Genomic DNA, 1036962 nt, shown 5'->3' with positions numbered 1-1036962 from the left:
GACAGGATGAACCTAAAATGAGTTCTAAAGGCACTTGTAAGAACATGATGAGCAGCATGAAGTGGTGTTGGCCCCGTGGAGTGGTCTACAAAGAAGCACTTGCAAGTGAGGGTAAAAGGAGAAATGGCATGTTTGTGAGAGCCAACTACTGCCTTGCTGTTCTAGAGTCCCTGCCCAAGAAGCAGGGTAGGAACTCATCCTGGGGACCAGACAGGACAGGACAGAGCAGAAGATGCTCTCTTCTTGGGATGTGGCCATGAAGGGCCTGGTTATCTCTCTCCAGGCCTCAGTGCTAAGAGGTTATTGTAGAAGAAATCCTAATTAAAACAATGGACTCAGTCTTGCTATGGTTGAACTGTGTCCCCCCCAAATTCACGTGATGGAGTCCTCACCCCCCAGTACCATATAATGGGACTGTATGTGGAGATAATTGTAGATGTAATTAGTTCAGTTAAAATTGAGTTATCCTGGAGTATAGTGGGCCCCTAATCCAATACAACAGGTGTCTTAATGGAAGAATGCCTTGTGAAAGGACAGATACACAGGAAGGACACCATGGGAACACTGGAGTCATGGAGCCACAAGCCAATGAACTACCAGAAGCTAGGAGAAAAACCTGACACAGATCCTTCCCTAGAGCTTCAGAAGGAGTGTGGCCCCGCTCACACCTTGATGTCAGACTTCCAGCCTCCAGAACAACAAGCCTCCCTATAACAACAAGACAAAGTAAACTAGAGTTAGTTTATTCATAGAAAGCTGAGGTCTCGTGGCAAATAAGTGGCAGAGTTTGGCCTAAATACCAATTTTTCTAGCCCTCCACATGCCTGCCAATGGTGTTCTCCCACCCTGTCTTGACAGGGCAGGACAGAAGATGCTCTAATCACTAGTCAAGAGCATAGATTTTTCCATGTCTTCTCTTTCTCATTCCTCTCCCACATACTATTTCTTCCTACTCCAAAGTGTTCTCTTTCATCTCCTACTCCATGCATTTTTAAAAGATGGGAATGAATTGGGAGAGGAACAACTTAAAAGCTAGGAGGCAGGACTCACTTGGGCATTTTCCTTCCTCTATTTTGTCTCTACATCTTTGTCATCTGCCTAAGGAGACTAGAGCTCAGGGGGCTCACCCTCTAGTGCAGAGAACCCCCAGCATCTGGGGGAGATAAGCTGCCATCTTCTTATTTGAATTGCTTGGCATCTCTGTGGGCTGACTGATGAAATTCTCTTGGCTTGTCTTCTCTCTCGACTGGGGCTCTCCCAGGACTCAAGATGTGTGAACTCAGAACCCTAAGGGAGTTTGCTCTTTACAGACTTGCTCTGCTTCTACCCATCATCTTCATAGATGGACACCTCCATTCTTCCCCAAGTCTCCACCAATAGCTCCAAAATCAGCTTTAATTTTTTGAGACTGGGGTGATGAAGAGGAGGGCAAGTAGAAGCATGCACAGGAACTTCCTTCTCAAAAACATCATGGTAAATGAAATGAGCAAGACACAGAAGGACAAATATTGCATGAACCCACTTATAGGTGGTACCTAGACTAGGCAAATTCATGGAGAGAAAGTAGTGTGGAGGTCCAAGGGTTGGGGGAGGGAGGAATGCAGAATTACTGTTTAATGGGTACAGAATTTAAGATGATGAAAAGTTCTGGAAATGGAGAGTGATGATAGTTGTACAACATTGTAAATATGCTTAAAGCCACTGAATTGTACACTTAAAAAATGGTTAAAATGGTAAGCTTTATGTTATGTGTATTTTCATGCAATGGGGAAAAAAATGACCAGAGGTAAAATCAGCATTTTTTAGTACAGATGCTACATAATTACAATTTTTTTTTCTGAACTAGTGCCTTTGAGCAATTATGTTAGATGATTTGATATTTTTGTTTGTTTTAAAATAAATTCCCTGTTTTCTCCTAAAAAAAAAAAAAAAAGGAGAATTCTATTCTCAAACTCATCTTCCTCCAACAGTGGCAATAATACCCAAAAGATTTTACTCTGTTGGGTTCCAGAGCCTGTCTTTTCCACTCCATCCCTGGAGGCAGAAAGACGCATGATGCAGGAGTGGGTTTGGGAGGATGTGGGGTTGAAAAGGGACCTGGCGCCTCAAAGCACTCCCAGCTGCCACGTCTTACCCAAGTCTGCCTCTCCTTTGCCCCTTCTGACCTGGTGCTGACTCCCCTGCCAGTCACACCGCTCAGGCTTTCAGGGGAGTTGTGAGGAGGGAAGCCTGGGTCACTGAAGGTTACTGTCATGCTGTGTCCCCACCAAGTGCAGGGCACTGGGCAGGCTGCAGGGGGAGCCCGCCTGCAGACCCAGCACACGGCCTGGATTTGCCAGGCTCCCCAGTGACTGATCTCCGGTGGGGTCAAGCAGTGAGAGCCAGCTTTCTCTCCAATCACTGCTTGGTTGGAACAATAATTATTATACATCAAATTAAAATATAAAGAAAACTAAGAGAAAGAACTCAAGGTACCAGGAGACTGAAGAGAAACCAGCATAGTGGGTGGAGTAAGTCAGGGCTGCAGTCAGCCGTCTAAATGCTGGAGAGTGGGAGAAGGAAAGAGAGTTAGAGAGTCAACAGAGGCTTCCCCTGAACATTAGTGTTGCGTGTCTTCCAGGGGAAAAAAAAACGGGAAATGTGGAGTAGTGCAGGGAAGGCTAAAATCATTGATTCCAGGTAGTGGAGACTTGAGAGTAAGAGCAGTTTGATGTGGAACCAAGAGTGGACCTGAGGCCAGTAAGGAGGAATCAGGCGAGCTGAAGATGGTGGTGAAGGGGAGGCCAGCTGGGACCATGGATGAAACCCAGGACCATGGACCATTCAGAGTCTGGTTATTGAGTTGGATAGTGCCAAGCCAGAGACAGTAATGAGACTGTCTTTATACCTACCTATCTTTACATAGCTTGATCTCTGGGTAGGGTAGTGACTTCTGTTGGGCTGAGCAGGTATTGCTTTGGAGGTCTTTGGAGGCACAGTAAAAGTTAAGAGCTCTGGATTTCTGAGACAGAGGTAAGACCCTTATCCTTAAGGAGGGAGTTTTCTTCCCCATTGCCTTTGGGTCTTGCTAAGCAGTGGAAAGTTACCCATAATTGGCACACTGAGCTTTCTTATGTAGGACCTGTTACAGATCTAGTTTCAGTCATGGCTAGCTTAAATTAACACAGTCCCCTCTCACTCTGTCCTAGGCCTGGCCAAGGCCCCACAACCTTCAGAAAACATATAGGCAAAGACCTTGGATCATTGATGACTTTTGTTCCTCATCTCACTCTTCCAAAAATGAAAAACTTTTACTATATTTCAAAAGCAGCAGAAAGATAGCCACCCAACTATCTCCCAGGTAAGGTAACCCTAGGTCAGAGAAGGAATATCATATAATAGGCTTAATGAACCCAGAGATCAGGAGGGTCAGCTGAAGAAGCATAGAGGCAGAAATGACAGGATTGCTGAGTACGGACAGCAAGGGTAGGGCTAGAAATCTAGACTGTAACTACTGAACTCGGTCAATAGATAATGGGATTATCCATTGGCACGTAACAGGAGTAGTAAGAGCAGTAATAACAATAATAATATAATAGTTGTATAGAATGTTCTTTATGTGTATTAACTTATGTAATACAACAGTCCTATGACTACTGCTATAGTTCCATTTTATAGATGTGGAAAACTGAAGCATAGAAAGTTTTAAGATGTGGGACGCCTGGGTGGCTCAGTTGGTTAAGTGTCTGCCTAAAACCCATTACCTATTTCACCCAACCCTTCTCCCCCCATAACCATCAGTTTGTTCTCTGTAGTTAGGAGTCTGTTTCTTGACTTCTCTCTCTCTCTCTCTCTCATTTACTTTTTTCCCCTTCTTCATTTGTTGTGTTTCTTAAATTCCACATAGAGTGAAATCATATGGTATTGGTCTTTCTCTGCCTATTCACTGCTGCTATCCCAGGGCCTGGCATACAGTAGGTGTTCAGTAATAATTTGTTAAATTAATAGTTAACTGGCCCACGATCATGTAGATAGCATGGCAGAGACGGGATAGGAATTTAGGTTTGGTGGTTTTAAAGGTCCTGCTGTTAAATACTGAGTCATACCATCCTGGATGCTGTTACAGGAGATGAGCTTTGTGTGTCTCTCAGCCTGAGTTCCACCTGCTTGAAGAACCTTGCCCTCACTCTCAAAGCTGGTTATCTGAGGGAACCCTTCCTAACCCATTGTATGAGACCAACATTAATTACCCTAAGGCATTAGGGTAGATAGCAGATAAAGGAGATAAAGAAGGAGATAAAGGAGATAAAGGAGATAAAGAAATTATGAGAAAGGAAAACCAAAGACCAATATGTCTCATTAACACAGATGAAAAAAATCCTCAACAAAATATCAGCAAATTGAATCCAACAATGTATAAAAAGAATTATAGGGGCGCCTGGGTGGCCCAGTTGGTTGAGCATCTGCCTTCAGATGGAGGGGGTCCTGGGATCAGCCTGTATCAGGCTCCCTGCTCCGTGGGGAGTCTGATAAAGGACTATTATCCAAAATAAACAAAGAACTCTTAAAAATCAACAATAAGAAAACAAACAATCTGGGGCGCCTGGGTGGCTCAGTTTGTTGGGCGACTACCTTCGGCTCGGGTCATGGTCCCGGAGTCCTAGGATCAAGTCCCACATCGGACTCCCAGCTCAGCCGGGAGCCTGCTTCTCCCTCTGACCTTTTAAAAAAAGGGGGGGGGCGGCTGGGTGGCTCAATCGTTAAGCGTCTGCCTTCGGCTCAGGTCATGATCCCAGGGTCCTGGGATCGAGCCCCGCATCGGGCTCCCTGCTCAGCGGGAAGCCTGCTTCTCCCTCCCCCACTCCCCCTGCTTGTGTTCCCTCTCTCCCTGTGTCTCTCTCTGTCAAAATAAATAAATAAAATCTTAAAAAAAGAAAACAAACAATCTGATTAAAGAACGGGCCAAAGACCTCAACAGACATGTCACCAAGAAAGGATACACAGATGGCAAATAAGCACATGACAAGATAACCTACATCATATGTCATCAGGGAAATGCAAATTGAAACAACAAGGAGATAACCGCTAAACAGAATTGCCAAAATCTGGAACACTGACACCACCAACCGCTAGCAAGGATGCGGAGCAACAAATACCTCATACACTGTTGTGGGAACGCGAAAGGGTACGGCCGCTTTGGAAGACAGTTTGGCAGTTTCTTACAAAACTATCCTTACTATATGATCCAGCAATTGTGCTCCTTGTTATTTACCCAAAGGAGCTGAATCCTTATGTCCACACAAAAACTTACACATGGATGTTTGTAGCAGCTTCATAGTTGCCAAAACTTGGAAGCAACCAAGCTGTGAGCAGATAAAGAAAGTGTGGTACATCCAGACAATGGAATACTATTCAGCACTAAAAAGAAAGAAGCTCTCAAGTGGTAAAAAGACAGAGGAGACTTAAATGCATATTAGTAATTGAAAGAAGCCAGTCTGAAAAGGCTACCTAGTGCAGGGCTCCATTATGTGGCATTCTAGAAAAGGCAAAACTGTAGTGATAGTAAAAAGATCAGTGGTTGTCAGGGGTTTGGGGGCAGGGAGGAAGGTTGAATAGGGAAGCACTGGGGATTTCTTAGGGTGGTGAAACCATTCTGTATAATAACTGTACTTGTGGATATATAACAGTATGCATTTATCAAATGCTATAGGACTTCATAGCACAAAAAGTGAACCTTAGTGTATGAAAATTTTAAACAACTGATGCAGAGGTCAGGGGCTTCTAAGATGAAAGGCAGGATATGACAAAATAACCTAACTGTATTACAAACATATGCAACAGCTTCAGTGAAGGGAGTCAGGGGAAAGGGTGCTGATTTAAGTAACTTTGGAAATGAGTGGAATCTGTGAGACTAACAAAATAAATTGTACATAAATATTATACAGAGTTCACAGAAACTAGGAGGGGACGATTTGTGTAATAATGGATTAGAGTTGGAGACATCATGTTTAGTTTAATATAGATTCAAATGGTTACATATAGAACCGTTCATAGATAAGTCTGTAGACACAGGTTAGTCCACACACATCTATTTCTCTGCTCTGTCAGCTGAGAGAACCTGCACACACTGGTACCCCTAGTAGCACCCAGACCCTCATTTCTCATACCATCCTCCAACAAAAGGTACCAGGCTCCTTGGAGAAATGCTGATTCTAGGACCGGGGCAGGAAATATACAAGATAAGCCCTTTTTGCAGGGCCAAAAAATAAGGAGACACACACACACACACACACACACAGGATAAAAACCAAACTCCACAATAATAGGGCTATGCCAAAGGGACACGGGAGTCAAACTTGAAAGAGCTCCCAATGGCCAAAGTTAGAACAATTTGAGCGTAAAGTAGTATATTGGATTATAATTCAAAGAATAAAATAATTATTCGCAAATCCATATTGATATAAAGAAATCATTGAATAAATGAATGAGAGAGAAGAGAGAAATCTGGGCAGAAGAAATCCAAATGATTTATGTAGGTAGTCCACCCTCAAGCCGAAAGCACGAGTCCCCACTCCTTAAGCGTGAGCTGTGCATAAGGACTTCCTTCAGAAAAGCGCTGCATGGGAAGGAGGCGCAGGAATAACTTCAGTGGAGACACCTGACAGACACTACCTCAGCCAGGTGATCAAGGTCAACATCAACAGAACTAAGTCATTTGACAGCAGGTACCCTTAACACGATGTGATGGGAATGGCACTTACCTTTTTTGGTCTTCTCCCTCAAAACTCCTAACCCCAGTCGAATCATGAGAAAAATCTCAGACGAATCCTAACTGAAGGATGCTCTCCGAAATACCTGACTCCTAAACATTTTCAAAATTATCAAAAACAAGAGAGTCTGAGAAACTGTCCCAGCCAAGACGAGCCTAAGGAGACGTGGTGACCAAACGTAAAGTGGTGTCCCGGATGGGGTCCTGGAACAGAAAGGACATTAGGGAAAACCTGTGGAAATCTGAATAAAGAATGGATTTTAGCTAATAATAATGTATCAATACTGGTTTATTAATTACAACAAATATACAATACTGATGTAAGATGTTAATAATAAGGGAAACTGGATGTAGGGTGCATGAGAACTCTGTATTATCTTTGAAAGTTCTCTGTAACTCCAAGACTGTCCTAAAAAATAAAGTTTATTCAAGTGTATTTAAAAAATGGACTGCTATCTGCCTTCCCAGATCCTCTACCGCAAGCACGGTGGGGGAGGGGAGGGAGAGGGAAGCGTTGGGGAGCACAGAGCTGGCAGTCTCCAGGGAACAGATTGAATTTCAGGTTACTGGGTGGGAGTGAAAACCCCAGCCAGGACGCAGCAACTTCCCCACACTGGCAGGGCTGGTGCGCATGCGGACCCAAGGACACACTCTCCACAGGTGGTGCGCCAAGCGTCATCTGACCGCCTGATCGGCTATAGTCTGAGGCGCACAGTGCTGGTCCTAGCAGCTCTGGGCTGGGCTCTTCCTAGCCTGCCCTTCATATCCCCATGGGTTTCCTTGCCTGGCCTTCCTGGGTGCTGGGCTTTAATCCCTGAACTCCCCAGCTCTCTCTAGGGAAGTGCACACTCACCACCCTACCCCGCAAAGCCCAGTCCTGAGAGAAACACGGGGAAGGGTTGAGCTCAGAGGCTAGGGGCTCTTGGTAAAAAAAGAGAGGAAAAGGAGGCATTTTCTATGCCCCAGTTCAAAGCCACAGTAGGGAGGACGTGCTCTTCACTGCCTCCCTGACATTCAGAGGGAGGGAGCTGGATAGCCAGCATTCTAGAAACTGAGCCAGAAGTGCAGGGATTTGCAGATGTTAGAGCTGGGTCTGGGTGGGGAGAGCAGGATGACTACATAAAGCTTGGGGGTCGGGAGGGGTTGCAACTTCAACGTCCAGTTTAGGAATATCCAGGGAACTTGAAGATTTCCCATGCTTCTGTAGCAAGGAAACTACTATGACTTTCAACAGGGAGGCACGCGCTGCCAGAGAGTGGTTTTGGAGAGGTGGCGCATGGCCGTGCGCTCTGGAGAGCTGACGGCTGGCCTGAGATGGTGCTTGCTGGAGAGAGGGAAGGTGGGAGACAGAATCCCACAGCCTACTAACAGATGCCAAAGGGAGGGGTGGAAACAGCTTAGAACTGGTGTCACCTCCCCCAGTGAGCACCAGAAACCCCAGGTGAGGTGTCAGACCAAAGCTCCCGCCGCCGCAGCCGCTGCCGCCGCCCGCCGGGTCCCTGCACTGGCTGCGCCCTGCCCTCTCCAGCTTTACGCACACGCCTGTCTTGTCTTCTGGCCCCTTGAGGAGGGCAGGGGAATTCCAGCCACCTCTCCTGAGGACAGATCTTTTCCCACAGCCACCCGACTTTATACTAGGAGTTCCTGAGGGCAGAAGAAGCCAGTGGTCAGGGCTCTGCATCAGGGTGAGGGAGAGACTGGAATGGCCATGGGCAGCCTGGAGAGGGGCGCGCAGCCTGGCTGGCGGGTGGCAAGACCTCTGAGTTAATGTATAATTTCGAGCAGATGGCGGGGGCTGGTGGCAGCCTGGGCCCAGCTAATGAGGGACAATTAGCCCCAAACCTGGTGGGGGAGGTTGAGAGAGTCAGACAGTGAGGGCAGATATTTGCTCCTCAAACAGTCTGGTGCGCTGGGCAGAGGGCTGAGTGGCTGAGCCTTTGGGCTGGCCAGGCCCCCCTGCCAGGGCCCTTCCTCTCTTTTCCCTCCCCCCATCAACTCTAGGTCGAAAGCCTCTGTTTGTTCAGACCCAAGAGCGCGTTGTAAAGGCGGGGGGAGAGGGTAGTTTATGGGGGAAATCGCTGCCACCACCATCTGCCAGGGCTTGTCCCTTCTCCCCCTGACACCCCTCTCTCCACCCCTCATGCAGCTGTCTATGGGAATAACAGGTCAGGACATGGAGCCTTGCGCCCCCAGATGCAGGGGCAGATGTGGGGGGGAGGGACGAGGCAGGAAAGGAGGACTAAGAGCAGGGCTACCACAGGACTTCCATGGGACCCTCTGTCACCCAGGCATGGCCGAGTAGAACGAACAGCAGTCCCACATGCCCAGGGATTGAATGGGCTCTGTAGGTACTAGTGGATGTGCTGTCCTCCCCATGGTGCTGAAGCCAGCGCTACGGTCTCCCCTCATGGCCCGGGGCTCTAGCCCAGCCTGAGGAAGCTGGAGGAGGCTAGAATAGGAGGGGAGTATATGTGGGGGTAAGATAGAACACCCATTTCTGTGATACATTTGGCCCTGCTTTGAGAACAGGAGTTCTCAACCCTAGGATCAAGCTGAATGTACAACACACACCCCCAATGCCCCCCAAACCAAAGCATTTACCAGTGAAATCCATTCTTTCACCCTCCGGGTCTAGTCTTATTGCCCTACACCCTGCTTACTTTCAGCCTGACTTCTGAGAGCGTTTCACAGAATCCAAGGTATGAAATGGGCCCAAAGGACTTTGATGTTGGATTCTTCATGAAGGATCTGCCCAAGACCATGGTGGTAACAAAGCTTCCATCGCTAGGGCTATGTTTCACTTTCCGCACCCCATTCCACAAGAACCACCTAGCCAGCTCCTGGTTTCCCCACCCCAACAATGATCCAGATAACCTGCGGTGCCCTTTGTGGGCACAGGAGCGTCATTCATAACATAGAGTTCAAAAGCCCCAAATCCCTAGTGCAATGGAACCTGATAACATTGGAGATGGAAGAACGACAACCAATCTGCACACCTCCTCATAAACACCCCACTGGCATCCTCACTACCCTTAGAGGCTCATTACCACCACCACTGTTGCCGCAGTGCACCTATTTCTAGGCAAAAATTCATCCTTGGTGTCACCTCAGTCAAGGAGCCACTTGGAGAATTGGTGAAGACGCTCTGTGGAGAGAGCTGGAGGTGTGACATGTGCTTTTCTACATGGACCATCATCCTCTCAGAGATTTAGGAACCAACTTGGCCAGTATTAGGTATGAGTCTATATACCCATTTATCTTTTATTGTAATACACACAAGACCCAGGAGTTGACCCCAAAACCCTGGCATGTGCACTGGCTGGGGGCAGCTGTCTGAGGTCCTGCCCCTGAGTGGGTGCGCTTGGGGTCCAGGGGGCCTGCATGAGAGATGGCTCTATACCTGCCTTAGGGTGGCAGGTGGACACCAGGTAGGCTCTGAGGACTGCCCATGGAAGGGCAGAATGGGTCACTGGCTGTGGCTTGCTCTGCCTCAGGGCCAGTGTCAGTCAGCCCCGTGCACACCTCCCTCCTCCTCTCTCCTCTGCTCATGGCCTGTGACATCACTGCCTGCTCCCAGAAGGCTGCCCTCTTCTCCTGAGCACGGGCTCTCTGTAGCTCTGGACCCCCTGGCAGGACTGAAGCAGGAGCAGAGTGGAGGCTGTTACTAGGACCAGACCAGCATCAGCCCTGGAGCCTGCAGGGGTCTCAGGAGCCCAGCCTAGGAGACTGAGACCCTCCCACTGAAGCTCCCACTTCATTGCCTCCACACAGGTAGCTCACCTGCAGGCTCATTGTCTGCTCTGCCTCCCAAGCCGTCTCCATGTCTTTGTGTGGCCAAGCCAACTTCCCTCCTCCTCTGTCTTTGCAGCCTAGCGCCCTCCTTCCCCTCCAACTCCCTACCCTGCTTTCCTGTCTTGGGAGCACCAGCTCTTTTATCAGACAAGTTATTATGAATGTTGGGAAGGAGTGGGGTGGCTGTTGGGAATGGGGTTTCTGTTGGTGAATTTTACATTTGGAGATGATTTGGGTTTGGATGTTGAACCCGAGTCCCCACTGCTCCTCTGAGTTCTGGTCACTTAGAGGGCACACTCAGTCATAGCAAAGGTTTGGCTGATACCCTGAGCCCCCATCCCCCTGCCCTGGCAGAGCCCTTTCTGTTCCCAGCTTGGCTCTTCTCTCCCCATTGTTTTGGTGGCAATTACACAAACATGAAGCAGGGGTGGGGGCAGAGAAAGAGCCCCAGGATTAGGAGCTGGAAATTTTGGCTTCTGGTGAGGGACTGGCTTCTAACCCTCCCTGAGTTTTACTCCCTGGGTGGCCCCTGATTTGTGGGAACCCCAATCTGTGCCTCAACTTTCTTTTTGGAAAGATCTCTGCCTTCTTTCCTGGCTCTCTGGAAAGATGAGAGCTTGAAGGGGAATGTGTCTCTACCTCCCTGGACAGGAGTGAGTATAAGCCAATTCAGCCACTGAGTTAAAAGCAGCTCTGGATTCCATACTCTGGGAGTTCCTTGTTTCTCCAGTGCTCGTCTCCTCTTCCCAGCTGTGCTATAATCTCTTGGGAGGGCAAACACCTTATTCTTTTTATTTTCACTCACTTCATCCTGAACAACCAGCAATGTGCTGATGATTAATACTTTATTCAGCAAATAATTGCGGATTAATGAGCTGAGCCAGGATGGCATAGTTACTGCAGGAACGTTCTGTGCATGAGCTGTTTTCTGGGGTGACCTCCAGCCCTGCCAGAGTTCCAGGCAAGAAACGAGGTGATTTCTACTCCTGTTATTTGTTGATGAAAGCAGGAAAGGCACAGTGGCCCAGGATCTGCATCCTTTGCTGCTCAGAGACTCTCTTGTGCTCACAAGGTATTCTGTATCAGTCAGCACACAGCTCTCTTCTTGGAGCCCGATGTGGGGCTCGATCCCAGGACCCTGATGTGGGGCTCGATCCCAGGACCCTGGGATCATGACCTGAGCCGAAGGCAGACGCTTAAACAACTGATCCACCCAGGTGCTCCGCAGCTCTCTTCTGCTCCTCACTCTCTTTTTTCAACATGCCTTTCGTAAGTGTTAGTTCAATGAGCGAGTGTCTGGTCCCAGGCAGTTGGTCTCTGAGAACGAAGCTGCTTCACTGCAAAATCTAGAACTCTCCAGAGTTAATAGGAACCAACAACCCCAGCAGGTTAGAAGATACCAAGAGATGTATCTTCTAAGAGAAGCCTAGACTTGATGCTTGTTCATGCTTAACTTCCAGTGGGTGGGACCAGAGCCTCAATGCCCAAGACTGGAGCTGAGCCCCCATGTTTCCCCAGAGCTTCCTGGACAGTATAAAAAAAAAAAAAAATCAGGAGCAAGACCCTCCCTGAAGTGCTCTGAGGGAAGTTTTCTAGTTGGTGGTCTGGAGAAACTAAGCTTAGGAGCTGCCTGGTAGTGAAGGCAGTCTTGAACCTGGTCTCTAGCCTCAGACCAGGGCAAATGGGATCTTTGGTCACCGATGCCCTCTTCTGGCTGGGCAGAATATTCTAAGTTTTGGGTTTTGACCCTATTGAATCTGAACTTAGGAAGCCCAAGCACATCACCCAGGGCTGAGAAGGCTCTGAGGGGTCAGAGATAACAGTGGTCCATTTGCAAAAGGGAAAGCCTGAGCATTTGGATGCATAATCCTTTTCTACTTCCCTGACCTCTTACAATGAAAAGTGTGAGAAATGAGAGCCTACCCACCCACCAAGCCCTTATCAGGACATCCAGGAAGACCCAGTCCTCCACTGGCCCTGTGATATGTTAGTTCATCACTGAAGGGTATAAGTAGAGAGAATTTGAATTTTCTCACCCAACCTGCTGGCAAATTTTAGAAACCTGACCCTCTATCACAAAACATTACAACCCAAAACCATTCTGAGCAAGAGGCTTCACCCAAATAACCTTGGTCGTTGCAGATCCAGCCCCAAGACCAAAGAAGGAGCTCCTAGGAGGAATCCCTCTCCCCAGTCTTCCCAGTTCCTGCCCTTCTGTGAAGAGCATTGGCCTAGAACATGCCACAGGATGGTAAGACGCCTGGGAGAAGTGGGAAGAACAGGCTGGTGTAAGCGGGGAGGGAATATCTCAGGTCCCTGCCTCCCTCCAGGGGAGGAAACTCCACCAGTTTCCATGCCCTTGGCTGGTGTTCTGGGGGAGCTTCATCCAGGCACTTCCTCCCTCCCTGCTCCACCTGCTTCCCTTAGATCACGGGGGTCAGCGCCAATGGCCTCAAAGCAAAGACTCCCCGTGAACCACCTCCCAAAGACAGTGGGAGCTGGGGGGCCCTGGGGGTGAGGACTTTCTCTGTGGTGGGAAGCCAGACCGGAGCAGCCTGAGGAATCCTCCCCAAGAGGGTCCTCCGTGCCGCAGGTGGGCTGGGGAGAGGGGAGATGTGTGGATGCCTCCTTCTCATGCCCAGGGATCAGCAGTGTGAATCAGCTGGGGGGGCTTTTTGTGAATGGCCGGCCCCTGCCCCTGGACACCCGGCAGCAGATTGTGCGGCTGGCAGTCAGCGGGATGCGGCCCTGCGACATCTCCCGGAGCCTGAAGGTAGTACGGTTTACCCAGGGATGGGGACAAGAAGCAGGGACACGGCACCCTCTTTAAGGCAAGTCTGAGGCTGTTGCAGACTCTGAGTGCTTTGGGGGCTTGCGCTACTTCATGGGAGATCCTCTTGGGGTCCGGGGTGGGGATCTTCAGGCTCCCAAGGGTGAGGCTGAATGCTCAACTCTGCAGCCTGGGCCAGTAAGTCTCACTTTGCCTCGTAGCCTCCTTCTGCCCTAGGGACACTCACCCTCTGGCAATCATGCCATCATCTGTCCCTGCTTCTCACCTGACCCAGGTATCTAATGGCTGTGTGAGCAAGATCCTAGCACGTTACTACCGCACAGGTGTCTTGGAGCCCAAGGGGATTGGGGGAAGCAAGCCGCGTCTGGCCACACCCCCTGTGGTGGCTCGAATTGCCCAGCTGAAGGGTGAGTGCCCGGCCCTCTTTGCCTGGGAGATCCAACACCAGCTCTGTGCCGAAGGGCTCTGCACGCAGGACAAGACTCCCAGTGTAAGTGCTCTCCCCTCCCTGCAGGGCTGGCAAACCGGCCATCTGGGGAGAAGACCCCCTCTTACGTGGCAGTGGGGCCATCCCAGGCTGGGGAGGCTGGGCCGAGGGGCTCTCTTCTGAAAAGTGGGGTCGTGGGACAAGAGAGAAGAAAGCTTGGGAAGAGAGGAGCCTGCCCTAGGAATAATGTGGGGGCCCAGAGAGAGGAGAGAAAGGATATTGGGGTAAGGATTCAGGATGCGACCCTGGGTCTGCACACCCTCTCCCCACTCAACACCCCGACTCCCCCAGGTCTCCTCCATCAACCGCATCCTGCGGGCGCTCCAGGAGGACCAGACACTGCCCTGGGCACAGCTCAGGTCTCCAGGTGGGTCTTGGAGCTGCCCCCAGGGACGCTCGGAGCAAACATCAGCATTTTACAGTTTGCAAAGCCCCTTCTTGTTCTTTCCTGGATCACCGTCACAGAAAGACAATAAGGAGGGCCTGGCAGGGAGTATTCTCTCCTGGTAGAAGAAAATTGAAGCTCAGAGAAGGGAAGTGACTTACCCAAGGTTGCCAGCTAGTTGTTGGCAGGTCCTGGAATGGCACTCGGGTCCCTTGGCCCTCAGGTTCACAGGATCTGCCACGGAGGAGGAAGGACTGGACCTTCTACACCCTCCCTCTTCCTCGTGCACAGCTTCTCAGAACACCCTTCATGTTCTGTGGGATCGTGCAAACCCGGACCAACCTTGCGGCTGTTTCCCCAAACACTAAGCATGCACCCGACCATGGCACTGGCTGTGCCTCTCGCTCAGTGTCCCTGAAGTAACCTCCAAGGAGCTGTGAATGTCCTACGAGCACAGCTCTGCTCTTGTACCCATGCCATCCCCTGTCCATAGCCCCGGGGCCTTGGGAACCCCATCTGAGGAGAAGAATCACTATCACAAACCACCACAAGCATTTGTCCCCCTTTACAGCTGTTTTGGCTCCAGTCCCTCACCCTCCCCATAGTGGCTCTGAGGCTCCCCGGGGTCCCCACCCAGGGACTGGCCACCGGAATCGGACTATCTTCTCCCCGGGCCAAGCCGAGGCGCTGGAGAAAGGTGCCAGGGCTGGGGCAGACAGTGGGCTCGAGGGTGCTTGGTGTGACACAGGGAGGCAATGCCGCAGTTGACAGGTGGCGGCTGTGGGTGGCCCTGCCTTGGGGAGGAGGGTAGTTTAGGGTTGGAGCAGGTGGAAGTGGAGCCTGAGGGGGAGACCCAGGCCTTGCTTCTCTCCCTGCTATGCCCTCACTATGCGAGCCTCGATCTCGGCAGAGTTCCAGCGTGGGCAGTATCCTGATTCAGCGGCCCGGGGAAAGCTGGCTGCCGCCACCTCTCTGCCGGAGGACACAGTGAGGGTGAGTGAGCTCTGCGCCACAGCGTGCACAGACTACAGGAAGAAAGAGTCTGTGCTGAGAAGGCCTTGGGTTCTGGTGAGGTGGGGAAGGGGGCGAGAAGGTGGAAACAGATTTGTTTGTAGCAGAGATCAGACACAAGACCCTCCTTGTTCTCCTGCTGATTGCTCTCCTCTCTTCCCCACCCCAAACCTTTGAGGTGGGGAAGGGGACAGAGAACAAAGGCCAAAGCAGGGAGGGAGGCCATCAGGTCTGAGGAAGTCTGGGTCCAGACCAGGAACATGTGGTGAGAGCAGTAGGTGCCGGGGAGTGGAGAGCACAGCCAGCTGTGCTGTTTCTGCCCTCCCTCAGGTCTGGTTTTCCAACCGAAGAGCCAAATGGCGCCGACAAGAGAAGCTCAAGTGGGAAATGCAGATTCCAGGTGATTTCTCTGCACATCCATGCTTCCATCCATCCACTCACCTACCCACCCATCCTTCCATGCATCCATGCATGCATTGCATTCATCCATCCATCCATCCATCCACTCACCTATCCATCTATCCACCCATCCACCCATCCATCCATCCATCCATCCATCCATCCACTACACATTTACTCGGCATCTTCCGTGTGCCGGGCCCTGTGTTAGATACTCGGCATTCAGAGTCTCTGTTCTTCAGGTCTGCACGGTCCCCAGTTTACCATCCTTGAGATTTAATCCTTCTTCCCCAGTCTCCCAAGGCTCTGCCTTGGGGAGGAGGCTGTTTAGGGTGGTAGCATCCATCTCTTCCCATCCCTGCCAGAAGTTGCTACCTTTCCTAGAACCTCCCCACTACTCCCCACTCCTCCTCACTCCCTAGACGCATTCCTCCTGAGTGGATCTGCTCTCACCTTGTAGGTGCTTCCCAGGATCTGACGCTACCGAGTGCTTCCCCAGGGACCACTTCTGCACAGGTATCCAGGAAGAGAGGGGAGTTTCTGAACTGGGAAGACAAGAGCTCACTGCTTCTCCCATTCCCAGTGAGGCCTGAGCTAGAATTCCTGACTGCTCCAGGTTCCTACACTGCACACTTCAGAAAGCACCATCCTCATAGTCTACCGTGTGAATGGTGCCCTCTGGACTTGTACAGGATACAGCGGGAGGCAGGGGGCAGCCTTAGAGCCCCAGGTCTGCTGAACAGGAGCCATCTCTGACAGCAAGGGGCGGGGGGTGTCCTCTTGCTTTTTCTAGCAGTCACCTTGCTGTGTGCCCACAGCAGTCCTGCCCGCCCTCGAATCCTTGGGTCCCTCCTGCTATCAGCTGTGCTGGGGGACAGCACCAGACAGGAGTCTCAGTGACACCCCACCCCAAGCGTCTCTCAGGCCCTGCTGGGGTAAGAATCCACAGGCCCGGCCTCACTCCTGCACGGTGTGGGGAGGGCTTACTCCTTGACCCCCAAGAGGGTGCAGATCTTCAGTCGGGGTCATCAAGGAATCTTGACACATCTTTCTAGACTAGCACCCCCGGAGTCTATAGTACCACTGACAGCCTTAGCAGGAAAAGGGGATGGGATTGGGATTTGAGTATATATATCCATCATATATATATGATGTCTGTCCCTCTTCCCACCAGTGACTTTGAGGGGTGGGATCACAGCAACAAACCCAAACTCACCCTCTCTTTGTCCCCACAGGCTACCTGCCTCCTGCAGCTGAGCTCCCTGGATTCAGTCCTGCTCTGCCACCCTTGCCCTTCCTTCCATTGCCTCCATTGCCAGTCTTGGTACCCCTGAGGCCTTGCTCTGGCCCTGCTCCTCACCCCTGCAAGGCCTGGAATGAGGGAGGAGGGCCAGAGTGGAAAGGGGATGGGGTGGGGAGGACTTAATATCATCCTGCCCAAGCACATTACTGCTGCCCCCTCCCTCCTGGGATTCTTCCTCACCCGTGGACCTGGCCTGGCCCTGCCCTGCTGCACCTCTGATGTGCACCTCTTTGGAGGGGCTGGAGAAGCCGTGGCCACCCACTACTCACACTGGCCTTAAATGGCTTCTAGTTGGCAGGAATAAAAACATTTTTTAAATTAGCAGTAGTTCCTGTTAGTGTTTTTCCCATAAACATTCATACCCCCACCCCTATATTTAACAACGATAAAGTTTGTTCTATCTCTATCTATATGTCTATCTATCTACCTATCATCTTTATCTTCCTATCTCCCTATTTTCCAATCCATCTAATCTATGTATTTATCTATATGATCTATTTATATGTGTAACTGTGTATGTATGTATGTATCGAGCTCTCATCTATTTAGTGTATCTATAGGTCTATGTAACTATCTAATCTGTCTAATCTATATGTTTATCTATCTGTGTATATATCTACACACATATGCCCGTATATATGTATCTATATTAATGTTTGGGTGCTCATACACCCGTAGGTGCACCCAGCCACACACCCACACACTGATGATACATCATGGCATGTTGCCCCTTATTTTGGGGATCCAAAATAAGGAACTTTTCTTACATAGCTACAACATCTAAGAAAATTTACAATAATTCCTTAATCTAAGAAAATACACATTACTTCCTTAATTGCATATTTTTTTTGGCAAAGCAGAAGAGTGGAAAGGCCATTATTCATACTCTGCTTGTCCCTTTATACATGATCCAGGGGCAGGTTTGCTTGCTTCTTCTTGGCAGTAAGTTCCAAATCTTCTCAATTTTGTTTCCCTAAGGAGAAATCTCTAGGTTCCTCCTGGGAAGCCTTAGTATGTAGGGAAAGAGAGGAATATGGGGAAAGGGGGGGTGAAGAAAGGGATATTTTGAATGAGGGATGGGCTCGTCCCTCCCACTTTTTTCCCTTTTGAAGAGCTGGGGATGGAATGATGATGGTGTGAAGCAGGATAAAAGGAGTGGGGGCAAGTCTGTTTTCTCCCATCTGGGAGGGGTACTCATCCAGAAGTTATCTCATCATCAAATACTCTAGTGCTGTGCTCTTCAGCAACTAGCCACCAATCACATGTAGCTATATAAATGTAACTAAAATTAAGTAAAATGAGCAATTCAGCTCCTCATTCACGCTAGTCACATATCAAATGCCCAATAGTCACAGGTGTCCCCTGGCTCTGTATCAGACAGTAAACATTATAGAATATTTCCATCAGCACAGAAAGTTCTATGGACCAGCACAGCTCTCGAATGAAATTCCAAGGGTCAGGGAGCACACTCTGCCCCTGTCCCTGCTGACAGACTGCCCAGGGAAAGGGTGAGGTTTTGGGGGATGACAGTCTGCACGGTACAGTCTGAGAACAAGCCATTCACTCAGCAGTAGGACTGAGGTCAGCAATGGAGGGAGCTGCCAGCTGAGGTCCCATGGCCAAGCACATTCAAGTGGAGGATGGATGGCCACTTGTGGGGAATATGGGTAACAGACTATGTGGTGTGTGCGTGCGTGTGTGTGTGTGTGTGTGTGTGTGTGTGTGTGTGTGTGTATCTCCGTGCACATGCATGATTGTGCATCTAAGTTTGTATATGCATTTATGGGAGGCTGAAGAAGAGATTCTGCATTAAATGACCCCCAAGGTCCTATCTCTCTGAAGAGTGTAGTGTATTCCACTCCATATCTTTGGCCTATTCTTAATGTTCTCTCGGAAAGAGATGCCCTGCTCTCTAGTGTTCTCAAGCTTTCCTTACTAGATTAAAATTTTTACAGAATTCTTTTCTATCTCTTGAGGAGAAACATACTTACAAAAGCCTGAGGTCATTTTCCTCTATACAAATGGAATCTCTCTCATGTTGTGGTTTTAGTTTCTTTTCTTAACAGATTAAAAACCAGGCACTCATTATAGTATGGTGCAATTTCCCCAAATTGGGGGTCAGGCATCACTGTTGGTATTTGAGAATATTTTAGGAGGGATGTAGACACTGCTTTAAATAATATTTAGTCAGAAATGAGAAAATTATTCCCCTTTTGACTCCCTTTCATTGTCCTTACATTGAAGAGAAAGCTTTCATTTTGGTCCTAGTGTTTAGTGCTTCTGTAACAGTTGTTAACCTTTTTTTGTAACAGAGGGAGAGGGAACCTCAGGTTCTGAGCCTTGGGCAGGGGAGGGAACTCTAACTAGGATTTGATAACCTCACTTTGTTTTCATTGTATTTATTTTTAAGGCCACTTTCTATTTATGGCAAGGGATTCTCATCTTCCATTTTATGATAGTGATTAAAATATTCCTTTCTTTATTTTAAAAGATATTATTGATTTATTTGACAGAGAGAGAGAGAGAGCCCAAGCAGGGAGAGCACCAGAGGGAGAGGGAGAAGCAGGCTCCCTGCTGAGCCGAGAACCCGATGTGGGACTCGATCCCAGCACCCTGGGATCATGACCTGAGCCAAAGGCAGACGCTTAACTGACTGAGCCACCCAGGCACCTTTAAACTACTCCTTTCTAAATAAATGTACTTAAGAGTCTATATCAGTAAAGACACTGATAGAGCAAATAGTAATTAGATGAAGACCAAAGTTATAAAGACAGTACAAGAATGATGGTCATTGTGGAAGCTCTGTTTTGATGGAAAGAGTAGTGGACATTACAGTGCATTCTAACTGAAGAATTGAGTCAGAGCTCGCAGTCATGGGACCGTCACTTCAGCTCCCTGTAAAAGGTGGGCAGTGATGGGGAAAGTACCTGTCTTGCCCAACTGACAAGATCAAAGGTGAGATGGTTGGTAAATTTCAGGCTATCCAGGTATAAGGTGTGTCATTACCATTACCCTGTGCCCATAGGACTCATAATCCTTCATTCTTTCCAAACCAAAAGACATCTGATCATTTCTGGATTCTGAATCCTTCAGGGCAAAACTGGCTCCTCATAGGATTACTGGAAGAATTCTAGTAGTCCTGGAGGGGATGGGGGAAGATCAGTGCAAGAATTGGTTACCATTTGGTCTTGCCTCTTCTGCATAGAACTTGGAGTGGCCTGGGGCCTTGGTCTCCACCCATATCCAGACCCCTATTCTGTACTGAGTCAGATGCACACAGGGATCTTGGGGGTGGCCTTTTGTGTATTGTTGCTCGAAACAGGTGTTTTGCTAAACTGGGTAGGGAAAGTTGTGTAACAGATATTCTCATGGATCTTGACTCTGGGGTTCCTGTTGTGTTTAGTGCAGTAGTTTCTCCTGGAGGATTTGGATTTCCGTAGGTGGCATCCCATTGACCTGGGAAGGGAAGAGGAAATAGAAATCTTTGGTCAATCGTTCGCTGATCTTGGGCTTTTAGGAAAAATCTGGTAAGATCATCTGGGAAAAGACAGAATAAAGTGATTTGTTCCATTCTTTTTTTTTCTTTCCTGTTTTTAAAGTGGGCTCCATGCCCAGCATGGAGCCCAACACAGGGCTCAAACTCACAACCCTAAGATCAAGCAAGACCTGAGCTGAGATCAAGAGTCAGAGGCTTAGCCGACTGAGCCACCCAGGCACCCTGTTTTGTTCCATGTTTGATGATGGATTACACAGATGTATGTGAAGTTAATTTATAGGAAAAGGTTGTAAAATTATTTTTTTAATCAACTTAATGGTCTAAAAAATAGCATCAGAGTTCAAAGGGATATTGTAGTCAACAGATAAGATTTACTAAGAATTCAACTGGATTGGGGAAGGCTTCTGAGAGAGTACAGTGCGCTAGCTGCCAGGCTGTTTACTACACATTTTATAATCATTATCTCGCATAACACAACAAAATCCTAAAAGATAGATACTATATTCCCATTTCATTGGCAAGGAACCTTTGAGAGGTTCATTTTTCCAGGGTCAAACAACAAGTTTAACTGATAAAAATCTAATTAGAACCCAGTTCAATGTCCAAGAATGAGCTCTTAACCACTATGATACATTGACTACTGGAATGTCAGGCCTGGAAGGAGCCTGAGAAATTTAGTTCAGTCGAAACCCTTCATGGAACAGATAAGAAAACAAGCTTGGTGGAATTTCATTTGATTTTTTTTCTTCCAGTTTGGCCATAGCAAAGGGTTTGTATAGAAAACCAGTAGAAAATGCAAGAAAGGAGTGAACATATATAGTGGGGAGATTCATATGGCTACTTAACCTTCATACCACCCAATGAAGTAGATATTATTCCCATTTTACAGATAAGGAAACCAAGGCCTAGAAATGTTAAAGCAATTTCCCGGAGGTTCCAGGTCTATATGATATCAAAACCAAAGCTCTTCTTCCTACAACATCCTCATGACCTTCCAAGCCAGGAAAGCGAGGCCAACTGTGAAGAAACAGGGCTAAGAACAGTGAGGTGTCCTGAAGAGTTGTGAACAGGGAATGATAGATTAGAGACAGCACTTTAAGAAAGCAAACTTGGTGTGGAGAAGAGCTTGGATGGGACGGATCTGGAGGCAGGGAGTGCTGCTGGGGAGCTCCTACTGCAGTGCAGGCTTTGGGTGAAATGCCTGGATCCACAGGTAGCAAAGGTAGTTAAGAAGGAGCAAGTACCCAAGAGGCATTGTTAAGGAAGTACCCAAGGATTTTCAGAGTTTGGTAAAGGGAATGAAAGGGAGGAAGGAGAGACGGTGCTGAGGTCTTGATCCAGAGCATTTGGGAGGACAGCAATACCCTAGATGGCCATGGGGGAGGGCCGGAAGAGTCATCTGTGGGAGGGAGTGTGAGGAGGCTGATTTTGAGGGGATGGCAAGGTCAAATCAGTCGTCAATCAGGAAGTTGGAAAGAGAGGAGGTTATTGTTCAGGAGAAGGGTGAGAGCTGCAGATGAATATTTGGGAGCCATCAGCACTCCAGGGATCCAGGGATGTAGGAATAGAAAGTGCATAGGCTAGAAAGCATACCCCAAAGTTACCTATCTTCCCTAAAAATGGGGCAAAGCTCTGCATCTTAATGAAGAGAAATAAACACACGAGTACACCTGATTCTGTCCCCTGCAAGCTTGCTTGCACGCATGTGTCAGTGTGGCATAATCGTCAGAAACGCTGATTTCCCCTCCTTTCTCCAGCAAGTCTGGGTTTAGAAGCCCTGAGAGGAAAGGCACGGATTTGGAATAAAAGTCTGGAGTTGATCAGGCTGTGGGACAGAAGTTAGTCCATGGCTGTGCTTTGGTCTCACTCTCACCCACTTCCCTTCTTTTCTTGCCCCTCCATGCCTGCTCCCCCACCTCCCGGTCCTGACCCACTTGATCTTACCTAAAACTCCCAAATACAGTCTTTGGTAATCTCTTCGCTGTCTGCCAACAGGGTGCCGCTTCGGTCGGATCGCATGTAGAAGCCATTGGGCGCCAGCACCGTGAGCAAATTGCTCCCGTGAAGCTCTATACAGAAGTTGAGAGCAAATTTTCCCCAAGGGCGAAAGGTGCCGAAGGATGTTATTGACCAGAAGGCTCCACCCTGTGCTGGGGAGGGAAGGGTGAAAGATGAAGTCTTCCAGCGGTACCACCTGCCGAGGCTCCCGGGAAGCAGCCCCCCGGCCCTGCCTGTGTCGGCAGGTCCCTCTGTGGAAACGCAGGAGGGCTGGGGTTTGCTCTGCCAACCCATTCTGGGGGCCTTGAAGTGTGAAAGAAAAGTGGAGTTTCTCTTTGGAGTTTGCCTAAGAGAAAACTCTTCTGGGGTGCCTGGGTGGCTCAGTTGGTTAAGCGACTGCCTTCGGCTCAGGTCATGATCCTGGAGTCCCGGGATCGAGTCCCGCATCGGGCTCCCTGCTCAGCAGGGAGTCTGCTTCTCCCTCTGACCCTCCTCCCTCTCATGCTCTCTGTCTCTCATTCTCTCTCAAATAAATAAATAAAAAAATCTTTAAAAAAAAAAAAAACTCTTCTGGAGTTTTCTCTTAGGCAAATACATAGGGGTAGAAATACTGGGTCACATGATAAATGTGTGTTTATATATATTTTTTAAGTTTTTGTTTATTTATTTAAGAGAGAACAAAGAGAAACTCCATTTTTCCTCTTCAGATGAGTAGGCTCTGAGCCGCAGGCCATGAAGTCTGAGTTGGGGCTAAGGCAGGAAAAGACTGTGAACCCAGGGCCAGAGAAGAGGAGCTCCTCACCCTGGAAGTGGTAGATGCCTTGGCGGCAGGGCAGCAGGTGAATGCAGTCAGGCTGATCCATATTGCACTTCATGAGGTCGTGCTCTGAGGAGGTGCCCACGTACCCGTAACGACCTCGCAATACAAGGAAGGGCCGGTTAGCTAATCGAATCCCAAATTCCTCACTGGGGCCTGAAAGAAATAGAAAGGAGTTATTTGGATGAGCTGCTTCTAGATGCTTTCCCAGATAGAAGCAGGAAGAGGGACGCTAATTGCAGAAGGTTTTCAACTTTTTAACAATTACTGAACACCTACTATGTGTCGGATCTTAGGCGAGGTGCTTATAAAATGTTTGTGAAAGCACTTAGTACAGTGTGGATCCCAGGAGGTTTCAATATTCTTCCTTCCTTTGAGATGTGTGAATCTATTTAAACTTCACGAGAATCCTATGAGGCAGGCAGGTTGGATATCACCTCCATTGGTAATGGAGCCACGGAAACTGAGGCTCAAAGAAGTGTTTGCCCAAGTGATGACAAAAACTCAGTGATTCAGCAAATACACAGACCCAAATCTTCTGACCAGAACTCCAGTGCTCTTTCTATTATATCCCAGCTCCCTCTGAAAACATCTTGACTTGGAATAACCTGGCAGGAGGGCCACTCTCCTCACCTGGAATGGTGGCATTGGCCATCAGCAGGCCATTGTCTATGATGCCCAAGAAGCGTCCACTGGGAGACTGCAGGATGATCCTCCCACAATTCCAGTGCACACGGAAGAAGGTGTCAGCCTCCATTGGATGCCCATTAGCCACCACTGTCCTGTGGTGTCTCTGGAGAGATTACAGGGAGCAGAGAAGAGAAATAAGAACAAAATCTCAGCTTTCTTCCCATCATTTTTATTCCTAGACCCTTTCCCACATCCCACCCACTGGCTTTCTTCATTCTCCCAGGGCATGATTTATGCTTTCACATCCTTTTTTTTTTTTTTTTTAAAGACTTTACTTACTTATTTGACAGAGAGAGAGAGCACACAAACAGGGGGAGTGGTAGAGGAAGAAGCAGGCCTCCTGCTGAGCAGGGCAAAAGATTTGAACAGACACCTCACAGAGAAGATATACAAATGGCCAATAAGCACATGAAAAGATACTCAACATTATTAATTATAAGGGAGATGCAAATTAAAACCAAAATAAGATGTCACTGCACATCCATTAGAGTAGCTAAAATTAAAAAGACAGACAATAACAAGTGTTGATGAGGATGTGGAGCAATTAGAACTCCCATACATTACTGGCAAGAACGTAAAGTAGTATATCACTTTAGAAAACTATTTAACATTTTCTTAAAAATGTAAACATGGGGCACCTGGGTGGCTCAGTCGGTTAAGTGTCTGCCTTCGGCTCAGGTCATGATCCCAGGGTCCTGGAATCGAGCCCGACATCGGGCTCCCTGCTCAGTGGGGAGTCTGCTTCTCCCTCTCCTTCTGCCCTTCCCCCCTGCTTGTGCTCTCTCTCTCTCTCTAGCTTGTTCTCTCTCAAATAAATAAACAAAAACTTAAAAAATATATATAAACACACATTTATCATGTGACCCAGTATTTCTACCCCTATGTATTTGCCTAAGATAACTGAAAATATGGGCCCACAAAAAATTTGTACACAAATGTTGCTAGCAGCTTTATTTTTTTAAGATTTTATTTATTTATTTGAGAGAGAGAGATCGAGAGGTCACAAGCAGGGGGTAGAGAGAGAATCAGGGAGCCTGACATGGGGCTCGATCCCAGTATCCTGGGATCATGAACTGAGCCGAAGGCAGATGCTTAACCGGCTGAGCCACCCAGGTGCTCTGCAACTCTATTCACAATAGCCCAAACCAGAAACAACTCAAGTGTTCATCAACAAACAAGTGGATAAACAATTTATGTTTGTGTTGATGAGTAGTAGTATGGAACACTGCTCAGCAATGAAAGGGGACAAACTACTGATACACGGATCATGAATGAATCTCAGAAACGTTATGCTGATGAAAGGAAGAATACATACTGTAATATGGTGTGATTCCATTTATATGAAATTCTAGAGTAAGCAACTCTAATCTATAGTGACAGAAGAGTAACAGTGGTGGAGGGGAGGGCAAGGGGAAAGGGGAACTGACCACAAAGGGGCAAGAGGGAATTTCTGTGGTGATGGAAATATTCTTTAACTTGTGATTAGGTGTATACATTTGTGTATACATGCAGAGGTGTATTCATTTGTCAAAACTTATTGACTTGCACATTTAAATGAGTGCACTTTATTGTATAAAATTGTGCCTCAATAAAGTTACTTTTTCTTTTTTTTTAAAGAGGCCCCATTGGATGAAATCGGGCCCATTGGTTGAAAATTTACAAGGGCCTCCACAGTTCACCTCAGCATCTGGTCACCTGCCTTGAAGAAGAAGAAAGTATGTCTAGAATGGGAGAGCTCAGAGATTAAGGGCTCTCTCGCTCAGGAGGCCCGTGTCTCACCTGGGCCAGGTAACAGCCATTGGCTGCACGAAGCTGTAAGGTAGGGCTCTCATCATCACATTCAAACTGGAACAAGGACATCGGGGTTATGTGCTCAGAGGCGGCACATACCTCAACATCTGCAGAGAAAAACATGTCAGAAGGAGTCACCCTCAGTCTCAGCCCCTCCTCCACACTTTATGTCTGGGTTTCCTCTGTTTTCCCTCCTCAGCCTTTACCACCTTCTGCAGATCATAGGTGCCTGGAGAAGACCCAAGCTACTTCCCCTAATAGCCCATGCCTCTGCCTTATCACCCTGCTCCATGACCTAAGAAATCCTGTTGGGACCCCAGGATCTTATTTATCAGCAGGTTCAAAAATCTTTGCTGATCTCCAAGACATTTTTCTCTTTTCAGCAGTCAGCTCTCTCCCTCCCTCCATAGCTGTCTTGGACCCAGCACTTGCCATAGATGATGGAGAGGAACTTCCGAGTCTTTGACCTGAGGCTGACCCAGGTGGGACAGCGCTGTAGGACGAACCACTCCTCACCCCTGTGGGGATTGGAGCCCAGGCCCAGGAGCAGACGTGCGCCCTGTGGGTACAACATGCCTCCTTCTCCATCGCTCAGTGCCACGAGCCCTCCCGGCCGCACCTGCATGTGAAAAGCTGTCTGTGTTGAGGGTTGGGGGACCAGCCGGTCTAAGTGGGACAAGAAGAAGTGTGCTGAGGTCTCCAGGTGGTAGCATCCGTCTTGGAAATGCAACAGGAAGCCACATTCCTCCAGGCAGGGAACTGGTGCGTCCACCCAGACGCGGCCCATGGTGGGGTCAGCCCGGGCATAGCAGTGGTTGACAGGGCTGTAGAGGATCACGTGGACATGCAGGGCTGGCCGGGGGGTCCACATGTGGTAAGCCGAGAGGACTCTGGAGTTGCAGAACACATCCTCACCATCAGACTCCAGATAACGGCCGCTAATTATGCACTGGAGGGTCCACTTGCCATTGCGGTGGAAACGCAGGAGGAAGCAGCCATGGTGGCTGGTCCTTGGCCGGCCATAGCACAGACTGCCGTCTGCCTCGCACAGGAGGTAGAGGCCCTGCAAGCCCCTTAGTCGTACCACGGCCTGGGCGTCGTGCTCATTGCTCACCAAGATCTCCCAGGTCTGGAGGCGTTGGGAGGTAGAGGAAGGAGATCAGTACTGCCAGATGATGAGGCCAGGGAGTCCTACCACCATCCCCCCCAGCATCACCCTACAACCTTCATGGGACCAACCACCTTCCCCTCCACATTGGCCTCCATGGTGACTGTCAGCTCTCCCATCCTCTCATCCAACAGTAATCGAAAGATTGCAGGAGACCCTTACTACTAAAATCTGAGCACTTTTCAAGATCCCAAGAGAAGTTCTAAACTCCTACCTTTTCCCGCTAACAGAATATAAACGCCCTTCTCTCTTACTTCGTGGTTTCCTTCAATGACTACTTTTCTAAGAAGTGCTCTGGTTTAGGTTTTACTTTTCTCTTCCTCACTGTTGCCCCTGGATAGCATGCTAGCTAACACGCCCCGTCCCCAAAGCCCACCTCCCCAGCATGGTGGGAGAAGATCAAGACCTCTTACAAGCAGGCCCACGCTCCAGGGATAAGAATGGGAACACACACGGTTGAGATGCAATCGTCTGGTTCAAGCCTGGATCAACCCTGTTCTAAACGAGGGCCTGGCTACGCCACACTCTGGGGTAGCACTGCAGGATTGCCAGCATCCATCTCTAAAACGAAGATGCACTCTCCCAGAGGGCTTGTAGAGTTCCCCATTCCCAAACCACAATCCGAACAGAATCATGGGCCCTGCAGTCCCTCCCCCAGATGCCCACAATCCTGCCTTCCAGCCTCGGCTCTTCATCTCTCCTCTTCATGATGACACAACCACCCGGTGTTGGTGGAGGGAAGAAAGCAGCCAGAGGAGGCAAGGCTGCAAGGGTTGAGGCTTTGCCTCTCGGAACAGGTTTAGAGAGGGGGAGAGGGAGCGATAGAGACCTGTGAGCGAAAGCCTGGGGGAAGAGGGTCTCGGTCTGGCAGTGATCGAGAGTGTACCCCAGCCAACACACACACACACACACACACACACACACACACACACACGGGAGCTTGGCCACTGGGAAAGATGACTCCAGCACAGGTTTGCTTGGTTACCTGTCTCCGGCCCAAACCCTTTGCAGTAGCAGTGACCGTGTTCTTATATGCCTCAAAAGTGAGGTAGGATCCTGCCCAGCTGATGAGCCCAACCCTTAGCTCCTCAGGCTTGGGTCTTCGCGTCCACTCCACCTCCTCCATGGGGCCGGCACCGCAGGTGATGACTCTGTCCGGCCCAGCCTTCCCCCCACTGGTGCGGTTCCACAGGCCATAGGGCCTGGAATCAGGCCTGTAGTGCCCACCAGAAGATGTTCCCAGAGGGCATTTCTCAGGCAGAGCCTGGCCTAGGGCCCAGCACCTCTGTGACCCGGGAGCATTGTGACTGTGAGGGCTGCCTCCTATCGGTGGTGGGGAAAGGGCACTGGCCTGGCCATGTCCATCCACAGCCCAGAGGAAGTGGGTCTAGGGCCTTTGGCGTTGACCTCCCCGAGCGACTCCAGGCGCGGAGGTCACTGAGCTGAGACTGGGATTGGAACTTCGGCCTGCGGCAGTGATCACCTCAGACTACAGGCAAGTGTCTTCCCTTCTTCGCTTCTGTTTCTCATTGTAATCACAGGATAAAAATCAACCTCTTTCCTCCCCACGAAGTGAGGGCTGTCTGGCTCCCTAGGGACACAAGTGTTCAAGTTCAAGGTATCCAGGAAAAATATATTAACTTTTACAGCCCTTGGGAGAATAAGACCAAAATGTCTCAGAAGGTGCTTTTCAGGAAGGGTGAGGAAACCCTAGATAGATAACCAGCAAGGACCACATGACTCATACTCATCAGGAAGGGCTGGCTCAGAGCAGGGGAGGGAAAATGTCCTGGGTGGGGGGAGCATGGGGCATCTTCCTCATAATCCCCAGCTGCACTGCTGCTAAGGATCCCAGCCCCTCCCCTCAAAGGGTCCCTGTCGGCCAACACCCTCTGGGACTCATTTCCTACAAAGCTCCTGGAGAAGATCAGTCCAGAATCTGGAGAACTTGACAACGTGAAAGGAGAAAGACAAGAAGAAATAATGGCGGTGGGGTAGGTTTTAAGCTTTGCTGGGATTTGAAGAATGCGCAAAGTAACCCACACTTGGGGAAACAGCCCACACTCCTGGTTCCATACACACACTTTCCTATTCCCTGTGGTGGGGGTGGGGTAGGTCTCCCCAGGTAGAAAGAGTTCCAGTGCACGGGGAGGAACTTTAATCCCCAAGGATTAAAAGGGACCTACCGATGTTTTATAGAATAAGGCCAATAGCCTACTAGTGACAGAATCACTTGGGTAATTTCTAAGATGCATATTCTTGAGCTTCAGACCACTCCTAATGAATCATATTTTCTGAAGTGCACCTCAGGACCCTATTTTTAAAAAATATCCCCTCCTCCCCAATTTTAATGTTCACAGTACTCATTAAGAACCACTGCTAGGAGATGGAGAGGCACAGTATGTATGGGATTTACAGAATCATGAAGGTAGACCCCGTTTCCCTCAGCAAAGGTCCCCTGGAATTGGGGAGGAAATGTTATTTCCTCCCCTGGGACCCCTGAAGTACTTATGGCCTCAAGAATAAGGTGGGAGAAGCTGAGCTAGATGAAGGCAGCAGGGTGTGTGCGCATGCTGGGGGGAGGGGCTTGGCTCCGCAGCCTTGAGCCTCCCCCATATCGCATTGTCTCTTTGTACCCAACAATCCAGCCCCCCCACTTCTAGGCTACAGACAACAGCGTGTACAAACCACAGCAAATTTATTACTCAATGTCCAGTGCCACATCATAGCACCACCCGGAGCCCTCACCTTCCCTCCCCACCTGGCCCCAGGGGGACACCCGAAATGGAAAAAACAAAAGTAAACCCAGATCCCTGCTCCTGCTCTGGAAGAAGGGGCCTTAGCCCTGGAAGTCCCTTCCACAGGTCCCAGCAGGCAGGAGAGCGGACCCCTCCGTGCCCAGAGAGCGAGGCTCCAGGCTCCAACGACAGAGAGAACATGCAGGCAGGAGCAGAGGCCTGTGTCTGTGGGAGAGGAGTGGGAGGGAAGGGCACTGCCTGAGGAGTCCGGGAAGCTGGCCATCCCGGGATGCACGCGGGAGCTTCCGGGCAGCAGGGGCCGGCCCCTGGTTGGTTAGCGCTTCGACAGCTCATGGGACAGCCAGTCGAGCCCATCATACAGGCCTGTGCCTTGGGTGGCACAGGTGGCCTGGACGTACCACTGTGGGGAGAAGGAAGGAAAGATCAGTAGCAGGGAAGGAAGGGGGGATGCCTTTACTTCCCACCCCCTACCCGCGGCTCCCTTGGGAGGGGCAGGAGCCTCACCGTGCGGCTGCGCAAATGCTGCAGCCCCAGCTTGTCGGTCAGCTCGCTCACGGGCATGGCGTTGGGCATGTCCTGCTTGTTGGCAAACACCAGCAGCACCGCATCCCGCAGCTCGTCCTCCTGCAGCTGACAGAGGTGAAGGGGATGGAGTCTGGAGTCCTGGCCGAGTCTCCAGGCCTCCCCTTCCCTGCTGTGGAGGGGAACCCCCCTTTCTACCTTCTAGCATATTCGTGGGAAACATGTAACATTGTGTAGACTACTGCTGAACACAAGATAGAGAGTCCTAAGTCAGCGTGAAGCCATCTGGCTTTAAATCCGGAAAGAGTCTTTTTCTAACGCCTTGCCCTAGTCAAAATGACAAAATTTCCAAATGGAAAAACAAGAATGTAAGATGATGTTTCTCTCCACCACATATAATTCCCCTTTCCCCACCAACTCCTTGGATGTGAAGACATGAGCATTCAAGGAAAAAGTCAGTCCTATGCTTTTTTACCTGACTCAAATTCAAAATACAGTAAGATACGCCTTGTGACTGTGTCCACAAAAAGAAATACATTCAAGGCCTGTGAGATGTTCCTGACTTTCACCCTAGCACAGAGATCTCAGAGATCTGTCTCCAAATGAGGGCTCAGTTCCTGGGGCTCTGGGTGCTCACCATCTTCTGGAGTTCATCAGCGGATTCCTGGACCCGCTCTCGGTCATTACTGTCCACTACGAAGATGAGACCCTGGGTGGCAAGGAAGAAAGGACAAGCAATCACTCCTACCTGGGACATACCCTAGTCTGGCTCTTTCTCTCTTTTTCCCATCTTTGTGTCTAAACCTTCTCATCTTGTAAATTTTCACTAAGGCTCTGCACACATGCTGGCACCAACTGGAGACAGCCTGCAAAGGATACAGCTTCTGCCGTTAGGCGAGCAGTGTTGTTAGAGGAAGTGCAAGGGAACAGGGAAAGACCGGACGAGAGCTAAATGAGGCAGCATGAGTGCACCTGGCTGGCTCAGAGCATGCAACTCTCGATCTTGGGAGTTGTGAGTTCAAGCCCCACGTTGGGAGAAAAAGCTTACTTTAAAAAGAAATAAATAGATAGATAGATAGATAGATAATGCAGCCTGGCCCCAGAGCCCTGCTTCTCAGGAGAAGCTAAGGTGGCTAAGTCTCAGAAGACTAAGGCCATTCCTGAAGAATGAGTAGAGGTAAGCCTACAAACGGGGATAGATAGGAGGTAAAGGTCTTTTCCTGGCTTGCGGGCCTAGTGTAGGCCAACATCTCGGTCTCTGTAGCCCTAACACTTTTTCTCCTGGGGTTGGGGAGCCCCACCCCACCTGAGTGTTCTGGAAGTAGTGCCGCCACAGAGGCCGAATCTTGTCCTGGCCTCCCACGTCCCAGACTGTGAAACAAATGTTCTTGTATTCCACTGTTTCCACATTGAAGCCTGGCGATAATTGGAAAAAAAAAAAAACAAAAAACATGAGAACAAAGTCCTGAAAGAAAGGAACTCTCTAAATCTAGGTGGATTCATCCCGGGACATAAAACCAGAAGGCAATGATCAAGTCCCATGGGAACAGAACCCCAGAGGACAGGCAGTCCACAGACCAGGCGGGGCTGGGTCACATTCACCCCGCCTCGGCACCATCCAGCAACTAAAGGTAACTGTGACCCACTTCTCAGGTAGCAGTGTCTGGTGTCAGGGTCAGCTCCCTGCAGAGGTAAGGGCCTCAGGCTGAATGGGTAGCAGACCCTGGGAAGGCCTGCCGCCAGCCTCCCGCTCCTCCCGGCCTCGCCTCAGAACTCACCTATGGTGGGGATGGTGGTGACAATCTCCCCCAACTTCAGTTTGTACAGGATTGTGGTCTTGCCAGCTGCATCCAAGCCAACTGCAAGGAGAGGGGCATAGGGTTGGAGACGGGAGCGAGGGAGCCCTCTAGAGACCAGGGAAGGGGAGAGGCCAGGACAGCTGATGGAGACGGGGGCGGAGAGCCCAAGCAGGTGCGCGCTGTTCTCTACCTTCGAGGCCTTAAGAGCAGTCTGGGTGGTGAGCACCAACCCGTGCCCCCGAAGCGGGCGAGAGGTGGGAGAGGGCTAGGGGGTAAGGGGCATGGGAGGAGGGCCGCGCTCCTTTTAAAAGTCGTCTCCAAGGGCGGAATCCTCCCTTCTTACCGGCCGGGCCGGGGCGGAGGGAGCTTCACCCCACCCAGGCCCGCAGCTCCCGGGCTCAGGCCCCGGGGTCGGCGCCGCAGACCGCGACCCACCCGAGAGCAGTGGCCCCAGGGGGTTAGGAGGTGGGCGACTCAGGGTCAGAGACCCGGCTGAGCCGGGCTCGGAGGGACGCGGGGGTGGGAGGGCTGCGCGGGGGCCGAAGCTCCGGCCCGGGCCGCGCGCTTGATCTGCCTCACCCATGAGGATCCGCATCTGCTTCTTTCCGAAGATCCGCGAAAAGAGCGCGGACACGGTGAGGCCCATGGCGGGGCCCGGGGGAGGGGGTGCGGGCACGGACGCGGGGTGCGGACTGGAACCGGCCGGCCGCTGGGGGATGGGGCGCAGCAGCAGAAGGAGGAGGCTCCGCCGCCGCCTCCGCGCGTCCCGGCCCGCCCTACGTCATCGCGGGCCCGCCCCCGGCCGGGCCCCTTCCCCGCCCCGCCCCTTCCCCGCCCCCAGGCTCCGGCTCAGGCAGAAACTGGAGCTTAGCGACTCTCCCCAGCCTCGCTGCGTCCCGCGCCGGCTTTAAAGAGGGAAAGAGTCTGGGTCTCTCTCCGTTTCTAAAGCGCTGGCAGGTCTGGGGCTGCTTCAGCGGCAGCCCGAGCGGGGCCGAGGAAAGTCTACAATGCTCCACGACGGCCCTCGACCCCCAGCTTTAAGTGGCCGGCCCCTGGGCTTTGGTTTGTCGCGTCCAGCCCACCCTGCGCTCCGGTTTAGCTCTTGCGAACTGGCATCATCCACCGCATGCACGACTCTCCTAGGCGAGCGGAAGCTCTGTGCTCGCGTCTTAGTCCTCTCTTTGGCCCCCTCAGCGCCCAGAGAGGGAGGGGCCTTGAGCGTTGCAGGCGGTTCAAGTGACCTTAGAATCTCGAGAGGAGTACGCTGGAGGTGGAAAAAGAAGGTGCCCAAGCTCTCGCTGGCCTTCTTGGTTTCGCAATCAGCAGAACCTACTCCTGCATGCAGGAGAACAACGCCTTTGCCTCGATGGCCCCAGACACAAAGTCCTTCAGCTGACCCAGGCAGCTTTTTTGAAGCTTCTTTACTTTGCCACAGACCTGGAAACCCGGATTTTTACTGCCCACCTGTCCAGGAATTTATGAAACTTTTGTGGCCCTAGACTCAAAGTGCTTCACAAGTAATTTCCCCACTCAGCAAAGGGGGGAAATAACAAGACAGGAATTAATTTAAATTTCTTCTGCGATGGAGACTGGGTCAGTGCCAGGCACCTAATAAATGCTTAACAAATATAGTACTTGGTTTGGATGAACTAATAGGCTACTCAGTGGAGTAAGGGCAAGCAATTTGAAACCGGAGTGCCAGTAGGCTTACGGACTGGACGTGGTGAGGTGAGCTGAGAATCAGAGAACCTTCATTCATTCACTCATTCAACAAATATTGAATGCCCACTATGTACCATTGTTCCAGGTCTCAGTTCAAATCTCAGTTCTGCCTCCCCCCCCTTTTTTTGAGGGCTTAGCTTCAACGATTCTCACAACCTGTTATTTTCTACAAAAGGAGACTAATACCTGCCCTATCTCATGAGGTTATGGTGAAGATTAAAATGATGAAACAATATATCTGAATGTTTTGTATAGTACAGCTGGATTTTGTCTGGGCCACTAAGAAATTGACTAGGTCTGAACAGACCTCCAGGGTCTGCCCCATCCTGACCTGAAAAGTCTGTAAAGAGAACAGGCTTTGGGCACCAGGTATGAGTGGGTCCATGACTTTCCTTTACTCTTCAGCCACAGACTTGCATTCTTAAGAAGGCTTTTTACAAGGTTGAAGAGTGCATTTAAGAGTCTCAATATAATAACAGAGCTCGTGGTGACGAGGTCAGTGCCACATCTTTAGCTCTTTTAATTAGCCTCTTCCTTTCCATCCCTGTTGTCCTTGCCCTATTTCACTACCATCTCTTCCTCAGGACAGAAATAGCCTCCTTACCAATCTCCTGCCCCTTGGTATCTTCAACCTGTCATACAAGTCCGGATGATGCCACTCAAGATTAAAATCTTTTAGTGTCTTCTTAGCCCCCGAGATAAGGTCTAAATGCCTTAATTTGTGTCTCCACCTATTGTGCCTGCCCCGTCTGTTGCCCACCTCCTTCACATACCCTAAGCTACTGCCACGAAGTGATTCTCAGTGCTTCCCCGCGTGAGCCGGGCTCTCTGATGCCCTAGGAGTCCTAGCAATCTTGTCCCTCTGCCTGGAATGCTTGTTTCCCTCATCACTAGTTAGATGGGACAATCGCTACTCATGCTTCAGATCCCCAAGTATTTTCCCTGAGAACCTTCTCTGCCTCCCCTAGACAGGCCTCCCTCCTAACTTCCATATCACTTTGAATATACCCATACATACTGGTATGAGAGCAGGACTTGTGTTTGTACCTCTGCTCTCTCACTAGAAAGGAGCTCCTTGAGGTCAGGACCTTGTCTCTTCATGGTGGTCACCTGGAGCAGCACTTGGTATGTTGAGTGTTGGACAGATATAGATAGGATTCCTAGCTGTGTGACCTTGGGCATGTTATTTAACCTTTCTATGTCTCATGTTTCTACCCACTGAGCAGAATAACTGCAAGGGCCAAATATCAAAACTCTTGTTAAGGTCCTGGAATACACATGGCACATAGGATGGAGGTCATAGCCATAGGGTGCCCTCTACATACATTTGTTGAATCAACTCAGCGGAACTCAGCAAGGGTGCTAATAATTATTATACTATATACTTAATAGGTGCCGAAACTGTCCTATCAAGAGTTGCAGTTTTCATGGTCTCAATGGGAGTCTTACTTGTTGATCTTTAGGGTCAGAGATACTGAGCCCCAAATGTGAGGAAGAGTCGCTCATCCGGGTGTTTGAGAAGGACCCAGTGCGACGTTGCCCACTGTCTCTCGCTCATCGTAGACCGAGGGTAAGCTCAGGCGCCGCCACCAACACATTATCACTCCGGAGTCCTCGACATTGCTTGCCCCGCGTTCGTAGCCCTGCTTGGTTCGGAACAGGCCGCCTCCCATCCACCGGCCGAAGTAGCTCCGCCCACCTCCCGCCCCTGGGGGAGGAGCCTGTTGCGTCGCGCTGTCGTCACTTCCAGTGGACCCGGAAGCGCCGTCCTCTGGTTGCTGTAGTTAGGAAGTCGTGATGGGGTTACGCTCGGTTTAAACCCTTGGCCCGCGGTGGGCTGACGGCCGTGGGCTGGGGGTCTAGTGACTGCTGTGGCCCGGGCGAGCGCGGAGCAGCTTCTGGGACAGTACAGGCGAACCCTGGCCGTGTGCTTCTCCTGTGCCGGCGTCGCTCCGCCTCTAAGATAGGACCCGCCCCCGCCCTCGGTGCCTGGGACCCGGCGGGCGCTTCTGCCAGGCTGCCCCGCGTCCGGCATCCGGTTTCGGACAGCTGGGAGGAGCGACTTCGGGGACAGTTCTCTCCCTGTCGTTTACTGCCCCCGCCAAGGTCTTCGCGACCCTCTTCTGGCTGACGTCGAGCAACCCGTTCTGAACATGGAGAAGTTTGGTATGAATTTCGGGGGCGGACCGAGCAAGAAGGACCTGCTAGAGACCATTGAGATGCAGAAGAAGCAGCTCCTCCAGTACCAGGCACGTCTTAAGGATGTGGTCCGCGCTTATAAAAGCCTCCTGAAAGAGAAGGAGGCTCTAGAGGCCAGCATTAAGGTGCTGTCGGTGTCCCACGAGGCGGATGTGGGCCTCACAGGTGTCCAGCCTCCAGGCCTCTCTTTTCCTGACTCTGTGGATGACCGATGCTCCACTCACAGCGAGGATAGCACTGGGACCGCCACCAGCTTGGATACTGCGGCCAGTCTCACCAGCACCAAGGGTGAGTTTGGGGTAGAGGATGACAGGCTGGCTCGTGGACCACCACCTCCAAAGTCCGAAGAAGCCAGCGGGTCGGAGAGTGGCGTTAGCAGTAGCAGTGGGGATGGACCCTCTGGGGGTGGGGAAGTGGACAAACGACTGCACCAGCTGAAGACTCAGTTGGCTACTTTGACCAGCTCTTTGGCTACAGTCACCCAGGAGAAGTCTCGCATGGAAGCTTCTTACCTGGCTGACAAGAAGAAGATGAAACAGGACTTAGAGGATACCAGTAAAAAGGCAGAGGAGGAGAGGGGCCGTCTGGAGGGAGAATTGAAGGGGCTGCAGGAGCAGATAGCAGAAACCAAAGCCCGACTTATCACCCAGCAGCATGATCGGGCCCAAGAGCAGACTGACCATGCCTTGATGCTTCGTGAGCTCCAGAAACTGCTGCAGGAGGAGAGGACCCAGCGCCAGGACTTGGAACTTCGGCTGGAAGAGACCCGAGAAGCCCTGGCAGGACGGGCATATGCAGCTGGTCAGATGGAAGGGTTTGAGCTGCAGACCAAGCAGCTAACCCGTGAGGTGGAGGACTTGAAAGGTGAGCTGCAGGCTCTTCGGGATGAGAAGAATCGGCCCGACCCTCGGCTGCAGGAGCTTCAGGAAGAGGCTGCCTGCCTGAAGAGCCATTTCCAGGCTCAGTTGCAGCAGGAAATGAGGAAGGTAACTATTGTCATCTCCTTCAAATGGTAGTCATTTAGCCTGCAGTAGGAAATATTAGGGTTTGGGCTCCTTTGGTAGTTAGAACTAAGTGGCTGCGCTGGCAATTTTTGATGCTATTCAGAAGGTTGCCCCGTGAGTCCTGGGAAATCGGTGTGGTGTGGTGTTGACAGTGTCCACAGAATGTGCTTCCAACAGGATATGGGCTTCCGCGGCGCAGGCTGGTTTGGAACCAGACACCTGGGAACTCTGGGCCGTGGCATCTCACCAGCTGCGCTCTGTGAAGCGGTATAGCTAGTGGCCGCTGCCCAGTGAGAGGAGCGTGTCTGCCTCGGGGCATGTGCGTTACACAGGGGGCGGATACGCCTATAGGTAGGGGGGCTGGGGCGGGGTGGTGTAAAAGGAATCTTCTCACAAGTAACCTCTCACGATTGCTTCGAGTCAATTTGCCTGTTCCGGAAAGGTGTGCTATTTTACAGTGCTCCTTTCAGTGTGGAGAGAGATCCAACTGAGTTTTGAACTTCCAGGAATATTGGGAGAGGAAAAGAATGTCCTATGATTTCTTAGTAGGATTTGGGGAAACAGATGATAAACAAAGGTAACACGCTTCCCATGTGAGCCTTGTGTATGACAGGAGAAAAGTGGGGGCACTGAAGCAGAACAACAGCAGATACACAGAGGTTCTTGATACGGTTTGGTGTGCTGTATCTCTGGGAGCAGAACCCAGCCAGGTTACAGGAACTTTCGTTAGTTTCCGAAGCAACGTACAAAGCCCCAGTTCCCCTTCTCACCAGGCCATCCCAGTCCTGTGACCCCTTGGCCCCCCTCTCTTGCGCTCTCAGTTTGCGGTGGGCCTTTGCGGCTTTTCTGGACGCATTGCCATCCGTTCCCTTGTTTTACAGACAGCCCTGGCAGAAGATCAGCTACGCCAGCAGTCTCAGGTGGAAGAGCAGAGGGTGGCGGCCCTGGAGAATCAAATATCTCAGGTGTCCGAACTGCTGGGCACTTATGAGAAAGCCAAGCAGAAGGACCAGCTGGCCATCCAGAAGCTGAAGGAGCGCATCGTGCAGCTGGACCTGGAGAACAAGACGCTGGCGCTGGCCACCTCCAGCCGCTCCCCGCTAGACAGCCATGGCGAGGAGTCCAGTCTGGATGTCAATGTCCTGAAGGATAAGATGGAGAAGCTGAAGAGGCTGCTGCAGGTGGCAGCCAGGAAAAGCCAGGTGAGCCTGGATGTGGAGAGGCTCTGTGACCTGGAGCTGCTGGCCGGCTCGGAGGCTGCCGACGGGGAGAAGGCTTCTGCGCTCTACTACCAGCAGGAGCTGAAACAGCTGAAGGAGGAGTTTGAGAGGTACAAGATGAGGGCCCAGGTGGTCCTCAAGAGCAAGAACACCAAGGACGGTAATCTGGCCAAGGAGCTGGAGGAGGCCCAGGAGCAGCTCACGGAACTGAAGGAGAAGTACATCTCCCTGCGGCTGTGCTGCGAGGAGCTCGAGCGCCGGCACCAGCAGGAGGCCGAGGGCTGGAAGCAGGAGCTGGCCCGGCTGCAGCACGCGCACCGGCAGGAGCTGGAGAGGAGCCAGCTGGACTCCAGGGACCGCACGCTGAGACTGGAAGAGGAGCTGCACAAGCAGCGGGACCGGGCCCTGGCCGTGCTGGCCGAGAAGGACTTGGAGCTGGAGCAGCTGCGTTCCGTGGCCTTGTCGTCCGGCCTGCCGGGGCGCAGGAGCCCCGTGGGCGGCGGGGGGCCCGGGGACCCGGCCGACTCGTGCGCCCCAGACAGCCTGACCCAAGCGCTGCAGCTGGCTGCGTCCAGCGAGCCCACTTTCTTCCTGTACGCCGAGCAGCTGGCCCGCAAGGAGGTGGAGATCACATCGCTGCGGAAGCAGAGACACACGCTGGAGGTGGAGGTGCATCAGCTGCAGGACCGGCTGCTGGAGGAGGGCGAGCGGCACCGCGAGCAGGTTGGAGCCCTGCAGAGCCACATTGAGAAGAACATCAGGGACCAGAGTAGGGAGGGAGCCAACCTGGAGTACCTCAAAAACATCATCTACCGCTTCCTGACCTTGCCTGACACCCTGGGCCGCCAGCAGACGCTCACGGCCATCCTGACCATCTTGCATTTTAGTCCCGAGGAGAAACAAGTGATCATGCGGCTCCCGGCCAGCGGTAGCTGGTGGCCTTCTGGCAAGAGATGATGCCCTTGTCAGTGACTGCCGAAATCTCTGTGCCTCTGTGTGGGAAGGACAGACTAGTTTCTGCTGCCCTTCTCTTACATTATCATTTTTTTTCTTCACTGTGTTGAACTGGGAGAGTCTTTAATGTGGGATGGGGTTTTCTGCCAAAGGCCATTAATGTCACCTTGTCTTGGGCCCTAGAGATCCTGGAGATGCCCCAACAGTATGTTCGGGTGGTGTGCTTGTGAGGGGAAGAGCGGGGAGAGATGAAGACTGGAAGGTGCCAAAGTTGGGGGAGTGGTGAGAATCTTTCAAAATAAGACTTTCTGTTTTAGTATTATGCTCCTAGCACAGAACCAGGAGTAAATGTGACTCCAAAGGGAGTTCAGTTATTTCTAAACACTCACAAGGACCGGCTCTTTACTCCCTATCTCATCACAGTCCGAGTCTGGTCCACCGCTGCCCCAATTTTCTGGGGACATAAATCTGGGTTGGAGAGGGACCAAGAAGTTTGAAATAGTGACAGATTGTCCCCTATTGTCCACAGATTCTTCCGTCCCGGAACTGGGAAGCTTGGTCTAGTTGGGGCTAGGTACGGCCCTGTCAGGCTGGACAAAACACACCCATAACTATGACCATCCTGTAGAGGGCCCCGAGCACACGTCAGTCCTAGACATTTCCTGAGTAACCTGCTTTTGGCCTGAATAGGGTTATCTCGGGCTTCTTGCACTTGACCCTGCCTTAACCTGTCTGCCTCAGGTTGGCCTGAGATTGCGACTGAATGATTTTGCTAGCTTTTCCTCAATGTTGAACTTCCATTAAGAGAAAAACCTGGCTCCTTACAGAGAAGGGTCCAATTGGGAAACTCTGATCCTGTCTAGATACAAAGAATTAGCTCAGAGATTTACAACCTCCTCCCCTCCCCCACAGCTGTTTCTGCCTTTGTAGGGACCGAGAAGAGGAGGAAGATTTGCTGATTCCAGAAGATTCTGTGACTCTCACAGGAAAGTGGTGGAATTTTGGCGGAGGGGCTGGAGTGCCAGCTGACCCTTGGATAGCATTCTGGCTAAATCTCCACCTCCCTGCAAGCCAGGGTGTACTTGGGTTACTGTCACCAGGGTATCTTGCCCACTTCTTTAGAGGGTCATAGAGTTTCAGTACACAATCCTCGTCTTCCCCACATACGTTACTATAATTTTTCCTCCTTCCTGGGTTTTTTATATTTGGTCTTGCGCAAGTAGATTTAATCTGCATGTAAGGAAAGGGGCCTTCAGGCTATCTGGAAAGGAGGGACTCAGAAAAGTTGGGTTGAGAGAGACCATATCAGTTCCCCTATTCAATCCTTTCCCCAATCTGCTCTTGCTGGCTATAGAGATCTTTGGACCCTAAAGACCAGTGCTTTGTCACTGACTGAACTAATATATATCTTCCTGTTATTTCATCATAGAGAGCTGTTGTGAGGGTTTGGGGTGCAGAAGACTTTGATTAAATGTTCTAATTGGGAGGCTGGGTGCCCTGGAGTATCTACAAACAGCAGACTCAATGAAACAGATGTGATGTGTTCAAATGACAACGTAGACTGTGGAGTCATTAAATCTGAACAACCTGACCTGTGTGCTTTCCTAACAGTATGCACGTATATACATATACACATACACAGAGTGTGAGTGTAAATGGTGAATAAAAAGGATAGAGATAATATATTAATCCATGAGTTTGAGGGGCGCCTGGGTGGCTCAGTCTGTTAAGCATCCGCCTTGGGCTTAGGTCATAATCTCAGGGTCCTGGGATTGAGCCCTTCATCAGGCTCTGCACTCAGCAGGGAGTCTCCTTGTCCCTCTGCCCCTCGCCCTCCCCATGCTCGCTCTCTCTCTCTCTCTCTCAAATAAATAAAATCTTAAAAAAAAAAAAATCCGTGAGCTTGAATCTAGAGAGGAACATCTCAATGCTCTAACTACCTCAATTACAAACAAAATTTTCAGCCTGGAATTATGTGTGTGTGTAAGCAGCTACACTAGAAAAAGCTTTCTCCTGGGTTTGGTGGGCCGGCTTGAAACTTTAGAAGTAATCCGTTTTTTGAATGCTTTATTATGCTTCAAATCAGGGTTCACAGTATCCTGGAAAAATTTCTTAGGATTTCAAACTAAACTAAAATCATCTCTTAATTGTGTTACCCGATCCCCTTAAATGTAGCATATATATATATATATATATATATATATATATATATTTTAAGATTTTATTTATTTATTTGACAGAGAGAGACACAGTGAGAGAGGGAACACAAGCAGGGGGAGTGGGAGAGGGAGAGAAGCAGGCTTCCCACGGAGCAGGGAGCCCAATGTGGGGCTCGATTCCAGGACCCGGGGAGCCCCTGCAGCATATATTTTGATTGTTATTTCTAGGTGGTTTTGGACAGCATAGAAAGATCCATGTCACAGCTGCTTTCCTAGGACCAATACCTATGCTTTTGACTTTTGAGAAGATACCACATAGGCAAAGAAGCAAGTCAAGTTCTGATTAATAATTTTTAAAGTATTGATGTTTATAAGCCTATGAATGCTCCCTACTGAAATGGAAAAGGCTTGGTCCCTTCCCACCCTTAAGAACACAAGTTCTTTATCTCCCTACATTTTCCTCCCAAGTATGTTTCCAGTTACTTGACTGGTTTTCCAGTGCTGGATACTCTTCTAAGAAAGGAAAGGGGGAGAGAGAGAAAAAGAATTGAGATCAAATACAGTCAGAGAAAAATGTTTTCCCTCGGCCTTGGTTCCAGAATATCAGACAGTGCATGAGGTGGTGTCAATAAAGTACTGAGACAACCTTATTTGTTTATTACCACAGAACTTGGGAGGATTGCTGAGAACAGATGCAGGGAGAAGGGGGCGGGAAGGCAAGCTGATCATTCTAAGGGCTTTCTGCTTTCCTCCCTCCATCCCCCATCTCTTGTTGGGTATCTCCTCTCTGGGGAATAAATAGCCATATAATCAGGCCCTAGATATAAGTCCCCATCTGCTACCCAGAACTCTAGGGCTCTTGGCCTTGTCTTGAGAAGCTGCCACTGCAGGGTTGTTCGGGAACTCTTGCCAACCGTGCCAACACCGTGTCGAGCCATTCACACCCATTGTATCATTTACTCCACACACGTGTTGTTATCCTCCCTTTTTACAGATGAGGAGAGAGTGGTTGAGATGTTAAATTTGCCCAAGGTCATGTAACTGCTAGATGTCCAAACCAGGTCTGATTACCCAACGCCAGCTCAATCTGGGTATGCTCCTGTCCAAGTCTCAGGACTTGGGACGGTCAGCGCCTGTCTCCACAGATGACTGCTAGGGGTGGAGAGACTGATGTCTAAGTTGAACTGGGTTGGTTCAAATGGAGAGAGTCTCCAGCTATAAAATTGCAGTCAAGCGAAGTTGCTACGCTATAGAGTGAAACAGGCAGCATTGGTTCTTTATAAAGAGTCCTAAAGCTGCCCTGTCCCCCAGGGCTCATTTTTAGGACTCGGATCACTAACAGAGCGGAAGGAGGGCTGGGTACCAGCTCTTGCTGTAGTGGGTTCCAACTATAACCTCTAGTAAAGCTGGGGAAACAGCTTGGGGAATTAAAAACAGAACCCTAATGAATGGGTCCCTTTACCGATCGTCGATCCCCTTTACTTCCTCCCCTCCTCTGTCTTCCCGTGCCACACTAGGCAGCCTGCTTACCTCAGCTGGATGGTTGTGGGGCGAGGAACTAGGCTTACACATTCTGGGTTGAAATCTCAATTGGATGTCCTGTCAGTTCTGTGACCTTATAAATTAATCTTACCGAACTTAATTTTCTTAAAATGGGGATAATAACACCTATTTCAGGGTTCTATCCTCATTTTATTTTATTTTATTTATTTATTTTTTTTAAAGATTTTATTTATTTATTTGACAGAGAGAGAGAGAGCAAGAGCAGGAACACAAGCAGGGGGAGTGGGAGAGGGAGAAGCAGGCTTCCCGCCGAGCAGGGAGCCCGATGTGGGACTCGATCCCAGGACTCTGGGATCATGACCTGAGCCGAAGGCAGACGCTTAACGACTGAGCCACCCAGGCGCCCTCTATCCTCATTTTAAAGAATTAAGTACATAAAGAACCAGCCCAGTACCTGAAACAAAGTAGCTGCTAAACCACATTAGATGCTTTTTTTCCAGGAGTGTGTAGGTGGCAGAATGGAAGTTAGCTTAGCTCTCCGGATTTAAGTCCAGTGTTTCTTAGCCTCAGATGTTGCTGTAAGCAAAAGTAGAAATAACAATGGCCTTTTGTGGAGTGCCTGCTGTGAAGCAGACTGCTAGCATTTTCCCTACATTATTTTACTTAATCACACCAATCTTGTGAAACGTATCTATTTTGCAAATGAGGACATGGAGGCTTGGCAAAATGAGATGAATTGCCCAAGGCTTAGGGCTGGTAATAGCGTAATCAGGATGCAAACACGTGTATCTGAGGCCATGCCGTCCACCGTCAAAATATTTTGGAGGTTAGTAGTTAGAGTAGGGTCCGTTGTCTTTCTCTTAGTTCAACCGCTATCAGGCCTCTGAAAATGCAGCTTCAGTCTAGGGAATATCAGGCCCTTCCCGGGGGAAGTCCTGTCCTGGCAGCCGTATACTCCACTGGCCTATCTGCCCAGCGTGGAGCTTTGGTCAGCTGAGCTGAGATTGGAAGGAGTCTGGAGGCCAAGCTTGTTATGCTGGTTTGTAGGCCTACGCAGAGTCACCTGGTCAGCTTCCATTTTCTAAAACTGGGATCCTTGCCACTGTTCCTTCTAACTTCACAGTCCTCCCCCAGCCACATCCCAACCCCGGCAGTATGCTCCTACCGCTTCACACTCAGCTGGAATGTCACTTCCTCCATGTCGATTTTTTTGATACTTAACCATGTGCAGGTGCTTCCTTCTCTGAGGTCCTTTGGCACTTTTTTCATACTGACCTTGGGCGCAGTGATTTCCTGTACCTTTTTTTTTTTTAAGATTTTATTTATTTATTTGAGAGAGAGACAGAGCACAAGCAGAGAGAGCTGCAGGCAGAGGGAGAAGCAGGCTCCCCACTGAGCAGGGAGCCCGATGCGGGACTCGATCCCAGGACCCTGGGATGACGACCTGAGCCGAAGGCAGATGCTTAACCGTCCCATCCCGTACCTTTTTTTTTTTCTGAGAGGGAGACATGGTGGGGTGGGGCAGAGGAAGAGGGAGGAGCAGACTCCCGGCTGAGCAGACTCAATGGATCCCAGGACCCTGGGATCGTGACCAGAGCTGAAGGCAGACGCTTAACTGACTGAGCCACCCAGATGCCCAACCCAATAATATTCTTTATAGGATTTGTCTTCCTCTTGTAAATGATCCTGTCAAGGATCACATATTGCATTTAGTTGTCATATCTCTTTAGTCTCCTTTAATCTGGAATAGTTCCTCACCTTTTCACAATCTTTTATGACAGTGGCATTTTTAGATAACACATGTGAAGCAGACTGCTAGCATTTTCCCTACATTATTTTACTTAATGTAAAAGCCCCCTCCCACTTCAACAGAAGTTTCTTCATTTTGAGTTTGATCTTTCTTCATGTTCCCTGCCAGAATATTATACAAGTGATATGATCTCAGAATATTACATCTAGAGGCAAATGCTATCCATGTACCCCTCACTGGTGATATTAATTGTGGCACCCAGACAGATGTCTGATTTCTTCACTGTATGGTTAGTATTTTCTGCCTTGCTACTAATAAGCAATCTATGGGGAGATGCTTTAAGTCCCCGCAGATACCTGCTTCTCATCAAAGTTTTCCCTCCTAAATTTAGCATCAACCCATGATAATCCAATCATTACTCTCTTGACCGTGATGGTTGCAAAAATGATTTTCAACTCCAGCATTTATCTTTTGGTCCTTGATATTTTCTAAGCAAGAGCCCTGCCTTCTCCATCGCTTATTTAATAGTTTATCTATTTATTATTAGTATGAACTAATGGATTCCTATTTTTCCACAGTTTATAATTCACTATTTTCCTTAATTATCTTGGCTCAAATTTCCTCAGATTTGGTAAAAGTCCCTTCAAACTCCTGTGTTCTGGTGACATTCCCCCATCATTTCTGGCATAAAAATGTGTGTCTGGCTCATGTTATGGGTTCTATACCCCAGTCCTGGAATCAGCGATTTCTCTGGGGATCCCTGGTTCCTTTCAGTGGAGACTGGAATCAGAAACCAATATCTGGGAGTGATGTAAGCTCATTGTTACTGGGGTGTCTGCTTTTAGGTCCGCACAGCAGGCAGGAAGTGTAGGCAGACAGGAAATGTATGCATATAATGTATATACATACACACACGTACACATGTGGCTATACCCTTTACAGATCCTGAGTTCACACCCATACCTCCAATTCCAGTCCATTTCCACACAGTGTTTCTGTATTTGTGTTTCCTTTCTTCTACAGCAAGAACTCTAGGATGGAGTCCTTTAATGCTTCATTAATATTAAATGTTTCATTAACATTTAAAAAGTAGGCAGAGGGAAAAGAGCACAGGGAGACAGATAAGGAACAACCAGAAAAGGTGGAGAAAGCCAGTGGAGGGGATGAAAAAGAATTCAAGGGAGAGTGAGTTTCATCATGGAGAGAGTGCTCAGCCCTGTCAAATTAAAAAAAAAAAATTATTTAATTAAAAAAAATTTATTTATTTGAGAGAGACAGAGAGAGGGTGAGCGCAAGCGCAGGGGGAAAGGGAGAGAGAGTCTCAGGCAGACTCTGCACTGAGCATGGAGCCTGATGCAGGGCTCGATCCGACAACCCTGAGATCATGACCCGAGCCGAAAGCATGAGTCAGATGCTCAGCTGGGTGCACCACCCAGGTGCCCTCAGCCCTGTCAAATTTTAAACCACATGCCAACGGGATTTGAAATGGCTTTTTAACATTCACACACATTCCTGCTGTGGAACTCAGCAACTGTTTTCATTTTGATGCTCCCTTCCAGTATCTGCCCACAGGGGTCCTTGCCTTTATGCTGCACGATTGGGACAGGCTGCGAGATAATTTGGTGTTTTTTTTAACTTGAGATTATGTTATAACACGTGTTCATTTTCCAAGTGTCCCCTCCCCTGTTTTAATGGCTGTAGTGATTCAGGAGGGAAGAGGCTTCCTTTGTTTCAGTTTCTGGGGCTTCCCTGGCCACTCACGCCTTTGCCCCTTCATCTGCTCTCTGCCCCCCCCTCACAGAGCTGCTGGCATTGAATCCAGAGCGACAGCAGTTTCGTATGGTCGCAGTCTACCGGGCCGGGTACTACGTCTACATGTAAGAAAGACCGACTGAAGAGCTTCTCTCTGCTATGAATTTAATTATTCATTATTTATTCACCAAAACAACCTCATGAAGCATTATTATCATCATCCACCTTACATCTGAGGAAACCGAGACAAAGGAAATTAAATAACTTGCCCAAGATCACATAGCTAGCAAGCAGGAGGTGCAGGATTTGGGCCCAGAAAGTCTGGCTTTGGGTCCCGGGTTCTTAATCACTACCCTACAATGCCCCTCTAGAACAGTATTGCTAAGCTTAAAAGGACCAAATCTAAAGTTGTTGAAGGGCCCGGAACCAGTTTTCCTGCTAAGTGAGTGTGAGTGCCCAGTGTTTCCCCCTTTTAGAATTTATTATTTAATGTATGTGGGCATTGCTCAGTAGATGTCAGAACCGGGAGGCTAGGGAGTGGGCCTGCTCTTCATCCCCTCATCCCTAGTGCCTTGTGCAGTGCACAGAGGAGACATGCCCTCGACATTTGCTGAAGGAGAAAGGAAGGAAGGAAGGGAGGGTAGTAAGTGGAAGGTAGGCCTTGGGTTGGAGACTGGGAGGGCAGGCGGGATAAACTGTAGCAGGCATCAGTTTGACTTGTGTGGGGAGTTGGGCTGGGAGGGGCCACCAGGCTGGGGTTTTGTACTTCTGGCATCCAGAGTAGGACGGCCCAGAGGGATGAGTGCAAGCCAGAGATGCTTAGTGTCAGTCAAATGGTGAACCCCCGACCCAAAGAGCTGCTGCCAGGGCTCAGAAGAGGGTGGAGGCCAGGGGGGAGGGGAGAGGCAGGGAGGAATAAACCCCTGAAGGAGGGAGGCTGTAGCATCTTTGAGTTCCCTTGCCCTGGGAACCATGCACGCTACTGTGGTAGGTCTGAAAAACCTAGACCGCCTGCCTACCTGACTTCAGGTCACGGCCTAGAAAACCAACGTGGAAAGGCTCAATTAACTTAGTGTCTTTGAACTCTTTCCAGAAGTGCTAGATGTGGTGGCAGAATGCCTGCAACCATACAAATGTTCTTAGGAAAGCGGGCTTTTGATTTCTAGCACCTGGGACTCAAGTTCTTTGAAAGAGTAAGAGACAAGGCTGAGGACCACTCCTGAAAGAGATAAAAACAAGATACCAATTTTGTCATCACCTGTCTCTGGGAACTTTGTGACTCATTGTTTTGTTTTTGTTTTTAAAGATTTATTTATTTGAGAGAGAGAGAGAGCACGTGCATGTGCGGTGTGGGGTGGGGAGGGGCAGAGGGAGAGGGAGAGAGAGAATCTCAGGCAGACTCCCTGCTGAGCACGGAGCCCAATGTGGGGCTTGATCCCAGGACCCTGAGATCACAACTCAGGCTGAGACCAAGAGTTGGACACCCAACCAACTGAGCTACCTAGGTACCCCTGTGACTCATTGTTTTTAATCTGTCAAAAGGGGAAGCAGTGCATTTACATAGTTTCTCAAAGTTATTGTGATGATCAAATCAAGCAGCGTATTAAAAGTTTTTAGAAAAGTGTAAAGTAGGGCGCCTGGGTGGCTCAGTTGGTTAAGCGACTGCCTTCGGCTCAGGTCATGATCCTGGAGTCCCGGGATCGAGTCCCGCATCGGGCTCCCTGCTCGGCAGGGGGTCTGCTTCTCCCTCTGCCCCTCCCCCCTCTCATGTGCTCTCTCTCTCTCATTCTCTCTGTCTCAAATAAATAAATAAAATCTTTAAAAAAAAAAAAAAAAAAAAAAGAAAAGTGTAAAGTATTGGGCTGCCTGGGTGGCTCAGTCGGTTAAGTGTCTGTCTTCGGCTCAGGTCACGATCCCAGGGTCTCAGGATCAAGCCCCGCATCGGGCTCCTTGCTCAGTGGGGAGCCTGCTTCTCCCTCTCCCTCTGCCCCTCCCCGAGCTTGTGCTCTCTCTCTCTAATAAATAAATAAATAAAATCTTAAAAAAAGTCTAAAGTTCTTTAAAATGTAATTATTAATGTCTGACATTTTATACACTAGATAACGTAATACAATGGCAAATTAACTACATGCTGTTGAAGTGTCACTTAACCCCCAGCCTGCCTCCCCCATTCCACTGTCTTCCTAAGGAGTAGATTCATAGTCTCAAAAGGATGAAGTGGGGGGAAATATTAATAGAAGTATTGATTTGTTCCTGATGCCATAACAAATTACCACAAACTTGGTGAGTTTAAAATAACACAAATTATTATCTAACAGTTCTGGAAGTTGGAAGTCTGAGAGAGGTCTCCCTGGACTAAAATCAAAGCTCTGTTCCATCTGGAGGCTTGAGGGAGAAGCTGTTTCCTTGCCTCTTCCAGCTTCTAGAGGCTGCCTGCGTTCCTTTTCCCATGGTCCCCTTCCTCCATTTTCAAAGCCAGCGATGTGACATTTCTCTGCGCCTTTCTCCCAGAGTCACATCTTCCTCTATCTCTCTTCTGCCTCCGCCTTCTACTCTTATGGACCCTGTGATTACATTAGGCCCGTTGGGATAATCCAGAATCATCTCCCTATTTCAATTCCCCTTTGTCATGTAACCTGATTCTGGAAATTAGGACATGAACATCTGTGGGGGGACATTAGTCTGCCTACCACAGTATATATTTGGAAAATAATTTACCTGGAAAGAATTTTAGCAAAAACAAAAATGTAAAATGAAAATTCTAACTTCTTGGTAATAAAGGCTCCCAGTACTACTGGATGATTCTTAGCGATACGCTTTTTCATGGGAAACCAGCAACACCTAGTGTCTCTCCAAATAAATTTCAACAGAAAACACAAAGTGTCCTCTAATTAAAATGGTAGAATAGAAGGTGCAGCTCAGTGCCTGATGGCGGAGAAAGGAAATTCTCACCACTCAGAGAGGGAGAAGGCTGACGATTCTCTCTTCTATCTGTTCTTTTTTTTTTAGTATGATGTTTTCAAGGTTCATCCATAGCTCTTCTATCCATTCTTTAGACCTAGTTGTGAACCCCCACATCCATTCGTATAACCAGAAGTATTTAAATTAATTCTGTTTTGGGCATGGCACAATACTGGGCTCTGTGATAGAAGAAGAAAGATAAAAGCATGATCCCCATCCTCAAATTTCTTCCAGTCTTATGGGGCAGACAAGACACACCCTGGCAATTAAAGCATATATATATATATATATATATATATATATACACCCATTTACAAAACACTAGAGACTTAATGGCAAGGGTACCAGTTATAATGAGGCTTAGTGGTACATATATCAAAACCCGAAAGAACACTGGCTTCCATAGCAGAGAAGTGTATTTCTTGTTCTTGTGAAAGAATTTGTGTAGTCATTGGAAGCCCCTCAAAAAGTTCAATGTAGAGTTACCATAGGACCCAGCAGTTCCACTCCAAAGTATATACCCAAGAGAATTGGAAATACACTTCCATACAAAAACTTGTACACTAATGGTTATTAATACATATAATAGCCACAAAGTGGAAACAACCCAAATGCCCTCCATCTGCTGAATGGATACTAAATGTGGTATAATCCACACAATGGAATATTACTCAACCATAAAAAGGAACAGAGTACTGATAACGCCACAACGCGGAGGAACCTGGAAAACATTGTGCTAAGTGAAAGAAGCCAGACACAAAGGCCGCCTAGTGTATGATTCCATTTATATGAGATGTCCAGAACAGGTAAATCCATAGAGACAGAAAGCAGATTAGTCGTTGCTAGGGGCGGCAGAGCAGGGAGGGAAGAATGGAAGTGACTGCTAATGAGCATAGGGTTTCTTTTGGGGGTGATGTTCTGGAATTAGTGGTGATGGTTGGACGGCTTTGTGCATATGCTAAAAACCCTAACAGCCATTGAATTGTACACTTTAAGTGGGTGAACTGTTTTATATGTGAAATATATCTCAATAAAATTACTAAAAACATGCTAGGAGGGTCAAGGAGGCAAAAAATGGGTGATGAATAATCAGAGGACACGGACAAGAGATTGGAAAAATACCTCCCAGTGTTTGTTTGCTCCCCTCTCCCGTCCCTTCTTCAGGTCTCAGAGTGGTTGCCCCTGTCTTTCCCATGTATTATGTCTCCTTCCTTTCCTCCTCCCCTACTACAAATAGCAGAATGTTCACTACGTGAGGCTGACCTGGCCCCAGCCAGGGAGAGAGATGGCACTTCTGGTCCCTATGGCAATAAGGTAGAGAATGTGCTGATGGACACAGAATGGAATCGGGTTCACGCCCCCGATCCTGATGGTGTCCCCACATGGGAGGCACTTCTGGTTCAGGGGAATAAATGTCCTTGAGAGTCCTTGGCCCTAATGGCACAGGGGAGGAGCTGTGTGAGCCTGATACATCCCTGTGGCCCACGATGCAGTTTACCCGTCTCTTTGGAGGATGATGAATCTTAGGGCTGCCTGTGTCCCTAATCTCCACGGGGCATGTGAACTAGCAGTGCCTGTCCCCACGGCCCTGGCTGGCCCTGCTTTGGACCCTCAGGCTATTCATCTTCCCTCCAGTCCCCAGTGATGGAGCAGTTCCTCGTTAACACACATTCTGGGATCTCTTTCACAGCCATGTGGCTTTATTCTTGATCTCTCTCCTGTTCCTCTTCTTGTGCTGTACAAACCAAGTACTCCCCTTCCTTCCTCCTTCCCTCCCCCCTCCCTCCCTTCTTCCCTCCTCCCCTCCCTCCCTCCCTCCGTCCTTCCTTCCTTCCTTCCTTCTGTTCTTCCTTCCTCTCTCTCTATCTCTCTTTCTTTTTCTTTTTTGGAGTTGTCACACAAAAAACCCTTTATTTGTAGCAAATAAAGAGGTCACAGGGGATTCCAAAGCCATGACTCCTCAAGTACTGTTTCTGACATCACTGCAAGAGTTCTTTCACTTGTTCTAATAGGCCTTTGTCAACAGTGCAGATTGGATTAGGCTTCAGGCATTACCTTAAGTGACTCATGTCTGCCCCTATGACCTTTCTCTCCATATTCATGGATCCCAGGAATCTAGGTAGGGTGGAGATGCATGGAGATTGAGTCTGAGATGGAGGAACCATGGTAAAAGATGGAGTCCCAGCTCTCACAGCAGGAAGTGCAAGGAGACATGATGAATAAATGTAACATGGTATCTAGGATGGAATCCTAGGAAAAATGATGTTAGGTAAAAACTAAGAAAATATGAATAAAGTATGGACTTTGGTTAATAACAATGTATTGATATTGCTTTATTAATTGAGATGAATGTGCCATACAAATGTAAGATATTCATCATAGGGAAAACTGAGTTTGAGGTATGTGGGAACTCTCTATATAATCTTTGAAAATTTTCTGTAAATCTAAAATTATTCTAAAATTAAAACTTCATTAAATCACTCCCAAATATAGTGTCCCCATTCCCATCAGAACATTTAGCTCTGGATTGGCCAGGCCATTTTAAAGGAAGAGTGTCATCCCATATGCCTTCTTTATTTTTTCTTTATTTTTAAAAAGATTTTTAAGTCATCTCTACACCCAATGTGGGGCTCAAACTCATAACCCCGAGATCAAGAGTCACACACTCCACTGACTGAGCTGGCCAGGTGCCCCCCATGCGCCTTCTTTAAAGGGTAGTTATTGATACCACCTGAATCATTACTGTGGCCTGAAAAAGATCAATTTACCCATGTATCAAAGACAGGGTGTTAAAGTCCTGGGTAAACGGGTAGGAAGATGAGCACACTTATGCCAAAGTGCACATTCTGGTCCCAGGGTGGATGAGGTCTTGAAGGACATTGCATGACTGTGGGAACTCTGGGCCATGTCTGAATGGCTCTTAGGAAAGGACTGACCCATGAGGACACATCTCAGGGAGTTCAGGTAAGTTTTGCATCCCTGGCAGAGCCAAAGGTCAGGAGCTGAAAGTGTAGCCAGGCTTCATGCCAAACTCGTGAGTTTAGTCTGAGATTGAGCAAAGGTTGCAGGCGTGTAAACCGTGTAACTGGGTCATTCCCAAGTGGGTTCAGGGGCTCCAGGTTCCAAGGTCTCTGATTGGGTGCACAATGGGGCAGCATATTTCTCATGACAAACTGTTAAAGGTAGACAGCCTGGCCAGCAAGATGCCTCTGTCCACCCCTCTGGGGAACACTGCTGAGGAAAAAGAGGGACTGAAGAGGTGGAGGGAGAGGAGAGAAATGACTTGGCAGCCTGTCCTACTCTTCAAGTGGTGACTGGTTTTCCTAGGGAGGGTGCTTACATATTTAGTAATGCGCTGAATAGTATCCCTCAAATTCACATCTATCTGGAACCTCAGTATGTGACCTTCATTGGAAATAGGGTCTTTGCAGATATAATTATTTAAGATGAGGTCATACTGGATTCAAGTGGGCCCTAATCCAATGACTTTGTCCTTATAAGAAGAGGAGACACACACGGAAGAAGGCCACATGAAGTTGGAAGCCAGGGAACACCAAGGACTGCCAGGAGCCACCAGAAGGCAGGAAGAGGGACTATGATGCTGCTGACACCTTAATTCGGGATTTGTAGCCTCCAGAATTGAAAGAGAATACATTTCAGTTGTTTCAGGTGACCTAGCTTGTGGTTCTCTGTTACGGTGGCCAGAGGAAATCAATATATCTGCTGGGGCTGCTGCTGGGAGGGTGTACAGTGCCAGCCACCCTTGGAGGGCCCGCAGGTCTGGTGCTTCCTGGTCCCTGGCAGATCGGAAGCCTAGAGCTGGAGCCTCATAATGGTGAGCCCCAACATGGTCCAAAAATGAACAAGTAATTAGCATAGATGTTAACATGGGTTATCCCTGCCTTCTACTCCCCACAGTGAAGGCTTGCCCATGTGGGATTCCCTTGTGAAATCTTTGTCGCATTATCTGAAGGAACCTAAAGATGTAAATTCCTCCTGCAAAGTTTGCCCAGTGGTTCCACGGGATGTGCCCACATTTTCTTCTCTAGGGGTTACCTGTCCTGCACCTTCAAGCAGAAATGCCTCTCTTTTCAGATCCTTGATCTGCTTGCTCACTGTGGCCTCCGATAACACGATGGCCATAGTGTGGCCATAGTCTCTGATGCTATGAACCATCCCTTCCCAAAACTTCTCTCCTAGGAAGCAACACCTCTTTCTTCTTTCTCCTCTGACTTCCTCTCTTCTTACCTCTTTGACTTAATTGCCTCCCCCACTTGCTAGAAAATGTTGCTGTTCACTTGAGTTTTGTATTTGATCTTCTGCCACCACTCTACAACTCTCTTGGGGAACCGTCCAGTTTCCTAGCTCTGATTGCCACCACCACATGACCCCTAGAGCTGTGTTCCAGTTCAGGACCCTTCCTTGAGCTCCAGCTTCATATGGCCCATGCAGGGTTTCCCCCCGGGCCTACCAGCCACTTGTGACTCAGGGCGTTCAAAGCATTGGATTGATGTGTCTCTCTTCCCTCTGCTAGAACCACAGACCTGCCCCCTTGTGAAATGAAGCATTCATAGAGTCTCCAGCGAAGATTTTTTTTTTTTTAAGATTTTGTTTATTTACTTGATAGAGAGATAGCGAGAGCAGGAACACAAGCAGGGGGAGTGGGAGAGGGAGAAGCAGGCTTCCCGCTGAGCAGGGAGCCCGATGCGGGGCTTGATCCCAGGACCCTGGGATCATGACCTGAGCCAAAGGCAGCCGCCTAACCGACTGAGCCACCCATGCGCCCCTCCAATGAAGATTTAAAAGATAGATATTAAACGGTTTTGAAGGAAGTAAAACACACACACACACAAAGAGTCACAGTTGGTGCGAGTGTAGGAATTACCCAATCAATGGACTGTCAAAGCTTGTCTATACTAACTTTTATTATGATACAGGGGACTTTAGGGCACAAAATATACTTTTAAGGAAATCATAGGAGCACCTGGGTGGCTCAGTCGTTAAGCGTCTGCCTTCGGCTCAGGTCATGATTCCAGGGTCCTGGGATCGAGCCCCCCATCGGGCTCCCTGCTCCGCAGGAAGCCTGCTTCTCCCTCTCCCTCTCCCCCTGCTTGTGTTCCCTCTCTCGCTGTCTCGCTCTCTGTCAAATAAATAAATAAAATCTTAAAAAAAAAAAAAAAAGGGAAATCATAGGCTAAGGTATAATGCGTTCAATAGCTCCTTAAGCCACCTTAGTGGCTTTCCAGATCTTAGCCCTGACTTAGAGACTAGCTACTCTTCTTGGTCACCTTGTGTTGCTCTCAGGCCAGGCTGAGCCCTTTGAAGTACCTTAAATGGATGGAAAAGTACTTTTTCCCTCTCTTCATCCTCCTCTGTGTAGGTAAGTTCTGCCTTTCTTCTCTGTAACGATGTCTTTCTGGCCTTGCTCTTGGTACACCCCAGCAGGCTGATGAGTTTAGAACCTCCTGTGTGCATCATGGTCCTGAGCTTTGAGACCATCACACTTCTGTCTGTACTCCCTTGCTGCTCACATTAGCTGCCTTAGGTCAGCGTCCAGGCCAGCAAACACCTCCATGAAATCATAGGCAAGATCAAAAGTCTGCAATGCTCCAATGGCCATTAAAAAAAACAAAACTTAAAGTGTCTGGGGATCCAGAGTGGGCTGGGGAGTTGAGAGATGGGATGAGAACCCACATAATAAAGTTTGTTTCCAAATGTGGTGTAAAGTTATCCAATTCCATTGCTAATGATGTTAACATCCTGACTCTAGAGGCCTGGGGATGTGCGGGTAAAGATGCTTGGGTGGATAACACTGGCCTTTCCCTTGTGTATTCATGCACAGTTTGTTTTTGAGACATCCAGTAATGATTAGAAGTGTGCCCCTAAGCAGCTTTGGGCTCAGCTCTGGCACTCACGTCTTAATTAGGTGGATTTTGACTCATCATTATTTAGTTGCCCATTTTTCCTTAACACAGTGCTTTCTTTGTTTTATGCAATTAGAAGGAGGAAGCTCACAAAAGTCATCACATTACAGAAGAGATATGACAGAAAAGATCATTAATTCTATCTTACTGTACAAATCCCAGCAGTAATTAGGGACTTACGTAAACAGCCCCGCTTAAATTATTTAGTTGACAATCGCTAACAACAGCTCCGGCTGTGTGTGATGCTCTTTATTCTTCATAAAAGCAAAAGTGATTAGTTTTCTATATAATCTAATCCTCAGAAAAATGTAATTCCCACAGCAACATCTGTTACTATTGCCTTGTAAAAGGGCAGGCAGAATATTGACACATCAAATTGCACTGCAGCCTGAAAAGCAAAGTAAGTGCTTCCTCCACTAGAGGGCTAGGGTCCATGCTGTCTTGGGGAGTTCTCCCCCGGGCAGCAGGCAGTGTGGACAGAGTGGGGCAGAACCCAATTCTCAGCAATTTCTGACTTTTTCATTACCTGGGTGAATTTTGGAAGAAATGTTACAGAAGTTAAATCTTGGGGGAGAAGAGTGGTTCCAGAAAGATGGTGGAAGTTCACATGAGGTTTGGGGGGTGGGATTTCTGCTCCATTCTGCTGCCTGGGATGCACATGCAGTGGCTGAAGCTCTAGTAGCCCTCTTAGACCATGAGGAGGAGGGCCCCACATGAGGGATGGTGGAGAGTGAGCTGGAACGCACCTTGGGTCCTTGGTCACTTAGCGGAGTGCTGGATAAGTAATGGATTGTCTACTTCTAGATTTCTTCTAGATGAGGGACACCTGGGTGGCTCAGTTGGTTAAGCGTCTGCCTTCGGCTCAGGTCATGATCCCAGGGTCCTGGGATCGAGCCCCGCATCGGACTCCCTGCTCGGCGGGAAGCCTGCTTCTCCCTCTCCCACTCCCCCTGCTCGTGTTCACTCTCTCGCTGTCTCTCTCTGTCTGTGTCAAATAAATAAATAAATAAATAAATAAATAAATAAATAAATAAAATCTTAAAAAAAAAGATTTCTTCTAGATGAAAGAAAAATAAATTTCTAATTTGCTTAAGCCACTGTTTAACGAATATATTCATTCATTTTTAAATTATGGTAAAAAAGTAAAATAAATTTCCCATCTTAACCATTTTTAAGTATACATTTCAGTAGTGTTAACTATATTCACACAAACTACTGTTTTGGTTTTTTTTTTGCTTTTGTTTCTATGAAGCCAAACCTAATCCTAACTAAAAGATAGTAGAAGCTCTTTTAACTGACCACAACTTAACGACCTTGTGAAATTAAGGGTCCTGTCCATTTCCTCAGTGACGTGTGCTAGTTGTTATAGCTCATTACATAAATGTTCCTGCCACTAAACTATATACTCTAGGACAGTGGTTCTCAAACTTGCCTGTGCTCAGAATCACCTGGAAGACTTAAGATAGTGATTACTAAACTCTGCTCCCAGAGTTTCTGATTCAGTTGGTCTGGGGTGGGGCCTAGGAAGTTTGCATTTCTAACCGGTTCCCAGGAGACACTGATGCTGGGGTCTGGGGACATGCTTTGAGGCTGATCTAAGGACAGCACAGTCTTCTGTCCTTGTAGGCAGAGCTGAATGTTACCAGGAATCAATTATGTACGTTCTGAAACCTGTGTATATATATTTACAAATTTACACTGTTACAGTTGTAAATCTTTACAATTGTAAATCGTAAAAAAAATCTAATTTGTAAATCTTTACAACTGTAACAGTGTAAATTTGTTTATACCTAATGTACTTGTGGTTGTAATTTAATTAAATATCACATCAACCTATGGAAAGGTAGTTGAAAAAAGGATTGTTACTATGAAACTAAGCTGAAGGTTTTTGCAAGACTTAATATAGGTGCTCACTAAAATAGTATATGCGCTGTCAAAACAAGCCCAGCCCCTCACTAAAATAATGTTTGCTTTCATGGCGTGATAGTTAAAGACTAGAAAAAAAAAAAATCTATAAAAATTTAGAGGAATTATGCATTCAAGTTGCTTTAACAGAGTCTTTAAATTATTGTTTTACTTTAAATAAATCAAGGCTGCAAGTTGGAAATGATGTGCTTTGGTTGTGATTTAGTCAATAAAGATAAAATAGAACTTCAATCTGTGGATCCCGTCTTGAAAAAACCCCAAAAACCTTTGGCGAAGTGGCAAACAAATGCACGCTTAAACATTTTAAATCAAGATAACATTTTAAATTAAAACTAAATGTTTAAATTAAAATATTTAAAGTTTATGTTCCCTGCGTCCTTGCTTTTTCAGTTAACTGCTTGTCTCAGCCTGGGTTACCCAGAATGCAGAGCGGGTGGAAGTGGCTTCTGGGCCATTGCTTTAATCAGGAATGCAACCCAGGCAGGATGAAGAAAAGGGGAGTGAGGCAAGGAAGGAGGGAGCACCAGTGTGAAAACGCCAAACTGAGCTGGCCTGCACTTGCAATCAAGTGTGACCAATTTCTTGATCTTATGGGGCTATTTTCTTTCTTTCTTTCTTCTTTCCTTTCTTTCTTTCTTTCTTTCTTTCTTTTTTTAAGATTTTATATATTTGACAGAGAGAGGCACAGCAAGAGAGGGAACACAAGCAGGGGAGTGTGAGAGGGAGAAGCAGGCTCCCTGCCAAGACTCGATCCCAGGACCCTGAGATCATGACCTGAGCCAAAGGCAGACACCCAACGACTGAGCCATCCAGGGACTATTTTCTGAGAGGCTATATAAATGGCTGCTTTTCAGCACAGTATGTCTAGAGTAAAGAGGGAGAAGAATTTACTTGCAGCCTCCCCTCTCTCATTGGCTAAAATTTGTTCCATGGAGTGTTGATTTTCTTACACCCCCATTGAGGCACGCATGGGCACCAGGGCTGGCTTCCTGGGCAGGTGACCAATGCAGTCATACAGGGCCCCAAGCTCAGGAGGGGGCTGACTCCTGGTGTTTAATGTTCTGTAGTTGCTGTCTTGAAATTCTTAATAATTTTATCTCTGAATGTGTGTTCTGTAAGGGAAGCCTGAGGGATAATGAAGCGCGTGCCTGGGGGCTTGGAATTTCTGCTCGCGTGTCCCGCCTCTCCTCTTTTCCCTGATAATCTGGGTTGGGTTCTCAGCAGTCTGCTTCCTACCCCTACCGCTGCCCTTCCCCCCCCCCCCCATGCCATTACACTGTCTATTAGCCTGAATGTTTCAGGGTGATGAGGCATATGGTGAGACAGTGGAGTCCATGGTCATGTGTCCCTTGTTACATTTTCTCTTCTATCAGGTGGGTCCCTTGGACCAAGGCAATGTTCTATGTGATATAATGTCAGTAGAATAGGCATTTGTAAACCCTGGCCGGTGGTGCTGTTGGAGGCATTGTGGAGATGAAAGGCAAACCTTAACTTAAGCAGATGTCACATCTGGAAAGAACAACTACTGCTCTTCATCTAGGATAGAAGGTTATATAAGTATAATTCCTTGAGGAATAGTGCTATGCTATTAAATATTTCAGTGTCAGTCTCTGCTCTTGGCAGGTTGGGCATTCAGCAGTGGTACTAGCTTCGTCCATTTTGATGAGGAGTAATTCATGCTATGTAGCGACTCCTACCATGGTGGCTTGGATGAGGCTATGGATATAGCATGGGTCTATTGTACAAGCACTATGGTGGCCAAGAAAGAAAGGTTGGCTCATGTCTGTAAGACAAGTCACCCTGTCCATCTGGTTGGTGAGAGCCTTACCTGGGAGGGTCGGACATTAACATGAGACACAAATATATAAACACTTAGTATCTACTTCCATCGGTCATTCACATGCCTCTTCCCCCAGACCTCCTTATTCCCGATAGTCCAATCTTGTTCCTTTCAGGACTTGACCAAACAGGCCGTTCTTCGCCACTGCCCAGGAATCTCTGCGTATCTTTACTTCAGGCCATTCCACATTGGAGTGGGCAGCCAAGTATACTGCTCAGAGGTCTACCTACAGGGAGAATTTCCCTTCATCACTGTCCTTTAGGTCTGTTCCTCAGTAATGCAGCTGCAGTCTTTTATTTATTTTTTTTTTGCTTTATTTTATTTTATTCTGGTTTTGTAGCAGTATATTGTTATGGACCCATCTATGAACCAGGCTTGAGGTCTTTCTCCCTCTGTTAACTGGTATCAAGGTATCCTCTGTGAGGCTACCGGAATGAGTTGAGGAAGAGGTATTGGTGCCATCGAGACAAGTGAATGGGAGTCTGGACGACCTGTGCATGTAATTTACTTAGACCTCATTTTCCATCATTTAGTGGATTGCTGTCCTTGCCTGACCTCATGATTCAGTGAGGTCATGTTCATATCAGGCTGGATGGGCAAATCTCAAACTCACTTCATAGTCAGTTGGTATCCCAAGTTCAATCAATCTCTACGAGGACTCAGTGGCACACCAAGAGCTGTTTTTTTTTTTTAAGTTTTATTTATTTATTTGACAGAGAGAGAGAAAGAGAGACAGAGCACAAGCAGGGGGAGCAGCTGAGGGAAAGGGAGAAGCAGGTTCCCTGCTGAGCGGGAAGCCCAATGTGGGGCTCGATCCCAGGACTCTGGGATCATGACTTGAGCTGAAGGCAGACGCTTCACCGACTGAGCCACTCAGGTGCCCCAAGAGCTGTTTTTCAAATGGAAATTAGTTCTTAGTCGTAGATGATGTGGCCTTGCTCTATAACCCTAGTATTTTGCGATAATTCTCCCACTGAGGCTTTCCGAGACTCCACACAGTATTCTTATCCACCACAGATGCTTCCAGCACCACCAGATCCGCTGAGTGATAAGGTGGCAGAGCAGCTTGCACCTCCGCTTGGACTCCTGATTCTGAATGCAATCCCAGGAGAAAAGTGAGGGAAAAGGGGTAGGGAAGCAAGAGAGGAGAGTGAGTAAATATGAGCATGCATTAGTCAACTGGCCACCACTTGGATCTGAGAGCAACTGATTTCTCAGGGCGCCTGGCTGGCTCAGTCAGTGGAGCTTGAGACTCTTGATCTCGGGGTTGTGAGTTCGAGCCCCACATTGGGTGTAGAGATTACTTAAAAATAATATCTTTTTTTAAAAGATTTTATTTATTTGAGAAAGAGAGAGAGTGAGAGAGAGATAGCATGAGCATGGGGAGGAGCAGAGGGAGAAGGAGAAGCAGACTTCCCCAATGAGCAGGGAGCCTGACACGGGTCTCGAGGTGATGCAGGGCTCCATCCCAGGACCCCGGGATCATGACCTGAGCTGAAGGCAGGTGCTCAACCAACTGAGCCACCCAGGTGCCCCTAAAAATAAAATCTTAAAAAAAAAATGACTTATTTCGCAATCTCATGAGATAATTTTCTGACAGGCTTTGCTGTGTTTTGTTTTCGGGTCAGTTCACGTAGAGTCCAGTGGAAGGAAGACTCTATCTGTCAGCTGCCATTTTGCCTCCGTCAAAGATCTATCATCTATCCCATGAGACATTAATTTCCTCACACTTCCCAATTGCACGTATGTGGGCAATATATATATATATATATGTGGTCAAGTCTGCCTCAATAGGGAGATCCTCTGGAAAAACCTGGAGGTCAATGTGAGAGATGTAGAGTGTGGGCACAAAGGTAGAAACTGTTGGATTGTGGCAGCTGGTCCGGAACAAGTGACCAAAATCTTTGGATTCAGTTGAGACCAAGAGTGCCGCACCAGCACCAAAGAAGTGTTTGCTTTATTTATTTTTTAAAAAAGATTTTATTGATTTATTTGTCAGAGAGAGAGAGAGCACACAAGCAGGGGGAGAGGCAGAGGGAGAAGCAGACTCCCCGCTGAGCAAGAAGCCCAATGCGGGGCTTGATCCCAGGACCCTGGGATCATGACCGGAGCCAAAGGCAGACACCTAACTGACTGAGCCACCCAGGCGTCCTGAAGATTTCGATTTATTAACCAACTACACATCCCAGGTGAACTGGGTTGGAGGGCCTCTGTTCCATTTATCTGAATTATTGACCATGATTGTCATTGACCCTATCCCAGCGACCTTTCCCTGCAGTTCCTAACTCATGTGTCCAACTGCCCATCCTGCCGCATAAATTTAATCGGGCATTTCAAACTTCATGTTGCCATACCAGAGCTCTTAATTCCTCTCACCCCACCAGACTTGCTTCTCCCTTAGTGAGTTGCTCAATTCTCACATCTGAAAGTTACACTTCTCTCTTTTCCTCGGTGTCCTCTCCCTTGACTCCTCCCCATTTGCTCCAGTAACAAGTCTCCCAAGACACGTCTTGAATACACTCACTTCACCATGACTTCCAGTAGAAGCCACTCTTACCGTTCCTTGTATTATTGAAATAACCTCTCTTCTATACTTGCTCCACCTAGAATCCGCTCTTCCCAGAGCAGGAGTACTTTCTAAAAAGGGAATGTAGATCATGTCGCTAGCCTGTTTAAAACTCTCTGATATACGCCCTCCTATAATTAGCATAAAATCAAATCATGTAAGTGGTCTGGCTTGAACCTATCTCTCTGACTTTATCTCACACCACTCACTTCCTCCACCATTGCATTCTAGCCACACTGGCTTTCTTTCTGTCCCTAGCTCTTCCCTCTGCCCAGAGTGTGCTCCTCCCTGAGCTATGCATGGCTAGTTTTTCTCAAGAGATCACCGATGAGGTGTAGCCCACCCCCTTCCTGTCCCACCACCCTACACTTATTTTTGTTTACTGTCTCTTCCTGGCCCCTCTCATTAGAGTGTAAGCTCCATGAGAGCAGAGAACTTATTCTTTTTCACTCTTAGATTTATTGAACCTAGAATAGTGCTTGGTGCAATGTGGGTGCTCAATAAATATTTCTTGAATGAATGCATGGATACTGATTACTGTAATAGAATTATTTATGACTAAACCAAGAGTTCCCTTTTATAAATATAAAATGTTTCAGACATATATTTGTCAAATAAATTTCTTTTTAATGGTATCCTGTTCTTCATTTGTCTGAAGAGGACATAGAAACTGTTTCTAGAAGACTAACAGCTTGGGTTCCATGGCCTGATAGGTCAAGTAGGCTTCCCTGTGGAGGATTCAGACTGGGGATCAGTTGTTGCAGCCAACCGCCAGAACTTTTGTGGCTAATTTCAAATGGACCTGGTTGAAGTTAATTCTTACGCATAGCCTAGGGAGGACCAGAGCCTCTAGCAGGCTAGGAGGAAACCTTTCAAGCCCAACCTATGCCAATGAAGCTATTCTGTTACCTAGAAAGCACATAACATGAGAAACTCATTTTAGACCCATTGTATTACTGTTGTCTGCGTTCTCTAGAGGAAAGCTCTCATCGTTCTTTGATGTTATTTTTTGGGGTGGCCCTTGGAAATCATCTGGTTTAGCCTTATTTTATGGATGAGGAAAGTTAAGATCTGGAGAGGGAAGGCGACTAAGCCAAGGTCATTCTGTTGATCAGAGGCAGAGCCAGGACCAGAATTCAGATCTCCTAACAGAGCCTCGAGGCTTTTACAGTATATCACAGCACCTGTTCCTTTCTTCTCCTGTTCTCCTAAAAAAAAAAAAAAAAAAAAAAGCCTCAAGAGATTTGCCTTAAATAATGTCCTTGTGAGTCCTGATGGGACCACCTTGCGTGTCTGAATGCTGGCACTGATCTTCCTTTCTTACTTTGCTTGGAATATTCTGGACTCATGATCAAACACATATTTCCCATCAAGGGAAGTACTTGTGTTTTCAGTTTGGGCTTCAGTGAGACCTATGTAAAGTCACAGGAAACATTCCCATTCCAACTAGTTACGTCTGCCGAAATTCACTAGAAAGAAATTACTGTGGGTGTGTTTTCTCACAGGGATTCAACTTGTCTCCTAGCGAATCAACAGTTGTCTTTCCTCTCTAGGTTTAGGTTTGCAGAATTTCAGAAAGTTTATGCGGGTCTCAAAAAACCAGAACCGTTTTTCTTTGTATTGTGTTGCTGTGATTAAACTTAGGAGCATCAGGGAAAGAGTCTGCATAATTTGTTTCGGAGATTTTTGGGGGAAGATGGAATGTTTTCCTTCACTGAAAACAACTCGATTCTATATTCTCTTTCCTGTATATGTATTCACCGTTTACTTCTTTCTCCGTTTTCCTGACTTCAGGGATGGGAGGCGGAGGAGCATCGAGTTTGCGGTTTTCTATCCATATTCGTTTCCTCTAGACAATTCTCAGGACGATGAGGATTCGGTGGTTGGGGGTGGTGAACACCTAGGAGCCAACTGAGTAACTCACCAGCCCGGTGCATTTCTAGCATGCGGCCAAGAAGTTCAGGACCGGTGTTGGCTGGCTGGAGCGTCTTGGTAAGCGTGCCCCTTTCTAAACATTCTCTGAGATGTGATGACAGCAGTACGATGTCCTTTTGTTTCCAGGGTGGGTCTGGGGGGACAGCAGACCACTCAGGACTTCGAGTGCGTCCGTCCCGGAGCCAAAGCTTGAGCTCAAACAGCCGGCTGAGATCCTCCCGGGGTTCCTCCCTCCTGCAACTGACTTTGGTATTTACTGCAGCTGCCCGTGTTTTCGGCACTCTCCTGGCTCCGCTCGGTCCCTGAAGAGGCAGCGGCGCATCTAGCAAGACCCGTCCCGTAGCCCTACCTTCGTGCCGCCCTCCCCTCCCCAGTAAAATGTTCTCGGCGCACAAAAGCGGCCGCTGAAGGGGCGCAGCTTGGGGCGGAGAGGGAGGGAGCCCGCCGGCCGCGCGCCGCCGCACCAGCTCCAGCGGACGCCGCTCGCCCCGCCTAGGACACTCATGGAGCGTCCCTAAGAGACCCCAACTCCAGCCTGGCTCGCCCCAGCTCTCTCCCCCACCTCCAGACCCCCAGGTGAGACTAAAACAAAGCGACAGCCCCCGCGGCCGACCGACAGCCCCGCCTGCCTGCCTGTAGAAGCGGGGCTCGCAAGCAGGCTCCTAAGCCCGGAATTCGGCCCGAATCTTGGGCATGTTTTGTTTTGTGGAAAGAAATGTTGTCATCACCGTTTTCCTTTGTTTTCCAGCCGTTTCTTTTCTTGCGGTAACTTAAAAACATTTCCTCCGGGGATGGGGCGAGGAGAGTCGGATATAAATGTTTCCAAGTGCCAAGCCCTCCGGCTGACTGGGGTGCTTGCGACTTCAGAAATGCCCACCCCTCACCAGGTTGCCCAGGCGAGGCTTCCAAGGGCCTCCTAAGAATGGTGGCTGAGAGCCAAGGGTACACACGGGATGCTGCGATTTGTGGGGGTCTGTTTCAGCATTTATATTTAAATATCTTGCCCTCTAAGAATTTTTAGTTGGAGATTTTCGCCTTGAGGTGCTCCAATAAATCAGAGAAGGAGCCAAACCTAGTTATTTCGCTTCGTAACCAAGCTTTATTTCAGGGCTTTCTTTCCCCTGCGGTTCTTGCCCCGAAGCGATCTGTAAAGCGAACCCACTCTGATACAGTTTGAAAAGTGCATTTTGTACTTGGCTCTTTCTTTGATCGAATTAATCTGGGCTTTTTTGTAGTTCTAAATGAGGCCTATGGGCTGACAATGTAGCTGTTTAAAGGGGATTTTAGGGGATAATGGCCAATGCAAATAGCGCCATGAGAATGGCAACTTGCTTTTGCACTTTCAATCACATAATAACAGCAAAGAAAGCTTTTAAAATGAATTGAAATTTTGTGGCATGCCATCTGGGATTATTTGGGGAAACAGTTCTGAATACTGCAGTTGGGCAAAAGAATGGTGGTATGGTCTGCTCTTAAGCTGACATGTCTCAGATGGCAACCTTATGCTAACTGGTGCAAAGTTGGCTAGCATTTTTTTTTTAATTTTATTATTTTCTTTCTTTCGGATTATCTGCAAAAATTCTCTTTGATTGCTGGTATTTGGGTCTGAAAAACTTTTCTATTGTTGAAGAATTCAATTCAACCCCTTGCAGCTGCTGATCCCCTCATTGTTCCACTCCTTATGTGTACGCGTCTCAGATGAATGTAGCCAAGCCTTTTAGTGCCTTAATAGGTGTCTACATAAAGGTCATTTATTCTGCCGTACTTGTTTTAACAAAAGTTTATACACAAACAACAACCACAGCTAAAACATTCACGTTAATCAATTTCCTCCTGATGCAGAATGCAAAAACTGCCTCAGGCCACGGCCCGGGCATGAAAAATGTTTTCTGTGTATGATGCTGCAAAGCAGAAAGTAGTTTAAGTAATTTCGTTGAGGGCAAAGCATAATTATTTCACCACAGTTTCTAGCTGAGAGCGCCCATTCTGTGCTTCTCTGTGTGTGGAGCTATGGTCAGGTTACATGGAGGGCAGAGAGGTGCTTTGGATGCAGGGAGTTGAGGCATTAGCTTTTCCCTTGATGTTCACCCTGGTTTGGGGGCTGTTCTCCGTGAACTTCTGCTATTGTCTCTGCAGGGAAGGATGGGAAGGTGATACTAGAATCTGGAGAAAATTGCATAAAGGTATCTAGAATTTGCGGAAAAAAAAAATGATTTCCTCGCAGGTGTAAGTCCCCCTGCTGTACAAAAGACGACCACAGCCACTTGTTCCCATCTGCAAACCCCACAGGGGCTGCTTTTAGGATGAAGTCAATGATGACAAGAACAGCTTCCCACCGCAAGCGGCCGGTGAGGAATGCCTGTAGGCTAACTAACATCTGGGGGGGGGGGGGGGCGTGGAGAGTTACAAGCGAGGGTTCCTAAGGGATCTTGGTGCTTGTGGGGGGATTGCTGAGCACAGTGGACGTCATGTGGGAATTACAGAACTCTGGCCACGTGGGGGAGGGAGCAAGGAGGCCCACCCACCCGGCCTCCCTGAGCAAACCCCAAAGAGCTTGCCTCTGCCGGTGATTCAGAGATGGGGCCACATTCTTTGATCCATCTCAGGATGATACTTAGTAACTGATGACGGCTCTAAATTCACCCATATTCTTTAGGAGGTAAATATAAACACTCTTCGGCATCTACAGGTTGTTCTTGCAGGCCCTGTCAGTTTACCTGCTCAAGGTTTAGACTTGGTGAGTTAAGGATTCAAGTCCTTAGATGCTTTGGGGGTTTTGTGAAGGTCAAAAAAGCTCTGAGATTTGGCCTCAGGGTGTGGCCACCTCTTCCCCCAACCTCCTCTGGGGGTCTCTTCCTTTTGTGGACTCTCCCAGGGGCCCAGCGTAGTCAGCTGATTCTTCCCCACAGGGACTTCTCAGCCTTCTGGGTTAGACAGTGCTTCTTAAACTTTAAGGAGCTGCAAAGGACCTGGGGTCTTTTAAAATGCACATTGTGATTCTGTTGCTCTGGGATGGGGCCTGAAAATCTGTATTTCTAAGGAGCTCCTTGGTGATTGCTGATGCTGCCGGGGGTCTGGATTTTAACTCACAAAGAGATGAGATACAGCTCTCACTGTCCCACAGCCAAATTATCCATCTGTAAAATGATGGGGATAAAAATGCGCATTGAGGCCATCAGGGATTTCTTGGCTTTTCAACTCCAGTAACTTTTCGGGTGATTGGGAAAGGCTTGGGGACAGTCTGGTTTTAGGGAGCTTATTCTACAGTTTTTCTTGCACCTCATTTGATCCTTCGGTTCCAAGCAGGAGAGACAAAGTAAATGATATTTGGTCCCAATCTTTTATCATTTCTATATTATTCGTTCATTTAAAAAATGCATTAAATGTATACTGGATGCCTACTGCATGCAGGCACTGTGCGAGGTGCTGTGGGCACAGTGGTGGCAAATAGCTCTCATCCCTGCCCACAAGCAGTTTGCACTCCTGGGGCCTGCAGCAGAGAGGGTCTCACCCTGGCTGCACTTTGGAATCACTTCGGGAGTTTGGGGGACTAATAGATGCCTGAGCCCCGCTCCCACTTGGAGAGAGGCACTGGTCTGGGATGGGGCTCAGTCAACAGCAGTTTTGAAGTGCTTTTCGGGGGAATCTAGTGCACCCAGGACTGAGCATCCTTGGCCCAAAGCCTTCCTGCCTGCCCGCCTTTCCAGAACATCACGCTCATTGTTGTGAGAGAGGAAGTGACAAAGCTACTATGTGTACCCTTCAGAACTTCGTGGCGTCACAGCTACTCGTGTGTCCGTGACATCAGATCCTGAGTCTAAGTCCTAGGATGTAGTGTCTCTCTGGCATTAGCCCCTCCACTGCTCAGCTGAGGCTGCTTTGGTGCAAAAGAGGGGCAGGACTTCACTGGTTCTAGTGTGTGTGAGCAACTGTCCCGGTTTGTCCGAGACTGAGGGGTTCCCCAGGATGTGGGACTTCCGGTGCTAAAGCCAGGGAAGTCCCATCCCGGACAAACCTGGGTGAGTTGGTAGGCACCTTAATCCTAATGTAATGACTCCTGCTGTGGGGTTCTCAAGCTTGACACAAAAAGCATGATTCATAGTAGGAAAATGGATAAATTGGACCTCACTAAATGAAAAGCTTTTGCTTTGTGAAAGACTACGTAAAGAAGATGAAGAGATTAGCTACAGACTGGGAGAAAATATTTGCTGACCACATGTTCTATAAAAGGCGAGCATCTAGAATATATAAAGAGGGGGCCTGGGTGGCTCAGATGGTTAAGCGTCTGCCTTCGGCTCAGGTCATGATCTCAGGGTCCTGGGATCGAGTCCCGCATCGGGCTCCCTGCTCCTTGGGAGCCTGCTTCTCCCTCTGCCTCTCTCTCTCTCTCTCTCTGTCTCTCATGAATAAATAAATAAAATCTTTAAAAAAAAAATAGAATATATAAAGAATTTTGAAGACTCAATGGGAAAAACCAAACAGCGCAATTAGAAAACGGGCAAAAGACATGGACAGACATTTCACCGAAGAGGATATACAGATGGCAAATAAGCACATGAAAAGATGTTTGACATCACTAGTCATTAGAGATATGCAAATTTAACTGCAATGAGCTATTACTATATGCCTATCAGAATGGCTATAATGAAAAATAATGACACCACTGAATGCTGGTGAGGATGTGGATAAAATGGATCACTCTTAGGTCATGTGTGGGAATGTAAAATGATACAGCCACCCCAGAAGACAGTTTGGAAGTTTCTTATAGAATGAAACATGCAACTACCATATACCCAAGCAACTGCACTCTTGAATATTTATCCCAGAGAAATGAAAACTTGTGTTCACACAAAAAGTTGTACCCAAATGTTCATAAAAGCTTTGTTTGTAATTGCTAAAAATTGGAAACCACTTAGATGTCCTTCAACAAGCAAATGGAGAGTCAGTGATTGAATTTCAGTATATAAAATCTTTTATTATTTTATTTTTTTAAAGATTTTTAAAAATGTATTTGTTTGATAGAGAGAGAGCGAGAGAGGGAACACAAGCAGGGGGAGTGGGAGAGGGAGAAGCAGGCTCCCTGCCGAGCAGGGAGTCCGATGTGGGACTCGATCCCAGGACCCTGGGATCAGAATCTGAGCAGAAGGCAGATGCTTAACTGAGCCACTCAGGTGCCCCGATAAAATCTTTTAAAACATTGTTTGTGGGGAAAGAAAATAAAAGGAGGTGAGGATATTGGAATTACTATTCCAGTGCTTACTAGGGCTGGATATTTGATTTCGGGGCTCTACATTCAGAGGGTAGTCAGCCTGTGTGGTGAGCTGGGAAAAACCCTCTGAGGGGCTGGGTGAAAAACACAGCAAAAGAGAATTCAATGAAGTGGAAAATTAAAAAACCCGAAAACAACAACGATGACAACAACAACAACAAAAACCCCCAAAGCCAAGTTGTAAGTAAGAATACTCACATCAAGGATATTTAATGTAGAAGGGGGACTATTTCTAGGATATAGTTGATGTAAGTGCAGCTCGATATCCTTCTATGTCTGCACGTCTGTAGTACAGGGATAACAAGTGCTCATAATAATGATCGGATCAGGAAGTGCTTTCTGACTTGTCAGAACTGCTGTATAGATGTTATTATGGGTAGACTGTATCACAGTTTTCTGCAACGTGGTAATGCATGGATGGTCTTGTTATGGCATCTCTTAATTAATGTTTGCTGATCCAGACCATGCTCTTTCCCATCCCTTGGATGTTCAGGAGTTGAAGGTACCTGGGCCAAACAGAACTCATGAATGCCTCCTTCCATTGCTAATAGAAGGGTTTATCTGTTGGTTCAGATCATCATTCAGGTTGGATTTGGGGCCCAAGCATCCAGAAGTGCCAAGCCAAGGGGCTCACTTGTGTTTTTCTTGCTAAAACAGTACCCTACTGGAGCGCGCCCCCCCCACCTCTAGTACCGTAGATATAATGACAGCTGACTCCTGTGTGGTACTTCCATGCACCAGACACCGTTCGAAGTATTTTACTCATGTTAACTCATTTAATCCGCCTTTCAAGCCTATAAGATAAGTACAATTTCTATTCCCATTTTGCTGATAAAATGGGCTCCTTGCTCAGCAAGGAGCCTGCTTCTCTCTGCCTGCTGCTCCCCCTGCTCATGCTCACTCTCTCTCCGACAAATAAATAAATAAAATCTTAAAAAAAAAAAAATGAACCAAAGTTCAAACCCAGTTCATCTGGCTCTGGAGTTCATTCCCTTCCAAAAAAAGTATGCAAATGCATAGACTTTGTAATAGGTCATCTATTTGAATGCCAAATATTTTTATTTTAATATGCCTCAAATTTTCCAGAATTTGTTTTCATTCCCTTTTCTGAATCAATTTCTCTATTAAGTGTCTATATCACTTACATGCAATATTCCAGTTTGCCAAAATGGTAACCCATGGTAGGTTGCATTAACTGTGGAGTCTCACAAATGGCAAGACTAGATTAAGATGGAATAATGTTAATGTAAATGTCATTGGGCATGTCAGCTGTTTTGATGAGGCCTGCATAATTGAACAGTTACTGGTGCTATGGAATGATTTGTTGGATAGCATCATTTTCATTTATTTAAAATTAAGATTCAGGATAATGTGTCATTTGTTTGTGTTCATGGATTGCCATTTTCCCCATGGGCACCTTTGAAGATGAAGGACAAGCTTGCTGTAGCAACCCTAATAAGTTTTAGAGGGATTATGTGAAGTGCGTGTCTGCTCTCCCCTTCTCCCACGTTGGCAAATCTACTGCAGATGGGCTGACCTGCGAACATCAGTATGTTTTTTATTCTATGATATGTTCACAGGCTTGGAGGGATTTGAATGGCTCTAGATTTAATCACAGTCTACTGTTTCTTAGTGGAGCACGTATTCCTTTAAAAATGAAATGAGACCATGTTATCTTGCAGCAGTCTAAGGGATTTTTCTTGCAGGAGTTTGTTGTTGTTGGTACCAAGACTCTCTTTTAGTATTGCTTCTGTTTCTCTATTTTTCAAGAAAAATCAGAGGGTAACTTACGTGATTCCCTCCCCACCTCCTTTCCTCACTCTCAGCTCAGACTCCTGGACTAGCTCAGTAGGAGAGCTAATGGTTGGTAATTAACTTTTAGATAAATTACTGCTAGAGGAAAAGGGAAGGTACCTTGAGAGCTGGAAGTCAGTCCATCAAAGCAGTCAAGGGAGACATCCCTGTAATTTTGTCATTTGGCAAATGATGACAGTTATGCTTGCTTGACGATCTAAGAAATAGCATCTCAAGCATGCGGACATACAAATGAGGAGGGAAAAAACCCTACGCCATCATCAAAGTGTCTTCTCTCCGACTCAGACCATAAGGGGCAGAGAGAACAGTGTCACCACGGCTAAACACAGACTTACACTTACCCACCCAGCAGTCCTGTGAGCTGCCAGATCAATCTTCAGTAGAAGAAAGTCATGGCCCAGAATCTAGCCAGATGATAGAAACGACTTTCTCTGAGCAATCAGGCAATTGGCAGAAGATGGAAAAAAGCCTCGAGTCCACCCCGTTGTGATGGCCGTGCTTATACAGAATGACAAGAGGACTTCAGCTTTTTCTTACTATTTGAAGCTCTATGTCATGCTGACTTAAGTCCTAATTCTATGTTCGTTACTATTTCCCCTCTTATTTGGTTTTCCTTTGACTTGTTCCTTAGAATGACAGTTTATAATGACGCAGGATAAAAATGACACGTTTTTGTGTTCTTTTTTTTTTTTTTAATTTTTTTGACACGTTTTTATATTCTATTGACTGGCTAAACAACTCTTGCTATATATTCCATCTTTTTTGGCTCATACTTCACTGAATTATGACAACCTTCTCAACTGTTGGAAGTGGCGTTACTATTTTTATTACATATACTATGGAAGCTGGAATTCCATTGGATATCCTGGAGACTTGGAGAACAGGAAGGGGCCTTTGAGCCAATAATAGCTGCATTTGCAGAGTGCTTAGTCCCTGTCAAGGATCCCAATAAATGTTAGTGTTTCATTCTCTGCAATCTGTGGGGTGAGTGTAAATTATCCCCATTTTATAGTGAGGATGAATGAGGCCTGGCCAGATGAACTAACACGAGCAAAGTCTCCCATCTGGTAGAGCTGGGAGTAAAATAGCAGCTGCCCTGACTCCGGTGTGTGCTAGGAAGGTCCAGGTGCTGACTCCCTGGGGTGAATACCTTAGAAAAGAAAACTGAGGTCAGGAAAAGTTAATTTACCTAAAATGACATCAACACATGGCTGATTTTTTTAATTAACTAAGAAAGCAAAAAAAGGGGGAAGGCCAGGTGAAGAGCCTGGTGTCCTGGAATGGAATTCTATCCCTTCTAGGCCTTAGACACTTCCCCACCCCCATCTCTGGAAACTCCTTCACTGATGAGAGCCCAAAGCACATTCTAGCAATAAGCACTTAGAAATAACAGTTTGTTGAGATATAATTTACATATCATAATATTCACCCTTTTAAAATATATCATTCAGTGGTTTTTAGTATATTCACAGAGTTGTTGGAACCATCACCAACCCCTGGCAACCACTGATCTGCTTTCTGTCTCTATGGATTTGCCTATTCTGCACATAAATAAATGGAATAATTCAATGTGTGGCCTTTTGTGTCTGGCTTCTTTCACTTAGCATAATATTTTCAAGGTTCATCCATGTTGTAGTATGAATCAGTTGCCTTTTTTTTTTAATAAAGATTTATTTGTTTGACAGAGAGAGACACAGCGAGAGAGGGAACACAAGCAGGGGGAGTGGGAGAGGGAGAAGCAGGCTTCCCACTGAGCAGGGAGCCCGACGTGGGCTCGATCCCAGGACCCTGGGATCATGACCTGAGCAGAGGGCAGATGCTTACCGCTTAACTGACTGAGCCACCCAGGCGCCCAAATCAGTTGCCTTTTAACAGATGAAAAATATTCCATTGTGTAAATATACTACATTTTGTTTATTCATTTATCAATCCGTGGACATTTGGGTCCTTCCACTTTTTGGTTATTGTGAATAATGCTGCTATGAACATTCATGTGTAAGTTTTTGTGTGGATGTATTTTTTTTTAAGATTTTATATATTTATTTATTTGGGGTGGGGAGGGGCAGACGGAATCTCACGCAGACTCTGCTGTGAGCACAGAGCCCCATGCGGGGCTCGATCCCATGACCCTGAGATCGTGACCTGAGCTGACCCTGAGATCATGACCTGAGCTGAAATCAAGATTCAGATGCTCAACTGACTGAGCCACCCAGGCACCCTGTTGAATGTATGTTTTCATATTTGGGGGGCATATACCTAGGAGTGGAATTGCTGGGTCATATGGTAACTCTGTGTTTAGATTTTTGAGGACCTGCCAGACTGTTTTCCGGAGTGGCTGCACTATTTTATATCCCTACCAACATGGTCTGAGAGTTCCGGTTTTTCTACATATTGCCCACACTTGTTATTGTCTTTTTGATTATAGCCAACCTAGTGGGTGTGAAGTGGTATCTCATAATGGTTTTGGTTTGTATTTCCTTAATGACTAATAATGTTGAACATCTTTTTATGTGCTTATTGACCATTGTATATCATCTTGGGAGAAATAGCTGTTCATATCCTTTGCCCATTTTTAGTTGGGTTGAGTGTTAAGAGTTCTTTATATTCTGGATAGTAGACCCTTATCAGATACGTAATTTGCAAATATTTCTCCCATTCTGTGGGTTGTCTTTTTGCTTTCTTGATGGTGTTCTCCAAAGCACAAAGTTTTTAATGTTGATGAAGTCCAATTTATCTGTTTCTTAGGTCACTTGTACTTTTTTTGTCATATTAAGAAAACATTTCCTAATCCAAGGTCACAAAGATTTACTCCTATTATTTCCTTCTAAGTGAAATATGTAGTTTTAGTTCTTATTAATTATAGTAAGAACTAAAATCTTAGGTTTATAATCTATTTTGATTTTTTATACATAGTATGTGATAAAAAGCATTTTTCATGCAAGTTTATGGGAGTTCATCAGGTTGGCAGATATCACTTTGATTATTAAATTGATGTATATTAGAACAATATAGTCCATTACTTGAAATTATGTTAGTCTATTAATATGACTGTGAAGGAAATATTAGAATTTTGGCTTCACATTTAAAATTGATGCTAGCCCTGTCTTTTCTAACTTTAATTTTCTTAAAACTAATAATAGTAAAATGTTCTATGATTCTTTGATTCATATCTATTAAGCCACTATACTGGGGATGGGAAATCATTTTCTATTAAGGGACTTCTGCTAACAGAAATAAAAAAGCAATTCATGAGCCACAGGAGTAAAGCATAACTTTAATTATTATTATAAAGGAAGTAATAAGATTGAAAAAAGAGTCTACGAATCTGGTTCTTGCATTAGGAACAGGCAACTGAAAGTACTATGTAAGCGCTTAAGAATTAAGTGTTTAAGCATGCCATAGTTCCATATGTTGGCCAACTGCTGAGGAAGAGAAAAAAGATGGACGGGATTGGGAAGGAAGGATCAGGGAAAATGAATTCAGGAGAGAGACTAGTCAGGAAAGCCACCCCCAGATGGCTAGTGTGGCCTGGCAGTTCATGGGGCAGGGGGGACTGTGGCAGAGTGGAGAAGACCCACCCAGATGAATGGCACTCAATGAAACATGTAAAATTTGTGCTATTAAAAATAGAAAGGCAAACAGAATAGAAGAGGAAAGAAAGACTGCAATAGGGCATCTGGGTGGCTCAGTTGGTTAAGGGTCTGCCTTCGGCTCAGGTCATGACCCCAGGGTCCTGGGATCAAGTCCTGCATCAGCCTCCCTGCTCAACGGAGAGTCTGCTTCCCCCTCTGCCTGCAGCTCCCCTTGCTTGTGCTCTCTATCTCTCTCTCTCCCCATCTCTCTCCCTCTCCCTCACACTCTCTTTTTGACAAATAAATAAATAAAATCTTAAAAAAAAAAAAAAAAGAAAGAGACTGCAGGACACAGAAATTTATCACAGCGCTGAAAAGAAAAACAGGTTTCAGGAAGTCATGAGCATTTTGGGAGACTGGGATTAAGTCATTTAAAGGGGGGAGGGTTCTCCTTATTCAATCAAAAGCATAATGACAGATCTCCTATCTTGGTACTCTCACCCTGGTGGGATGACATTCAGTTAGGAGCCCATCCAGATGCTTCACAACCATGTCTCTTATCTTGGCAGAGTCCCTCCTGTATCACACCTAGACCTAGTGCAGAAGATGGAATTTCTTCTAGTGAGTTCATGGAAGTCCTTGTTGGATATTATTCTGTTTCTTTAATATATTTCATGCAGCCTTAGCACACCAGGCACTTATTAGGATCATATATAAATGCCTTTTTTTTTGCTTTCAAGGAGCTCATAGCTATAATGCAGGTCAGTAGGCAAAAGATTCTAGGTCTCCGAGACAACATTAAACATGTAATATTATTATTGCAAACTTTAATTCAGATTGTGAGCAACTAGAAATCAGTTGTACAGAATTGACATGAGCGCCAGGCTCTGTGCCTTGATAAAAAGGTTTGAAGTGATTAAAAGAAAATGTTGATAAATAGCCAACAATGTGAGACTCCAGCAGTGTGTGGCAAGTTTTTAATTTAAGAACATTACATGCTTTTGTATCAAGTTTTTCAATAATATTAATTTTCAAGAACATTAAATTCTGTCTAGTGTACCGAAGCTGGTAATTATAATGCATAAAAATAGCTGAATAACCGGGGCCGTGCCAATTCCTCTGTCACTCGTAAGTAATCAGTTATTTTTGTGCAGCATAATATATATGATGGCTGCACACAAAGTGATAATGTACAGCTCGTAAATGAAAAATCATTTTTCAAATGCATGGTAAGGCACATCTGAGGGCTTTAACAGATTTACTTGAGAGCTAGGTTATGTCTCTTTGAGGGGTGCTACGTTGAATGGTTTGAAGGGATTTTGGTTCTGGGCTGGCCTGTGTGTCAGCATCCTAGGAATGCTGGGAGCACAGCTCCCATGTGCTTAAGATGACGCATGTCATTTGACTGACCACACGGCAGACACTGATGTACGGACTGTGTGATGAGTGGAGCATATGACATGGGTGGATTACAGTGGTGATAATGGTGTCTGTCTGGGGACTAGGTGTTGCATCTCCAGGATTTCCCCCTACCTTCCCAGCAGCCACCCTGTGAAGATGGGAGAACCTTCTCTGAGGCTGACGGCCCCTGGCTCTTCTTCATGAGCTATGTTCTGGCATGCTCACTAGACCCCTTATCTTTCGGAAGGCCTCAGCAGTGAGCCTTTCAGGTGTCTCAAGGAGCGCTCCCTTCCTCAGTTCTGGACTCTTTTGAGAAAGGAAGCTCGGGGAGAGGTTGATAAAATTCAGAAACAGCAAGAAAACTGCTTTATAGGTTGTTAGAACTAAATGAGATGTTTGGCAGAGCATTTACTGTGTGAGCCAGGCACTGGTTTAATAGACACGAAACTATAATTTTTACTATTAATTGTTATTAATGATAACTATACATTGGAACTAATTGTCCATTTCATACTCTAACAATCTAGTTCCCCTTTGGAAAACTCCACAGTCACAAAGGAGGTAATGGAGAGATGCTTTTCCTTGTAAAGGCTGTGTTTCATTTTAGATTTATGTATAATTTATTAAAATCCCTCTAATTCAAATATATGAAAAAAAAAATTTGGACCCAGAGGCATCTGGAAGATGGTAGGTAGAGTATTATTTAAAGTAAATTATTGGCTTCAGTGGGTGGCATTTATTGAACATTTGCTGCGAAGCTCTGTGAAGAGTGAACCTCAGTTCTTCCCTCAGGAGTGTGTAATGAGGGCTCAAGTGGACCCTTCGTGAGAGAGAGAGAGCGCGAGCGAGACTGTGTGCGTGCGCATGTGGTTAGGATAAGAGGAAGAGGGGCACGAGGTAATAGAAACCAAGAGAGGAGAGTATGAGCTAGGGAGAAATTGGGAGGAAAGGATCCTAGTCATTTTTACTGCATACCAGGTGCTGGGCTACCCGATGGGTGCCTCCAAGGAGCTTACATGCCACAGGGGAGGGGCGCACACACAGGGCTAAAGGCACAGAATCAGCTGAGAGTCACCTGCAGGAGCCTGGGGGAGCAGTGATGGTGCCCTGACCTAGGGAGGGTCAGAGAGCGCTTCAGTGCTATAACGGACAAGCCCAGAACTGTCCATGCCTCAGCACAACAAAAGTTGGTTCCATGCTGTGTCACAGCCCAATACGGGGATTCCAGACAGACAGCGTTCTGAGTCTCCTTCGGAGACCTAGGCTCCCTCTATCACATGGTCCCATCATCCTCTAACACCCCAGAGTCCGCTCCGTTCTGCTGATGGACGAGGAAAGAGCCTTGGGGATGTACGTCTGCTTTGCAAATGCTAAGTAGTACAAGTCACATCAGCTTATATTCCATGGGCAACAGCTAATCATATGCTCTCTTCCCCACGCCAGCTACCAGGGGCTTAGAAAATAGAGTTTCTGTCTGGACAGCTGTTTCCCTGTGCCAATTCCATGCTACGGAAGAGGAGTCCAAATCTTAGGTGGTAGACCGTGGTCTCTGCTACAGTTGGGTTGGTGAGACGTGAATGTAATAAAGCGTAACCCAGCCGCTGGAATCAACAGGTGAATTAATTAAGCTTCTGTGATTGATGGACATGATATCTGAGGGACAGATAAAGTTGTGGATGACTCCCAGTTTTTGGCTTGGACGGCAAAGCTAATAATCTCTCTATTTACAGAGATAAGGAACAGAGGAAAGGGAAGCAGTTTGTGGGGGAGGGAGGAAAGAATAGGAGTTTGATTTTAGGTATGTGGAGTTTCAGGTACTCCAGGGAGATAGCCACGTGAAGATGGGCAGTTGTGGATTATGTGGGTCTGGAGTTTAGGGGAGAGGTCTAGGCTGGAGAAGGGGCTGTAGGAGTCCTCAGTACATAGATAGTAGTTGTGTCATGGAAGAGGAAGAGCGTTCTGTTGTCTCTGTCTGGGTGAGAGGCAGTGGGATGGGGGTCAGGCCTCCTGCTGGGAGGAGGGATCAGGAATGTTGTGGGAGAGAAGAGAAGGGAGCCAGCCACGACTCGGACACCGACACTGCGTCCAGCTGCATTTAAAGGCCTGGGAGGATGGTGCTGCAGCTGGTAGAAATGGGGGAGTTGGAATGGGGTGTTGATTCAGAAGAGGACAATAAATAGTTCAGTGTTTATGATAAAGTTATCGATATTGATACAGATGTTTATTAATATTGACAAAACACAGCATTAAATAAGGGGCTTTGGAGGTAATCCCTCTTATTCTATGTCTTTGAAAACTTAGGGGATAAAGGAGAGGAAAGGTCAGGGTGTTCTTTATTCTGTGGGATATTAAACCATGTGCTTAGATACAGTTCCATAGACACTGTGCGTTAAAAGGCCTCTGGAGGCCTGGAGAGGGCGTCTTTGTGGGTCCTTGTAGTTAGGCAGAGGAAGAAAAGGGGAGTGTAGGCTCCTGGAGAAGAGAAGAACACAGAGGAGGATGGGGTCAAGAAAGGAGGAGAGACTAGTTAGCAGGCTGAACAGCAGGAAGCATTTGTATGGGGGACGGGCTGATGCGTCAATAAGCGTGTTTTGTGTCATCTTCCTCATGATGTACATTTCAAAATTGTATCAGTAAAATGACAGTTCTCATTTATGCAGCTCGTGTTTGGATGGATGCGGATGTCGCATACACGAATGTTTGATTTGTTTTAGAAAAGAATTAAAATGGCATAAAGTCTTGTTTCGTGAGAGAGTTGAAGGCTAACATGAGAAACTCTGAACACAAGTTTGCAATCTATTAGGAGTGAAGGACATCGCATACCTTAAATGGCCCAGGGCCGTTAAGAGATTTAGTTTCGGAGGAGCGGTCCTGCAGCTGCAGAGGATCCAGTGCGCTTGCAGCCAACAGATGTCAGTGTTGTGATGCGAGCTGAGCCAGAGTTCTGGCGTCTCCTCTCCTGCTGTACTCAAGGCTCTGACTTAGTGTGTGAATACCGTCAGCTTCCTCTCCCCCTTAAAAAAATGCCAGCAAAAGTACACTATAATGAAAGCTTTCTATATACAGGAGAACGGCTTTTACACCCATTTATCTGATCGTGAGAATGGACGAGAGCTGATGTCATTTCAGTGTAACTCTGCAACAGACTGTGAAATGATAGCATTGGGGTGAAGCTCTCTGATAATGAGTGTCTTAGAATGGACGGGGAAAATAGTCAGTTGTGAGGAATATATTGACTAAATGTTAGTGCATATCTTTTTTTGGACACAATCACTGGCTCTAAAAAGGGCCATATTAATTCTTTCACCAGGCTCCATTGTAGCCTCTGAAAAATTATGTTCATTTAAAAGATGCAGCAGCCCTATAGTACGCTCAGTCCTTCTCTTTGCATGTCCAGGTGTCGTGGAGGCTGGGGCCCAGTTGTTTTGTGGGATGTCAGCAACCCCGAGAGGACTGAGTGGGGTCAGCAGTGGATTCCTTCTTTTTCTTTGGAGAGCCTGTTACTGTGACCAAAAGCACTTGCTGTTCGAGGCCGAACAGAGCTACATGTCTCACCAGGCTGCTGGTTTTTAGACCATTGCCCAAAGCGGGGGCTTGGCTATCAGACTTTTAGATTGAATGGGGATGAGCTTGCAGACTAAATTCTTTGGGGCCTAGTCTAACTTTTTTTTTCTCTGTGGTTGGGGCTGACAATGTAAGTAAGCACCTGTCTGGTGAAAACACAGGTAAGACGGAATGACACAGGGGTCAAGGTCAAGGGGGGAGAAGTGTACTCCCAACACCTGCAGCTGGCTCACCATCCTGTATTCTCAGGTCTATTCAGGGATTTGGCCTTCCTTGTTGCCTACCTTCCCAGATACGACCAACTGCTCTTTTGAGCAACACTGTATCAGAAAGGAAGGAAACTTTGACTCTGACTTTTGGTACTGGAGAAAATAATCTTGATTTCCAGGATTCAGTTTATCTAGTTACAAGGTAGAGATAATACTGAATTCTCAGCAGTTGGAAGATGTGACACTGTGGTTTATAATAATAAATATAGTTTATTTGGTCTTGGTCCTGTTTTGGCACAGAGCTCCTAGAACCCTCAGAATTTCCTAGGTGCTGAGGGCAATAAAGGTGTCTTTTGTTATGCAAATGAGGCGACTTTTAGAAAGCTTCTAAGGATGGGGCTGCCAGGGCAGCTAACTCTGTGATCAGAGGGTTGGAACTTCCTGTCCCTCCTGACCTCCGGGGAAGGGAGAGTGGCTGGAGATTGAGTTCCGTCAATCAGACTATAGAATGAAGCCTCCATAAAAACCCAGAGGGACAGAGTTCAGAGAGCTTCCAGATGGAGAAACTTGGGGAGATTGAGGAGAGTGACATGCCTGGGAGAGGGCATGGAAACTCTGCGCCTTTCCCCCACACCTTGCACTCTTCCATCTGGCTGTTCCTGAGTGTTATCCTTTTATAGTAAATTGGTGATCTAGTGAGAAAACACGTTTCCTGAGTTCTGTGAGCTGCTCTAGAAAATTAATCAAACTTAAGGAAGGGTCTCAGGAACCTCAGATTTATAGCCAGTTGGTCGGAAGTACAGTAACAACCTGGATTTGTGACTTGAGTCTGAAATACAAGGAGGGGGTTGTGGGAACCTGCAATCTGTAGCGGGTTGGTCGGAAACCAGGTAACCACCTGGGCTTGCTACTGGTGTGTGAAGTTGGGGGAGGGGCATCTTGTGGGACTGTGCCCCCAACCTGTAGAATCTGGTGCTATCTAGGGGTAGGTAGTGTCAGAATTGAGTTGAATTCATGGACACCCAGTTGGTGTCCCAAGAATTGCTTGTGGTGTGGAGGACCTCGCCCCCACCTGGCCTCTGCCACATTGCCATTGGGTCCTGGAAATCTAAAAGAGAAAGATTTGTACACGGTAGTGATCTAACCATGATGACTATAAAACTGCTTCACATAGTAGGAGGATTCAAACCTAGAGTGTAAGGAAGCAAATTCCATCAGCGCACAAGGTGGATGCTAATGACATCATAGTACATGCTGAGATATTTGGATGTGGCACATTTACACTGTGTCATCCTCACTGTTCGTGGCTGAAGCTACGTTAGACACCAGAAATATGGCAGCTGGATGCTGAGGATAGATCTTTAACTTACAAGTGCACTTATTTCACACCAGGAGTGGTGATAATACTAGAGATAATACTAGAAAGTCTAGCGACTTGCCAGAAGTTGTGGAAGAAGTGCCCAAATTCTGATCATGACTCAGAAAGCTGAAACCAGGAGACACAAAGTCAAGAGAGTTCCAATTGGACCCCAAGGGTCAAAGGCCAGCTGGGAGTGGCAAAGTTATCAATATTGCCCTATTCCCTTTGAGCACTAGCCAGCAACTTGGATGGGGTTGTTCTGTGAGGCAGATGTGGAAGAATCAAGGTCTGCATATTATGAAAATAGGAGGTGGATTGGGAAAAGAACCAATAACCTTTTTGCTCTTGTATGTTTGAGTGTCATGGGCAGGGTTGGGTCACGGTTGTTGGTTGCCATGGCTGCCTGAGCACCACAGTCCATGAGTTCAACCCATCAACTTTTTGTTGATCTAAACAATGGATCATTGTTTGGGTGAAAAATGGTGGTGGTGGTGGTGGGGGGGGTATGTGTGGCAGAGGTGGCCAGGAATTCCAGTCCCAGGGAATAGCATGAGTAAAGGGGGGCTTTTGAAGGTGATCTGTGTGGGAGAAGGCAGAGGACAGGTTGTCTAGCCTGGCAAGGGACATGAAAGGACATAATAGAAGACAAAACTCACAAGGTACTTTGGATTCAGATGTCAGAGAGCCTTAAAATTTATGCTAGGGAATCTAGGCTTGGCCACAGGTGGTGGGAAGCCATTTCCAGCTGGGGAACAATGATATGTCTTAGAGAAAAGTAATCTGGGCAGCAGAAGCCTGATTCTAAGGAGAGGCAAGGGCTCCAGTTTAAAAGGAGCAGGTCAGGGCGCCTGGGTGGCTCAGTTGGTTAAGCAACTGCCTTCAGCTCGGGTCATGATCCTGGAGTCCCGGGATCGAGTCCCACATCAGGCTCCCTGCTCAGCAGGGAGTCTGCTTCTCCCTCTGACCCTCCTCCCTCTCGTGCTCTCTGTCTCTCATTCTCTCTCTCGCAAATAAATAAAATCTTAAAAAATAAAAATAAAAAAAAAATAAAAGGAGCAGGTCATATAAGCTATAACGCAGGGCCAGAACCTGAGCAGTGGCAGTTGGATAGGAAAGAACAGTGAGACATGACTTTAGGGTAAAATTAGGTTGGATTAAGAAATGTAAAGACCCTAAGCACTGACAAGCTGATGGCATCCTCCCTAGCCCTCATATGTTGTTTAAAATAAAAACAGCACTGAATTGTAAAATAAACATAACAAAATCCAATAAACTTCTGATTTTGCCTGTAACAATACTTTGATATTTTTATAGAAACATCAAATATCCACTTCTTTCAAAATTTTTTTTAAAAAGATTTTATTTATTTATTAGAAAGGGAGAGAGTGTGTGCGCACATACACGAATGGGCGGGAGCGGGGGGAAGGGCAGAGGGAGAGGGAGAAGCAGACTCCCTGCTGAGCATGGAGCTGATGGGGTGTGGGACTCCATCTCAGGACCCTGAGATCATGACGTGAGCTGAAGGCAGATGCTTAACCGACTGAGCCACCCAGGTGCCCTCAAATTTTGTTTTCATGCTATTGGAGACGACTTTGCTTCATTCTCGTCCTAAGAAGGTACTAAATATTCCTATAGGGTTATCTAGTCATGGCTGAAATGGGTAGTATTTGGAAACCCATTGGAAATAGGAGATAAGGAATAGAGTGGAGTTTCTGGCTTTGTCCATAGGGAGGAGAGAGAAGCCATTGACAAAGAACATAAGGTGGGTCCTGGGTATAAAGCACTGATAAGGTTCTAGAGGGAGAAACAAAGAAAGCATTAAGACCCTGCCCCAAACCTTGCTGAATGTAAGAGCCATTCAAGCTGCTGACATAGTCAATTATAATATTTATTGACTCACAATATTGCATTCTTTTAATATCCAGAATATTAAACAACAAAAAATAACCCAATTAAAAAATAGGCAAAGTACTTGAATAGACATTTCTCCAAAGATGACATATAGATGGCCAACAAGCATGAAAAGATGCTGTACCTCACTAATCATAAGAGAAATACAAATACCACAATGAGATATAACCTCATACCCATTATTATGGCTACTCTTGAAAAACCAGAAAATAGTAAGTGTTGGCAACCATGTGCACTGTTGGTGGGATTATAAAATGGTGCAACCACTATGGAAAACCAGTGTAACAGTTCATCAAAAAATTTAATATAGAACTACCACATGATCCAGCAATCTCACTTTTGGGTATATATCCAAAAGAATTTAAAGCAGAAAAAAAAAAAAGAATTTAAGGCAGGATCTCAAAGAGATATGTGTTTGCATGCCCATGTTCATAGCAGCATTGTGCATAATAGCCAAGAGTAGAAGCAATCTAAATGTTCATCAGTGGATGAATGGATAAAGAAACTTCAGTATATAAATAAATAAATAAATAAATAAATAAATAAATAAATAAATAAAATGGAATATTATTCTGCCTTAAAAAGGAAGGAACCACATGGATAAAGCTTGAGGACATTATGCTAAGTGAAATAAACCAGTCGCAAAAAGACAAATACTTTGTGATTTCACTTATGATGTGTCTAAGGTAGTCAAACTCATAGAAACAGAAAGTAGAATAGTGGTTGCCAGGGCCTGGGGCGAGGGGAACAGGGAGTTATTCTTTTAATGGGCATAGAGTTTTAGTTTTGCAAGATGAAAAGTTCTGGATATCTGTTGCATAAAAGTGTGAATATGGTTAACACTACTTACCTGTACACCTAAAGATGATTAAAATGGTAAATTTTATGTCACATATTTTTTTACCACAGTTTTTTTAAGTTACAACTTTTTACCTTTTCCATTATTACAAACCTAAACCATCTCTTCTAAGTTCCAAAAATTCAAGCTACAAAGAAAACGTGGAAACACAATCTGTTACTGTTCAGAGGTATCCTGAATTCAATTTAATCTAAGAGATTAGTTTGTGTCACATGACTGTGGGAGCATGGCATCAAAAGAGAAAGGGAGAGAGCAAAGTGGCTTTTTAGTATAGAGCATAACGAGATTTCCAGGAATAAGTCATTTAGCTGGCAGCAAGGGGTTCCACTCATGTCATCACAAGGATGGATGCTCTCTTGTCTCGGCATGGCCTTCACTCTACAGTTTCTTCCCTTAGGTTTGTGGATCCCATCTGTGTGCAGTCATAGTATATACCTACATATATATATATATAATATGCCTACCTACCTATATACCCCTATACCCTGATAGTGATAAAATAGCAGGAATAATGATACATACCAGAATAATAAGTAATACTTACTGAGTGTTTTCTCTGTATAAGATTCTGTGTCCAGTCTTTATATGCACATATGGACTCATTTAATTGTCACGATGACCCTTTTAGGTAGCTATTAGTTTTCACTCCATTTCTCAGTGGAGGAACCTAAGTCATGGAGAACTTAAGCACACATAAATCATAAATAGTGAAACTTGGGTTTGACCCTGATAATCGTATTTTAGAGCTGAGGCCTTAACCACCATTCTACTTGTGGTAGTCGATATGAAGGGTTTAGTAGAGTAGGGCATTGCAGAAATGTATATATGGCAAAAATAAAAAGCAGAGAGAGTATTGAATCATATCTGACTTAAGGGTAGTTTTCCTCTATGACTAAAAAATTTATATACCAATATGTAACTATCTGTAATAGTTACAAGAGTAGTTCTACTAAAATGCTAATAGTATTTATTTATATGAGGGACATAAAATGACTGTTAAAGAGGAAGACATTATTTTAGTATGCTGATAGTAATACATGCCTTTTTAATTGAAAATTTATTGAGGGACGCCTGGGTAGCTCAGTCGGTTAAGCATCTGCCTTCGGTTCAAGTCATGATCCCGGGGTCCTGGGATTGAGCCCCGCATAAGGCTCCTTGCTCATCGGGGAGCCTGCTTCTCCCTCTGCCTGCCACTCCCCCTGCTTGTGCTCTTTCTCTCTCTGACAAATAAATAAAACCTTAAAAAAAAAGAAAATTTATTGAGATAATGGTAGGTTCACATGCAGTTGCAAGAAATAATGCAGAGAGGTGCCCCTGGGTGGCTCAGTTGATTGGGCATCTGCCTTGGGCTCAGGTCATGATCCCAGGGTCTGGGGATGGAGCCTGCGTTGGGCTTCCTGCTCAGCAGAGAGTCTGCTTCTCCCTCTGCATCCCTCCCCACCCCCCCACAATGGGCACATGCTCTCCCTCTTTCAAATAAATAAATAAATAATATATTTTTTTTAAAAGAAAGAATGCAGAGAAATCCCATTACCATTTACTCACTTTCCCCCAATGGTAGCATCTTGCAAAACTATAGTACAATATCACAACCTAGATATTGGCATTGGTAATAATCCGCCTTTCTTATTCACATCGTCCCCATTTTTTTGTACTCACCTGTGTGTGTGTGTGTGTGTGTGTGTGTGTTTGGTTCTATACAGTTTTATCACATGTGTAGGTTTGTGTATCTACCACTACAATCAAGACCCTGAACACTTCCATCACGAGGATCCCCGTGTTTCCCTTTTACAAGCACATCTTTCTCCCTCCCTCCTGCCACACCTTCTGTCCCTAATCTGTTTCCCATTTCCATAATTTCGTCATTTCAAGAATGACAAATGGACTCACACAGTCTGTAGCCTTCTGCGTTTGGATTTTTCACCCAGTACAATTCTCTTGAGATGCCTCCAAATCGTTTCATGTATCAGTGGTTCATCCCTTTGTACTGCTGAGTCGTGCACTGTACTATGAATGTACTACCGCGTTGAACCCACCTGTCGAAGGACATCTGGGCTGCCTTGGTTAGTGACTATTAAAATTGGGCTGCTACGACTCTTTCCCTACAGGCTTTGGTGTGACTATAAGTTTCCCATTTCTTTGGCATAAACACCCAAGAGACAATTATGATGGCATATGATAGTGGTATGTTTAATTTTATAAGAAACGGCCTGTATTAATTTTCTGTTGCCGCAAAATTAGTGGCCTAAAACAACACACATTTATTCAGAAGTCTGAAATGAGTCTTACACAATCAGCAGGGTGGATTCCTCCTGGATTTTCCAGAGGAGAATCTATTTCTCGCCTCCACCATCTCCTCCATGTTTAAAGCCAGGTTTGGAGCATCATCTCTTCTCTTCGGCACTTGTCTTCATCTTCCAAGAACCCTTGTGATGTTATTACACCCACTAGATAATCCAGGATAATCTCATCTCAAGATTTTGGTCTAATCACATCTGAAAATCTCTTTTGTCATATAAGGTAATGTTTTCAAAGGTTCTGAGGATTCGGCCATGAACACCTTCTGGGGGCCATCAGTTAGCCCACCACGCTGCTGAAATATCTTCCACGGGGACTGCTGTTTTGCCTTCTCACCAGTAATGTAGGAGCAATTCATTTTTTCTGCATCCGCATCAGCATGTGATGTTGCCGTTGTTTTTCGTTTTAGCCATTCCAGTAGTGCGTGGTGATATCTCATTGTGGTTGGTTTTCATTTGTCTTTCCCTGATGGCTAATGCTGTTGAACACCTATTCGTGTGCTCATTTGCCACCTGTCCAGCCTTTTCATTCAAATATCTGTTCATATCTTTTGCCCATTTTCTAATGGATTGTTAGCTTTTTTTAACTTTTGAATTTGGAATATTCTTTATAGTGTTTAGATCTTAGTCTTTTGTTGGGCATGTGGTTTGCAAGTACTTTTTCCCATTTATAGCTTGCCTTTCATCCTCTTCACATGGTCTTTTATAAGACAAAAGTCCTCAATCTGATGAGGTCCAATTTATTGAGTTTTCCTTTTATGGATTATGCTTTTTGTGTCAAGTCTAAGAACTTTTTGCCTATCCTGAGACCTGGAGTTTTTCTCTTATTTTTTGGTTTCTAAAAGCTTTATAGTTTTATGCTTTACATTTAAATCCATGATCCCTTGTGACTTAATTTGTTTAGAAGGAGTCAGTGCTTTTAATAGAAAAAAATTGGGTGATATGAGTCGATCTTAGAGTCTTTTGGCTCCTGAAGATTATATTCATGGTGTCATTTGTTTAGTAAGAATTGATGCCAAAAATAGACATCTTCTTTGCAGATAAACTCTGTGGGTTTCAATAGCAAAGCAAACGTAAAATGTTTCTGATTCCCCTGGCATAGTCCTGGACTTTTTTCATGTGAATATTCAAAAAAAAAAAGAAAGAAAGAAAGAAACTCCTTACTTAAATTAAAAAAAAAAAAAGGAATACCTGACTTTGTTGTTCTTTTCTGAAGAAAAATAATGAAAAAAGATTCTATGACATCTTTCTTGCTCAATTTATTTGTTGTGGGCTTGAGTAATTTTAACTGATGCCTTATTAGAAAAGAGCTCTGTGAACTGGTTTAATGTTCTCAGTACTGGTTGTTTCATTACCTATTCTTCTAGTTTCAGAAGCACGAGGGGCCTTTTTCAGTGTTAAGCATCTAATTAAGTTCTATATTATATTGTTGGACTATGGCTGGAGGGTACAGCTGAGGCAAGTCATAGAGGAATTTTGGAAAGGAATTAGGGAGAGATTTGTAAAAGGTAAAACCCAGCATTTTGAAGGATGGGACAGAACCATAAGGATTATCAGTATTATTGCTGAATGTTAATAAGAGACCCACAGAGGGTCTTTCCCTCAACCCTAGGTTATATCCTAAAGAAGTAAACGTAAACTTGTATCTCCCTCTGAAATATTCAGAAGTGTTCACTCTCATCAGTTCAGATACATTCTTGTTCTGGTAATTTTATCTTGCAAATTTCATGATGGATTTCATACTCTGGAACAAATTCAATAGAATGTAATGTATGTGCTTTTGAATTTCCAAAAGTCGGTATGGAAGGTGAAGTGGCTTTTGTAATAAATATAGCAACTGGATTGGTAGAGATAATTATGGAGTAATTCTATCCCTGCCCCTTGAAGATTGATTCCACTGAAATCGATGAAATTACATGCATGCATCAAAGATAGGATGTTGATTAATTTTCACATGTCAAGTTAAATCAGCTCACGAACTAGTTGCTACATGTGCTAGAAGAGCAATGTTAAAATATATAATCAGATCTTTATGTGCTTTTGCAAAAATTATTAGTCTTAAAGACTATATCTTATACATGTTATTTTGTTGTCAAAAATACGATAAAATTAATATGAATGTTATTGCTGCACACGTATCTTGGAAATGATGAGTGCATAATTTCAAGGACCCTTTGGTGATGTATCTGGTCTCCACAATTGTAGCTTGATTGTAGATCATCAAATGAAGGGAATAAGCCTCCAAAAATAAAGATGGCACTATTATAATTAGTCTTTCTTCTTTCAAAGCAAAGATGGAAGTGCATATTCTTTTTTTGGTGGGGGGGGCTTCAGAGAGAAAGGGAGAGAGAGAATCTTTAAGCAGGCTCCACGCTCAGCACTGAGCCCGACTCAGAGCTCCATTTCACGACCCTGAGATCATGACCTGAGCTGAAATCAAAAGTCGGATGCCCAACCGATTGAGTCACCCAGGCGCCCCTAGAAGTGAATATTCTAATGGAAGGTGGAAAACTCTGGTCTTCTTGAGCTAACAGCATAGCCTTCCCCACCCACTTGGGCTCAACCTGTGTGCTCATCCTTTCTTAGCATCTGAACAGCTGTGGACATGTCACATGACATGCATGCTCCTCCCTCACGTGACAGCTCCCTAACGCTGTGTGACCAGATCACAGCTTCTAAAACATCCTATTTCAGTCTTGGATCCAGAATTAAAGAGGCCCAATGTAAAAATATCACGTGTCAGGCTAATTACTCAACCAGAATCCCTGCTTTTTGTCTTCTTGGATCACCTGATCATTTTTTTTCTGACCTTGCCCCATTCTCTTTGGTTTGTGGACAATTCTCTGATAGGTATACCCTTATTTAATTTTTGTATAGCTTATGCAAACATAGGTATGAGTGAAGTGGGACTCCATTCCTCTCCAGTGATTGAGTGTCACAAATGCTCACTTTAGCCTGAAAGGGCCCCTCTTGCAGCCCATACTCTTTCATGGCTTTATTTGGCCATACGGTTGAGGGCTGAGCTTGCCTTCCCCAGCCCCTCCATGCAGAAGTAATAGCTCCCTTCTGTGAATTTCCTCAGCACTCCGTCTGATTCTATCTTAGAGAATCTCTAACTCTTTACTTGATATAATACTTACCTATGCACCAGTCGTATCTCTCGGTAGACTGGGAGCCTCCGGAGGGCTCAGGCTGTGTCAAACATGCTTTTGCTTTTGTGGTTTCACATGGCATCTGGTTGGGGCCCGGAGCAGACTGGGCACAGCATAACAGTGGACAGGTTGTGTCCAGGTTTTCCACGTATTCTGAAGTCTGAGTGAGGCATATCATGATATTTAGTGGAGCTATTTATGTTGTAACATTTAATGACAAGGCTTTTGTTGGTCTGAATTATACCTTTCAGATCAGTGGGTCTGGTGTCCTTATGACCAACTTTTCTGCATTTATATCTTCAAAAGGAGAAAGTGGCTCTCTCCTCTCTTTTTGTTCCCTGTTTTTATCTCCTAGGACATGAAGCATGCTTATGCATGCACTTCTTGCTAATCACTACATTGTGACTAATCATCAGGGACCTTAAATTTAGAAGAAAATATGTAAAATTCATGACCTGAATTTGTTTTTAGGGAGCTACTGAAGTATTTTCCTGAAAAAAAAAAAAGAAAGAAAATTACAGTCCTAATCCTTTTATTATTAATATTAGATTATCCTTAGAATCAACATGTTATATAGTGATCATGAAGAAACAACATGATATTTCTATAGAGGCATTATTGTACATAAAAAAATGTCTCTGGTTTTCATGCAGAAGTACTGTATACTTCCAAAGTACAATTATTATTATTTTTTGTTTTTAATTATTATTAAAAGTGGGTCTATAAAGCCAGGAAGATATATGTTTTCCAAGAAAACAGGAAACAAATTTGGTTTTACTAGTCATACCCAGTGGAAAGTCATTAATTTTCTTCTGAGAATAAAAAAGAATTGCAAGTGGGTGTTTAAAAAATGCATTAAAATGGCAATGTGCACATAATTTAAATGAGCCAAGAGCTGCTAATTATTCTGGCATGTGTTCAGTTACTTTTGTACTATTTCTCCTCTAATGTAAACAAGAGAAATCCTCTTAATTGTCAAAAATAGCTTTTTAGTAAAGGTTGTTTTTTTCTGTCTTTTTTCTGTTCTTTTTGTACAGTTCGCATATTTAAGAACTGGTCACAAAGTGTGATGATTTAGAATATTTTTTTAAAAAAAGAATGTACTATTATATTTTTCAGCTCTTAAAATCAAATTAAAGAGCTAATTAAGCTATTCATTTACTAGAGCGGAAAATAATTATGCAATGTGTATCTGGAGGAATAAACGGCCTCATGTGCATCCAAATGAGGTAAAAGTGGGTTGAGACATAGTCATGTAACTGGGTACATGGAGCACATTTCATAATGAAGAAGGCAGGTCCTTTACTGTAGTATACTTGATCATTATTTTCCAGAAATGACATTGATTTGTGGACGTGTCTACACTATTTTTCATGGCTCAGGACCTTCAGTGTATGACTAAATATTGCAGTCTTATTTTTAAGGTATTTTATCATACATTTACAAAATCTAAATGAGTTAATTAAGTTTATTAGAACATGCTTCTGCTTCCTCCAGTTTGGTGAACTAAATACTCAGCTAGTTCCTGGACAAAACATACTTACCGATGAGTAACAGAATGTTGGACCAAAATTCTTCCCCCTGAGTTTTTTTTTCTTCAAGATTTATTTATTTGAGAGAGAGAGAGCATGCATGTGAGCGGGGGCGGGAGGGTAGGGGGAGGGGGGGAGGGACAGAGGGCCAGGGAGAGAAGCAGACTCCACACTGGGCATGGACCCTGAGGTGGGGCTGGATACCACAACCCTGAGATCATGACCTGAGCCGAAACCAGGAGTGGGTCCCTCAAGTGGCTAAGCCACCCAGGTGCAAGATTTGTTTATTTATTTTATTTTATTTTATTTATTTATTTTTTAAAGATTTTATTTATTTGACAGAGAGAGCACAAGCAGAGGGAGAGAGAGAGAGAGAGAAGCAGGCTCCCTGCTGAGCAAGGAGCCTGATGTGGGACTTGATCCCAGGACCCTGGGATCATGACCCGGGCCGAAGGCAGCCGCTTAACCGACTGAGCCACCCAGGTGTCCCTGTTTATTTATTTTAGAGAGAGAGAGAGAGAGAGAGAGAGTCCCTGAGTTTTGATTGAAGCACCAATATGATAGATACCGAAGAGAGAGAACATTGTGAGAACCACGTCGATGAGGTAGTAGATCAAGGACATGAAAAGGGTCATTGCATGGGAGAAGAAAGGGTTAGTGAGGAGGATATCTTTGGAGAAAACCATGTGATAAATCCCACAGTTTCCCCCCACACAGAGGGAGATCCTTCTTCATCTCAGGTCCAGTGAGAACTTCCATGACACCATCTAGAAAGCTTTGTTATGTGTGGGCTAGAGTCCGAGTCTGGTGTCAGAAATCTAGAGGGCAAGAGAAGGGCTGACCAACCACCCTGTGGCAGACATTAGGAGGTTTTTTGTTTGTTTGTTTTTTGTTTGAGGTTTTTTTTTTTTTTTTTTTTTGTGGGTTTTTTTTTTTTGGCAAAACCTGTCTCATTGTTTCAGAGACTAGACGTGGGCACTTGGGTGAAAAAGCCAGTGTGGTTTCTGTTAGAGCCTGCCATGTGTGTTGGATGAGAAGATATCGGGAGATAGAGGCTGGTTATATACCACTGGTGTACAAAGACTAAGGGGGAATTGTGAATGACCACTCAGGTTATAAAAGCACCCCTTTGGGGCTAGACATTATGAGAGAAAGATATCCACTGATAGTAAGCTCTGCAGAGCTCATTAACCCTCAGCTCATGAGGATATCAGTTCAAGTATGAACGTTTGTCCCATGTCTCTTTGTCATCCTCCTACTTTGACCCTGATGACATCAAAACATCAGCTTGGGAGAGGGAAGAGGAAGAAAGAGAAGAGAAGCACAAAGCAGTGAATTAGGGAAGAAGCCAATCAGCCTCTCTCATTGTAGGCTTTCAGCTTGAAGCAGAAGCGAGCTGGGAGAGGAGGAGATTTACTGCTAAATCAAGCCCAGAGTTATAATTATTATACAGAATTGGACATCCTAGTTTCTGAATCAAGACTGTTTTTCTTTCAAGCATAGGGAAACATTATCCCTGCTAAATAAAGCCTAATGGAACAGTGGGAGGCAAAAATAAAGTTGTGTTTTGATTACATTATGATATACATGTGCTTGAGTAACATCGTGATTTCAAATGCAGTGCTGTTTGTAGGAAATGAGGGAAATATCTAACAGTGTAAAAAAAAAAAAGGAGTAGTTTGTTGAAATTTGAGTAGCAGATGCAGTGAGCAGTAAGCAAATGCAATCAGGAGACTGAGCTTTGTGCCCAATGGAAGGTGACTGAATAGAACATGAGACTTGTATTTTAGGTTCAGACCCTGGAAGGGAGATAAGGAAGCTCCAGGTCTAGTGCTCCCTGGCCCCCAACAGAAGAAAGGGAAAACCCGCTCTGGAGGAAGGCAACCTCCATTGGCCCTCAGGATTCCTATAGATTAATATCTACCAAAGATAAACTCACAAAGATCACCAAAATGACAGAAGAAAAAGCCTCTGTCTCATCATGAGAAGAGTCAGCAGAAACAATAAGCAAAGGATTTAGAGCCCTAATAAATTCAGGTTTCAGAATTATCAGAATGTAAAATATCAAATGATTATATATGAAATGTTTAAAGAAATAACCTGGTATCTCATAGAAATGAGAAAGCAGTAAGGAACTATCCAAAAAGGAAGATTTGAAAAGAGACCAATACAAATTTCAAAATGGGAAAATATAATTGTTCAGTTAATATTGAAAAATTAATGAGTTGGTTAAACGGCAAATTAAATAATTGAAGAGAGAATCATTGATAGATGGATTGAAAGAAGTTACCTAGAATGCAGTGTAGAAAGACAAAGAGATGGAAAATATGAGAGTTTATCACCAACAGGCCCTAATAAATGAACTCCTTAAGCAAACATTTTGGCCTCAAAATTCCTTTGCATTCTTAAAAATTACTGAGGACCCCAAAGGGCTTTTGTATATGTGGGTTGTATCTATTAGTATTTACCGTATTAGAAGTTAAACCTGAAGTTTAAAATTTTTTAATTTATTAAAAAAACAAACCCATTTGGGGTAACTAGGTAACTCTGTCAGTTAAAGATCTGACTCTTGATTTTGTCCCAGATCATGTTCTCAGGGTTGTGAGATGGAGCCCCATGTTGAGCTCCCTGCTGGGCGTGGATGCTTAAGATTCTCTCCCTCTCCCTCTGCCCCTCCCCACTCCCTCTCTAAAAAAAAAAAAAAAAAATTTGATGTTAGCATAAATGATGTATTTTAAGAAAAAATAACTTATTTTCACACACAAAACATTACTGAGAAATTGTTTTACATTTCTGACAATCTATTGCCTGGGTAAATAGAAGACCGCTAGATCCTCATACCTGCTTCTGCATTCATTCTGTTGCTGTATGTTGTTTTGGTTGAAATGTATGGAGAAAATCTGTCCTCATGCAGATGTGTAGTCGGAAAAGGGAGAAGTATTTAATAGCCTTTGCAGATAACAGTGGATATTATTCTTGGTACTGTAGCAAAACTCAACAAACAGTAGTTTCCTAATGGTTAGTTGCAATGTGGAATTTGAAAGCAATATCAGTAAACATTTTTTACCTTTTGTTACATTAAAGTTTATTTACATATCTTAAACTTTAAATGGATCTTTTACCTATGTATGATCTTGTAACATCAAAAACTGGTGATTTGGAAAACATTGGTAATATAGGTCTTCTTAACACTGATACAAAAGTCACATTCATTAACATCATCATTGATCTTGTAATAAAAGTCCATGTACTGAAAAGCTGTGAAGCCCATGGTGCGAAATACAAGTTTTCTAAAATTCTAATTTTCCTTGAAAACTTGAATTTTGTCATTGGCAACAAATTCTGTCAGTTGTTTTCCTTGAAATAACAGGCTTACTTCATTCAATTTTAAGAAAATGTCTGCCAATTATCCAAGTCTGAATAGCCATAGTTCATCCTGTCAGTCATTCTTTTAAGTAAAGATGGTGTTCCATGAAAAAACTGGTTACGTCAGCTTGCAACTCAATCACACAAGTGTTTTCCTTGAGACAACCATCATACTTCGGTATTCAGAAGTGTTTTTTGTACTTCCCATTTGGTTATAGAGAATATTAAAAAGACATTGTGTAAACAGGGCCAAGATTTAATAAAATTAATATGTTCTTTTCTGCTTCACCAAGCATACTGTTAAGTGAACTAACATTTCAGAAAATTTGCTAAGAGTGGGTGACAGAGAAGAACAATTGATTCTTAGCTTAGTTTGGTCCACTGCCTTGATTTGTGTTAAGGTACCAGCATTTTTCCCACCATTGCTTTTGCACCATTAAGGTATGTGTCAATGCAGTGAATAAGACAAATAACACCTTAGTATTATTATGAAAGTAGTTTGACCTTCTAGACTCCTCCTAAGAGGGTCTTGGAACCCTTGTCAGTCCATAAAGCACACTGTGAGACTGCTGTTCTAAAGGAATGAGAACAATGTCTCCAGGAAGTAAGGTCTGAAATAGAAGAAGGTCCAGTGAACAAAGAAACTAGTAATCTAACGAATCTTATGTGTATAAAATAAGAACATCTTATTTGTGGGGATTAAAACACTAGAGTTAAATTATATGGGACAGTGGCATGTAAATTGGGAAGGGTGTTCAGGAGTGAGGGCTATGGAATTGAATAACTTTAGAATTTAACTTAAATATGAAGGAGATGTTTTAAGAAGGAGAATGTCCGATTAAACATTATAAATTGAATGCTTGCATTTATTTTCACTCCCTTCCCTATTTAGGGACGCCTGGGTGGCTGTCAGTTAAGATTAAGATTAAGCGTCTGACTCTTGATTTTGGCTCAGGTCATGTTTTCAGTGTCTTGAGATCGAGCCCTTTGTCAGGCTCCACGTGGAGCCCGCCTAAGATTCTCTCTCTCCTTCTCCCTCTGCTGCCCCCCACCCCCAAAGACAGAAGCCTATAGGAACAAGTGAGGAGACAATAGCAGCCAAATTTAGGAAGCTCATTTAGGAAAGCAGGTGATCATCATCTCAGAGGGCCTGGGAAAGCTGACTTCCAAGCTTCATGAGGAGTCAGCAGAAACAATGAAAAATGATTTAGATTCTTAAGAACTTCAGATTTAGAATAACCAGATGCAGAATATAAATTATGTACAAAATTGCTTAAAGAAAATAACATATGTCCTCACATAAAAAGGAAAGCAACAAGACACTCTCAGAAATGCCATGCGTACCTGGGAGAAATAAATGCCATTATATGCATCCAGATGGAGAAAGCTGAGGAGCAACTGGTTGAGGAATCCTCTGATAGTTCAGATGTCATTAGGCATCTCCCGGAAGAGGAGGGAAGGTGAGGCCACAAAAGGAGGAGTGGCTGAAAGGTTTTCTAGGAAGTGGCTAGCCCCCCAGCTTTTCTACCCTGAAGATCTCCAATGGATAGGATGATTCATGCCTTCTGGGCTAGCGAGGGACCAGCACAATTGGGGGTGCAGTATAGTTAAAGCTTAAATACTGGAGGGTGGGCACTGAATGTGTGTGCAAAGCAGCAGCGTCTATCTAAAATTCAAATAACTATGTTGTGCGGATTGAAGGATGATGTTTGTGCGTATGTGGTAGGGTATAAGAGGATGGGGGTATGTGTGAAAGTATGTTAAGTCTTTATTTTCCTGAGTGAGAAGGTAATAGATAATGCCTGAAACAGAAAAATCAAGAAGTAATAATATGAGCATGTTATGTAGAGATATGGACACAAATAGCCTAAGATATGGACACAGCCCAAGAATCAGCTAAAAAACTGGAAGTACTTACCTCTGGGGATCAGGATATGAAGCTGCATTTGATTCAAAAACTATTTGATTCTGGGGTGCCTGGGTGGCTCAGTCGGTTAAGTGTCTGCCTTTGGCTCAGGTCATGATCCCAGGGTCCTGGGATCAAGCCCCACATCAGGCTCCCTGCTCAGTGGGGACTCTGCTTCTCCCTCTCCCTCTGCCCCTCCCCTGCTCATGTGCAGGCGTGCACGCAGGCGCTCTCTCTTTCTCTCTTCTCAAAGAAATGGATAAAATCTTTAAAAACAAAAACAGAAAAAACACCTATTTGACTTTAAGCTATGTCCACATGTATCTTTGATTAAAATAAGAATGAAATTTTAAAATTATAAAGGTAACTACTGAAAGAGTAGAAATAGGTTCTATAATTTCAAACTCATCAGAGAAGGAAAAAAACAGAAAAAGTAATCTAAATAAGTAGTTAAAATCTTCCCACAAAAAATACTAGGCCCAGATATTTTTACCAAACTTTAAGGAATAAATTATTTCAGTCTTATACTAATGTTTCTAGAATATAGCAAAAGAGAGAATACTTCCCTACTCATTCTGTGAACCTTGTATAAACCTAATACCCAAATTTGGCAAGAACAGTACAAAAAGGTAAATTACTGGCCAGTCTCATTCCTGAACATTGGTGCAAAAATTCTAGATTAAATATTAACAAGCCAAAATCCAGCAGTATATAAAAAAGATAATGCGTTGTGAAGATATTGGGCTTCCTCTAGGAATACAGGGTAGTTTAACGTTCAGATATTTGTAAATGTCATTTGTTATTTCAAGAGATTAAGTGAGAAAAAAATCAATCCAATAGATGCAGAAATTATTTTGACAAATTCAAGATCTATTTATGATTTTTAAAAAATTTCATGAAGCCAAATGTTGGAGGATATTCCCTTAACGAGATAAAGGGTATTAAACAAACACTACCCTACAGTGAACATTATTCTTAATGATGAAATCTTGGAAGCTGTGAACATTATTCTTAATGATAAAATCTTGGAAGCATTCTTTTTAAGATCCAGAAAAGGCAAGGGCACCAACTGTTGTCAGTTTTCATTAACATTTTATTGGATTTCTAGTAAGGCAAGAAATAATTAAGAAGCAAATAGGTCATTATTTACGGATAGTATGATTCTCTATCTACAAAGTTAAAAGAATCTATAGGCTTCTTAAAGAATTAAGAAGGTGGTTGGATATAATGTTATTATATAAACTATTTGCCATCAACAAATAGAAAATGTAATAGGAGAAAGAATATCCCCTTTATAACAGCAACAAAAAATGGTACTTATGAATAAATCTACCAAAAGATGCACATAATCTTTATGAAATAAATTATAAAACTTTATAGAAAGAAATTAAAGAAGACCCAAATAAATGGAGAGATATCCTATGTTGATATAGTAGAAGATTCTATATCTTGGACCATTGATTCTTTCCAAATTAATTTATAAATTCAATGCAATTCCCATCAAAATCTCAATAGGGATTTTTTCTTTTTTGGTGGGACTTGGAAAAACTGATTGTAAATTTTATAGGGAAGAGTCATAAGCCAAAAATAGCCACAATAACAGAATACAGTGGGTATGATGCTTCATTGTATTTGAGATTCCTACACTTGGGAAGCAGTTGCCTGGTGAGTTATGGCTGGATTCAGGCTGAGATAATGTTTGACTCAGAACCTGGGATAGCTTTCAATGATAATTGAATTTCTTAGAGTTAAAGGGAGAAACACAAACCATATGGAAATAAGTGGAAAAATTTAATGGGAAGAGCTATAAACATGCAAATATATCTTTCGGAGTCATTGAAGTATTTTATAATTTCTTCTTATATTCCTTGTGAAGTCCTACCGTGCCCCTTCAACCTCTTTCCCACATCACTAATTTACAAGCTCCCCCAAGTACATGATTGCAGTCACATGAAGTCCTGTTGGTTTGCCACCACCTTTGCTATCTTGAGAAACTCATCCGCTCATTGATTTATATACCAGCTTATATGGATAAGTTGCATTTCTACACCTCTCGCCCTAATACCTTATTATCTCTGCTGACCAAGGATTCTGAATCTCTAAAGTACATTTCTGTGTGTGTAACATTCTGTTAAGTAAAATAAACAGATTGCATTGCCTTTTTCCCCCATCGAAGTAGATGATATCAACAGATTCTCAGTGCTTTGGAATCATCCCATTGTGGTACTTTTAACTGACTGTATGTCTTCCTGATAGTTCTTCATCTAGAACGGTATTGCCTTCTACTGTAGCCACTAGGTAAATGTGGCTATTTGAATTTGTATGAATTAAAATGAATAGAATTAAAATTTCAGTTTGGCAGTGAGACTAGCCACATTTCCAGTGTTCAGGAGCTCCATGTGGCTAGTGCCTACCGAACTGGATAGGGCAGATATCAAACATTTCTGTCCCTTGGACAGTGCTGATCCAAGACATTTCTTCTATTTGTCTTGAGCTTTTGATGTTCTCTACCAGCTAATCTAGGCGACACCCCCCCAGTATGCCTAGATGTCTACAACCAAAACTTTATGGTCTTGTCTCCCCAGTTTCTCAATCCTTGCAGTGCACTTCCATGAATCATCCTGAATCTGAGGGTCACACTGGGGCCTTGTCATCACCCAGAATCCCTGCTTTCGACACTTAAATCTAAGAACTAAGAACTGGTTCTGAGTTACTTTGCCCTCTGATGTCACTGCACCGGCTCTTTAGTTACCCTGGGACCTCCAGGTCCTAGACCCAGCTGTTTGTTCTCATTTGACTCCTTGGTCTTATCCATCCCAGTGTCCATCTCTACATGCTCCTCTTGCCATTATCCTAGACTCTACCAATTCTTATCCTTCTAATACATCCTCCTCAACTTCTCTGCCCCCTTACCATGTAAGTGGAGCAGGAAGACTGACAAAATTAGGTGCAACTGAAATTGGTTAGGGGTACTCAACCGTGAGTTGTTGTGTTTTTCAAACTGTGAGTCACAACCCATTGATGAGCTCAATCTAGTGGTTTTTTTTGGTTTGTTTTTTAGGTTAAATAGGATAGAGTAGAAAGCATTCATCTCAGAAGGGAAGTGTAAGTTTTGTTTCATGAATCTTTTGTGTTAGTTATATGTGTGTGTGTATTGGGCCATAATATAAAATGTATTTCTTTTCTTTTCTTTTCTTTTTTCTTTCCTTTCTTTTTTCCTTTCCTTTCCTTTCTTTTTTCCTTTCCTTTCCTTTCCTTTCTTTCTTTCTTTCTTTCTTTCTTTCTTTCTTTCTTTCTTTCTTTCTTTCTTTCTTTTTCTTTCTTTTTTTGGGAGAGAGAGAGAGAGTGGGGCGGGGAGGTGCAAAGGGAGAGAGAGAATCTTTTTTTTTAAAAAGATTCTATTTATTTATTTGAGAGGGAGGAGAGAGTGTAAGCTGGGGGAGGGCAGGCAGAGGGAAAGAGACAAGCTGACTCCCCACTGAGCAGGCAGCCCGATGCAGGCAGCTCAATCCCAGGACCCGGGGAACATGACCTGAGCCAAAGTCAGACGCTTAACAGACTGAGCTTATCCAGGTGCCCCTAAAATGTATTTCTTAATGTAGAATAAAAATGTTTGACAGCTTCAGCTCTATGTTGTCTAGCGGCTTTCAGTGTGTCTGATGTCCTCAGAAGCTATTTTAAAATTTCCCTTCAGGGGCGCCTGGGTGGTCCAGTCAGTTGAAAGACTGACTGTTGACTTCAGCTGAGGTCATGATCTCAGGGTCATGAGATGGGGCCCCATGTCAGGCTCCATGCTCAGTGGGAGTCTGCTTGAGGATTCTCTCCTTCTGCCCCTCCCCCCACTGGCTTGCGCTCTCTCTAAAGTAAATAAATAAATCTTAAAAAAAATAAAATTTCCCTTCAGTCCTTAACCCAGTCCTCACTTTTCAGAGAGGCTGTCAGGCCAAACACCTTGAACGTCCTCCTCTACCAAGAAAGACACATCAATCTGCCCCTGTTCTTTTTCCTGCTCTTCTGCCTTAATAGCAGAGTTGGTAACCTGTTGTTGATTAGGAGCTCAGCTCTTTCTGTCCTTGGTGGCCCTGCTTCATTGTGTCTCTCTGCTCTCTTGGGTCTTCACTCTTTCTCTTCCACAGTCTGTGTTAAGTATTCAGTTTCCTACCTTTTAAGAAACATCTTCCTCCATCCTGGATCATGTGTCTTACATCTACTTCTTGTCATAGTCATTTAAAGTTTTCATTTTAAAACATATTGTCCTTTAAAATATTATCTTTGTTTCCCTTGCTCATTATAACAGTAACACATGTTCTCTGTAGAACGTTAGGAAATGAGAAAGTTGCCATGCTTCTTATAAAAGAAGTTTCCATCTGCTGTGGCCCTTCTTCACAGCCTGTGCCCCTCAGAAGCCTCTGTGACCTGGCATCCATTTCTCCCTTTCGGTGAAGCTGAGCTTGTCCCTCACCAGTGACCCCCTCAAGTTCTGGCTCTTGATTTTCCTTCTGGTGATAGAAAGCCCTGTTGACCATTTCTCCCTTCTCCAAATTCTGTCCTCACTTAACTTCTATGTCACCCCGTTTCCTTGGCTTACCTCCCACCTCTGTGGTCATTCCTTCTCAGTCTTCTTCCTGGTTCCCTCTTCCTCTGGTCACCCCTTCACGGTCAGTGTTTTCTCGGTCTTTCTGCTTGTGTTGCTGCTTTTCCCAGCTGTATGCTGTGGTATATGCAGGTCTCCTCTAGCCTGCAGTTGCAGGCACCACGTGAGCCCTGATCACTTGTGTCTATATCTCCAGCCTAGTGTCTGGAGATGTCTAGGGGCATCTCCACTTGAGTGCTCCAGAGCACCCCCAAATATACCTAAACTGCACTCATTAGATTTTCTCCAAACCTGTTCCTCTTCCCAGGTTCTCTACCTCAGTAAATGACACCCTCCCTCTACTAAGTTGCCCCATAAACTTGCATAACTTTTAATATTCCTCCCTGTTCCTGCCCACGCCTGTGCAATCAGTGATTGCACTGTCTTGACTCTATGTCCTCTTCATCCCAAGGATGGCTGCCCACCCTGGGCCAATCCCTTCTTGCTTGCTTGTTGATGGTGTCCTCCTCACTGGTCTTGTTCTCTCTAATCTTGCTCCTTATTAATCTTTCCTCCACTCTGCCACCACTATGATTTTTCAGTTTTTGAAAATTGTAATAAGATTGTACAAGTAGGCACTTGCACAATTTTGTTATAAACATCTTTTTTTTAAAGATTTTATTTATTTGAGAGAGAGAGAGAGAGAGCGCCCACGTGAGTGGGTGAAGGGGCAGAGGAAGAGGAGAATATCCAAGTAGACTCCTCCTGAGCGGAGAGCCCCACTTCGGGCTTGAGCTCATGACCCATGAGATCAGGACCTGAGCCCAAACTAAGAGTCGGGTGCTTAAGTGACTGAGCCTCCCAGGTGCCCCTTTGTTATAAACATCTTAAGCAGAAAGGTTGAGTAAGAAATGAGTCTCATTTCCCCACTCCCACTCTCTTCCCCAGAGATAATCACCATGGACAATGTGCTGTGTGTCTTTTGGCCCTTGTCCTATGCATTTACGTGTACATATAGGTTCATAAACTGTGGGATTTGATTTTTACATCAATGGGACCATACTGTTCACTCAAGTTGAGTTCTTTTCTTAATGTCTTAGCACACTTTGTATTTCAGTATATACACATCCACATAATTCTTTAAATTGCTCCATTACTTTACATAGTAGAGGCTTAATTTCCCTTTCTTCTACTAATGGGCATTTAGATTGTCTTCAGTTTGGCCATTACAGATAATATTGCTTTTTTTTTTTTTTTAAGATTTTATTTATTTATTTGACAGAGAGACACAGCGAGAGAGGGTACACAAGCAGGGGGAGTGGGAGAGGGAGAAGCAGGCTTCCCGTGGAGCAGGGAGCCAGACGTGGGGCTCGATCCCAGAACCCTGGGATCATGACCCGAGCCCAAGGCAGACGCTCAATGACTGAGCCACCCAGGCACCCCCAGATAATACTGCTTTAAAAAGCTTTCTACATACATTGTGTCATAACTGAGAGCATATTTCTGTTGGACAGATACTTAAAAGTGGAATTCCTGGTCAAAGAGTACGTGCATCTAAAATTTCAACAGATACTGCCAAATTGTCTTCCAAAGAGCTGTGGCCAATTTATATTTTCATAAAGACCGTTTCCTAGCACTCTTACAGTAATACTGAATATTTAACATTTGCAAATCTGATTGTAAAATGTACCCAATTGTTGCTTTTATTTGCATTCTTTGGATCAATAGTAATCCTAGTCATTTTTTCACAAGTTTAGTGTGAAACCTTTTGGTGAAATACTTGTTTTATCCTTGCCTATTTTTAAATTGTGTTGTCTTTTTCTTACTGATTTGTAGGAGCTCTTACAAATATTTTCTCCTGCTCTATGGCTTTTTCTTATTTTTTGAAAGTACCTTGTATAATTTAAAAATTTAAAATTTTGGGTGCCTGGGTGGCTCAGTTGGTTAAGTGACTGCCTTCAGCTTGGGTCATGATCCCAGGGTCCTGGGATCGAGTCTCACATCGGGCTCCTGGCTCAGCGGGGAGCCTGCTTCTCCTTCTGACCCTCTCCCCTCTCATGCTGTCTCTCTCTCTCTCTCTTAAATAAATAAATAAATAAATAAATAAATAAATAAATAAAATCTTTAAAAAAAATAAAAGTTAAAATTTTTTATATAATGAAATGGTCAATATATGGCCTTTGGGTCTGGTAAAAACTTTTTACTCCAAGATTATATTAAAATGATCTTGTATTTTCTTAGGATGCTTTTATAGTTTTATTTTTACACTTAGCTCTTTAGTCCATGTGGAATTTATTTTTGTGCAACACAGGAAGTAGGGATCTAATTTTGTTTCCAAATGGTTAGCTATTTGCGCCAATGCCATTTTATGTAAAATGCTGCCGTTATGATAACAGAAAGTGGCTGCTTCTAGATTCCCTCTTGTCCTCTGTTGACTATACCACATATTTTAATCATTAAAGCTTTGTTTTGAAACCTGGTATGGTAAATGCTCCCTTGTTGTTCTTTTTCAAATATACTCATACATTTTTCTCTTCCAGGTGAACTTTATAACAAGCTTATAAATCCCATAAAGAACCATGCTTGGATCTTTTTTTTTTTCCTCCATGCTTAGATCTTGATTGAGATTATATTGAATTTTTGGATTAATTGGGGAGTTTTACAATTTTGAATTTTTTCAATCTGAAATATAGCATATTTCATTTACTCAGGTCTTCTTCAGGATATATTTCAGATAAATTGTGTATTTTTATTTACATGAGTTTTATGCATTTCTCATTAGGGATGTTCCTGGATATTTCAGCTTTTGTTATTTCTGTGAGTGGATATTTTTATTTTTATTTTTTAACTTGTTATTTCTTATTTTTATTTTATTATTTTTTTGTGAATGGTATTTTTTCATTACATTTTCTAACTGGTTATTGTTGGAATGCAGGCAATTTACTGATTTTTTTTGTGTGTGTGTGTTGATTTTGTGCTTAGCCCCCTTAGTGAACTTCTGTTTTTTTCTTTAAAGATTTTATTTATTTATTTTAGTGGGGGGAGGGGCGGAAGGAGAGGGAGAGAGAGAGAATCTCAAACAGACTCCCCGCTGATCATGGAGCCCCATGCGGAGCTTGATCTCACGGCCCTGAAATCATGACCTGAGCCAAATCAAGAGTCAGACATTTAACTGACTTAGCCACCCAGGCGCCCCTGAACATCTATTATTTATATAATATATTAATATTTTTTTCAGCAAGTTCTAATGAACTTTCTAGCTTGACAGTGACATCATCTCCAAATAATGAGTGTTTAATTTCTTTCTTTGAGATTTTTCCACTTATTTCCATTTTCTCAAAAACTTTTTTTGTCTTTATTACACTGGCTAGGATGTTGTGGTAACATTTTTGTTTGTTGTCCAGCATCCCTTTCTCCTAACCACATCTTGATTAATTGATGAATTATTTGTATATTTGTGGGCAGTCATGGAAGAATGGTAAATCCTGGGACCCTGTTTTCCCATTACGGAAGTAGAAGGGGCCCTTGGATATTTTTTTCATTAGGTCTTTCCCATCAGTGCCCCTGCATCCTCAACGGGCAGGTCCATGGCCCAAGTTTAGCCAATTAGACTTACCATCCTAGGACTTGGGCTCTTGAAGAAAGTGAACCATATGAAAGTGAGCAAGAAAAACAGCAATTCATTGATTCCAGAGACCAAACAATTCTTGTCTGTTTCTGAGCTAGGTTCTCCAGCCTTCTGGTTGATGCTGTGAACTTTCTACAAGCTTTCCAATAAATCCTTGCTCCCTTTAGATTAAATTAGTCAGAATTGATTTCCATTGCTTGCATCCCAGACACTTTTATCTGATACATTTTCTTTCTTTTTTTTAAAGTATATTTATTTATTTATTTATTTATTTATTTATTTATTTATTTTTGTGAGAGAGAGAGAGAGAGAGAGAGAGGGAGAGGGAGAGAGAGAATGAATGAGCATGAGCAGGGGGGAGAAGCAGAAGGAGGGGGAGAAGCAGAAGGAAAGGGAGAAGCAGGCTCCCTGCTAAGCAGGGAGCCTGATGCGGGACTCGATCCCAGGACCCTGGGATCATGACCCAAGCTGAAGGCAGACACTCAACCTACTGAGCCACCCAGACGCCCTATCTGATACATTTTCTTGGTCTTGTCTTTAATTACAGTGCCTTTAATAGTTCACCATCAAAAATAATTTGCATGTTCTGATGGTTAACTTCTGTCTAGAAAAAGGAAGTTTCTTTCTGTTCCTACCTCTTAAAGGTTTTCTGAAATCTAAAATAGGATTTTTACTTCAAAAAGACTACTGTCTTCTATCAAATGCATTTTTGTGTCTATCAAAATGGAGAAAATCCCATTTTCTCCTTTGTCAGTGGGATCTCCTAACATTGACTCATCCTTGCATTGCTACAACAAGCCTTATTTGGTCAATTTATATATATATTACATATAGTATTAATATACTGCTATATTTGATTTACTAATATTTGGTTTAGGATTTTTGCACCCATATTTTTGAATAATATTGTCAATAACTGTCTTATTTAACATGAAATTTAGTTCTGCAAAGTTATGTTTCGTTTGAAAAGTAAAGTGGGAAAACTTTTTACCTTTCCTATGATCAATCTGGAATTGTTTGTCTAAATTAGAAATCATTTTTTCCCTTAATTTTTTCTAGAACTCACTTGTAAAACCATCTAGATCTTCTTGATGCCTTCTCAGGGATAGATTTTTAAAATTACATTTCGATTTTCTCCAGTGGTTGTTGGTCTCCTTGTGTTTTCTATCTTCTCTTGACTCAATTATTTTATATATTTAAAAAAATCCACTTACTCTAGGTTTTCAAATTTGTTGATAATAACCTATATGTAATATTATTTTAAAAATAAGAACTTTCTATAGTTATGCCTCTTTTTTTTTTTTTAAAGATTTTATTTATTTATTTGACAGAGAGAGAGAGATAGCAAGAGCAGGAACACAAGCAGGGGGAGTGGGAGAGGGAGAAGCAGGCTTCCCACCGAGCAGGGAGCCCGATGCGGGGCTCGATCCCAGGACCCTGGGACCATGACCTGAGCCGAAGGCAGACGCTTAACAACTGAGCCACCCAGGCGCCCCATGCCTCTTTTTTTGTTTTTAAACCCTAAAACATGTTTCTCGCTTTCCTTAATCAGACATGGTAAGTTTGTCTACCCTCATTGGTCTTTTAAAAAATTAAGTCTATCTTATCTTTCTTTTCCATTTTGTCAATATTTGTATTTGTCTTCATTAGTTGCTTTTTTTTCTACTTTCTTTGGGCTTGTTTTGTTTTTGAGTTGATAACTTTTACGGGAGACAAAGCCCGCCTTCTCTCTAAGAGCAGAAAATGTTGGTCTTTCCTGTAGCTTGAACATAGGCACACGATCGCGGCTCCAAACACGGGGATGCGACCCTGTTGTTTGAACGGACAGCGATGCACAGAAGTCAGAGCATTGGCAGCTGCAGCAAGACCAAGTTCTTGGGACAGCAGTGACAAGACCGCCAGGGGCCGTCCCTGTGTCCAGGGCTGGCAGCGGCAGCGGCGCCAGATGCGGTTGCTGGCACCTGGCGTGGCAGGAGTATTGCCCTGTGCAAACTAGTTTGGTGGCACGCTTGTGGCCATTGTCTTCACTGTGCAGCTCTCAGCTTAGTTCTACTGCTAAGCCAGTGCTTCTGTGAGCTAACCGGTGTCCTTTAATAAAGTCATTTTCTGCCTAAGTCAGCCAGAGTTGGTTTCTCTTGCTTCCAAATAAGAATCTTGACTGGAGGGGCGCCTGGGTGGCTCAGTTGGTTAAGCATCTGCCTTTGGCTCAAGTCATGATCCCAGAGTCCCAGGATCGAGTCCCAGGATCGAGTCCCAGGATCGAGTCCCACATCGGGCTCCCTGCTCTGCGGGGAGCCTGCTTCTCCCTCTGCCACTCCCCCTGCTTGTGCTCTCTCTCTGACAAATTAATAAATAACGTCTTAAAAAAAAAAGAATCTTGACTGGATACATGCTTTCATTGTTGCTACTTTCTACATAGTGTTTCTAAATAAAGAGTGTTTCTAAATAACATTTTGATTTCCTCTTTATCACAGGAATTATTTAGAAGGATATTTACAATATTTCCCAGTTGATAAATATTTTGTTATTTTGTTGTTGTTGTTAAGTTCTCTTTTTGTTGTGATAAGGTCAGCTTATGTGGCTTGTAAGATTTTTTATTTTTGAAATTTATTGAAATTTTACCCGTGATCTGATATATGTCACATTTCCTTACTGTCCAATAGTATATTTTCCATTTGTGAGTAGAAAGTTTCCTTTCTGAACGTAGCCATGTGAAGATTTGTCAATTTTACCTTTTATTTCTAAGAGTTCGTCTTCATAATCGATTATATCTTTTTTAGTATAAAAGATTCTTTTTTGTTTCATTTACTATTTTTGTTTTTTAATCTTGAATCCCATTTTATTTAGTATTAATATTGCTACATTTGCTATTTTTGTTACCAAAAAAGAAGTATTTTCCATACTTCTATTTTAAAATTTTCTTCATAATTCCTTTCTTTCCTTCCCTCCTTCCTTCTTTCCTTCCTGCCCTCCTTCCTCCCTCTCTCCCTCCCTTCCTTTCCTTCCTTCCTTCTTCCCTTCCTTTCTTCCTCCTTCCTTTACCCGATGTGCAAATCTCTGTCTTTTAAAGGGGGAACTTAACATATTTGTGCTTATTATGATTATAGATATGGTTAATTATAGTCCTACTAGTTTATCTTATATTTGTCTTTATTTCTAGATTTTTTTTCCTTTTAGGTTTTTGCTGGGTTTATTACCTTTTCTTTATTTAGTTTTTGTTTCTCTTTTCCTAATCATTTTCCTTTAAGTTTTTATCCCATATATTTAAACTTAAAATTTGCCTTCAAATTTTAGAGCAGCGTTACCTAATAGAAATTAATGTGGTGATGGAAATGCTCGATATTCTGCAGGTAAGACTGCTTCCTGTATTACTGCAGAGTAAGCACCAGCTGCATGTGGCTGTTGAGTCCTTGAAGTGTGGCTCGTGCAATTGAGGAACTGAAGTTTTAATTTTAATTTTAATTTTAATTGATGTAATTAATTAATTTTAGTTAATGCAAATCCATACAAATTTCCACAACCACGTGTAGCCAGTGAGTACCATTGTATTAGTTTGCTACAACTGCCCTAACAAAATACCACAGACTGGGTGTCTTAAACAAGAGCAACTTAATTTCTCCTAGTTCTGGAGGCTGGAAATCCAAGATTAAGGTGCTGGCCAGCTTGGTTTCCCCTGAGGCCTCTCTCCTTGGCTTGCTGATGGCCTCACTTGGTCTTTCCTCTGTGTACACGCATCCCTGGCCACTCTCTGTGCATCCACATCAGATTGGATGAGGGCCCGCCCTACCAGTCTCATTTTAACTTAATCACCTCCTTAAAGGCCCTATCTCCAAATATAATCACATTCTGAAATACTGAGGGTTAGGGCTTCAACATATGAATTTTGCAGGGACACAGTTCAGCCTATAACAACCATACTTGGAGGGTGCAGGCCCAGAGTTAATCTGTATTTATTTTTTCCTCTACACAGCTATTCACCTTAGGATGCTTTCATTTTTCTCCTCCCCATCCTATACCAACATCTGCCATATGGTAATCATCTGGAATTCTACTTCCAATTTTTTCTTGCTTTCTGCATTAGCAATGATTAGAATTAACTAGAAATTTTACATATTTGTTTATCATTTTTTCATGTATACCATGCATTTCTCTTTTTCTTTCTTTCTTTCTTTCTTTCTTTCTTTCTTTCTTTCTTTCTTTCTTTCTTTTTCTTTCTTTCTTTCTTTCTTTCTTTCTTTCTTTCTTTCTTTCTTTCTTTTTCTTTCTTTCTTTTTTTTAAAGATTTTATTTTATTTATTTGACAGAGAGAGAGATAGTGAGAGCAGGAACACAAGCAGGGGGAGTGGGAAAGGGAGAAGCAGGCTTTCCACGAGCAGGGAGCCTGATGAGGGCTCGATCCTAGGACCCTGGGAACATGACTCAAGCCGAAGGCAGATGCTTTAACGCTTTAACAACTGAGCCACCCAGGCGCCCCCTTCTTGAGCTCCTTTAGCTTGTTGCCACAATATTGTTCTCAAGCAATTCTTTCAGAGTACTTTGAGGGCCAGGTATAGGGTTCTAAATTCAAAATTCATTTCTCTTAATTTGAAGACATTGTTTACACTGCTGGTGTCCCACTCAGACCCCCTGTAGCAGGCTAGAGACCCCATCCCTCAACTGCGGTGAGCATTGGCTACTAACAGTTCACTCCTGCCCACTTGTGTGGAGAATTGCCCTTTACTCCATGACCCCTAACTCCTTTGGTAAATTACTCACCACTACCCCTCAGGGAGCCTCCAGGCAATTGCTGCCTGATAGGGGAGTATAAGGCTTTTACCATTGTCTCAAGATGGAACAATTCTGGGGGCTTTCCAAGGGATCTAGCTGAAGCCAGACTCCTGCTGACATATCTTAGTTTTAGTTCCTCCCCCAGCTCTATTCTCTTTCTTTTATTCTCTCTCTACTTAGAGCACTCCCTTCATACATCATGTGCACCCAAATCCCGGTCTCAGGCTCTGCTTCTAGGGAACCTGATCCAAGATACATTGTCTCAGTATTTTTATTTACCCCTGCCCTCATGCTTAGTCCAGGACCCAATGTCAATTAGACCTTCAGAAAATGTTCACTGAATGAATAAATGAAATCATCTTCCTTGGGCAGCATGTCAATCACATTACACTTTCTTTCTAAACATAACTTCTAATCATGAAATTAAAATTCCTGATTTGGGCTTTAAAGCCTTATTCCAATGGCTCATCCATACCAAGCCCATCTGCCTTTATTTATTAGTCTACTCTAATTTTTTGTTTTTACTGATTTTATGATCCCAAACTTTTTATTTTTTACACATCTGAATTATATGCAGTACCACATTGCTTGTACAGTGTGTTACTGTCTTATTTCCTTGGCTGGAACACAATTTTATGGGTTTTATGTTTCTCTGAATTTCTTAGGACCCAGCACCTTGCTAGATATATAGGGCTCAATTAATAATTGTGTAATGTTTTTGTAACAGCTTAAAGGGATTGTATTTGAACACAATTTTTCTCTTAGAAAGTACTTCTTTTTTCTTTATTACTCTTGGATCACTTAATCCTTGTTTGAAAACTCTATTTCCATAGCAACAGATTATCATAAAAGAGAGAGGATAGTGTGGTCTTTACTTTGAACGGCCAGAGAGAGAAGGATTATGGGAAGAAAACTTATAATTGCAAAATTATAAATAAAATGAATGAATCAAGCAGAAGGAAATAGTACAAAGAAGGATAAATCATTTCTAACACTGTTAATGGTATTATTGTACTTCAAGATGATTAAGCTAGCCAGCAGAATCCAGAAGCTCAAACATTAGTAATGTGATAAACTTTAGAAGCTGAAGGCAAAAAGCATTAGGCCAGTCCCAGGGGTCCTTGCTGGCTTCAAAGCAGTGCCCTCTATTTGATCAGTGAGGGCAGTGGTACAGAACCTAAGCTCTGTAATGATTTACAGTATCATCAAGTTTCCAATAAGTCTGTATCTGAGAGTTGCCTAAGGTGACTTTCTCTTTAATTTGCAGAAAGTGTTCAATATCCAAGTAGTGAGAAATTGAATCTAGCCCACAAAAAGGGGAGAAAAATAATGTGACACAAAACAAGCTTCTTTTTGGAGAACCTAAAGAGCATTCAGGACAACCCTCAGTGACTGGAATTTGGTGGGTATTTCTTTGGCTTCATGTGGTAAGATATTTTAAAATATACTAAGTAGATATTGCTATGAACCAGACTCTCTTGCCACTGAGCCTGCTCGCCTCTTTTTGAAGTAAAGACTTTTTTGTTGGAAAAAGGGACTGCCAGAGAAGTGTCAAATGTTCAGGGGCTCCTGGCTGGCTCAGTAGGTAGGGCTTGGGACTCTTGATCTCGGGGTTGTCAGTTCGAGCCGCACGTTGGGTGTAGAGATTACTTAAAAATAAAATCTTAAAAAAAAAAAAAGTTCAGAAATAGCCAAGGTAAAACCAATGGATCACTGAAGTAGAGATTAGTAAAAGTTTATTGTGCACACGCCACTAAGACAGTTTGCAAACCGAGAACACCCAAATGAAAACATGGAACAAGGCTCAGGAGTATATTGTTAGAAAGCAGCTTATGTAGTGAGAAAGCACTGACTGTTTATTCTTCACAATGATTGGTTTTAATATAAGAATTCTCTTAAATGATAGGGAACTGGTCAGTGGTACCTAATATCAACCTTGGGAAACAATTTAAGTCTTGCTTCTGATTTTCAGAGGCATAAGCAAGAAATGACCCAGCTCAAATTAGTCTCGCAAAAAAAGCTGAATTAAACTTTGTATGACTAAAACTGCTTTTGTCTGCCCGGGGAATTTTCAAGGTTGCTCTCTGTTTATTATTTTAACAGATGAGATCATACCTAAAGTTCAAAATTGACCCAGTCTTGGGAGTGCAGAGATTCAGATAAATCTCTAAGCATGGATTCTTTTTTTTTTTTTTTTTTTTTTTTGATTATCAAGTTTGGGATTCATTAGGTTTCTTCAGCTTGGGGAGAGATATCCCATCATTTGTGAAAAATTCTTAATCATCAATCCAAATATTCTTTTTTCCTATTCTTTTTCTTTCTTGTCCCTCTAGAGCTCTGGTTTGACATATCTTTTGGTTTCTTTTTTGTAATTTCTGTCGTGATCTCGCTATGTTGCCTTCTGGATGATTGTTTCTATCTTCCTGTTTCACACTTCAATGTTGTTAGTCTATTAAGTTAAAAAAATTGTTTTTTTTTTTAGTTTTAGAATTTGTATTTTAGTATATATGCTGCCAAACTGAGCACGATGCATATATTTTTTATTTAAATATCTGTTTCATCATTTCTATGGTGTCTTTCTTTTTCTTCCTATTTTAAGCCATTAAGCCATTCTTAAATTTATTTAGATATAGGGCCTTTTAGACTTTTTTTCCAGTCTGTTCTGTTGGCTTTTGCTCATGGTACTCTTTTTTCCTATGTGTTATGTGTATTTTGAGGGAGGGGGTTTTTTGTTGTTTTACGCCGTGACCTCATATTTCTGGGAACTTATTTGCATGAATTCTTTGAAACTGTGATAAATCTAATTCTCCAGAGAGGATTTTGAATTTGTTCCTGCCAGGAACCTGGAGGAGCTAACAGCCCAGGACAACTCTAAACTGACTTTTTTAGCTTGTGATTTATTGGACATCCCAGGTAGTGTGAATTTGACCTTTAAAACTACATGAAGACTGACTGTGGTTAAGAAATTTTAGGGAAGAGTCCCACCCTCTCTGAGACTACATTTCTGGATAGGTAATTTTGTTTTCAGTTCTGTGAGTGCCAGAATTATTTTCCAGTTCACTCTTACACTGGAGCTAAGTTTTATGAAAGGGGATCTCCTATTAAACCCCTCACATTAGGCTCAGACCTTTGGAGACCACTCTCCTCTGAGCCTGCTGGTGTTAAATAAACCTCCTATCCTCCAAGAAAATAAATAAATAAATAAATAAATAAATAAATAAATAAATAAACAAACAAACCCCTCACATTGGGTGACTCCTGGGCTTTGTGGCCTTTATTCTGTGGCTTTATGGGGCTGGAAAAAACAAGGAGCATGTTCATTCAGTTTGGCAAATGCCACCAAGCCAAAAGTGGCTTCTCATTTTCTCTGATTACCTCTCTGGGTTCCTAGTTACACTGAGTTCCCCTTACTCAATATACAGATAATTGGTGTATTAAAAATATTTTTATTGTATCTTGATTTCTTTTTTATTTATTTATTTTTTAAAGATTTTATTTATTTATTTGACAGAGAGAGAGCACAAGCAGGGGGAGCTGCAGGCAGAGGGAGAGGGAGAAGCAGGCTCCCTGCCAAGCAGAGAGCCCAACACAGGACTCAATCCCGGGACCCTGGGATTATGACCTGAGCTGAAGGCAGACGTTTAATGACTGAGCCACCCGGGTGCCCCTTGTATTTTGATTTCTGCAGGAAGGTCAAGAGGGTACTTTGTTAACCATACTGCTGGAAATAAAGCCCAGATATCAATTTGATATTATATTGGGGGAAACTTTCCTAATACTGAATAAATGGATAACATTTAATGACCACAAAATAAAACATGACAATGCTTTTTTTATAGAAAGCTAATTACAAGTATAGCCAGCAATAATATTATAAATACATACATAAAATAGTAAAGCAGTATTTGATCAGGATTTTAATGCAAACACAGACATTTGATATCATTTTATCCATTATTTGTGTTAATGATTATGTAATAGAAAGAGCTAGGGTTTTATGGCAGTGAAATATTGTATTTTCCTGCCTTCCTCTCTTCAAAGACCCTCTCATATCTTGAATGCTGGCTTGGCAATTAAAGCTCTTCAGAATAAGAAGAGCTCATTTGCTTCATCTTTCCACTCCTCCCTTTGTAGAGACTGGTGCCCTCATCTACCAGATTTCACCACCAGTAGACCCTGACTGTGCTCTTTCCTTTGCGACCTCAAAGCCTGCATTTGTCCTTCCTCTTCTTCCCACCCATGCTTTGATTATTTTTGCAAATAACATGGTTTTTGGCCAATAAGGCATCTTTTCTTTTCTATCTCTATTTCTGCTTTGAGGGTTATTTAGAAAGCATCCTTCTGAAACCTCATCCTGACAAGACAAGATGTGATCTCTTTCTTTACCACCGAGAGCCTTTTAAACCTCTCTAAAGCTCTTCTATTCTGGCTTGTATTATTGTTTTGATTTTTTCTTACCCTCTCTCTTAGAGTACTCTTCTTGGATGCGGGGACTTATTCCTAAGTGTTTTCCCCTCTAAATAAACAGTGTCAAATACATGTGGTGTAGGTACAAGAAAAGCACCAGATGTAGTATAATAAAAAATGTCTATTTAATGGAATGGACTGGCTTGAACACAGAGCACTCTTCTTTCAGTGTTAGTGCATGTGAAATTATGAATGGAGATAAGGTGGTACAGGAAAAATGTGTGGTTTGTATGCAAACAGGATTTGGAACCCTTGTACCATGTGGAAGAAAGGGAATCATTATTCAGAAAGTAGGTGGAAAGAAAGAAATGATTGATTTATTATCATTGACCTTGTGCGTAAGTCTTTGTAAGTGGATCCAAGTTAAATTTTGCAGGATTATTGTCATGAATGAGAATTAGAGGAATTCTTCTAGGATATAATTAAGTGTGTGCTAAATGCAAATTTCATAGCTTGGAGTCACCCAAGGGTAGCTTAAATTTAACATGACAATTTTTCAAAATATTATTTTCTTATGTGAGGATCCCGAATAAGCGCGATCATTTTTTTTTTTTTTTGCAAGCAGCGTATCTTTATTTCTGCTCCCTGTTAGGTCTTTTGTGTTTTCAGATGCCTCTGCTTTCACGTGAGGCATCACCAGCAGCCTCGTGGCTGGCTGGTGGGATCGCTGCCTTTTTATACTCTTCACCAGATATAAAGCCCTTTGTATCCACACGGCGCTTTGAACTTTTTCAAAGCATGTTTACACTTTTTATGCTTGCAACTCTGTGAAGTAGGAAGCATGCGTTTTACTACCCACCTTTTACAGAACAATGAGCCACCGAGAGGTTAAATGGTGGGTTAAAGGCAGTGGTGCTTCCTCACTAGCCCACTCTGCTTTCCTTCTTTGAGTGAAATGATGTGGGCACATGAGCTCTCCTGGAACAAACACAAGCCAGGCTACTTGACACACCTGTGCAATTGCTTGCTCTGTTGTGTGGACAGAGGGCTGCAGGAAAATGAACTCGTCCTCAGAAAGCTTGTTTATGAGCTCACATGTTTTATCCACACTGTCTTTTGAACCCTGTGGGCGAGCCAGTTTTCATAATGACCTCACATCCTCACACTAAGAGTTATTCTTCAGATGATTTGGATATTGGTTCACTTAATTTATGCCAGATGCTTTCTTACTGTTCTATCACTATGGGCAAAATGACATTCAGATATGAAAATTTTCACTTTAAAATTAAGTTTTGGGCTCCCAAGCCAAAAACTCAGAAGACTGGTTTACTTGTCTATTGATAATAGCAAAGTAAGCACATCTCTAGCCAAGAAGCAGGGACTTCTTTCAAAAAATTTGCTTCACCTGGGACTAAATCCATGAATTAGCCTTAGGGGCATGATGAAGTTATTTAAGAATTTTCAGAATAAATGAATACCCCTATTTACATCTCCTTATTCTTTTGGTAATTCCTGTACAAACTTCTCAAACGGTGAGTTTTTTCTTCATAATACATTTGTCGTGGGGCACCTCGGTGGCTCAGTCTGTTAAATGTCTGCCTTTGGCTCAGGCCATGATCCCAGGGTCCTGGGATCGAGCCCCTCATCGGGCTCGCTGCTCAGTGGAGAGCCTGCTTCTCCCCCTCCCTCTGCTGCTCCCCCTCCTTGTGCTCTCTCTCTCTCTCTAATAAATAAATAAAATCTTAAATAAATAGATAGATAGATAAATAAATAAATAAAATCTTAAAAAATACATTTGGCATGGCCTTACTTACTCTAAGATTTCCGTTTAAAATTTTTATTCAGTTTTGTGGCACATTTTCACGATTTGGCATTTAAATCCATTTCATTCTTCAGTTTTGCATTAAAGAATTAATATAACTATAGTGTTCTCTATGAATAAGAAGTTTGATTCCAAAATCTGTTTTTCACTAATGAATTTCTTATAATCCTTAAATAATTCTTATAGCTTTCCTCCAGACCAGATAAGTTTGTTTCTCTTTTTCTCCATTATGATTACCTATATCAGGACTGTAGACCAGAATATTCATTTTGCATATAAGGTAGATCTCACCTTTTAAGGCTTCCATTAGCTGTATTCAAGCAGTTCCCTTAAAATAATTCCTGGCCTAAGTTTTTGCAGAATGAAAGTAACAAGGGGAAGTCACCAGCAGGCCAAGAGGGAGCCAAAGGACACTTATCCTCAATAAAGGGATGCTGGCAGTTGGTGAGTAGGTCAGCAAATGGGGTCTGGGGAGGACTGGGGTCGTTGAGGACCCCTTACTAGTTGAGTGGTGGTTGTATAGATGCAGCCTAGCGTTGTGGAGAGGTGCTGAACTTGGGGAGAGACTAAAGTTCTAGATCCTCTTCTGCTGCTTTCTAGCTCTAAGATCTTGGATAAATTATCTAATCTCTCTGAACTTCACATTCCTAATTCATAAAATAGCAATGATGGTAATATCTCCTAGGGTCTTTCTGTGTATCAGTTATCTGTTGCTATGTAACTATCTCAAAACTTGATGCCTTTAAACATGATCATTTATTTGCTCACAGTTTGGTCTGGGTTCACTTTATACCTGGCTGTTCTTCTGTTGGTTTTCTGGGGTTGCTCATGCGTGTACAGTGATCTGGGGGTTTGACTGGAGCTGGATGAGCCAACATAGCCTCACCCTCACCTGGAGGTCAGCCAGGACCATCAGCAGAGTGCCTCAGTTCTCTGTCTGGCTGCTTCAGCAGCAGAGACTCGTCTCCTATGTGCCAATGGCAGTAATTCCAAGAAGGCATATCTCCGTGTGCAAGTGCTTACCAAGTCTCTGCCCCTGTTGTATTTGCTAAATGTCTTTCTGGTCAAAGCAAGTCACATGACCAAGCCCAAGGTCAATGAGAGAGGGACCTATCCCACAGCTATGTGGGATGATTTATGTAACAGTCTACACATTCTGTCAGTCAAATGTGGCAATCCATAGGAGATGATTTTTTTTTAACTGATATATCAGTGTACATTCTGTGTGGTGTGTATGTGTGTATATGAGTGGTGGTGACGGTGGGGATAAGATATGAAAATTTTAGTAGACATTGAATTCATAGTCCTGAAAATATTTAGTTTTATCTCTGACTTCCATTATTAAATTAAAAATATTTAATTAAGGTGGGCTCAGAAGTGTAGCATGCTGGAATCTGGGTAATGTGATCAATATGTGAGGCTTGGAGAAATGGATTTAGCTACAGAGAATTAGCAGTGTTTCAAAAATATATCACACTTATGGGTGAATTGGTCATTCATCAGAACCTAGAGGTCCATTCTAAGTGAGTTTAACTTGAAAGTCAGAAGGGTAGTAGTCAATGTCCCACTAGAGCTCTCCACACATCCTGACTGTGGATGGAGATTGTGGAGATGAGGATTCACCTGAGACAGGCTGGTGGGAACCAGGAAGGCACCATCCCTACAAGTAGAAGGAATTAGGGAAAGGACAGGGGACTAAAGGAGGCAGAAACCAAGGCAAATGCCTCTTTCTCTGGACTAGAAAAAAATACATGAGTAGGGAGGGCAAACAGCGTATGAATTTGGGAGTATTGTGACTTAGGGCAGGGTTAGACAGGAGCTTAGAGTTTCTATGTCATGAGTGCCCTTAATACTGACCCTTAATGAATCTTGGGATGAAGAGGGAGGATGTGGAAACTCAACAACCATCCTGAGCCACTGGGTCCCAGGTATAAAGGCAGGGCTGAGAGTGAGGTTGAGGCTTTTAAATTTTCTAAGTCAGGACAAGCTCAAGAACTGAAGTGAAAGTGGCAGGCAATAGTGGGCTTAGGGGGAAAGTTTCAGAAGGCTGACCCTGTAAGATAGTGGGTCTTGAATGTCAGTGAGCACAGGAATTTCATGGTTAAAAGTGCACATCCTTGGATTCATCCCAGAGATCGTGACCCTGTACATTTGATGTGGTGCCCCAAAATTTGCATTTTCAGGAAACTGCTTAGTGCTGATGACCTAATCTGTGCTGTCCAATATGGTACACATGTGACTATTTCAATTTAAACTAGTTAAAATTGAATGAAATAAAAAATTGATTACTCACCATGTTTCAAGTGCCCAATGGCCACATGTAGTTAATGGCTACTACATTGAACAATGCAGAATTAGAACATTATCGCCATTATGGAAAATTCTATTGAATTGTGCTGGTTAAGCCATCTATTTCCTGTATCCTTTCCTTTAGACCATATCTAGTTCTGTCAGACCTTCCTGGGTTTGTGCCCTGTGCCACATCCATAACCACATCTCCTCTTCCCACAGGAACAACCTGTAGTTCAGGACCATGGACAACGGCACACATGTCCTTCCCTCCCCTCAAATAGGTTTTGTCACTCTGTACTTCAGTCTAAACAGGTGAGAAGCTAAGAGTGGGAGGCTAAAGTAAGGAATCCAAGGCAGCAAGCCATGTTGACACAAGAAACTTTGACTCAAACTGAAAATGTCAGTCCATAATCCCATAGATCACTGGTAGTAATTTTGGCTTCTGGCCACATCAGCTTTTCTCAAGGAGAAATAAGGAGAAGGAGCCCTGAGCTGCTATTTAGAATGAATCACTAACAAGCACCATACATATTGATATAGGGCAGTGAAGTAAGAGATGAGCATAGAAGATTCAAGCAGGATTAAATTCTGGGCTGTCACTTACTTGTGGTGCAACCATGGGAATGTTACTTAACCTCTCCAAGCCTCAGTTTTTCAATCTGTAAAATGGCTATAATAATATTAATGTTATTAAATGATAAAATGCATTTAAGATACCTAGTGTAAGTCCTAGCTGCATAGTAGGTATTCAATAAATATTAGTTTTATTTCCCCTCTTGGTAAATTGAACTTTATACTCCCTAATGTGGCAAGTTCCAACTTCTGGTACAGAGTCTCTACTCTCTGGTAGTGGTGTCAAAATTGAGGGACAGAGATGACTTGATAGGCCATCTTTTTAAAATCTGCACCCAAGTAGGATCTAGTACAACTATGTAATACATAATTCAAGTACCCAGAAGAGCTCAGAGGGCTGCAAGTATCTGTGAATAGAATTTCAAATAATAATCTGGAGTTAGAATATCAAGCAGCTTCTCCTCTTCCTCTCCATTCCTTTTCCTCTTCTTCCATCACTTCTTTTCCCTTTCTTCATTTCTTCCTTGTCTTTGTTTTCCTTCTCCTTCCTCTTATTTTTTCTCCTCTTCTCCTTCCTTCCTTCTCTTTTTCTCTTTTTCTTCCTCCTTTTTCCTCCTTTTCTTTCTTCTGCTGCTATGAGAACTGCTGTATGGACAAAATCACAATCTTGTTATTTATTGGAGCTAGTGAGTTTTGTTAATGCAGTGTTTTTCAAAATGTCAAACTGTTAGTGTGTTCATCTATTTGAGAACATAAATGGTCGTGTTTTTTCCCAAAGATATCTCCCTTACATAAGGATCTGCTGATTTAAACTCATCAAGTAGAGATCAGTTTGAAATTATGCTTTGATTCTTTATTTTTAGCTTTATTGAGGTATAATTGACACAATTGTAAGATATTTGAACTGTACAATATGATGATTTGATATACGTATACATCTAGTTAATTAACACCTAGTTAGTTAACACATCCATCCATTAATGAACACATCCATCCATCTCACATATTTATACCTCCCTTTTTGGGTGAGAACATTTAAGTTCTCTCTTAGCAAATATCAATTTTACAATACAGTGTTATCAACTATAGTCACCATGTTATACATTAGATCCTCTTATGGATCTTACTTATCTTGTAACTGAAAGCTTGTATCCTTTTACCAACTTCTCCCTATTTTCCCCACCCCCCAGCCCCTGGCAACCACTTTTCTACTTCTCATTTCTATGAGTTCAACTTCTTTTTTTCTCTTCAGATTTCACATATAAGTGATGCCACGCAACATTTGTCTTTCTGACTTATTTCATCAGCATAATGCCTTTCAGGTTCATCCATATTGTCACAAATGACAAGATTTCCTACTTTTTTAAGGCTGAATAATATTCCTGTGTGTGTGTGTGTACTAGGTTTTCTCCATCCATCATTCATTGATGGACACTTAGGTTGTTTCCAAACCTTGGCTATTGTGCATAATGTTGCAGTAAACATGAGAGGACAGATATCTCTTTCAGAAAATGGTTTCATTTCATTTGACTATATACCCAGAGGTGAAATTGCTGGATCATAGGGTAGTTCTATTTTTAATTTCTTGAGGAACCTCCATGCTATTTTCCACAGTGGTAGTACCAGTTTACATTCCTGCCAACAGTGCAGGAGGGCTCCCTTTTCTCCACATTCCCTCTGGCATTTCTTATATCTTTTTTTGCTAAGAGCCATCCTAACAAGTGTGAGGTGATATCTCATTGTGGTCTTGATTTACATTTCCCTGATGATGAGTGATGTTGAGTACCTTTTCGGGTACCTGTTGGTCATTTGCATGTCTTCTTTGGAGAAATGTCTGTTGAGTTTCTTTGTCCATTTTAAATTAAAAATGGTTACTTGTTTTGCTTCCCTTTTTGCTCTTGAGCTGTACAAGTTCCTTATGTATTTTTGGATATTAACCTCATTGAATATGTAGTTTGCAAATGTTTTCTCCCATTTCATAGGTTGCCTTTTCATTTTGTTGATGTTTTCCTTTGTTGAGCAGAACTTTTTAGTTTGATGTACTCCCACTTGTTTGTTTTTGCTTTTAGTGTGAAGTTCAAAAAATCATTGCCGAGACCAATGTCAAGGAGCATACTCTACATGTTTTCTTTGAGGAGTTTTACAGCTTCAGATCTTATGTTCAAGTCTTTAATCCATTTTGACTTTGATTTTTTTCATGTGGCATAAGATAGAGGTCTGGTTTTATTCATTTGCATGTGACTATCCAGTTTTTCCCCACACCATTTATTAAAGAGATTATCCTTTCACCATTGTATATTTTTGGCTCCCCTGTCATAAATTGATTGACCATATATGCATGGGTTTATTTCTGTGCTCTTTATTCTGTTCCATTGATCTGCATTTCTGTTTTTAATGCCAATATCATACTTTTTTGATGACTCTAGCTTTGAAATGTAGTTTGAAATCAGGAAGTGTACTGTTTCGGCTTTGTTCTTCTTTTTCAGGATTGCTTTGGCTTGAAATCATGCTTTGATTCCTAGTGGATACAATAAGATCTTTATTGAATATTTCTTTTCCAGTTAGTTGTAAACAATAATATCTCGGAGTGCCTGCTAGTCCAGGACATGTATCTTTATCAACCTTTGGATTATGTGACGGTTTAGTATCTATATCATTCAGAATGAATCTGTGTTCTAGTTGAGTTTCAAATAACAGAAAAACACCTTTTCAGTAGAACCTTTTTAAAAATTATGGTGTTTTGGGGACATGACAAATTATGCATTCCATAGCAGGCATTGCTGTGTTAAAGTTACTGTATTTCAAAGGCATATTTTGACTGACAGTATAAATATGCATATAACATGGAAGCAGTGAGACACCTAGATTCCAATCCCCATCTGGCCATTTACCAGCAATGCAGTGCTCAACAACTTGCTCGCCTTCGCCAAGCCTCACTGTCCTCCTGTTTGAAATGGAGCTAATAACGACCTGCACGGATGTTGTGAGGATTAGAGATAATATACAATGTTCAGCACAAACATGGTAAAGTTGATTTTATACTACATTATTACTTTTATTTACTCTTGTCCAGGAAAGATTTAGGGAATATAGTATTATATTAATAATGATCATGAGTGTTACTAGGGAATCTTATTAATATTACTAAAAGCAAACATGAACCCTCATTATATAATGTTGATTTTATTCTTTGCCTTGAAGATAGTTATTTTAAATACATGTAATAGTAGATCACCTGATTCTGGAATGTATTACTTATAAAATTAAAAAGAAATGGAATATGTCAAACTACCAATTTTTAAAAAACATATTGTTATAAAGTTTCACAACTGGAGAAAAATACTTCCCTCTCAAATTCCCCTGAAATCATGGTTTTTCCTACCAAATGCATAACTTACTCTCTCATTTTAATCTGGTAAAAAATGTGCCCTCCAGAGAATGATTTTTAATTTACATTTTTTGACTTAATATGTTACCTGTTAAAATAGCTAGGAGTAAACCTTGGCTTTGACATGAGGGGAGAAAAGATTATAATTTGCAGTTCTTTTTCTTCAGTTATTTGGACATTAATGTACTGTTAAAGGAAAGAAAAAACCCTAAGAAGTCTTTTTGCCCTGCATTTATGCAGAGTAAAAATAAAATATATTTCACTTGGATTTTTCTAATTATTGTATTTATTTCCTTTGTGAAAGTGGAAAAATTTGATAATTTAAGACATTTTAACTCTCTCTTGCCCTAGCATAACTATATTGCAAAATAGAATGCATTATTTAAAAGCACTGTTTTCTTCCTTAATGATGTCATCTTTCCATGCTGAAACAGTAAAAATTTTCTCTTTCATTACATCTGTCTTCAATATAAAGCTACAAACACAGTTTTACTGTCCTTTGTGCATGACAAATTTTGCCACATTTGCTCATAATAGAAACTATGGTTACCCTCTCTACACCGATGTGATGAGTCTTTTGTTTCTAAGGAAATATTTCATAGTGGCATGTGGTGGTGATTTTCTAAAAACCACTTCATTGAGATGATGGACATACAAAAAGCTGTACATATTTAATGTACATAACTGATGAATTCAGAGATACATATACGCCTGGGCAACCATCACCAGAATCTATGCCTTAAACATATCTATCACCTCCAAAAATTTCCTCCTACCCTCTTCATTTATTATTACTTGTTGTTGTAAGAACGCTGAACATAGGCCTACTCTTTTAGCAAATTTTTAATTATACGATACAGTATTGTTAATTATAGTGCTGTATTGTTGATCTGTGTGGTCATTCAAAAAAATGAAATGCAAAGGGAAACTGGAGAATCATGTATTTTCACCTTAATAAGTTAGAAGCAACAATGTTATTTCCCAGAGATTCCTTAGAAGAGCAATAACCTATCTTTCCTATAACAGATTTTCAAACACTTATTAGAGCCAATTGTCTAGGTGAACGATGGACTTTAGAGTTATCTGGTCAGTGTGGGGCAGGGACATCAATCAGCTTAGTTACCCCTGCCTGGTGAGGCTGGAGTGGATGATGGGAAAGCAATCAATGGGAAACTGCGGTGTGGCAAACCAGCTGCAGGTGTCGAAACGTGCTAGGGAGGACAACGGATATGGTTGGCTGTATAAAGGATGCATTTTTAGTTAAAAGAAAAAGAACACGATGAACTGTCATCCGGGCCAAGAGATGGAAGTTGGCCATATTCCAAATGCCCCCTCTGTGTTCCCGTCAGATCATATTCCTCTTCCTCCTGGCTGAATTTTTGTGCAATATTGTCTTATTTGATTACAGTTTTATCCCACATATTCATTTTAATGAGCACATTGTTCAGTGTTTTCTGCTTTCTAGAAATGGAATTATACTTAGGTATTCATTTGTAACTTGCTCCTTTGCCTCAGTTTTGGATTTTTGAGATTTATCCTTGTTGATACATGTTATTCCAGGTCATTCATTTTCACTGGGGAGCGTTTCTTCAATAAATGAACATGCCACCACTTCACTCTCTGTTCTACTGTTGATTGACATTTGTGTTGTTCCTTGTTTCTGTGTTATGACTAACAAAGGCTATAAATATGCTTGTATATGTCTCCTCATACATGTGCATGAGTTTCTCTAGGGAATTTAACTAGTAGTAGGAATATTAGGTCACACAATATATGCTTTCAAATAAGTAGTTTCCAGATTGTAACAACGCACTGTAACAGTGAACAATCCCACCAGCTGTGTGTGAGTTTATGTTGCTTTACCTCTTGGTCAATACTTGTTATTACTCTGCCACATTTGTAATGTGACTATAGGCTTTTGAGCTAGAGTGAACCTGGGTTCAAATCCAGATTATAGCATGTGATCTGAGGCTAACAGTATCACTTGCAGAATTCTTGTAATGATTAAATGATGCAATGTATGAAAAGATGCCTATGCATCTTTATACTGGCAATCATTATTATTGCTGATATTGTATATTCCTTGTGATAAGCTTTAAGACTCTCTAAGAAAATTAAATTGAAAAGACTCATTCTCTATCATATGTTATTTAGAACAATCCCAACTTCCTTTTTAATAAAGTCACTTGATAAATGCATATACGATATAATGCATACATATTTTATATCACTCACCCACATATAGGCAAACTGAGAAAAAAAACACTTCCATATGTGACTGAAAATATTCTGTCGGTCTGGCTAAAAACAGGAATACTGAGATACGTGGAACTATTCATCTTTCTTATTGAATAAACATTTAGTCCAGGAAAAATTCCTTTCAGTCCTTCCTTAAAGGCAGACAGGGATATTTTTTTGTTCCTGATGGTTTTCTTTTTTTTTTTTTTTTAATTTTATTTATTTGAGAGAGGGAGAAGAGAGTGAGAGAGAGAGCAAGGGCAGGAGCAGGGGGGAAGAAGGGCAGAGGGCGAGGGAGAAGCAGATTCCCTGCTGAGCAGGGAGCCTGATGCAGGGCTTGATCCCAAGACCCCAGGATCATGACCTGAACTGAAGGCAGGTGCTTAACAGACTGAGCCACTCAGGTGCCCTGTTCCTGATGCTTTTCTGAGGACATCTGTGATAGATTAAAAATTGTCTAAATTCTTTGACATTCCTTCCATTGAGAGGTCCATTTCTCTCCACTTGAATCAAGGCTGGCCTGGATTCCTTGGATCAATAGAGCACAACAGAAGTTTCACAATGCCAGTTCTGGGCCGAGACTTTAAGAGGTCTGACAGCTTTCTCCATTGTCTTTTGGAGCCCTGATCATAAATCAGCCAACAGATAAGAAGTCTAGCTACCCTGTTAGAGAAAACACGTGGAGAGGTGCTGAGATTATATAGTGAGGGAGAAGAACTCAACCGAACTCTGCCATCAGCAACACTGCCAAGACATTGGACTTGTGAGAGAAGTCATCTGGGACCTTCCAGCCTAGCCACGGAGTAGCATGAGTGACTGCAGTGATGCCACATGGAACAGAAGAATCACCTGGCCAGGTTTCTTCCAAATTTCTGACCCACCAAATCATAAAATATAGTAAAATGGATGCTGCTTTAAGCTCCTGAGTTTTGAGGTAGTTTGTCACACAGCAGTAAATAACTGGAAGAGAAGGTTTTCAAGGATGGGATGGTGGAATGCTGCATTATTCTGCTTCTAGCTCAAGTGTTTCCATGTCTGGCTGTAGAAATGAAGGGTCCTTCTATTTGTCAAGGACCAAGAGCCATTGTGACAGTGACTCATGAGTTTTAATAAAATCTTAAAAAACTAAGAACTGTAGTTTAGGCAACACGGATGATTTGGCCAACTCTGTCTGTGAAGTAATACCAATGGATAGATTGTAAAAGTTTAGATGACTTTCATGGTGCCTCAAATGGTTAGTCTAAAAATGTTTAGGATTTGTCTCTCAGATATTTGACTTTACTTTAATTATATTTTATTATTTGCTAGTTAAACCCTGCATAAGCTTCTTCGTGTTCTTGGCTAAAACATTCGTGTAAAGTATATTTCCTTTTATTTGAACTTAATCTATATCTTTTAAACTTTAAGTGGCATCCTCTGGTTCTAATGTGCTAGGATTGAGTGAAAGGTCCCGATTACACTATTTCCACCTCTATGAATTTACAACCTTCAAGTCTCCAATGCTATCTTTAGGTCTCTGGTTTTCATAGATTTTCCTTGAGTTTCTAATAAAATAATTAATTACCCTTCTCTAGATTTTTTTGAATTTCCAATAGCATTTATTTGGCAATTAATATATAGGGTGGAATAATTTTGTCTTCTGTCCTCTGATCCTAGCATTCTGTTGGCTTTGTAATTCAACTGCTTGTTGGGATGATGTGGTGAAACTCTGCCTTTCTACTGATTATAGCTATTCCCCAAATGACTTCTCATTGGTAGAAATCTTGGAAGTTCACCTAGCCTTTTCCTTTTGCTCTTCCTAGGGGATTGAACACTGTATCTTAAACCCTCAGTTCCTAAATGCACCACCCAATCAGATCAAATCTTCTTGAGAGGCTCTTGGCATGGAATAGATGAGCACCCTTGGTGATTCTGTCATATGTCCTTGCCTCGACTTGAAAATAATACTTAAAGAATGTATTTTCAACTTCTAATGGATGCCCTTATGGACCATGAGGCATGGTCCAGGATGACTCCAGACCGAGTTCACCTATGTTAAGATAGACTTTTTACTTAGGAAACTTAAAAACCCGACCTCTTTATTATGGAAATGTTCAAATATACACAAAATAAAAAGAATAGAAAAGTAAATCCTTTGTAGTCATCACTCAGCTTTAACAGTTATTAATACATGTCCAATCTTGTTCCCGCTATATTCCTAACCACTCTCACTTCTTAACTTTTCCCCACCCTACTGGATTATTTTAAAGCAAATCCCAGATATCATATCACTTCATTGTAAGTACTTTAGTACTTACTTCTAAAAGATAAAGAATTCTTTTTTTTTAACCGTAATACCATTATCATGTAGATATCAAGATTTCAGGAAACAAAGTATCCCAGGAAATAACTTGAACCCATATAATATTATTAATGTAGGTTTGAATTGCTTTTCTTAAAATGCATTATCTATCCTATTTACACAGGATGAAATCATCCAGCAATTCATCTTCATTCACTTAGCATGCACTATTGAAAGAAATTTAAGGGTCATCTATAAACTTTGCTTCCTATGCAATCACCAATTTGAGTACTAATCTCTGGGAGAAGAAGCCCTATTTGTTGACACATCTCCATCCAGAGAAAGGTGTATTCAAAATTCACCCCTTTTTACCAACTTTATGAGACCAGTATCCCATCCACATAAAAATATTACTTTCATCCCAACTTTTATTTATTTATTTATTTATTTATTTATTATTATTTTTTAAGATTTTATTTATTTGTGAGAGAGAGACAGTGAGCACAAACAGGGGGAGCGGCAGGCAGAGGGAGAAGCAGGTTCCCCGCTGAGCCAGAACCTGATGCAGGACTCGATCCCAGGACCCTGGGATCATGACCTGAGCCGAAGGCAGACGCTTAACTGACTGAGCCACCCAGGTGTCCCTCATCCCAACTTTTAAAAATGAAAACAAACTATTATTAAATAGTATATTATTAAAAGGGCTTTTAATCATTTTTATTGAAGTATAATTCACATACAATAAAACTCACTTATTTGAAGTGGATAATTCAGTGAGTTTTGAAAAATGTATGCAATCCTGTAACAGACAGAATGATCAAGACATAGAACAATTACATCATCCCCAAAAGTCCCCATATGTCTCCACCAATACTCTACCATTTGGCCCATGACAATGACCAACCTACTTTCTATCACTACAGTTTTCTCTTTTTTTAAGAATTCCTATAAATGGAATCTTTTGTATCTGGCTTCTTTCACTTAGAATAATGCTTTGGCAATTCATTGCCTGTATTAGTACTTTGTTCTTGTTGTTATTGTACATTATTCCATCATACAAAATACCCAAATGTGTTTATCCATTCACCACTTGGTGGATATTTGGATTGTTTCCAGCTTTGGCTGTTTGTGTAGATCTATGCTTTCATTTCTCTTTAGTAAATATGTGAGAGTGGAAGTGCTGGGTCATGTGGTAAGTGCATGTTGAACTTTATAAAAAAAACTACCAAACTGTTTTCCACAGTGGCTGAACCAATTTGCATTTCCACTAGAAAAGTATGAAAGTTCCAGTTCCTCTACCTCCTCTATAACTATCATTATTTAGTTGTAGTCATTGTAGGAATTGTGTTGTAATATCTTGTGATTTCCCTGATGACTGATGACATTGAACATCTTTCTACATACCTATTTGCTATTCATGTGTCTTCTTTTATGGACTTTCTGTTTGGTTCTTTTGCTCATTGTTAAAATTGGTTATTCATCTCATTGATCACAAGAGTTCTTTATATTCTGGACACAAGTCTCTTATCAGGTATAAATAGCAATATTTTCTCCAGGCCTGTGGCTTACCTTTTCATTTTCCTAAAACGGATTTCTGAAGCGTGAAAGTTTTACATTTTGATGAAGTCAAATTTGTCACTTTTTTTTCTTTTAGAATTCATGTTTTTATATCCTATAAAAAATTATTTGCCTAACCCAAGGTCATGAAGACTTTCTTTATATTTTCTTCTAGAAGTCTTACAGTTTTAGCTTTTACATTTAGGTCTGTGACCCACTGTGAGTTAATTTTTATGCATGGTGTGAGGTAAAGATTAAGGTTCATTTTTATTTTTGCATATGGATATCTGATTTTTATAGCACTCTTTTTGAAAAGGTTATCATTTCCTTATTTAATTGTCTTGGTACCCTTGGTGAAAACTGATTCATCATATATGTGTGAGCCTATTTCTGGACTTTTGTGTTTCATTGTCAATCATTATATTTATCTGTATTGTCTATTTTGCCATTCTGTATGTCTCTCTTTAGTCCATATCACACTATTATGTTTACTACAGCTTTACAGTAAAATGTATGAATGTACAGTAAAATGTATGAATATCTACAAAAAAATCTTGCTGGGATTTTTATTGGAATTGCATTGAATCTGTTAATCGATTTGGGAGCAATGAGACCAGACTGGAGCAACCATAGTGAGGGCTGTCATCGCCAACTTGCTGCGGCAATTCTACTATCTCTTTTAAAACACAAGACAGAATGACTAGGTAAGTCTGTCCAAATTTCATATTTGTACTTGGTATGTCTTGACCAAGTGCTGATGAACCTCCAGGCTTCCCCCCCTTTTTTTAAATATTATTTATTTATTTGAGAGAGAGAGCATGAGTTGGGGGAGGGAGAGGGAAGGGGAGAAGCAGACACCCCACTGAGCAGGGAGCCCCAACATGGCCTGATCCCAGGACCCCGGGATCATGACCTGAGCAGAAAGTAGATGCTTAACTGACGGAGCCACCCAGGCACTCCCCCTCCAGGCTTCCTTCATAAGACAGGGTGGGATGTCTTCTTAGAAGTTTATAAGGACAATTGCCAAAATTTGGATGTATGCAAAAATTATTCAATCATTCATTCTACAAATATTTATTAAGGGCATATGATGTGTCAGGGACTGTCCTAGGGGCTGGGCTTACAACATTTAACAAAACAAATATCACTGCCCTACAAGAGCCTATGATTTAGCCTTGTAGACAACCACCAGTATATAGGATTGATTAAAAGTAGAACTTTAAAAATTATTCTACCTCTTGATCTAGTACTATTTCTTCCAAGAATTTATCTGAAAAAAGTAATTAGAGATGTCAAAAATGATATAAAAATGTGTATTGCAGCATTTATGGTAGTAAACTGGAAAAAACCCTACATATTTAGTGATAGGGAGTGATTAAATAACTGGTGATATATACATTTGGTGAAATATTGGATAGTCATTAAAAACATAAATTTTAGAGACTATAAGACAAGATAGATAATTTAAAATGCTAAATCACTTTCTAATAAGATTGAACCAAGTTATATCTACCAGCCATATTTGAGGGCATCCATTTAACTTTATCTTTGCTGCAGTGAGTACTTTGAAAAAACAGAATGTGGTATAATCCTAAACACGTGTGTGTAATATGTAATTATACAATAAAGCCAGTTTGGATAGTAAAAGTGGCATGTCATTTTAATTTACAATTCTTTGATTGCTAGTGACACTGAACATTTGTTCATCTGTTTAGGCTATTTGTGTATTCCTTTTGTGAACTGTTTTTCTCTTTGAAGGGAATTTGGGGTAAATTCTATCAGTTTGATTTGTTGAGAAGGCACCTGGTTAGTGAGGCTTTATTCTTTTATTGAGAGATATATTTATTGTGCTGCAATGTGATTTATGAAGGATACTTTAAAAATGTAAAGTATTCTTTAAGTTTACTGGGAAAAAAAGCTCACACAAAACTAATTTGAACAGTAAGTATTCATCATTCTTTCCCCCTATTTCTTTGCTGTTAAAAAAGCTTACTATTGGGGTGCCTGGGTGACTCAGTCGGTTGGACGTCTGCCTTTGGCTCAGGTCATGATCTCAGGGTTCTGGGATCCAGCCCCGCAGCAGGCTCCCTGTTCAGCTCAGCTGGGAGTCTGCTTCTCCTCCTCCCTCTGCCTTTCCCCTCTGCTCATGCTCATGCATGTGCATGTGCATTCTTGCTCTCTCAAAAATAAATAAATAAAATCTTAAAAAAAATAAAATAAAAGCTTATTATTAGGTAGGCATAACTTGTTATATTGTTAATTTTGCTTGTTGTTTTAGATATTTTAAAATATGTATTTTTTTTGCATAAGTAACTGCTCTGCTCTTCCTGTGTTTGGAAGAATCTGCTTCTATAACTTTTGATATTAAAGTTTTGATTTGAGAAATAAAAATACAACTAATAAGCTAGGGCCAAAAGAAAATTGTTAAGTATACAGCTAAGAAATAATAAAGATTTTATTTATTTATTTAACTGACAGAGAGAGAGAGATGCTAGAGAAAGAACACAAGCAGGGGGAGTGGGAGAAGGAGAAGCAGGCTTCCGACCAAGCAGGAAGCCCGATGTGGGGCTTGATCCCAGGACTCTGGGATCATGACCTGAGCTGAAGGCAGCTGCTTACCAACTGAGCCACCCAGGTGCCCCTACAGCTAAGAAATAGAAAGCATTTACCATCTGTTACTACATTGCTTTTCTAAAATATCATGGCAAGATGTAGAAACATACGAAATCGTGTTCAAGCAAGTGCAAAGAGTTAGTATGGGAGTCAGTATGACACTTTTGGAAGACAGGAGAGGTGGCTCACAGGTATTGAAGAAAGGTGGGGGAAAAGCTGGGGGGACAACGTGGGACCAAATAATAGGAACCCTAGATACCATGCCAAAGAGTTGGAAGTTCTTTCTGTAGATAATTGGGAGCAATAAAGTATACAAGTTTAGAAAAGCAACATAATGAAAATAATATAAAAAATATTTTGTCTAATGTATAACATGACAACTATAGTTGGTAACTGTACACTTAACACCGTATTGTATTGTATAGTTGAAATTTGCTAGAATAATAGAACTTAAGTGTTCACACTGAAAAAGAAAGGTAAATATATCAGGTAATGGATGTGTAATTAACTCAGTGGGGGAAATCCTTTCATGATGTATAGGTATATTAAATCATCACATTGTATACTTTAAATACCTTATAGTTTTATTTGTAAATTGTACCTCAATAAAAAGAAGAAAGAAAAAAAAATTGAATGGTAGTCTTGAATCTATTCATAGCCAAACTGTGAAGGGTCCTTCCCTTAGGATTTGAGATGCTCTTTTTCCCTTGAGACCACTTATATTTGCTCCAATGAGTTTGACCAAAGTAAACAGAATTATTCCAATCAGCACTCATTTAAGCGAAAGGAGACTTAATGCTTTTAATAAGAAGGGTGTCTGTTACAGCCAAAAATATTACAGAGGGCAGCAAAGATGGCTTCTTGTTTGTGGTGGCTTCAGTGGACTTTCAGTGTCTGGGCCTTCCTCACTCCATGCTTACCTCAGCTGCAGGACCCTTGATGGACTGTCATCTGTTCTCAGGGCTCATCCAAAGAAGACCTGAAAGTGTCCTTCTGATGGTGTGGTGAATGAGGGCCCTCTAGACCTTTACCCTGTTACTCTGAGTTTCTTTGGATCGTTAAAAATTAGCTTCTATAGAACTAGATGACTCTCACTTAAAATAATAAAAGAATTCAACCGTGTGCATAATTATCCCTTGGTGGACAAGCAAGGAAGGACCACTGAAGTCCATTCTTGGTTGTAGTTCAGGCAGCAGGGAAAGGTCTAGGGTGGCTATTGCATTGTGACACTGATTGGCAACAACTCCTCTGGGAACAGGAGGGAGTTAGTCAAGATTAAAGACTAGAAGGGATGTAGGCGATCCTGCTGTTTGTCCTTAGCCGAGCCATCCCCTAATATTTCACTGGGCTGCGAGCCAGGGTCATTTCCGTGGTTTCAAAAGGCCATACTTAACCAAGATGGGATGTACTTGCAGGAAGATTAAAATTTGAGTGTATATGAATGTTGTTCAATCATTCATTCAACAAATATTTATTAAGGGTATCCTATGGACCAGGTACCGTGTTAGGTGTTGGGTTGTAGCATTCAACATAACAGATGAAAATCATTGCTTTATTAAAAGCCTATATTCCAGCCTTGTGTAGAACCACCAGTATATAGGATTGGTTAAAAGGAGAAAGAGAGAGAGAAAAAAGAAACAGTGGGTAAAAACTTTTGTGCTTTTAATGAACACCATCAAGAAATGAAAAAATAACCTACAGAATGGGAGAAAATATTTGCAAATCATATGTCTGATATCATATATCTAGAGTAAAGAATATATAAGAAACTCAATAATAATAAGACAGATACCCCAATTTTTAAATGGGCAAAGGATTTATTTTTTTATTTTTTTTCTTAAAATTTTTTTCTTTTCCCCCTCCCTTCCTTCCTTCCTTCTTTTTTTCTTTCTTTCTTTCTTTCTCTTTTCTTTCTTTCTCCCTTTCTCCCTTCCTTCCTCTCTCTGTTTTCTTTTTCTTTCTTTCCTTCCTTCCTTCCTTCCTCCCTCGCTCCTCCTTCCCTCCCTCCCTCTTTCCTTCCTTTTCTTTTTTCTTTCTTTCTTTCTTTCTTTCTTTCTTTCTTTCTTTCTTTCTTTCTTTCTTTCCTTCCTCCCTTCCTCCCTTCCTCCCTCCTCCTTCCCTCCCTCCCTCCTTCCTTCCTTTTCTTTCTTTTCTTTCCTTCCTTCCTTCTCTCTCTCTTCCTTCCTTCTTTTTCTTTCTTTCTTTCTTTCCTTCCTTCCTTTCTCTTCTCTTCTCTTCTCTTCTCTTCTCTTCTCTTCTCTCTCTTCTCTTCTCTTCTCTCTCTTCTCTTCTCTTCTCCTCTTCTCTTCTCTTTTCTCAAACCCTTGTGTCCAGGGCTGACTTTCAATAGATCCCAGGAGGGAGTTGCTCTACAACCTAGGAAACCCCAATCAGAAGCAGGTTGTCTAGGAATGGTTTAGCATCAGGTTCCCCACACACCCCCATTGCATGGTGGACAAGGGGGCAGCCCCCTTTCCAGCCCTGCCAGGTTTCCAGGGAAGAGGGGCTCTCCACACCTGACCCATCCCCATGTATGGCGGAGAACGCCATGTGGGGTGCCGGGCGGGTCAGCGGGGCACCAGCTGTCCAAGTGGGCAAAGGATTTAAATAAACATTTTCTCAAAGAAGATACACAAATGGCCAACTAGCACTTGAAAAGATGCTCAATGTCACTAGCCAATGGGGAAATGGAAATCAAAAGTAGATAACTACACTCATTCGGATGACTATAATCCAAGAGAGGTAATAACAAGTATTGATGAGGATGCAGAGAAACTGGAACCCTCATATATTGCTGGTGAGAATGTAAAATGGTACAGCTGCTATGGGAAAGAGTCTGGCAGTTTCTCAACAGAATAAACACAGAGTTACATATGACCCAGCAATTCCACTCCTAGGTATATCCCCAAGAGAAATGAAAATATACGCCCATACAGAAACTTGTACACATATGTTTATAGCGGCATTAATCCTAATACCCACAAGTAGAAATAATCCAATCAGCCTATCAACTGATGAATGAAATGTGATAAATCCATATAATGGAATTTTTTCAGCAATAAAAAAGAATGAAGCGCTGATACATAGATGAACCTTGAAACCGTTACGCTAAGTGAAAGAAGTTGACACAAAAGGCCACATACAGTATGATTTTATTTATGTGAAATTTCTAGAATAGGCAAATCGTAGAGACAAAAAGTGTATTAGTGGTTGCCTGGGGCAGGGGGGAGGGGGCCTGCCGTGGGGGAGAAATGGGAAATGACTGCTAATGGGTGCAGGGTTTCTTTCTGGGTGATGTAAATGTCTGAAAATTGTGATGGTTGCACAACCCCCGTGAATATACTAAAAACTATTGAACCGTACAGTTTACGTGACTAAATTGTGTCGTATGTGGATTATATGTCAGTAAAGAGGAGGTTTAGAAAGGGTAGAGGGTGAGTGTGTCAGTCTCAGCCCTGGGTTACTGGCAGCTACAAAAACAAAACAGCTCTGGAAAAGGACGTTCCCATCCTGTTTGACTAGTGGACAGGGCAGCTCCGCAGCCGACCTGCTGCAGTTACCAGCAGCCCGAAGACCTGAGGTCTGTCCTCCGCTTCCTAAGATAGCTCTGGCTTGGTAGTGGGGACGTGGCCATTTGCGGGAAACACTGATCTTACTTCTACCCCAAATTAGATGGCTAAGTTCTCCCCTGTGGGCCAGGGTAAAGAGGGGTTAGGGACAGGCTGGTGGGCTATGGATGGGAGCAGACAAGAGTGCATCTGGTTTTCTTTTGACGGAGGACACTATTTGAGAGAGAGGAGATAATCTTGGGCCTCGTGTACCGAGTGTATAAGCAAAATTATAAGTTTCTTTTCAAAAGCCAAACTCAATATATTGTATGCTTTTCAAGTGAAGTAAATGATACTGCTTTTCAAGTCACTTCCAAATTCATATACTTAAATCACTTTATATCTTTTGTGAAAATTGTCGCGATACAAGAGACTCCCCAAATTGTTATGTGGGGAATATTAATAGACACTATCGGAAGACCAAAACAGTAATGGAAACAATTCTGTTTGATATTCTGAAATAAAACCAACATGGATTAGGGATGAAAAATGTTAATGCACTTGGCTTCAAATGGCAGCAGAGTATATGCACTCTCAAGCGTTATCCATAAAAAGGCTGAAAAAAGGCACTGAGTAGATCTTTGGTGAGTACAGGGTCAGTCCTTATGCCATTCCACCAAAGTTCCTTACCAGCCGCACCTGTGGTACAATTCACCAGCTTCTGTTCATGGTCGTGACTTGCTCAGTGCTGCACTTTTCTGCCCATAGCCGTTTTTGCCTCTTCCTATGTAGAACTCACATGATTTTCCTGGCCTGCTAGCTCTCGTGGGGTAGGTTTTTCTTAAAATATTTTAATCAGCATGAATTCTGTAATTGATGCAGCTCCCCGAATTTGCCTCCCCCTACTAGGCCAGTAGTGCCCAAACTTTGCAGCACACTGAATTCTCTTGGCAATCTTTAATAAGCTGATGCATGGCTCCCACTCCCAGATATTTTGGTTTAATAGGTATGGGATGCCACCTGATGACTGGGATTTCAAAAATTCCCCAGATGGTCCTCATGTGCAGCAAAATCTGGGCACCACTGCACTATACTATTATGTAAAGCCTCAGTGTAAACCTCTACCAGACTAAAAGGGAAAAGCATTAACCCCAGCCAGTCACTGTACGCGGAAAATAAGACTATTAAATTATGCAATAGCATGTAAAGTCAAGTAGTAAGAGATGTTCCAGTGACATCATTTAAATACTACTTACTACGATTTTTTTCCTTAATTTTATTTAATGCCATTATTCTTAGCTCCAGGCTAAATGCTTCCTCTTGCTTCTTGGCATTAATATATTTTACATATTTTTCTGTAACCTTATCTCTTCACTCTGTCATCTTATGGCAGGTTCTGCATATTTAATCTTGTGGTCTTCTTGATGAATGGATCCCTGAAGGCTCCTGTTTGTATGCTTTGCTGGCCCTGCTGTTCACAGGTTTCTCGTGTGCCCAACTTGAACATGACGTGAGACTAGATGGTCTCGGCGAGCGGTGAGGAGAGGCAGTCTTCTGCCTGGATACCCAGTCCTAATCAGCACTGACGTGGTTTTCACGGACGTCATTGGAAACTAAAGCTCTAATTCATTTTCCGTTATCATTCCAAGAGCTCTCCCCATTTCTCCTCTGCTGTTCCTTCTTGTCATTTGGGTTGCTTTCCAGGCTTCTCTATTATTGAATAACTATGCAGAAAAGAATTTCCCCGGAGGTATTAGATTGAATTTTTTCTCAAGATGAAAAAAAAATGTCCTGTTTATTAATGAACTGTGTGGGCAGTTTGTGTCTGGGTTGGCCTGTTTTTACAGTCCTCCCTCTTGCTTTGCCAAGATACTATTTGAAATATGACTTAATATGCCTCAAACTTCCTTTTGGAAACTATTAATATATTAAATAACATCAGAACCAAAGCAACAATAGCCCAACATCACTGTTGCCTTAAATGGAGAGGCTTAAGGCTTTTTATTTTTTCGCATACAATTCTACCTGATGTCTGCATTTCTTTTACTCACTTTTTCTGATGGTAAAAATAGTATGTAGTCATTAAGAAAAAAATTGAAATTACAAAATAATAATTTTAAATTGAGAGGGAAATCGCCTATAGTTTTTTTTTTTTTAAGATTTTATTTATTTATTAAAGAGAGCACAAGTGGGGGGAGGGGCAGGGGAGAAGACACCAAGCAGGGAGCCAGACAGGGGGCTCGATCCCGGGACTTCATGACCTGAGCTGAATGCAGATGCTTAACCGACTGAGCCACCTAGGCACCCCAGAAATTGCCTATAGTTATATTGACATAATTACTGCCAATATTTTGGTATATTCCTTCTTAGTCTTTTTCCTATATATATTTTTTCAAATTTTTATAATAAAAAATTTAAATATATAAAAAAATGGAAAAACCAACACAAGGACTATATATATATGTATATATATATATGTATATATACATACACATACATACTACCTAGATTTGACAGTTCTTAGGATTTTGTAATAAATGATTCGCATCCCTCCATTTTTTCCCGTGTGATTGGCAGGTAATTATGGCATGAAATTTTGGCTCTTTTGAGTCTAATCTTTTCATCTAATGGTTTGGGGATCCGCTGAGATTCTTGCCTGAATAAATTATCTTGTTGGGGATTGCAAAATGGTGATTTTCTAATTCTGCTTTTTCTACATTCATTAGCTGGAATTATTTTGTAAAGAAGAGCTTTCTTTCACAAACTTTGGTCCCTTCTAAAAAGGCAGGGCAAATGCTTAATTTCCCTTTATTTACTAACCTTCAGAGTAAAAAATTAGTGTAATTCATAGTTTTTTTAAAAGACACAGAGTTGAGATCCTAATGCATCTATGGTTTCTATCCTTTTCGGGTAGTATGCTAGTTTTATTGCAGTTAGCATTTTCCCATACTTACCATGATTTGTCAATATCTCCTTTAATGGCTACATATAATTTTTCTGTATAATTGTATCAAAGTTCTTTCCTATTAAATATTTAGATTGTTTCCAGTTATTCATGGTGGCCAATAATGTTTTAGAACATTGTGTGCCTAGATTTTTGCTTAAATTTTGGATTATTATTTCCTTAGGATAGAGCCTGTTTTCATAAAACCAAATTAAGCATGTAACTATGAAGAGCGTGTTGGTCAGCGACTGGCTCACAGATGTGTGGCAACCCTTTGTTAAATGCTGGCTCCCCCCTTCTCAGATCTAATGCTCATCTAGCGCTCTCCTTTCCCTCATGCTGCCTTGTATTGTGCTTCATTTGTAATGTTTATGTTCTCTTTCTCAATGATTTATAAGCCCTCTGAGGTAAGGTATTGTGTTTTATTTCTCTGTGTATCCCTAGCATCACGCATTATGTTTTACTCACCATAGACACCAAAGAAATGTTCGTTAATGATGGTGATTTTTGATTTTTTTTTTTTTTTTGCCATATCATGGCAAATTTAGTAGCCTTAAAGTGACTAGAGTTGTCTGTGATTTTGGAGGCTTCTGTCTAATGTCACTTAGGTCTGTTCCTCCTATTGAAAGGCTCCATCGTTTTGTGTGTGGAGTAGAAGATTGGCAAAGGTGACACTACTGTGTTTCGTAAATTTCTCCTGTGTCCTGGATAATATAGTGTAACCTTGGTGCTGACGATTGTTTATTTTAACACACAATCTACTGCATCTGCTATGGTATGCTGCTGAGAGGTCATAGGTGTGGACCAATTAGTGAGTAATGTGGTTGGATGTCCCTCTCTGTGATGGTATCTTCTCCTGGGAAGACTGCATTGACAGATGAGTCTGCATAAAAGGGGTGAGCAATTATCTTTGGACAGCCATGTTAAAGGAGATAAAACCTTTATTACCTACCTCGTTATTATTTATTTGGTATTGCTAGAAATCAACGATGCCCCCAACTACTTCTTAATGACTGATGTGTATGAAATGACAGCTTATCGGTGGCAAAACTCGCTCTTTCAGAATTCTTTGGTTTTAGTTCAATTGAAGTTGATATTTAGTTCAACATTATTCCTTATAACCCATTAAAGAATCTTTTTTGGTTGTACCTCACATATATTCTCTTTTTAAAAAATTCACAGTTAAATTTTTTTTTTTTTAGTTTGAAACATTTTATGTTTAGGAATGTTTAGACCCGGAAGTATGATATGTTTTTTAAAGTAACATTGGCAGATGGGTGGAATTATTCTTCTCTATGAGCAAACTATCTCTCTGTTGCATAGACTACAAAGTTTTGAAATGCATGATTGCATTTTCCTTTTTCATTGTTTTGAAATGAGAGAGAATTTCTTAAATAGACTTTATAGTGAGGACAACAATGATGTCTTATTAATAAAATGGAATCTCCAGGAACCAATATAGTGCATAGTAGATGCTCAATAAATTTTGAGTCAAAGAATGAATTTGTCTCTGTTGCTGTAAGTAGGACGTAATCAACAAATAAAGTAGCTCTTCCAGTCTCTGAACAACCTAAAATCCTCTGTGGTTCTTAGACGAGATGATGGGTGATGGGTGATGGGGCTGAGGAGTGCACTTGTAATGAGTACTGGGTATTGCATGTAGGTGTTGAGGCACTGAATTATACATCTGAAACCAATATGGGCACTGTATGTTAACTAACTGGAATTTAAATAAAAGCTAAAAAAAATAAAGTTATACGTAGATGCGTTAAAAAAAATAGACTAGATGGTAATAATGCTTTCTTTTAACTTAAAATGAAGAAGAACTTTAATCTCTGTCTTTTGGGCCAACAAAGTAGATATTGCCATTTTTCTTTTTAAGGTGTTTTTTCACAGCACATACAAACATCATGGAAAAATACATAAAAGTTAATTAAACTGTGGTATTTTCAATGCTTTATAAACAGTCCCATTCATTATCATAATATCCTTGTCAAATAAATATTACTATCTTCTGCAAATAGGTGGGTAAATTGAAGGACCGTGTCTGCAGTGAATATATTGAGTCATTTAGTGTCGTAAGAGTTTTCCTGGTTTTCTATTAGGTGTACAGAATCCATCCATAGTTTTGATGAAATGCTATTTTTCATTATTATAAATTATGGCTAGTACGAACAATTTTTTTAATTCTGGGAACTATCAGGTGTTTAAAAAAAGGAGAATAGAAGGTAATTGAGGTATCCTCCACTGGACAAAGATTATAATGAGCAGAGCAAACAATGCAGTGAAATAAGAGAGATTAACCACTAAACTGCAATCCCCAGTGTATTTGTACTTACCACCAACCACCTTGTTAGTGTCACATTTCAAATCTTAGTGACTTAGAACTATGACTTCCATTCCCCTTCTCTAGTTACTCTAAGACTCAACTCTCCCTACACACGTGTTCCTGTTTGACTTGTCAGACTCCCAGAGGTGGCTCTGGAACTTTGCCTTTCGTCCATGTCACAAAGCCCATCTTCCTTCCCTTCCCTTCCAATACTCCGTTTATCCCCATGAAACTAAGTGGCCCTATGCATACCGAAATGCACACCTGCATAGCTATCCAGCTGTTTTTATCCCTCTTTCAGGTCCCTATCTGTCCACACACTGGCCCAAGGGAAGAATGTACCAGTGATTTCTGGAGAGAAACTATATAGGTTGAACAGATGGCTGAAGGGCTAGATTAGATTTTGTTTCCTTCTAGGATTTTTTTTTTTTTTTTTTAACCACCAGCCTCCAACCTCACCCTAGAAACTCTTTCAGTATAGAAATGCCTCCTAGGCTTGGTTAAAAACTTCCCCAACCATCTGGACAAGATAGTGAGCTGAAAAAAGACAAGGACGATGCAGGGGAAGGGTGTGTACGTGGCAGAGCGAATGTGACAGGGACAAGTTCTAGGCTCAATTCTGAAGACAAACTTTATTTGAATTGCACTTTTCCCATTCCCTTCTTTAGTTACTTCATGCTACCTGGGGCACTCGCATCAGGAGAGAAAACAATAAAAGTAATGACTCTAAAATGTTACGGTCTCACTATGATATTATTTCTTTTTATACAACATTATTTCTTTTTTTATAACCGCTGTGATGTAGTTAATATTACTTCCATTTTATAGCTGAAAAAAGTGGAGTTCAAAGAAGGTAAGTGATTCATAGAATCAGTAAATGGCAGAAATTGGACTGAATCCAGGGCTTTTGACGGTAACTAAACTACAGTGTGAAGACAATAAATAGCACAGTATATGGGAAATGACAAAAATGAACATAAGAAAAGAAGCCATAGTTAAGATTTCAAAAAGTTAGTCTCACAACATTACAGAGTCATTATTTGGGTAGGAAATTATAGAGAAATAAAATGCCAAACTTTCGTCTAGCTCACTAGATTGGTACAAGTCAACCTTGTGAAAGGCTGTGCTTCATTGATTTCAGAAATGACAACTACAGCAATAATACGAATGGAGGCCCATAAAATTCACAGGAAGTATCTAAAGGAAATCTAAATGAAAAACATTTAAAAATGGAAATAATAGATCTATGTTAAGGAAAGCACATCTTGAAGAATCAAAGTGAGGAAAATAAAAAACTTCAATCTCAGTGGCTGCAATAAAGAGTAAGCAGTTAAAATATGAATCCCTTCTTGTTACAGTGTAACTGCCAATCAACCAAACTGCCACCAATGGCCCATGGAACTGAAGACTGTTAAGCATGACAAGGGGTTACGTACAATGCCTCTATGTATTATAAAAAGAATTTCTCTGTATATTCCAAAGCAAATTGTTTATTTAGTGTAGAAAACATGTTGCCATTTTAAAAAACTCTGTTACAATTAAAATAAATCTATTTGGACTTCTTCCCTAGAATATTTCCTGCCTAATTCTTATGTAGTATGGTCAGTCCATCTGTGACATGTTAGTAGGAAAAGAAGAAAAACAATGGGGAAAAAAGGTCTCTGTTCAATCTTGTTCATTGAAAAATGCTTTCTATGTCAAATTATATATATATATATATAAAATCTTTCCTGGGGCTCCTGGGTGGCTCAGTCAGTTGAGCGTCTGACTCTTGATTTCAGCTCAGGTTCAGCTCATGGGTTGAGAGATGGAGCCCCGCCTTGGGCTCGTGTGCTGGGCATGGAGCCTCCTTGAGATTCTCTCCTCCTGTTCCTCTGCCCACTCCCTCCCCCCAAAAATCTTTTAGGGTGCCTGGGTGGCTTAGTTGGTTAAGCATCTGACTTCTGCTTGGGTCATGATCTCAGGGTCCTGGGACTGAGCCCCGTTGTCAGGCACCCCACTGAGCAGGGAGTCTGCTTGTCTCTCTCCCTCTCCCTCTGCCCCCCTTATGTGCTCATGCTCTCTCTCTCTCAAATAAATTAATAAATCAAATCTTAAAAAAAAAATCTTTACCTATGAATAGTGGATCTGGCTATAGTCATTATGAATGATGAATTTCACTTGGTTTAATGGAACCTCATATGCTTACCTAATTTTACCTTAATATTTTAAAGAAAAAATATTAATATAAAGACAAGGATAAAATACATCTGTAGTTTTTCTGTCCAGAACTAACTACTGTTAACCTTTTGGTATATTCCTTATTTTGATTTCAAAATGCTAAATGGAATAGGTTATGCTTCAAAATAATTTCATAGAAATGGCACTTTTTTTTAACAGAATGGAAAATTGAAACTTTGAAAAAAATTAAAGTGCTAATTATTTAGAATTATCCAATTGCTTAATTAGGCTCCTTGGATTCTCTCAAGGCTCACAGACTCTTGTTATTGAAAGGTACCCAGAAGACCAAAATACAGGAATCACTGTGATAGGTGGTGTTGAATCTTTGACCGAAGATGATTCAATAATTGGCTTGGGTAATTCTGATAACTTTCCCCTTTAAATCATTTTACTTATTAAAGATTTTGGATTCAGTATTTAAAGACTTCCAAAATTTAAAAAATATTTGTTACAGAGCAGAAGTGCTAAAACATAGGTATGTATCAGAATCACCCGGAGGGCTTACTAAAACACAGATTGCAGTTTCTCATTCAGTATGTCTGGGTGGGGCTGGAGATGTTGCATTTCTAGCAAGTCCCCATCCCTGGGGATCCTAGTGCTGCTGGCCTGGGGACCACAGTTTGAGAACCCCTGATATAGGACATGCTTACATAAATGCAGCTTAGAAGAGGCAACTTCCCTTACCACTGCAAAAAATAGTGTCATGCTTACAATTAACATCTTCCATTTCACACCACAGGGATGAGCTGTAAGTTTTATTTCGGAGTTTTAAAATGAAATTTTTAGTCTGGTTTTAATGAGGATGTCAGGAACACACTCAAGTATCAAGTAAAAGAGTTCAATTTAAGACTGGATAGGTATGAGAGAAGACAAGCAGTTCCTTCAAAAGAAAAACCTCCCGAATCCCAGAATTTCCTACTTATGTGTAGATTGTCTATAAAAGCATGTAGGGTGTGTCCCAGCTTATGAATCTGTATGTAGGGTGAAAACTTCTGTTTCTCATGTCCTCAACCCCTGCTCTTTGACTTTTCCTCTTCAAACCTAAACCTGATCAGCGTGAACTCTTTCCCTTCCCTTCCCCTCCCTGACATTAGTATCGGGCCACTCTCACGGATGCCCCGGGTCCAGAAGACTCATACATTTCCCATACAAAGCCCAAATCCTCTCATGCTTTATAAAATCTCTGCAGAGCCCAAGACAGGAATGAGTTCCAGGGGGTCTCAGGCCTTTGCCAGACAACCAAGCTCTAGAAAACTTTGCATTTCAAGCTGTCTTTAGAGTCGTTGAGGCAGGACACTGGTTTGGGGGTGAAGTAGCCTCCATTCCAGCTCTAATCCTGCCATGACTCGGTTGTTAACTGTACTTAGGCAAATTGCTTAACTCCTTTGGTAGAGTGTTCAGGCCTTTGGTGCCAAGAAGACCTGGGTTTGAGTACAAGTTTCTGGTACGGACTGGCTCTGGGAATCTGTAAAAATGGGGATAATAATAAATAAATACAAAGAGCAGGGTGGATGTACATTAGAATATATATACCCCTCACAGTGCCTGCCACACAGTAGGCCCTGAAGACCACACAGTAGGCCCTGAAGACCACTAATAATAATTACCATACATGGCATGACAGGCTTGGATTGGATAATTGATGCGGGGCACGTTTCAGCTCTACAATGCTATGATTTTAAACGAAATATGTAGTTGAAATACAGTGACGGCTGTATTTGTCTTGCTATGGCTGCCATAATGAAGTACCGGACTGGGTGGCTTCAACACCAGAAATTTAGTCTCTTATGGTTGTGAAAGCTGCAAGTCCAAGACCAAGGTGTTGGTTTCTTCTGAGATCTCTCTCAGGGTTGGTTTCTTCTGAGATCTCTCTCTTTGGCATGTAGAGGACCACCTCCTTCCTGAGAAGGTCATCGTGTGTTTTTTTTCTCTCTGTGTGTATTTGTGTCCAGATTTCCTCTTCTTATATGGAAACCAGTCATGTTGAATTAGGGGCCACCCTTATTACCTCAGTTTTACTTAATTACCTCTTTGAAGACCCTGTGTCCAAATACACTCGCATTCTGGGTTATGGGGGTGAGGGCTTGAGCATATGCATTTTAAGGGGACGCAATTCAGCCCATAACAATGACTGAGGATGCGGTGTGGGTCTTTGTTTTTTTGTTTTATTTTGTTTTGTTTTTACTGGGCTTAATGAAGAGTTATGAGTTTTCTGCTTTTGCTGTGGGGCTCGATCCTTGGACTCCAGGATCATGACCTGAGCCGAGGTCAGATGCTTAACGAACTGAGGCACCCAGGTGCCCCTGTTTAGGTCTAATTTAATGTATAGTGAAATTCTCCCTTTTCAGGTGCACAGTTCAGATAGTTTTAATGAACATATATGGTTGCATAGCCATCATCACGTCTGAGATCTGGAACATTGCTATCCCTCCAAAAACTACCCTGTGCCCCTTTGTAGTCAATCTCCTTTCCTCCCTCACTGATTTCTGCTCCTATAAATTTGCCTTTTCCAGAAAGACATGTAGCAAATAAGAATCCCATAGCAAATAGGCTTTTGTGTCCAGATTTTTTCTCCTTGGCATAATCCTACCAGGGGTCTTAAGCTTTTTGTGTCATGGGCCACTTCAGCAGTCTGGTTGAGCCTCTAAACTTCCTTTTTGGAATAATGTTTACAAATGCATAAAATAAAATATTTACAATTACATCATGAAAATTATGTTGAAATATAGTCATTGAAGCTTTGAAAGAGCTGATTTGTGATATAGTATTATATGTACTTTTTATTAATGCATTAAATAATAAGATCTAGCCATGGGTCTAGGAACTACCATAATATCAAAGTAGTGATGAGCATACATTGTATTTTGAGATGTCTGCAACAATTGTAATGAAATATGACCATATTGGTGGTTTTCATTGGTGAAAGGGTTAGATGCTGCTCCTAGTGCTGGGCTTTGTTGCCTACATTAATAATGAGAGGAAACACAACACTGTAAATAGAGGTGAGTGAAAATAAAGATTTCATGGTTTTTCTCACTTATAGCACAGATTCTCTGAAGTCTATCCATGGATCCTTTGGGGCTCCATGTACCCCAGGTTAAGAATTCCTGTTTTGGGGGCCTCCTCAGCACTTACAACCAGCCTACAGAACAGGAAAGGAATAGAGAAGCATTGTGGGAGATGTTTCTGGGCCTGGCCCAGCAGTGGGATGTGTCACATCTGCTCGCATTTTGCTGTAGAGAACTTAGTCATATGGCCCCACCTATCTGTAAGAAAGACAAGGGAACACAGTCTAGCTGTGTACCCAGAGATGAAGCGGATGGATTTTGGTGGCTAGCTTGTAGTCTCTGTCATGCTAACCTTATTTAAATATTTTATTTATTTATTTGTCAGAGAGAGAGAGAGCACAAGCAGGGGAGAGTGGGAGAGGGAGAAGCAGGTTCCCTGCTGAGCAGGGAGCCGGATGCAGGACTCGATCCCAGGACCCTGAGATCATGACCTGAGCCGAAGGCAGACACTTAACCGACTAAGCCACCCAAGTATCCCTCTAACCTTATTTAATTTAACCCTTATAGATACCACCTTACATGATAACATCATAAATGATAAAGAGTGGTTTTGAGAAGTTTAATGATAACCTAATTTAGTTAGTAAATTAGAAACTCAGGACACAAATCTGGGTTTTCTCGTTCCGAATCCTTAACTGTTTGTACTATGTCTTGGTGGACTTATGATGCCATGGGATTGAAGGACCACTCCAAAGATCTACATGCATGAAAATATTGCCCCATTTTCTATGATGCCACTGTGCTTGGGGCTTAATGCTCTGTGGCTAGTGTCTTGGAGCTCAATAATTTTATCTTTGAGTTTGTGTTTTGTTGGGGCACCTGGGTGGCTCAGTTGGAGCCTCGGCTCACATGCAGTGCCACCTGCCACCCCCTCCCCTAGGTCCTTGGCTGCCTGCTCTCTGCCCCCTGGTATCTTGGGCCCCCCTTGCCTCCTCCTCCCCACTCTTGCCCCAAGACCACTGTTACCCTTTCTGTGACCCAGCAACCAGGTCTTCTCAGCAGAGGTGGGGCAACGTGCATTCTCTTGTCCCATCCTGTCCCTGGGGTTGGCCTTGGTGCAGGTGGAAGTGGGGCAGAGTCAGCTCCATGCCCTATGGTGTCTCGAGTGGCAGCACCCTAGCACCTTTGGCAGGTGACTCAGAGGGACCCTCTTGAACATTCTCAGTCCAGGTACTGGGTGTGTACTGGCGTGGAAGTTACAGTCTTTTGGGGGTTGCCTGTCCTCTTTGGTTTGGGACACTGGTTCCAGGCCCTTTCATTTTCATTTTGCACTGGACCCTGCAAATTATGTAGCTATCCCTGTGTAAGGATCCCAGTGAAAGCCGCCATGCTGAATTATACAAGAGAGGCATCCGCCATTGTTTCAGAAGTTTTTTGTTTTGTTTTGTTTTGTGTTTTCCAACACAGATTTACCTAGAAGGGATGGAGGGATCCTTTATCAGTCTCCCACTCCCACATTATCATGGATCAAGCTCATTAGTTTTGCAAATTATGACCAAAGATCGCATCTTTCCTGAGGAAATCCAGGCCTGGCAGATTTCTGCAGGTAGATTCCATAATAATAAACCTGGAGAGGTAGTGGCAGGATGGGCCAAACAGCAAGGTTGGCAGGCCCAGGCAGAATATCCACAGGACCCCAGAGGATGCGGGCCAGGAAAGGCAAACAAGACGTGGGGAAGTGTGCAAGATGTGGGGAAGTGTGCGAGGCTGGCTGTGCAAGGGGAGGAAGCAAGGGAAGGAAGAGAAAGGGAGAGCCAAAAGGCAATTCTCCTTCACTTCATAATTTTGCTTGGTCTGGGGTTTGCTTTGAAGACTTAGTCTTGAGGAAAATGGCAGCAGGAAGCTGAGGTGTATGTCAGCAGTGTTTATATGCTCAAATCTAAAAGTAGCAATTTCTTGACACTTTGAAGTTTGGCTGGTAATTTTGCACATTCTTCTAAGATGAGTGGTTGTATCTCTGTTGCTATTATATTATATCTCATGAAAAACACTCAGGATGACTTAGGACACTTACAAGTGTCCAAGACTTCTGTTATTTTTCTTCTTCAATATCAAGAAGAAAAATAAGCAGGAGGACTAGAAATTGAAACTAGAAGTCGTGGTTGCCATACCACTCTTCAAAACCACTATTTTACTTCCTTTCCCACAACCATAATTTCACAGACAAAGCATTATTGCTTTAAGCAAAACAGTAAAAGTTATGGGTTGAATTGTATCCCCCCACCTCCAAATTTATGTGTTATAGTCTTAACCCCTAGTGCCTCAGAATGTGGCCTTATTTGGAAATAGGGTTGTTGCAGAGTTGATTGGTTAAGATGAAGTCATGCTGGAGTAGGGTGGATCCCTACTCCAGTATAACTGGTGTCCTTAGAAAAAGGGGGATATTTGGACACAGAGACACAACACACACACAGGGAGAGCATCATGTGAAGATTGTCACACTTCACAAGACAAAGAACTACCAGACATTAGGAGCGAGGCCTGGAACAGATCCTTTCTTCATGCCTTCAGAGGGAGCGAGTTTTTGCCCACACCTTGATCTTGTATGTGTAGCCTCCAGAACAATGAGACAATAAATTTCCGTGGTTTATGCCACGCTGTTAATGGTCCTTTGTATGGCAGCCTTAGAAAACTAATATGGTAAGCAAAAGGCTTGCTGAAATCTGTATGATAAGAAGTCTTATCTCATAAAGATTCTCCATTTTATTAAGAAATTACTGGTGAAACAAGGAGAAAGAAATAGAAAGCATGTACACAGAGTAAGGTACACAGAGTAAACTAGCAATTTCAACCAAGTAGTCTGCCAGCAAATGACCCAAAAAACCTTAAATTTTTATTTTAATCTTAGTTATAATCCTTAAGGAATCACAGAATCCTCTGTCTGAAAGAGACAAAGAAATCCATCCTCAGTTCTTCTCTTTGTTTATTACCAATAGGAATAGATGTATTTTTTTCTTATTGAATATTTCTCATGAAAAGGTTCTGTGATCCTTCTCAGGAATCTCTTTCTTGGCCATCTTGATTTAGGTATTCCATCCAAGCAGTTTATACCTACCTCCTCCCCAAAATAATGTAAGGCAGTTGATGATTCTTTCCTCTTCTCTGGTCTGGAATGTCATAAGCATATTGGTGGCTGGATCAATAATACAATGTTCATTAAACAATTCGCATGGACCAATGCGAGTCGTGTTGCTGTAATACCATAATTATAGATGATGTCTTGATATTGGATCTAATTCAACTTCATTAAATCATGTATTAAAACTAAATTAAAGTGGAATGATGCAGATTGAGAAAGCATGAATGCATAAAGCCTCCATATTTTCCAGCTCACAAAGCAGCAACTGGACTCCGCTTCTAAGATCTGTCTTTATTAGTTACAAACTGTAGAGACCCAGTCCACAGCTGAGCAACTCTGCTGTTTGGAGATGGTCAATACATAAAATTAGAATATAAAGGAACTAGATTCTTAAGGTCATTGAGCCACTGCCCAATTGTGCGTCTCTTGTCTTTGTAAATTATACTATTATACTGTTAATCCCTTAAGGTCCCAGATGACTCTTAGTGACAAAGTGTGACTATAATGATACCTTGTACCCTGGAGGAGCATGGGGGGAACACTGGCCATGTTTTCACTAGATTTCAGAGAAAACCAGAAAGGCTGTTATGTTTTTCTTGAGTCAATAGATGAGCCTCTCACAGTCCATTATCTGCATATAGCAGCTGGAGTTGATAGAACCCAAACATGATTATGTTACCTTCTGCCCTGCTTAAAACATTTATAGTTAGCCATCATTAAAATACCACATTTTAATTTGGCCTTTAAATCATGAGTTTATCATCTACCACATTTGAAGCTGAGCCTTGAGGCTTACTGCCCTGGGGATGAGAAGAAAGTTACCTGACTTCTTTAATCTTGAAACCAGGCTTGTGCTAGAGATGATTATCTAAATTTCTGTAGCATATAAAGAACCAAGCCCACTAATTTGAGATCACAGTGTAGAGAAGATACCCTATCCTCCTGTGATATGATAGCCAGGCCATGAAGCTTGCTGTCATCCTGTGGTGGATGAGGATATGGTGTAGAGAAGTGGTTCTCAACCCTCTCAGATCCAGTGTGCCCTTTTCATAACTTATGTTTTATAATGCTTCCTTTATTACCCTGAAATGAAAGTCATAGATAATATAAATTATCTCCACATAGAATTCCAAAGAAATCAGTATAATAACCTAAGCCTAATATAAAGGAGAAATAAAGGGAAAGTAATTTATGATAAAATAATAAGCCTTTCTAGCCTAGACATGTCTAGACTAGAAGACATAATGAGGGGGTCAGGTGCTTGAGTCTTGTTATAATGAGAAAGTTTGAATTTAAGAGAAGTAAAAAAAAAAACAAAACTCTTCTGTATAAGAAATACAAGGAAATGAAAGGGCAGAAGTACAAGTGGAAATGGAAATAAAAACCAGAATTAGGATATGTAATATCAGATGAGACTTATTTGTATATAAAAGAAAGAGGGAAATAACCACAATTGAAGTGTGGATAACAGCCAAGACAAATTACAGATAGCTGAAATGGAGAAATACGGTATTTGTACAAATGAGTTTGGTTTTATTTGTTATACAATGTAAAATAATTCCCTTTATTGTGATATCGGATAGGCAGTGATGAAGTATCACACACACAAACAAAACATGTCTCCTGTCTTAAAATCCCACTGTATCTAATCTTTGGTGTATAAAAAGACCTTGGATACTGTATACTTAGGCAGAGGAAGAAGGCAGACTGGAAAACAATACCATATCAAAAGAAGGTTGTTTGACAGGCTTCTGGGAACAGAATCAGAGTAAGGTTAAAAAACAATAGACTGTTAAGTTATGTAATTTGAACACGTAATTTTCACAGCATAGATAACAGTGTGTTCTACAACATTAAAAACTTGAGAAATGATGTAAAATATTTTTTTAAAAAACTCTTATCATTAACATTCAGTGAGAACACTGTATTTCTAAGTCTGTTAAAAAGAGTCTCCAACTCCCTTGGATACATATTTGCAGGTCCCAGCAACAAATGGAGACTGATCTCGAAAAGCATGTTGTACCAGCAGTTCAAACACCGTGAGGGCACTGGCCCTGGGGATGTGTTCTGAAATCATGAACAAATCTTGCTAAACTTCCAAACAAAACAAGGTATAAGCAACACTCAATTTCCATGGTAGGTGCATTTCTTGAATTTGCTGTATATTAAAATCATGCAAACATACTTCGTGGGTTTGAACTGTGTAGGTCCACTTATATGCAGATTCTTTTTTATAAATACGGTACAGTACTGTCAATATATTTTCTCAATAATATTTCTTGTTCTCAAGCCTACTTTATTGTAATATTGTAATTATTGTAATAGAATACATAGAACATACAAAATATGTGTTAATGGACTGTTTTATGTTATATGAAAAGTTAAATGTGGATTTTCAACTGTGCCAAGTGTTGGCGCCTAACCCCAACCCTTGTGTAGTTCAAGGGTCAACTGTATATGTAAGCTAGAATTAGATTCTAGGCTCAGATAATTATGAGCATTTTTTTCACCTTTAGGAAAGCCTAGTGGGGTATTAAAACATCAGGTATAGTTCTCCAGAGAAGATACACAAATAGCCAATAAACACATGAAAAGATGTCCAGCATCATTAGCTATTTGGGAAATGTAAATGAAAACAGTAATGAGATAGCACTTGATATTAACTAGAATCATTATAATTAAAAAGACAGATAATAGCAAGTATTAGCAAGGATACGGAGAAATGGGAACCTTCACCCACTGCTGGCAAGAATGTGAAATGGTGCAGCTGCCGTGACAAATAGTCTGCATTTCTGCAAAAACTTAAACATCGAGTTACCGTATGACCCAGCAATTACACTCGTAGGTATATACCCAAGAGAAATGAAAAACCTGCCTACACAAAAGCTTGTACATGAATGTTCTAGCAGCACTATTTTTTTAAAGATTTTATTTATTAGAGAGAGAGAGACAAAGTGCACAAGAAAGGGGAGCGGCAGGCAGAGGGAGAAGCAGGCTCCCCGCTGAACAAGAAGCCTGCTGTGGGACTTGATCCCAGGATCCTGGGATCATGACCAGAGGTGAAGGCAGATGCTTAACCTACTGAGCCATCCAGGCATCCCTAGCAGCACTATTTATAATAGTCAAAAGTGGAAACAACCTAAATGTTCATCGACTGATGAATGGATAAATAAAATGTGGTATATTCCTACAAGGAATATATTTGGCAATCAAAATATTGAAGTACTGATACATGCTACAACATGGATGAACCTTAAAACCATCACACTAAGTGAAAGAAGTCAGACACAAAGGATCAAATATTATATACAACCAGCTACACAAAATATTCAGAATAGCAAATCCATACAGACAGAAAGGAGATTTATGGTTGCCTTGGGATAAGGGGTTGAGGTGAAATGGGGAGTCATTGTTAATGGGTTCAGGATTTCTTTGGGGGATAATGAAATGTTCTAAGATTGATTGTGGTGATAGTTGCACAACTCTGTATATATACTAAAAAAATGAGTAATACTTTAGTAGGTGAATTTCCTAGTATGTGAGTTTTATCTCAATGAAGGTGTTATTAAAAAAATGTCAGGCAAGGGGCGCCTGGGTGGCTCAGATGGTTAAGCATCTGCCTTCGGCTCAGGTCATGGTCTCAGGGTCCTGGGATCGAGCCCCGCATCAGGCTCCTGGCTTAGCAGGGAGCCTGCTTCTCCCTCTCCCTCTGCCTCTCCCCGTGCTCATGCTCTCTCTCTCTCTCTCTGTATCTCTGTGTCTCAAATGAATAAATAAAATCTTAAAAAAAAAAAAAAAAGTCAGGCAAAATGTTGCCCAGGGCGGTCCTAAGCACTGTGAGACATCTGGTATCTGCCGTCCTGTTCAACGATAGTCGCAGCTGCCAATCATCGTGATGACCAATAATACCTCTGGAGAGTTCCAAACATCCCCTAGAGAGAATCACTGAACTGAAGAAGAAGTAAAAATAAAGTCTACCCATGTTGGTGAAGCAGAAACAAGGGTCTGAAGATGTTTGGACAAATTCTCATCTCTTTATTCTGAGTTCCTGAAACTCTGGAGAGGAGATGAGACATGCTGGCCTTCCCCTGGCCTCACTCATTTGGGGCAAGTATGCTTGATAAGCTGGGAGGAACAACAGGAGTGGATAGATTATTCCTCCCCACATTGTTTGGGATTCTGGGAGGAAACTGCTGTGCAGGGCAGTCCTGTACCCACGTCGGGGAATGCCTACCATAGTTAAAACGGTGCTGCGGTGTGTTCAGTCAGAGAGGTTTTGTTTGCATTCCTGATTCTCCCTCAGTCCCATGTGGCCTGGATGCTGAGTTTAGAGCTGGCGGGCCTGTTATGGACAGTCTGCCAGGAGCTGGATGACACATGTGGCAAACATACAGCCTGATCCCAGGAGAGGCTGGGCAGGGGCCGAGGGACACTCCTGGGCTCCGGCGAGGCAGAGGGAAGAACACGTCAGACGTTCATCTACCACAGATGTTAACAGGATATCCATATGACCCAGCAATTCCACTCCATGGTATATACCCAAGAGATAGGAAAATAATACGCCCACACAAGAACTTGCACACAAATGTTCATGGCAACATTAATCATGATAGCCAAAAATGGAAACAACCCAAATGTCCATCTACTGATGAATAGATAAATAAAATGTGGCATATCCATACAATAGATTATTATTTAGCAACCAAAAGAAATGAAGTGCTGATACATACTACATGAATAAAGCTTGAAAACATTTTGCCAGGTGAAAGAAGTCAGGTATAAAGGCCACATATTCTATGATTCCATTTATACGAATGCCCAGAATGGGCATATCCATAGAGACAGAAAGTAGATTAGTGGTTGTCCTAGGCGGTGGGGCGAGGGAATTACAGAGTTACTAATGGGTACAGGATTTCTTTTTGGGCAGTGAAATGTTCTGAAATTAGGTAGTGGTGATGCTTGCACATCTCTACAAGTATATTGAAAGCCACTGGCTTGTTCATTTTAAAAGGTTGAGTTTTATTATATCAACTATAGAACGTCAATGATATCTCAATTTCAAAATATATGTGTATATGTACATGTACATACACCACAACATAATGACACCACGTTTTATGTGCATGTTTGAGTGTAATGATTAGTCCTCTAACCTTGCTACACACGCTGATGCTTTTGCTTTGCTCTTAAGATAAAGGACCTCTACATATGGCTTGCGAACGTCTTTCCAACCTCATCTCATACCATGTCCCCTGTGCAAAATCACACTAGCCATCATTTTTCCATAAGAACTTTATACTTGTCAGACCGTCTTTCTCCTTACTTCATCCGGATAATTCTTTGTCAATTCCTTTGGCAAGCCTTCCCTGACCTCCCTGACAAGGTCAAATCTCACTATTATATCTCTCATGGCACTGTATGTCTTATTATACACTTATACTGTGCACATTATATTTACATCATAATGAGTGCTTTTTGGGTTAATATCTCTCTTTTCAATCAGACTGTAAACTCCTTGAGGGCTAGTAAATCATGTCTGGTTTTGCTTCCCTCCCCGTATACCCTGGAACAGTATCTGACACACAGTGCCTGATCTATAGAGATCGAAAAATATTTACCGAATGAGTTAATAACTCCCTTTCTCTCTAGTCCCTTTTATGCCACTTCTGAGTTTACTTCCTCTTCTGCTCATGTGTTCATTCAGTCAAAAATGCCCATCAAGTGCGTACTATGTGCCAGACTGTATATGGTTGCCTGTGACTAATGAAATCATGACTGGCTTAATCAACTACGATTATAAAGGTAGGAGTCCATTTACTACAAAAGATCCTGAGTAGGCCTCAAAGATACAGGGATTTATCTTCTCATAACATGGCTGTGTATATGGTACCAATGGAAGGCTTCATAGAATTTTCTTTCAGGGTTCTCAAAATATTATTCTTGGTAATGTCAGTCACCCAAATCACATAACTAAGTCTTGAATGTTTTTTGTTTTCCTCTTTAAGATTGTATTCATTTGAGAGAGAGAGAATGAGTTAGAGAGAGAGCATGAGCAGGGTGAGGGGCAGAGAGAGGAGCAGGCCCATGGGGCCTGATGCCAGGCCCGATGCGGGGCTGATGCCTGGACCCCAGGACCCCAGGATCATGACCTGAGCCAAAGGCAGAGGCTTAACTGACTGAGCCACCCAGGCGCCCCTTGAATGTTTTTTTCTTGCTCTTAACCTAATCCTACTACCAACATCGAGCTCATCTGCAAATTTAATTCTGTAGCAAATCAAACTATTGGAGTATGTAAGAACTAGGCCTGCTATCCACAAAGATTTCTGTCCTATCTGAAAACTGCAAAAAGTCAGCTAATTGATTTTCATAAATGACTTTTGATTATTCAAGTAATTGTATTCTCTTAATGAATCATATCTTATGCAAATTAATTTGTCTATATAAATAAATCATAGCAAAAGACATTCTTATGTATATTTGTACTAACTCCATAAGTATAAGCAGTAGTGTATTTTTGGCAGAGGTATGGTTTCTCAAATTATGTAAATTGAGTGTTTCTGTTGATAATCATGATTTTTCTGCTGAATGTTTAATAGAAGGAAAGCTTTTTCTTTTTAAAGTTGTTTTGGCATTTTTAATCAGAAAGTAAATTAATGAAAGCATGTGCATGAAAACAATAGATTTCATATAACCTGTGGGGGGACAGCAATCAGACAGCTGTAAATTCCATGAAGGTGCAGATCATGGGTTTGGTTTTTGTTTTTGCTCATCATTACATCTCCCAATCCTTGGTACAGTTACTGGAATAACGCAGGTGCTCACTAAATACCTGTTACATGAATGAATCAAAATACACTAATTTGATAATTGATATTTTTAGAGGATAAACTAATGAAATTTCGCCTACTCAGCAAAGACTTCAAATACATATGGAGGTGTTGGATGGAAGAGGAATTATATGGAATTACATATGTTCTATATACTCATACTTGCTGGGTGTGAGAAGCTCAGGAAAGCCAATTTCAACACAATAGAATAAAGTGGAATGGATTATCTTAGGAGGTGGTAAATTCCCTAATACTTAGAAATGTTCAAACTTTAGCTCGGCCCTTGGCAGGAATATTGTAAAGGAGATGCAAGCTTTAGATGGAAGGTTGGAGTTAAAAGATGACTTTGAAGTTTTTTCCAACCCTGACATTGTGCAAAAATGATTGGTAATTGAGCCAAATCTTCATGCCTTTAAACTCATGTAGTTCAAAATATGGTAAATTTGAACACACTTTTCTCATGTGAATCATGCAGCAAGAAATCAAGAGTTATATTTTCTTGCCCCTCCTAATTCAAAGTTAGAATATGTATTTTACTCACTGGTTTCTTTCATAAATAGACACAAACCAACAGTTGACCTATTAATGCCAATTACCCTTTCCTTTCTCCTCACCACCTCTTTATATTTTTTCTTGGAATTCTTTCCCCTCTTTTTAATACAAGGATGATGTAAGGATGAACAAGTAGACTACAAAATATCTTCTGTAGACTCTTTTTTGATTCCCAGAAAACATGAGGTCTTTGTTATCTTTAAGTGAAATTCCAAGGGACAGTTAGATGAGATACAAATATCTCAAATGTTTTCCAAATAAAATGCAGCACTTAAGTTGAACAGTCTTTGGACATTCATTTTATTAATCTAGTTGACGTGTGCATTATTTTGCATCTTCATTCATCTGGCTGGGTTCCATGTTTAAAATGACCTTCTCATGACCAGAAAGACCACAATTTAGAAAAGGAGGGATTGCAATGAGATCTTTGCTCACCTTACTGTATAACTGTTCTCAGTTTCACAAGTGATTAAGAAAAGAGAACTAACATTAATGGGGGAATTTTTGAATATTCTATAGCAATTGTTCCTTTTTAAAATAAAATTTCTGAGAAATGTAAAGCAAGTTTATTCCCATAAATGAAACTGTCATTCCTCACTGAGTTGGCATACTGTCTCTTCTAGCAATAAGATGTTTAGAAAGACACTGAACGGACTCACTTTTTTTTTCAAAAGCATTTATATGAGAAAAGAGTGACAGATTTAGATATTCCCCCAAAAAGTTCCAAGAAGAAAGTGTCATTCTATGGTATTGAAAACAGTGATTAACTCCAGCACGTAGGTGACATTGGATGATTTAGGACTGCCTAGCAACACAGGTCTTACCAAGAATCTTGACACTCTGGATCCTATGGTGCTTTTATCCTAAATAAAAGCTACTCTGCCTGAATGGAGGGAGTAACTTCCTGATGCTCTTTTTCAAAATTCTTACCAATCTAACTTTTTCTTACTCTCTATATGACAATGACAACACTGAAATTGCTTTATAAACAGTCTGTTGTCGCTCTCTGATGACTCGAGAGTAGAAGAAACCCCCAGCAAGCTTCCTGACTATATAAAATACCATCTCCTTCCATATGCTGTAAATTTAGAGATCTCTTATATTCACGATAGACAACTCTCATTTGAAAAAAATTAAGAAAGTTTGAATGGGAAAATAAATGTTGATTTAAGATAAAAAGTGATCATTTTGTAGAAATTATTTTAGAAATTATTTAAAATCTTGGACAAATATAAGTTCAGAAACCAGTCACTTACTTTAAATGTTTCATTAAAATAATATTTTGTTGTAGGTTATGGTTTGATACATAGCAGTCTATATGTTCAGTTGGAATTAAGACCTGAGGCATATGTATGGATTTTTAGCTTTTGACTCAGTTTCCATAAGCCAAAAATGTACGTTTTTTTCTGATACTTTATCATTAGAGAAGATTTTGGATTTGGTAGTTCAGATCAATACGCTAAGGAAGTTAGAGTTACATAAACGAGTTAACTTCATTCTGTTCCACAGCCTTATTAAATCAGTCTTGAAAATAAACTCCTTTGGCCATAAGGAGGAGCAGTTGAGAGAATGAAAAATTCAGAATGCATTTTATTTTATTTTGTTTATTATTTTAGAGAGAGAGAGAGAAAGAGAGAGAGTGAGCAGGGAGGGGGAGAGGGAGAAGGAGAGAGAGAATCTTACGCAGGCTCCAAGCGCAGCGCTGAGCCCGATGCCGGGCTCAATCTCAGACCCTGAGATCATGATCAAGAGTCGGACTCTTAACTGACTGAGCCACCCAGGCACCCCTAGAATGCTTTTTTAATGATATAATACCAAATACAAAACTCTTCAATGACTACCTGTCTAAATAGAATCACAAAACATTTACAATTTAGAATTTAGAATGCATTACCCTGTTAATACATAACAATAGATAATCTATTAGCCAGCTATCCTTAAGGAATAGGTCTTGGAAACATTATAATATTTACTTGGAAAAAACCAACACCTTATTTATTCATCCTCTATAATGTTCTCTTCTCTAATTCAAGTGAGTTGAAAAACGCTTTGCAGCAAATGCTCCCTTTCCCTGTCCCCCTGCTGCTGTTGTGTATAGGACCTTATAATTCCATGGTTTCACTCATCTCTACTGTGCCTGTCTTATGTGATTATTATGAAATAATATACTTTCTTTTTTTACATGTCATCATTATTAGATTGGGAACACCTCAATAATTAGACTAGAAACTCCAAGAGGATAAGAACTTCCTAAATTATTCATGGATGTCTTCCTAGGACCTGGTATATAAGGCAGTAAGTAAATTTTTGTTGACTAAAGGGAAGAAAACTTCTCTTACTGTATGTTCTCAGTTTGGCAGGATGTTTGGAATATAATAGGTACTTAGTATGTTGGTTGAATGGATTTTCCAATAATTATAAAATTTTTTTCAACTTCATATCATGTAAGACTAAACCAGAGAACAGTTTCCAGTTACATAATTGATCATTAGTTTCTAATGATCAGATTAGAAATAAAGATGCAGTTCAATTAACTTTTATGCTTTTACTTTTGCTTTGATAATTTCTAAAACCTAAACAGAATTATCAAGATCACTAGTTAAAAGGAGTCTCTATAATAAAATCATTGTTATCTCCTTACAAATTACCTATTCATAGCAAAAATAGAACTGCACAGTGGAGAAACTGAACAGCCACTTAAGCCAGTGAGGAAGATTAATATCAAACAGACATCACATGCCTCTGGTTTTGATACTCTGAGAAAGACACCACATTCCTTATGCTGTATTCCATTCAGAAAAATCTAAGACCTCAATCTAATCATGAAGAAACATCAGACAAACCCCAGTTGACTCTTTCTATAAAAAACTGGCCTGTATTTGTCAAAACATCATTGTCATAAAGGACAAAGAAAGACTGAAGAACTGTCCCAGGTTGAAGGGAAGTAAAGGGTTATAACTAAATGCAATGTGTGGTTCTGGATTGGGTTTTATATTGGAGCAAATAAAACACATCCATACAGGGCACTATCAGGATAACTGACACAGTTATAATTAATATAATATGTATATTATATATAGTAATAATAATAATAGAAGAAATAAAAGTACAGTTGGCCCTTGAGCAATGCAGGAGTTAGGGGTGCTGATGCCACCTCTACCCCACAGTTAAAAATCCAAATACAACTTTTGACTCCCCAAAAACTTTACTAATAGTTGACCAGAAGCCTTGCCAATAACATAAACTGTTAATTAACACACATTTTGTATGTCATATGTATCATATACTGTATTTTTACAATAAAGTAAGCTAGAGAAAAGAACTGTGAAGAAAGGGACAGGAGAATATATTTACAGCACTATATTGTATTTATTGAAAAAATTCATGTGTAAGTGGACCTGTGTAGTTTAAACCTGTGTTGTTTTGAGGGTCAACTGTATTGTATCAAATCATGTTTTTTTGTTGTTGTTTGCTTGTTTTGTTTTTTAAGTAGGCTCTATGCCCGAAGTAGGGCTCTAACTCAGGACCCCAGGATCAAGAGTTGCACGCTGTACCTACTGGGCCAGCCAGGCGCCCCAAATCATGTTTAATCAAATCAAATCAAATTTATCATGTCAAATTTCCTAAATTTGATAACTGTACTGTGGTTATGTAAGATAATATCCTTGCATCTAGAAAATACACACTGAAGTAATAAGGGATGAAGGGCCATGATGTATGCAACCTATTCTAAAGTGGTTCAAAAATCAAATGGAGAGAGAGAAAACAAATATGACAAAACATTAAAAATTGGTGAATCTGGGTCAAGGGGGTATGGGAATTACTTGCAATTTGGGTTTAAATTTGAGATTATTTCAAAATTAAAAGTAAAAAAAAATTCAAACCAAAAAACCACCCCTCAAAAAAACAAAAACAAAGTCATAAATGGTTTTATCTGATGGATGGTTAGTAGTTTCAAGTATCTAGCTGTGGTATATATTCTATAGCATTGCTGACTCTATATGCTAGTGGTTCCTTTAATTGTCCTTGTATGATTTGTCTCTACATTAGAAATGAGTGTCCCATTAGGCCAGGAGCCTAAGTAAACCAAACTCGTAAAAGTGATTTTCCCCACTAAATTTTTCTTATTATGTTTACTGCTAATTCAGGCCCTCGTGCCCACCCAGTAACTTTTAATGGTTGCCCTGTTATATGACAGTAGTGTGCTAGATGATGGCAAAACACAGAGGAATAAGTTAGGGTCTTTGTTCTTGATGAATTCTGATTGATGGGAGAGTCAGACATTTGATCAGAATGGTGCACTACAGGAGAAAGAAGTTGGAGCAATTATTTGTCCGTAGGAACTGATGTCATAGAAGGACTGACATCTGAAGTGGGTCTTGAAGGGTGAATATGAGTTTTCTAGATGAAGGGGAAAGGTATTTCCAGGCATGAGGAGTAGCATGTGCAAAGGCATAAAGCCTTGAAAAGTTCAATAATCATTTCTAATTTCTGTTTCTAAGATGTAGTTCAGAGGCATTAAAACCTAGGTCAGCTACTTTAAAAAACATTTTTATTGTGAAATTTTATACACATTCATAAAAGTGCATAAAACATATCTATCAGTTTACTGAATTATTATAAAGCAAATACACATGTAATGATCACTGAGGTCAAAATCTATAAAATGGCCAGTAATTCCCAAATTGGTACTGCTTCATTCAGTTCCACTTGCCAACCTTCTCCTTCCTGGAAAGGTGACCACTATTCTATTTTAATAGTTGCTTTAACAAAGGGATACACCCTCATAACTGACACCTCTATCATCTCTCTCTAAAATTCCCTTGTGTCCCACACTCCTTCCCCACTCAGTTGTGACCTTTTGCTTTGTTAATTTCTGAAAAGGGTGAGAAATCCTTAGAGCATAAAGTTGTGAAGTTGTGGGTGGGCCAGATGTAATGAGTATTTATTATTATATATCTGTACTGTGTTCCGGATCCTGCTGGGTACTTTATTCATTAACCGATTTCTCACTATGCTGGAAATAGCATAAAGCCGAGAAAACTGAGGCTCAGAAGAGGTTCTTACTTGCCCAGAGACACAAAACCCATGATTGATGGAGATAGGACTAACATCCAGATTTTTCTGACCTCAAAATGTACACTGATTATATGGTTCTTGTTAAGATTTTATTTCTTCATGTAAAAAATTGGCAGTCAACAGAGATTTTCAGTTGGAGAGTAATATTGGATTGGTTTGGACTATCATTCTGTTGATAGTGTGGAGTAATTGAGGGAGGGAGAGATGGGTGGTAGGGAGACCATGGAGGTGGTTATGGCAATGGTTCAGAGATAGGGTTTTAGACTAGAAGATTGATGGTGCATATGGAGAGAGGAAACTATTTTCTCGAGCTTTCTGAGGTATAACAAATTGTTTATGTGGTAGGTTAGATGTTGGGGATAAGTGAGATGAGAAACCTGTATACAGGTAACCTCCGTTACTTTGCTTCTGTGCCAATGCTCTTCCTTTGACTCCAAGGCTTCTGTCTTGAGAGCCTAAATGGATAGGAACACTGTTGGTTAAAATTTGAAAGAGAAAGAACATTTTGGTAAGAAGTTCAGTTTTGGTCCTGCGAACTTTGAGATGCCTGGGGAAATTCAGATGGTCTGTCTCATGGGTAGTTAAGAGTTTAGAGGCTCCAGGGACAGGTCTGACCTGGAGATAAAATTTTAGTAATCATTAGAATATATGTAACTTGAGGCATAGGACCTGGACTCAGACCTATATTTAAATCTTGGCTCAGACACTAATTATCTGTTTCTCTTTACATAAAATGGGATAATATCTAACCCAGGATCTTTGTAAGGTTTCAGTGAAAAACTAGAAAGCACTTAGCACATTGAGTTCAGAAGTGACAAAATTATCATTAGGTATTATTAGATTATAATACAGACTTATGAACAAACTCCTTTATAACCAAAAAACATTTTTAAGAAATGAAATTCACTTAAATGCTATCTGAAATGCATTTGAATGGAAGACTTGTCAAGGATGGTTTGGTGCCCATATGACAGCATGGTGCATGCATTGTGTCACCTGGCCAGCAAGACCTAAGTGTGCCTTAGCACCAGGAATGAAAGATACAAGTTCATTGTCAGGGTTTCCTGGTAGGCAACTTATCTCCAGGGTAGCAACACAGGTACAACCTACTCCTTACTCTCCTTAAAATAAACACCTTAGGGAAAGCATTATCTTCTTTTTTCATATTATGTTGCTTGTAATTCTATATAGTTGATAAAAGAGCAAGTTTAATATTTGTGCCTGTAAATCAATTTTTCCATGACTCTTTCTAAACTCTCAGCCTATTTTGGCCCATAATTTGATTTGTACCTAATTATGAATTTAATTATTTGTGTTATAAAATGCCACCTCATTATCAAAGCTAGCAAAATCTGGACCAGAGTAAAGGTTCTATAGAAACCACAATTACTTCTATTTGGTGTTAGGTTTTTATGCTGTGTTTTAGTGGGATGTGTTTAAAAACAGATGGGAAAACCTTTCAAAAAGCAACAAAATGATGAGAAAAAGAAGTCTACTTGGAAAAGTTAAGTAATCATCAGTTTATCTACACAAGGCCACCAAATTGGCCCAATTATTTAGTTTAAAGAATAGGTTTGATTAGTAGCTTCTTGTTTTGCTGTTCTTAAAGGAATCATACAGCATTAAAAAAATTCAACAGCTTTAATTAGCTAGTACCATTCTTGAAATAATTATCTATTGTGAAAGAGTATATGCAAAGACCATCACAATAATCCTTCCCATTCCTATTATGCATGTCCCTTTGAAATGGGACTTTGCTGTTCTTCCCATCCATAAGGGGAATCTGTTTTCCCAATTCCTGAATCTATGCTGGCCTTTTGACCTACTTTGACTAACAGAATGTGATAGAAGTGATGTCGTGTAACTTCTGCTTCAAGAGGTCTTACAGCTTCCTGTTTCTACCTGCCTGGCATGCTGCCTACATATGAAGCCCAGGAAGAAAGGCTAGGAGATAGGTCCAGCCAATAGTCAACACCAACAACCAGTCATGAGTGTGCTCAGTTAAGATGCCAAATGATTACCTGCATGATCCCAGACAAGGCCAGTCTGAATCACTGATGTATAGAATTGAGAGTATGTAAAATGGTTTTAAAGCACTATTTCTAGGGTGGTTTCTTATGCAGCAATAATAAATGTGTATGTGTGTGTAGAATTTTCCTGCCTTGCAGATGAGAGAATAATTTTAAACCATAAAATGGTCTTAGGTTAATCATAAGGACGTATTTCCAGACTTTAAGGATCAAAAAGTTCCTTAAAGCCGTAATAATGTGTCACCTAGGTTGCTGCAGTGAACAATGAAGACATAATTTTTCTGGGATGATTTGTGCAGTGTTTTTAGAGGTAGGACGATAATTCTAGATGATGTCCAAAGTCTAAGCTCTAGAGCCCTATGAAATTTCAATTAAATTCTTGTGATTTAGCAACTCCATAAACTTGGACATAGCATTTTAATACCTTTCACAAATGACAGGATCTACTGGCTCATCTTTCACATACAGTGTGATCCAAAATGGTTATGGTATAGTGTAGGCGACATGGTATAGGCAATATAGCATAATGGCTAAGGTCATGAGTCTCAGAGCCATACTGCTTGGGTTCAAATGCTGGCTCAGTTGCCTATCAGCTGTATGTATCAGGTAACCTTGAGGAGTTATCTAACCTATTTCTGCCTCAGTTTCCCTACCTGTAGAATGGATTGAATTGTTGATGATAGGATTAAATGAGTTATTTAAAAAAATTTTTTAAAAAAGATTTTATTTGAGAGACAGAGAGAGTGAAGGTGAGAGAGAGAGAGAACACAAGCGGGGTGAAGAGCAGAGGGAGAAGCAGACTCCCTGCTGAGCAGGGAGCCCAATGTGGGGCTCGATCCCAGGGCCCTGGGATCATGACCTGAGCCGAAGGCAGATGATTAACCGACTGAGCCACCCAGGTGCCCCTAAATGAGTTATTCTTGAGCTTAAAACATATTACTCAATACATGTCAGATACTAGTATTGTTATAGAAGGGATAGATCTAGGTATTAGACCCAGTTCTGTTACTTTGTGACCTTTAGCCAGTCAGTTAACCTCTCTGGATTTCAGTTTTCTCATTTATAAAGTAAGGTTTACTAGATAATTTCCATGGTTTCTTTTCATCTTTAAAATTCTGATTCAGTATTCCAATATCTGTTTTACCCACACAGACGTTCCAATCTTATCTATACTTATAGTTTCTCAAAAACTGTTTAAAATCCATTCTATTAGCAAGCAATTTTGGGGACCTTCTAGCACCAACCACTCTAAAGTATAAAGAGTGCTGCATTTACTCCGGAAGCTAACCATTTTTTACTCATATGTGGCAAGCAAACATTTATAACTCACATATTTGAAACAATGCCTTTCCAGGTTTATGGAAACTTAAAATTGTATATTCATTTTTTAACCTGTGCTAAATAAATGTGCTTATAAAAGTAGGAAAAGCTCCTCTGGAAATGAAGAAAATATTTCACCTCAAATTTTACCAAAGAGCTCCAATGTTAAATAAAAATTACCTGTAACTCCACTGTTAAGGGGTCACATTAAATTTTTTTCGATATGCTTAAGCATACTGCACACAATGTTACACAAAATGATTTTTATTGGCTGCCTAACAAACACCATCATGTGGACATATCATAATTTCTTTTACCTTACATGTAGGTTGTGGCATTACATTTTAGTTTGATGTTGTATGACGCCTCTTGAAAATGGGACAGAAAAAAATGATCAAACATACTACGTATATGTGACTGGCGTGTAGAATGTACAGTAGCTGGAATTCCCTTAAAAAAGTGGATCACTTGGACCACTCTTCTTCCTTTTCCCGTCACCCCTATAATCAAGCTGCTACAATCCCCCAAGACCTATGCAAATGCTCCGTTCAGTATTTTCACAATAACGAGTTTATCAATTAATTACTGGACCTACCACAAATTTTCCTATTAATTTTTAAAACAGATTTCAGTCACTCGTTTGCTCTTCCAAAATACACACAGAACCTACCGACTATTAAACCGCTCTTTCAGGACCCCGCAAACGGACAATTCAAGCTACACAACTGCGGAGATTTTCAGTGGATCTTTCGGCTCGAGAAGATAAAACAAAGCTTTTTCTCCCTTAATATTTCCTGACCGACAGTGGACACGTATTTGCTTGTAGAACAAGAACTCCGTTCTGGGAGTTGAGGAGGCGGCTCTCCTGCCCCAAGAGGCGACCACACGGGTTTTCGGAATTTGACAGACGACCGCGATCTTCGGGGATTTTCCAAGCCGGACGCGGGCACCGAAGAGGAGGGAAAGCGCGTCCTGCGCACGTGACCCACCTTCTTCGCCTTCAGGCTCCAGAAGAGGAGCGCCGCGGCAATCAATCCCGATCGTCCACCACTAGATAGTTTCCTCCCAAGGACCTGATGAAAACCCCAAAGTGCTGAGAGGCACACTTCGAAAATTCTTAGGTTAAAAAAAAAAGAAAGTAAAGACTTCTACCATTAGTGTGCTGACAACCTTTTCGGAATCACCACTACTTACGGCTCACCCATTTGTCGAGCCGCCTCCTACAGTTCATTCCCGTGCTTTTCCAACCCTCCCCGTTTCGGTTCCAATGGAAGGAGAAAAGCAACAGTTTGCTTGCCCATCAGCCCGCCTCTCGGGCACAAACAGCCCAGGGCTCCGGCTGTCCGTCCGCCCGCGAGAGCACGCGCGGACGAGTAGCCGGCCCGAGACCCCCGGTCGCGGACCCAGCGCCACCGGCCCAGGGTCCCTCCCTTTGCCCGGCCGTAGCGCGTCGCCTCGCCACAGGCCCGGGCGCCCGGTCGGGCGCATGCGCGCGGCGCTCCCGGGCGTGCCGGCCACACTCCCCCCACCCACTCCGAGAGCTTGTCACTTCCTGCCCTCGCCCCATCTCCGTCCGGGGTCAGTCAGTCGCTCCCTGTCGCTGCGGGAGAGTCTCTGCTTCCCCCTTCCTACCCGCTCCGCGGCGGTAGCTCAGGCTCTTCGGGGAGGGGGAGACAGAGAAAGAGAGAGACTGACTTAATAAAGTTTCCTGAAACAACAACTACTACCAAAAAAGGCCCAAGGTGGGGGGGAACCCCCATTCTTCCCCGCCCCTCTCCAAAAGCCTGAGGGACCGTTGCAGGTGGAGCGGCGCTTGGGGGGGAGCCGGGCTCCGGCGGCAGCCGTTGCCCCGGCGAGGGGCGCCCAGGTCCTGCCCGCTCCGGTTCCGGCTCCTTCGGTGGCGGCGGCGGCTTCTGCGGGGCGGTTCCTCCTGTCAACTGCCTGCGCCCGCGCGCCGCCCGCCCGCCCAGCTCCACAGCGCGGAGGGACGCCGTGAGCCGCCGCCGCCGTCGCCGTCGCCTCGGGCCGCGGAGGGACGTGGTGAGCTGTGGCGCTTCCGCGTCAGCGGCGGCGGGGACTCTTTGGGAGCGCGTCGGGCCCGAACCCCGGTTCCCTTCGCGTGGTGTGCCGAGGCTGCGCCAGGTGGGGCCCGAAGCCGCCTCCCACGCCAGGCTGTCCCTGCGGCTGCCCGGCCTGCCTGCCTTCCTTCCGCCTGCCCGCCCTAGGAGTTAAGTAAGTTGGGCGCACTTGGTTATGGGGACGGGGCTCCGCCGCGGAGACCCCAACGCACGTGCGTGGCGGGAGGGCGCGGCGTGGGCCGGCCGCCGGCGGGAGCCGCACCTCGACCGCCCCTGTTGCCGCGCCCGTCGCCCCGCGGGCCCCGGCGCCGGCCGTGCCCGCCGCGCTCCGCGCCTCCGTCTCCGCGCGCGCCCGCCCGGGCCGGCGAGGCCGCTGCCGCCCGCGCAGCCGGCCAGGCCCTCGCCTTGCGCTGCGCGCCCCAGGCTGCGTTTCCGGGTAGGGCGATGAACCTGTGCGGGAGTTTGGGCTGCAGAAGCCTTCGTGCGTTTTTCTTTTTTAGGTTCTAGAGGAAGGTACGGGTCCGTGGAGGGAAAACGGAGGGCGGGTGGAGGGAACGTATCTGGAAAATATAGCCAGAGCCCCCCCAGGAAGTTCAGGGTGAGTGACGGATTTGTGCTTCTTTCAACAGCCAAGCCGCAATGAAGAGCTTCTTACAGTGAAAGGAAAGTCGGTCTCGCCCACTGAAAATGCCTTTAAGGGACAAATACTGTCAGACTGACCACCATCATCACGGATGCTGTGAACCAGGTATACTCCTTTCTCCTCCAGTTACTTTGCCCTCCGTCAGAGCCACTCTGCCTTGTGTTTTCCTTCCAGTTTTCTTTTCCTCCTGCCCAAGAAGTCATTTCTAAGTAAGCAGCCTATAATTTTCCCCAGCATAAAACTAGTTATGAAGCTAAAAGCTTGTACAAACAAGAGGTCTCCCCTGCTTGATCCCTTAAAAAAAGTACTGCAAGTGTCACCTTCCGTCTTTTCCACAAGATCAATCACTCAGTCCCTTTTCCTTCTTTCGAGGCAGCCTGCAGTTAGTAGTATACCCCCGTGTCCTTTGAATGTTTAAAACTGAAGACAGGGGAGAAAATAGGTAGCTGAATGCTAGTATGTCTTCGTGAAAGTGGATTCATTTAAACTTTTAAAAATTAAGTTTCTTACGCATATTTATTAGGGAATAGTGGTTAAAGCCTAAAAATGAGTTTAGTTGGGCTAAAAAAGTTTGTTAAACGCAGCTTGTTGGAAGAATCAGGTTTTGCTGACTGCAACCTTTAAAAATTTTCTTGCACAGAATATATTGTATTGCAAAATAAAAAATCTGGTTATTTAGGTAGAATACATAAGTATTTTTAGGATAGTTTATTCAGTAGAACTGTTTTTAGTTGGATTTATGGAATGAAAAAGTTCCTTTTTTGAGTCTCTTGAAGAATATTAGAAAACTTTAATCCGATAAATGTGGTATATAAACTTGAGTTTTTCTAGTTATCAGAAGCTTGATGAGTTTTGTCACAAACATTTAGAGGTACAACTTGGAAACATTGAATACATATGTCACTAAACCAAACAAAGGCTATTCTATTCTAGTTTAAAGGCAGGTGTTTATCATTATTTTTGACCTACAAGTTATTAGGACTCTTTATGTTTTTGCTTGTTTTTTTTTTTTTTTGGGAGTATGTTAACTGCTCTAATGTACTTGGTTCTGTCACAGTGGAGTTCAAGTAGAGGACTTTTTAGACTAATGGGAAAAAATGGCAGTGGTAAAGAAGAACTCCCATTTTCAGAAAACTTTGATACACATGAGAAAAAATTTGTACTATGGCCCTATCTCCCCACTGGTTTACTAGAAATCAGTCATAACTTACCTCTGCTAATTATATAGTCCCAGGATGGGATCCAGTTTCTGTTCAACTGCCCATGACCTATTTTCAGCACCCCTGCATACTGCATATTTTGTGTATTTTGTGTGTCATTTATATTTTATCAAATACTGAATGGAGTTAGTTTTGAAGTAGAAGGCTGTGAATGCCTTTTATACTTGTGTTCCACTGACCTTTTATTCTAGTTTTTTATTTGAGAACATTTCAAGTCATTTAAATTGAATTAGTTAATGAAATCATTTTAAATAAAACTACTTACTTAGGAAGAAGTTAATGTGTTCATTTATTTCTTTATTTCTTTGGCAAATTATTATTGAGCACCTATTAGGTGCTAGGCACTGTCCAAGGCAATGGGCATGTAAGTTGTGAACAAAACTGATAAGGTCATTCCCTCATAAAACTTTTGAGTGGGAAGAAATAGACAAGTAAATAAATAATTTGTGACCATACCTTAGTGTATTCTGATAATTAAAGTTTTCTAGAGACTTTAATGTCTTTTTAAGGATGTTTTTCAGAGTTGAACTTTTTAATATGTATTGGAACTTTTTTGCTTTTTTCCTCCCTCATTAATAAGAAATAAGTTGCATTAATTTTAAAAATTAAACTTTCTTTTACCAGAAACTTTTCCAGTACAGTTTATTTTTCAGACTACCAGGTCATAAGTAGTTTGTGTTTCTTTGCTTCTTAGCTAGAATTAAACACTTTCTGAAGATTAGTTTGGTGGAAAGCTAGAAGTTTGTTAACGTATAGAATAGTTAATTGTCATTATTTCAGAGGAAGGTTAGTCCTGTGTGGGAGGATATTTTCAGTACTGCGAGGAATATGTTAGGTTAGTTTTTAAAAGAGGATGTCTTTAGATGGAGGGAAGAAGATGGCATGCTGTTTGAGAAATTCTTTTAATGGGCAATCATCAGAGGTCTAGCCTCTTTTGAATCATGAATAGTGGGGCTGGTCCCTGAGCAGTGTGTTCCTGAGGAGGCCTTGATAGGATGGGTCAATTTATAGTGAAGGGTGGTGATAGAAGCCTGTCGGTGTATGTAAAGTACTTTTCTTAGTTATGTTTTAAGACTGTTTCTTACAGAACTTTTCAAACATTCAAAAGTAGAGAGAATGGTGTAAGGAACCTGTTGTAAGCATCACACAACTCAACACGTCAATACATGGACAATCTCTTTTCGTCTCTATTCTCCCTTCTGCACAGTTCTGTTCTCCACCCTCCTACTACTTCCCTACCCTCTATTATTTGTAAGTAAATCCCAGACATCATAAGCAGAAATTTATTTTAAGGGGCTTTTTTTAAGGTAGGAGAGACTATTAACAAAAGTAGGTATTTGATTCTGGGACGTGTGTTCTTGGAAGGATGTAAAGACAGATGTTAACTTCTGAGGGTTTGGGTGTTTTGATTGGAGGACGATGATGGCTTTTTTCCTAATGGTCGTGTAAACTGATCTTGGGAGGGATGATAGGGTATATGAGAGGACACTTTTATAAAATACTAATATATAAAGTTTTTTAGGGTTGAGAGTATGTTTTCAAATGAAGAATCATTTTTTTTTTTTTTTACAGTGGTAACTACACAGATCTCTATGCTAAGTGGATGTGTCCATGGATAACTAAGCTAACTCTGGGGTTATTTTGAATGGTGTCTCAGGCTGTTGATGTGTCTAGTGGTAGCAGTGTTCTGAAGGTGATTAGGTAACAAAATTTTGCTGTAGCTTTGAAATCAGATGTTCTCATGTGGAAATGGAAGCTGGCGTATTAAGGAAAGTTTTCTGGAGCATTTTTAAATGAGGAAAGGGGACTCTAAGGACAAGTTTCCATTTTTTCTCCATATCCCTCCCTTAGTCATTACTGTTTGTTTGTTTTTTTTAATTTTCCCTTTCTAGAATTCTTGCTACTTATAGAGCCAAACCTTGTTGCTTTTAGTTCTTTACAATTGTACATTTTCTACCCTCTCTTTTGTAGTTATTTTTTTTTATAAACAATCGTCAGTTGTTTTGTACAAATAGTGAAAAGAGATCCATCTAATCCAAATAAATGGTATCATCAGTCTATTTACAAACTTCTGCTATTGCATCTTTAAAGGATTGAATTCTACTTCTCTTTGATTTTGGAAACGGTTTTTCAGTTTTTGGTGTCAGAAAGCAATTGATTTGTACATGATGGTGGTGGTGGTGGTGGTGGTGGTGGTGGTGATAGAACATTTATTGAACATATATCCCAGGCTCTGTTTTAATCAGTTTACCTGCATTAGCTCATTTAATCCTCATACAACCCTATGATTTAGATACTTTTATTATCCCCATTTTAGAGATGAGAAAGAGATCAGAGAGTTTAATTTGCCTTAGTTGTATCTAGTAAATGTCAGAAAAAAAATTCAGTGTAATAAGTCCAGGTCTGGAGTCTTTATATTTTTAATCACTGCAGGTAGTGCCAATGTCAGATGTTCTCAAAATGAGTTGTGGGTGTGTGCATGTTCTTAATTCATTTAAAATTCTCCTAACGTATGTCTTAAAATTGGGAACGTTGTACTTAATAAGATGAGTTGGTCCTGAGACAGTTCCTCCCACTTGTGTACACTGAGCACAAGACTTGAAGCCTTAACAAGAGAATCTAAGGCTGTGTCTATACACATAGGAGAGCAGGCTTTAGCCTCCTTATCAGAAAGCTAAATGCTGCCCAAGACCAGGTCCTGAAGCAGTAGCAGCACACATTTATTGATGTAATCCTCCTTATTTTCCCACAGAGTGGATGATCCTGGGTTAAGATGGTAATAGTTGAGTAGAACATTATAACATATTGAAAAAAGTGAATTAAAGTGACTGGTTTTTCTCTACCAAAAACCATTTCTTTATTTGGTATCTGATGGAAAAACTTCTCCTTTTCAGTTACCTTGTTTCATATCATCATAATCTAATTTATTATATAATTATACCGTGAATCTGAGAATTTTTTTTTTTTAATTTTTATTTATTTGACAGAGAGAGACAGCGAGAGAGGGAGCACAAACAGGGGGAGTGGGAGAGGGAGAAGCAGGCTTCCCGTGGAGCAGGGAGCCCGATGTGGGGCTCGATCCCAGGACCCTGGGATCATGACCTGAGCCGAAGGCAGATGCTTAACGACTGAGCCACCCAGGCGCCCCGAATCTGAGAATTTTGGAAAGCAGACCTCTCTATATGAAAATGAAAATTTTTATTTTTAAAGTGGAAATATTATTTTTACTTATTATAAAAGTGTGTGTGTGTGTGTATTTTAATATGCACACTTCTAAAAGCCCAGGCTCTGAAGCACTAGCGAAGTATGAGGCTGAAAATTAAAATCACCCTGTAAAGTCCACCCTGACAGAACCCTTGTTTTGTTGGTATCTCACCAGACTTTTGTGTTTATATTAGTGTCTGTACATACACACACATAAACCTTAAATTTCTTTCTTTTTGTATCTATTGAAGTATATATTAATATAAGCGAGATCATATTCTTTAACCTGTTTTTGTTGCTCAACAATCTATTATTGACATCCTTTGTTGTTGGTACATGTAGATCTAGATCATGTAGATTTAGCTCATGCTTTCTAACAGCCGTAAAGGATTCTGTTGTAGGGATATTTCATAGTTTATTTAGTCTGGTTCCTATTGAGAGATTTTTAAGTTGTTTGAAATTTTTTCTTTCTTATTTACAGTGCTGCAGAGTGCTGCAGTGAACATTCTTGAACATCTGTCATTCTGCACTTCACTAGTTCTTTCCTTAGGCAGTGAGTGGTTTTTGAGTTTTGCTCTCATAATTGCCCAGAGAGCTGTACTAGATTGTCCAGAGGGTTCTGGAATGGTTTATGAGATGTGGCTAGGACATCATTGCCCTAGAATTTTGATTAAATATAGAGGGTCCTCTTCAAGGGGAATAAAAAGGCAAACATGACGAATATGTAGTAAATAATACCAAAATAGTAAATTTTTGCATTTGAAGCCTTAAGTAGCTTTAATTTAGCCTTGAATTGAGAATAATTTTAGTTATTTTTTTCCCATTATTTCATTTTGCCTTACAAAGATGATGGTGAAGTATATACAAACAAGTGTGATTATCATTAACATGATTGTAGCAAACCATTGTTTTACTTCAATAGTAAATGATTTAAATAACCCTTTTTTTGTGGGGATTGGGGTGGGTGTTTGTCTTCCATGTAGTTTATATCCTGGAACCTGGAGATGCTCCTTTGTTACAGCAACCACTACAGACATCCAAATCTGGTATTCAACAAATAATTGAGTGCTTTCGATCAGGTATGAATGTTTTAGGATGTATTTTTCAATCTTCACATAATAGTTAAAAACTACCTAGAAATCCTTAGAATTAATTGTTAAAAAATATTAAAATGTATACATTGGTTTTATAGAATACTTTTAATTGTCATATTTTTAAAAAGTGATGAATAAATATTGACTTGATCTAGATTCTTTGTCAGTACTATATATTATATATTAATATAGAAATAAAATTATTTAGTATGATTTAAAGAAATATATGTGGTATCTTTATTAGTAATGTGCCTCTTCTTAACAATTTATTGTTATTTTTTGGCATATCTTTGTAAACCCTCAATGGGCACTAGTATCTTATACTGGGTCTTTATAAGCATTGGCAGAGTAGATTATTTATTCAGAATGTCTGAGATGTCACTTGTTCTAGATTAATTACTTTATCGTCTCTGTTTATGTGACTCACCTTCTCCTGTCTAATCCTGGAGTTTCAACATCTTTGATAGAGCACAAGACAGGAAAAATACTTATTCCAGTCCCTGGTCTCTTTGGATACATTTGTTTAGCTTTACTTTCTATTAGATTATTATAACAATTGCATGTATAATAATGTGCAGTTGCAGTCCAATGCTTTAAAATAGGTGTTGCTTACTACATATATATGACTGAGGACTGTTGGAACTCCTTTCTCAGTGAGATCTTAGGTTGCTGTGATTTTTATGATCCACTTATCCACCTTTTGTAGATTTGTCTTCTCTGACATTGCAGACTGTTGAGTCAGATATAAATAAGCAAACACACATGCTTGATGGGACACCTAACTGATGGAAACTTAAAGGATTAGAATATCTTTTGTTATTATTCTAAGGCTTACTATTTTAATGAAAAATTTCTGAGATTAAAAGGAAAAGGTATTTATATGTAACCACTTGTTTTGTATTGATAAATGCTTTGAGGTGCTTGTTTTTAAGTCATTGTAAAGAGAAGTAGCATATATGTGCTTTATTTTAGGATCTAAGAAATAGATTGCTCCTTAATCTAAAATAAAAATTGTTTTTATTTCTGACTTTTTGAGATCTATTTCTTGGATTTTTAATCTATAGTTCTCATGGCATTGCTTTTATGTATATTTAATTCAGTAAGTATTGAGTGTATACCCATGCCTTGCTCATGTTGAATGGTGGTATAACCTATTCTAGGGTGTTTTTTGTTGTTTTTATTTTTGATACTTGCCCTTCATTAACAGAAGTAACTGATAGGTCAGGTTTTCCTATGATAAATACAATTAAAATTTTACTTACTAGGGGCAGTATTTATAATATATTTCTGGCATAACGGAAGAATGGTTAGTTTCTGGTCATAGTAAGAGTTTTTTTAGCTACTTTTAGTAGATAATTCTTTTTGTTCTTTCTCATGGAAATGAAGGTAGTAGCTTTTCACATTTAGTTATGTTCTTTGCTTTAGTTATTCTTTTTCTTTTTTTTTTTTTTTTTAAGAGAGGGAGAGAGAGGGGCGGGAGGGGGAGAGAATCTTAAGCAGGCTTCACACCCAGTGTGGAGGCGGATGCGGGGCTCAACCTCACGACCCTGAGATCATGACGTGAGCTGAAATCAAGAGTCAAAGCTTAACTGCCCAGGCACCCCTATAGGTTTCTTTTTTAAAATCCAAAATTTGGAATGAATAAGATTATTTTATACTACTTCACTTTATTATAGTGTTATTTGATTAAGAAGTTAGAATTGGTTCATCATAAATGCTGTGTCTTGTAAAATATACTTTTTCAAGAAGATCCTGTTCTCAAAATCCGTGTTTAACTTTGGAAGATGAATATTTAGAAATGAAATTAATTGTTTTCCTTTTGCACTGTGCTCATGTCTGTTTTCTGTATTTCCTATTTCTTTACAATCTAAAGAAAAGGGTCTGTGAAATGGGTAAAATGTTCTTTTTTAAATGCCCCCTTCTGACCTTTCAAATTCAAATTTGCCTTCTGAGTTATGTTTTATTTAGGTAAATTCTGAAAATACTATAAATTTAACTCTGAGTACCCAATAATTTAAATTAGAAGTGATTTAGAAATATGCTTAGCAGGACAAAGAACTTACTTTGGATTTAAGAAAAGGAATTCTTTTACTTTGTTAATGTGTCTCAGAACTAAGCAATTTTAATTTCCTCAAGATTGTAATCTCTTATATATCCGTGTAATCTAAAGTTTGCTAAGGTAGTTCTTTAGCACTGAAGTATCCAAGGCCTGGCTGACTGAAACTTTGGGAGGATAGAATGGAAGTTTGGGCCACATGACTTAGGGACGAAGATCCATTCTTACCCCTAAGTTCTTCCTGGTCCCATTCTACTCCCAACCACACCTTCAATGACTCATTCCTTTCTAGACTCTTTCCATTATAGTTGGGTCACACACATTGCATTTAAAGAACTATCCGAAGTCTATGCTTTTGCTCTTGTTAACCTATAGAGGCCAAGTCAGGTGGGACATGAGTAATGTGTTAGGATATCTAGCTTAATCTTTAAGCTCAGATAGTTGTCTTCAGTTACTGTATCATTTCTAAGTGACTCACCTCCTGTCTACACTGGGCTGTCTATGACGTGGTATTAATTCCTACCCAAGCTGGAAGTTCCTGAAAGGCTGAGGAAGGAGTTAACTCATTTTTTTAGGTCTACCAGCCCCACATGTGCTGTACTAACTGCTTGATCAGTTTTGACTTGTTCTCTTTGCTTCACATTTCAGTTTTTGCTTTGGACTGTTTTTCTGTTTTTAAATGATAAATCTTTCTTGACCTCTGATAATCTTTTTATTTCTGGCTGCTTCATTTGTAAATTAATTTGAATAGATTTTTCTTTTTGGAATTAAGTAATATTCCTATATTGGAATAAGTAATATTATTGGATTAAGTCATAAGTGCCTGTGGTTTAAAAATAAAAAGGAAGTATAAAAGGATATATAAAAATACAAAAATAAGTCTCTTTGCTCAGGCAACCACTGCTACATGATTTGTGTGTCTTCTTCCAGAGACCCTGTATACATATACAAGCATATATCCCTCACTTTTTTCCCCAGTGTGAATGGTAGCTGAATCTGCACACTGTTATGTATTTTTGCTTTATTAACAGTACATTTCACTGTTGTTTGACATTTGTCCATAGATAAATACCTCATTTTTTTTTTAGAAGACTGCCTATTTTGCTCCATCCTACAGATTTTGTACTCTGACATCCCTGATGGTTGGATGACTTTGAGACATGCTGTTTGCTCTGTATCCCTGGCTTCTGGTACTATCTTGACTGGGCCCTGCCTTTTGCTAGAGCGCTGCCTTAGCTCTGTTGATCCTTCTAGGATCACATCTGTGACTTGGTGTCTTCAAATTTCTCTCCTTTTTATTGACACTTTTATTTTAGCTTCCTTTCTTCCTGACTTCTCTCCCTGAACTGAAACAGAGTTGTAAGTAACAACAACAAAAAAGTGTACTTCCACGAGACATTTATTAAAATCGATTTAATTGAGCTTAATATTCTTTCTCAGTCTCTTAATCTTCTGGTGGAGGCAAAGGAGCTATTGAATGCCCTACGATTAGAAACAGAAAAATGGGGAGAAAAGAGAAGGATAATTATTTAGTCTGGTATTCAAAACTGGTCTTTCATGTGAAGTTGACATCGTTTTTTTGAAACCTTGAAATATATTGTAAAAAGATAATATGTAATTATCTGTCTATAAAATACTGCTATGTGCAAGGAAGGGCATCTTTTCTGACTCTTAGGGAGGAGTAAATGGTAGTGAAAAATGAGAATTAGCTTTGTGTTGTATTTGCTCTTGTCATTATCATCTTGGGTTTGGTCATTTAACATCTTAGAAGAGTTGTTTGTTTCGTTTTGGTTTTGTACTGTTTAAAACAACATTACCTGCATTTAGTGTAAGCTGTTCCTGGATGGCGATGCCTCAGTCCTGACTCGGCAGACAAAAACTTAGGATGGAAATGTGATTTATCAGGGATACATAAGAGAGTGCTGTATGATATGGGTTTTGTTTTTGGTTATTACACAATAGTAGGAAATTTAAAATCAGACTAGATATTTTTTGGATGAATAAGACAGATGTAGATTTGTTTGATTTGTTGTTCTTACATTCTTCAAAGAATGTCATCTGAGGCTATATTCCTAGAAGAGCAGACATTTATATTAGTCTGGGAACTTCTTAAGGGCACAGATCAGATCCTTCACTCCCATGTTTCCAGTGAATAGCATTGCAACCTCATATTTAATAGGTGTTCAATAAATGTTTGTGAGACTAAACTTAAAGATTCACCAAGTAGGCACTAGAATAATTTTATTCTGCTTCTAAATTTATTGTAGTATGTGGCAGTGTTCCATAATTAACCTAGTAATTTTTTTAAAGGATTTTATTTATTCATTTGAGAGAGAGAGAGAGAGAGCGCACAAGCAGGGGGAGAGGCAGAGGGAGAGGGAGAAGCAGACTCCCGCCGAGCAGGGAGCCCGATGCAGGACTCAATCCCAGGACCCTGAGATCATGACCTGAGCCGAAGGCAGACACTTAACCATCTGAGCCACCCAGGTGCCCCTAACTTAGTAATTTTTTTAACCAACTCTTGCAGGTGGTTTTAAGAAAGCAATTTAAATTTTCTTAAGTTTTCCCTATTTTTTAACCTTTAAGAACTTTTGTTAAGGGATGATCAGTTAGAAATTTCCTTCATATACTGGCCTTGGAAATCAGTTTTGACAGGAATTACAGATTTGCTTGCAGTGTTGAGATGTTACTGTGTTTAAACACTCATGCTAAAAATGATTGAGCTCATGTGTGAATCATCATAAAGCAAGCAGTATACCATTTAAAAATCATTATTGCTACAACTTAAAATGGTCATTGACCAACATATCCATATATTAAGAAAAAAATGAAAGCTTATCTTTGGCACAGAAGAGTTAGAATTAATATCACATCATGTAAAGTGATTGCCATCCATCCTAATGTAAAACTGAATACTGATTCCTTTTGAAAAAAATCTTGTAAACATTTTTCTCAGTACATACAATGTATTTGATATTAAGGAATAGCACATGACTAAACCCTTGATGAGGTTTAGGTAATTTTTACTGAGCACCTATTATGAGAATCTGAAATATTCACTAATTAGTTAATTTCTAGGCATCAAAAGCCTTACCCTTAGTGGGCTGTGTTTTTTTTTTTTTGAAAGATACTGATTAATGATCTATGTGATCAGTAAACAGTGACTTCTAAGATAGTTTTAAAACCCAGTGCAAGAAAAAGTTACTAATATAGGAAAAGGAATAATTAGTAGTAAGATTGCATGGGTCTCTTTCAGGATCCAGGGCAGTGGAAGAACTCAATGTTGCTGTCTAGATGACCATGTCTGTTGTCTCAGGTGATGAAAGTTTTAGCTGTTGACAGAGGCACAGTTGATTGGCTGTGTCTAATTGTTAGTAAGCAAAGCAGTCACAAAATGGTAGCTGATGAGACCATTATGACCAAAGCCATTATGACCACATGGGAAAAACAACAAAACCTTAAATGGTAACTAAAACTAACTTAGGGAAAAACTTCTATTGTCCGTATTTATGGAATGGGCAACATCTTATTTTTCTCATTTGTAAATTGTATAAGTTGAATTAGAAAATCTTTGAGGTCTCTTTTTTGACTTACCAGGCAACTTTATATAGACGAAAAAAAAATCTAATTTATAGAGACCGTTTCCTTAAACATAAAGCTGTCTAGTATGTCATTTAGCAAACCTCAATCAGGCATAGTCCTGAGGGCTGGGAATATAGTGGATGAGCATTAAAGGTATCTTCTCTGTCCTTTTAGAGCTTCCAGTTTAATGGGATTACAGAAAAATAATTAATTACAAGATAGTGGGATAATATAGTATGGATGTATAGGGTGCTGTGGGAGTAGGGGTGAAGAATTTGTAACAAAAAACAGGAATCAGAAGGCTTCCTGGGGGATGCGACTTCTAACCTGGAGTTGTTTTTTTTTTTAAGATTTTATTTATTTGAGAGAGAGAGAGTGAGAAAGAGAGCACGGGGGCAGGGGGAGGGGGGAGTCAGAGGGAGAAGCGGACTTCTCACTGAGCAGGGAGCCAGACGTAGGACTCGATCCTGGGACTCACCATCCTGGGACTTGATCCTGGGACTCCGGGATCGTGACCTGAGCCAAAGGCAGTCGCTTAACCAACTGAGCCACCCAGGTGCTCCGGAGTTTGAAGGATTACTAGAAGTGAGCCAGACCAGGGAAGTGGGAGATTGTTATAGGCAGAGAGAAAAAAAAAACATAGGTGAAGGCCTGAAAAGTGAGAGAGAGAGAGAAACAATTTGGTGAACCCATGGCTATGAAAGAAATTTGATGTACCTGCATCAGCACAACTGTGCTTGTATGTGTGTATGTGTATGTGTAGGTGGGGTGCGGTGGGGGAAGCATTTGTGAATGATAAGATTGATGAGTTAAGGTTAGAGCCAGAGATTTTTTTAGGGGGATGCTATTGGAAACGGATATACACTGTGCTGAATATAACTAGTTCTATAACTAGGACTAAAGAGTATCTCTCTGTATAGATTTTTAAATTTTTAATTAATTAATTTTTATGGTTGAGAGAACCTGGTGGACAAAGTGAGATCTCTGATTTAGGGATGCAGTCTTATATTTTTAGCAGTAACTGTTTTTTATGTATAACCTCATACTTTCTATTTAAATCTTCAATTGAGGGCGCCTGGGTGGCTCAGTTGGTTAAGCGACTGCCTTCAGCTCAGGTCATGATCCTGGAGTCCCGGGATCGAGTTCCGCATCGGGCTCCCTGCTCGGCAGGGAGTCTGCTTCTCCCTCTGACCCTCCTCCCTCTCATGCTCTCTGTCTCTCATTCTCTCTCTCTCAAATAAATAAATAAAATCTTTAAAAAAAAAAAAATGTTCAATTGAGTTCTTAAGTTAAATCTAGTTCAGCTTGTTTTTGCATTCCTCTTCAATCTTTTTTGACTATCTTTAAAGGCAGAATTGAATCTTTAGTATGGGTCTAGCAGGTATTTCAATTTAGAATTAAAGTGTGCAAAATTTTCTATGTTTTCTTCTTACTGGTGCTACACTTACCTATACTTGAGAATTATATGTAGATATGTTAGAGAGGTTATCTAAAATATTTCACATTTAAGCATTTTTTTTCTATCTTAAAATTGATTTTCCCTATATACTCACTTTATGGATCAAAACCTTATCAGAATCTATTCCCTTTCACATTGGTTATAAAAGTTGGAGGTTATGGCAAGTAAAGTAATACTGAATTTTTCTAAAGCTGTCTTTGACGTTGAATAAAGATTTTTATTTATTTTAAAAAAATAAAATATTTTTGTCATCAGTCTACCTCTCATAGTTTGTCAGTCACTTAGGAGATGAACTATGAACTAAACATGTTAGCAGTCTGTTGCCAGTATATTTTGTTATGTGAAGTGGACTAAGAAAGTGCGTGTGTGCGTGTGTGTGTGTTTGTGTGTATGAATTTACTTTTATATAAAGAATAATACTCAGGCTGTCCTCTGAATCTTTTTAAATTTATGTTTTCTGATTTTTGGTAATATGGTTTAGTGCAGTAAACCATTGATTTGGATTTGAGAAATGGTGGAGATGATTTCATTATATTTATTTTTTCCCAGTAGAAGCCCAGATGTGTAATTTAATTTTTCTGGGATTTAGGTTCATATTTTCTTTCATGATTCTCTAAGATAGGTTTGGTTTGGTTTGTTCATTTTACAAGATGGATAGTATAGTGTGTTTACTCTTTAGTAGTCCCAGAGCTTAACAGAGTGTCAAGTACTTGTGGCATGATGGAAGAACACTTTGTACCTAGATAGTTTTAAAGTTTTTTTTCAGGACACATTTGTTTTTTCCTCTTGAAGTCAATATTATTAGCATCTTTTTTATTTGAGGAAATTAAAGGCTAATTAATTAGTAAAGCATGGCAGATCAATTTTGTCAATTTACCTGTGGCAAAAACCTGTAGGAAATAATGATAAAAGATCTTCTATTTGTGTTTTATTCCTGGTGGATGTTTTTATTTTAAAGATTGGATGCTCAATGCCATTTATTTTTTTTCCTGCCTTTTGATCTTCTGTCATAATGCTTAGATTCCCTATATCAGTGGCATTTCTTCAACTAATCTTTATTGAGCATTGCTAGAGCTGAATACTTCGTAGTTGTAAATAAGACAGGTTTGGTCTTGGCTGCTTTGGAGTTTATAATCTAGTGGGGAAGACAGGCTTTAAATTAGTTTAAACTGTAAACTATCAATATTTAATTAATTGCACTTGGAGTGAGTTTTTGAGGGAGAAAGGCTTTGAATAAATTTATAGTGGTATCAAGAGGCCTAAGCAAAATTCAAATTATGGATAAGGATTCTGTACTCTGACACTCAATGACCATAATTCCATGTTGGCCCAGAACCTGAAGTAATTTGAGCTGAGTTTAAAGAAAAGTCACAGGCAATCTTGTGACACAGTTTTGACTTTTTTTAAGGAATCAGGGGAAAACATATTACAGAACTCCATGTTCACGTCTTAATGCAGAAGGGAGCTATAGGAACCAGCCAGAAACTTTGGCAAGGAGTAAGGGGTTGGGGGGGAGGGGCATGTTTAATTCTTCTTTCCCCTTCCAGATCTATTGAATCAGAATCTCTAGAGGTGGGTCATGTACATCTTTATTCCCAGTTTATTGTGATGATCAGCCAGGTGTTGGAACCACTGTTGGGATATTCTAAGAATTGATTGGCTGCTGAATTAGAAAAAGAATATCAATTTTAGCTGTCATAATATCCAGGTGATGATAGAATTTTACTTAGAATTTAGTTTATAACTTAGTTCTGAATACAAATGGTGGAAATTGGCAATGCCTGTATTTTGTTTGCGAAGCGTAATTGCACTTTGGATTGTCAACAGTGGTTGCCCAGTTTAAAAATGTATGTTAAAGTTACCTTTTGTGTTAAGTTTTATTTTCTTTTTTCCTTTAGGAACTAAACAACTTAAGCACATTTTATTAAAAGACGTGGACACTATTTTTGAATGTAAATTATGCCGCAGTCTCTTCAGAGGATTACCAAATTTAATTACCCATAAAAAATTCTACTGCCCACCAAGTCTCCAGATGGATGACAGTAAGTTTTATTCATATATTCAGTTATACATTTTACAGTTAAGTATTCTTATACTGCAGCTGTACGTTTGTGTTAAAAGGGTATCAATAATTTACTGATGGGGAATAAAATTAAATATTAGACTTAATGTTCATTTTCTTAGGTACTTCCATATTTTTTACTTGGGTTTTTCTAAAGATATATGAGGTTAGCTTTATGAGTATATTTATTTATATTAAGATACTGGATATTGTTTTTGAATGTTTATATGGACCATATAGTTTATATTCAGGATTTTTCTAAGTTAAAATATGAGTGCTTTAAAGGGGGTATTGGTATTTTTCATTTTTACTTCTTTTAACAACTTGTTACCTATGACTGATAATTTACTAAGATTATCCTTAAGTAAGTGAGAAGGTTAGAGCAAAGAATGAGTAAATGAGTTGATTTCTTGGGGATGGTGAAGAGCATTAAAAAATATTAACCTTTCTATTTTTTTCTGGGTCTTGATTTGAAGATCAGTTTTGTTCTCAGTGAAATTTATTTATAACTCAATCATTTTATCAGAAATGAGACTGTTATAGGCCGGCTTGAGATCTGAAGTAGCTTTATGTGATGAAGGCAGGTTGTAGGCTAATAAAGTCTTTGTGGAACCGAATGTTGGATTAAGTGTATTGCCTCTGTATGATTAAGTTAGCAGTATATGTAATGGTATTACTTTCTTGCTTTAAAGAACTGATATAAATTCCTTAAAATATTTTAATAAGAAATAGGTTACTTTCATTATTTCTTGTTCAGGGGTTTAACTCTTTGTGGACTTACAAATTACAGAACTTATTTTGTCAGTTTGATACTATAGTTGCATTGTGGAGTTTGTGCACTTTTCAACTTAACTTTTTTGGGATGGGAATGAAATGAAAACTCCAAATATCAAAAGTACTACTTAATAACTAGCATGAAGCTGATTTAAAGTATACTATAGGACATAATTGAAATAAAAATTTCGTTTTTGGAAATCTTTCCTAGTACTGTTAGATCTTATTATACTTGTTTTTATCATTGAGATATAAATGAAAAGGCAGTCTGTAGGGATTAGTTTCAAATCTTATCTTTTAATAAAGTACTAGTAGAAAATTAGTTATATTTCTGGTAGTTATTCTTGTTTTTAGTGTAGAGTTGACTTTTAGAAATATAAATAAATGGATTTGTTGGATTATTGTATACTTTTCTTGGCAATACTCATTCTAGAAATACTTCTGTGAAAGTGTTATCCTTATAGACACTACTTTATCCCTTTTAAATGGGAAGATTACTAGAAGAGCAATAATGAATCATTAATCTTGTTTTCTAAATATCAGATTTGATGCTGTGTTTGTAGCTAGATTTTAGAATTGTATGTGGAAACATAACCAGTGTTAGGTAAATCTGGTATAGTAGGAATATTTGGTTGCCTATAGGGGATGAATTATTGCACAAGTAAATAAAACTAGCTCTGTTTTTGGAATAAATCTATAGTTTTTAATCACTTGTTTGAATGGGATGGTATCATGTTGAGAAGCCCTGTAATAGCAAACACTTGTCTACATGTCATTCAAATATATTCATATTTATATCCTACAAATCTTTCTTTTCCATTTCCATAAGATCTTTAAGTGTCCCTCTCTACAAGTAGATTAGGTTATTATGGATTAAGTTAATACGAATGCTGTTATGTTTTCTAAAAAAAATCATTTTTATATATAATAGTACGTTCTTCATGATGTTTTATCCATCTTCGGTTATGAGAACTTTGATATGCCATTGCTAGGCTGAAAATTTTAGACTAAAAATTTGAAATATTGTTTTAATTGTTTAGGACACTCATGTGCTTATATATTTGGTATTAAGGGCACTTAGGAGTGGAAGTAGCTCTTCAGATTGCATTTATTCCTTAACATTTGTGTACATTGATGAGATTTTAAATTAATTTTAGTTTAATTAATTCTAGTTTTAAAATACGGAAAAGTAGATAATGCTCTTCTAAAAATAAATATAAACCAGTAATAAATTTTAAAGTAGAGGTTCATAATACATTTTTAAATTTTAGAGAGCTAGAGCAGGCACATTATTTCAGATTAAAATGTTGTTTTTTCCTTAACAGACCTTCCTGATGTAAATGATAAACAAAGCCAAGCCATAAACGATCTCCTAGAAGCCATATATCCAAGTGTGGACAAGCGAGAATATATTATTAAGCTAGAACCCATAGAAACTAATCAAAATGCAGTGTTTCAGTATATTTCAAGGACTGATAATCCTACTGAAGTCACAGAGTCAAGCAGTACTCCTGAACAGGCCGAAGTTCAAATACAGGAAACCAGCACTGAACAGTCTAAAACAGTACCAGTTACAGATACAGAGGTGGAAACTGTAGAGCCCCCTCCTGTTGAGATTGTTGCAGATGAAGTTGCACCTACATCTGATGAGCAACCTCAGGAATCACAGCCTGACTTGGAAACTTCTGACAATTCTGATTTTGGTCACCAGTTGATATGTTGTCTTTGTAGAAAAGAATTCAATTCCAGACGAGGTGTTCGTCGTCACATTCGAAAAGTACACAAGAAAAAGATGGAAGAACTAAAAAAGTACATTGAAACGCGAAAGAATCCAAACCAGTCCTCTAAAGGACGCAGTAAGAATGTTCTAGTTCCAATAAGTAGGAGTTGTCCAGTATGTTGTAAATCATTTGCTACAAAAGCGAATGTAAGGAGGCATTTTGATGAAGTTCATAGAGGACTAAGGAGGGATTCAATTACTCCTGATATAGCAACAAAGCCTGGGCAACCTTTGTTCCTGGATTCTGTTTCTCCTAAAAAATCTTTTAAGACTCGAAAACAAAAGTCGTCTTCAAAGGCTGAATACAATTTAACTGCATGCAAATGCCTTCTTTGCAAGAGGAAATATAGTTCACAAATAATGCTTAAAAGACATATGCAAATTGTCCACAAGATAACTCTTTCTGGAACAAACTCTAAAAGAGAGAAAGGCCCTAATAATACTGCCAGCAGTTCAGAAATAAAAGTTAAAGTTGAACCAGCAGATTCTGTAGAATCTTCACCCCCTTCCATTACCCATTCTCCACAGAATGAATTAAAGGGAACAAATCATTCAAATGAAAAAAAGAACACACCGGCAGCACAGAAAAATAAAGTTAAACAAGACTCTGAAAGCCCTAAATCAACTAGTCCGTCTGCTGCAGGTGGCCAGCAAAAAACCAGGAAACCAAAACTTTCAGCTGGCTTTGACTTTAAGCAACTTTACTGTAAACTTTGTAAACGTCAGTTTACTTCCAAACAGAACTTGACTAAACACATTGAGTTGCACACAGATGGGAATAACATTTATGTTAAATTCTACAAGTGTCCTCTTTGCACTTATGAAACTCGTCGGAAGCGTGATGTGATACGACATATAACTGTGGTTCATAAAAAGTCATCCCGCTATCTTGGGAAAATAACAGCCAGTTTAGAGATCAGAGCTATAAAGAAGCCCATTGATTTTGTTCTAAATAAAGTGGCAAAAAGAGGCCCTTCGAGGGATGAGGCAAAACATAGTGATTCAAAACATGATGGCACTTCTAACTCTCCTAGTAAAAAGTATGAAGTAGCTGACGTTGGTATTGAAGTAAAAGTCACAAAAAACTTTTCTCTTCACAGATGCAATAAATGTGGAAAGGCATTTGCCAAAAAGACTTATCTTGAACATCATAAGAAAACTCATAAGGCAAATGCTTCCAATTCACCTGAAGGAAACAAAACCAAAGGCCGAAGTACAAGATCTAAGGCTCTTGTCTGGTGAGGAACAGTTACAGAGTTTTGCTTTTTTCCCCCCATCGAACTAAAAAAATCATTTGACCATAATTTATAGCTGGTTCCATTTTTAACACGTTTGCTTCCATATATCTTATGGCAATGGGAACTGCAAGAGTAATGTGCATATTGCATTTACCTCTTCAGTGACCTTTATTCCAGTGGCTTGGGAACAAAAGTTAACTTCAGAACTTATCTTTCACAGGACAATGCAATATAGTTGTAGGTAGATGGCACAGGGTCAGTGCTTTCCTCCCAGTGTTGTAAAATATATACATTTATATTGGCTTATGTTTACAGTAGAAGTCTTCTGTTTAACTAACTTTGCACAGGTTTAATTCGGTTTAGTGACCTAGTCTACTAATTAATACATTGTAGAAAAAGTGAAATATATTAGAATGAATTTGTGAAGGCTATAATTAGAGGAAAAAAGTCTTTTGAGGCACTGTAATTATTGTAAAAATTAATCTGTGATGGCTAAATAAAGTGCTGCACTCAGAAAAAAAAAAAATCCCCAAATTGAATTTAGAACAATTAGCATTTATTATTTACATTTAACATAGTGCTTCCAGTCAAAGGGGAAACTTTATAGACAAAAGTTTGGATTTTTTTTTTTTTTCCCTTCTCCTTGGGAGTATGCGTTAGTTACTGTTTTTAGTTTTGATCTGTGGAAAAAGTGAATATATAGGTTTCAAATCTTACTTTTCCATTTTGTTTTAAATAGACTTTTTGTGATCATTTCAACATAGTTAATATTATTAAGTAGGGCTTTTTTTTGTTTGTTTTTGTTTTGTTTTGGTTTTTTGTGGTTGTGCGTTGTAAGAAAAGGAAAATCCCTATTGGGAAGAAAGAAAAAAATTTTACTTTTTTAGAAGGTTTTGGAATAAATGTAGATTTTTAAAATGCAATATAAAATAAGGAGTAGACTCCCTATACTTGTTTTTGCAAGTCTCTCTATATTTTTAAAAGTTTACCTTCAGTACCTGTTTCCCTGTATTAAGGCATTTAATATATTTAATTAGTATTAAATTAGTTTTGGATTCAGGTTTTAAAGCAGTATACTTAGTTTGAGTGCTGAGTAGGTTAAATGTTGTGGTTTGAGTATCCCACATTTTTTATTTGTGTGGAAACTTGAGATGAAACCATCCTTTAGAAGTCATTTACTATTGTGTAATTTTAAAAACAAGGTTTTATTGGTAAACTCAAAAGTGTTCATTTATTCCCATTTCTCCTCAGATAACTTCAAGTGATGTACGAAAAGGTTTGGAGTTCATTTTTGTGGAAAGACTTTAAATTGGTGTTAGAACCACTAAACGTCTTCAAATGGTACTATGAGAAAAAAAAGGAAAAACAATTTCATAAATATTCGACTGTAACTGCTGTTTTCTGACTAAAATAATAACCATCTAACCACTTGTTTCTAAGGCACTGCCTCTCCCAGCACTTTCAAGTAGCTGTGACATTACCTATTGTCATCACAGTCCATCAGCTAACCACCCTTGACCTTGTGCATTTGGTCTACAGTTTCTACAAAAACGTTGCAAAGTTTGTTTTCCAAACAATTTGTTGATTAAAGCGATCAACAACCTGAAGAATATATATCACCACTGGTGATTTTTAATTGACAAAAAGACTATATATTAGTGATTTTAGTTTTGTTTCACTTTATTTGGCAAAATTTTCATCTGGATTGTACAGATATATTTCCTAGTGAGTGTATGTTAGGACCAAAAGAGAAATTAGTATCAACATATTATAAATATTTAGCCTACTAAATATTTGTAATTATTCTTACATTCATTTATTTCTAACTTGTTCTCCAGCACTTAAATGTTTGAAAGTTTCATTCTAAAATATATACTGCAGGAAAGTTCCAGTTCATTTTCATCCATGGATCATTACCCTTTTTATTTGTAAACATCTGAGGTTTTTATGAAAATTAAACATTCCCCTTTTTTTCTTTAAATTTTATACAAAGCACTTTAATAATAGATGCAACTTAATTTTTCAGTTTCTTTTTTTTTTTAAGACTACACATTTACTAATGTTAATATGAAGGTAGTAAATAGCTTACTGATATTTTATGGATGCAGACAATCCATGCACAACGACTTATGATATTAGTTTGTTTCTTTAAATATTGCTAAAAAAGGAAGATGGGAGTGAAACCCTGAATTTTGTCTCCCAAGTAAAATCTTAAATGACTACTTTAGATGATATTTGATTCCTACTGTAAAATTTGGAAAATAATGAATTCTTGTCCATTTTTGTAATCAAGATTTTAGGAAAAACAGAAGTACATCTATCTTTATGAAATATTGGGCAGGTTTTTGTGTATCAATATTTTGTACTTTTTAGGGAATATTTTATTTTTTAGTAATTTTTTCAAATTATAATTTTAAAAGGTACAGCAGAGAATATACCATGTTTTTATATAGGTTCACACCTGTACTTAGGAGGGACCCTGTCCATCTATATACTTTTTGTATAAAATTTTAAAATGTTGAAGATCCACAAGGTCATAATAAAATGCTTCTATAGCTAGAAAAACATTTACCCTTCCCAGTGCTTTGCACTAAAATATACTGTGAAAGGAAAGTAGAAAGACTGTAACTGTTGCTGGAAATGTTCTATATTGAATGTACATGCTCTTGTTGGAAAAATGTACTATATGTGATGGAAATAAACCAGACTCAAAGTTATTTCAGCTAAATGTGCTTCAACAAAGGTGCATTGGTTGAAACTTAAATGTTTTATCAAATTTAAGTTTATTCAGTGACTATGAGCAGCTACACTTGAATTTTACCCTGATAGTTTTATTTTTAAGAATTAGAGTGATAATTTCTCTTTAATTTAAAAACAGATTTACTTTTCCACATATGGAAAACTTGTACTTATAGATCTAACTTTAATGATTAATAGCATAATATATTTAGGGAACTAAATGTGTAGGTGGTATTTCATTTATAAACCATCTTCATTAGTTGCACATTATTAAATCTGTATGTTTGACTTTTGCAAGGTGTTATCTTTTATGCATTCTTACACACAAGACATATTCCAAAGATATTTTCCAGACTTAAGTGCCTACAACCAGTGAAAAGATACGAGTATTCCTAAAAAGCTGGGGGTGGCTCTTTGCTGTAGCCTCTCATCTGCATGTCAGCCTCTTGCTCTCTACTTTACTTTTTAAATACTGTAGGGAAAAAAAGAAAAATAGCCTGATGTGGGTGGAGGGGAGCCCAATTGCTAGAGTTCCTTTACTGCAGCTCACGTATTTCCACAGTACCATTCACAGTTTGTCTCCTCTGTCATAACTCTAGGGCCACAGAGTGGGAATTTAGAAGGCAGTATTGAGGATCCCAAGGACTGTCAAAAGGTTTCATCTGGGTCATAGAGGAAAAAATAGCACTATGTCAGGATGTGTCTGTCTAATTTAGAATTGCCTGGAGAGAGTAGGAATATTTTATCATAGTAGACAAATTAATGGATTATGGCAGACAAGAGTTAGAGGCTAAACCAGGACAAGTTTAGAAAGGTAGGATGAACAAGTAAGAAGTTACTAGAAATTCTATTTCTAGAAATTCCTATTTCTTTCTGGTCTTCATCCTTACTTTTTGGTTTTATTTTGACTCATGAGCTCTGTCTTCTCAGAGGGCTTAGGCCTGAGGCTCTTAAGGTTTTATATTAAAACCTATTTCGAGCTACAAATTATATCTACCTTTGTTATTTGATCAATTAAGTTTTCCTATAGAATTCAACTCATCTTGTTTCCTGAGATACCTTCCACACCTAAGTGCAGTGGAAGAGGAGAAACAATAAAAAGTATGGCTTGCATTTCAACTTCATAAGTTTGGATAGTGCAAGGGAGAGCTGCATGGCTGACACTGGGCAAGTGTTCAGTAGAACTTAGAGATATACCTTGAATGCATAATAACCTTTTTTGTTGTTGTTTTGTTCATGTCTCTCTTTTTTCCCCTCTTTCCTCCCTACTTCAGGAAGAAAAGTTTCTTCTTGAAGAATATATATATTCTTGCAGAATATATAAATTACCCATCCTTAATTTTTGGCCTACTTTTGTAGATAGCTAAGTTTTTGGTCGACACAGATTGCTGGTATTATTGAAAAGTCCCCCCCCCCCCTTTTTTTTTTAGGAATATGTAATACTGCTTTATGATCTATAGGCTCTTCTACTCAGTTTGCTTTAAAGAGCCTATGGATGCAGTAGCAGGGAATTTTGTGGTTTTGCTATGGTTTTAGACTGTGGGTATGGACAGAGGAGTTTCTCAATAGGTGTTATGGCAAGAAGGTATGGAGGTAGAGAGAGGCATGAGTGGGTATCATTTCCTGTTGTGAAGTTGCGAAAGATCTTTTCAAATAACATGACCACTGAAAAATGCTTCTTAAACTTTAGAAATTAGATTTCCAGGTTTCCTGGAAATATTCTACATCCGTACTTAGGAGTTTTAGAAGCTACCTTTTTAATGGAATCTGAAGATTACCAGGATTATGATTTAGCTGTGGCTCTCATAGTCAATCAGAAGCTGAGCTCCAAGATATGGGCAGTATGATGTTGGCTCTTCTGTTGGACAAAATCCTTCTGTACCCTGTGCTATTTTTTCCTTCTTCTCTGACTTTAAAAAGCTAACAGAAACCTCAGGATTGGAAAGGAGTAAGGATCAGCAATCTTAAGAATGGCTATTACTTGTTTGGTTTCTAAGACATTAGGCGCATGATAGAATGCTACTCACCTGCAGTTATTTTGGCTTTTCTAACTTTGAACTTCATTCCTCCTCTCTCTTAGAATTTGTTTCTGTACCATTTTACCCTGAGTTGTCTTTTGAATTTCTGGCTCTTTCCTTTTTTCTCTTCTGGTTAATTAACAGATCATTAGTACCAAGATAGCCAAAATGTTTTGAGAAGGTAAGAGGGTAGAAAGTCAGCTCATTTCTTCCTGAATCTTTATCACTCTAAATTCTATTTGTGGGGTTTATTATTTATTTTTGAACTGCTTCTTCTGCATGTATTCACTACTACCACACCACAAGCAGAGGGGAACTTAATGACGACCATAGTTGTGTCTGGTTGGGAAAATGCCCAAAGTTGGAGGTTTTGCTGTTTGTGTCCACTCAGCAGAGTTAATTTGCTTGATTGTATTTGAAGTCAGGGACTGTGTCTTGATAATTTTGTTTAGTGCCTAGCACATTTTCATGTATACCCAGGCACTTCAAATAAAAACTTGATAATGATATTAAAGTAAATGATAGCCTTTTCCATCTTAAAATTGTGCTGTCGTATACTTTGAGACTTTGGGTCTTAATTTCATAAACTTTTATTACCTCCATGTTGATTTTACTTACTTTAGAAAATGCAATCAGTACTAAAATGAGAGTTTGTCATAATAAACAGAACTCTTAGTATTAGATAGTAATAATGAACATTCATGGAGTGCTTACTGTATGCCAAGCTCTCTGCTAATCCTTTCCATGCATAATGCCCCTCGTCTACCGAGAAGATCCACCAGTAAAATCCGCCAATAAGAACTGTTACTTCATTATCTCTGTTTTATAGAATAGGAAGTTGAAGCTTAGAGAAGTTCAGTGATTTACTTAAGATCACTTAGCTAGTAAATTACAGAATTGAGACTTGACACTAGATCTGACTACAAAGCATGTGCTCTTAATCAGTGGACGTTACTTTTTTTTTTTTGCACATTTTACCATTTGCAAAGCACATTCGCTATATTACCTTATTGGCAGCTTGGTGTAATGATCTGGAGCTAGTTGGTGAAATTTTTGACCCACACATTATTTCCTGTGTGACTGTACAAGTTACTTAAACATTCTGTGCCCTAGTTACCTCACCTATGAAAGGGGATAATATTTACCTCATAGGGTTCTGAGGATAAAATGAAAAGTACATGTAAAATATTTAGAATAGTGTTTGGCATGTTACAATAAATGTTAGATATGGTTACTGTAAGTGATTTTCATGGCATTTTAAAATGTGTAATTTTTTTTATTACCACTTAAAGTTTAATTGAAAGGGGTGCATTAGAAGAGAGAACTTTATTGTTACACATCAGATTTTAACTGCTGCTGTGTATTTAATTGGGGCAATGAAGACACCTGTTTTATTATTTGCTGTCAATTTTCTTCTGATCAGGTATTACTAGTTTACCATTCTTACTCACATTTTTCATTTATCTTGAAAAAGGTATTAGGTAGTTGTAAGCACATTCATTTTGAGTTAGGCTTTATTTTTATGGTTACTTCCCAGAACAACCCCTCTGTCTTAAAATTCTCATTAGTATCTTCCCTATCACACGAATATTTTATTTTTGGTCATGTGCAGAATATTGACATGGAACAAATATAAACTGAGTAACATAGCTGAAATGTTTCTATAAAACAAAAGTGTATGTGCAGTACTATTTGAAAGAAAGCTTCAGTTATGGAACTAGTGGATTCTTAGGGAAAGCATGATTTGGGCCAGGTCAGGAATTTCGTTGGTAAATGTGTCATGAAGAGATAAGAAATGGTACTTTTTCAAGAGTCTTGCCACTGGTAGTCATTAGTGGCAGTATTCCAGATTTCAGCTGAGGCCCAAGTACTGTTAGCTTATCTGCTGAGAGGTTTTACCCACACACCTGACTGTTCTTGATTTTGCTTTTTTAACAATAAGATAATAAAAATTTTAGTATTGGGACGCCTGGGTGGCTCAGTCAGTTAAGCGGCTGCCTTCAGCTCAGGTCATGATCCCAGTGCTCTGGGATCGAGTCCCTCATCGGGCTCCTTGCTCAGCAGGGAGCCTGCTTCTCCCTCTGCCTGCAGCTACCCCTGCTTGTACTCTCGCTCACTCTCTCTCGCCCACACTCTCTCTCTCTAACAAATAAATAAATAAAATCTTTAAAAAACAAACAAAATTTTAGTATTTAAGGACTTGTATAATTTGCAACATCAGAGAGCCTTTGTCCCTAGGTTTGGATGAACCTTCATATTCTGAACTTCAGATCAAGTGCTGGGCTTCCAACACCTGTGTTGTGTGGCTTTTTAGTGATTTTGATACTCAAATACTTGTGCCAGGTATCTGGAGCATATTCCTGTCGCACGAAACACTATAATGTTTAAGGAATAGAATGATGTGCTTGAAAAAACAGCCCAACCAAAATAAACCAAAAAAACCCTCACCCTGAATGCTTGAGCAATAATAACTTGCAACCTATCTGGGTGTCCCTGCTTTATATAATCTATCTGGGTGTCCCTGCTTTATATAATCTCATAACATTTTCAATACAAGAGTGTGTAATGATGTTATGTCCAAAGGAAAAGTTATTACACCAAAATGAACCCCAAGTGCATGGAACTGTTTTTACAACTCAGGTTTTGAATATTGGTTTTTAATCTCTTCTATCTGTGGGATTATCCTGAAAATAAATTAGCTCTGAGAAATGGAACTGTGGCTTTTAGTCAGACTTTCTTTCTAAGCTGTGCAAAAGTATTTTTTAAAGTAGCTGAGACTCTTGCATAGATTGGTGCTTTGGTAGACCTGAACCCCAAAATACCTGTTAGTTGTGACTGGTAGCACTTATTTTGAATAGAAAGGAAAAGTCAGGAATACTTTTCTTCTAAGAAAAAAATAGTGAAGACTAGGAAAATACTGTGTGCACAAGTGATTGGATTATATGAAAAAAATTATACTTTTAGGGAAATGATTTTTATGTAGTTTTCTTGAATTTTTGACATATAAGTTAGGGGCGTTTTGTATAAGTTTCTCTAGGGGAGTGGCTTTGTCACTTTCAAGCCTTTTGATCATTAGATATTTTTAGAATTCCTTGGAATTAAATGTGTTGGGCATTTGTAGATGGTTGAGACTTTCTGAGCTTCATTCTCCTTTCCTTTGAGTGAACAGGCTTCGAGGTGATAAGATACGCTAATGGGATTATCATAAAGATAGGCAAGAACACACTTAGTGAAATTTATGAGTAATTTTCAGTATATCCTCAAGTTAAACTTTTTTCAAAACATTCTCATGTTTTTCCAATTTGTCCTTTCTTTGCTTGGCCATCTTGACTAGCCAACTGTTGTTTCTTGTGATATGAGAGAACAAAATCACTTATTTGCCATAAAATTCGGACACAAACAGAACATTGCACATACAAGAGGAGGAGATGGTTTTGTTTCCTGTAACTTCCCTGGATCGCTTCTTAATCTCTTAAGTGCACAATTGTAATGATAGGAATTGTTAAATTTTAGGGTTGAAGATGTTTCTTTGAAGGCCCTTTTTTTCTAAAACAGTTAACTAGAGCTAAGTAACCGTGTCTTCAAATCACAGATGCTACAAGATGGAAATAAGACCCACAATGCTTGAATTACTACCCACCACCCAGTTTGCCTTGTCATCTAACTGCAGGTGTGTGAGTGCATGTGCACTCATATGTAAAAATATTGTACAACACTTTTTTTTTTTTTTTTTTTGGTTGCAGGCAAGACAGAGTTTTACTTGGTCTGTAGCTAGTAATGAGAAGTTTATTAGATAGCTTTATGTGGGGAAATAAGGGAGATTGAAGTGGCCAGACCTTATGTACAAACTGGCTTCACCATACAGATTTCAACTAGGTCTTAATAGAAACTGGAAAAAAATGAATGCAATTCTAGTGACTGGGTGTGGCCCTCTTAGCAGCAGAAGTATTACTTCCGTGCTGCTATTGGCCCTTTGCAGATTCTGCTTTTACTTTTTATTTTTAAAATAATCACCTCATTCTGTATCTTCTCTGTATGGCTATAACTGCCTCATTACTTCTGCTGCCTGCCTTCTCTGTTTTTCAGCTGACTTTCCCTCTGTGTAGCCTGAGTTCAGACTCCTGTAAGAGAAAATCTGATTGGTTGAGTTAGATACATTTCTTCTTGGGCAGATCTCCCATGCCAGGCCCCTATAGGTTGTTGGCCATAAGTTGCTCTTCATAGATTGGCTGCTCTTGGGATATGTGCTGTCCCTTACTCCTGTCATTGGTGATCTTGGTGGAAGTCAGTGACATAAAACATGTCCGTGGACCCAATAAAAGGCATCTTGGTGGGAATCTTTTAGAAGAGGGATCTGGATAGTCCTAGGGTGCCTGGGTGGCTCAGTTGGTTAAGCAACTGCCTTCGGCTCAGGTCATGATCCTGGAGTCCCGGGATCGAGTCCTGTATCCGGCTCCCTGCTCAGCAGGGAGTCTGCTTCTCCCTCTGACCCTCCCCCCTCTCATGCTCTATCTCATTCTCTCTCTCAAATAAATAAATAAATAAAATCTTTTAAAAAAAAAAAAAAAAGAGAGGGATCTGGATAGTCCTAGAATGTAATCATATTTCTAGTACACATGATTTTCTTCCATTTTAATGGTGATATAATTAGATAAAGGGGATTAAGAGTACACTTACTGTGATGAGTGCTGCATAATATATAGAATTGAGTCATATTGTACACCTGAAACTACATAGAACACTGTATGTTAATTATACTACAATTAAGAAAAAAAAGAGTTGGTAGGTACCAGATTCATGGTGTGAATCTATTTTGCTCTGGAAAAAAAAAAAACAAACCCACCCAAAACCCCAAAAAGGTGATAGAATTAAAGGTAACCTGGGGGTTTAACTTGTATGTCATACAGCACCAGTCCTTTCCATACTGGGAAAATGTGGGAAAGAGTTTTCTGATCAGCGTCTGCAGTTCCTTTTCTGAACTGACTGGTGGTGTTTCCATCTTTGGCTTTGCAGATTGATATAGCCTGAAGTTTTCACTCAGAAAGAACCATTACATCTCCTGTAACAGCACTTTAGGCCATTCTGTCAGTTGCGGCCGCTTTCCAGACACCTCCACCTCCAGTTATGCTGCACAGTTTGAGTTGGTGATTTAGTGAATCCTTAATGTATTGCTTCTGCTTTTCCACTTGTATTTTCCATATTTGGGTTCACTTTGCAATAGCTGTTTTATATCCTTTCGTTCATTCCTTCAATGACACGTACTACTGAGTGTCCATCATGTGCCTGGCACTATTCCATTCTTTGGGGAATCAGAATCATACAGTGATTAAGGCATGGATTTTTAAGAATCATGCAAATCTGAGTTCAAGTCTGGCTCCTTAATTCCCTAGTTACTTAATCTTTCTAAACTTCAGTTTTCTTGTCTGTAAAATGATAATATTAGAGACTACCTTATAGGTAGTTTTTTTTGTGGGAAGTTATACAAATTTAGTGATATATTGTATATAATATAGTTAGCACAATGCCTCGCTCAAGTAAGAGCTCAATAAATATGCATTATTACTGTTGTAGGAATCACTAAAATTGTTATCAATTTGCTGCTGAAATACTTTCTAGCACTTAGTTTCTGGTTATCTTGCTTTGTCATTTGCAGTTCGTTGCCTTTTTGTTGGCATTAATCCAACCGTTTAATGAAAAGTCAGATGTAACATCGTGATAAAGCCAAGATACACAGCAGTTTATTAAGTTAGAACATATTATTTTATGGGTCTTTAATCTGCCATTTCTGATAGCACCTTTTGCTGATTGTTGAAGAATTTGTTGAACTTTTCATATAATTTTGCTTTGTGGTTAATGTCTTATAGAAGCATGTATAGTTTGAGTAGCAAAACTCAAAGCAGCTTTCGGTTTTATTCTTTTGTTGTAAACATTGGCTGTGGGTACATGAACATACTCTTGAGTTTATAAGCAAGAATCGTATCTTCTCTTTGTGCCTCACAGTGTACCTGGCATAAAGCAGGTGCTAAGAGAATGTTGAGGGAAGGAAAAGGGGGAGGCAGGAACATTACATCAGTTATCTTCAGGCTTATCATTAGTCCACACTATATCTCAGCTTTTAAATTTTTCTTAACCATTACCTCATCTTCTGATCTATATAATTTCTCTACCTGTGAGTTCTTCTTTGTTTCTGTTGGCTTCTGTTGTCGGCCTTCTGTGTGTGAGCCTCTTAGCTTCTGTCATTGCTGCTCAGGAATGGTGACAGATTCAAACTCATGGGAGTGCTGTATTGGCTGTATAAGCTGTAAGTAATCTATAATCAATTGCACACTGTATGGGTGTACGTTTATTGATTTTTTTGGATAATTCCTTTAAAGGTTTACTTTAGTTTAATTCATACCTATCGAATTCTTTGAAGTGCAGCTCACATTTCACTTGCTGTTCCAACTCCCAGATCTAAACAAAAAGCCAGCAACTAATCGTTGATTGCTTCTTCTGTCATTTGTGTAATCGTAGGAATTGGAATTGATTAATTAGTTCATTTGTTTAATTCTCACATTGCCTACTTCAGAACTTTTGCACCATCCTTAAAACCCCCAACTGTGTTTTTGGTTCCTTAATAAGCGCCGTAGCCTGTATCATGGCAAAAGGTAGAGGACATTTCTTTATGTTCCCCTTCTGCATCACAATTATTTTTTGTCTTCTCTTCCTGCTTTGGTTCTTTACAGAAAGAACTGTTCTTCTTTTCCAAGTCCAACACTTACACCCTCACCGATCTTTTTCCCCAAGACCTTCCTCCAACAACCCTCCTCTGTTTCCCCCTCCCCATCTTCTTCCTTTCCACAAGCTTCTCCCCCTCAGCTCACAAACATGCTCAAATTCCTTTCAGCCAGAAAGTAAATTTTGCCTCCGTACTATCTTCTATCTAGTTACTGCCATCTGTTCCTCCTTCCTTTCACTGTCAAGCTTCCATGTGCTTTCTTACTGCTCTGTTTTAGCACTAATTTCACTGTAACTGTCTATTTCCTTGTCTTCTTTCTCCTTTAGACTGTAAAGCTCTTAGATCTGTGTCTTGATCACCATTGATTGCTCAGGGCCTAGGATGTTTCCTGCTACACAGTAGGCATTCAATAAACACTTGTTGAATGAACGAACAATTTGGTGTCATTCCTATAACCCTTCACTTGTGAACCATTGGCAATTTTTTTCTACCCCTACATTTCTATTAAAAGTTTACTTGAAGGGCATCAGTGGCCACATAAATGCTAAGTCTTGTGGCTTCTTGACCTCTTCATGGCCAATAGTGCTTACAAATTTACTTTTCCCAGACTTTTATGGTCACTTATAACTGGGTCACCTTGGGCTAGTCTCAGCATGGTATTGCATCCAAAAAAAATTGGGCCCAAGATTCTTTGGAAAATAATGCATGTATTTTCTATTTTACAGAAATTTTCAAAGGAGATTAAAGGGTACAATTACATAAAGTTTAGTAAACTTCATACAAGTTACTTTACCCATCTCTCTTCCCACATCCTCATATAACCTGGCAGCTTCTTCTAGTCTCTTCTGTAACATTTCCCCCAAAACCTTTTGTAAAGTTTTTACCAAAAATCCCTTGTTCACTTTCCCATCTTACTTTCTTCTAAGAATAACATTTTCCAGTTTAAATCACTTTAGCCTCTCAGCTTCTTCCAGTCCTTTTCTATATCCATTATCTTGCTTAGCATTCCAAAAGTCTAGAACGTTCTCTTGATTTCATCGGTTTGCCCTTACCAACTTTCTTTGCATGATTTTACCAAATCTTGAAGCTTTAGATCAGACACTATGTCCTTCAGTGAGTATTTCCTGACTTCCTAGGTTTGGCTAGGTTTCCCCCTTGTATGTTTCTATAGTGCCCCATCAATAACTATATTGAAATGATCTATTTGTGCCTCTTCCTTCGGCTATAAGCATCTTCAGGGTAGGGCTTCTATCTTTTCTTTATGCCCCCAGCATCTATCATAGCACCTGGAACATGGTGGATGTTGATAAATATTTACTGAACGGATGCTCCTGTGAACTCTGATTCTTTCTCTCTTGCCACTGTTACTAGGCCTTTAGATATGGATTGAAGTTTCCTTAGTCTTTTTTTCTTTTTTTTTATACTGTCTCAGTGATCCTTCACTTCCAAAGTATCAGTTATCACTTCAGTGAAGATGACCTCAGACCTATTTTCTAGCCTGGCTATTCTCCTGATTATAAGATCATTTGTTTTCAAAGTTGCATGTCATACATCTCTGGATGGATGTTTCTCTAGGATCTTAAATGCAACAAAAACTCAGTAAACTAAACATATTATCTTCACTTTAAACTTGTTCCTTCTTTATGTGTTCCCTGTCTCAGTTATTCATACTCCTGCCCTCCCAGTTGCCTAGACTAATTAGAATCATAGGAAATACCTTGACTTCTTTTTTTCTCTCTTATACTCTTCGTCTAATCAGTGATCAATGCCTGTCCATCCTGCCTTTGAATGTTTTTTACATTTGGCTCTTGCCATCTCCATGTTTAGTAGTTTAATTTGGACTCTTATCTTGTACCTACACTATTGCATTAGTCTTGTAACTGACCTCCTCTCTAATCTGCCTTCCATGCTGCTGTCAGAACTATCTTCCTAAAACACAGATCTGCTGTTACTGTCTGTTCATCACTTGACTGACTTATTCTCATGTCTTGGCTTAATTGTCACTTCTGAATAAAGACAACCTAGGGTCACCTGAGTGGCTCAGTCGGTTAAGCATCTGCCTTCAGCTCAGGTCATGATCCCAGGACATGGTCCCAGGTTCCTGGGATCGAGTCCTGCGTCAGGCTCCCTGCTCAGTGGGGAGCCTGCTTCTCCCTCTCCCTCTCTTTCTTGGCTCTCACTCTCTATCTCAAATAAATAAATAAAATCTTAAAAAAAAAAAAAGACAACCTAAAGTATGTCTTCCTTGTAGTTCTGTTTCATATTCCTTTCCTTCTTGTCATCTAATACAATTTGTAATTATGCTTATATTTGTCCACTGATTTGTTTAATGCCTGTCTTCCCACTGGAGAGATTTATGTAAGAGACGAGGAGAGTTATGTAGGCCCTGTGCCTAGCACAGTGCTTGGGACATAGTTATGCTTTGAAAATAGATGTTGAATGAGTGGATGGATGGTAGCTTATCAGTATAGGCAGACAGGAGATAGCAAAGGCAGAGAAGTTACAGGGTCCTAGACTCTTCCTACATTCTCAGAGACCTTGGTCTGTAGTTCTGGCTCTTCTATAATAGTAATGGGCTTCTCCCTTCTGTCTTTTGCATTTATTTCCACAAGGATGGGAGTCAACAGTTACATTACCCCACACTCACACTGATGCTGATGTGACTGCAGTTGATTTGGGGGCCATTGGGTGGTGGCAGCTAGATTTGTTTACCTATTATTGATAGGTGGTGCCCTAGACATGCAGGCAAACAGGTATTTGCTAGGTCAAGTTAACCCAGATTCCTTTTTAGCTTCTTGAGTGATGCAAGCCTTTATACCACATGTTAATTAAAGTGTTTATTACCTGTAGGACTAGTTGTATTTGAAATGAGCTATTTATTTGCCTTTTAAAGATTGAAGATTTCAATTTAACAAACTTTTATTGAATAGAAGCTGAAATAAATGGTTTAAAAATATTATGTAGGGATAGATCAGTGATAATAAGCAAATTAAACTTTGTTTGCCCCTGTGAAGCCTGCTCTGGTATCAAAAGTCAAAGAACTTGATGCGTTTTGTAGGTTGACTGGTTTCATCCATTCAGTAGGCATATTGAGCTCCTGCCTTGTGTGAGGCACTGAGTTAGGTGCTAGGGTTACAGAGATAAGAAACAGTTCCTTTTCTCAAGTATCGTAGAAGAAGAACATATTATAAGGATACACAGAAGTGGAATATTAAAGCACACTGAGGGGTTGGGGAAGGCTTTTCATAATTCTTAAATTTGTTCTTGAATTCAGTTTTGAAAGAGTTAGGTTAGAAAAACTTCCAAGTGGGTACAGAAACATGAGACCACGTGTAGACCAAGGGAAGGAATATGAGACAAAGTGATGGCCAAATCAAGAAAGAAAGATCTTTTGTACCAACTAAGTAGTTTGAATCAAATTTTGAAGATTAGGGGTAGCTGTTGAAGGATTTGAAGCAGGGGTATATGATAGCATTGAGGAGACTGAATTGGGGTGGAGAGTAAGATTTGTGGTGGGGAAATCAAATAGAAGCCAGTTTCAGAAATCTAAGTAGGAAGTGATAAGGGCCTACATTTAGGTAAGGCAATGAAACTGTGGAGACAGGTATGGATATTATAATTATTTTGGAAGTGGAATTTTCCAGGCAGTGGAGATGAATAAGGAATTGAATATGATTGCCAGGTTTGAAAATTTTGGTTGGGCAGGTGGGTTACACCATTCTTCAAGGTAGAAACACAGGAGGAGGAACACTTTTCTGGGGGGAAATGTTGAATTAAAGTTTAGATGTGTTGAATTTGAGGTGCTGATGGAACATCTCATTGGAGATGCTTAGTAGGACCAGTAGATACAGACTAGAGGGCAAGAGAGAGATTGTCCAGAGGCCTGAGATTTATGAGTCATTAGTGTATGTGTATTTTAAGCCCTAGGTTTTGAAGAGGTTACAAAGAAGAATAAATAGAGTCAGCATATCATACTACTCACATTCTTCTGGTTTATTGTGTAATTTAGGTCAGTGCCTTTCTATTTCAGTTTTGCATTTGGGAAATGATGTTTGGCTAGCACTGATTCTCCGGCTGCCCCACCCACTGCTACTTTCTGCTGCCATGTGAACAGTCTATAATGTAACATATATTTGATAATACTCTAAGAAGTGCTGGATAATTAAATTGTAATACTGTGAGGCAATGTGAACTAACCTGTGTTTTGTTTAGAGAGCTTTACAGAAATCTGTAAGACCTATTTTGAAAGATTAACTTTAGAAAGGAAATACCTTATTTTTAAAAATAAAACTACTAGTGTTACTAGAACAAGATCTGCTTGTTGAGTCCTATACCTTGGATATGTCCAGGATTTGTTTGTGATTTAGTTCCTTTTTCTTTCTTTCTTTCTTTCTTTCTTTCTTTCTTTCTTTCTTTCTTTCTTTCTTTCTTTCTTTCTTTCTTTCTTTCTTTCTCTTCCTTCCTTCCTTCCTTCCTTCCTTCCTTCCTTCCTTCCTTCCTTCCTTCCTTCCTTCCTTCCTTCCTTTCGAGAAGGGGAGAGAGAAAAGGGGCTCGGGGAGGGGCAGAAGGAGAGAGAGAGAAAGAATCTTAAGCAGGTTCCATGTCCAGTGCAAAGCCCAATGCGGGGCTCGATCTCACAACCCTGATATCATGACCTGAGCCAAAATCAAGAGTTGGACGCTTTACTGACTGCCACCCAGGTGTCCCTAGTCCCTATGCTTCTGATCAAGGCAGAAACTATTTCTGAAAACTAGGAGGAAGCCATCTCACTAAACTAATAGGATCTGACATAATCCATAGGATAAACTTAACTTAGTATCCACAGCCAGAATCTAAGGGGGAAAATATGCTATTAAACCTTGAACAGATGATTGAAGTATATTAATTTTACTTTTCCAAGCTGCACTTTTTGGATAGGTGAATATTTAAGGTAACAGTTAAAAATTAGGTCCTGCATTGTCATATATGTTCCTGTGGCCCTCACTGGTTTCTCCCAATTTCTTTTCCTTCCTTTCTGAATGAAGGTTTAGACCTTGCCATCTAGATAGCCACTAGAGCTCTCCACAGGTGGTTTTTGTGCCCTCAAAACTGACACGAAGCAGCCTGTTTACCCTGCCCAGGCCAATGGATACTGAGGAGGGTATGCAGAATGAGTTTTAAGAAGTCAGCCCTGCTTGGGATTGAAGTGAGTGACTTAATACTGAAAGCACAGGTCTGTATACCATTTGAGCTATCCAGCTGTTGATTAACTTTTCAAATCTGCCTTTAAAGGGAAGAATTCCTGGGAGACGATCTGTATCAAGTTTTAATAGAGTGAATTTTATGGATGAGTTATGACCCTTAAAAACTGAATTCAGTAATAGAAATGCTGACAGACTTGAACTAGAAGAGGACAGCTATATTATAGTCTTATAATCTGTAGTTAAATGAGAAAAGAAACCTTCAAAGTTTTCTGTTCTAGTGCTTTGAAAACAATTTCTTTTTCTTGTTATTTGAACTTTAAATTAATAATAGGCATTAGCATAAACCTAATATCCATGTCAAAATAACACAAGGCACATTGCTGTAGCACAGAATTATTTTAAATCATAAACTTGTTTCAAATCTTCTTTTCTAAATAAATTTGTTTTTAAACATATTTTCTTTCCTGGCAAGCCTCTATATACCCATTCTCACCTCAGTAAATCACTAAGACATTATTGAATAAAGGTAATTTATGTATTTAGGCACTTGGAGGATTGTAACAAAAATGAAGAGTGGAATAGAATTTTAGAATATATATTTTCTGCATTGAGGACTTCATTTGTTTAATAACCTTCTTTATATTTGTTGATATTCTTTCTTGCCCCATGCCAACATTTTAGAAATTTTGTTTAGGAATTTCTTACAAAATTTATCATGTTACAATAACACCCACAGATTTTTTATCCATAAGATAATGAATACCTTGAATTTATATTCTGTATTATGCCAAAATTTATTAAGTGGTTTAATATGCTTTTAGCTTTACTAGATCACTGAGAGATAGAGGGTGGCTTTTTGTTTTGACATTCTTTCTCATTTAGTAAAATCCACAGCACTCTATTACATCAACTAGACCCAGTTCACAGCCTTAATCAATAGAAAAGTAAAACTGGCACCTCTTGATTTCCTGGTTTTGTGTATCTTGGGTGGAGCTGACTCCTGAGTATGAAGGTTGTGATAGGAAATGATGCTAGGTACTTGCAAGAAAATACTGGAAGAGGCTTGCCAAACATCCTGTATGATTTGCTCATACCTCAGAGCCCTGCCCTATTAAAAGTTACATCTAGATGAATATTGATCTTGTATTTGAGCCTGTTCAGTCACTTTTGACATCATACGAGCCTGGCATCACTCCTCTGTAGTAGTCTGCGGAGGGAGTTTGGCAACCCAGTATTTGAAATTAATTTCCAACAGGTTTTGCAAAGTTACTATTTAAAATCAGACTGTGACTAAAACTAAATCCATCATTCTACTCCCAGCACTGACTTCCCTTGCTTACTTTATTCTGCCCATGCTACCACCACCATTTTGCTTCTCACGCAGATTTCAAAATCCTGTTTCTTTTATGAATCTGTTCTTGATAGCTCCAACCCCTGGTGATCTCTTCCTCGGATGAACTCACGACATTTACCTTACCACTTACTTTGCACTCTCATCCTTTGTGTTATTACTGCATTATTATTTAACTAGAATGTCCCCAAGATTAGACTCTAAGCCCGTTGAGGCCCAACAGTCTTTCTCTGCAGCATCATGAATAAATGGATCGCCAGGCCTCTTCCTCTTCTCCGTTCTCCAGATGTCAGTTTGGGTTTCTTTCTTTTCAGGGTCCTCTTCATGTTTTACTTTGGCCTAAACTTTCTATTTTTCTCCACTTGGCTACTCTGGTTCTCTTAGTATCTTGTGTTAGTGAAGATTATGAATGATTTTAGGAGATTCTTAGGCTAATTTTATGTGAATAGGGGGTGATTTTTCAGCCTTTTTTCCTATCTCAGGATCCATTTTTTAAACTCTGCTACAAAAATTCTACCCTTTTACAATTATTTTTAGTATTTATTCATTTATCAAAATATATTCTGGAAGTCTGTATTTTGGAAGCAATAGTTTAGATATATAAAAAAGGAGGATTAACCAGAAACAAAGAAGAGAAACACTGTTGAGTTGCCAAACATGAATTTTATTCCCAGACTCACTTTCTTGCTATGGTGCTTTTTTTTCCCTTATAGCCTCATGGGAACAGAGCAGGCAGAAATGCAAATAATTATAATATCGTGTTATATAAGTCACTGCAAAGTAAGGTCTTACAATTATTTTTTTTTTAGCCATTGGCATTTTGTATGTGCCATCTTTTGAGGCATAATTCTATTGAATTGCAGATGGGGACTCTAGAGATTTAGTAGAACCTCATTTTAAAGTGGAGAAAGTTGAGGTAAGTGATTGCACCAGGTCACACATGTAGTTAATAAAGAAGTCGGGAATAGAGGCCAGCTATCTCTTAAAGATTATCTTAGTAGGTAATAACCCATACATGTAAAAAAAATAAAACAGTACGATGAGGTGTTCTGTGAAAGGTAAGTTTTTTTCCTATCCCATCTCTCTATTCCCTCATTCTCTACCCCAGAGTCAAATTACCAGTTTCTGGGGCTTTCAAGAGCTGTTCTATGTATATATAAACATATAAATATATACATTCCCCTTGATGAAACTGGTAGCATGTTTGTATACACTCTTCTGTACCTTTTTTTTTTTTACTTTTTTTTTTTCCCTCACATAGCATATGTCTGAATTCTGTAGAACCCAGATATTTGTATTCTTTGGTCCATGAACTTTCATTTTACTATACTGTCTGTCATTTAAACAACCAGTTTTTGTTCATGTGAATGGACAAGTCTTAAATTATTCTTTGTTTCTAGTATATATTGAATTCCTCATGTGACCATAATGTAGTATTTCACATTACTTTCAGAAAGGAATCATGGTCATTGATTTATTTCATGATAAATGTTGAAGTTAAAAAAAATAAGTGAAATATATATAATAATTATTATTGCTAGTAACTTAAAATAGCTGATTAGGATATTTGCTTTTCCATTTGAGAAAGAAATGACAGGCAAAGTTTTCAGGAAAATGATTTACCTTTAGACTTGTGTAAAAATCTGTTTGGTATGTACAAAACAGTTTCTCAGTGCCAGTGAAAAGCAAAAGCAATGATGTTATAAATATCAAATCACAAATGTTTATTTTATAAATTCTTTTTTTTTAACATTTATTTATTTGACAGAGAGAGACACAGCAAGAGAGGGAACACAAGCAGGGGGAGGGGGGAGAGGGAGAAGCAGGCCTCCCGCCCAGCAGGGAGCCCGATGCGGGGCTCGATCCCAGGACCCTGGGATCATGACCTGAGCTGAAGGCAGACACTTAACGACTGAGCCACCCAGGCGCCCCTATTTTATAACTTTTTAATACCTTTTTTTAAAGATTTTATTTTTAAGTAATCTCTACACACAACATGGGGCTTGAACTCACAACTCCGAGATCAAGAGTCACATGCTCTACTGACTGAGCCAGTTAGGCTCCCCTATTTTCTAAATTTTTAAATCTCCAACCTCATATGCAAATAACATAATTTTTCATTTGTTTCTCAAAACAGATTGTAACTATGTGTTTTAATCTTCTTGATTAAAGGGAGCATGACTCATGATCATCTGTATAAAAATGTGTCCTTAATTTTGATCATTCTGGGTTTATTTTGGCTAACATATATGTATCATTGCAATTATGGCTTTATTTTTCAGAGATTAATGGGGCCTAAAGAACTGCACGATTTTATATCTTTTGGACCAAACTATATCACAAAAGGCAAATCCATTAAAAAAATATGTCCCATGCCAAATGTCCATGATAGGATTTATAGAGGTTAAGTATTTATATTTGAATTTTACTTTAGATGGACAGTAATCCTGTGTTCTCCCTAAGACAGCAGTATTTACTGAGTAATTCTGTTTGAAAATAGTATTAATTATCACTCCATTACTGATTGGAAAAAAGTTAATCATACTAAAAGTATATTTTCATAATACTTTCACAATAGTTAAAATTCAGTAGTAGAACAAATAAGATCGTATCTTTGAGGCTTATAGCTTTAGTGCAGCTTTTATGTATGTTATCCTCAACCTTGGACACAGGGTTCTACTGGTTCTTATTGCATTCTGACTCTGGGATTCTTGGTTTAAGACTTGAGAACTAGTCTTGTCAAAAACTGTGATAAGTCATGTTAGAACCTTGCTATATTTATAGGTCTCTCTCCTATGGAGATGTTATCAGAGAACAAAAACTGACAAAGCACCCCAAACAAAAACAAAACCCTTAAGTAACCATGTATTATGTGAAACACAGGAAATGTTTTGATATCTATTCTTTGGTGTAAGTTTGTATGTCCCAATTCTACTTATACTTGAATTTTTTTTTTTTGGTGTAGGTGACTAATTTAACAAGTGAAACAAATGCTTATTGGTGCCATTTAAAAAAAAAACAACCCAATCTTGAGCCTTCTCTGCTGTAAAAACTAAGCTCTAAATTCACAAGGTGGTGCCCTGGAGCCTGGAGAAACACTGTATTTTCTTCCTCCTTTTTCCATCATTTTCATTCCTAGTTGGTTCTTGTGTGTGTGTGTGTGTGTGTGTGTGCTGCATGCATGTGCACGTGTATGTGTTTATGTGTATTTGAAATCACATGGCATTGTAATTTGAAGATGGTGAACAAGACAGGGAGGGCAGGCTAGCCTCCCTGCCAGGCCTCACAGGTAACTGACATGGCCATTACTTTCCTTTTTTTTTTTTTTTTTTTTTTTTTAATTATTTTTATTTATTCATGAGAGACAGAGAGAGAGAGAGGCAGAGGGAGAAGCAGGCTCCCAAGGAGCAGGGAGCCCGATGCGGGACTCAATCCCAGGACCCTGGGATCATGACCTGAGCCGAAGGCAGACGCTTAACCATCTGAGCCACCCAGGCGCCCTGGCCATTACTTTCTAAGGCTGGCCTTGATTACTGGTTGATCTAGCAAGGTGACTGGGTGCTAGAGAACTGGGTCACTAACCAACCTCCTAGATACTGGTGTGTAAATTCCACAATGCTAGTTTTAAAATTTGCAATGAGAGGTATCAGGCATACTGGTTTCTCATTTTTATGGCTCAGTGTATTTTCTCCAAATAGGCAAGTCTACAATTTACTAAATTATAGTCAGAAGGTTGCTTGATGAGCATTGAATCAGCTCTCAGTGACCAAAATCAGCAAGTTCTGGTAGTATAATGCATTCATCTTTCCCAAGGAATATATTTGCCACTCAGACCAGATGTTCTCAATTCTCAGAGTATCCTTTTTACTAGACTAGGCTGCAGACAGATGGCCAGCTTTTGATTTCTTGATTTTTTTCTTACATAGTTACTATAGATGATCTCCTTTAGCACATTTTTTTCCATTAGAGTTTAATAAAATGGCATTCATATCTGTAAAATAGCCCAGTGCCTGGCATACAATAATTAAATAACTAATATTGATAAGTATAAGTGGTGTTGAGTTCAGGTCACCTTGATACCTGTAACGTCAAAGACAGTATTTTGGGCCATTTCTTTAGATAACTGATCTATTCCATCTTTTACATTTTGAGTTATTTTCATTCCTTATTCTTCAGTTCTTTTAACTCTTTAATTTCATTTATCCTTAATGTTGAATCCATGAGCTAATTAGGACAGTCCTTTTTGGCTCTGAATGATTTTGTTACCATTTTGTTTTTGAGACTGATTCTTTTCAAATTTCAGGTTTTTTGCTCCAAAATACCGCATTCCCCACAGTTTCCCATCTGCAATGTGAATCTATTGAAAGAGATCATCTTCAAGTTACTGTTCAGCTCTAGAATATATATATATAGGTTTATATCTTATTTGAACAGATGATGTCAGTTACAGCCCTTTCCATCTAATCATGCTTACCTTCATTTCAAGCTCTGCTTAAAACCTTTCTCATAGAATGTAAAGTTATTTTGAAAATGGTAGCAGCATCTGGATTCTTAGAATAGCAGGATGGCCATGGAATGGGGAGGCAATGATTGAAAACCCCAGAGGTTATAGGTATGATGATGGTGAATTCAACAGTCAACAATGATATTGCAGCTATGACAAATACACATTTGGCAAATCAAAACTTTTTGTATGAAAATGAGTACAGAAAGGAAAAATTGAGATGAGTCAGTTGGTCACTCCAGCAACAATGAGCATTGTCAGCCTTTCCCTTTTCATCCATCCAGGGATCAGTTATTCTTTTAAGAGTGGCAAAACAGATTTAGGAAAACAGTGGAGACATCGCCACAGCTCTTTCTGGTATTTGTAAAAATACAGATCATGGTGCATTTTTGAAGCTGGTGGTCTCAGAACAACACTTACTGTTGTGGGAGTTCAGAAAGTGGAGAGATCATTTCAGACTGAGATATTCAGGGAAAGCTTGTTAGGAGTGGCTTTGGTCTGGGTCTTGAGGGATGGGCAGTGTTTGAATAGATGAGGGAGAAAACATTTTTTGATGGGTGAAATGCTAAGAATAAAAGCATAGAGGTGAGAAATAATAGTGTATGTTAGGGGAGTGGAGAGTCAAGTAGTTTGGTGCAAAGTTTCTTAAACCATGGTTCATGAAAGAATTGAGGCAGTGTTTCTGTCAAATATCACTTACTTCAGAATTAGAAAAACTTGGTTGTTCAGCATGCAACTGGATGAGATTACTGATGCCTCTCAGTGCATCAAGCTTCACGTTTTCATGTGCTCCCTGATGTCATCAAAGAAGAATTCCATTTTAGGACACTTTTTGGAAATTGGAAAGGCTGTCAACATTTTCAGAACAATTCTCTAATATTCAAATGGAAGAAAAAAATGATAGCCCCCTGAGGGCAGATGTGTGCTCGTCATGTCAGGTACACATCATGGCTTTCCTGCTTTGATGAGGGAAGGAGAGCCACACGTCACTGTGTCTCATTACCGTCTATATCAGCTGCTGTCACCACCTTTCCAAGAGGTATTACCAAGAAAGAGGAACAGAATAGGATGTTTTTCTCTACTAGACAGAAGTCTGCTGCCTTTCAAGAGGTCTTAATTGAATGTGAAAGCAGAGGAAATAATGTTACTTGACTCTAGCTTGAAGGTCTTGGAGGAATTTAGTGTCCCAGTACTGAGGCTGCCTCAACCTGACAAAGCATTCTGTGGAATTCTGCTTTGGTTCTGTGTACCTTTGTGAGTCAAAGATTTCAGTACTTGTTACCATGGAGAAAAAAGTTGCAATTGATTATCGAAGAAGATGTATGTGTTGCTATGTCAAAGACCGTATCGTAATTTCATCTCAATAAGCCAAATCTTGTTGAGATTTACTACTGAGCAGTTAGAAGTTTTTAAATTAAGTTTCTTCAGGAAGCCATCATTTTTCTTTTATGAAAAATAACAATGTGGGGGAGGCATAATCCTTTATAAATAGTTTTTTTAATATATTGCTTATGTTCGGGAAATCAGTTTCCAGTGCAGTGAAATAAAGATGTGTTGTATGCATTTGTGTGCATGTTTCTGGAGGAGAAGTCTGTATCTTGAATCAGAATCTCAGACTGGTCTTTGACTCCCCCGAAAGGTTAAGAACTAATAATTTAGCTAGTGTGGAGACAATGGGATGCTATGTATGAAACTGAGCAAAGGGATGACAGGAAACTAGAAAGCTCATGTAAAGAATGTGAGAAGGAAAGCTTTGGCAGGACTGAGGGGTGATGCAGGGATTCAGATTAGCTCCAGGGTCTGAGTTATTCTCTGAAGGTAATTTTCTAGATAGAGCTTCTCAAATGTAGCAGCCCCCTGTTATCTTCTTTGGTCTTAGTGTCTAAGCACAGTGTCTGAGACAATAGATACTCAAAACTGTCAAATTAAATTGAATCACTGTGGATAATGAAAGTTGGACTACAGCACCCAAAATAAATGCTCTTCTGTTTTATCTGTATTTAATCCTGTTTATGTTAGAACTCATTTGGTGGCAAATAAGGTTTTTGGAGAGAGAATGATTTATAAAAAGCTCAGACAGCCTTCTTTCTGTTCAGGAGCAGTTAATTAACACAGATAGTGACAGACAGTGACAGAGATAGCGAGAGAGCACACAAGCAGGGAGGAGAGGGAGAAGCAGGTTCCTGCTGAGCAGGGAGCCCAACGTGGGGCTCGATCCCAGGACTCTGGGATCATGACCTGAGCCAAAGGCAGATGCTTAAAGGACTGAGCCACCCAGGCGCCCCAGGGATAAACTACTTTGTAATACTCTGATTTACTCAGAACCTTTCTGAAAGGTAAAGTATTTCTGGGGACCATCCATTCATTCTTAAAATCTGATGTCCACCAGTTTACTAAACAATATTATTTTCATAAATTTGAATTGGGATAAAGTTAGAATGGGTACGGAAGAATGGAGTAAATTTTTAAGTTAACTTGTGTTTTTTATTATAAAAATAAAATGTGCTTATTGTATACAATTTGGGAAATATCTCAAGATTACCTGCGGCCTCATCACCTGGAGATGACCCTGTAACATTTTGGGGTGTTTCTCTCCATTATTTTACACATCTGTGGCGTGTTGTGTGTGTATGTACGCACATAAGTATACACCCCTCCACACACACTACAAATGGGGATGAAAACTGATTTTTAATAGCAGGCTAATATCCACTATAAGAAAAAGACCGTAATCGAACCGACATCTTACTATTTCCAGTTTTTCTTTATTTCTTTTTAAATTTTCTTTGCCTTTTGTTTTTGTTGTTTTTTTCTGTTATAGATACTACACTGAACACCCTTTATGGAAATTTTGTATGTATTCATAATTATTCCTTAGGGGAAAATTCTAAAACTAGAATTGCTAGGTCAAAGTATGAAAAAACCTTAAGGGTTTTGATACGTTTCCTTACGTTGCTAACCCCTGGATGAGACTTCAGCTGGATGCTGGTTTCCTCTGACCGACACAGGTTTCTCTCCGGTGTCTGGGACAACCTGTTGGGCGGAAAAGGCGTCGCGCTAAGTTTGGGTTCGCGGCTCCCGGATTAGCTGGGAGGAGCCGGCGCGTGGGTCCCGTTTCTAACCGGCGTGTCTTTGTCTTTCTCCATGGGGACCGCTGCCGCCCGTGCGGGCCGAAGCCTCGGGAAGCCGTCGCCCCGCAGCGCCGCCGCCCTGCGCCCGGCCGCCCCGGGGAGCCGCTGCCCGCCCGCGGGCGCCGTCACCACGCGCCAGGCCGCCGCCAGCTGCCGCGCCAAGCTCCGCGGCGGCGCCGCCCGGGAGCGCCAGCACGCCGCCCGCGGCCTCGGGAAGCCCGCGCCGCCGTGAGCGCCGCCGCCCGGCCACCGGCGGGACTACGCCAGCGCTCCGCACAGCCCGAGTACCTCAGGCGCCCCGCCGCGGCCCGCCTTCTTCCCCGCCCGCCCTCCAGCCCCTCCCGGGCTCTGGGAAGTCCACTCCGACCGCAGCGAACTCCCCGGGCGCTCGGCTGTTCGCACACCTCCCTTTCCCCCTCGCTGTCCTCGAACCTCGTGCACCCCAGAATTCTTGCCCACGCAGCCCCTCGGGAGGACCGTGTGCCTTAGGGCCGGCGGGGCGGGAGGACGGCCTCCTTGCTAGTCGTTGCTGCTCTCGGAGCATTCCTTCCTCATCTTGCCTGCCCAAACCCCGGCTTTTTTGAGAATCTTGTCACTGGACAGTAGCATCCTCTTACCCTCTTGGTAATTTATCAACTTCCTAGGCAGTTTCTTTCATCAGTTCTTCGAAGACTAGCTACCGCTTTAGTCTTCTTCACCGCAAATCCTTATCATCAGCAAGCTAGTTACCCACTCCACCCCCCCATCTGCCAGAAGATTGTTTTAGTGTACAAATCCCCAGTGACTACGGGGTCATCAACACAATCTGGAGTGTGTAATGCATAACTGCGGTTGAACTTGAACTCCAACATCCAGTGTCCTCTTTGTAACTTCATCTCCAATGACCATTTCTTCCCTTCGGAATCAGTCCTTGCCCCCATGGTTCTAGATTGCCATCCCAGGGGATCCGCTCCATTTTGCACTGAAGCCATGCTTCTCCTGGGCCACTCCCAGCCCCTAACTGAGCACAGTGTGGGTATTAGTGATGGCCCGTTCACGTGACAGGCCGGACTCCTCTAAGGAGCGACTTTGTCGTGGGGACTCCTCAGCAGCCTGGCTGAAACTTTCTTAGAACTGTGCTGCATGCAGTCTAAGGCTCTTCTTGCTTAACCCCCCTGTCCTTTTGTAGTGTCAGACTTGCATTATGGTGTGAAGGCCTCCCCCTCCCTGCTTCTGTTCCCTTACCTTTTTCCTTAACAGATGTTCCCTCAATAAAACTCTTGCTAGTTGAACTCTGCCTTGGTGTCTGCTTCTAGAAGGACCAGAGATAACACCTTATCAGACATTCCACTCCAATCACCATCTTCCTATCCTTCTGGATCCCTCATTTACTGACAGCTAATTCATTAACCTCATTTTCCCCACTATCAGCCCCTGTTTTAGATTCACTTCCTTCCTTGTCTAGCCTAGATGCCACGGTCCATCATTGTAATCATCCTCCTTGAAATACAGTGCTCTCAGCAGTCTTGAACCTCAATTTCTTCCAATTTACTTGCCTGCTAAAATCCCAACTCTGGATCAACTTTACTATCTGCCTTCCATGGGCTTGATTGGGACAACTGAACATTTTCCTCAAGAAAATCACACAGTGCAGTCAATTAGTTTCACTTCTAACTTGTTATTTCCAACCTCAAATTGGTGCTATTGTTCCTAGGGAGCCTCAGATTCCCACTAAAACTGATAAACCTTTTCATCTCTCCTCATATTTTTCTGATCCCCTCCTGCCTATTTACATTAAATTTCCCTTGGAAAATAGAAGATATTACATAAAAACTTCTTCATCTTCCCACCATCAGACACACACACCCCCTCCGTCCTCTCACCCCCAACCCAGCTACCTTGGTAACCATCTCCTTCATTTTGGTGACTATGGAGGAAGTTTCAAAGGCCAGCCCCTCTTGTGCTCTGGATCCCATTTCCTGTCGCCTTTCTGGGGACATTTTTCTCCTTAGATTTTCCCCTTTCTCTTGTCTGCATCATCAATCTCTGTCTTGAATGGATCATTCTCATCAGCCTGCGGACATGTTCCAGTATCCCCCCATCTAAACCACATCTTTCCCATCTGTTAGCCATTTCTCAGCTCTCCTTCATAACTAAACTTTTCTTTGGAGTTATATATTGTCTTAATTTTCTAATCTTCCAATTACTTTTCAGTCCACAATGTGACTCCCCCGCCACCACCAGCATTGCAAGTGTCCTTGTTAAGGTCACCAGTCACTTTCATATTACCCTATCCAAGAGGATACTTTTCTGTCCTCACCTTGACCACTCTCTGCTTCTTTAAATGTTCTCCCTTCATATCCAAGACACTGTTCTGTCCTGGTCTTCCTCCTCCTCCACTGATCAGTGTTAGACTCCTTCTGCCTATCTTTGAGAAGTTGAGATTTCTCACCTCTACTCAGGTCCCCCCCTTTTTTTTCCAGGTACTTCTTATCAGTTTCCATGGATTTAAGTACCATCTTTATGCTGAAGGGTTTCAAATTTGTTTCCTTCCTTGACCTTTAAGTTCTAGACCCACATATCTAATTGCTTGCTTAATATCCTCGTTTGGATGAGTCAGATCTTTCAAACTTAACATGTCCCAAATCTAATTCCTCATTCTTATCCCAAAGCTGTTTCCCCCCTTCTCTATTACAGTAAATAGCACCACCATCCTACCAGTTGTTCAAGCTAGAAACCTAAGAGTCATCCTTGATTCTTTTGATGACCTCTTTTTTTTACATCAAATAGACCAGCATAATCTATTAGTTTTATCTCCAAAATATACCTTTAATCTGTCTGCTTCTTTCCATTTCCAATGCTATCACTTAATCCTGATGAGTATTTTTTCTCACTTGATTACTGTGACAGCCAGTCCTACCTATTCTCTCTGCTTCTACTCTTGACCCATGACCCACTTCTGTACATTCCTGATACAGTGGCAACAACGACTGTAAATGGAAATGAGTAACTTGTTGCTCATAGGATAAAATCTAACACCCCCACATGGCTTACACAGTCCTGTACAAACTGATGCTTCTTGTTCTCTCCATCCCCATCCAAGTTCACCTCTTTATTGCTCACTGTGATGCAGCCACACTGGTTCCTCCAACATGCCGAGATCTTTTCTGTACCTCAGGGGCTTAGTAAATGTTATCTCTGCTTAATCTGCTCTCCTTGGCTATCCTTTATATAAGGCTTAAATACATCTTGAGAAAGGCCTGCCCAGAGCATTGATTGAAAGTAGTCCTCACCACTCTTTTCCCATTTGCTATCTCGGTTCTTTGTTTTCTTCATTACTCAATCCTTTATCTCAATTTGTAACTTTATTTATTTGTTTATTTACTTTTTATATGTATGTCTGTTTCTCATACTGGAATGAATGAGGGAAGAGACTGTGTCTGGATGTCTAGATTCTTTAACATTGTATTTCTAGCCCCTAGCACAATACTTGGCACATATTAGATGCACAATAAATACCTGTTGAAGGAATGAATAAACACATTTGCTAATTTTCTGTTGGGAGTTCACTTTTTATTGATTTATAAGAGCTCTTTATATATTAAACCCATCAACCATTTGTTCTATATGCTGCAGACATTTTGCCCCTTGTCATATATGTACAAATTTAATTCATGATGTCTTTGATATATAGAAATATTACATTTTACATTTAGATAAATCTCTTCCATGATTTCTGCTTTTGGTAATATGTTTAGAAAAGTCTTCTCCATCTCAATGTTATATAAATATTTGTTTGTGTTTTCTTTTCTTTTAATTTTTTAAGATTTAAATCTTTACTCCAAATGGAATTTATTTTTGATATAGATGTGATTAAGGCTCTAAATATTTATTTAGTTGTTGCATCATCATTTATTGAAAACTCCCTCTTCCACTGTTTTAAACCACATTACCAAATATTAAATTTTTACATATACTTGGAGTGCTTTCTGGATTTATTGTCTGTTGGTTGGTTGGTATCCTTCTCTATTCCTGAACCATGCTGTTTTAATTACTGTCATTTTATAATTTGCCTTATTATGTGGTTAACTTTTTAATGGGGCAAACGTTACTCTGGGGCAAACATTATTCTTCTTTTTCAAAATATTTTCAGCTGTATTTGCGTTTATTCTTTCAGATAAACTTTAGTTATATTTCAGTCAAACTCCAAAAGAAATTCTATTGGCATTTTGTTTAGAATTGCTTCAATGTTATAAGTTAATTGGAGGAGAGTTGCCATCTTTGTAATATTAATTTTCCCATTCAAGAACTTGTCACATGTCAAGGTTGTTGAAGGCTTCCTGTATATTCCTCAGTAAATTTGTGGGTCCTGCATATTTCTTGTTAATTATATTATTAGATATTGCCATATCTTTGTTGGGATCATTTTCTCATTATGTTTTATAACTAGTTGCTCCTTGTAGGCTCAAGCTATTGATTTTTGGTAACTTTTCTGAACTCCTCCATTAATCCTCCTAGTTGATTCTCTTCTTCTAAGTAGACAATCATTTGAAGTGTAATTAATGATAATTTTCTCTTTTCCTTTACAATATTTATACCTCATATATTAAATAAGTGATGGTATTAATTTTGCTCTTATTCCTGACTTTTGGGGAATGTCATTAATATTTCATCAGCTTTTAATGTTAGCTGTTGGACCGAAATAGAGGTCTCTATCTGGTTAAGGAAGTGGTTTCCTGGTTCACATATATTAAGCATTTTACTGGAAGTTGTTGAAGTATATTAAACATATCTGGGAAACTAGAGATGATTTTATGGTTTTACTTCCTTGACCTATTATTACAACAGATCATATTAATAGATTTCTCAATGTTAGATTATTTCTGCATGAGATACATCCTATTTCATTATGGTGGGTCTCTTCCTCTTTCAGTATAATATAATAATGTTGAATTCAGCTCCTTACATTTTATGTAGGATAATTGCATTTATATTCATGAATAAGATTGGATGGTAGTTTTACATTTTTTAATTCTATTTTTATCATCTTCAAAAAATCATGTTCTATGTTCTAGATTAGTATAGAGTATAGGAATAGCTTTTTTGAGGATTTGGAGGAACTCACTCATAGCACTGTTTAGGCTCCAAGCTTTTTTTCAGGGTAGGTGAGTGGGGGATTAATTTCTGAAAACATTAAAGTTTTCTTCCATGACTTTGGCCTAGACAGGTTAACTACTGTTTCTTGGGTATCAATTTAAAAGATAATATTTTAAAAGAAAATCATGCATTTTCATAGAATTTAAAAATGTATTAGCAGACTTTTACATATAATCATCTTATAATTAAAAATATTTTTCTCTATATTTATAGTTATAGCTCCTTTCTCATTTCTAATTTTTTGGTTGCATTTTTCTTTCTTTTATTAGACTTGCCAGTCTTTTAAAAGAACAACACTTAGCTATTTCATAAATTCTATTTTGTCTATTTTTTACATCACTAATGTAACTTTTACTCTTTATTCCTTCTTTACTCTTTTCTTAAGTTTATTTTGTTTTCTGAATGTTTCTTTGTAATTGATGACTTAGTTCATTTATTTTTATTTCTTTCTTATTTAATAATAGGACACATAAGGCTATAAATTTACCTGTGAGAACAGCTTTGACTGCATCTCAAAAGTTTTGGTATGTAGTCTCTTAATTGTTGCTATTTTAAAATAATGGATTACAGTTGCTGTTTTTATTTCATTTTTGACTGGTGTTATTTAGGATAGTGTTGTGAGGTTTTGTTTTTGTGAATCCTGATTTCCTTTTAATAAAGAATAAATTTATTAATATTTATGTTGCTATTTTAATAAAGAGCTAACTTTGTTTGGAAAAAGTGAAGGTATCTGTGAAGTGGTCTTATCTGAAGTTATATGCAAGCATTACCTAGAGTTTCTTCTTACAAGATCCCCCCAGAAACATCAACCAGTGGTGTCCATACTAATTACTGACAACAGGGATTTTACACACTAATACCAATAATTTACTGAAATTGTGATTTCTATATAATGTCCTAGATGCTCATGTAAAAGGCAAGAAAGAGCTTTAAAAATGTTTATTGCATCCGAAATCCTCAGATAATATGGAACTTAAATGATCATCTAATAATTAGAAAAACTCATTATCAACATTTATGAACTCAGGAAGGATTTGAAAACTGTGAACATGAACTTTGTCAAAAAATTTTGGCATTAAAAACAATTTTTCTTTAGACTTGGAAAAAGTAATTTTAAAAAATTTATTTTTATAATTACGAATGTGATTTATGTACATAAATAAAATAAAAATTATCTGTAACTCTATCACTCAGAAAAAACAGTTAACATTTTGTTATATTTTCTTCTAGGACTGTTTCTGTACATTGCTCTTTCTTTCTTTTTGATAGAATTAGGATCATATTCTTTTGATCTTGGTTTTGTGTCCTCACTTATTATTTGTGAGAATTTCCCTATGAAATAGGAACTGAAGATGATTGGGGATTAATTTATTTCACTGTTAGCAGTAAGGATTGGCGTCTTCCTGTGGTGGTTTCTACTGCTTAGACTGCTTGCTTTTCCAGCATGGTCCGTGAAGACTCTCCTGGTAATCTTCCATGTAATTTCTTTGTTTCTTGAACTAGAATGAGTAGTTTCTGTCACTTGCACTCAAGAACTCTGACTGATACAGGGTTTTGTTTTATTTGATTGATAGCATTTTCAGAATTCTTGTGTTAAAAGAAATATGCGGGGCGCCTGGGTGGCTCAGTTGGTTAAGCGACTGCCTTCGGCTCAGGTCATGATCCTGGAGTCCCTGGATCAAGTCCCGCATCGGGCTCCCTGCTCGGCAGGGAGTCTGCTTCTCCCTCTGACCCTCCCCCTCTCATGTGCTCTCTCTCATTCTCTCTCTCTCAAATAAATAAATAAAATCTTTAAAAAAGAAAAAAAAAAGAAATACGCATGTGTGTGCAGGCATGTGCGCATGCACACACACACAAACACACACACTCACACCCATGCACATTTGGGGAATATTGTCTATTTTATTGGCCTGTCTGGAGGCTCCCAGACCAAATTCTCATACTGAAGGTTCTGAGAAGTTCTACATTAAAGAAAAAGGTTTGCTTTAAAAATATTTCAAACACTTCATTATGGAATACATTTTTTTCATAGAACTGTTAATATTTTTTATAAAACCTTAGGAAATACTGATTTTATTTATTAGCTTAGCAATGTTTTGATGGCCCTTTCTCTTGGCTTCCACACAGCAGTTATATTTAATTAGTATGTGTAGTATAACTCTCAATTGAGTTAGCATAAAAAACAAGTTTATTATTGTGTACTAAGGCAGTAGTCTGAGCAGGGTCTGAGGATCTTATCTCAAGATTGCCCTCAGACCCAGGTAAGAGAGGCCTCTGCTTTGGGCCCCATGCTTTACAGGACCCTGCTCTGTCACTTGTTCAGTTACTCTTAACTTTGCCAGGACAAAGAGTCTGGGGGAGCTAAGGGTATATGCCCACCTGGACCCTGAGTCCTCTTCTGCAGGCTACATTCTGGGTGCCTATAACCCAAAAGTCTCAGTCCACACAGCCTTGCTGTCTGGAGCCTCTTCAGGTCCATCCTTTTGTGCCATCAGTTAAACACCTGTAGGCCCAAAAAGCAGCCAAAGGGTGGTATTTGCAAGGGTGTGGACACAGCTTGGTTCTGCAGGCTGGAGAGTCCACACAGGTGCATGTGAGGCCCCTCACGGTGTGCGATACACCTCGGGGTGTGAGACAGGGACCAGTTATGACTAGGCCACCATGCTCCAGCATGGGACTCTGAGGAATCCAGGAATTCTTAACTTAAATGTAACCTTCTAGGAAATTATGAAGATATATGTCTTAGCATAGAACAATAGGACTCATTTAATAGTTTGTTGGTTTGTTTTGTAACTTTGGAAATATTTGGATGTCTGAGACATAAGTCTCCATTTTACTCTTGCCTGGCCCCTGCAAATATTGGGGTCAGATTGGTGCTCGGAGGGCTAGAAGCAAAAGTTGTAATCCTGGGGGCAGTGGCACATTGGGGAAGTCTTGGCACCTCAGAGGAAAGTGGCCACGGAGTGCCACTAGGGTGACGGAACCCTGGGTGCCATGACTTTCAGCCTGATGCAGCCCTAAAGCTTGGCATGAAGCACTGGAGCCTCTGTCTTTGAATGAACCACAAGCTGGACAGTGAGTATCTCAGTAGTGAGCGTAGGCAAGTGTGTCGAAGGATGGAATTTCAGGTGCTTTGGATCTTGGTAGAAAGGTAATTATTGGATAGGGGAGGGAAAAAATCTTATTGCTTCCCTTACATCAGTGGCTCTCAGCTGGGGCACTTTTGCCCACCCAGCAGACATTTGGCAGTATCTGGAGACATTTTTGGTTGTCACAACTGGGGGTGGGAGTGCTGGGGTTAAAGGTGAGGGATGCCGCTAAAAATCCCATAATGCACAGGACATCCCTCCCGCCTCCCAACAAAAAATTTATCCAGCTCAATAGGCAATATTGCTGAGGTTGAGAAACCCTGCCTTAAATCATTACAATGGTGGCTCTGTATTAAGACTTGTCCTATAGCTAAGAATTACATAATTATTAGGTTGAACAATTATGACTCAAGGGACAAAACCATAAAGTGACTTCTATTATTGTCAGCTTTCCCTTTACAATGGTTCTGTGGGGCTTGTTCTTGTTCTGGCCTTGGATAAGAACTTGGACAGTCATCATGAATTTTCCGTTCACTTTTATACAACGAAAATAGTCCTATATTCATTTTAAACCACAAAGTACATTCTCAATTCAGTAATTAAAGTGTCTAGCCCCTTGTAATAATCAGTAATCCAAGCTTGATTTCAAGTTGAGCCCTCCCCTAACACCTTCCCTAAAGGCTGTGGTGGAGCAAGAGGGTATGGCAGGCTTCTTCCCCTTTTCCAGGCTTGGTGCTTTCTCCTAGCTAGCCCAACCTCTGGGGTTGGTGCATGGGGAGTGAAGAGGGGGAGGGGGCCAGGAAAGTTCATAATGAGTTGAGAGTGTCATGAGTTGGTGTGGAATTTCCTGGGCCTGGCATGTGTTTAGTTGATTCTAGCTCCTTGGATATTTCTAGGGGCCTCTCACCTAGAATTCCCTTCTGTGAGTCATGCACTCTCCCCTCGCACAGGGCTTCTTGAAAAGCTATCCGTGGTGAAGAACCAGGATTTGGGGGTGTGGGAAAGGAAGGGAAAGGGAACAATAGTTTCCAATTATTTCCAATCTGCTGAGGATGGAGGGTTTTGAAAATATACAATAAAAATGAATTGCTAGTAAAATAAAATGTAAGAAAAAAGACATACAAAATGAAAGAAAGACATAGAAAATACAAACACATGTTTTAAATGACCACATTCTACAGACATTAAGTTACTCTGTCAAACTGCTATACAATTTTCTAAAAGCTTACTTTCAATTTCTGTACTTTTACAACATTGTAGACCAGTAGCAAGCAGTCTGTGGATCAGCCCCACTTCTCAGACTGCTGAGCACCGATCTAGCTCATTGCTTGCTTTTTCCCTAGTTGCCTGAGAGATGGCTTCATTTGGTTTCCCTCCTCTGAGGCATGGCTGCTCCTCACACTGCCTGAATATCCTTCCTCTCTCATTCACATTGCCCATATCATTTGGTCAATGGAAAACATTAAGGCATCCCTTGCTCCGACATGGTCCCGGAGCGCAGATTACCCAGTGGGGCTGCCCCTTCCGGTTCACCCTCCCAGCTGCTAGCCAGCAGGTACTCTCCAGGTGTGGTCAGCAGAATAATGACACCCCTCCCCCCCGCCAAGACCTCCATGCCTAGTCCCCAGAATTCATGAATGTGACGTTACATGGCAAAAAGTGTTGGGCAAAGGGATGTGATTAAGTTAAGGATTTTATTTTTTAAAAAGATTTATTTATTTATTTGAGAGAGAGAGAGAGAGCGTACGCACAAGTGTTGGGGGTGGGGGAGAGGTAGAGGGAGAGGGAAGAGAATCTCAAGCAGACTCGGTGCTCAGCATGGAGCCTGTTGTGGGGCTAGATCTCAGGATCCTGAGATCACCACCTGAGCCGAAACCCAGAGTCAGATGCCTAACTGACTGTGCCACCCAGGCACCCCTAAATTACTGATTTTGAAATGGAGAGATTATCTTGGATTCTCCAGGTGGGCCCAGTGTAATCATAGGGATCGTTATAAGTGAAAGAGGGGGCAGGAGAGCAAGATGTGATGGCAGAAGCAGAGGTTGGAGTAATGCACCCACATATGTGGGCAACCTCTGGCAGGTGGAAGAAGAAGGAAATGGATTCTCCTCTACAGCCTCCAGAAGGAACGCAGCCCCACCAACACCTTGATTTTAGGCTGAGACTTCTTACCTCCAGAAAGGTAAGGTAATAAATTTGTGTCATTTTAATCCACGAAATTTGTGATAATTTGTTACAGTAGTCGTGGAAACTAAGCAAGAGTGAGACCCCAGCTCACTGTAGCCCCAAACTTGGGTGCTCTGTTCAAGTACCTCCCTTTTGATTTGCTTTGAGTCAGATTTCAGTTTCATTTTTTTTTTTAAGATTTTATTTATTTATTTGACAGAGAGAGGCACAGCGAGAGAGGGAAAACAAGCAGGGGCAGTGGGAGAGGGAGAAGCAGGCTTCCCGCCCAGCAGGGAGCCCGATGTGGGGCTCCATCCCAGGACCCTGGGATCCTGCATGACCTGAGCCGAAGGCAGACATTTAATGACTGAGCCACCCAGGCACCCCTCAGTTTCATTTTTAAGCAGCACAGTGCTTGGCTGCTTGGTGGAACTGCCCTTTAAGCAGTTTCATTGCTTGTTTGTGAAAGAAACCAAAAAACCAAAAAACCAAAAAAAAAAATTAAAGTCTCAACTTTGATGGCAGGGCTTAATGACCCGTTTATCCCTTTTGAGCTGAATGAAAAATATTCCCCAAATTATAAACCTTAAATTTGCAATTTTACTTCTATTCCACTCTTTAACAGCATTCATTGTTTCTAACTAAGAGGGATATGAAATTAGCAATTTAATTTATTTGATCGCTTTGATGATTTTCTTTTATACTTTCCTTTCATTCAAATACTGTAAAGTGCCTTGTAGAAATCAGACTTCATGCAAATAATTAATTCTCCTTTGTAGGCTTTTGCTTGTAGTGTTAGCAGAAACCTGAAAATGATATATGCAAACCCAAAATTCTTAGGATAAAACAACACTTAAAAGCCCTTGCTATTGTTTTACTCGCTCAACTTTTTGCTATTCTATGATATATGATTATTCATCACTGTGCAGAATAAATCAAACACAATGGCCCTAATGCTGATCTTCTGAAGGCACTTTGGCTATTACGTGGTTCCATTTTTTAATTGGAAGTTCTGTATTTAATAAAGTTGGACTGAGTTTCAGAAAGAACAGTGAGGCTAAGACTTCAAGTTCACAGCCCTCAGAAAAGTTCCTATTCATACTTCATAATTTAGATATTTGCTGACTATTTAGAATGTAAGACAGTGCATTAAATTCAATAGAACGTCAGAAATTATTTCTCTTGATTAATTGCCCAGGAAATATCTTTAGGTAATTGGGTGATTATCCTCTTGAATATCACTATTTCCAGGAGCTGCCCGTGTCAGCACCATAGCATATGTATAAAATCAAGAAACCAAAGGAAGAAGTAGATATGTAACTTGAGAAAATCCATTATGAAAGAACTGATCTTCCGGCTGATGTGAATGCTTTCGAATAATCAAACTGTTAAAACATGTTATGCTTTCTTTAAAATTTTTTCTTCAAGTGCTCTAGGTTCTTGTGTAATTTGAAAGCGATAAAGGAACTAAAAGAGGAGAAATGGTTTGCTTTTGGACTGTCACTGTTCTGGGGCCCCCATCAAAGAAACACAGTTCGTTTTGATTGAACAAGTTAATAGAAATGAATGAAGAGAATTTAATTGGAAATGGAAAGAGTGTGGTTAGGATAAGGAAAAGATTGGGACATGGATCTGACATCTAATACTTTTGGCCACAGACACTAATTTTATCTTTTGATGCTGACTTCTTGGTTATGAATAAAATGGAATCCATGGGACTCATTTAACTCTGTGTTCTTGGAAAACGTAAGTTAATAAAAGCAAAATGCTTACAGTATAATTGGGCATTGAAAGTCCAGCTACATTACATATTATGGTTAAAGATAGAAAGAAGGCTAATGTTGACGGTTGGAAAAGACAAACTGAAACCTTGAATTCATCAGTTAGGGTACTATGTGTACTTCTCTTTTCAAGACTAATCTTTTACTTGTTTTAGGTAAGAGTTTTTCCTTTAATTATTAGAAACGTGGAGTAATTGATAATGCATTTAAATATCTACTTATAGATTAGAACTTTGCATCCTTTTATTGCAGAAATGCAAGTCATCAATACTTCTCTAGGCTGAGACCAGAAACCACATTCTAAGTCATCCCTTAAATTAAAAAAAAAAAATTCTCTTTCTCATTAGATGAATAAGTGTAACTCTAATTGAGGCCCACTGTTAATTGTCAGCAACATACATTGGTATTACCCTTTAAGTTTCCGCCAAATTAACTTTGTCCCCATTTTGGCTGTATTACAAAAGGGAGAATTTTATTTATTTATGTATTTTTTAAAGGTTACATTTATTTATTTGAGAGAGAGAAAGAGAGAAAATAAGCAGCGGGGAGGAGAAGAGGGAGTGGGAGAGGGAGAAGCAGGCTCCCCGCTGAGCAAGGAGCCCGATGCGGGGCTCCATCCCAGGACCCTGGGATCGTGACCTGAGCTGAAGGCAGATGCTTAACCGACTGAGCCACCCGGGCGCCCACAAAAGAGAGAATTTTAAAGATAATTGTCCCTTGTGTGTGAAAGTGATCCCTGAAATGACAGCTGAATCCACTGTCTCCAGAGAGTGCGTAGGCTCTGAGGAGATAAGCCCTGGTACTTTCTGGAGGCGGCTTGCTCCTCAGCATAGTCCATCCATTTCTAGATGAGTGTTTGTTTTGCACTTGACCCGCGGACTCTGGGGGCGGGGGTGAGATGTAGCGTCACCGGCCTTCCGCGCCATCACTGTGTTTTATCCAGTCCTCTCATCCATCAAGGGACGTACGTTGTTGATGCTACATGTTGAGTTTAATTTAAACAAAAGACATTTAAAACTGTCTCCAGAAACCTTCTCTTTTGCCGTACTGCAAAGCCCGCGGGTCTGTCTCAAGCCACGGATATGCGAGGACAGGCTTCGTTACAGTTGTCAAGAGACACGAGGTGACAGAAGAAGGAGGAGGGGGACGTGTGATGGTCGGGCCGGGAGCACTCGGCCATCCAGGCTGAGAGCCAGTGCGCCTCAGGCAAGGGCGGGCGACAGTTTGCGGACCCACCGGAGGCTTACTCTGCCAGATCGCCTGTGCCTGAGTAAGAGGATGCGGGCGTCTGTGCGGCTCCGCTCACGAACTTGTCGGGTCTTGTGGAGGTCGGCTTCCAGGCCATGCTGCGGCACGATGCGCGCCGTGGACAAGTTCTGTGAAGGCCCAGCGAGGTGCACGTGACTGGGGAGGACAGGCCTGTGGGAAGCGCTGATGGGCAGCCTGCTGCCTTCACGGGCTGGGCAGATGTGCACCTGGCCAGGCTCCTTTGGGAACAGTTTTTGGGACTGTGAGGGGGCCGAGGATGTGGGGTTTTTCTATCCCTCCTAGGCAGCCAAAGTTCCCTGGTTGACAATCCAGAAGGCAGTAAATCCCACATGGTCAATGTGTTATGGGTTGGATGCTTTTTCAGAAATAATTATTTCAATACTTAAAGAAAAATGTAAGCCCAGGCTTGATGGAAGAGCTATCTGAGAAAGTTCATGCTGTTATGTGAAAGAATTCAGGCTATAATAAGAAACTTAAGAGAGTTTAAAAGAAAAGATAGAATTGTCTTAAAATATGCCTTGTCTGGAAGAAAGATCAGGTTGCTCTGAAGGTGGCCAGCTTCCTCAGGGCTCAGGAATAGGCCTAAAACTGACCAGTACAATCTCAATTCTTCATGAGATTTTTTTTGGTTAAGACAATAAATTTACTGGTCAAGAAAAAAAAAATTCCTCAAAAACATTACTCCATGATTCAGCATTGAAAAGTTACATACAAAGAAAGGAACAGAGCAATTGGACATACACTTGATATCAGGGAATTGGGTATTTATTGTTAGAGGGATAACTGCAATTCTATACTTTCATACAAAGTAAAACCAAATGCTCTCAGGTACCTAAGAAACATACTTAAGAAAGCAAGTAGACAAAGCTATGGTATGTTTCTTCTTTTGATATGAGCAAAAGGACTACCCATTGTAAGCATGCAAAACCCCTGAAGGCAGAAGAATTTGTCACATCCCCTGGACTAGGTGATGGAATTTTAAGGTGATGGGAGAAGCTGCTGGGATCAGTCAGGCCCGGTGCAGGTCTGTTGTTAAGTCATCAAACATGAATTTATCAGAAACTTTCTGCTACCTATGAGTAGAAATTCCTTAAGTTCCAGCCATTTGTGATTTTATTGAGGGAGAAAATTAAAGTATGAGTTAAGTCAAAGTGGTTAGTAAGTGCTAATAAAACCCTGGTGTTCCTTGACCTGTCTCAAAATTATTCTGTTATTGCAAAGGTGCTAGAAAAGATCAAGATCAGGTGAGCACAGGTTTCTGGACACCTGTCTCTAAGGATAAAAATAATTCTTTCAATAAGTATAAAATATAAATTCCAAATGGTAAGAGAGCAGTGTTATTTATTTTTTAGGAGTACATAAAAGAGTGGCATTTTAGGTTCCATGAAACACATTAGTTCTTCTGGAATCCTGAGTCTAGCACAGCACCGGGCACCCTGGGGGTGCCCAGTAGGAGGTACCTGGCTGACTGGAAGGATGAATGGCAGTGGGCCCTGGCACTGGTCATATTTCTCATGGGCACTCAGATGGGTTAGCCGTGGCTCTGTGGACTCCCATTAAGTTTAGAATTTGCTCCAGTTATTCCACATACTAACCAAAGAGGGCTCATGTGCTTCGTGGGAGGAGACTTGGTTATGCAGAAGAAGGGAGAGACAATAGCTCTGAATGTGAAATCTTCTTCTGTTCTAGCACTAGCCTTGGGATGCGGTAGAGCGGAGCACGTTACAACCGTGGGCTTTACAGTCAGGAGGCATTTACAGCCGGTACCGCTGACTCGGTGTGTGGCCTTGATGGAGTTACTGAGTCCCAGTAGTTTCCTGAAGAAAATGATAATAATAAAGGAAGTCCTATGCAATGGGGTCGTGTGCTTAGCACAGCAGCTGGCACATAATAAGTGCCCAGTGAATGCTATTACGAGTTTCAGGTAAAGACAAAAGGAATTATTGGTTCTCTTCTTTAAATTATGGGAGAGGAAAATGGATGGGAAATTATGTGAATACTTGTGATGAGCACCGGGTGTTGTACGAAGTGTTGAACCACTAAATTATACACCTGAAGCTAATACTACACTGTATGTTAACGAACTAGAATTTGAATAAAAACTTTAAAAACCCTAATAAACAAACAAACAAACAAAAGAAAATTATGTGAATACATTTTGGCCACAAGAAGAGCTAAAATTATAAAAACTGGCAACACCAAATGTTGGTGAGCAGATGGAGAAACCAGAGCTCGCTTACGTTCATTGTTGCTGGAGGTGTAAAGTCGGAGAATGACTTTGGAAAAAAGTCTGGCAGTTTCTCATAAAACTAAACATTACATCTACCCAATGACCTGGAAATTTTACTGCTAAGTCTTTACCTAAGGGAAATGAATATGTCTACCCAAAGGCTTGTACAAGTATCTTCATATCAGCTTTATTCATAATAGCTCAATATGGGAAATATCTGAGATGTTCTCAAGAGGAGAATGGACAAACCATGGTATCTAGCATATAACATACAATGGAACACTACTTAGCAGTAAAAAGGAATGGACTTTGAGTGCTCATGGAGACATGCATGAATCTCAGAAATACCATCCTGAGAAAGAGAAGCTTTACACGAAAGAACACGTCAAGTATGATTCCATTTTGAAAAAGTTTTAGAATAGGCAAAACTGATCCATGTTGTGAAAAAAATTAGAACAGTGGTTGCCTCTGGTGTGGGGGCTAGGTATTGACTGGAGAGAAGCCTGAGGGCGCTCTCTGTGATGATGCGAGTGTTCTAGACCCTGCCAGGGGTTTGGGTTAGACAGGTGTGTGCATTTGTCAATGTACAATAAGTGAACTAAAATGTACGCATTTCACTGTATGTAAGCTTTATACCAAAAAGAGAAAAGAACTATAAACAAGTATTGAGCTCTAGTTGATGGTATGCGGGCTGATGTGTTTAAGAGCGAAGTATACTAATGTCTGCAATTTTGACATGCATCAAGACAGTGATGAATGGGTAGAGGGATGGAGAGATGGATCCGTATGCTTTAACGCAAATGCAGTTAAAACGTTCATTGTCAGATGTAGCTGGGAGGATACAGGTGTATCGTGTGCAATTATTTCAGCTTTTCTGTATGTTTGAAAATTTCATAACAAAAGGACAGGAAAACATGGCATATTTACACTTGCGTAGTGGGCATGTTCCTCTTCCTGGAGCAGGGAGATCAGGGCATTCATCCTCCAGTTAGAACTGGTACTGGTTAGCTTTCCTTCTTCTCCCAAAGTGTTGTTCTACTTGCAGTTCTTTGTTTTCAGAGTTTGATTTCTGGATATTTCCTACGCACTCTGCAGCATTCGAATGTTCTGGATCGTTTTGGCCTCTTCTCAGCTGTTACTGATGGCAGTTCCTTGGGCCACTCAAATGCCTGTCCTCAGTTGATCTCACCTGTTTCCCCAAGTCTGCATTCTCCCAGCACTGCCCTGCATGCTGCTTCTGCCCCCACAGCCCCCAGACGTCACCTAAGAGGGTGGGTGGAGGAAGAACCCAGTACTCCCTGGCTGCTTGGTCTCTCCAATGCTACTTCTTAATGAATGTGTGTAGTGTGTGCTTGATGGTGTTCTACACAGTGGCATCTCTTCTTTTACTCTAGGAACTGAAGCCCCACAAGGAGGCTGTTATATTGGTGCCGTGTTGTCTAAGGGATACCCATCTGGAAGGGGGGACATCTGACTTCCTCCCGGGCTCTTTCTTCCCCTAACTCGCCATGCAACCCTGGATCATTTACATCCTCGGCCTCGGCCCCTAAATCTGTAAGATGAGGGATTGGATTAGAGACCATGCAGAGACTGCTTCAACCCTAAAATTCTGAGTCCAGGTGGTTAGATCAATGCCTAGGTGCAAACTTTGCCCTACTGCCTATTAATTATGTGACTTTAGGCAAGTTGCTTCTGTTTTGTGAAGGCTTAGTTTTCTTATCTGCGAAGTAGGAATAATAGTAATAATAATTATTTATCTCTCAGAAATTTCCTTAAGGATTGAATTAATAAAGCATGGAAGGACCTTGCACGGGTCCAGGCCCACCATGTACTCCAATGCCAGTGGCTACTGCTGCCACTCTTCCTCCTTCTGCTCCTCCTCTTCCTGCTTCTCCTCCTCCCGCTCCTCCTCCCGCTCCTCCTCCTGCTCCTCCTCCTCTTGCTCCTCCTGCTCCTCCTCCTCCTCCTGCTCCTCCTTCTCCTCCTGCTCCTCCTCCTCCTGCTCCTCCTCCTGCTCCTCCTCCCGCTCCTCCTCCTCTTGCTCCTCCTCCTCTCGCTCCTCCTCCTCCTCCTGCTCCTCCTCCTCTTGCTCCTCCTCCTCTCGCTCCTCCTCCTCCTCCTCCTGCTCCTCCTCCTCTTGCTCCTCCTGCTCCTCCTTCTCCTCCTGCTCCTCCTCCTGCTCCTCCTCCCGCTCCTCCTCCTCCCGCTCCTCCTCCCGCTCCTCCTCCTCCCGCTCCTCCTCCTCTCGCTCCTCCTCCTCCTGCTCCTCCTCTCGCTCCTCCTGCTTGTCCTCCTGCTCCTCCTCCTACTCCTCCTCCTCCCGCTCCTCCTCCTCTTGCTCCTCCTCCCACTCCTGTCCTCCTCCTCCTCCCGCTCAGGAAGACTGGAAAGCTACCATCAAAACAGCTGCAAAAGTCTTCCAAAGGCTTCATGTTTCTTTTTCTCTCTCAGAGAGAACTTTACTGTTGTTTTTGTTTTTGTTTTTCAGTTTGAATAAAGTTAACTTAAATGTTTTCTCTCTGATTTATGTTTGGTAGATATATATTTGCAGAAACTTTAGGGGGTGTGCTCTTTTATTGTTCAGCCATATTGATTTTTCCAAAAGGATATCATATTAAAAATAAATATCCGTTTTAATTCCACACTCTCTTCCTAATCTTTCATCTTCTGAAGGCAAAAGTCTTCATATTCTTTCTTCTGTGAATCATAGGGACTAAACTGAGAAAATCAATTCTTCCTAAGAAGGAGAAAAAGAAGTGTTATTAAGAAGTAAAGAATGGTCTGAGGATGGCGTGAGGAGATCAATGGAACCATCGGAGATATTCTTCGTTTCTAACTAAAAACTAAACCATCATCTCAGGCTGCTGATGAACATCTATCCCCATGGGAATCGGTCGACAGAAATATAGGCAAGTACCCATCAGCCTCAGCTCTCGGGATCTCCACCTTTTACTTTCCACTCTTAAAACAACAACAGCAACTGAGAATATCAATCCCGTTAGATGAATGCAATTAAAAAAAATAATTCTAGCGTAAGACATGAGCTACTTTTAGCTATCCAATATTCTATACTATTTAGAAGCATTTAACTAGAGCTTTTAGAAGCCAGAGGGTACAACTTTTAACCCAAAAGATGAATTATATTTATAACATAAATAATAAATTTTCCAGAATGGTGGGGATGTAGAATCATGAGTGAAAATCAGGTAGTTGTATTTGATCAGAAGCCCCCGATATAGATAACTTTGTCTTGAGGTGATCTGTTGTCTCTTCAAGGAGCTTGTGGGAAATGTGGGCACAGAGGACAGAAGACTGCAGATGTCCACCTCTAACTTTGGTGCCAAACCCTAATGTAAAACCTTCGAGTGCAAGATCCCCTGGGCCACCACCAGAGGCAGCTGTGTATCTAGCACATGGCAGGCAGGCTGAGAGTCTACTCTAGCTCATTTCCCAGCCTCAGCCTCACCACCCATGGCAAGGAAAGGCCCGTTTAGGGCAAGCGAGCCGCTGGGCCCCTCTTTAGACCCTGTCAGCCTGGCCCAGAAGTTCTCTGGCTGGAAGGTAGGCTGTGTTTCAACCTGGGAGATACCCAGACCCCAAGGTCCCCTAGCACCCTAAATCCATTCGGGAGTAAAGCAAGCATAGGGTGCGGGTACCCAAGAGCCCTGCAGCTGTAGCTAGAGTGCTGGATCTCAAATGAGACAACCCCATGCCCCAGTGAGGGGGAGGTGTTGCAGCTAATGTATTATTAACACAGCTCTGGACACTTCCAGAGCTTACAGGTGAAGGCTCTTGGTGAGTCAGCTGTGAAAAGGGGAGCAGAGGAAGTGAAGCAGGGGTGAATCCATCCCAGGGGTGAATCTGTCTCTTCATTTTCATGACTTCCCCAGGAACTGGAGAGTGATGATGGCTGTATTCTGAAAGGGACCCCAGGAAGAGCCTCATAGAAAAACTGCAGGTCTTCTCTGATCATCAGGCTGAGGAGGTATTCTTCTCTCAGCCAAAGATCTTACTGACTTTATAAGGCTAAAAAAGACCACCTTATAGTGGTTACATTTAGTTACATTACATTACATTATAGTTACCTATTGCTAGGGTAACAGATGGGGAACATCAGCATCTTTTCTGAGGAGACTGACACAGGCATAATGTATAGGTTTGCAAAAGTAACAAATATGAGATATTTTACTTTTATAAAAGATCCGATATAGAATACCTGTAAAAAACAAACTTCCCAAGTGCAGTTGAAATTTGAGTCCATTTATCATCCAGCGTTTTAGGAATGAATGTATATCACATATGGCAGGAATTATTCCTATGAGATACTTCTTTTGAAAGCAGACTTTAAGTCTTGTTAAAGAAAAAAAAAACAACCAATAAATCAAAATGTAGTATGAGTATGTTCCAGAGGTCAAATCACAGCTTTGGTTCTAACCACAGGTATAATATCTAGACCAATTTTCCTGGAGACCTAGTCCACCAGGAATCCAAATGAGGAGATCCATAGTGAGATTCTTTTGTCAAACCTGTTATAAAATGAGGGGGTTTATGTTAAATCTACAAAGAGGAGAGGTGACAGAGGGATTCCCATATTATTCCCATAGTATTCCTGAAAGCTAAGTCCATCAATCTTATTTGTTGCCTACCCTCTGCTCATAATGCTAGGTGGTGGGAATAGAAGACAACCCCTCGTTTCAAAGAGTTTTAAGGCTTATTAAAGGCCAACCTTAAATATGAAACTGGCATGGTTGAGAGATGGCCTCTAAACTCACTCACTAGCTGTATGACCTTATTTAACTTGCCTTTGCCTCAGTTGTCCCATCTATAAAATGAAACTAATGGCAGTTATCTCATACGGTTGCAAGAATTAAATGTGCTAATTTATGTAGCATCATTAGACTGGTTCCCAACGTAAGTAAATGCTCAATGAATGTTAGCAATTATTATTATGAAACAATTACACAGAGTATTATAATGCCAGTGCGAGATTATGAAGGAAGAGAGGTGATACAAAGGGTCCTGGATTGTGTTAAAACCACTGCCTGGGTAGAGGAGGGAGTTAAACTATTCATTTTCAGAAAGAAACTAAATCTTGCAGTTGTTAAGATTAAATATAAGCCTGTAAAATGAAGCATTTCCTATTTTATTTCTCAAGTTAAAGAGTACCCACTAGAGACTGTGTGCTTTACCTAACGACTGTCACTGTGGGAGAGGACATCCAAGGAGGACGAACTTGGTCCTTCCACCATGAGTATCTCAGGGTGAAGCCCTCGAGATCGCTGTGATGAAGGAGCCCTCCCTCGCATACCTCCTGCTTCCTCACTTTCACGTTGGACACCCGGGGCTGGGAGCAGGTCTCTTTTGTCTACGGCAGATTGGGAACACAGCTTAGTTACTAATCCCTTTTATTCCAATTTTCTCAACAAAGATGTGTGGTTAAGTTTTTCTAAAAACTGTACCACTAGTTACTCTATGAGAACAGATGGGATAAAAGAAATGGGGGAAAATCCTCAGGTAAAAAGCAAAAGCCCGAAGATTTACCAGGTTAAATGTTCCTCTGGGTGCTATGAAATTTGACTTCCTAGCTTGCAGCTGACCGAGGGGTGAGAAATAGGGAGAAGGAGCCATCTGAGAAATACATAATGAGTGTTTCGTTTGTCGCAGTCATGGCATTCCTATAGTTACAAAATACAAGCGGTCAAAAAATATAGATAGCAGTCTTGAGAAGAAAATGAATAGGGGAAAGGTAATCTTACCAATTCAAGGTACCTCAGTCACTGTCCGAGTCCTCCTTCCGCCGCTCCTCCCCTTCTCCCTGACTGCTTCCCTCAAGGGGCTTATCCAGCATCCTGGCATCTGGGGAAGGCTTCCAGGACATCTCATTTCTCTGTGGGCATCTACATTTTTGTGGCTCATCCTCTGTTCTCTTAGGCACAAGCCATACATGGCAAGTTCCCCAGAAATTCAGTCTTTCCCTCTCCAGATCTGGTCCCAACCATGGCTCTCTTTGGGACTTGCTATTCTGAGAGTCAGCCACTTCCTCCAGGTCCCTACTGGTTCATCTGTGGCCTCAGCTCGGAGTCAGCTTGCCTGGAACACAGTTACTCCTTCATAGTTTTGCTGATTTTCAGTTCTCAGCTGCCTTCGTGCCTCTCTGGGTTTCTTGGCGGACCCAGGAACTGAGGTGGGGGAGTGGTGTTTATCTCAGACCTAGCTGGGGTTCAGGGAGCCGGCTGCCGCTTCTACTGCCCTGCAGGTGCATGCTAGCCAAGGGTATGCGGAGCCTGCCTCCTTCCAAAGATGGGCACAAGCAGGGCACAGCTCTGACTCCGGTCTCAGATTCCCAACCTCCTGAAGAATTTCTACAGCTCGTCCCCACAGTGTTTACCAAGGGAACAGGTAGGGACGGTGTGTGCCCCCTTGGCCTTTATGAGATGGTTATGCACCGAACAACGGTGTCACATCTGAGGGAGCCCTATTCACATCAAAGACATAGATTGGTACATGGATTATGACAATTTTCTGGAAAATAAAAGTCGTATGTCTTGAGGGACGAGCACTTTTTTCTAATTCACACAAAGACATCACCTGGGACAAAATGGTGGTCCAAGTGCCTGGGCCAATATGGAAACCCTCCTCCTCTTTCCAAGCTCCTTTTCCCAGCCCATAATCTCCCCTTTGTGTGGTAGCAAACTGGCTCTTAAATCAGCACACATCCTTTCCCATTTCTCTGGCTTAATGTTACACCTAGAGTCTCTCAGCCTCGCTCTTGGTATTCAAGCTTGAAATCCACCCCCATCAGCCCCTTCCCTCCCAACATTCTTTCTCACAAATGCCTGGCTTTTAAAATGAAAAGTCAGCGCTTTCAGAGCTCTAATTTGGAATTCAAAGCTGGAGCTTTGAATCTGTTCATGCTGAATTTCATGATGGATAAAGGAGAAAAATTTCCTGGGGATGAAAGCTGGAGGACCACTTGGTTGAGGGGAGATAAAGAAACCGTCATGGTTCTCTGCACTTGCTGAGAGAAGGAGAGCCAGGAGAGAAGGACTGAGAGACACCATCCACGGATAATGGCAAGATGCTAGTGGCTGGTTGGGATGGCAGGAGAGGGGTCCTCTGTGCTGTCTCATTAGAGTTCATTCAGAGCGGGATAGACTTGGACCAAGGATGGAGAGCCACCACAATGATCCGATCTCAGTTCAAGTTCTGTTTCCACCTGTCAGGCTTGAGACACGATCCCTGGCTTCTGTATGAGAGACATGGCCATAAGAAGCGAACTCTTTCTGAGCACAAGTGTGAGCAGCATGAGACGCGGGGAGAGACAGCCACGAACAGAAACAGATGGAGCTTGTTAGAGCTTCGGAGGCTCGCTAAGGGGCACATCAGATGTGCACACAGGGTAGAACAGGCAGCAGGCTACTAGTGACCCTGGTTTCCTTCTTGCTTATCAGAAACCACATTGCCAGATGTGTCTTTCTCGAGGGGAGGAGGGTGTGGGATAATTACCTCTCTACGGCACCTCTGCACGAGCGTCCAGCACCAGCGCCGCTCGGCTTGCAGCCTTGGTTTGTGAAAAGCATGATCCTGCTTCTAGGTTTCTGTTTTCTCTGCTTTGTTCTTACCCGAGCAACCACCGACTGCACAGCTGAGCCACATTCCCTGGCCTTACCGCCCTCACACACCAGTCCGGGAGGGAAGTGAAGTCTGAGAGCCTCATTATTACCTGTAGCTCCAGAGAACTACAGAAACCCTGCTGTGCTGCCACTAGGTTTGCTGTATGGTTATAGCAGTCTTTTTAAGAACATAAGATTAAAAAAAAAAAAAAGCGCGAAACAGAAGAAAACCTATATTTTAACTATTGTTTCTGCAATTTTTATGCTATAATCTATGGAAACAAGCTGTTAATCACATGATTTTAAAGGTATGTTTTTTAAAGAGTAGCTAGAAGGTCAAGGTTAACCTTCTCTTCTCCTGTATTTAGGAATGCCAAGTGTATGATGAACCATCACAAGTACAACTTCCAGATATTGCTGTCATCTGAGGTCATGTCAGCGGAGTCCCTTATTGGTGAATGCCCTCATGTGGACTTGATTTTATTATCCTGGTAAATGTGTCGGCTTGCTTGCATGGGGAGGAGAGAAGGGAGAAGGACCATGTATGGGTGCCTAATATGTGTGAGCTGCTGTGCTAGGTGCTGAACACTTGTTAGCTCATTTATTACCCCCAGTAGTATTGTGAAGTGTGTGTAACTATGCCCACGTTATAGGTGAGCAAAAGGACGCTCTGAGAACTCACACGACTGGATCAAGGTCACATAGCTAGTAAGTAGGATTTGAATCCAGGACTGTCTGACTCCAAAGCCTGGGATAATTTATCAAGTGTGTGGCCCTGGGTGGTTCAAAGGGACCAACCTTATTCCAGATTCTAGTATATAGTGATGTTTTAGCACAACTTTTATTTTTTTAAAGATTTTATTTTTCTTTAGTTGAGAGAGAGCGAGAAAGAGCACAAGCAGGGGGGAGGAGCAGAAGGAGAAGCAGACATCCCCCCTCCCCCCCAGGACCCTGAGATCATGACCTGAGCTGAAGGCAGAAGCTTAACCGACTGAGCCACCCAGGCGTCCCTTCACTAGTAGTTCTTACACAGTAGAAACATATTTAGTTTCTTCAGTGCAACATTTGTAATGATTCTCCCACAAATCACCTCTCAATCCTGTCAATTTGTATCACCAGCAAATGGTCGGCTTTGAAACATTACATCATAAAAGGACACACATACTTAATTACTCAGGGAACAAAGGCTATCCACTTAAATGAACTTTGATAATATCTTTTTAAACAGATTAATAGTGATTTATTATTTGGTAAAAATTTGTCACAAAACAAATGAACTTTGATAATAACTTTGATAGCATTTATGTGTCATCCTTGTAAATGAACTTTCAGAGTATCTTTTCTTTTGACGTGGATAATGTCACTTGTAAGTGGCTGTGCCTTCAGAGAGATTTGTGAAAGCAAATGGAGAATTGCAAGTTATTTCGGTGCATGACCTGTAAATTTTACCTTTGTTCATTCATTCTTTCATTCATCCAGTTAGTTATTTTATTTTCAAAGGCAATCATGGTCTGGAGTACTATCTGGAAGTATAGTATAAACTTTAGTTAAATAAGCAAGCAAAATATTAGAGCTTTTCTTATCAAGTGGTTACTATTACCATGTTAAGCATTTTTGTCTCCAAAGCCAGAGACGTCTAGAGGTTGGTTACTAAGATCTAGATCCTGGTTCGTCCACTTCCTCTATGACTTTGAGTGAGTTATGCAACCATTCTGTGCCTCAGTTTCCCAAATAAAAAGGGTGACTCCAATTCATGTGTGTAAATTAAGTGTGTTGATCTATTTAAAAGCTGGAGAAGAATGCTGGTGCCCAGCTGGTGCTCAATAAGTGTTAGTTGTTGTTAAGAACTGGAGAACAAATTCATTGCTCTGGGACTTTTTTGAAATTTCTTTGAACTTATATTCTGAGATTACTCAGCCCAGAATAGACCAGAGATCTGGTCACACGGTGATGCTCTTACCTACTGTAATTGGACCATCACTTGGGTGCTGTTGAAGTGTTTTTTCCTTAGCTCAAGATTATCAGGGAGAGGGGCAACAAGCAGTCCATGGGGAAACACGGACCTGTGGGCTCTCTGACGATGAGACACTTCCCAAATGCATTATTTATACAAAGCGAAACAGTGTTGACTATGGACAAAGCAACACTGCCCAGGTGAGTCTTGAAACAGGGTGTCAGGTTATCATTCTCTTCACCTTTCAGCATCTTTTTGTGTTGATTTTATATATAATGTCTTGGTTTCTCATAGCACCCATTGGAGGACTGGAGAAAACTATGTGTTCCGTATTCCCGGAAGGAGAAATCTTCTAAAAATGACTTTTAACAAAGGAAATTATTGTATGTTTAATGCACTGAGTGACCAACACGCTTCTTAAGGCACATACTGGGGAGCAAAAAGTCCCATTTTCTGACAAGAAGGGCAACAGTTACACAGCTTTCCACAGAGCAGTAGGATACCCACAATAAACATTTCATTAAAAAATGTTAAATACTTACTTTACCTGTTGCTTAGTTTAAATAAGAACATATGGCTATAGTCCATCTTGAACATACTGCTAGTAACTAATTTTAACATTATTATTCATGTTTTTTTTTTATTGTAACAGAAGGAAAAGTTTCTGCTCTTTAGGTTTCATAAATGTGAAGACCTAAAGCAGGTCAGAGTCCCCACACAGGCTTCTCGCATCTCCTGCACTCATACTCTGTGTTGAATAGCAACACCCCAGAACACGCAGGGTTCCCTCTTCAGCTGCTTGCACAAGAAACAAGAATCTTTAAAAAAAAAAAAAGAAGGGCTCCTGGGAAGCTCAATCGGTTAAGTGTCTGCCTTCTGCTCAGGTCATGATCCTTGGGTCCTGGGATCGAGTCCCGCATTGGGCTCCCTGCTCAGTGGGGAGTCGGCTTCTCCCTCTCCCTCCCCCACTCGTGCTCTCTCTCTCAAATAAATAAACAAAAATCTTAAAAAAAAATTAAAAGAAACCCCAAACCCATGGTTCTTGGCCTTCCTGTCCATCTGCATGGCAGTGGTCCTGCAATAGGTCCTAAATTTGCAGTGTTCTGGACAGAAACCTCACCACTCTCCATTCCTTACAAAAATAAAAGTTAGGGGATGTTGTGAAATTTTTCTGAAAGCCTCTCAGAATACAGGATAGCGCTGATAACTTATAAGGGATGTGTTAACCTTTTTTTTTTTTTTTAATGTTTCATTTGAAATGTGGTATCGATGTATCTCATGTTCTTTCTTCCATATTAGCAAATAAATTATTTGCTATCTTGGTTTATCAGTGATTGTACCTCAAATTGTATCTCTATAATAGAGAGAGTTCATCCAATAGTGTAGTCTTCTAAGATTGTAAACTAGACAAGTCTTATGGTTCAGTTTAATCTAGTAAGCATTTATCCATTATCTATAATGTGTTATGTGGTGAGGGGATAAGAGAAGAACAGGGCGTATCCTTGCCTTCCAGGGTTTCATAGTGTGGTACGCAAGAGAAATGTGAAACTCTTAAAATAATTCTTTTTTTTTTTTAAGATTTTATTTATTTATTTGACACAGAGAGACATAGCGAGAGAGGGAACACAAGCAGGGGGAGTGGGAGAGGGAGAAACAGGTTTCCCGTGGAGCAGGGAGCACGACCTGAGCTGAAGGCAGATGCTTAATGACTGAGCCACCCAGGCACCCCTCCTAAAATAATTCTGATACATGGAAAGTTTTGATAAATGCCATAACAGGGTAAAAAATTATAATGGAAAGATTATATGATATACTCTAAAAACAAATGTTTCCAATTAATTTAAGATGTTATAGTCTCAAAATTGTAAAGCTAGAAGGATGTCTTGAAATCATCTAGTTTAAATCCCTCTTGTACATGGTGAGTCTAGAATATCTTGTCATACCAAACAGTAAGATGGCTCTCAAAGACTACTCTGGTAGTGTCAAAAGGACGCAGAGTCAACTTGAAGAGGACTCCACTGGCCAAAGATGGGACATTTGAGGTTAATTAAGGATAAGAAACTCAGTGAATTGAAACTCACATAATATGTTTAAATTAATGAGTTCATAGTGATGTAAAATTATTGATAATATTCAGAAGATGATGGGGAGCTGATTAACTATCTTAGAACTTTTTTTAAAGGGAAACAAGCATTTCTTACACAAACTGTATCAGTGGTTACACTGGGTAACTAAATAGTAGATGAGTTAAGCATGTTTATAAAAATATCCTAGCTAATAAAGGAAGATAAAATGTAGAAGTGGAATATCACCATTTGACTACTCCCAATGAATGAATGGATCTGGCAAAGAGTGTCAATGGCTGTTAACATCACAAAAAGAGAGATAACATGACCACTCATAGACTTACCAAAGTGATTGAGCCTGAGTCTGACCAAGCGTTCGGATCCAGCTGCCATATGCAGGACATATAGAGGACAGAAGAACATGTCGAACTGCACCACGAATGTGGAGCCAGCAACACCCAGATGGTGGGAAACTAGGCCAAATGGTATGAATTTTCCATCAGATAAAATGTGAGGAAAAAAAAAAAAACAGAGGGGAAATTCTGTAGATTAAAAGAGATTTAAATGACATTTTAAAATTTTGAAACTGGGCAAGACTAAATTATTGAGTCTAAAAAAACCAAAAAGAAATATAAGGTGGTGATAACTAAGGGAAGAGAGAGGTTACTTTCGGAGGGAAGGAGGTGGCTGTGTTGGGGTAGGGCATGTGGATGAGCTACTGGAGTGGTTGGTAAAGGGCAATTTCTTGACATAGATGATAGTTACAAGAGTGTTTATGATATTCATTAAGCAATGCACGTATGTGTGGTTTTCTGTATCTGTGTTTTATTTTACAATGAAAGGGTAAAAGAAAAGTCTAAAAAGCCTAAAGACTAAGCCAGTCCATCAATCTCAGAGTGTTACTTTTCTCCCTAAATTTCATTAGGTCTAATTCTCAACATCTAAGCTCATGTATAAGCTGGGCTAATAAGTAAGGGTGATCACGCATCCAGTTTGCCAGGGACAAGTCCCACATTTGTCTGTAGTCCTGGAGTAGTTATTAATAGTGTTGCCTTTCTTTCTCAGAAGTGTCTCAGTTTGGACAGTAAAGTATATGGTCACTCTACTCATAAATAACACTCTCTCTTTTCTGTCTAGGTTCAGACCTATTGAGAATAGTCCAGGAATCAGACTGATAGAAAGCAAAATGTCAGCTTAATAACTGATAAAGCTGTTGGAGAATATAGCTCCAGGTCTTGCTGATGTTTTTGTCTGGGAGTAGGCAGGTTTACCACCTAGCCACAGGCAGCCCAGAGTGACCTTGCTGCCACTGTTCTTCCCTCCCACCCACAGGGGGGCCTGTCCGCATCTCGGAACAGCAGAGGAACTGAGAAGGGCCAACAGTATTGCTCTGATGGTGCTTCCTGAAGTTCTTTGGTGTTTTGCTTTTTGCCTTTCATTGACCCGAACACTTTTGAAGAGTATTGACGTGTTATTTTGTAGACTGTAACTCAATTTGCATTTTTCTGATTTTTCCTCATGATTAAATTGAGATGATGCATTTTTGGCAAGAATACCACGTGGATACATGATATTGTATCTTTTTCGATGCATCATATTGAGAGGCACAGAGTATTAATTTGCCCCATTACTGGTGATAACTTTAATCACTTGTTGAAGGAGAAGGTCTGTCAGGTTTCTCCAAAAAGTTACTCTTATCCCCATCATAAATAATACAAATCATATGGAAAGATAGATACTTTGAGACTGTAATTATCCTAGCTCTCATAAAATTTTCACCTCCAAATTTTAGCATTTGTCAACAATTCTTATCTGAAACAATTATTACTGTGGTGTTTGCCAACTAGACTTTCTATTTTCATGATTCCTTCAACCAATATTTGTTAGTTGAAAATCTATTGTATGGAAGAGATTTCTCTTCATTTTATGTATGTGTTCAATTTATTTATATCACTATGAACTCTGGACTTTTATTTCAGTCCATGGATTATAACCCAATACTCTCCTTTTTTGTTGTTGTTGCTCAAATTGTCTCAGATCTGACTATTAGGAGCCCCTTCAAGTTGGCTACTGTGTCCTTTTAACATATACAAAGTTGTTCCTATTTGAGACTAAACTGCTAAAAATATTCCCTTGAATCCTGAAGATATACAATTCCAGAGACTTCTGGAGGCTCATTCCTGCCCCTCTGGACATTGGTTCTGGGTCCATGACAGCTCCTCAGAAGAGTAGGCTATGCCAGAGGTGGAACTCAGGTGAGTCCCTCTTTCTTTCTTTAAAAAAGATTTTATTTATTTATTTATTTATTTATTTATTTACTTATTTATGGACTGTGAGCAGGGGGAGGGGCAATGGGAGAGGGAGAGAGAGAATCTCAAGCAGACTCTGTGCTGGGCGTGGAGCCCAATGCGGAGCCTGGCACGGAGCCAAATGTGGAGCCCCACCTGAGGCTCCTGGAGGGGCTTAGGGTCAGCTCCATCTCACGATCCTGAGATCCTAACCTGACTCGAAATCAAGAGTCGGTCCCTTAATAGACTGAGCCACCCAGGTGCCACAGGTGAGTCCCTCTTTCTAACTGGCCATCTCATCTGCCATAGAGTTCCCATCATTTCATATGTATGGAGATCTTTCCTGGCTCCTTTCAATGCCTCTGTAACTATGCAAAGTGGGTCCTTCCTGTGGTGCACTTTCCATGGCCGGCCTGGCTGTGTGGGACCCAACATAGCCTCCTTTGCAGGAGAGCAAGAGGATGAAGCTTATAACTTCTGCTACTTCTTTGCCTACAAGTTTGTCCTAAAAACTTTATTTTGAACTTACATCATATAATGTCCATGCCCTGTCCATGCCAACTGATCCCCTAAAGCAACCCTATCATTTAGATCTATTCATGTAATAAAAGTTGCCCCGTGTAGGGCGCCTGGGTGGCTCAGTTGGTTGAGTGACTGCCTTCGGCTCGGGTGATGATCCCGAAGTCCTGGGATCGAGTCCCTGCATCGGGCTCCCTGCTCGGCAGGAGGCCTACTTCTCCCTCTGACCCTCTCCCCTCTCATGCTGTTTCTCTCTCTCTCAAATAAATAAATAAAAAATCTAAAAAAAAAAAAAGTTACCCCGTGATGAAATTAATTATTATAAGTGCCTCACTAGACGTAAGCTGTGGAAGTTTTTACAACATTACATATGACATTTTGTATGGATTTACAGTGTTTCTACATTTTAATGGCATAAAAATGAGCTACTACTCAAACATAATATTATCAAAGAGTGAAAAATGGATGAAAGTGACAGTAAGTCAACACTTAATCCAAGTACAATGTACAATAAAAAATTACTCTGTTCAAATCAAGTTTTGGGAAACTCTAAAACTTGGATTAATTTAAGCATGGGCTATTAAGAAGCAGATATCAGTACAAAATTAATTGTTTTTATGACAAAATGTTTTGTTCAATTTAATGGTTTTTAATTTTTCATTGTTTATGTAATGGGACTTCACTTTTTTAAACAAGAATTTTTTAAGAACTGAGAAGTAATTCTTATTTTATGATATTCTTATAGTCTTATAAGAATATTCATATTTTGTAAAGATTTGCTTTAAGTTTTTACACAATGATGAGCTGGGTGACCTTAGACAAGTTTCCAAACTTTCATGAAGCTTATGTAAAATGGCAATGTTTGTAGTACCAAATTGGATAATATTCACAAATAGCTTGGTATGGTGAGTAGACCATAATGAACCCTCTGTAAGTGTGAGCTATTACCATTATCTGAAACCAAACAATTGGGCAGTCATTTAATTATACATTTAATATCATTCTGAGACTGTTGGAATGAAAGTGATGCCAACGAAAATGATCAATAGTTTAGTGGTTTTACAGAAACATGGGACAGCCTCTATTTCCATATATAAATGAATCTGAGATTTTAAAAGCTCCCTGCCTGGGGCGTTCTCAAGTATCCTGCCTCTCATCTATCCTAAAGAACTCAGCTGTAACCACTGAGCTGAGGCTGTGGATTCATTAGTGCCTGAAAAGCTGATATTGAAAGCACGTTATGGGAAGAACATTGTATTGAGGTAGAGTAGAACTGTTGAGAAAAAGGTGTTATCTTTTCTCACGCAAAGTTTGACCACTTGAAGTTCAAATGCATGTGGGTTGATTTAAAATGCCTGGTGGTGTCATTTGGGTGTTTCTTAAAAAGGCTTTTGAAGACTTGACTTTAAGCTCTAACTTTAGAGCCTGTGAAGCCAAACAGATGTTTTCGTGGACGCAGGGTGAGTAATGTCCTCGTGTAACCTGGGTCATAACTCATCAAATATTGCTCTAGTGGCCTGGAAGAGGCGATATATCTCTGAGTATGCACTGGGGATGTACTTTAATGCCAGAGGATCTGGTTCAGTAACCAAAAACGTATTTAGAGCTTAAAATGAAAATCCCAATAGGAAATCCATGCTTTAAATACATTTCAAGAGGATCCTCCTTAAATCAGCTAACCATTAGTTCTCAAGGTGTTGATGTCAGCTGTGCTCAGGACAAAGCTCTTGTGAGAACAGAATTATTACTAGTTTTAATTTTTCAGCAAATCCATTAGCAGCTTTGTTCTAATAGTCTTGATAGCAGCTGAGTCTTGGGGGTATGGCTTGTTTTTGTGTTGTTGCATATGGCTACAGAGCACCTGTTTTGGTGTGTTTTTGCATTTTTACATGAATTGCCTCAAGTAATAAGTTTAGTGGGATATTGCCTTGGCTAGCTTAACTGCTCTCAGGATTCGAAGCATGGAATAGGCATGGCCAGTCTAGCCTCCTTGTTATTCTTCTCCCCACAAAATGATCAGACTAGCAGTTCAATTAAGAGAAATGCTAACTTTTTAGCTTACAATTTCTCCATCATATATACTTGATCACAGGGCTCAGGGTTATTATCTTAGGGTAGAGAAAAGTGCAGAAGACAAATTCTTGACTTTGAATTTCCAGTAGTGCAATAGTTTTTTGATATCTACAGCAGAGTGAAGGATTTAAATTGCAGAAGTTCAGGTTTTTGAAAGAGAAGAGCTATTTTGAGATCCAGAGGGCTAAGAGACTGAAGGATTCAGAGCACAAAGTTCATATAATAGACAATAGATTTGGAAAGACAGCATGAGGGTGACAACTAATTGTCCTCCTAAAAGGCTGGGTGGCAGGTGCTGATATGTTTCTAGGAGCAGGGATGCCCCATCCCAGCCTCCATCATGGACTAACAGCAGTAACAGTACCCAACACATCTAGTACTTACTATGTGCCAAGCATTACTCTAAGTGCATTTCTTTTAAAATTCATTTACTCTTCTCATCAACCTTATGAGATAGATCTCATTTTTCAGATGAAAAAACTGAGGCACAGAGTGGTCAAGTGATAGACCCAAAGTGACCGTGTCAGAGCCAGTGTTTGTATTCAGCAGTCTGGCTCTGGAGTCCTTGTTTAGCAGTGACCAATCCCTGGGTGAAGATATTAGACAGCTCAGCTTGGTTTGGAGGGTTCCCAGGGAAAGGAAGACCTGTGCCTCACTTCCTGGGTGAAGCCGAGTATGCAGCAAACCTCACGAACATACTGAAGCATCAACAAAGCAGAGAGAGCAGCTGGCCCAGTCTAGGTGAGAAAGGTTCTGATAGTTTGGAGTCTCCCGAAGCCCAGAGAAGAGCCCACAGTAATTTTCAGTGTCCCTGAGGGGGTTGTGGACATGGGTGAGAGAGGTTGGTGACGAGGGTTCGGTGTAAGCAGGAGCAGCATGGAAAAGCTGGGGACCATAATGCACACTTGCACAAGGGAAGGGTATGCTGTGGAAATAGTGGCCAATTACCCAAGACCTGCAGGTGGGGATGCCCTCAGCGGATGCCAAGGGAGGAGCTCCTCACTCCCCAATGCCTGCCACACTGAAACCCACAGAACTACACTGCCGTTTCAAGAGAATGAAAGGGAAAGCCTGAATTTGTCTGATTTTATCCATGAAATGACTGAAGAATTAATAATTTGAATTAGGTTAGGAAGATTAACTTTCCTGCCACAGAGAAGACTGGGAGCTTGAGATAAAAGTTCAGTTCAGTGGTAGGAAAAGTAAAGGTTGTATTTTTGCACCCCTGATTATTGGCTTTGTAGAAACTGTATTCAGTATGATTATACTGCAAAATCATCTAAATTCAACACCAGAAGCCACCGTATGAACTCTCTGTCACGTTTTCAAATAGAAAGTCCTTGGTGTTGGGCCTGGTTTGACGAGATGGACTCTGAGTCCCTGGCTTCACATTTCTTGTGCAGACACAACTCCTTGAAAAGCAATTTCCACTCAATTGCATTTGCTTTTCTACAGGCCGGAAGCAGTTAAGGGAAATGAAGGACGTTTCGGTGCCAATGTTATATTGGTTACTGATACCAAATTATTTCTGTATTAGAAACACTGTGGTCCATATTGTGGCAGTAAAAGTACTTCACACCCGGCTGCGGATGAGGCTGGTGTGTCAGTTTATAGACCTTGTATTCCCCAGAGTGCCTTGTAAGTCTGTGAGTTGTTCCCAAGTGCTCTATTTTACATTTGGATTCCTAGGAGAGCTGGAAAATTAAATGAATAAGCACACACACATGTGAAGAGGTACCTGGTTAATTATGCATCACAGGAACTAGACATGCTCCATTTCTTTTTTCTGTTTCTTTTATAAAGCGTTTTTTTTTTTTTCTGGTTGAATTTTTGCCAGAGAAACAAAAAAGGGTTTTATTTTCTGAATAGAGGTGAACAAAATACTTCAGTAAGAATTTATTGGCCTTGGAAAGAAGTTTCAATGTCCAAAGTGGGTCTGGGATGGGCTCCTAAGCAAAGAACAAGCAGATTCTTACAGTTACTGCAGTCAATTAATGTTTATTGAGAATCAGCAATGCAAAGGACTCCGTTCTGGGTTTAACACACACTTATGTCTTAATTTTGTCCCTAGTAGATAATTGCATTTGAAGTCCTTTCTGTAGATAAGCCCGTCTTTGAACTTAATGCATGGTCCTTTGCTAAATCAGCCTGCTGCCCAGGAGCCCGAGAGGCTCCGAGTTGTTCTATGATTCTGTGCTTCGATTTTCTCCTCGATGCTAAAATGGAGATAATATCTGCCACAGACACGTATCACAAAGATGTTCGAGTAATTTGTGAGCCATTACCTGAAAAGTACTTTAAGTATCTTAGGAGAAAAGAATCATCACATGTAGACCAGCATTTCGTTCCCACATCTGACTAGGAGAGATTTCACCAGCTCACACGTCCCCCCAGGAACAGGACAGGAAGTCATAATTCTGAGGTCTCTGAACACACCCTGTGTTTCCCCCCATCTCACCCTAACCCCTGGAGCGGCAGGGCCCAGGAGTGCAGGCCCTTCCACCTGTGACATGATCTGTTTCAGTTCTCTTGTCTGTCAATTTAGAAAATGTAATTCACAGGATTGCCATATGGAGTAAGTAACCAGGGTTCCTGCAAAGCCTTTTGCAAATAAAAAATGCTACATGTAAGTGAAGAATAATACTCAAGCACATGCATTTTCAGTGCAGAGATGTGGGTATTTGTCTGTTCCACCCTTTATTTGCAGGAAATGAGTTTGTTGGTTGAACTAAAGCCGACACAGCTTTTAAGACGACAGCTGTGAGATACTTAAAAACATATGCTGCTTCATGTTGTTTCTGCTTGACACTGCCAGATTGAAGACTTAAAATGAGTTTCAAAGAATTTCCAAGGTATTACATATTTTGAAGCCTTTTTCATAAAGGACACACTTTTTTGGAAGTATAATTGACAGAAACATTATATTAGTTTTAGGTGTACAACATAATGATTTGACGTTTGTATACACTGTGAAGTGATCACCACAATAAGTCTAGTTACCATCTGTCACTACACAAAGTTACGCACTTTTTTTAAAGGACACATTTATTAAGCCTATTTGGCCAAACCATCTCTATGATGTGCCTGCTGTGGAAAACCCCCCCAAAAGAACAATGTGTCTCATGGGTGACCAGAATTTCCCTGGACATGTAAGGAAGTCCTCAGTCTATAGCAGGGACCCCTGTAATCCCAGACCAGCAACAGGCTCCCCAAAGTGGCACAAATCTGAATGTTGTTAGTTTGGTAGGCCATGGCTCCTTTTTAATCCCTTTATAGTGTTGTAAACACAATATTTTTTCCATTTTTTTTCTTAAGAGTTGGGGGCATACATTGCCTGCATTCTGGAGAGCGAGTCAATGCCTGAGTGTCATGGTTGCCTTGTAAATCCTGAAGAGCAGACCATCATTGATAAAGAGCAGATATAGACTGGTGTTTCTTTCCTTGTGTGCTTTCCAAATTCCCCTCAAGTAAAGCCCAGTGTCACCGAGGAAGATATCTTTATTCCCTAACTCTGAATTAGGAGTGTGGCTGACATATCATCGGAGCTCCAGATGAGTAATTTTTTTGGTCATATGTAGATGGAGGTTCCCTGACTCTGGGGTGCCAAAGTCCTCCCTGGAGGTTCCAGGCCATTCCTGCCAGGGTTGTCCTTGTTGGAGGGCCACAGCCCTGAGCCTAGAGGGGAGGTACTCATCCATCAGTCACGGTAATATGAGGTCAGCAGAGAATGAAGGGAATGAAATAGCAAGTGAGGAGGCAGAGGGGCAGGTAAACTGGGGTGCCAAAGCTGACATCAAGGTGTGATCAAATGTGAGGATGGGAGAAGACCCTGGAGACTTGCTGAGACTGGGAAGAGGTGTGGGTACAGGGTAGGATTGGTCCAGTGAAAGCAATAGACATCGAACACATTAGAAACATGGTCAGTGGTGGGAGAGGGAGATGGAAACAGAAATAGGGGATAGGGACAAAATTCAAAAGTAAAATGAAAGTGAGACCTTTCTTGGAGCCAAGGAAAATGATGTGTCATGAACTATGGAGTATAATTAATTCAATCCTTGGCTCCTGTAGTTGAACAAGGACAGACAAAACAACCTTGAAGAGGTGGGATTCTGGCCCCTGGATTCTTTTATATGCATCTAGGAGTGTTCCCCATGAATGGGGATTTGACATTCTGAATTCTGCAGCACCAGATCTCTCTTGAACTCCTCCACCACTATCTGGCCTTTTTTCCCTCAAAGCATGGAGGGGAGGAGTAAGAGGCAGAGGGAGAATAGATTCCTTACCCTTTGCTCCTTCCTCTTTTTAATCTTTCTCCCCTCCAACTACCCCTGCTACAGTCCTCCCAAGTAGAAAGCATAAATTCTATGCATAATGCATATGAGTGCATGAAAACAGATATGGGGGTGGGGAGACAGTTTAAGAGAAGGGGGAGCAGAGATTTGACTGCACTCAATATTGGAAGCTCCACTAGGCCAGGTAGGAATATTGTTGAAATTAATTGGCATATAGATGGACAATTGCTGGATTCCACCATGCTTCTCTCTCTCTCAGTCTCTCTCTCCTTATTTGACATCCTGTGACCTCTGTGTGAAGATGGGCCTGCAGGTGGCCCTTGCTTTGGTCCCCTTAAAATTTTGAGGCTGAGGGAAACCAGGCTGGTAAATTGAGTCATCTCCTCACCAGACTCAAGAAAAGACTTTCTGTGTCTCTTCTGCGCAGGCCCAGGCCTTGAGTGACAGGGCGAGTCTCTGAGATTCTCACATTGTCCAGGCAACCCAACAGGCAGCTCCTGAGTTGGGGCTTTTGAGAAAATGGAGTGGATATTTGGCTTCTGGGTCTTTGGCAGCACCTTACCCAGAGGCTGGTGGCTGCCTCATGTCCAAGATCCCTTGATGAGATCTGGTAGGCACAACGAATGTTTCAGAGAGTATGCTGAAACTACTTAAATAAACTTATCCAGCATCGAAGAAATGCTCATTCACAGAAAGGCAATAGGCTAATTATTCTCAGCCATTTACAGAAAGGGCAGATATGTACTCGACAACATTTTGTCAGTTATTGTACTTATTTAATGGTAAGAAAACAATATTTCTTTTAAAAATACCTTACAATTTTAATGGTCTTTCCCTGAATAAGAGAAAAACTGTATAGCTAAGATTAACAGCCACATCTTCTGTAGAAATTTATAACTGGCAAAGCATTTTCCAATATACCATCTTGTTTAGTCTTTACAACGGCCCTGCTTGATGGCAGGGAACAGGGCTGCTAAGGCCTTTGTCCAGGGTCATGCAGCCACCAGGGAGCAGAGCAGGATCATCAGCTTTCAAATCTTATTTTGTGGTTCTTTGGAGCATCTTAAACTCAGAATGAACTTGAACAAGGTGAATGTCAAGTCTTCAGCTCTTCCTAGGCTTCTTAAGCTGTTACATGCACAAATTATGGCAGTTTGAGCTCCTTTCATTTCCTTTGGGAAACTCCCCGCCATTATTCTCTCTCGTTCTGTCTCTTTCTCTCTCTCTCTTTTTGTAAGACTTTTGAGAGATTTTTATAGTTTTGTTTTTGAGTTATTTGGCAATGAGTAACTTGTTTAAAGGTTGGCTGTGATGTCTTAGTGAGCATAGTGAATATACTCAGGAATCCCTTAAGTGAGAAAGATCTATCCTACACGTTGTTTTCAGATGTAATAAAGATTTGAAGTATATTGGATTCAGTAATTAACAGAACCTATGTAGGCTATATACAGTAGCATTGATATGTTTGCTTATATTTATATAGCTATATATTAAGCACTTATTTTGCAGTTTCCTTCCATATCTTTATAGGGATCACATATTTTCATATGTCTTCAAGAAACACATTTTTAGTTTTCTCATCTTTAAATTAGATATAATAATAGCATCTTACTCAGAGTTGTGATGAAGATTAAATCAATTTCAATTAATAAGGTTAAAGCTCTCAGAACAATACCTAGCACATGATAATACTGATTAGTTATTATTATTATTATTCCTAGTAGACAAAAGAGCTTTCATTATATACCTCACCACAGAACATATTTGTAGGGAGCCACTAATTCGACAATTTGAATCCTAATATAATCCATGCCTACTAGTTTATGCTGAATATCCAAATAACTTTGGAACATAGCTCTTAAGAAATGATACGGTTTAAGAGAAGAGACTGTATAAGGTAATTACAGTCAAATATAGCAAGGATATTAATGGGAATGTATTAATGAGAGGCAAAAATCAGTGCTTTCCAGTCTAGTAAGATGATTAAGAGCATGGATGTCCTGTTTCAACTATTGGCTTTGAGTTCACTCTCTATGTGGTCTTGGGTAAGTTATTTGAGCCCTGGAAGCATCCCCTGCTTTCACCCACAAAGTAGAGATATTAATAGTGTGTACACTTAGGGCCAGGGAGGAATAAATGAGATGGTGCCATAATGCTTAGCCCAGTACTTGGCACAGAGTGATGGTCAAAGTGTTGGCTGTTAGAATTATGATTGTGAGCTCAGGGCAGGAGCCCAAACAGCCATGATACTCATTTATTGCCTTTATATCTCTCACATGCCAGTGTTTTGCAACCCTTAAAATCCTTGCCCATGGTTGATTAAAAAAAATCACATTCTTTGTCTTCCTTTTTTTTTTTTTTGAGATTCTAATACCCATCTTGGGTGAACCTCCATTTGTGAATCAGTGTATATTCTGCATATTTTTTCCAGCCAAGCAAATGTTGTCAGGTGTTGGCTTGCTATCTATAGTTTCTATTATGAAAAAAAATATGTAAAGACACATATCTATTTACATATATGATATACATATATACAGTTTCTGTAATATAAAAATGTAATATTGAATAAATTATAAAAACTCTAGAGTCACGTTTTCTGATTTCTCTAACCAGTTTGAAACATAGCCTATCTTCAATAGAGGACAAAGTGCAAAAGTTAGTTTGTGATATTATGATTGATAATAAGAAATATATATTTGTTCTTCATCCCCATTCTAGCACAGAGCTTCTAAAAGGCTTGGAATTTTCTAAGCTTTGATAGCCATAAAGGTGTCTTTTGTTATGTTAATAAGGTGACTTTGGGGACCCCCCCCCCACCTAAGGATGAGGGCTGGTTGCCTGTGGATCCAACCTTGTTATTAGAGGATTGGAAGCAGCTCTGGAGATTTAGTTCCATTGCCAACGGTCAATGATTTAATCACTCATGCCTGTGTAATGAAGCCTCCATAAAACCCCAACAGGATCAGGTGTGGAGATTTCCTGGCTGGTGAAAGCATGGAAATTAGGGGAGAGTGGCACACTTGGGGCGGACATGGAAGTTTTGTGCCTTTGCCACACACTGTGCCCCATACCTTCTTCCATCTGGCTGTTCCTGAATTATATCCTTTTATAATAAACCACTGATCTATTAAGTAAAATGTTTCTCTGAGTTTTGTGAGAGAAGGGGTTGAACCCAGGGAAGGAGTTGTGGGAACCTCTGATTCACAGCCAGTCAGTCACAAACACAGGTAACCACCTAGATTTGCAGCTGGCTTCTGAAGAGGGTGGGAGGTGGGTAGTCTTATAGGACTGAGCCCTTAACCTGTGGAATCTGATGCTCTCTCTGAGTAGATAGTGTCAGAATTGAGTTGAACTGTAGGACATCCTATTGGTGTTTGAGTGTGTGTGTAGAAAACTCCCTTCTCTACATTTAAATTGGGTCCTAGAATACCTTTTAGTGTTTAATTCAGTTTGCCACAGGTTGGGAAAAAGCCCAAGTTTTCCAAGGCAATTTACTAGTTGTCTATGCAAAAAAAAAAAAAAAAAAAAAAAAATATATATATATATATATATTTTAATGCATAACTGATACTGTCCTAAATCTCTTGTTTGAACCCTTTTGTCAAAAGTTATCTATTTTCCTTTTAAGAGAAATATACCTGCCCTTCATAATTAATTTAATTTCTATTAAGTATTTTTCTTTTCTCATCGTAATAGTTTTCTATTTCAGCCCTAACTTCTTTTGTTTAAATGTGAAATTTGTGAGTCAAATATGGCAAATGGTATAAAAAGCAAAATTATCTTTAATTCATTATTCTTCAGTTTTATTCATTTCCATAATAGGCTTCATGGTGGGAAAGTATTGACTTTAAGTCAGTTAATTTAGAAACTTTTGTAAGAACTGAAAATCTGAAAATGGGGATAAAAGAAACAGGTAGAGAGAGCTGTACTGGGTAGAGATTGGTCTACCACCCCCGGGAGGAGGATAGGATGGGTAAAGGTGCTCTGGAAAGGAGGAAAGGGTAAATCATGGCTTCATGCAGTTGCGTGGGTAGAAATACAGGAATGTTGGCATTAGAGGCTCAAAAAGCATAATTAGATCTCAATCACAGAGACCTGGAGATTTTTTTTTAAAGATTTTATTTATTTATTTGACAGAGAGAGACACAGCGAGAGAGGGAACACAAGCAGGGGGAGTGGGAGAGGGAGAAGCAGGCTTCCCATTGAGCAGAGAGCCCGATGCGGGACTCAATCCCAGGACCCTGAGATCATGACCTGAGCCGAAGGCAGACGCTTAACAACTGAGCCACCCAGGCGCCCCTAGACCTGGAGATTTTTTTTTTAAGATTTTATTTATTTATTTGACAGGGAGAGACACAGCAAGAGAGGGAACACAAGCAGGGGGAGTGGGAGAGGGAGAAGCAGGCTTCCCACAGAGCAGGGAGCCTGATGCGGGGCTCGATCCCAGGACCCCGGGATCATGACCTGAGCCGAAGACAGACGCTTAACTGACTGAGCCACCCAGGCGCCCCGACCTGGAGATTTTTAACCCATGTCAGTAATTCCGGAAAATAATCAAAAGTTAAAAGTGGCTAATTGGTTTCAAGAAGCCCTCTCTGCTTAAAAATCACTTTTGCACTGATGTTAAATATAAAACTATCTCACAGCTCTACATTGGTGTGTTTCTGAACCTCTCCTTAATATATCCTAGACCATAGAAAGATTATCTGCTCATGAGCTTATCTACAGATTTTACATTTATTGGCTTTGGCAACAAATAGTTTTCTGAAAAATGAGTGGTGAAATAAATTTTTATAAATGAAATATATATTTTTTAATACTAGAGGAGCTCTCAATTTAAAAGAACTCAAATAATTATTCTTTGATTTGATAAATCTGTAAGTTCAATTATACTAGGTTTTTTTGAGCTCTGGGGAGAGAGGGTTAGAACAGAAGATTGTCTAAAATGGTCATAAACGGGGGTGGGGGGAGGCAAGGGCAGACTATATACGTATTGGTTGGCAAATGCACAATATCTCTGAAGGATTCACAAGAAACTGGAAACATCAGTTACTTTTTTTTTTTTTTTTTTAAAGATTTTATTTATTTATTTGACAGAGAGAGACACAGCGAGAGAGGGAACACAAGCAGGGGGAGTGCGAGAGGGAGAAGCAGGCCTCCCGCGGAGCAGGGAGCCCGATGCGGGGCTCGATCCCAGGACCCTTGGACCATGACCTGAGCCGAAGGCAGACGCTTAACGGCTGAGCCACCCAGGCGCCCCAACATCAGTTACTTTTGGGGGGAGAACAGGATGGATGGGGAATAAGGATAAAGAAGATTTTTTCATTATAAATCCTTTTGTGTTACTTGAATTTTGAAACTTGTGGGTATGTTACCTATTTCCTCTCCTCAAAAAAAGATAAGCGCTGTCATTTGACTTTGTGAAAAGATCAGTCATTCATTCATGTGTAACTACTTTTTAGGTGTCTGTCTTGTGCTAACCATTGTTCCAGGCACTAGCTTGATCCCAGAAGACTTTCCTGAGGAGGTAGCATGTGAGCTGGACCAGACTGTGCCAGGCAGAGGGAGTAAGTACGGAACACTCAGGAGGGAAAGGGGCCTGAGGACGAACCATTTTTGAGTTGGTGGTTACTATGTGTGTATTTAAAGGTGTGTGTGTGTATATATATTCATGGCTCTGACTCTGGTCCATGTCAACCCTACTGGGGACGGCAGGATCAACATTTTACCAGGGTGGCAGAGAGTTGTGAACTATAAAACCACTTCTGGATTCTATTTTTCACACCCCTAGGGTTTGTCCCTCCATGTAGCTTCCATAGATACCACAGATAACATTAGGAGGAGCATATTAGATCTCCTCTCACAGAGGCAAGCCTGAGGTTTCTTCCCCAGTAATCAGAGAGAACATTCAAGAAAGAAAGAAGAAATGAAAGTTTTGGCCTCACGTTTGGCATCACCTGTAGAGATCCTGCCTTTGCAGGGGGAGGGCATGGTCCTCATGAACAAGAGGACTTTGGAGAGACTTAGTGAGACCAGGTGGGCTGTGAAAGTAGCTTGTAAAATAACGCTTGAGGTAGTGATTTTATTGTCTCCCCCCAACCACCAATTCTTCTTCTTTAGGTCATGAAGAGAGCCATTTGATTTTTGATATTTTTTCCTGTTTGTTTTAATTTTAATTTTTAAGAAAGACTTTATTTATTTGAGGGAGCGCATGAGAGAACACAAGCAGGTGGGGGGCAAAGGGAGAGGGGTAGCAGACTCCCCCCCTGAACAAGGAGCCTGACTCGGGGATCGATCCCAGGACCCCAGGATCATGACATGGGCCGAAGGCAGAGGCTTAACCGACTGAGCCACCCAGGTGTTCCTTTTCTCCTATTTATTTAGCAACTTATCACAGGTCAGGCACTGCTCTAAGTGCTTTATATATTAATTCATTATATATATATATTTAATATATATTTATATATTTAACATTCTTATTGCTAGTCCCATTTCACTGACAATGAAACTGAGTCAGAGAGAGGTTAAACAACTTGCCCTTGATCACACAGCTGGGAGGCACAGAGCACAGGTTGGGTTTCAAACCCAGGCAGGTTGGTTCCAGAGTCCATGCTCTTACTGATTATATTGGCAAAGGAATACATTTAAACTTCCATATTTTCCATCTCAATTGATTTCCATTCAATTTGAATAGTGATGTAAACACTCTTAGAAAAAATAATTTAATAATGAGTGCCAGCATTTAGATGGTATAGTAATTAGAAGGGAGATGAAGAAGGAAGTTTATTAGCTTGTATGTTCAATTAGAAGATTTGACTTGGCTTAGTTCAATTTTCCAGAAGAACAACAAAAAAAGGAAATTAACACATTTTATTGCACTCCTCTCGTATTAGATAAGCATGTTAACATAGTACAGTTTTGTCCTTTTTGGATAAGAAGGTTTAATAGTTAAAGGACCATAAAAAAAAAAAAAGGACCATGAAGTTCATCATACAAGTATGATGGAACAGCAAACAAAGGGTCCCCATTCAATAGCCTGGCATTTGTCTATTCCATGGGACAATTTTTACCTTATTGCATCATTACACTTTATTCAGGCAATATTAGCAAGTACAATGGTCTGTAAAGAAAAATTAACTTTCAATAAAAATATCAGGAATGAAGTGAAATATAGGAAATTAATACTCTTGATGCTAGGATCCCTAAAATGTACCACAAAGTTCTAGTAGTAAAATTTCTTTGAAATCCATGGTGCTGCATGAGAGGGGTTTTGTGGAAAAATAAAATGGAAAAGATATCCTTTTGCCCTTGCTTACTGTGATACTTATTATATGGTTCCTCCTAAATGCCTGTCCGTTTCCTCATGCACAGATCTAAAATCATATCCTTTCTCATTTAACTATGCAGAATTGAGAAAATGCATAATTTATAAAATCATTCACTAGAATGGCAAGTGGCCCAAGCTGTGTGTTTCTAGAGCTGCATTTTCATTTCTTGCACCAGAATAATGGCCCATGACTAGAGGTCTAGGGCGACTACTTTTTCCTCAGACCCTGTTCCACATCCAGGAACACAGTTTTGCCCTAAAATGTCAGTAGGGCTGGCAGTTACATTCGGGTATTAGCTTGAGAGTGTACTGCAGACACCCATTCACACACACAGAAACACACACATCTCCAGAGATCATATTTGGAGATGGTTACGCAAATGTAGTAGAGCCCTTTGGCAAATTTTGTCCTGTTTTAAAGCTGTTGTAAAGAATAATCACTGTAAGCCCAAGCACAATCTATTCCTCTTGAAAAGGATTTATCTATGAAAATATTTTTTTTGGACTTAAGGATGTATCTTAGAATATATAGTTGAAGCACATTGTTTCTAATGATAGGTAAGGAATCATGATGCTCATGTCACTCCTCTCTTCAAAATCCTACAACTATTCTCCATTTCACCCAGCATAGAAGCCAAAGTCCTCAAGGTGGCTGACAAGGGATCCCCTTTTCATTTCCCCATCTTACAGCCTTTACTCCAGTTGTTTCCTGCCTGGAATGTTCTTCTCCTTGCTTACTCCCTCCTTTCATCAAATCAGTTCAAATCCCTCTTTCTCAAAGAAGCCTACCTTGACCCACTTCCCCACCCCTGCTGTCCTGATCCCATCTATGCTGCCTTTTTTTTTTCTGTTATATTTGACACTTTTACCCTATGATATAATTCACTTATTTATTTTATTTATTGTTTACCATTTAGCTCTTTTTTTCTAAAATTGCAAGCTTCATGAGGACAGGGATCTTTTTTTTTTTTTTCCACTGATGAATCTCAAGGGCCTAGGAGTGCCAGGTGCACAGCTGTTGCTGAGTAAATATTTGTTGAGAGCATGATTGAATTAACTGAACATTCATATCACAGAAACAATCCCAAGCTTTACGATTCCCATTTTCTAGACAGGAAAACTGCTCAGACTGATTAAGTGACTTGTCCGAAATAAAAGGAGTTACCAGTGACAGGATCATGACAGGTCTGCCTACCACCAAAGCCAGTGTGTTTTCTTCAGCACCAGAATCACAGCCTTTGAAACAGAATTATAGCTGATAAAAACAGACTGAGTTATGGTTTGTCATGACAGGACAGAGGCAATTCCACACAAACTGAGAGAAATTAGTGGTTTTGTGATTCTAGGTTTGAATGCGACCTTTTATGTAGTTTTGAGGTCTTGGACTGTGATTGAGAGTCAGAGAGAGGGGATGATTCCAGAAAGCTGCATTTCAACATTCTCAAATTTGCCTATGAAATAAACTAACCCAGAGAAGAAGGGAGAGAGATTAAGTAGATACAGTTCAAAAAGGATCTGAAGTTAGCAATATGATGTTCAGGTTAATTTTTATTTTTAGGGTTCTATTCACCTAACGTGTTAGAAATTTCCTGGGGAATATATGAAAAATATAGATTCCTAAGCTCCACCCCAGCAGCACTGGTTTAGTAGATCTGCAGACCCAGAAATCTGCATTCTCATCAAGTTCTTCTGTGGTTCTAAAGCAGGTGACCCAGAGATCACAGACAGAAATTTGTCCCTAAGTTTCGTAAGCGGAAAAAAAAAAAAAGAAGTAACGTTAGAGACTTATCAAGTCCCTAAAATATTCAGTGTTTCAATTTTAATCTCTTTCTTAAAAAAAAAAGGAGGAGTCTGTCATATTAAGACATTCAAATTGGCTTAACTGCTCCCTTAAGGCGCCTTTGCCATTTGGCTGGTTAGTGATTGGAACCTACTGACAGGGGTGGTGATTGAAATGCATAGTTCTTAGGTGCAACATGCCTTCTGAAAATATTTGTTGACTTGAAATGCAAGTGCTCTGTAACCTCTCTTGAAGAGCTCTCTAGAAATAAAATATAACAATTAATTCTCACTACTATAGTTAAGTTGAAATGTTAATGTCTTAAGCATCCATATCCCCAGGCTGCTCTCTCAAGTTCTACAACTTATAAAGACCCTAGAGTGGTAGGGTATTGAATCAGTGCCTTTCACGTATAGAAAATTCTTCCTTTTTCTTGAAATCTCTTTTGTTGTCACCATGTAGTTGGGAGATGTGCTTCAATGAAGACATGATTAAAATGAAGCCTAATCAATGAGTTTGCTAGTGGTAGTCTCCTATTTATAGTGAAATTCTGGTCAAAGCCCCACAGATGCAATCTCATTGCAGATAAGGGTATGGCTGGCTGCCTGTCTCAGGTAGAACCTCATGGTTTTCAGTTTTGGAATTATATTACTCTAGCCCGGAGTAAGATCTTCATTTCAAAGTCATGAAATTGAATTTGTCACTTCATGAAGTTTAAGTGGTCTTGGGGTTGATTAAGTCAAACCAGATTCATAGAATGTTTTATTAACAAATAGGAATCCCAGTTTACCAAATTGCAGTGGAAGGGCCACCGACTCTTCTAGCTGGTTGAATGAGTAGTCCATTCATGGATAGTATGTCATCTTGATGAGCACAGAGTTAGAGGGAGGAAATAGGGTGCTGCTAAAATGACATTTAACTTAGGTTAATATTAATTGCTGTGTTAGGTTTCTCCAGGTTAGGAATTTTTGGTCTAAATAAGTCCTGATTATATTTAGGGCATGCTCTTCTCTATTCTGAGCTGCTCACATGTATTTGTTTTGATGACTCCATTTATCAGTTACTCCAAACTTTTATTACACCATTTCTTAGCAACATTTAACAATTTATCTTACTGCTATATTTTACTGAGTTACTTTCTAATTTTATTGGCAAACTCTGTCTAAATCATTCATAGTAATAATGACAACACATGACTTCATAAGGGACCTTAGGAGTGGACACCTAAGGATATCTAGCCATTAGGGGTAGAATCTAGACTAAAACCCAGTTCTCTGATTCCTAGTTATGAACTCTTTAATTCATACTGCCCCATATTCCTATGGCTAACTGAAGATATGGGACCAGTTTTCAGCTGTGGAATTGAGTACAACTAAGTAGCTCACCTAGGAAGAGAACCTACCATCATGATCTCTTTAACACAGCATTTTAACCAACCTCCAAGTCTGAATGGGTCATCTCAGATTACCAGTTCATTGTAATTATTAGAGGGATGAGGGAGCAATATATGCTTTGTGTAGACCTCAATCTAATTACTACAGATACAGAAATTTGTCTAAGGATTTTCAAGTTTTTGTTGCCCAATTTCTTGGAAATTTCAAATATTAGTAATTGGCTTGGGTTTTGGAATTATTTCCCTCTTCGGTCTTAGAACAGCACTGGCCCTTTTGAAGGCATATTTTTAGTATTGGTATAGAATTTCCAAGTTTAGTCTCCTTCAAACAGAAAGAGAACCATTACATTTCTTTTTTTTTAATTGGGGAAAAAACTGTACAATGGCTTTTCATGTCCCTATAATTTGAAAATAACTGAATTTTTCAAAATAATATATTTCCTCATATTTCCTAGTACAGAGAACATATAATATAGGTACTTAATAAGTATTGTTGAATGAACAAATATTTATTTTAGCCATTGAAAAGGAGTATATGAATTATATTACTTCTTACTCCTTTGGTAGCACTGGATGAACATAATGACTCTCACAGATGAGAAGCCAGACATCAAAGTGGCTGGTGGTACTGTAGAGCCTGAGACCCAGGCAGAACCCTAGGTGTTCTAGTTCCTAAATCGCTAATGTTTCCCTAATGATGAGTCATGAAGATCTCTGATACTTTTGGTAAAGAGAAAATCATGACTCTCATGCAAATATAAAATGAACATATACCAAAGATTTTATTAAACTCATTAATGAGGGAACCAGTAAGATGTTAAAACTGGTTGAAAGAACATTTGAGTAGCTAGGCATTTATAGGCAAAACGAAGATAAGATTAAGGGGTTATATACAAAACTGGTTAATATCCAACAGAGCCATAAACCATAACCTGTCTGGTTACCTATTCTACCAAACAAACATCTACAAGTTAACCTGTTCCTCTGCAGAGTCATAAACTGGCCTAGACAATAAAAAGCCAAGCCCAGCCCTTTACCGAAAGGGTTCCCAGTAATCTCTTTTTGCCTATTTCCAAGTTTCAGATAATTTTCTGACACCCTGGCGTGCCAAGGGTTTCTTACCGTCACCACTGTCTTACTGCCTATACTGCTGCTTGCACTGATCCTTTCATCTTCCTTTTCTTCTCCCTTCTCTGTCTCCAATATATACATTTCTTTCTAATTGATGCTCTATTTAAGTTTTGTCTTGGGTGAAAGTAAATTGTGGCATTTATCTGTGATTCCCCGTCTAGTCCATTGATACTCTTTTCTTTCTTTCATCCCTCCATCTATCCATCCACCCATCCTTCTATTCGTTTCATTTTTATTAATCAATTCTCACATTTATTCAGCAGGCATCTGCTGAACTTCAGTTGTCCTTCAGATAGCATATCTATGTCTTTTCTGAATTCAAGTTTATAAAATAGTTGGTGAGACAAGCCATCCATTAAAATTTTTTCACAAGAGTTATTTTGTTTGCCAAGACTAAAACAATAGTGTTTTAATCAAACATTTTTTCAAAGGCTACCTGGTCATCCACGACTCTAGCACGCTCCTGTATGAACTTTTATCAATAGAAAATTACCACTCTGAAAGCAGTGCTCTAATAAAGACAGAGTTTGATTTGAAAGTATTAAATTTTGCCCAGTGAGCTATATATCAATTCAATTCAACAAAAAGAGAGTCTCTTATGCCCTGGAAACTGGATGGGCATTGGGCATATATCTTCACAGAACTCTGTTAAAATGGAAATCCTCCCCTGAGGGACGTACATTTTTAAGTGCTGGTAGTCATTTCAATTTTAGTGTAAGTTTTCAATCTTTTCTTTTCTTCTTTTTTTTAAAGATTTTATTTATTTGACAGAGAGAGAGACACAGCGAGAGAGGGAACACAAGCTGGGGGAGTGGGAGAGGGAGAAGGAGGCTCCCCGCCGAGCAGGAAGCCCCATGTGGGGCTCGATCCCAGGACCTTGGGACCATGACCCGAGCTGAAGGCAGACGCTTAACGACTGAGCCACCCAGGCGCCCCTTCAATCTTTTCTTGAGAGTAGATTGAAATAGAGAATGTAAGGGTATTTGAGCACCCAAGAGATAAAAAGAGGCACTCCCCTTGAAACAATATAATGAACAAAATGGATGGAATTTCAGTCATTAAGAAAATTAATTAATTAAAATAAATAAATAATAATAAATAAGTACATTTATTTTAATTCCAGTATAGTTAACATACAGTGTTAGATGAGTTTCAGGTGTACAATATAATGATTCAGCAATTTGACGTATTACTCAGTGCTCATCATGATAAATATACTCTTAATCCCCTTTACCTGTGTTACCCATCCCACCTCCGGTAACCCTCAGTTCTCTATAGTTAAGAATCTGTTCCTTGGTTTCCCTTTTTTCTTTCTCTGCTGTATTTCTTAAATTCCACATATGCGTGAAATCATATGGTATTTGTCTTTTTCTGACTGACTTATTTCACTTAGCATTACACTCTCTAGATTCATCTGTGTTCTTTAAGACTGAAACAAATATGTAAAACCAGCAGTCTTCTCTTGAGTCAGACGTTGAGACTTGGAAAAATCTAAAAACTCTACTCTTCTGAGAGAGAGACATTTGAGTAAGAACCAAAGAGATGTGGGGCACCTGGGTGGCTCAGTCGGTTGGGCGTCTGCCTTCGGCTCAGGTCGTGATCCCGGGGTCCTGGGATCGAGCCCCACATCGGGCTCCCTGCTCTGCGGGAAGCCTGCTTCTCCCTCTCCCGCTTCCCCTGCTTGTGTTCCCTCTCTCGCTGTGTCTCTCTCTGTCAAATAAATAAATAAAATCTTAAAAAAAAAAAAAAGAACCAAAGAGATGAGATAAACTGAAGAGAGAGGAAAACCGGATTTAAGAATTGCTATATACTGCATAATCCTATGTGTTAAAAATGCAATTAAAAGTAATTCTTTAAAAACAAACAAAAAAAAGATTCATCCACGTTCTTGCAAATGGCAAGATTTCATTCTTTTTTATGGCTGAGTAATAGTCTTATTATATGTACACCACATCTCTCTCTCTCTCTCTCTCTCTCTCTCTCTCTCTATATATATATATATATACCACATCCATTATATATATACCACGTCTTCTTTATCCATTCATCTTTTGATAGACACTTGGGCTGCTTCCGTATCTTGGCTATTTTAAATAATGCTGCATTAAACGTAGAGATGCATATATCTTTTCAAGTTAGCATTTTCATATTCTATGGGTAAATACCCAATGGTGGAATTACTGGATCATATGGTAATTCTGTTTTCAACTTTTTGAGGAATTTCCATACTGTTTTCCACAGTGGCTCGGCCAGTTTGCATTCCCATCAACAGTGCAGAGGTTTCCTTTTTCTCCACATCCTTGCCAAGACTTGCTGTTTCTTGTTTTTGATTTTAGCCATTCTGACAGGTGTGAGGTGATATCTCATTGTGGTTTTGATTTGCATTTCCCTGATGATGAGTGATGTTGAGCATCTTTTCACGTGTCTGTTGCCCATCTGTATGTGTTTGGAGAAATGTCTATTCATTTCTTCTGCCCATTTTTAAAATGGATTATTTTATATTATTTTTGTGTGTGTATGTGCTGAGTTTTATAAGTTCTGTATAAATTTTTGATACTCTTTATTGGGTATGTCATTTACAAATATCTTCTCTCATTCAGTAGGTTGTCTTTTAGTTTTTTGTTCATTGTTTCCTTTGCTATGCAGAAGCTTTTTATTTTGATGTAGTCCCAATAGTTTATTTTTGCTTTTGTTTTCCTTGCCTTGGGGACATATCTAGAAAAATGTTGGTACAGCCAATGTCAAAGACATTACTGCCTGTGCTGTTTTCTAGGATTTTGATGGTTTTAGGTCTCACATTTGTCTTTACTCCATTTTGAGTTTATTTTTGTGTATGGTGTAAGAAAGTGGTCCAGTTTCATTCTTTTGCATATTGCTGTCCAGTTTTCCCAACACCATTTGTTGAAGAGACTTTTCCCTATTGGATATTCTTTTTTTTTTTTTCCTATTGGATATTCTTTCCAGCTTTGTTGAAGATTAATTGACCATATAATCATGGTTTTATTTTTGGGATCTCTATTCTTTTCTATTGATCTACATGTTTATTTTTGTGCCAGAACCATACTGTTTTGATTATTACAGCTTTGTAGTATATCTTGAAATCTGGGATTGTAATACCTCCAATTTTGTTCTTCTTTTTCAAGATTACTTTGGCTTTTTGGGATCTTCTGGATTATTTGTTCTAGTTCTGTGAAAAATGCTTTTGGCATTTTGATAGGGATTGCGTTAAATCTGTAGATTGTTTTGTGTATGTGGACATTTAAACAATATTTGTTCTTCCAATTCATGAGCATGGAATATCTTTCCATTTATTTGTGTTGTCTTTAATTTCTTTTATGAGTGTTTTATAGTTTTCAGAGTTTATTCCTAGGTATTTTATTATTTTTGGTGCAACTGTAAAAGGGATTGTTTTCTTAATTTCTCTTTCTGCTACTTCATTATTAGTGTATAGCAATGCAATGGATTTCTATATATTGATTTTGTATTCTGCAACCTACTGAATTCATTTATCAGTTCTAGTAGTTTTTTGGTGGAGTCCTTAGGGTTTTCTTTTTTTAAAATTTTATTTATTTATCTGAGAGAGAGAGAGTAAGCATGAGCAAGGGGGAGGGGCAGAGGGAGAGGGAGAAGCAGACCCCCCACTGAACATGGAGTCCCACCTGAGGCTTGATCCCAGGACCCTGAGACCATGACTGGAGGGGAAGGCAGACGCTCAACCAACTGAGCCACCCAGGCCCCCCTAGGGTTTTCTATATGTAGTATTATGCCATCTACAATAGTAAGTTTTACTTCTTCCTTACCAGTTTAGATGTTTTTTCTTTTTGTTATCTGATTGCTGTGGCTCTCCCACTTGATTGTGGTGAATGATTTTTTAAATGTATTGTTGGATTCAGTTTGCTAATATTTTTTTGAGGAGAAATTTCACTCATTCTTAAGATGTGTGGGAGGGTTGAGGGAGTTAGTGTGGAGAGAAGAGGATTTGTTAGTTATTTGTAGGTTGGTTGGTTGGTTGGTTGGTTAAGGAGAGAGAGAAAGGAATAGAAGTGAGAGAAGGACATTGCAGAAATTCCACCATACCTTGCCATAGCTCTCTGGGTCCTGGTTGGGAAAGGGGGTACGGCAGGTGGAGGAAACAAGTTCTAGAAATGCAAAGGGTCTCATTGTCTTAATATAAATTGGCACTAACCTAAACATATCAAAGAGGTTGCAAAATAAATCACTTAGGAGCCATCTTTGAGAAGCCAGGTAGCTCAATCCTAGTTAAGGACAAAATCTAGGAAATCATATTTTCTTGTCTACCTAATTAACATATGGCTGCTTTCAGCCCTGGCTTATTTGGTTTGAAGCAGCTTGGTGATTTGAATAGTTCTCATTAATGAAGAAGTAGACTGCATGTATTAAACATTTAGAGTTTCCATTATTGGCCTTCTGTTAAAATGTTCCTAATTTTGCTCCTGGGGGAGAGTATGTCAGGAACTGGGAGGACGAAGGCGGGGAACTAAAGTCAGGTTAGCTTGGGAAGATGAGCTTGGCAATCTTTGCCAGTTTGTTGGTACTGCCAAGAATTAATCCTATTCTCAGGGAGGAGTGTAGGTTGTTTTAGGCTCCATGTCTTTTATTCATATGTCTTGAAAATAAGATTGACTATAGGAAGCTGTAGCTAGGATAATGCTGCTCAAGAGTCATGCTTAGTAAATGCTTTTGGGAAATGTAAATAAACTGCAGTATTCACTTTATCTGTCTTCTTCATTTGAATATACTTGTGATTAAGACTTTGGGTCAGGTAAATTTAAATATCCAGTAAACAATAGAGTGTGATTTAGTAGAAAACCTATTACCTTAATTTGAAAAGAACATTGCATGGAATAATTTATGAATGCAGAGAAAGAAATCTAAAATCTACAATACATATATATTTATATGTAAATATATATATAAAAATATATACCAAATATACATATCTAAAAATGTAAACCTAAACACTCCTTATATGAGTTCTGGGTTGATGTGCAAAGGACTTGGCCAGGGTCAACAGGCCAGTCTTCTAGTCCTGTCTCTTCCTCTAACTCACCAGGGGATTTTGGGCACGTCCTTGCCCTGCCCTGGGCATCAGTTTCCTCACTGTGGTTAGAAGGGTTCAGACAAGATAACCTTAGCAGCTTTTTCTATCTTGGTGATTCTATGTTTGGCTTAAATTTGAGTACTTTAGAAACAATGCTCCTGTGTTTTGGGTGACTTTCATTCTGTCCCTTCATACTGAAGCATCCTTCTGGATTCCCTTCCTGCCTTATCTCCCACTTTCTTTCCACTTTTTATTTTCTTACCCCTTTGTCTTTTCTCAAAGCCCAGGTGAGAGTGGTTGTCTCAAGGAGACTCAAATTTGGGAGAGACTCAAATTTAAAGAGACTCAAATTTCTTCCCCCAACTCTTACGTACTTTTATAAAAGAAAATCTTAGACCTTATATGCTTAATTTTAGCTTCAGAAATGAATGTATGAGAGTGTATTTTTCTGAAAACAGTTCCTCAGAAGGAGCTACACTGGCAAAATGGCTGGTCTTGTCAGATGGTAAGATGGCCGCCTATACATACTGCTGGTTGGGTACAGCACCATCCTTAAGACCTGCTCGTCTATTTCCTGGGGAGTTTACAAAATCCTCACCTGATTAGTTTGGAATTCAGCACCGTCTACTGTCTAAATGTCTTTATGGTGAGACACTGAGTGTACCTGAAATGTTTCCTGACTAGAGGGGATGTTTTGGCTTTGAATGGTGTGGGGGAGGGTGAAGCCCTGCTTCGCTTGTGGCCAGAGCACCATTCAGCGGCATTCAGTTATCTCTGGGAGTTTTCCTAGTCAAGGCACTGCTGTGACATAGTCCTCCTTAAGCTGTGACAGTGACGGGATCACACTTCAGAGTTTAGCAGCTGGAGCCCTACACATGCTGCTAAAATAGTATCAGAATTGAGGTGAAAAGCTTAATTTTAGGGTTTTGAGAGCCAGGCTTTCTTTTTTCTTCAAAGTCTGAGATCAAGTTGTTGCTTTTCATCTTTTTTTTTTTTTCTATTGCTGCCAATGAAACTCTTTACTGTCAATCATTAGGATGTAATAATATATTTGCAATATAGATTATTGAAACCAGTTTAACATAAGTCTCTCTTTGTACTGATTTTATATTGTAAGATATTTTCAATCCACAGTTTATATGCAAAGATTTTAAATTTAGTTCAGATTTGGTGGTCATGCTAATGTCCAATTGGGAACCTTAGACTTAAAAAAAATGACACTTGCATCTAGGAAGAATTTACTGACAAGTGTGCTATGTCATAGCCCGGCACATCATATAGAGATTTAACCCAACTATTATGGTTTGACGTAGGGACATGAAAACTTTTTTTCTATCAAGGGTCAGAGAAGGGGAAAAAGCCTATTGAAGGTGACATAAATTAAAAATAGTGACCATCTGTTAAGGTTTTAACTTAGAGCAGGGAACAGGAAATTCTATTCAGGAAGTATAATATATAACAGATACCCTTTTATTTTGTAATAAGGTCACATAAAGAGTAAGGACTGAAGGAGAGAGAAAAAGAAAGATGGGAAGAAAGGAAAGTGAACAGAGAAAGGGTAGAATTAGGAGGTGAAGTTTGAGAAGGCTGGAGAAGGAAAGGAGAGAAAAATGAGCGGGTCCTCCAGGGATGGAGACTTTCCATGGGCCCATCTGAATACCCCTTCCTGTTCTCAGCAGCCATTAGCACATCCTTGGGGAAAGATTACTCCTTCTCTACCTCTTGTTTAATTTCTCACTTTTCATATCCCCTTATGGGGACCTGGCCCTGCTCACCAGCTATTATTCTGGGCACTGTTCCCTCTCCTGCCCTTCCCAGCCCCACTCTTCAGGTCTCACTGTTCCCCTTTGCTTTTGGGCAGCCTTCCCGTCTGCAGCCCCTAGCGTTCCCACCAGCCTGCATACCTGCCTCTGCCACCACTCTCTTTCCCACTCAAACAACTGCACCCAGAACTTGCCCCTGGAAATGCTCCTGGATTCTGCTTTTCTATCTCAGAAGAGTGAACTGGGAATTCCTCCCTCACTTCTAATTTAAGGCAATAAAACCCCAGATGGCTAGAGTCTTTCCCAGAGCCTCATTTTCCCTCCTTTCTCTCCTCCCCTCTTTGATTCCTTTACTGCTTTCTTTCCTGCCTCCCTCTTCTCACTTGAAATGGGGAAAAAAAAGATTAGGAAGTGCAGTAATTCTTCCAGAAGATGATCATGTTTTTCACTCTTCTTCCCTCCAATGAAGTTACCACTAAGTATCCAAAAATGGAAGAAATGTGAAGGAAGGAAGAAAAGGAGAAAAAAGAAAATAAGACTGTTTAGGTACAGGCAGGACCTGTATTAGATGCTTTGTGACCATCCGGAAGTAAAATAATAAAATTAAAGCTGTTAAAAAGCAATGGAATCCCGGCCAACTATTGTTTCTCTACCTCACAAACTAATTTTTTCCCCATTAAATGCAACAATATATTAACACTGTCAGTTGCAGAGTTTATAAATTTATAAATGGTAGATGCTGTTCCTTGCTTAACAATTGCTCTGAGTGCCTGATGGAGTCATAGGCAGGCACATTCAAAGCTCTGCAAGCCTCACTGTGATGGGATCTTCAAAGCAACAACTCCTGGAGCAGGCAGACTTCTAAGATGGCTCCTGAAGATTTCTGCTTCCTGAAGTTTGTGCCTTTGTGTAATCACCCCCTTCCCTTTGAGTGGGGGTTGAGTCACCCGGTGACTCATTTCTAATGAATAGAAGAATAATGGCAAATGTGATGGGATGTCACTTCTAAGATTAGGTTACAGAAAACTGTTACCTCCATCTTGCTGGCACTCTCCTGATTTCTTTCTCACTTGCATACTCTGATGAACTAGTTGTCACGTCGTCGGCTGCTTTATAGAGAAGTTCATGTGGCAGGGAATTAGGGGCGGCCTCTGGCCAACAGCCAGCAAGGAACTGAAGCTCTCAGTCCAACATCCCACAAGGAACTAAATCCTGCCAACAACCACTGAGTAAGCTTGGAAGCAGATCCTGTCCCAGTCAAGTCTTGAGATGACTAAGGTCTCAGCCAACACTTTGACTGCAGCCTTGGGAGGGAGCCTGAGCAGGAGACCTATGTAAGCCAGGCTTGGATTCTTGATCAATAGAAATTGTGAGATAATAAATGTGTGCTGTTTAAAGCTGCTAAGTTTTGGGGTAATTTGTCATACAATTGTAGATACCTACTATGCTGTCTTGTAAGTTAACTTTTTTTTAGCTGGGTTCCTTTGGTCTCTCAGTACATCTGGGTGAGTTTCATGATTTGCTTACCATAAGCCACATTTTTGTACCTAGGAAATAATATTTTAATAAGATTCTTTTGGACTATTGGACTGTGGGGAAGGGAAAGCTGTGTTTCCTGTAAGCTCTGGAACATACTCTTTTGTTCTCTACCCATCCTTCCTAGACCAGCTTGGTCCTCTCTTCTCAAAACCTTCTCAGACTCCTAGAACACCCTATTCTGACCTATATAATTTAGCTGTTGATTGTTGTACATTTTCTCTGTATTACTACATATCTATCAGGCATATCTCTTATTTTATGATGTAGTGGCTATGACTTCATTTAGTTCCCTGGGCCAAGTGGGTAATCATGAGTTACTTGATTATTAGCCTTGGAAAGAATCAAATAGCTTATCTGGACTCATTACTGAGTTCATGTTCATGTGTATACTTTTGTTTGGTTATTACTTCCTGGTCAGTTGATGATAAGTAGCAAAGCAAGCCAAAACATCCTGTCACTGGAAGTCTCATGAAATGAATGCTCATTTCTGACATCAAATTATCACAAGAAGTCTTTGTTATAAATTTAAAGCTACATGAAATGTAATACAAGTTGTTTCTTGGACAATAGCAACTAGTAGCTAACATTTATGTTCTTTCTATCTGCCAAACATTGTTTTAAGTGTTTTTCCCATAAGAACACAGGTTTCTGAGATTCAGATTAAAAATTTAATGAGGGCGCCTGGGTGGCTCAGTTGGTTAAGTGACTGCCTTCGGCTCAGGTCATGATCCTGGAGTCCCTGGATCGAGTCCCACATCGGGCTCCCTGCTCAGCAGGGAGTCTGCTTCTCCCTCTGACCCTCCCTCCTCTCATGTGCTCTCTCTCTCTCTCATTCTCTCTCTCTCTCAAATAAATAAATAAAATCTTTAAAAAAAATTAAAAAAATTTAATGAATAATTAGGGTAAGGTTTAGGTAGTTTTTAAACCTAAAGAACTGAAATGTAAGAACTCAAAATCACATTTGGGGTTGAGTTATATCCAGCAATTTTTACAAAGTGATTTAAAAATATGATCTCTATTAAGCTTTCTCTAGTGTCACCTTTTAGCCTTGGAGGGCACTAAGGTGGGTGTGTGATGGTGGTGGTAGGGGACTGGGAGGTAGAGGTGGTGCAGGTGGTGGTGATGGAGGAGGAGGTGGTGGAGGGTAGCTGGTGGTCGTGGCAGCTACAGTGGTGGTGGTATTGCTCTTGATTCTGTCCAAGGTTAATAGCCCAGGAACTCATGATTACTTACTATAGGCGCAAGGACTCAAATGAAGTCGCTATTACACCATATGAGAAAACAGTCCAGCTTGATAGAGATGCAATAAGAGAAAAAAATGCATTAATATAAACCACCAACAGCTAAATTGTGCAGGGCATGTTAGGGTGTTCTAGAAGTCTGGGAAAGTTTTTGAGGAAAAGACAGGACTGAGCTGGTCTGAGAAGGGTAGGTGGAGAAGAAATAATGAGGGTGTTTCAGTGATGGGAAATACAGATTCCTTTCCCCAGCTAGTTCAAAAGAGTATTTTTTGATACTTGGAGGAGGTCCTCTAAGAGGACGTGAGAAGCAATTCTCTCATCAGTAGCAGTCCCCTTGGCTTGAAGACGTGTCTGGTCCCAGGGAGGGAGGAGGCAAACACTGTAATGCTGCTATCTTTTCCTTCTCGCAGGCCAGGTTATGCCAGAGGTAGGGAGCATGGGGCTTGGGAAGGACATGGACGTGGCGCTATGCATCTGAGTGCACAAGTCTTACTAAGGAAGGGCACGTAACCATGCTGAAGTGGTTCTTAGAGAAGCAGGGCTATTTCTCTCTTGTGTCTCCTAGGTTTAGTGGGGACACACTTTACCATGTCCACATGTTGGTGAAATCTGAAACCGGTCTCCGAATGCAGAGGGCAAGGAGGCCTAAGGAAGAGGCAGACCACTCCAGATTGGTAGGTGGCAGGCGTAACAAGCAAGGGAACTTACTTATGAGGCTTGTCTTGGGTGGCTACAAGACAAAGAGATCTCTGCCTGCCCACCAGAATCTTAACAGTTTATACAGTGGCCCTAATGGGGTTCAGTCACGTATCCAGTCCAGATGGTCTCAACAACACATTACTCTCTCAAGGCTATGTCCTTGCTACAGCTGCTAGCATGGGAATAGTAGGCAAAATGCACATTCCAAGGACAGGAGAAAGGGTAAGGAACCACCGATTGCCTGGGTCCAGCTCATGGGTCAACAGCAGTTAGGTCTTCTCCATGACCTCCTCCAATACCACTTTATTAGAATAACAACTAAGTGCTATAACAAACGAATCCTTAAATACCAGTGATTCAACACAGTGAAAGTTTCTCACTCACTTAACAATTCAGTGTGGATGTTTCTGGTCATCAGGCAGCATTCCTCATCTTGGCAAGGGCCCTTCCATCTTGAGCAGCCATTCTTAGGACCGTGAAAGTCTCTGCCTCCACCTGGAAGAAGGGGAAAGGGGGGGGGGTGGGGTCGGTGGAAGCATCTCCTTCTCAATTTCCTCAGCCTAGAAGTGGCGTGCATTGCTTCCATTCATTCTACAACAACTAGATATGTGACCCCACCTAGTGCAAGAGATGTGGGGAGATGCAGTGTGTGTACGTTGTGTGTGTGTTAGCCCCTTCCCAGTGACAGCTCTACATTATTGATAGGGGAGTTGAACAGATGGCTCTTTTCCATACCCACATACAGGTAAAAAATTGAGGTGCAGAAATGTTAAAAGGGCAAGAGGATATGATTTATCAATGGCAGAGTTAGGAATGAAACTCAGCCTCTTTTCTTTCTCAGAAAACACTGGGTGGAACCTCCTCAGTTTAAAAAGAGTTGTAAAAGAGAGAACAAGGATCTGGACAGCATGGGCTTCCCCTCCTCAGGCTCCTGATTTCTAAGATTTGTCTCCTTAGGCTTTGCAAGTAACTTTTTTACATATTTAAACATGCTGCCTGCTGGTTGCCTGTGAGGAGAATGATTTCCTGAAAGCAGTGGATTTCAAATTTTAATGAACATCATCAGAATCACCTGGAATGTTTGCAAAACATACAGATCCCCAGGCCTTATCTCAGTGAGTCTGATTCAAACAGCTCTGGACTGGGCCCAGGTATCTGTGCTTATATCTGGCTCCCTGGTGATTCTGAGGCAGGTGGTCCCAAGACCACATGTGGAGAGACATTGCCTTGATCCTTGTAAGTGTTGTGTGGTTTTCCTAATGGCAGATGTTGCAGATGCTGTCACCTGCTATATTTTCTCAGCCTTCTCGATTAAACACTGCTTGCCTATTCACTGCCAGCCCCTGCATTTCTTTTTTTTTTTTTTTTTTTTTTTTAAGATTTTTATTTATTTGCGAGAGAGAGAATGAGAGGGAGGAGGGTCAGAGGGAGAAGCAGACTCCCCGCTGAGCAGGGAGCCCGATGTGGGACTCGATCCCGGGACTCCAGGATCATGACCCGAGCCGAAGGCAGTCGCTTAACCAACTGAGCCACCCAGGTGCCCCCAGCCCCTGCATTTCTTTACCAGAGGGCTTTACCTGGCCTCTGGAGGCTGGCTGCCACCCAGGTAGTAGGCTGAAATTGCCAGAAATTAACACCATCTGTGAGCAGTTCTTACCAACACCTGATAGGAGTGGGTGTATGGCTCCCTCGCCTCTGGGTTGGGGCAACTCTGCTGTGTGTTCTACCCTAGCTTCCAGAGTTGCTCACTGGTAGTAAGCTCCATGGGCCCACAGTGGCAAGTGGCTTGATAATGCACCCTTTACTGGCTCACTTCCCCACCTGACTACTGGGACTTCCTTCACCCCTTAAAGTAAACTACTTGCCCTCGAATCCTTGTCTCAGCCTGTTCTTCTGGGGGAACCCAAATGAAGCCAGTTAGGGATTCATGTACACTGTGCCATATGTATCCTTTCAGGAAATCCCTCCCATGACTCTTACACACAGATGTGAGCTGTGAGGGTGAGGGGCACATCACTGTCACGAACCTTATTGGCCCAGTCAGTCGCACATGTCTGATCTTGCTTCCAATAGCCAGTGTTTTAATAAGCTGAGCAAAACCAACAGGATACACTTACCACCGCTTGCAGATGGTTTGGCAAGAAAAATATTGTCTTATTTTCCAAAAGAAACAAATCCCATTCCCACTTTTCCCTGTCTGTTTTGCTCCATGTGGGAGCTTCATGCTGTCAATATTCCTCCTGGGTGAGTAGCCTGCAAAGGTTCCGAGTCTTAATGATTACCCCAAAGCAGGAATTGTGGCATAAATCTCCATGTGTGGAATACATATCACAGCTTGAGTTAAATGGACCCCAAGCATATGGCATTGTTTTTTGCATTTTCTAACACATGGACAGTTTCTCACATTTTAAATCAACTGAAAATCAGATTATAGGCAAATCTTGGAGTATTAACCATCAGGAAATATATTTGGTTTGCATAAATATTTGGGGTGGGATGGATGATGAGGTCAGACACCTTCTGAAGATATATTTCATATGGCAGTGTGATAGCCCGAGACCAGGTGGATGACTCTGGAATTACCTACCGTCTGGACTGCCTGGGCTTTAGACACTCTCCTCTGACACAGGCTGCAGCAGAGGGTGAGCCAGAGGTGTGGGGTTTCAGCTTGATGAATAGGGGTTGGACAGTCTAGTGCCTTTTTTATGTGAGTGTAACTGACAGGGACCAATGACTCGTGAAGATGATCTCTTTTCCTCTGCCCTGATGTTGCCATCCATCTGGGTGGATTATAACCCGTGTATGAGTTTATGTCACTTGCTCTGGGGCCACCAGATAAACTCATTGAAAACACTCCAGAATATGTGTGATGGGTCTATTCCCTATTGACCAGATTCCATGTAGGACTGGGATGATGGTCCCATTGTGAGTTTCAAAAATTAAAGATGATGTAAAACCAAACATGAGAATTAAACTTTCCCTCGGGGAGATCAGTTCTGCTCATCTCTCAGAGGGCTGCACCAAAAGAGGCAGCAATGTGCCTGGAAGACACCAGTTCTCCGCAGGTGACGATCAATATGGAAAGGAGAAAAGCAGGCTCATTAGGCACTTCTCCCCTGAGCAGCTCACTTAGCCTTGTCAGGCCTCCAAAGCCCCAACCAGCTATGCTGTCCTCATTTCTGAAATGGGCCTGCCAGAGTGCCAGGGTGCTGCCCTCCCTGCTCGCCCTGGAGCAACAATCTACCTACTGGGCCCACAGCTTGCCTCTAGCAGACCCTGGAGATCATGGTGTGGTCAGCAGTTCTGTGGGCTCAGAGTATTTTCAGGCTTGCTATGCCTGTTCCCTCCTTCATGTCTCCACTCTCCAAATGTATTAATGCATACATAGTAAAGGGTTTAGAAAGAGACTCAGACACCCCTGTGACCTGTGATAACTGCTAAGACATACACCGCTGGTCTACAGTTTGGGGTGGCACTCTATCTACTACAGAAATCAGGCTGCTGAGTGAGAAATCACACTTCTGGGAGAGAAGAAGGGAGCCCTGCCAGTTGGTAAGAAAGTCTCCCAAACTTCATGCAGACACATGACTGATGAGCCCACCCAACCCCTAATCTGATCTCTGTATCAGGTGTTCTCCTAGCACCTTCTCTGCTCCAGGCTCTGTTGCCTGCTGGTCACTCCCTTCAAGGCTGTGCTATACATTCATAGTGGATTGAGGCTCCCTATCTAGGAACCTGAGGACAGGGGACCCAGTCTATTTTATTTCTCCAAAGCCTCCTTCTTCCCTCCAGGTGGTTGTGATCATAAAATGATTCTACAGTCAAGTAGCCCTCATGGGAAGATGGGAGAGGGTAAGGGAAGGAGAATGGGAAAAGAAGGGAGTGAAAGGGAAAGAGGTCTCCTGAGCTGGAAACCTGTTGATTCTTCTAAGGGACAAAGAGGGTGGCTTTACGAAACAGCTGTCTCTTCAGTGGAAACTTCACACACTGATGCCAGTTTTGCGGAAAGCAACAAGCCCCTGGAGGAAGTGTGTGCGGGGTTTGGAAGCCAGGCAGCTCTGGTTTCTGGCTCTAGTACTTTGCAGCTGTGTCTCTAAGCCTCGGCTCCCTCCTTCATCTGTAGAGTGGACTTAATTTATTATTTTCATCACCTCACAGAGTTGGTGTGAGAATTAAAGAAGCCTGAACAGGATAAGTACTATACAGGATAATGCAAGATACCTGTCATGATGCCCGTGATGTTCATGATGCTCGTGATGTTCATGATGCCCGTGACGTTCATGATGCCCGTGACGTTCATTATGCTTAGGAAGTTGAAATTCGTTGCGGAGATGCCGAATGGGGGAGGCGGAGCTGCCTTGCACGGGGTCCATCCTCCCCTTCTGCATCCTCCCCATCTCCCACCGGCTGTCCGCCAGTCCCGCAGCGTTCCCCACTTGGGCGGCGGGGAGAGGCGGCCGCGGGCTCGCCGGCTCACCTGGCGGCCTGGGGTGTGGGCTGCAGTGGCGCGCGGCCGCCTCTAGATGGAACTTTCTCACCAACACAAGGCGGCGCCGGCCGCCGCTCCCCCGGCGCGGGGCGGCCCGGGCTCCCTCTCGCGCGCGCGGGGGCAGGTGCGCGGCGCCTGGGCGATAACTCGGGGGAGGGCCGCTGGACTGTGCACGTAGAGCCCGCGGGTTTCCCCCGGCTGGAGGCGGAGGGAATCCCGAGGTTCCCTCTCAGAAACCGAGGAGCCGCGCGGTGCGGGTCCTCAGGAGTTTCCCGCCCCGCATCTGCGGCTGCTAGAATGGGCTCAATAGCACGACGGTCCCCGTGACCGCAGCGGGACTGTCCTATGTCCATGCTCGAGCTCCGGGGGCTCGGTAGAAGGCGCCCCCCGAGACCCTCGGGAGCGAGGGTGGGGGACACAATCGCCGGAGCTGCGGGCAGGACAAATGGCCGAAGAGCGGCGCCGCGTGAGGTAAACTTTGCAGGGGAAGCGCGCGGCTGGCGGGCTTTACTTTGAGCATCCCCGAAAAGAAAGCGTGTGGCGACACTTGCCATCGACCATGTATTCTTCACGGTGACCCTCTTCGGAGCTGTGCTCCTGAAGGAGGACCCCAGGCTCGCGGTCCTGACTCCCGGCTCCGCGTGGCCGTCGTGCGGCGCCTTCCCGCGCGGGTCCGGGCTCGCCAGGCAGTCGGAGCTGCTCAGCTGCCTCACAGCCATATTCTTCCTTCCATCCGCCCGCACTTCTTCCTACCCTTCCCGCCACTCCCCATCCCCCGAGTCTTTGATCCTCCCTTTTCTGTTGGGGGCGGGGCGGGTGCGGGGGGGGCGTGCCTTTTTTTTTTTTTTTTTAAAAACAGAACTATTGACATTTCTGGTCCCGGCGTCGCTGCGGGCTGAAGTGATGTAGCGCGGAGGGGAAACCGTCGGCCGAGCGCCCCTCTCCCTGCCCGCGCCAGGTTGGCTCAGTGGCACTGAAATCCAGGGGCTCCCGCCCCTCGGGGTTCCTCCTCCTGCTTCCCGAGGTGACTGGTTGGCGCGAAGCGATTGGCGATCCCGGACGCGATCCCGGCCTTGGCTCCCCGCGCCGCGCGGGGTGAATGGCCGCGGGCGGAGGATCGGGAGGCGCCGGGCGCAGACCAATCGCGGCCGCCGGTGGGAGTATTTGTTATTCACATGGAAGACACTTGGCGCCGGCCGGGCCAGCTCAGCCCCCTCAGCCCAGAGACCAGCCACAAGTGCGGCCGCGGTGCTTGCCTCGCGCGGCGGCGGCGGCGCCGCTGACATGGAGCTGCGGGCCCCCCGCGAGCTTCCTCACCGCGCCCTCTGCGGGGAGCAGGGTAAGACGCGCCGAGCAGCAGAAAGAGGAAAAGCGGAGCAAGATGCCGAACCACCGGGAAAAAACGCCCCCACCCCCAAACTCCCCCCCAAGGGTTGTGCTTGCGGAAAAAGGAGAATTCCCCCTATTTTATTCCCCTTTCCGTTTTCTTCTTTAAAACCGTTCAGTGGACAGCCAGGTGCACCGTTTCTTCTCCGATCACTTTAGTGATTTGTTTTTCCTGGGCACAAGTAAATGGCCTTGCACTCCGGAGTCTGGGAGAGAACTGGCGGGCGGAGGTGACGGGAACGGGGGGCGAGGGAGAGTGGGCACCAGGGGGCGAGGGACTGGCCGGGCATTAGAGCTTGATTGGGTGTCTGTTGATTTTACGTTGCAAAGAACAAGGCAGCCACCCCTCTTGTCTTCCCATGATTACATTCCAGTGAAGAGGTTCAGAAAGGAGGAAGGCTTAGCTTGGAACTCCCAAGGCTTGGAGATGTGATCCCCCAAAAGTTTAGTCGGCGAATGAGAGACTGAAGGGTGACGGGAAGGGGGCAGGAGCGCCTAGGGTGCTCTGATGGGGCGTGTGGCGGCAGGATTTTAAAGCGCTCTTCCTTGGATTGCCTGCCCTGGGTGACCTCCTGGACCTGCCCTGGCGGAATCCGGACTTGCCCCGCCGAGATGACGAGGTACCTCCGGTCTGCAAATCTAACGGGAGGGATTTCCGAAGTTAGAGGCTTCCGGGATGAGTTGGGGTAACCCCTGCCTTCTTGAGAGTGGGGCTGGATGAATGTCTAACCAGGATCTAGGGAAGACGGGAGTCGCGGGAGAAGCCTGGTGATTTGGGGGTTCACGAGAACCCCTCCATCCCTGCACCTCTGCTTTGAGTTTGGTATTCTCCGAGTTAGCCCGGCGAGGTTGGGATTTCCGCATCCCCCTCTCCCCTTGTGGCTTTTGGGAAAACACTGGAGTTCCCTGTCCTGTTGGGGGTGGGGGAGAGGAGAAATGGTCTCAGGGATTTTGAGTTTAAAGAGCAAAGGCAGATGCGCCCGACAGCTCCTCCGAAGCACCTGCGGTCAGAGTGGCCCCAGTTTCGGGCGGACCGGCGCGGGCGTGAGCGCTCGGGGCAGCCAGGTGGGGCCAGGGCGGAGGCGCTCCCGGTCCGGCAGCGCTCGGAGGCTGGATCCCCGGGCGTGCGGGGGGACTGGGGCGGCCCTGGAATACCCCAGCGGCGCGGGAAAGGCGAGAGAAACCAGGTACTTCTAAGGCCCTGGGCTCTACCCGGAGCCCGGGTTCAACAACCGAAGGAACTGAGAAGAAAAAGGAAGATGCAGCAGGAAAGAGGGGAGCGGGAGCGGGGGCGGGGTGAGTGGCTGCCGGCTGAGATAGAGGTAGAGATAGAGACAGAGGTAGAGAACCCTCTGAGCCACGCGGATAGCGAGCCCATCTGCTCTGCGAAGCAGCTCGGAGATCCTTGAGGTTCATACGGTTGGTGAAAATATAACCGAATCACCAAAAAACCAAAAACAAAACCCAAAGCAACAAAAAACCCGTCTGTCTGACACGCTCCCATGGTGCAAATGAAATGCAGAGGGGTGTGCAAGTCGCCCAACTGCGCAAGACGGCATCCCCACGCTTCCCCGAAGAATTGTTTCCCTCGTGGCCCAAATTGCAGGGCCTGGGGTCAGAGTGTCTGTGCTCCCAGGATGGTTGGGGTAAAAATAGACCCACCCGCCAGCTGCAGTCACCCAAGCCCCACAGTCCCCGAAGCTAGTCCTGCTGGGGAAGGGAATGCCCTATTTGCCATTTGAGGGTACCTACAGACCTGACGGCATCGGAGTCTCTCGAACACCCAGGAATACGCTACCATCTCGGCTACTATCGCGCTTGAGTACAAATCCTGCCAACTGACAGAACGGGAAAACAAGGCTGGTGGTGGAGATATTGACAAGAAATATAAAGAGTAGAAATGCATTCTGATAATAGCTTGTATTTTGCTTGAAAGAAAAAATAAAAAGGGAAAAGAGCCACCAGCAGGTAGATCTTGGATAAACAGCTTATTGCACTTGACTGTAATTTCCATTTTCCGTTATGAAATTGTTTGTCAATAATTGCAAATGGCTACAGAAACCACTTTAGTTTTACCTTGGTCACTTGGTTGTGGATAATGTCTTGAAAAATCTCTGTAGAAGACGGAATCAGCTGTGTGAAATTCATTGCCCAGTTCTTGAAAATATGTGGTCTGATAATTTTGAAGAGAAAAGCCTTATCCATCAGGGAAAATGAAGTAAAGATCTTAAATGCAATTTTCCTATTTTGGAGTCAACTACGGGTTGCATCATACCTGAGACAGCATTCTTGCTTTTAAATCAGGGATATGGGGAGCAATAGCTCAGGAGAGGCTCTCGTGGAGAGGATTTACCCAGAATAAAGAAAAAGATGCTGAGAACACAGCTCTGTACCGTTATTTAGGCTCTATTTGTTCTATTTGGTTTGTGCTGGCTAGTTCTGCCCTACCATGCTCTCTTTGCAAATTATGACTACTTGAATAGTTCTAAAAACATCTAAATACAAAAGGAATAGATAAAAGGAAGAGTTGAGCTTCTGTAAGTGTGACAGAAAGTTAGCATCCTGGAGAGATATGCTCTTTTCAAACTTAGCTGAGCAGGTTAGAGCTGCCAAGGGGCTGGTTTAATTGGTATTTATGCAGCAAACAACAGGCTGACATTCACGTTGGCAACACTGTGTGCCAATCTTTGTGTAAGAATGTTCCATTGTCTTCAGGCATGAGGCACAGTACACTGCACACACAGGAGCTCACTCATGGTATCAGTGATGCTTTTCCTTCCAAGTTTCTTTCCTACTGTCTTCCTCCTGTAGTTAGAATGTCCAACACAAAGAGGACCTTGCCTTTAGTCAGGGGATTGGAGTTCTGTTTCAGTGTCTTAAAAGGAAGATGCTGCATGGATTTATCTTTTAACTGGATCCATAGCAAAGACCCAGCCACATCTCCATGCTTGTAGAGTAGGCTGGCTTTCAAAGGTTCAGGAAACTATTGCTGTTTTCTTGGTAGAACCTGATTGGACATCACCGGACTCACACATGTAGTTTTGTCAGGAGGGACGGTCATTCCATGTTGTTCCAGGAGAGGATGTGAACAGAGTCAGCTGAGTCACATTGTTTCTAGGAATTTAGATTTTATTTCCTTTTCCTTTCTTTTCATCCCTTACTCCCTCCCTCCCTCCCTTTCTTCCTCCCTCCTTCCTCCCTCTCTCTTTTCCTTCCTTCCTTCCTTCCTTCCTTCCTTCCTTCCTTCCTTCCTTCCTTCCTTCCTTCCTTCCTTCCTCTTTCCCTCCTCCCTCCCTCCCTCATTCCTTTCTTGGCTCAGAGAGATGTTTTCTTTGATTTTCATTTCTACTTGGTGCTTTGACAAGTTGTGATGAACTCACTGACTAAGGACCTTGAGCATGATGTATTCTTATCCCAGGACCTGCCTTCTGAGTGGTAGGCATTGCTGTTGGAATGATTTGAGGGACACTGCTGAGAGGCTACTGATTCATGATAACTCCTGGCTTTGACTTGTTACATTACTAGTCTTAACCACTATTAGATACATTTCTTTGGTAAAGAAATTATGGATCTCTTGGAAATTGTCTTATAAATGCAGATGTTCCAGTTGGGGGATGACACTAATGCATCTTTAGGTTTTGATACCTGTTAATGAATTACCTCAGTCCCTGGGGAGTGCCAAGGTAATGGGAGAACCAGGTCTTAAGAGTGTGACTTGTAGGACACATCAGCACTGAGGGAGGGAAGAGATACAGGTCTGGGGGAGGAAGGAGCAGGTGAGCACAAGTGGGAAGATATAGGAGAGCCCTAGAAGAGTATGTGGAGATTATTGAGCATGTGTGTTGCCAATTTTATACTTTTCCGGGCAAGATTATGTCTAAAGATAGAAATCTACCAGCTGTTTGTTGGCTAACTTTTCCAATGGTAATGACCCTTCGTGGTAGAAGCTTTGCGTTATATCTTGTATACAGCTGAGGAAGGTTTCCTATTGTCCTCTTTTCACTGCAGAAGAATATCTTATCACCACTTCCTTCAGAATAGCTCTTTGGATGCTCCAAGTGTCCATGACCTTCATTCTCCAGGTCAGATGCTGCACTTGCATTGACTTCCTCTGGGGTCCTTCTTTCCAGTTTTCCTTCAGTCTCCTTTGATTCCTTAGACACGTGACTTGTTAGGGTCTGGCTGGCTCTGAGTATGATGGTAAAATGTTTTTTTAAGGTCTTCTAAGCACAAAACACTAGTAAAATATTTGAGTTCCAGGACTGGTTGTTAAACTAAGAGTATCCCTGTACATTCTTAAGCACTTGGCAGGTTATAGAGTACTTTTACCTACATTATTGTATCATTTGACTTCACAGTCTTGGGAGGTGACCAGAAATCATTCCTCAGTTTAGAAACAAAGAAACTAGTCCCAGGTGAAATGACTTGCCCAATGCCATATGGCAAGTACTGGGGGGAGTGAGATTAGAATCAGGGACTTCTTGAACCCCAGGATACCACACTCATGTGCACATTATCTGTCGTGGTCTCCTGAACTTAAGGGGCATGGAGTGAGGGAAAGAACATAGCAGTAGTCCTGCATTTGAATTCTGGCCCAAGATGTTGGACACATTCATATAATCTTTGTTTTTAGGTTCCTCATCTCCCAAATGGGGGCCGTGATACCAATCTTACAGGTGTGTTTTGTGAAGGAGATGAGATCACGTGTGTGAGGTTCCAGGTGTGCTGTGGGCATTCAGCAAATGTTGGTTTCACTCCCTTTCCCTCTTCTTGTATGATACATACTATAAAAGTGGCTTCTCATTACTTACATTACATTAACCGTGGTCTTTTTATGCAATAGCTATGTTATTGGAAAAAGAACTGTACAAATTGAATTCCAAATCAGATTGCATTTTAAATGCATGGGGGATTTAGCTATTTAAAGGAAACCTGTGGTGAATTCTTTTGTAATGCAAATAATCACCGTCTAATTTATCTGTTTAGTAAGTTGAGCTTCTCATGTATCAGATTTTCTTAATATGGGGCTTGTACAGAAGAGCTTTCACAACCCTCTCTCACTGATGGGAAAAAGTCACTCAGCTTGCAAACAAAATCAGTTATTTTGTTCAGCTGGCAAAGCCTTGCTCTGGTGTTTGAGCATAGTCTCATTCCCTTATTATTAAATAATAGAATCTCAGAACGGGAAGCTGGAAGATACCTTAGAGATCATATGGTCCATCTCACTCATTTCACAGATGAGGAAATGGAAGCACAGAGAGGTGAAGTGACATGTTCTATGTCGCCAGCCAGTGACCGTCAAACAAAGATCCCATTCCAGGCCTCCGTTGGCAGGGGAGCGCTCTGTCTGGGACCCATCCTCACTCTGGGACACGCCCGCCCAAGATTCCAGGGCCATGCACATATGTTGTAGCATAGGAGACTGTAGACAAATGTGATGCATTTTCCAAAACAACCAAAAAGAGCTGCAAGTGTGGGCAGTTTCAGGTGAAACTGCTAGATTTGCAGTTTTGAGTTGATGACAATATTCAGCTTAACCTTTTTGTTAAAGAGCTGAATGAAATCCAGCCTAGGGATGCTGTTTGGTCTTTTTATGAGGAAAAAAAAAAGCACAATTCTTGGCTAATGATATTCCTCAGTGAGGATTTTACCATATCATGTCTTAAAAGCACTTGCCAAGTGCTGGAGGAAGACCTGCTAACAGACCTGAAGGGCCCTCTGTGGGATGGTGGGTTTGTTCTCATTGGCATCAGGCTGGTCAGGAAACCTGGTTTGAAGCAGGGGTTTGGACAAACTGTATTTGATATCCTCAACCCTTTAAGGGATTTGGAAATTACCCTGCCCTAGAAATGCTCCCAGATTGTCTCCTCCTAATTGGTCCATTATTTTTCTTAAAGAGCTAACTGTTGGGCGCCTGGGTGGATCAGTCGTTAAGCGTCTGTCTTCGGCTCAGGTCATGATCCCGCGGTCCTGGGATCGAGTCCCACATCGGGCTCCCTGCTCTGCAAGAAGCATGCTTCTCCCTCTCCCATTCCCGCTGCTTGTGTTCCTGCTCTCGCTATCTCTCTCTTTGTCAAATAAATAAATAAAATCTTAAAAAAAAAAACAACTAACTGTTGAAGACCTACACATTTCTGAAAGATTTCAGTCAAGGGGAAGGGCTTTCATACTCATGTGTCAACCAGTGTCTGCAGCACTGAGGACTTTCTGAAGGACAGGACCCATCTTGGGGGCCTGAGGATTTTGACTTTGGTGCCATTTACTAGTTCAGGGCTTTGAGCTATACTCAATCTTTCTGGGCCTTCTTTTCTTATTTCTGTAAGAGCTAGTGATGGGTGTGTGAAAATTCATGTGCTACTGTGTTACATACTTGTGTCTTTGGTATAGAGAAGGTATGTAGAAAATAAAGAGAAGCAGAATTCTGGGCCCTGGCCCTTGAGGAGCTGTCCTTACTGCTGGCCTTTTAGGAAACAGAGCACTCTTAGGAGGCCCCAAACTCAAGTTCCAGCCGGAGGCCTCCTCCCCACCCACCCCGGACCAGCAGGGACTTTTGGTGAAGTGCTAATGATGTAGGATGTTCCTTGTACCTAAAATGGGCCAGGAGGGAGTGAACCCGAAGGGCTTTGAAGGTTAACGGTTAAGCCTCCTCACAGGTTGTAAAGCCCTTGTTGTGGACTCAGAAATAGTGTGAGGCATCTGCTCCCCTCCGAGGCTGATTTCAGGATTGCAGACCTCACACCTCCTTGAAGAAGTCCATCAGCACAGGCGAGGTTTGTAGCCATTCCCAGAGAAAGGTCCATTTGAGAGAAAAACTGTTTTATTCTAAGCCAAGCACAGAACACGAAGGAGAGCTATTTAGTTCTGTCGTATGAAAAGGTCATTATTTCTTTAAAACTCATTGACTCCAAGTAGGATGAGTTTAGATTAAAGCTTACAAGAATTGCATAAGAGTAAGATTAGGCAATGTAAGATTACACAATGAAACTGAATTTATATGGTTTTCCACAAACTTTGAAATTTATTTGTCCTTAAAATTTAAAAGGGAAACTAAACCTTTCAGTTGTTGAGAGTCTGACTTTTATGACGTCATACCAAATTTTGAAATAACTGCAATGTTTCAGTATTTTATAAGTAGTTCTGATTTTAATTTAATTTTTAAAAAAGGTTTTATTTACTTATTTGTCAGAGAGAGTGTGAGCGAGGGGGAGGGGCAGGCAGAGGGAGAAGCAGGCTCCCCGCTGAGCAAGGAGCCCCGTGTGGGACTCGATCCCAGGACCCCAGGATCATGACCTGAGCTGAAGGCAGACTTAACTGACTGAGTCACCAAGCCGTCCCCTGATTTTAATTTTAAAGTGACAAAATTCAGTAAAAACCTCACCAATTGGGCAAATATAGAAAAAGTTGCTCTGCCTTAGTGTGAAATGAGTTACAGCCTGGATTAGCACTGACCGCTCCTGTTTACTGAGCACGTACCCTGAACCAGGTGCTCTGCTGTGTGCTGCATGGCAGGCTCCTGGTTCCGTCATCCCTTTACAAACAAGAAAACCAAGCTTTTGAGAGGTTGTGTACCATTAATTCTATGTTGCAGGGGAGGGAACTTGAGCAAAAATTCAAGTGAGCTGTCCAATCAATAATAACCAAAATGGAACCTCTCTCATTTTCCATTTAAGTGCCTTCATCCACTAAATAAAACGAATTCTTGCCTCATTGCTGCTCATCCCCAACCTTTCCTTAAAGCTCTAAAAGACCCTATGAGATGCTAAAGAAACTAAAAAGTTATTACAAACACAAATACTTTTTTTTTTTTAAAGATTTTATTTTATTTATTTGACACACAGAGAGAGAGAGAGACAGCTAGAGAGGGAACACAAGCAGGCGGAGTGGGAGAGGGAGAAGCAGGCTTCCTGCCGAGCAGGGAGCCCAAAGCGGGGCCCGATCCCAGGACCCTAGGATCATGACCTGAGCCGAAGGCAGACGCTTAACGACTGAGCCACCCAGGCGCCCCATACAAACACAAATACTTTTATAAGAAACTCAATTTTATTAATTCCAGGACTGTACAGTGAGTGGAACTAGGTTAATGCCACATGAGCAGGGAAGGATGATTTGTAATTAACAGATGGACTGTTTTTATGTTTGTATAATTGAAAACCATTTATTCTTTTAAGTACTTAGGAGTGGCTTGGTGTAACGAAGAAAGGCTGGTCTTTGGAGAACAACAGGTGTCCTTCGCCTTCTCTTTCCTGTTAAACATTTTTCCTTCACATATCCATTTATTCTGCACTCTGTCAGAAAGGATATGCTAAGGGTCAGCCTAGCCATGTGGACTTGGTCTCAAGCTCTGAATTAGTGGTCAGAGTTAATGAGGTTTTACTGTCTTCCAACTGGTCTTCCTTGTGAAACTGTAAAACATAATCGTACATCTCTTAATGGGTGGTTGATATAATTTATGGTCCATCACTTAAATGGTTTTAGCCAGAAAGTCAAGTTGACTTTCTGAGTGTTTCTTTTTGTGGAATGCCTGGGGTCAGGCTATTGTCAACTCACAGATTTTCTGAGGGAGAAGCAGCTGCTAGGAGAATTGAACATGAGGGAATGTCAGTCAAGTGGTGAGAAAAATCAGAAAAGGACTAAATATTTGGGGGCAGAATGGAGGGAATCTAGGGCTTAGCCTGTGGCAGGAGGCAGGGAATGCTTGTCATGGGCAGAATAGAACCATCTCAGCAGAGTGGGCCATTGGCTGTATTTCTGAGTATGCGCCAGGTGTATGCTCGGAAATTCAGGGCAGTGAGCTATGATGAGCCAGCCCCCTTTTCTAATCTGAAAGTGAAAAAAGTGCAGCTTTCTCTGAAGGCTTTTGGACATATGTTCAGTTATCCTCTAGGGAGGCAGTATCCTTTCCTTCGGGACAGGGAGGATGGAATGAAAATTTTATGAACTGGAAATTAAACAAGTGAATAGGAACTACAACCAGATGTTCGTTGGCTAGGTTAGAGGAGAATTGTCCAAATTTCAGGTTTCAAACCCATATATATAAAAATAGGTTAGAAACGAGCCTTAGATGAACCATCCTGCCAAAACAAGTTAGTGCTGTTTATTCGCTTAATTATAAGTGCGTTTCAAATATCAGATTGTCTTATGTTAAACCAGTTCTTGCTTTTAGTTAAGCCTCCTCAAAAGTCCTTTGAAAGAACCTCATGAAATTCTTTAAGATTGAAGGTCCTAAACTTTTCTCCAGATTTGCTAGTTAGACGTTTTCATTTTAGGTTATTTCTAGCCTTGATGAAATAACTGGTTTCCCCCCTGAGTCAGACAAAATTAAGAAGCTCTTCAATTGATCTCCAGCTCTGTTTTGCTCCTCGTGATTCTAGGATCAAAGAATGTTTACTTTCAGCACTGTGAGAATACCCATTGCTTCCACCCCAACAAATTCATAGGAATATCGTCACACATAACCCTCCTCATGTGTCTCATTTTCAAGTCTTTGTTTTGTTATCAGAGAATAATAAGATAATTTTTATAAAATAGCTGACATTTTATGTTAAATCTTTTCACAAGCTATAAAACGTATACACTTGGGGTCCTTGGATTGACTTCCTTCCTTCCATCCTTCTTTCCTTCCTCCCTCCCTCCTTCCCTCCCTTCTTTTCTCTCTTTCTCTCCTCTCCTCTCCTCTTTCTCTTTCTTTCCTTTCTTTCTTTCTTTCTTTCTTTCTTTCTTTCTTTCTTTCTTTCTTTCTTTCTTTCTCTCTCTCTCTCTCTCTCTCTCTCTTTCTCCCTTTCTCTCTCTCTTTCTCTCTTTCTTTCGTGATTGAGTAATCACTTTTCCCCACTGGGAAATCTGAGGCACCAAAAATGTCATTAACAGATGACTGGCTTGTTGAATACATCACAGAAAATAAACTTTCATTATGATTTTGTGGACAACGTTTAAATGCTAAATTCAGACAGCCGTCAAAAGTAAAAACAGATTTGAAAAGAAATAATGCCATAAATCACAGGATTTTTACCTGCATGGAAATTGGATTTACTGAAATAAAATGGTAAATAAAAATACTTTGTGGCTTGGGAGAATCAACCTAGTTTCTGATACTTTTCTGTTTCTCTTGCTCCCAAAGTGTCATCAATCTCTCTGTTTAGATGCAGTGCAGCCAGGTGTTCAGAATCATAGGGGGACAAAAAAAAATTAGTTTCTTACTGAATAGGGGAAATGAACAAACAAACAAAAAAAGAGGTTGGTATAACCAGGGCTTAAAAATATGAAAAATGTAGACCTGTTGAACTGAACCATTTTTTTCCCTTCCCCTGCCCCCCTAGGAATAATTCTGCTACAGGGCTGACTTCAAGGACGTGAATTGTTGACCTCATCCCACCTTCAGAACCTCAGCTGTTATTCTAATTTTTGCACCATTCCAGGCAAGTTGACTTTATATGGAAATAAAATGGAACCTTAGGGGTCTGATGGAAATTCACTGTGACATTCAAATCAAGAAAACTTGCTGAAACCCACAGAGCCTTTTCCCCCATGGGCCCTGATGGTAGCCTCCAGAAGGTGCAGCCTCTGGTGGTCCCCCTTCTTCTGTGGCAAGAATAAACTTTGGGTCTTGGGTTGCAACACCACCTGTGGAGAAAATGGTATGCGAGGGAAAGCGATCAGCCTCTTGCCCTTGTTTCTTCCTCCTGACCGCCAAGTTCTACTGGATCCTCACAATGATGCAAAGAACTCACAGCCAGGAGTATGCCCATTCAATACGAGTGGATGGGGACATCATTTTGGGGGGTCTCTTCCCTGTCCATGCAAAGGGAGAGAGAGGGGTACCTTGTGGGGAGCTGAAGAAGGAAAAGGGGATCCACAGACTGGAGGCCATGCTTTATGCAATCGACCAGATTAATAAGGACCCTGATCTCCTCTCCAATATCACTCTGGGTGTCCGGATCCTTGACACATGCTCCAGGGACACCTATGCTTTGGAGCAGTCATTAACGTTCGTGCAGGCATTGATAGAGAAAGATGCTTCCGACGTGAAGTGCGCTAATGGAGATCCACCCATTTTCACCAAGCCTGACAAGATTTCTGGTGTCATAGGTGCTGCAGCGAGCTCCGTGTCCATCATGGTTGCTAACATTTTAAGACTTTTCAAGGTAGGTAAAGGCATTGTCTTTCTGACCATTGTGAAAAGACAGTAAGTTGTTCTGACTCCAACCACAGGTTTAAGAAGAAAGTGAACATGGTGAAGATGTTCACAGACCTTCTCAGGGTCACCAGGTTCCTCAAATGGAGGATTCTGTGACAGGTTTATACATGTGTTGATTTAGTTAGTTTAGTTAGTTTGGATTAATTATGACTTTTTTTTTCCCCCCTGAACAAACAGGTGATAATTTCTGTGACATGTTGAGTCCTTAACATCTTGGGATATCTTCCTTATTGATGCTCATTGTAAGTCAGAGCGAGTGTTTTTAGAGAGTATAATGAAATCTTAGCGCATTTTTCATATAAAACATATCTGTGGTGTTTGAGATATAAGATAATTTACTTGGTGAAGCTTCTTTAAAGTGGGATACTCTCTTATGACAAAAGTTCCTGTGTGAAGAAATAGTATTTATTACTAACATGTAGACGGGAGTGACATCCTGGGATATAATATGGCCATAAAATTTTCAGGTTTATAATAGCTACAATAGAGCAGACCCTCATTAATTCAGACTGCTCTGATGCAGACTTGGAATAATTATATATAATTCTTACTGAGTTAAAAGTTCAAGTTATCAGGATAATTCAAGCCTTTCTGATACAGATTTGATGATCTACTACCTATAAATTGCATTAACATATTGAATAAAATTGACAAAATAATGTATGGAATAATAGTTTGAAAAGTATAAAGTGCCATAAAAATAAGGTTGTTGTGACTCACCATCTTTCATTAACTTTGTCATTTTGTTTGTTAATATCTATTATGTAGTGTTCTATAATAGATAATTTTTTAAATTGAAAATACTTTTCACTGGTTTCTTGGTGAGACATGACTTTTCCAATTTAATTTGAATTAATGAGGCTTTGTTTTATATTGTGAGAAACTGTTCCTGTGCCTATTAGATTTAAAAATATTAAAGGAATATGGAAACGTTGGACAGGTGACAGCTATGGTGACAAAAATGAACAAATTGATGGAAAAGTTCACAAAAAAGATGAAAGGAATTGAATCAAAGACTCTTGGTTTGGAAGATATCTTGGGGCATCATGTAGTCTGGCTCACTTTGTATGCTGGAATCCTCTTTGTAACCTCCCCCTAGGTGGCTGTCCAGCTTCTGTATGAATCCCTTTAGTTTAGAGGACAGAATGCTAAGAGGCAGCTTAATGACTATTTTCAGATTGATGAAATTTTCTGAAATGAGGATGCTGCTGAGCAGAAGCTCTCTGTATCTAAGGGGTATTGAAGAGGCACAGAATGCTGGAGACATTTGGAAGGACGTTAGGAAGAGCCTCTTGGCAATGAGAAGGACACAAGATTAAAATAGGCAGCCAAAGGTGCTCTAATTCATCATTTCTAGAATAATTTCCCTTGGGCTGGCTGACCCCTTGCCTGGAGACAAGATGAAAACCAGGATTTTCCAGATGTCTCATCACATCCTGGGATCAAGAATTTCTTCCACAAGTCTCAATTCTGAGCTACATGCCATTTGGTGCTCTATGATGGTATCTAGTTTCAACCACTTTCCCACCATCTTTTTCCTCTCTGACTTGATTTCTTTTCCCGCTTGCTCCAAAGCATCTGTTCTTTTCTGTTCTTAACTCAGTGACTGTTGCTCAACAACACCCACTTTTCTTTAATTTTTTTAAAGCTTTTAATTCTGTTAACATACAGTGTTCTGTTAGTTTCAGGGGTACAATATAGTGATTCAGCAACTCTATACCATTACTCAGTGCTTATCATGATAAGTGTACTCTTTAATCCCTATCACCTATTTCACCCATCTCCCTTCCCCCTACCTCCCCTTTGGTAACCATCACAGATAATTTATGAGCTTGTTTCTTGGTTTGTCTCTCTCTCTCTCTCTTTCTTCCTTTACAACACCCACTTTTAGAGAAGAGGGAAACCTTCATGAGGATCTTCTCCCTTCCTTCTGTTACCCTCCCCTTGTACACTAATTCTGGTTCCCATCAGTCCCATAATAATTCCTATGAATCCCTCTCCTTCCTATAGTCTAGTGGCCAGCCAAAAGTAGACATGGATTTGAGGAGTGGAGTATTGGTGATAATTGCTTATTTGAGCTTTTTAAAGCATGTTTACATTAATTTTATACTAATAGAATCAGCTTATCTATAAAATGGGGATAAAAACATTATGTTAGGTTTTTGAATGGATTTAATGAGAAAATGCAGGTGAAAGGTTCCACTAGTATCTGCCCATGCCCTTCAACTCCTTGAGCTGCCAAAGGGACCTTCAGGCCACCTGAAGGGTGGGTTTGGTTTTTATGTAGTCTGGATCTGGCTTCCCTATGTTCTGTTCTTCGGTCATTGACTGGCCAATTCTCTCTTTATTCTCTTGGGTAGTTCTGGAGGGACGTTATTTGCCCAGGTGGAGGAATTACCATTGACTCTTTGGGCAGAGCTCAGTGTTGCAGGTCAACCCCTAAGACAGTGGTCAGCACATGAGAGGGCTGTTCTTGCCACCCTTGACCAAATCACAGAGAGTGGGTGACTTTTAGTTAGTAGGGGGTGTTGGCTATGGTAAATATCATAACTAAAATCAGTACACTGGCAAAGAGTGAGCATTTATTGTGTGGAAGCAAGTGTATTTATTAACCAAATTACTGGGGCTTGAAAAATGTGTGTCTTTCAAAAGTGAGAGAGTAGAGGTGCTTAGCCTATCTTTCAGCTGAATCTAGAACCACATGAATGTGAATTTGATAATGATAACTTTTATTGTTTTGCTACTTTAATTCATTTTGATGATTTATGTGAGACTCCAGCCAGCACTCTACACTGGTATTAATCATGAAATGATGATAGTTATTCTTGGAATAGAAGATGTTTCACTTTATGTGTGAATGTATTCTGTTTAAACATGTATGTTGGGATTGCCATGAAATATTAGAATAGTTAGCAAAGGAATGTTTAGCAAATTAATGCATTGCAGATTGGCTTAAAATTTCTTTTTGAAAAGTAATAGTGTGATTAAGCCAAATGCTAGGACTTAAATAAAGGTGAACATTTAGGACAGTTTTTGGAGTTTGGGCCCCTTCAGGATAGAATCTAAAAAGATGCACAGATATCAATATATTGCCACTTTCCTAAATTAATGGAGTTAAAAGAAGGTAGTGCATCTCGGTTTGAAAATACACAAACAATTAAAAGTGATGATAAAGGATAAGCAAGGTCTTAATTAATGAATTTACTCACTGTCCTGCTCAACAATAAACATTAGTTGAGGTCTTTAGAGTGTAGCTGGCACCTGTTTTAAAATTCTATAGAAAATACTTGTGCAAAAATTGGAAGTACTACCCAGATGTCTTAGTTCTCTTTTTTTGGACAATGCTGCTATAGCTGCCTGGCCTAAGTTGTATAGGAGACAAAGGCCTCCAGGCATCTCTCTCTTTCTTCAGCCTTGTTCTTCCTGTGGCAGCTTCTCCTGCCCTGTCTCCTTCTATGTTCTAATCGAAGCCTGGTTTCAGGAAAGGAGCTCTGTATGATCAGTCATCTGCATAGAGTATGTCTGTGTTTAAATCAGGAAGATTCTATTTTCTGCAGGATCCCTAACAGTGGGATGCAATGATTTGTGTTTGTGAAGGGGATTCAGGCATCAGTTGGAGAGGTTCATTTAGCTCCCGCAGCAGAGACTACACCTCGTGGGTGGCCACCTCCTTTGCCCAGGAGTACAGCAGGCTCTGCTCCTCTCGAGCGGGAAGAGTTGTCATTCTATTTTTGCTTCTCTTCCTATCAAAACCCAGAGACAAATGAAAAAAAGAAAATCAGCCTCTTTAACTTAGGAGGAGAGTTGGAGAGGGGGCTAGAGCTAGAAGCTGTCCTGTGGCTTCTGCCCATAAGACCATGGATGCTCTACTAAACCAGTGGTTTTCATCCCCATGAGGTGGGCTTCATGCCCTTCTCTCTCTTATTGCCCCAGTGGGGTGTGTTGGCTTATCAAATGACCTCAGAGGCTTTTCAAATGACAGGACCCAGGATGTGAGCATGTGCCTCCCCCAGCTCCCTGGGAATCATTTCTATGGATTGAAGTATTTCACATTTCTTAAGTGTGTTGGGAGTGAAAACAAGTTGGAGAGCCACAGATGAGGACTTTAAGGATCTGAACTTTTTAGAAGCACGGCTGTGCCTTAAAACACACACATGTCATAAATGGGTTAATATGAGGGCAGCGTGGTCACTTAGGTGAATGTTTGATCCTTACAGCAAGTTAATGGTTTTAGATAATAGTGGTATCAGTTAGGAGATTGTGACATGTAACTGCAGAATAGCAAACCCAGAACTGCTTCATCCTACATATCCAGAGGTGAAAATGCCACCCCAGTGGCTCTTGTATTGCAGAGACTGATGAAAAGAGGGGCTGAGCTCTCAGAGATTGTGTAGTTTAGAAAGAATTAAAAAAGAATGAAGGGGCCTTTTGGAAATGTCGACTGGGAAGCCCATAATTTAAATTTTTTAAAACAAGTTTGAGGAATTTGCGTATGTTTTATAAAGAGCTCAGATTTTTCCCTTTTTCTAGAACATATTCCACCCCCTCCTTTAAATTAGAGCAATTCTGTTCCTCAAAACACTAATCATATACTTACTTTGAGCAAGCATTGAACATTCTAAGTTAAAAACAGCACATCAATGCTTGGAGGTAACCACTCACATTAGTGTCCATATAGATGCATCTGGGTCATAAAAGGACAGTGTCAGATATAATTTCTCTCTCTCTTGTTTTTCTAGTTAACTTTACCTAGAGAATGAACTTTCTACTCTTGAAGGATAGGGGTTAACTAGTTTTTACTGTATATTTCCCAAAGCAATCAAATGAGATGTAAATTGTGGGTGGGATAATTTCTTTACATGTGGCAAGAGGTCCAGTTATAAATGGCTAAGATTGACTTTAATGTTAAGTAACTGAAGGACAGTGAAACATCCCATTACTCTGGAAGTCTTCACCTACCTTGCTGTGTTTACAAAGATATGTTTCTTTCAAGAGACTCTACTAATTGTAGCAACCACTTCCATAAAGCCAAGCATTTTTGTGAGTTATATATTGCATACAGTGGACTTTATTAACTGTAAACTTGGATGAAGTAAATCTGCCATATTCAGGCTCATCTTAGTTAGATGGACAGATATATGAGCCCAATCAATAAACTCAGCAGGAGGTAAGATTTCATGTTAAATATTACTTGATGGCAAATGGATAATGGCAGATTGAAAGATAAACTCCTTAAGTCAATCCTTTGCCACAGTAGCAAGCTCTAATTTAACTTTGTGAAGAGCCCACTCACCTCAGATGAGAGATGAGGGGTACTCTCTCGTAGTGGCTCTAAGTGGGAGTATTGGGGAAGTGGGCATTGTCTATGGTCACTGGCACTTAAACTTGTAGCCAGATATAAATATTTATAAAAAAATATATTTAAATATAAAATATATATATGTGTGTGTGTGTGTGTATATGTAGACACACACACACACACACACACACACACACACATATAAAATGCAGACTTGGTAATGTCACTTCCCTTAACATTCTTTAATGGCTACCATTAACTCCAGGATGAAGTTTGGGAAGTCTTTTCTCACTTCTCTTGATGAAATTAAGTTTCTTTGTTACATGTAACAGAGCTCCACTAGGGCAGGATAATATCTTGATATATATGAGGGCATGTATCTCTTGTTTGTTGCTGTATTTCCAGCACCTGTCATGGACCTGTCTGGGAATCCAATAAATGTTTGCCCAATGAATGAATGAATGAAGGAATGAATGAATGAACTGTATCTCTCTACCTCCTCCATCTCTACTCTCCCTCACCCCAATCCCAAACGTTGGAGATAATCTGTGTTGGGTAGATAGGACAGAAATGGAATTTTATTTATTTTACTTTTATACTCTTTGAGAATAAGGAACAGAAGGAGGAAGAAAGGGAGAAAGAAGGAGACATAGTATATTTCGGGAGTTACTATTTTCATGTGCTTCCTCATTTTCCTACAAATTCACATTTTCTCTAAACAGATTTTTAAAATAAAAAAAATAAGTAAAAGACATGAGCACATTCTCATTTTGAAAAGTTTAAGCAATGAATAAGTAAATAGTGTAAAACGGAGAGACCATTTTAATAAAATATATACACGGACACATAATTTTATTAAAAGATCTATGTCTCGTGACTTTTTTCATGTAATGATATATCCGGGAGACATTTCCATGTTGGTTAATATAGTTCTATCTCAGTAGTTTTCAACCCTGACTGCACGTTAGCATTACCTGGATAGCTTTTAAATAAATATGGATGCTCAAACTATCCAAGACCAGTGAAATTGGGGTGGAACCCTGGTATTGGTATATTTTAAATAATCGCTAGGTGATTCTGATATTTGTATAGGATTGAGAACTAGGAAGCTTTTTTTAAACGGCTACTCGGTTTTTGATTATTAGAACAGACCATTATTTATTTCATAAATCGCTTAGTGATAGATTACTTCACTTTGATTTCTTAAGATCATTTATCATATGAAAAAAAGTTAAAACAATGCTAGAGGCTCATCTAAACACATTAGCTCCAGAGTGAAAAATTTGGTATGATAGGGCTCCTTTATGGAGTAACAAAGGGGCTGAATTAATGAATTACCAAAACACCTTGCTATAAGGCAGACTCACACATCACAGACTGTGGCTCTTCAGGACATGAAGCAACTTAGAGTCAGTTTAGGGGTCATGTGCTCAAAACACTAAGGAAGCATCATGACTCTTGTTAGGTGAAGCAGATTTTTAAACTTGGGGAACTTAAATTAATCTTATTTTTCCTTAGCCGTGAACAGTCTGAAATCTTACCATGAATACTGAAGATATCTTAAGAGCTTACTTAGTGATTAATGCCTATCTTTTGAGTGTTTTAAGTAATGAGGTTGTTTTGAAAATAGTGAGGAGTCTTTCCAAGAGAATGGCTTGTGAATGGATGCTATTTATTATTTTTTCTGTTTGTGAATATTTATTAAGCAGCTCTGATATGTCAGGTTAAGGTTCATCTTCACTGTGGGGATAGAGGACAAACAAGAAAAGTCTGTGTCCTCAGGGAGTTTACATTCTGGTAGGGGTAGAAAATACAAGGTATACAAACAAGTGGAGACAGCCAGTGACAATGTCATAAAATAAAGCAGGTGGGCAAAGACAGGGCATGAGCTTGGGTGGCAGGGAAGGCCTCTCTCTGAGGTCATGGTGGAACGATAGGACAAAGCCAGTCAGTAAACAACTAGGAGAAAAGCATCCAGATGGATCTTCCTTTTTCCCAAGCTCCCCTCAGCCCAGGTCCCGGTCTAAGAGTACCTCAAAGGAAACCAAGTTCTGGGGAGTGATGCCCTCCCCTCCCTTTATTATGGAGATCTTCAGAGCCAGGATAGACCTGATACAAGAGACTGGGATGGGAGAGGATCTGTATGGCCCCTTTTCTCCTCCTGGCTGTGGTGCCAAGGCTTCCTCTGGCCAGGGGCACAGGTCTGACTCCCTGTTTTTTGAGAAACCTGGCCGTCTCCCTCACTCAAGTGTCCTTCAAGTCTCAGGCCAAGCCAGACCCCAGGGCTGAGCGAACAGGTACGACAATGCCCTGTGCTCAGACAGGCCTCTCGGTGCCCCAGGAGCACTGCCTGTATGGGTGGGGCTTCCTGACCATCCTTCCTGACTTGAAATCCAGGTCCTTGGGAAACCCAGGGGTGGGACTGGCCGTCAGGATTTCCGAGAACATGACCTCACCAAAGAGGCTGACCCCCTTTCCCAGCAGGCTGGACAACACATTAGGAAGATGTGAGCCTGGGATGTCGCAGGAGGGAGAGGGTAGCCGTGTGGCACAGTGAGACTCCCAGGGCAGGTGGGCAGTCAGGGCTGGAAGTTTCCGGGTCCCTTCTTCCTGGCCCGGTTCACCATGTAGTGGGTAACTGTGACCAGGTGGACGACGCTAATGAGAGACTTGAGCACCATGATAAGGGCAGTGATCCAGAGGCCCACTTGGAAAAACCCACAGAGCCAACTAAAGGTCCCTCAGAGACATTGAACAGTGGAGGAGGCAGTAGAAGAACTCATTTCCAGCACAAGGGATAAACAGAGCAGGCTTGATTAAGGGCTCGAGCAGCATGCCCGTGGAAATCGTCCAGAAGTCTGCTGAGCAAGTAGGAGGAGGAGGCCCTGAGGGGGCAGCAGGGCATGAAGGAGAAAGAAACCATGGTGAAGGCAATCCAGGCATAACCTTGGGTTGGACGTGGCAGTCAGGGTGGGATCAGAGAGCCTGCCCAAGGCCCCTTGCCCTCCCATTGGGCCCAGAGCCACGGGCAGCACTAATTGATGAGATTAGGCAGAAACAGGAAGATGTTTTCGCCGTGAGGCCTCACCCTCCATCCCAGTGCCCCAGGCCATGCCAACAACGTGCAGGCCTCTGCCGCCCCCTGCCCTGGATGCGATTTATTTATTTTATATTTTTAAAAGATTTTATTTATTAGAGAAGCAGAGGGAGAAGCAGACTCCCTGCTGAGCAGGGAGTCGTAAGCTGGGCTCAACCCCAGGATCCCGGGATCATGACCTGAGCCAAAGGCAGACGCTTAGTGGACTGAGCCACCCAGGCGCCCCTGGATGCGATTTATTTTTAAAGAACTTGTCTGAAAACCTTTCTAGAGCATACATATATATATATATATATATATATGTATGTATGTATTTGTGTATATATACATACACACACAACAAACACATACGTAAGGAAAGTCCTGTGCTCTTTCTACTCATTCACTCTAAAAATTGTGGTGGTTGGTTTTAAAAAAATTTTTTTATAGACTTTATTTTTTTAAGGAAGTTTTAGGTTTATAGCAAAACTGAAAATGGCAGTGGTTTTATTTGGTTTCAGGACAGGTTTCTTCCCAGACTCTTCTGAAGATAACTTTTTGCAACCAAAGGTGTACTTTTTGGGGAATACTTAGAATCCAAAGGCTGTCCCCTGGCTCCTGCCCAGTAGATCTCAAACTTTAGCATGCATCAGAATTACCCAGAAGGCTTGTTAGAACAGATTGCTGAGCCCACCTTCAGAATTTCTGAGTCAGTAGGTCTGGGATGGGGTCTAAGATTTTGCATTTCTAACAGTTCCCAGGTGATGCTGATGTTGGCTGTTTTGCAGACCACACTTTGAGAACCACTGCTCCGTATACATCACTTGCTGGCTGGCTTAGCAAGTCAAAGTACACAAAACAAAAATGAGACTGAACAATGTTCTGTCTGGCAGCAGACTTTTTTCTTTTGACTCATGCCTGGTTGGATTTCTGTTCATATTGGTCATAATCACAGCAGCTGCTGTATGGATCTGTTTTTAATTGTGTGCCCTTTTGGAAGTTGTGTTCCTTATTAAATAATGCATAGCTCAGGAGTAATGACCAGCATAATGGTCACTTGAACATGATTACTAAAGCAGGGTCCCTCAGATTACCACTTTTACTCATTTTTACTACCTGTGACAGTAGAGCAGACTGATTTAAGGAACTTAGACTGTAAGATACACATTAACTGGGAATTGAGAATAGTAAAAGACGAAAGAGCCTATGATTTGTCTCAGCTACCAGCAATTTGTCTTCAGAAACCATGATAGCTACCTCCCGATTCCCATTATCCAAGGAGATTGCAAATAACATCCCACAGCAGTCTTAATCAATAGAGGGTCACAAGAGGCCCTTCTTTCCCCATGGTGGGGGGAGAAAGGGCCTATTTACCAATTTAAGTGATAGAATACACTCTCTGGCAAATGACAGAGACATCTCTTTTAGCTGTAATTAGGGATTTTCCTTATCTCTAAGCATTCTTAATAACAGAAATATACACATAATCTTTATGTATTTTAAGTACATAATGAGCACCAGGCTGATGGGGTAGGAAGGAGTTCAGGGATAGCAGCATCCAAAGCCACCTTTATCTGTTTCCAGAAAGAGGCGAATCTCTGCTGCTTTACTCCATTAGGCTCAGCAAGCTAATGGGCATGTGTTCTCAATATTGGTCATTAGTCTCCTTCCAAGACTCTTCTAGGCTTCCCCCCTGTGCTTGGGAGACTGGGTTCCTTGGTATAACATAGTCCCAGATCGCTTGGTTAGGCCCAGCTCCCGAGAGGTCACGGATCTGTCTCTGTGTCCCCCACACAGCCATGCTAGGCTGCCTGGGGATGTGAGGATGGTGATGTATTCTTGCTCCAGTTTCTCGGCTTTGCTTCCTTTCACATAGATTGAGATTAAACTCTAGCTTTCATTAGTGCTTGTACTATTTCTCACACTTTAAATCTAAGTATTTACATTGTGGCAATTCTATAAGAGTTCTCAAAGTAGTTTATCATCTTAGCTCTGAGAATGATTGAATTTTATAAAACAAATGGCATTTCATACTTAGGAAGATTTGTGGTGCAGGTATTTGTGGCATATAGATATTTATCATCAGGAGCTGTCTTCAAATTATAGATTATTGTAATATACTTATCTAGTGGTGCTGATAACTCTTTTGAGTAAAAGAGAGTAATATGCATTATATGAAATAGGTGAAGCTCTGAAATCAGACTGCCGGGGTTCAAATTCTGATATAATGTTTACTAGCTATATTCCTTAAACAAGCTGGTTAATCTCTCTTAATCTTAGCTTTCTTATCTATAAGGACTATGTAATAATAGTACTTCCTACATAAGGTTTTAAATGAAGATAAATAAGATAAAGTGCATAGAGTCCTAAGCAAGATCCTTGGCAAATAGCACCGTAAATGTTTGCTACGGTGATGATAATGAGGAGGAAGATACTGATTACCACCATCAGTAAGATATTCATTTTGAGTTATACCTCTTTTCCAATTTCTCAACCGTTTATCCTGACTTGCCTTATTTTGTGAATAATGGCAGGTTAGCATTTAGATGTGTAGTCATTGCCCAAGAAATAACACAATAGGTCCAAATAGGCTCTGGCATGGAGGAAGGCTATCTAGTTTTTCTGAAGACTGGACATGAGACTGGGACCTCACCAACCCCGTGCTCCAGCCAGCTGAGCTAAAAAATAGTGGTACTGTTATTCTTTGCAAATACATGTGTTAGGTGGTAAGAGTCTGTTTTATTTAAGAAATAAAACCAAGGAGAGGATTGGATGACCCAAAGATAAGCTGTGCTAAATTTTGATGTTGTTCCAAGACCCAAACAGAAGTGCTGCTAGGATTCAACTTAAAAAAATGAATTTTTGCACCTTTGGATTCTTTCCCAGGACCCCCAGTTTGATGGTATAAGAGGTGGAGTTGTGGTTGAGGAGAAGCAGTGGCTGGATGGCAGCCTTTAATCTGTCTTTTGGGTTGGAATTCCCTTTCTTTTCCATGTTTTATACAGTCCCAGCATAGAAACACAGGCCCACTTTGGACAAAGAACACTACCTTTTTATTGAGGGAATAATTTTTCTTTCTCCCAGGGATGAACTGCATGACATTTATACCTACCACTTTCTGATACAAACGTCAGAAATGTAAGCACTAAAAACTCAGAGGTACTTTCTTTAGAAGTCAGATTCATTTTTGGATAACCGGAAAAATAGTGGACCTAAATATATTAAATTTGACTCACATTATGATGTATCTCTCTCCACTTTTTTTTTTTTAAGATTTTATTTATTTATTCGAGAGAGAGAGAGAGAGAGCATGAGCAGGAGGGAGAGGGGGGAGACGTGGGGCTCCATCCCAGGACCCTGGGATCATGACCTGAGCTGAAGGCACGCTGAACCGACTGAGCCACCCAGGCACCCCTCTCCACCTGTTTAAAATGTGAATTAATTCAGTCAAACACATATCAATTATACCATGTCAAATTTTCATTCTAATCAAACATGGATAATTTACTCACATGTAAAAGGGAAAAAGAAATGATATTTTCATAATGCAGAATTCTAGTGAGGTCTAGTTAGGAAGGACAGAATCCCATCAGAGTGTTTTAAGAGGATGCTGAATAGTTCTTAAACTCAGCGCTAAATTTCTTTTTTTTTTCACCAAGAGAAGCAGAATAAGGTGAAGAAATGCCGGGTAGTATTTTCTTAATTTTATAAATGAGGAGATTGTGGCTCAGGAATAAAATATTATTCACTTATTCTCCTTCTTTAACAGGTGTAACAGGTAGTAGTAAATCAATCGCTCAGCAGGGATTTATTCAGCATCTCCTAGGTATATGCATCATGTTTGACACTCTAGGGAACAGCTATGAAAGTAAATATTAGGCCTTCACATTGCTTAGATCCAGTTGGGGAGAAATATGTAAAATAACAACAAACAGTATAAAGCGATATAGTAAGAGCTATAGTGTGGTGCCAGGGTTTCCAAGAAAGGCCAGCTTCACCTGAGGAAATTGCAGTTATCAGTCAAGGCTTTGTGTGGTAATGTGGGGTTGGGCAGGACCTAGAGGGATCGATAGAGCACATCAACCCAGAGGCCAGGAGAGGAGGAGGGCTCTTCAGGCCTAGGGAATCCCATGAACCTTTGACCTGATGTCTGGTCCTGTTCAACTATGTGAAGATGGAAGTAAGTGAAAACCTTGTTTGTTCCTCATAGCATCTCTTTCCTGTGATAAAACCTCAAAGGATCACTTTAAGAGTCTTCTAGGAGGATTTAAAATGAGGAAGATTAGAGGGCTATTTCCCTGCTCCCATTGAATACAAAACTTTGGACCTCTGCTAAAATCCAAGCCAGTGTGTACAGAGCACCCAGAGGGCAGAATGCTAAGCCCTCAGGGTAGGCATAGCTAAAGGAGGTGAATTGCTGTGGGATTCAAGCAAGGAGCTAGTGGACTTAGGAAAAGCCTTACCCCCATCCCCCATTCTTTGCACTTTGGAAATCCATGAAACTTAAGATCCCAAAATTTTTTTTTTCATTTGTCACCTGCATATCTTGACTATATTATTCTCATTAAGCAGAGGTACACAATTAATTGTTGAGAGAGAAATTTAATACATTATCAGTGAATTGATTTTATTTGCCTCATTCCAATAAGGAAAACCGCTGTCCTTGAGAGGCTCATACTTTCTTATTTCTATCTTCTTGACCCCAACTAAACTGGAAGTAATCGTATCTGCACTTTCTCTGTTTCACACAGTAGTCATAGATCTCAACAATGTAAAAATTTTGGGAATTTACAGTATTCTAAGTATTAAGTGTTTTGAGTGATTTGGAAATTGGTTCTGTATTGAAAATGGCATAAATGATTATTTTTCTTCTTAATGCTGTAGTACCTTAACTTGTAATTTTTATTCTTATAACCCAGCTGATTTAAATGGGAGCTAGATATAAGATGTTCTATTGTCTTTGAAACCACTGGGATGGAATTTTAAAGCCTTGTATTTCCCCCCCTCCGCCCGAGGAAAAGAAGATACTGGAAATTCCATTTTTAGTTTGGATTACTTTATTTCATTTATATTCATGCAGCCAAAGTACCTAGTGAAGTTTTGTGTGTGTATAAATTAGTATTTACAGGTAACACCTTGCTGAAATAAAATAGATTAGGTGGAGAATATTTTTCCCACAGCTTCCTTCTCTAACAAAAATAAAATAACCCAGCACCACTCCTTAACTGAATGCCCCATCTGTCACCTCCATGCTGCTCTGAGCCAACACTGTCCTGGGAGGAGTATGGGGTCAAGGGTCTGCATGCAAAGCTGGATGGGTTTAGACACATGCCGGGAGAGTTGGGATTTGAAGCATCAGACTTATATTTACTTTTATGTATTTCTCTGAATTATGAGGAACTAAAACAAAAACCTGTATTTTTAGACTATAATTACAGTTAAATTTCAGCCTCTACTGACCAGGATTAGGCATAGCATATGATAAAAAAAATAGATATTAAATCAGTGATCTAAAATACTGTAGTGGTCCGAGGTTGAAGAATAAATATTATTTTAACACCTTATTTTTAAAGTTTCATGATGTTTAAACTAATAGCATTAATATTTCATTCTAGTAAAGTGGTACAAGTTTAGGATTTGAAGTAAAATAAATGTAAAACCTATAAATTTGCTGATCACATCTACATGATGAGAATTATCCTTAAAGAATCTATGACCTGTTAGAAAGTGGTTCTTGTGAAGGAATAAGTACATAGTTTTGCATTGTACTTTGTTTTAGGTAACTCAGTTAAATCCATTAGTGGAGTTCCACTGTTTTCAAATATCATACCCACTAATGGGCATTTAAAAAAAAATGTTTCTGGAGGCTTGGTGCAAAATAGTTTATTTTTTTCTGAAGTTGTTTTTCCTAGTTCTCCTAATACTTGCCATTATGGAACCTTAGAGATGGAAGGAATTTCTGAGATCTTCCATTATAGCTTTTCATCCAAAGCAGAATCTAATCTACTAAGACGTACATAGTGATTCAGTGGTACGTAGTGATTCAGTGGTACGTAGTGATTCAGTGCTGCCTTTTGGTCCTCTTAACTGTGTTAAATATGTCTCCACCCAACCCCCCTCTAGAATATAATGTTCTTGACAGCAAGAAATATGCCTTACTCATCTTTATGTTCCTGAGAGTACCTGGCCATGGTCCTTGGCACGTAGTAGGTACCAAATGAAAGCATCCTGAACTGATTTAACATTGTCAGTGATGGGATGCTAATAATCTCACAAACTGGCCCACTCCATTTTGTAATGGCATTAATTTTTTTCTTGATTCTGAACTGAAATTTTTCTCTCCCTTGAATAGTTTTAAGAATGGTTTTAGTTCCAGAAAGGGGAAGCCCATCTTAGCCAGTTGGAATCCTGGTGCTTAAGAGGGGAGCAGATGTCATGGTCAATAGCTTCTACCCACTGGCCCTGCTCCTGTCTTCTGATGCATTTCTTTTTCATGAGACACACAGTCCTGAGTCTTGAGTTCTTTAGGCTAAAAATTCCTATTGCTTTACCTGCTCCTACTAGTAACAGCACAAGAGCTAATGTTTGAAAGCTTCTTATATACCAGGAGCTGTGCTAACCACTTACATGCCTGATCTTATTTGATCACAGTTCCATCAGATAGGTATGGTTTTCAGATGAGGAAATGAGACTTACGTAACATGGAAAGTAAGTGGCCACTGGGTGTTTTATGTAAGTGATGAATCACTAAATTCTACTCCTGAAACCAGTATTACACTATATGTTAACTAGGATTTAAATAAAAATTTGAAAAGAAAAAAAAAAAAAAGTAAGTGGCCAAGCCATACTCAAACCTTGGTCTGACAAATGCAAAAGTTCATGCTTTGAACCACTGGTTTGTATAGCCTTTCATACAGTATGATTTTAAATCTTTCTGTTATGGTTTCCTTCCCCTGAACACAATCCTGCTGTTAGTTTAATCCTGTTCTAAGTTAAATCCATTTTTTCCTTGCTATTCTAAAAGATTGCCTTTGAGCAGAAGAGTTGTCACACAGGACTTCAGCTCTGTAAGCCTTACACTGTAAGCCTCAGTGTGGAATGTCTGGAATGGCAGATGGGCTGGCCAGCACACCCTCAGTGGGCAGTGGCCTCAATACAAGGATTGAGTCTGACTGCCCATGACCCCATATGGCTTCTCTGCTCCTGGAGTGGCCACACAGTTCCCCGGGAAATGTTGGGAAACGTGTACTCCTTTAGCAGTGTTGATGGGGGCTTTCTATTGTTACAGATGTTTTCCAAGGAGTATACTGAATGGGAAGAATTTATATTATTACAGATGGCCAGAGCACTTTATGTATCAGCAAGTTTTCCATGGAAGGACTAATGTATCCAAAATTATTCTTTGAAGTTAATGGCAGGATGTGGTAAAACTACTTAGACTTCATAAAAACAATGAGAACATCAAAATAAATACATGTGGTTTGCACCTACTCCTTTCCCAAACTAAAATAGGACCCATGACAGCGTTTCCTCAACACATGGGATCAAGTTCTAGATCAAATGCAGAGATGATAAAATGAGCATATTTGTATTAAGGTTTTTTCATTTACTCCTCATTTCCATTGGGTCTAGTTTAGAATGGTTGGGTAGGGTTATTGGGACTAAGGTTTGTGTGATATTATCAATGTCAGAAAAACAGACAATACATTTTCATACTATGTGGGGAGAGAACAGAGTTCTAATTCTATTTCCTATACCTTGGCAGAGGAAGAGAATTGAGTTCTTTTAGCCACTTTTGGGGACAGACTTGGGCAGCAGCCCCACTTACCCATCAGTTAACCGGCCCAGAGCCTCCCAATGCAGCTGCTGTGCATTCACTGTCACTCTACCCACCCACCCCTTTTTCCCTCTGGTAACCTGCCTCATTATTCCACCCCAAGGCTTCTTTAACCCAGCTAGGATGTGTTTGGTTATACCTTTACTTTGAAAACACTTTTGATCTTTTTAGAATTCCTCTTGATTTTCCTATTAGATAAAAACAGCTTTTTATATCTTTTGTTTCCATGGTAATGGATTCCAGAACTACTTGAGAAAAGTACTAGCTCCATGTGCCAGTGGAAAGTTGGAGCATTGTGGCTCTAACACAATAAAAACCAGCCCACCTGTAAGAGGAGAGTGAGCTGAACCACGTCATGAGATGATGTGAACATATTTAAAATGAAATAAAAAGTGAGTCTTGCATTGCAGGCAAATGGTTTGGGAGCATTAGCATGAAATTTAGTGTTCACTGATCAGCTCAGGGCAGAAAGAACTAAGCCCACTTGAGGCATTAATTTCAAATTTAACAGTATATAAGAAGCCATAGAACCCCATTTCTGAATTTTCAGAAACCTTCGAAGATTTTGCAAGGGCCAGTTCTGCCCTTGGGAAGTTGGAGGAGGATATAGGCCGAGGAGAGCCTTCCTTGGGCTCTTTGCCTTTTGGTGAAAGGAAGATTGTTTCTGAAACCTTAAGGGAGTCTACTCGGTATTGTCAGCAAATGTGTCTAGTAACCTGGGGTACGGACTAGAACTCAATAGAAAAATATGTTAGAGTTGGCCAAAGGCAGGGCAAACATAAAAAAACAGATATTTTTCTGGAAAAAATAGAGCTACTTTTTATGAATAGTCTTAGATTTCTGAGTATGTGGAAGGAGAAGGAATAATCAGATTTTTGAGGTCAAGCCTGACTCTGCCCCAACAACCCTGCTTTTTGTTATAAGGGGGAGGAATGAAAAGGAAGAAAAAAGGCAGAGGGAAGAAAAGAGGAAGGGAGGGTGAAAAGGAAGATCAGAGGTGTGTGCCAAGTTGATCGTGCCTATTTGGAAGGAGAGAATGAATCAGAGCCCCTTCTTTCCTAATGTGGATTCTAATATTTAAAATTTAAAATTACGCTTGCCATTATTGAAGATATTAAGATGCTTTTATGTTGAACTGATTAAAATTACATTTGGAATAATGAATGACATGTAATGTACAAATACCCTCCCAGACACCTTTAAAAAATTTTTTTTAAAGCATAAAAATTATAAACAACTGTAATGGAAAGTTTTCGGAAGCGGTCTTCTAGAAGACAAAGGGTTGGGGGATCAGGAGCCCAGGGCCAGCAGATCCTATGAAATGGTTTACTAATAAGATTGGGGCTCCTCACCTGCCTGGAAGGATTCAGGACAACTGCTTCTGATGAAATTAAAGGGAGGTTGAACTACTCTAGAACTCAGTTTCATTCATTTCTTTTTAATATTCCAAGATTGAAGATGCCTGCTAATACAGGTCTTTTATATATCTGGTAGGGAGAGTTTACCAAGGCTGATTTTGAATCTAGCTCATTTCTTTGAGCATTTGGAGCAGGGATTCAAATGATCATACTTGTTTCTTCCTCTTGTCCAGACCTTCACCAGACCTTCATCAAAGCCACCTTAGTTCCATTTTTTGTTTTTTGTTTTTTTTTTTTTTTCCCAGCAGCATGGGTTGCATACAAAGTGGGGCTTTTGCCTTTGTAATTGGAATGTAAATGTACCACCCTCTCTAAGGAGGGAGTCTCCACTGTGCTGAAGGTTAGCTGAGACCCAAGGCTTAGCAAGGAGTCCCTTCCAATGTGAAGGCAGGTCAGCCTGCTGGCTTTGAAAAGAGCCTTCCATGATTACCAGTACAAGCATTCACCAACCCACTGTACTTCCTGAGGAAAAGCTCTGTGGAATTTCCTGGCAGGTTCCTTTCTTTGTCTCCACCCCAAATGTGTACCCAAATAGCAGACAGACTACTCCTCTGTGGAAAAGGTCTAGTTAGCTCCAGAGTGATCCTGGTGTAAGAGATGGAGATGCCTCCACTGCTCCCACTTTCTCCTCTTTAGTCTCTCCTTTGCCCTTTTCCTGCTTTCCTGGGAGTTACTTGAACATTTTATAGAATTCCATTTTAATTTAGAGTGCTGTTATTTTGATTTGATTTGTATTTTAGAGTATGTCTCTTTAAAAAGCTTTTTTTTATGGTTCTACGTATAATATTTATATATACATAATTTATCATAGTCTACCAGTGTTGACATTTTACCAGTTCTATTGCAGTATAGGAACTTATATTCCTTTACCCGCCCCCTTTTATGATTGTTTTAAATATGTCCTCTGTGTACCTTGAGAATCATAATAGACAGTGTTACGATTTTTGCTTTAATCATAAACCATATTTAAAAAACTAAAGAGAAGTGAAGTCTGTTTTATTTACCCATATTTTTGCTCTGCTGTTCTTTCTTTCCTGATGTTCCAAGATTCCTTTTTTTTTTTTTTTTTTTTTTAATCTTCTCCTTTCTGTTTAGAGACCTGTCTTTAGCCATTCTTTTAGGATAAGTGTGTTAGTTTTCCTTCATCTGAGAATGTAATTCCTGAAGAATATTTTCTCTAGACATAGAATCCTGGGTTGATTGTCCTTTTCTTTCATTACTTGAAAACTATAGCACCACTTCCTTCAGGCCTCCTTGATTTCTTATGAGAAATCCTTTGTCATTCCATTTGTTTCCCCCTTATAGCTAATGTATCATTTCTCACTGGCTACTTTTCAAGATTTTTATCTCTGTCTTTAGTTTTCAGAAGTGTGATTATGATGTGTCTTGGTGTGGATTTCTGGGTTTATCCTGTTTGGTGTACACTGAGATTCTTGGGTCTGTCTTTTGCCAAGTTTGTGAAGTTTTCAGCCATTATTTCTTTAAATACTTTTTCACCTCCTTCCTCTTTTCCCTCTCCTTCTGGGAGTCAGATGATCTAAATTTTAGATCTTTTCTTATAATCCCACAGGTCTCTGAGACTCTGTTCTTTTTTTTAAATCAGTGTACTTTCTCCCTATTGTTTTCGATTGGGTAATTTCTATTTTTCTATCCTCAATTCACCAATTCTTTCCTCTAGCCTCTCCATTTGCTGTTAAGCCTATCCATTGAGGTTTTTTTTTTTTAATTATTTCAGTTATGGTATATTTTAGTACCAAAATATCCATTTGGTTCTTCTTTGTATCCTATTTCTTTGCTGAGAATTCTTACTTCTTTGCCAAATCTTTCTAGTTTTTCATTTTCAAGAATGTTTATAATTGCTTATTGAAGCTGACACCACTCTGGCTGTTGGGGGGGGGGGCTTGACACTGCTCCACGTGACCTCCACTGACACTGCTGGGGGTTGGCACTGCTGAGTGGTGATTGTAAAGTCCTGAGTCTCCACTGGGCTCTTCTGATACCACCTCAGCGAAGGATTGCAGTCAGTAGAGATGAAAGTCCAGTCTCCCCATTCAAGCTTCTCTAAAATCATCGTGGTCAGGGTGTTGGGATACCTTGTTATCATCTAGGCCTTTTCTGGTGTGTCAGGGGTGGGACTACAGTTTTTTCTGCAGTGTTTGGCTGGAGTAGAGTGATTATTATCTAAAAGTTTTCTATCTAAAAGGGCTAGGCTACTCCTTTCCTGGTTCTTTGGAGAGAGGGGCATTTTATTTTTTTCTATGCCTATTATAATTTCCAGGTTGTTGGATTCTCTAGTATCTAGTCTAAAATATATGAGGAAAAAAGAAAATCTAGGAACTCACCACTGTGTTATTCCTTGGGTTGTCAGGTCCTTAACCTTCTTGACTTCTCTTTATCTTTCAGAGTCTTCTTATGTTTGTTCTAGATGTAATGTCCATGGTTTTTAGCTATACCTGAGGGAGGAATAGGGAACAGTATGTTTATAACTTCTTCCTGTTAGACTTCCTTTTGATCCTTATCTTTATCCATTCCAGACACCCTTTGTGTTGTTTCACTGTCTCAGGGTCAGAGAATGTAGTATAATTTTGAGAACATCCAGTAATTCTGTAGGAAACCTGGCTTGGAACAGGAATTGCAGGATGGAGCCAGCCTCAAGCACTGCAGCAATGGCACGACATTTTGGGGGGAGAGGCCCAATCACATACTTTGTGGTTAGATGAATCTGGGTTCAAATCCTGTTTCTACCATGTAATTGTTACATAACACTGATACGTTTTTTACTCTCCTCGAACCTCGTTTTGTCTACCTGTTGTGAGTAGAAGTGGAATATTTCTGGTGCCTGGTACATATTAGGTGTTATAAAAGAAACGCTATTATTGCTATGAAGCTGGTTATACGTTCTCTGGATATTTTGTCAATAATCTGACCTCTACCAGGAGAGAAACAAGTCCAAACTCAGGAAGCTGTTTTATGTAAACAAGTCATAGTTAAATGATCTCCAGAAATGATGTCTTCCTGTCCCAAATACTGCATCCAGTAAGAACATCAGTTACAACATGGAGCAAGCGCAGTGATTCCTCTAAGGAAGTGGACTAGAATAATTTCAAAAAGCAATGGGTGGCTTGTTGTTAAAGTTAATGCTGTGATGAGATCCCCATTCTCCATTTAAAAGATTTGACAATGCAAGAAGCAAATTAAGGGACCTTGGGGAAGGTTTCTCTGCTCCCTAAGGAGCAGAACTGGAAGAATGAGTCATTGATAGCATTTTTAGGCAATGTTCTGTTGCTGATAACCTCAGCTTGATTGTTTACTGACTTCAGAATATGTCTTTTAGCGCCTAGCTACAAGTCAGGTGAGAGCTGAGAGGGCAGGAAGGAGGGTGTTGGCTTTTCCCAGGGGAAGAGTAGATTTCTAAACTGGAAGAGACAAGGGGGCTATTCCTGGCTTTATGAGTAACTGGATTTAATGTTGTTGGGCTCTAGATAAAGATAGTCCATGGAGGCCTTTTGACCATTGTGCTGATATGCCAGCTTGGAACACTCATGGGGAAGTGCAGCGTCTGGTTAGTGTCCCCAGACAGGAGATTCTTATACAAGTGATTTATTAAAAAGCATTCTCAGGAGAAAGGATGTGCTTTCAGGGGAAGCCTAGGGTCAACCTAATCCCATGGGATGCTCTGTAACATCAATCACATCAGACTCTAATCTGTCTTGAGGTGCAGAAGTGGGGATTTGATATCTTTGCACCAATCAGTTCTCAGCTAGGGACAGCCTAGCCCTGTGTTAGGGTAATTCTCAGGCACCTTTGGGCAAGGTGGCTCTATCACCCAAGGTCAGTTCTCTGGGGAAAGTTACAGGTGTGAGGGTAGCAGTAGCATTAGCAGCTGCTGGAAGAGGGATCCCTGGGAATATGGGCATGGCTTAACAGGGCTCATCATGGCACCAGGTAAAAACCGTTGGCTTGCATAACAGAAGGCCTGGCTTCTACGTCCTAATTTGCTCTGTGACCTTGAGCAAATCATTCAGTCTCTCTGCTTTACTTGTAAAAAAGGATTGGCAAAGGTGTACTCTTAAGGCCTCGTTGACTCAGATGAGTTGATTGAGAACATTAGATTTCATAAGACCTGGGCTTGCTGGCCAGTGGTCCATGGAAACAAAACCTTCAAGAAGACAAAGGAGGCAACTGTGAGGTTATTGCCACATAGCCTGAAACCTAGGGAGGCATCTGTGGGGGCCTGGAAGGGACAAGGGTTTCTTACCTTGGGGGCTAGGACCTGCACAGGCCTCGCGTCAGGGGAGGAAGAGCTGCATGGTTTGGTGACCAAGGGGACAGCAAGGAAGTCCACATTAGAGAGTGGATTCTGGGTGGAGCAAAGGCTCCTTGCTTCTTGTCTAAGTGGTTGCAGTGGGAATCTACTCTAGTTAGAAGTTTAAATAAATGCATTTAGTATCTGGACTTCAATTTCTTATATTTTGTAAACTTTTTTTCCATCCCTCTAATAAGAGCCCTTTTCATAATTTGATTACATTATTAGTGACATTTTGCAATAATTCTTTGACACATTATTGCAGTTTGTATGCTGGTTAGGGGAAGAGGCAGTTGCTTCTATATTTTCATATGTGCCCATAGGCAGAAACTGGACAGCTCTAGGGAGTAGTAGGAGCAGGTGAAGTTGGGGTTGGGGTGGAATGAAACCTCAGTAATGTCAGTCCTGGGGCTCTCTCAGGATAGCGGAGCTCCTCCCTGTAATGCAGACAGTTTCCTTCTGTAGGACAGAGGTTTCTAATGAGGATATTTTATTGTAACATGACACAAGCAGTTGATACTTTGCTGTTACCCTTGTTGAAATATGGCATAGATTCTGTGTTGGTCCCTGAAACTGCTTGGTGGTTTCAGGAAATTATAGGTCAACATCCAACAAAATAAAACTTTTCTCATGCAGGTCTTTTGATTACAAAGCTTTTATCAACTCTCAAACTTCAGCTCATCGTGGATACCCTCCAGGCTGGAAATGCCTTCACTGTGGAGTGGAATCTCAAACCAAATTGATTGGCTTCATAGTAGGTTAGGAAGAACCCTTCAGCTGGCATTGTTTTGAGGCATGGTCACCTATGTTGGCTTTCACCAAAAGCCAAGCATTGATTGTCTGGAGTTGGATGTTTCTAAGAAGTTTTTAAGCTTGGCTAATTTATTAATAAAAATACTGCATTCTTATGGGACCAGTATCTTTCCCCCATTTTTCAAAGGGTTCTGCAGCTGAGAAAGCTTCAGTCCCTCTCAGAGGGAGGAAGGTCTCAGCTTGGTGCAGCATAAGGAAATTCTGCCGAGGAGTGAGCTGCTTGTTTGCGTGGGTCTTGCTACATTTGGGAGTTGCTTAGTAGATTGGCTTTTCCAAAGGAGAAGTCAGTTTATAGCCTGGTCAGCAGATCTGTCTGTGGTCTGCTGGGGCTCGTGCACCTCAGATGTCTCATCTCCTCTGGGTGGAGGTTTTGGGATGGACGTGGAAGCTCACAGGCATATTATTGGATTTGCGTGAGGATAGTGCGGCAGTGCTGCTTTTTCTGCTGACTCTCCTTTCTCGGGGCTCTTGAAATATCTGTGTTCATAAATAGTGGCTTATTTAAAATTCAAGGCAAAACTGTAAAAATAGTTTCATTTAGAAAGAAAGATTAATAATTTTAAGTACCTCCTTAGGAGATTTAGTAAAAACACGACTTACGAAATCCTTTTTGCCATGGAAGAAAAAAGTCTTACTGTGTTTCTATATTTCAGTCTTGCAGTTGTTGATGTTTTAAGGATGAAACTTCTGTGGCTGAGATGTCACCTGGACAGATATCACCATTTGCGACTAATGATGATTGATGGTAGTCAAAAAAGTTCTTCTCTGTCAAGAGGGCACTTGGAAGGCAGGTTATAAAGAGCAGTTCTGACCATCTAAAAGCGTTTGTTACCGCTCATGCTTTGATGCGGCAACACATCGTAGTTCTTGGCATAATGAGAGCCAGGTTCCAGGAGTTACTGCTGCAACCAACTCTTACCTGCCAAACTATAAAGACAAACTATTTTGAGGATTAAAGGATGGAATTCCTTTGTGCTTTGTTGAAGCAGAACTGAAAGGTTTATAATGACAGACAGAATCATTAGGAGGCATGAAAGAAAAAGCAGCAGCAAGGCTGAAAGTGTTCTGTGCTAGAAAGGAGTTGACGCCCTTTGAACATTTAAGTTCAATAATGTGCCGTCCTTTACCTCCAGAGAGCACGCTACTGACCCACTGTTGGTGGAGCATGGGCTATGGGTTTTCCAGCAGAGGGGATAGATTTTCTTCAGATCTGTCTCTTTATACTTGCCAGAGATCTCCTCTGGGACCAGTAACGGGCACTGAGGAGTCCGAAAGCTGGAGAAAGGGGAGGCTGGATCGTAATGGTGAATGCTTATTGAGTGTGTGCGATGTGCCAGGCTTCCTTCTAAATGGTTGACATGAATCACCTCAATTATTCTTCACAAGCAACCGTCTTATGGAGTAGGATTGCTTAATAGTCTCACCTTACAGATTGGGAAGTTGAGGCTAAAGAACTTGTCCAAGGGCACACAGCTAGAAATCGGTGCAGCTGGTATTTGAACTCATCATGGATCGTGCTAGGGCAGCAGCTCTTAAGCACCGTAACCTGCTATAGTCTAGTTAGCGATTGAGAACATGGATTCTGGAGTCAGAGAAACATGGGCTCAAATCCTGACTCCCTCCACTGATTGCTCCCTGAGCTTGGGTAGGTTACATAACACAGTTGGGGCAAGAAAGGAAGTCAGTCAGAGAAGCCTGCGATGGATCATGGCATGTAATAAGCACTCAATAAATGCTAACCACTATTATTGCTAACATTTCATTTTTGCCACAGAACAGAGTGAAGCTAAGAGGTGGTGGTTCTGCATTTGCATCGACATGGATGGAACTGGAGGGTATTATGCTAAGTGAAATAAGTCAAGCAGAGAAAGACAATTATCATATGGTTTCACTCATATGTGGAATTTAAGGAATAGTACAGAGGACCATGCGGAAGGGAGGGAAAAAAGAATGGGAAGAAATCAGAGAGGGAGACAAACCATGAGATACTTTGGACTCCAGGAAACAAACTGAGGGTTACAGAAGGGGGCGTGGGGGCTGGGTAACCCAGTGATGGGTATTAAGGAGGGCACGTATTGTGATGAGCACTGGGTGTTATACACAACTAATGAATCGTTGAACACTACATCAAAAACTAATGATGTAATATACGTTGGCTAAGTGAACATAATAAAAAAAAAGAGGTGGTGGTTCTGTACTTGAGAGTGCCTAAGAAAGAAATTGCCTATGATATATTTAAGAATAGGTACAAGAATATACCTATAATGAGAATTACTATTCTTATTAATAGATTTCTGGGCTCCACTCATGACATTCTAATTCAGTTGGGTCTGGGGGAATGATGGGTTGTTGGACCCAGGAACCCGAATTTGTTTCTCTTTTCTTTCTTTAAATTTTTAATTTTAATTCCATTACTGTTAATGTACAGTGTTATATTAGTTTCAGGTGTACAGTATAGTGATTCAACAATTCTGTAATTACTCAGTGCTCATGATAAGTGTACTTTTTAATCCCCATCACCTATGTCACCCATCTCCCTGCCCACCTCCCTTCTGGTAAACATCAGTTTGTTCTCTATAGTTAAGAGTCTGTTTCTTGATTTGCCTCTCTCTCTCTTTTTTCCCTTTGCTCATTTGTTTTGTTTCTTAAATTCCACATATGAGTGAAATTGTACGGTATTTGTCTTTCTCTGACTTATTTTGCTTAGCCTTATACTCTCTAGCTTCATCCATGTTGTTGCAAATGGCAAGATTTCATTCCTTTTTTATGGCTGAGTAATATCCATTGTGTGTATATATACCACATCTTTATCCATTCATATATGGATGGACACTTGGGTGGCTTCCATAATTTGGCTATTGTAAATAATGCTGAAATAATGCTTGAATTGTTGTTGTATCTTTTGGGTAAATACCCAGTAGTGTGATTACTGGATTGTAGGGTAGTTCTATTTTTAACTTTCTGAGGAAGCTCCAAACTGTTTTCCAGAGTGTCTGTATCAGTTTGCATTTCCATCAACAGTGCATGAGGGTTCCTTTTTCTCCACATCCTTGTCAACACTTGTTGTTTCTGTGTTTTTGATTTTAGCCATTCCGACAGGTGTGAAGGGATATCTCATTGTGGTTTTGATTTGCATTCAGGAACCTGAGTTTTTTTCATTTTTTAAATTAACATATAACGTATTGTTTGTTTCAGGGGTACAGTGATTCATCAGTCTTATATAACACCCAGTGCTCAATACAACACATACCCCCCCAGTGGCCATCACCCAGTACCCCATCCCACCACCGCTCTCCCCTCCAGCAACCCTCAGTTTGTTTCCTATAATTAAGAGTCTCTTATGGTTTGTCTCCCTCTCTGGAACCTGAGTTTTTAAAAAGAACTTTAGGTGCTATGGAACAAGTGGTCTGCAGATGTCATGTTGTGAAGCTCTGTGGTGTAGGAATCACAGACCTGAGTCGGCCTCCTGCTCTGTGCCCATCCTGGTGAGGCCGGCTGGCCACAGGCAGTTTGCACAACAAGGCTTTAGAATTGACCAAAATCCAGAGCTGCATTTCATAATTGATTTATGCATTGAGCCATAATCAAACAATGGACTGGAACACAGATATTCTGTGGACTCTCTCTTAATCATTAAAAACCAAAAATAAGCCACACACAAAATTTAACCATTAAAAGGACTTGTGTTTCACAGTGTCGGTATTGGCAATTTTATAATGGATGCTGGAGCAAGCACAGGAATCACTGATGGGTGTTGAGAGCTGGGGGTGGGGGTGGGGCCTTGGAGATTCTCGAGTCACACCCTGATCAACCAGATGCTGACACCGAGGATGGAGGGAGAAGCAACTCGATTATAAATTGCAAAGTTTGTTGGCAGCGAAGTCCACAGTAGGATACTCTGGCCACCTCTGGATGAGGGGCCGCACTGGAACCCTTTGGGAAGTTCTACAGTCTCTGAATTTAGGGTGACAGCATAAAGGAGGGAGGAGTCTCTCATCTGCTTGCCACTGCATGAGGTCTTTTCCTGTCCGGATGCTTTTTTCCCACCATGTCTAGCCAGCATCTACCCACTCATTCTTTAGGGTCTTTTGTCAGCTGCCTTTTCTGGGACAGTTTCTCTGATGTCTCCCACACTTGCTCCCAACAGAGTTCATTACTGTCCCTTTAGCTACTACTGAACCTTATAGCAACTATTGCACTAACTGGAAATTTTTGCTGCTTGTCTTATTTCCTGGTGTGAAGGGATATCTCATTGTGGTTTTGATTTGCATTCAGGAACCTGAGTTTTTTTCATTTTTTAAATTAACATATAACGTATTGTTTGTTTCAGGGGTACAGTGATTCATCAGTCTTATATAACACCCAGTGCTCAATACAACTCAATGCAATTAGGTGGCACAAGTGGAAGCAACTCTCTATTTTTCACACTTGCGGACATCATTGATTATTTATTCTACTCATTCTCCTATATGAAGGGAGCCCCCACTACATATACCAACTTCATTTAGAGAATACAGAGCAAAGAATGGACTTCATAAATGAGAAGATACATAAAAAATTAGATATTGTAAAACACCAATATGTACTATGAAGAAACTAAGAAAAAGAATGATGTGTAATAGGTAAATGATACTGGGTGGTCAAGGAAGGACCTTCTCAAAGGGTCTCTCAGTTGAGCTGAGACCCAGATGATGGGAATTGGGGTCCATATAAAGATCTGAGAGAAGAGTGAGTATTCTAGGGGAAAGGAAGAGTTCATAAAAATGAGTTAAAGTGAGAACGACCCAGGCATCTTTGAAGAACAGAAGGAAGCCAGTGTAGAGAGAATGGAATGAGCAAGAAGAGTAGTATAAGATGAAGAGTGGGAGATAAGCAGGGGCACATCTCATGGGGTCTTGTAGGCCATGGAGGAGTTTGGTTTATAGTCTAGAGGCAATGAGAAGCTGTTAGGGGTATGTAAGCAGGAATGTGGCACGGTGTAATTCATATTTTTAACAAGTCACTTTTATCTACCGAACTTTGACTTGTTCTCAGACTCTAAACACTGTATGCTGGGCAGTCTTTACTTATTGATCAGTTTTCACTTAAGGGAAAAAAAAAAACCTTTAAAGAATTGTTGCTAAACTCCTTGAGGGCCACCTTCATGTTTTAATCACTTCTGTGTGCTGAGCACTTTGTACTGTGCCTGGCAAAGAGTAGATTCTTAGTGAATATTTGTTGTATGAATGAATAGTTTCTGAATTATTTTGTTCTTTGGAATAAAGAAGTAGCAAGATTCTCTCTGTTGGGTGATATTTTTTTTTTTTAGTAGGTCTACTAAGTCGTAGGTGGCAGCATATTGTGAAAATTAATTGACATCCCAACTTATCTCAATTCACTTCAAACATTTTTTAGTTCTATAAAATTCAGATATAGTTAAGCCGGGAGGTGACAGAGAGGAGCCTTTCCAAAGCCCTGGAAGTTACAACTATATTGTCTCACTAGCTTTTAAGCATCAGGTGGAGAAGGCCTGGTGTACGTCTGCCTCCGGTATTATGGCAGACTGAATGTTTCGAGAAACTCTCCTAATTATGCACACCGAGAAATGCTGGATATCATACAAAAATGTGTAGCTAAGCTCATGCAAATTCAAGGTAAATTGGGCTAAAAAGGGAAAGCTGACATCAGGGTGGTGAGTGAGCACCTTAGCTATGGCCAGCCTTGGGGTGTGTGAAGATAATGGAAACCTGGAGCCTCGGTTTCTAACTGTCCCACTACAGAGGGTGTGTTGCCAGGGGGGTGTGGTAGAATAGGAGACAAGGTCTTGGATGCTATTAGGCAGTGACTCAGGCTTGATTAAGAGCCTGCAAAACCAGAAGGCTTGAAGATCTGTATGCTCAGTGAAAAGATGGACTGAAAAATCCTCCTGGCAAAGAAAGTTGCTGGGAAAAGTTGCTTGTTCCAGTCTTGGCTGGAAATGGGGTAATAAAAAGAGTCCTGAGAATTCTGACCTCGTGAGGATTTGGGGTTTAAATTTACATTATCCACATATGCTGTCCAGGAAACCTCAAGTGAAAGAAGTGGGTTAAGATGATTCTAGTGTGAGACTCAGAATGCCAGCAGAATCAGATGAGGATCCTCTTTGGAGGAATGCACCCACAACTGAGGCTCTTTAGGAACCCCACAGACTGAGATCAGGCATGTATCAGTTCATAATAAAAAGTTACTAATTACGGAGTGCACAAGTTATACGCAGAAACAAAAACAATAGAATTAGACTTCCCGAGGACTTCAATATAAGGATTATCAGAGTCAGAATATAAACTAAGTATCCTTAAAATATTTATAGAAATAAAAGACAGCATTTAAAACATGAGCAAGGAAGAAGAGGCTGTTAAAAAATGATTACTTAGGGGCGCCTGGGTGGCTCTGTTGTTAAGCGTCTGCCTTCAGCTCAGGTCATGATCCCAGGGTCCTGGGATTGAGCAACACCCCCCCCCCCCCCCCCCGTTGGGCTCCCTGCTCAGCGGGAAGCCTGCTTCTCCCTCTTGCACTCCCCCTGCTTGTGTTCCCTCTCTCGCTGTGTCTCTCTCTGTCAAATAAATAAAATCTTTAAAAAAAATGATTAGTCAGAATTTGAAAAAGAACGAAAATGAAATTCTGGAAATAATTATATATATATATATATAACTTTTATATATATAATTTTAAGTTTTTATTTAAATTCTTAGTTAGCATATAGTTTCAGGAGTAGAATTTAGTGATTCATTACTTACATATAACACACAGTGCTCATCACAAGTGCCCTCCTTAACCCCCATCACCCATTTAGCCCATCCCTGCCCACCTCCTCTTCAGCAACCCTCAGTTTGTTCTCTTTGGTTAAGAGTCTCTTATGGTTTGCCTCTCTCTCTCTCTTTTTTCCCTTCCCCTATGTTCATCTGTTTTGTTTCTTAAATTCCACATATGAGTGAAATCATGTGGTATTTGTCTTTCTCTGACTGACTTATTTCGCTTAGCAAATACACTCTAGCTCCATCCACGTCATTGCAAATGGCGAGATTTCAAGGAGTATATTTTAAATTGAAAACTGGAAGGGAAAAAAAAAAAGCTTAACCACCAAGTTTTTTAAAAATCTGACTGATAAGGAGTTTGAATTTATAATATTTAAAAAACGTCTTACACATAGAAAAGTGTAAACACCATAATTATATAACCTGATGAATTTTCACAAATTATATGCACCATGTAACTAGTATTCAGCTTAAGAAACCTTATCAGCATCTCAGAAGCTCTCTTCATGTACTTTTCCAGATAATCTCCCCATTCCAAGGGCAACCACTAACCTGAATGCTAATACCATAGTCAGTTTGCCTGTTTTTTTTTTTTTTTTTAAAGCATTTTATAAATTTATATAGGACATACTTTTTTGGATATGACCTTTGTCTCAACATATGAAAATGATAAAAATATGAAATTCATTCATATTTTTCTATCTAGTTGTAGTTTATTTCTTATTTAATATAGTATTCCACTGTGTAAATATATCACAATTTATTTACTTATTCTACTGCTCAGAATTTAGGTAATTTCCAGTTATTATTTATCCATTTCTCTTGGTTTATACCTAGGAAAGGGATTGTCAGGTCACAGAGTATGCATATGTTCAGCATTAGTAGAAACTGCCTAACAGTTTCCAACCTTTTTCTAACCCTGGTGAAATCTTGTGTGGAAATTCAACAAATAAAACCATATTCAAAATGTCAAAACAGACATACAGGGGCACCTGGGTGGCTCAGTTGGTTAAATATCTGCCTTCGGCTCAGGTCATGATTTCAGGGTCCTGGGATTGAGCCCTGTGTTGAGGCTCCCTGCTCAGTGGGGAGTCTGCTTCTCTTTCTGTCAGCTGCCCCTCTCATGCTCTCTCTTAAATAAATAAATAAAATCTTTAAACAAACATACAAAACCTAATGGAATGGATGGATTAATAACAGATTAGACCCAATGAAGAAAGAATCAGTGACTTTTTTTTTTTAATCAGGAAGATAAATATGAGAAATACCCAGTATGCAGCTCAGAAAGACAAAAGTATCAAAAAAGAGATTAAGAGACATAAAAGATAAAATTAGAAGACTTGACATGTCTAATTGAAGAAGGCTCAGTGGAATTGAGTCAGAGAAAGAGAGTCTAAAAATATCTAACTCACCATTATCAAACAGAAAAGTAATATGAGCCACACATGTAGAATTTTTTAAAATAATTTATAGTATATGTGTTTTATTTAACCCAATATATACAAATATTCTTATTTCAACAGGTAATCAATACAAAAATTATTATTGACATTCTTTTTTCATATCAAGTCTTTAAAATCTGGTATGTGACTTTGTACTTATAGAACATCTCAGTTTAGCCACATTTCAGGTGCTCTGTAGCCCCCTGTGGCTAGTGACTACCAGATTAGACAAAGCAGGTCTAACCAATCAAGGTATACAGGGAAGAGGAATTGACCACAGGTTACTAGGTTTCTGGAGGAATGAGCCAGTTGAAGCAGAGTGATGTTTTGTGAAGGTGGAGGAATGTGGGTTAGTGTAACATCACACAGGTGGCATTGGGCTTTGAGTTTACGCACATTCATAGCCTTCTGTACACTTATTATACCTTCAACATCCAGTGAATTACAAAATTACAGCTGTTGAGTAGTTCAGAGCAATAATAAACAATAGCTGAGTACAAGAAGAGAAATATATCATATCTGTTGAATTTACAGGGGGATTTGGAAACTTGGAATTTAATTATCCTCATGCAGATGTGACCAGAAGCCTAAAGTGAGCAAGTCTGACATTTACATCAAAGTTCACTGTGTGTATTAATAGAAGTAGGCAGGTTGAATGTGGCTTTCATTTCTTTGGCTGTAATGATATGAAAACTTGACAATGAATACAAGTAGGTTGTTACCGTGGTTTTTATGTCTCAGTTAAAAGATAGCTCCGTATCCTAGTGTGCTCATACAACACAAAAGCTATATTATCAGGCTCTGAATCAAATACCTTATGAACTTGACCCAAATAACCTCAGACTTCCTAGGAAATTCTGTTTGGGAAGAGATGTGGCTTTAGTCAGTTGGGTCACTCTTGCAACAGCTTCAAAAGCAGTGAAGCAAGGTGCCTGGAACCTCTGTCTAGCCTCTGCCATTTGAAAAGTAGTAATAAAATTGAAAATGCATTTCTGTCTTTAAAAACACCTCCAAAGTGCTATGTTTATTTGTGTAATGATAACACTTTTTATGCTGGCTCTGACAGTCCAAAAATAGGGGTGTGACTGTTATGCAAGGCATACCATTATATAAGGTTGTGATCTTTATGATGGAAAAAAGTCTTCTTTTTCCCATAGTCTAAGTATGAGGCCGACTCAGCCAATTTAAGTGCTGCCATATGTTTGATTATGAAGCTAGCAGTAAAATTATTAGTTTAATCCAATTATTTAGAATGTTCTGTACTAACTTTGAGATATTCTTTGCATTGGTTTCAGAAGTTTATGCAACAGTCTCAGTCTAATGTAGAACCTATACTAAGTTGATCATCTTACAAAATATGTGAAAGCATATCCATCAGATGCTGAGCCTTTTATTTGTGCCCATTATCTATGAAACCAAAGGGAACTTTTCATAGCCAGTGTCCTTCTGGGGTATGAGATTGAGTTTACTGGTGATGCTGAAGATCATCTAGTTGAAAGTATACTAGGAGTTCGAGTTTCTGATTGTGTGACTAGAGGAAAGTCACTGATCACTTTACTTTTGGATGCTTTTGCAATTAAAAAAGGATTCCTCAAATACATTAGGATTGGAAGAAGTCTTAGGAGTCATTTATTCTTACCTCTCACCCAAATTACTAGAACTCTAAAGTATCTGTGACAAATGGCCATCCAGCTTTGGCTTGAATGCTGGACCAGAGTTTACTCCCTTACAACACTGCTCCATCACTTGATATTTCCAGGGTTAGACCATTTGCCTTTGTATTGAGAGCTAAAACCTTTTTAGCCAATGCCCAACTCATAGGATACTTGGGAGGCAAAGCATCATAAATATTGAAAGATCTTTTTTTAAATGAAGTTAAAAGACAGTATATAAATTAGCAGATATATATCACTGTTTAGAGAGGTGAGCCTACATGAATGGAGCTAGTCTAATTCATAATGCCTAGATCCTTGCTGTCCTTTCAGCAACTCCCCAAACTGAAAGAATCAACATCTTTGTGGTACAGCTTTAAAATTTAGGCATTGAGCTACTGTGGGCTTGGAAGTAGGGAAAAAAATTCTGCCTCTCTAAGGTTGACCAGGGACCCTCACGTTTTTTTTTAAAGCTGATTTCATAGATAGATCCTCAGGGTCTAACATCTAAACTCTTAGCAGGTTTAGGAATTCTCTCACTTCTATTGCCTTGTAGCTTTTTCCAGAATGGAGAGAGTGGGTGAATTACATGTGTGGGATCTCTTTGGTTCACTCAACGCTTTCCACCCTGGAAACTCTGAATCCAGCTCTGAAGGTTTGGAATTTAGACTTGGGCAGGATGGGATGTGGCAAATAACAGAGTGGCAGAACCAGACAGAGGATAATGAATTCTCAGGGTTTCTAGAGGGGCTAACCTTCTGTCTTCTCAATGTTCTCTTTCACTGAAAACTCAACAGCTAACATCTTGGCTGGGCTTCATACTGGACAGCATATTCTTGACTTTGGAAAAGGTGGTGGGGTTTTAATAAGCTTCCTTTCTGATTTGACACTTAGTGTTGGTCCTAGGGTAATTCCTCCCTAACAGCTGCTATGTACCCTGCTCTTTCTCAAATGAAGTTTCCAGGTGGATTTACTTCTTCAGCAGTCACATAGTGCAAACTGAAGGCACAGTGTTTTGTTCTAGGTGCTAAATCTTGTTGGAGTAGAGAGAAGGGAGAAACCTGAACTATATTTAAATAAACATGGTAAGTTCCTTGGCTCATGGTTGGCTGCCTTTGGTTTCTTTCGGCACCAAGCAAAACATCCATTTTAAGTATTTATATCCCTATTGTTGAAACAAACACACTCTATTAGACATTCCAGGATTAAAACTTTTGTGGGAAATGGAATTGGGAACTATGTATTCCCAAGGAAAAGTTAGGCATTAAAGGCAAAAACTCAAATAACAAGAAAAAGAAAAGAAATTCAGGCAGCTTACAAGCTGGAAAACTCAATGAAATGACTGAAAACTAGACAGATGATTACAGGCAGAGTGGGATTAGGAAGAGGCTGGTCAAGTGTATTGACTGCAGTGGTTAGAGGCCTGGAAAATGGCAGATCTGTGAAATTTGAGGTGAACAAGCAAGGTGAGAGTTATAAAAGCTTTCTAATCGTTTGCTTGCGGGTCTGCCTCCTGAAGGGATCTTGGGCTCTGTGAGGAAGTTGTGGTATAGCAGTCTTAGTGTTGGGTACAAATTCTGGCTTCCTACTCGTTATCCAGGTTCCTCTACATGTCTTTCTCTCAGTGTCATCATCTCTGTATAAGTACATCTATTCTAATAGCATCTTCTTTGCAGGGTCACAGTGGAGATTGTAATGGCAGGTCAAGTGATAGCATGGTGGCTGGTACTTCTTACATGTCAGGCATTATTAGTATCTGTATTTCTATAGCTCAGGATGATATTTGGCTCATAGCTGGCATTTAATAAATGTTTGTTTAATAAATGAGTGAGCATTTATGATTAGTGTTTCAATAAAAGTTTTCATCTAATTTAATTACTTCGTTTAATTACTTCCCTCTCCAGCTGGTTAATATTACTTGGTGTCCTAATAAGACATATAGAAAACTTTGGAATAAGGGTTCTGAAAATAATAGAGGGCCAAATGCATAGATAGTAAATACCAATATTTTCTCTTAAATAAGAATATAAGCATTTTATAAATCAAAAATATATGCTCTTCTATGTGCTTCATCATTTTGCAAATATAAATTAGTATGTAATTAACTGTATTTCTCTCCAGCTCTGCTTCTCTTCCTATTGTTGAATAAAAAATGGCAGCATTCTCTCCAGCATGTAAGCCAGAAATCTGGGAGTCATCACTGCCTCCTCTCCTTCCCTCATTGCCCATATCCATGCATGTTTATGGACATATAAGCCATTTCATCTCCTAGTTAGCTTCTGAGTTTGTCCTTTGTGTTTATCTCTGCTGTTATTGCTATTATTAGTCCAGCTATTGTCATCTCTTGTCTAAATTAATATCATAGTGCCCCGATGGATAATTAAGGAAAAATCTTCTAGGAAAGTCTAAGGCAACCAGTGTTTGAACTTCCTACTGGCAAGCTCTTCAGTGTTCATGCACAAAGTATTCATGAGACTTAAGCAGCTTGGATTTCTGTGGGTTTGCAGAATGTTGGAGGTGCTTGCTTTCTCTCCTACTGCATTATGTACAAGACAACTGCTGCTGAAGCTAGTTGGACATGTGTTTGTGATGCACAAGCCTGGAAGTTTTTCTGAAGTTTGCTGTTATCATGCCTTGTTAATTCCAAGGAAATATAGCTTCTCAGGATTACAAAAGATCTAGCTGTGAAAAAATTCACAAAGATAGGAAAATAATTTTTATGTGTATTAGAAAAACACAACTTATTTAATCTAAATTTATTTAGCAAAGTCTATATGTATCTTCAGGCTACCCTATTTAGGGCAGTTGATAGCCAGGGAAAGTCATACAAGACTATAGAATCCATCTTTCAGAATTCAGAGGCTCAAAGTTTCTATATTGATTAGGAAAACCCATGTTAAATGGATCAATATTCTCAAGTCAGTTGTTCTAGGAGATGACTTTACCACATTTGGCAAGATTATTGACAACCTTACTAGAATGGTTAGGGAATCCAGCTTTGCAAGGAATCATAAAGCACCTTGGTGGATTGGCATGACTGCACCTCACTCATGAGATCCAAGTACTCTAACTCTGTAGGTGGAGGTAGGAAGATGCGAGGATCCAGCAGTTGGGTGGAGAAATAAGTTTGTCAGGAAATAAAATTGAGTGGTTTAAGGACTGGTTCTGGTGCTAGTGTCCTTGATCCCGATGGCTCTCAGTTTTCTCATGTATCCATAGCTAGCAGAGCTTCCTAACAGAGTCCCGCATGGGTTATGGCTTTTGGAACAAGTTAGTCACTCCTATGAGGATGTAGTTCCCTAAAATGATGGTCATAAAAACTTTTGTTCCTGAAGGGAAAAGAGGGACCTGTTTTATGTGTAAGTGCCTGGAGAGATGGGGGGAAAGAGATGAGCATAACGAGGACTGTAGGGAGTATAGCTGGAGATGGGCAAAGGTCAGAAGGGGAAGGAGTAGTGTTTGTGAAAGACCACGTGAAAGTTAGCAGGAAAGAACTGTAGGGCCCAATTGACCAGTGATAACACTAGTAGGTAGGTGAGCCTCCATCATTTTCCCCTCACCTGCCATAGACCCCAGGAAAGATTTGATACCCTGGATGCTCCCTGTGCCCCCAGTAGAGCACATTGGATTCCTGCAAAGCAGCAGTAGAGAGGATAGCTCCAGAAAGTCATAATCTCATGGTGGCCCTGGAGAGATGGCAATGTACCAGTTCTCTTACCTCCTTATAAGGAGAGGACTAGCAAAAAGGTCAGAGTGGAAAAACATAGTGGTTGGTTTTGTGCTTATTGAATGTGAAGTGACATCTGATAGTACCCCCAAAATAACTGAGGGAGACTTCAAAGGAAGCCTGAGTGCTAATAACTCAGGCATTAATGGAAATGTGACTACATTTGTGTTCATGGGCTGGTGAAACTTGCAATATTTGGAATATATACAATGCATTAATGCTAAAATGCTATGATTATGCTGTATTTAATAACATTCAAACATGTGAGATAAAAAATTACTTAACACTAATTTACAAATGAATCACAGAATTTTTATCCAGAAGGAACTTTAGGAATCATCTACTTCAACTTCCACATTGTACGCATTAGAGTCAGAGAACAAAGGATGGGAAGTGAGTGAGCCCTGTGATGTTGGGCATGTGAGTAGCAGAGGGTATCATATCCAGAGTTCCTGGGTCCTAGACTTAACCATTTTACAACAAAAAGGAAGAGAAGTGGAATAAAAAAAAAAAAATCAGTAAAAAATACCAAGTACCACTCAGTTACATGTCAAGTTAGAATTCCAAAAAATTACATTTTAACTATAGTTTTGTACCAAACACATTAGTAGTTCTCTGAATAATAGTGTATATTTAAGAAAATTCTGAAATTTCAGTTCTATGATTAGATATCAACATAAATTGTGTCTTTGATCACTTTATCTTTGGCATCTCCTTCCTGGTGGGTTTCGTTATGAGAGAAATTTGGTGGTGGTTTCGCCCCAGAAGGGGACACAGGCCTCCAACAGGCCAGCTCGCTCCCATCTAGAGCCTTGCTGAGGTTATTTCCTCTACCTCAAATATCTTCCACCAAATCATCCTAAAACGGTCTCTTTCTCATCTTTTATGGTCAGCTCAAGAGTCACCTCTCCTTATCCCCCTCCCGTCCCCAGGCTGGTCATATCAGTCTCCAGTGGCTCTCAACTGAGGGTGATTTTTGTCCCCCAAGAAACATTTACCAATATCTGGAGACATTTTTGACTGTCAGGACTGCAGTGTGGGATGCTAGTGAGTAGAGGCCACTGATGATGCTAAATATCCTATAATGTACAAGATAGCTCTCTACAACAAAGAATTATCTGGTCAAAAATGTCAGTAGTGCCAAGGCCGAGAAACCTTGCTCTAACCCATTCCCTTAGCTCTGTTTTTTCCAAGGTCTACCACAATCTTACCTTCTTTGTTTACATGCTTTCCTATCTGTCTCCTCCCATCCCACCCCCTTGAATGAAAGCTCTACAAGTCCAGGAACTGAGTTTCATTCATTGCTATAAATGGTTCCGGAACAGTACTTGGCACATAGTAGGTGCTCCATAAATAGGAGTTAAGTTGATTGAATGAATGACCCTGTTGCTTCTACTGGAAAGATAACACACAGGGCCAACTGGACTAGTGGTGCAGCATTCACGTGGATGAAAGACACCAAGGCAAATGCACCAGGTAAAATGGAATGGCTTTTTTCTTTTTGGTTTCATACGATCAGGATCAGCACAATTTTGTTTTTCAGAAAACCCACAAATGAAAAAAGGCAGAGGTTATTGAAAACCCGTGGGTACCGCCTGGGTGTCAGCTGTCAGTGTAACCCTGTAGCTCCTATAATAGCGGTTATCTAGGCTCAGACGGCAAAGGGGAATGGAAATGAAGCCATTTGTATATAAGCTACATTTGGCACAGAGTAACAGCTTATCGATTCAGGCTGTCCAGGAAGGCCATGTTTCTTCTCCATGCCTTTTCATTCCTAGTCTGGGTTGAATTGAGAACACAAATTCTACTCAAATGTATTAACAGCCTCCTAATGTAAGCTATTGGTCATGAAGAAATGAAAAGAATTATTTGAAGCACTCACAATAGGCCAAAGTTTCAAGATGATTTGTTTTACCTGGTATGTTATAAAAAAATGAAAGAGCAACCCCGTGATAATGCCAAATTAGAGATGCATCAGTACAATTTTCTCAATAGAACTGAATAATAGCGAGCGCGTCTAACTAGCAAATGTGATCAGGAGCATCATGGAAATAAAGACTGAAAAGTGCCTTAACAGCTTTAAAATTCACAGATGGCAAATCAAGTAAATGATCTATTTATCACCCTCTGAGCACTCCGTAAAATGCACATCCGAGGGCTAGGAAGTTTCTAATGGCAACTGCTGCACTTACAGCAACCTCAGTGGAACCCTTGGCTCTCTGATATCAAGCTCTTCTAGGGTCTTGCTGCAGAATGGGGAAGCTGCCTTCCTGACCACACAGCTTCTGAATGATATAACTGTGAAGACTGCTTTGCCAGGAGTGTCTGAAGGTGACAATGAGAGTCAGATATGTATAGTAATGCACTGGAGATTGTTGTGCCACGTCCTATGTTTCACAAAGTCTTGCACAAACAGCTTGATATAGAATATTACAGAATAGTAAAAGCTGCTTTCCCATGTTTGCTCTTTCTGTCTGCAATTCAGTGAATGGTATGTACATTCTCTGCATAGCTTGGCGACCACATTTCTTTTATGCTATGAAAATATAAATTAATTAATGAACTCCATAATCAATTAGAGCTCTACTGCATTTTGACAGTGACTCATATTTAGCTATTTATATTTTAAAATTATTTTAATTTAATCCCTCTTGTATGACATACATTTAAACAATTATATAAAAATAAAATTTAAAAAATTCTGCAATTAGGACGTTCCTTTTCTAGTTATGAGGGGCTTCTTCTTTCTTTAGCCTTCTCTCCCTCTTCTGCCTTCCCTACTCTCCTTTACTTCCTTCCTTAAACCAATTCATACATAGTTCAACCCTTTAAAATCCCAAACTTAATCACCTGCTTTGTTAAATATTTGTTATCTCATACAAAAGTGTCAAAATATACTGGATAATATTTATTTTTGTATAAAATAAATATAATTTCATTTATGACATGGATCTCTATTAGATGTCCAGTTGCAATGTAGATCAAATCATGTTTCCTGAAACATTAATTTATGGTGAAAATCTGATGTGTAGCATTTGGCCTCTACGAGAGGTCTGTCTTCTAACTAAATAGGAGGAGATTGTCTAAAGAGTATAGGCCCAAAAGCTTTGGCTTCCTTGAGCTAAAAAGACAAAGATATTCTAAGGATGAAGATTCTTGATCCTACCTCTGTTAATCTCCATTATGTCAGAGGGGATCTCAAAAGAGGAGAATGGCTGATTAATTTTTAAGAATCCTAGGATAAAATGGCATACTTGAAGAGGTTCCCAATCTTATATAAATGAATGGGCACTTTATTTGTGTGGAGGCAGGCTTCAGAGTTACATGAACTTGAGTCCAAATTCTCGCTCATCCATTTAGTAGGTCTTGAATGACTACTTACACTTTTCAGAGTCTATATTGATAAAATGGGGATTTAGTAATAACTACCTTGTATGATGATTCTATGGAAAAGGACTATGTACAGGAAATGCTTTCTTCTCTGACACCCAGTAGGCATTAATAGTAGCTATTAGCAATATTTATTTGTAAACAAGTAAAACAGAGTGCATTAAGAATCCAGAAAGTTCTGTTTTTGTGGTATTGTTTATAATATTTGTGAGATAGAATTGATGATTAAGTGTAATATACACACATGATGCACACGCACAGTCACATACGTCCACACACATTCTCAGCCAGAATTTGTTCCTGGGACATCGGGTGCAAGAAGGCATCTTTCAGCAACTAACTTTGGCTTCCCAGTGAAGGTACAACTTTTTTTCTTTTTTTAAAGATTTTATTATTTATTTGAGAGAGCACGAGCATAGTGGAGAGGCAGAGAGAGAGGGAGAAGCAGGCTCCCCGGTGAGCAGGGAGCCCGACGCGGGGCTCGATCCCAGGACCCTGGGATCATGACCTGAGCCAAAGGCAGATGCTTAACCGACTAAGCCACCCAGGTGCCCCGAAGGAACAACTTTTTAAAGTCAGAGTCCAACATGTACATTTTCTCTAATCCCTCATCAGATAAAAAGAATATGCTTAACAAGTATTGAAAGATTAAATGGTGGGGGTGGGGAGTCTAATGAGACTTGATAGGCAGATTTTCATAACGGAATTCTCCTTTTTAAAATTAAAATCCTGGGGGCGCCTGGGTGGCTCAGTCGTTAAGCATCTGCCTTCGGCTCAGGTCATGATCCCAGGGTCCTGGGATCGAGCCCCGCATCGGGCTCCCTGCTCAGTGGGGAGCCTGCTTCTCCCTCTCCCTCTGCCCACCCCCTCCTCATGTTTTCTCTTTCTCTCAAATAAATAAATAAAAATCTTTAAAAAAAATAAAATAAAATTAAAATCCTGAATGGAGCACTGGGTGTTATATGCAAACAATGAATCATGGAACACTACATCAAAAACTAATGATGTACTGTATGGTGATTAACATAACATAATAAAATAAATAAATAAATAAATAAATAAATGCAAGTCAAGGAAAACAAATAAAATTAAAATCCTGTTCAATGTTTTGACCATGGCCACATAACTGATCTGAAAGTTCTGTATTACATCCCAAACAATTTCAGGCTATCATGTAGGTTGCAGAAGGTAGGGAAATTAGGCAAGTTTAATCTATAACTGTGCTGGCACTTCCAGGGGGGGATTCTATTTTCTTCTTGATATGCCCCCCAAACCAAGTGCAGGGCCTTCCCTGGGCCTCTGGTAAACATTTGTTGAGCCAATGTGTGGTTGGATATAGGGAATGGCAACTGAATTGCGTCGATACTTCCTGTGGGAATTGAATCACACATCCAGAACATCTCAATTACTGCTCAATTTTAAATTGCTATGGAAGACCAGATAAAGGCACAGATTTTAGTGAGGTTTACATTTGTGTAGTCTTTCCATGTTTCCCCAAGCTCACAGCACCTGTGATTAGTTAGTACCAAAGCTGTGTCTTTTTCTTCTTTAAGAAAAATGCACACATGATAGAACCTCTGCATGTAACTGAAAGCATTCCTGGTTATTTGACCTACATCTACAAAAAAGCAAAGCTGAAGTTAAATATTGTAAAAACTCAGTAGTACAATGAACTGAATAATATTTTGTCTGAGGCCTTTTTGGGTTGTTTTTCTGTATAGAGGGTCTTTCTGCCACTTAATATAGGCACTGCTTGCGTCATCATGTTCCTCTGGCTGATTAAGATCCTATGCAGAGCTTGGACTCAAGGAAAACGGGAGTGGTTTGTGTTTTTCTAAATGGAGGCACAATTTACATCTTTTTAAATAATAGGTAGTGTGGTTCCAGACAAGGCTGCTACAAGGTGGAGGGATGGCTTTAGGATGGAGTACAGAGAAATCCTATCCTCATGTGCGTCTATTCTCTCATAATGTGGCACACTATTTTGGAAACCAAGGCCTGGAACTGCCTCTGGTTGTGATCCTGAAGGGGAGATCAACATTTAAAGCAGCAGAGCTTGACTTTTCTCATGTGCAATCTCTGCAGAGACTTTTCTGAAGAGGTCTTGTTTCTCATGTTACATAGAAGTTCACATCTATAAAAAATAACTGGGGGGGACTGTCTATTAGGAGTGGTTTCAAGGGACATTGTCACTTCTGTAAACTTGCAGTAGACCCAACTTCTTCATTGATGACATATGTTCTCATTTTTTTGAGAGCAATTTAAATTTCTACTTAATAAACATTGAACTGGTTGTCCATTAGCCATTATCTTTTTTTTAAGTTTTTATTTTAATTCTGGTTAGTTAACATACACTGTTATATTAGTTTTAGGTGTACAATATAGTGGTTCAACAGTTCCGTACAATACCCAGTGCTTATCACAACAAGTGCACTCTGTAATCCCCATCACCTATTTCACCCATACCTCCACCCACCTCCCCTCTGTAACCATCAGTTTGTTCTCTATAGTTAAGAGTCTCTTTCTCGGTTTGCCTTTTTCTCTCTTTTTATTCCCTTTGCTTATTTGTTTTGTTTCTTAAATTCCACATATGAGTGAAATCATATGGTATTTGTCTTTCTCTGACTGACTTATTTTGCTTAGCATTATATTCTTTAGCTCCATCCATGTCCTTGCAAATAGCAAGATTTCATCCTTTTTTTGTGGCTGAGGAATATTCCATTGTGTGTGTGTGTGTGTGTGTGTGTGTGTGTATGTATATATATATACACCATGTCTTTATTCGTTCATCAGTGTGGACACTTGGGCTGCTTCTATATCTTCACTATTATAAATAATGCTGCTATAAACATAGGGGTGCATGTATCTCTTTGAATTAATGTTTTTGTATTTTTTGGGTAAATACCCAGTAGGGCAATTGCTAGATTGTAGGGTAGTTCTATTTTAACTTTCTGAGGAAACTTCATACTGTTTTACACAGTAACTGCACCAGTTTGCATTCTTATCAACAGTGCAGAGGGTTCCTTTTCCTCCATATCCTCACCAACACTTGTTATTTCTTGTGTTCTTGATTTTAGCCATTCTGACAAGTGTGAGGTGCTATCTCATTGCAGTTTTGATTTGCATTTCCCTGATGATAAGTGATGATGGCATCTTTTCATGTTTGTTGGCCATCTGTATGTCTTCTTTGGAGAAATGTCTGTTCGTGTCTTTTGTCCATTTTTAAATTGGATTATTTGTTTTTTTGGGTGTTGAGTTTTATAAGTTCCTTATATATTTTGGATACTAACCCTTTATTGGATATGTCATTGCAAATATCTCTTCCCATTAAATAGGTTATCTTTTAGTTTTGTTGATTGCTTCCGTTACTGTGCAGAAGCTTTTTATTTTGATGTAGTCCCAATAGTTAATTTTTTCTTTTGTTGCCCTTGCCTCTGGGGACCTATTTAGAAAAAGTTGCTACAGCCAGTGTCAGAGAAGTTACTGCCTTTGCTCTCTTCTAGGATTTTTAAGGTTTCAGGTCTCACATTTAGGTCTTTTGTCCATTTTGAACTTATTTTTATGTATGGTATAAGAAAGTGGTCCAGTTTCATTCTTTTGCATGTTGCTCTTCAGGTTTCCCCAATACAATTTGTTGAAGAGACTCTCTTTTTTTTCCCCCGCATTGAATATTCTTTCCTGCTTTGTCAAAGATTAATTGGCCATAAAATTATGGGTTTATTTCTGGATTTCCCATTATGTTCCATTGATCTCTGTGTCTATTTTTGTGTCAGTACCATACTGTTTTGATCACTACAGCTTTGTAATATAACTTGAAGTCCAGAATTGTGATGCCTCCAGCTTTGCTTTTCTTTTTCAAGATTGCTTTGGCTATTTAGGGTCTTTTGTGGTTCCATACAAATTTTAGGACTGTTTGTTCTAGTTCTGTGAAAAATGCTATATTTGGTATGGATTTCATTAAATCTGTGGATTGCTTTGGGTAATATAGACATTTTAACAATATTTTTTCTTCCAGTACACAAGGATGGAATGTCTTTCCACTTCTTTGTGTCATCTTCAATTTCTTGCATTAGTGTCTTATAGTTTTCAGAGTATAAGTCTTTTACCTCTTTGGTTAGGTTTATTCCTAGGTATCTTATTATTTTTGGTGAAATTGTAAATGGGATTGTTTTCTCAATTTCTCTTTCTGCTGCTTCGTTATTGGTGTATAGAAATGCAACAGATTCTGTACATTGATTTTGTATCTTGCAACTTGACTGAATTCATTTATCAGTTCTAGCAGTTTTTTGGTGGAGTCTTTAGGGTTTTCTATATATAGTATCATGTCATCTGCACATAGTGAAAGTTTTACTTCTTGGAGACCTTAAGAGAACGTGAAATGGAAAACAGAATATCTCTTCAGCACTGGACAATATAAGCCAGATCTCGAAACCTAGAATAGGATAATGGACCAAAACCAAAACAAAAACACAAAAAACCCCCAAACCCCCAAACCAAAAAAACAACTCCAAATCAAAAAACTTCATATAGTATCTGAATGAAAAAAAAAAAACCCAGTAACAATAGCTAGCATTTATTAAGGGCTTACTCTGCACCTATTCCCTGGGTGCTTTATATGAATCAGCTCATTTAGCCTTCCCAGAAGCTATACAAGGACATATACTATTATTGATTTCATTTTTATTTTATAGGAAGCTCTTATTCAAATTGGTTCAGAAACTTGATAAAGGCCGTAGAGCAGTTTTCAAATTCAGCACTGATTGCACACAGTTGTGTTCATTATGACATAAAAATTGATTGACTTTTGTCCAGTTTACATGAATCATGTTGTGACCTGTGCCTGAAATTCATACATATTGTTTAAACAAATTAACTTTTTTTTTTAGTCATGAATCAAGGAAAACCTCATAAGGCCCAAATAAACAAAAATATCCCTTTTGGTGATTCCACATCTAGAAAGCAAAAGATGTATAGTATCCATATAATTAAGAGTTTGGATTTCAAATGCTTTCTGCTAAAGAAATAGTACTGAACCTATGAGTATTATTGCCCAGAGGAAGTGAATTTATAAATGTTTCCTTTGCCCACTTTCTGTGCCCCATTTAATATTAGATACAACAACAAGTAATGTTGTCTCCTTTACTTATGCCAACTTTATATTCTGTTCTCCCTAAGTGTCCAAAACTTTTGGTTTCCCCAAATAAATGGGGCCATATCAAAGAAGTTCCTGGCATATTTTATTGTTTTCCTTCCTATTGTTTCCTCCTTTCTCTGAGAGATGTATTTTTTTTCCTATTTTTCCCCTTTTCTTTTTCTGACAGACATGTTTCCTTTCTCATTGTGGAAGATAAAAGAAACTGTTTTGTTTAGTGACAGCAAAAAAAACTTAACAAAGCAAAACAAAATACATGCATAAATCCATGAATTTTGAGCTGTGAAGCATGTTAGGAAAAAATTATTGTTTCTTTGGTCACACCCTCTCCGTCACTAGGATGTGCATAGAGATGGTTAATTAACAACTTCGCTGAGATGCAAAGCTTAAAATAAACCCCAATATTTGGGGCCCTTCCAATTTCTTTGACAATTGTCTACCTGCACAGGTTGTTGAAGTTTTGTGAAATTATCTTCTTAAGAAGTAGTTTACAAGTAAACATAAAATTAAAGAATTTTGCACTTGAGCATTTAAAAATTGAAAAGCCGTTTTGGAAATGGGCTAGAAATCCTGTGAATTTGTTCTAACGAAACAACTAACTAACTAACTAACCAAATGATCATCCTCAAATCCATATAGATACGCAATCTAGGAACAGCCTAAATGATTGACATGAACTCATGATTACAAAGATAATAATAATTATTATATATTATTATATATTTATTATTATAAAGAAAATACCCTAGAGTGCTAACTATATATCAAGCATTCTTCTTTATATTAACTCATTTAGCCTTCACAAAAACTTCATAAAATGGGTACCACTATTCCGTTCCTATGTTGTAGATGAGGAAACTGAAGCACAGAGAACTTAAGTGACTTGTCCAATGTCAAACAGCTGCAAAATGATAGGATTCAAACCCAGGCAGTCTTGCTCAAGGCTGTGCTCTGAAGCACTTACTTTATTGTCTTCAAATTATGATAAATGAATACACAGGTTGTTTGTAACACTGAAGATGATAATTATGAAAAAAGTGTAATAATGTGGACCATATACAAAATACTATCTTAATAGTCAAAGGATAATTGGCTGTTATATACATACATATGCTTTTGGTATACAATATTTATATGGACAGGGATTGAAAAGTATTATTCAATAATAAAGTGGTGGTTCTAGGAGATGAGAATAGCCCCTCAAATTAAATGTCATATTTCTTTATAAATGAGTAAATTATATTGAAGTGCTAACTATTCATATTTGTATTTGTTTTGCTGCTCTACTATAGGTGATGTCATTGCATAAGTTCCCCACTAAGTAAGAATTTATGACAATGTAGAGGGAGATTTAGCAAATGAATATCTCTTTTAATTTAAGGGTTTTTGTTTTTGTTCATTTGCCATCCACTCATTTATTCAACATTTTTTGAATGTTGGGTTTTTTGTTCCAGGTCCTATTTAGGTGCTAGGGAAGACAAAGGTATATAAAAATCCCACAAATATCTGCTTTCAATGAAAAAATCAGTCATTTTTTGGAGGGAGGAGTGGACAGTAACTACATGAATGACCTCAAAAGAGTAGCATGAATATTAGGAAGAGGGAAGTTCAGAGTTTGGCAGGAGCCTAGGGAAGGGTTCTTCACCTTTTCTGGTTGGGTGTATAGAAGGGATCCCAGAGGAGACAGCTTGAGTTAAGTCTGGAAGGAGTAGAGTAGGAAGTGGTCACAGGAAGATGGCGGGGAAGGGCATTCTGAGTAGGCAAGAGAGGGAGGTTAAAGTGCAAATGTCCAACGGAGAGAGAACTCACTACATTGAGGACTATTTAAGTAATTCAGTAAGTGCAAAGTGAATAATGAGGGTTGTTGAATCCAGAATGGTTTGTCTCCACAGGGCAGAATTCTGTAACCTTATGGAATTTTAAAGTTACCTAATTTTGTCTAATCTGAGCATGGTAATCTTGACTAATAATTAGTTAAGATTTTCTCCAGTTCATATCTAGACTCCAGAATTTCTGAAGATGAAAAAATTTGTTTTGCATCACTGATATCATACTCCATAAAGAAGACTAAATATAAAATAACATTTTTGAACTTTATTTTGGATTCATAAGCAATAGAAAATGGGACTATTAATGAGTTCTGCTGAACATACTGTACTAGGCAGAACAGTGGCCTCCCAAAGATGTCCATGCCCTACTCCTTGGAGATTGTGAATATGTTACCTTTCATGCCAAAGAGGACTTTGCAGATGTAATTAAGATTAAAGTTTTTGAGATGGGGGAGATAATCTGGTGGGCCCAATGTAGTCATGTGAGTTTTTAAAAGCGGAGAACTTTTCTTGGCTGTAGTCAGAGATTGATGGAATAAGAGATGCAATGTTGCTAGCTTTAAAGATGGATAAGGTGGGGGCATGAGCCAAGGAATGTGGGCTTCTGGAAGCTGGAAAAAGCAAGGAAATATATTCTCTCCCTAGGAGAGGAACAAAGCCTTGCTAACACTTTGATTTAATCCCAGTGAGATCTATTTTGGACTTCTGGTCCAGAACTGTAAGGTAGTAAATTTGTATTGTCTTAAGTGACTAAATTTGTGGTATTCTGTTACAGCAGCATAGAAAAGTAATACATATATTGAAAAAGAATAATATCATAGAGATATTTTTAGAATCCTGTCTTCTCAAGAGAAATACTCCATTGATGACCTATAGTACATCAGATTACATAATTTACAATTAATTTTATCAATGAAACAAATCAATCTCCTGCTCTAGTACCTTATATATTAATTTAATTTATTAAATTAAAAATTATACATATAATACAATTATAAATTAAAAATATTAATTTATAAGTTACCACTTTTTTTTACAGCATTGATATATTTTTTTATTATGGAAGTATAATTGTAATATACTTATATGTTATATTAGTTTCAGGTATACAACAGTGATTCAACAATCTGTACATTACTCAATGCTTACCATGATAAGTATAGTCACTGTCTGTCACCAAACATTGTTATTACAATATTATTGACTATACCCCTATTGCTGTACATAATTTATTTATTATAACTGGAGATTTGTACCTCTTAACCTCCTTCACTTATTTTGTCCATCTTCACCTCTCCTGTGGCAAACACCAGTTTGTTCTCTGTATTTAAGAGTCTGGTTTTTTTGGGGCGCCTGGATGGCTCAGTCATTAAGTGTCTGCCTTCAGCTCGGGTCATGGTCCCAGGGTCCTGGGATCGAGCCCCACATTGGGCTCCCCGCTCAGTGGGGAGTCTGCTTCTCCCTCTCCCACTCCCCCTGCTTGTGTTCCCTCTCTGTGTCTCTCTCTGTCAAATAAATAAAATCTTAAAAAAAAAAGTCTGTTTTTTTTATTATGTTATGTTAATCACCATACATTACATCATTAGTTTTTGATGTAGTGTTCCATGATTCATTGTTTGTGTCTTCATTTGCTTTTTAGATTTCACATATAAGTGAAATTTTGTATGGTATTTTTCTTTGTCTGACTTATTTCACTTAGCATGATACCTTCTAGGTTTATCCATGTTGTCACAATTGCTGAGATTTTATTTTTTTTAATGGTTGAGTAGTATTCCACTGTGTGTGTGTGTGTGTACCCCATATTCTTTATTCATTCATCTATTAATGGACACTTGGGTTGCTTCCATAACTTGGCTATTGCAAATGCTGCCATAAAAATAGGAGTGAGTATATCTCTTCGATTAGTGTTTTTGTTTTCTTTGGGTAAATATCCAGTATTGGAATTACTGGATGATATGATATTTTTAATTTTGGGGGGAGCCTCCATACTGTTTCCTACAGTGGTTGTGCCAATTTTCATTCCCACCAACAGTGCAGAAGGGCTCTCTTTTCTCCACATCCCCACCAGCACTTGTTTTTTCTTGCCTTTTTCGTACTAGCCATTCTGACTGCTATGAGGTGATATCTCATTCTGGTTTTGATTTGCATTTCCCTGATGATTAGTGATATTGAGCATTTTTTTATGTGTCTGTTGGTTATCTGTCTTCTTTGGAAAAATGTCTATTTGGTTCTGCCCATTTTTAAATCAGAGTTTTTTTTTTTGTTGTTTTTTGTTGGTGTAGAGTTGTATAAGTTCTTTATTTATTTTGGATATTAATCCTTATTGGATATATCATTTACAAATATCTCCTCCCATTTACTAGGTTGACTTTTTGTTTTTTTTTTTGCTGTGCAAAAGCTTTTTATTTTGATGTAGTCCCAATAGTTTATTTTTGCTTTTGTTTCCCTTGCTTGAGAAGACATGTTTATGAATATACTGATGAGGCCGATGTCTAAGAGATTACTGACTATGTTTTCTTTTATGAGTCTTATGGTTTCAGGTCTCATTTGGGTCTTTAATCCATTTTGTGTTTTTTTTTTTTCTTTTTTTTGGTATGGTATAAGAAAATGGCCCAGTTTCATTCTTTTGCATGCAGCTGTCCAGTTTTCCTAACACCATTTATTGAAAAGACTTTCATTTCATTTATTCTTTTAATTAATTAATTAAATTATTATTTCATTTCATTTATTGCAAAGTCTTTCCCTCATTGTATATTCTTTTTTCCTTTGTCATAGATTAATTGATCATGTAAGTGTGGGTTTATTTCTGGGCTCTTTATCCTGATCTATTGATCTATGTGTCTATTTTTGTGCCAGTACCATACTGTTATAATTACTATAGTTTTGTAGCTTAAAATCTCGGCTTGTGATACTTCCAGCTTTGTTTTTCTTTCTCAAGATTTCTTTGGCTATTTGATGTCTTTTGTGGTTTCATACAAATTTTAGGATTATTTGTTCTAGTTCTGTGAAAAATGCTATTAGTTGTTTGATGGGGATTGCATTGAATTTGTAGATTACTTTTGGTAGTATGGACATTTTAACAATATTTGTTCTTCCAATTCACAAGCATAGTATATCTTTCTATTTGTTTGTATCATCTTCAATTTCTGTCATCAATATGTTATAATTTTCAAAGTATGTGTCTTCCATCTCCTTGGCTAAATTTATTTCCAGGCAGAGGGAGAGGGAGAAGCAGATTCCTAGCTGAGCAGGGAGCCTGATGTGGGGCTTAATCCTAGGACCCTGAGATCATGACCTGAGGCAAAGGTAGACATTTAACCAACTGAGCCATGCAGGTGCCTCTCTTCCTTGCCAATTCGGATGCCTTTCATTTCTTTTTCTTGTCTGATGGCTGTAGCTAGGACTTCTGACACTATGTTCAATAAAAGTGGTGAGAGTGGGCGTCATACTCTTGTTCCTCAACTTAGAGGAAACGCTTTCAGTTTTTCGCCATTGAGTAGGATTTTAGCTCTGAATTCTTCATATATGGCCTTTATTATGTTGAGGTATGTTTCCTCTAAACCCACTTTGTTGAGGGTTTTTATTATGAATAGATATTGTATTTTGTCAAATGCTTTTAACTGTATCTAATCATATACCTTTTATACTTCCATTTGTTAATGTGATGTTTCATATTGATTTGCAAATATTGAATCACTCTTCTATCCCTGGAATAAATCCCACTTGATCATGGTGAGTGATCCTTTTAATGTATTGTTGAACTTGGTTTGCTAATATTTTGCTGAGAATTTTAAAATCTGTGTTCATCAGGGATATTGGCCATTTGTCTCTTGAATCATCTATAAAAACAAATTCTAAACAGTACATTATTAAAGGATTATTTCTCAGTATCACTGTTTCCCAATTTAAAGAAATTTTACCTTTTGACCCCTTTCAACCCTTTCTTGCACCTCCATTCCCACCTCTGGCAACTACCAATCTGTTTTCTGTATGAGCTTGTTTTGTTGTTGTTGTAGTTGTTTTAAGATTCCATATATAAGAGAGATAATACAGCGATTGTCTCTCTCTGACATATTTCACTTAGCGTAATGCCCTCAAGATTAATAGAGAAATTATACACTACCAGTTTGGATAAGATGAAATATAATTTCACTTTTACCCATTTGCAAATCTAAACAAGACTTTTTCCTCTTTAAAATTTGATTAATTTACTCTTTTTCTTTTTAAGAGATTTTGTTAGTTTGGAAACTTTTTTTTCCATATTTATCTCAATGCATTGACCATTTCAGTTTTTTGGGTGGGTTGCCATAAACTTAAAAACATCTACCTCTAAAGGGCAAATATCTTTTTTTGGCTGGTTCCTTGGATTCCACATGGTCTTTAGTGATGACTTTAGGGTGCACCATATCCCAGACTCCCAGATACCCCCTCTAATGGTTTTGGTCTCTGGTGGGCAGACAAGATTCAGGCATTGGGATGTGGTATGTGCTTTGTGGTAGACTTAACAACCATAGTGTTGACCTCACTTCTGGTACTATTCATTATTACATAGAGTCAGATCTATTACAGCTCAGAATGTATTTTTCCTCAAAAATAACCATACATGGTAGGATTACAGTTTAATATGGTTCTGCTACAAGGCAGGTGTTAATTCTGAATCCTGGTGTTAGCATCATAAAAGGTTTTTGTTGATTTTTTTTTCCAGAGACCATTATGTTGCCTGAAGCCTGTCTTAATTATTTCAGAATTTTTGATTTTTGACACTAAAATATGCTGAGAATAATGGTGTTTTTGGGGTTTGACATGCAAAATTAACATAACATGAACTACAAAATAAATCTCTTTGGGGAGAATTTTGTCATTATCATCATCATAATAATTGGCCATTATTGAGAAGAAAAATGTAACCCTCTCATCTATTCTTTGATTAATTAATTAATTAATTAATTAATTGCTTTATTCAAGAAGAACTCAAAGGAACATTGAAAGCATTGTGGTGGTTTCAAAGAAGCAGCAAACAGTTTTTATCCTGTGAAGGTATATTTCTGTTGAGGGAGAAAATCACATTGAAATAGAATATAAATGAAATAACATATGAACAAAATCACTGATAGGAAATTTCACTGTTGTGAAATTAGAATACCAGGGATAATATTGTAGGACAATAAGGCTAGGTGAGCAGAATTAGCAAGAAAAGGCTTTTATGTGTTGTGATGAGCACTGGGTGTTATGTACAACTAATGAATTGTTGAACACTATATCAAAAACTAATGATATACTATATGCTGGCTAGCTGAACATAATACAAAAATAAAAAAATAAAAGGCTTTTTATAGGCAAAAAGCCTTGAATTAGGTCTTAAAGAAAGTGATGTATTATGAAACCAGGAGTGCATTACATTTTCTGATTTCAAAACACATTACAAAGCTACAGTAGTTAAAACAATATGGTACTGGCATAAAGACAAATGAAACAGATTATAAAGCCCAGAAATAAACCCATGGATGCATGAGCAACTGAATTTCAACAAGGATGCCAAGGATACACAATGGATAAAAGATAATCTCTTCAGCAAAGAGTGTTGAGAAAGCTGGATATCCATGTGCAAAATGATGAAGTTGGACTTTTATTTTTTTTTTAAGATTTTATTTATTTATTTGACAGATAGAGACACAGTGAGAGAGGGAACACAAGCAGGGGGAGTGGGAGAGGGAGAAGCAGGCCGAGCAGGGAGCCTGATGTGGGGCTCGATCCCAGGACCCTGGGACCATGACCTGAGCCGAAGGCAGATGCTTAATGACTGAGCCACCCAGGCACCCTGGACTTTTATCTTATACCATACATAAAAGGCAACTAAAAATGGATTAAACTTAAAGACCTGAAACTAAAAATCCTAGAAGAAAATATAAGGGAAAACCATGACATTTGTCTTGGCGATCATTTCATGGATATGACACCAAAAATAGGCAACAAAGGAAAAAGTAGACAAGTGGGATTATATCAGACTAAAAGGCCTCCTCACAACAAAGGAAACAACAGAGTGAAAAGACACAACCTACAGATTGGGAGAAATATTTTTAAACCATAGAGCTAATAAGAGGCTAATCTGCAAAATATATAAGGAACTCGTACAACTCAATAGCAAAAAACCCAAAACCAAAACCAAAAAAGGCCCCCAAACCCCCCGAAACACTTCAATTTAAAAAAATGGCCACTTGAATAGACATTTCTCCAAAGAAGACATTCGAATGGCCAACAGGTACATGAAAAGGTGCTCAACATCACTAATCATCAGAGAAATTGAAATCAAAACCACAATGAGATATCACCTTACACCATTTAGGATGGCTATTATCAAAATAACAAAATATAACAAGTACTGCAAGGATATGGGGAATGGAATCTTTGTACATTGCTGATTGGCATGTAAAATGGTATAGCCAATATGAAAAACTGTGTGGAGGTTCTTAAAAAATTAAAAATAGAACTACCATATGATCCAGCAGTCCAACTTCTGGGTATATATCCTAAGAATTGAAATCAGGATCTGGAAGAGTATCTGCATTCCCATGTTTATTGTAGCATTATTCACAATAGCCAAGATTTGGAAACAACCCAAATGTTTATCAACAGACAAGTAGATAAAGAATATGTGGTACATACATATGATAGAATATTATTCAGCCTTAAAAAAGAGGAAATCTTGCCATTTGTGACAACATGGATAGTCCCGGAAAACATTGCACTAGGTAAAATCAGTCACAAAAGGTCAAATACCACATGATTCCACTTATATAAGATATCTAAATTAGCCAAACTCCTAGAAGCAAAGAACAGGTGGTTGATGCCAGGGTATGAGGGGAGAGTGAAATGGGAGTTGTTCAATCAGTATAAAATTATAGTTACACAAGGTGAATAAGATAAAGAGATCTACTTGTACAACATGGTGCCTATGATTAACAGCATGGTGTTGCCACTTAAAAACTTGTCAAGATTAGATTTCAATGTAAGTGTTCTTAACACACATACACACACACACACACACACAAACACAAACACAAACACACACAAGCAAGGGGACACAAGAAATCTTTTGGAGGCTGTTAGATATATTTATTACCTTGTTTGTGGTGATAATATCACAGATATATGTCTAAACTCCTCAAAATGTGTACATTAAATATGTGCAACTTTTTGTATATTAAGTATACCTCAATAAAGTGGAAAAAGAAGGAAGTGATAAACATGAATGAATGGAATGGAGAAGCACGTATTGTGAGAAGGACATAAAGAGATACAGGCAAGGAGGACCAAGGTCAATGTGGGGGCTGTGTGCCAAAGACAAAACTGGGAACTAGCTACAAGGAGATCACTATTTGATCCCAATATCTAGAATGCCTAATAAGATCAAGGAAGTCAAAAGTGAAGCTTTATATTGACATTTTTATATTCCATTTATCATTTCAACTGGGGTCTGGGAGGGGAGGAGATTTAGACACCCTGTGTATAAATCACCTTGTTACCTGGAAATCCCTGGAAAACATGGCTTGACTTGTGTTTATTAATCCTTTTGATATAAAGTCTCTAAAAATGATTTTCCTTTTTGTGATAAGGAGTAATTTATGCTGATTTCCCTGGACGTCTGCTAAAATCAGTCTCATTGCTTGGTATCCACATTTTCTCTATCCTATAATCGGTCTATCAGGAAAGCTAGTTAGATGAGGGAGTTAATACCACTTCTTATCGATTAACCATCAAGGACTTTGTTGAAATGGGACTACTTTCCAAGTGTTATTTGTGTTCTTAATTTTAAAAATAAAATGTATCTGATGCAGAAGGTGGGATTCCCCAAAGTTCACAGGGGTGTCTTACCTTTTCATTATAGTGCAAAGGAAAGGAGCAAATTAATCTTAACCTCGATGAAAGTTAGAGGCTCAGTGGGGCCTTTCTTGGAGTCTTCTACTATTATTTAATAAACTGTTAGGAGTGGAAGATAACCTAATCTAACTCTCTTATAATAACAATGCTGATAATGATGATGGTAACAGCTGAAGTTTACTGTCATCCATATATTAGCTTACTTAATTTTCACCATAATCCCATGAGCATTACTCTTCATTGTATGGATGAAGAAACCAAAGCTTAGAGAGATTGATTACAATGTCAAGGTCATACAGCAAAGCAGTGTAAGAGATGATGTTTGAAGCTAGGTTTGTTGAATCACCACTCTGAAGCCAACATTCTTCACTGTTATCCTCCTATTGCTCCATCATACCCTGAGGAAATTGAGGCGGAGAAAAGCTAATTCCATTACTAAAAGCATAGGACTAGCTGCTTGCAGAGCTGGGGTAGAAGCTACGTCTTTGGACTAAGAGTCCTTGTAGGAACTCTGAGCCTGTGGGTCAGCTGGTGGTAAAAGCTGGTCTTGCCTCTCCCTGGGTACCCTCTTACACCAGTGGGGGCTGCTCATCTTTGAGATGGGGGCTCACGTGACTTGATCATTCTTCAAGTATAATTCATGTTATGAGAGAGATAGTATGTTAATGCTCTTAGGATTTTAATTAAGTTGTATTCTTTCTCTGATTTTGTTTTCTGATGCTTGGATTGGTGATTAAAATGTTTCCTGAAAACAGATATTGAAAAAGAGCTTTTTGGATGGGCTGGGCTCTAACTTTTAGAGATGCAGAAGTTTATAGAGGCAGCTGCCTAAACAGTGGTAGTATTTTTTTTCTCCTGTCTTCTCTGCAAGTTGCAAGACTGTAATATGTGAGAAGGTGATTATGAGGATATACTTCATAATCATTGTTCTTGACCCTAAGTATTAACAGTTGCTCAGGAAAAGCTATAACCTCACTCTTTAAGCCTCTGTAAAACTTGGAGGCTTTTGAAATGTCCTGGGAATATCGCTTCAATTGAGAGTTGACATGGGGACATACAGTACTCCATCTCACACTCTGGAGTCTTAGTCTGTGGAGTTAACCCACTCAGGAATCCAGCACTATAAGGGAAAGTAGGTTTTCACTGAATTGGGTCTTCCAGAAAATGATAAGAGAATTTCAAGCTTCACTATAGCCTGAAATACCTGCCCTGAGCCAGTGATGCAAACTCTTCCTTTTCCATTGATTCACACTTTTGAATGGACATCGATGAGGTTTATGGCTTTTGCATTCTCATTTACATTTGTAGGTTGTATGTATGATGATTGTATTATTTTTATAAGAAGAAAATATTAAAAATTAAAATATAAAAACATATTAAAAGCACAAAAGACAAATTTGTGTTATGCATTTCCTTTGGGGAAGGCTCAATGTTACCCATTTAGGGGCATAACTGAACACTCTGACATGGTTTTATCCTTACAAAATGTATAACCTATTAGGGAAACTGTGAATATTTATATAAGTCATATGTAACTACATGGATGGTAGGGAAAATTAAAAGCTGCAATTTTTTTTAAAGAGAGAGCATTCACTTTGTTTTAGAGTACTCAGGGAAGTCTAGGAGGTGGGAAATGAGGTGGACTTTAAACTATGGCTAAAATTTAGGTGTGAGAGGCTTGAAGGTAGGAGGCACAAGATATATTCAGGGAATATGTAGGTCTGTCTGGCCAGAGCAGGGTCCATGTTAAGTGTTCTTTGGGGAGGTAGGAGTGGAAGTGGGAGGTGTGTTCTGCCTGTACTCCAGTCTCATACCTCTTCTCCAACACCGGGCTTTGGGAAACTTAAAGTGTGAGTAGATATTTTGTTTTAATAACATGAAGAATGTGAGGATGGCAGCCCAGTCCCCATACTTGTTCAGACCATGACCTTCATTTTCAGCACTTTCAGGGGTTCTTACTATGCTGTAAATAATATAAAATGCTCCCTGGCTTGTTGTCAATATTTTTTATGTCTCTCAGACTTCCTTTCCTTTGTAAGCCCTGATGGGCTTCCTGAGACTGATAAAGCACAAACCTAGTGGGTGAAAACAGATATGTCATAAATTAGTGTACAGGAGCTCAGAGAGCTTTGTTTGGAACAGTCTGGAATCTGAGACCACAGTTTGCAGTATCTCCCAGAAACAGATTTTAGAGTTCAGCTCCCTCGAGAAGTCATTCCACCCCACCCCACCCACCTTGGGAGTTTGAAATAACTGCAAATGGACTAAAATTTAAATGAAGCTTTAGTACCTGTAACGCACTTTGGTTAGCTATACAAAATAATGATGCATAATTTGGTAGCATAAAACATATGTTCCTCTTTTATGCATTTGTTCTATTTACTTCCTCCAAGTTTTTATTTGAAAAGGTACTTCACATATATTCTGTGCCCCTGGTAGTATTTTCTGATCAGAATATTGCGCAGGTCTTTTCATGTCGAGTTGACCTATGATGTGGTAATATGTTAATGATAGCAGCAGTTGTTCAACACTATTTTACAGAAAAGGAGAGAAATGCGTTGCATCAGTTTGCTACCACAAATTGAAACATACATGCAAAACCATGAGTTTTAATAAATGTGACATAGGTTAACAGAGCATGGAAGATAGAAGAATGGAAAATGGTGTTCTTAAATCAATTTAATGTGGTAACAACCCCAAACAAACAACAGATTGGGCTTCTTCAGCAAAACACACTGGAAAAACGAAGGTTGTCAGAAATTGTTCACAGTATATTCTTCATCAAATTGCAGAGGAGATTATCTGACAGAATTAAGTACAGAGTCAGTTATGAGAAATTTGTCCTCTTGGTAGCTAATGTTGAGAATATTATTTATATTAACAGGCAAAATAGGCTGGCAGTACACAAGCAATTATCTAAATTTTATGGATGTGGTTCTTCCCATAAATCTGGGTAATGATGGCATCTCTCTTATGGGACTACATTAACTTACGGGTTATCATAATTGTATTGAATCAAGGGAATGTCCCCTTGAAGATTAAGGCATCAGAGTGATAACCACTAGCTGATGGACAGGCAAAAAGGCTCTGGTCATCAACAACTAAAGAAACTTTCCAATTAACTATAAACGAATGTAATTTGAACACTGACCCCTTTTATATTCGTTATATTCTCTAGCACTATTTCATTGCTAGAAGGTTGAAGGATGTGAAATTAAAGTAGTCTCCTTTTTCATATGATAAAAACAATGTAGGTAGTTAAACTGTCAAGTGCACTGAACCCAGAAATAGAGATTCTGATTTTTTGCAGAGATGTAATTTCATTTCAAGCTTCTTTCAGTCTGAAGCTTCTGATATCACAGAGTGATTTAGTCTGGGTCCTGATGTGAGTGAGTTGGTATTTCCAAAATATAAACTTACATAATTGAATCAGATGAGAAATACAAATCTAGGACTCAGATGTGCCTTTGCTTTGTCAAAACTGTGAAATGAAAGTATTTATTAAATTTAAAATACTGAAATAAAATTTTAATTTACTCATAATCTTTGTTATATCAGATAGATTATTTCATTTCTCCTTTTCTCCAAAAATAAGAAAAAAATTGACCATTGCCATAGACTTACGAAAATGTTATAGGTTTTTATTAGCTCATAAAAATATTTTACCAGGTCACTTGAATAAAGAATACCCAGAGAGGAAAGAAATCAATTCATTCTCAGCATAAATGTTACTTACCTCAAGTGAATATTTAACTAATCGTAATAACAAGATTGGAGTTAAAAAATAATGATTGAACTAGATATTTATTAGAAAAAATAAGGACCTTCTTTCAAATTGCTTTCCTAGTTTAATACTTGCAAATATGCCTGAGTTCCATCTTTGTAATTAAAAATGCTGTAGTTTTTATTTTTGTATAAATATACCTGTAGCAGACTGCATCACTAGCCTCACTTCCCCATTTCTCCCTCTATTACTCCCTTTGCCACGTAACCTTATAGTCCATTTCCAGTGAAGGCAGGACATAATTCCCTGCCCTTGGTTTCAGCCATATGGCTAGCTTTGGCCAGTAGAATAAGGTAGAGGTGAGGGCTAAGCTTTGAGGTTAGGCCTCAAGAGTCCTTGTGTATTTCTGGTGGCAAGCTCCACCTCCACTGCCATGAGCCCATGACTGGGATGGCCCACTGGAGGATAGCAGACATATGGAACAGAGCTGAGTAGTCTCAGTTGCCCCAGCCAAGGCCAACTGATAACGGCCAACAGCCGGTGACTGTAGACACTATAGACATATGAGCAAACCTGGCTAAGATTAGCAGCTGACTGGGGCATAAGCAATAAATACTTACTGCTGAATGCTGTTGAGGTTTTGTGGCTGTTTGTTATGCACACTATTATAACAGTAGATAGCTGGTATATTACTTATGCTGATCTACCTTCAGAGGTCAAAATGTGTTGACTTGTATTTTTCCAGCAGTGGGGATGAATTGCTCTAAACTGGTTACTCCCTTTCTAAAGGTCCTCCGAGTAGTAAAATTCAAGAGGAGGGTGTTTAGCCCTTGAGGTCACAGAAAGGTCTTCAACGCTGTAGGGCTCAGTTGCTGATGAGCCAGACAGATGTAGTCTATGACCTTGTCTTCTTTTCACCTACAGTTACCAACTTCACCTCCCTCCCTTTCTTGCTTCTATTTTTTTCCTTTGCCTTTATTGCTCTGCAAATATTAGTTAAACATTTATTTAATGTCTTCTATGTGTTGGACAGCCCTTGTGGGGCCTCATAAACTAGACTAAGGGAGGGTATGCAAAGTGCACTTTGTTTGAACCAATTAAGAAGAAATAATTTGGGTAAAGCATCAATGTGGGGATATTTGCTTAATATTTAGGCATACGATTCTTATAGCAGGATAAAGGAAAAGGAGTAAACTAGACCTGCTACACAGGGCAAATGAAACAGAATTCTGCAGATTCTGTAGCAAATGGAATATAATGATGCCCCTCCCCCTCTGGCCAGTTCTAAATAAAGCCACTTCTCTGTGCTGGAGATGAATCACTGCATTCATGATAAGGCCCTTGAGAATTACTGTTGTTTACTGAAGGCATCACCAGCAGAAAGGTTTAAGAATACCCCACAGTTAAAACACAAACACATTTACAATGATGAGTGATGGAAAATAGCTCAAATCTGCTTAGGTCTGCAAGTCTTCCCAGCACAGCCAGTGTACTCGTGTTAGGTAGCTGGGGAGGGAATTCCACCACTAGTAAGAGAACACTGAAGGTAAATGTTTGACCACAATTCAAATTCCTATAAAGGCACTTTGAAGCTTCTAACTTTTATGGCAGTTTTGGATTTAAAATGTCATATAAAAACCTGGGCAGTGAAACCATGAGAAAATAAAAGTTTCTTTCACTACTTTGGAGGCTCAGTGTTTATATTATCGTTTAAGACAAGATACAAGTCAAGGGGATAGAAGTGTAGAGTGTTGACTAGAGCACTGTTGTCAATTTAGCCCTGGTGGATTGATGGGGGAGGCTCTGGCAGGTCAAGGTGAGTGAGTGTCCTCAGAGTGATCTGCTATGGTTTCTATATGACTCCCTGGATAAAGTGAATTATTTGATTTATTAACAAACTTTGTTTGCTATTTGATAAGCACTGTACCAGGCTTGGCTTGAGGTGCCCTTGATAGGTTGGTTGGAGAGATTAAACATGCAATGAGAACAAGTTAGAAAAAGAATGATGTTAGATGTAGTATATGTACAAACTAACAATCTCATGTACAAAATAATAAAGCACAAATAGGAGTCAGTTCAATGACTCTGATGGCTCTTTGGAGGTGAAATGTTGGGCCTTTGCACAATGCTGGCTGAAGAGGCAGATTAGCTGAGAGTAGGCTCCAGATGGGGCCATGACATTGGCACAAGTGGACAGTGTAGAAAGCATCTTGGAGCTCATGTAATCCCTCATGCTGGAAATCTTAGTAGAACTAAGACCTTATTCAATATTTTATTCATACTTTTAAATACAAATGTTTCACTATTATTGTTTAAGAGGCAGTATCATAGAGGATCAAGCTATCTAGGTTTCAATCTTGGTTCTGCCATTTACTAGTTGTAATGGGCCATGATAACCAATGTGTCTCAGTTTTTTCATCTATAAAATGGGGTCATCAGTTGTGCCTTTTCATAGGGTTGTTGTGAGGATATAAAGAGCCCTGTTTAAATACCCTATGTAGAAGTGCTCAGAAATAGTAACTGCTATTACATGTCAAGGGCAGGGACAATTTTTGTATTCCTAGAACTCAGCACTGTGCTCTTCCTATTTCAGACACTCAGTAAATGCTAGATGTGAGAAGGGCTGATAACAAGAGGCCAAGTGACAGAGGATTATTACATGAGATCAGATGAGTTCAGTGGAAGAATGATAAAATCAGAGCTAAGGGAGCCCGATGATATTGTTTAGCCCCATCCTATTATCTTTTTTCCCCCAAAGATTATTTATTTATTAATTTGTTTATTTATTTGAGAGAGGCGGGAGGGACAAGCAGACTCCCGGCTGAGTGCGGAACCCAACGTGGGGCTCAGTCTCATGACGTTGAGATCATGACCTGAGCCAAAACCAAGAGTCAGACACTTAACCGACTGAGCCACCCAGTTGCCCTCTTATGATCATTTTTACAGATGAGCCACAGGTCTGAGTATATTAATGTTAATCTGAGCCTTTTGGATATTGCAGATGGGAGAATGATATGAAGCTATTGCAGTGGAGAAAAATTGGGCTTGAGTGTAAAAATGGAAGGAGTCAAGGTAGTGAGAGCAGAAGCTGTGGGCTCCAAGGCTTGTGGCAGGGAGACCTGACACAGAAGGGGCTATGAAGGAGGGACATGTCCAAGAATCACACAGAGGAAGGGTCCAGGAGTTCATGATGCAGAGGAGAAGAGATAAGAACACCAAATGCGGGTTTATGTCAAGGGAGTTGGTGCTAGTTATGGTCCATAGGCTGATGGCTTTGGAGGTCATCTGGGTGCACTGTTGTTTGCTATTTGTATGGAAAACCCTAAATATAATGTTATGACTTTAGGGGCTGGAGACACACTTTGATTTTACAGGTAGACATGCAGTTCCTCTTTGAAATCAGATGTGAAAGAATCACTCCTGCTTGCTTTGACATGAGCATTCTTCTTTAAAAAATAGATCCTCTCTCAAAATAGTTTGGTCTCAAAAATGGAAAAAAACAAGCTTATATGTTTAACATCTCAAGGTGCATGATGTTGGGGTTGTTATAACCTAGATGCTTTGATATTAAATGATGTTATTTTAAACAGCTTATACTTGTCTTTGTCAGGAAATTCAATTTGGAAGGTAGTTCTGAGTTCATTAATAAACACCGACTGCGTCTTATTGTGTGTTCTCAGTGAGATGTTTATTAAGCAATGGGCTAGAACTGGGGCTGAAAAGACCATGGAAAACTCTACTCTTCATCTCACAATCTGACTGAAAAGACAGATATATTAAGATAATAGAGGCCTCACTGAACTGTGCAACACTTGGCGTTTCTTGGTTGTACACAGGTGTGGAAGCCAACTACAGGGGCTTAAGTTGACATAACTCCAAGGGTCAGACCTCTTGGCATTTTTGTAATTTTCAGATTCCCTCACTTCATGAAGTGCTCCTCAAATGAAGCCCTCTTGTGTAAGCTTCTTTCATGCCTGCCACAATCTCATGATAATTATATGCTGTGCATAAAGAGTAGGGAGAACAGAGAGGAAGGCATAACCAACTCTTGGGGTTGATAACTCCACAGAAGAGGTAAATCCTACTTAAATTTCTGTTGTATAAGATCTATTTTGTTAAAATGAAAAGGTTTTTGTTGGCAAATATATATTTATATATGTATATATTGCATATTCTCATGTGTACATATTTTATACTTGTATCAATAAGGATCTAGGCAGGGAACAGATGGGGAGGAATAAAGGGACTGTTTCAAGGATGTGGGCAGACTTTCTTAAGGGAAGCCAACAAGGAATGCTGCAAAAGTATAAAATGATACCCCTCCTATTACTGAAGGTGCCTGGGGAGGGACTGTAGGAATGGCTGCCTACCAGGAATTATGGCCTTTGGTAGAGGAATATGGCCATTGTCCACCCACAGCATAGTAGAGTGCTAAGAAAATAAATACTCTTGTTTCACTCTCCTCCTGCCTTCTGACCTCCTGCAACTTGGCTTTCACAAGAAGTCACAGTGAAGGCACCCTTTAATGTAGACCATAACTGTCAGACCCCTGGAGCAGAGTGGAGAAGGTGGACAGTGTATCTGGAGAAGCAATGGGGAATATCTAGCATGATACCTGTTACATTTCTTGGCTTGAACCTTCATATGTGGCCATGTCTAATTAAGACATAGGGTCATTTCCCCCCAAGACAATAATAATTTGACGTTTCTGATTTATAACTTATTTAATTGGTTTTTCTTGCTAAGATATTTGCTGTGGTTATCTCTTTAGCCATGGTTTATACAAGTTTCCATGTCTCTGTTCCTCACATCATCCCCTTGTCTGGCCCAGAGTTCTTTTCATTTTATGCTGTTACAGCATATTTATCATGATACTATGCTCTCCATAGTATAAATATATACATAAGGCATTTTCTTCAGCTTCCCCCCGAAGGCTCAAATCAGTGCACATTATTAATTAAACCTCAAAATGCCCCGGTGAGATAGATAGTAATGCATACATAATAAGATGACAAGAGACAGAAATTTTATCAAGATGATTAAATGGATAGTAATTTTCATGTGTGCAGGCATGAAAGATTAAAACACCCACACCACATTGTATACACAGATTCTTGTTGAGGTCACCTATTGCTTAGACATTACATTGCTGGGGATCCTGGATACTCTCCTCTTGGTCCTTCCATTATGGCAAGTTCTCTTGAATGGTTTTGGTAACTGAGCTGATGAACTTGCCTCAGCCCGATGCATGGGTGGCTCTTTGGGTAATGGAATGGGATGGGGAATGCCTCAGATGTCTGGCTGGCAACAGTATGTAGTTGTCTTATTTCATACTTTTTTTCTATTTGCCTATCAGTTTGGGAAGTTTTTATTTACATATCTTCAAGCTTACTGATGCTTGGTCATGTCCTGTCTAGTGGTGAAACTATCAAAGGCATTCTTTATATCTGTTATGGTGTCTTTGATTTCTGGCATTCCTTTTTTGGTTCTTTCTCAGAGTTTCCATAGCTTTGCTTACATTACCCACCTGTTTTTGCATGTTGTCTAATTTTTTCATTATAACCCTTAACATATTAATCATAATTATTTTAGATTTCCTGTGTGGTAATTCCAAAATCTGTGCCGTGTCTGAATCTGATTCTGATGCTTATTTTATGTCTTTGTTTTTTTCTTGCCTTTTAGGATGCCTTGCAATTTTTTGTTGCAAGCCAGACATGATATATCAGGCAATAGGAACTGAGGTAAATAGGCTTTTAGTGTGAGGTTTTATGTCAATCTAGCTAGGAATTGGGCTATTTTTAATGTTTTCTGTAGACATAGGTGCTAGATAAATAGTGGAAGGAAAATTCCATCCAGACAGATGGATCATGAAAGGCATTAGGAAGCATTGGAGTAGTTTTGAAGGTGAATAGGATTTTGGTATGTGGAGTTAAGGTTGGATACTCTGGATTAAAGTGTTAAAACAAAGGTCAAGAATTAAGAAAGGGAGAGATTTCAATACCCCCAAATATTCCTGTTTGGCTAGGTAGGGGAGTAGTAGGAGTAGTGGGGCAGAGTAGGATTATAGGGGGAGTTATAGCTGGAGTCAAAGTAGACTGAGGGCTTAATTGATAAAGGGTCTTGAAACACAGGCTGAGGAATCTCTATGCTGTATCGTTGCCTCCTTGAACAATTACTAGGAAGGTTAAACTTGGGTAGTTGAAAGGTCTTGGGGTTGGGCTAATGTCAGAGAACACATCCCAGTGTCAGCAAGGAAAACCAGAGGGGACTCCATTGCCCACCAGGCCTGGTATTACGGTTGTAGTGAAGGTTAATATGTACAAGGTGGCCACTGCCTTATCTTCTTTCTCAATGAATTTCTTTTAACCTCTTAATTTTTTTTTTTTTTTGCTGTCAGCTACATTTCTGATTTTAAGTAGAAATTATGAAAATTAGATTTTTTTCTCTTTAGTAATATTTAGAAGTTTGTAATATAGTTAACACCATAAGAATACCCCATCCTTTGGAAAGTTTGAATAGGAATGAGGAAGAGATAGGAAATATTCTAGCATTTAAGTGCTTATTGTGGTGACAAGGGCACCATTAGGAGATATCTTCAGGAGGGTTCTCTCCATTTTACCCTTCCTAGTGGGTCTTAGGCTTTCAGGCGCTGTGATCTCACTTGACAGAGTTCTTCTTCCCTTTCAGAATCATTTCCTGGGCTCTTTCTACTCTCCTCTCATAAATGTTTTTTTTTTTTTTTAATTTTATTATGTTAGTCACCATACAATACATCATTGGTTTTTGATGTGGTGATCCACGATCCATTGTTTTCGTATAACACCCAGTGCTCCATGCAGTACATGCCCTCCTTAATACCCATCGCCGGGCTAACCAATGCCTCCTCCTCCCTCCCCTCTAAAACCCTGTTTGTTTCTCAGAGTCCATAGTCTCTCATGGTTCATATCTCCCTCCAATTCCCACCCCCCCATTTTTCCCTTTCTTCTCCTAATGTCCTCCATGCTATTCCTTATGTTCCACAAATAAGTGAAACCATATGATAATTGACTTTCTCTGCTTGACTTATTTCACTTAGCATAATCTCCTCCAGTCCCATCCATGTTGATGTAAAAGTTGGGTATTCATCTTTTCTGATGGCTGAGTAATATTCCATTGTATATATGGACCACATCTTCTTTATCCATTCATCTGTTGAAGGGCATCTCGGCTCTTTCCACAGTTTGGCTATTGCGGACATTGCTGCTATGAACATTGGGGTGCATAGGGCCCTTCTTTTCACTACATCTGTGTCTTTGGGGTAAATACCCAGGAGTGCAATTGCTGGGTCATAGGGTAGCTCTATTTTTAAATTTTTGAGGAACCTCCACACTGTTTTCCAAAGTGGCTGTACCAACTTGCATTCCCACCAACAGTGTAAGAGGGTTCCCCTTTCTCCACAACCTCTCCAACATTTGTTGTTTCTTTCCCTGTCCATTTTGGCCATTCTAACTGGTGTAAGGTGGTATCTCAGTGTGGTTTTGATTTGGATTTCCCTGATGGCTAATGATGATGAACATTTTTTCATGTGTCTGTTAGCCATTTGTATGTCTTCAGAGAAGTGTCTTTTTATATCTTCTGCCCACTTTTTGACTTGATTCTTTGTTTTTTGGGTGTTGAGTTTGAGAAGTTCTTTATAGATCTTGGATACCAGCCCTTTATCTGTAGTGTCATTTGCAAATATCTTCTCCCATTCTGTGGGTTGCCTCTTTGTTTTATTGACTGTTTCCTTTGCTGTGCAGAAGCTTTTTATCTTGATGAAGTCCCAAAAGTTCATTTTTGCTTTTGTTTCACTAGCTTTTAGAGATGTATCTTGAAAGAAGTTGCTGTGGGCGATGTCAAAGAGGTTACTGCCTATGTTCTCCTCTAGGATTTTGATGGATTCCTGTCTCACATTAAGGTCTTTCATCTACTTTGAGTTTATCTTTGTGAATGGTGTTAGAGAATGGTCGAGTTTCATTCTTCTGCATGTGGCTGTCCAATTTTCCCAGCACCATTTATTGAAGAGACTGTCTTTTTTCCATTGCATGTTTTTCCTGCTTTGTCAAAGATTATTTGACCATAGAGTTGAGGGTCCATATCTGGGTTCTCTATTCTGTTCCATTGGTCTATATGTCTGTTTTTGTGCCAGTACCATGCTGTCTTGGTGATCACAGCTTTGTAATATAGCTTGAAATCAGGCAACGTAATGCCCCCAGCTTTGTTTTTCTTTTTCAACATCTCCTTGGCGATTCGGGGTCTTTTCTGATTCCATACAAATTTTAGGATTGTTTGTTCCAGCACTTTGAAAAATGTCTTTGGAATTTTGATCGGGATGGCATTGAAGGTATAGATTGCTCTGGGTAGCATAGACATTTTAACAATGTTTATTCTTCTGATCCATGAGCATGGAATATTTTTCCATCTTTTTGTGTCTTCTTCAATTTCTTTCATGAGTGTTTTGTAGTTCCTAGAGTATAGATCCTTTACCTCTTTAGTTAGGTTTATTCCGAGGTATCTTACGGTTTTTGGTGCTATTGTAAATGGAATCGTTTCTCTAATTTCTCTTTCTACAGTTGCGTTGTTAGTGTATAAGAAAGCAACTGATTTCTGTGCATTGATTTTGTATCCTGCCACATTACTGAATTGCTGGATGAGTTCTAGTAATTCGGGGGTGGAGTCTTTTGGGTTTTCCACATAAAGTATCATGTCGTCTGCGAAAAGAGAGAGTTTGACTTCTTCTTTGCCAATTTGAATGCCTTTTATTTCTTTTTGTTGTCTGATTGCTGCTGCTAGGACTTCTAGTACTATGTTGAACAATAGTGGCGAGAGTGGGCATCCTTGACGTGTTCCTGATCTTAAGGGAAAGGCTCTCAGCTTTTCCCCATTGAGGATGATATTCGCTGTGGGTTTTTCATAGATGGATTTTATGAACTTGAGGAATGTTCCCTCTATCCCTATACTCTGGAGAGTTTTAATCAGGAAAGGATGTTGTATTTTGTCAAATGCTTTTTCTGCATCAATTGAGAGGACCATATGGTTCTTCTCCCTCCTCTTATTAATGTGTTCTGTCACATTGATTGATTTGCAAATGTTGAACCACCCTTACATCCCGGGGATAAATCCCACTTGGTCGTGGTGGATGATCCTTTTAATGTATTGTTGGATCCTATTAGCTAGGATTTTGTTGAGGATTTTGGAATCCATATTCATCAGGGATATCGGTCTGAAATTCTCCTTTTTGATGGGGTCTTTGCCTGGTTTGGGGATTAAGGTAATGCTGGCCTCATAGAATGAGTTTGGAAGTTTTCCTTCTGTTTCTATTTTTTGAAACAGCTTCAGTAGAATAGGTATTATTTCTTCTTTGAATGTTTGGTAGAATTCCCCAGGGAATCCATCAGGCCCTGGACTCTTGTTTTTTGGGAGGTTTTTGATCACTGCTTCAATCTCGTTACTGGTTATTGGCCTATTCAGGTTGTCAATTTCTTCCTGTTTCAGTCTTGGCAGCTTATAGGTTTCCAGGAAGGCCTCCATTTCATCCAGATTGCTCAGTTTATTGGCATATAGTTGTTGATAATAATTTCTAATAATTGTTTCTATTTCCTTGGTGTTAGTCATGATCTCTCCCCTTTCATTCATAATTTTATTAATTTGGGTCCTTTCTCTTTTCTTTTGGATAAGTCTGGCCAGTGGTTTATCGATCTTATTAATTCTTTCAAAGAACAAACTTCTAGTTTCGTTGATCTGATCTACTGTGTTTCTGGTTTCTAATTCATTGATTTCTGCTCTAATTTTAATTATTTCTCTTCTAATGCGTGGCTTAGGCATCATTTGTTGCTTTTTCTCTAGTTCTTTAAGGTGTAGAGTTAGTTGGTGAATTCGGGATTTTTCTATTTTTTTGAGTGAGGCTTGGATGGCTATGTGTTTCCCCCTTAGGACGGCCTTTGCAGTATCCCATAGGTTTTGGACCGATGTGTCTTTGTTCTCATTGACTTCCATGAATTGTTTAAGTTCTTCTTTGATTTCCTGGTTGACCCAAACATTCTTGAGCAGAGTGGTCTTTAGCTTCCAAGTGTTTGAATTTCTGCCATATTTTTTCTTGTGATTGAGTTCCAGTTTTAGAGCATTGTGGTCTGAGAATATGCTGGGAATAATCTCCATCTTTTGGTATCGGTTGAGACCTGATTTGTGACCCAGTATGTGGTCTACTCTGGAGAAAGTTCCATGTGCACTCGAGAAGAATGACTATTCTGTTGTTTTAGGGTGGAATGTTCTGTAAATGTCTATGAGGTCCATCTGGTCCAATGTATCATTCAAAGCTCTTGTTTCCTTGTTGATTTTCTGCTAAGATGATCTGTCCATTGCTGAGAGTGGAGTATTGAGGTCTCCTACAATTAACGTATTGTTATCAATATGATTCTTTATTTTCGTTAACAGTTGGCTTATGTAGATGGCTGCTCCCATGTTGGGGGCATAGATATTTACAATTGTTAGATCTTCTTGTTGGATAGACCCTTTAAGAATGTTATAGTGTCCTTCTATGTCTCTTATTATAGACTTTAGTTAAAAATCTAATTTGTCTGATATAAGAATTGCTACTCCAGCTTTCTTTTGAGGTCTGCTGGCATGGAAGATGGATCTCCATCCCTTCACTTTCAGTCTGGATGTATCTTTAGGTTCACAATGAGTCTCTTATAGACAGCATATGGATGGGTCCTGTCTTTTTATCCAATCTGCAACCCTGTGCCGTTTTATGGGAGCATTTAGGCCATTCACGTTGAGAGTGATTATTGAAAGATATGAATTAATTGTCATCATGTTGCCTGTGAAGATGTTGTTTTTATAGATTGTCCCTGTAAATTTCTGTTGTATATCACTCTTGGGGTCTTTCTCCTTTTATAGAACCCCCCTTAATATTTCTTGCAGGGCCGGCTTAGTGGTCACATATTCTTTCAGTTTCTGCCGGTCATGGAAGTTCTGCATCTCTCCATCCATTCTAAATGAAAGCCTTGCTGGATAAAGTATTCTTGGCTGCATGTTCTTCTCATTTAGTACCCTGAATATGTCTTGCCAGGCCTTTCTGGCTTGCCAGGTCTCTGTGGATAGGTCTGATGTTATTCTGATGTTCCTCCCTCTGTACGTAAGGAATTTCTTCCCCCTAACTGCCCTTAAGATGGTTTCCTTGGTTCTAAGATTTGCAAGTTTTACTATTACATGTCGGGGTGTTGGCCTGTTTTCCTTGATCTTAGGAGGGGTCCTCTCTGCCTCTAGGACTCAAATGTTTGTTTCAGTCCCCAGATTAGGGAAGTTCTCAGCTACGATTTGCTCAAATACATCTTCTAGTCCTCTCTCTCTCTCCACTCCCTCCGGGATTCCAATTATTCTGACACTGGAAGGCTTCATGGTGTTACTTATTTCTCTGATTCTATTTTCATGGATTCTGAGTTGTTTTTCCCTGGCCTCCTCTTTTCCCTTTTTATCTATTATATTGTCTTCCAGGTCGCTTATTCTCTCTTCTTCCTCAGTTACCCTAGCTGTTAGATTATCTAGATTGGATTGGATCTCATTGATAGCATTTTTAAATTCTGCCAATTCACCTTTTATTTCTGCCCTTAGAGACTCTATGTTGCCATTAATTGATTTCTCCATTCTAGCCATTGTCTTCACAATTGCTAGCCTGAATTCCATCTCCGACATCTTGGTTATATCTGCATCCATTTGTAAATCTGCAGCATAAGTCATAATCTCTGAGTCTTTTCTATTTTGGGGGCTCCTCCTCCTAGTCATTCTGTTGATGGGTGTTTGAGGGAATGTATAGAGTCCAAAGTATTGACCAGAACCCCAGCAAGTTGCACCTGTTTCTTGGGACCTTAGGGTTGCTGGCCTCTTGTTTTCCCAGCCTGTCTGCCGCGCTCTTACTCAGGCAACCCTGTTTGGGTGGAGTTGCCCTGTGCCCCTGTGGCGGGGGGTGGGCTCAGTGGGAATCAGTCTTTGGGGCTTTTGTTCTCTGGCGGCTTTCCCTGGAGGCTTTCCGCGTCTCTTCTGCGAGTCAGAGCAGAAGAGACCGTTTCCAACTCTCTGCCTCAGAGCAGAGAGACCACAGTCTGTTCTTCAGTGAGCTCTTCAGGCCACACTGTCTCCGTTTCTGTCCGTGCTGCTATAAACTGGAGTGTCCTGGGTTGTGCGCCCCTCCGCCGTGCTCCCAGTCCTGCCTCCAGGTCAGGGCACGTCTCTGCCCTTTGTGCTTCTAAAACCGGCAGCCGCTCCCAGTTCGCGCATGGGCGACCTGCTGCTCAGGGTTTCCATCCGGGGGGCTGCAGTTTGCAGGCGCAACCCCGCCGCTCCGGGTTTCCACCCCGGGGGCTGCCCTAGAGTCCTTTCCCCGCCGATACCAGTCTGCGAGTCTGTGCCCCGTCCCCAGCGCGCGAGGCTGTCACTCACAGGCGGTGTAGGATCCCCATGGCCAGGCACCCTCCCGCTGCCATTTATCCTCCCATATCTGCCCGCGGAATCACGGCTCCCTGCTTCGTACATCAAAACCAACCGCCTGCGATATTCTGTTTGTAGAGATCCAGATCTTCTTACATCTCAGGCTGGTTTTGTGGGTGCTCAGAGTGGTCTGGTAGATATCCAGCTCAATTCCAGGGACCAGTTGAAATAGGGTCCCCTACTCCTCTGCCATCTTTCCCCCCTCATAAAGGAAGGGGTAGGACACTCATCATTTACATGTTAGTGTACATGTAATGATTTTCCCTCTGGCTGTATTACTTTTACATTTTAAGAGTCAACTTTTATTGTACAATCTTTGCTCCACGTTAATGATGTCAAGGCATCAGTGTTCACGTGGGGAAACTTTGGGTGATGGAGTCAAGGCAAGCTTTGTATTGTCCTTAAATAATATCAAATAGGGATTTGCCATCTCCTCATGAGACTTCCTTGGATGGAAGCCGCCACGTTTGGAAAAAGAATCTAATCTGTCACACTCAGTACAGAGCTCCCTGTATGCCCATAACTGACTGTCCTAACAGAAAGAAGATGTTAGTAATATAAATAATTCAAATCTGGGTTTCTGAAGTAGGAGTTGATAACACTGGGTAACCAGCTCAGAACTGTGAGCACTGGCATGGTACCTGGTTTTAGCAAACATCAGAGAAAACTTTTTTTAAAAATTAACATACGATGTTATATTAGTTTCAGATGTATAACATACTGATGTGACAATTCTATACTCAGTGCTCACCAGGGTGAGTGTAGTCACCATACAACATTGTTACAGTATTATTGACTACATTCTCTATGCTGTACTTTTCATCTCTGTTACTTATTTATTTATTTTATAACTGGGAGTTTGTACACCTTAATCCCCTTTATCTATTTTGCCCATCCCTCCCCTGTCCCCTTTGGCAATCACCAGTTTTTCTCTGTATTTAAGAGTCTGTTTTTTGTTTGTTTATGTTTGTTCATTTATTTTGTTTTTTATTTTTTTTAACATTGAAAAATTCTTCCTTTTTATTTTTATTTATTTTTTTTGTGGTAGCACTTTTATTTATTTATTCTTATTTTATTATATTATGTTAATCACCATACATTACATCATTAGTTTTTGATGTAGTGTTCCACATATACGTGAACTCATATGGTATTTGTCTTTCTCTGTCTGACTTATTTCACTTAGCATAATACCCTCTAAGCCCATCCATGTTGTCACAAATGGCAAGATTTTGTTCTTTTTTATGGCTGAGCAGCAATCTATCTTATATATACATATCAGATATGTAAATCTAACATATATCATCTCTCTCTCTCTATCTAGATACTTTTTCCATTCAGCTATCAGTGGATACTTGATGTTAGCAAACAGCAGAGAAAACCTTTAAACAGCATTTTCTATATTGTTAAGAAATACTATTTTTGAAAACACTTATTTGAAGAGAAAGAGCAGAGCAAGAGAGAGAGAGCAGGAGTGGGGGGGAGGGGCAGAGGGAAAGGGAGAAGTAGGTTCCACGCTGTGCAGGGAGCCCAATGTGGGGCTTGATCCCAGGACCTTGGGATCATGACCTGAGCTGAAGGCAGACACTTAACTGGCTGAGCCACCCAGGTACCCCCAAGAAATACCATTTCTTGTATTTGCTCAATCCTAGGCTCAAATTCAACTATTGGTGGCAAATATGGGTAAAAATTGATGCCCACCTGATGCTTTTCATCTTGTTTCTGACAGTGCTATTTTTGGAGGAGACATTAAAAAACAATTGAGAAATTAAAAGCCTTCTGTTTTGACAAAGAAATGTTAAGAAATTTTACTGATGAAACATTTAAGTGGAATGAATGTAATAACAGTCTTAAAAAAAAAAAAACCCACCAAAAAAAAAAGCCGGAGTCAGGGACCAAGAGGACCAATTAGGCTACAAAGAGACATCATTTAGTCATCTCTCCTGAAGGTGAGGGTTAGGGGGTAGGGCAGGGCCTGAGGGCAAGGTTTTTCCATTTTGCTCAGATAGTGGGTTAGCTTGAGGTAGGAGCTGGCTCTGGCTCAAATTTTAGGGAGACAGATTTTTCTCCAGGAGTCTCCTTGCCTCTGCATTTCCCACTTTATAGCTTTGCGGCCATGCACATCTTCTGGGATTCCCTTTCCTCTCTCTCTCCCCTTGTATCATCCTTATTCTATACTAACATGCCGAAATAAGGGAAATGAATGGAAAAGATATCATAACAGGACATTCTATACATCTTCAGGCATACATTCAGGATCTATTAGCATTGTAGTCAGTTGTGGATAGAATGTGAGTTTATAATGAATATCTACGTATTGAGGGGTGTGTGTGTTGCTGTACATGTTTCTGACATTCATTCCTGCCTAAGTGTCAGCTGGTTAATTGTCAGTTAACAAGGGATAAATTGATTTGTATCAAAAAGTTAATTTTCATAGGTTAAACATCTAAGAGCAATTCATAGTTTTAGAGAAGACTCTTGAAGATACTCAGTGCAAAATAATTAATCTCAAATGGTAAAATCTTAGCATCAGGGCAGCATCTCTAGACCCTTACCTGAAGAATGCCCTTTCTGAATCCAGGAAACTTGATGAGGTGTTCACCATCAGGAGGGCTGCAGGGCAAGAAGTAAAGGAAGAAAGGGACCCCTAGCCAGTTAAATCAGGTGGATCTATCTTGGAGGTGAATGTGGGACAGATGTCTTAGCTGGATCGCCCTCACGTCCCTCCAGTCTGCCTGGAGGTGGTTATTTCTCTTATTTTAAGGTTATTCTTTTAAAGATCGTAAGTTGGATCATGTCATTCCTCTGCTTAAAGCCCTGCAATTCCCTGTTTTACCCAGAGTAAAAGACAAAGTCCTTTTATTTATTTTTTTTAAAAAGATTTTATTTATTTATTTGACAGAGAGAGAGAGAGATCACAAGTAGGCAGACAGGCAGGCAGAGGGAGAAGCAGGCTCCCTGCTGAGCACAGAGCCCAATGTGGGGCTCGATCCCAGGACCCTGGGATCATGACCTGAGCTGAAGGCAGATGCTTAACCATCTGAACCACCCAGGCGTCCCAAGACAAAGTCCTTTTAAAGGCTTACAAAGCTCTCTACAGTCTGACCCTCCTTCCTGTTTGGTCATCTCCTACTCCCTTCCCTTTCACTCTGCTTCAGCCACACTTGGCCTCCTTGTTCTTCCCGGAGCAAACCAGGCATGTTCCTTTCCCATGGCCTTTATACTGGCTGTTTTCTTTGCCCAGGTTGCTCTTTTCCCAGATGTCCAAACGGCTAATTCTCACGTCTGTCATGTCATCTTCCCAATGACAAATAACCAACCCACCCTATTTAAAACCAACCCTCCTGGCACTCCTGATCCCTTATACCATGTGGCATTTATTATTTTCTCTATAACACTTAATCACCTTCTAATAGATGACATAATTTACCTGTTCATAATGTTTATTATTTATTGTCTATGTTTTCCCAATACAACATAAGCTACCAGGGGGCATGAAGCTTATCCCAGCTGTACTCCTAGTACCTAGACCAGTGCTTGGTGTAATTCTGGATGCTTATTAGCCACTTGTTGAACCTATTTGCTGAATGAATGAGTATCTTGGTTGTTATTTTCCCTTTTTTCTATACCCTCCTAGGGGTTATTTTCTTCTAGCTGCCTTAGGATCTACCACCCTAGGCTAGCTCACAATTTTGGTGTAAATTTTGTTACAACTGGGACTCAGACAAAAGGTTAGAAAGTCAGAAAGATGTAAAGAAACTCCAGAAAGCTTGTGGTGTATACAACATGTTTGCACTCAGAGCGTTTAATTTTTAACACTTTCCTCCTCTATGTGACAATGTTATAATCAAAATTATTTCATATGCAATGAATCATGGAACACTACATCAAAAACTAATGATGTAATGTATGGTGATTAACATAACATAATAAAAAAATTATTTCATATGAATTGAAATGCATGATAATAATGCATGATAATGATAATAGTGACATACAGAAAAGACATACAGATGTTGGATATATTTTTATTGGGCTTCATATATATATAATTATGCCAATAAAACTAAAAAATAAAACATAAAACAAGGGTTATGTACAAAAAGGAAAAATGTAATGGATTTTAATTACATTAAAAAATTTTTAAAAAGGAAATTATTCACTGGTCTATGACAATAATGAATAATATTAGAATTGAATATCAATTTAGTGACAAATAAGAATAGTAGAAAGAAGAAATTTTAATTTAAAAGGTGATTATTGAAATTCAGTAAAATATTTGTGTATGAACTAAAATTTGCTCTTACCAAACAAAAATACTTCATCTCATATTTTGTGCTCTGTTTCCTCAGTTTATGTTTGTTTTAAACAAAAATTAAAACTCCAGTGATCCCTTGGAGTGATGAATTAATGCAAACTTGTTTCTTTTTTTTTACAATGCATATCCTATCATTGTTTGTTTCTAATCTGTTTAAATGTAAGACTATGGATTATCATAAGGATCGGAGGGTTGGAGATACAAACTGTGCCCAAAGTGAGCCAGAATGTTTCCTGAATCTTCATGAATTTACTTATGGAATGAATATGTGTATCTGGGCTGCGTGTGTCTGGAGTCAGCTGGCTAACTGGGAGTTAGCTGAATTATCTTGCTTGTAGATTATAATGTATATTAAAAGATGAGTTAATAATAATATGTTAACTTAGTTTGCGTACATATGATTAAAATCCAACCATAGCAAATGTTAGAACATATTCAACAATTTTTTGGAGAGGAGTATTTTATCACTTATATTATTTAGAATTGCCATCACAGGGGATAATAAAAAAGCAGACCAGCGCTTGGTCGGTTTTAATGTTTTTAAATGTTCACACTCATTTTTGCCTTTGTCCCAATTTGCTCCCTTTTTTCTACGTTTGGCATGCCACTGGAAACACCAGATCTTTTTTTAAACATTCAGTCCCCACATTTAAAAGAAGGTATTTAGAGTCAGTGATTTCCTTCTTTTAGTAAACTTTCAATTTTGTTCAACCCATGCCTGCAGATCATAATTTTTATTTTTTTAAAAGATTTTATTTATTCAACAGAGAGAGACACAGCAAGAGAGGGAACACAAGCAGCGGGAGTGGGAGAGGGAGAAGCAGGCTTCCCGCTGAGCAGGGAGCCCAATGTGGGGCTTGATCCCAGGACCCTGGGATCATGACCTGAGCCGAAGGCAGACGCTTAACGACTGAGCCACCCAGGTGCCCCCAGATCATAATTTTTAATCTAAACACAAAAGGAGAAAAAAAAATCGTTATCTCTGATCAGGGTGTTGTCTGGAAGATTAAAATGTGTCACACCAGAGGCCCCTTGAAGGTGAACCAATATTAATTTTAACATGTCATTTTAGAAGAAATATAAAGATCCCTTTTATAAAAAGAACTTAAACTAGGACAATACAGGATATTTTTATGAGGGAAATCTGTGTATGAGGATGTGCGAGAGAAAAAGGCTGGAACTCCCAGGTATCTTTTCTTTTCTGTAATGTTCTAACTTGTGAGATAACAAAACTATATATTTTTTATCATTACTGAAAAGAAAACAGTATTTTCTCTCATATTGCTTTTTTTTTTCATATTTAGAACATTCAGTGTTGTAAATGCTAGAGTGCCGCCAGCCCAGGCAATTATGTCGCCTCCTTCCCAGGCACCTGGGAACGTTCTGGGCAAGAGCCAGTCTTTGGACAGTGGCTCAGTTCCAGAGCTCACGTGGAACATGCAACCAGATGAAAAAACAGGCCGATTTTGTGTGGACCTCATTTATCACAACTTCAGAAAGCAGTAACATCCATCTGAGTTGCTGAGTTGCTGGTGAAGAAAGGCTCTAAATTTATGTGGTCTTAGGTGAATTCCTTAGAAATTCATCCTAAGAATTTAATTTCTAAGCTTTTCATGTTTTCTAATCTTGAATGACTTTGGACCCTGTGTATGATGAAGAAGGAAAAAAAAATCACAGTAAAGGAGCAGGAGGTAAAGAGGAATGTTCGGATAGCCAAGATACTTGTCTGTGTTTATTGCTTCATGAGGGGAAAAGCCCAGGCACTCAGAGTTAAACTGTCCACTGTTATTTTGTATAGCTAGAAATATATATATATACATTTCTCTCTATATATTTAAATATATTATATATTATATAAAATTATATGTTATATATTATTATATATATATATATTTCTTTTTTTTAATTCATTCCATTAACTGACTTACAAAGGACTCATAAGGTGACAATTTTCATCACCAGAGATTTTTTTCCCCCCCTTGGTGGAAATAAGTGTCACATGTATCTTCCTGAATCCTCTGACATTTTCTGACACAAATCCTTATTTTATTAATTCTTAGGTTCTGAAATTGTCAGGAAAATGATGGTAGGGCTCTTGTTACTTCTCACTCACGTCTTATTTCTCTGAGTCCTCCACTCCCACCAGTGAAGCCACCCACCTCCTTCCAGACACACACCTTCTCTCAGGTTAGCAGCTACTTTTGGAATCTCCTCTCCTCTTGGCTATCTAGGGGCGAGAAGAGACCAGAGAAGAAAGAATGCAAAGTGGAAAAAGATGAAAGAATTCAGTGACAGTGACTCTGATATACGAGGCAAGCAGGGAAACAGTAGCATGAAAGCAGTTTAAAGGTGCGATTCAGACGGAAGGCAATTTCGTAGGAAACAGTTAAAGGTGAAGAAATTAAAAGGCCAAGTCTGTGAAATAGCAGCAAGAGAAGAATCTGTCAACCTCACGAAGTCGTGATGACAAAGCACTGTGTTTGATAAATTAGGTCAGTATGAAAAAGAAAATCATGGAGGATGAGAACATTTTGAAATGGTCACGAAATACAGCTTTGGAATGGATACTTAGGTTTATAATGCAAATTTGTCTCTTGACCAGCCGAGAATCCAGGTTGGGATTCTGGATTATCATTACTAGTTGGAAAACATGTAGTTTCCAAATATTTACAGTGTTTTGATATTTAAGAGTTTTTTCTTAGGCAGTGAAACTGGTTTAAAAACTAATTTCAATATGTGCCTTTTCATCAAAATGTCAGGTTCTTAGAGAGGCCAGTCCAGACCACCTTATCTAAAAATAATACCTTCCTCATTTTTACGCTGTTTTAGTTTCCTCAAGCACTTAGCACTATTTGAAACCCTAATATTTATCTGTTTATGTGTTTATTATCTGTCTCTCCTGCTAAAAAGGAGCTCCATGAGAGCAAGAGCTTAATTTTGTTTACTGTTGTATCCTCAACTCTCAGAAAAAGCCATAGTGGAAGCTCAGTACATATTTTTTGAATAAATAATAATGGTAGCTAACATGATTGAATGCTTCGTATAAGCCAATCCCAAACAATCTCATTTAATGTTTACTATTGTGAACTCTATTTTAGATGCTGAAACTGAGGCACTGAGCTGTTAAGTACTTGCCCAAAGTTACCCAGTAACTAGTGAAGCAGAGATAGTAATCCCTAAGAAGGAGAGTTTGTTTTGGGTCAACATGGTAAAGACAGAATTCATTTTGGGTCAATATGGTCAAGACAGACTTTTAAGCTGAGTTTTGAAACGGCTGAGTTTTGGAGTGAAGTGGAGAGGGCCAGGAATTCTGTTAGTATGAGGAAGAACATGTCTAAGACAGCTATAAAAGAAGTTTTCCATAAAGATTTGCAAAAACGTACCTTGTGAGATAAGATTGGAGGAGGGTGCATGAAGGCCAGTCTGAGGTTGAAATAAAGTTGTTCAATTTTTTTAAAAAATTAAGAAGTTAATTTATTACATAAATCTTTTCTGAGTCAGATTGAATTGTTCTCCTAATTAATGAAGGTGAATTAGTGAGGTTTTACTGTCTATTCCCAGTTTAGAAAAGACCACAAACAGGTTATTTGAAACCTTTGTTTTTTAGAGATAGTTCCAGGCAAAATTATATAATAGACAATGCTCATCTTGCTGATTGATGTTCTCTACTCCTCCTCTGCTCCTGTCTCAAACCAGGTACCCACGGGAAGCAGATAGCATACCCCAAAGGGGTGATTAGAAAGAGGTTTTTTTTTCCCATTAAAAACCTTTTTATGATGGGGACGCCTGGGTGGCTCAGTCAGTCTGCCTTTGGCTGGGGTCATGATCACAGGGTCCTGGGATCAGGTCCCGCATTGGGCTCCCTGCTCAGCGGGGAGCCTGCTTCTCCCTCTGCCTGTTGTTCCCCCTGCTCGTGCTCTCTCTCTCTCTGACAAATAAATAAATAAAATCTTAAAAAAAAAAAGTCATTTAAAAAAATCTTTTTACGATGGAAAAACTTAAACATGTACAATGGAGAGAGAAAATTATAAAGGAGATGCATTTACCAATGATTTATCAACTCATGGCCAAACATGCTTCATTTCAATACCATTTTATCCCTAAATATTTCAGGAGGGATCTCTAAAAAACAAAGACCACTTTAAAAAAACAGTCACAATATTATTATCACACCCAAAGAAATGAGTAATTCTGCAGGGGGTTGTGACTGCAGGGCCTATTAACAAAGAGTTAGGGGTTGAGGGAATTCAACAAGGGATGGTGAAGCACCCTAGGGTTAGCAGTGGGAAGCCGCCGAGACGGCTTGCAGAGATGACTGAAATCTATGGAGACCTGTAGCTGTGGGAGAGGTCTGTCTGGCAGGAGCTGTGGCCTTCGGCAGAGAAACAGCCACTGCCTACCCAGCAGGGACAGATCGGGGCTGTGCATGTCTCAGTTTTCCTCTGTCTACCTTCTCATCCCTGGCATGTCCTTTCCATTGACTAAACACAACAGGAAGCCAGAGGGCAGGCTAGTATGGTTCATAGAAGTCAGCCTCCCAGGCACATAGCACACAGCAGGTTGGAGAAGGATAGAGAGTGGATCTGAACTGCAGTTCATTGCCCCCTAGCACTACCCATCTCCTTCTCAGCCACATACCTTCTCTAAGGATGCTTTTTGAGGCTGCCTTTGCCACACTGTACAACAGACCCAGATTCTATGACTTTGGGCCCCACCCTTCACCCACATAACTAAAAAAAATAATCTACTCTGTCAATATGGGTAAGCTAGCAGGGTTAGTTAGACATTTTGGTAAAGAAAGTCTTTTCCCTTCCCATTTCAAAAGCATTCCTATTTTCAGCTGATCTTGATGCTATGAAACATGAGCTCAATTTCAATATACCACCCTTAGCCGTTGATAAATCAAGGCATAAGGGAGCTAGCTACTCTGTCTTTTGAACTTGCTTTTCTTTGCTGTGTTCCAACTAGGTCTAAAATATTTAGATGAGAAAGAGTAGTTCTGGCTCATTTAAGACAAGCCTCCAGTAAGAAGCAGTTTGGAGTTTGCTGTTGGAAGCCGGCAGGGGTTATAAAATGCAGAGTCTAGTTAAATAAATCCTTTTACTATTAACTCCCTAGTAAGACAAGAGGGAGGAATCAGAAGAATGGTTAGTCTAGCAAAAGGAGAGAATAGGAATTCTTCCAGTTAATACTTGGTTACCCAGGCAACCATTCCCTGATTGGCAGAAAGCCATCTGGAGTCTTGCTTGGATGGAAGGAAGAGACCTCAGGTTTTCCTTTTTGAATCTTTTTCCTCTGGCCCAGGAGAAAAGAGAGCAGGAAATATATAATAGGACAAAGCAAGTGGGGATCACCCCTGGATGGAGGTGTTGGTGAAGGAAGGGCAGTGACTGAGGGAGGATGGCTGCCTTTTCCCTGGTGCCTCCTTGTTGGGGCTGAGGTGGGATGCCAGAAAGGCGCAGAGCTCCTTGAGGCTTTCCAAGCAGCAAAACCCACCTAGAGCTCCTGCTCTTTACAGCTTGGAAGGTCTCAGGGCAAATATTTTAGTTCTGGGAAACAACCAGAGACCTGGAACCACAGAATTTTTAAACCATAGAGGAATCTTACAAATGATACAAGCAATGGAAGTCTAACACTTTTTTTTTAGTTGAAGAGACAGAGCAGGAGGCTTAAGGGATCCTTCAAGAACCACAGTTAGTGATGGTGTGTGAGTGATGAGAGGTGTTGCATTTCATTGACTCTAAGATACACATTTGAACATTCCCATGACCAGAGCTGTCCTGCAGTTGATGTGATAAGGTGGAACTGAGTTATAGTTTGCTTGGTAACTTTTTTTTCCTTTCACAATGGCGTATAAAATAATGGTGCACTGTTTGCTCAGTGATACCTTAGATCCATGAAAATATGGTAAATAGTGACAGAAGAGTGCATCATTCTGCTGCACTCCCCTTAAATCTTGCTCATCATTATGATCGTCCTGTTTATTCACGTCTTACAGAGATTAGTTATTTAAATTATTAACAGATTTTTTATTGGTAGAGAAAGTACAGTCAGGTAAAGACTATGTTTTCTTTCAGATATCAGCTGTTCACGTTTGGAATAAGTCTGTTGTGCTTAAGTAGCACTACTATACAAACACACACACACACACAATTCACAGTAACCTAATTCTCCCTTCAGTCCCCTTCGAGTGCTACCCTGACTGTAGATGACTGAAACTGGGTGTCAGGGCTTGGTGATGATTGGGGTGATAGAAGGGTCGACTTGGAGGAGTGTGGGTTGGGAGGGAAAGACTAGGACCATCTCCCTCAACTGCTCTAGGATTGGCCTGCCTCTCCATGTCTCACAGATCAGTTTTCTCCTGTGCACTTCTTATTTTTTCTAAGTCTTGATCTTTTTCCCCTCTTTTCTTTCTTTTTTCTTCTGCTCTCAAAGGTCAAAGTACCAAATGGGTTGTATTTATTTGATGAAGGTGGGAACACTGTATGATTTGTTATACCCCTACCTCAGGTTCATGGTTCTTAAAGTTCTGTGTGGTGAGCTAAGTGCCACAGCCATATTTCTTACTTCCATTATTTTCATACAAAAATCTCTAGTTCATTATAAAAACTGAGCAAATCAGAAAAGAATAGAGAAGAAAGTGAAAACAATGACCTTAATCCCATTATCCAGAAAGAACTACCATACTTGATTGTCTTTCCCCCAAATCTGAGACCTGCTTGTTTCTACTAAGAAAACACAGATCTGGCTTTGCTTTTTTTGGGTTGGATCTATTTGATGGATTCCTGAGAACATGGCGGGGAACAGGCAGGCTCAGCCAAGGTGGGTGCAGTTGTAGGTTGTCTGGACCTTACTCATACCTCATGTCTACCTGATTGGGAATTGACCTCCATTCCCATGAGGGAGTCCCCACATGCCTCAGATCCGCCCCTAATTCATCTTGTAGCCAGAGGCTTCTCTTTTGCCAGAGAACTGCTATTTCCCTCTCAGCAGCCTTTCCATAGCTCCCCAGAGGAGGGAAAAAAAAAAAAAGGCCAGCCCACTAAGCTTGCCTCTCTCCAGATCTATTATTAATGTGAGGGCTCAGAATTTTGCAGCTCCCCAGTGTAATGTGTGAGGGCTGTGTGGGAGTGTGTATGTGTATGAGTATGTGTGTGTGTGTGTGTGGGGGGGGTGACTGAACCTCCTTACATGGTATCACTCTGCTCCACTCCAGAATTTTCTCTTTCTTTCCTCACACACTATTTTCTGAGGTCATGGCCTTCAGTTGTAAACTTTTCTTTGTTTGCCATGTTCTGGTCAATTTTTGTATCCCCCCCCCCTTTTTTTTGGCCAGTTTTTGTTTCATTTTTTGTAGAGGGAAATAACATGAGCCAGTTTATTCTGTTGTCCAGACCTGGAAGTTCCATGGGCAGGTTTCCATGCCCAGTTTAGTATGAGTTTGGAAAGCTCACTAACCACCCTTCTCCTATAAGGATGAGCTCGCATATAGTGTTGGCCGGGGTTTTGTCTAAGCAGGAAGTGTATATATGCTACTTCCCCTTTGCTATAATATTAGATTAATATTTTCTTGAAAGAGGTATATGTTAATAAGCTTTAAAATGCCATTTTCTAGTTTTCTCATGCTTAGCCAATACTTTTATAAAATCTCTCTAATAAATATGTTCTTTTACATTCCATTAGAGTACTTGTTCTTTAGCTTTGCTTTCCAACTGTGGAAGTAAAGTCAATTTTAAGAATCATCTTTTGTTTGCAAAAATAACAAATTAGTATGCTCCAGCCTTTCAAGCATACTACAGTATCAGTGCAATATCACATGTCTTTCAGGGAAGAATCTAGCATTTGGATTATTTTGTTTAAATTTTAGAATGCTCTAATTTAATAAAAAGGCCAGTCCTCTTCATCTTTGATCTATTTGCCATTTAAATAACATTAACTCTCATGGGAAAAAAAAAGTGTGAAGATCAATGGCTCTATACACAGGTACAGTCAAGGGGAAAAAAAGCATGTGGCAAAATGATTATAATCTGATTTACTAAATGAGGAGTTTGTTAAGGAGATACACATAGATGAATAATTACTAAAAAAATTTTACGGTCATTTGCAAACCCATCCTTCCCATCCTTCCCCCCCACCCCAGCCCTGAGACTCCAATGGTTTTCTACCCTCATGGATTCATCCTGGCATGTTTGACAACTGTATTAAAATCATGCCATAAGCTTTTATAGAACTATTCCAACAGTGTCATACATTTGAAGTTGGTGGTGAGTTTGTCTAAAAGCTTTGCCAGTGTTTCTTTTTCCCCCATATTCTATGTAACAATTAATTAGCTCATCTGTAAAAATAGATGCTGGTGGCTAAACTCAGCATACACTCAGACAGTGTTTCCTTTCCATTAATTTTCTGTGTTCACAAGTACTTTATCTTGCATCTTATTATCAAACAGTGACTAAATGACTTAGCTTAGATAAGTAATTTTAGACAAGAGAACCTATATGTAGATTAGATCTGTTATTATTAGTTCACAAAAAATGACATGAAGAATACCCAGGAGAGCTGAAAGCAAAAGCTTCACTTTTCTTCTCTGTGGCCTGCTCCAGCAAAGCAGCTCTATGCTCAGAGTCTACAGTCTATTCTTTTTTTTTTTTCATTTTTAAAAATTTTATTATGTTATGTTAATCACCATACATTAAATCATTAGTTTTTGATGTAGTGTTCCATGATTCATTGTTTGCGTATAACACCCAGTGCTCCATGCAGTACATGCCCTCTTTAATACCCATCACAAGGCTAACCCATCCCCCCAACCCCCTCCCCTCTAGAACCCTCAGTTTGTTTCTCAGAGTCCATAGTCTCTCATGGTTCGTCTCCCCCTCCGATTTCCCCCCCTTCACTTTTCCCTTCCTACTATCTTCTTTTTTTTTTTTTTAACATATAATGTATTATTGGTTTCAGAGGTACAGGTCTGTGATTCATCAGTCTTACACATTCACAGCTCTCACCATAGCACATACCCTCCCTGATGTCTATCACCCAGCCACCCCATCCCTCCCCCCACCATTCCAGCAACCCTCAGTTTGTTTCCTGAGATTAAGAATTCCTCATATCAGTGAGATCACATGATACATGTCTTTCTCTGATTGACTTATTTCGCTCAGCATAATACCCTCCGGTTCCATTCTTAAACCAAACCTAAATCTAAGAAGGCATGTGTCAGCAGTATTGCCATACGACCTTTCTATTGTGAAATATGCTTTATGGCATGCTTGGGGGCCAAGAGGACTTGTTGGCAGAGTTTGGTATGCTGTCACTCTAGTTTTGGGTAGGACCGTTCGGGGAGGTTGCCATGAAGATAGCAAAGAGACAGAAGGGAGAGCACCAACTAGCTGTTTTGCTGCCACTGGAGCTAGGGCTGGTGAAAACACCAGAACAGTGTATTCAGTCATCTTTTGGGTATGGATAGGATGTCATGCCTCCACCCAAATGTCTGGACAATCATTGGATTCCTGAGTCCGTCCTGGGTTCTGACAAGAGAGTGGACAGTGGGGTGCTGTATATCTGAGCTGGAAAGGACACCTATGACTAGCCTTTCAGAGGCTGGTTCTAGATGCTGTCCTATGTCCTCTCCAGTCTGGCAGGCTCTTAGCCTAGACTTGGCTTCAATGGCATCTTGAGATGGGGTAAGCGCATCTCTGAAAATGGTAATTTTAGGGCTATTAGACCTCACAAAGTCTGCATTTATTTGTACAAACTCTTTAATTGCTCTCTGACATTTTTTTTTCTATCTATTCTAATAAATCCCAATTACTTCTTACTTTCTACCTCCAGTCGTCTATAATGGTGGTGTTTGTTTTAATTAGATCTCAGGTACAAAGAGTTAAGTTAATCATTCTCCTTAGTTCATAGCACATTGTCATCATTTATTGGTGCAAAGCCTTCTTATTTTCTTTCTCTTTCACCTTCCCTGATCACTGCTCCAATTCCCTTTTCTCTCTTAGCATTCACTCTGGTGTCTTTGATATATGTCTTAAATATATGGTGTCTTAACTACGTGTGTACTCTCGTTAAGTCTGCCATGTTGTTTTGCATGTGAATGTGTTTTTAATTTTCATCACTGGTATTATACTATACATCATACTCTGTTTTCTACTTCTGTTACTCTCTATCCATGTAGCTATGTATATCATGAATGTTTGGTTAGGCTGCAGTTATGACCAGTCTCCTAAATTTCAGTGTCAGCAAAACACAGATTTTCTCGTTCACGCTATGTGGCCAAAGCCAGATCCTACCCTGTGTCATGCCTGGTGGGCTTAAAGAGGGGAGGTTGATGGTATGCCCCAGGATGGAGGGTTCATAGCACCACAGCCTGGACTTGAGTTTCACATTTGCTCTCCTTCACTAAAACTCTGCCCCTGAATCAATCTGCCTATGCTTCTGCTCTGAGCCTTCTCTCTTCCTGGATCTTTTCTATTTTAGCTGTCTAGTCCCAAGCTAGGGCTGTGGAGGGGACAAGCAGGTAGAGGGACCATTCGGGCAGGCTAATCAGTCACATTACAGTTCTGCCCTGATGTTAACCCATGACTGCTGCAGGGTGGGATGGTGCTGCTATTCATTTGCCCCAACAGTAAGGGACAAGTAAAGTTCTATGGAGTAAAAAGAACACAACTCATATGCACAGCGCCAGTCTATCTGTCCATACATTGCACCTCCTTCCTTCATACTGGCTGCCATATTTCTTCCACACTTGGTTACTACTAATTTTTTCTTTCCAGAGTTTTTTCATAGTCTTTATATTAGGTATGAAGATTCATATACTTTGTGTGTGTGTGTGTGTGTGTGTGTGTGTGTGTGTGTGTGTCTTCTCTAGGGTTGGGCTAGGGGAGGAATTTAATAGCTCTTGCATGTTGGAAGAAAAACCTTCAGTGTTTACACATAGTCATTATGTAGGAAAAATTATTTCATGGGATTCCTGAATGTGTGTGCCAATACATGATTTTTTCAATGAGAAGTGAAAGATCTTAATAAATGGTTACTTTTTCTGAAAAATTCCTCTTATGACATGGCAACCCCATAAACATAAATAACCCCTGCTAGAATTAGCTGCATGGTATAACAATGGGCACTGCTGTTTATTAAATATTAGTCAGTGGTCAAGAGTGGCTCAGCACCCCCAGTTTTCTACCAGCCTCCTCTCCTGTGCTGAGCCACAAGGGCCACCTTCTGTTGTTCCCCATGTTATCAAGCTAAGAGATCCTTTGATTTTCTTCCAGTTGTCCAGATCCCACATTAAATTAAAATGAACATAAGAAGGACAGGACTGGGGTGTCTGGGTGGCTCAGTCGGTTAAGCATCTGCCTTCAGCTTAGGTCATGATCTCAGGTCCTAGGATTGAGCTGCATGTAGGGTTCCCTGCTCAGCTGGGAATCTGCTTCTTTCCCCTACCCTACATCATGTTTGTTTGTGCTCTCTCTCTCTCAAATAAATAAAATCTTAAAAAAAAAAAAAAGGACAGGACTAATTTCATTGTCTTTTTCTACTTCCTGACATGTGATACCAGCCTATTTGTATGCATGTTTTATAAAGCTTATATTTATTGAGTGGAATTTGGAGGACTCTACATGACAGAATTTGTGAATAAAGCTTTTGTAAACTCAACTTGCCATTTGGTTCTAGATAACTTCTTTCTGCTTTTTCCTTTTACTTCCTACATGGGCCAATAGGCCTCAGCATACCAAATATTTACTTTAGTGCACTTGGTAACTCAGCATTACCCTCCTCAAGTACAGTTGGTTTAGAAAGACATTCAGCTCGTGGCAGGGGTACCTTCTTCTTTGATTTCCCTCATGGGCTTGTTCAGTGAATTAAGTATTTTGGGAAAAATTTTTAAAGATTTTATTTATTTATTTGACAGAGAGAGACACAGTGAGAGAGGGAACACAAGCAGGGGGAATGGGGAAGGGAGAAGCAGGCTTCCTGCGGAGCAGGGAGCCGGACATGGGGCTCGATCCCAGGACCCCGGGATCATGACCTGAGCTGAAGGTAGACGCTTAACGATTGAGCCACCCAGGCACCCCAGATATTTTATTTTAAATGATTCGTGATAGTTAATTTATGTAGGATGAATCAAAGAAAGAACTGTATCCTGTTTCAAGAAAGCGTATTTTCCCAAACAACAGAGCTGTGATTTTAGAGTATAAAAACAACAGAAATGCCATGCTGGGTTAGATCAGACCAAACTGGATGTATCCTGTTCAGCGCTACCACTATGACAAGGATGCAAGTGGTTCTTTGTGGATAAGTGAGGGGTGGGTGCACCCTGCTGACAAGGTAAGTAGCTCTAATTTCTACTCAATGACATGTTGGAACCATCATCCTAGATTATAGCTAAGTCTTTCTTGGAACCTACTTATACTTTCAAGTCTGTACCAATTCTCAGAATAAAGTTTCATGTTTGCCACCTGCTGTGTAAAGTGGTACTCTTTTTTTATTTATTCGAAAGCCACTTTCTTCAGGCTTCGAGGGGTGCCTCTAATTCTAATATTTCTGAATTTGGAGAATGATCAGAGTCTTATTTCTTTTGTAATCCTTTGAGGTATCTTTAAATGCCTAGTCTATAAATGTTTAAAAACCTATATCTTTAAATCCTCATGTCTCTTGTAATATTTTAGGCATTTTTAAATCAATACCAACCATCATGTTTCTAGACTGAGTTTTAAAAATGTGATAGAACAAAGTGAAGAAATCGGTATTGATTTAAAATGTTTCTATCTTTCGGAAGTTTTATTCAAAAAACCAAATAGAGAATATATATAGTGGGAGGTCCTGAAATCACTTTAAAAGAAAAAAAGATTTAGTTCATGGGTTGGAAAACGGAAATGTCACAATGAATTGATACCTAAGAAATAGCCATTTGTCTGCAAGGTGAATGGTACATTCAGTTCAACAAACATGCACTGAGCATTTTACTATGTGCCAGTCACTTTTCAAGTCACTGGGAACAAAGGTTACATCACACGTGGTTTCTTTCAGGCCTTCCAGTGAGAGGGGACAGCCCACACAAAGCTGGGAACTTAAAACGTGGTGTTTCAAACCAGGAAATAAGGTGGAATAGCTGGAGCATCATGTACCATGATGGAAGCAGCAAGAAGAAGCTAGAAGGGCTGCAGGTGAGGGGCAGAAACTGGATCCTGAGAAAGAGAGTGAGGCATGCAGTGTTTTTGAGTTCCAGGGAAGAGTATTCTTTGCAAAACTAGAAGTCTAGACTAGATGAGTGACTGGTTTCCCTCAAAGCTTTTCTCTAAGTTCTAGCCTGCAGAGCATAATTTTCCTACAGAACCAGGGCCATGTTGTGGTGCTGTTGATTGCTTTGATCCTCTTTTTGGAACCCTGCTGCCCCTAAGGTGGCATTCAGCAGAGGTTGACCAGGAAGCCATCTAATCTTCACACCCATGCTCCCCAGGTCCCCTGCACTTGGAGCTCTCCTCACCTGACCTCCCCTGTATCACTGACTGACCTTGAATGCAAAGCCAGGTCTTGGGTTTTCCTTCATGTATACATTGAACTTCACTAATAAATCGATTGTATTTTGCAAACTTTAAAAAAGTTACAGTATTTACAAGTTTGTTTATGCTCAGATAATTCAGATATTTGTCGTATCTAATTGAATTTAACATTTATAAATAACTTTGTGCCAGGGGCTGTGCTAGGTGCTGGTGACAAAAAATCAGTTAAGGCCTTCAGGAGTCCGGTTGAGTAGGAGAAATGGGCAAAAGTGGATTGAGAAGTTTGAGACGACTCTTAGTTCATGTTCACCAATTTCAGATTGCCTGACAGTCCTCTGTGTCCTAGTTAACTTGCTAGACAACTTCCACAGTGACTGTTTCAAGTTACCACTCTCTCCACTTCCCATCATTTAACAAATGACTTCTATTACTTCACAGAGAAAATAGAAGATATCTTCCCAGAACCATCTCAGTGTCTACCAAACCTTTAAATCTGCCTACACCCAAACCCACCTTTGTTCTTTTCTTCCTGTCATGGTGGCAAAGGTGTTCCTCTTAGGAAAGTTCCAGTTATTGTCTGGATCTGACCTTCACCCACATTCTCACAGTCTCTCTGCTATTAATTTTTTAAAAATGGATTTCTCTCTCCTTTACTATGTTTCTGACCACCAGGGACACCAGAATTGGACTTAGACGAGCTTTGCACGGCACCTGGATTAACTGTGACTTCTTGCCTGCAGAGGTGCTTCTGATGGCTGTGAAATATGCCTTTCCCATGGACTATAAATAAAATGAGCCTCACACTTCATTAATGAATTCTTCCTTTTCAGTGTCCCAAGTAATCCAAATGCTAAAGATACAGTATTTCACAGCAGGTTGTGCGACCTTTTATGTAATATACCCTTTAAGTAAGTGGGTTATGGTCTTGTGATTAATGCGAATTGATGTTCACATTGAGAAAACGGGAGGTGTTAAACTCTTTAAGAAACCCAAGAGCTTTAAGGAGATTTTTGTGATTCATGCTAATAAGATTGACTAATTTGTTATTCTACAAATGGCATGCCTGTAATTTAATTTTGATTGACAAATGGTTCCAAACTGTTAAGAACATAAGTATCATACAGCATTTGAACTCTAGTTTTCTATAAAGCTTGTCTGAAAAATTATTCATGGTTTTCCTCTTTGGAGAATTTCTTCAGGGATCTTTTAATTATTTTCTCCAAGAGTCATCAGCTGTGCTTCCAATTTAAAGAAATAATTTCTGTCTCATAATACCTACACTCATTTATAAAAGAACTGAAAAATATCTTGCAAAGAAAAAGACCACCTAGAAATACATTAGGCCATCCTTTCCCTGGGATCAATTATTGAGTACTATGGAATCTGAATGTGGAGATAAACTGAAGTCAGATTAGGTTATATGTGGGTCTCAATAGAATTTTCAGTTTAGCTCAAGCATCTTTCAAAACAGAATGAAGTTGCTGTTGATCAGGTTGGTAGAATATTTCTTTTGTTGTAGGTACTCAATCATGATCATTTCTTGATTTTAGGGTTAATTGTATCCAGTGTTCTTTTCTTACTTTGCTATCTTCACCCTCTCTGCCTTGTCTTGTCACTTTTGCCCATTATCATTACCACCACCACTACTGCCATCATCACCACCAATGCCATCGCCACCATTACCGCCACTCCTACCACCATTACTACCACCATCACCACCATCACCACCAAAACCACCACCATCATCACCGTCACTTTCACCACGACCATCATCACCTTTGTCATAGTTTGAATTTCTGCACTCTTCCCAGTGCTTTACCTCCATTGTCTCTTACCCTTAGACTAGCCCTGCAAGGTGAGTATTGTGCTTATTTAACAAGTGAAGAAAGCGAGGTTCATAGAGGTTAATGAACTTGTTCAAGTTACTTGGTAACTGCTAAAACCTGCGTGGGAAATTGGGCCTGAAGGACCTTAACTAACTACTTTGTTTCCCTCCTGCTGCTTCCATGGGTCCTGCCAGTCTTTCCTGTTCCTGTAGTTTGTACACTATATGTGTTCCCTTTTTTCCCTAAGGTAACAGGAAGTGGAGAAGAGATAGCAGTTTCCTTATTTTTAAGATTAAAAATAAAAGTGAAAATTCAACAATTAGCAAGTGAGAAGTAGTAAGAGTAATTTAAAAATGATGTAGGAACATGTGATATTAAAACTTTTTAATCTGCTTTGGAACACAAATGAGAAATGATAAACCTTCAGAATATAAAATACAATTTACATTTAATACTGCCAACAGAAGAAAAGAGTAGCATGTAAATTTTTAAAATGCCCCCCAAGGTACACAGTACCCCTTCTTCAGGTTTGTCATCCATAAACTAAGTAGAAGAAGTTTCTCTCCCTTATGTGCTTCTGGGCTTCTTACCACACTGAAGAGTCTTTTCTTTGAGATTTTCTGTAAATACACAAGCTCAACTTTTGATACGTCTCCATTTGTATTTCTTAAAAGCCCAATAGAGAGCTATAAACTCAGAGACTCAAGGAATATGGGATGACGATGATGATGAAGGGCAGAAGTTGCAATGAGACTGAACACCTTTGAGAAGATCACCTGATGCGTTTACCATAGAAAATGTTGATGACCACTTAGTTTCGTGTGCTTTTTCACAACCACCCAAAGTTGGGTTTTAGATGTTCTTTCTTTTGTGATATGTACCGATCCTTAGGAGGGATAACTTACTTCTTACCAGGGTGTTGCTTGTGGGGAATTTCTGGAGGTACTTGGTCTATATGCTCAAAGATAACCAGAACCCTGGAGTAACTGAGTTTATTATAAAAGCAGATAAGATATAATTTTCTCTAGGCAGGCCATGGCTGGAGAAAGGTCTGGGATAGCACAGATTCCGAGAACTAAAATAGATCCCACAGGTCAGGCTGAAAGACCTTCAGAATATAGAGTCTGCGGTGCTGCCCTAATGAGACCTGACCTCCTACAAAGTCCTTCTGCACCAAGGGACCAGGTGGTCACATGCTTAGCCATGCCAGCATATGTTATTCCCCAAGGAAGGAAAAGTGCTTCATTTTTGCTAAAACCTGATGTTCATTGTAATGTATAGCACATACCAACTGGGAAAGGAAAAAAAAAAACACCTTGTTAAGAAAGCATTTTATAATGTCAGGTTCCTTAGGCTCACTGTGAAGGCAATCTTGTTTTTAAGGTAGGGTTTACCTATTTTGGACATGAGTGTGTAGTAGTATCTGGAGGGCTTCTTCAATTCTGGACTTTGTGAAGCCAATCAAAGTGTTAACTGGGAGTGATTGAGTCCACATTATGTAATAAAAACCATATCTATTGTACTCACCTTGAATAGAAGGAGGCAGCAGAGCACAAGTACATGCAGAACAGGCTGGGGAGCCAGAATGGTTTAGAATCCCATGTTGTCACTCTCAGTGGTGTGTGTTAGATGAGTTACACAATCTTTCTGGTTTTTCATTTACCCCATCTGTGAAATGGGATAATAACACTTACTGTGTATTATAGTTGTGGTTGAATGATGTAGTATAGGTGAGGTCCTTGGTTTAGCTTCTGGCATACCAGTGCTAGGCACAAAAGAGCCAGTGGGGCTGTGATTTAAATTTCCAATTCTTTCCCATTAAAACTTGGGATACTCTGTGCTGTTGTCTTCTTTTCTGCTCTGGTTCTGATGACTCCCAGCCTCTGCTGGGCACTACCGTGTATCCATGTACTCCTGTTCCACTGTCTGAGGATATACCCTCGTTTCAGGGACCTGCCTACCTGTGTGGTCCCTGCTATTGCAGTGCCTCCAATGTGAAATACCAGTTCTTTATCAGTTGTTTTCCAGGAGGTGATTTGTTCTTTCTCCTCTGAGCCCTTTGTTCTATGTCTATCTGCTTTTCCATTTCACTGAGGCATTTTAAACTCCTTTGATTGAAGAGTTGCTTTCTAATTGGTAGTTTGATTGGGCAGAAATAGATACCTGAATTGACTCCCCTGGTACAGCCATTCAAGAGATATTCCTTGTAGATTACTTCATGCCTGGTATGGGGAATGTCAGCGCTTCTCAAACTTTACTGTGCAGAGTAATCACGTGGGGAATCTTGTTAAAATGCAGATTCTGGTTCAGTAGGTCTGGGTGAAGCCCAAGACTCTGCATCTTCAACAGGTTTCCAGGTGATGCTGGTTCAGGGACCATACTTTGAGTAGCAAGTGGTTGGGGATCTTAATATGATGGACAATTGAGTTCCAAGATTGTTAAGAGTAGGCACATTATGTCTTAGAACAACAGAGTTTTCTGTGCTCCTCTATACTAATTTTCATTTAACCACTTTTTAAAGCTATGTTTGGGACACCAATAATATGCAAAGCTCTGACATTTTTTGTCTGAATAAATAGCATAAAATATATGCTAAAGTCTTGACATATAACTGTGTAGGGATTCAGCATTACAGATTAAAAAAAACCCAGTAAGGGCGCCTGGGTGGCTCAGTCGTTAAGCGTCTGCCTTCGGCTCAGGTCATGATTCCAGGTCCTGGGATCGAGCCCCGCATCGGGCTCCCTGCTCAGCAGGAAGCCTGCTTCTCCCGCTCCCCCTGCCTGTGTTCCCTCTCTCGCTGTGTCTCTCTGTCAAATAAATAAATAAAATCTTTAAAAAAAAAAAACCCAGTAAAATTGAATGTATGAATTAGTTCAGAAGGGTGTTTAAAAAGAGGTGTTTTGAGCCCAGCTTGAAAGATACAGCAAATGTGGATTGGATGATATTGGAAATAGGCTAAGTCAGTGCACTTGTAAGGGGCAGAGGGTGGACTTAATCCCTAGGGACTGGGGGTGGGTGGGCTGGATGGGACTTACCCAAAGCAGAGACTAAGAGAGAACTGCAGTGCATTTGTTCTTCAGACAGAAGTAGCCCACCAAGCTTGCACAGAGCATTATGAGAGTTTAACAATATGCGTGAGGAAACAGGATCTCTTTCAAATAATCTAACCTTTCTCCCCTCTGTTAGTGGGGCCTGTCAGAGGACCCTCATCCACAACAGCAGGAAAGCAGCATCCTTACTCTCTGCACTTCTGCCAGGAAACCTCACCTTTCAGTTTTGCCTGGTAGGGAGGCAGGCCTTCAGACCTTTGGGAAGCATTGATTAGCTCTTTCTGAGGGCTTCCTTGGGCTGCTCAACTTTAACTCACTGGTCCATTCATTGGTACATTTAATATTGTTGAATTGTGTGCCTGTATTTGAACTTCGTACTGAGAATGTGCTGATTACATGTTTGCAATTAAATAGCACCAATAACAACAACAAAAAAATGGCATCTAACCTAGAGACAGATGCTTTCCCCTTGCCTGCCGAAGACCTTCATACATTGCAGGTAGACCCTGGTGTTAGGTGATTAGCTTCTGTTCCTCTTTTATTTTTCCCAAGCAACCTTCCTTTTAATCTGGAGACCCTTTCTTTGAGTTGAAGAGCAGCCAAGAGCCTTCTTTTAGGTCATGGAAGATTGTTCCAAGAGATGCCAGGACTGCAGAGATGAGGTGGGGTAGAAAATTACTATACAATGAGTAACCCTCAAATGATCATGGGATTTTTGAGTAATTGGAGGTGACCAGAGGGATGTTTTTGAAAGGGAGGAGATTAGTAGCCTTAGCTATCTCCTCCTGGAACTTGTTTTGGTGAAATATCTGGATGATTGAATTCAGTTCTAATCTTGCCAATTAAAAGGTAGGGATTTCAAGGAAACCATACTCCTGATTATCGTATCCCTTCTGAATTCTCAGCTAGAAAAAAACACTAGCACTTCCAAAAACTTGTTCTCCTTCCTCTCCCCCTCTGGGTCTCTCAGTCTGTGGATGTCTGTCTCCTTGTTCTGCCTCCCTGAGCCGTGAGACACCCCCACCCCCTTCTTTAATCTTATGCTCGCTTTTGCACTGGAAAGCAGCTGTGAGTCTTGTCAAGCCAAATCTCTGGGAACTACATCATCTTCCAGGGATTTCCGAAGAAACTGTAGAGTGCTCCAAGTGTCTCTGGCATTCTCTTCAGCAACAGACACCCTTGTGCTGCTTACTGTCCTCTGAGACCTATTTATTACTCACAATTAAAAAAAATAATGAAAGCAGAGCAGATTAAACAATAGATCAATAACTTTTAAACTCCAGATATGACTTACTAAATAAACAGTGTTTGTTTCCTGGACATACTCTCTTGATGTTGGCTAAGGGCCTTTCCTTGTACCCTCCCTGGGCCCTGGAGTGCTCCAAGGCGTTGTCTACCACCAGATTTCTCCTCCTTTTTCTGCAGCTCACCCTGTATCAGACAGCATGAAATTGTTTCTCAAGGAGAATTTATCTTATAGATACTCCATTTTTATTTTTTAAAGTTTTTATTTAACTTCTAGTTGGTTAACATGTAGTGCAATATTAGTTTTAGTAGTAGAATTCAGCAGTTCATCACTTACATACAACATCTGGTGCTCATCGCAAGTGTCCTCCTTAATCCCCATCACCTATTTAACCCATCTCCCTGCACCCCTCCCCTCCAGCAACCCTCAGTTTGTTCCCTAGAGTTAGGAGTCTATTTTATGGTTTGCCTCTCTCTTCTTTTTTTTCCTCCATGTTCATCTGTTTCATTTCTTAAATTCCACATATGAGCGACACAACTTTTGGAATGGGAAAAGATATTTACAAATGACATCTCTGGTAAAAGTTTAGTATCCAGGGTGCCTGGGTGGCTTAGTCAATTGAGTGTCTGCCTTCAGCTCAGGTCATGATCCCAGGGTCCTGGGATCAAACCCCGCATTGGGTTCCCTTCTCAGCGGGGAACCTGCTTCTCCCTCTCCCTCTGCTGCTCCCCCTGCTTGTATTCGCTCTCTCTCTGTCAAATAAATAAATAAAATCTTTTTTTTAGAAGGTTAGTATTCAAAATCTATAAGGAACTTATAAAACTCAACACCCCAAAACCAAATAATCCAGTAAAGAAATGGGCAGAAGACATGAATAGACATTTTTCCAAAGAAGATATATAGTTGTCTGATACATGAAAAGATGCCCAACATCACTCATCATCAGGGAAATACAAATAAAAACTACAATGAGATATCATCTCACACCTGTCAGAGTAAGTAAAATTAACAATATAGGAAACAACAAGTGTTGGTGAGGATGCGGAGAAAGGGAAACACTCTTACACTGTTGGTGGGAATGCAAACTGGTGCAGCCACTCTGGAAAATAGATACTCCTTTTTTAAAAGTAAAGTTGCATGCAAACAATGAATCATGGAACACTACATCAAAAACTAATGATGTACTGTATGGTGACTAACATAACATAATAAAATAAAATAAAAAAGAAATCATGTCCTCAACTCCTAAAAGAAAAAAAAAAAGTTGCCAGATAAAATACAGGATACCCAGTTAAATTTGAATTTCAGATAAATAATGAATAATCTTTTGGTCTAAGTATGTTGTATGTGATATGGGACAAAAGCCAAAAATTATTTATCTATTTATTTATGCTAAATCTGGCAAAACTGAGAGCAGGGCTTATTCTGTTTTCTTGGTAAGTCAATGTCTGTTGATACTTTACGTATCATTTTCTATATAATCACTCTACGCTGCTTCAAAGTGTTGAGTGGCTCATATTTACTTTCAAAAATAAAATGAATTAAGTCTAATTTTGCTTTGAGAAATTAATAATGCCACTTGGCACAATTAGCTACTCCTACTGTGTTGCAAAACCAGGACAGGTATCATTGACTTATGGCAACATGAAAACTGGATATCATAGAACTGGGTTGTGAGGCTTGGAAAAATGGCTTATCTGGATCTAACAACCAAATATAAATCTTTAACTGTTGAATTCAGGCTCTAATTCCTTTATATTATGTTTTTGCACAAGACATAAACTAGTGTCTTGAACCACATAATTGTGACATGACTACGCTGTTGCTTGCATACCACATGAAGAGAATATGAATCATAACACAAGAAACTTTACTTGGAAGCTTATTTATGAATATGACATGACTATATAAGTACACAAAAGGGATATATTTCTGATTATGGGTAGCTTGAGGTCACTGTTTTTTCAAGGAGAAATAATTACATCAGATTTAACAATAATTTCCATCAAGCTATTTACAGTTGAGAAAATTAAATAAAATGTCATCTGTTTAATTATTATTTGTTACCCTTAATTAAAATGTTAATTGAGTACATTTGTATGTGCAACATATTTAATGTGTTGACTTTTTGACAAAGGCAATGACAATGTTTTCTACCTTCTACATTCAAATGCTTAATCGTTCACTTAACAAGTATTTTGGAGAAAAGACAAATATATTTAAGCAACAGAGCAGCATAGATTGAAAGGTTATTTTTCTGTGAGAGCTGTAGATAGTAGATCTGTAGGAAATCAGCACTCTAATCAATAGAAAGGAAATCTACCAGAAGTATGCATTTTGGTCTTTTATTCGCATATGAGAAAAAGGGACAAAAATTAATCAGCCATAAAATGTCCATCCAGAATGACATTTTTAAGTAAAGAAATTGATCATGAGGAGATGCATTTTAAATATATTCTTGCCTCACTAACAGTCAGAAGAGGCTAAAAGATGATAAGGACTTTTATATTCTTTTATACTGATGTACACTTGGCCTTATCATTTGACAACACTTGAGACATTTGTTTAAAACAACATATAGACTTATGCTGCAAAATTGGTTTGAATTTCCTTTTAGCAATGGTTGTGATTTCTCTTTTCTATGCAAATCTACTGTACTGACCTCTGTTCAGTAAATAAACATGCTTTGTGTTTTGCAAAGCAGGGGTTTCTTGTATATCAGCATAAAAACAAAATGGTTCCTTTTCAAATAATTTATGAAGTGTAGTGCTTTCCAAAAACAGCATCAGTTAGGCAATCACATCCACTGTGCATCTATCAGCAACCCAAGCAATTGGGGAGTAAAGAAACAGATGATGGAATAGACATAATTCTCTGTCCTTATAGAGCTTTGAGGTTAAAGATTTCTTCCCCCGGCCCCCCACCCCTGAAAAACTTACTCTTTTGTTTTTTTTCCTTAATAAACTCTAAGATTTTAATGACTAGTAGAATGAGATGAGATAGTGCTTTTTAGGAAGTAATAACCATAAAAATAACAAATACACAGTGTTTATTTAGTACCCACACTTCTAAATACATTACTTACAATATCTCATTTAATCTTCAAAACAATCCTCTTTTTAAGTACTATCATTATTCCCATTTTACATGAATAAACTGAGGCACAGCTTTCCCAGGGCCATACAGAATAAGCAGTGGGGTTGGGAGTTGAGACCAGACATTCTGGACTCAGAGTCTGTTCTCTTATCTTCCCACTATCCTTACGGATATTAAAAGGGCTTAGTGCAAGAAATATCGAAATGTTTTTGAGCAATTCGATATTTAAACGTATTGCAGCAAAAGTGGGAGAAAGTACTTGTGTTGACACTTCAGTTCTAAACTCAATGGTTTTATAGTCTTCATCAATGATCGTTAAAACATTAAAGTATGATTAAGAGCAAACAAGGGGAAGCATAGGCTTGTAAGGTACATTTTCTAAGAGTTCATCATTTTTTCATACATAATGAACCTTCTGCTGTCAATGAGGATACAATCAGTAATTTTGTGGAGCTGCCTGGCATTTGTTAAAATTTCACCTCTGCCACTTACTAGGCAAGTGATCATGGACAAATGATTTAACCTCTGTAAGTTTTAATATCTTCTTTTGCAAAATGCAGATACTAATGCCTTCCTCACGGGTCATTGTGAAAATTAAAGACAAGGCACACAGCACAGCGTTGGGCTCGTATAGAGACCCACTAAAGGTGAGCTAGAGCTGTTACAAATTAAATAAGCAAGTCATTATGTTGAGAAGTATCAAATTGGACATTACTTAGTACCTATTAGGATAGCTCTGAAGAGATTTAGGAAGAATATATGTAGATATGCTGTTTAACTAGCCTAAGAGAACAGGCTATCACAATTTCAATGGTTTGCCTGTTACTAGCAGTGAATATTTATTAAAAATTAAAGTGAAACTTTTCCATCTGTTTAGGGACTATCCCTGAAGAGCTGGTTCATTTTGCTGTTTTCCTTCCCTTGCAACCACTTTATCTATTAGAACTGTGGGAAGGAGACACAATTAAAGCGGGAGATGCAAAATGGAGCAAAGAGAGGATGGCTTCAAGAAGCCGTGCTTGACTTCCAAGGCAAGCTTGGAAGGGGAGAGGGGGGAATGATTTGGACTATTCTTTCCGCTTCACCCTGTCCAGGGCTTCCCAGTGTGGCAGGGTCATTATTGGGTGCATCTGCTCTTGGGGAGTGGTGGAGAGAATGCTTAGGCATCGCTGTACTATAAATGGTGGCTTTCAAACTTAAAAAAATCTGTGATGCACTAAGCAATACATTTTACGTTTCTATCTAGTCTACTAGTATATAAGCATCACAAGTGCAGGGATCTTTATCCTTTGTAGTCAGTAATATATTTAAGTGTCTAGAAAAGTACTTGGTGCATGGTAGGTGTTCAGTGACTAGTGGTTCAGTATTATCAATCATCTATTCATCATCTATCTACCCAGCAAAACAAAAGTTTTATGGAACATTCTTACACTTACTATTTGCTTGTAACATTCTGAAATTTTCTATTCTGTTCCATAAGAAGAAAAAAATGCAGTCAAGACCTACTAAATTAATTTCAGTACATTCACTGGGGAGAGAACCTTAATATGTCATTCTTTCCAGTTCTCTGGGTTATGATGTGTAATTGGAAAAGCACTCTGTATCTCTGGGAGCAACTGGTTTTGTGTGTAAATTGACTTGTGTCATTGAGACTTACCTTTCTTGGGATCACAGTGCTTCATTTAGCTTGGGTATTTCACCCGTCCATGCACTAGTGTGGATACTCACCTTACTCATGCTGCAGGTTGGTGGAGTAAGTCAAGTAGTATTGAGGGTTGTTGCCCAACTTCTGGGAGATTCTGAAAGTATTTGTTGTACTCTAATGGGTTTGTTTTTGTGAAGTCCCCGTGTAATTATTAATTGTTGGGTAAGTGATACAGCCTAGCCAGGGCCAATGACTGACTAGAATGGTTTGGATGCAATTCTCTATAAAGGCAGAGGATTGTAAAGAGTGACCTATTAAGATTCTCTCCCCAGTGAGCATACTTTTAGTCCATGCAGTTGCTGAAATTAAAATTAATTGTTAGGAGCATTTTGAGACTTTTAAAGTCTTTATTTTTGTTTCTGATTTCTTTCTGAGTTATCTGTACTTACATTTTATACTCACTGTAGTTATGAAGAAGGAAGGAGATGAAGTAGACAAATTGATTCAGTTAAGTGTTTTGCTAGGAGTGAGACTTGCAAAAGTCTTTCATTTCCTGAGAAAATATGTTGGAGTAAAAAAGATACTGTATTCAAATATTATATTCATTGTGAAGGGGCACTGGAGATCTTAGTTCTGTTAGTTTTCTTTACCCCTAGAAAAGCAGTGTAGCTAGATTGATCTAACTAGACAAGCAATATTCTGGCTTAAGGTTTAAGTAAAATTTGAATGAACTATCTAGAAGAGCTAATTGGATATTAATTCTAGTGTCTACTCTAGGTCTGAGTGCTATAGCCTACCTAAGGTAACTACAATCTCATGAGCAATAACCTTGATCTGGAAGTCCCCCAGTTGCATGGGTAGGATGGACACTGGGGAGGGGGCAGGGTTGCAGAATGAGACTGACTGGCTGAGGAGGGCGTTTAGAGGGGTTGGTGAAATCACAGATGGTAACAGCCTAATACAGCCATTGACATCTTGTAGGTGTAACAAGGTCTAATGAGCATTGCTGACTGGTTGTGGAAGCTCAGTGATAGCCAAGCCCAAAGTAGATGATATTTGTAATTCCAAGGAACAGACAAAATAGTATTGGATTAACAATTCCATCAGCAAGCAGGCAGTCACAAATTTTAAGTCAGAACTGGTAAAAATTATTCAGGAACTTGATCATAGAGGATCATGGCTTCTGAGACCAATTATAAAAGTATAGGGACAAGGCAGAACTTAAATTATCAACATGGAGTGGTGAGTGGGAACTTTTTTTTTCCCCCCAACTCAAGGCACATGCCTGGTTTTCAAAGACTGGGGATTCACAAGGATGTGTTTTAATAACAAAGAGTAGGAGTGACAAGACACTATGAGAACACTGGGTTAGTGTCTCTCCTTTCCAAAACCAAGATCAGTCCTTAGGAGATTGGAGGTGAGTCTAAAACTGGGTAGAGTTCAAGGGTCCTAGATGTTCATAAAAGGAAGATGGAAAGAGGGAAACCAGGCAGGGCCTGACATTTCATTCAAGGATACTTAATACACCACCACCAGAATAAAGGACACTGGATGTCTGGATAAATCAGAAACATAGAGACTTATAGTAACATAGGTTATGAAATATCTTTTAAAAAGTTGCATTGTGGTACAGAAGTATTACATTTGTCTTTTAAAGACCCCTGATATGGGGGGCACCTGGGTGGCTCAGCCGTTGAGCGTCTGCCTTCGGCTCAGGTCATGATCTCAGGGTCCTGGGATCGAGCCCCACATCGGGCTCCCTGCTCGGTGGGAAGCCTGCTTCTCCCTCTCCCACTCCCCCTGCTTGTATTCCCTCTCTCGCTGTCTCTCTCTGTCAAATAAATAAATAAAATCTTTAAAAAAAAAAAAAAAGACCCCTGATATGGGACAAATTGAGCAAATAGAGCAGTGACTCTCCACTAAGGGTGATTTCCTCACCAGGGTCATTTGGCAGTATATGGAGATGTTTTTTGATTGTCACAACTTGGGGAATGAATTTGCTTTTGGCATCTAGTGATGCTGCTGAACAATCCACAATGCACAGAACAGCCCTTTACAATAAAGAATTACCCAGTCCAAAATGTCAGTAGTGCTGAGACAGAGAAAACCTGAAATAGAGTAAGATTATTATTATGAAGTCTTAGTTGAATACTGAATTTTTATGAGCAGTACAGTATATTTATAGGCACACATAAATTGGGTCTAACTTGGCTGTGGCATACCATGACTCTACTACCAGAGAGTAAGTCGGACTGGGAGTCTATCGCCTTGAGGTGCACAGCTGCCCGAGCCACAAGCAGAGTGGAACTATCCTACACTTGAACATTTATCTGTGGATCTGTGAGGGGACCTGTGCTTCTGGTGTGAGTGGTGAGCTGTCTCCAGTTGTGGCCTGGTGTCTATAGGATTTTGTGTAGTGTTTACTAGAGGTTACTTGACCTTTCCACTCACTTTGACTTTTGCCTTCTTTGTAACTTTTGACTGAAGTAAAGGACTTGTGCCTTTCTTTTTTCCCACAAACGTCTGCCCAGTGCCCCAATCTTCATCTACTCTGAAATGGGCTTTCCATGGGCTGCAGACAAGGGAAAATACTAGTGGATGGGTGCTGACGAGGGGTTGGTAGTTATCTCCAGGATGGCAAGTTTAAGACAAGCAACTGGTTCCAAAGCTGAAACTTAAATTCATTGTCTGGAGTGAGTGACTCTTTCTTGAAGACTATATGCCAGGATGATTTCTCCACCAATCAGTCTATTTAGACTTGACTTTTAGGCAGTTTGCTCACTATTACTGTCTTGCTGATGATTGCTGCTCTTATGGGTCCGTTGTTCAGGATGGTACTACACTGATGTGACTCTTGTAAATCACAGTGACCCATGAAGGATGCCTCTTGCCCTGATGTCCTCACATTGCATTTTGTAATCTTTCTCCTGTGGAAGAAAAAAAAAATGAGCTTCTTAATAGGTCTGTGAAACATTCAGACTTAGCATTCAAACTGTAGTGTCCTGTTTCATGGGAAATGTTTCTGGATAACTCACGATCAAGAAATTATGAGAACACATTACTTTCTCACTGTCTACCAAATCAGGGCTGGTGGGCTGGATATCAGCATGGCAAAGTAGTTTGAGTTTGTGTTCTTAGGGTTAGACACACCTAACATAGAGTCCCGGCTTTGCCATTAAAGATAAGACCTTGGGCATGTGCTTAACATCTCTGGGCCTCAGTTTTCTTATCTGTGAAATGGGGGGTTTTTGTGAGGATTAAATAATATATGTGGCTCATATGACATAGTGCCTATGTCAGTAAGGACCAAATAAATGTTGTTTTTGTCATCATCACTGTTACTATTAATTGTGTTGAGCCATCCATTCTGATTTTCTTATTGTTAAAGACAGTGTGAGCTGATTTGCGTTTCAGGCAGGTGGGGCTGATACTCTTCTGTGCTTTCCCCACTAAAGATGTTTTGCCTTTTTCCTTTGGGTTTTCCCTTCAGATCCCCTTGGCATGTGTGGATGTGTGTGATACAAATAAAATTTTAAAACGTATAGTGAAGTAGTTCAGATTCCAAGAGACAATTGCTTTATTGACCTAAATATTAGTTATCATGAAATGGAAGTGTTGTGATGCCATTTACAAGTTGTGCTAAAACATGAAGTCATTCAAATGCTGGCTCGGGGGTGAGCAGATGATTGGGAATCCAAAGCATGTTTATAAAAATCAAAAGCCATGAAGAAAATCTCCCGGTCTGGGCTCTACAGCGTAGGGCTGGAGCAGAGGTTCTCAACCCTGAGTCCATGCACATCAGTATCGCTGGGAAAGCTTGTGAAAACTCAGGTTTCTGGGCCCCCTGCAGGGAATATAAAGGTTCTGCAGGTTGCTAACAGATAGGACTCTAACAGGTGCTCTGAGCAGGAAATATTCAAGCCTCTGGCTATATGATCCTCTCTCTCTCTCTCTCTCTCTCTCTCTCTATATATATATGGGAAAAATACTTCAGAAGGAGAATGGGTGGGAGTCGGGGTGAAGATTAGGTTGCATGCCTCATTTGTTTGGAAAAGGCTAATTGGAGAAGGGCTTTGTAGCTCTGGATTGAAGGTATCATAGAGGTTCAAATTAAGGGTTGTGAAACCTTGGCTCTACTACCTGTTTTGGGCACACTTTGTGGAGAGGAGGCTGGAGGTGCTGCTTGTGCTTCTGATTGGGATTGGGCCACCAGTTTGGAGAAGGGAGAGAGAGAAGGAAGGAAGAGATACAGAGATAATCTGATTTGTGCCAAATAGGCTGCTGTAATCTTGGCAAGTGTTTAAAAATTAGGATCTAATTTTTTAAAAAGGAATGAATTTGAACAATTAGTGCAAACTCTAATCTGTAACATTCCTATGGGTTTATAATCTGGCAAAAATATTTTCATTTCTTTACTCTTTAATAAAAATTGTAAATGGGAAATCTTGCCTGTAGGCAGAAGTCAGTTATTTAAATTTTTAGTCAGAAAATTTATTGCATTTTGAATCAAAAAAGAAGCTCACCTGGTATTCAGGACCCACAATTCTGTTAATGTTATTTTTTTAATAGCAAAGAAAATTAAATTTTTTTAAAGATTTTATTTATTTATTTTAACAGAGAGAGACAACAAGAGAGGGAACACAAGCAGGGGGAGTGGGAGAGGGAGAAGCAGGCTTCCCGTGGAGCAGGGAGCCCGATGCGGGGCTCGATCCCAGGACCCTGGGATCATGACCTGAGCCGAAGGCACACGTTTAACTACTGAGCCACCCAGGTGCCCCGAAAATTAAATTTTTAGAAAGTTACCCAGATGAACCCAAGATGGTAAAATAGTAGGGGACTTTTAAATTTCAAATTTTAAGTAGAAAAATAATAACTGATTGTCACAGCTAAGTAAGTTTCTACCTACATAAGTTCAACAAAAACAGAGGGGGAAAATTGAATAGGTTAAGAATGGACACTCTTCTTTTTGTTTGACCTACTTCATAAAATATGTTAACATCTAGGAGAAGCTAGCTGCTATCACTAGATATAAGTAGCAGTTGATTGGGTTCTACTAGATGCCAGGTGTGTGTTAGATCCTGAGGTTATAGAATTGAATATGACCCAGCCTCTGCCTCTAATGGCCTGTCATGTACGGAGGAGGAGAGAACATGAGTAGATAATGCCTATATCATGTGGGCATGGGGCTGTAGAGATGTCCACATGTTATTATGCATGTATAGCTATAATTCAGAGAGTGCCTGATCTGTGGATTATAACAGAACCCAAGCTCTTCTGCCTGGTGCATAGCAAAGCCAGTCACGGAGACACTGAGTGTGCAGCAAGGGAAAGGTGCAAACAGGAGAGGCAGCCACATGAGGAGATGGGAAGGCAAGCCTTAAATCCGCCTTCCCAAAGAGGGGGATGGCAAGTTTTTTATAATCATAGGGGTTGAGATTATCTACATATTGATGAAAACGGTGGGGGGAAATTATGACTATTCATGAAGAAAAATGGAGTGTGTGCATTGAGCAAACATATATGTAACATACATCCCACGTTCACTTTGGGTGAAGGCTTAACATTAAAATGAGGCAAAATTTGGCTCCTGACATTAGTCAGGAGGTCATCTGAGGACAAGGAGAGGGGCTATGCACAAGCTCCAAGAGCTGGTATGAGCTGGATGGGGTCTTGGGCTCATTATCTCCAATAAGGAATGCAGGACCTTGCTTGTTAGTAGACTGAAATCATGTCAGTGACCTTCAGTCCAGTGACCTTCAATCCACAACTTGTGGATTTGTTAGTGGGGTCTGAAAGTAAACAATAGCTGATTAGGGAGAAATAGGTCTCTGAAAAACAAGTTTTAAATTTCCTGTAGTTTTGGGGCACCTGTGTGGCTCAGTTGGTTAAGTGGCTGCCTTCGGCTCAGGTCATGATCCCAGGGTCCTGGGATCGAGTCCCACATCGGGCACCCTGCTCAGTGGGGAGCCTGCTTCTCTCTCTGCCTCTCCCCCTGCTCATGCTCTCTCTCTTTCAAATAAATAAATAAAATCTTTAAAAAAAAAATTTCCTGTAGTTTCAACTTCATTAACTCTATGGGCAGGGTTTCATGATTGTGCTGAAGATGATATATATGGTGTGTATGTGTGTGTGTAAACTCCAACTCCCCCAAAGGTCTTACTTTTATCCCCATTTTACACACGAGGGAATCAAGGTTGAGAGAGATTAAGTTGTCAAAAACATAGTCCGTTTTATCAGAACTGAGATTGGAACTTGGAGTTCAGAATGACCTTGAAACCTCTTTGCATTGTAATGCTGTGATTTTTACCCTCTGATCTAATTCTGCACACCTTCTGTCAAGCTAATATGCAATTGTTCATTTTTCTAATAGATCTGGAAACCTCCTTAGATTACAAATATTTTAGAAATTGCTTACATGTGATGGGGGATTTTCTCAGGAGTGAAATATTAAAAAGGAGAGCTAGAACACATAGCATTTTTAACTTGAATTTTGCTGCATAGTACACATTTCTCTAGAAGAGGAGATGGGAACATCCATTCATCCATTATATTCTCAAATGCAGACACATCCTCCATGTTAAATGAATGATAAATTTTCTCTTCTAGAAACTTTCATTGCCTGTGCACATACATGTTTATAGAAAAAGTGAGTTGAGCCTGAGAAGTACACAGCAGAGGTTGATATTCTTCCACAGTCCTGGGTAAGTTTTGTAACTGATCGCAGGTACTAGGATTTGAAAGATTTGAATAAAAAATATATCCCTTTAGTGGAAAGAGAGAAGTCTCTAATCTGCCACAACCCACTAAATTTATGTTTTAAATATCTTCACATTTTATGTTATAAAGGTTCTGCTGGGCTGTACTTTATAACACATAGTTGAATGCTACTATTATGGATGCTAGCTTCCTTCCTGGAGGTAGAATGAATACAACATAATCCATTCTGCCATAACATGAGCTATTAGAAGTGATGCTTCTGGCTGTTAGGGGCAAATCATATCTGTGGAATGAATTAAGAGTTGAGCTGTTTGCAGTATATTGGATTTGCCCATTTCACAACTGCATTCATTAAATCCAAATTTGATGAAAGCTGTTCATATTAAATTTGATAACCCCAATTCTAGCAAGTTACACAAATTATAAAGTTCCTTTGAAAATTCTGTGACATTTGTGTTATTTTTGTCCCTTAATAACTAAGTCATTTTAAAATTAGGTACCCGTGCTTAACCATGTATTGGTGGAAACACTTCATAATTTATGACTCTTATTGAATTAGTTCAGAATTGAGTGCTCTTGTCTAATTCTGTCTTTCTGCTTTGACATTGAAGAATCTAAGATTAGTGAATAATTTGTTTTTCAGTGGAATTCACTGAACTTTTGAGGGATTCCTTCTGATATGCATAGCACTGTGCATTGTGTAGTTAGTTTGAAGAGGAGAAAGAACTAATTCTCACTTTCTAGAAATTACTGTCTACTGAGATAATAACAAGCAAGAGATTTGTACTAGGTATTTCTTCTGTTATTTGTCAGAGAGGGGCAACCCCCTTGGAGCTTGTCATGTTTGGAAAATGGCCTATTTTGTCATATTTAAATTCTCCTTGGGAGTAAGAACCACAATCTTAGATGAACAGAGTTCTCTGTGCCCAACCGCTTCTAACCGTCTTGTTCCTGGTTCTTGTTTTAAAAAATAAATTACCTATTAATTTTTTTTATCTCTCAACTCTGACTCTTGAGGTGAAGTCTTCTCATCCATTTTCCTGATCCAGTCCTGTCCTGAACTGCAGAACACAATTGCTTCTGGAGGGAAGGCTAGGGGAAAACTTTGTTGAAATTAGTAAAAAAGTTTTTATTATGAATAGTTCAAAATTTAGTCTTGTTATTTCAAACATATGTAACAGCTTAAACAATACCTAAAAAGAATTGCTTGGAATATTTTCAGTTGGAGATTTCTATGGATCTGCTTTCATGAATAGCCAAAAAAAAAAAATGATTCATTAGCTTACATAGTTTTTACATTTATTTATATGAAAATGGACATGTTAGATTCCTCAAAATAATTTTTCTTCTTTGGAATGGGTTAAATGCTGTTTTCTAAAAATGTTTCCATCCTATTAATTTACTGAGTAAGCTTCCCTTTTAGAAATGGGTGATAAAAGTGTAAACCCCAACTCAACCATCCCCGCATCTTCTCTTACTTGATTCAGTGATTTTCTTTAATATAACATGTAGTACTGTTGGTAAGTTAAATATAAAAATCCCTTTGCCTATTACATTTTCATCATGTTAACTTTCTCTGTTGGTCATCCAGTTAATGTTTTTTTAAAAAAATATTTCTGAAGTTTGCAGAAATATTAGCCTGTTACAAGATCTCTGTGAAAGTTCAGACCCATGTTTAATGGACCCAGAGGAAAGCTAGCTGAAATTTGGATAGACTCTTCACTTAGCTGAACGTTTTATGCTCTTAGAAGATATATCTCTTTCCTACATTTTATAGTTAAGAGCTTAAAGTTTTTTTCACATGTAGGAAAATGCTTATCAGTTAACAATCCAGGAAATGTCATGAGCATTTCCTTGACAGTTAAAATGTTTCAAAATGTTATGGTAGCAAGTGAATAATATTCATTTTATTTTTTATTTTTTTTCTCTTTAAAATTGTTTTGGCTTTCTCATAATTCAGATTCTATTTTAGCTGCATTTGCTTTTGACAGAAAAGTGTTTTAGTTCATTCTTGAAATAATTCCACTTCTCACCCCTCCTTCATTGAATCATATCAGGTTTAATGTCTAAATCAAGTTCACTGGAATTTATGTAATGGTAGTTTATCAAGTTGAGATATTTCATGGAAGTGAGATCTGTAGCAAGGTATGACTATATTTTAAATGGATCTTTGAAGTGCTGAATAACTTTATTGCAACATTGTAGATATTTTTTCACCCATTTTTTTTTTTTCTCAGTACTGTCTGTCGTTTTTTCATAAGGAATGAAACTTTCTGAGTACAAATGTACTTAGCAATGGGTTCTTGATTTACTCATGAATGAAATCATTCATAAAATGTAATTATAATAGCAGTTAATGCCCAATCAGTACTTTTATGTACCTGGCTCTGTATTAAATATGTCATGTATATTATTTCATTTACTCTTCATAGTTAAACCTTCTTTTTGGGTGGGGAGGCTAACAGTTAATCCTGTGAAGATGAATGGAGGTAATATCGAAGTCACATAATTAATACAAGGTGGAAGTAGGATACAAACCCAGAATTTGCCTGATGCCAAAGTCCATATGCTTGATGATCATATCTATCTCAATAAGACTACTTTCCTTGGGAATCCTTCTTTTTAGCTGGAACTTTTAGGGAGTCCTATGTCCTAATAAATCACTGCAAAATGATTTCAATATAGACTGCAAAATGGCTTCGCTTCTTTGCAGCATTGGAAGGTAAGGATTACTTTTTGACTACGTTATTCACTTGCATACACACTGAAGACAAAGAAAAAGCAAAAAGAATAAAAACAAAATGTCGGTTTATTTGATTTTTTTTAAGTTGGCAGAGATTTATGGAGTTAATCATATTTTTAAAATATGCCAGTATTTCTCTAACAAGAGTCCTCCTTAGGGGATGTGGGTCTGGGGACAAGTCATGCAGTGTGTCTTGCTTTCTTCAATAAACATTTAGGACTCAGCTTGTCAATCCATTTACTGCAGTCACAGAGGAGTTTCCCAGAGGATGCACATTATCCTTCCTTCCTCAGGGCCTTTATACCAGCCCTTTCCTGCCACTTAGAAACCTCTTCCCCTGGTACTCACAAAGCCAGGCTCTTTCTTGTCCTTGAAATCTTGGCTTAAATGCCATCCCCCTCAGAAAGTCCCTTTCTGGCCCTAAACTAAAGTGCAATTCCTCAATATTACCTATCCCACATTCTCTTTATTTCCTGTGTTATACTTTCTTTAGCTGTTGCCAGTTTGTTGTCTGTATATTCCCCACTGCATGCTAAGCTTCTTGAATCATGTCTGTCTTATTATCGTGTCTCTAGCATTGAGCAGAATGGCATGAAATAGGTACTCAGTAAATATCTGAGGAATGAATGAATGAAAGAACAAATGAATAGAGCTTTTAGAAGGAAAAGAAATAGTTAAAAGAACAAAAATGCAGTGAAAATAGCTTTTTAATTTATAGAGTGAGCCGAGTGGATAGCATCAACAGGTGGGGTGGGGGGCCTTTTTTCCTTAGCATGTGAAGTGCAGACTTGCCTTTCCCTTTTGAAACCAAACAAGGAGTTACAACTTCATTCTCTGAGAAATAGCTGTGTCCCTGGTCACTTCTTTTAACAAGGCAAGACCTTGATCCAAATTCCAGGCTTCAAATTTGCTGTATCCCAGAGAAGGCTGTTTGTATCTTGCCATAGATAATGAAGACTGGTCTGCAGTGCACAATAGATTCTAGTTTGCCCCTATTTTTTTTTCCATGACTGTAGAATTCAAAATAAATGACATGTTTTAAAGTGCCATTCCTTATTTTGAAAAATGTCATTATTACAGTTAAAAATTAAATTTACATTGTTCACTCTTTTGCATTTAAGAGGTCAGAGCTGCACAGGTTTAGGGAGGAAAACATAATTAAACATAAGTAACAGATGCCAGGAAACAAAGGATAAAAGGAGAAATGTTAAATTATGACAGTTATATGGCAAGAAATAGGCAACACATCTCCTTTTACCATAAAGTCACTGTGGAGGGGACCAATCCATTCCATCTTTAAATTCTGGATTGAAAAAACACAGAAATGAGAATTATGGTAAATTGATTGGCTAAAAACACATAAGTCATATTACTATTTTTAAAAAAAAATGGTATAAGAATAAAGCTAGGAATTTGAGGTGGTGAGATATGTTAAACTAGAGTCCTTATAGGCTGGTAAGAACTGAGCAAGTGACATAAAGAAGGAAGCCCCATTAACTGGAGGTCCCTGGCCCTTACATGTGAATCTACTTAAAATGGGAGCCAGCTTTTCAAGGTAGAAAAAATATTTATCTTAAATATAAAAACAAAAATTATGAAAGTAATTTCCTCTGAAACCTAGATGTTGTCTGTGGTTTTCTGCACTTGGTCTAACTGTCCTGAAGGTCAAAGGCCAATGGATTAATGAATATTTTCACGTTATGACAACCTTGCTTCTCCATGCAACATCATTATGGTGGAGATTTGGATAACACATGCTCTGTCAATTAAGTACTCTTGTAATTCTTCTCTTAAACCCAAACCTCCTGTCCTGCCACCAAATCTTGTTACTAAGAAGTGACTGGGAGACCAGGGATCTTCAAAATTATCCTGATTGGTAACCAGAGCTTTTCAAATTCAGAAAATTGTTTGCCATGTATTAGTCTGCTGGGACTGCCGTTACCATGTACCATAAATTGGGTTGCTTAAATAACAGAAATGCGTTGTCTCACAGTCCTGGAGGTTTGAAGTCTAAAATCTAGGTCTTGGCCAGAGTTGTTGGTTCCTTCTGAGGGCTGTGAGGGAGAGTTGCTCTGGGCTTCTTTCATTGGCTTGTAGATAGTCATCTTATCCCTGTGTGTATGTATCTCCATACTGTCTTCCTTCTATGGGTGTCTGTCTCTGTGTCCAAATTTCCCCTTTTTATAAGGACATAAGTCATATTGGATTAGGGCTCCCCCTAATGACTTCATTTTAACTTGATCACCTCTATAAAGACCCTATCACCAAATATGGTCCCATTCTGAGGGACTGGGCTTTAGGACCTGGGCATTAGGACTCCAATATAGCTTCTTTGGGAGTATACAATTCAACTCATAATAATACCCTGTTCTTTTTTTTTTTTTTTTTTACTGCATAAAGGTGTCTACAGAACTCAAAATCAATTTGAAAGGAGTTAAGTACAGTGAACTGCTAATGTAATGATTCATGACTAAAATGAATGCTTGTTGTTGTTTTAAGCCACTGAGCTTTGATTTGTTATATAGCAATGGATAACTTATACCATGATCACGCTAAAGATCACTCCAGAAATTTCTCAGAGTTTAGAGAAAAGGGATCAATGTTTCTGTGCTATATATATTACAAAGAAGGGTTTTTGAAAAAAAAAACACAGCATTTTTGAGGTAAAATTGATACACAAAGAACTACATGTATTTAATGTGTGCAATTTGATGAACTTGGACATATGCAACCATCCATGATACCATCACAATTAAAGTAATAGACCTATCCAATGCTTGCCACAAAAACCAAAAGGACAAAAGCAAACAAGGGGATTTTCACAGACTGAGTTGGAGCTCAGATGTTGCTAGTGTTGCAGTCTTTTTTCCAGTCAACTTCCATTCTTTGTTATTTTGAGAAATCTTATCTTGAAAATGGGAGAAGGGTCTGATTGGAGGTAGGGCTTTTGAGAAAAGAGGAGAGTAAAATTAATAAAGGTGTGGTATGATATCTTTTGCTTCTGGTCCTTGCTTGGCTTTGAGCTGACAGAATGCAAGTCTTTATGTCAGACTAGTAAGATTTTGAGCACCAGAATATCTTCTTGGGACCCCAGCTAACACAGGGGGACCTTGCGTTGGTCCTGGAAACTTGAGACAGTGCTTTGGTAGTATTGGGACAACAGAAACATTGGTTTTCTCAAGGTGGGCACCACTTCAGAGGCATGTATGGTGAACCACCTTACAATGCTTCATGGGTGGTAGTGGATGTTCGTAAGTGGGAGCCAGTACAGTGCAGTTGCCTTGGGCTATTTCTAAGAGAGACTGGTTTGTGGGTATATATATATATATATATATATATATATATATATATATATATGAGATATTTCTCTAGGGACTTCTCCAAGTCTGGTCCCAGGACCTGCAGCAACTTGTTAAAAATATAAACTCTTAGCACTTTCTACAAAGCCATGGGAACATGGTCTAGTATAGAATCTGATAGTGTGGGAGAGTCTGTGCCTTGTCAGGGACTTTCAACCAATGGAATAGGGAGTTGGCAAATAAATGTACTAGACTTATATTATTTAGAAGGACAATTCTGAGGCATGTTTTATATAGTTCCTGTGGGTCCCTTGCAGAGTTGAGTCCCAGATTCCCACTGTTCCAACCAAGTAATGATATATCCTCTAACTCCTTCATCTCACCTTCCCAACTCATTTATTCCTGCTTTCTGGACTTACCTCTTGAAAAAACCACCTGCACCCAAGTCCTTGTCTCAGGCTCTACTTGGGAGATAATAATAATCTGACAACAATAATAAGATACCCACAAACACATTCATTGGTCTATGAGAATATTCTGATTTGTGCTAAGTATATGGATTCCAAAACAATGTTTAGGTTCCATGCCAAACTGAGCAGCTCTATGGGAGGAACATGGGCTCTCTGTCACCTTAGTGGATGTCCAGCGTGTTTCTTAGGAAGAGAAAAAACTCTCTACCAAGATTCTGGCACAGAGGAAAATAACCACATCCATGGTTTGCAAGGCTAGCCTTCAGATTGAGTCTCTTATTGATTTCGCTTCTTGTGGCTTGGGAATTCCCCCACTATGTGCAATTTTTACTTATTAAGAAGGTTAGTCTCTTAGCAAACTGCTCCTTGGTGTGTCTGGATAAGGATGAGAAATGAAATCTTTAACAGTTTAGCACAAGTGTGCTTGGGAGTTTGATTTTTGGTTAGTTTGAATATTTAATTTGCATGAGCGTTGCAGGAGGTCATTGAGAGGACATGATTGCCAGTTGAATGGGGAGCTGGACTGGGGCTCCTCACCCTCTCCCCTGTCCTTGAAATGTACATTCTTCCCACCATTCTCACACTAGGAGATGTTTCAAGGCCATAGTCTTGAGAGAGCAGTGTGTTACTGAGACCATCTTGACTGAATATGTGACTGAACCCTGTTAAGGCCTCTGTATCAACTTTTAAGATTTTGGCGACAGGTGTGGGGATCTACTCATCTTGTGGCTGCCAAAGACAAGCCTCCTATGTAAGTTCCCTTGCTTATTTAACCTGCCAGTCTGGAATGGATAACCTCTTTCTTTGGTCTCTCCTTAACCTCATGTACTGGGGCCAGTTTCAGATTTCACCTGGGGAACTCCCAGGGTTGTGAACCAACAATGGGTGTATATATTTTTCAGTGTATAATAAGTTGTTAAAATTATTCTAAGGAACAGGGAGTTTGATTTTATGCCCAGTAATTTATTTTCTCAAATATATTAAATACTTCTGCTTTGATGTGGGGGAAAACAGTTCAAAGGAAATGAATATCTTTTTTCAAAAAGTAAGGTTATTAGGTAATAGCTGCAGTAAGGGATGGTAAATACAAGTGTTAAGTCTTGTTTATGATGCAACTGAAAGAATAACATTTTTTTTTGTTTGTACCTGTGATTCTCTAGATTTATTAAAGATGTCAGGACTTGAAAATGTTGATTTCACCTATGTTCCTGTTATGAAATATACCATGCATGAAATGGTAACATACTTATGGACATTTATACACATCATTTCTTTCTAGGAAGAAATAATTCCAATTTATCAGGTTGGATTTGGTGAAGGAGTCATTTTGAAGTCATATGATTAATGTTGATAATATAGTTATTATAGGACCTTAATTCATGTGGGATTTTCTTTCTTTTTGCCAGTTTTTTTTCCTTCATTCAGATTTTGATTATTGTTCAGGTCTTTGCTGGGTCTTCTGCTATGCAGCTGCCATTCACAAGCTGAATGGGGAGAACAAATTCTGGATGTAAATATAAAGGTTGCAGTAGATATGGCAGGAAATATTTTTTTCCTGCTTGTTACTAAGGAAGTTATATAGTGTCACAGAAAGAATGTAGTCTTTGGAATCCCGCAGATTCTAGCTCAAGCATTAGCCCTTCATCATTAGCTTGTTGCAACAAGATTGCAACAGGATTGTTGCAAGAGATATAATATACATAGTGCCTAGAAGACTTACAACAAATAGCAAATATTATTAGTTACTCTACTACACTGAAAGGAGGTTTCAGATAAAGACAGCTCACTTTGTTAACAGTGTGCTTGGACAACAGGTTCCCAGGCTGTATAGAAACAGTGCTATAAACAAAATGACTCAGCTTCAAGGTCTTTACGTAGGATTTTCCTCTAAAGACTTATAGCATGATAGTCAAACCTGGATAGTTTTTAGGATACTTGGAGGAACTGTTTAGTGTCATCCCAGAACAGAGATTTTGGATTTTTAAAAGTTGCCTAGGTGATTCTGACAATCGGAAAACTTTGGGCACCATGTCTTAGGATTCAGACCCAGGTTTTCCAGACCAACTTTGGGCATCATTGGGTGAATAGCTACAAATTATTCTTAAGACTTTTTATCTTTTTTTTTAAAGTAGGCTCTACACCTAGCATGGAGCCCAATGCAGGGCTTGAACTCACAACCTTCAGATCAAGACCTGAGCTGAGATCAAGAGTCAGACATTTAACCAACTGAGCCACCCAGGCGCCCCTTATCTTTTCTTTTTTAACTATTTTTTTCCACTCTGAACAAAATTAATGTAATTCCTTAATATCATCTAAAGCCCAATTTATATTCACCACATCAAAAACTAATGATGTATTGTATGGTGACTAACATAACATAATAAAATTAAAAAAAAACAAAACAAAAATAAATTGCCTTAATTGTCTTAAAAATGTCTTTTACAGTTGGGTTATTTGAATCAATATCCAAACAAGGTCCACATATTGCAATTGGTTGATATGTCCCTTAAGTCTTTCTCCTTTTTTAATTTTTAAATTTTTAATTATTTTTATTTTTTATTTTTAAGTAGGCTCCATGCCCAGTGCGGAGCCCAATGTGGGGCTTGAACTCACCACCCTGAGATCAAGACATGATCCAAGACCAAGAGTTGGATGCTTAACTGACTGAGTCCCCCAGGAGCCCCTCTTCTTTTTTAATATCACTGATTTTTTTGAGGCCCTGTGTCATTTACACTATAGAGTATTCCACATCTTGGATTTCTGATTCTTTCTCATGTATTCCAAAATGTGGAACTTTTGCTCTATCTTCATATTTAACATAAACTGGTAGTTTGATAGAGAGGCTTGATTAGATTTAAGTTCAATTTATTTTTGGATTATATTTTTAATGTGTTCTAATTTATTGTATTTTTAATTCTTTTTGATGAAAATTGTTCTATATTAGGTCAGTAGGAGCTCCTTCGTACTGGCTCCAGTGTCCTTTCATACAACCCTATTAATTCTTGATAATATCCTTGCTTTGTGGCACAATAAGTTGTTTCAGGTTCATCTTGCTATATATCTAGAATCAGTGATTCCTAGAAGAACCCTTCTTCTTTTCCATGAGGAATGGTAGTTAGAGACCACAGTCTGAGTGCCAGGAGAGTTCATTGCTATTGCGCCGTCACTGCATTTTCAGTAGACAGAATTAGGAAATGCATGTTTAAAAATAAAAGGAATCATCAGTGTAGGCTGACATTTCCAATTCAAATTTAAGATTATATAATATTTACTTAATTTGCTTGATTTTATACTTGTATCTCTTCAGTCTTAGGCTGAAAATTTGAAGGCTTTCACCCTAAGCTGTATAGTTGTGCTGGCTTTCAGTCTATCTGCTTTTATATCCATGCTTCACCCATCCTCTGGTTTGCCCTCTGTTATAGGAGGTTGATCCCTGTAGTTTGTATTTCCATGGTTCCCCTGTCGTTGAGCTTCCAGTTGATCTTTGTTAATGCAGGGCACTGGTAGGAGATTTCTGATTATTTCTCCCCTTCTATCTCTGCCTTGAAGTCATATGGCTAATGTTGATATTAAGTGTCTCCTCTGAAGCCCCAGGATTGGTTGACCCTGGCCTCTGGCTCTAGTTATATCAACTTCTCCTTCTCTGTCTGGCTTAGGCATGGTAGTGGCTTCCTCTTGGTGTCAATCTTTGGGTAGTCTCACTGTCCTCTGGGTTTTTACCTCTCCTGTTACCTATGTAATGAATTACCTTCAGAGTAATCTTTCTGTTTTAAATATTCAAGTGGTTTCCAGTACTTGGTTACACTCTGATGCAATAGTATTGCTGAATTTTTTAACATTTTATTTTATCAACACTGTGTTACCAACTGTGAATTTTTGACTGCTTGGAGCTTGCAAACCAAATCCTGACAGCCATTATTATTATTATCACAAGTCATTCTTTAATCATAACACTGTGGGTATGATTTTATACATTTATAATCTTCCTTTTTAATCACAACTCTTAGCCTTTGTCTAATTATACTTTCCCTCTGGGTCCTGAATCTGCCATTCCCACTGCTATCACACCACTTCAGGCCATTATGACAGCCTCCTTAAATTTTGCAGTAACTTCACAACTCTCTCCCCACCTTTAGTCCCTCTATTTTCCAGTCTATTTTAAAATACGCTGCCAGATTTATTTTTATGAAGCACAGATCTAATAATTTATTTTTATAAAACACCATCACTAAGAAAGAAAATCTCTTATGGTTCCCCATCACTTACCAAATTAAGCACAAAATCTTTGTGCTGGCCTTCAACATTCTCCACAGAATATCCCAAAACTTACTTTTATGTTGAGTCTCTCATCATACAAACCATGCTTCAGCTTATTGATCCATTGGCATAGAAGATCCTTGGAAGTAAGAAAGATATCCCTGATTTTGCCATGTGGGATGGGCTGTTTGAAATGTCCAAGTCAAAGTAGGCTTAGAGGTAGTAAACAAATTTGGGAGTCACCATTATAGAAACAATTCCTTCTGCATTTATTAATTGGAATTCTTCTATAGAGAACTTCCCCTCATTTGCAATGTAATTACTCTGAACTACTGAAAAGGCAAATTAAATATTTGGTTTTCCCCCTATTTATTATCAATTTTTAGTGAATGATTTGGTGCCCAAGCAACTTCCAATGGTGACCAATGAATTTCTGAGTATTATGAATTCATGCATCATTATATATATATGTGTGTGTGTGTATATATATATATATAATATTTTATATATTTACATTCATTTTAGTTATTTTTGTTCTTGATGTGCATTGTCACATCCCAGGTAATGAGTCCATCTCTTTTAGATTTTAAAACATAGAGACTACAGTGATGTACCTTAAAGATAAAATGACATTCACCTTTTATAGGTTTGTTTGTTCTACTTTGATTTCTGGGTCCCTCTGGACTCATTTTAGAAACAAAATGTTAGTGATTAAAGAAGCTACTTACTCTCAGAGAAGGTCATCATTGACACTTTATTTTATCATTACTGTGGGCTTACTTGGTCTTATTTTGTTCTTTATTATAGGCTACATTCATTCACTTATTCATGTTTGTTGAACTTTTTATTACTAGGTACTGGAGATATGGTGGTAAATAGGATGGACAGGGCCACTGTTCTTGTGAACCTTAAATCCTACAGTTGATATAGAAATTAAACAGTAAATTATATAAATAATACAATTCCAACAGAAGTAGGTACTATGGAGGAGAATCTCAGAATGTTATGAGAGACCATTGTAGGCTTTCCTGAGGAAGTGATGTTTCAAGAGAGATCTGAAGGATGAGGGAGGATTTAGGTGATGAGGGTATATGAGCATAGAATACAGAAAGTGAGAAAGCCTTAAAGAGGGAAGAAACATAATCCATTTGAGGACTGAAGGGAAAGCCACTGTGGCTGGAGTGTGGAGACCTACAGGATGACTGAAATATTGGAGAGATATGCAGGGACCAGGCCATGCAGGGCCTTCTAGATCATGGTAAAGACTGCAAAATTTTTTAAAAGACTATCATCATCTGATCTGTATGATTAGAGCATGGGAAATACACTGGAAGGACACAGGAGTGAATGCTGAGATGCCATACAGATGTCGGTGAGAGATAATGAAGTGTAGGACTAGAGAAGTGCCAGTGGAGATAAGATGTATCAAGACTCTGAGATATTTTGAAAGTAAACATAACATGGTGATTATATGAATATGAATGTTGAGGGAGATGGAAGTGGGAAAGCATGATACCAAGGTTTCAAATAACTTGGAAAGGACTTGGTTTTGAAGGGTATGGGCTGGGGTGGAAGGAGAAGCTGGGCATAGATTAAAATAAAATCAACTTTATTAAGAATAATTTGCATATAATAATATACACCTATTTTAGGTAATTTTTACGTATAACATGAACCTATTTTAGGTGGCTAGTTTAATGAGTTTTGACACAAATGAATATACCTGTTTAATCACCACCAAAATCAAGATAGAAAAATTTTCCATCATCTAAAAAGTTTCCTCTTGCCCTTCACAGTACACAGTACTCTGCCCAGGCCCCAGCCAATCACTGATCTGCTTTCTTACTAGAGATTCAATATGTCTTTCTAAAATTTCAAAAATAGGAACCACAGTGTATGTAGTCTTTTGGGTCTGGCTTCATTTGTTCCATATAAGGGTTTTGAGATTCATTCATATTATTATGTGTATGAGTAGTTTGTTTCTTTGTATCACTGACTTGTATTCCATTCTATTGGTATACCACTATTTGTTTATCCATTCATCTATTGATGGGCATTTAGGTTGTTTTCAATTTTTGGCTATTACGAATAAATCTACAATGAACATTTGTGTCCAAGCCTTTGTGTGAATGTATGTTTTTATTTATTTAAAATATTAATTCCACTATAATTAAAATACAGTGTTATATTAGTTTCAGGTATACAATATAGTGATTCAACAATTCTATGCATTACCCAGTGCTCATCAAGATAAGTGTGCTGTTAATTCCCTTAACCTATTTCACCCATTCCCCTCCCCCTGCCCCTACCTCCCCTCTAGTAACCATCAATTTGTTCTCTATAGTTAAGAGTCTTTTTTCTCATTTGTCTCTTTTTTTCTTTGTTTTGTTTCTTAAATTCTACATGTGAGTGAAATTATATGGTATTTGTCTTTCTCTGACTGACTTATTTCACTTAGCATTATACTCTCTAAATCTATCCATGTTGTTGCAAATGGCAAGATTTCATTCTTTTTTATGGCTGAGTAATATTTCATTGTTTGTGTGTGTGTGTGTGTGTGTGTGTGTGTGTGTGTGTGTGTGTGTATCATATCTTTTTTGTCCATTCACCTATTGATGGACACTTGGGTTGCTTCCATAATGAACATATGCTTTTATATCTCTTGGATAAACATACTTAGTAGCAGAATTGCTGAGTTGTATGGTATGTGCATATATTTAATTTTTATAAATATATATTATATAAGTATAGTACATATACACATATATACACATATACATATATAGTATATGTATTAAAGAAATTGCCAACCTATTGTCAAGAATGCTTCTATCATTTTGCACTCCCATTTGCAACATATGAGAATTCTAATTGCTCCACATCATTGTCTACACTTGGTATTGACAATTTCTAACTTTAGCCATTCTAGTGGCTAGATAGTAGTATATCATTGGTTGTAATTTCTATTTTTATCTCCCTGAAGAGTTTTCCATTTGACTATCTTCTTTTCTGAATTTCTCTTCAAATCTTTTTCATTTCAAAATTAGGGCTATTTGTGTTCTTATTGAGTTTAAGAGTTTTAAAATTTCTGTGTAAAAGTTTTTTTGTCAGTTATCTATGGCAAATATTTTTCCCCAATTTATGACTTGCCTTTTAATTTTATTAATGATGACTTGTGAAGAGTGGCAATTTTGAATTTTGATGAAATCTGTTTTAGTCTATTTGGACTGCTATAAAAAAAATACCATGAACTGAGTTTATAAACAACAAACATTTATTTCATACAGTTATGGAGGCTGGGAGGTCCAAGATCATGGTGCTAGCAGATTCAGTATTTGGTGAGGACTGCTTCCTAGATGGTAATATCATATGATAGAAGAGATGAGCTAGTCTGCAAGTAAACACATGTGTTACTTTCTTCCTTTCCAATCTGTGTGCTATCTATCTATCTATCTATCTATCTATCTATCTATCTATCATCTCTCTATCTATCTATCTATCTATCTATCTATCTATCTATCTATCTATCATCTATCTATCCTTTGCTTGTTCTATTGTATTGGTTAGACTCTAACATAATATGGAATAGAAGTGGTGAAATAAACATCTTTGATTTGTACATGTTTGATGGCCCAGCATATGGTCTATCTTAGTACTTTAGGCACACTTCAAAAGAATATGTATTGTGCTATTTGTTGGGCAGAGTGTTTTATAAATGTGTATTAAGTCAGCTTGGTTGATCGTATTATTCACATCTTCTGTATTCTAACTGATTTTCTGTCTTCTTGTTCTATCAATTCCTGAAAGAGGAGTGATAAAATCTCCAATTATAATTTTAGATTTATATACTTCTCCTTTGAGGTCTGTCAGGTTTTGCTTCATACATTTTATAATTATACTTAGTTTCATATAAATGTAGGATTGTTATTTTTTTATTATGTTTCTATCATTATGAAATGTCCTTTATCAGAAAGTATTCCTTGTTCCGGTCTTCTTTGTCTAATTATTTCTATTTTAGCTTTCTTACGATTAGTGTTTCTATGGTATATATATTTTTAATTTTTTCTTTTTTACTTTTAACTTCTCTGTGTTTTTTGTATTAAAGTGAGTTTTTGTTTTTTCCTCCAGCTTTATTGAGGCATCATTGACAAATAAAATTGTAATGTATTTAAAGTGTGCAATGGAATTAGCACTTAGCAAAAGAGTCAAGGGGAAGCCTATGCAGATTTCTGGAGCTCTTTGTCTGCATAGCTTCCACTTCTCTGGTTCTTTGATCTATGAATTTCTAGCACTTTAGCTTCTTTGAACTCTGTTTTCTCAATTCAGTGGGGTCACCTTGTCCTGCCTGGCATGTCCCTTCCTACTCCATAGTCCAGAAGGTGACTTCTGACAGAAAGCCAGGACTATCATAGGACTCAACTCATTTGTTTCCTTTTCTCAGAGATTATAGTCCTGAATTGCCTGTTGTCTTAAAAGTAATTATTTCATATATTTTGTCCAGTTTTCTAGCTGTTTAATGTGGTGGTGGGGTACAGCTGGTCCCAATTATTTCATCATGGCCAGACGCATGAGTCTGTACATTCAGTTTTGATCATACTGAATTTAAGGTAAGTTTGAAATTTCTAACTGGAGGTCCATTATCCAGTTGGTGTTAGATTTGCATTTTAGAGGAGAAATCTGGGCTGATGAAATAAATTTGGGAATTGTAGTAATATGGTTGGTTATCAAAGTCATTAGTGTGATTGGATGTTATCACCTTGTAAGAATGCAACTATGTGAAGAAAATTGGGCTTTGGGTCAGGCTTCACGGAACTTCGCTTTTAAATTCTAGGCAGAGAAAGACGAATTAGAGGAGGTAACAAAGAAGGAACATCTAGAGAGGTAGGAGAAAACTGGGAAAGCATGTGCAGGAGCCAGGGAGGGTATTGTCAAAATTTTAATGATGCTGGTTCAAGTGAAATGAGGACTGAAAATTGGCCATTGGATTTTGTGACATGAAAAGTTTTAGTGACCTTATCCATAGCAATTTCAGTAGAGCACTGGGACGGAAGCCAGATTTAATATTGAGAAGAGAGTAGGAGGTAAGACAATGAAGAGGGTAGGTTTAGATAATCTTTAAAAGTTTAGTTGTAAAGGGAGACAAAAGTTAGCTTGAGAGCTAGCTGGATGGGAGTTTCAGAAATGGTAACTTTTTTTTTCTTTTAAAAATTGTTTTAAATCTTTTTTTTAAAGATTTTACTTTTTGACAGAGAGAGACAGCGAGAGAGGGAACACAAGCAGGGGGGGTGGGAAAGGGAGAAGCAGGCTTCCCATGGAGCAGGGAGCCTGATGTGGGGCTCGATCCCAGGACCCTGAGATCATGACCTGAGCTGAAGGCAGATGTTTAACGACTGAACCACCCGGGAGCCCCCCCAAAATATTTTCTTTTTGAATAGAAAGGGCTTGAGTAAATACAAATATAGGTAAGAAGGACCCGATGAGAGTATAGAGTTAATGATTTAGAGAGAGGGGATATTCTATAGTGTTAAGAGCAGAAAACATGTTGCATGTGCATTCAGAGCACAAGTTGAAGCTTGATATTAGATAGAAAAAGTGATATATCATCTTGTAACAGAAGGAAGGGAGAGGGAATGGGTGCCTAGGAAGTCAGGTTTGTCAGTTTGGTGGTGGGAAATTGAGAGTTTATCTTTAACTGATGGCTTTTATTTCTTATGAGAAAGAAAAATATGCATTCTAAAAATATTTTGAAGAATAATTGACCCATATTGATAGAACAGAAAAACTTTTGAAGAAAATTTGGTAATGTTTAATCAGAAACTATGAGCAGAATAATGCAGCTAAGTTTGTGTAAGTCCAGATGTGTTGATTATAATATCTGCCTGATGGTTAGTCATGATGGGACTCAGTAACCCAGAAGAATGGTTGGATAGAATGAGACTACCCTGAATCAAGTCTACACCAGTCCAGGAAGACGACCGCCAGATGATTAGGTCAATGGTAGCCTCCTAGCAAGGATGGAAGATTGGAGAGAAAACAGTGGCTTCTTTGCCTGTTCCTTCCCTTGCTAAAAAGCTCCCACTTCTCTCTTTTCTCTTTTCAGGTTTCTTTCCCTGTTTCTGATGTTCGGTCCTCAAGCCTCACTGCTATCTCCACTAATCCTCTTCTTCTCAGTCTCTAGCCTGATTACTTTAATTATGGTTTCTCATCCAGTATTTAACTTTCTTAAAAAAAATTATATATTTATTTTAGAGAGAGAGAGAGAGCGCACACGAGAGAGCTTGAGCAGCAAGAGGGGGAGGGGCAGAGGGAGACAGAAGGGGAGAGAGAATCTCCATCAGACTCCCCCCTGAGCAGGGAGCCAGAAGCAGCGCTGGATCCCAGGACCCTGAGATCATGACCTGAGCCAAAACCAAGAGTCTGATGCTCAACCGACTGAGCCATCCAGGTGTTCTAGTATTTAACTTTCTCACTCTTCTTGACCCTTCTCCTGAAAATAGTCTCTTCATTACTTATTGAAAAGTCTTTTTTCCCCATCTTTCAGTCTTTCCAATTCTTCCTGTTCCTTTGTGTTTGTCCTGCTTAAAAAAAAAAAGAAGCCACCTTGAATATGACTTGTCCCACTCTATTTAAGAAAGAAAAAAGTCTAATTTTCAGTATTCCCAGTCCTAATTTAAAGTAGATTATATTCTTTCTTTTTAAAGGTTTTATTTAAGGGCATCTAAAAAGCAATATATAAGTCTCATCAAGTTTGAGGTTGAAATAGTATTATTTTTCAAGACAGAAGTGCCTGAAAGGTTTTATTTTCTTTCCTTTTTTGCTTCTTTTTTTTTTTTTTTTAAAGAGCCCAATGATATTTACATACAGTCTCTGGCAAACCATTATGAAAACATTTACATATTTAGATTATTTAGAAAATTAGAATTGGAAAGACAATGAATATCTTCATATATCTAAGTTATGGTCTATGAAAAAGGAGTTAGCTCTTCATAAAAAAATAAAAGTATATTTTCATTTAAGCACCAAAATGTGAAAAGCTTTCGAGAAGCAGTGTTACTAGGTAGACTGCAGATATTAAAAGTCAGGAATCCTGAGTTGTTTTCCTGTCACTACTAGGCAATAACATACGTGGATCATCTACTGTGTACAAAGTACTTTCCTAGAATCTGCTAAAGAGTAAGTGTATTCCAGAGTCTTAGCTCACAAGTCTACCCTCTGATAGGGTAGTTGTTGTAAGGAATACATTTGTTCTTTAAAACTCAAGTGCAAGCAACTTTTTTCTTCTATGCCAAGTAACTCTAGCACTGAGCCACATTGACTAGTATGTCAAGAAATTCAATCATTGTCATATTTGGGGTCTATACTAGTTTCAAGTGCTACAGAGATGTTCGCTATGGGGATGCTCACTGTAGGCCCCATGGGTTATTAAAAGGCAGTGACTCTGTTCCTTCCATGGGAAACACAGGTAAAAGGCTTCTTTGATGAGGTTCCTGGGTTCTCAGACATTGAAAGGGAGCAAAATGAAGATCTCCATCCTTCCCAGTCCCTGATGAAGCACTGCACTACTCTCTCCCTCCATTTCCAATTCCTCCTCTTCAAACCTTGGGTGATCTTCCTTCTCTAGAGAATTCAGATATACAGCCTCTGTAAGCTAAGGCTTCTGAAAACAAAGCCTGTTTATTCTCTAGGGAACACAGGCTTGACTGCTCTTGTGGAGGGCACAAAGGGAGAAAAAAAGGAGGAAAAAAGGAAAAAAAATTCTTTCATGGTTCTTCTAGAGCAATAAGAATCAGATAAAAATGAGTATGTCACTAAATTATCCTGCTGCATATGAATGCTATGGGAAGTTTCTTGATGACAAGGTACATTGCATTTAAATTTGACTTTCAATCATTCAGCCTTTGTCAAACTTTTGTTTTTCAAAAACCCATCCATTATTTTCAAATAAGCAATATGTTTTAAAAACCTCTTACTGACGCTCAACACTCGACATGATGTATTCACTGGCCTATAGATTTACCATGACACAAAAATAAACTTCATGACAGCATTTGATGCAAGAATTGAAACACAATACTCTTAAAATATGACTACAATTTGTGAGTAGTGGGATATTTTTGGAAAGAAATTTCTGGCTTGTTAGGAGATGTTGTTCACCTTAGGGGAAGTGAACATCATGTTCAAGGCACCAACTTCTTCATAAAGTGAGCTTGGAGGGAGCTTTTATATCTCCTCATGATGATAACATCAAGATCTACCAAAATAATCCTTGCAATGAATGCATTTAAATCCCTTTGAGTATGATATGGAAAATTTTCAAAAGAAAATACAGGGCTCCTGAGTACACATTCAATGTTTTAGATTAGAGCAGTGCTTCTCCAGCTTTATTGTGCATAGGAACCACCTGGAGATCTTGTTAAAATACAGATTCTCATTCAGTAGGTCTGGGGTGGGGCCTGAGGTTCTGCATTGCTAAGCAGCTCCCAGGTGATGCTGGTGCTGTGGGTTTGCTGACAACACTGAGCAGCAAGATTATAGAGAAAACTTCATTGACTATAGATATTGTAGTCAATGCTGATAAATCAGTCTTTTGGAATGTGAATATATCTTTCATACCAAGCATATACCAAAGCATATTTCTTTCCTCTCAAGGAAATTAGGACCTCAATTTATTTTTTGAAAAGTCTTCATTTATGGTGGCTAACCTGACCACTGAAAGACATAGGAAAGATGAGGGCCAGACAAGGTAGACCAAAGTCATGCATTGTATGCTGTAGGAGGAAAACACTCAGTACTGTGTAGTTAGAAGTTGTTACAAACAATAAAGTATGTAGCACTTACATACATTTGGAATCAGGCTGATTAGCTTGATGTGGTTTGAGACTTTTGGTATACCAGTTGGCTTCCAGTTTATGCTGGTAAAGATGTAATAAGTTTTGGAAATGTTTCGACATACAAGTTGGACACTCAAGGTATTTCAAGGACATGGGTGTGGAGCTCAGAAAAGAGATTTATACTGGATGGATAGATTTGGAGCGGGTGTGAAGTAAAAAGAAAAGAGAGTGTAGATCATATCCTAAAGAAGACTAACAGTTAAAGGAAGAAACACAGGAATAATAACCAACAAAGGAGATAGAGATTTATGAGGAAAATTGGGAGACTGATTTTTCATAGAAGTCAAGTAAGATTGTTTGCATATAGTAGGTGATTAACAAATGCTTGTTGAAATGAAAACCAAAACCAAATGAACAAAACCAGACTGAACTGGGCTCATGAACACTTTGTACAAAGACCACTGAACTGTTTGATTTTCCTAAGCATATTCTTTCCTATGTTGGTTTCTATCAAATACTGTCCCCTCTGCCTGGAATACCCTTCAGTCTCCTTCCACCTTTCCTGATTTCCGCCTCTGCTAATCACTCCCTGTTGTTTTTGCACATGCTTTTTCTGAGCCTCAACTATCCCCTTGGCTTCTGATTGTCCTTGTGGACCTGGATGATTGCTGCCCAAACTATTCAAACTCTACCTGTTCCCACATTGTCTCTGACCAATTTGCTGGTACCCAACTGGGTTAGGAAGCCTTCCTCCACATAAGGGACTATAGCAATTGGTGGAAACCAAAGGAAGAGATATTTACTTATAGGAAAAGTAGGAAATGTTCATATTTCCTTTTCACTATGATGACCTACATGGTGATGGTAGTGTCCAAGCTCTAGCTGAATCATGACCTGAGACCCTGAGAGAGTTGTGTATGTGACTAGAAGAGGTGAGAACAGGAAACTTTGGTTGCATTTTTAGGAATGTGGGCACTCGTGGGAGGCAAAGCTACTGAAGAATGAACATTTTAAAGTAGACCTGAGGTGGTAGAGGGTAGAGGTGTTTAAGAGATGAGTCAAGATTCACACTGCCTGTGTTTGAATCCCATTCTACCATTTACAAATTATTCAGCCTCAGGCAAGTTATATAACTTCTCCAGGTCTCAGTTTTCTCACCCATAAAATTGGGATAGAGCACTTAGCAAGTTCTTGGCCAATACAACATGCTAAAAAAATGTTAACAAAACTAACCACACACACATACATATGTATAGGTATGCCCGTGTACATACACATGCACACACAGAGTTTCATTAGTTAGGTGTGCAGATGGGATATGACACATAAAGGAGTTTATCAAGAGCAGTAAGCTAGCCCTCCCCTGTGGATGGGGCAGAGATGGTAATAAAAGGGCTAATTAGTCCACTTTGGAGAAACTTAGTGTGCTGCCCTTTGGATACTAAGATGATAATGATGTTGCTTGGTAGAGGAGCATGTGCTTGGCACATTCTTCAATATGTAGTGGAATAATAAAATATGACTCATTTGCGTTCTTTCATCTAGTTTTGCTATTATCCAATGATGGCCATTTATGAAACCAACTATTTGGTCTTTGGAATGTGGTGGGTTTTTTTTTTTTCTATGTAAATGGAGCTGTAATTAAGACCTTTAACCTCATATGCACCTTCTTCTAACATACTGAGTTCACTAGCTTAGACAACATAAAGGAAATGAAAATTTCAGTGGTATTTGGCTTTTGGTGTTCAGGATCAGTACCTGAATGCCAGGTAGGGGATAAATAATCAGTTGAAAACCAGGATATCAGTGAACGTGGGTAATCACTGAAAATCCAAGAAATTGTCAATTGGGAGACTTATTTACGCAGACAAGTGTCCTTATCAACATTCTACCTTATTTTCAAGATTCAAATCATATATTATTTGGTGACAAAATGCTAGTCTAAATGGACTATTTGCCAGCTTAAGGTTTATTGACTTCAATTCATTGGTTATAATTACTAACTTTTTATTTTTTTAATGTTTTACTGCTGACACGCTTGGGGGAAAAATTGAACCACAGTGGTGATTGCACAGCAAGAAAATCAGCAGAAGAGGAAAATTAAATGCTAGGTGACAGTTTTAAGTCAGCAGTGATGGGAATGAGTGGGTGGGTGAGTTAAATTTTTAAGTGATTTGGCAAATGATGCTAAGAATGTGCCACAGCATCATTTTGGTTTTTTCTAATGTAACAAATCATAATCAATTTTTTGTGTTCATGTAAAAAAACCTCTTTACAGAAAATTTTTACTGTCCTAAGGAACTCATTGAGAAGTTTTCCCCACCTTCTGTTTAAAAGAATACTTAGAGATAGATTTCATTTCAAAATCCCAAGCTGCAGGGACTCCTGGGTGGCTCAGTCATTAAGCGTCTGCCTTTGGCTCAGGTCATGATCCCAGGGTCCTGGGATTGAGCCCCGCATCGGGCTCCCTGCTTGGCGGGAAGCCTGCTTCTCCCTCTCCCAGTCCCCCTGCTTGTGTTCCTTCTATCACTTTGTCTCTCTCTGTCAAATAAATAAATAAAATCTTTGAAAAAACAAAAACAAAATCCCAAGCTGCATGCAAACTTTTTCGAGAAGGTATCTTTTACTCTGGAATACAGTGGAATCATGGCAGTAGTAGTTAGAAATAATGAAATCAGGGAATGACATTCTCCTTGTCTCTCTGGGATGCTGGGTCACTGAGCAGAGTTTTCAGAGGTGGACAGATTCATTTATTTCTCTTTCCTCCTTCTGAGAGGTGCTGAAAATGTATATTATCTTGTAAAGGGGAAAAAAGCCCAAATTATTCTCCTCCTGGATTATTTCTAACCTGCTTCTCGTTTCTTTTGAAATCCTATCCCAAAGCCTTCACTGCCTGAGTGAAAATGAAGTGTTTCTTTTACTTTTCAGTGACTTTTTTACTTTCCTAAAGGAAATAAATATCAGAGCTTATAAGTCATATAAAGTATGCTTTTTTCCCCCTGTGCCCTTACCTTAAAGTTGGTTTTTTTTCCTATGGGCTTAGTTTCTGCTGGATTTATCCATTCTTTCATTTCCCATCTATCCGTTCATTTGTTCATTCATTCCCAACCCTTATAAACCTGAGGATCTATGAGAACATAATGCAGTTCTTGCTGATAATTATATAGTTATTTTCTTAAATAGTTCTGATATGAGAACCCAAATTATGCATATACTAGTTGAAAATAGTATGTGTAAAAATCATGGGGAATGATGGTCTTTGTTATAATATTATGCAGCCTGTGGCAAGTTTCTGAAATTAAGTACCTCTTAGTCGACTGCCCCTCCTCCTCACTTGTGCAAATTGGGTGGTTTACACATCTGAAGGAAGGCTACAGTGAAAGACAATCTGTGGCTGGTGTTCAGTGTTCCTTTCCTTTTTTCCCCTTACCTTTTCATGTGTCAGCTTAATGTCATTTCCTCAAGGAAGCCTTCCCAATCCCCCTCAGAGCAGATGAATTACCCTGTTACTCTTTGCAGCCTGTACTTCTCTTTCCCAGTGCTTATTACAGTTGCTGTTAAATGTTTATTTGGGTGATTGTTTCTTTAATGCCTGTCTTTTGCATCTGACCATATGCTTCATGGGGATGGAAGGACCTTGTATTGTTTGCTGCCCTATATCCAGAGCTTGTCATGGTGTCTGGAACATAGTGGGAGCTAATTTGTTGAATGGACTAATCAAAAAGTAACCATTAAAAAGGCATTATATTTAATTTAACCACTAATCAGAAAAAGTGTGTGTATTGAATTAACCTTTTTAGTTTGCAATTTTGCATATATACTGGTTATCATTTTATAGAAATTACAGTGTACCGAAATGTATGGAAATTAGAAAAAAAAATAGTGTTCACTTATTTTTTGAATAAGGAAAAATTGAAGATCAGGAGAAGCCATAAATTAGAAGAACTAGAGAACTAGTTGGAATATTAAAGTCCCTTCCTTAAAAAGTGAAGGTTTTAAATCCAACTTGCTATTAGAATTTTTGGATGAATATATGCAGGGTGGTTAGGCTTAAAAATTCCCACACTACTAGTGACTTGATAGATTATAACAACTCTTTCCCTTAAGGAGCTACTGTGCTTTCTCATTGTAAAATGTAATTAGCGGCCATAAAAAAAGTTTATTAATCTTATAGGGTATAATTATGGTTGTTTATATGTAAATTTTTTCATGTTCACGGATTGCTTGTCTTTCATTTTAAATAAACAGGTTAGAATGTCATTACCAATTTGATTAACATCATTACTGTTCTTTTTCAAACAGGGCATTAATTATTTTCAAAATAAATTTCAACTGAATTGGTTAGTTTTAGGGTTGGAATTTCCAATAGCCAAACCAAAATGTCTTAGTGTAGATGTGCCAAAAGTATTTGAAATCATATAGTTATGAAAAAATAATATAAGAAAGTGGAAATCTGCACAGTTGTACATAAATTTATTTAAAGTGTCTAATGATCACTGATGAATGATACCTGAGATGGATTGCATCTGCTTGCCCCTCATATCCACCTTTTATCTCTCTTTTGCCTTCTGTTCACTGTGTTGGGAGATGATTCTGTCCCAACAACATCAACAGGTTCTCTTACTCCTTGATTTTCAGTGAGTTTGGTCAAGGAGAGAGCCAGCAGGAGGTCAGGGTATAATTCTTTTGAATCCCTTTCTGTGGAGTGACCAGGGACTGGCTGTGTCTCCCTAGGGAAGCCATTGCTTCTCTCAAGATGGCTTTCATTCATGACTCCTTCTGCTTTCTGTAACTGCTCCCTTCTCTAGCCCTTAGGGCCCAGAGGTGGCACCTGCCCCCTTCTGACTTTTATTGGATCTTGGCTTTACATTGCCATTGCCTAAATACTGCCCCTGCCTTGAAAATAGTCCCTCCTGGAGTTACCCTAATTTGAGTGTGCCACTTCCCTGACTCATACAATACCTTTGCAAAAGTGGTGAGAAATGTACCCTATTACAATTCAGTAGAATATCCAAATGGATTACCTGAAACCAAGAAGTGACTTTGTAAGTGTAATATATATTCATACTTTCAGATATATATATGTACAAAAATGTACTCTTTATGTTTTGAAGAAAGTGTGCCTCCTATGACTAGATCTTCATATTTGCCTCTGAAATTTCAGATTCACATCAGTAACAAGCCATCTTTGAATTATTTATCTAGGAGTGAGAATGAATTGACCTTGTCTCTCTTCTCTCCGGTTGGCTTTGTTATCTGTGCTGTGCATTTGTGAGGAGGAAGGTTCTGGTGAGGGGTACAGTCTGCATCCTGGCCCATAATGAAATTAAACTTGTGACCTTAAAAGTACCAACATCATGCTATACTCAGCTATGTTAATTAACTGCAGCCCTTTCAGTGTGGGTACAGTCTTCTTACTCTGAATGAGCTGATGTTGGGGAGAAGGATAAAAATAGAGCACAGTGAAATCTCTCTCCTTGTCTCTTTCTTTCTCTCTCTTCATGGCCTCCACAATTTCCTGTTTCAATTGACTTCCTCCCTTTTCTTTTGCTAAGCTCTACTGTGTAGCAACACACAAAAGTTTGTGTCCCTTTGAATCAACTGTGGGAATTAAACTGAGAGGAAAGCCAGGAACTGAATTTCACACTTGGCGCTAACTTACACAAATAGGAATATTACTACCTGTGCATTGTGCAGGCAGGATTGCTTTGAGTAGGTCTTGGTTTGGGAGGAGAATAGTACTTCCTCACGTTTTTGGAAGCAAACTGTGGATAGTCATCACTCTTCATTATAATTCCACTCTTTGGCTCTACTTTTCCTTTCTCCTTTCCCTCTCATTCATTTTTGTGAAGCTGAGAGGAGCATGACAGCTCAGGACAGTGAGGAGGGGAGGGTCAATGCTGGACATTGACTTCTAGCTCCAATCTCCTTATTTTTATCTAATTTCTGATCATATACTGATGTTTTGCCAAGAGCAGCTAGTGGTTTTAATACCAGAAAAGTAGTCACATCTGAAATGACAAAGTTAAATGGCTGTAATCATTATGGTTTCCTGGACCTGGTTCTATAACAATAAATCCATCCCAAGACCAGGTGGCAGGAAGTTATCATAGTGATGGCTTTTGTTGCTAAGGCTGGCATTACTGAGGAAGTTCACAGGCAAACACTACCCCCTGAGGAAAGAGCATATCTTCAAGCTGACCTTTCACTGGAGAAAACCAATGATGCTATTGAACAGCATGAGGAACCCACCCCACTAACCTCCTCCACTAAGTTCGACAATCAATGGACAAGGTTGTAGAGATAAACAAGAACAAAAACCTTTTTGGCAGGAATTGATGGTGAAGATGTTTGTGACTCAGGTCTTAAATTGTCTTCTGTCTGCAAACCTGTCCTCAGATGTATATAAGTGTCTTACAGAGAGACTTAAATTTACCGGGATTCTGAGGCAGTTCTCTGAGCTGTGCTTCAGGTGGCTCATTGCTAATCTTGTCGGCAGTGCCTTGGCTCTTTAGGGATCTTTGTCAAACCAGAAACTGAGAGAAATGGATGCAGGATTCATAGTGTTTTGAATAGACAAGGCAAGTTTTATGCTAATCCACAGTATTTTGATATACAAACAGTGGGAAGCCCCCAAAAGGCAGCTGGAGTGAAATTATAAGCTTCTTGGACCATGAATGAGTATTTATTGTGTCTAAAAGTCCCTCAGCCCCTTTGCAACTCAGTAATGTCCCATTTTACCCTCTCAGTCATGTGCAGTCAGACTCAGTGATGGCAGCAGGGAGAAACATAGTCCATTTAACGGAGATTAGAAGCACTCTTAGCCCTGTCTAGAATATCCATTTTACAGATGAAGATAAGCAAGAAGGGGCAAATAATTTTAAAATCTCTGACTTTGGTCCTTGATTAGAAATGTAATTTTTATTCTTCTTTAATGACAGACGGAAGTGTTTGCCAAGATAGTTATGAAATTTTCATGGCCATTTTCAGCATTTCAAAAAGCTTAATGGCAGTTGTATGCTTCCCTGCAATGAGCCTGCATAGCTACAGTGGAAATTACACTTAGTTGATTTGAACTGGAATTTTATCACCTCAGCTTGGTAACAACAGATATCTCATGCTGATCAGAAGCTTTAGCAAATGAATAGATCTTTGAGTAGTAAAGAAAATGGGAAATGGGTGAATTTTTACTTAAATAGTTTTGTAGAAAAATCTTTCAAAATCACAATGCATGGAGAAAAATAATAAACGGGGTCCTTGATTGATTGGTGGATGTATTACTTTTTCTTTCAATGAATATTTATTGAACCTCTACTATGTGTTAGAAGCTCATGTTACAGTTGTAAACAACACAAAGAAGACCCCTATAGAATCTACATTTTAGTAGGGGAAATGGTATACACAAATTGACACAGGCTGTGATCAAGTGTAATGAAGGAAATAAATAGGGTGATGAGGTACTAATGAGGGTGGGGAGACCCCTGTAGGAAGGAAATCAAGGAAAGTCTCTTTGAATAGGAGACATTTGAACTAAGGCTGAAGCATGAGAAAAACCTGGAAGGACTTGGGCAAAACATATGGAGCAATAGGCATGAAGCTTGGAGGGCAAAAAGGGCTTGGCTGTGTCAGGGAACAGAAAAGAAGCCACTGTGGCTGGATCAGGTGAGTGAAGGGAAGGATGTCAGATGCCAAATCACAAGGATCCTGTAGCAAGATTGTTTGGGTTTATTATAAGAGCAGTGGGAAAAAACTGAAGGGCTTTGGGCAAGATTTTTATTTTATCAGATTTTTTTGAAAAGATCAGTTTGGTTACTGGCGTAGAAGAGATTTGGGAGAGGCAAGAATGGAAGCAGGAAGAACTGTCAAGTGCTTTTAGGAATCTAGATATTGCAATGGCTTGGACTAGGTGTGACTTTTTTTGCTCTACCATCACTGGGGCATGGCCTGAAATGGCTAATTGAACTTTAGACATCATGTCCAAATTCTGGCCAACAGGAAAGAGGGAGGTGCATGAGAAAGACATATTCTTTTCCTTTAAGACCATTTTTCAAAATTTACCCTCACCACTGCTAATAATCTAAACAAAGAAGGCTGGGGAAATGTCTTCTTCTGAGTGGGCAAGTTCTAGGTAAAAATCTGGAGTTCTATCTAGAAGAAGTAGAGAACAGTCATGAGAGGACAATAATCTCTGCTAACTCTTATTTAAAATATATACTTACTATACATATTTATTTTTATTAAAGTATCTAAGAGGTTATAACTGAATTTCTTTTTTCTAAAATAGAACTTTTGCTTCCTTGAGTTCCAAGTCAGACTTTGGCCTCTCTTAGAGTTTGTAAGTCCAAGATTCACAGAATGACTAGCTAAATGTGGATCAAGTAATTAGTTTTATTAACAGCTGGGCAAACATCAAATAACTTCCTCATACACACAGCTGTCTGTTGAGAACTGGACTGGAAAGCATTTAGTGTGGACTTGAGACCAAAATGGTGTCTCCTACTCCCACAACCACATCTCAACCTTAAGACTGCACAGAGGACTTGAAATCAGCTTGTTTAACCAGTGACATGGGCTTCAAGCCTCCCCTCCAACACCTGGATGTCAGTGGAATATGGAGAGGAAGGGTGGGCTTCTTCCCCAGGCAGAGAGGCCTAGCCTGGTCTTCTAGCCATACAGAGAAAAGAAGCCTGGTATGTGTGTGGGCAGGTCAGAGAATGAAGGCAGGGCCTGTTAGTGACTCTTGCCCCATAAACATAGAATCTGACCTCTCATTCTGTTCTCTCTCCCTTTGGGCAGAGGAAGGTAAAAGGTAGAGATCTAGGTAGAAAATACAACTCCCCCAGAGAGGTAAGGTTAGGGGTAGGAATCTCTTCTTCTTTGGACTCAAGTGAAAATGTAATGGAAGAAGAAGAGTTTTTTTCCTAACCAAATCAATTATCAGAAAAGTGGAAGCTAAAGCACTTTTTTAAGGAGAGTATGGTGATGAGTATCTTGAGTTGTGCAAATTAATTACCTCAAATATGCTTTATTTGTGTAATGGAAATATGACCTTAATTTAAGTACACATCATGTTCTTTTTCTTTTTTTAAGATTTTATTTATTTATTTGACAGAGAGAGAGCAGGGAGAGTGTCAGGCAGAGGGAGAGGGAGAAGCAGGCTCCCCTCAGAGCAAAGGAAGCCCGATGCGGGACTTGATCCCAGGACCCTGGGATCATGACCCCAGCCGAAGGCAGTCACTTAACCAACTGAGCCTCCCAGGCGCCCAAGTACACATCATATTCTTATGGAAACTCAGCACAAGGAAAATAAGTGATTAAAAGCAAAATGACAGGTGTTTTCAAGTGATGCAATTTGCTGTTATAAGGCACTGAAAGAGAAAGAAAGGAAACAGAAACAGTCATGTAAGGACAGTGGTAGAGAAGGCTGGAAGGGAAAATGGATGGAGAAGGGTTAAGAGGTTAGGGCACGGCTGAGGATGGGGAAGCACGGCAGTGGATGTCTCTTCTACAGAGACCTGAAAGAGTGGGTGTATTAGTCATGCTTCTGGCAGGGGGTAATGGGAGAGAGGTTAACAAAAGTACTATTTATAAGGTGTGGGCACAGATAAAGGACCCAACACTGGATGGGAAGTACTCAGGAATTGGCAACACTGGGAAGATCTGAAGGGGTAAGGGTAGAGAGTAGTCACTAGAACCTTGTAAGAACTCTAGCTGTGGATGAGGGCTTAGGTAGAGAAACACCAAGTTGGTGGAAGAAGGAGTTGGGAGAATCAGTACTCTCACTTCTGTCTTCTGCCCTCCCATCTCTGTTGGTGTCTCCCAATGGCCAAACTCAGATGGAAGCCTGAGGTGAGGGAGCTCAAGTGAGATAGTCACAGAGCAGCCTCCTCGGACATATAGCAGGAAGGAGGAGTAAGAAGGGCAAATGGAGAATAGTCTGTCCAATATTTTGGTGGAATGCAGGGCAGAAGGCTGTGGGGAAGAAGACTCTTCTTCTTCAAGATTCCTGCCACAGTTTAATTAATTAATTGTCTCCAAATATTCGTTGACCATTTGCTCTGTCAGATGCTAGGGATACCAAATAAATCAATAGACAGTTTTCCCTTGGGAAGCTCATAAGCCAGCACACAGTCATGGTTCTCATGTCAGATGATGGAAGTTATGGGAGCAAGGAGTAGCAAAAGACTGCTCTGCCTGAGAGAATTAGCAAAAGCTTCCCAGGGAGGAGGTGACTTTTGAGTTGGATATTGAATTTGGGCAGAAGATCACCAGGTGGACAGAATGGGCTACACAGGGAACAGCATGGGCAGGGGTGCAGACTCTGTCAGGGCATGACAGGAAAGACAGGAGATTAGGAAGGAGGATGGGACAGAGTCTGACATCAGGGTTTGGTGACCCAGACTGAAGAGTATAGATATATTTTGAATGGGCAAGTGAGAGTTAACAGAGGCTTATGAAGGATGTTACTTGTTACAAAGAATGAGCTGATGAAGAATGCTTTTCCTAACACACTCTTTTCTTGGTACATTCTCCTTTTCTTTTTTTTTTTTTTTAAGATTTTATTTATTTATTTGAGAGAGAGAGAGATCACGAGCCTAGGGAGGGGGAGGGGCAGAGAGAGAAGGAGAAGCAGACTCCCCACTGAGCAGGGAGCCCGATGCGGGGCTCGATCCCAGGACCCTGGGATCACGACCTGAGCTGAAGGCAGACGCTTAACTGACTGAGCCACCCAGGTACCCCCATTCTCCTTCTTTTCTTTCTCATTTCCCTCTCTACTTCTGTCCCTCACCTACCACTCTTTTTTTCCACCTTTCTTTTTTTACTCTTGTTGTTTCTAGTAAATGAAACTCCAGGATGAAGGGATTAGTTAGGATGGATTTAGTGAAGGGAAAAGAAAAAGGAACATTCTGGGTTTTAAGGAAAAAATCCCACTTCCGTTGCCAGTAGGGGATTAATTGAGGATAGTGGAAATATTGGGAATGCTGGCACAGAAATTAAAATGCTTAATGAGCCAATGCTTAGTGGTCAACCACAATAAAATTAAAATGAGATGCAACTTCATAATGACTTGAAAAGTTTCTTAAAATATTATCAGTATACCCTGATGTCTATTATTGTAGACTGCAACATAGCAAAAATTGAGCAAATGAAAACACAAACATGTACTCTCACTTTTCCACACCTTGATCTGCAAAGAGAAAACTCCTCAAGACTTTGGGGAGTAAGTCCTTTACCTAATTATTCAAGCAACCATTTTCTATCTGCACTTTTATTTTATATACCCTTTACACCTGTTTAATTAATCCTAAACATGATGCTGACTGCTAATTAAACAGCCCTGGAAGTGACTGACTGAAGGTAGTAATTTGAGATAATTAGTTTTGGTTTCAAACACTCAATTTTCACACTTTGCGCTCATTTTTAGAAAGGGGTGGCTCATTATTGTAGGCAGGGTGGGGGTTGTGTAAGGCATTTTGCTGCTGGACTCTGAGTAGCTGAGGAAGTGGGAGGATTATTATATATCCAAATAAGACAAGGAAATGGTATAGTGCTTTAGAATTTGCTATAGAATGCTCCCCTATCTCTTCCTAAAACACACACACACACACACACACACACACACACACACACACACACCCCATTCACACATGCATAGAATTCCTTCCAAAGTGAAAGTCAGGCTGCTGAATCTTTTTCATTAGAACATAGACATGTACATGCTCTTGATCTTTGGGAGTTTTATTTAGTAAAAGGTAGATCTCACTGAGCCATTCATTGTCTCTTTCCCAGGTTATTTAGAAGCAAGCAATAGAAGGTGAAAGAGGCCCAGTTTTGGTGTGTGGTTTGAGATTTGAAGGGGTGTCCTTGCTGAGGAGTCATAGGCAGAAAGTCTAATCAAGGGAACAGTCTTCCAAGATAGGACCAGTGTATCTAGCAGAGAAAGCATAGGGGCAGGAAGGAGGCAGGACAGACTGGTTTTTATGGTCCCACAATGTTAATAAGCAAGTTAACATGGTCCCACCAGGAGAACAGGACCAGGAAGAATTGGGGGTTAAATAGGATAAAATCATTGTATAGTTAATATACATAGATAGAGGTTACACAAAAGCTGAATGGATCCTGCAGCACCCTGGAGAGCTCCAAGCACATTGTTCTAACTGCCACTCCTATTAACTGAGGCTTTTATATCTTGGAAAGTTTAGTTTCACTTTACTGGCTATTGATATGAGTAGGACTCTCTAGAACCATGAAAGGTTATTCAGATGTTGAGGGCTTTTCAAGGATGTCAAGAGGAGAGTCCACTCCATGTGGACTTGGAATTATCTGGCCAGGGTGTGGTAGGTGACCGATTCCAGACTGTGCAGTCAGGCCCATGTGGGAAGATGGAACTGCAGCCTCTTTGACATCTTAGTACTGACATTACCTGCAGGATCAGATGGGAAGCAAAGTTAATTGTTTTATGTACCAGTCAAACCAAGCAACCTGACTTAGGGCATCTTGGAGTCATTTTGACCTCTGAACTTTCACACTACGGCAGGGCAGCAGAGGAGTGGTGAGATGCATAGTTGCATAGCTCACGCTCCCAAATTGCCCTTCTTTCACTCTTCATACTTTCCTTGGCTTTAACTATCTTCTTCATTATGCGCCCCCCCCCGCCCCCCTGCTGTGTGGCCTTCTTAATCTCCAGTCCCAAAGACTCTTAAATTCCGTATCCCAATATTATCGCCTACTGTTTAGTTGCTTTCATTCATTTCATAGGAAGCTCTAAAGAAGCCAATAAAAAATTAAACTCACAATTTTTGTCTTCCAAATCTCCTCTTTTTCTATGTATCTTGGTAAATAGCAAACATCATCTACCCAGTTACCAAAGCCATAGAACTAAGAGTCATTCCACATTTCCCCTCATTACTTTCACCTTACCTTGCTTTTTCGATACATATAGGTTCTACACCCTTCCCCACCCCCATTCTCCCCCATCATTGCCTTAGTTTCAGTTTTCATTGCTTAGATTTCTATAGTAATTTTCTAACTGGTTGTTCTGCATCTAGCATGGCTTTCTTTTTTTTTTTTTTTTTATTTTTTTTTAAAGATTTTATTTATTTATTTGACAGAGAGAGACACAGCGAGAGAGGGAACACAAGCAGGGGGAGTGGGAGAGGGAGAAGCAGGCTTCCCGCGGAGCAGGGAGCCCGATGCGGGGCTCGATCCCAGGACCCTGGGATCATGTCCTGAGCCGAAGGCAGACGCCCAACGACTGAGCCACCCAGGCGCCCCTAGCATGGCTTTCTTTTAATTTATCTGTAAGCATAGTGTGGGCCCACCTGCATTAGATTCTTCTGGAGAGCATATTAAAAAGCAGATTTCTAAACCTCTAGACATACCAAGTCAGAATTTTCAGGAATGAGGCTAGCTAGGTGTACATTGAAATTTGAGGGCTGCTACTTTCTCCACTGCTGCCAATGTGATCTTTCTAAAACAAAAATCTGATTATGCCACCATCTTAGTTACAGTCATTCTGTGCTACCCCATGCCTTTGTGATAAAATCCACACTTGTTGTCATACCTGACTAGCCCTTTATCTGTCCAGCTTTGCTGTTTATTTCCTGAAGTTCCTCCCTTGCTATCCTGCGTTCCCTCCATGTGAAATGCTGCAATTCCTGGAATCTACCATGCCCTTTCTTGACTGTATGCCTTTGGGCATGCAGTTCTTTGTGGCTGAAATGTCCTTCCTCACCTTGCTTGCCAAATTTCTTGCATCGTCTGTGCCCCATCTAGCCTGAATGTCCTTCCACTGTACTTCTTTAGCATCCATGTGTTCTTCTATCCTAGCACTTTTCACTGGTAGAGTAAAAGTCCTTGCTTGGATATATGAGTAAATGTTACTCATTTTTATATAAAATTTTTACAAATTTTAAAAGGTTTTTAGGGGGAGATTGTGGCATGTAGTTAATTTGTTACTTTGAATTTATTTAGGAAAAGTGACATAGGATTCCTAGTTTTCAAAATCTGGCAATTCACCCTATGTGTGACAGAAAATTGTCTCTTTTCCTAAAGAAATTATAGTATAGATTCCCGTTTTGTAATTTTTTTGGGTGGGCAGCTGGAAAGATCTTTTTATTAGAAGATACATAGTGGGTTGTTCCCAAATCTTTCTGTGGCACTCAATGATTATATCAGTAAACAGTGAATAGACTCGTAAAACTGTATATTTAAAGTAATTTACCAAAAGTGTAATCTTAAGATTGAAATGGTATCAAGTGTAAAAAAAATCTCATATTAAATTCTCTGTTCATGATCGTGTAGCCTTTATGTCCTAAAGCCAAATACAATTTCAGAGGTGACCTTTTCTGATGTGTGTATGCATTAAACCTTCATTTTGGCTTCATTTTTGTGCCAGAACTTATCATGTATGGTATAAAAAAGAAGCAATAAAAAGCACAAATGTTTTGCTTTGGCTTCACAACCTGAAGCAACACTAGGTTCTTTTTTGCTATTAGAAATGTGTTTTGAAAGAAAGTGAGCCTACAGACTTTTATAAAATACTAAATAAAAATAAAATAAAATTGGTGGTCACAAAACCATATTTTGGCTTCAGGCTGATATGGCTAGGTTACTGGTATAGCTTTGGCTACTTAGTCTCTTGTGTGACAATTCATCATTCGACAAAATTCCTTATGGGTTGAAATGATCTGTCACTTGTTTTGCAGATACCTCAAATCAGCTATGCATCCACAGCCCCAGAGCTAAGTGATAACACCAGGTATGACTTCTTCTCTCGGGTAGTCCCACCTGACTCCTACCAAGCGCAAGCCATGGTGGACATTGTCACGGCACTGGGGTGGAATTATGTGTCAACACTGGCTTCTGAGGGCAACTATGGAGAGAGTGGTGTGGAGGCCTTCACTCAGATCTCGAGGGAGATTGGTAAGCATATATTTATCAGATGACTGCATTTGGAGGTGACAAGTTGTGGAAGTCTGAGCTTCTCCAAGTGCTCTGTGATCTGTGTGGAATAATTAGAGCTCCTAGAGATGCATGACCGAGGCTGTCCACTCTAGGGGGAAGTTGGGTTTATTATAAATGATTTTGTTGTTCATGGTCTATCAAGGTGACATTTTGGTGCTAATTTAGGAAATAGAGCTCCTGACTCAGGCGAACATTTTTTAAATTTGTCTGTTTTGACGAGGGAGTTTGCTGGCACATTAGAGCCACTGTAAATTTGAATAAATGACATACTATTTGATTGTTCTAGGTGGAAGTTTACATTAGCAAGTCATTAAATTAAGAAAAAAAGGCAGTGGAATTTAACATACAACACTAGAGGGATTAAGACTGGTAATCACCTTAAAACAATACTGAAGTAGCCCCCAAGGCTGTACTTCAGCAATATTCTTATTGTCATATTTGACTTTTTGCATTTTTATTCTTACCTTATACTCTGTAGCTTACAGTGGAGTGAAGGGCAGTATGTAAAATTTGGGTTAGAACAAGGTGCTGATGAACTCTGTCCTGGGCTTTTTTAAAGGTGCTTATCCAAATCTCTACAGGCATTTTACCACGTGTATGTTTAGCCATGAGGTTGTAAATCCATTCCATTATGTGAAAAAATCAGAACAAAACAAAAAACAACTTAAAGTGCAAATCTTATTGCTGACTGGTCAACAATATAACTTGGTGAAAGGAGACATATTGTTACTTAACAAATCTAATTTTCTTATTAAGAATTACTGAATAAGATGTACATATTTTTTCTCTAAGAGTAATAATAATATTTTGTGGAAAAATTAAAGTGCCCCTTGGCTGTTTTTGAGTAATTTTTAACTTGAAGGAAGAAATTATATTGATAATTTGTTGTCTTTCTTGGAGGCTTCAGCTCAGGAAAAGGCCATGGGAGTGATTTGGGCTTATCTAGAATTAGCAATGATGGAGTCTAAAGTTATATTATTGGAATAAGGTTTCTCTTGAAAGACTTGAAGATGCTTGGGATCTGTTCTTCTGCATTTACTAGGGCATGAAAATTTATTATACACAACAGTTAGTATATTTAACATTTATCCCAGTGCTGTGCTATTGCGGAAAATGTAGAAAAGGCCTGGTGTTGTTGGACAGATTGGGATAATTGATTTAATTCAAGAACTGTCCACACCTGTTGTTAGTGTACATGATACCATATTCTTTGCTCTTTGAAATTTTAAATTCCATCGTTATTTCTATAAAAATGATTCAAACATTCAATTAAACTTTAAAATATGACAAATTATATTATCTTCTTGCATAAGAATCCTAAGTTTTTCTTAGAGGAAATGCCCACTCAAATGAAAACAAAAGCTTCTGGAAGCAGGGTTAATGCATTATTTAAGCAGCTGATGTCAGTTCTCACCAGAGTGATAATTCAACAAGAGAAGGAAACTGATAGAGTATGTATTGAAATGATATGTTTTTTGCAGTGATACTGTACATTCTTCAACTACGGGTCACACTGTGTGCATGAAACAGATTGCTATGAAAAATTCAATACAGGACATAATTTGCCAGTTGTTGCAGAATCTGATAAAATGCATTGTTCTAAAAGTTAAGTGAGATCGCAGTTTTATTCTTTTGACTAAAAAAAGAAATACTTAGTTTTCACTTTTGGGGAGCATTGCTATACTTTGGTAATACTGTCACATAAAAGGATTCAGATGGTGCCATTCATTATTCCTGTTTCTGTCTTAGTCATTAGTATGGGAGAAAATAATTTTAGTGCCTTGTGTATGCTCCTGATTAGAGCAACACATTTCTTCAATGTTGATCCTTTCAGTATTCTGTGACTTGATTGGCTGTCCATTCTATTTCAGCTCTCACTTATCTGGGGAATGGAGGAGGGCTGGATTGTCAATTAATATGCAGAATACTGAAAAGGCCAAATTGGTACCACACTAGAGTATGCCATGGAATATATTAAATATCAAAACCATCCCTCATTTTAATGACAAAGATTTTTATCTAGAACAAAAATAGCTGAAAATTAAACCTTTTACATGACAATGATATTAATGGGAATAGCAAATGGTAGCAACTTAACCCATTCTGAAATGATCTGATGACTCTGATGAAAATTCATTAGTTCTGTAACATTCACTTCTCTTACTACAACATTGATGACATTTCTGTCACCATGTTAGTAGTGTGTTTTTAAAAATCTTAGTATCTTGACTGAGAAGGAGATGTATAAATTCATTTTGTGGAGTGTCTGCCTATTAATAAAATTATATATTTTCCCAATTCTTATAAATTTTCCCGTACTCTGTTCTGAATTTCTCTCTTTAGAAACATTGATTGCTAAGAAATTCCAGTGTAAATTGAGGCTTCCAATGTTTCCTCTCTGATTAATTCAGACAGATTATAATGGAACGATAAGGAAGTGAAAATCTGTTTAGTGATAATTGCTTGTATGGTTTGATTAGAACATTTTTCATTTTAACAAATCTGAGACTTGGGGGAAGTGTCTGTGAATCTTGGAGAATCAAGAAAATGAGTGAATGATGGTCATGAACACAGACAGATGTCTGTGATGGCTCTTGTCTAGCCAAGATCATTCTAGGGAGAGCAGGACAGGAGTTACTTGATAAAATAAAGACAAATAGTCCCTTGATATCCTAGCTATTATAGTATCAGCCCAAGGCATTCTTGACTATAGGATTTTTTTTCTTTTAAAGGCAAAAACATTTGAGATCAGCAAATAGCACAATTTGATGAGAGCATATTTTGTGTCATGATGTATAGGAGACAAAATTGGAAGGCTTGACATGGACGCATAGTTGAGTATTCCACCTCCCAGAGAGGTAATTTTATTCATCTTCTAGACAATGAAGGAAACTGCTCAAGAGAGAGGGATCTATCAGAATGTATTTAAGATTGTATTAATGAGAAGTGGAAGATGGGGAGACCAGTTGAGAGGCCTTTGCAATAGCAGTCTTAGCTTGATATAGGGCAGTGACAATAGAAATGGAAGAGGGAACAGACTTAGGAGATATTTGTGAGGTGGGGTCTATGGAACTTAGGAATTGATTGGAAGTAGAGCTTGAGGGTAAGAAGAAAATTAAAGTTGAACTTGAAATTCTGAACCTAGGCAATTAGGAGAATGCAAGTGCCACAAATAGAAAAGAGTCAGTAAAATGGAGAGGTTGGTTTGGGATTGGATGGGAAGTGTGGTTATTGTATTTGGTTACAAATACAATAAATTGTAGGTACCAATACATATCTTTTAGGAGAAAAACAGCAAAGAATGTTTGTCTAGAGCTGAGAGGGGAACTGAGATATAGACCTGAAGCTCATTCTCACAAAATTGATAATTAAGGTGGGAAAGGTAATTGCTGAGGTAGACGATGTAGAGTGAGGATTGAAAGGGGCTGAGGATAGACTCTTGGGGGAGAAGTTTTATGTAAAGGTAAACCATAACAAGACTTGGTAAGGATGTAGAGGAAAGGGAACCCTTGTACACTGTTGGTAGGAGTGTAAATTAGTGCAGTCATTATGGAAAATAATATGGAGGTTACTCAAAAATTAAAAATAGAACTACTCTATGATCCAGCAACCCTACTTCTGAGTATATATCTGAAAAAAAAAATGAAATCAGTATCTTGACGATATATCTGTACTCTCATATTCATTGTGGCACATAACAGTCATAATAACCAAGATATGGAAACAACCTAAGTGTCCATTGATGGATGAATGGTTGAAAAAAATGTATAAGTAGAATATTATTTGGCCTTAAGAAAGAAATCCTGCCATTTGTGACAAAGTAGATGAACCTAGAGGACATTATGCTAAGTGAAATAAACCAGACACAGAGAGACAAATAGTACCGAAAAAGTTGAACCCATAAAAGCAGAGGGTAGAATTGTGGTTTCCAGGGGTTAGGGAGTAGGAGAAATGGGTAAATGTTGGCCAAAGAGTGCAAGCTTTCAGTTATGCCAGATGAGTAAGATGAATGTATAGAATGGTAACTACAGTTAATACTGTATTGTATACTTGAAATTTGCGAAGAGAGTTGATCGTAAGTATTCTCACTACACACACACACACAAATAGTAACTATGTGAAGTGATGGATATGTTAATTAGCTTGATTGTGGTAATCATTTCACAGTATATACATATTTCAAAACATCATGTTGTACACCTTAAGTATATACAATTTTCATTTGTCAATTATATCTTAGTAAAGCTGAGGAAAATTGATATAAATGGAAAAAAAGTGTGGGAATAATGGCCTAGACTTAGCAAAGCTAAGAGTAAGTATGGCAGAGTGTTATCTTCTCTTGATGGGTTTGTGGCTATGAGGGGACTCTCAGTCTCCTTTGAAGAAGATTTCCATGATGGGAGATGGTAGGAGTTCTTGAGGAAAAATTCAGGGATATTGAGCTGATTTTCATAGGAGAATAGGAACTTTTGCCAGAGAGCATAGCTGAACATGTGTGGTACAGTGGCAGGAATCAAGGAGTGTCCTTGAGGGGGTGCATTAGTTCCCTAGGGCTGCCATAATAAAATGTCACAAACTAGATGGCTTAAAACAACAGGAATGTATTGTCTCACAGTTCTGGAGACCAGAAATCTGAAATCAAATTGTTAGCAGGGCCATGCTGCTTCTGACAACTGTAGGGGGGAATCTTTCCTTTCCTTTTGTAACTTCTGGTTTCTGCTAGTCATCCTTGGTGTTCATTGGCTTGTAGAGACATCACTCCAATCTCTGCCTCTGTCATCATATCACAGTCTTCTCCTTTCTTATGTCTGTCTGTGTCTTCTCTTATAAGGATGTCCATCATATTAGATTAAAGGCCCACCTTACTCCAGTATGACCTTATCTTAATTGCATTTGTGATCACCCTATTTCCATATAAGGTCACATTCTGAGGTACTGGGTTTTAGGATTTCAACATACCTTGTTGGGAGACAAAATTTAATACTCATAGCAGGGAACAGTAGTGAAGATGGGTGTACTTAGGGAGCTAACTAGCAGTGACAGGAATGGGAGGTAGACCAGGAGGACAATAGATTAGAAATGAAGATGAGAGGGGTGCTAAGTAGAAAAAATTTGGTTAAATGGAGAAGCCTATAACAAAACCAGTTCAGAAGTTTCTTTTTGAATGTTACAGGATTTGAACCTCCCTATCCTGTCTACTTGGGTAGATGGAGTGACCTAATGGATGATTCAGGGTTCCATACTAGGGTAGGTGGTGGGATCCAAGTCTGGCTTTCCTAGGCTTCTAGGTAGTTAAGATCACAGTGGGCACTCCCTGTGCAGTGGTGAACTGGCCGTTCAACCCCCCTGCTTTGTGTAATCCCAAGGTGCTGCTCTTTTCAAGGACATCAGGAAAATTATGGACATCCAAAGAGTCCTATTGAGCCTAATTTATTTTTATTTTCCCTTTTGGGCTCTCTTGGCCTGAGGGAAGGGAATAAGCTCAGTTGCTGCTGTTTGTTAAGACTTATCCATGTTGCACACCCTCAATTGTTAGGACCAGAGTCCTCTATTTCTGTCTTGTTTTAATTATTTGATACAATGTTTTCATAGATATTGTAATAAGGAGGTTCATAGTATATGCTTACATTTTTCCATCATAAACTCTGGGGCTTGCAGCTTGTGACTCAAACAAATGACTTCCTTGAGTCTTTAGACAGGCTTTCACTTGTCTTACCTTATTATATTATTTTTAAAAAGAAGACAGCATAATAAATGTTAATGCTACCACTATCATTATAAGGGGCAAGAAAGCTAAAGCTTTATCTTTGAAGATAAAAGGAATTTGTGAAAGCATTATATCTTTTCACTGTGGATTTGTACAGTATGGCAACACACCTCCTTTAATCAGTCATCATGTTTATGAATGGCTTATTGAAGATGACAGGCCTGCGAGTCATCATTGCACACATTACAGGGGCCAGAATAGACCTGATTCTGTCAAATCTTCTAGCATATGTGACTTTTTTTTTCTAATTTTTTTTCTAACTTGCAAATGCTAGAAGCTTCCAACTATCGTCTGACATGTGTTTGGAATCTTAAAATCTCAGAATTGGAAGGGATTGCAGAGGTCGTTGGACTGGCACAATCTGTTTGAAATGTTAATGCAATAAACCAATTTAATTAATTCTTTTTTTGTGTATAAAATGACTGACACTTGCCAATAGTGATTTATTTTTTGGCGGGGGTCAAGCAATAAAGTCAGGGAGATTTCATTCTTAGTATATAATTGAAAAGTGCCCACTGATCATATTTTTAAACTATGTCAGTACCATTTTAAAAGAAAGCATTTTTTTCCTCTTGGATTATAAACAAGAACCAAGTTTCTATTAGCTGAAATGGATTCACTTCAAGATTAAAACAAAGGATTTTCAATGACAGAAAGAAAGGAATACATAAAGCACAGCTTTTCCCCTCAGATGTTCATTTCTTTGGAAAAATGACTTCCAGCAGGCAAAAATCAATTTGACAAAAGTATTAATGTTGTAAAATACTATGAATGAAAGGAAACATTTAAATTCAATTGAAAATTTTACTTTATATTCCTACAGCTGAGTTCCATTGATAACACCAAATTTCAAGTTGCAAATCACATTTAATTATTATTAACACCAGGTAATTGGCAAGAATAACTTCAAAGGAGGGATGAGGAAATTGCAAATTGGAACTGCAGGTGCAGTGATCCTGCAGAAGCTTTATAGGGATCCAAAGAAAGTGTATATGATTTTAACAATTACTGCAGAACCTGATCAAATAGAGCATCATTTCAAAGCTGTTCTTCACCTTGGCCTTTCTTAATATTTAGGGCTTAGGAACTGCTAAGTAGCAGCAGCTGCTGTTAATGTGAAATAGCAAACAACATTCAATTAGTGCTCTCAGACCTATGATTCTTAATGCTGTAGTTAAGTGTTCCATAAACAATGGCAGTTTGATGTAGTGGAACCCACGTTAGAGTCAAGAAGTTGTTTAAATCTCTCTTCTTCAGTTATGAGACTTTGAGGATTAATTTTCTTGTCTGAAAAATGGGAGCCCTCTCCTCAGTGGTCATTAAATGATATAAAGCTGATGAATGTTATTCATAAACTCTAACATGCTATTTGATATCAGGTATTACTAGTGAAAGGAATGGGGATAAGATGGATTTTTCCCCCAGTGTGTGGCAAATCTATATATTATGAGGGTAGTAGATGTACTGCCTGGTGTGTAGGATAAATAGCCAGAGAGGGCTTGACTTGATTCATTAATTACCTTCAAACTTATTTATGTTCTTCCTAAGAGATCATGGAGATCAGAAAGGAGGATTTTGTGAAGCTCCTGACACCTTCCCCTCTTTGTTCTCCTTATTAGTCTCCATAACCACTATGGTAAGTCTTCTACCCTAAGTCTTATTCTTGTCAGATGACACAATATTACTTATTGTGTCTTTGCTTGGGTCTGGTTGTTTAGTTGCCACTTAGAAGAGTTGAGATTTCAGGACAAGTCTGGAACATCTTGCATTGTCTTCATAGATGTGCTCCTGTAGGTCTCTTGGCACCACTTGGCACTCTGACTGTAATCCTGACCTCTCTGTATCCATCTTCTCCCAGATTGTGTTTTTCTCGGGGGATAGACCCCCCCCACCACCACCACATACCCACCCCCATGCCAATATCCAGCAGAGTGCCTGGCACATAACAGATGCTTTATGAATGTCTGTTAAATGACCATTGTCACCAGATTCATGGTTGTGTTGGTATTGGGAGCCTAGACGTCAGGCTTGCTCAGGCTCTGGGATCTGAAAGGGAGAGATGTTTCCAACAACGGTTTATACATTTTCTTTCCTAATGTGTAATCGAAGTGGGAAACTTCAGGGGTTTCCATACTGTTGAGCCACTTAGAATTCAATTTTTTCTTACTGGCAAATACCAAAGCCTATAGTTTGTAGGTGGAGACCACCTCTAAGCTCTCAGGTCAGACAATGCTAGGGAGTAATTAAATGCTTCTCTTGAGCTGGGTTTGAGTTCCAGAATTGTCATATCCTAGCTCTGAGACCTTGGGTAACTTAATCTTGTTGTGCCCCAATTTCTTCATCTGTGTAATGGATTTAACAACTGTGCAAGATGTGAATGAGATCATACATAACAATGTGTGGCACATGGTAAATGCTCAATCATTGTTTGCCTGTATTGTGTTAGGAGTTCATTCTCACCAGTGGGTAACCAAGGAGGGTCTTATTGCCTTGAACCTGTATCCAGTTTGCTTGATGAGCAAATAAGAAGGCAGAGTGAGGTCCAAACAAGTGCTCAATTAAAGGCTGCCAGTGCTCCTTATTCCTGAATCTTGCTTTGTACCTCCTAGCAGTGACCAATCCTATTATTACTATTTTTTAGCCTGACTGATTTGTTACCTAGAATAGTGTTGGCACATAGTTGAATGCATGAGTTACTTAAATATCAGTCAGCCTTGGAACACTGTTCTCTTTCTCTTCCTTTTTCAACCTAAATATTAATCTATTCAGCTAGCATTTATTGTGCACACACCCTATATCAGGACATGCTTGTGCTAGGCTTAGGATATAGAGATGAATCATGGCTTCTGCTTCCTAGCTGGGCACTGTGTATCAGAGGACTCAGAGATGCAAGCAAACCATTACAAATGGATGTGATCGTTGCCTTAACAGAGGTATCATTTCTGGGCATTGCCCAAGAACACATTGCCCCAAAAAGGGCCTCCTGCAGTTCATGTAACAAAAAGACCTGGCATAACACAGTGGAGGGTGGCAGTCTGTGAAACTTAAGCTGAAAGACAGTACACCATGTGATGGGAAGTGAAATTTAGATAACTCCAACAGAAACATAGTTTCCTGAATAAGAGGCAGCACAAAGAATTGAGTGTGGAATATACCAACTTTGTAATGAATGTTGTGCTTATTTGTGAAATGTTTAATAGCTGTAAAATGTATATAGCTTTTTGACCATTTTTATTTCTTGATCTATTGACGATTACTCAGGTGTATCCACTGATGGACAAGTGTATGACTTGCCCTCTCACATTAGCTCTTCTCCCTGATCACTCCTACCCAGCATCGCCTATGCCTTTGGCAGTGTTTTCATCTTTGTTTAGTTCCTGAGTCTGAGCCAGGGCCAACAGTTTTCCTCAACCTCAGCTCACAAATTTCCAGGGTTTGAAATGTTTTGACCATGATAGACCCTGTGCCTGGTGGTCCCAGGGTGAGCCCTGATCCCCTCTCTAGGTCACTGCAAACTTACTGTATTATCCCATCCTTGACTCACACTCTGGATCCGTGGGAATGGGGCTCTGCCCCCGACTCTGAACTCTGAGGTTTGGGCCATGACACACTGCCGATTCCTTGTCAGCTCTTTCACCTTATTGGGTGGGGGTGTCCAGGCCTGCCTATATTCTTGCACAGTGGCTGTAATCTGACTCTGCATAAAGTTGCTGAGCACAGCCCTGCCTGTGGAGTGGGCCCCTGATATGTCCTGGGGTCCTGACCCTCTCTGGCTTGTTGCCTTTACATCTCCCACATCCTGTTAGTGTCCTATCCCTAGAATAAGAGAGCTTAGCCTCAGATGATGGTGTGAGGTTCTTTTTCAGAGATTCCCAGGCAAATTCTTGGGAAGGGACAGGATCTGTCATTTTAGTAGGCGTCCCTGTTTTGAGTTATTTTTTCCTGCTACCTAACTCTCATCACCAACTATATTACTTTTCTAGGGCTACCATAACAAAGTACAGCAAACTGGGTGGCTTAAACAACATCAGTCTAGGCTCAAGTCCTGGATCAAGGTATCTGCAGGATTGGTTCCTTTTGTGCATTGTAAAGGAGTATTTGTTCTATCCCTCTCCCCTGGCTTCTGGTGGTTTGCTAGCAATCTTTGGTGTTCCTTGGCATGTAGACATATCATTCTGATCTTTGTTTTCATCTTCACAGGGTGTTCACTCTGTGTGTGAGTGTGTGTGTGTGTGTCCAAATTCCCCCTTTCTTTTTTTTTTTCCAAGTTTCAGATATTTATTATTCAGTGTAAACCCCAACACAATATACCAACATGATTTCGTGCATTTAGAGGGGAAATATTTCCTGGATAAGTGGAAAATTGTGTGGATGGCTTCTGGAAGACCTTCATTCTAAGCAGCTTTGTAGTGAAACATTTCATTTAGAAGTCTGAACCTTCTTTCTTCAGTTTGCTGTAATCTACATTCACTGAGTAGAACTTGTATTGATCATTGGGACCCAGTTTGTTCCAGGGTTCTGGGTTATTCTTCCTATCCCAACTGACATCTGGATTGAACAATGCCAGGTGCAAGACATACAGCGCTGCTCCAGTACCTCCTGCCCCAATAAATACGAAGAGGGGGATCAAGCTCGGATGCTTCTTGACCTGACCGATGATCTGGCGTAACATGGTTGCGGCAGAGGCCTCCTGTCCAGGAGAAGAAAAAACCAAACGTGGAAGGCCCGGCACTAAGTAATCCCTCCAAATTTCCCTTTTCTATAAGGACACCAGTCATATAGGATTAGGGGCCCACCCTAATCTAATATGACTTCATGTTAGATGACCTCATATGAGTATGATCTCATCTTAATCACATTTGTAACGACCCTTAATTAAATACATCTGCAATGAAAATAAAGTAACATTCTGAATTACTAGGAGTTATCATATGAGTTTTTCTGGTACAGTTCAATCCATAACACCAACGATGGCTGATGGATTTATGGAGTTCTTTCTGAATCGAACCCACATTAGTCCTGGTTCTTTGGATTCTGGGCATTGGGCTCAGTTTCTCCTGAGGCATCAGCTTTTATAACCAGGTTAAGCAACCTTGTTTCCCCTTGTCCTTGCAGCTGGTCTCTGCATGCCTCAAAACTGAATGCCCGAGTCATGACAAGCGTGCGCTTCTCCTCCTTTGCCTAGTGCTAAAGAAATCACATTCTTTTATTTCCTTTTCCAAAGTAATTTCCTCATTAAAGCCATTCTGTTTGGAAACTGTAGCACTAGATGGGAGCTTTAAGGTGCAATTTGTACTTCACTGTGTCCATAGGAGAACATAATATAAAAATACCCTCCTGCAGAAATGAAGAAGCATCAGAATCCATTTATGTCATTTTTGTAGGCCTGAAAAGGTTGGCCTGAGAATTAGGAGTGTGTTTTCTGGGTTTACTCTATTACTTATCAACTAAGTACTAATTATGGTTTCCTTGAAAATAAATGGCTCAAGAATAGTACAATCAGAAGGCTATGAAATGAATAGTTTGTTGAAATAGGTGCCAATTATTTCTGGGGTCGTGTCCCTTGGCAAAACCATGCTGCACAATCTTTGTTCTCTAACATCTGCATGTTTGACAGATACTGGGCTTCTTTCTTGGCTTCTTTCAGTGTTACCTGACCAGAGCCATTCCATGACTCACTGGGGACCCCACAAGGGGAAGGCAGGGGAAAGGAGAGAAAGTGAAACTCAAGTCAGCACATTTTGTTTCTTGTTAACAGCTCTGGGAAGAGGTTTGGTCGGGAAAGGAATTTTAAGTAATGATTTAAACATATCTTCTGGCGTTGTAGCGATGAGAGAGAGAGGGAAAAAAGCCTCTTGTAGCAGCTCAGATACACTTCCAAGGCCGTGGTACTCAGGGCCATGTGACTCTGGGGCCACATTTGCATCATGTATCATGGCTGGCATGCACATAATGGACTATTAAGGGAAAGTGGGATGCACTGAGTACATTGCCAGCCTTTTGTGTTTGATTTTGTGAAGGGCAACCAGTGTGTTCCCCTTCAAAATTATGCATGATGCTATTGCCAGAAGGAATCCTGCATTCGGTGGAATTATTCATGTGAGCTGATGTGACAGTTTATTCAACAAATACTTGAGTACCTACTGTGTGTGTGGGCCCTGTTCCTAGGAGGTTATGGATATGGTGTTGGACCAGTCAGACCTGGTTCCTGCCCTTGTGGGATTTCTAGTTAAGCTTACTGTCTTTACATTTCTCACGTCCTTTTAGTCTCCTATCTCTAGGCTATGGGAACTCAGCCCGAGCCAAAAACAGTGTGAGATGCCTGAGATTGAGAGTCCCATGAAAATGCGGAGAGGGGCCCTGCATCTGCCACATCAATAACTAGATCCCCTCAGTGTTCGGGAGGCTTCCATGGCATGCTGAGAGGAAAGGGACATATGTTTGGAGGAAAAGTACACATGTGTGTGTTTGTGTGGGTATGCGGAGGGATATACCCGGACCAAGGAAGGAGACAGGCCCACTCCCTGGGGCAGGTGTTTGGGAGCAACACCAGGTGCCAGTGGGGTGAGTGCCATTCAGACATACAGAGCATAGATCAAGAAATTATGTTCCCAGGTGAGTAACGTGAACTTCCTGCCGTGTGGCACGCCTGGAATTCCTGCCGTCCCCTACATTGGTCTGGTTAATGTTTCCTTATTCTTCTGTTCTCAGATTCTTTCCCAGAAGTCTTCTCTGATCTCCTACTCCTCCTCCCAGCTAAGTTAGGGTTCTCTTCTCTGTGTGCTGTCAAATAAAAATGAATCCAGACATGGATAAGGAGAGACTTTATTCAGAAGACAGACTATTGTAATAGAGAATGCCCCTATCTCAGAAATCTGCAAATATGAAAAAATCAAAGGGGAAAAAGTCTTTTCTTTACAGGGTAGAGAGGAATAAGCAAAAGCTTAATGGAGATTTTTAAAAGGGAAGTTTGGGCAAGCAAAGGGGAAATGACTAGTGAGGTCTGATAGGAAAGTGTCCTCTTGTGGTCAGCCAATTCCCGGGGGAAACTAATAAGGGGACATGTTCCATTTTTCAGTGCTTGCTCAGATTTGGGGGCAGACAGAGTTCTGAGGCATGTAGGAAGGAGAGAAGCCTGACCTAAGTTTTGTCAAGACAAAGTAGAAGGGGCCACTATGAACACTTGGTCAGTTTCTAGGTACTTTACAAATAGATATCTTACCACTTTGTATTTTAATTACTTCTTTGTCTTCCTTCAGAGGTAGAGAGCATGCCTTATTTATCCTTGTATAGTACTGTGGGTCTAGAAGAGGTTCTAACAATGCTTGTTGAGTGAGTAGATAAATGAGCACAAAGCAGGTGAGTGCATCCTGGGGACAGGATATCAGGAAGGAGGTAGTTTGGAAGATGTAGGTTAGGTGGACAGGCTAGCAGTCCTCATGGAAGGGGGTGCACCCTGCCTAGGGTCAGGATGCAGCATCACATCCTACCTTCTGGCATTTGGGAGACTTGGGGTCTGGGCAGCAGGATGGCTCTACAACAGGAAGTTTCATGGGAAGGAAGGAGAACTAGGAAACCAGAGTTCAAGGCCAGGTTTAAGTTGGGAAACAGAAGCAGTAGCTTAAGTAGATGACAGCATGTTTGATGCCCAGATTGGTGAACTTGATTCTGAGAACCAGAACCAGACACGACCTATAAGTTGAATTAAAAGTTGAATTAAGGTTTAGAGCTCTGTGAGGTCTGACAAATAGGTGGATGCAACATCAGAAAGTAGGTAAATGTGTTGAATGTATTACTCCTCTTTCAACTGCCTTTGAGTGTTCAGGTATATAAGTATGTGGTATGATTCATGACTGTAAGATGTCCTAAAGGTATATGGCTTCTGGTATTTAGAGCCATGAGGAGCTTGTTTATTCCTGATTCATTTGACAAATGATTGGAGCCAATATGAGGTTCCAAGGATTGTGCTAGGTGCTGAGAATTCACATATGTGGTCTCTGGCCTCAAGGGGCATAGATTCTAGTGAGGAGACTGATTTTAAAAGAAAACCAGTAAACAAACTAATAATTATAAATTCAAGCTAATAATTATAAATCGTGTCTAATTAAGAAAGAAATAATGCATGTTTGCAGTTTATTTGTGTGATATCTGGGAAGCTGGTGTGGCTAGAACCCAGCAAGGAAAAGGGTAGCAGCTCATGAGATAGACATCGGTCAAAGGCATGATTGACTGGTTTTTTAGACCATGGCAGAATGTGTGGATTTTATTTTCAAGCAATGGAAAACCTTTGAAGGCATTTGATTTGGAGGGTGGCATGGTATGATTGAGATTTTAAGGGGATCATGTGTAGAAACTGGATTGCAGGGCAAGACGGAAGCCAAAGATGAGTTAGAAATTCATTGCAGGCAAGGCCTGAGGTTGGCTTGGACTAGGGTGGGGGTAAAGACAGGTAGATGTGTGAGTTGGCTTAGGCATAAGTACAATTGAAGTTCCAGGCCTGGGGGAATAAGGTGACTTGTGGCTATGGGCATCTAAGCCTCTGAAACAAAAGTCCTTTAAGACGTGTTGGCCAGCAGCCAGGTGTGTCCTGGAGCACTTAGATTGGGATGGGTGTGTCCCAAATGACCGTGTGGCTCTCCTAAAATGATATTTCTGGGGGGGGGGGGAACGTCAAGTGAATTATTTCCTGGCAAAATTTCACTTCAACTAATACTTAAGTGAAAAAGAACAAAAAGGTTAAGTGTCCCCCAGGTTGCTATTATCTTTTTTTTTTTTTAAACGAAATCCATTTAGAGATCTTTATAGCTGTTTTTCCTGAGTGCTAGGAGGACCTGAAGTTTAGAGTGTTCTTGTTAATAGTTTCAAACATTTTCCTCTTAACTCATATTTCTTGTTGCTCTTTTACTTGTATTACTGATTAATTTTAAGACTCATTAATCATTATGCAGCTTTCTGAACATTTTTGTGCTCTTGTAATACAGTGGTGATTCTGGAAACACTCCTGGGTCCACATAGTCAAGGGTCATAGAAATGGGTGATTTGACACTTTGGTCTCTAAAAATTAGGTTTTAGTCCATCTTTCATTTAAAGTATGCAAAATTATGATTTGACCTGATAACTTTTGATTTGCAAATTCCAACATGCATCATATCTATTAAATGTGAATATTTGCTTACCAAAGTCTCAATAAAGCTTCAATGGAAAGTGGAGCCTCTCTTGCTCACCACCCCCACCCTGTCTTATTGTCTCCAAATCCAAGACTCTCCTTAGATAACACATTGAAAACCCAGGGAAAATCGTGTTCTTTTTACTACCACTTGCTATTTCTCTTTTGAGGTCGCAGACTTTGGTTTCTGCAGTCATGTTTCTCATCTTTGCCTTGCCAAGCTGCAGGGAGAACAAAGAGACAATGTTCTCCAAACAGCCTAATTTCTTACCTTTCCTTTCTTCTCCCCTCACTCGCTGTCTTCCATGTCACACCTTATGACCTGAACGTTTTCTAATGTGCCTGTGTGGATTTTCTTCCATTTTCTGGAAATGCTGCATCCTTGGTGTCTGCCTAAAGCTATTTTTTTCTTTAAGATCCAGCATTAATGATATTTAGTGAAGCCTTCCTGGATTCCCTTAAGTAGTGTTAGTTGAGCTCTTTTCTGAGATTGCAACACTTTGTACACACCTTTAGTAAAGAGAGCATTTATTTCACTGTCTTGGTCTGGACTCAAACCAATGAGGGATTTTGGGGTTCAGAAACTTAGAAAGTCTAGGAATAAATCTGACTTCAGGTAGGCTCAGCTCTGCATTTTAAAATGAAGTCAACAGGAAGGAGTTCCAGTTCTGAGCTCTGCTTTCTTGCGTGTTGGCTTTATCCTCAGGTTTCTTCCACGTGGTGGGAAGATGGCCACCAGCAGCTGTGGGCTTATATACTGCCAGTTTCCCAGAGCTGCCTTAACAAATTGCCACACACTGTATGGCTTAAAACAACAGAAATTTATTCTCCCACAGTTGTGGAGCCAGAAGTTGGAAATCAAGGTGTTGGCAGAGTTGGCTCCTTGTGGAGGCTCTCAGGGATAATCCATTCCATGCCTCTCTGCAAGCTTTTGGTGGCTGCCAGCAATTCTTGGCATTCCTTGGCTTGCGGCTGCATAAAATCTCTTTCTCCATTGTCACATCACCTTTCTCTCTTTGTGTTTGTGTATTTTTTTCTGTTTCTTATAACAACACTCATTGTTGGATATAGGACTCGCTTTAATCCAGAATGATCTCATCTTGAGTTTCCTCCCTTAATTAGATATGCAAGGATCCTTATTCCAAATAAGACCACATCCTGAGTTCTAGATGGACATGTCTTCTGGGAGTATACCATTCAACCCACTCTGGCAATGTTAGTTCCCTCCCATCAGTTCCAGCAGAGGTCCAGGCTTGGCCCCACCATGTTGGCTTATAGTCCATCACTCAAACAACCACTGTGGGCTAGGGAAGGCACTATTCACCTTGGATTTCACATGAGTCACATGCCCATCTGGAGCTGGGAAGAGGCAGGTGGGGTAAGCCCCACTTGAAACACAAGGTCAAAGCCAGAGGGAAGGGTCATTCCTCAAAGCTAAATTGAGGTCCTCTCCTAGAACAAGGAGAAAAGGCTGCCAGGCAAGTGAATTGCACAGATGTTCATGGCACACAGTGTGTGGTGCCCATCTGTTGACATCTCTGCCTCCCACCTAGACTGTGACCTTCTCAGGGGAATCAGCAACCTAGTCTTATTCATCCGTGCCTGGGGCATTGGAGAACTCTATCAACAATGTATGTTAAATTAAGTTAAAGAAGCTAAAATTTTCCTGAAAAATAGGACTTAAAAGTAACAATGAATCATAATATTTGTCAAGCATAGGTTTGGCCTCCATCTAAACGACAACAAATAAAACAGTTTCAAGGACAAGAAAAGGCTTCTGTTGAGGTGTTCTCTGCTTTGAAAAGGATCTGCATTTTGTCCTGCCTCTCTTGGCCCTAGCATATTGGGAACCAAAGGATTAACCCAGGGTCTTCATGCTCACTGATGGGAGTCATGTCTCCCTACTCAGCAGTTGTCTGTGGCAAGATATGGACTGCCCACCACCACCACTAATGGAGTTCAATCTGTGAAAATAGCACAGATCATACAACAGCCAGATTGCTGCCTGATAGGGCTTCTCAGCTATGGGCCAGTTCTGAACACCAACTAATTGGACAGAAATCAGAGGAGCTCAGGTCAGAAGGAAAGAACTAGAACATTCTGTTTGGCTGTCATAAACATGGCTCAATCCTCTGTTTTCAAAAAAGGTATTTTAGTTCTTTCTATGGTTTCTAAATCAATGACTTTTGTTTCTCCATTAAAAAAAGGAATCCCCCGCCCCCCAAATGGAATTATCTGTGGGACTGTCAAGTAGTATGGAAGCTTTTGTGCTCTGTGAGTCTTGAGGAGAGAAAAAGCACTCTGGGGAAGCCCTATTATTGAGATCTGACTTAAAACATGTAAGTAAAACTGGCATATTGAATATAATACATTGTGCCACTTCTTTATTTTAAAATTACAACTGCTTCATTTTAAGTAACTTTATTTTTTAAGTAGCTTCATTTTTCTTCTTCCTACTAATTCTTTAGATGTGATGGTCTAGTTTCCCCAGCACTCCCCTCTGGAGGGTATCTTGGCCTCATGCTCTTAATTCTCTAGTCACTTCTAAATATATGAAAAGTCTCATTTCAGTTATTAAAATGTCCAGTCCAATGGAATAAAACTTTGAAATTCAGCAAGCTGAAAGTTTCTCCCATCCCACAGCTTGGGGCTGCTTTAGGCTAGAACCCTGCAGTGGCGAAGGGGGTTGGGCTATGGCTGGCTTCTTCTCTGCTGCCCTTCTGTGCCTTTTCTCCCTGTGCCCCAACTTCCTAGTCCTACTTTAACATCCTGGAGTGGTTAATGAAGCACCAGCAGGGGTATTCCTGGCTTGGGATGGCTATAGTATCTGTACTTAATTGATGGTGTTTTCTCCTCTTTTCCCCATTTAATTCTTCCTTGGAGAAACCTTGGTTTTCTCCCTGGTGTTTGGTATAGGGCCCTCCACGTGGGTCACCATATGCTTTGGGTCTTGATCTCAGCAGCAAGAACTTGTAGTTCAGCTTTTCTCTCCCTTGCTTGTAAACAAAAAGCTGGAGGTAGGACTTGATTAATGAAGGTGGAACAGGAGACTCTGGTTTCTTTTATGTATGCTATGACAGGAGATGTCCCCTGGTCACATTGGATGAGATGTATTGCATGTTGGCTGTAGGCAAGGCACTGTGACAGGCACCGAGGAGGGGCACAGAGATGGATGTGATATGAGGTAAGATTCCAAGAACTTAGAGACAAGATGAGAAAAAGAAGATTTCTAGAGGGAGATACAGGTCACGAGTTGTGTAAGTGCAGAGGAGGAGGTGATTGGTTCTAATCAGGAGTGTTACGGGAGGGCCTTCTAGAGGGATGCATTGGGCTGGGTACTGAAGGAAGAGGACATGTATGTAGATGGAGATCAAGCAGGCAGACGTTAGCATTTCAAGCAATGTGTGCTCCATGGAGTTCAAGATTTCCATTGATAAATACACAAGATTGCATTGGAATTCTCAATTATAAAAATAAAGTTCAATTTGCTTCCTCTGGCATACATGCCTTTGTTATTTTTCCTCACCTCAATTTTATGATCAAGAAGGACCTGGTCCATCAATGGGATTTATGTTTTTGATTTCCCAACATTTTTGGTATGCATCATTTTATCTCATACCGTTTCCATGTTGGTGGTGATAAAGACTTGCTATTCTGTTCTTACTTTGAAACATTCAATAGTCTGAATGTCACTGTCATTGGAACTGTGGTGTTTCCTTCACTAGCCTTCAGTAGCAGCGATTCCTAAACAGGGACCAAGATGGGTGAGTGTTAGTGATGGGACAAAAACACTTCTTAATATCCTCAGAATGGGCCATGGTGATTAGGGCCTACAATCACTATCTCGCTCAACAATTTACCTTCTCATCCTTTCTGTAGGTGTGGCACAACTGTGTCATTGCTTTATTTTAATGACTTACAGAATCTAAGGCTTATTACAAATTCATGTCCCCACATTGTCGATGGGTTTGTGTTTGCAGAGAACTATAAAGCTATCTCCTCTATAATGAAGGTGGCTTGTGCTTTCATGTGTTGTTTACCATAACTAACAAGGTCTAGAGTATACCTAAAGTTCCCCAGTTTACTCCGACAGTTCAATTACTCAAGTGCATAGCTGTTGGATACAGCAAGAAGACTATAGTTCAGCCTATCTCTTCAAAAGGTTCTACCCCCTAACCTGTTTTGTATCTGAAGATCTTTGTGTTTGCAAGTGCAGCCCAGTCTAGCTCTGTACATTTTCATTGTTCTGGCAATCATTCCTTTCTTGGATACCAACTCTCCTTGGAGGTTGGGAAACATTTTTTTTTTTTTTAACCCTTGCAAGGCAAAAAATATCATATAATCCTTTCCAAGGAAAAATGGGGCTACTTACTGCATCTAGATACCTTCAGTGATTTTTAAGCTCTGTATTACATTATGAGATTGCAGGAACTTTTTTTTTTATCCATTAAGGGGTGAGGGGACCACAAATGTGATCTGTAGAAGGTCATATTTCTGCTAAGGTGTCCTAATACTTTTATAAAGTACCTGGTCTCATATATCCAGGTACTACGTTGTTAGGTGTTGAGGTTACCAACATGAACAGAACACAACACTATCTTCTAGGGATTTACGTTCTAGACCGGGAGTTACTTTCTGTGGTTGGCAAATTCTGTATTGAGGCTCTGGGAGGGCATGTATGAAAGTACTTTGTTTTGCCCAGAAATCTCAGGAAACACTCTCATGAAATGATGTTTGAACTGATTTGGGGATAAAGGCGGCTGGCATTTGAAGCAGAGGGGGACAGCATTTGCAAAAGTGTGGAACCAAGAAAGAGTATGGTGATTTTAAGGGAGTGCAAATGTTTTTACAAGGCAAGGTGCAAGGAATCTGGGGGTTTATAGGTGGATGACGGGAGATGAGACTGGAAAATAAATGAGAACAGGCTTGTAAGGGACCTGTTTACCAAACCAAGGAGATAGGCCTATTGAAGGATTTAAAACAGGGCAGCAACATGGCCAAGTTTGTGTTTTAGGGAGGCCCCTCTGACAGCAGGTTGAAAGATGGACAGAGAGACCCAATCCATCTGTAGGCAGCAAGATGAGTTAGTAGGTTATTGCAATAGTCCAGGCAACAAGTGACAAGGCCTTAAATAAAGCTGTGGTAGTGAGGATGGAGGTGAGGTGACAAATAGGAGAACTGTTAGGGAGTAAAATCAGTAGGTTTTTGCAAGCAATTGGATGTACAGTGTGAGAGAGAAGAGAGAGTCAGCGATAACTCTCAAACTTCTGACAATTATGTGGATGATTGTTATTAACCCAAATGAGAAAAAAGGAAATTTTTTAGAGTGAACTAATACTTTTTAAAAAGATTATTGAATACATTCTACAAGGATGTTTTTGGATGAGATTAATGTTTACTCAGTGGATTTTGAGTAAAGCAGATTGCTTTCCCTAATGTGGGTGGACCTCATCCAATCAGGCGAAGGCCTGAATAGAACAAAAGATTGGCTTCCCCCAAGCAAGAGGGAGTTCTGCAGCAGTCTTCGGACTTGCACTGCACCATCGACAGCTTTTCTGTGGGTCTCCAGGCCACTGGCCCACCCTGCAGAATTTGGACTTGCCAGCTTCCATTAACTGCATAAGCCAGTTCCTTAAAATAAATCCCTATCTATCTGTCTACCTCTCTTCCTCTCTACCTGTCTATCTACACATCCTATTGATTCTGCTTCTCTGGAGAACCCTGACTAATACAACAGGCTTTGAGGCCATTGGTCTGGCAGTTGCCCAGTGATACCACTATGTGATGACATTAGGTAGGTGACTTCTCTAAGACTCACTTCCCTCATCTGTAAACTGAGGATAACAATAGCCTTCACTGCTATGGTTTTTGTGATGATTAAAAAAGAAAATCATAGAAAGTTTTAAACTTAAGTTCTAGCATGCAGTAAGCTCTTAAGAAATGTTTGCCATTATTATCATAACCAAGGAAACATTTCCACATTAGTGTTAATGACAATAAAAGCTCAGATTGTTACCTTTCCCAGGAGGGATTTATGTGATAATAGGGATCAGAGTTTTCCATTAGAAGAATTAGCCTCTTAGCTTAATGCTTTGCACATTGAACTAATAGGCAAATGTTCATTGAAAGGTCTAATTGTTTCCCAGTACCAATGAGTAGGATCAGAGAACCACAGCAGATTCAAAAGGGAGAAACTGAGGCCCAGAGAGATGAATGACATAGTAAAGGCCATAGTATGAGTTCATGGAAAATCTAGTACTGAGACTCAGGTGTCCTGGTTCCTATCTCATGCCTTTTCTCCTGGAGCAGGGGCCTACCCTCGAAACTAGACCATGTAGCTAATTTCCAGGCTGCCAAACCAGCCCAATTTAGAGAGAACTGTATTTTATATTCTCCTTTGTGCAGGATAGGCACCTGATGACTCGTTTGGTAAAATTCTTACAGGCCTTAGTCCTGAATGGGCCAAAATGTATAAAGGCATTAGTATTTTTTTAAATTAAATAAAAACGTTTTCAGGATTATCAGCCTATATGAGTATGGAACAAAAGAAGACAAGGAGTCATATATTTTTTTCCCTTCCTTTTCTGGTCAAACACTTGCATATGCAGCGTGTGCTCACCATGGGCACACCAATTCAGTGTTTACTCTCATTTTAACTCCCTGCCATTTGTCCTCTTCTCTACTCACTCTAGTGAAATTACTTTGTTGGAGGTTATCTCTCAGAGACCAAGTCCAAGGCCTTTACTCAGCTTCCTTCCTTCTTGACCCTTCGGCATCATCCACCACTGCCGATCCCTTCTTCTTCTGGAAACTGCCTCCCACCCCAATGGTAAATGTTTCTGAAGGAACTTTACTTGGCAATCTCATCCAGTCTTTCACTTTCAACTATCATCTGTGTGCTGATAGCTCCCCAAATGGTATCTTCACTTCTGATGTCTCATCCAAGCTGTAGACTCATGCTCTCTCATTCATATTTATCTTCCCTCCCTCCTTCCTTTTCCCTCTTCCCTCCCATTCTGGGCCAGATGCAGTACTAGGAGCAGAGGTTACATATGAAGGCCACTGGTTTTGCCTTTAGAGCTCAGGTTAGCGAGGGGGGAGTTGGATGTTGGTTCATACAGTCACAGGAATTCTAACAATTTGAAAAGTGCAGATGAAGATGTGCCTAAGATTCTGTGGGAACATAGGTAAAGTAATATCATGAATGATTAATTCTCTCTGGGCAGGGGTGATGGCAGTGTTGGTTTCATGAAGCCAATAGGAGTTGAATTGTGAAGAATGGGAAGGTATTAGCCAGGTAAAAAGGGCTCTAGGGATCATTCAATTGCACAGGGATTGAGAGGCATGTATTTGCAATGGCAAGTTGTTCAGTGGGACTGAGCTACAGGAATTCAGGACGGGGGCTGGGGAGATGGGTAAGTGAGAGAGAATAGGCTGGGAATATGGGCAAAGGCCAGCTCAAAGAGGACCTTCTGTGCTGTTCAAGGGATTTTTAACTGTCTCTCAACATCTCTAATTAGCAATTCATTCTTATCATCTCTCAGGCTGAAGTGATCTCTTACTTCAAATATTTCTGTTGACCATATTAATTTTCAGCTAATGAGGAGATACCTAGTGGTGGGTGTTTTGTTCACACACTGAGTGCATTTCTGGTAAAGGGAAGAAAGCCTGCTTTTGATAGCAAGTCTTGGACCCAATCCAAAACTGGCTTAGATAACAAGTGCATTTATCTTCCTACCTAACAAGAAGGCAGGAGGTATGTCAATTCCAGGGTTGGTTATGTCAGTGCCCAATGAAAGCAGCAAGGATTTAGCTTCTTTCCATTTTTCTGCTCTACTATCTTTAGCATGTGGGCTTCCTCCTCACCCTCCTGCCCTCATTGTCTCATTGTAACAGGTCTAAGTATTTCATGTAAATGACAACATCTATAGAGAAGCAAAAGGAAATTTCTCTTTATGGATATCCCCATTTTTTTTTTTTTCAAAAACAAAAGAAAAAAGTCCTTTCTTAGAAACCTCCAGAAGACTCCCTATCATGTCTTTTTGGCCAGAAGTCTTTCACATGCCTCTTTCTAATTCAGTACTTAAGTAGGGATGAGAAATACAATGATGGAATTAGATCATGCATTCTCAATGGTGGCAGAATTGCCATCATAGGGACAAAAATTGGTTTGGGTTGTGGAGGGGTTTAGTTTTCTATGCTACTATTACAAATCACCAAAAACTTAGTGGCTTAGAAACTACAAAGACCTATCTTACAGTTCTAGAGGTCAGAAGCTTAAAATGTGTCTCACTGAGCTATAATTAAGGTGCAGGCAGGACTGTGTTCCTTCTGGAGGTTCTAGGAGAGAATTGATTTCCTTACCTTTTCCTCCTTCTAGAGGCTGCCTGCAATCCTTGGTTCATGGCTCCCTTCCTCCATCTTCAAAGCCAGCAATGATCGCTGAGTCTTTTTCATGATCCCCTCTTTCTCTTTTCTGATCTTCTGCCTTCCTTTTCCCCATTTAAGGACTCTGTGATTACACTGGACCCACCAGGATAATCCAAGATAATCTCTCCATCTAAAATTCAGCAGAACAACAATCTCAATTCCATCTGCAACCTTAATTCCCCTTTGCCATATAACCTAACATACCTACAGGTCCCAGAGATTAGGATGTGGAAATATTTGGGGAACCATTATTCTGCCTACCACAGGGACAAAAAAATCTTAGATGTTACAATGGTTTGTTGTCCTCCAAAGGCCACAGTACATAAACAGATGTACAGTAGATCTGTGGCATTAAAATTTCACGTGGAGGGAGTTGGGGAGTATTTGAGGAAAAAAAATGTCTACAAAGGCTCTCTAGGTGGGCAATGAGGGGAAAGAAGGATGAGAAATATTCAGTTAGACTAACTAAACTAAGATTCCCCAGCAGGGCTCAGGAGGGGCCGGTGTGCTCTGAGGCAAACAGCCAGGGCTACCGGAAAAATCTATCAACAAGGAGGAAGGAAGAGTAGCTGTTGGGTCTAAAAGTAAGCAGGATCTGCTCCAGGGGTGTGGTCTAAAGCTGAGGCAAGAGAAAGGGTAATCAGTAACACGGTAATAGGCAGAAAGCCATTAACTTTGGCAGGGATGAAGTCATGCAAAATCCAGATGGTTTCTACCACTGTTTGTTCTTTCTCTCCACTATTTTTGACTTATTTTTATTTTTAAATAAGCAAAATGATGAAGTATCTATCCTTAGAAAGCATCCAAGTTTGATTGTCACTGACTTTTTAAAAAGATATATAAATGATATTGCCTAATACTTCAGTTGTGCTTATATATGTCATGGTTGGATGGCTTGATGTAACGATATTTAGAAGATGATATCAAAATGGCTGATTAGAGCACTGGGTGTTATATGCAATGAATGAATCATTGAGCACTACATCAAAAACTAATGATGTACTATAGGGTGGCTAACTGAACAGAATAAAAAAAAGAAATGTAGTAATTTTTGTATTTTTTAAATAAATGCTCTTCTTTCTATATGGACATCTTTTTTTTTTTTTTTTTTTTCTATTTCACTAACTGATTGTTTATCTAGAAGTTACCATTTGAAATTCCATTACTTCATGAACTGCTCACAAAGCTTTGGAAAATTACTGCTAATTCTAAAATAATTGTACCACTTATCATTACTCAGTCAAGAAAAATGGGCATTTATGTATGCTTTAGCAATACTTAGATAGGCTGTTACACCTCTTACTTTAAAATAGTCCTGATTGCGATGCAAATTGCAAGCTGTGACACCAGTCACTGAAAATTGGAAAGGCAACAGTCTCGTCTGGTTGATATCCTCTGTTGACAATGGGTACTTCTGATAGCTGTGCTTAGTCATCTTTGGATCTCTTTACTAAGAGGATCAGTGAGTGGTCTTTTAACTAAGGCCATATACTGCACTGTCATATAGTCATTCCCATGGCATGTGTGCCTTCTCTGCCTAACAGGAATTATGATTGCCCTCTGCTGCCAATGCAGTCTCTACCATTCTGTCAGTCTTGGTACTGAGATTGGGGGAGCTGCTCTATGATCATTGAACTCAATTCCATAAACATTATTAAATGCCTCTTCTATGCCAGGGTCTGTGTTAGGGGGACTAACAGGGAATGCTCGATGCTGCTGTGGTCTGACAAAATGGATGAATAGAATGGTGGTGTGCAGAAGTGCCATGAAAGCACAGATGGAGGAGTGGAAAGAGGATCAGGGAAGGCTGCAAGAGGAAGTGATATTTAATCTGGATCTTGTTAGGAAAACTGAAATAAAGACGTGCTATTTTAAACTATAGCCACTTTCTAAGGAGGTAGGAAGAAATTTGGATAAGTGTAGAACTGTGTTTGAGAATAGAACTGGCTACAGCCAAGTTCTCTAGCTAAGACTGTCTCAACCCCAGGATTCTCAATCCCATGACATTTGGGGCTGGATAATTCATTGCTGTGGGAGCCTGTCCTGTGTTCTGTGGGATGTTCAGCAGCATCCCTGGTTTCTACCTAGATTCTAGTACTGCCCCCTCACTGTGACAACCAAAAATGTCTCTAGCCATTTTCAAATGTCCCTTGGGGGTCAAAATCACCCTACCCCCAGTTGAGAATCATTGTTTTAGATAGCAGAATGAGAAGAATACAGAATCCCAAGCAATCCTAAAAGGAGGAGGCAAGGAGAATAAGAGAATGGGAAGGAAGAGTAAAAGAGCCAGGGAGATGGTAAAAAGCTAGGTTGCCAAGGAGGGTTACCTGGCCAGTAAAAAATTCCTGGGGGAGGAAACTTAAAAAACAAAAACAAAAACAAAAACAGACATGTCTATTGGCCAGCTTGAAGTGGTTGCATTGTTTTGATGTAAAGGGCCTCACTGAAATCTTCTCAAATGCACATGGCCGTCTTGGGTGGGTGGTTTTGTTTTTGGTGGGGATGTTCCACATATGGAAACATAGAACGTAGAACAAGGAATGTCACAGTCCCCCCAGTAGCTAGTCCATAACTGGAAGTATTTGTTAGAAAAGAAGCTAGAACCACAGGGAAACTCAAGGCTGGAACCTGTTCTAAAAATCACAGCAATCTGAGGGAAGTCTGTGAATGTATGCAAAGAATCAAATGCAAGTTTAGGCGAAAACAGTTTAGATCTCAAGGAGGGGAGGAGCACTTCTGTTTGAGGTCTGGGTTATATGGGAGAACACACCAGTTAGAGGAATATTACTTATGAAAAATGCTGGCATTTGCCTGGCAGAACACCAGAGGGCCCGAGTGAGCACACAGACACTCCCTAGACCTCCGTATGCTCTTCTTCCAGCACAGGTGCTCTGCTGAACACAAACACACACAGACACAGGCACATACACTCCATTAAAGGTTTGGCCTGGGAAAAATAGTATGGACAGAGAGCAATTCAGAATAACAAAGGCTAATTTCACTTAGCATAATCTCCTCCAGTCCTATCCATGTTGATGTAAAAGTTGGGTATTCACCCTTTCTGATGGCTGAGTAATATGGTTTCACTTATTGGTGGAACATAAGGAATAGCATGGAGGACATTAGGAGAAGGAAGGGAAAAATGAAGGAGGCGGGGAATTGGAGGGAGAGATGAACCATGAGAGACCATGGACTCAGAAACAAACAGGGTTTTAGAGGGGAGGGGGGAGGGGGGATTGGTTACTCCGGTGATGGGTATTAAGGAGGGCACGTACTGCATGGAGCACTGGGTGTTATACGAAAACAATGGATCGTGGATCACCACATCAAAAACTAATGATGTATTGTATGGGGACTAACATAACATAATAAAATTAAAAAAAAAAGAATAACAAAGGCTATGTAAAGGGAGAATAGCACATACGTATGATGTGTGGATAGTGGTTGGAGTACTGGACAGGGAGTCAGGAGACAGGACTTCTGGGTCACTCACTAATTCTCTGTATGACCCTAGGAATCATGTCACCTCTCTGGACTTTAGTTTCATCCTTTTTAAAGACCTTGGTTGGACTATGTTGTCTAACCATAGATCTTTCCTGCTCTAACATCCTATGAACCCATGAGAAACCTTAAACATAACTGATGTGACTCCTGTTCTCCACTAGGGCAGGACGTTTGTTTATAGTGCCTGAGCCAGACCAGGTCAATTAGTGCCAAAACCCAGGTTTGGGATGGACACAATAGCCAAGCACGGAGTGAAGAGTCCTGAGTCTTCAGTCAGCCACCAGATACCTGGAGGATCCCTGTCAGTTATTGCTCTTTAGGGACTCCTTAAAGGGCATTAAAATCCGAGTGTTGTCCTGGGAGGAAAATAGGAGAAACAGAAGAGAAGAATAGAAAATGCTTGGACAGCAGGCACTAAACTTCCCCAGATGAGTGTCTCAAAAGCTTCCTAAAGCTTCTCATGCCTCCTCTCAACCTTGTGGACTCTCTCTCTTCTTTCTGTTTTCCTGGGCTTGAAGTCTCACTCCTTTCAGTATTTATTCATTGTTGATAATGATGACTCAAAAACTGGTCTTCTCAAGATTCCCTGTTTGCTGTGCTTTCAAGATGGGCCTGAATGTGGAACAGAAGTAGAGGGTTTCTGTTCCTGTCGCATATTAAAGCATTAAGAGTCCATGCTCAGAGCACAAAGTCTTTTTAAGGCAGGGGAACTATTCTGTATGATATTTTAATGGTGGATACATGTCATTATAAATTTGTCCAAACCCACAGAATGTACAACACCTAGAGTGAACCCTAATGTAAACTATGGACTTTGGGTGATAATGACGTGTCAGTGTAGGTGCATTGAGTGTAACAAGTATACTGGTGCAAGGTCTTGATAATGTGGGGGGTGGGCAGGGGTTATATGGGACATCTCTGTACTGTCTGCTCAATTTTGTTGTGAGCCTAAAACGGCTCTAAACAAAAAATTTATTTGCCTCCTCTTTTGGTTTTTCTCAGCTTTTCCAGCTCTGGGACTCAGAGCTGCCTTAATGAATCTTTTACCATACTATGGGAAGTTGTTTACCAATTTCTGCCTTTAATGCAGCTGTCAGACGCTCAAACTATCTGTCAGCCAAACTGGCTTTCTACCAACCACCTTTTCCAAACTTCTGTCTCTTAAATACAATGTTTTTGACTAGACTGAGCATATCAAACAGTCTTTTAACACTTTTAAAGCATGGTATTTGCCACCATACATTTCAGTTTGATAAATGTCTTCGCACTTTCTCTGTGTAAGGCCTTCTGGATGCTGTTGGGTTGTACAAAGATGAATAAGGTGCTATGCTGCCTTTTTAAATTTGATCTCCAGTAGGATTGAGAGGTAGGTATGCGTGAGTGAGTTGTTTTGCTCTCCTTTCAGGATCACAGTGAGCACTGGTCCAATCAGTCAGTGCTGGCTATTCAAATGTCCTGGTTCCCCTGCTCCGTCTGTGAATAATAGGAGGAGTCCCCTTGGCTACTGTCTCAAAAACGGGACAGGGCTATATTCATCAAGTAGATTCAACAATTCTTGAAAGGCTCTGTAGGTCACTGCTACCCTCTTTGCCTTATTCCATCCCAAAATCAAGAAGGTGGATTTATCTCATGGATGATGAGATGATCCACCTCATTTGTTTCTAATTTCTCTGTTGTTATCATATCTACTCCCTACTCCATTGCTTTCCACCTAAAACAACACACGAATGCATTTATCAAGTAAATGTATTACTGTATTTCCACCAATTTTATTTGAAATAATTAATTTCATTTTACTAAACTACTAGTACAGCTACATTTTCTTCAGTGTGATCTATTGGCTAAATAACTGAGGGGGAATATCTAATTCTAATGGACTTAAGACTTAACTCGAAGTAATGCTACATTTTATTATGGATAACAATATTTATTGCCCATGATTTATCATATTAGGGATCGTGCAACCTATTGATTGAAGTTACTGGTAAGATGCTTGCTATCACCATTCCCTCTCCCACCTCTACCAGTTAGGGCTTTACTAGGAACTTGACTGTGGGCAACATTTCCTACCACAGAAATCTTTGGGAAAATAAAGTAAGCTTTCATACAAAATGAGCAGGGGCCCCTACATTAGGAGTGGCTCTCTGGGGGTAGGAAATACACCCATAATGCTGAGAGTGAAATGAATTTTAAGAATACACAGAGGGCAAGTTTGAGTTTCTGTTAAAACACCCCATCCAGGACAGTGTTTGTACATGGACACTGATAAGCACTTGAAGAGTATCCAAACCTCAGAGTTTCCAATCAAGAAGTCAGGGTGTAACCCTAGACAGAGCTTGACTCTATCAGTAGATTCAAAATTGTGGCAGGGCTGAAGATGCCAACATCCAAGAGAAGGTGCTTACAGAATATAGAATTAGTGTAACATTATTTATTTATTTATTTATTATTTATTTATTTTTAAAGATTTTATTTATTTATTTGACAGAGACACAGCGAGAGAGGGAACACAAGCAGGGGGAGTGGGAGAGGGAGAAGCAGGCTTCCCACCGAGCAGGGAGCCTGATGCGGGGCTCGATCCCACGACCCTGGGATCATGACCTGAGCCGAAGGCAGACGCCCAACGACTGAGCCACCCAGGCACCCTGGAATTAGTGTAACATTTAAAAGGAGGGAGGAGAGCATGTAGAAGGCAGTGGTGTATATCCAACGTTGTTAGGAGAGGACCAATTGAGTGGATGGAATCTTATGGCCCCATGAACAAGGCAACTGGTATGATGAGGAAAGATGCTTTATTATGTCAAGAGGCATGTCTCAAAATCATCTCATTTCAAATGATAGTGAAATGTGTGAGCAGTTGTTAGTGTGAACCACTCCCCAGGTATCTAACAAAGTTGTTGGCATACAAAGCTGAGGATCATCCCCCAGAGGAGGGCAAGTGGGGACATCCCAGAAGCTTTGTCCCCAGGAGGAGCAGTACCCTGCCTCATTTCCTTCCAATACACACATCTGTGACCCTCTGCTGTCCTTGTCCTTTGCCTATATTGTACAATTTCATGCTCAGATGTGATGCATGGATGAAAATTGGAAATGTAAAAAAAAAAAAAAAAATGGACTACGTGGAATTAAATTTTCATAAATGGCAAAAAGACTGAGTTTTACATTGAAGTCCCCAAAGCCTCCCTCCTACTCCACCAATGGTGCCTATACTCTGGATTATAATTAATTAGAATACTATTTTATTGCTACATCTATTATTTTAAAAGTCCAATATTGTTTGGAATATCAGATTAATTCAGCATACCATTGTATTGCCATCTGGGCTTATCAGTAGCAACTACTTCCATTTCCAAGTCTTATTAAACCAAACACATTACAGCAATTTGTATGTGAAACATTCCAGCATTACTAAAGCTTTCATAATACTGAAAACACAAGTTAAATCAAAGCGTACTCTTTTGGCTACCTAAGGTTTTATTAATGTTACAGTCCTATCTACAGAGGACTTTTCTTTCCAAGGACAAAAATTTGTTACAAAAACTTCAAATTATTTAAGAGCTAGTGACTCCTACTCAACAGGATTTTCTATCTAGTTAGAGGAGCACAGTCTTACCACATACATAAAAAAAAGTATGAGAGAAGACTTTGTGCTCAAGAATCTGGGCCGGTCTTTCCTCTGGTCCCTGATCTGGTGGGTTTTCCCCCTCCCTGTGACCACTGAAAGCCTGGGTGGCTCGTAAAATTTGAACTCAAAATGCTCTTCTGCTGTTTCTACTAAAACCAGTTTTTGCTGGGTTGGCTTTTGTTTCATAGACTCTGGAGAAACCAAGCCATCCCATACTTTCACCTCTTCTGAAAGAGTAAGTAGAAACTTCTAAGCTAACAGCAACCTCTGAACCCCCTTGAAAGTGTTCATCTTCTCAAAATCCATATCCATCTTAGGCATCTTGAACAGCCATCTTTGAGGTTTTCTGATGGAATGAAAACTGTCTTTTTTCTGTACTTACTCATCTGCCCCCTTTGGAGTCATGGTCCATTTCTCCGTCCTTCCTGTTCATGTAGTCAGACTGACCCAGAGGCATTTGGGTTTCCACCCTGAAAACCTTTTGTGTGGCTGACCCTCATCAGCTGTGAAGTGATTTCTTCCTGTAGGTTCTCCACTCTCTGGAAGTTTTTATTCCCTGCGAAGATTTGCTCAGCGGCCTTGGATGAGTGATATTTGTTCCTGCCTTCTGGGCAGAGGAAGGCTTCCTTCCTCCAGCTGTGGCAGTGATGAATGACTGACTTCTCTCTCCCTCTCATTCCTCTTTCACCTTGCCTTCTCTCCTCTACAAGTTATCTCTATAGACCACTTTTTTTTCCTTTTTTAAAATTATGTTATGTTAATCACCATACATTACATTATTAGTTTTTGATGTAGTATTCCATGATTCATTGTGTATAACACCCAGTGCTCCATGCAGTACGTGCCCTTTTTAATACCCATCACCAGGCTAACCCATCCCTCCACCCCCTCCACTCTAGAACCCTCAGTTTGTTTCTCAGAGTCCATAGTCTCTCATCTTTCTAGACTACTTTTTGAGACAAAAGGAAAGAGATGTCTTATTTGCAAGCAGTTGGTGGGCTAACTTCACCTCCCTTGATCCCCTGCCAAAATAAAAGAAGAGAACTAGAATAGCATCTAACCTTATCTTCAAGAACTGGCTAAAAATAATGTTTAAGATTTATCATGTGGCCTGGGAAAACACCTAGGGCTTTCTACCCTAAATTATGCTTTTTACTTCTCTATGAACATTCTTTGTGTGTGTGCTGTTTTATGTTTTGAAGTAGCACTATATTTTTGTTCTTCCATTCATTCGTTCAATCTTGCTGAATTAATAATCATCTCCTGGGTGCCTATGATATGTGAGGTGGTGAGCCAGATGCTACAAAAGAAATATAATATGAAGGTTCAGCATTTAGTTGCTGATAGGACAGGCCAGAAACACACATAAGACCTTTTTGAAATAGTACAGGGAAGCGTAGAATTCAGCTCAAGGGCAAATGATTTAGATATAAATGCTAAAAGATTTCAGAAAAGAGAAGGTCAGTGTAATCTGGAGTGATTGGAGGAAAAAAAAGGTCCACCAACACCATGAGACCTTGGAAAGCCTTAAAAGTCAGGCTCAGGGGATTGCACTTTATTCTATAGATAAAGGGAAACTTTTTGGAAATATGTTAGCACTCTCAAAGCATCCTGTTAGGAGAGATGAGCACCTGAGAACTCCGTGGCTAAGAAGGAAGTGGCTCAATAAAATGTGAATGAAGAGCCTATCTGGACCGGGAGAGCCTTTTGAGATTCTCAAGTACAAGAGTGATGAAAATAAAGGAAGAGAAAATGTTTGCTAAGATTAGAGCGTTGATCGGGTAGACATAGATTGTACAGGGTGATGTTTGAGTGAACCAGGTATTGAGCAGGTGAGCATGGGCATGACGCATGCATACATTAGACAGAATGGGGGGAATTAGGTGAAAGCCCTGGAAACAGAGCGTAAGCCCCAGTATGTCTCAATGGGCAGAGTGGCAGCTTGAGTAAGAACTGGGTGATCAAAGGGAATGGAGAGAAATTGATGAATTCAAGGGATATTTATCAGCAGTATCAGGGGCATCCCACTCAAGGCAAAGCTGGGCATGTGGAAACAGAGGGGAAATCCTCAATGAAAAGACAAGTGTTTCTATTTTTACCGTACTTAGTTTCAACTGGGGGTCTGATACTCAATTTGAAGTATCTTTAACAGAGAGGAGGCCAATGTGATTTATTTCTGCCAAAAGAAAAAAAGTATAGAAAAATTCAACCGTGAATCTCAGGTGTGTCACCATATTTTAAAACTATTAATTTGATTTACATTCAGAGACAACCTTCTCTTTTGAGCCACAATGTTTGCCATTGTCTCTGAACCGACCTCCACAAATAAGAAGAGGAATAGGAAAGACGTCTGAGTTTCCAGGCTGGGTTTTTTTCCACCTAACTTTTGATCTCTTCCAACTAACGAAGGCCCCGTCATGGGCTAATAAAGGAGGCTTGTTGTGGGTGATGCAGAGAATGTAGCTCTAAATGGTCTTAAATTAATATCTGTTCACCTTCATGCTTGACTTTGACTGAGCCTAATGGCATCAACGCACAAGGAAGGCAGGATGAGGTGGTCTTCAATCATTATCTGAAAACCGAGTCTGTAAGAAAGAAGTTCAGTTTTAAGCTCATTAAGGGATACTGCTGAATACTCTAGGATATCAAATTAACCATTAAAAACCTTTGAAAGTTGAGTTGAAAATGAGAACATTTTTTTCCCCCAAATCTTTTGAGATTCAGTTTTTGAAGTGAATGAAACTCAGAGCTTTTTAGTTTTTTTTCCTTAGTCATGATGAAGAGAACATTAAAGGACATTTGCTTAAACTACTTACATCAAATCTAAGAAGTTGGTTTGGAGAAAGAACTTCTTTGGCAGTGTTATTTTCTGTAGGATAGTAAGTGTGATCCAGAGCCTGAAACTCATGGAAAACAATTCACAGATCTTGGTATATGGACAATTTGGAGGGTAAAACCAAAGTACTTATTATGATACATCATTTAATGCTTTTAGAGCCTTAAGATGAAATGAACTGGTGCAATATATTTCTTGGTTAGAATTATAATGTTACTGAAAAGGAGAAAAATTCCCCTTTTTCTCTTATATAGTTTAATGGCTAAAGAGTATGGGATTTAAAATCCGATAGACACAGGTTTAAGTCTTAGTTCTGCTGTCACCAACTCTGGGACCCTGGGCTATTTTCCAAGTCTTAGTTTCTTCATCTGTAACATGGGGATGATCACAGTCCCTGCAGCACAGAATTATTGTGAATGTTGAACCAATTTATCTAATATATATATTATATATATATTTATATATACATATATAAAATATGTTTGGGTCAGTCCCTGGCATATAGTAATAGTTCTTAATTTTCAGTTGTAGTAAACATCAAAATTAAGAAAAATAATCCTTCTGCTAGCTGCCTTTTTTCAGCAAGCTCCTATGATGCGTCCTGGTTTATAATGACTTGGAAAGTTGTTACATGGGCAAGATATAGGAAGAATTATTGACTGTATTGACTTTTATATATTAGTACAGAAAGAATTCCTGATTTCTGTCCTTTTTTTTTTTTTTTGGTCATTTTTATTGTTGTTCAAAAGTGGTGGTGAACTCTGTCACCTTCTTCTTGATGCTTGTGTTGGTGATATAAGTAAAAATCAACTTCAGAGGTTTTTAAGTGTAGTATTCACCCTTCTACGGACAAATCATGATTTTATTTAGAGGATAGTCAAATCCAGTGAAGTGCTCAGAATGGGCTTGTTGTATATGATTCTTGTGTAGAAACAAGCTTACTTGTAGATAGACACCACATAAGTGTGTAGATGAATTGACTGTCCAAGTGCATTTTAAAAATTTTCAAGTACAGATATCAGGTCGTCTCTACCAGCTATCCACTTATTTTGAAAAAAGGCATTAAAAAAAAAACTTTAGATATTGAAAGCTAAGAAAAATGTAAAAGACAAAGAAAATAAACAGAATTTGTTCCCATGATGCTGCTACTAAGATTAGTAATCAATGGTGATAATGAACATTTTTTTCCAAATTTGAGTGACCTAGTTTTTCATTTGCAGACAGGATATTGGCAGGGAAAAAAGAAAGGGAAATAACATTTGTTGAACATCTACTAGTATCAGACATAGCACTCTACATTTGTTATCTTATGTAATTTTTAGAAACGCCCTACAAATTCTGAGCTATCCTGCCCATTTTTCAGATGAGGAAAGTTTGTTTCAGAAAGGTTGCAAAACAAGTCAAGATCCTCTATTTAACAAGTGGAATAAATGGGTGCTTCTAATCATGATATCATATTGACGCTCGTTTGTGAAGGAATATCAGTGTTTTGAGTATTGCTAATGTTTAATGTAGAGAGAAGAGCCTTCTGGTGGAAAGAGGTGAATATTGACAGTTCTACTTTTCCCCTGGGGTTTTCTCATCTGCTTACCCCCACTGTACAGCCACTACCTGAGCAAGGCATATACTCTCAGGTTCCCGTCCTTACAGAGCAAAAGGATTTCCTGAGCACAAGGGGGATGTTTCTTAATATTGATCACACTAGATGTAGCAGTGTGCACTGGCTGCCTGTGGAGAGAGTAGAAGAACTTCTGTTGCCTTCCCATGAAAAGTGCTTCAGTATAACACAAACTCAAACTGAGTACTAAGTTTATATGTTTTTAATAACGTACAGTGACTTTTCCCTCTCAAAGCAGAGAAGCCCTAGAACTCTGGTGTGATCTTTATCTCCTTATGCCAGTGTTGCAGTGGGAGCTCAACTCTACCCACACACGTTCAAGTATAAAGTGGTGCATTCCAGCTTAAGTGAGAGCAAGGGACAGCGGATCACTCAGGCTAGCAGAAAAGCGCAAAGAGAATACAGGTGAGGAGGAAAGGCCTTCTGGGTGTCTTCTTCCCATATTGCTCCAGGCTCTGTTGTGTGGCCATCTGTGCCCCAACTGCAGACTCAGCCTGTCTCCTGCTCAGGGGCCAATCTTGTCCTCAGTAGGGGGTCAGTAAAAGCTTTAATTTAGTACCCCTGGATTGCACATCACAGCCTCTCGGCTGGCTCCAAGTTTGTGTTCTGGCTCCAGTGCAGCTTTTGCCCTGTTCCCAGGAGCAAGTCCTCCTCCATATGTGCCCCAGTTCCAGGGGGAGGTTTTACCTAAAACCGAATCTAGGGAAACCAACCTGGTTTGTCCAGGACTGTCCTGGTTTTAACACCTGAAGTCCCATGTCCTGGGAAATCTCGCAGTCCCAAGCATCTGGAATGGTCAGTCACCTTGCAAGCCCCCATCTGGATAATGGGCCTAGAATCCCCTTGGCACTAGACCTGCCACTCTTACTGTTTCTTGTTAAGTTTGAAACCTCAGACTAAATTGCTAAAACACTCTTTAGTTATTGGTGAGCACATTAATAAATTGAATTTGGGATTCTGGCTGCAAGTTCCTGTAAAGAATGTGATTTTGAATCTCAAACCACCCATGTCTTTTGAACATGAATTCTAATTGACTAAAATTTCAATTCATAAAAGAGTGCTGTTAATACCAGGTATTTGGGGAAGTTACCCTTGACTAATATGAGGGGGTGGTCGGGGTGGGGAAAACTCGAGTTTGACCATATGAGGGTACATGTTTTATTTAGTGGGAAAGCTTTCTGCTCTGTTTGCTTTCCCTGGTCTAAAGGGATCATGCATGTACAATTATCTAAATACGTACAATTATAAATAGTATCTCTTCTTGTTCTCCCTAAATCACAAGCCACTTTTGTTGGAGCTTTGTCTAAGAGCATGTTTTATGTGGTCCTTAGAGTGTTGTTATTTGTAAGCAAAAAATTTAAATAATAACAATTGAGATGAAAATAAAGATTATTGTAACAAGATGATTTATTATGTAACTGGTAAAGAAGGGACCTGACATACATTCTAAATTGAATGGAGTTTACTTTTGCTCTAAAATAAATGTCAGTTTTATCTAATGACACTTTTAATTGCTTGCATCTAATGCAGGATAATGTCCTTTAAAACAAAAGGGAAACATTTAAGCATAATGAAGAACTCTGAAGAACAGATTTTAGAACTCAAGCATTGCTTTTATCCATCATAGGCAGTCTTGGTTAGAGGGAGGGAGGGAAAGGAGGGCGGGGAGAGAAGGAAAGAAAAAGAGAGAGAGAGGAACCCAATAAAGAATATTCCAGATAGTTTCTCAAATCAAGCTAAATATTGAGTGGGCAAAATGAACTCTCACAAGATTAGCTTACAGTGAGACAAGTCTCTTTTAAGAATTTGAAATAAAGAGCGATTCTTGATTGGGTAGAATTCTGTTTGCTGTTTACATGAACTGTCACATGGCAAGAATCATTTTAAACAGAATAAGTACAGCACCTGTTACTACCAGATGTGTGGCTTCCTTGGCTACAGAGATGATGGGTATACATTGCAGAAATGCTTACATGTGATTTGGTACGTAAGAAAATAAGCATTTTTGCTCTAGAAATGGTAGCTTATGATCCTCCTCTAGCAAGGGCTCATGTGGGAAGCCTTGGCCACCGGTGAGGGGTGGCCAAGAAAGATGCAGAGGGGAGCAGAGCCATAGCATGTTGGAGCTGTGTGCAAAGGAGAGAGCCTGCTTGAAAAAGCCTAAGTTGGCATTGGTTCTTATGGCGCCACAAGAGAATTGTGGGTGCGGGAGACAGACCACAGATTTTGGGGGGAGAATCTCAGCTCCACTTAATAGCTAGGCAGCTTTAGGCAAATCACTTCCCCTCTCTGTGCCTTGTTGTCTTCACCGATCAAATAGGTGGGGTTAATAATACCTCTCTCACAGGGTTGTTTTGAGCATCAGATGAGATAATGTCTGAGAAAGTACTTTGTAAACTCTTAAATGCTACACAAAGGTTAACTATTTTCCCATAATGTGGTTTATAATTGCATGTGTTTAGATATTCCATGAGTCACAATGTTACCTCCAAAAGCTAAGGCCTCATATAAGTTATTCTGTGACACAGATATTAGTCTTCTCCCTGGGTAGAAGCATTATAAAAGGTTAGCACTATATTAAGTAATAGATCTATTGCTCCACTAAATTATTCATGATTATGTGTTCAGTAAATGATCAGTTTGATTGAAATAATCGTCAGGTGTTCTCAGGGCTCTGGAGAGAAGGCTGATAAATGACATAAGGTTTCTTCATTGTGATGACTTTGCTTCTATTAAACATTAAGAAAAACCAATTAGTGGAATCTGTGAAAAAAAAATCAAGTTACAGTCTGGAATGTTAAAGGAATTATCCTTTTTTGGAGTCATTTTTTTCAACAAATCAGATCTTTTCAGCAAAATTTCAGAGTGGTGAATGAGTTCAACCATTTTCTGAAGATTAGGTTTTGATTGAGAAAGAGAAAACCCATTCCTTTTTCAAAAGGAAAGACATGTTAATTTTGTTGTTGTTGAATGAATGAATGAGTGAATGGGTTTGGCTCATTTTGGCTAGGAATTTTATTTTATTTATTTATTTATTTTTAAATTTTTTGTATGTTTGTTTTAAAGTTTTTATTTATTTGACAGAGAGAGAGTGAGAAAGGGAACACAAGCAGGGGGAGTGGGAGAGGGAGAAGCAGGCTTCCCGCTGAGCAGGGAGCCCGATGCGGGGCTCGATCCCAGGACCCCGGGATCATGACCTGAGCAGAAGGCAGACGCTTAACGATTGAGCCACCCAGGCGCCCCTTGGCTAGGAATTTTAATAGTTGTTGAAAAGGCTCCTGTGGCCTCCAGAACCAGGACAGTGACAACCAACATGACAATTCTACTTGGGTACCCTACTGTCGTCTCAAACTCCTCACATCTAAAATGAAAGTAATTTTCTTCTCCACCATCTCCATCAGCACAACCATCTGACATTACCTTTTCTGTTGATAGCCTGACATTTTTCCCATATCTAATGCAAAAATTCTTTGGAGTTGTCCTGGTTTTACAATACCCTCTACTATGTTCACAAGTCCTGACTTTTATCCTGCTGAAAATATCTCTAGTTGGACCCTCACTCTCCCCACATCCCTTGCTATCAGCCTAACTCCAGCTTTCATGCTTACAGTGTCAAGACAGCTTGGACTGCAGTGGTTGGCTTCCTCCAATTCCTTCTGATTCTTTCCATAATATCACTTTCATCACACCATTACTTCTTGTATAAATAGCTATGGCTATTGTGGGCCATATTGAGCTCAACTCCCCTCTTGGGGTAGCTTTCTTTGCCATGAATGTTTCACCAGATTTGCTGGGACTCTGCTCCTGCACACTGGGGCTTAGACAGTTTCATGGCTGGCCTGCTTCCCCTTGCAGCTCTGATTCTCTAAACTCCTTGGGATTGGCCCTCACCCCCTGCAGGGACCTTGGGAAAGGCTACACATACAGGGGGCAAGATGGTGTTTCAAAAATTGAGGTTCATCAGCCCCCTACTTCAATTTGTGCTTCTTTCTTCAGTTTGTTAGAGTCTGGGACACTTCCTCCCTATTGTGAAAAAGCAAGTGCATCGTGTATGGAAGGGCAGTAGACCATTTCCATTCTGGTGATGAAAGCATTCTCTCTAGCAGTGGCATCTGCAGCTCTGGATCTGTGCAGGCCAGGTGGGAGCCAGGAGAGCACTGATTAAGTCCATGTCATCAGTAAGGGTAGCAGAGACTTGGCAGTGAACACCACAGACAGTAGAGTAGGGTCTGGGGGACACAGCAGAATTTGAATGTCCACAAGCATTAGCACAAGGAAGAAGGGTGTTTGGAAGGGAAGATAGAGTTGGGGCTGAGTATTCCACTAGAGGGGCGCCAAAGCCAGAGATTATTAATCAGGTTGGTAACTTGATCCATGCCCACTTACCTAGAAACTTCAGGAAAATGATAGTAAGTTGGGTTAATTTTAAAATAACAGTGCCCGCTTACAGAGACACTTAAGATTGGTAATGTTTCTACTGTTTAAAAATGATGCATTATTGGCTTAATTCAAACAGCTGAATTTTGTGATTTGTATTGGTTAGCAATCATGTTCCCCTTCAAGATCATTAAAGATATGACTGAATTGAACAACATATGTAAAGCACCTAGCTTTTCTAGAAGCTAGCAGATTTGTAATAAATGAAAGTGCTCTTACCTCCCCTCTCTCTGAATTAAATAACTTAAAGAAAATTATTCATATAGGTAATTAAGATTTAAAAAATCTCCCTGTGGACTGTTTTGTTTCAATTCATGGTAATCTGAAAAGTCCTCATTAAGTAGAAGAAAAGATATAGGTAGGAAGATATAAGAGTATAGAAAAGATATAGGGCCAGAAAGAATGAGTACAGGTGTTTGTTATACCTGTCTCAGATATAGTTGCAGAATATATATCTCGATGTAGGTATAAAATATGGAGGTAGACAGCCTCCATGTGAACACTTCCAACCCCACTCCCAGGCTTACTCCATTGCTATATAACTGAGACATATTTGCAAAAATGAGTCCCAGTTTAAGAAAGCTAGTATGTGGAACTCTGAACTTGTAAAACCGACAAGTTATGGATGACTACACTACTACAAAATATTCTTTTCTCTGAAAGAGATAGACTGAGTGTAAAGTTTTTGCCACATGTATTTGTTCCATAAAATGAATTTTATCTGGATGAAAAGTGCATTAATATCCATCTGAACAAATCTGCAAAAACAAGGATGTTTTTGAAGTTGCTATTGTTGCTGTTCTTATTTTTTCTTCTGGATTTGGAATTTTTAAAAAAGATATACTTAATATTCTTAAAGAAATAAGTCTTAAGTTTGTTAACTCTATAGCCTACTGTTGGGTGCCATTGGGTTCCCATCTTCTGCAGATCTTGTCCCCCATATTCTCTGTATTTTATTTTCTAAACTGCATTTATCTAAGTAAATTTCTTATTACATCTTGTTTCTTTACTATCCTATTATGATAAAATTTTGTATGTTCTATACGTGAGAAAGAATTGGTATTTGGAAAATTTCTTCTCTCTCACCATTTATTCCTTATTGCATGTCTTTGGGAGTCTAGTTGCTAATTATCTGCTTTTTATCATTTTATAAAAGAGATATGTTAATGAATATATATTATATATGTATATTTGACATGGTTTAAAAACTATATGTTAAAGCTATTTTAATTAAATAATTGCTAATTTCCAAAAAGCTATGTGTATATCTAGCTTAGAAATGACATTTTAGAAACTTGTTTGAAAACTTGCCTCTCAACATCATGTAATTTTCAGAAAGATAAAGGCAAGTCTTTGGGGGCTGAAATCCCCTAGAGTTTTTATTCTCTTGTCATGTCTAGTTTTTAAAACCCTTTTGAGGATTATGGTAGCAGTAGAAAATACCTACCAGTGGCTTTCATGTGGGACCAAATGTCAAAATATATAACCACTTACCATTGACTGGGCTGAGGTGTTTCTTCCATAGTGCATTAAAAAACAAATATTCTTCAATGCTTATTTTAAAAAGGTGAATCATCAGCAGGGATTTTTCCAATCCATCTTTATGTACATACCAGAAAAGAAGTTACCAAGATCTTTGTGGCTAGTCAAATGCTTTCTAGAAAACACAAGTGACTTTGATTTCTAATTTTTATTTGGTTATGAAAAGAGAATAACATATTTAGCCTCATGGATAGAAAACTCTCCTAAAAGATAACTCTACTGAATTGATGTAGTGTGTTTAACAGTCATCTAGAAGCTGTTTGTAATTATGATGAAGGATTATGGTAATGTTAGTGTGTGAGTCAGTATCCCTCAAAATATCATTTATATGAATGGATCATTTTGAGAAAATATCTACAAAAGGATGAATCAGTCTAATACTTTAGGATCTCTTATATGCCCAGGTTTTTGCATTTGAATCTGGAATTTTTTTCTCCTCTGCCTACTCATTTTTCAAGATTCAAAAATGTTACCTCCCTTGTAGGATCCTTTTGGCAACTCCAGATATTCCTTTCCCTTTCTGAGTCTCCAGAACACTCTGTCTCATCATTAGAGCCCTTAGCAGATTGTCTTGAAATCTGTTGCTTACCTGTCTCCCTTATTGCTCTGTGGACTCTTCAAGGTGACACTGTTTATTCTGCTTGACCTGAGCTCTTGTACCTAAAACAGTATCTGCACATAAGGACTGAGTTAATGAAAGAGAGGTCATGCATGCACACAAACTTCATGTTAACATTTAATGAACTGGTAACTATATCTTTTTGGAAGAGTTTATAAGTAAATTCAGATAATGTCCAGATATAGTTTGGATAACATTTGGATATGTCTTACTCAACTACCCCATGTTTATAATGGATGCTAACATGGAGACTCTGCTTGTCATCAGGCTGTGGTGGCAAAAGATCCCCTATCACAACTTCAACACTCCTTCCAACCTTACATAAATGTTCTTAGTCAAAACTACTGGCTGCATCTGCCTCCTGCCCTCCCATTACTTGCTATTTCAGAATGTTAGAGAAGAATGTGGGAAAGGAGGAAAGAAAATTGGAAGAAGGTGGATGATGAGGGCAAGAAATGAGGAGCCAAAGAATTAGTTTTCTTTTTCCATCAGACCATATACTATCCTATCTTATGACCTAAAAAAAAAAAAAAAAAAAGACTAACATATGCAAATATTTATCTCTAAAATGGGATTCAGGTGTTTCTAGTTATGGGGCAAAACAACTAACAACCTACGAAAACCACCCCTATAAATTCTCCCTTGTAACTTTCCAATACCTCTACTACGAGATTCAGTAAGTTTTAGGAAACCCGGAAATGATTTGTGAAGTCCGCTGTTCTCTCCTACAGACCAAGAGTGTTGACAAGAGCAAAGAAAATGTTTTAATCTCTCTTGCCCTTCCTGGGGCCAGGCTAAGGGAGTGCTGTGGAATTTAATTTGATGCTATTATGCCATGACATTGTGTCAATATGCGATGATGTGTGTGATGGCACAGCGTCATCACGTGGTGACGCAACATCATGACGTAAGACGTCACAACGCTAATTAAAGACGTGACTCCTGGAGGGTTTTTAAATTGAGCAACAAATCTACAACTATTTGACTAAGGACTTGAGGTAGTGTGAGGTAGTAAGGAAGCTGAGCTGTGAATTACAGACTAGAAAATGTTTCTTTGCATGAACCTTGGCTCTTTTTTTATTTGTATATGGCTCCTTCCAGAAATTATAACCTCTGTTCTTGCAAGGCAGCTTTAGAAATCAAAATATAATTTTGTTTAATAGACTGCTCTTATCATAGGTTGTCCCTATATTAGTTTTCTTTTGTCTGTAGAATATGAGCTGGTGCTAAATTTCAATATAATTTCAGAATAGATTAAAAAATAAAATCTCTTAATTTGCATATTTGTTAAAAAATTTTTAGTACCTCATAGAACTCCAGGTAAAATGATTTATAATTGAAATTACATTGTAACTAATATCTTTTGTAGGCATACATTTCATAATCTTTCACTGAGATTCTAATCATATGAAAATGTTAAAAAGGAGAGATAATTTGCAAAATATGGTTTACTTTCTGTTGTGTACGTGTGTATGTGTGTGTGTGCATGTGTGCGTGCACATGAGCGTATGTACGTGTGGCATCTTGGGCAAGCTTTTATCTATTTTGTGCCTCAGTTCTACCATTTTTAAAATGAGGAGCATGCATTTTTTTCAGATTTTTATAGGATTATGGTATAGACCAATTATATGCTGTATGTGAATGCTCTTTGTGCTCTTTGGAACAAATGTTACATAAATCCAGGGTGTTGTTAAATAACTCTCTAGAGCTACATAGACTCTACTTACGAATTTGAAATTAAATGGGGAAACACTTGTTAAGTTAAAACTAAGATGGGTTTTATATTTGATACTTCATCTTGATTTTTTCCTGATTGTTTCATTTCTAGATTTATGTGTTTAGAAATGAATGAAATTCTGAAGTTGAGACAATAGTGATATACACAAAATTTTATTTGTGATATTTAAAATTTTGGATAACTCCTTCTGTCAGGTACATGTGGATATAAAGGTGTCTGTGTGTCACTGGTGAAAGGCACTTTACATCCCACATCAGGGAGAATTAATTTGAGCAAAGGTTCACAATTCCCTAATTCATATGTAGCTTTGGCAGTTCACAATCCAGAGAATACTGAAAAAGCTGAAGGTACTACAGTGGTTCTTTGCTACTTCTCTTTTTACACGGTAAAGTGAAGAGATTGTTTGTTGTCTTAAAATTCACACTAGCTTCATCACTCCTTCTATAACTCCAGTACAAATGTACCAAGATTTCATGCCTTCTGAAAATGATACATGACTTTTTGATGGAGTTTGAAATGGTGGCTGATTACTTTTGAATACTCAAGCTCCACTGGTTGGCAGCTCACATCTGCAGCAGAGGAAAACAATTAGCAAATTTGTGAATTAGCTTTAGTTTACACATTAAACAAGCAAAGTAATTCTTTATAACTTTAACCAACAGGCTGTGCCTTGATTACAGGATATCGTTGCTCATTAATAAATGGAACTATATTTAGATTTTGTCAGTGTGTATGCGTTTCATTTGCTTGCCTTTTCTATCTCAGTCACCATTTTGTACGAATCTCCGGGACTATGTACGTAATTTGTAGGGACCAGTGTTAAAAAATTATTGACTTTCAAGACATTGACAGAAGAACATTAAACCAAGTGTGCAACCAGTCTGGGTGGAGGGCCCTGAGTGAACTGCACAGGTCACATGCCCATGTGATCCTGCCAGTCATGCATTTGACAACATTGGGTTCTATGGGTTGATCCAGTTTCTGTAATTTATGGCCGGTGTGTGTGATTCTCTAACTTTGGTTGGATTTTTTTAAGGTAAGTTTTAGACTATTCATAATACATTTATCTCTCTCTAGTTTGTAATTACTTTGTTTTGGTTAGTAAAGCTCTATTATAATTTCTTGCTTATCTGTAATCAGGAATTCAAAGCAACCTATCACCAAAGAAGTTCCCTAATAACTTGAATTAGTGGGGCCTAATTTAAACTTGGGAAATGCCCAGGTCACATGAAAGCTGGATTTCTTTTTTTTTTTTTTTCTTTTTTTTTTTTTTTTTTTAAAGATTTTATTTATTTATTTGAGAGAGAGAATGAGACAGAGAGAGCATGAGAGGGTCAGAGGGAGAAGCAGACTCCCCGCCGAGCAGGGAGCCCGATGTGGGACTCGATCCCGGGACTCCAGGATCATGACCTGAGCCGAAGGCAGTCGCTCAACCAACTGAGCCACCCAGGCGCCCAAAGCTGGATTTCTTAACATTAAAAAAATAACTATTATTTTCAGTAGTTTGTACAATACAGCTAAGCATTGAACAATACAGAAGCTAGGGGTGCTGATGCCCTGCACAGTTAACAATCTGTGTATAACTTTTGACTCCCCCCAAACTTAATTACTAATAGCCTACTGTTGATTGGAAGCCTTACCAATAGCATAATGAATAAACACATACTTCGTATGTTATATGTATTATATACTGTATTCTTAAAGTAAGCTAGAGAAAAAATGTTATTAAAAATCATAAGGAAAAGAAAATTTAAATTACTGAACTGTATTTATTTAACAAAAATCTGTGTATAAGTGGACCTGTGCAGTTCAAATCCATGTTGTTCAAGGATCAACTGTGTTCAGAATAAATGCTGCTCACAAGTACTTACAACTGTTTAATCCTATCTGACTTGAGGTAAAAAAGGGGTCATTCAAAAATTAGAAAGATTTGTTTGTACAGAAATTCCAAGCTAATTATTTTTAATAGTGTTTTCTTGACTTTAGATATAAGGACAAGCTTTCCTCCCAGAATTTTTTTATATTGATAATTTACTTCACAAACATTTTTTTCCTTGCAGATGGCAAACTGATCCTATTTCCCTCTGAATTACTACAAATTTCAGAGTAAAACCTCAACTAATGAGGCTTTGGTGTTTATTCCTCTTTGAAAAGAATCATGTTTGTTTTTTATATGTGTATACATATTTGGGGAGTGGGTGGAAAGTAGATTTAACTTCAAACCATATCTTGCCGAGATCATTGGTAACATGAGTAAGTCTTTAACAGTCACCCTCTTTTTAGGCAACTTGTAGATTGTGAATTTATTTTCCTTCAGGTTTACAAGGGACCTCAAAATTCATTGAGGCAAAACTCCCACTCGTGTGTTAATCCCCTATGCAGTATCCCACCAATAGATGGTTCAGTCTATTATCCGTTTATCTAACATGGGGGAAACTCACAATCTCGTCATCCTATCCCATAAATGTCCTTGTTATGCCAAGTTGCAGTCTGTTTTCTTTGAACCTATTGATTCTCATTTGACCTCTTGGGGTCCTTCAGAGTAAGACTATTTTCATTCCGTATACCACTTTAAAAATATTTAAAAAATAGCTGTCATATCCTTCTTTAGTCTTCTTTCCTCCAGATTAATATCTTTTTCTAAAAAAATTATTTTATAGTTTAAAATAGTCTCTTCATCTGACATGGGACCCTTCTGCTGTAAGAAACTGAATGTCGTTTGTCTACATCTTTAAGGTTTAATGCCGCTTTGTCTGTATCTTTAAGGTTCGACACCAAAAACTATATACAACATGGAAATAAATTACCAGTGTCAGGAAGAGTAGGCCTATGACCTCACTTCTTTTAAATACTATTTCTGTTATTGCAGAAATTTCTTATTTCTAGTATTACTAAAGGTGGCACCAGCTTTCAGGTAGTCATACTGTATTGTTGATTCATATTGAATTTACTGTCAGCTAAAGTTCCTATGTCTCTTTTAAGGTAGTTGCAAACCATTTTTTTTTTTCCCCAAAACATTCTGTACTCCTTAGGAAGTTTCTTTTTGGATCTCAAACTTATCTCTCTTAAATTTCAATTTGTTTGACTTGACTTATCTCTTTACCCTGTCAAGTTTATTTTGATTTATATAATCCATCATTATCCCACTCAATTTTTTGTCACCTTCACATCTTCACATTCTGTCCATTTAAGTCATTGGTAATATTTGGGAACAGAAGAAGGTCAAGGGGAGAACCCTGTGGCACAATTCTTTGTCCAGGTTGAAAATCTTTTTTTCATCACTAGCCTTTTGAGTATAGTAGGTCTAATAGTTACTAATTGTCTTACCATCCACTCTACATTTTTCCATCTTTTCCATTTGAGTATGAAGGGCCCTTTCAGATGTTTTGCTGCAACCCAATGCACATTATTGACGGCAATTTTCTGACCAGTTTAATAGACCCTCAAAGGAAATTATGAAATCGATATACATAACTGAATATATTAAGAAGTCTGGTGAAGATAAAATAGGTACCACAGGTAATTCTAGGGGCCACAAGGTGGTAAAATTCAAACGGGGTTCATCTAAGTGAGAATAAGTTCTGACTAATTGTCATTCCAGGCCCCATTATTTTAGCTTTGTTTTTAATCACCAAAGAGGCACATCAAAACAATGAATAATAGAAAATGTCACAGGAGTACTGAAGTAAGAAGGATAAAGTTGAAGGTAAATGTTAAACAAAAGCCAGAAGTTGTTCCAGTGATACACAAGGGTGAAGCTCTTAAAAGGTTCATTTACAAAGCATGTGTTTGTCTTTGGGGTATTAATATTGTCACTGAGGTATGCCAAGACAGACTTAGAATCTTGACTAGTATTTATAGTGCTATGATTCATACCAGGTAGAAAGTATCCACCTCTCAGAGTTGTTGTAAGAATTAAATAAATTGTTATAAATACCTAGCATAGTCTCTGACACAGTATGAACTTAATGATTAATCCTGTTAATTCAGCAAGCATGAACTGTATGCTATTATGTATAATAATAATAGAATGCTGGACATTTATTTTTTGTATGATATATGTGTAGTGTGTATTTTTCTTTCTGTTAAAATACGTACCTTATATAAAAATAAGTAAATATGTATACACACACTATATTGAATCTAGCTAGAGTCCACATGATTCATTAATGAATTTTTCATTTTTCAACCAAAAAAGTTGAAAACTTAGACTGGGACTACACATATAAGGCTAGAACAATTGGTTTATTTAGCCATTCCAAGGGACCAACGGATTTCAGAGATTGGAGGGACCTTATTAACAAAGTCCAATTTGTACATATCATAGATTAGGAAAGCAAGGCTAAGAGATGATTTCCTTAGACCACTTAGTACACGTTAGAGCTGAAATAAGATTGGCTTATTTTTATTTTTTTAAGATTATTTATTTATTTATTTGACAGAGAGAGACACAACGAGAGAGGGAACACAAGCAGGGAGAGTGGGAGAGGAGAAGCAGGCTTCCTGCGGAGCAGGGAGCCTGATGTGGGGCTCAATCCCAGGACCCTGGGATCATGACCTGAGCTGAAGTCAGATGCTTAACGACTGAGCCACCCGGGCACCCCGAGATTGGCTTATTTTTGACTTATATTACTTATCAGTCAATATTAGATATATTTCCTAACATATTGCACTAATCAAATGCTTCAAAAGAGGCCTGGAACCACACTTGTGATATGATGTCACACAAACCACAAAGCAGAAAATGCCATCCTTACCTGGTCTGCTGATTTGAATACGTAAATTAGCAAAACTGTTAAAAAAAATATGACATCTTGGTGGTGGATATAATTGTGTATTTGAAATATTTTGTAGTAAATAATAAGTCATAATTGGCCACCCTTTGTAGGCATAGTTCATCAGTATTATGATGTTGACGTTATTGGAATGACTGATCAACAAACCTATTTGGAAGGTAATTGCCCTTGTAAGGCATAACTTGAGAGAAGCTCAGGAGAATCAATGGACAATGAGAAGCTAGGCTTTCCTTCATGGAAAAAGTCAGCTAATTGTTGAATTGCATCTGATGTTGAGGTGGGGAAAAGAAGTGGAGGCGATGCGCAAAGAATAGGGATAAAGTAGTGTACATTGCTATAATGTTGATTCAAAATTCTTTTCCACTTGGTGAATTCCACTGCTTAGGGAATCTTAGGGAAGATTCTCCTTCAAGGAAAGGTTGCTTACAAATTCAAGGTCATTTTCTAAATCCCACACAGCTTGTCTGTGTGCCAAACTTTTCTGGTTTTATTTTTATTCTTTTTTGCCTTAAAAATATATCTTAGAACACAGGTTTTATGACTCCTGCTTTGTGATATGTTATTAGTCCCTGTCCCAGTTGCTGAGGCTATTGTAAACGAGGGGCTATTAGTGGGGACAGCTGGACAAGGAACAAGGGCTGAGGAGCCTATATGTGGAGAGGAAAAAGGCAAGGGGCTTGAGCTTTTTCTATTTGAGCACCAAAATAGATCAGAGAGGGTGAAAGAGACAGACAGATTTCAGAGGTCACTGAATTCAGCTTCCTCTATTTTGTAAATGAGGAACCTGAGGGCCTGAGAGAGAAAATAATCTGCCTTATACTAAAGATCTATTGTCATAGTTGGTCTTAAAACTCAGGAAGTTTAATAGCAAATTCCAACTGATTGTTTTAATCAAAAACTCTATTTTTTGAGAGAGAGCGCATGTGTGCACAGGGGAGGGGCAGAGGGAGAGGGAGAGACAGAATCTCAAGCAGCCTCCATGCCCAGCGCGAGCTCGAAGCAGGGGCTCAATCTCACGACCCCGAGATCAATACCTGAACGGAAATCAAGAGTCGGATGCTTAACCAACTGAGCCACCAGGTGCCTCTTTAATCAAAAATTTTAATGAAATATTTCATGTATACAGAAACGTATAAAAAGTAATAAAGAAATGGCTGTGCACTCATTTCCCCTCATGTCAAATCTTAATTTACTGCTGGATTTTCTTTAGATGGTTTAGAAATACCATTGGTGAAGCCCTGCTAGTACATATCCCTGATCCCCTTTCCTCTTGCCATGCTGCTCCAGAGCTAACTCTTCTCCAAATAGACTGCGTATCATGTCTTTTATCATATTATTATGATTTAACTGCAAGCAGACATGCCACAAACAACACATTGTACAGCATGTTATAAACATTATATAAACATCAAACTATATATATTCTTCTACAACCTGCTTTTTTTGCTCAACATAATGTTTTTGAGATTTCTTTGCGTTGAAACATGTAGCTCCAATGAATTCATTTTAACTGTGAATAGTATTCTAATGTGCCAGCATACTACAATTTATCCTTTCTTCTCTGTTGATGGGTATTCAGGTGAGTCCTGATTTTTCATTATTAGAGACAAAACCACAGTGAACATTTTGCACTGCTGTATGTCCAGGTGAGTTTTCCTCTGGTGGGCTGTGAAAGGGTTATAGTAGGTGCTTAGGCCAACACCACTGAACAGGGCCTAGGGCAGCTGGAGCCCTAGGCTGGTGGCTTCAAGCCTCTAGCTGTTTCTCCTCTTGATATGGGGCATTGTACAAATACCATCACTTTTAAATGTGAAAAGGTTGGAAGAAGTGTTCTAAGACAGTAGGTCTCAAGCACTGGCATGAGTTAGAATCACCTGGAAGGCTTGTTAAGAAAAGTGCTGGGCTCCACCTCCAGAATTTCTGATTTAGTAGGTCTATAGTGGGGCCCATGCATTTGCATTCTAACAAAATCCCAAGTGATGTTAATGCTCTGAGTATGGGGACCACATTTGAGAGCCACTAGGGTATATATTTAGGAGTTGAATAGGAAGTGCGGATTGATTATGCAAATGCCTTTGCATTATTGCAAAATATTTTATCATAATTAGCATATAATGCGATCTAGAATATAATTTAAAAATAGAAAGGATATGATTCTGTATCGAACAGCTTGGTATTTGCATGCTTTTGTGTGAAAGAAAGATAAAAAGCACTTAATCATGCTCAGAAGCAACTTCCCCCCATAACTGTAAATTCTGCATTCCCTTTTGAGTGTTTGGAACCAGGAAGAGGGCTCTAAAAAGACAACAGAATGAGAAAAGGTATCCTCCCTTTCGTCCCCTGTTACCTTTATGGTGTAATCAATAGGTACATCACCATTCACCAAGGAAGGAAAGAAAAAGGGAAATGTTTAAATGATTAGAATGTTGTCAGCCCTCAGCAGAGTTGTAAAGTAATCAGAATGTTCTTTGATGTGTTACCTCCTTTGGGTCCGTAGTGTGTCTCTGGAGGTCCAGTCCAGTTCCTGTCTTTTTTGGCGATCTGAGCACCCATTTTCAAAGTGAGGGTTGGGGGTGGGTGGTTTCCCACACAGCACCAAGCAATTCTAGGGACACCAGCTGGGTGTCCTACAATTCAGCTCAATCAGACTCTACCCTGAGGTAGCATCAGCTCCCACAGGTTAAAGGCTCAGTCCCATAAGACTGCTTCCCCCACCCCCGCTCCATACACCAGTGGCAAGCCCAGCTTATTACCTGTATTTCTGACTGGCTATAGATTAGAGGTCCCCTGACCTCCTCCTCCTTGTGACTTCACACCGAGTCACACCCAGTGTGAAGTAGCACCTTTCCATGTTCCCCATCTTAGTGAATGACCCTTCTAGCTAGCCAATCAGAAAATGAGGGTTCCCCGTCGGCTTTTGCTTCTCACTCATGCCCCACACTGTCCCTATCGACTTGAATCTGTTCACCTTTGCCCACCCCGCCACCTGTACCTCCGCCTCCATCCCTGTCCCTGTCCTCTGCATGATTACAACCGCCTCCTAAGGGCGCTTCATTCTTGTTCCCTTCTGATCCAGTCTTCACACAGCACCTTACTGACCTTTATAAAATGAAAACTAGATGTCACTCCACTACTAAAAATCCCCCCTAGTGGTTTCTCTTTGCTCTTAGAGTTAAATGCAAACTTCTAGCCAGACCTGACCCAGCCCCTGCCTGTCTCCAGCTTCACCGCACACGGTACCCACTTTGTCCTGTTTTCCATCAGGCACACCAGACTTTTCTTTTTCCCCAAAGCATTGGATTCACTCCTGTATCAAGCCCTTTGCAGTTTCTTCTCTTGAAATGTTCTTTCTTTCTCTACGTATTTGCTCTTTTTGCTTAACTAACTTGTACATGTCCTTCAAGTCAAGCTGAAACAGCTTCTATAGGGCAGGCTTCTCTCACTATCCTCTCCCTCCCACACTGAACTGGGTTTAGTCCTTGTTTAGAGCAGTCCTGCACCTTCCCTCCTCCTTCATGGCTTCCCTAATACTGCTAATTATGTATTTATTATTTGGTTTTTCTACTAGGCTATAAGCTTAATGAAGGCAGGGGTCTTGACCTTTTTATTCTCAGCTCTGAATCCCCAGGGCCTAAGATAATGCCTAAGGGCCACTCAATAAATTCAGTAAGTGTCTGTGGCTGATTGATTTAAATTCTTGACTGTATTTTCATATATTGATTACATACTGTTAAAAAGCAAAAATTCAACTGAGTAAATTTGAAGATCTAATTGACTTTATTAAGTGATTCATAAATTGGGCAGCATCCTATCTAGCAAGTAGAGGGTAGCTCCAAGGAGTTGTGCAAAATGGAAGGCTTTATAGGAAGTAGGGTAGGGCAAGGAAGTTGTTAGCAAAAGAAGAGAAAGGATTGTTCCAGGCAAGGTCACTTTCCCTTGGTGGGTGGGGTGGGGAAAGAGCAGTAGGTCTTATCATGCAGATTACCTCATCCTCTTTTGGGCAATGGAGAGGACCCATGTGACAGAGTAGTTCATTGGTACTTAACAGAAAAATCCTGACTGGCCAATGGGTAAGACATATTTCTGGGGGAGGTTGAAGCTGCAGTTAGGTTGGGTATTAAGCCCTGGTTTCATGACTTGGGGCCTATGGTTTTCTTTTTAACAATATACACACATATCTATTTAAATTTCTCGACATCACGTACCTATAAACCTGGGTCAAAGTGGCTGGCTTAAAAACTCAGCATCCCTAGATTAGAGATCAGATTTGTATGATAACCTGTTTTTATGTTGTTCATGTTTTATGTTGAGTGGCTGGAGCTGCTCACTTTGTGCCTGAAGAGTCAGCAGAAACATTTCACTGGCAAGTCCTTCTCTATAACTGTCTTTCTTACCAGTGATATTACAGAAGATAGCATTACAGTGTGCAAGATGGGATTTGAGCTTGGCAATGTACCTATTAGTCAAGAGATTTTAAAAAGAAAACACTCAAGTGGTGAAGTGACTTTTAGAGAATACAATCTGAGACTTTATAGGAGAGTGGGAACATAATGTTGGATCCTCATTTCTAGGGCTAAAGTAAATAAATCTCCAGGTCCTTAGGTGTATTTGAAGCAAAACTAATATTTGAAAATCTAGGTATAATTTTTTTTTTAAATTTATTTATTAGAGAGAGAGAGGGGAGGCGTAGGGGCAGAGGGAGAGGGAGAAGCAGACTCCCAGTGGGGCAGGGCATCTGAGGCGAGGCTGGGCTCGATCCCTGAGATCATGCATGATCTGAGCTGAAATCAAGAGTTGGATGCTTAACCCACTGAGCCACGCAGGTGCCCCTAGGTCTAATTTTTTTAAAAAATAAGTAATTCAAGAACAAAATCCAGGAGTCTGGATCTATAGCATCCAAGTAGGTTTTATTAAAAAGAAATATGATTTATCTAAAAATCTATGAGATTTTAATAAATATATTGTAGAGGCCACTTTTAGACAACAGGCTTGAGCAATGGAAACTTGATCAAGGCAGAAGGGCCCAAAGTGACCCCAACCCCCTGGCTGCATACAGACAGGCCCATCAGGAGACCCACCTCAGAATATCCACAGGCCCTAACTAACCAATGAGCTACTTACTATGAGGGAGAATTCCATATTTCGCTACACCTCCTCATCTTCCCCCTTTAAAAACAGCCCCGTCCTCCCCACCCCCACCGCCTCTGCTCCCTTGCAGTGTACTCAATACAATCCTCTCTCCTTTGTTCTGCCTCAGGTAACTCTTTTCACAGCCTGTGCCAGGACTCCAAGACTCCCCCCCCACAACCCCCCACCCCGATCATCAGATCATCACCCCACATTTGGGGGCTGCCATCCGATCAGGAGAGACACCACATTTAGATGCCACATATATGATTAATTTAAAATCATGAAACTCTTGAAATAATTATAATATCATACATTAAATAATGATTATTTATGAAGCACATTCACATAGTGAAGTCCATGTCGATCTTGTAACTGGACTCAAGGGGTTTGTGGCTTAGGGTGCATTAAATTGAACACAACCCAAGGAGATGTTGAAAGCAAAGGACTTTTTATTACTTTTGACAAGTAAGGAGACAGAGAGAGAGCTCTCAAAGCACTGTCTTCCATGGGGTTAGTACAGGAAGCTTTTATTCAGTGTATTAGGGAGTGGGGGCAGGGAACTCGCATAGGCATTTCTGTTCAATTGTGAATGCCTAGCTGTCAACATGCTAGCAACACATTGTGTATTCAAAAAAGTGGTGGGAAACTCCACCTGGAGGAGATTTTAGTATTATAATGAGCTAAAGGTAACTTCAGAACAACTCAGGGGGGCTTCTGCACAGGTCCTTAGCTCTAGTCCTGCTCAAACTGGCTCACCTAAGGGGCTACCAAGAGAGGCACAGCTAGCAAAGGGTTATCAGGTGAAACACATAGTTGGGCACCTCCTTGGCTGGAACTGTTGGTTCTGAAAAGCAAAACATATTCCTTCCTTGCTTTTGTCCCTTGTCGATTCTCCTTTCTGCTGATAGCCTTCAGCTCTTTAACGTGAGTAACTTCCCCCTTGCAGCCTAGCTAAAAGTCTGATTCCAGACACCACCCTTGGACCTTGGCAGACTCTGGGTGTGAATCAGCTCTGCTTTACAGTAGCTGTGTGCCCTGGTGTGTTATCTGTCTGCAGTCTTAGTTTCCTCATGCACAAAAAGGACATAATAATATCATCCATCTCATCCAGATGTTGGGGGATTAAATGATATGAACTCTCCCTCAATATTGCAGTATCCCCCGGACTGGCCTTATAGCTTCTATAACTGGTCCTCACCACAATAGCCATAACAATCCTTTTTTTTTTTTAAATTTTTTTATTGTTATGTTAATCCCCATACATTACATCATTAGTTTTAGATGTAGTGTTCCATGATTCATTGTGCATAACACCCAGTGCTCCATGCAGAACGTGCCCTCCTCAATACCCATCACCAGGCTAACCCATTCTCCCACCCCCCTCCCCTCTAGAACCCTCAGTTTGTTTTTCAGAGTCCATCGTCTCTCATGGTTCGTCTAACCCTCCGATTTCCCCCCCTTCATTCTTCCCCTCCTGCTACCTTCTTTTTTTCTTAACATATATTGCATTATTTGTTTCAGAGGTACAGATCTGAGATTTAACAGTCTTGCACAATTCACAGCGCTTACCAGAGCACATACCCTCCCCAGTGTCTATCACCCTGTCACCCCATCCCTCCCACCCCACCCCCCACTCCAGCAACCGTCAGTTTGTTTCCTGAGATTAAGAATTCCTCATATCAGTGAGGTCATATGATACATGTCTTTCTCTGTTTGACTTATTTCGCTCAGCATAATACCCAAGTTGAAAATAGAGCTACCATATGATCCATGTGTTTCTTTGCTTTTGTTATTAATTGCCTTATATAATTGGCTGCTCCCATGTTAGGGGCATAGATATTTACAATTGTTAGATCTTCTTGTTGGATAGACCCTTTAAGTAGGATATAGTGTCCTTCCTCATCTCTTATTACAGTCTTTGGTTTAAAATCTAATTTGTCTGATATAAGGATTGCCACCCCAGCTTTCTTTTGGTGTCCATTAGCATGGTAAATGGTTTTCCACCCCCTCACTTTCAATCTGGGGGTGTCTTTGGTTCTAAAATGAGTCTCTTGCAGACAGCATATCGATGGGTCTTGTTTTTTAATCCAATCTGATAGCCTGTGTCTTTTGATTGGGGCATTTAGCCCATTTACATTCAGGGTAACTATTGAAAGATAGGAATTTAGTGCCATTGTATTGCCTGTAAGGTGACTGTTACTGTATATTGTCTCTGTTCCTTTCTGGTCTATGTTGCTTTTAGGCTCTCTCTTTGCTTAGAGGACCCCTTTCAAGATTTCTTGTAGGGCTGGTTTCGTGTTTGCAAATTCCTTTAGTTTTTGTTTGTCCTGGAAGCTTTTTATCTCTCCTTTAATTTTCAATGACAGCCTAGCTGGATATAGTATTCTTGGCTGCATATTTTTCTCATTTAGTGCTCTGAATATATCCTGCCAGTCCTTTCTGGCCTGCCAGGTCTCTGTGGATAGGTCTGTTGCCAGTCTAATGTTTCTACCATTGTAGGTTACAGATCTCTTCTCCTGAGCTGCTTTCAGGATTTTCTCTTTGTCTCTGAGACTTGTAAGTTTTACTATTAGATGTCAGGGTGTTGACCTACTTTATTGATTTTGAGGGGGGTTCTCTGTGCCTCCTGGATTTTGATGCCTGTTTCCTTCCCCAAATTAAGGAAGTTCTCTGCTATAATTTGCTCCAATATACCTTCTGCCCCTCTCTGTCTTTCTTCTTCTGGGATCCCAATTATTCTAATGTTGTTTCGTCTTATGGTATCGCTTATCTCTCGAATTCTGCCCTCGTGATCCAGTAGTTGTTTATCTCTCTTTTTCTCAGCTTCTTTATTTTCCATCATTTGGTCTTCTATCTCACTGATTCTCTCTTCTGCCTCATTTATCCTAGCAGTTAGTGCTCCCATATTTGATTGCACCTCATTAATAGCCTTTTTGATTTCTACTTGGTTAGATTTTAGTTCTTTTACTTCTCCAGAAAGGGTTTCTCTAATAACTTCCATGCTTTTTTCAAGCCCAGCTAGTATCTTTAAAGTGATGATTCTGAACTCTAGATCTGACGTCGTACTAATGTCCATATTGAGTAAGTCCCTGGCAGTCAGTACTACCTCTTGTTCTTTTTGTTGAGGTGATTTTTTCCGTCTTGTCATTTTGTGCAGAGGAGAATAGATTAATGAGAGAACAAAATGCTAGCAGGGTAACAACGTCCCCAGAAAATATACTCTAAACAAATCAGAAAAGACCTGAAGCAGTGGGACAAGAAAGGGAAAGAGAGAAAAAAGAAAAAGAAAAAAAAAAAGAAAAAGATAAAGATAAAAACAAACAAAACAGAACAAAAGAAAACAAAACAAAAAACAGAATGTGATCAAATATGATCAGGCTGGTATATAGATCAGTGCCACACACTAGATTTTGGGTGTATTTTGGTCTGTTAGAAGAAAGTGCCTCCCAAAATTTTAAAGAAAGAAAAACTTATATATGTAAAAAAATAAGGGTTGATATGATGAAGGGATGGAATATGACTGTAAAGATGGAAATTATAAAAAATTTTATAAAAGGAATTGATAAGTTGTTTGAAAAAAGAAAGAAGAGGATTTAAAAAAAAGAAAAAAAAGGGAGAGAATGTGATCATACACTAGAGATTTAGGGTATATTTTGATCTGTTAGAAGAAACTATCTCAAAATTTTAAAGAGAGAACAACTTATATATATATGCCAAAAATACGGGTAACTACTATGAAGGGATAGAATATGACTCTAAAAATGAAAAATAAAAGTGTTTTTTAAAAAAGGGATTGATAAGATGTTGGTTGAAAAAGGGAAAAAGAAAAATTCAAAAAAAAAAAAAGACAGTTAAAAAAAAATTAACTTTGGGGCGCCTGGGTGGCTCAGTTGGTTAAGCGACTGCCTTCGGCTCAGGTCATGATCCTGGAGTCCCGGGATCGAGTCCCGCATCGGGCTCCCTGCTCGGCAGGGAGTCTGCTTCTCCCTCTGACCCTCCTCCCTCTCATGCTCTCTGTCTCTCATTCTCTCTCTCTCAAATAAATGAATAAAATCTTTAAAAAAAAAAAAATTAACTTTGAAAGACTACAGAATCATGGTAAAAAAGCCATGAATTCTATGTGCAGTATTCCCCTAGCGCTGGAGTTCTGCCGTTCTCATTGATCGGTAAACTTGGTCTTGGCTGGCTGTTCTCTCTGATCTTCTGGGGGAGGGGCCTGTTGCCGTGGTTTCCAAATGTCTTTGCCGGAGGCGGAAGTGTCCCGCCGTTGCCGGTCCGGGCTAAGTAATCTGCTCGGGTTTGCTCTCGGGAGCTTTTGTTCCCTGCAAGCTTTCCGTACAGCTTTGGAGGCGGAGAGTGAAAATGGCGGCCTACCAGTCTCCGCCTTGGAGGAGCCGAGAACTCGGGGCCCCGCTCCTCAGTGAGCCCCCAGAGAAAAGCAGTCAGTCACTCCTGTCTCCCCGGTCTCCGGCCACACTCCGTGCTCACCCGGCCTGTGACCCCGCGTTTCTATCTCTGGCACCCGACCCCGTGTGGAGTCTCCAAACCCCGCAGATCCCTGCCGTGCGCTCCCGCGCCGCTTCTCCCGGGGGAAGAAGGTGAGTCTCCCCGGATCTGCCGCTTGTTGGGTCCCTGCTGGAGGAGCAGTGGCCCGGCTGTGCCACGGATCACGGTTTATGGCAACCCCGAGCTGAGAGCCTGCGCCTGGGCTCCGTCTCTGCAGCCGGCTTCCCTGCTCCCATACGTGGGAGCTCTGCCGCACTCAGGCACCCCCGGTCTTTCTGTGACCCCGAGGGTCCTGAGACCACACTGTCCCACGAGGGTTCCACCCCCCGCTTAGCCACTGGAGCGAGGTCCCACAGCGGAGCCGACTTCTAAAAGTTCCGATTTTGTGCTCCGCGGCTCTATCACTTGCCAGAAGCGGCCGACGGAGGCCCCTCCCCCGCCGTCTATCCTCCCGAATATCACCTCGGATTCACTTCTCCACACGTCCTACCTTCCAGAAAGTGGTCGCTTTTCTGTTCAGAGAGTTGTTGCTATTCTTTTCTTCGATCTCCTGTTGAGTTTGTAGGTGTTCAGAATGGTTTGATCCCTATCCAGCTGAATTCCTGAGAGGAGACGAAATCCAGGTCTCCTACTCCTCCACTATCTTGCTCTGCCCCCCATAACAATCCTTTTTAAAATCGGCCAGATCACTTAACTCCTCTGCTCAAAACCCTTCAGAGGCTCCTCATTTCCATCAGAATAAAGCCTACAAGGACCTCTGACCCAGCCCCTATAGTCTTTCTTTCTTTTTCTTTTCTTTTTTTTTTTGATGTAGTGTTCCATGATTCATTATTTGCATATAACACCCAGTGCTCATTACAACACATGCCCTCCTGAATACCCATCACCGGGCTAACCCATCCCACCACCTCCCTCTGAAACCCTCAGATTGTTTCCCAGAGTCCATAGTCTCACATGGTTCCTCTCCCCCTCTGATTCCCCCCCTTCTGTTTTCCCTTTCTTTCTCTTATGTCCTCCATGCTATTCCTTATGTTCCACAAATAAGTGAAACCATATGATAATTGTCTTTCTCTGCTTAACTTATTTCACTTAGCATAATCCCTTCTGGTTCCATCCATTTTGATGTAAATGGTGGGTATTCATCCTTACTGATGGCTGAGCAATATTCCATTGTATATATGAACCACATCTTCTTTATCTATTCGTCTGTTGAAGGGCATCTCAGCTCCTTCCACAGTTTAGCTATTGTGGACATTGCTGCTATGAACAGTGGGGTGCATGTGGCCCTTCTTTTCACTACATCCATATCTTTGGGGTAAATACCCAGTAGTGCAATTGCTGGGTCATAGGGCAGCTCTATTTTTAACTTTCTGAGGAACCTCCGTACTATTTTCCAAACTGGCTGTACCAACTTGCATTCCCACAAACAGTGTAAGAGAGTTCCCATTTCTCCACATCCTCTCCAACATTTGTTGTTTCATGCCTTGTTAATTTTTGCCATTCTAACTGGTGTAAGGTGGTATCTCAATGTGGTTTTGATTTGAATTTCCCTGATGGCTAATGATGTTGAACATTTTTTCATGTGTCTGTTAGCCATTTGTATGTCTTCTTTGGAGAAGTGTCTGTTCATGTCTTCTGCACGTTTTTTGAGTTGATTATTTGTTTTTTGGGTGTTCAGTTTGAGAAGTTCTTTAAAGATCTTGGATACCAGCCCCTATAGTCTTTCTCATCTCATCTCCTATGCTTTTTGCTTCATCTGTCCCAGCCACACTGGCTTCCTTGGGTGAATACACCAGGAATACTCCTGCTATGGGCCTTTTGCTTTCCCTCCCTCACCTCCTTCAAGTCTTTGCTCAGATGTCACCTTGTCAATGAAACCTGCTGACAGTCATGTAACACATTGCATTCTTGCCCCCTCATCCTCCTTTCTTTATACCTTCTCAATCTGTTCTTTCTCTATCACGTATTATTTGCTTATTTTTAATTGTTTGTTTCCCTCCATTAAATTGTAAGCTTCATGACAGGAGGAATCTTTGTTTGGTTCACTACTATATGTCAAGCCCCTAGAATAGTACCTGGCATATAATGTTTGATCTGTATTTGTTGAGTGAATGAATTTTGAATGAAGTAATTTAGTATAGCGCTTGGTACCTACTAGATATTGAAGAAATTTTGGCCTGTTTTCTTTTTGATTTAGTCAGAGGAAGAGATTTTGTATTGCTTTTTAAAAAATATAGAAGAGTAAGGGGAAAAAAAGAGTAAGAGAAGTAAAAGGGGAAAAAGGAATGGGGGGGAAAGAAAAGAGAAAAGAGAACCTTTGATAGGAGAGGAAGTGGACAAAGGTTAGGGAGCTAGAAAAGACATTTTTTCAAAAAGCCTCTTTGTCCTTCCCGGTTTTTCCTCAGTCCTTCAATATAGAGTGTAAATTGTAAGAAGAGGGATTTAATATGGTGTATATCAGGGTGGGCAGACTTTTTCTCTAAAGGGCCAGATGGTAAATATTTCAGGCTTTGTGGGCCATTTGGTCTCTGTCAGCTATTTACCCTGTCTTTATTGTTTGAAAGCAACCGTGGATAATTTGTAAATAAACAGGTGCGGCTATGTTCCAATATGCTTTTTAAAAATTGTATTTAAATTTTTTTTTTTTTTTTTTTTTTTACAAAACAGGTTGTGTAGGCTGTAGTTTGCTGATTCCTGGCCCAAAGTATATGGTTGCTAAATGTTTAGTGTAAACTACAATGTAGGGATTAAATTTAGGAAAATCAAAATCCCTACATCAAGACCCATTTATGATAAAAACACCTATCAAACTAGGAATGCAGTGGGCTTCCTTAACCTGATAAAGAGTATCTAACAAGAAATTATGGCAACATAAGTATTAAAGATGAAACTTTAGCATATATCTTTTAAAGGGAGTTAGACAAGAATGTTCTTATTTCCTGCTCCACTTATCATGATACTGTAAGTCTTGGATAATATGGTAAGAAAAGAAAGAGATATTTATACGTATAAGGAGTAGGAAGGAAGAAACTAAGTTTATTCCTACTTGCAGATTATATCATTATTAAAAAGAAAATCTAAAATGATCTACAAACTATTTGAACTAACAAGAGAGTTTGCAAGGCCCCTAGACATAAAATTAATTTACACAAATTAATGATATTCTTATAATAATGAAATCTAACATTTACATTTGGTTACTATGTGCCAGGCACTTTGTGTATAGTTCAGTTATTTACCTCTCACAACCATCTTATGAGGTAGCATTGATATTATTCCCATTTGAAATTTGAGAAAACTGAGTCACAGAGAGATTAAAGAATTCACCCATGCTCACTGTATGTGTGATGAAATTGGGGTGAATTGACTCCAGATTTGGTGGTATTGCTTTTCTTCCACTTATACACCAGAAATGACCCATTAAAAATGTAGTAGAAAAAATACTCTTCATGCTGTCAACTAAAGCTATGTGGTCCTTAGGAATAAATATAACAAAAATCTGTACAACCATTATGGAGAAAATATAAATATAAATAAGAGACGCAGACCAGAATAATTAGTGAGATAATATTGTTGATTTAAATTCATATATGGATGTTTCAGTATTGCGAAGTTGTGTTATAAGGTGTGTGTATGTGTGTGATGGCAGATTCTCACATATGCAAATGCAGCATTGTAAGAATAGCCAATCTTGAAATAAACAAGTAAAAAAGCCAAAAACAAGGTTTGCCCATATATTGATTTATAAAAATTTTCAGTACATGGCTGATGGAGTTATCACAAGGGTAGACCAATAGATCAAATAGAATAGAATAGGTAGCTCGAGAAGGTTCTCACATACATATGGGACCTTGGTATACGATGGAGGTAGGATTGACAATCTGTACAGAAAGGACTCTTCATTGAATTTTTTTTTTGTTAAAAAAATGAAATTAGGTCAGTACCTTACACCATTTATAAAAATAAACTTAAGATGGATTAGAGGAACGAATGTGAGAAAGAAAACTTTGTAACTGTATGTGGGAAATATAGTTATAAGATAGATAGATATAGAAAGATATCTTTATGATAGAGAGAGAGAGAGATAGGAGCATATCTTTATGACATCAGAGTAAGGAAAAACTAATGGATTGGACTATATGAAATTAGGAATCTTCTGAATGACTAAGACAGAAAAACAAAGGAAAAGCTTGACCACATCCTGGTAGAAGATACTGGCATATGTCAGCCTAAAGACTCCTATAAGTTGTTTTTTTAAAGTCAAATAGAAAAATGGGTAAAGCATATGAATAGGTTCCATACAGAAGAGGAAATCCAGAAAACCAGGACATGTATGAAGACACACTCAATTACACTAGTGAGTAATCAGGAAAATGTAAATTAATAGAAAACTGAGATGCCATTTTACTTTTATCTGATTGGAAAAAGAAAAAAAAATCTGATCATGCCAAGTGTTAATGAGCAAGTAGGAAAGCAGTGAGAGTGAAAAGTGGTAAACCTCTTTGGAGAGTAATTTGATAACATCTAGTGAAGTTTAAAGGACATATCCTATGACCTAGAAATTCTGCTCTAGGTAAATGGCCTGAGGGGGACTTCTGCATGTATGCAGTATTGTTTGCAATATCAAAAAATTAGGAATAATTCAAATAAACCTTAGTAAAGCAATAGGTAAATTCTGAAGCATGCATAAAAAAGTTAAATAAATTAAAGTTAAATAAATTAACTGAATTCTATTACTCATTCAACAAATATTTGTTAGGCATCAACTACATGGCAGGCACTGTTTACGTGCTCAGGATACATTATTTAATAAAACAGAAAAATCCCTCTGTTTCTTTCATAGTCTTTTTTTTTTTTTTAAAGATTTTATTTATTTATTTGAGAGAGAGAGAATGAGAGACAGAGAGCATGAGAGGGAGGAGGGTCAGAGGGAGAAGCAGACTCCCTGCCGAGCAGGGAGCCTGATGCGGGACTCGATCCCGGGACTCCAGGATCATGACCTGAGCTGAAGGCAGTTGCTTAACCAACCGAGCCACTCAGGCACCCTGTTTCTTTCATAGTCTTAAGAGTGAGAAAGCACCATATTATAAACAAAACAAATGAGTAAATTTAATGGCATGTGCAAAGTTGATAAGTGCAGTGGAACAGACTAATTAACACTGATAGATTTTGAAGCCACATATTTTGAGTTGATAAGAGAACATTTTAGGAAATAAAATAAAAACCTAAAGCCTACTCTATAATATTTACAGGTTCATATAAATGTGGCAAAATATGAAAATGTTACTGAATATGCACGAGATTCCTGGCATAGAGGCTGACTCCGAGGGGAGAGAGGAGGAAATGGGACTTAGGAAATGCAAATGGCTTCATCTGTAACTTTTCTATTTTATTTATTTATTTTTTTAAAAACGATTTTATTTATTTATTTGACAGAGAGAGACACAGCGAGAGAGGGAACACAAGCAGGGGGAGTGGGAGAGGGAGAAGCAGGCTTCCCGCTGAGCGGGGAGCCCGATTTGGGGCTCGATCCCAGGATGCTGGGATCCTGACCTGAGCCAAAGGCAGACGCTTAACGACTGAGCAACCCAGGCATCCCATCTGTAACTTCTTTAAAATAAAAAAAATCCCAAGCAAATAGGACAAAATGTCATTTGTTAACTTTGGGTGGTGGCTACATAGGTGTTACTGTATTTTCCTTTGTACTTTTTCATACATTAAAAGAAATGACTGAATAAGAAAATGCCTGATCCACAGAAGCCATCAGTAGAAATGTAGACACTGGGGGCTGTCATTGCTCTCGTGTCCTGTTTACTCGTCAGCCCACTGCAGCCTTAAGTAGTCCTCAGCCTGCCTGACTCCAGTGCTGCCGGTCTTTCCCACTGGGTTAGCTCTGCTGCCCCACCTGACAGGGAGGGATTTGGAGTTTTGAGCCAAACTTTTGTTACTTAAATTCCATGGCAATTGCTTGATTTTTAGCTACACTCTAGTTCTTATGCATGATTTAGGTAAATTGCTAGTAAAGAATTTGTTTTAATTACTTTTAATATCTAAATTGGAGTAGGACTTTTAAATGGACTCCCTTTGAAGTCCCACACGGAGAGGTATTTATGTCTCCCGAAGCTCACTTACTCCAGGGCAAGGCGTGTCCAGCCATCCCGAGTGGTCTCCTGTGGGCAGATGGAGCTGAAAAGAGGGTAGGCTGCCTTCTGGACACTGGGGAGTGGGAAATCTTCAGCTCTTGAACTTGCTTCTGCTTCAGAGAGGGGTGTACATGTCTGTGTCTTTGTGTGTGTGCCTGTGCATGTGTGTGGGGGTCGGGGGTGGGCATGACACCCCGGGGGGGGCGGGTAATTTCAGAGGCACGTCAATGACTCCAGGCACAGATGGCGTCCTGTGCAGGTGCAGTTGGTGAGTTCTGAGTTTCCCCTCCCCACAGTCCCATCACATCTTCCCAGAGCTGCTACTTGCCTCTCCACTCCTGAGCAAGGGGTTGGGCATAGCTTGAGAAAGTTAAGTCCTAAGAAGAGTTAAAAAAAATAAATTTAACATGACATATGAAAAGGATAAAGAAAAGAAATCAAGTTTGTCTTTGGTATCCTCCAACTCCCCTTTCAGGACCCTGTGCCCCTTCTCTTGCCACTTCTTGGCCACCGTTCTTCCAGAATCCCAGTACCTCACTGTACCCCATGTTATCCGGAGTCTCCTTCAGCTGACTCCAGAGACACCTATTTGTAATAGATTTTACCTTTAAAATTATTTTTTTCTTTCCCTTTCCACAACCTTTTCTGCCCTTGCACCTTCCCGCTTTATCTCAATCAAAACTGTTGCCCCTCTGTGTCTTTGCACCTGCTATTTCTTTGCTCTTCTGTCTAGATAGAGTATGCTTCCTTGCTTTCTGGTGCTCCACTTGGCGATGCTCAAATGTCAACCTGTTCTGATCCCATTACTTACCCTGGAGCCACTTATTCTTCTCTGTCTCTGCTCTGGAAGCTCTTTACATATAGCCTCTATTGCCACATCTCACACATTGTGCTGTAATTGTCTGTTGATGCATTTAACTTCCTCTTCAATAGTAGAGAATACATTTTATGAATTTGTGTTTCCCCAGCAGATGGCATAGTATCTGATTATGAACACTGAATGAATGAATGAATGAACAAATGAATGAAGAGAACGGAAACTTCCATTTTATCAGTATTAGGAAGACATTGATAAATTCTGATCTGAGATGATGCTGGTTTTGGGGAGACTGAATGCCATATATTTCAGCCCTCTCTCCCTAAATACTGCACTGCACTGGCATTATAAGGGGAAATAAAATGAAATGCCTCAGCCTCCTCCCTCCTACAGATGCAATCTTGCCCTAAAACCTGCTGATTCCAACCCTCTGTCTGTGCCCCATATCCCCCCCCTACTTTTGAGGTTAACTCTGGATTCTGAGGACTTCAGAAGAGCCTCATTGTGACTTTCTCCTCTGGGTAATTTACCCCCTCCTTAACTGACCACAGACATGCTAATTACAGTCATTTACAGGAACTACTTCCATTATTAACCACGATGAAACTCTATAATTCAATATGTATGCAATTATTTATTCCTCTAACATGAATTGAACATCTCCTCTCAATCAATCACTATGCTTGGTATTGAAGATGCAAGGATTGAATTTGCATGGCAGATTAATTTCATTGCATTTTGGTTTTGATTTGAAACCAATAAGTTCTCTATTCATGCACATTTGTTTTTTTATGGTCTGTTCCTCACATAGCATGTTAGACAACTTATAGTTTTAAACAAACAAACAACCAAACAGGCATTTTTATTCTCTATACAGAGGAAGGCAGGCAGGCTCAAAAGGTGTGGGCTGAGAGATCTTGGGTCCAAACCCCAAACACCACCTTTGAACTAAGTTTTACCACCTGTAGCTCCTTGCTCTGGAAGCTCCTCAGCAGGATCATCATAATCTTTATTTACGTTTTTAATTTGGATAGCTAGCATGTCTTTTCACAAAAACTTCAGAGGTAATTTGCAGGACAGTTATCTTCCATGTGACCAGAATTCTTCAGTCAGTGGGGTCTGACTTCATTGATTTTTACTGTACAGTAAGTGGTGTCACTTCACATAGTAACCAAACTGAAAAACTTGTTCATTCAGTGGAAATTTCTATGGGTGTTTGTGTTGTCTGAATGTAAAGTCCTCCCTGGACTGCCCAGAGCTGTGGCAGTCTTCCAATGTGGACAGCCATGAAATGCACTTCTCAGATTTCTGGATGTAAGGAGTGTAATAAACTGACAAATCCAACTGCTGTGCTGTGAAATCCATCACTGATGCTGCTCATGAGCAGTTCTCAGCCGGTCACTGAGGATGGCAGGGGTACCAAGGCATCCATTTTAGGGAGCTATAGTACTCTTCTATGGCCTTCCCAAACTTGCCTTAGACCTGCACTGCTGTCTCAGATTTCCCATCCTCCCTCTCTCCCTCCCCCCCACTTCCTTCTCTCTCTTTCTCCTTCACTCAGGGTCAGACCAGCTTTGTGGGTTCATGGTTCTCCCAGCTCCCTCTTCATTTCCTCCCATAGGAGTTTCTTACAATGTATGAGTTTGCTAGGGCTGCTGTAACCACTACAGACTGAGTGGCTTAAACAACAGCAATTTATTTTCTCACGGTTTGGGTGACCTTGGTCTCAGAAGGGTTAGGCCTCTCTCCTGAGTACCCTCTCCTTGGCTGGGAGATGGCCATCTTCTCTCTGGGTCTTACCTCTGTGTCTATCTGTGTTGTGGTTTCCTCTTTTTATGAGGACATCATTCATATGGGATTAGGGCCCGCCCTAATGACCTCATTTTAACTGAGAGAACCTTTAACCTCTTTAAAACTTTTTAATGCCCTTAAAGACCCTATCTCCAAATGCAGTTACATTGTGAGGTACTAGGGTTTAGGACTTTAATATTTGAAATTGGTGGGGGGGGGATGGGGGGGTAGGGAGGGCATACAATTCAGCCTGTAACACCTAATAAATATATTTCAGGATTAATCCTATCTTGGTGTCTGAGGACAGGGACCAATATACCCAGACTCCCTCCTGGGTCTCATCGAGTTCAGAATGCAATGTGGCTTATCCTAAGGAGCACTGAAGCAAGTGGAGTGAGAGCTTTCCTTGCCCACTAGCTGTTTTGGTGAGTTCCTAAAGTCTTTAGCGTTAACTCAGACTTTCAAACATTTCACATGCTTTCACCATATACAATATGCCAAGTTTTGCAATGGTTATTGTGATTGATTATATGAATTTATTAACAACTGTCATTATTTTAGTTGTCATCTGGTCAAGTGTAGTCGTTATTTTGATAGGCTCAAACCAAGAAGGTGAAGAAATACCTCTCCTTAATTTAACTACTCTATTTGAGCAAGGAATATAAAGTTTGGTTGTGTCATCCACTGTTGGTGATTTCATTATTCTATTTTTACAATAAATTATTTTTATTATTTAAGCTTTATAGGCAGCTTTATGGCTTCTGAATTTTTCATTTGCTTTCTTAAAAACTAACAGTCAAGATATGAATATGTATTTCTGTAGGTAAATAAAAATAGTGTTTTAAAGTTTTTTTATAAGAGTTCATTCAAAGCTTGTCTTATTTCATTATAATGTAATGGGTATATTAATATGAAATAAAGAGTTCTTTAAAAACTTGAATATCTTCTATATCACAGAAAACAATTTTTCTGCCCGGACTGGAATGCCCTTCCACTAAATTTATATCCTAAATTTTCTTTAAGCCTAGGTTCAAAACCCACTTTCTTCACCTAGCCTTCTTATTTTGGCCCATTGTTGCAAATCCCCTCATTTTTCTGTGAATCATGTCTACTGTAATCTTCTTACACATTGTCTTAGATTTTTCTCCGGTGGTTTCAGATATGTGTGCAAACTCTGGTCTCCATAGTGAGATTATCAATTTTCAGGCATCTCTTGCTGTGTTATTTAGATGATAAGGAAAAAACAAAAGGAGTATAAGATATGGTTCCTGTCAATGTCTCCCTTAATGTTGGAAATTGTGAGCTGCAAATCTTGAGACCCAACTGACAGGAAGCAATTTTTAGCATGCAAATCAAATTCAATTTGTAATAAAATTAATGATACTACCATGCTAGTTATTTTGCATCTGGTAATTAGTCATAAATGGTAAATATATTTTGTATATAACTGTAATTGCCATTTCTTTTACACAGTCAAACCATGTTTTCAGTTTTTCTTCTCTTCATTAATTCTTAGGTCTATATTAAAAACATCAGAGTTGGCAGTTTTTTGCTGATATTATATATAGTGTAATTTTAGATACACACAGACACACACATATACACACAGTTGGAATTCAGCATCTCTCTATCCATGGTTCCTTGGGATTTCTGTGCTCTGCAGGGCTGAGGCACTACGTTTCAGACCCTGCTTCTGGAAGCTCCTCAGGCTGCCTCTCTGTTCCCTCATTTACAAGGTCCTGATAGGCCCTGCTCCTTGTTCACGTCTGCCCGCCACTGAAGTTGTGAGGTATAAAACTTTGAAGTTGAGGCTTGGGCTGGTGGACGCAGCAGAAAGTCATACTGTGAGAAAAAAGGAGGTGGGGGTGGGAGTGGGGCATTTGTTAGGATGCCAGTTAAGGTTGTGGCATGAAATGGGGCACAGACATACCAAGAGAGACTGAAAGGACCATCATTTCACAGTCTTTGGGTAGAGAGGGAAGAAGTGGGGGCTTGGGGGTGGGGGGGGACTCAGATGGGTGAGAGGCCTGGGCCTCTGCCTTGGTGACAGGGGCTTGGAAAACTCAGTGACCTTCCATTCTGTTGGGCTTGCAGCAAGTCCTGGGAGGAAACTCTAGGGACCTTGTGCATTTACCAAGCAAGGGTTTGTTCACTGCAATCCATGGACCATGGTCCACCTTCAGATGTTCAAGAGCTAAAGGATATATATATATATACACACACACACACACACACACACATATATATATATATATATATATATATATATATATATATACTCAAACATTTTGGATGGGGGTAGATATTTTTTCTAGAGAGAAGACCTATCTATGCATTTAGCAAAGGGGTCTATGACTCAAGAAATGGTTAGAAACCATTTCATCATCATGTAAAATTATTTTTTAAAATCCATTTTTGAGCAGATGATGCTGGGTGAGAGGTGGGGAAAGACATGAAAGCACAAATAGTTGGGACTGGGAGGTTGAGAGAAGCAGAGGGATAAGCAGTATTCTCTTCCACTTATCTATTTTAAATTAAAAGCAGGGGGGAAACAATAGGAAAAGTAATGTGGAGCATCAAGTAAGATTTGGAACAAGATAAAGATGACTATAAAACCTGTTCACTCGCTTAGGATAGATCACAAATTCACCTTTAATCAAAAAAGGAAACCTGGTTAGTTAAAAAGGCCATAGGGTCCATAAGCAAAGAGAGGACAATTGCTTTGGAAAAGTTCTGTCCTTGGTACTAAGACCAGACAGGACTCTTCCCCAAGAATCTTCAACGAAGGGGACTCTGCAATGTAACAGTGTCTTCATGTCCTTTTAACTGTGGACCCATAGTTGAATCCCACAGAGTTAGCTACTTGGCAAGTTGCCATTTGGCTTGATGACTAATAGAGCCAACTCTGTGGCTCTGTGATGGGCCAGTACTGTGGAGGTCCAAGTGCCCAGTTCTCTGCTGCTCTTGCTTGTATAGTGGGCAGTGGATTTTCTAGCACATGGAGAGTATATGTGCTTCAAACAGTCCTGTTAGATAAAGGATTCCTTCCACCTGGTTGATGAGACATATTGGGTAGCTACAAGTTTGCATTAAGATTGTAGATTCTATGTTAAGACTCATATGTCTTAACAATAACACTGGGGAAAAGGTAAACACCTTCTTAGGAAAACTGAGGAGGCTTTGTTAGAATATGTGCCTAAACAGAAAGATATCCCATTTCCACTAAGAGGGATCCAAGAGAGACTTACTATTTGTATCATCATAAGCAAGTTCCTTAACTTCTCTGGAGCCTGAGGTTTCTAATATGTTAGATGTAGGCCTTAGGACTGCCCTTATACTGAGTGAAGTAAAGCATAGAACACTGGACAACTGTTAGAGAGCATTTATTATTTTAATTGATCACAAAAAATATAAAAACAGCTGGATATAGCTTAACAGATGTATTGGACCGAATCTCAAAGAGCTTAATAGTCTTTGCAGTAGGTGATACCAAATATATACTAATGAACACAGAGCAAGCCAGCAGTTTGTGAGTAAATGCTCAAATATCTGGCGTAGAGTAGAGGAAGTGAGAAGAGGGAATCACTGTCAAGTTGCCGGGGAATGCTCCGTAGAAGGTGTGGCGTATGAATTGGAAGAGGCTTGAGTACAGAGAGCAAAGTGGGGAAGCCACCTGACAGGTAGGCAGGCATAGCATTGTAGACATGAGAAATTGTGTGGCCCCTCTGGGGGAAGCACTTAACTAAATTTTTTTATAGGGCCCTCTAGATGGGATGAAACAAATAACATTTAGAGATTAAGAAATGTGACAAATTCCCATCATACCACAAAAACAACTTGCCAATAGCCATGCCATTGACTGATTCCCCACACTATACACACCCTGACACTGGACAAGGTAGTAAGTAGATGGATAGGAAGCTGCCCCTGCCTTTTGAGGAGCTCGGTGTTTAGTGAGGGAGATAGACTTGTAAATAGGTAATAACCCTGCAGAGCATAGAAATGGGAAGTGAGTGCTGTGGGCGACTGCTCCAAGTGGCCTAAGAAGAAGTAGGAGAGCAGACAGTGTCCAAGAAAGTGACCAGCCAATCAAACAAGTCAGCCAATCACTTGGTTAATGTAGGCAAACAACATGGGCTTGAGTAAATGTTTCACTAAACTTACTGAGTGCATCAACCTAATCAAGTGTTTGCTGGCATCATATAGACAGCCTTAACAATGCAAATATTATATATAATCCCTTGCCTTTGAAATGATTTGATGGGACTTTCCAAAGAATCTGGGCTCCTTGTGTTGTCTGGCCTTGTTCTGACTTTCTGCCCCATGGTGAGAGAGAATTATTTTTTATGGAATATCACTCACTGTCTAAAACACAGCTCTGCAAATATTTCCAACATTGACATTATTTCTATGATTTAAAAAGATATAGTTGAGGTTTTTTTTAAGGCAAAAGCTCTATGCCTGGCTGTTCACTGGGAACTGATCTAAACTGAGCTGCTTTAGTTTATGACCATAACCACCTTCCTGGGTTCTGCTTTTAAAGCTCTGCAGATATATTTTTTTCCATGTCCACCCCAACCAAGGACTTTTAAAATGACTGAGTGAAAGCTCAGAGTTTTATGGGCTTTCCTACAGTATTGCTATTTTTCGGATGGAAAGCAGGATATTTAGTTCTTTTCTTCACCAAAAAGCCAATTTTGTCTCCATGATCCACTCTACAGCAGTGCTCGAGGTTATTCGAGGGATAGAATGAGTGCAATTTTACTTTTATCCCTTGGGGCTTGTACCATACACCACACAGTGAAAACACTGGATTTGTGGAAGGTCACAAATGTACCTCTGTGACGTGGATTGTGTAACCAATTTTGTAATCTGACTGTGTAGTCTCCTAGTCACTCCTGAGTGAATAGCAAGCATAACTAGACAGCTTATCATTTAGGGCTTGGTATGGAAAGGGAAAGAGGGAGCAAGGAGAATAAGGGTTAGGATAGCAGAGTGACTGTTACTGTTGGTTGATTGTACAGTGGGATAGTGGCTTTATCTCTTAAGTTTATTTGGGGGGCAATGTGTAGCAAGCTCAGATTATAGGGGCTCTAATATGGCCTTCTGTCTCACTGTCTTCGTGATCACACTAGATCTATTATGGGACCATAAACTCAAATGCCTGTAGAGGTGGGGCCAGGTTACATAAATGTATCACATCAGGCCAGGTATGATACAATAGGGACTAGTATTGCTTGTGGCAAACTGGAGAACTTATATTCATTTGTGCGGAACAATTGAGACTTTCCTGCAGGCTGATTTTGGCCATTGAGCATTACCAGATTTGCAACTCCTGAATTAAAGTGCATGAGAAGAAAATATATTTATATGTAACTGATGAAGAGATGTGCAAATTAATTATACAGCGGTGTTCCTGTGTAGTTTGCCTTCTTTGTCCATCTTCAATTTGATTAACGAAATGCGGAAACAGTGGATAGGGATATTCCATCTTGGAGATTCAGAATTTTCATTCTCTCAGAAAACTATTCCATTAGACCATGGCAATGAATCTTCCAAGCTGTAAGTTTTGTTGTATGTCTTCTAGACAGCATAATTTGTGATGCACAGTTAGTGCTTATGGGGAAATAATTGAATAGATTAAAAGCAATGTGTTTACACATGTGATTTTAGCTTTCATTATTAATGAGTCTGTTCTTTTTAATGTATGTGTCCAGAATTTATATGAGAGAGGATTGTTCTGTGGGTCATCAGTACTATACTTTTTTAAACCTAGAGGTTGTGATTTAATGTTTAGGAAGTCCCTTCTAGCTAGAGGTCTGTGGGAGAAATGTGCATAATTTTTTTATAGTCAATAAATGAGATGGTACAGATAAATAGATCAGTCCATGGTCCATAATAAGTGTTCAATAAATGTTTAGATATTGCTATTATAATTAATATTAGCGATATAGTTGTTGAAATCTGATAAAAGGCCGTGGAGATGATCTGAAGTAAGTCTCAAGGATATATAAGGCTCAAAATACAGAACCTTGGGAAAAACTGGGGAAAAAAAAAGCTTTAAGATTTTTAGACCAGAGAAGATAAGTCTGAAGAAAGAGAATATTGCTTTTCAATTGATCAAAGCATGTGGTACTTTATAGGTTAAAAAAATTAGACAGTGACATAAAAGGATATCTTTACAATTTTTGGGTAGGGAAGACATCATAAAAAAAGTCAAAAGACAAGCAGTAGACTAGGAGGCAAAAAGCATGACACATATACCAAACAGAGGATTACTATATATAAATAAACTATCTTTACATTAATTAAAAAACAACATCTAATGGATAAAAGCACAAAAATATATTGAGACAATTCACATGTGAAAAGATGTTTAAATTCCTTATGGTCAAGAAAATATAATTACGACAAGATACCATATTGGCAAAAATCAAGAAAAGGAAGGCCTTAAGGTACTTTCTAGAAACCCACTGATTAAGAATATTCAGAATGGCCTTTGAGATAAGTTTTGAATAAAAGCTCTCCAGATTGAACAGCAAAAGATCTTTCCCAATTCAGTCTTCAGTAGAAATAAAACAACAACAAAAAAGAAAAATTAAAATTTAAAAATAGAAAACTCTTATCCTCCTTATCTTATAGAAAAAAACCACAAGCTCTTTCTCTCATCCCCTCTCATCCCCAAATCTGGATGCCATCCAGATTGGGAAAAGTAAGAAGGGAACAGATGATTTGAAGGCTAAATGATCTTTTTATATTTTCTTAAATTTCCTATGTTCATGCATAGTTAAAGATTTAGGCTATTTATCTCCAGTGGGAATTAAGATTGCTGTTGATTTTTTTAAGTACCCCAAATTGAGGCAGTAAATGAACCTTTCAAAGTACAGGGCTTCAATTTTCTTTAAGGAGCATTGCTAGAAAGATGGTAGGCACAGTCTTCTTTGGTGCTGGCTGCAGAATTCAGGTGTCCCAGAGAGTGTACCTTAGGTGGGTGACAGGCAGAGGTGAAGCATTGCCCTTTCTGAAGAGCTGCTACCAGCTGGTCAGCCATCAGTGAAAATGAGTTGAATGTGAAAGGGTTGCAGGGCAGAACTCCTGGGGGAAATAGTGATGCATGATTAGGGAAGATGCCAAAGCAGAAAGTGTGAGACCTGTTGGAGGAGAAATGATAGCTCTGAAAAATGCTGTCTCATAAAATGTCTTTTTAGAGATTTAAATTTGGAATAAGGAATAATGACAGAATAGGTTCTCTACTTGGAGATGATGCTATAATAGGATAGATTATGGAGAAAAGATAGAAAACTCAAGTCTTAATTTTCTATTTCATCCTTTCCAGCAGAGCAAATAATCTTCAAGTTGAGAAAGGGTAGGGCAAGCCAAACAAATAATATGAATAATTAATTAATTCCCACTATGACTGAATTGTGTCCCTCCAAGATCCATAGTTGAAACCCTAACTCTAGGTGATGGTATTTGGAGGTGGGGCCTTTGGGAGATCATTGGTTTCAGCTCAAGTAATGAGGTGGGAGCCCTCATGATGGGATTAGTGCCATCTTAGGAAGGGACACCAGAGAGCTTGCTCTAGTTTCATTCTCTCTCTGCCATGTGAGGACACAGCAAGAAGATGGTCATCTGCAAGTTAGGAAGTAGCTCTCACCAAAACCCAACTATGCTGGCACCCTGATCTGGGACTGCCAGGCTCCAGAACGGTGAGAAAATACATTTCTCATGGTAGCCCAAGATGACTAATATAATTCCTAAGGAGATAAAAGAAGGTCTAGCCACTATCAATGCTCAGACTTAGAACTTCCTAAATACTAAGGAGTGGGATGATTTGGCTCTGGAAATGGTGGGGTTCTGTGGGCATTTATGGAGTTTATGAGGAGTCTGAAGATGGACATGTATCCAGATTTTCAAAAAAAGGTACAAAGATTTTTGGAAGATCAGAACAACAATATTGATGTTAATAGGGATAGGTTGTGATAATTTAGAAAGTAATTAAGTGGGTTTTTTTTAATGAGAAAAAAGATAACTATGCATATATCATATTAACTTAAATGTATCTTTGAGGAGAAGGTGATCTTATTTATTAATCATGGAAGTGTTGTAGATGTATCATTTTTAAATTTCTCTAAAGCATTTCTTAAAATCTCCAGTTTTGTAACAACAGAGAGGGAGAGAGAGAGAATTAGAATGTGGGCTGCATGAGGGCAACATTAGGCAGATTTAGGTAGATTTGCAGGTGGATGAGCAGCCATATTAAAAAAGAGCCAGTTCAGAAAAGGAAGAACACCCCAGGGCTCTCTGACTTGGCTCCATTCTCTGCAGATCATTGGGGGAAAAATGTGGCTTAAGTGAAGATAGAAAATATGTTTGTCAAATTTGCAAATAATGACAAATTGAGTATCTTAATGTGCTAACAAGGTTTTAAAAACTTCTAGAAACTAGAATGGACAAAAACAAAAGGAAGAAATGTAATAAAGCTAAATGTAAGATTCAACATTTATGTTTGAAAAAGTCACTTAACCTAGTGTTGGAGGTGAAAGTCTGACTTGACACTAGTCCATATTAAGAAAATCTGAGGTTTGTTGACCGCACATTTAATGTGAGCCAACTATGTAGTTCCTTCACTGAAAAAATTAACCCCATACAGCAAGTGCCCAAATCTTAAGGCAAGTTTAAGCTCCTTTAACAGAAAAGGAATATGTAGATCTCAGGAAGTGATAGTTCAATTGCTTGTCACTGGTAGACCACATCCTAAAAGTAACACTAATGCTTTGAAGAAGGGCAGCCAAGATGGTTAGGGAGTCTGGAAACCCATGTGTCATGAGAAGCCTGGAGAAGAAAAGCAGTCAGGATCATCATCTCTATCTGGAAACATTTAAAAGGGATGCCATGTAGAAAAAAAATAGTTTTCTGTTGTACTGGGCAGCAATACAGTAAAATGGATATACATTTTAACTAAATTAAAATGAGATTCTTTTGATTTTGAACCACTAGGGCTGTTCAGCCATTATGGGCCTCATTATAATATAGTTAAATTCTCATTTTAGCAGTGTTCAAAACAGGATTCATTTAACAAATCTTTTTTTTTTTAGAGATTTTATTTATTATTTGAGAGAGAGAAAGAGTGTGCGAGAGAGCACAAGCGGTGGAGAGGAAGAAGCAGGCTGCCCATCTAGCAGAGCAGGAAGCCCAATGGGGGGCTTGATGAAGGGCTTGATGCAGGGCTCCATGCGGGGCTCGATACCAAGACCCTGGGATCATGACCTGAGCCGAAGGCAGCTGCTTAACTGACTGAGCCACCGGGGTGCCCGCATTTAACAAATCTTTAAAAAGTACCCATTATATGTCAAACACTTTTCTAGGTGATGAGGGTAGACTGAGATGGTGGAGATTAAGAAAGGAATGAATTGAGCTTGACAGAGTAAACCAATACATGGCAATGGTATTTTCCCCTTTAGTCTTAGAATTGGGGCTTCAGCTCAAAGCTGAGGACCTGAAGAACTAAGTGTACCTCCAAGTTCAAGGCGCTGCGGACCACTGCAATAGGCCTTCTGCAGTAAGTACCGAGAGGCATCAAGTAAGAATGAGATTGACCACTAAGCCCAGTCAATATAAGAAGATGACTGAAGGGGTGGGAGTCAGCATTTTGGGGAGTGCATATTCAGAGCCTGCTTTTCTCTTCCCTCATGAGAGGAGGAAGGCCCTTTGCCATTTCCTAGAGCCAAGTGAGTGGGACTTTGAATGAACCAATGTTGGGGGTATTGCCAGAATTGTGGACTAGCATCTCATTCCCTGGCAAAATCTGTAAGCCTTTTTTGTTACCATTGGAGTAGAGTGGGAGAGGAAAAGAGTTTTGGAAGAGTATTCTTGGAACCTAGCGAGTCCAGGCTTGCTGTTCTTTTCCATCCCTGATCCCTCTCTAAGGAGAAGAAAAGTGGGTGTTTGATATGCACTTCTGAAGATTAGGGATGGTATGTCTAAAGATAGACTCTGGAAGTCCACTGGCAGAACCCAGGACATGAGTGAGTGGTACCTGGAAAGATGGGGGCAATGTTTACACCATCCTGGTTCCTGGCAGCAGGGTGGTGGTGACGTGTGTTCAAGAGGACTCTAGTTATTAGGGTGGCTCTACTTGCAGTCATTTGGGGAGTAGCAAAATGCAGGAGCTGGACCATGTCTTGGGACTCTTAACTTGGGGAAAGGCAAAGGTGTCAGGGCTGCTCTCTTGGAAAGGTAAAGGAGAGGGTACTTCCCTCAAAAAACATCACTCCCCTTCTCAGCAGGTTCATAGTTAGATTCATCTTAAATCAGAAAAAGACACAGAAAACCTTTTACCACCAGTGTGTGTCCATGCACATAAAAAGATTCTCTGCAATAACAGTGGGGAAGGTTGTGCGTGTGTGGGGGCAGGGGCATGTGGGAACTCTCTGTACTTTCTGCTCAATTTTGCTGTGAACCTAAAACTGCTCTAAGAAATAAAGTCTATTAAAAAATGATAGCTTATCTGACAAGGAGGCTCCCTCTCTCAGAGTTGTCTAGAATTGATATGATTTTAATTGTTAAACTAAAGCAGCTATAGCTGTTTCTGCTGAGAGCCAGGCTAACTCCTCTATTTTTCAGAATTATAAAGATTTAGCTAAACAGAGATAATGGAGTTTGCTTCTGGCCAACTATCTTGTGGACTGTCTTTGAACAGGATATTGACTGCTGGTGAGTTGTACATGACTTGCAAGAGCAAAAAGAAGTAAGTGTTGAAGATATAAGAGACTCCAAGAAATGTTTGCACATGGCCTCTGCAGTGCCTGGTGCGTCCTGAGCACCTGATGCATTGCTGCTCATATGAATGAATGAGCAAATGAGCTAGTGAACTAAAGAGGCAGCTCTTGATCCCTAAACCAGCTCATGATGCAACTAAAACAGCACACTTCAGTGGGAAGGGGGGGATGGAGGGAAAATATGGTCATATCTTAATAGCCAACCAGAATAGAAAAAAAGAGAGAGAGAGTCTCTTCACTTGTGCAGTTTTTCTCTGGGTGTAGAGGGTGAGACTGAGGTTCCATGAGAGTCTGGTGTTTGAGGGGAGAAGGTGGGGAGAAGTTGAAAGAGAGAAAGAAAAGGAGGAATGTGTGAATAGAGCAGATTTCCCTCTATTCTCCACCTTAAGATACTATGGTCTTGCCTGTGATGGGGAAGGGGAGGGGGGTAGCTTTGAATTAACTCCGTGGTGGATATTTGAAATGAAGAGGTCCAAGTCTTAAACAAAAGGAGACCGTCCTCAGTCACAAGTGGCTGAAAAGCTATGGAGTTTGGCTAAGATGCCATAAGGGACCTGTTTCCTCTCAAGAAAGGGAGGTTGACATGGTACTGTTAGGAGCAATATTTCATGTTTATATCCCAAGAAGTAGAGATTTCTCCATAAATTGGTTACATAAAAATAAAGTCATGGGGAGAAGTGAAGGAAATGAAATAGAATGGGTAATAGAGTATAAAGGGGGAACAATGGGATGGAAGGATTTCTAGGGAAGCATATGGGAGGGATTGCCCTGAGGAAGTAGCCTCTGTGGCTACTTTGTGTAAAGAAGGACCCAGCCATGTGAAGACTCAAGTAATGAGCTCTGTAGGCAAAGGCAATGGTGGATGCTAAGGCCCTGAAGTGGGAACAGGCTTGGCCAAGGGCAAGGAACATAAGACCAGTGTGACTAGGAGGAGGGAAGACATGCCATGGAATGATATGAGGGATTGGTTCCTGGCAGGCCTCAAAGGCCACAGGACTAAGATGGACTTCATTTTCAGTGTGAAGTTAAGTGTTTGGAGAGTTCGGTCAGGAGAGGGACATGGTCTGATATCTATGGTAGATGATTTGAGTGCTGTGTGGAGAATGGAGAGAATGAGGGCAAGAGTGAGCAGGGAGGCTAATTCAACAGCAACTAGCTCTATTTTCTCAACCAAGATAGAGGAAAAAGTATGAAATCTCAATTGTTGGTGTTATCATGAATGATAGAGAAAAGCCCCAGAAAACAGTGGAAACTTCTGGTGGCCAATGCTAGACAGATCATTTTCTCTCTCGCTCTGTTTAACTGTAGAATAATTGCTAGGAAATATTAATAGCTGCCACATACTGAGTGCTTATTATGTGCCACACCTTGTGCTAGGCTTGTTAATTCATTTTACCTTATTTAATCCTCACAAGAATAGGCCCCAGAAATGCTGGAGAAGAGGTGGAAGCTGTTAATAATCAAATATAAGACTTGACAAGCTATCAGTTTAGTCAAGCAAATGATTAGCCATGCAGTGATTTGAAACCAATTCCATATTTGACTAAATTCCATCTTTTCTAAAAATGACTTTATTTACAGGCTTAGCCTTGGAGAAAAGACTTTCATATCAAAAGGAACACTTGAAATATTCTCTCAATGCAGAGATATTTTGAAGTCTCAGGCACTGTCAGGAATACATCTCAGAAAAATTACCAAATCATTTTCTAAAATGCCCTTCAGATGTTATGGTTCTTAATATTCTGAAATTTTATGGTCTATAGAAAACCCACATTGAAACCCACTATTTATGGAGGGCCTCACTTTAATGAGCAAACAAGATCTGTGCAAACATTGAATGAAGGATGACCGTGGATTTAAAATTGGAAATTTTTGTCAGCCAAGGAGATTTTTTTTTTTTGGTCTGTCTCCATGAATTCAATTTTACAGTTTTTACTTGATGAAATGATCAAAGCCTTTTGCTTCTGAGCTAACATCCCTTTGAAATGTAAAATTAATAGTTTAAAACTTAAAAGAGGAAAAAAACACCATGGTTTTAGGTTTCAGGACATAACCAATTGTGAATATTTGGGAAGAGAAATTCCTCCTTAAAAACACCTTTCCGGGTTTAGAAATTAATATTTTTTCCATACAGGTGAAAGTATTCTCAGGGTTTGTTTCTTCTGCATAGATCCGTGTGGTTCAGCCGACAGTGGGAGGGTGGTTGGCACCACTAACTGGTAAGGAAGACTTAAAAAAATATATCTTGCCATAATAAGAAACTATAAATAATGGATGAATAAACCAAATTCATAAACATTTTAATTTCATTCTCAATTAAAAAAAATCGTGATAAAAGCAGAGAAAGCCTGTTTTGAAGGAAATGGCTTCGAAAGACAAAGCCCTATGGAAAACATAAAGGAAGAAGTATTCCTTCTGAGTCTTAGAAAAAGTGCCCTTGAAGTGAGGTGTGCAGCTGCGTATAAACGGTGGCGTGTACTAGAGCAAGGGACACAGAGGGGTGTCTAGAAAGCCAGTTAGTATTTTCACATCTTTACCATAAATTGAGCGTCTACCTTGTGGCAGGCTCTTTTCAAGGCACTGAAAACTATGTTATAATATGGATACTATTATTCCCAGTTTATAGATGAGAAATATAAGTGGAAGACTTAGGTTTTGAACTCAGGTCACTATACTACACTGCCTTTTAGGTGTTATAAAAAAGCCATAAAATTTAGGTGGGTTGGTGAACTAAAATGTATAGAAAGGTATAACATTCTGCCATTAAAATCAATGGGATTTTATTAGTAAAAAAGTTCTTAGTCACTGATATCTTCTTTCTTTCCTGCTTTACACGCTTCCTCCTAGAAGAAATGATCTTGAAAACTGGGCTTGATCTATTCTTAGTTGCCTTTTTGCCAGTGACTGAATCCTTTGCTCTCCCTTCACCACCCCCACCTACCCCCCAAAGCTCTCTTCATCTCTCTTCCCCTGCCAAGGGTGGGTGAAGGGAGCAATCTGTGGAGCTTTGGGTTGGATAGTCATTATGACCATTAGAATGTTAAAAAAAAATTTTTTTTAATGAGACTCCTAATTATGAATTCCAGAAGACTTGACTTTTATTTTTATTTTTAAAGATTTTATTTATTTGAGAGAGTGAGAGAGAGGGCACAAGAGGCGGGGAGGGTCTGAGGGAGAAGCAGACTCCCTGCTGAGCAGGGAGCCCGATGCGGGACTCGATCCTGGGACTCCGGGATCATGACCTGAGCCTAAGGCAGTCGCTTAACCAACTGAGCCACCCAGCGCCCAGAATTTTAAAAAAATTTTTGTATATTATATTAGAAACTGACATTTGCAGTAGAAACTTATTATATACTTGAATATTTCTTCGTTTTTTAATGAATTAAAGCTTGCTCTAATCTTCCAAACATCTAGACCATCCTTATAGGCTATAGTGGAACTATGCTTGAACAACTGCTACTTCAAAGATGACTTAGAATTTCGATGCAGTGATCTATATAACCACAATAACATTTTTGTTGAAAAAAATACACCATCAATACAGAGAAAGTTAACAAGTAATAGCATTCTAAGAAGATCCAAAGACGGTTTTAACTATGAATTACTATCATGTTTGGGCTGCGAGCCAGCTAGTTCTTAGACAAAAAAAAAGTTAGAACTGGTAAGTACAATTTTAATATTGTTGCCAGTTATTAAATGCCTAAGGCATAGGACTTAGGTTTGGATGACATATTGTTTTATCAGAACTCAACTCAATTATAAAGCTGGTATAGAAGGAAAGAAAAATTTAAAAATACTCTAAAAGCCAGAGAGATAAAAATTACCCATATTTTTTCATTGTATCTTGTAGCGTTCTTTTTAATCTGAACCTAATCTTGTACTTACCATCTTAAAAATTTGTTGAATTTGGTTCAATAAACTTAATAACTAGGAATTATTAACTATGTGGCTAAATTCATCAATTTTTTCTTTTTTCTTTTTAAAGTATTTATTTGAGAGAGGGAGAGTGCACATGAGCAGGGGCACGCAGAGCAAAGGGAGAGGGAGAAGCCGACTTCCCACTGAGAGCCCAACGCAGACTCAGGCTAGATCCCAGGACCTTGAGATCATGACCTAGGTTGAAGAAGGCCGCTTAACCAACCGAGCCACCCAGGCGCCCCTAAATTCATCAATTTTCTAAAAATGTTTTTGCATGACTGAGGTCCCTGTGTTAAAACACCATGAAAAACAGAGGGTTTCTAGTGATTTTGTGGATGGATTGCCTTTTTCTAAGTCTACTTAGGGATATTTAATTTAGGTATAATTTCACAGAGTTAGAAGATCTACCACTTTGACTTGTTGACTAAACTGGATTATTAACAACTGGATTGATTCACTTTTTTCTCTTATACTACCACAATATAGCTATAGTGACTAAATTGACCAGTAGTATTTAGTTGACTTGCTGGACGTTAGTCTCACTTAGTTTCTACCTTTATTAGTAGAAAAATTACCAAGGAGAGAAAATAATTTAACAGTTTAGGTTTGAGCTTATTATATTTCTTAGAAGTTCGTTTCTGTTAAAAAAGAAAATCTCTGTTTGCAGTAGCTCTCTGGTTTCAGGTCCTTAAAGAAAGTAGTTGGTGAGGTGTGGGCTTCTGAGCCGGGTGGTGAGGGCAGGGTTTTGTTGGAAAACCCTACACCGTGGAAGCCAAGACTTCAGTCTCTCTGCTTCTCTTGGTCTCTGGCTTTGGCTCTGTCTCTGTTTCTCTTCTTTAAATAATAACTGCTGTATTTGCAATACTTGTGATGTAAGTGAGTGTAAGTGGCTTTCTCCTTTAGCAGCCTTTTGAAAAATGTGAAGATATTATTCCTCGTAAGCATTTAGAACTGAAGTTGAAAGACTAGAAAGTGTTGGCAATTGTACATCACACAGTGGCTTATCTCTTTCAATAATGTACTGTTCAGCACAGCATACATTCCCTTAGGAAGCTCAGTCGAGTAGCCCTTTCTTCCACTTAGAAAGGGAGCTTTAATTTCCTTCCTGTATCTACTCTGAATGGTAATTGGACATTGAGATTCTTGTTTCCTGATTTATGATGATGATTAGGTCAACAGAGGAATAATACAAATTTGGCCACTCTAACATAAAATAAAATGAAACATCCTCTGAATAATTACAAGGAGATAATGCTGGTTCTCCTCTCCCTCTCTCTGCCCCGCCCCGCCCCACCCCCCACTCGCCCCAGGAGAGAACCAAGGAAGCAGCATGTTTGTATTAACAAACAAATGGATTGCCATTTTTGAGACTGGCCAAGGAAATGCTACCATTCACAGTTATTTCAAGAAAAATAAATTCTCAGTACCCATAAATAGTACTACTGTTTCAGCACTAGGGTCCTACTTAGAATCGTTTTACTCTCACTGTCCTTTGCTTGACAGATTGCCCTGAGAGGAGTGAAATAATCAGAGAGACAACTCATCAGACTCATCAAGGAGGTGATGCTTGGCAAGGGACTCCCCTCTGCTCTCCTAGGGAAGGTATTTGCTATGCTGGTGCGAGCAGAGGGAGACAGACAGCTGAGGGGCAGACAGCCGTGAATGTAAGGGTCACAGGAAGATGAGAGCAGGGGGATTCGTCAGGAAGCATCCCCCATCCTTAACACTCTCTGCTCAGGGCTGTGCCCAGAAATATCCCCTACCCTGTGTCTCTAGGACAAATAAAGTGAGTCCTCCAAATTCTTTTCTGTGAACTATACTTTATGCTTTGTGATTACATAATACTAACTTAGCCTTTTGAAAATGGAAACAGTCCTTAAAATATTCTTTATATGGTCTGCATGATGTTTCAATAATGGCTACAATTGATTTTTACCATCCTCTGTATGTTTATAATCCTTGTTTCAGAGTTTAAGTAGAAACCCTCTCTTCATGTTGCACTTAATTAGGTTGGGATCTGTTCTGTAGGAACACATTTTACTAGCTTTTGCTTCTGTTTCCTTTAACGAAAATTCCTCAAATGCAGTTCAGTACAGGAAATGGGCAAAAGAGAAAGGAGATAATGTTTGTAGAGAGCTTCTAGCAGTGAAGGTACTTTGTGTACTTTGTGTTTGTCTAGAAAGGACCTCATTTAATACTCATCCAGTGTAGCTAGTCAGAAAACCAAAGCTCAGACAGATTGGGTAACTTGCTTCAGGTAATACAATTAGCACCTGATAGAACAGGATTCAAATCCTAGACTGGACACACTTTACAGTGACATCTGTGCTAGAGTGGACAACATTGTAGAAGGTGCTAGTGTAGTGATTCTTGGTCAAGCTGGCCAGAGCTGACTTTACATATGCTTCAAAATGGGAGTGTCATGACAAATCAATGTGTGTAATCAGGAAAAGGAAAATGTTGAAAACCCATTTATGCTTTAATAACTAAAAAAGCACTGGTCTTCTGCCAAATTGACATACATTTTTGGAATCAGAGACTCTAAGATACTCCTTTATATGCTACTTATGATAAATAATGCCATTTAAATGTCCACCACCTGCTACAGCACATGGCTGAGTTCTCAGAACACTTCCATTACCTCCTCAGATGGTCTTGATTAAAGTACAATGATGGAGAAAAAAAATTTTTTTTTTTTTCAAGAAAATGTTCTGATGTGACAACTAGATGTCTTTAAATATACCAGTTTTCTGTGGTTTAAAGCTAAACAACTTCCAGGGGATAATTTTTATAGTTCCAAAGCATTATCCTAAATGATACAGCACTTACTTGACTGTGTAGCCTGATTATCCCATGTATTTGTGGCAGTAACAGTGCCCATGCTGTCAAAAGGGACTAAAAATGGTTTTGTATCCCTATTTCTGTCTATGTTATCTCTACTTCGATCGTCCTTCACAACGATTACTCCCCTTACCCTCACTGCACCCCTGGACCAATTAGGGATTACATTTGATCGCAAGTAACAAAAACTGGTCTACACTGGCTTAAGCAAATGGGAAGTAGCTTTCTCTCCTAACACAAAGCCCACAGGTAGAGGGTCTAGAACTGTTGCAGTGGCTCCGGGAGAAGCAGACTCCCCACTGAGCAGGGAGCCTGATGGGGGGCTCCATCCCAGGACCCTGAGATCATGACCTCAGCCACCCAGGCCCCCTGTGGCTTTCATTCTTGTGGTTGCCTTACCTTCTAAGACAGCTTGACTGATTCACTTCAGGCCTCACCGTGTCAATCAAGATAGGAAAAGAAAACCAGGTGTGGATCTGTATTGCTAATGGGAAAGCAAAACTTTCCTGAAATGCCCAGCAGCATTCTACTTATGTCTTAGAGGTCAGCATTGTCATCAGTTACCCCTAGCTGCAAGGCAGGCTGGCAAAGTTAATACCTTAGCTGGGCCCATTGCTACCCTAAAAAACTTAGGGTTCTGTTTAGTAAGGCAGAACTGGTGAATAGATATTGGGTAAATTGTTAGCAGAGTCCACTCCAACCCCAACTCCACCCTGAACTGCCTCATTATACTTGGCTTTGGGATTAGAGTGGAAAGGGCAGGAGGAAAGAAGAAAAGGAAGCTCCTAAAGATTGCCAGGGTGTCTTTATTGCCCTGCACTGTATATTTCACTTTTCTCTTCCTTAGGGTGTGGTATCTTTACTCCCTCTGACTTAGGTGATCACTTTTCTTTCTTTCTTTTTTTATTACTCATTTGCCTGGCCATGTCATTTTCTTAGGGTAACTCTTATTAACACTTCAGACAAGATTAGGCAGCTCCCTTTTATATATATTCCCAGCACCTGGACCTTGTTTTTTTCTTCTTTTTGGAGCTTTATCACAATTATTCATACTTGTGGAGGGTGGGGAGGGAAAGAGGGGGTCATGCTATCTGTCCAATGTCTTGCTCTCTTTTTTGCTTCTAAACACTTTTTTTTTTTAAAAGATTTTATTTATTTATTTGTCAGAGAGACAGAACACAAGCAGGGGGAGAGGCAGGCAGAGGGAGAAGCAGGCTCCCCACCGAGCAAGGAGCCTGACGTGGGACTCAATCCCAGGACCCTGGGATCATGGCCCGAGCCGAAGGCAGCTGCTTAACTGACTGAGTCACCCAGGCGTCCCTCTTTTTTGCTTCTAGACTGTAGACTCCAAGAGGGCACAGGCTGAATTTATTTTGTACCTGGATAACCCCTGCCCCTACCTCAATGTCTAGCACAGAGTAGATGCTCAATAAATATTTGTTAAATAAATTAATGACAAATGAATAGATTTTAAGGCCCTTCTCTCACCAGTTGTTCTTCCTTTTCTTTTCTTTTTTTTTTTTTTTTTTGAGAGAGAGAGGGGGAGAGTGCCAGTGAGCAGGAGGTTGGGACGGGCAGAAGGAGAGAGAGAGAATCTTAAGCAGGCTCCACACCCAGTGCAGAGCCCGACACAGGGCTCAATCTTGCAACCGTGAGATCATGACCTGAGCTGAAATCAAGAGTCGAACGCTTAATGGACTAAGCCACCCAGGCGCCCCCTTCCTTTTTTTTTTAATGCGTCTTTTTTGTCCTCATTTGCCAGTTATAATTTTAAACATTCTTTAAATACTCTCATTCACATTTACCCATCCATTGATACTTCTTTTTCTTTGTCCCTGCCCCTGCTCTGGATTCTTCTTCCTCTCTCTCATGGGGTATTCTCTCTTTACTCACAACTCTGCATGTGTGCCTAGTCCTTTAACTCAGGTTTCAGTATCCCGCGTCCAGTTGCCTACTACTTTTTAACTGGAATGCCTCTCCAGCACCCTGCACTCAACAAGTTCCAGATGATTCTCATCAGCACCCCGCCCCCCCCCCCCCCCCCGCCGCCACCCCGCCCCATCTCAATTTCCTAGTCTCTGAGAGTGATGACACCTTCATCTAGTTACTGAAGCTTGGAATCTTGGTATCACTTGTGGCATCATTTGCTTGTATCATTAAGCTGTTGTTTTCTTTACCTTGGCAAGTAGCTCTAGCTGTTCTTGATTCTCGCTGCTGCCCCAGGATACACTGTGTGGATTTGTGGGCGTTGGTACATGTGGGAGGGCAGGATCAAGGTGACAGGAGCCCATGGACCAAATGCTCCCCATCAAGCATAGGGCAGAGCAGAGGCTTTTGCCCATTCACACCACAGTATATGCATTTAAACACGATGTTCTAGTGCTCATGTCTCATGGCACAATCAATTTGATAACCTGAGATGACTCTGAAGTAAAATTTGAGTGGATTTAGCTACTTAAAATAGGTGGTACATTTTAGGATGGTAGGTATGGACAACTTCAGCAGTATTGATGAAAAGATCACAAAATGATATTAAAAAGCTGCAGAAGTATAGTTGCAGTAATAAAGGATTTTGTAAAGACAGATTAGATGTTCCCACTCAATCAATTTCATAATGCAGAAATTAGTGGAAATTTATTGAAATTAATAGGTATGAAATTTAGAAAAGTTAGCACAATTGCTTCATAGATTATCTCATTAATCAAGATGTGCATTTTTCTTTTATAGAAAAGTAGTGAATCATGTGGATAGATTGGATGAGTAAATGAATATGGCAGTGTTTCTATGATGCCAAAATGATTGGTTCAAATGGAAAAATTTCAGTAAACTTTTTAATTAGCCTTTGCAGTCTAAAACTCTGTTGTTGGGGTACAAAAGTAGTATTTGAAAAAAACTATGAGCAAACAAAGTCACAGTTTAACATGAAACGTGGGAAAGCATTTTATTAAAGAATAATTTCTGCATGGCTTTAGATTGATTGATTACTCACACAGTATTTCAGAAATCTAGTGATTACCTTCCACATTACCCTAATTATTTCCTAAATATAAGTTTCTTTAGGATTTTTTTTTCTGTTTGGATTGAGAAAGAGCAATCGTTTATGATAAAGTTCAATTTTTAGTTCACTGCATTTGTCAGATTGAAATTCATCTCTGTCACTGTGTTGTTCTTTAGGATATGTTCTTTTGATAGATAGAGGTTTAGATATATAGGGCATGGAGGCAAAGAAACACAGCTGGTATCAATAACAGGCTCACATCACTCTTAATCTCCCTGATTTTATACTTTTCCCCTTGCTTTGCCATTCAAGGATCCATTTGATTATAGGGATTTCATATAGAGCAATGTATTATACATGGATCCATGAGGGATTTGTTTCCTTTAACATTTAGTTTGGCTAATTCTGGTCCTTTTAAAGAATCTAGCATTGGAATGTAGGAATTAAAGCCATGTTTAGATTTCTGGCATAGTCTTACATTCCCATCAGAGGAGTAATACTTGAAAAGGAGACCAGGGACCAAGATTCTATTCCCCTTTATTGGTGGATGTATTTCATTTATTACTTTTAGAGATTTTTCTCCTCTGGACATTTTCCTGTTTTTTTTTCCAATAGGATAGAGTAAATATTATTTGGGGTTTCATCCATCATAATAATAGAAAGCTACTGTCATAAGGAGAAGCTTGCGGTTTGAGAAGTGGGGCAGTGTTAAGTCAAAAAATCTAAGCTTGTTTGTATGACAAGAACAGTGAATAAAAGCCATGCGAGAGGTACCTAATCTTTTTCTTGGATCACATCTTCATGAATGTCTCAAAACAAAGTGGTTATAATTCAGTCAGTCAGTTCATCTACAGTCATGCAAATTGGTTGTCATTATTCAGCAATAAAATCGTTTGAGTAAGTTCTTCTCATTTTAGCTTGTTGGGCTGGTGTTTTTTTGCATACACAACTAACCTTCTGTACCTTGATACATGTCACTATAGTGAAGTAAGAAAATTGGCTCTATCAAGAAAATACAGTAGCCATTGATACTGGAGCTAGTAAGATATTCTATTTATAAGGAAGTTTCTCTACCATTTTTATGGAGGTTAAAAATCCAAGGGCAAGAGTAAATAGCAGCCAACATCATCTTTTTAATGTGATGTGGTACTTAGCAGAATTACAGGCAGTCAAAATTTAAATCATGTCCATTGCTGAATAGCCTGTTTCTTACAGTTTGAGGTCAACAGATGAGTAGAAGAAATGGTCTTGAAACTATAGGGTCCATTTGTAGGTTACCCACCTAATATCCACCTCCTCTCTTCCCACCCAGACCTCTAATTCCCCAAACATCCCAGCTCCATCCAATCAGCATATCCCAGCCAACCATCAGGCCACAGGAATTGGTCTGAGAATGATCATGTAACTTGATAGGAGACATATGTTGGAAGATCAGAAAGACTCTTCCTCTGGTGTGTCTCTCTCCCTCTCTCCATCCCTCCCTTCCATGTTGGATGTGTATGAGGTGTTAAACAGCTTTCTTATACTAGTCAATGGACTTTCAATCATAAGAGAGTTATTTGTAAGACAAAGTTGACACTTAAGTGGTCAAAAAAAAAAAATCCTACCTGATTTAAAATCATCTCATTTAAAAACAAGTGGTAAAACTAATTTGCCTACAATTTCTTTATTATATGTTTAAGAGGACCTTTAGTTCACATTATGAATACTTTTCAAATCAATAATAATAGCATCTATCAGCTATTGATCTATAACTATGTGCCAGGCATTGTACTAAATAATTTATATGTTTTAGTTAATGTAATCTGAAAAACCATATTGTAAGTTAAATATTACCATCTCCATTTGTAGATGAGGAAACTGAGGCATGGAGAGTTTAAATTGCTTGTACAAGGAATACAGCTAGCAAGTGGCAGAGTTAGAATTCATTCCCAAAGACCGGGCTTTTAACCTACCAAGCCATACTCAGACCTTGAATTTGGGGAAGCCTATTCTCATGATTATTTCTTTATCCTGAATATCCTAAAAACAGCCCTTAGAGGACAATTTTGCAGATGAGCTTTTGAGACATTAGAGGCATTAAAGTTTTAGTAATGGTTGTATAATAAGTGGGATGAAAAAGGCATGGTGGTGTGGTTAGGAAATAATTTGGCTGTGTGAACCCAATTCATCTCACTGTCTTTGAGGTCAGTGGGCTCTGTTTGCTGCTCTGTCTTCCCAGTATCCCTAGGCATCCTGCCTTTCCATCTTTGACCTTGTCATCACCAATTACCATGTTCTGGGAACCCAGATGTTGCCTTGTCTGATTAACCTCACTCCACTCTATGAGAAGTAATCCTTTACATTTCTGTAGAGACCTATAACTCACCCAAAGTCTTCTCATCCACGATCTCATTTGGGCCTTTCAACCACCCTATAAGATGGGCTATTGTACTCATTTTCCTTATGTCTTAGGTACTTAGATGTCAATTTACTTTAAGTTAACTTGCACTTGTAAGTGTGTTGCCTTAGGAGTGATTTTTGGTTCTATCTTGCAAAGGTTGCTGAACTTGCCACTGGACTACAAGCTCCATGAAGAGAAGAGTTGATTGTGAATTTTATGTGCTTGACTTTCCTATAACAATGCCTCCTATTGGTACACAGTGATTTCTCAGAAAAAAAGAGAACTTTATTAAATTAATATCTGAAACGAGGAAACGTATAGTTACTTTTAGTGGTGTGGAACTGGCACTAGCTTACCAGAGTTGATTGTTAAATATTCAGGAATTTTGCTAGCCAGTTGTTAAGTTGTTGGTGGTTTGAATCTATGGTGAGATTATGTATACCATGAAAATTGGCAAAGGCTACCTATCAGGCTTTCCTCCATCCACTTCCACCTGCAGGAGAGCTAGTTTATCTTGAGACTTCTGTCTACAACCTTTCCTTTGGACTACAGGCAACTGCCCTGACTTCTTTGTGGATTAGCTAAAGGCCTTGGCCCTGGGGAGAGGAGGTGGAGATGAAACCACATGATCAGTCTCCAAGTCTTTACTGTCCTGAGACTGAGCAGAAGATGGCAGTTTATGTTCACTGTAGAAAACCAAACTACAGAAAACTGTCAGGGAAAACTTGGTGAGGAAGCCCAGAATAGGCATCAGCAGAGAGCTGCCTCCTTCCCTGCTCCAGCCTGTGACTCTCCTCTCCATTCATCTTTGATTGAACCAGTAAGCTGATCTAGCTGTGCTAACAGGGGTCTTGGAGACTGTAACAGAATACTTTGGGTTGCAGATAAAAGAATTCCTGATTAAAAGTGGCCTAAACCGCATGGATCTTTATTGTTTATCAATGGCTTCAATGATCCTGTTTTGTTTTCCTTCTCTGACACCCTCAGTGTGTGAGTAATGTTCCCCCTTCTGTCTGCAAAGAGGTTTTGATAGATCCAAAGAATAGGCAACTAATTCACCATCTAAACCTTCAAAAATATCCTGGATTTGTGATAGAAAGCGCCCCCTCCCTTTTTTTCTAATTTCCTGAAGTAGTATTCTTATGGAATATTTAAAAATAGCCTAATGGTAAAAATAATTTTGAGGTATTCATTTCCAATTAGCAAGAAACTCTAGTGATTCTATGTGATGAGAAGTTAATTAAGGAAGTCAGCAACCCAAGACCATCATAGAAGCTGTAGTAAGAACTCAAAGAAATACACTGCAAGAAGAAGCAAAAGCTTTCATTATAACATTCAAGGCAGTAAAATGCTATTTAAGTGGAATTGAAGACCCAAATGGCTGCAATTATATAATGTTGCAAGTTTTTTCACATTAAAAAATAGTTTTACTTTTATGGGAAGCAAAATTAGATGAAGCTGCCATATGAGACAGGGTATCTAAAATCGTAGGAATTAGTGAGCACCTCTGCCCTAAGGGATTTGTTCTTGGTTTCCCATTGCTAACACAGTACCTGGCATACTGTTTGAGTGTTGACTAAGAAAAGACAGGGAAGGCTGTAGATAGTAACTATGGTACTGGGTGGGGATAGGCCATAATGGAGGGAGCCCAGGCACTGGCTATCAGAACGGAGGTAAATAGGCTTCAGATGGAGTTGGGAGGTTGCAAATGTTTGGACCCAAATTTGCCTCATTTGCTGCAGGAGGAGCAGGATTGGCTCCAGAATCTGGTGAAATAACCATGAAGGCCTGAGGACTTCAGGGATGGATCATTATCCCACTTTCCTTTGTAGGGTCAGCTTTCTGGCTTAATCTCTTTGACAACAAATACTACTTCTCCTCCCATATAACTGGTTGAAATGAAGTAATGAAACAATTAAAGTTGATTCCCAGGTGGCTAATATTTGTATTTATTGGCTTGATTGGCTGTTTCATAATCCTTTTGAGAAGAGGGGGCAGTCCACACAGATAGAAGGCTAGGTTGGATGGCTGTACCATCCGCTTCAGATGAAAATACCACCACACAGGATCTAGGGTACAAAGAAAGTCTTGTAATCTTTCTGTAAGATTTTTGTTTTTTTAAAAATAAAATGATATTCGATGTGTGAGTACATATGATACAAAACTTTTTTTTTTTGAAATCTGCCTTCAGTACATCAGAAATGAAAATGTCCTTTGAGTATTGAACATCAAAATCCATTTTCATATCAAAAACTACCACCCCTTCTTAGAACACAATAGATTTCGTCTTTTTTTGTCAAAGTCCTCATAGACTTCAGTCACAGAGTAAAGAGTAAAGAGAAAGAAAAGAAGAAAATAAATGTAAGTAATTTAATAACTATAGTTATAGTCTCACAATTCCACTTATCCTAAATGAGATATACACATATAGTAAAGATTGAAATCATCATCTTTGTGAAGGATAGGCGGCTTCCTTCCAACAAATTTAATTTATATAATTAAACTTCAAGTTATGCTTTGTGGGCTTTTATATTAAATGCGTATGTTCAAGTTAGTACTGCATTAGTAGCGTGACTTGACTTTACAGATTTTGAGTTCTTTCCTTTCTGGGGCAGCATCACCTCTTTCACAGGGAAAATGTGAAAGGCCAGCTCTGCAGAATTTTGTAAACATTGCTATGGGTTTAAGGTTGTGCTGTTTGTATTTCATGAATTTGTTATTGAGTTTCATAGAATCTGACACTCAAAGGAAATGTCTCTTAAATATTACCTCTTACTGAATAATACATTGCCTTTTTTTAAAAAGGCAATATATGAGAAAATGAAATAGTATCTAAGACTGTAAGTAAAACCCAAGGACAATAATAAGTAATAATAACTAGCTGGTAATCTCTTTGAGTTCAGAATCCTTGTTTAATAATTATTTCCCTCCCCCTCTTTCTCCTGCTCCTCCTATGCATCTTCCTTTTTCTCCTTCTTTCCTTTAATTAAACCCTATGCAGCAAGTGGCTTTGCATATTATAGCTACTCAAAGAATAGCTTTTTAAAAATTTTATTATGTTATGTTAATCACCATACATTACATTATTAGTTTTTGATGTAGTGTTCCATGATTCATTGTTTGCGTATAACACCCAGTGCTCCATTCAATACGTGCCCTCTTTAATACCCATCACCAGGCTAACCCATCCACCCAACCCCCTCCCCTCTAGAACCCTCAGTTTGTTTCTCAGAGTCCATAGTCTCTCATGGTTTGTCTCCCCCTCCGATTTCTCCCCCTTCATTTTTCCCATCCTACTATCTTCTTCTTTTTTTAACATATAATGTATTATTTGTTTCAGAGGTACAGGTCTGTGATTCAACAGTCTTGCACAATTCACAGCGCTCACCATAGCACATACCCTCCCCAATGTCTATCACCCAGCCACCCATCCCTCTCACCCCCCACCACTCCAGCAACCTGTTTGTTTCCTAAGATTAAGAATTATATCAGTGAGATCGTATGATACATGTCTTTCTCTGATTGACTTATTTCGCTCAGCATAATACCCTCCAGTTCCATCCACGTCATTGCAAATGGCAAGATTTCATTCCTTTTGATGGCTGCATAATATTCCATTGTATATATACAACACATCTTCTTTATCCATTCATCTGTCAATGGACATCTTGGCTCTTTCCATAGTTTGGCTATTGTAGACATTGCTGCTATAAACATTGGGGTGCACGTACCCCTTCGGATCACTACATTTGTATCTTTAGGGTAAGTACCCAGTAGTGCAATTGCTGGGTCATAGCGTAGCTCTATTTTCAACTTTTTGAGGAACCTCCATACTGTTTTCCAGAGTGGCTCAAAGAATAGCTTTTGAATAATGAGTGGACACATAGATCTTTTTATCCTTCCCCAAATCTGGCTCACCCTGTTGAATGTACTGAATGATTGATAAGCATTTATTGAATGAAGTTTTTGAATTACAGACCATTTTTTTTTTTCTCTAATGGGTTCAGTCTTGTAATTCTGAGACTTGTACTGTACTGAACAAGAAGCTATCAAAATATTGTTGAGTAAGGGTTTTGATGGGATCACCTGAATAAATAAAGAGGAGTCATTTAGAATTAATACGATGATATGCAAATAAATACTGGGAAAGGGATCGAAATTAATTTGTTCACCCAAGTAGATGGTTTTCCTCTTACTGTTTTGTACATAATTTTTTATATATTGGTTTTATATGTATTTACTTCCCAACATCTAGCCATTTTTACCACTGTCATGATTTTTAGATATACTTGCTTACCACCTGTACAGTTATTACTCAATATTTTCTTTAAATTGACTCATTCTGTATTCTAAATTTATTTAAAGAGAAAACTTTATATTAGTACTGTGAATCGAAAACCAGTATTCTCTGCTGAAAACAGAAGGCAACTATAAAAATAAATATAATGTGATGAAAATGACATTATTAAATTATGGTCAGCTTCTGTTGCCTGGAGAAAGACTGAGCTTGGGATAAATTTTCTTAAAGGGAGAGTTGTCAAATGTTAGAGAAGTGTTAGAGACATATAGGCACTGAACTGAGTCCTTGTCTGTGGCCATGTTATTTATAAGGATTGAAAAATAGTCCAAAGAAGAATAACTTCTCTTTACATTGGATCAAATATAAGCTTCAAGAAGAAAAAAAAGTCAAATTTTTCCCAATTCCAAATTAGTGGGGCTATAATTTGTGAAATTTTAGTACTTTGTAATTTCTGTGATAAAGTGAAAACATTCTCTTCATTTTAAATTTTATTTAAAACATTTGACTTAACACAAACAAAATTAAGAATATAATTTTAGGGGCAACTGGGTAGCTCAGTTGTTTCCATGTTCAACTTTTGAATTCGGCTCAGATCATGATTTCAGGGTCATGAGATTGAGCCTTGCATTAGGCTCTGTGCTCAGCTCAGCAGGGAATCTGCTTGAGAGTCTCCCCCTGCCACCCCTCTCCATGTGCTCACATGCTCTCTCTCTCTCTCTCTCTAAAATAAATAAATAAATAAATATTTTTTTTAAAAAGGAATATAAGTTTGTAGTGAAGCTTCCATTTTCTTTCCATGATTTTTTTTTTCCTGCCCAGTGGGTCATACAAGTAATGTTAGGTTTTCTATGAAGGTACCATGTGCTGAGTTAGGTTTATGCTTTCTGTATCATTAATGCTTCATAAGCAACTTCGCTCTAGGTAGTGCCCGTGAAATTATGATGTTTGGGAGAGTAAAATTTTATGAATACCTTAATGTCATATGGAACTCATCCAGCAGAGAATAGGTCTAAATGATCAAAATTCCAAATTGATGTAGTCATGGGTAATGAGTGTTAGTATGTAAGTTTTGAACTACTTCATTCTTTAGTGATTGCTTTGGACTGGTTATCTCAACATTGATAAAGATCATTTTAGGTCAGATCTGAAATACAATCAGATTGCCCTCTTGATTGAATGAATTGATTTCTTTTTTATTATGTTATGTTAATTGAATGAATTGATTTCTTAACAGGTAAAGTAATAGTCTGTCAATTCTGTCAACCCCCTGGTGGTCAGTCACTTTAATCAAAGTCAAACTGATTTTGTGTAGAGATGGAAAAGAAAACTTGTAAGTTCTGTGTCGTTGATCTCCTCTGTCACTTCAGGAACAGCTATGTGGTTCAAAACTCAGCCTAGAAAGTTTAAATAAGGGAGAAAGCAAATGAAAGATATGATTTAGAAATTTCAGATATGAAGGTAACATGTGTTACGTAATGCTTTCTAATGAGAGTTTCATAAATGATTTATCTCATTGATGCATATAGAAATATGTTTGAAATTCTGAAAAAGTCAAAGCAGTTGACTTTGCAATTGCTTTTTTTTGGATGCGCAATAAAATACTCTACCTATGCTACATGAAAGGCAACCTACAAATATATGGAAAATACTCTCATGACCAATGATTGATGCTTTATAGGAACTGGGAACAGAGGCAGTTTTTAAAGTGGCCTTGGCCCTACTAATTGATTTAAAACTAAAAAATTTAACTTAAATCAAGCATAAATGCTATTACAAGACAAAAACAAGGGTTAGGTAAGTGTTTTACTTTTTTTTTTACTTCTGAACAAACACTGAGAGATTAAATTTCAACATAAAAACATAAATAGTTTTAAATAATTTAGAGAGCAGCACATAGTTTTCACAAATACATCACAGACAATTTAGTACACAGGTCCTGAGGCATGAGGGAGAATTTTAATAGTGCTATAACTATAAGCGTGAATTTGTTTTAATGTGTAGATGGTTGAAATTTTGGCCTGTTTACCTTCTTCCTTCATGCCCTCATGTCCAGTGTTTCTCTGATTTTCTGGAAGGAGCTTATTATTTGAATCAGTCAGATATAAAGTGGAGCAAGATGAGGGTTATAGTTAAAATTCTTCTTATCTATCAACTTAATGTTAAAAGGTTATGTTTAACCCTAGCTAGATATCTGGGCCCATAGGAGTAGTTCCAGAAAGAAGCCATTTACACTTTGTACCATAAAATCAAATGTATCTTAAAACCTCTGCCTGAAAGATAAAAGTGGAAAACACTGGTAGAGACTATACCTCTCAGTTTGACTTTCTTTGCTTGCTTGTCTTTCTTTGCTTCATTGTCTTTATATTTCAGATCAAATCCAAAGAAACAATTAACCTTGACAAGCAGTGTGGGTGATCTTCAAAAATTGGGTGCCTACTACAAATTTAAAAGGATTTGGTGAGGTGGCTCCTTTAGGTATAAAAACATGTCTTATGGCAATGTAGAAGCCTGGCAATGCTCTGAATATTCATGGTTAAATCTGCAGGAGCTATTGAAAGTTAGAGACTTTAACAATAGCTCTGTTATAATGAATTCTATATTGGGGCATCTTTGACTTGAGTCCTGTAATCTTATTGGAGTTGCTTGAGCAATAGCTATGTGTATGGATTTCTGTGAAGGAGATACTTGATAACATATTTTAAGACACAGTTCATTTGGCATCTTTATAAAAGCTTTCCCCAACTATGATTATAAGAAAATTATCTTGGCCTGAAACTTTCTAAGAATCTAAAAAAGTTATTCTCCTTTATTAAGATGTTAATCCTTACCATATTACCCTGTAGTTGTCTGAAAGAATTCACTAGTGATAAAACATTGCTAGAAGTCAAAAGTTAACAGTAAAATTAATGAAAAAAGTTATTAATATAAAGTAAAGCAGAGTGATGGAAAGAATCAAGGATTCTTCCCTAAGGGATAAAATGTTTTCTTGTGAGAGGATTAACATTTTTTAAGAAATAAAGCATAATATGACACTAGGAACCTTTATATTTTTACCACCCATATTGAGATAAAAATCTCTCTTATGGTCATGAGTGATCACTGCATTCTGTGTTTTTTAAAAAAATGGCAATCCATTCTCTTAAGTGAAAACAACTGCTGTATCTACCATACAAACCCGCAATTTGTATTAATTTCAAATACAAATAGTTCTGAAATAATCTGGGGAAAGTGAAGGTCCTTAAAAGAAGAAGATAGAGGGAAAAAAAGGGGGATAAATAATTTGCAGCTCTCCATCTTCACTACAAAAAGGAGTTGGAATTATTTCTCTCTGAGATAGACTTTTAGGGATCTACCTGCTACCAAAGATGCCAGTGTCTACCCTACTCTACTTGACTTAAGCTGGCCAAATACAATGAAACAATAAGATAGATAGATAGATAGATAGATAGATAGTTTATAAGGGAATTGGCTCACAAAATGATTATGGAAGCTGAGAAGCCCAAGATTTGCAGTGTGAAGACCTGCATGAGAATAGTTGCAATCTGAGAAGCATGAGAATCTTATGGTATTAAGTTCCAGCTCTACGTTGTCAGGCAGAAAGAGCAGATTCTCTCTTGCTCAGCCTTTTGATGTTTTCAGGCTTTCAGTGCATTGGATGAGGCTTAACCACATTGGGAAGTGCAATCTGCTTTACTCAGTCTATCAATTCAAATATCAATTTCATTCAGGAATACCTTCATAGTCATGCCCAGAATAGTGTTTAAGTATCTAGACACCCTGTGATGCAGTCAAGTTGACACATACATTTAACTGTCATAGTTATGATTTAACATTTATTTAAAACCATCTTAAAGATTTTTAGCCCCCACAAGTTGCTGGGACTTTCTGTTCAAAGGGAAAAGTGAGGAGGGGTTGGGAAGGCTGAACTGATAAAAACAGCTACATTTTGGGTACTGCTGCATCATGCCATCATGTGATTGCAATATGCTTATTCTTCTGGAGGAGGTGCTTTAGAAGAGGTGCTTTAGAGGTAACAGAGGCCCTAGTGAGGGTCATGTATACATGTGGACAGCTGCTGGCTGGCATGAATATGCTAAATACTAGTAGGTGAGGAAGAAAATGGGGAAGTGGTTAAAAAATGACCAGGTTCAGCATTGCCTACATTGAAATTTCACCCAGTTTACACTGTCCCCACATAGAAGACAGAGTAGTTGTCATTTAACATCATCAAAAACTTGCCCTCCCCAGGCCAACAGTGAGCTGAATCAGCCATGTTGTTTTGGCAGGCAAAGAACATTCTTTCATTCATTTATTCAGGAAATAATCTCTTGAGCACTTGCTGTATTACTTTCAGCAGGCATGGGGATATGGCAGTAAATACAGTAGAGTTCCTACTTCAAGGGATTACATTTTAGTGGAGAAGACTGCCAATTAACAGATAAAGAGAGGAATAACAAAGTATATTGTAAAGAAAAGAAAGCCGAATCAAGAAACAGAGTGGTAAGAAGATGGGGTGGGTGATGTTTTACCTAGGCTAGTCAGACAACACATCTTTGAAACAGTGATGTTGGAGAAGATATTTGAATGACGTAAGGGATCCATTTATGTGAAGCTATTAGGGGAGAGAATTGCAGGAAACAGCATGTGTAAGTGACCTGGGAGAAATGGAAATTCTCTGTGTTTGTGGAGGCAAGAAGGCAGATGTGGCTGGAGTGGAGTGAGCAGGAGAAGTCAAAGTGGCAGGCAAAGGCCAGATCGTGTGGAACCTGTGAGCCATGTAAGGAGTTAAATTCTACCAAGAGTCAATGGATTCCTATTATAGTTTTCAGCAGAAGAATGATACAATCTAATCCATGTTTTTGAGAGTTCAATTTGATTGTTCAATGGAGAATAGATTACAGGGAAGCAAGAATGGAAGCAGGGAGTCTAGTTATTAGGCCATTGTGGTTGTCTGGGTGAGAGATGATGTAGTTTGGACTAAGGTGATTGCATTGGAAGTGATGATAAATGTTGGACTTGCAATATTTTGAAGGTAAAACCCACAGGATTTGCTAATAATTTGGATCAGGGTTGAGGAAAATGGTAATTAAAACTATTTGATAGTCAAAATGATAAGTAATCAAAAATTACACTTAATTTTTGGCTTAAAAAAAAGTAAATGGTAGTACTAGTAACTGAGATGAGGGTGATTGGGAGAGGTTCAAATTCACTAAAGATAGAAATAAAGAGTTGTTCTTTGGCCATTAGTTTAAGAGGTCTATTAGACAAATTACTGGAAATGTTAAATAGTCAGTAGTAGGATATCAAGAGTTGTAGCTTAGGGCACAGGGGAGAGCCTGGAAATGGAATACAAATATTAGAATATGGACTGTAAAGACTATATAGTATCTATATGGTTTGGGAATAATCAGCATACTGGTAATTATATAATACCATGGAAGTAGATGAAGTTATCTAGGAAGAAATAAGTATAAAGAAGAGAAGGCAGCCAAGGACTGAACACTAGAGAATGCTAACATTGAAGCAGGAGGAGTCAGCAATGGAAACTGAGAAAAAATGCCAAAGAATTAAGAGGAAAACCAGTGAAGTGCTCTTCGCTCTGAAATGAAGTAAGTAAAGTGAATACTTACAAGTGAAGTATTTCAAGAAAAAGGCTATTATCCATTAAGTTAACACTTTTGAGAGGTTGAGTTAATTTGGAGCCAGATGGGGCAAGATAGAGGTTGTTGATGACTTTGATTTGAGCAGTTCATGGGAGTGGTGGAGACAGAGCCTGATTGGAGTTGATTAAGAGTGAACAGGAAAAAGTAGAGACATTCTTTTCCCAAAGGAGGAACGGAGAAGTGAGCAGAAGCTGGAGGAGCAAATAGGATCAAGGAAGTTTGTTTTGTTTGCTTTTCAAATTGAGAGATTTTTTTTTATAGCGTGTTTACATGCTAATGAAAATGATACATTTGAGACAGTAAAACTGAGGAGACCTTGGAAAAGGAGGGGAAGAATACCAGTGGCAAAATTCTGAGAAGTTAAGAAGGGATGGAATCTGGAGCACTGTGAAGGGTGGGTTAAAATGGACCAAGGAGAGGTCAGCTATCGTATCTGGGGGAGGACAGAATGGATGGGTCGGATGCAAATAGGTTAGAAGATTCAGTTATGGGAAAATGAGGACTTTTTTTCTGATTGCTTTTAGTTTTTAGTGAAATAGAAGGCAAGATCATCAGCCAAGAACGAGAAGCAGAGGGAGGAGGGAGTTTTGAGGATTTGCGGTGAGAGGAAAATATGTAAAGCAAATTTTTGGCAGAGTGGGAAAAATAATTTACTGCGGAAACATAGAAAAATGCTGGGTGGTAATGAGGTCTTTCTTGAGATTTGTGGTCATATATTTATTTTAAGAAAATGAAGAATTTTCTTAAAATTCTTTCTTAAAAAGTTTATATGAGATTGAGTAGCTCAAGTTAGTGTTCTTTTCCTGCCATTTTCAGCTGCCAGGGTCAAGTGTGAAGTAGATAGAAAGTTGGGTTTTAAATAGAGTTTGGGTTTTGCTAGGTGAACACAGTGGAAAAAAAGAGAACAGTGAATATTTGAGTTACTAAAAATAGGGTCTGGAGTAGTGGTTGAGAGGTTTACAGTGAGCCAGTTGCTAAAACCCTAAATGAAATGCAAGGGAGTGATTGAGAAGAGAGCAGATAATTTTAAGAGACTCATTGCAAATACAATTATGCTTGGCAAAGTCACTTAGATCTGCAACTTAGTGGAAATTATGTCTGGTCAGGAGAGTTCACAGCCTGGCCTTAGGGGTTTAAAACAGTATCATCATAACCATAAATGAGCTTATAATTTTATTTTTTACTTTTAGTACTTCCACCATGCAAAGCCACACATTATCTGGAACAAAGAGAAAGTACAGCCTACGTCTTTGGGGAATTGACATTCTACTAACAATGATCTGACAGAAGAGATAATTATATGTAGAAAATGATTCACAATTGTTTTGTTGAGTAGATATGTTTAAGTAGGAAAGCAACAGGCACACTAAGTTGTTTCCCTGCTCTTCTGGAGCAGGATGTAAATATTTATGGAATACAGACCTCTTTTAATCAGTAGCACAGTTGGGCCTCTTCAAATATGGAGTTCTCTTTCAAATACTTCACATTGGCAACAAATATCGGGCAAAATCGCTGACAGGAAATTCTCATATATCAGGTATAAGCAGATATTCTCAAGAATTCATGTATCTGATTTGTGATCAATACAAATGAATGATGATTTTTCTCTCTCTTCCTCTTCCTTCTTTTGTAATGATTAAGTTACTAGGAAAATGATAAAATAGTATCTTGGCAAATCCATGGTCCCTTTCTCCCTTCCTTACCCCTTTCCTTTTTTTCTTTATATTAATAATGATGGTATTGCTTTTGTAAAAGTAAAATGTGATAAAATGTGTATCTTTTTTGGGGAGATTTCATGTGCCCCTTTCAATCTACAGATTTATTATTTTCTTTTTTTTTTTTTTTTTTTTTTTTTTAGATTTTATTTATTTATTTGACAGAGAGAGACACAGTGAGAGGGGGAACACAAGCAGGGGGAGTGGGAGAGGGAGAAGCAGGCTTCCCGCGGAGCAGGGAGCCCGATGCGGGGCTCGATCCCAGGACCCTGGGATCATGACCTGAGCCGAAGGCAGACGCTTAACGACTGAGCCACCCAGGCGCCCCCAGATTTATTATTTTCTTAATACAAGAGAAGTTTGTGCTATATCTATGAATACTGTTCTGTTGTATTTGCTGTGTTCTCTACCTTTTCTGCCTTCTATACATATTACTTTTCTTATAACTGGTTTAGTGTGTGTATTTTTTCTCTGCATTCACTGTGATTTTCTCAAATGTTTCCTCTAGCGAGTAATTCAGTTTACAACTTTGTCTAGTCAGCTCTTTGATCTTAATAATTTATTTGTTATTTTATTAAGTGTTCTTTTGACCCTCACTTTGTTTCCTTACCTCTGCAATCTTTCTTTTTGTTTCATTTTGTTGTTTCATCATATGGTTCTTGAGCTTATTTAATTGAATTCTTATGAAAATAATTTATAGTATAAAGTACTCAGTGAATTTTCTTAAAACTCTTTCTTAAAAATTAAGAACCACTAATAAAAAGAGGTGCTCTTATTGTAATTGTAATTGTTGATTGGATTCACCTAGTTTGAATACTTTTTAATCCTTAAAAAGATTTACTGAGAATGGGGGGCCACTCCCTTCAAAACAAATTGTTTAAACTGAACTAAATAGTTAATTAACTTAGTCTTATATAGAGAAAAATCTATAAATAAATGTCATACAGATATAACTACATGGTGTTCTGGGATTAACTGTCAATTTCACTCATTAAGACATTGGTGAAACACTTAACCAAGGGATGCTAAGAGATTATTTCTGGCTGGTTGTGGCTGATCCTCTTCTGTTATCCTCCCAGTTCCCTTGCATTGACTGATACTCTTCATGTCCCATGCTAACCCATACAAGCTTATGTTAGATTGGTTACTTTCAAGACCAAAACCAGATATAATTGTGAAAAATTGTCTAACATTGTTTAAAGTTAACACTTTGATATATTACTTCTCCATCAACTCAATTTCTATAGTTCAGTTATCTGTTCTGACAGTATACAGTTCCACATGATAGGGATTGCTCCCAAGAGTTGCAGTACTCTTCCAATGTACAAGTTGCAAGATTTCTTGTCACAAAATGCCTTCCCTTTCTTTACTGTTGTGGAAGAGGTTTAAAAACTTTCTTTGCGTGGGTGGGAAGGGACTAATTTTCCATCTGGATGCCACCTGTAAGAGTTCACAGCTTTTCTCAGAAGAAATTTAATCTATAACAGCAAGCTATTTCACGTTCTTTTAAGCAATCCAAATCTCCATTCTCTAGAAGTTAAGTGTAAAGATTCTTTATGGGTTGTTTTCCTAGGATGTTACTGTTTATAGAATCAATGCCACTTGTATTTAAAATTTGTTTAACAGAAGCAAGGTCAACAACAGTTATAAATTGCCCCATACTCACGAGGGACAGTTTGAAGAAAGTATATAGTGTCTAAATTGAATTTGATTATGTATTTGATTATTATCTAGCCTGTCAACTCACTCCAAGCAACTGGAGGACTAAAAAGTTAAGTGTCTCTGGCAGAGCAATCAAACAGTGAATCCATTAAAGCAGTATTTCTCAAACCATTTTTTTTTTCAGTGTGTACTTTCTTTTTTTTTTTATTTTTTATTATTATGTTAATCACCATACATTACATCATTAGTTTTTGATGTAGTGTTCCATGAGTCATTGTTTGTGCATAACACCCGGTGCTCCATGCAGTACGTGCCCTCTTTAATACCCATCACCAGGCTAACCCATCCCCCCACCCCCCTCCCCTCTAGAACCGTCAGTATGTTTTTCAGAGTCCATCGTCTCTCACGGTTTGTCTCCCCCTCCAATTTTCCCCCCTTCATTCTTCCCCTCCTGCTATCTTCTTCTTCTTCTTTCTTTTTTTTTCCTAACATATATTGCATTATTTGTTTCAGAGGTACAGATCTGTGATTCAACAGTCTTGCACAATTCACAATGCTCACCATAGCACATACCCTCCCCAGTGTCTATCACCCAGCCACCCCATCCCTCCCACCCCACTCCCCACTCCCCACTCCAGCAACCCTCAGTTTGTTTCCTGAGATTATCTCAAACCATTTTTGAAGGTTATCTGTGCTAGAATCACTAGGGAGGTGTTAAAAGGCATATCCTTGGACCCTAATTCCAGGCCCATCATAGACCTCTGAGGATCTGGGTTAAAATCATGAAGTGTTTGAAAACCATAGTAAAATTAGTATTAATAGTATTGGAAGTTGTATGTGAGATTATCAGAGAAAATGGACTTTATTAAGAAATTTAGAAAAGCCTCAGAATGAATTTTTATCTGCACAAAGAACAATGCATAAACCACCACTTTAGTTATGCTTTCTTTGTTTTAAAATCACTTCTGGTTAAAACCCGAGGTTTTTGTATAAGTACCACGCGCTAACCAATTGCGCCACTGGAGCTCCAAAACCCGAGGTTTTTGAACAAATTCCTAAGAGACTATCTTGGAGTGGGATTGAGAAATAGTGGGCTGTCCTGGTTAGGGAAGCAATGGAAGTGACAAAAATGCACAAACATTATCACCCACAGATCAAATAGTTTACTAAGGAATATAGCTTCTGGAGACCTGTCCATGGTAGAGGTTTCCTGAGTTCTGTCTCAAGTACCCACTGCCAAGAATAGCTGTCTTTCAGGAGGAAGAAAGTTGAGTTGTTTACTCAAGAAAGCTCTTGAGTTGTTTACCTGGGATAAGTACACTGATGGTGGAAAAAAAAAATGTGGACATTTCCACCTGGGCATAAGGGAGAGTTGTCCCTGGTGCTGCCAGTGACTCAGAATTCTGTTTATCCTCAAACTGAATTTACACCCACACTTCAATTTACCTGTGGGTGTGCTTGGCTAGGTTGCCTTGACAATCCATTTTGTCACAGCCTCGGCAAGTACATGATATGGATTTAGTAAGGTTATAGGTATTTATTTCCACTTTTCAGACTTCTATTAAGGTATGATTTACATTTAATAAAATGCACCCATTCTAAGTATAGAATTGGATGAGTTTTGACAAGTGAATACATTTGTGTAACTACCACCACAATCAAGACAGAACATTTCCATCACCCAAAAAAGTTCCCTCCTGCCACTTTGCAGTCAGCTCTCTCTCCTACCAGCCACAGCCCTGGGCAACCACTGATCAGTTTTCTGTCATTATAGATTTGTTTTAGAATTCCATATAAATAGAATGAGACAATATGCATATCTTCTTTTGCTCAGTAAAATGTTTTTGAAATTTACCCATGTCATTGCATGTATCAATAGTAAAATAACCTCCCTCCCTTCCTTCCTTCCTTCCTTCCTTCCTTCCTTCCTTCCTTCCTTCCTTCCTTCCTTTCTTTCTTTTTCTTTCTTTTTTCCTTTCTTTTTCTTTTTTTCTCTCTTTCTTTCTTTCTTTCTTTCTTTCTTTCTTTCTTTCTTTCTTCCTTCCTTCCTTCCTTCCTTCCTTCCTTCCTTCCTTCCTTCCTCCCTCCCTCCCTCCCTCCCTCCCTTCCGCTTGCTTGCTTTCTTTCTTTCTTTCTTTCTTTCTTTCTTTCTTTCTTTCTTTCTTTTCTTTTGCCTATTTTTTATTGCTGAGTAGTAGTCCATTGAATGGATATATCACAATTTGGTTATCTATTCCTTTATTGATGCGTAGTTTGGTTGTTTTCCAGGGTTTTGGCTATTATGACTAAATCAGCTGTAGGTATTTTTGTAGGGTAGGATTTAATCACTCTTGGGATTGTCGGGTCATATGATAGATATACGTTTAACTTTATAAGATTCTGCCAAACTGCCTTACAAAGTCATTGCACCATTTTCCTTTGGCACCAGCATGGTGTGAGATTTCCACTTGCTCTAGTATTTTTATTTTTAGCCATTCTAGTGGGTTTGTAATGATATCTTACTGTGGTTTAAATTTGCATTTTCCTGTTGACTAGTATAGTTGTACAATCTTTAGTGGCCATTTGTGCATCTTCTTTTAAAAGTGTGTTCAAATAACTTGACAATTTTTAAAATGAGTTTTTGTCTTCTTGTTAAGTTGTAGGTTATTAAATTCTGGATACAAGTTCCACACACACCCACCCCACACACACACAGGAGGAAGAGTGTGTGTGTGGGGTGGGTGAGTGTACATATATGTATATAAACATATATAATAAAATGTGTGAGTGCACATATATGTATATAAATATATATAATAAAATAAAGTAAATATAAAAATATAAATAAATATAAAAATATAAATAAATTATATATATATATATATATATATAATATTTCATCCCAGTTCCTCCTGGTTTGTGGTTATTTTTTCATTTTCTTAATGGAGCTTGTGAAGATCAGATTTTAATTTTAGTGTAGTTCAACTAATCAATTTTGGAGTTTTCAAATTGTTCTATTTAGGAGACTTATAATTTTAGTTTTTACATTTAGGTCTATGATCCATTTTGAGTTAATTTTGTGTATGATGTAAGGAGAGATCAGAGTTCATTTATTCAAGTGCATACCCAGATGTTCTACACCATTCATTGTAAACATTCCTCTCCCTGTTGAATTACCTTGGCACTTTGTTGAAAATTAATTGATCAAATATGACTCTATTTCTGGACATTTTGTTCTCTTCCACTGTTTGTATATCCACCCTTAGAGTAATACTACACTGTCTTAATTATCAGAGCATTATAGTAAATCTTCAGGTCAGGTAATATAAGTTCTCCAACTTAGTTCTTCTTTTCAAAATAGTTCTAGTTATTCTAGGTTTTTTTACATTTTTATGTATATTTTACAATCAACTTGTAGATTTCTATGGAAAAGCTTCCTAGGATTTTTTTTGGAAGTAGTTTTCTTTATTGTAGTAAAATATATGTAACAAATTTTGCCATTTTGCCCGTTTTTAAGTATACAATTCAGTGGTATTAATTACATTTACAATATTGTGCATCCATCACCAATATTTCCAAAGATTTCCATCACCCCAAACAAAAACTCTGTATGCATTAAACAGTAATACTCCCCAGCCCTTGGTAAACTCTTATCTACTTTCTGTCTCTATGAATTTGCCTATTCTAAATATTTCAAATCAATGTAATCATACCATATTTGTCCTTCTGTGTCTGGCTTATTCATTTAGCAATAACATTTTCAATATTCATTCATATTGTAGCATGTGTCAGAACTTCATTCCTTTTTATGGCTGCATAATATTCCATTGTATGTATACTGCATATTTTGTTCATCCATTCATCTGTTGAGGGACACTTGAGTTGTTCCTACCTTTTGGCTATTGTTAATAATGCTGCAGTAAACATTGGTATACATGTATCTATCTGAGTCCCTGTTTTCAATTATTTTTGGTATATATCTAGGAGTGAAATTTCTGGGCCATATGGGCCTTATGGGATTTTAATAGAGATTATGCTAAATTTGTAGAATAATTTGGAGTAAATTGATATGATCTTAACAACATTGAGTCTTCTGATCCAGGAACATGGTATATTTCTGTCTTAGCATGTGCTGTCAATACAAAATATCATAGACTAGATGTCTTAAAAAAAGAAATTTTCTTATGGTTCTGGAGACTGGGAAGTTCAAGATCAAGGTGTGAGCAGAGTAGATTTCATGGTGGGCCTGCTTCTCTCTTGACTTGGAGGCAGCCATCATATTGCTGTGTGCTCACATGACCTCTTCTTTGTGTATGGTGAGAGAGAAACAAGTTCTCTTATGCCCCCTCTTTTAGGGCACTAATTTCATCATGAGGGTCCCACACTCATGATTTCATATAACCAAATTGCCTCCCAAAGGTCCTATCTTCAAATACCACCACATTGGGAATTAGGGCTTCAACATGAATTTTACTGGGATATAATTCAGTCCTTAGCAATCTCCACATCTAAATCTTGTTTAATTTTTCTCAGTAATATTTTATAGTTTTAAGTGTACTAACCATGCACACATTTTAAATTTATTCCTTAGCATGTCATGGATTTTGGTGCTATTATAAATGTATTTTTTGTTTCATTTTCAATTGTTTGTTGCTTGTATATAAAAATACAAATGATTTTTGTCTATTGATCTTACATCCTGCAACCTTACTCAATTAACTTATTTGTTCTAGTGGATTTTTTTTTTTTTTAAGATTCTTAAGATATGCTATATATCCAATCAGGTTGTGAATAAGGATAGCTTTGCTTCTTCCTTTCCTATCTGTTTGCCTTATTTTCCTTTTTCCGTTGTGCTCTATTGCACTGGCCAAGACCTCTTGTACAATGTTCAGTGGAACTGATGTGAGTAGATATCCTTGCCTTGTCCCCAGTCTTATGGAAAGAGCATGCAATCCTTTGCTATTAAGTGTGATATTAGCTGTAGGACATTTGATTTGCATTTTTATATTTGTGGCTAATATGATCAGCTTATTGGCTACGTAGGCCTTTTCCTTACCCAGATTCTGTAATCGGTGATTATGGTAGCTTCAGGCCCCTTAACTCTGTTTCAATTAGAGAAGTTCTTATTTATGTATTTTATATATTGAGCTGCCACATAATATTTTATTTTCTAGGTTCCATGGCTAAAAATAATTTTAAAGTTACTGGCATAATGTCATGCTATTGACTTTTATTGAAGTTCAAAGCAGCCACTGAACCTCATTGATGAAAATACTTTGTATTATGAAACTCAATTTTCCTTGAAGAAAGGCCCAAAAGATAAATTCCTACTGGAATTTAGTACCAAGACCACACTTACAATTAGTATATAAAAGTATTACAGATCTGCTTTATAAAGTAATGACAATTGCTTTATCAATTGTATTTTCATTTTTGCCTTAGTCTCATGGAAGCTCAGAGCTAAATTTTGTATATAATCAAATGATTTTTGTATTTGTATCATCTTTTCCAGCGCTTTGATATGTTTTGATTTATTTTAACAATCTTAATCTATTTATGTCTTTTGTTGTAGGTCAACTCAAATCCTATTAGAAAGGATTTCAAAGTATAAATAATTATCCCTTTTTGAATTAACAAAAAAGCCATTTCATAAAAGGACCTACCTTTTAAATATTTAATTGGAATAAATACCTACCTTTAAGAGGCTTAATGGAAAGCTATAAATGGAAAGTCTCTAGGCTTGGGAACACAGTCTTTTATTGGCTTTGCAAGATAAGCTTCCAAAGAAACAGTTGGAATGATGATCATGTTGAAGTGAAGCTAAAATGGTTATGACTAAGACAAAACAAAGCAAAAACCAGAGACCTGCTGTTTTCTTCAGTGATTCAAGAGGCACGGTTGAATGTCCTGAAAATAAGCAAATAATGAAACACTAAAGATTCAAATGCCTTGGGTTTCTGGGTGATGTGAAGAGAGATAGTTGTGGGGGAACTGCAGGCCATTTCAGTCTATCCTTGTGCTGAAGAAAATAGTTTACTTTTCTGTGACAATAATTAGAACAATATAAAAATTTAAATTATAGTAATTATTGATATTTATACCACCTACTTTAATCATACATGAGTATATTTGTGCATTTTAATGCTAATTGTAGATGTCTTGACATAAGAGATATACAGGGTGGGAATTATTTTATGAAGAATTGAATTCACTGCCTCCCCTAAATATTAATTTTTAATATGTAATTATTTGGGAGAAAGGAGGCAGCTTTTAAAAACATTCCTAAATGTGTATATTTTAGTATTAAAGTATGCCTTTAATGTTTGTGAGTAATACCATGTGCCAAGTTCAATCCAATTACTTTACATGCATTCTTTTTTTTTTTAAAGATTTTATTTATTTATTTGACAGAGACAGAGACAGCGAGAGCAGGAACACAAGCAGGGGGAGTGAGAGAGGGAGAAGCAGGCTTCCCACTGAGCAGGGAGCCCGATGTGGGACTCGATCCCAGGACCCTGGGATCATGACCTGAGCCGAAGGCAGCCGCTTAACGACTGAGCCACCCAGGCGCCCTACATGCATTATTTCATATTTCTTACCATAATTCACAACAATTCTGTGGGAGGAATTGCATTTATGCCTGTTTTATAGATGAGGAACTGAGCTTAGAGATGTTTAGTAAATTGCTAAATGTCATGGTCATGATTATTTGTCCATTTATCAATCAATGGACACTTGGGCTGCTTCCATACCTTGGCTATTGTAAATAATGCTGCTATAAACATAGGGACATGCATCCCTTTGAATTAGTGTTTTTGTATTCTTTGAGTAAATACCCATTAGTGTGATTGATAGATCCTAGGGTAGTTTTATTTTTAATTTTTTGAGGCTCAGTGACTGCAACAGTTTGCATTTCCACCAACAGTGCAAGAGGGTTCCTTTCTTTCCACAGCCTTGCCAACACCTGTTTTTTTATTCTAGCCATTCTGATGTGTGTGAGGTAATATCACATTGTAGTTTTGATTTGCATTTTCCTGATGATAAGTGATGATGAGCATCTTTTCATGTGTCTGTTGAACATCTGTATGTCCTCTTTGGAGAAATGTCTGTTCATGTCTTCTGCCCATTTTTTAATTGAATTATTTGCTTTTTGGTTATTGAGTTATATCAGTTCTTTATATATTTTGGATACTAACCCTTTCTCAGATATGTTATTTGTAAATATCTTCTCCCATTCAGTATGTTGTCTTTTAGTTTTGTTGACTGCTTCCTTCCCTGTGCAGAAGCTTTTTAGTTTGATGTAGTCCCAATAGTTTAGTTTTGCTTTTGTTTCCCTTGCCTCAGGAGATACATCTAGAAAAAAAGTTGCTACGGCTGATGTCAGGAAATTACTGCCTGAGTTCTCTTCTGGGATTTTTATGGTTTCAGGTCTCACATGTAGGTCTTTAATACTGGTTTACAATTTAGTGGGGAGATAAGACAAACATGTATTATAGTAGAAAGGGTACTGTATAGCATGATTGGAGGTGCAGATTTCATATTATCAAAGGCATAATAAAGGGATAAGCTTGGATAAGTTGCACGTTAATAGAATTTAAGATGGTAATGAAGAATTTATCATTTTGTTAACCTCTATCTTAAGAATCAGAACAGCCTAAAAGATAACAAGATTTTATTTATTTATTTGACAGAGAGAGAGAGAGAGAGAGAGCAGGAACAGAAGCAGGGGAAGTGAGAGAGGAGCCAGATGCAGGGCTCAATCCCAGGACCTTGGGATCATGACCCGAGCTGAAGGCAGATGCTTAACGACTGAGCCACCCAGGTGCCCCGCCTAAAAGATAACAAAAAAGTCAAAACCAAAACAAAACAGAGCCGGGGAAGACAAATACCGAATGTTTTCTCTCGGTTGTGGCATTTAAGAAACAGAACCAATGACCAAAGGAGGAGAGAGAGAGAGAGACCAAGTAACAGACTTTTAACTGTAGAGAACAAACTAATGGCTACCAGAGGGGAGGTAGATAGGGGGGAATGGGTGAAACAGGTGATGGGAATTAGGAGTGTACTTGTCATGATGAGCACTGACTGATACATGAAATTGTTGAATCACTGTATTGTGCACCTGAAACTAATATAACACTGTATGTTAACTATACTGGAATTAAAATAAAAATTTAATAAATAAAAAATTGTAAAAAAAAAAAGTGAGGAAAAGTTAAGGCAGTTAAGGAAATCTCACTGAAATTAATAGCTGTTAGTAAAGTTGTAGTTTGTCTTGGTCAATTAATCCAGTTAGCTTCAAATTATTTTGCCTTAAGAGCCTCAATATGATCTCTTCATTTAGGAAGGGTTAATATTATTAGGGTAGTGACCAAATACCCATCTTCATGTCTGGTACCTCTGGAAATTTTTATAAATGGGATATCCTTTTGTATGTTACAGAGAGGTTACATGGGGTCATTCATTCATTCTAACAATCATCTACTGATGCACAATCAGTGCTAGGAAATATTTCCAGCCCCAGAGATACACAACTCATTCTTTTCTTCAGGAGCTTGTGGATTAGGAGGAAGTTGGTCTTCCAATGCCCATCCAGCTCCCTCATTTTATCAACCTATGGCCAGCCCTATGCCAAACTCAATTTGACTATTTCAGGGAATTGCCTGCTCAAATTAGGCAAAAATGCAAAATGAGCAGTTAATCAGAACACTCAAACTGCATGTTTAAACTGACATATAGCTATATATGTTCCTGCCATCCAAGATAAAATATAGAATTATTTATGTCAACTACAATTCTGTTCTTCCTCCCACGTATACTAAGAACTTACTGCCTAATGCTATTAAACTGGACCCAAAAATCTGGAAATTACTAACTCAATTAAAAAAATACAGTTTTAGGGCGCCTGGGTGGCTCAGTCGGTTAAGCGGCTGCCTTTGGCTCAGGTCATGATCCCAGGGTCCTGGGATCGAATCCCGCATCGGGCTCCCTGCTCTGCGGAGAGCCTGCTTCTCTGCCTACTTGTGTTCTCTCTCTATCTCTCTGTCAAATAAATAAATAAAATCTTTAAAAAAAAAAATACAGTTTTATTGTCAGAAGAAGGACTCCCATATGTATACCCAATAGAGTAGCTAGCACATAATAGGTACATAATTAACAATTTGTTGAGTGAATGTTGCTGAATGAAAGCAAATGCATCACTGTTTCTCTGTAGAACTATATTTTCCAAGAGTGAGTAGGACTTTGCTAACAAATGCATCCATTTGTAAAGAGGTAGACATTTTAGAAAAGTTATAGTTTGTGTTGGTTAAGAAGTCTAGTTAGGTTCAAATTATTGTGCCTTTAGATCTTCTGTAGCAATTTTCCTGGAAACACATAAAGGGGTACGTGAGAGGCTTCTTGTGATGTATTGAAATCCTCTGTTAAACTGATAAGCTGTTTTGATGTCCTTTGCACGAAATGACGTAACGTCATTTCTTGTGGAGAGCAATGTGCTACCTGGCAATTGTTTCTTTGCTGCAAGGTTTTAATGGAAACGTTTTGTTATAGTAGCTTGGTATATATTCTTTGACTTTTAGCTTAAAATGCTCAGTGCAGCTCTTCAAATGAGGTACTTTAGTGTCTTGAAGTTTGAAACACCCCAAATTTTGAAAGCTCCGTGACAAGCCAGGGGTAAACCATCCATTAACTTATTTTTCTGCAGTATCATTTCCTTTAAATCACAAGCCTATTTCCACACACTGGGTAATTTTAAAATTGGAATATGTGCCTACTCCCATGGGTAAAGAGAAGAAATTTATTTATTATTCGTGTCATAACTTGATAAGAAATCAATTTAACTCTTTAGCTGCTAGATGATTTATAACAATGCTTTATCAGCTCAAGGTACATATTGGAGCTGCAACTGTGAACAAGACCTACTCCTTACCCTTAAAGAACTTAATATTTAATATGCAGAAATCATGGTAGGTGCTGCCATAGGACAAGGCACAGAGCTGGGTGGGTGCACAGCAGGAAAGCACCCAAGCCAGGGGGTATTGGATCAAGGAGACCTTTAGTGTCTGCATGGGAGCGGCCACAAAATGATTTCATGTATCAAAGGGAAAACTTCTTTCCCCACATAATTAAAAGCTATAACACCCTTCTACTGAAACTAGATTTCAAATGTAGAAATAATTTTGAATACTGAAGGGCAGAGCTCAGACTCTGGAGCCCAATTTCTAGGCTCCCATTCTGACTTTGCCGTTTGGTAGCTCTAGGGACTTGAGGAAGACACTTCTTCTCTTACGCTGCAGTTTCCCCATTTGTAAAATGGGGATAATGATACTAACTCACAATGTTAAATGTTATTTAGCATTTATAAAGGGCTTAGAATAGTGCTTGGCATAGCAAGTGCTATATATGTTTGTTAAATAAATATTATCATAGAGATACAGAAGCATTGAGAGATATAGAAGCATTTAAGCACAATTAAGGACTTGCCTGTGACCTGTGATATAACATGTCTTCTGTGCTCTTCCAAGTCAATGCAATTAATTCTAGTGACCTGAAGCTCCTGTAAAATGGTATTGGGAAATGGGATAAACATTGATTTGCTTGATCTAGTCTTGTTTAAGGAAATTTTTTATGTATAATAATTTATATTATATTGTGTATACAGGTTTATTAATAATTTTGAACATATTTCAGGGGATCTGAGTAACAAATATAAAAGTCTACATAGCTTCTCAGAGTCTAGTACATTTATGACAGCAGAAACAGTAATTATTATGCAGAAAAAAGTAAAAAATGGATTTTAGTAACTTTAAATATCAGTTAACTTGTATAATTGTTTTAAGGACATACTATAAGAATTAATTCATCTACAATAATACATGACAGAAAGATAAGAAAAACTTCCTTTTCTGTGATTGCTAGAGCAGGTTATGATCATAATAAATGAGACTTGACTTTTGTACATTTAATCCTCATAAAAAGGAAATAGATATTTTTGAAAGGTAGCTAGCACATTCTAAGAAAGAATCTTTCAGTACTTTTAATTACTAATAAACTCAAATCACAGTTTTGCTCTTTAGACATCTAAAATACATAGAAGATAAATATTTAGTTTGAGATCACAATAAAGTAGTGGATTAAAGACTTGAATATAAGGCCTGAAACCATAAACTCTTAGAAGAAAACATAGGTGATAAACTCCCCGATGTTGGTCTTGGCAATGATTTTTTGGACCTAACTCCAAAAGCAGAAAGAACAAAAATAAACAAATGGTACTACATGAAACTAAGAAACCTCTGCACAGCAAAGAAAATCATCAACAAAATGAAAAGTTAACCTATTGAATTAGAGAAAATATTTGCAAATCAAGTATCTGATAAGGGGTTAACATTCCAAAATATATAAAGAACTCATACAGCTCTATAACAAAAATGCAAACAAACCAATTAAAAAATGGCAAAGGACCCAAATAGACCTTTTTCCAAAGTAGACACGCAGATTCCAACAGGCACATGAAAAGATGCACAACATCACTAATCATCAGGGAAATACAAATCAAAATTACACTGAGATACCACTTCAAGCTTGATACCACCTCATGCTTGTCTATTATTAAAGATAAGACATAACAGGTGTTGGCAAGGATATGGTGAAAAGGTGATTCTTCTGCACTGCTGGCAGCTACTATGGAAAACAGTATGGAAGTTTCTAAAAAAACAGAACAAAACAACAACAACAAAAGAACCACCATATGATCCAGCAACCTACTACTAGGTATTTACACGAAGGAGATGAAAACACTAATTAGAAATGATATATGCACCCTTATGTTCATTGCAGCACTATTTGTAATATCAAAGATATGGAAACAACCCAAGTGTCCATTGATAGATGAATGGGTAAAGAAGATGTCATATTTTTATATTATGGATTACTAAGCTATAAAAAGAAGGAAATCTTGCCATTTGCAACAACATGGATGGACCTTGTGAGAATTATGCTAAGTGAAATAAATCAGAGAAAGACAAAAGCTTTGTGATTTCACTTATATGTGGAATCTAAAAAAGAATACAAATGGACAAACAAAACAGAACTAATCTCACAGATACAGAGAACAGAACAGTGGTTGCCAGAGGGAAAGGAGGTTTGAGAATGGTCAAAATGGGTGAAGGTAGTCTGTAGGTACAAACTTCAAATTATAAAATAAGCAAGTCATGGGAATGTAATATTCAACCCAGTGACTATAGTCAATAATATTGTAATGCATATTTGAAAGTTGCCAAAAGAATAAATCCTGAAAGTTCTTATTATAAGAAAAAAATTTTTTTTTAAAGATTTTATTTATTTATTTGACAGAGAGAGACACAGCGAGAGAGGGACCACAAGCAGGGGGAGTGGGAGAGGGAGAAGCAGGCTTCCCGCTGAGCAGGAAGCCCGATGCGGGGCTCGATCCCAGGACCCTGGGATCATGACCGGAGCTGAAGGCAGATGCTTAACGACTGAGCCACCCAGGTGCCCTATAAGAAAAATTTTTTTATACCTTTGTATGGCAATAGATGGTAACTAGACTTATTGTGGTAATCATTTCCCAGTGTACACAAATACCAAATCATTATTTTGTACAACTGAAACTAATACAGTGCTATATGTCATTTGTATCTCTCTCTCTCTCTTTTTTAAAGAGTTTGATTTTTGATTTTTTATCACCCTGGCCAGTGGTGAAATTATTAATCACAAGTAGGTCCTTAGGTTAAAGGCTGAGATGTTTTTAGTTTGTGGATATTGATCCAAAATTTGCCTGCTGAAAACCACTCGGTGACTTACTCAAGCTATTGAGCTTGGGACCCTATGGTAAAAGACAGTGTAGACTTCATGTGGGTGGCAAGGAAATGGGAAAGGTATATAACATTGGCCAAAATAATGCTGAAATAGTTTGCTTGTGCTTCTTAAAACTCCCATTTGTATCAGTGAACTCAGTAAATTATCTTTAAAAGCTCCCCCCCCTTCGTGTGTGTGTGTGTGTGTGTGTGTGTGTGTATGTGTGTATGTTTATGTTGCAGAAGAAGAGTTTGTGGAAACTGTGGGAGGAAGATGATTAAGAAAGTTTTAACTAGATAAAAGGAGGACACATAGGCAGGGACATAATATGTCATAGGAGCTCAGTGGTATATCAGCCTGAAAAATCTAAAATCATATTTAGAGATTAAACAGGTTATAATACCTACTCCTAAATGAAACGTTCATTTTAATAACAGAATCATTCAGTTTTAGCCTTATCTTTTCTTTTTTTTTTCTTTTAAAGATTTATCTATTTATTTATTTGACAGAGAGAGACACAGTGAGAGAGGGAACACAAGCAGGGGGAGCGGGAGAGGGAGAACCAGGCTCCCCGTGGAGCAGGGAGCCTGATGCGGGGCTCGATCCCAGGACCCTGGGATCATGACCTGAGCCGAAGGCAGACGCTTAACGACTGAGCCACCCAGGTGCCCCTAGCCTTATCTTTTCAAAGCAACAAGTTCATGAAAAAGAAACTTGATTCTATAGTTGATAGGGAGCCAGGGTAGATTTTTGGCCAGTGTAATAACAGGTCATTTATTTTTGTTATTCATACAGTATTTATTTTACTTTTTACTATTTATTTACTTTCCTCTATTGAATCCTGAACCAACCACTTTTCCCAGGCTAATGGGGGAGGTGTAGGGAAAGGAACATACATGGCATGAGAGATGTGGAAGAAAGAAATATGGGAGGTGGAGATGGCTCTTTCACATGGCAGAGAGCATGAGAAAGGCCGCCATCAGGCAAAAGACCCCCATGGCCTCCAAAATGTCATAGGAGATAAACTTTTGCTTCAGAGAAGGTTCTGGGCATAACCAGTGATGAGGGCCTAAACACAGTCCCAATCCCAGCCTCAGAGCCAGCCACTCTGACCATGCCAGCCCCAATCCCAGTGAACTTGGCTGCTGGGTAACTGTCCCTTGAAATGGTGCCATTTTCAGAGCTGCAACTGGGATAAGTGAGGTGGGGCTGCCAGGCTACTGAGGCACTCATCTGTCAGTGTTGGTCCTTTCAGCACCACTGCAGAGAGTGGTAGTCTCAGCAGCTGCTGGGAGGTGATCCCAACCAGGGAGGGGTTGGAGACAAATGTGGCATGGGCATACATTTTAGTAATTCAGGTATGAGTAAAGACAGTTTAGATTGTATGGCCCACTGGGAATAGAAGAGAGATATGAGTTCAAGAGGCATTCTGAAGACCTAATGATAAGATTTAAGAAGCTGGGGTGGGGTCTTCAAAGAGGGGATGTCTAGTAGTTTGTTGTACTATTTGGGAATGTAAGTAATTAAGAGTAGTCACACCTAAAAATGTGATAATTGGAACTATAAAGCCTGGAGAACCCTTTGTGAGGGAATCAAGTGCACAGGCAAGAATTAAGCTGTGGGCAGAAATTCTAAAGAAAAAAAGACTGAAAAACACACTAGACTCAAGTAAATCCTAAAACCATCAGTGTTTGCCATCTGAAGAAAGTCAAGAGAAAGGCTGACCACTGTAGGGATGGGCTCATTTGAATGAAACAAAAACACCTTGTTACTTTGAGTTTAAAAGGCAGATATACTAGCATTAAAATTCGTAATCAATAATCTTTTCTATTAGCTGTTCACTTGTTTATTGTTGGCCTTCCACTAGAACATAAGCTCTATGAGAGCAGGTACTATGTCTGTTTGTTCATGATTATATATCTAGCAGCTAGGAATGGAACTGATAAATATTTGTTGAATGAACAAATGAGTAAACAGTTGCACACTCAGATCTTTAGTGGAAGATAAAGTGCCTAACTCCAATACCAAGGTTTGCCCAAGTCAAGAACAAAATGGGCTCCTAGAGCAGCGCTGTCCAATAGGGAGTGATAAAATGTTCTATACACTAGCCACTAACCACATGTGGCTGTTGAGCCCTTGAAATGTAATTGGTACAACTAAGGAACTGAATTTTAAATTTTATTTAATTTTAATTAACTTAATGTGTTTAAGTGAACAGTGGCTACTGTTTTGGACAGCACAGGTATATAGAAAGACTTTACCAGTTAGGAAAACCTGCCTCCTGTGGGTAGATGTAATCTGTGCCAGAATAGAGGCTTTGTCAGCGGCTAGAATCAGACTGAGACTTGGGAAAGGAATCAAGGATTAGCTGTTGGGGCTTTTTTTAATTAATCTTTAGCCCAAGAGACAAGAAGAGTCTGCCAAGCTCATATGAGATCCAGGCTAGTTCATCAGGGAAGGAGACCAGAGAGGTATTTGAGGCCAAAGCCCTAGTTAATAATAAGGTTGTGTTTACTCTGAAAGTCTTTATGAACATATCCATTAGGGAACTTGCTGTGCATGGGAGAGGCCTCTGTAGATGACTAGAAAGAATTCAGGATTTAGGGATTTTGGTTACTTTTCTTTGTGCCATGATAAACATTAATTGCATTTGATTATTAAAAGATGGGGTAGGTATAATAGACTCAAAACAAATACTCAGGCACCCAAGAACTCACAGGGTGGAAAAGCAACATTTTTGAATATGAAAGTACAGCAGATGGTAAAAAAATACCTCTATGTTTTAAGATATTTGTTAAATTAGAGAAATATTTATCTTACTATATTTATGTAATTTATATTAGGTTTTGGAATGTTCTACTGTGGTTTTTGTTTTATCAGACTTACCTGATTAGTTACAGCTTGCGCAGGAAATATTAGAATTATACTGATTTCCTTGAGGTTTCTGTGACTGGGCCGTGGGAGGAGGAGGAATTTGTTCAGGAGTGTGTTAAATTTGCCTTGTATTCAGACTTCACCCAATAATAATACATATCAATATCATGTATTGAACTGTGTGTAGGAGCAGATGTTTGGCATGTTTTCAGGCTACTTTTGGGAATAGTTTCTATTGAAGAAAGGAAAGCACACTTCAGATCCATTCACATCATTTATGGAAGTGAACAGGGATTTCTCATAAAGGAAGAATGCTGGGCAGACTATTATATTTAGCAAGATAAAGTGTGCTGTGTGCAAATTCCCAAAGTCCGTCAGTATAGCAGAGGACAAACAGATATTAATATATTCCAGGGGAAGGAGATTAGTTCTCTAAAGAGCAAACACACAACACAATAGAAGATTCTCTTAGGGTTTCCTGAAGACTTGGATCACCTCCCCGAGGCTAACCATTTGTTTTCATTGTTTTTATAAGAGAAAATCTTTTGCAAGAACCTACTTTACACCACAGAAAAAAATGTTTGAATATTGGCATCTTGAGGTTGGGAAGGACTTTCAAAGATTATCTAGTCCCCACCTATCTTATGCTTGAATTAATGTGGCAAAAGCTGTGCCAAGGATCTTCCGGTCAGGGCTTTAACATCTCCTGGAGAAAGTGGTTATTAGCTCCATCCTTTGAGAACTGAGCCATTCCATCTTTGGAGAACTTTGACGCTGAATTACTTTTACAGAATCCAGTTCTGCTTTGTGCCTTCCATTCATTTGTCCTACTTGTAACAAATTTTATGATGACCTCTCTATATTCTCACCCAGGACATTGAGTAAAGTGTTAAACAAATGGAACCTAGGACAGAATCCTTCTATGATGATCAACACCTAGAACCAGATTGATATGGCTCCATTAATTAGTACCCTCTGGGTATAGCTTTTGAAACTGTTTGTGACTAATCTGCCTTCTTATTCATGCACTCAGCTTATTTACTTACCTTCTAATTTTTTCCCATTAAAGTTCTTAGGATATTTGAACATACTTATCAGATCTCCAAGGCTAAATGTGCCTGATTCCTTCAAGAATTTCTTGGATGTTTTTGATTTGTTGATTTGACTGTTTGTACATCTCAGGTCACCCCTGAATAAACCCAGTTTGTCCATTCTTATACTGCAGTACTTCAAGGCTGGTCTGGGCTGCACAGAAACAAATGGAGCTTTTGTTACTTTTCATATAGATTCTCCTCTCCCCCTCCCCTCCACCTCCCCTTTTTTCTCCTTTCCACTCTCTCTCCTCCCTTTCTTTCATCTTCCCTCCCCTACTCTTCCCTACTTTTTTCTCCTCTCCCACTGATTCTACACTATTTTATTCATTCATTCAATAAACATTCTGTCTACTGTTGATTCATATTAACCTTTCTATAGACTAAAATCTCTGAACATGGATTGCTACTAAACCATTGCTACTCTTCATTCTGTATAAAACAACCGGCCCTTCGAACTTAATCACCTCATGTAAAATTTATTTCAATTACTTTTCATTTTATTCTATTTAGCCCTTGCTTCTAACCTGTCAACTTCTTTTTCGATCCTAATTGAGTCATCTAATATAGTCACTTTCCCTTCTACAAATTTTGTGATGTCCTCTCCATATTCTCACCCAGGACATTGAGTAAAATGTTGAAACAAGTGGAACCTAGCAAAGAATCCTTCTATGATGCTCCAAACCTGGAACCAGATTGATGTTCTATTAATTAGCACCCTCTGGGTATAGCTGTTGAAACTGTGACTAATCTGCCTTACTATTCATGCACTCAATTTACTTGCTCCATTCTGTCCACAAGGATAAGTTGAAAGATCTAAAAGTCTATCTGAAGTTGATTTGGGCTAAGTGTCTACATTTGCTGGAATCCTAGAAATTATACTAAAGAAAGAAAGGGCATTTGACTGTTATTCTTTCCTCCTGAAATTGTTTTATTGGCCTCTTTGTAGCATATTTTTCTGAGGCAAGCAATAACCTAACAGACACATAAGACTAAGAAAAGGATAATGGGAAAAGTTGAACATTCAGATAATTATTAGAGCTGGTAATGGCATTTTATGGGAGGACAAAATATAATATCAAAATGCTTTGACATATCAAGTGAGATCTACTACTTTCTAATCAGCAGAGGATTTGAAATAATTGCTGTTTTTGTTAAAACAAACCAGAATCTACAAGCCACTGCTAATGCTTATTTTTTAAGTTTTTTCTTACATCTTCCAAGGAACTGAAAATATTTAAAATCAGCAAATACATGGATGACATGAAACTTCAGGAAGTTTATACACGTTTTGGGAAAAAAAGATAAGGTGTACAAAGATTCCCTCAATGATGATAAATCCTTGTGGAAGGATCACATGAGTCAGTTGAATATTACAGATGGTGGATGGAATTGAAGAATTACAAGCTCAGTCTTTGTTTCCTTATGTGGAAAATAAGGGTTGCATTCATTGTATAACTAAACCTTTAAGACAGATCAGTTAAAAAATACCATCTTCTATATTTATAGTAAAACAGAAACTAATTTCCTATAAAGATATTGCTGCTTCCTCCTCTTTTAAGTTGACAGATATTCTCAATGACCAGTATGACTTGTGTCTAGGATGTCATTCAGGTGACTGAGTTTCATATTAAATTATATGCTACATGTACAATCATTTAAATTATGTAGACATTTTTGTTGTTTCATGATATCTTGTTTTTCCTACTCTGTAACTGGAAACATGAAACTTTAAGAACATCACAGTTTAAAAAACATTGTTGTGGTAAATCTTTTTTTTTTTTTTAAAGATTTTATTTATTTATTTGAGAGAGAAAGAATGAGAGACAGAGAGCACGAGAGGGAAGAGGGCAGAGGGAGAAGCAGACCCCCTGCTGAGCAGGGAGCCCGATGTGGGACTCGATCCTGGGACTCCAGGATCATGACCTGAGCCGAAGGCAGTTGCTTAACCAACTGAGCCACCCAGGCGCCCCTGTGGTAAATCTTTAATATATAACTATAGAAAGAAATTTAATATGAGCCAGGACCAACAGTAGTTTCCAAGGTACAAAAAAAGTATTTTTGGAAGTATAGATTTCATTGATTGTATGTGTATGTATGTGTGTGTGTTTGTGTGTGTGTGTGTGTGGTTCCAATACAGTGAGAAAATGATAAAATCATCCAAACTTATGTATTTTTCAATTGTAATTATGACTGCTATAGTTTGTCACTATTTGGACCTTTAACGACTGTCCTTTGTACTCCCTGACTTACACATCTTATGTTTGTTTGTCTATCTAGATTGAGTCCTCGTTAGCAAACTCATAGTTATTAGTGATCCCATTCATTTAAGGAGGGACTGGGTAGTCACAAGATAGGAAAGAGTTAAAATGAGATTTTCATAGTTGGAAATCTGCAAATACAGCTATGGTTTTATTTCAACATTTCATTAGTGATTTACATTCTTAGAATTGTCAGGAGCTAAAATTAAGATTATTTTATTTTCTTGTTATAATTCACTTGTGCATGGAGACTACCAAAGACCATTTACTGAAGTTATTAGAAACTGTAAGCTCCCAAATAAAAATGTCAGAAGATACTGCTCTGTTCTAAGTTATGTTACAGAAGGAATGCATTTCCTATGGGTGAGAGCATTAGTATCAAGTTGGAGGAGGTCAGATGCTACTAATGTCTTCATCCAAGGTTCTTAGATTGAAGGGAAATTGCAACTACCATAAATTTGATAAAACAATCAGATTATACAAAATCAGCTTCTTTTCCCCAACACTTTACACAGTACAATTTAAAAATCAAGATGGAAGATAAAAACTTACTACAGCCAGTCTCAGTAATGTGTGGGACCTTGACGATGCTCCCTTCTCTCCCGAATGGAAATTGTGTTTGGTCTTCCTTAAAAGTCTCCCCCAATACCCCTCAAATCTCAGGATTGGAATTCCTGTTTATGAAGAAAGTCTGTCTTGGCCTGACACCTTCCTGCAGACTGTACTACATTCTCCTCTGATCTGATTGGCTCTACCAATGGGTTGATTTGTTCTCATCATGTGAATAACTGCTCTTCAGTGGGAGAAGGCCTCTTCCAAGTTTGGAGTGCAGATGCTATCAAACCAAGCGGAAATATTTTTGTTTCATTAATAGCCAATGGAATTATACGATGGATCATGAGATTGGCCTGTGTTATAGTTTCAGGGCTTCCAACCTGTGCGCTCTCTTAGCTTTGAGGCATCTGAACTCTGAGTTCCCCCTGCAGCTATCACATTGACTAGGTCAGTGTTTTTTAACCAGAATTGCACATCACAGTAGCCTGGGAAGCAAGCCCAAATTCACATCTCTACCTACTGTAATTTATTAACTCCAGGATGTACATTTTTCTCACATTTTCTCATTTCTGAAATATGAATGTACTTTCTATTAGTTTAATCCTAGTATAATTGCAGAATTTCTTTCTTAGCAGTACATAAAATAATGGTCCATCTTATAATCAATGGCATCTTAGAGTCAATGAAATCAGAATCTCTGAGGGAGAGGGTAGCTCATTGTGTGAATTTTACAAAAATTTTTACCTGTGCATCAAGTGAGTCTGATGCACACCGCTGGCTATGAATACTTTGAACTAGCTGTTGATATATTTATCCAATTAAGAACAACAATAATAATAAACTGATCACTTCCATGCATTGCTTTTTTTCCCTGCCAGGCACTGGGCTAAGCACTTTCCATATTTTTGTCTCACTTAATTCTCATAATAAACCTATTGCATAGGTATTATTATGTCCACTAAGTGGATTAATAAACTGAAGCTTAGAGAGATGAAGTAGGCTGCCCAAGGACATATAGATTTTAGAAGCGCTAGGATATGAACTCAGGTTGGTTTGACTCCAAAGCTTTAACCACTACATTGTATAGCAGTGGTTCTTAAAGTGTGGTCTGTAGACCAGCATCATCAGTATGCCCTAGGGACATATTAGAAATGCAGATTTTAGAGCCCTATCCCAGATTTAAGGAATGAGAAACTCTGGGAGCCTGGCTCAATACTGTTTTAACAAGCCTTCTGATGCATCCTAATGTTTGAGAACTACTGTTATGTAGTATAGAAGTCTTTTACAAAAGGAGTAGGAGGCATTGCTAATAAAGATAGGACCTAATAAAGTTTACTGGATAGCTTGCTGGCTCATATTGTAATCCTAAGATAATGCCATATTTGCAAGGTTGACTAAGCTTTTAGTTGCTTAATAACAAATAAAATTGCATTTGCTCAAATGTGCTTTAATTATAGTTCCCAGTAGGCAGAACTATGGTAACAAAATATACTAGGCTCTAATGCTTTTTTGCATAATGAGAATACTCAAAGCATTTAGCACAAATGTATTACAATTCCCCATATAAGATGGGAAGACTGTAGAAGGACCACGTGCCTTTCATTGGCCTGACATCCTCTTGTCCTCAATCTTCGTCTAATTCTATTATTTCTTTTCTTCAAAACTACAGAATACAGTATCTTGTTCCTGAGAGGAAAAGGCAAACTGACAGGATTCCTCCTTGTATTATCTTGGGTTGATAGATTGGTTAAATCTAGCATTTGTAATGCAGATAGAAATAAACAGGTTTGAACAAAAGCTGATTAAAGAATTTAGTCGAAAAAACAAACAACTTGCTTGCTTAGTGAAAAAAAAAAAAAAAGATTGACATTAAGGAATTAAGCATCCCAAAAGGATAAATTTGATTCCAAGAAGAAAAGGCAGTTTAAAAAATAATATACCAAAGCGACAAAGTGTGGAGATGCCTCGTGAATATGTCTACCCAACATCAGTACAACTATTGAAAAGCACAATATTCAAAAGTAATTTATTTATTTTTTCTCTGCATGAAGCAGAATAAGCAATTTGATTTTTCTTTTTCCCACTGAATTGACTGGTTCTTGAATGCATTATTTGACCCATAGTACTGTATTATCCATGGCATTTCCCGGATGACTGAACTAAGTAGATGTCTTATTGTTGTTATTGTTTCTAATATGGGGATGAGGACAGTGATAAATGGAAAAGAGGAAAATACCACATTTGGAACTCAGTGGAGATTTTAGAAGCATGAGTGGTCCTCAGCCTAGAAGATCTGGTGTTCAGCTGCAGTGACCTGCAGGCCGCATCTCTGTCTCCATGGACTTATACACACTTAATTAGCATAGATTGGTGCCTTGTAAGTCGGGCCAAAGGGTCCAGGACCTTTTTTCAAATTCTGAAATGCTCCCTTTTTAATATGTTTCTAACTTTGCTCTGGTGTGAGACTTGAATCTCAACATGGGCCTTGATTTATACCTAAGAGCTGTTTCCTCCTATGTCTTCCTGTCTTACATGAATCTCTAGACTCCTGCGCAGTATGCCCTGATTCCGTGGCTGCCTATGTCCCTGCCTGGCTTAGATCTCAGCACTGGAAGCCCAGATCACCTGTCCAACTCTTGGACTTTGTCTACAACCTCCAGTTTGACCAGTTTCTTGGAAATTAGCCCTCTTCATAGACTTATCGGGGAGAGGGAGAAGTGTAGTGTACTGGTTAAGTGCATCTGCCAAGGCTGGCCTGTAATTGAGGCCCCTATTGGCAATTCACTAATTGTGAGATCTGGAGTAACTCCACTCTGGACCTCAGTTTCCTCATCTACTTCATATCCAGTGGTATGTGTATATATGTGTAGGTATATATTCGTATATATGTGTACCTGTGAATGCATTTTAAGGAATGAATGGACTGTAGATGAAAATAAAATAGAATAATATGTTTAATACACTTAGCAAAGTCTAACACATAGATTAAGTGTCCAACATATATTTCCCATTCTTATTATGGCTTTTTTCCCTATCCCTTGGTTATTTGTTTTTAGCATTGTTTACCACCCAGTCCCTGTCCATATAAACTGGCTGCTGGCCATGATCTCTATCCTGTTGACCAGTCTTGGCTACCCCCATCCCACAACTTTCCATAACCTGCCATTGACAGGCCAACACAAATTTAGCATGGATCAAATAATTTATTTAGAAAAGTTTATTGTTGTAAACTAAGGCTTATCAGCATTGAGCCATTGAATCAAATGATTTCCTCAATATGTACAATATGAAAACCATTTTAGGATTTTTTCTCCTAAAATTCTGTGAGAACTTTTGTGGGAGGAACTCCAACACAATCCAAATGTTTAATTTCATTGTTCTGGCTCCCTGGATTGAGTAAATAGTAGAACTCAGGGAATACTAAAGCTTAACCGTTTGATGTGGAGCCTTGCCTGCTTCTTAATTTGGGCAACTCTGTTGATTTAATCATTGGTTTGGGTTTTCAAAGCTTGGCTTTGGCTTGATCTTGCAACAGCAGTCAGCCAATCTAAGCAATTTGTCATCATAACAAGGATGCAGAGGAAGACCCAAAAGTGGTAAATGGGTTTGGAAGTCATTGTAGCTAAAACTTGATGGAGTTGGAGGATTAGATTATGACGGATACAGAAATGTTTTATTGACCATGATTTAATGGCTTCACAATATTCTTTTTATTTCTAGAGCATTTACATACGTCTGAGTTATCTAATAGATAAATCTTAGACAATGGCATTATACCATGATGATGACACAATGGTAAACTCATATATTACATCTAATGGATATCAAAGTAGTAGTTTCTCCAAGACCAATATATGTCTATGAGGCATTTTCATAAGCTGAAGTCATAAAACACATTTACATCTGCATATGTATCCTGTGCATTTATAGGTGCACATTTAACAATGCATGAATATTTATATATTCACACACATGCATTGGGATTTATTATGAGTGCTGAATATGGAATTGTAAAGTCATGGAGGCTTAAGGCAGTTTCTTCAAGACCTACTTTTGCTTGATTATGATTTATTAGTTTAACCTTAACCAGTTATATATTAACAGTACTATTCTCTTTGAAGAGAGGACTATTATTTCAAAGCTTATTAGGACTATATATGAATTTGGACCTATTTCAGACTCTGAATTGGATTAAAGAAATAGTATATGAAGTACTAGAAGTTTCTAAACATGAAGGCTGCTTTCTGTTTTGTGATTAAATGTGTTAAGATGCTTTCAGGCATTTTTAGGGATGCAATTGTATTTGGGAGGAAAAGGAAGAGATGATTTTCTAAATAAAGAGAAAATGAAGAAGCAAGGCACACGTAATGTGTCTGAGATTGCTGTATTACTATTTTTTTTCCCAAGGAGGATAGATTTAAGAAGTTTGCAGATAACCTTAGCTTGTAGAGTTTTTAATCTGGCATAGGTTACTGTTATTTGTTGTTATTTGTAGAATTATCTGGGTTATATATATATGTTGTGTGTGTGTGTGTGTGTGTGTGTGTAAAATCTCATATATTTTGAGCATTGTGAATAAATGAGGCAATGCCAAGAACTACCAAACATCCACCTCACCTACAGACCTAATGTAGGATATGCTTATGGTCCAAGCATTCTGTGTTTCAGGATGAATGAGTCCCACAGCAGATGTAGTATGAAGGAGTCTCATGGAGCATGGCTCCACTCTGTAAGTCCCTATTTTTTTATGTCCTGGGGGAGATTGGGATGGTAGAGTTAGGCCCTACGAGTGACCTTAAAACACTACAACCCAATAGCCCCGGTCAGTGATCAGTGAGTCCTTCACCCCTTCTCCCAACCCTTGTCCCTGCCCCATTCCTCTTGTCCCTCAGAGCAGGCCAGAGCCACAGTGGTCCTTTTCTCTCAAAGGCAATTCTATTTCTCATGGACTTATTTTTTCAGAAGATCTAAGGAGAGCCTTGGGCAGCACATTATTATTTCTATTGGCCCAATTACTTTTGTTTTACTTAGGAAGATAAGTTTAGCAAATCAAATTTCCTGGCTGGGTCATGCTGACCAGTATATTAGTATCTCCAATTATTTTGTTATTTGAACAAACCACATTCACTCCCTAAATACTCGTGTAGAAATCATGATATATATGTTTCTCTCTTTCAAGAGGAGGAAATCATAATATTACTTTGTAGGAAAATTTCCAGTGTACAAGCAGATACTTGCTGTCTCCCTTTCCTTTTAAGGTGAAATAATCACAGTTTTAAGAAATCTCTGTGCACCCTTGCTTAATGCATAAATCTTTTCTTTCTTTTTTTTTTTTTAGTGTGTAAATCTTTTCTTTTATTCTTGTGGAAATATGTTTTGGCTCTTAGTTTGTTTCTATGAAGTGCCATTTCCTGTTTCAATCTAACTTGAAGAATATTTTGGAGTACTTACCATGTGCCACTCATTGTGCTGGGGCTGGAGATAGGAAACCAAAAAAGACATGAAGCTGCCCATAAGTAGCTCAAAGTATTGCAAGAAAAAGGTTACAGTTTTGTGCTTAATTGTCTATATGAGTAAGTGTAACAAGAATCTTGTCCACAGTGTACCAGGTGACAGAGACAGAGGGGCTGTGGGGGATAGTCAGGGAGGGCTTCATGAAGGAGGAACATTCTGAGCTCATTTTGAGCAAATAAGGGAACGATGATATATTAGTTAGAAAAAGAACTTCAGGTAGGGAGGGTGCTGGAGGCATATTCTTATTTTACAACTATAGTAGATAAATGGGAGAAAGTTTCCTCAAAACTTATCATACTAAGAAGCATATTTGACAGTGGAAAACCAGATTCGAGAGCATTTGTGCTTATACCACAAAAAGACTCGTAAACTTAAAAAGTCTGAATTACTATGCTTTTCTCTACAAATATAATTGAATAACTCTGATAACATTTTAATATATACGGTGCATTAAGCTAACAGATTAAGAGCTTCACTTATGAATATATCAGTTATTTTTATTTATTTAGATAATGTATTAAGGATTTTAAATTTCCTGTTAAAATATTCTTTTCCTTAGTAGACCCTCCCCGCCATATATAGGGCAAAAGGAAATTGTGGCTTAACGTCTATCAGAAATTATAAAATCTGAATTTGGTTCTGATTAATGAGGTTTTTATGGTATTGACTAAAATGCTTTTTGCTCAAGTCACTGAAAACCACTTAATTGCCCCCATTCAAAAAATACTCTCCAGTCCTGATCTGACGACATTTAATACTAGCTCTTTATCAGGCTACTGATTGGTGTTCTTTCCTTCTCTGTTATCCTGTTGTATTTTGTTCACATTTTTATTTGGGCGGTTATCACAGCATTGTGAGTAGTCATTGTAATGTCTCTCTTGCTCTTCATACAAGTCATGAGCTCCGTGATGTTATTTATTGTTGGATCCCCTGATATTGAAATAAACAAATGGTGACATTCCTGTGTTTGTTAACATTCTCCATTCTGTTTTTGATAAGTGGTTGTCAACTTTGGCTGCTCATTGAGATCACCTGGAAGCTTTAAAAAATACTAATGTTTGGGTCTTATTCCCAGAGATTCTTGGTCATGGGTCTGAGGGTGGCCTGAGCACCCAGATTTTTAAAAGCTACCCAGGTGACTGTGCAGTGAGGTTGAGAACCACTGATCTAGACCTGTGCTTCCTAATATAGTAGCGGCCAACCACAGGTGGCATTGAGCACTTGAAATGTGGCTCATCTGAACTGAGTGTAAATATATATGCCAGGTTTTGAAGATTTAATACAAACAAGTGTACAATATCAATAATTTTTATATGATGACATATTGGAATTGATAATATTTCAGATATGTTATGTTAAATAAAATTTAATTTATATTAATACTTTAATTAATAATAATGATGATACTAATTTAATTTCATCTGTTTCTTTTTACCTTTACTAGAAAACTTAAAATTACATATGTGACTTGCATCATATTTCTATTGAGCAGCACTGAACTGGGTGATACATTTCTAAGTGGAAGGAACAGAGTTGTTTAACAAAATACATGCTTAATAAATGCTTTCTGGAAAGTTAATTGATAGTGTTTATGGTTTGTACAATGTTCAGTACAAAAACTTCCTCTACTAGCTATATATATTTAAAACAATTCAGTCAATTGATACTATTGATTGCATGAGTTATAGAAATTATTGTGCTGAGAAGAGAAATAATGCTTGTGATTGAAACAAATAAACCAGGGACTCTATGGTATCACTGTGTAAAAATGAAGTAGAGCTGTTGAAAACGAGATAGTCATTAAAAACTGACCAAAATAAGGGGGATTGAGAATATAGAGTGCTATTTTGTTATGACAATCGTGTTATAAGGAAAGTAAAACCATTCTTCCTGAACGAGAGCCTATCTGGTGTTTAAAACAACAACAACAAAACCCCGAGTGAGTTACTTGGTTTACATACAGAAGAGATGAATAAATTGTGTACATAAACGTATGTAAACATTTATATATGTTTACAAAAGTTGGAAAGTGATATACAGAAAGAGAAGTTAGGTTCAAAGATGTCCAAAGTTTTCATGAATGGAGAGATGGCTGTAGAACTGAGACCTTAGACAACATAACTCTCTTGAATGCTGAGCATGAAACTCAGTTTTAGGGGAGAGTACACGCAATAATTTGACCTATGGGGAAACCACTGGACAGAGTAAACATGTGGGTGGTAGGAGTTTACTGCAGGCTTAGCTGATCGGGTTATCATGGTGGGCAACATTTGCTCTAGCCCCAGGTATTCAAAGTAAACGATGTTAAGTGTTTTGAGCAGGCTCTTATTGAAGGGGATTGGTTAAAATTGGAAATTGCTAACTGTGAGTTATTAAGAGACACAGTATTCATAAATCAATTATGGTGCATTATATTCTATTCCATTGCCAGCATTCATTTAAACATAAACTACTGTATGTTCTACTCACAGTAGTACAAATCAAAAGTTTAGGCTACTTGAACTTATTCTACAGTGTTTTTTTTGTTGAAAGAAATTAAATACTTCTTTTGGTTTGGTTTTTGATAAGCTTTTGAAGGGTAACAAATTTGTATTCAGCAAATTCCTAGGGCTATAATCTTATTTTTGCTTTGCTTCTCACATCCTGACCTTATGAAGCAGTGTGGGGCATTTTGAAAAGCTGGCCTTTGGCATCTGAGTGGACCTGGTTTGAATTTTGTCTCTATCACTCACTGTTTAACCTTGGTCAAGTCAAGGATTGACCTACCCAACCCTTAATTTCCTTGGCCCTAATACCCACTTTGCAGGGCCATTTAGGGGAGGAATGTAAAATGCATTGCCTAGCACATGGTAAGTCTTTATAAACACCATTGTTATTGCTATTATTATTATTACAAGGTTGAAAAGCATTCTGAGGACAGTTTTTGTATAATCAAAAATTATAATTAAAATTAGTATTTTATATGTGAACAACATTATTTGTACTTCTAGCCCCCAGGGTTTGGAAGGAGGAGAGGAGGGGTGTAGAGAAGGGTTGGGAAGGGAGCAAGGGGGCACCTGGCATCAGCAAGAAACCTTCCCTATTTATAGTTTGAGCTGCTGGGGAGTTGAATTGAATCTCCTCTAACAGTGGATACAGAGGAATATTCAAGACCAGAACAGCTGAGTGAGGAGGTAGAACAGAGCTGGGTGATCCCGCTGTAATGGGGCAACAGAGCCCAGAGGTGCTTGATTAGCAGATGTCCAAGCAAAAAAGGCTTGTGGAGGAAAGCACTTCTCCTTCCCCTCCTGCTAGCCTGGGACAAGTGCTTTTCTTCAGGTTCCTGGGACTCTATTAATGTGCTTCCTGTAAGCAAACATGACAAAGATACATCAGGAAGCACCTGCTATGTGCTGTTCAGAGGCAGGGGTAAAGCCAGCACCAGCCTGCTTACCCAGAGCCTGACACACAGTAGGGATGCCATAAGTGTTGTTAGGATCCAAATGAATGCACACATCCTTTACTTTACAGCCCCCATGAGTATCTGGAGCTTGAGCAATTCAAGCTAAATTCTAGACAAATGAGAATCTTGTTATATTCCCTTACACATGGTGATAGTATAAGAGAGGAAAGGAGAATGGAAATCAAGGATAAATTAAGCAAAGTATATTAACTTCCAAAAGACAAGCCCTTTAAATGCCTCTCAAAATTCTACATTTGCTTGTTTTACAAAATGCTTTGATCAATGAAATTCAGTAGGTGAGGAGTTTCACACTTAGCGATTCTTTCTCCAAAGCCTATTTAAGATGAACCAGAAAATCTTTCACTTTTTTTTTTTTCTAAGCTTAACCTTTTTACATAGAGAAAGGATTTCTGTTATCTTCATTTAAAGTAAGACTTAGATAACTAAGATCAATTGAGTTTTGAGAGCTATATACTTTGTCCTTTAGCTATAATAATATGGTCAGAACTGTCTTTATGAAAATGAGGAAAGAATTTTTGATGTGTGAATATTTGCAAGAGAAGAACTGGCTCCAATTCTAGGCATCACATTTGTTTATGTGTCAGTCATCCATAATAATGAAGGAGAGGTATCTCCTGGAGGTGGGAATGTTCTTTGCTGAATTTTAAGTATTGCTAAACCATTTAAGAGGGGGATTTACAGTACCACTCAATTCATATAAAAAGTGGGAGTAGCAGGAAAAGAACAAAGTTAAATGGCACTGTTTTCAAAATAGGAATAGTTTGGATTTTAAAATTCATCTGCTTAGAAGTAGACATAGTCCAATGCCATTCACATATTTCAGTTCAATTTCTTTATATGTATCTGGGAAATAGCATACACAAATAATTTTTCTGGGTCTAGAACAAAGCCAAATTTAGGTCCCAGTTTATTTTTTTCTAAGATTTATTTATTTATTTTAGAGAGAGAGAGAGCGTGAGGGGAGAGGGAAGGACAGAGGGAGAGGGAGAGAATCTCAAGCAGACTTCCCACTGAGAGGAGAGCCCCATGTGGGGCTCAATCCCATGACCCTGAGATCATGACCTGAACTGAAATCAAGAGTAGGATGCTTAACTGACTGAGCCACCCAGGCGCCCCTATGTCCCATTTAAAGTGTTAATATTTCCTTGGGTCTGCCCAGAATATATTAAGATGATTGCCTTTAGTTCTGTCCTGATAGTCGTCTTCTCAGAAAATGTAACTTCATAGGCTATAAAATAATTTGACTTTTAATTCTGAACCAGTATTCTAAAAACAGTGTTGTCTTTGGATGGGAATATTTTTATTAATTTATTAATTTTTTCATTCCTGTTCTTATAAAATATTGTCTACTTTCTGAAAACTAAAGCTATGTTTTTTGTTTTATGCATTTCCTCAAAAGCTAAGGCATCTCAATTGTTTTTTGGGGAGGAGTATTTCATTTATTTATTTATTTTTTGCTTGCGTCTTTGAAGAAGGCTGAATGAAATAGCATTGTATTTAGTAGAGTTGTCTTCATTTGTAAAACCCCTGCTAACTGTGACATCATCTCACTCTGTTCTGATAACAAAGATGATGCATCTCTGCAGTAGATTTTTGTTTTTTTCTCACTACCAGTTGCCAGGATCTTGGCAGGGTAGAAAAATTGGAAGATTGATTGGTGTCCTTTTCTTATTCATTGATTTACTTGGGTTTCTGTCTGACTGGTGTATGTGTAGCATCAGATACCATGGATTATGTGTGTGAGAAGATAAAATAAAGAGCTCAATAATAAAAATAATAAGAACTATCCTTTATTAAATGCTGGCAATTTTCTAGGCGCTATGGCAAGTACTTTATATACATTGTCTCTCCCAATCTTCTCAATAATTCCATCTTACAGATGAGGAAGCTGAGTTTAGAAAGAGTAATTAATTTATTCAATGCCACACAGCTAATGAGTGATGAAACTGATTTCAACCTAGGTTTATCTGACTTTAGAACTCAGACCAGATGGCTTCTGATCAAATTATGATTTATGATCAAATTAAGCTCAAGATTATTTGAGTCAGGTATTTTACTAGGCACCATAGAGAATGCAAAGATCACAGATTTAGAGTCCCTTACAAGAAAAAGACATATACACAAATAATAATTGTAAACAGGTTTTACAGGCAAACTTCAGGTTTTTCCCTTTTGCCAGAAATCTCTGGATCTTTCAACCTTTTCTCTCCAAAACTTGGGTTCCATGCCCTTTAGTTCAAATGGAATATAATGAAAATATAAGTTTCTATGACTTTCTCCCAAGCTCAGGATAATGTTGCCATCTTTCAAACAAGGAATCAAAAAATAGTCTTTTAATGATTTCCTTTGTTCCTTAACTTCACTTTTGTCAAATTTTGCCTGTAAACGCTCCATCTTTCCCTCTCTTCCAGGCCTCTGACATAGCTTTAGCTTGGGGACTTTCCGTCTCTGGTCTGGTCAATTGTAGTTTTCCTTCCAGCAGGAGGCACCACTCTCTGTAATCTGTCCTTACTACTTCTTATCATTGTGGTGTTTTTCTCTCAACTAAAGATCCCATCAAGCCAGTCCTTATAGCTCAATGGATTCACGGCCTCCACTCTCCTTCCAAGTCTCTTCCTAGGGTTACTCCTACAAGCTCACTAACCCCTTCCATTCGTTTTCCAGCTTTCTCCTTCCATTTGCCCACATTAGATTTCACTGTGTTTTGGACTCTGGTTGAGGAGTCAATAGAGTAAATTTTGAGTCTAAGTGTATTCTCCATGCAGGTCACTCCTTCACAGTTTTGATGACATTGGACAACTTTACTGAATGTACTTCATGAAATACACTGGGTCGTGTGCTATTTGGTATTTCAGTACATGAGGTTGAGGGTGGGGAAGGATAAAGAAACCCTTTAATACAGTACACAATGGCTCTTTCCCATGTAGATTCCTCTTTAAGGGAAGAGATCCCAATTCCCAAGGTGGATATGGAGGGGACTCTTCTATTATAGGTTTTCTGCTTTTTAATTTTTTTTCAGCTAATATGTTTCAGCGCTTACTAATTTTGTTCAGCTCTCTGAGAGCTTTGTTACCTTCTAGGCACAAGCTCGCTCTACAACAGGGCAGTGGCCTAATCCTTGCCAGGCAGCAGAATCATCTGTGGAACCTTTAAAAAGTTGTCACACAATAGTCCCTCCCCTGTGCCTCTGATTCTGTGATTAGTTACCCTGCTTGAAAAAGATGCATGTCTTCATTGGAAGGTCTTCCACTGCATAGATTATTTTCCTTTCTCCAGATCTGTCTTCATGATTCATTTTCACACTAATAATAAGCTCTGCCTTGGGTGAAGAATTCCATAATGAGAGAGAGGGTAAGATAAACTTTGCAAGTTTAATTAAGCCTAAGAATAACCTTTGCTCCTAGTATATTCTGTGGGGAATTCTGACATGATTCATCTCTCCTCATCAGTATTGATCCCTTCCTACCACATGTTTGTTGTTTTCCCTGTTCCTGTTCCTGCAGGGTTAATAAAGAAAATGTTCGGAAATAATAAAGGAATCAAATTGTGGCCTCTTCAGTTATATTTTCATTTCAAAAGGGAATGTTGAAGAAGAGGAGCACAATGGAAATTAGCCTTTATTGAACTTCTACTAACAGCCAGACACTATTTTTGGTGGTGTTACTTATACTATTATGTTTAATCAAATAAACTCTGAGGGAGGCATCGTCATTTGCCTTTTATAAATGAAACTGAGGCTCAGAGAGAGAAAATAATAGGAAAAGAATGGAGTTCACAATACATCATCTTTTCTGTCATCATATTTCTTCTCTGGAGATTTTCAAACCTCAAAGGTAGCTCTCTATGCATCTTTCTCCCCTTTTTTCTCTAAATAAAGCTAATAATGCCCTGATTTTATAGTGATAAGCTTAAATTTTATAAAGTATTTTCACGTTCACGTTTTTGTTCCTATGGCTTTAAAGTGCCACTTATCCTCAGATAGTTACACTTAGCCTCAGATAGTTACATAACAAAATTGTCTGAACTTGCTTCTCTCTGCTAAGCAGGTCACACATACATGTGCAAAGGCTGACATTTAATCTACTCAGCTCTCAACTTGACCGCCTGAGGTTCCTTTTAAAGATTACTATTAAAGGGGCGCCTGGGTGGCTCAGTCGTTAAGCGTCTACCTTCAGCTCAGGTCATGATCCCGGGGTCCTGGGATGGAGCCCTGCATCGGGCTCCCTGCTCTGCGGGGAGCCTGCTTCTCCCTCTCCCACTCCCCCTGCTTGTGTTCCCTCTCTCGCTGTGTCTCTCTCTGTCAAATAAATAAATAAAATCTTAAAAAAAAAAGATTACTATTAAAATGGGAATGTGATGACTAGGACAGAGTTCCTATAATCACTGGGAATCCCCTACAACAAACATCAGTGTATACTTGTGAAGTTGATAAAGTTGTCAGGCTGATCTCTTATTAAGGAAATTAGGGGGGGAAATTGAAGACCTTATAGAGAGTCACATATTCTTTAGAGGTGGCACAATTGAGCAGCAATATAATGTAGGAAAAAAATTACCTTAAAATGTTGGAATCTGGAATTTATCCGATAGACTAGGGAAAAGGACCCACTGGGATTCGTTAACAGGAAGCCAGACTTGCATTGACAGAAATAATTAATCTCTTGAGGCTAAATAGAGAAAAAGAACTCATTTGAGTCTGTGGGATACCCTCAAATACCTATGAATACTAGCTATAAAGACAGTGAATCATTTATGTTGATCCTGGCTCCAGGGAAAAAGGAATGGTCTTTGGAAACTGCTGGTATAACTGGAGACTTAAAGCCCCCTTTATTTATTAATTTTTTTACCCATCTAGACAGCAGAAAGAATGAGTTGATAGTGATTCAAACAATTTTCATCGAGAACCTTTCTGCTGTTCTGGTTTTTGCATCCAGCCAAGAGGAAAATGTTATTTTACAGCCTTTGTATTGGTGTTGATGGGTTCTTAGGAGACTTCTTGAGAACATGAAGGTGGAAGGGGCAGATAGGACACTTTGAAGAGAAGAGCTTAAATATTGGCTGCTATCCAGGCATAGGTAATCTTGGAAGGGATTGTAAACCAGCCTCTAGACAGAAATATTTCACTAGAGGTCCCTGTCAATTCCTTTTTTTTAAAGGGCCAGTGAAAAATGTGTTCTTAATTTACATATTTTCCTTTTCCTCATATTTGTTTGGGCTTATCTCACTTGTTTCACTCTAATTCTTTTGCCTTTTATTGTGAATTGAAATGAAAAATGAAATGTATAAAACTTTGGAAGAAAATTCTGTAAGCATTCCTCATTCTGAAGCCTGACGGTAATTATTATTAAGGGATTACAGGAAAATCTTACAGTGTAATTTAGGGAGTCTCAATTTATTCACAGACTCTCCTTCTCCCTCTACCTTGCTCAGCAAAGACATTTTCTAGCTTTCTGATAAAACCAAACTTTGCTTATTGACTTGTTTGCTCTTTTAACAAATACTTTATTCAATGCAAACATAATAACAAAGTAATTACAATAATAAGAGCAAGCGTTTATTGGATGCATGGTATTCTGCTAAGCACCATATAGATAGATTTCTTCCCACAACAATCTTATGAGCAAGTTATAATAATTATTATCCCATTTTACAGACAAGGAAACAGAATTAGAAAAATTAAATAAATTGCTTGAGTACCACTAAGAGGAAGTGGTAGATTTATAGAAAAATCCAGGCTCTGGAAGTTAAGTTATAGCATTACTTATTCATTTCTCAGAAGGGAAAAGGGGAGTTGGCAGATAAAATATGGGACACTCAGTTAAATTTGAATTCCAGATAAGCAACGAGTAAGTTTTAGGGTAGGTATATCCCAAATATCTCATGGGACATGGACATCTGTATTTTCATCTGCTAGATCTAGAAACACGAGGAACGTTTGACTGCAGAATCATTTTTGACCCGGGAAGTTCATTCAAGGCCATCGAGCTCCAGTGTCTTAGTCACAGGTGAAGAAAGGCTCCAGGAGTCTTAAGACGTTCATGTTCCCGTGCCCAGCAACAAAGTGAGGTTCAGGACTTGCCGTGCCGCCTCTCTTAATTCCTAATAAAGCAGTTTTTCATTTGACTAGGAGATTTCTTCTGTTATTTCTAAGAGTGTTTATCTCCTGCCTTTTATTCTGAATTGTTGTCTGGAAGGCAAATCTTTGCAAACACTTTACCAATAATAACGTGAGCAAAAGTAGAGGGAGGGAAGGAGGAAGCAACAAGTAGGAGTTACTGGCTGCCCCTCTAACACAGATTCTTTCCATATGGCATCTGCTTTGGTAGAAACAAGGGACATGAGTATAATGGCATATATTAAATATCTACTTGTCCTAGTCAAGTTTCTTTTAAGACCTTGGCCGGGGGGTCCAATTTGAGTGACTACTAGTGTTATCAGAGAATGAATAAATAGGAATGCATTTTATAAAGTAGTCTTCCTTTTAGCAGATAGTAAATTAAAATGTTGTATAATCCACTGGAGTTCAATATTGGGTCATTTTCTTCAAAGAAGAGAGAGGTATTAATTAGTCTGTTGCTTGGAGGCGTCATTATATATGCTTCATTCCCTTTGCTGTTGTAACAAACAGTTCCTGGGCGCTCGGGCCCTGACTGATTAACTTGCATAGCTGCTTCTTGAGAACTCTTCTTCTGATAGACACCGTTAAATAGGGGAGAGAATGGGACAGAGGAGTAGAAAAAAGACAAAACCCCAACCTGGCTTTTTCATGATGTGAGAAAGCAAATAAATGCCACACCTCAGCAGATGAAAGTAAAACGAACTGCGCGAGTTGTCCATCTCAGCCATAGGGTTCCTTTGGGCCCCAAATCAAATGTATTAGAGGTTTTTCACAGTTGGAGTTGTAAATAGCTAAGAGATGACAAAGAGCTTCGTAAGGTCCCATCTTTGGGAAGGGGAAAGATGCCTCTGCTGAAACTGGAATATTAAGATTGATTATAGTTGAGGAATAAAAACTCTTTTAAGTGTGTTGAATACAAGGGGCAGAATTGTTGATAGAAATTCTTAAGCTATAACTGCCAAAAAGTAGGAATTTTGGACCAAATGTAGTTTCCTTGCTATTATTTTCACATTAGAGTGTTTTTTTTCCCAAAAATTTGGTCTTTCTCCTCAAAAATAGATTTACTTCTTCAAAAGCATTTTCAGTTCTGTCAGAGTAGAGACAGTATCTTTTCTTTTAACTTTCGATATTGAACTGTATTTAAACTTACAGAAAAGTTGCAAAACTAATACAGAATTTCCATATATATCCCTGACCTAGGTTGCGATAGGGGAAACCACAAGGTTGAAGCCTTACTTAACCATTGTGCAGTTGTCAAAATCAAGAAATTCACACTGGCAACATAACACTAATAACTAAAATAAAGACCTTATTCAAATTTCACCAGTTTTTTCACTAATGTCTTGTTGTGGTTGTTTTTCTGGGATTCCATTCAGTATCTCGCATTGCATTTTGTTGCTTTTTTTCCCTCTGTGTTCTCCTAAAATCTGTAACAGTACTTCACCTTTCCTTAACCTTTATGACCATTTCTGATGAGTATAGATCAGTTATTTTGCCAAATGTCCCTTGATTTGGGTTTTTCTGGTGTTTTCCCAGGATTGGATTGAGGGTATGTATTTTTGGCAAGAATATCACAGAGATGATGTTGCGTCCTTCTTAGTGCATCATATCATGGGTTTTGTGATAGCAGTATGTCTTGTTACTGGTAGTGTTGATGTTGATTACTTGGTTAAGATGATTTCTGCTGGGTTTCTTCACTTGACAGTTACGATCTTTTCCCTTGTTGTTAACAAATATCTTGGGGCAGATGCTTTGAGACTAGGGAAATCCTGTTTCTCTTCAAACTTTCACCCATGATTTTAGCATGCATTGGTGGATCTCGGTTCTGTAGCGATTATTACTATGCTATTTGCTTCATGGTGATTTTCTATTTCTCTCTTTCCTTCAACATTTATTTATTGGGATTCTATAGCAAGACAGCTATCTTTCTCTCCCATCTATCTAGATAATTGATTATTTATATCCATGAGTATGAACTCATGGATATTTATTTGATTCTATGGGTCATAATCCAATATTAACATGCATTCATACTGTTACCTCAGGCTTCACTTTTGTCTTCCCCCTTTATTTGTAACTTCTCTCTCCAATAGTGAAAAATCTGGTTCCTGTTTTCTACAATGCATTTATTTATTTAATTCTAGTGCACACATAAAGTTCATTTCAAAATTGTTAAACTATACCCATGTAAGAAACACACTTACTGACTAAATTATTGCATTTACATAGTTATTTTTGTCTTCAGGCTTACAGTATCCAGTCAGGAATTATTTTCCAGTTATTTAGGTTAGTTTTATTATTCCCCACCCCTTTACTGTGGTTTTGTGATTAATTTGTAATGGAGTTAGGTTCATTTTTAATTTTTGTATTGCATTTTTGCATTGCACTTTGTTCCTCGTCCAAGCTTTAATCATTTATTGCTTGGGGATATGTGGAAAGTATGAACCATAACTGTGATTCTAAGAGCTGGAGCTTTACAAAGTAATGTATCCTTGTCCCTGCCACCCCACACCCATTCTCCCCTCTTTCCAGCCCTTTCATACCCTCTATACATAACTAACCTCTTTACTTTCAGGTTAATCCTCCTCACATTTCTTTAGTACAAATGAGCAGTTGCCCATGTATTTTCTTATAATCACTTATTTCTTTTACAAAAGATACCATACTAGAGATACTCTTTTGCACTTTGATTTTTTTCACTTACCAGTCTATCCTAGAAATCACTCCATATCAATTCATAGAGATCTTCCTTAATATTTTTTTTTCCTTAATATTTTTAACAGCTGTTTTTTACTCTATTGTATAGCTATATGACAATATCTTCTTCATGTTCTACTTTCTGTAGGAGAAAGGCATGCCAGTTAACAGGCTAAGGGGGTTTAATATTAAAAGACATGACAGGGGAAAGCTTAAAAAAAATTCAAAATGGAGCAAGACTGGGCAAAGTTGGTAGATGTAGCTACTGTATTTGTACCAATCCAAGTGAAACAAAGCAGACATAATAATGATTTACTAGTTTAACATTATTAGAGATGTCTTTGTACATGTCTGTGACTTTTTGTTCACGCCTTAGCATGATGATTAAGAGCAATGTCTTCCATTTTGGGTTTGGACCATCAGAAATTTTGGACTTTTATAATTTACTAGTGGTGTGAATTTCGGCAAGTTATTTAATATCCTCATGCCTCAGTTTCTCTTATCTGTAGAACAGGAATAGTAAGAATGACCACCTCCCAGGGTTAAAGTTAAACCATGGGAAACAGTACAGTATATAGAACATGGTAAGCCAAAAACTGGGAATGATAATCATTACTGTGTTGCTAATTGCTCTTATATGTTATACTGATTTATACTCTAAGCAGAAGTTTTTGATGGTTTGGTTTATATACACAACTGATAACACTAGGTATTTTTTAGTAATTAATAGCTGTTTTTATGGCAAGGGAGGGCAAGAAGGAATGGGAAGGGAGAGAGGGAAAGAGAGAGAAGGAATACATAAAAAAATGAAATTATCCCTCATGCTACTAACCAGAGAAAATCTATTAATGCCTCCAGATAATTTTCTATGCTTATGCACATAGTGTCTTTTGAGAAAGATATATATACATATTTTAACCAAACTGTATCCTATTCCATATACCTGTGTTGTTCACCATTTAAAATTTTATTGTGAATATTTTTTCCACAGTATTATTCTTCCTACTGGAAGGTTTAACCAGATCATTTGGTCATTTTAGTCTAAGGTCTGATCAATCAAATGTGAAACAAAATTGAATAAGCAGAGAGACAAACTAACTGAAAAAAGCTCAGTAAATTTAGATGTCTGAAGTACCTGGGTCCTCAATATAACCAAGTATATACTTTTGTAAATGTGACTTTGCCAGATACTTACCTATAAAAGATATAGTTAAATCCAAGGAATCAATCCCTTGCTTTTAAAACTTTGTGATGGGGGCGACTGGGTGGCTCATTCATTAAGCGTCTGCCTTCGGCTCAGGTCAGGATCCCAGGGTCCTGGGATCGAGTCCCGCATCAGGCTCCCCACTCAGCGGGAAGCCTACTTTTCCCTCTCTAGCTCCCCCTGCTTGTGTTCCCTCTCTCGCTATGTCTCTCTCTGTCAAATAAATAAATAAAATCTTTAAAAAAGAAAAATAAAAAAAACACTTTGTGGTGTTCATTTTAGTGGTATTACAAAGTGAAATTAACCTTAACTTCAAGCCCATGTCTTTGATCTAAAAAGCTTGACAGGAACCTCGAAGCTTCCAATAAGGCTGCAGGCCTGAAAGAAGCACTTCCATCATGACTATAGTTTTAAAAAGTTGTAAGTAAAGTTTCAGAGTTTTGAGGAAGAATTACTGAGGAAAAAATCTTTCCTCCCCCAAAGTCTCCTCTGCTCTGTTCCTCCTTCCCACCCATCCTCATTCCTTTGGCTCCATTATTCAAGAAATATTGCTGGTCTCTTAAGGTTTCCAACATTGTAGATGGCGCTAAGACATGAAAATTTCCAGCAATGTAGAAGATTTAGCTTTACTTTCATTTTTTTTTTTTTTCATGATGGGAAGAAATGAGTGGATACAAATTCAGCAAAGTTCCCATCTAAAGGGATATTCTTAACCCCAACTCTTAGCTCTCAAAACCACCATGAAGTAGGAGGAATGGTGGCAGGTATACTATTTTTTTCCATATGAAATATAAGCCTGTAGTGTGTATTTTGATTCTAGTACTCTGCACATTTTAAAAGAGGGTCTACTCAGTGGTACAAGGAAGAAAATAATTTTTAAAAATTTTATTAGCTACTCCAAGAGTAGATCTAACCCTTTATAGAGCTTAGACTGAATCTGCTTCATAAGAATATAAGAAATGCTGCAATGGAGCAGAGGAGAGGTCCCTTTAATGTATTATTTTGTCACTTGAAGTCTCTAGAGGGGAAGAAAGGAGGTAAGATATCAAGAAGAATGCTTCTAGGACCATCTGTCAGGTTCTGGACTTCTTTACAAATAGGCAGGGTGCTTGACTGTATGACACTAAATGATAATCATTGTAACTGTGGATTACTAAGTGCTGACCGTGTGCCAGATCTGTGCTGAGTGCCTCACAAGTACCATTTCATCTAATATATATCCATGACAGGAGGCAGGTGTTAATGTATCTCCATTCTATAGATGAGGACCCTGAGTCTTGGAGAAGTGAAAGCCTTGTCAAAGTCACATGGCTATTAAGTTAGTATACCACTTGCTAAGATTTCATCCAGGTTGGTTGGACTCTTTACTACTTCAGTGCTACCTGCGATTGAGTTTTGTGGGTCTCAGCGATTCCCTAGGCCATGCTTCTCTTAGGATCAGCACAGCCTTTGCTCACTGGTCCAGATGTGAGCAGCAGTGGGCTCTGGCCTTAGGCTTGGTCCCGCTGAGAACCCTGAGTATCTCCAATGCCTCCCCCATGGGGTCAGGTTTTGGATGGTGAATGGCACTTTGGGGCTGGAGGGAATGAAATCCAGCAGAGATAAGTGGAAAAAGCAGTAGACATGTATTAGCCTCCCTCTGCTCTCATTCCATTTCGAATCAATTGTTCCTCTAAGTCATTAGCTGGGTCTTCTTGTCTCCTCTTCGTTAGGAGCATGCTCTTTGTCAAAAGGAAGGATAACTGTGTCCTTTACCTGTTTTGGTCTTTTATTGGCTCATTCCTCACCTCCCTAGGCAAGAGTCAGCTTCTTTCCTTGGCATTATCTATTCTTGCCTATTTCTTCTTTCATGTCTCCTGACATTCCCAACCTTCATCCTAGGTTCAAGCTTATCAGCTGCTTACAGTTCCCAAACATGTGTGTGTGTATGTATATATGGGGGGGGCGTGTGTGTGTGTGTGGGTGTATGCATATATGTGTTTGTGGTGTGTGTATATGTGTGTGGTGTGTATGTGTGGTGTGTGTATGTTTTAAATGTCTGTGTATATGCTATTTTCTCTGCTCTATCCTCCTCTGCTCTGTATGCCTAAACTCCTTATTTTTCAAAATGCAGCTCAGTTGTCTCTTTCTTCATGAAACATTACATGTCTCTTCAAACAGAGAGAGATATTCTTTCCTCTGAGTTCTCAAAGCATCCCACAAACACCTTTGCCTTACGATGTGTGACTGATTCCTTCATCCTTCACTTCCACCAGGCTGTGAACTCCATGAGGGCGATGAGTTTGTCTTAGGATTCCTCGGGTCCCTAGTGCCTAGCATAGCATCTAGTTAGTGTTCAATAAATCTTGTGTGAATGGATTAATGGACGGACCAGGAATTAGAAGACATAAAATTAGAGCTCATACTGCCTGCAGAGATTTTGTATGGCATTGGGTAAATTATAAGATCTTCCAGGGCCTTAGTTTCCTTATCTATGAGGTGAAGATGTTGACCATAAGGACCAACATCTCTTCCTTGGAGAACATTTGCAATATAGCCAATTTAACAATGAAGAATAAAGGAGCTTCTGATGGCAACTACTTTTCAGCCTGCTTTTGGCTAAAATCTTCATCTCAGTCCAAGTTTTTCAAATGACTGATTTGGACTGAGAGAAAGGACACCAAAATCTATGGAGACTAAAGAGGAATGAAAAGGTTACTTTTATGATCGGAAGGCCTTGGGGCTTGTTTCACTGTCTCAGGATCATGGAATGTTTGAATTGGGAGAAACCTAAGAGATAAGTCATCCAACATCTTTATGTAAAAAGGAAGAAAAGAAAGGAAAGGAAAAAGAGAGGAAAGGGAAGGGAAAGCGGCAGGGAAAGGGAAAGGAAAGAAAACCTAGAGTTCAAATAACTTGCCCAAAGTCATAGCAAGAGTTTGTAGCGTAATGTATCCTCCAGATTCTCAGGTTTATACCCTTCTGCCACACCAATCACTTGATCTATGTAACTAAATCAAGATGCAGAATAATATTGTCTGCTAAGATGTGCTCTATATTGCAGTTGAGTCAGTTTGGAGCAGACTTAATGACATGATTTCTCTTTATACTCATTTTGGCTAGACTCTACCGCCAAATGCAGCACATGTTTATCAACAATCTGTTGTTTTCTGTCTTTTCTTCAGCATCAGTTAGAGAAACTTGATGAAGGGTAAATGAAGACACATGACACACCATGCTGGGTGATACGCTACAGGATTCCATTTGAGACTAGATTGGTGGGACTCCAGCTTCATGGAAGATGAAGCCATCTTCTAAATAAGAAACTGGATAATTTGTGGGCAAAATAAAACAAGTTCTGATGTTAGACCCTAATGATGACATTAATAATAGAAGCTTGGAGTTGTTACATGTTATGTCTAGGTATGAATCATCAGGTCACTTTTACTAGAATGGATGGACCTTTTTTCCACTCTTAAAAATCTCATATATGGTGAAAGCATGTATTAGCTATTAAGGCATGCCAAAATCACTCCAAAACTCAGTGGCTTAAGACAATAAACATTTATTATTGTTCATGAGTTCATGGGTCAGCTAGATATTTCCTCTGGTCTCAGGCTTCTGTAGTCACTGTGAGTCTGGTGGGCAGATTTCTGATTTTGACTTGGTGCTCTTATGTTTGGGGGATAAACTATCTCTGGACAGGTGTAGAATAGTTTCAGCTGGGATAGCTAGACTCTCCTCCACCTTGGCACATCATCATTTCCTTTGCATTCTATTGGCCAAAGTGAGTTACAAGGTCAATCAGAGTCAGGTGGAGACCTCAAAGTTACAGGAAAGAGGCTGTGGATGGAGAAAGGTCATAATTGGGACATCAATGCAATCAATATACTAGAACATGTTCATACATGTTCATACATATGTGGACAGCACAAAATCAGGTGGAGTAAAATGAAAAAATTCCCTCTTGACCCTCTTTTTCCATTCTACTTTTTTCCCAGGGTTAACACTATTAAAAATTCTCTGTGTTCTGGGGTGCCTGGGTGGCTCAGTCATTGGGCGTCTGCCTTCAGCTCAGGTCATGATCCCAGGGTCCTGGGATCAAGCCCCGCATCGGGCCTCCCTGCTCGGCGGGAGGCCTGCTTCTCCCTCTCCCACTCCCCCTGCTTGTGTTCCCTCTCTCGCTGTCTCTCTCTCTGTCAAATAAATAAATAAAATCTTAAAAAAAAATTCTCTCTATTCTTCCAGGCTTGTATGTATGTATGTATATATAATATATACATTGTGTGTATATATATATATCCATATATATACACATATATATGCATACACCTATAGTGTGTGTGCATATATGCATATAAACACATAGTGCATATATTCACATATATATCCTATACAAAATAATTAGTAGTAAAACATATTTTATGTAATTTACTTGTTTGTCATAAGCTGGATTATGTTTTAGGGGTATATATCCTCCCTTAACAATATGTATAGCCCCGAATAGACTTTATGATACACTTTTATTTAAAAGTTAATTGTAAGATACTTGAAAAATACAGAAAACACAGAAAAAGAAAAACCTATGAACCCATCTCCCTGACTGAGCAATATAAATGTTTGCAAGATAATTGTATCAGATCTTTTCTCGTAAAGGGAAAGAAATAAAATACTACAAATAGAATATATCAACATTTACTTATTGATTCCTCCTTATTGATGAACATTTTGGTTGCCGGTTTTTCACTGTTGCAAATGTTTCTACAGGGAGCATCCTAGTCACATCTCCCTGTATATGTATCAGAGCCTCTCTGGGGTGAGCAGCTAGGTGTGCCCTTGCTGGCTTTCAGGGCATGTGCATCTTCCTTTGTACTTGTCAGTTTGTTCTCCGAAGGGTTGGTGCCAAATTCCTTTTCCACCAACAGTGTAGTAAAGTTTTCCCCTATCTTAACCTACAATTGGTATAAGGCTTTTTAATATTTGTCATCATGATAGATATGAAATATCATGTTCTTAGTCATTTTACCTTTTTTTTGATTATTATTGAAGTTGAGCCAATTCCAAATACTTATTGGAATTTGGAGTCTTATTTTGGCAAAATACCAGCATGTATCTCTTGCTAATTTTTCCTTAGGATTGTTTGGCTTTTTCTTATTGATTTTTGTAAGTCCTTTATATATTCTTGATACTCTGTGTATTTTATGTACATTCACTTATCCTCTTTTAGTCTGTGGTTTGTCTTTTAGCTTTGTTTATGTTATCCTTTGGGTATCAAGGTCATAAAAAGTTTGGCTAATTTTTTTTTTTTCTATTTCCTGGAACAGTTTGAATTTCAGGTGGTAATGGCAACTATCACTTCTGAATTTATTTTTGTATTGTTTTAACATCTTTAATAATTTAAGTCTATTTAGAGTAGAAACTAAACTTTACTTCAGCATCCCTGGGCAGAGGTAGAATTTTTCCTGTCTTTCCCTCAAGGCTTGGGAAGACCTGGTGGGCCAGGAGCTCAGTTCTAATTCTCCACTGGGTTGACGTCCAAGGCCGGGACTCTGTGCCTGACCTTTAGTACCCAGATACACAAATAATATACTTTTGGATGTCCCAGCCACGGCTCTAGCTCACATCCCTGACTTTGACCTCCCTATTTGGGTATGATTCCTGAGAATCTTATATCTTTCCTTCAATTTCAGATGATGTTATCATATTTATTTTGGTTATGTTTGATACAACTTTCCATGTGTTTGTCATCAGAAGAAGGTCCGTGTCAGCTTACTCTATTATGTTGCTGGGTGTTCGTGATTCTGATGGGGACTATTAGTGTCTCATGCATACAATACTAACTTAAGGACCTCAGTTTTATTTGCATGCTAGTAGTATTTAGCCCAGGAAGGTTGAAGAAGCTGAGCTATCTGGAAAGATACAGAAAGCAGGAATGTACGTTTTCAGCTTAGACATTGAATATTTAAACTTTTATCAAACTCACCAGTGAAATGGTGAGTTTGACAAACTCACTCTCTTCCCTTAGAGAGAAAAGTGTCTTCTTTAGACAAGGGAAAAGCTCTTTTGGCAAATATTTGACAAATGTCTAAATCAGTCCATATATGGATGTAAATTTGTCAATCTATTTACTCTTTATTGAGCTCATAGCCGACTCACCCTCTCTTGTAGCTCTTCTGCGAACATGACTCTGTAAGCTTAATTTTAGCTGCCCAACCACCTTCTATATAGAGACCTCAACTAGAGAGGGGAAAAGTAAGTAAGATTTCACCTTGGATTACCCCAAGAGCTATTCCACCCTGTTAATTAAAGTCAAATGGAGCCTGGGGCAATGATTTAATGTATTTGAGATGGGGAAGACTGCAAAGGCCCAAACATCCAACAACTTTGGGGTGAAATGATCTGTAAAGCTTGTGCCAGACTTTGACCAATAGCTGTACAATTCTGATCTTAGCCTTACAGCAGGGATCTAAGATTTGAGTACCTTTTACTTCCTTGCCTCCCATCAGTACCACCACACCTGTCTGTCTAAGATCAGCTGCGGTGACTTCTCTGTGCCAGTGCCCACAAGACCAGGCCCTTGCCCTGTGTCCCACGGCCCCCTTGCTGCCTGCTCTAGAAGCAGAGACAGAAGAGCACCTGACTCTGAGTTCTCAGCACTTGCTAAGACTTTACTTTTGACCATTCTTTCTGAGTGATTGTGAGTGGTCTGTTATCTGGATTCATGAAAACTTGATGACCTTGACCACTAGTATTTGTCAGTTTCTTCAAAAGTTTTCTGACCATTTAGATGTTCGAGCTCCAGGATTCCTATGCACATGCCACTCTGAGAATCTCTCAAATCCTGTTACTTAAAGTGAGGTCCAAGGACCCAGCAGCCCTGATATCACTTGTGAGTTTACTACCAGTGCAGAACCTCAGATCCCTCCCCAGACCTACTGAATCAGAAGCTGAATTTTAATGAGATCCAAAGTGTTTCATATGCACTGTTTCAACTGACTGAATTTCAGTTCAGTACTGGGTTATCATTATCTACAAGGTGTACCCTGAAAAATGATGGGGATAGCCCCCTTCACCTGCCCAATGAGTATACTCTCTGTTTGTTGATCAGTGCTCATGAGTCTGTGTTCCTGATGGAAGCATGGTTCCCACTTGGGTGTGTTAGAGAAAGGAACAGAAGTGAGAACTAATGAGTCTTATCTTCACTGAGCATGCTTCTGACCTTGACCACAACCTGTTCTGAATTTAACAATGTTTGATTGTACCTCCCAACCCTGATTGTCATAGGAGCTTGAACTAGAATATTCACATACTCATCATGGTCCACACCCTTCTCCCCTTCCTCCCACCACAGTGGGTGAGCCACAGCACAGACCAAGGCATTTGGCTTATTGTCATGGAGCAGAGCAAATGTCCAACTGTGTCAGGTCCAGGACTTTGGCCTGATTTGCACTGACCTACAAACTAAGCTTGTTATTGCGATGTTCCTCATCAGGTAATGAGTGCTTAAGCACCTACTGCTTCCAATTAAAGTGAACTATTGGCAATATGGTCTCAGCCCTCAAGCGACTTTCACAGTCTGAAATGGGAAAATGATATAAGGAAAGAAGGACAAAAGACATGCAGAATGAAAAATAAATAAATAAAAGCATATAGGCCTGCATGGTTATCTTGACCACATGGTAACTACTTCATTATCAAGAAATTTTGGATTTTTAAAAATAGGCACATTCTCAATACAGTAGTGATGGACCTCCATGCTGTTGTCTTTAGCTGGGAATGTGGGTGTTTGGAGATTTGTTTGCTCATGTAATCAAGCTATCCAGAAAGCAGTTTTCTAACTTAAAAATTTTAAATTTAAATTTTAAACTTCTCAATTTCACTACCTAGAAAACAATTCATGAGGTTAACAGGCTTTACTAATTCTCTCAAAGTCTTACTCCAACCCAGATGAGGAAAAGTATTGCAGAAAGAGGGGCGCCTGAGTGGCTCAGTCATTAAGTTTCTGCCTTCGGCTCAGGTCATGATCCCAGGGTCCTGGGATCGAGCCCCACATCGGGCTCCCTGCTCGGCGGGAAGCCTGCTTCTCCCTCTCCCACTCCCCCTGCTTGTGTTCCTGCTCTTGCTATCTCTCTGTCAAATAAATAAATAAAATCTTAAAAAAAAAAAAGTATTGCAGAAAGATGACAAAGTGCATTATAACTGTAAATCAAATTTCAGTTTTTAAAGAAAGGGAAGATTTTCACTTATCATATATATATATATATTTTTTTTTTTTACGATTTTTTTTTATTTGACAGAGAGAGATAGTGAGAGCAGGAACAGAAGCAGGGGGAGTGGGAGAGGAAGAAGCAGCCTCCTGTCAAGCAGGGAGCTGATGCAGGGCTCTATCCCAGGACCCTGGGATCATGACCTGAGCCGAAGGCAGACACTTAACAACTGAGCCACCCAGGTGCCCTTATCCTATATATTTTTGAAGAATTCATCTGTGTCCTATCTGATGTAAGTGGAGAGGGACTTAACAACAGATATTTTTTTTTAAAGAAATGTTTCTAGGTAGATGTAATTTTTATTTTTAATATTGATTATTTATAACTCAAACAAACTTTGGAGTTTATAACTTGTCACCACAGTCACATTTAAATGTGACCTTGTTTGCTATACTTTACTGGAAGTAAAAATTAACTATTTAAAAAATTATGTGAACTTGTTCTGCTAATAGCACAGATTCAAATAAACATAAATTAAGGCCCTTTCTAGGAAGGGCTTTAATTTGCTTGTATTGGTTATAGCAAGACTCTGTTTCAGAAACTGAAGAATTAGAATTGCTCCTGTTCGCATTGAAGAGATCCACTGGATCTCTATTGTGTGTCCTTTGGTCCAGTGTTTCCTGAGCATGTGGTGAAGACAGTGCAGGTCCCTGGGAAGGCTCCATGGGTGAATCAGGCAAGGAGACTGTTCTCAAAGGGCTTGTGAGTGAGGAGGCGAGACAAAACATGAGGTGAACCATTTCAACACATGGTTGGAAATAAGTGTCATGAGAGATATAAAGAAAAGTGCTGTGGCTTTTCAGAGAAGGAAATAAGAATGAGGGAATGAGGGAAAGCTCAGTGGAGCGGGGACAAGTGGACTTGGTTTGGATGGATAGGTAGAATTTGAACATGGGTCACATTCCTCTATAAAGACCTGCTGTGGAGATGGTGAACTAAAATGTGTAAAACTCTGTGCCTCATTATCATTGCCTTTGTTTCAAGGTAGATGCAAACAAACAGCCTGAAAACTGGCCAAGCAAGCAAATAATGATATACAAAGCCCCCTTTCAATCACATAATCTGCAGTGATTACACAGTGGGCACTGGCTCTAGCCTGGGCTCTTAGCCGGGACAACGAGCCAAGCAGCAAGCAATCCAATTGGACAGAGCTGAAAACATCCTCAAAGGAAGAGAGAGGAAAAGAAGAAGGAGGAGGAGGAGGAGGAGGAGGAGGAGGAGGAGAAAAAGAGGAGGAGGAGGAGAAAAAGAGGATGACCCCAAATGACAATCATAGAAGACAGCTAAGACTTAATAAGGGGAAGAAGAAGAGGATGACCCCAAATGACAGTCATAGAAGACAGCTAAGACTTAATAAGGGGGATATTACAGCATAGCCAGAAGTCCTAGAGTAAGGCTGTGCCTACATGAGGTCACTCAATTAAAGTTCTTCTTTAATTTCTGTTTTGATTTACAGAGGATCAAGGGCTCTTGTCTGCATGGTGACAACAAAGACAATGGATCCTTGTCTTAGTTCTGCCACCACTAAGCAGTGTGACCTGGGTTCACATATGCCCCTGGGGCCTGAGTGAAGAAGGGCAGCAGTATTGACCGTTTCATGAAGTGCCCACCACATGCAGCCAAGATGGTTCTAGGGACTATTGCAATAGGGAATTGAAGCAGATGAACTGTGAAACCACTCAGCAAGCATCTCCACAGCTGAGAAAAATCAGCTTAGAAAATTGGGTCAGGCTGGGTAGTGGCTGTAATCAGAAACCTGCAAGAGGAAACACTATAAACATGTTTCCCTGGGCAAGATTGATTGTTTTAAAATAAAGATGAAACAATGGATGAAAAGAAGCAATGCCAAATATCTTCTATCCTGATGGAAATGGGATGAGGAATTGGAATTATAGGTGGGTGAGGAAAGGTTCTATTTTAATCCAGAAAAGAAAAGTCTCATTTTCTCTTCAAACATGTTTTTTAATTTCAGGTTCATTGCCATGAACGAGTGAAGGAGAAAGGGCCCCACTCCACTCTGGATGTTGGGTTAACCCATGACACTAATTGTCCCAGTTGGTGTTCTGAAAGCTAAGAGGGCATTTTCTTTGCAAACTTAATTTTAGTGTTGTGAAATCGTTATGTCTTGGAGGATGCTGGGTGACCCAAACTTGCTGAAATTATTACTTAGCCAAACTTGGAGTGGTCATCTTAGTTGGATAGACTGTGGCACTAATAAGAAATAACAATGCAGATACAATTTCATGTGAAGCATTTAGTTTTGCAGGAGGGAGACTCTATATTTCACAAATACATCCCATCCCTGCACAAGAGGCTTATAAGAGTAATGTTTTGGCATTGATGGAGATTGGGAGAGAACATGCTTGGGACCCATTAACATGATAATGGCACAAAGTGTGTGCCCTATAATCAGTGGGTCTCAAAGTCATGTGAGGGTGTCATTGTTTTATCATATGGAAAGTATTTTACTATTTTGTGTAACAATAAGTATACCAATAATAAAGTTTGCATTGTCCATTATCTGAATGCTTCCTATGTGCTAGGCATTGTAGTGAGCATCTTATGCGTATTATCTCATTTAATACTCACAGCAATCCATGAGGCAGAAATTATTGTCTCCATGTTACAGATGAAGAAACCTAGTCTCAAAGATACCTGAAGACTTGCTCAATATCACACAAGTAGGAAGCAAGAGTTCAAAGACCTGATGATCCTTATTTAGGTGAGTGCAAGCATAGGAAATGAGAGTTTGCTCCTCACACCTAGAAGCTGTGTTAAAGAAAACTCGTGAACCTGACTTTTTATCAGCATATTTATTTTAAATACATTTCCTGATTGAGTTCCTGCTTTTCCTTGAAGCCTAAGGCACTAAACATTTTGTGGCTTGCCACCTTGAAAAAGAAGTCAATTTTTTTCTGGCTTCTAATTGTGACCTTTTCACAATCAGGTGGTAATTAATTTAGACAGTATTTATTGCAATCTTACTATTAATTGGGCCATGCCACAAGTGCTTTGTGCATTGTTTCATTTAATCCACATGAAACTGAGACACAGGCAGCTGAGGCTTGGCAAGTCTAGGTTAGATTCAAGGTCAGAGAGCTAGCAATTGGGGAGTTAGGATGCATAACTGGTAGGTCTGTCTTCAGGAGCAGACCTCTTAACCACAAAGGTTTACTGCCTTTTTACTATGTGATTTTCCTTTCTGATATTTCGTGCCAAATATTGGGGCATGTGACCATTCACTTTTCAAGTAAGTTACCTTTTTTTATGGGATTTCTTCTTGAATAGATCAAGTGGCTTTCTATTATTACCTCTAACCCATTGAAATAAAAGATAAATAACTTAATTTTATAATTCCTTTTATTTCTGTAGGGAGAGCATTGTCAAACTGAATATGGTTTCACTTACTCACATGGATTTTTTAGTTGTGCTCTGATGAAGGTTACTCGATTTCAATACACTCTCTACTTCATCTTATGGCCTCCTTTTCTTTTTAAAATGACAGAGTTTCTATTTCTTCACTTTTAGCTTATGGATATGGAAGCACAGTCTATGCTTTGTACCCAAATCACTCTGATTCCCAATTTCCCCCTAGATTAATTAGGATACAGGCTTCATTGCTATAAAAAGACTATTATTTTTATAGTGCCTCAACAATATAGACATTGTTTAGGAAAGCAGTTCAGAAAGAGTAGGAGGCTTGGTCCAGAAAGTCATCCAGAGACCCAGATTCTTTCTGTTTTGTTGCTCTGCATGTCTAGGGCACTGTTCCCATCTGTGTGCTCAACAGTGGCACATGCCATCACATCTGCATTCTAGCTCAGGGGACAGGGAAAGAGAGAGAGAGAAAGTTGAGGACAGGCAATTTCTTTGATAAACATGTACTTTATTGGTCAAAATTCACTTCCCATTAAAATCTAGTCATGTGGCCATGCCTAGTTAGCTACAAGAAAGGCTGGGCAGTGTAGGCTCAGGCTGAGGGAGTTCACAGCACTCTGGGAATTCCCAACCTAAAAGGACAGAAGGAGAAGGGACCCTGGAGGTAATTAACAGTCTCTGCCGTAGTTTGCCCCACTAGTATCCAGGTATTCCTTCTCACTCTTCATCCCATTGGAGGACACACTTACTCCCTTCCCAAAGGAGACAAATCAAAGTTCACCCAATAACTGTACCCAGCTGAGAAGCCAGGATCTCTGGGAGAGGTTCAGCCTGTCTATCAGTTCAGGGGTGGATCTGGTGCCGCCTGCACCAAAAGATGAGTTATGTGCTACACAATTCTCAGTTGGAAAAGGCAGACTAGGAAGCCCTAGCTGAATCTAGTGAGTAGCAGCTATCACATTTTGCTGGGCAGGAACTGCTTGAGAATCCTTATTAAGCCTTCTTGGCCACCCTACCTTGTTCTTGGGGAACAACTCCTCTGTCCTTTGTTCTTGGTGGCCCCCATCTTTTGTGGCCACATCTGTGGTGAGTGTTGGAGAGTATCCCCTCATTGGAAGCTGTTCTCCTTTTACAGCCTGCTTTCCATGGGCACACATATGGGGACCTGAGATTTGGTCTAGTGAACAATCACTGGCTTTGTCAGGTAGGCTTTTGTTTTCTTTGGCAATGCAATTTCCTCAAAAATTCCAGTCATTTGCTTCCAGTCTGTTCTGTATGAAAGCAACCTTTGGCTATAGCTCTTAAGCTTTTAGATTCTACCTTTTTTATTTATTGGCTTCAGTGCACAGTCCATTTTCACTCTCCCCACCCCAGTTTAAGGGCTTCTACCATGAGGTCATCTGAAGCAATGGGCTTGAATGGGAAGGCGATACCTACACCATTTGAATCTTTGTGGCCGGGCTGGCTCCTATTGTGTGGCCCAGGAGAATGTTCCGTAGGAGTTTCTTGAAGTAGACTTTGAGTGACAATCTTATCTTCTACTACTTGGAGAAGAGAAGCAGTTGCCTTTACTGCCAGGGGTCACCAGCTTTGCAGCCTGCAATATCTATGTCCTTACCACCTGCTACTTGGTCACTAAGCCACTGCCAGATATTTTCAGTTTTGTTTTGGCAATACTCTGTGTCTAGATAGCAACTTTATATTAGGATACAGGCTGAGCTACTACAACAAAGAGACCCCAAATATAGACAAGATAGGAGTTTATTTTGTTTTCACTTAATGGTCTCCAAGTAGGCAGGGAGTCCAGGATTGGTCAGCATGTGTGCTCTGCAATATCCATTAGAGACCTGGGTAGTTCTATTTGTTACTCCGCCCTGTCCCAAGGGGTTGCCTTCAGCTACAACACTGAAGCCGGCACACACCATTAGTCCATATTCCTAACAGCAAGAGGTGGGAGAGCGGGACACAAAGTGGAGGTAAACAATGTCTTTATGGAAAGACAAACAGGAGTTACAGGATCCTTCCCGGTTACAACTCATTGGCTAAAAACTTTGTCCTATAGCCACACACACGTAGATGCGAAGGAGGCTGGGGAGGGAAGGATGGGGTGATAGTTTCTAACAGGGCAGCTGCTGTTTTTTTCTGGATTTTTTTTTAAGGATTCTGCTTTTTGACTACAAATATGTAATATGCATAAAACGAAATATACTTTTTAAAAATTTCAACTATAGGGATGCCTGGGTGGCTCAGTCGATAAAGCGTCTGACTCTTGGTTTTGGCTCTGGTCATGGTTTCAGGGTCATGAGATAGAGCCCTGAGTCCAGCTCCATGCTCAGTGCAGAGTCTGCTTGAGATTCTCTGACTCTCCCTCTGCCCTTCCCCCCGCTCTCTCTCGCTCTCTCAAAATAAAATAAATAAATAAAATCTTTAAAAATTTTTTTCACCTTTATTGAGGTATAATCAACATATAAAATTATAAGATATTTAAAGTGTACATAGTGGTAATTTTATATACATATATGTTTTATATATATTTTATATATTACACACACACACACACACACACACACACGCATTATAAAAGGATTCCTCCCATCTGGTTAATTAGTACATCCATCACCTCACATATTTATCTTTTTAAAAATTTTTCAGTGAGAGCATTTAAGTTCTACTCTCTTAGCAAATTTCAATTATACAGTACAGTGTTATCAACTGTATAAAATGAAATACACTTTAAGACTCTGTTTTGGTGCCGCTGGCCAGAATTAAAGTTCTCCTCCTTTAAAATATGAGATGAATTGAGATTTCCTTTATGTTTTAAATGCCTGCCTCCAGGATACATAAAAATAGGAGAGGATTTGGAAACCTGGGGCTAAGGAGGATAGGAACAAGATTCCCCTAAATAAAATTCAGGGGATTCTACAAGGAGCAGGACAAGGAAAAAGTGGATCCTGGAGAGTCAGTCACTACCACAATCCTGCTGAGTAATTATGAAATGAGATTAAAATATGGCCAGACTTCTGGCATGCTCTTAGATACTTGCTCCTTCATGAGGAATCTATCCATCATGGAAAATGATAGGAAAGATTAGTGTCTTCCTGGTCTTGTTGCTCATTCAGCTTTCTCTCTGTGTTTTTACAAATATAATGTGAATTGAGTGTTAAGAAAAAATACCATAGGAGAAAAGATCAACTTTTTTAAAATTTAAATTCAAGTTAGTTAACATATAGTGTGTTATTCATTTCAGGGTAGAGTTTGGTGATTCATCAGTTGCATATAACACCCAGTGCTCATTACATCAACTGTTTTAAGTACAAATATCCATCATTTGTTGAGTTCCTTCAGCCAGCCACATTGTAATTCCACCACTGAAACTTATTCATGTGTCTGGAAAGGTTTGGTCATGACTGTAGCAGCATGATTTAGATGTGTGTGTGTGTGTGTGTGTGTGTGTTTCTTTTTTTTTTTTTTTTAAAGATTTTATTTATTTATTTGAGAGAGAGAGCATGAGCCTGGGGTAGGGGCAGAGGGAGAAAGAGAAAAGTAGGGTCCCCACTGAACAGGGAGCCTGATATGGGGCTTGACGTGGGGCTCGTTCCCAGGACCCCAAGACCAAGACCTGAGCAAAGGCAGATGTTGAACTGACTGAGTCACCCAGGTGCCTCAATTTTTCATCTTGATGCTGACTTTGTTGCAGGAGTAATTCAGACTTGGTAGTAGTCATGTATGCTCGAGAGCAACCATGCTTATATTCTGTTGCATGAAGATGTAAAAATAACAAGCTGGGTGGCCAGCTTACTCAGTCTGAATCTCTGTTGCCCCTGAAAACACTGAACTTGTAGACAAAACTGCTTTCTAAGTTTATATTGGGGAACAAGATTTATTTCAGCTGAGAGGAAAAGGAAAACATAGAAGAGTCATAGTACCTAGAAAGTGAGTACATTGGAAAACGTAGTTTGGAAGTGACACACATGTCTTGTTTGCTGATATGGTAATTCCATCTGGACACCTGTAAGCAATTTCCTCTTTAGCCTGATTGAATTCTGTTTTCCTCCCCTACGCACACAATTGTCAAAATTCATTTCTGAATCTGTATGAGTGTGCATGTGTGTGTCTTTGCCCTCCATTCAGTGAGTCAACGAGTAACTGTAGTTCTGATGCTCTGACTCTTGTTCCACCTAAACCTTGCATTGTTCTCTTCTCCATTCCCACATCACATCTTCTTGGCTCTGATGATATACACTGCCAGTGTTTTGTCAGTTTTAGTTGCTGCCTTGCTGCTTGGGTAATGAGGATTCCTATTCCAGTGTGTCTGGGTTTCCCAAATTCCCTTGCTCTTGAGCAGGGTTGGGTCTCAGCTAGATTGTGAACTTTGCCTTTAAGACCTCTCTTCCTTTCCCTCTTATTTCTCAGTCTTTCCCAGTGAGGTGTCCCTCTTCAGCATAAACTCCTGTGTAGCTTAAGATGATCCACCACAAACATAATGCTTCTTTGTAGTTTTATGTTTTGTTTTTAACAGGCATGCAAATCTTGAATTCTACAGCACAATTTATCCATTTCTTTAAATAAACAAATAATTTAAATTACTACCAGTTAAAACATTTGTCTCCCTCTTCCTCAAATCTTGAAGGAAAACTTAATTTGCAGGTAGATAAGCCATGTTTATCCCATGGTTTTGCACAATCTTTTGGCACAATGCTCCAAACCTCCATGGAGTCAAAAAGTATTCCAGTTTGAAGAACACAGAATTTCTTCATCAGAGAAATTAAGCTCTAATTGTGGGATTTGAGTTGAGGGATGTATTTTTTCCTTATACCTTATTTTATTTTTTATTTTCTCAGTTTTACTGAGGCATAATTGACAAAAATTATGTGTAAAATTAAAAAATGAAAACTATATATTTAAGGTGTACAACTTGATGTTTTAATATATATACATATACATTGTGAAATAGTTACCACAATCAAGCTAATTAACATATCTCTTGCCTCACATAGTTACCATTTTCTTTTCCTTCCTTTCTTTTTCTTTTCTTCTTCTTCTTCTTCTTCTTTTTTTTTTTTTGTAGTGAGAACACTTGAGATCTACCCTCCTAGCAAATTTCAAGTATACAGTACAGTATTAACTATAGTCACATTGCTGTACATTAGATCTCCAGAACTAATTTTGTATAACTGAAACTTTGTACCCTTGGCCAACATCTCCCCATTTCATCCTATCCCCAGCCCCTGGCAACCACCATTCTACCCTCTGTCTTTATGAGTTTGACTACTTTAGGTTCCATACATTAGTGAGATCATGCAGTATTTGTCTTTCTGTGACTGGCTTATATCACTTAATGTGATGTTCTCCAGGTTCATCCATGTATTCACAAATGGCATTCCTTTTATAAGGTTGAATAATATTCCATTGCATATGTGTGTGTGTATCTATAGTCATCCACTGATGGATATTTAGATTGCTTCCATATCTTGGCTATTGTGAAGGCCAAGGCTCTCTCAGAAGCCTATGAATCATACAGAAAAGTTGACACATAGATCCAGTCCAACCAGTTCTTGTCTCTTCCCATGTCTTGTTTGGCCCATGTAAGTGTGATTGCCTCCTTCCTGGCTCTAACTTACAGGCACAAGGGGCCTGAGATTTCTATACCTGACCCTCAAGAATAACCTCATATTATTTAGTGGTCTGTTGACTTTAATATCTCCAGTCAATTGAAGATATATTTTATTTATTTACCTTTTAAAATTTTTGGTATTGCTACTTTCCCTGGCCTAAAAATTACTGGCATGTTCATTTTTAACTCAGCGGTTTAACCTCTGTGTATACCATTATCAAAATCAATTTTAAAAAGTCACAAGCATGCTGTGGAGACCCATCACTAAACATTTTTTATGAATGATTTAGAGCAGGGCTAAATAATTACATTTTGTGGCCCAAAGACCCTCAGTTTATTAGTTAGAGGGATTGAACATTTCTTTGCCTTTCTTAACATATACTAGAGTTATGAATTTTTTCATACATTTATAATGTAAAATCATTTGATAGCATAGTTGAGAACTCTGGGGGATTTTGCCTCCACCTACATTTCTCTAAATTTGGCTTCTCAAGTATTGGGAAAGTGCTTGGGTAAGTGTAAGTCATCACACAAAGGGAATAATGTCTTGCCCCTAGTACTTGAGAACAAGGGGACAGAATGAACATGTATTGATATATATATCAAGGACTTAATGAGTAACAAAGGCTAGAATGACTTTTACTCATTCATTCCACATATATTCACTAGCAACTCCTACATTCCAAACACTGTGCAGTGTCCCAGAGAAGTAGTAGCGGATAAAATAGATAAAATAGACAAGGTCCCTGCTCTCATGAATCCAGTGGGGGTGACTCCATTTTTATCAAAGAGTTATTACATGCCAGACATTGCTCTGCCAGCTTCACATATATTAGCTCCTCATCTTTACAATAACCATTATGAGGAATGGAATATATTTATTTACAACTACCAAGTGTTGAAACCAAAGTTTGAACCATAGCAACTATCTCCCTTGCACAGTGTCTTGGCTTCCACACTGTCCTCTCCTCTTACATAATCAGCCAGCATGTACAGGTTTATCAACCTGTAAACCATGATAATATTAAGAAAGAAGAGTACAGAATGCTAATTGGGAGTAGTAAAGGGATGTGGATTTAGAGAAGAACACAAGAAGAACGGTTAAAAGTCACCACTTAGGCCAGAGAAACTGGCCCTGTGAAAGACTTTGGTGTGTTCAGCTGTGCTTTTACTATTAGAGTGATTCCCAAATCACCTCAATCCAATCATTAACGTCTATGCTCTTAACTATATTTCAGGATGCACTACAGACAGTCCCTGACTTAACAACAGTTTGACTTATGATTTTTGACTTTACAATGGTGCAAAAGCAATATACATTCAGTAGAAACCATGCTTTGAATCTTGAATTTTGAGATTTTCCTGGGCTAGTGATATGCCCTACTCTCCTCTCTCATGATGCTGGGCAGCAGAAGTGAGCCACAACTCCCAGTCAGCCATGCAGTCACGAGGATAAACAACCAGTACCCTTACAACCATTCTGTACCCATACCGTTCTGTTTTTCATTTTCAGTACAGTATTCCATAAATTACATGAGATATTCAATACTTTATTATAAAACAGCCTTTGTGTTAGATGATTTTGCCCAACTGTAGACTAACGTAAGTGTTCTGAGCACATTTAAGGTAGGCTAGGCTAAGCCACGGTATTCAGTAGGTTAGGTCTATTAAATGCATTTTTGACTAAGGATATTTTCAATATATGATGTGTTTATTGAGATGTAACCTCACTGTAAGTGAGGAGGATCTGTATTTTCCTGCATTGCCCTTAGCACCTATGATTGTATACAACTTAATTGAACCCTCTACTTTCTTTCGTTTAAAAGCTTTCAAAGTCTGTCCCTTTTACAATGTTTTCTTGAGAAGAGGTAGAGAAGTGTGTTTCCATTAGCTGGGAGCTAATCCATGCTGCATCTGTACTTGGTGTCCAGCTTGGTGTCTGGGTATGATTCTGAGGGCCTCATCCTTGCAAACACGAGAGAATGGGTCTTTCTCTGAGGTCACAGAACATAGTTCCCTAGGGAAAGAATCTTGGGCTTTTCATGATCAGAATTATTCTCATCCTGGCTCTAACCCTTTTCTGGATAGAAAAAGTGTTCCCAGATTTGTGACAGACCTCTTCATTTATTGTTTTTTGATATTATACGACTCCAGAACCTGGATTCTTTCTTTACTTCATTTCATAGCAAATCAAGTTTCAGTCAAACATTTGCAGGATTCATCTCTTCCTCTCCTTCTTGTCTTCCTAACCTGAATTGTATAGACTCATTTTTGATAGTCCTTTTGAATTTTTCTTCATTATGTGACCTGATAATATCCATTCCTGTCTGGACACAGGGCATTCTTACTCTTTTTAAAAATATGTTCTAATTTTTAAGACCTATACCTCTTCAAGAAAAGCTTCTTTGATTAACTCAATTCATTAAACTTCATTATAAGTCTCTAGGCACTCTTTTTTTTTTTTTTTTTTAAAGATTTTTTATTTATTTATTTGAGACAGAGAGAATGAGAGAGAGAGAGAGAGCACATGAGAGGGGGGAGGGTCAGAGGGAGAAGCAGACTCCCTGCCGAGCAGGAAGCCCGATGTGGGACTCGATCCTGGGACTCCAGGATCATGACCTGAGCCGAAGGCAGTCGCTTAACCAACTGAGCCACCCAGGCGCCCTCTAGGCACTCTTGTATGCTATTTACATAATATACTTTGAACTCAATAATCCACCTTTATACACATGCCTGTTATGTTCCCCAGCTAGATCATGTACTTTTCAAGTGTGAGAGCTATGCCTTTTCTTTATAATTCTTCCAGTGGGCTGACCAACCATAAATACTGCAGAAGATTTCCTAATAACAGATTCTATATTAATTCTTTATTAGATGTCTGTGATTTGCTCTGTGTGATACCAACCTTGACTTTAGTTTGTCAGCTAAAAATGCACCCTGGATTTGGTATTAACTAAGGATAAACAGCTTGTTCATTGATTGACTTTAACCTTCCAGTCTGTGGTGTTAGCACTGAGGAGTGTTAACCTTTACATACGTTGGATTTCCACTGCTTTTAAAAGTCCAAATGCTGCAGTGAACATAACAGATTCTTAAGGAAAGATTCACAATAAAGCCAAACCAGACAAAGTAGCTGACGTACCAATGGACAGACAGAATAGTGCTTCAGAGATGCTGAGGAAAATAGAAAAATTGTTTATAGCTATCTGTTGGAGATGCCAGGGGGATTCCTACATTGGGAGGGTTGACCCTAGACAACCTTGAAGTTTCTTTCCAACTAAGACGCTATTTTAAAATTTAGAGGAGAAATTAAAGAAGAGAGTTAAAAGGAATGTTAGCCAAGTGAGTATAAAAATGAGGTCTTTGGAATTTGTTGTGAGGAGGTCAATAGTTATTTTCTGTTGAGTTAGATGCTAAGTGCTGTGTGATGCTTTCAAAGCAACCATGATAAATTATTAAGTATCTGTAATTTATTACACACATCAGGGAATAATGTATTGCAATGTGAGCTGATGTCACTAAACAGTGCTGGCTGAAGCATTTGTCTACATATTGCACAAGATTGTCTGAAAAGCAATGGACTCCTTAATAACTCAGATTGTTGCAGGAGACTGTGTTTTCTTTCTTATGAGTTTTTCAATTTCAAACTGGAAAATGAAGAATTGTAAAGACATATTATTCTAGTGTCCTGGAGAGACTTCTGCCCTCTGAAATTATTGGGATAATCACCAGTGTTTTCCAAGTGCAAAAAGTGAAGGGCAGAACGTGGTTCCTTCTATTTGAAACAAATTTTTTATGAATTCTTGATAAATATATATTTGGGCTTTTGACTTTTCAGTTATCTATGGCTGACATGAAATGCTATTAATCTATTGTTTGTTAAGCTAGTTACAAGCTGCATTTTCTATTCTGCTCAGTATAATTTTACAAAGAATAATTCACACTGAGCATTCAAAAGCATGCCTCAGGTAAGGATTAATTCATAAAGCCCCTGGAGATGACTGTTTTTCATAGCATCTTCACAACCTGAGTGGTTTCTTCTGCTGATTCAAAGCACATCATTGAATTTGTTATTTGGAGGAGAATAGAAAATATTCTTACATTTTCCTTCCTAGCAATTATATAGGAGCCCTTGTCATATGCTGTGGCTTGTTAGCTCTGTAATACCTTGAAAATCTTTAATTTATTTCACATCACTCCTGAAAATTGTTATTTATTTATTTATTCAATTTTATTATTCTCCAGTTTAATGCTTTTCTTTCTTAGGTATTCTAAATTTCACCTCCATTCTAATGTGTTTGACATCAGCTCTACTTACAGACACATTATTCCACTCCTCTGGAGTGCTTTCTGGAAAACTTTAGAGCTTCTAACCACCTGCACCGAGCAATGAGCTGGCTGGAGAGAGGAGGAAGGAGAGGTGAGGGGTATATGAGTGACAGATAGAAGGGGACAGTGGAGGCTTGAAAAAGTAAAGTTCAGAAACAGGCTAGGGTATAACCAAGAGCAAGATTAGGAGTACAAGGCACACCCCAGCTGCAAGTTGAAAAGTAGAGTTCCTTTAAGAATTCTGAATATGAATGTCATTTACAATGCTCTATTCACATGAAAACATTTGACAATTGACAGGAATGATCAGCTCATAATTTTAACTATAGTTTGTAACCTCTTAGAATTTGGAAGGAAAAGTGGTCATGCAAACTAGATAGAATAAGAATTAGGCTAATAGGGTGATGGAACTGGATTATCAGGAGGAGGTGAAAACTTGGTTGAAGACCATCTATTATCGTTTATTTAATATTGTGCTTTCCCTTATCTGAGACCTCATCTGATACTCATGAGGCAAAGATATATTCACAGTGATAAGAAGGACCAGTCAAGACCAGAGCAGTGTGTCCTTCCAAAAGAGGTTTCTCCGTGCGCTTGGGGGACTGCTAATCCCTGGGTGAATTGTTAATCCATTATGAGCAATTTATTTACTATGTATGCCTGGCACTGTTCTAAACGTTTTGCATGTGTTAACTTGTTATCAGTCCTATGAGGTCAATACTATTAGTGTTCCCATTAAGTTGAGGAGGAAAAATAGGCACAGAGAAGTTAAGTAATTTGACTAAGGTCATCCAGCCAGTAAAACAGAACTGGGTTTTGAGCATGGGCAGTCTGGCTGCAGAGTCTGTATTCCTAATCACTATTGTCTCCTGCCTGTCCAGCATGGCTCAGTAGGGTCTTTGCTCCACAGGAGCCACAATCTAAGTAGGTGAGGACACAGGGCTCTAATTCCTTTCTTAGTGCTTCTGTTGAAAGAGAGTCCACATTCATCTTCAGCTTCTATACTCTTGTTAAACAAAATATATGAAAGTACATTATAAATTGTGAAGACCAATGGAAGTATTATTTAATTATCTCCCAAACAAATTAACTTGCCCCTTATGTCCTCTTCCTCCTTAAATTTAAAAGATTTCTTATTTTGGGGGGTCACTTGGGTGGCTCAGTCGGTTGAGCGTCTGACTCTTGGTTTCAGCTCAGGTCATGATCTTGGGATTGTGGGATCGAGCCCCCCCATCCAGCTCTGTGCTCAGTGCAGAATCTACTTGTCCCTCTCCCTCTACTCCTCCCCCTGCTCTCTCTCTCTCTCTCTCTTAAATAAATGAATAAATAAAATCTAAAAAAAAAAAAAAAGATTTTATTATTTTTTCAAGCTGTAGGGATATAGAATCTGCCCAGCCCAAAAGGGCACTAGCCATATGTGGCTATTTAAATTTAAATTAAAATCATATACAATGATATTATGCAGCCATCAAAAGGAATGAGATCTTGCCATTTGCAACGACGTGGATAGAACTGGATGGTATTATGCTGAGCGAAATAAGTCAAACAGAGAAAGACATGTATCATATGACCTCACTGATATGAGGAATTCTTAATCTCAGGAAACAAACTGAGCATTGCTGGAGTGGGGGGTGGGGTGGGAGGGATGGGGTGACTGGGTGATAGACACTGGGGAGGGTATGTGCTCTAGTAAGCACTGTGAATTGTGCAAGACTGTTGAATCTCAGATCTGTACCTCTGAAACAAATAATGCAATATATGTTAAGAAAAAAAAAAAAAGAAGGTAGCAGGAGGGGAAGAATGAAGGGGGGGAAATCGGAGGGGTAGACGAACCACGAGAGACGATGGACTCTGAAAAACAAACTGAGGGTTCTAGAGGGGAGGGGGGTGGGAGGATGGGTTAGCCTGGTGATGGGTATTGAGGAGGGCACGTTCTGCATGGAGCACTGGGTGTTATGCACAAACAGTGAATCATGGAACACTACATCTAAAACTAATGATGTAATGTATGGGGATTAACATAACAATAAAAAAATTAAAAAAAAATCATATACAATGAAAAACAGGGTTGCTCAGTCACACTAGCCGTATTTCGGGTGCTCAGCTACACATGTTGCTGGTGGCTCCTTATCAGGCAGTTTAGCAATAGAACATGCCTATTGGTGCAGAAGGTTCTATCGGGCAGCATTAGATTACAAAAGGTAGTATTTCCTTTCTAGTTTAGGCAACATAGTAATTACATCACCTTAATATTGGACCATTTATTTTTTAACCGTTGCCTTCATACTTATAGAATAAATAGAATATGGTATCTCTTCACTCTTGTTTACTTCTTCCTTTACACAAATACACTTGATCACATTCCTCTTTTTCTGTTTTTCTTGCTTCAACTCCTTCTTCCATTGTGAATATGTGTGAAAACAACTGCCAGAGCCCATTAAGTGTGTCAACACCTTTGCCTCTGGGCAGCCTCCTTCTAGACTTGCTTCCTTCAGACAGCCTTTCCTGATCTGCAGGAGGACCCTCTGAGACAGCCCAATTGTACCTGAGGCTCTGCATCTCCCTTAAATTCAATTTTTTCTTGAAGGCATTCATACTTTTTCTTTCTTTTCTTTTTTTCTTTTTCTTTCTTTCTTTCTTTCTTTTTCTTTTTTTTCCTTTCTTCCTTCCTTCCTTCATCTATTTCTCTTTCTTTCTTTTTCTTTCTTTCTTTCTTTCTTTCTTTCTTTCTTTCTTTCTTTCTTTCTTTCTTGCGGTTTTTCTCTACTATGTATTTGTCTATTATTAAGGTGGACTTCACATATAATGCACATGACAAAGATAATATCCAGTATTCTATCTAGTAAATCACTCAAAATAACCAATTTCATGTATGTTTCAGACCACCAAATACTTTAGCTGCATCTTGTACATTTAACAGACCATTTACCCAGTCATATGCAGCAGAAATTTAATAGTAGGTCTCTAGTTTTTAAAGGTCACAACCAACAGAGTGAACTGTTTGGGTAAGTACTGTCACTGGAAGACATTGAGCAGAGCCTGGGCCATTCATTCCTTTATTTATTCATCCACCAGACATTTATTCATTATCAGTAACAATTACTTTTTGCAGGGCACTGAAGATTCACTTAAAGGCACATCTTAACCTTAAGGAGCCAATAGGCTAGTTGGGAAAATCAACAGCTAAATAGGCAACCACAATACAGCAGAATACATGCTCCAACTAGAGGTTTCCAATCTGTTGATGAAATTATGAATGACCAATCAATACTGGCAGGATGTGGAGTTAGGGAAGTCTTCTAGAGGAGTGGACCCCTGAGAGGAGTCTTGCAAGATGGTAGCCATCTAGGTAAAGGCCTATAACAGCATAGCATTTGGGTGCTGAGTGGGTGTGGAGTTAATGGTGAGACAGAAGACTAAAGACTGAGCTAGATTGTGAAGAGCTTTGTGTGCCATGTCACAAAGTTCAGATTTTGTCCTGGAAAAAAAAAAAAAGGCATGTTATTGGTGTATGTATGCAGAGGAGTAACACCCATCATCAGACTGATATTTTAGACCACACAAAATGCCGACCATTGAACTGGAGGCAGAGATCCTGGAGAAGAGGTTATTGTAATCAAGGTGAGGGCTAAGGAGGGCTTGAACTAAGACCATATAAGGGAGAGAGAGAAGAGTGGGCAGACTGAAGGATTTGGGGCTTGAAACAGCAGGACTTGGCCGTACACTGAATGAGGGCAATTAAGCACAATGAGGAGTCAAAGATAATCAATGACTTAATTATCAAAACTTTCTCTATGGGTGAAAAACTAGGTGAAATTATTCTATAGTCCTTTATTGGACTATGGGTGATAATTTAAAATTTTATTAACTTTCTGGACTCCTGACAACTTCTACTAATTATCATAAAATATAATAAAGATAACATCAGTAATATGGTGGGATATCCTTTTTCAGATATGTTATTAGCAAAACATTAAATATACTATTCAATATTGGTAAGGCTGCTGTGCAATCATACATTGCTAGTAACAGTATGTTGGTATGAATCTTTTGGAAAACAATTTGGTCATACGTACCAAAAGGTATAAAGCATATATAAATATGTTCACCTTGCCATGAAGTTATATCAAGAATAATCTTCAAAAGATGAAAAGAGCTATATCAAGGAAGTGTGTATTACAGTGGCATTTAGACCTATGAAATATTGGTGACCTAAATGTCCTAGAACAAGAAGAGTAAGTAACATTGGTTACATCAGTTCCATGGGGGGAAATGAGTAGCTAAGAAAATGATGACTATCATGACTATCCTGGGAACTAATGCATGCTAACCCTGAAACCACATCATCTTGCTCAAAAATTGATGTTCTTTCTGCTGCTTCTCTTGAAATAGCATGGAGGAATACTAACAGCACAATACTCCATGGAAAACCAAGCACAAGAATTATATGTGCATTTGTAAAAACTGATAATTATGGATTTATGTGGATAAAGACTGAAATAAATCACCAATTTTTGTAATACAAGGATGGTAAGGTGATGGGCAGGGTTCTCCATTTTTTCCCCCCATAAATGTTGTTCTGTTTTCCTGCTGTGATGCCACAATGATATTATAAAAGTTAAAAAAAAAATAACAAAACGGTTTTATTTTGGTTTCAGAATTGTACTGTTTAGGTCTTCAGCTCTTCCACAAGATGGCTTGTTATTATCCTTCCCAATTTAGAAGAGTTAGATATTTAATAATAGAACACATGTGCAGCAATTCTAGTACCGCACTCTGCTTTCTAAAAATTCATTCAGCACAAATTTTGCAGAAGCCCACCTACACTTTTCGAGCTGTTTGATTTTTCACAGTTTTATGCCCATGTTGTGTGCCGGCACCTATACAAAAATAAATTTAATGCTAACCATTCTGCAGAAAAATAGTCAAAATGTATGCAACGAGCTCTAAAAATGACAAACCAAGTGTTATTTTTGGATATTTTCCATGCTTGGTAATAATAAATGTAAAACAGAAAGACAGAGTTCCTGTATTTGAGATCTTGCTGTTCTCCTGTGTCACATACCACCTGAAGTTATTAAGAACCGTCTCCTTTTCATTCAGACGCTTCAATGCCTCTTCTTTCCTTCTCTCCTCTTGGCCCACTTTTTTCCTCTTCTCACATAAATTGTGATCTTTCCTACCTGAGTCCACAGACATTTGCTGGAGACTAACTTTCAGAACACTGTGAAGTAGTATTTATTTGTATGGATTTGGTCCTTATGAAAGGCATTGACCTCCTCTTTTTCCTCATTGAACTTCTCACATAAATTGTAAACTCTGAGAGGCTCCCATGTTCATTAATTTCCTTTGCACAATGCTGTGTCCAATTAGAGCCTGATAAGAACTGGTTCTCACACTGACACCGTCAATGTCTAAGAAGATTAGTGATTTTTTTTCCTTAAAGAAAAAAAAAGATACACAGATGTCAATTCAATAGGACAAAAAAAGGAAGAAGGAAAGAAGGAAGGAAGGAAGGGAGGGAGGGAAGATTGTGGCTATTGGTTGGTAGAGAGTGAGAAAAGCCTGTTACCAGAACACAGTGTAACAACCTGATTTCACTAAATCACTGTGTCTGGGACACCCATGAGACCCAAAAGGATTACGTAGTATAATCCCTGTTGTACAGTGACTTAATGCAGGGAAAGAATTTAACACTTTTGGGCTACATTTTTGAGTTACATGATTGTTCCTGATTTTATGCCCAAGTTGTGTTGGTACAAAATCCATGAGATTTAAAAGGAATATTTAGGGGCACCTGGGTGGCTCAGTTGGTTGAGCGTCTGCCTTCGGCTCAGGTCATGATCCCAGGGTCCTGGGATCAAGTCCCACTTCGGGCTCCCTGCTCAGCGGGGAGCCTGCTTCTCCCTCTCCCTCTGTCTGCCGCTCCCCCTGCTTGTGCTCTCTCTTTCTCTCTCTCTCACTGTCAAATAAATACATAAAATCTATTAAAAAATAAAATAAAATGAGTATTTATTATTTGGTATTAAAATGAAGGAATGACTTATGAATCCAATACCTTTTATTTATTTCACCCCTTAGACCTCAAATTCTGTGAAAATCAGGGTCTGGTTTCTCATGCCCCATGCCTGGTACAGTCTTAGCCTCAGACATTTCTCCCCATTGCTGATTTTTGATCTGCCTTTTCCTGTGTGAGTGCTAGGGCGAGGGGCTTCTTCTTTCACCATGTAGTCTAAAGGTAGGTAGCCCATTGTCTTTGGAAAAGAAATCACTGCAAACCTTTTCTAAAGAACTGTGAGGTACAAATTAATTCCCCAGTGCTTCAGTGTATAGCATATATTTAAAAAGCACACGTGCATGTATTTGAGCCACAGATTATTGAACTCTGTCATTTATTTCCCACATAGCATTCATCAAGTTTAAATCCTGGATAGCTTAGGCTAAAATTTTGCCAGGAAGCTCCTTCATGCTTGCTTGCTTGCTTGCTTTCTATCTTTCTTTCTTTCTTTTTTTTAAAAGATTTTTATTTATTTATTTGAGAGAGAGAGAGCATGAGAGAGCATAATCAGGGGGAGAAGCAGACTCCCTGCTGAGCAGGGAGCCAGACACAGGGTGCAGGGCTTGATCCCAGGATCCTGAGATCATGACCAGAGCCAAAGGCAGACACTTAACGGACTGAGGCACCCAGGTGCCCCTCTTTTTTTTTTTTTTTTAAGTAGTCTCTATGCCCAGTGTGGAGCCCAATGAGGGGCTTGAACTCATGACTCTGAGATCAAGACCCTGAGATCAAGACCTGAGCTAATATCAAGAGTTAGACACTTAACCGACTGAGCCACCCAGACGCCCCTCCTTCATACTTTCTCATGCCTTCCTGAAAGCAACCTTTCCAGGGCTTCAAACCCTATCAAGAGGGGTTTGGAGGACAACCACTGGCATAATTTTCATTCCTACCCCTTTCTCTTATGAGATACTATTGAACACCTACCAACATTACTGTAAGCTCATGTAGCTGATATGATAGCTGGAATACTAGTGTAACCTCCACCAATGCCCACAGCTACAAATAGCCACCTTTGGGTCTTCCTCTCCTCCCCTCTACACTCTGGCCGCTTTGGCCATAGAGTTTCATTCCTCTGTGGTCCTCGAAATAGTCAAATAAGATTACCTCGGTGATAATTATGTCCTTATGTGAGAGAACTCATTTTCTTTATCATAACAACAAACATATTAAATTGCAAATAGTATCCAGATAAAGTGTTATTTGTGGTTTTGTTTAAATGATCGGTCCTTTATGTCATTGAAAACAGTTACTGCTGTCTCTGCTAAGAATCTTTGGAATTTGGGTATGAAACAACCTAGGGACAGGTTAGCTTTGACTGAGGTGGAAGCTGGTGCTTTAAACCCTGGCATGTGGCTTGTCATGTTGTTCTCATTAGTGATTATTTTTGTCAATATACATTATTGTCTGGGTTTTGGTCCTAAAGACAATATACATATGTCTGAGGCTAATGAAACAACCATCTGTTATGTCATCAAAAGCAAACAAAACAGACAAAGAAAACCCCAAGTAAGTAAGATGATACAGGCATAGGTATAAAGATGCAGAAATGTTTTTAAGAAAAACCCAGTTATAGAAAATGCTTCCCTTAACAGGTAGGATTAAAATCCTCTTGCCATCTTCAAACTTTGTTCTTCCTACTTTATGACCTTAAAAAGCAGAGCCCTAAGCATGTATTTTATCTAAGTGATATCATATGTAGTGCAACCCCACCCTCACACTTTTGATTCTTGATCTTCTAGAAGATTTGTTTTTAACTCCTTTTGTGGTTTTTCTTGTATTCATCGCCATAGTTCCATGCAACATGTTTTAAATTAATTTATTTATTTTAGAGAGAGAGAATGGGCGGAGGGGCAGAGGGAGAGAGAGAGAGAGAATCCTCAAGCAGACTCCCTGCTGAGCTTGGGGCCTGATGTGGAGCTCGATCCCAGAACCCTGTGATCATGACTTGAGCCGAAATCAAGAGCTGGCCAGTTAACTGACTAAGCCAGACGCCCCTCCATAGAACATATTTATGCTGCTATCCTGATTTTTTAGTTTTCATTTTGATTGTCCTCCTAGTATGGAAGCTGCTGACTTAATGGCCCACCCCCAATACACAAATTGCCCATGCGTGTGCATGTAGAAACACATACACTTCTCTAATTCTTCCAGTAGGATTGTTTCACAATTTTGGTCCAATTAATATTCAGTGTTTATGTCATAATGACTGTGCACATGATGTCACAATTGATCTAGATAGGGTAGTAAGGTAACACGGTCTCTTTTTACACATATGTTGTTTTTCCTGGAATTGATAATGCCTTGCTTTGTCATATGCTTAGTTTTCTATGTATCTATTATGAATTCATCCTCAAACTCTAACAGATCTGTACATATTCTTTCTGTACATCTAAACACATCAGCTCTGTTTCTTTTTTCTTGGAGATACTTCTGGAGTCTTCCATCTTTCTGCTCTAATCTGGACTGGATGATGTATAGACCAGTTGTATGGCTGTTAACTCTGACCCTTCTTCATCATAACTTGGAGAAATTCCTCTACCTTTCCTGTGTTAGAATACCTGTTATCTGGACTCGGAATTTTCCTCTTTCTTGTTTCGTCCTTGTTTAGTGTATATTCTCCAGAAGCTTCCTAGGAAGGGTGCATGGGAACTAAGTTTTTTTGTTGTTGTTTTGTTTTTTGTTTTTTTTTTTGAGATTTCTGCATGTCCAAAATAGACTGTTTTACCCACACACTTGATTTATAGTTCTGGTGGTTTTCTATTTGTCTAGAATAAAACTCAAGTTTCCTCAGCATTTTGAAGGGATTGCTCTATTTTCTTCTGACGAGTGGAACTGCTACTGGGAATCCTGAAGCCATTCTGATCCCTAATCCTTTTTCTGCAATCTGTTTTTACTCTTAAGTGTTTTAAAATTTATGCTAATGTTCCTTCATGTAGGTCTTCTCCATTTCTCTTCCTTCTTTTTTCTTTTAGCTAGGCAACTGGTATGTTCAACTCAAAAACTCATGTTGTTTAGTTCTCAGAAATATTCTTTTATTTCTTTGGTAATGGCTTCCCTCTTTTTGAGACTTCAGAATTTGAATGTTGAACTTCCTGAATGAATCCTCTTATGTCATGATGATGTTTTCATTTTTTTTTAAACTTTCTAAGTATTTCCTCAACTTTCTCTTAGAACTTATTTATTGAGATATTCCTATCTCATTTGTCCTTTTTAATTGTTAGGAGCTCTTTCTGAGCACATTAATATTCTTGAAGTTATCTTCTACTTGTGTCTTGTTGCTGTGTCCTCTGAGTTCATCTCTTCTGTTTGGTGAGACATTAAGAATGTGGTGCTGGGATGCCTGGGTGGCTCAGTCAGTCAAGCATCTGCCTTTGGCTCAGGTCATGATCTCAGGATCCTGGGATCTCCTAGTTGGGCTCACTGCTCAGCAGGGAGTCTCCTTCTCCCTTTTCCTCTGCCCCTCCCCCCTGCTCGTGCTCTCCCCTCTCTCTCTCATTCAAATAAATAAATAAAATCTTAAAATACAAAAGAATGTGGTGCTGCCATGCTGTTTGGAAGCTTAGGAAGTGTGGCAAAGTTCACTGACTGGTGGTTTTACTGTAAAGTGAGCTGATAGACATGGTTATTTGGTGGGAAGACATCCATATGATATCAGTGTGTTGTTACCCTTCGGCCAGTTTCTCCAGAGAAGATTCCTCTAATATCTGGCCTGGGAGATGAATGTTAGGCTGCTGAAGTCTGAGTGCCCAGCAGGAAAAGGGACCAGGGGCTCCCCATCCAGCATGCAGGCTTTCACGTTATAGAAACTTACTCAGTCCTCAGCTGTGTCCCTGGCTTCGCCCTCTATAGAAAGCGATGCTCTGATCTTCTGTGCAGAGGGACTGGAGTTGACAAAAGGAACTTATACATATTTCACCTAACTCAGTTTCAACCCCACCTTCTGGTCTCTCGGGAGCCTCCATTTCCAGGGCCTTTCTGGTATTGGGTGGAGTGACGGCTTTGTTTCTGTTGTCATCAGCCCATTCCACATCTCGTGGGCTTTGTTTCAGTTTTTTTTTCTGCTTTGGTAAGTCAATTATGTCTTGGTCATCATCTTCTTTTTAGCTTTCATAACAGTGATGACATTTCTTTCCTGTTATCCTCATTTTATACTCCGCAACTTAGCTATATATTTGGAAGAAGTGGAGCTCCAATGAACATGCTCTGTTTTCTTTTTTTTTTAATTTTATTAAGATTTTTTATTTATTTGACAGAGAGAGACACGGTGAGAGAGGGAACACAAGCAGTGGGAGAGGGAGAAGCAGGCCTCCCGCCGAGCAGGGAGCCCGATGCAGGGCTCGATCCCAGGACCCTGAGATCATGACCCGAGCCGAAGGCAGATGCTTAAAGACTGAGCCACCCAGGCACCCCAAACATGCTCTCTTTTCATGCTTAACCAGACTCCAGGCTACACAACAGTTCTGTGTTGCTGCATCTGCCCTGTTAGTGAGTCTGGGTTAGTGACAGGACAGAAGTCATTGCAAGGGCATATATCAAGTGACCTGGCACCATTTTCTGGTGTTTGAAAGGGGAGAGGGTAGAGTAAGAGAAGAAAAAGGAGAAGAAGAAAAAGGAAAATGGAGTATGATAAAGAAATATGTGAGGGGGAATTAAAAGATGAGCGAGAAGGGGGCTGTTATGGAACAGACAAATGAAAGTTATTGGTGGACAAATCGACACAAAGATGTCTCCATCTTCTTCACAACTCTGCCTAACCCTCAGTCTCATTTCATTTTTATTGCACTGACAAGGATTTACAGTGCTTTGATGAATGGTCCCCAGACCCCAAGCACCTGACTGAAGCTCTACTTCCCTTATAAAAATCAGTTTTTAAGTTACCCAGTCATGCCCTGATTCATGAAGCTAGGCTTCATAATTTTTATTTGGACAAGTTTTCTTGTGTATCTTCTAGTCTTTTTCTCTTGTAGGCTTTTTCTTTTTTTAAAAGTGATTTATTGTATTTTATATGATGTTCTATTCCCATATTAGAACTTACATAATTCTCAGTACTCAGGGGAGGCAGTGTATGTCGTATATTCATAGAATATGAAATGTCAAAATTCAAAGGAATCTTGAGATCATCCTGTCAAGCACCTTTCTTTTTACAAATGAGGAAACTGATAGCCAAAGGGGCTAAGTGTCTGCCCAGGGTTATAGAGGGAATGTGGACATGATGAAATGTAGGGATGAGAAAATTATGTCATGTCATGAGTGAACTTGTTGTTATAATGATAGAACCATGGCTTCTGTCATACTATGCATATTTCAGGATTTTTTTCCCCACAAACCAAACTGCTTTTCATTTTATAGATCCTTACTTGCTATATATGGTTGAGATATAATGCATTTGTAAAGAGTGTGAGTTTTAGCTGGGAGTCACTGCATGAATGGAAATTGTAGGAATTATATCACAGAAATTTATGAGGTAACAAATTGTTATCCTTTTGTCATTTGAAGTTCTGATCGGTTTTCATTTTTGTGCTTGGATGATGTTGGGACTATTGAAAGCTTAATGTTCTTTCCTAAGAACCCCCTTAGATAAACAATATAATTGCAAAATGTTATAACACACCTGGCAAATTTTCTATAACACTGAGGATGTAGAAGTTTCTTAGTTTCGATGAAATAGTGTTTGATGGTGAATCCCTAAATAATGTAATTTGCCCTGGCTTATACATTTTCACAGTTTGCAATAATAGGAATAAAATGTTTAGAAAACTATTCTCACAAGTTCTGGCATGTTTTAACATTGAAATAAGTAATGCCATGCATATAGCAGTTTGATTTGTTGTGATTAAAATTTATTGAACCCAGGGGCGCCTGGGTGGCTCAGTCATTGGGCGTCTGCCTTCGGCTTGGGTCATGATCTCAGGGTCCTGGGATTGAGCCCCGCATCGGGCTCCCTGCTCAGCGGGGAGCCCGCTTCTCCCTCTCCCACTCCCCCTGCTGGTGTTCCCTCTCTCGCTGTGTCTCTCTCTGTCAGATAAATAAAATCTTTAAAAAAAAAAAATTATTGAACCCAACTGAAATCCTTTGTTCATAGGATTGATGCTTTACTATTCTCCCCTTCAAGTGGCCATTTCAGTGGTTATTTATTTTTTCTCTGTGTTCCTTCCAGCCCAAGGTGGGTTGTCTGTTTCTTATTGTGGAAAAGTGAAATTAAATCCCCTTTTGTACATAAATGTGGGGTGTTTATTACATCATATTTAAATTATTAATGACAATCACATTTTCATGGGAAATACCAAACTTCTCTGCTCTGTGAGTGGTGGCAGGCATGCCTCGGCTTGGGGGGGGCGGGGCGGTAGATGCCTGAAGGACACTTTTTTGAGAGGATGTTAATGAATGAAATTTCTGCCTAACCTAAACCAGACTAAAAAGCATTTTTCTATATTATTTGGTCCTGATAGTATATAACTTTGGAGTTTTCATTTTGATTATCCTACCTTACCTGTTGGTGCTCTGTTTAATTACGTTATATTGAGATTTAATGACCAAGAAGACAATTATTGAGAGACAGTAGCAAAGTACAATAAGTATACTTAGCAATTAGGATAAGGTTCATGAGGCCTTCACCTGACTGCTTTCTAGCTCTGTGATCTTGGAGACAGTTTCTTCAATATAAAAAGAATTTTATAATGTTTTCCTTATTCAATAGCGCTGGGATATTATGAGGCTGAAATGAGATATTAAAACATGGTGAGTTAGTGCTTTTTGAGTCATTATTATTATTTTCTATTCTAAGATAAATTTTTCATTAAGGAAAAGGTAATAATTGATTTCATTTCTGTATGGGGGAGTCTTGCATCTCAAGTTATTAATTGTCCTCTATTTTAGTAAAATCTAGTCCAAAATGTATTTTAACAGGAGTCCTTTAAACTTTTGCAACTCAGTAGGGAAAAAACAAATCACCCAATTTTAGAAGTCAAAGAACTTGAATAGATATTCCTCCCAAGAAAACATACAAATGGCTACCATGTATATGAATAGATGCTCAACATGACTGATCATCAGAAAAATGCAAATCACAACTACAATGAAATATCACATCACACCTGTTAGTATGGCAATTATCACAAAACAAAACAAAACAATCAAACATCAAAGTATAGCGAGTGTTGGCGAGGATGTAGAGAAATTTGGACCCTTGTATATTGTTAGTAGGAATGTAAAGTGGTACAGCCATTATTGAAAACAGTGTGTAGTTTCCTCAAAAAAATTGAAGCTAGAACTACCACATAATCAAGCAATCTCACTTCTGGGTACTTATCCAAAAGAGTTGAAATTAGGATCTCGAAGAGATATCTGTATTCCCACGTTCATTGCGGCATTATTCACAATAGCCAAGCTATGGAAACAACCCAAATATCTATTGACAGATAAGTGAAGAAAGAAAGTGTGGAATATACATACAATGGAATATTATTCAATCTTAAAAAAAGAAGGAAATCCTACTATTTGTGACAACATGGACTAACCTGGAGAACATCATATTAAGTGAAATAAGCCAGTCTCAGAAGGACAAATACTATATGATTTTGCTTAAAAGAGGTGTCAAACTTATAGAATGGTGATTACCAGGGGCTGGGAGGAAGGAGAAATAGAGAGTTGTTCAATGGGTATAAAGTTTTCAATTATAAAAGATAAATACATTTTAGAGATCTCCTACACAATATAGTGCTTATAGTTAACAGCACAGTATTATGCACTTAAAAATTTGTTGAGAGGGTAGATCTCATGTCTAGTGTTCTTACTATAAAAAAAAGACAATGGCAGGGACACAAGGAAACTTTTGGAGATGATGGATAAGTTTATTACCCTGATTTTGGTGATAGCATCATAGTTACATGCGTATGTCCAGACTCATCAAATTGTGTACATTTAACATATACAGTTCTTTTGTGTATCAACTACACTTCAATGATGCTTAAACTTTTTTTAAAAGAAAGAGTCCTTTAAATAATTAAAATGTAAAATAGCTTGCTATCAAAAACATGTGTATTCAGTCTCCCCTCTTTTTAGTCCTACTTGAATCCAGGAAGTTAAGTATATAGCTATGTTTTTAACCTTTTTATATCTCAAACACATAGGTCAAATCCTGCTGTGGAAAATAATCTTGCATTACCAGAGAAACACTACAAGTTCTTGCATTTCCTTAAAGAGTGAGTTTTTAAAAGCTTTTGCTGCATATTTTTGTTCTCAGAAGTCCATTTCTTTGTTTAGTCATTACTGTACTTTGATCGTGCGGAAACTCTTGCTCTAAGGAGTTATTTAACTAAAATAACAATGACATTTTAGCTATTGGTTCCTTCTTCCTTAAATAGAGAATGTCATCCCCTTGGAATATTTGTTGAAAAAGCTGCTTTGAATAGAGGCCACTGATTGAAAGCCAATACATAATGGAATTCAAGTAATGCTGACAAGTAGAATAGGATATTTCTTGGGTGCTTGATAGAAGAATGCTCATGGTTTACCAGCTGTGAAAGCTGCTGTTGAGATCCTGTTGAGAGTCTACTATTGGCAGAAGCTATTTGGAAATGACTTCATGTTATATACACATATAACATAGATGCAGAGATACTTTGCCTTTTTCTGAATGATGGCATTTTTAATACATAGACATGCTTATTATCTCTTTATTAGATCATTCCACTATATCATGAAATAGGAGCTTCTTGTTCACTCACTTATTCATCACACATCCAGTGAATGCCCACAAGTAGCAGGCTTTACCAGACCCTAGAGATCTACTGAAAAGTAAGCTCTATGAAGTCAGGGGCCTTCTCTATCTTGTTCACTGGTGTATATACTCTGTGACTTAAAAGCATCTGACAAGTAACAAGTGTTCAATAAATATTTGTGGAGTAATTGAAGAAGAGTGGATCCCATGGATATCCTCCCTCCCTCTCAGTAATTAAACTTAGTGGCTGTAATTCTGTAATGAATTCCTAATCTGTTACTGAATGATGAATTTCTAATCTAACTGTGATAGGCTTAATTCACAGCCCAATACTGATTTTTTTCCCCCTAGTCCAGAATGGCTAAGAAATTTAAACAGTGCTCATTTTGATTCCAATAGTTTTGGCATAAATGTTTTTCCAGGCAATGGGCTGGAAAATATGAAATTCTCTTCTCAGCAAGTCTGTTCATATTGGGCCTTTGAGCATTTACAGGGAGTTAGTTTTATCTTCTGAAACCTTCTTGTCATATTGTTGGCCCCAGTATCTGGTAATCTACTTTAAAAGGCGAAAACAAACAGACAAAACAAAATAAAAGTCCCTAAACACTCCAAAAATGGTACTTGGAAAATAATCCAAAGAAACAAAAATGCGTACAACACATTAGTAAAACTTATTTAAGACTGGTCAAATCTTCCTTCTTCAGCTGTTCCTAACCCCGCATTTGCTGTTTTGACCCTACAGAGAATCCTTTTTTTGTCCAGCTCCAGAGATACTTCTGATCCAGATGGTGTGCTCTCTGGGCTCCCTATATTCTATTCTTGCTCTCTCTCCCCTTTCTTCCCCCATGTCATTTCTCTTCTCACTGCCTCCCCTTCCTGGTTCCTCTTTCTTTCCCCTCTTTCTTTCTTTACCTGAATCTTTCCCACGTACTGTACCTACCCATATCTCCTTAGATATTTATAATTTTTGGGAGTGGGAAGAGGTAACACATCAGAAGTTTAAGGTCTAGATTGTGGTGGGCATGAGTTTCCTTTCTGACTGTAAGACTTTCTATAGTTAACGCCCCATTGACTAGAATCTCTATTAAGAGTTATTTGGTGTACACTTGGGGTATGAAGTTTGAGGTGTTATGAAATAGTGTTGTAAGTGAATATTGTTTGATGAAGATGAGTTGCCATTTCTATTTGGGGTTTTTCAATTTTGATTTAAAAAATGTACAACATATGTTTTCTGTAACAAAAATTAATCTGTTGAGTGCTTATTTAATCCCTTATTAATTCACAGTAATGCATTTGGAAGATAGTAGCATCCCCTTGCTGTTTGGATGAGAAACAGAGGCACAGGAAAGTCACATAACTTACCCAGCATCACTAGTCAGTAAGAGAAGGGCCAGGATTTAGAGCCAGGAAGTCAAGCCCCAGAGAAGAGATTCATAACCACTATACCACTCTGAGCAAATGTTTAGAACTATAATGATGAGTCGTGGCCAAATTAGAAAGCCTACTATGTATGGACACTGACCTTGTGAGACCCTCTCAGCCCAGTCTGCCTCCAGAGCATCAGCATCTCTCTGAGATAGCAGAGACAGGTTGGAGGGGGCAGGAGATGGCTCTCTGCACCAGTCCTTTTCATAGTGGCTTGTCCCTGTTACGGCTCTTCACAGGACATGTAAAGGAGTAGCATTTGGCTCATGTCTTTTCTGTACCAGGGGTATCATTCCCTTATTTCTTTGCTTTTCAGAGTCCCTTTAAGAGTCTTCCTGGCGTTTGATACAGGAAGAAGGATGAAATGTTTTACAGAAAGAGAGAAAGAGAGAGAATGAGCACAGATTTAAGTACAATTTTGCTGTTTTAATCCATGTTGTTAAAGATAACACTTTTTCTTTACTGTGATGTGTGAGATAAATCTTCTCTTTCACAAAGTGCACTTCAAGCTGACAAACGTACACACTTTGATCATGTTGTGCACTTTTCTGCTAAGTCCCAGTTGTACACCACATATGGAGATGAAAATATTGTTACAAAAGGTGTGATTACACTTATTTGAACCTTAGAACAAATTTTACTCAACTACCACTAAGGACCAATTACATTAGACCAAGTTGCTGTTTTACTTATATCTCCAGAAAGATAGAAAGAAATGATGTCAAGGGTATTCAGGGTAGAGAGTTGTGATACTGTGATTTATAATAAATATATATTTGGTTTCTCTCCTGTTTTGGGGACAGAACTCCTAAAAATTGTTGGAATCTTCTAAGTGATGAGAGTAATAAAAGTGTCTTTTGCTATATTAATAAGGTAACCCTGGGAAAGCCCTTAGGTATCCTGAGGACTAGGGCCTGTTGCCGGGAGAACCAACAGTGTGATTGAATATCGGGTTGGAACTTTTAGTCCCACCCCCAACCTCTAGGAAGGGGGAGGAGCTGAAGATTGAGTTCAATCACCAATTGCTGATGATTTAATCAACCAGGCCTATGTAATGAAGCCTCCATAAAACCCCAGAAGGCAGGATTTGGAGAGCTTCTGGATTGGTGAACACCTAGAGATTAGGGGAGAGTGGGAGAGTGGCACACTCAAAGAAGGCATGCATGGAAGCTCTGGGCTCTTTTTCCATATCTTGCCCTATGCATCTCTTCCATCTGGCTGTTATATAGTTTTATAATGAATTGGTGATCTGTGATCTCTCTCTCTGAGTTCTGTGAGTTGCTCAAGCCAATTAATTGATCCCAAAGAGGGGCCTTGGGAACTTCTGATTTATAGCCAGTTGGTCTGAAGTAGAGTTAACAATCTGGATTGTGACTGGTGCCTAAAGTGGGGTGGGGGAGCAGTCTTGTAGGACTGAACCCTAAACCTGTGGGACCTGATGCTGTCTCTGGGTAGATAGTGTCAGAATTGAGTTGAATTATAGGACACCCAGTTGGTGTCAGGAGAATGGGTTCATGGTGGTGGGGAAACTCCTCCCCTTGCAGGAATTGGAACTAGGATCTGGACACTTTGAAGAGTTTGTGTTTTTATTGTCTTTAAGAAAAAAACAAAAACTGGTTATTTGGTTTTTGTTCATTGCTATTTTCTGAAGGGACATTCATAAGAAATAAATAATGGTTGACTGACTAAGTCACATTTTTATTTGGCCAAAAATGGTCAATTATAGGCAAGTTTTTTATGGTCAATCAAAAATTGTGACCAATTTTTACCAATAGTCTAGTCATTCTGACAATTGATAAAATGGTAACTTTGTTGATTTGTTTATGCACCAAACCAACGTCTGTCATGCAGATCTAACAGTTTATACAACCAGAGACTTGACCTGATATACTTAGAACTTAACTTGACGGAAATTGTGAACCAACCAACACTGGTAATAATCATGTTTTTTAAAAAATCATATTTAATATTCTATACACAGCTTTGTAAGTAATTTCATTCCTAATAATTTAATCCTTCTCGATTTTCAGCACAGTTGGAACTTAGTGCTGTGACATTGTTTCTTGTTTTATTTTTCTCCTTCCACATTATTAATAGAGCTTTTGTTCTTAAAAATAAGCAGCAACTAAAAACGTGATACTTTATCCTTTCAGATTGCTTTGAAAAAACTTACCTATTAAAATACCAGGGAGCTTTATGATCCTAGTTCTGTTGTCTGAGCTGGCCTATAATTCCAGTTTTGTGCTGTATTTTATAGAGGTTGCCTTTCTTTGTGCAATAAGTTCTCTTTGAAGAGGAGTTTTGAAATTAAACAATAAAATTTTGTTAATTATTTGATGTATTGTATCATTTTGGAGTTACGGTATCTTCATTTCTCTATAAATTTTAATTTGTACAAATGGTAAGTGCCCCTTCAGATCTCCATTCAGCAAAGGACCCATTGGCTTTGCCATTAGGACTGCTCTACCAGCCCTTGAAGGATTGCTTGGCTGCAGGGAGCTGCATTGCCCAATCTCTAACCCCACCCCTACCCTGCTACCTCAGGATGGGGCCCACATTCAATGACTGATTAATGTGGAATGTATAATGGTCTAATTGAAAACAACTCTGGGAGCCATTCTAGTCAGAGCTCCCTGTGGTGTTGGGAGGTTGTCATTGGGCCACAGCCAGCTGGACTTCTCCGCTCAGTGCTGCTTCCTTTCTTGACCCTCCATAGGATGGAGGCCAATAGAAAATATGCATTTCAAACTCCTCCTAAGGGTCTGCTTCCTGAGGATCCCAACCTGCTGTTACTAGTGTAACAACACTGTCTTGGACACTTTAGACTCCAGCTTCTTAATAATCTATAGGCTAATGTTAAATGAAACAGAATGTGTGGTTGTTTTCACAGTAGCCTTTGCTGCTATGGCACCATTAATAGTTTCATAGTTTTTACTATTGTATTATTCTTTTAAAGAGTTAAATTCTAATTTTCTTTTTTTTTTTTTAAAGATTTTACCTATTTATTTGACAGAGAGAGAGAGGTAGCGAGAGCAGGAACACAAGCAGGGGGAGTGGAGAGGGAGAAGCAGGCTTCCCGCCGAGCAGGGAGCCCGATGTGGGACTCGATCCAGGACCCTGGGATCATGACCTGAGCTGAGCAGACGCTTAACGACTGAGCCACCCAGGCACCCTAAATTCTAATTTTCAACCCAGATCTTCAAAATACTTATGGACCCCCTTTGAAAAGAGACTTGGATCTTTAGGGTAGGAATTGGGGGGTTGAAGAGGAGAATGTAAGTAACTTTTCCCATTCTCTCACATTGAAATTGCCCTAATCACATTGTGTTGACCAATAATAGGTGAAAAGTGAAATCTAGTCATCTTATTTATGGCATAGACAAATGCACAAGTATCACTTCTCAGAATTTCCGATATTTGATAATATTATACAAAAGAGTGGTGAAGGATTCAAGAATATGATCGATTAGCAATCCCATGTTTTAAGTCTGAGCAGCAACTATCTCCCCTGTCAGGTGTGGTGATGGTGCTTATCTGGTCATGATGATGATTCTTATTAGCCACAATAATAATGTACCACATTTGTATAGACCTTTATCATAATACCCTTTTAAATTTGATTCTCTTGACATCTCTGGGAGATGGTTATTATGAACCTTGTTACAGAAATGAGGAAACTGAGAGGTGAGAGATTTGTCTCAGGTCATACAGAATCCACTTTTAGGTCTTCTGATGCCAAGTCTGGTTTCTTCCTCACTCCAATATCTTTTTGCACTGGCAAATCAACACATATGAACATATCTTTCATCTCTTAGACCTGAGGCATCAGGCTACTCACCCATGAAATAAAGAGATAAAACTTACAAAACGAGGGGCGCCTGGGTGGCTCAGTCGGTTAAGTGTCTGCCTTCAGCTCAGGTCATGATCCCTGAGATTGAGCCCCGCACTGGGCTCCTTGCTTAGCAGGGAGCCTGCTTCTCCCTCTCCCTCAGCCTGCCGCTCCCCTTGCTTGTGCTCGCGCTCTCTCTCTGTCAAATAAATAAATCTTAAAAAATGGAATTTTCTTATGAAATGGAATTATTTACAAATTTCCTCTTGAATCAAAGAGAGCAAATTATTGTGCCACCCTACAGATGAATGAACGAAGGCTAAGGTGGTATTCTAATTCTTGGCATCTGATAAAACTGTTTTGGGAGGCAGACCCATTTCAGCGACAACTTCCTCTGAAATATCAGGGTCCACATTTTTTTTTCTTCTTTTACGTCACTTATTTTTTAATGTATAATTACATGCATCCTTTTGTTTCTCTACTGGACTGAGAGGTGTTTGAAGGCAGAACTGTCTCATTTCTATTTCTCTATGCCAGCAGTGCCTAATATAAGTCTTCCATCTATTCACTCAACAAAGGTTTGTTGAAGTCTTTATGTGCCAAACACAGTGATAGGTGATATGGGGTATGGTGGTAAATGTGAAAGACAAGGTTCAGTAGTCATGCAGTTTATAGTCTAAGGTGAGGAAAAAAAATAACAAAAGAATATAATTATCGTGGTTGCTGCAATGCAAAGTAGAAGTGGAATATGAAGGACTCCAGGAAAGTCTTTCTGAAGACATGTATTTGTAGGGATAATTGGAAAGTTTTGAGGGTGGACTGGTGATATGCTGAAGAAGTTTAAGTCAGTTCTAAGAAATCTGCATAGATTCTAAGTATCCTAAGTTCTTAATACTCAATAGAAGTACTGTGTTTGTATAGCTGTCAATTGATTTATAAGGGGCAACCTGCTGGGTTTTTTAATGAATCTGTAAATTTGCTTTATTTTATTCATCAATCATTTGTATCTATTTAACCATTAAGCAACAGGTATGGTCAATTGTGGATAAGCAAGATGATGGAAAAAGTCTAGACTTGGAGTCAGACAGACATGGCTCTGAACTTGGGCCCCAGCCTCTTGCTAGCTGTTGATACCCCTGTTTCTCAGTGTGCTCATCAGATATATGGTGATAATACGAGTCTTAGAGTCCTGCCATTAGGACCAGTGAGGTATCAGTGAATGAGACTGAGAAAGAACAGTCTTGTGTGTTGTGAAATGCACATAAAGTGTTCAGTTCTATAAATGATCTTCCAATTATCATTAAATAATCAAAAGAAAAAAATGTACACAAGAAAATCAGACAGTAAATTCCAGAAAATAGCCAATTATAAATTCCTCCATGCAACATTCTTTTCCTGTGCTTTAGGAAAGTGCTAAGCTTTAGAAATTATTTCTTGGGTGCCTGGGTGGCTCAGATGGTTAAGCGTCTGCCTTCGGCTCAGGTCATGATCCCAGAGTCCTGGGATCGAGTCCCGCATCGGGCTCCCTGCTCCTTGGGAGCCTGCTTCTTCCTCTGCTTCTCTCTCTCTCTCTCTGTCTCTCATGAATAAATAAATAAAATCTTTAAAAAAAAAAAGAAATTATTTCTTGCAGAACTGGGAAGCCTACAGAATAGGAAGGTCGGTGTCCCTTGAATTGGATACAATCAGCACTCTTTCAGGTTGAGATATGGAAAAATGGATGCAGTAGACATATTCTTTGATAGAGGGCAACTCCTTTTCCTCCTGCTCATGCCAGGAGTCTAAATCAAGTCAGACTCTCTTTAAAAATGAAAACATTAGATAATGTAGGAAAGGTACTGTAGGCATTGTAGGTATAGGTATTATAGGAAAACATATCTTTGATGAAGCATGAATGTTTGACTAAATTTTACTGTTTTTTTTTTTAACCAAACCCTAACAGTATATAATGACTTCTTTTGATGTCATAGGACCATTTTGGGGGGTGATGACATTTATTACTGCATTTTGATATAGCCTATGCAATCATCTTTTCATCATTAGATAATTTTACATTCTCATCTAGCTTTTCTTATGTGTACATCTCGCCATTCAATTATATTACAAGATGCTGAGGACAGGCAATCTTTGAATGTAACTCCTGAAACATAGTAGACTATGAGTGCTTATGAATGGATTAACTGTCGGACTTTTTGACTGATGTGAAGATAGAAAGTGTGAATGAGTTTCAGGGCTAAGAAAAGAATCCTAATCTTCTAGCTCCAATCATTTGAGAAGTAATGCAGTCCACAGTTTAATAAAATATCCATAAGGCATCAAACAGTAAAATGCCATGTGGAACAGATTCTCCATAAGTATTTGTTCAGCTGAAATAAATTAATTGTATAGTCCCTCTTTCCAGGAAAACACAAATTGACCAGGCTGACAAATATGGCAGAGGCATAAAAAATATGAAATGGATTTAGACTGTGTAAAACTCTGACCTAACTACTCAGTTTTTTACAAACAAAAAGTTCGATAGATCCATAGTGAATGAATAAATCAATGAATTCAGACTAAACTATGTCTGGTTCGCCTGTTTGTCTCATCTGAAATAGTCATAATAAAATTTTTCAGCCTTCATTTCTTCCAGCTATGGAGTCAGTAATAATCTCAGAATGATACTTAGGATATGACATGTCTTTAATGGGATGCTTAAGTAATCACAGCAATTTAATTAAAAGGGCAGTTGGATTTTAAAACAGCTATTGTTCCCCAGAGTGTTACAGGTTTGTTCTCACATTTCTACAGTTACCTAATGCTTCCACTCATCAGTTTTTTGTTTATTTGTTTTTTGATTTTTAAAAACATTAGGTAGTCCTTAACTTACCACTAGATTTTGTCTCAAAAGTTTTCTCCTCAAAATATGTGATTGCTTTTTCCATTTGCATTTGCTAGCCCCCCCTCCAAAGCTCCTGGTTTTTCAGAGCTCCATCATTCACCTTTTCCTGTCTTTGATTTAAATATTCCCTCTGGGGGCACCTGGGTGGCTCAGTCAGTTAAGCGTCTGCCTTCAGCTCAGGTCATGATCTCAGGGTTCCTGGGATCGAGCCCCATGTTGGGCTCTCTGCTCAGCGGAGAGTCTGCTTCTCCCTCTCACTCTCTCTCTCTCTCTCAAAGAAATAAATTCAAAATAAATAAATATATATTCCCTCTGAGTGATCTGTTCACTCCCAACCCTTCAGCTACGGACTGCATCAGCACCTGACAAAATTGTTATCACATTTTCCGTCTCTCTCTTTAGCTCCAGATCAGCTTCTTCAGTTTGATGTTGCATGGGTACTTCAAAGACAACCTGTCCTGAATCAAAAATCATTCTTTTCTCCTCGACATACCTGCACACCCTCCTGTGGTGCTTGCTTGTTTAATGGGGGTGTCACACAAACTGGTCACAAAGGCCAAAACCTTAGTGTCACGCTTAGTGGTTTCCCGTTACCTCACTACTTAGATAAAATCAGTACAGCCGAAAGATATATAATTTTTATTTGTAACTCCTACCTCAATAAAGCTGGAAAAACATAGTATGAAGCTTCACTGATTCTAACTCAAATTCTAACAGCTCAGCCGGCTCCTCCTCAGCCCCAGTAGCACTATCTTAGGCATCATTTTCCGTTGCCTCTTCCAGGAACCTCCTCATGGACCTCAATGCCTCCTGTTCTTTCCACTCCAGGTTGTCCTGTGCATCAGCAACCCTCCTCCATTTTTCTTCCATGAAATGCAGTGTTCACAGATAAGACATATTTCTATGGGCTACTTAAAAGAGTGAAGAAGCAGAAACACTGAGTGAGGCAGTTAAGCACTTTAATTATTCATCATCTTCCACAGGACCTGAACAAGCCATGCATGATCTGGCCCCTGTCTTCCTCTCATCTTCATCTCATGCTTCTCTCCCTCTCATTCATTAGCTCTGCTGACTTGTTCCTGCCCTGCTCTGTCCTGCCCTGCTCTTTCCTGCCCTTTCTCATGCTGTCTTCACCCATTCTCTCTTCTTTCTGACCTCAACACCTCTCTAGGGAGACTTTTCCTGAGCACTCCTCAATGTAAATTAAATGCCCTTGCTCTTCCTCATAGGACTTGCCATGATTTATGATTATATGCTTATTTTTGTTGTTTTGTTCTGTGTTAAGCCTATTTCACCTACAACGTTTCTAAACTCTGAAGGCAGAAACTGTGTCTTTTATATTCATCATTGTATCCACAGCCCCTGTGCAGTATCTGGCAGATAGTGGGCATGCAATAAATATTTAATGAAGGAATGAATCAATCATCACAACTACTAATGGCATATTGGTAGGCTAGCTATCTCTAGGCTCTGTCTGTGGATTAAGGGCAATTCTCATCCCTAAAAAGGTTAGTAAGAACATTGCTATTGTAGGGATAACTTTAACCATGCTCTAACTTATAAGAGATATAAACTTCAGTACTTGAGCACTGTTATCGTACATTATTACCACACATGGTAAGTCTGATCACAGCACACTAGACACCCATTCTCTGGCTACCAGACATTTCTTCTTTATTTGGCTACCTGAGGTTTCTTCCTAAGGCATAAAACTCATGTAATTCTCCTACTTATGAACTTTCAGTGGATTCCCATTGTTTTCAAGATAAAGTCCAAATTATTTGACATGTCTAACAAAGTCATTCTCAAGCTGGGCTTGGCTATTCTCTCCAACCTCAGCCCTAGCCGGTCTTGACCATAAGCCATGATCAAACAAGGTTCTTTCATACCTGGGCCTCTACCAGAAATGTCCCACTTTTGTCCCTAGATGGATACATATTTGCTCTTTAAAATCCAGCTCTCTCAAGCACTTGAGTTACTCCTTCCTTTGTGTTCCCATTGCGTAGGTATAGCCTCTTAATTCTAAAATTTACCACATATTCTATGATAATTTATTGGGATGCCTGTCTCCCAGACTAGATGGTAACTCCTGGATTAGATTGTGTATTCCCAATGTCCAGCCCAATACATAACATATAATAGTACCTAGTAATGTTTGGGTGATTGAATGTATTGGCAGTTGTTTGGAAGTAAAGATGCCTTTGCTTACTGAAGCAATGTTATAAATGGTGATTTAATTCTCATCTGACTCAAAAAAAGCCTATTTAAGCCTAATATTCCTTTTTCTTCTAATATTAGAATATGTTCTCTCTCTACTCCACTGAGATTGAGGAACCCTGATAGGCGGCAGAGACCTTTTCTAAACTTTTCTCTTTGGTCTCTTATTGCCTTAGAGGAAACGCCAAAGGAAGAGTTCTTTCTTTTTTTCTTTTTCTTTTTTTTTTTCTTGGTATGATAATGGGATGGGATTTCTGCCATTTTGATTTTCTTGGTGGAGACAAAATGTCAACTGAGGGTTTGAATCTTTGGGACTTGTCTGTGTCTCAAATAGTCTCAAATACCACTTGTCTCATAACATACCATTTTGCTGATGCATACAAATTTTGCTGTAATACTATGAGCTGTAAAATGAAATTAACTTTAAAGGAGGTCTACTAATTGGAAACTAATAGGAAAAGGATCTTTTTACCTAGTAAGTGGTCTCACCTATAACACATACTCATATTATTAATCCAGGCACTTGTTTTTCAACTTACATCAAATGAATCAAAACAGTCATTCTTCTTTGCACTCCTTGACTCTCATTACACATTTTGTACCCTTTGGTTTTATTATAGATATCCACAAAAATAATGTTGACACTTGGAAAATAAAACAATAATCCTGATGTATGATTACATAATTGATGTCATTTATTTGATATATACTGTAATGTGAACAAACATGTTTACTTTTAATAGGTGAGAATGACACGTTTTGAAAAACATTATATTGCATTGAATCATATGTTTTTATAAAGTAGCTAACCTCATTAAGTTGGTTAATTAAATAAGTGCTTTTTCTGAGTCACTCTCTCTCTCTTTCTTTTTAAAATAGGTGGTGTTTGCATTGCTCAATCACAGAAAATCCCACGTGAACCAAGACCTGGAGAATTTGAAAAAATTATCAGACGCCTCCTAGAAACACCTAATGCTCGGGCGGTGATTATGTTTGCCAATGAAGATGACATCAGGTGCTGATTAAATTTTCTTCCTGATGTAGGATCACATTTGCAACACACATTTTTTTTTTTTTTAACATATTTCATGTACAATGTAAAATCTTGTGAGATTTCACAGGAATTGCAGCATTCTCATGCAATTACAGACTGCCTTCCTTCTGCTGCAGAGACACAACAGCCTTCTAGTTTCTAACTCTGAAATGGCTATAGAGTAAAACCTGAGAACTGAAAGAAATGAGACCAGTAAGGATGATAGACTGAATGATGTGAATGAGGTTAAGGATGAGGCTGATTAACAGGTGTTGGAGTAAAAGTCTCTAATATGTTTCCTTTAGAAATGATAAGACTCAGACAGTTAGTGATTGACTAATTGTTTAACAGTGACTTACTGAGTGCATATAATTTGATATAACTGGTCTTGTAACATTCCTAAGTGTAGTGTTTCTTGATAAATATGGTGTGTTTTATTTCTTTTTATTCCTGTAGGAGGATATTGGAAGCAGCAAAGAAATTAAACCAAAGTGGTCATTTTCTCTGGATTGGCTCAGATAGTTGGGGATCCAAAATAGCACCTGTTTATCAACAGGAGGAGATTGCAGAAGGGGCTGTGACGATTTTGCCCAAAAGAGCATCAATTGATGGTAAGGACAAGCCGTAGAAACTTTGTTTCATTCCAACTGAATCAAAACTCAAAGGCAAAACCAGAGTATCAGCATAGGATGAAATGAACCCATTGTTGATGACTCTGGATAGAATTTTTAATTCTGATGGTAGAATTACCAAGACAATAACTATTTAACCCAGCATATATTTTTCATTATAAAAGAGTACCCATAAGATTTTTTTCTTAAAAAAAGAGAGTTAGAGTTGGCCTTAGCTATTTCCATGATGTTGCTCTCTCACCTTGCATATTTCTATGGCACAGATGATGATTACAGCACTGTCATGGGGAGGGGAGAGTGCTGCTATGTAAAAAATGGAGACGTGAGGCTGGGCTGACCCTACAGATAAATTAATGCAACAGCAAAGATATGGAGCCTCCCTGAAAGAAAGTCTGTCTCCCAGATAGCCTTTCCAATGGTCTTAGCAGTGACTGAAGTTCCTATCTTCCCCATTATCTTTTGGAGTAAGGCATAAGTTCCAGGTGGTCTCCCTTCGATAAGGTGGGCCCCTAAGCAGGCTGACACTTTGGCCCATTACCCATGACCCCATAAGATTACATCAGGGCTGATTAGTTATTGGATTAGCTGAAAATGGAACATATAGGGCAGGTACATTTTGAGGCAGGTAGAAGCATAGAAACCTGGAGCATTGATTCCTGCTAGGAGACAGAGAGAAGAATGAGAAAAGTGTGAGTTGGTTCTGAATATCTAGGAGAAGGTTGCTGGTGGCTGCGATGTAGAGGAGAGGAGGAGGTTGTGAGGATGACACCAACAACAGGCTCTCCTGTTCCATTCATCTGCTGAGCCAGGTGCCTAAATGGTGAACAGTGAGGGCGGTAATACCCTTGGCTTTGACCATGAGGGAAGACTGATTTCTGGGCTACTGGTTCCCCCCATTTGTTAATATGTTTTGTTTTGTTTTTCTCATGCAATGATCGCAACATAACATAATATCCATTCAAAAGCTCTGACAGTATTTGGTTTTGCTTTTGAAAGAATATTAAAATCATACCTTTCTTCTCTGAAATAGGGTTTGATCGCTATTTTAGAAGCCGAACTCTTGCCAATAATCGAAGAAATGTGTGGTTTGCAGAATTTTGGGAGGAGAATTTTGGATGCAAGTTAGGATCACATGGAAAGAGGAACAGTCATATAAAGAAATGTACAGGTAACCACGGAAATGTTTTCCTTGGTGTGTTTGTTTTATCATGACCTGAGAAAGGAAGTTTTTCTGTGTGGATAATGATCAGAGTATCTTCTATTTCTTCATGTCTCTTACTAGTTTCTCAACAGGATTGAGCATACACTGATCATTCAACAAACCTGTGTGGACTCATTGGTTCTTAGAGTTGACATGTATTTCTTGGCCATATGCAATGTGCCCAAAACTGGGGTATTTGAATTCTATTTAAAAACATTTATTGAGTTTCTAGTATGGGCACACTTTAGTAGGCTTGGTGGGATATAGAGAAATAAGCAAGAAATGATACTGGTCTCCAGGAACTTAACATGTAGTGAAGATGATGGGTCGTAATACACTGATATAAGACAGCCAGTTTTTTTCACTATTTCAACCCATGTCCCCTACAACATAATTGTCCCCCATATCCTGCATAGCTCTTGCAGCTATGATTTTTTGATGCTTTACCTTCTATATCATGTGCTTAAAAATAATAGTGATATTAAATGTACATATTTTGAATGTAAGAATGAAACATTCTTTATTTTCAGATTAACATGATTATGTACATAGAACCACCACTGGCATTTTAAAAATTACTTAGAATTAAGTACTCAATTTAGCAAAACCATAGATGCAAGGTCAATATAAAAATTTTTTTTATCCATATGTGTGTGTGTGTGTGTGTGTGTGTGTGTATTCTTTTATATAAACTAACATGTGGAAAATGAAATTTAAAGAATCCTGTTAATAGCAGGATCAAAAAACAAAACATCAGGGATAGTTTTAACAAAGATGCATAAATCTTCTATGCTGAAACTTGAATGAGCATTTTATAACCATATACCCCTCCCTCATCTACCCCTCACTACCATATTTTGATAGATCCTCCTTTTCCTCTAATCATTTCCTTTGGAAATAACTGCTCAATAGAAGATATAATATGATCAATGCTAGAGCAGACATATACACAGAGGAAGGACAGGCGTGTGAAAATGGGTGGCACGCTGTGGAGGGGTCTGACTTTAGGCTTCCTGTGTGCCAGGCACCCTTCCAGGAACTGGAACGGAGATGAGGTCTGTGCTCATGGGGCTTACACTACAGTGTGAGGAGACAGACACTAAATAAGGAAACATATAAATGAACTGAGACTTCCAGATGCTGAGGTGTGCTTACGGGAAATACAAGGGAGTGAATGTGAAAGGCTGAGCAGGTGGTATTGGCCGGGAGGGTGGCAAGTGGGCTGTGCAGTCACAGAATGCTTCTCCAAGCAGGTGACATTTGAGGTGAGACCTGAATGGCAAGATGTTATCAGCCTTGTGAAGATAAGATGGCAAGCCATTCCAGGATCTAGGGCAAGCATCCTTTGTTCAAGCCATGGGGGCGGGGGAGGGATCAAGGTAGCTGGAGTGAAGGAAGGAAGGTAGTAAGTGAGAGGGAGAGTGATGGCCAATGAGGCTAAAGAGATAGGCTGGGGTCACGTCATGCAAGGTCTTCAAGTTGTTCCCAGGAACTCCTGTGCTGGGGGGTTTGGGCTTTATCCTAGCTGTAGGATAGAATTACTCATGAGTGCTTTTCATCTAGGGTATTGCTCAGGTACCTGTTTCAAGCAGATTCCTTTGGTGGAAGTGTGAGGAGGGCTGGAGATCAGGAGAGAGAAAGGAGAAAGGTCAGTCAGGGCCCGTCCAATAGTCCTGGTGATGGACAGTCACAGCCTAAACAAGGATGTGCAGGTCTGGGCAGAACACAGAGGAAAGAAGTCCTGGGAAGTCGCATTGACATTACGTGGTGAGTGACGAACACTGGTGTGGGGGTAAGTGATGGAGGCTCTGAATGTGAAATCTCTACCAGCTAGGTCTATGAAAAGGGTGATGTAATTAGCGAGCAGAGAAGACGGAATGAATGGTAGATTTGGAGGGGGCAGACTTGAATTTGGTTTTGAGATGGCCCCATGGAACTGCCCAGCAGGTGGCAGCATAAGGTCTGGGACCCCACAGAGAATCCAGCACTAAAAATACAGGCTCTTGAGTGGCAGATGGAGACCTGGGAGTTAAAGACTAGGGCAGAGATGCAGTTGCCAAAGGAGTTGGAGCAGAGCTGAGGGATGACGACTGAAGATTCAAGGGGAGGAGCCAGGAAAGGCCAGTGAGCATGGTGGGAGGTGCGTGCAGTGTCCTGCTGCTGAGAGGAGTGGCTGAGGGATGAGAAGTGTGGTAGACTCAGATTATGAGGGGCTGAGAGCCAGAAGAGAGGAAATGGGGGAAAGAATGCTTTTTTTAAAAGTCTGGCAAAGGAAAAAAAGTAGATATGGTGAAAAACTTGAGTAAGAAGTAGGGTTACAGAAGTTTTCTTTAGGATAGGGCGCACTTGAGCATGTTTTCAGAGAAATATAGTATTCAGAAGGAGTAGCTAGAGAAAGAGAAATTAGCTGTGGGATAGGATCTTGACAGAAACTTTAGAGAGAGGCATTAAAAGGGAGGTGTTACCTTGAAATAATGTGATTCAGTTGGGGAAAAAAAGATATACACAGAATTGTACAGAAGTAGAGGGAGAAAAATCCTATAATTAAAAGCTAGATTTGGTGAGATACCACCTCACACCAGTCAGAATGGCTAAAATTAACAAGTCAGGAAATGATAGATGTTGGCGAGGGTGTGGAGAAAGGGGAACCCTCCTACACTGTTGGTGGGAATGCAAGCTGGTGCAGCCACTCTGGAAAACAGTATGGAGGTTCCTCAAAAAGTTGAAAATAGAGCTACCATACAACCCAGCAATTGCACTACTGGGTATTTACCCCAAAGATACAAATGTAGTGATCCGAAGGGGTACATGCACCCGGATGTTTATAGCAGCAATGTCCACAATAGCCAAACTATGGAAAGAGCCAAGATGTCCATTGACAGATGAATGAATAAAGAAGATGTGGTATATATATACAATGGAATAATATGCAGCCATCAAAAGGAATGAAATCCTGCCATTTAAAATGACGTGGCTGGAACTAGAGGGTATTATGCTGAGCGAAATAAGTCAGTCAGAGAAAGACATGTATCATGTGATCTCACTGATATGAGGAATTCTTAACCTCAGGAAACAAACTGAGGTTTGCTGGAGTGGTGGGGTGTGGGAGGGATGGGGTGGCTGGGTGATAGACATTGGGGAGGGTATGTGCTATGGTGAGCTCTGTGAATTGTGTAGGACTGTTGAATCACAGACCTGTACCTCTGAAACAAATAATACATTATATGTGAAAAAAAAAAAGAAGAAGATAGTAGGAACGGAAAAATGAAGGGGGGAATATCGGAGGGGGAGACGAACCATGAGAGACTATGGACTCTGAGAAACAAACTGAGGGTTCTGGAGGGGAGGGGGATGGGGGATGGGTTAGCCTGGTGATGGGTATTAAAGAGGGCACATACTGAATGGAGCACTGGGTGTTATATGCAAACAATGAATCATGGAACACTACATCAAACACTAATGATGTAATGTATGGTGATTAACATAACATAGTAAAATAAAATTTTTAAAAAAATAAAAAATAAAACAGAACAAAAGCTAGATTTGGACATGGATATTACGGAACTTCAGAAAATATATGACTGTAAGTTCAAGTTGTGAAATTCAAAACTTCATGGAAGAGATGAGTGTTTGATAAGAAAGATTTGAGAAAGAGCATCCAAGATGAGGAAAAAGGTGGACCAGCAGGGCAAAGGCACAGAATAGGACATGGCATGGAGACGTGGGGAGGACAGAGAAGTGGTCAGCATATTGGAAAGAAGGCTGCATGTTAAAGAATAATGGGAAATAAAGAGGGTCCAGTTTTTAGAAGGATTTGAAAGGGGAGGTTACGGAGTAACTTCCGTGCTTTCATTCAGATATATTTTACATTGTGCTTAGTTCTGACTTCTGGATGTTACTGTTTGATTGTGTACACATATCCACAGCAAACCATCCTTTAGACCATATGAATGAGGGTCTACCAGTTAATGAAGTAGCTGAACTCCATTCTCTCTCTCTCTCTATGTGTATATATACATATATATATATATATATATATATATATATAAAGTTGGTAGGAAATTAGTTATTAATTAATCATAATTTTTAATAGACTGTTTCAGAATCTAAACTCTATTTTCTCTAAACTCCTATTTTCAAAAAAAAGTTGATATATGTGGATGTCCTTTTAGCATCCACATCCACATGGATGGTATATACTGATACTTAATTCAGGCATAAATTCTGCCTGGGTTATGGTACAGCCCAGACTCGGTGACATGTCTGCTGCAGATCCCTTCGATTCATTTGGGTGTTGCTAAAACTGTAAAAATCTGTCCAGTTAGAACTATTTCTAGTGCAGTGAAAATGGTGTTTACTCCAAGTGCTAGGGCAAGTGCACCCTTAGGGAATGGGATTAGTAAACAGCTTTTCAGGCAAATTCCATTGTGAGTGATACTGAAATAACTTGTTTCTGGGTGGAAAAGAAATGATGCAATGTTCTAACTTAATTTGTTTTTAAAGATATATTTATTTATTTTAGAGAGAGAGAGAGCACGCGCATGTGTGAGCAGGGGGAGGAGTAGAGGGAGGGGGGAAAGGGAGAGAGAAGCAGACTCCGCAATGAGTGCAGAGCCTGCTGCGGGGGCTCGATCCCACAACCCTGAGATCATGACCTGAGCCAAAATCAAGAGTTGGACACTCAACTGACTGAGCCACCCAGGCGCCCCATAACTTAATTTTTTTTTAAAACAGTAACACATGAATATTTCCAGATGTTGAGAGAAGATGTTTGTGCCCCACATTACCATCAACACTCAGTTTTCATCTCTGTTTTTGGGGAGGAAAGATGATCTATCACGTTAGTGGTCAAATATACTTAAGAAGGAAAACCTATGGATATTCATGAGTAGGGGTTTCCAGGGTTTGAAAATTATTTATATTTCCAATTTGCCCAATCCCATCCAATTCAGAAATGAATGAATATAGATGTGCATGTTTCACAATTTGGCCTTACAGAGTTCATGTTTAATCATCCACAGTGAGTCAAAAAGTTAGGGAACTGTGTGAAAGAGGATATCTACAAGGGCCTTTTTGCTGCATTTAGGGTATCATTTGTGGATTATGTTCTGAGTAAAATTTTACATTAGACAATGATAATCTGTGAACATAATTATTTGCTTCCATTGGGGGCGATACTGGTGATGTATTTACACGGATAAGAGAGTGCTTCCCAGAGGGGAGGGCTTCTGTCTTACCAATTTTCGAGAGATAGAATGTCTTCAAGCAGTGAGGAGCATCCTCTTCCTGAAATTAACTTGGTGCAAACAGTTTTCTGAGATGATTTTTCCTCGTAGATTCTCAGGAAAGCTTTCAAAAAGATGTGATATTACTGTTAACTTTGATATGCTGGCCAAATTCCAAAGTGAAACAATTCCTACCATCCATTTAGCTATTTATGTAGTTATTATTGCTTCTGAGAGCTGCTGAGTTCTGAAAGCTACTACTACTTAATCCTACTTAAAATTCCCTTTGTCTTTCTCAAGAAGAAAAAAGGATTCTTTTGTACTTGTTATCAGTGGTGATGGGTGTTATTTTATAGACATTTATCGGACCTCTCTCTCCTTTTCACCCTCCCTCCCTCGTTCCACTCTCAGCCTTCATGCCTCTCCGCTCCGCACAACCCAGACACCCACAGCCCCCCGAGAACTGTGGGTCTTCATCATCTCTCCCTGTCTTTGCACGTTTTTCACAGACCCATTTCCCCACTCCGGCCTCTGCCTGAGCTCCTCTCCCACTGTTCCCCTTCAGCACCTCATTTTGTCTTTTTCCTATCTTTTCTCTGGGATCAGTCCCTAATCTGCCATTGTTTGGTCCAGCAAGAATTTCATCGGCAGTGGAGAGTTTTTCTTTTGAGGTCTCGCTTGACTTTTTTATGGCTGTCATTCTGATTTCTTGTCTTCCATTGTGAGGCCTGATGCTGAATATTGCAGGCCTAGAATACGTGGGAAGTCGTCCTAGGTCTATCCTCCCCAGAGGCAGGCTCCCTCTCGGCTCAAACTGTGTCCTGGACTTCGTTTCTTCATCGTGAATTGTGAATAGCAATCTGTGCCCTTACCAAAACACATCCCTGACCAACCCAATAAATTCAGTCGGCCCCATAGAGCATCTTAAAACCTCCCTTCGCCTCATTCATCCGTGCATTCCTCATGAGTCACTTGTTTATTCATTTTGGATGACCTGCCCTGTGCCAGACACTGTGCTACAGATACGGAGACAAAGAACAAACTACTCTTGCCCTTTTATTGCTCACACACATGTACACTATCTTACCTATGGCGTTTGAAGTGCTTTCCTTGTCTGTTGGGTTTTAATCCTCAGCCAGGAGGTTGGGACGCTGCTGCTGAGCCTGCATATGGATGACACTCCGATGCTAAATGGTGGTGAGCATATGCTACTTGAAATGGCCTATTGATTCTTATTTATGACGATAGAAATAGTGGTAATGGAAAAAGCAATGCACAGATATGTTTCTTCCCACAAACAGGCAATTCTGTCAGTGAACCAAATAGCAGGCTCAATAATTAGCTCCCTGAAAGGCCTGCCAATTTATTATCTAGGGCCAGAGTAACTAGCTAGGTGACTTTTCAGGTGTAACTACCTCTCCACAGTCCTCTCTTTGCTTTGGGAGGCTATGGAAGGTGGAAGCTTTCATGCATTTGCCCAGGACGCCTGGAGACCATGTGAGTGAGTTGGGTAGTTAACAACAGGGATGGATTTAGACAATTTGATTTGGTGACTCAGGATGAAGGGAAACTAAGGTAACCTTCCCTGTGTTAAAATATGTTCTGCCATCCTTATATGCTCCTTGCCCCTTGCAAGGAGTAAATAAGTAAAACTCTGGGGGGCAATGTCCTTACATTAGCACCATGGGGTGCTTGTTAGCCCACATGCTGCTGTTGGTAGTGAGTAAAATAGCAGCAATCCCAGAATGACTTATTTATGCCACTTCTGAGATACCATATTGAATTTCAATAGATGGCAAAACAGGCATTGATTTCAGACATACAAAACAGTTACATACAAGGGGCTAATTATTTGTATCACAAAAAGAATATTTTCTAAGAAGATTTAATAATTTTCAGAATTTTAGAGCTTGGATATAAAATCGAGATCATTCTCTCATTTTCTAGATGAAGAAACAGGAACCCAGAAAGATTAAGTGAATTGTTGGAAACTCCACACAGTCTCAGAGCTGTAACTAGAATCTTGGTCTGTTTTATTGAAATTTATCCTTGACTTTTATATCCTCATTTTATTTTATTATTTATTTACTTCAGAGCGTTACCACATAGTTGGATAATACTTTTTTCTCTTTATAATACTTTATGTGTGACAGTAATGCGTAATGGAATTTTAAAATCAGCTACAAAGTGAAACAGAAGTAGCATATTGGGTTGTTACCTAATCCTATAGAAAATGGTGTTTTAGTATTCTTCACATTGATTTTCAATGATATATGTAGTATTTGCGAGTCGGTCTTGGACAGAATATACTTTTTATCCATTTCCCTGGCTCCCTGCCCTTTATAAAAGTAGACCTAAGACTATATTTAAAAAAAATAGGAGAGCTTCCAACTGTAAGTTTTTATAACTCTAAGTCCAGTGGCACTGAATTATAGCAATTCACTTTGCTAATTTAATTTGCTCATTTATTCATTCCCTTATAGAAAAAAACTCACTTATTTTAAATCAGTTCAGGAAGCACTCTAATGTATTATAGCACTTCTAGAACTTTTGTGTGCACATGAATTACCTGAGCATCTGGTTAAAATTCATAGGTCTGGGGTGAGGCATTCTGCGTTTCTAACCAGTCTCAGGTGATGTGGATGCTAGTGGGCTCTGGGCCACACTTTGAGTAACAGGGGATATTACAGTTAGTTTATAGAGATAGCAATAGCACCTGATGTTCAGTTAGCAGAATAAATATTCCGCTGTGCTAAAGATTACTGATAAACTCAAGATGTTCTACAGAAGATCATTTAAATAAGACTTTAAATTGTCAGATGCAAAAATCTGTAATCAAAAGTCTATGTTGTATATACAATCTTCAATAAGTATTTAGATCAGTAAGTATAAAGCTACAGTAGTGTGTATGTGTGTGTGTGTGTGTGTGTGTTCTCATTAGGAAATCTGAAAGTGGGAAGTTTAATTACTAAATTTAAAGAAATGTACACAGATGCACCTGCAGCTTCGAAATCTGCAAAGTAGATCACAAAGTTTGCATGTCAGAAACCAAGAATACTCTGAAAACTTAGAAATTACACCATCAGTCATGAATGCACATAGAGTAAAGAAGTTGGAAAGGTTCATAGAGATCATTTTGCTTAATTCTTTCATTTTACAGAAAAGGAAATTGAGGCCCCTGTGGTTTAAGTGAGTTGTTCAAAGCCTTTCAGCTACCTGAAGGTGATGGTAGGACTGAAATCCATTTGATACTTGATTCTTTCCTCAATCCTTTCCTGCTCAGAAGGTCTTTCCCAGCAAGGGCCTGAGTTGTACAGATCCATTCCACTATTTTTTCCTGGTATAGTATCCTAAATGTTTCCCCAGTGGCCACCAAAGTTTAAGTATCCCCTCTTCGTGACCCCCCTTGACTACTAGGAGGTCAGATTGATGCTCTTGGTCTGAGAAACACTAATACTGCTAGAATTGTAGAAGTGTAAGAAGTATCCTCTGATTAGAGTGAACTTCAAAGGTACATAAACTCTCCATTTTTCAGGGAATAACTTAAAACAGAAAAACAACCATTCTACAGAGCTAAAATGAATTTAGAAGTCTAGGAAACCCTTTCTGCAAAGCATACAATGGACTCTGATATTAGCTTGATTGGTTGGGAGTCATACAAATCTGGATGGATATGATCTCTGGAATATTAACTGAAGGACTAAGAAGTGGAAAAGGAAATATAGACAATCAAGCGACAGTTAAGCAGTTTCGAGAACCAATGATTTGAAATGTTACAGAGAGACTTGGGTCAGTGAAGATGAGGGAGGGGGAGAAAAGCACAGAAAACATTAGAAGAAGCTGTCTTTCCCTCAATGATCATTAAACCTCAACTGAGGGAACCAATTCATTAAAAGAAAATAAAGAAAGAATATACACATGGCTCAACATTAGGAAAATTTGATATCTCTCCCCCCTACTTCCCAAAAGGAGTACAAAACAGTTACATACAAGGGCTAATTATTTGTATCACAAAAAGAATATTTTCTAAGAAGATTTATCTTGGGATTCCTTTAAACCCGTGGGATTTGAGGGAGTCCCATGGCTACTATGACTTGTTGAAATAAAAGAGATTTATCATAAACTCTTAGGAACACATCCAAACAAGAAGAACTACGTAGCTGAATAATGAATTGGATACATTAAGACAAAAGAGGCATAAAATGAGGTGTGATAAGAGTTTACTAAGGTTCATTGAGAAAACTTCCTGGAGAGTCTTATTTTTGGTTACTGTGGCATTTGTTAAAACTGCATCATGCTAAACTTCTCCCTCCCTCTCCTCAAGGAGCTTATAGTTTATAAAAAAGACAATATAAATATTAAGTGATTAGTTTGTAACTTTTTAGTAGGCAAGGCCTGTATCCTCAGGACTTAGAATATGCTTAGCATTAAATGGTTGTTAAATTAGTGAGTTGGTCAAAAATGATGGTCAAATAGTCCTTTTGCTCTTCATTCTAATCATTCAGAGATGATGCATGGGACCTAGTTTGGCATGCATTTAGCTGACAAATATTTTAATTGTTGGAATTAATTTTTACATATTTTTTATGAAACAAAAAGCTCAATACAAATGGCTATATTAAAAAGGATCTTTACCATAATTTAAGAATAAAATTAACTCTTCTGGTAGTTTATCTGTCTTTAAATTCCAGACTGCACTGCTAATATAGAGATGAGAATAGGGTTCTAGAAACACATATAGGCTCGTATCCATCATTCAGATTCTAATTAGAATATTTGGTTTCCTGATTATAAAAATGCCATAACTCTATAATGTGTTTACAAAAACTACATTTATATTATCTGGCGGGGTGGGGGGGATGTATTGTATGTCCATATTGCTACAGATAAGGTAACAGAATAATGAAAAGATAACTTGGAAAACATGATGGAAAAATATCAGTTGAGAATATGTTCATTTATTCAATTTAATCATGTTTATTAGTTTATTAGTATATTGTTGGCTTTCTTTCCCCCAAGAACACAAGGACCGGACTGTGTTTTTTCTCTGTTGCATCCCAGTGCATAGGATGGCATCTGGCACAAATAGGGCTTCCTTAAGGTATTTGTTGGATGGAGAATGAATTCAATTCAGCTTATTTATTATCTACTTTTTGTCAGGCACTGTCTATTAGATGTCAAGGGCATGTTGGTGAACAACACAGAAATGGCCTTTGCCCTCATGGGGCTTACAGTTTAATTGAGAAGATGAATAATTGAGTCATGACTCTGCAATGACATGTGTTGTGGTTCGTGAATGGGAGTGTATATCAGAGAGAACTAATGTAGTGTAGAGAAGAGTGGTGTCATTTAAGTTGAGACTAGAGCATGAGTGGAATTTAGGTAAGATGAAGAGGTGATCAATAGGACTACTATTTCAAATAGAGGGAAGCACAAAGGCCAGCAGACAAGAGAAAGGATAGTGGCTTGAGGAACTGGCAAGTTCAATATGGCTCTGGTAGCATGTAGGGTGGGAAAATAGTAAGAGAGAAGGATAAGCAAGGGACTGATCAAGCAAGATTTTATATGGCTCAGGAGGGAGTTGAAGTTTGTTTTGAAAGGCAGTGAACAGCCACTAAAATGTTTTAAGCAGATCCGACATAATCGGATTTCCATTTTAGAAAGATTATTCTGGTTGTAGCGTAACGCTGGTGAGGCATAGCACTGAGGAAGGGAGACCAGTTAGATGTTATACTAATTCCTCCAGAGATGAGAATGGCCTGGGTTATGATGGCCGCACTGCACTGGGGACGGGGAGAAGTGGGCAATATAAAAGATATGGAAGTAGTTGATTATGTGAGTCCGAAGCTGAGAAAAGAGGTCTTGCTGTAGTGAGACAGTTGGGACTCAAGTAGCCTATAAATAAGACTGGGTGAAATAGACCCAGAAAGTAAGTGGAAAGCAGATTGGAGAAGGCCTGAGTCAGAGGTCAAAGGACTTGGCTTTTAGGGAATATGTTGAAGGAGATGACCCTGAAATTCCAGTTTTTCTGGGAATTGTCCTCAATATCTATGGGTGGACCCCTAAGGACCTATCTCTGATCTACAACCCTAATTCTTTCCCCAGTGTCTCTGTAGCTACAATTGATTGGTTTAAGGCTGGTGCTTGACCCAAGCTGGACCATCAGAGTCCTTCCAATGGTTATTTAGAACTGGAATTGAAGGAGGAAGATCAGTCCCTCTTGGGCAGTGCTGTGAGATGTGAAGCTGGGGAGATGGTCAAGTTCCTCATCATGAGGAGAAAGTTGTTCTGATACTGACATGTAAACAGAACAGAGATGACAAATGGAAAGAGTTCTGTGATCAAGACTTTACCTGTGCCCTTCCTGCAGGTATGTGAGCTAGTTCAAGGTGCTTCTAATTAAGTTTCTCCATCCTTAGCTAGCAACCTAGCATGCGGACTAGCATATGACAATAATACTGGGGAAGATTAGAGGAGATAGCATGCATAAAGCTCATTGCTTGCTACACAGAGAACACAGCAGGTACTGTTGCTTACTTATCCAAGAGCAGTTTCCCTTTCTTGGAGGCCAACACCATCCCGTAGATCTTTCTGTGATGAGAACAGTTTTCTCTGTCTGTGTTGTCCAGTGGGGCAGCTACTAGCCGAATGGGACTACTGGTCACTTGAAATATGGCTAGTGCAACTAAAAAACTGAATTTTACATTTTATTTAATTTTATTTGGTTTACATTTAGATGTAAATAGCCACCTGTGGCTAGTCTCTATCACATCAGATAGCAGACGTCTAGGCTGACAGGCCTGTAGAGCAACAGTTTTGTTTTAATGTCTATTCCATGTAGCCCAGTTAATTTTGATGGGTCTGGTCCAGTTACGATAGTCCTATCCTGCTTGTCAGTGTTTGTTTGACAGAGTAACTTGTTATACAGTTCTGATCAAGGAGATAGAAGGGAAAGTCTTCCAGGACCTTTAAGGAAGTGCAGGGAGGGGAGTCTTTTTGTTCTGGTTATTGTTATGTCTGCAATTGGTGCCTGGACCTGCAGCAGGAAAATCATGTTAATGATAGCACAATAGAAAAATAGAAAGAAACTCAGTCACTGCTGACATCTGTGAACTTCTAAATTAACCAGTCCTGGAATGCCCTTCCATTCTTGTGATACGAGAGAATAAATCCTCTCAATTTTAAAGCCATTTTGCATTGCATTTTCTATGATTTGCAGCTGAAAGCATCCTAACAAATATATTATCAATAAGTGAAAATGATTTATTTAACATGACATGAACATGCCTCATTTTAAGAAGATATGAAAAAAATTAAAATTCTAAAATCAGGAGGCTAATATTTGTAATACAGACAAGTTGTTTATATTAAATGGATTCACCACAGGTTTCTTAAATACTGACTTCCCAGTCAGTGATTATAAAATGTGATTTGCTTTATTAAAATTAGACTGATATACAGCTTTTCAGCAATATTTCACTAATATATTTCTATGAGAATGCTCCTTAATTTATCAAAATAATTCACCTCTGAGTTCCTTTAGACAACATGCCCTCTTGTCTACAAAAATATTACTTTACAGATGGTGGTGGTGTGCTACTTACCACCCAGACAGACAGCAATTTAGCTAAGCATTTTTCTTTGCAGTGTAAGTGAAAACCTGTTCAAAGTGCTTGCAAGTTTATCAACTAAATTATATGACCTAAGAGGAAGTAGATGTTTCTGTTACGTTGTCTGGGTCTAGTAGAATTCTCAGCTTCATTGGTAGACACTCATATACTACATCTTAGCTGTGTGACCTTGGTCAAGTGATTTAACCTCTACAGATTGTTGCTACATGCTAATTTTTTCCTGTCTCTATATAGGAATTTTCCTGTCTCTAGTGGTGGCTGTTATCAGTGGACCTGTCTTTTTACAAAGGCCATTCCTATTGTTCTAGCTCTCTGTTACCAAAATGCTCTATAGCTAAAACGTTGAGCTTACATGTAGAACTTGTGTTGTTTTTAGAAAATTCTTGTCTTTATGTACCTCTCCACTATGTCCCAATGGTGAGCTGACTTGACTATTTCCTGGGAAGGGAGGTAGTATTCTAACCAACAGTGATATCATTTCACCCCTGTGTTACTTTCCATTAAACCATTGACCCGTACAGAACATTTTAGCTGTAGGTTCACTTGCTTACATCACTGTGATCAATGGTTAAAATTGTAGATTTTCATTTGGGAAAATGATTAATATCTTTCATTAAGGACATTAAAATGCTGCTTTGAATTTCCCTTTTGTTCATGGTTCATGAAACACCAAAGCATTCCCTAACCTTGCGGTGGGAGGTGAGAATATGCTCTACATCTGTCTCTTACCCAGATCTTTTTCAGAAAGAATATAGGCAATGTTAGCTAAGCAGTTAGATGGGAGCAATATTCAGTTCTTTGCCAAGAGAGATCCGGGATTCCAAATACGCCGATTCAGCAGACCACAGTGAGATTGTCTAAAACTGAAGAAAGGCTCAGGAATCCATCAGAATACATGATAATTTAAATAAAATTCAAATCCCACTGGCCGACAGAGAATCAGGGGACATGAGAAAAGGAAGGAAACTTAGAGGTCATTGTATCCAGCATTTTGCTGAGCTTCACCTCTCCGACTGATGTAACATGAGGACAGGGAGTGCACAAAACACTTCAGTTTTACTGATTCAGTAGAACTTGCGAAGGCTTTTATTGGTGCAAAATGAGGCTTTCTCATTGACTCTAAATAGGCTTATTAGCAGCACATAGAAGGATTTCCATCGTGATCTTCTCTTTGTCCCTAGTCAGAGTGAGCGTGTAGGTCTGAAGCAGGCTGATAGCTGTGAAAGTGAAAGATACCAGCGGACCGGAGTGCAGAGAGTGGGCTGGTCGCCAGCTTTGGGTTCAGCACCCTGAGGAGTGTCGTTTGTCCGAGCTACTTTTATGAGGCAAAAGCCCTCCTTTGTGGGTTTGTACCTAATGAGAGGGAGCAGTGGTGTAGCTGATTCGCAGTAGCAGAAGAACAGATAATTCATATGAGTTGAGGATGCCCACCTACACCCTCTTTTTCAGGAATATTAGTTTACATGTCAATACATGGCCAACGTTCTGGGGATTCTGGCTGGATGCTTCCCAGAGGGTTTTTATTAACTGGTATGAAGGTTTAATTCAGTACAGTCCAGAAAACTGTTTAGCTTTTTCTCCCCTGCTACTGATTTTTTTGTGGGGTCGCTCTACATCATTCCTAAGACGGACACAAAACCAAGTGCAGACTGCACGTGCTGGCTGCATGACTAGCATTCTTCCCCAAAGGGCCTCGGCTTTGATTAAATGTTTAAATGACCTTTTAGGACAGATGATTATGGGGATGGGCAAACAATTTGTTCTTCCAGCTCTTAATAACTTTGGTGTGTATTTGGGGTAAGTGTAGACTGTTGGGAAGACTCAGGTGTCATTAAAGATGAGGATCATGAGGATGATAATCCTTTGATATAAATAACCTGTGATTACGGTTTGCGAAAAGAGGGGCAAACTCAACACAGTTCCTCATGACCAGCCCCTCCTCTCCCTCTCAAAGACAGACACACACAGTGTGTTCTGTCACTGCTGACTTTCTAACCACAGAAGAGCTCCAGTGTTCCTCAAGGACCACAGCCCTGCGCCCGGGGAACTTTGCCCCTTGATAAATCTCTGGGCAGCTCAGTACTATCTTTCACATGGCAAGGATATTTCAAGAGTAGGTTTACCTTAAAGAAATCTCCAGGCAAACACTGTATGCATTTGGAAATGACACATAATCTCATTATTCAGTCTGTCTTGGCTATAGGTTTTACTTCCTAAGTCTTAGGTATCTATCTCCAGTTGACTTTTTTTTTTCTTGAGAAAGCAGTCTTTCTTGGTTTCATTTTCAGGTATATCCCATCCTCATTTCAGGGTCCAGATTGAAAGCTTCCTTTTCAAGAAACCCATATGGACCACATCTTAATCCACTAGGTTCTTAGGATCCAAATCTCTTGAGTGAGTTCACCTTGATGAGACACATTTCTAGAATAATGCCTCTCTGTCCTTTCAAAATATAGTCTACCCTTCTTTTTGCCCTTTTCTCTGCTGCTCTAGGACACTCATTCATTACCACTCAGAATAAACATGAGGCGAACATCAAAGTTTAACTTCACGTTTTATATATTTTATTACCTGGGAAGCTGGCTACATATGAACTATAGTAACTTAAGGATGGGGGTATTACTCAAGAAGTCTCCATACATATATATTTTGGATAACAAAATTTTGACTCTATAAGATAAATTAACTATGAAGTTTTTTTTAGAAAAAATATGTATTCATTGGCTTTTCATTTATGTTACCGTGCTGTTGATCTGTAGGCATTAATGAATTCATGTATCCTTCTCAGAAATTAATAAAATCTGTTTATATTATAGAGGTAGTATAAACAGAGGTATACAACTGTATAAGGGGTCTAAAATGTATCTGGAATTTTGCTGCTCTGTTTTTTTCATTTGTTGGTGTAAGTACTTAACTGGTTGATCTCAAGATGGGTCAGTGGGTATGACAAGGGTATAGGTAATTCTTGTCAATACTGTGGGGAAGCTCAGATTTAACTTTGCAGTTTATATTAATATGCAGAATGATCCTATCATCGATGTCTCTGTGTTACAACACCTGCTGTGGCTTCATGATAGAGCCCTTGTTTTGGAATTAGCCAACTTAACTAAAGGAGAACATCATTGTGCCTGCACAGGGTTACCTGGGTTAATTGTGGTTATAAAGAGTAGGATGAAAATTGTATCATTATAACCACCCCCATGCTAAGGCACCTTGAAAGAAATGATATTGTGCCAAGTGCCACGAAGGATAAGAAAATGCAGTCCCCTGTCCTTCAGAAGCTTATATTTCCAAGGAAAAAAACAAACTTGCCTTCGGATTCAGATAAGAGCCTTTGTTATTACACAAATTGGGCTTCCTCCTTTTATTTCAGCAAGTTATATTTGAAAGTAGAGGATAGCTAGAAATGCCCACCCACCCCTGTGCCACTCCTGCTCCCTGAGGGTTTAAAACCATTCTTGAATTAGTGAATGTATTCAAAAATTAAAAATTAAATCAGATTTGTTTATGAAATCATCTAACCCTAATTTCTCTATTAAGGCTAAGTTCATTCTCTGTTTCCTATGCTTAAATGTCCCATGATTTTCTGCTATCAAAAACAACAGACTCCCCTGGGCTCTTTTTCCTGCTCTCTATCTCCCAGGTCTATCAAAGACATTTAGGTGCTGATTAAGACAGTTAAGGCTAGGCTACTCCTCTGGCTATTCTAAGGGTAAGAGGACAGGAAGGAGCAGGGTGGGATTGGGGGTTAATCTTGGATTGATTTTGTACTCCTTTCCATGTTGATGGTTGCCTCTTGTTAGGAACTTCTATTTTTAGAAGTTAGGACTTAGTTTGTGGTTGGATGTTGTGTGTGCATCTCAACTCTAGAAAATTCTGAGTTTATCCAGTTCTTCACTAGGCTTTTAAACTACCTAGCATGTCACTGTAGGAATATGCCGAGGAGGGGTGATGAGTCCCATGGGATCCCTGCAAAGCCAGTCGTGCTACAATAACCATCACTAATGGGGTAAGGACCAAAGCTGAGCTGCTATGTTTGAAGAAGGTGTTGGATAATGTGGGGTTTGTGCTGAAGTGTTGATTCATCTCTCATGACATGTTGAGCTCACTCTCAGGAAGGCCAGTCAAAAAGCAAGAGTCAGCTTTGGATACAGAGGTATATAGTCGGTAGCTGCCCATAGGACAGGACTTTGGGTGTTCAGAAGGACATTCTGTTCTTGGAAATACGTTTCTCACCTGTTTGCTGATGAGTGAGACTCCAAGAACAGGACACAAAGCCCCCCAACTTGTCTTACCTGTCTGATTAGGTCAGATCTCCTTGCTATATGCCTATAGAGAACAGTACTCACTTTTACATGATTACTCAATTATACCTTATTTATGGGATTGTTTGTTTGATTGATTCCCTATTAAGTTGTAAGCTCCATGAGGACAAGGAGCATGTCTTTGTCGTTTACCTTCATGTCTACTGTGCCTGCCACTTAGAAGACACTGGATAAATATTTGTTGAATGATTAACAGCCTAAAAATACTTCTATATATATATATATATATATATATATATATATATATATATATATATATATGAGAGAGAGATATAGATATATAAATACATTTATATATATAAAAATACTTCTCTATATATTTATTAAGTTTACACTACAATGAAAGACAGTTCTCACCAATGGAACATGATCTCCCTGTTTTTCTCCTAAGTCATTTCTAGTTGCTACATGGACTTTAAAGTTGTGAGATTGGGCTATGACTCAATATATGCATAAACTCTTCAACAAATAACGTGCTTCATTTTCCTTTATTTAAAGTGAGAGAATAAGGATGAAGAAAGACAAAGAAAAAAGTGAAAGGTTTATTTAGCTACTGATATCCAGTTGTTGGTTGAAAAAGTATTTAGGTTGCTTACATTCTATTTATTCATGAAATTCTTATGTAAATATTTCTATCTTTGACCAAGGTTTATGCAATTAATATGGCTGGTCATTTTTTTTCTTTAATTTTTCTTTATTTAATTTACTGGTTTAATCTCACTGCTGAGTGGCATTCAGTGTTTGGTTGTACAAAGTATTCCCATGTCTCCATTTTTTAAGGTAATGTTCCTAAATGACTCAGTCAATTTTATTTAAAGATTTTATTTATTTATTTGAGAGAGAGAGAGAAAACTCGAGCAAGAGCGGGGGTGGGGGGCAGAGGCAGAGGGAGAAGCAGACTTCCCGCCTGAGCAGGGAGCCCGATGCGGGACTGGATCCCAAGACCCCTGGGATCTTGACCTGAGCTGAAGGCAGATGCTTACCTGACTGAGCCACCCAGGGACCCTGACTCAGTCAATTTGAATACAGTTTTTGTATGTGTGGGTTTTGTTCTTAATATGTAAATGATTTCTATCATATTGTTAACTAGCACTCATGAGAATGATGATTTTTAACTAAATTCTGGGGAGCTAAAAGTAAAAACCACAGCTTATTTTCTTGCTGTGTAGGATCTTATGGCAGATATATTTGAGTACTATTTTTCACCCTTAATCATTTCTTACTAAACTATCTGTACTGTCTCTAGTTTGATTTTTATGTTTTCAGTATATATACATATATATATAGTACAACTGTTTTTTTTAGAAAATATGGTTGAAAAATATCTGTTATCTTTCTATCTCTCTATTGATTATCTCTCTATGGATTTCTCTATCTCTATCTCTAAACCAAGTTTTTGGATACATATCCAACAAATAGGTGTGGAATACATCAACAATATAATTTCAGACATGAGCTATTTTTGGTTAAAGGATTTCTTTTGTTTCTGTGACTTGGCTTCTTCAACTTGGCATTATTCTGGCTGAGTCCTTCTTTTATCTGGTGTTAGAGTTTTTGTGTACTCGTTCGGCTGCTGCAGATCCACCTGAAATGCAGCCTCATCAGAATATAGGTCTGCAATTATTCTTCTTGGTATATAAAACAACAACTTTTTTTGTAGAGATGGAAGAAATATTAGAGATTATTTATTGGAATCCTTTTTTTACACATTAGGAAACTGGAATCGATTATTAAGTAACTTGTCTCAGGGCCAGAGAAAGGAACCAGGACCAGAAATCCCATCTATCTCCTTATCTTGGAGTGAATTGCTGCTAATGTGATCTACTAGTTTGAATGATTTAGGCACACCATTCTATTTGTCTTTCTGGCGTCAAAATAAAAGAAGGCCCCGTTGGTTTATTTTCTTCTACCCATTGCACAGTTGAAGTGAGGCTCAATATTGTATTGTAAATTCAGAACATTGATCTAGCTTAGAATAATCAAGTCTAAGAAGATGAAGGGGACTATGAAACATCTAGCTAATCCAAACACCTAAATTAGCTGTTAATTATTTGTCTGTGAGGCTTCTTGAGTTTTGATGTGGTGTTTTGGATTCAGGCCAATCAGGAATGACCCTTGAGTCCAGATTCTATCTAGTCAGTCGCTCCTTGACCAACGAGAACATTTGGGCATGAACTGTAGTTTTTATTGTCCTGTGACTGATTCCCATTAGAAATAGCTACCTGAGGCCAGCCTTCAGGTCTCTTTTGATCTAATTATCCTATGGACAGAGGCTTTAGTGTTTTCCTTGACCTTTGAAGACTGCCCCAGCACACAGGGAAACTACAGATGCCATTGAGGTTGGATAGTGTCACAGTAATGAGGATTCTATTTTATATTCTTAGGGATAGATGCTTTTTCACAGTGGGATGCCAGAGTAGGAAATTTTTATGGTCCCAAATGTACCCACAACTTTCAAACATCAGGAAAGTCTCCTATTACAGAAACTCTCCTGAAAATTGGACTCAAGAGGATCAAACTGTTCCCAATACAGACACTTGACCTTCTAAGAATAAAGCCTTTTTCCTTCCTTCCTTCTTCCCACCCTCCCTTTCTTTCTTTTTCTTTCTCTTTCTTTCTTTCTTTCTTTCTTTCTTTCCTTCCTTCCTTCCTTCCTTCCTTCCTTCCTTCCTTCCTTTTCTCTCTCTCTCCCCCTTTCTTTATTTCTCTATTTATTTAATTATTGTTTGTTTGTTTGTTTGTTTATACCTCTCATAACAGAAATCAGTGTAGAATCTCATTCCTTTCTAGTGAACATGACATACAACCTTTATAAATGTTCTCCTCTCAGCTTTTAAGTTCCTTTTTCTAGTGGAGTCAAATTGACCACAGATTTTTATAGGCTCTCCCTAGTATTCTTGTTTTTTATTATTTAAAATATTCAAATGTTAAGAATTTGTAATGAGAAGAAGCTCAAAAAGCAAAATGCCCCCTTTTAACATGCTTAGTGATACAGAAATGACAGCCAGAATACTTTTTCACATTTTCTTTTGCCTTTTTTTTAATCAAGGAGGTTGAACTTAGAGACGCAAAGCAAAATAAGCAAAAACCTGGAGCTATAAATTTCTGGGTTCATCCAAATACATAAAGCATTAAAAATGTCAGATACAAAGCTAGATGCAAACTGACAGGGAAGAAAAAAAAAAAATCTGTTTGTGTACTTAAAGCCCCAAACCAAAAGCAAAACTAAAATCTGTGCCGACCCTTCTCCCTCGGGGCTGCAGATGTCACTGCTGTCCAGGGCACCGTCTGTTACTGAGTGGAGGAAGAGAAATGGCATCCAAGTCACTAGTGTAAAATAAAATAGTCTGCCTGCCAAGTTCTAAAGATGTCCTGCCATATTTTTTAAGGCAAGGGGATGTGGGGTGGAGGTGAGCTACAAAGGTGACCACTAACATGCATTGATTCTTATCTTTGATGGTCCATTCTTTTATGATAAGAGGTTTTATAAGTCAGTTTTATTATACTGACTAATTTTCATTTAGTCAGTAACAGTAGTTACCATTCATTTATTTATTGTGCCAGATATTTTACATACATTTTTATTTTAATATTCAGAATTATTCTATAAATGGAGTATTATTCTTATGTTAAAGATAAGGAAGCTGAGCCTCTAAGTAAATGAAATTGCTCAAAGCAACACATAGCTGCAATTTCAGTGAGGTTTCTAGCTGTTCTCTCACTGTGAATGCCAGTAATCTCAGAAATTACTACCCTCCAGTTAAGGCTACAGCTTAACTGGGGACCATGCAAGTTCTCCACTTGCCATGCTCCCACCCATTCTCCACCTTTCTGTGTCTTCCCTGAGTCCTGGGAAGCTGACCTTTGAAGACTACATGACCAGGACTCTCTTCCCTTTGTCTTCCTCTTGGGCATGGCCAATGGAAGGCACTAGAAGGATATCAGAGGGTGAGAGGAGATAGAGGTGGCACATTTCCTCTCTACGTCCTGCTTTGACCCTGTTCCCTGGCTGTGGTGGTGTCCTTTCAGGCTGTCATTCCCTCCAGGCTGCCCTCTTCCGTGCCTCCTGCTTTACCTGGGCTCCTGAGGAAATGCTACCCCCTTTTCTCGTCTCTCATCCCTATCAGTAATATTGTCTTCCCACTGTTGCTAGTCTCTGGATGCTTCACCATCTTGTTTGTTCCTTAACTCTGTCTACAATTTGGTAAATAACTCCTTCATTAAAATCTCTTCATTTGAACCATCTGGGATGTTTCTTTCTGGGACCCTGACTAATATAGAGACTGATAGTATACCCAGATGAAAATATGTCAAAGATAATTTGCAGAGCAGGTTTTAGAAGCTCTAAATTAGGATCACCAGCATGCCAAAAGGCACTGATAAGAAAGCTGATTTTTTTTTTTAAACTCATGTAGAATCTGCCTCAAGGAGACATGAGAGACTAGGATGGTGAGAGGGAAAAGACTTTAAGAGTCTGTTATATACCAAGCATTAGAGAATTGTGATAGGTTTTGAACTTGTGATAAAAGCTGTCTTTGGGGAAGATTTTTCTAGCAGCCATTTGCAGGAAGAGTGGAAGTGGGAAGAAAAGTTGATGGCAGGGAGAAGAGCTACAAAGCTTTTAAAATAAGCCAGTGGTAAAGTGACTGGAGATAGGTTTGGATTGTGGCTGCAGGCATGGGAAATAAGGAATGAAATACAGCAAAAGAAATATCCCTACTTGAGTTTGCATTCTTGCCTATGTGATGCATTTGCTTTAAGTTGGTGTAAGCTCTTCACATGTGGAGGGCCCATATGCCTTGATGTAACATTAGATCAAATTGCAGAAATTAAGTTTGGAATTAGGCAATATTTCGTTGTAGTGAACATCATTCCTCTTTCTATCTCTTGGACTTTATGTGGAAGCACTTAAAGTCCTAAGAGGCTAATTTCAGTTCAATCTATTTATTTAACAATATTTTAGATACTTAATTTTCCTTTTCCAGATGATGAGACTCCTCAACTTGAAATCCAGGGGCATTATAGGCTTCAAAGGAATTGCTTATGCATTAAGACTTTGAACTTAGGAAGAGTCCTATAAGAGCCCCATTGTTGCTGAAATGTTTTCCTAATTGTGTATTCCTTTTGAGTGTTTATTTGAAAATCTTCTCTTTTGGTGGGGAGGTTAGTGAGCTGACGTGTATTGAGCTCTAGCCACTTATTTATTCATTCATTCATTCATTCATTCATTCAATAAAAATTTTAGTGAATAGATATCAGGCACATTTATGTTTTACCCAAGTGGCCTTTAATTTGATATTCATCCATTCAGTCATTGGTCACCTATACTGAAAAGTTTATGGGCTTTGGAATTAGGCCGGCCTGCGTTCAAACTGACCTTTGCCACTTTCTGGCAGGGTTGTCTGGGCAAATCATTTTTGAAACTCCTTTTTGGATTATATAAGATAATTTTTGTAAAGAATCTGCATCATGACAAGGAAAAGGCACTCAAAATAGGTGAGTTTAATCCTTCTATGTCTTATTCCCAACTAACTTTATATATACGCATAAATACATAAGGCTCCAAGATGGATAAATTAATAAATAAATGGAAGTATGATATCCACCCTTAAGTGTAATTGCAGATACAAGACAAAATACAAAACTGTTTAAGTATATGAGAAAATTAATGTAATAAAGAAGATAATACAGTATACCTTTTTCTTCTGTTATTTAACTGGTATAAAATTAATTTTTTGAATCTTGTATTTTGTCAATAAATATGATAACGTATCTTGTGATATATTGCTTTGCCTTGAGAAGGAAAAAATAATTATAGCCATGAAACATTTAAGAAAATTCTGGAAAATAAGAGTAATAGAATTAATTTTTTTTTTTTTTAAAGATTTTATTTATTTATTTGACAGAGAGAGACACAGCGAGAGAGGGAACACAAGCAGGGGGAGTGGGAGAGGGAGAAGCAGGCCTCCCGCAGAGCAGGGAGCCTGATGCGGGGGCTCGATCCCAGGACCCTGAGATCATGACCTGAGCCGAAGGCAGACGCTTAACCGACTGAGCCACCCAGGCGCCCCTAGAATTAATTTTTTTTAAACATTTCCCAAATGTGTTTTAAATGGCTTTCCTGAAGGTGAGAGAGAGAGGGGGAAAAAAAAAGAACTTGCAGATATAATTACAGATAAGACCCATGCATATTATAAGACTTAAAAATAATCATGCATATTCATAGCTAAATTGCTAATTGACATTCCCAGAATTTTTGTTTAATACAAGCAAGTTATTTTAATGGGGTTAGGGCAAAAACAAAATGATACAGATCTAAATATGTGGCTACTTAACCAACACTGAGAACTTGACTACACTGCCTCCTCCCTCCCATAGACATAAACAATTAAGCTTCATTATCTTGTTTTTTAAAGAATAAACACGGGCAAATAGAAAATAATGTATTGAGATATGACACTTTGAGTGTTTGGTGTATTGATGAGTTTTGAACCCTCAGGGTATTTGAAAGAAAGGCTGATAGAACTTGGAGACAGAAGACCTGGACTGACGTCCTATCCCTGTCACTAAATAGCAGTGTGAACTTCAGGAGGCTTCTGAACTCGCTCAGCCTCTGTGAAATGGAGATAATGTTTCCTGCACAGCAACCTCAGAGCTATTGGGGAAATCATATGGAACTGAATTATGGCTGTCAACAAGTGTTATGAAATGTAAATTACCTTATACAGTTGAGGCATTTATTCATTTATTCACTCATTCACCAATGGAGCTGTGTGTACTATTAGGCATATGGAGTGGGCATTGATATGGTAAATGAGATAGAGGAAGCAGTGTGTCCCCATGATTAAAGGGTATGGGCTTTGAAGTTAGACTGACCTGGAGTGATTCAGGGCTCACCACTCTGTGACCCTGGACAGTCACCTCCCATCTCAAACTTTCATTTGGCCAATTACTTCATCATCTTACGTCCATTTCCTTAACATTAATATGGTGAAACACCATATATTTCACAAGGGAGTTGTAAGGATCTGAGAAATATCAAGCACTTAGCTTAGCACATGGAAAGTACTCAGTGACAATTGGCAAATATCAACTCTTCAGATGCTTTCATCTTTAATCAGGGAGAACAGCCATTCACACCAATAATGATAGAGCAAAGAAACATGGGTAAGAGTGGCACTAAGAACTTTGGGAGTTCATAGTAGAACCGTAAACACTTCCAGCTGGAGTGATTGGTAAAGATTTTGGAGACAGGCAAATATTTAGGGTAAATCTTAAAGAAGGGGGTCATTTCAATAGGAAGAGATATGGTTGGTGGACAGCATTCCTGATAAAGGGAGTGGAATGGGCTGAAACTTAGAGATAAGAAAGACGAGTAGTCCAGCTGTCTAGATTAGCACTGCCTAACAGAACTTTTGTTATGTTGGAAATGTTCTAAAAATGTGTTGTACTAGCTACATATGGCTACTGGGCACTTGACATGTGGATCATGTGACAGAGGAATTGAATTTTTAATTTCTTTTAATTCTTATTAATTTAAAAGCCACATGTGACTAGTGCTGGTCTAGACCATAGGATATGTGGAGAGCAGTGTTGTGTGGTAAGATCCAAACAGCTTGCCGAATTTGGAAGAACTGCCAGACAAATAAGTTTAGATTCCAAAATGGAATCAAACATATCTAGAAGCAGAAGAAGAAAAAAAAATAGCAAAGGAGATCCAAAGTAGCAGAGTGGGAACACCAGGAAGCCAACAAGGAATGAGTGTTGAAGAAAAGCTTGCCTTGCACTGTTAGTCCAGAAGCCAACTGGTGCTGCTAAATTTTGTTAGATTTGGCAATTCGGAGATTATTTGTGATCTTCAAAAGAAAAGTTTCCATTGAGTGGTGGAGGTGAAAAGATTATTGCCAGGATTAAGGAGTGAGGTATATTGAGTAAATGGCAACATGAAGCAAAGTCTTCTCTGTGAACAACTTTGTGAGTTAAAGAATAAAACATTACACACTAAGTTTCAGAAAGTACTGTGTAATCATCAAGTAAGTGGAGTTCATGCAGGCAAACTAGATAACTTCAATGCCAGGTGTGAAATTACAGTGGTTTAGATAAAATTTTAAAGCAATTCTACAAATAACTACTCTGAGTCATGACATTTTTAGGCCACATCCAAATCACTGGCTGAAAGAATACAAACAACGTTGAAATCATAACTAAGCCCATTGCTGAGTTTATATTCTGAACTAAGGATAGATTATTCTCATGCCCTTATTTTTGTATGATGAAAAACTTTTTTTTTTTTTTTTAATTTGCACAACACAGTTAGGTACCAGGTAAATGGGGAAGTGTGTCCCCATGGATATTTCAAAGAGAGGCAACCCAAGGACAGAGCTATTTTGTGAAAGACATAGATGTTCTTAATTCTCATGATTAAATGACTATAGTGATTCTCCCATTTCCTCCTTCATCCTCATGAAAATCACTTCGAATACTTGATAAACATTCAAAATCTTTTGCCCCATTCCACATTGGTCAATATGAATCTCTAAGGGATTAGTTTAGGGATCTGCATTTTTAATTAGGACCCAAGTGATTCTTAAGATCAGGCACTGTGGGGAAATACTAATCTATTTCATTTATTCATTTCAGCAAACATCCATTGAGTATTTTCCATGTGCCAGGCACTCAACTAGTTACCGGGACATAAAGATGAATAAGACAGTCTCTGCCCTCAAGAACTTGTCCTGTTGGGGAGATAGTAAATGCTGCCAAAGACTAAGTGGTTTGGTAGATGATGCAAAGGGAGCACAGAAGAGAAGCAGCTCAGCCTGGGGAAGGTCATGGAAAGCTTTACTTGGGGGAGATAAAGAATGAGTAGTGTTAAAGGTGAAGTCATCCAAGTGTAGAAGGAAAGAGAAGCATTCTATTCAGGGGAAACATTACATGAAGAGGGAGGAGAGAGAGAGAGTCTGTTGGGTCTGGGATTAGCACTCAGTTCACATGGCTGGGACACAGGTTTCCCATGAGAGAGTGGCCAGTTGTGGCTAGAGATGGAGGCAATGGCCAAGCACAAAAAGGAGTTTCTAGTTATTCTCCAGGTGATGAAAAGTCATTAAAGTGCAATGTGGGATTGATAAGATTGGAGATAGGGAGACCCATTGAAAGCTTAATACAATAATCGAGGTGAGAAGTGACGTCGTCTGACCTAGGGCGATATCCACAGAGGAAGAATGGAGAGGACATTTTTTGAGAACTAGTTGGTGCTTTCTTATGCATGATATAACCAGATGATAGTTTATCTAATTCTTTATTAATGTTGTCTTATTGAGACGAATTGGCTTGCTGAACAATTGATTGTGTAGATAGCCCACATGATGCGTTTTGGCCATGATGATGAACATATAATTGCTTGTTCATAGCTATAGTCACTGCTTAAATTGGACTGCTCTCGGGCAAGGTTTTCAATATTGGGACCACACCAACCTAGAGGAGGTGTAGAGGTTTACACAGCTGCCTCTGTGGATATCTCAAATTCTTTGATTTTATGTAGGTGAGGAATTTCATATTGCTTACTACCTATTTAAATTCTTCCTAGTATTCTTACTCTTTAATACTTTCTCATGTTTGTTTTTCCCTCTGTGGTTACTTATAGTTATAATACTATTCCATTTTATTTTATTTTTTTAGAGATTACTTATTTATTTATTTGACAGAGAGAGAGAGAGCAAAAGCAGGGGGAGCAGCAGACAGAGGGAGAAGCAGGCTCCCTGCTGAGCAGAGAGCCTGACATAGGGCTTGATCCCAGGACCCCGGGATCATGACCTGAGCTGAAGGCAGACGCTTAACCGACTGAGCCACCGAGATGCCCCAATACTATTCCATTTTAAAACTTCCTTTAGATCTCTTCTTAACCCATCCCAAATTTAAATTAATATGTGGAACATGCAGATTTCCAAAATATAAGTGAAATAAATGAAATAGTTTTGAGATTTTTTGACACCCACTAAAATATTTTAATATATCTTGAGTTATGAAATGAAGTTTGAAAGGTACTGATTTATAGTGATAATATCTGTGGTGATTAAGGAAAAGAGGCACTGGACAACTTAATACACAATTTAATAGACTCCAACTACATGGCATCCAATTACTGACGAATAGAATACAAATCGTAATAAAATGCGTGGTTACCTTATGATTTGTAGGCATATCCTACAAGTTGAAATTAAGGCTTCAAAACATTTGTGCAAAATATGTAGTTGTTAACACATTTTAATATGTTAATTCTATTGTAGAAAACACTATAACATGAAGTGTTTAATGGTTAAAATGGTCAAATGTATCTCTATGTTTATACAGTTTGCATTCATAGGAGGAAAGTGAGTAACACATAAGGAGCATTGCTCTAGAGAAGCTGACTAAACCCAGGGAATTTAGAGCAAAAAAGGCACTGTTGGGATTCTGATGCTGTCAGTCCACAAAACTAGATGAGTGGTTTTAGCACCCTGAGCTCTACTTGCCTCATTTGTAGGATAATGCTTACCTTACAGGATTGTTTTGAGGATTAAATGAGATAATACAAGTAAAACACTCCCTATGGTGGCTGGCTTTTAGGATGCTCAGTATAAAAATAATGGCAATTACACAAAAAAATCAGGATTCAAGATTCTAGTTGCAGTTCAGCTACAACTCAGGATGATCTTGGACAAGTCACATTTTCTCGCAGGGTCTGAGCCTCTTCAACTGTAAAATGAAGCAGGTGGATTGGGTGATTTCTAAATTTGATGACTGGGGTTAGGATTCGATGAGTAATATAAGTCACATCTGAATTTTTGTCAGAAAATGTATCATTCAGAAAGTTTTATTTTACCCTGAGTCATGCGCTTCTATATGAGCACCAAAATATATTTAATCTAAACAGATGTAGAAGCTTCAAGAATGGTGACCTGTTGATTTTCAAAGCATGCTAGGTTTCCAGATGAAGAATTCCATGTGGCAGTCAGAGATGAAACTCAAAGAGGTCAGAGCTTAAAAAACATGATAATTTAACAATACAAATGATATTTAAGGAATGAAAGTGACTGACACCTCCTTAGAAACAAAGTATGCAGGCAAATTTCACACTTATATTTATTTATTCATGTATTGTCTAATAATCCTAAAAGGGATAACCCATTAAGTAATCAATGCTCGAATAGGACTGTTTATTAATTGCAATTTTTTTTTTTTACAAGATATTGACTTAGAAGAAATACATAGTTTTGAAAACCACTTGACTTTCCACATATTTGTCACAATAGTTAGCAAGTGTTTGACATATTTGGAATAGGTGAAACCAATTATTTTTTGAGAGCATGGAAGAATTCTGTATGTCTCAGTCAGAGAGGTTGCTATATTGAGAGCCTGGACATGTAGACAACTGCTTAAAGACAAAACACAGCTCTGGAAAAGGTGAGGTCAGGAACTGACGTATTCACATGTTTGGCTTATTTACCCTTAGTTACATCTAGTTAGTGTGAATTAATGATAGTTCTCTGCTTATACTCCTGCATGTGGGTCTTAGAGAGGCTAACGTGTACATTGCAGTGGTTGGCATTGGTCTCTGGCTCTAGACTTCTTCCTACATTCAAATCCTAGCTCTGTAACTTTGAGAAAGTTATTTCTCTCTTTGAATGTTTGAATGGAGGTAATAATAGTACTATTTTCTAAGGGTTCATGAGCAGTAAATAATATATATAAAACACTTTGGCTGATACCTAATAATGCAGTTTATAAGCATCAGCTGGTTTCCCCACTCAGTTATTACAGTAAGTTTTGCTCTTACTAAGCTAAAATGTAAAAGAAGTTTCTCCGTCTTAGAGGAAACTAATATGCTCAGTAGATTTGCTCATGTATGGGATAAAAGGTACAGTAAATGGGGTTGTTTTTGAATTGACTTGTCATTTTCATCAAAAAGCCAAAGTGAGTGCACTGTGCAGACACAATTTAGGTTGAGAAGTGCTCCTCAGTGAAACTTATCAAAGGTGAAACAATGGTAATACATGTCAGAAGAGGAAAAATACATCTCTAAAACTGTGTGTGTGTGTGTGTGTGTGCATGTGTGCGTGCATGTTCGTGTGTGTGTGTGTGTTTTAAATTGTAGTAGAGAGTCTAAATATAGAGCATAATACTAGGGACTTGGTAATTTCTTGGTAGATTCTTTTTATTAATGTAAAAGTTTTTTTTATAATCTGAGTACTTTGTAATTGTGTTAAAAAAAGAATTTTGCAAAAGTTATCTTAGTTTTCTCTCTCTGAAAACTCTGACATATGCCTGATGGATATAGATTTTCATTTTAAAAATTAAAGAGGGGCTCAAGTGAGTTTAGTTATTTTCTCCGATGATGAAATGCTCCCCGGAGGTGGAGCAGGAGGAGTTATAAATCTTTGATGTACCTGTGTGACATATGCAGTACACTGCTGAGAATATCTCGTTTTGAGGTTTCAGTGGCAGAAAACCAACTGCAGGGAATCTGGATATTCTAGTACAGTTCTGACCTTAAATGTTTTATCCACTGAGAAGAATAATGCGCAGTTTCAAAAATGTCAACATGGTCCCGAAAGAAGGTGAGGGTCTTTCTTTTTCTCCCCACACAACTTTAATAACACTGTACTAAACAGATTAAAGTACTAGTATCACCTTGATTTTAAAACAGAGGGTCCTTTAGAGTACTGCTGGTTGCGATGACTTAAATAGAATCTTAGCAGTGAAAAGAGTTATTGCTCCTAACATTTCCTTTGGTGCTGGGAAATGGCTTCCCAGGAAGATAAGGCAGGTCTAGACTAAAAAAGCAATGGAATGGGAGTGACTTTCGTCTTCCAATGTCCTAACCGTGTGATATCTTCCTTCCCAAACCTCTTTGGCATTTCAGAATGCAGAGGAAAAAAGGGAGAGAAAAGAAAAGTAGAAAGAAGAGATAGGGCAGAACAACCCTTAGAAGAGTTTGATTTTCAAACCTAAGGACAGAGAGTTGAAATTTCCCAAAACACAGAGCCACTTTCCTTCCCTCCATCCTATGCAAACACAAAGACTATGAGCAGAAGCAGGTTTTCATGGCAAGTTACAGACCAAGCACCCAGGTCATTTAAGACATATGCAAGTTTACTCTGAGTGCCCTTTGCTGTGAGCTGACAATGGTGGTAAATGCTTCATGCGCAGAATAAAGCATAAAGGATAATTTGGATCCACAAACACATCTTATGAAGCATATGTATGAGTATTTTAGTTTATCATGATCAACCGCAAAATTGCCTCTTCTACTTAACACTTACTCTTTTATTTAACACTTCTAGTGTTCACTGCATGGACAAATATAAGTATCTGTAATATTTAGAGATGAATTTTACAAGTCATTTTCAGAGCCATCTTTCCTATAAATTGTAACACAAAATGTGCAAAATTATTTATTTATTTAAAAGGTTTTATTTATTTTTGCGAGGGGGTGGTGGGAGAGAGAGAGAGAGCACAAACAGGGAGGAGGGGCAGAGGGAGAAGCAGACTCCCCGCTGAGCAGGGAGCCCAACTCAGGACTCAATCCCAGGACTCTGAGATCATGACCTGAGCAGAAGGCAGACATTTAACCAATTAAGCCACCCAGGAGCCCTGTGTAAAATAATTTAGTAACTCTTCTTTTACCATACAGTGGCAACATGTGTAACATCTAGGAAAGACTAGATGTTTGCAATATTAGGACTTGTTTGTCCATTGTATACTCAGCAAAGTAAAACAAAATGGACAGAACACACAGAACAATGGTTAATCTTGTCTTACTATAAAACCATTGACGTGGAGCCCTTTTCAGTCCCTTCTTCTCCCTGTCCCCTGAGTCAGTGCTCACACACAATCATACTGCTCAAAGAGGTGGTTTGGTCATTCCGTTTCCAAAAGACAAATTTCATATGAATTAACAAAAGGATATTTATAAAATGTGTTATTTTACTATCTCTACTTTAAACATAAATCAGGCACTTCGGAACATCTAGAGAGATTAGCTATTTCAAAAAAGTACTTAACGTTGTTAACTATACAGTTGTGAGGAATATCATGCACACACAGTATGATGGGAAAAATATGAAAATGTCTCCTAATATGGCACATATAGCATAGGGAACCATATTATTCCTCTTCATTGTCTTTGGCTTCACCACCTCTAACCTACTGAATATATGTGGACCCTGTGGCTCCTGGTATTTCTTCTAGAGGTGGTCTAAAAATTCCATTTCCAAAAGTCACTTTCAGAAGACATTTCTTGTCTATAATTTTTTCTTCCTTATTCTTTCAAAAGGCCATTTTCAAGATGTGGGATCTATCATACATCAGACCTTCTTTACATCTAAAAGGCCCAGATGTAGCAAAATAAGTCTGTATTAAAAAAAAATTCTAGCTTTATTGAGGTATAATTGACAAATAAAATTGTAAGGTATTTAAAGTGTACATAGTGATGATCTGATATATCTGTACATTGTGAAAAGGCTCCCCTCATTGAGTTAACACATCCATCACTATACACGCATGCACGTATACATATACATACTTATTGGTGAGAACACTTAAGTTCTACTCTCTTAGCAAGTTTCAGTTATACATGACATATTATTTATAATATATATTATATTTTATATATTATATATATTTTTATATGATATATATTATAATTATTATATAAATAATATTATTTATGTATATAATCTGTATTATATATATATTCCTCTCAGCCAGGTGGGGGCCTTGGGTGCCTCAGGTGGCCTCGGACTCATAAGGGTGAGGTCCCAGGCAGGTCTCAGGAGGTGGGGTGGGGTGCTGCTGCCTCAGGGCTTGGGCCTGCCCTCCAGCTACATCCCACTAATTATCATACTCTCTGATGGAGCACCTTTATTTCCACATTTCATTATTTTCTGAAGAACATTTTCGATGGATAAGTACCTTAAATCCTGATCGTATGATTTTGTGCTGCAAAGTGTTAGTAAGATTGAGTCACTTTATAAATACTTCCAGATGAATTGCTGATTGATTCCTTCTCTTGAATTCCACTTAAGATCCTGTCCCTGGGGGCGCCTGCGTGGCTCAGTTGTTAGGCGTCTGCCTTTGGCTCGGGTCTCTGGTTCTCAAACTGCATCCTTTTTTTTTTTTTTTATTATTATGTTATATTAATCACCATACATGACATCATTAGTTTTTGATGTAGTGTTCCATGATTCATTGTTTGCGTATAACACCCAGTGCTCCATTCAGTATGTGCCCTCTTTAATACCCATCACCGGGCTAACCCATCCCCCCACCCCCCCTCCCCTCTAGAACCCTCAGTTTGTTTCTCAGAGTCCATAGTCTCTCATGGTTCGTCTCCCCCTCCGATTTCCCCCCCTTCATTTTTCCCTTCCTTCTATCTTCTTCTTCTTCTTTTTTTCTTTTTTAAACATATAATGTATTATTTGTTTCAGAGGTACAGGTCTGTGATTCAACAGTCTTACACAATTCACAGCGCTCACCATAGCACATACCCTCCCCAGTGTCTATCACCCAGCCACCCCATCCCTCCCACCCCCACCACTCCAGCAACCCTCAGTTTGTTTCCTGAGATTAAGAATTCCTCATATCAGTGAGATCATATGGTACATGTCTTTCTCTGACTTATTTCACTCAGCATAATACCCTCTAGATCCATCCACGTCACTGCAAATGGCAAGATTTCATTCCTTTTGATGGCTGCATAATATTCCATTGTGTGTGTGTGTGTGTGTGTGTGTGTGTGTGTGTGTGTGTGTGTACACACACACACACCACATCTTTAGCCATTCATCTGTTGATGGACATCTTGGCTCTTTCCATAGTTTGGCTATTGTGGACATTGCTGCTATAAACATCGGGGTGCACATACCCCTTTGGATCACTACATTTGTATCTTTGGGATAAATACCCAGTAGAAACTGCATCCTTTTTTAATACAGGTGGAAAATAATAGTTTTTTGTCATGTGTGGTTCCCCTCCTCCCCGTTTCTTGTCTTTGCTTCTCCTTTCACCTTAGTTTCCATGTTCTCCCATCTCTGTTCTTCTCTGGCTTTCTCCTCTACCTTTCGCTCCTCTCATTTCTCTGTGAGCATTCTTACCATTTTTTTTGCTTCCACTGACCAAAGCTTTAGATAGGGTCTTTTGTCTCACCCCTTACATCTCTCTCTCTCTTTTTTTCCTGATAGTGCAACATAGAAATGTAGAGAAGAATTATTTACTAGGGTTTACCATATTATAAAGAATTCCTATTCTTTCTCTGCCAGTGATTCATTACTTGAAAATATTGACATCAATTTCCAGAAATTCATAAAAGTCTCCAGTCAATACATCTAAATTTCAAATAAACCTCCAGTGGTTTTGGTAAGAAAGTGTCCAATTTATTACTTTCCCTCATTTCTTGTAAATCATAGCAGTGAGAGTTTGGAACAAGGCTGGATCAGGACAATGTAAGAAATCAGCCTATGTAAATGAGTTTTTAATTTCCTTAGAATCCATCACACTAGTGACTCAAGTTGGTTTAAAGCTCATTGAACTTTGTAGTTCTTGGTGCTTCAGTACTCCCTCTTTACCTTGTATCAAAATTGAAGTAATGATGGCTCCTTTTAGTTCTGCGGACCATAGAAAATGTAAAAGAATCAATATCTCTGTACTAAGATTTAAAATTCCATATATTTTAGAGAGATCAAAATATCAAGGAGGCTGGTAACTCACATCATCTACTAGTGTTATGATAACAATTATGTATAGTAATCCCAAATCTGTCTTTTTTTGGTCAGATCATTAATGTTTAGAGAAGAACTTTCTAGGTGGTAGCCACCTTAAGAAGATACTACTGTGCTTATACCATATGAAAAAGTAATTCAGTATGATCAAGGACTTAAATGTAAGCTCTAAAACTGTAAAACTCTAAAGCAGGAGTTCCAGAAGGATAGAATAGAAAGATGTAGATATAGAGAATGAGATGGGTCTCAGACTGAAGGAACAGTCAGGCCCACTTGGACAAATCACAGGGAAACTGGGAAATGCAAAGACAAAGGAAATCTTTAAAGATACCAAAGGGAAAAGACATGATCCATGATGATTCAGCAATAAAATTACTAGCAGAGTTCTAATTAGTCACATAGATGCCACAAGACAGAAGAAATATTTTTTAAATGTTGAGGGAAAAATAACAATAGTTATAAATCTATTCTCAAACTATCATTTAAGAATAAAGGGAAATGAAGGTATTTTATGTCATATAAAAAGTGAGGGAATTTGACTCTTACAGACTCTTCCTGAAGTAATTACTAACTTTAAAAGAAGGAAATTGATTCTAGTAATAAGCAATAAAGTATAAGAAGCAATGATTTAAAAAAGTGGCTAACATTCGTTTTAGATAATGTGGAAATAAAGCTTTAGACAACAAGGATGTATTTGAGTGGTTGAAATTAAGCCTTCCTAAACTCTTTGCATTTTTCAAAACAAAATTAAATAAAAATAATAATGTACCTAACATGTCATTATATAATTGTGTACATTAAAAACTTAAGGTTAACAGTTAAAATAATAAAAGTACAATCTATAGCTTAGAAATCACTAGAAGCAAAAAAGGTGTGCTATACTAAAAAGTTGATCAATCTGATGAAAGGCAGAAAAGGAGAAAACATAGAAACAACTGAAAGGATGGTAAATAAAGAATACAAAATAAGGTTAGTAGAAATAAATATAAAATATCAATAGTTACAGCATAACTCAGCCATTAAAACAGAAAATCTCAGATTGAGTAAAATGCAAAATCCAGCAAAAAAGTAGTGTATTACACAAATGCATATGTATGCGTGTATGAAAATAAAAGGTGATTTGCTAGGCAAATTCAAACAAAAAGAAAATGAAAGGTGGTATAGTAAAGTAATATCAGAAAATAGAATTTATTGTAAAATATTAGTAGAGATAAAAAGAAATATAGGTTAATAAAAAATCATTCATCAAAAGGTAAGACAAGGATGAACTGAAATGAACTTAAAGAGTAAAAGCACAGTGAGATGAAATTAATGAAACTATAATCTAAATAAGAGATGTTAACACATCTCTCAGAAATTGATATATTAATTAGACCAAAGGATATAGAATATTTGAATAACTCAATTAGCAAAACTGATCTCATAGATGTATATCCAATTGCACATTCAACAAATGTGAACATCTGTTCTCCTTGAGCATGCTACATCGAGCCAGTCTGTTTTGGAGGGTGTAAGTGCAGACTTTGGAGTCTGACCACGTCTGAGTCTTAGCCCCACAATATACTAGGTGTGCAAGGTGGTTAAATCTTGCTATGTCTTGTTATGGCTCAGAGTCCTCATTCACAAATTATAGGTAATAATAAGTAGAATATCCAAGAGCATTTACTGACAGATTTTAGAAGTAGTAATTTTGTTGGGTATAAGAATTGCTTAAGAACCTTTTTATACTACAGGAACAAATGTCATTACATTAAAAAATTCAAAATGGCAATAATAGCTATGAGCTTCCTATAAGATACCTAATTATTAATTTATTTTTGTACATTTATTGCAAAACAGAATAGAGATCTCAGGAACTGATCATATGGGAAATCAAATGAATGGAATGGTATTAAAAATCAGTGAGGAGAGGGCGCCTGGGTGGCTCAGTCGTTAAGCGTCTGCCTACGGCTCAGGTCATGATCCCAGGGTCCTGGGATCGAGCCCCGCATCGGGCTCCCTGCTCAGCGGGAAGCCTGCTTCTCCCTCTCCCACTCCCCCTGCTTGTGTTCCCTCTCTCGCTGTGCCTCTCTCTGTCAAATAAATAAATAAAATCTTTAAAAAAAAAAAAAAAATCAGTGAGGAGAGAATAGATTATTGATTATATTGAAGTAATTTGCTATATAAATGGACAAATAAAATTAATTAGGTTCATACCTCACATTTTAAAACAAAATCCAGACAGATTTAAAGACACATTTGGAAACAACACTTAAACAAATTTTGTAGGAAACATTATATATATATATATATATATATATACACACACACACATACACATTCCTGCCTTGGAGTAGCAAGTGATTTATTTGAACCTATCCCCACTCCTGCCCTGCTCTCCTCACCAAAAAAAGACAAACCAAAAGGGAGAAGCTGATCAATTTAACAACACCAAAACTACTTAAAAATAGTTAAAAGGCTAGCTATAGACCAAGAAATGATAGTTGCATTATATATACTTGCATCTTTTTATACAACAAATAAAACAAGATAAAAAAAAGATTAGGTTCCTGTCTATATAAATAACTCCATAAATCAGTGAGAAATGAAAAACAACTCACTGAGTAAAATAAAAAAAAAAAAACCAAGAACAGGAACAAGCAGGTAATAAGTGTGGATAAGTAAGTGGCCGATAAACATGAAAATGCTCAGACTCACCAGTAATCAAGATAACACAGATTTTAAAAAATGGGTATACTTCTATACCCATCAAATAAGGTGGTTTTTGTTGTTGTTTTGTTTTTGTTGTTGTTTTTTTTAATATTGGCAGTACCAAATACAGGAGAGGTTGTAGGGAATTTGAAACTCTCACACACTATTGGTGAGAGAATACATTGGTGAAACCACATTAGAAGGCAGTGTAGCAATATCCAGTAATGTTGAAAATTTGCATTCTGTACTAGCGCTAGTAATTCTGTTACTTTTACCTTTTACACTATAGGGAAATTCTCATGTAAGTGCCCATGGATTTTCATATAAGTGCTGCATTGATTTTAATAGTGAAAAATTAGAAACAATATAAATGACTATTTATAGGGGAAAGGATAAATAATTTGTGGTATATTACATAAGACTTCAATAAATGAAGTAGATCTTAATATATCAACATTGGCCAAATCTTGAAAGCATAATGGTGATAGAAAAAGTAAAAGTATGATACTTATATTCTTTATGAATAGATACATATGAGGGAAAATAAAAATACAGACAGGGAAGGAAATACAGCAACTTCAATATTGTGGTTATATCTGGGGAGGAAAGAAGGGGATTATAAATATTTGGTGGTGGGTATGTGACTTTTCATATAACCTTCTCTGTATTTTTGCATGTTAAAAATATTTCACATTAACAAAGTCCCAGCCAGCATGGTGTCCTTCTGAGCTGGGAAATAGCTGGCTGGTATAGAACGAGAAAGACATGTCTGAGCATGGCTGAAGGCCATAGACGAAAATTCACCAATAAAAGATTTATAATAATTGCTGCAGTCACAAGCCATAGAGCAGTCTTAACATGTCTACCATATCAAATGGATTCTTCATTATTTATAAGTCTTTTCAGTTATGTACTAATATTCACAGGTCATGAAGACTAAAAGTGATTTTTTCAGAAAAGCAAAAGGATCTCAATATATAAAAAATACACTTCAAAAAGCAAAAGGGCGCAAATATATTTTAAAAAGTGCAGCATTTCCCCAGTATTCCCAACTTGAGATACATGTTTTGGCCAGTAAGTGTGTCATGTAGAATGGAGTAGAATGTACTCCACATGCTTGCAATTTCCATAAATAAATCTGTTGCAGTTTGAAAGAATTGGAATTAATATCTACAAACTGGATAAAATATTAGCACATTTTTAATGAGGTTATATTTATGCTTCTATTGTAACACTATTTGTTCTGTAGTCATTTTAATTTGTAATTATTTCTCCGTAATTGTTAATATACTTTAATTTCACAAATATATCTGTATTGCCAAGTATCTTAGTCGAGGTAATCATCTCCTAAATAAAACTTTAACGAAAATACATTTCTTAAGAAGGCATAGATTCCTAATTATACATATAAATAACTATATTTCACAGTAGTACTATTAATTGCTTTCATAGCTGATTTTTGTTTAAGGAACTTAGTTTAAAGAATAGCAAGAAAGCTCATGGGGTTTTCGTGATGTGAGCAAAGGTAAAAGTAACAGAAGATGAAGTCAGAGAGTTAAGGGGAGTGTCCAGATCATTAGTTAAATGAAATACTGAATGAGCCATTTTTAAAATAAGAATACATGGTACAATATAGAGAAAGGAGTTTATAATCTGGATATGAATCTAGGCTCCATAATGGACTTCTTACATGGAAGTGACTTACCCTCATTTTCCCTCAGTTTCCAGACTGCAAAAATGGGGCTCATTGACCTCGCAGGTTGTTTTGAGCATTAAGTGCAGTAATCCATGGAAAATAGATTTCAGAGTGCTGGTGTTAGGTACCAGTCTCAGCCTGTCCACACCCAGTGCTGTGGCTGGACCAGCCCTTGTGGTTCTTATTATGAGTGTAAGATGCCTTTCAGTAATCACCATCAGGAAACTTTGAAAAAACAGAAGGTTTATTACTTACAAGCCCTGGAAATACACAGCACATCTGGGGCCACACAGTGAGGTGAGAGGTGAGAGAGAGGGAGGTGCCTGAGGTTGTGCTTTTATTGTGGTCAAGGGTGGGGCCTAGGTTTTGCTGTGCTCACTTCTTATTGGTGAATTTACAGTATGAGAGCGGGAATTTAATGCTCCAGAAGAGGAAAAATAAAAATACCCCACAGCCCAAACTGGTCAGTTATTGAAACCAACCAAGATCACTAAAACAAAGGAGCCTGGGGATGAGGGGGATGGTGTGGCCTGGCTCTTTCTCTAGTTTGTGGCTGGCAGTGTGTTTATTTGAGAGAGAGCTATTTCTGAAGTGGATGCCTGGCAACTGAAGCTTGGTCAGGTACTTGCATTACAAAAAAAGAGAAAACCCATCTGTCAGGGCTTTACACCACAGCTGGACACACATTAGTGTCCGATAAATGTATTACTTCCTTTCACTCCTCCCAATTTACTTATTCTTTCTCCTCAATTTGTAAGGGCAATGGGGAAGTTCAGATTGCTTAAGGAGGAGTTATAAGCAAAACCAACAATGACTCAAGATTTACGATGGGAGACAATGGAACCTTGTTTTTCATGTGGTAAAGAGAGAATTTATTTATTTAGGACCCAGAGTCTTCAGAGTGCATAATGGATAGACTTCACTCAAACTGTCTGTAAATTTTTTCTGTATATGAATTTTTTCCAGATGTTTCCGTCCAAACTTGCTTCATACTGTCAAAGAACCCATGATCTCCTAAAATATTAATATGAGCTGGCTCTTAAGCATGAGTGGCATATCCTTTAAAAAATAAAAAATGTGCTGTTTAGGATTATCTGTGATACCTTTCACCTCAGGATAAACTAAGGTTTCAACTGCAAAATGTTAATTGCACATACATAAAAAAAAAATCTTCCCTGTGGGGAAGGGCAGGGAAGGTTTTTTAAAGTGCAAGAATGACTTATGTTGGTCCATTAGTCTTAAACAGGAGTTAATTCACTGGGAATGTGAGGTAGCGTGATACAGGGCTTATGACATGGAGCTGGCTTCATTTTTTCATATTTGGTCAGGACAAGCCCAGCTTTTATTCATTTATTTAGTAAATTTTAATTAAAATCCCACTACGTACCAGAATCTGTGCTAGCCCCTGGAGCTGCCATGTACCAGAGAGAGAAGTAGGCCAACAAACCAATGAGAAGATTTTAAATCCTAAGTGTGGGGAGTTGTGGGAGATGGAACTGTGTTGAGAGAGGTGTGTGTGCCATGATGAAAACCAACTGAACTGCTGGAAGAGAGACTATTTATGATGTGGTGTCAGGGAGGGGGGGCAGTAGACTATCTCCCATGTGAAGAACAGGGAAGGGCACCCAAGGCAGAGGACATGACAGAGGCCTTGACTAATGGGAACATGTATGGCACGTTCGTTCAAAAAACAGAAAGGAGCCAGTGTGTCTTAAGCATCCTGAGTGAGAGGGAGACAGGCAAGAGGTAAGTTTGAGGGGCAAGCAAGAGTCAGAGCATATAAACACTTATAGGCCATGATTAAGAATTTGGGCTTTGCTATAAGAATGAACTAAAGAATTCTGAATAGAGGAGTGATCCAGTTTAAGTGTTGAAACTATGATGCCTTGTGCTCGGTAGGAAATAGATTGTAGTAGCCAATTGTAGATTCAGGGAGACTCCCATATCCAAACTGCCAAGATATCGTGTAAGTTCTATCACCGCCAAATATGTGAAAGATCCAGCTTCTTCCTTGACAGTGAGGGCTGAGGGCATGTGTTAATTACCAAGTTTTTGACTTTAAAAACTAGGTGATTGGGAGTACTCTTTTCTTTAATAAAAAAGACCAGGAGTGCTCATATTTGAGTGTGCAGAGGGTGGGAAATTCTGTTTGGAGCGTGTTAAGTTATAGGTACCTACCCAACATCCATGTAGTGATAGCGTTGCATATAGGAAACTAAAGTGCAGAAGAAATGTGTGGACTGCAGATAAAAACTGAGAGTCAGCAATACACCATTTTATTTAAGACCTGGGACTAATAAGGCAGAAAAGCAAAGAGGACCTGGGTAGTGCCTCTCACCTGATGAGTTTTAATCCGAAGGAAAGAATAGAAATGGTGTGGGTAGAAGTAGCTGTAGGGTCAAGCCTGGAATTTTTTTGTTTTTTAAACTTCTAATACAGTATTAGAACATTTCTGTATGAGGATGGAAATGACCAGTTTTTCGGGAGTAAATAATGGTGCTAAGGGAAGATGACTCATTGCTCTTGTCAGAATTGAGGCATTTCTTTATCAGTGGGTCCCACGTTGCACCTCCTTTTTTTCCCCCTATTGAGTATTTTACAAACTCAACATCTGGACTCTCTCTATCTGGGTAACTAAGTAGAAATGGTTGATTATAAATGCAGCTACCACCGCTGCCTGTAGAATCATAATAATAGCAATAACACCAGTTCAGAGGCTTTCTAAAACTTAGACTTCTCTAGGCACCAATAGAAGCAGAGAGCATCCCATGTAGCTGGGTTGTGATAGTACACAGAGTTTTTCCTATTATTTATATTTCTCCCTTGTCTCTTCTTCTAGAAAAGGCATTATTTTTCTTTGATGAGTGGTTAGGTAAATTTTCCAGATCCTTTGAGTAAAGATCTCCCTGTTCAAGAAAGAAAGTTTACTTTGCTTCTGCAACGGAGTAAATGTACCATGCAATTACAAAGGACCTGCTTATCATTAAGACCTGTGCATCAGGAATCTAGTCAGAGAGAACTTTCCCAAAGGAGAGGAAGAAAAGCATGCTTATTCCCCAAATACCGTAAGACAAGAGCTAACTGACCGAACCAAGAGGACTACCTCCTACAGGGCAGAATGAAAGAATGCATGAATCTTATGGTAGATAATATGTCATGTTAGATGGGTGTTCCCCATAACAAGAATTACACAGCAGTGTGGAACTTTACAACTTCTCCCTGATCTGAGGGCTTTGAAATTTCATGATTGCCTGGTTTAGGTGGTATTTATATTTGCTCCCATTTCCAAATTTTCACATAAAGAAATCACCCCCAAATGAATTAGCTAAAATGTTCCTAGGTTCATCTACATCATAGAACTAGGCATTATGAGTTTATTCACCGGTCTGATTGACTTCTAAACTTAGTTGTATAAAGGAAGATATCACCACATAACAGAACTCATCCCTGAAGCTACCTCAGACAAGATTAGGAGAATAACAAATAAATGCAAAAGAAAGGCAAGTAGAAATAGCACTTTTCCCTCTAAGTTCTAATCACTTGAGCTCCAAGTCCGTATTTCAACTGCATCTACTCAGATCCTTCAGAACAGATTGCTTAAAAAAAAATTGTGGCAATGTTATTTTTGTTATTTGATTTTTTAATTTACAGGCATTCCCTGCAGATATCACAGTGACAGCAAATTTATAGAGTGCTAATAAAAAGAATGCACTGGCTGGAAATATTTTAAGATATGATATCTCTTGAAATAATTACTCAAACCAGTAAGGCCCATAGCTGTTACATTCTGTATATTAGCCTGGTCTCTCATTAATTATTTGAGTTCGGGAAAAAAAAAAACAAACTGAGAGGGAATTTACTTTTGAAATAAAGTAGATTTTAGCAATATTTGGGAGCAAATGAAAAAAAATTGGAGAAAGTCCATGTTTCTTAATCATTAAGACCATTTTTCTCATTTGAAGGAAGATTCTCCATTCTCTTGGTTTTTTTTTTATTATTTTATTATGTTATGTTAATCACCATACAGTACATCATTAGTTTTTGATGTAGTGTTCCATGATTCATTGTTTGCATATAACACCCAGTGCTCCATTCAGTATGTGCCCTCTTCAATACCCATCACCAGGCTAACCCATCCCCCACACCCCTCCCCTCCAGAACCCTCAGTTTGTTTCTCAGAGTCCATAGTCTCTCATGGTTTGTCTCCCCCTCCGATTACCTGCCTTCATTTTTCCCTTCCTACTATCTTCTTCTTTTTTTTAACATATAATGTATTATTTGTTTCAGAGGTACAGGTCTGTGATTCAACAGTCTCACACAATTCACAGCGCTCACCATAGCACATACCCTCCCCAATGTCTATCACCCAGCCACCCCATCCCTCCCACACCCCACCACTCCAGCAACCCTCAGTTTGTTTCCTGAGATTAACTTGTTCTGAAATGTTTTAAATTTCTTGAGGTCGTGGTCTTCATCTTTAATTCAATTAAGATATTTACTACATATCTTTGACATGCATTATGGGAGATGCAACCATAAGTGACTCACTATCATTACTCTTAAGGAATATTCATTTACAGATTAGCTCTAATGCAAAGGGAGGTGATGGTCTGAGAGAACTCTGGCTAGCTACAGAAGCCCAGAGGAGAGAGAAATTATTTTTGGTCTAACAACTAGGGAAGACTTCATAAAAGACACAGTGCTTAGGAATGAAGTAAGTGTGGCATTTGCATAAGTATAGATGAATGAGTAGAGGAGCATTCTTGAGAGATTAAACCAGTGATTCTCCAAGTGTGACCCCAGGACCAGCAGCCTCAGCAGCACCTGGGAATTTGTTATCAATGTAAAATTTTGGGCTCTACCCCAGCCCTCCTAAATTAGAAATTCTGGGAGTGCTTCCAGTGGTCTGTGTTTTAATAAGTCTTTCAGATGATTCTGGTGCATGCTAAAAATTGAGAACTGTTGGATCGAACTACTCAAGTGACAATAAGAAGGTGGGAAAGATAAAGTGTAGGAGTGCGGACAATAGGGACTCCGTCTTTGGCCCTCCATCTTATTTCCTGTCTGTACAGTGACCTCCCTTGGGGCTATCTGTTCCAGGCCCCTTGGAGGTTAATGTGTGCCCTGACCAGAACGCAGTATGGCTTGTTCTGACTTTCCTACTACCTGTTTTTATCTATTGTTTCTTTCCTTACTGGAGTACAACTTCCCCAGGGACAGGAATTTTGTTTGTTTGTTGTTTTGATCGCTGCTGTATAGAGAATGCTCAACATTTGTTGGGTAACTGCTGTATTGACATGACGGTGGGCACTGGGAGCACTGGGAGCACTGGGAGCACTGGGAGCACTGGGAGTCAGAGGAGGTTGGCACTCTGGACGATTAGGCTGAGCCTATTGACATGACGGTGGGCACTGGGAGCACTGGGAGCACTGGGAGCACTGAGAGCAACTGGGAGCACTGGGAGCACTGGGAGCAACTGGGAGCACTGGGAGCACTGGGAGCAACTGGGAGCACTGGGAGCACTGGGAGCACTGGGAGCAACTGGGAGCACTGGGAGCACTGGGAGCAACTGGGAGCACTGGGAGTCAGAGGAGGTTGGCACTCTGGACGATTAGGCTGAGCCACCCCTCCATGGGCTGGAGGTATTGATGTTGAACACTCAGGTGTGATGCTGCGCGTGGTTTCGTCCTCATTTGTGGATGGAGTTACGTCCCTCTGGGGTACGCTCAGGCCAAGGGAGCCCTATCCTTCTGAGTCACCCCTCCCTGCCCTGGAGATGCCCTGCTCTGGCCGTTCTATGTGCTTGTTTGTGACCATCACAGACCCTCAGGCAGCATGACTTTGCTTGACCTATACTGTTTTTCTTCGAGCTAGACATCAGCGTGTGGCATTTTGTTTCTCCTCTCCTAGATACCAACAGACAGAAGTTTAGCTCGGGAAATGGCAGAGTGTACCACAGAATGGGGGTGGTGCGGGGTGCATCTAAGAGCATCTAAGAGGGTAGCAATTGCTCTGTTAGCAGCTTGAAGGGCCACAGGGGCAGGGCGGCAGTGAGTAAGCACTACTGATCTCTTTTTCCCCACACTAAATGATCCTAGTTTCTCATTAACAAAAGGAAAAAAAATGAGAAGAGCTTAAAGTAAATAGATTATAGAGCCAAACTAGAAAGATGACGCCTTGCGTTTATACCAAACTGTGATGTCTAATAAGCCTTTTTAGAGATCTAAAAGTATATTGAGTGTATTTTCTGTGAAAGACTTTCCAGTTGTTGTGTTTGCAAAATCTAGTGCCATGTAATTTTTCCTTCACACAGTCCAGCTTGCTTAACTAATCTTGGAATCAGGGGGCGCCTGCGTGGCTCAGTCGGTTAAGCGTCTGCCTTCAGCTCAGGTCATGATCCTGGGGTCCTGGAATCGAGTCCTGCATTGGGCTCCCAGCTCAGCAGGGAGTCTGCTTCTCCCTCTCCCTATGCTGCTCCCCCTGCTTGTGTGCTCTCTCTCTCTAATAAATAAATAAAATCTTTTAAAAAAAAAAAATCTTAAAATCAGGCAATGTGTGTGTTATATGATTATACTTCTATATATCTCCAGATTTATTTTATATGTTCATATTTATGAATTTGTATATTTAAACATTTACACTTATAAAAAAATTAGGTAAAATTCTACCTTGTTGAGTACTTTCAAGTTTTGGATTGACCCCGATAATGATTGATCAACATTTTAAATGTAGTTCAAATGCCCTAATGTTGCTCTGAACGATGAGAAGTAACCTTGATTGACTTTGCTAGTGTCTGCATTTTTTTTCTAAGTCAAAATATCAAGAGAAAACAATTCCAATAGATGGAACATTTTATAAATACAGGCCTCAAGTTGAGGTTTTTGTAAAAAGATGCATCTCCTGGAGTAATACCAGTGCTACCTGCCACCCCTGCTTCCTTCAGCTGCTTTAGGTGAACAGGGATGTTACTTGACTGGCCTTAGAGGACGAAAAGAATCAGATCACTGTAGACAGTGTGAGCTGGATTTGGCATCAGCTTTCCTTTTCCTCAACAGTTACCAGTGCGTTGTTTGATCTGTAATGTGTAATAACAGATGTATTTCTTAAAAACTCTGTCCCCTTTACTTATAGTGGTCAGTTTTTACCTGTTGGGTTTGTCCTTTAAGAGGCCCCAGGTCACAGGGAGAAAATGTGAGCCTTTGATGGGCCAGGTTTACAGAGGCCCACTTTTCAAAGAAAGGAAACCTGTTACTGACTTGATCTGTGTATAAATTAGAACTCTTTCTGGGTCCAGAGAAACTTAGAAGGTGACCGTGACCAGCCCCTTTCACACATGGTCCATCTACACAACTAATCTTTGACGCAAGGTTATACATATTTAAATTGATATCATTGTGCCTTGGAGAGTCTCTAATAGCTTAAACAAAAAAGGGAATTTAGCATAAGAATACAGTGGTGGTATATTGAGCTTCAGGAAGGCCCTGGGCCTCAGGAATGGGCAAGAACCAGAGGGGGTGTTCTCTCTCACTCCCCTCTTCATCTGCTCTCTGTTATTTGCCTTTGCTCCTGTCAGTTGCCTTTCCTCCTTACTCTTCTCTTCTTTGCTTTCTCCCAATTATAAAATGCTATTCCATGTTGTAATATGAAGGAGTGGATTTTTACGGCTCTGGCTGAGCAGGTACCCATGCTTGACCATCATCTGGGGCTGTGGCTAATTGAGCCAACAAATAGAGCTGTCAAGGGCTCACCACTGTCAAGAGGGAGCTGATGGAGCTGTGGACACTGGTGAGAGGATTGCAGAAGGGGGTGTGGATGCTCCTCAAGAAAGGAATTGGGAGGCATTATGTCTGCTGTAATTCCTTTTTGTGAGTATTTGGGTGGGCAGGAAACAAGCAGTTCCCAGGTTTGACAACCTCTCATGGTGCCTTTGTTCTAATTTCCTAAGAGTTGCTGAAAGGATATCTGTGCAGGTTATAGTTTCCAAAGATGGGCCCACCAATATATCCTGCCCCACATGTTCTTCCTACAATGTAAATTTGATACTTCTCCATATAGAGGTGAGGTTCATGTTCTCTCCCTTGAAACTGGGAAGGCTTATAAACACAACAGAAGCAGAGCATAGATGTGACCTAGGTAATAAAAAGTGATCTGGCTTCTACCTGCTTGCTCTCTTGGACACATGCCGTGAGAGTACTGAGCCAACATTTTAAAAAGTCCAGCTATGCTGAAGCAACTATGCAAGAGAGATCATGGGGAGAAACTACACAGAGATAGAGATGCCCAAGGATCCCAGCTGTTCCAGTCCTAGTTGTTTGAGGCTTCATATAACACCAGCCCCCACACCTGATAGTGTCCTGGCTGATGCCAAGAGAGACGGGTGAGCTGTCCCTTTCGAGTTCTACACAATTGCAGACTCAAGCAGAATAAATTTTGCTGTTGGCTTTTAACCACTAAGTATGGGGTTAGATATCTGGAACACTTTTCCTGTCACTTCTCACTTTCAGCCTTTCTATATTACCAACCTGCCTTAACAGTTGTCTGCCACACCATTCTATTCCCTTATTTATGTTGCATAGAAAATGAGGGTTGGGATCTATTAGACAGAGCAAGGCAAGATTCTCCTGGGAAGCCAAGTGTGAAAGATACTATCAGTTTTATTATTAACTTTAACCAACCTTCTATCCTAAATAAAATCATTTTTAAAAATGAATGCTAATTATATAAAGATCATTTTGGGAATAGATACAAGCCATGCATTTGTTTCTTATGTTTATATTTAATAAATAGAGGATATGGGTTTCTTGCATTTTAATCTGTGGTGCAGTGGGAAAAAACACCAGAATAGGAATTTGGTTTTTGATGTGTGTCTGGTCCTGGCTTTGCCATGCTGGGCCCTTGAGAGTATGGACTCAGCAATGTATAGAGCTCTGCCTCCCTTTATGAACTAAACTACTATGGCCCTTTTCTTATTCTACTCTTTTTTACTTTTTCCTTCCTCCTTTTTTTTCTCCCCCCTCCCTTCTTTCTTTCTCTGAATAGCACATTTATACTTTTGATATTTTTGATTAATAAGTAATTGGGAAGTCAAATGTCCTGGTGTTGATGTTGAAAAAGTATGATCTCTTATTGAATTTATGAATATCAAATATGTAAAAATGAGCCTATTCAACCTCAGGACTATAGAGGTCTATGTTTATCAGAAAATTTATTATAGAAAATTTTTGTCATTTTCTTTGAAGAAAATACTTTTCTCCCATTAGACTGTATATTTCAGTAACCAAAATTTTCCTTCTGTAATGTTGCTTAGACACACTTCTTAAAGATTAAGATGTCATTATACTTAAATTCACACTGTGTGATTATTTTGGGGAGGAAATGATTTTGTCACTCACAGTGAGAATTTTCAGTGAAATATAAGGAGAACACCTTTTCTACATTTGATTTATTGGTAAATGCCCTTGCCTCTGAATGTAGTTAAGCTTTTGAGTGAAGGAACTCCATGGGAAGTTTGAGTTTTAAATTTCCAAAATTTCCTTGACAAATTCCTAAATGTGAAATATCATGCTTTATTTCTTCGTAGTTTGCTGTAATTCCTGGTCCCACATTTAAAAATCTTATGAATTGGACAATTTAACTGATCTTCCTGAGCCATAATTATCTAAACAATATTCAAGATTTTTATGAAGGAGATATAAAATATATCTGTTTTATATATCAAATATTTTTATGTAGGGAATGTATGTATATTTAAATATTGTAGGGGTACCTGGGTGGCTCAGTTGGTTGAGCATCAGACTCTTGGTTTCTTTTTTTTTTTAATTTTTAAAATTTTTTTAGACTCTTGGTTTCTGCTCAAGTCATGATATAGGGTTCCTGAGATCAAGCCCTGGTGGCAGGCTCTCTGCTCAGCAGGAAGTCTGTTCCATTGCCCCCCCCCCCCCCATGCTCTCTCTCTTTCTCTCTAACATAAATAAATAAATCATTATAGATAAATGACTGAATGAATGAATGAATTAATAAATAAATATTATAGCATGCTGACCGTATATTAGGAGATAAAATTAATAATTATTATTTTATTTTATTTTCCATAGGAGGAATAGTAGAGTCAGTGATAATAATCTACCCTCCCCTGTACCCATCTGCACTTTTTCTTCCCATCTCCCTCCCTATATGGGCCTCAACCCTTAGCATAAACCTCTCTCCAATGCATGTCTACCCTTTCATGACATTTTGAAGTCTAAATGTTCTCCATGAGAACAGATACTTCACTGGTGATAAATTAGCAGGAATAAAGTAGTCATAGCCAACCCATACAACGTGGTCTTCAAAGCTTAATGAAATAATGTGTATTATATTAAAGTCAACTCTCAGGTAATTAAGGCCTGACTATTCATCCTAGTCAGCACCGATGTCCCATCACTGAGAGGTCAATCACAATTTCTTGCCCGTGGGCCCAGAACAGAGGGGAAGCATGGCAAGGGAGGGTAGAAATGGTATGGGCTCTGAAATCAGGCCAATTTGGGTGAAAACTCTAGATCCCACTTACTAGTTGTAATAGGCAAGTGCTGTGCACTAAAATCTGTCTCACCTACCCCCCTCCCAAATTTGAAAAATTCGTATGTTGAAGCCCTATATGACTTATTTGGGGATAAGGCTTTGAGGAGATAATTAAGGTTAAGTGAGATTATAAGGATAGGGTCCTTATCTGATAGGATGGGTGGCCTTATTAGAAGAGGGAGAGAGAGATCTTTCTCTCTTCCTGAACCCGTTTGAGGGAAGGCCATAGGGAGGGAGCACACAGTAACAGTAAGAAAGCAAGTCAGGAAGAGAGCTCTCCCCAGAACCTGACCGTGTTGGCACTCTGATCTCAGGCTTCTAGCCTCCAGAACTGTGAGAAAATAAATTTCTGTTAAGCCACCCAGTTTATGGTATTTTGATATGGCAGTCCGAATAGACTAATACAGCAAATAACTTAACCATTTGCCTCTTCATCAGAGTGGGGATAATAGTCATACCTAAAATCACAAGATTATTGTGAGGACTAAAAGCGGTACGTACATAAGGGCTTGGAAATATAAAGAAAGGAAGAAAGGAATTTGAGCAATAATATTGTAAATTATAAAATTTAAATATAAATTAATTGTAAATTATAAAAATCATTGTACAGATTTTTATATGATTGCAAAATGGATCGGGTTCTATAGACCTGATCCTGTGGATCAGAGTGTCCCAGAATGCTTGTTAAAAATACAGGTTCCTGTACTGGACCTAAAGACCCCATACTAGACCTAAAGAATTAGAATCTCTCTGAGGGGGCCCAGGAATCCAGAGTTCCAGGTGATCTTCTGTACGCTGAAATTTAGGGACACTACCTCAAAGGAAGGATATGTTAATCAATGTCTCAAGGTGTTGTTCTACAAATGCTTAATGTCAGGAACTCAGATTAAAAGAACTGATGTCAGTAGATGCCAGTAGACAAGGAGAAGATGAACAGAAGTCATATTCTGAAAGCTGCTCTCAGAGTCTGCTTTTGTGCATATGCATGTGACTACTTTAGATATACCACAAAGGACAGTGGTTGAGTGCTGGTTATAAAATTAATTTAGATAATATAGCAAGATTACTATGTAATTCTACAAATTGCATCCCCATTTAAATATTACTTGTTTGATCAATAATATATGAGAACACAAGAAAATGAACTGAAAGAAGTTACTGCTCATGATTCTTTACCTGTGGTGTCTTGAATAAATAACTAGCAGGTGAAGTTGACTTTTGGTAGGTACACATAACAGCTGAACAGAAGAAAAACATCAGTACCGTTCGCTCCCTGGCTCAGAGAAATATTGACTTCTTTTTTAGTGATGCTGAGTCTCATCTAAATGATTAAATCTTTAAAAAGAATACTCAGCAAGTGGTAATTACAATGCCTAATCCACCTCCTCACATCTTCATGCAAGACAATATTTACTCTGGGTTATGCGTTTGCCAGAACAATCATAGCCCCGTGTTAGCTGGTGGGTGTTCAGTTGTCTCTTTGCCATGCATTTTTGCAAGATGTTGTGAAGACCCAACTGAAACTCAGAAGCTTTGTCAATGGTTAAAAATGTCTCACTAGGAATGCATTAGCATTTTCACTTGGATTTCAATTTGACTTCTATTTTTATTCCAATTAATTTTAGCTCCCTTCTCTCTTCCTTCCTTTACTAATGTACCCAATCTCACCAGCCATATGTGATAGTGAGCTTTGTTATTTTCTAGCCCCATTTAGTTTATATAATGGATGTATTCTTTATTGAACGCCTACTCTTTATCAGGCACTGTGCTAGTTACTGAAGTCCACAGCTGCCAAAATCGACAGTAACAAAATAGGAGGAGGGCTGATATTCTGAACAGTACGTGGAGCATATTTGTTGTGAACTTGACAGGGTTATGTCAAGCGTTATATGTTATGGACAGGTATCTTCTTTTATAACATATCTGTAAGTCTCAGTATGGTTTTTGTCATCCTTGAGCAACTGTTTGCAAATTAAATGCTTTTATTTTTCTCTTTCAAGTCGCCCATACATTTTTCATAATTGTATTAGTTTCCCATTGCTGCTATAACAAATAACCACCATTAGTAACTTAAAACAACACAAAAGCATTATCTTAGAGTTCTGGAGGTCAGAAGTCTGAAATCAGTCTCACTGGGCTGAAACTAAGGTGTTAGCAGGGCTGCATTTCTTTTTGGAGGCTTCAAGGGAGAATCTAGTTTGTTTCTTTTTTTCTTTTTTCTTTTGCCTTTTCCTACTTCTTATAGGCTGCTTTCATTCCTTCATTCATGGCCTCCTTGTGTCTTCAAAGCTAGCAATGACCAATCAATTCTTTCTCATGGCCCCATCTGTTATGGATGAATGTTTATGTCGCCCCCAAATTCATATGTTGAAGACCTAGTCTCCAATTTGACTGCATATAGGGATAGAGCCTCTAAGGAAACAATTAAGGTTAAATGAGGTTGTAAGGGTAGGGCCTTGATCTGGTAGGGTTAGTGTACCCATGAGAAAAAAACTTCAGAGAACTTGCTTCCCCCCCCCCCCCTTTCTTTCTTTCCCTCTCAATCTCTCTCTACTCGCATGCAAGGAGGAAAGGCCATGTGAGTACACAGCAAGAAACTGGCTATCTGCAACCCAAAGAGAGAGCTCTCACCAGACATCAGCCCTGCTGGCACCTTGATCTTGAACTTCAGCCTCCAGAACTGTTATTTAAGCCACCCAGACTGGGGTATTCTGTTATGGTAGCCTGAGTAGACTAATACACCATCTCTCTTGTTCTGGTTCTTCTGCCTCCCTCTTCCCCATTTATGGACACTTGGATTATATGAGGTCCACCCAGATAATCCAGGGTAATGTCCTGTTTAAAACTCAGCTGATTAGCAATTTTAATTCCATCTTTGAATTAAAATTTTTGGGGAGACCATTATTCTTACAATATGTACTTTACTTTCAGCCTCAATCTCTCTCTCTCTTTGCTTTCAGAGGTTAAGTGTTAACATATTTGGGGAGGTTAAGTGTTAACATATTTGGGGAGACCATTATTCTTACAATATGTACTTTGGAGAGGTTAAGTGTTAACATATTTGGGGAGACCATTATTCTTACAATATGTACTTTACTTTCAGCCTCAATCTCTCTCTCTCTTTGCTTTCAGAGGTTAAGTGTTATTTACTAAGGCTCTTTCCTTTTATTGTATTGTTTTGGGTGGGTGTGCCTCTTTTCAGCCATTTCTGACTTAGACATCATCTGCTTCCAGGGTCAGACAGATAGTTAATAAAGGCCCATCCTGGTTTTCGTAACCTATAACCTCTTAAACATCTTTTTGATGACTCTCATCTTCATTTCTCCTTCTGGTATCGTTCTGTATAAGGCTGTCCTGTGCCTTTGTATCCTCCCCTTGCCTTTTAGAAACTTTTGTCCTATTCAGAGAGTATTCTTTTCTCGATTTCATTTCATACAGGCAGATAAAACTATATTTAGACTTTTCCCCTTCAAATTATTGTGTTCTTTCATCTTAGCAATAAATCACAAAGATTAAATAATTTGCTGGCCATACCTAAATTTTTCTGTCAATGTAGGTGTGTGAACTTCCTTTTTATAGTAATTATCTTATTCATTTCCCCCAGCAACATTTCTTTTTAAACTAAAGGCCACACTTCATTCATTTTTCTTTAGTTTTACATGGTATCCATTTTCTGTCCTGGGCTCTACATTAAATTTAGTTAATATGTCCTTCTCTAGATGGTAACAGTTTCTCAGACTTCACTTATTTTTGATGACCTTGACAATTTGATGAATTCTGGTAAGGCATTTTGGAGAGTGTCCTTCAATTTAGGTTTGCCTGATGTTTTCTTATGATTAGGCTGGGGTTATGGGTTTTTGAGAGTGAGACCATGGAGGTTAAGTGCCATTCCCATCATCACTAGAATCAGTTATTTTTCTGAAGGACTCTGGTTATTTTCATTGTAGAATGAAATTTGAAGCCAAGTTCTGGGTATTAGGGGGTGCCCATTGCTACCAGGGTGTTGTTCTAACTTTCTCAGCCAGTGGACAGAGCTTGGAAACATATGGATAGATGCTAATCTCTGTACACACATCTATCTATAATTATTTCTATATCTACCCATCTGCATCTATATTAAACTGAACATAAGTTTATATTGATGTCTCAAACTCTAATCTATCACCACATGGATCATTCGAGGCTCCTCTTCTTGCTTATCTATAACTTTCTACTCCCACAGTGAGCTCCCACCTTCTGTTATCCATGTATAACAATTTCAGAATTGTTAACCTGTACCCCATGAAAAACAACTTTATCAACTAGAATACAGTGTTTAGGTACTATTCCTTTTTTCTTTGGTAATTTTCAAAGTTACTTTGGTTGCCACCATTTAACCCCACACCCTGAGTTCAGGTTATATATTTGTAATACAATTAGATTCTCTTGTCATGGTCTGTATTCCGTACTGGGATCTCCTGACCTCCTAATTTTTTTTTTTAATTCATACATTAAGGTTTACTCTTTGTGCTATAAAGTTCTGTGGGTTTTGAGAAATGAATAGTGTTATATGTCTATCACCTCAATATCATACACAACAGTTTCACAAAATATCTCCTGTGTTTTGTTTATTCAACCTTCTCCAAACCACTGGCAACCACTGATTGTCTTTTCCAAGTGTCATGTATATTGAGTCATTATAGTATGTAGCCTTTTCAGACTAGCATTTTTCACTTAGCAATGTGCATTAAGATGCATCCATTTGTTGTGTGTACTGATAATTCATTTTTTTTTTTTTTTAATCTCTGAAGAGTATTCCATTGTGTGGATGTACTACCATTTGTTTATCCATTACCTTTTGAAAGACATCTTGGGTACTTCCAGTTTTTGGTGATTATGAATAAAGCTGCTATAAACATGCATTCACATATATGTTTTTACATACATAGTTTTCAAACCATCATGCTAAATCTAGCAATTGACAAATCATATGGTTAGATTATTTTTAGCATTGTAATAAAGCACAAAACTGTCTTCCAAAGTGATTTTGCCATTTTGCGTTTCCACCAGTAACGAATGAGAGTTTCTTTTGCTTCATATCCTTGCCAGCAATAGATATTGTAAGTTTTCTTGGATTTTAGCCATTCTAATAAATAGATTGTAGTATCTCATTGTTGTCTTCCTTAGCAGCATCTGAAATATGTGCTAAGCAGCTATAAAAGGCCAAAAGAAGAGAAGGAAACTAAAAATGGGTTGTGGTGATGATGTATATGCTTTTAACATGGATGATTAGTTTGGGGATAATCAAGATTTCTATATTATATTATTTATTCAACTTATTTTCCAGGCCTGGACTCAATTAGGGAGTTATATTTGGGAAAGTGGGAGCTACTTTAAATCATACTAATTTGGAGATTTACTTTGTTACACATGTGTATATATATGTATATACATGTGTGTATATATCTATATTTCTCTATATATTTATATAATATATATCTAATTATATATTATATATATATAATATCTTCAGTCACTTATTAGGTTGGGCAAAGAAGGACATAAGAATCTAAGTGTTTAGGGGCACCTGGGTGGCTCAGTTGGTTAAGCAACTGCCTTCGGCTCAGGTCATGATCCTGGAGTCCCGGGATCGAGTCCCGCATCGGACTCCCTGCTGAGCGGGGAGTCTGCTTCTCCCTCTGATCCTCCCCCTCTCATGCTCTCTGTCTCCCATTCTCTCTCTCAGATAAATAAATAAAAAATCTTAAAAAAAAAAAAAAAAAGAATCTAAGTGTTTACCTGTGGTAGATTAAAGATGTCTGCACATGTTTTGCTATTCCTATTATTGAGAAGTGGAGTTTAAATTCATTCCCCTTGAATTTGGAGTGGCTTTAGTGACCTGTTTAATCAATAAATGCAGTGGAACTAACATTCTGGGAATTCTGAGGCTAAGTCAGAAGAAGCCTTATACTTTCTGTCCAGGGCTCTTGGGACATTTCTTCATTGGGAACCTTAGCCCGCTAAGTAAGATGCCTGACTGTTCTGAGACCACCACCACATTGGAGAGGCCACATGTAGATGCTTCAGTCCACTGTCCAGCTCAGCCCACTCTTCTAATCATTTCCTCCAAGATTCCAGAAATGTAAATGACGCTGGCTTGACCTCTCTGGAGCAGCCCAGCCAGCAGCTGAATACCGCACAGTGACTTCTGTCTATGTCTCATGGCACAGAAGAATTGCTCGGACAGGCCCTTCCTGTTTTCTCAACCCATAAAAGTATAATAGATGATAAAATAATTGTGGTAAGCCATGAAATTTTGGGGGTAGTTTGTTATGTAGCAAGAAATGACCAGAATAGGACCCAATGGCTTTCTGGGTCTGGAAGTGAACCATAGTACACATTAAGGCTCATTCTATGAGATTTTACAGCAGTCACAACAGCGACGCTGCGCTGTTCTATTATACAAAATAAAGGACTTCATTCGCAGGCGCTGCCAATGCCTTTCATCTTCACATACACAGCTACTTACCCAAAATGAAATATATCTTCTTTATTAAATTTTCAGATCTTCCTGATAGGAGCTAGAGTAATCTAACAAATATTGATTATATAAACAGAAACTCTAATCTCATGGGCTCTGATCTCATCTGTGACATAAAATTAGTGTATACTTTCCACTATGAGAATGAAAGTTTGGTGAAAAACTATAATCTTCCCTTCAAAAATGAGTTGCCCTGTATTCCCTTTCATTTATATTAAAAATACACGGAAAACTCTTTTTTTTCCCCCCTCTGGAAATGTATTCATTAACAAGTCATTCTGTGATATGTAGTATTTGGAAAATTTTCATAGTGAAAAACTGTGTGGCCAAAATTTCATTTTTAAATAAAGAAGCTCAAAGGCTTAGATATTGATACAACATGAGTGTCTCTTTGAGACACATGATTACAATAACACAATAATGGAAAAGAAAAATACACTTAAAAATTGTACTAAATTCTCCTCCAAGAAGAAATGAAAATATTGGCTAATTAAAATGTTAAAGAAATTAGGTACTATGAAAGTAACTTACTAAAATACTCCAGTACAAGAGGAAGGAAAAATAATAGGATCCAGTTAGTTTTTAACGAAAAGGCAATAGAAATAATTCTAATTATGATAACGAATTGTGGATGCCTGCAGTTTACCTCTCTATTCTAGGAAATCAAAAGATTTGCTTAGAAAATTTGATAGTATAAATAAGAGTATAGCAGAAATGTGTAACCAACTTAAGGTTAGGGGAAATTTTTTTTTTTTTTTAAATTTTATTTATTTATTTGACAGAGAGAGACACAGTGAGAGAGGGAACACAAGCAGGGGAGTGGGAGAGGGAGAAGCAGGCTTCCCGCGGAGCAGGGAGCCCGATGCGGGGCTCGATCCCAGGACCCTGGGATCATGACCTGAGCCGAAGGCAGATGCTTAACGACTGAGCCACCCAGGCGCCCCTAGGGAAAATTTTTTAAGAGCAGATGCTAATTCACATAAAATAACAAATTTTGATTACTTCTTAGGCTTGACTTTCATCACAGCAGATCCCAGATGGATGCTTGATTGGTTAATATAGTTTGATTTATTATACATAGTGGAAAAAATAAAATTGCATTTTAAAGATTTTATTTTTATTTGAGAGAGAGAGAGAGCATGAGTGTAAGCAGGGGAGGGAGCGGGACAAGCAGACTCTGTGCTAAGCCTGGAGCCCTACCCAGGGCTCGATCTCACAACCTCCAAGATCATGACCTGAGCCAAAATCCAGAGTCAGACACTCAACCAACTGAGCCACCCAGGTGCCCCTAAATTACATTTAAAAGAATTTCCTACTCATACAGATATTTCCATTTATCAGACTTCTTGAAGTAGTTGGTATCTCTAGAAAGCTCAATGTTGGGCTGATTGTCTGATGTAAGAATCTGAACAGTAAATATGTACATTAAGCAAAGGAAAGTCTGTCTCTGGATTCTTATGCATAGGCTATGGTTCATGAGAAAATGATCCTGTGCATAATTCAATTAAGACTGTTTGAGCTTCTTGTTAGAGTTATTTGATGTCAGAGGGCACTTTAGGTAAGCTGGAACAGTTTTACCCTTAGTCCTTAGCCAAACTGTGAAATGGACAAAGTGTGCTTTTAGCCCAATTAGCTTTCCCAGTGGTTCTCTTGTACTCCCCTACCAAGAGTATCTACTATCTCTATGATTTCCAGGTTACCCTTTTCTCCTCCAGAATTTATAATTCTCAGTATCAAGTTTTGTCAGCTAATGAAAAAATCATGCCTAAGTGTAAATGTACTCAATGCTTTTTATCCTTTAGCTGTATTTGCATCATCAAGAAGAGGAGACTATTTTAATATCTGGATTTTTGAGTCAGAGTTTAAATCTCAGTGGTTCCGTTTACCTAGAGCAGTTCTTCTCAATATTCATATGCATATACATTACCTGGAAATTTTATTAAAATGCTGTTTCTCATTCAGTCCTCTGGGGTTGGGCCTGAGATTCTGCTTTTCCAACAAGTTCATGGGTGGTGCTATTCCATGGACCATGGTTTAAGTAGCAAAAACCTGGAACGTGTTACCTGCCTGTTTCCTCACCTATCAATTGAAAATAATGCCAACCTCATACAGTTATTGCAGGTGTCATATGAGTTTCTTTATGCGATGTGCCTGATCCAGTTCCCTGGCCAAGAATCATGCAGTATACTGGGGTGGCGGGAGTAGTGTTAGTACTGTGATGATAATAAGAGTTTTAATATATCAGAGAATTTCAGGCTGAAGGCCTTGGAAATAATTTTCAGATGTAGACACTTACTTGGATACCAAACACATCTTCGGAGGCAGCCCGCCCAAACCACCTGCATCTAGGGCTTTCCCTGAGGGACAGAGCAATACCTGGGTAGCCCCTCAGTTCTCCAATAACTCAAGACCACAGAGTCCTCTGAGAGTCCATGTCTTAGGCTCTGTGGTTCAGTCAATACAAAATACCAGCTGAGTTAACATTTTCTCTCATGACCCGACTTAGATGTTTTGAGTGGAGATTTCAGAAGGGGGAGACATGGGAGAGGGTTTTTGTTTTATTTTGTTTGTTAGTATCTACAGGTCAGGAGGACTCTTCTTTGAATATCTAAGGAAAGAGAGACTCAAGTGCAATATTACAACGCCTCTCAGCATTAATAAAATTGTATGTGGGAAACAGAAGTACAGCATGATGTTCATCTCACCTTTATCTCTAGGGATCTCTAAGAACTTGAAATGGAGCAGTTTCTTTCCCCTTGGTAAGAGATAGTGGCTGGGGAAGGTTACAAACCACTTCTTTAATGTCTTTGGTTGCTTCCATTACTCTGTAATTCCAGGAAACTCTTATAAGTGCAGAAAAACTGGAGTTTCAGTACCTCAATGCTGAGTAAGCAGAGGAGAGAAACAGAAGAAGAGAGGTGATATTACCAATACTTGGCTGTGTCACTGGAGTCTTACTGCCCACACTTTATTGGCTGATTTTTCAGAAAACATTTTTTTTCCCCTTGGGCCTTTTCTTTTTTTCAAGATGCTATTTCTAAAAGGTCAGTTATCTGGCATATCACTACTACCACATATTAAAATGCAGAATACATCAAATTAGAATAAGCTAAGAATTACTCCCACAATTCACTCAGCACATATTTTTAATGATATTATTTTTAAGATTGTCTGTTTAAGGGCACAGGTAGTATTTATGATTGAGCATCTATCAAAGTTTTCCCTTCTGCAACAATGGTTATCTTTCATAATCCATTTGAGATAGCCTTCACGGTCCCCTTAACTTTAAGAGGATATGGTTTCCTTCTTGGATTTTTTTTTTTTAAAGGAAGCACTACAAGTCTTTGATTTTCTGCAGTACTGCTTGAAAGATGAAGATGTCAAGATGGATGACAGCTAATGAACTGAATGCTCAATAGTTCATCACCTTGGTTTTTCCTGAAACCATTTCTTGTCCTTGCTTGGTAAATTGAAATCACTTGACTTTGTTGCAATACCTGACAGGAGTGAAATCCCCCAAATACCCAGACAGGAGTAAATTCTTTTAACATCACAAATCTTTTGCTGTCTGGGGCTATTAGGCCAGTGGGTTAAGGTATAGAAAAGAGAAGACCATGGTCATGTTCCATCTGGTACTTGCTGGCTCCCTTCACTCTGATAGAAGTGCACAAGGACCATAGATCCTCTTACTTTGCCACTTGAAGAGGGGATGAGGTGAGAACTGTGCATAGATCAGTATAAATGAATCTCCACTCTTAGAAGACTAGATCAGACACGAAGTCTACTTATGATTGGCCAGTCATATCATTTTGGTGTATAAAGTGTCTGTCTAGTTTTCATGTTCATTTAAATAGTTGTTCATGTCAGGGTGCATTTGAATTATAAAGTGGCATACACCCTATATTGTTTTCTAAGCTGGTGAAATAATCCACATAAATAGAACAATTAAGTAGTACCAATTGATTTCTTTTTATTGTGACATCTTGGCATAAACTGTATTAAAGGAAATAACATTAATCAAGGTTTTGAGATACCTCATGTGACATCAGCCTTAGGTATAAATTACAAAGAATCACTGTTTGTTATTCACAGTCTATAATATTCCTTAAATACCAACCTTTATTAGTACTGAATATAAGGCCTTTCTGGATATGTCTATACAGTGTTATAGCAACTAAATGAAGACTATAATGATCATTAAACAGGTCTTTGGGTTATAATCTTAATGTCATAACAGTAATAATGTCTTAAATTTGATTGGCACTTCCCAATTTTGCAAAATGTTTTTGTTAATATAGCCCAGATAAAATATGGAGAGGTTACGGTGTCATTGCCCAAATTTACAGATAAGAAAATTGAAGCTCAGAGAAGTTAGCTGACTTGTCTGAAATAACATGACATTAGTAAGTGTCAGACCTATGATGTCATTAATTTAACATCATTTATTGAGTGTTTATATTACTCACTATACCCAAGCCCTCAGGAAGAGAAAAATTAAATAATTACACAAATGTATAGTCACACATGCTGACAAACGTTTCAAAGGAAAAGTAAAGCATGCTTTGAAAGAAAATGGGAGCCCAATTATGTGACTGAGGAAAGACTAAATTTAAGGAGTGACATGTGTGTGGTCTGCGTCATGTGATTGAGGAGGAGCTAATGGATGCTCAGTCTGAGGAGGGGGCCGGCCAGGGTTTGAGATTGGAGAAGAAGCCAGCAGGCAGCATGACATGTGGGCCATGTCATGGACTTTTAATTTCACTGTAAGTTACACAGGAAGTATGGGAAGGCCATGATCAAATTTGAATCAGGTATTCTGCTTCAGAGTTTAAGGGATGTTTACATCGTACAACATCTTTCTTTTGGTAATGCCCCCTTGGAATTCTTATTTTCTTGTGTTTATTTTTTTGCCTATTGCTTACACTATTTTTCTCATATACAATCAATATATAAGAGTTTGATCTGTTGGCTGTCATAACTGGTGGCTTGTGCATTTTTTTAAAAAAACTTTTGCAGGGACGTAATTCTGGCTAGGAAATTAATATATGGCTCTAGGAAGATGGTTTCATTCTCTGTGAGCTTCAGTAATGTGGAATTCAGCTGAGATTTTGATATAATTTCTTCATTATATTAAACAAGTGGTTGTACAATGCTTTGGCTCCAAATGGAATAAGTTGACCAAAGAAGGAATATTTTGAAAGCTATGGGATGATGCCCTTGAGTGCCTGTCAGCTTTTTCTTTTGCCTCCAGTCTCATGTGAGTCTTAGTAGCCTGCATTTAGATGTTGAACAAATATTCCTGCCTTGAATATGGCCCAATCCTTTTAGAAATGAGTTTATGTGTGTGTTTTAAAGCAGAGAAATGCATTGTGTTCACTTTGAAGTTGTTTGCTTTAAAGCAACCAAGTTTCTGCCCTTCGAATTAATTTCCTAAAGTTTTTGAGAGACATTTAGGACACAGAGATGGGATCATCCACCTAATTTTGGTTTTCCTGAGGGAATCTGTCTCTGTGCCAATGGCATTTTGAGACCAGTACTTACAAATAACCTGGGACCAAAATCCATAATAAATCTAAATGTTTGGAAAACTTGATGTTTTCAAAGAAATTAAATAGAGTTTTTGAAGATATAAATATTCAGTTTAATACCAACAATAATTTATCATGACAAACATTTTTTATGTTTATGAAACATAATGTGCCAGTGATAACAAGTTCCTAGGCACCTAGAACTTGGCTAATAAATTTTTATTGTATTCCCTGAGTCTTAACTTTATCCTGGAATATTTCACCAGAATCAGCAAGAGGAGCAATTTAAATTGGTATCTAGGAGGTTTTATTTTTTCCAGTTTTATTGAATAATCATTGACACATATCACTGCGTAAGTTTAAAGCATACAGCATGATGGTTTGATTTACATTTACTACGAAATGATAACCACAAGAGGTTTAGGTAACATCCATCTTCTCATATAGATACAAAAAAGGAAAAGAAAGAAGAAAAAAGGAAAACAAAATTTCTCCTTGTGATGAGAACACATAGGATTTACTCTCTTAACTTCCCTGTATATGTATAGTATAACAGTGTTAGCTATAATCCTCATTCTGTATATTACATTCCTAGTACTTATTTATCTACGAACTGGAAGTTTGTATCTTTTGATAACCTGCCTCCATTTCCACCTACCCCCACCCTTTGCCTCTGGTAACCACAAGTCTGATCTCTTTTTTCATGAGTTTGATTTTTTTTTTTTTTTTTTTTTACAATTCTACATATAAATGAGATTAGATCATACAGTATTTGTCTTTCTCTGTCTGACTTATTTTACTTCGTGTGATTCCTTCAAGGTCTATCCATGTTTTTGCAAATGGTAGAATTTCCTTATTTTTTTTATGGCTGAGTAATATTCCATTGTATTCATATACCACAACTTCATTATCCATTCATCCATTGATGGACGCTTATGTTGTTTCCATGTTTTAGCTCTTGTAAATAATGTTTCTGTGAACATGGGGTACAGATATCTATTCAAATTAGTGTTTTTGTTTCCTTTGGATATCTTATCAGGAGTGGAATTGCTGGATTATATGGTGGTTCTATTTTTAATTTTTTGAGGATCCTGGATACTATATTTTCCACAGTGGCTGTACCAACTTATAATCCTACCAACAGTGCCCAAGGGTCCCCTTTTCTCCACATCCATTCCAGCAGTTGTTATCTCTTGTCTTTTTGATGATTGTAACAGGTGTGAGGTGATATGTCATTGTGGCTTTAATTTGCATTTCCCTATTGATTAGTGATACTGAGCATCTTTTCGTGTACCTGTTGGCCTTTCATATATCTTCTTTGGAGAAATGTCTAATCATGTTCTTTGCCCATTTTTTAAATAGGGTTATTTAGTATTTTGCTATTGAATAGATGAGTTCTTTGTATATTTTGGATCTTAACCCCTTATCAGATAAATTGTTTGTAAATATTTGTTTTCATTCTGTAGGTTTTTTTTTTCACTTTTTTATTGTTTTTTGTTTTGTTTTGTTTTGTTTTGCTGTGCAGAAGCTTTTTAGTTTGATGTAGTCCCACTTGTTTATTTTTTATTTTATTGCTTTAGGTTTAGGTGTCATACCTAAAAAATCATTACCAGTACTCAGGTCAAGGAGCTTTATTCCTGTGTTTTCTTTTAGGAGTTTCATAGTTTCAGCTTCTTATATTTAAGTCTTCAACTGTGAGACTTAATTTTGATTGAATTTTTGTGAGGGGTATAAGATATGGGTCCAATTTTATTCTTTTACATGTGAATATCCAATTACCCCAGCATGATTTATTGAAGAGACTGTCTTTTCTCCACTGATTATTCTTGGCTCTCTTGTGAAATATTAGTTGGCAGCATATACTTGGATTTATTTCTGGGCTCTTGATTGTGTTCCATTGGTCTATTTGTCTGTTTTATGCCCATATAATACTGTTTTGATGACTATAACATCAAAATAGCATCTCTTGAAATCAGGAAGTGTGATGCCTCCTGCTTCTTTCTCAGGATTTCTTTGGCTTTTCAAGGTCTTTTGTGGTTCCATATAATTTTATGAGTGTTTTTTCCTACTTCTATAAAAAATGCCATTGGAATCTTGATAGGGATTGCATTGAACTTATATTTGGCTTTTGGTAGTATTGACATTTTAACAATATTAATTCTACTAGTCCATGAACATGAGATACCTATTTATATGTATCTTCTTCAATTTCTTTCATTAATTTATTGTAGTTTTTAGTATAGATATCTTTTACCTCCTCAGTTAAATTTATTTCTGCATATTTCTATGTATTTTATTATTTTTGATGCCCTTGTAAATGGGATTAATTTCTTTTTTTTTCCAGAAATTTTGTTGTTTATAGAAATGCTAAATTTTGTATGTTAATTTTGTATCCTGCAACTTTGCTGAATTCCTTGATTAGATCTAACAGTTTTTTGGTTCAGTCCATTGGATTTTCTACATATAAAATTATGTCATCTACAAATAAGTACAACTTCACTTCATCCTTTCCAATTCTTATTTTCTTTTTTTCCTGCCTGATTGCTCTAGCTAGGACTCCCAGTACTATATTAAATAGAAGTGGTAAGAATGGGTACCTTCGTCTTGTTCCTGATCTTAGAGGAAAAGCTTTCAACCTTTCACCATTAAGTATGATGTTACCTTTGGGCTTGTCAAAAATGACTTTTATTATGTTGAGATACGTTTCTTCTATGCCTAATTTGTTTGGAGTTTTTTTCACAAATGGATGTTAAAAGGTGGTCTTTACTTCTAAAGAGAAGTGGTCTATAGGAATTATACTTCATTTTTCTTACTGGCTTGTTCTTTTACTAAACATACCTTGAGTAGATCTAATATATAAATAATTTAATAATAAGCAGCACTATGGAGGCATTCATTTTCCTTTTACTTGAAACATCAATAGTTTCATATATTTGAAGGACAACTTGAACTTTTGTAGGGAAATATGTAACACACTAAAAGTAATTTTAATTTTCTCGGTATTATAATTCTGTTTCTTTTGGTGCTTCCCTCTTATGCTTGTGAACAATAATCATTTTAAAAATCATCATAATATGTGTGTTGCAAAATAGTTTGAAGCTGTTAAGGTTATGATTTCAATGTTTTAAAAATTAAGCTCCAGTAATTAATTCTGTGAAAGCCTTGTCCATTCAGGGTTTTTATCTGATCATACTACATTATCTTTAGGACAGTTGAATGAGCAATTCTCCTTGTGACTTCTTTCTGAAGGTCATCTTTTGTTTGTTTGTTTGTTTGAACCACTTAGGACCATAGATTTCCCTTCATGTTTAGCAGAGAAGACAAAGTAAACCAGTAAATAAAAAATATCATATGTACTTAAATATAATCCTCACAAGTTTTTTATTTTTATTTCTCTTTCAAGAGAATTTTTCTTGGCATCACACTGTAAGGGAGATGCTTTCTTGCTCAGGGCGAGCTCTCTTTGGCTAGACTGATCCCATTAGCCTACACACAGCTATATTTACCCAATTGGCAGTCAGTACCCATCTACTGCCCCTCTTGAAATCCATCTTAAAAACTCTCATTTAGATTGGATATGAGGATATGATCTAAGTTTATTCTTTTTTATTTCCCTTTGCTCCAGGGGCACCTGGGTGGTTCTGATGGTTAAATGTCTGCCTTTGGCTCTGTTTGCAATCTCTAGGTTCTGGGATCAAGCCCTGCATGGGGCTCCCTGTTCAGTGGGGAGTCTGCTTCTCCCTCCACCCCTCCACTGCTACCCACCCCACCCCCGCTCATGCTCTCTCTCTCTCTCAAATGAATAAATGAAATCTTTAAAAAAAAAAATAGTTTTCCTAGGTCATGGAAATATAGATGGGGTTGGGAATTGGACAATGAGTATGTACAGATCACTCAAATCAAGGACCATTTTGCTAACATTTATGTAGATGTGCCTATGTTGGCCATTCCTGGTTCTGGCTCTTACCATTCATAAGACAGTCTGATCTCAGAACATTTCCTCTCCTTCAGGCACAGCATAGGGACTTGTAAGCAGTCCCTTCTGCCTAAAGGCAACCTAAGGCATAATGTCTCACAATGTGGCCAGTGAACCCTTGCATCAGAATTCCCTGGCCTGCTTTTGAAAGTATTCCCTGGCCACCTCCTAGATGGAATGAATCAGAATCTCAAGTGTTGTAGGACTGGTGATCTGGATTTTTCCTATATATCCCAAAGTGGTTCTTAGGCACACCGAAGTTTGATGACCAGTGTTGTGGACTGAATATTTATGTCATAACCCAAATTTGTATATTGTAGCCATAAACCCCAGCGTGATGGTATTAGGAGGTGAGGTTATTTGAGAGGTAATTAGTTTAGACAAGTTCATGAGGGTAGAGCCCCCAAAATGGGATCTGTACCCTTATAAGACACTTATACACCAGAGCTTCTTCTCACTGTCATGTGAGGACTCAACAAAAAGACAGCCATCTGAAAGTCAGGAAGAGGGTCCTCACCAGAGCTAGACTATGCTGGCACCCTGTATCTAACTTCCCAGTCTTCAGAACTGTGAGAAATGTCTGTTGTTTAAGCCCCCCAGTCTATGATATTTTGTAATAGTAGCCCAAGCAAGCTAAGACAACCAGTGTCCTAGGGGAAATTCCCTATATCTGGACATATAGATAGCTTTATCCTTTAGGATGAGAATGAAGATTTGGAGTACAAAGAATGATTGCTCAGAGATGACTTTTTGCATATAGTGGTTGTGTCCATTTTTCTACTGTGGCAGCTGCTGTCTGTTATCAGGTGTCTTCATACGCCTCCTTCATCGCCTTGCAGACCGCTCCTTTTACCGGCTGCACTTGGTGCCAAAGAGTTTTCAAAGCACATCTCTGGTGTTAGATTTAAGTTCCTAAATGTTTCCTGATTCCTAATCTGCCTTTGGCCAGCCAAGAGACTGATTGTGTAAGACTCCTTATGTTTCTGCAGAATTAGCTGAATTTACTTTAGCATTAAATTTGAGAATATCATGTGACTTCCCAGTGTACATTAAAATTAACAACATTCATTTCGTCTTCAGCATAAAATCATGGCATGCATTTTTTGAGATCCTGCAAAATTCATGAACTGTCGTTGAATTTTCTGAAATTAATGCAGCATGTTAACAAATGGCAGTAAATATGATTTATGGGGTGATACAGCCATTCAACATATGCCATAGCTTTTAATTTTTGGTTATTACCGTTAGCCAGGGAATCACTACAAAATGCTTGAGAACAGGAACTGAGAGAAGAAGGTTTTCTATAAAATGAAAGTACCAAAAGTGCATATTTTTTTCTAAGTTTTTTGGGAAGCATAGTCGTGTGGTTTTGAAAACTCAAAGTCCACAGCCACTTTCACATCCCTTCTTATAATAAAGGTTTCATATTGAATAGCTTGTTAGTTAATATTAGGGTTATATCTAATTACATAACATGTAAATAAATCTAGGTTATAAAGTCAAAAATGTAGGCAAAACTGTTATTTACATGTAAGTAAAGAAAAAACAGCTTGCTATTTCAACTGAGGTTTATAATGTTTAGCTGTATATACAGTTATGTTTCTTTTTGCTTTAACTGAATAGAGATTGAGTTTAGAGACTGAATATACAAACAGTTTAAGAATGACCTAAATAAATCCAAGGAAAGTGCATTCATTACAAATTATTAAGATAAGTGGAAAACGTTTGGATGCCTCTTCCTAGCTTTATGAGGTTGATAAGCTGTGGCAATCATCTCTTCCAATGTGTACCATCTTCATCACAGAACAAAGGTCTGAGTGGACCAGGGATCTGATCCACTCAATATGGCAATTTTGGGGAAGACAGAATGGTGTGTGTACCAGCTTCTGGACAAAAGAGGCAACGATCTGGGTTCTAGTCATGACTGTGTCCCAAACTTCAGGTTCCCCAGGCTTTGGGCACAGAGGAGGTACACGACAAATGCTTGAACGTAAATTTGTGCAGCTATGCAAATCTTCACTTACTGAGATGATTTTCTCATCTGCAAAGGAAAATACAACATCTATTCTACTAAACTTCCAGAGATGTAGACTCTCAAAATGAAATAGAAAATAAGTTCAACTGTCCAAATATATAATACTCAAGGGGTTATTTTATCTATGAACATTTCATTCGAGGGTAACAGTTGCAGAGTTTTGAATTTTTAAGTCAGTGTTTATAAGCTGTCATTTAAAGGTACAAATTCATAGTTTGTTTTTGGCAGAGTTCTCCTATTTTCCTAGGTCCTGTGTATTTAAGTGCACTTCTAAGAGCATAGCCTTTTTGCAATCTCCTCAGGCCATTTGTGGCAGTAAATCTGGATTTGAAATCTGGTAATCTGCCACTTACTTATTAGCTGGTTAATTCTGGACAAGTCGTTTAATATCTCTAAACCTTAGGTTTCCTATTTATTAGTCAGCCATAATAATAGTAATAGTAATAAGGAAAATAGTAACACCTCATTGAACTATCATACATTTTACAGAAGGTCATGTTTGGGCAATCACTTTGTAAACTGTGATGCAGTAGCAGACACAGGGGTCGTCCCACGTTCTGCTGTTTTTAAACTACTGTCCTGAGGAAAAAGAGGTTCTTTGAGAGGGTTCTGTGGTAGAGAAGTTTCTATGAATCTTTATTCCTAATGCTCATTCAGCTGACTTTGCAGTCTTCTTTAATTTAGCTACATACGGGTTAGGGAGGGGGGATCCAAAATAATGGGACTGCTAAGAGTTGATGAAGGCTGAAGTATTTCAAAATATTCCTCAGTCACTAACCAAGAAAGTAAGGAAAATAAAAAAACATTTTGTTCTGGCTATGGGGCCAAATAAACATCTCCTAACTCCACAGCCATTATGACAGGACACACTGAGCTATAGGGTGGATGCAAAAAGACAATTAAGGTGAGTGACTAGTTGAACGGCCCTCCTGGAAGGCTGCTGACTAATGGATCATTATAGCCCATGTGTGTGAGTTTCCAGTTGTGTGTGACAGAGCTGTATCCTGTTTCTTCCTACTTTTTCATTGTATTTGGATCCCATGTTTTAGATGAAGCTTAAGAAGACATTCTCACTGAATTTGCACATGAGGGGAATGGCAAACTCAGGGCCAAGATATGGTTGTTTGTTCAAATCTCATATTTTTTAGGTTAAGGCTTAAGCTGCTGTATCTGAAATACAAGTAGTTTTATTTTAAGCAAACGAAGAGTAAATTGCAAGTGTAACTTGTGTTCACACTCCATTTTTAAGAACATGGTTACACTGCTCTACCTCTAAACTATCCAGTACGGTAGCAGGGCCATATGAGGCTAGTGAACTCTTGGAATGTGGCTGGTCTGAATTGAGATGTGTTCTGAGTGTAACATACACATTGACTTCCAGAACTTAGAATGAAAAAAAGGCTGCCTGGTTGGGAGGAGCAAGATGGCAGAGGAGTAGGAGACCTAAATTTCATCTGGTCCCAGGAATTCAGCTAGATAGGTATCAAACCATTCTGAACACCTACGAACTCAACAGGAGATCGAAGAAAGAATAGCAGCAACTCTCCGAACAGAAAAGCGATCACTTTCTGGAAGGTGGGACGTGTGGAGAAGTGAATCCAAGGCGATATTCAGGAAGATAGATCTCGAGGGGAGGGAGCCTCCGTCAGCCGGCTACCGGCAAGTGATAGAGCCACAGAGCACAAAATGGGAACTTGTAGAAGTCTGCTCCGCTGAGGGACATTGCTCCAGTGGCTAAGCGGGGGGTGGACCTTCGCTGGGACAGTGTGGTCTCAGGACCCTCGGGGTAACAGGAAGACCAGGGGTGCCTGAGTGTGGCAGAGCTCCCAGGTATTGGAGCAGGGAAGCCGGCTTCTTCTAAAACTGTTCCAAAAAATAGAAATGGAAGGAAAACTTCCAAACTCATTTTATGAGGCCAGCATTACCTTGATCCCAAAACCAGACACAGACCCCTCAAAAAGGAGAATTACAGACCACTATCCCTAATGAACATGGATACAAAAATTCTCACCAAAATACTAGCCAGTAGGATCCAACAGTACATTAAAAGGATTATTCACCATGACCAAGTGGGATTTATTCCTGGGCTGCAAGTTTGGTTCAACATCCACAAATCAATCAGTGTGATACAATACATTAATAAAAGAAAGAACAAGAACCATATGATCCTCTCAATAGATGCAGAAAAAGCATTTGACAAAATACAGCATCCTTTCTTGATCAAAACTCTTCAGAGTATAGGGATAGAGGGTACATACCTCAATATCATAAAAGCCATCTATGAAAAACCCACAGCGAATATCATTCTCAATGGGGAAAAACTGAGAGCTTTCCCCCTAAGGTCAGGAACGTGGCAGGGATGTCCACTATCACCACTGCTATTCAACATAGTACCAGAATTCCTATCCACAGCAATCAGACAACAAAAAGAAATAAAAGGCATCCGAATTGGCAAAGAAGAAGTCAAACTCTCGCTCTTTGCAGATGATATGATCCTTTATGTGGAAAACCCACAAGACTCCACCCCAAAACTGCTAGAATGCATACAGGAATTCAGTAAAGTGGCAGGATATAGAATCAATGCACAGAAATCAGTGGCATTCCTATACACCAACAACAAGACAGAAGAAAGAGAAATTAAGGAGTCGATCCCATTTACAATTGCACCCAAACCATAAGATACCTAGGAATAAATCTAACCAAAGAGGCAAAGAATCTGTACTCAGAAAACTATAAAATACTCATGAAAGAAATTGAGGAAGACACAAAGAAATGGAAAAACATTCCATGCTCATGGATCGGAAGAACAAATATTGTGAAGATGTCAATGCTACCTAGAGCAATCTACACATTTAATGCAATCCCCATCAAAATACCATCCACTTTTTTCAAAGAACTGGAACAAATAATCCTAAAATTTGTATGGAACCAGAAAAGACCCCGAATAGCCAGAGGAATGTTGAAAAAGAAAAGCAAAGCTGGTGGCATCACAATCCCGGACTTCAAGCTTTATTACAAAGCTGTCATCATCAAGACAGTATGGTACTGGCACAAAAACAGACATATAGATCAATGGAACAGAATAGAGAGCCCATAAATGGACCCTCAACTCTATGGTCAACTAGTCTTCGACAAAGCAGGAAAGAATGTCCAATGGAAAAAAAGACAGTCTCTTCAACAAATGGTGTTGAGACAATTGGACAGCCACATGCAGAAGAATGAAACTGGACCATTTCCGTACACCACACACAAAAATAAACTCAAAATGGTTGAAAGACCTCAATGTGAGACAGGAATCCATCAAAATCCTAGAGGAGAACAGAGGCAGCAACCTCTTCGACCTCAGCTCCAGCAGCTTCTTCCTAGAAACATCGCCAAAGGCAAGGGAAGCAAGGGCAAAAATGAACTATCGGGACTTCATCAAGATAAAAACCTTTTGCACAGCAAAGAGTCAACAAAACCAAAAGATAAGCAACAGAATGGGAGAAGATATTTGCAAATGACATATCAGATAAAGGGCTAGTATCCAAAATCTATAAAGAACTTATCAAACTCCACACCCAAAGAACAAATAATCCAATCAAGAAATGGGCAGAAGACATGAACAGACATTTCTGCAAAGAAGACATCCAAATGGTCAACAGACACATGAAAAAGTGCTCAACATCTCTCGGCATCAGGGAAATCCAAATCAAAACCTCAATGAGATACCACCTCACAGCAGTCAGAATGGCTAAAATTAACAAGTCAGGAAACACAGATGTTGGTGAGGATGCGGAGAAAGGGGAACCCTCCTACACTGTTGGTGGGAATGCAGACTGGTGCAGCCACTCTGGAAAACAGTATGGAGGTTCCTCAAAAAGATGAAAATAGAGCTACCGTATGACCCAGCAATTACACTACTGGGTATTTACCCCAAGGATACAAATGTAGTGATCCAAAGGGGTATGTACACCCCAATGTTTATAGCAGCAATGTCCAGAATAGCCAAACTATGGAAAGAGCCAAGATGTCCATCGACAGATGAATGGATAAAGAAGATGTGGTGTATATATATATATAATGAAATATTATGCAGCCATCAAAAGGAACAAAATCTTGCCATTTGCAATGACGTGGATGGATCTAGAGGGCATTATGCTAAGCGAAATAAGTCAATCAGAGAAAGACATGTATCATATGATCTCACTGATATGAGGAATTCTTTATCTCAGGAAACAAACTGAGGGTTGCTGGAGTGGTGGGGGGTGGGAGGGATGGGGTGGCTGGGTGATAGACATCGGGGAGGGTATGTGCTATGGTGAGCGCTGTGAATTGTGTAAGACTGATGAATCACAGACCTGTACCTCTGAAACAAATAATACATTATATGTTAAAAAAAAAAAAAAGAAAGATAGTAGGAAGGGAAAAATGAAGAGGGGGGAATCAGAGGGGGAGACGAACCATGAGAGACTATGGACTCTGAGAAACAAACTGAGGGTTCTAGAGGGGATTTGGGTGGGAGGATGGGTTAGCCTGGTGATGGGTATTAAAGAGGGCACATATTGAATGGAGCACTGGGTGTTATACACAAACAATGAATCATGGAACACTACATCAAAATCTAATGATGTATGGTGATTAACATAACATAATAAAATAAAATTAAAAAAATAAAATAAACTAAAGGAAAAAGGCTGTCTGATATCTCATTAATACTTTTTATATTAATTGCATGTTAAAATAATACTTTAGATATATTGGGCTACATAAAATATGTTATTAAAATGAATTTTACCTCCTTTTACTCCATTTAATGTGGCTACTAAAAATCTAAATCACATTTATGGTCCTCATTATATTTCTATTGGGCAGTGTTGTAGTTAGTTGATGGCCAGGAGCCCAGATTAAACTCTAATACTGTGGAAGAGGAGAAGAATGGATTGAGGTTACAACTAAAAGTCTGTCTCACTACTGTGCTTCCAGTGTCTCGCAAAACGTTGAGCATTTAGTGCTTGCTCAGTGTATCTTGATTGAACGAATAATTGAATTACTGTGTTTGGATCCCAGAATATATCAGATTTGAGTGATGGGCCAGATTCAACAGAGTGCCACAGTGTGTCCTAAATTTTATCTGTACAAGTACAGAACTGGGAAAATAGCTACAGCAACGTATTTATAAAAAAAAAAAAAACCAAAGACTTTTCTTTTGTAGTCAGCGCAATATGTGTCATTTATGCGGTGTGGCCGCCACCAAATCTAATGCAATCTTCTACTGCATTAATAAAAATTTATTTCAAAGGACAGATAACATTCTTGACCTATTTTCTACTTTGTTGAGTTTATGTCTATAGTGGTTTAGTAGGTTTGGGGGAGGGTTTCTGAAATGTAAAACAAATCATATTTCACAAGGCTAAACTTTAGGTTTGGTTGGGGGATATGTTCAGTTTATGATTCCTATAGGATATCCTATGGAGATGTTTAGAATATGCTTGTATATATGGGTGTGAAAATTAGGAGAGAGAAATGTGTTAAAGGTATAGATAGATGTGGGAATTGCCTGTACATGGAGGGCAAGTAACACCAGAGAATTAGAAGCCTTCTTCCAGGGAGAGTGCCTAGTTACAAATAAGCGCTCTGACATTGAGAAGAAGGGGAACAGAAGAGGAGCGGGAAAGGGGACTGAGAAAAGCACTCAGAAAGGTCAGTGATAAGTCAGGTAAGTGTGGCATTGCTGCTGCTGAGTACAGGTGTCGAGTAAGAGCACTCTGCAATGTTGAGGCTACTGCGTGGCCCAAGAGTGGAGGACCAAGAAGTTGTGTGGGTTTTTTTGTTTTTTTGTTTGTTTGTTTTAATCAAACAGCTAGAGAGTTCTTGGTGTCCTTGATAAGAGCAGTTTCAATAGACTGATGGGGCCTGAAGTCAGCCAACAGTGGATTGAGAAGCAGGAGGGAAGAGATGAAGTGGGATCAGCGAGAGGAGATAATTCTTACAAAAAATTTTCCTCTGACATACTGACATCATGAATCTCTTGATATGTCCTGAGAAGGACACAATATCTTTCTGTGGTATTTTGCTAAAAATGCAAGAATTTTTCAAATTGTAATGTGAGAAAATATCAGACAAACCCAAACCGAAGGATATTCTACCATATAACTTATTAATTCTCTTTAAAAGTGTTAAGGTCATAGGAGAGTAAGGAGAAATAACTAGTTGCAGGGTGGGATCCCAGATTGGATCTTAGAACAGAAAAATGCCATTAGTGGAAAAACTGGTGAAACTTATATAAAGTCTATAGTTTAATAGTGTTGCACCAATAATAATTTCCCGGTTGAGATCACTGGGCCATGGTTACGCAATGTACTTAACATTAAGGGAGACTAGGTGGAGGGTACATGGGACTCTGTACCCTTTCTGCAACTTTTCTGTAGATCTAAAATTAGTTCAGAAAAATTTTTTTTAAAGTTTTTCTCTGAACAGAAGAGATGGGGAAAGAATCAGAGGCCAAGGAGAATTAAAAATTAGCAATAGTAGTGAAAATGATTGATATTTTCTAAGAGCTTACCATACTCTGAGCACAGTGCTAAGTGCTTTGTGGAAAATCTTCATTCAGTGTTCATGACTATACTATGGATAGCTTTTACAGATAAGGAGAAAGAAACATGACTGAGGTTGAATATGATCATATAGCAGCGAGTGGCAGAGCTGGGATTGGGAGCTGATTTCGTAAGCCACTGCATTATATATTCTCTACAAAATCAGAGTGAATTAGGTGTATTTGAATGCGTCAGGGATAGATGCTGTTAGATGAGGAGAAATAGAAAAGGCAAGAAAAAGAAGGAATATAAAATAGAGGCTGAAATCAAGAATGTGGGTGGAATATAGACTTGGACCTTGAGGAGTCTGTGGTAATAATAGGGGAAGCATAAAGAATAATTAGAAAGGGAGTAAATGTGTAGGTTATATTGGCCAGAGATTGTGAAAGTTCTTGTCGGGTGGTCTTTAATTTCTTGGTGAAGTAGGAGCTGAGGCTAGCAGCCAATAGTCAGGTCAGAGATGGCAGGGTTGGAAATTGGAAATAGTGGAAAACTTTTAAAAGAGCCAGTGGAGATAAAAGGGGAGACTGCTGGTAAAGACACATGCGGGATGGCCAGGGTGTGCTGAGAATGAGCCTGTGAGACCACACACCTAGGGGTCCACCTCCTCTGCAGAGGTCCGACTTTGTATGGCATGTTCTGTAGTCCATGCTGTGGACTGTTGCATTTATCCAAGACTGAGTTTCTGCCAGGTGGGTGTCACAAAAATAACTAATCAAGGAAGAGAAACATGTCAAGAAAGAGTAGAATGGATAGACTCAAATCTGACTAATGGGAATGAGGTGAAGATGGGAGAGGGCTGGGAGGGAGAATTTAGAGCTGTCAACATATTGTTTCAGTTTGCATTTTTCTGATAACTAGTCAGTGGTGAATGGCTTTCATATATTTATTGGCTCTTTTTATTTCTTTTTGCATATCATCTGTAACCCTACTTTTTTTCTAATAGGGATTTTGTTTTTACTATTATGTAAGAACAATTTATGTTTTAAGAATATAATGTAGTTATTCAACAAACGAATATATTTCTTTCACTTTTGTGGCTTATATTTTTATTTTCTTCTTATAGGATCTTTTTGAACCTATAGATCCATGCTGTCCAAAATAGCAGTCATTAGCTATAAATGACTATTAAATTTAAATGGAACTTGAATTTAAATTAATTAAAATAAAAAATTCAATCCTGCAGTCTCACTAGTTAAACTTTTAGTGTCCTGCAACTATATGTGGCCAGTAGCTACTGTGTTGGACAGTGTAACTATGGAACATTTCCATCAATCCTAAAAGTTATATTGGACAGCACTGCTATAGATTTTTTTAATTGGAAAAGCCATCGCTGCTTTCCTGATTGATGTCTGCCTTTGGAGTAATACTTGGAAAAATCTTTTCTATCCTCCGATATAATATAAATGCTGACTTTTATTTTTGTCTAGTATTTCTATAGTTAAAAGAATTTACATTGTTCATGTATCTGGAATACTTATTATTGTATTGTATGAGCTAAGGTCTAACCAATATTTTCTTCAAATTTTTGACTACAAATCCCAATAAAGTTAAATGAAGTTGAAATGACATCTTTATCATTGAATGAATACTTAAATATTTGTAGTTTATTTATTGGATCTCTATTACATTACATTGATTTGTCTGTCAGAATCAATTTCACATCAGTGAATATTTATCAAGGAGATTAATATGATTAAGACTAAGACATGATTCATAGTTTAACGGGGAGGTAGTTGACAGAATAAACATTTATAACACTATGTGAGTTTATTCATAGGAATAGGAAAGAAAACCCAGTATAGTTTCAAAGGCTGTTAAAGTGGGCTACGTGTTTGGGAAGGTGGGAGGAGATTAGGGTGAATATGATGTGATGTGATGTGTGGGTGAATAGGAAGGAGGAGGAGCGGGGCGGCGGGGAGAAGGCGGTGAAGTACGGGGAAACTAAATTGTGAAGTATTTTGTGTGTGACACTAGCTTGTTAGCCATCCTAAGGTTTGTTCCCTAGGAGGATAGATCTCCTGGTTGTTCAGTTAAGGATCAATTATTGGGTGGGTGGCCACAGAAGCAAGGGAGCTTCCTCACACAGCTACTCTAGTTAGAATTCTGCTGAGAGCTGAAGAGGGCCTGAACTAAGGCATTAGCAATGGCGCAGATTAGAGAGACTTTTAGAAGGTTGAGGTGACAGGAGTTGGTCATAACTGGATGTGGAGGGAATCAGTGATTGAGTGGTATTCCAAGATATACCTGTAGACTAGAGTAAAGCATGCCTCAGGTTCTGCCAAAAATGAACCAGTTTTCTGACATGACGAAGCCGAATAGTAGGCAATATGCCATTCACCTTATTACTGTCATTTCCTTGTCAGACTTCTCAATAACTGGATATGATTTCCTTCAATTTGAATATAATTGGAATTTAGCTTATAAGAGTATCTTAATGCTGGAGAAAAATTTACTTACTTTGGCTCATCATTGTGCAAAATTAATTCTGATAGGAGTTATGAAAATTACCAACTTTTAAAATTTTGAATGACTGAGAGAATCTTTCACAGAATTTATTTGAGGCAGACTGAATAAACTGAGAAGAATGGAATTTTTATAGTTGAAAGATTTGACATTTGATATTTTCTATTGTCACTAAGGGCCTAAAAGTTAGTTTAATGATAACAAGCAAGAAAAGATTATCTTTTTAGCCTTCAATTATATCTTCTGGTTTTTCTTCCTAGAAAATATTTAACAAAACAGTTGATGTTATTCACTTAAAGAAGATAATCAAACCCTAAGTCAGCAACACAGAAATCTAAATTTAGATTTAACTGGTTTTAGGACATGCTTACACTAATCCTAAGTTATGTCTCTTAAGATTTGTGAAAGGAAAATATCTGGAAGCCAATTCTATTGTTTTTTGGCTGAGAATAAGACATTTCTGTTAATAATTACATTTGACATTTGACTAATATATTTTCTGTCAAGAAATTTAAAATGTCATAGTTTTTGAGAACTGATGGTTACCAGAGGGGAGGGGGCTTGGGGATGGGTGAAATAGGTGATGGGGATTAAGGAGTGCACTTGTCCTGATGAGTACTGGGTGATGGAATTAAAATAAAAACTTAGAAAAAAAGTCACAGTTTTCTTAGAACATTCTTCTCTATTTACCAACCTTTTTTTTTTTTTCTGATTGGAAAAATAGATTTTTTTCTTCAGGATTTTTTGTTTCGTTTCATCATTGCTGCTATTTCCCAGACAGAATTAAAGACCATGATTCACTAGTTGAATTACCTCTGATTCTAAGTGTTTTTTCCCTAAGGCTTGTGAAGATTTTGGGATGCTGTGGCATTTACTATAGTTTGAGAGAAAAGAAAAAGTGTGCCAAGAGGAACAGAGAGAAAAGAAACATCTAATGAAATAAGTATATATAGAATGAATCTAAGATATTTTCTCTTTATCCTTTTAAAAGGACACTTTACTTACCTTGGTGAAATTAAATCTTTTTCATTGAGGTGAGTTATTGACTCATAAGAACAGGAACGTTCAAACGACCTCCCTTCATCCACTCCCCTCAAATGTTTGCTTCTGAAAATCAATTGCTCAAAACTGGTGATGGCAAAAGTGGTCAGGATGTGTTTAGGGGATGATAGATGATAGAGAAGGACTTTTCGTAAATATGCAACGTACAGGATATTTTCTCAATTTATGGGTAACTGTACATCAATAATCTTCAGTAAATAAACTGAACCTTACAAATGAACCAGACAAGCAAAAATTCATCATCCCTCAGGTAAATTATTTCTGAGGGAACTGGTAAATATTTTGAAAATATTTAAAAGTATATTTATGGCACCGATTAAGTGAACCCTCATACATATTCTCTGTGGTATCATTTTGCTATAATTCTTTTTACTGTATTAAAATGAACTAAATAGTAAATATTATACAGCCTACTCTGGGTTGCTTGGATATTAAAATACTAAAAAATTGTAAAGAAAACTTACCTAAGGTAGTGAAGATAAGTATTAATAGACACAAAATTCAGTCCTATTTCAGATCCTCCCTCTTGACAAAAATATAGAATCCAATTACTGACCATTTTTATGAACACCATTTTAAACAAAAAAGGAGTCATAAATGTGTGGAAACAATTGAAATGTCTATAAATCAATGTTAAACTTCTCACTATATTAGATTCAAAGTGCAAGCAACTGGTATTATGTAATAATAAGGAATTTTTAGTGGTGATAATGGTATTATGGCTATATTTTATAAAACAGTCTTTATTCTTTAATGATGTATAATGGAATATTAAAAATGAAATGATAGATGTTTGGGATTTGCTTCAAGTAAAATAATAGGGAGGGAGAATTGGGGACGATGGATGAAAAAGATGTGTATGAGTTGATAATTGGTGAAACTTGGTGACAAATGCATGGAGGCTCATCACACTCTGTAGACTTCTGCATATGCTTGAAATTGTGTGTGTGTGTGTGTGTGTGCACATTGATGTTAAACTGCATCTGCAGTGGTGTGTGTGTGTGTATATATATATATTCCACTGTATATGTAATTTCTTAGCATCAGTATGAGGTAGCAAATAGCAAGATATGATTACAATCCAGATTGTAGAGGATAGCAGGTACAAAAACCATCATCTTCATTACCATTGTATCAGTGCTAATTGGACACCTATATGCCAGACAACAGGATAAGCATGTTCCGTTTTATCAGATTTAATCATTATACCACCTCTATTTAGGCAATAGTGTTATGCTCATTTTCCAGATGAGAAAACTGAGGCTTAGAGATTTAACTTTTCCAAGAATACACATATCCTAAAGGGCAGAACAAGTAGTTCCTAAGCTATCTTGCATTTTCTACACTACGAGATTTAACTTTTCCAAGAATACACATATCCTAAAGGGCAGAACAAGTAGTTCCTAAGCTATCTTGCATTTTCTACACTACAAGTATACTTGCTAAAGTTTAGTGTACCGGCTTGCCTATGGACAGTGTACAGATGTGTGAAAATAAATGAAGACCACCCAAATGAGAACAAACAGGCTATTTAGTCAGAGCTTGTTAGTGCTCCAGACACCACCACTTGCATTTGTCAGAAATTCAGGGATAGTCAAGAGAGTGGTTAAACTTTATACTAAAAGAAAAGAAAAGTGAAGGCTCTAGGTATTTTCTGATTGGACATTGTTGGCATGGAGAAACTGGGGCTAGGGTAACTAGAAGCGGGGTATCTTATGTGATTGGTTTCTGGAGATTTGGCTTTTTCTGGTTGGTCCTGAGTTGGAAGTGAGAACAAAAATAGGGAAGCTGCCTGAAGCTTCCTGCAGAGATTATGGGTCAGGGTTCTGTTATCGTCTATGGTCTGATCATTGCCCATTTGTATATTCAGCCTTTCAGTCCCCACATTGGGTTATTCTCTCACATGCAAAAGGTTGACCAATTCATGGAAAGCTAGAAATCCAGATCTTCATCATTCAGGGATTGTTTGACTGTCTCCATAGTCATTGTATCCCAAAACCTTTAACTTCTTGTTTTTGTATTATCATAGCTATCATTTAATGATTGGCTGCAGAGAAACATTTAAGACTCTAGATAGAATGCAACAGACTAGTATTATGATCACTCTCACAAAAACAAGAACAATTAGTAGTTCCTGTAAGACATTTTGGAACTGGGAACCTTGACTGCCCAAGTCAGGCCACGAGGACAAATTCTGTAGGACATTGGGATCACACTACAGATCCAGGTATATTTTCCTTAAGGTGAAGTATAGGCTGTTCTACCTTGCCTGCTTCAGTGATCTATGTACAGCAAGAAGTATTAGCAATGGTATAGAGAACACTGTAAGTAGCAACAAGAAATCTAAAGCAATGAAATTACTTTTGCCAATGAGTTGAGACTGATGTGTATTCTATCTAGGGCAAAGGTGATATTGTTAATAACTTCTTTTAGAGTTAATGTTTCTTACAGTCTTTTCTATTTATAGAATTCCTCCTTTTGGGAGCTATGCCCTGATTGTTCATATAAACAGGGAGTCAGTGATTCTCTTAGGTAGAGTGCCCGAATAATCAAAGGTGGCCTCATTTTGGAGCTAGTGTTTGAGTTGAAATTTTAAGCTTTAGTGGTTTTTAGAATTAGGTACAGAGAAGACTTAGCATATTATTCTTAAAGTATGTGAGGTATTAATCTGAGGCAAACAGAAACAGGCATCCAGGGCACAAATGAAGTAGAAATGGTAAGGGCCTATGAAGAGCCGTGAAAAAAAGAGTTTTTCATCACATGAGGATGGAACCAAGGCCTTACATTAGCTGGGTTCTAGATCTGAGTCCCCATTACTCTCTCCCAGGTGGCAAGTTATTGGCTCATCATCCAGTGAAGATTATGGAATTCAAATTTAGAATTATCTAGGGTGTGATCAATAGGTGATAATAACTGGCTCTTCTTCTGGATAGAAGGACAATAGCAAAGCCATAGGTTGATTTGTTTAAAGTCATTTGTCCATGTAGGTGCAAATGCAAATGCCATCAGCTATAATTCCTTATGGTCTTATCTGATAAGACCAAACTTGCTCAGAGAAATTTTTATCAGGGGATCTGGTTATGGATGACTTAATCTGTAAGATTAAGGGCAGTGGCTACTGTTAGGGAGAATCTAAGAATGTCATTAGAATAACTAAATTTGATGTAACAAATTTCATCATAACTATAATAGCAACTTTAGTAAAGAGAGAAAAAAGAGAAGGCCATTATGAGTGCATGACAAACAAGGGTCTATAGAAAATGAGAAGAAGAATGGTTATAAGCAAGAAGGTAAAACAAAACAAAACAAGAATTAGAGTTATTGATCTGATGTCTTAGGCAGAAGCTCTCTACTATCTGAGGTCATGTCCTTTTTCTGAAGGTTTTGGGTCAGCTGTCTATGTCTGAAGACTGGCTGCTTCCGTAAGATCTCTGAGAATCTTCAGTTTCAGATCCCCTATTGGAGTAGCCTTCCAATTGTGTTGCTTAGAAGCACTAAGAATTGCTTAGTTGTAAAACATGAACCCAAGGATTGAGTCCTTGGAGTTTCCCCACTATATTTTTTGTTAAGAGTATCTGATAAGATCCCTTCTAATGAGCATCAAGAGCATTTTCTTCTGATGTCTATTCTAGTAGTTACAATCTCTTGGTGGAAAATCATGAAGAGTTTGTTTAGGAAGATGTAGTAGGAAGGCAGCTTTAACTTGTCAGTTATAATGCTGGGTCTTTTTCATGATTCTCTTACAATAATTTGTCATATCTTTTTGTAATAGGTCTGAGTAAATCACGGGTCTCCAAGAGAATGGGTCTTTAAGTTGCCAGTTCACAGGTGGAAAAATGATATGTCCCTGAGGGGGTAGACCATATAGCCATAAATACTAGTGGAAGTGACTTTGGCCTCCCAAAGGAGGCTCACAGGTTTCTGAATATTTGTTAATTTTAATTGAAAGATGCCATTGTTTTTTTTCAGCCCTTCTAGAAGATTGTGATGGTAAGGGCAGTGCAGTTTTTTAGTAAGGGGGTAATGCCTTACATATTTCTAATGGTTCCCATAAATCATGTGCCTTGGTCACTTATGTAAAAGTTGGTGTGCCCCAGGTTAGAAACACATAATCAAGGAACTTTGCAGGGAGTGTGAAGATTATAGCTTTTTAGCAAGGACATATTTCAACCGGTGCTAAAAGTAGACATACATTAACTAAAATACATTCAAATCCCATGGGGAATGGATGCTGCATACAACCCACATGGAGGTGTTTAAAGGATCCTTGAGGCTTTGATTCCTAGTTATGTCCAACTTTATAGTTTTTCCAGGATTGTGTTAACAGGTGACATATGACCTGAAAATAGCCTCAACTGTCTTTATAAATTTTCTCCAACAATATTAATTTAAGATAGTAACCAATTTGTTTCTACTATAATGAGTTGTTTCATAGGGAAATTTAGCAAACATCCATTTGAAATTATCTTGTGCCTCCAACCATTTTTATGAGGAGTGCCAGAGATGATCTGAGTGAAAGGTACAACTGAATTTTTTCCTTTCTTCCTTTTCAAGAACTTAACTTTGACATTTCATAATGGCCTTTTTGAATCCCTCAAGGGATTTATCCATTGAGGGTTTAATTAGGATCATAGCCTTGGTGAAGACTGCCTGTTTGGTAAAATGATCTATTATAGTATTTCCTTTAGCTTCCATATTATCTCTTTTTGCATCAGCCTCAAACTTTATAATAGCCACCTCTCTAGGAAGCATCTAAAAGTTGCTTAACTTGTCCATTTTTGATGAAGTTCCACAGAATTGAGAAACCCCTTTGGTTCCAAAGCATTAAAAAGTCATGTATCATTCCAAAAACATACCTGCTTTCTGTATAAGTGTTTATTCTCTGGTCTTTGGCTGGATGACAAGCTCCAGTAAGCATAATGAGTTCTGCCATCATAGCTTATTTTGTGTTCATTAGAAGGCTATATTCTAAAGGAGAATTTAAATTAGTGACAACATATTCTACTTGGTAACCTCTAGTTTTCATTTTGAGATATCCATCAACAAATAATAATAGGTCAGGGTTCTCAATAGGAGTCTCTATTAAATCTGAGTGAGGTATAGAAAGTTCCTTGCTTTGGATAAGATCATCATAAAGTTTCCCATCTTCTGGTAGGGGCAAGAGAGTGGCAGGGTTAGGGTATTGCTGTGGTGAATAGTAATGTGAGAAAGAGTAACAGTGTCATCAGAAGTTAACTGACTGGCTAAAAAATGTGGTTTGCTCTCAGTCAGTAGTAAGGTCTGTGCTGTGTGAGGAACCATGAGGTCAAGCTGGAAGCCTAGAACTAATTCAGCAAAGCATTGGCAAGTTTTGGAAGTGGGAGTTAATGTCCTGAGACAAGCAGTTAAGCCTTTGCAGCCAGGTGAGGGGTGAGGATATAGTAAGCAATAGAAACTGATGGTTTTCATGAAGTTGAGTTGAAGTCTCAACTTGTCCAGATCTCTCGTGAACAAATAGATAAAGGGGTTTTTGTAGTAATTGCCTGGGGGAGGAGGAGTTTAAAGAGCCTTCTTTTAAGGATTTTAAAGAAGGCTTATTTGTGTTTGGCCTCTCTGAGGAGAGTATCTTTCAGAGGCCTTATTCCATTCATAGAGAGATGTTCCAATCCCAGAAAAATTTGAAACTTATTATTTGCAACATCAGTTAAACCTAGAAATCCTCTAAATTGTCATTTTGTGTGGGGACTAAAGTAAGTTTGCATAGTCTTTAGTCCATCAGGAGAGTTTTTCCTTCATAGATAACTTATGCCCTAAGTAATGGACTCTGTTTTGGTCAAACTGTAATTTAACTTTCGAAATGGTAGATCCTTTTCTCCTAAGGCTGAGAGCAAGTAAAAGGTATCCTTTTTTTTTTTTTTTTTTTTTAAATAGGCTTCATTGTCCTCTGAAAAAAGTAGGAGATCATCTACATACTGTGTCAGAAATGAATTATGAGAGGAATTTAGACTTGTAATCTTATTTGAGAATCTGGAAAAATGGGAGGGAGTTTGGTGAATAATTGTCCAGATATTTTGTTGTCCTCCCCAGGTGAAGGCATAAGGTATTAACTTTATTGGTCCTAGAGGCACACTGGAAAACATAGAGCAGAACCACCACAGTGCACCAAGTGTTTTCATTTGGAATTGATAATAGGATGGTATTTGGGTTATGTACTAATGGAAAGCAAGGGATAATAATTTTGTTGATGGCCCTGAGGTCTTGAATAGATCAATATCTTGTCTTGTTTGGTTTCTTTACTGGCAGGACAAGTGTTACAAAGGCTACCACAGGATATGAGAAGGCCTTTGTATATAGAACTTTTATCTATAAACTTGAGGCCTTTCTTTGCTTCTGATTCCAAGGGGTATTGGAGAAATTTGGATAACTGTGTGGTTGGATGTATCTGAACTTCGGTAGGCTTTCCTCCAATAATTTTTCCTTTGTCAGTGGAATTTTAGCCCACAGAATGTCAGGCACCAGATTGTGATAGGTAGAGTAATAGGATCCCAAAGATGGCCACTTCCTAATATCTGGCACCTATGAATATGCTGGGCTATATAGCAGTGGAGAATTAAGTTTGCAGGTGGAAGTAAGGGTGCAAATTATCTAGTCTGGAGATGGGGAGGTTAGCCAAGATTCTCCAGGTGATACCAGTGTAATCACAAAATCCCTTATGAGTAGAAGAAGAAAGAGTTAGAGATTTGAAGACTCCCCATTGCTCATTTTAAAGCTAGAGGAAGGGGTCATGAGCCAAGAAATTCAGGTGACCTCTAAACACTGGAAAATACAAGGCAATGGATTCTCCCCTAGAACCTCTAGAGGGAATGCCCCTTTACCAACACTTTGATTTTAGCGCAGGAACACCCATTTTGGAAAAAACAACTGTAAAGTAAAAAATGTATGTTGTTTTAAGCCACTAAGTTTGTGGTAGTATGTGACAGCAGCAATTGAATTGAAATAATGCATGTGTCAAGACCTTTATCTGGGGTATGCATCAAATATAACAGAGGAAGCAAAGATATATCTAGAGCAGACACAACTTGGTTATAAATAGAGGAGTCCTCTGGAACCTCATGAAATAGTCACTCTGGCTTCCATTTGATATTATAATTTCATTTTCAAAGTAAGTCTCTTCTTTTAAATTTGGAGGGGTAGTATTGCAGAGCAGGAAGAAATGTTTTTCAAGTGCCCAAAGGTTACAGCTAAAAGCCTGTGCATTAGTTGAAGTACCTACCACCTGTGTAGTGAGTTTACTCTGAGGAAGAGGTTGAGCAAAGATGGGGGTGGTTAGTAAAGAGTAGCTCTTGTATTGGCTGGGAGGTTGACGAACCATATTTATAGTTAATTCACCTTGAGTGTTTTTTTTTTTTTTAAAGATTTTATTTATTTATTTGAGAGAGAGAGAGAGAGAGAGCACCAGCAGGGGGAGGGAGAGGGTCAGAGAGAAAGGGAGAGGGAGAAGCAGACTCCCTGCCGCACGTGGAGGGGCAGGGCCTGATCCCAGGACCCTGAGATAATGACCTGAACAGAAGGCAGTTGCTGAACCGACTGAGCCACCCAGGTGCCCCTCATCTTGCGTGTTTAAAGGGTAGGGCAGGATGTTGGGTTCTTTTTCCTTCCTCAGAGCATCATCTTTTTTCTGAATCAAGGGATTTTTTTCTTTGACTTGGTATTTCTTTTGTAAGATGGGACAGTCTTTTTCCCAGTGTCCCTGTCAGTGGGTGATCTATCAGAAAGTGGGCTACATAGCTCTTTTACCTACAGGACCATAAATTTATTTGGATCCTGTCTCGTCTTTGCTCTAAACCCTTTCAAAATGTTCTGTAGGTTATTGTAATTCAGGTAGATGGGTGTTTCCCCTTCTAATTTCTGTCTATAAACTGGGTCTCCAATTTCAGGTGTCACTTCATGGACAAAATTATATATGTTATATCTGTACCTTTTTTTTTTTTTTAAGATTTTATTTATTTATTTGAGAGAGAGAATGAGATAGAGAGAGAGCATGAGAGGGGGGAGGGTCAGAGAGAGAAGCAGACTCCCTGCTGAACAGGGAGCCCGGTGCGGGACTCGATCCCGGGACTCCAGGATCATGACCTGAGCCGAAGGCAGTTGCTTAACCAACTGAGCCACCCAGGCGCCCTGTACCTTTTTTTTTTTTTTTAACTCTCTAGTGTTGCCAAAGATATTTTCTAGTTTATCCTGAAAATGTCCTAAGTTTCATCTTTTCTCTGTTTGCATTATTAAATTATGGTACATCATTTCTTATTGGAAATGTTCGGGTATGACCTATGAGACTTTGCCCTACTTTTTCATCTTTTTTGACTTTTAGGTTTCTTGTGGAAAGAGAGATCCCATTGGTTCCTTTTTGGATCACTTTTGCCACTTAGGATTTAGCATCTGAGGTTCCGACCAACATGTTTTAAAAATGATATAGGTCAAGTATCCATGGGTCACATATATTCAAAAGAATTCTGAATTCTTCCATGAATAATTCCTGGTCTTGTCTGGGTTTAGGGAACTCCTTAATTAAATTGCTTTTAAATCAGCTTCTATCTGACGTATATATTCTAGAGTTGCCTGCATATCTGGCCCTGAAAGGGATAGATCTTTAGAAGCACCTGGCATTTTAGGATCTTAGGAGAAACATTGGAAAAATGTAGGGGGTCTGGACAAGGGGAAAAGGAGGGAGAAGAGGACAGAAGAATGGAAGGAGAGAGAAGAATAAGGAGGAAGATGGAAACCTGGATGTAGGGAGGCAATGAAGGACAAGGAGGGGATGGATTTACCAGGGAAATTAGTCTACCTTGCTGCTTAAGTCTGTCAAATTACTCATTCACCTGGGCGAAAGAATCTTTTCTTTTTTTATTTTTTTTTAAAGATTTATTTATTTATGGGGTACCTGGGTGGCTTATTTGGTTAAGCATCTGCCTTGGGCTCAGGTTGTGATCTGGGGGTCCTGGCATGGAACCCAAGTCAGGCTTCCTGCTCATTGGGAAGTCTGCTTCTCCCTCTCCCACTGCAGCAACCCCCCCCCCCCCGCCCACTCATGCTTTCACTCTCTCTCTCAAATAAATAAATAAATATGATTTTATTTATTTATTTGGGAGAGAGTGTGCTTGCAAGCAGCCTTGGGGGGGCTTGGGGGGGGGGCAGAGGGAGAGAATCTCAAGCAGACTCTGCTCTGAGCATGGAGCCTGACACCAGGCTAGATCTCACGACCCTGAGATCGTGACCTGAGCCAAAATCAAGAGTCGGATGCTTAACCAACTGAGCCACCCAGGCATCCAAAGAATCATTTAAAGAAGCAATTTTTGTATCAGAATTTTATTTGGAGTCCTCTGCATGCTGTCCAAGAAATCCTGCCCATTGGGCCTGAGAAATCATATTCCTTTTTCCCTAAGTCACTTCTCAAATGAGCAATTCTGTTCAACTCAAATGTTCCCTAGAATGGCCTCTGAAGGCCCAGATAGTCCTTGGTGAAGTTATGCCATTTAGAGAGATATGTCCAAGAATTAGGATCCTAAAGGGAGTACATAGAAGAAGCAGCAGTTTTTCTTAGAGGAGAGGATTCAGACTTGCTCAAAAGCCAGGCTTGTGTACTTCATATCTCAGGCCCCTAGTCTGTTGGCTGCCTTTAAAAGCAGACCTGACAGTTTTTGTCCCCTGGCAGTCAGAAAAGCAGAGGAAACACTCTCTGAGGATGAAAGCCAAGCTCTCAGGACAAAAAAAAAAAAAAAATTGAAATGGAAGCAAGACCACATCCAGTTTTATCAGTGACCCACAGCAAAATTTGTCCAGATGGAAGCCGGTCTACTGAAAACCTAAAACTTTCTTGCCCACGATGCTTGCTCAAACAATAGACTTCTAAGGCTTATGCTTCTGTTCTACGCTGTGATTCTCCTTCACAGGGTTGTAATGTTGTGAAGTGTTTATGATAAACAATACGTTGAGACAAACAACATTTTAAGACAGCATAACACACACAGAAGCACAGAAGGAAGTAAAAAGGCATGAATAGGAACAGCCTGCCAAAGATGTCACACAAATGGGAACCAATAACAAACTTGGGGACCAGACAGCACGTAGCTGAGGAGCTCAACGCAGAGAGCCGAGTTCAGGGCTTGTGCTGACTTACCACATCTGTACGTACTCAATAAACCACAAGCAGCAAGGCATAAGGGACATCCATGGGTACCGCGCCTGGTGCAAACCTAGGGTCAGCAGCAACGAGCAGTGCAGTGGTATCTCAGTGGAACCTCCAGGAAATCTGCGCAAATGACAGAGACTACCCAAATGAGAACAAACAGAAGTATTTATTCAGAGCGGGCTCTAGCAAGGGAGCGAGCCATTATCACTTGTGCTTGTCAGAGACTCAAAGATAGGGAGGGGAATGAGAAGCTTTGTACTAAAAAAAAAAAAAGATGATTCCAGGTATGTTCTGATTGGGCATTATTAGTGGTGGAGAAGCTGAAGATAGGCTAACAGGAGGGCGGGCATCTTATGTGATTGGTTTATGTGATTATTTGGCTTTCATTGATTGGTCCTGAGTTGGAAGCAGAGCACAGACCCCCCCCCCCCCCAAAAAAAAAAAAAAAAAAGGAAACTGGAAGTCATTGACTTGGTCAAGTTCTGACCTTTCTGGACCAATTCCTGCATAAGGTGTGGTTTGGCTTTCCAGGCTGATTACTGTAGGGCTTGTGGGTCAGAGTTCTGTTGTCATCTATGGTCTGGCCATTGTCTGTCTGTGTACTCCTGCTCTCAGATGGAAGGAGAGTCTCTGAATAGGTTTATTGTAGAATATCAAGTGGTAAGGAGACCACAGTCTGGGCAAAGAATCCCCTATTTCTATCTCCCTCTATCATCTGTTTGGGGGTGAGTCCATGTCGAATAATTTCTAGCAAAGCAGGATGGAGCTGGTTAAGATTCTAAAAGACCTATAAACTGTTAATAGACCTTTAGAATAGGTAGAGTAGATCTTGATGGAAACTTGATTCAGCCAATTCCCTCTTCTCTCCCTTGTAATAAATACATGCAGGCAATTTGGCTACCACAGCCAAGTTGCTGTAATGCAACCCTGAAGAGGGAGGGTCACTATTTCTGGTTCAGGCTGTGAGGCTGTTGGCTTCTAAGCACAGCACATTCACAATGAAGATAGGATGCAGGCGTTTTTGTCGAATGGATTGTGGAATGGAATTACAGCTAAATTTCCTTTCAGCTGGGACCATTACATAAAGGGGTGGTCAGGTTCTGAGATCAATAGGTTAATGACATAACTTTTACTTCAGCTGGCTAACTAACCTGGCCAACCATGGTAGGACAAGAAATGAGGAAGGAAACAGTGAAATGGGACAGAGTTGGAGGGGATTGGAAGAAAGTAAAATGCGTGTGTACAGTCATTTCAGTATGTTTTGGTCATGTTTGGAAAGATAACTAAGAGAAAAAGTGACCCTGCTAAGTAAGAATTTCCTTAAAGTATTAGAAATGGAATGGGGGGGGGCACTAACCTGTCAGGCAGCTGCAGGAAAAGCCATGGGGCTGGTAAGCCAGGGCAATGGGAACCGGCATCGATAAGAGCTATGATTGCAGGGCGCCTGGGTGGTGCAGTCAGTTAAGTGTCTGACTCTTGGTTTTGGCTCAGATCATGATCCCAGGGTTCTGGGATTGAGCCCCCTGGTTGGGCTCCCTGCTCAGCGGGGAGCCTGCTTCTCCCTCTGCCTGCTGCTCCCCCTGCATGTGCTCTCTCTCTGACAAATAAATAAAATCTTTAAAAAAAGAGCGATAATTGCAAAGAGGGCAGACTGAGAGGACAGAGAGATGAAAATCAGTTGTAAAAGGGAGAAGGAGCCCCCTTCTAATGGGATAGCCTCGTTCTGCATCTTCTGTGATTAGGGTGGGAAGCTAAGGTGAGTCTGCTGACGCCATTTTTCCATCTGCATGTTCGAACAGAGGAAAAGGTGCCCAACCAAGCACTTACTGTGAGTAATGACAATAGATAGGATTAATGAGGGCTTACTATATGCCAAGCATGGTGCTTTAAATTTAGCACTTTAAACACATATTCTCTCATTGAATCCTATGAGTCAGGTATATGGTTAATACCATTTTACAGATGGAGACACTGCAGTTTAACAAGATTAAATAATCTGCCCAAGGAAATGGTGAACAATTTAAACCTATGGCTTTTCAACTCCAAGGCCATAGCTCTTTACCATAGTGGTGAGCATCTTCATTTAGGGATAATTAAGGACATCAGTTTACGTGGTTGTGGCGGTCATGGGATGATGCTTAAATATCAATAACTAGAACATGTAGGGTTGGAAGGAAGGCAGTTATGGAAAGCTGAATTTTAGGATGTAGAAGAATATAAATTCTGGATATGGAATTTATAAAAATATTAATTGATAATAAGGTATCAGGTAATTGGGAGACTCTCAATACCTACAGATTTTTTTTCAACTTTTATTTGTATTTGAAAATGCAACCTCACCTTTTTTCTTACTGAAGAATAGTTGACACACGATTTTACATGAGTTTCAGGCGTACAACATGGTGACTTGACAAGTCTGTATGTTACGCTTTCTCACAAGTGTGCCTGCCATCTGTCGCAAGACAATGTTCTTACAACACCATTGACTATATTCCTATGCTGTGCCTTTTATCCCCATGGATTCATTCATTCCATAAATTCAGTAACTGGAAGCCTGTATCTCCCACTCCCCTTCTCTCGTTTTGCCCATCTTTCCCACCCCCTTCTCTCTGGCAACCACTGGTTTGGAACCTCACTTCTAATGAACTTCTTATGGTACTTATACACTTTTATTTTTAGAGGTCCCTCCTTTCCTCTAAGTGCTATAGTTTTTGTGTTTAGAAAGAATTAAACTTGACCTCTTAGGGAGAGTATGGGGCTACCTGCAGTCTGCCTGGAGAGGTACCTTCTATATTACTCACTAAACCAATGTTGCCATCTGCTGGTAACTTCCCTGAACTGCAGACACAAGGTTCCAGGGTCCTTACTAATTAGTAGGTGCCCCAGGGATGGCATCTTAAAGGGAAACAAATCATCACACCCCCAAAAATTCACAATGAAAAGCCCAAATAATTTTGGCCCTCATGGGCACCAAGAGAACCACCAACTTATTCAAAGAAGATTTTCATTTAGTAGCAGGGAATTGGCCATTTGGAGACCTGTCTCTTTGACCTGCCTCTATAAATATCTGCCTGGATCTCCTGTTCAAGGTCAGTAAATTCTGCCAAGAACTACCTGAAAATTTATTCCTGTTCACCAAGTTCATGGTCCACAGTCTATGAGTTTAATTCACATGATGCTTCAATTATGTGAACAAGCACAATTCTTCCTTGAAGGGAGTAGTTACTGTCACCATTATATTCTCTGCACATTTTGACCTTTGTGATTTTAAATGACAAAGGTTTTTCTTTTCTAATTTAAAATTTTAATTTTATGATTCTCTCCTGGTTTGCAGCACACCTTCAAGTGATACTGTCATTTCTGCTCCAGCTTTGGAGGAAAACGGCTATGTTTAGGAGAGGCTGTAGTTGAAGGGGTTAAGGTAGGAGTTCTGAAAAGGTGCACTGGCCAGTCAAGTGAAGAGGTTGACCAGAGAAATCACAGGGGTGAGGCTCACTCAAAAGTTCTTCTAACATAACAAAGGAAACTCAGAGATATCACAGATCTTTGAAATCTCACATGAATAGTGTATTGACACATATTGCTTACTTAGCCAAATAAACCATTAGGAAACTCTTACTTACTAGAAGTCAATTACAACCCAAATGTTGACATTTAATTGTCTATATGTCCTTGAATAGTTGAGGAAGCGGACCAAGCAATGGAATAAAAAGAGTTACCACCACTGTCTGTCTTCCCTCTGTGGAGTGGGCCCTGTCTACCTCGCAAAAAGAGAGGGAGCCTCTTCTGAATATTTTGTATGCTGGCTCCCATTCCCTTCACCCAATGTAAACACTTATTTAAAAATTTAATTAACATGTATTTATAACTAACACATACATGCATATTATATAAAATTATATAATACAGACAAGAAAAATTTAATTAATAACCCATTAAATACCACCCAGGTATAATGCTGAATATTTTAGTGTCCTATGCAAACATATTCATAGTTATTTTCATTTTATAAAGAACAAATTATAAGAAAAAATACTATGCATTAACCTGTTTTTTTTTTCTAATATAGCAATATATCATGAACTACCTTTAAGTGAATAATTATAGATTTATCTCATAAATTTTCATGGCCACAACATATTCTATTATACTTATGTCCCCTATTGTTGGTTGCTTTAATAAAAAAACAACCTTATATCTGATTAAGATAAATTTTTATAGGTCGCATAGCTAGGTAAAGTATATACGCCACCATTAGCATTGGATGGGATATTAATAGGTGAATAATACAGTTTTAAGTGTGGCTTTGAATTGTGTTTGACACATGTGAGGTGAGCACATTTTATATGCATATTAGCTGAATGTATTTCTTTTTGAATATCCTTTTCATAACCTTTGCCATTAAATTTCTTATAAAAATTTACTTCAGACCTTCCTCATTTTTTTCTTTTTATTTCAGCTTTTTCCATATGTGATGTTATATCTTTTGTTCATCATATGTCACAAATATTTACCCCAGATATTTAATACTGCTGATAAAATATGGCTTTTTCACATTTCACAAGTTTTGTATTCAGGTAATCACTCCTTTTAAGGTTTCTGACTTTGATATAATGCTTTAAGAAGTTCTCCCTCAAATCAAGGTTATATTAGCACTCTGTTTTTCTTAAATTTATTTTTTACATTAAAATCACTAATTCATCCAGAATTTATTTTGGTGTTCATTTGAGAGAAGGATTTAACACTTTTTCTCCCCAAATCATTGGCTTGAACACCACTTAAGTGATCCCACAAAGCTGGATATTCTGTAAAGTGTCATGCCCTCCAAGTATTAACTATACTCTGGTGGCAGATTTGGGATGATGTGAACAGCAAGCTCAGAGGCCAGTTAAAGAAACAAGTGGGCATGAAGTCAGAGAGACAGAAACATTAACTCAGTAATGCTCTACATTTCTTTGTCTTTAAATATAAGAGGAATTACTATTGATGAACTGGGGCATGGCTACATCACACTTATAAATATTTAAATAAGAGAAACAGGGGGGAAATCTACCAAAGGCAGTGATTTCATAGCAGAGGAGTGAGAAAGAAGCCTGCCTGGTGAGCAGATGAGGGACGTCTAAGGGGAACCTCGAGTGCATTAGGAAGGACACTTTGATGAATGACAGAGGCTGGTCTCCTTCCTGGGTCTGTACAAAGCAATGCATTAGGATATGATGAGATTTGTAGAGCTTATGGTTTTTAAGGTACCACAAAGTAATTTGGTAAGGCTGAATATTTTCAGCAGCATTAGTCATCATTATCGTCATTGCCATCATCTACAAATATATATATATACCATCATCTATAAATATATAAATATATATATATGCCATCATCTACAAATATATATGTATATATATACACACACACACACAAATAAATATATAATCGGAAACAATTTGAAAGCTAGAGCTTGTATTTGAGGATGACCATGTCATTGAACTTGAAAAAGGAGTATGTCTTTATTTTCTGATTTTGTACCATATGAGATGATTCTTCCAATTCTGGGTGTGTCTTTGGAAGAGACATCAGGGCTCACTCTGTTCCTTGCCTTGGCTTCTAAATCTCCTTGGGTTGGGAAGGAGATGATTGGCTTCTACAGCTTTGAGCTGGTTTGCCTCAAATTCAGGTCTGTCTCATTCAGGTTCCTCAGTCTCACTGAGCTAAGGAAACCCAGCCTACAGGGAGCAGGTTGGATAGGTGAGGAGGTGTGACCAAAGTATTAGTAATAATTATTCTTATTACAACAACAATCACAGTTATGGAACACCTACCAAATGACAATGTTCCCTGTAACTCAGCTACTAGTAACTCCAAGGTTACTAGTAATATCCCTGCTGATGCACAGGAGTAAGGTGACTCCTACCTGGGGAATATGCCTCCTGTAGTCCAGGAAGGAGGAAGAAGGGATGGAGGTGCTACCTTTGGAATGAATTTCCAAAGTACGAGGAGAGCTCCTTGATACTTTATCCATCCTCCATTCTTGTGTGCCAAACTGGGAATCAGAGAGGTAGTTTTAATTTGGTTTGGCTGACCCTACTGCATAGATATAATCATGTCTACCTTGTTATTGTTACTGCTTGTCCCTTTATGCTTATATCCATCCTACTCATCTTCATCAGATGAATGTTCCTAAACTACTGCTTTGGTATTTGCCGTCCTCTTATTTGTTTCACCTAGGATGTTTGTTGAAAATGGGGATTTCTGCGCTCACCTTTAGCTTTAGCATCACAGGTGATTCAATTAAACACTGGAGCAGTACTTCTCCAACATCAGTGTGTACAAGAATCGTAGGCAGAGCTTGTCAAAATGCAGATTCTGACTCCAGAGGTCTGAGGGGGTCCTGAAGCTGCATTTCTGTGAGCTTCCATATGGTGTTGCTGCTTCTGTTAGACCAATTACACTTTGGGTAGGTAGCAAAGGGCTAGATTGTCTAAACTAAGTTCTTCTGGCATTTTAGTCCTTCTGTATAGTTGACCGCTTTCGGCTCTCCAGATGACTTCTTCTAACTCCCTGAGGCAGTCAAACCAATCTCTTAAATGTTCTCCAATAGGACGATACAGAATGAACTTTTGCTCCAAGTTACCATCACTGCTGTTCTTTCTCATCTCCATCTGTCAAAAACAGATCCTTCTTGGAGTACCTTCCCAGTCTCACGTTATGGGGAAGGTTCTTTTCAACAGCCCCAGGCTCCTGAAGTTCCCTGACCTTCTCTATGGATGCCAGTTGTCTGTCCTTGGTTCTGCAACAGGGCCAACAAGCCCTGCAACTTCACACGTGGCTATATGAGGAGTTCAGTTAGGTAAAACTACAGTCCTGATGAAGCGAACTGCTTTATTTTCCCTTGTTCTCCACTCAGTTGTGCTACTAGGCAGGAGCTAAGGGTTGACATGGAACCAGCACAGCCATATTTCAAAAGCCAAAGCTCTCTTTATCATCCCTGCTGATGCACAGGATGCTCATCTCTGTAGTTACCTCTAACTTGAACTTGTCGTTCAAATTAATCCTAGGTGTGGGCATAGGGGACATACGGAACTGATCTATCTCTACGAGATAGAAGTAACTACATCTGCCCCTCTCCCCAAAGTAGAGGAAAATGTTCATATTTCTACCCAGTTTTCCTTTGCCTTATATTTCCAGACTAACGTAACTTGATCTGTATTTTCTCCATCAGAACTTTCCTTGATGTCTTTGTTCTATCTTGGTAGATGCAAACACCAAAGCCCTTTCCTTTAATCCCTAGTTACACACTTTGAATTTGTCCTTGACCATTCCCTTTGCATCTATGAAGGTGAGGAACACTACACAATGGGAGAAAATGCTCTAAAATATTAATCTCAATATAATGCATAACAAGTTGAAGACAGTGGACTTGGTACTGTGTAAATCTGGAAAAAATTCTGAGACATTCTTTAATGCAGAACTTAGAGTATCATGATGTCGTTTGTTCTCATAGAGGTATTTTCTTCTTACACTTTTTTTGGAGATGTAAATTTATCCCCAACGAAGACAATCCTAAATCTCTTTCAAATGCTATTACTGTTTAGATACACTTTTATGTATTAAATAGACTTGTCCAATACTTGTTATCTCCTTATCCCTACTTTTAATGTGGACATAAAAATGTATCTTGAGATAGTATCGGGCTTAGGCAGACAAAAGTTCATGTCAGTGTTAAGGGAGAAGAGAAGGGGCAGTAAATTTTGAGTTGCTTTGTTGTTTTACACTATCTTAGTGCTAGTTATGGATTTTGGAATAATATTTCATGTTCTAGGAGTAGTTTTTATCCAATGATTAGACCTTCAGTTTTTCAGCACTTTTCCCCTGAATCTCTTAAGGTCAAAAATCATGAATAAATCCATGCTTGATAGACTGAAAAGTTTTAGCTTCAGAGAGTTGTCAGTAGACTTCAAATTGGAGCAGTCTTTCAGTTCTGTTACTTGCAAGTTATTGATAAATTTGCACACCACTGGCTGTAGACCTCATGAATATATTCATGGACCATGGAGCATGGCTTGGTATTTAGAAGAATCCAAAATGTGATTTAAAAAAAAATTAAACTGAGCTGGGAATGTTATTTATGATTGAATATTTAAAATAAATAATTGAAAATTAAGAATCTGTGCCATTGTACTTTTAACTCCAGATTAAATGTGAAAGATGTAAATAATAAATTACAAGTCACAAATGATGTTCTTAGGCCATTCAGTTTAAGCCATTTTTACTAATACTAATGCTACTCTCAACACAGATGAAGTATTTATAAAAATTAAGAGGTTTAGCATGGTAACTCTGATTAAATTCTAACCTTTATATTGATAGAAAAGTTAGGAGAATTACGAACTGTGAATATTTCAAGAATTAATGAACTACAATTCTAATAATAACTAATAGTATGGGGGTAGGAAACCTTCAGATTTAATGACTCTTTCCATAGTCTACAGTTCTATTTGAACTTTTTTTCTTGGTAGACAGATTGTGATTTTAAAATGTCCAATTCATCTCTCACACTAAGAGGAGAGAACAGAGCACTTCCTTTCATGAAGGTGTATCTTGAAGAGTGGCAAGATTGTGAGCTCAGGGCAGGACTGAGGGTAGAAATGAGCCATACCCCAACTGGTCTTCCAAAAATGTTTCTTGGAATGTGAATTGAATGTTTATTTGCTGTTAATGAATATAATAGGGGAGTTACTATTTTTGAAGAACACTTTAAAAGGAGTGTCTTAGCCACTGATTTTATGCTATGCATTCACAGAGATCAACATGCTAATGCTCTCCTAGACTCAAAATGGAGAAATAGGCACACTGTGAACCTCAAAGAGCTGGCATCTTACATATAGTTTTTTTCTTTTTAAACGCAGTTTTTTGGTGTGTAAACTAAGTCAGCAAGTTTCTATTAGCCACTGTGCTATAATTATTAGTGGGACATAATTTACCAGAAGCTTTGATATGTGATCACATTAAATACCACCATTGTAAATACCACCAAATCCTGGGAGACATGTAGGTAGAGGGGGTGACTGGCTTGTCCAGTATATTATTATTGTCACAGACCCAACTCAGTGAAGAGCATTTCAATCATCTGCTGGTCATTTATGTTTCCTCCTTTGGTAAACGTCACATTTTGAAGACATGGGTAAATTATTACCAAATCTGGAGCTGTGCTAACAGATATCAAGAGAACTTTAAAATTCTGTTTCGTTGTGGGAAGTAAGATGGTTACTGATAAATATTCCCTGGACCTATACCTTTTTAGAACATGTCCATGAAATTTGATATGTGGGACAAAGTCTTATAAATTATAAGGAAAAAAAGCTTAAAATGATCATATGCCTTCCCACTGATCCATTTGGCAATGTCTTCCTTCATTTACAAAGGTATATAACAAAGATATAGTCTGCTAAAATTTACTTAGCCCCTCAAAGCAGTTATCTGATTAGAATTCAACTTTGTGTAAATTTCCATCTTTAAAATCTTAACTCATTCATGTTGAGAAAACTTGCAAATTGAAATACTTTTAAAAGATAATGTTATCATGTTAATGGTGGTATATTCATCATTTTATTTTAAATTGTTATTTGTAGATTATGTTGGCATTTTAAATTTAGAGTGACTGTAATGAAGGAATTCTACCTTTCCAGAGATTTGGGGGCTGTTATTTATCAGCTTTTATTGTTCCAACTTCACAGCTATGTTAACCTTCATCTTTTCCTCACTGTGTAAACCGTGGATAATTTTGTATCTTTGTTTATTCCATCTGTATCCCCATTCATTTGGACAATTGAGCAATTTCTAAAGGCTCCCAGCTTTTTCTTGAGGAGCAAATGGCATTAATTTTCTGCTGCTTTATAAACGCTCCAAGGTGAAGAGTGGTATCATTGAGAGTGTGGCTGTTATTTACGACTTCCCTCCTGCTGGGAATCCTGGGGATCCAGAGAGGAGTTTGTGACTGCAGAAGCCAATTTACGAAGTATGAAAGAGTTTAGCTGACCATGGAAACCAAGTTTTAGGGGCCCTCATTTTATTTAATATTTTCTAAGTGTTTTCTTAGAGGATATTTCATTTTAAAAAGGTAGATTGTTTTATAAATAAAACCTAAGTCTTATGTTGATGCCTTTCATTTATTATGTACCTAATTTAAAATTAGTCAATTCCTGTGAAATTTTCGGGAAAACGAGTAAGAGTCAAGGTGGAACAGATCCATCCTTAGTTTGACTGCTTTTGAGCTGGATTATCTCAACTCTGCCCCTATTGTCTGAGTGTTTCTGTGGTTCTGTATTACAATGTCTTTAGAGCCTTGGTTTAGAGTCAGTTGTTTTCAACCTCAACTGCTAAGTTGACGCAGAGGGAGATTTTAAAAATTCTTGTGCCTGGGTCCCATCACTTGGGCTGCCAGATTTAATAAACAAAAATACAAGATACCCCATTAAATTTAAATTTCAGATAAACAACCAATGGTTCTTTTGTGTAAGTTTGTTAAATAAGCATGTCCTATAGTTCATCTGGCAACCTTACTGGAAGTCCATAAATGCTGAGTTAATGGGTCTGGGGTGAAGTCTGGCCACTGGTGTTTTTATACATTCTCCAGGTGAGCATAATAAGTCTTGAGAACTATTGGCTAAAATGAACAGTGTTTCGTAGACTGTAGTGCGAATAGGAGTCAATAGCAGTGTTTGTGAAAATGCATCTTCTCAATTACCCTCCAGTCTGGTACATTAGGATGGAGTTGAGATACTTTAACAAGTATCCTAACTAGTTCTGCTTCAGGTGGTTTATGGACCATACATTGAGAAATGCTTTCTAAGGACATATTAGCATTCTTTTCCTTAATATAAGAGCATAATGTTATTTTTTTTAATTTTTAGAAAAATCTCAGAATAACAAAGTTTCAGGGTGCAGCATAATACACTGGTTACAAATGAACAGTCTTTATATTTATATTAGAATAAATGATATGGATTAGAAAAATGTTTCTCAGAAGAAAAATAAAAATAAATGTGAATTGTTTTCTGTTGTTTGCTATCATTTCTTATGTAACAAATAAAAAACATTTATCTTCTGAACTGGAGAACAAATAGGTCTTTGTGATGACATTACGTTAACGTTAAGGACTGTGCTTTGCTAAAGGACTCTAATCTTTGGTAACTGAAAAAAAATGACCTTAGGTGACACTGAACCTACGGAATTGACACGAACAATTTGGGATTGGTTGTAAGCTCATGCTGAGCAAAATATCTATGAAAATGCATTCTACAAGGTTAATAGGCTGATATTTTCAAGATTATATGCAAGGAAAGATAATGTAGATAATTAACACTGCTAGTGCTAAGGGCTATTTTTTTTTTTATTTCTTAGGTAGTTTCAGTAATGAAAGAGCAAAGACATTCTGTCTTGTTTCAGCTTCTTTGTTTTGGTGATTTCTGAGTTCCAAATTGATATTTTTTCCTAAGACAGAAAACCCAGGGAAGTAAATATTATGCTTTATTTTCAAGGGCTATTTAAACTGTTGTGAATCTATACTGCTGTTAATGATCCAAAATAATTCCTTATGGGAATGATTTCTCCCCCCCTAATCTATTAATGCCTTATCAATTAACCTCAAAATCTATTTTATATTAGTAAACATTTTCATATAGGATAGACCCCACATCCCTTTGCATGGTTCTTTTAGGTAGTGTGGTCTTTAGCAGGTTGACACCTTTTGTTCCGGCGTTCCTCCAAATGTGGAAATATCTTAGGTTATATTTTCCAAGTTTCTCTATTTTGAACTATTTCAGCAAACTGAACAGTTACTGATTGCTTTTTATTACAAACATTTACTAGCTAGTCAGTTGGCTCAACCTGTCTAAATGATGGCATTCTGAAAACTCTAGAGATTAAAAGGCCACTGTTGGGGCGCCTGGGCGGCTCAGTTGGTTAAGCGACTGCCTTCGGCTCAGGTCATGATCCTGGAGTCCTGGGATCAAGTCCCATATCGGGCTCCCTGCTGCTTCTCCCTCTGACCCTCCCCTCTCTCACGTTCTCTCTCTCATTCTCTCTCTCAAATAAATAAATAAAATCTTAAAAATAAATGTTTAAAAAAATAAAAAAAATAAAAGGCCACTGTTATTCTAAGGGGAAGTGTGATAGCTTTTGGGTCCTAGTTCTGTTGGCTTTCACTTGGAGTCTGGTAAGTTCTCTCACTGATCCTAGTAACTCTAATTTACACAGCTCTTTATAATGTTCACAATGACTTTACATACATTTTTTTTTAATTTGGTCTTCTCAAGAGTTATATGGAGTATACAGGACAGAGGTCATTATTAATCCTGTTTTTCAGATCAGACTATGGCTCAGAGTTTGAAGTGGCAAGTGCTGATAAGTCTGTAAGTGCTAGAATTGTCCCTTGAATGCAGTCCTTACCTGCAGTGACCTTTCCACTCTATCAGATTATTAGAACAGACCAAACGAGGGAAAAGAATATAAAAGGGCAGTGGGTAGCTGTTACCAAGGAAACTGTTATTTTAATTTTTAAAGTATTGAACAGAAAAGAAGTAGAAAAAGAGGACACTTTTTATCACAAGTAGAAAGAGGAAACAAATAGTCAAGTAGAGGTTTAAAAGCTAGCTGATAGGAAAATCACTACAACAAAGCTTCACGTAGCGTGATCATGTACGGGCACACTCTTTCCAACCTCCTTCTGTTTCTGGGAGGCAAATGGGTACAGGCAGATAAGCAGGAACATGACAGAGTGTTCTGTAGTTTCCAATGATATTGCAGGGAAGAATGTGATGTAAATTCTATGGAGTGGACCTCAGTAGGGAAGAAGACGAGAGAATGAGCAACAAGGAAAGAACTTGCATCTTCTGTGGCCAAGGGGCAGTGCAGAAAAGGCCAAAGAAAAAGTGGGCTCAGGCTGGGACCAGACATCACATTGACAGTTGCTGGATATTGTTCCGTTTCCATCAGTCACTGAAATGGCTTAGACAGAATGAATATACTATTCGTGGCTGGAACGGAAACATCAACTGATAACTTACATACAGGGCTTTAAAAAAAAAAAAAGAAATCAGAAAAATGGCCTTTTTTCCTAGAACCGATTGTTTCAGGTTGAAACTGCTTGAAATGTAAGGGTTGTGCTAGTAAAGTCAGGGGGCAACAATCAGGTTCAGAATAATTAATGATTAAAGCGGAGAGTAACATAGAATAATTGCGTTTATTCCATACATTGTAAACCAATGGTTTAAGCATTGCTTTGGTAACTTTGGGCTTCCAGGGGCAGTAGATATTGGTTAAAAGAGAACACAAGCGCTCACTGTGAAGTTTTCTTAAATTTCCATGAAGATCAGATGTGGAGAGGCCCCCAGGACTGGAACAGCCTGAGATCCTCCTTCTGGCCGTCCCCAGTTACTTGATGGGAGGAGCTCACTGTGGGCCGTGAACCTGGCCCTCCAGAGCACCGTACTGCCAGATACTGGAAAAAATAGAATTTCCCACACAGATCTTTAAAATCACCACTCTGCGAATGTTTCACTTATCATCTACAAGCTTGCTTTGAAAGGGTATTTACAAACAAGGCAGTCCTCATTTCCAAAGTAAAGCCGCGTCAACAAGCCTGTGCCCGCGCTGAGAAAGAGCACAGATCCTCCGCTGTGCCCGTCGGTGTCTTGGTCTCCATCTCTCCATCTTTCCAAAGAAACTGTTTCCCTGCAGTTCCATGTTCAATTTCAGCATAGTGATTAATAGCCTGATTAAAATTGATGTTTATCTATCTTAGAGTCTTTTTTTTTTTCCTTCGTGGCATTCAGTTAACCACCCCTATGGTTCTTTCACCCGTGAGCTGTACCCAAGGGACTCTTTTTCACCTGATGGCAACAAATGATAATTATGAGCAAAACAGTTTGAAAGATCATTTCAGTCTATGCTTTCCAACACGATGCTGTGAACTGACCGTAGATGTTACAAGTCGGGGTTTCTCCCCCGGAGCTCCTAAGCAAGAAGAGAGGATGCCTCTTCCTTGAGTCTGTGCTTGAATTGAATGTATGCAGAACTCAACATTGAGTCACCACCTTGAGCGGGCAGCCTCCCTCCTTACAGCAGTACTTGAAAAAAGACTGGTCTGGGAAAGCAGCTTCATATGAGACAATACAGTCAATGTTTTGCATTAAAAACAGAAGGTAGAAAGGTAAGAATAACTCTAAAAAAGAAGGTCTGTGTTGTGAATGCAAGTCAAAGACAAGGTAGACAAAGCTGGTAGCAAGTGAAGATACTCAATATCTAAACATGACATCTCAAATTAAGTATTTTTTTTAAAAAAGAATGTAGTAATATAGTTTTCTTAAGAACTGTTTGCTGTGCCTGAATAGATCGATCTCTCTCTCTCTTTCTCCTTCTCCCTCTCTCTGCTTCTCTCTTTAATGTAATAACTGAGATGTAGGCATCATTGTTACTCAGATACATCCTTTGGGTAGGGGTAACACCCAACATTAAGAAGCTGGGCACTTTAGGATGCACATTTATTCCAACAGATGCCTGAGCTCCTGTTAGAATGCCGGCACTGTCATTTATCAAATGGCACCCTCGTGAGCTCAAAGAGTTAATGAGAATCTCAAATTTTGTACTTACTTCCCCACAGGAAAGGCATCTGACTCACATTTTGCAGTCTAGCAAAGCACTTGGCGCCCCTGACATTCATATCAAGTCATTCTACTCAGAGCCCCAGATCCTCACCTACAGAGTCACCAGTCGTTCCTGTCTTCCCGTCGGCATCCACACCCATGGGGCATCACTGCTGCTCTTCCCCATTCACCTTCACCTGTTTGGACTCTGGACCATTCTTACCATATGTTCCTGCAACCATTAGTGCAGCCCTGGCTCCAGAGGTGGTCTCTGACTTGGCAAATTTCTCTTCACCCTCTGATTGCCTTGGCACAACCATCTGAAAATAGAGCTTATTAACTTCTAGGACTTACAATCAGAATTTTTAATGGAAAAAAACCCAATCTTTTAAATAAAATGCTGATACTTTTTAATACAATGACTAGTACAACTATATGAATAGATACTAATGCAAAGCCAAATACCCAACATTTAATTTAAAATGCTGGTGTGACTGGATGTATTACCTATTGCATCTTTATGAAGCTACATAAAGCTAGATTTCTCCTTAGGAAGGACAGTGTTTCCGTATTTATTAAATAAAAATAAATTTCAGTATACACTTTGATTTTGCCAGTGATCTAATTTTTTTTAAAGGTAGAATATCATTAACAGTGTCTTTAAGGATGTGCTCTTATGCATAGTGAATTCCATACTCCAAGCTGTAAGTTAGAAAACAGGTTAGTTATTCAACTCCTTGAATAAATTAAAAGGGAGTCTTCATCTTTCTCCTTTTCCCAATAAATTGAGTCTGTGTGACATAATCTATATAGCAGATCTTCTCTAGAAAGTTACTATATAGAAAATGTAAATGGCTGGAGTAGCAGAAAGCAACTCATAATTTCTACTCCACTAAATGAAATCATTTAAACAAGTCATGATATCAGATAATATCCACATAGTTTAGAGCATTTTTCATATGTTCATATTTCTTTAGGCTTCTTATTCATTATAAATAAGAAGCTACTTTCTCCTGATGCTTAGTTTTAGTTGTTTATATTTTAAGCCCACTCTATGGGATTTTAACATTTAAAAAAAGAAATTAGCTTCGGTGGAACATTAGCCTGTACACCTGGTCCGGATGCGGGTGCTGATGAAGGGAGCAGCCCCCTAAGAACTGGGAGGTCCCCATCGTCTGTCAGGGCAGTGCAGATAAAAAGCTTGCAGATCCCTTCCATTTCTAACATGGAAGATGACTGGGAGTTTCTTGCTGTTTCTTTCTGTGTTGCCGTGTTTGCAGGGCCACAATTATAAACTGATTACAGCTAGCAAAAAAAAAAAAAAAAGCTTCCATTGTTCTCCCCGCTGAATGGTAATTAGTCTGTTATTGTGTTCATTGCCATTTTTTGTTGTTGCTAGTCTTTTGAACATTATTAGGCTATCTTAGATTTTAGTATGGCTTCTGGGAAGCAGGAAATGCAAACTAAGTGCAATGTATGTAAGATGTTTACAGTGATTATCTTATTGTATGCTCTAAGTCGTATTGTAGAAAAACTAAATATATACTAGAAACAAAACATTTTTGTTTTCCTGTCTGTAGTCATTTGAACCACGTTTGATGCTCTTCTGCTTCTCCCTCTTCCTTGATCGTATAGCTAGTTCAGAAAAGGCTGTTTCAAAGTTAGAATGCCATATGTTGCAAGATTTCGAATATAATCTGGACAATATGAAATCTATTTCTATGTGAAGAACAGCTTATCTTGAAGGCTGCATTTACATTAGCTGAACAGGAAAACTATTGGCAGTTTTTTTTTTTTCTGTCTCTGAGTTGATTTATTTATTTTTTTGTTGTTGTTTTAAATTGACCGAATCGACCTGATTGCTGTCTCACAGACATAATCTGTGAACTCATCTCCTAGACTCTAGGTCTAATTAGTCGAAATGCTTTCTTGGTTTGCTACTAATTGTATGCTTAACTGTTAAGTTATGATAAAGCCCATTTGAAGGGTAAAATAGAATTCATTCTTCATGTCCTTTAATGTAATTGTATCTTATTTTATCATTGCAATAGATGGGGATAAGACAATTTTTCCCCATTCTAGGGCATAGGGAATATTTGAATGTCTTTGAAATAGGGAGAATATGCAGGAAGACACAGTTTTAGTACATTAGGAAATGTTAAAAAGCATTTACAGTTTTGGGAACAAGGAATGAAATATATGTAAAGGATATCTGAAAGAGTTTTTTGAATGACAGAATAAGTATACACTTTTCAGATGGAACAAGGAATGAAATATATGTAAAGGATATCTGAAAGAGTTTTTCGAATGATAGAGTAAGTATACACTTTTCAGATGGAACAAGGAATGAAATATATGTAAAGGATATCTGAAAGAGTTTTTCGAATGATAGAGTAAGTATACACTTTTCAGATGGCTTTTGCCGTTTTTGATAGATTTGACCAATGATTCACTGAAGAAAGTAAACAGAGCAAGTGCATTTTCTAATCTGACACTTTCAAATAGAAAGAATTAGTTTGAGATTTCCCCCTCTGTCACTTGCATTTGATTTTCAGCTGACATCTCTTGTCTAAGAGAATGAGATTGATGACAAAATAAAAGTTTTCGGAATTTCTCTGAAAATTAGTGAAGCTACTAAAAATTATATTTCAGTAGGATTTACCTTGATTGAAGAAGTTGCATAATTGGGATATGATGATCTACAAATAAGTAGATGAGAGCAAATATCCAAAAATAGAACTAAAAGATCTACCAAATTATTAAGGCATGCAAGTATTTGACACAGCAAATAAAAGCTAGGGATAATTATGAAGAAGTTAAAAAAGAGCAAAAACAATAAATAGCAAATTAATTAGTAAAGAAGGTGAGATACCACTTGGAAAATTGATCAAAGAGAATAGAAAATTCTCTATCATTTTGTAAATATAACAGGAATAAAAGATCTTTTTTTTCTTTCAAATTTTTATTTAAATTCTAGTTAGTTAACATATAGTGTAATATTGGTTTCAGGAGTAGAATTTAGTGATTCATCACTTACATATAACATCCAATACTCATCATAACAAGTGCCCTCCTTAATGCCCATCACCCATTTAACCCATTCACTGCTGACCACCCCTCCAGCAACCCTCAGTTTGTTCTCTATCATTAAGTTTCTCTTACAGTTTGTTTTCCTCTCTTGTTTCCCCTTATATGTTCATCTGTTTTGTTTCTTAAATTCCATGTATGAATGAAATCATATGGTATTTGTCTTTCTTTGATTTATTTTGCTTAGTGTAATACTCTCTAGCTTTATCCATGTGTTTACAAATGGCAAGATTTCATTCTTTTTGATGGCTGAGTAGAATTCCATTACACACACACACACACACACACACACACACATATATCCCCCACATCTTCTTTATCCATTTATCAGTTGATGGACATTTGGGCTCTTTCCATGGTTTGGCTATTGTTGATAATGCTGCAGTAAACATTAGGGTGCATGTATTCCCTTGAATCTGTATTTTTATATCGTTTGGATAAATACCTAGTAGTGCAATTGCTGAATCACAGGGTAGTTCTATTTTTACCCTTTTGAAGAACCTCCATACTGTTCTTCAGAGTGGCTGCACCAGTTTGCATTCCCACCAACAGCATAAGAGGGTTACCCTTTCTCTGCATCCTAATATCTGTTGTTTCTTGTGTTAATTTTAGCCATTCTGACAGGTGTGAGGTGGTATCTCATCATGGTTTTGATTTGTATTTTTCTGATGATGAGTGGTGTTGAGCATCTTTTCATGTGTCTGTTGGCCATCTGTATGTCTTCTTTGAAGGAATAAAAGATCTTGAAAGGCATTTCTTTCAATTAGATTAGGAAGAAAAGATAGTAATTGACTTGATGATATTTTTTTCTGTACTTTTTAAAAAAGATTTTATTTATTTATTTATTTATTTATTTATTTATTTATTTGAGAGAGAGCGTGCGTGTGTGTGCACATGCACATAAGTGCGGGGAGGAGCAGAAGGAGAGGGAAAAGCAGATTCCCCACTGAACATAGAGACTGAAGCCACTGGGGCTTGAACCCTGAGATCATGACCTGAGCTGAAGTCAGATGCTTAAACAACTGAGCCACCCAAGTACCCCTACTGTACTTATTTTTTTAGTAGTGAATTTTTACTTTTGAAGAAAAGTAGAATTTTTATTAAAACAACACTATGTAGGGGATTTTTTTAAGTTAAATGTGCTTACATGTTTAATTTAAATGACTGGTATCAAATAGAAAAGGAGTACTGTAGAATTTGACTAGAGTTATTATTGCTCCCTCCATTCTTTTTGTTAATGCCTAGAAATCTGAGAAGAGCATCATCATTGGGGTAATTGAAATAAATGGCCACCTAAGTTAGGTGATTGTTTCCTTCCTACAACTGGCTGATGATTTACATTAAAGATGTGAAGACATGTTAAGAAAGTACACTCGGGGTGGTAACACCTTGAATGTTATCAACCATTTAATACCTCTTTGCAAAGCAATTTATCTCATTGATAACTGGGCACTTGTTGGACAGGGATGAGGAGAAAGAATTGCTATGTATGTATGTATGTATTGATTTATTTAAAGAGAGAGAGCACGCAATCGGGGAGGGGCAGAGGGAGAGAGAATCTTAAGCAGACTCTGTACTGAGCACGGAGCCCAATGGGGTGCTTGATCTCAGGAGCCTGAGATCTGATCTAAGCCAAAACGAAAAGTCAGAAGCTTGACCGACGTACCTACTTAGCCACCCAGGTACCCCCAAAGGATGGCTATTTAAATAGGAAAAATGATCTAGAACTGCAGAAGCGCGAGGCACTGGATACTAACTTAGTCTGCCTCTTAATTTGGTTAAACATAGTCCTAACTATGGGAGCAGGAGGAGCTGATATTGTGAGCAAAGTAGCATTCACAAAATGAAAGGGATACAGCCCTGAAAATCATTCTGTCTGTGAACCTAACTGAGAACAAGAATGAAAAGCAGACATGCAGATCAAAAACCCTGTCAGATCAATCTGACCTTCTAAATTAGACCAATACATCCAGCTGATTGACAAAAAGTCTTTACATGCTAATTATAATAACTTTAGCAAGCTTTTGAGTCTGTGTATTTATTATACTTATTGTTAGGCTATAAGAGTGTGGAATGGAATAATTAGTTTTTATCAAGGGACATAATTGGCTATAGGTTTGTACTTAGAAAGTGGAGGACAAGAGGTTGCCAGAGGAAGTGACCTTTAGGGGTGGGGCCTAACTCTACTCACAACTTTCCATGGCCAAGGAAAAGACCCTTTGCTACAGGAATGACTGTAATAGAAGGTTGGGATAGAGGACATTAACATTTATTGAGATGTTACCATGTGCATGGAAATAAAATGACAAATGAAAATAAATATGGTCCCTGCTCTTGTGGACCATTAATGACATTGTCTTAAAATCAGATAAGGTACAGAGATGATTTTAGAAACCATAAAGAGAATGCCTTCAAAGGTTGTTTTCCTTATGTATTTTATTTTTTCTTTTTTTAATTTAAATTCAATTAGCCAACGTATAGTACATCATTAGTTTTTGATATAATGTTCAATGATTCATTAGTGGTGTATAACACCCAGTGCTCATCACATCACATGCCCTCCTTATTGTCCATGAGCAACAATTCATTTATTTGAAGAAAGTCAGAATATTCATTAATTCAGTAAGGAAGTGAAACTAGAAAAGGGGTACTTGGGTTGAAAGGTATTTTGAAGTCATAGGTATAAAATCTGTAATCCTAAACCACTTGTGTCTATAAAAAGGGACACACACTGTAGTTTTCATTTGATGGACTGCTTATAACAGCACTCGAGTTAGGAGGTCATTTTCCCCTTATTCACTGATAAAGACCCTGAGACCAAGAGAGGTTAACTCTTGTGCCGTAGATAACAGAGCTAGTAAATAGAGGGATTTCTATCATAAATTTCATATTTTTCCTACTGTTTCATGTACCTCATAAAGACTGGTACAATAAAAATTCAACATGTGGTAAGTAGGTTGCTGTCCTTGAGTTTAGACACAACGAGATCACGGTTGTATATCATTTAGGATTATATCCAGCTATAATAACAGGGAGGGAAAATAACACTTGTTTCAACAAGACGGAACTTTATTTTTCTGTCTGGAAAAATCCAGAGGAGGCGTCTAGGAATGGTGCCGTGGCTCTGCTTCACTCAGGCCTCAGGGACCTCTGCTTCTAATACTGCCCTGCTGTCTCTAGGGTTTGACTCTAATTCCTCCTGGTTCCAGATGAAAGGCAGGACTCCAGTTACCACCTTTGCTTTTTAAGTAGCAGGATGGAAGAAAGGATGAAAACGATAGAGACAAAGTGCACATGTCCATGTCTTTTAGGAAAGGTTCCTGCAAGTTGCCACCTTACACGTTTGTTTACAATCCTATTGGCAGCTATATTTAGATACAAAGGAGGTTGGAAAATGAGAGAGTAGAAGCATAAGTGCTCTTCCAAGAAGGTGGGCTCTGAAAGGGAGGGTGCTTTACCAAAATGACTCCCATACCCGACTCCGTTTCATTCCAAAACGCATTTGATTGAAAGACGATCAGAAAACTCACATATTAAAAGCTGCCACTTCATACAGAAGATGAACACACAGGACTGTCATAGAAAGTCAAAGGCCAGAGGTTTACCAGGTTTACTTAGAGGTTTACTTAGAGCAGTCCTGTTAAACGAGACAGGTCTATCTAAGGGCCTGACAACGGGTTTATATCTTAATCTAAATTCATTATGTTGTATCTGGGCACCTTTTTTATTGTTTAGACCTGACTTGTAATGGAAAAAGCAAGACAGTTGGAATAAGACTAGGAAGCAAGATACAGTGTGGAGGCTTGGCTTTACAGCTTACTATGTTTGGGACAATGGTCAGGCTGTTTAACCAGAGACTCAGTTTTCTTATGTAAAAAAAAAAAAAAATTAAAGTAAAAATAATGAGAATACTATAACTTGCCTCATTGAGTGATTGTAAGAATTATGTAAAAACATATCCAGTTTGTCTAGCATGGTGGTTGGCTCATAATAAATCCAATAAATGTTAGGTCTCTTCCTCTCAGCTTCTAAAAAGAAGGCTGTTTATGAACATTTGTACACTTGAGCCATTATGTCTAAATGTTTCCTTTATCATAGCTCCCTGTTTCTATCCAAGTCCTTGATGGTAGTAACATAATTTGGGGAGTAAAAATAAACCACTGAGAACGGAATCCAAAAAGCAGATTTGTTAGAACTAAATTTAAAGTGCATCTCAGGCTATGATTTTCACTTTGGTTCTAAATATATCAAATTTCTATTTATAATTTTTCTCACAAAATGTGTTTTGATATTCAGAGCATGCGAGAAAAGTTTAAAGATGAAAATATTTTCAATTCTTTTTTGCATTTGCATGCATTGAAAGTTTAAAGATGAAAATATTTAAAAAAAAATTTTTTTTTGGCATTTGCATACAGGGGTAATAATGAGAGATCCCAATAGGTCATGTTCCATCTCTCAAGGTGAAACCAGGGCTTGTTGCCAGAGAGACCCTTGGTGGTTAATTTGCTCCTCACAGGGCCAGAATTCCACTTTTGTCCTGGAAAGTTTTCTAGGTCTAGAGAGGACTCACACTAAATCATGAGTTATAATTTAGTTTATATGTAATGTTGAAGGACATCACAGTTTATATTAGTTAGATTAAAAAAAAAAAAAAAAAGACATGTCAAATAGATCTATTCCTTTTCCATTGTAAGGTAAGTTCCTAGTCAAAAGCTACAATTTTTGATCTGAGGCAACAGTGTTAAGTTCCTGCTTAATGAATACTGATGTTCTGTTGTTTTGGGAGTGATGAAATACAGCCACGGGTTCCTGATTTATGAGAGGTTTGAAATGAGCACTTACCTCATATTGGATCTGTTGTTTTAACACTGTCTAATGCGGTTAGTCTCAGATGGTCTGTTTCCTCTGTTATGGAAATTATCCTACCAGTCCATGTGAAGAGAAGCAAGAAGCAAAACACCCTTACTGACCCTACCTTTTATGTACATTTATTTGAACATAAAAATAGAAGGCATAGCTTTGGTTTATTTGAAAAAAGTTTCCCAGTTGTACTTCATTATATCCCATATAGTTTCCTGGAGTGGCACTTCATAAAATATTAAAGAAAAGGGATGGTGGCTTTATGCACAGCTAATTGGAATTATCTTATTGATGTGTCCTTCTTTGGAACGAAACTCAGTTTGAATTGGTTTAACAAACATTGATATTAACCTAAGACAGATTTGGGCACCATGCTAGGCCCAGTGGGTCCTCAGAGGAGGCAGATCTAAGCCCATGTCCTTCATGAAGTTTCAGATTATCAAGAGAGAAAATAATATTGAGAAAGAAGTTGCAAATCAAAAATGATGACTGAAAGATGAATCCTGCTGATTCATTAAATGCAGTCTGCAGCCTCTGTGTTTACTGATTCCTGGTGAGGACTTGGAATGAGTGGACGGTCTGCATCCATGAAGATGTCTGACAGAAGCAGAGGCTGATTGAATTAATTGGAAGGCAACAAGAGAGGTCATCTTGTCTGGTCCCTGTCCCTATGAAGGATGGCACAGAAACTCTCCCAGACAGATTGTGACCTGCTTTAATCAGCCACCGACATTATACCCACGCCTGTGCTGTGACCCTTAAAATTGGGAAGAAAAGTGAAAGACCCAGTCAGTCACCCAGAGGATTGACCACACTGCACAAAAGCAATGATTATTTTCTTCTTTCATCTGGGTGTTCCAGTATTACACACAGATTCCCTAAAATGTTCATTTAAAGGATATGCATCTTGTATGTCCGGTACTTCTGGTTTTCTGTTTTAAATTTAAATTCCTTTTATAACTTACACTTAAGTTATAATAAAGCCCTTTGCTTTTCTATTTTTGACCAATGTTATTGGTTTCTACAGATACTCCTTTTATGTTGGCATGAGAGAACCTTACCATAACTCACAACTTCTTGCTATTCACTTTTTCTCAGAGTTGATTTAATTAATTCCTTTCAAGGCTTTTAATTCCTCAAGTTTTACTCATCCTCAATGGAACTTAATTACAAAGGGAGAGAAGGTGCAGCTGAAGAAAGACAATGTGATATAAAGGGAGGAATTATGGAATTAGGTGGTAGGGTTTTGTTCCTAGCTCTGCCTCTTCCTGATATGTTGGACCTGGAAGAACCCCTCATAGTTCCTCAACCTCAGTTTTGCCATTTGTAAAATAAGAAGATTGGATGAGGTCAGTGAGTTTCAAACTCTTTTTGATTGTACTCCTGATTAGTCATTTATTGTATACGGCAACCCAGTGCTCACATGCCTTCCAACTGAAATGGAAGTTTCAAGAAACAGTACTGATTCCCGTTTTATTTTTTTAAATGCTGTTTTTAATGATTTAAATGATTTTAAATCATTTTTACAGTGATTTAAAAAACACTAATAGGACGTGTCATAAATTTAAAAAATAGCAGATAGGATCACTTTTAAGGTTGTTTTAGTGTGAGCATTCCTATTTTATTAATTGCAAGCTTTGGGGTCTCATTATATGTGTTCTTGTAGTGACATTACTCCATTGTTGACAAAATCTTAAGAAGAGTGAGAAAGTAGGGGAGTAGGAAGGTGGGACTAGAGAGAGTAGAAAGGGGGAAAGTTTTGTTTTCCTATGTGTGTGTTTAATGCAGACTGTCTTATTTACTGTTCAGCTTTTTGTTCCAAAGAGAATATCTGAGACAATATGATTAATGACTTGCAAGAAGAATGACTGAAGTCAGTTGCTGAAGAGTAACATAGTCTTAGAAACAATTCCTGTCCCATCTCTTTCCCCAGTTCCTGGGGAGTTTATAAGTAATAATAATAATAATGAACTCCAGGGGTGGAACCCTGACCTGGACTTAGAAAAGCTACAAATCAGACAGGGTACATTCCTATAGTACCAAGGGAGCAGACAGAATTTTCAGGTGCAGGCTACTGGGGTTTCCCTGGCCTGCCTTAACAGGAACAAATACACCATGTTCATCGCCCATTAGGCAAATATGTGGCTATCTGGTGGGACAATATATTTCTGGCCTAGACAGCATCCATTGTTGGTCTCACTGAGCAGCAGGGTCTGCCCAGATACATAAGCCAGGAACCTGGAAGTCACTCTTGGTGATGCCCTTTGCTTCAGCTCCATACAAACCCTGTTAATTACGTCTCCTAATGTCTCAAATGAGTTTACATTTCTCTGTCTTCATCATCACCTTAGCCCATGCCACCATTTGTCCTTGTTTATATTATGAAATAACCTCCCAAGCAGCTCACCCCATCCACTCTTTCCTCCTTCCTGTCTGTTCTTCTGACCCACTGCTCTTTTTGAACTGGAAACCCAATTATTTCACCTTTCAGTGGCCTCCTTCTGCACGTAGGAAGAAGACAAATTGACGCCAGGTAACCTGCAAAATCCCTTAATCTGCCCCACCTGCCTCTTGGGCCTCATCTCTGCCACACTCCTGCCCAGCTCCAGCTTCCTGGGTGTGATTTCAGCCCTTCATACTTTTCCACTTTTTCTATCACTAGAAGAAGTGTCACTGTCACTCAGCCTCTTGTGTTCCCCCTACTTCCCTTTCTCCCCTAATTCACTCCTGTTTATCCTTTAGATCTTAGCCCATCACCCCATGAGTTTTAGTTTACCACTGTATCCAGCCCAGTGCTTAATATATCACACAAGCTGACTGACTGATGATGATAAAGATGATAATAACAACATCCCTTTATATAGTACTACTTACGGTTTCCAACACACTCTTCAGGCTGCCTTATACACATTAACTCAATTATGACAACAATTCTGTGGGAGAGTTACTTATTATTCCCACTTTACAGATAGGGAAACTGATGCATAAGAGACTAAGGGACTTAAAGTCCCATAACTAGTAAATGGTTACGTGAATTTAAACCCAAGCAGATTAGCTGCAGGGTGGTTTCTAATCATTGAACTAAATTACCTCTTTCATGTTTATTGGATGAGTATATGAATATATATCCTGGGTTTATATTGGGATTTCTTTTGTTTGTATAACTGGAAAAGTGTTGCACATTATAGAAGCTTATGTATTTTATAGCCCCGCATAACAAATAATGGTGTCCATTTATTCACTATATAATATGCTTGATGCTGTGCATTATCTCACTTAATTCTCACAACAACCATGCAACATAGGTATAAAATCCCATTTTATGAGTAAACAATAGGAGACTCAGGAAGGATCTCAAGTCTTGATCTGTCTGATCTCAGAACCCATGCTTTTTTGCATTTTTCTGTTTTTTTTGTTTTTTGTTTTTTTACAAGAGATGGGACTTAACCTGGACCTTCTCTGTTACATACAGTTTAAGGGGAGAAGAAAATGTTGAGTACTAAGAATGAATTGAGGGGTGCCTCGGTGGCTCAGTCAGTTAAGCGTCTGACTCTTGGTTTCTGCTCATGTCATGATCTCAGGGTGGGGAGATCCAGCCCTGCTTTGGGCTCAGGCTTCCGGAGCGTGCACACGTGGAGTCTGTTTGAGATCCTTTCCCCTCCCCTTCCTTTCCCTTCCCACTGCTCACACTCATGCACGCACACACGTGTGTGCTCTCTCTCTAAAATAAATAAAAATCTTTTTTAAAAAAGAATGAATTGAAAATTTATTAATTATACCATGATTAACCAGTTAAAAATAAAATGAAAAAAATTCTGTTTCATAAAGCTAGAAAACACAAAATATTGAGGCATTACTTAAAGAGATACATGAGTGACATATCTTTACTGAGGATTCCAAAAGAAGATTTGAATAAATGGAGATCCTATGTTTCCAAATGGGACACTTAATATTGCAGCTATTTCAAGTCTTCTGCAACTAATTTTAAAAATCAATATAATTCAAATAAAGCTGCAATTTTTGGAACTAGCTTAAATAATTCTGAAGTTTATTTGTGAGAACTATCAAGAATTTAAAAACGAACAAGAGTATTGATAGAACTTGCGTGAACAGATGGTAACAACTTATTATAAAATTACAATAATTGTCCAGGTAGTATTGGCATATTAAGAATCAAGTGGGCTAGAGCATAAACTCCAGCTATATAACCAAGAACATATAAGAGTTTGATGTCTGTTAAAAGTGACTTTATATAAATTAATAGGGAAAAGAATACTTGTTCAATAAATAGTGTGGAAGAATTGGTTCATAATTTGATAAACAAAGTTAGATTCCCTACCTTGCATCAAATATCATGTTGAGTATTGGGAAATAGTTAAATGCAAAAACCTGAATCCACTGGATGAACTACAATGCAAGTATAAAAACTATGCTTTCCTACAATATAGGGAAATTCTCACTATAGGTAAAGTGAATATAGCAGATTAAAAAATATACACAGAATCTTCTTAATTTTTAAAACTAAGGGGGGAAAATAGAGAAATCCCATAAGGCAATAGATCAATATGTAAATGGTGGTTAATGTGGTGGACTAATAGGTATTCTTTATTTTCTTCATTATAATTTTTTTCTCACATTTCTACTAATACTGATTAGCTTTTGTAATTAGAAAAAAATAAAAAATATTTTTTAAAGGCAAGTCCGAAGCCACATTATAAGGTCTGCAATGACTATATAACACATCTTGGGGTGGGAGGGGGCATTAGAAGTCCTATCTGCTAAAGGGGATTTATGGGGGGAAAATTGGATTCTTCTATGGGGGAGCTTTAATGTGCTTTAAAGAGAGAAACTCTACTATTAACTGTTGAGTTAACTCTGTCAGTGCTCTTACACACTGTTTTGAATCAAAATTTGTTTCTGATGTGCATGATCTAAGATAATCATGTAGAGAAATGCAACTGTCTGAATTTAATCAAATGCCTTTTCTTTGGGGACTTCGGGATATATCTATGAAATAATTTCCTCTTCTGAGCATCTTTTTTTTTTTTTTTTTTTTAAACTGGTTATTTTGTCTGAAGATACACTCTTAATCTTACTTGCCTCTTACCGTAGGTTTTTCAGTGTTTTAAAAGCCCTAGGGCATTGCATGGAAAATTTAACACCTGAAGGGGACACCTGGCACCTGCCTGAAGCACTTTCCATTTCCTGCCAGGCACACAAAGGAGAGAAGTCTTTGTAGGCTGATGTAGCATTCTTCAGGGGTTGATTTACAAGTGTCTCCGTTGTGTCCTTAGGCAGCTAAGGGCCTCCAGTTCTTGGGACTACATTTAAATTACAGAAGAAATAGAGAGCAGGTGATTTACAGCAGAGGGCTCTTATCTTCTCATTTTCTCTGCCCTTTGTAAATAGATAAGGCAGAGGCTCAGACTAGTTCATTAGTCCAATACATCTGTTTATACAGGTCCTTAACAAAGCCTAGTGCAGAGTCTACAAAGCAGAACCTTAGGTGTGGAATTCTCTTTTGAGCTTGATGTTAAACTTTCTTAGAGGAATCTTACAGACACATACCCACATATACGCTCTTACCTTCCAGAGCTAAAGTACTCTATTGATTTTTATAAATATTAATTTATAAGTTTTATTAGCTTTGGTTTTTGCCACAAATATCTAATCATCTTGCTTATGAATTTCAGCCACATTATGCCAATTTTATCTCAGGTGTATGACTGAAATTCACAAGCAAGGTGAGTTTTTTGTACATCAGAAAAATGCTTACAATGTTATAGGAGTGTATTTCCCCTTTTTTGTATATTTTAATGTAAATATTGTCATCTGTTAATATGTATTAGTATTTCTGTAAAAAGTATATATTATTTTATAATATTCTTTAGTTCCTGCTCACTACTCTTTAAAGGTTCACACACACACACACACAATCTCTAACTACTACTTAACATAAAAGACAAATCAGTTGTGGGTCTAATGGCTAAAAGTTAAAGAGGAGTTCAGAGAAGTGAAAGGAAAGCCTGATTTGGAAAAAACACAATTTCACAGAGGAGGAGGCAGTGTAATAATAAATGGCCAAGGTTTTGAGACTTGACTACCATTTACTGCCATAACTGTGTGATCTTGGGTAAATTATTCAAATGTTGAGCCTTAGTTCCTTTATCTATTAAAAAAAGGGGGAGTAATAATAATTTAGGACTAAATAGATGCTTCTTGTGAAGGGTCCTGCCCTTATTTGTGTCCTTTTACTTCTCTGATCTTATTTTCCATAATTGATTTCTTTAACCATTGGATCAAAATAAAAAGAAAATTGAACTTTTCTCCTTCACAAGGAACTAGATTTGAAATAGCTCAAATCTAAGAGTCGTGAAAATGCAGTGACTCAGTTAACCAGACTGACAATATAGGAAGAAAAATCCAGGCTGACAGTTGGTACTTTTTGTTAGTGTAGAATTTCTAGTTCTCAATGGTAATCCAGTTACTGGATAATCCAAACTGTTTTGGATAATTTTTAGTGGTATACGTTCACTCATACCCTTATGCAATCTTCCAGTGATCTTAGCAAGTGTAAGGAGGAAACAGAAATAAGAGAACATGCCCTAGCATCTAGAAATTTAGAACCAAAGGGACCCTGACTGATCATCTTATTCAATCATCTAATTTCTGAGAAGTAAACAAATGCCAGAAAGCTCATGACTTGACCAAGGACACAAGATCAGTTGGTCACTCTGTTAGAACTAGAATGCAAGTCTGACTTCTCAGGCCATTGGTCTTTTTTTTTTTTTTTTTTTTAAGATTTTATTTATTTGAGAGAGAGAGCACGTACAAGCATGAGCAGGGGGAGGAGGAGAGGGAGAGAGAGAAGCAGACTCCCCACTGAGCAGGGAGCCTGATGCGGGACTCGATCTCAGGACTCTGGGATCATGACCTGAACCAAGGAAAAAGGCTTAACCCACAACTGAGCCACCCAGGCGCCCCTCAGGCCATTGGTCCTATGACAGCACTGTAAATGGTACTTTACTCCCAACTGGCTTAAATTATTGCAATGTTATAAATAAATGATCAGCTGTATTACTATTATATGATTACTCTAAACATTTAGACTTTGCTCTTTAAACAATTCAACAAATTTATATAAAGTCTATATACTATGTTAGAGGGTATGATAAATACTGCAGAATCTCACAAATCAGCTCTTTTAACTGAGGTCTTCCTCGATGCAGTTGGGAGAGCCAGAGCCGTCAGAAACAAAACCGTCTCGTTAACCTGATTTTCCCAATTCTGTTAACGCTGTTTGTTCTGTTACCTCGCTTCAAAACCCCTGAGTTGTTGATTGCCTTCAACCCTTCCTCCCATATTTAATCAGGGTGCCAAATACTGTCAGTTTGACATCTGAAATATATTTTCTGTCATTCTTTTTTCCCCACTCTTTCGACCTGTATCTGCCCTCCCTCCCAGCTTGTATCTCTACCCTCAAACTACGTTTCCTTCAATTTACTTTACCCATATTCCCAGAAATATTTTAAATATCGGTCATGGCTCTGTGTTTCCAACTGAACAATACTCAGTATTCAAGCATAGCATTTAAGATGCTCTATGATCTGATCTGGGCTGCTATATTAAAAAATTAAATATCAGTGCTCCCGCCTAACTTGATTTGACATCTTACGTGAAGCTTGTAGGCTGAGCAGGAGGTATCCAGGAAGGAGTGAAGAGTTACAGAGTGAACATCTGGGGGAAGTCTTGTGGTGGGAAATCTCATGTTCTATTCAAGGACCTACAAGTGGGGGGGTGGGTGGTACAAGCAGATGACACTGAAGAGATGGGGTATCCCATCACAGAGCTCCCTGGGGGCAACTTTCCCAGTCCACGGCCCAGGCCGCTTGCCTTGGGTTGTGTTAGTTGGGACCCGAATCCAGGTCTGCCCCACTGGTCGCTCCTCTTTCTCCTGTAGCTGCTGCCTCCCTCAGTCAGTCTGTCTTTCTGCCTTACACAGGGCCCACCTTCTCATCTCTCTGCAGTTTGCGAGGGAGCTGCACAATGCTTCATTCGCATATCCCGGCGCTTAGGAGATATTCCTGTATAATTGAATATGCTTCTGTTTCTTTCCCATCCTTCCCCTGTTGTATCCTTGAAGCCAAATCAGTTTAAATTCAGTAAAAGGTGACAGGTTTGCGGACTTGATAACGATTCCTTTTTAGAGTGCAGTGTGATTCTTCCTGGTTCTCACGGATTGTCACTGGCGTGGTTCACTGATTTCAGTCACCCACTGTGCAGTTTTTGCATACATGTGAGGCACTGGGAGAGCTGCTTGTAGGACATGACAGTCTTTTCTCTGGTGCATTGAGTAGCGAGACACGGAGTTGTTGTGGAATTCAGAATGACTCTTCAGTCCCGTCCTATCGGCATAAATGTGTTCCTAGCAGTTCACGGATTCTCTTTTTCCTCCTAGCATCCTCTCCACACTAACTGCAAGAAAACAATTTAATCATTTAAAATAGTTGCTGCATTCTTATGAAAAAGGCAGGGAGAAACTAAATAAATACTTTTTACCTACAAATTTAGAATGCGGGATTCTTTCTACTACGTGCTAGGACTGTATTAAAAAATCAACCCATTGGATATGTGGTTTCTCGGGAATAAACAACTGATAGGATTTCCTTTCTTCCCCTCCTCCTCCTCCTCTTCTTTCCTCCTCCTCCTCCTCCTTCTTCTTCATGGAATTGATCAGTTTATTGGATCATCATTACATTAACATACTTTCAGGAAAAGGAAAATAACCTCGAATCTCAGTCTATAAAACTAACTATGCCCTGAGAAATCAGAAATTCTTAGAAAGCAAAGCTCAACAACTATCTGTCAGTCAAAGAACTTAAAATTCATGTCAGGCTTATCTTAGGAACTCGCACTATAATGTATACGGCACTTTGCAAACTTGAGCTGATTTGCCTTTTGAAACCAAGAGGATACACCGTGATGTTTGAAAGACCTTAACTGAGGCACATGTGATACTGCTTGGACCAATAAGAATTTACTCTGTTGTCCAGGAACATGAGATACAGTCAAAAGTTTTAGGTTTCGTTAATGAAAACATAAAACAATCTTGCTATAAAATTTACGAGGCTGACTTCATCTCCCACCGTGCAAACGCTTTGCTATATGCTGTTAGTTTTAAGCTATCCACTAAAACCCATCACAACTTTACAGTCAGTGTTTTAAATGGAGGGCTGACATATAGCCTTTGACAATATTTAGCACTTTATAGCAATACGTTAACGCTAACTTTAGAAACTATAGCATAATGAAATTTTACAGCCAATTAAGTTGATGAGTCACTGTCAGCTTCTTAAATTCCTCTTTTAGATGAATAAGACAAGCAACTATAGGAAGTGAGGAGCGAACTCTAGCTCTTGTAAAATCTTAAGTGTCCTCATGAAGTTAAAATGTTAGGGAATAGAAAAATACATCTAAACAGCCTGGAAAGAAATAAAATTATTTCTTGTTAAATTTCAAAATGGTAATAATGTTCGGTCTTTTAGTTTGTCACCCTGTACTTCTATTGATTCATGGGAAGAGTCATATAATGTCCATTGACTTGTGTGACGACTGTCACTAAACAGCCTTCTGAACTTTTACTTAAAAAAGAAAAGGGCAAAGTTGGAATATTTAATCTCTGCTCATACTATTAGGAGTTTATAACTAGTTAAGGAAATAAATAGTTTGACAAGTGCAAATTTAAATATGTCCCTTTAATAAGATGTGTGGTATTTGAGAATTATAAATCTATTATGTGTAAAATTGAAATTGTTTTAGGAAAAATCAAGAAAGAATATGTCTATTAAGGGTGCCTGGGTGGCTCAGTCGGTTAAATGTCCCAGTTTGATTTAGGCTCAGGTCATGATCTCAGGGTCATGAGATCAAGGCCTGCCTTGGACTCATACTTTGTGCAGAGTCTGCTTGAGATTCTCTCTCTCTCCCTCTCCCCTGTCCCTCCTCCCGCTCTCTCTCTCTCAAATAAATAAATAAATCTTTTAAAAAAAGAATATATCTATTAAATTAGGGCATCTCCATTAAAATTTATCTGGAAAGTATTATATATAACTTTATCCCAGTTATTGAATGTTAAGAAGTATCTTTATAGATTGATAGTGAGGTTGCAGTAGCATTAAAATAAAATCATATTATGTTAAATCCAGAACATTTTAGGATAGAGTAAATTCAAAAATATAAAACATTCACACACATCTAGCTCTTACATATATTCCATGGACTGTGAAAATTTTCCAAATTCCTTAATGTTCTCATGGTCATTACTGTCTTTGAATCAATTAGGCTTGGGTATTTTCTGCCATTTCTATGCCTGCTATTCATATTCCACCCAGGGGTAATGGAGACAAAGAAATTCTCTCTTTTCTTTAAAGTACACAAAAGAGGGGCACCTGCGTGTTTCAGTCTGTTAAGCGTCTGACTCTTGATTTTGGCTCAGGTCATGATCTCGGTTGTGAGATTAAGCCCTGCTTTAGGCTCCTCACTCAGTGGGGAGTCTGTTTGAGATTCTCTCTCTCCCTCTGCCCCTCCCCCCTTCTCTCTCCAAAATAAATAAATAAGTCTTTAAAAAAATGTGTGTCCTCTTGATTATTAGAGAGGAGCCACACATACACAAAAATAAAGTACACAAAAGAGAGCAAAATCAGAAAAACAAGCAATAATATTTGCAGGAGTGTGGGAGGGTGGTTAGGGAGGGGGTGGGGTGTGTGTGTGTGTATAGCCGAGGGATTTACAGAGTAGCAATACAAACAACATAACCTGGAATGTTAGTGTGACAGACAATGTTTGTGTCCCTTTCAAATTTATATGTTGAAACTCTACCGCCTAATATGATGGTATTAGGATGTGGGCCTTTGGGACGTAATTAGGATTAGATGAAGTTTTGAAGATAGAGCACTATCCCTCATGAATGGGATTAGTGTCCTTAAAAACAGTCACCAGAAGTCTCCTATCTTCCATGTAAGGATATAATAAGAAAACGACTGCCTGCAACCCAGAAGACATCCTTCACCAGGACCTAACCATGCTGTTACCCTGAGTCTGGACTTCTAGCCTCAAGAACTATGAGAAGCAAATTCCATTGTTTACAAGCCACCCAGTCTTTGGTATTTTGTTATAGCAGCTCAAACTAAGACAGTTAGGTATCTTATCTGTGTTTCAAAATTACAGATTTGTCATGTCCCCAAATTGGGAGATGCTGATTCAGTAAATCTGGAGTGGCCCTCAGGAGTCTGTACTTAAGAAGATAATCAAGAATGAAACAACTGTTCTGGGATTTATAGTCTTCATTTCCAGTTATCAAATTTGTGATACAAAATAAATGAAACCGGGATCTTCTCTTGGATCTAAGGACCTACCCTCAAAGTAGTTATTTCAGTCTCGTATCAAGTTTACTCATCATTTGCCTCTTTTTTCATAGGCAATCATGCTGGTCTGCCCAGAACTATCTACATTTTGGTCCTATATTCTGAGAAACCCCTCAATCCTGGACTAACTGGAGTGGTTGGTCACCAGATAAAATCTTTAAAGAAACAACTGCATCTTTTTGGTTGCCGTGACCATTCTTCAGTATTTATTTATGAATTGTCTACTTTGTGGTGAAAACTATGGGAGAGAAATTTTTGGCAGAAGCTGAAAGGGCTGTTTTCACAAGCTCACTTAATCACGTTCTGGACATAGCAGAGCTGTTCTAAGACCTAGGAGACAAAGTGCCACACAAAGATAGGGAGAAGACAGTGCTCCCCTATCTGCATGGATGTTAGCTTAGATCATACAGCTATTGCAAATTGAAGGAATCAATATATCTTTTGGCACCTTGAAAGTACACTTTGTAAGAACTGATCTTCCCTCTCTGTGCTCTCAAACCTGTAAGACCCTCAACTGGAGGTTTTAGGGAAATGATGTAATTCTCTATAATAATAGCCTGGTTTTAGCTCTATTGAGTTTGACATGGAAGCAGACTACATAGGAATATGATAAGCAATTGGAAATGTGGGCTGGCAGTTAGGTGACAGAAAAGTCCTAGAAAACTAATTTATCAGACTGCTAGATTTAATGAATTAAATTGATTACTATAGAAATAGAAAATTGATGGAGATCTAAGCACAGCATGATGACTATGGTTAACAATACTGTATTGTATACTTGAAAGTTGCTAACAGTAAATCTTAAATGTTACCACCACAAGGAAAAAGAAAAAGGTTACTGTGGGAGGTAATGAATGTGTTAACTAACCTTATTGTGGAAATCATTTCATAATATATACATATATAAAATCATCATGTAGTATACCTTAAACTTACACAATGTTATATGCCAATTTTATCTCTGTAAAGCTGGAAAAGATTTAAAAATAAAATAAAATAGAAATTTGAGTTCAAGGGGCACCTGGGTGGCTCAGTCGGTTGAGTGTCCGAGTCTTGATTTCGGCTCAGGTCATGATCTCAGGGTCTTGAGATCGAGCCCCACATCAGTCTCTGAGCTCAGCACAGAGTCTGCTTGTCCCTCTCCCTCTGCACCTTCCCCTGCTCTCTCTCTCTCAAATAAATAAATAAATAAATAAAATATTAAAAAAAAAGAAAAGAAAAAGAAAATGGAGTTCAAGAAGAAAATAGGTTGAATGATTCTTCTGAAGATAGCTGGTTCACTTAAGGAAACACTATCCTTTAATATTTACAGAAAGGGCTCCCAAGTAAAGCACATTCAGAATGAGAATAGGTATGGAGGGGGGAAAAAAAGACCTTACTTTGAGGCACTAATTAAATGATACTCCTGGAACTGAAGTAGATGAAAAGAATGAAATCACACATTTTACTTATAAGATCAAGTCACTTCCAAAATGTTACGTAATTACTAGAATGTACAACATAATCAGACTCAGTATGGTGGAAATAAAGATAATGGAAGTATAGGTTTTTATTTAGTTTATTTCTTTTTGTTGCTAACAGAATAGTTTCTGTTCTTTCCAAATAAAAAAATTCAATACCCACTTTAAAAGCCTGACTCAGTAAGTATAGGATTAAAATAATTGGAAGTAAAATCAAATAGTTTTATCTCGTTAAGTGTGCCTCAAATGTGGAAATCTTGGCCCTAATGCCATCTTTGAGTGAAATCTAACACCAGTGGATGGTTTTCTTTTTTTCTTTTGCAGGGCTGGAGCGAATTGCAAGGGATTCATCTTACGAACAGGAAGGAAAGGTCCAGTTTGTAATTGATGCGGTGTACTCCATGGCTTATGCTCTGCACAATATGCACAAAGATCTCTGCCCTGGATACATCGGCCTCTGCCCACGAATGAGTGCTCTTGATGGCAAAGAGCTACTTGGTTATATTCGGGCTGTAAATTTTAATGGTAAGTTACAACTTTTTTGGGGTCATAAAATACTTTAAAAGTGAAGGTGTTTGTCCCTCCCCACCCCCATATATAGAAGATACTCAGACAGAGTGGGAAGCACAGGATTAGAAGCAGTTCCCCTTTTAATCAGAAGTGTGAGTTTTTCCACCTGCATTTAAATCGCAAACATATTTTTTGTGCTCCTGAAAGAAGCATTAATCTGCTCCTGAAAGAAGCAGAAGTTAAAAATAAACCTCTATCAATCAAAATATTCTACTTAAATATCACTATTTCAGAAATAACTTAGGAGGCTCATTTGGAAGCATTGACAACAGATTAGATTTCTTTGAAAATGTTTTGTTTGTGCCATTCTTAGAGAAGGAATTGTAGAGATTTTGTTTTAAAACTGATTTTCAGCTTTTTAAACAGTAAGTTGACTTGAGGAAGGTATATGATCTGGAGTTGCTACATATTTACCTTCTAAGAGTGCTGGGTTAGGTTTCTGTATCCTCTCTTTCCTTGTATCACTTTCAGTGATTTGGTCCCTGTAAAGCAATGGGCTGCATCCTGTAAGCTAGAACTACTACATCGGATGCAGGGATTTGCCTCCTGCAGAAGCAGAGATTCTGCTTTCTGTTGAGTGTCAGAGAAATGGATACAAAATATGCTGGACCCATAATATTTGGCTGAGAATAGCCAATTGCCTGTCTGAAGCAATGGAATTATTGAATGTTGCTACTCTTTCATGAAAGTTGTAATGGTTGCTGCCCATGATTTTGGCAATTATTTTCAAATGAAATGATAGAATGCTCCGAGCTGTCTAATTCTTTCTGTTTGGCTGTAATCCACACAATGGACATGCCTCCGAGCCACGCACAGCCCTGCACTGTCCATCATAATACACTCCAGTGACCTCAGCTGCCAGCCTTTCTCAAAAAAGCACAAGGTCATCTTCAATTTAGAATTCAAGTGGAAACTTCTTCTTTTGCTTTGTGCGGGCAACATGAGGCAAAATTTGGTTTACGTGCAACACAGGGTATCCTTATTTTCAGCAGAATTTTTTTGTGAGACATTACATAACAATCCTTTTGTTACAAATATAAATATTAAGGGGGAATTTAAAAATAATTTTCCTGCAATTATGAAAATTGAGCAAAAGAGGAGTATTACAATGCAAGGTTATTTATCGTAACATGAGGTTGGGGAGCACTCCATTTATCCAAGTAGTTAGGAAGTGTGAAGAGGAATGCAAATGATTATGTTTTCTCAGTAACTGAAGCTCACCTCCAGAAGATGGGAAAATCTTTAAAGAAACATGAGATTAAAGTATTTTAAAGGTGAATTACCAGTTTCTCTCTTATCTTAATCATAGATAAAAGCCAAACCCTTCCTTGATGACTTCCATTATTATACCATACTATAATATAATGATGCTACTATTAAAGACTATTAAAAACATCTTAATACCTAATGATTATTAAGACAATTTGCCTCTAGACTCCAATGATTCCTGAGTTCTTCTGTCTGCTTTTTATAGTCTTTTTTTCCCCCCTTCTACCTTATCAGACTGCTGTTTTTGTGATTTTTTTTTTAGGGCTGATGTCTTTCATAATTTGCTTCTTTCAACCCACTATGGACAGAGAAACACATATAACATTTCATTAATTTAGTCAAGATATATTTATTGAGCACATAGAATGTATTAAACATTGTGATAGGTGCTAGAGACATACTACTGATAAAAACAGTCAAAACAGATATGAGATTTAGATTTTCTTGGGGAATTTAGATATTAATCAAAAAAGCACACCAAGGTATCATAATATAATCTGTAATGAGTGCTGAAGGTAGAGGTGCGCCAGACTGAGAGTTTGTAATAGGGAAACATCCCTACTCTAGGGAGTTAGGGACAGGTGAATCTGAAGGAAATGGGTGTCGGAGATAAGGGTAAGATAGAACACGGGAAGTTTTACAGTCCATTCTTAAGATTTGTTTATCTTGAAAGCAACAGGAACCCACTAAAGCATAATAGAACTGTGTCTGATACAAAAGTAAGTATACTCCTGATATGAGGGTCATGTAAAATACATGAATTTTAGCATATGAACTTAAAAGAGAATCTCTTTGAGCTCCCTGGAAAGTTGTTTTGCTAATGGCTTGAAACTTGTCTATATTCCAACAGCTGATGCTACAAGTAAGAGACGTAAGCATAAACAGATTGTTGTAGATTATATAATCCTCCCGATTTTTAGTAATTTTCAGGGAGTTCATCAATTTTTAAATTTCATTATTAATTAGTGCTCATTTATTATTAGAGCCTTGCCTATTTATGATAAAAAGATATATAGGGCGGTTCAAATAGAAGTATATTATCAAAGCCATTTAAAGAGAAGAAACAAAATGGTAGCCAGGATACGGGACTACATCAAGTTCTGAGCTTCGAGAGCAGTCAAAATATAAAGGGACATTCAGTGGGATACATAACTTTCATTATGTGATGGAAGCAAGACTACCTATTTTTTAAAGAGAGGATTAAGTTACTTGGAAACTATTTCTAAAAGAAATGTATCTATCAAATGTATCATTGACAGCCTAATAATATTAGCAAGGTTATTTAACAAAATTTTATATAAAAGAAGAAGCTTTCTCTTTGGCTGTTTTGCACATGTACCCACAATCAAGGCCAAGAATATAATGCTTGTAACCCTGAAGGGTATTTTATTAAGAGTTTTCAGGAAGAGGGAGATAATCTTCTTTGATCTAGATTTACAACTCTCTCAAGCTCTGATGATATGGGGATTACCATATTCTGTTAAGAATAAATGAAGAGCATTTCCCTTATACTCTGCTTTTCAGACTTGATCTTCAAAAGAATGCTACCCAGAAATCTAACATTTCAGTCAGTTAAAATAAGAACTGCTGGGTTGAAGGGGTGACCATAATCTTGGACACTCCACTTCTCCTAGTGCTACTTGCTGGTCCTGGAGGAACCTTGAAATGTCCTAATGGCTACATGGAGCACTCATTAAATCCGCAGACTTAAATATTCTCGCTTCTCACAGGGCTTTCATAGGAACTGGAAGAAGACATCTAGAATGTGTGCTGGGAACCTAGCTAACAGCTATTGTGTGTTGCCAATTTCTAGAGCTATTGTGCATGCCAATTGAGTGGGTTGTGTTGGTGATGGTCAGTATTCTCACCTAGTGAGATACCCACCTCACTTCCCACAGCCTGGAAGTGTGAGAGGACCATTGGCCAAACCCCAGTTTCCTTGAGATCGGTTTGAAATATCCTGAAGTGTTGAGAATGTACTTGACTAGACCCAGAGCTGCTTACTGTACGTGACAAAAAAATTATTGTATACTGAAAGTTTTCTTAACATAGCTATTACCAGTTGTCAAAGAATGAGCTTTGTAAGGCAACTGTCAATTTTGTATAGTGTAGCCTTCCAGATTTTCTGTCAGGATCACTGAGCTACAAAAGGTACTCTTAAGTAATTTAAAAAATTGACCCATTGGATGGAATTATCTAGCAATGCCCATTTAAATATTGGATAATATCTGCTCTAAAGTGTAATTTGTGCGTTGAAAAAAACTGTTGTTAAACTGCTTCTTTCTGACATTAATGAGCTACGGAGGCAAATTGCTTTTCATGATCCCTTTTAATTTGAGGTGGTAAATAAAACCTTGTCATTGGTATGAAGGGAGACTCTTTGAGTTTGTAATAGCAGGAGGTGAAGGAGCCAGACCAGCTGGATGCTGCACAGACCATTGGTATAAAATTAAAATAACTTTAAAACTCAGTCTTGCTGAGATTGTAACCTTGTGTGTGGTATGCCTAATTAAGCAATGGTTTAAAGATACTTGGTTTAAAAGGTCATGCTTCTTCCAGTCTATTGTTTAACTGAGAACATAACAATCATCTTAGAATTTCCAATGATAAGTGATCAGTATTTCAGGCCAGAATTATTCTATAACACAACAACTAGTTAAAGGTGAAGCACTTAGTCAAACTACACTACAAAGTGGTATTTCCACCAAAGACTTAAACACCAATGGTGGTTTGATTGAATTTAATCACTCAAGCTGATATTTTCCCATCAATGGAAGAATTTACCTGAGCCATATTTTGCATGTATATTTTAAGAACACTCTGAGTCATAGCATATCTGGAATTACTCATGTGTTCCTTATAACTTTTCTCAACCTTTTCTCTGTACTTGGGGAGCCAGAGGGAAACAAAGGTCTGCCTTTTGGATTACTTTCATTGCTACCATTTGAACAAAACAGTGTTTCTCTAAATTTTTTAAATCCGAAGATTTATCAAAAGAAAAACTTAAAATAAAGAAGAGGGGTTTAGATTTTTCAGGAACTTAAGCATTGATGTCAATTCCTTCATTCTGATCTATAGGCAATAAAATATTAATACTTACATCTTGTATAGAATCAGAGATTTTTCTGTTGCCATGAGAACCTTATTTATCATAAAGAAAACATGTTGGATAGAATTCCAATGCAATCTCCCCTCTCCTTTTCTCGGTACCTGAACTCACATCAGGGGCAGGGTAGGCACAGCGGTATACTAATCAGGAGTGTTTGGTTGTAGGTAACAGAAACCACCTTAAACTTGCTTAAGCTAAAAGGAAGAATTTATGAGGGTATGTCAAGAAACCACATGGCAGAGGGAGCCTGGGTGGCTCGGTTGGTTAAGCGACTGCCTTCGGCTCAGGTCATGATCCTGGAGTGCCGGGATCAAGTCCTGACTCGGGCTCCCTGCTCAGCAGGGAGTCTGCTTCTCCCTCTGACCCTCCCCCCTCTCATGCTCTATCTCATTCTCTCTCTCAAATAAATAAATAAAATCTTTAAAAAAGGAAAAAAAAAGAAACCACATGGCAGAATACAACAGGGTCTAAGGAAAGGAGTGGTTATAAGAACAAAACACTGGTCAGAAATCCCAACATCTCTCTGTCTGCTCTGTTTGGTTCTGTTTTCTGTTTGGTTCTGTTGATAGTGGTTTTCCCTACTTCTAGGTCCACAGGGTAGATAGCAGAAGGCCATCTACATTTCTAGAAATTAGCAGCTATTTCTTCAGGGGACCTACTAAAATTAACATGTATATACTTCTAAGTCTCAATTCTAACATCTTGGAAACTTGAATCTCAGCCATACTTCAGTTATTTGTCAGATCTGTTCCAAATTATCAGTGGTGAGGAGCAAGTACTACCAACTTGGCTGTCCTGGGGCACTCCCTGTGGTTGAAAGGGACATTTGGGAAGTTTCTGTAAGTGACTTAGGGGAAAGTTGAAGCAAAGTGAGCAGACAGAAGAAAACCTGAGAGGGGCTGATGCCCCTGTAGGCTCAGAATCTCACTGCTTCCTTACATGGGTGAGTTTTCGGTAAGCTAGAGGGGACACAGTTAAGAATCACACAGAATCTGTGAGAACCTGAGAGAGGAATCAACTTTGGAATTTTTTAATGCTGTCTTCATTTTGTGGTTGAATTTCCTGACATGAAAGAGCAACTTCCCTGAACTCCCAGTGAGATGGTGTCTCACCATTTCAATGCTCAATATTTTGAGGAAATTATGGGAACACTTGTCTGATCACAGAGGCAGGTATAGAGGTGGAATTTACCAGCACCTTATTTTCTTTAAAAACCTTATTGATTTCAGGTACTTCATGTAAATTTCCAAATATACAATTTTGAGTGTCTGTGAACACTATATTCTGATTTTGAAGCAAATTTATTTGCATAAAATAACTTTAAGCTATCTAAAAGAACATAGGTATGACTTAATATTAGGAAATGCACTATAAACACACTAACAAGTCAAATAAGACAATGATAAACATAAGATTCTGTAAAGCCATTTGATTAAAATATCTCTCTCATTTCTGTTACCAGCACAAAAACATAAACTAGAAATGGAATAAATGTTTAACATGATAAAGTACATCTCTCTCAGCCTATAACCAATTATATATTTATAGTTGTTATTCCTATTAAAGAGATGGATTAGTCCTATTACCACTATTATTAATATTCTATAAATTTTAACCAGTGTGATAAAACATGAAACAAAAATAATAGAGATTACTACTAAAAATGAAAAAGTATTAGTATGAGTATTTTCAAGTGATTTCATCTCAAGGCAATAAATTGAAAAAATATATTAGAAGGACATACTTTAGGAAGATGATCAAATATAAAATTAATATTAAAACATGAAGAGCTTTCCTACATACTAGTAAGAAACTGACTAATATATGGGAAATTAAACTCTGTTTCCTTGGCAAAAAATATTTAAAATATCTTGGAATAAATTGAACTAAGACATATGAAAGGCGTATATGAAGACAACTTTCTTGAGAGACATTCCTTGTTTGTAGACAGAAAAACTAATTACAAGAAAAACGTTAATCTCTTCTGAGTAAATCTGTAGTCAGGCTTAGTATAATTCCAACCAAATTGACAAAGGAGCATTTTCTGGAATTTGAAATAATATTTAAATTTTAATTGTGAGAATAAATGAATAAAAACTGAAATGATTTTGAAGAAAAATTTATTTCTACCAAACATTTAATATTTAAGCCTAATGGTAGGCTATAATAATCAATCTAGTATGGAACTAGTACTGGCTAGACATATGGTAGATGGAACCAGATAGAAATATATAATGATAATAAATAGATATAATGATAATGAATAAATCAGTTTGTACATGTACATACTTACATATGAATTTATGATGTGATAATGATGGACTTAGAACTCAGTGGGAAAGGGCATTCTATTAATTGTCAGTTTACAATAAGATCAAGTGTGATGATTCCTCCACATGAGAGTCTTATCCACTTGGAATTTACTTTAGAGTTAAGTGAAAAAGAAGCAAGAGAAAAAATAGAAGACAGTTGATTAGATTTGAATGGGGAAGCTTTTTGAATAGGATAGTGAAGGAAATTATAACAGGAAAATAGACATGTTTGATTTAGTAAAATTTTAGCACTGTCAGATATGAAAAATGATCATAAACACAGTTTCAAAACAGAATATAAAGTAGGGGATATATTTGGGCTATTGTGTCAAAGGATAATATCACAAATATAAAAAGAGCCAGCGTAATTGATATAAATGATGACATCTTGGAGAAATCAGCTGGCAAAACTTATAAATGTTAAACATTTGAAAAAAATGTTAACCTTCACTAGTAACTAAAGATCATTTATTTATTTTTAAAGATTTTATTTATTTGAGATAGAAAGTGAGAGAGAGCGCGCGCACACACATACGCACAAGCAGGGGGAGCAGCAAGTAGAGGGAAAGGGAGAAGCAGACTCCCTGCTAAGCAGGGAGCCAGGCGTGGGCTCCATCCCAGGACCCTGAGATCACAACCTGAGCTGAAGGCAGATGCTTAACTGACTGAGCCACCCAGGAGCCCCAATAAAGATCATTTAATCGGTGATAAAAGATTGTATTCCACCTGTCATATTTACAAAGACTTGAAAATTATAATAGTAATTATCAAAAGGTAATTGTTTCTTCCAAATATGCTTGGTGAGAGTGGATATTAGTGTAATTTTTTCAGAGAGTATTTGCTCAGCCCATATCATTACTTCTAGAAATGTATTGTAAGGAATATATTTGAAATACCTGGATTTACAAAAATGTATTGAAAACAACAGGAAAGCAAAATCACAATTTTGTTCTGTTTCTAATAAATCCACCAACAATATGTCATATAGTGGTACAGCACCTTGACTGTGTCTTGGAATCTCAGGCTTTTATCTGAACTCTGCCACTACTTTCCCTCTGTGTTGTGAGCCCACCTTGACCTCTTGCCTTCACCTTTTAAATAGAAGGATTATACTAAAATATTCTAATCTCTGAAAGCTCTTCCAGCTCTTAATTTTCTACATACTCTTTTAAAGGTAAAGGTATATTTTTAAAACACAGATGCCTATCAATGTTCTTATTGTTGTCTTTTGTTGTTGTTTATATCCATTTTCATCTTTCATGAATCATTTATTTATCCCACATACATTTTATTGATAATCTTATAAAGATATGTAATAGGGTTCTATGTTAGGCATCAGGAATACAAAGACCGATGAAACATGGTTCTGTATGTTCTCAGATATCATAATGTAACAGAGGACGGACATGAACATGTGACCAAATAGAATTCAATTTGACAAGTGATATGATAGAGGCATGGGTATTATAAGAACACAATATAAAGCTGAGATAGCAAAATACATAAGGAGGGCCTCAAAGAATACAACACATCTGATTTAAATTATAAATGGAAAGTGACATTTCTTAGATGGACAAGATGGGGAAAAGGCATTAATGGCAGTCCATTGACTGATGAACAGATTAAGAAGATGTGGTGTATATCTACAATGGAATATTACTCAGCCATAAAAAAGAATGAAATCTTGCCATTTGCAACAATGCAGACAGAGCTGGAGTGTATTATGCTAAGTGAAATAAATCAGTCAGAGGAAGAAAATACCATATGATTTTACTCATATGTGGAATTTAAGAAATGAAACAGATAAAAGAGTTTAATAGTAGCTGGGAGATAGGGAAAAACATGCATTCTAAAGAAGCTGAGCATCTACACTGCAAGAATTCAAGAGTGTGGCATGAGAGCAGCCTGGAAATGAGACTGGCCGGACGAGCTTGGGCTTGGTTAGAAATCTGTCAAATTCTGGTGTTTGAAGGTGACACAGTAGACAACAGGGGAATGAAGATATTTGAACAGGACAGTGAAGTGATATGGTTTGTGTTTAAAAAAAATAACCAGAGCAGCATTTTGCAGACTGGAGAAAGTGAGATTGAAGATGGGTGGTTAGGTTGGGAGACAGGTCCAGTAGTCCCCGTGAGAGAAGCATGCTTGAAAAGGGAAAATGAAAACACAAGTGAAATGGAAAGAAAGGGAGGAGGGAGAAAGGGAACATAGAATTATTTGAAGGCTGGCTCTGTTCTAGGTACTGTGCTTTGACTGAAAACCAAGCGGTTTTGAGAAATATCTTACCTTCCCCAGATGATCTTTCTTTGTAACTGTAGCAATTCCTTTACTGGAGTTAATTCCGTATTTTAGTATGTATGTTATTGATGCAACTGGCTTTACATTACTTTTTATCTACTTCTGTAAGTGGAAAATGAGATATAAAATGTCAACATCCGGAAAAACTGACAAAATGTCGTCTCTAGAAGTTATGCTGCACAACTTCTTTGTGATTAAATATTACCTATTTAATAAATAGAGATAAAGTAAAATCAAACATGATGAAAGTCAAGTGTGTTAATCTTAAATATAAGTATCCTTTTGATAATTACCTCATTTGAAATAAAATTGAGAAAATAATTATTAATAATTTGGAAATACATTCTATAATTTATTTTTGAAGCTGAAGGTTTGCAGGTATAAAGTATTCCTGGAAATGCTGTATTTTTTTTTTAAATGAATGATATATATAGTAATATCAAATATATAAAGATAAATAGGCTGATTTGAAATTAGGTAATTTTTAGTTTCTGATTAAGGAAACTTCAGGCTGGTTATAAAATATTAATCTTACAAGTTAAGTCATCATGAAATTTAGCAGTGTAAATGTACCTGCCTCTGTTCTCTAACTGAATAAGGTGATAAACTATGGGATTTTTTTAAGTCTAATTTCTTTTATCATCATAAAGGACAAGGTTTATCACTCTCTCATTTCTTCCCTTAATATATAAACACTTAAATGTAGGCCAAGATGGAGCCAACATCGAATAAAAGCTTGAGGCCAATCCATGGCATTGCCTTAGTTTTTCCGTATGGTCCTACTCAGCTTCATCCACTGCATTGGGCTGCTTTTACTCATTCTTTATTCTTGTCATTTCTGAACTTCTCCATCATGTGCTAAAACATTAAGAATAAATGTTTAAGTCCCAGAAACAGATGAGGTGCTGTAGGCTTAGTAATTGAGGGTTAAGGTCTGGCCTCGGATCCATATGGGGATACAGCAATAAGGCTTGAATGAAGGATGAGGGAGCAGAGAGGATTTGGGGCAGTGGGAAGTTTCTGGAGTTTACACTGGACAGTTGGTATTTTACATAGTGATCAGAAGCCCAGGCTTTCTACTCAGTTTGAATTCAGTTAACCACTCACCACTTGGTGATCTTGGTCAAGTAACAAAACCTCTTTACATCATTGTTTCCTCATCTACAAAATGGGGATGATAATATTTTCTAGGGTTCCTGTGAAATCTAAATATAAGGTGATAATACATAGAAAGTGCTTAATAAAGAGAGATAAACTGTGTTAAGTATGGAGGATATTTTATCAATAGTGATTAGTACTTGGATCATCTTATGAAGATGATGAGATGGGTGGATTGGGACTGAGGACTTGGGAATCTTCAGAAAAACACAGAATTAAAAAGCACTACATACAAGGATCACTAATGGGAACGAACAAGGCAGATGTCAGAAATGATGCTTCTGCCATGGCACCAATCAACGAAATTTCCCCAGCAGCGTCAGCGTCTTAGATATAGGAACAGAAACATGATTGTTTATACAACATTCTCAAAGTAGATGGGAAAGTGCATTACTGCTGTTATGGACATCTGATGAGTGTAGAGTAGATCAAATGGGGCTCTTTCTCTCATTATTTCTTCTGTTTCCTTCAAAGTTATGTACTTTTTTTTAATGAAGGAAAGAATTTAATGGAATAGTTCCCATGCTATTAAGTGTAATTATTTTCTGGTGATATCTTGCTTCAGAAAGAATCTACCCGAAAATTATAATGGAGACTTGATTATTTTTCTCTTTAAGGTTATTAACTCTTATAATTACATTAAAGTTTAATCAAGAAGTTAGTTTGAAAGTGAGGGATATGAATGAGAAAATTCTTTTTAATTCAGGTGCCTAATTGTTAACACTTTGGGGGTTTGGGTTTTCTTGGTCTCTTGCATATGTTCGAAAACCATGACTGTAAAATAACTTTTCTCTTGAACCATATACACACCTTTGTCTGTAGCTAAGGGAACAATGACCCATTTTAATTTAAAAAATATTTATGGAGTGTGTATTTATGACATTTACTTGTAAATCTCATGCACATTCATTTGACAAACATTTATTGAGTGTCTGTTATATATTGGCACTGTGCTATTTATATTTTGTCCCCCTTCCATTTTTTCACTTCTTCTTTTCCTTTCTTTATTTTCCTTTGTGTCTTACACTTCTTTTACATTCCTCTTATTGTCTTTTCTTCTCAGTAATTCTCTTTTGCCCTTGTGATCATTCACTGGTCAAGATAGAGACAAGTGGCTAAGAGTATGAGCTTTTGAGTTGATACAGAGATGAACTAAAATTCCAGCTCTCCTACTTAGGTGGTAAGTCCTTGGATAAGTCATTTACATTTTATAAACCTTGATCTTCTCATCTTTGAATGGGAATAATAATCATACCTACCTTGCAGTGTTTTTGTGAGCTTTTAATGAGATAATTCACCCTGAAGGGCTTAGCACCATGCCTGGCACACTGAATAATCAACAAATGGTATCCTATTATTTTTTCCTTCTGCCACCTGACAAGAATAAAGCCTCTGTATATGTTTCCTGAATTTACCCCCCCAAACCACACCCACTCACACACATTCCCCTACAAATCTTAGATTTCAAATCATCTGATAAATCTCTTATAATCAGTGATACTCTGTTGTCTGTAATGAATTTCTTATTTCTTCAAGGCACAATTAATCTATTTTTAAGGATTATTTGGTTTTTTAGTTCACCTCTTCACTCTTCTCTTGGAGTCACCTTGAACCCATCAATTCTTATTAGCACCATAGGGTGAGGTATTGGAATAAGAGGACATAAAAGTGCATTACTGCTGATATTGAGCAGTACTAGTCCATTTTGTCCAGAGTAAAATGACCTGATAGATAAATGGGTGGAAGGTGTTGCTTGAAATAGTGTTCAGAGAATGTGTTCTAGAATAAAGTATACCCCCTCTGTTGAGAAACTCTTCAGAAACTCACTCTGACATAGGCTGTGAAGGAGACACCTATGACCTAAGCAAAGAATTTAGCTGCAGATCATTGGTCACATGCAACCCGATTAGAGAGAATGTATAGTGAGTGTACAAACCATTCAGTTGTCCATGCCACAGAACAGGAAGAATGAACTTTACATGATAGAATTAGTTCAACTCATAAGCCCTATTCATTTTTAAAAGGAATTCAAACAGAAATGAAAATACACATTTTGGCAGGTAAAAGGGATGTGGTTAAAGTCTCCCAGAAAGATATTTACTAATTCCTACCTCACTCTTAATCCTGCTTAAGAAAGCTCTAACTTTCCCCAGATCTTACATTTTTCTTTGCTGGCTGTCTAGCTCAAGTAGGTGTCCCTAGGATTTATACTAGCTCATGAGTAACACTAAGAAATTCCGGCCTGTTGAGTGATATATCCAAAAGGCCATTCCTCTCAGGTCCTTGAAGCTCTCTTAACTTCCTTTTTGTTCTCTATCCTTATATTAACTGCAGGCTTATGTAAAAATGTATATACCCTTGTTTCTATCCCCTCTTTGCTTCCATCAAAACTTAAAGAACTATGTTTACTGCCTTTTTTTTTTTTTTTACTTATAAAAAAGCATAGCAAAAAGTCAATAGCTCCATGAATCTTCACAAACGGAGAACACCCAAACCGGTATCCAAAACACCCAGCCAAACCCCAGAATCCTCAATTGGCCGCTCAAAAGCCTCTTGTGCTCCCTTTCTGTCACTTTCCTGACTTCTAACAGCATAGACCAAGGTGGCCTGCTTTTGTACTCATATAAATGAAATTACATAATCTGTACTCTTTTATGTTTGGCTTCATTTCACTGCAATTTTTGAGAAAGAGGAAGTAAAGCAATTCCAACCATTATCTCTATTAACATTAAATTCAATTATTTAAATTTACTTTGTAAGATATCCAGTATTTAATTTTTAAAACCCAATGAATTATTTTATAACATTTAATATCTACTAATGAGGTTTAAAATATATGAAAAATTAAATTTTTAGTACAATACCTATAATCTCTTAGAAAGTGATAAAGAAAATATTACCTTCAAGAATATTCTCATGTTGGGGGCGCCTGGGTGGCTCAGTCGTTAAGCATCTGCCTTCGGCTCAGGTCATGATCCCAGGGTCCTGGGATCGAGCCCCGCATCGGGCTCCCTGCTCCGCGGGAAGCCTGCTTCTCCCTCTCTCACTCCCCCTGCTGGTGTTCCCTCTCTCGCTGTGTCTCTCTCTGTCAAATAAATAAATAAAATCTTAAAAAAAAAAAAAGTTTTAAAAAAAAAAAAAAAAAGAATATTCTCATGTTGGTCATGTTCTCATAATTTTTTTAAATAGTAGACTTACAGAAGTTTTAGGTTCACAGTAAGACAGAGTAGAAAGTACAGAGATTTCCCATTTACCTTTTGCCCTCACCCATACACGGCCTCCCCCACTATCAGTATCCAGAACAAAGAGGTATATTTGTTACAATCGATGAACTTACGTTGACCCATCATTATCATCTGAAGTCTGTAGAGTTCATTCTTGCAGTGCATTGTATGGGTTTTGATAAATGTATCATAACATGTATCTGACAATATAATGTGATATAAAATGGTTTCACTGCCCTAAAAATCTTCTGTGCTTTGCCTATTCATTCTTTTCTACCCCTTACCAATGGCAACCACCGATCTTTTTATTGTCTCCGTAGTTTTGCCTTTTCCAGAATGTCATATAGTTGAAATTCTGCAGTATGTAGCCTTCTCAGATTGGCTTCTTTCACTTAGTTCTATGCATTCAAGCTTACTCCTCATCTTTTCATCATTTGATTGCTCTTTTCTTTTTAGCACTGAATAAGATTCCATTGTCTGGATGTACTACAGTATATTTATCTGCAGTGTATTTATCTATCTATTCATCTAGTAAAGGACATCTTCGTTGCTTCCAAGTTTTGACAATTATGATCAAAGCTGCTAAGAACATCCCTGTGCAGGTTTTTGTGTGGACATAGTTTTTTTAATTATTTGGGTAAATACCAAAGAACATGATTTCTAGATCATAAAGTAAGAATGTATTTAGTTTTGTAAGAAACTGCCAAACTGTCTTCGAAAGTGGCTGTACTAACTTTGATTTCTACCAGCAATGAATGGGAGTTCCTACTGCTTCACATTCTTTCCGGCATCTGCTGTTGTCAGTGTTCTGGATTCTAGCTATTCTAATAGGTATGCAGTGGTGTTAATTTGTAATGGCATATAATGTTGAACATCTTTTTGTATGATTATTTTCCATCTGTATATCTTCTTTGTTGAGGTGTCTGTTCATATCTTTTGTCCATGTTTTAATTGGGTTGTTCATTTTCCTATTGCTTAGTTTTAAGAATTCTTTGTGTATTTTGGATAACAGTCCTTTATCAGATGTGTCTTTTGTAAATATTTTCTCCCAGTCTGTGGCTTGTCTTCTCATTCTCTTGACATTGTCTTTTGCAGACCAGAAGTTTTAATTTTAATGAAGTCCAGCTTATCAATTATTTCTTTCATGGATTGTATCTTTGGTGTTGTATCTAAAAAGTCATCATCATATACAAGGTCATCTGGGGTTTCTTCTGTGTTATCGTCCAGGCATTTTACAGTTTTGCATTTTACATTTGAGTTCAATTTTATGAAGGGTATAAGGTCTGTGTCTAGATTCGTTTTTTTTTTTGCACATGGATGTCTAGTTGTTCCGGTACTGATTGTTGAACTTACCTTTTTTTGTTGTCATTAGAGATCTTATCTCTGTAGTGGCATCAGCCAAAATTGAGGTTCTAAAATATTATTTTTTTAATGAATCATGGAAAGTGATTATAGAAAAAATTATAGAAAAAGTTTCAGGTAACTTCTTAAGGTCTTTTGATCAGACTCAATTGTTTAAAAACAGCGTCAGTAGAAGTAAAGTCAAACGTTCTTTGTAGCCCGAATATAATTGTGTTATCATTGTTGTGGTTGTTTTTGTGATTGTTGGGGCTGAAGGGGCATAAATGTAATATGTGAAAAATGGTGAGAGAAATAAAATTAATAAAGTTGAATTGAGAAACTACCCAGTGGAAATATTGATACATACATACGACTTCTACACTGTTCAGATGTTGGGCTCTTGATTAATGCATATGGATAGTAAGTATGACTCCTGAAGTATATTTCACCTTCCAGGAGACAGCATTCTCATGACTGTTTAAATTTTAATCAGTATCATAAAAAAATACTCCTAAATTGCCTAATTACGTCAGTCTCTGTCCTGGGCAGTGAAGAGAAGGAAATATCCTCTTGCAGCTAGTACTCTAGGATAATTCCAAAATATCCAAAACATCAGTGTAGGGCTTAGCATTTTTTTTTTTTTTTTTAGTATGTAATGCTTTTATTTTACCAGGGAAGAAAGCACATTTGCTTCATTTGCTTTTCCTGATTTAGCTGTTAATAAAAACATCTCAGAATTGTCACAAATTCTAGAGTCAATAGGTTCTAGAATGCTAAGAAGTATTTGAGAAAACTTGCAGTGTTTTGCTACATGTTGTATGCTTTTCCAGAAATAAGTGCTCTCTGATTTTTCTACCCCCATGTTTATCTTTTGAAATGATACTGGCCCTCTGTAAAAAAGCTTCGGACTACATTTCAGGACATTTGTTTCCATGTAATATTTAAATAAGAATTGGTTGGGCATATCTTTTTGATCCTACTCAATATATTTCAACCAAAACCAAAAGGAGAACTTTTTATACGCAAAACGTAGTTGGGGTGAGGCAGAGGAATAGCATTTTCCTGTAAAGCCTGTAATTAACCAGTAGATTTGGATGAGAAAAATTTTCCATTCTTTTTAAACATGCTCTATATAGTCACAAACTATCAGATATTATTTAAAAAATGAGATTTTTATTGCAATGTTTGCATAATATTTTCTTTTTATACCTTTACAGGTGTGTGTTTCATCAGTTTGAACTATCTGAGCCTTTAAAGTGAGCTGCAGATGCAAAATTTAAATGATACTACTTTGGACAATTATATGCTAATGTATGAACAAACAAATACCATTTCATGTTGGATTTTTTTTTTTTTTTTTTGCATTACTTGAAGTGATCTTTTGAGCATGATAGCAATATGCTTCACTGGTATTGAAGCATTAAATAACCAGTTCATACATTTTCTAGTAACCTCCACACACAAAATATTTATGAAAATTAAGTAACTCCTTTAGCAAACTCAAGGATGGTTTTGGCTGAGTAGCTCTAAGTTCTTCAACAGAGCTACTAGAAAGTAAATTTCTAACGCAAGAGTTTTTAAGTTTACTGTGGAGCGTATGCACACATACACAGACATACACAGACACAGTTATACACATGTACATACTCCTCTTTATATAGAAATAGAGGAAGTAAACAAAAAATAATAAAATGATATGGTGGAAAGAAAGGATATGTTTCCTTATCATTGTCAAAATAAACTTTCTAATTTCATAGAGATTAGAATTTTTGAATTGCTTCGTATCTTTGGACAGGGACTTGGATAAACCAAATGACATTTGAGCTTGTGTTAACTTTGGCTGGCATTTAACAAAAAATGTTCCCAGAGCCACCTCACTACCTATTTTATTATTTTTTTTTAATCTTAAGAATTGACAACACTAAGAATCAGAAATGTTCAGAGTATTGTGATCAACATTCATCTTCTTTACTACATTTTTAGAGTGTCATAACTTTGGCATGATGTGTTTGCAGATGAGTGTAATGCACTATTTTAAAATTTCAGCAATTTACTACAGGTTTTAGATACCTCATTCTGAATGGCCCATATGTTGAGCTTAGGTGATCTGTGGCCTCATTTGATAGCATAAAGCACTGTACTTAGAAATTCAACCTAACATAAAAAATTAACCCTGCATGTGCAAGCGTTCTTTGAACTCATAATACCTGATTAACTCATCCATCTCTGTCATTTGTTTTGAATTAGGAATAGGATTTGAATGCCACAGTGTTATCCAGTGATAGTTCTCTAGGATTTCAAGTTGTTCCCTTTGTGAATCAAGGAATATGATTTCTTAATCAGTGTGGTTAAAAAGACTTTGTAGTTTCCTGGCAAAGACAATAATGTCACAAAGACATAAAAGTGATTAATTCCAACGTGGGTTCAGATCAGTTGAAATGCAGAGTAGGAGGGCTCAAATAAAATGAGCTACATACTGGTTGGGAAAAAACAATTTAATTGCTTAAAACTTTTGTATATTGTTTTCTGTCCTCATCACGGACTTGGAATTGCCAAAATTCTACTAGTATTTGAGGTGAAAAATAATTTTGTCATTTGAGATTTATATTCAAACAAATGTATATATGTAAAGATGATAAGCCCCTAACAATAATTCCTCAGGTTTTTTATTTTGTATCTCAGTGAAAGGTTTCTTTTGATGATAAATTTTAAATTTATCCATATTGAGTCTTTTTAGTGCTAATTACCTTGGATTATAACATATCACAATAATAATCCCAGGCATCTTAATGCTTTTCATTTTAAAGTACTTTCATATATATATATAGCACTTCTCATTAGCCCTAACAGTCATACATGGGAGGGAAAGTAAGTGGGTGTTATTATGCCATTTGATAACAGAGATGTATAAAAGTTAAATTAAATATTCAAAACTCACAGATAGTAAGTCAAGGAATTGGGACTAGACCCAGAATTTTCAATTCTATGTTTAATCCTGCAAGTATCAAAGGAACTGAAATAGGGCATTGTTCTGAAGATAGCCTATTAAAATTCCTCAATCTTCATTCATTCATCAAGGTATTTATTCAACAGTTTACTAATAAATGCCTACTCTGTACTGGTCTTTATTAGGATCATCACCAGCAGTGGTGAGCAAAGAGCAGTCCCTGCTCTCAGGAGGATGCAGGTCGGGGGTGGGCAAGCAGTCATTAACAAACCAGTACAAAATGCGAAGCATTATAGAGCTGAACTAGAGAATCTCATGGGAGGAGGATAGGACTGATTAGATAGAGAGGTTGGTGACATCATCACTAAAGTGATACTTAAACTGAAACCTGAATTATGAGAAAGATAAAAATCTAGGAAAAGACTGATGCAAAAGTCTTAAGGAAAGAGCTTTTTTTCACTACCATGCTGAATTCTTCTGTCAATGGAATCAGAACCTTTTCACTAAAAATATGTTATTTCCCCCAAATTCTCAAAATGGCGTATTATGTAGTGTAAGCGTTTTGTAGAAACCCATGGAAGCCAAATGTAGCTATTCTTCTTGGGTTTATGAATGTCCTCCATATGAGCTTGTACGCCATTCCACTGTCATTGGGAAGTACTGATTTTAGAAGTGTTTTCTTCGAAGTTCACATTGTGAACATGATATTTCCAAGATTATAATATCAGTAGTTGGCAAGTATACTATAGTAAACTATATCAGATAATAATTAGTCACATTTTAATTCTCGCAGCAATTTTAACAATTACTGTGAGCTTATATGGAAAGTAAACTCTCAGTACTCTGTATTATCATTGAGTTCCCCGCCAACCCCCCCCCCCAAGGAGAAAGAGGTTGGTTTGGATGGATCAGATTTGAGCTTTGACTGCTGTGTTCCTGGGTGGAGTCATCCTTTGGCTAAAAGCAAGTGAATAAGGCTCTCAGTGAAGGATTCCCTGAAGGAGCAGTAATAACGAGGGCTGGGATGATCTCTCTAAACAGGCCAGGACCATCTAGCTTTCATTCTGTAGATGTGCTTTCTTACATGTGGCTGTTGACAAAAGATCACTATACTGCTCTGAGAAGGATTGGGGCAGGTTGGCCTACTTCAAGGCAAAACTGGGTCTTGCTTGTGTAACTGGTTCATTTTCTCAGCGAACATGGGGACAAGGATCCCGCCATATCATATTGTCTCCCCTAGTTTGTAAAGTTCCACTGTGGAGCTTGAGCCAAAGTCACAGCTAATCATGCAATCTAATCTAATCCAATCCAATCTGATAATAATAAGTGACTTCCTTTGCTTACTTTACACATATATTTGTTTCCTTGGAGGCCTTTATAGTAGGAGGATAGGTTAAGCCAAGGCAGGCCTTGTGTATTCCTAGTTTTCCTATCCAAATAATTTCTCCAGTGCAAGTCCTTTAAAGAATCCCAAATTAAATTTAGGTTAAGATAAATTAAAGTACATGCACAGATACACACATGCATAAGGCAAACATACATACATGTAATAGACATAAGAAATATCCTTCTAACATAATGTTTAATTCATCTCTCTCCATTGTAACATGAACCAGGAAATTAAGAATACAACAGTAACAACAAAAAATAAAGAAGCCCTACAGCACTGAGAAGTAGAGGATGACTTTTCAGTTGACTTTTGAAGTTACAGTTGAGTATAATTCCTGGATTTAAAATCTGAGTTTGGTACTTTATTGAATAGCATTGTTTTTATTTCTCTGGAATTGCCAATGGAAAAATATGAGGCTAATAGAAATGCTAACATTTATTGAGTACTTATGATGTGCCAAGTATATTTTTAAGTACTGTTTGTGTGTTATCTCATTTAATCCTCAAAATAATCTGATGAAATGGGAACAATTTTTATCCCTATTTCTGCAGATGAGGAAACTGAAGCACAGATTCACTTACCTAGTCAAGTGGTGGGGCCAGGACTCAAGTCCTGGAAACTTAGCCTAGAGGTGCAGTCCTAATGACTGTGGTGATTATGGTAATTACTATGGTAACCACCTCTAATGATAACTGCTATTGTAGAAGCTATTGGTTAGTGAAAAAAAAACCCATGTGTTTAAAAGAGAAAACAAAGAACCTTTAAAATTTCAATAGAACACTAGGAATCATGGAGTCAGATTAGTTTTCTGTGGTAACACAGGTGATGTGAGACAAAACGAAAACCAAAAAACGTTGTTTCTGGGGCACCTGGCTTAGCTCAGTCGGTAGAGCATGTGACTCTTGATCTTGGGGATATGAATTCAAGCCCACTGGGGGTAGACGTTACATAAAAAAGTGAAAAAAAAAAAGTTGTTTCCGAGAGTTGGAAGCTAATGAATAAAACAAATATGAAGTCAAGGAAAATCTTTTGAAAACTCATTATAATCATATATGAGTCTTGGATATTAATCTCCATGACTTTCTTGAGGTTGAGAAATGGGCATTAAGGTTCCTTCTAGCCCAGTAATTTTTATCTAATAAGCTTCATTGAGGTAAAATACACATTCAATAAAGTCAATTAATTTTAAGTGTATAATTTGATGTGTTTTTTTTTAACAAATATATACAATTTTATAACCACCCCCACAATCATGGTATAGAACATTTTCATTACTCCAGATGTTCCTTCCTGCCTCTTCCAGTCAATCCCCTCCCCACAATCCCTTTCCCTGGAAACCACTAATCTGCTTTCTGTCAGTATATATTTGCTTTTTCAAAAATTAATAGGAATGGAATTATACATTTTGCAAGTTTTGTATCTGGCTTCTTCTACTTAGCATAAAGTTTTTGAAATTTACCCATGTTGTTGTGCCTGTAGCTCATTGCCTTTTTTTTTTTTTTCATGAATATACCACAAGTTGTTTTTCCATTTATCAGTTGATGGAATTTGGATTAGTTTCAGCTTTTTCCATTATGAATAAAGCTTCTACAAACATACAAGCACAACTCTTTGTGAGAACATATGTTTTTGTTTCTCCTGGGGAGTGGAATATCTGGAATATCTGGACTGTATGGGAAGAATATGTTTAACTTCATAAGAAACTGTCAAACTTTTCTAAAGTGACTTCTCCATTTTGTATTCCTAACAGCAGTGTATGACAGTTCCAGTTGCTCCACTCCTCTCCGATACTTGATATTGTTCATCCTTTTAATTTTAGCCTTACTAGTGGGTCTATAGTGATTTCTCATTTTGAATCTACTCTGCATGTTTGCATTCGTCTAATTAATTATCTTGTGTATTTTTCCATATGCTAATTTGCCATTTCTATATCTTCTTTGATTGTTTCTTCAAATCTTTTTAAAAACTGAATTGATTACTTATTATTGAGTTGTAAAAGTTCTTTAATTTAGAAAAGTCTTATATTTTATATATTACATATATAATATAAATATTTTCTCTTTTCATTTTTATAGTGTCTTTTGACATTTTTAGTTTTAGTGAAGGCCAATTTATCAACTTTTTATTTTATGAATCTTACTATTTTTTGTCCTAGCTAAGAAATTTATGTCTAACTCAAGATTACCAAAGTTTTCTACTGTAAGTTTTATAGTTTTACCTCTTAAATTTAAGTCTATGATCAATAGGAAGGTAATTTTTGAATATGGTATAAAGTAAGGCTTGGGGCTCATTTTTAAAAATATGTTCATCCTATTGTTTCTCCATCATTTTTTGAACAGACTACCCATTTCCCATTGAATATCCTTTTGCTGAAAATCATTTGAACACATATGTATGAGTCTATTTCTGGACTTGCTATCTTGTTCTGTAGATTCCTATGTTTATGTTTATGCTAATATCACACTGTCTTGATTATTATAGCTTTATATTAGGTTTTGAAATCAGGTAGTAAATTCTGTTTGTTTTTTTTTTAATTACTTTGCTACTCTATGTCTTTTGCATCTACATATCAATTTTAGAATCTGTCAATTTCTAAAAAAACCTGCTATTATTTTAATTGGGATTGCATTGAATCTGCACATCAATTTAGAGACAATTGATATCTTAACAACATTGAGTCTTTTCATCTATGAACATGGTATATTTCCATTTATTTAGATATTTTAAAATTTCTCTCTACAGTGTTTGTAGTTTTCAGTATAAAAGTGTTGCACATATTTTGTTAGGTTTTCCCTAATAATTTCATATGCTTGGTAGTCTTATAAGTGCAATTATTTTCTAAATTTCTATCTCAAAATTCTTGTTGCTAGTAGAAAAATTGATTTTTATATGCTCACTTTCTATGAAGCAACCTACCTGGATAAATTTAGAAAATATAAGTTTTTTTGTTTTTGTTTTTGTTTGTTTGTTTTTTTCTATTCAGATTTTATTTCTTTATTTGACAGAGGGAGACACAGCTAGAGAGGGAACACTAGCAGGGGGAGTGGGAGAGGGAGAAGCAGGCTCCCGGCTGAGCAGGGAGCCCGATGCGGGGCCCGATCCCAGGACTCCAGGATCATGACCTGAGCCGAAGGCAGATGCCTAATGACTGAGCCACCCAGGCACCCCGAGAATATAAGTTTATAAACTAGCTGCTGTATAGTGTAACATATGATACAATAAAATATTATAAACTATAATATATTATAGAAACATTAATACATAGGATAAATTTTTATAGATGCAGACATGTATATAAAATGAATAAAAACATACATAGAAATGATAAGTACCTAGGATAGTGGTTATCTCTGGGAAGCAAGGAGGAGAGGGAGAGGAATTGGAAAAAGTTCACAATTCTTCAATTGTATTTGTATTTCTTTTTTCTTTTTCTCTTTTTTTTTCTTTTTTTTTACTTGAAACAAAACTAAAGGGAAGAGAAAAGAACAAGTAGTATTTCCACATTTGGAGAAAATAGGAAAAACTTCATAGGTCTTTAATTAGCATCATAAGAAATCTAAGTATAAAAAGAACTAGACAGAATATTGTAAGTATTTTTATTGGTGAGTAATGAGAAAGAAGATTCACTAATATGTTGGCATGAGAATATGGATATTAGTGAAAACCAGGTAGGATAATTTAGACCTGCTACTATAGACAAAAGAGAACCATTGTAGTTTCTTGCTGTGTTAACTTAGGTTATAATTCTAGCAATTTAGCATCAAATGGATTATTTGGTCTTGATTATAAAATCTTTATCCAAACCAAGGGATTCGATCTTTTTAGAGGGTATGAGCTAAACAGGTAACATAAATATATAAAACTAGAAGGAGATAAGACCACAGAAGAAGATGGGGCTAGTAGCTAGGAATGTATGCCTTTCAACATTTTAAAATTCAAATGTAAATGTTTTGTTTGCCCAACAAAATATTCCTGCAGACAGAGTTATAAAGAGTGAAAACAATAACAGCATATTACAGACAAGTCACCTGTCTCTGAAAAAGTAACATCAATACATATGACTATCCCTTTGTAACCAAGCATTTTAAGGTAAATTGAAGTGTGATTTGACATGTAATCATGCTGAATGTATACTGTGTGGAGAATAGTGACTAAGATGTTAGGAGGTGCCAAAGATATAATCTGACTAACATGGTGCCCTATAAAAACTTATATTTCAATTAGGAGGTAAAATATAGGCATGAAAACTTAACAAGCAAAACAAAGTAGTATGACTAAATATATGTGTTCTATATTTTTTTTGTATTCTGTCATTACAAAATATGTAGAAGTGTAAAACTGAAAAATAGAAACATAATTTAGATTACTTCTACCTTGTGTGGAAGATAACTGCTTATTGATATATTTCATGTTTTATTGAGTAATTTTAGATATCAAAAATGTTAATTTATCTTTCTGTTACTAATTATAAAATTTTTGACTTAAATTTAGGGCAGTAGTTATGATGTCCCAGTAAAGCAGTAATAATATCTAAATTGGAAAATTTCATTCTCTATTCCACGCAACACTGAGCAAATTTCCTTGTTATTTTGATTCACAGGGAGTATGATATTTTATTTATTTATTTATTTATTTATTTATTTATTTATTTATTTTTAAAGATTTTATTTATTTGACAGAGAGAGAGAGAGACAGTGAGAGAAGGAACACAAGTAGGGGGGGTGTGGGAGAGGGAGAAGCAGGCTTCCCACTGAGCATGGAGTCCAATGCGGGGCTCGATCCCAGGACCCTGGGATCATGACCTGAGCAGAAGGCAGACGCTTAATGACTGAGCCACCCAGGTGCCCCGGAAGTGTGATATTTTAAAAACAAGACTCAATTCTTCTAGATTTTCCTTTTGAAGTTTTCCAAGTTAAAAAATATATGCACCTCATCTATTTTAAATAACCACATTAAAACTCTGATTGTAGCATTTTATGATAAGGGCCTCTTTGCCATTTTAAGAAGCTGTGCTCTCTTAGCTTTCTTTAGGGAAATGAATGTGTGCAAATCAATATGAGAATTTTCAGAAGATGTAAGTGATAGTGATGGAAACTGAGTGCTCTGATGACAAGACCCGTGTCTTATGTTTTTGTTTTTCCCTATTGCACCTGGACCATAGCAGGAACTGAGAAATAGTTGTTAAATAGATGACATATAGAACTTTGAATATGTAGAGCAAAAGACTCCAAACTCAACAGAATGAAAAATAGCATTGCCAGAGAGTTTGTCTTCTTTCTATCAAATTATGTAGATTCCTAACATAAATTTTCTAAATCAGATGTTTTCAAACATTTTGGTCCCAGCATCTTTTACACTTAAAATTATTAAGAACTTCAAAAAGCCTTTGTTTGTATGTATTATATATATTGATTATCCACATTAGACATTAAAAGTGATAAAATTTAATATGTTTATTAATTCACTGAAAAGTGACAATAATAAACCAATTAAATCTTGGTATAGATAACATTTTAATGAAAATAATTATTTTAACAGAAAAAAAATTTATGAGAAGAGTGGTATTGTTGACACTTTTACAAACCTCTTTAATGTGTGGACTAATCGAACATAGCTTACATTCTCAGTTCTATTGCATTCAGTCTGTTGCAATTTGAAGTTCCAGGTGAAGAATATTGAAAAAAAAAATCTGTTCTCACATAGATATGTAGTGAAAGGGAAGAGTATGTTAATATCTTTTTCAGATTATCATTGATACTACATCACAACTTGACAAATACTGTTTCATAAAGGTTAATTCCAATCTAGAATCTGAGACTATAGCAGTAAACCTAAAATCTAGTTGGTCTTGTGCTTTGAATGAATCTCTTAACTATGGAAGATTTTGAAATTTTTGGATAACATTGGTTCATTGAGTCATGTATCTGTTTCAAATGTTGGAACATCTTATTATATAATAATAAAACATTATATTTCTTAATATAACCACCAATATAATCAGGAAAGTCTGATCAGAAAAGCCTGATTAAATTTATGGAGGACACAGGTTTTCAAAAATGCTAATTTTTACTTGAAAGCTCAAGATTTATCATCAGCTAAAGTTTCCATCCATTTTTCTTGAGCTAACAGGTTTACTTTGTTCATTTTTGAGAAGAAACTTCCAAATATCCAAGTCCCATAATTGTGGTTTATCTGTCAGTAGTTTTTCAAATAAAAATGTGCCATTTAAAAGGTGGCTAGTTCAGCTCACAAGAGAAAGGATTGCATACATGCCCCCACCCCGTCATCCTTCCCCAAGTCAAACATCATCCTTCAGTCTGTAATATAAGTGCTTTGTGTATACTTTACATTTCATCATATAGTATACTATGAAGATTTTTTACTCCAGTCAAGATTTTAAAAATCAGTAAGTTTTACTGCTTCATCAAGGTTATTCTTCAGTGAAACAAGTAATATATATATATTACTTTTTATATATCTATATAAAATATTATTATATATATAATATATATTAATAATTAATATATATTAATATATTATATTATATATAATATATATGATAATATATATTAATTATTAATATATATTATATATATTATTATATATATTTATATATAATAATATATGTAATTATATATATAATTATATATTTATATAATTATATATATAATAATATTATTATATAATATTATTATTATATAAATAATATAAATTATATAAATTATATATAAATTATATAAATAATAATAAAAATATAATATATATTATATATAATTATAATATATAAAAATATATATTATATATATTAATATATATATTAATATATATATTAATATATATATATATATTTTACTGCAAGTATGTAGCAGTGAGTAATATACAGACAACTAGTACAACTTGGCTACACTGCCTTCTTCACGGTAAGATGTGAGCAGCTCAAACATGATTTCATTAAAAAATTTCAGTACCCTTTGTTGGTATAATTTCTTTAAGGAACACCAAGATAGAGAAAATGTTATGTTTAGCCATGGTTGGATTTCCTCTTCATTTTCACTCCAGATCCCTTTCCTTCCCTTTCCCACCTCCTCTCCCTCCCCCCTCCCCTCCCCTCCCCTTCCTTTTTCTATAAGATTATGATTGAATATGAGTTAGTATAGTTTTAAAAACTTGTCAGAAGGGTCAGTGTAAAGTATGATACGAAAAATGGATAATTTTCACAGCACGTGCACTGAAAATCAGTCTATGTTCCTGGGACATTACCCTCTATGTCTTCAAATATTTAAAAATGAAAATGGTAGACATTTTATTGGATCTGAATTATAATATATTAAACTATAAAACCTTTATATGGGAGAATGGCTTTTTAAACTGCTAATTAATTGCATCCTTTCACTGAAATTTTACTACATATGACCTAGACTCAGTTTTGCACTAGTCTGTTTTTCAGATATTAAAGACTTTATGCTTTATTTTTCAGAGCATATTTTCATTCAGTGTCTGCCGTACCCTGAGTTAAGGGCATCATGGCAGGTACCACATGACTGAGATGGGTTTTGTTTGGGGCTCTATCCATGGTCAGGGGAGTCTGCAGTGCACACATATTATTTCAACAAATTTGTGCTGAATATCCATTGTAATGCAAGAGAACAGTTCAGCCTCGGTGGGAAAAAATGAAGATATGTAAGATAAATTCCCTTCCATCAGGAAACTTGAAATCTAGTGGAAAGCCAACTACTATTAATTGGCAAATTATATTGATATATCATTCTGATATATCAGAATGAATTTGTGACTAGGATAAGTAATGGAAGTATACAGAGGTAATTGTTCCTTAGGAGCTCAGTGGAGGGAATGATGCATTCTGACTGGGAAACTTTGGGAAAGGACAAATAGCTTTTGGTCAGGTCTTGTAGGAGTAAGGTGGATTCTGCTGGGTGTTGATGTGGTTTGTGGGTTACATTCTAGGCAGAAGAAAGAGCAAGAATGTAGGCACCGAGGAGCAAAATATGTTTGGCGTGTTTGATAATGACAAGTTGGCAGTGGGACAGAGTGGGAGGTAGTTGGGAGGGTGATCTTTTAAGTAGTGGCCTGTGTGGTTCTGGCAGGGGCTATGATAGTGAGCAGAGGTTAATCCTTGAAATGCTCATCCTAGATCTTTTTTTGTTTCTCTAGATTTATTGCGATGTGATTGTAAGTTTAAGGTATACAACATGAAGTTTTGATATATGTATATATTTCAAAGTGATGACCACAGTAAGATTAGTTAACACATCATTCATATAGTTTTGTGTGTGTGTTGCCGGGAATGGCCAGCAATCCCTGTACACACGGATGAAAGAGGACTCCACAGTTTGCTGTGAAAGAGAGGAGAAGGCAAGGGGGTCAATGCTCAGAGACGAAGACCCTTTGCTCTTCTTTGCTCTCACTTTATTTTTGCTTCAGGATAATCATAAATCTTTATCACTCTGTTTCTCAAGCACTGATGTGTGATAAGGGGTCTTATTGGAAGGAGGAGGATCTGTTTACGGGAAAGACAGGATATGCTGATCCGCGTGTTCTATGAGTTCTGCTAACCATAGCCTAGGGGACAATGCACACATCTCTTAGATCACAAGGCAGCAGTTTGGGCTAAGAAAGCTTTGGGGAAGGCAACTCCCCGGGGGCATTCCTATGGCAGAGTGGTCACGCCGGCCTCAGCATTCCAAAGGCCTCTGCCCTTCTCTGAAACCTTCCATCACCCCCAGCGGCCTTCATGTTACATTTTGGCAAGCCAGATATTGGATGATTTCATGCTCCACATTAACCCCAACAGTGTGTGTTGAGAACTTTTAATATGTACTCCCTTAGCAACTTTCAAATATTATACAATATTGTTAACTTAGTCGCCTTGCTGTACATTTCATCCTCAGAACTTACTCATTTTATAACTGGATTTGGTACCCCTTGACCACCTTCACCTAGTCCCTCCTCTCCCTCTAGCAACCAGCATCTACTCTGTTTCTGTATTGTTTTTTCCAGATGCCATATACAAGCAAGATCATACAGTATTTGTCTTTCTTTCTGTGATTTATTTCACTTAACATCAAGTTTCATCCATGTTGTTGTAAATGGCAGGATCCCCTTCTTTTTTTAAGGTTGAATAGTATTCCATTATATATTATAAATTTTATATATATATATATATACACACACACACATACATACCACATTTTCTCTATGTATTTATCCATCAATGGATGTTTAGGTTGTTTCCATGTCTTGGCTAATATAAATACTGCTGCAATGAACATGGGGGCATAAGTATCTCTCCGCAATTGTGATTTCATATCCTTTAGATATATACCCAGAAATGGAATTGCTGGATCACATAATCGTTTTATTTTTAATTTTTTGAAAAACCTCATATTGTTTTCCACCTAGGTATTTTATTTATTTTTTTGTTTTGTTTTGTTTTGTTTTTTTGTTTTTTGTTTTTTTAAGATTTTATTTATTTGACAGAGAGAGACACAGCGAGAGAGGGAACACAAGCAGGGGGAGTGGGAGAGGGAGACACAGGCTTCCCGCGGAGCAGGAAGCCTGATGCGGGGCTCGATCCCAGGACCCTGGGATCATGACCTGAGCCGAAGGCAGACGCTTAATGACTGAGCCATCAGGCGCCCTCCGCCTAGGTATTTTAAAAATGCCAAATCAAGGGAAATTAGATATGATTTTAGGACCATTTTACAGTTCTGAAACATGCCTTCAAACTGCTCTTCTTTCTTGCTTTTTCAATCTCAGAGTGTTTCTGACCACATCCAGTGTAGATGCTTTCTCCTGACATTCTACCTAGAGAGGAGATTAAAAAATGAGAAAGTGGGATGCCTGGGTGGCTCAGTCATTAAGCGCCTGCTTTTGGCTCAGGTCATGATCCCAGGGTCCTGGGATCAAGCCCCACATCAGGCTCCCTGCTCCGCAGGAAGCCTGCTTCTTCCTCTCCCACTCCCCCTGCTTATGTTCCCTCTCTTGTGTCTCTCTCTGTCAAATAAATAAATAGAATCTTAAAAAAATTTTTTTTTAAAAATTAAAAATGAGAAAGTAATATTTAAAAACCCTTTCCTGGATTAGTTTCATTACAAAGGTTTGATTTAATCATCACAGCAATCCCAACACTAATGGTAATAATGCATGCATTATCTCATTTACTCCTCACGACTCTATGGTTGACAGTCTCGGAATCCCCATTTCACAGATGAGGAAATTTGTCTCAGAGAAGTAGGTGGCACAGTTGAGATTTAAATCCACTCTTAACTCTCATGCCATCCTGCCTCCTACAGTCTTGTGGAAGGGAAGTGGCTCCTATACTTATATTCTGTATTTATAAATAAGGAAGCTAAGGTACAGGGAGATTAAAATAATTTGCCTGTATTCATGTGCTCTCACAAATGGCAAAGCTGGGATTTTAGCTTCTGTTGGCTGTGCCTGCAAAGCCTCGGTTCTTTTCGTGACATTATGCTGTCAGCTTGTGTTGGACTAGTCTGACTTCCTGAGGACATTTCAGTTCTCCCACATTTGGAACTAGAGTCACAAGAAAAAATCCTGGCTTTTTCTTCGGGTAAACAGAAAGGAAAGCAATTGATGCTTCCACGGTTATGTGCCCTTGCAGCTCTATTAAGTGCATCTCTGAGTTAAGCAAAGCTATTGTGTGACAGGCCTCTCTCATCAGAAGACCAAATGCTTGGACACAGATTTCTTCCATTTGCAAACGGAGTCTTTTTTCTCCTTTGTAGGTCGTCTAGTTTAGTGATTTCCATGCATTGGAAACAACCCCATTAGAGCAACCTGGGAACATTGAACACACACGCAGACACACACAGACATGTTCCTGGAATTGTGATTCAGTATGTACCAGGTGGTGCCCAGTAATGTGTTTTCTGAAAGCGTCTTGGTTGAGGCAGTATAGTGCGGTGGTAAAAAGCTGATCTCAGAGCCAGATCTCATTAGCTTTATTCTTAGCGCGATAACTTTGGCAAGTTAAGTAGCCTCTCTGTGCCTCAGTGCATCCTCTATATTTGAGTTCCCTACATACTGTGGTTATTATGTGCAGCCTGGGTTGAGAAACACTGGCCTAGAAGATACAATAATTTAGATGGATATCAAGAGATGGGTAAGAAAATTACATGAATCTGAAGCACAGTTCCCTAGCTATGTGAAGAGAAAGAGAACTATAACTGAATATACCCAGTTCTGTTGTGGAGCCCACTTATATTCAGTATGCATTGTTCAAATATCATAGTAACACAGCTTAAGTTTAGACCTATCAAATTAAAATCAGAGTGATGTAGGGGTAGAATAAACTGATGTTCATTCTTAAAATGTTTACAACATAAGTGCTTAGTAAGCACATTAATATTGCAATCCAATTGCATGAGGGCCATTTGACCAAATTAAATGAAAAACAACACAACAACAATTCTTAATTACCTTGCAGCATAAACTTGTACGCAGTTACACACGCGGCTTTTCCTGGCAGCGAATCTATTTAGCAATGCTTTTATAAACTATAGGACCTTGGAGCTCATTAAAAGCTGACAAGTTGTTCATTTCTATAGTGAAGAAATTGAATAACAGAAAGGTTAAGATGACTCTATAAAACCTGACAACTGGTTAGTTGCCAGATCAAGGCCAGGAGTCAGACTTTAAAATTTTTTGTTCTAATCAGAATTATAGTAAAATTAGTTTTTTATTAAAGTAGTTCCAACAACTCAGACCATTCACTACGCCAGGCTGGCTGGGAGATGCTGTGTTGTAGAAGAAGGAAAACAGGCTTGGAGTTTTTCAGACCTCGGTTGAAAGGCTCTCTCATCTACTAGATGTGTGGCAGGGTATGTAACTTAGCTTTAGTGAGCTTCAGCTTTCTCCTCTGTATATGTAGGTTACAATAAAATTCACCCTTGTTATTCACGGGTCCAGCACTCCCATGTCTCTATATTTGAGAGCAACTTCCAAGATCCATGGTGTGAAGCAAACCATGTGCTTCAGAGAAGTGAATTCCTTAGCTAATGACTGAGCATAATCAACTCTGCCGATTTTCTTTGGAAGCTTAGAAATCTCTATTTCTTTATTTAAAAATAAGCTTGAAAAGAAAGTCAACTGCTGGTGATGATGATGGAAAAGAAAAGAAATGAGAGGAATCTAATAAAGTCGTGTTTCTTAGCAGATAGAGAAGGTTAGCATATATGAAAGAGTAGAATGTCAAATTCTATACTGATTCAGATCCAAGATATGACTGATTCTGCCACAGGTTCCATAAGCAGAAACCAGAGAAAGTGATTCCTGAAACTGTTTCAGTAAATGCTGTCATCTTTGCAAAACAACTCAAAGAAAATCAAGCTTGAGTGCAAATTGAAATGTAGGTTACACTGTGAAGATATGCACAGAAACAATTGAATTAAACATGAATGTGGTTTCAAAACCAGAAGCCTGCATACAAATTTCCATATTTGAAAATTTAGCAATTTGGGAAAGTACTGAGGTATCTTGCGAACAAATATAACTCAACTACAACTATTTAATAAAGTAGTTATGAGGACCATGGGATAAAACATATAATACATTTAGCACATTGTCTAGTATATACTTTGTTCTCAATAATAATAATTATTACTTCTCTATTTAATCTGTACCAATAAAGTTTTACCATAGAGGCAAATAAGTTTTATACTTGCTATCATTTTCTACATAAAGGACTAATCAGTTGCCCTTATTAGCTTTACTTATCACTAACTTCTAACTTCCCCCACTTTCAACTTCTCATTTTCATAGTAAAAGTTGTTAAGATCTTATGTCCTTTACTGTAGGAAGATGTTAATCAGTGGTAAAAGTTTAACCTTGCCTTAGCATTTCCTTTAGTATTTTCTTGAAAAAAATTTAATTTTATTTAACTGATGCTTTATTGATCGCCAATCGGGAAGTTCTATATTTTCACTCTAACAGTAACCCTGCTTGAAAATTTAAGTGACCAAGTATTATGGCTGGTTTGTGTACTTACCTGAAAGAGTGTGAGGCATCAGGACGAGACTGCTCTGCAGAAATCATCTGTGGCTAGAGGAATCTTTGAGCATACTTTCCTGATCTTTCAAATCCAGAATTGCTGAGTTTGAGTCAGAGATAGTAGAGTTTTCCTTCCAAACCTATCGAACTAACATAGGTAGCTTAAATGATTTGTTCAAGGTCATGGAAGGAGTGCTTATTTGAGTGTAGATTTGTGATCCGGGAGCCACCTTTCACGTCAGCTATTAGCACAGAGTTCCCTGTTTAGCAGTAAAAGCTTAGTTTAAGAAAGACAGAGTTGATGTCCATCAATAGATGAATGAATAAAGAAGATATGGTATACACACACACACACACACACACACACACACACACACACACACACTGGAATATTATGTAGCCATCAAAAAACCCGAGATCTTGCCATTTGCAATGACGTGGATGGAACTGGAGGGTATTATGCTGAGCGAAATAAGTCAATCAGAGAAAGACATGTATCATATGATCTCACTGATATGAGGAATTCTTAATCTCAGGAAACAAACTGAGGGTTGCTGGAGTGGTGGGGGGTGGGAGGGATGGGGTGGCTGGGTGATAGACATTGGGGAACATATGTGCTATGGTAAGCGCTGTGAATTGTGTAAAACTGATGAATCACAGATGTGTACCTCTGAAACAAATAATACATTATATGTTAAAAAAAAAGATAGTAGGAAGGGAAAAATTAAGGGGGGGAAATCGGAGGGGGAGACGAACCATGAGAGACTATGGACTCTGAGAAACAAACTGAGGGTTCTAGAGGGGAGGGGTTGGAGGGATGGGCTAGCCCGGTGATGGGTATTAAAGAAGGCATGTATTGAATGGAGCACTGGGTGTTATACGCAAACAATGAATCATGGAACACTACATCAAAAACTAATGATGTAATGTATGGTGATTAACATAACAATAAAAATAAATTAAAAAAAAAAGAAAGACAGAGTTGTTTTTTTTTTAAGTATGCATAAAATACCAGCATTTTATTCAAATATTTTTAAATGGCCATTGATCTTTTTGCAAAACGAATTCATTTGACTTGATAGGAGTTATATGCTAGTGAATAAAAAATGGTCTATGTTAGTAGTCAGAGATGATATCAGCCTATGGCTTGGTGTTCAGTGGAGCATCTCCTATGACTGATACAGCTCGGGTCTTGTGAAGCATCTTTATTGTTCAGGAACTAGGTAAACAGCATGTTAATTTTGTGACTGGTTGTTTTCATCATCCTTAACGTTGCCTGGCGTTTATTTATGTGAGCAGGCAGCGTATAGTTTTGGAAAGGTGCCTTGGGATCTCTCAGGGTGAACAATGCTATGTAAATGTAAGTCAGAATAATTATTAAAAAATTATAGCTCATATTAAACTAGAGTTAGAAACAAACATCAGTAAAAACTATAAGTAATTATATAAAACGGTTGTAGGAGAATTAGCAGTCTGCAAAGGGAAGGTGCAAGGAGATTTCTCTAGGAACATTGAGAGCAATGGTATTAATCTCTAGGGGAGAATTACTCTAAAACACCAGTGTTAAATATTAGGTGACTAAGCAAGACACCATGGTCTTAAAAGAAATGTAAGATACAGTGAGGTAAATATTACGTATTTATGCTCTAGTAGGATAGATCGTGTTTTGCATGAATGGCAGGTATATGTGGGACACAATTTTGAGCAACTTTGGCAGGGAACTTCAAGAGGATTCATTCCAGTTCGTAGCCGCTGCTCCTCCTATTGCTGCTATTTTATTACAGCTTTGGCATCAGAATAGAAAGTGGGAGGAGTTTATCATCTGTTCCCATAAAACTGTTTCCAAAAGACTTCGTTTCTATTGGAAAAGGATATTGCCAAAATTACGCATTGTGGAAAAATTCGTTATGAAAATAGTTATTTTTAAAATTACTGGTTGATATGGAACGTGTCTTACTCCTTCTTTCCTTCCTTTGACAACTATGTGGAAAATTGATATGCACTGTGTCCACACTGCCTATTTCCCTCCTTAGCCTCTGGAATCTGTTACTTCTCCTTTCCGGTCACCTCCTACCACTGTTTCCTTCAGATCTGATTTCCACATTGCTAACAGCTCTAAACATTTGTCTTGTTCATCTTAGATGACCTCTTTGAAGTATTTGAAACACTTAACTTTCTTTGGAGTTTTTCTTCATCAGCCTCTTTGGGTCTCCTCTTCTCGTCTTCCTCCTTTTCCTCCTTTGCTCCTCTAGTAATTGTCTGTGGCATTTAACATCTCCTGCCCCCCCAACACTATAACCTTGACCGCTCCCGTGGCTTCAGTTACCTCTGCTATGTAGTTACGTGCCGTATCTCTGACCTAGACCTTTCACTTATCCAGCGTATTCTGCACCAGTGCACTTGGATCTTGAACTCATCAAGTTCAAAATTAAGTTTATCATTTCTCACTCTAACCTATTCCTTTGCTCGAATTTCTCATCTCAGTGAATTAAACAGAGTCTACCTAGTCCTCCAAATCAGGAAATCTAGACCCAATTTAGACTCCTTTCTTTGCCTGTATACAGTGTTTCACCAGTACTGAAATATATTCTAAATCTGTTCTCTCCCCTAGATCTCTCCTACCTTAATTGAAGACATTAAAATTTCTTGCCTGGATTATTGCAATAACATCCCATTTCCCTCTTTCAAGTTGGCTCTCTCTTCAGTGTATCCTCCACAGAGCAGCCAGAGGGCTTGTTTTTAAAACATTTATCTCATCACATTTTTCTCTTGCTTAAAGTTACTAAATGGCTCCCAGCAGTTTTTAGCAACATATCCAAAATCCTTGGCTTAGCACATCACATCCTCCCTGAAAAGGTTCTTCTTTTTTCTTTTTTCCACAAGTGCCCTTCACTGGCGTAATGCTGGGCTATGATTCTGTAAGTTAATCATGCTCTATCACATCTTTGTGATCACCCATGTTGTCCCCCCACCCATTTTTTTTTAGAAAATCCTCACTCCTGTCTTTGACATGATACCTTTTCCTCTTCATTTCCAGACTCAGCTCAAGGGTCTCCTCTAGAAAGGCTTCCTAGACTCGAGCCCATCCTCATTTGCATTAGTCTGATTTCAATGTTCCTCCTCCCTGTCCCTTAATCAGTACATAACACTCACTGTGCTGCAGGTGAATTACAAATTTACTTGTCTGCCTCTACCTAGACTACAGTTTTCTTGAGGGTGGGAGTCATGACTTATTTGACTTGATATTTTCATGGCTTGGTTTACTGCTTAGCTAAGTATTATTCAATAAATTTATTTGCTAAATGAATGAAAATATTAATGAGCATTGAAAATGGCTGTTTTGTTAAGTCTGGCCATTGGTCAAGAAGGGAATGGAAAAATTACATGCTAGTAAATATTTAGTCTAGTGTTAAATTTTGTATCATGTGAGCAGTTATCTTTAGAGGGAAAACAAGAAAGACTAGATTTTATTGAAAGGGTACTAAGTTGGGACATAATCCGAATCTCTAAGAAACTTGACAGCATTGCTATAATGACAACATTTCCCAATCAGACAAATCTTTGGATATTTAGAACTATGAGCATATTTGGTTTCCTATAGAAAAGCTGTATAAAGTAGTGATGGGCTGTACTTTTTCATTTCTGTTAAGATATTTTGACATCATGTAGCCTCAGAGGGTAAAGAGTAGCAAAGGTTAGAAATATTTAGGACACTTTATCCCCTAAATATAATGGGAGGGACATAAAAACATCCAGATTGCAATTATAGACTCGTAACATTGACACACATAATTAATGAATGACCTTTCCAAATTACAGGACGGACTGAATATATCAAACATGGCAAATGGAAGTGCTTTTGCTTGGTTCACTGGGTTATGTTTATAAAGTCTAGGATGTTTTTGTATCCTGTTCTGGGGGTTCTGTTTACACATAATTTAAGCAGTTGAAGATGAGCTAGAATTCCAATAGGTGCATAGTTGTAAAGGTGTTGCACATTTCCAATTAATGTGAAGAGCCCATACGTGCACACATGTTGTACATTAGGTTGTTTCTGATTTACCAGAGCACATTTTGGCGGAGGCCTTCCTGGCCTCTGGTTCCCAAATAGATCACAGAATTGCTGTTGATAATGCCCATACTAAGCAGAGTGGCATTCCATGTGCGAAAATGCTCAATTTGTGCCGAGCCACCAGTCTTTTGTACCCAGAGCTTACATCAGCCTTCTGGAAGAACTTAACATTAACAATCTGTGTGCACTTCCATTTAAGGTACTGTATAAAATATTGGGCTCTTCTGGTTCTTGAATCAAATTTAGCATTAGCAAGGCTTCATTCCCATCCAGGGAAAGAAAGACAGTTAGTGCCCAGGTGTCCCTGTTTCTGCCTCCAGCTTTTTAGTGTTCCAGAGAACCCATTTCCCCGCAGGTGCACAAATGGGACTCACATTGTCTCCATCTGTGTCTTTTATTCTGTGCCTTTCTTTGTTTTTGTGATTAGAGTTTTTGAATTGTGGGTGCCATCTAAAAAAGAATCTTTGCGTTTTCTTGATTTGAGTATCCTGTGGGGAAAGGGCTTTACAATACTGAACAGGTTTCATTCTGAAAAATACATAATTCATTGGAATCTTGATAATAACACGGTGTCCTTTGTATATGAAGAAGATGACGACAATCTGTTTACTTGTTCAATTGTTTTCTTAGCAAAAATTCTTAGATGTAATTGCTGCCTTTAAGATTCTTGATAGATCTTATCAAATTGCCCTACGTTGTTACACACACAGTAGTAAGTGGGTATTGACCTATCTTTTTGTACGTTATCAAAACTGGGTATTATTATTATTTTTCATCTTTATCAATACTAGATGTAAAATATTTTTATTATTTTAGTTTGAATAACTTTTATTCCTAATGAGCTTAAAAGTTTTTATATACTAATTAGCCAATTTATTTTTTTGCAAATTGCTTGTTCATTGCTTTGCCTGTTTTGGGTATTCCCCCTGTTTCCTATTGCTTCAGAAGAACCTCTTTTAAACTAAGTACATTAACCCTTGATCTGGCATATATTTTACAAATTTATTTCTGTTGTTCATTCTTTCATATATGGTGTTACTTGTCCTACAACAATTTAAACAAATTATAAGGTAGCATCTATCAAGATTTTTTTCTCTACTATCTGTCTTTGTGTTATGCCTAGAAATATGTGTTGACAGTCCTATGGAAAAATCCTGGGAGAGGCCTGGGTTATCAAAAAATGTTACCTTTCCAGGAGGTAGGTTTCTTTTTGTTCTCCAAACTCTCAACTAAATTATTTGGAATCTGAGTGCCTCAGGCTGTAAGTCAAATGATGCAGATTTATTATAGTACAATAGTTTGAATTAAGGTCAATGTTATATTTGAATTACACAAATGTAATTAGATTTTAGTGAAGCAATTTCAGAGGACTGTGTGTCACTTGTACAGGTAGGGGCTAGGCTGTGAATGTTTGATCGCTTGTAGTAGGCATGGCTACTCTGAGTTAATTCCAGGAGGTAGGGAAATAGCCTCTGCTCTTCTCTCTGGGACAAACAGAAATATGCATGCATACATGCACGTATTCTGATCTCTGCCATTACAGTTATGGAATGCCATTTCTCGTCTGGTCTAGTGAGATGAACCCGGCCTTTCTCCTAGATGTACAACTACCTCGTGGTGCCTACTTCCATACCGTTTCTGTTTTTCCTACATCCTCCAGCTGATACACAGCAATCAGTGTCTGGAGACTGACTACCAAAAGTCTTTCTCTTTGCTTTTGCTGGAGACTCTTTCTCACCGCTGCCTCTCGGGGTGCAGATTTCAATAAGCCCTCTTGTTTTTCTCACATCTGCTGAGTTTATATTCTCCATTATATCTTGTTCACACTGAAGTCTTTCAACTAGGAAGTTAGTTTTAAACTAGACAAAAACAGATATACTGTGCTTTCAGAATTAATAAAAAATATTTTTTTCTTGTAGCTTTTTCATGATTCATTATTTTATAATAAGGTATTGAATTCATCTTCGTTTTATATTGTAAGATATGAGGTAGACATCTAACTTTTTAACTTATGTATAGCCAGCCTCCAACATTATTTATAGAAAAAGCCATCAATTTTTTCAATGACTGAAATGGCCATTTTAATCATCTGCTATATTATTACATTTTCTGGTTCTGTTTATGAATTTTCTATTCCACTGATGTGACTATCCATTTTTTGTGTGTTAGTACAACTTTTGTGTTAAATGTTGTAGTTGAATTAGTATATGTTAATATCTGGTAGAATAAATTGCTATTAGTATGGGTTTCAAAATTGGCTTTATTCTTGTATAGTTAGGTACATTGTATAAAATTCCTTCAAAAAACTGAACTGAGATTTCCTTTAGGAATGGGCTGAATTTACAAATCAGCTTAGAGGGAATACTGTATCTATACTAGGTAGTAATGAAAAATTTTTATTCAACTTATGTGTGGCTCTCAGTAATACATTACCAGTTTTTAATACAGTTCTGGAAAATTCTAAGTTTATTTATGAGCATTTTATATTTGTTGATGTTATTATTAAAGGGATCTCTTCCCCATAGTATTTTAAGGTGATTATTGGAAGTATATTAAGAAGTTATTAAGATTTTTTTACATAAAGATTTTGTAAGTGGCACTTTTATTTACTACCTAATTGCCTCTAGTGGAATTTCAGATGATTCAGTTATTTTTTTAAGTACACATTCATGTTAGAAAATGAGCATAATTTTGTCTCTTCCTTCTCTATATTTATTTCTTTTACTTGTCTTATTACATTGGTTAGGACATCCAGAATGACATGCAACACTGATTATAATACTGGGCATCTTTGTTTTGACTCTAACATTAAAGAAAGTGCCTTTACCTTTGGGGGGCGGATATAAAGCTAATTGTTGATCTCTGATAGTTACTGTTGACTGTGCTAAAAACTATTTTTAATTTAAAATTTTTCTGAAAACATAATCAGTATGAATTTTGTCCTTTAATTTGTTATTGAATTTATTTTTTCCCTATAACATGTTTGATCAGGCTTTCAACTAAGCAGAAATAGTAACTCAAATGAATTGCACAAAGTAGGATGGGTAAATTTTAAAATTGAATTTTATAAAACTCTCTACATGCTATCTTACTATTTTTGATGAAACAAAAGAAAAATGTGTTTTTTCCTTCATGATTTAGGTCATTGTAGCTAGCTAGAGAGAATGACTTCATTAATATATCTTCCTTTAAATGAGAATATGGGGAGATTTTACTAATAACTCTCAAAGTGAAGCTTATACAAGATGTAATATTCAAGAGACTAAAAAGAATTTGTTCATTAGAGACTTTGAATTTTTCTTAGATAGTTTGGAGATAGTTGCTATTGCTCTGAATAGATACGGAAGACTTAATTACATAATTTCTTGGATTTCTTAATGGGGCTTTTAATTTTTACAACATTTTTTTTTTTACAATTGGTCTTTTATCATCCTTAATCTTATATCATCCTTATCTACAGTTTTTCAGTTTAAATTAAATTAAATACTTAGTTTATTTTAAATTATATTAAATACCTAATATGGTGAAAAAACATGATGGTACTTGTTCTGGCTACCTACTAAGTTTGGTTAATGACAGTATAAAAGGAATAACTTCTGACACATTTAACTAATTAGGCTTTTGGTGGTACTTTCTAGACTTTATACGTTATGGCAATTTGTCTAATGTCAAATGAAGTTAGGTCCCAAATAGGAAATGTATATTACCTCTTATGTAGAGGAAGCTTTTACAGTATTGCACTAAGAAAACCTCATTTAAAAAGAAAATACGCTGTTTTTAATAATACAAATGATATACCTAATTGATTACTTAGAGTTATTTTCTATTTACAAAATTTATTAGACAGAGAAAATGAGAAAATAATGTATTCTCATTTTGTCTGGGAAAATATTTGTATTCATAATTTATATTAATATATATGCATTTATCATAATCCCATGATTATATAATGATCATGCATATACTTAGTGAAATAGACTAATCTAAATTTGAGTACTTCTAATGTCTTATTACTGGTATGAGTGAGATTGTGGAATATGAGAATACTGTGTATTAAATAAAGAAATCTTAAGTAGAAGATTGGGATACCTAGAAATAGTTCATATTGATAATAAAATGTCAGAGAATGCCTAAATTCAAATGAGAAATTTCTGGAATAGAATTTATTTCTCCTCTGTCTACTACCATTGGGAATATCCAGGCAATATTCCTTCAATTTCTTCTAATTAAAGGTTTAGAAATTGAGGATTAAAGAAATATTGTAAGGTAGGAGGTGGAAAAAGGAATCAGGAAACCCATAAAGTGATTCTTCAAATTTCTGAGATGATTCAATCTCAAGAGTAAATATTTAGGTCAAATTTGGGTCTACACTTAACTTAGTTCTACAATAAGTTCTCAGGATGTCCATTGTTTTTTCCATAACCTACTGATAATGGGTAACGTGTCAGGCCTAATCAAATGTGATCTCAATGTAGTTAATCAATATTAAGCCTTACCAGCAGAATGTTAGGAGAGCACATGGTTAAAGAATGATAAAATCATTTTTACTTTTACAAGTATCTTTCCGGTTGGCAAATTTGGTTTAATATGAAAACATAATCTAACACTTCCATTCTTTGAGGTTCCTTTAAGCAGATAAATGTATTCTAAAAAGAATTCTTTGGGGTGCCTAGGTGGCTCAGTCAGTGATGTGTCTGCCTTTGGCTCAGGTCATGACCCCTGGGTCCTGGGGTCAGGCTCCCTGCTGAGTGGGGAGTCTGCTTCTCCCTCTGCCCCTCCCCCTGCTCACGCTCTCTCTCTCTCTCTCAAATAAATAAATAAAATCTTAAAAAAATATTTTTCTTTAAAATATAAGCATAGATGTATAATTTAAATTATAACTTTTAACCATGTTCATTAATAAAATATTATAGTGTTTATTAAATGATTATATTCAAGACAAGAGACATTATATGTAATTATCAAAAGATGAATTTGATAACTAAATTAACTGCATAGCTATTACCCTCAAATGTACATAGCTAATAGATAACATCAGTTCTTCTGTGTTCTGTACCTAAAATATACCTTGTTTCCTTAATTTTATAATTTAATTAGTAACCTGAACATTATTACCCTGCTTTTGGTACTTCTGAGTAGCATCTCTCTCCATACTGAGCCTCATATTTAAACAGTTACCAACTATTGTATTTTCCATCACATTATTTCTTCCATTTTACCTTCTCTCCTTTAAAACTATTGTGATAGCCTTCTATCCTGCCTCCCTCTTATATAAACAACACAGGTTAATGCTCCTTAGTCATTCCATTTTTTATACTTAAAAGTTTTCATTCAGTTCTGCATTATTTACAAAAAGACTTATAAATTTCCTAGACTCACATCCAGGGTTCTCCATGATCTACTCCCAAATTACTTTTCCATATTTGCTTTCTAATATCCCTACAGTGATTCTTGCAATTCCAATCCCACTAGTATATTTATTGTTGCACAAATTGACCTCCATCCCATATCTTGGATCTTTGCTCATGCATTTTCCAACTTCCAGAGTGTTCTTATTTTGTATTTTCTATCCATTTATGTTTTCCTCTTTTATTTTCAAATCTCTGCTCAAGCTACACCATCTTCATTTTGATCGCAACTTCTTCCTGCTTCTAAATCAACGCATTGCCAAAGCCATTTCTTTGACGTATATATTCTTTATGTGTAGATCTGTTGCTAATCTTCTCAACCAGTTGCATGAGCTTTAGATCATGATCTGAAATAATAGAAGAGACTCAAACATTGCTCTTACATTACTACTTCCTTATTCATAAGTCTTTGCTTTTGTTTCAGCTCTCATTTGGTCTATATGTTTTGTTTTGTTTTTCCTATTGAACTTTCTCAGTAGAAAGATGGTGTTTCTAAACTCTTATATATCTAAGGCTGTATTTCTGTTCCCTTAGCTTAGCTGGGTAAAACCCATAGGTCTTGGACTTTTGCTCCAGAATTGTTTAGATTTGTTACATTGTCTTCTGACATTTAATGCAGTAGAGATATCCCAGGACAGTCTGATTTTCTTAACCTTAACTCTTTACTTAAGGTCTTTTGTTTTGCCTCAAAGCTTAAGAGACATTTATTTTCTTATCCTTGTGATTCTAAAAATAATTGCCAGAGTTTGTTTAGGTGTAAGGTGTTAGGGATTCTCTGGGATTTCAGGGCCTCAATTCTTGTCTCTGAGATCTTGGATGGGGAAGAATCACAGATTAAATAAGGTAATCACATTTAAAGTGACGTATCACTTTATTTTGGACTATTCCAGTACTCAGTATCCTCCAAATGTGGGATTTCCAAATTGGAAAATACAGCTTATACTGTGGGGCTTAGTGAAGTTATCTGCTTACTTAGAGTCCACATACCCAGCCAGTCACACAGATGATAGCAGTTTCCCCAAAAGGCCGAGCTCCAGCAGGCTCCCACTATGTGGAAGTGGGAAATGAGCATTTGGTAGACTTCCTCTCTTTTGAAGAGCAGGAACCAACCCCCTTTTGCCATTAGTAAAACAGGCCAAAGAATGTCCTGGACTCCATCCAAACAGGTGAGTGCTTACTTTTTTGCGGAGAGCTATGAAGTGGATGAAAAAAGTAGAAATGACTCTGCATACTTAGGCCCCCTCCCTCTCCCATTTTTTTAGAAAAATATTTAGCCTATTCTTCCACTGGTTATTATTACCATTCCTAAAGAGAACTTTTGATTTCTTCCTTAGACACTCCTGAAATTCTTAGCTTTGATTTTTGTTCTTTGCCCTCCCCATTCATCATATTCATTCTGGTCACTTTCACCCCTTTGTCTCTTTTCTTTCTATTCAGGAATAGCCTCTAATTCTGCTTCTGTATTCTTAACGTGGTTTCTCCTCATGCTATTTCGGGCTCTCACTACCCTCCAATTTGAATTATAATAGAGCTGACACATATTTTTTTCTTACAGTTCTTTATTTCTCTCATCTTCCCTTTCTCTCATACTATTGTCCTTTTATCCTCTTTTTATTCATTCCACAAAGTGTTCATTAAGCAGGTACCTTTTACCAGGCATTGTTCTAGGCACTGAAATATAACAATGAATTAATAAAATTAATACTTGCTGAATGCTTGGTCTGTTCCAGGTACTGTTTTAAGCACTTGCTTATATCAACTCATTGAATCTACCCAGTTACCCTATAATGTAGGTTTCAAAGGTCTTCAGAGGCAAACCCTGAGAGTATAATTTGCATGCAAACAGCTTAAGTGGGAAGGGATCTCAGGGAGGAGTAGCAAAGGAGTGGAGAACTGAGATGGGGAAGGAAAAGAAGAGAAGAAAGCCATTATAGAGTGTGGAGGCTATGTGCCACCCGGGCCCCGTCCAGGTGCAAATAACGTCAGCTACACTCAGTAATAAATGAGAAAAATAAAGCAGAGAGAGAGTAAGTAACTTGCTTAAACTCACACATCCAGGAAGTGGTAGTTCCAGGGTTGGAACTCAGGCCTTTAATCACTATGAGAGACTGCCCTTGTGTTCAAGTGCTGTGAGGAATCTGCCTACTTTAAAGGCAGGGGAGGGCACCAGAGTGAAGGAAGCTGCTGTTGAACAGGAAAAGCCTTTCTGAAGAGGGCGCCTGTGTACAGAGACCCAAGTGAAGCGGGCCACGAGCCTCAGGACCTCAGGATCGCCTCAGGAAAGAACCGTTCGGTTTGCATGGTTAAGATGCAGCTAACAAGGACAGCCAGGTGGCTGGGGCAGGGTGAGTACTGGAAGAGTGACAGGTAGCCAGGGCCTTCTCTTCGAGGGCCCAGAAGCCTGTGTAAGACTTTCTGTGTTTGAGGCTCTCACATCATTAATGCTGTTCTTTCTTGTCTCCTGTTTTCTAAGATGTTCATCTAGGGCTGCTGCTGAGATGTTTTCAAAGGTCTTCTCTTCCTATGACTTTACAGAATCAAAGTCTTTTTCCTTGTTTTGGAGTGTTTTCCAGGGGCACTGTGTGTTTTTATTTTCTTGTTTGTGCATTTGTGTAACAGGGACAACCTCTCCAGAGCCCGTGTGGGTGTGTTACTTCTCTGTGATTTTCTCTCTACTCCTTTGTTTGGTCTTTCACGGACTGAGCAGACCATAGGGGAATGCACAGAGCTCCAAGCCCCGTTCCTCCTGTCTAGGAGGCTTTGCTCTTCTGCAACATGACTGCTCTGCACTGGTATCTTTTCTTCTGCTCCCACTGTGAGCCAGCCAGCTGGGGTCCATATTTCTTCAGGAAGTAAAGAGAACCTAGTGGCTATGCACAGACAGCATCCCGGTCGGTGCTGTCAGCAAGGGCACGGACAGGAATTCGGTGGCAGGCACTGGATTTGGGAAGGGGAGCCCCAGGGGTGGGGCTGTGCAGGGTAGTGTTGCCCACAGAGATTATTCTTGCTGCCTTTAAAGGCAGCAGCTGTGCTGTAGACACCTTCTCAACAAGTCTTTTCTTCCTGGCATTTCTTAAAAATGAAATGATGTTCATGTGCACAACCACTTCCCTGTGTGTCTGTAGGGGTTTGTGCATTTCCTAAGGTGCTAGGGGTAACTCTACCCCTTTCTTGCTGAATTTGTAAATCATACCAGAATGCAAGCACTAATGTCACCTTAGATGTAATTGTATTCAAGTGTACATAAAAGAATATTAGCAAGACTCTGCTTGCTCAACACCTCACATCTGGCCTCAATGCCCAGCTACTCAGTTTTCAGGTTGTCAAAAATCTGTCATGTCTTTAAGGTAGTGGGTGGCAAATCTGGGGTCTAGGAAGGCAAACAGCAGAGGGAGGACCTACAGTTTTGTAGGCAGCATTTCAGTTAGTAGGAGGTTTGTTTTTTGGTGTTTTGTTTTGTTTTGTTTTTGTGGGAACTCTACCAGGTATAGTTTAAATCCACTATAAGCCATTTAAAAATTCTCTCCAGATCCTGGACTTAGGCTTACTATTAGTACTTTCTTTAGCTGATATTGTTTTTCTTTTTTTTAAAATTTTTTTAGTGTCCATAGTTATTTTAGTGGGAGATTGGAAAAGCCTGTATCAGAGACATCTACCTAGATGCCAATTTATCTCATTGAGTTTTTTTTAACTCACTGTACCAATTCAGTAGAGGTAGATTTTTCATTTAAACTGCTTTAGAGTCAAAAACTATTATTTAAAAACCTCTCTTATTCTGAGGCAATAAAATTCCGAATCAGTTATGTTTCTGTATTTATGTAGCTCACATATATTAATTATGAGTATCAGTGGTTAGAGTTGTTTTGTTTTTGTTTTTTAAGTAGGCTCCATGCCCAATGAGGGGTTCGAACTCATGACCCTGAGGTTAGGAGTTGCATACTCTACTGACTGAGCCAGCCAGGTGCCCCAAGTTTTTTTTAAAGTGTGTTCTCAATGTACTCACATACCTCATACCCAAACCCACAGAAGTTTATGGAATATTTAAAGACTGTGTTATTGAACTTACATATTAATACTCATTAATATGTGAATATGTATATGTATTATAATATATTTAATATTAAAATATTTTACTTGAATACATTTAGGTACTAGCTAAAATTATTTGACTTTTGTGATTCAATAATTATGTATAAGTATGTATGTACTTGTATAGTTATATTATTAAATATTAAATATATTAAAATATGTGTGTATGTTTACTAATAGTATATGTATTTGAATAATGTTTTAAAGATTTTATATTACCCAGTAATTGGAACATAGCTAATTAAATACTGTGATATACTTTGAGAAAATCTTATTTTGTTAAAGAGGAAAATGATACATAGAGAATATATAAATTTATATTTTTAAATGCTTAACAATATTTTTTATGAGCGATGACCCATTATTCATACAAACCAGAAACAAATTATTTCTAACCCTTTTGGAGCAAATCTTGGGTGGCCAGTCTTGATTTCCTCAGAATTTTCTTTGGAATGAGAGTGGCTTATCCTTAGAGTTTTGTTTTGTTTTAAACTTACTTCATTTTTGTATAGCTTTGCTGTGGGATATAGCAATTTTCATAAAAACCTGAGAATTTTTTCTGGGAGGTAGCAGCAGATACTTTGCAACTCCTCCAGTGTATTCTGAAATAGAATGGACTCAGGCCCAGAGGCTGGGAAGGGCAATGAATTCCTGAAAGAGGTCCCAGGAAGGTTACAGCAAGGGAACAATAGGACCAGAGCCCATCGTTCTGGGCCAGAAGGGGGAGTAAGTGAGTTTAAGAGCTGGCTCAGGAATCACCCAGCCTGGGGAACAGCGGGGAGTTTGGCAGAAAAGGGAAGTGCTCATCTACACGGGCATAGAAATGCAACAGGCCCTTGGAAATCTGGATCCACATGGCTGTGAAAGGCTTTGGGGTATCAAAGAACTGTTGACCCCGAGTATCCTGTCCAGTCTAGCAGGTGCGCCACTGTAGGGAGGGTCCGCCTACCCTCAAAGAACCACAGAGCAAGGGATCTATATTTGCCACTAAAATCAGGAACTGGCTTATCTCCTACTTTTTCTTTTCCTAACTTGCCCCACCAATGATGATGATGATGGTGATGATGATGATGATGATGATGATGTCAGGTGGCACAGAGTTTACTTGTGTCAGATGGTCTTTTGAAAGTGCTTAATATGCATTAATTATATTACTTATCATAAACATACTATGAGGAAGTATTTCTATAAACTTTGAAGAAACTAAGGCACAGAGAGGCACATTTAAATGTCCAGCATGGTAATTGTATGAGTCTGCCTCCTCAGTTTATATTCTGGACTTCTGGGTCATCCCCTGTCTCAATTCAGAAGCCCATGGATCTTCTGCTGCCCTCAGTGCATTAAACTAGGATTGAACCACATGGAATTTTTCTGTATTCCCCCTACTCATAAGCAACATAGGGATGGTGGACCTTTAACAGGGATGGGGTAAACCTTAGAAGGGAGTGACAGGGCTTCCTGCTGCTATTTTGAGGTCCTAAGCATCACACTTAGGGTCCTGACTGTTGTGTGTGCTTTGTAAAGGAAGTTGCCCCAGATTGAAATATGCATGCACCATACGTATTTATGCACGTGATAATTTATGATCTAAGTTAAAGGTGGCACGGAGAGCAGCTAATTTTCTTTCATTATTGAGTATAATGAGATTATTCTTGAAAAGACCAACTTTGTTCAAGATGCAAATCTAGAGGTTTGTGACTAGCTACAATCCACCTGGCTGGTGATAGCTTGTAGACTGTGTGCTTTGATGCTTTCAGAAAATCTCCAGTTGTCTTGAGCAAACATCTGCTCTTGTCATTTCCTTTGCAATTCTTTCTCACAGCATGTTACCTCATCTGAGAGAACCCACAGACTATAAAGGCTGACATGAGGTACTATCCATTTCTAGCTACATGTAAGAATGTGCATCAATTTAAGTAACTTTGGATATCTTTTCATTTCGTTTCCTCCTCTTCCCAAGCCCCATTATAAGCTGCCAGTGATTTTTCATTTCTTTTTAAAGTGCTGCTTGAAATTAGTTTTGAAGACTATTACAGGAGACTTGTATTAAAACAATCAGAATCCCAAATCATTTTTTTTTTCTAAAATAGAAGCTTATTATGCATATGTGGGTATTTCCAGCTTCTCCTTTTCAGGCACATATTTTAAGATGTGCTTTGAGCAAATATGACTTTAAGTTATACATATTCACACCCATAAAGGAGGCAACATAAATGGATCATCATGAGGCATCCCTAAGATACCCATATTTGTCAGGATAGACAATTGTTGTAATAAGCATTGCCAGAGCGGCTCAGTGGATTAACATGATAAAGGTTGATTTCTTCATAATTACCTCAGTCCACTGCAGATTAGTGAGGCTAAGGGAGGGCCCTTTACTCCATGTAATCAGCCATTATGGGACTCAGATGCCTCAGGTGACTTTGCCATCCCCTAGAGCCTCACAGTGCTCTACTGGATCTTTGCACCTGGCTAGTCAATAAGGGAAGAGAGAACACATGGGAGAGCCAGCTGGTTGCCTTTCAGAGGTGGGCCTGGAAGGGTCATGCAGCACTTCCACTCACATTTCATTGGCCAGAACTCCGTTATGGCCGTTGGGAGGGATGCTGGGCAATGCAGCTCCCAGCCCAGGAGGAAGAGAGATACAGTTTGGTGAACAATAAGCTAGTCTGATATGTCTCCTTAAAGAGAACTCACTCTCTTATCCATAGGCCCTTCTTTTAGTAAAATTAACAGTTCTATTTTTTTTTCCTTCTCATCACTGTTTCCCATCACTTGTGTTTTTTATCTGACTCTGATTTCTTCAATGTTCTCACCCTTTTCCTACTGCTCAGGGTGGCTGAACTTAGGTAGATGCTAGGAGAAAAGCAATTTGAGGAGATGATTTGCACCAGGATACCACTAATTGTAAAATCCTCTTAAACTCCCAGATGTAAAATCCCACTGACATTCGTGTTCTTATTCCTCATTCAGACATATTTCAAGTGCCTCTGCAGATCACTGTTTTCAGGGTAACTGCACTTTCACTTGCCCTCCCCTGTAAATCCAAGGCTGCCCACAGTGTGGCTGTTGATACGAACACTGATTCCCTTGATCTGTTGTGATCTGCTTGTCTACAGTGAAGCTCTTTCAGTTTACCTCTGAGCATTAAGAACTACAAATTCCGGGGCCTGTGTTCTGATTCCATGGCATTCCAATTTCTAGTATGCATGGGGCTCTTTGATGCTTGCCTGACTCATTCTTTAATCCAGATTAGTTTGGGGAGCTCCCATTTCCCACCCCTAGCCCATGCTGCTGGCCCCTAGCCAGATCTGGAGTAACTTTTCAATTGAAGCCAACAGGTCACAGCAAAAGGGAAGTGCTAGTTGATGGAATTTGAAGAAATAAATCGTTGTGAAGAAGATAGTTCCCCTATCTCTTCACACCGTACTCTCAACTGCCACCAGCAGTGTTATGTTAGATCTGCTTCCACGTAGTACATCTGCAGCCTTAGAAATAGGAGCAGGGAAAGGAGGGCTCTTACAGTCTTTCAACTTCTACCTCTTCCAGAGGGAAAAAGGGAATCAGTATTTTTGTTTTTATAATAAGAGGGCAAGTGATATCTAAGGAGGGCCTGTAAGATGGGCAGCCTGACCCAACATTACTTATCCATATGTTATCATCTCAATGTCAGTTACGACATCCAGGGGAAGTATTCTTGTGAAAAGGAGACCTGACTCTTCACACATGTGGATTATTAGAACCCTTTGCTGGAAACAGGAGGAAGTCCAGCCCCTAAATGCTCCAGGGATCTTCAGAGAGATATCCGAGATGATTAGTCATATCTCATTCTTCCTGAAATTAATTTCAGAAATTCCTCCATCATTTCAATTTCTTTAGACTCTCATCTCCCCACCAGTCCCAGTCCTTAATCTGTTCTTTTGTGCGATAAAATTGTGTCAGGGTCTGCTAGCTGTCCACTAACTTTTTCTTCCTTCTTTAGGGCCCAGGCAAGACTATTTCCCAGCCTCCCTTGTATGTAAGCGTGTCCATGCCCCGGGTTCCCTTTAGTGGGAGTGGGTACATGCCATTTGAAGCCCAGCATACAGACTTCTCCCACACACTTCATGCTTTTGCTCTTTCTGGCTCACTCAGCTACTGAGCACCAGGATCACCTTGGAGCCTCCAATAGAAGAAGGCAAAGAATCATCATTCTGGATCCCTGGATGACTGTGAGAGCTGCCCCATTGCCCTAAACACTAGCCCTAAACTATTACATGGGGAAAATTGTTGTTGTTCTTTAAGACAAAAAAATTTTGAGGTTTATTTTTTCTTCAGTCTAGTCCATATTAATTAATTCAGGGGGATTGGACTGGGATTCATAAGATGATTTTCATATCAGGAAATAGCCTAGACTGACTGTAACTCTTTCTTCTAGAACTAACCAGCAAAGGTGACTTTGGTTCAGTCTGGTCTTGGGTAGGCTTCCAGTCTGTAATGGATTTACTTTTAGGAATTGAAGTGATTAAGTGGACATATAACTTGTGATCCATTTTCATGCCACCATTTATTCTTTCTTTGTGTTTCTCTGTCTTCTTTATTTCTTGTCCATGCAGTATGGCTAAGCACTTAAAATTTTAAAAAAATCATTGAGAAATGTATTTTAAGCATTTCTACTCTTGAATCTTATGACTATGTATCTTAGCTCTGATGTCTTATGCCTTATGTGAACCTCAAGTTTACAAAATGAACAAACATAAAATGAAGGAAATGTTATTCATATAAAAATGTATAGTAGTGCCATATACTTTTAGAGTATATTAATATTTATTCCTTAGGAGTTAGTATTAATAATATATATTATTTTCTGAACCAATAGGGTAGTTGAATGAGTGATATACATGTTGTTTATGGATGCTGTAACAAATTACCACAAATTTAGTGATTAAAACAACACAAATTTATTATCTTCTAGTTCCTGAGGTCTGAAGTCCAAAATGAGTCTCACTGGGCTAAAATCAAGGTTTTTTTTTTTTTTTTTTTATGTTATGTTAATCACCATACATTACATCATTAGTTTTTGATGTAGTGTTCCGTGATTCATTGTTTGCGTATAACACCCAGTGCTCCATGCAGTACATGCCCTCTTTAATACCCATCACAAGGCTAACCCATCCCCACCCCCCTCCCCTCTAGAACCCTCAGTTTGTTTCTCAGAGTCCATAGTCTCTCATGGTTCGTCTCCCCCTCCGATTCCCCCCCTTCATTTTTCCCTTCCTGTTATCTTTTTTTTTTTTTTTTTAACACATAATGTATTATTTGTTTCAGAGGTACAGGTCTGAGATTCAACAGTCTTACACAATTCACAGCGCTCACCATAGCACATACCCTCCCCAATGTCTATCACCCAGCCACCCCATCCCTCCCACCCCCCACCACTCCAGCAACCCTCAGTTTGTTTCCTGAGATTAAGAATTCCTCATATCAGTGAGGTCATATGATACATGCCTTTCTCTGTAAAATCAAGGTTTTGATAGAGGCACATTACTTTCTGGAGGCTCTAAGAAAAATTCTGTTATCTTGTCTTTTATGGCTTTTGCAGGGCACTCATATTCCTTGGCTCAAGACCTTCTTCCTCCATCTTCAAAGCCAGCAACAATGGAGTCCCTTTCACACTGAATCACTCTGACCTCCACTTCTATCCCCCCTCCATATTTTAAGTACCCTATGATTACACTGGGCCCACCTGGATAATCCCAGATAATGTCTCTATTTTAAAGTCAGCTGATTAGTACCCTTAATTCCATTTGCTACTTTATTTGCTCTTTGACATGTGATATAATATATTCATGGTTTCTGGGAATTAGGACATGGACGTCTTTGAGAGGGGACCATTATTCAGCCTACCACGAGTGCTATACCAAAAGCACTTGAATGATAACCCAGGCCTTAAAGATTGTAAAGTCTCCCCAAGAGAACAATTTATGGAGTGATAATACTGTGATAGAAATGAATCACAATTTACTGTAATACATTGAAGACCATTGAAAACAGACTGAGGACAAGAAGAGAGAAGATGTCATGGATTCATTCTTGGTTAAGCTTGGTTGATTTAGTGAGAAAAGGGTTGGATAAGCTAAATATAAGCAATGGCAAGAGCGTCAAAATTATCTCAAAGGCCATGAAAAGCAACAAAGACTTTTAGACTATAGAGTGACATGAATAGTTTGTCTTTTAGAAAGATCATCCTTCTAGCCCCATGGAGGGGTGATTGGAGAGAGATCAGATTGGGAGTAGGGAGACCTAAAATGCTACAACAAACATCCAGTGAGTGATAAGGAAAATGTCAGGGGAGACAGAGCCTGGGCACATTCAAGAACTAGGTAGGAGATAGATTCTCTGGCAGCTGGTAATGCTTGGCTAGATGAAGGAGAAACAAAAGAGAGTCTAGAATAACTTGTTTTTTTTTTTTTCTTTTAAATAATGAAAGTGTTAAAATTAAAATAAATATAGGAGGGACAACAGCGCTATAGAGATAAAGTCTGTTTTGTTTTAGATATGTTGAGTTGAATTCCCCATGGGCCATTCAGGGAGAGGTCCAGTTGGAAGTAAATAAACATGGCACTCAGGAGCAAAGTTAAAGAAATATAGTTTGAATCTAGATTTGATGATCCAGTGCCTTCTGATGATTCATGATACCTAGTCAGGGGCGTGATGTAGTCAGATGCACGTGTATCAGCCGTCTCCTAACGCACTTCTCCTCAGGTGTCCATTGGTACACTCAGTCTCTCACATCCTCTATAATCCAGGATTACAGAGGTTTGGGCCTAGTCCACTTCTCAGAGAAGCCAAGAGAAAAAAATTCAAAACAACAGTAAGATACACAAAATGAGGTGAGGATTGATCTAGAAAAGAAAAGAGGCTCTATTGCCAGTATTTTCCCTTCAGAAATTGAACAACAGGCTAGAGGTAGAATGTGAAACACTTGACAGTGCAATTTAACACAGGTGTAGGGAAGCCCTGCTCACAGAGCTTATCTTTAAGTGAATGTTCATTAAATGAAAGTGAATCAACAGGCAGAGGAGCGCATGAGAGGACAAGTCTAAGTAGAGAGAGACAGAAAAAGGGAATGAGAGGAAGAAAATACATTAGGCCACTTGCATGTCCTGTGAAAAATAAATTGGTGATGCTGATTTTCTGACAGATGCAGGAAACTACGTTTGAAGTCATTGCCGAGGAGGGGTTCCCAAACAGCGTTCCGGCCAATGACAACAGCGCCGAGGAAGTGTTTAAACTCTCACGGGGTCACAAAAGGGACGTGTTTCATTAAATGCATGCATTTCTTGTATGCTTGGTACAAGAAATCTGTTTCATTTCTTTATAGCCTCATTATGTTCATATTTTAAAAGCTTAAAGGACAAAGCAGAGCTTTAGTGATGGCTGCACTTCGCTATTATCAGGCAAAGTGCAGGGTTTAAGTCTGAATTGAAAAGATTTTTGATTGTGTAGATTCAGGATCAGACCCAAAATTGTGTGCCTTTGAGTTTGATCACCATTCAAGCCAAGCTCTGAGGCATTTGACATTGTGAAGAAATAGTGACAGATCAAAGGATAAAGAGAAAAATCGCTGCAGATAAAATTCGGTTCACACATTTTAAAGACAGGTGTATCCTATATATCATTGGGGTGCAAGGTCAAGCGGTTAGTGCTGATGAGATGGCAGCTCAAGAGAGCAGAAAATATTTTATGTTTTGATGACAGTAGAATGACCAACACACTGATCTTTAATCCCTGTGTTTGCTAGAGGGGAAAGTGAAGGAAGGCAGCAAAACAGACACTCACAAAGCAGTTTACCAAAAAGCCATCAGTACGTAAGCTTCGAGTCTCCTCAGACTCTTCTTGGAGATGCCAGTGAAAAGTCCATCCCCTTCCTGTGAAAGCGTTCTTTCCCCTCATTTGTGAAAATGGGGCAAAAATTATAAAGAAGTATCTTTGGTTGGGGCAGTATTACTCTATTATGTTAAATTCAGTGTCTTATAAGATATTGATAATATGTTTTTTCCTAATCTGTTCTACCACCATTAAAGGTTTTATATTTTATCAGTCTGTTCCTTATAATTAGAATAATGAAATCTTGGAGTTTTAAACATAGTGGGGGATCTTAGAAGCCATTTAGTTTTCCTGTCCATGTCATCTCTTAAATAATCACACAGCAACAATTTTGATTAAAACTCAAACTTTCCTTTCTTTATATTCACATATAGTGCCCTTGTCAGGGAAGGAATCTATCATGAGAATGATGACTGCTCTAATATCCACTTGCTTATTTCAGAGATAACATTTGAGGATCAGATGAGTTAAATGAGGAAGGAAGGAAGGAAAGAAGAAAGGAAGGAAAGGAAGGAAGGAAAGGAAGAAATAGAAGGAAAGAAGGAAAGCAGAGAGAGACAGAAAGAGGGAGGGAGGACAGAGTAAGAAAGGGTATGTTCATAATTATAAACAAAGATGCTCCTCTTCTAGGGGCATTGTAAATTAGGGAGAAGTAAAAATTATGAATGTTGCTTTAAAAAATAAAACATTGGAATTTAGAAACAAGAAGGAAGAAAAAATAGAACTTGCTATAGAAATCAGTAAACACCTGTATTTCTTGATTTCTTTTTTAAAGATTCAAGATTGCCTTTTATCCTAACAGCTGCTGCTTTGAAGAAAAAAAAAAAAATCCACCCACTCCTCGAGTCTCTGTCTATTTGTAATTTCCCAGCTCCCTGGAGGCCTGGTGAATTGTGTGGCATTTTTCCAGAGAAAGATTGCCCAGCTAAGAACTCTAGTGGATTGCAGCCTGGGTAAACTTCAGCTATCACAAGGCTTTCCAATGATACACCTCTGTAAGGTAGCTCAGTGGTTCCAGGGCCCTGTCTTGTCATCTTTCACACATGTTGACTGTCACAGACAACAATAGTGTACTTTCATGCGAAGGCACTGAAGGCTTGATGAAATCATTTACAACCTACGTTATGACTCTTTTTAGTACAATACCTGAACCATGCCTCCCAGGTTACCAGCATTTGATTGCTGCAAAATTCCTACAGGTTTAAGACTATTCACACTGATGAATACGTTATTGAGTACACATTTCAACTTTGACCACTTCATAAAGTTTAGAAACAGAAATCTATGTTTACTTTACAATAAGAATTACTTTTAAAATATGCCTCTATATTGCAAGGACTCAGTAAGTTAAAAGGGAGTAATGCATACTGTGACAATTTATTGACTGTGTGCCAAGAATTATGCAAAGTGCTTAAATATATTATTTATCAACTTATTCTTTACAGTAACTTTGTAAAGTACATATTACCCACTTTATGGGTAAAAATTCTGAGTTTCACAGAGGTTAAATAACTTTCATAAGACCTCCTACCGCGTAAGTGGCTAATCTAGGAATTGAACTCATGTTTGTTTTGACTCCAAAAGCCAGGTATTTCCATTCTCTCACAATGTATAATATGTATTATACATTAATATTCTTTTGAGGTGGAGAAAAGTAACTAGAGGAAAGATGACATTAGAGAGGCTAAACATTTTCCTTAAATAAGGAAGTAGGGAGTAAGATCATTTGCTTGCAAGTGCAGCAGGTTATGAGAGAAGGTTAAGGCCACCTCCATGAGAAATGTCTTTGGGCATCGATAGAAACTTAATAACTGTGGTGAGAGCCTGAATGAAAGAGGATGATGGCACAAATATATAAGGGTGTAGTCACTGGAAATGCTGTAGCTGTCAGGTAATTCTGGACAAGGAACAGGTAGAAAGCATGGACAACGGAGTTGATTCCAGAGGCAAATGATTCTAGAGACTGGACATGGAAAACAAATGGAAGATCTAAAGTTTGCATCTGGTTACATCTACCTCTGACTCTCACTTGGCCATGATGCTCTTGCAAAGTAGCCAGAGGAGACACTACCCAGACAAGTCCTGGCCTCCAACTTCAAACCAGCAAAGAACTCACCAGCAGAGAGGCAAATCTCATCACTGCAAGTTCTTATACCTGACTCACCCCAGGCTGTGATATTTCTAAATTAAAAGCCAAAACCTCTGTGAATCAAATCTTTCCCCCTGTTGATGTCCACTCTCACCACTGTTATTTAACATAGCATTGGAAGTGCTAACCATAGCAATCAGACAACAAAAAGAAATAAAAGACATCCCAATTGACAAGGAAGAAGTAAAACTTTCGCTATTTGCAGATGACATGATACTCTATATAGAAAACCCAAATTTTGCTCCACCAAAAAACTGCTAGAACTGATACATGAATTTAGTAAAGCTGCAGGATACAAAATCAATGTACAGAAATTTGTTGCATTTCTATGCACCAACACTGAAGCAGCAGAAAGAGAAACTAAGAAATCAATCCCATTTACAATTGCACCAACAATAACAAGATACCTAGGAATAAACCTAACCAAAGAGGTGAAAAACCTATACTCTGAAAACTATAAAACACTGATGAAAGAAATTGAAAGTGACACAAAGAAATGGAAAGACAGTCCATGCTCTTGGATTAGAAGAACAAATATTGTCAAAATGTCTATACTACCCAAAGCAACCTACACATTTAATGCAATCCCATCAAAATACCAACAGCATTTTTCACAGAGCTAGAACAAATAATCCTAAAATGTGTATGGAACCACAAAAGACCCAAATAGCCAAAGCAACCTTGAAAAAGAAAATCAAACCTGGAGGCATCACAATTCCGGTCTGTAAATTATATTACAAAGCTGTAGTGATCAAAACAGTATGGTACTGGCACAAAAATAGACACATAGATCAATACAACAGAAGAGAAAACCCAGAAATGAACCCACAACTATATGGTCAGTTAATCTTTGACAAAGCAGGAAAGAATATCCAATGGGAAAACATAGTCTCTTCTTACAATGGTGTTGGGAAAACTGGACAGCAACATGCAAAAGAATGAAGCAGAACTACTTTCTTATACCATACACAAAAATAAATTCAAAATGGATGAAAGATCTAAATGTGAGACCTGAAACCATCAAAATCCTAGAGGAGAACCCAGGCAGTAACCTCTTTCACATCAGCTGTAGCAACTTCTTTCTAGATATGTCTCCTGAGGCAAGGGAAACAAAAGCACAAATAAACTATTAGGACTTCATCAAAATAAAAAGCTTCTGCACAGCCAAGGAAACAGTCAACAAAGCTAAAAGGCACCTACTGAATGGGATAAGGTATTTGCAAATGACATATCTGATAAAGGGTTAGTATCCAAAATATATAAAGAACTTATAAAACTCAAAACCCAAAACATGAATAATCCAGTTAAAAAATGAGCAGAACACATGAATAGACATTTTCCCAAAGAAGACATACAGATGGCCAACAGACACATGAAAAGTTGCTTAACATCACTTATCATCAGGGAAATACAAATCAAAAACTACAATGAGATATCACCTCACACCTGTCAGAACAAGCTAAAATTAACAACATGGGAAACAACAGGTGTTGGCGAGGATATGGAGAATGGAGAACCCTCTTGCACTGTTGGTGAGAATGCAAACTGGTATAGCCACTGTGGAAAACAATGTGGAATTTCCTCAAAAAGTTAAAAATAGAACCACCATACAATCCAGTCATTGCACTACTAGGTACTTACCCAAAGAATACAAAAATACTAATTCAAAGGGATACATGCACCCCAATGTTTGTAGCAGCATTATCTACAATAGTCAAACTATGGAAACAGCCCTGTCCATCAGCAGATGGAGGGATAAAGAAGACTATTTTATTATTTATTTATTATTTATTATTATTATTATTTTAGATATTTTTATTCAGCCATAACAAAGAATGAAATCTTGCCATTTGGAATGATGTGGATTGAGCTAGAGAGTATAAAGCTAAGCAAAGTAAGTCAGTTAGAGAAAGACAAATACCATATGATTTCACTCATATGTGGAATTTAAGAAACAAAACAAATGAGCAAAGGGAAAATAAAAAGGAGAGAGAGGCAAACCACAAAAAAACACTCTTGCCTCTAGAGAACAAACAGATGGTTACCAGAGAGGAGATGGGTGGGGGGCTAGGTGAAATAGGTGGGGGATTATGGAGTGCACTTGTTGTGATGAACACTGGGTGTTATATGGATGTGTTGAATCACTATATTGTACACCTGAAACTAATATTACACTGTATGTTAACTAACTGGAATTTAAATAAAAACCCCAAATCAAGTCTTTCCCATTTCAGAAACTGAGCCTGAAATATTCAAGGATAAACACACCTGGTGTCTGAAGAATGCATTTTTCTACACTTCCCAATATGGAGCAAGCTTAGCCTTCCTTGTGGAAAAATAAGAAAATAGAAATAATCCACTGAAATTCTGAAAGTCATCACTATTCAAATTAAGGGATCCAGTCAATTGTGTTCTTATGAAAGAATTACTTCTAGAAATAAGAAAATAGTTTAGGTATCTTAAATTTATATCTTAGCATAGTTTCTAAATAAATAAATATTTCCATAAAATTATCCAGATAGTAACCAAAAGAACTGGTAACTTAAGGTCTATTATTATTTTGATTAAGTAATTGCTTTGTAAATTTTTTATTAATATGTAAGTTGGTAATATGTAGTGTGGGGCAATGTGTATTTTTCAAATATTAGATGTCACCATCCTTTGAAGTGGAAATAAAGGCTACTGAAAACTATAACTCCTCAAAATTGTATGTAGGGAAAGCATGGCTACTGACCTACTTTATTTTTCTTAATTGTCTCTTTTTGAGCAAACTTGTTCATGGCATAAAGGAGGGCAATGTGTAGCTGTGTCTACTGAGCTCTGTCACTCCTACCACTGATGTCCCTGGAAGGCTCACTTGTAATTATGTGTAGGCCCAGCCAGCTCCTGTTTCTCCCACCACCCCACCAAGCCTGCACCTCTCAGTTAATCACCCTAATGCTTCCCATGTCAGTCTCTAGAATCATTTGCCTCTAGGATCAGCTCCATTGTCCATGCTTTCTACCTGTTCCTTGTCCAGAATTACGTGAGAGCTACAGCATTTCCAGTGACTACACCATTATATGTTTGTGCCATTATCCACTGTCATTCAGGCTCTCACCACAGTTATTAACTTTTTATTGATGCCCAAAGACATTTCGCATGGAGGTGGCCTTAAGCCTTCTTCATAACCTGCTGCATTTCCCAAGCAAGTGAACTTACTCCCTACCTCCTTTTTTAATTAATTAATTAATTAATTAATTAATTAATTTATTTTTATGTAGTGTTCCATGATTCATTGTTTGCGTATAACACCCAGTGCTCCATGCAGTATGTGCCCTCCTTAATACCCATCACTGGACTAACCCATCCCCCCACCCCCTCCCCTCTAGAACCCTCAGTTTGTTTCTCAGAGTCCATAGTCTCTCATGGTTCATCCTTACTTCTTTAAGGAAAATGTTTAGTCTCTCTAATGTCATCTTTCCTCTAGTTACTTTTCTCCACCTCAAAAAAATTTAAGAAACTCTTATCCTCTTCCTGCTCTGCTTGATATGTTTATTTCTCCGCTTCATCAATGGAGGAAGAACTCACCTGCCTTGTTTGGAGAATAACCCCTCCACTCGTGTTTATGACCCTGCCTCTTCTCTCCCATGCTTCCCTCTCTCAATTGCTCCCATCTCTTTGGTCTCTCCCTCTTCACTGATACTTTATCCTGTGCCTACAAATATTCTCAAATACTCTGTCTATGCATGAGAGTAGAATGATCCTTAAAAACAACCTCAGGGAGAATGAAGCTTCTTATCTCTTAACGTTTCTGGGGATAGGCACAAATGGAATAGAAGATGTAGTTGATGTTTTGAACAACAAAGGGTGTGTGAGAGTGTAGAGGTGAGAACCCACCTCCCACAGGGGTACCTAGGAAGGGATTACTGGAATGTTGGGCATGATGCATCATGCAGTCATACTTTCTAGCAGCACACACCTTTGGGATGCTGGGAGAATAACATAAGCTGATGCCACAGGGGAGCAAAATGTATTATAGAAAAATAGTAGATATTACAAGCCTAACTGATCTCTTTCTAAATTTCAGTGTGTTTATGTAGAGAAATAACTTAGCTGTCAAATATACTTCTCTGACTAACTGCTTCATAACTCCAGATAGTTATGGAAAATGTTGCTGCCAACTTGATTTTTAAATTAGGCCAATTAGACTGAAAAGTCAGGAATCTAAGACTATCTATAAGAAAAGGGAAAAAAAAAACTGTTTTGAAAAAGAAATCAGGCTGGCCTTTTAGAAAGGAAGAACCAATGTGTTTATTAAATTCGTGTGTCTAAATTTAAGTGTTTCCTAATCCAACTCAATGGTATCAAACAGATTATCTTTAAACACCTACTATGTGTCTAGCTATTTAGAGAATGCAAATGTGATAACAAAGTGATATAAAATCTGTTTCAAGTGATAGGATTTATGCACGTGAAAAAATTAGAGAATAGAATTGAAGTATGACCAACTGTGAAAATATATGCTCAGTTAATAACCTGAAAGGGTGGTCAGAAGAGAGAAAAATCAGTGTTGGCTGCAATTATCCATAAGGGAAATGGAAAAGAAAAGCCAATGGAGAGTTAGGAAGAATATAAGAAAAGAGAGGAGCTGGTGCACGTGGGCCTAGGAAATCCAGCTTTCAGCTATGGGAATATGGATAAGAGCCTGTCCTCAAATTGGAAATATTGGTGGTGGGGAAATAAGAATGGAGACAAATACTTAAAAAATAGAGAGTTGGGGGCACCTGGGTGGCTCAAGTTGTTAAGTGTCTGCCTTGGGCTCAGGTCATGATCCCAGGGTCCTGGAATCGAGCCCCGCATCGTGCTTCTCCCTCTCCCACTCCCCCTGCTTATGTTCCCTCTCTCACTGTGTCTCTCTCTGTCAAATAAATAAAATCTAAAAAAAACAAAAAAACAAAAAAACCCAGAGAATTATCCTCAAATTCACTTTCTGGAACACTATTCAAATACTTCTGGGCAAACCTTTCTTTAGTACATTTCACAGAAGAATTTCATGGTCAAAAGCACAAGCCTGGTTACACCATTTAATGAGTGACTTTGAGGAAATTATTCAATGTTTATGTCCCTTAGGTTTTTTTTCATGTATAATGTGGAGATCATGAGGGACCCTCCCTGATAGGGCTGCTGTGAAAATTAGATGATGTGATGTATGTAAACATCTGAGCACAATGTCTGGCGCAGAGTCAGCCCTCTAAGCGGATGCTGCCATTGTCGAACTACCTTTGGTGCTTCGAATGCACACCCCGTGTACCACTTGAGTGACTCTTATGGCTTCCAGTTTGCTTATAATTCTGACTCCTCTTTGAAATTCTGATATTGAGTAGAGGAACTTAACTCCTATTAAAAAAAATGTCTAGTATGTTATAATGGCTATAGTCTCTTAGTAGAGGTGAAAGTTAATTTACCTTCGCTGCTCTGGTGAGCTGTCCATTGTCATCCTAGTTCCTGGCTGGGAGGGTTATGGTGACATGTTTGCGAAGATTTATCTAATAATGGATTGTTATGAAGAGATTGGCAGTAGCGCTGACAGGTAGGCTTGAGGTAACAAGGACCAAGGTCTTGGTGAGCGTTTGATTTACTTTTGTAGTAGACACAGAAGATATTGGGAATGGATTGAGCATATTGAATAACAGGAGCCATTGGAAGTAAGGGTAGGAGGAGAATGCGCAGATTACTTTTTAAAAACAGACTTGGAGTAGTTTGTACTCTCTGTGGCAGTTATATTCATGTTCACTTTTTTCTTTAGCATGGAGTTTGAGTAAAGACAAAAGGTTCTGAGAGAACGTTGGCCTACTGTGATGGTCAGTTTTTTGTGTTAACTGGGCCACGAGGTGCTCAGATATTTATTTGGTCATACATTATTCCGGGTGTTGCTGTGAGGGTGTTTTTGGATGAGATGAACTTTTAAATCCATAGACTGAGTAAAGCAGATTACCCCCACTAATGTGGGTGGGCCTCGTCCAGTTAGTTGAAGCCTGAATTGAACAGAAAGGCTGACCTTCCCCTGAGTAAGATAGGATTTCTCCTGCCTGACTACCCTCAAACTGGGACATTGGCTTTTTTCTGCCTACAGACTTGAACCAAAATAGTGACTTCCTGTATTTTGAACATGCCAGCCTTTGAAGTGAAACTATATCATCACTTCTCCTGCTTCTCTGGCTTTCAGACTTGGACTGGAACTACACCATTAGCTTTCCTGGGTCTCCATCTTGCTGACTCACCCTGAAGATCTTGGGACTTATCAGCCTACATAACTGCATGAGCCAATTCCTTATAATAAATATTTAAATATATATATTGATATAAATATATATATGTGTGTATATACACGTGTGTGTGTGTATATATATATATATATATATATATATATATATATACACAAACATCCTATTGGTTCCATTTCTGTGGAGAACCCTAATACACCTACTTTATAAATTTTCCTAATGCAATAGGCAATTTCTCTCAGATTCACATGAATCTCTTTGAAACAAAAAGAAAAACCACCCAGATGTTACTTGCATGCATCTTCTTTATACTAAATATTAGCAACATTAAAATTAATATCAACCCTTGCAATCATGTATTTTCTCCGATCTTAATGGAACTTTTATCTAAATTCATTTCCTAGTGATATATTTAAAGATTACTTGGGTCTTCTTTATTTGCATTAGATTTTAACAAACCAGACAACCTGGACAATAATAAATAGTTCAAAGTGTTTATAAAGAAGCACCAAGTTGGCTTCCCTAGGTTGTTAGGATAGCAAGTTGAGAAGACTGGAGCTTATGGTCTCAGGGTTACTGCTCTGGTTTGGGAGTATGAAGTAAACAGGGCAGGAAGTTTGTAGATGACCAGACAGTCTGATTTAGTTATTGTTGGTGATAGGTAGGCAGGAGAGGTCCAGACCTTACTGGGTCAGAGGGAAGTGTTCATGAATCTGGGGAAACACAGGGGCTGCAGTTGTGGGGTTAATAGACTAGAACTGCCAATGGTCTTTGATAATAGCCAACATAAGAAATAAGTGCTTGGATGCACTGTGCTCAGAGGGTTGGTTTTTTTTTTTTCCCTGACCTGGTTCAGATGAGGGTCTCTAGATGGAAAACTGTTCTTTTATAGACTCTTATTTATAACTTTTCCTTGACATAACCCCTTCGATGTCCAGTTAGCATTTCAAATTCAACTTGTGCAAAAAAATAAAAACAAAACAAACAAACAAACAAAACGAGCAAAAAACTTGATGCCTTGAATACAAGCTTATTCTATCCCCGGAGTCCCCATTTCAGTGAATTGTACCAAAGCTATCCTTTGATTCAGCTAAAAGCTGAGCACTCACCTTTAATTTCTCCTTCACTTGACTCCTCCTCCTCCCCTTCCTCCTCCAACAGCTCTTTAAGTAGTCATCCTGCTTTCTTTTTCTACAAGGCATTCAGAGTAATGCTCTTATTATTCAATCGTGCCTGATTGAAACTCTTCATTGACTTTCCAGTATATTTATGAAAAAAATCTGAACTTGATCTCACTGACAGGGAGCTGATCTGTCTCAGGCTCCGTGTCCTCCTTCCCATTCCCACCTGTACACTGCTCCACCAACAGCAGCTCTTCTGTTCCTTGAACACGCCAAGTCCTTTTCCAGCCTCACTACCCTCTGCACCTCCTGTTTTCTCTGCCTAGAATTCTCTTTTCCAGATTTGTCACATGGCTCCTTTTCATTCTTCAGGTCTTTATCACTTAGCACTCTTTGACAGACAACAGAAAATACTCCATTTTGAGCAGAAGGGAATTTAACGTGATAAATTAGTGTTTACAGTTTTTTTTTGGAAGGGCTTGGGAGGGGAAGCTCCGTGTTGGGGCTTCAGAAGTGACTTCTGTCACCTTCCAGTCTTCTGGGCAGGGGTTTTGGTTAGGTGGACTGGGATAGCAATTCTCTACTTCTAGTGATATTTCTATGACTAAATACTTTCTCATAAAACTTGACTATTGGGGCTTGATTTTAGATCTTGAAATAATAAAGATCAAAGCAGATTATAGCGTAAAGATTTCCAGTGTCATTTTAAACAGGTTACTCAGCAATCACTGAGAGAGTTTATCAAAAGAACAGATTTTTTTTTAAAAAAAAAACTGCTTTCCTATACATACTAATTTCCTTGATAGAGCTCAAGAATCCATCCATTATAAGAACTACCCATGCCTGTGGTGCCTGGTTAGATTTAAGAACCATAAGACTAGAAATCTCTGAGGTCCCTTCCATATTTGGTTTAAGAATTAATACGTACCCTTTACATATATAATCACTGGCATTAACTAAGGTAAAAGCTATAAAGGGGCCAGCAATGGGAACTGACCAGCCATTGTGCTCCTTTATATCGGAATTGCATGTGGTTGCAATACAAGGCGGCTGAGCCCAACACTCTGGGCCTGCAGCTGGGATCAGCTGTGACTAAACTGATCCCCAAAATAGCTGACTCATTTCATTGCTTCCTGTTTCTCTTATTGTACTTTAAAATGTTTGCAACGGAGAGCCTAGCACACTGCCCAGTGCCCTGTAAGTGCTTGGTAATTACTAGTTATACATTACATGTTTACTAAAAAAAGGAAGGAAAGGAGGGAGGAGGGGTAGGAGGAGGGAAAGAAGGAAGGAAAGGAGGAATCCAGTAATGAAATAATGTGGGAAATATAGCGTAGAAACAAAATGTACTATTCTTAGGTTAGGATGCAGCTTTTACTTAGGAACATAAATACTTAAAGTCTCTCAGGATGAAGATGGTATTATGTCCTCCATTGTTTTATGACTGGCCAAAAAATTAAATTTTATGGGACTGGTTTTCAGGCATCTAAGAGCTTAGGTAGTTTCTTTTTTTGACTGAACATGGCTTAAAAATAAATGTAATAGACATTTTTATCAGATATTGTTATAGCTTGATGTGAGAATGGCCTTGGGCCAGGTGAACTAAATCAGGACTGGGTTCTAGAGGACCCTTTACCATGCTTATCAAATTAGTAATTTCTTTCTCTCAACTTTTTAAACTCTAAAATATAGATTATAGTAACTTTTTTTATTATAAGGTTGTTTAGAGATTCAAGTGAGCTAATGAATGAAAAATGCTAAGAAATATTTAAGAGTGATATATAAAAATGATTACTTAGCATTCTTGCAGAAAGAATTAAAACTTCAATCATTAATTGCTAGAATGTAAAGCCATGCTATATTCAATTTTACAGTCTTCAGCCTTATTTTCATTAAATTGAATTCTTGATTTCCTTTAGATCCAACATGGTTTATATCAGATACTGATATACATGAAACAGCTTTTTATGTTATAGTGGTCCAGAAATTGTGAATTTCCATTTGTTCTGACTTCTCTACACCAACCTCCCACATATTACAATCGCTGTGTAATTAAGTGGATGATTCAAATTACCCTACTAACTATCTTAACAATGTGTGTCTTCGTTCTCATGTTCTTCTGTCTGACTGTGGACCCAATATTAGTTCAGTTAACATCTTCCATCCACTTGTGAGTGATGCTTACTAACCTTGAACAAATGTTATAGTGCCTGGAAAAAAAAATACGTTTTTCAATATACCTAGATCTTACGTCTTTTAGATAGACTTTCCATCACACTCCTTTGAGCCAATATTTATCATTGCCCTGAAAAAATATGCATTGCAGTTAGAAGGATGCAGCCAGCTCAACCCAGCAAGCCCCCAGTGGGCTTACAGCATTTCTGGGGCACTCTGGCTCTTTATCTGGAGCTTGAAAATGATTGTTTGACAAACACCGAAGGGAGAACCTCACTGGACACTGAAAATGGCACCCAGGAGCCTGCACAAACCTTCCAGTTGCTTTAGGGATGGAAAGCCACACAGGTGCAGAAACATAAAAGTCAAATTCAAAATGTAATAGGAAAATGAAAGAGAAAATAGAAGAGGAAGAAGGTGATAAAAAGAAATATAGGAATTGCTCTTTATTTTGCAGTCTTATCCAAACCATGGGTGCGGTGGGGAGGGGGGTTGTCTATCAGAATCCAGATTCCTTGGGCATCTAATGAAATCATCATGAATTTTCAAAGTGCTTCACATTTTACATTTTTGAAAGCAAAGGGATTTACATTTGACATCAACCCAGCAGATACAAAACATCACTATAGAGCTCTTATAAGCTTATTTTTATTGCATTCAATTGTCATAAAAGCAGTACAGTTACCATTGAGGGAAAGTATGGAAAGTGGCCTCCTCATGAATTCTGATAGCATTGTTGAATCTTTAAATCTCCTGTCATTCCAGCCATTCTATCATTAACCTTTTCCTCTTCAAGTCCTTTGATGGCAATCGTGTTTTACAGATGAACCCTTTAATTCACTGGAAGTTAAGTGATTAGCTCTGCTTGGCAGTCAGGTGCAGGGTTAAGATTAGATAAAAGCCCCTCAGGTTCTAGTGATTGCTAAACCCTGAGGACAGTGACCTGCCTTAGTATAAGACCAGACACTCAGAAATCATCTACTAGTTTCTTCCACCACATTCAAAAGAAAGCTTATTACCTTTATAGGAAAAAAAAATGTCTATGAAGATTTTAAAGACCAGGTTGCTAGAAATATGTGCTTTTCTCCTCAGAAGCTGAAATTATAACTTAGGGAGAATTTCTTGAAGTAAACATAAATGTATTTCAATTTGTGCAATACATGTATAATTAATAATACAGTATTTAGTTGACGGGCTAATGTTCCAGGCACTACAGTAGGCTCTATTAGGGTTACAAAGATATGTAGCTCATAGAATATATCTACAGTTACTGCTTAATTCATTGCTTCATTGTTTTAGTCATTGATTTATGGTAGTCAGTAACTGTTAAATTAATGAAAAGCATAGCTTGGTCAGGAAAGGTTTAATGTTGTAGTAACATCAGCTGGATAGAACGTTAATAAGCAGACAAGTCTGGGTCATTCAGGTACAAGAAAAAATATGGTTCTCTCCCAAATAAATCTCACAGGTAGAAAGGCTTAGTATATGTTTAGTTATTAGCATATCCACGGATATGCGTGGAGTGTTTTGTGACACAGATGCAACTGAAAAATAATTTTAATATAAGTTAAATATTGATAAGTTAAATAAGTTAAATATTAATAAAACACTATATTATAAAAGATAAGCATTCCTTTGTTAATTTTCCTGCAAATTTGTGTTCCTTTGTTTGGTTTTTTCTTATGTTCATTTAGCTTCTTAAAACCTTTTTTACAACAGTTTTGTCATAGTTCAATCGTTCTAACATACTCTTCTAAATAACACTGTAACAAAGACTGAGCCACTGCATATACTTGAAAAATTCCCCTTCCATTTACTGTAGGAGAAAAACAACTCTTTAGATTAATTGTGAGGGTTTCACCAGAGTATTGCCTAATTAAAAATGACCAGGAAAGCACCGGCCTCGGAGACTCCTTTAATTTGACAGCCTGGATACTTAGCATGTCGGGGAAGTAGTTCTCTGGGGTAGTTCTGCATTCTGCTCCGTTAGTAGAAACCTCTGGAATTTAGCTCAAACAATAGCAGTGCAGGAAGGAATAACTTCCTTCCCTGAATAACAAACATTTACTGCATTTTCCTGCATTGTTTTTCACCTTTTTAGTAGGTATTTTATTACTAAAATAAAAAGTGTTTTATGGAAAAATTGCTCTAAGGTGCAGACTGTGGTGAGCTCAGGGATGCAGCCATTGCAGCCAGGAGTATAATCCCCGCCCGAGGGTTGAGCAAGAGCCCTTTGGAAGCGATGTGAGCGGCACTTAAGCACCGTTTCTAGCATTTTCATCAAACAGTGTTTGTAATGCTTCTTTGTTCCTCCTTTGTTAAATCTTCACATTAGTAACTGCTGATTGACGCTCAAAAGAGAGGGAGATTACAGGAGGATAAGTATTGCATACTAATTCCTCTAAATTTGGGGATGGGGAGAAATGCAGAAAGGTGAGTGTAAATGTTATAAACATTTCAGAAGAAAAAAACGGATGACCTGCAGAGGGGAGATGTGCTGATGAGTTACTCAGATGATAAAAGCACTTTTCTTCACATTCAGTTCTTAAGTGGAAACCCCCTTAGTTCTGCAGACCTTTCCTCACTAACTTGTCCACAATTAGTCCCTCCCCATCTTCAGCTCCTTCCCTCTGCCCCGTGCCCTTCAACTCCATGCTTCTCTGATTTCTTGCTCTCCACGCCCTTCCTCCACCACCAGCTTTTTTTAACCTCAGAAAATAAACATGCTCAAGTTTCTTCTCCCATAAAAGGAAAAAATAAATAAAAACACCTCCCTTGGGTTAATTCACTAGATGAGAAGGATTCTTTCACAATGTGCACGATGTACACTTTAAATATCTCACAATTTTATCTCAATGATACCTCAAAAGCTAAAAACAAACAAGACAAGAAACAAAGCAAAAGAAGCCCACCAAAAATCCATCTTCTCTAAGCCTTCTGCCTACCTGGGTACTATCTGATCTTTCTCAATCCCGGCTTCCTTCAAGGGGTGGGGGCTCCCCGCTGCTCTCCACTGTCACCACGCCCCCGGTGCTGGAATTGGGTCCCTGGTTTTCCTCTTGTTCCTCATGGTGGCACGACGCTGTTACTGATCTCACCTTTATTTAATATTTTGATATTTTGTTCATGGATTTTTGCCTTAATTCTGATTTTAAAAACATATTTTTATTAGGGTAGTATTTATCCTGGTCATTGATTTTTTTCCCCCTTTAATATTTGTATCCAATTGAATGCCCCACTCACCTCATCCACCTCACCCTATCCCAGCCCTGCATGGCCACTGGAACATTTGGCAGGTCATTCAAGCTAATTCTATCCATCTTCAATCAAATCTCCCTCACACTGTGAATGCCATCCCATTTTACCTGGTTGCCAAAGCCAGAAATCTGGGGAATCCTAGAGATGCCCTCACTCTTTTCCTTATCCCTGTCTCCTTAACCATATAATTCACAATCATATTTTGCCTCCTTTCATTCTTCAGTGTCTTTCTTCAGAGTCGGAGAATTTCTGAGTTGCTAGAATGGTCCTTTATCCTTTTTATGTGTCTCCTTTTATGTGTCTCCCATCCTTCCTCAATGACAGGGTTACAGCCAGAGAAATCTTTCCAAAATGCAAATCTGAGCATACCCCCTGACTACTTAAAATCCTTAGTACCTCCCATTGGCCTAGAATAGAATCCAAAATCCTTGGCAAGACATATAAGAACCTTAATCATTTGACCATGTTAAACCCTTCATTTTTGTCTCTTGCCACTGACCAATTAAGACCTTTGCTGGAATATTGTAGGGCCCTTAATGATCTATTTTCTCACAGCTTTGAGCTTTCTAATGTGCTATTTCATCTGTTTGAAATTCGCTTCTTTTAACATCCAGTTCATAGCTCACAATCTCCTTCCAGATGTTTACAGTCTGAGCTAGGCATCCATCCCATCTGCTCCCTATCCTTCCCTGCTTCTCTCTCACAGTTCTTATACTGCTTCCTAGTGAGTCTGGTCACCATACTATGAGCTCCTTGGGAACAGAGACCATATCTTTTAATCCTGTGTCTCTAGTACATAATATAGTTCTTGGCACAAAGTAGGTGTTTCCCAAATTATAGAAGATATTAGGCTGGGTATTTTTTTTTCTTTTCTTATTTCATTTAAATGATAATATATCTTAAATAATATAGCAATATTTTCATGTATCACTAACTTAGTATTTATTGTGATGCATCATGATGTGTCTCTCTTCCTAGAACTTGTTATTCTTGAATATAGTCCTCTCAATCCCTCTCCTCCCTACCCCACCCTATCTGCTCCTGGAAAAAGTCACCTCATCCAGGCAATCCTAGTAGGAACAGAAAGAGGTCCTTAAAAATCATGACTTTTACATAGGAGATCCATGATACAAGACCAGGAATGCAGACAAAGGCTAGGGCTCAGCATTAGATAGGGTCACACAGATTCTGTTTCTCAATTTTAAGCTTAGACCTCTAGATACATGACACTGTCAAGGCAAGAGACCATTGTTCGCCAGCGTAAATGCCTCTGGCTAGACTTTGGAGCTAGACAGGAACTGCATGGACATCTAGTTCAGGCAAGGAACCTAGAGGGATAGACATATCTCAAGGGTCAGATTGACCCAGACTAATATAATTTGCTAGCAATTGCATGATAACATCATTATATCTAACTAGGTTTGCCTAAGCAGAACCTGGATGAGAAACAGAGATCTAAAATAAGACTTAGTACATTTCAACACTCAAGAGCTTTCTTGCTCACTTTAAGGCATGCTAAGAATTTTCCGTAGATATGACACTTATGAGACAATTAATGGAATACTTTGCAAATCAACTGCAAAAAAAAAAGGAGAAAAATGAGTAAGAAACAGCTGAAGTAAAAAAATGAAACTGCTATAAATATAGATAATAGCTCCCATTAAAAGTGTCTTCCAACATTGGAAAGTTTAATCACAGTTACACTCAAATCATTGGTTACACTCCATTTCACAGCTATCCAGCTTGGGAAAATCTATGCACCATTAAACATGATAGGTTCAATGTTTTTTTAATAATATCTGGTCAGCAATGGAAAATTTTGTTAGCTAATTTCATTAACAAGTTTCAGTTTCATTTAATTTTAACAATAACAAAAAGGAAGTATTTTTAAAAAAAATCTATAGACAACATTAAAAGTAAAATTAGATTGGCTTAAACAGGAGTAGATTCTGGGATATACTAGAATTGAATTTCTGAAAAAAAAGTATCACAAATTAATATAATTCCAGTGGGATCCGATCACGGTCTTATGTGCAATAACAAACCATAAATCAGTTATTCAAAAAAATATAGATAGTGCATTGCTAATCTGTAGAAGGGAAGGAAATTTTATAAACTTAAAGGAACTGAGAAAAAAACCACATAGTTTTAACTAAATAAGAAGCTTAAACACTATGAATTAAGTTTAAAAATAGCTGGGAGAAATATTTGCTTCAAATATAAGAGAAAAAATTAATCTATTGAATTTTTACAATGGCCATTCAGATTTCTAGCAACCTCTCTCAAAATCCCCAAATATCAATCAACAAAGGACATATTCAAAGAATTCATGAAAGAAACTACACTTGACTATTAACTCTTAAGCTTTAGAAACAATCAATTAAACGTATTATAACTTGAGACACCATTTTTCACCTATGGAATTAGAAAGTATATCCAGAAGAAATATTTTTGGGTTGATGAGTGGGCACAGAGATGAGAGTCCTCTTTTAGATGGCTGGCAAAAGATGAAATAGGTTCTAAAATAAAGAAAAGTTTCTGGAAAATAACTCGTCAGCTATTACCTTTTTACCTTTTGGTTCAGAAGTACTGCTTCCAGGAATTTTACTCTAACAAGCAATCTGAAATTAAAAAGTATTTGTGCATAAAGATTCTTATTAAAGCTTTTTATGTTAGGAAAAAAAAGACACACCAGTGGCCATAAAATGGAATGTAGTATAGGCATTAAGTTTACAATAATTTAATGAACAGAGAACATCCTTATAAGTATAAAATGCAAAGCATATACAAGGGTAGTGTGTAGTACTTACATATGCCAAAACACTGACAGAAGAATGTTGCCAAATTCCAATGACTAGCTTTACTATTAATTCTGCTTGTTTTCTTGTATTTTTCTCTATCTCCTTGGTTTTTCAAAATGATGTTTATTACTTTTAAAATTAGGAAAAGAAACATTGCTAATGAAAGGATATGGTTGAAAGTGGATCACAAAGGAATAATGTTCATATAACACTTCCTATTATCCACCAGCCTCCAATAAATTAGCAGGTTTTTTGTACCTGTGTTGACAATTTGTTTTTCTGTTTTGTCATTTGTTATTCCAGTAAAATGACTGTTATGTTCTTTCAGAGAGGTAGCATGTCTAATTAATGTTAATGAAGTTTGAGATGATTATTAAGTTATTTACTTTTCCAGCCAGCTCGTCCCTGTTGAGGGTTTGGATGCTGAAGCAGGAGGAGGGGAACACCATTCTCCATGCTAAAATAAGTTAATGAGAATAGTTAAATACACAAAGCATTAGACTGTGAAAAGAATTTGCCCATAAAGTATGACCTATACTAATTTTCTGATCTTGCATCTCTTTTACAAGATTGATATTTGGAAGGTGATTATTTTAGTTTTTCAGGATTTGACATTTGGTAGGAATCAACTCCTGCAGGAATAACTCAGTTAAAGTAATCTTCACTAAATTCAAAGTTAGTAAGGAACTCTACAGTGGTAGGGGATAGAGAAAAATTGCAGTTTTGTTTTGTTTTGTTTTGTCTTTTTTCCAGTTAGAGCAGTGTGAAATTCTATATTCTGCAGTTAAGAGAAGCAATATTGAGTGTAGTCTTTGAGATTCTGAAATATTCTCAGTTTATTGCTCAGTGCCATAGTATGTTTCCATTATATGCTGCTAGAAGAGTTCAATCTTCCCAAGATGGCATATTGAACACACCTTCCAAGTGGAAAAGTAATGCTTTGTCCTGAGACAGACACCTCCCTTCTCAACACCTTTGACACATGTCACCTAGTGTTGAAAGCAAGGCCATAGAGAGTGGCCTTTGCAATCATTATCCTTGGTGGGTAACATCTAGAGGCCTTTGGGACTCAACAAGGAGACATTTCCTCACTGTTGTTTTTACCACTCATTCTATAGCCAGTATTTATATTTGCCATTATTCCAGAGTTTGACCCAGTTATACAGAACTTCAAAGATCGAGGAGTGAAAATTAAATTCTGGTACTCGGGGTGTTTTTCTGACTTTAGTGGTACACAGTAGGACTGACAACTGTTCAGAGAGTGTTAGCCCTCCCACTCCTATGTCAAGGTCCTCCTCATCAGAAAAGCCTGACTCCACATTGTGATTAGGCTACATTGTCTTCCATGACTGCCTTTCTCTTCCGGTTCCCTCTCCTCCCTGTTTCCTGTTTCTCCCTCCCTCAGAATTCCAGAGCTCTGGTCTTCTCTCTACCCCACCCTAAAACTACCATTGAGAAAAATCTTTGTACACTCCTTTACGCTTGGAGCTAAGTGTCCGTTAATTTATAAGATTTTGATTATTCTTGTTTGTATTTGCACTTAAATAAACCCAAAGATCTGAGTAGTGTAAAGGATTAAATTCTGATTGAGTGGCATTCCTTGAGTTGTCTGTAGGGAGTTTTTCCAAGGGCTGGTCTCCTCTTCTTACTCCCCCGCAAGCTCTGTTCTTGAACAAGGGCAGCATGAAGAAGCTGATGGGCTCCACTCACTCTCCTGCTCATAGGCTCACTTTCCTCCTTGCTGGACCCTGGTCTCATCCCTACAGGCAGACACACTGCACCTCAGTGGGCCCACGTGAAGTCTCATTCCTCTAATGTTGTCTTACCCATGTCTGAAGTTTTGGTCCTTCTGGCCAGCCCTAGTAGCAGTAGCAGTAAATTCAGAAGCAGATCCAACACGAGAATTGGCCTTTGCTTTGACCACTTTATACAATTAGACCTTATCTTTTATATTTTCCTCTGGACAGCTTCCTTATAATAACAAGAGACTTTCCTAGCTCACAGTTCTGTCACCTTAAACAGAAGAAGCTAGACCCCCACCCCCCAAATATTTAATTAATCCAGCAACTGTTACACACAGATACAGTCTCTCAGAGTTCAGACATATAGCAAAAGATGTACCCATGATCATTCAGAGACATCTACTCATATATTTGGTATATTCATAAATTATATATATATATATATACACACACACATACATACACACACACACACAAACATAAAGAAAGTAGCTATTGGGTCATTCTCACAAGTGAAAAGGCAATGTACAGTTGTTAGTGGGATAAATTTGCAGAGGTAGATCTACTTCTGCCAGGTCCTACCTTTTTTCTAATATCCTTTCCAGCCACCCTACCCCTAATTGAAGCCCCCCCCCAACTCTAATGGGCACTTTCTATTCACTTATATAAAGAGCGATTTTTGTTGAGGCCAGAACCATGGCATTATCATTTAATTGGGAAATTGAGTCTACTTGGTTTTAATTATTTTAACCATAACTAAATTTTCTTCTATTAGCTGTATAAAATAGGCCGTGTGTGTGCTAAGCATCTTAAACACATTATCTTGCTCAGTCTTCACAATAACTCATTATTGTAGTTGGCATAATTTCTATTTTACAGATTAGGGTTTCAAAGCTAAAGATGGTTGTTACCTGGCTCAGGTCACTATTATGCAACAGAGCTCAAGATGGAGTCTGTAGAATCCCATGGGCAAGGAAAAGGTTTTACTGGGGAATCCTACAAGTTAATGTCAGTAAGAGAGGAACACATTCCCAGAGACTTTCAACATCTCATCTGAGAGGTGGATAAAGGCCAGCCCCCTGCTGGATACACAGTGGGTTTATGTTCCAGTGGAGGAACATTGCCCCTAACTGCTCTCTCTTTTTATGGGGCCGGGGAATGAGCAACCTGTCAAGACAGTGCAAATAGATTTTTTTGGATGACAGACATTCTGCATTTAGTTGTCAGCTATTTACTGCAGTTATGTGAGAAAGCCAGATGCTGAGAATCTGGGGATGGTGCAGTCCTTCTTTTGGTGTGAGGAGAACACTATAACCCTATACCTTGGGAAAAGTCCAGCTATTTATTGTTCAGATGACTGCAAGAGTATTCAGGGTCACTTCTGGAAAACTCTGCTTCACACCGCATAGTCATACAGGTTGTAAGTGTGGGTGTGTTATGGGGGATGGGAGTAGGAGTGCCGAATTTAAACTCAGATCTCTGTGACTCTGAAGCTGATAGATAGCCTATAGGACCTGTCAATCTTTTATCTTCTTCCTGTCTATCTACAACTTCCAAAACTCACTTTTATTGACACCCAGCTTAGCTCTACTCCACCGCACAACCGCATTTCTGTTCTTAACCTTTTTTTTAAACCACAGGGAATATTTATTTTAAGTGAAAATATGCTTCCAAATCTTAGAGACTCCTTTTACCTTTCCTTAATTATACCCAGGATTCTATTGATCACTGAAAAGGTAATGAATAGACCTTTCTTGAAAACTTTCTTCAGTCAAGAGTACTGCTCTCTCAGTTGTATTAGTAAGACAAGAAAGAGGAGTCTTGTGTTTGTTCCCATTGAGACCCTGTTCCACCACCAATGCTCAACAATCACTCTTCTTTGAAGGTCCATGCTCTCCTTATATACTGCTCTCCTCAGTTCTTGTTGGCATCATTCATTCCCATTTTGAATACTTATTTTTCTCAATAACTTCAATGATAAACATATGATTTCTCTCATTATCCTCAATGGTTCTGAAATTAATCCAAGCATGATATTGACTCAGTTTTCTTAATTCCAATAAACTTTGCTTCCATCTCTGTTCATACGTTACCAGGCTATATTTAGAACCCTTGGGTTGTCTGGTACACTGGTCAATGTTCTTCAGAGAAAGAAAACCAATAATATGTAAATCTGTAGAGAGAGAGAGATTTATCTTAAGGAATTGGCTCATACAGTTGTAGGGGCTGGTGAGTCCAGAATCTGCAGGCCAGGCCAGTGAACAACAAACCTGGCAGGCTGGAAAGAGCTGATATATTGGTCTGGTATCCCAAGCCAGTCTGGAGGCAGAATTCCTTTATTCTCTGGGATCTCAGTGTTTCCTTTAAAGCCTTCAACTGTTTGGATGAGACCTACTCACATCATGAAACATAATCTGCTTTATTCAAAGTCTGCTGATTTAAATGTTAATCACAATGAAAATAATACCTCACAGCAACATCTAGACCAGTGTTTGACCAAACAACTGGACCCCAGAGGCTAGCCAAGTTGACACATGAGATTAAACATCACGTCTGTTACAGTTCTGCCATCGAGATCATTAATGATACTCTCTTGACCTGAATTTTTTCCTGCTTTGGGGGCCACTCTTCAACTTTCTTATCTCATTGTTCTATTTTTTTTTTTTTGACAGCTCCTCTAAATATAGTTATCAGAGTTTGATCCTTTGCTTTTCTATTACCCATTCTTCCTTCACAGTCTCTTTTACTCCCAAAGTATGATCTGTCAAGTTCACAGGGAACTGTTATATTCTCTTTAGCCTTGTTATTTTGTTCTATTCATTGGAAGCCTCCTTAATTTCCTGGAAAAAAAATGAATGTATATTCAAGATTTACCTTCAAATGACCTTTTCTGACTTCCCATTTTTTTCTAGGTTTAATTAACAATTCCTAACATAAGTCTCCTCCTATTGGATTTAGGGAAAGTAAAAAGGCAAGCCAGAGTATGGGACAGGCTACTTGCAATATATATAACAAGTGAAGTGCTTGTATATATTCTGACTTATGTATATATTAAGAAAAGAATACAACAGATCATTGAGAAAAAGGCAGACAACCCAACAGAAAAAAAAAAAAAAAACAGGTAATTTGAATATATACTTCACAAACAAAAAAAAAGTTAAAATGATTTTAAATCCCATGAATAATCTAGGAAATACAAATTAAAACCCCAATAAGATAAGAATATCTATCTATAAGAATCTATCCATATCTATCTATAAATAATACTGAGAATATCACATATTGGCAAAGATCTGAAGCTGTAAAAATTTTCGTATAGTGCTTGTAGGAGAATAATTGACTCAACCATGCTGTAAATCAGATGGGCACTACCTGAAGATAGGCATGCCAACTGATCTACCAATTCCATTCTTAGTTATATACTTAATGGAATACACATCTCTTTGTATCAGGACATATTTAAAAGAATAATGTTTATAATAGTGATGTGCATAAAGCCAAACTAGAAATAACCCATATGTTCATTGATGCTAGAATAGATTATACAAATTATCGCTTGTCTGTGTAATGGAATACTATTCAGCAATGAAAAGAATGAAGTACATATAACCATAACAGTGAACAAAAGCAAAAGTAGCCAAACAGATAAACTGATTCCACTAGGTAAAGCTCAAATAGGGAAAAAAAAGGTTGATTTTATTTATATAAGGTTTAAAAAATAGGAAAAATTAAACTAAAAGGCTTAGGGATGCACAAGATGCACATTTAGGTGGAAATGATAAAACATAAATCAAGGAAATATTGTCTTAAAAATAAGAGGGCTTCTCTTTTGACGAGAGGAGAGATTCGTGACTGGAAAAAGTATAGGAGGGTCCATGAGGGTACACGGGGTGCAGAGTAGTCATCTTAAAATGCCCACTGTGCTGTATCTCCTGACCCATGTGGTGGTTACACAGGGGTCTGTTTTGTAAGAATTCCTTAGGGTGTATGATTAGGGTTTGTTCAGTTTTCTGTATATGTGGTATATTTCATAGTAAAAAATATATGTATATAAATATATATAGATAAAAACAGATGGAGTTGAGCTACTAGAATTGTAGGGATTTAGGCACCCTGATAGGGACAAGCCAAGCCAATGATTTCTGGCTAGTCTGTCACATACCTTTGGGCTGAAGGAATTGGTAACAGATTTGTTGAGCTGTTGGCACATTGTTTTCCACTGAGGTCACAGTGTAGAAAGGCAATAGAGGGTGACATGGAAGTGCCAAGCTTCTGGGCTTTAACAACCTGTGATTAACGCAGTCAGCCCTCACACAATACACAGAGCACGAGGTGTGTGGGCTCCCAATTCTCAACTAGTAGAACATCCAGGCTTTTCCCAGACTTCCCCTGCCCAGATAATCCTGAGAATCCACAGCACTGGTTACATGTTAGCATGAATCTATCCCTCTTGTCACAGATCTGCTTCCATGTCTAGAAAGCAGCAAAACTTCTCCAGGCCAGACTCTTCAGGTGCTGCCGCTGGACAGGCCACTTACTGGTTTTTGCTTCTCCTGATGGTGTCCCAGTGCAGTTAGTCTTACAGCCCTGCTGATATGGAGGACCCCCAAGCCATCTTCTGATATCTTCAGCGTGTTGCTTGAGGACACCTCTGCCTCAGAATCAGAGTTCTGCCATGCCCCCTCAAACTTCATCTATCAAAATGTGAAACAGGGTATTCTCTTTCATAATTTCATATCAGAAAGAAACAAGTCATTGCAAAAGTTACTGGAAACCAATTGGGATAATACACAAAATGCATCATTTCCTCCCTCCTGCTCACCTTCCCTACATCCACAAATATTTACATATGAGGCACTGCACTAGGTAATGTAGAATACAGTAGTGAACAAATTTAACACCCTCCTTATTTCATGGAGGTCACAACTTACTGCCTTTTGATCTTATTTCGGGTTATCTAAAACTCTCAGAAATGTTTTAATAATTATCTTACAGAAAAGAGAATGCAAATTTATTTTCTCCCGGGGGGGGGGGGGGCTTAATCTACTCCTAACTGTATATGTGGTATATTTCATAGTAAAAATAAATAAAAAGAGCAATGGGAGAGAAGGACCTGCCCATCTTCCAAAGACCGTAAGTCTTTCCAACAAAAGTAGTTAATCGCTAGGCCCTTGCCTGGGCAAAAATATCTTGTCTGTGTAACTTATGTCAGATGTTAAGATATTTAAATGCCCGGTTTAATGTTAAGAAAGGAGCATTGGCTTTTATTTAATTAAAGCAACAAATACTTAACGTTCAGTAAGAGGTGTATATGAAGAGTTAAGTGGAGAGATGGGAGAGGAAGACAAGATGTAGGGGAGAAAGAGAAATCCAGGAGAAGAGAAAGGCTTACTAAGTTCTGAAATGTCTTCACACTTTACACTGAGAGCCAAAGAATGTGATTACCTTATCTCTGCCCTTTGAAAGCCTAATTAATTGTTTAACAAGAGTTTCAGCTCTCTACTGTTCTCATCTTGAAATATCAGAGGCTGCACGGGGAATGAGTGAGCCATCGCACCACACAGGGATGGAAAGGAGATAAGGCGGCGGCAGCAACAGGACGAGACCAACGTTAACTCACCTAAGACTGGTTGAATTTAAATTAGGGCCTTGCCGGGGAGTTGTGCAATCCCACAATAACCCAGTTGTGTTAGAGTGGAGAGGGGGAGAAAATTGTGGATTCAGCAAATATGGAAACCACATCTCTCCCTGGGGCAAGATTCCCTGCTTTTCCCTCCGCATCCCTCTTACCCCTGTGGTCTGCGCCTTCAGTATATCCTAGGGCGGGGAGCACACACCTCTTCTGTAAAAGGCCGGGTAATAAATCATTAGCCTTCCAGGCTAGACAGTTTCCATTGCAAACACTCAACTTCTGCACTGTAGCCCCAAAGCAGCCAGAAGCAAAACGTAAAGGAATGGGTGAGGCTGTGTGGGGGCAAAACCTGCTGCGGTAAACATGGCGGAAAGAGCGGTGCAGGGCGCACTGGGCTGAGCCCCGTCCTCGTGGATGAGACGACAGCCTTTAAGATAGACAGCCTGGACTTCAAATGAAAGCTCTCATTTATGAGATTTGTAACCTTTGTCAAGTTGCTTACCCTCTCTAGGTGGCAGTTTTCTCATCTGCAAATTGGGGACGATAATGCCTGCTTTACAGTATTATGAGAATTAAATCAGATCATTTATAAAAATTGTCTAACACGGCGCCTGATTGATATTATGTCTTCGATAAAGGGAGTCTGTTGTTAGTCATTCACTCATTCATTTGTTCGTTCGGTCATTCAGTGAGTCCTTCAGGCATTTCGTGAGTGCTTATTATGAGTCAGGCATGTGGTCGAGGTGGGATATGACAAAAGATAATATTTATCCCTAAGAATCACTTAGTAGAGGAGGGGAAATAAACATATGGGTTAAGGAGATCCGTGCTAAGAAAGAATAATTCAAAAGTGTTTTGGGAATTAGTAAGGGTATATCCAGTTCAGTCTTGAAGTTTCCTGGCTTTGAATGATGCTCTTTATACTTAGAGCAGCTGCTAATTTATTTCTAGGTATTGGGTTTGGGATAGCTCATAAAATCAAAGTAAAATACATTCATAAAGAGGGGAGAGGATTATCCATGAGAACTGACTAAAAATAATGAATACAGTGGATAATGGAAAAAGGAAAAAAAAATAGTCTCTAGAGTAAAAAAAAAAAATAATTGGAATTAATTGTGTCTTTGTGGAATACCTGCCTGGATACATAATCATTTATGATTAGAAATATGGATTTGGGGAAGGGGTGATCATTCAAGCTAACTTACCATTTGAGAGGGATCTTCCTATATCAGCCTCTAAAAATATGTATCTAGCAATTGAAAGAAAATACAAGTCATCATGATATCCGGAAGTCTAGATACTTGGGAATCAGACAACGTCCCTGCTCTGTTGTAGGTGATTGGTTGGTTCACTTTGGAGGAAACTTCTCAGGTCTCCAAATCTTTGAGTTTCAGCCTAGTTTTTCTTTACCTGGATAAGGAATAGGTGCTGGGATAAGATGTATGCACCGTACTTTCCGGTTACTTTGCAATCTTACGCTAACGTGTCATGGGTCAGGGAGTAGTGGCTGTAGCTTTGGGATCACTGGGAGAGCACCTTCGTAGATTCAGTTCTTGCAATGGACAGGATAAGTGGAAGTGATGAGCAGCTCCTGGGGGGTTGTGGACATAGAGGACAGACTACTCTCTGAAGGGGGCCAGAGCTGGTGAAGATGACAGAGCTGCTGCCACAGGGCAGTAGAGAGCAACTTTTGTTCAATAATGAGATACCTGTTGAACAATCCTAAAATAATAGGGGGAGGGTACTTGTTAGGGGCTGGCTGTTCTGCAGAAGAATCTGCTGAAAATGAGGCATCAAAAATATAGGGACTAAGGAGTCAAAGAATTGGAGGCCTAGCCATTTATTTCCTCCACCTGCTCACTGTTCCTTCAGATATTTCTAAAGTACTTATTCATAAGTTCCAGAATCACTTATTAGCTTCTAAAAATGAGTAAGTTTTTTTTCCTTATCTTAAGGAACCATACACAGAAAAGAGGGAAAAGATGGTAGGGTAACTCAGACACATGCAGGTGTGTGTGTGTGTGTGTAGGAATCAATAAAAGTGAATTGATAGCATAAAGAATAGACGTTCCAGGTGTCAGATGACTGGCCTCCTTTGGCGAGCACTGAGGACGTTTGTTCATTACCACAGATGGTACCTGAATTTCACCAAAAAGTTGGAGGTAACAGGTATTTTTGGGTGAACAGCACGAGGTTGGTCATCTTTGCATCCCCCTAAGCAAAGCACACTGCTAATAATCTTAGCAGTATGTCAGGGCACATAGACAATGATAAAATGTGTATGTTAGTGATAAATAGGTTATTTACAGGAGTTATAAATCTAAAATACTCCTTCCTTACTTTGCTTTGTTAAAGAGATTGTATTGCATGGCACAGAGGGGAAAGACCTCACTATCAGAAAGAAATTATTGGAAAAATACACATCCAGATATTTAATAAATGTGTATATACTGCATTTCCTCAATTCTATTATCATTGCCTGCAAAAAAATTGATTTAATAATCATTTTTCTGGACATCAAAGGCATTAAAGATACAAAATAACTAAAAAGCAAGTTCTACTTATTGGGAAACTTCAACAAGTTGCAATAAGTGCTTCTTGATCAAAGATATGGGGTTTATATATGTTGGCAACACTGTTGTTGAAAGATGAGCAGACGGTCAGGCAGGAGCGAGGTAAGCTTATAAACAAAACAGACAATCTTCTACTGACAATTTCATCGTCAATGCACCATAGATAACCACTAGTAGGAAACTTGCCAATTTATAGCAGAGGATATGCCACTCATGCCTTCAGAAACTTTACTTTCAGTTCCAGGCGTGCGTCTCACTAGCTATGCAACCTGAGTGAGCCTCCTGCTCATTAAGTCCCATCTTTAATGAGGCCTTCTGAGAGAAGTAGCCCCTGAATGTATAGCTTCGTTTCATCACCCCATTTTGTACTTTTTCAGCATCTCCTACTTCTCATTTATAGCAATTACAATTATAATTAAACTATGTGTGTAATTATTTATTAATGACACAGTCAAGTAGGGTGGATCTCATTCATTACTGTATTTCCAGCATCTACCTCAGTGCCTGGCATATGGATGATGCTCCAAGTATATTTATTGAGTAAATAAAATGATTTCACTCTCTAGGCACTAGTGTTTTGTCAGGAAGATGAGAACATTACACTAAAAGATCTCTACAGACCCCTTCCTGCCCTAAAATTCTGTGATCAACTTTATTTTAATGTATCCTCATTTAAAATTTTGTATCAGAGGAAATTCTAGGTTTTAATTATAAATTGTTTGTCCATGCATCCAAAAATAATAGTAGGTAGAATATCAGTTGGGGAAAGATTTTCTGTAGTATGCACATTTTACGTGATAGAGGTATAAAAATTAAGTATTGAACTAATTTAAAAAGGGGACTAGTAGAGTGTTCTCCATTGGACTATAAGCCCCTTGAGGGGAGGACTTCACTTTATCCATCTTTTAAATTTTAATCAGTAGCATAGACCCTGGCACATGATTTTTATTGAATTAATAAAGGGAGGCTGAGTGAATAAAATGGTAGGAAAATAGGAAGAAACAATGTAATGGAGTGCTTTGTAGACAGAAACCTCAGGAATTTGAAAGAAAGACAGGATTTAAGAAAGGTGCTCAAATGGGAAGCTTTAATAAGGATGATTTACAGAGGGGCGCCTGGGTGGCTCAGTCGTTAAGCGTCTGCCTTCAGCTCAGGTCATGGTCCCAGGGTCCCAGGGTCCCTTCCTGCTCCGCGGGAAGCCTGCTTCTCCCTCTCCCACTCCCCCTGCTTGTGTTCCCTCTCTTGCTGTCTCTCTCTCTGTCAAATAAATAAATAAAATCTTAAAAAAAGAGAATGATTTACAGAGTTTCAAAGACATCTCTGAATTAAAAACAGTTTTCAAATTGTTAGTTAAAATCGTATTTTTATCATCTAAATTTAAAACAGTGGAGGAGACCTAGCATTTGATTGGAGGTCTCTCTGCCCTCACCATGAGTCAATTTAGAAAAACTCCCCGTTTTCCTGAATTTAAGACACTATGTGCAGCCAGAGCCATGACCCTGCGGTATCCGTTGAAAAGAAGGCAGCAGCAAGCACACGGAAGATGCATAGCATTTTCCAGGTGGTGGAGTACCTCTTAGTGGAAGATGGTTTACAAAATAGAAGTTGTTGGATTTCGTGTTTTGGTTTTGTTTTGTTGTTTATATGAATATATCTAAGGAGTATTCTTAGTTTATCGGAAAGAGGGGAACCACTGCTTTAAAAGTGCTTTAAGCAGCTCAGATAAAGAGATTTCCCTTTTGCTACATTGGTATTTTTCTTTGCCTTGCCCAGAGAATCTGTCAGAAGATTCCCAACTTCACACAAATGTAACACTCAGTGGCTCCTTATGGGTGAAAAGCTTGAGTTGCTCAACAGTTGCAGAGACTTCAAAATCAGATTCCTCCATGATATTATTGGATTCTTTTCCTTGAATTCAGGACACTAATCTGTATCTACTTATCAGCTATTTACATATAACAGATATATCTTGAATATAAAAAAATATAAGTGAGTAGAAGTCAATCTTTTTTTTTTTGATATCTTTTTTTTAAAGATCTATATAAATCCTATCCACAGAAGCATTTCTCAAAAAGAAATGAGAGGGGCGCCTGGGTGGCTCAGTTGGTTAAGCAACTGCCTTCGGCTCAGGTCATGATCCTGGAGTCCCTGGATGGAGTCCTGCATCGGGCTCCCTGCTCGGCAGGGAGCCTGCTTCTCCCTCTGACCCTCCCCCCCTCTCATGTGCTCTCTCTCATTCTCTCTCTCTCAAATAAATAAATAAAAATCTTTAAAAAAAAAAAAAAAAAAAAAGAAATGAGTAAATCACAAAGTTAAATACCAAATCTTCGTGCTGCTCGTGTTTGGGTTTTGTCAATGTTGCTGCTTCAAACAGATGACATCCACTAATATCTTTATCCAGGAAAAAATAAATCAGTGAATCAATTAATCAGTTTAACTTTAATCTAAACGTCTGTGGCTTATCCTTCCAGTGCTTCCCACTTCCCACATTTCTGTCATGGCACATGTAGAAAGTGATATTTAAATAGCTCACTGGGATTTAAAAAAAAAAAAAAAAGGGAAGAAAAGAAAAAAAAAAGAGGCTATTTGAGCCTGAGGTGATTGGCCTGGAAGTTCCTTTCCTGTCCTCATACCACCACCCTGAAGATGGAGGGCTTGACCCACATTAATTTTTGTATTTACGGCACATCAGTGTACTTTAGATCTCCTGGAAATGTGACCAGAACTCCGATCATTTAGTTTTTTCTTTTTCAATTATTTTTTCTGACCCAGGTTTTGTGCTCAGCTATGTACAAACCTAAGGGCAATTGCTAGATGACTTTCACTTTTGTAATTTGGCTAACTGGTCAGCTGGCGTGCTTGCTGTCATGGTAACTTGCTCAGAACAAATGATGTTTCCTCCTGTCTGGGGATCACATGACCCTCTGGGGCTGGCCAGTTGTACCTCTCTCCTTTATTATACTTATTACATTAAATTATAGTTATTTTTTTAATTTTACATTGTGAGTTCTTGGGGGCCAGGAACTATAATTATTTTCCCAGTGTCTAACACAGTGCATAGCATAGCACCTGGTAGGTTTCCTAGAAATCTAAATTTGATCCACTCCATAGTCTGACTGAACATAGCTAATGTGAGGCTTGGCAACACTGAGATGCTCTGATACATTTCTGTAGATACAGTTTTGGGAGTGTGAGCACCCACTGCAGGAAGACAATGTACTCTCTTATTTAAAGGAGAAAGAATCCCAAATAGATCACAGAAGATGTTATCACCTGCATTTAAGGATTATGACTAGGGAAAAACACACTGCCTTTTATATCCCCCAGCTGTTATGACACAGACAACTATAAATTTACCTCGTTGCTATTTGGGGATTATCAAATCTCTGGTAAGCAGTACAATAGAGCTGGAATATGGATTTTGTTGAGTCTGAAGCACGAGAAGGGGAAGGAAATAAATGGGAAGAGGCTGTCGGGTTGAAAGATGGAATAAGAATCAGAAGAGATTGAATTATAGTGTTTGAGTTAGGTAGAAATGATGTTCAACCTGAGTGCAGTTTATATTGCACTGAATCAGTTAATAGAATTGAGGACAAAGGTCTATATTGATACATTTAAATTCTCTATTCACTGTGCGGTATCAGTGAAGAACGCTAATAGAATGTCAACTAAGATTAGAGGAAATATTAATAATATGGAATGCTTCTCCAGAGCATCTAGTAAAACCAAAGACACTCTGAATTGGAAAGTAACTTAGAGGTCATATAGTCTACCTTTTCCACTAATGTCTCTTTAAAATTTTATGTTCCAGACATACTTCTGAATGTTAAAATTCAGAACAGCATATTTGGAGGGATTAAAGTGCTCAAAATAACTAATAAGTTAGCAGTTATTAGAACTCAGCACCTACCATGACAAATTTGACAAGCATAAGCTTGCCCTTTAAAAGGGAAAGAAAAGCCACCCACCCACACTCTATCTAGCAGCTCACTCAAGCCTCACACCTTTCTATGAAGACAATAGAAGGATGGGTGCCCCGTGTCCTCTTCTGATCCTTTCTTTGTAAGTTTCCCCTTTCCCCAGTAAAGCCTACTCAAAAGGATCCACCTTGCAAAACACCCCTATATGTCCTATAAGTCCATTATCTCCCATTCGAGGTCTTCTCCCTAAGTTGTCCAAGGGTGTTGGGGGTGCACCCAGTCAACAGACGGCAGATGAAGAGAGAGGCAAAAGTCTGATAGTCTACTCTTGTTGCTTCTCATGGCCATGGGTTGCTCTTGGCCGCAGTGATGCCTTTGCTGGTCTGAATGCTGTGACATCACCGTGGCACATAGTGCTATTCCCATATTAGCTATTGTTATCGATGACGTTATTGTTATTATTGTTAATGATATTATATTCTATAATACATACTACTATATATTGTATTGATATAATAATATTGTTATTAGTTCTCAGTCCTTTAATCCAAGCCTTGAAACCAGATAAATTTTGAAATTATTATTATTGTAGTTTTATTTAAAAGGCAATATGGAGATACATGGAGAGCTAAAGTAATGTTCCCAGTGGGACATAGGGCAGAATACCATAATCAGGTACATGAATATTTCTGCAAATAAACATATAAATATGCATGCCAAGTTGGAATAGATAAAGACTATAAGTAGCCTTCTGTCCTCATTTCAGGTCAGGATTTGGCAATGATTGAGTTAAACATTTTTTGGTTTTCTGACTTTTTGGATTTCAGAATGTAAACAAAGGATTGCAAATCTTCATTGTTATTGCTACTGTATATATTACTCTTTTTAAAAAATGACTGTTACAACTTACTATCCTGATTATTCTCTGCATGGTTCCCAGTTTGTCACTATGTTGCTTAAGCTTGAGGTTCCCAGAATGAAACCTGTTATTTTGGGTGTGACACCCTGGGCCCAAAGTACAATTGATATATCACCCTCTTGATTTTGACGTTAATGCTTTTGTGGCCAGCTCACCACAATATGACTTTTAGTCAAATAAAACCTTTATTTCTTTTTCATATGTGCTACTACATAATCTCATATCCTCCCTTGTTTTTGCGCAACTTGTTTTTGGAAAATAAATTTCTCCCTGTGAAATTGTTTCTCCCCATGAAATTTAATATTAAGTCTTGGCTCATTTTCCCAGTCTGATGAGATAATTTTGGATTCTGACTCTGTCATCTCAGTATCTGCTTTTGCCATGCGTCACATGTAACTTTGATCAGCATGTCTTAATCCAATTTGGTGAGGAAAATATTGAAAAGGACAGTGCCAAGGGCAGTGTTAATGTTGCTCATTAGTGAATATTAGTCAACACTATTAGGAATAGTCATTCAACCAATTAAAATTCAACAAACTGGATGACAGTTCATATTTCTATCCTCGTCTCTAAGAATATCAAGAACTTTGTCTGAGGTCTTGTTAAAATCCATTTTGATCTCTCTGTAGAAATCCCATGACATGTACTACAGTCGCCTGAATAAAGAAGGAATTAAGGTGGAGCTCACCTAATTTAGTCTGTATCAGTTCATGTTTCCTCTTGGTGGCTGCTTTCTTTCTCTCAAAGTCATCACAAAAACCTGTACGATGATCTGTCCCTCAGATTGCCAAGTCTGCATTCTTTAGTCTAGATATAATAACACCTCCTTCTTCCCACTTTTGAAAATGAGAACATCTGCTCATCTCAACTTCACACCACCACGTCTGTTCTCCATAGATTCTCAAAGGTTATTGAAAACAATTAAATGTGAAATACCCTTGGCATTCTGGTATAGGTGCGAGATGACCATATAATTTATCATCCCAATAAAGATATTTTTAAAAGAGAAAGGAGGTCTATTAATAAGTATGCCGGAAAGACAGGCACAAATGGGACTGTATCAGGCAAACCGGGACCTATGGTCACTTGTAAGTGAACGTGGCTGAGAGCCTTCGGTGCATTCAGAATTAGAAAGTGCCTTTTGCAATCTCTTCCACCAGCTAGCTTCATGCCAACACTGGTCTTAACCATCTTTAATTGACAGTTGTCCCCACTACAGAAGAGAATGGGAGGTAGAACCACACTCCACCCACAAACAGTCATTAATCATCCCCTCTATGAGGAACAAAAGACATTTGCTTTTCTGGTCCTTCTTGAACTGGATGGCACTTTAAGAGAAAGAAGAAGGTGGAGGAGGAAGGGGAGGTAAATGGGAAGGAGAATGTATTTCCTACCACATGTATTTTTCCAAGCCTTAGCTTATTACATATATTTGCTTTCCTGACTCTATATTTTACAAATATCCTCCTTTTAATTATTTGCCCTTCTATCATGTGCACAAATTCTCATGAAATTTGAAGTCATTGCAGATTCCTGTTGAGCTCTTTAGATATGTCTTTTTCCTGCCTTTTTCTTTGTTTTCTGAACTCTTTGCAGAAGGAAAACTGAAATTTCTTTCTGAATAACCTAATGAACCCCTTGAGCTTTCCTGCCTTTCAGATTCTCAGCTGTGCTTTCATCCTTGCCTTTATCAGGACTTTCTGAAGGCTCCCCTCCTGACTTCTGTACATCTGCTTAAACATACCATTCCTCTCGCTAGCTCTCCTGAGCCTTAAGATATCACAGACACATTTGCATATGGTTTTTGTCACATTCACACTCCCGATCTACTTGATGGCCAGAATTAATTTGAAAAATAGCAGTTTTCCTCATTGCTTATTCTATCTTCAGCATAATTTACACCGTTCTATTAAGAGATCTCTTTTCCGTTTTATCTTCCTCTAAGCCTCCCAGTCCCTGGAGAAGGTTAAAGAACCCAAAGGACCTGTTACAAAATATAAATTTAGAGTAATTTGGAAAGCCTTAAGGTATTTATTATGAAATAAAAACCCAGTAGAGTAGGAATGTGAATGTGGTGTTTTAGTAGTTAATGATACAGCCTATCCAGTGATCTATCAAAACTTATGCTTTGCACACAGAACTCCAGAATCATTAATATAGGAGACGGGACAGAAATCAGACCACTGTGAAGATGGCATCTATTGATTTGAAACAAGTTGTTAAAGTAGGCTCCTTTTTTTCTTCTGTCTCTATGAGGGGATTTTAAATCTACTCTCTTGGAAAGAGTAGTATAACGGTAGTACTTTCAGCATCTCTTTCTTGCCACTTGCTTCGCTTCCTATTCAACAGGACTGATGACCTAGTGAGGGATGGAGGGAGGCAGGTAAGAACCCCCTGGGCACCAAGCCATTCCCTACAGGGCAGAGGAACTTGGAGGAAGAGTTGTTGGTGTTTGACTGCCATTCTCAGCTTCTGCAGGCATTTGGTCTTTTCCTCCTTGTGGTAATTAATGGATGAAGCAGGGTCAGCTTGGGCTGGCTGACCCTATCCTGTGATGAATCAGGGTCTCATGGGTCCCTGGGGGTAGGTTTAGGGAATGGTTTGGGGAGACTCAATGTATTCATCAATTTGGTCTTCTCAAAGAAGGTTTAAAAACCTGATTTTTCTGGGGCGCCTGGGTGGCTCAGTCATTTAAGCGCCTGCCTTCAGCTCAGGTCATGGTCTCAGGGTCCTGGGGTTGAATCCCACATCAGGCTCCCTGCTCAGCAGGAAGCTTGCTTCTCCCTCTCCACCCCCCTGCTTGTGACCTCTCTATCTCTCTGTCAAGTAAATAAATAAAATCTTTAAAAAAAATAAAAAGCTGATATTCTTTTCTCTTTTTCTTTTTTCTTTCTTTCTCTCTCTCTCTTTCTCTCTCTCTCTCTCTTTCTTTCTTTTTTGACATTTGGTGCTGACCTTTGTACACTTACATTCTACTGCACAGAACCTAGACAGTGATTAGGGTTAAGGTAGGATTTAGACAAAAAACTCACCTTGGACTTTCTGTACAAATATTTAGAGGGAGAACTTGGAGTGCTCTTTAGAAGAATGACATTTTCATATACTTTTGTTTAATTCCCTCTTGGAACTTTAACCAGGAGTTTTGGCAACCTGATTAGTCAAGGGCATTTTCTGAAAAAAAGAATAATTATGGTGGGATAGTTGCACTGAAAGTAATTAAAACATTATTCAGCCATACTGATTATAATATGGTAGCAGCATTGCATTACTAGCCAGACAGATCAATGGACATCAATAAAAAGTCTAGAAATGTATCCAAACACCTGGAGTCATTTAGTGTATAGTGTCAGCATTTCAAATTAGTGGGATACAATATGTATTATTCAAAATATAGTGTTGGGGCAAATTTGGAAAAATTAAATTTAGGCTTGTTTTATTGTATTCTGTAAACTTATGTTCATTTATAGTAGGGAGTTAAATAATCTCTAGGGTTTATTTAGTATTTATTATATGCCAGGCACTATGCCATATACTTTACATGGATTATCCCCTTTATTACTTTTAGCTGTCCTATGAGGTAGATACTAATATTAAGCATATTTTATGATGAAATTGAAGCACAGATCAGATTAACCCTCAGATCAGTGGAGGCAGAATACAGCACAGGGTTAACTTGAGGATTGGGAATGGCTTCCAACCTCTAAGCCCCAGTCTTATTACACCTTGGAAGAACTAGATGAAACTACTGGTGAATATGTATGTGTGGTTGTAGCACAGAGGAGAGCTTTCAAAACTTGACACCAAAACCAAAAACCATGAGGGAAAACATTGAACTGCATAAAAATTTAAAGCCTCCTATATGCAAGAAAATACCATAAATGAAATAAGACAAATCAATGCTATTTTAAATAGCTATGGCAGAGGATGGATTAATATACTTAATATACAGAGAGCTGTTTAAAAAAGCTTACTACCACAGGAGAAAAATGGACAGGAGACTTGAAGGCAATACACAAAAGAAATGCAAACAGCCCAAAACATGCAAAATGTTGAATCTTACCAGGAACCAAATAAATGCAAGTAAAAGCTAGGACGTTAATCCACAACTTTATTTGAAATAGAGGTAATTTGAAGACTTAACTTTTTAACTTTTGGGAATCTAGTAAGAGTAATAGAATTTCACATAGCCTGCAAAATAATGTTTTAAGATTATAAGTATACAATGTATTGGCAAGTAAAGAAAGAGAGCATTAGGATCCCAATTTTATTTATAAACAAGGCACAGATGTATATATCAATAAAGCCTGGTATGTAATGTACCAAATTATTAATAGTCATGTCTAAATGGGAGGTTTAAGATCGAATATTTTTCTTCTCTTTTTATCTTTCCATCTACTTTTCCAAATACTCTATAATGGGTATCTGCCACATTTATTTTCAGGGAAAAATACACACACACACACACACACACACACACAGAGTTTGTGAAATAAGGACTCAAATCCAGGGCCACCTCAGTATTATTTCCCTTTCTTAGTTCTTTTTAGTTTACAAAGTTCAATCACATATATTTTCTGGTCTAACAGAAGTGCTTCCCCAAGTAGGTTCCCGCTGCTGCTTGTGTGTGAAAGCTTAATTTTCTATTCCACAGATTTGGGGAGTAAGAGAATTCTTTTTCAAAGAATCCATTATTGGAGTTTCTGGTCTCCTTCTTTATTCAAAATGTATTCCTCCCTTCCAATTCATTAGCACATGTCCTCCACAGCTTCCCTTTTGTAAAGCACCAAAGGATTTTACTACACTTGATCTAGAAAGCAGCCTTCACACAGAGTAGCTTGGTAACTCCGTGCCCCACTATTCACTTGGGCCCAGGTCTGAAACATTGAAGAGACTGTGGACAGAGCTGATAGGTGACAGGTGTGCGTCAAATGTGTCATCCCCAAACTTCTCAGATTAGAGGATGCTCTCAGGTCCCTTCCAAGTCTGGCAGTGTGGGATCCTGTTCTCTGCTCATCCAGTCTTTTTTTTTTTTTTAAAGATTTTATTTTTATTTATTTGAGAGAGAGAGAGCACATGAGAAGGGGGAGGGTCAGAGGGAGAAGCAGACTCCTTGCTGAGCAGGGAGCCCTATGCGGGACTCGATTCTGGGACTCCAGGATCATGACCTGCGCCGAAGGCAGTCGCTTAACCAACTGAGCCACCCAGGCGCCCTCTGCTCATCCAGTCTTGATCACTGGTTCCACTCACTAGTTCCTGTCCTTCTTTGTAATTCACTTTACCTCCCCCCTCATGTCCAAGGCCAGGCCATTCTCTTTAGATTCCCTTTGGTCCCTGGAGAGGCATGGCCTTATCTTTTCTGGAGTCTGGGTTCACCCCATTTAGCTTTTGTTGAGAAATGCTTCTGTGAGTCCATGAGCCATGACTCAGCCTGTGGCTCTTGAATTGCCCTCAGAAATTGTGTGGTCTCAGCACACATTATGCCATCAACTCCAATGGGCTGAATCTCACCTGGTCTTTCTTCCTGCTTTTCTTCATTTCCCCCCCCTTTTTTCTCTAGTTCCATTAAATTCTTTCTCAACAGATTGAGACAGCTCTAGCCTCTAGGTCATCAGCGTCAGGCTATTGCTTCTTCTTAAAAAATTAATATAACCATTAACATCTCTTTGTTAATTTTAGTTGGTTGTTTGCTGCTGGAGAAAGGACAGATCTATAACCCGGATGAGGAAGGAGCCTTTCCATGAGCTACAGGCCTTCTTTCCTGCCCCCTTTCAATCACCCTGTGTAGCTGCCTTTGATGGTGGTTCTCCCCATCTCACCTCCCAACAGCCCCCCACCCCCAGCTGGACTGGACAGTTGACTTGACAAAGTGACTGAATTGAAGGGTTCTGACACATTCCCACCTTACACACTATGGCATGTTTACATGATTGTAACAATTTTATTGAATTTATAATTTTCCATGGCTAGGTTAAGCAAACATTTCTTCTTAATACCCAGTGGTCCTGTGGTCTGTGGAGTTCAAGAGTTCTGAAATTCATAGCTGCTGAGGGTGATAGAAGCCTGGAACTATTATTCATGCTCTCTGATTTTAAATTTTATGTTCATAAAAACATTATTTGCCCTAATAATGAGTAAATGTTAGAAATTATACTTAAAATTTTTACAAAAATAATGTAGTTGTTATCTTGTTTAAAAATTGGAATTGTAACATTGTTTGGGGGGAAAGTGGAATTTTACTACTAAGAAAATATTTCAATGTCACTAGTCTGTTTACTGTCAAGCAAGCATTTTAGACTCATTTTTATTTTCCAAAAGGTTGTTTTTGTGTGTGCAGATGTAGCTTGACTAAATCTCTATGATTCCATAGTAACTACTCGATGCCTTATCTTCCTCACCTAAAAAAAAAAAAAAATGGAGATAATACCTCAGGGATCTGTCCTGAAGAAAAAGTAACGGAAACCCTTGTAGCACTCAGTAAATGTGAATTGCTGTGTGAACATTACTAAATCAGAGCCGTCGTACTATGTGCATAAGCACTTTTCATTTGGGTTCCTGGCTAAGGCATTAATCTGTTGCCAAAGGTTAGACCCTGCGACAGATGTCAGATGTGGATGAATTTGCTTCCCTAAGTACATATAGCCTTCAAAGGCAATGCTTACTGATGAAAAACAGCACATTTTAATTGTTTTAATAGTCAACACAGCTTGTCTATGAAAGCAAAGCACCTCCAACAACAAAAGATGTCCCTCCTCAGTTCCAGCTGTTAACTTTCAGCCCCTTCTCATGGCTGCCATTCTTCCTGGTGGGTCTTGCTTCCAAGATGGTGACATGAGGTGGGGATCACACTTCTTAGATCTCTCACTAATTGGCATGCCAGTCGATGCCCCCAGGAGATTAAGGCTGGTCTTTGACTATGCCCCTCTTGCACATTCTTCGATGTTTTGACTGCCAAAAGAGATTCAGGTAAGGGGGCACTGTCCCTCAGCAACCCAGTCTATCATGGTTGTCATTAGTCATCTATCACTCTCCAGATCCCCCAAATGTGGGCATTTAATACCCATGGTATTATTTTATGGTTATTATTTCTAGTTTGAATTTGGAACACCCGCCTCCCTCCTAAAAAAGAAAGACAATACTAAAAGTTTAATGAGCAGTTCCCTGATTTTGATAACTGATAGACTATTTAAGATAGTTTTTATTCTTTATGTTACATTGCCAACCATGAAGAAATGGCTGAACACAATATTTATGCCCTGCAATCGGAGAGTGCCAAGGTTAGCTGATTTTCTCTGCATTTCTGTAAATACAGTTACTCTGTGAGCTGATTTTAATGCTGTATTTCTCCCAGGTGCTATGCTTTGGAAATATATCTATTTGGGATTCAGGTAAATCACATATGATAATTCTTAAAGTGATAGTTCTTTTTTTTTAAGATTTTATTTATTTATTTGAGAGAGAGTGAGCCAGAGAGAGAATACAAGCAGGGGGAGCAGTGGAGGGAAAGGGAGCAGCAGAGTGAGAGGGAGAAGCAGGCTCCCCCCTGAGCAGGGAGTCCCACCTGGGGCTCAATCCCAGGACCCTGAGATCATGACTTGAGCCAAAGGCAGATGCTTAACCGACTGAGCCACCCAAGTGCCCCTAAAGTGATAATTCTTGGTGTGATCATTCTCTTTTTTTTATTATTATGTTATGTTAATCACCATACATTACATCATTAGTTTTTTTGTTTTGTTTTGTTTTAAAGATTTTATTTATTTGACAGAGAGAGACACAGCGAGAGAGGGAACACAAGCAGGGGGAGTGAGAGAGGGAGAAGCAGGCTTCCCGCGGAGCAGGGAGCCCGATGCGGGGCTCGATCCCAGGACCCTGGGATCATGACCTGAGCCGAAGGCAGATGCTTAACAACTGAGCCACCCAGGCACCCCTACATCATTAGTTTTTGATGTAGTATTCTGTGATCATTCTTATTGTGCTTGAGCAAAAGAAAGCAGCTTCTTTAGATTTGGACCAGCTACTTGGTTTCTAGTCTCTGTGCATTTCAGATATTATTTGATAAATTAAAACAACACTACTAATTCAAATGCCTAATATATATCTGCAGTAATATATTCCAGAAAATGTTATATTATGTGTTCGTTTATTGATAGTATCAGTCAGGGATAAGCTTGGTTCAAGATGAGTCACAAGTAACTGGGAACAAGTAAGATGAGGTTTTAAATTTTACATTTTATTTCATACAATTATGGAATGCAATTGCAATCTATTCTCATAGGATAGGTGGGTAGAGAATTTAGTGGTACGGAACTCAACCAGATGTTCTGATAGACTGAGATCCAAATATAATGTTGAATGAATGAGTGAGTGAGTAAATTTGAAGAGCTGAAGATATTATTTTTTTAAGGGGGGAGGGGGCAGAGGGAAAGAGAGTCCCAAAGAAGCTCCATGCCCAGCGCAGAGCCCTACATGGGGCTCGATCCCACAACCCCGAGATCATGACCTGAGTCAATATCAAGAGTTGGTCTCTTAACTGACTGAGCCACTCAGGAGGCCCAAGAGCTGAGGATATTCTGATTGTCTTTATGATAATATGAAAGTTAGGAAAAGTACGGTTAAGCAGAATCAATATTCTGCTTGAAAAATAAGATCTCCATTGCATCCTCCATTTTACACGTCTCCCCTACTTTCACTTTCCTGCCCACATTTCTGCAGTTTGGTTTCTTTGGGTCACTTCCTGCGTTTTCCAGAGCCAGTTCCTTCAATCGATGATTAGCATCAGTTCCCTGTGGCTCTTCATGGACTTTTTTCAACTGAATAGTAATTTTTTTTCTTTAATATTTCCTACTGCTTTAATTTCACTCCCATTTTAAATTCTTCATTAACTTTAATTAAGCTTTCCCAAGGCTTAAATACCTGTAAAACTTTTAGAAACTTATCATTTGATTTGCCTGCTCAGCTTTCCTAGTCTTGCCTAGTTTTAAGACTGTTAAACCTAGAATTGTACCTGGGAGATCGTGTGATCACAGAGGGGAAAGGAAATGATGGCATTGTTAGTGAAAGTTTAATGATGAGTTTTGCTGGAAAAATCTCACACTTCAGTGTTCTTTGTGTTTCATGCTGATAAGCAGCTAATAATTTTAAATGCCTTCATTTTAGAATTAATTTATTTAAAACACTTATAATTTTCAAGTCCACATAAATACTGGGTACAAGTTTACCTAGTCTAGAAGGAAATGAACCTTACATTGTCCTTTGCAAATTTTGCTGCTTACCTCAGCAAGTCTCTTTGATTTTAATTCTGTAGACCATTAATTATTTTCTTAAACCTGCCATAATTTTTCTGATTAAGAATTTGGAACTGGGGGTTGATCTTAAGGACAAAGTATTCCATTTTTCTTCAATTTATAGAAACTGAAGCCAAGAGAGGATAGATTTGCAGAACCAGACCAGGACCCAGGGATTTGGCTGTTGGGGTCTGTTTACACACACCTGGTCACCAGGGATGTTCACAATAACCATAAACCAAGTAGTCATGCCAATTGATCTGAAAATTACCCTTGTCACCTCACATCAACTCACATCCAGATATAGAGGAAGCATTACAATGCACGTGCCTACCTGCATAGGGCTCTGGTTATTTCTAGAAATGGTTATGAAGAGAGTTCACTTTAAGTCTAATGATGGCATTTTCTCTTGATTCTAGGGGAACTTGTAACCTTCTTACAATCCTGCTATATGAACTCTAGGACTATGCCACTATGAGTTTTAAATCTAGCAGTTGTTTATAGTCTGTGTTATAAGATTTACTGAGAATTATCAAAGGACATGTTTTGCGTCATCTGAGAGACCCCTGGGTCCAATTATTTCCCCTTCTTACCCACAATGGATATTACCAAGATAGGCTCTGTTACTACTTCTGAGGAAGAGAAATAGAAATACAGATTGCTCTTTGATTAGAAAGCAAACAACCCTATTGAACTATATTAAAATAAATACCAAGAGTATTCATGGATATCCTTGTTACAGATTATTTGCCCTAGACTATTATTTTTATTTAGCTTTGTGGTTTTGAGGTTTCCGTATATCACATAAACCATTTTTTTTTATTGTGAGCCAAAGAGGCAGCTGAAAAGTGAACCACTTTGATATGAGTAAGTGTATTCTATGGTAAGAGTTCATGCTAATCACTGAGATAGAAGCATGCGTCAGTGAGGAAAACTGTTCTTCAAAGCTGAAGTGATTCCTGACATTGAGAAGGAGGAGTTACATAAGATTGACCTTAAACCTTTAAAGTAAGAATGTAAGCACTTAAAAAAAAAAAAAAAAGATTGATTGATTTGAGAGAGAGAGAGAGAGAGAGAGTGTCTGTGTGGGGTAGGAAGCAGGGGAGAAGGAGAGAGAGAATCTCAAGCAGACTTCCTGCTGAGCACAAAGCTTGATCTCAGGACCCTGAGATCATGCCCGGAGCCAAAATCAAGAGTCAGATGCACTTAACTGGCTGAGGCACCCAGGCGTCCCGAATGTAAGCCCTCTTCTTTTTTTTTCTTTTTTTAAAATTTTATTTTGTTATGTTAGTCCAAATGTAAGCCCTCTTAAGTAATTCTGCCCCCTTTGTCTCTGTCATTACATCTACATATTCACAATTAGGACCCACATTTTTATACCTAGATGAAGATAGTAATGCTTTACTTACATAAGAAAGGCACCTTATGTAAGTTAACATAAGAAATTACATAAATTAACATGGCTTCTAAAAGCCTGAGTCTATCACCCTGAGGCCATCTTCCCACAACCATTTTGTAAGTAATTTGCAGATGAAGTCCCAGATTTGTATTGTCACTGTAGGTATAACGGAGGAATAAAATATTCTAGTAAGTATGGTGAGAATACAGTTTCCCTGTTTCCTTTCTAAGAATTACATCATCCTAATAATCAGTTTTTGAACATTACAGTCATTGTTCAATATTTGTTAATATAAAAGTATTGTTTAAGTCACAGTAATTCTTTTCTAAGACATTATTTGTATGTTTCAGATAATGGAGTTTTGAAATACCCAACTTGTTGGTATCTACAAAAAATTCATCCCTGATCCAGAAGCATAATTGCATCTAGTCATCAGAGAAAATAGGCAGACTGGGCTTTTGGTTTTACATGTTTGGCTGTTGAATCTGTCCTGTCACACAGTCCCATCATTCCTACCTTTCTATTTCAAACTGCGACCAGAGCCATTTAAAGGAAGCATCATAAACTGTAGAGCAATTAGGGGTGTTACCAATGGAAATAGCTAATTCAAACATTGGACAGATAATTTTGAATAGCAAACTCTGTGTATCAGGCACTACACAAAGCTTGAAATGTTAGAGATAAACAAAACAGACCAGTTATTATCTTCATAAAAATCAGACAAGCAGGGAAGATAGATAATAAATAATCACATCAAGAAATAGGTAATTTCCAAGTATGAGAACAGCTGTGAAGGAAAAGTAAAGCATGACTCAAGAAAGCATAGTAAGAATACTTCACTAACACTGGCATGATAAGAAGGTCTCTCTAAAGTTTGGTGTGAGGTCATGCGGGGAGCCAGAGCGGGGGGTTGGGGGAGGGGGCAGAGCCTTCCTGGCAGAGGAAACAGCATGTGTGAAAGTCCTGAAACAGAAAAGCCCATCTGTTTTATTTTATTTATTTATTTATTTTTTAAAAGATTTTATTTGACAGAGAGAGACACAGCGAGAGAAGGAACACAAGCAGGGGGAGTGGGAGAGGGAGAAGCAGGCTTCCCGCTGCGCAGGGAGCCCAATGTGGGACTTGATCCCAGAACCCTGGGATCATGACCCGAGCCGAAGGCAGACGCCTAACGACTGAGCCACCCAGGCACCCCAGCCCATCTGTTTTTTTTTTTTTTTTTTTAAAGATTTTATTTATTTGACAGAGACACAGCGAGAGAGGGAACACAAGCAGGGGGAGTGGGTGGGGAGAAGCAGGCTTCCCACGGAGCAGGGACCCCAATGCGGGGCTCAATCCCAGGACCCTGGGATCATGACCTGAGCCGAAGGCAGACGCTCAACGACTGAGCCACCCAGGCGCCCCCACCCTCTTGTTTTAATGCTGTAGTTGTCTTAAGGGCTACATCTTCATCTATTTATAATCCCTTTAAATTTTGTTGAGTATTTCTTTTGCTGTGCAGAAGATTTTTACCTTGATGAAGTCCCAATAGTTTATTTTTGCTTTCATTTCCCTTGCCTAAACATATCTAGTAAGAATTGCTACAACCGAGGTCAAAGAGGTTGCTGCCTGTGTTCTCCTCTAAGATTTTGATGGTTTCCTGTCTCACATTTAGGTCTTTCATCTATTTTGAGTTTATGATTGTGTATGATGTGCAAAAGCGGGTCCGGTTTCATTTGTCTGTGTGTGGCTCCCAACCCCATTTGTTGAAGAGCGTGTCTTTTTCCCACTGGATATTGTGTTCTGCTTTGTCGAAAATTAATGACCATATAGCTGTGGGTTTATTTCTGGGCTCTCTATTCTGTTCCATTGATCAGTGTGTCTGTTTTTGTGCCAGTGCCATACTGTCTTGATGACTACAGCTTTGTCCTATAACTTGAGGTCCAGAATTTGATGTCTCCAGCTTTGCTCTTCTTTTTTAAGCTTGTTCTGGCTATTCAAGGTCTTTTGTGGTTCTGTTCAAATTTTAGGATTGTTCTAGCTCTGTGGAAAAAAAGGCTGGTGGTATTTTGATAGGGATATCATTAAATGTGTAGATTGCTTTGCGTAGTATAGACATTTTAACAATATTCTTTCAATCCATGAGCATGCAATATTTTTCAAAAAAAAATCTCAGACAATGTTCTAAGTGTTAAATGTCAAACATATTTGGAAGAATTCAGAGAAGAATAGTTAATTTATAATTTCTTTAGGTTTTTCTTCATTCTTATTTTCCAAATTTCCCTCTGAAATCACTTCCCTCTATAGTAAGAATTTTCTGGAGCACCTGGTTGCCTCAGTCAGTTAAATGTCTGTCAGCCCATCTGTTTTAAAGAGGTGAAATACAGGGAGTTCAGGTCCTGGTGAAATAAATGGCAGGGAAGGTGTAGGATACAGTGAAAGGGTTAACCAGAAGCCAGATTGTTCAAGGCTTTGGAAATGATAGTAAGTCTTATGAATTTTTTTTTTTCCACGTGCAAGCAATGAGACACCATTAAGAAATTTTCAGTAAGGGAATAACATTACTTTTGAGAAATTTACTTTGCTATGAGGAGAATGCACTGGAAGAAAGCAAATTGGGAAAGGGTGAGAAATTTTAAAGCCAGATGTTTTGGTTCATTTGTGAGATAGTAGTGATTGATTTAGGGTGGTACCAAATAGAGGTAGAAATGAGTGGACAAATTCAAGATGTATTTTGTAGGCAAAGATGACCACTTAGAAAATGTGGAGGGTAACAAAGAGAATATCCAGTTATAGCTTCCAGGTTCTTGATGTGTTGCCATATGCTAGGGTGCAAGCCGTTTGGGATGGGAGAGAGCGAGATCAATAGTTCAGTTCTGCACATGTTAAATTTGAGATGGCTCTGAAATATCCAAGCGGGAATGACAAGGGCACAGTTGAATATATGAATCTGAAATTTGGAGAGAATAATAAGTTGAGTTAGAAATTTGACTGTTTTATCACGATTTTTAGTTGCAGCAGTAAAAGCCAAATATGGCTAGGCTAATTCACCCAAAAAGAGATTCATTAAAGAATATGGGGAATTTCACAGACTTTCTAGGAGTACCCTTTGGGAACAGGCCCCAGATCACCCTGTAAAAGATGTCTAGGAGGGGTGCCTGGGTGGCTCAGTCGTTAAGCATCTGCCTTCGGCTCAGGTCATGATCCCAGGGTCCTGGGATCGAGTTCCGCACCGGGCTCCCCTGCTCCATGGGAAGCCTGCTTCTCCCTCTCCCACTGCCCCTGCTTGTGTTCCCTCACTCCAATCTTTTTTAAAAAAGTTGTCTAGGAAAGACAGCAATACTTCCACTCGTGGGCAAAGTCATGGTGGCTACAGGGCACCAACCCTGTAGACTGCGTTCAGGGGACTGAACAACTGTCTCTCTTCCTTTGGTGAGTGTTGTTTCGTGAAGTACAAGGTAAGAGAATGATTGAGGAAGAATGAACACCAATAGTATTACCAATGATAAAAACTAACAACTTTTGCTATGTGCCAGGTGTAAGATCAAGCACTTCACCTAGATTAATTGTATCATGTAATCAATCACCACACACACACACGCACATGCACACACACACAAAATAGAGGGAAATAATTGCTATCTCCATTTATAGATGAGGAAGTTTAAAAGGGTCACACATCCTGTGTGTCTTAGAACTGTGATTCTGGACTTATATAAGACTCAGAACTCATTTTCTTAAGCATGGTGGGCATTAACATACAGCTGAGAGCCCATGGAAAGTAAGAACTGCTAAGGGTCTCCTGGTTAGGCAACATGGATGCAGTTGGTGACCTTTGAGAGGGAAGCTTCAATACCGAAGGACAGAACTAGCTACAGAGGGCTGAAGAGTAAAGGAAGATAGGGTAGTGAGTGGAGAGAGCCTTTTAGGGTAACTTTCAAAACCTTTGGATGAGAAGAGAAGTGGAAAGATAAGGTTGTAGCTGAAGATGGATCAGGGTATCAAAGGAAGACACTCTTCCTTCCTCTTCCCTCACTCTCTCCCTCCCTCTTCCTCTCTTACCATCTCTTCCTTCCCCTAATCATAAAATGAACTAATGTACATTTGAATGCTGAGAGGTAAGCCTCCATAATGAAGGGGGTTAAGGAGGCAGTAAGAGATGTGATGATCTATGAAGAGAGACTCTTGAGCATATGGAGGAGGTAATGACCAGAGTATGTAAAGTAGAGTTGATCTTTAATGCAACAGACACTTTCTCTACTTTAGCTAGGGAGGCAGAGAGGGAAGGGGCTGGGTAAAAGACCTTGAACATTTAGTTGTGGAATAAAAGTGGGGGCTATGCTTTATGAGTTTTGTTTTTGTTTTTTTTTTGTTTTGTTTGTTTTGTTTTCCAGTGAAGTATAGGGTAAGATCGTCAGTGGAGGCCATAGGAAGGTGGGTATAGTTGGAGATTTAGTAGAGGGGACAACACAGGCAACATTTTTTGAGCACGATGAGAGAGAGCCGCTGACAGAGAAATGTAGGGAGATTTCCAGGCAGTGTTGAAGTCTTCTGAATGATTTGGCCATGAAATTAAAATGATACCAATCAGAAAAGTTGTTTTATCCCTCCTACCCCCGAGAAAGACATTTAAAATCTATAATTCTGGGTAAAGTGTGGTGAATGGATTGAGGACTGGATAAGGCTCAGAGTAGAGAGATATCACCATCCTCACAGAGAGTAACTCTGCCCTTTGGGAAAATGGCTCTTTATTATGACATTGTCCAGGCATGATCCAATGGACCCTGGTCATGGCTATCATTGTACAGAACATATGGTTCAGACACTGAGATAGATGCTCCCAGTTAAATGGCAGAAACAGGAACATACACAGGTCATTGTAGTGCAGTAAATGAAATGTATCTCACTAGAGACAGCTTGGTGAGTTTTCTTTCTGAAGTTCTTCCCTCATTTACTTCATCATCTATCTACTGACATACACCCATTAGCCAATCATCCAGGATCATTCTCTTATCACTTTGAGGAATTCATTTACTTCAAATGTATAGAGGTATATTTTAAAGGTACATTAAGTACTTGGTATTCACTGTAATGTAAACATTTAGTTACATAAATAGTGTCAGCTAATATCCTTAGTGGAGAAGGAATAAGAAAAATAAGCAACCATTTCCATTGTGTTATTTTTCCTTTCCCAAGTACAATTAAACAAGACATTTTGCTTTGATTTAAGTGTTTAGCATCAGAAAAAAATACCTATAAAATACCTGTGAACCTGAAAACATATGTGAAATCTGTTCACATTTTTACTTACGAAGGATCATCATCAGTACATAATGCTTGCCTTTAACAACCAGCAGTCTATCTTGAGAACTGAATGTTAAACTGAAATAATTCACTGTGTTACCAATTTGTCTCTCACCACTGTAGGAGTTAGAAGGCATTTGGATATTGGCTGTAACATATAATTCTTGTATATACAGTGTTGCAGAATAAGGAAGATTCAGGAGCAATGGACTGAACTGAATTGAGTTCTACACAGAAAACCAATAATTGTTTCCATGAGATTTTGACTGAATAGACTAATTTTCCAAAGGAGAAAAATCAGGCTCTTTTGCAGCATGACTGAGGTGCTTGGGGATATATCATTTCTGTCCATGGGAAACACTGCCATATGGCCATGGCATCAGGCAGTTTTAATGTTTGAAAATAAGATCTTAAAGTAGAAAAGCCAAGGGATGATGTGAATTCTCACACTTTGTCTACATTTCTTCCAAAAACTCAACCAGATTATGATGAAAAAAAAAAAGAACACTAATTAGTGAAGAATGAGGCTGCTGTTGATATATAGTAATCAGAGTGATTTACGATTAAAAATGTTGAATTCACAACATAAATATGTATTAATACTGAAATTTATTCTAAAAATAAAGTTTTTCTCAGTGAGCCCTTAAGGACAAATTTTGGAATTGTGACATTGATCCAAGATACCACCTAATGGAAGATTCACAATTGACTTAATAATCATATTTCTGGGAAAGAAGAAACACTACATTAGATGTATATTATGATTTTTAACTAATCTCACCTTTCTGTACATGCATACCCATGATTTTATTTGACTTGATTCTTCTGTAACACAATTAACATTTGAGTCTAAACCTTCATTATATTCACAGTCTACATATTCTGCATGACCTTTGACCTTGGGCAACATAGCGATGACCTGCTTTCCAAAACCCGTGCTTATGATCTTGACCTCTGTACTTGCCTTGGGACTGACAGAATAATTTTAAAGCAATTTTAAATCTTCAAAATACCGGGTTTTGTTTGCATTTCCTATTTGGTTGAAGACACAGTTTTGATTTTTCTATAATAGAAGTATCTATTATTGGATATTAAGCAGTTTCTCTTGAATATCTGCCCAAAGCTTTTGATAGTTACTGAATTTTAGTCTCTAATGAAATTCTATGGGTATCTAGAACTTATCCTAGTTTTTTAGGTCTTATGGTATATTCCAAGATATTTGACAATTTCTATTGTTTTTAATTATTCTCCCCTGTGTGTATTAAGCAATTTTTTTTCTTTGAATAACTGTACATCTACGTATATACATGGTTTTATTTACATGTGTATACCTTTTTTCTTAGAAATTAGAAAGCACTTGATTTTGGACTTAAAAGTTAATGTCTGGGTACATTTCCTCCCCTACAGTGATTCATTGCTTCAAACAATGTTAATAATAATGACAGCTAACATTTATTGAGCACTTGTTATGTGCTGGATACCATAACAGGCTGTTAACATTAACTCATTTAATCCTCACACAGACCTTATTGTCACCTCCACTTAACGGACGAGCCACAAGGGAGAAAATAAGTTTCCCAAGGTCACACAGCTCCTCAGTGGTAGAACAAAAACAAGCTTCTGACTCCAGCACCTATATTCTCCACCACTAGCAATACCGCCTCTTAAAGAAGATGTACTTCCTTCAACTCTCTCTCTAACTTGTTTGGCATAACAGTCATTTGCTTGAATGGCTATCATGACATCATCTTCTTGTTGACATTTTAAACCACAATTAGAAATTAAAATGTAAATTAAAGTTCAATCATGTGTGGTGCCACCAAAGAAAGCAACTTTGCTGCCGTGACACATGGGTGAGCATCAAATACCTTTCACAGGAAGCCAAGTTGTGGAAGTTTCTCTTAACACCAGCTGTAGAACATACACTGATGTAAGAAATGTTAATATGCGGGAAATGCGTGCCTTCGATGCAGCGAAACACAGTAATGATCATTAAGAGCTCCTCTTTATTCGGTGCTTTCTCTGCGTGCCAGGTGATGCTAGTGCCTACCCAGGATCCACTCATCTTGGCCATTTTAACGTAATCCAGTTTACCGTGGAGGTAACGATGTGCTCCCCCAACCTCCAGGCAGAGCTGGTCATGGGACCGTTCTGGCCAGTGAGGTACAGCTGGGAGTCAGGAGGTTAAGGTCAGGGGAAGATTTTTTTCTCCATATAAAAAAGAACAGGTTTGCCACAGTAGACATATATTCCAGGTCCTAGAACACAACTTGGATTCTCTTCCTTTTGTGCCTCAGCTCAGGCTGGATACTATGTTTGTATCACCTCCCCAGATCTCACCTACTTTCCAGGCTTAGCTGCAGAATCTCAGGTCCTAGTGGAAAGTGGCCTGGTGAACAAATGCCCAGGGGTGTTTTTCCAAATCAATTAATCTTGCTAAGCTTCATTTATTTCCTCACCAGCAAAATAGAGATTAAAACTATTTGTCAGGGATGTGAGGATTAAATGGAATAATGTATGAAAACGGCCTCATAGGGTACCTGGCACAAAATAGCAGCTTCTCCAAGAAGCTTTCCCATGTACTCAGCGGAAGTGAACTTGCTCTTTCTCCCCTGAGGCCTACTCTGCCCCGTGCTTATTCCTTGCCTCTTACTATTTTTTTCTTTATTTTGATTAATAGTATCTGTGTTTTCTTTACCAAATAAAGGACGCTTCTTGAAGGCACAGGCCGTCGCTCATAGTACTCATGTTTTTATTGGACTAAAAATATATGTTGTGAGGCTTCTGCTTTCCAGTTCCACATATAAGGAGATTGGAAGTCGAAAACTCTGCCCTAATGAAAGGAAAAAACTGAACAGACAGAAAAAACAACAGTGTTTCTGTAATCCATAAGAGAGGGGGGCATTGGGTAAACTGGGGCCCCCAAGATTGGAGAGACGGGGAGCTGTGGCTTATAGGAGCAGAGACTCGGGAATGGACACCACTTCAGGAACCAGTCTCCCAGCAGGAAAACCTGAACTGTAATTAATGGATTTCTGGAAACTCAGTGTGGACAACTCTGAGAGTTAAAAATTCCAGGGGGAGCCAGACAGACAGGAGGCCCCACAGTTTTGTGACATGTACCTCCAGGAGCTCAACCAGGTTCTCGTAGTAAATACCAGAGAAAAGTCCCTCTGTGTGTTTGGCTTAGGGAGGGGAAAAGGAACCAATCTGAAATAAATCAGAACACTCTGTTCTAACTGCTGGGGTATTATCAAAGCCTAACTGACCTGGAAAAGGGAAATCCCAAATCCCAGCACACTCCACCCATCCTGTCCCACCTAAGAGAGGAAGAAAAAACTGAAAAATCTTGTGAAATTCACAATACAGGGGGATAAGAAAACTGAGACCTAATCATAGGGCTATAAAATGCTTTCCTTGGGCACCTGGGTGGCTTAGTCGGTTAAGTGTCTGCCTTCCGCTCAGGTTGTGATATTGGGGTCCTGGGATTGAGCTCCAGTCAGGCTCCCTGCTCATCGGAGAGTCTGCTTGTCCCTCTGCCCCTCCCCTTGCTCATGTTCTCTCTCTCTCTTCCTTTTTCTCTCTCAAATAAATAGGTGAAATCTTAAAAAAATAAAAAAATAAAAGAAATAAATGCTTTCCTGACCTCCACACCTCATTACCAAATATCTATTTATAGTAGTTCCTTTTACCCAGTATATTGTGTCTAGCTATCAAGAAAAAATTACAAGACCTACCAAAAGACAAAAACGCAATTTGAAGAGACAGAACAAATATTAGAATCAGACATGGCAGGGATGTTGGAATTATCAGACAGGGAATTTAAAGCAACTCTGATTAATATGCTAAGAGGTATAATGAATAAAGTAAACAACCATGCAAGAACAGATGGGAAATGTGTGGGAGAGATGGCAATCCTAAGAAATAACCAAAAAGAATGTGAGAAAAAAAAAAAACCCACAGTAACAGAATCTATAATGCCTTTGATGGGCTTATTAATAGACTGGAGACAGTGAAGGAAAGAAACTTTGAATAGAAATATATCAGTAGAGGGGTGCCTGGGTGGCTCAGTCGGTTAAGTGGCTACCTTTGGCTCAGGTCATGATCCCAGAGTCCTAGGATCAAGCCCCGTGTCAGGCTCCCTGCTCAGCAGGGAGTCTGCTTCTCTCTCTGACCATCCATCCCCCCCTCTTGTGCTCTCTCTCTCTCTCTCTCACAATCTCTGTCTCTCAAATAAATAAATAAAATATAAAAAAAAACCCTACAGAAATATATCAATAGAAACATCCCAAACTGAAAGCAAAGATAATAAACACTGACCAAAACAGGTCAGAATATCCAAGGACTGTGGGACAGCTACAAAAGGTATATAATATATGTGTAATGGGAATACCAGAAGGAGAAGAAAGAGGGAAAGGAACAGAAGAAATATTTGAAACAATGATGGAGAATTTCCCTAAATTAATGTCAGACTCCAAACCACAGATCAAGGAAGCTCAGAGAATGCCAAGCAGGAAAAATGCCAAAACAAAACAAAACAAAAACTACTCCAAACATATTACTTTAAAACTGCAGAAAATTAAATGAAAAATCCTGAAAGAAATCAGAAGAAAAAAAACATCTTATCTATAGAGGAACAAAGTTAAGAATTACATCCAACTTCTCCTCAGAAACCATGCAAGGGAGAAGAGAGGGGGGTGATATATTTTTAAAGTATTAAGAGAGAAAAAGACAAACCACCAACTTAGAATTCTGTACTCTGAGAAATTATCCTTCAAAGGTGAAGGAGAAATAAAAACTTTCTCAGACAAAAATTGAGGGACTGTGTTGTCAGTAGACCAGTCTTGTAAGAAATGTTAAAAGAAGTTCTTTGGAGAGAAGAACAATAATACAGGTCAGAAACTCAATCTATATAAAGGAAGAGCATTGAAGAAGGAAAGTGAAAGTGAAATAATAACTTTTATTTTTCTTATTCTTAATTGATGTAAGTGATAAAGTTTGTTCAAAATAATAGTGACAATATGTATACATATATACATTATACATATAAACATACACATAAGTATACATATATAGAGAGCATATATATATATGGAGAGAGAGAGAGAGAGCATGCAAAAGAGAGCACATAAGCCAAACTGAATTTATTTCACAGTTTTGCAGACCTATTTTCATTTGTTTGTTCGGGGTTCAGAATAGTAGATGGTCAGTTTAAAAGGTTTTATTGAATAGTCACAGATCATTGCTGTAGGGACAAAGAGAGCAAGGAAACAGATCTAGGCTAGAGAAATTCTTGATAAAGTATTTCCATTGCTAACAGAACACTGTAAAAGTATGACTCAAAATTAACTATAAATTGATGTTGACTACACAGTCTTTTTGCAGTGACAAAAGTAATAGGAATAAAGCAGCTGATATGACATTTTATGGTGCATTTACAACAGTCTTTCAAGATTGCTAATAATAATAATATGATACATTGATCCACACTAGAGAATGAAAAACCCTCTTGGTTAGAAGTAATTAAACTTCGTGATGACACATTCACCGGCAGTATATTCTGGTTATTATGAAGTTGACATGAGAAGGAGGGAACTAAAATATAACTCGGGGCCTCTCTTTTCCTCATGGGCTTTCCCCACCTGGATATACCTGAAATCGGGAGGTGGGAGCAGGAGAGGAGAAGGACAAAAAAGGAAGGATGAAAGGTACATAGGAAGGTTGTTCCAGAACAGCTCCCCAGTTTCAAAAGATGACAGGGATTGTAAGGATAGTGAAAAGAGGGGAGTTGGCATGTTGAAGAGAATTCAATTCAGAGAGGTTTACTACTGATTTCCTTTAGTCTCAAAAACTACAGAAAATATATGTGTGCACATCTCAGTACCTATTCTTATACACCCACATTGAGAGAAAAGACACAAAGAAACAGATACCTAATATAAATATACAACTTAATACTTAATATGCACAGGTATTAAAATAGTTCATTTCTTCCCAGATATCAGTTCACTCCATTGATGTGATTCTAGAAAATAGACTGACTTGGTTTAATCCCAGTTTGAAATAATATTTTCTTCTTCGTTATCCTGGTTCTCACAAAATTCTCACAAAACGCTTTTTCTCCCATGGCAGATGGAATCCAATTCCAACAGTAAATATCTTGACCTCTCCTCCTCATTGTCCTGTACAATAGAATCTCAGCCATTAATTGCACAAAAGGGTATCTTAGGTTCTGATCAATTTTATTGATATGTTGTAAAGTTCTTTAAAATTTTTTTTCCTGTCTAAGATGTACTTTTCTGATGAGTACTTAGGCTCTAAGTGAGGCAGTTGGAAAGATTTCATATCCCACATTCCTTCAACTGCTCTATTACAGCCTGTGTGCTCTGGTTATGAATAGTTTTCTGACATCTGAAATCACAGCCCCATTTGAGCCACATGGAGTGCTTTTATCTCAAAGGGATTCAGCCTTAAATACAGATGGGCTTGTCGGCATGGTCTAGATGACATTTTTATAACCTATAATGTTCTTCAGCAAGATGTGGTTAATGATCCTTCACATCATCCAACCAGAGAGCCCTGGGTTCCTGGCAGAAGGTCGCATTCACATCACAGCTTCTGAGCCTGCTCAATGCAAAGTTATTACTGGAGGCTAATGAAAATCTAGGTATCGCTACATTATTAATTTTACCATGATTGGTGTTAATATTGTTGTCTCCTGTCTGTGCCCTTCTCGTGCTACTTTAGTTTAGCCTGGTTTTACCTTTCGCTTTTGGAACACCATCCTTGCTAGGCTTGGCAGGAAAGGAACGTCCCGCCCCCCCCCCGCCCCGCTGGTGTTTCCTCTTGCTTGGCTATAACTCCAAAATGACTAGTCTTTCTGGAGAATGACTTGCAGAAGGTTTATGGACCCCCTACTAAGGTAATGAAGCTATTCAGAAAACTATTGTGGGGGGTACGCTGAAGCCTGTGGAGTACCTGTGACACATTGTCTCTAAGTCCCTTCTCTTTCCCCCTTTACTCCTCTCAGATTACTCTTCTCTGGGTCTTTGGACTGTCTGCTGCTAAAAATAAATTGAATAAATGGCTGTTACACATCTGCTTTGTGTAAGGCACTATGCCAGGGGATGAGAGGAATATATCTCTACTTCATACAGTTCATAGTGTGTGAGACAGTGAATGTACCACATGGTCAGTAGATGTACTTCCATGCAAAATAAAATAGACACAATAAATAGAGAAGCAAGCCAAGTGCTAACATGGCATTTGGACAAGAACTTGAAAGGGGATTAGGAGTTTGGTAGCAGAAGAAAAGACCAGCATGGATTTCAGGCTGTTTGAAGAGCTTGAGCAAGTTTGGGAGAGTGGACGCTCTGCCTGGGGAATCTAGGGTGTAGTTCCAGCGGACAGTGTGGCCAGAGCAGATTGTGCAGTGAGAGTCAGTGGCCTGTGAGGTAGAAAAGGCAGTGAGGCCGGACTAGAGTACAAAGGTGGGCGTGGGGATGCTTATGATGTGGGATAAACAAAACTGTCCTTTCTCTTATTGGCCATAGGGAGACATCAGAAAATTTTGGGTAGTACGATTTGACTCATGTTTCGGAGCCATCAGTCTGGTCAGTGGAGGACCAGGGTGACCATTCGGAAAGCTCACATGCCACATCAAGTTTCAAGGGCTGCAGTTAAGGCATTGGAAAGGAGGACAGCTTTATGGGAGAATTTTCAGAAGTTGAAGGTCATACTCCATGAAGAAACTGACATGAATATTCAGAGAAAGGAGAGTAACTCCAGAGTATCTAGACTGCAATGTTGCCAACATTCTGTGGCATCGCCTATAAATACAGCAGAGAAGCTAGATAGACTAAGTTATGAAGCAGGTGCATGTCATCTCAGATACATGCTAGTGATCAATACTCGACAATTGCAGTTTGGTCCTCCTGGCACTATTTATGGTTTTCCGTGTCATTTTGTAATGCCTTCTTGCTGTCTGTCCGTACTTGCCCACCCAGGCTGCCCTTTCAATACTCTGAACCATCTTTCTACTGTCCCTACGCACCATTCCACCAGAATCCTGCACTGAGCTGATTAAGGATAAAATTATCTGTGCTGATATACTAACAAGTTAGTGCGTTAGCATCTCAGAGCAATCCTGCTGCATTTTACACATAAGCTTCTGCTTAATCCAAATAATTATGCTAATAGTGGGAATTTTCTACCTTGTGCTGGAGCAGTACGGAGATATCTGGAAGAGTCTGGGTCATGTAAGGTGCGTCTCTTTTGTTAATGAATGCAGTGCGCTCTTTATAAAGACATAACTGAGGGAAAGAAAAGTATTATTAAAATCAAACAATGATATTTAGGCAATCCAGGATTACAAAACAAAAAATATATTTTAGCACCTGATAAAAGTTTATTTTCAAGATGGTAAATGTATCATTTCTTTAAAAATGCAATATTAAACATACTCATATCGCAGAAAAAAGTGTGATATAAAATGCTTTACTTTTTTCAAAGTGTACTTCCATCCTGCAAAAGTGTTGATTAAACCAAACTTGAGGAGATTCGAGGAAGAGGGGGCTGACATTGGAACTGCTAACAATGACCTATCTTTCCTGAAGATTTTCCATTTCTTTCACAGGTGCTTCCAGGTAAATTTGCATCCTCAAACTTCAGGGGAATAATTGTCCATGTTGGGAACTTTTGTAATAGAGGAATCATGTCCCCTCCTGCTGAAATGCAGCCACCTCAGGGGCAGATGGTAATGGCCACTTGAAAGAGCATAGACTCCTGTAAACAGATTAAGCAGAGAAGTGACATGGATTATGAGAGACTTTAGGGGACTTTGAGGCAGCGAGAACATAATTACCCAAATTAAATTTGGCCTAAACAACAGGCTAATGCTTCTTTTCTAGCCACACATTTCAGGGAGACATTAATGTTCTATGTCGTTATTTCCTGTACAAGGAAAAACAGGCATTTTTGAGCAAAGCAACAATTTCTAAGCCATTATTGTATTTGCTTTTTGGTTGTTTGGTATCTGGAAATGTCCAAAGTCCTTGTTTATTTATTTGTTTGTTTAATTTTTTTTTGTTTAAAATTGTGATAAAATAAACCTAACAAAATGTACCATTTTAATCATTTCTAGGTGAAAAGTGACATTAAGCACATTTGTGTAGTTGTGCGACAATCACCACCATCCATTGCCAGAAAAAGAGTCCTTTCTTTGGTTCCGTAGTCATTTATGTTTACGTGATAATGTATGCTTAAAGAACTGTGGTTTTCCTTTTTTTTTTTTTTCCTTTTTTCTTTTCTTTTTGTTGGTTATCACAACATTTTCCCCACCCTAGATTTTGTGACTATTTCAAAAATAGGTTTTCAATTCAGAATGTGTTTCTCTCAGGAGACACATCTTCCTGAGAGAAACATAAATCATACATCCCACTATTCTCAACAGAACTGACACCCCAATTTGAAAAGCACAGGAATGCTTGGCTTCTTTAAGACTGTGTTGCTAATGCTTTAATTATGAGCCAGTGATAATTCTGGCAGTTCCTATTCAGCAGTATTGGATTGACATCCTTATGCTTCACAGCAGTTTCAGAGGAGGCTACTTTAAGAAGCAATTTTAATTCTTCCAAATGTTTTTAAAATTAATTTATTTCTCCAGCCACTAAATACCTGTCATTAGATAATTCGTGTTGCACCACATAAATGCACTGAGAGAGAAAACTGCAGTGAACATGGACTAGGGCAGTGAGTCAACTACCCTGGTGTCTCTTTGGGAAAGACTTTGGAGGAAGGATCCAGCATGCAGCTGGGAACACGGAACACAACGTGATCAGTCTGTCCATTCCATAAAGCACAATAAAATACCATCAACAAGCTTTTTAGTGTCATGACTCCTATGAGTTTTGAATTAAAGTACTTATTTCCTCCAGAACAATGCATTTTCACATGCACTCTGTTTACTAACCTTTAAAGGTAGTGTAAAAATTCCATAAAGCTCATTTATAGACCCCTCAAGAGTCTATGGAATTTAGGTAACTATCAGTGATGTGCAGATGTGAAGGTGAAAACTTTCCTTGATGATCTTATAACAATAGAGTATTAGACCTGTAGGCTCTTGCTATGCAAAGCATGGTCTGCAGATGAGCAAAATTGTCATCAGCTGGGAGCTTGTTAGAACCACAGACACTTAGACTACACTCCAGACCCACTGAGTTAGAATCTGCCTTTTAAAAATATCCCAGGTCATTTGTGTGCACATTAAACACCGCACAAGTAGGCCAGAGAACAAAGTGTGTGTGTGTGTGTGTGTGTGTGTGTGTGTGTGTGTGTGTGTGTGTGTGTGTGTGTGTGTGTGTGTTAGCATCCTAGAATAAGTCTTGAGGCTTTTTCCTACTATATAAATATTAGTGGTGGTTCGTAGTCACTGCTTATTTAAATGTAAAATTCCTAAAAAGAAGTTATGTCCATCAGAATTTGAGATATGTGTGCCCTTTGACACAGCAAATCCAGATGAAGAAAATTTTAAAAGACTATTATACAAAGAAATAAGCATGAGATTTTTGGGCAATATTGTTATAGGACCAGATAATTGGCAATGCCGTAAGTATCCACCAGTATGGGATTAGTTAAGTAAATTGATACATAACCATAATAAATGTATAACCAGTAAAGTTATATTAGTGGTCTTTATGTATCGACACATAGAATTTTCTGTAATTATTGTTATTATATGATATATTATCGATATGTATTTATAATTAAAGTACTTATTTAAAGTACTTATTAAACTTACTTATTTAAAGTACTTATTTAATTAAAGTACTTATAATTAAAGTACTTATCATTATATGATATATATATTCTTCAGTAATTATTCAAGAAAGGAAAGATTTAAAACTGCATAGATAGTATGACCTCCTTGTTTTTTAAATAGCTGTAGATACAATGAGAAAGAATGGAGATCAAACAATAACCATGGTTGTCACTAAATAGGTCACTAAATAGACAAATATTTTCTTTTTTATTCTCCTCTTTTTCTTTCTTTTGTTTATCCTACTTTCAAATTTTCTTTACAATTAATATGAGCATCTAATGAATATTTTAAGTTAAAAAGTAAAAACATCAGCATTGTTTCTAAGACTGATACTCAGCTCCTTTCATCTGCCATTTGATGATATGCTGCTTCCTCCTATTTTTGATGACAAAGATGGACAGTCACATGAGCTTGGTTTTTAAGGGCAATAAATAGGTGGAGCATATCTTATTGGATATTGGTGCTTGGACATAGTTTCCTTCTGTTGATACACAACAGAATAGACTATGGGCCAAGAAAATGTGAGCATTAATTTTTTCCCTATTCCCAGTGAGAGAATCTGATTACTAGTTGTTGCAAGGTAGCATTGCAACCTATCCTTTAGGTCTGGTCTAACTGTTTCACTCTTGTCATTACCGCTGAGATGGTGAGGAACTTTAGAAACTAGTATGACAGCAGTTAAATGCAATGGAAAATGAATGCAAAGAAATTTGGTTACAGAAGTTACATATTGTTGAAAGATTAAAAAAAGTCCCAAGGCACCCAAATTATTTTTAATATTTTATTTATTTGACCGAGAGAGACACAGCGAGAGAGGGAACACAAGCAGGGGGAGTGGGAGAGGGAGAAGCAGGCTTCCCGCCGAGCAGGGAGCCCGATGTGGGGCTCGATCCCAGGACCCTGGGATCATGACCTGAGCCAAAGGCAGACGCTTAACGACTGAGCCACCCAGGCGCCCCTCAAGGCACCCAATTTTTAAAAGCTACTTTCAGTTATTGGGCTTTCGTGTTTTCTAATCTCCCATTTTGTATTTGAATTTAATTAGGGTATAAGAACAAATTAATTAATTATGAGGTAGCCAACAGATACAGATAGAATTTCTACAAGTTTTCAGATGATAGAATGGAAAGAGAAGCATGCCTTCCCTGATTTTTTCTTTAGATAAAAGGGACTTGCAGGATCTTACTGTCTAGTATGTATTGTGTACACTATCTTCCTAGTCTATTCTCAGGATTTAAAAATGCAATATATATATATTGTATATATCTAAGTTTCTGAGAGTTTTTTTAGTCATAAAGTTAAGTGCTTCTATCAACTTCCCAGAGCTCAATTTTAGAAGACATTTAAGTCAGAAAGCATAAAGCACTTAGCAATTTCAAGGGAAGGAAAACAGCATCATAAAATTCCCAAAGACTATTTTTGTTATTATTCTTTTCAGACATTTGTTTTGGAACATATAGAACTTTTCCTTTTGAATTAAAAAAATATTGGGAAGTGCCATCACCATTAACCTGGGATATCAGCTTTCTCAAAGAGGAAAAGTTTATGGTTTAGGTGGTGAATTTTTTTAAACCACTTTATGGAGGTATGATTAACATACAAAAAACCGTACATATTCAACGTATACAACTTGATGAGTTTGGAGATAAGTATACACTAGTGAAACCATCACCATAATCAAGCTCATAAACTTATCATTTACCTCCAAAAGTTCCATCCTGCTGCTTTTCATTCTTTTTTTTTTAACTACGTTTTTTTTTTTTTTCTATTATGGTAAGAGCAATCATAAGAGCTACCCTCTTAGCCGATTTTTAAGTCTACAATGCAATATTGTTACTGTAGGCCATATGTTGTACAGTAGATCTCTAGAACCTATTTATCTTACGTAACTGAAACTTTGTACCATTTGGTCAATACCTCCCCATATCTCCCTCCCTCCAATCCCTAAAAAACACTATTCAACTCGCTGGTTTTCTGAGTTTATAATACGTAAATGCTTGTATGTGTTTAGGAAAGCCAATGTTATTTCAATAAAGCAGGAAATTAATTATTTCCTCATCTTATTATTATAGTGAGTGAACAACTCATGGTTGAGCTGAATGACATTAGTCTGGTGCTCTAACAGATGTGTCTGTGATCCCAGTGTCAACCCGTACAATGCAAGGGATCAGGTTTCCTCCCATCCCCAAGGGATGAGCAGATGCACCACAGGCGTTAAACATTTGCAAATACTACTTTACCTATCATGTTAATTCTAGTAATATGCCGGAGTTCTTAGGTAGAGGGATTTTTTAAACGTGAGATTCATAACAGGAAATATAAAAAAAGACCAGATTCCTCAGAATTTATCTGATATAAAATATTTTTTCTGTTTTTGAGGGAATATACTCTGTAATATACTGAAATTTTAGTGTTATTCATAGGAAAAACTGTGCCTCAAAAGAAGGCAATAAAGCCCAAAGGTGGGCTTAATGCTTCTGATTATTACATTTTCTTAAATTTGGTGGGATTCAACAGATCAGTTCCTCAATTAGCTAAATATAGAGTGAAGTGCAGAAATTTGATGTTAATTGACAATATGAACATAAATAGCTATAAGTCATTAGCTCCTTTCATATGGGAATTGATATTGAAGAAAATGAAATGTCAACATGGTTAATTTTTTTTATACCCTTGATTAAATCAATGGGGGACAAAGATAATTTTTTTTAGTTAATTACTAATTTGGCTGAACAACATTATTGATCTATTCTACATTCATAGACATGGCACTGAAGGATGAAAACTATAATGATTATTGACAACATACTATGTTTTTCAAATGTTATATTTTCTAATCTTCCAGCTACCTTATGATGTAGGTGATACCTCATTCAGAAGAGGGAACATGCACAGTTAGTTTCTCAGAGATCTCATAGCTATGGCAGGTTTCGTTCCAAAGCCTTTGCGCTTTCTATCACTATACCCTTCTCCCTTGGGAGAGCTGTTTGGTAATGACTGTCATAATCATCATTTAACATGCTATCATGAAAAGTCAACATTAACATTACTGATTTAAAGATAAAATCACTAACAACTCAGGGATCATCTTAAGTAAAGGATAGCCTTTTGTTTGTGCATAACCACAATGTCTGGCCATTAATAAGTGATGATGTCAGTCGAGCTGATGATAATGTACAATCTCCCTGGAAGGGCAGGTAGGCCAAGGGGAGAGGGTTGACACGGGCCCAGTTCTAGGTGTCTAGGAGGACCAGGCTAGGTTATAAAGCACTGTCTTACACTAATTTTGAGCTTGTATGTGGTAGCAAATATGAGAGGCAGATCTCTATAGGGTTTTTTTTTTTTTTTAAGATTTTATTTGTTTATTTGACAGAGAGAGACACAGCGAGAGGGGGAACACCAGCAGGGGGAGTGGGAGAGGGAGAAGCAGGCTTCCCGCCGAGCAGGGAGCCTGACGCGGGGCTCGATTCCAGGACCCTGGGATCATGACCTGAGCCGAAGGCAGACGCTTAACGACTGAGCCACCCAGGTGCCCCTCTATAGGGTTTTAAGTCAACAGTGAGGTTAATAGTCTGGAGCTGAGTTTTGAGATACAAAGGGAACAAGGAAGATGAGATTCCAAGATTCAAAGTCTGTAGGAATAGGAAACCCATTCAAGTTGACGAATGAGATAGAAAGAGAAAATAGGCAAAGCCTAGAGAAATTCCCAAGGTGGGGTCAGATGCCCCTCATGACTTATTTTTTGTGGTACTGTGAACTTGGATACAGAAATGCTAGGTGCCGTTGAAAAGAGAGAGACAAGTGATGATGGCCTGGGTATAGAACTGACTTTTTATTTTCACAGATGTATTTAGAACCACTTTAAACACTTCACTTGCTCTTAATCCCTTAATTAGTTTTTTAATCCAATGTCTGTCCATAAAATAGAATTTTAAAATGGCAACAGGCTGTTTCTCTAATTATCACAAAGTAATACACCCTCTTCTCTTTTTTAATGCAACCAAGGAATTTATTCCTAATTAAAACTAATTTTAATAGCATTCCAGTGTAAAACTATAATAAATAATATGCTGGCAGAAAAAAAAAACCCTCTATAAACATAGATTGAAAACCTACATTTCTGTTTTAAGGTAAAAGAGTTACCCCTTCCTATACTCATAATAAACATACTAGAAAATATGCAAAATTTATTGTTCTTTTGTCATTGACATAAGGCTAAGCTGAACTATTTATAAAATAGAGACACAAATCCCTGATTAATATGGATACTCTATATGTACCATATAGTTATTAGTATAAAAGCTGTTTTCATATTAATCAAAAAGATTTTGATTCAAGTGTTCAAGTAGCTTTTATTTGCAGACCCAAACCCAGACCATATAATATCAAGATCTTGAGGAACATCAGTGCTAATTATCATTAATTATTGAACATAAGTGTCCTTTTTTTTTTTTTCCCCAGGTGCTAACATCTTTTAGACAAAAATAAGGGAATAATATTAGGGGTTTTCTCAGAGAAGATATCTGAATGACCTGATGGTGAATTGCTCTTTTATTTTTTTTAATTTTTAATATTATTATTTTTTTACAGAACCAGAGTAAATGAACGAGATTCTCCATTATTTCTTTTGAACTGTATAGGGGAGAACATTGCTATCAGCAGGTTCTGAGAGCTACTTCTATCTGCTAATATCGGTGTATAGTAGCCATTGATATGAAGTGTAGGATTTATCAAAAGACACCTTTATTTCTTTTCTCTAGGTCTTCTGTCTTTCCTACGTTTTAAAGAAAACATATTTTTTTTTGTTTCTTTGGGTTTTTTAAATAAAAGTAAGACTTTTTTTGCAGGAAATAAAAAAATAATAAGATGTAGATCAGTATTCATTTTGCTATGCAAAGATAACATTTTTAGTGCTTTTCTTTTGAAATATGTATCTATATCCTATTCTATCTATCTATTCATCATCTGTCCATCATCCATCCATCTGTCCATCTACCTATATTACACATATATAGTATAAAATAAGATAATGTTATATGTTAACCTGTAATTTGTTTTTAAAAAATTGATTTCAGTATAGTTAACTTACAGTGTTATATTAGTGTCAGGTGTCCAATATAATGATTCAACAATTCTATGCATTACTCAGTGCTCATTGTGATAAGTGTACTCTTTAATCCCTATCACCTGTTTCACCCATCCCCCCCCCCCCATCTCTGGTAACCATCAGTTTGCTATCTATAGTTAAGAGTCTGTTTTTTGGTTTGTCTCCTTTTTTCTTTGCTCATTTGTTTTGTTTCTTAAATTCCACATATGAGTGAAATCATATGGTATCTTCTTTCTCTAACTTATTTCGCTTAGCATTATACTCTCTAGATCTATCTATGTTACTGCAAATGGCAAGATTTCATTCTTTTTTATGGCTGAGTAATATTCCTTTATGTGTGTGTATTATATACATGATTAATATAATATTATATATGTTATATATAATTTTCCATTATATCCATATATAAAAATATACCATCAAATCTATCTATATTATAATCATATGCATTTCTATTATAATTTTAATGGCTACATAGTATTTTTTATATATATATATATGGAAGATATATATCCTCTTCTTTATCCATTCATCTGTCGATGGACACTTGGGCTGCTTCCATAATCTGGCTATTGTAAATAATGCTGCAATAAACAATAAACATAGGAATGCATATATCTTTTCAAATTAGTATTTTTGTATTCTTTTAACCTGTAACTTTTTAAAAATTGAGACATAATTCACATACCGTAAAATTCACCATTTGAAACTATACCATTTAGAAGTTTTTAGCTTGTCCACAGGATTGTGTAACCATCATCAGTGTCTAATTCCAGAATATTTCATCACCCCAAAAAAGAAACATCATGCCAATTAACAGTCCCTCCCCATTCTCTGCCCTCTTCAGCCTCTGACAAACGCTAATCCACTTTTGGACTCTATAGATTTACCTATTGTGGATATTTTATATAAATGGAATCATATAATATGTGGCCTTTTGTTACTGGTTTCTTCACTTACAGTGATTTCAAATTTCATGCAGGTTGTAGCATGTATCATCCTTTTCATAGTCAAAGATTATATGAATATATCACATTTCATTTATCCATTCATCATTTAATGTCCTTTTGGGTTGCTTCCACTCTGTGGCTATTATAAATAATGCTACTATAAATATGTGTGTACAAGTTTTTGGGTGAACGTATGTTTTCAGTTCTCTTAGATACATACCTAGGAGTGAAATTGCTGGATCATATGGTAACTCTACTTGAGCTTTTTGAGGAGTCACAAATCTTTCTCAGCAGTTACACCATTTTACATTCCCATTGGCAATGTATGAAGGCTCCAATTTCTCCACATCCTGACCAACACTTGCTACATTCCATTTTCAAAAATATGGTTATCCTAGTGGCTGTGCATAATCTCTTCTAAAGTAAAAATATATGATCAAATCTATCTATATTAATTATATGCATTTCTATTATAATTTTAATGGCTACATTGTATTCCATTGTATAGATGTATCCTTATTTATCCATGCCCTGATTGATGTAATATTATATTGTTTCCATTTTCCCCATGATAGAGAACACTGGGCTAAAGATTCATAAATCTGTATCTATTTAGATTGTCGATTTTTTCCCATTATCTGAATACAGAAACAATAGTACAGTTAACATGTTTATACATGTCTTTGTACAGTCACCTGCCCATTTTCATAGCATAAATTTCTATTATTGGATCAAAGAATGAGTGTGCTTTAAATCTTGAAAATTTGCCTCCCGCATGGTTGTATCAATTTAAATTTTCATCAGAAAAAAAAATATTATCAGCAGAACATGAAGGTGTCAACTTTCCCTACTTTCATCTATAATATTTGTTCTTGGACCAAATGGGAACATCATTATCACATTAATGTCATTTATTTCTAGGTAGATGTGACATTGCATATATTCTTACTGTAATTGTTTCTATTTTATTTTCAGAATTTTCTGTTCATTTTTTCCCAATTGTGCTACAGTTCTCAATTTTTCTTATTATATGCAAGAGCTCCTTGAATATTAAGAATATTAATCCCTTGTTGCATTTCTATAGGTTGATTCTTTTGAAAATTGTTTGAAATTCAGAAATTTTTAATTTTTGTTATTAAAATTGTCAATTATTTCCTTAATATTTGTAATTTGATGTCATGATTAAAAAACCATTTATCATTTCGAGATTATAAATTTTATATATAAATATATCTAAGACTTGAGGAACAATAAAAACCTTTAATTCTCTAAATTTCCCTCTGAGGACAGCCTTGGCAATATCTATCCTTCAGGTTTTGAAATATGTTACTATCTGTTAAGTAGTACTCTGTAATTTTAGTTGTTTCCTCTTTAACTAAAGAGTTAGTTAGCATGAGTGTTTAATTGTTTTTTTCTAAATCTGTAGGAGTTTTTTTAATTTTTCTCTTTCTTGGTGTTGTTTTAACTTTTTAATCTTTTTAAAGCTGTTCTTCAGGATTTCAAGTTTTATTGACTAGTGGTTAGAGAATATGACTTAAGATTTATAATAATTATCCATATTTCACTTCAGGCAGAAATAATATTTTTTGTAAATGTTTCATATATATTTGAAAATACAATATTTAATAGTTATCTGTTTTTATCTGTTTAATAGATCAGCTTCAGAAAAGGATATGCAAAAGTCAGACCATACTTTTTAAATTTATGAGTTTTTTACTTATATGTTGTACTGTTTCTTTTAATTATGCTCCAAATTGTTATGCATGCAGCATCAAATGGAAACACCTCAAATCACCATGGTAACATAGACAATTCACATCTATCACAGTGGCTTAATATACATTGACAGTTTGTGTAATTAGAGAAAATCAGGTCCATTACAAATAAATGATGTGGTATCCTTTTTTAAATTCAATACACAAATTATTGTCAAAAATGAGTAGACCTCTCCTAATTTGATATTTTATCCATTTTTTAAAAACTTAGGCATCTGTTCCTATAGTTATCTGTATTTGATTGGCTCATTGTAATTATGCAAGTATTAACAAAATATTAATTCTGAAATACATGGGAAGACTGTCCATTAATGATATTTCAAACCGAAGCCTGAGATAAAAGAAAATTTGACATTCAGCAATTAATGAAGTAAAGACTCAACTGGTAAGAGGTGAATATTAGCCTTATTTTACTCTCCAGAAAAATCTTCGTAATGAAAAAGTGAATTAAGCTTTTTGGCTTAAAAATATGTGATTCTAATCCCAGACAGTTATATCTTATAAACTGAGAATTCTGACAGAAGTTTGACTAATATAAAATCTAAAAATATACAGAAAAGCTGCTTTAGAGAATTGGGTGGAGGCAATTCTGTATATGACCCATTTTGTTTGAGTGCATAAACCTACAGGGAAGATTCATATTCTCCAAAGGCATAATAACAAGGCTAAGTATAGCATTCAGTTAATTCACAGAATTACACAACAGTTAAAGCACTTTCTTTTTTTTTTTTTTTTAAGATTTTATTTATTTATTTGACAGAGAGAGACACAGTGAGAGACGGAACACAAGCAGGGGGAGTGGGAGAGAGAGAAGCAGGCTTCCCGCCGAGCAGGGAGCCCGATGCGGGGTTCAATCCCAGGACCCTGGGATCATGACCTGAGTCGAAGGCAGACGCTTAACGACTGAGCCACCCAGGTGCCCCAAAGCACTTTCAATAGACCCTTCCTTTAAAGATATTTTTGAATGTGAATCTTCCCCCCCCCTTTTTTTTTTCATTCTTTTATTCATTGTTTCTACCTGTCCTTCCTTCTGCTCCCTTACTTCCTATCTTCCTCCCTCTCTCCCTTCTTTCTTTGTCTCTCTTTTTCTATTTCTATTTTCTATTTTCTATTTCTTCCTCTTGGCTCCTTGAATCATGACACGGGCTCATTACTGATCTATGCAAGGTCCACTTTCATTTATTTAGTTGGTTAGTTATTTGGTTATTTCAAAGAATGTAATAAGCACCTATGAAAATACTCCCCTTCTCCCAAAAGCTAGCCCAAAAGCTAGGATTTTAGCAAAAAGCTATATTCCCATCACTAACCTATCACCCTGCCCTTCCTGAACAATCAGTATTTCTATTTTTTAAAAACAGATTTGGGGGGCGCCTGGGTGGCTCAGTCATTAAGCATCTGCCTTTGGCTCAGGTCATGATTCCAGGGTCCTGGGATCAAGCCCGGCATCCGGCTCCCTGCTCCGCGGGAAGCCTGCTTCTCCCTCGCCCACTCCCCTGCTTGTGTTGCCTCTCTCACTGTCTCTCTCTCTGTCAAATAAATAAATAAAATCTTAAAAAAAAATAAAATTATAAAACAGATTTGCCTTGCATGTTTATTCCCCCAAAACACAAAATTTTAAAAATTTTAATCATTTATACCTTTGTGAAATGGTACTTACTTTTTCCACTCAATATTATTTTGCTACAATCCATTCATATTTATGGCTGTCTCTGTAGTTCATTCATTTGACTTGCAGTATAATATCCCACTGTGTGAACACTCCACATACCACAATTCATTCATTCTCTTGAGGGTGTCTGGGATGATTCCAGGTGAGTTCTACAAAACATTCAAGGAAGATTTTATTACAATTTTATACAAACTCTTGCAGAGAATGGAAAAAGAGGGAATATTATCCCAAGGTATTCTCTGCAACCAATATAACCCTGAAATCAAACCAAAAAGGAAATGCTAAGAAAGAAAAATTACAGATCCACCTCACTCATGAGTATGAATGTAAAGACTAAACAAAATATTAGCTGATTGAATTCAACAGTGCAAAAGAAAAAAATTGAAATCAAGTTAGATCTTTGCCAAGCTTCCATGACATAATATTGAAAATGTATAGATGTAGTTCATTACAGTAACAAATTAAAAGAAAAAAAAAGATTATCTCAAAAGACACACAAAAGACATTGCTAACATTAAAAATGTATTCATGATAAAAAATACTAGTACATTTAGAATGTAACGAGCTTTTCTAAAGTGATAAGAAGCACCTATAAAATGCCTAGATCAAATATAATCCTAAATGAGGAATGTGAGCAATATTCTTTAAAACTTAGGAGAAGTACAAGGATATCCACTATTACCACGTCATGTCAAAATTGTATTGTGGATACCAGATAGTGCAATAAGGAAAAGGTGGGGAAGATTGGAAGTGTAAGAATTGTTAAGGGGAAAGTGAAATTATAACTATTTGTAGATAACATGATTCTTTACATAGCAATTTTTTAAAAATTTAGGCATAAATCCTTAAGTATAAAAACAGAATTTTTTGAGGGTTTTTCAACCTTAAAACTATTTTGAACACTTGGAAATGGATGATTTTTTATCATAGGTGGCTGTCCTGTGAATTGTAGGATGTTTAGCAGCCCCGCCGGCTTCTTCCACCCGTCACCAGTAGTCCTTCTTCTCCAACTGCAACAACCAAAAATGTCTCCAGACATTGCCAAATATCCCCTAGGGGACAGAATTACCCCTGGAGTAGATATGAGACTAATAGAGAAAAAAAATCAACTGCATTCTATATACTGGCAGCAGAGTAGTAGATAATATAATTTAAGACACCATTTACAGTAGTATCAGAGAATATTAATTACCCAGGAGTAAATCTATAAAAAATGGTTAAGTGCTATGAAAAGGAAATTCTAAGGCTATATTAAAACTTACAGAGGCAGACCTAAATGACTGAGGCACAACTCATGCTCACGGATAGGAAGATGTTATAAAGATATTACATATTCCCCACTGATTTCTAGATTCCATATAGTTTCCAATAATCTAAACAGGATTGTTCGTGGAACTTAAGATGGTTCTAAATTGTATACAGAAGGGAGAAGTCAGAAGACTTCTGAGAAGAAAGAATAGGGAGTGCAGACTTGCCATACCAGTATCAGTCTTATTATGAAACTTTAGGGGCATCTGGTGGCTCAGTCGGTTAAGTGTCTGACTCTTGGTTTTGACTCAGGTCATGATCTCAGGTTTGTGAGATCGAGCCACAAGGCAGACTCCACATTCAGCATGCTTGAAGATTCTCTCTCCCTCTCCCTCTGCCCCTCCCTACCCACACTCTCAAATAAATAAATCTCTAAAAAGTGCAAATGTTAAAAACAAAATTTTTAAATAGTAACCATTCTTTTTTTTTTTTTTTTTGAGAGAGAGAGAGAGAGAGAGAAAGCAAGCATGTGGGAGAGGGAGAGAGAGAATCTTAAGCAAGCTCCACACCCAGCACTGAGCCTGATGTGGGGCTAGATCTCAGGACCCTGAGATCATGACCTGAGCCAAAATCAAGAGTCAGATTCTTAACTGATTGAGCCACCCAGACCCCCCTCTTAGTAAGCATTCTTATAAAAATTAATAAATTGACAATTTTAAATCTAGATGGCAAAGCGTCTTTCTTTTCCATCAACACATTGGACTAGACAGTCAGAGACCTCCTCCTAGTGCCGCAAATTTGAACAGGCAGGAATATATGTACTCACATACTTCTCTTTCATAAATGTATTCATTACTGTTAGAGAGATAATGATTAATTAATAACATAATGGAAGTTATGTGTATATATATATATATATATATATATATATATATGATATTGATTAAATATTCCCCAAAAGAAACAATAAAAGGCTTAAGTTGCTCAAGATAAAGAAAGGTTTTCTGCTAGTGAATGAAAATATACTGAATTCAGAGTATTGCAAAACACTTAGGTTTGTTTCCAAATTCCTCTTAAGATGTATTAATCTTGCCTAATTATTACATGATCTTTTCCATTTTTTTTTCCTTTAATCAAACATTTGATATTTTAGTAGTCTCTCTGGTCACTTTTCTTATAAGAGATTTTATTTAAACTTCCTAATTCATCTGCTTCCCTGAGATGAGTATCACTAAATAATAGATCTTTTCTTATTTTGAAAGTTCAATCAGCTTATTTGAATACTATCAAAGCAATTATAGGTAGTATTTTTATTTCTGAAATAGTGTTCATTAATGATAATGACACTTTGCAGTCTTAAAGCACCTTTAATGCAAGGATCATAAAGACATTTCTACAAGAGAAAGTACTACTGTCAGTTGAATTTCTTAATGGAAAAATCAAGAAGGAGGGTTTGGCTGAGAGAATTAGAAATGCCATTCAACTACACTTTTTGTCCTATTTATTTCATACACCAAAACAATTAGCTAAAGAAAATCATTTTCAACACAAAAAAATGTAAAAATAGGCACATATTTTTGATACTTTTACATTTAGTTTTTATGAAAACATCCAATTGAGTGAGTACTTTAATCAAGGTAAATGAGTGAAATTCTGGAGTATGGTTACAGTGAAATTCTGTAGTATGGTTACACATTCTGGATTCCACCTTTATATATTACACATGTGGATAGCAATAATCAATATCAACTCTAAAGGAGAATCTGAAAGCAGTTACTGATCCATGCCAATAGCTTTCATATTCAGTTGTAAAACTCTGTATTATTCTTAAAGCTTTATACAGTGATATGAAATGAAGCATTTATTTTTCACATTTAACATAATTTTAGTTATTCATTTAATAACGATTGATAACCCACTTTTCTAGAAATGGTGTTATTATAATTGTCTGCTATAAGAAGTAGACTCACAAGCTATAATGGCTCAAAAAGAATAGAAATTTGTTTTTTACTCAGGTAATAGTACCAGATGAATGGATGGGTGAACCAGTTACTAGCACAGACCTCCTCCAAACACACACAGGAATCCAGGCTGATGCAAGCTCTGCCATCTTTAACATGTAGCTTCCCCAGTTACTCAGCATGGTATTTCCATTCTAGCCAATCAGAGGACAAAATGATCATGGACAACCACTCAAGAGGCTTTTAATGAGGGGCCAGAAGTATCACTTGTGTTCACGTTCCATTGACTGGTGCTAATCATTTGGCCACCCCTAACTATGGGGAAGATTGGAAATGTAGCCAAGCTATCTGTCCAAGAAAAAGAGAGAATGGATTTGGATGATCAGCCAACAGTCTGACTTTGGTGTATCCACACCTTTTTAGGGGAGAAACTAGTGAAGGGGGTTCAGTTTAGTTGAAGCGGAGGTCAGAAGAGTCCAGTCCAGTTGGAATTGAAATGGAGATCAGAAGGATTCAGCAGTGGATTTCTCCAACCTGCTGAAATAGTTTGTCTTTTAGACCTGTGCCGTTTGATATGGATCGCTACTGAGCACTTGAAATACTAGTCTGAATTGGAATGATCCATAGGTATAAGTTATAAACAGGGTTTTGAAGATTTAGAATAGAAAAAAATGTAAAATACCTCATTAATATTCTTTATATTGGTTACATTTTGATGTCATACTACTTTGCATATATTGGGTTACACAAAATGTATTGCTAAAAATAATTGCATCATTTTTCTTTTACTTCTTTTTAAACTTCTTTAAAGAACAGCTTTAGGGGCACCTGGGTGGTGCAGTCAGTTAAGTGTCCGACTCTTGGTTTTGGGCTCAGGTCCTGATCTCAGGATCGTGAGATCAAGTCTGGCGTTGGGCTCCATGCTTAGCGTGGAGTCTGCTTGAGGTTCTCTCTCCCTCTCCCTCTTGTCCTCCACTCGTGCTCTTTCTCTCTCTCTAAGATAAATAAATAACTCTTTAAACTTTAGAACAGCTTTAGAGTTCCAGAAACACTGGGCGGAGAGTACAGATGGTTCTCATATTTCAATACACCATTTCTCCAATTATTAACATTTTGTATTAGTTTAGTACATTTGTTATAATTAATAAACCAATAATGATACATTGTTATTGAAGTCCATAACTTACATTCATTCTTTCCATTTTACAATTAGATATGGGGTTTTAACTTAGTTTTGACTTTATTGAATGGATGGACAGTTGCTAGCTGACTACTAAGAGGGGAAAGACTGTGAGGAACATATTTGGAAATGAAGAATCAAATGTTGTGTCTAGATGCATTAAGTTTAAGATGATTATCCAACAACCAAATGGAGATACAGGTAGTTGGACAAGTCTGCACTCAGGGCTAGATGTATAAATTTGAGACTCATCAGTGGAGGTATGAGGTTAAATTTCAAATTAAAACGGTATGAAGAGGTAGCAGGAAATAATAGAGTGAGGACAGCTCACTTAAAAAGTTCTGTTTTACTATTAAGGAGAGTGGATAAATGAGGCAATAGGGTCAGTAATAGGATTTGTTCGCTTGCCTTATTTTTTTTTTTAAGATGAGAACTATTAGAACTCATTTGTCAACTGAAGGGAATAATATGGACAGTTTGTTGATGTCCAAGGAGGAAAAGAGAACTGTGAACCTGAACATGCATGGAGAGTGAGTGAGTGCCTGGGGTCCTTGCACCAGGGGAGGAGTATGCCTGTGACCTGAGGGATGTGTGCATGTGTGCCTTTGCAGGAGGGAGGAGATTAATATGAGAGTACCTGCAGGGAGTTGTTAGGGTTTGTGGTGGAGTGATGAGGGAGTTTCTGTGTGCCTGCTGCTTTTTCTCAGTGAGAAACGATGAGACAAGCTGAAGTGATGGGGGAGGCAGGTATTGGGTATGTGAGGCCTGACACAGTCAGTCATCCAGAGTGGGGAGGTGGACCCGTTGGGAAAGTGTGGAAGGATTCCAGAGCCAGTGTTGACCACACACTTGATATCTGAGGTCATGAATTGAAAGTAAGACCAGCCAGCAGGTTGGCACTAGATGAAGCAAGGGAGGTGCCTAATGTATGGAACTTAGGGGGGCACCCACTCTCATAGTCCTGCCCGGGGCACCTCACCCGCCTCAGGGTAGTCCCGGCCCTGCCAGACATTAAAGTTTTAGGATTATCTCAAACAATATTCAGCTGCTTGAATATAGGCAAAGAAAATATACAATTGAGTTCAAGCATGATTGTGATTTGGCAGAGGAATAAAATTGGTTAGAGGGAAGGGGCCCCTGGGTGACTCAGTCAGTTAAGCGTCTGCCTTCAGCTCAGGCCATGATCCCAGCGTCCTGGGATCGAGCCCCGCATTGGGCTCCCTGTTCTGCAGGAAGCCTGCTTCTCCCTCTTCTACTCCCCCTGCTTGTGTTCCCTCTCTCGCTGTGTCTCTCTCTGTCAAATAAATAAATAAAATCTTAAAAAAAAATTGGTTAGAGGGAGATCATAGAACCCAAGCAAGAACAGGAAGGAAGAGGAACTATCATGGGGATGAAGTATAATGACCAACTGGGGGTGATAAATGAATCAATAAATTTAGGGGATCATAGAAATTGTTGCCGTGGAGGCAGAAGGTGGTCTCCAGAGAGTAAAATTTGGGAGATGATATAGTTCCTGGAAAGGACTGCTTTTCGAGTATGCTCATGGTAGTGAGTGGTGAGATGCCTGAGAGGGTTGATAATGGGAAGTGAGGAAGTCGGCCAATGCAGAGGCCAGGATGTTGAATCATCCAGGTGGATGGTGAAGCCACCAAGCATAATAGGACTAGGGATGGAGAAGCATTCAGAGTCAGATGCTCAAGTCTTCCATGAACAAAGGCTGACTGATATATGTAAGAGTAATCTGATTCCTAAATAATCAAACTATAATATGAGTCTAATTCAAAGATATAGTTCTGTTTATTGATTGTAATAAATACTTGATAAAATAAATTGGATAAGGAAAAGGTGAGCATGAATAATTGAAATTCTGTTGAAAATTGCTATTTCCTATGACATTTTGGTCAATGACTTAAGTCCAATATATTCGTTCTTTTAAGGGTGCCTAAGATTGCTATACCAACTGATTTCATTTTTAGCTTTCTCATTTTTTTCCTGCTTACCCAGTAGTGCGGGTCGTTATGAGAAAGAAAACGGATAAAGTTTTGTAGCAAGAGGGAAGAAGGAAAGTAATAAACATGACGATAAACTGAGTGGCTTACACTTATAAATATATTTATAATATTTGCTCATAAAGGCGAGTGAATTATTCTTGCATTGCTTTTTGCATTGTGGAAATAAGATCACAGGAGCATTAAGTGTAGGCAAAGGAACGAATGATGACGATGATGGTTTTCCTTTTATTGCACCCCTATCGTGTGCCAGCCACGCATTAAGTGCTTTATATACATCATCTCTTGTGACCCTCAGAATAGCCCAGGGAGGTTGTGGTTCTTATGCATGCCTGACAGTTGAGAAAACAGATTAATGAGGGTGACTTGCCCAGATCACACAGGTAATTGGCAGAGCCAGAAATCAAATTCAGTCCCTGAATCCCAAGCCCATACTCTTCCCCAGAACAATGTTCGACAGAGCCAAACATTTGCAAATAAAATCTTCATTGGATGTATCATTTTTTCCTACAAAACATGTTGAAGTGCTTGATATACTTAGGAATAAAAATACAGTTTTTCCAATGGATTTCTTATTGAAGAGAAAATATTCAAGGAGTTATATAGACTCTGAGAGCAGTACCTGACGAGTGTAAGTTACATCAGAGCCCCACATTGTTTGTTTCCATTTCTCCACTAGTGCACATCAATTAAAAAGTTTTTTAAAAAAATTAATGTACTTCAAAATTTCTAAAATAAATAAGTCTAGGAGATAACGTCTAGGGGAGATCTATCTATCTATCTATGCATATATATATACATGTATATATACATATATATATTTCTTAACCTGTGTTGTGAGTAAATCATAATAAAGTGATGGATATTTTGAGACATTTATCATTTAAAATTTTTTTCTGGACAAAATGCCACTCAGTTACATTTTTCAGGGGTGGCCAGATTCATACAAAGGATATTTTAAATTTCTACTTGTAGAAATCAGTAAACAGCATGGCCTCTCGTGGCTATTCAAGGCTGTTCTTAGTTACATAGACCACAGAACCAGGGCAATCATTTGAGATGAGCCAATGTGTAATGGAGTCATTCTTCATGTGAAAGGGTTGAAGTAATTCAACTGCAAGCCTATCCCAAGAGCAGAAATCAGATTAGTAAAGTAAGTTGCAAGAGTGGTTTCTAACATCACACTGATAACAGTGTGAAAGGGATTCTGAAGGTCCCTTCATTTGTGAATAAAAAAGATGAGAGGTGACATAAATGCAGTTCATAATGTTCTGAAGACAGTGAGTATGGATTTACTTGGGATCATTAATGAGTGCCTGATTTATGCTTTACTGCAATTTATTGATTGTTCCCTCAGTATGGAGCACTGTCTTTGGTTCAGTGCCTACAAAGATTAGAGATACACTCTGCCTTTATTAAGGAGACCTCCTTTGTGAGGAAAGCAAAGGGTCCACCCAGTGTTGAGCACATAATAGGCTCTCAATCAATATCTGTTGAATAAATGTTTTGACCCGGTATGGGGATGAATAGTAAAAGTGTGTAGAGTGTAGAGAGTGCTATAATAGAGTAGGGTAGGGTGCAAAGAGGGGCTTGGGCTCCTGCTCTGGGTTTAGAAGATCAAGTTTCTTTAGGTGCGACCTTTGAGTCACATCTTAGAAGGAATTACATAGAGAAGAAGGGTTAGGAGGAAGGCGGAAGTGAATTTATGGGTAAGAACAGGTGCAAAGACAGGATGGTAAGAAAGAGCATGACGAATTTAAAGAACTGGATTTTAGGTATAGGTGGCATTGTGTTGAAAGAGGAGAAGGAAGATTAGTGAGGGCGACTTGAGGAAAGCCATAGATGCTCACTGAGAAGTTCTTATATTTTCATACAGACACTGGAATTCAAACACAGCATTGCCATAAAACAATAAAGGAAATAATAGTTAATACTTATATAATGCTTACTGTGTACTAAACGTTTTACATATTTTAATTCATTTAATCTTCACATATCCATCCTAGGTAGGAACTACTATTAGCCCATTTTAAAAATGAGACACGTGAAATATAGGGAAGTTAAGTAACTGACCCAAGATCATACATCTAATAAGTGACAGCGCTGGGGTTTGTACTCAGTGATCTGGCTCCAGAACCCACACTCCTAGCCACTTGAGTATACTGCCTCTTAAGACAATGTCAAGTGTAGTGTAAATTACTGTCAATAATGATATTTGAAGTATTTCAGTTGAAGAATTATTATTTTTGTGATAATACATCTCTTGCTTGCTTGCTTTCCAATAAACTTTCTCAAGTTGGAGAACAGAGATGTAGAAATACCTGGAACACTAGGAATTCTATGTAACTCAGAGCACATTAACGAGAATGTGTTACATGAGTGGCATTCTTCCAACTTAGGTATCATCGTGGTAAAAAAGATTGAGACTGCTCTTGTAGGAGATAAGAGATCATTCAGTAAGGGATGTAACATTGGAGATTTTAGTTAGAGAAATTAAATATTCCTTTATTCATGAAGAAGGTCACATCATAAGTTTTCAAGTGGTATATAAATGTTGGGAATTGTTGATGATGTTAATATGAAATTCATAGTGGATATGTATTTTTTTTCTATCCAGGAATCTTTCCCATTTGAATTTCCATAATCCCTTGTCTAGATATCACTTAAAGAATTTTCAACACCCTATCTATTACTCTGCATTGGTGTGTACTGGAAATACTTATGGGGTGAATAATAATCACCATAATAATATCTAACTACCCCATGCATTGTTCTGTGCACTTGATAGCTATTTGTTCATTTAATTCTTATAAAAACCCTATGAGAAAAGTGTCATTATTATCTCCATTTTTCAGGGGCGCCTGGGTGGCTCAGTCATTAAGTGTCTGCCTTCAGCTCAGGTCATGATCCCAGCGTCCTGGGATCGAGCCCCGCATCGGGCTCCCTGCTCAGCGGGAGGCCTGCTTCTCCCTCTCCCATTCCCCCTGCTTGGGTTCCCTCTCTCGCTGTGTCTCTCTCTGTCAAATAAATAAATAAAATCTTAAAAAAAATATATTATCTCCATTTTTCAGATGAGGAAACTAGCACTTAAAGGTTAACCTGCTCGAGGTAACTAGGAGTTCGGTTTTGGTCAGGTATGGCAAATGGGTTTCCACTTGAGCATTTACGGAGTAGCTCACATAGTACCAGTTGATTGGAGTCCTCTTATTTGATTCCCCAATTCCTCATTTCTTTCTTGATTTATGTATAAAGTCATTTTCCATATGGATTAATAATAATGACTTAAATGCATATGACTCTTCTAGGACTTCAAAACATGTCTATATTCATTGTTAAGTCCCTACATGACAAGTGAATACAAAGAGACATACACAAGTTGTGGAAATAAATGGGAAGTGAAGTTAGCATGGCCATGTGGGTCTTGACTCTCAGACAGTGCTCTTTCCTTCCTGCTGTGCTGTCTTTTGTGGCCTTAGTAGTCTTTGCAGATGCCAGGTATCTATGGTCTCATTAGAGACTTCACACTATGTCCAAATCTTAGAAAGATTCCAGAGAACAGAGGAAATTAGACATCTCTGCATTAAATACTTGGAAAGCACCCTTATTGCTACTATGTGATTGTGATCCTATTTATTTGCAAGTTATTGTCTTAAGTCATCCATTTTGTTTGATAAATTAAATGCTTTAGAATTGTGTGATTATTGGTATTGGTTAAAAACTCTGCAAGTAGAATAAAGAACCCATTATAAAATAAAATTATAAAATGGACATATATAACTATCTGTAGTATATATTTGGGGAGAGTACAATAGGAAAAGAGATAGCAAGGAGGAGACACTTTCTAGCACAGTATGGAAATTAAATCCAATATGCTGCGACAAGAAATTCAGGGGAGGGGGCCTGCAGAGAAAAGATAGACACGAAGAAAAGGGATTGATGTCAGGTGAATTTGTCGAGATAGCACAGAGTCATCCAACAAGATGAAGGGGGGAAGGGAGAAGCTGAGGGCTGTTAGAGAACAGGAAGGCTCTTCAGATAGTGAGGCTCCATGCAACAAGTAAACATTGGGGTAGTGATCCCTTTCTACTCTTAAAACCTGTGATTCTGCAACAGTTAATACGAGGGCAAGTAAAAGTGAGCAGAAGCTATGAAGAGAAAAGAGAAAAGCTGAAAGCTTCTTAGAGAAATGGAAGTTTAGAAAATACTGCATTTCTGGCATTTCTTGCATCTTGCTGCCCTGCCCCAGTGAACTAGGGGAAATTTTATGACCTGAGCAGAGTCGGGACTTCCCAGTGATTGCTGTCTTGCCCATTGGGAGGGTCCCAACAGTGGTCCACATTGATATACTCGTGGGCAGAGGTAGCAGAAGCAGGGGCTGAGAAGAGAAATTGAAGAGGGAACTGCTTTAGAGTGGAGTTCAAGTCCAAATAAAGCCAAACCCGAGGGAATGTGGCTAGGATGGTCTCCTGCTGGATTTTGAGTTGCTGTTTGTAGTTCATACATATTCTGCAGGAGGTGTTATGCTTCAAGACATTTACACTCGTCGCTAGTGACTGTCACTCTCTGTAGCCAGGATGGAATATTCAGCCTATCACCTTCTATTTATTTAACTGTTATGTACATTGCCTAACTTGGATACTCACCATATACTTTCTAATGTGCATAATAAAGCATGTCTTCTTCCTATATGTATGTCTGGGCTTCTTTTCGTGTAGAAGATATTATGCTATCAAGAATGACCTTGTATAGATTGCAATCTTCATAACTCTTACTACACACAATATGTTTTTATCTACCATTCTTTCTTAGAGAAAAATAAGCTCAGTAGCTCTCTTACTAAAGCTTTATTAACATTGTTTTCTAAACATTTATAGGTAGTGCTGGGACACCTGTCACTTTTAATGAAAACGGAGATGCTCCTGGACGTTATGATATCTTTCAGTATCAAATAACCAACAAAAGTGCAGAATACAAAATCATTGGGCACTGGACCAATCAGCTTCACCTAAAAGTAAGTATCAATATAATTTTACATTAATGTATGTAGTTCTCAAGGAGAAATGCTTTATTTTTAAGTTTATAATACAAGTTTTGTTAGAATTGTCTTGTAATTATGTTTTTAAAAAATGTATGATTTTATCCTTTCTTCAACTTTAAAATGTTATGGAAAATCTCAAATGTCTATAGAGAAATCTGATATCTGGAGGGGTTTAATGAAAGACCTCATTTCCTTTTAAGTGACTGCATTGTATTTAGGGAAGTTTGGCCCTTTTCTGAAAGTCTCACTTGTTTAAGTGTTGGTACACTGTGTGTGTGTGTGTGTGTGTGTGTGTGTGCGTGTGTGTGTGTGCGTGTGTGTGTGTTGTGGGGGAGGAATGGCAGTGTGCCACGAATGATTAAATTTAGGCTTAAAAATAAGTGTATTTCACCTTTGCCATCTCATAAATTGAGACCTTATGCCTACATCTGATTGATGGAAGTGAATCATGATCTGTATTTACATTACCTCTTTGAATTGCAACACTAGAGAAAGTTAATGTACCCAAAAGTGATGTTCAGATCATTTAACAGCTTTAGGGCTAACTGCTGTCCCTGTCTACCCGGGTTGTCATCAAGGCCCAAGACCCACAGATCTTGCCATTCCTAGAAGTAAATGGCCATGTGAGGAAAACTTGGAAAGCCTAGCCTGAGTGGGGTCCCAGGGCCTGGGGGTGGTGCCAAAGGTGGACATTTGCCTGCCTTGGTGTCACCAACATGGAGGGCTCAGCCTCCTCCTACAGGGTCTGGCATGTAGGATGGCTGTGGGGTAGAAGAGCTTCATCAAATGTGCCTGGCTGGTGGCCCTCTCGAGGGGCTCTTCTAGAGAAAGGGTCTGTGGGGACATTGCAGAGAGCTATGTGGTACTGGCTCCAATTATAAGGGGCTCTGGAGCAGGAAGTTGATCCTGAACCTGAGGGTTAAGGGAGGCCCAGAAAGGGAGCAGGACTGTCAATGGCTATATGGGGAAGGTGTAGGGGTGGTTGGAGCAGCATCAGCTTATCACTAGATAAGGAATGATTGCACCTTTCAACAGCCCATGGTGTGGTATCAGTGCACACTGGCTTCGTCCAGCATAGAGAAATAAGGAGCGTGCCCTGTAGTCTCAGCTAAGGATTGGAGTTCATTCATTGCGCATGTCTTCGATAAATTGTAAAATAGGACTATTTACACAACTGAGGGGCCGAGGAGTTGCTCGTTGCAACAGCATGTTTCCTCTGTAGGCAGGAAGGTGCTTTTAAATGCTTCAAATAAACTAGAAACATATCCATTTACTGTCCTATGATTCTAATGTCTATTTCATTCTCTCCTACAATGAAAGTATCTCCTCTTCTTGATTCTCAAAGCCGTCACAACGCTGTGTATCACAACGCTGTGAGAATTGAGTTTATTTCCTAAATAAATAATTAAGTTCATTTCCTAGCCATACCTTATCCTAGCTAGAAGGTAAAAAAGGCTTACGACATACAGGAGGGTGGAGATCATTCTTGTCTGTGTGTGTATAGCACTTGTACCTGTGCTTTCTTGTGTTTGAACCCACTTAAAAGACATCGGTTTGGTATTTTTAATACATTTTTCACTTTCTGTATCTCCCAATATAGTGGTATGCTTATGCAGCATCAACCACCAAAGTTTTCAACAAGGAAGCAGATGATGAGAAATAATAAAATTGGAATATTTATGATCTGTCTTTGAAATGACTTCCTGATAATTATCACACTTCTGCATTCAATAATGTGCCAAGACAGCTAATATTTCCAACTATTGTTGTGCTTTGTAAGACCACAGATCTACAGTTTACTACATGTAGCAGCCTCAGGAAATCTTATCTATTGTTCTGCAACCCAAACTGACATTCATCGAAGCATTGTTTTGATAACTCTACAGGTTATTAATGCCAATCTGAAAATCAAGAGCTTTGTGGCAAAAGCCCTTTGAAAGTGGACCTATGTGGAATAACATAATTAAACATGACAAAGAAAATTTGTAAGGGTTAAAAGAGGGAAGCTACTTTTTATCTGATGTTTATAAATGCCAAATTGCCTATTATATTCTTATGATTAAGGATATACCTAACAAAATTCAATGGTTTAAAAATATGTGCACTGGGGTGCCTGGGGGCTCAGTCGTTAAGTGTCTGCCTTTCAGCTCAGGTCATGATCCCAGGGTCCTGGGATCGAGCCCCGCATCGGGCTCCCTGCTCTGCGGGAGGCCTGCTTCTCCCTCTCCCACTCCCCCTGCTTGTGTTCCCTCTCTTGCTGTGTTTCTCTCTGTCAAAAAAAAAAAAAATCTTTAAAAATATGTGCACTAATATATAATATTAAGATACCTAAAATATTTATACATACAAGTACATACACATCTGTCTACGTGCATGATATATTTATTCTAAAACTTCATGTTGAATCTCAAGCTGCTCTTTTATGTACATTTAACGGTGCATGAAAGTTTTCTGTTTATTATTGTGTTATTGTTCATAAAATATATCAAAGCAATTTGTAAGAATTATTTCTCATGCATGATTATGACCATTTGTAACTAGATAGTAGTGCCAGCCTTTACTGAAACAGAGAGAATGTATCTCTCAGGAGAAAAGTAAGTGAATTAGACTGGGGGGAGAGACTGTAAGTCAAGAGTTGGCTTCTGGAGCCTAGCGGGACAAATTGTTTCTCCTTGGATCAGTGACCTGGTTGAAGGTCATCTGTATGAAGGAGTACAGGATGCTTGGAAGAATAAATAAATATTTAATAAATATTAAAGTTCTGCTTAGATAGTAGTCAAGGCACAGAACAAATGCTTTGCTTCATTCAGTTTTATCATTTGTAAAATGGAAATATTAGCAGCACCTATCTTATATGGTTGTAATAAGAATTAGATGAAACAATACAATAAAGCATTTAGTCCAGGGCTTGGAACACATGAAATCCATAGACATTACCTATTACTAATCCAGTATCTCGTGATTCTATGTAGCCAGTGGGAGAGCTGATAATCCATGTGGTGAGTAGAGCACTACTTATTAGAGAGGCACTTGGATTTTCTTTAGAAAGTTCTGAGAGAATCTCTTCATTAAAATGCTGACCATTAGTCTCCATCGTCCACTCTTTCTGCCTGTCTTTAATATTGGCCTGAATACTTCAGAAAAATCTGTCTACACTTAAAAAGCAACCTTTATGAGACGATGGACTCTGAAAAACAAACTGGGGGTTCTGGAGGGGAGGGGGGTGGGAGGATGGGTTAGCCTGGTGATGGGTATCGAGGAGGGCACATTCTGCATGGAGCACTGGGTGTTATGCACAAACAATGAATCATGGAACGCTATATCCAAAACTAATGATGTAATGTATGGGGATTAACATAACAATAAAAAAATTAATTAAAAAAAAAGCAACCTTTATGTAAGACAAATACAAACTTTCTTTTTTATATGGTAGCATATGGCTAGGTATTATCAGCTAGGCAGTTATTTTTCGAATGGATTGGATAAATTCATTCTGTGCACATACTCAGTGCTAAATTTTGAGACAAGACTGAGTGAGTGGTTCTCAGGGTGCTCACAGACTGGAAGGATAGACCAGCACTCAAACCAACAATGCTAGCACAGGTGCACTGAGCAAGGGGCATGCGCCCTGTCTCGGCGGCAGCCCAGAGAGAGGTTCCTAATCTGGCCTGACTGCTGAAGACAGCTGTGTTGCGGGACAGGGGAGGATACTCTCCTCCATGTATTTCATCTCTCCTTAATCTATTAAACCAGATTTTACAACAGATTTTACACTCTCAGCGGTAAGCATTTATCAGCCAGTTATCGGTCTGAATTCTGTGTATTTTTGAAAAGCCGGTTTTTCTGGCTGAACTCAACCATCAGACAATTTTGTACACAGAGAGTGTACAATTAAGCATGTATGAGTGTGACAAATCTGCCCTGCATGTACCTTTAGTGGAGTGAAAGAATTTTTATAACGAGTAGGTTTTTTTTTTTCCTGGAAAATTATGAGGTGTTTTATTTCCTTATTGTTCCAAATATTATAGTTTCTTTTTCTTTATTATGGAACTAACATATGTTCTTAATTTAGCAATTAGAATCAGTTAGTAAAATTGTTTAGTTTGATTTAGGTTTTCTATTCAGTCATCTCTGTCCAGGCATGAAGGGCGTGTTGTCTACTTGAGAGTGAATCTGAACAATTAGGTCTCTCCGTTTTGTGAGGCTGAGTCTCCCAAGAGGCAGGTGGTCCTGATTAGTGATTATAAAACACATTGTAACCTAGAGGTTCAGAGTAAACAGCGGAGCCTGAATTGTGAGAAGAAAGCCATATGCTTCTTTACGTCCGTAGGGAGAAGGTATATGGAGGTTCCTGGATGTACCTAAAATAATGCAGGGCTCACTTTTTTTACTTCCAACCAGAGCTACTTTTTTTTTTTTTTGGATTATGGTAGGAATGAGGCATATGGTTTTACTTGTCTTATTGTTTTGTTTTCTTCTCTTTTTATTCAAGTAAATAATTTGGAGATAAATGTAGTAAAGGACAGTGGCTTCATAAGTGTCTCAACCACAATTATTAGTGGCACGGTGTCAACTGGGAAGGGTGATTTGAAGGACAAGGGCTTCATTGACCCTGATTTAATTTTGAGTGGGTCACTCCATAGAAGAGAGTAACTCTTGACCAGGTACTGAATCCTGAACCTCAGTTTTCTCATCTGTTAAGTGGGGATAATAAATAGGCTTATTATGAGGACTGAAGACTTAGAATATAGTGGTCAAGAATGATGGGTGCCTGGGTGGCTCAGTCGTTAAGTGTCTGCCTTCAGCTCAGGTCATGATCCCAGGGTCCTGGGATCGAGTCCCACATCAGGCTCCCTGCTCTGTGGGAAGCCTGCTTCTCCCTCTCCCACTCCCCCTGCTTGTGTTCCTGCTCTCGCTATGTCTTTCTCTGTCAAATAAATAAATAAAATCTTAAAAAAAAAAAAAAGAATGAGACCTCAGGGGCACCTGGGTGGCTTAGTCAGGTGGGCTTCTGCTTTCAGCTCAGGTCATGATCCCGGGATCCTGGGATCGAGCCCCATGTCGGGCTCCCTGCTCAGCGGGGAGTCTGCTTCTCTCTCTTACTGTCCCTCTGCGCTCTCTCTCTCTCTCAAATAAATAAATAAAATCTTAAAAAAAAAAAAAGAATGAGACCTCAAAGTCAGAAAGAAAGATGTTTGAATTCCATCCTTCCATTCATGAGTTTTATGGCCATGGGCATGTCATATTACCTCTTTTAGTCTCAGATCCTTCATCTGCATGAAAACAGTCATGACTGCTTTACAGAATTCATGAGACAATTAAAGGAAATCACATACACAAAGATCCTAGAACATTGCTTGCCCCATATTCAGGGTTAAATGAATATGGTAATAATAATTTGTTTCATTTTGTTTTGCCACTGTAACCAACCTATTACTGAGGACCTATAATTTCAATCTAAAATTCCCTATATGCAAAGTCTTTTCTGCCTTTATCTTGATGTTTTGGGTAGGGATTAACCTTAAAAAGAGGTACATGTGCCGTGATAACTTATCTGTGCCTATGGAATACACCCAAAATGTTTATTTTGGTATTTAGAAATGGGCTGCAGGCTTCGGGGACAACCAGAAACGAGCAAAATTTCCTCAGTGCCCTCATTTGCCTCATGGGTTTGCTGTTTTGGCTAAACAGCAGCTTTTCCATAATGAAGGATATTGAAATATTCTTGAAGTAAGGATGGATTGAATGAAGTTGGAACAGTGTTTGGGGGAGACTTGACCTTTTATTTATTTGGACTCTAGGAAGTCATGCATTTTTTTTCTCTGCCTCAATTTCCCCATTTGCGAAGTTGCCTGCATTTGGAAACGCTCTTTTATATCATGGTCAGTACTTATGAAAGATAGTTCACCCTATGAGGCCAGCATATATAAGCTCTCCCTTTCCCACAAACCACGAATGTGAAGTCAATTCTCTGAGACCTTTTACTACATTCTGACAGAACTTTAAATGCCACAGCAGTTCCTGCCCTTATACTCCATTCTGAAAAGACTATTCTGCTTCCTTTCCTTATAACAAGATGGCTAATTGTCAAAACTGTATTTTGGTTTATTAGGTATAAATTTATTCTTTTTAAAAGAGCCATTTTTGGGTCAGTAGTTATATCTCTGTTTATGAGAAAATAAGCATTTGGTAAATTCATGTTTTTGACATGTTGAGCAAATGTCAAGGTGATTAAATTTTAACTGTGTTCTTGCTAGCCCAGAGTAGGTGCTCAATAAGTATATGTTGAATGTCATGAATAGGATGCTGATATTTTCTAAATACTAATTAAATATGGAACAATGATCCAAGATTATTGATTAGAAAGTGGGCTTGTGCACAGATTATTTATTCAATGGCTTCTCCCTGCCAAGCAGAATGCTAAGCTGTTGAGGAGTACAAGGTTCAATAAAATAAACTTCCACATATCAAAAGATTTGCAATTTGGGGTGCCTGAGTGGCTCAGTCTTTGGCTCAGGTCATGATCCCGGGGTCTTGGAATTGAGTCCCTCATCGGGCTCCTTGCTCAGCAGGGAGCCTGCTTCTCCCTCTGCCCCTCCCCCCCATTGTTCACTCTCTCTCTCAAATAAATAAAATCTTTAAAAAAAAAAGGTTTGCAATTTGTTAAAGGCAACTATATACTTGAATAACTATAATAAAAGCATAATTAGGTACAGATTAAAGAACAAACTAAATTCAGAAGGTATAATGATTACTTCCAACTAGGGTGGCTGGATAAAGCTTCTTGATAGGTGAGATTCAAACTGAATCCTCAGTTACTTTAGTGGCCAGAAAGGGTTGCAAGTGTGCATAGGCCATGGAAAAAGCATCCATCCATCCATCCAAGAATAAAGTTCCTCCAATGTGCCATTGCTGTGTTGGGTGCTGTGATGATACAGAGGTATTTCACATTCAGTCCCTAGGGTCACACCCGAACTAGTAACACTAAGCAGGAACAGAATCCAAGGATATGTCTCTTTCATGAGTCCACAATGCCTCCACCATGTTCCTTTATTCTTGTCTATTTTAAACACACATTCTTATTAGCAAAGTAGGATTAGTGTTCACAAAGGAGCCTATTATGTCTTGGTCTGGAGACCGGGAATTGGGAACTGTTTTGATGCAACTAGTTTGTGATATCCCCATGGAAACAAGTTGGGAAGACCCTAATACTTGGATGGCCTGATGGGAGAAGGCTGACATTTAGAAGACCCCTACCATTTGTTCTCAGAGAAGCACTGATAATTTAGGGCCAAGAACCTATTCTACTTGTCTTTAAATCTTTAACAATTAGCCTAATGTGGGTCTCACTAAATATTCATTGAATAAATTAATGAACTAAAAAATAAAAGCAATGTAATCTTCACAAGGCCATAAAGGTGAGCTGACCCTAAAATACTAATCTGGAGATAAAGTATAACCTAGGCGCACGTGGGGTAAGGGTAGAGCTTGGAGCCATAACAGTAAGCAAGGATGAACTCAGTTATAAAAGCCAGAATGGAGAATCTAGTTCAGGATCCATCTAATCAAGCCCTATAAAAACCAAGGGAAAATCCAAAGTCACACACAGGGGAATATATGTATGGGACCCACATTAAGATTCTTCGGGACTTAACTGTTACTATGACCACTGGCTTTTATTCCTGCCACGCCATTTGCAGAGCTTCCTATACCCTGTGGGACCTCAGAGGTGCTTACTGGCTTCTGATACGAACCTTGAAGGAGCAACATCCATTGCTACCTGTCTTGATAGATTCTCTCTGCCTTATCTGTCCATCTACTTGGTTTGAGCCTTGTTCCCTAAGACATTCAAAAGGATTTAATAAGATCCATCTATCATAGCAGGATAAACAAACAAACCCAGTAAGTTAGGGAGAAAGAATAAAGAGAGTTAATAAATTTTAGTTAGTAGTCAAGTTTGATTTCCTCACCAGCAATTACAACCAATAGATTCATCTAGGCTATTCATTTGAGTAAGAATCATGCTGATATTTTAAGAACATACAAAATTATGCCATATAAAAATATAGTTTCCAGAACAAAGTGCCTGCAATGTGCCACTGCTGAGACATTTTAAGAAATACAAATGTATGACATATAAAATGGGTTTAATATGATTAAAAATTGAGATGCTGGATTCAGTTACCTTGATCTCATTGAAGACAGATTCCTGGAGTAATCTAATAGTATCCAAGGAATCTAGTAGCTTATCAGAGAAAATGTAAGTAGAGCATTAAAAAGTCTATTATTATTGATGAAAAATAGGTGAAGTCACAGGTGCTTAATTAGTTATTTTAATAAGTAATTGTGACAGTGACACGGAAAGGGAAATGAAAACTAAAAAATGATAGAGGTCAAATTAGAAAAGGCAGATCAAAGAATATATTGCGACTCAAAGAAGGACATAGCATAGAATACAAAATGCCTCTTTATACCAACACCAAAGAAGGGCAAAGAAAGATGGTGATTCTAGACTTTTATGGGGATAATAAAGTAATAAAAATTATAATAAGTGGTATTTTAATCCTTATTCTAACCTTGGGAGGAGTAAAGTAAGAACAATTTTAACTTGATGAGTAGAATAGAAAAGGTTAAAATAAGGTTATAAATATAAAATGATAATGTAGAATAGAAGAATAACTGGTAAAAAAAGACATTTTCTTATGGTAGATTTACTAAAATATATGTGAATCCTGTATGCCAGGGTACTTTTAAAAAGCTCAATGGACACATCAGTGTTATTTAAAATCTACAACAAACAAGAGAATTACAAGAACTGCGAAGTATTATATACGAATAAAATACATCGCCACCAGCTATAGATAGAGGTCAGTTGCTGGTAAGGGCATGAAATTAAAAAGAATAAAGTTACTGTGTCTGTTGATTGAATCAGAAGTTTAGCATGACATCTTTCCTCAGAAGTTCCACTATTTAAGGAAGGAAAATAGAGCCAGAAGCTGGATCCTCCCCCAAGCCCCTATACCATTTTATTAAGGTTATGGATCCTTATCTCTAAATGAAGTTCTAGAAATGTGCAGTTGTGTATATCTCGGGGGGTTGAGACATAAATCCACAAATAAATGACAGAGGGATATAACAAGGACACATAAAAGTACTAAATTTTACTATTACTTGTTTGCTTTTGTTTGTTCTAAAATCATTTTTAATTAAACTTACTTTGAGATAATTGTAGATTTACATGCAGTTGTAACAAATAATAAAGATCTCATGTCCTCTTTGCCCGTTACCTTGAAAATTATAGTGTGATAGCACAACACAACAAATTGACATTTATACGATCCACCAATTTTATTTAAATCTCAATTTTACTTGTACTCATGTGGTGTGTGTGTGTGTGTGTGTGTGTGTGTTTAGTTCTGTGCAATTTTATTACCTGTGTCTGTCCATGCTTCTACCACTATAGCCAGAGTACAGGACATTTTCATCACCATAAGGATCCCCATGTTGCCCTTTTATTGCCAGATCCACTTCCCTCCCATAAGCCTCCCCCAGTACCTGGCAACAGCCAATGTGTTCTCTATTTCTACAAATTTGTCATTTCAAGAATGTTGTGTAAAAGGAGTTATACTGTATGTAATCCTTTGAGTTTAGCTTTTTTCACTCAACATAATTCCCTCATAATCTATCCACATTGTGTGTTCCTTTTAGTTGCTCAGTATTATTCCATGGTATGGAAGTACCAAGTTTGTATAACCATTCACCCTTTGAAGGACACCAGCAAAATAATTATGAATAAACCCGCTATGAATATTTGTTGAGAGAGAAACAGGGAAGACTGATGTCTTATCTCAGAACTGAACTAATTCATTTTTATATGACCGTTTTAAAGTTATACTTAACCTTTTAATTCAGAATGCTTTTAGAAAATAAGAAAGAGAACATTATTGCTGTAGCATGCGCCTTACATTTATAACTGGCATAGTGACACCTTGGATGACACCTACTACAATTGCAGCATATTCCCTAAGGAGAAAAAGTTCTTCATCTAAAAGTAAGACCACCTAGGTCTAGCTCCTTTGAACATCAGTCTGTGAAAACAGACCTGCATTCTTGCCTCTCATGCTTCCCCTTTCTATTCCTTCTATCAATACTGCACTAAAGTTGCTGTCTGTGGCATCAAAACTCAGTCAGAGTTTCCAAGACTTCCTCAAAGTTGCCCCTGCTCTATGTTTCTTAAGTTGTTCTAACACGCTGGTAGGCTTTGCTGTATTCGTTCTCATCTGACTGCTTTGTAGCTGTCAGATCTGTTGCTACATGGCATTTTTTTTCTGCATTCAGGCCATGATTTTAGATTCCAAAAATCAGACATGACTTCTAGATTAAGCTGCTATATGATCTTTGAGACTACTGATTAAAACTCTTTGTAAAAATGTCTAAAGGGAACCCAAAGGGACTGCTGACAATGGAAATCTCCCAGTAAGAACACACTTTGAGCTTGGGATCTCTGAATTAAATTTTTTTAAACGGTACAACTAATAACTCTATCCCTAAAGTTAGCTTCTCCAAGAACCAGTCGAATTTTATACATGATATCCATAAAATGTTTGATAGAGATGTGGTTTCATGTTGTTCAAGGCACAAATGGACTTAAAGGGCAAACCCTAGGAAGCTCTGTGATGATGTGGAAAGCATCACTAGAGGTTGAGAGACTGGTTTTCAGCCTGAGCTCTCACTAATCCTGAGAGATTTGTGCTTTTCGACTTAATATGTGGGGTCTCAGTTTCCATGTTTTTAAAATTGGGAACCAAATATAGCTTTTCACTAAAATTTCCTCCAGATCTATTATTTTCTAATTGGATACTTAGATAGTAGAGTTTTGTAATATGTGTTTTCTTATTTATTTACTTACTGTTTTTTAACTGAAAAATGTACTCTACAAAATGTAAGGCCTCATTCATTCACCTATATAGAAGTAATGCTCCAGTGTAAACCTCACTGGTCAGAGGTCTTCTGTGATTATTTTCAATTCGGGGTATTTATTTGAAGGAGCATGGCTGCTTACAGCCTATGAACATTAAAACAGAAAATGGGAGAGGTTACTTTTGTTTTAATAAACGTGTAAGAATTATTAAAAATGGCTATGCTATTAGTTCTCTCTTGATTTTGCAGACAGGCATTTTTATAATATGCTTTAAAAAAATAGGACTATGCTCTAGGGAAGCTAAGTTTATTCTGTTAGATGGGCTGAAATCAAGCAGGACTAAGTAGAAATAACTAATGTGATTTGAGAAATGCTAGTTTATTCGAAAAGCACTTTTGCAGCAAAGATAAAAGAGAGAGAGCTAGGTTCCGTGTGAAGAATTAGGGGATGCCACAGTAGAGAAGAACAGCCCACATCTGAGCAATAAATGGGAGCTAGGCTTATTTTTGCTCCCATAAAAAGGGAAAAATAAAATGATTTCAGAATTCCCGCTGTGGCATCTCAAATTTGGTTGCATTCAGCTTGTGACATTGAGACAATCAGTGTGCAAACATTTATTATTACCCTTTTACCTTGTTCACAGTAAGCAGCTTTGTGTTTGGAGGTAGACGAATCGGGACTCAGGCACAGCGATCACGTCTTGATTCTGCCTTCATGCCTGCTTATCCATTTCCCCGAGTCTCTCCAGAGTTCTCCCCACTCTTTCTCAGCTTTTCACATATTTGTATGTTAAACTTTTCTCCTGAGATGAAATTTCGCATCTGTTACTAGCCGGATAAGCAATTACCGGGCATTGCATGAAAAATAGAACTTTTTTCATATCCTTTAAGAGAGTCTGAAGAAATAATTGCCTGAGAAAGTTAATGCCATTCTACTACCCTTTTGACACAGCTTCCCACTGGACAATTGGCTCATTTTTTTTTTCAGAGTTTGTGGTGGCTCTGAATATTAGGAGATTGCCTCTCCTACAAAAAAAAAAGAAGAAGAAGAAAAAAAAATTTTTTTTTCTAAAACTGTTGGAAACTTGAAGCTGAAACAACTTCCAGAATGGTAACTGTGGGTCTTGTCCAAGTCAGCATTTTCTCCAACACCTTCCTCAGAACACTGGGTCTGCAGGATTTTAAATAGCGGCTCTCTATGCACACAAAAGCTCCCTGGTCAAATAAGTTTAGGGAATGTCAGGACAACTGTTTTTGCTTTGTTTTGTTTTCCTGCAATACTTGTGGAGCCTTTAATATGCTAATGCACATCATGACTGACTGGGAAGTAGGCATCAGATGTACTGTTTAATACATTGATTTGACCATGAATCCCTTTTTTATTTGAAGGACATTTTGCGCAACTAATATTCCTTGAAGCTCACTTTGAGAAATGTTGGCTTAAGATGAATTTTCCACCTAAGCTGAGTTTTACATTTATTAACTCATTTAATTTTTATCATAACCCTGTGACTTAGATACTGGTAGAATGACCATTTTTAGAAGAGGAAAGTAAGATTAACAATAAGTCGCTTTATTCAAGTTCACTCAGCTAGCAGAAGCGTAAATGAAATGCACGGGCACACACAGCCCACTCCGGTGTGCAGGCTTCTAGGAATTCTGAAGAAGTAGAATCAAGGAGAAGTGGTGAAATGATTGAATATGGGAAACCAGGGAAAGGAGGATCTGGTGATGGCCCTAGGGTAGATGAGGATGCGGGAGAAAGATTTCAGGGAAAAGGTTACCTTGGGACAAAGCTCCAAGGGGGAAGTCACACTGAAGGTAGATGGAGCTTGAATGTTCTGGACAAGGGACATGAAGGGAAGGCATGCCAAGGCTAGGGAGTAGACTGCACAGGGGCAGAGGGGGGCAGACTAGGAATTTTCGTGAAGACCAGAGGGAATGTGAAGGGGAATCATAGAAGATCTATTTAAAAAGTGAATTTTCAATTTGGATCTCAGCTTTACGTGTGGATATGATCCTGTAACTAGCATCAGTCACTGTAAAGAAATGACCTGATCACCACTGGGCATTAGGAAGAATAAATGCCATCGACCTACAAAAAGGTGGCTTTCAGAGACCATTAAAATTTAACAATGCCACTTGACCATTTACATTATTAGGGAATAGGTCTGCTTTTGACTTAGGGCTTATTTGCTACAAAAAGAAAATTATCCTTTATTCTAACTGCAACTTTTTTCTTAGTTTTTCAAGTGGGATAAGCAGGTTCTCTTTTTACAAAACACCTCAGTCTATTCTCTAGTATTTTCTTGAACTTTGTATTGACTTGATCTCATTTTAAGGAATTTAGGGAATTTTAAGGTAGGGATAGCAACAATTCAAAATTTATTTAACAATTATTTCTATAATATTGGTTAGTAACAGCGTACTAAGCAGATATCTTATAAATTAATTTTTACTAATTCCCCCTTATTCTTGCATATGTAAGTGAACAACTTAATGAACAAACTCAGGAAACATTGCAGCGGAGTTTTTAGTTCAGTTGACAAATTATAGACCCTCTTGGTATACGCCAGAAGACAGACAAAAGTAAAATTTCTTTTGCTAGAATACCAACTGCTTTTGCCCTTTCCATAAAAACTCCAAAAAACTAGTTGGCCAATGATGATACATTCTACCAGCATCAGAGCAAAGCCTTGTTGTGATGTCCATTGCCTGCCATAAGCTTATTAATACTTCCCTGCTCCAGAATGGAGGCCGACCTCATCAGCACACTACAGTTCTGATCCTCATCTAGGAACTGGAGGTTCCTATTAAATACTAACTAGTTCCTATTTGATTGAATCTTTTTAAAGGTCAAAAAGGTTTCATATGTGAAAATACTCTGTAAACCTCAAAATGCTCTAGAATTGTTAGCTCTTATTTGTGAAGGCTGTAATCATTTTGTATAGAGGATAATAGTCACACAAAGTCACATTTTATATATATACAATAGAATATTATGCAGCCATCAAAAGGAATGAGAGCTTGCCATTTGCAACGACATGGATGGAACTGGAGGGTGTTACGCTGAGCGAAATAAGTCAATCAGAGAAAGACATGTATCATATGACCTCACTGATATGAGGAATTCTTAATCTCAGGAAACAAACTGAGGGTTGCTGGAGGGGGGCGGTGGGAGGGATGGCGTGGCTGGGTGATAGACATTGGGGAGGGTATGTGCTATGGTAAGTGCTGTGAATTGTGCAAGACTGTTAAATCACAGATCTGTACCTCTGAAACAAATAATGCAATACATTTTAAGAAAAAAAAAAAGAAGAATATAGCAGGAGGGCAAGAATGAAGGGGGGGAAATCGGAGGGGGAGACGAACCATGAGAGATGATGGACTCTGAAAAACCAACTGAGGGTTCTAGAAGGGAGGGGGGTGGGAGGATGGGTTAGCCTGGTGATGGGTATTAAAGAGGGCACGTTCTGCATGGAGCACTGGGTGTTATACACAAACAATGAATCATGGAACACTACATCAAAAACTAATGATGTAATGTATGGTGATTAACAACAATAAAAAATAAAAAACAAAGTCACATTTTAAAAAAAAATTCAACTTTTTAATTTTCTCCTTTGGGAGGATTTTTGACATACTTTGAGTTACGCATAAATTTAGTCGAATTGGATTTGCATATATTCCCACAAAACTGAACTTCTAATATTTAGTTTCTTCCGATTTTTGTGTCTATTTTTGGTGTGGGGTGTATGTGTATGTGTGAAGTTCAGTCTTTTACCCCGACTTAGAACAAGAACTTTTCATCCCTACTTCATATAAGATAATGCCCATGGAAAAGTCTGGTACTGTAATTGACACACAGAATAGGTTCTCAGTAAATGTGGGTTGAATCTGAAAAATTTTGTTGTAGGTGTGTCGCTTGACCATTTCTCCCTTACCTCATATGGGTAGATCCAGCTAGGAAGAGAAAATATGGGTGTTTTTTTTTTCTTTTAGTTTTCTTTTTTTCTTTAAGCTTCTGATCATTCTTTAGCTGATATAGCAAATAAAATACTTGTAAAATTAGGGAATGTTTCATGAATGTGCCCTTTCGCAGCCTTTCAGGAGATCATATTTATTGGCATAGAAGAGAGCTGCTTTTTGTCACGGGAGCCCTCGCCGTTTGGGAGGGCACCTCTGGAGCATGGCAGCCATCAGCTGCTGCTCCCTGGTGGCTGCCCCTAACTGCCCAGATTGTCTAAATGTTGAGTGGAAGAAGAGAAAGGAGCAGCTGTTCTAGAGCTCTGTAGCCGCCTCTGCCCTCCCCATCACCTAGCAAATATTCAGCGCGGCTTCTGCAGCAGGGGACACACCGAGGCAAGCTGTGGTCCTCTCCACACCAGTCAGTTGCTCATTCCTCACACAAACCACAAACCTCTCTTCTGCCATCCTTTATCCATCTCCTTTCTCTTATTCCCGTTCCTTCTTCAGGATACTAAGTGGGAATGGGGTCGGGAGACTGAGCGGCTGTACCCAGAGGGATTCAGGCTTCTGGCCAAACTGTATTCTGCTCTCCATCTTGCTACTTTTATTTCCTTAACCAAAAATTCCTCCCGTGTCAGACATGTATGTAAAAACATCATTTCACTTGGCTTCAAATCAATCCTTTATGGTGATATCACTGTTTATCTGTAACAGGAACAGCATGAATAGAAGACTATTAAGAGTTTTTCACTCTAGTCTCTTTAAGGAGAATCACTTTTGCTGTCCATAAGCAGGTCTATGAATGAGGGGAGAATCAGGAATCACTGAAATAAGCTTGTTTGATTTATATTGAGACGATCAGAGAAAGAAATGAATATATCGAGCAGATGAGAAGTAAAGGAATAAAGAAAGGAGCATGAGTTGGTTTGGTGGGAGATATGAAAGTTAAAAAAGAAGAAGAGTTTTTCAAGTAACTGCTAAGTGTGAAAGGTACATATACAGAGAGACAGAGAAGGGAGGGAAGGAGAGACAGAGAGAGAAAGAGAGAGAGACAGAGACACAGAGAGAGAAATGAATGCCTGAGATGTAGAAAACATCTGTAGAAGAAAGCATGCTCAAAGGGGTACAAAAGGATTTCAAGAAATTGTGCTTGGTTAGATGGGTTACATAGAGATTCATCTTTTGGAATTGCTGAGAAACTTCAATAAATATTTAGCTGAGAAACTTCAATAAATATTTAACTTGCTTCCAAATTATTGTTTTGATATTTAGTCACTATGCTATGAGGCAACTGAGTTTTCTGTGGTGACAGCATTTGAATGTAAAGTGTCTTGCCTAGTGTTTTTTGGAGTAAATCATCACCTAGAATGTAGATTAGAATGGAATTTCAGTGTTTCATGGCTTGGAAATTTCACAGAAATTTCCAAATGATTCAGTGTCATCTGTGGTTGTCCCTGGAATACTATACCAGAGCTGGAGGGAAACTTTAGCTCCTTCTCTGATATTAGAATAATGGTTTGGGATGATGATCTACTCTTTGGCTTTGGATTACTCTATGGATTACTTGTTTTTGTTTTGGGTTTTTTTTTTTTTTTTTAACTCAGTATTAAATAAATTCACTAAATTAAGACAGCCTAAGAAGTTCCTTTAGGTAACTTCAGATTGGAAATTAGCCTTTTAACCTTCCTTCATAAAATATCAGGTATCTTAAGAAATGAGAGACCATTCAGAATGGACACAGGAAGTGTGGTACTCAAGTGTGGATTGGTTTATGGCCTAAAGTCCTGTGCCACTAACTGAGGCTTTACTCTGAGGGTTTAGACTTGGATACCAACAGTGATACTAGGAATGCAAGGAATTGATGGCCAAGGACAGAAAATTAGGCCTTTGAGTTGTGGAGAGGAGTTCCTACTGAAATAGGGTGGCTCTGGTAAGCCATGGAGGCCATAGAGTCAGCAACTTCAGGATTTGGCTCTAGGATATTTTCCTGGATTCAAAGACCACAAAATCTATGCTTCTGAAGAAGACTGCCTCACCGACCTAGAAAGGGAGCTGCAGAGTCAGTGGGGACTGGGGGTGTAAGTTTAACTTACAATTAGGTTTTGATATAAGGCAAGAAGTCTCTACTATGCATTCAGACGAGGGGATTTATGCCCCAGGCCTGTGCAGTCAGAATCTTCACTAAGTTTTTAAGGAATAAAACATTTGTGGCGCCTGGGTGGCTCAGATGGTTAAGCGTTTGCCTTCGGCTTGGGTCATGATCCCGGGGTCCTGGGATCGAGCCCCGCGTTGGGCTCCTGGCTCAGCGGGGAGCCTGCTTCTCCCTTTCCCTCTGCCTCTCTCCCTGCTCATGCTCTCTCTCTCTCTCTCTCTGTATCTCTGTGTCTCAAATGAATAAATAAAATCTTTAAAAAAATTTTTTTAAATATCAAAAAAGGTGGGAGGAGAGAAAAAGAGGCAAAAAATAGTGTGGGCTGATTTTTGAGGAATTTCTGTAGAGTTTTAAAAGAAGGAAGAGACTTAGAGATAGTTGCAAGTATGAGAGACACTAAAAACTGGGGAAAGATGACCTCAGTATTATGCTCTATGTTATGAATTCAGTCCTTTTTTGGTATTTGTGAGTGACATCAATACACATTGGAATCACTTTTCATTATTTTGGTGTGAATTTGGTTTTTAAATATTACATAATACTGGACCCAATTCAAGGGTGCATTGGCTTTGCAAGTGTTAAGGATATTTACAGCCGAGGAAACCAAGGCTCAGGAAAGAGAAATGGCTTACTCCTGAGTCTTCACCAATAGCACCTGACCAAGAAAGACCCCAGGGGCTTCTACTGTACAAGGGCTGCCTCCGTTGGCCTCCATCACGTTTCTTGTTACTAACCACTCTAGGAGGAGAGTGGGTGGAGACCTGGGGTTGGAGGGCTAATGGTTGGGTGATGAGAGAAATATATTTGGTGCAAGACCTAAAGTTCCACTTGGAAATTAAGGTGCCAGGGTAAGAGAGACATAAATACAAGAAAAGAAAGTAAAATTCACATTAATGCTTTAGGACATAGAATGGTCTTTGAAGGGGTTGGTGCCTCATAAATGTAAGAGTATCATAGTCAAAAATATAAGAGTATCAGTAAAAAAAAACAAACAAACCCGGTGTGCGTATTTAAACAAATGTAATGTGTCAGAGTCCCACATTGATATTTGATTATTCAGTTATGGTGGTTTGGTTAATATTTTTCTTTCTTTCCTCAACTCTGAAAACAAAACTCATGGGTCAAGTAGCCAATTTGGTTTCACTCCCTAAAGGATCTGTTGTCCACCCTCACAGTGTATGCTGGCTCAAAGCCAACTGGGGGAAAGAGAACCGGCAGAGAATTTAAGAGGATAGCAAGTAAGCTGGTTCTGAGACAGCTTGGAATTCAATAGGGCTGACAGAAGACAGTGAGTCATGTTATGCTATCCTGGCCTAATCAAGTCAGAATTCATCAGGGAACCTCTGTACGCGAAGGGCCAATTCCACGCCTTAACAGCCGGGACAATCGATAGCGTCAGACAATAGATGTAGTCTCTGGGCCAGCCAGCCAAACAGTTCACAAAAAAAGGAGCCTGTTTAAAAAAAAAAAATAGTGGGCTGTGTTTTGTGAGTGTCTAACTGAAAAAAAAAGGAAGGAAGAAAAGAAAGAAAGAAAATGAAAACGAAAGAAATGGAGTTCTAGTCATCCTGAGGGATTTCAGGTCACGACACACTTAAAGACTTACTTTGTAGGAAAGAAAGCAAGGTCAAAACAGAGTTGGAAAACACATCTGAAGACTCAAGTAGTTAAGCTTTCAAACAAAAGCCAGTCCTGAGGGGACAGCTTCATCACTGACCATGTGGGAGGTGGGAAAATCCTTAGCGCCTGAGAAAAGGCCCATTTACATCTGGCATCAGAATATAGTCATGATGAGTATGTGGCTTTCCGAATCCATCACTTCCTTCTCTTACAGCCCCTCGGTCTGTGCTCGGACTCCCTTGACTACTTGCAAAGCCTTCACTTGATCACGATAAACCCTGTGGCTATGTGTTACAGAGTTCTCTATTGCAGCTGAAATCACTGAATTTGCTTATCATGTCCAGGAATGATGATGAGTTTAATATTCTGCCAGTAATTATAGTAATATTTATGATGTCATGGATTATTTATTAAACCAATGGTTACTTTTTGGTATTAGCACACTGAATAGCATTATTGACTGAACCCAGAATTTTGAATTTAGTTCCCAGGTTCCTTGGCGATGAGAGCAGGGCCATTTAAAATGGCGTTTTAAGTTTGACTTTTAAATTTATTTTGAAGTGTTCATTTTAGAAAATTGCTGGAAGTGGAAAGTAAAAATACCTGATGTTACCTCTCCAGGCCTTGGACCCAGTGTCAAGAGGCCATTTCTTTTTGTTGTTTATCAGTCCTTCGTTTTTGTTCTTGTTTTTCTGGTGACAACTCCAAATATTATTTTTATATCTGGAATCCTTCATTTATCAAGTTATTCATACATTATGATAAGAAAGTTTCACTTTTGCTACCCTTCACTCTCTCCTCTTCTTCCTGTGTTTGTTTTTATGGTATCATGTTGAGATTCTGGTTTTTCTTCTGGTAAATTTTGTGACCATGGAAAGATATACTCAAGCCTCTATTCCTGGCTCCCGCCTTTAAACATATATCTTACGACATAAATCTCAACTTTCTGCTTCGTAAGAAAAATATATTAAAACATATACACTTTGTTATGTTCTTTTCTTGGGCATGCAACCCATCATTTTTGGAGCCAGACTGTCACTTTGACATCATTAAGTTGTTTAACATTGACATTCCCTCCTGTGCTTCTCTTTCTTTGTCCCTAGATTGACTACGAAAGTAGAAAATGAATAAACATTTACATTATTATGACTGTGTAAATATTATTTAAGGTCTGGGCTAAGACTCCATTTCCTCCTCCAAAACATCTGATGCTATAGACTTGGTCCACCCAAAGCAGAACATCACTGACATCAAGGTCAGATGGGTCCTCTTTTCTTATACTCTGTTTTGCTTAACATTCAAATGCCATTTTTCTTTGCTTGATATTTAGACATAAAAAAAAAAAAAATTGTCCTGATTTTCTAGTCACCATTCTGCTTGTTTTCTCTTGCACGTTTGTCATTGTTCTCTCTCTCTCTCTGTCTTCTTCCCTCCTTTCTTCCCTCTCTCTCCATTATCTTGATGGGCCTCCCTTCAACCACCTTGAAGATTTCCCTTCTGGACCTCTCTGTCTCTCTGTTCCCAGCTTTAATGGTTACTTTCTAAGTGTGCTGTATAACTGCCCTCCCCTAAATTCACCTTCTGGGATGGAATATCATCTCATCAGTTTCATGTTTTCTTCTTACGTAGTTTACTTCCTACATTTTTGGGATACATCTTCAAATAAATTCACATGCCAGGGTACAAGGGAAGAAAACCAGCTCAGTAAATGTCCAAAAAAGAGCTTTATTCTGACTTGTACTTAGTTGATGGTTTGGTTGGATCTGGAAGCATTGAGAGAAAATTATTTTCCATTAGAATTTTGAAGGAATTACTTGGTTGTGTCTAATATCCAATATTGCTAGTAAGAAATACCTTTGTGAGAAACTGGAGGTGATTTGGTGTCATCTGTCATTCCTTGTACAGGAGACTTGGGGGGCCCTTTCAGTGTGAAGACTCATGTCCTTATTTTTGTCTTTCAACCCATCAACCTCCATTTCCTATATTTCTGGTATTTATTTAAAATGTCCTCTGTTGGTGGAGCACCTAGGTGGCTCAGTTGGTTAAGTGTCTGTGAGATCAAACCCTGTGTTGGCCTTTGTGCTGGGTGTGGAGCCTGCTTAAGATTCTGTCTCTCCCTCTCCTTCTACCCCTCCCCCCTATTTGGAAAACAAAAATAAATAAATAAATGTACTCTGTTGGTGACAGCTCCCTTTATATTTTGTGGCATTACATAGTCTCTAATAACTTTATTCTTTCTTGCATATCTAGGATTTTACTACAGAGGGGTCCTGGCATGATGGACAGCAAATTCAGGAGCCCTCTCCTTATCCTAGTCCAGCAGTGTCAATGTGGTTTTGAAAGTAACCTCATGAAATGTTGTCTTACTTGAGAAGAGAGTAATTGTCTATTAGTTGTGTAGATTATTAGATTTGGAAAAGAAATGACAGACATCATAGGAGTGATATTTAAAGCTGGTCATACCCTTGCCAACATTCTAAATATATGTTCTTAAGGCAAGATTTTGTTGGGATACTATGAATGAACATATGGTTTAACTGGAAGCCCACTTTCCAGAAAGAGTTCTGGATTGTGTTTTTGCTCTTCCATGTGCCTGGTTTTCAGAGGATGGGGTAGCTGGGGTAGCCAGAGGAAGTGGTAACTTATGGGTGGAGGTGTTAGGGAGAAATACAAAGAATGCTCCTGAACTTTTTAAATAGCTTTAAAATTTGGCATCAGTGGCATTCAGGGAAAGGATGGTGTTTTTCAAGAACTCTTCAACCTTCTAATAAATGGGTAATAGGAATAGTTCTAAACTAAATTATTCATTACCACTTATAAAAACTTCTTTAGAGACTTCTAGTCCTTGTCCACAGGAAGTTGCTTCCTGGAGTATAGAAGATATTTTGAATTTCTAATTTCTAGTTTATTTTATATTCATACAATGAAGTTGGCTCTTGCAGCTGCAGTAGTTTAATGCTTTGAGCCCTAAAGTTATAATTCAAGAAATATCCTACCTGACAGATGTTTAGGACCCATATCCCACTCCATGCTCACTGATGCAAGGATTTTTCATCCAACATTATTCTATACTGTCTCCCAGTGGGGGAGTACAGGTGAACTGAAATCAAATATAAAATGACTAAAGGCCAGAAAATATGAATATGTGATGTAGACAGTAGGCATGAGGCAAAGTGCTGATTGAAAAAAAATGAGTTGGGAAAGAAGCAGTGGGTGGTGGTCGGGGGGGGTGGGTGGGAGGTGGGGACTGCGAGTGAGTGGGTAGCCAGTAGAAACCAAAAGAAAATATCAAGTTAACTTTGGGAATCAGGGAGATTGGAAAAAAGTGATGCAGTCTGGAATCAGAGAAGGGTTAAAAGGAAAATCAGAATGTTCTGGTCTTGAAATCCAAGTGAATAAGCAATAAACTCACATTTCAGGTGACTCTAGAGAGAACATTTTATCATGTGGGGTGAGTTGTTCTTCGAGCCCTGATTGAAAACTCTTGAGCATTTTTAAGGACTGGAATTTAAAAAAAAGATAATTTCTGGGATTGATGTTGTTTAGGTCTGAAAACCTGGCAGACCTGGGACTGCCTTGGGTGTCTGTAATTTGCCTTTCTGTATTCAGTTTACAGTCCTAACACTTTGCAGCCAATAATACAGTAGATATTCCTTTCTAAATAGATAGGATGTGTTGTGGGCTAACTTATGTTGTCAGAGGAGTGTAGGAGAAGACATGCTTTATTACCACATATTAGCAGGAGAAACCACTTGACCTCTACCATCGTCACAGTAGAACAGACTGACCCCAGCTAAGGAAAGCTTCTCGAAAGTTCTCCACCTGGTTTCATTCCAGTTTTGGTACAGCATGTTAATACTACCTGAGAAGTACTGGTCTGTTGGTATTTGACTGGCAACTCTGAGCTGAGTATAAAATGTCCCTTTCTTCTTGCAGTAGAATAAAATTAAAAATAAAATTCAGTTTCAGCATTTTTGTTTCTTTTTCAACAAGTTCAGTGTATCTTGGGAGAACAAAAGTTTCATTACGTGGAGCTTGTCAGGATTGTTAAATACCTCAATGAGAAAGCACCTCTTTGCAAATGATAGTTACTTGGTATTTTTGCCAACCTCATTGTAGGGAGCAAATTAGGGAAACATTGGCTTGTGGCTACATTATGTAAAATGAAAAAAAAAACTAGATTAAGAAACTACTCAGGCTTTAGATGGCCTACTGTTTTGAGAGAAGAAACAACATTTTCCTTATTAGGTACTTGTGAAGCTTTTGTGTGTTCATTTGGAGCCTCTAACATTTGAGGCATAAGTTAAAAGAATAATTTTGAGAAGTATCATAGAATGGTGTTTTGAGGAATCATAAGGATGGGGCTGAATCATTGCTGTTTAGCAGTTAATTTGCAAAGGCATTGTTCATCTTTTTTATTTTCAGGGATTACATGTCTTGATTTGCTCTTCTCCCTGATTTCTCTTTGAATTCCATCAACCTTGACAGAGATTTTACATTTAGGAGGCTTGTCAGTGGTGGGGAAATACCTTTTATCTCACTCTGATTCAGTCTGGTTCCATCTACTAGTGATCTTGGCTGACAGGCAGTTTCCAAATCAGTAGTATATGTGATTTCCTTGAGTTGAGGTCAGCTTCAACGTCACATCTTCTCTGAGGAGGAACCCTTTAGAAAAGAGCAGCCATGATATCCCTCCTTCCTTGCTATTGATCAAAATCTCCAATCAAAACTCTTTGACCGGGAAACATGTGACTCGGACTCATTGTGTGACTCAGAGGCTGCTGGAAAAGCCTATGGTTCCGTCCTATTATCTAACTTCTATATATATATTTTTTTTCACATAAAAGTGAAGCCATTGGAACTACTAAATCCTTTTCCCCATCTCCGAGGTCCTGGAAACCACCCACTATCCCTAAACATAACCATAATCATCACCCTAACTTTTTACTCTGAACTGGATGAGATACTCTGTTATCATTTTTATCTGGCTCCTCCAGCAAGCCTCCAGCCTTTAGAGATCTCTGGCAGTAAGCACTCTCTCGGTTGACATACGCTTCACACATGTTGGGACATACATCAAGTTATTCTAAAACACCATCTTACCATCCATCTCTCTCGTGGTAGCCCCAGGTCTACCTGTGGGATCTGTTGCTCAGGAAACCTCCACCCAGAACATCTTTTCATGCAGATGCCAGTAATCTCTGCAAGTGGTTTGGTTGGCAAACCCTCATTCTGATGAGGGGAGCAGGTAGCCTCTACCAGGAATATTGCTTTTCTCTGGAGGCTGGCGAGCCTCAGATGGATGGCCTCCCCACCAATTTGTTCCCTGTGTTGATGAGAGGTTACGGTTAGGGTGAGGTGGGAGCATCCATATTTAAAGTGGGGTGCTTCTGGAGCATCTTGGTTGGCCTTCAAGATAGATCACTGACTCTTCTGAATGTAAGTCAAAGGCAACTTAGGGGCAACTCTTTCTGGACCTTTGAGCTTTGGGTCTTACTTGGATTTCTGGAGTAAAGGGAAAGTCCCATCCAACATTCTATTACTCCATGATTTCTTTGTGTCTTCACTGGTGGCATGAGAGGCAATGAATGTTGCTGGTTAAATAGGGAAAGCAGAAATTCTGATACTATAAATGGGGGACTTAAGAGAATGGTTCAAAATATCAAGAATTTAAAAATACCATTGATGTCATCATTATCTGAAGGTGGAGTACAACGCCTATGTACTCTACAGAGCCAAACGCCTTATTAACTGCATTATAACCAGGGAAAGTACATATAAGTGCCCAGAGGGCTGTAGGATTGCCACATTCATTATAAAGGGCTTTTAAGCCTAAAAGCGTCATGCCCAAGTATTATACCCTGGGAAGTGCTGCAACATTTTGAATATTGCTAGCCACTTACTTAACCATGCATTTCTTTAGTAATTCTTTGTTTTAGTCATCTTTTTGACATTTAGAGCTCATTTAACTAAAGCCTTTGCTGATTTTTAAGATGAGTTATATCTAAATTTCATTTCTTAATTTAGATTCTTAAGTTTTGTGCCACATTGAAACTTCTTATTTAGTTTACTTTGAGCATTTCTTCAACAATAAACACTTGGTATTGCATTACTTTGAATGAAACTCAGTGCAGTCAACATCCCTCATGCCAGGACTCTCTGGTCAATTAAGACTAAAATATTGATTAGAAAGCTAACTAGCCATTACCAGTCACCCATGGTAAGTAGTTTGGGATGAATTGGAAGTGAACACATTTCTTTTTTTTTTTAAAGATTTTATTTATTTATTTGACAGAGAGATAGAGAGCACAAGTAGGCAGAGAGGCAGGCAGAGGGAGAGGGAGAAGCAGACTCTCCACTGAGCAGGGAGCCCGACGTGGGGCTCGATCCCAGCACCCTGGGATCATGACCTGAGCCGAAAGCAGCCACTTGTCCGACTGAGCCACCCAGGTGCCCCGAACACATTTCTTTTATCACGAGAAAATAACAAAGTCTTAGTGGTGCCTTTGACACAATAGAATCTTTTCTCATTTCTCTTTATCAAGAATTTCACCCCAAACACTTGTTTATAAAGCTTTGGACAGCAAGACACTTTACCTCTCAACCTTAGCTTAGTCCTTTTAATGACCCATCCAGCTTGGCATTTCAAGATTTTGTTATCTCTAACTCTTTTACATGCACCTTGTGGATCATAGTGCCAAGTTTCAGGGCTTTGAGAAATATTTTTTGTTAAGTCTAAATCAATTGGCTATATTATTTGAAAGTATAAAATACACCATACACCCATTTTAAAGAACAATGAAAGAAAATCCATGGATGGATGAGAATTTATCAACCGTTGCTATTGGCCAGAATATTTATATTATCATTTTGCCAATAATATGGTGTAACATCCTGAGTTGGGTTTTGTTTTATTACTTTTGTAGTTTTTTTGTTTTAGTTTTTGTTTTTCCTAAGGAGGTGCAAGATGGAAGATGCCAGTCATGGTAATTATGGTGGACCAGGTGAAATAATGGAATATATATTCTAGTGTGTGAACAGATGGTGGGATCAGTAGATCATGTAATGAGTCTGTCAGAGGGTGGAAAGTTGACTAATGAAGTTTTGGATGGAACTGATTTCTAGTATTGAAACTCACAATAAGGAGAGGAGTTGAGGGACTCCTGGGTGGCTCAGTAGGTTAAGCATCTGCCTTCACCTCTGTTCATGATCCCAGGGTCCTGGGATCGAGTCCTGCATCAGGCTCCTTGCTCAGCAGGGAGCCTGCTTCTCCCTCTGCCTGCTGCTCCCCCGCTTGTGCATGCTCACTCTCCCTAACAAATAAATAAATAAAACCTTAAAAAAAAAGGGCGGGGGGAGAGGGGTTGGGGAAGTTGGGGAAGCTCTCATAACTTCATGGGCCACTATAATATTTAAATTAAACACAGAATTGTCATTTATTGATGCATTTTGTTAAGATTTTTGTTCAACAAATTTGGTAAATAGACATTCTATCCATACTCATTGAATATCACACTATCTTCACCCTATTCCTAAATACCATCGATCTCAGAATTTTTAGTATTATCTTCACAACTGGAATGTTCATACTTCAGAATGGTACTTAGAGAATTATTGCAGTGCCTATTTATGGCATTTTTGGTTTTCTTGAAGAAACCTGTGAGAAAGTAATCTATTCCCCATATAAGACCTAACTGCTCATCATGCTGTGTTTTTATCCAAAAGGAACATATTTGGACCAATAAATCTTATCTGTGGTACTTGTTTTTTTTTTTTTTTTACATTATACTCTTTGGTATTTTGCTGGTTCATTTCATCTCTATGCAGAGATTTCCATTTATTTGTTGACTCATTTATAAGCAACAATAGAAGCTAACTGAAAGTACTGCTCCTGTTGAGATCTTGAGATATAAACAAACATCTTTCTAAAATTTATTAATTAAGAATGCAATAGTTTCATATGATTTTTTTCTTTATTACTTTCTACCTTTCCATTAAATAGATCAATGTTATTTTGGGGCTTTTAAAGCCAGATGGAATATTAGCAATTCATTATAATTAGAAGACTTGCTACTAACTTGACTTCTGGTTAAAAATCAATGACTTATATAATCACTAATATAGACTGAAAATTATATGGGTTTGAAAACTTCACTGCCCAACATTTTTATGTTCTTTCATCTGAAATAGAAGTTCAGTCATGCCTTTAAAAAACAAAGCAAAGGCAGAACAGGATGTAAGTGTTGCTGCTGATAATGTAAGTGCAGATTAGCCTTTCCCTCTGACAATGCAGCTTTCTGTCTTTGGGTTAGATTTCAAGCAGCAATACATTTGTTGCCTTAGCTTTCTCAGATCATAAAATGATCATGTCTGTTGATGTGATTACAGATGTTGCTATTCAAGACTGTCCAGAATTTCAAAGAAAAAACATAGTGTATCCAATTGCAAATGGAGGTACATGTGACTTTCAGAGGCATTCAACTCACTACTCTTAACACTGAGGCTATGCAACAGAAAAAGAGAGACTGAAATTTTCAGTTCCCATTTAAAATAATGGTTTACACTCATAACCATGTGGAGCCCTGAAACGTATCCTCAAATATTCCTGTATAACTGGGAGAATTCACCAAATCAGTCAAGCATTTTTTAGTTCTGATTCTAAACACATTTCCCCCGACTCTTGTCTCATTATAGGTTGTTAAGCCATTTAAATGGCATTTTAGAAGGAACTGAGGCCCAACCAGACAATTTGATCCATTCAAGAATTATCCAGCATGTCAGTAACTGAGACGGGGTTTGAATCTCGTTGAAGTTGAAACTCTTCAACCGGTATTGAAATTACTAGCAGCTGACACTTGCTTCAAGATCAGTACTGGACTTATTTTGCCTTTCCAACTATCTGTAGTCCATTCCCTGTGCACATTACTCATTCCACTATTTATACAAAATGATTTGCTCTGGCAAAATGCATGTAAAGTGCCTTGCATCAGGTCCGATCCCTCTTTACTAAGGTGGCAACAGGGCATCTGAGCCTGGCTTTGTCACATGTGTTAGATTTTTTACATATTTGCTGTCCTTGTGGCACTTGACCCTAAGCATTACCCAGTCTCACCCTGATACAGCTACCTTGGCTCTGCCTTAAGATTTCAAAGTTTTCTTCTTCCAAACATCGTAACAAGGAGGAAATCACCAGTGAGGCATTGCTGTCTAGTCTGCTGCGCTCGCCAGTCTGTCTAGAGATAGTGAACGTCACGGGAAAAGATCTGTGATTCCTTCCTTATGGAGCAGCCTCCCTGCAGGCAGCTCATTCATCAGGGCAGGAACGGGGCTCTATTTTGTTTTTCTCTCTGTATTTCTTCTTTATGCTGGCCCGTAACCCCTCTCTTCAAAACAGTACCTATTATTATACCCATTTTTTTGGTCATGTGTCTTTATGGATTCTAAATAAAACTAAAGACCCTAATGAAGAAGCCTTGGCATTTATACCTAATTAGAGAAAGAAACTAAGGGCAATGCAAGGAAACTGACACTCCCTTTAGAGGCAAAATACTTTTTTGGAACAAAAAACATGTATTTTGAGTCTTTTCTTTGTATCTTTCTTTTCTTCTTTTTTTTAATAGTCTCAAGCATGATTGATGTTTGCAGGACTGGAAGTTCCCTCTGAAAATGAGGAAAAGTTTCTAGCGAAAATTTATAAAAGCATGTACACTTTTTTTTTTTTTTTTTTTAAAGAGGACTGCTTCTCTACTGTAAGTCTAGCTGCATTGTTCTCCCTGAGACCTATTTTGAAGCGTTACAATCCAGGTGCCAATCTGAAAACCACAAAACAATAACTTTGTTTTTAACTGCTGGCCTCACTTTGAGAACTGAAATTATTCAAACATGCATCTGCTTTCATGAATAATTTTGTTTCATGGATACAATGTGTTTTGTTTCTCATTCAAGTGATTTTAGACAAAGGGGGGTATTTCTCCAGTTGTATATATCTAACCCAAAAATAATTTATTACTTGGAGAAGTAAGGATAAGAAAGCACTCAAGCTGTTTTTTTGACATTTCTGAGATGAGAGTATGTTCACTTTTCAAGTGGATGTGTTTGGTTCCTTATAGACAGAGCCATTGTATTTTATTTTAGTATTCTGAGATATGACTTTTCCTTGGCGTGTCCTTTCACAGCAAATCAAATTGCTTTTCATGGGCATTACCAAATTTTAAGCAGAGAGGATTCGAATGTAGTGTTCAGAGTGGAATGCATTTCTTGAGAGCATTTGTATTCCACCCTTATTTTACTCTAAGAGAAATAAAGTATCTGGGCATTTACAGCTACACAAATAATCAAACACCCAACATAAAAAGAAAGCAAATTACAAAAGCTGAACAATGGTAACAAATTGCTAGTAGGGACTCATTTAATGATCTGAAGTGTCAAATATCAAAACCCTCAGAATAAATTATTTGCCTTCAAGTTAATGTAATCATCAATTATAATAATTAGAAAAATTATAAACAATTAATAAATTGATAATTTGAACAACTGACAAGAATATGGAACATAGCAAGTATAGTAAATCCTGGTGTTTGTGATAATTATTCATTTCTAATAATGGTCATAGTCCTACAGAGTGGTGTATGTGTGACAAGGCAGGGATTCTGGTCTATAGATGTTCCCAGCATTGTATAAACTGATAGTAGTGAAGTAAGGTAAATCTAGCCAGACCCTGTTGGATTCAGCCTAGCTCTTAACCCAGGTTATGAAGATCATCTCTTGGCCTGAACTGTTCATCTGAAGCTCCCTTCATTATTTGCATACTTGGCTTCTTCACATCTAGCTATGGATACCCTATTTGCAACTTGGCTCAGTATCGTGGGACTAGGCTATAAATTGCACCTTACTCTGCTTTATTCACATGGACCAGATTAAGTTTCCTATGAATCTATCAAGAAGATAAATTGCATCTGTTTTGTTCTATTGGTGTTTCGGTTCTAAATAATTTTATTTATGTTCATTGTATTTGTTTGGGGTTTAGGTGTTTCCTTGAGCTTTGAGATCATAATTTATTCTAACTGCTCTTACCCCTTCATTTTGAGTTATAGGCCACACATTCTTCATTTCCATGATACTCCTCTAAAAATAAGAGTGATCTATATCCACAAATTGGAATTTCAAATTCCAATTTAATCTTTTCTTCTTGTATTTATTCATTATTCTCAAAACAGGAAATAGAGAATTGTTTAAGAAAGTCACATATTAACCATGGGATGCTCTTACAGTATTATAAACAAAATTATACAGTTCAGTGCCTTGAAAAATAACACATATAACAATAAAGAGGAAGGCTGGAAAAAAATCAGAAAAAAAAATGAATGAAAAACTACTTCTGAAGACTTATAAAAATAATTTTAATTAACTCTCCTTTCTATTCTGATTTCCTCTTAAAAGCAGAGAACTATTTCTAGGTTGTGTTTTTACAAATGTGCTTTGTCTTTTTGTTGTTCTTATTTTCTCCTGTCACTCTTTTGATTTATTCATCAGTCATTTCTCCAAAACTTCACTTTACATGTTTTGATTTTTATCTACAATTTTTTTCTGATACTCTTATGTCTGCACCCGTACATTACTGATTACAGGGATGCAACTCTATTCCTTCAAACAGAAACCAAAAAGTAAAACATTTTTAGAAAGCTCTATTTAATTTAACTCATTTTAAATCTTATTTGAGAAAAGATGTATGCATGCTTATATACATATAAAACATTGACAAATTATATATGTGCATGCCCAAGATAAGCTTTGAAATTGAAAAAAAAAAGAATCAACAACCAAAGAGTACCATGAGATCTGGGAGCAGGGAAGGAATGCCTTTTTCATGTCATTTGTGGTTTGGTGAGTAATGAAACTAACTACCCTGCCATTGGCAATCCAGAATGCATTCAGCCTCTATCTTGAGTTTATGTGTATTCTTATATTTTTATTGATAGGCTGTCATTGATTTGCTTTCCAGCTAGAGCCATAGTTACATGTGTGCAATTTTCAGGAACATTATCACCTAACAAACCTCTGGAGATAGTGAAACAAGCTTGTGTGTTGGAATGCAATGGAGTCATATTTCATATTGTAATCAATACAGTTGGGTTAACCTCTACGAGCTTAATATGTGAGTCTGAGTTCAGATTGCTAGGCCGAACCAGATGTATCCGAGAGTTCATATCATGCTCTGGGAGATAGACACACATTCTAATCCACGGAAAGCAAAGTACTGCATTGAGATTCATTCATTTATATGATAAATTCACCTTTCAGAGTTGCTTTTGATCAAACAAAATATTGTTTCAGGGAACACAAGGTAACAAAGCTTACATTTTAATATTCTATATCCATTTTTGAAATGACAAAAAGGATATGTTTTTGGAGCTTCATCATCAATGTAACAAGTGTACAGAGATCTCTGGATAACAGAAGCTGTTTGACATTAACAGTATTATTGTGCTTATTTAATTAATATCACCACAAAGAAAACAGCCCATAGGATAGGTCAGTCACACAGTAATAAGACTACAGCAATGATATACCAGAGCTGTACATTTTTTGGAAAAAATTTTATGCAGAGAATGCAACATTAGAGTTTTTTTCCCAATAATTTATCTGTTGTTGAATTATAATTATTTTAGAGTAGGAAATACAAAATAGAACACCTCATTCAAGCAGGAAGTAGGGGAGATGTTAGATATATTTTGGGAAGAGGACAAGCAGCAGCTCAGCAGCCTGAGCACATAGAAAGCGGAGAGAAGGAGGCATGATGGTGGTTGGTGATGATGCTCCCTTTGCCTCGGAGACTTACCCTATTCTAGGACTTCTGTGTGTATTCATTCAGTCAGTCCTTAAAAAAACACTTGAAGTGAGGTATTATTGTTATTTTTTTCCACTGCAAAATAATTTTTATTGATATCCCACCAACTGCACAATCGGTCCTGACATTAAGCTCCTTCTTCCTTTGCAATTGGGTCTTTCTTAGTGGGCCCATGAATGCTTTCTTCTCCACCACAGTCTGGAATCAGCCATGGCCACACTGGGAAGTGGTGTCGATGAACTTAAGGTCAACTGAAGCGAGGTATTATTGACCTGTTTTCACAAATGGGGAAACTGAGGCTCAGAGAAATATGTTTAGTTAAGTCATAAAACAGAGATTTAAATCCTGACCTGATTCCAAAACCTGATGTTCAGTCTGCTCATTTCAACGTCTCTGCCATGTCTGGTTCTTGCACTCATTCTGTCTCTTCAAGTTTTGTTGCCTTTTGTTATGCCTGGGAATATTTTCGTAGTAACTAGACAAGATGTGTTGGGTAAAACCTGCTGCTGTAAATAGGCTTTTAACAAAGTGGTGGTAAGGTATGCAGAGGGGAAGTGATGTATGGTTTCAGGATTAGTACTCGGTCTTTTAATGAGCCTGTGCCTCAGGACTGTGAACTTCACAAGTGTTTTTCAGTGCCCCCCACACATTCCCTTCAGGGTGACAAAATGGCTAGAGTGGGCCAGAGTTGGGTATCCCCTTCCTCTAGGTCCGTTGGGCTCTGCTAATGCCCCAGCACGTTAGACTCTAGTTAGCTCACCTGTTTGACAGGTTCCCCCAGGGCAGGCCTTGTTAAAAAGAACAGAGTACCCTGAGTGGCTCAGTCAGGTGAAGTGTCTGATTCTTGATCTCAGCTCAGGTCTTGATCGTGGGGTGGTGAGTTCAGGCCCCACAATGGGCTCCACGCTGGGCATGAAGCCTACTTAAAAACAAAACAAAAGCAAAACAAAAGAGAGGACTCTGTGGCATGAGAAGCATAAGATTTTTCTCTGATATTTACTGTGAGAGCCTAGTTGAGCTCCTGGAAATAAATCTCACAAAATTGTGCGGGTCCCCTAAGACTGGGTACCGCTGAGTTTAACTCTTAGAGTTGTCCACCCTGAGCCTGTGGCAGTTACAGTTCAGGGCTCCCGACCCCAGCACTGGTTCCCAAGGTGGTTTCTTCGAGGGAGTATCTGGGCCCGTAAGCTGTCATTTTCTCTATTCGCCTTTTTTGTCACTCCAGTCTCAGGAATAGGGCACACCCTCTGTGTCCTCATCTGTCTTAGAAGCATTTTTGATTTCTCAGTCTATTCAGCTTTTCACATGTTGTTAGGATGGAGTGGTGACTTCCAAGCTCCTTACGTGTAGAACTGAATAGTAGTATTTTGATGACCAAAAATGGAAAGATGGTATTCTAGGCAGAGACAAAACAGGAGTAAATAGAGAAAGAAAGCCAAAATATATATTCAAGAAAAATGAATACAAAAATTGAATGAGGCATATAATTCCCAAATGGGCTTTTTATGTAACACTCAAAAGGCTGGAGAGGGCTTAAAGTTAGGTTACCAGTTTTTATTTTTGCTTTGTGTCAGTGAGAAGTCATTGCAAGTTTCTATCAAGGAAGGAAACAAGTAAAAGAGGATGTTTAAGATATTTTTATTTGGCCCTTATATATATGTGGAAGATGGATCAGAAGAGAAAGGATGGCTAGGTGCAAGCCTTTTGGTGGTCAGGAATTACGATAAATGACTGTGTAGGGCTAGATAAGACAATGGATGGATAAATGAAAAAATTTACACAGTGGCTGATATTGTGTATGAAATTCAAAATTGGACAAAATTAGGGAAATCAAGAAGAAAATTCCTTAGGCCAGATAAGGAATACAGTTTTAGACATGATACGCGCTTTATTTCCCATGCTTTGTCTCTGTCTCACAGAGCTTGGTCAGCAGGCCATTGGAAATGCACTAGTTGTCAAGAAAACAAGTTCAGGATTGAAGTAGAGCAAGGAGATGTTTGAAGCCAGGAGAAGGATGGGGGGACATCTGATAGAGAAAGACAAGTTGGAAAACATGAAGGATAGAACTTTCAGCAGAGTTAAGGGAAACAACAAAGAAGGAGAACCAATACTTATGCCACTAAGAGAAGCAATAGTCAGTGTTGAAGATGTCGAAAAAGGAGGGTTTCAAAAAAGAGATGTGTTGAGGAGAGGTCATCAGACTTGAATGCTGATGTTTCTCACACAGTGTTTAGGATGAGTACATTGCAAAGGCTGGTTTGCATGGGGATGATGGCGCAGAGGGAATAAAACATTGTTTGTAAAAGATTAGTCAAGAAAGAAAGAGAGAAGGAACACAGCAGCTAAAGAATACAACTATGTCACAGACTATTTTCAAGGTCTGGGAGATAAGGGTATGTTTATAAAGCAATATAGTATTATACTATATTTCACTATATTATATATTAAATTTAGTATTTTCTTATTCTCCCCCTTTTGATATCTATGATTACCTCTGTAATATCAGAATTAAGGCTGTGTATTTGAGTTTTTTCCTTTTGTTTTCCCCCACAATTTAGGCTTGCCAGCTATCTGTAAATTTTATTGGCTATTCCATAAAAAAACTGTTCTTGGATATTGGTTTTAATTAATTCACCATTATTCTGTCTTCTAGGTCTTTAATGCGTGCTTTTATTGTTATTAATTCTCCCCTCTACTTTTCTTAGTTTTATGTTATTATTTTTGCCTAGCTCCAGAGTTGAATACTGAGTTCATTTATTTTTATTTCTTATTTTATAATAAAAGCATTGAAGAATACAAATTTTTGTTTTAAGTACAGAACACTGTAACATTCTCATTATCTTTTATTTCTCAGTGACCCTAATTGCAGTTTTGACTTGACTTTTTGAAGGAAGTTATTGTTTAATTTCTAAGTGGTTGCATTTATGTTTATGACTTTATTTCTAGTTATACTAGAAACTGTCAGAAAGTGTTATATAAACAAGGTCATTTTGTTTTATCTTAATCTGTTAAGAATTTATTTATGATTCTTTTTTTAAAAGTTTTTATTTAAATTCTTGTTAACATACAGTGTAATATTAGTTTCAGGTGTGTAATAGAGTGATTCAGCACTTCCATACAACACTCGGTGTTCATCACAAGTACACTCCTTAATCCCTATCATCTATTTCACCCATCCCCTGCCCACCACCCCTCTGGTAACCATCAGTTTGAATGGCAAGAGCCCAAATGTCCATCAGTAGATGAATGGATAAAGAAGATGTGGTATATATACAAAATGGAATATTACTCAGCCACCAAAAAGAATGAAATCTGGTCATTTGCCATGACATGGATGGAGCTAGAGAGTATTATGCTAAGTGAAATAAGTCAGTCAGAGAAAGACAAATACCATATGATTTCACTTATATGTGGAATTTAAGAAACAAAACAAGAAACAAAACAAGTGAGCAAAGGGAAAAGAACAGAGAGAGACAAGCCAAGAAAGAGACTCTTAACTATAGAGAACAAACTGATGATTCATTTTTAAATACATGTTCTCTGAGCTCTAGAATTCATCAGTTTATCATTTTTCTAACATTTCTTTTTCTTGTCGTTGCTTGCTTTGTTGCCCACAAAAGCACGTACGAGTTATATTTTCACTGAAACATGGGGGCTTGGGATCCAGATTATTATAATTGTATTTTTTTTTTTTTGGCTTCCATTGCTCGTCCTTTTAAGCTTAATAGTTGTATCCAGTTTTATAACTCGATTTACTCATATTTTTGTAGATTTCTCAGATGCTTCTATAGTCAGGGTGACCTCTTTTATATTTATGGTTCCCTCTCTGAACTTCTTAAGTTTGCTTTAATTTTCAGCAGACTGGATTTCATATTCAAACAAAAGTTTTCCAGTGAAGTGTATTTTAAAATGATGTTTTCTCAGTGATGATGTAGCTAACAAAATTTTCCTCTAGTCCTCAAATGTGAAAGAAAACTTTGCAGGTTTTTAATTATGTGATCATAAGAGTTTCTCCTAAAAAATATCCTTCTTTTTATTCGGCATTTGTGTTGTGGTGGAAATGTTTGAGACCAACCTCATTTTTAGATAATCTTTTTAGTCTTGTTTGATTTGAATTGAACTTTTCTTTAATCTTGTACCTCCTTCCCAAAAGATTTATGTTCTATCAGTGTGCCTTGGATTAATTTCCCTTCCAATCTCTTTACACAGAGGTGTCTTGAGCAGTGAAATGTTTTCCTTCCTCATTTCTTTGATTATATTTTAGCATAACAATTGTTTTAGTTTCTCCTGTAGATATGTTATCTGTAATTTTTGCATACTCTTTGCCTTCTATTGTCTTCCATATTTCCTAGCATTGTTTCCCTCTCTGTATTTTTTTTTCCTCCATGGTTGGAGAAATTTTACAAGTTGGTCTCTATGTCAATAATTTGATTTTGTGCAAACTCTCCCCTTTACTTCAGTGTTTCCTATAAGGATTTTCAGTTGGTGTTTCATTCTTAGCTCTCTACTTCTGTTTCCTATCCATTTTTTTTTTATTATGTTATGTTAATCACCATACATTACATCATTAGTTTTTGATGTAGTGTTCCATGATTCATTTTTTTTTTTTCTTTTTTGGCACACAGGATTTTTAAAAGTCCAATGGTCCTACAAGGTTATTTGGAAACAACATCCCCCCAGTAGACTGCCCCTATTTTCAGATGATCAAAGGTGACTACATTCAACGCTTTCACTGTCCCTTGATATGTTTTACTTTGTATTTCTAAATAACCTGCTTACATTTAATTTCTACTTCCTATTTTTCTGCTGTGTCAGTTTATTGACTTCTTGCTATGGGATGTGAGGAATTATCTCCTTTATACTTGTCTTCTGCCATTTACACTTCCTGTCCTACCATCTGTCCAATGTAGATGCACCATAATGTACATGCGAATTATGTACCATCCATACGTCTTGAGTCCTTTTGCTTTCCTGGAAAAATTTTTTGTTGTCCTTGTAGCTAATAATCATCATTTTAAAATTGTTTGGCTGCTTAGTGTTTTGGGTTTTTTTTTTTTTTTTTTGGTGTGTGTTGCTTTTTATATGCTAAAGACCAATTCACTCCCAAACTTTTCTTCAGAGGACATCTGGTTAGCTATATTTAAGTTTTTAGAGACAACCCTCCAACTTCTGTAATTTAGATTGGCACCTAAGTGTACAACATAGCTTGCATCCTAGAATCTTCTTTACCATAATTCTGGGAATTTTCTTCACATCTCTTTTGTGCTGCATCTCCCGTTTTTTGTAATCCAACTGCCCCTCCATCATTTATTATCTTATTTGGGTATAGCACATCAACACATAGCTTCTTTTTTTTTTTAAGATTTTATTTATTTATTTATTTGAGAGAGAGAGAGAGAGAGAGAGCGCATGCACAAGCAGGGGGAGGGGCAGAAAGAGAGGGAGAAGCAGATCCCCCGCTGAGCAGGGAGCCAGACATGGGCTCCATCCCTGAGATCATGACCTGAGCCGAATGCAGACACTCAACCAACTGAGCCACCAAGGCACCCCCAACCCATAGCTTCTTGAGGCTATATTTAAAAATATCTTCATTTTGACATTATGCTTAAGCAACATGTTGCCAAAATCTAGGTTGGATATCATTTTACTTTAGAATTTGAAGCACTACTTCATTTTTCCTTGGCTCTCAGGCCATTCTGATCCCTTGATTCTTTATAACTTTTTCTCTTTTCCTTTTTTTTTTTCATCTCCAGAATCTTTCAAGATTTCCTATTTGTCCTCATTATTCTGAAACTCAACAGGATATACCCTAGTATGTGTATGTTTTATTTATTGTGCTGAGAACTCAGTAGGACCTTTTAATCTAGAATTTCACATCATTTCCTTCTGGGAAAATGTTTTGTTTGATAATCCCAACTCCCCATTTTCTTTTCCTGGGATTCATATTTAGATCTTGGGCCTCCTGGACTGATCCTTTAATTCTCTCCTGATTTTTTTCTCTATGTCTTTTTGATCACTTTCTTGGAGATTACTTCCACCTTCTAATTCTTCTATTGGCTTTCATTTCTGAAATCATAATTCAGAATTATAATTCTGTTATCTATAATTATTAATTAAAAATAATTATTAATTATAATTAATGTAAGTATATTTTTATAATAATTATTATAGTTGATGTATAAGAGTTCTTTTGTGCTCTCTGAATATTCCTTTATTTGCAGAAACAACTTCTTGTTTTAGACATGCATTTTAAAAAATCACTGAAGCTATTAATTTTTCAATGGCTTTCTTTCCAGGCATAGCCTCTATTTACTCAAATTGGTTTTTTTTTTCCTATTTGTTTGATTTAATGTCTGTTTTGCATAGTGGAAAATTTTTCATGCCCAGTGATCCTTGGATTCCACTCATAATTAAGGGTACATTAGAAAGCTGATTGAAAAATCTCTGCACGTGGATGTGTTTGTTGATGGTGGACATCACTTGGGAAATCACATAGTGTCAGAATGTTTAGATCTTTTCTTTTAGGCTGATGGATCTAAAAGTTTCCCAAAGATGAATCTTTTCATCCTCTGCTTGGAGGATGTAAACTAGGCTGGTAGTACTCTGTAAGCCAGGTAGGGGAAGGGGACTGGAAAACTCATAATTCAATATTCCTGCTTTCACTTACCATGACTACTTTTAATGTGGTACCCGATCCACTGTGCCAGGTGTCTTGCATTCAAGAGACCCTATGCTTCACCTTCTCCAGAGAGTAAATCTCTAGTCTACTGCCAGGTTGGGGGAAAGAAAATAGCCCAGCTTCACAAACATCAAATATTTAATCACATGATTTTAGTGTTGAATTCTAATCCCTTCTAAATTGGCTCTTTGTGTGCATAAATGTTGCTCCATTCATTTTTATATTCCTAGTACCTACCCTGTTGATTATACTGTTACTGCAATTCATATTTTTGAATAAATGAATAAATTATTACTTTATAAATTGAGGAAACCCTTAGCTAGATATGGCCAGTTAGAAATGTTCCTTTTTTTGATGTCATTGAGCTCCTTTTCTTATAATGTTGCCTTAATTCAGATATATTGTTTGTCACTTCTGTATCAGAAAAAGCATGTCTTCATATCATGCAGGCTTTTCCTACAAGTTTCAGACAATTCAGTTTTCACGTCTGCTATTCGGAGTTCACATTCTAAATGAGTTTTTACATTGTATTTCACTAGCTGGAGTTACTACTCTGTCCTATTTACTGCAGCACAGATACAAACAATTCTGGAAAACATTAAAGTGTGTCTTTGTGAGTCATATTCCACAAAATGCCATCCATAGTCTCCTCTTCTACCATCCAATTTCTCTTCATTTCTGTTCTTTTCTGCTTGGTCACTTTGCTCATGCTGAGTCCAAGTGAGCTCTGTCTTAATCTCTCTCAATCTTCCCGTTCTATACTGCACTCTGTGGGAAGAGGCTTTCTTTCGCCTCTAGGTTTGGGGCTGAAAGGCAACATCAGGTTCTCTCCATTTTTCAGAAGTCATTTATTTTTGTAGTGTGTCTCGGTTCTCATAGCTCTATTCCTCTCCGGCTGCAGGAGCCTTTTTTTGTTGCTGTTTAGCAGTTTCACGTCTATCTCTAGGAGAGTAGAATATAGAAAGAGTCCTGCAATCCCTAAGAATTAAATATGGAATTGGGATTTTTTTTTTTTCTTAACCTGGTGTCTTCTGTTTAATTCAATGAAATATCATATTTTGCATATATTTATTTGAGATTATGCTATATACACCTTGCAGGCAGGAAGAGTACCTTTTTGGTACTTTGAATAAAGTATGCTAAACTGATAAAATAAAATTTATGATGCTTTTCTTGGGAATAAAATAGCTAGAAGAATCTTAGCTGGAGATGACGCTTTTCTGGAATGATTCTGAGGGGACAGGAATCAGTAGGATGAAGCATAGTCAAACCATGAAACAAATGTTCATCTTATCCCAAGGTCCTTGCCTTGGTCTGGTGTGAACAAATCCTTTAAATTATCACCAAATTATTTTGACTCTTCTTTCTCAATCTGGTTTAGACTCACCTTTTCTTTTCCATTTCCAGTAAATGGACTACCCTGGTCTCACTCACTCATCTCCTGTTCTTGTCTAGGGCCTCTCTGTCTAGGTGCCATGCTCCTTCCACCCAGACTATTATTTCAAATGCCTTATGCCTACCACCCTGTCTCCTATCTCCTCTGCTTCCTATTCTGGATGTTCATTCAATTTTACTTTTTTTTTTTCAACTGTCTATCATGTGTCATGCAGTGCCCTGGGAGGTAAAATTGTGGAGGTAATAAAATACTGTGATTGAGTGTGTGGTTTCAGGCCTCCATCATTTAATACTGTAACGTGTGGTCAGTTACCTATCACTTTGTGACTTCTTAAACAAAATGGGATACCTAACTCAGCATTGTTTAAACATTTAATGTTAATTGCTTGGGATGGTTCTGGCACATAATATACCTTCAATATTAGCTATCATTGTCACCACCACCACCATCATCATCATCATCACTTTTTTTTTTTAAGATTTATTTAGCTTAGAGAGAAAGAGAGAGCACGAGGGGGAGGGGCAGAGGGAGAGGGAGAGAGAGAATCTTAAGCGGGCTCCATGCCTGGTGAGGAGCCTGACACAGGACTTAATCCCACGACCCTGATATCATGACCCGAGCTGAAATCAAGAGTCGGACGCTTAACTGACTGAGGCACCCAGGCGCCCTGTCATCATCATCACTTTTATGTTTCGTTTGCTGAACAATATAAAGTGGCTTACCACTGAAAATATTCATTTCACATTCTTTTTTGTCTATCTTTTCACATTCTGAAGGCATTTCCTTCCTAACTTTCTATGGATGGAGTTAAATGTACATTGACTGATATGGGCCAAGATTGACATGGAGAAGGGTTTTGCACTGAGTATCTATTATGTTGTTCAAAATATCACAAAATGGTTTATAATGAATTATCTTAGTTTCTGCATGCATTAATAATCAGCTTAGTGTAGGAAAAAGAAGAAATGGAAATAATTAATAGGAATATTCTACAAGTTTACAAAATTGCCCATAGAGAGTTTTAGTCCTGAGCCGACTTTCATATTATTTACTTCTACTTATTATTAGCAATGAAGGATCTGCTTAATTGAATTTAGTCATCATAAAGTACTGGCATAATGTATTTAAAGTAGCTATTTACATATAACATGTAAATCATGTTTTAAGATTTTGCTAACTTCTAAATTAACATTATGAATGCTTTTAAACAATATTCAGAAAAGAGCTAACATACCAAATCATCTTGAGAAGTTAAAATGGTCATTTATGGTAAACATTCAGATGAATTAATCCTACATGAAAAGAAACCTAAGGAAATTATTTGCAACTAATTTTGGTTATCTAGAATATAATAAACAGAGGAACACAGTTGTAGCTCAATGGTTTATAACTAAAAATAACCACTCTTCAAAGAATTCATATTAAAACTTTTATCACAAATTCAAAATTAAGAAAAAAAATTGTTCAACATTATTGCTACAAATACCACACATATGCAGTGTGTTGGGGTGAAACTCTATTATCATAGCTTTAGTACCTCTTGTTCATCCAAAGTATTGTGGGTCTGACTTCCTATACTCTTCCCTGAAACCACCCATCCCACAACACACACACTTAAAGATGCTACCCTCTCCAAGCTCAGAGCCAAGGGCAGAAGGCATTCACCTGGGTGGTTTTCTCTGCATAGAGCAGTTGAAAGATGGTCATCTCATGTGGCAGTTACCAGGAACTGACATTAAGAGCTGAGGTTGTGGGAATATAAAAGCAAGGGTAGTAGATCTGGATGAAATCCAGAGATGGTGGCGTTTTGCTTGTTGCTTCTGACATAATTTTTGGACAGCAGCTATCTTTAATTATAGGTAGAGAGTAGGGGCCTTCTTCCCAGTGCTGCCTCTTGATCCTAAATTGAAATGTATGTGGAGTTTCCACCTGTCTTTTTACATGTTCTATTCACAAAACACTTTCACAGATATTACCTTGCTAGATCTTTCCAATATCCCTGTGAGTTATCTGTCAGAGCACACAATTCCCCAAATTAGCTTCTCTAGGGATATAGATGAAAGAACCTAGACACCACACAGATTGAGGAAAGAATAAGTTTACTACTCACATTTGCCTACTGCCTAAAGCCATGCCTACTCAAAACACTAAATAGTGAGTAATGGTAATCATAGATGTGTTTATCATACATTCTATTTATTAATCAGTTTATGTATTTATCAAACATTGACTTTTTATTGAATCCTAGGTCTTAAAACAGGTAATGGGAGGTAAAAAATAATCTGTCCCTGAGATTACTGTGCTCTCAGTCTCGTTGGGAAATGGACACATGAACAGATAATCACAATATAATGCCAAATAATTATGATAAAATACATAATGAAATACAATGAAATACAGGGGAGAAACACACCTACCTGCCGGGTATAGGGTAGATCAGAGAAGACTTTACAGAACAGCTGAATTCTCTCTCATGAGGGTAACCAGGGACTCTCACTTTTCAAATCCTATCCTCATGAAATTTGTATCTTTGGACATCACTGACCATTTCCTCATTCCTTAAATTATCTATTTGGTTTCATGGACCTTGAACTATATTCTTCCCTAGTTTCCATCTGGCCATGTTTTTTTCATCCTCCTTTACTGATCTTGCTGAGTCTGCTCCTTAAAATTTGCTCTTTCCAGGGCCCCATTCGTGCCATCTTCCCTTTACACTATCCCTGTTTCTGTGGATGAGAACTCGCTAATAAATATTCATGGTCTCACCTGCCTTGAATATGACTGTGTCTTTGAAATCTTCACCTCCTGTAAACCTGACTCATGAATACAACTCAAGTGTTCATCTGAGTTGTAAGCTTCTTGTCTTGGAAGGCTCATTGGGACTTTGAGCTCATAGACAACCAAGTCATGATCTACCTTTTAAAACCAGTCATTCCCTTGGGTGCCTTTATTCAATGAAAGATGCTATCACCTGTTCACTTGTTCTTTTGTTCCTTCTTCCTTCATTCAACAAATATTTATTAATACCTACTGGGGGTTAGTCACCACAATTGGCTCTGGGATACAACAGTAGAAAAACAGACCCGGCTCTTACTCTTCCAAGGAAAAGAAATTTTGGTGCTTAGCAAAGTATGGTTTACTAATTACATCTATCAGAATCACAGGAAGAAGGGCTTTAAAAAAATCTCAACCTGAGGTTCTTTCCCAGACTTATTGAATTGTAATCTTTAAGAACTGGGTTCCAGGGATCTATATTTTAAGTAAACCCCTTAAGTAATTCTGAGGAACATAACCTAAACTTTATAAAACTACTTATTTAAAAAAAAAAGAAAATCAAACAAATAAATATGTAATTACGTACTGTCAAGTGCCACTGAAAGAGGCTACAAGGTGCTGTGTTAGAGTCTTACAGGGGACTGGGGAGGGTTGATACGCAATGGTCAGCCATTCCTGGGAGTCAGAGAGTGCAAGGGCAAGGCCCTGTAGCAGGTGGTGATTAGACGTGAGGGGTGGAAGTCAGTGAATGCTAAGAATGACTCTCAAATCAGAAGTCTGGATGTCATTGTTTGGTTCCTCTCTCTTTATTTTCTTTACTATATCTCAAATCTATCCCATCTTCTTTATCATCACTGCTCCTAATGGAATTCACAGGCTCTTGTCTTGCCTGGAATTACCACAGTTTCTCCCTAATTCTTATCCTTGCTTCTGTATCACCCTCTTCCCTCATCTGTCACCACAGTGATCTCCTAAATAAATAAATAAGTAAATAAATTATATATATAAATCATGCCACATATTTGCTTAAAACCCTTTAATCACTCTCTGTGGCCTGGAGAATAAAGTCTGAAAACCTGGTGCTGCTTACACTGTCCTTCATGGCCACTGCATGCTCAGATTCCTGTTGCCCTCACCTTTCATCTGGAATTCTCCAACAGTCTCCAGACTGGCCTGTCTGGAGTCCTGGGCTCTGTGAGTCTTCTCTCCACTCTGCAGCCCATGGATTCTTCTAAACAACAAAACTCACCACCCCTGTCCTTGTCATAAGCCTTCAGAGGATCCCCTTGACCACCTATAAGATAGCATCCAAACTCCTCAGTGGCCCATAATGTCCTTCATGATCTCTTATGTCATCTGTTCTGTAGCCTTACCTCCTTACCTCTTGCCACTTCATCCTGTGCTTTAATTTACATGCCTGGTATTCTTTATACCTTTAGTTTCTCCAGTTTGCCATGGCTTCTTGCCCCTGGTTTTTAATGTCCCCTCCTCTTTCCCTCCTTCCCTCCCTCCCTCCTTCCTTCCCTCCCTCCCTCCTTCCCTCCCTCCCTCCCTCCTTCCCTTCCTTCCTTCCTTCCTTTTTTGCTTGGTGCCCTCTTGCAATCCTCTCTCCTGGGTTATCTCCCACATCCGTCAGGCTGCTGTTCACAGATCCGTGAAGCCTGGGCTGATGGCCCTGCTGGATGTTCCTTTAGCAGCACCATTTCCTCACTCCTCTCTAGGGAGTCTCATACTGAGCTGTGACAGGCTCTTTGCATATCTCTGTCCCCACCTACACTGTCTCTGGGGTTCAGGAACCATGTCTTGGTCACCGATGAATCCCCACATTGAACTTTGTGTCTTGAACAGAATGGGTATGCAACATGTTTTTTATACACTGAATAATACCGAGTGTTAATACTTCCTGAATGTATCAAGTTAAATAGTTTGCATATTTTTAAAAGAAGAGCGCTATTGAGATAATCCACATTTGCCCATAAAGTTTGCCCTTTTAAAGTGTGTAACTCAGGATTTTTCAGTATATTCACAGAGTTGTGTATCCATCTCCAGCATCTAATTTTAGGCCATTGCCTAAGAAATCCTGTACCCTTGAGCATTCACTATGTTCCCTTCTCCCTGTAGCCCCTGGCAGTCACCAATCTATTGTCTGTTTATGGGTTTGCCTGTTCTGGACATTTCATATAAAATAAAATCACACAATATGTGATCTTTGTGACTAACTTTTCTCAGTTCACATATTGTCAAGGTTCATCCATTTTAGACATATATTAGTACTTTATTCTTTTTTATTTATTTTAATACTTTATTCCTTTTTATTTATTTTTAATATTTGGTTGTATAGATAAGGCACATTTTGCTTATCCGGTCATCAGTTAATGGACATTTGGGTTGTTTCTGCTTTTTGGCTATTATGAATAATCCTATGAACATCAATAATACAGATTTTTTTATGAACATATATTTTCAGTTTTCTTGGATTGGAATTATTTAGAAGTAGAAACTGCTAGGTCATATGGCAACTCTATGTTTAACTTTTTGAGGAACTGCCAAACTATTTTCCAAAATAACTGCACCATTTTACATTCCCACCAGCAATGTAAAGAGTTTTAATTTTTTTCACATCTTCAGTAACACTTGATATTGTCTATATTTTTTATTATAACCATCCTAGTGGATCTTGTGTTTTTATTTGCATTTCCCTAATGACTAATGATGTTAGACACTTTTCGTATTGTCCATTCATACTTCTTCTTTGGACAAATGTTTCTTCAATTCCTTAACTCATTTTTATTTGGATTATTTGTCTTTTAACTGTTTAATTCTAGGAGTTTTTAAAATATATACATATATATTTTAAAGGATATTTGTCGTGATAAGCACTGGGTGTTATACGTAAGTGATGAATCACTAAATCTACTCCTGAAACCAATATTACACTATATGTTAACTAACTAGAATTTAAATAAAAACTTGAAAAAAACCCAAAAATATTCAATAAATACTCAAATATCTTCAAAAAATAAATAAAATTTAAATGTCACCTCATCTATAATATATATATTATATATGTATGTATATATATATATATATACATTCTGGATACAAATTGTATATATATATATATATATATACATTCTGGATACAAATTCCTTATCAGATACATGATTTGGAAATAATTTTGCCCACTCTGTGGGTTGTCTCTTCACTCTCCTAATGGGATCTGTTGAATCACAAAAGGACTTAATATTAATGAAGTCCAATTCATCAATTTTTATTTTGTTTCTTCTGTTTTTGGTGTCCTGTCTTGTCCCAGCACCATTTGTTGAAACGACTGTTTTTTTATTCATTGAATTTGCTTGGGATCCTTGTCAAAAATCAATTGACCATACATGTGAGAAGTTATTTCTGGGCTCTTAATTTTATTTCATTGATTTGTCTATCTTTATGTCAGTTTCATGCTGTCTTGATTGCTGTAACTTTGTAGTAAACTTTAAAATCAGAAGTTGGAAAAATAAAACAAGACAAAAATCAGAGAGGGAGATAAACCATGAGAGACTCTTAATCATAGGAAACAAACTGAGGGTTACTGGATGGGGCGGAGGTGGTGGGATGGGGTAACTGGGGTGATGGGCATTAAGGAGGGCACGTGATGTAAGGGGCACTGGGTATTATATAAGACTGATGAATCACTGACCTCTACCTCTGAAACTAATAATACACTCTATGTTGATTAATTGAATTAAAAAAAAGGCTATAAACAACAACAAAAAGAATAAAAAATAAAATCAGAAGCGTGAATTCTCCAACTTCATTTTTCACTCTCAAGATTGTTTTATCTATTCTGGGACCCTGACATTTCCATCTGGATTTTAGGATCAGCTTGTTGATTTCTGCAAAGAAGCCGGATGGGGTTTTGATAGGGATTATGTTGAATCTGTCAATTAATTTAGGGAGTGTTTCCATCTTAGCAATATACATCTTCTTATCCATGAACATAGAGCTTCTTTTCACTTATTTAGATCTTTCATTTTTTTTTAATGGTATTTTGTAGGTTTTAGTGAAAGAAAATCTTGCACTTCATTTGTTAAGTTTATTCCTAAGTATTTTACTTTCTTGATGCTAAAATTTTCTTAACTTTATTTTAAACTGTCCTTCTAAATTAGAGAAGTCTGCATTTTTAAAGGTTATGTAGATGTGTAATATTAGATAAAGTCAGGTTTCAATATGGGGATTATCTCACATACATATATTAGACTTTCAGAAACACTAAAAGTACTTTGAATAGGAGTAGAAAGCTGTGCATGACCCAAAAGAAAGGACGAATATTAAGGAAGCAATACTTATTCATATATGAGTGTATATATACTAATATACTGAGAAACTTTATTTTGACTTTCATTATCAAATTAACCATGCAACATGTATTCACTCATATGTGAATGATTCACAAAATGCACAAATTTTGACATTTTATTTCTTTTTTTATTGTATTTTTCTAAACTAGGCTCCATGCCCAGTGTGGAGCCCAGTGTGGGGCTATAACTCACAACCCTGAGATCAAGACCTGAGCTGAGATCAAGAGTTGGGTACTTAACCCACTAAGCCACTCAGGGGCCCCCAAATTTTGATATTTTAAATGCTTAATGCTAATTAGTGTACTTGTTAAGTCTACTGATTATGTCGACATTAATGAGTAAAGCTTTTTAAAAACACCCAATTTCACTGGAAAAGTTGGCGTATATAATATGCCATTATATAAGTCAGATGAAGGGTTGGGTGTTTGAATACTGGGGTGGCAAACTAGTTACCAAAATGATTATCAATACTGTGATTTATAGAGCAAAATGGAAAGAGGTAATTATGATTAACTATCAGTTATCTGTTAATATTTAAAATGTTTCCACATTTAGGGTAATCCCATCAGTGAAGATACCACTTAATATGTGGGGAAAATATTATAATTGAGGTATTACATTGAGTAAGAATTTTGTACCGAACACTGGAAATTATTAATTATAATGGGGCCTTGAATCGGGAAACATTCTTGTAATCTTTTTTTCAAGAGCTACTAAAACTATACAGAAGAAAATTGTTCATATAAAATAATGTCTACTTAAAGAATTTATGAAGAATTACTCTAGGTTGATTGGTCTGGAAAGATTAAAGATTAAAAAATAGAAGCACACGCACTCAGAAAGTTTTGGTTTTGTGGCTGTTGGTGTATTTGTCTGCAGTAATAATAGGATTTGACAGGAGAAACCAGTTGATGGCTCTCATACATTCTATGAGATGTACTGGATTGGAGCCTACAGAATGAATCACTGTTGGTGAACATTATCCAGACAGGAACGGGCTATGGTTTTGTCTCTGGAAGGTCTGTCTATATAACTATCATCCATTTGTTAGACTATATAGTTTAGAAAGAAATCCTAATATCAGAATAATGTCAAAGACAAGGAAGACAAATTTTAAAAATGCATGGATACTCATGTGAAAGAAAGATTGCACAGTTAATATAGCTCCTTGTTTATGCCTTATAGCACAGTTGTGAAAATTAGGTTGTTTAATTTATTCTCAAGCAGTATTGTTTTCAATCACTATTTAACAACATAAGCAAGATTATTTGACTCAAACATTAATGTATTCACAAGATCCTCATTTAAGTATTTGCTATTTATTCTTCCCTCAGGTAGATACTGGTTGGCTCCCAGACTTCAACTATGGCATCAAAACACAGTACAGTTATATATAAATAGATTCCTTGATGAAAATGGAGTCATGTGTATTTACCATGTTTACAAAAATATACTTATTGTTTTCTCCATTATATTAAAAAAAGTCACAGATGGCTTGACTATATTGTTTTTTTCTTAAAGAAAATGCCTATTTAAAGTATTGTGATATTTCCCATTATCTTGTAACTCCCTTTTTTGTTTATGAAAAATATTTTTCCATTAGTTTAGTACATAGAAAACTGACCAAGGAAAATTTAATATTTAACTTATAATGATAAGTATTTATCGTATGTAATGAGGCTTATCTGGCCTAGGTCTATTTCTTTGTTAACAAGTCTTATTTCCTTCTGGAAAATGAAATGTATTGAGAATTAAAGAATTACACATGTGGTTAGAAAGCTGACCTTTAAAGCCTCTTCCAATCTTGAAGTTTAATATTTCTGAGCTATTTGGCTGCCTTTTCTTTCTTTTTTTTTTTTTTTTTACAGTAATATCATAAATCTATAGAAACCCCAAACAAAATGCAATTTTGGTTTTACATTAATTAGCTTTGAAATATAACCTTCACAGAAGTATTTTATTATCTTTTAAGAGTCCATTAGGGTATAAAATCAATACTTTAGCCACTCAGTGAAGCATTTCATTTTTCTCAGTATTTTCGAGAGAAGCCACTATATGCTTCCAATTTAACTTTTTTTTTTCTTTCTTAATGGAATTCTATACATACATAAAATAACTTTCTTAAATCATTAAAACCTAATAGAAAATTAGCAGGGTTGTGATAGATTGCTATACCTTTGTGGTGAAAAGACAGGGTAAGAGCTAATAGTTTTGAGTGCCCTTCGGACACATGAAACACCACCTATTTTCTCAAGGGAGGATATTTGAAATTAAACAGGTATGAATTTTCTACTCCACCTTGGGGAGATTTGATAGCCCTCTGCAAGTATTAAGCTTGGGGGACTGTGCTTCTCTATCCTCAATCATTCACCCCACCTTCAAGAAAGGAAAACATCCTAAAGAAATAGATCTATTCGTGCGAACAGTCTCAGTTGCCTAGTTCCCCACAGGAAGGCATATTGTCTACACGAGCCACCCTGGGGCAAGTTTTTGGTAAATGACAGCTGTCACTGCCTTCTGAGTAGATTCTCAATAGAACGCTACGCTGGCGGTGGTCACAGAACGGGTGGAGAAGCTTATTTTGAGTTGTATTACAATTTTCCATTGCTGGGTAATAACTGCAACATATATCATCTTACACAGTTTCCGTAGATCGGAAATTCAGAAGCAGCTTATTAGCTGCGGGGCTCTGGCTCAGGGTTTCTCATGAGGTTGCCGTCAAGGTGTCACTGGGGACTGCAGTCTCCTGAAGATTGGAATGCAGCCAGACAATCCACTCTTTAGGGCGTTCCCGTGCATGCATGACAAGTTGGTGCTAGTTTTTGGCAGGTGGCCTGGGTTCCTTTCCATTGCGCTACTTGAGCGTTCTCATGAAACTGTGGTTCTTCTCCTGGAGTGACTGATCCAAGAGACAGCAAGGCAGAAGCCAAAATATTTTTTATGACCTAGTCTCAGAAATCACATGTAATCATTTCTAGTATGTACTATTGTTTACAAAAATCAACCCTATTCACAGTTGGAGAGGACTACATGGGTTCACAAATTCCCAGAGGTGAGATTATTGGGAGCCATTTTGGAGCGAGACTACCTTGGAATATGGTAATTCTTCTTCTGGGTTGTTAATAGAGCTGGTCTTGGAGAAAACAAGTTGTGTATTGTTTTGTCCTGTTTTCTAACCATTCTTTGGGCTCCCATTTCTGTGCTTCTTTGAGCAACCTTCTATTACCAGTTCCCGGTACTTTCAAGTTGATCCCTTCTTCCTCAGCGCTCTGCTGTGGTATCCTTCCTGTTGTTAAAAAACAAAATTCAGATGAGTAAATTTGAAGATCTAATTGGCTTTATTAAATGATTCATGAATTGGGTAGCATCTCATCTAGCAAGTAGAGGTGTGCTCCAAGGAGTTGTGCAAAATGGAAGGTTTTTATAAGAAGGAGGGTGGGGCAAGAAAGTTATAAGCAAAAGAAATATGCAAAGTCACCTTCCTTTATGGGGGGAGAGCGGGAGGTCTTATCATGCAGACTACCTCATCTTCCTTTGGAGAATGGAGAAGGCCCAAATGGCAGACTCCGTTGGCATCCATCAGAAAATTCCTGACTGATCTGGTTAAGACTACATCGCTGGGGAAGGTTGAAACTACAATTAGATTCAGGTAGTAAGCCACAGTTTACTGACTTGGGGCTTTAACCTAAGCGATGCCATTTTGGGCCTTTGGTTTTCTTTTTAACACTATCCTTCCTTTCTCTCAAATTCAGCAAAGATTTGAGGGCAAATTGTGTGTCAGTCACTGTTCACATCAGTGTACAAAATCACCCTTTTTTTTTTTTAAAGATTTTATTTATTTATTTGAGAGAGAGAGATAGCGAGAGAGAATAGGAGTAAAGGGGTGGAGCAAGGAGAGGGAGAAGCAGGCTCCCCACTGAGCAGGGAGCCCAATGTGGGGCTCCATCCCAGGACCCTGGGATCATGACCTGAGCCAAAGGCAGGTGCTTAACGACTGAGCCATGCAGGCGCCCCAGTAAATGCAATATTGTGATTTATAATGAGAAATACATGGTCTTTGACCTTATTCATGGTACAAAGCACCTAAAACCTTTGGAATTTTCTGTGATAAGAACACTAAAGGTGTCTTTTATTATGTTAATGAAGTGACTTTTGGAAACCCTCTAGATAACCTAAGTATGGGGGCTGGTTGCCCAAGGTACTAACCATGTGATTAGAGGATTGGAACTTTTAGTCCCACCCCAGACTTCTGGGAAGGGAGAGGGGCTAAAGGTTGTATTAATGCCAATGGCCACTGATTTAATTAATCATGCCTATGTGATGAAGCCTCCATAAAATCCCAAAAGGTGGGGGTTCAGAGAGCTTAAGAGTTGGTGAACAGGTGGAGATTTCGGGGGGAGTGGCATAATCAGAAAGCAAGGAAGCTCTGTGCTCTTCCCACATACCTCATCCTATACATCTTTTTCTTTTTATCATAAACTGGTAATCTAGTAACTAAAGTGTTTCTCTGAGTTCTGTGAGCTGCTCTAGCAAACTACTTGAACCCAAGGCAAGTGTTGTTGGAAACTTCAATCTATAGGTCGGTCAGAAGCACATGTGAGACATGGACTTACAATTGACATCTGAAGTGGGAGGGGAGAGTCTTGCAGCCTGAGTTTTAACTTGTGGGATCTGGTGCTATTTCCAGGTAGACAGTGTCAGAACTGAGGTAACTTACAGGACACCCAGCTGCTGTCCGGGATTGCTTGGTGGTATGGGAAACCTCCTCTTCCCTACCCATATATGTTGGAACTGGTCCAGAACCTTTAGTAAACAATCAAGGTAAGAGGTCAATGATTGGCAGAATCCCCTTAAAATAATATTTTTATTTTCGTAGAGCTAGCTACTCTGTGATTTAATCCAAAAGAGTAAGGTGGAACTTTAAGGCTCTGAAGTAGATACTAAGCACACTGGGGGGGCTCTCATTTGTACCAGTTTCACTGCTTTAAGCTACTTGTAAGACTACTTCTGTTCAATGGAAAACATTACCACCAAGCTATCTCATTCAGCATGGTCTTTTGCACAGTGTGGAAATGCAAGACTGCGGGGGGGAAAGTATTTTCCATGCTCAAACAGAGGCAAAAACATTAATACAGTTATCACCACGGGTACATGATGATTATCAGTGATTAAAGTAGTTAGTTTTGCCATTTCCTTTGAAAATTGACACAGTGTGATTTGAATTTCCACAGATAGGGTGAAGAGCTTTGCATCACTGTTTTATGTATATGTTTATATCCTAAGCCAGTGTTTCAGGGATTCTGGCGTTTATATCTGTGATTAACTCTAAAACATATTTCCATGGGGCTTTTATTTATTTATTTATTTATTTATTTATTTATTTTGGAGTTTCAAAACTGTTCGGGCCAATAAATCTTTCTACCAATGACAGATTGATCAACATTGAGGAGGTAAATGGAAACTAATGACGCTCATCAAGTTGATGATATGAATGATTTATTGGACCCGATCATTTAACACTTTCATCAAGAAGTCAATACTGGGGAAAGAAAACCGGGCTCTTATTATGGCAAACTGTATTTGCACTGTCAGCATTCGGTGATTTATTACAAACCTGTGGCTAGGATTAGGAGATTATAAATGGGGGGAAATGGAAGGCTCATTAATTTTTTATCCCCACAGGTGCAAGACATGCAGTGGGCTGATCGAGAACACACTCACCCGGCATCTGTCTGCAGCCTGCCCTGCAGGCCTGGGGAGAGGAAGAAAACGGTCAAAGGAGTCCCATGCTGCTGGCATTGTGAGCGCTGTGAAGGTTACAACTACCAGGTGGACGAGCTCTCCTGTGAACTTTGCCCTCTGGATCAGAGACCAAACATCAACCGCACAGGCTGCCAGCTTATCCCCATCATCAAACTAGAATGGCATTCCCCCTGGGCTGGGGTGCCCGTGTTCATTGCAATCCTGGGCATCATTGCCACCACCTTTGTGATCGTGACCTTTGTCCGCTATAATGACACACCTATTGTAAGGGCTTCCGGACGAGAACTTAGTTATGTGCTCCTAACAGGGATTTTCCTCTGTTATTCGATCACCTTCTTAATGATTGCCGCGCCAGATACAATCGTATGTTCCTTCCGCCGGATCTTTCTAGGACTTGGCATGTGTTTCAGCTACGCAGCCCTTCTTACCAAAACGAACAGGATCCACCGAATATTTGAGCAGGGGAAGAAATCGGTCACAGCACCCAAGTTTATTAGTCCAGCATCCCAGCTGGTGATCACTTTCAGCCTCATCTCGGTCCAGCTCCTAGGAGTGTGCGTCTGGTTTGTTGTGGACCCCCCCCACATCATCATTGACTATGGAGAGCAGCGGACTCTAGACCCGGAGAATGCCAGGGGAGTGCTCAAGTGTGACATTTCCGACCTCTCGCTCATTTGTTCGCTAGGGTACAGTATCCTCTTGATGGTCACTTGTACTGTTTATGCCATTAAAACGAGAGGTGTCCCCGAGACTTTCAACGAAGCCAAACCTATTGGATTTACCATGTATACCACCTGCATCATTTGGTTAGCTTTCATTCCCATCTTTTTTGGTACAGCGCAGTCAGCAGAAAAGGTAAGTGCAAGAAATGCATACACCAACCCTTCCCTGGATTTAACTCCTTTCTTTAGGATGCTTCCCTGCCTTTCTTTTCGGTTCACTTATATTCTCTCAAGATGATTCAGTCTTATTTAGAAATATATATATATATATATTTATATGTATTATATATATTTATATATTTTATATATATATAAAATCCCTCAAGGTCACTTAACTTTGAATATGTGTTGACTAAGGTTGATTGTCCATGAAGAGTGCTTTAATGGGTCCTTCTTAGCAAGGCTGAAAATTGACAGATCTCACATTACTTTCTGGGTCTCTCTTCCCAGGTCTGTTATCAATGGAGATAACTGTTCTTTTCCTAATGTTAATTAAAAGAGGATGGGAGAAAAGGCAGACATGATTCATAGGGGTGAGCTATCCCAGAGATATCCCATTGCATGACAAATGCCGCCTTTTCTGGTTCTAATGCGACTCTGGGAAAAAGCTATTCCTTCACAATTACAATGGCTTTCATCATGGAAGCAGGGTTTATAGTAAAGCGACAACAACAAAAGAAACTGAGGTGGCTTAGTTCAATCTGAACCATCTTACTATTTCTCGTCAGCCCCCATTCTTATCACTTTTCCATATGGACAAGGTGATGATGAGAGATTAAAGAAGACAGCAGTGGGCAGTTATATAAAGCAGTTTATAATTTTTCAGAAGGTGAAGATCAATTAAATCTCTTAACATAATTTCCTTTGGCCACTAATCTCCAGTTAGCCTTTTCCACATAAATCACTGCAAGTGAAGAACATCCATATGAGAAGGGGGCATGTACTGCATGGGATACAGGTAGTTTTCTGTCCAGAAAAGCAGAGAACTCACATTAACCACGAATTCCAAGGTTTGGGTAGGTTAATGGAGACAAGCCAGCTTGTAAAACAAAGGCAAGTGCTATCTTTCTGAATGAATAGTCAGTCCTTCAGCCTTACTGTGCCTATGAGCACGCGCTTCTCTCAGAGTGAGGATTTCAAGATCGCGCCGCCCTCCATCACCAGAAGTTGTGAGGAAATCAAGCACCTGGGGACAATTACATTCCCCAGTCTCTAACATTCCAAGCGAGGTCATGTATGACTCTTAAAATCCCAACTAATTCAGAGGAAAAAATACTCAACAAGGGCACAGAGAGCTCATTAGTATGAGCATTCATCCCTTACTAGATCAATGTGGCTTTCAACCATGTTTGGAGACACAAAAAAATGTACTTCAGCAAACTTGCTGCTGAAGAGAGAAAGCTTACCATGGGTTCCAGATCTGTGACCTTTCATGACTTAGATGGCCTGATAGAAGTCCATGAATATTTTATGTGGGACCCAGCACATGGCAGGAAAGTGAAGTAAGGCGGTCTGATGCTCTAAACCTAATAAACATTACATTTTTGACACAAGTAGATAGGAATTTATGGGGATCAAACTTGTAAATATGACTCAGGAGAGAGTGCATGAGCTGGAAAATAAGTCTCTCACAGTCTGTTGGGTCTCTTTTGATGTGGTTAGTTGAACTGGTCAGGGCAAAACAATGTTCTTCAGAGTCTGGAAATGTCTGCATTATGTGAATTATTAATAACATTAAGTGGCATTTGTATTTGAACCAAGGACTGACTTTTTTATTATACTGTTTTATCGGAAAAGGGCCATAGGTAGTTTATTTTGCTTTCTTGTGGGCAATAAATATTTACCCAGACAAAATCTCCTGAGCTCTGACATCTAACTTCCTTTTCTTTTTTTTTTCCTCCTGCTTTACATTTTATAAATTATAGTCTACTCTTACTTCCCATATTGTGACTTTCAAGGGCAGTGGGGGAGGGCAAATACAAATAAGATGTTATTTCTATTTAGATAAGTCTTTCAGTGCCTCGATTTTTAGCATACGTAAAATCATGGCATGGTATTTCACAATTGGATAGTATTATCATAGCACTTCAAACAGCATTATACTAATAAGTTTTTTTAAGGTAGTTGGAAAAAAAATGGCCAAAGTTCCTCAGAACTAAAAGCCTGCTAAGCTGCAGCTTTTCCCTTGCAGCGGTGATGGAGATAGGAGGAATTTCAGGATAAAATGGACAGGTGAATATGCTGGGAGGGGGGTGATGAGGCTCGATGCGATGCCGCTGAGCCCTTGGGCACTGCGGTGTATCCTCTGAAAACCTGGAATTTATGTATATATTTTCGGGAATAGGTATATCCACGCCTATAGAGATATGACTGAATGCTAGACAAAATTCTTTTTATCTCTCTTAGTTTTGTGGACTCAAAGTAAGTCAAAGGAGCACATTGTAAGACAAATTATAAAATCTGTTAATTGGATTTATCTTGTTTTCATGATATAATTGAATGTAGAAAAGACTGAAGAAATCGGGAAGAAATGCTAATTGTAGCAATTTTCAGAACATCGTAAAGTCCTCAGATGGTCTAGTTAGTCTTGGAGTTGCTGAATCTGGACCAGCTCTACATCGAGAGCTATTATAAGTAGCTAAGATTTGGCTACTGAGGTACTTTATATAATACAATTATGTGTCATCCTAAGGCTTCCCATCAAATTTGCTACCTGTTATTTTCTGTCAAAGTATCTTTATTATTCAAAACAATACACAAAATGCATGAGAATATTTATTTTTTCACATTGCTAAAATTGTTGACACAGATACCAAAGGTGGATAAAACTCTGTATCTCTAAAAGAAGGCTTTACAAAAGTTTTATTGACTTGTGAGGACCAAAGAGCCGGTCAGTCCTCCATTCTCATTTATAATGCTCAGCCAGTTAGCCCACGTTATCAGCTTGAACTGTTAGTAGCAGTTAGGCAGTGCACACAGCCATTAATTCAGTAGCTCCTTATTGAGCAGTGTGTCCAGTGTTGTGCCAGTGATTGAGCCCACGTCAGTCTGCCTCCCCGATCCTTCCTTGTAACGCTCAGCCTGGCTCCCAGCCGACGCCGGCCTGATGCCTGCAAGCACCAGCAAGGTGCCAGGCTCAAAGGCAGGAGAAGATCAGGCTCAAGGGCAGGGCAAGATGGTGAGGAGTCAGAGCTGAGATGAGAAAGCAAAAAAAGCTATGCATCCCGTAACTATACATCAGTAACCTAGAATTTATAACACAGGAGACAGCAGAAGAGCAAAATTTCTTTCACTATGTATTTAATTATGCTTCTTAGAGTAATCTACGGAAGAAAACTCATCTAACCATACAGGTTTCTCTGAAATTATAACATAAGTAGGAATAAAAGGTAAAATTAGTTGAATAATTTAGACAGATGTTTTGGAAAACCCCTGAGTAAAATCAAATTATAAAGGTACATTTTAGCACTCATGAAAACAGCTCTGTAAAGTAAGTCTTTATTCAAGATAAAATACCATTTAATTTCCCCACATTTTTTTCAGATTTTGAAATGAAGTTGAATCATGTTTTTCCAATAGATTTTAATGACATCATTTATTAGCTTTGTGCCCGCTACACTCTACTAACTCATCGTATAAGTGCACTTTTCCTTCTCTTTTAGAAAAGTGGTGTGAAGGAAGGGTGGACACACTGAGGCGTGGACATGGACTCACACAAACTCTCCTAATTGTGCTGAAAAATCTAAAAAACTTAAAATATAATTAATGTAATCGTCAGGAAAAGAATCCTCGGGGATGGTGAGGGGCTGTTAGGATGGCAGAAGTCTCTTGAATACATATTTTACCACCTCTAATTGCACTCATAAAGCTGAGATAATCAGACAAGGGTTATGACATTGCCAAGCTCCAAGGAGCATAGTGCTTTAACCAGGGCATTGGGTGGAAACAAAACAAAACACCCTCAAAGCAGGGGAAAAAAAAAAACAACAACAAACCACCAAAACTCAAAAATGTCAAAAACCCCCTATGCCTCAAAGCAGCCTTTCTTCCTTTGGTGTGGCATCATCCAGGAGCTCAAGTCAGAAACCGGGGAGTTGTCCTAGACTGCTCTCTGCACGCACCCACTCCTTCATTTCTTCCTCTCACCTGCCAATGTCAGCCTTGAAACATTCCTGGAGGGTCACCTGTAGCCATCAGATGTGTATCTGAGTGACTGTGTCTCTTAACACAGAGCCTTTCATGTGGTACCTTCTCAGATAATGCCGACCCAATGTGTGAAAGGACTGCCTTGCACGAGAATGATCTCATATAATATAATGCTTCTCTATGATTTAAGTTAGACTGTGATGTCATAAAAATCTTATATTTTCATCTTATTGTGATCCCCATTACAACAGCTTTTTTTTTTTTTTTTTTTTCCCTGAAAAACAAGTTTTCTCATTTCGGTGATGGGCCGTATGCATTTCTTTAAAAAAAAATTTTTTTTGTCTTTATCACTTCTTCTGAAATTGGGCTGCTAAGTATGTAGGGAGAAAGGCAAAAAGGAATTATGATGGTTGTCTTAGTTCTGTCTAGCATACATAGAACAAAGGAGAATTGATGGCATTAATCAGATACTTTTGCCTTGTCATCCCTTCCCTGTTTTTTTTACTGTATCTGTCTGTTGAAGGGCAGAAGAGTGTGGGGCTGCAGAGATGGATGAGGGGAGTAAGGAAGAGCAGAGGCTCTGGAGAAGGCAGATTTGGGTTCCAATCCTGACTCTGCTAAACTGGCTGGGGAAATGTAGGCAAGGCCAAACATCTGAAGATAATAATAAATTCTCCCAGAGGATGCAAATTCACACAGAAAACAATATAAAGCCGTCACTTGCCATCTGTGCCCAGCCCTATTCTCAAACTAGAACAGACTTGAGTTCATATCCTCTAGGAAAAGGCAGGAAGATGGGTGACTTTAAAAAAAACAAAAAACAAACCCAAACACTTCTGTTGTCTCATTATGGTGTGTTTTTTCGTACTAATAGATACCTCATGGTAGTTTTGCTGAGAATTTCATGAGATAAGTCAGGACAGGTGTTCAGCATGTAATAAGTGATCATTAAAATGTTGGCCGTTCCCGCTGTTCGGCTGTAATTTATGAGGGCCGGGACCTTATCGGGTTTTGCTCACTGTCGTATCCTCAGCACTGAGTCGAGGCCTGAGCCAGCATAGAGTCTCAAGAAAAAAACGAAACAAAACTGTGTTTAATGACTGAATACATTCTTATTTACCCAGATAATTGCCTCAATGTCTCCAGTCCTTGAGACCACGTCCATGCAGCACCCCAACTGGATGTGTTTTCTCAAACATAGAGACTTACCCCAGGCTAGTCGATCATGCAGATTAAGAACCCTAAAGAGGGCAACCAGAATCGGTAGGACTCGGAGAAAGAGAAGAGAGAATTGTTCCCGAGGCAACGTGTCTCTACCTTCACACATCGAGCCAGAAATACTGGAAGCAAGCGAGGTGTCATCACAAAGCAATTGCTGAAATATGTTAAAATTTGAAAAGTGCGCAACACTAACAAGAGTTGTGAGAGGTAGTTCTGAAGGGAATAACAAAATTCCTGCTTTAAGGAATAGTCAAGGTGAGAGAACAACAGCCTGAGCAACCCGTCAGTATACTCTAGACAACAATGGAAGTGATTTTCGGAACAGATCAGCCCAGAGCCACACCTGTCTCTGCGGGCAGTCCTTCATGTCCTTAGACAGGAGGGGAGTGGAAACAGGAGGCTGTTTTCTTTCCCTGTCAACTTGCAGTTATTAGAAGCGGATTCCTTTGAAGCCTTCACCGTGTCGCCGTATACGGTGGCACCTATCATCATACCTACCTATTTCAGGTGTCTGGGCAAGATCAGTCATACCAGAGCTGCAGTCAACTCTAGACGGGGAAAGCCAAATAGAAAAGGAAAAAGGAAAAGCAACCCAAAAAGAAAACATTTATATAATCTTATTTATGCACTCAGTTAAAATGATCTGCTTGGGAAGATGCAGAAGGAAACAACGAAATAAGGAGATTCTAGGGCACAGTGTAGGCCAGCCTGTTAAGTGGCTCTCCTAGGGAATGCTGCCCTAGCCAGGCTTATTACTTTTGTTCTGGCTGTGCCCCATATTACGCCACAGAAAATTGCCAACTTACACATTTAGGGCAATTCTTTTGGGGATGCCTATCTCATTTGACAGCATAAAGAAATACTTTCTCGATGACCCTTGCTTAGATTCCATGATCCTCCTTTTTTCGGGGGGCTCTGAGGAAGCTGTGAGGCCTAGGGCTACTTAATTTAAACATTTGGCCGTTAGTGAGATTGTGGTATTTACTCATTCATCTTTTTTTTTTTTTAATTGAAATTGAGTTTACAAAGGGTTTGAATTTTCTATGCCCAAATTATAATAATTTAATCAACTATACAATTAGATAGTCAACCTGGGAACTAAGTCCTCAGCTCACTCATCTCATTAAAATGGTTTAGCTTTCTTAATATGTTTAAAATGCTAGACTACTAGATCTGATGAAGACGAAAATGTGACTTTTTTTAGTCATAGTGACCATGACCTTGTTTCAAAAATGTTCAGGGGGAATGCCATACAAATAGACTTATTTTTTCTTCTATATAGACAGAACCTTAATGACACCCCAGACTGTTGATAGTACAGAATGCAGTGACTAATTTACTTGTGTAACTTCAAATTGCATTTTCCATGATTCAGTAGACGCTTATATCTTATGGAGCACACAGGGTGCCAGGAAGAGCAGCTTGCAAGCAAATAGTTCCTTGTGGCTGTAACCATATCACATTTTTATGTTATGAATTTTTTTTTTAAATCTCTAAATGCAGTATCATATGGGTTAGTACCACCCACCCCAAAGTGTAGAAAAATATTTAACCAAATATTAGTATAAATTCCAGGTTATTGAAAATAAATGCAAACCAGACTTATTGGCATCATTAAAAGAAATATATATATAAAAAAGAAACTTAGTCTGCCTTATGGTTCAGGATATGGGCTGGCACAAACATATTTATATCCCTTTCCTCTAAGGCAACAATGAAATTTAAAAATATAAAAAAGAAGGAAAGAAAAGGAAAAGAAAAAGGAAGAAAAGGAGGACAGGAAAGAGAATGAGAAGAGGCCATTATATTTTTAGAGCCAACATAAGGTAGAACAATTTGAGAAACTCCAGAAAAATTAAAGTCAAATGGGTATGATTTATAGAGAAATTAAAAGAAGGAAAGCACAGCCCAAGTGACAGAAGTGGTTCTTACCATGATAGTTTCAAATAATTTCTAAGCCTCAAGTCAGTATAACGACCTGATGTGGGCATGGGAGTGACCATCAGGAGAATCATGTAAAGAGCTACATTTCAAAATAGCTGGGCCAGTTGGGCCCCTCACTTTTCCTTTCTGTTCTAACTTCACAAGGATAGAGCACAGGTGTTACAGAATTCTGCTCTAAAAATTGGGAATTGTCTGATGGTAGAATTATCTTATGCTCCTTGTGTGGGTATAAGGTACTGAGAGAGAAACCAAGCAGAATTGGAAGTAACTTTATTTCAGACAGACATGAACAGGTGGGAAATACGAACTACATCTTCTATACAAGATAGAGACATGATAAATTTCTCAACTCTTAGAAAAAGTTCCTCCAGTGGTGGGTCCCCAGTCCGTTTGTGTGCCTGTGTCGTGCATCTTTGAGAGAAGCCAGTCAGGTTAAACAGTGACTAACCTACACAGGTCTATAGTCTGCCCTCCCACCCAAGGAAAATGGACCCGGCCTGTAATCCTTATCCATCAACCTGGCCCTACATCCTAATCATACAACAGCCAAGGATGTCATGATAACTGAAGAACCAATGTCACGATTTAAAAAGACACATACACAAAACAAAACCAGAGGTAATTCAAAAATATTAGAGAATTGTTTTTAAAGATTTTTATTTGTCTATTTGACAGAGAGAGAGAGAGAGCAAGCACGAGAAAGGGGAGGGGGAGAGGGAGAAGCAGACTCCCCGTGAGCAGGGAGCCCAATGCTGGCCTGGATCCCAGGACCTTAGGATCATGACCTGAGGTGGAGGCAGACGCTTAACTGACTGAGCCACCCAGGCGCTCCAAGAGAATTTTTAAAAAACAGAATTTTAATGAGCATTCCAAGAGAGAATCAAGAGAATATCGAACTTACATGCATGAGTTGCTGTGGAAAAGATCAATCAGAAAATAAAATGATCCTGGAAATTAAAATATAAATGTGAAAATAAAAAGCTGAACAGATGAACATAAATATGGGATGACTGGGGTTAGCACTGGAGTGGAGATATGAAGGGTAAAATCAGAGAAAGAACCAAGAAGAAAAGGAGAAAAATGAAATGAAAAGTGAAATGAAAAGAAAAATGAAAAAAGGAGAAAAATGAAAAATCTGAGGAAAAGTTAAAATACTTTGAGCATGGATATAAGATTCTAAAATATATCTAATAAACACTGAGAAGAAACAAAGAAGGGGAAGAAACGGCTGAAAAAAATAAAATAATAAAATAAAATAAAATAACAGAAGTTTCACAAATTGAAGAAAGACAATTTTAAAAATTGAAAAGCCCATACATCTCAGTAAAATTGCACTAACTGAGAGAAAATTCTAAGAACTTTTAGAGGGGAGAAAAGATACATATAAGGTATGAAAATCAGACCTCATATGCCTCCCTGGATTCTAGAAGGCAATGAACAAAGACTTTCTGAGGGAAAGTATTTTAAAGTTACAATTGTATAGCTAGCCAAACTATCAATCAATGTGAGGCTAAAAATGTATGTGGCTCAGAGAATGCCTGCATATCTCACATATGAATTATTCTAGATGTAATCCAACAAAATAAAAAAAGCACATCTGATATGAGACGAATAACAGTGGCATTTGCTTATAACATAGAAGAAATGAAGAAATTTAAGAGGGAATTATAAAAGGACCTATATTAGACCCTACTTGTCTAATTACCTCTTAACAGGTAGGGTTTTAATAATTATGGTTATTCTTTCTCTGCAAGCCCAGTCATGCTACTTGGATGAATCCGAAGGCAATAATATTCAGTAGCCATATACAAAAATCACGTTTTGTATCAGTCTTACGTTGTTAGAAGAAATCTAGAAACAAAATACAGATATGTTAATTTGTCTATGGAAGTGAGTATAAATATTGTAAACCCCGTTAAATTAAAAATAGTAACATAACTTTAAAAACTTGGGTGCTGGCTAAGGAGCGGCAATAGAGAGAAGAGCTGTGCAAGCGCATTAAATCACTCACTTTTACTGTGAGTAGTCAACACACACAATCTAAAGTTGATAACCCCAGAAATAAGTGCATTATTTAAATAACAAAACAAAAACTCTTCAAACAGGTTCAGTCTCTAGAATAGCATCAGGACATGGGAAGATGGGTGATGGAGGGTTTTTATTTCACAGATACTTAGATTTTATTTCATTTAATAAATAATTTATATGATAAAAATAGAAATGACTGCATATGGAAGGGTTTAAGTGAAAGTCTTGGGAAAAACTTTTCTAAGACAACATGCATGTACATTCTCATATGGGGGTTTTGCTGCATAATATGTATTTTGTGACAATATTGTAGATGCAAAAATGGGTGAATGATTTTGAATTTGTAAAATGACTCGAGAATTTTTTGGATGCCACCGTTTGTGAATTTCCTCTTATTTAAGGTTAATGCCATTACTAAATCTTATTTTAAGGGCCACAATTTAAGTAGTAATTTACAGCCAGTGATTGTATTTCATTAGAAATATTTGTTAGATGTTTGCTATATAAAGGGACCTTTGCTTGGTGTTTGGGAAAATGCAAAGATGAGTAAGAAGTTTGCTATCCAGTTGTTTAGGGTCAAGTAGGGGCCAAACCAAGCTGGTGGATGATTGGTAGGAGGCAGAGTAACATAAACAGAGGCAAAGTGCCCACTCTGAGGTCTTAGGGCCACGGACAGAGAAAGGAGGAAGGTAGCCTGTCCTGTTGAGGGATCATTAAAGTCTGCATGAAGGAGGTGGGAATTAAACAGGTCGCGAAGGGTGGAGAGAAGCAGATGGAAACCACCTTCTAGGCTATAGGAGCAGGGGGGTTAAACTTTCAGAAAAGGGGAAAGTCAGGGCATTTGTGTGTAAAACCTTGAGGGAGGAAGTGTTTTGAGTTTAGCACAGTCACAAGGAGAGGTCGGTGATGTATAGATCCCAGTGCGCCCTGTTGTTAATACCTCTCCTTTTAGTCTGAAAATGTATTTTGGGCAATGCATTATAGGGTTACACACAAAATAACGGCTGGTCAGATAACCAGCAACCATTTTGCGGCGGGATGTAACACCGTTTGTACTGCATTTGCTGCGGACTTGAGGATATTGGAATCTTTCTGAGTGTGGGTGTATTCTTGGTACAATTCCATTTTGTGAGATTTGTTTGCCAGTAGTAAGTCAGATGAATTGTCCTGTGCAAGGATGAGAAAAAAGACAATAGCAAGATTATTGAAGAAATCTAGGCAAGAAGTGTTGGGGGCTTGACTTGTGGCAATGGAGAGTACAAAGAAGAGATTCATTTCCAATTGGGAACTGAGGATGACACAGTGGGAGGTGAGGCGCGGGCTCTCTATGGTCTTTGTGATTCCAGCCTTCTCCGTGGCTGCCACAAGGACTCTACCCAATGGAACTTGAAGCAAGACTCTGTTGTTTTCCCTCTGGTCTGGGCTAAAGGAGAGAAAGCAATTCTTTCCAATTGCTGATGACTGCATCTAACCAAGTATGGAGAAGGCTATTTGGGCCCCAAATAGTGACGTTGGGTAAAAATCAGTTTGTGTGGATAAAAGCAAAGGTAAGGACACAAGGAAAAGAATCTCTGGTGGACTATGACTTTCAGTAAACAAATCTGCTATACTATTCAAATGAATTTTGAAGTTGAAATAAAAAGGCAAATTCTTCAGAAATAGAAGTCATTTCTGAATGATTATGACTCAACTTAAATATATAATCACTATTGTCGTGATGTAAATTTGGGTGTTAAATGGATTTTATAGTCTAGTAATCTTGGGCAAATTTTAGGGTAATTTTGGTTGCGACTAAATTCATGCAATAGTTTTTCTTTACTATATGTCTCCTTTTTGTGTAATTTTGGGCACCTTGCATATAACATCTGAATAAGACAAATTTCAGTTTTATTGCTGTTTCTCCTTAAATTTCATTTCTAAAATGTCGTGTAGTGTATCCATGCAGTAATCTGCAAGGTTCCACATTTTGGCAGCATTTTAAATCTTGTTCCCAGGGAGTGATTTTTGAACCAATCAAAACCTACACCACTGATTGTAAGTTTATTTGTTTGTTTGTTTGTTTGTTTGTTAAGGATGACTTGAGGTCATTCTCATTTTGAAAAAAATCTTTTTAGTTTAAAAATTGTAATCAGTCGGATGTTTTCATCAGAATTTTAGACTGGCTGAGTTATTTGTTCAGTCAAGTGTATCTCTGGAAAAATACCAAGGGATGTAATGTTTTCTGCTGTCTGTTGGCCCAAACCTGGTAGAATACAACTCCCAATATAACCTTTGTGAGTGTATACAAACCCACACATTTCATACACACATATACATAGAGCTTTGTAGATTTCATGTTCTCAGGCAAGATTAAATGTCATGTGTTTCTCCCGCCAGATGTTTTCTCTAAAATCCTCATCCACACAAATTGAATTGAATTGAAAATAGTATTGGTAGACTGTGAGCCTGTCATAAAACTGTAAAGTGTTTACATCAGCAGGCAGCGTATCCCTGGAGGACTGTCCTTTCTTCAACAAAACACTTTCCCCATGCTAACATGTCCAATCAAACCGCAATTTATTGAACATTTGGTGATATTGCCTACTTATTGTTAAGAACTGACAATAACAAGCATGAAATGAAGAATTACACTTGGAATGAAAAAGAAAAATATGTGTAGAAGGTGGTAAGAGAAACAGCAATGAGTAGAGACAGTCCATACCATAGGATTATAAAGAACATGTCTCCAATGAAAGCTCTCAAATTACTTATTTCTACCTCACTTATTACTTTCTAGTGTATTTTATATAGAGAACATGCATACCCTTGTGATCGCTAATGATACCCCCATCTTATATTTTTTCCTCCCCGACACTATGGGAAACCACATCGCTTTGAATCTCTTTTTGTTTTTTTGTCGCCTTGATCTCATCTTTCCTTCTTCTCAACGTTGCCCCTGATTTTGGCCTTTCTCCCAGGCACCATTTCCTTGGAGCACTCATCGTTCCCGAGGCTTCTGCTATAAAAGATACACTCGTGTCTTTGAATTGCTTTTTTGTGCCTGCTCTTTCACATGAACAAAAATATGAAAGTAAGGGGCGCTTGGGTGGCTCAGTCATTAAGCGTCTGCCTTCAGCTCAGGTCATGATCCCAGGGTCCTGGAATCAAGCCCCACATCGGGCTCCCTGCTCAGCAGGAAGCCTGCTTCTCCCTCTCCCACTCCCTCTGCTTGTGTTCCCTCTCTTGGTCTCTCTCTCTCTCTGTCAAACGGATGGATAAAATCTTAAAAAAAAAAAAAAATGAAAGTAAACCATCCAAAACCAGAATCTGAAAGCAATCCCAAACCGAAATTGTGAAATTAAGATATCTAAAACCAAAATTTATCATATTTAAAAGAATCACTATTTATTGAATGCCTCCTGTGTACTGAAAACCAGATTAAGTGTTTTATGTATAAATAATCTCCTTTCATCTCTTACAGATGCAGAGAAGTTAAGAATTTTTGCATTCACACTGCTACCATGAGGTGTGCCTGGGGCTGAACCTACTCTGTTTGACTACAAGTCTCATGATTTTAGCTGCTGCTTCATATTTCTCCATTATGCTTAATCTTTGTGTTAATTCCTCTTCTCTGTCAATATTATCTGTTTTTCAGAGCTCCAAACTTGAAAGTTAACAGAAGACTTCCTCTTCCCTTTCCCCCATGTATACTCTGTCAACAAATTATATTACTCATTTGAAACTGCTCCTAGATCCATTCTTTCCTTTTCACTTGTAAGGTCAAATCTTAGTCGAAATCTGGGCATCTTTGGTGATATAAGCTGACCTCTGGGACTTGCACCTTGAGAGTGACTTCCAGATTTCTGCCATATGAAGGTATTCCACATGCATCTTCTGCTTTGTCACTTTTTAAGAAATATTTACTCAAGCAACCAATTTTTTACTTAACACCCTCATTCTCCTTAATGCTGACAGTATCGATGGATCTAGATGTGGCCTGCCTTCATGCATCTTGAAAGGGGAGACCAGCTTTAAGCTGACAATTATAGAATAGTTACTTAATAGAAATTGTGATAATTACCAAAGATAAGATGAAGCATTCTTAAACTAAAATTATTTCCTGTTGACCATTAGCTCAGACCTAAACTTTTCAAATCTTGTCTTTCTTCTACAGCCTTTCGTTTCAGCGAAACCAGTGTTATCAAATCAACCAACCCATAAAATCTTCTTTAACTTATAAAACATTACAGATTCTGAGCATATATGGACTCTATCTGGGCATCCATTATTTTACATTTCCAAGGTTGTGTCCTTTGTTGTTCTTGGGGGCATGTATGTATCATGTTTGCATCTATGGTTGCATCCTTATCCACAAACCCTTTAGGTAGAGACAATAAACATAATTCTTTTGTGTTCTTCCTGACTCTCACTTCTTGCTAGCCCCACAATGGCTGTGAAAGTATGTTACAAAGAGTTTTCAGCTACAATGTTGTGGAATGAGATGAACAGGAAATTGTAAACATTTTCAAGCCAATTATGAGTCGATATGTGCCAGAAAGTGAGTTAGACAAAAATGGGAAAATGTTTGGGCTGAATGGCTCTTGTCTCCTTCACATCCCTTGATGAAACAAGTTATCTTCCCTGAAACTCAGTCTCCTCACCTATAAAATGAGGGCTTGACGAGGTGGCCTCTCTTCCAACTGCATTTGGAATGTTAGAACCTACGGAATAATTGCCCCAGGATTTCCTCACACTTCTCTAAGGCCCTAATTCTAAGATGCTCTTACTGTAAAAGAAAATTGCCAACCACTCAGAAGAGTGACCTAATGTTTAAGCAAATGCATGTGAGGATTATTATGTACGTATAGTGAAGGATGCAGATTAATGCATGAAGCATTTCAGAAGACAAATTTGCTGGAGGCAGCCATCAGTCTCACAAGCCTTAATCAAGTGCATTCACATCACCATAGCATGATACACATGTATGATCCAGAATCTGAATTACTTTTCCAAAAAGCCCTATGGGGCATGTACTCACACCATATGTTTCTTTCAGCTTTACAGAGGTATCTGAGGCAAGAAAATGAAAAAGGCAACTCAGTACTTGATACTCCACATTAATTTGTACATTTTTTTGCTCTCTGGTTGGAAAAACAAACAAGAAGAATGAGCTATTTGGTATAACTGACAGTCGACATCAGATTCTAGTTCATCAGATTTTGCTAGTTTGGCATTGACCTAAGCTTTTTTTTTTTTTTTTTTGGCACCTTCTACTCATCATCGCTCCTTGTTTATCATTCAAATCATTTTCCCTGCTAGAAATACAGGAGCCTCAGGCTGGAAGACTTAGATGTGACCCCAGAGAAGTTAATGTGTGAAGTAATCTCTTATTAGAGATTGATTTTGATTTCACCTCGCATTAGTGAGTTCCTTATCCCCTTCTACTGCATTTTCCTTGTACTTCCAGTCAATGCAGTATCATAAATCGCTCTGCCACAATGCCTTAGGAAGAAAGAAGGAAATAATGTCTCCTGAGCAGCCCTCTTGTGACAAATTACAGCATTGGTAGCAAGAGCCAGTTAAGTTTCCTTGTACACCTGTGAATTTTTCTCCCATTTGTTTTTTTCCCCTAATTTCACTCATCCTGTGGACAGTGGGAGAATGCTGATGCTTTAAAGTCCTTTGGTAACTGAAAAAAAGAAAAGCTATTTTTGTCTTGAAAAGTAATTCTTGATATTTTAAGACTTAATTCGGGTATGGAAACCATGGAGGTGACAAGAGTTTTCTTCCTGTTGGTGGAGAACCTTATAAGACCAACAGAGAAATATGTATTTATCTTGAAACATAAAGGACATATTTCTAACACAGAAACTATTTTGGGTCAATTCTAACTGACCACAATGTGTAATAAACTGTACATTAATTTAAATAGCATCCTGAAAAATTAAACTGTATTCAGTCTAGTTGCATGGAGAGAGCTTGGTGTAGTGGTTACATACAAGTCTTGCTTTGACATTCTGCATCTTCTTCCATCTCTACATTTTTGTGCTGATGCATTTGGGTGCTTGAGACATTTTAAGTTTATATTCTTGTTATGTAAATCTGCCCGAACTATAGCACCTTATCCTTTCAGTGTAGACCTAGCCCCAAGCAGATACTAAATGTTTCATACTCCCACCTGGTTTAATAGAGTAGAGCCTAGTTATTTAATGTCAATTATTACATGATTTTGTGTTTAAAGTAAAATTATTTTTATGACTATTTTTATAACTGCAACATAACTAAATAGTAGAGAAGATGTTATAAGTTTGTTTATAAGGTTTTTTTAGGTCCTATTCCCCACTCTTTAATAATATATCCTATCAGGAAGTAATCTTTAACTGTGTAATTTTTTTTTAAATGATATATTTGTAATATATGATTAAAAAAGCATGAATAATATATTTTCTGGAGAAAAACAGCTTCACTTTAATGTCAATCAATGGGAAAATACATTTCTATGTAGTGAAACTCACTTTGATATAATTCCTGGAACATATCTTAGATACATAAAGTATATATAAATCATACTATTCTTTCATTTAAAACCCTTTAAATTCTAAAGCATGACTTCATCTTCAAATTGCTTCATGTTCTCTCTTTCAGAATATTACAATAATTTAAGGCTGTTCTATACGATAGGATATTATACCAAAGGGTCCTTTTTCTTGCCACTTCACGACTGGTTTCCTACTGTGTTTGGAATCATCAATGCTTGCTTACGTTAATCCCATGTGCCACAGCAGCATGCTTCCTTCTGATTCCTGTTAACCAAATATTTATTTTCAGTCATTTAAAATCTGAACAAACTCCAGCTTTTATTTGGAGCCATCCCAATATTGTCAATTACATTTGTATTTGGGTGTTAGTTTCCCATAAGAGGTCTTACCAGATGATTCCACAGATTCTCTTTTCGTTCTTCAGAGGAACAATGTCTGGAGTTTCTTTTATTAGTGCTCTTTTTAGTGAACAGTAGCTTACAAAGGGACTCATTGAGAAAAACTATTTTTCTCAATAGCTTAAGTTTCCTTTTTCATATTTATTCCACAATTTCAGTACTTTACCCTTATTTTGGGATAGTTGGTCCATTTCAAGTCATCTCTCCCATTATTGAAATGAAATTACACATATAATAACATCAAAAGAAGAGCTATCTAACTATATTTTAAAATATAATTTTATCATAACATCCTGAAATCTCAATGCCCTCTAATAGTAAAGCAAACATGGAATTGTTTATATATAGAGAGGGAAAATTATAAATATTTATAATATTAAAATATTCTGTTTCTGTATGGAGTGCTGAGAAGCAAAAAAATATCTATTCCATTTTATATGTCAATTCAGTATGTATTAAGTCATCATTTCCTAAACTTACTTTTTATTTATTTATTTAAGATTTACTTGTTTTAGAGAGAGAGCATGCGCGTGCGCGAGAGCGCCCACAAGTGGGGGGGAGGGGCAGAAGGAGAGAGAGAATCCTTAAGCAGACTCCCTGCTGAGCATGGAGGCTGATGCAGAGCTACATCCCAGGACCCCGAGGTCATGACCTGAGCCAAAATCAAGAGTCAGATGCTCAACTGACTGAGCCATCCAGGCACCCCTAAACTTACTTTAAAAAAAAATTAGGTTAAGCTTACCAGATTCATTAAATAAAAATTCAGATATTCAGTTAAATTTCAATTTCAGATAAACAATGAATAATTATCTTGTATAAATATGTCCTATACAATATTTGTGACATCCCAAAATATTATTTGTTCTTTATCTAAAATTAAAATTCAATTAGATGTCCTATATTTTGTCAGGCAACTCTATACTAGGTTGATGAGACTAGATTTATGAAACAAATGGAAATAAACATAAAGTGAAAATCTTCAAATTATTTGCTGTAAGAATTTAGTAAAACTTTATGTATATATTTAAGACACAAAAACATTAATTAATAGTGCAAATATATGTTTAAATTACAAGAAAAGATATATCAAAAATAGACCAATGTGTATTTAAACTTATATTTGCACTCTTAATTGGATAGATGACATTAAGTTCCATGACGTGTAGTTGTGGTGAGTAGAACAAAAGCCTCCCACAGACAGGGACTTTCTAAATCACTGGACCCTGTGAGTGTGTTACGTTACATGGCAAATGGGAATTAAGGTGGCAAATGGGAATTAAGGTAGCAAATGGAATTAAGGTTGCTGATCAACTGACTTTAAAATAGATTATTCTGGATTTTCTAAGTGATCCAATATAACCATAAGGGACCTCAGATGTGGGGGAAGGAGAGAGTGTCAGAGTAACGTGACCTGACAAAGACTCGACCGGCTATTGCTGGCTTTCAAGATAGAAGGGAGCCCTGAGCCAAGGAATGCAGGCAGCCTCGAGAAGCTGGAAGAGGCATAAAAAGGCCTACAGAAAGACAGCAATCCTGCCAACATCTTGATTTTAGTCTGTGAGACCCATTTCTATCTTTTGACAGCCAGAACTACAAGATTCTGTTGTTCTAAACTACTGGGTTTGTGGTAATTTGTCACAACAGCAATAGGAAACTAATAGAGTAGGTAAATATGATGTGCATTAGGTGACTCTTTGGGTGATTTCCTGCTATTTTCAGACATGGCATACCATTCCTTAAGTCCAGTTTTCTTATAATAATAATAATTATGATGATTATATAAATATGTTTAATATTAAAATATTTTTAAAGTGTAGGAATGAACCCTTTGAAACATAGTATATTAAGCTGAGAGGCTATTCATTAAACATGTTAATTTATATTTAATCACCTATGCATAGTGAATGAAGCTGCTTAATCTTTGCATTCTGTCTTTTTCATATTTAAATATTTTATTTATTTAATACACACAAGATTAGCTTATATTCTTTATTGGCACACTTTCTTGAGTAGTAAAGAAACACTAAATTTAAAAAAATGTGTTTACTCAACAAATTTATATAACAACAAAAAGAAAAGTTCAATGAAATATGAATTACCTTCCATATTTCCTAAGTTCATTAGTGTGATAATCTCCTTTTTTAAAAACAAAGTATATATTTTAATTATAAATATAAAACACCCACCTTATAGGAAAACTGGAAAATAGAAAACAGAACAACAAAGGCACTTATAATCCTACCCATCTAAGAAATTGCTGTAATTTGGGAGAATGTTTTTTTCCAAAAGTGGGTTTTAACCACTTTTGGAAAAACTGGGTTTTAACCACTTTTGGAAAAAGATTATGTAATATATCATCTATGGATGCCAGTGATATACCAGGTTTGTTTAAAAATATTCCTGATAGTAGGCATTACTTCCTTTGAATTTTAAATTATTTAGACTATTATAAATACATTTGAAATAAATTCTTTATCCAAACATGATTTTCCACAATTTTCATTGTTATTTCAGGATAAGTTCCTTAAATCATTGTAGAATCAAAATAGGACATTTTTGTAGATCATAATATTCTTTCTCAAGCTTATTTGTAAATTAGTGATACTAATTCAATTGGCATCAACACTAAATAATGTTCCGGATTTTGTACATTCTTATAAGCCTTTGTATATATAGTACTTACTCTGGGTATCCAGATCTGGCTTTGAAACCTACAGTTTCCAAAGTATGAATTGTTTAAACTATATTGTACTCTTTCACTTTAAGCATTCTCTACACATTTATTGAACTGGGCTACTATAAAACCACACAGAAATTGAAGTATACCTTACCCCACATGGAGTGAAATGCTATTGCTCGTTGGTATTCCAATTGCAAGTCAACGAGAGAAACAAAATCAGATGGACCATGACTCCAGCATCTGCAGCACTTGCTGTTAAAATTACTAGATACTGAGCTCCTTGAGGGCTGGGATCCTCTTCTCTTCATCTCTGTGTTTCCTGTACCCAGCACTGTGCTTGACACATAGCAGGTATGCAGGTAATTTTTGTGGAAGGAATGAACCAGTGCACGAGTGCATGAACAAGAGAACAACTCTGTTCTCTCCATATTGTTTCTTTTTAGAACCTGATATGGAAATTGTGTTCTTGAAACACCCTAAGAGAATGTTGAAAAAAGCTATATGTGGGCACTTTTCATTTATGAAGAGAGTTGTACGTTTAATAATACACACTTCTGACTGATGGATTTGGGATAAGCATTTAGTCTATTTAGGTTGATTGAGAATTAATTGTAGACTGACAGGTCTCTAAGCCTCCTTCCTCGTGCTACCTGCTTTCTCACTGTTTCTGTGCTTTATCACCTGAAAAATAGGTTTCACCTGAGTTCAGATCCATTTGTCTAAGGATAAAGGTAAGGAGAGGGGAAGAGAGCTGCTGATGAAGGGGAACGCAGGCTGTGACAGGAGACTGTCACTAGAGGAACTTGAAGTGAACATTGTACTGACAGTGTTGGTGCAGACTGGGAAGGGCTCCTGGGAACCAGCTGTTCTCAGCTGCATGGTTCCGTTCTGTCCGTGCCCCCACTGAACGTCCCAAGGAAGTCCTGGTTCAAGAACCATTAAAACTGAAATGAAGCAGGTAGAGCCAGTGATGGGAAGTTAAAGCTTTTGAGTTTGGGTATTCTGAGTTTCATCGGTCTTTGACAAAATACCCACGCAGTGTTTCTTGTTTCTACCCCTACACAGACTGGCGCTGGGCTTCCTCATGTAGAAAAGGACCCGAAGTGTCAGGGTGGGGACTGCGCCCATTCATTCTGAACAAGCTTTTTTTTTTCCCCCTAAAACAAATTCTATCTCCACCATTTGCTAGCTATGAGAGTTTTAGTAAGTGATGTAAATCAATTAAGCATCATTTGAAACAACCTGTATATTGCAGGCAATAATTACCTACCTCAAAGGGACATTGGAACATTGAATTAGATATTTTTCAAGTGCCTGGGAAATATTAAGCACTCAATGAATGGCAATAATATTTACTCTTATTATTACTTGGTTATATTGTGGTTTCTACACTGCATTTAACTTCATAGTGTGCTCAATTTGTAATTGATTTCACAACATAATGTGGGATTTTATTCATCTCCCCCCCTCCATGTTCAGTTTAAATTATTTGTGATCATATCAGGCATTCTCTGGACAAATACACAGTTTTTGAAGCTCACAAAAATGATATACTCTGTCTCCTCAAGAGTCTGTCTTTCTGGTAGCCTATGTAACATCCCAGAAATTAAAATCCTATAAACATCACACTACCTATGCAGCTAACCATTCTCTAACCAGTCATGTATCTGTTCCAATATTTTAACCATAAATTTTAAGAAAAGATCATAAAAAATAACTTCTATTCTCAAATATTTACTTTCCTCCCCATGTTTTCAGAGTTCCAATATGCTTCCCAAATTTATTCTCAAATCATCATTGTCTTCCTACCTCACCCTCCCAAGGACTATTAGGAGTCAGTAGCAAGGCATTAATTTGTTAAGTCCCCACTTACGGGTTTGTGGAGAGACAACCATCTGTAGATCACCTTGTTCAGGTCTATGTAGAGCCGCTTCCATTGGTGCCCTCCATTCATATGATGTCGGTACTTGCAAACACAATTATCATCTGGTATTTATTTACTAATGGTCCTGATTTATTCAATAGAACAGAATTCCATATAGTTCATGTCATTCTAGGGCTACAAAATTTCTTTAAATTTTCCCTTATATATGTCATCCATTCTTCAAAACACATGCTAGATCATTTATTTGAGAAGCAACCCATATGATTTAACCAACTTAACTTCTCAACTCTTAGTTGATGGCAGTAAAACAAGTCTCATTCATTTATAATCCCAAAAAGATATATAATATACAAAGACATAATGAAATGAAATTGAGGCCAAGAGCTGAAGTTAGAAATGTTTACTTCTTCAACCATAACCAAGGAATACCCTAGAGTAAGGGTTTGCTAACCATGCTTACGTGTTGCCATCCTCTACCCGTACTACCAGTACAGATACTTTTCAACAATGAGTAAAACAGTAGTAATGGAGGAGATTTCATACTGAAGGGTGAGGATGGGGAAGGGGAGAACCCAGAGCCCAGAAAAAGATGTCTGGATTGATGGAACTGGGGTTATTGTTGAAGAAATTGTAAACTTGGAAAACCAGGGGGTGGGTCACAGGAAAGTAGAGTCAAAGCGAGGGTGGGTGGGGGGTTATGTGTGGTAATGTTTCTTGCAAAGATGGGACACGCCCCCACAGAAGGAACTGTTAACAGGAGCAGATGCTTCATTCAGGCCCTAGCCATCGTTCAGAACCTGTTCAAAGGAAAGTTGGTACCATAATACTGTCAGGAATGGAGGGAAAATACAAATAAATGAGATTTCACAAAAGAGAAGAATCCAGAAATGTAGGCAGGGAAAGTACTGATCAAGAAGCAGTTATTGACTCCCTGCCATTTGCATTTTGGCAATACAGAGAGATTCCCCAAAGGAAATTATAATTTATTAAAGATTACAGTTACACTAACAACAATCTCTAATTGCAGAGGAAAAAATGATATATTTTTAGCCAATATTGATTATTTACTAAATTCCAGTCACTGATCTAACAGAATGTTGTAAATGTATTATTAACCCAGTGCATCCTCACACTGCTGCCATAAGATATGCGCTGTCATTATTCCATTTTATAGATGAGATGGATGAAAACATTAATGTGTAGAGAGGAAGGGGCGACTTCCTGCAATCACAAAGTTAGGTAAGTGGCAGAGCTGGGATCTGAAGCCATGCTGGCTGGCTTCAGAATCTGTTTCTTAATCACAGTGCACGCTGTCACAAGGAAAATTATGTAGGGAAAGTAGAGGAGCGAGAAGCACTTATTTGATGGTGGGTGATTTGGAAGACTTCATTGAGAATCTCTTCAGGTTGGATTAGCTCCCTCTCCTTGTGCTTCTGCGATATCTTCTGTACTCCATGCCCATGAAATATCCTGCATTATATTTCACATATTGGTTTGTATCTGTCTTCACCAGTCAATTGTTATTTCCTTGAAGAGAGGAATTGCCTTTCATTTATTCATCCTTATTATCAGAGGCCTTGCAGAACGACATTCAGGAGCTGGTTCTTCCAATAAACAAATTAGTAAGGCTTTAAAAGATGAGTATGGTTTTCAGAGGTAGAAAAGGGCTTATTGGGAAAGAAGAGTCCCTTCTGGGAGCTTCCAGTCAGAATAGGCAGAAGATCTAAAATCCACTTTGCCAAGGCAAGGGTTTTGCAAGGCACACGTTTGAAAGAGGCATCATAGAGTGGGGCACAGAAAAAACAGACTGAGACTGAAGCTCTGTGTACTTAATTTTTCTTGGTTTGACTCTACTTACCTTCAATTACAGATAAATATAATTTGCAGAGCTTGAAAAAGTGCCCCTTTTCTTGCTCCATTTATTTTGGGGAACACTGGTCTTGTCCAAGGCTCTGAAGTGTTCCCGAGCCATTACTATACTGGACTGCTTTCACTGAATAGGAGCCAGCTTTAGATTGGGGGTGTGTGGGAAAAACCTGTCAACATACAAATTCTACAGGGAGTTTCATGGAAAGATCTGCAGTCTGAATGTTTATTCAAGAAAATACTGAAGGTATTGAGTTGGGGCCACTCTAGCCAATGTTCATGTCAATTGGTAAGCCTACACAATTAAGACACTAGAAGAAATTTAGGTGGTGAGGGAAGGAAAGCAGAATGGTTGTGGCTTTTATGTCTATGAGTCTGGTTATACAACAAATCCATTTTCGTCCTAGTAAGGGTTTGCTTACATCCATCAATCTGAAAACCCAGCTAGTGACAAGAGTTGCTTCTCCTACTCATTATTCCACTTTGGAAATTTGAAACTGAAAAATTGCCCCAGCTACACAGTTGAAGACCTTTATTTTTCCTTCCTCACATGAAGACCTCTATAATTTGGCTCTACTACCAGTTATCATTACTTGCCAGCTTGTGAATTTGATATTTTTGCACTATAGTTAGTAACAAAAACTTAGTTATTTGGAAATTGGTGAGCAAGAAGCTCTTTCCAGCACACTTTTTGTAAAATTTCAGGCACAAAATCCTATCTCCTTTGTAAACACTGGTAAATATTTTATTGGGAAAAATTAGTCAGGAATAATCAATTGATGCCATAGTTAATTTATTTTTATTACATACGTGTATAATTTTAGCAGAATAATTGGAAAATAATTGGTGAAGTTATTGATGAAAAACATAAGGTTTTATATGTCTACTGAGACATAAAAAATTAAAATAGTTATTAGCTGCAAAATCATCAGTACCGTGATGCTGTTGTATATACGTATCATCATTATAAATGTAGTGAATGGGAAAAAATAAATCAGTAGGAAAAAAGTTCATGTTCCCAAGGAAGGAAACATTTTGACTTATACTACCAAAAGAAAACCTCGATTAAGATGAAAACGGGTAACTTCTAGTGAACGTTAAAATGTTTCATTTTACCTTTAATAAGATATGTCTTGTTAAAATATAATATGCAGAGGTTGATCAGTAATTAATTATGAAACATTTGACAACTATAAGCATCTTTGTGATTCCTCGAAAATAGAATTTTCATAAATCACATCTATATTTCCAAAATGACACTTCTGTTTTTGGACCTTTGCTTTTTGGAAATGCCTTACTCGGATATTGTCGAACAAAACCCCATCAGCAAAATGAAATGGGAAATAAAAAAGGGAAATATTAGTGAAGAGAGACTACGTTACATTGTGGTAACAAAACAACCCCCAAATTGCAGTGGCTTATCAGAGCAGAGGTTTATTTCTCAGTCATGCAAAGCCTGCTGGGACCCTTGAGAGCCACCCTCCTCCGTGTGGTCATTGAGCAATGAAAAATGCTTCCACCAGGTGGATCCCCAGTCTCGGCGGGTAACCTCCACGGTCACTGTGGCAGAGGAAGAGGGAGCTGGAGGGTCCAGCACTGGTTCTCGAATGCTTCAGCACAGAAGTGATCCACGCCACTTCCTCCACTGCCATCAGCAGTCTGACCTTATATTGTCCCCTATCTGCAGGGAGCCTGGGGAGGGTGGGAGACCACAGCGCTATTTGGTGAGTAGTAACTCTCTTCCATGGTGGTTAATTTTACAATTCCTTAATGTATAGTGTTGGTTTGTTTGTTTTTGCCTTACTATATAATTCCTGTTGGAAGTACATATCAAGCTAAAAGATTTTAAACTCTAGTTTGTAAATATGCCACGCTCGAAATACTCATTAATAAAGTACCACCATATTTGGTTGCTAAAAATAAGTCTTCCGTGAAAATATAAAATCATGATTTGGTCATTAATTTTTTGCCAGCTATTCCTGGCTTTCTAATACTACGCCTGTATCAATATTTGATTTTCCCAAAACATAAGTAATTTGGTCAACATCTTTTGCTTTCTCGAACTTTTATTAAGGCAACATTAGGCACATTAGTTATATGAACGAACTCATTTCCAGACAGTGGATCAGAGCCATGCTTTTGTTCATCTTCTGTTCCTGGGTTCTGGCCCCTTCTCCATCTTGTCCCTCTCTTTGCTGTTTTCTTGCTTTCTTTTTCATGTGAGCTTCATTCTCTCAGCTGCAGATATGCTTTCTCTTTATGAAGGAGAAGATGAAGGCCAAGAATCCCAGATTACTTCTTAGTTTAGCAACTCCTGCAGAAGGAGAAATTCTTTCTCTGACAATAATATACCAGTTCCTGGGAATCACCCTGCTTGGTCCTGCTTGAGTCTCACTCCCTAACTTTTAACCAGTCCCACTTGCCAGAAGAATGCAGTCCCAATGAAAGATTTGGGACCCATGGTTATCCATGTGCTTGGATGGCCAAGCACATGCTTGATGTGCTACTGGAACCACCTGGAATGTGGATCAGGGAACTGTTCCCAGAGGAACAGATAGGACTCCTCAGTCTATATCCCCTGCATCATGTTCAAGAATTACATCTACTTTTCTAACTCTGCATTTATATTAGACACTCCAAACTACCGGTTATAAAGTATACATTCAATCAATAACATTTTTATGTCTTTAATTTTAAAAATATATTAAATAAGCATTAAATTGGAGGTAAGAGCATTCTCAAATTATTTACCAAGAGGAACTCATAAGGAATAAGAATCTGAAGTTCTAATTTTGACTATTACATACATGTATATGTATTATAATGATACTTAATATATGTCATATATATATATATATATATATACACACACACATATATAATAATTTTAGAATACTAAGAATCTGCCAAGGGTTTTACTAAAATGGTCTTAGTACATGAACCAATGTTTTCTTTTTCTGGCAACATTTTACCAAACTTTCTTTTTTAAAATCAAGGACAAATATTCATTTTTTTTCCTTTAAAATTAGGGTTTTCTGGTGTAGGCTATAGTAGTTTTGTGTATTGGAATAGAAAATATCTGCAATGGGTTCTATCTCTGACACTCTAAGTGGATAATTTTGGAAACTTCTTTCTCCCCTCTCCTACAGGAAGGCTTCTCAGCTACATTTGCTGTGATTGCTCAGCCCTTGCATCCCTGACAAACAGGCTTCCACACTATGTTGTTACTTAGCTTGTCACCTTAGAGGGAGAAGTTGCCTTCACCCCTATAGCATTAAAGGGCAGTTAGCTCTTTCCCTTTTTCTCCCATGCCCCACTGATGGCCAAATTATAAAGCTGTTTTTTTTTTTTCCCCTCTTTCATTCTTGGAATGAACATTCCCAGCCCCAAATATTTAAAGACAAAATCACTTACTCTTATAATGCCAGGTTCTTCGCCATTTAGAACAAAGAGTTTATAACTCATCCCAACAGGGGGTATGGTAACTATTCAATCCAGCCTTGCTACTGGACTTGCTCTAAAAAGTAAATCGGTTCTAGTCATCAAATCCTGAAAACACTTTAGGAGCCTCTGTTATCTTCGACAAATTGATCACTCCCGTCACAGGCACCCTGCCACTGCACCCGGGTCCTCCTGGCTGATCCAAGTCCAGACTGCCGACAGGTATTGCCCAGACCGATGCTCAGCCCTTCCTGGACTGCGCTGGTGTTGCACGCTCCCTTCTTCATTAATTGTCACACTCTGATACCCACTCCCAGCCTGCCTTACCTGCTTTCTCACTGGGTATTTGGATCTCCTGATGAGTTTACCAGGTCTCTAGAACCTTTCCAACCTGATCTAATCTGGTCCAGAGTCATGAAGACCCCATAATGACAAAGGCTTGCTTTTTAATTTAATCTGCCTTTTGCTTACTGTTTTCTAACAAATAGTTTCTCTGCCTCTGCTGCTGACCTATCAGCCTTCCCTTCTTCCTTTTACTTGCTTTCCCTGTTTGTTTGTTTGTTTGTTTATTTTTTCCATTGACTCTCACAGCTGTAATCTTTTGGGTAGTCTGATATGTGATGAATACTTTCATTTCCCTTAAAAACCATTTTTTTGTCTGAAAATTCCATGGCTCTGGAAGTTTGATTTCTGGATAGCCAACTTTTCAGTGCACCTCCGTATAATGACACCATGCTCCCTCGACTGTTCTATGAGTTTTAAAACATCATTTTCCAGCTCTGTCCTCATTTTTTTAAAAATCTGTAAAATGGAAATACTAAGCATTTACTTTCCTAACTATCCTGCAGTTAAATAATTCATGGAGAACTTTTGGAAATCCTTTCATAAAGGATGTGATGTGAGTACAAACTCTTACCATTATTCAAATTAGTATATTATTACCAGTTGGATGTAAACAGAATAGAAAGCATCCAGAAAGGAATTATAAGAATATAGTACAGTACTAAAAATGATTTATTTTGTAAAGGTTAGAAAAATTAAATATGGTTTGATAAACAAAAACTAAGGAGGCATAACAGATGACAAATAACTTAATGGTCTACAAAATAAGCAAACATTCACACAATGGTACTTTGATATAATGCAATTAAATTAAGTCTAATCCCCTTTGGGTTGATATAGTACCTCATAATTTATATTATAATGCATTAAAAGCTATATAAGGAAGACCTTCTGAGATGAATAGCAAAAACTGAACTTCTGGTATATAACAATTGCTAGTGCTTATTCTCACTTACTACTATGTGCCAAACTCTGTTCTGAGTATTTTTCATATATTAATGTACTGCTTCCTCACAAAGTAGTTCCATTCCCCTAGGAAGCAGTCACCATTACACCATTTTATACTGAGGAATCTGAGTGCACCCAGTCCAGGGTCACACACTGTTAGGTGGCAACGAATGGAGTCAAACCCAAGTTGTCTGTCTCCAGGATCCACGCTTTGAATCATCCAGCCATACTGCCTCTGTATTAACACAAAACATCACACTTTAAAGGTTCTTCTCCAACCTCGATGAAGATTCCTTCTCTGTGACTTTTGCTGGTTCTTCTCTCTTTTCCTTAGTCTTAAATTGTAGTAGTTCCCTGCTTTGCTAACTCAGTGTTCTTTCCTTGGGTGAACTCCTTTATCCTCGTTCCTGATGCTGTTTCCTAAACATATTATTTTGATCTCGGGCCTTCCCTCTAAGCACCAGAACTGCATGTCCAGTTGTCACGGAACATACCAACTCATGTGTTTAGAAGGTATTTCAGGGAGAACAAATCAAAAATAGAAATCATTGCTTTCCTTCAATTTCTAATCTCTGCTAATGGTCCACTCCCTGACCCCAGGGATACTTAACTCCTCTGTTTCCTTCATTCCCTACATTGATTCTATCACCAAACTCTCTGAGTTCCAAAATTCTCCAGAAACCTCTTAAATCCGGCCTTATTTCTTCATTATTGCTACTCCCAGTAGGTTCAAGGCTTATCTCTCAGCTAAACTAACAAAAATCTATCAATCTCCTAACCACTAAGTCCCTTTGCCCCCTAAAGTCTGTCATCCACTCTGCATCCAGTATTACTTTCCTAAAAATAAAACGAGAGGAAAAAAAAAAGAAGGCCTTCTGGATTAAAAATCTTCATGGATTTCCTGAGGTCCAAACTTCCTAGTGCTCTCTCTTCTAAGCCCACATTTCTCCTGATGTACTAGCCATTCTAAATTTTGTATTGCTCCTGAACATGCTTTTTCTAAAAGACACATTCCCTATTCTTCTTGCCTGGAAAGCACCAAACTTATGGCCCCATAACATCCTTCTTTCTTTCCTTCTTCTTATCCCTGTCAAACTTAATCTGTACCAGTCTTTAGGTGAATATATTTGCCACTTGACTGAAACTATACTCAAGTACAAAGACCAAGTTGGATTCATCTGGATAACCTTAATATTTAACCAGATGCTTGGCACAAAGGAGATGTTTTAAAAGTTTTTTCTGAGTAAAAGAATGGATGATATTTCATGATTTCCCTTGATAACACAATTTAGTGTACCTAAACTCTATGGCCATGAGATATCAACAACGTTATTTAACTTATAGTGGGGAGGGAAGAGCAGTCATATCAGTTATAATTTTTTTTATTATTTATTTGAGAGAAAAAGAGAGAGAACAAGAGAACACGAGTGGTGGGGAGGGGGAGAGGGAGAAGCAGACGGCCTGCTGAGCAGGCAGCCCGACGTAGGGCTCGATCCCAGGACCTAGAGACCATGACCTGAGCCAAAGGCAGATGCTTAACTGACTGAGCCACCCAGGTGCCCCATCAGTTATGATTTTTATTTAAAACGGTTAAACTACTAGCCTTGTATTAATACCACTAAATGCTCTATCTTGGGCCTTAACATGAGTGTGTTCTGCTTTGTTCTCTCCTTATAAAGAATGATCTGCTATTGAGAGTTCTTATGAAATTGAAGGCTCTGGTGCTAGAAATGCGCTACATCTGGATCTGGGTCTATATATCTATATATAAATATATAGATATATAGGTATCTGGGTTTATATATATAAAATTAATCCAGCTATAAATCTAAGATTAATGCTTTCTATGCTTGTTTCATATATATCTGTCTTACGTATCAATAAAAAAGTAATAAAAATAAAGAAAGTTAAAGATCCAAATGAGTTCCCAGATGTAAACAGGCCAATTATTAAAGATGGCAGCCCTAGTTCTGTGCTCTGTTCCACTTTAACAATAAAAGCAACAACAACAAAGCTGTTAAATATTAGATCAAAGTTGTTAATTTTGGGCATTGTTTATCTAATTATGTTAGAGGGAGCTTTTTGATATACGCATACTATGCTCAGTCTGGGTCCACAGAAAGAAAACAGAAACAACTCTAGGTATTAGAGCAGAGAAAAACTTCAAAAAGGGAGTCGGTTAGGGGCACCTGGGTGGCTCAGTCAGTTAGCAGCCAAATCTTGATTTCGGCTCAGATCATGATCTCAGGGTTGTGAGATGGAGACCCAGGTGGGGTTTGGCGCTCATTGTGGAGTCTGCTTAAGTTTCTCTCTCCCTCTACGCACCCCCCCACCCACTCATGTGCTCTTTCTCTCTCTCTCTCATAAATAAATAAAATAAATCTTTAAAAAGAGAGAGGAATAGTTGGTTACAAAGCTTTGGGGCAATAAAAAGTGAAAGGGAACACTAAAGTAATACAGTAGTACATTCAAGAAGCAGCTACTACTCCCTAGGCCTAGAGAAATAAAGGGGAAAAAATAGAGTTATCAGAACCTAGAAGCTGGGGGAGGGGCCCTGTGGATTTGTGATGCACGCCTCCGGTGCGGGGGTTCAGGAAGGGTTTGCTGTGTGGTGGAACTGGCACCTCAGGACTCACGGGGGTTTGGTCCTTCAGAGTTGGAACTCAGACCTCTGAGAAGGGAGCCCTGCCGTGCTGCTGCTAGTACCTCAGGAGCTTGGAGAAGAGTGTCCTGGACCTAGAACTCATTCCTTTGAGGAAGATGCTGCCCAGCTGGCTAATTCTTATCAAAAGTACATGAGGCTACTCTAGAAGTGAAGACAAGAAATGGAGACCAAGCCAAATATTGTTGTTGGTAGAGGTCATTGCTGGGCACTCTTAGGAAAGAGGAAATACCCTCTTTTTTCACCTTGTCCTCCAGTCTCCTTCCTGCTCTTGGCACAACAAATCAGAAATCCAGCTAACAAGAAATGTAGTTTGCAAAGATGCCCCAGCATCACAGACCATTACAGTATATAGAAGAGTGGGTTTGTAGCTGGGAGGCAACCTAAGTTCATAACCTGAAAAGATAATAAATCTGAATTATGAATAAATCTCTCATAAATTCTCCCAAAGAGCAGTGGTCTACATTTGTTTTCCCAGAAACTTTTAAAAAAGAAGGTATATGTCTAGTAACAAAATAAATATGCATCTGTATTCATGTCATGATATCCTATTTTATGCCAATAGTAAATGTAGAAGAGATTCACTATAGGTCAATAACTTTGATTTCTTCTAATTAGCCAGTTACTTTCATCACTTAATGCAAGATAAATACATAATTTATGACCCATAATCAAATTTCATGTAATAAAAGGCCTAATTTGACACCATAGCCACATTATGTCCATTAGAGCTCATCTTTTATAGGTATTGCCAAAGTGAAGAGTATATGTATTAGTATAAAACAGGGCAGAAGGTGGAAAAAATGAAGAAGTAAATTATGCTATAAATTATTTAATATTAATTGCCAACTCATTAGTCAGATAAAAACAATAGATCCAGCCAGCAGTGCCATTCTCCCCCACCCCTTTTCTGGAGACACTGTGTCTCCTCTGTGGGTGAGTGTTTTCTGAAGAACAGTTTTGTTGTGCCAGAACGGGGCTTCTCAAGATGAGGTCTAATCCAGTGGGGCCCTGGAAACCAGGCACTCCTACCAGAAGCTGATCTCCCGAGGCCCCCATAAATGCTCAGAGGTCAAGATGCTAATGACTCTGCCTTTGTGGTCTTAATCCCGAGGTTAGGCTTCTCTTTGGCCCAGGATTCCATCTTCCTTTTACTTCATCCAACACAGTTCAGCGTGCATGCACAGTCAAGACTTTGTTTTGTTTTTTTGTAAGAGAAAATATCCCAGGCAAGAATATAGCATTAGAAAAATTGAGTTTCTTAAAGTAGCTTTTAGTATGCAAAGCTGTCCCTCCCTATACTCAGCTCTCTCCTGTCCTGCAGTAAAGCCTGAGAATGTTGTTGGCCTCAGAGCCCACCTCTCATTATGGAATCCTCTAACCCTGGGGGGGGGGGGGGGGGCAATGTCTGTTCCTAACTTCTTTAAATTTCTACAATCTGTCTCTTGTCTTCTCTAGGACACATTTCAATTTCAAGGGACTTTTTTGTCTTAGCCTTGATTTCCTGGTCCTCAACTAGAGATCTATTGCTTTGCACTCTGATCATTCCCCTCAACTGTGTGTTCCACTCAACAAGCATGAGGTCCCACCTAAACTCCACTGGCAAATGGCTCTTTGCTGCTTCCACCTCACGGCTAATCTGACTGCAGGTTCCCCTCCCTTTTTGATAGGCACTCACTCTCAGCATTGAAGGTTACAGTGGCTTATCATTTATGACTCTTATTTCTACTTCAGTACATACAGCTTTAACCCCATATTCTGGTAGAAACTCTCAAGTTTCACATATACCAATTACAGATGTATTGTGATTTCTTCAGAAGGGTTAGAAAATATTCCACACAGAAGGATTTTAAGATGTTAAATCAATTTCTGAGTTGTCACAATGATTGAAGTGGGGCAAGGACATCAAAGCCAAGGGGACTGTCCAGATAAGGCAGTTCAAACTGGGTCTGTCTGATGAGAACAGCCACTTAATCTCTCTTTATAAATGAGTAAATTCAGTCTGATGTAGCTTGAAAATGCCAAGTTAGGTGGCAATGTGCTAATGAAAAGGACCTGGATTTGTGGCGCCCGGGTGGCACAGTCGATTAAGTGTCTGACTCTTGGTTTCAGCTCAGGTTGTGATCTCAAGGTCCTTTGATCAAGCCCTGCATCGGCCTGCACGCTCAGCGGGGAGTCTGTGAGAGTCTCTCTCTCCCTCTCCCTCTGCTCCTCCACCCGCCCCCATGCTCCCTCTCTCTCTCTCTCAAATAAATAAATAAATCTTTTTAAAAAAAAAAAGGGACCTGGATTTGGGAGACAGACATACCTGGGTTTGAAGGATGGTCCCTCCATCTACTGTTTTAATTTAAGAAACTCATTTATACTTGCTGCACGCAAGTTTCCTTATCTTTAAAGAGTTTTATAAGATTCTTATGAAAATGAATGAAATAGCAAATGTGAAATGCAAAGCACTGATAGCCTAGTATACAGTTATATAATTAGGAACATTTCCCACCTGTGCCTCCATCTTCTTTCCACGTGCTGCTATTTTTTTTTTTTTTTAATTTGGGGGAAATATTGACACCATGCTGCTCTTCATTCCTTCCTTATGCTGAAATTGGCCATAATCACTATTCCCATTACTTACTAAATTCCTTCTATGTACCTGGTATTTAATATTATCCTATTTCATGCGTTCCCAGTGGAGCAGAAAGATATAAGTGCATTTGCTGATATTCATTAACAGGATATTTGTCAATAATCATCAGACGAACAGGCTGGACTAATCTTCACACATCAGTTCTCAGTATCATGATTTAGCTGATGGTTGCTCTCTTTGCTAACACAACTTTTGATATTTTAAGAACCCCTAATCACGAAGACTGAATGATAAAATAATTTAAAACTCTTATTACTCAGCAAGCCCTGTCTATTCATACCTTCCCTTCTTCAACTTGGGGATCCCAATTATTATTCTACTTTTAAGTTCCTGGGTAGTTGGTTTCTACTCCAAATACAGCCAATTATCAAACTTAGAATGAAAAATTATCAAGACCTGTGGTCCTTTTCAATGTGTCAAATCTATTCTGATTGCTGTACTATCATCACGGCATTTTTAATAGCATCTTCTGATTAATAGATTTTAATCTACCTACTTCACTTAGTTCTAAAATATTTGGATCTTCTTCATTCTTACTCACGTTTCTGCTCTCTGATTTTGCCGTTTAGTTATGAGCAGACTTTGGCTTGCTAAGCTGGCTCTCACCCAGCTTTCTGTTCTAAAGCCCTCCATCGACTGACCTCTGCTTTGGAGGCTGTATGTTTTCAGATGGCTCTGTGAGTCCTGCTGTGGGACTGTCATATTCTCACTTCTTTCCTGACCTTTTGGCAAGAGCCACAGTCTCTGCCCCAGGGCTGTAGCACAATTTGCAAATGTTTTTATTATTAATGGGCCATATCCCCTTGAAAGAATAAACAGTTATATATAAAGGTTGAGTTTTTCTGTTTTTTTAATTGATTTTTAACTTAGTGTTTTTGTTATTCTAGAAGGTCCATTGTAAATGCTCATCGGAAATTACTTATGCTGTGAACTCAATTGAGCACCCGTGGACTTAATTCAGCAGTCATCCATTTTAACCAAGTATATAGTATTTTCCAGTGTTCCATTTGCTTTAAGGGAACTGGATTTTGTACATTCTTAAACATTTCATTTTGTGATTTTAGTAACCTAGGCCAGCAGAGTAGCAACATGTTTTCAAGAGAAGTGCAATTTGAAATTCTATACTTTCAATCAGTGGCAGAGGCATTCAAATGTATAACAATTCTATTTTTGAAGATTTCAGTTCTTCCTTTCTTTTTTGCTTTCTTCCTACTTTTTTTTTTTTTAAACGGGTGATGCATTAAGAAATGTACTAAGGGCTCTTTGGAAATAAAGGAAAACAAAGCATAGTACGTATTTACCTGTCTTCCCCAAGCATTTTCTAAAGGAGGTCTTACCTACATGCTTGCAAAACATTACAGTGCTACTGTGCTATTGGTTTATATTTTGCTGATTTTGTTTTTTTAAAGAAATACAAGTATAAATTATGAGCACAGAGATTGGAGTATTTATGAATTGGTAGATGGATGGGGCTGTTAAAGGTACCCTAAAAATCATTAGAATCAAGCGTATGACATTGACAAGCCACATGTGATTAATTAGCAGACATTTTCAGAGAGTGTTTGAAATTATATTTATATTACATAATACTAAGTATTAAGTACTGTGCCTATGTATCTGAGTTAATGGTTAGATTGCTTCTTTAAAAAATGATGACAACTTATAATACTTTGTATCAAAAGCTTTGTTGTTATATGAGAATCACAGATATGCTCTCCTCTTCCTATAGATACTAAACCAATTGCAAGATTAATACAGACTTACAAATAAATAAGAAAATGATCATCTTCATTATAGTATATATGGGTTACAGAATATGGCTTGGATCTGAGAGCTGAATGCTGGCTTCCTAACACTCTTCCCTTCCCCAGTGGCCAAGTCTGGTTTTTGAGACTCATTATAAGAGAGCAAGCAGGTCTGCAGAGCTGAGATTTCCCCTGCCAGTCATGCTGTGGGAAGTCATTCCTCATGGCAGCAGTCACAGAGAGAAGAATGTGCCTCCTACAGCCAACCGATTCCAAAAAGAGAGCCTGGAAGTAGCTGAGTTGTGCATTCTTAGTGCCTTTGCCAAATCTTATCGATCAGATAAATCACACCATCTTCTAAGGGGAAACATATGGGAGGTGTCTGGATTAGAGATAGGTTAGGGAGATCTCCATGTAGAGTTGGGAGTTAAAAACTCTAGGATGTCCTTTATTAGTCTAACTTAGAAAACGCAAAAGCAGCCTGATAGAGATTGGTGATGAGGTCAAAGTCACAGATAGAGCAAAGCTTTAGACGGTCCACTCAGCAAAGCTGCCTTATTCAGAAGCAGCACATCAGCATCACTCATCATCAGGGAAATGCAAATCAAAATCATAATGAGATATCCTCTTCTACCTGTCAGAATGGCTAGTATCAAAAAGACAAGAACTAACAAGTGCTGGCAAGGATGTGGAGAAAAAGGAACCCTCATGCACTGTCGGTGGGAATGCAAACTGATACAGACTGCAGAAAACAGTATGGAGATTCCTCAAAAAATTAAGAATAGAATTACCATATGAACCAGTAATTTCACTACTAAGTATTTATGCAAAGAAAATAAAAATACTAATTTGAAAAGATATATGCACCCTTATGTTTATTGCAACATTATTTACAATAGCCAAGATACGGAAGCAACCCATGTGCCCATTGATAGATGAAGGGATAAAGATGTCGTGTGTATATACATATGTGTGTGTGTGTGTGTGTGTGTGTGTATACACACCACATCTTTATCCCTTCATCTATCAATGGGCACGTGGAATATTACTCAGCCATAAAAAAGAATGAGCTCTTACCATTTGCTCCTACATGAATGGACCTAGAGGGTATAATGCTAAGTGAAATAAGTCAGACAAAGTCAGACAAATAAATCAGACAAAGACAAATACCATATGATTTCACTTATATGTGGAATTTAAGAAACAAAACAAAGAAAAAAGAGACAAAAATACCCCTCACTTAAATACAGAGAACAAACTGGGGGTTGCCAGAGGGGAGGTGTATTGGGGGGGAAGGTGAAACAGATACAGGGGATTAAGAATACACTTATGTTGATGAGCACTGAGTATAGAATTGTGAAATCATATTGTATACTGAAACTGATATAACACTGTATGTTAATTATACTTTAATTACAAAAGAAAACTAATAAAAAACAAAACAAATTAAAATTTAAAAAGCAGCACAGCTATAAACCTGTGCTAATGCACGCATCTGTTCATTTTCTTCTCACACAGAGGCTGCCGTAGGAGTTTTTTCAACAGCTCAGCCCCACCTTCTGCTAAAATCTGTTCTTCAGGGAAAGATGATCATTACTCTCTTAGCACATCCCTGTTAATCTTGTTGGTACATGCTCCTCTTTTCCTTGTCTGGGGGAAACTTCACTCAATGTCCCTGACCCAGTGTTTCCTTAATCTTAAGATTCCTGTGCTCTGCTCTGTCCCTCCCCTCCAGCTCTGTCCTCTCCCACCATGTGGCAGACGTTCTGTGTTCTGTACCTGGAACTTGGCCCCCTGTCTCTTCCGCTGTTAGTCCTACCATTACATTTTGTAACAGAGCCCCTGGTTTCTTAAAGTCGGATGCTTTTTGACCCCCTTTTTCTTGGGGAGGAGAGGAGATTTCATCATAAAACAATTTTATTAGGTGAAAATATTTTATCCACTTTCTAGTAAAAATAAAACAAACAAACAAAAAACCCTCAACAACTTTCTCCAGCAAAATCAATAAATGAACAGAACTTCCCAATGCTTCCTTCTCCTCATACAGACTGGTGCCTTTTCAGACACACTTTACATTTATCCTAGCAAAAGTATCTTTATGGACTTTAAGAAGCATTTCAGGCAGTATTCAAATGGGTTTATCATTAAAATCAATCATCTGTGATTTCTGATCGTCACTATTTTGACTAACAGACATTCAGAATTCTAGTTTGTATGTCAGCTTTGTCAAGGAAAAGAGGTCCACCTGACAGAATTACTCAATTTTGAGATTTATGTATAAGGAATACCTAGCTATAAGTCTGTCTACATCTTAATCTATAAAATCAATGATTGCCCTATAATAAAACTACCTAAGTTCAATATCAGTTAAATCTAATTTTTATGAAAATGATTTTATTTAGTTAAATATTGCCATTTAGTTGCTAAGACTCAACTATATTAACAAAGAACTGGCATGAGATGAAGTAGCAAGAGCAAAGCTTCGGGAGACAGGAAACCTAGGATGGAGGCTGGCTGTAAGATTCAATGTGTGACACTTGCTTTGTGTGTCAGTTATCCCCTTTATAGCTCAAATTTCATCATGTATAAAATGTGAATAAGACCTGACATATTGGTTGTGTTAGGATTAAACTAAAAGAAAACCATGAATATAAAGTTCTTAGCACAGTTCCTGACACATAAAAAGTGCTTTATAAATGCTAATTTGCAATTATTGTATTTTTTAAAAGATTTACTTATTAGAGGGGGGTAGGGAGGGGCAGAGGGAGAGGCAGAGGGAGAGAGAATCCCAAGCAGACTTCACGCTGAGCATGGAGCCTGATGTGGGGCTCGATTTCATGACCCTGAGATCATGACCTGAGCCAAAACCAAGAGTTGGTCACTTAACGGACTGCACCACCCAGGCGTCCCACAATTATTGTATTTTTAAGGCTTGTGAAGATCTGGCATATTTAATACTATACAATGAAAGAAAGGATAGTTTGTTTTATTATTCCTCTCTGAAGTCAGCTTCCCTATTTAGACATCAATTCAAAAAGACAAACAAACAAGGAAGTGGGCCTTGTGGAAACATATATAATCTGTACACATGATTAAAATATTCTGAAATTTATTGAAGGCTAGACTGGAAACAGAATCTTTTCACATTCACTGATTTATTATCTTCTTCTATTTCTGAAGTTATTTCCAACCATTATTTTATTCTTTCAATGGTCCTTCTGACTATTAACCTCATTTTACAAATAAGACACTTGTGGCTAAGAATAAATAAAATAAATTGACCAAATGTTCATGGACTCTGTAGGAAAGGGATAATAAGAAGAATTCACATGCTCTTCATTTCCAGTTGATTGTTGTTTGTATGATGCCCCATTACTTCTAACAGTATAAAACTTTGTAAAAGTTGTTAAGTTCTGTACATTTACATTTACATACTTATAAAATGCAAGCTCTCTAAGTTTGTGAATAATCCCTTTCCTAAACTGAAGCGTCTTGAAAAAAGCACATGAAGTATTTATGAAAATTTAAATGACAAACAACAATATTCATTCCATTGTACTTGCTTGTAAAATGAAGATAATAGAAACACACATTTTACGACTTGTTTCTTTTGTAACACTTTTAATAGTGCTGAATTAAGTTTCGGTAAAATAAAACAAGAAGATGGGCTACATTGAGAAAATTGTCTAGGGCCTATGGAAAAGGAAATTATGTTTCTGTGAAATAGTATATAGTTTTATGAAACCCATAAAATGGTACCAATACTTACAATACTAACAATGCTTACTTATGAATTCTCAAGATAAACTAATCTGGTTAGAAACTTCCAACCTCAGAATTTATAGTGGATAGGGTAAACATAGATTAAACAAACTTTCCTAATCACTTGAACTGTTCTTCCCAAGGGTACTGCATAGAGGAGTTATTCATATTTGTGACTGTTGACAAAATTGGTGTAGTATAGTATATAGTATATAACTTTGGAGTTGAATGGTCCAAAGATACTCACATCCTAGTTCTGTTATACATTAGCTATGTGACTCTGAGCATATTAATCTTTCTAAATCACCATTTCCTTATCTTTAAAATGGGGACTCTATTCTGGGGTTAGATGCATTATTCTGGGGTTAGATGTCATCTGTGTGAGATCCTGGAACGTAGTGCATGTTTCATAGAGGATGGTGATTATCTGAGTGTGGGTTTCCCTGAAAGCAGAAGTAGAGACAAAGACTTGAGTGTAGGCACTTTATTTGAGAAGAAATACCAGGGAACATGGTGACTGAGACAGGCAAGGAAGCAGAGGTAAGAGGCTATGTGTAGAGTCCATGAGGACCCATTCCCACAAAGACCCCTAAAAATGTGAACTACCTCCCCTACTTATCCATTTGCAAAAAGGAAGCATTTGTCCACTGTCATAGTTCATATTCTGTAAGGATCTTTTTTTCCCATCTTAATTTTAAGAAATGTCACATGCTTATGCTTTGTTTGGTCCAGATGTGCGGTTATGACTGCAAAACGTCTCTAAGGTTTAAGGTGGAAGACTTTATTCAACAGACTACTGCTATCATCATCCAGAGGACAGCAGTCAGAATGGGGGAAAGAGCTCTTAGCAGGGGCCTGGCTGAAGTGAGAACTTGAGTACAAGGAGAGGAATTGACTAGGACATCGCATGTTTTTAGAGAGAGGCGAGGGTTGCAGAGGATGGGGGTAAAACTTTAAAGGAGAAAAGAGAAGCCTAATGGTTTTTATGAAATCTTTCTGTTTGGGGCTCTGTATCTGTGTCACCTCTTCAGAGCCTTGTCTTTCCTGAAGGCTTTCAAAGTTAGGCTGCTAACCCAGGACCGTGAAGGCTCTCTGCCTTACACAGGTTACCTGTGACCTGTGAGATGGGTACACACGTAGTTCTTAACCAGTATTCAAGTCATCCTCTAAATGGAGTATTGTGTATCTCAGCTATTTTTGGATTGTATTTTGGTATGTATTTTTTGGATGTGTAACAGAATGCTCAAAGATATCTCATTCACCTGTCCAGTCCTCCTAATTGTCATGCTGTGCGTCTAGTCATCTTATACCTGATGCTAATTTGCAATTACTGTGCAAGTCTCAGGGTAACAGTTAATATCAAAAGATTACATTTGAATACTACTTTGCTTATAAGAAAAATTCTCATAAAATTTCTCATTTACATATCACGGTAGAGGGGAGCATTTTGCTGTTAAAGGCCCTGGGACCCAAGTTTTGTGGCTGCTCTAAGTCCATATTGTTTTCTAGGTCTATTCTGTGTGGACACTTAAATGTAGATTTTCTATCCCCCAGTCCAGCTTCCTTTCCACTATACATAGCTACATTATCATCATATTTGTATCTTATAAGCTGTGCATTGCTTTATAAATTGATATTCCATATTAGCTAAGTATATCTTTGATATTTATTAATTACCCCAAAAAGATATTTTAAAAATAATTTATATTAAAATATTTTTATATAATGATATTTACATACATAGAGGCATATGCATATCTGTGAACAACTCTAAAAATACTGATTTATAAAATTCAAAATATTATTAATATCATTATTTATTATATGCTCAACTCTGGGCCGAGTACTACACATAGTAAAGTAGGAGGAACTATAAGACAGTCCTCACCTCTGGAGATTTTACAATCTAGTTTAGGAGATAATTCGAATTCCCAAAGAAAAATCACAAATGGCATGTGTATTAGTCAGGATTATCCAGAGAAACAGAACCAGTAAGATAGCCAGATCTAGATCTAGATCTAGACATATAGTTATATGAAGGGATTTATTATAGGAATTGGCTAACCCGATTATGGAGGCCGAGAAATCCTGTGACCTGACATCTACAAGCTGGAGAACCAGGAAGGTTTGTGGTGTAATTCAGTTCTGGTCCAAAGCACCGGGGAGGGGGGGGCGGCGGGCGGGGGGGGGGGCGGACAGTGGTATGAGCCTGAGTACAGTGGAACCAGATGATATTTGGAAGTCAGGCATAGGAATGTATACTTGAGGATTTGGCCTGGAATTTTTTCCAAGTGTGGCCTGAGGACATCTGGGGGTCCCCCAAAATATTTTAGGTATCTGTGAAGTAAAAACTATTTTCATAATAATACTAAAATAATATTTGTCTTTTTCACTGGGTTGACATTTGCGTTATTGATGCAAGAGGACTTGCAGGTAAGTGCTGGTGCCTTAACATGAATCAAGACACCGACACCAAAATTGTGCTATTAGTCATCATATTCTTCACCACCATGCACTTATATTTAGGGGGAAAAAAAGCAATTTCAGTTGAGTGCTACTGATGAAACAGTCAGAATTACTCATTTCATTAAATCTCGACTTACTGGGTTTCTACATGATGAAAAAAGAAGCGCTTTTAAACTTCCAAAGTAGGATGGTTGTCTCAAGGAAAGACTCTTATGAGACTGAGTTGCAAGCTGAACTAGCTGCTTTTTTCATGGAATGCCGTTTTTGCTTGAGGAAATGACTGACAGATAAATTATGGTTATTCAAACTTGAGTATATGGCAGATATTTCCTTGAAAATGAATGGAGTAAGCTTGTCACTTAAAGGAAAACAGCTGATAGTATTTGTTGCCAATGATAAAATTTGAGCTTTCAAGTAAAGAGTAGAATTTTGGAAAACATATACTATCACAATGAGCTTGGTAACTTTTCAATTCTTAAAGAACTTTCTGATGGGATCAATGGTGATATTAACAAATGCAATTTTTTGATAACGTATAAGGAAATGTGTCATCAAGAAAGACTAGTATAGCTTGGTGAGCAAATATTTACCCAGTAATAGATACATGATGTTACAAAATCATGCAGGGATGAAAGATCCATTCAAAGTGTGAAATAGACCAATCGAATTTAATGTAATGGTATATGGAAAGTTTGTTGACATTGTTTTGGATTCCACATTACAACTAACCTTTAAGAAACTACTATATTTGAGTAATAGGGTAATATCAAAGAAGAATATCTATAATTACCTGTAAAGGTTATTAAAATACTCCTCCATTTTCCAGCTACATTATCTGTGTGAGACTGAGTTTTCTTTATATAGTTTAACCGAAACAACACATAACCACAGAAGGCATATAGAAGAAAGTAGAGTCCAGTTGTCTTCTATTAAGCCAGGAATTAAAGCTATTTGCAAAAATGTAAAACAAAAGGCCACAAGTATACTTGTTTGTGTATTATTATATTTTGAATAAATACTTTTCAAAAAATGTGTTTACTTGTTAAACATATAATGGGCTAACCATTATTATTTTTTAAAAACTTCACAGATATTTTTTAAATTTCTGTTTTAATTTCAAATACTATAAATATTGCCAGATATAGCCCACATAAACAAAAGCACTTAGGCAGCCTCAATAATTTGTAAGATTTTGAAGTCTTGAGACCAAAAACATTGAGAATTGCTACTTTGGCAGAAAGGTAACCATGAAAGATTTTTGAGTCTTCTGTTTTGTCTTGCTTACACCCAGCCTTTATATACTATAGTAGCTGTGGTTTTAATTCCTTTTTAAATCTCCTGAAAAACAAAGCTCTTTAACATTCAACGTTTCATATAAAAGCCTCTATGAAAACCCCTTAGCTTCCTTCCCCAGACACCACTAACCATTTCGTGGATTACAATTACTTATGGAGACCAAGGGCAAACCCTCCTATGCTTATTTCACGCCCTCATGCTTTTGCTCCTGCTGTTCCTCTTACCTGGAAAACTCTTCATTTTTCCCCCTTCCTATATTTAACATGTCTGTCAAGATCTATTTTGGGCACATCTCCTTCAGGAAACCGTAACTGAACTCCTAGTCAGGGTTATATGCTACTTGTTTGTGCTTCTATCTCAATTTCAGTATTTAGCATATTATTGTGACATTTTTGCTTTTGTATCTGTTTTCTCTCATGATTAATAAACCTCTTGAGGACATAGACCTTGTGACTAATACATAGTTGTCACTTACAAATGCTTGATTTAAATTTGCTTGTTTAATAATGCTTAATAAATGATAATAAATCTTGCTTTAAAAAGGATATAATAAAATACTAATTAGGAGAGTTAATCTGGTAACAGACTTCAAAATGATTTCAAGTCAAGATCAACAATATGACTTAAGAACAATTCTGATAAATGCACAAACAAGTACATACATCAAACTTTCTTTTTCTCCTTGTTGACATGCAGATCAAGCAACAGTAGGTTTTGTGAAAAATAAAACCTTCAACAATGGATTCATGCAAACACAACTTGACTCAGCTTTCCAAAAAGGGAGGCAATTATTTAATAGTTTTTTAAAATTTTTTTTAAAGATTTTATTTATTTATTTGAGAGAGAGAGAGAGCACACGAGAGGGGGGAGGGTCAGAGGGAGAAACAGACTCCCTGCTGAGCAGGGAGCCGGATGCCGGACTCCATCCTGGGACTCCAGGATCATGACCTGAGCCGAAGGTGGTCGCTTAACCAACTGAGCCACCCAGGTGCCCTTTAATAGTTTTAATAGCACATTTATTTTACAAAGGCCAACTCTGACATTTTAAGGTCATTGTTGCAAATTTGATTTCATGAAAATCTGTGCAAGAGTTTTTAAGGAAATAACAATCATACTGATTTGTTAGAGGGACCATGACTTTTTTTTTTTAAATCACTGTGCTAATATTAAATGAATGAATAAGCTAAACTTAATCTCTTATTTGAATTAAATACGGGCTTTAAACAGTAGTTACATTTTTAAATGGGCACTTGCTGAGAAATGTGTTCATTGACCTACAATGACCAACTTTAAATTTTTCCGGACACAGAAAAGGCATTTGACTACAGGACTGATAGATCAGTGCTTATCATTAGTTTCTACACATTCATGCCGTTGAAATGCATGCTAGGAGCTACAGGGACTTGTTTGATCACTTTTCCAGGTGTCTTACTGTCGTCATCCTGTAGGCCTATTAGCATACTGCATGGGCTGAGTTTGCACACCTTTCTCGCCAAGAGCTGCCCTGCTGTTGCTCCATCATTGGGGTAACCAGCTGTTACTTATTTAAAGCCTCCATCATTTTGTATGACAGAGTAACTTAATTATACCCTGCTTTGGAGATGTTAAATGAAATTATCTTCGAAACAAGTGCACTTCATTTAATATTTTTCTCCATCAAGTACTTGAACTGTGACATTTACGTCATAAGCACTAAGTAAGCAAACACTTTATAAATTGAGGCCTTCAGATAGGGTAATTATCGTTGAGTCAGAGCACTACTCTAAAGTACCTGAGATAAAAATTGTGGTGGCTGATGCTCAGGTCTGAATAAAAAGGTTTTGGAAAAATGAAAATTTTATAAACAGATAATAATTTGTGGTCATCTACACTGTGGACCAAATTTTGTTTTCCAGATTTTGGATAGGGTCACATTCGAGGTGGTTGTAATCCTTGCAGTGGATCATAAAATCTCCTGTTGAGGATGAAGATGGATGGTCAGCTGAGGATTAAAAATATATACAATTTTTGGGGCACCTGGATGGCTTAGTCAGTTAAGCATCCGACTCTTGGTTTCAGCTAAGGTCATGATCTTAGGGTCATGGGATAAGCCCTGTGTAGGGCTCCACTCTCAAGGCAGAGTCCACTTGTCCCTCTCCCTTTGCTCCTCCACCTCCCCCCATAAATAAATGAGATCTTTTAAAAATATGTACAATTTTTGACTGCCCCTTTTGAAAATCCTCTTTAGTTGGAGGACTACATTTCACTTTGGAATGTGGAAAATAGAATATTCCAAATTGTTTTAGGACAGCAGCTGAAACTGATTGGCTGGTTAAATGTGTCCGGTGTTGCTGAGAGAGAGAGAAGGACTGAGAAATGGCCATTTGGATTTGGCAACATGGAAGTGAAGGCAAAGAGCAGTTTTCATAGATCCTGATTGGAGTGGGTTCAACAGAGACTGGGAGAAAGGCAATTGGATTCAGCAAATAGAGATAACAATTTCACTGAATTTTACTGTAAAGTGGTGAAAATGAATACTTTTAATGGTTGAGAATTAAAGAGGGGAAATCATCAGATGTGCTGTCCTTTAACAGGTCAAAGAGATGGAATCTTATACACAAATGGTGACTTGACCTTAGATCGTAACAAGAGAAAAGACAGAAATAATGATTACAGAAGCCAGTAGGTTACTGATATGGTTTAGAAGTATGTGAAAGTGGATGGAACTAGAGGGTATTATGCTAAGCAAAATAAGTCAATCAGAGAAAGACAATTATCATATGATCTCACTGACAAGAGAAATTTGAGAAACAAGACAGAGGGAAAAACGAAACAAGATGAAACCAGAGAGGGAGACAAACCATAAGAGACTCTTAATCTCAGGAAACAAACTGAGGGTTGCTGGAGTGGTGGGGGTGGGAGGGGTGGGGTGGCTGGGTGATGGACACTGGGGAGGGTATGCGCTATGGTGAGTGCTATGAACTGTGTAAGACTGATGAATCACAGACCTGTACCTCTGAAACAAATAATACATTATATGTTAATAAAAAAAAATAAATTGACATGGAAATAAAAAAAAAAAGTATGTGAAAATTCTGTCTTTTTTGTTTCCTCAGTGAAATAAGAACTAGTTACCAGATAAAGGTGAGAAGAAGAGTAGGTATTGCAGTTTTGAGAAGGGGATGTAAATTAGTTAGGTTCTTGAAGAGGGGGATAGTGAAATGAGGACAGTCCAATAGAATTGAAGGGGGCCCAGTTGAAGCTTATCATCAAAAATTTAAAATGAGGCTAATTTACAACAAGCTCACTTTTGGCTTTCCAATGGGTGCAGACATGAAAGTAGCAGTGAGTTAAATTTAAACAGGCTTGGAATTCAGTTTTCTGGAACAAGCAATGACAGGAGAGAGGAATGAGGGAATGGAGGGTATTTGCAAAGTGATGTTTTTAATGGCAGACAATGAAATCTAAGACATAAGGAAGGAATAGAGGAATGCAAGGGGGCTTAAATATTGGTGTATCGGTGGAAAGTGTCGGGTTGAAGAATTATTGGCATTGGTACAGAAGGAAGAGGCTTGAAAGAGTAGGATAGTGGTCAGAGCTTAGGATGCTTAAAGGTGAGATTTTGGCAAATGTGCAGTTGTTATTAAGACAAATGGGATGAAGTACACGATTATTGCAAGTAAGGAATGCAAGAAACTGAGAGGCCAAGAAATTGGATCAATGTAGATTTAGGTACTGATATCCACAATATTGGGAGAGAGAGAAATAATTAGTCTGATGAATCTTTAATATTACAAAATGGTATTTTGTCCTTTTTCTCGTTATTTGGCATATCATTCTATTTGCAACAGTTGTCTCTCTCTGATTTTAGGCATGTGACATGGGCAGATATTGAAATTTTATGGTCAATACCACAGATCCACCATGTCCTACAGCACTTTGTGGTCTTTATGGTTTATGAGACAATTTCACATGCATTATCTCATTTTATTTTCATAGTTATCTAGTGAGGCAATTAGAGATGGCATTGTTATAACCGTTTTATAGATGAGGAAATTGAAGTTTGATGATATTATATCATTTGCCAAACTTGGTATGGCTAGGAAATGACGGATTTTCCATGGGAACATATTCCACATGGGTATGTTTTGTGCATGTTAAATGGAAGATTTTTATTAAGTCTCAAACCCAAATATATTTATCTCATCCTTTGATGTTTTTATAAAAACCTTGCCTTTGCATGAACATTTTTATGCAATGGGAATTTATGATAAGAAGATGTATTATTTTTAAATTCTAAAACACATTTTAGTTTGGTGATAAAATACTTTCATATTCTTTTTTGTCTTGTCCTAAACACTGTTTTTATTTTTTAAGAAATTAGAGTATTCTTACGATGCCTTAGTTACTGTAAGGCAACGTGTTATTAAGAATACACGTGTTGGGGTGCCTGGGTGACACAGTTGGTTAAGCATCGGACTCTTAGTTTGGGCTCAGGTCATGATCTCAGGCTCTTAAGATGGAGCCCTGCATCAGGCTCAGCACAGAATCTGCTACAGATTCTCTCTCCCTCTCCCTCTGCCCTTCCTGCTTGTGCTCTCTCTCTCTAAAATAAATGAATCATTAAAAAAAAAAGAATGCACATGTTACTTAAAATGTGCTAGACTAACTGTTCTTATGACTATAGATATAAAAGTAAGTAAAATACTGGGAGCAACAATTCAGCAGGACAGTAAAACACTTCCAAAATGAGAAAATAATAAATATACCAGGGTATCTAATTAACTGGTCAAATCATAAAAGCCTTAAGATCCTATCAGTGAATTATGAAGAAACCCATGACATTTTCAGTATCTGTTCTTTTTTAAAAGAAAAAAAATCTGTGACAAAAATAATAGAGAGGCGCTCCCATTTTATAATGAAGTGTATGTATCTTAAAGAATTAGCATCATTCATAATGATGAGATTCTAGAGAGATTCTTTATAAAATCAGCAACAAAATAAGGATGTTTATTTGTATCAATTTTATTTAGAATTTGTCCAGAAATTTAGGCCAATGCAATTAGACATTAAACAGAATTAAGAATTCTACTTCTTGACAAGGAAGAGGGAAAAGTATCTTTTTTTCCTCAACTATCATATCCCTCAAATATCAAAAGATATCAAATAAATGCTTCTTACATTAATAAGAAATTTTAGGTCACAATACAATGACTGGACACATTGTACATAGCAAAAAAAAAAAATCAACATCTATTTTATATCCTATCAGTAACCAGTTAGAAAATGTAATGGATAAAAAATACCCTATTTATAATGGAATCATTAAATCCCAAGAATAATTCTAACAAGAAAATGTAATACCTGCATAAGAAAATTGCAGGATTCCATTGAAAGATTGAAAACAAGATTTGAATAAAGTATGCAAGATGACCAGAAAGACAAATAAAAGGCATAAAGTTTAAAAAGGAAAAAACTCTCATTGTTTACAGATAACATGAATTGGGAATATAGGTATTCCAAAAGAACCTACAGCTAAGCTGTTAGAACTAATAAGTAAATTTAACAAGATCACAGAATATAAGTATATATATATGTAATTAATTGTATTTCTATGTAGAAATAATACATAAAAAATGAAATTTTTAAAAGAAATCACTTAAAATAACGTAAGTATCAAATACCTAGAAATAAATCTGACAAAATAAGCACATGATCTCTGTACTGAAACTACTAAATAATATGGAAATATATTAATAAGAGTACCTAGGGGCACCTGGGTGGCTCAGTTAAGCGCCTGCCTTCGGGTCAGGTCATAATCCTAGGATCCTGGGATCAAGCCCCCGCGACAGGCTCCCTGCTCAGCGGGAAGCCTGCTTCTCCCTCTCCCTCTGCTGTTCCCCCTGCTTGTGTGCTCTCTCTCTCTCTGTCATATAAATAAATAAAATCTTAAAAAAAAAAAATAAGAGTACCTAAATGATTAGAAGTATATAAAACACTCCTGGATGGGAAGACTCCATTTTGCAAAGACATCAATTCCACAAATTGATCTATATATTAATGCAATCCCAATCAAAATTCCAGTGGTTGTGAGGGTGCCTGGGTGGCTCAGTTGGGTAGACCTTCGACTCGAATTTAGCTCAGGTCATGATCTCAGTCATGAGATTGAGCTCCACATAGGTTTCCGCGCTCCATGTAGAGTCTGCTTGGGATTCTGTCGCTCCCTCTGCCTCTGTCCCTCTCCCTGCTCATGCTCTCTCTCTCTCTCTCAAAATAAATAAATAAAATCTTTAAAAAAAATTCACTAGGTGCGTGTGTATGTGTGTGTGTATGAAAATTGATATGGAATTGTAAAGGACAAAGGATATTCAAGGCTGTTTATCATCTGTGTGTCTGCTTATCTATCATCATGTATCTATCCTTTTACCTATGTATCCATCATCTATCTATCTATCTATCTATCATCTATCTATCTATCTATCTATCTATCTATCATCTATCTATCATGTATATCTATCTATATCTTAGAAGTTGGTTCTGCTTCTCTGGTTGAATCCTGACTGATGCAATCTATAAATATTTTTGTCTACACAAATCCCTTTCTAGTAGTAATTCTAAAGAGATGTTATATTTGAAGTAAAAATATCTAAGAAAAAGCCATAAAGATGTGGAACAAGTAGGAAGTATGTAGTAAGCAGGACATAATGAGGGGCTAAACGTTCAGGCTTTGAAATATAGATAAGGAGTGATGGGTATGATTTTAGATAATATGGCCCCAAATTAGAAACAAAAATCCAAATATATAACATCAGGATATTAATTTAATTTGTCATCAATAGGAGTGAGATTATGCAGCTATTAAAGTTGGATTATAAACATGGAAATTATCTAAGAAGTGCTTTTGAATGTCTATGGCCAAATACTTAACATTCACAGTATTGTAATTATATAAAATGTATGTTCATTTAAATATAATATAAAAATATAATTTATTATATAAAATGTAATGACTGAAAGTTTTTGCTAAAAATGACTTAACTTCCTGAAGTGGAAATTAGTCTCATGAAAAGATCATAATTTCCTAAAATAAAAAGAAAATATATGGTAACATATTGTATGTCTTTTGGCACACCAAAATTCACCAAAAGTGGGCATTGTAGAACTCTGAGTTATCAATGAACTGAATGCATATAATGTATAGTTCTTTTGAAGTAAGATAAAGTTGATAAAGAATTTCTTATTGACCTTGTAGAAATACATTGATAATGCAAACTAGTGTTCAAAAGGATTGCAAAATCAACAATAAATAGTCCATAAGCAAATATTTGCAAAGAGTCATTCAATTATTACATTCCTTAAAAAAAAACTGAGTTTTAAAATTTTATTTTATGATTCATTAAGATAATCTCTACTTCAAAGACAGGAGTAATTCTCTATGAGGGCAATTAGCTTTACTCATTGTCATGTTTGAAGTCATGCAAACCCCAATACAATCATATTTCTATAAATTTGGTTAATAAGGGATATTGAATGAATATGGCTTGCTTAGTTCACTTCATCCCACTTACTCAGTGGCAAGAGGGAGCTACTAAAAGGTGATCTCATTTATATCCTTTCATTAGTTGTTCTTTTTGTTGTTTTTAATAAAACACACACATATACATTCATGCATCTGCAAAATGAAGGGCATGTATCCTTTGTTTAGTTTCTCCTTAGTTTAGTTTGTAAAAGTAATTTTTGAATTTAAAAATGTAGACCAAAAAACCAGAAAGAGATAAACATTACCCATCATTCTACCTCTCATGAATAGTCAGGGTTAATGTTTTGGTTTATTTCTTTCTAATTTTGGTCTTAGAGATAAATGTCTTGGGATGGTAGCGTAGATGCAGTTCTGTCTCGACATATATTATTCTTTATAGTTTCCCATGGCTGTGCCATTATTTATTTATGTATTCATTCTATTTTGGTCATTGGGTTATGCTATTTTAATTTTTTTAATAATAATTACTAATAAACATCTTTGAAAATAAATCTTTGTTCACATTATCTGATTTTGTTTATTTTTTTTTTCTTACTAATACAGTATTTATTTGTCTTCCCTCTGTCAAACCCTGAGCCAACCACTTTCCTCAGGCTGCCTGGGGAGGTATAGGAAAAGGAACATACAGGGCAGATGAGAAGGGAAGAAAGACCCGTGGGAGGTGGAGAGGGCTCCGTCACATGGCGAAGAGGATGAGAAAGGCCACCATCAGGCAAAGAGCTCCATGGCCTTCAGGAGGGCAAAGCCCAGAATGGCGTAGAAGAACCATTGCTTCAGAGAGGGGATGCTGGCGTCACCAATGATGAGGTTCCCAGACACAGCCCCAATTCCAGCCCCAGAGCCAGCCACCCCTGCCGTGACAGCCCCAGCCCCAATGAACTTGGCTGCTGTGTCAGTGTCCCTCGATATGTCCCTTGAAATGGTTCAGAAGCTGTAGCTAGAATAAGTGAGGTCAGGGGGTGTGGGGCTGCCCAGCTGCCAAGGCTCTGATCTGTCAGTGTCTCCGGTGGTTTTAGCACCACTGCAGACAGTGATGGGTTCAGCAGCTGAGAGGTGCAGCTGGGAGGTGCTCCTGACCAAGAATGGGGTGAAGACAAACTTTGCACAAATGTACATTTTCGGGGGATGAGGGTCTGTGGCAGGTGAGCTGCTCCCAGTGCAGAAAAGACAGAGAGAGGTGGGGTGGAGTGGGGCAGGAAGAGCGAAGGTGATTTTGTTTATTGTAAACAGAATATATTCCTGATGGGAAATTACTGGCTTGAAAACAATAAATAATCAGGTTAACATTTTTCATTTTTTCCTGATATTTTTAGTATTGATGGTAGTAAGGTTTCTTAGCAAGGAATGGATAGGTTTACCTTAATTGATTATTAATTTTCTTTTATGTTTTTCTCTTGAATCCAGTGTTTGTTCAGAATTTGTGAAACCTTCCTCCCTTTCCTTTTTAGAGCGCTACAATCTGACCTGGTCAAACGGAGCCCAGCTGTGGCTCTCACAAGCCCTGTGACCTTGGGCAAGGGACCTAACAATTCTACACTTCACTTCTTCATCTGCAAAGTGCAGATAAACTTTGTACCTCCTTCAAAGAGCTGTGTGAATTCATATAAAGCGAGAGTGCCTGGGAAGAGCCTACCAAGAGCCTGGCACGTAATAAACACTATAGTAAATATACTTGATTATTATCCTAGGTTTGGGGGCACTCTTCCTTCTAGTATTCTCTTTGGTTTTGCTCCAGTTTGTAAGGCTTGCTTTCCCCGCCCTGTCTAGGGTTTGCTGAGTGCCCAGCTGGATCATGGTTTTGGCCGGGTGACCTGATCTTTACCTCTAATTACCTCTTTGGCTTCGTTGTATTGTTTCAGTCTCACTGCCTTGACCAACCCTTTGTGAAAGCCACATGTGCCTAAATCCCTTATTTTTGACAGAAAAGCTGAAGGCAGAAATACTTGAGGGACTGTATCAGTACTGAATAATATTAACACCCAACCGTTGTATGTTATATCAGTACTTACAGAACACTTTTTTATACAATATTCATCATCAACCCTGTTAGCCTATCAGGTCAGGAATAATTCTTCTTGTTTTACATACAAGAAAAAGAGATTCAGAAGTTAATTTATTGGCTTGGAGTTACCACATCCAGGGGTGGCAAAGTCAAGCATTTAACTTTGGCTCTCTGACTCTCTCAACAGAACGGCCTTTCAATTGCACCAAATCGAGTCTCCAGGATATATTAGTTAGGCTTTGCTAGTGTGTCCTGCTGTAAAAACAACTCCAAAATCAGTGGCTTGCAAAAAACAACCGTGGTTCATTTCTCACCTGCGTTGCTTGTCAGGGATTTACAGTTGCACCGCTGAAGGACGGCTTCTATCTGGAATATACCATTCTCTTGGCAGAGAGAAGAGCAAGAGCCAACCACTCAACGATGCTTAAAGCTTCTTGTCAGGCATACAGATGCAGATACATTGTATCTGTTCACAACTCACTGTTTAAAACATATCACATGATGAACCTTGATAAGGATGAAATGGAGAAGAAAGTCCTTCCCCAAGGAGTGGTTCATAAGATGTGTAATCATAGGGAAGAGCAGAGGAAATGATTGAGGATGATAATATGTAATAGAAATTCATGAATTCAGGACACAGAGGGAAGTCTTTGCAATAGAAACAAAGTATAAATATTTTTAAAAATAAGTTATAGAACTTGGGAAAGTTTACTGTGCGAGAGAAGAGTTCTTGATCATAATTCTGTAGCTTATTTATTTCTTCTTTAGGTATTCAGAGATTGGCAGTAGTTGTTTCCAGTGACAAGGAAGTTGGTTAGAGGCAGTGTTAGATGTGGACTAGCTAAGGGAAAGAGGTCAAAAGAGAAAGCTGTGCATCCGGCGCAGGTGCTAAGTTGCTGACTTCAGAATTTTAGACTATTAATTTGACAGTCCGACTTCCTTTTGGAAGAGCTGAGTTATATAGGCTTACTTTCCTATAAACTCCCTCAGGTCCTGAAACCTATATAAAGTGCCCGAAATGACTCTTCCTTGAAAATTTGATAGAAAACCTAGCTTGGTTCTTTCTTTTCCTAACCAAAGACTGAGGTCACTGAACCTAGGAATAAATTTAATGGCTTGGGATTTTATTTGATAGACTAGACACTTGGTTAGAACATGGTAATGATGTTCTCAAGGTCGATTGTTACACCATCTGAGGATACTGTAAATTCATTTTTCTGACATAGCCGTAGACATTATCCTTCACCCTGCTCAGCCACCACACATTAGCCAGAGGGACTGACTGACTACTTGGTCAGTTCAAATCCACCACCTGTAGAAAAATAACTCAAAGCGAATGCTCTGAGTATACAATTTTCTTTCCCAATCACATAACAGTCTGAGGCTGTTTCTGGTTGACCGGCTGCTCTCCTCCATGTGGTGATTCAGGGACCCCTATTCATTCCATCCTGTAGTGTTACCACCCTCTTGTGCCTCATTAGTGTAAACACCCGGTCAGCGAAAAGGGAGAGAACTATGGAGAGGGTACACACACTTCTTGGTTTCTTGTAATAAATTCTGTAAAACACTTTTATGACATTTGTCCTTTATTTTCACATATTGGTTGAAAACTAGTGACAAGGCCACACTGTTCCTAGTCAGTTGTCCCTGCCTGATCAGGAACTTCCCAGAAACAATTCCAAAAAATGGAAGGAGGAGCACACATTTTGATACCTTTGCCACACCCATTGTCCCAGTTAAAAATGTCTTTTTTTTTTTTTTTCCTCAGAGTGTTCTTCTTGGTAAGCTACTATATTTATAACTTTGCACCTGAAGTCATATGGTAAAAGTAATAAAAGACAAAAAAATACAGGACTAATTTTTTCCATACCATTAAAAGAGAGAGTACTCAGTGCTGTTTCCTCCATGGCAATTAAAGGTTTTACTTGGGTGCAGTTATTCTGAAGTCTAAAGCATCAATAGTTTGAACGTATTTGGAACTCAATCTATCAGATTTACCAATGGGATAATTTGTCCACATAACTCTCTACTCCTACTCTTAGGAACACAGTTTTAATAATAGCATCCAGATGGTCCTCCAACTTAAAAATAGTTTATGTTCCAAAATCCTGTTTATAATTGATTTGTGGTCTTTGAGATATTATTTTATACATACAATAGTACATATGGCAATTGTCTTTATGCCATCCATAAAAGTTTATTTAATACATCATCTAATAGGACCTTTGCAACGAAAGCTGTCGTAAATATTGTTGTGATGTTGGTAATTAATGTAAAAACCTACACGTGTAAAGTCATTTTCTGAATATAAAATATTTAATTAAAAATGTTGACACTATAATGTATAGTGTCAGCTATTATATAGCTATTATAACTGTACATACTTTATTTGATAACAGCTGGGCTTACTTTTTTGTTATTTAGGAAAATACAAGTTACAGTATTTTTTATTTAGGAAAATACAAGTATTTTCACACTTGGAAAAGTCCACCTTCTATCACAGTGAAGTATGATCAAAGTTAACAGCCTCGATTTTAAAACACTTGGAACAAGTCATAACCAGTTTTATTGCAAAAGATCCCTGTACACATTTACATTAATCCTGGTACCTTAATAGGCTGTCTGGCAAGCCATTTCCTTACAGAAACATGCATTATGAGAAATGAGAAATGCCCATCCCTTCTGGATATTAGCTACTTGTCACACCTGGGCAATAGCACTCACATCACTGAAGGCTGTGAACATAACTCTATATTTATTCTAAGTGAAAAATGGAATGACTTAAAGAAAAATACAAGATAATGTAAATAACCTCTTACCAAAAATCCATATATTAAACCAAAAGTATCTCACAGCTTTTATTACAAGAAACTAAAAAGACGATTTAAGATCCGGCTGTGATCGTGAGTGTGAGTGGCTGAGATGGATGGAGTAATGGACAACATGATTAGAAATGAGGAGAATAAGGACAATAATCTGAATTATAGATCAGGGGGATGGAACAATCATGGACACGGAGGTAGAATTTATCCAAAATAACCACATTGCTTGAGACAGAGAGCAAGGCTGTGAGCCAGAGCCAAATCCTCCAATGAAAAGACAAATGATGGCAGGTGTAGGACCAAGATGGGAGAGGATACAGAGTTGAATGTTGTGATAGTTAACAAGGAAAGATATTTGAGGGGAAGGATGAGTCTGTGATGATCCAGAAGCAGCAAAGAGGAGGAAGGAATATCCTAACCTTATTGCCTTCCTTGAGGGAAATGGATAAAGGGAATAAAAACAACCATCACTTGAGACACTGGAGGGGAAACGATCTTTTTTGGAAGAGAGAAGTTTCAGGTAAGGCCACGGAGCAGAGGCAGGGAGGAGAGGCTGGGACTATAGAGGAGTTTGTTGAAGAACAGACATTACAGAGCACTCTAGAGTTGGTTTACAGGGCAGGGGAGCGAGAAGAGCTGAGTGAGTTTCCAGAAAACCAGTAGTCTGCTTGATGGTTCAGTAGAATATTTAATATCAGAGTGGCATCATTTTGAAAGCTGATTGACGATGACAAGAGTAATCTGGTGACGTCCATCTCAACAGAACAACATAGGGCCCCAGGAGGAGAAGACTCAGTTAGATGCAGGTGAGTCAGGCCATTCAAGACCTAAGCAGTTGATCTGAGTCGAATCATCTGCAACCAGCATTATCAATGGAGCCAATTCTGGTACTATGCTTTTTGGAAAGGGGGAAATCTGGGGTAACTTCTGGGTTGGCTGTCCCAGGAGATTTAGATGTTTGGGATTTCTGATTGATTGTCAGCTCTAGAATATGCTTTACAAGATTCTTGGTTCTAGCTCACACTTCACAAGTCTCTTACTCTAACTTCCATCATTTGCAGCAATACCAGGAGGAGAATATGAATGTCAAGAAATAGTCCTGGTGGCTGGTTGGTACTCCTGTGGTAAGGACCTTGAGTTAGTTTCTAGAAGCTTCATTTGAGTACATGCCTCTGCTAAATCTGGATAAGGTTTTTCAGTTTGGGGTGGGATTGTAGAACAACCAAGCTCTTTTTCACACCATAGAGTTTATGGAATGATCTACAGGAAGAGAAACTTTTAGCTGTGACCGAAAAGCATAAGCCTGCTGAAAACATTCTCCACCTTTCACTGGTTGTCACTGGATACCCACAACTTCTTTACGCTGTGATTGCTGGGTGTTTTGATCCTGCTGTAAGTATCTACCTCATAAAACTACAGAGAGACATGAAACCCAATGACAATACAAGGAAGAAAATAATAAAGATGAAGGATAAAAATCAATGAAATAGGAAATAAATGCAAAATAGAGAACAATCAGCAAAGTCAAAAATTCTGTGAAAAGACTATAAAAATAATGAACTGCTCACAAGACTGACCAGGAGAAAAAGGAGCAAGACATAGTATAAAGTCAGCAAAATATACCACTAAACTAGTATTAGGTGTCGTTAGCAAAAAAAAAAAAAAAAAAAGATAAAAGTATGTTTAAAATTTAAGGGTGACCTAGAAGAAATTAAAATAGGATCTGCACCTCTGAACCAGCAGGATCTCTTTTCGAATACATCTTATCTGCTTTAGCTGTATGTCACAACTTTTGATATGTTGTATCTTATTATTCAGTCCAAAATATTTTCTATCTTTCACTGTTGGTTCTTCTTTGATTTACAAGTGATTTTGAAATGTGTTGTTTAATTTTCAATCATTTAGTGCTTTTCTTATATCTTTAGTTATTTGTCTCTATCCTAATTCTATCTTCCACCCTAATTCCACATTAGTCAGATAACATACTCCAAATCTTGATCCTTTGAAATTTGTGAAGACTTTACTGGAATGCGGTCCTGTGGTAAATTTTCTCTGTGCAATTTAACAGACTATCTTTTGTTAGTTTTTGAAAATTCTTGGCTAGTATCTTTTTAAGTTTTTTCTTTTTACCGATTATATCTCTCTTCTTTTTCTGGGACTCCAGATTCATGTATGTTCAAATTTTGTATCATGTTTTATACATCTCTAATCATGTTTTCTGTGTTTTTAAATTCTTCATTACCAGCTCCATGCTTCAATATGGACATTTGCTACTGAGCTATCTTTCAGCTCACTAATAATGTCTTGTCTTGTATCTAATTCATTGTTAAACTCATCTAGTGAATTCAATGATTACATTTTTCAGCCCTATAATTTTTTTACTTTTAAAATATATATATTCCAGTGTTAAAATATAGATATTCCAGTTATCTATTTTCTTCAATATATTTCTGTTCAAGTTTTTGGAAACTTGTCTGAGAAGCCCAGTATCTAGATCACTTGTGGCATCATTTCCATCTTCTGCTTTTTTTCCCCTGGGCTTGGGTCATTTGTTCCTGGGACCTGGCATGCCTCGTCGGTAATCTTTAAGTGAATACCCAACACTGTACATTAAAAAAAAAAAAAGTAGATGTTGTAGATATTTCATTTCCCTCCAGAGAAGCTTCAACTTTCTACTAGTCAGCAATTAAAGTAGAGGCATTTCACCTTGATATAATCTGGGATTGGGATCATTTGAAGCTAGGTTTTGGGCTTTCTATGGGCTAGTCTATTTTTGATATTTCTTTTATCCTGGATGATATCTCTTCAGATATATTAATAAAAGGCCAGGATGTTTACGATTATGCATCCTAATTAATGGACCTGAATTCCAACTTTGGTTTCTCTTGCCTCATGATACAATTGCATACTCCTTATAGCTTTTTAGTCTCTCTATCTGAACTATGTTTGATTTTTTTTGTTTGTTTTGTTTTTTAGCCTGTTGCTCCTCACACTTAGGATTCAGCGAAGTCTCAAGAAAAAATTGGTGTAAAACATCAGGCTCACTTCTCTGTAGTACCCTGAAATCTTGGGTGCTCAAATCCTGGCTGCATTAGTAACCCTGAATTCCAGTTTTTGTCTCCCCAGCCCCATGAGATTGCTGAAAGGTCTTTCTAAAGATTTCTGCCCTCCAACACTCATACACTGAATCAGCACATTCCTTATGGATAAAAGCAATGGAGAATGCCTGGCTCACATCAAGGTTTGTGTTTGTTTTTTGTTTTTTTTTCCTTCCTAGGATCTTGGCCCCTTGGGTCCTGGCTGCCTTGGTTCTTCTCTGATGTCTCCAAACATCCTTCCTTCCTTCCTTTCTTTTTCTTTTTCTTTCTTTCTTTCTTTCTTTCTTTCTTTCTTTCTTTCTTTCTTTCTTTCTTTCTTTCTTTACTTTATGATTTTTTAATAGTTATTCTCAGTGGGTGGCTTGGTTTGATTATAGCTACTCCTTTATAGCCAGAATCAGAAGTCCTTCATCTTTTGAGGTTTTAATTTTAATGATAAAAATAGTAACTTCTATGATATTGATTTGATACTTTTTCTGTATGCCTTGTTCTTTCAAAACTTTTCAAAGATAATTAATTTTACCTCTAAGGTCTTCTTGCATTAACTCCATTAGATCTCTTTCCTTGGGTTTTTATTATTCTCCTTGTGGAGTTTGATGCTTCTCTTTCATAGTATGGGTTCTCCATGAGTATTTGCTAATTCTTGATTGTCTGTTTATCTATATTTGTAATTCCCAGTTTTCTGCCTACTGTGTTGTCCATAGCGTGTGTCTGGTGGCTGAGAGATGGAGTGGTGTCCATGTGGGAAAGTGTGCTGGCAATTTGCCCCTCTGGTGGTCAGTGGTTCCATCAGGTACTTCTCTGCTCTGGCCAGTGCAAACTCAATGCTAAATATCTTTATTTAAAAAGATTAATTTATCCATCTCTTTGAGTTCATATTTCCAGCTTGATGATTCTGTTAAGTTCGACAAGATATAATCCTAAGAAAGAGCTTCTCTAGGATCGATGAAGTTTATGAGGAAAGTAGCTGACCAATAACAGCAGTCTTTAAAAAAAAAAAAAAACAAACCCTCTGAATTCTCAGTTAAGTATTAATTCAGGTGCTTTCACTGAGGCTTTAACTGAGTTCCTTAATTTTTAAGAAATTTGGCCCAATTCTATAAGAAAAGGGATGTTTTTGCATTTGGGGAAGATTCAAACCATCTTAATCCTGCTCTTTCACATCGCTGTGCATCTATCGGAGCCACTGGATGTATAAGAAGATGGGCTTTCAAGTGAGACAAACCTCAGTTTAAACCTCAGCTATATCTTCGTGAGTTGTGGGACTTTGAAAACAGTATTTAAATCCTCCAAAATAGACCCACTCTTGAACTAATAAAATTATTGTGAGGGGTTAATGTGCATAAAAATTTGGCATAATGCTGATAATTATCCTCAATCATTAATAGATGTTGTGGTTGTAATTATTGTGTAGTTCCTAAAATCACACCAGAAATCTGAGGTATTGTTGGCATGTTTAAGCACAAACGAATTACAATGACAGGACTTTTAGAACTCTTTGAGTGACATTAATTCTCCACTTGTGTTTAACGTGCTAGGGCTGCCGTAACAAAGTACCGTAGATAGGATGGCTTAATATAAGTTTATTTTCTCATGGTTCTGGAAACTAGAAGTCACAGATCAAGGTGTGGACAGTATTGGTTTCTTCTGACACCTCTCTCTCACTGGCTTTCTGATGGCTGCCTTCTTTCTGTGTCCTGGGCAGGTCTTCCCTCTGTACACACAAATCCCTGATGTGATTGTTGATCCTCATCTCCTCTCATAAGCTCACCAGTCAGAATGGATTAGGGACCACCCTAAAGACCTCATTTTCACTCAATTACCTCTTTAAAGACTCTATTTCCAAATATTGTCCCTTAGGGTTAGGAATTTGACACATGAATTTTGGGGAGGACGCAATTCAGCCATAACACCATCCCTCTTGGTTCTTACTTACTATATAAAGTAAGACCACCAGGAAAAAAAAAAATAGTATTTCTATAAGATCTTATGCCTTCACAAAAGTTCCTGTACTGAGATCTAATTCTTTGGGCTTTTGAAAGGGTTATATTGGAAGTATCTAGATGAGCAAAGATTTAGTACCTTTTACGAAATTATTATTGGACCCATTTCCATAATGTTACCAAATTTCCTTCAGTGATGCAATCTAAATAAAAAATTTCTCCTCTAATTTAAATTCCAGCAGAGCTTCTATCTCCAAACAATGATAACTATGGGATTCAAAATATTTTCTTTATGCCTGACTGCCAAGAAAAAATATATATGATTATATAGCTCATAGATAAATTTTGTTCTTACAGTGATTCTTTCCTCTCCCTTGCTTCTTTCTTTAAATTCTTGTTTATTTGTTAATATTATGTTTACTATATTTTGTATCCGTTCAAATAGACACTGTTCAAATCATTATAATTAAAGGTATCTCCATTACTGCTATCCTTAATTCCGATCATGCTGTTGCAAAATGATAAAGCACTAAAAGGCAGCATGGAAGCAGGAGTCTGTGGAGGGAAACATGGAGAAAAATACCTGTAAAAGAGAAGCCAATAAACTCTCAGCAAGTAGATGCCTCGTATTCATTTGCATGTCACAGCAAAAGATGCAACACCATTGTTTGAGAAATTATTTTTTGTTATGTTTCTATAAATAATACTTATGTAGAATAATTGGAAATTAATGACTACATTTTAATCATGCTTACTTTAAAACATCCACCTTATAAAATGTCTATCAGACTTTAATAAAAAATAAATTACTGTATTTATTTTTTACTAACCCAATATTAATATCATGTATATTTAATTATAAACACTCATTATAAATCCAATATCTGTTATTCCTCTTTAGAGGATCGTGAGTCTGCTTCCACTTGTCCTTTTCTACCCTTGGCAGAGCTGATCTTCTATTTGTTGGTTAATGCTTTATTATTCTGTGCATCTGGTTCCCACCATTCCCAATAAGTCCAAGGTTAAGGATTCAGACCTCACGTGTGAACCAGACCAGTTCTGCATCCATAGGCTTTGTCCTTTGATTTGACTCTTCATTTTTAACATGTGTCCTGACCAAAAGGGGATGTGATGAGAGACTGCAAATGGGTTAGAGCAAACCATCTCTATTTCTTCTAATGAAAACACAGTGCAATGTCTCTGACCTGTGGGTGGGTCAGCAACCCTGATTTCTACCTGACAGGAGAAGCACAACCCTCACGATGGTGCCTTTTCCCCAGAATGAAACTAGACTATGAGTCTTTGAATGTGCTGACCCTAGAGTTTCCCACAAACATGAGGCATATTTCCGTATGAATATTTTATGCCTGTGTCTCCTGTGTGCATGTGTGTGTTCTTTATTTAAAAGGCTAAAAATCAGGGCGCCTGGGTGGCTCAGTTGGTTAAGCATCTGCTTTCCGCTCAGGTCATGATCCCAGGGTCCTGAGATCAAGCCCCTTGTCAGGCTCCCTGCTCAGTGGGGAGTCTGCTTCTCCCTCTCCCTCTGCTCCTCCCCCCACCCCCGCTCGTGCTCTCTCTCTCATTCACTCTCACTCTCTCAAATAAATAAATAAAAAAATTTTAAAAATAAAAGGCTAAAAATCTTAAGGCTGATTTTGAGAGAGCAGTACTCTTAAGTCTTACTGTGTGAGGAATGGAGGAAGATGAATAGAAGATAGGGTCAAGGTTAAGTTATGACAATAGTAGGTATCACTTACTGATTACTATACGCCAGGTGCTGTGCCAATATTTTACATCGATTGTCTTCTAAAGTCCTTTGAATTATGTCTGTGGAAGCTTGTAAATACTGTGAGTGCATTATCCTGGGTTATAATGTTCTTACATTGGGGAGAGATCCAGGGTTGAGCCCAGGGCTCTCATATTCCCAAATGGAGACCATTGGCTTAATTTATATTGTCTGTTGCTAAGTTGAGAACAATACTGTCATATTTACAGTGTAGAAGAGCATCATGTTTATCCATCCAAGAGTTTCTGTCTCAGTCTAGATGTTGATTTGAGACATTTTCTATTTTTCAAGCTTTAGACTCTGATTTATTGTCTCCCTCTTGAAACTACATGGGTCATTTCCTTTAAATGCCAAATTCAAGAGTAAGGTCCTGTACCACCTCAAGGAATGTAGCAAATATATATACCAACCAGGCAGTGTTCCTAGGTTGAGTTTGTAGCAGTGGACAAAACAGGTAAAAATCCCTGGACTCATGGAATTTTTATTCTAATTAAGGGAAATAGACAATACATACATTAAATTAGTAAAATATATAGACTTTTATGCTAGAAAATGTTACATGCTGAGGATTAAAATAAAGCCGAGGATTGCTGGTAGAGGGTGGGACTTATAGTATTTAATAATGTTTAGGAGAGGTCTCCCTGGAAAGGACAGGTCAGGAAAGAACTAAAGGAAATGAAGGAGCAAGTCTTCAAATATAAAAGCCCCAAAGCAGAAGCATGGTTGGTATGTTCCAGGATCATCCAGGAGGTCAGGATGGTAGGAAGAGAATGCATGAGGGAAAGAGTAAAGCCCTGTCGGCTCAGAGGACCTTGTGGGCCATTGTAGGCACACATCAAAGGGAAGTCACTGTAAAGTTTTGAGGGTAGGGATGACCTAACCTGACTTCTGAATAATGGGATTATTCTGTCTGCTGTGTTAAGATCAATCTGATGATCAGACAGAAGGGAGCAAGGGGAGAAGAAGTCTTTTGTGATAATCCAAATGAGAGATGATGTCGGCTAAGACCAGTGTAGTTCCAGTGGGGGTAGTAGAAAATGACCTGTCTGGACAAATTTTGAAGTTGGAATCAATAGGATTCTTCAGAGATAAAGAGTGTAAGAGAGGAGTCAAGGACAATTCCAAGGGCTTTGTCCTTTGGAAAATTAATGATGGAATTAAGATAAAGAAGATGACCAGAAGAGTAGGTTTAGGAATGAAGATGGTGTTCAGATGCTTGTTAGTTTTACATTTAAATCAGACATCCAAGGGGAGTACCCAGAAGGTGATTCGATCTCCTCAGGGAAGTCTGGAATTTGTCAGCATGTAAATAGTTTTTCAAGGCAGAGCTACCTATATTATTTGTAGGGCCCAGTGAAATATGAAAATGTAGGTCTACTTGTTCAAAAATTATGAAGAATTTCGGAACAGTGACAACAGAGCATTAAATCAAGTGTGAAGGGACTTCTAAGTGAAGGGACCTTGTGAACAGGTAGCACACTCAGGGACCCAGTCCTGGTTTAAGGCCATAATGCCAAGTGTGATGATCAAGACAGCAATGAGGACAGAGTGACAGACAGATAGATGATAGATAGATAGATAGATGATAGATAGATAGATAGATAGATAGATAGATAGATAGATAGACAGATAGATAGATAATAGATACATAGATACCTAAGGACTGAGGTCTGGGGTACATCAATATAAAAATGATACAGAGATAAGGAAGATCCCTCAGAATTGGCTGAGTAGAAGAAACCAGCAAGGTATTTGAAATAAACAAAACAGAAACAATGGTAGAACGTTTGATAGAGACTTGGTGATGGTTCACCAGCATCTAGGCTCAGGCAGAAGAGTTGAATTGTTGCCTTTGATATTTGCTGTATCCAATTGCAGGAGAATTTTATTGGAGTTTGGATGTTGCATGATTGGTTGATTTGGGGCCTTCACCACCACAAGGCAACTGCACAATTTCTTTGTAAACTTGTCTGTTTAAAAAAAATTTTAAATAACTTCTAGTAATGAGGTTTTGAGGTCCATTGAGTAAAGCCTGGCTGAAAAGCAGAATAAAATCCATTTCTGGATTTAGGTGCCACTTTGAGGGACACACAGATGAGGGGATAGGTAATAGAAGCAGAGAAAGACAGGCTTTAAGTGTTAACATAGCTTTCTCACTGGTCAGACTGTGTGCAAAGTGGCCAAATAGAATGTGGCTGACTATAGCAAAAAGTGAGATTCAACCATCCAAGGCAAGGCAGAAATATTCAGGAGTAAATAATGAATTTGTTTCTTTTCAGATGGCACAAATCTGCCTTGGGTTTTAGGTCTCATAATAGGGTCACTTTGTTACTAAGGGGTTGAAAACTTACCAGGATGGATGTCCGAGTCTATGGAGTTCTCTGACCTCTTTCCTGAAGTAATATAATCTCGTCCCTCCTCAGTTCTTCCTGGAGTTGTTAATGATTCCAGGCCATGACCAGTAGACCCTGGATGTGCACAAGTGACCCCTTTGGAGAACAAGGAGTTACTAGAGTAGGTCCCAGAAAAGGTGTCATGGTAGTGTTCTCCATTGTGCCAACCCTTCCTGGCTTCTCCAGAGATCATTTAAATCTGTTTCAGTGCATCGGACTCTTTCAGGTTCAAAATGTCTATGGGGTGTGGAGGCAGAGGGAGTGACAGGCTACCAGTGGATGTAACAGAAAAGGTACTCTCCTTCCTCCAGTTATTAATATTTTAGAGTGACAGGGGGCAGAAGGTGGGGCATAAAAAAAAAAGTTGGAAGAAAGCAGATTACATTAACATATCCAGTACTATTGTCAGCATCTCTCAATGGATTTATGTTGTTTCTAAGGAGTTAATATTGTTCCCTTCTGCTTTCTGGTGAGCTGTAACTTCGATGCAGAGAGCCAGTGTGTTATTCTAGAACTGTAGCAGAGACAGTGAATATAGCCTTGACATCGGCAAGTAGTGTTGACTTTTGGGCAAAATTTTATTCTGCCTACTTTGAAGTAGGATTACAAAAGCCTTTTCCTTGACACCATGTAGTTAGAGCATAGCAGTTAGCTATTCACGAAACAAAATTGCTTTGTGTAACTGACTCACCAGCCCCTCCCTTATCCTGGATACCTGGAAGGATGCTTTGTTAATGTCCTTTTAGATTCAAAGCCGTAGGGTAAATGATCTTTGTTGAGCTACTGCTATTTTGTACCTTTGAGGCATTTTATAAAGATTATGTCATTCCACCCTGTAACCCTTCTATGAGAAAAGTATTATTTTCCCCCAACTTCATAGGTAAGAAATTAAAGGTCAGAGAGGGAAATAAGATCACACAGCTGTCCAATTGCCAGGGAAGTTTTATTAGAGATTAGATTGTCACCTGGTGGGTTGACTTGAGGCTTTTAGTGCCCACAAGGCAACTCCAGAGTTTTCTGTAAACTTCTTTATCTTAAGAACAACAACACAAAAACTATAAGCGGTGGTGTTCCTTTCTTACATGGCTCAGATAATTAGAATTTTCTATAGCTATACAAAAATCCATGAGTTTTCTGGAATCAAATGCTCATTTTCAATCTTCTGATATAATTTCTACATTTATTTTTAAATATGGGAGATATTTGGAATGCAAGAATCAATGACGCTGAAGATTTAGTTTCTCTAGAGCGAGAACAGGTGGCATTTTTATTTCTTTGTGTGTTTTGCCATTGTTGCTTTCACTGGGGTTATGTATATATGACTTTTTCATTTCATTAAATATTCAAAGATGAAGTTCAAAAATTTAGTTTACTAACACTGCAATGCTTTGTAACAAATTCTGGGCCACTGTAAGTTTTTGGGTTTTAGGTAGTTTTGTACAGATGCTTTTTCCGTATTAACTTCACATGAAAATTTTTCAGAAGCTGTTTTAAGAGAGCACATAAGTAAAATCGGCCTTTTTGTGTAATTTGAAAGCATAGTGTCTGATGGAGAGCTTGGACACTAAGCATAGTACTGTCTAATCCTCATGTCTTTGTTATTACATCTTCCATTGAGTTGGTTTGCCTAAAAGATAGACTGCAGTAACGTATTTAATATGGAAACTAGCAATCCAAAACCTTCTTCATGCCTAATATTTAGCAAGATCAAATTATTATATATTACAGAAATGATTCTGAATCAGGGAAGAAAATTACCATTTATATTTATGGTAGCAGAAAAAATTTACAAGGCTTTAAAATAAAAAGGTAATTATGTATTATTTAGACTAGTAGTATACATTTTAGCAAGACCAACAGATTAAGATTTATGAAAAGAATCCAGCTAATCAGTGTGGGTGTTCCCATTATTTCACGTCGGTTTGACCGCTAGAGGTTTTTTTTTTTGTTGGTTTGTTGTTTGTTTTTTAAGCTAAATTGAGTTGGCAGGGTCTGACTGGGACAAAAGTGATGGTTACCTATTTGAGTGGCTTTGGGATATTTCTGTCTGTGGTTTGCATTCGGGGGCATTGTTTCCCTACTTTAATGTCCTTTCTCTATAGCCTATTTTCTACATAGGCTTCCTGCAGAAATGCTAACTGGAGAGTAAGTAGAAATTTAGGGAGGATTAACTAACACTTTGAAGTTTATAAGTATTCATAATAATAAGTTGCTGAAAAGTAGATGGCCAAGCTTAGGGGGATTTGAAGGCACATATCCTTATTTTATCAGGACTTTCTTAATTGTAGATCCTTGGTTCTCTCAAATTTAACATGGGATTTCACTTATTGACAGGAGAGGTCAGGACGTGTAATAATTTATCACTTTGCTGAGGAATGTACTTGAATCATGTCTCTATTGAAGCTAATATGCATGAGCCCAACCTAGAATCTGGATTCATACCTCATCACTTTTTGTTTCTTAAAACGTCTTCTACCCTATGTTGTAGCCATTGCTGATGTCCAATTGACAGAATGGAAAAATTTGGAAGGCATGTTCTGTATGATTTGTGTAAATCAGATCTTGTGGAAACCTGCTCTTCTTGAAGATCTTTATATACCTAAGAATAATGAGCAGTTTTTTAGTAGTTTTTGTATGTAGAATCTTGTATTGTTTCTTAGAGGTTTATAAGCAAAAGAATGTAGGTTACAGGCTCTCAGGAAGTTTAAACCCTACTTGTGCATTTCATAATTTACTACAAAGGTCATATAAATCACAGTTGTAATTACATATAAGTCACAGTTATAATTACATAGTTATGCATTGGTAAGTGCTCCAGTGTACTGATTTTTCAATGCATTAGTGCTTAGAAGTAAAATAAGACACCATTATAACATTATCATTAAGGTAAGATTTATCATGGAGGACTTCCTGGAGGAAGTGAACTTTGAAACAAACCCATCTATATCGCCTTGTTGAAGGGTATTCCTATACTCACAATGAGGTCTTATGCAAAGGACAGCCTTGGTGGTAGATGAACAGTAAACTCAGTAACCAGCTTGGTGTGATTTCATAGACAAGGATAGTCTCTTAGTATTAGTGCCTGAAGTTCTTCTCATCATTTGGACAGTTCTTTACCTCACAGCTTTGCCCTCTGTTAAGAGAAGTGCTGATTCAGGTACTTACCTTTGAAGGTGAATGTTTTTTGATCCCTTATTTAAAAGGATACAATTAGTTTGGGTCCTGGGGATTGCCTGATACAATGTGACAACTTTACATTTTCAGAAATATTGTTAGAGTGAACAGATATTAACGAGGATCCTAGATAGGAGGAAGGGAACCTCTAAGAGCTTCTTCGTGGCCTCAGTATTCCAAGTTATTTGGGGGAAATTATACTTTGAGCTCAGGACATGAAAACTGGAAGTAGGTCAGAGGTTTTTATTTTTGAAGATGTGATATATACCTACAAGGGAATATTATTCATTCTTAAAAAAGAAGGAAATCCCACCATTTGCATCCACACGGATGAATCTGGAGGACACAATGCTAAGTGAAATTAGCCAGACACAGAAAGACAAATACTGCATGATCCACTTATATGTAGAACCTTAAAACAGTCAGACTCATCAAAGCGGAGGGTAAACAGTGTTTGCCAGGGGGAGGGGAAGGAGGAAATGGAGAGATGCTGGTCAAAACCCATGCAGTTTCAGTTACACATGGATGACTTCTGGGGATCTAATATGCAGCATGGCAACTGTAGTTTACAATACTGTGCTATAGACTGGGAATTCACTAAGCCGGTAGATCTTAAGCATTCTCAGCACAAAAACATAAAAAGAAACAATGAAAGAAAGTGGTAACTAGGTGAGGTGATGGATATGTTAATTACTTGAGAACAAAGATCATTTCACAGTATAGTTGTTTATCAAAACATTGAGTTGTACACCCTAAATACACAATTTCTGTTTTTCAGTTATAACTCAGTAACACTGAGAAATTAAAAAGAAGAAGATTAAAAAGTTATCATGTCTGTTTTCATACCATAATGAAAAAGCCAGTGATTTTAGGTTTGGCTTTTTCAGCTTGTTGACCTCTAGATTCTAGGAAGAAGAATCTTCCAGAGAGACTGCTCTTTTTAAGTACCACAGCAGTCAATTTCAGTGCTTTAAGTGTAAGGAATGAGCATAGGAGGAGAATTTTCAAAATGCAGATGCCAGAACACTATCCCCAGAGGGCGTATTTAAATTTTGGAGGAGAGTCATGGATTTTGTAAAAGCACCCATGTTTATTTTGATATGATGTCGCCACTGAGAAACCCTCTGGAATTGTCCTTGGGGTGGGGGGTGATATTAAAAAATCAAGCCTGTATGGAATGCTCATGAGGTGTATCAGGTTTGATAGCTGAAATTAAGTCATGATGTGAAGATGCAAATGCCAGCATTAGTCAAGCAATGGTGGGCAATAGTGATGTTCTGGATGTTCACTCCCACTCATTTCCACTCTAACCTTCTAGGCTAAGTTTATTGTTAAAAGAATTTTACACTTGACCCTCTAATACCTCTCTGAAGAAGGGATGTGTGGCATAAAATGTTACTCTTTGGCCAGAATGGTTTTGGGTTCCCTTTCTTATATATGTTTAATTATAAACTAAAAAGGAAACTAAACTTCATCAGCTTAGTTGTTTGTGTTTGTTTTAAGGAATCAGGCTCCATAAACAAGACAACTTTACCCATATTTGTAGGTAGGGATAAAGAATTGCTTGACTGTTACTAAGGGCAATTTCTCTAAGTACCTTCTCATGCACCCTGAGCAGAGAAGCTGCGGTCCTTACAGAAAATGGTTGTGCTGTTTGCTTGATGTTAGATCAGGCTCACCAACACTGATTCTTTCTTTTTTCCTCCCCTCAGATGTACATCCAGACAACGACACTTACTGTCTCCATGAGTTTAAGTGCTTCGGTGTCTCTGGGCATGCTGTATATGCCCAAGGTTTATATTATAATTTTTCATCCAGAGCAGAACGTTCAAAAACGCAAGAGGAGCTTCAAGGCCGTGGTAACGGCTGCCACCATGCAAAGCAAACTGATCCAGAAAGGAAATGACAGACCAAATGGAGAGGTGAAAAGTGAACTCTGTGAGAGTCTTGAAACCAACAGTAAGTCACCTGTAGACTTTCCGATGGTCGAGAGCGGGAGCACTTCTTAATAGATGTACGTTGAACATTCTTCTTCTAGTCTTGGGGACCATGCTCCATGGTTTCAGGGGCATGGTGCTACTCGCACACCATGAGACCATCATGGCAGTGAGAACCATTTGGTTAGAACCAAACGATTTCAAGGCGAGTGGCTCTTCTCCAGAGCATGACCGTGCACTCAAAATCTCTTTTACAAAGTATGACCCTCGTGGCTCCCTTTTGAGGCATTACCAAGCATCTGAAGCTTGGAACTATCTTCTATGTATAGAATTATCTTTTAGCACTTAGGAACTACTCTCCAATCTCTGTTAGTTCAACTTTGGTTGTTCTCTACTGGTTTTATTGGTTGCTCAAAGATCTTAAATAAGTGATATGGTACATAGGTATTTAGGGAAATAAGAAAACTAGTGGGTTAACATGTTAGGTTAAATCATAGTTAATACTTATTTCCCCCAAGTGGCCCCTTCTTGGATATATTAAGATAGTTAGAGCTCTTCTCTGAAAACCTCATGACCCTGAAAATAGGGTCCTTCCTATCAGCCACCGAACCACTTGTCCCCTCCTCACTCACCTTCCTCTTCTCTGTAGTCACCCCTGAAGGAGCACACGATAACAACACACCAGTACCAAGCTAATCCAGTAGAGTTTAACTGGTCCATTTTGGTATCTATGGAAGAATAGCAAATAGGTTGAAGATCTGTATTGTAAAATACTAGATAGCTGAGTACGGTGAAAAAAACATACGATCTGGGGCGCCTGGGTGGCTCAGTTGGTTAAGCGACTGCCTTCGGCTCAGGTCATGATCCTGGAGTCCCTGGATCGAGTCCCGCATCGGGCTCCCTGCTCGGCAGGGAGTCTGCTTCTCCCTCTGACCCTCCCCCCTCTCATGTGCTCTCTCTCTCATTCTCTCTCTGTCAAATAAATAAATAAAATCTTTAAAAAAAAAAAAAAAACATACGATCTTTACATTACTAGTTTCTGTAGATGGATCAAAAAGATATAGGGGCGCCTGGGTGGCTCAGTTGGTTAAGCGACTGCCTTCGGCTCAGGTCATGATCCTGGAGTCCCTGGATCGAGTCCCACATCGGCCTCCCTGCTCGGCGGGGCGTCTGCTTCTCCCTCTGACCCTCCCCCCTCTCATGTGCTGTCTCTCTCATTCTCTCTCTCAAATAAATAAATAAAATCTTTAAAAAAAAAAAAAAAAAAAAAAAAGATATGAAAGCCAAGGTTCTTGCATTAGACCTCAGGCTTCCTGTTTTTGGGAAATATAACATACCTATGTAATAATTAAGGATAAAACCCTATGCAAAAATACTCTTCCTCTCAGATTCCTCCCAGCAGGCCGTATTCCCTATTCTCTGTACTTCTGACATGAAATACAGGGAAGATTAAGTGTGGATTTTATCTGATATAATTATTATAACATAAATCTTTTCTTACATCAAGATTTCCAGATGAACATTGTCTATTCTAATGCCCCATATGCAGAAATGGGCTTAGAAGATAAGTATTAATCAATGAAGCTTACTGACTACAACTACTATTAGACTGCTTGGAATTATTGGTCAGATTTTCTGGGAAGATTGCCTTCAGCTCACTCATAACCAAATTTAGTGATTTGCACATAAGGAAGCCTTTTAAGAATTCTACAAACACTCCCCACATGTTCACCTTTCTGCAAACATAAAACCCTGAAAAACTGCGAGAGAAGTCACAATAAAGAAGGTTTTGATAACAAATCATTATAATCATCTCTGATTATAGGTAAGCAATTTAGTAATAATGGGCCTATTTGGTCTTTTAGCAAAAGATGCACTATAACTACTATCAAAGGTGTCAGAGTTCAGTGCGTGTGATTCAAGGGCAGAATTTTATCTGTGTTTTTCTACCTCAAAAGCATCAGTGCAGACAGTTAAAACCTGTTGTAGGATGCCGGCAAACTGCTCTTGGCTGCTATTGGTGTTTCTCACTACGACTCACCAGAGCCTATAGTTGGACTCGTTTTTTAGCAACAATCTAGAAAACCTGATGTAATATGGTTGCAAATGGGAACAACCAAACAGACATTGAAATAAATACTAGTCATCCCAAACTCACTTCTGGAAAGTGGTAAGAGAAAAAAAATTAGTAAATTTTCCCACCCTTTTAAAAAAAATAAATAGGTTCCCTGAAGAGGAATAGTCCCAGCACTGATAAAGACTAATCCCATATTTAATAGAAGTAAGTCTCATATGCTTTGTTTTCCTTCTATTATTTTCTGTTGATATTGAAGTAGAAATTCTATAGCAAGAATGCATTTCCCTATTTTCTCTGAAATAAGAATGAAAGATCATAAATGTGGGGCCCGTATGGGAGGTAAGCCTATCCTATGCTGTAAGAGTCAGGTGCCCACTTTTGGAAGGTAAAAGAAAGTTCAAAAGGTCAATCGAGATTAAGTCGATTACTACCTGAAAGATGGTTAAATTGTACTTTGGCAACTTTAGTATATTCATCTTTTAAGTAGTTTGGATTTGAATAAATTGGGTCCAGATGAGTGATTATAGTTGACCCACTCATGAAATCTTCACACATCCTTCCGCCATCCCACTGCAGGAACCACTGTTGATCTTCGTTCACTTGCATCACCAGGGATCGTGGACTCCCTGCGTCCCTGTTACCTTGACTACACGTATCAGTGGTTTTGAGGCGAGAGTCTTCTAAAATCACATTCCCTACAAGTATCAATAACCCTAATAACTTAAATGCAATATTTTTCTTCTAAAATGTGTCTTATGTCTTTAGAAGTAGAACTGAATATTGGAAAAGCCTTTGTCCTTCAGCTGTCTGTACCTAGAACTGTGCCTCCTCAGATTTTTTTCCCCCAAAGATTTATTTATTAATTCTGGAGAGAGAGGGAGAACTGGAGCGAGGGGAGGGGCAGAGGGGGAGGGTGAGAGAATCCTCAAGCAGACTCTGCGCTGAGCACGGAGCCCAAGGTGGGGCTCTACCCCAGGACTCCAAAATCATGACCCCAGCCGAAATCAAGAGTTGACCGCTCAACAGACTGAGCCACCCAGGCACCCCGTGCCTCCTCAGACTTAAAATGCCTCCTCTGGGGATGGGTGGAATCTGTTCTCAGTAAATCGAGGTCTGGTTAATCCACTGGAACAACATCCATGTTGCTGCATTCTCATACCTTCTGCTATGGGACTTGTGACAAGTGACCATTACAGTGACACGGGAGAAAGTGTTTTGTAAACTACATACCACCATATAAATAAGGTAGAAGTGTCATTGCTGCCTTGAAAATGTAGATTGATCTGTCATTAATAGAAAAGACTTAAAATTCAAAAACTAGTGTTTTAGCATCCCTCTTTCTTCTTCTTTTTAATATGTGAAGGATTTGGGTAATTATGGCTGCCATTCCATTGTTGTGGGATTTTTTTTTTTTTTTCTGACCAATTAGCCATGTATTTATGATGTACATGCAATGCTTTTCCTTCGTGGCCATGGAGCTCTCTAAGTCCATTACACTTAGAAACTTTCATCTTAAAGATTACTTGTTAATGCCAGAAATTCTGGCCACATATTTAAGGTTTTAAAGCTTCAAAATCTCCACAGAATAAATGTGAGTAATGTGAAGCTGGAAGGGAGACCAATGAGTCCATGTTCATTACTGAATTTGCAGAGTGCTACATTTCACATAAAAAAAGGTCAAGTGTTGTTTCATAAAAGTGTGTGGAAAGGGAGTTAGAAACAAAGTTGATGTGTATGAATTTATCAACTGTACCCAATTAACGAATGTTGTAACATGGTATTCCTTAAGCAGTGTTCATGAATAATTCATGAAAACAGCTGCTGCTAAAGGTGGAACTGCTTTCACTAGCTCATGAACACAGTGTGGTGTCCACGAGGCAATTCACTATTGCTGTATTCCAAAACGGATCGTCACAGAAGTCTATTCATCGCCTCAGTAAAAACTCCCTAGCAGCACACATGTGCATCTCTGATATATTTCACTCTGTAATACTTCCAGGATAAAGATCCTCGCAAGGCTTCTGCCTTTCACAGTTTGTCCCTCATCACTGTTTTCCCATTGACTAAATCATCCGTGTCCATAGCCTTGCATCCCTTTTTCTTAGAAAAATTAAGATGACTTTCCTTTTGTAAATTATAGTCAGAGTTCTCAGTAGCATTCTACCATCTTTTTCCCCGGGGATAACTTTGAAGAGTTCAAAAAATGAAGTATGAATCTTTAATTAGCTATAGAGTCTCGAAGTTGGAATGATCCTTGAATGGTCTGATCCAAATCACCTTCTGTTAAATTAACATCTTCTGAATATCATCTTCCTCAAGGTCTTTTTTGGCTCTTGTTCTGTTTCCACCATAATTTTTCTTTCCAGCTATCTACAAACTTGATAAATATTTCCTACATTTTTAGCTACTGTTGAAGATATTGAATAGGGCAGGGCATTGAGCCACCATTTTTAAGCGTTGTTTTTCTAACTCTTATGACAGTTTTTCTTCATCTTTCTTCAAAGACTATATGAAAATCCTTCAAAAAGATAGTTGAAGTACAGATTTTGCTTTCTTACAGGGAATTTAGAGGTATATGAGAGCATTATATATTTAGAAATTAAAAAAAAACTTTTTAAAAAAGTACACAAGCACTAAAATCATTGTGTTTCACTTCACACCAAATGGAATATCACGGACATTTAGCCTTGTGGAAGGGGTGAGTAGGAAAGTAGGATTCCATATTCGTTCTGCCACACACAGCTGCTCCCCCACAAACCCACTCCTCTTCCATCCTCACAAAACCCCAAATGTTGTGGATTTTGGACTAGCGATGAAACTGAGGCCCAATGACTTGGTTCACAGATCTTTTTCTAAACTCATTTTGTAGGGAACAGAATGTAATTTAAAACCAGGTCTAAAACCTACTTCCTTTCCATGTGCCACAATAATAACCCTTCTGGAAGTGTGAACAATGGAGATAAGAGAAGCAGATATGTCAGCTATTTTTGGCATGAAGCTCATAATAGTCAATGAAATCAAAAATAGTAAAAACATGTATGATTAGTACTTCCTTAGACTCTCTGCATTTATTTTTGTAATTGTGAACTTTATGTGATCTCAGCCTCAGGTAAGATCTTGTCCAGTCAATTATGATGTTGATGTGAACTGAAATGGAATGGGTCTGATTGCCAGTCCTATGCCAGTCCTATGCCAGATGAGGAGCTTTATAATTTGCGTATTTAATATTCAAAAACTAAATAATTACCTAAAAATCTGTTTCATTATGAATTGGGTTTATGTAGTGAAATACATACATGTTTAGCACTTTTTCATATTTTTTCTTACGATTATGCATTCCGGAATTCCGCCTAAAAATAGGACATCACATTTGAATTTTAGAACAGAGATTTATTCCATCACATCTTTCAGAAAAACCAAAGGAATTATTTGGATTTAAGTGTACATTCTTGGAAAATTCAAGCATGAGTATAAATTTGACTTAGAATACTTTGTTATTCATATCTTTCTAATAATCTTACAATAATAAGTTTTACTTTATAGTGAGTTGGTACCAGAACAATTAAATATATATTTCCTTCTTTGAGTCTTTGTTTTTAAACATCTTCATTTGTATCCTTTGATTGAAACCAGAGCATAAATATGTATTGGCAATATACATATTTACAAATATTCTATATACTTCATATTTTACTATGTTCACTTCTACAGTGTAAAAGTATTATTTGTTTTTAAGGGGTGCATGGGTGGCTCAGTCGGTTAAGGGTCCAACTCTTAATTTCGGCTCAGGTCATGATCTCAGGGTCATGAGACCGAGCCCCGCATCACGCTCTGCACTGGGTGTGGAGTCTGCTTAAGATTCTCTCTCTCTCTCTCCCTCTCCCTCCGCCCCTCTCTTTCTTCTCTCTCTCTCTCTCCCCCACTCTCTAAAAAAATAAAGAATAATAATAAATAAAAATGTTATTTGTTTTTAAGTGGAAAATATTCATTCTCAAAGCACAACTAGTTATAATTACTTACCTGTTTTGGGTTATCAAATCAGACTCAAAGAATTGAGGTCTTTAACTTAGGTTGTAAAAAAATATTTTTTGTCTTTTGCAGGATAGATATTCTATGTGTTCTTTCATTTTTCATATTGTGTATCTTTGTTAGTCAAAACACACACTTAAATTGAATTTCACCTAAATTTATTATAATTAGACCTTTTCCATTTTTGGTTTCTGCTAAATACTATAGACAAGACTAGTGGTTTTACAGATTAAAACTGTTGGTGCATTATTATTCCTGTAATCTCTGAATTCCTACTACATGGTTTAAAAAATAAGTAACATGTTGTAAAAATGGAACATCATAAAAATAGTGATTATAGGATTTGAATTTTAAAATCATTTTAGCAAAATAATTTATTTTGATGTGCTATTAATTTGTTTTAATTTGTCTTAACAGCTTCCTCTACTAAGACAACATATATCAGCTACAGCAATCATTCAATCTGAAACAGGGAAATGGTACAATATGAAGAAATCTGGTATGTGATCTTAAACAATAAACATGACACCGCCAAAACTCACTCCTGGAGATCTCTGTAGACTACAGTCAATCAAATCAATAGTCAATCTTGTAAGGAACACAAAGTAGCCATGAGCCAAAATATCAATAACAGAGTGAAAAAAAAACCCATTTTATACAGTACAACCAATGAGTGTCAAGCTAAAGTATTGCTTACTCATAAGCAGTTAAAAAAAAAATCACAAAAGGAAAACTAATGTTAGCTTGTGAAAAAAAAAATGCTGTTGAAATAAACCATGTCTGATGTTATTCTTGTAAGTATTTTTCTGTGATTGTGAGAACTCCCATTCCTGTCCCACCTTGTTCAACTTGTATAAGACAATGAATCTGTTTCTTGTAATGGCTGACCGGATTGAAGCCCTGGGTTGTGCTAAAAATAAATGCAATGGTTGACGCATGCAATTTTTTATACAAATAATTTATTTCTAATAATAAAGGAATGTTTTGCAAATGTTGAGAGTTGTTTCTCGTTCCAGTTTTAAAGTCAAGGAACACTCTTTCCAGTTGGCACTTCTGCTGTTAACTCCTGATGTAAAAGCCCACGGTAATATGATTTCCTCAAGCATTGTGTCTTTGTACATTCATGTGTGTATGAAGAAGACTGTCTTTTATTCCTCTATGAAAAAGCATTATTTCTGTAAGATTCTGTGACTATTTCAAAATTGACGTGGTAACTTTTCATAGTAATTGCTTTTTTTATGAAGAATCAAGCAATAGCTTGAGGTAAATGCTTCAAGTATTCTAATTAACAAATGATGAGTTAAATTTTACTATGGAGAATGTAATATGAAAATCACCGTCAGAAGTATATGGAAGGGTCACTGCAATTCTCCATGAGCTAAGTCAAAACTTTTGCACAGTGACATATTTCACGGTATGTGCTATTAACCTTTTCTCACCTGGGCCTGGTATCCATTGAAATCAGTGGAGTAATGGGCCTTACCCAGTACATTCCTCAAAGCCCAGAATTAGCATATTTATTCCCTTGGCATCACTAAAGAAACCACAGTTCAGATAACATGTCAATGCTTTCTTATTTTCCAAATGAAAACATTCGTTGGTTCATAGCACAGTATCATTAAAGAGAGAAAACAGGAAGCCTATGTCATGCTAATAAACCATGCTAGGATGGATAAAAGGAGCCCATTAAAGGCTTTCAAATCTGTTACCATTTCCATCAGGGGCTCCTCAATTCTATACAATCCCAGACATCCATCAAGTCAATGGGTCTCTACAATCATTTTGTTAGTAATGATGAGTTAGCTTGGATGGCTCATTGCACTCCTTATAGATATGAAGAACTATCTATGCTCTGTAGCTTCAACTCAGATATTGACAGTCACCTTATTTAATAGAGTTGAAGGAGTACAGCTCAAGCTCCTTCACCATGTAGTAACATTTCCTAGATACCTACAGAGACAGAAAGCTACATACAGAAGGAAATGTGTACTTATTGGCCTTTTGTTGAGTTTCTCCTAATAGTATTGGACAATATTTAAATGAAGGAGGGAGGGCATTATTTTCAAAATTTCAGATAATCTGAGTTACTGATAAATACAATCCCGTAATCAGGATTCTAAACCCACCTCTAGGTGTGCCTTTCTAGATAAAACATAGTTTAAAACAAAATAAACTCCTGGGGCGCCTGGGTGGCTCAGTTGGTTAAGCGACTGCCTTCGGCTCAGGTCGTGATCCTGGAGTCCCGGGATCGAGTCCCGCATCGGGCTCCCTGCTCAGCGGGGAGTCTGCTTCTCCCTCTGGCCCTCCCCCTCTCATGCTCTCTCTCTCTTATTCTCTCTCTCAGATAAATAAATAAAACTTAAAAAAAAAAAAAAACACAAAATAAACTCCTAGCTGCACATTTAGTAATATTTTATTGTGCCCCGTATCTGAGAATCAATAGCCATACCAAGAAAAGTAATTATAATTTTTTAAGTTGACAGTTTTCTTTGTATTGGAGATTATTAATGGCTTTTAAAATTTTTTTACTTAATTTTAATTAGTAAATATCCGTATGTTTGGTTGAGAAAAATGCTTGAATTTTAAACAAGCCTTGCATTTCATTCGAAGAGCAAAATTCAAGTATGTTTCCATTTACTAATTTACTCTAATCAGGGTAAGTGGATGCTACTGGGTGATTATGAGAGCGGAGCCGGCTCTCAAGCCAAAGGTGGGTTATTATTCTTTTTTAAAGGCTTTAGGAAGAAAAATAAACATAATTCATGACATTTCAATATTGTTCTTCCTATTACAAACTTACCAATGGGTCGGTTTTTTTCCTAAGTACTTTTATAAATAATTGATACTTGTTTGGTGTTCCACAAAATCTTACTTAGCTCATAACAGAGTTGAATAACAGTTCTTGTAGATTTGCCTATCCCAATCATCCTTTCTAACACTCTCTCGGCGGGCGGGGGGCGGGGGGGGGGGGGACGACTTTCTTCTTGATGAAAATGATCACCTGTCCCAGGCAGTGGGAAGATAACTCCCACACCACAACCTATCACAGTCGGAGCTGGAGAATGCTGACCTCTGCTGTGTTTATTTTTTTCTCAGGGATTTTGCTGAGGGCTCAGGAGGTAGTCATATAGGCTGGGACAATGTAGGGAGGTATGCTGTAAGGAGAAGGATTTAGCATGTGCTAGTAGTGGTTCATAAGTCCTATGCTTTAAAATGAACTGCCTGTGTACTATAGATAAGCAAATGCAAAGTTGCATGGAAAAAAATATAGTATTATATTCTTCAGAATTGACCTTGTGTTTTATTCTGGCCAAGAAACGTCGCATCTAATCTCACCGTGCCAGAGGAAATGCTAAAAATGTAGCTCCAGGTAATATTCAGCAAATATCACTAGTAGACACTGAGCAATATATTAGTGTGACCTTGGGCCAAATCGGACCTCAATTAAAAAAAAAAAATAGCTTACACTAGTTAATATTTAAAGGTGTCTAAATCAATGATGGTTGATCTGTCACAAACTAATTTTCTTCACAAGAACAACTACTCATAAATTTAAACCTGAAGGAGACCATTATGAACATGAATTGGAACTGAATAGCTAACTTAATTTTTGGAGTTCTTAAGAATTTTATACCAAAAATAATTGGCATTTCAGATGAACAGGGTTTTACTTTTTCAAAATCTCACTAGGAAGAAAAGTTGGTATCGTTTATATTTTCTTCCCCTTTTAACTCTATATTCTCTATTATTTACTGATGATAATGCAGAAAGAATACTAGCAGTTTTCAAAATTATATTAACCAACACTGATATTTATTCAGTCAGCAAGTGGGAGAAACAGCATTCTCACACTCTATTATGCAAACCTACCAATTTTTCTCATTTCATTTATTTAATTTCCTTTAATGTCGGTATTTTCATCCATCTTCTGGAATAAAATTGCTAAAAATAACAATGAAGTTGCATGAAAGGATGAGCAAGAAATAATACCAAATTGTAGAATATGCTAATCATATACAATCATCTTTAGAAATGTTTCTTTTGCTTTTATTACGGTTTCCCTTTAATGAAGATGTGAATAATGAAGAAAAACTTGACCATAACTAGAAGAAAAGATTTCCTTAAGAAGAAGTTGTGTCTGCGAATGTTCAGAAACTTGCTGACTGTCACTGTTGGAAAGTGTCACATTAAAGGCCCAGTAGCAAAAGCGGAACAATAATTGTTTTAAAAATGTATTTTCTGTGACTATTCTATTTCAGTTCTTTCCTCTTTAAAACTTTTTGCAGCATAACCTTTAATGACGGTACTACCTTTGGTTGCCATTATTTTGCATTTAATTTAACGCCTCAATAGGACATTCAGAATATTTTTCTCTTTGTTGAGCTCTTGTATCAGATTTTGATTTACATATCTGCTTCCTGAGTGATAAGGACAGAGAAAAAAACTGAGCTATAGAATGTTTTTTTCTACTTGCCTACTGTTTAAGTAGCTTAGGCGAGCTAGCTTTGACAAATAACTTGTTACAGAGTCATTATGGCCAAGTATAGAGTGGGACCTATGAAAAAACAGGAATTGACTATGTTATGGCTTGGATGGGAGACAGGGGTGATGTGGTTATAAAAAAACAGGAAAGACAAATGACAAATGTAATATTTCAGTTTTTGAAGTAAGTGTAAACTTATTTACCAATAAACTAAGTCCCATTAGGTAAGTTCACTAGAACATAGAATGGCATTTGAGAGCTGATGAAGAGTCTTAGAGTATTAAAGTATAATTTCAAAAGTTAAAAATATAACTCTCATACAGAGGTAAGACAAAAAAGTCAAGGATTTATTTGACTCCTTAACTAATGAGGGAACCAGTAAGATGTTAAAATTAGTCCAAAGAGCATTTGAGAAGCTAGTTATATATATATATTTATATAACTTTTATAAATATTTATATATATATATAAATGGGCTTTGCAAGAGTATTTCTGAAGGTGACAAATCAAGGATATAGGTCCATATGGATATATATATCTCCATATGGACCTATATATTCATATGGATACACACACACACACACACACACACACATATATATGGATAAGTCAGAAGGCTAGATATAAAACTAGTTTAGTGTCTTATAGTGCAATAAACTATAAACATTTAGGTTTTCTATTTCACTGGACAGATGCTATTTGAATTTACACAACAAAAATCAACAAATGAACACCTGTACCTCAGAGGTATGAAGGAACCACACTGATAGAAATTCAGTGCTGCACTGAAAGAATGAATATCCTTTGCCTATTTCCAAGTTTTGGATTATTTTTCTGATGAGTGGTATTTCATTGTTTTACTTCCCCTCATTTCAAGCATTAGCAGTATTTGAATTATAAAGATCACACACACACACACACACACACACAGACCCCTTAAATTGTATAATAATAAAATTAATAGTAATGGAAGGGCTCCAGGATGAGGCTGTGTTTTAATTATTCTTTCCTATTGCTACTCTTTACTCTGTCTGGAGAGAGTAATTCAGAGGCTGGATTGAATAAAATGATATGGAGGATAAATGTGAATAAATGTGTGACTGCCTTCAGCTCACAGTTCCCTCTCTGACAGTTCCCCAAGTCATCTGTGACTGTGGCTTCTTCCTTTTGCCCCCAGGCACTGTCATCTCTAGTCCATATTTTCTCTCCCTTTCTGTAGTATATAACCCTAAAAGAGGAAATGGGCTTTGCAAGAGTATTTCTGAAGACGACAAATCAAGGATAATCGACCATATCTCCATGCCTACCTCCTATCTGTTATTGGCTAATAAGCCTGGCCTATCCCAACAAAGCCTCTTTGAGGATCCATGTGCATCTTCCAGTCAGGAGAAGCAAGAATGAAGTCTTCTCAGTCAAAGGGTGGGAGTGCAGAGGGGACAGGTGTGATGAGCAGAGCTCTGCTTTTCCAAAAATAGCCTAGAATGTAAGAACCCCAGTCTATGGCTCACTTCTCTCTGGCACTCTAGGCTCTGCAGGGCAGGTTAATGGTGGGTTTAAGGCCATAGGACTCTCTCCATATGGAACCCATTTTCTGAGAGCGATACTAAAAGCATCAGAGCTCAGTGGTCCCTTTGATGGATCTTTACTCATTTCCTGGAAGAAGGAAGAAGAGGCAGGCTGTAGGAGGCAAAATTATGAACTAGATGAAATGTGGTTTATGGACTTTTCTCTTTTTCAGGATTTTTTTCCTCATAATGTTCTTGAACTTCTTTATACCTCTTGAAAATGTCACTAGCTGAACAATATCCTCAGTATACATTCTAGGTACTCAGAGATCCACTTTTCTCACTTTCCATTTTTGGACTCACTGATATTTTGCTGTGCTCCAATGCCTCAATCCCAAATTACTTTTCTATGTCGAAGTTTTTCCCACCCCCCCCAAACACACCGATATCAAAGAGGCATATTGATGGTCCCTAGGGAAGCTACTGCAGCTGGATTTTAAGGAATAACCATATAATTAAGATCATTTAGTCATTCATTTTATTTAGAAACTATTTATGGAGGACCTGCTATGTAGTAGATGTTGTAGGGGCTGAGAACAGAACAGTGAACCAAAAAAATCCCCCCCAAAACAAAAAACAAAACAAAAATACCCGAACTCTGACCCTTATGGCATTTATATTTCTGTGGGAGAGGTAAGTAGTAAACAATATAAATATAAGGTAAATATATACATATAGGATGAGTTAGAAAGTAATAAATGTTGAAAAGCCAATTAAATCCAAGAAAGTGGATAGGAAATAGGTCAGAAAGTAGCCTTTGTAGAGTGTGGGGTTGAAATTTAGGGCAAGTGGCTAGGGACGGTGACATCGATGAAAGGCCTGAAGAAAGGGAGGGATGGATGTATGCCGTGTCCTGGGGAAGAGAATTCTGGGCAGAGGGAACAAGGAGGTAGATCCTGAGGCAGGAGCATGTCTAGACCAGGGCAAGGTGAAGGATGTAGGGTGGGGTGCACTGCATCTTTCGGGGGCCTTGTAGGTCACTGAAGAAACTGTAACTTTTACGCTGAGTGAAAGGAGAACGTAAGGGAGTTTTAAGCAAAGGAGCGACATAATGGGTCCTAATTTTAATCGAGTCAATGGCAGAAGCATAGACATCAGTTAGAAGACTCTTGGATGATCCAGAATAGAGATGCTCATGGATTGGGTGGAGCAGAGTAGTAGAGGTGGTGAACAGTGCTTAAACTCTATGTAGATTTTGACAGAGAGCTTATGAGTTTGCTGGTGGTTTAGACGTGCACCCAGGGAGAAAGGTCAATCCAGGGCTTCTGACCTGAGTAACTGGAAGGGTGGTGCTGCTATTTACTGAGATGGGGGAGACTGAGAAGAATGAGTTGAGGGAAATATCATGTCCAATAGCTCTTCCCACTCAGACTCCTCAATTTGCATTTTTAAAGATGCATGGGTCATTAATTAGAACAACTCTAGAAATCCTGGGATAAATGTGAAGACAAGAACTACTATGAGAATGAGCGTTTTTTTCCCCTCCGAGATGTTTTCAGCAGGGTCTCAGATCCTCTCCTGACGTCACCAACCTCTCTTCTCTCAACTCCCTCTCCCAGACTAAATCCAGAGCTGAGTCTTTTCTTCTTCCTAGCTTCTCTCTATAGCACTTTTATATCCCAGGTCTTTTGTGGTTATTTTCAAATTTGTTTGATTAGTGTTGTAGTTGGTTTTGATATTGTGTTGTTTTCCCCAAGGAATGGACTATAAGCCTTTGGGTCAGCTTCAAAACCCCTTTCTATTTTCTTGGCTTCTGGGTATTTAAAAGTGAATGTTGCTCCTCAGAATCTACCACAGGAAAATTATCCATTACACCCAATCTTTGATCCCAATCAAGACTCTTTCTTCGTCCAGGAAGGTCAACCGCCTTCTCGAGAAACATAACTGTCTGGAGCATAGAGGAAGGAAATCAGGGGAGAGTGGCTGAAATCATGAACAGGAAGGGCTGCAGGAGACTACCTTAGTCATGTTGTCTTATGGTATACAAACTCCCTCTCTCTCAGGGCTTGCCTTCTATTTTCACTCATTATTTCATTCATTCATTCATCCATTCTTTCAATGAGAACATTGTGAAAAGTCATATATTCTTGTGTAGAGATGCAAAACCTTACTAGCTGGGAGGGATGGTAAGATGCCTCATAATGACAGTTACAATAATTATAATCATTGTTACTATACTAGGTAAGATTATGAGGCTCCTATTTTATGTCTGACAGCTTGCTAAGTGCTATATTGGAGTAAATCCTGCAACAGCCTTGTGGGATGGCTATTATTATTACTCCCGTTTAAAGATGACGAAATGGAGACAAAGGCTTATTAGCTCACTTGCTGGAGATTAAAGAGCACAGAGGTGCGGAGCTTGCACGGAGCTGCGGTATCAGACAGAGACAGCTGAGAGGACACAACACTGTAGGGAGCAGCTGGGATAATCAGGCCCAAGTCTATGAAAGAAGTTCCTGCAGTCCTCCGATTTGATTTCTGATATCAATATGCTGTGCATGACCACCTGTTCTAGGAGAGCTACTCAACCTTCTTAGCTTTGGGAAATATATTTAGAGGGAGGGATATTCTTTGGATAAACTCAAGTTAATGCTAACATTTTTTATTTGATTACTTCTCATTTTTATTGAGTTGCTTCTAATGTGCAGTTTCTAAAGTTATCCACGCACATCACAAGACCAGCTATGGATTGTAAGCCTCTTTCCTCATGGTTCATGATTGATCTCATTTAAAAATTTTCAAACATTATGAAAGAAATCAGAAAAAAGAAATGACAAGACTACTTGAGGGACTTATTTACGACTTAGGGTTAAGTTCAGATGTCAACCTAGTTTTACAGTTTGCTATATTTAAAGTACTCTTATTCAGAAGTCCATTCAAATCATTTGCAAATGTGTTCTTATTATATCCTCAGGATGGCAAGCTGCGATTGTTTCCTTCTTGCAGACGTAGTTTCGTAGGTAACTGCTGCGTGATCTCCTTCATAGGATATAGACATTATCATGTCTTCCAGCTAGAAAGATCAGGCTGATGATTGTTAAAAGTTCAGTGTCAAATCATCCACCAGTAATTGAGCCAAGAATAAAACCTTACAATCCACGATGGGATTTAATACCTCCTCTCTTGGACCACACCCAGCCGGCTCTCATCATTCTGTCTTCAACACAGTTGTTACCTAATAGCTATGTCCTGGGCCCACAACCTTAGCCTTGTTAGCAGAAGGTGTCTAGATTCTTGAAGTCTTTTTGAGTGGAAACTCATAACAAAGCAAAAAGACAAAGACCTTGCTGCTTCCTTCTGGCTGGTCCAGATCTTCCAGGTCCAAAGGGAGGGTTTTTGCATTCTCTGCTGACAATCACCTTTTCCAGTGCTGTACTGGATTCAGTCATCAATTTGGTGAAGAGGTTTTCTAGGTGTTTTCAAGTTGTAACAGTCTGAGTCCATCCGGTCCTCCCCCACCTATCCCCTCACACTACTTTCCCTCTCTCCAACACGTATGAAGATTTTTCAGAAGCAAAAACTAGACCGGTTTGAGTTATGTAAAATGAAAGTTTCAAATTCAAAAACCATTATACCTATTTATGCATTGTAGCTGGGTTTTGAGAACATGTGTCTTCTATCAGCAGGGATCTGCGATGTGAAATAGATCTTTACTGGATCCCTGGGGCTGCTGGACGAGCACAATAGTCCGTAATGGCTCTATGGAGTAGGCCAGTGAACCAGAACACCGAAGGGTTTATGTGATAGGCCTTAACCATTATGAAGAAGCTATAACAGCCTATTGTCGCAAAAACCTCACTTTTCGGAGTGTACCTAAATACCAATTTACACAGTAGGGATTTTTAACTAACAGCAACAGCTGTCCCCCATTGAGGAGGCTTTTTTTTTTTTTTTACTAGTAACCAATAAGAAAAGAATCTGGCTGCTTCAACATATTTAATTTCTAAGTATATTGAGTGCATAATAGTCAAATATAATTACCATATTTATGGGTCTCATTCTGCCTACAGAATATAAAAGTGGCATATTTAATATGAATAATAAAGAGAAAATGTCTTCTTAGTATATTCCTTATTGCTGTAAGCTTTAGAAATTCACAAGTGTGTTACAATATATTTTAACTTAATTTTCACCATTAATACATAAGAATGATGCCTTCTTTCAATCATTATATGTTCTGAGGTTAGCATTAAAATCCGGGAGGAAATGACTCATGCTGAATTAAGCTAAATAAATATTTAAAATCACTCGGAACATGCAAGAATGACAAAATTCAACCCTAGCGTGGAACTGAAATATTTAGTGGAAGTATTTTGTTGAGAGGCTGTGCACAGGTCACTAGCATTCCTACATGCTGAAAAAAATTTTTTCTTGAACTTTTAATGGCTGGATAAAATCCATTTATTATTGCAGAGATTACACATACAATTTAATGAAAAATTTAGCAGTAAATATTCACAGTATGTTCTAAAATTGTATGATGTTTAAGGCTGGATTTAAGTATGGTATAGTTTGGGGCGCTTGGGTGGCTTAGTCGGTTAAGCGTCTGCCTTCGGCTCAGGTCATGATCCCAGTGTCCTGGGATCGAGCCCCTTGTCAGGCTCCCTGCTCGGTGGGAGTCTGCCTCTCCCTCTCCTCCCCGCTTGTGCTCTCTCTTGCTATCTCTGTCACTACCTGTCTCTCTCTCAAATAAATAAATAAAATCTTTAAAAAAATATATGGTATAGTTGGAGTACAATATAGTTCTTTGACTGATGAAGCTGGCTGGCATCATATACTGAAGCATAAAAATACGAGTAAAAGAAGAGTATACACTGTATATCAGTAAATGGTGAGGATTTTCTAAATGAAAATATATAAAACCTATATAACTATACGCGGGTGTGTCATTTTACAGTATAGGCAAGAAGCAGCAAGGAGCTCCATTCCCATGTTTCCACCACACACATACCTTATCATTTCACCATGCTAAGCACCATCAAAGGACTATTTCAGAACTAGGCCTTTTAAAATCAATAAATCTGTAAGTCTAAAATTAGCTCACAATAAAAGTTTTTAAAAATCCATAAATCTGCCTCACCTCTCTTCTTTGATTAGTACCCACTGGCTCCAGAAGTTTCCTTCGAGGGGAAAGTAGGGCACCGATATTTCAGAAACCCATTAAAATGAAAACATTTTATGGATGGCTTTAATCGGGTGTTTCTCCAAGAGTGGGCAGAACACCACTGCATCAGGGTCAACAGGGAGGTGGTTTAAAATGTAGATTAAGAATTTCAGGGCATGGGGCTTGAGAATCTGCATTTTTAATGCATACCTCTGAGCGTCTGGTGCTCGATAAGTTTGAGAACCACTGGACTGGATGAGTTGGAGGAACTCTATCCTATAAATGGTCCATGATACAAAATGCATTTTAAGTATAGTTTTCATTGTCAAATTTTACTATTTTTTAGCCCAACTTCTGTAAGTTCTTTGTACTACACTATGATCACTTATAAGTGTACAAAAGTTTTAACTGACTGAAATTATAGTAGACTTTTTTAATGGCCATAACCATTTATAGTTCCTATATGATATGAAGACTCTATCTTAGCTTTTTCCTTGATCTAAATGAAAAGTCTTTACCATACAGTAGTGATTTACTTTTTTCTATTTAATAAATTCTAGGAACATCTACTTCTCAGTCTGGCAAGTTAGAGAAGACTTTTCACCTAACCTTACTCTACACCCCCTCCCACTCCCAATCAGTAGAATTACATTTAAACACTCACATGAATAATAGGGGTCATCCTCCCACCAATAGGTTGGTCTTGTATCCCAAACAAGGAGTAAAAATTAAATATAGTTTATCATGTTGTGGGTTCCTAGGGAGTAAATATGGCATGCCAAATCTGTTCAATTCTAACTATTGGCTATAACAGTGATATATAGTGAGTCCACTTTATGGGAATAACAAATTATTCTCTAAGAATTCTAAAAATGTAGGGGCACCTGGGTGGCTCAGTTGTTAAGCATCTGCCTTCAGCTCAGGTCATGATCCCAGGGTCCTGGGATTGAGCCCCGCATCGGGCTCCCTGCTTAGCGGGAAGTCTGCTTCTCCCTCTCCCACTCCCCCTGCTTGTGTTCCTGTTCTTGCTATCTCTCTCTCTGTCAAACATATAAATTAAAAAAAAAAAAAATCTTAAAAAAATTTTAAAAATAAATTTAAAAAGATAAAAATTCTCAAAATGTTGACCTGTGTGCAAATCTAGGTTTAATATATCATCTCTCTTCTTTGTCCACATTATTGCCTCATGTTACCAAACTTTTTTTTCAATTATATATGGAATGCATTTTTGCACAAATAAAAAAACCCATATGTACTCCTGCTGTGTTTTTTCCAGCACCTTGCCTCTCTGTGACACAGGATAAAAGTTATTTAGACAACAGAAACTCTCTCTATTGAGAATTCAGACCTCAGTAAACCCTCTTGAGGAGGGACCTCTTTTGCAGTTGAACAGTTGGGTAATGGTGTGTGGTTTGGCATTCCCCTGTCTTTCTTTTCTCAAAAACACTAACGGTTACTTTTTCATTTGGGTGATTATAATGCATAACTCACTCTTTGGAGGCAATAGAATCTCATTCAGCATTAAAATAAGCATGATGTTCAGAATATGAGAGGAAGAATTTCACATCCTATATTAAAGGTATACAAATATACAAATCTATAGGTTTATATTTGGGGCCATATAGAGAGATTGTGACATACAAGTATAATCAGATGAACATGAATTGAAATCATTATACTGTAGGGAATTTTGAAAAAAGAAAAAAAAATAACCAAGTGTGTTAAGTTAGAAGAGTAGACTTGTAAGTAAAAAGCAGGAAGACTGACCTCATATACACAGACTGTCCTTAGAAAAAGGAGTGAATCTGGTTAAGTTACCAAGGCAGATTTAAACTGCCTTACTGCATGTAACAAAATTGCAGATGGAAGCTAAATGACCATCCCTAAGAAATTATGTCCAGAAGTTTCTTGTTTTATAACATAAAGTGTGACTAGATGACTCCTTAGATTATTCCAGCAATTACAAGCTGAATATAAAGTGCCAATCACCCTGCCAAAGGCTACAAAGAACACAGAGGAAGAAAGACATCTATGTTCTCAACGCTGATGGGTGTTAGAGGACATGCTCAAAAATCCTATGAGGTTTCAAAGAGGAGAAATATTTCAGCTCTAAAAATCTCTGATTTGGGTGTGCCTTTTGAGATTCTTCAAGCAGTTATCGATGTGACATCGAGTAAGATAAAACAAGGATTAAAATTTGTCAACTCTAAATAATCTGGAACCAAATAATCTGAGACATCAGAGAAGTCCCCTCTTTTCTAACAAGTGATTCTGACCACAGAGACCGGTATGGTGAGTACGCAAGATTGGTAGGTGTTTCTGAAGAACAACTAAACAACTAATCATATATCAACCTGAAGTGGGTCCCCTTCAGGTGTGCATGTGCGTCATTCACCAATAAATAAAAATAAACACTGTAAAAATGCAAATATGAGTACATTAGAACTTATCAGAAGGTCTCATTGGTTTGTATTTTAACAGCAAACCATATCAGTTACCTTAAGTAGTTTTCTGACACTCAGCCTAGTGTAAGTTTCAGATTTCTGGAAAGGGTCACCTTCAAATGATTTGCTATCTTTTGTTTTGTTTTGTTTTCTTCTCTTTTCATTATTTTTAAGTCCATCTGCCATTTCTGAACAAAGCGTGATGAAATGTTTTTGAATGCTGTCATGTGACTTTTAGTAGATGGGTAGCACTGATCCATGGCAACCCAGGAAAGAGGGAGCTAGAAGAAGCCCTACCCTAATTCCACTCTTCTTCTGCCCTAAATCACCTGTGGATGCCGCCTACTGGCTGAACCCAAGGGAGCTTCTCAATAGCTTCCATGTGGGTTAGTCTACAAGCCACGGAACAGAGTGTATATAGTTAGAAAGTGTTTCTAGAGAGGCAAATGGAATAAATTAGAGGCAAATGGAATAAGTCAGGCACACATGCCCAGTAAGAACAAGGCTCTCTTCTGTGTATTTGGGGTACAATGATAAAGCGAACAGCTTCTGCCTTCCAGCGACTCAGACAAGTGAGTAGTTAACTCCAGAGTGGTGGGGTGGGCATTATATTAGAAGCGAGCATAAGGAACTCTGGATACAAATAGGAGGTACCTAACCTACAGTTTCTTCTTCCTCCTACAGACTATTAGTATTTGTATACAACCACACTTGTCATAAAGAGAGCACAGCATAAAGATGAAATGCATCGCATAGCAGAATTTTTAAGTACCATCTATGCCTTTACAAAGTTCCAAATCTGGGGAGATTTTTCTGAATAGAGCTGATTATTTATACAAAAGAAAAATATAAGTTAAAGTTCTTATAAGTTGATATTTAATATCTCATGCTTATATCTACTTAAAAAAAAAACAGCATAAAATGAGGGAGAAAGAAAAATGTTTTGTTATTCCATGAGTCAAGTATAGGTTATGATTTGCCAGAAAGAAAGTTCCATTCTCTTTCAGGATGGGAGATGACAAGACATATATTTCATATAGCAGAATTTTGCTTTTGTTTTTATTTCTAGATCTTAGACCCCTGACCCCAGAAACACAAAGGCTCCGGATTCTGTGAGACCACAAAACAATCATTTAGCCTTTGGGCCTTGACTGCTTTATCTGTAAAATGGAAGTAATAAGACTTTCTATTTCCTTCAGAAGACCTCAATTTTGATAACTAATAAGAAACTAATAAAACGTTTTGAGCTCCTTGGAGATCAGCCACTAGCTGGGATAAAGTGGGTTATTATAACAGCACTTCTTGAGCTCTTGGTACTTATAGCAACCAAACCCAAAATATATCACATCCTGTTGAAACCGCCCTTGGATAGGAAGAGTGCAATTATCCAAGGTTAAAATTGATTGCAGAGTGTCTGTGAACATCTGGACTTTTATAAAGTATGTGTTTGAAGCCCTGAGATATGTGGACTATTTACAAAAGTGCTCTCACAGAAGAGGTAAGCATAATACACTCTTCCCGGCCCTACAGCTTTTGAATGTGTGGTAGGGTCAGAAAGCTAACATTCTTTTTCCCTTGCAGTGTAAGCCACCAGCAATGCTGTCATGTTGAAGTGAGAGCATGAAGGTGGAATTTTCTCTTCTGAGGGTGTGTGTGTGTGTGGGGGGGGTGGATCATGAATGTCACCTAAGTGAAATAGAAGCAGCCAATGAGAAACAACACAGGTTATGCGAGGCAACTGCATTGCAAACTCAACTATGCCAGTATGTGTGATATTAAATAAATCTCAGGTCCCTCATTTATGAAAAGAGACCCACTGAATCAGACCGTCTAGAAGTGAGGCTCAGGCTGCTGTGTTTTGAGAAAGCCCCACAGGGGACTGATGAGCAGCCCACTTTCCAATGAGCTCTACTGGAGCCACTGATCACCAAGTTCTCAAAGTTAATTCTTTCTCTGTTTAGAAAACCGTCTTAAGGGCGCCTGGGTGGCTCAGTTGGTTAAGCGACTGCCTTCAGCTCAGGTCATGATCCTGGAGTCCCTGGATCGAGTCCCGCATCGGGCTCCCTGCTCGGCGAGGAGCCTGCTTCTCCCTCTAACCCTATCCCCTCTCGTGTACTCTCTCTCTCTCTCATTCTCGCTCTCTCAAATAAATAAATAAATCTTTAAAAAAAAAAAGAAAACCGTCTTAGGCAACCTCGTATCTTTCTCCACAACCTCTTAAGACCTCCAATTCAACCTCAACTCCTCCATGCCATGGAAGGAAGTTTGGTTGTGTAGACCTATCATTGGCCCAGCAACCACCATTTCAGGCTCTACCTCTCCCATAGGTGTGGAAAAAATGGCGATGTCATGGGGGACGGTTCTGTTTTCTCATCTCTTCCGGGCACAGTAAAACAGGAGTGGTTGACTTGCTTCTGTCTTAGCCAGTATTCCTGAGTCTAAAATATGGCTCAGGAAATGAAGAGTCATAGGATCACCAAGGGAGAGTAGAGTTTATAAAAAATGGCAACACAGAAGAGAGAATAAAAAATAGAAGCAATATTTGGGTCCTGTTCTCAGGGTTTGGGATCATTTTAAAGGCTATTCAAAGATTATTTTAAAGGCTGCATTTGGTTAGGAGACTCAGAAATGCTGGCTCTTGCCCCAGCCACAACTGCTCCAATAAGAGTTCCCTGGGAACACACACACACACACACACACACACACACACCCCACACACTACAGAACTACAGAGCTGGCAAAGGAGCCAAGACAACTTATGTTTACCAGCTGGACTTTGGACCCTAAATTCCAAAGCAAGACCTGAAGCAACTGTTCTCAAAGTACCCTCGGACTAGCATCATAAGAATCATCTGGAAACCTATTAGAAATGCAAATTCTCAGACCCCCACCCAAACCTATCAAGTCTCACATTCTAGAATGGGGCCATTCCTTCTGTAGTTTAACAAGCCCTCCAGGTGATTCTGCTGTGCTGCTCAAGTTTAAGAACCATTGACTTAAGGGAACTACGAAAACGACTGGCCACTGGGTCTTCCCTCCCTGCTTTCTCCAAAGTCTATCCCACGTCTTTGTTTTTTTTAATTCCGAATGGAGGAAGAGGCAGATCCAAAGTTAGAGGATCAGGAATAGGAGAGTAAGAGAAAGCATTCACTGCCCTCAGAGGGCTATTGGTTTGGGCGGCCTGCCCCAAAGACCAGGAAGTCTTCCCAAAACACAGTGATAGCTGTTGGATTGACAAAAAAAGTGCTTGGGATGGAGACAGTGGGGGTAGTCCCTGATAACCTAAATGGCAGACTCACCATCGGGCTTAGTGCAATAGCCTTTTTGAAAAAAACTTTTATTTTCTTTACATTTATTTTACTCTCTAATGTTGTTTGCACTTATAACGATACATGAATGAAACACCATAATCTTTAAGAGTGTAGGGCTTCTAAATATCTTAATCTTGTCCTAGAATAGAGGTGAGAAGGAAGAAAAGAGAGAGACTGCCCTCAGGGGGATTGTGAGGTCTAGCCAGCAAATGTTCTCCCTTTGGGGCATCAGGCATCTATTGCCTCCTTACCATTCAAGTTCTGTAGATATTTACACCCATTATCTTTGCGCTCCACATTCACTGGCCAGTGCTTTAATCTGTACTCTCCACCCTGAGTAACACTTGATTTCACGGGGTAGGAAGGGTCCGACTCCGAACGGGGTTCTTCAGCCGTGGGAAGTGAGCGGTCTGCAGAGCAGGTCTCGGGCTCCCCCTAGAGGTGGGCACCTCTTACGTACTCAGGACGGCGATTTTCATAGGCAGCTAGCACCTCTCGGCAGTCTTGCACTGGAAAGAAAAGCGAAGTTGAACCCGCGCTAGTAAATTGCTCAAAGTAATATAACTTGTGACATTTGCCAAGCCAATGCTATTTCCAAGCCATAGCCACAGGTGGCTATTCAATTTTAAATGAATTAAAATTAAAAAATTCAGTTCCTCAGTTGCACTAGCCACATTCCAGGCGCTCAGTAACCAGCGTGTGGCCAGGGGCTGCAATACCACACGGCGCAGGCGTAGAACACCGTCCGGAAGCCGCAGGTTCGGGAGGGAGAGCAGCGGCAGAGGTTGGCGATAATCTAACGCTAGCAAGACTAAGCCCAGCAGGGAAGCGACACGGCAGCACACAGAGGCCAACTCGTGTATTCGGGCACAGAGCGAAGGCTCCTGGCTCGAAGGGCCATTAGAGGGGAAAAGGTATCCTGCATCCTGGGCCGAAGGTGTTGCGGGGACACGGCTTTATGATCACAGAAGCCTCGGTGATGAACCGCTTCTCTGTGCTGCAGGGTTCTGCCTTATCATCACCCAGCAGACTCTGACTCTTTCCTCACGCACCCTACTTGCTACGCGACTCTTCGTAGTTCCTTCCTTTCCTTTGTAATCCAAGACCCTGCTCACGGGCAAACTCAAGCAAACGTAAGTGGGTAATAACAGCCTTAAATTCCCTTCTCCCTCGAGCTTATTGTACTTACTACACCGTCTCTCTCTTTTCCTGGCCCTTGTATGCATGGATTCACTTTGGAAAAAGCCGCCATTTGCCCACTAGCCGTGGAAGGTCAGCAGATCTTCCAAGTTTCTGCCCAGCCCTTCCCTCAGACGAGCCCCGCGCGTAGGACAGGAGACCGAGTAAGGGAGTTCATTTTATAAGTCGAATGGTAAGTGAAAATCATTTAACAAATACCAGTAGCTTCCGTGGCACCTCCCCCCCCCGCCCCCCCCCCGCTTTGCTTATTTGGCTTATTTATGAGCTCCGCCAGTCCAGTCCAATTTAAGTGATCTGCTCCTGGAATAAGACGATTGCAGAGCATTATGCAGTGTTGTATTTCTGAATTTATTTATCAGCAGCTCTGTTGCTGAAAAGATTGAAGGGCAGCATTCCCTGTAAATATTAACTGTTTTGGGAAAAATGAGTCTATAATCGTATAAGGAGTGGTTATAAAATTATAAAACTGAATTCCCAACTCACACATCCAATCAAGCTCATTAACTTAGAGTTACGTCTTGTAAATCCACCTGCATCCACCATGTCAGATTTATGTTCCTTGCCATTCATACAGAGTACAATATAACAGGAATATGTCAGAGAAAAATTGAAATGTTTCGATCATTTACAAAACAGTAATCGGCTACAGTTTTTAGATATAATAAACAAAATACAACAACAGTTACTTCAACAAGTTAGGGTCTAATTCTGTACATAAACACTGAGTAAAGGCAGGCACAAACATAGTAAGTCTCCTCCAAATTGTACTAATTGGGAGACAAGGTAATCAAACCTGGGAGAAAATCTGAATTATAGGCTACTTTAAGAACGCAGTCTTGTTACCCTCAGAGAAACAGTCAGAATGATGACGACAAAACTAACAACTCACAAGAGAGTTCCAGGTACTGGCTGGCCTCGCTTTATCAGCAGATTTTACTGCAAAATGAGTAGAGGAGTGTTTAATTGGTTAGGAGGCAGAGGGCTAACCCAGATGACTGTTCGGGATCTTTCCAGATCCCAACATATGATTCCAGGGTCCACAAGTAGCAGTGATTATATATAATGAATTAATGTGATGAAGTAGTTAAATATTGCTCTTTCAAACAGGTTAGCCATATTTTCTATAATGTCCTTTATGTTTTGCTTTTTGAAAGAGAGCGAATACAAAGAGAGATACAAAAAGACCAGATCAGATTATAACATTTCACATTCATGGAATCTGAATGAATCCCATTCTGCTCTGACGGATGTCTCCAGGGTGCACACTCGAGGGAGAAGACGTGGTTGAGGCCCCGGCTCTGTCTCAAGGGACTATTTTACAACATCTTTGACCTCGAGTGAGGAGCTGCAAACCTCTCTTCTCTGAGGGTCTTTCCTTCTCCAACCTCTGTTGTTACGTACATGGGTGCAGTTTCCTTGCAATCTATGTATGTGTGGCATTAATCCAAAGGAATGTAGGGATTAGAGTCCATTTCTTACTGAACTGAGTTGCTATTTCTTCAGACCTAAGGGACAGCAAAGTTCTTTGTTTTGCTTTCTATCACTGAAGTGACTAAAAATTTTTCTGGTAATGATTACTTTTTTTGAGAGAGAGAGAGAGAGAGTGAGACAGAGAGAGAGCAGGAGCTGAGCTGAGGCGGGGGTGCAGAGGGAGAGGGAGAGAGAGACTCTAGAGCAGGCTCCAGGCCCAGCGGGGAGCCCGATGCAGGGCTTGATCCCACAACCCTGAGATCATGACCTGAGCTGGAGTCAAGAGTTGGACGCCCAACCGACTGAGCCACCCAGGCACCCCTGGTAATGATTACTTTTATATCTACTCTGAAATCTTTTAATTTTATACCTCAAGAAAACAACACACAAAAATTCTGTAATATTCTCAATTCCAGTTGCCCTGCTGTTGACATGCTGAGGTATTTTGTGGCAAGAGTAAGATGGGAAGCCAAAGACCGTTCAGCAGGCAGGCTGGTAAAGGTGGAATGCTCGTATGTATGCATTTCCTGCAAAAATCTTAATGACAGGTGGTCTGGTGGAACTTGTTATACTTGCATAATGTTAAGTTCCTTTGACACTAGTGGGAGGTAGAGTTCTTGTGTTGCCCAGTATCGTGGGAGTACTTATAAACAAAAGCCAGAAAGCGGAAAAGCAGCATTTTGACTAATTTCTAGATTCAAAGGACTTCTCTGGAGCTTACAGACGTTAATTTTTTCTTCTTTTTTTCCATGTAATAAAACAGGGAAGGAGTAGAAATGATACTGTAAACATTAAGATTGGAAAAGTTATATATTCAGTGGATATCCTGAAAGGCAGATGACCATTTTCATTTTGAGGAAAATGAAACAGAAGGTAGAGAAAATAAATTCATTTTATTTTATTTTATTTTATTTTATTTTTTTAAAGATTTTATTTATTTATTCATTAGAGACAGAGAGAGAGAAGCAGAGGGAGAAGCAGGCTCCCAAGGAGCAGGGAGCCCGATGCGGGACTCGATCCCAGGACCCTGAGATCATGACCTGAGCCGAAGGCAGACGCTCAACCATCTGAGCCACCCAGGCGCCCAAAGAAAATAAATTCATTTTAGATAACAATTGAAAGCATACCCGCTGTCTATTAAGCATTCTGCTTTCATGTGTCACTCAATTGCCAGATTTTGGAGAAGAATGGATCCAGTTCATAAAGGGGCTGTCTTCTCCATTTCAGTTGTTGGTCTGAAGACAAACTAGTCAGTCCAGTCATCAGTCAAAAAATGCAGTTAGTGTATATATATTTAGATTCAGAATACAATCCTCAAAATGCAGAGCAGTATTTCTAGTGATTTTATGACTTTTTATCTGGCATTCATCAATCCAGGACACTTTAGTGCATCTTGTTAACATGGCTGCAAAACTATGGAACCCTCACTAAATTACAATGTCTGGTGACCAACAGTACAACTTTTTTAATTCAGAAGGTTCCCAAAAGCTTTAACCTCAAAATGGGTGGTCTCTTCATGATAGATACTTTGTTTCACTAGTTTCTCTTCTCCAATGGGCTTGTCAACTTTATAGCGCTCTGACCCACACTTGGTCAAGGTTTATGTTCAACTGTATCACTAAAGGAAATAGGCCAGACTGAAATATGGGGAAGAAAAAAAAGAATAGCAACATGACTTTGGGGATGAACAAATACCCTATTGATATTCAGCTACAGCTTCTGAAAATGCTCACAGGATGTTTGGAAATTGCATTTCTAAATGTTATGGGCTTCGGGTCTTTCAACCATGTAATGAATATATATTTTTTCTCCATTTATTTATTATTGGTAGAAATGGAGTGATGGACTTTTCCACTGATGCCCCGTCCATGTTTATTTTTCCATTGCTCCGGTCAGCATTGTTATCTGATAATGCAAAACAAGTTACGTCTGAGTTGATACACAGACGCAATCCTTCTTTCAGAGAATTTTCATCTGTCACCAACATCTCCCCTAAAATGCAGAACAGGGAACGACAGAATGATTGGTTTTATCTACCTTTTGGTATATTTTTTCTTTGAATGGTAGCCCCAGAGAACACAATTTTCAAAATAAAATAACAAAACTGTGATTATTTCAAATGGCGGGATCTAATGGAGGATTATAAATTATCGCCTAAAGTGCCAAATACTTTGAACCAGTAGCTTGAAATTGTGTTCTGGAGATTGTTTGGAATGATCGCTTCTCAGAATCTCTTTCTTCGTTTAAGAAAATGAACTTTTCTTGAAAATGGCAAATGACCAAAAAGAGAAACAAACAAACAAAACACTGCACAAAATAGCAAGGTTAAAATAAATTCAAGGAAAATGGACTATATATTTCTCTTCACATTAGTAGCACTTAACAAGAGTATTTGTCAAAGGCATGCACCTTTGTTTTCTAAAAAGGAAAAAAATTTGTTAAAGCCTATTTTTGCTTTACTTTTCAAATGACACAATTCAAACATAATTGCATGCATTTGATAAATTTAAAATATCGTGAACTCCTAACTAAAGGCTCATTATAACACGGAGTACTTAAAGATCATGAAGGAGCTCTGTACAACAGACACTAACAAATTTGAGATTCACTACTTAAATATGATGAACTCACTAAATAAGACACCTGTTTCTTGGGCTTGGGTTGAACTGAGCAATGGCAGCAGGAGACCAGGTCATGGACGATCAAAATAACTCGAATATTTTGGTTAAAACTCTTCTTTGGCTATACTTAAATCAGAAAAAATAACAATATTTTCAAACCTAAAGGAGAATATTGCTATGCAAAATCATCTTAATGTTAAAATGCAGCAGTGGGTTACCTGACCATCTTTCCTCATAAGTGGGTTTCTAAATTAAAGAAGAAGCCTAAAATACTGAAGGCAGTTCTGTCTCCATAACCTACAAAATCTAACCTAATGATGTCGACCACATGCATCAACTTCTTTCCTGTTGGTCTACGACAGAGGAAAACATGTAGAGAGATTGGTGTGATTGTTTTAAGACTACATTATCTGCTTTCAGTGGAAATATTTTGGCAATCTGAATGAGCATTAAATTACAGCCTCCACTGATGTCCCAACTTCCCTGCCCCCTGCCAAAATAAAACATCTTGGAACCATCAGTGATGCCAACACTGTCAATATTGACTGTGTCGAAACAGAGGGCTGCCCAATTTCCCAGCCATCTCTGAGCTATGGATGCAGCCAATCTAGATGGGGCAGGCATAAAAAAAAATTCTTGGATCAAAAGTACCTGAATTCATGAATTGGATTATTGTGAATTCAGTAGATTCTGCTTTCCTTAGCTAGTGAAAGGCAAAACATTACATTGATTTTTGGGGAACAGTAATAGATTCTTTTAGCTATCGGTGGAGAAACGGCTGTGAAAACTATGAATGAATGATTGTAGGACATAGGTTATGTGTTGGTTAGCATATCACTAAGATCAAAAAGCTAAAGAGTTGAATAATTTACAAAGAAATTTTAAAATTGATTGATGGTCACATATATGTCTACTTTCTGGGCCTGAGATACAAGGAAAACAAAGCTTTCTCCTCTGATTACTGCCTAAATTAAGTGTGCCTGGCTCTTCATTTCCTACTATATTTGTGGAGGGGGCAATGGGGAGGCAAAGAAAAGAGAAAAAAAAGGAAAATGTAGTGAGAATAGATGTGGCAAGAGAACAGCAGAAGTGAGGAGCATCTTTGAATGATTTTATTCTAGCTGGAGACACTGAGACATTATAATAAGACCTTAGAAGTGATTTCTATATTTTCACCCCTTTTCTAAATATGTGTACAGTTCAAGAACAATAGAGAGAGAGAGGAATTTCCTGGCAATTACTTTGACCATTTTAAGGGGTCATTGAAAATCTTCATGGAAAGACCAGTGATTAAAGGTGTGCTCAATCTTTTATTTTTATTTTTATTATTTTTATTTTTTTTAAGATTTTATTTATTTGTTTGACAGAGAGAGAGACAGCAAGAGAGGGAACACAAGCAGGGGGAGTGGGAGAGGGAGAAGCAGGCTTTCCGCGGAGCAGGGAGCCCGATGATGCGGGGCTCGATCCCAGGACCCTGGGATCATGACCTGAGCCCAAGGCAGACGCTTAACCTCCTGAGCCACCCAGGCACCCCTCTTTTCTTTTTAAAGATTTTATTTATTTATTTGTCAGAGAGAGAGAGCACAAGCAGGAGGGGCAGCAGGCAGAGGGAGAAGCAGGCTCCCCCACCCCCGAGCAGGAAGCCTCATGGGGGACTTTTTTTTTTTTCTTTTCTTTTAAAGATTTTATTTATTTATTTATTTGAGAGAGAGAGAGAGAGTGAAAGAGAGCGCAAGAGGGGGTAGGGTTAGAGGGAGAAGCAGACTCCCCGCCGAGCAGGGAGCCCGATGTGGGACTCGATCCTGGGACTCCGGGATCATGACCTGAGCTGAAGGCAGTCGCTTAACCAACTGAGCGACCCAGGCGCCCCGTTCCTCATGGGGGACTTGATCCCAGGACCCCAGGATCATGGCCTGAGCTGACGTCAGTCGCTTAACCAACCGAGCCACCCAGGCACCCCAAGGTGTGCTGAATCTCATAGTAATACATTAAAACTATGGTGATGAAATGAATTTTTTATTTTTTATAAAATAAGTGAATATATATATGATAAAAGGAAACTAAGATGGTACTATAGAAATCAAAGCCCTATAGAGCTGCCAACTTTTGCCAGTACAATTAAATAGCTCTAGAAAAGACTTGTTTCTACCAAAAATAAAACATGGCTTTTAAAAAAAATAGGTCTCGAAGAAAAACAGTTCTATGTAGTTAACATCGTACATTTGAGGGCTTTTAATCTTAGTCTTCCTTAAATAACTCTTGTTCTTATATTCTTTAAGAAAAGATGCAAGTTTATTTACAATCATCCAGCGTGAGGTAAGTGACAGCATACCATGTGGCTTGTGAGACCTTGTCCCCTTCTCTTTAAAAACATGCCAAATGGAGAAAACAGACATTGCAGAGCCACAACCTAAGGAAGAAAAGTTGGTGTTACCACCTGCGTCTGTTCATAGACAGGCACCCTTCCACGGGCCTTCTTTCATAATTGGGGTATTCTATTAAATCAAGTCAGTATCAGAATGGAGATCAACTTCTCCGGATAATCTCTGAAGAGACAACACCATGATCAGAACTAATGATGATGTGTGAGTTGAAGTTTGAAAGTTTCAGATGTAGTAAAAATGAGCCATGTTAAATAAATCAATGAAATCAATGAAGCAAAATTTTGGATGCTCAGTATAACTCCAAGCGTAACCAAAAAAAAAAAAAAAAAAAGGGAGAAGAAAGCTTCCCAAGGGCAAAGATTTTCTTCTGCTTTATTCACTAATAAAGTCTAAATTAGAACAGGCAGGTACTTAGGTACTTCAATATTTGTTGAATTGAGTAAATAGATGAATAAGTACTTATGAAATACTGAAGTTTATGTTAAGAATAAAATATTTTACGATTGTTCAAACAATTTGTATGGATTATCTCCTTATCTCCTGTGACTACATTATTTGGTATTTAATAATATTACTCTCATTTACATGTGAGAAAAACGAGGCGCAGATGATTAAGTAATTCACTTAAGGTTACCACTGTTTAAATCGTGTGCCAAGATGTCTGACTTCAAAGCACTCACTCTCAACCTCTTTCCACCCACAAGTGCAGGGCTTATGTCACTTCCCTTTACCAAATACCCATCTTTCCCGTACAGCGAAATGTAAGTCAAAGTTGATTGTTAAACACCTTCTCTGGATATATGTCAAAGCTCAATGATAAACGTGTCAAATACATCTGCCATTAATGATAAGGTTTAACACCTGATGCTGGTAGTTATGTGAATTTTTTTGACATATTCATATAAACCAGCATTAAAACTGATAGAGTTATTATTGGTTGATCTAACTTCTCAGTTTTCTGCAATTTAAAAAGGATTTGGGACCATAAATATTCATATTTGCAATACTAAATAAAGAACTACAGTCATCATTCCAGGGCACCTTTGAGAATACTAAGTCATCGATCTACCTGTCTATCACTCATGTGAAAGCCTAGTGCACATTTACAAAATTTCACAACTTTCAAAGGATAAAAAAACATCATAAAGCGACAGGAATGTCAGTTTTTCACACAATGGGTCCCAGGCAATCAGGTTCATCTTTGACAGCATTCATTCCTCCTTCTAGCCAAGCTCCCATTCCAGCTGCACCTTGGGGCCAAATCTACTGGATGCTGATGAGCCTAATCCTCTCTTGAAACCAAAAAGGACTCAGCATATGATTAAACAGGGCAGATTTTCTAATAATGTTTAGTTGTTCCTTACCTGAGTAAAAAATATCAGGGCTCACTTGGGCACCATTTTGAACATCAAGCAGTACACGAGCACTACCAATGAAGACAAGAAAAGGCATGTTCCTGCTCTCTCAGCCTCCACAGCTTGGGCCTGAGGTTTCATGGTATAAAGCTGCATGAAATACGCCCACACTTGTCAACTGTGTCATTTGTTTCTCCCTTGTAACTTCCAGTGTTCGGAGACAGGAACTGTGGCTCTTCTGTTTTATCTGAATCAGAAAATCTCAAGATCCAAAATCATTGAACTTTGGGGACAAGTCATTAGCCATATAAACTTGACCAGAATTGAGTCAGAAACAGAAAGATCATGAACCACAAATAAAACAGTCACAGAAAAGAAATCAAGAGTGGTTTGCCAGGCTCAAGTCTGGAATACTGCAGTCAGCATATAATTAAGAGAAGAAGGCAAGGAATTGGGATTAAATCCTAAAGCTTTCCTAGTGAGGCAGGCAGAAAGCACCTGGGGACTTTCAGACCCAAAGATGTCAGCCATGTGGCTTCTCTGCCAGACCCTGATGGGAGGGAAAAACTGCCAAACTGCTGAATCATGTTTTGTTTTTGTTTTTAAAAGATTGCTGTTCTGGTGGACTTCTAAATGTCCCTGAATACTCATTATCCTCTTCTCCTATAGTAACAGACACTCCAGTTCTCAGCTGGACACACACCCACCTGAAATAAAGATCCTATTTCCTATCTCCGTGTAGCTGGTATGAGCGTGAACCTTCTCTTCTCTCTTTCACTTTTCCACTGGTTAAAAAACAAAGGATGAAAAAAAAATATGCCCAGCTGATTTCTTTTTTTTTTAATAAAGATTTTATTTATTTATTTATTTGAGAGAGAGAGAATGAGAGAGAGAGTGCACACATGAGAGGGGGGAGGGTCAGAGGGAGAAGCAGACTCCCTGCTGAGCAGGGAGCCTGATGCGGGACTCGATCCCGGGACTCCAGGATCATGACCTGAGCCGAAGGCAGTCGCTTAACCAACTGAGCCACCCAGGCATCCCTTTTTTTTTTTTTAAAGATTTTATTTATTTATTTATTTGAGAGCGAGAGAATGAGAGAGAGCCAGCTGATTTCTGATGAAGGAGAAAAAAACCAAATCAATGAAAGAAAAGAGCCTTCTTAACAATTGGCATCAATTTCAAAAGATACGAACCTTGACCTAAAGCCCATATTTTACACAAAAATTTCATTCAAAATGGATCATACATAATAAATGTAAAATGTAAAACTATAAAATTAAAAAAAAAGAATATAAGAGAAAATCTTCATGACCTAAGGTTAGGTGACAAATTCTTAGACATGACACCAAAGGCACGATCCATAAAAGAAAAACTCAGTTATTGGACGCCTTCCAAATTAAATAGTTTTGCTTTGTGGAAAACCATGTTAAGAAAATGAAAAGATGAGCCACTGATTTACAGAAAACATTTGTAAATCACATATCAGACATATGATTCATATACAGAATATATAAAGAATTCTCTAAACTCAACAGTAAGAAACCAAACAGTCCAATTAGAAAATAAGCAAAAAATTTCAACAGACATGTCATCAAAGAATATATACAGATGGCAAATAAACATAGGAAAAGATGTTCAACAACATTAGTCATTAGGAAATGCAAATTAAAACCACCCCAAGACACCATTACATATCTATTAAAATGGCTAAAATGAAAGAAAACCCATATTGATAATATCAAATGCTGATGAGGTTGTGAAAAAACTAGATCTCTCATACATTGTTGGTGGAAATGTAAATGACACAGCCACTCAGAAAATTTGTCTGGCAGTTTCTTCAAAGTTAAACATATACTTACCATATAACCCAGCATTTGCACTTCTGGGCATCTATCCTAGAAAATAAAAACTTATGTTTATACAAAAATCTATGTATGAATATTCATAACAGCTTTATTTAAAATAGCCAAAAACTGGACATGACCCAAATGTCCTTCACTGTCAATGATTAAACAAATTGTGTGCATCCAGATAAAGGCATAATACTATTTGGATATAAAAAGAAATGAACTATTGATGCATGAGACAAATGGTTCAATCTTAAGGGCATTATCCTGCCAGAAAAAAGCCAGCCTCAAAAGTAAACATACTGTATGATTCCATTTATAGAGTGTTCTTGAAATGGCAAATTAAAGAGATGGAAAACAGATCAGCGCTGCCAGGGGTTAAGGAAGAGGAGGTAGGGACAGCACGAGGAAGCACCCTCTTGTGCTGGAACAATTCTATACCTTCATTATAAAAATGCTAGTTATTCGAATCTATACATGTGATAAATTGCCAGAGAATGAATCACAAAGACATACAAAAAGTGAGTACAAAAAATGGTGACACCTGAGTAAGGTCCATAGTCTAATGAATTATACTGTTCTAATTAATTTCCTGGAGTTGATAATGTCCTATAGTTATGTAAGGTGTCACTGTTGGAGTTGCCGGCTGATGGGTACACAAGACCTCTCTGCACTATTTTTGCATCTTCTTATGGGTCTGAGTCTATAATTATTTCAACATTTTAAAAGTTTAAATAAAACATACCTGGTCATGGAGTTACTAAAACAAATCATAAAAAATTAAATACACAATTAAATTCCACGATCACATAAATATTTGTACTACTAATACATATACTATTTTTTTTACCTCTCCTTTAAGATAAGAGTGCAATGTGGGATGAGAAGATTCAATTTCAAGAGCTCATGGATTCCTACCCATGCTAAGCAACCCAACTCCCCCTGAGGTTGAGTACCTAGCTGGCTCTGGACTAACACAGTGTTGTGTTTTGTTTTAAGATTTTATGTATGTATGTATGTATGTATGTATGTATGTATGTATTTATGTATTTATTTATTTGAGACAGAGAGACAGAGACAGAGACAGAGAAAGAGAGCAGGGGAGGAGCAGAGGAAGAAGGACAAGAAGACTTCATGCTGAGTGCAGAGCCTGATGTGGGGCTTGATCCCAGGACCCTGAGATCATGATCTGAGCTGAAATCAAGAGTCTGATGCTTAACTGACTGAGCCACCCACGAGCCAGACTAACATAGTGTTCTTGATAATAAGTGACTTATATTTGATATCCCAGCCAGATCCCAGAGAAACCTCTTTCATACATTTAACTTTACACACTTAATATTTTATCACTTTATAATTAGTACCCCATTCCCTTTTTCTTTACTAGAGTGCAGTTTAGATAACTGAGCTCATTCAAAAGACTATGCTATCAAAATGGCGGTATTTCAGGTCAAATCCTTGGTGTCTGCCTTTCAGTACCAAGTGGCTGATCTCAGTGGGTGATGCTAGTTTGACACTGACCATTTTGTACTGAGCAGATTTCATCCCTTGAACTATTTTACATTCCATCCTTTTAACTGGAATTAGATACAACTCCCAAATTATGGTTTTTACATTATTATCTTAAATATCTTTTAAGTGTATGTCACATAGCCCAAAGTACAGGATATAGTATTTCATCCCTATATCCAGCTGAATTCTGTATATTTTTGACCCAATAGAGAATTTTCATTAGAAAACTTAAAGATCACAGAGGATGCAAACCCTCCAATTAATAGGTTAATACAACATTTTCACAGCACAGGACAGTTTGATTATCCCAGCTGAGTACTGAGTTCTTCAACTACTGTAACAGAATACAGCTACCTAGTAGTCATGTCTGCCTACCTATTTGTTTTAATCTGTTTTAGTTATGATGAAATGCCAGAGAATCATAATAATTTCTAGAAAGAACAAAGAGAAATGATTTAATGTGTTCCATTAACTAGTTCTATTATTAGCATCTTTAATGCCAAAAATAAATAAAAATCTTAAAAAAATAATAGAGAGCCAATATTTTCTATATAATTAACACATAAAAATTTCAATATTTAGACCAGTAAGAATCCCTTGGTAAATGATGACGCTCCTCAAGCAGATATGGTCTTGTTCTTTTCATGTTTATTTTCTGAGTGCAGAAAATAAGCCCAATGGTACCATCATTCCCATTCATTAAACTTTTGTTGAGTGAATAAATAAATGTATGCATGAAGAAAATTGGTGGTGGCAAAAGGTTGTCACCAAGCTAGCTCTCATCCCAGCATGTTTTATATAAAATAATGAACTATTAAAGATGTATGAGGTTTGGGCAAGGTTGGAGAATTATTTTCTAGGGAAATTTAGGTCTGAGTTGATGAAAGGACTAGCCATGGAGAGAAAAATGATAAATCCATCATGAATCTACAACGGATTGCTGGAGAAGAAAAGCTTGAGCAGGGCTGTGAACCAGTTTGAGGAAATCGATTAAAATAAGTGGATATTTGGGAGGTATCTATGTGAATTTAATAAATAAACATTTTTAACTCTTCATCGTTAAAATAAATTTTCCTTTTTGTTATAATATCTTTAGTCTCTTCATTTTCCCAGTCTGACTCTTAATGAATTTCTAATGGTCACATTACAGAAAGCAAGTGCCCTGTAAATACTGTCCTATTAGCTTTGCACCTGATCTATTCAGGGCTTTCACGAACCATGGATATTTTATTCAGTTTTGATGGCTTGGCCATCATATTTTCTGCTAACTGTAGAAGAATTTCCAACCAAAACTTATTTCCAAATTTTGGATTAGAACCCAGTTAGATTCTGCCTTTTTCCCACTGAATAATCCATACTTTGTTTTCAAGTAAGTTAGAAAATTTAATATCATGTGGGATGGGTGCTATTTCCAGGGAACGAGACAAAATATTTAGCTCTTTTTCAAAAGTATCTAAGGTTTTTAAAGAATTGCACTTCTCTGTCTTACATGGAAAGTTGTGGATTATTTCTTTTTCTCTTTGGGGGAAAGGAGATTAAATGAACCATGTCTTAAGTGTTTAGAGCTTTTTTCTATTCTTCACGATAATTAAGGTGCTCTGAACAATTCCCACATGGTGCTTTAATGGTGAAATTCAGTTAGATAATAAATGGGCTGACTAATAGCTCCATACCAGCCATATTCATCTGAAGTCAGTTTATGCATCCTGTGTTTTTTAAGTTTCCAACATATGGGCCTAAGAAAGGACACTGTCAAACCATCCATAAACTCAGACACATCACTGACTCCATATGCAAACTGGTTTAGAAATTCTCTGCTGACTTCATTCACACAACTATTAATTTTAGGAATAACTGGATTCTAACTAGCTAGTAAATAATTTCTAATGTAGTAAGAGTACACTAGCTGGAGCGGGATCCAAGTATTTATTGAAGCTTAAATGGTTAGTTGTAGAGGAAAAACAGCAGCTTCAAAGCTGTCAATTTTCCCCCCATATTCTCTAGAATATGACATACATTCTGGATTCAATTTTGAAAGCAGATTGCATCTTAACTTTGAGGGAGAAGGGAACAGCCTTTGTAGGTCTTTAAACTTTCTAATATAAAAGTTAATATTCCAGTCTGGAAGGGAATATTTAGAGGTAAGGAAAAGCCAAATATTAATGAAAGTATGCATAATAATCGAAAGTTTGTTTTCTTCTAGATTAAGTTGCAGCTTTGCAATAGTTTACATTCAGGGAAATAAAAACAATGAAAAAAGACAAAACAATGGAAGAAAGCTCTTGTTTCCTCACCAAGAACTTCAGAAAGGGTGAGGGTCTAGACATCAGGCAGGAAAGCCTGTGAGAAGGGGTCACTCCTCTGTGGTTGGTGAACTGGCTTCTTGAAATTATAGTAGGCTTGGGGTTGAGAACCACATCCATCCGGGAAGAGAACCTGTAGAGGTTCATGACTAGGAACATACATTTTTCCCCCTTAATCTACTTCTGCATTTCTTTATCTTTCCATTACCCCTAAGATTTTAGTGGGTTTTTGCTAAAAGTGATAGTTAGGTGTGATAATTTCTTTGGAAAACTAAGAGAAGCGTTTATGTCGTCCTTTAGGATGATACAGTATGGGGGGGGCAGTATATGAAGTTGGCTTGACTGCTGAGTAGAGGACTACGAAGGCAGAGAGGGAATAAGTGACCATCAGGCTGCATAAAAAGCAAATGCATTTATTAGGATTTCTCAAAAACAGGAAGGGGCAACAACTTGTCTTCCCCTGACCAAATATGATAGAGGTGATGTGGGTACCAAAGAAGGATGATCTTGAAAGGCTGCAGAAGTTGAAGGTGGGTTATGCAGGAATATCTGGTTAAAAAGGTCATTACTTAGGTTAATTAAGAGCTAGTGTGTAGTTCGTTGACATTTAATAGATATGTTATTATTTAGTGAGCTAATCTTTTTGGAAAAATAAATAATCTTTTTGAGCTTTGGTATACTGCTTTATGTGAAAAATACATTTTAAATACAAATGATATTATTTTTGTGACACTACTACATGAAGCACAATAAGTAAGCATTCTGTGATTAATCGATTCAAAGATTCAGTTTGAAGAGAATGAGACTAAATATACCCCATGGGCTTAAGGCTTTAGGACACCAAGGCTGTGCCGATAAGAACAAAGCTAAGTGATTAATCAATCCAATGAATTAGATTAATGCAACCAGTCAACCTGGATAATACGGGGAAAATCTTTTTCTTTTTCTCAACAGCTAGTATTTTTGTCTGTAATTGTTCTTAATCATTCAAATAATTGAATTAGCTATTTTACTCTGCTTGTATGAATGGCTTTTCTTATTTAATTTTTTTCTCTTTGAATTTCTAATTTCTGAAGGCTTTCTACCATATGTTCTGCCTTTGTGGGTCATCCAAAAATTGTTCTTGTGAGGTGATTGTCCCCATAAAATATGTATCATTTCAATTATCTGATGGTTTTTTCCCCTTTCTTTATCGTATTAGTATAAATAAGTTTGATGATAACCAACCATAGATGGTGACCTTGATTTTCTTTTCTTAAATCTCCTTTATCTTCTCCATAAAATTTTCATCTACTTGGTTTACACATTTATCTTAATTAGCCTTCAATTCCTTCCATTAAGTATATGTCTATCAATGTTTGCTGTGACCAGGACAAGTGGTAGATAACAGTGCTATTTTAAGTAAGTATGAGTCAGATAACTGTAGCCCCAGCAATGTTACATCCAAGGACCAAGAGAAGGACAAATGAAGTAATTAGAATGAGAGTTATACCTTCATAGTAGAGGCAAAGTCAGAATTGTTCTTCAAATTCATTTGAGTGGCCATCAGGAAAGTCATCTGTGGCTGTGATGATAATAAGATAAGTCAAGTGTTTAAATAATATTAAATGAAAATGAGATATTTATGTAGGAACCCTTTAGATTTTGGTGAAGTATATCACTTATTTTGAGTAGATTACTAGGTAGACTTATGACAATCCAATCATGCAGAAATATAGGAAAAAAGAGAATTGCCTTTCTGGCTAAGATAACATATTAGACTGGGAAGAAGTAACCTAACATCTTATTGTATTCGATTTTCCTATTTCTCTTGTTTGCATGAAAATGGAGAGAGTAATATTAAGAAACGGTAGGGACCCAACTTCTCCTTCCTATGGTCATAAAGCTCCTGTAAAAGAAATTTCCCCCCAAATGGATAGATTATGTGGTTTATAGAGGAAAACCATTTCTGATGGTAATTCATAGATATGTTTAGACATCCACATTTATAACTTTTGTTAATCTGTATAATTTTTGCTCAGATCTTGTTTTATTTTCTCTGCAATCTGTGTGATTTGTTGACCCGTCTCTACTTTTGTACTTTAGAAGATTCTTGAAGAAATGTTGTTTGCTTTATTACTATAAATTGTGATTCTATAACTTTCATAAATCTTTTTTTCTTACAAAATGAAACTATAGTTCCAAATATCCAGCTAACTCCCGTTGTCTGTTAACAGATAAGTACAAGTAATAGGGGGATACCAGAGGAAAAAATATATATGTAGGCTAAGCAGAAACATCTTTTCAAATAGCAAACTGTGGCCACAGAATTTTTTTTAAAATAAACTGTCATCAGATTTTAAATCTGCTGGAGATACTAAAAAGGATTTTGTCCAATCTCTTTATTTTACCAATCTAGAAGCTGAAACTCAGAGCTTTTAAGATACTTGCCTCAAGCTGTTGATCTGAGTACAATCAGGTGTTAGGTTAAGTGCCTGACCTGAGGCTTAGCTGTAGATGGTGTTTGGAAAGACAGAGAATTTACTGTATGTTAAACTTCAACTTGAACCTCTGGTTGAAGAAGACAGCCTCCTCTCAAGATTCCAAAAAAGGAGTGGAGTCAAGGCTCCTGCTTTCCCCTGTTGTTTAATTGTTACTTCTCCCAGTTCAAGCCAAAGCCATGTGTGTGTGCTAAGCCCATAACTCACACCTGCCTCTTTAACTTCTCTCTGTACTGTGACTTAGGGCCAGGGATAAATAGTCTATCTTTTTCTTCTCTTGCCTTTCCCCTATGCCTCAGCCCCCCTCTTCCCTATGAGCAACAGGCCTGGTGACCTCACACTCCCAACCCACCACTTCATTACTGGTTGACCCTGTGAACCGAGTCCTCCAGATTTAACCCTTTCTGTATTGAATATAATAGAAGAAACTGGAAACTCTTCTCTTAAGAAAATGTCTTTGTTTGCAGAGCCATTGTCTCACTAGAAAATCCTATTTTGAATGCCAGAAGTGAAATTTCATCTCTTATTCTAGGTATTCCTAGAAAAACCTAATGAAGCCCCAGAAAGATAGATGCCTTAAGTGAAGCTCAAAGAGAAATGCAGTAAAGAAAACACATTAATGATTTTCAAAATAGAATTCTGATAACATTTATTTTGTAAGGAAACACATAATCCAGGAAGAAATCACTAAGGAGAGGTCTATACCTAAGGCAATATTGTTAGTAGTTACTAAATTGTGACAAAAACCAAGTGGTGTCTCTAAACGCCTTTAATCAGAAGTTATAGTATTGTCATGGAGGACCTATCTGAACACAGCTTACATGGCTACAGGAAGTATGCCTAAGAGACATCAGAAAGATTGGGATTCTGATAGATTTGAGACACAGTTGAGTATCTGGTGAGACTAAGAGGTGTCCTTCTACCTCAGCAGTTGTACAACCCTGTACAGCGAGCCAAAACCTACTAACTGGATCAGCCATCCAGGGGGATTTCAACAATCTTTCCTAGTTCTTTTTTTTTTTTTTTTTTAAAGATTTTATTTATTTGACAGAGAGAGACACAGCGAGAGCAGGAACACAAGCAGGGGGAGTGGGAGAGAGAGAAGCAGGCTTCCCGCTGAGCAGGGAGCCCGATGTGGGACTCGATCCCGGGACTCCGGGATCATGACCTGAGCCGAAGGCAGACGCTTAACGACTGAGCCACC

General features: G+C 39.0%; 6 protein-coding genes, 2 long non-coding RNA genes and 1 pseudogene across 17 annotated transcripts; 4 read left to right on the top strand and 5 right to left on the bottom strand.

Annotated features, from left to right (window-relative positions):
• Window positions 1–12778: 12778 nt before the first annotated feature.
• Window positions 12779–17276, top strand: PAX4 (paired box 4). Its single transcript, XM_078059830.1, is given in 12 exon segments — window positions 12779–12791; window positions 13183–13313; window positions 13606–13821; window positions 14110–14185; window positions 14775–14900; window positions 15114–15196; window positions 15545–15614; window positions 16074–16129; window positions 16407–16548; window positions 16849–16862; window positions 16864–16920; window positions 16922–17276. Coding segments are annotated over 12 exon segments (1056 nt in total). The 3' UTR covers window positions 16994–17276.
• Window positions 17277–22356: 5080 nt separating this feature from the next.
• On the bottom strand, window positions 22357–28002 carry FSCN3 (fascin actin-bundling protein 3). Its single transcript, XM_036101550.2, has 6 exons — window positions 27862–28002; window positions 26141–26837; window positions 25697–25815; window positions 23861–24020; window positions 23213–23383; window positions 22357–22562 (listed from the first exon to the last, which is right to left on the bottom strand). Exons 1-6 carry the CDS (start codon window positions 28000–28002, stop codon window positions 22357–22359), a joined length of 1494 nt encoding a protein of 497 aa, XP_035957443.1.
• Window positions 28003–29557: 1555 nt separating this feature from the next.
• Window positions 29558–32695, bottom strand: ARF5 (ARF GTPase 5). Its single transcript, XM_036101552.2, has 6 exons — window positions 32536–32695; window positions 31936–32016; window positions 31464–31573; window positions 30795–30866; window positions 30140–30265; window positions 29558–30035 (listed from the first exon to the last, which is right to left on the bottom strand). The coding sequence occupies exons 1-6, from the start codon at window positions 32600–32602 to the stop codon at window positions 29949–29951; spliced, it is 543 nt and encodes a 180-aa protein (XP_035957445.1). The 5' UTR covers window positions 32603–32695; the 3' UTR covers window positions 29558–29948.
• A 2743-nt stretch (window positions 32696–35438) lies between these two features.
• Window positions 35439–40646, top strand: GCC1 (GRIP and coiled-coil domain containing 1). The gene is made up of 2 exons (XM_036101553.2): window positions 35439–36863; window positions 37763–40646. The coding sequence occupies exons 1-2, from the start codon at window positions 35832–35834 to the stop codon at window positions 39056–39058; spliced, it is 2328 nt and encodes a 775-aa protein (XP_035957446.1). The 5' UTR covers window positions 35439–35831; the 3' UTR covers window positions 39059–40646.
• A 116830-nt stretch (window positions 40647–157476) lies between these two features.
• LOC118538173 (uncharacterized) lies at window positions 157477–164285 on the bottom strand. Its single transcript, XR_004918479.2, has 2 exons — window positions 163390–164285; window positions 157477–159824 (listed from the first exon to the last, which is right to left on the bottom strand). It is a non-coding gene; the product is annotated as an uncharacterized LOC118538173 (long non-coding RNA).
• A 5-nt stretch (window positions 164286–164290) lies between these two features.
• ZNF800 (zinc finger protein 800) lies at window positions 164291–213088 on the top strand. 6 transcript variants are annotated; one of them, XM_078059534.1, is made up of 6 exons: window positions 164291–164951; window positions 165427–165545; window positions 170848–170943; window positions 179954–180097; window positions 183772–183909; window positions 209599–213088. In XM_078059534.1, the coding sequence occupies exons 2-6, from the start codon at window positions 165485–165487 to the stop codon at window positions 210135–210137; spliced, it is 978 nt and encodes a 325-aa protein (XP_077915660.1). In that variant the 5' UTR covers window positions 164291–164951; window positions 165427–165484; the 3' UTR covers window positions 210138–213088. The 6 variants fall into 6 exon arrangements, with proteins under 6 accessions (XP_077915660.1, XP_035951887.1, XP_077915659.1 ...); XM_036095994.2 differs by having other exon boundaries at window positions 164299–164951; window positions 182217–183909; window positions 209599–209901; XM_036095997.2 differs by lacking the exon at window positions 209599–213088 and adding an exon at window positions 185161–186941 and having other exon boundaries at window positions 164302–164951; window positions 182217–183909.
• A 14526-nt stretch (window positions 213089–227614) lies between these two features.
• LOC144379680 (uncharacterized) lies at window positions 227615–272408 on the bottom strand. The gene is made up of 3 exons (XR_013443010.1): window positions 272186–272408; window positions 268349–268459; window positions 227615–227961 (listed from the first exon to the last, which is right to left on the bottom strand). It is a non-coding gene; the product is annotated as an uncharacterized LOC144379680 (long non-coding RNA).
• Window positions 272409–272582: 174 nt separating this feature from the next.
• Window positions 272583–1002674, top strand: GRM8 (glutamate metabotropic receptor 8). 5 transcript variants are annotated; one of them, XM_078059529.1, is made up of 11 exons: window positions 272583–272924; window positions 284156–284980; window positions 425562–425778; window positions 614688–614823; window positions 615298–615452; window positions 616504–616641; window positions 739677–739877; window positions 873549–873685; window positions 926108–927043; window positions 995349–995595; window positions 1002097–1002674. In XM_078059529.1, exons 2-11 carry the CDS (start codon window positions 284471–284473, stop codon window positions 1002144–1002146), a joined length of 2727 nt encoding a protein of 908 aa, XP_077915655.1. In that variant the 5' UTR covers window positions 272583–272924; window positions 284156–284470; the 3' UTR covers window positions 1002147–1002674. The 5 variants fall into 5 exon arrangements, with proteins under 5 accessions (XP_077915655.1, XP_077915654.1, XP_077915657.1 ...); XM_078059528.1 differs by lacking the exon at window positions 272583–272924 and adding an exon at window positions 273339–273792; XM_078059531.1 differs by lacking the exon at window positions 272583–272924 and adding an exon at window positions 273339–273792 and having other exon boundaries at window positions 995349–995650.
• Window positions 435843–436312, bottom strand: LOC118555487 (cytochrome c oxidase subunit NDUFA4 pseudogene; annotated as a pseudogene).
• Window positions 1002675–1036962: the final 34288 nt, after the last annotated feature.

The sequence above is a fragment of the Halichoerus grypus genome, chromosome 12 (genome assembly GCF_964656455.1).
Source record: "Halichoerus grypus chromosome 12, mHalGry1.hap1.1, whole genome shotgun sequence".
In the NCBI taxonomy this organism is placed as follows: domain Eukaryota; kingdom Metazoa; phylum Chordata; class Mammalia; order Carnivora; family Phocidae; genus Halichoerus; species Halichoerus grypus.
This window is presented reverse-complemented; position numbering and strand designations above follow the sequence as displayed.

Excerpts from the sequence above, each read along its gene's own strand:
- ZNF800 (XM_036095994.2), top strand. The coding sequence starts at position 165,485 with ATGCCTTTAAGGGACAAATACTGTCAGACTGACCACCATCATCACGGA. Across the intron at positions 180,098-182,216 it reads AAGTCTCCAGATGGATGACA|ACCTTCCTGATGTAAATGAT; the intron begins GTAAGTTTTATT and ends TTTCCTTAACAG. Across the intron at positions 183,910-209,598 it reads AGATCTAAGGCTCTTGTCTG|CCTCGGGAAGCCGTCGCCCC; the intron begins GTGAGGAACAGT and ends TGCGGGCCGAAG.
- GRM8 (XM_078059529.1), top strand. The coding sequence starts at position 284,471 with ATGGTATGCGAGGGAAAGCGATCAGCCTCTTGCCCTTGTTTCTTCCTC. Across the intron at positions 927,044-995,348 it reads CAGCGCAGTCAGCAGAAAAG|ATGTACATCCAGACAACGAC; the intron begins GTAAGTGCAAGA and ends TCCTCCCCTCAG. Across the intron at positions 995,596-1,002,096 it reads TGAGAGTCTTGAAACCAACA|CTTCCTCTACTAAGACAACA; the intron begins GTAAGTCACCTG and ends TTGTCTTAACAG.
- GCC1 (XM_036101553.2), top strand. The coding sequence starts at position 35,832 with ATGGAGAAGTTTGGTATGAATTTCGGGGGCGGACCGAGCAAGAAGGAC. Across the intron at positions 36,864-37,762 it reads TGCAGCAGGAAATGAGGAAG|ACAGCCCTGGCAGAAGATCA; the intron begins GTAACTATTGTC and ends CTTGTTTTACAG.
- FSCN3 (XM_036101550.2), bottom strand. The coding sequence starts at position 28,002 with ATGGAGGAGGTGGAGTGGACGCGAAGACCCAAGCCTGAGGAGCTAAGG. Across the intron at positions 26,838-27,861 it reads AGGGTTTGGGCCGGAGACAG|ACCTGGGAGATCTTGGTGAG; the intron begins GTAACCAAGCAA and ends CAACGCCTCCAG. Across the intron at positions 22,563-23,212 it reads AGGCATCTACCACTTCCAGG|CACAGGGTGGAGCCTTCTGG; the intron begins GTGAGGAGCTCC and ends TTCCCTCCCCAG.
- ARF5 (XM_036101552.2), bottom strand. The coding sequence starts at position 32,602 with ATGGGCCTCACCGTGTCCGCGCTCTTTTCGCGGATCTTCGGAAAGAAG. Across the intron at positions 30,867-31,463 it reads ACTACTTCCAGAACACTCAG|GGTCTCATCTTCGTAGTGGA; the intron begins GTGGGGTGGGGC and ends CTTGCCACCCAG. Across the intron at positions 30,266-30,794 it reads CTGATGAACTCCAGAAGATG|CTGCAGGAGGACGAGCTGCG; the intron begins GTGAGCACCCAG and ends CACCTCTGTCAG.